Source organism: Lissotriton vulgaris, chromosome 5 (assembly GCF_964263255.1).
Source record: "Lissotriton vulgaris chromosome 5, aLisVul1.2, whole genome shotgun sequence".
NCBI classification, from domain to species: domain Eukaryota; kingdom Metazoa; phylum Chordata; class Amphibia; order Caudata; family Salamandridae; genus Lissotriton; species Lissotriton vulgaris.
This window is the reverse complement of record NC_141693.1, coordinates 212,430,101-213,583,533: the sequence shown is the minus strand read 5'-3', so window position 1 is coordinate 213,583,533 and position 1,153,433 is coordinate 212,430,101. Positions and strand designations below refer to the sequence as shown.

The 1,153,433-nt window shown below is 45.6% G+C and overlaps 3 protein-coding genes across 4 annotated transcripts; 1 reads left to right on the top strand and 2 right to left on the bottom strand.

Annotated features, from left to right (window-relative positions):
* Positions 1 to 345,357: 345,357 nt before the first annotated feature.
* On the top strand, positions 345,358 to 755,126 carry LOC147710518 (ectonucleoside triphosphate diphosphohydrolase 8-like). The gene is made up of 10 exons (XM_086921188.1): positions 345,358 to 345,402; positions 593,990 to 594,128; positions 602,467 to 602,584; positions 615,903 to 616,053; positions 629,837 to 629,996; positions 676,685 to 676,915; positions 699,988 to 700,266; positions 721,391 to 721,501; positions 733,795 to 733,932; positions 753,593 to 755,126. Exons 2-10 carry the CDS (start codon positions 594,003 to 594,005, stop codon positions 753,773 to 753,775), a joined length of 1,497 nt encoding a protein of 498 aa, XP_086777314.1. The 5' UTR covers positions 345,358 to 345,402; positions 593,990 to 594,002; the 3' UTR covers positions 753,776 to 755,126.
* On the bottom strand, positions 506,052 to 1,121,146 carry LOC147710516 (ectonucleoside triphosphate diphosphohydrolase 8-like). Of its 2 annotated transcripts, XR_015295864.1 has the most exons (11): positions 1,120,963 to 1,121,146; positions 1,098,004 to 1,098,141; positions 1,061,136 to 1,061,253; positions 1,050,183 to 1,050,330; positions 1,034,031 to 1,034,190; positions 1,006,274 to 1,006,504; positions 1,003,692 to 1,003,958; positions 999,821 to 999,931; positions 961,601 to 961,738; positions 955,704 to 956,460; positions 506,052 to 506,342 (listed from the first exon to the last, which is right to left on the bottom strand). XR_015295864.1 is itself a non-coding variant. In XM_086921187.1 (10 exons), the coding sequence occupies exons 2-10, from the start codon at positions 1,098,130 to 1,098,132 to the stop codon at positions 956,248 to 956,250; spliced, it is 1,515 nt and encodes a 504-aa protein (XP_086777313.1). In that variant the 5' UTR covers positions 1,098,133 to 1,098,141; positions 1,120,963 to 1,121,146; the 3' UTR covers positions 953,497 to 956,247. The 2 variants fall into 2 exon arrangements, 1 of the variants encoding a protein (XP_086777313.1); XM_086921187.1 differs by lacking the exon at positions 506,052 to 506,342 and having other exon boundaries at positions 953,497 to 956,460.
* ALAD (aminolevulinate dehydratase) lies at positions 777,277 to 927,495 on the bottom strand. The gene is made up of 12 exons (XM_086921186.1): positions 927,363 to 927,495; positions 879,303 to 879,455; positions 844,748 to 844,798; positions 842,826 to 842,922; positions 841,668 to 841,803; positions 840,964 to 841,047; positions 823,814 to 823,902; positions 815,268 to 815,323; positions 811,632 to 811,719; positions 806,418 to 806,504; positions 805,768 to 805,897; positions 777,277 to 778,643 (listed from the first exon to the last, which is right to left on the bottom strand). Exons 2-12 carry the CDS (start codon positions 879,413 to 879,415, stop codon positions 778,582 to 778,584), a joined length of 993 nt encoding a protein of 330 aa, XP_086777312.1. The 5' UTR covers positions 879,416 to 879,455; positions 927,363 to 927,495; the 3' UTR covers positions 777,277 to 778,581.
* Positions 1,121,147 to 1,153,433: the final 32,287 nt, after the last annotated feature.

Genomic DNA, 1,153,433 nt, shown 5'->3' with positions numbered 1-1,153,433 from the left:
CAGGCTAAGAAGTGCCTTCCTGAACCAGTGGTGGATCTTGAAACAATAGACCAACCACAACCCAAGAGAAGGAGCAAGAGGGTTAAGGCTGTGCCTTCCCACTTGTCCCAGGTTGAGGATCAAGTTTCACAGGAAACTGATTCTGCAGTCCAAGAGGAGACTGTCTCAGATGAGCTTGAACCTGAACAGGTTGAGTTTCTGGGGACAGGGGGACCCTCAAGGGCAGACCTGGGGCAGGCCCAATTAGATTGCCCTTCACTTGAACCCCTCAGACGGCAAGCTGCTGCTGAGGCTGCAGGGAATGCTCAAGGTACCCATAAGGTGTATTGGGATGAAGGACTCCTTTATTCAGAGGCTAGAGACCCCAAGCCTGGCACAACCAGGAGGTTGGTCATACCTTTGAAGTTTAGGGGCTTCCTTCTTACCTTGGCCCATGATATTCCCCTTGCAGGACACTTAGGCCAGAATAAGACTTGGGACAGGCTTGTTCCACACTTTCACTGGCCTCACATGTCAGAAAATGTCAAGGAGTTTTGTCGCTCCTGTGTCACTTGCCAAGCCAGTGGTAAGTCAGGTGGCACAACAAAGGCCCCCCTGATACCACTACCTGTGGTGGGGGTACCCTTTGAAAGAGTTGGAATAGACATTGTGGGTCCCATGGATCCTCAAACAGCATCTGGGCACAGATTTATACTGGTGGTAGTGGATCATGCCACCAGGTACCCAGAGGCAATTCCCCTGAGGACCACCACAGCTCCTGTGGTGGCAAAAGCCCTCATTGCAGTTTTCTCAAGAGTGGGCTTTCCAAAGGAGGTTCTTTCAGACAGAGGTACCAACTTCATGTCTGGATACTTAAAAGCAATGTGGAAAGAGTGTGGAGTAAACTACAAGTTTACCACACCCTACCATCCACAGTGCAATGGGCTTGTGGAAAGGTTCAACAAGACCCTAAAGGGAATGATAAAAGGTTTACCAGAGAAGCTTAGGCGGAAATGGGACATCCTTTTACCCTGCTTGCTCTTTGCTTACAGAGAGGTCCCACAGAAGGGGGTTGGCTACAGCCCTTTTGAACTTTTGTTTGGCCACCCTGTGAGGGGTCCATTGAGTTTGGTGAAGGAAGGATGGGAGTTACCTCTCAAAAAGCCTAAACTAGACATTGTGGACTATGTACTTGGTCTCCGCTCCAGGATGGCTGAATACATGGAGAGAGCATCCAAAAACCTTGAGGCCAGTCAAGAATTACAGAAAGCTTGGCATGACCAAAAGGCTGTTCTGGTTGAGTTCCAGCCAGGGCAGAAGGTGTGGGTGTTGGACCCAGTGGGGCCAGCAGCTCTCCAGGACAAATGGACTGGACCCTACCCTATTATTGAAAAGAAGGGAGAAGTCACCTACATGGTTGACTTTGGCACCCCTAGGAGCCCCCACAGGGTGCTCCATGTAAACCGTTTGAAAGCATTTGTTGACAGGGAGGACATGAGTCTCCTCATGGCCACAGATGGGGAACAGGAGGAAGAGAGTGACCCTCTCCCAGACCTGCTTTCCCAGAACCCTGATGATGGTTCAGTTGATGGAGTATCCTTGGCAGGCAGCCTCACTGAGCAGCAACAGGTGGACTGCAGACAGGTGTTGCAGGCCCACAGACATATGTTTTCACTCACACCCAGCCAGACTAACTGGTGCACCCATGAGGTGGACACTGGTGACAGTCTGCCTGTGAAGAATAAGATCTACAGGCAACCTGACCATGTCAGGGATTGTATAAAGGCTGAGGTGCAAAAGATGTTGGAGCTTGGAGTGATTGAGCCATCAGAGAGCCCATGGGCTAGCCCAGTGGTCCTTGTGCCAAAACCTCATACCAAAGATGGGAAGAGAGAAATGAGGTTTTGTGTAGACTACAGAGGTCTCAATGCTGTCACTAGGACAGATGCTCATCCCATTCCAAGAGCAGATGAGCTCATTGATAAATTGGCTTCTGCCAAGTTTCTGAGCACATTTGATTTGACAGCTGGCTACTGGCAAATCAGACTAGCTGAAGAGTCAAAAGCCAAAACAGCATTCTCTACCCCTAGTGGATATTATCAATTTGTGGTAATGCCCTTTGGTTTGAAGAATGCACCTGCCACCTTCCAAAGGTTGGTGAATCAAGTCCTTGCTGGGTTGGATGACTTTTGGGCAGCATATCTAGATGATATTGCTGTCTTTAGCTCCACCTGGGAGGATCACCTGATCCACCTGAAGAAGGTTCTGGAGGCCCTGCAAAAGGCAGGCCTGACTATCAAGGCTACTAAGTGCCAGATAGGGCAGAGCAAGGTTGTGTACTTGGGCCACCTAGTAGGTGGGGGTCAAGTTCAACCACTGGAGAGCAAGATCCAGACCATACAGGACTGAGCTCCTCCAACTACCCAGACACAAGTCAGAGCCTTCTTGGGCCTGACTGGGTATTACAGAAAATTTGTAAAGAACTATGGGTCCATTGTGACACCATTGAATGACTTGACATCCAAGAAGATGCCCAAAAAGGTTCAGTGGACAGTTAGCTGTCAAAAGGCATTTGATGACCTGAAGAAGGCCATGTGCTCTGCACCTATCCTGAAGAGTCCTGACTACTCCAAACAGTTCATTGTACAGACAGATGCTTCTGAGTTGGGGGTGGGAGCTGTGCTTTCACAACTTAATCAAGATGGTCAAGACCAGCCCATTGCTTTTATTAGCAGAAGGCTGACCCCCAGGGAGAAACGTTGGTCAGCTATTGAGAGGAAGGCCTTTGCTGTGGTTTGGGCCCTGAAGAAGTTGAGGCCATACTTGTTTGGTACTCACTTCCTAATTCAGACAGACCATAAGCCCCTCTTGTGGCTAAATCAGATGAAGGGTGAAAATCCCAAACTGCTCAGGTGGTCCATTTCCCTACAGGGGATGGACTTTACAGTGGAGCACCGCCCAGGGACTGACCATGGTAATGCAGATGGTCTCTCCAGGTACTTCCACTTAGAACATGAAGACTTATCTGGTCAAGGTTAAGTTTAATATCCCTGCGTTTGGGGGGGGGTTATGTAGGAGAGTAGGGTCTGCTATCCTATGGTCACCCCAATTTTTGCTTTTTGCTTCACTGGTTTTCGACTTACTGAGGCTGTGGGCCTGCTAATCAGACCCCCAGCCTGCTGTTCTCTCTCTAAATTTATAATACATGTGCTATAGGTACATACCACAATTGGAAATGGACTCCTTGTCAGCCCCTGTACCATGCACTATAGGTGCTCAGGGCATAGGTGCCACCAAGGCCTACCAGGGGCTGAAGCATAGCTTTTGCCACCCCTGGCTGGTTCTTAAATTGACACAACTGGCTGATCACTCAGCTGGGGCAAGTGGGTGTAATCACCCCTTGCTTAGATATAGTATACCTATATCTAAACCTATATCTGGACACATATATAGCCTGTGAGCCACTCCTATGGAAGGCCTCATCAATCCTGGAGGCAGAGTGCGTGGTTTTATGTGAGATGGAGCTCTGGCATGAGCTGAGCCTGTCTGCAGCTGTCGGGAACAACTCCCTAAGCTGATCCAGGATAATGCCATACCATATACTCTTAAGCGCCTTATAATCCTCGCGGTTATATAGCAACTTTGGTTTGGCTTTATCAAAACATGTCGTGTAAGGTGTCATACGAATTGGAATACTACCCCCTCGCCAGTTCTGGCGACGGGGGTAGCATTCCACCCTTCTAGAGGGATAAGACATGTTACTTTACTGAAACGCGGTTGATTTAAAATGAGCCTCAGATCCACAAAATGGATGCCCCTGCCACAGACACGGGTCTGGCCTCCTGCTGCTGACCGAAACTCAGCATATGGTGGCCTGGACAAAGGGTTTCCTGTCGCAGGGCGGTGTCAAACCACCCCAGACAGGAGATAGTGGATTGGAGTAGGGAGGTTTCAAAGAAACCAGACACTGCCTGGGGAGCACAAGGCTGCCCCTTGCATAATCCGGCCAAACCGGTTCTGGGGCCTTCCAGCCCCCGTCCCAGCGCGGCCTGGATCAAAGGAAAGGGGTGTAACCACCCCCTTCCTGGGTCCCACCCATAGGAGGGGACCTAGCAGGATGTCCAGCCCACCAGATTCGAATAAGAGTGGGAGCAGTGCCAATGCAACTCAGATCATCCTGAAGAAACATAAGAAACGAATTCTGGACCCTTCGACTTTCTACACGACGTTAGAAGACTGAAGAATCTCCCTTGTGGTCAAGGAGTGACCACCCTGTGCAAACAGGTACCATCCAGCCCTCGACCCTTGCTTTGTTGCAGTTCCCGCCGGAACTCGAGCGACAGAGATCGACGAGATCAAGCTTGCCTGCCTTCTCCCTGCCCGATCCACAGTCCCTGCAGAGCTGAGACCAGTGGAGGCGACCGGAAGCGTGGGGCACGCCATCTTGAAAAGGCCACGAGACGCTGACCGTGCAGCCCACGAGTGATCCTCGAAGCTGTGCACCGGGGTTTGAGAAGCCCCCACCCCGAGCTCTACTTGCACCAAAGCTCACCCCTCCACACTCAACGAGTGCTGCGTGGGGCCCTTCTGCTTGTGTTGGCTCGACGCGTTGGCCCGGTCACTTGCCAGCTGGCTTGTGGCCCCTGTGCTGACGAAAACTTGAATACGACTTGCTTTTCTGGTTGCTCCAGATCTGCACCAGCTCCTGTGAAAAGGAGCCCCCACTCTTACCCTCCTGGTTCGAGTGATAAGCAATCTCCCGGTTCCGCGTGGATTGCTTTTGCCAAGTGCTGTTTGCTGCAATCTTGAAGCCGATGGTGCTGACGGCGAGAGCCTACGTGGGACAAATCGTGACCTGCTCCTGGACGTCGCAGATGCCCCAGAGCCCACGTGACAGCGGAGAGAAGCCTATCGACAACCACCTGATTGCGCCCGACATTGCCTGGTTCCGTCCTGGTTCCACCCTGGTCACTGCTGAGTGACCCAGACTCTGTCCCCTCTGCTTTCAGGTACTTTTCTACTTCGATCCACCCTTGGATCGCACCGGACACTTCTGCTTCACATCGCCTGCAGCTGCAACAGCTTCAAGCACCAAGAGCCTGCGTGTCAAAACCCGACGCCACTTCGACCCTGTGCACCCACGGCCTGTGGGTGAGGTAACATTGCAACGCCGGTGTTCCCACACTGGTACACACCTCTAGGGTCTGTGTCTAAAGTTTTGTTCCTCTAGGTTCAGCGGAAGTATCTTTTAATTCACTTTATCTAACTTTTACGCACCATTGACATTGCATTGGTGCGAGCTGCACTTTCCGTGCTGCACCCGTCTCCTGTGGGCTACTCCCGACTTCAGCATTGCTAGTTCTGACTGCTCCCAGCGAATCTCTAGGCCCTAGGCCTAACCACTGTTCGATTGGTATCTCTTATACCACTTTCTTAGTATATGGTTTGAGTGGCCACCGGCCCTTATCCAAAATTGTGCAACTTTGTATGTCATACTGTGCTTTTGATTTAACGCTTGTGCCCCTTTCCTCATAAAGAGTACTGGGGAGTAATTTAGAAATAAATACATATATTTTTACAATATATACTTGTGTGGTGTCCTTTCATTTGATTACAGGATTGTATGTGGTAAAACAGCTCGCTTAACACGACCTCTTAAGTTAAGCCTTTAAGGCTGCTTAGTCCATGCTACCTCTAGGATAGCTTGTCTAACAAGGTTGACTTACAACCAGACATCTTTGGGGCTTGTTTGGACTGATACCCAGTGGTTCCAGAATTGGAAACACTACATATCAGGCCAACTTCTCACAGCTAGGTTAAGACAAAATGGTTTGAGGAAGTGCCTGAACATAAAAACAGAATGTGAGGAGGTCACACCTGGACACGATCTCTCTAGGAGAAGGATCAAAGTATGTGTTGTGAGAGTGTGCATTATTTTGAAGACCACTCTTTTTCAAGCCACTCATGTCCCTGCATTTTGTTGCCCATCTCTTTCGGCCTCTCAAAATCCATGGGATTTTACGTAACCCCTTTTTCTCAGTGCAAGGGTAATCTGATTAATATATGGTCTCTGTTTATCCCCTAACATCCATGCATGACCACTCACCAACCTCTTGCATTTTTTTGCAGTATTGACTCATTGCCTGCTCTCCTATGACTCAGGTAGCTTTACCTTGTGTTCTGCGGGGCACCTACCTCTCAACCTCTGTCTGATGAATCCAACAGGATGGCCTTACAATGCCATTGCTGCATCTGGATTACGCAGCTATGGTTGGGCTCCGTTAGGTAGGTATGAGTCTGTCTTCACCACTAAACACATTTACGCGCACATAGTCACCTGTCAGATAAAAACCTTACATTCACGACCACTCACACACAATTTCATTCAGAGTTCTCGCCTGCATATTTACCTTATGTTGATGGCCTGACAACCTGGACTGGAACTGGTCCTTCTGGACCTATGTTGGGCAACCCTTGTCCACAATAAACCCTCAAAAGTCATAAAAAGTAAGATTCATGCACACAATGAAAGTCAGTCAAACATGAGACTAAGTTGCAGTTCGGAGTTACTTTTTCAATGGGCAACCAAATTGAAGACATTCTTACAGGCAGGGGAATATAATGCCACAGCTTTGTCAGTAGGTGGACATCATAATTATGGCTCCTGGTGTTATGGTATTTATTTTTTTGACGTTTCAGTCTGTATTTATCCATATTTATTTTTATGCTATTTATATCTGGACCTATCCATATTTATTTTGGGTTTTGTGAAAAACTGATGCTGAAATTAGTAGATTTCCACATTTATTTTAAACGATAAGTATGCATTCATGCTTGAATGCCCACCAGGTTTCAGTGCTGTGAACACCTGCTGAAGTTAAGTCAATGCACTTATGTGAAAAACATGCACATTTCAGAATCAGCCTTGTGTATATCTACTGCTGTTAAAAACTCTTTACCAAAATCCCTTTCTTTTTTAACCCCCTTTCCTATCAACCCACACAGTTATTGACTTGGCAGTCATGGCAGACAGACTTTAGAATTACTCAAAAAACAACCTAATTTCCCTTTTTATCCATATTTAAAAATAAATACAGACCCGAAAAATATTTTCTGTCTGTATTTATTTGTAAAAATCATTAAATACGGAAAACAGGGAGTCCTAATCATAATATAAAATGCTTGTCTGCAGGCTACTCGCTGCCCCAAAGATGTCTTTTGGTGCTATTTTCAAATAGTTTGTTAATTAAAAGAAGAAACCACACAACTGCAGACTCAGTTTATGCTCCGAATCACTAGACTGTTGAAATTACTCCAAAGTTCTGTTAGGGCAAATATGTACAACAAGAGCCTCCTCCTATCATTCTAAAAGTATTATAATCTGGTTAGGTGACGTGCACTCCACTCATTTCATTGGCTACATATTTGCCCTCACTCAACTTGGAGCACAGGTGGAAAGAAGGGAGGAGGCTGCCCCCCCCCCCCCCAAAAGCCTATACGTACAACCAGAGCCTCCTCCTATCGGACACATATTTCAATATAAACGTGACCTAGTGGGGAAACCCAAATTTTTCTTGTTTCCTTATTTATAGAAATTTCGTGTATTCCTATAAGTCACTGTGTCAAATTCATAGACGAACCACACATCAACTGCCACCTTCAAACCCCACATTCCAAACAGTGAAAAAATGTGAGGAGAGAGAGAGAGCCCCTCACGGAAGAACCGCCACAAGGGGTTACTGGCTAGTGATTACCAGTCTTACCCACTTATCATCATCGGTGACTCTCTCTCACTCGTGAAGGAAAGAGGAAAGGAAAGAAAAAAGAGTGAAATCAATAAATAATTTCACTACTAGGGAGACACAAATAATAACTCCCACTTGTGCACACATCCGCAATGCTCCTGTAACAGAGTTACTCTTCAATACAAAGATTTATACCGTGTTCAATACCTCTACACACCTATGATGCATTAGAAGCCCATGCGTTTTGTAAACAGTTACATCCATTAGCTGGACACATGCGGTAGAAAAGTAGGTAGAAAAGTGATATGGTAGTTACCCACCACTTTGTAAACAAACTAGCACTCTCATTGGATAATGTCATCAGCGATGTCAGCAGTGACGTAATCTATAACATCATTTGAGATGTCATCAATGATGTAAAAAATTATGTCATAGAACATGTCATAAGGGATATAATGTGTGAGGTCATAAGCAGCGCATGGTGGGGGCACAAGTTATAGTTAGTTCTGCTAACTCTAACTGGTGACTTTCTGTGTTTTTTTTTAGTTCAAAATGTTAACGTTGTCACTGACATATTCACCTGACTACAACGTTACTTTAACTTTTGTTTTTGTCAATTAATTTCTAAGGATTTTTTTTTTTAGATAGCAGCAGATCGTTTTATCACACCTAACTATAATACTACTTTAACCTTTGTTTTTTTCAGTGAATTTCTAGTTTTTTAAAACTAAAGTAATATTTATTTCCATACGTAAAACCAAACCCCCACCGCGCACCGCTTTCGGCCATGCACGGCAGTGGATTTTCCCCTGGGCCTAACCTGTGGCCAGGCCCTGCAGCAAACCCCCCCACAAGCAGCCAAGCCCACGCGGCATACGGCCTTTGGCCAGGACCTGTGGCCAACCCACCGGAAGGGAGCTGACCACCCTGCAGCCAGGCAACCCAACCTCACACAGCCTTTTGTCACTAGCAGCGTGGCCCCTCCTCTTTTTTTAGTTTTCAGCCCTGGGGTGGGCTCGCCTGTAATGCCTCAGGAATGGGTGCCCTGTGGCCCTCTCCCCTTTAATTAAATAAATTTGCCCAGGGATGGGCGCCCCGTGCCTTTGAAAGTTTGAGGAGGGGGCCATGCGACCCTCCCCACTTTTGTACACATTGTGACTCCAGGGAGGGGCTCCCAGAGGCCTAAAATGGCTTGAGGAGGGGGGCCACGCTCCTCTTCCCCTTAATTTACCAATGTAGTCCCAGGGTTTTTTACGGACCATGGCAAAAACTGCCTTTTAAAAATTTGCCCTAAGTCCCTCTGGGTCCCCCCTTGGGGCCTAGAGGGCAAGGTATCCCTACCCTGCCCCTTTGTATCATTATTTTTCTCAAACTTCAGGGCAGGGGACTAAGTCCCTGAGTCCTGTAATGGCTGCCAGCAACATTTTTCTGATGTTGCTAGCAGCCAATCAGAGCACTTGTTTCGCTTTCATTTCAGCTCTTCAGAGAAGTTTAGCTTTCTTCAGACACAAAGGAGCAAATATACATATAGGGTATATAAATATGCCAGACAAAATGATCTTCCCAATAACCAAAATTCAAGTAAACTTTGACTATTCTTCCTGCTCCCTGATAGTCAAAGCATAAAGAAGAGGATCTTGACATTTTAGTGAGCTTGCAGTAGTATCTAGCTCTTGTGATTCAGTGGACAACAGATATACAAGGTTTGCTTAGAGCTCATCCTCAGGCACACAGCCTTCAGTTCTATGCACCAATCAATACTTGGAAGAACTGCACAAAAGGGTATTTCCTTCAGAAGGTGACCTGGGAAGAAATTCTAGTATGGATGATGCTCTCATGAGAGGGTTTTCATTGACTTGTTGATGTTAAATTGAGATCTAACCTTTGTATCTTGTCTCTTCACTTAGTTATTTTTGGCGCAGTGTACACATAAGTGTGGACTGTGAAACTACGCTGCAGGCCAGACTGCAGAAACTATATCTGGCTTACTTCAAAGTATGCACTGGCTTTGTGTCATGGTGGGGTTCCAATTTCAGTTATCCTGGCCAACAAGCAAACGTCTGAGTGGTAGTGCACTGCATCCATTTGTGCAACAGGACAATATGTGCCATTCTTACTATAATTATGTAGCAAGTAGATGATACTAGTTTTGTTCCATGGTGTTTGTATACACAGACAGGCTGCTTGTCTGTTACTCAACCAACACTAAGAGGGGGCAATAAAAACAAGAGTGGCGTAAGCTACACGCGGGGAAACAAGGAATTAGGCTTAATAGATATCTGGCACCAACAGCACTCAAACGTGAGGTCATACATATTATTCAGCCAGATTTAATGTGACCTCTGGGCTAGATAATTTCTTTCATTTATAAATCTCTACAGTGGGGCGTGGCTTACGCGCCGAGGCGAGATGACGGAATCCGTGTTAGCTCCGCCGCATCACGGACCTCGAAAACTTCCGAGCCTCTTATTACGGCTCTTTCAATGTGGAGTTATGGGCTTCAAGAGCAGAAGACGCGGTGAGTCTGAAGACCGCGTTTTGACTGGATTACTGCCCATTTCGAGACGCTTTTGGACCCGCTATAATTCTTCACACAGATGCGGGCGGCTGCCATTTTAGGTCGCTGCACCCGCGTCTGCCCTAACAACAAAAGCTTTACCGCTTCTGCTCTCCACCATGGTATGACTTTAAAATAATTGCACCTTACCATATATTTGTCTGCTACAAATGCCTTGCATGGATTACAATGCTTAATAAAAGAGCTTTTGTTCACGCCCTTTTTTCTTCTTGGTAATTGTGCCTGTCAACATGCGAGCGACCGCCTTTTTAGGTCACGTCGCTCGCGTATGCCACAAATCTCTAGCTTTTACACGCCTACTCTTCAACCATGTCATGGTTTCAATATAATATATCTTAGAATATTTTTGAATGCTGCAAGTGATATTGTTGGATTGCAACGCTAAGACCAACATTTTTTTTGTCTTTTTGTTGCCTGTCAACACGCGAGCGGCCGCCTTTATTGGTCGCTTAGCTTGCATATTTGTAATACTACCAATTTTTGCTGATCATATTGCTGGTAACACTATGTCATTACCACAGTCACCACATGCAGGCGTTTTTGACTACTCAGAAGCACATGGTTGACTCCTTGCTACGAGGAATCTCTTTATAACATGCTGGTATTTGCAATCACCTACCACACTACCTACGGCATTTTATTGTGTCAGTGTTTCTATTACTAGCGGGTTTCTTATTCTTAGAAACCAAAACTGGCACAATCAGCTATTCTTAGATGCACATGACACTATACCACATGAGGCACTTGAAATAAGGATTGTGGACCCTCATGGCAGATTCCCTTCTTCCCCCTTACTACCTAGTTGACATGATCCTATACTAACTTGGCACAAAATGTTTATATACGACTCTTCCCTTTTCTTCTTATTACCAGTATACTGAAGAAACAAAGCAGCCTTCCCGTCAAACAATACCTGTTTTTACTCTTCTGAGGAACTCTTATTAGTTTTTTATTGATATTCCTGCTCTTTGGAGGATTTTTTTCGTCTTTTTACAGCAATTATTGAAATATTTTATAACTTTCCATCATTTTCTCACTTTTTGGTGATTACCGTTCCACTATGGCTAATGATATTCACTCTGCCAGATCTTCTGTATCTGGCACAAAACCAAAAAGACATAAGAATGACCCACCTTCTCCCATTCATTCATCTCAAAATCCTGTGTTGGACTCTATATTGGATGAAGTCCGTGGCCTCCAACCTTTTATGTCCACGACAAATGAAAAATTGAAACAGATTGAGGAGAGATGGATTGTTATGGAAGGCAAGGTTCTGGATTTAGAACGTGTTAGTGACTTACAAGATGCATCTACTAAGATACCACTCTTAGAACAGGAAATCCACAAACTAAAAATCCACACTGAGGACCTTGAAAATCAAAATCGTAGAAATAATTTACACGTTTATGGTCTGCCGGAAAACATTGAAGGTCCTGATATGGTTTAATTTTTAGAAAAACTCCTTCCTGAACTCCTTGATCTTCAAGCTTCAACAAATCCTATCAACATTCAAAGAGCGCATCGTCTGGGACGTCTGCACCCTAATGCTACTAAACCACGTGAAATTATTATGCTCTTCCTTGAATTTACTGAGCTAATGCAGGTTTTGAAGGCTGTTAGACTCAAACGTCGTCTAAGCATGGACGGAATTTGCGAATTCGAAATCGCGATTCGCAAACATCCGCCAAATTACGCGAGCTTGCGAATTATTTTATTTGCGAGTTCACGAGATTTTTTTACCAGTTCGGGAACGAGAACTTGCGCATGCGGTCGCAACGATCGCGAACATGTTGTTTCCACTTAACCAGCCTGCCCCCGATGCCTTTTTCCTGTTTCGGGTCGCAATGACGTGTTCGCGTTCACAATTTCATGTTTCAGGTCGCAATGACGTGTTCGCGATCGCGGCGTCGGTCGGCCAGCTATCAAAATCTCGCAGCGCACGCGAACAGGGAGGAAAACTCATCAGCGAACGCAGAATCATGGTAAGTCAATGCCGCGCACGCAAGATTGTATTTTTGAAGCGCGAACAAGAAAAAAAATCTGCCAACTTGCGAATTGCGGATTTTTGGGCAATTTCGTGCGATTTGTGGATCGCGAAATGGCCAAAAATTCGCAAAGTCCGCGACTGGAACGAGTTTTCCGCCCATACTTAACTTCGTCTTATCTGGTCTGGTCATAATCTCTTCATCTCTCAATATATCTCTAATACAACAAACGCACGTCACAAAGAATTCCTTGCATTACGTCCTCAGATGAGGCATCTCAACATCCAATATGGAATCCTTCATCCATGTCTCTGCAAGATTACACATAATGGTCGGTCACGTTGATTTGATGATCCGGAAAAACTTAACCTTTATCTTCGTGAGTTTTCATCAAATGGAATGGATACTAATGGTTGACTTCTCTCTTCGCTAAGAAATGTCAATTTGATTTCACCATACATGTCTTGAATTTATCATTTTTATCTTATTCATTGTTCTCAGAGTTATCTGCTTTTTTTTTCATTTAGGTATGAGGTTCTTCTTATCTCTTCTCCATTCTTTTTTTGTTGCTCAGGAATATTCTTTTGAACCAGCTTAGTATGTCTTTAAACATGATCTTATGTTATTTGTTCTTCCCTTTCAATATGAGGCATTTCTCCTTCTTCTCCTCCTTTTTACTTGTTACTGAGGTCCGTGTCCTCTGGTGCCGCTATGCACCTGTTGTTTCTCCTTCTTCTCTCTTTTCAGATCTGGCAGCTTTGCCTTGATCTGTTCACCTGTTTTCCCTTTTTACTTTCTTTCTCTATATTTTCCCTCCTTTTTGTTTTTTATCTCACCTTTCGTCCTAGCCTTTTCTACATGTTTTTTTCCTTAAAATTATCTGTATTTGTTCAACATTGGTATTTGTCATTGCTTTATTGCTAATATATGTTGGTATTGTTTTTTTTGTAACATTTTACATATGTAACCCTCTTATGTGGTGTGTTTTTCTTCGTAGTTGTATCCTTGCAGTGTATCATCTTCACCCGTGTTATACCCTCCTATCCCTCCAGTATGTGTAATTTTTTCACGTGGAATGTCCGTGGTCTTGGGAATCCAGTCAAAAGGCAAAAGGTACTGTCTCATTTATCCAAACTCAATTCTCAGATCTCTTTTCTTCAGGAAACTCATTGTATTGAAGCAGAGTCTCTTAAGTTAAAAAGGCAATGGGTGGGTCAAGTTGTTTTTTCTCCTTCATCCAACAAAAAGGGGGGCGTTGCTATATTGTTCCATAAACCATTGTCAGTACAAATTATTTCAACATAAAATGATGTTGATGGACGATTGGTAATGGCAAAGATTGTGGTATAAAACAAAACCTTAGTGTTGCTAAATATTTATGGCCCTGTTAAACCAGATCCTAAATTCTGGAATGACATTAAAATTCTACTTTCTTCAGTGGACTGTCCTAATATTATTGTTGCTGGTGATTTTACCCAATGGTTGGACCCATTTTCTGATAGATTGTCCAAATGTAAATTTCACCCTGATAAATCTCATAAAGCCTTTCAATCGGCCATTGCCTCTCATCCATTGTATGATGTATGGAAGACTTGTAATCCTGATGTGCTTGAATATACTTTTTTTTCCAATGTGCATCACACCCGTTCTAGAATTGATTATATTTTGGTCAGTAAATCCCTGCTTCCTTCTATTCAAAATTCTGAAATTGGATCCATTTTTATATCTGATCATGCCCCTGTACACGCTGTACTAGACCTTTCATTTACCTCCTCCCATTATAGTAGCTGGAAACTTAATAATCTTTTATTATCAGACACTGTTTTTATTACAGAAGCTACTACTTTTATTAATGATTTTTTTAGTTTCAATGACCCATTAAACAATTCTGTTCCTAACAACTGGGATGCCTTTAAGGCCGCTTTTCGTGCCTTCACCATTTCTTATGTATCGAAAAAAAAGAAAATTACAAGACAAAAATATGAGGATCAATTACAAAAACTTAAAGGCTTAGAACACACGTATTTTACTTCTTGATCATCTTCTGCCCTTCATGACTTGATTAAAGCAAAAGCTGACCGTAACAAATTAGCAACAATTAAAGCATGTAATATCTTGCTTAAAATTAAATCTGAATATATCATGGAGGTCAGAATAAAGCAGGTAAGATGGTAGCTAATTATTAGAAAGTTAAATCTGAACATAAAAATATTGGTCCTATCCTTAATGAATCTACTAAAAAACTAGTCTCATCAGATGAGGATATTGCCGAGGTCCTCCATGAATACTATAAATCTCTTTATTCCGATGACACATTTCCCGCTAATCAAAATTTTACTGCCTTTTTCTCAGGTCTCCCTTCCCCACCGTCTCTATCTGATGAAGTTCATGCATTAGAGAAAGACATCACTCTTCAAGAGGTAACTAATGCTCTTAAATCTTTAAAAAATGCAAAAGCCCCTGAACCTGATGGTCTATCTGTAGAATTTTACAACACCTTTAATTCCATTTTTGTCCCCAAAATGTTGGCACTTTTAAATTTTTTCATTGCAGACGCCAAAGCATCTGGCTCTTTCATGAATGCCTTAATTGTTATAATACCTAAACCTGATAAAGACCATTCTTACTGTAAAAACTATCGTCCTATATTGCTAATAAATTAGGTTCGCAAAATTTTTGCCAAAATTCTTGCATCCCGACTTGAAACTATCATTCCTCTATTGGTTAAAACTGACCAAGTTGGGTTTCTAAAAGGCAGATTAGCATCTGATAAAGCTCGGATGTTTGCAAATATCATTTCTTCTGGCAAAAAATACAAATTTCCCCTTGCTGTCCTGTCTCTGGACGCTAAAAAGGCATTTGACTGTATCAATTGACAATTTATGTTTCAAACTCTCCAATGGTTTGGTTTTGGACCTTCTTTTATTTCTTATATTAAACTTTTTTACTCTTGCCCTCGAGCCAGTATTTTTGTTAATAATAATTTTTTCAAGTTTTTTTCTTTGTCCAGAGGCACAAGCAAGGGATGCCCTCTTTCCCCTTTATTATTCATCTTATGACTTGAACAATTTCTGGAGCATATATGTGTTAACTCACAGATCACTGGCTTCAAACATAACCCTGTAGAAACTAAAATATCTGCTTATGCAGATGATATATTGATTTACATGTCTAATCCTGTTGATTCTCGACTGAATTTTACGAATGAAGTTCGATTATACTCCAGTATTTCCGGTTATAAACTCAACCTCTCAAAGACAGAAGTCTTGCCTTTAAACTCCATATGCTATCAATTTATGTTTAATGATACTAATTTTGCTTGGTGTCCTTCAAAAATTAAATACCCTGGCATTTGGTTTTCGTCATCTTTTAATGCCACAATTAAATTCACGTTTCATGCACTATTAAATAAAATCCAAACACTTCTCCTTACTTGGTCCCCCCTGTATCTTTCCTGGTGGGGCAGGTTGGATACCATTAAAATGAAGATTGTACATCATGTTTTATATACAGTGTCTATGCTACCTATTCGAATTAATTCTGCTTGTATAACATTTTTGTGGAACAATTGCTCTAAATAAACGAATTCTTTCCAAGGAGGAGGGTGGTGTGCGTTTCCCGAACTTTAAAGCCTATCATTCGGCTTTTTTGATTAAGCAATCCTTCGCTTTAGCGTATGATTTTGTTGATATTCCTGTTCCTAGGTGGGTTATTTTTGAACGTTCCTTATTAAAAGACTTTTCTTTTCAGCATGTAGTTTTTATGTCGAACTGCTCCTTTCTATCTTCTAACCCTGTTTTAAAATACTCCCAAACTCTATTATACAACACATTTTCTAGGGATTTTACTCCGCTTCAATGTTTTTTGTCCTCCACTGCATGGTATAATACATTTCTTAAATACAAAGGTAAATCATTCTACTACAAATATTGGAAGGAAAAGGGTATTACTTTTGTTTACCAGTTTATTCACCAAAATTATTTCATTCCCTTTCATGTTTTACAAGTACAGTATTATTTACCTGATTCTTGTCTAAATGAATATACCATCGTTTGTAATGCCGTACAATCTCATCTAACCACTTTTCTCCTCCCAACTCACACACCATCCTTATCCCCTTCTACTCCTTTATATCCCTTATTTTCAACTCACAGACCTAAAGCTGCTCTTGTATATAAGTTATTGTTATCAAATGTTATTGAAAGACCCAAATCCCATATTGAAAATGCGTGGGAAACTGATTTGTCCGTTTCTGTTCCTATTACAACCTGGGATAAATTGTGGTCTAAGTTATTCAAAATTTCTGCTGCTGCTCGTATAACCCAATCTTTGTATTTTATTTACCATAGAGCCATTATTACTCCTATTTTTATTTCTAAATTTTCACCATCTTCCTCTCCATTATGTTGGTCTTGTTCTAATGAAGCGGGCACGTTGAAACATCAACTTTTTGAGTGTTCTAATGTTTTATCCTTTTGGAATTCTGTTTGGAATATCTGCATGTCAATTTTTAACTGTGATGTTACTTTCTCATTTCAAAATGTTTTTCTAGGTTCTTTATCATCTGCTGTTGCTGACTCATCTTCTGTTTCCATGTCATTTGACCTTTTTATTGCATTAACTTTTAAAGTTATTCTATCAATCTGGAAAGACAATTCTAAAATATCTTTAGTAACTTGGTGGAATTTTATTTGTGATGAACACAGGATTGCTACTGTTTCCTCCATTTCTCTCTCTCAAAAAATTAAATCTGATCTTCTTTGGCTACCTTTCACTACATATCTGTCTTCTCATTCTCCCATACACTAGTTCTTCTCTTTCTGTCTCTATACTATTTTCCTATGCAATTTTGGTCCTTCCGTCTTCTTCTTTTTCTCTGTCTTTCTTCTCTTTCTCCCTTCTTCTTCCTTCTTCCTTCTCTCTTTCTCTTGTTTCCTTTCTAGCTCCAATTGTTACATTATTATTAACTCATATGGTATTTGCCTAAATATATATTTCAAACATGCTATGTATGTTTTATTATTGCTTCTCCCTCTTCCTACATTTTATTGTTTCCATTTTCTCTTTTATCTTATGTATTTGAAAAACTCAATAAAAACTTCTTAAAAAATAAATAAATCTCTACAGCATGTTAGCATAAGAGAGCGTCCCCCGAAGTTACCGTATCTTGCAGCTGCAGTACTGCAACTCAATTGCAGAATCAAGAACCCACTGTTTAGATAGCAGTTAGACCGAATATTCTTGTCTGAGGATTTGTTTCAGGGTAACATTTGAGAATTCATGCCACAATTTTTTTAGTAACCTTAATGCACTATTAGCATTCATGTTCACCAGTCTGCATGAGATGTTCTTGTTTTTAACTCAACCATCTTCTTAGATGAATTGTACTTTGCAGCATCTTTTCAAAACAAGCACAGGTTTCAAAACCAAATGGACGAATGACAAGCGTTGGCATAGCCAATAGGCCTCGCCTTTGGGATCTCATAAGTATTTAGTTATGCAGCAGGTCCCAAAGGCGAGACCTATTGGCTATGCCAATGCTTGTTTAAAAGAGGCCTCTGTTCGTCCTTAGGAGCAGTGCCTGACAGCCCTTCTCATCATAGCCTAATTGCACCTTCCACCATCATGAAAAACTATTTGGCCAAGCATGCTAACATCATCGCATCATGAGCACAAATTACAGTGGATTCAGAGAGCGTGGACCTTTTAAAGCCCGAGTTTTTGGAGAGAACGTTGTCACCGCCCGAACAACAGAGAAGATTCGAGACCAAAGGACCAGCAGAGGAGTTTTTATGAAGAGAGGAGCCTCTTCCATCCTTCTGCTATCATTCCAAATCCAATTAACTGACTAACCTATCCACCACTTAAAATGTACTTGCATGTTTCACAATACTAATTCAGCACTACTCCTCTATGGGTCCCGGAGTAGTGTGCTACTCGCCGAAAAAGCGCTTCGACATCTCGTATGGGGTAGTAAGCGCTATATAAATGCAATTACAATACAATACAATACAATACAAACTGTGAGACTCAGACCTGGTACAGACAGCAGTCTATGACGCAGAGCCGATTGTGAAGGGGAGAGAAGACCGGGGAAGAGAGCCTTGTGCTGGGGGGAGGGGGAGGTGAACCTCAGGTAGTGAATGATTGGATGAGGAAGTGTTGAGGAAACAATGCGTCCTACATTGGGGCAATAAAATTTCCCTCGCCCCTTTCCAAAATTTCTGGAAAAGTCTTTAAGTAGAGAAGAAATTGCTAAAATCTAGTAAGCGCTCAAGGAAACACGGCAGACCTACTCCACTATACATGCTCACTGGTGTCAGAGCTTTCACGTTTTCCGGTGCCATACATGAGTAGCTTATCCAGTCTAGGTTTTTTGCTTTGCATTCTAAAATTTGCAGGTCTTTTGATCCCATTATAAAATTAGGAATACAGTTCTCAGAATGTAAAGAATAAACACAGATTGGATGAGCTGCTCACGCATTGACCTGCGAATCTTGAAAGCTGTGTCTGGTACACTTGGGTTCCAGGGCGTCGGGTGCCTCCTTCCCCTTAGCCCCCCATCCCCCCATTAGCAGCTACAGCAGGGTGGCATGGGGGTTCTTTAGGGGCCTCATGTGTCTGCAGCTTGGCAAATAAAAAGCTCATTATTAACTAATATAATGGAATACAGAAACAATATAAGAGCAAGCAGGAGCACAGAAGGACGAAAGATGGGTGAATGGAAAAGATGGAAGAGTGAAAAGAAGAATGGGTGGATGAGTGGGTTGATAAATAAGTGGGGGAATGAATGAGTGGGTGGATGAATGAGTGGGTAGATGGATGAGTGTGTGAAAGTAGGAGTGAATGGATAGGTGGATGGACAGGTGAAAGGATGGATGTGTGAATGGATGGCACAGTCGATGGATGGATGGTTGTTGGATGGATGGCAGGCAGAGTAGATGGATGGGTCGATGGATGACAGAATGTAAAGGCGAAATAGTGGACATGAGCATGTGGATGGAATGGTGAAAAAATTAATGGCTAGAAGCTAGGATGGAAGACACTACGCAGCTCTTCTAGGGAGAGTTGGGCTTGCTTGCTTGGTGCCATCAAAGTGTTAGTTCAAAGAAGGAGTGTTTTAATTTTGTGTCTAATCCCTTGATTGGGTTAAAACTTTTTGTCCCAATGGTTTCAAATACCCAGAGCCACTAGAATTAAGCAATTGTACGGCTGATGAGTTTTAACTTTAGAATGGATGTGCTGCATTTGCCACATATTCTATCATCTGCTGCATATTTTAACAAACAAAAAAAATTCTAGCTCAAACGGTTCAAAAGTTACTAAAAACAGCGACATGTGTTGCCACGCAGAGGAAGGCACGTAGCAAAGGTTGACTGCTTACCTTTCTGTTGCTTATTGCTAAATTTGATTTGCTACTAATGACGTGCAGCCTATGGTCAGAGTTTTAAGAAGTGTACAAAATGACAAATAATGAAGTCATACTACCTCAAAATATGCCCCATTACGCCACATAATTTGGCTTTTGTGCCGCATAATTTAATCAATCCTGCTGCATAATGTGACCCTCCCATGCCGCATTATTCCAGTGACCCTGCAACTACCTTGGTTCAGTCGGTGAAGATAAATTACTGAACAACAAAAATAGGATTCTGTTATTATGACGTCACTGCACGAAACTGGAAAATAAACGGACAAAGCTGGTCTGATCTTCATGAGACAGGACTCACTCAAAGCTGAACAACTCCGAGATATGAAGCGGGGCGATAAGCTCCCGAGAACACTTAGGGCTGACAGCGCGGACCCGTTCACCGAGCCGGGCATGTTTCATGTAAACTAACAGCTTTAAAATAAGCCTCGCCTGAGTGCCTTTGTGCGACACTATTTAAGCCTTGAAACCAGTTTCATTACACCTGCCAACACTGCGGATAAAAGATGAAATGTCTCGTGATTTGAAAGAAACATTTTCTGTGACCGCCCGATTAGCTGCAGTCCGTGTGGCGCAGCATTTAGACGTTAAGGTCAAAAAAATTGATAACATTAAATAGGCCTTTTATACCTTTTTGGAATCGTTCCGGTCCATTTACTACACGATTCGTTGGATCTGTTTCTACGTCACCTCAGAGTACAAAGCAATTTAACCGGGTCATTTTTCAGTATGCGCAATTATTGAAACCACAGTACACCACATAGCATTCATTTTTTGTTGTTGTAATCTTTATTGTTTTTTAGGCATTAAATAAGATGCAGGTGCATAGCATAGTTCAGCCGTATTACTGTAGCAAACGATTTACATGCTTCAGCAGCACAAATAGCATTCCAGGTCAGGGCATTATTAGAAGATTAATACGCATGCTACAACGGGGAAGCTAATCACCTCTGGTACTAGTGTATGTTCGATCACCTTTCTCATAACTGCGACTCTCAGGTCATCAGAGGCCTCCATTAAGACTGCCATGCTGCCCAGGCCAGTGCTTAATTTGCAAAAAAAATAAGAGCCAGGGCTCATGTCAGGAGGCCACTGAACCTTGTGCCACACATTGCCCCTACCAGTCCTGCCAATGATAGTAAAAACACTACTACTAACATTCACACTCCTACAAGTGTGACAATTCAGACTATTTACCGCCCCCCAAGCTATAAGAATGGCTTGGGTGACAGTTAATATTCATTTTTAGGTTGAGGACTGCGTCGCACTGCGAAGCAGTGTGGGCAGAGCTCAGAGATTTAATGTTTCTTAGTTAGGGGGCTTGAACCCACCCCTCTTCTCCATTGGCTGGCCTCGTAAATGCTGGCCAGCCATTGGAGGAGAGGGGCATCACTCCGTTTAAGCCCTGTCTTTTTCGGATTCGGGCGTGTTTTTAAGGTTCTTTCTATCTGTGACGTCTTCAGTCACTCAAACCTAAAAAACACGCCCCCAGTCTGAAAAGGATGGGGCTTGCTGCCTCTCGAGGACACAAACTTTGTGTCAGCGTGAGCAGACTCTTTCTCCCCAGTCGGCGCATTAACTGTCTAAGTTGTCCTGCACGGATTGGCACTGGTAGCTTCCAGGCTACACACGGATCTGCAAGTAGGACCAGCGACCCCAGATTTATTTTCCCGAGGCTAGTACTTTGAAGCTGTAGATGATCTTCACACACGCTGCAGCAGGTGCGTTAGCAGTCTGAGCTGCCTTGCGTGCACCGGTTGCGGATACTTGCAGGGCTATCGGCAAGTGCATCTCCTCTTCCACCCAGCCCTCGGAAGCCTCTGGCCCTGAGGGGGATGGCTCGGCCACTCCCCTCGCTGCTCACCAGTCCCCGGGGTCTGTGAGGGGTCTTCCTCGCCCTCACAATGATCGCATACGTGCACTGCCTGCGGGCCGAGCCGGTGGTGGGCTGCCTGCATGCCGCCCCCTGGGATCCAGCCTACGGCGATGACGAGGAGGAGCTGCTCCTACTGCAGCCCCGCGGGATGGGGAACATGCACTCCAGGAGCCGCAGCTCGAAGCGGGCTTTTGCCGAGGATCACACGCTGTGGACGGGTGTTAGCAGCGCCGTGCGCTCTGGGTACCAGTGTGTCCCACTGGTACCTAATTGAAGAGCCCACACTGTACTTTTTTTATTGCACTTTCTTACCTCCGGCGCTGTAAATAAAAGGGTTCTAGGTGCAAGTCTGCAAAGGAAACTACAATGTGAGCTAACCATACGAAGCCATGCACCAGTAAGGCCTTGAGTTGCTGCAGCAGGGCACATTGCGTGTCAGAAGATACAGTGTCTTGCTGAGGCGCGTGGACCCTGCTCTGCAGAGCAGCAAGCTCGTATTCATCCTCCCCAGCAGGCAGCTGTCTTCACATGTGTGCCTCGGTGCTTAACCTCTTCACCCCTTCCTCTCTCTGAAACGGTGTGCAACGCATATTTCAGGGATTAGGGCCTCATTCTAGGGTCCCCTTTCATCTTGTATCGAGATTATGTAATCCATGGTAACTCCATTGCCCTGCGGTGTTTCACTCAGGGGACACTCTTCCTCTTGAGAGCAGGCGGAGCATAAGGTGAAATACCAGGGAAAACTGAGTTGCAAATTCTGCATTCCTTCGCGTAGTTCCTGTTTTCTCAGGGGATCCAGAGGATACCATTATTATTCCCTGATATTCCCCCACCCCCACTGACCCTCCGGTATCGATGCCTCCTGTGTGAGTAACTACGGGCCGAGGTTCTCAGTAATATCGCAGATCTTTTATTAAGCGCTGAGTGGTGTCGAGCAACAGGAAAAAAATACCACAACAAGAGAATTAAAAGAATGCGTTTACAGCATCAGTTGGAAGCAACCCCAGCAGCGTGAAGGAATGCATTCTTGGGAGTTAATCTACAATGGAGCTTTGTTCTTCCATTCGGAATAAACGAGCATCGCGCCACTAATGGGTCATTTAGAGAATGTTGGATTTTTTGCCATAATACCATGATTTGGGAATAATATGCCACAATTTGTAGTTTTGACATTCCAGCCAATTTAGCGATTAATGTTCTACCATCGTTTCCGTTTTTCCGCAATTATTGGTGCAACATTAAACATACAATTTGTAAAAAAAATATTTGAACTCTTGGGATTTATTTGGACGTCATTCTTTATTTGCTTGATGAATCCATTCCCTGAGGAGAGAAACGGAAGATCACAGTTTTCTATAATACCCCAATAGTTGATGGTTATTACAGGCTCACCTAATGGTGATTGGTGGGGCCCTTTACTAGAGACCATTCAGTTAGTGGCATGCAGCCTTAGCAGAAAGAAGGCCTTGTTAAAAAGTCCACATTTTTAGTCTTGCGTGACATTTTGTCACATGTAAAGTTCCAACTGCAGTGTCTTAAATTAGCTCGCTTTCCTGTCCCCCCTCGTTGTGCTCGCTTTTCTGACCCCCCACCCCCCTTTACCTTGTTCCGCTTGCTTTTCTGACCCCCCACCCCCCTGTTTGTCGTTCCGCTCCCTTTTCTGACCCCCCTGTTCCTCGTTGTGTGTGTGTGTGGGGGGGGCCTCTGTGTGTGTGGGGGGGACTCTGTGTGTGTGTGGCTCTATGTGTGTGTGTATGTGGCTCTGTGTGTGTGTGTGTGTGTGGCTCTGTGTGTTTGGCTCTGTGTGTGTGGGGCTCTGTGTGTGTGTGGGGGGGGGGCTTTGTGTGTGTGTGTGTGGGGCTCTATGTGTGTGTGTGTGGCACTGTGTGTGGGGGGCTCTGTGTGTGTGTGTGTGTGTGGGGCTGTGTGTGTGTGTGGGGCTGTGTGTGTGGGGCTGTGTGTGTGGGGCTGTGTGTGTGTGGGGCTGTGTGCGTGGGGGGCTCGCTGTGTGTGGGGGGCTCGCTGAGTGTGTGGGGAGCTCGCTGTGTGTGTGGGGGCTCACTGTGTTTTTGGGGTGCTCTGTGCGTGTGTGTGTGTGTGTGGGGGGGGTTCTCTGTGTGTGTGTGTGGGTACAAATGCAAAAGGTCTCGCATTTGCGAGAGATTAAGCTATTGACATTGTAAATGACAATGCCATTTATTTATCTGTTTTCAAAACCAACACATAAATAAAAAAGATTTTTGCCCTCTGTTCACTCGTTTTTCTTGCCCTCTGCTCTCTCGTTTTTCTTGCCCCCTGTTCACTCGTTTTTCTTGCCCTCTGTTCACTCGTTTTTCTTGCCCTCTGATCTCTCATTTTTCTTGCCCTCTGCTCTCTCGTTTTTCTTGCCCACTGTTACCTCATTTTTCTTGCCCTCTGTTCACTCGTTTTTCTTGCCCTCTGCTCTCTCGATTTTCTTGCCCTGTTACCTTGTTTTTCTTGCCCTCTATTCACTAATTTTTCTTGCCCTCTGCTCTCTCGTTTTTCCTGCCCTCTGTTCACTAGTTTTTCTTGTCCTCTGCTCTCTCGTTTTTCTTGCCTCTGTGTGTGTGTGGCTCCTTGTGTGTGTGTGACTATTTGTGTGTGTGTGACTCTGTGTGTGTGGGGGACTCTGTGTGTGTGTGTGTGTGGCTCTGTCTGTGTGTGTGTGTGTGTGTGTGTGGCTCTGTGTGTGTGTGTGTGTGGTGGGGGGCTCTGTGTGTGTGTGTGGGGCTCTGTGTGTGCGTGTGGGGCTCTGTGTGTGCGTGTGGGGCTGTGTGTGTGTATGTGTGGGTCTCTGTGTGTGTGGGGGGGCTCTGTGTGTGTGTGGGGGGCTCTGTGTGTGTGTGGGGGGCTCTGTGTGTGTGTGCGTGGTGCTCTGTGTGTGTATGTGTATGTGGCTCTCTGTGTTTCCACTCTGTAAAGAGAGGAGATATGTTGGGTTCTTCCTTCCATTCTCTGAACGTCCAGAACCTTTGTACGTCAAGAGAATGGAAAGGAATCAGAAGAAGGAAGATTCCGGAGCAGTTAGAAGATCTTCATCCTAGTGAGGTTCTACGATTTTGGATTTCATCCCGTCTCTAGCTGCCATTTTGTGTCCTGCTGCCATTTTGTGTTGCCCTCACTCAGGCAGCACGGCGAACGATGTGCTTTTGCTTTTCCAGCTGCTACGTGTCCTTTCGGTTAAAAAGTAACTCCATTGCCCTTGTTCATGAAACCCGATGTCAGGGTCTGGCTGAGTTGGTTAATCCATGTCTGGCTCGATTGATCCCTGTCTCTGCCGACTATTTGCCCTCTCCTATTCTTTCCTTATACTATCTTATCTGACTGACCTTCGCTATTCTCTCCTCGTATGCTCCTATTACACAACCATCCTTTGAGGCACACAATTGCGTCCTGCCACCTGCGAGAGGGGATTGTGGACACCATCACTGATTAATTTGTCGGGAGGGGTAGCAAACAGGGTCTGCGAGAGGTGCGTATTTGAGACACCTCATAGCTTGTTTTGCAACTTTTCCTATTGGTCTGTTTTGTATGTGTAAGGAGAAAACTCCTTAAATATGTTTTCTATATAAGATTGTGCGCCACGGATTGAAGTGGCAGTCTCCTTAGAATCCACCTCGAGTGTAACTTCTGGGACAACTGTGCTTAGCTGCAGCTAATAAACCTGGCTTCCACGCTCAACGGAGTGTCTCGTGTCTCTGTTTTTTACAAGGCAGGTGAACTCGGGGATTAAGGCGTGCCCTGCGCCGCCCGGCCTGTAAGGCCCGGCTCTCCAACTGGTGCCCAACGTGGGGTGGTTTCAGTGGTAGCGGTTCAGCCCGAGGGTCGTGAGAAGCCCCGCAAGAAAATTCCGGAGGATTCGTGAGCCACGTCAAGCGACCCCTGTATGTCGAAGTGGACTGAAGGTCTTTTGCAGCGCGGCTACTCCTTTCCGACGGCTGCTGATGACTGCTGCCCTGACTACCGCCCTGCCTTGGACCCTCTGGTGATGATTGGTATCGCAAGACGTTAGACGGACCTCTGTTGGCGTGAGAAGACCATTTAGTTAAGTATTCGTGGGTAGTGTCCACTTCTTTGTTTTGTTTTAGATTTTTGTTATTCGTCTGTTGCAATAGTCGAAGCCGAGGGGTGAGTAACTTTGTACTGTGTTCTTTGCTTTCACTCCTTGAAGTTAGTAAACGGATCAGTGTGCTTAAAATGCCTGGTCTGAGCGGATTTAGGAAATGTTGTTGTTTTTTCTGTACTAGGGATTCCCGGCTCGAGGATTCATGTCTGATTCCTCTGGTTGGAACTCCCACTTATGAGCTCTATTGCAAGCATGGTGTTGGTCCCATTGCCTTTAATGAGGCATGGATCCGATACACGAAGAAAGATGATGTTTTATGGTGGCCACAGAATGGTAGCTTTGAGACAGATATATTAGATAATTTGGAATCAATTCTGTTCAAAAGAAAAGCCCGGACGGCAATGTTTGACTCTTTCTGCCTTTGGCGTAAGGAAGCCAAACAGAGAGAAATTAAACAAGCAAAAAGAGATAGGAAAATGAAAGATATGATGGTTATACAGGCTGCCCAGCAATTTAAAGACGATGAGACTGATCGAGCGATTGAGGTCTCAGATAGACAGCATCGGATGGCAATTGATAGGTGCTATCCGGTGTTACCTCCACAGCGCAAAGATCTTGATGAAGATCCCTTAATGTCCCATTTGTTGAAATTACCTCCGCCTTATGCGCCAGGTGCTAATGCACCTGTATTATTGCCACCTGTGCAGCAACCTGTTGTTCAGCCAGGAGCTCCGGCTCCTATGCAATTGCCTCTTCCCGTATTACCGCCTGCACCTCCTTTGCCACTAACTTCTGTACCTCAGTCTCCTTCGCCTTCTGTTTCTCTTGCTACGGCTAGTTCTTCTCTTCCTTTGCTTAATACTGTGTCTCCAGTTTTACTCCCTACTTCTTCTCCGATTCGTAATCGGTTAGTTGATACTGTCTCTGGTCTTTTCTCCCCCCTCTTTGGGCCATTTAATAGGACTCCCGCTTTTTCCCCAAAGGCAATCTCTTAGCCAACTTCCAGATTCTGAGGAACCAGTTGTATTTGACTCTCTCGCTCATAAATGGATGATGAATGGTCCACTGTATAGTGTACCCGATATATTGCTTACCTTTCTTCAGTGGAATGCGACTACGCAGAGATATATGTTTAATGTCATGTGTGACACACTTGTTAAAGGATGGGAGGATATGGAGTTGGATTTAACTCCTCAGGGTCTATTGGATATACAGGACAGGTTTGATAAAGGACTTATTGTGGGTCCTGACGTTGAGGGTGCTATAAAGGCACTTGTTACTTTTAGGTCCTTATATTATTCCCAGACTATTTCTGAACCTGATCCGGCAGTTAGACAGAGAACAAATAATTATCCTATGAGGGAAGTCCTTCCAGTCTGGAGGGAAGCGGTTCCTCAAGCCGGCAATGTTCCAGGTGTTCCTGCTCATTTCCAACGTATATGGGTACATGTCCCTTGGAAACGAGCTGAAGTTTTAGCACTTAAGCAGTCTCTGCCTGACCCTCGTAAAAATCCTGATGGTTACTATAAAGAGCTGTCCCAGACTGTTGATGCATGTATTATGAATTTGGCGAATATTGATATGCTGATGGGGAATGTAGTTCCACAAGCATTGTGGGCTCGGATTCGTAGAGAGGATCACGATCAAGCTTTAGGAGGTACTTGGGCTGATATATCTGCCGCAGATGCAGCACAAGTGGGTGGTGCTAAGCCAGATGATTTGATTACGCAGTTGCCTGGTAGAATCATCACTTTAATGAAGACGATGATGCCTGCCTTACGCGTTAACTGGGATAAGTTAGCTGCGTGTAAGCAGAAGAAAGATGAGAGTGTCTCTGATTTCTTTACTCGGTTTGAGGAGACAGTTATTGATCATAGTGGTCAGGATTTAAGTACTGAAGGTGGACAGCGATTATTTGTGGATAAATTTGTTTTTAATCTACTTCCTGAATTGTCTCATAAGTTGAAGAATTCGGAAAGCTCTTGGGCTGTTTCTTCGTCTGCCCAAATATTAGCTACTGCTCAGTATTATGAGAATAGGGACAAAGAAAAAAAAGATAAGGCTGAGAAGAAGACTAAGGATTTAAAAACAAAGGTTCTTCTTCAGCAGGCTTATCCCCCTCGTTCTGGCCAGCGTCAGTTTCAGCAACCTACTCAGCCTCAGAGGTTGCTACAGAAACCTGAGTCTTTTGTTCCGCGACCTTTGCTTGGTCCTAATCAGTGTGCCTATTGTAAAGAGGAAGGCCATTTTAAGAATAGTTGTCCGGTTTTATTGCAGCGTAATGGTGGATTTCAAGGGCCGCGAGGCCGTGGTGGTTTTCAATCAGCTTCTAGGGGTAGAGGGCGAGGTGCGTTGCCTCAAGGGCAGCGTTCCTTTCCCCCTCAGTATTCTTTGAATTATTTTGATCAGCAGAATACTCAGTCTGCGCAATATTACAATGATGATTATTATGTTGAAGGTGAGGTTCAGGATTTTCATTCTAGTTAGGACAGCCATGGACAAAGTAAGGGAGTCGTATCAGTTCCAGTGGATCAGAATGGGCCTTATGTTGAGGTAGTTGCTTTGGGTGTTGCAGAGCCATTTCTTTTGGATACTGGTGCAATGAGAAGTTCTATGATTCATTCAAAACTCCCTGGGGCACCTTTGTCTGGCTTAACGAACATTTCAGTAGGATTTTCTGGCGCCCCAGTTGCTAACCCAGTTTCTTGTCCTTTGCCTCTTTTGATTGGTCCTTACGATCTGGAAGCTCCACTTATTCTAACGACTGGTTGTGGATAAAACTTGTTGGGTTTGGATCTGTTGAAATGTCTTCATGTAACGTTGTATTGTTCCCCCTCTGGTGTGCGTCTTACTTTGGGTGAGAAATTGGTTTCTCCCATATATCTATCGAAAGATAGCTTTGCGTCTGAGTTGCAATCTCTTCCTGTTACACTTTGGGCTACAGGTCCGAATGATGTTGGTTTGTTGCAGATTCCCCCTTATGTGGTTACTATTAAGCCTGATGTTAAGTTGCCACGTATTCCACAGTACAAGATTCCTAATGATTGTGAACAAGCTTTGATGGCTATTATCTATGATCTGGTTCAGAAGGGTGTGGTTGAAGAAACGAGAGGTAATGTTTGTAACAGTCCTGTTCTCCCCGTTCTTAAACGCAGCGATCCTTCTCAACCACCTGTGTATCGCTTTGTGATTGATCTTCGGGAGGTCAACAAGATTGTTGTCCCCCAGTTTCCTGTTGTCCCAGATATCACTGCTTTGCTTACTATGATACCCGCCTCAGCGGCATGGTTTTCTGTTATCGATCTAAAGAATGCTTTCTTTAGTATTCCTATTGCTGAGGAAAGTAGGGGTATTTTTGGCTTCTCTCTCGGAGGCCAAAGTTTTCGGTTTAAGCGTGCTCCTCAAGGTTATTGTGAAAGTCCCTCCATTTACAGTCAGGCTTTGAAAACTCAGCTTGATACTTTCATTCTACCTTCAGGTGCCACTTTGATTCAATACGTTGACGATTTACTGATTGCTGCTGATTCGGAGGATATCTGTAAAGATGTCACGGTTTCTTTGTTGCGTCATTTGTCTGACCTGCATCATAAAGTGTCCCCTTCTAAGTTGCAATATTGCCGCCAAGAGGTTACCTATTTAGGTCATCTCTTGTCGAAGGAGGGAAGATGGTTGACCCCAGAACGAATTCAAGCGATTGCACAAATGTCTGAGCCAACCACACAAAGAGAGGTACGTGCCTTTCTGGGCATTACCTCTTATTGTAGACAATGGATTCAGAATTTTTCTTTGTTAGCTAAACCTTTGCTGGCACTTACGTTGAAAGATACGCCACAACCTCTCCCTTGGACTGACGAATGCCAAAAGAGTTTTTCTGATTTACGTAATGCTTTGTGTTCTGCACCTGTGCAGATTACAGTAAGCATTTCATACTTTACGTTCATGAAAGAGAAGGTTGCGCATTGTCAGTTTTAACGCAACAATTTAGAGACAATCAACGGCCATGTGCCTATTTTTCGGCTACGTTGGATCCAGTGGCCAGGGCATTGCCTAGTTGTCTCAGAGCTACAGCAGCGGCAGTGATTTCTATTCGACAATCTGCTGGATTGGTATTGGACAACACTCTTGTCGTCATGGTACCACATGCAGTGGATACTCTTTTGAATAGGACAAAAACACAATACCTCACGAGTGCTCGCTTGTCTGGGTATGAGCTGACGCTTTTGGCGAGCCATATACACATCAAGTGGTGCAATACTTTGAATCCAGCAACATTGTTGGCCATACCGGACGAGAAAGGCATTCAAGAGCAGCATGATTGTTTTCTACGAACAGAGGAAGAAACGAAAGGCAGAATAGATCTAAAAGACACACCACTTGTGGATCCGGATGGGATCCTATGGGTGGATGGGTCTTGTTTCAAGCAGCCAAATGGCGAGACAACTGCAGCTTATGCTGTTACTACCTTGCATACGGTAGTAGAGACAGCACGCATTTCACAGAATTCAGCCCAAGCAGCCAAATTAATTGCCTTGACGAGAGCATGTGTGTTGCAAAAGGAAAGAGAGTGAACGTCTACACTGATAGCCAATATGCTTTTGGTGTGGCTCATAGTTTTGGTCGCTTGCGGAAGGAAAGAGGATTCTTTACTTCCCATGGGACTAAAATACAGCATGGCCAGGTGGTGACTGATCTTCTCGAATCACTTGCCTTGCCTACACAAATAGCAATAATCAAGTGTAGTGCTCATAAAAAGATTACTGATGATGTGGGTCGTGGGAATGCGTTTGCAGATGAAGTAGCAAAGGAGACATCGAGAGATACTACAAGTCGTATGTGTGTTGCGGGCCCTGCAAGATGGGTCAGAGAAGGAGTTGTGTTTAAATTCCTGATAACGCCCCTACAGTATACCAAGCTATCTCCAAGTTACATATCATCTCCGAGTCTATACATCAGGACACAGGAGATTGGTCTGTGATGGAATGGTTTTGGGGACTACTGTCCACATGGGGATGGAAGATACTAACTTTCTTTGGAATGAGCTTGGCTATCATTTTCTCTTGTTGTTTTTGTGTACAGTGTGGACCTGCAATATGTGGTCTTTGTGCCACTATGTGTGTCCCGAAGCCTGTTTCACAGAAAACAGAAAACAGAGAATATTAGAATGATGCTACAGCATCAGCTCGATGACCTCATGGCCATTGACATCGACTCAGATTGACTTGAGTCCCTGGTGTTTTGCCTGAGTAATGGCAAAAGGAGGGTCTGAGGTTCTACGATTTTGGATTTCATCCCGTATCTAGCCGCCATTTTGTGTCCTGCCGCCATTTTGTGTTGCCCTCACTCAGGCAGCACGGCGAACGATGTGCTTTTGCTTTTCCAGCTGCTACGTGTCCTTTCGGTTAAAAAGTAACTCCATTGCCCTTGTTCATGAAACCCAATGTCAGGGTCTGGCTGAGTTCGTTAATCCATGTCTGGCTCGATTGATCCCTGTCTCGGCTGACTATTTGCCCCCTCCTATTCTTTCCTTATACTATCTTATCCGACTGACCTTCGCTATTCTCTCTTTGTATGCTCCTATTACACAACCATTCTTTGAGGCACACAATTGCATCCTGCCACCTGCGAGAGGGGATTGTGGACACCATCACTGATTTGGGTCTCCTGATCGTGAATCTCTACATGCACCCCGGCGGAAAACACAAAGGGAAAAGGATAAAACAACTAGTCACCACAATCAAGTCACTGAAATCAACTTACCCAAGTGAAAACATGATTATAACAGGAGATTTTAATCTGAACCTAACTCGTGGACAGGAGGGAACCCTCCCTATTCACATCGAGCCACGGCAGGGCAATCAATGCAGACAAAATGCATTGGGAAGGAAATGCGCCTCAGAACTGGAAGCTCTTCATCTGTACACCTTAAATTGGAGAGGCCATCTGGACAGACCAGCTGCCCTAACGAGGGTCTCCAAGAATTCAGGTTCTACCTTAGATTATACCCTGGCTGACTCCGACCTATTCCATCATATCAGCGATTTCCAGATTCAGGAAAACGGAGATAGCGACCATTTCCCACAGACCCTCATCCTGACCATTCAACCTATAAAGTCAAAGAAGGCCGTGCCTCTGTCCTTGAACACACATTTTTTTAACCTAAAACGGCTAAACTGGAACAAAGGAAATCTCTCTATCCTAATGGCGTCATGCCATGCATTGCTCCAACAATCTGAAACATTGAGAGACACAGTCAAAACTTGGGAAAACTTCGTAATGGAGATCAACAAGATACATCAATCCAACAACAGAGGACGCACACCCACAAGAAAAAGAGGTGGGGAATGGTACACAACGAAACTGCGCCAACTAAAAAGGCAAATAAACGCATTCCTCAGGGTCGAACGCAAAAAAACCCCTCAGTTCTCACTACCCACGCTGAATACAATCAAATCTCTAAAAAAAGAACTAAAAAGAGAGATTAATCTGGTCAAGCGAATGCACAGGGAAAAACTAGCGTGCTCCATATTCCATGCAAGCAAATTGCAGAATTCAAAAGATTTTTGGGCAAAAATAAACTTTATGCTAAACGGCAAACTTCGCCAGTTTAACTCAGATATGACGAACCAGCTCTGGAGTAGTCACATCGACTTATTATATAATTTCTCGTACAATTTACTTACGGATAATAACGCTGAGCGCCCTGAGGAGCATCCCCGGTCCAGTCTGAGTACAAAGCCAGTTCCAAAAATCTTTGGGAATTCACCGACATCAAAGAATACAGGAGACATGGAATTCTTCTTATTAAAGCAGGTCTTAAACACCATAAAATCATTGAGAGCAGATGGAGCGCCCGGACCAAACGGGTTTCCCAACGCCTTATTTACGAAAGACCCAACGTTTTGGGCCAGCCAACTCACACCTCTATTTGGTCAGATTCTAAAGACCAGGAATATTCCCGAATCATCGAGAGGTAGCATTCTGCATCCAATCCATAAATCCGGGTCCCGCTCAGACCCTAACAACTATAGGCTAATAGCCTTAATAGATGTGGAGGCCAAGATCTATGATTCCAACCTGTTGGTAGAACTACAATCTTGGGTGAGTAGTACAGAGATAATTCCCCGGACACAAACAGGCTTTCGGCCAGGACTGGGCACCTTGACCAACTTATCCGCGTTAACCCTCCTTGTTAACAAAGCTATCTACAACTCTACTCCGCTGTACACTTGTTTTCTAGACCTAAAAGCGGCCTTTGAGAAAGTGCCCAGATTTAAACTTTGGGCCAAAATGAAAGCCTGGGGCGTGCCGCCAAAATTGTTGGGAGCAATTATCGAGCTTTACACAGACACTTGGGTCCAAGTGAAAAAAGGAGATGGTCGACGCCTGACAAGGAAATTCCATACAACCAACGGTTTAAAACAAGGCTGCGTACTGGCCCCCAGCCTCTTTAACATCTATACCGCGGACCTAGAAAGTGACCTACGTACCATCCAGGGAGATCCACCAAACTTGGCCCACTCACCTATAATAAGTCTTCAATATGCAGACGACATTGTGCTCCACTCAAAAACCCCCATCGGCCTACAACGCTTGATCTCCAAACTGTCGCAGTACCTCTCGAACGCACAATTGATTATAAATCTAAAAAAAACTAACATCCTATGCTTCTGCGGCTCCAGAAAGAAAAAACTAAATTTTGTCTGGAAGATAAATTCTACCCCTCTAACCCAGGTAGACCAATATAAATACCTGGGAATCTTATTGGGCCACCGATTAAAGTTCAAACAGCACCTGGAACAGGGGAAATCCAAAGCTAAGCAGCTTCAATTTGCTTTTAAAACTGTTCAAAAGCAACTAAACTGACATTCCTCCGGCCACATTCTAAAGATTGCAGCCGCTAAATTTCTGCCATCACTAACATATGGCTCTGAATTACTGGCAACCCGGGACGCCGTAGTGTTAAATCTCCCCCAATCCAGGCTGTTCAAAAATCTTTTCTCAATCCCGCGTCATATTTCGCAAGCATAAATTCGTTTGGAGTTCGGTCTTACTAACCAGCTCCCGGCAAGACAAGGAGCACTCGCCAAATATTATTGGCACATGAGGGACGCAGCAGACGAATCCCTGGCCCACCTTTGCTGGACTGAAGTTGAAAAACAGGCCGGGCTACCAGACTCAACATACAAGACCTTGAGGCAAGCGTTGGAGGCATTAAAACTGGAAGAATCTTGGCTTTTGCCTATGACTTATTCCACTTTCAAGCTGATAACCAAGAAAGCAGTCAAACAAGCATCATTACTCATGGATAAAGCAGCAGTGGCTGGCAAAAGCCGTGCCTGGATCGTTTTGCCATCATATACCCACCTAAAACCTCAGGAATACTTGAACGAATGCCTCAGTGACCACTACAAAAGGAAATTAAGCCTTTTAAGGCTGGGCAGCTTCTCATCCAAAGACCTCACTCCTAAATGGCTACGGTTGTGGGCAACTCCAGACTGCCGCCTCTGTGGCAGCCGCACAGTCTTTACTGCACCTTATATGTATTTGCCCAGCACTTCATAATCTAAGAAAAATGCTGCTTCAATCACTTCTATGAGAAGCCCAGGTGAGAACTTGCAGGGCGGCGGTGATAAGATGCCTAAGTGGATCTTGGATAGAACTCTCTTGTAAAACTATAAAATATTTGAATCTCGCCGCCATAGAGCTGGAAAAAAAGGGCAGCAACTAAAGAGGTTCCTGGACAATAGGCCAGGCTTTGGTCGGCCACAGACTTTTCTACTCTCTTCCCCTCCTCTCCAAATGGTCGTCTTTTTGTATTACGAGCTAAAAATAACGTGCCCCTTGTTTGAGCTACCATTATTCTCCTATACCTTTTAATTCTTTCCCTTTTATCAAGAGTAAAAAATACCGTGCACTCAGAACGAACTCACACCATTCCTTTCATTCTTTTTTTTTTTTAGACCTCTCACCGCTAATTTTGCATATTTTATGTTATTAATTTTTAACTTGACTCAAAGTTGATTTTGTGTTGCTTTTACGATGTAAACGTCGCTTGCATGGTGGTAAGTCCACCCTTTTATATATTTTTTTAAATCAAATAAAGTATTTCTTCTCCATCACTGATTAATTTGTCGGGAGGGGTAGCACACGGGGTCTGCGAGAGGGGCGTATTTGAGACACCTGATAGCTTGTTTTGCAACTTTTCCTATTGGTCTGTTTTGTATGTGTAAGGAGAAAATTCCTTAAATGTTTTTCCTATATAAGATTGTGCGCCACGGATTGAAGTGGCAGTCTCCTTAGAATCCACCTCGAGTGTAACTTCTGGGACAACTGTGCTTAGCTGCAGCTAATAAACCTGGCACCTGGCTTCCACGCTCAACGGAGTGTCTCGTGTCTCCGTTTTTTACAAGGCAGGTGAACTCGGGGATTAAGGCTTGCCCTGCGCTGCCCGGCCCATAAGGCCCGGTTCTCCACTAGAAGCGGACTGTTGTAATTCCGTCCTGTTTGACATAGAATAAATTTACCATACCCATCTAACCTGTGTGCGATATTCTTTACACTGGTGACGAGGATGGGATGGTTACTGCTAAGGATGCCGTTTGCTGCTGAGGACGCCCTCTTCATCCACCTTGATTCAGACTGGTGCAGTTTCTGTTCTGCTGCACTTATTCCTGTGCGGTTCTTCACCACTGAAATTCACCAGACAGGATTTTGTTTCCCTGGACCGCAGTATCCAAGTCTGCGGTGACGTCAGTCCTTTAACCGTGAGTTGACTTTTCAAGTGTGTGCGCTTCCTGCATGCGTTAATCCCTCACGCGCTGATCATTTCTTTGCTTTACCATACGTTGCCAAGCAACACTGCCAAGCAACATCTTGCGTCTTTCCACAACATAAGGCAGCCATTTTAAATATACAAATACTGTCGGGCTGTATCTATGGTAATGCACAACGGCGCATTTCCAACACAGGATTAGCACACCACAGCTAATTTTTAATATGTTTAATGTTCTTGTCAGACGGTGACACGCACACCTCCTCAAAACGTTAACAGAATTTCAAAGCAACTTTTGCCAATTATACAAATTTTCTTCCTTGTGCGGATCACGGTGATACGCACACCTTGTCATCGCGCCACTTTGTCATCAAGCCATGTATACATCATAACGTATACGTGTAGCGTTCTGTGGCCATCTTTATATCAGGCATTTTCACTGCCTGCAACATTATTAACTTCACAATTCAGCTTTTTTGCCGGTACCATCTTCGGTGATCGGCACACCGCTTTTAATTACGGAACACATCATTCACAAACAATACAACTGACTGCTTCATATTTCTACATGCTTACTCACAGTGGGTAGAATTCACTTTCACAGCTTTGACTATTATTTAGCAAGTTATTTATTTATTGTTTTTATTCACCATTTCAATAGTTATTTCTGTAATCTGCACACCACTATTTATTATTTTGTATTCATTCCATCATTTAACATGTACCAAGCTATTTCTCCACCAACACCTTTCATACCCAATCCAGCGTCTCCAGAAATAGATTGGGAAAAATGGAAAGAAGGATTCGAAATGTATCTTGAGGCTATTGATGGAGACATTGTCTAGGCACAGAAGGTCGAAACATATTAAAACATATTCCTAAAGAAAGTATCATAGTGAGTGAGAGTACTGGTGATAATATCATCAATGAATATCGCTTCAAAGCTTGCAAGAATGTAACTATGGAGCGGCATAAATTTTACAAGAGATTTCAATTACAAGGTGAATCGGCTTCTACTCACATGGGCGCTTAGCGTATTCTGGCTTCTTCTTGCGATTACAAAACATTTGGGGCCCGATGTAGGTAATCCCAGATTACCGATTCTTAAATACCGAATCATACCGATTCGGTATTTAAGAACTGACAATCGGGATGTACGTAATTTTACCGAATTAATTACCGAATCGGTATGATTCGGTAATTAATGAATTGGAATTTACCGATTCTGTAATTGCCATTGATTCCTATGGGCATTGAGGCCGATTTTACCGATTCGGTAAAATTATCGAATTTGCAAGGGGGACAGGGTGTCACTTTGACACCCTGATTCACCCCTGATTCTGGCTTGTGTGCCATGTTGCACACATATATGCCCTAAGGGCATGTATGTGTTGGCACACATATATGCCCTAAGGGCATGTATGTGTGCCACATTGCACAGGTGTACATGCGTAGATGTGCATGTACACAGGAATTCATTATTTACCATGACATAGTATGTCATGGTAAATAACGAATTCTTAAGGGCCAGTGGCACTGTTTTCAGTGCCACCTACCTCACAAATTTGAGATTCGGTAAATTTACCGATTCGGTAATTTACAGAATCTGTAAATTTACTGATTCTGTAAATACACCGAATCGGTAAATTTAAGGCCCCCTACATCTCAATCACCAAATACCGGTCGGTAACAGCCGAAATAGGCCGTTACCGACCGGTATTTGGTGACCTACATCTGGCCCTTGAAAATGAAATGATCAAGGATCAATTAGTTGAAAAGACCAACAACAAAAAAGTTCAAGAATCTCTACTCTCCAAGCCCAACTTAACCTTACAAAAAGAATTGGACATTGCTACAAGAATTGAAAGCACCAATTCTTACATGATGGAACAAATGTCTGTAACCTATACCAAGAGTCAAAATGTGTGCACAATTAAATCAAAATTCAAAAAATCTAATGAATCCAAGCCCAAAACAAATCCAGATAAGAAACAACCTAAAACAGTTTCTGGAAAAATACCAATGCGTTACAGATGTGGCAACACTAATCATTATGCCAACGATCCATCATGTCCCGCCATTGGAAAAACATGTACCAAATGTTCAAAAAAAGGTAATTTTGCCACTGTGTGCCATTCTAAAGGAAATAGACCATTCAAGAAAATACATAATGTCGAACCTTTGAAAGATGATAATTCTTCATCCTGTAAAGAAGATGACATTTTCACTATTGTTGACATGGATTGCCCCACTGACATTTCGGGAATAAATGCTCAATGTCTTAAACGACCCCTTTGTACTATTGTTGTAAATGGTGTAAATTTACAAATGTTAGCAGATTCAGGGTCTCCTTTCACTTTAATAAGTGAAACAGTCTGGAAAAAATCTTTTTCTGCACAATCTCTTAATCATTCTTATATACGCCCCATTGGTTATGGAGATAAACCCATCGATGTTGTTGGTGAATTTAATGCGAATATAGAATTCAGAGATAGTAAATCCAAGGGTATTATTTATGTAGCGAAAGATGAAGCATGTCTTCTTGGTTGGGGTGATCAAGGAAATCTAGATATCATTCTTGATCCTAACAATCCTCAACAGGTATTATTATGAAAAGATTTTTTTCAAGTCCAGAATATCCAACCGAGTTCCTGGGACATATCTTATCCAGAGGTGTTCAAAAAAGAGTTGGGTCTTTTCAAAGGCTTTAAACACAGTATTAAATTAAAACATGATGCCCAACCCATGGTACACAAAGTTAGAAGAGTGTCTTATGCTTTACAAAGAGATCTTAAAAAAGAGTTGGATAGACTATGTTCGAGTGATGTTCGAGTGAATCCTCAGATTGGGTGTCTCCCATTGTTCTGGCTAAAAAAGCTAATGGCAATTTAAGGATGTGTGTAGACTTAAGAGATCTAAACAAGACTATATGGATAGATCGGATAGATCAACATTCTCTTCCCAATATCTCGCAGATGACTTCTTCTCTTAAAGGTGCCAAATTCTTCAGCTTACTTGATATGTCATCTGCATATCATCAAAGGGTAGGCGAAAGCATTTTCAAAGGAATGTCGGAGTCATCAATCAATCAATCAAAGACATTTATAGAGCGCACTACTTACCCGTAGGGTCTCAAGGCGCTTGGGGGGGGGGGGGGGGGTGCCGTTACTGCTCGAACAGCCAGGTCTTGAGCTTCTTCCTGAAGGAGAGGTGGTTTTGGGTCAAGCGCAGGTCAGTCGGGAGGGAGTTCCAGGTCTTGGCGGCCAGGTAGGAGAAGGACCTTCCTCCTGTTGTCGGTCTTCGGATGCGGGGGACGGCGGCGAGGGCGTGGTTGGCTGAACGGAGGTGGCGTTTGGGAGCGTAGAAGTTGACTCGGTTGTTGAGGTAGCTCGGGCCTTAATCGTGTAGGGCTTTGTGTGCGTGGGTGAGCAGACGGAAGGTGATTCTTTTGTTGACGGGGAGCCAGTGCAGGTCTCTCAGATGTCCGGAGATGTGGCTGGTTCGTGGGATGTCGAGGATGAGTCTGGCTGAGGCGTTCTGGATCCGCTGGAGTCTCTTCTGGAGCTTGGCGGTGGTACCGGCGTAGAGGGCGTTGCCGTAGTCCAGTCGGCTGGTGACGAGGGCCTGGGTGACGGTCTTCCTGGTCTCGGTGAGGATCCACCAGAAGATCTTCCGTAGCATGCGTAGGATGTTGAAGCATGATGAGGAGATGGCGTTGACTTGCCTGGTCATGGAGAGGGAGGAGTCCAGGATGAAACCCAGGTTCCGTGCGTGGTCCGTCGGTTTGGGTACGGTGCCCAGGGCGGGGGGCCACCAGGAGTTGTCCCAGGCGGAGGGCGAGGAGCCCAGGATGAGGACCTCCGTCTTGTCTGAGTTCAGTTTCAGGCGGCTGGTTGTCATCCACTCGGCTACATCTTTCATCCCTTCGTGCAGATTGGCTCTGGCGGCGGCGGGGTCGTTGGTCAGGGAGAGGATCAGCTGTGTGTCGTCGGCGTAGGAGATTATGTTGAGGTTGTGTTGGCGTGCGATGGCCGCGAGGGGGCTCATGTAGACGTTGAAGAGGGTGGGGCTCAGCGAGGATCCTTGAGGGACGCCGCAGATGACTTTGGTGGCCTCTGACTTGAACGGTGGTAGGCGGACTCTCTGTGTTCTTCCGTCGAGGAAGGAGATGATCCATTCCAGTGCCTTTTCCTGGATTCCGACATTGCTGAGGCGCTGCACTAGGGTGCGGTGGCAGACGGTGTCGAAGGCCGCGGAGAGGTCTAGGAGGATGAGGGCCGCTGTTTCTCCGTTGTCCATCAGGGCTCGGATGTCGTCGGTGGCGGCGATGAGGGCGGTCTCGGTGCTGTGGTTGACTCGGAACCCAGACTGTGAGGGGTCGAGGGATCCGTTCGTCTCGAGGAAGGCGGCAAGCTGTCTGTTGACGGTCTTCTCGATGACTTTGGCTGGAAACGGGAGGAACGAGATGGGGCGGTAATTCTTGAGTTCGGTGGGGTCCGCTGTGGGTTTCTTGAGTAGAGCGCTGAGTTCGGCGTGCTTCCAGCTCTCAGGGAAGGTGGCGGTGTCGAAGGAGGTGTTGATGATGTCCCGCAGGTGGGGTGCGATGACAGCGTCCGCCTTGTTGAAGACGTGGTGGGGGCAGGGGTCGGTCGGGGATCCGGAGTGGACGGAGTTCATCATGCGGATGGTGTCTTCGGTGTTGACCGGAGTCCAAGCGCGGAGGGTGGTGGTGGGCGGCGTTGCTGTGGTCGTGGCGTGCGTCGTTTGAATGCTGAAGCTGTTGTGTATGTCCGCGATCTTGTTGTGGAAGTAGGAGGCGAGGGAGTTGCAGAGGTCTTGCGAAGGGGTGATGTCGTTGATTCCTGCGTTGGGGTTGGAGAGCTCTTTCACGATGTTGAAGAGTTCCTTGCAGTTGTGTGCGTTGTTGTCCAGCCGGTCCTTGAATGCGATTTTCTTGGCGGTGCAGATCAGTTGGTGGTGCTTCCGGGTGGCGAGCTTGAGGGAGGCCATGTTGTCCCGTGTTGGTTCCCTTCTCCAGGCTTTCTCGAGGTCTCGGCAGTTCTTCTTGGAGCTCTTGAGTTCGTGGGTGAACCATGGGGCCTTCTTGCTGCCGGGTCTGCTGGGCGGGGTCCTCAGGGGGGCGAGTTTAGCGGCGGTGGCGGGAAGCGGGGAGCGGGGAGGGATGACGAAGGGGGTAAACAACAGTTATACAAAATACAGAAAGAAAAGACAATTGACAGAAACAAGGCAATTCAGCTACTTAAAACAGTTCTAAAGCATTAAATCCAACAGGGGCAGGTCGGGCGGCCACGGACCAAGCTGCACGAGGCAGGGGGCGTGGTCACTCGCCGGCAGCCGGGGCAGCGAGGCAGTGAAGGCGGGGAGGCACACGCAGCAGCTGGTGGCCGTGCGGCGCGGGGTTGTCCTAGAACTAGGTCACCCCCGCGAGTCATGGCCTTCCAGGATGATGTTCTTGTGTTTGGTGAGGATCAAAGTCAACATAATAATCGTCTGTCTCAAGTTTTATCTTTGTTAAGGTCCAAGGGCGTTACCCTTGGCATTGACAAATGTAGACTGAATTGTACTACTGTAGATTATTTAGGTTATATGTTATCAGCTGATGGCGTACACCTCAAACACAGCCTTGTCAAGGCAATCGAGGATTTCAAGATTCCCAGTGACAAAGACCAATTAAGGTCTTTTATGGGTCTTATTGAAATGTATTCCCATTTTATACCCAATTGTGCTTCAAAAACTTTCAACATTAGGTCTCTTCTCAAGAAGAATGTCAGTTTTTCCTGGAATGATTCATGTACCAAAGAATTCAATGTAATCAAGCACAAAGTTGCTCATGCAAATGGTTTATTGTACAGGTCATCATTCCTAATTGTTCCAGAAACCATGAGAAACAAAATTCTTAAATTAGCTCATGAAGGTCATATAGGTATAAGTGCAATGAAGAGAAGAATAATAAAAAACTTGGGTGGCCAGCCTTACACAAACAGGTGGAACATTTTGTCAGGGATTGCATGGAATGTCTCACCAGTGATAAATCACAAGTAACTTGTCCTTCTCCCATTGAAGCCATTGAAGTTCTAGATAAACCATGGTTTAAAATTGCTGTGGATATCATTGGTCCTTTGTATTTATCGGGTAACTTACCAGAGTATGGAATTGTTATTGTGGATTTTTATAGTCTTTGGCCTAAAGTCAAGTGGGTAAAAACCGTTGACTCTTCTTCTGTAATTATTTTTCTTAAATCTCTTTTTGCTAGAGAAGGTGTCCCCGAAGAAATCCTCACTGATAATGGACCTCAATTCATTTCAACTCACTTTTAAAACTTTCTGCATTCTCTAGGTATTAGGCATGTCAAAACCTCTTCATACCATCCGAGGAGTAATGGCCTTGTGGGACGATTTAACAAGGTCATCAAACAAAATGTACAGTTACCCAAAGCTAGTAGCTTAAATTGCAAGGCAGAAATTGAAAAGCTTCTCTGGGCTGTTCGTACTACTCCCAATGCAGATACTAATGTATCTCCATTTCTATTATTGAGAGGTCGCATTCCTTCTTCTAAGATTTTGAGAAGAAGGATGGGTGACAAAAGATTTGTTTTACCGAAGGATAAAATTGATAGTGTAGGAAGGAAACATGTTGACACTCTACATAAATATGAGCAATCTAATCTTATTTCTAAACATTTGAATGTTTGTGTGGGGGACATGGTGAGAGTTTAGTGTTCTAGGATTTTACCCAAAGGGGAATCCACATTTTCTGTTCTTAAAAAGGTTGTAAAAGTTAACAAAGGTGCTGTCAAATTGGATGACAGCAAATGGTGGAATAAGGGCAAGATTGCTGTGTCAAAATCAAACAAAAGTTGTTTTACTGATGTTAATAATGATGCTAATTCTAATTCCACTTGCCGTTCTCCTTCCTCCAGGACCATTAAGTTACCCTCCAAGTTTCATGATTACATTTTGAAATAATTGTGCACGTTCATTTAACATATCATTTATTATTAGTTAATCTTGTATATATGTTATGTTCGTGCTGTATTTCCACTGTGTAAAGAGAGGAGATATGTTGGGTTCATCCTTCCATTCTCTGAACGTCCAGAACCTTTGTACGTCAAGAGAATGGAAAGGAATCAGAAGAAGGAAGATTCCGGGGCAGTTAGAAGATCTTCATCCTAGAAGCGGACTGTTGTAATTCTGTCCTTTTTGACATAGAATAAATTTACCATACCCATCTAACCTGTGTGCGATATTCTTTACATGTGCGCCGATTGGTGGTTGCATCGGGTGTTTGAGCTAGTGTGATTGGTTCCTGGGTCAGCGATTCTATTGATTGGGATAGTGTTCTCATTGGTTGGGTATTTGAGGGTACTGATTGGTTCCTGGGTCAGTGATTCTATTGATGTAGGGCTTAGGGCTAGAGATCTGATTGCTGAATAGGTTTCGGATTGGTTCCTGGGGCTGGGCTTTCTATTGACGTAGAGTTAGGGTTTCCTGTATGATTAGCGGCTGGGACTAGGGTTGGGGTTAGAACTTCTATTGGATGGAGGATTTAGAGTTTCCTGTATGATTGGCTGCTGGGGCTAGAGTTGGGTCTAGGACTGGGGTTGGGCTTTCTATTGGGTGTCGGGCTTAGGGTTTCGTGCCTGATTGCATACTTGGACTAGGGCTGTGATTGGCTGTAAGAGGCTTGTCTCCTATTGGTTCCAGGGCTTAGGGCTAGTATTGTAATTGGTTAGGGTTAGGGCTAGGGTTCTCACTGGCCGAAGGGGTCACCTGATTACTAGGGCTATTCAGGGCTAGGGTTCAGGGCTTCTCATCCCGGGCATCAAGGCTAAGGACAGAGAGAACAATGGCAATTACGAGTTTGAGCCTGTTTCAGTCAGGACCAGGGCTTGAAATGCTGCCCAAATGTATGTACCCCAGCACCCATTCTACCCCATCACCAGCCATAGTAACACACTCACAGCACATGTTCTCTACTTAGTTACTACAAACTAACCCTATACAAATTCCAATGTCACTGCACCCACTACAAAATCCCACAAACCAAACCTTTACACCCTTCTATCCCAGCTACCACACAGTATCACCATCACCTGCAAACAGTGCACAACTCTATCCTATACCACTAACCAATCCACTCATCACTAACACAACCCAAATCCACACCATACTTATTTATGTCCCATCCAGACACACAATTCCCTCTCCAATTGCTCCTAACAGACCCCTTTTTGTCACTAACAAATCAATACTCAGCCTTCCATCATTTCTCCAACCAACACCCTCCTCTTCTTTCTACCACAATAACACAACCTCACAACACTCACACTCCACTGCACCACACATATTACCTCTTGCAGCAATCAAGTCTAAGACAAACAATCTTAATTCTACTTCATCCCCTCTTACACACAACATATATTTACTCACAAACACATTACCACCCCCTTTACTTTAAAACGTCCACTCACAAACAATACTATACAAACACATCCATCTTGTAAAACAAATACATCAGCACCTCGTTTCACTACTCTTTAAAAAAAACACAACACACACACCAGCACAACAAAACCTCTCAAATGCAAAACCTCATAATACTGTCCATCACGAACTACAAACATCCACCCACCTTTCAGACTACACAAATGTAAGTATGGGTGAAATATCCGCTCCTCTCGCAGAATTTGCGGATTTTCGACAATTTTGCGATCCGTGAATCTCGCGAAATTGCAGAAAAATCTGCAAATCCGCTCGTTGGCGGATTCTTTTTAGAAGCCCCGCTCTTTGGCCCCGCCGCACACACTAGTGGTGTGCACCGTTTTCCCGCCCTGACCCACTATGATGGACAGCTCACTCAATGGACCCCGGCGCTGGGCAGGTGTGCTTACTCCCCGTATCTACCGTCGAAAAGTAGCTGTGATGCCTGATGGAGGCCTCTGCATCCTTAAATTTCACGAGTGCAATCCCGGTGACCAGGAGCTTCTTTCTCCTCGTCTGCTGGTCTGATCGGTCTCTGACCTTTTATACACACAAGAGGCATGTGACCTCGCATAGAAGCCCCGCTCTTTGACCCCGCCGGACACACTAGCGGTGTGCATCGTTTTTGATAGAGAGAGATTTATTACAGGACAGAAGTGGGAAGGGCTGGGCCCAACGGCTCAGAGAGCCAGCGCTAGGATGAGCAAAGGAGTGATCTAGGGACAATAGGGGCGGCTTAATTTGTACCGGGGTGTGCAGGAACGCTTGCTCTAAAAATAGAGAAAACAGATATGTGAGCCGTGGAAACCGAGGCTGAAAGTTTAACAGATTTAATAAGAAGATGCAACTTCTAGACACTTTAATACAAAGGCATAAAAATCATAGTTCTGTGTCCAGGACTCCGCATTCTCAGATAGCCTCGTGGACCAGATATCATTTACAGAATGACAGTTTCCTGACAGTGAGAGAGTAAGTCCAAACCTTAAGACACATTTATCATTTGTGGCAAAATGCATTCAAAAAGGCAAAATACATATTATTTGAGAATACTCACTTCTGCCTATAAGTGAGAAATCCTGCAATTACAAGTTAAACACTTCAAATGCAATAATGGGAAAAAGCAAGGTTAAAAGAAAACACAGTAGTTATAACATTTCATCTGGCAGAATGTAAAACACAATACAGCTAATATATATATTAAGTGCATTAATTGATCAAGAGCTCTTGGAGACAACTCGCCTGCCTGATGCCTACAACAGACCAGGAGTTGCCCAAAGATATTCCTGCGGACCCCCTTTTTATATTCTTTAAGGAGGTGAGAGGTCTAAAGCAACGTCATCTCACGCCACCCCTATGCCACGTATCTTATTTGCGTCATTTACGACCTACTCTGCACTTTCTCATCCTATACGTTTAAAATGCAGCCCTTCCTGGAATCGTGGCACTTATGCTGGACTAAAGGTCATGCCTTATTGACTTGAAGTTTATCGTAAATTTGCTTTGGTTAACAGAAAAGCGTTTTACTGCAAAAAGGGATTATATTTAGGTGTGTATGTACCAATCTGTACAACCTGTTGCCACATCCATTACTACAGCTTGTCATAGCTGAAGGGCGAAGTTCTCCTTTTCTCATACATAGTTTAAGGATGTGGCCTTCTGTGTGTTGAAAGAATATGGTGGAAGTTGAACTTTAGCACACAAGCTGGGTAGGGGCTCTAAAACAGGAGGAGAAGCTTCGCAGACAGTGGGGCTGGGTGAAGTCTTGGTCAGACCTGCTTTCTGCTTTCTTAACACAAAATGGCAGTACTCTGGCCAATCTAACCAAGGCCTATAATTCTGAACAGTAGGGCCTACACAGGGGTTCATTCTAGCTAACTGATCAGAATGTCCCAGGATATTTACATTGTAAAATCATTCCCTCTCTCATTCCCCCTTCTTGTTCATAATATTGAACATCATTGAACATCATTCGAACCGCATATTTAGCTGGCGCCGGGGGGAGTGGCCATGGTGAGTCATGAAGGACCGGCTCCCCGGGGCTTTTGTTCAGGGCAGCTCCTAAGTCCTCATGTGGTCCCCCTAGTTTGTCACACATTGTCTCATAAGGATGTACCAAGCCTCTCCCCGAGGGAAGTGGTGGGCCACTATGCACCTGGGCCTGGTACTGACTATCAGGAGGAACCTGTGCTGTGCGAGAGTCAGGGATGGTGAGCTCTACTATGTTTAACATTGCTACTCCTTCCTCATCCCCTTGTTCCCTACGTATTCCTGTGTATACTCCTGAGTCTGCATAATTCATCCCAACCACATTTGAGATGAATCTCTTAACACAATGTATCATAATCTGTGTCCCAAAACACAGCAGCAGCATCTCGATTAATATTGGCATTAACAATTTCAGTACTGCAGACAGCCATGAAGGCATCCAGTCCAAATTGAACCAATTAGCAAAAAGGTCTGCTTGTGCACCTCCTTCCTCATGCATCTTTTTCCACAAATTGTCCAAGTCCTCCATAGCTTTTGTAAGTGTTGCATTGTGCGCATCATTCGCTATTATAAAAGTACAACATAACTTGCCCACCTTGTCACAGATACCACCATTCATCGCAGTTAACTAGTCTAGAACATAGGGATGTTCCAGTACCATGAGTCTCAAAGGTCGTAGTTCTTCTTTCACGGCGTTGAACCCATCACAGGTGTTGTTGACAAGCTGCATCAGCTCGTACCTGGTCACTTGGAGCCAGCGAGCATTGGCTTTGGTCTGGAACAGGGGGATAACGCCCCGAAGAAAAGTTCAGCATCGTTGAAAAGGCGAAATTCTTGTGGAATCTCATGAAAAGGGCCATCTGAGAAATACTTCTTGACTTCCCTTTTTCGGTGGGGGAGCAGGGTGACATCACTTGCCATAAGGTGGGTATAAATGTTGGAAATGTTCACTGCTGGAACAACCAGATGCAGTTCATGCATCGTGACGATGGAACAAAGTTCTTGCCAGTGGGGAGGCAGCTGCAGGTAAATGTGTTCTCCGCAGGCCCAATGGATGTCCATGAGGCTGGAGGTGCCGTACTTAACACCTTGGCTGCTAGCAGTTTTCCCGTCCTGTGCTGGACATTCATATTTTACATTATTCATGACGAGCTCAGCTCGTCATCAGCACAGCTCAACCGTGCATCATGACGAGCTGAGCTCGTCATCAGCATCGAAAGGGTTAAGGTCCGAATTGAAAATTGTACTGCTGCAATTACTGTTTTGACCCACAGGAACTGTTCTGCTACCTAGGAAGCAAAGGAGAGGAGACTTTAACTTGTAAGCTATTTTCGGTTTGTATGTTGTACCCTCATTGAAAGTGTACCTTCTAGTTTCCTGTGCCCATATCTCAGCACACTCCCTCCCAATATCCTTAATGATATAGTGTTTGTGCTCTTGTCCTGCAATTGGGCTACCTAAGGAGACTGCCTTACATATCAACTCATGTGGGCCATTCCACTTGCTGTTGAAATAAATATTGGCCTGTAGGCGCAGAATTGGTCTACACTGACAAGGGCATGTGTCATGGGTATGGTTGGCCTGTTGATGTATGGGTGAGTGGCATTTTGATGGGCGTGTTGGGAAGGTGAAGTACCCTAGTGTCTTAAAGTTAGACTCCCAAACCTTCATTATGTTGGCAGGCACTCTCATACCATGGTAAACTTCCATTCTCCTTCTAAACTCCCTTGAATCAGAAACAACCGTAAACGTAATATACTTGTCATCCCACTCTGTAGCGTTTACAAATGCTTCATTTATTTCAGCTGACTGGAGCTGTATCTGACCATGAATGCGGCAAAGAAACAGGTGTAGGAGACATTGGGCGGTGGGTGGTGGAACTTCTCTTGGAAAGATCAATTTGTCTGCGCCTACAGCGTGTGGAATGTGAGAACATACAAAGCAGGACTCATTTGTGAACTTTCTTCCAACCTCCCTCATGTCTCTGTACCACATGTTGTCTAATAGAGCATTGTGAATCTCATTATCCTCTGCTGGCTTACTATCAGGTATAGTGTGCTGGTCAAAGGTGTAAACAACTGTGTTTTGGAGATTACTGACCCAGTCTGAAATTTGCATAGCCTGTTCTTCCTTAAGTTTGGTAGGTGATGTGTATCTGACTGGCACTTTATTGTGACCCATTTTATATCTGATACTTCGTTTATTTTGGCAGGAACGTTTAGGGGTACCAGGCACAGGAGGATTCAAGGTGATATCAAGTAACATGTCCCATTCTGTGGGGTCTGCAGGGGGTGCGGAAGGTGGGTGGTGCATAGGTGCATAGGAGCTGCTGCTGGTGCTTATCCCAGTTTGTTTGTTATCAGGAAGTGTCTTGGGCATGGGGTGCTCTGTGGTCGTAACAGATCTAACATTGCTAGTAGCTCCTCTCCCTCTCTCTGATCGCACTGCTAACCAGTGGAATATGGCTACTGAAACTACAAACATGAAGAAAATAATTGCAATTGTACATATCTTTTTCATTGAAAACTCGACATGTGAGGTGGGTCTGTTGCTGCGTCTCAGTCCATAGACCACCATATGATCTCCATATTTTTGTTCCTGGATATTCAATGGGTACATGATGCCTTCTTTTCGGTCAATGTTCAGATCTCGGATGATGCCGGGTAGATCCTCATGTGGCTCAGATGAACCCATGCCTTGCGTTCAGCTACTCGAACAGCAGTAGGTGAAGAGTCGATGACCTGGAATGGTCCCTCGTACTTGGGGTCTCTCCACTTCCGGACTTGTTTCTTTATGAAGATTTGTGTCCCAGGGCGAATAGGCGAAAGTTCAGCAGAAATGGTGCTTTTGTTCTTTGTCTTTGATACCTGTGAAAAGGTAATTTAAAAGAAAAATATTTTCTGCAGACCTAAGTGACACCTAGTTATTTTAAATGGCACAGAAAGCTTCTCTGGCTTCTCCTGGAGTGCTGAAAAGGGGGGGACTATTCTGAATGTACAATGTGCACACAGAAAGGTAGCAGCATTAAAATAGTACATCTGTGACAATTGTGGCGCTCAAGATGCTTTAGCTTACAGAATCTCTTCAGTTAATCCATGGCAGATCAATACACATGGGGATACATAAATGCATTTATAATCTCCCTAGTTATTGAATCTCGCTAACAAACCAGTTTTCTGCATTTGGCAGTGGCCTTCAATAATGTTCACAAAATATTTTTCAGTAGCATCCTACAAGCGGGCCCTTACCTTTTAAGTGATAGTATTGGTATGGGGCCAGTCACCAAGATAATATTCTACAATCATTATACATGTGCGTATAATCAAACAAAAGAATCCTAAAAAAAAGAACAACCAATGTGTGCCTAGATATTATGGTCTCACTAAAGTCAGCCTCTGTACCAGCCAGTGACTTCCAATTAAACAACCATGAAAAAAAATAATAATAATCACAAAAGGTTCTGCAGCTATACCTAATAAAGACCTCTATATAAATATATATCGTTAAACACCAAGCAGTAACATATAGTCCTAAAAGTGCTTACTAAATAGCGAACATTTATTCATGTGTTTCAAAAAAGAAAAGCAAAATGCAAATATTTTTAGTGTTTGAACTTAAAAAATTGCGCACTTTGGCCACTAGAGAGCGTTAAAGTGCTTCCTATGAAAATGGTGTACAGAAAGAGAACAAAAAATGCAAAAAAATACTTTTAACTGTCGAAAATACAATATTTTCAACAAAGATACATACTCTTTCCGGGGAATCACTTAGTGGGAAATCACTTAGTCGTTTGCATAAGCGTCATCTAAAAAACCATTAGCTACGTGGATTTCAGATTTAGCTTTTTCTCTATTGACTATTGAAATGGAAGGTATCCTTCTCTGTTTACTATACAGAGACTCACTTAGAATCACTTAGAAAAGCAAAAAATAAGCATTTCAAAGGCGCTAAACTCACCTTCCCTTCCCTGACAATCTATAAGATAGGTCAGAGGCCCTCCCTTGTTTCAGAGAGGCTTAGCAATAAATGAGCATTGGAAGACGCCAGTCACAGTCTTTCCTACTTTGCTTTTAAAAAAGGCATAGAAATAACATGTGTCTACAGAGGATCACTTAGAAAGATAAATGCGTAAATCACATTTATGTCCTAACCTTTACTCCCAGGCTCAGAATTCCACTTTGCACACAACTTCCCCTCTCTTGGAAAAAAAGGTGTAGCAAGACCAACAGACAGTAACAAACTGATAACCTGGAAGGGACACAGCTGTATCACAAAACACAACCACTTCTCTACTGCAGCCCAGAAAAGAAAAGCACCAGGTAGTCCAGTTATAGACTTACCCCCGTGCGTTGTGCTTCTCCTGTGGCTCAGTCAGAAGGGCTGCACGCCTGTTTTAGCAGCCTGTATTTCCTCCTGGTCCAGATGTTTCCTCTCTGTTGGTGCTGCCAATCCGAGTCACGGCACCAAATGATAGAGGGAGATTTATTACATGGCAGAAGTCGGCGGGGCTGGGCCCAACGGCTCAGAGAGCCAGCGCTGGGATGAGCGAAGGAGTGAGCTAGGGACAATAGGGGCGGCTTAATTTGTACCAGGGTGTGCAGGAACGCTTACTCTAAAAATAGAGAAAACAGATATGTGAGCCGTGGAAACCGAGGCTGAAATTTTAACAGATTTATTAAGAAGATACATCTTCTAGACACTTTAATACAAAGGCATAAAAATCATAGTTCTGTGTCCAGGACTCCGCATTCTCAGATAGCCTCGTGGACCAGATATCATTTACAGGATGACAGTTTCCTGACAGTGAAAGAGTAAGTTTAAACCTTAAGACACATTTATCATTTGTGGCAAAATGCATTCAAAAAGGCAAAATACATATTATTTGAGAATACTCACATCTGCCTATAAGTGAGAAATCCTGCAACTACAAGTTAAACACTTCAAATGCAATAGAGGACAAAAGCAAGGTTAAAAGAAAACACAGTAGTTATAACATTTAATCTGGCAGAATGTAAAACACAATACAGCTAATATTATTAAGTACATTAATTGATCAAGAGCTCTTGGAGACAACTCGCCTGCCTGATGCCTACAGCAGACAAGGAGTTGCCCAAAGATATTCCTGCGGACCCCCTTTTTATATTCTTTAAGGAGGTGAGAGGTCTAAAGCAACGTCATCTCACGCCACCCCTATGCCACGTATTCTATTTGCGTCATTTACGGCCTACTCTGCACTTTTCTAATCCTATACATTCAAAATGCAGCCCTTCCTGGAATCGTGGCACTTATGCTGGACTAAAGGTCATGCCTTATTGACTTGAAGTTTAGCGTAAATTTGCTTTGGTTAACAGAAAAGCGTTTTTACTGCAAAAAGGGATTATATTTACGTGTGTATGTACCAATCTGTACAACCTGTTGCCACATCCATTACTCCAGCTTGTCGTAGCTGAAGGGCAAAATTCTCCTTTTCTCATACATAGTTTGAGGATGTGGCCTTCTGTGTGTTGAAAGAATATGGTGGAAGTTGAACTTTAGCACACAAGCTGGGTGGGGACTCTAAAACAGGAGGAGAAGTTTCGCAGACAGTGGGGCTGGTTGAAGTCTTGGTCAGACCTGCTTTCTGCTTTCCTAACACAAAATGGCAGTACTCTGGCCAAATTAACCAAGGCCTATAATTCTGAACAGTAGGGCCTACACAGGGGTTCATGCTAGCTAAGTGATAAGAATATCCCAGGATATTTATATAGTAAAACCTTTCCCTCTCTCATTTTCCCGCCCGGACCCACTATGATGGACAGCTCACTCAAGGGATCTGGCGCTGGGCAGGTGTGCTTTCTCCTAGTATCTGCCATTGATGCAGTATCTGGTGTGATGTGTGATGGAGGCCTCTGCATCCTTGACTTTCACTAGTGCAATCCCCGTGCAGTTCCTGTGACCAGGAGCTTCGTTCTCCTCATCTGCTGCTCTGATCGGTCTCTGACCTTTTATACACACAAGAGGCATGTGAACTCGCATACAAGCCCCGCTCTTTGGCCCCGCCCACACACTAGTGGTGTACACCGTTTTCCCGCCCTGACCCACTATGTAGGCAGCTCACTCAAGGGAATGCGGCGCTGGGCAGGTGTGCTTTCTCCCCGTACCTACTGTTGAAAAGTAGCGGTGATGCCTGATGGAGGCCTCCGCATCCTTGACTTTCACCAGTGCCATCCATGTGCAGTTCCTGTGACCAGGAGCTTCTTTCTCCTCATCTGCTGCTCTGATCGGTCTCTGACCTTTTATACACACAAAAGGCATGTGATCTTGCATAGAAGCCCCGCCCGTTTGGCCCCGCCCACACACTAGCGGTGTGCACCGTCTTCCCGCCATTTGCCCACTATGATGGACAGCTCACTCAAGGGACCCCTGCGCCCTTCGGCGCGATGGCATAGTAACACACACACATGGTCACTGGAGACAACTCTTCTGGCCCTTTACGCAGCTCCAGTGTAGGAAAAGCACTATACATTTATCCAATGAGGTAGCACTTACTGATTAGCCATTAGAAGTATAGAAAAAACTGTCTATTTGTGCAAAACTGCAAATCCTCGAGTTCGCGAATTTTTTCGCGAACTCACTGATTTTTTTTGCAATTTCGCGTGAATTTGTGGACCGCAAATCCGCAAAATTCGCCCATACTTACACAAATGAACAAACTCCAATGCCAAGCTTTCTCTCTTCTACCCCATCTAACACATATACAGCAACACAGCAACATTCTTTTATCCGCCTCTCATCCATTGGACAATTTAGGACCTTACTATATTACCCACATGCTGCACCACCACCTCTACCTCATACACCTTCTGCCCTAAACAAACACAAACAAAATAAGCAAAATGCCACACCTCACAGCTTTGCTTCTCTATATCTACTGTACAACAAGGTTATACTAAAAAAAACACAGCACACCAAATCACTCTCAACCACCGCATCCACCACTTACATACGCAGACCCATCAAAATGCTTTCTTAGCCTGCTGGATGAGGAACATGATACAGAACAGCTACACGATTGCTATTCTCATGCAGCTAATACAACACTAAGGACACACCTGGTGCAAGTCCACAAAATACATCTCACCCTTCTACAAAACAAAATCACACTTTCACCAAAGTACACCCTCTAAACTGTCTACTAATAAATGCTCGATCGCTCTCTAAAAACAAACATCACATCTACGACCTTCCCACTGATGGAAAACCTGACATACTATTCATAACTGAATTATGGTTGGGAGATGATATGGCTCCAGTCCTGCATGAAGCTGTTCCTCTACGCTATCAATCACCCAAAATTGTATAGGCAAAAAAGGAGGTGGCCTAGCTGTTGTGTTCAGACAAACATTACATATCACTAAAGATGACAACATCTCCATAAAAGATTTTGAGGCCCTTTTCAACAGATGCAATCCTGCACCATCCTACTCCTGTAACTTCCTGCTCCTTTACAGACCTCCACCTAGCACCGCAACATTCCCAGACACTCCTCTAGACACGGTTTCAAACCTGAAACATCACACACACAACAGCAGACCAAGGTCAAGCACCTCAACTCCTTCAGTTTCAAAAACTCAACAAATTAAGTGCTACAACTTCCGGCATCCGCTGCTGAGAGAAGCCTATTAACAATACGAATCCAAAACAAAGGAAGGAGCACTTCGTAGAAGTCAGGACCAATGACAAGTAAATACTTTATGGAATCTTCTTTTTATTGAATTCTTGAATAAAACAACACCGGCACACAGCCAACGCGTTTCGTTCCCCAGTGCAACGGGAACTTCATCAGGGCTTAACAAGTTGATGTACCACAAGGGTGAGTACTCGTATCTGGCGCAACTAAAAGTGATGTGACCCGTCACACTTCTCTTGACCTAGTAATTGGAATGTTCCAGGTGCAGAAGTCGCAAGGTACTTGGGTGGAATTTCTTGGAAAGCAAGGCGTGCTACACCAACTGTTTCCACCCAATTATTGGTCCTGACTTCTACGAAGTGCACCTTCCTTTGTTTTGGATTCTTACGGTTTCAAACCTGATAACACTACATTCCTACCTATGCGTTCTGGGTGAACGCAACATTTGGTTTGATAAACCCAATATGCCTCATCCGAAAACAATCATCAGTTGCCTAGACGCACTGAATCTGCATCAGATCATCCACAAACCCACACACATCACTGGACACATCCTAGATGTCATTTTTGCAAATACATAACTAGTTACCTTTCAAACAATGACTTCAGTCACATGGCCAAATCATGATTTGCTTGCTTTCCAACATAAAACAACTCTAAGCAATGCACCTAAAACCACCATATGTGCATCCACCTATCAACTGTGGAACAAACTCAGTTTGGAACACTTAGAAACACAACTATCATCCAGAACAGATCTAGACACAATAAATTCTGTTAAAAAAACATATAAGCTACAGGAAGCTTTTAATATCCTGATACCACTAAAAACCATACAACAGAACAAAGAAAATAAGCACCTTGGAGAAATACAGAGATAAAAGAGATAAACCATGAGATTATAAAGCTGCTACATGCCTGGCTCAAAACAAACACCAATGACGACAAACTGGGCATGCGGAAAATTAACAGATTATACAAATCAGATATCAAAAAAGCTAAGAAAAGATACTATTCAGACAGAATTCAAAATGCTAAATGTGCAAATAAAGAAGTCTATAAAATTTCTCAAAGAATTTGGCAAACCAAATTGCCTAGAAGGAGCTCATCCCATTACTCAAGATTTCACAGACAAACTGGTAAATCATTACACAGCCAAAGCAGACACGTGGGCCTCATACTTACAACAAAGACAAAAACACTAGCACTGACCCTTTTCCAAAACATAATTCAAGAATACTCTAACCCAGCCTTTCCGTTCCTTCCAACACATTTCACACAATGAATTTATGTACCTCGGCAAAGCAAGCTGGCCTGCAGGCAGCCCTTCTGACCAGTGTCCACCACAAACCTTCAAGACAATTCTTCTAACAACCTCTGCTGCCACTACAGTAAGAAGAATCATAATCCATTCCTTAACTACCGGAATATTTCCAGAAGAACGCAAAAAGTCATACATAAGCCCATTACTGAAGAAAACAAACTTGACCCCCCTCCCCCCCCCCCCCCCCCGAAACCTGACAAGTACAGACCGATTACAAATGGACCTTTCCTGGGCAAACTGATAGAGAGAGCAGCATTTACCCAGATGTCACAATTCATTGAAGATAATGCCATACTTTCAGACTTCCCATCGGGATTTCGTCGAGGAAGAGGCACATAATCTGCCCTCCTTGCCAACTGGGATGACCTGAAGAACACACTTGATCGCAAAGGAGTTGCTGCATTACTTCTCTTGGACCTCTCAGCTGCCTTTGACATTCTGATACAAAGACTCTACGAATCAGACAAAGAGGGAACTGCTCTAGACTGGATTACATCCTACCTTCGCAACAGAACTAATGTCTTCTATACCCCCCTTTCTTGTCCAAACCGTACTTCACAAAAGCAGGGGTCCCTTAAGGCTCTATCATCTTGCCCATGCTTTTCAACATCTACATGAAGTCATTACTGGCACTGATCAATCAGTTTCACCTCAGGTGCTATAAATATGCAGATGCACACAAATACTACTTCAACTGGAATGCCCCGAAGACATTGGAAACTTGCCAATTTTCAGTTGTCTCTGAGCCGTGGATCAATTGATGAAGTGGAGACATCTTAAATTGAATGCTTCCAAAACGGAAATACTCACATGTGGCGATTGGAAACATTATATTGGAGGCATACACATTCCCAATCAGCAAGCGTCTCCCATCAAGGCATCCCTGTACAAACAAGTAACGTCCACTTCCATCCACTTCAACCTTCTCCACAGCGAAGGGAACACCTGGCTTCACCCAGATTAGCACTTCCCTGGCACACGAAGAGTAATCTGTGGCAAACACTTGACATTGCCATCTCCACGGAGGTTTGCAGGCATCAGCTAGTGTTATGTGCGTTTCCTACAACAGTGCAATGTGGGTCAACCTACTCGTAAGGTAAGAATATGCTACATATCCTCTCAAGGACGTATACATTCCCCTCACATTCCAGGTGACAATATTAGTAGTCGACATGCATAGTGCAAGTTGGAGTCAAAACAGTTATTATGCAGCACAGCCTGGGGTAGCGTACAGTGTTCCCTGATGAAATCCTGCAGGCAAGGCGTCACCTGCAGTGCAGTCCATTGTAATTAGAAGAGGGGTAAAATGGGTGGAAACAGCGGAACCCTAAACAGCATGAGAGTGGAGGGACAACATGTATCTGCCCAAGCTAGCAAGAATTTTCTGCAATAGTTACCAGCTAATAACACCAACAAATGAGAACCAAGAACAACTGTGGGGGCACATAATCACCCCATTTGTCCATACTAAAGAATGCACAGTGTCATAAATGGCTGGCCTGAGCGCCGACACGGTAGGCGGGCACAAATAGTGTCTCCCACTGTATGCGGGGTGATTTTTGGGCAATAGCACCACAGTGAGCTGGGCCACGACGTAAATGCATAGCCTGAATTTTAGATGAAGTCATGAGCTGGGGGTCACTACTGGGAGCCGCATCGACTCCGTGCCAGATGGCCATGTGGCGGAGGAGCCATCATAACTGAGGGACTGCACTGAAGATGTGTCCGGATCCTGATTCCATGTATGCTCACGCATCATTGCAGCTGCTTGAGTGCGTTTCGTCTTTCCAGTATGACCTGTTCCAGGTTTGGGGCAGCATGCAGCTGCGGGGTGGAGGCAGCTCCCCCAATGCTTCCTCCTGCAGCTGGTCCCATGTATGGCATCATTCCGCGTGGGCTCCCCTCGTCCAGAGTGCGACAACAGTTGGTATCAAGACTCCGGCCTGCTCCAGTCTAGACCTCTTCTGATGTGTCAAAGAATCGTGTGCAGCCATCCGCCACTACGAAGTCTGGCTGGGAAGATGTGGGAATACCTGATGCCCTGGTCATGGAGGCACCTTTTAACTGCAAGGAATGAACCTCACTGTCTCTGCACCTCCAGAGTGTAATGGGGAAAGAAAAATGCTTTGGCATAGCCCACCTTCACCTCCCCTATCTTATGTATTTATCTGAGAATGGAGTCGCAGTCCCTGTAGTTAAGCAAACAAATGAGATAGGACAGCAGGCTCGCCCCCGGGGGCAGGCGACACGCGGCCACGCGGTGGGCCCGTTCAACAGTAAAGAAAGGGGAAAGTGTTACGTGCTGTAGCAGGTCACAAAGCCATGTTTCAGAGTACAGCAAGGCATCCGCGCTGTCCAAACCCTCGGACAGTATAATATTTCTTCTGGAGCGTCCCTCCGTGTCATCTGCCCTTCTTTCCAGTAAATGCACTCGGTCCACCAGGTCCTGCATATTTGCTGACGTTGCCCGGGTAGTGGGCTGAAGCTCAGCCAGGGTATGCTCAACCTCTTGCACCTTATCGAAAGCCACTGTGATCTTATCAATCCCACCCTCGAGGGAGGTGCATTTGTTCGAGAGAGGCACCAATTTTCTCGACTGCCTGAAGGACAGTGTCCAGTTTGATGGTGGAAGTCGACAGTTCCAGTATTGTTTGGTCCCCAACAGATTGGTCCGAGGTCATGGTGGAGCATGATGGCACCTGAGACGCTCCAGAGTACAGTAGGCCCATTACAGCACCAGTCGCTCCAATCGCAGGAGGGGCCAGGGCCAGCAGTCCGCCCTATCCAGTGGGCACCCCATTGACAGGCCCCCCAACCGTGTCACAGTTGTGCTTGAGCAAGGTGGCTCAAAGTAGTTGGCTTGGACTCAGGATGAAATCAGTCAAATATCACACTACCAAGAGTCAAAGCAAGGGGCCACTTAGCCTCTTAGGGCGCTCTGCATTGCAGCGGCCAGGGGTACACACAGCTGCCACTCTAATCACCTACAAGCCTGAGTTCGATGTGCCCAGCATCCGGTGACCCAATGGCAAGGGGGACCGATCAATCCTGAGTCCCAGGAGGAAGGGGGGAAGGAAAAAGATGGGCTTTCCCTCCAGTTGCAGACAGAGCCATTCCCTCTCAGCACTTGCACCCTTCAGTCTCCCAGTACTGTATCGTTAATGGGTGAGCCTGTCTTCACATGTGGGGCCTGCCATGACCCCTGGGCTCCATCACCCATTTCAACCCGACCCAGTGTTACACAGCCAATCAAGATCTGGCAGGTATGGGCACTTGCAATCCCCTGGGCCCAATCACCACCACAGGGGGTCCGGGTCCCCAAGCGCCAATATCACTCCCCACGCCAGGTGTGTAAGGCCCGGTCCCCAAGGCAACTGGACTTCCTCCCATGATGACTCCTCACTCATAGCAGTGCTCACCCAGTGGAAGGCAAGGGCAGCCACCAGTCAGGCCGATCCCATCAGTGCCAACCTGGGCTCAAATGTGGGTGACCGTCACACAAAAGGCCTGGGCCCAATACGACCCCCAGGCCTTCGCTGGCCCTGCCCTGGGCTCCCTCCTGACTTGAGGGCTGAGGCTGACAGCTCATACAGGGCACCAGACTCTTTTAACATGTCCAATGGCTGGTTGGGGGTCACAGTGCGTCCACGCTTGTGGGTTCCGCCATCACGGTACCATGGTTGTTGTAAGCGTAGCAGGTCTCTGCACAGCTCAGCCAGAGGCCGCCGCCACCAAGGAGGGCCCCTAGATCTCCCTGATGCCTCTCCCAGCCAGGCCAACAGAGTGCCCTCTGCCACAGCATGATGTCAAACATGGAACAAGGAGCATCCTGGGCTGCAGCAGCGCAGGGCCCTCCGGGTGTGGAAGCACAATGTTGCACACTTCTCACCTCTGAACCAGGCCTAGGCTTGATGCAGCCCCTGGCCCTCCATCTGCCGGAAGTCTGCAGCACCACCACCGCCAGGGCTCAGATGCGCTCTTCCATGTGGGCCGCACAGGTGTCTTTCAACCACCATGGGGCCTGTTAACGTTCAGGGTGTATTCAGCCCTGATAGCAGACAGGGCAGCAGCCCCAGCTCAGGCATGCGTGAGCAGCCGTACTCACCAAACGCCGCTGGCCACTAGTCTGCAACGCCACCAGTCAGCACTGAGGCCCGCGTCACACGCCGGCTTGAGTCTCAACGAAATCGCCACCTCTGAGGCATTCGCCTCCGCCCTGCGACCAAAGGAACAAATGGTAGACTGCTATGGGAAGAGTACATGGTCCTTCTAGTAGATGGATGGCGCAGTGGGGCTAGAATATCTGACGGATAAAGAGGCCATGATGCGGAGGCTCTCTAGAGGGCGTCCGCCATCTTGGCTGACTAGCCACGCCCCCACCTATGCAGCATTCATACTTAATGCACCAAAGCTAAGGGAATTTCCAAAATGCCAATGCATGTAAACATGGCTAGGACAGCTTTCACAATAAAGCACATTAACCTTGTCTTTACTGGCTCAGTATGTAAAGCATCGTATCCAACCATTATGTAAAGCATCTACTCTGCTGCAGTATTTGTAATGTACTATTGCCAGGGCAGTATCCGTAAGCCTTTGTGTGTTTTCTGCAGTTCTTCTATCCTTTCTCTCTTCATTTAGCTAAGTTATTTGGTTCACTGACAGAATATCAATGTTACAAATATAGATGTTAAAAATATTGATGAAAAAATATAGAAAGCAAAAATATTGACTCATTATACTTAAACAGGTATGTACCAAAATATTGAGAAAAAAATATTGATGTAAAAAATATAGTTGTAAAAAATATCGATTTATGTACACATGTATATATATATATATATATATATATATATATATATATATATATATATATATATATATATATATATATATATATATATATGTATATATATATACAATAAAATAATAAATATTAAATATATCAAATAAAATTAATACAAAAAAGTAGATTTAATATACATTTGAACAAATATAAAAAATACATTTAATTAAAAAAGGTTAACACCATCAATGCTGATGGTATTCCCCTCCTGGTGCTGACCATGATTTATTCCCATTGTTCATGACGAGCTGAGCTCGTCATGAGCACACGACCTGTGTACTGCATGATGAGCTGAGCTCGTCATGAGCATCGAAGGGGTTAAACACACATGCATAATTATTAATACATTATATATCTATATATATATACTTCAACATTCAGGGTCAATCCCATAGTCGGGTGGCGCATTGCCGGCAGGCACCCTTGAGCCGGTAATTATTATGCAAATCCAAAAAAGAAAGTAGAATGCGCACTCAGGAGAGAAAGTTCACCAGATAATTTATTCCTTGGCTACGCGTTTCGACACACGATAGTGTCTTGCTCACACGATAGTCACAATAGGAACAAGGCATGCTTAAGTAAAAAAAATTGAACATAAACGATGCACTAACATTTGGTCCATTCGCAGATTTGGAAATGAGCGCCATCTTGGAATAGTGAAAAGAACATTTGTTTCTTTCAACCAATACATGAAAATGCAATATCTACAGCCAACGGGCAATATGTTATATGTTGAATTCATACTGAATTTACACAGAATCAAAGTTTTTTTGTCCTGAACAATTCAGACCAAACTTTGTAATCCCCATTGATCACACTTGGGTTATATTGCTGCAGAGTGGATTCTTTAAGCATTTATGTCGGTGCTCTACCTTTCCTCCACACGGGGTCATTCAGCATACATTATAACTGATTGCATTCGGTCTAGTGCCATTATTTGTATATGACCTCGTGTGTGCGTTGGTGTAGGCGGACTAGTGCCAACCCTTACTCACCTCTACTCAACACTCAGTGAGTGGATTTGCATTTGAATAATGGCAATCGGTTACATCTTAAATTAATATATACATTTAGCCAAATAGAAGAAAATGAAAAAGTTAAAAGTGTAGTGAAGTGTTGTAGCCCAAATCAACCAAAGTCGAGAAAGTCTCTTATCTTAGCTTAGTAGTGCTTAAGTCTTTCCACTGAAGAAAAGGGTAGGGAGCCCGTGAAGTTTCTTAAACCGTGCAGATGTATGTCCCTTCCTTCTCCCCTGCAAACAACCAAATACAGAAACAAGTTTATAAAACACTTTAAAAAACATACACTTATAAATCTAAATTTTCATATTTTTTACACATATTATATGACGATTGATAACTATAAATGTATTTGATTTTCAGGTATCATGGAGATGGGTTGCCATTTCTTCATCCAGATGATGACCCCAGGGAAACAGGTTTCCAATTCAATAATCCATTTGGACTATTTCTTTCTAAGAGCGAGTTTCCGGTTGCCACCCCTCTTTCCTATGTTTACCTGTTCGATAGCATAAAATCTCATGCATTGTTGGGCTGATGATTCTTTCGGAAGTGGCGGGCAATAGGGTAATGTAGGCCAATGTTGGTAATAGCTCGGAGATGTTCTTGTACCCGTTTCTTGACCATACATACAGTGCTCCCTACATACTGTAATTTGCAGGGACATTCCAGTACATATATAGCATAACTAGTGCTACAAGTTAAGAATTGTGTCAGGGTGTGATTTTTTCTCCCCAGAACCCCTATTTCTTTTACCATCTGACTGGTTTTGCAGGCTCTGCAATGTCCACATGGGTAAAACCCTTTTACATTGTGAACATAGCGATTGTTAGTTTCAGATATGTCCCCTTTGACCAGGATATCACGTAGACTTCTACCTCTACGGTATGTGATTTGGGGCCTGTCATTGATATTAGGATCAATGATGGGATCAGACTTAAGTATTCTCCAATTGTCTGCCAAAACTTTATGAACTTTCTTGGAATCCTGATTGAAAGTGGTGATGACCCTAGTCTCAATTTCTTTACAGGAATTACTTTCTTTCTCCTCTAGGGTACTGGCCCTGGTTGTGTCTTTGACTTTATTCATGGCTTTTTTGAGTACCCAATCTGGGTACCCACGTTCTTTAAATCTGACTACCATTCTTTGTTGTTCTGCCTCAAACAACTTGTTGGTGCTACAGTTTCTTCTAGACCTCAGTAACTCTCCATACGGTATACTCCATATGAGTAATTCTGGATGAGCACTGAGGTCGTGAAGAAGACTGTTTGCTGCAGTCGATTTCCTGTGGAGGCTAGTAGTGAATTTTCCCTCGCTCACTATTACCTGGGTATCAAGGAACTCTATGCTGTTGGAGTTCATGGTGGATGTGAGTTTGATATTGTAAGGATTCGTATTCAGTTGTTCTATAAAGTTCTTAGCCTCCTGTTCTGTCCCCCGCCATGTAACGAAGAGGTCGTCGATGTAACGAATCCAAACTTTGACCAGGTTGAAGTATGTGCTGAGGTTTCTGTCATTGCGAATCTCCTCCTCCCACTTACTGAGGAAGAGATTCACGAAACTTGGCGCAAACCCATGGCGGCCCCACGCACCTGCCTGTAGAGATCATCATTGAACATAAAGATATTGTGTGTAAGACATATCCTCATCATCTCTACAAGCATGTGCCTGTGTTCCAGGTAGGCTATGTCTCTCTGTTTAAGAAAATGGAAGCATGCCTCTATACCTTGGTCATGATCAATTATAGTATAGAGCGAACTAACATCCATCGTGATGAGGATGAGTCCGTCCTCCCATGTGATCTTCTCTATTTTATTGAGAAAATCCTTTGTGTCCTTAATGTGTGAGGGAAGAGATGTAACATACTCACTCAGAAAATAATCAATGTATTTAGATAGACTTTCATTTACAATCCCCTTCAAGGAGACAATAGGTCTACCCGGCGGCATGTTGGGATTCTTATGCACCTTGGGTAGTAGATACAATATGGGCAGGTTAGGATAATCTTTCTTTAAATAGCAGTACTCCTGCCATGTGATTAGACCCTCCATTTGCCATTGCGCTAACTTTTCCCATGTGTCCGTTATGCTTGAATTATACTCCCTGGTGTTGCTTTTGCAATAAAACGTTCAGTCATCTAGCTGTTTACTAGCCCCCTCAACGCACATATCTCTTCCCCACAAAACAATTTTGCCTCCCTTGTCAGATGGTCTTATGATTACATTCCTATCCTCTGCTAATGAGACAATAAAATCACGTTGTATCTTGGATAGGTTGAGATACGCATGATTATTGCTGGTTTGTTTGTGTTTATGTTTGACCAGTTCCCTGGTCACTACTTCATGAAATGTGTCAATTGCATCATGGGGCATAATAGGCAAAAAGATAGATTTGGGTCTAAATGGGGTACATGATGCCTTATCCATGGGGATATCATTCTGTTCTTGAGGGCCTACTGCTGACTCTCTTGTTGTGACAACCTCCCCCAGATCATAGACTCTATGTAATGTGTCTAAATCCCCTACAGTTAATCCTGGTACGTTCGCACTCATACTCATTGGTGAAACCTCTTCATTAGGAGTTCTGTTGTATAGAGTTTTGTGACTATCGTGTGAGCAAGACACTATCGTGTGTCGAAACGCGTAGCAAAGGAATAAATTATCTGGTGAACTTTCTCTCCTGAGTGCGCATTCTACTTTCTTTTTTGGATTTGCATATTACCTACTGGCGGTCGCCAGTAGGTATATATAGTTAGGATTTTTTTCCTATGGGATTTTTGAAAATTCTATGTCGAATAACTTTGGCGTTTGTGGACGGAATTGGCTGAAATTTTCAGGAAAATGGCACATTTTGTTTCTGAGCAGCCCTTGAAAATTTGGGGGGGTTTTGTCAAGGGGGGGCCAAGAAAAAAGGGGGTCCCAAAACGCGTTTTTCCCATTCATTTTTCCATAGGGCGGTTGGAATCACTTTTAGCTCGAACGGCTGAATGGATTTACACGAAACTTGGCAAAATTGTAGATATGGTTTGCCCGACGTGCCTTTGCTATGTCTTAAAATATGTGCTCCAGTGGATTTTGAGAAATTAACCTTTTAAAAAACAGATATATCTGTGACAGCGTCCCGGTTAGCGCCCCGGTTCGCGTACCTGACGCGTAACGGAACTTCGCTAGGAGAAGCGGATAGGCTCCCCGGTGACTGTTAACATTCTAAACAGTCCGGAGCGGCCGCCATCTTGTGTCTCGTTAGGATCGAGACACAAGATGTGGCAAAAACAAAGGGGGAAATGAGCATAAGGGGGCAGAGTACATCCTCCCTGACCCCCTAGGTTTGATGAGGGGGCTTTAAAAGGGCCCCGCGGGGAAAAAAAAAATAATTATTATCGTTTTTTTTGCGGGGGGAGCGCTCGGTACGCGCACCGGGAAGCGGTCCGGGAAGCGTAATATAGGGAAAATAGGATGAAAGAATGTTCAAATAATGTATGTATAGTGATTGTTCTTTTTGTTGTATTTTTTATTTTTTTATTTAAGTACCAACATGTAGGTACCAATGCAGAGTCTAAAAATAAAAATACACTGTTTCCTTTGTAGATATCTTGCATGTTGTTTCAGAAGTTATTGTGGTATATGGAATTCATAGCGTAGTCTGTCAGGAAAGCAGAAACACCATGGAGGCAGGAGATGATAAAGAAATGTTAAATACACATTGGAGATAATATAGTGGGAGAAAGGAAGTAACTATGAGCAAACTTACTATGTAACACAAAAAAGTTGCACAGTATATTTAAAGTCTGATTTTACATTATAATCAATTTGGTACTAGTTTAAAAAATACATATAAAAATGAATAATGTCTCAAACAATTTTTGAATTATTAAATATAAATTTATTTCTCTGATTCGTTTTCAAAATTTAAAAGAACTTCTAATAATTGATTGTCAGAAATGTTCTCATTTTCATTCAGGTAATCTACTGATTGTACAAATTGCAGAAGTTCAAAGTCCCGTGATTCATCAAAGAATTCAGAGTCATTGGGTTCAATTTCTGTATCTTTGTTGCTTTCCAGAAAAATGTTGATGGTATTTATTTGCTCTCCTTCCATTTTTGTGCTGTAAATTGAATTTTAAAAAAATATATCAGTACAGATAGGGCACTGTTGGGTTTAAGTACAGACAGGTAGTTTGGTTTTTTAAATAGTGATTTTATCTTTGGGCAGTGTATGGTATCAGACTGGAAGTAGAAATATAAAAAAATTTATGTGATAAAGCCTAAGTAAATTCTTAATTATACAAGACAAGCCTAACTCCATCCATAACTAAAACAGAGAAGTCTATCTTATTCTATAACTATTACAGAGGGATAGTATATAACTATCAGAAAATGTTTTCCTAATTAACTTAAAGTGCACAACATACTTCAGTTTTTAAAAAACATCTTACCTTTCAAAAAGAAGTTTAAGTTCTCAGTTGAAATGCACTTGATATGTACTTCAGGAAGTAGTAATCAAAATGTCAGTGTTTCTCTCTCTTTCTTTATATATATTCAGGTACATAACCAATCAAATGTCATGAAATAATAGAAGATATTGAAAGTAGCATTTTAATTGGTTGTCAATTCTAACACTTCATAAGTGTTTTTGTTAGGCAATTTACCTCAGGATATTTAGTCAGGCTTACAGCATAATTTTCTCAATGGAATTCCATCAAATTTGGGTAAATGGTAGGGACTGCTATGTAGTAGGGCCTATTCTATATTTGATGAAAGTGTCTGTAGGGGTTTTTCTGTAAATTACTTTCCCACCTTTTTTTATCGAGCGCTTACCGGTGCGCTCCCCGGTACGCGAACCGGCAGCGTTACGGGAGTCCTCCATTTTGTGTATCGGTAGAATTGAGACACAAGATGGAGGACAAACAATGTTCGGAATGGGTAGAAGGGGCACGGTAGACACTTTGTGACCCTCTAGGTTTTCTGAGGGGGGCTTAGGACGCTGATATATGCAAAAAAATAAAAAATAAAAAGGAAAATTTCGCGGGGTAAGCGAACCAGGGAGCATACTTTGGTGAAAAAAAAAAAGTTAGAAAAAGATAAACGTTTTGAATGATCAGAGGTAGGGTAGCTCTGAAAAGAGCTATTGGGTTCTGTGGCTAATTTAGGTACCTACAAGTAGGTTCCAATGTACAGTTTTAAATAAAGGACGAATATTCTATTCCCTTCATCGGAGAAGTGCACACCATCTCTTCTGTAGATGTCTTGAATGTGTAACGCAAGTTATTGTTGTATATTAAACCTATTCCATAGTCTCTCATGTAAGCAGAAACAGATGTATTCACATGTTTCCGTGCTTTCTCAAATTGTGGAAAAAATTGGTAGGACCACTTCCATTTCTGTCTTTGGCATATATTGGAATATACCAAGGCAGTTTGGGGAAAAAGTGTCATCAATTGACGAAAGGTGTTCTTTAAAAGCATTTCCAGACCAACCCCAGTCATAGTGCCCAAATCATTTTCACCACAATGCACTATTAAGAGGTCAGGGTTTGGCAGATGCATAACATTTTTTTATTAAAAACATATAAAATATATTTTTCATTTAAAAGAATAATACATTTTACAGCTTTTGATATTTGCTATTAAAAAACCATTGAAATTCACTGAAAAAACCATAGGTTATAGACCATATATAGTTAGGGATTAGCATTTACAAAACCTTATTTTACTCGCACAAAAACATTGAAATTCGCATATATAGTTAGTTGCACTAACTATATATCGCGCACCCGCAATCCACTGCTGATGATGTCACATATTACATCATTCATGACATGGTCAGTGACATCACTGATGACATCACTGATGAAAACTCAATTGACTTCACTGACAACATCACTGATGACATCATTCATGTAATAATACGATGAACCTAATATGATTTTTCAATTTTAGCTCTATCTTAATTGAATTGGGGCTGTGGTAAACTAGACAGATATGTATGACAGAAATAATTGGTCTCCAAATTTGTGGTGAATTATTGTTATTATATATAATTGATATCGAATTGCAGCATAGAATGTTATACTCATATGAATTGTGCATTATTTAAATATGAAAATTTGAATGATCGTATTTAAATTGTTCATGCTGGATTTTATTCTTTAATTTCAAATCTAAAATTCCATCTCAAGCCAAAGCATCTCATTACGTTTAAATGTATTATTGAAATCATGGCTATACTTTTTATTTGAGACCGTTTTCCCTCACAGCTTTTACCTCATTTGTAGTTTATTTGGAAATGTAGTCCTGACTGACAATGTAGTCCTACCTCAGTTTCTTTTACTTTTTGGAGCACTTTATGGTGTATAAAATGGTGATTGTGTGTACATGTGGTTGGCTTTGGAAGAAGACCGTTTGGTCGAAACGCGTCGCCATTAAACGCAATTTAAACACAGACCCTGGAGTGCGAGTCGTTTGTGTGGTTCCTGGGAGGAAGAAACTCTGGTCGGGAGCCCTTTCAACCAGATATATATATATAAATATATATATATATATATATATATATTTATATATATATATGGCTCACCAAAAAGGGCTTTTTCAAGTGCAGCTCTTGCCGAGCATGTAAATTTGGGCAAAACACCACCCATTATGATAATCCATTTTCCGGCACCAAGACGGCAATCAAGGGCAGCTTCAACTGCCGCACGTAGTTTGCTGTATATGTCCTGACCTGCACCTGCGGCCTGAGCTATGTAGGTAGCACCAGGTCGCAGGTGCACGTGAGGATATTGCAGCATCTCCGCGCAATAGTGAATCATGATTCCGCCTACCCCGTGGCACGACACTTTCACATGGTACACGCCAGGGACCTGACGTGTCTAAAATATTATGTCATCGATGCAGTGCCCCTTTTGAGACGGGGGGGTGACAGGGACAAAATACTCAGAAGGTTAGAGACTCAATATATTGTGGCGTTGGACAGCAAACAGCCAAACGGGCTTAACGCCACTGAGGATCTACACAATTTTTTATAAATGTCTCCCCTAGTGGCGTCTATGAGGGTGGAGTTTTTTCAGGATATTGGATTTTGACAATGCAGGCTACTTATAATATTGGTTTTTGAATTTATGGGTGATTCCGATTCCAATTTCTTGTAGCCCACTGAGCTATTGAATTTATTACACACGCTCAAGATGTACAACTTTTGTATATCCGATACATGTTGAGAATACGTGTGTTTTATAAATGTTGCAACTTCTTTTTTTCGTTTTTTCGGGATTGTACATAATGTTATATTTTTCTCCCGACCAATTAGTTTCTGCACTTATATTGGCACATGCACATATGAGCACAATTTTAGTGGTGGTTATGTCACACCATTTGTAAATACACAGTGATATTTTTTGTAAATATTTGTATATAGGTCTTGGTATTTATGACATATGTAAATTCATGAATTATGGATTTTTAAATAAATATTATAGGCATTAGCTCGTGGGCATTACAAAGCATAGTTGTCACTGATATGTTCACATCGCATGATCTAGTGAATTCAGGCTTTAATCTTTAGTATTAGACTGGTTTGCAGTTTGCACAGATCTGCATTAGGCACTTTATATCCTTTTTAGGATAATTGCATTCAAGCAGGGAACATCAAGCACCAGTCACTTTAATAGCCCATGGTTCGGGCATTCTGCATTCAAGCAGTTACGATATTCTTTAAGGCCATTTATGAGATATGTGCAATACTACTGTGATAGGAAATGAACAATGTTTATAAATGTCACAATGTACATTTTTTTAAATATGATGACGTATAATATATTTTATAACAGCATGAATTGTTGTATATATTGTATTATACATTATATACATATATAATTTTTTCTTGCAATGTTGTGATCAAGTGATTACACCAAGAATTAGTCGTCTGTTCTCCCATCTGGAAAGTTGCACCCATTTCTATGTTTGTTTTTCATAGTAATGTGATGCACGACAGGAGGTGTGGCCCTTAGGAAGGGTCAGGGGAATAAAAAAAAAACATATAAATTAACAGGCTGACTGTTTTCACGGTGTGTGAACAAGAGTACATCGTACTCGAAACGCGTCATTTGAAAGGTCCTAAATAAATATAACATCCTGCCTGAAAACGTGGGGTCTGCCTTCTTCTTTCGCCGCGCTGCCAGCGTGGAGGTTCGAGGATTTGCACTGCATATATATATATATATATATATATATATATATATATATATATATATATATATATATTTTATATATATAATTTGTGTGTGTACCAATAACCAGAAATATATAAAGCTGCTGCTCTAAGAGTGAAAAACAAAAAAAGTGATAAATATCAAATTAAACGGTTCATATACTCCACCGATAATATCCAGCTTGGCAGCAGTGGAACAAATTATCGGTTACCTGCAAAACAATATGCATATATTAAAGCAATGCTAGTCACAACACTCATAATTCACCACACACAAGGCCTCTCTTTTTATTTTTATTTATCACTTTTTGGGTTTTTCACTCTTAGAGCAGCAGCTTTATATATTTCTGGTTCAATTGGTCCTGAGGAATGCCCCGATACTGTTAGATCCTCGTGAGGGCAGAAACATGTCGACCTAATTCATCGTTTAACATTTGACCTTCAATTGTTAGCATACTGCTTTTTAACCATGACAGGGGCACTCTGAGAATAAAGTTAGTATGAAGCTCCCTTAGTCATTTTTAACACACATTTTTCGTATTATTTAGCGCTGCACTTTTTATTCTTTGTTTAGAAACCCTCTTCACTCAGCAAGTATATATGCCTATGGGTTTCATGGTGTACTCTGCGGAGTCATCAGCCATCCTCTAGTTTGGAAAACAGCTGAGGGCATCTTAGTCAATTTCCTAGACTGAGTACCCGAACGAGAGGAGGCCAGACCCAAATGATGATAACTCACAACTTGTGAATGATGGGTTTTGGCAACGAAGTTCTCTCCTCTCCCGATGAGGTGGCTGTTATCCTAACCTGTTGACATATTTTCATCCTAGCTGGTCTCTCTTTTTTGCTCATTTTTCACCTCTGTTCCTAGACCCAAGGTGTTGTGTGGTATATGAGTGTCTGCAAGACACCACCATCCATATCATGATCATGGTGGAAAGTAGCCTTTCCATGGCCGCCATGGAAAGGCATGTGGTTTCTGCATTTGGAGGTCCGTTGCGGGCCCCCAGGTTATTGGGAGAGTGGGGGGTGCACATGGGGGGTACCTCTAGTATGCCCCTGGATTTGCATGCACAAGGTGGCAGCGACGCACGGTGCCTGTCACGTTCTGCATGCAAAAGCACAACCTTCATTTTTCACATTGCGGTGGGTGCAGCTTACAGCACTTCCCGGCGCAATATAAAAAATGCAGTGTGGCGGGCGCTTCCTAATGTGAATGGTGGGACCGTTGCACCTATGGATGTCAGTCCCTGGCCCCGTTGCGGTATATTTCTTACCTTAAATTCGATAATCTTGACCACGATATTCTTTTTTTTATTTTTTTTTAAATGGTTTTTATTGATTTTTGTATAAAATCATAGAATACATAAATTTACACTGAGAGAGTTCACCAGAGCCCCCTAACCCTCCCCCCACCCCTTAGTCTGGCAGATTTCTATAGGAAAGGAGAAAATATAAAAAGAAAAAAAAAATGAAATATATGGATACCACATTATGCATCGTTTAGCCCAGTATAATAACTGTGTGCTGTGCCCAGAAATCAATCACAGAGCTGGCATTTGAAAATAATAAATCAAGCTACATCAAACTAGACACATGTGTAATAAAAGCACAACATAAAACTAATCATCAAATAAGAATACAGAGGCCTTTGTCATTTGAACTACAAATACAAGAGCAATTATCAGTTCCTTTGTTCCTTACTACCTGGGTAAATAGTTAAATCTCACATATAGACTTCAATAAGAGTGACACCAATAAATCTAAATTAGGTTTGAATGAGTTGCCTATTATTATTGTTATTATTACCTTGATTATCGCACCATTCCTGTAGCGGAGCCCAGATTTTCAGGCCAGCAGTGCGTTTCTTTCTACCTTTCCCTTTATAGATTGCAATTTCCAACTTAAATGTGGCTAATAATCTGGCGAGCCATTGCTGAAATGAGGGTGCCAGTTCATCAAGCCAGGCCGATGCAATACACATTCTAAAAACAGCCATTGACATAGATATAAATTCCGCCCCTTGTCTATTCCAGTTTGGGTCACTCGCTCCTAAAAGCATTGTTTCAATAGTCAAGATAATGGGATTTTTCACCACCGCTGATATAAACCGCTTAATATCGAGTTTCAGTTGGGATAGGCCGTTGCAGGTAGCAAAAATATGTATACTGTCTGCATTCGGAAAGTGGCACCGGGGACAGTAAGTTCCTTTACCCGAGCCCCATTTTGCAATTTTTTCGGGAGTGTAATATAACATAAAGAGGGTTTTATAAAACTGTGTTTGTAGTTTGGTTGATAGCAAATAATTTTGAGACATTGCCATTGTACTTTCAATTTCAGCGCGGGATATGCCAATTTTGTTTTCCCATTTCGAGGCTATCTTTCCGATATCATCAGGTACAGAGTTGCTTAATAGGGTATATATTTCACTAATGGTGTTAACTTTACTGGACGACAGTGTCTCAAATATCTCACATTTTATACTGATGATTTCACAGAGAGTTCTTTTTGTTATGAAGTCCCGTATTTGTAGGTATTTGAAGAAGTCTCTGTTATTAATTTGAAATTTCGTTCTTAGTTCCTCAAATGTGTGAAACCCCGAAGGAGAACAGAGATTGCCGAAGTGTGTAATTCCGGCAGCTTCCCATTTCTTCATACAGCTATCCATGAAAATAGCGGGCAGATCTAGATTATCTTTAAAAAGTGTATAGTGTGAGATTCGCCCAATATCCATTATTTTTCTTATTTTTTGCAATATTTTAAAAGAATGTAGAAGTGGCTTAAATTTTACTTTTTTGTGATAACTGTCGTGTAGATGACGCCATAAATAACCAGAATTTTTTTCACCTAACAATAGGTTATAAATAGAAGGTTGCCCACCCCGTGATGCTACATTTGTTAATTCAATTTGAAGAAGTTCTTGACTGTTAATCATGTTTGCTGCCCAATAATAGAGCCACAGGTTAGGTAAACCTAAGCCCCCCCGTTCCTTTGGTAGAGTAAGGAATTTTAATGCGCGTCTTGGTTTAGAATATGACCAAATACATTTTGAGAAGGTTTGTTCCATTGATTTTAAACAGGAGTCCGGGAATTCTAGGAATATTGCTCTAAATAGGTACAGCAATTTAGGGAAAAACGCCATTTTAATGGCGTTTACTCTACCAATCAGGGAAAGGTGCAGGTTATCTAGTCGGTGGAGATCCTTTTGTATTGTCTTTAAAACAGGTTTTACATTAATATCTACCAGGACTTCTAGTTTGGCGGTGATAGAAATACCCAAATATGTTGCGTTTGGAGTAACTCTGGGGTCGGCAAAAGCTAAATTATCATTAATCACAATTTGGGTTTTACCTTGATTAAGGGCGTATCCGGAAACAGCTCCAAATTTGGTGGCCTCGTCAACGATAGCAAGCATAGATGGTGCGGGGTTCTTAGTGACGATTGCTATGTCATCAGCATAGGCTAATATTTTAGTGGAGAGATCGCGTGATATAATAGGCTCTATTACCAAATTCATTTCCAATCTTTGTAAGAAGGGATCTAAATAGAGGGCAAATAGCAGTGGCGAGCAGGGGCAGCCTTGTCTCGTCCCTCTTGATATCTTAAATGATTTGGTAAGATTGCCATTGACAGAAACCATAGCGGTCGGGTTGACATATAATTGTTGTATTGCCATGTTAAAGCTTGGGGGAATTCCAACTCTTTTCAAAACTGGCCAAAGGAATTTCCAGGAGACCCTATCAAATGCCTTTTCCGCATCTAAGAGTATGAGGGCCATAGGGTCTCCTGAAATTCGTGACTGATCAAAAAGTGTGATAACTCTATGGACGTGATCAGTAGTAGATCTTCCTGGGACAAAGCCATGTTGGTAATTGGCTATAACTAAATGAATAATTGGGGCCAGGCGATTTGCAAGTAGTTTGGAGTAAATTTTAGAATCTGCATTAATCAAGGTAATTGGTCTATATGAGCCTAATTGATCAGGTGGTTTTTTTTTTTTGGGAAATATTATAATTTTTGCACTGGACCAAGATTTAGGAGGGGTTCCCCCTCTGAAAATATAACCAAATAGAGTCACCATTATATGTTGAAGTTCGGTTAGGAAAGTTAAAAAAAATTCCGACGGAAGACTATCTAAGCCTGTCGCCTTTCCCTTTGGTAGATTCTTGATTATTAGTTGAATTTCCTCTAAGTTCGGATCATCCATTAATACCGATTGGTCTGTTTCACCAAAACTTGAGGTGTTTAGTAAGTTAAGATACTCATTTATCATATTTTCTATATTGTTATCCTCCCTTCCCTCAGTATATAATGAGCTATAAAACTGGAAAAAGGCTTCCTTAATGTCTTCGGGATCAGTAACTGTACCTTTTATTGGATCAGATATCTCCTGAATAGTATTGGTCGTCTCTAATTGACGCAAACGGACCGCTAGTTGGTGACCAACAAGTTCATTTACCTCGTATACCATCTCTCGATTAGCAGTAGCTCTTTTTACCGCTTTAGCTGTAATATCATCAATAATTACTGCTCTAGCTATTGCTACTTGAGTTTGGTTTCTTTCGATTATTTCTGTCCCAGCATGCGCTTTGATGGCCTCAATTAGACCCTCTTCCGCCTGTCGAAGTTCTTCTTGTTGAGTCTGAGATTTAATGTGAGATAAACGGTTTGATTTTACGGAGTATTGTAAGGTTTCCCCCCGAATCCCCGCCTTTAATGCATCCCAGACCACATCTATTCCAGTGCTACCCAGATTCTCCTGTATAAAATTTGGGATCCACTCTCGCATATGTGAGCAGTAGTTAGGGTCATGTAACAGGGTTTTTTCAAAGGTCCATGATCTTATTCTTTTTTTTTTTTTTTTTTTGTTTTTTTTTACCACAATATTCTTGCTGTCGATATTTCTGTGTCACGATATTTCCAACTCGATATTTGTGTAAGTCGACATTTCCAGCTCGATATTCTGTCTGCATACTTTCTCTTATCCCCTTCTGGATCCCTTTATTGTTCTGCTCCACCTGTTTCATATGTACTATACACCCTCCTACACATCCACTCCCCACATAACCACCATCCATACCCCAAAACCCTCTACACCACCTAATACAATACCTACTACCTTACACCACATACAACACTTATACTCAGTAGGCTTGGGAGGAGCTCATTTCCGCGAGCACCCAAAAAACTCTGCAACACTCTGTGGAACTCGTAGGTGGCTAGCAAATCATGCCGGCGCTCGAGAGTGCTCAGCAAGACTTGTTGCGCTCACCAGCATGTGCAAAATCCCGACCCGAGTACGCAAACCAAAAATAAATTCCGCTACGAGGTGGAATGCAGAATGTATCAGGAACTCAGCATTCTCTGCAAGATGTGGAGTTACCGAATTCTGCAAATTCCGCGAGCGAAGTGGAATTTTATGCCCAGGCCTAATACTAAGACCTACACCACCAAATATACCCTACATCACCTATACCCACTACACTGTTACTGTTCCATTGGTAAGTGTTGTTTCCTCTCGTTTATTCCACCAGGCCTGGGGTACTCCCAGTAAAACCAGATATATGTAGCAACTCTACCCCACCATCCACCCTGTTGCCTCCCAATTGTTTTTAGCTTCCTTCCCTTTATTCATCCTTTGTCAACACCTACACCCTACATCCATACTACCGCCTGAAGCCACAATACAATCTATACCACCACTTTTACTCTGACACCATGTATCACTGTACATATTATGTATAGGGCTCCCGGCTTTATGGTATTTTTTTTTGTCATTTCCGTCTGTATTTATCCTTATTTATTTTTTGCCAACTTTATCTGTATTTATCCATATTTATTTTGGGTATTGTGAAAAAAATAAATCCGAAACTGGTGTATTTCCACATTTATTTGCCCAATAAATATGCAGTCATGCTTGAATGCCTGCCAGGTTTTAGTGATATGAACACCTGCAGAAGATAAATCAATGCACTTATATGAAAATATGCGCATTTTAGTATCAGCCTTGTGCATCTCTCCTGCTGTTTAAGCCTCTTAACTAAAATACCTTTCATTTTTAACACCCCTTACCTATCAATCCACAGAGTAATTGGTCTGGCAGTCATGACAAAGTGTATTTAGAATCACTCAGAAAGCACCCAATTTCCGTTGTTATCCATATTTAAAAATAAATACAGACAAGAAAATAAATGGTTTTCTGTCTGTATTTATCTGTAAAAATCAGTAAAAACAGAAAACAGGGAGCCTTAATTATGTATCACTGATACTGTATACTTACACGCATACTTCTACCTACACTATCTGTAAAAAAAGAGATCCTATTTGCATGATAACCCCCCAATTCCCCGGGCTAGTAAGTTAAATGTCACCAGTGGACTGCAGCACTTTTTGTGTCACCACTGCTGTGGCACAGTAAAAACATGGCTCTAGGTCTGTAATTGCAGCCCAGTCGGTCAGCTCTTGAGCTGCCATCATGACATGACAATGAAATCCTTTTGTAGGTCCAATCCTTCCATTTCAATATTTGTAAGTCATCCCTAATGAGGGCCTTAGTAGCTCAAAAGGCAGGGTGCCAGATATTAAAAAAAGGATTTTTCAAATGTACTCTTTATGTGTAATGCCAGTGAAAATTCGAGATTGTAATTTTCTCTGAAGTAAGACCGGTAGCCCATTGGCTTACATGGGGTTTCACTGGCTCACATGCTGCGTGCTAACTTCCATTAGGGACCACTTGAATATAGTACTTCAAGGTATCAAACTAATTGTTACATTTAACCTGGCGTATTGCTGCAGTCAGATTTAAAATAACTTTTAATGCAAAGGTGCCTTTAGAAAGTCATCCCTTTCTGGCACCAAAGGTCTAGTAGCAGTTTCTGATTAACTAATCAATTATAACAGTTGCCACCTGAGACAGCCTGCCACCCTCCTGCCAAGAAGTGTGATGCACTCTCAGGAACGTGGAACAAAAGGATTGTTGGTGGGAGTAGATATGGCCTCGTTCAGCAGGATGGCCCGAGGGCTGTAGACACAGATGACCCAGCTTTAAAGGGACAACCATCAAATGTAAGTCACAATGCAGCCTGCCCTTCCTTTTGTGTAGGTAGATAGGCTGGCATCACTTCCAGAGGGGACAAACCCATTGCAGTTTTCCAGAGGGGTGGATAATTATACTGGACACACCTCAGTGGTATGTCCATGGCTTTGTCCCATGGAAAAAGGGTCCTGACACTTGGATCTGGGCAAACAGGTGCACTGTAGGGTTGTTTAGTGCCAACCCCACACAAAATGATGTCAAAGTGGGTAGGGGTACCCCAAGGGAAATTATCTTTAGCCCCATTGGATAGTGACGCCTTCAAACCCACAAAATCAAAATTGGCATACATGGGGCCCCCCCAGCTTCCAACCTCAGAACACTGCTGGACTAGGAAAGAACAGAAGAAGTACTGCAACTTGTGAAGCTGTGGACCACAGAAAGAAAGGCTGCACCAAGGAATACTGCCCATGCTGCACCCACTGATCCAAGATGAAGAGAAGGGCTGCTGTTGAACCCATGGAGAGAGACCCCAAGGGCTGGATCTACTCTCACCTGTGCCAAGGACCAGTGAGTGGGCTCCAAAGGCTTGTGGGCTAGTCTACTGTTTAACTTCAGGGACACAAAAGCTAAGGAAGCCCTGCCCCTGCAAAGTGCCCAGCTGACCAGTACACACTTATTTTACCCTGGTGTTATGTTATGTTATGTTATTACAATTTATAACGTGCACAGCTACTCATGAGTGCCCCGGCGCGGAGCTACAGGTGAGAGAAAAAAAAGAGGGGACCGAAAGGAAGAAGGACAGAAAAGCCAAATTAGACAAACAGGTGGGTCTTCAGTTTCTGTTTAAACAGTGCTGTGTCCTGGGTGGAACGAAGTTCAAGGGGGAGTGCGTTCCAGGCCGAGCTGGCCTTCACAGTAAAGGAGCTACCTCCAAGCCACAGAAGCTTGTAACGAGGAGCTCGGGCCAGGCGAAGGGACTGAGAGCGAAGAGCACGTGCAGGACGATAAAAGGAGAAGCGTCTCTGCAAGTATAAAGGACCACGCTTATGGAGGGCGCGGTGGGCCAAAACCAGAACTTTAAACTTAACTCTGTTCGCCACAGGGAGCCAGTGAAGAGAATGCAAATGATGTTGAACACTGATCCTAGACGAGATGCCTAACAACAGTCTACCCGCTGTATTCTGCACGACCTGGAGTCGCTTTAACAAATAGGCCGGGATGCCAATGTAAAGAGCGTTCGCATAATCCAGGCGAGACAAAATCAAGGCGCAGACTACCGTCTCTTTCGCTGCTTGCGGGAGCAGTTGGAAGAAACTCCTCAGGGTTTTAAAGAGACCAAAGCAGCAACCAGTCAGTTTGTTAATGTGTGTTGAGAAAGAAAGGGACTCCTCGAACCACACCCCCAAATTCTTAGCAGGCTGACCCATGGAGGATGGCGGCATTGAGTATGGAGGCCACAGCAGTTGGCGAAAGTTGGATGGAAATTTGCCAAAGAGCAGAATCTCTGACTTTTGTTTGTTGCATTTCAGCTGAGCATCCGCCAGCCAGCTGAAAACTGCAGCGAGACAGTGCTGAGTCGTTGAGACAGAAAGCGAGATCTTATCCCAGGTAAAAAGCAACTGTGTGTCATCGGCATAGGCCATAACCTTAGCCTCTAACTCCTTAGCCAAATCGATCAGAGGTGTGATATAGATATTAAGGAGGAGAGGGCTAAGGACGGAGCCCTGTGGAACCCCTGTTGTGACTGGTTGAGGAGGGGAAGAACACGGTCGAAGCCAAATCTGCTCGATACGGCCTTCCAGGAAGGACTTAAGCCATGGCCACTTTGTGCCGGAGATGCCAATCCCCGCAAGCCGAGCCAGGAGAAGGTCATGCGGCACAGTGTCGAACGCTGCGGAGAGATCTAACAAAACAAGAGCTGCTCTTCCGCCAGCATCCAGGCACTCCCGAATGGCTTCTGACACCTCTACTAGTACAGTTTCAGTGCTATGAGAGGATCGAAATCCAGACTGTACAGGGTGTAATAATGCCTCATTCTCCACAAAGTCTGATAATTGTTTATTAACAATTTTCTCACAGACTTTGGCGACGGCTGGGAGAAGAGAAATGGGCCGGTAGTTTACGGGGTTACTACGATCCAGAGAGGGTTTTTTCAATAAGGGCAGAATTTTAGCCTGGTGTAGCTGGAAACAAGCCTCTCTGGTCTTGGACCCTTGGCTAGTGCTAGAGTAAACTTCTTCTTGTCACAGGCCTGCAACTTGTGAGCCAAAGTCAAAGATAACAGTTTCTGAGGCCAGAGCCCAAAGGCTCGTCGACTACTGCTACTTGCCAATTTGTAGGTAGCCTCGAATGTCGCTGAGTACCAAGGCTTTCACCAGACCACATGGAATTCACTGCTCTGTTGATGTTGAATCGAAGGCCAAACTCAAACTGCAGAGGAACCCTCCAACCTCACTGTTGATGAGAAAAAGAACCAGAAAAGTTTCTAAGTGCAAAGGTAAAATCTTGACCAAGACCAACCTGTTGCCCACATCCAACCGCGACTTCCACTACTGTCGGCTTGAAACTTGACTTTGCCCTGAACTCTTATGTTCGAGGCTCAGAGACTACAGCCAAGAGTGAAAAGCAGTGATTTACATACTTTTAAAAAACGTTTCCAATCTTTTTGGAGTAAAAAGCAGTGATTTATGAAAGGCTAGGCAAACTCATAACCACGGCCGGACTGGGAATCACAACTGGCCCTCTATTGTTGGGGTGGGGGGTGTAGGCGCCGCCGAGCTCTTTGCCGGTGCCGGTTTTAGGACGATTTTGGTACAGGGGCCATTTTTGCAGCTATTCTGCAAAAATGGCCCTGTACTAAAAACGGCCTCCAAGGGCCCAAAAATGGTCCCACCGGGGGATTGCCCGGTGCCTTCTACGGCCAGTCCGGCCCTGCTCATAACTCTGGTTCCCGTCATCTGATTTTTGTGGTTTCCGTATCTGATTGAAGGTAAAAATATACTATGTTTATAAAGTGGAGTGGGGTTTTTATTGTGTTGTGCCTTTTACTTATTATCTGTTTTGGTACTGATAAATGATTTATACTTGTTTCCTTTAACATAAGCCTGACTGCTCTGTACCACAGCTACCCTGGACAGAGCTCAGATTTAACGACATAACCTCACTGGGCCTGATATTGATTCGTTACATTTAACTTTGTGAGGTCACGACCACCCCAACTAACAATTCACTTTTCTTACACTACCATTATACATGTACAAGACCACATTCAGCTCACATCTACACTGCTATTGTGGGAACATATTGGTGGTCTCAGGGCTCATGTGTCGTTACTGGGCACCAGTAGGGCCATTTTACAATTATGTCCCAGGATCTGACCTAATATTGGAGCCAAAAGTGAGCACAAAAGACATCCCTTTAATTATTGATCCCTAGGGTCCAGAAGCAGAGTAAGCCAAAGCTTATTCAGGGAGGTAGTGGTGGGTTAGAGACTCTGAATTTAGCATAATATTTTTAACACTAAATAAATCAATGTTTAACATGTGCTTTACCTTTATCTAAAGAAAAGTACCTTATTCTACCATCAATGCAATATTGATTCAAGCTAGCCTGGCTGATGACGGCTGATTAGCCCGAAACCAGTCCCAGGATACTTGTTTCTGGTCCAGGGAAGACCTGGCTTGGCAGATCGGGCTGGACTGTTCCCATGAGGCACAGCGCCAAGAGTGATTTACATATAGCTGTGTCTGAACTAGGGTGGCGCAGTGAGCTAAAGAACGATGATGGATTCAACCCTGTGACTGGTGATGAGTGTCTGAAAAGTTTCGTCGCTCCGTCCACCACCTCCTTGTGTTTGCACTATACACACCACCCAGTGCCCATGCACCAGGATCCCTACACCACAGCACATGTCAAACAGGTACGAATAAAGCAAGTTATTAGACCGCTTCTTGATAAAATTTTACAGACTACATAGTGATTTAAGTTTTTGCCCTCGCAGTCACAGGTCATAGCTGTTGGGAAACAGCACTCCTCAACCTGGCCTGAAGCTAGAGGGATCCTCCTCTGTGATAGCATTCCCTGAAAATAGCATTGGGCCTATTGAGGGACAAGCTGAGCAGAGCACAAGCAAATGGTGAGGGACAAAAGGTCCAGGTGACATGGCTCCTAACCCCACATCGCGCTCAATGCTTCACTCTCTCGCTCAGACCTTCTTGCAGAGCTCGTTTTTTTCTCCAAGCATCTGTTCTGTTGATTGCTGTTCTAGGTGGCCCCTCAATATATTGACCCTTCTCCTCACTAATAACCAACTTCCTCAACGTCCTTATATTTCGAAGGAGTTTCTTTCTCCCTTCTTCCTTTCCCAGGGGCTTTGTCCACTTCAGCGGCCATGAGGTAAGTTCTGGGTAGTACCTACAATCTACACCCCCGTCTGATAGGCTCTTTCCAGCTTACAGTTTGTGAACTACTCTTACACAGCAGATCTAATATGTATTCCTGTCACCATGCAATCACTCTCTCTCGCTCTTACACACACACACACACACATTCTCTCTCTCTCTCTCTCTCATCGTGGTCACACGGCCACACAACTACAGAGCAAACATTCATGTCCCATGTGGCTTATCTATGGATGAGATAGCTTTGGATGAACTGAAGGGGATTCCTGGGTCCTCAGGCTATGGGTTTGTCATTGTGAGTGACAGTGGTTTGGCAGTAGCTATAGGATACCCCACCGCAGCATCAAGGACATAAATGACAACAGCACCAATACGTAAATCAATAAGCCATTTCTGATGTGAAACAGTAATAATTGAATTTGTATTTAATGTTTTACTTCATTATGAGAGCATTTTTCTTGTTACAGTATTTAAGGGATGCAATGTTACACCAGCTGCTGATTTTGTGCATAGTTACATATATAATACATTTGCTGGTGAGTACAATCTTTGGGTTCACACTCACATGGATAGTCTGCTCTGTCACTGTCATCTCTGCCAACAGGAGGCTGCCAGCCTATTGGCTTATTATTCTAGAAAGCTGTGGAGAGCCTGTTTTGCATAGGCGATCATGATGCAGATCTATGGGGCATATTATCAAGGGGGTTTATCTCAGCTTTTTTGGCTTTAAAAGCCAAGAAAGCGGAGATAAAATTATCTCCCTATTACCTAGCTGTCGCTAACACCAGTTAGCGACAGCTAGTAGGAGATAGCGACCATCTTGGGCCCCGCTTTGCATGTCAGTGATATTTATCACTAATGACATGCAAAGTGGGCGTGCCAAGATGTTAGCGACTGGAAACAGTCGCTAACATCGCTATCTCCTATTACCAACTTTTGGAGATATTCGCGCTAAGCGCGAATATCTCCAAAAGCTAACACCTGCCCTGAGCAGTTCTTAGCCATGTTATCCAATGGGAGGTGGATAACATGGCTAAGAGCATTAGCTCGGTAATGCATGAATATCGCCGACTTTTCAGCGATATTCATGCATTGCAGCCGATTTTTATCGCATTTGCGATAAACCTTGGTAATACCAAGGTTTATCTGCGATAAAAATCGCCGCAGGTCGGCGATAATTTTTTGTCTCTAACCAAGCAATAGCGATATTTATCGCTATTAGTTGGTAATATGCCCCTATGTGTCTCTGATGGCAGTCTGGTCTTCTGACCAACAGAGGGTACAGCATTGCCCCTCTCAAGGCACTCCCAGGCTACAAAGATAACGCAGATTCGCTGGTCCTAGTGGTGATGGAGGGGTTGGTTTGTGGATGTCAAGCGGCACCTTTTATATGGATCCATTGCACACAATTTCAATGCTGCATTGGTATGGCCAGGTTCAACGCCCGCGATATCCACAACTTCTCTTTGGTCACTGATGAAAATCACGACCTCAGGAAACGAGTGTTTGCTGTGCTAAAAGTGATTAGAAAATGAGTATTTTGAATGGGATTTGAAAATATTTGATTTGCAATTCCCGTTGGATAGTCATATCGAAAGGAAGTATATAAAGCAAGACTTCCACAGTCAATATACTTTTGCATTTATGCTAAATATCTTACTGAAATATTCATCTACCTAATCAACCCCATTCAGCGGCTCACGCTTGAGTGACCTGTGTTTCATTCTCTTGGAATCTTTGCATCTGTTTCAGGCGAGTATAAATGACTTCTCATCAGTAGATTTACGTATTTTGACTGAGCCACATCACTCTTGTTCATCAGAATGTTACACAACATCAGGGGCCACACAAATGACGCGACTGTTTTTGCAGATACTCATTGTGCCTGTGGATGGTGCACACATGAATCGATGACTGATTGTGGGACTCGAACACTGGTTTCTGCCACAGGCATCAGCAGATCTCAGCACCATCAGGACCAGTGATAAACATGTCTTAGCTGGCACCAGGCTCCTGATTCAACGTCTTAAAACGATGGCTGTTGAGTTGTTACCTTTTTCCACCCTTTCACTAGAATTGAGAGGCAATGGGGAGGCTTAATTTACCTCCAGCAGTTTCCAAGCTTTAGGTGTGACCTTGATAGAAAATGACGCGCTCTGTCATTTTCAATTTTTAACAGCTAGTAATCTGCTTGATATCCTGGCTCATTAATAATGGGACTCCATTACTACTTTCCAATTTGGCACCCACCTAGTGAAAAGACAAGGTCCAGTCAGATCACATTTGTTGGCCCTTGTATAACAGGCCAATGCACCAATGAAGTCTGCCTGAAGATCAGACAAGGGTAGAGTCAGACCTTGTTTTTGTTCAGTGCTGTAAGAATATAAACTGGGGGGGAATTGCCCACATACCAGGCACACCTTTCAGCACATACAGATAATAACCTCAAATTATGTGGTCATCACAACCCCCCCCCTGAAGATGCCACAAGTCTTATTGGATCTTAGGTCTCCTGGAACTTTTGAATCATGTTATTGACTAAAGAGTGTGGTGTGGCAACTCATTGCTACAACTCTCTAGATTAATGCAGAAATTGACTTTGATAAAAATGCAAACAACCAAATTAGTCTGCTAAGCATGAAAAGCTGTAACAGACAGTGCCCTTAAGCTAGTGCTAATTAGAATCCCACATGTCTAGTATAGTTGCTTTGGAAGATTTCCTTTTCTGTGATTGCAGATCACAAGCATTATGTAAAACTCAAACTAATAAAGGCACAGTTAATTTAACTTACAAGGCGAATTAATTCATAAGTCAATATTTCAGGTGATTAGTGACCTCATTTGAATTTAAAGTTATAAAACTAATGGGGATACAAATTATACTTTAACAGAGAGATCAATATGCCTATGTTTCCATTTGCCGTTCTTCACCATATGAAAGCACAACATTTCTTTCGTCTTTCGTAAGATGAATGGCTGGAAACAGTCTCTTCACTCCTAACATGGAACTAATCCTGAAGAGAACATCACAGATTACTAGCTTTTTACTTAAAATTTAAACAAAGCATGGCCTTTGCCTCCAAAGTATGTTGACACAAGGAGATGATGGACGGAGCGCTGAAACTTTTCAGACACTCACCCCCAGTCACAGATCTGGGTTGAATCCATCATCATTCTTTAGTTCACTTTGCCACCCCAGTTCAGACCCTGCTATATGCAAATCAGTCTTGACCCTGTGCCACATGGGAACAGTCCAGCCCGAACTGCCAAGCCAGGTCTTCCCTGGACCGGAAACAAGCATCCTGGGACCGGTTTCAGGGTAACACCCCTCATCAGCCAGGCTAGCTTGAATCCAGTGGCAAAGTAAGCAAGGGATCCACATCTGGGAATACCCTGCCAACTTAGGACGAACAAAGCAAACACAAAGAGATGATGGACGGAGCATTGAAAATTTTCAGACACTCACCCCCAGTCACAGATCTGGGCTGAACTCCTCATCACTCTTCAGTTCACTTCGCCACTACGGTTCAGACCCAGCGATATGCAAATCAGTTTTGACCCTGTGCCTCATGGGAACGGCCAAGCCAGATTTTCCCTGGACCGGAAACAACTCTGTGCCTCATGGAAACTGCCAAGCCAGGTTTTCCCTGGACCGGAAACAAGTATCCTGGGACCGGTTTCGGTGTAACACCCTTCTTCATCCACAATAGTTTGAATCTAGTGGCAAAGTGAGCAATGGGCCCACATCTGGGCATACCTTGCCAACTTAGTGTGAACAGAGCAAACACAAGAAGATGATGGACCGAGCACTGAATCTTTTCAAACACTGACCCCCAGTCACAGATCTGGGTTGAATCTATCATCATTCTTTAGCTCACTTCTCCACCCCAGTTCAGACCCATCTACATGCAAATCAGTCTTGACACTGCCTCATGAGAACAGTCAAGCCAAAACTGACAAGCCAGGTGTTTCCTGGACCAGAAACAAGCTTCCTGGGACTGGTTTCAGGGTAACACCCCTCATCAGCCAGGGTTGCTTGAATCCAGTGGTAAAGTGAGCAAGGTACCCATGTATGGATATGTCCTGGCAACTTAGAGAGAACAAAGCAAACACAAGGAGATTATGGAGTGCTAAAACTTTTCAGACACTCACGCCCAGTCACAGATCTGGGTTGAATGCATCATCTTCTTTAGCTCACTTCGCCACCCCAGTTCAGACCCACCTATATGCAAATCAGTCTTGACTCTGTGCCTCATGGGAACAGTCCAGCCCGAACTGCCAAGCCAGGTCTTCCCTGGACCGGAAACCCCGAAAACAGTCATAGGAGGGTTTTATTCTGTCCAGGGAAGGTGTAGCTTGGCAGTTCAGTCTGGACTGTTCCCATGAGGCACAGGGTCAAGGCTGATTTGCATATGGCTGTTACAAACTGGGGTGGCATAATAATCAAAAGAACAAGGGAGTTAACCCAGATCTCTTGACTTGGAGTGAATGTTTTGATTTGTTCTGCATTCCGTCCATCATTTGTGTGTTTTTTTGCTTTCTCGCCCTAAGTGCGCCGGGTATGCCCTGGCATGGGTCTCGGGCTCACTGTGCCAATGGATTCAAGCTAGCTTAGCTGAAGATCGGTGAAACCCCAAAACCTGTTCTAGGATGCTTGTTTCTGGTCCAGGGAATACGTAGCTCGGCAGTTCGGTCTGGATTGTTCCCATGAGGCACAAGGTCAATACTGATTTGCATATGGCTGGGTCTAAATTGCGGTGTCATGGTGAGCAAAAGAATGATGGATTTAACCAATCCAATCCAAAATGTCTTTATTTCGGCCATTTAGACCATAAAAGATACAGTAAAAACATTTAAAACAGATAAAAACATACAATGTACAAGAAAGAACACAGTGCGGGGGAGCAAGTGACTAATTGAATCAGTTCATAATGGACTCTGAAATTAAACCCAGTTCGCTACAGTGCAATACAGTTCATTCCACAGTTGAGAGTTAAAAGTTACCCTTTCAGTATTTTTCCCCTTATCTGCCACATAGCCATTAGGTACTTGGCTACAGCAAAGACAATAAAGTGCAAAGTGCTTGTCTTCAGAATTCTATACGATTCTAAATAGTTTCTGAAACCCAGATTCCTGCATAATGGGACTAGCCAGTACTTTCTCGGTTTAGTGTAGGCCGGGCAGAAAAACAGCACGTGTAGATCGTCCTCCACATTCAGGCTACACCCAGGGCAGATTTTGTCTGCCAGCGTTGTCCATTTTCTTGTGAAGGATTTGAGGGGCAATGTACCGAACCTCCACTGGATAAAGAGTTTCCTTGTGGTGATGGAGAATATGATGTCCATATATCCTTCAAAGCAGAAGGAACTTTTAGTGACCAGGAATTGTTCGGTAAAAGTACCAATTTACGGGGCACACACGAGCAAAATCAGGCTCTTGTCTTTATAAATCTTAGTGAGCCTTTTGCGGGACAAGCCTAAACAACCTCCTTCAGGGTTATCCCACAGTTCAGACAGACCCAGTCGATAGAATTCCCGTTTCACGTGTACCACCCATGGAATTCTGTCGCAGGTGTTAAGACTCAAGACGTGCCTCAGATCTTGCCTGTAGTGGGATAGTTCACTAGTGGACCACAGTCTGTGCCAAAACCTCAGCGGCTTTAAAGCCAGTTCATCTCCTATCGAAGAGAGCCCCAAGTCAAATCTCAGTGGTAGCAGGGGCGTGCCTTGTGGTAAGGCCAGCAAACGCCTAAGGAAGTTGTTTTCCACCTTGACAAGTTCTGTCCCAGCATTGTGACCTCACAACTCGGCACCATAGGTTGAAGCTGCTCTGGCTTGGGTTTTGTACATCTCCAGTGCTGGACTAACTGGTTTGAAGGTTGATGAGTTCGGGACCTTCAAAATTGCCCCCACCATTTGGGATAACTTTAGACGGGATCTTGTTATCTGTGGACCCCAAGCTAGATTTTCGTGTAAAGTTACCCCCAAGTACTGAAATGTTCTAACCCTTTCCAGCCTGACCGATCCCAAGGTTGCATTGGGCCTGGTGTTTGATGAGGGGTTAAATACCATGAATTTGTTTTTTTCTGCGTTGATTTCGAGGCTGTGCGCCCTGCAGAAGTCCCCAAACCCATCTAGAATCCGTTGAATTCCCATCAGGGATTTGGAAAGCAGGAGCGTGTCATCGGCAAACATGATTGCCGGAAACCTCCTGCCTGCCAACCTGGGGGCATCGTTGTTCCTGACGTTATCCAAATAGGATATTACCCCATTTACAAAGAGGCAAAACAGGGTCGGTGCAAGGACACAGCCCTGTCTTACCCCCCTGCAGACAGTAAAATCTAGATGACAGAGCCCCCTCCCTCCCACACCTGACCTGGGCAAAGTTGCCATCATGGAGCCTGATTATTGCCTGTAGAAGCTGCGGGGGGATGCCCAACTCCTTAAGCACCGCCCATAATTTTGTACGTGGTACCAGGTCGAATACGGACCTCAGATCCACGAACACCATGTACAGGCTCCCCCTCTCGATCCCCACTGTCTTCCAGTAAAGGAGAACGAGGCGAAAAATCTGATCCATGGTGGACGTGTCTTTCCTGAAGCCCGATGGATTTAACCCAGATGTCTTGACTGGGGGTGGACGTTTTTATTTGTTCTGCATTCCATCCATCATTTGTGTGTCTTTTGCCCCAAAATAGGTTGAGCGTTACTGAGAAAGCAGCTGGTACCTTTTTATAGAATGTCTGGGTAATAAACTGATGAAGTAGAATGTACCCAAGTGTTACATGTGAGAAGGATACACTTTAGAAGAAAATGTAAAGCATCTTTGCATTAAATCATCTGCTTCCCCCTTGACGACAGTGGAAGTTCCCCAACAGTGTTCTTATCTTGTACTCCGTAAATGTTTACCTATACTTTAAACGCAATTCCCTGCTATTTTTAATTTATATGGATACTGAGAGCTTTTTTTTACAGTTAACTATATCTGCTTCCATAGAGTAGACTTGGATGCACCTTCAACAAAGTTCTCGTGAATAAGGTGTGCCCACTTGAAAGCCCTTGCACTGGACTTCACAGCCCCATCCAACCGAAATTCACTGTTGCCACTGAAGGCAAATAAAGTGGGCTAGTTGGGGACCATATACTTTCTCTTGTGTAATGTGATCATGTTATCTTTCGTCACTTTATACAAAAAAAGCTCCAACGCAGTCCTGAATCTGTGAATAAGAAATTTGCAGAAGGCAATGTCTGATGCAGCGCAGGCGATGATGGGAGATTCTTGGTGGGGACCTAGCCAGTGGTGTAAGTAAACGTGAGTGGGCCCCCAGCAAGATATGCTGAAGGGGCCCCTCATACACACATCTGTAGGGGCTGAGGGGGACCCCTCCAGGATGGTTAAGCCTGTGCCTCCCCTGCACCGCAGGGGGTGCTGGGGCCTTTGTTACGCCTGTGGACGTAGCATGGGGGGCATATACCGTGCCCAAGTCAAAGAGGTTCCAGAATAAATATAAAATATGTGAGTAAAAGAGGTCCCATTCAGGTATCATATGGCCGTAGATATTTATCCTCACTTTGGTGATACACCGACTCTTCTGGTGCTCCACCAGCCTTAAACTCACAACCCAGACCAGAGTGTGGTAACATTCAATGACTGAAGCCGGCCTAGAGTTGTAATGATATGCGATGGAATGGTGCTGCTTTCAGGCCGGTGTCAGTCTTAACCATGCTGCACAGTCACCAAGGACAAGTGGTATTTATTGCTCTTTTGAACCTTTCCACCTAGACTCCCCTCTTCAGCTGCCACCCCAGCACTGTAAGGGAATTTTGCTCGGCTTTTAGGATTCTTGAACATATGAAACCAGAATGTTGCTTGTCCTCTGTGTGAGAAGCATGTACTGCTTCTTGGCCATACTAGCACTATGTGAGGGAGGCTACCACCCCAACAGTAACTTGAATAACTGCAATCAGTATTTGATTGTAGTGTATTTTAGGATTTGCATTGTAGTGTATTTTGGGATTTGCATAGCATTGCGCCTGTTTGTGTGTGTTTGTGTGTGTGTGTGTGTGTGTATGTGTGCGTGTGTGTGTGTGTGTTGTAGACGAGTAATCTTGTACTGCAGCTGCTGTGTAATGCCTACTCTCTGGGCGAAAGAAGCTTGCACTGTGATCAGGTTCTAACTGCCTTGTGTGTCCAGGAATTCGTAAGAAAAACGACCAAAGTTTGGTTTCTCACTTTAAGCTGACATTAGAGTTAAACCAATTCTGTCAGTAAGTGACCTTCAAAGGGCTAAGCTTAGATGATCTTAAAACAGAGAATGTCCTCCTTGAATTGCTGACAAATGTTAAAAACTCAACAACCCACTTCCAGATGGTCCAGTAGGACATGTATTATCCTCATGGTACAGAGCATGGCCACCATGGAGCTGCTGCTTGAGAAGGAGCTCCTGCCACACATCTCTTGGCACCTTGAGAAGCAAGCCACAGACACCACTTTTAAAGGGCATTCAGGTAAAAGCTTGAGACACAAAGGGGGTCATTAGAATGGCAGGCGGACTTTGCCCGCCAGCCATCCTCGTGGTGATAGGGACAGCCCGCCATAAGGGCAGGGGTCCCGTGGGGGGTATTAGGATGTGCCCGCCACAGTGGCGGGCACATCCTGTATTTTTAGCATTGTTGCGGGCGGTGCTCTCTCCACCGCCTGCCACAATGCTGAAAATGCTTTTCAGTATTTGCATTTGAAAAGCGGCAGGCACTGCGTGGTGCCTGCCGCTTTGTACATGCAAATGAAGGGGGTACCACAGGTACCCCCCGTGTTCACCCCCCTACTCTCCTTCACTCTGGGGGCCCGCACGGGGCCCCCAGAGTGAAGCCCGCCTGCCTTTTTCGTGGTGGCATGGAAAGGCATTGCCAAATGCCCATCATAATATGGCTGGCGGTGTCTGATAGACACCGCCACCATATTAAACCTTTTTCCGCCCGGCTGCAAGGCGACCGGGGCGGAAAAGCGACAGTCGGTCTTCCGTCCGCCGAGGTCCCCCCGCCATTCTAATATGGCGGGGGGGGGAACGAGAGTTGATGGCGGGCGGATTGCCCCCGCCAGGCTGGCGGTGGCCACCGCCAGCCGGGCAATTCGCCTGCCATCATAATGGGCCCCATAGTATTAAAATGAACACAGTTTTATAATTTTAAAAAGCGCAGGCTATTACGTCAACTAAACGAGATAAAGAAGATGTAGAGCCAGTGATACTTATATCCAGGATAAACTGATGTCTGACAGACCATGTTATGGTTGATATGGTCAATGTCAAACAAATATTGACATAAAAAAGATTGACTTGATATTACGAAAACTGGAAACCACAGTGTCACAAGGCAAATAATGGTGAATAATGGTGACACTGCCTCTGGGAAAAGCAACCCAAAATAGCTCACAAGCGAAAATCATTTCAATGAGGAGCTAAGTATTACAAAGAAATTACACCTGAATGTTAGCAGATGCTTTCAGGTAAACACTTGAGATTGAAAGGGAACACAGCTCCGGGGCCCCTACACCAAACTATGGCTCGAAGTTAAATTTTGTACTTCCTGCTAAGATTCACTTTGAAGGTGATGATTATTAAACAACCAAGGAATATAAGCAAGTCACACGAGAAGAGAACCAATGTCAAATACATTTTTAGCGATCTTAGGAACACCCTCTGCGCCGGAATCAACAAGAAACTCATCAGGAGGCTGCAGACCACTCAGAACTAGGCGGCCAGAATCCCTCTCAACCTGCCACGATGTGCACACATCTCACCTCATCTCAAGGAGTTTCACTGGCTATCGATGCACAAATAAGCACATTTTAAACAACTGATCCACACTTTCAAGGCACTACATCACTTAGGCCCTGCATACCTCAACAAGCGCATCCACTTTCAGACACCTCCACTCAACAGTAGACATCCCACACATACGGAAGACCAGAGCCAGCAGACAAGCCTTCTCCCTCAGCATGGACCGATCTTCCACTACACATCTGAACCTCCTCCTCACTTCTTCAATTCTGCAAGAACCTGAAGACCAGGCTCGTCGAGTAACCTCACTAAGCCCTTGGCCGGGCCAGACCCTCACCTTCTCATTGCATGGGTAACCTCCTGGGTGACAGAGTGCTGTATAAATCATTTTGACATATGGAAGTAGGATGGAAAAAGGGAATCCATTCCATGGTCCCCTGAGGGGATGCAGAGAGCGGCATGAGCACTTCAGGCCCCTTGCATCATGGCATTAGAGCACTGGCGGTCGACATATATAACAAGCATTTACAATGCAATGGGCTGCCATTATTAAAGGTAGAGCTATTGGCATTGCTCATGACATTTTTTTTTTTTTTTTTAAATCATAAATAAATGACTGTCATTTACAATGCCAATAGCTTAATCGCTCGCAAATGCGAGACCTATTGCATTTACACCCACACAGAGCCACACACACAGAGACATACACATAGAGCCACCCACACATGGATATTAAACGTTTGAAAGCCATGTTCCTTCTGACTTGAAACACCCTCATAACTGCTGGTGACGTCACACGACGAAGGGTGTAGTTAGACGGTAAGGAGTCTGTGGAAGACCACAAAGGCAACATTGGACACCACATAAGCAACTTTTATTTATGTTTCCTAAACCAGTGGACAGTCTTAAAATCACTGTCGAGTTTGTTTCACTGTTCGCAAGAGGAGCAAAGAGAAGCAAAATAATATTTATTTGTAATAATGTAAAGCGTCCCTCTACGGCACCCCTGGAGCTGTGTGCACCGCAGGCCCCAGGGTCTGGCAGACACCGCTCGAGGTCTGACTCTGCGACCTGCTCACATCTACCCAAAGACAGCACAAGCGCAGCGAACACCAGTCCTGAAATGAAAGCAGAGCCTCATTCAAAAGCAACTCATCTAGAAGTCATTCCAAAAGAAAGAAGAAAAAAACATTCTGCTTTGAAAAGCAGGCCATGGTCCCAGAGTGCAGGCAGCAGAAAGACTCAGGGCTTCCCCAACAGACAGACTCCGCTGTAGCGTTATTTTCACTGTGTGTAGATTTTGTTCCACTATAACTCATTGTGTTGTAACGTAATCGCCCTCTTTCCAACCCTCACTTGTTCTGAAGTCGGGTGAACACTTTTCATGGATGACGCGCTGTTTGAAATGACACTACAGAGTGTATGACACTGTTCGCAAAGTTCTGCTTCTTCATGATGCTGTTAAACTAATGTGAATATATAGCGGCTTATACCTCACGTTTTCACACACTTTAAATAACAGGTCTTGCAAGTACAGAACGCGAGAAAATCAAAGGAAGAAGCAAGTCCACGTTGTTGAGCAGTATGATTATATTTGCTTAAAAAGGCGAGAGACAGACCATTTCAAGGCATGACTGACAGCTGCGCTCTCCCATGTTTGAAATGCGGGTGTGGCATTGCACAATGGGTCAAATGTGGCTGAATCAAAGAGGGGACTCACATGTGGAACTCATCCGCTGCCTCCACCGGACCGTGGCTTTGCTGAAAATCAGGAATGTGGCACAGGCACGCGACACCCCATTCCTTCTAACAGGCGAAATAAATACACCTGGTATTTGTAAAGCACAAACGAATCACCCATAGGGGTCTGAAGGCGCTGGGGGCCACCGGGGAGATTAAGTGAGCTATTGCCCAGAGTCACATGGTGCTGAGCTGAGCTGCCTCCGGCGCTGGGGATCGAACATTGAGCCCCATGCTCTGAAGTCAGCCGCTCTGGCCGCTGCACCACACCACTCCCTCCTACTGATTCTCTCTTTGGCTATCCACATCAGAGTTGACTTAAACCCATCTGTACATATTCCCAAGATTATACACTCCTGCTTGTAGTCCTTAAAGGCCAACACTCATAACTCCAGATACCCGCTCCTGACTTGTGTTTGAATATGAGCTGTTTATCCCACTTTACTAGGCATTGCCATAACAGGTTCAACACCCGTTGCATTGACCTGCCCAAATAATAAAATATCGTACTGACTTATGTAGATTAGTAAAACATGTAAGTTTGAGCTGTGGTCAACAAGCTGCCGCATTAACTCCCCAGTCATTTATAAACATACTAGAAACATGAACATGTTACTGAATGCAGGTACACTTCTACCTTATAACTTAGCAATGGGCTTATTTTTTTTAGGATGAAACAGTATTAAACTGGGTTTTCATCCCACCGACTGTAACCATAAGACACCTTGGGTTTTGACTATTGTGTTTTTAATGGTGTTTTTTAAAGCTGCACCCAGTTGTATGTGGTAGTGTGAAGGGGTGTGATGTAAAGTGTGATCCGTGACTGCCTCATAGGAGGGGATAAGGGAGGTGATGCGCCACTGTGTACTGGAGAATGAATAAAGGTGATTGAAAAAGACATTTCTGATCGACCTTAATTATGTTCTATTCCTTACACACAAACAAAAACTTCTGACTGGATATCGTTTTTAGTGTGATTATTATTGTTTATATAGTGTCTGAGGCCAACTTATTTCCCCCTTCTAGAGAAAGCCTTAGTAGATCGATCAAAGCTGCCCCTGGAGAGCTGGGGAAAAGGTAGGTATTGGGCATCTTTTTCAAAGGCCTGTATAGAGTGCACATGGACAGTGAGGAGAAACACGAGTGCTAGACACAGACACTGGCCACTGCTGATCAACTGTCTCGGGACCTCGAGAAAAGGCCTAGCAACAGGAAACACACCTTTTTGGCATCGTAATTGGCTTCAAGTGATCTAAACTTTTAAGGGCCTTGGCAGATTGGCGCAGTGCGGCCCTTTCTTCCACCAGCATGATCTTTTCTGCCATGAGCAAGCTGGACACTTCGAGGCGCTGCGTGCGGGTGTGTAACTGTCGTGAATGCAGCAGCACTGGGTTCTAAGAGGAGCGGGAGGCCCAGTGTCCTACAATTAGGTCTATTTTTCTGCTTCGTAACTAGCGGGAAAGGTGACATTCGTTTCAGTAGCTTGCTTTAGGACACCTTGCACCTTTGCTACATCTGTGGCTACTCAAGCATCATCTGTTTTTTGTGTTTTTTTCTTTGCAGCTTTATATAGCGTAAACTCCACCCGAAGGTAGGTAGCGGAGCGCTTTACATGAGCACTAGTGAAGTTACACAAGGACACGTTCATTTTATAAGCACAGGGAGATTAACTCATTTGCACAGAATCACAGGATGTTGAGCCCACGCCAGGCTCGAACCTCGTTACCTAGCGCCAAAGTCTCCAGCTCTGGCCGTTACGCCACATCTGTCTAGTGTTACTGTTCACCGGTTTTAAGATGCACTGTGAGTGTTTACCTTTCCTGACCGGTGACAGGTACGGTGTCCGCGTTAGAAGCCTAAACAGAAGAGCCTTTCACACCGCACTCTCTAAAGCCATGGCAGTAATCCGCCCGGGCAGCCCTCGGCGCGGGGATCATTTTCCATTGTCAATGACTCGCTTTCCCCTCTGTGGGATTCTTTGCCTCTTGTAAAAACAAGCTTCGACGCTTATCAGCGCCGCGCGACTCTCTGCAGACTCCCCCTGCATTCCAGAGAGGCGCGCCATGCGATCCGGTCTATGCTGTGGAGAGAAGACCTGGCCGCGCGCTCAGCGTTATCCTATGGGACAACGCTGCGCGCGCGGCCAGGTCTTGTAGCCACATTCCAGCTCGTTGTCGGCTGAGACGCCACCTATAGTTCTCTGGCGAGAACGCGCTTCGCGCGTTACTAGCCGAGACCTAAAAGTGGTAGGTCGGGTGGAGGGGTTGCGGAGCAGCGGGGGATGGGTGGCTCTAGGGGGGATGGGATTAATAATAACAAATTAAAACTTACCTGATGCTGCTTTTGCCACCTTGCGCTTCAGTGCTCCTCTGCTTCCTGGTCCCAGCAGCCCCTGGGACAGTATCAGAGATTCTCTGTGCAATCCCTGCAGTGCTCTCCTGTAGCATGAGAGCAGCGCGGGGATTGGCCTGAGCGGGCTGGTTTATCGCTCGCTCAGGCACCTTACTTTGCATGTCTGTTTGGCTGGCCTAAGAAGGCCGGCAAAACAGATATGCACATTTAGAAGTGTACACGTCACTTCTGCTACCCCCTCCCCTCCCTCCCATTGCCCAGCCCACCCCTCCCTGTACACTGGGGATCAGCCAGCAGCTGAAACATAAAACGATAATAACGTATTGTTTTATTGTTCAGCTGCTGGCTCTGAGTCAGCGGGCCGACGCCCTCCGCCATTGCGGAGGACCTGCCACTGCTTAAGAGGTCTTTAACATAATGCAATTCACAACTCGACAGACTGTAAAAAAAAAAGAAGCAATGCTACATGTGAATGTGTAATGGTGTTCCAAAAATGCATCTTTGTCATCTGTCTATGAATTATGACATATAGCTCTTGCTGAGAGTTATATTTAGTCAATTTCTACAGTGTGGTGCAGAGAACAACCGGGTTGAGGGCGAACCTGCTTTTCTGTTTCATGTAAACTGTTCAGGCCTATATTTTATTTTGGAATTCTTATCTGTGTTTTGTGCTAGAAGGTGTTAGTGTAATTAGCTTGTGTGCTTCTGTCAGCGATTGGAATTTTTTGCAGTTGTGTGTATGTTTAATTGCTTAAATATCAACTGTGTGTAATCACCTTTTGATATTTTGTGTCACTTCAGTGATGCTTGCTGTTAGGGCGAGTAGAGGATGTTATTTATTTTATTAGTGTTAGGCTAGAAGGGCTTTCATTTCTTTAATACTATTTTATATGCACTGTAATACATTAATGAGTGAGGGGTTATATGGAGGCTATTATCTTAGCAATGTTGCAAAGTCCCTTTTACAACTTCTGCATGCCCTTTGTAGTTTTTGCAGTGTACTTGATGGTTTTTTTGTTTTTGATTGCAACACGGTTCATTTTTACTGTTTTTGTCATATTTTGTTATTGCTGAATACAGTCTTTGTTTTATGATTGTGTCATGGTCGCTCTATTGTGATGTGTTGAAAGTGCAAAAAGTGTTGCAAAGTAATCGAGACATTAGACCAGGCCTATAAGACTTTTTATCGAGCATGGCTCAAGAGCTTGACCTCTCACCGGATGAAGATCTTTTTCTAACTTTAAAAAATATGCCCTGCAGGTTAATACGAAACAAGGATGTCCTGTCCACATGCTTGAGCCATAGTGGCCTTAGCCATGTTAACTGTCTAGTTACTAACAAACACCATAGACTTGGATTAAGGTCTATTAATAGTTGCTGCTGCTGGGGCCTAGGGAATAATGTCCTCTCTGCTCCCTCCTTCTACTGGCGCTCTATCAGACATAGGCAAACCTTTTTCGGGGGTCTTGTGATGTATTTCTCTGAGCACTAAAGGAGTATACAGAGCAGCCAAATAAAAAAAGATTTTAGAAAGAGCCAGGCAGAAAAAAAATGTTTTTTTAAAAATAAATTCACCTCCTAAATACAAACAAAATAGTATTCACTGGGGAGAATAAGGTGTACTCTTAGGTCAAATGCTAACCTGGGATGAAGACAGGTATCACCAATTACATCTTGCATTTATAAGCATCAGATTTCGAAGTGAGAGCTGCAGCCGTTTTATCTTTAGCCCATTGCAACCCATGCCCGGACAATGTGGTCTTAACAACGACCATGTATTTACCATGCATGCCTTTACAACGCATTTCTTTGGAAATGCATAATTGGTAAAGGTAAATGAGTGGTAAAGATTACATCCCAGCCCCCCAACCCTGAGACCTAAAATCTGGCCCCAGCTCTTAAAACTACTCTGACCCCAGCCCTTAAACTAGACCAGCCGCCTCTCTCTGAACCCTAAAACCGGCCTCCAGCCTTAATAACTACCCCAACCCCTACTCTTTAAACACTCCATCCCCCACCCTGAACCCTAAAACCAGCCCCAGTACTAAAAATGACCCGACCCCTGCCTTGAGCCCCAAAAACGACCCCAACTCCAGCCCTAAAAACTACCCGACCCCCCCACCCTGAGTCCTAAATCCTGGCCCCAGCCCTGAAAAATACCCGGATCCCCCTGCCCTGAAACCCAGCCCCAGCCTAGAAAAATAAAACACACAAAAAACTAAAAAGTACTCATCAAGCTGCCATTCCTCACCAAGCCGTCCTCAAGGAAGTCTCCAACACCTCCCAGCCCTGCCCACTCGCTCCAGTGCTAGACCGCTGACTGCACTAACCACGCATATCCCTTTACCACCTTTACAATGGTAATTGTTGTAAAGGAATATGTGTGGTTAAGGCATATACGTGGTTAAGGCACCTTTATTATGGAAATCTTTGTAAAGGATTATGTGTGGTTAAGGCATATGCGTGGTTAAGGCAAGGGCTGTTCCGCTTGCGTTGTAACGGCAGGTATGGTTTAGCCCACGTTGTTAATGCAGTTTCCCTGGTTAGTCACAAGCAAAGTTAGGGGTGCTGCACATCTACGTAGAAGCCTCAGTATATTAACATAAAAACATTGGTAGTAGCATGCATGACATATAACAAATGAACGCTGGTGGAATATTTTCATTGTATCGCAGAGTGATCTTATATCCATCCTACAAAAGGGTAAGGATCTGCAATGTGAGCAAAAAGGAAGAGCTGAAGTCGAAGTGGCAGTAACTGCTAAGTTCGGCGTTCCCATACTTTTTTATATGATCCCACCCCATTCCTTTACTAAATGAAAAAGAAAACGTTTCCAAACTCCGTTGGTGCAGCTCGTGAATTCCATGCAAAGCTGTGCTCAGCCAGGAAAAGGGTTCCAGGTTAGAAGGGTCTGCCTTTTAGGACCCTCTGCTTCTGATGGAGGCACTCTCACAGGAAGGGTGGGCTGCAGAGAGCGCTTATACTAGGGTCTGAGAACCTGAGGACTCTTATTGTCCTGGGTAATAGGTCTTGTTGCAGATAGGTGTAAATGTTTGCCCATTCACATTTTGATGTGGACATTTGTGCTTGAAAGGCCATCTCTGCTATCTGCTCCACTACTGTGAATCAACCTTTATTTCCTCCAAGGATGTGGTCTGGCCTTTTACAAATAGTGGGGATATTCTCAAAAGCGTGTGATAAGTACCGCAAAATTAGCTTAATGCAACTCTTCACATCGCAGTCTATCGTGGGAAAATAACGCAGTGTTAACGTTGTATTCTCAACACGGCAGTACCATGCGATAGGCTCACGATAACGCGTCAAATGTCCGCGATAAAGTCAACACGACCCACAAAGATGCAAAACACGAACGCAAAGAAAGTTGCAATGAGGCCAATCGCTATGCAAAAATAAGCGAAAACCAGCGACAGGCCTGAAATTCTCATGCCTCATGCGTAAAAATGCACTATAAAAACAACTACAAAAACCACACCAAAACCAAATCGAACTACCTAGCACCATGGATGCACCCGGTCCAAGTGCAGAGGCCAATGCGAACCCCACAAGCCCCACAGACCACCAGCAAGGAACCTCTGGGTAGGGGAAGGTCAAGGAGAAGAAGAAGACAGGGTGCAGTCCGCAGGAAAACAGATCAGCGTCGTAGAAGTGACGGAGCTCTACCATCAACTGAATGTCAATTAGACAAACGTGAATGCAGTCGGAGTGTCGAGGAGGGCAATGTAGAAGGCCAAGAGGTGCTGGTATGATGTGAAAATCCAAACCAAGCACAAAGTCGCTGCCAACAGGAAGGCAGCAATGGCGACAGGAGGTGGGAGTGCTGCACCACAGGAGGAGTTGGAGGAAATGGAGGCCACAGTCATCAGTGTGGAGAAGGTGCAAGGAGTTGGGAGTACGGACACAGCTCGATAGGACCTGAAACAACATCAACTGGGTGAGTAATGACCAGGAACTGGGAGGACGGGGGGAGATGGGCACAATGGCACACTAGCACAATGATGTGTAACACACTGCACACCCACAATTACCCAGGAACATGTCCTTGATCACAGTGGTACACTGCAGCAGACACACATAGCAACTACAGCATATCCAACAATGATATGTTACAAAGTGCAACACCGACAATGCAGAACAGAGAACACAACTGGGTCCGCTCATATGCAGAAACAGACCAATCACATCTAACTGTGAGATGGAAATGTGGTTGTGCATCCTCATATCCATCATGTAGACCAAAAGTACACTGTCCCGCATCAAATATGTTGCACCTCCCAAACAGTCACAATGTACATCGTCATACAGTATGCATGTAAACAAGAACAATGCGCCAACATACATGTCAAGACAATGTCAACATGCATCCCCCCTTCACATTGCAGGGGACAAAAATCACCTCCAGCAGAGCAGACCAGACAACTCATCAGTGATGCTGGGGAGGACCACGACACCTTCAACACGGATGCCCAACGCCAGCTCATGGACATCTTAGGCAACCCACCCCCAGGAGCAGGGCAGCCAAGCTACATAGAGGAGACCCCCGTCCCTGCACAGACCATACAGCGGGAAGCACAGCTGGTTTCACACACTTTACTGAGGCACACATCCAATTTCAATGCCAGGTGTTAGAAAACCAAAAGGAGGTGGCCGAACAGTTGTGGATGGGGTCAGAGCTCATGGAAGCCGAACTACATCACATACGTGGGTGTCTAGGTCCCATTAGGGACCACCTACACCCCACAAAGGAGACCCACACTGCGACAGAGACACATGCATTTGCACATTTCCTGTACTGAACCACGCCCAGAGCCCTGCAATTAGCGTTCACACAACCATGCTGGACCTGCGTATGACGACCCAGTCCACTCCTCTTTCATACTGAGTGGGTGACGACAAAGCTACATGTCCAAGGTCTTACCAGCTGCCTGCAGGGACATGTTTGCATCCGCTGTACACAGCACAATGTAATATTGTAGGGCCCGGGCCCTCATGCATATATAATGACCACACAGACACATGCAGATAGTTTGTTCAACTGGCTACTGGCTTGTGCGCCCGACCCCTTTATTGGCAGGGTCACATGTACAGTGACGCCTGTGCTGGATGTGTGTGGGGTGAGTGTAAGCCAGCCCTCACAGACTGGTTGGTGCTGGCAACAACTTGAACAGTGAACACCATCAAAACAGAAACAGAAAACACAAGCATCACAGAGACAACTGCAGAGCATCATGGTGGTAGCTGGAGCAAGTGCAGAGGTCACCCAATATGCAAACAGAAGTGTCCCTGAGTTGCAGTGCACTGAGGTTGGGGCACTAGAGCTGAGCGTGCTCATGTGTAAAAATTGTCTAGGATTGTGTCCCTTCGGGATATTCTTGATAAAGCTGCTGTGAGGTGTGTTACACCTTCATCATCTTCCTTACAAACATGCTAGGTCTCCCACACTGCCTGAGGTGACATTTCTGCGTGAGCTGTCCACAGCACTAAACTCAATCAGAAATGGTCCATGAGTTGTGGTGCACTGAGTTAGTGGCACCTGAAGAGCTGAGCAGGGGATCAGGCAGATGATGGCATCCACGACAGGTGTGAGCAACTCCGTTAGTCTGCCAGTAAGACTGTTTCAACTCTGGCAGTTGGTGTTTGGAGGTGGTCCTGGCAGTGGTGGTGTGTGCCTCCTGCGGTGATGCGAAGTCCAGGCCGGTCAGGACTCAACTTGATGTGTGAGCCCGGGTGGACTGCAGTTGAGGCCGGAAGGAAGCGGACAACGCAGGGCCACATACACATGGCGTTGATGACCCACGGCCATCATCTCAGAGGCCATCCAATATCTCAGCAGACAGGGTCTCTGACTTGAGCTGCACAGAGTTAGTGGCCCAGGATGCACTGGAGCCGGCACAGGCAAACCTCCACGGGACGGTGACTTGCGGTGCACTGAGGTAGGGTCATGCGGACTGAGTGAGTCCTTGTCGATATCGAAGGTGAATGTGGTGGAGGGTTGCGGGGGACTGTAGAAGGTGTCCTCCAGGGCATGATGTAGAGGGCAGAAGTCGTCTGGAAGCAGCAAATGGAGGAGTGGAATGCCACAGCCTCGTTTCCACCACCAGTTTGGTATCAGCTATATGAGGATGAAGACAATCCCCAGTCCATAGACTCAGACACCGAAGTTCAACCAGAGAGTGTCCATGAATGTCGGGGAACAGACTTAGTGGCACCGGGGTTGAGAAGGGATGCTGTCTGCGATGAGGCCGGTACAATGATATAATCTCTGCCATTGCTAAATCAAGGCTCAGTCCCAAATGTGTGACCTACTCCACCACAGTGTAGGCTGGAGGAAGCGGTCAGGAGGGGCCCAGAGCCACGTGTCATTGGCTCGCGATGCACAGAGTTAGTGACACCAGGGCAGTTGTTGGTTGTGTTCGATCACCTCCGTAACGAAGATCCTTTTTTCTTCCTGACTGAAACGCTTCTTCCTTTCACACCTCTCCTTTGTGCGATGATTTGAACTCTGCCATTGCTAAATCAAGACTCAGTTCCAAATGTGTGAACTACTCGAGCACAGTGTGGCCCGAGGGCAGAAGTCGGCGTGGGCCTACACACATGTGTGGTTGGAATGCTATACACAGACTTGGTGGCACCACATCAAAGGGAGTATAGTGATATAAACTCTGCCATAAAGATTTATCCTCGGCCAAAGTGTAATGAAGACTCAGTTCCAAATAAGTGACCTACTAGTCCGCTGTGTATGCCGGTGGAGAACGTCAACAAGAAAGGAGTACTGCGGAACTGTGTCGCGGAGGCCGTAATGGTCTGAGCATGCTACTAGGGTCACAGGCCTGGGGCTTGGAGTGTGCACTGGCACGTGGTGGGAACTCCTTGACACACACCGGTGTCAGCAGGTGAGCTGTGAGGCCTGGGTGCGCAGGGGTGGGCAAGATGGGTTCGGGGAGCAGCGGCCAGCGGTGCAGCAGGCGCACAGGATTGCAGGCAACACCGCTCACTGCGTCCTCCTCGTGGCGATGTGAGAGGCGCCACCCTGGCAGAAACGTTGGGCATTCCTGGTAGCGCTGGTTGATGATGGACTGTCGGTAGATGTAGGAATCATGCACACTGCCTGGGTAGTTGGCTAGGACGTTGGTGGAGATTCCCCGGTGGTCCACTATTGCCTGCACATTGATGAAATGCGTGTGTTTTCTGTTGCAGTAATTGTGTGCAGTGTTACCAGGGGGCACAAGTAGGCCATGTGTGCTGTCGATTGCCCCTACACATGCAGGAAGACAGCTATGGCGTAGACATCTTGCTTGGTCTCCAGCTGTTCCTGTGCAGTGTGGGGTGGTATAGGTAGTGGGTTACCAAGCTGATGATGTCATCCAAGACCGTTGTGGTGAACTTTGAGAGGGCTGGCTGTGAGACTCCTCTGATTCTGGTGGCTGCGGGTTAGCAGGTACCAGAGGCCAACAGGTGCAGCACAGTCAACAGCTTTGTCTGAGGTGGGATGTTGGTTGTCCGCTGTGTTAGTACCATCGGCCTGTAGGCAATGATGGTTAGGATCCGGAGGATGGTTGTCCTTTTGAGCCTGTAGTGGACAATGACATTCTCTGGTGTTGGGTTTGTGGGGTTGGTGCGTTTTCTGAAGGTCGCTGTCTTTGTCTGAGCAACCTCTGTGGTGGTCCGAGGGGTGTGGGGCGGTGGGGGTCCGAGCTGCATGATCAGTGGCTCCATGGCATTTGTTGGTCTTCAGGTGTGGCTTTGGGCTGGGCTCCCTATTCTGGTGCAGGCTGTCATCTGACTTTAGTTCAAGGTGAAAAGGAGGAATAAAGTTGTCCCAATCCCTTTCCCTTACTGACCGTATTTAATGAGTTCAACGTTCATGAGGTATTTGTCCTTGACAGTGGGTGACCCCATCTCACTGGTGAAGAAGAAAGATCCGAGGTGGGTTAGGACAAATTTAAGATATCGTAGTTCAATCATGGAAGAAATTCTCAAACACAGTTTTTCATATGCAGTGTTTTATATACATTTGGCAAAACTCCTGTTTAGGAGATTTAGTCAACAAAGACAGCCAACACGTGTTTTGCCCCCTAACATGGCCATCCGGCCTGGGGCTTCCTCAGGGCGTATGGTTTGTATAAAGACAGTAATCGTCCAAACAATTCGATCGCCTTGCAAAAGGATCTCTTGATCATAGGCATCAAGGCCTTGAAGCAACCGGTCTCAGCAGTCATGGTTTGTTGACTAAATCTCCTAAATAGGAATTTTACCAAATGTATATAAAACACTGCATATGAAAAACTGTGTTTGGGAATTTCTTCCGTGATTGAACTATGATATCTTAAATTTGTCCTGACCCACCTCGGATCTGTCGTCTGACTTTACACCAGGTCAGAGCAGGTATTCATTTCCTGCTACTAACCTGCCTTATCGCATGTTTTGGGTTCTTATCGCAGAGCTAGCTGGTCATAGAGAATGTTGCGGAGTGGTGTTGTTGCGGCTTTTTGCACGGGAACGCCTACTCTGCATCTCATTAGCGACAGTTGCCGGGGTCATCGGTGGCGATGTTTTTTGCGGCTGCTATCGCAGTTAAACTGGTGATATGGGCTATTAGCACCAGCTTGTGAATGGGGCGATACATTTGTTGCCACTATGGCTGAGATAAAGTGCTGTTTACTCAGTGATACTTCCTTGAGAATATGCCCCAGTGACTGTGCGTTTCACATGCAAAGTCAATGTAAACTGCGGAATGCCCCACGTCATGTGTGACTTTAAGCCTTGATTAATCAGGGCTGGATTTTTCGCTAACAGTGTGCATTCAGGAGCATGTAGGTTTTTTTGCTTTTTTATATCATAGCTACCAGTTGATGAATACTGAGACTCATGGGGGCATATTTATGGAGATTTGGCTCCCTGCATCCAAGTGAAAGGGCAGGAATGGGTATCATCTATGACATACAGCACATTCCTGTCCTTTCCCCCCGTGCTGGCGCCATTTCGGTAGGCTTTGCGTGGCCTCACAAATATGATTATGTGGTTTGCATCATAAAAAGTGATGCAACATGGACGCTAGGGGCTCGTGAGTATGCCCCATGGTTCTTTTCCTGCTCATCTTCGTCATTCCACCTTCCTAAGCTCCATGGTTTTGCGTCCTACATCACAGCACTTTTTTTGTTTTGTACTGTAGCGGAGTAAATATGCAATGAACATTTTACACAAATTTGTTTGTGAATTCAGGCACTAAATTGACAAAAGTGCCTGCAGGAAAATCAGGCCATATAGCGCTTTTTTCAAACATATCCACTTCCGGTGAGCTGACTGGCAAGCGGCAAGGCGCGCTGCCCTCCAGCCTCCTCCAAAGATCTTCATCGTTCACTGCCATCGCAGCAGACGCATCAGTCTAAATTTCTTCTGCTCAGTCGAACAGAAAATCAAACTGCATTAAGGGGAAATATCCAACCTTTCCTTCCTTCCACACGTCAAGATTTTTTTTTTTTTATTAGAGGGCAAAGTACACTTGGATTTTTACACCATGATGCAACTTAACACTCGCTCAGCATGTTTAGCCCATAAAAGCCTTAAGTGACTGATCTTTAAACTATTTCTGCTAAGTTACTCCTGAGGAAAAAAAGGGGTTACCAACCCTCCTCTCTAATCCCAGATGACACAGTGGTTTGCACATCAGGGCCTGGTTGCATCGCGCTTGCACCACGCAATGTGGTACATGCAACCCAACTGAAAAATGAGATTCATGAAGCCATGCAGGATCACTTTGCGCGGCCCTCAGCGGCTTTATAAATCTCGAGTAAAGCAACGCAGCGCGAATCGCTGCGTTGCCTTACTTTGCACTAGGGAGGCGTTGCATGGGTATTGCGTGGGTGTTCCCACACAACTCCCGTGGGTTTTGATGCATTCCTAGACTTACCAGAACTGGTAAACCTGGAAATTTGCCTTGGCAGGAGAGGTGTAATGAGGAAAAATATCATTATTTTCCTCGTTACTTCCTCTCTCTATATGTGCTGTACCAGGGGCGGCTCTAGGCTCATGGCGGCCCTGGGCAGGGAGCATAGGTAGGGGGCCCCGGAGAGGGGGTCCGGGCGGGGTGGAGCGCGGAGGCCAGTGAAGAAGGGTGGGGGGAGGGGGGGTCAGGGTGTTTGGAAGTGGAACAGAGCCGGAGGTCGCCAAATCCCTGCCAGGGCCGCCACACAAATATGTATCCATCCTCAGAGGATTATTATATTAAGGATATATATTGGCGTGGTGGCCCCTGGGGTTTGGTGGCCCTGTGCAGGTGCACAGCTTGCACATGCACATGCACATAAAAAGAGGAATATGCCTCTCAGGATTGTTCTTGTGCAGGAAGGTGTCACTTCCTGCACAAAAACAATCCTGAATGCAATATCATAAATATGGCCCTCAGTGTGTAAAACATCAAAAACTCACCTCGCTGTCAGAGCCTCGCATGCCCTGGAGATCCCTACACACAATAATATAAAAAAATAAGAATGAGGTGAGGCTGTCTGACAGTCCCAAGGGTGAGGCACTGAGTCGAAGTTTGGAGAGCTTAGCCTCAGTGGGGTAACTAGAACTCGGGCCTCATTTATGAGGTTTTGCCGTAGGGCAGCGCAGCAGGCCTTCCTGCTGCACTTCCCTACGGCAAAAGAAAAGGGCAGGAATGTGCATACGGCATATTCCTGTCCTTTTCCCCTGCACCGGCGCACAATGGGCTGCCGTGCACCAGCATAGGCACCTTTGCATCATGGTGTAAGGGTGCCTGCGTTGCAGAATGCAGCACACATAGCAAAAGTAAAAAACAAGGAGAAATAAAGATATTTCTCTTCGTTGTGCCTCCCTTATGCCTCCCCTGGGCTGGGGTAAGCTTTTGGCGCTGCCTCAGATTTACGATTTCTCGTAAATCGGGGGCAGTGTCAAAAGGCCATGGATGTTGCTGGTAACACCTGCAGCAACACCCATTGCGGGCCCCTTCAACACAGGACGCTGCGTTGAAGGGGCTGATATTTATGAGGCAGAATTAAGCCCAAAAAAGTGGCTTAGTGCTGCCTGCTAAATATCACGCAGGCTTCTGCGCCACAGAACGTCACAAAAAGTGACGTTTCCGGAGTCGCAAAGAGTCTCCTAAATGAGGCCCTATGTGTTTTTGGAACCATGATGTTGTCTGCATCGTCATGGATATGCCTTATTTGCCACACATTCTGTCATCTGCTGCATATTCTTGCAGGTTTCAGCAAAAAAGGTGTTGTTTGTAACTCAAAAGGATGAAAAGTTTCTAAAACCAAGCCAACGTGTTGCTGCGCACTGGAAGGTACTTCATAAAGGTTGAATGGTCACATTTCTATTACTTATTTCTATATTTGGGTGTCAAAGCAGGGCCAGAATGCCCATTTGTTTCACTGGGCATTTCTGTGGCAGGCTGGAGCATTTGAAGGCCAGTTTTTAGGGCACAGGGCGGTGGCTATAACCTCTATCACTTTCTCCAGCTTCCATCGGTAATTACAGCTGAGGGGAAGGGGGAGATTTCAGGAGAGGGAGAGAGGAACAAGAGAGAAAAAGGAAAGAAGGAGAGGGATGAGCGCGAAGATGAAGACCACTTCCTCTCAAACACCTTGTGGATACGCAGAGACAAAAGCGCTCCTTCTCACACCTCATAGCCAAAACCTGAAATGACCTTTCCTTGCACCTCAAGTCTGCACCATCGCTCCAGCAATTCATGAAAGAAGTCAAGACCTGACTGTTCGAATGAGGCAGCAGCATCCCCAGCGCCTTGAGACCCTCACAGGTAATTTGCTTTGCTCTATACATCCCAGATTGATTGATTGATTGACAAAATGTGCTGTATTACGCCACATAATTAGTCTTTTCTTGCCTCATAATTTAATCAGCACTGCCGCATAATATGGTCCTCGCCCTAGTGCATAATTCAATTGGCTCTAGCCTCAGTCAATGGAGAGAAGTCCTTTCAGAGATGCCAGATCTGCTCGCAAGTGGGAATTAGCATGGTTATTTGCACATTACTTGCGTTAGTCTGCCATCTCGTGGTCAGAATGGAAAAGTTCAACCAAAATCGAGAAGAAACCCCTGCAAGTAAGACCAGCCCTTGAGCCACGTTTATACCTTTTCCTAAATTCGCTTGAGCACTTTCAGTCATAAATCAGTTTGACACTTTCAAAAAAATCACAGTTCTATCGTGAATAATTTACAATGATTCACAATGCAAGATTCCTCTAAGCCAGTGATTCTTAACTTTTTGACTCCCAATGAATCACTACTGCTAGCACCAGGGACCCCAGGCACAGCTTCTTCTACAATTTGAACCTCCAAACAATACACAGAAATAAAGGAACAACAATGCATCAAATGAATACACAAATTGTGAAAGAATTGTATTAATTAATAAACAAAAAAAATATGCAAAACAGGAAAATTTAATGGGTGATGTTGGTGCTTTTTACAATTTTGTTTCCATTTTAAAAGAGGAAGGATCTACTAGACTCTAGCACTGAGGTATTCAAACTGGGGTGCGCGCCCCCTCGGCTGCATTCCCAGGAGAGCACTAATGACTCAGCAAAGAAGTGTAAATAAAGATCGACTGGAAGTGTGACCTTCTTTATTTGGCACATTTCCAGACCACTCAAGCACTGTGTGACTCACTTAACACATATTTTATTGGTAGAATTATCACCATCAAGACTAGTATTCCTGCTCCCTCTCCCCTTAAAGCTCAGCCACCCCTGCTCAGTAGCTCTCACTCCTTCGAGCAGTTTCCTCCCATCACCAGAGAAGCCTTCTCGAGGCTACTAATGAAGATCAGATCATCTCCGTTGGACTGTTGCCCCCGCACATCTTAAGGGAAGTTTCCTTTTATGTCCCGACCCTCCCCTTGTGCTATTGAATAACTCCCTTGCTCAGGGGACAGTCCACAAGGCATTTAAAGAAGCGGAAATTGTCCCCATCCTGAAGAAGGTAGGGGCAGATCCTCTAGCCATCACAAACTATCGCCCCATCTCCTTAGTTCCCTTCTTAGCCAGGATCCTGGAAGCTCACATTGAAAACTGCCTCAGCTCTTTTATTGAACAATCCCACTTTCTTGACCCCCATCAGGCAGGTTTCTGACCTTCTCACTCAGCTGAGGCTGATATCTTGATGGTCCTAGATGATTTAAGGAATGGGGCAGACAAGGGCAACACAGGCCCTGGCACGGTTGACCACAAACTCCTGGTCAATAGCATCAGCGACGTAGGGATACAGGGCCTGGCCCTCAAGTGGCTCAGATCCTTTCTTGTGGATCGCTCGCAAGCGGTACGCGTCACTCAATTCCATTCCTCTGAAGATATATTGAAATGTGAGGTGACGCAGGGTTCATCACTTTCGTCACACCTTTTTTTTTTGTTAAAGATATTTTTATTGAAAGTACAAGAAGGAAGAAGAAAGAAAGTAAGGAGAAGATAGAAACACAATAAATGCAACAAGAGCCCTCGCAGGAGCTCACTCTACATGGCAGAGGAGACTGAACATTGCTGAAGATTGGTCATCTCGGCCACCCTGGCCAGGATGGTTCTCAAAGTTCGCCAGCTAGTAATATTGCCCCAAGGTGGAGTTCATATAAAGGCATAGTCTCACAGTGGCGCTAGTCATAAGCCACCCAAGCCGGGGGCTCAATCGGTCAGTCTAAATTGCGCCTCCTTGTCCCTCCGCCGAAAGAAAAACAATGCAGTGAGGTGAAACACAAAAACCCACCCCCCATAAAGATAGAAGGAACAGAACACCCTCCCTTCAAAACTCCTGCAACCCTCCATCCCCCTCCCCCCAGTGGTGGCAGCTAAGTAACAGGCACACATCAAAACATCCTCTCACACCTGGAACAAATGGCGCGTACTCAAAGTGGGCGGGCAGACCGCCGACGGCAGACCTTGAGAAAGGAAGCGGACCAGGGGGCCCCATCGAAAAACAAAGTTTTTTAAATCTCCTCTGAAAACGTCCGCCATACGCTCCATACTCAGCAGTTTCCACAACCTCGCATACCAGAGGGAAAGTGCAGGGGCCTCCTTCTTTTTCCAGGCCGCCGCCAAGGTCAGCTTGGCCGCACCAATGCAGAGCCAAAGGATTTGTTTATCCGCCTTGGTCTGATGCTCCAGGAGCTGATCACGGAGACCCAATAGAACAAAACCCATCGAGTCAGGAACCGGGTAACCCAGCACATCTTTGATTTGGGACAGTATCTCCTCCCAGTAGGGGCGAATGACAGGGCAGTCCCACCAAATATGGCGAAAATCCCCCAAGAGACCACATCCTCGCCAACATCTATCTGATGTGGAGGGAAAAATCTTTTTCAACCGGGCTGGGTAAAGATACCAGTCCAACATCGTTTTCATGTGGGCCTCCCTAAGGTCAATGGAATGATTAAATCTGTGCAAGTCACGCCAGAGGTGAGTCCACTTCTCGTCGGAGATATCCCGACCCAGGTGCTCTTCCCACAAACCCATATAACGAGGGCGAGGCGAGATAGCCGTAGCAAGCAGAAGGCCATAAAGGAATGAGACCACCCCTCTCATGGATGCTGTGCGGGTGATAAAGGATTCAAAATCTGTAGGAGGCCTTGTCGCTGCGTCCCGCACCTCAGGTGACAACGCCCAGTGTAGCATTTGGGCATGCCGGTAACGCTCGGACGGTAACACCGCATAGTCACGCATGCAATTATGGAAGGTGAGTGGCTCATACCCGTGAAACAGGTGCGTGAGCGCGTGACACCCTCCCGCCCTCCACACATCAAAGGGGCCCTCCACAAGCGCCGGCGGAAAGGCCGGATTAAAATGTATAGGGGTGAAGGGGGACGGGAAGGAGGTCCACCTCTCATCGCTGGAAACCGAGTCCCAGAACTTCAGGGTAGTGCTCGTAGGAGTGCTAATATAGGCATTTCGAGGACGATCTCCCTTCGCCTTCCAGACCAGGTCCCATATCGACCTCCCCGCCACACTCCTATCCATATGCAACCAGTGCTTCTCCGATTCCATCTGGGTCCACTCCACCAGCACTCGGAGTTGCGCCACCTTATAATAGAGATGCATATCTGGGAGGCCGACCCCACCCTTCCTCAAAGGCCTGCGCAACGTGAGGAAGGAAAGTCTAGCGCGGCCCCCTTGCCAGATGTAGTGTAGGATCATGGTCTTAATGCGCCTAAAAAAGCCCCCATCCAATGTAATAGGGAGCGCTTGAAATAGATACAGGAGCTTGGGGAGCATCGTCATTTTAATAGCATGGATACGGCCCAGCCAAGAAATGAACATGGGCTTCCACCGATTAAGCTCAGTCTGTATCTGGGTCAACAAAGGCGGGAAGTTGGCCGCATACAGAGTGGTGACGGACGAGGTCAGCCGGACACCTAGGTACTGTATAGAAGAGCTGACCCATGACAGGGGCGTGAGCGGCCGGATGCGGTCCACCTCAGCAGATGGTAGCGTGAGGTTAAGGATGTAGGACTTGCTAGGATTGACCCTAAAACCCGCCACTGCCTCAAATTGAGAGAGTACCTCCTGTACCCGTGGAAGGGAGCTTCCCGGGTCCGCCAGTGACAGCAGAACATCATCAGCAAAGAGGAAAATGTTATGCTGCTCTCCTGAAAAGGGGAGTCCACTGATGCCCGGGTCTTCCCGTTAAGCATGGGCGAATTTTGCGAATCTCGCGTTCGCGAATTTTGCGGATTTGCGAACTCGCAATCCGCAAAATCTGCGAATTCTCGCGAATTTGCGGATTTTTTTTTTTTTGTGTTTGCGCGGGTTTCTGCCAGTTCGCGAGGGTTTTTTACAATGTCGCAAATTGCGAACTTACCTGTCGGGTCGCAAGTTTCGCGAACTTGTTGGTTCTACGTGTCCAGCCTGTTTGGGACACTCTTCTTCATCACTGCCACTCTCTGTCACCACTGCCACTCTCTGACTACTCATGCCACCCTCTGGCCCACCCATGCCACCCTCTGTTTCATCACAGCACCCTCTGGTTGTCCAGTCAGTGTACATTATTGTGGCAACGCAAGCACACCTTCCCTGCCTCAAGTGACCTGAATTAATTTGGGGCTGATTAATGTGTCACAGAATATTTTTTTAGCTGGCACCTGCTTCCTTAGTGCTTCCTGATTAGTGATCTTTTGCACTTGCTAAGTGCTTTCATTGTTGCAAAATTAGTTACAACACCTGCCCTGCCCCAACTGACAATAATGCATTAGGGGCTGATTAATGGATTTGAACTTCCAGCCTGGCTCCTGCTTGTCTCCCTTAGCTGTAATTCAGGACCTTTGTGGCATATGTGTAACTATTCTGAGGTTCAGAGCAGGGTCACATAATAGTTTCAACTGGCAACTGAACTCTGGAGGGGCCCCTCAGGAAGCACTACAGGAAATGGCTACTAATGATGAGCCTGAACTTTTGAACCTGGTAAGTAGTTACTTTCAGTTTTGCTAAGATCGTATTTCTGCAATTTTGCACTTATTCGCGGGGCGCGAACTCACGCGAACAGTGCGAACAGTGCGAGCAAAATCCGCTGCTCGCGGATTTGCGGATTTTGCGGGAAATTCGCGAATCTCGCGGATTGCGAATTTACCGAAAATCCGCAAAATCCGCGAGCGAAACGGATTTTCCGCCCATGGTTACTTCCCGTACCCTAAGAGCTAAGGGTTCAATGCTAAGCGCAAATAGAAGGGGAGATAAGGGACAGCCCTGCCGCGTACCCCGGGAGTGCGCAAAAAAAGGTGAAACATGGCCGTTAACCATGACTCTTGATCGAGGTCCGTGGTAATTGGCCCGCAGCATAGCTATGAATCTGGAGGAGAAACCATAGGCCGCCAGCGTACCAAAGAGAAAGTTCCAGTCTACCCGGTCGAATGCTTTTTCAGCGTCAAGGCCCACCAAGACCGCCGGGATCTTGAAGCGATTGGCCTTCTCAATCAGGTGAATCAGCCTTCTGGTGTTGTCGTGGGTCTGGCGACCCTTTATAAATCCCGACTGATGGGGATGAATGAGGGCAGGCATAAGGTCCTGGAGTCGCGCAGCCAAGATGGAGGAATATAATTTGGCATCTACATTCAGTAGAGCTATGGGCCGGTAGGACTCGCACTTTGAGGGGTCCTTCCCGGCTTTGGGGATAATCGAAATCATCGCCTCCGCCATGGAGCCCGAAGTCTGACCCGCCTCCCTCATGCCGTTAAAGAGTGTCACCAAAAAGTCGCCCAACTCAGAGGCAAAGGTCTGATAGAAGGGTGCCGTAAAGCCATCCGGGCCAGGCGCCTTAAGTGGCTTAAGGGACTTAATCGCGGCCAACACCTCCTCCCTAGTAAAGGGGGCCTCCAAAAGGTCATTCCACTCCTTGGAAACCTGCGGAAGCGGATGAGCCCTCAGGTACTCCTCCTGATCCTCTGGCACCAGGCTATCCGCCGAGTACAGGGCGACATAAAATTTGCTGAAGAGCTCCGCCTTGGCCGCGTCCTGATGCTCCAGGGCGCCCGAGGGCGCCCGGATGCCGCCTATGTATTCTCTCTCACGCTTATCGCGAAGCTGTCGAGCCAGATGTTTCCCTACTTTATTGCCTTGTGCGTAAGAAAGACGCCGTAAGCGCAGGAGGGTATACTCCGCCCGATTATTATAGTGAGCCCTGAGTCTACCCCGCACTGCCGCATGCGGATGGAGCGTCCTTCGAGAAGGATTCTGCTTGTGCGCAGTTTCAAGTGTCGTCAGCTCCGCCTCCAGCGCCTCCCTTTCCTCACGCCTAAGTTTGTTCAAGGCGGAGTTCAAAGCAATGCACGTGCCCCGTGTTGTCGCCTTAAAGACGTCCCATTGGGTGAAAACCGAAGTGTCCCCTTCCTTGTTAAACACAAATAATTCACCAATGGCCGCCCTGAGTTTTGTGCATGACTCCTGATCTCGTGTAAGAGAGACAGGGAAGTACCATTTGCGGTGGGGGGACGTCCCCGGGGCCCAAATCAGGCACACTGCCAGGAAGCTATGATCCGATACAGAGAGCGGGAATATCCTACCTTCCCTCAGGTCCCCCTGTAACGACTGCTTCAGAAAGATGTGATCAAGACGCGAATACGTGTGGTGAACATGGGAGAAGAATGTATAGTCTCTAGTGTGGGGGTTGAGGGCGCGCCAGCTATCAATGAGACCCAAGCTTTCCATAGCATCACGCGACTCAGAGGAAAAAAGGCCTGCCTCCGCCCGCTGCTGGTGCAAGCAATCAAGTTCTTTGTCCCAAACCAAATTGAAATCCCCCATTACCACCAAAGCACCCTCCCCAAAGTCCCCCACCTCCCGCAAGAAAGCCTCAAGGAACCCGTTTTGGCCCGTGTTCGGCACATAGAGAACCACCCACGTGCAGAGCTTGCCAAGGAGCATCCCCTTCACCATCAGCCATCTACCCTCCTTGTCGCTACGCACACCCATGGGTTGGAATTGTAGTGTAGAGCGGAACAAGAGTGCCACCCCCCGGTGCTTAGTGGTGGCCGAGGACCTGTAAATCAGTGGGTATTGCCTATTCTTGAGCCTGGTTTCGTCCCTACGAGCCAAATGAGTCTCTTGCAGTCCCACCACATCCAGATGATGATCTATAATGTATTTCCACACCTTCTGATGCTTTTGGAGGGAATTAAGGCCTTTAACATTCCATGAACCTATCGTGACTGGCATCATTTAGACAATCCCCTCCCCTGCCCCGCTCCACATAGTGCCCTCTGTAGTGCCCTAAACAGCCCGAATAAACCCACATTCATACCAGATCCACCGCTACCACCACTAAGCCCATTCCAAATCAACACCCCCCCAACCCAAGGGAACCCCAAGTCACTATACAAAGAAAACAGCCCCAGAACCTGAAAGAGAAAAAATAGAACAAAAGAAGAAGCAGCTGGACAGGACCATAAGGGTCGGGGGTAGAAGACCCGGGTAATGCCCCCCTCGAGTTCAGGGTCGGGGTAACCCTCCAGTGGAGCAAGGTCCCGTAATGTACCTGAGGTGGTAGAGCCCCTCCGGCCCCGCAGGCCGATGTTTGGGGAGCCTAGGATGCTGAAGAGCTGTCTATCCGGCTCGAATCAGTCACCAAAGCCACCGAGGCAAGGGCCTCTCCCCTCTCACTTTGGCTCGCTGATGGATTCGGGCCTTCCGCCATTCCAGTGCGGCCCACTCTTTGCCATGCCGGGGAGCGGGAACGGCGTCGTCTTCTTGGGGAAGCGCTGGCGCCAGCCGACGCGGCCTCTTCCTCCATGCCCAGAAGTTCCCTGGCAGCCGCCAGGGATCGTATTTGCACCAGCCTGTTCTGCCATCTAAAGATGAGCTGAAAGGGGTGGCCCCAGGAGTAGGACACCCCGTGCTCCCGCAGGAAAGCCGTGACCGGGCGGAAGTCCCGCCGCTTCTGTAACGTGGAGGCCGCCAAATCCTGAAAAAGCTGGGGGCTGTGTCCCCGAAATTGTAGGTTGTTGGTATCCCTGGCCTTCCTTAGGATCCTCTCTTTCAATTGAAAGTCGTGGACACAAACTAAAATGTGCGGCGGTGGTGAACGCGTGCCACGTGGCAACCCAACTCGATGAACTCTGTCCATGCGGATCTCCGAGAGATCCGCCTCAGCTAGAATCTGCAGAAAAAGGGCCTCCACATACTCCCGCTAGTTTCCACCTTCTCCTTCCCAGGGCACCGCTCGGATTCGAATGTTATTACGGCGGGATCGGTTTTCCAAATCCTCGCAGTGAGCCTGAAGGTCTAAATTTTGCTCCCGGAGTCTGAGCATGTCCTGCTGTAACTGGTGGACGTCACCAGCAAGGCCTAGATCGTGGTCCTCCAGGGTCGCCACCTGCTCTCCGATGCCATCCACATCTCGGCGGACCTCGCGCAGATCGGAGGCCAGCTGCGACTTCAGCTCTGTGATGTCGTCCTTGATGGATGCAAAAAGTTCGATCAAGAAGGCTTTTCTGACAGGGCCGTCCCCGTCCTCCTTCGGGGGTGACTTGCTGGAACCGGGGGGCGATGCAGATGGACCCTTCCCAGGACCATCCTTCCCCGGCTTATTCATGCGATTCCTCGTCGTCATGATGGGGAGCCGCGGCTGGCGCCCGCGCGCTCCGCGATTGCCAGGAGCGTCCCGGGATATCAGGCCACGCTCCCTCGCACCCCCCGGGACCCTCGCTCTGCCGACACCGGGAGGACGGGGCTATCAGGAGACAGCGATCGCAGTGCACTCTCAATGTGCGTTGAATCGCCCCTCAGCTGTATGGGGTAGGGTCGGATCAGCACCTCCTCTCCTCTCGTCCCTCTGCGCTGTCCAGCAGCCGCCAGACAGGTCGGCACCTCCCCGTCACCTCGTCCAGACGGCGTTAGCTGAAATGATCCACAGGGGGGTAGATTAAGCTCGGGATGGTCCCAGTCAGGGCGTCCTGTATTGCGATTGTTCCCCTCCGCAGGTCGCAGTGGCCCAGGGTCCCCCGGGTAATGGCAGCCAAAGATCTTCGGGCGATGCAGTGTAGGCCGCACCAACCTCGTGCGTCGCCGCCTCGTCACCTCGGCTAAGTCCGCCGTTCTCGGTCGTAACTCGATGGGGAAAGGCTCCAAAGCAATTAGGGCACCTCAGCAACCCCAATAAAGTCGATTCCGGGGCAAAGATCGCCCCAGGACAGCTATACAAAGCGATGAAGGGCTCGAGGCGTCGGAGGAGCTCGCAGGCACGTCTTACTCCGTCGCCATCTTGGCCACGCCCCCCCGCCACACCTTTTTAATTATATTTGTATCCCCTCATTCAATCCCTGGGTGAAAAGAAGGCATGCACCTTCAACTATGCTAATGATCGTCAACTGATTTTTGACAGCTCTCCAGCCTCCGTCTCTAACTTTCAAACAACTATGAGATACATTAGTAACTGAATGAACGGTAATCACTTGAACTGGAACCCAAATAAAACTAAATTGATCCTGATTGGAGGGCCCTCCAACCCCTAACTTCTGCCCGCCAGAGTTCGGAACCCCCCCCCACCTTCCATCTAGATCTATTAAAAGCCTTGGCATCACTATTGACAGTGACCTGTCGATGAAATCCCAGATTGGGACAGCGGTTTCCACATGCTTCTTTCAGCTCCTGAGGATCAGGAAGATTTCTTACCACTGATGCCTTGACCCAAGTAGTACTGGCCTTAGTCATTACTCATATTGACAATGCCAATTCTCTCTACTTTGGTATACCAGCATATCAATCCAAAAGACTGCAACTGGTGCAAAATCAGGCTGCTAGGTTAATTTTTCACCAGCCGGGATGGAACCATGTCACCCAATTAGGAAAAAGTTACACTGACTCCCGGTAGCTGAACGCAGAGCATTCAAGTTGGGATGCATCATATTTAAAGCGCTCTATGGCAAATGTCCAGTGTTTGTTTCTTCTCAGGTACAGAGATACTCACTACTCAGAATCTTAGGTCTTCCCACCTCAAACTCTTCGTTACTCCTTTCAAAGATAAGAAACTGGGGGATCTAAGATCACGGTCCTGGCCCCAAAATGATGGAATTCTCTTCCTCCAGACATTAGATCGACGACTTTGTATCCTCAATTCAGGAAGCTCTTAAAGACCTGGGGGGCATATTACCAACAACTAGCGATAATTTTTGTCTCTAACTTGTTTAGAGACAAAAATTATCGCCGCACATCGGCGATTTTTATCGCAGATAAACCTTGCTATTAGCAAGGTTTATCGCAAATGCGATAAAAAACGGCCGCAATGCATGAATATCGCTGAAAAGTCAGCAATATTCATGCATTATCGAGCAAATGCTCTTAGCCATGTTATCCACCTCCCATTGGATAACATGGCTAAGAACTGCTCAGGGCAGGTGTTAGTTTTTGGAGATATTCGCGCTTAGCACGAATATCTCCAAAAGTTGGTAATAGGAAATAGCGATGTTAGGGACTGTTTCCAGTCGCTAACATCTTGGCACGCCCACTTTGCATGTCATTAGTGATAAATATCACTGACATGCAAAGTGGGGCCCAAGATGGTCGCTATCTCCTATTAGCTGTCACTAACTGGTGTTAGCGACAGCTTGGTAATAGGGAGATAATTTTATCTCCGCTTTCTTGGCTTTTAAAGCCAAAAAAGCGGAGATAAACCCCCTTGATAATATGCCCCTGGCTTTTTTGCCAGGCATAAGAATGAACCACTTAGCAGCAGCACTCCCTGGACCTTAGTGCCATAAAACCACATGATGTATGTGCGCTCAATAAATACCTTTACCATAACATTTAACATAACATCTTCATTTACAAACAGACTTGAATAGCTAAAAAAAAGAATAGGAACCGTGATTGAAGAAATCAAAATTCCACTTCTCAGGGGTTCCACTGATACTTTGTCCTTTTAAACTCACAAGGAATAACTTGACACAGAAGCTGGAATATAAAAGTACATTTTCATTAACCTCAAATGAGTGAGACTACGTCACACAGAAGCCTCAGCAACTGAATGAGGCAGTCTGCTAGAATGGTCTTACTTCCCAACTTATATACTCTTTATCCTGCCCCAGGCATGTAAGGGAGTTGTACCAATTACATTCCTAAACAAATGGAAAATCTGGAGGGTCAGCAGGTGAGTAGCCTTTGGGGTTTTAGCAGGATATGGGCAAAACATTATAATTACATAGTTCACAAAGGTTAATCTGATTTAGATGGCACTGTAGGGCATGGCATGATTACATGTGCAGTATCCCAACCCAAAAGGTAATCATTAAGAATGTCCCAAATTCAAACTCTAAAAGCCGGACAAACCTATAACTGAAAGCATAACCCATGTAATGAAGAAACATAAAAAGAAACAGTAACAGATGATGAACAAGATAAGGCATGTTCAAGGAAAGTAAAAGTTAACGATGTCCTGAACATTGATTGGCAATCTCAGACAAAGATCGATCAGGGAAATTGGCTTTGCGAGGTCAGTTTCAGGTGAAGAGGTCAGTTTCTTACAGTTCATTTCAGAGTCAAAAAGAAACCTTAGTTAATGTATACATGAACAAAGAAGTCCAGGCCACTTTATTCGCCAGGCTACCTTCACAGGCCTACGTGAGGGCAACACAAAATGGTGGCACAGTACAAAATGGAGTCAGACTCGAAAATTACCGAACCTCATGATCCGGAATGCTATTGCTTCAATTACTTACCAGTAATTACATTATTCAGAGTCTTACTCTCGCTTAGATTTCTACCAACCTGAGGCCACTGTGCCTCTCCCAAACCTCCCCCCCTGCATACTTCCTATTTCATCAACAAGCCCAGGACACAAAGTTGGCCTGGACATATAGGGCAGGAAGCGAGGAAGGTTTGAATCCAAGTGAGCGGACTCAGAGTAACATAATTACCAGTAAATAATCGAAGCATTACCCCATTGTCCCTCTCTCTTAGACTGCTAACAACATGAGATGTACCTAAGCCGAGAAAAGGCACGACAACTGAACACATAGGACCTGATTACGAGCTGGCAGGGCGGTGCATGGTCCGTCCCACCGCTGCACCACCAAACCTATGGTCGGGCCACTCACCAGATGACGAGTATTTCTCGTGGCTGGTGGGCTTTTTTTTGTGTTCCTTCAGCGGTGCCTCCAAAAATGGGCATCGCAATGGGAACGCCAAAAATAGCTCCTGCACAGAATGATCTGTATAGTGTGCATCCACATCGCGTGAGGCACCAGGAGGCCCTTTGTTTCCTCTCCGCCATGGTTTTCAGGGTGTGGAACCGCCATGAAAACCGCAGAGGAGGGGAAACTCGTACTATGCTTGGCATGTCTGGTGCTGTCCTGCCAAGCATATTGCGGCCTCCTGATTATCACAAAACCACTGAGGAATGGCAGTAGCCTGGTGGCTGTGGTGGGGCAATGATGGTCTGACCGCCTTAATAGGAAGACCACCACCGCCACGCCCCCATCAGTCTGGCAGGCCATGAACTGCCAGACTTGTAATTAGGCCCCAAGTAGAAACAACCTACAGAAGTAGGAAGAAGTAAATAACACACTTCCCCGCAGACAGAACCGCAGACTCAAAATACCCACCACATCAGGATCCCGAATGACCCATGAAAGTGGGGGGGAATGCCCAAGTGGCTGTCTGACAAAAGGCAGACAAAGAAGTCCTCTGAAACTCAGCAAGGGCAGACAACAAAGCTGGAATCAACCGATTACAAACAACCAAAGGAGAAGGAACACCAAACCAGGAGAAGGCCAAGGATATAGAGACTGACGCCAACGGCCCAAGAAGGGGGCATCAGGGTGCTGACCATACCTAGCAGGCCCAAAGGCAACAAAAGAGGAATTCCACTGGAAGGGCACTACCAACACCAGATGAACCAGAACAGCTCTTTCGATGACAAGGAACAGCAGATAACCTACCTCAGGAGACTAAGGAACTGGGCAGAAAATGGGTGAAAGAACCACCGCTGGAACTGAAAAGAAAGGTGCATTCCGGGAACAAAAAGCCAGTCCCAGATGCAAACCACACACTCAGCAAAGAACTGCAGGAACAGAGGCCCACAAAAAAGCACCACCAATCCCCAAACCTCTTTGCTGAGGTGAGAGTCAGCAGAACAAACACTGCCAATGCGAGAGACCAGAAATTTACGGAATGGAGAGGCCCAAAAGAAAATGGGAAGAGCAAAGCACGGAAATCCAAAAGAAAAGCCCAGGCTGACTAAATCGAGAATGAAGATCAAAAACCTCTGGAACCACGGTGGTATCAGTCCCTGCAGAACCTCAAAAGAACACCAAAGAGCCCCAAATGCCCCTAATGCTGCCCATAGCAGTGACAAGGGCGAAGGCCAAACCTGAAGGAAAAAATCCATTGGGTAGGAACGGCAAAGCCAGAGGAAAAGGAGCCTCAAGAGAAACCAACTGCTACCACACACCATGCCTGCCATAAAGACACCCAACGACGAGCAGATCAAGCTCAGTGGATGGACTCTGAGAGGCCAACCAGAAGAGAAGACAGCAATAGAAGAACCCAGAAATACAAAATCTGCCTGCATAGTTTCCAGACAGGCAAGTGAAAATGAGCAACAAACACGTCTCAGAGAAGGGAAAAAAACAAAGGAGACAGAACCATGGGGAAATAGCCACCACCTGCTCCCTCACCTGCAAGAAGAGGAAACAAGGAGAGCGGGCCCATGTTCGGCCATCAGAATACCAGAACACCTACCTCCAACTCCCTGATCAGAAAACCTCAGGGTGAAAGGGAAAGGAACAGGAGATACACTTGCCAAGGACAGGACAGAGCATCCATCTCCCACACTGCAGGGTTCCACCACCCACAGCAACAAGCAGAGACGTGAGGGACGGTGTAAATAGATATACCACCGGACATACCCACCTCAGATAGAACGGATCAAACTACAGAGGAGAAGGTGAAAGTCACAGGAGAGGGAAAACACCCCACTCAACCAGTCCGCCAGAGGGGACAGTAGACTTAGAATAGAAAGGACCATCTAAGAAGGAGATGGCCAGGCACCAAAAGAAGAGATGAACTAAAATAAAGATAAGATGGGAGGTGAAGCCATCCGGAGAGTCAACACTGGAGACCGAATCCGCTGCACCCCACTGCCCAGTAGGGTAAACAACCCCAGAACAGAGTGTACTCGGGTCCCATAAAGACTCAATTCAGCTCCAGGTGCAACAGAGGCTATGCAGTCACAACAAGGAATCAGCAGGATGTTGACGAGTAGACCATCTGAGGAACATGTACTGGAGGAGAAATTGCAGAAGGTCCGTAGGAGAGGCCAGGAAGGATGCGACCTGCAAAGCGACAGGTGACAACAAGGCACATGCTAGACCCAGAGCAATGATGCTGTACAGGGATAACATGCAAAAAGGAACAGTCTTGAGCGAGAAGCAGTCTTAAGAGAGCTAGCACCAGAGGATAGCCACCTCCTACACCCTCCTGGCCATGGGAACAGGAACAATTGCATAGTTGGACAGGACAGGACAGGAGTAAGGACGTACCCAAAGCCTGAGGCAGGGAGGTGAAGTTGAGAGAATCCCTGTGCCAACGAACTCCATAACCCAGCCTCCGTGATAGAGGAGTCCCAAAGAAGGACACTCCATCAGCCAACCTTCGACAACACCCAAAGTTGGAGGGCCCGAGCAGTCCAGACAGCTGATCAGATGCGCTAGCCTTGAAGGACCCATCTAGTAATACCCAGGGTAAAGAGGCGGCTACATATGATGGCATACAAAAGAAACCAAGAGCACCATCCTGCAATGCTGACTACAGAGATGCAAAATTGATGAGTAAATTTGCAGTCGATGTAAGGTCTTTCGGAACAGGCTACCACATAAGGTTGGCAGTCCTGGGCAGGCAATACTTGTAAAATATAGGAATGGGCTGAAATTCATGGTATCACAAAATTGTGCTAGGAAGAGAATTGGGTGTCAGAACTGGTTGAGTGGAAGGAGCACCAAAGACTGATAACAGTGATAAGAGAATAGAATGCTGCCCCAACACCAGAAGGCGCAGCACCAAACATAGCTGCATATGCAGCCCCCAGTGACAGCATGAAAAAGCCCCAGATCACGTTCCAATAGTAGGTGAAATATCCAATTCCAGAATAGCCCTGAGAGTCAGCAAAAAGTACCCAACGCATCACAGAAACAAAGTGACTCCCCAGGCGCTCCTGGCACATTCAGGAAGAAACAAAATCCGTAGTAAAGACGACAACCATTGGTAGAGATGACCACTCCTTGTGAGCGGGAAGCTTGGGAGCCATGGCCTGTGCCACCACAAGGGATGGATTGCCCTAAATGGCAATCAGAAGATACACAGATGGACGGAATGAAGAGCAAATCAAACATTCACCCCCATTCAAGAGATCTGGGTTAAATCCATTGTTCTTTTGCTCACCATGCCACCCCAATTTAGATCTAGCCATATGCAAATCAGTCTTGACCCTGCACCTCATGGGAACAGTCCAGCCTGAACTGCCAAGCCAGGTCCTTCCTGGACCGGAAACAAGCATCCTGGGACCAGTTTCAGGATATCAGCCCTCATCAGCCAGGCTAGCTTAAATCCAGTGGCACAGTAAGCCTGGAACCCATGTCTGGGCATACCCGGCGCACTTAGTGCGAGAAAGCAAAAGACACACAGATGATTAACGGAATGCAGAGCAAATCAAACATTCTTTTGGTCACCATGCCACACGAGTTTAGACCCAGCCATATGCAAAACAGTCTTGACCCTGTGCCTCATGGGAACAGTCCAGCCTGAACTGCCAAGCCAGGTCCTCCCTGGATCAGAAACACGCATCCTGGGACCGGTTTCAGGGCACCACCCCTCACAGCCAGGCTAGCTTCACTGGAATGGCATGGGGAGCAAATAAACAATGAATTTAGGCCCAGATCTCTGTACAGGGGTGAATGTATGAAATTGTTCTGCATTTTGTCCATCAATTGTTCTTTTTGCATTTGTCACCCCGAGTGGGACGAGTATGCCCAGACTTGGGTCCCATGATCTCCATGCCACTGTAGTCAAGCTATTCTGGCTGGTGAGGGGTGAAACCCCAAAACCTGTCCTAGGATGCTTGTTTCCTGTCAAGGGAGGACCTGGCCTAGCAGTTCGGGCTGGACTGTTCCCTGTGGGCGCAGGGTCAAGACTGATTTCCATATGGATAGGTTCAAACTGGAATGGCATGCGGAATAAAAAATGATGAATTTAGGCCCAGATCTCTGTATAGGGGTGAATGTATGACATTGTTCTGAATTTTGTCCATCAATTGTTCTTTTTGCATTTGTCACCCCGAGTGGGACGGGTATGCCCAGACGTGGTTCCTGTGCTCTCCATGCCACTGGAGTCAAGCTATCCTGACTGATGAGGAGTGAAACCCCGAAATCAATCATAGGATGAGTGTTTCCAGTCCAGGGAGGACCTGGTCTGGCAGTTCGGGCTGGAATGTTCCTATTGGGTGCAGGGTCAAAACTGATTTGCATATGGCTGGATTCAACCTGGAATGGCATGGGGAGCCAAACAACCTATGGATTTAGGCCCAGATCTCTGTACTGGGGTGAATATAGGACATTGTTCTGCAGTATGTCGATCAATTGTTCTTTTTGTTAATGGCAATCAGGCAGTGCTCGATGGGCTTCCCTGATAGTACAGTTTGTCGGCTAATGTTTAGCAGCTTGTGGTCTGGCCTAATGACCAAGTGGGCCGGTTGATAGTGCCTACCTCCCTGACATCACCACAATCATCACCTGAAGTCTTTCATACCCTGCAGAACACCCATTGCTGTGTGTCTCCACAAGTTCAACACTGTCCTGATTTTCAAATATGGGACACTCCCCTAGCCATCAAGTTTAATGATTGGATCCCTCCCATAACAGTGCCCAGGTCCCCATTTTTGTCCCAATCCAACCATGGCTTTTGCAGCAATCAACCCTGGTTGGAACCTAGTAGGATGGCAACTCCAAGAAGCAGCAGGAGAGCACTCACCATGTCACAAAGGCATCACCTCAACCTCACCCTCAAAAGAAGAAGAAGAAGGAGAGGGAGAATGCTGCACACACCTACTGGGTATGAAGCAGAAAAGAAGGGAACCAGGAATTAATAAAATAATAATTAAAGCTTATAGAGCGCTTGGTTACTCCAAAGGAGTGTCCCCGAGCTAAGACATCTCAGTCCTAACAACAGGCCCTATCCCCCAAAAAGAAAAGAAAACCCTGATCCCAGCATAGATGATCTATCCGAAACAGTCGCGCTTAACACTAGTCCCCCGGGGACGACTGAAAAAAACAAGTCTTAAGTTTCCTACGAAACATCAGTTAAGACGGATGCATCCTCAATTCCAAAGGTAGTTTATTCCAACCTTTGGCTGCTAGAAAGCCAAAAGATCTACCTCCCAAACATGCCTTTTGAACCTTTGGCACTACCAGCTTAGCAGTGCCCAAGGACACAAGACTAAGTAGGTCTGTAGGGGGGTAAGTAAAGGATGCAGGTACTTAGGCACTTTCTCATTAAGTATCCTGTGGCTGAAACATAGAGCTTTAAAAGTGACTCTTGTCTGCCTTTACTGGTAATCAGTGTAGCTCCCTCAGGGACGCTCCCACCGGGGTGAGCCTCAAAATTATCAGTATCATGCGGGCAGCTGCATTTTGGATCTTCTGTAACATATGCCAGTTGGTTTTTGTAACTCATAAATATAGGATGTTGCGGTAATCCAGAAGAGATGTAATAAGGGCCTGCACAATGGTCTTTTTGGCATCTAATGAGAGAATATCTAAGAATTTGCGTAGCATTCTTAGAATGCCAAAGCATGTGCCTGGCAGGGCTGATATCTGATCTGCAAAAGATAGTGTGTTATCGAACCAGACTCCCACATTTTTAATCTTAGGGTTGGGAATCGGGTTGGTCCTTGTTCTTCTGGCCACCACAGGTGCGACCAGATGAAGGGTTGTTTGCCAGTTACTATGACCTCAGTTTTGCCTGCATTCAATTGCAGGCAGCTGAACTTCATCCAGTTCGCCAGATCACTCAGGCAAGCTTTACATTTTGGGGCAGCCTCTACATCAGAGGTCTTCAAACTTTTGTAGGTTGAGCCCCCCAGCTGATTTTTTTAGATGTTGGGCCCCCCCACCACCTGACAGAAATGTCTGGACTCGACCGCCACGCGCACATTCCGGGCATATTCAGCATATAACATTCAATACAATAAGAGTGCTTAGTAAACTGCAGGTTTGTGAGTGGGTGGGTGTGGTGAAATGACAGAGGCTTATTACACAGCTCAAATGGATACATAATTCTTATTTATGCCTGCCTGTGTAATTTTAAAATAAACTTTCAGGGACATTTTAAGGATTTTGGGGCCTGTGGGCCAAATGTATTTTTGGGGCCCCTGTTCGGACCAGCTTTGATTTTATGATCAAGTCTCTGCTCTTTCATGCCTTCTTTGGTCAAATACTAAATGTGTGTACATCGGATATTCAGGGATAGTGATGTGTGTTTCCAGTATGTGACACAACAGCAGTTCACTAATATTACTGTAAATAATCTGTCACCACCTTCTATTTCTCATATGTGAGGTCATGTATTGATCTAAAACAAACTTTTTATATGGAAGTCGCATGACGCATAAACACATTTTGTCTGTAAAATGTATGTAATAGACTTTTACACATTAAAAATGAATGGTTGAAAAACGATATTTACAACATTGTGTTTTAAAATGATTCAAGGTCATGAGGCAAGACTGTAGAAGAGAGCTGGCACTTTCAGTCCCCCCAACCCAACCCCTTTATTTATTTATGCATTTTTATATAGCGCAGACTTTACCCGAAGGGGTCAGAGCGCTTCACAATAGGAACAGAACTGATACATGGGAACATTACAAGTGAACAAATTACAAAAGCAAACGCTAAATTACATGAGGCAAAAGTGACAATCATGAGCAAACAAATACAAGAGAAAGTAAACGGAGCATTATGTCCCTGGAAACTTTGTCTCCGTTCTGGGAAGAGCTAACTCTCCCAGGAGGGGGTTAATTCACAGAGCTGACATGCTTCAGGTGCAGTGGGAGGCGAGGGGTCTCCTCTGCTAAAAATCAAAAGCGTGTCCCACTGCAGCTGAAGCTGTCAGCTCTGTGATTAACCCCCTCCTGGGAGGGTTAACATAACAAAAGAACGGGCACCTCCTGAGCTATCGATCTCCCCTCCCTCCCCCTTCCACATACCGGAGTCCGGAGTGCTTCAATAAGACTTGCACGGACAGACAGACGACTGCAGGGCACAAAGGTCAAATTGAAGTGGAGTGCGCGCCCCCCCTGGGAAGGTGTTGCGCCCCCCCCAGTGGGGCGCACCCCACCGATTGAAGAACACTGCTCTACATCCTTTTGCTCTAATGTGACAATCAGCTGAGTGTCATCAGCATATGACACCAGTTTCACCCCATGTTTCAATACAATATCTGCCAGTGGACGCATATACACATTGAATAATGTTGGACTGAGGGCAGAACCCTGTGGTACCCCATGAGAGAGAGGACATGTTTTGGACTTAAAGGGGCATTGTAGAACCTGGAAGGATCTATTCTGTAGGAAGTGTTTGATCCATTCTCGTGTGCTACCTTTAACACCAGCCTCCTACAGCCGCTCTAAGAGGAGGACGTGGGAGACCAAATCGAACACCGCACTCAAAACCAGCAATATCAGTGCTGCTGTCCTTCCCTCATCTGCTGCTATTTTTAGCGCCTCAGAAGACAGGAGTAAGGCTGATTCAGTACTGTGAAGCGCCCTAAATCCAGATTGAGTTTCATGGAGTACCTGGTTTTCTTCCATGAGCGTTGTCAATTGGATATTTAAGAATTTCTCCACAATTTTTGCAAGGAATGGAAGCAGAGATACTGGTCTCAGATTTTCAGGGAGCGCAGGATCTAAAGGTGGTTTCTTGAGTAATAGCACCACCATAGCGTGTTTCCAATTATTTAGAACCTGCCCCAAGTTGATAGACACATTCAGCTAATTTGTGAGCACCGGTGCAATCGTTTCCCACCCTCGCAGTAACATATTTGGAGGGATTGTGTCCATGGGGGAACCCTATTTGACTACTGACATGAGTTGGAGTATGCCACTTATCACTGGTGGAATCCAAACAAAGCCCTCAAAAATGCTGAAAAGAAGGCAAAACATACAAATGGAAGCCTTGCCATGGATAAAAGGGGCCACATCACCTGTAGGCTGGCACAGCCAAGAAGCGCACTACAGCTCCCTGCTGCACTGCCACAAGCTGCCCCAGGAGAAGCATCCCGCACACGCCTAGTCTGCCCCTGATAGATGCAGCAACCACACTTGTACTGAATGCTGGAATGAGTGAACTGCACCCCCCAAATTGGAGATGACAAAAATAAACAGAAATAATGGAGGCTGGAAGGGGCTTTTTTATGCATGGGAAATGGTCGGGAGAGGCATGGAGGGCTAAAATAAATTGTTAGGAATCTAAGCGAGAGGGAAGAGGTTGGAATGGAGCTCGGGTCCTTGAGGTTGGTGGCAGGGTCAAACAGGTGGCTAATGAGAGCAAAATATTCTGTAAGTATTTTGCAAATGTTTTGCCTTCATATAGCTGCAGATAAGTGACACAAACAGTTACATTAAAAATAAGTGCAAGTTAAGCATCCATTGATCTAGGCAAATCACTTAATCTCCCATGCCTAAAACATTAATCTGACCTTCTGTAATGTAATTGGTGATCACACAAAGAGCTGCGATACTTCAGGTCAAGCTTGCACTATATAAAACTACCGAAATAAGTAATCTCTGGTGAATGTGACACGTCAGTTGGTTACTGGGATCTCAGATGTCTGTGTGTATGAGACCAGAAAGGCACAGAAATTAATCCTAGTTGGTGCAGTGTGTAATATTCACTTCTGTATTTATAGTGCAATGAAGTCTGAACCTGTAACAAAAAGCTCTGTGAATACGTTAGTCATTACTTTAAAGTTGTATTACACACAGTATAAGTTAGGCTGCCACAAATCTTTTTTTTGCAGTTTTATATAGTGCAGACTCCACCCAAAGTTATTGGAACCCTTTACATGAGCACCAGTTATATTACACAAGGTCGCAATATTTTGTAGACACAGAGAGATTAAGTGATTTGCCCAGAATTGCAGGATGTTGAATATCTGCCGGGGCTCAAACCTCGCTCCCCAATTTTAAAGTCAGCAGCGTTAGCCATAACGCCACATCCTGAAGTAGTGTTTAAAATGTATAGTTTAGCAATAAGTGATCAGACATTACGTAGGGGCAACATTTTAGTTAGTGTCTCAATTAATCCTAAACTCAGTTAATAAACTTAAATTACCTCTTTAAAAAAACTGCAATTTTTGTAACCATGAAGCTCTAAAAGGACTCCATCAATTATGTTATGTTATGTTAGCCTCCATTTATAACGCGCACGGCTACTCTGAAGTGTCCCGGCATGAATGCCAAATGGTAGAGAAGGAAAAGACTGTCCAGAAGGCCACTTTTGTCTTTAGCTCTTTGCACCCCACCACCCCCTTCGCTTTCAGGTAAAGGCACCTTAAGCCCAGCAGTGATCATTCAGGGACAGCTGTATTTGGAAATGAGTCCAGAGAATTGCAGGGAAGAGGTAAACAGAGTTACATTCCGATGCAGAGCCTTAATCCTCTGGACCCCTCTGGCCTCAGAGCAATGGCAGAGGAGAAACATGACAGGAACAAGGTCCATGGATAGTATCAAACATATGGGCCAGATGAGGGGGCAATATGTGGGGGGCTCGTTTTTTGGTTTACGAATGAACAGAAATAGCCTCCACAGAGAGATACCACAGAGGAAGGAGGTTGTGTAGAAGGACATTGTCCTTGCAACTATTAGAGCCTAGGTCACCCTTGCTGCTTTGGTGCTGCAGGAATAGTGGCCCCGGGGCCAACTAAACCCCAATCATGGCATTTTTACTGTCATTTGCTTGCATTAGGGCCCAATGCAAACTTGCTATGTCAGTGTTGGTTTCAGCCTCTGGGTAATGGCTCAAGGGAGGGGAAAACTGAAGCAGAGAAGATACCTTAGTTTAGCCTCAGGGAGATGACAGGGAGTGGAATGTGGCCAGATGGGAGCCCTGTTTTTAACAAATGCCAGGGGAGACAGCTTGCTTTGCAGGGCAGTAGCTATCATTAAGGAAGTAGGTGCAGTGGCACTGGGACCGGGAGTCTGAAGGGCACACTGCATCACAATTATGACTGTCTCACTTTAAAAAGGGGGCAAAGGGACTTATTTTCATATCTAGCATTAGGGCACCCTTGCAGAAAAAAAGAGGGACTACATGTGGAAGCTCCTTTTTTTCTTGAAAGGGACAGAGAGCCTGTTGCAAGGTTGGCACGGATGGTGATGGTCAGGCAAGGTGGGAAAGAGATGAAAGAGGCAGAGGTGATAGCATGTTACTCAGGGTTTCAGTAGTTATTAGTGCAAAAGATGCAGTTGGATTGGGGCCCAGGAGTGTGAGAAGCTCACAACACCCCAATTATGGGGGGCTGTAGTTTTGGGTCAATTACTGGTTTTGTTTGATACATTTGCTGTTTTATAAGTCTCACATATAGGGGCCGATCAGGATCGCGGACGGACTTGCGTCCGTCCGCGACCCCAGAGCAGGAGGGAACCTCCGCATGGGCATGCGGAGTTCCCTCCTGTGCAATTAGGATGTGACCGCCACCCTGGCGGTCACATCCTCTATTTTTAACATTGCGGCGGGTGCAGCTTCAAGCTGCACCCGCGGCAATGTTAAAAATGCACGCATTGCTTTTGCATGCAGAAAGAGGCAGGCACCGTGCGGTGCCTGCCGCTTTCTGCATGCAAATGCAGGGGGGTACCATAGGTACCCCCCATGTGCACCCCCCACCCCCCCTTCACCTAGGGGGCCCGCAACGGGCCCCCGCAGTGAAGTTCCGTATGCTTTTCCACGGCGGGAAACGCGCCGCGGAAAAGCATAATTCACTGCCCATCCTAATATGGTGGACGGTGTCTGAGAGACACCGTCACCATATTAGAGCTTTTCCGCCGCGGTTGTAAGCCAACCGCGGCGGAAAAGCTGCGGACGGAAACCAGGACCCACCAGCCATCCTAATGTGGCGGTGGGTCCTTGGTCAGTCCGCTGCGGTTTTTCCGCATCCTCGGGGCCGGCGGTGGCTTCCGCCGGCCCCGAGGATGCGGAAAAACCGCTATCCTGATCGGCCCCTTAGTGTGGACTATGAGCTACAGAAAAGGTCATACTAAACTAACCATATAAGCCCTACCCTCTACGCTTAGCGCTGTATCTTCTGCCACCCTCCTTGTCATAAGGTTTTGGAAAGGGGACGACTTCAAAGCATCTTGCTTAGGGGGTTCAAAGAAAATAAATTAAGACCTCTGCTCTAGCATTTAACATGGTCTGTTTTTGCTCCCAATTCATGCTCTCGTTTTCTCTGAACATACCACTGCCAGTTCAATTGTGGTCACAAAAGTCTATACTAATTTCTATTTGCTGTACTTATGCTGCCCCCACAAATCAAAATAAGGGTATCTACTTTATTTTAGCCTTCAATTTCAAATTCCTTCAGCGTTTTATAATATAAAATTTTCAGTTTTAATTTTTTATGTATTTAATAGCTTATTATTCTGCCAATATGATTTAATTTGGTACAAAATCATCGATGCCCTGAATAAGTGCGTGGGAGTCCCAGGATTGTGCAGCCTCAGATTAAGAACCACTGGTCTAAACTTTGCATATGTGAAATCTGAACTGCATTAACTATTCATGCGTAAATTATGCTTGCATTGTTCAATATGCACATTAGCAGATTTGTGGATCAAGAAGTAGATGCTCCAAGGGCCATACTCTATATTAAGCACTGACAAAGCCAATAGTTCTAGCGTTTTGTCAGAAGTGTTTTATAATGTTAATTGACTCTGTGTGTGCTGCCTCCAGTTGTCATTCAACGAAAACCACATAATGAAGTAACATTTTGGATTACAACAGTCTGAAAGTTGGTAATAGGGCTCTTTTTGCTGAACCTACTGCATTAGATGAGTTAAAATGTACCCTCAAAGAGGAGTGTCACAAAAAGGAGTTAGAGGATGGATTTGTGTGTAAGCAGTGAAGTTAAAAGTTATACACATTATCTATGTGAGTTGATAATCTATACTACTAATATAAAGAGAGAACTTGCACCTTTTGGCAAGGTAAACTCGGGAACCACAGCACCAATCTACACACCCGATACACAGTTGAAATCGGCAGGGTGTGTAGATGGTCATAGGCTTTAAAAATGTAAAACATAAACGTTATATAAAAAGTTAACTTTTTACAAAAAGTAGTTCCCCCAAAGTAGCGCCGGCCGGGACGTGCGTCGTCACGTCAGGAGCAGGGGAGGAGCAGCGTCCCAGGCTGGCCGCGCTCAGATTTCCCCATCAGGACATTACTAGACCAAGATTCAGGTAGGTGGGGGAGTTATCAGAGTCCATATAACGCCTGTGTCCCTGCATCAAGATTTCCTTAAGCTAGGACCTAAGAGCAGGAGAGAGGGCAAAACTTGAAAAATAGTGAAGCACGTACAGACGTAGCCCAATGTGTTGTCAGTGGAACCCAAAGTGCCCCGCATTTTGTTTTGCGTTCCCCATAGCAGCCAGCCACCACTGCAAATTATGTCAATTATGCAGGGTCAGATCGCCAACACTCCGGTCTGGAAGCGGTCAAAGCCGAGGAGCAGCTCCGTATTAAAACACAGGGAGAGACGCTTCAGCACAGCAGAGCCTATGTCTAGAATATGCGAGGGCAGTGCGTTGTTTGGTGAGATCCAGGCCACACCACTTTTTTTTTTTTCAGAATCGGGTAGATCTCTTCATGACTGTCTTCCTTTCGATCAGCACATCATTAGGCGCTACAAGTAACGAACTTGATTAAAAACAAACGGAAACATGTCTCACCTGATAAGTCACTGGCGCCTGGTTACTGCAGCAACCTCCAGCCCTTGGCAACCAAACGCAACGGCTGCTGCAAAACCTGCCAGAAAGCGTTCTCGGACGGCTGTGTCACTGCATGTCAGTGGAAGGGAAAAGATGTACTTCGGACTAGGGCTGCATCAGCACAATCTTTTTTCCCATTACAGGACACATACAAATGAGGCAGCAGCAGTGCAAGGCTTGCTTCGTCACAGAACACCTACAGCAAGGCAGTAGCAAAGCATGCCTTCCTGTCTCTCAGAAGGCAGCAACTTTAATCTTCCAATTAGCAAGGAAAAAGATCAAACACAGTAGACTAGCACAAGCTTCCCTCTCTCACAGAACATGTGCAAATAAGGCCTGCGTGAAATGTAGGTGAAAAACAGCTTTCTGAAGCGGCTGTTTAACTCACTAAGAAGAATGTATTGGTGGAAGAGTGAGCAAATATGTGAGTTCTGACACCATTCTCACTTATGTGATAATCCACATCAGCATTCTGAAAGCCCTGCTACAGCCACTTGGTGACCAGATTAATTAACATATTATACCCTGTATATTGTACCTTGTGCAGTCACATATTTTAAAAGGGCAACACCCTTTTCTAACATATCACCCACCAAAAAAGTGTTCCTTCACCATTTGCCATACTGGGATCACCATCTTAAAGGCCAGACTACAATTGAATTTTTGATTCTAGAGGTTGACTGGTTTTAGAAGTATGGCTCACACATTGCCTCATTTCTTTGGAGTCATTGCACCTTCCCAAACTCACCGATGACAATAATTAACATATTATACCCTGTGTATTGTACCTTGTGCATCTGCATATATGCAGTATTAAAACTGACAACATTCTCAAGTTCTCAAGTCAGTTGCACACCCAGTACAAGTTTTTGCAGCCCATTCTGGGATTTGTAGTCCAGTTTATCTAATTGGACCTAAAGGTCCCTGAGTACAATACAAAGAAAACTTAACAGGATGAGTTACTCAAACAAGAACATGTAACATTCGAGAGCTCTATCCATCTATACTACTGTTATAAAGAGAGAACTTGCACCTTTTGGCCAGGTAAACTCAGGAACCACAGCGCCAATCTACACACCCGATACATCTATGAAAATGTCAGGGTGTGTCGATGGACATAGGCTATATAAATTTAAAAAAAAGTAAATAAAAAAAATAAGTTTGTAAACAAAGTAGTCCCCTGAAAGTAGCGCCGGCCGGGACCTAGCACTGGCCGCGACGCGACGTGCGTGATGACGACGAAGGAGGAGGGCGGTGCAGTCACGAGCGGCTGTGCAGTGAGGAGCGCCGGCATAGGTAAGGAAAGGGAAAGTGAGACTGTGTGATGCAGGGGGAGGCAAGAAGGAAGCAGCAGTAAATGAAAATGTCGGAGCGCGAGTGAGTCGGGGCGGGAGGAGGGCGGTGCGGGAGGGGGTCGGGGCAGGAGCGGGTGTACTGCCCCCAGCCCCTTTCTGCCCCAGGCAACGCTGGGGCGGGCTGCTAGTATATATATAAATATATATATATATATATATTACCTACTGGTGGTCGCTAGTAGGTATATATAGTTAGGACCTAGTTACCATAGGAAATTCCGAACATTCTATTGGGAATAACTTTGGCGCCGATTGAGGGATCTGCCTGTAATTTTCCTTAAATTTGCCTCGCTACGCTCCGCTCCTTCCCTGAAAGTTTTGGGGGGATAAAGGGGGGTCCCAAAACGTGTTTTTCCCATGTTAATTTCCATAGGGACATTCTGACAAGGCTACAGCTCGAACGGCTGAACGGAATTACACCAGATTTGGCAAAATGGTAGGGACTGGTATGCAGCAGTGCCTTTTGTATGTTTGGTGTAAATCCCTCCAGTAGTTTTTGAAAAAATTGAATGTGAAATGTAGCTCAATGCAATTTTCCATAGGACCGTTAGACACGGCTACAGCCCGAACGGCTGAATGGAATTACACCAAACTTGGCAAAATGGTAGGGACTGGTATGCAGTAGTGCCTTTTTTATATTTGGTGAAAAGCGCTCCAGTAGTTGTTGAGAAAATTGAATTTTTTCAAATTACATATCTATATGTGGGACACCGTGAGTGCACGTAAGCTTACTGTACTCTGTACCTTCCCGAGTATGATCTGCATGCTGATTGGCTGCCACTGTGGGACCCCCTGAGCAGGCCTATGGGGTCAGGGTGCTTCTACCCTGCCCCCTTTGCGTGTTGTGTACCTTTGTTTCACTGCTTTCTTGTGCCTTGGTTCTACCGAGGCACAAGATGGCTGCCAACACTTCCTGGTTTGGAGTGTTGACAGACAGTGGCAGCCAATCAGCATGCCTTTCACAGGAAAGAGCATGCTCATTGGCTGTCAACACTTCTAACCAGGTAGTGTTGGCATTCATCTTGTGCTAGGTAGACCGAGGCACAAAAGAAGCAGAAAAACAAACGTGTAGAATGCAAAAAGGGGGCAGGGTAGAAACACCCTGACCCCCTAGGGCTGCTCAGGTGGTCCCACAAGGATATTAACATATTTAAACGTTATCCGCTAATAGAATTAGCATTTACAAAACCTTACAAATTCACTGAAAAAACCATAGGTTTCAGGTCTTATATAGTTAGGAATTAGCATATAAAAAACCTTTGAAATTCACTGAAAAAACCATAGGTTTCAGGCCTTGTATAGTTAGTAATTAGCATTTAAAAAAACATTGAAATTGCTCCTATATAGTTAGTTGTACTAACTATATTTCGCGCACCCGCAATCCACTGCTGATGATGTCACATATTACATCATTCATGACATGGTCAGTGACATCACTGATGACATCACTGATGACATAATTCATGTAATAATATGATGCACCTCCTTACATTCTAATATAACCTTTGATACACCCAGTGTTAAATCCAGACTACCATTCTTGAAACCATTGACACACCAATACCAGTTACTACATACGCACTCACTGATTGCTAGGTTTGCACACACATCCACTTATTCACCCATAGAATCACTCATTCATACAGTCACTCATCAATGCAACACTAACATATGCACTCATACCCCTATACAGACACTCACACACTGCCACTCATCCATGGAGTTACTCACACACCTAGCCAGTCATTCAAAGAATCAATCACACTTCCATTTCCTCAACTATACAGTTATACACACAACACCTTACTTATTCAAACATATACTAACACATACTTACTCTCTTATACAATCACTGATACAAGTGCACAATGATCCATACAGCCACTCGCACAATCACTGGCTCTCATGTATAGTCATTTATATATGCCAACTCTCACATGCACTGTGTTTTACATATGTACTTACTTGGACATGTAGCACTGAGATATCCATTCACTCACCATCACACACATGCACACAGTCAACCACCCATACACCTGTTTCCACATGCACTCTTGAACCCATACACCTAGTGAATCAACTGCTCACACATCTATCCACAGAGTCACACACCTCCCAGCCACCCACACACTCAGTCTCCCATACAAATACTTGGGCAACCAATCAATAACCCATATAGCCATTCATATAGCTACTGATCAACACATGCAGCAGCTTACACAACAACAGACATACTTATGCACACATTTAGAGAGTTTAGTCACTAACCCATGCATTCAGTAAGACAAAATGAATCACTCAGCCATAGTCAGTCACGCACCTACTAAATCCTTCATCCAGACACTTATACATCCACTCATTCTTCAATATGTAAAACATATTTAAACTTTACAGAAACATACAGTCACTCGATGATGTCATCAGTGATGTCATCAGTGATGTCACTGACCATGTCATGAATTATGTAATATATATATATATATATATATATACACACACAATAAATTCAGATGTACAGTTAGGATTAGGATATCTACACACACATATATATGTATGTATATATATATATATATATACATATATATATATATATATATATATATATATATATACATATATATATATATATATATATATATATATATATATATATATATATATATATATATATATATATATATATATATATATATATATATACACACACCTTCATATGGTGCACTTAATAGTGGAGCAGCGTAACTTTAGGATATCGTTCTGCTGATACATCTATTAAAAGACCTCCTGACAGGTGGGCCGATGTTTTCAGTTTGGAACAGGAACACAGTTCCCTAAAACCTAGTTCTGAAACATTATCTAAAGCCCATGTTTTCTGCAGGCACAGTATTTCATATGTAGTGAAAAAATTAATTGAGTCACTATCATGCAAAGTTGCTAAATCTATACAGAGTTCCAGGAAATTATGTTAAAAGTTTACGGTGCTGCAAGGATAGACAGTATAAATTTTCACCCACCCTTAAGAGCAATATAGTTTAAACGAAGTGCAACCATATCAGAAACAGGTTGGCCTTTGTGTGATCTTATAGCAGCAGGGTCACAGGTTAGAGACGTACAAGCCACTTTGATGCTTCTTCAATCAACAAAGGGCTACCGGTTTTCAAACGCTAGGCCAAATAATGATTGCTTTATCTGTATCATTAGATCTGCCGAGTGGAGCAAATTGTTAGGAATCTAGGGCCATATGTATGAAAATGTTCTTTAGCGATTCTCAAATAGCGATTTTTTGCTAATCGCTATTTGAGAATCGCAAGATGCTATGTAGGTAGGATTTGCAAATAATTTTGTTAATCCTACATATTCCTTATTTACGAATCACAAATTGCGATTCGATAATTAAGGAATACCTCCCCATTCATTCCTATGGGCCTAGAGGCCCATAGGAATGAATGGGAACACATTCTCAATTTGCGATTCTCAATTAGAGATTCGCTAATTGAGAATGCAATTTCAAGGGTGCCAGGGTGTAAAAAGAACACCCTGTTGCACCCCTGAAATATGCATGTGTGCATATGTGGCACACATACATGCCCTAAGGGCATGTATGTGCGCCACATGGCACTTTGAAAAATGAAAAAAGGTGTATTTTTTAAAGAAATGTGCTTCTTAAATTGCATTTAAGGAATCACAATTTCCGATTCCTTAAATGCAATCGCAAAATAGGGAATCGCAATTTTTGCGATCCCTTATTTTGCAACGCTGTTTTCAATTCATGCATCCCACTTAGCCCAATTGCGATCGCAAATGCCGAAATTCTGCGAATTTTGGCTTTTGCAATTGCAATTTGGAATGATACATATGGCCCCTACTCCTTTATGGACAATTCTGTTCTTTTATTAATATGTGAACAAGTCCCCAAATCCACACCTTGTAGAACTTGCAATCCAAATGCTCAACGTTGTCGCTAGCTGTTTGTGTAATTCTTTAATCTGCCTTTTATTACCTCTTATACTGTCAATCACTTGTTATTTGAAGGTATGATTAAGCTATGATATGGGCTTCAGTGTCAGTGCAAGAGATGCAGAGTATTCCCCTAATTCAAAATATCACATTAACCACAAGCGCCATACTCGGGAGAAAAGGTGCCGATTGCAGAACATATGATTGCGAAAAGGCTCTGCGGTCCTAGGGCGTTAACGGAGTCTGATGCAACCCTAAGGTTTGGAAACTGTTGGTCAGAATGACCAAACCTTTTCAGGCCACTCCAAGCCCTCTGATTTCTACTAATTTACAAGCCCGGGTTAGAAACCAAAATCAGCAATGGCAAAAACATTCAAGCCAGCGCCCCGCTGAATGGGCCCCTGAGAGCATTGCCAGGTGAAGGCAGCCCATCCTACTCTGAAACCAGAACCCTACCCTGCCAAATGGGCAGAATGGCCAGTCCGGCTTTTCTTATATATTATTATACGTGCTATTCGCATCAAACTTTGATGAATTTGGCCTGGTCTGTGATTTCTTTCCACCTCTGGAAAATTTCACAATGATAGGTGTGATGTTGAACTTGCTAGGTGGAACTACTGATTCAAGTTAATATGAAATATTCAAGCTCAGATTTCTATTTCTTTTCCCTCGGAAACAAGGATCTTCTGAAGCCTGGCAGCTCTAATAAAGAGATGAATGAAAGGACCACAGCACTCCCAATTAGTTAGAAATGTCATCAATAAAACTGAGGTAATCAAATGTAGGGGTGTCGAGATGTTCGCCTCTTGACTGTGAGGCGCTGACCATAGAATCCGCAGAAAAAATCTTACTCTGTGTAAAATAAATCTCGAAACCTCCGTGCGTGTAGGTGCGCCTTAGAATATAGAAACGAGAAGCTGGCTGAGGATCTCTTGACATGCAGAGTGCTCTGTTGGGACCTCCTAACAACAGGAAGGGCTGAGAGCCAACAGAATGACTGAGGTGGGCAGCAGTGAGGACTAATGTGGCATCCCCCGAGGGATTCATCCCCAGGCCTCTGGTTTTGAAGCTATGTATGATTTGAAGTCAACTGCCCTGTTGTCTATTGTGTAAACTGCTGCGGTTGTCCCTCGCTGCCCGCTCGCTGGACAATATGCACTCTTTGTGTTCTTATTGCAAAATAAAAATAAAGATTATTTTTAAAAAATGGTATATTGTCTTTGTAGGGTCAGGCAGCAAATTGTCACCAGTCTTTCAAAATTTGCTTTTGCACACTTAAAATGTTTTTTTTTGACAGATCCAAGTGGCACCTGGCATCTTGGATTGGTGAATAAAAATAAAAGAAGAAATGGCATGCAAGTCATTCTGTTTCGCGTGTGCATGCATGGTACACATGCATGTGCCTACAAATTTTATGAACTGCCAACAGCAGCCATGTCTTTGTCCTTTGTTGCCAGCACCTGCTTTGCCAAAAAGCAGTTTGTTTTATTGATATTATTCAATATCGCCAAAAAGCATTGTCAAACCCAAATGCGAGACCTATTGGCTTTGTCAATGCGTGTTCTATTTGAGAATTTTCCTTGAGTGGTCCATGAGGATACCCTTGAGGAGGGAGAGATTTAGCCCTTCTTCCCTCCTCGAAGACCAGGGCCTTTTCCCAGGCCCTGTTTGCTTTCAGATTACCACAGAAGCAGGCTCCCTAAAATGGCCCCGCCCACACTCCTCGTCTCACCTACGCAATGTCCACTCTTGAAAATAAATGAGAAGCCATTGAGGGAGGAAGCCGTGGACGGTCGATATCTTCTTCATTTCCTCTCTCACTCCGCTTATTAAGGCAGCTTTTGGGAGTTGCACTGCCGGACGCTCCAGAAAGCAGGTCAGGTCGGTGCCCCGTTCTTCGTGAGAGGCTGCGGGCCCCGTCTGCGCGGGAGAAAGACTTCCTCCGTAATTAGATGGCTGCGCCGGCTCCTCCGGGCTTCTGAGGGCTTGAATGATCGGGGGAAGTGATGTGCGCTCTGTGCAGCTGGTCCCTCTCTGTCTCCGTGACTCCAGGGCCGCGGCTGCATTAACATCGTTATCGCAGTAGATTGTCCTCTGAAGCTCCAGTCAGTGCTCATTTCCTGCCTGACGTGCACTGTGCGATGCACACATCATCGTTGCCGAATAGGCCATGTCATGCATGACGTCTTCTTTAATTGAACTTTGCTGCTTGGGGTTGTGCTGGCCCATACTTTTGAATGGGTCAAGTGAACTCCATGTCCAGCAATCTAAATGGCTTGATTTGCATGTCTGACCGGTGTGTTGTGCAAACTTGACATATTTAGACTTTTATGTCACCGAGGCATGGTGGAGATTGCGCCGGTGGGTATTGTGCTAATGGTGCAAAATCTGCCAGAGGAATATCTGTTTGTAGGAAAAATACATATAAATCTATAAGTGCTCTTGTATCAGATTGCCTCACTGCCTAAGCTTCCACCTCACCCTTTACATCAAACAGCTGTTTGGATGGTCTAGGAACATATCCATCGGAATGATGTACTCTGGATTACTCACTTTACTCCAAACCAGCCCTCGCATAGAACTGAAGAGAACCCCCATCGTGCTAGCCCTCAGGACTGCAGCATCATCTACAATGGCCTTCTGGAAACGCTCATCAGAGCTGATGAAACAAAGATATCTCTGCTTTTAATATGGCCAGGCGTTGCCATTGGCTAAAGAGTGAGAGGCGAGAGAAGTGCTGTGAGAGGAGCATGCTCTTTTGAGGGAAAGAACACAAGCGCACTCTCACAGAAGAAAAAGCAGAGAAAGGAGCAATATATGCCCTCCCACGGATTGCTAAATAATAATTGAAGGTTAAAAAAGAAAAGTAATTCCATGACGTCTGCAGTGGAATAGTGCGTCTCATCCAGTCAAACGCAAGGGCAAAGATTAAATGCTACAGGGGAGGGTCAAACACAAGAATTGGGAGTAAAACAATTCAGTAAAGAGAAGTGAACTGAGAAAGATAACAAAAGTATCCAACCATAAGCAAGGAGGAGACCCAAAGCCAACGCTATGTAGTATTATGCACTGCTATATGTGACAGACAACTGTCTGTAGAGAGACTGCAAAAAGGATGTCACTTGCCTGCTACTGTATAATAATCACATGTATATAGGGCTTACTCCCTCTTCGGAGGCATTCAAGCTCTTTGTGGTGGGTAGTACCCTACTCAGGATACCCAGGGCTGGTGGTTATTCCAATGTTAGCTATTGTTGGTTATTGGGGTAGTCTTGAGCTCTCTAGAAACTGTTCCATGCATTTTTTCTAGTTTCTTTGTGGTTGATTTGTTAGAAGGAGTTAATTGAGGCCCTCAATGTGATCAGATGCACACTGAAAGCGGAATGGGAAGATAGAGGTTAGATATTGTTAGATTGCAAGGGATGGTTACAGAGAATTTGTGTTTTGTCAGTAGAGGTATGGTTGGTTTGCAGAAATATGCAAGAGTGTCAAGCAGCTAGGCATGCAATAGGTGAGGGTATACTCAGACAAGAAGGCATGCAGAGGATGGTGGGTAAGGTGAGGATGATTCCTAAAAAGGGAATGGGAAAGTAACACTCAGTAGATATAATTCAAAGTCAATTTTCATTCAGCGTTTCAGAAATCAAGTGGAAGTGGAGGCTTTTGAGATAGCATGGAATCTGAGGGTGTAGACAGTGTAAAAAGAGTGGTTTATAGTTGTCACATGGCTGTTCTGGTAGCCTGTCGCTGGTGTTAAACAGTTTGTCCAGGACCGCTTTAACATAAAAACAAAATGTGGTGGAAGTTGCTCGATCTACACTGACCCTGTGTCACTTGCACACTTTAGGGGAACACCTGTGAGTACATATTCTTGGCTACACTACAATTGTAGGATGTGTACCTACTTCTATGCAGGTCGGTGCTAGCCACTTAGTGGTCAAGGTGATGTATGTTCCTAAGACTTAAAGCAGGGCTACATCTGATTTGTACGCAAGCATGTGGGATAGGAGGCTGCTCATCATACTACTTGAGGTTAGATCCCAGCCTACTATGTATTGTCCATCAGTTCAAGCATTGGTGTTTAGATTTGAAGATGCTAAACCACAGCAAGAGAATGCAAACATCTATTATTATGATTCATTATCCCTTAGTCCTAATGTCTTAATACCAGTATCATAACATTCCATAATGTAACAGGATCTATTAAGAACTGTGTTGGATGCCAATCACAATTAGCCAGCTATTAATGCTTGTATCCTTTTTTTATCATATGTTGTCTGTACATATCATTATAACATTTGTTAGAAATTGGGTTCTGATTGGCAGAGGTAGGCCCCCTGCCCAAGCAGGAACCACAATCCTAGTCAGGGTAAGTGTAGTACAGACTAAAAGAGTACCTGTGCTCACCCTCTGGTAGCTTGGCACAGAACAGTCAGGCTACACTAAAGAGGCAATGTTTAAAGTATTTGCGCACACACTCACACTCATACAAAATAACACAGTGAAAATACCATAAAAGTACTCCATGGCAGTTTAGAAAAATAGGCAATATGTATCTGTGCAAAACAAGACCAAAAGGACAAAAATCAAATCTACACAAGTCAAGTTCTGAATTTTGGAAGATTGAATCAAAATGCAGTGCTTAGAAGTTAATAACTCCATCAAGGAATATCTGGTCACACTTAATCGGGGCAAATCCAAAAGTTTAGTTTGTCCGTGATGGAGTGTGGGCCGGATACAGGAGTCACGTAGACCCGCTGAGGGGATGTGTCGCTGTCAAAGGCAATGCGTTGTTTCTGAAATTGGGCAACATCCTTGATGCGTAGATGTCAAGAGCACCATGCCTCGGTTCCGAGGTGCCAATGTCGAACCACTGGGCTGTATGTGATGCGTTGAGGAAAGTCGCGCAGGGCCGGTGACGCGTCAGGGGTTATGCGTCGCAGACATCGTTGATGCAGTGTCTGAGACTCATGCAGCAACGGTGATTTGGAGGCGCTCTGTCAGCAAGGTCAGGGCTGCATTGTAAGTCGAGGCCATTGCATCGAGCTGTTGGCGAGTGGTGTCCACAGCTTTGTCCAGGCATTGGCGATGCATCGATATTGCAGAGAAATGCACTGGCTCCGAACAATGCTTCAGTGTTGAGGGGTTGGTTTCTTGCGTTGCAGCACCAAACATTCTCTTCCAAGGGCTCAGGACTGGATTTGGCACCACTTGGCAGAGCAGGACTCACAGCAGAGGAGCCCAGGTGCTGGTAGCAAGATGCAGGGGAAGTCCTTGATATCCCAGAGACTTCAGAAACAGGAGGCAATCCACACAAGCCCTCGGAGAACCCTTAGAGATGCAGGATGTAGAGACTCAAGTCAAGTGCTCTCACTTCCAGGCAAGAATCAGCAGACAGCAGGCCACAAGGCAAAACAAGCAGCACATTGGCAGTCCATCCTGGCAGTACAACAGCTCTTCTTCCTGATAAAATGTCCTGTTCCAGAAGTGTTCTGAGCATATGTTGTCAGAGGTGCAGTACTTATACCCATTTTAGCCTTTGAAGTAGGAAGACTTCAAAGAAAGATCTTTGTAGTGCACAAGACTGCCTTTCCCTGCCCTGGCTCTAGACACATTACAAGGGGGAAGATGCAACTCTTTCTGTGCACAGCCCTGTTCAGGTGCAAGTGTCAGCTCCTCCCTCTCCCTCTAGCTCAGGAAGACCCATCAACCCGGTGAAGGGACATCTGGATATGCATGGGACACCTCAGCTCCCTTTGTATGTGACTGTCTGCAGGGAATGCTCAAAACCCAGCTGTCACCCAACCCAGACATGTATTCCAGAGACAGGCAGAGGCACAGAATGGTTAAAGTAAGAAAATTGTAACTTTATAAGCACGGCAGTTTCATACTTGCAATTTGAAAACCAGCTTCACTAAAAGTTGTGTTTTTAAATTGTGAACTCAGAGACACCAAACGTATTCTTCCTATCTTTTCCCAATTCAAAGTTATACTTGTAAAGGTTTACAAGGCAGCTCCAATGCTAACCTATGGGAGGGATAGGCCTTGCTGTAGTGAAAGGCACGAATGCGAAAGGATAGGCAAACCAACCCTTTGGAGTAACCCAGTGGAAACCAGCCCTCTGGTTTCTTGAGCTGCATTGGTGAGAGTCTATCGAGCCCAAAAGCTCGAGGCCATTCAGACAAACTCGAAATTAGGTGCTTTAACGATACATTCCTCACTGTTAAGGAAGGCTGTAAACTAGAACCTTTTTTTGGATGACATCTTACCTTATGAAGCAAGGAAGTTATATGTGCAGTTCAGATATAGTACTTTACCCCTCCGGGCCTTTACTTCAAAATGGGCTGCACTGCCCAAACGTAGGTGCCCTGCGTGCCTATAATCAGGAGGAGTCTGAACAGCATGTCTTATTCTTTTGTCCTGGGTATCAGGCAGCAAGGCGGTGTTGGCTTACACAACTCTGTCGGAACTTGGGGTTTGTGCAATATAGGGAGGCATTTAGAGTCTTAAAGTACGACACCTCCAAGCCCATTGTTTTCTCTGTTTCTCGATTTTTAAATGGAATGTGGCGGAGGAGATGGACTTTTTTAGAAAAGGAAAAACAAAATAAAAATCAACAACCAGTTTACAGTATCAACACAAGTGCCCAATATATAGATTATTTTATTGCCTGCTAACGGGATACAGCTTTTTAAATATTCTCACTGCACCATCAGGATTCAAGCAAGCCGGGCCGAAGAAGGCTGAAATGCCAGAAACCGGTCCCCGGTAGCTTGTCTCCTTTCTGGTAAAGAATTGGCTAGGTAGTTTAGTCTGCCCTGTTCCCATGTTGCACTGGGCCAGGGACAGACTGATTTGCATATAGCCAGGTTCTGAGCTGGGATGGTGCAGTGAGATAAATAACGGTGATGGATAAAGCCCTGATCTTTGGACTGGGTAAGAGTGGTCTGCTCAATTCAGACACTCTGTTCATCACCACCCCCTATTCTGAATCGTTTTTGGCCACTATAGGTGTGGCAGGGTATACTCAGACATGAGTCCCTTTCTCACTGCACCATCAGGATTCAAGCAAGCCGGGCCGAAGAAGGCTGAAATGCCAGAAACCGGTCCCCGGTAGCTTGTCTCCTTTCTGGTAAAGAATTGGCTTGGTAGTTTAGTCTGCCCTGTTCCCATGTTGCACTGGGCCAGGGACAGACTGATTTGCATATAGCCAGGTTCTGAGCTGGGATGGTGCAGTGAGATAAATAACGGTGATGGATCAAGCCCCGATCTTTGGACTGGGTAAGAGTGGTCTGCTCAATTCAGACACTCTGTTCATCACCACCCCCTTTTCTGAATCGTTTTTGGCCACTATAGGTGTGGCAGGGTATACTCAGACATGAGTCCCTTTCTCACTGCACCATCAGGATTCAAGCAAGCCGGGCCGAAGAAGGCTGAAATGCCAGAAACCGGTCCCCGGTAGCTTGTCTCCTTTCTGGTAAAGAATTGGCTTGGTAGTTTAGTCTGCCCTGTTCCCATGTTGCACTGGGCCAGGGACAGACTGATTTGTATATAGCCAGGTTCTGAGCTGGGATGGTGCAGTGAGATAAATAACGGTGATGGATCAAGCCCTGATCTTTGGACTGGGTAAGAGTGGTCTGCTCAATTCAGACACTCTGTTCATCACCACCCCCTTTTCTGAATCGTTTTTGGCCACTATAGGTGTGGCAGGGTATACTCAGACATGAGTCCCTTTCTCACTGCACCATCAGGATTCAAGCAAGCCGGGCCGAAGAAGGCTGAAATGCCAGAAACCGGTCCCCGGTAGCTTGTCTCCTTTCTGGTAAAGAATTGGCTTGGTAGTTTAGTCTGCCCTGTTCCCATGTTGCACTGGGCCAGGGACAGACTGATTTGCATATAGCCAGGTTCTGAGCTGGGATGGTGCAGTGAGATAAATAACGGTGATGGATCAAGCCCTGATCTTTGGACTGGGTAAGAGTGGTCTGCTCAATTCAGACACTCTGTTCATCACCACCCCCTTTTCTGAATCGTTTTTGGCCACTATAGGTGTGGCAGGGTATACTCAGACATGAGTCCCTTTCTCACTGCACCATCAGGATTCAAGCAAGCCGGGCCGAAGAAGGCTGAAATGCCAGAAACCGGTCCCCGGTAGCTTGTCTCCTTTCTGGTAAAGAATTGGCTTGGTAGTTTAGTCTGCCCTGTTCCCATGTTGCACTGGGCCAGGGACAGACTGATTTGCATATAGCCAGGTTCTGAGCTGGGATGGTGCAGTGAGATAAATAACGGTGATGGATCAAGCACTGATCTTTGGACTGGGTAAGAGTGGTCTGCTCAATTCAGACACTCTGTTCATCACCACCCCCTTTTCTGAATCGTTTTTGGCCACTATAGGTGTGGCAGGGTATACTCAGACATGAGTCCCTTTCTCACTGCACCATCAGGATTCAAGCAAGCCGGGCCGAAGAAGGCTGAAATGCCAGAAACCGGTCCCCGGTAGCTTGTCTCCTTTCTGGTAAAGAATTGGCTTGGTAGTTTAGTCTGCCCTGTTCCCATGTTGCACTGGGCCAGGGACAGACTGATTTGCATATAGCCAGGTTCTGAGCTGGGATGGTGCAGTGAGATAAATAACGGTGATGGATCAAGCCCTGATCTTTGGACTGGGTAAGAGTGGTCTGCTCAATTCAGACACTCTGTTCATCACCACCCCCTTTTCTGAATCGTTTTTGGCCACTGTAGGTGTGGCAGGGTATACTCAGACATGAGTCCCTTTCTCACTGCACCATCAGGATTCAAGCAAGCCGGGCCGAAGAAGGCTGAAATGCCAGAAACCGGTCCCCGGTAGCTTGTCTCCTTTCTGGTAAAGAATTGGCTTGGTAGTTTAGTCTGCCCTGTTCCCATGTTGCACTGGGCCAGGGACAGACTGATTTGCATATAGCCAGGTTCTGAGCTGGGATGGTGCAGTGAGATAAATAACGGTGATGGATCAAGCCCTGATCTTTGGACTGGGTAAGAGTGGTCTGCTCAATTCAGACACTCTGTTCATCACCACCCCCTTTTCTGAATCGTTTTTGGCTACTATAGGTGTGGCAGGGTATACTCAGACATGAGTCCCTTTCTCACTGCACCATCAGGATTCAAGCAAGCCGGGCCAAAGAAGGCTGAAATGCCAGAAACCGGTCCCCGGTAGCTTGTCTCCTTTCTGGTAAAGAATTGGCTTGGTAGTTTAGTCTGCCCTGTTCCCATGTTGCACTGGGCCAGGGACAGACTGATTTGCATATAGCCAGGTTCTGAGCTGGGATGGTGCAGTGAGATAAATAACGGTGATGGATCAAGCCCTGATCTTTGGACTGGGTAAGAGTGGTCTGCTCAATTCAGACACTCTGTTCATCACCACCCCCTTTTCTGAATCGTTTTTGGCCACTATAGGTGTGGCAGGGTATACTCAGACATGAGTCCCTTTCTCACTGCACCATCAGGATTCAAGCAAGCCGGGCCGAAGAAGGCTGAAATGCCAGAAACCGGTCCCCGGTAGCTTGTCTCCTTTCTGGTAAAGAATTGGCGTGGTAGTTTAGTCTGCCCTGTTCCCATGTTGCACTGGGCCAGGGACAGACTGATTTGCATATAGCCAGGTTCTGAGCTGGGATGGTGCAGTGAGATAAATAACGGTGATGGATCAAGCCCTGATCTTTGGACTGGGTAAGAGTGGTCTGCTCAATTCAGACACTCTGTTCATCACCACCCCCTTTTCTGAATCGTTTTTGGCCACTATAGGTGTGGCAGGGTATACTCAGACATGAGTCCCTTTCTCACTGCACCATCAGGATTCAAGCAAGCCGGGCCGAAGAAGGCTGAAATGCCAGAAACCGGTCCCCGGTAGCTTGTCTCCTTTCTGGTAAAGAATTGGCGTGGTAGTTTAGTCTGCCCTGTTCCCATGTTGCACTGGGCCAGGGACAGGCTGATTTGCATATAGCCATGTTCTGAGCTGGGATGGTGCAGTGAGATAAATAACGGTGATGGATCAAGCCCTGATCTTTGGACTGGGTAAGAGTGGTCTGCTCAATTCAGACACTCTGTTCATCACCACCCCCTTTTCTGAATCGTTTTTGGCCACTATAGGTGTGACAGGGTATACTCAGACATGAGTCCCTTTCTCACTGCACCATCAGGATTCAAGCAAGCCGGGCCGAAGAAGGCTGAAATGCCAGAAACCGGTCCCCGGTAGCTTGTCTCCTTTCTGGTAAAGAATTGGCTTGGTAGTTTAGTCTGCCCTGTTCCCATGTTGCACTGGGCCAGGGACAGACTGATTTGCATATAGCCAGGTTCTGAGCTGGGATGGTGCAGTGAGATAAATAACGGTGATGGATCAAGCCCTGATCTTTGGACTGGGTAAGAGTGGTCTGCTCAATTCAGACACTCTGTTCATCACCACCCCCTTTTCTGAATCGTTTTTGGCCACTATAGGTGTGGCAGGGTATACTCAGACATGAGTCCCTTTCTCACTGCACCATCAGGATTCAAGCAAGCCGGGCCGAAGAAGGCTGAAATGCCAGAAACCGGTCCCCGGTAGCTTGTCTCCTTTCTGGTAAAGAATTGGCTTGGTAGTTTAGTCTGCCCTGTTCCCATGTTGCACTGGGCCAGGGACAGACTGATTTGCATATAGCCAGGTTCTGAGCTGGGATGGTGCAGTGAGATAAATAACGGTGATGGATCAAGCCCTGATCTTTGGACTGGGTAAGAGTGGTCTGCTCAATTCAGACACTCTATTCATCACCACCCCCTTTTCTGAATCGTTTTTGGCCACTATAGGTGTGGCAGGGTATACTCAGACATGAGTCCCTTTCTCACTGCACCATCAGGATTCAAGCAAGCCGGGCCGAAGAAGGCTGAAATGCCAGAAACCGGTCCCCGGTAGCTTGTCTCCTTTCTGGTAAAGAATTGGCTTGGTAGTTTAGTCTGCCCTGTTCCCATGTTGCACTGGGCCAGGGACAGACTGATTTGCATATAGCCAGGTTCTGAGCTGGGATGGTGCAGTGAGATAAACAACGGTGATGGATCAAGCCCTGATCTTTGGACTGGGTAAGAGTGGTCTGCTCAATTCAGACACTCTGTTCATCACCACCCCCTTTTCTGAATCGTTTTTGGCCACTATAGGTGTGGCAGGGTATACTCAGACATGAGTCCCTTTCTCACTGCACCATCAGGATTCAAGCAAGCCGGGCCGAAGAAGGCTGAAATGCCAGAAACCGGTCCCCGGTAGCTTGTCTCCTTTCTGGTAAAGAATTGGCTTGGTAGTTTAGTCTGCCCTGTTCCCATGTTGCACTGGGCCAGGGACAGACTGATTTGCATATAGCCAGGTTCTGAGCTGGGATGGTGCAGTGAGATAAATAACGGTGATGGATCAAGCCCTGATCTTTGGACTGGGTAAGAGTGGTCTGCTCAATTCAGACACTCTGTTCATCACCACCCCCTTTTCTGAATCGTTTTTGGCCACTATAGGTGTGGCAGGGTATACTCAGACATGAGTCCCTTTCTCACTGCACCATCAGGATTCAAGCAAGCCGGGCCGAAGAAGGCTGAAATGCCAGAAACCGGTCCCCGGTAGCTTGTCTCCTTTCTGGTAAAGAATTGGCTTGGTAGTTTAGTCTGCCCTGTTCCCATGTTGCACTGGGCCAGGGACAGACTGATTTGCATATAGCCAGGTTCTGAGCTGGGATGGTGCAGTGAGATAAATAACGGTGATGGATCAAGCCCTGATCTTTGGACTGGGTAAGAGTGGTCTGCTCAATTCAGACACTCTGTTCATCACCACCCCCTTTTCTGAATCGTTTTTGGCCACTATAGGTGTGGCAGGGTATACTCAGACATGAGTCCCTTTCTCACTGCACCATCAGGATTCAAGCAAGCCGGGCCGAAGAAGGCTGAAATGCCAGAAACCGGTCCCCGGTAGCTTGTCTCCTTTCTGGTAAAGAATTTGCTTGGTAGTTTAGTCTGCCCTGTTCCCATGTTGCACTGGGCCAGGGACAGACTGATTTGCATATAGCCAGGTTCTGAGCTGGGATGGTGCAGTGAGATAAATAACGGTGATGGATCAAGCCCTGATCTTTGGACTGGGTAAGAGTGGTCTGCTCAATTCAGACACTCTGTTCATCACCACCCCCTTTTCTGAATCGTTTTTGGCCACTATAGGTGTGGCAGGGTATACTCAGACATGAGTCCCTTTCTCACTGCACCATCAGGATTCAAGCAAGCCGGGCCGAAGAAGGCTGAAATGCCAGAAACCGGTCCCCGGTAGCTTGTCTCCTTTCTGGTAAAGAATTGGCTTGGTAGTTTAGTCTGCCCTGTTCCCATGTTGCACTGGGCCAGGGACAGACTGATTTGCATATAGCCAGGTTCTGAGCTGGGATGGTGCAGTGAGATAAATAACGGTGATGGATCAAGCCCTGATCTTTGGACTGGGTAAGAGTGGTCTGCTCAATTCAGACACTCTGTTCATCACCACCCCCTTTTCTGAATCGTTTTTGGCCACTATAGGTGTGGCAGGGTATACTCAGACATGAGTCCCTTTCTCACTGCACCATCAGGATTCAAGCAAGCCGGGCCGAAGAAGGCTGAAATGCCAGAAACCGGTCCCCGGTAGTTTGTCTCCTTTCTGGTAAAGAATTGGCTTGGTAGTTTAGTCTGCCCTGTTCCCATGTTGCACTGGGCCAGGGACAGACTGATTTGCATATAGCCAGGTTCTGAGCTGGGATGGTGCAGTGAGATAAATAACGGTGATGGATCAAGCCCTGATCTTTGGACTGGGTAAGAGTGGTCTGCTCAATTCAGACACTCTGTTCATCACCACCCCCTTTTCTGAATCGTTTTTGGCCACTATAGGTGTGGCAGGGTATACTCAGACATGAGTCCCTTTCTCACTGCACCATCAGGATTCAAGCAAGCCGGGCCGAAGAAGGCTGAAATGCCAGAAACCGGTCCCCAGTAGCTTGTCTCCTTTCTGGTAAAGAATTGGCTTGGTAGTTTAGTCTGCCCTGTTCCCATGTTGCACTGGGCCAGGGACAGACTGATTTGCATATAGCCAGGTTCTGAGCTGGGATGGTGCAGTGAGATAAATAACGGTGATGGATCAAGCCCTGATCTTTGGACTGGGTAAGAGTGGTCTGCTCAATTCAGACACTCTGTTCATCACCACCCCCTTTTCTGAATCGTTTTTGGCCACTATAGGTGTGGCAGGGTATACTCAGACATGAGTCCCTTTCTCACTGCACCATCAGGATTCAAGCAAGCCGGGCCGAAGAAGGCTGAAATGCCAGAAACCGGTCCCCGGTAGCTTGTCTCCTTTCTGGTAAAGAATTGGCTTGGTAGTTTAGTCTGCCCTGTTCCCATGTTGCACTGGGCCAGGGACAGACTGATTTGCATATAGCCAGGTTCTGAGCTGGGATGGTGCAGTGAGATAAATAACGGTGATGGATCAAGCCCTGATCTTTGGACTGGGTAAGAGTGGTCTGCTCAATTCAGACACTCTGTTCATCACCACCCCCTTTTCTGAATCGTTTTTGGCCACTATAGGTGTGGCAGGGTATACTCAGACATGAGTCCCTTTCTCACTGCACCATCAGGATTCAAGCAAGCCGGGCCGAAGAAGGCTGAAATGCCAGAAACCGGTCCCCGGTAGCTTGTCTCCTTTCTGGTAAAGAATTGGCTTGGTAGTTTAGTCTGCCCTGTTCCCATGTTGCACTGGGCCAGGGACAGACTGATTTGCATATAGCCAGGTTCTGAGCTGGGATGGTGCAGTGAGATAAATAACGGTGATGGATCAAGCCCTGATCTTTGGACTGGGTAAGAGTGGTCTGCTCAATTCAGACACTCTGTTCATCACCACCCCCTTTTCTGAATCGTTTTTGGCCACTATAGGTGTGGCAGGGTGTACTCAGACATGAGTCCCTTTCTCACTGCACCATCAGGATTCAAGCAAGCCGGGCCGAAGAAGGCTGAAATGCCAGAAACCGGTCCCCGGTAGCTTGTCTCCTTTCTGGTAAAGAATTGGCTTGGTAGTTTAGTCTGCCCTGTTCCCATGTTGCACTGGGCCAGGGACAGACTGATTTGCATATAGCCAGGTTCTGAGCTGGGATGGTGCAGTGAGATAAATAACGGTGATGGATCAAGCCCTGATCTTTGGACTGGGTAAGAGTGGTCTGCTCAATTCAGACACTCTGTTCATCACCACCCCCTTTTCTGAATCGTTTTTGGCCACTATAGGTGTGGCAGGGTATACTCAGACATGAGTCCCTTTCTCACTGCACCATCAGGATTCAAGCAAGCCGGGCCGAAGAAGGCTGAAATGCCAGAAACCGGTCCCCGGTAGCTTGTCTCCTTTCTGGTAAAGAATTGGCTTGGTAGTTTAGTCTGCCCTGTTCCCATGTTGCACTGGGCCAGGGACAGACTGATTTGCATATAGCCAGGTTCTGAGCTGGGATGGTGCAGTGAGATAAATAACGGTGATGGATCAAGCCCTGATCTTTGGACTGGGTAAGAGTGGTCTGCTCAATTCAGACACTCTGTTCATCACCACCCCCTTTTCTGAATCGTTTTTGGCCACTATAGGTGTGGCAGGGTATACTCAGACATGAGTCCCTTTCTCACTGCACCATCAGGATTCAAGCAAGCCGGGCCGAAAAAGGCTGAAATGCCAGAAACCGGTCCCCGGTAGCTTGTCTCCTTTCTGGTAAAGAATTGGCTTGGTAGTTTAGTCTGCCCTGTTCCCATGTTGCACTGGGCCAGGGACAGACTGATTTGCATATAGCCAGGTTCTGAGCTGGGATGGTGCAGTGAGATAAATAACGGTGATGGATCAAGCCCTGATCTTTGGACTGGGTAAGAGTGGTCTGCTCAATTCAGACACTCTGTTCATCACCACCCCCTTTTCTGAATCGTTTTTGGCCACTATAGGTGTGGCAGGGTATACTCAGACATGAGTCCCTTTCTCACTGCACCATCAGGATTCAAGCAAGCCGGGCCGAAGAAGGCTGAAATGCCAGAAACCGGTCCCCGGTAGCTTGTCTCCTTTCTGGTAAAGAATTGGCTTGGTAGTTTAGTCTGCCCTGTTCCCATGTTGCACTGGGCCAGGGGCAGACTGATTTGCATATAGCCAGGTTCTGAGCTGGGATGGTACAGTGAGATAAATAACGGTGATGGATCAAGCCCTGATCTTTGGACTGGGTAAGAGTGGTCTGCTCAATTCAGACACTCTGTTCATCACCACCCCCTTTTCTGAATCGTTTTTGGCCACTATAGGTGTGGCAGGGTATACTCAGACATGAGTCCCTTTCTCACTGCACCATCAGGATTCAAGCAAGCTGGGCCGAAGAAGGCTGAAATGCCAGAAACCGGTCCCCGGTAGCTTGTCTCCTTTCTGGTAAAGAATTGGCTTGGTAGTTTAGTCTGCCCTGTTCCCATGTTGCACTGGGCCAGGGACAGACTGATTTGCATATAGCCAGGTTCTGAGCTGGGATGGTGCAGTGAGATAAATAACGGTGATGGATCAAGCCCTGATCTTTGGACTGGGTAAGAGTGGTCTGCTCAATTCAGACACTCTGTTCATCACCACCCCCTTTTCTGAATCGTTTTTGGCCACTATAGGTGTGGCAGGGTATACTCAGACATGAGTCCCTTTCTCACTGCACCATCAGGATTCAAGCAAGCCGGGCCGAAGAAGGCTGAAATGCCAGAAACCGGTCCCCGGTAGCTTGTCTCCTTTCTGGTAAAGAATTGGCTTGGTAGTTTAGTCTGCCCTGTTCCCATGTTGCACTGGGCCAGGGACAGACTGATTTGCATATAGCCAGGTTCTGAGCTGGGATGGTGCAGTGAGATAAATAACAGTGATGGATCAAGCCCTGATCTTTGGACTGGGTAAGAGTGGTCTGCTCAATTCAGACACTCTGTTCATCACCACCCCCTTTTCTGAATCGTTTTTGGCCACTATAGGTGTGGCAGGGTATACTCAGACATGAGTCCCTTTCTCACTGCACCATCAGGATTCAAGCAAGCTGGGCCGAAGAAGGCTGAAATGCCAGAAACCGGTCCCCGGTAGCTTGTCTCCTTTCTGGTAAAGAATTGGCTTGGTAGTTTAGTCTGCCCTGTTCCCATGTTGCACTGGGCCAGGGACAGACTGATTTGCATATAGCCAGGTTCTGAGCTGGGATGGTGCAGTGAGATAAATAACGGTGATGGATCAAGCCCTGATCTTTGGACTGGGTAAGAGTGGTCTGCTCAATTCAGACACTCTGTTCATCACCACCCCCTTTTCTGAATCGTTTTTGGCCACTATAGGTGTGGCAGGGTATACTCAGACATGAGTCCCTTTCTCACTGCACCATCAGGATTCAAGCAAGCCGGGCTGAAGAAGGCTGAAATGCCAGAAACCGGTCCCCGGTAGCTTGTCTCCTTTCTGGTAAAGAATTGGCTTGGTAGTTTAGTCTGCCCTGTTCCCATGTTGCACTGGGCCAGGGACAGACTGATTTGCATATAGCCAGGTTCTGAGCTGGGATGGTGCAGCGAGATAAATAACGGTGATGGATCAAGCCCTGATCTTTGGACTGGGTAAGAGTGGTCTGCTCAATTCAGACACTCTGTTCATCACCACCCCCTTTTCTGAATCGTTTTTGGCCACTATAGGTGTGGCAGGGTATACTCAGACATGAGTCCCTTTCTCACTGCACCATCAGGATTCAAGCAAGCCGGGCCGAAGAAGGCTGAAATGCCAGAAACCGGTCCCCGGTAGCTTGTCTCCTTTCTGGTAAAGAATTGGCTTGGTAGTTTAGTCTGCCCTGTTCCCATGTTGCACTGGGCCAGGGACAGACTGATTTGCATATAGCCAGGTTCTGAGCTGGGATGGTGCAGCGAGATAAATAACGGTGATGGATCAAGCCCTGATCTTTGGACTGGGTAAGAGTGGTCTGCTCAATTCAGACACTCTGTTCATCACCACCCCCTTTTCTGAATCGTTTTTGGCCACTATAGGTGTGGCAGGGTATACTCAGACATGAGTCCCTTTCTCACTGCACCATCAGGATTCAAGCAAGCCGGGCCGAAGAAGGCTGAAATGCCAGAAACCGGTCCCCGGTAGCTTGTCTCCTTTCTGGTAAAGAATTGGCTTGGTAGTTTAGTCTGCCCTGTTCCCATGTTGCACTGGGCCAGGGACAGACTGATTTGCATATAGCCAGGTTCTGAGCTGGGATGGTGCAGTGAGATAAATAACGGTGATGGATCAAGCCCTGATCTTTGGACTGGGTAAGAGTGGTCTGCTCAATTCAGACACTCTGTTCATCACCACCCCCTTTTCTGAATCGTTTTTGGCCACTATAGGTGTGGCAGGGTATACTCAGACATGAGTCCCTTTCTCACTGCACCATCAGGATTCAAGCAAGCCGGGCCGAAGAAGGCTGAAATGCCAGAAACCGGTCCCCGGTAGCTTGTCTCCTTTCTGGTAAAGAATTGGCTTGGTAGTTTAGTCTGCCCTGTTCCCATGTTGCACTGGGCCAGGGACAGACTGATTTGCATATAGCCAGGTTCTGAGCTGGGATGGTGCAGTGAGATAAATAACGGTGATGGATCAAGCCCTGATCTTTGGACTGGGTAAGAGTGGTCTGCTCAATTCAGACACTCTGTTCATCACCACCCCCTTTTCTGAATCGTTTTTGGCCACTATAGGTGTGGCAGGGTATACTCAGACATGAGTCCCTTTCTCACTGCACCATCAGGATTCAAGCAAGCCGGGCCGAAGAAGGCTGAAATGCCAGAAACCGGTCCCCAGTAGCTTGTCTCCTTTCTGGTAAAGAATTGGCTTGGTAGTTTAGTCTGCCCTGTTCCCATGTTGCACTGGGCCAGGGACAGACTGATTTGCATATAGCCAGGTTCTGAGCTGGGATGGTGCAGTGAGATAAATAACGGTGATGGATCAAGCCCTGATCTTTGGACTGGGTAAGAGTGGTCTGCTCAATTCAGACACTCTGTTCATCACCACCCCCTTTTCTGAATCGTTTTTGGCCACTATAGGTGTGGCAGGGTATACTCAGACATGAGTCCCTTTCTCACTGCACCATCAGGATTCAAGCAAGCCGGGCCGAAGAAGGCTGAAATGCCAGAAACCGGTCCCCGGTAGCTTGTCTCCTTTCTGGTAAAGAATTGGCTTGGTAGTTTAGTCTGCCCTGTTCCCATGTTGCACTGGGCCAGGGACAGACTGATTTGCATATAGCCAGGTTCTGATCTGGGATGGTGCAGTGAGATAAATAACGGTGATGGATCAAGCCCTGATCTTTGGACTGGGTAAGAGTGGTCTGCTCAATTCAGACACTCTGTTCATCACCACCCCCTTTTCTGAATTGCTAACGGGATACAGCTTTTTAAATATTTTTATATTGAATGTAGCTTTTTAACAGAATTTTGTAGTTTTAACTATTTATTATAATATCGCTGTTATCTCATGTGCACTAAGTTTACTCACATCAAACGAACTGATCTCCTACCTGGTATCCTTCCCCATGTACTATGTTTTTGTCTTTCCTCTTTGCTACGACGGCACTGTACTTCTTGATAGAATGGCTATGTTTTCATGTTCCGGCAACTCAACTCCCTTGGAATAGATGTCTTCGTACTGTTTGGCATGTTTTAAATTTATAATGTTAGTTCTCTTATTTTTGTATACTTTTATGGTCCTAGTGACCGAAATAAAAGTTTTTGAACTGAACTGAACCATTGAAAACAATGGAGTGCTCCAGGCTTATAATGGCTGCTAGAAGCCCGGAGCTCCAACATTAAAAAACTGTTCTTCCGTATCGAGGGATTTCCTCTAGTAAGTGGTGGAATTATGAGTTCACCCCTATTTTGAGTTAGAACTGGCAGCGGGCAAGGAGAGACCCCCTCTAGTTACACTTACTCCAAGGGTGGTGCTCCTCCAAAGCTGCTCACCTTTTGACCTTCATCTGCCCACCGTCAGGTTTTTAAGACACCCTCTTAACTCTACTGGAGGTGAGAGTATTAATACACTGGGACATGTAGAGTCCTGAGGAAGGCCGGCGTGACCCTAAACGTGGGGCACACACATACGGCCGAAACATGTCGACCACCTGGCAGTAAAGGAGGGGCGTTAGGAGCACATTGCATCTCCCAATCACCACCAACGTTTTGAACCCTGGCTGGAGGGTCCTGGAATAAAGTCTTAGGCACAGCAACACTTTCACTACCGTCGTTCCCAGCCACTGTGAAATAAACTGTTTCTCTCTGTGTTGTATTGTCTTCCCCCACCCTATTGCTCTACCCTGTGCGTGGCTACTCCGGGGTGTATTGTAAGCACCCCAATGAAGAAGCATGTCACACATTTGTGTGAGTGAGGGCAGTATTAGCAGACACAGCATGTGACATCAAGAGATATAAAAATGTTATTACTCCCTAGTACTTCTGGTGCACTAAGTCTTGACAGGGGGTTCGGGTTAGATGAGTCCGTACCCTCACCCCTTCTTTTGTGTGGACTAGATTCAATATTGGAACACATTATTGTCAGATAAAAGTAATTTGAGTAAATATGATTGTATGCCTTGCTACACATCCCTACACCAAAATCTCATAAATGAGGGCCAAGTTCCTTTGAATAATGCCATTAGGGTGCTGTCACTAAACATCTGACTCACTTTGTTTGCACTTACTAAGACCCTCATTCATAAGAGTTTAGTGTAGAGAAGCGTAGCAAGGCACCTTGCTGTGCTGCCCTACGCTAAAGCGAAAGGGCAGGAATGCATCGTATTTATGTGATTTGGTGCAGTTTTGGCAGCCTAGAACCTTTAGCAGGTTCGTTTTTGTGCAGGAAGGGACACCATCCTGGACAAAAACTGTGCATAGAGGTTCTCTCCTCTTTCTATGCATGCTGCAGAATGCAGCACACATAGAAAGAGGAAAAAACAAGGAGAAAAAACATATTTCTCCTTGTTACGCCACACCCCAAGAGGAGTGCGGATTTAGCGCTTCCCTGGGTTTACATGTTTTTTTAAAACTGGGGCAGTGCCAAAATCCATGAGTGTTGCGTGGGGAAACCCACTACAACGCCCATGGAATGCACCCTGTGCTCAGTGTAAGGTGAAACATCGATTTGTGCTGTGTTGCCGCACTCAAGATTTATGAGGTCACTCAACGCCCTGCAGGTTGAATTTGCGTAGCTTCAAAAATTGGATTCAGAGCCCTGCGTTACGCATGTACCATTTTACATGGTGCAAAAGTGACGCAGGGCTCTCACAAATACGCCCCGAAATTCGCACCCAAATAAATCAATCTAAGTGCAGATAGTGCCGTGAAGGGCGCCCGTCTGGGTAATGTCAGTGCTTTCCAAAAACCTTTGAGTGTCAGCTATGTATGGCAAAGATTAGAATCGTTTTTTGTGATTTGGGCCAATGTGTGGTTGGTAGAAATAAAAACAGGGCAGGCACTGCTGATTACCCAGAAGCCAGTTTTGAAGTATTTGAAAAGTTAGTTAGCACTTGCCAGGCAATTAACGTGCAAATGTATTAAAACTACTGGCAGCATTTAAATGCCGGAAACTTGTAGGTGATTGATACATTTAAAAAGCAGGCAACAGTGTAAGCCTTCGAGGCAATAAAAGGATGATAAAAAACACACAGAGCAATGTTATAATGGAGGCAGATAAACATTGTTTAATTCACCGCCAATATTTCTGGTGAGACAAAGCTTCCCGGAGGCCTGAATTCCAGAGCTCCTTGTGCAGCATCAGATCAGACTGGTTCTTTTCATTCTCTTGAGAGGTGGTAATTAGGTAATTAGTAAATCCCTTCTGCAAAAGGATGATATATTTATACGTGTGTCTATCTGTAATTATGAAGTGCTTAGAAGAGATATAAGCTGTGATCATTCATCATGTTTTTTGCAAGTGTCTTATGCCAGCCCCCTTGCCAGAGCAGCCCTTCTCTGCTTCCCTCCTCGTTAATCTCTGCCTCTTCAATGTCACCTCAAGGGAAGGAAACTGGCACACATTTGTTCTTGAAGCCTGCTACCTGCCACCTAAGAGCTCACATGTTCCGCACATCTCCCTCTTACCCCCTCCCCAGCTCTCCTGTGTGCCTCTGGCCTCGAATCTTGGCTCCCAGGTTCGTTCTTTCCAGGAACTGAGCATGTACATTGTCATTTTCATGAAGCAATTGTACTTTACGATGAGCATTTTTTGGCTCATTTGCTAGACAAAAAAATAAAAGAATGCATTGCTGGATGTCACACAGCAGAGGATGGCATTGGGCAGATGTTGTACAGGTGCCTTTGCCCCAGCAGGCTTTCTCATTAGAAGTTTAGACAAGCAGTCACTTCCTTACTACACACACTCACTCCTAGCTGCATAGGTTTGAATAATGTCTTAGTTGCTCACTGATCCTTCTACTGCATTTGATTGCAATATTTATAGAGGGAGTGCTTACTACCCCATGTGGGGTTGAAGCGCTTGCCTACATGGGTAGCATGCTACACAGTGTAGAAGGTGTGGTCGGAATTGTATTGCCTTTGTTTTGATCCTGTGTGGAAATGGACTATATATTTTGAGTGATGAAAATCGAGGTGTGGTTATAATTTTATGGGTCGCAGCCTTTAGTAGTGTGATGGATGGAAAATTGTGAAAACAGGTGTGCAGCTCTGGGGGTCCATTTATGGTATTTCTTATGTTCTTTGTCTACATAGCTGGTTACTGCTCATGTTGTCCATTCTGAGATATCTTGTTTAAAGTTTATGGTCCTGAGAAGCTGGATGGACTTAGCTAAAGTCCCCCCACGTATGAGAGACATTGAATGAAAAGATATTTGTAGAGTGCAACTGCTGCTTCAAAAGAAGCGTCCTGGCGCTTACGTCCAGATGGAACTATCCGAGATGAAGTTTAAGAAGGATCTTAAAACTCATCTGTTTTCATGCGAATAACGTATTGATTTAGGACGATGTTTCCCGGTTCTGCTTCCTCCTCTTACCACAGCGCGGGGACACGCCGGTTGGCGTAACCAGGCGCTTTATAAATTATTTTATTATTATTATTAATATGTAAGTCAGGTAGGATCAGACATACAGCTCACCAAACATACTTCAGCTAGACCTTGAACAGGATTTCACTAGAAATGGATCGAAGGAATGGTGGGAGTGCATTCCAAAAACTGGGAGCCAGAAAAGAGAAAGACCTGCAGAAAGGTCTAGCTTTGCGAAATGTTGTCACCTGTCAGGAAACAATCATAGTATGTAGCTATTTGGGAACGGCAGTGGTGGACTAAAATAAAGCCCTCCATTCGCCATCAGTATGTGGCAGGTCTCTTCAGATAATCTGTGCGTGATCAGCTGGCTAAGGGAGGTTTATTTGCTATGGACTGCTCCAATACAGGGTGATGGACATGACAATTAGCAGTTGTGTCGTATGTGAGCGTGTCAAGCAATTAAAGGGAATTATTTTGCAGCCTGTATGAGCTTCAATCAACTGCTCAACTGCTGAGTGTTATGGTATTACTATTAGTGTGCGTTATAAATTGTGTTTATAATGTAAGTGCATTTATATAGCACTTACTATCTTTAACAAGCTGCTGTAGTGCTTTACGCTGGGCAGCATGCTGCTCCAGAACGCATTGTTAGTAGTATTTTCTTTTTTTGCTATCCTTGGTTATTGGGATTAGACGTGCAGCCTTAAGGAAACCTATTACAGAGAACAGGGGTCCTAAGGATTTACAATATGACAAGAGAATAATAATATAGACTACAATCAGTGCTATATTTTTTCCAGCGCCCAGCCGGGCGTGGGTTTATTCAAGGAATGATGTAGAATCGTGTTGACCCAGAGAGGGGCCAAGATAAGCGGCGAGATGGGGTACAGTCCTGTACCTATCCCAAAAGGTTTGAAAAACTAATCAAAGCAAGAGAGATAGAAGGAAGAAGGAAGTTTTTCAGGCAAGAAACAGGTTTTTGAGCCAGAGGGTGACTTGCAATTACAGTAAACAGTTTCACAAAATTCACCCTACAGTGTAAACAATTTCAAGTATACATATTAAATCATATGTTACACTGTATAGCGCGTCGACGTTTCGATCCCTAAGGGCTCATAATAAACTGGGATCATCATCAGGACAGTTTTACAATTAATGCCTGCATTTCAATGCGAAAGCCTGGCGCTACTTGGAGCAGTCGCAAGGGGTGGCGATGATTGTTCCGAATGGAGGAGAGATTTCCTCCTACCGGTTCGAGGAGCTGGATGCTGGCTACGCTTGAAGTAGCCGTCAAGGGGGAGTAACCGAGGATAGTAATCCGTTTGGAGGAGAATCCGTTAGGAGGAGAAAGTATTCTCCTTTGATTTATTCCGACGATTATCCTTGCTTCTCAATCGAAGCGGCGGCGGGGCGGGAGAAGCTCGATGGACTTCTTCCCCTTCACTTGCAGCGCGCCGCCGCTTCGCCGCATTGAAATGCAGGCATTAATTGTAAAACTGTCCTGATGATGATCCCAGTTTATTATGAGCCCTTAGGGATCGAAACGTCGACGCGCTATACAGTGTAACATATGATTTAATATGTATACTTGAAATTGTTTACACTGTAGGGTGAAGTTTGTGAAACTGTTTACTGTAATTGCAAGTCACCCTCTGGCTCAAAAACCTGTTTCTTGCCTGAAAAACTTCCTTCTTCCTTCTATCTCTCTTGCTTTGATTGGTTTTTTAAACCTTTTGGGATAGGTACAGGACTGTACCCCATCTCGCCGCTTATCTTGGCCCCTCTCTGGGTCAACACGATTCTACATCATTCCTTGAATAAACCCACGCCCGGCTGGGCGCTGGAAAAAATATAGCACTGATTGTAGTCTATATTATTATTCTCTTGTCATATTGTAAATCCTTAGGACCCCTGTTCTCTGTAATAAGTTAATTAACCCATGGTCCGAAGGCCTCCTATTGGGTTCCCTTGTGTTCTTAAAACGCCTTAAGGAAACCTGGCCATGCAGTTTCCACCAGTTTCTGTGTGGTAGATTAAATTAGTAGGAGATAGGTGTGCTCTTTAGTGGATGGTGAGTGTTGGACTTAGCGAGTGCCCACCTCACTTCTACATTTTAATTATCCACCGAGGAAGCCTACCCCTCGTTATGCCCAAAAAGAGTTCATCGCCGCAGCCCGGGGGAAACGCCGGAAGGAGATGTCCGGCCCGCCGCCTGGTTGTGGGCAGGGCCAGGAGGACATTGTTTCCGCTTCCCCATACCTGTGGACAGCCATTGCCTGCCCTTTCGGTCTCCCATGTGGAGAGGGAGACCGGAGATGCTGCCGCAGGAAGAAGAAGAGCCCGGAGCCTTGAGGGCTCCACCTTCCAAGTCACGGTGCTGAGATGGATGACCTGGTGAAGCCAGGTGGTCTGTGAGGGCGGGGCTCTCGTAAGGAGAGGGGGCCCCGCCGCTTCTGAGAAGAGAGAGCCTCCGCCCGACGGAGCCGGTGAGTAGGGCCCTAGGGGGGAAGCCGACAGATGGTATGTGAGGTGCCAGTCACAGGCTCCCAGTTTGAGCGGCCTCGTGCGCAGTGGTCTGTTTCTATGTTGGGGCATGTTTGTTTAAAGGAGCCTCGGTGGCTCCCCCCGCCCCACAGAAGTTGCCGTAAAGCCCGTGAGGGGGCAGAGAACCCCGTGCTGAGCCCCGTGGCTCCAACCTGTGGCACCTTTGGTTTGAAAGCCTCGAGGGCTCCCGGGGGCATTGCAGTATTCAGAGCCCATATGGCTCCAATGAGGCCCCCTAGTATTTTTATAGGATACCTGTGAGGAACCTGGGAACACATTGATTTTAGAGCCAGTTTTTGGCTCTAACCTGGGACACATCTGTTTTAAGGGCCAGAGGGCCCCCATGCACACAGTTATTTCCAGAGCCAGGTGGCTCCAGCATTTGTGCGCAGACTTTGTCCCTGAGGGCTAGAGAGAGCACTGTCGCAGGTCTGTTTCACAGCTGCCCAGCAATTAGTGGGCAGCTGCTCCGTTTAGGTTTTCCTTTCTAGGGACCTGTATTTGTGAACTTAGGAGTGAGTCGCACTCCTTCATCCCTACTGTGGCCTTCTCCAGCTGCGCAGCACTTAGTGACAGCTGCAGCGTTTAGGGCCCTTGCTATTGTCCCCAGCTGCCTAGCAAGTAGTGGGCAGCTGCTACGTTTAGGTTTTGGGGCAGTGGCACAACCTGGACTTTGATGTGAGTTATGTGCTACATGTGATTTCTGAGCTAAATACGATTTACGTGCTATTATGATTCCTGTGCTAATGATTTGTGTGTTAGGAAATGTACTGTGTGTAGTATATTTTGCGCACCCTGTGTTCTGACACCGCTGAATGTGTTTTTATGCGTCATGTGTCTTCCCTACACCGCTGAATGTGTTCTTATGCATTATGCGTCATCTCTACACCGCTGAATGTGTTTTTATGCGTCATGTGTCTTACTGACACAGCTGAATGTGTTTTTATGCATCATGTGTGAAACTTCTGCTTGTTCTATGTTCTAAGTGCTAGTTCTACCAAGTGCTTATTCCTGACAGTGGTCCATGTGGCCCTGTCCTATATGTACATAATGCCCTGTAAATTCTGCCCGTGCCAGTGGCACAGTGTAAATTGTGTGTTACATATCTAATGTGTTTGGTATAATACAAAGGCTAATTTGACATATAACCTTGTGTAGAGTTCCTTTTGTGGGGGGCCTGGGATGTTGTTGCTGGTGGTTGCGTGCGCAAATGCTTTACACATCGCCTCTGAGATAAGCCTGACTGCTCGTGCCAAGCTACCAAGAGGGTGAGCAGGGGTTATCTTGGCGGATGACTAACTTGCCCTGACTTAGAATGGTGGTTTCTGCTTGACTTTGGCGCAAGCCTTAGCCAACCAGAAATCCCATTTCTAACAGTGCGAGTATGTGAATACATTGACAGGTTGACTGTTTTAATAGATGAACTACTGGAGATTAGGTATTGTTAGGTTTCAGTGGGTATGACTCTTTAAGGAGAGGTTGTGACCTTAGAAATGAGGTGTGGGTAATTTTGTATTGATACAATAATAGGGAGTAAGGCAACCATACATGTGACTTAGAGTAGGCTGAGCTCAGAGAAAGGAGGCATGCAGTGGATGAAAAGAAAATATTATTTACATGTGATGCAATAACACTGTAGGCCATGGGAGCACCACAGCACACACACACCACCATCACCCACAGGGTAAAATACAATTATAATAATAATGTTTTAATGTTCCTAATGAATTTGATGGAAAGACACCAGGAAACAGGAATGTTTTGTTTTAAATGTTTCTTGTAGAGATGCTCATCCCATTTTCCTCTGATGATCAGGATGAGATGCAGGAGAACAGTCTGTTTTAGTGTTTGTGTGAGTAGTGCTTCTCTGGGCAGGTAGCATTAGGGCTTTCTCCAATCTGAAGCACCCACAACATATGCACAATGAAGTGTAAATTATTGGTTCCGACTGTCATTCAGTCTTCCTGTAACAGTAACCAGAAACACAAAAGGAAATGCCCTGCCTTGAAACTTTCTCACCTGAATAGTAGAAATTGCACTCCCACCCCTCAAACGTCACCATCTAACAATCATGCACAGCTCAGGATATCAAGTAATCAGCAGCCCCTTCCTAACAAGGCCCTCATTAAATTTCTAAGGAGAACACTGTGTCCAATATTTCTTGCTTAGGTGTGTGGTGTCCACCCTAAACTCATAGGAATGCTGGCAATAGGCTTCTACTGTTTGGGAATGGCCTGCATTTCAATGTGTGTTCCTCTTCTTTTGCTAGCATGCATGTGACTAGGGGGGTTTAGTCAATCTACTTATTAATGCTAGACCAAGAAGCTTACATTAAACACATGTTAACAATGGCCGTTATGGAAATATATGCCCAACACTATTTAAGAGAAATATGTGCCCACTACTATTTAAGAGAACTACATTTAACTAAGTGATCTGTAAGTAAAATCAATGTAAAGTACTAACATTCACTGTCTATGTTACCATTATTACCCCTACTTTAAGATACCACTGTACAAATAAAGCTCCCATTTCCAGTGGTAGCTCCTCTGCAGTGGCGAAGGAACACTACCCGACTGCCTGGTGCAGAGCCAGCAAACAAAAAATAAAATGATGCTCTAGCACCGCCACCACCGGGGCCCTGATGAGTAGGCTGAACCAATGACAGGGTTGAGCCTTCAGATGATCCTGTGTAATCCCCGCCTGATCTGAGATGGCACAGGCTCCGCAGGCTGCCGCTGCAAGTGAGTACTTTGCGGGCCACGGCAAAGGAGGCTTACCTCCTCTTCTCACCGATCAGGGGACCTGGGCCCTGGGGGTGGTGGCGTCCCGATCACTAATTCTCCTTGCTGCCTCCTGTAGAGCAGGGGGTGGTCAGTCACATCCAGGCAGCATGCAGGGCATGGAAGTGTCTTGGCAGGTGTCCCCATGTGAGAATAAGTGGCTGCAGCACACGAAGATCCCTTGGTGCCCCGGCGCGGGTGGAGAGTTTGCACCACCAGGAGTGGGAGTCTGCTGAGACCTCTTGAGACTGCACTGAGCCCGTGGGAACCCAGGACCTGGACCAGAACCCAGTGTTGTCTTGAAGGCTGCTCTGTGTGTAGGGGCACCTCAGGTGACCTTCCTTTCTGTTCTCAATCCCCTTCCCATCGACATGATATCCACCATGAAGTGGTCCTAATTTGAGGCCTTACCAGGGCCTGCGGAGACCTGTGCTAAAAGATGGTCTGGGTGTACCCGATGGATGGTGCCACGGCACTACGGGGCCCCGCCTGACTGGCCTGCTGTTTTTTCCCACCCCCTTTGGCCTGCAGCGCTCGAGTGTCTAGAGTGGAGAAGTAACCTGCCCGACTCCTGTAATTGAACTGCTACCGAGGGGTGAGGAGGACCCCCCGGTCAACAGAGGAACTTGGCACATGGGGAGCTGCCAGTGTATTGCTACTGGTTCACTATTTGTTGCGCTAATGGCTGATATAGGAGGTGACAAGATAAAGTGGAAAACCAGTGGCCTGACATCTTCGTTTTATCCCTGAGGTGCTACTTGTGGAAGCGCCTAAAAAGCATATGCTGGTGAAGATGGGGAAGCCAAGGGCAAGAATGACCTGAACAACAATGGATCGTAGGGAAGATGCCCCCGACCACCACCCAGAGGTCCCAGTGGGAAACGACCCGGTCCAACAACAACTGGCCAAAATACTAGAGGCCATTGCAGATACTAAATCTACCCTCCACCAAGACTTTAGTACAGTATCAGTGGGTCTAGGGTTACTTCAAGCTGAACACCATAAACTGGTGGAGAGAGTGGGGAATGTGGAAACGTCTGCCAGAGAGCTCCAACCAAAGCAACAAGCACTAGCTCACACAGTCAAGGAACTCACAGACCGGGTTCACACACTAGAACGTAGGGCAGAGGATGCCAAAAGACGTAATAGAAGGAACAATATCCAGGTGGTCGGTATACCGGAGGGAAGGTTAGAAGATATGTCAACCTCCCTTGGGACCTGGCTTTGCTCACTGGTGGCCCCAGAGGATCTCTCTGCTTTTTACACTCTTGAGAGGGCTCACAGGGTCCCTTCCCATCCCAAACATAGAAAGTAATAGCTGCTGCTCTCCAAGTGTTGGCTGTGATCATGAGACCTACAGAGTCAGGATCAGAGGCTAGTTCCCCCTCGGTGAAAGGGTCTAGGGAATCCGAGTTAGACATGTCCCAGGCAGGCAGTGTTTTGCTGCCACAGGTTACCCCAGATCAGCGGACGATCTCTGAGCGGATGATCCTGTTAGTTGGAGTGAGGCGCTAGTGTGGACTGGACCGCTCTGCAGATGTAGTAAGTTCAGAGGGCAAACTTTACTGGTGTTCAGGCCTGTGCAGGCAGGTGGAACTCTCATGAACCATGATCAAAAGCCTACCCCCATCCAGAAGTCCACACCTAGACTAGGTGGGGCCTTCTGCTGAGTCAAATGTACTATTTGCAGTTTGGGAAGATGGCCATTGGCCGACTGCACGGGGGAAGGGGAGTTCGGAATTACCTGGTTTTTCTTGTTTCTGATTTTCCTATTTTTTTTGCAGGATTGGTACTACACAGTCACGGAAGGTTGTGGTCAGCGGGTAGATGGGTGGGAAGCAGAGACCGAGGTTGTTTTTCTTTGAATGATGCCTACACACCACATGCTGAAACTTATGACATGGAATATTAGAGGGATGGAGACTGCCACAAAGAGGCATAAAATATACCTGTGGAGGAGGGCTCTATTTCAAGAAACTCACATTATACACAGCAAAACTGAGAAACTACGCAGACGCTGGAGAGGGCACGTCTTTGCGACATTGTACTCTGCATACACCAGGGGGGTGCTAATTTGGGTCATGGCGGGGGTAGCCTTTGAGCCCAAACATACTGTAATAGATAGAGAAGGCAGAGATATATCCCTGAAAGGGAGACTTTAAGGGCAAAAGATATTTTTAGGCTGTGCATACGCACCCAATCAAGATCATGGGGGGTGACTTCAATTGTGTTGTGTTGCTAACATCACACTGGACCAATCACATCCCCCACTGTTAGGAGCCCAGGCCCACTGCACAGCGACGAGATTTAGGGATTGGATGGGGCACTGGGGTTGGAAGAGATCTGGAGGACGCAACACCTGCAGGACCGAGACCACTCGTTCTACTCCTCAATGTGGAGAAGTGTGGCTCACTAGTTAGAAGCGGCAGACCCTGATGCAGAGGTCTGACCCGGGACCAGGGTTCAATTCCCGACGCGGCAGGGTCTTGGGCTCAATGTCCACGGACTCTATAATTCTCGCCTCGGTGCCTACTCTAATCATGGGTCCCCACTCTGCAACTCTGGGCAATAGCTTGCTTAATCTCCACAACGGCCCTAAAGCGCTGGGATGCCTGGTTTCACCCTGGGGGTGCCCAATAGGGGGCATCTCACAGGGAAAGCCAGGACGGGTTCAACAGCGGTATACAGCGCCAGGATGCATGTCAGGTGATAGTGCGCTTTACAAGTATACAAACATTTTCAACACAACACAATACACCAACTGCATACAAGGATAGATACACTTCTTTGCTCCTCCAGCCTGGAACATACTATCACTCAAACTGAATACCTGGGATGCACCTTTTCTGATTACAGCCCCTTGCTGATGACCTTTCAACCTGTAGGGCAGCGCCCACAGGTCCCATTGTGGTGGCTTAACACGCAGATGCTGGAAGACATTTGTTTTAAGGAGTTCTTGGGTTCTACCATAGATGTATATTTTGCTACTAATGCACACACAGCCTACACACTACTGGTAGAATGGGAAGCATTCAAGGTGGTGACAAGGGGGCTTTGCTTGGGACAATCTATCGGGACACAATGAAAACTACAACAGGAAATACAGGAATTAGAAGACTAACTACACAAATTAGACAACATGCTGGGCCAGGCTCCTGGACGGCAAGAGCTACTGAAGGAAGCACAGACACTACTATCAAGCCCTTGAAAAGCTGGGATGTTATGATTACATGGGGTACCTTGCTAAAGCGCATGAGGCGGAGGGGAGACCTGGCTGCTTGCTAGAATGGCTGATTAAGCAGGAAACGCGGGCCCCCTGATTACCCCTGTGCGAACTAGATCTAATCAATCGGTCCATGACCCAGTGAGTATCAACAACCTCTTTCGTGATTACTACAAATCCCCATACGAGGCACCTCCTCAGGTCCCACAGGTAGAACAAAGAGTTGTTCTGTCCCAGCTGCCACTAGTCATACTAGACCCACAAGAAAAGGTGACCTTAGGTCACCCCATTGAGTCTCTGGAAATTCAGGTGGCAATTAAAAGTATGGCCACAGGTAAGACTCTAGGACCAGACGGTCTACCAGTGGAGTTTTACTCTGCATGTGCTCCGAAACTGGCCCCCACCTAGAGATCATATATGCAGAATCGCTGTGAGCTCAGAGACTCCCCAGGGATGCATTGAAGTTTCCTGTTAGACCTGTCATTTTTTGACGTGATTACCCCTCACTTTTTGCCTCTACGTCCTTTAATTTTGATGCTGTAATGGATTTCGTTTTGTTTGCTTAGATGCTTTGGGCACTTTGCCACTGCCGATCAGTGTCAAAGTGCAAGTGCATCCTGTATAAAGTGTTATGATAATTGCTTGTCCATAATTGGTATGTTTGACTTACTAGTAAAAACCCTGAGTAGAGTGCACTATGTGTGCCAGGGCTGGTAATGCAAATGCTACTAGTGGGCCTGCAGCACTAACTGTGCCACCCACCCAGGTAGCCTTAAAAAGAGATCTCAGGCCTGCCACTGCAGTGCCTGCGTGCAGTTTGTTAACTGCCTTGTTGTCCTGACAAGTGCACCCTCTTGCCAGGCCTTACCCTTCCCTTTCTATGCAGATCAGACACCCCTATAGTAAGCTCAAGGTACCCCCCTGGGCTGGGTGAAGTCTATGTAAAAAGTAGGACATGTACTGAGGTGTGTACCATGTCCTAACAGTGAAATACTGCCAAATTCGTTTTTTTTTTTTAATTTTTATTGGAAGAATGACAAAAGAGCATATTCAGAGAAGAAAAACAAAAAAATACCAACATACATTAAATCTTTGTCATTCCCCACATTTTACACATATTTTCTCCTCCACCCCCCACCCCCCCCCCCCCCCAGGCGCTGCAGGAGTGTCTCAGAACAGGATACAGAGAATACAGAAAAAAGCACATTGCGGAACCAAAAAAGGAAAACAAACACAAGAGAGACAACCCTAGACCCATTGGATCTCAAAAATTGACAGTCTTCACTCGTCCTTAACTCCCAGAATTCAACCAGTTTGAAAGAGGTTCCCAGATCTGTTCCCCCTCCCTCCGAGCCCTCGGGCCTCTCCTTTTAAAGATCAACAATTCCCACTTCCCAACATTTATAAATTTACTAAACCACTCGCAAAATCTCGGGGGAGCAGGATCCAACCATACCGTTGCTATGCACAGTCTAAGTGTGGCCATCGCAATAAAAAAATTATTTCTGGTACATTCATATACATATCCCCTATTCCTAACATTACCACCTGTGGTGAAAGTATGATCATGTATCCAAACATCTGTCCCATCCGTTGCTCGACCGCATCCAGCAATGAGGTCAGACTGGGGCATACGGCAAACATGTGAACACTATCTACAGCAAATTCCCCGCATCTAGGACAATTAACTCCATCCACCCCACCCCATTGTTGTATATGATGCGGGGTAACATACAGATTTAACCATGTCTTGAAACATTGACCCTGAAGGTTTGCAGATATGGTTGCTGTTTGACTGAAGCCTAATGACTCTTCACATATTTCTTGTCCTGCCTGTACGACAATCAACCAGCGACCAAAATGTTTATCCAGATCGTCGCATCTGGTTTCATTCACCATTTTATACAACGTGGAGATAGTTGATTCACCTCCCTGGATCGCATCAACCAGAGGAATATGGACCCAGCTAACCCTTTTACGGCTTAAAAAATCACGTATCTGCAAAAATTTAAAGAAAGACGGTTGCTTATGCCGAATTTCTGTCTAATACATTCAAAGGACATAACCCCTGTTTCCATAGTAATGTCCCCTATTGCCAAGACTCCTTGCAACTTGAAAGTTCCATTCTCTAAAATAACCATCCCTGAAAATTTCCGGTAAAAGAGTGTTACCAATGACAGGAGTATATATATGTAATCTTCCGATTTTAAGTAATTTTCTCACAGGTGTCCAAACCTTGAAGGCTGCCAATAGGGTCTTGAACCTTACCCGTTTAAAATAGGCAAAATCAATATGTCTGAAAAGCAGCCCTTTAGCTTCTTCGCCGTAAATCAAACGATAAATAGAAATATCAGCACCGGCAGGTTCCTCACCATCTAATAATAAACCTAAATGCCTCAACATAATTGCCCAATAGTAACATTGAAAGTTCGTTAACGCCCATCCTCCCCTCTCCCTAGGTAGCATCATATATTTCATAGCCCGTCTGGGTCATTTACCGGCCCATACAAACCAGGAAATAATACGCTCAATTTTCTTAAACCATATCAAGTCAACTAACAAAGAAATAGCTCTAAAAAATACAAAATCTTTGGTAAAAAAAACATTTTAACCACATTACATCTCCCCATCAGGGTTAAATGTAAATTATTAATCCGACGCGCCTCAGAATCAATTTTACTTACTAGTGGGGCAAAATTGATCTCTACAATCTCCTCAGGTTTGGCGCTTAGCTCAATCCCCAGGTATTTTGCCTTGCCAATCACACGTGAGTCTATCAAGTTGATTTTCTCGTTGCAGATTATTTGTGTTTTGGGGTCATTAAGATGGTATCCTGAGATTTTACCAAACTTAGTTGTCAAACTCTGAATTTCTGCCAAAGCAATCTGTGGGGAGTCGGTCAATATTGCAAGGTCATCCGTGTACCCAAGGATTTTAGTATCTCCTCCTTTGGCTCTAACCGGTTGAATCAAAATATTAGAAAGAAATGTTTTAATTAAAGGATCGATATAAATGGCAAATAATAAGGGGGAACAGGGGCAACCCTGCCGAGTACCTCTCAGAATAGTGATTATGCCGGACTGATTTCCCATGACCGAGATTTGAGCGGTAGGCTGTTGATACATGTTCCAAATAGCACAAATATACCTATCGCCTAGACCATAATGTCGCAAAATGGCCCATAAAAAAGGCCAGGAGACCCTGTCAAAAGCTTTCTCCGCATCTAACAAAATTAAAGCCATAGGGTCTCCTGAAACCTTGGTGAAATCAAAAAGAGCAATAGTGCGGCGTATATGGTCAATCGTTTCTCTTCCGGGGACAAATCCGTGTTGTTGTGGAGATACTAGCTTCTTAATCATCCCGGAGAGCCGATTAGCGAGAATCTTGGCATAGATTTTAATATCACTGTTTATGAGCGTGATAGGCCGATAAGATCCCGTATCAGTAGGGTTCTTGCCCTTCTTTAAAAAGGCAACAATTCTGGCTCTTTGCCATGATTCCGGAGGCATCTCCCCCCTTTGGACCCTGCGAAACAGCTCCAGCATAACAGGAGTAAGCTGTTGCCGAAATGTTTTGTACAATTCGCCCGGGATAAAATCCGGGCCTACCGCTTTGCCAAATTCGTTTTTCAGTGCTGCAAGGCCATCATGCCCATAGGACAGAATGGGGAATGCTGTCTCCCATGTTTCTAGCATATCTTCCCGTAGGCCTAAGATGGATATGGAGTTAAGTGTGCCTGAACTCAGAATTTAATAACATACCTATTTGTGAAGATGGTTTTTGAATTGTGTGTTTAGAAACCACGCTTTTAAAAGTGGCTGGTTTCTTGTCTGAAATCATCCTGTGAGCCTCTGCCTGGTTGTATATTGCCTGCCTGGGTTTGGATGTGATAGGGTTTGGGAAGTGTCATGACCCCAGGGAGGAGTATGTGAGACAGCAACAGGATGGCCTGTTTTGATGTGTGGGGAAGAGTAGCCCCCTGGATGTGAGGAGGGCTGTGTTGTTGCCACTAAAGGATGGCTCCACCTCCTGCTGAGCGTCTGGGCCCCAGACCCTGATTATCAAAGGAGGAGGGGGTGTACTGGCAGGAAGACACCCAGGTTTGGTTTGGACCGCAGTCAGAGCCCCCTGAACATAAAAACTTCAAAGGCATTTAGGGATATAGACGTAAGATATGAAACCCCTGAACTCAAGACTGAAATTCATACTGAAAAAGGATTGAACCTACCTTGTGCTCAAGAGGAACCTTTGCCAAAGAAGAACAGCTGAAGAGACTGAAGCGGAGGACTGCCCTTGCTGTGTGTTGTGGGGCTGGCCTGCAGTTTGCTGGTTTGACTAAGGAGAGGACAAGGGATTTTGCTGTGTGCTGTGTCCCCCTGCTTGTGAGGACTTTGCTGTGTGCTGTGTCCTGAAGTAGCGTGTCTCCAAGGGCCCTAGGAAAGCTGGTCCCCTGTTGTGGGAACTCAGGAATATAAAAGTTTCCAACTATGTTTTAGCGACGCTTGGTGAGTGGTGCTTTTGCACGCCTGAGACTGCCTTGTGATCCGTGGTACTGTTTACGAGGTGCCCCATGATCTCATTGCCCCCACAGCATGAAACATCATCCATGCTGCTGTATTGCTAATTGAGGCTGTGAGTGAGAATCACCGTCAGTGGCCTGAGCCACAATGTGCTACAGGATTTCTGGAAGACTGCTGTGTGGCCCATGGTACTGTTTACGAGGTGCCCTGTGATCGCATTGCCCCCGCAGCATGAAACATCGTCCATGCTGCTGTATTGCGGTTTGTGGCCCGAGCCGTCATCATAACTGAGGCTGTGTGTCAGGATCAACGCCTCCGGCCCGAGCCGCAACGTTCTAAAGGATTTCTTGCAGCTAAGAAAGCTGCAAGGTGAAAGGGATTATGTTATGTTATGTTAAAGAAATTTGTAGGGCGCAGCTAACACCATTAGGTTTCTTGGCGCCAGAATGAAGAGAGCAGATGAAGAAGCAACAGAGGACGTTTTATTGGTAGGATTGTGATCGTTATTCACTGAGAGGAATCTGCCCAAGATCGTCAATGAAGGAGAAGGCAGCGCCATAACCCATCTGGCTGCAGCATCGCCTGGCAACAGAGCCGCAACGTGATCGGGAAGAAAGTGAAAAGTGAGCAGAGGAGAGCAAGAACGCCCTCACCTTGGAAGAGAAAAAGATTATCTTAGCTCAAGAGTTAAGAATGAGGGAACTGGACATTAAGGCTAAACAGGTGGCGTCCAGTTCGTATGGTGGCAGCGCACAGCTAGTGTCAGCAGGTAAGGTGTACATTCCCAAAGACTTAGTGTGAGATTTCCAAGAGGGTGATGGTATTTATGTGTGGTTCACGGCATATAAGATCACACTGAGGATGAATGAGGTGTCTGAAAAGCATTGGGGGGCGGGCCTATGGAAACACTTTGAGGCTGGGAGGGATGTTTTACCACCTTTATAGAGGGCGGGAACCCTGACCTACGCCAACATGAAGGAGGCTTCATGCATCAGGTATGGGCTCACTCCTGAACAGTACAGGCAGAAATTCAGGAACTTCAAGAAACTGGAATCCAGTACTTGGGTGGAATGTGTGAATGCGTACACGCCTGTACTGGATGATTGGGTGATGGTTAGCCTTACGAATGATTTCAAGGGATTGCTCCATTTGGGCCCCAGGGAGCCCCGGCTCAGTAAATATTCTCCAGAGTTGCGCCAACACTTGTTAGAGTGCGAGCTCTTTGATTCCCAGGAGCTTGTACCAGAGACAGACTTCTGGTAAAGGGACAGAGGGTCCGAAGAGGCACTAAGGGGGAATTCCACCAGCGACTCAGAGATCTTTCGGTCCCGTGGGAGGGAAGAAGGGGAGAGTCGCGTAGTCAGGACCCAGAGTAATAGGAGGCGTGCAGGCTAGCACCCTGTTTCAAAGGAGAGGGAGGGAATGTGAGCAGCATCCCCAGGGGTCTGCAGCCCTACCTCAGAGACTGGAGGGTTCATTAGGAGAGCACCTGGTTGGAGGTCTAGAGTCTCCTTGCCAGGTGTGCGAGGAAGAACACCTAGCGTCAGGAGGTCATGGGGCGTCTGTAACCAGAGCTCCCTCGGTCCTGAAGTTTGTTGGTGCCATTCCTAAGTGGCAGGCCCAGAAGTCTAGATCGAAGTTTGAGAGGGGGATGTGTTTCCCAGTAGGAACACCCATGGATCAGGGCCCAGCCAGAAGGGCTGGGTCCCATAGAAGTCACCAGGATAACCCCGCCTCTAACTTGATGGGCAGGATAACTGTAAACAGTGACCTGGCCGCTGGGTCTTCCAGGGGTACTGCTCCAGGTGGGAGTTGGCAAGGGCCCCAGACTGCTAGAAAGTATCAGTGGAGTATCCTAGTTGGCCCAGAGAGTTGTAACCGAGGATACCCCCTGAGGTCAGGAAGGCATAGAACAGGAGGGTGTCCCTGTGGTAGCGGGCCTGCGTCCGGATTCTATCGCCTCCAAGCAGGGGAGTCCATCAAGGTAGTTGATGGCCAACCCCAGCTTTAGGCTGAGAGGGGGTTGTGTTGGACTTGACCCTTTTTGGCTAAAGTTCCTTAAACTTTTTTGCCTTCTCCTTGACCTTTTCCTGACACTGTGTTGCCGACTTAGATGCTTTGGGCACTTTGCCACTGCTGATCAGTGTCAAAGTGCAAGTGACTCCTGTATAAAGTGTTATGGTAGTTGGTTGTCCATAATTGGTATGTTTGTCTTACTAGTAAAGTCCCTAGTAAAGTGCACTCTGTGTGCCAGGGCTGGTAATGCAAATGCTACTAGTGGGCCTGCAGCACTAACTGTGCCACCCACCCAGGTAGCCTTAAAAAGAGATCTCAGGCCTGCCACTGCAGTGCCTGCGTGCAGTTTGTTAACTGCCTTGTTGTCCTGACAAGTGCACCCTCTTGCCAGGCCTTACCCTTCCCTTTTTATGCACCTCAGAAACCTATTGTAGTTTCAAGGTATCCCCCTGGGCAGGGTGCAGTGTATGTGAAAGGTAGGACATGTACTGAGGTGTGTACCATGTCCTGACAGTGAAATACTGCAAAATTCGTTTTTTACTGTTGCAAGGCCACCTTGCCCGTAGGACAAAATGGGGAATGATGAGTCCAATGTTTCCAGCATATCTTCCCACAGGCATAAGATGGAGAGATGGAGTTTATTGTGAATGAACTCAGAATGTAATAACACATCTTTTTGTGAAGATGGATTTTAAATTGTGTGTTCAGAAACCACACTTTTAGAAGTGGCTGGTTTCTTGTCTCAACCATCCTGTGGCCTCTGCCTTGTTGTGTACTGACTGTCAAGGTTTGGCTGTGACAGGGTCTGGAAGTGTCCAAATACCAAATAGGAGTAGGTGAGACAGCAACAGACTGGCCTGCATTTGGTATGGTGGGAGGAGTAGCCCCTTTGATGCGAAGAGGGCTGTGCTGCTGCCACAAAAAAATGTCTCCCCCTCCTGCGGAGTGTTTGAGGCCCAGACCCTCACTATCAAAGAGAGAAGATGTGCACTGGCATGAAGACACCCATAACTGGTTTGGACCAGGCTCAGAGCCCCTAAACTCATAGACTTCAAAGGCATTTAGGGGTATAAATGTGAGAGCTGAAACCCCTGAACTCAAGACTGAACTAAAGCCTGAAAAAGGATTGAAACTACTTTGTGATCAAGAGGAACCACTTGCAAAGAAGAACAGCTGAAGAGGCTAAAGAGAATGTCTGCTCTTGCTGTGTGTTCTGGGGCAGGAGAGCAGTATGCTGATTTGACTAAGGAGAGGGCAACTGACTTGGCTGTGTGCTGTGTCCCCCTGCTTGAAAGGACTTTGCTGTGTCCTGAAGTAACTTTTCTCCAAGGGCCGGAGAGGAGCTGGCCCCCTGTTGTGGAAACTCAGGAACATCAAAGTTTCCAAGTGTGTCTCAGCGATGCTGTGTGCCTGTGCTTTTTGCAGCCTGAGACCTTCGTGAGAATTGTCCCATGACCGTGTGCCCCGGAGCAGTCTTGCGCTCTGCTTCGATCAACAGTGTGACCAGAAGTGCTGTGATCGTTATCACCATAGACCCGGACCGTCGTCCCAAGGGGGAGGCTTGAGAAATCACTGCCGCCGGCTCGAGCCTGCCTTTGCTAAGGAGATACTTGACAACCTTCACCATCGTGGATCCGAGGTCTTTTGTCCAAGATCAACAGAGTCGTCCGGGAACCGATCTGCTTCGAGGCCGTCGCCTGGTAGCCCGACTCTTACTGGGAGGAGCAGCCGCCGCCAACCCGAAGCCGCACAGCGTGACTCCCAAGCCGCAAGGAGAGGAGAGAGAGACTGTGCCCCCCCAGGTAATGCTCAGCGAGCATGCGTGTGTCACCGCTTAGGTGGGGTGCATGCTACGAGATACCGCTCTCGGCCTTTCCCATTTTTGCAGCGCGAGCCTCCGCTCAAGTCAGTATCGCAACCCGTACTCGCCTAGCAGTGCAAGTACCAGGGTCGGATTATGGAGCTGCACTTTGTTTCCTTCATAACAGTATTGGGGGCATATTTTGGCAGTCGCTGACCGCAAGTCAGTCAGGACTAGCATAGAGACCTTCACTAGCACAAGGATTGGTGCAGAATTGCTTTTACGTTCCGCATTAGTACGTGCACTACGAGCTGCATTATTATTTGCTTTTACGATCCGCATTAGTACATGCGTTACAAACTGCATTATTACTTGCTTTTACGATCCACATTAGTACTTGCATTATGGACTGCATTATTACTTGCTTTTATGATCCACATTAGTACTTGCATTACGGACTTCATTATTACTTGTTTTACGATCCGCATTAGTACGTGTACTACGAACTGCATTATTACTTGCTTTTACGATCCGCATTAGTACTTGCATTACGGACTGCATTATTACTTGTTTTACAAACCGCATTAGTACTTGCATTAAGGACTGTCTTATTTCTACATTACGAACTGCATAGCATTACATTAAGACTGCATTAGATCAACGTGAACTGCTCATTAATACCGCATGAACCTACAAGTGATTGTAGGCCTAATAACCGGACCAGTGAAATATTATGAAGACTCATATACTAGATATTTTTTTTGTTTGGTCTCATTGTATTTCTTCTTGATAAAGATACTGCTATTTTCCTAAATCAGTGTGGTGTCCATTTGTGGTGTTATCACTGTGTTACTGGGAGTGGGGTTGCAAATACTTTACACATTACCTTCGAGATAAGCCTGGCTGCTCGTGCCAAGTTATTGGAGGGTGAGCAGGGGTTATCTAAGAGCGTGTCCCTCCTTTCCCTGACTAGAAGCAAGGGTCCCTTTTTGGACTAAGGTACCTACCTAAGCCAACTAGAGACCCCCAGTTCTAAAAAATTCTAGTTGTATTTACTGGTATTGAAAGTGTGCATGACACAGGTTTTGAGGCTTGGGCAAGCACTCTGGGGGTCGCACTAGGGGAGCAGAAGATGTCAATATCACACTTAGTTGTGGTATGGCTGTTTTGGCGCTGCAGAGGGATGCAAGTTCATTGGAGCCCTGGCTGATATCTGTCGTTGGCACTAGTGAGGTTTATAGGAGTTTTCATGTTGTGCCTGATATTGTTTTGGCTTCAAGAGATAAGGGGCGTAGAGTTTTTGTCAGCAGGTCCTCTGCCACCTGGTTAATGACTTGATGGCTAGCCTGCATATCAATGGAACTCGGGCACCTTTTGGAGTCTCTACACAAGCACTTGGAGCCCTTTCCTTGTCCCTTTTCTGCACTGGAGGGGGCAGCAGACACCCTCCTCTAGTTGAAATAAGCAATTTTCCCTGGCAAGGTCTTGTAATTTTGGCTGGTGTACTGAACGTTAGAGGGTGCAAAAATTGGATTGAAGCTAGACTGTTTCCGGGTGTCATCTGTGTCAAATAATCACATACAGGTGCTAGATTACCTGGGGTCTGCAGATTGACTCTTTCGTGCTTTATAGTATTTCTTAATTCCTATGGAAGGTGGTGCTGAATTCTCCATGAATTAAGCTCTATGATAAGTGATTTTAAGAAAGAAGACCCATGCCCAGTTTGTGTGAAAGAAGTTCCCCCTGGTTTTTTTTGCCAAAGATTGCTTTGACCCCCATTTACTCTTGATACTCTTGCTACACGACTTTTCAAGAGACGCAAGCTGATTGTGCGCGTTTCAGTTGCTAAAGTGATTATACACAGGCTAGTAGAGGCTTGGGGAAGCCCTGTAGAACATATCTGAAATCTAATGACTTTCCAGGGTGACTTGACAGTCACTTCTGGCACCTGATTTATAATTGTGTGGGTCGTTGTACGTTAATACTTTGCCACACTGAACCAATCAGTCCAGAGAGGTTTTTATTGCCCACCCTGGGTGAAGAATAATACTACCAAGCGCCGCCACTCCCCCCCTGAGAAGTGCTGCACGCAAGATGCTGGGAGGGGGGAACAAGCATGCTAGTTGCATACTGTTTTGCTTCAGTTGTGGCCAGGTAGGGCATGGGCATGGGTGCAGAGAGAAGGGTGAAGTGCTGAATACAGCAGCTCTGCTTGATGGCCACAGCGCACCCGCAAATTCTGGCCCGCCCTTTGGCATCAACGTAGCATGGTGTCAGACAATTGCCCAAGAGAGAAACCAACTAGAGACTAGTATCCAATTGGACAAGAGATGGAGCAGCCTATTGGACCTGCTGATTGTACAAAATATTGACATGGGCATTATGCTGTGGAACAAATAGTAAAAAAAATATATTTCCTGCCTTCCAGAGTTCTGATAAAAATCTTTGCTTCACATACAGAAATGGAATCAAATGTACTGTTTTCTGCAATAGTTTTCATGCATTCTACAAGCTCATCTCTGTGTTCGTGAATTATATTGATAGCTTAAATGTTTAAGTTTCAGCGAACTGTTGACCCTTTCAGTATTCTTCTTGCCACTATCTGTTCAAAAACTTCAGTCTGTTTTGGGGAATGGGAAAAAAAAGCAGAAATGCCACCTAACTCTTTGAAGAAAATTCTTGCTCTGGGTTAACCCTGGGTTTAGTTCGCGTAGTAGTGCTACGCTTAGCTACGCGAAATGCACTTCGCAGTATGCAAGCTACGCGTAGCTACGCGAACTGCGTAGTGAACTGTGTAAAATGCTGTTCGCACTGATTGCACAGTGCGGGACGCACTGTGCAATCATTGCAAACCGCATCGTGCACAGTGCAAGCGGTCGTTTTCTGCCGCTCGATTAGATTTCCACTCGAGCGGCAGCTTTCTCAACGCGTACTGGTAGTTTCTTATTGGGAGCGGTCGCAAGCATATACGACCACTCGCAATGAGAAACCTGACCTCCCTGCGTTGAGGATCTCGCCGGAAAGTTTATTTTCCAAGCTCGCGATCGGCAACTTGATGTTGCTGATCGCGAACGAGGAAAAAGACTCGCTGGGATGTTATTTTGCTCGCTCGGGGTCACCACCTTGACGTTGAGGGCCGTAAGCAAGCAACAAATGCCTGCTATGCTACACATTTTTGCACTGTGCTACGTGCAATTTGCGTAGCGCGGAGTTGCGCAAACTACGTGAGCGTATCGTAGTCCTATGCCCAGGGTTACTCTGGATATTTTAGATGCAGCCTGTTCCATGATTAGATTTAGTTGGTGGGCATAGTTGCATTTGGGTACATATCCCAGAACACTGGCGCCATCATAGCTCTGAGTGATTACATTTTCTTTATCACATTGCTCTGGGCAATTAAGGTTATATTCATTAAGAATAGCTGTTGTAATTGTGCCTGTAGATGAATCTTTAAGATACAAAAAGCAATAAAATCTTTCCATTTACTTGGAATTGCCATGAATGTTTCTGTAAACTAGTACTGACTGCGTCTAGTTTGAGGCATCAGTTGTATCATCGGCCTCGACTTTATTTAACTGCAGTGCAATATTTGATTTTGCAAATAGATATAACTTTAATACATTGGTCAAGTGGGAAACACTGGAATCATGTCTCTTTATTTTTTCTGACATATGTTTTGGGTCAATACTTCCTGTTATTGTCCAGCTAGCTTCAACCCCAAACAGCAAGCAAGGGAAACAGAAGAGGCATTTTTAGAAGTACTGGCAGTAAGTCACTCGATTTCATCAAACCATGTACATGTAAACTAGCATGTGTAACCTGTACCTGAGTATTTTTGCAGACCGTTCAATGTTTATTTTGGGTTTATCCGGTTCTAATGCTTTTACCTGAAGTTTATCTTCGTGTGCCATTTGCAAAAATGATTTTGTGAGTAAACTGTCAACTGTTCATTTTGTCAAACAATAAAATGAACAGGACAAAGAAAACCTAAACTCTATTTTGAATTGTCACTTAATAGAAAACACCAGTGTTTATTACTTTAAATACCCTAGCTATACTAACAAGAAATGTGATCAAGAACACAAAAGTAGCAGTACTTAATTATTTGTCTATTATCACCTATGATATGGCCTTACCACCTGTAGATAACCTTCCTGCATATTTCCTAAATAGTACCTCCTAATAAACTATCTGGGACCTGGAGACAACCTTCCTGGTGAGTTCCTCTCTTGTACCTCTCGATAATCTATCTGCTGATTTCCTTCCTGGTGCTTACCAAACTATCTGCTGATTTCCTCTCTGCTGGGTTTCTCTCTGCTGTCTGTCATTAAACTAACTGCTGACTTCCTTCTTGGTGCCTGTGGATAAATCAAATATGACAAGAGCTTTGAGTCTAGGGTCCATAGGATACAAAGCAGAAACCACTAAACAGCTTGAACATGTTAAATCAGTAATCTGTAGTGAATAGGGTTCCGCTGCACTCCTAGGTTAACTGTAGTTCCTCTTGTTTAGTAAGGGGAAAGAAAAGTCTTTTAGGGTGCTCAGGATGATGCTCTTACTGTCCAAAAAGAGCAAGGTGAAAAACTGTATAAAGAAACTCTGTAGGCACAGGGTGGTTGGCCTGAGCACACCTGTGAGCTATAATGAGCAATGTAATCCAAGGATCTTGTTCAAAAAAGTTTTATTCACTTTTTCTCTTTCATGATAATGTTCAAAAAATATTTTTCAAATGTTACGCAAATGATGAGCAAATTTTCATTTGTTGGATAAAGTTTGTCCAAAATATTCACATTCAATAAGGTAACGTCCTCTCTACATGTCCTCACCCCGATGCATTTCGAGCCCCAAGGCTCTTCGTCAGGGGGTATTAGCGAGAATTGACATGCAAGGAAGCGGGGATTCCGCGGGACAACCGATGCTAAAGACGCCCAGCAGACGCTGTAATCTGCCCAGGATCTGAAGTGTGCAAGGTTTTTTCCATTTTCATACACTTTTTAAACCATTACATTGAGGAAGGAAATTACATTTTTGTAATGTTTATATAAACAGGTTAATAAAAAGAGTGCCACTGGTCTGCTTACTTTTGAATAAAACATAATGAATTTCTAAAACTGGCTTTTAAAAGAGCATGTTTGTCACTGAGCAGATAACTGATAAATGCAGTACCCTGGGCCATGTGTATAAGGAGCATTTAGGTCAATGTATTTTTTAAACAGATTAACATTGTGATTAGTCACAGAACATACCCATTTGTGAGTAGTGCTTGGTTATAGACCAGTATGCAACATGGGTAGCCTACATTAACAAAATCTGCTGCACAGTACTTTACATAAAGGAGCCTTTAACCCCAAGTGGACTGAATCATAGAGAGGTGTTACACCTGCCACAGCTTATACAATCTTTCTGGGATCAGCCTACACACCTCCAAATCCATAGATGCATCTTTAACCAAACTGAAAAGTATCTGCTGCTAATGCTGTCTTCCTCAAGAATGCGGGGAAAAGCATAATCATACTGAGAGAGCGCAATTTGAATAAAACGTACGTATACGCCATATGTACAAGCCCATGGCGTAAAGTTAGCCAATGTAACTTGAGAAATGAGAAAATGTATCCGTACTTACTCAAGAGTGTTTTAGTAGAGATAGAAAGCCCCTATAGAGTATGGGCTATAATAGAAATGTATGGAAATGTTTAGAAGTATTAGACGTGATTAATCAGGATCCATGTTATGTAGCTGCTAAAGGAGGAATGTCATGCTGCAAAGCATAGAAGGGAACAGGCCTCATGGCCAGGGCAAAGAAGGTTGGAAATGTACACTCATACATGACGTGGATTGCACTATGTTATTTAGTAATTCTGTTTACTCGTTAGATTTATATTCCATAGAAGTGTTTCTCATAATTAAAGAATAAGGTGTTAACATGTTATTTTAGTTATCGAAAGGATGTGAAGAGAATAGAACCTCTGCGAGAAGGGTTGTAGGCCTGAAGAGAGAAAAAGGTTTTTTTCTAATTTGCACGTGCTTGTACATGCCGAGTTGTGTCGAGAAATAAGTTGCAAACTTCTGTTAGAAGTTTATGAGAAATGGGATCCAAGTTGCGGATGTCTGTCTGCAGGTGCGAGGGGGGTTCCAATCAAAAGTTTGATGAATAGAGCTCTGTTCGAAGAGACTGGTACAGACATGGAGGAGGATTCAGGAATGTTTAGGGGATATCAGCGAGCTGGAGAAGAAGCCTGAGAAGCAAGGTCAACGCTAAACACAAGGCCCAAAGGAAGATCATCATGGAAAAAGCCAGAACTGACACCACGTGAGGGGCGTCTCTTGAGGGGCGTTTCAACTGTAATTATGATTTTGTATTAGGGACAGCACCCCGGGGTGGAGGAAGAGCAGATGCCTGGGGACCTTTCAGAGAGCGGATGGGTAGGCAGAGAGGGGTCATGACTGGAGATCATAGGTTTTCACCTAAGCCTAAGAGTGGGTGAACTTCTTAGGAAGTCATTCACAGCTGACACCTTTGATAGGTAGGGACTTTGTTAAGTAGGGATACCATCCAGTACAGAGTAGGGACAGCCTAATCTGATTCCTTCCTTCCTTTGTAAATGACGGATAGATTACAATTTGTGTCTATTCTTGCAACCCTGATGATTTTGGAACTAATTATAGTGATATTCTTTGGTCGCCTAAGAATTTTTAGAGAACATATGTTTGTATTAGTGCCTCTATATCTTTTGAATCTCGTTTTGAGATGCCTGTATTTGCAGTTATCTGTGACTCTATAATAAACCTTTGAAACTTAGAAGTAGTATGTGGTTTTTCATAGTCGAGCCCATTATTAGTCAAACTAACCTGGTATTGGATGCACTTTCTTTCCTCAATGACAGGCAATAAAGATTCAGTCGACCTGAACGGGGTTTAGATCTTGAGTGGTAAACTAGAGATCAAAAATCCCGCCCTCCCAGTTGGTAGCAGAGGATGGTTGCCTTCTTGAGGAAGGTGATCTAGGCCAGGTTAGATTACCCCAAGGCCCCTAGAGATCGATGATCAGAAGAACCGCCCGCCGAAGAGGGTGCTGACGGCGTGAGAAAGAAAAGCAGCAGTATCGGTCGAGAGTGAGTATAAAGGGTCATGCGTGTTAGATTGCGGTGTTTTTGTGTTGTATCTATGTTGTAATGTCTTGCGGAGTTGAATGCCTGTAGAGTGACTGTGGAACAGGTTGTGAGCACGCGCAACCGGTGCAAATCTTAAGTTCAGAAGAGAGCTTAAGTGGTTCGGGTGTATCGGACATCCAGAGTAATTGTTAACCAGTGTGAAGGGGGTCATGAGGTACCATTGATCGCCCGCAGGACCGTGATAGGGGGAACGTAAGAGTGAGTGTGTGAGTAACGGACGCTGGTCGGAAGTTACTGTGTGTAAGCAACCTATCAGAGAGACGATTGCCTGGAAAGGCATTTCGTCAGTTGTGGTAACAATTACAGATAAACTGTGGACGCACAGGCAAGAGAAGTGATCGCTTGGTCGGAAGTAATCACCTTTCAGTGTATGAATGGGACGCATGCGTGACCGAGAGACGAGCTGAGAAAGGAGGGGAACTGCCCCAGAGGGGAGACGAGTGACGTCAGAAAGTGCTGCGCTGGGATTGGCCGGTAGGGTGAGACCGCGCTGTGATAGGCCAGCTAGCAAAGCCGCGCTAGGATTGGCGGATTGTTACCAGGAAGTAAACAGAATAGCGAAGCAGGAAATTGGACATTTGATCATGAAGTGTTTTAAATGGTTAAGAGCGATGTTTAAGAAAGAGAGGCGGAGATCTTATGATGGGGAACAGGCCCCGCCGGAGGGTACGCCGGCTAATTATATGGCGACGAATGTTGGGTTGCATACTATATTGTGGATTTCAAATTGGTGTAAGATTACGGAAGGGAATGAGGAACTGACGTTTCCAAAGTATGGGACGTTTAGATTAGAGATATTACATCAGTTAAAAGCAGTTATGACCTCAATGAGACCTCTGCCTAGACCGACCCAGTTTGAAGCCCTTAATGCGTGGATTAGGGCGGCGCACGATAGGAACCAGAACAGGCGACAAGAAAGGGTGAAACGATCGGTAAGAGCAGTGCAGGATGCCAAGTGGGATGCGGATGCTAAAAGATGGAGAGTGCATAACCTTGAAGTAAACAAACTGTACCCAGTGATAGAGGTGGCGGAAAACAGGAGCCCATTAGAGGAGGATGATGAGAGCGAGACAGAGGACAGCCTGATAAATAGGTTGCTAACGAATGTCTGACATAATATCGACAGACAGAATATCGAAATGCAAAAATATCGGAGCAAAAATATCGACAGCAAAAATATCGGAATCCTATCTTCATTAAGGTAAGTACAAAAATATCATAAAAATAATATCGTAGTACAAAAATATCGGAATCAAAAATATCGTTTTTTTAAATGTATTAATAATAATGTAAAAATAATTATAAAATACATATAATTTTACAACTATTCAATAAAAATATTAAAACAAAATTAAAACTAATACATATACATTTAAAATAAATAAAACACTTAATAATTTAATGTAATTTAAATTTTTTTCATGTAATTTATTTGATTTAATGTAATATTTTTTTGTTTTTACCCTGTACGCCTGTACCCCAAAAACCCAAAACTGACCCTGAACCCTAAAAATATCCCTGTACCCCAAAAACCCAAAACTGACCCTGAAACCTAAAAATACCCCTTTACCCAAAAACTGAAAACTGACCCTTATCCCTAAAAATACCCCTTTACCCAAAAACTGAAAACTGACCCTGAACCCTAAAAATACCCCTTAACCCAAAAACTGAAAACTGACCCTAAACCCTAAAAATACCCCTTTACCCAAAAACGGAAAACTGACCCTGAACCCTAAAAATACCCCTTTACCCATGAACTGAAAACTGACCCAGAACCCTAAAAATACACCTTTACCCAAAAACTGAAAACTGACCCAGAACCCTAAAAATACCACTTTACCCAAAAACTGAAAACTGACCCTGAACCCTAAAAAAACCCCTTTACCCAAAAACTGAAAACTGACCCTGAACCCTAAAAATACCCCTTTACCCATGAACTGAAAACTGACCCTGAACCCTAAAAATACCCCTTTACCCAAAAACTGAAAACTGACCTAGAACCCTAAAAATACCCCTTTACCCAAAAACTGAAAACTGACCCTGAACCCTAAAATTACTCCTTTACCCAAAATTAATTAATATTATTTAATTACCAATTAATTATTAATTAACAATAACAATAAAGTAAATATATTAGCACATTTGCTGTAATTAATTTATTTAATAATTAATATTATTTTTCCCAATTAATTAATTAAGAATAACAATAAATTATATATAAAAAAAATTACTATAATTAATGTAATTAAATAATTAATATTAATTAATTACCAACTAATTAATAATTATAAATATGTAAAAAATTATATTAATTAATTAACTAATTAATAGAAATTAATTACCAATTAATTATTAATTAAAATATGTACAAACATATATCAATTAATTAATTATTATTAAATTACTCCCCCCCCCTATTCCCCTATAAACCCATAACCCGCTACAGAACATATTTATCAATTAATCAATTAATTAAAAATAATTAAAAATTATTTCTCAATTAATTAATTAATAATTCCTACTAATTAATAGTTAATTTAACATAATTAAATTACTTCCCACCCTATTCCCCTATAAACCCACAACCCGCTACAGTAGTAAAAGACAATATTTAATTAAATTACATTAAAAATAAATAATAAAACATAATAAATACAATATAATATACACTAAATTTATTTAAAAATTGATATTAGTAACATCGAAGTTATTAATTTCGATATTATTGACATCGATATTTACAACTTCGATATTACTGATATCATACCAATATCGATATTAAGACTGTCGATATTACTTACCTTCGATATTTTGTCCCATCGATATTTAAACTTCGATATTTTTGTATATCGATATTTAAAAATCGATATTTTGTCTGTGTACCGTTGCTAACAGATAGGCCACCCCCGTACAATAGAGAGACAGAAATTGCCGAGCCCAGCAGAGAAGGGGGGGCTGGCATAGGGGAGTATAGACCGCTTCCTAGCACGGATTGGGATCCCACTGCAAGTAAAGAATTGCCTCAACCTAGTCCGGTGCAGAAGGTAGTCGGAAGGTTTGTGGTACAAAAGGTGTCAGAAACGGAGCGTGCCACATCCTATGCACTACCAGACGCCCTGCAAGTACCTGTTACGATAGGTCCTATAGTATCGATTTATGACCCAGAGAGAGCAGGAGGGGAGGAACAGGTACGATTGGACAGGGAGAGAGCAGAAATGGCGAGGTGGAACGAGACAATCAATTCCCCAAGACAGCTGCCAGGACCAAGGGACTGGAGCACCCCAGTACATACAGCAGTAGATCCCACAAGAGATCAGGGGGGCCCGAGATGGCCGGTAGATCTGAGGGGATCAGAGCCGAAATCCTTCCAGGAGTTAAGAGAGTACCTGAAGGAATGGGATGCGGCAGTAGAGGCTCACAAGAGCCTGACAGCGACGGAAGCTGAAAGGGAAAGTCAAGATAGCAGGATCCGGACTCACTGCGGGGCTGACGAAAGCAGTCCGGAGTGGGACGGGAAGGGTCAGGAAAGTAGAGGAGATACTCGTCATACCAGGAGTGGAGGTAGACCAGTATTGGAAAACAGGAGCCCTGAGTGTGGAGGGGTGTCCCGCCCCGTTCACAGCGAAGGGGAAAGGAGAACGCAGGAGTACAGGGACAGCTTTAAGTGCACCCACTATGCGTCTGGCAATAGTGGACAAAACGAGAGTTGCGAGAGGTCTCACCATGACCCCTGTAATCAAGGACATGAACGGAATACCGGGTACATGGGGAGTCGAGAAGGAGCTTACCAGATACTGAGTGACACTAGGCAACGAGGGAATAGCGACAGGATGGAGAATAGCAGAGAATCCTACCATGGGGCTAGGGAAAACAGAGAGAATGGACAAAATGAAATTGGGGGAAACAGGACGGTGTTTCACCACCCTCCAAGGGAAGATGGCCGAGCATGGGACTTAGAAAGATGGGAACAAGGGAGGATTCTCCTGAACACCCCTGAGCCTAGGCGTAGGACTCGGAGCTGGGATGGGAGAGATACCAATGAACATCCTAAGAAAGACATGTTGCGAGCCGAGATAAAAGCAAAGAGACTTGATGTCGCCAGTTTAAAATCAGATCTGGATGACATGGTAGATGGTACTTTGCCTTTGGAGAGAATGGACATGTACGAGCAGGATGAAGTACTGTTCATGGCAAAGGACATCACTCGGAAAGCGAGAGCAGCACATGAGAAATTAGCCGAACTAGCAGGAAAATACATGGTAGACTTGTCAAGGACCAAAGCATTACAGGGTAACCACAGGCTACATTATTCAGATCAGGACCTAGATAAGAGAAGAACAATAGGACTAAAAACACACATAAGGGAATTGATCACTGGAATAAGGACATGGAGAGCGCTGGATAAATGGGAAGAAAGATGGTCCAAGAAAGGGACCGTCAGGAGAAGCACACTTGGGATGTCCCCAGAGGGAGGGCTGCAGAAGATAGAGGCATACCCTTTGCGTGAGATTGCAAACGGGAGCTATGTGCATGTGCCCTGGAGTAGGGGGGACTTAGCGGCCTTTACCAATTCCTTCCCTAAATTGAGGGAGAATCCAGTGGAATGGTACAAGCAGCTAGAGAGGTTCGTAAAAATCTCCAAAGTACTCTGGATTGACCTGAACACCCTGTTTGACATTGTGGTACCAGGAGACTTGTGGTCAGCATGTAAGGTTAGTGCTGAATGGCCCACATCAGAACCAGAGAGAGATGCACGGACTAATGGACCGTCCGAGACAGTAATGACAAAATATGAGAGAGTGATGACTTGGCTGAAGGACAAGGTGCCAATGCAGGACATAGATTGGGTCAAAATAGATCGAACTAGGCAGGAACCCAAGGAGACAGTTCATGAATATTATGAGCGGTTGCTGAAGGCGTTTAAACAATATAGCGGGTTGGACGTAATGGATCCTAAAGACATAGGGCAGTTTGTGTCTAAATTCATTTTGGGCTTAAGACCGGATATTTGTTTAATGATTCAGCAACACTTGATTTGTTGGCAAAATAAACCTTTGGACGAAATTCTGAGATATGCTAGATACTGCAGCGATGAGATAGATTCAAAAGCCAAAAAGCTAAAAGAAAAACTGATGGTGGTACAGATGCAGTCAGCTGGTAAGGGTGGACAACAGCAACAGGGAACAGGGACCGTGGGCAGGAGACAGAATAACCAGAACAAAGGTAATGAGGAGAACTCCAACTCAAGACCTAGAGTAGACATTGCGACATTGAAAAAGACGACCCGGTGCCATCAATGTGACGAGGTGGGACATTGGAAACGCGAGTGTCCCTACAACGTTGAAATTGGAGAACTAGAGATAGAGGAGGAAGAGGTTCAAAACACTCCAGGAAAAGGGGCAACAGCATACCAAGGAAAGGTGGTCAAAGGGGGGACCCCAGCTCCACGAGCCCAGTTCCCTCAACCACCCCGAATAGCGACAGGGGGAAAGACCTATAGACAGATGCCTCTTTTCGTAGGAGGAGAGGAGTGTTACTACGTTGATCCCCTCACGGGACAGAGAGTGGAGAGAGAAGACTGTACCCTCAGGGCAGTCTTAGAGGTGGACCAAAGGGGACCATACGTGGAGGCCGAAGTGGCAGGGTGTCCCACGACTTTCTTAGTAGACACAGGAGCCACTCGATCCACGTTGAGATCAGCAGTAGTTCCAGGCCTGCCCATGTCAGGAGAAACGATTCAAGTGGTGGGGGTCACAAACAGGAGAATAACAAGCCCATTGACCGAACCAGTGCTAGTGAAAATAGGGAAATACAGCGATGAGCATCAGTTTGTGGTTTGTGATTCTAGCCCTGTATGTCTATTGGGAAGGGATTTATTGTGCAAGTTAAATTGTACAATATACTGCACACCGCAGGGAGTGGAGGTATTAACTAATGATGATGATGCTGACTTTAAGGTCGCAAACTCAAGAACGTGTGTGGAGCTGTATCCCACTTTGACAGTGGATGAGCTCCCTTGGGATATAAGGGAGACCGTGACACCAGAAGTGTGGGATTTCACTGGGGAAGAGATTGGACTAGTCAAGGGAGTGGACCCAGTGAAAATCATAGTAAAACCGAATGCTGAGTTTCCAAGAACACCCCAATACAAATTGACCCCAGAAACGATTGCAGGTATAAAACCCGTGATCGAGTCCATGATTAAGCAGGGAATACTGAAAGAAATCGTGGGTAGTCCATGTAACTCCCCGATTATGGGTTTGCAGAAACCAAGTGGGAAATTCAGAATAGTGCAGGACCTTCGAAAAATCAATAACATAGTTGTCTCATGTTGTCCAGTGGTACCGAATCCATCAGTGATATTGTTTCAGATACCGTTCCAAGCCGAATGGTTCACAGTGATAGACCTTTGCCAGGCTTTCTTTTCGATCCCTTTGGACGAGGATAGCCACTTTCTTTTCGCTTTTAAGCTGGAAGGTCGCGTATTAACATGGTGTCGTATCCCACAGGGGTATACAGAGAGCCCATCGATTTTTAACCAGCTTTTGAAGAAAAATCTTGAAAGTCTAGTGCTGCCCCAGAATTCGGTTCTGGTCCAGTACATAGACGACCTACTTGTTGCGTCAGAAACTGAAGAAGCTTGCAGGGAGGAATCCATTGCTTTGCTAAATCACCTAGCTGCAAACGGGTACAAGGTGTCTCCGAGCAAATTGCAGTACTGCCTGACAGAAGTGCAGTATTTGGGGCACAGAATTGAAAAAGGAAAACGGAAGGTGTCACCAGACAGAATAGAGGCGATCGTGAAAATGAACGCACCTAAAACACAGAGAGAGGTCAGGATGTTCCTAGGGATGGTGGGTTATTGCCGACAGTGGATAGCAAACTTTTCACTGAAAGCAAAACCCTTGCAAAAACTGACGCACAAGGAGGTGAGTGATCTGGTGCCATGGGACAAAGATTGTTTGATGGCGTTCCTGCAGCTGAGAGAGGACCTGTGTCGTGCTCCTGCTCTGGGAATGCCAGATTACGACAAAACATTCTTGCTTTACTGTTGTGAAAGAGAGGGTTGTGCTTTGTCAGTCCTGGTCCAAATCCATGGGAATGCCCTTAGACCAGTCGCCTATTTTTCGGCTACCTTAGACCCAGTAGCCGCAGCGTTGCCCGGATATCTCAAATCCGTTGCTGCAACGGGTGTCAGCATTGAAAGGTGTGAAAACATAGTCATGGGACACCAGTTAGAGGTGTATGTGCCACATTCTGTTGAACTGTTGATGACCAGGACCAAAACTCAGCATCTGACCAATAGCAGGCTCACGCGCTATGAGCAAGTCATTCTTGCTGCAGAGAACGTGACCCTCAAGAGATGCTCTGTTTTGAACCCTGCTACATTGATGCCACTCCCAAGTGACATTGAGGATGATGAATGTACAGATCACGATTGCCTTGATGTGACTGAACTATGCACCAAACCGAGACCTGACATCGTGGATGAGCCACTGACTGACCCTGATGAAGTTTTCTTTGTTGATGGCTCATTTGTAAGAGACGATGTTGGTCAGTTGAGAGCAGCTTATGCTGTTTGTACAATTACCGGAGTTGTGGAAGCCGCATGCCTGGAAGGAGTACACTCCGCTCAGGTAGCTGAAATTATTGCATTGACGCGTGCCTGCCTGGCAAGCAACCAAATTCGAGTCACCATATACACCGATAGCCAATATGGTTTCGGGGTAGTTCATGATTACGGGCAATTGTGGTCTCAAAGGGGTTACATGACCTCTTCAGGTTCTCCCATTCGAAATGGAGAGTTTGTACGCTTATTGTTGGAAGCCTTGCAATGTCCGGCAGCTATTGCCGTTGTGAAATGTACCGCACATACCAGAAATACAGACTTTGTGTCACAGGGCAATAGATACGCTGACGAAGTGGCACGATACTGTGCCGAACAAGGATACTCCTTCACTTAGGTGGAAGTGGGTGGAATAAATGTAAGGACTGAATTAGCTATGATACTGGAACCGTAGATACCTGGGACGAGTTAAAATGTATACAAGAAAATGCACCCGATTTTGAGAAAAGAACATGGGAAACTGCAGGATGTGTGATGGGCGAAACCAACTTTTGGGTTTCAGCAGAAGGAAGGGCAGTGTTGCCAAATGAGTTGGTGAGCCCAATGGCAAGACAGATACATGGTCCAGTACACCTAGGGAGAGACGCTATGTTGAGGGTATTCAGACAAACGTGGTACAACCCCAAGTTTAGAGTAGCCGCAGAAGCAGTGTGCCAGCGTTGTGTGACCTGTCAGCAGCTGAACATAGGAAAAAGAACACCAGTCGCATTGAGTCACATAGGGAGGTCTGGGGGTCCGTTCAATCGGATGCAACTGGACTTCATTGAAATGCCAAGATGCAACCGCCTTCGATACGTCCTGGTGGTTGTTTGCATATTTTCCAGATGGGTCGAGGCATACCCTACACGCAGGTGTGACACCCTCACAGTAGCCAAGTTATTGCTTAGGGAACTCATTCCGCGCTTCGGGGTACCGGCCTCTTTGGAATCAGATAGGGGAACACATTTTAACAGCTAACTTGTGAAGATGATTTGTGCAGCCCTGAACATAGACCAGAAATTGCATTGTAGCTATCGACCAGAAGCTTTGGGAATTGAGGCGCAGATAAACGGCACCATAAAGTCCCGAATTGCCAAAATGTGTTCATCAACGTCTCTGAGTTGGCCGAGGTGTTAATGGGGAGGGCAATGAGGTTGCCATCAGTACCAACTGCAGCATTGTTGAATATCACAGATGATATGATCCTGGACTATTGTAAGGGTCTGTCTGATGCCATTCATTCTGTGTCCCTTCAGGTGCAGGCTGCCGAGGTCCCGTCGTGCCAGGACTTGTGTCATGACCTGTGCCCTGGAGACTGGGTACTGGTCAAAAAGCACGTCAGAAGAAGCTGCCTAGATGTCCGGTGGCGTGGGCCCTACCAGATCATCCTAATATCGAAAACTGCTGTGAAAGTGGGAGGTCTGCCCAACTGGATCCACGCGTCCCACACGCGGAGAGTTCCAGCACCTCTGGAAGAAACAGCTCCTCTCTCGGATGTGAGTCCAGCTGCGGACAGAGAAGCCATAGAGGGGGCCAGCCAAGCTGTAGAGGTGCCAGAGGAAGCTGGGAGCGTGTCTGACCAGGCCGAGGACGGTCAGTACAACAGTGAAACCGACGACGCTACAGAAGGAGGAAGTAGCTGGGAGTATGAATCAGACGCTGGCCAAGCTGAAAGTGAGCACGAGCAAAGCAGCAGGTCAAGGAGCAGGAGGGCAAGGCGTGGAGAAGCCAGCTGGCCGCAAAGGAGAAGGTCAAGCCTGAGGTCAACCCCAGAGAGACCCCTTGCTCCAATATCCGAAGACTCAGACCTGGACGAAGGCGCACTGGACTCTGAAGCGGCAGGTCCAAGAAGGTCAAGGAGAGTACGTGTGCCTAGTAGAAGATACGCCACTCCTGAGTGGACCTACGTGGCGACAGATGTCTTGGGAACGAGCTACAGGGAGAATAAGGGCGGTGATAGTGACCAGCTCTGAACCCATCATCACAGTAGAAGTACAGCTGTTGGTGCCTGGACTCGAAACAGAAGGGTCACTAACGTTCAAAATCCCCAACCCTCCCTACCTAAGCAAGTTAAAGCACATGTTCTTCACCGAATTACAATTCCCCGACTTTGGAACAACGATAACAAGTCATGAAGAGCACATTCTTCGTTTGGAAATATTGAACTACGCTATCCAAGCCGCTGGTTCAAGCCTCATTGTAGATGCTTAAAGACTTTGTAAATAAACGAGAGTGAGAAGATAACCTAGCGCCTAGTGAAAAGCAGAGAAAACTTAGGGGTTTCCTTTAAGTTGACGGAGAAGGGCTAGGGTTGTCTGTGTTAAAGTTCAAAAAGACTTTGCAAAAAGAGATTGCCAGCTTCCGATTGTGTGGTTCTAAAGACTGAAGGATCAAGAGAGACTGTAAAGGAACTCAAAGAGAAAGAACTTTGTGTTGAAAAGGAGAAAGGAATCATACTGTCTGAAGAACATGGAGGCCGGTAATCCGAACCGCAGAGCCAAATGTATAATAGGCACACTACTAGTGGGAGTGATATTTCCTATAGCTTTAGTAGTTACTGTATCATATGTGATGGGACACGAGAGTGAGGCAGGGGTACCAGACGAAAAATCTGTAGTGACACCAAAACCTACTGCTGCTGGTAAGAAAGGGGAAACCACACAGGAGAAAGCGTTATTAGCAGCAGAAACTCGTAGGTTACATATGGATGAGTCCCAGGGCGACTATAGGTCAAATGCTTATGCCAAATTGTTATATGAATATGTAGATGCCATGGAGGTCAAGGATTGTTATGTGTGTATGCAACTGCCTGCGTCTGTGGATGAAGGCATTAGATATCATCATCTCCCACTGACTTATGGCATTACATGTAGTTGATTGCTTAGCATATTTTACGGAAGAGATAGTTTTGAATACTACTTTTCTAATTACGATTCAGTGTTACCAGAAGTCCCAAATTACAAGCAGATGAATAAATGGGACTATTATAAGAGTGAAGACAGATTAGCAAAATTCTTCATTCCTTGGGATACTTTAGATACTTCACATGCCCGCAGAAATAACCTGACTTGCAAAGTGTCAGAAGTCGAGAAGAAGTTTATAGGGCAAGTGGATGATCGTTACAGAAGGCAAAAGATTCTGAAAAAATCAGGACAGTGGAAGACAGATTGGACCGAGGAGGAGAAAGCACACAAAAGGAAGGGTAGTAGTGGTCCAATAGCTTTGGATAGAACACAGAAAGGGAAGTTATGCCTTCACAGAAGCCAAACGTACTACGAAAATGTATTCGTAGGGGAGGTCAGTTGTGAACATGCTTTTAGATTAGAATATTACACAAAGGACTTCTTGAAAGGAATGCAAGTGATTCCAAATGTATATTTTGTATGTGGAAGAAATGCCTACGTGAGACTACCTGATAACTGGTACGGATCATGTTATTTGGCAATTGTCTTCCCCAAAATATACCATGCCCAAGACTTAGAGATCATAGAGGGCAAGGTCTCAGCAAGAGGAAGAAGAGACCTAGGGGATGCGGAATTAGTTGGAGATGTATTTGGCGCTGCATTTCCTATTTTAGGACTGATCCTCAATGATGTAAAGATTAGGAGACTGGCAACAGTCGTAGACAGATTGTCTGCCAGTACTGCTAGATCCTTAATGCTGGTGGAAGGAGAGATGCAGTCGATAAGGGCCATGGTGCTTCAGAACCGTCTTGCGTTAGACGTTCTGCTAGCAAAAGAGGGCGGAGTCTGTAAGGCTTTGAAGGTCCAGGAATGTTGCACTTACATTCCAGACAATTCAAAACCCCTTGAGAAAGTCATTATGAACATAACTAACATCCACAAAGAGATCGAAGACCTAACTAAAGTAAATGTTTGGGAAAAAGTGGGTCATGGAATGGGTGAAGTTGGAGGTTGGTTCGCCAACATAGGGAAGAGCTTTGTATGGTATATACTGAAACCTATCATCATAATAGTGATCTGTGTGATCATGTTGTGGGGATTGGTGAGGTCATACCAGTGGTACAGATCAAATAGGTTGGAGAGATCCAGGAGAGAACAGGAACGGAGATTAGCTGCAATGCCGGACAATCAGTACAGGAGTCTGAGGGCTTTAGAAATGCTGAAACGAGGGAGCCTTGCAACAAGCTCTGTATGAAACATTCAAATTGATGTACTAGTGATGACCCCTAGAGGTCATCAAAGGGGGGAACTGAGAGAGCGCAATTTGAATAAAACGTACGTATACGCCATATGTACAAGCCCATGGCGTAAAGTTAGCCAATGTAACTTGGGAAATGAGAAAATGTATCCGTACTTACTCAAGAGTGTTTTAGTAGAGATAGAAAGCCCCTATAGAGTATGGGCTATAATAGAAATGTGTGGAAATGTTTAGAAGTATTAGACGTGATTAATCAGGATCCATGTTATGTAGCTGCGAAAGGAGGAATGTCATGCTGCAAAGCATAGAAGGGAACAGGCCTCATGGCCAGGGCAAAGAAGGTTGGAAATGTACACTCATACATGACGTGGATTGCACTATGTTATTTAGTAATTCTGTTTACTCGTTAGATTTATATTCCATAGAAGTGTTTCTCATAATTAAAGAATAAGGTGTTAACATGTTATTTTAGTTATCGAAAGGATGTGACGAGAATAGAACCTCTGCGAGAAGGGTTGTAGGCCTGAAGAGAGAAAAAGGTTTTTTTCTAATTTGCACGTGCTGGTACATGCCGAGTTGTGTCGAGAAATAAGTTGCAAACTTCTGTTAGAAGTTTATGAGAAATGGGATCCAAGTTGCAGATGTCTGTCTGCAGGTGCGAGGGGGGTTCCAATCAAAAGTTTGATGAATAGAGCTCTGTTCGAAGAGACTGGTACAGACTTGGAGGAGGATTCAGGAATGTTTAGGGGGTATCAGCGAGCTGGAGAAGAAGCCTGAGAAGCAAGGTCAACGCTAAACACGAGGCCCAAAGGAAGATCATCATGGAAAAAGCCAGAACTGACACCACGTGAGGGGCGTCTCTTGAGGGGCGTTTCAACTGTAATTATGATTTTGTATTAGGGACAGCACCCCGGGGTGGAGGAAGAGCAGATGCCTGGGGACCTTTCAGAGAGCGGATGGGTAGGCAGAGAGGGGTCATGACTGGAGATCATAGGTTTTCACCTAAGCCTAAGAGTGGGTGAACTTCTTAGGAAGTCATTCACAGCTGACACCTTTGATAGGTAGGGACTTTGTTAAGTAGGGATACCATCCAGTACAGAGTAGGGACAGCCTAATCTGATTCCTTCCTTCCTTTGTAAATGACGGGTAGATTACAATTTGTGTCTATTCTTGCAACCCTGATGATTTTGGAACTAATTATAGTGATATTCTTTGGTCGCCTAAGAATTTTTAGAGAACATATGTTTGTATTAGTGCCTCTATATCTTTTGAATCTCGTTTTGAGATGCCTGTATTTGCAGTTATCTGTGACTCTATAATAAACCTTTAAAACTTAGAAGTAGTATGTGGTTTTTCAGAGTCGAGCCCATTATTAGTCAAACTAACCTGGTATTGGATGCACTTTCTTTCCTCAATGACAGGCAATAAAGATTCAGTCGACCTGAACGGGGTTTAGATCTGGAGTGGTAAACTAGAGATCAAAAATCCCGCCCTGGGGGGAGGAGCTTCGCCGGCGATCAAGATGGCCGCGTGAGCTCGGAGCTCCGAAGACCTCCCGCTCCTCCGCAATAATCCTGGTGCCTATCCTGTCCCACGATGGTGGGAATCGACTGCTGAGTGGGTCCTGATGCGGCGCCCGCTTTCGGAGTGAAAATCGGACATTCCTGGACCCCGTTAGCTCGACGGGCCTCGGTGGCTCCGCCCGGGACACTGGTCTATTGCTGAGGGGTGCAGCGGTGCTCCCATGTGGGCGCTTCCTTGACTACGCCTGGACCCTGCGGTGTGTGACTCCGGTATCTGAACGCACTGATACTCGGCCGGTGTATCGGACCCTGGTACCATCATCGAGTAAGTTCTTCTCAGTGGAGCGGGCTCATAGGATACCGGGGGGACCGCCGAAGTCGGGCACCTTCCCTCGCCCTATTATCGCACGGCTCTTTAACTTTAGGGACAGGGACGCTATCCTGCAGGCGTCGAGGACCGCGGGCCCCCTGCGTTTCCAGAATTCTGAAGTTAACTTTTTTCCGGACTTCACCCAGGCCGTACAGAAAAAACGTCAGAGTTTTACTGGGGTGAAACGGCGATTGAGGGAGATGGGCCTGCGGTACTCCATGCTCTACCCAGCCAAGCTTCGGATTGAGCGTGACCACCGGACTTTGTTTTTTGACTTCCCGGATGAGGTGGGACACTGGCTGGACACCCTTCCCCAGGAGCGACAAGGACCGGCTGACCAGACGGAGGAGGCCACCGGAGGCGCGGAAGCACGGGAGTGATGGTTTTCAGTTTGACTCTCCGTTAGCTGGGTGACCGTGTGAGACCTCAACTTCAGACATTGCTGCTATTGGTTTTGACTCTTTTTGTCATTAATATGGGGGATGACGGGGGGCGATAGGATGTCTCCTTTCTCCTCTGTAGACTTCGTGTAGATTAGTTAAGGGGCGACAGGCACACTGCTAGTTGGGGTGGATTATAGTCTAATGCAGGGGTGCAGGGTGGGGGGTAGTTGGGGTGTGATTTTTCAACTTCTTTTTCTGTTTTTTTCATTGCTCTGGCTGAGGGTTTCTTGGACTGTTATGTCGTTGTGGTGGGCGCCATTGCGGGGGGTGGGGAGGGGGTGGAGCCTCATTCACGATGGGGGGTAAATCTTTGAACTTGTTGAGTTGGAATGTCAACGGGTTGGGGGACCGCATTAAGAGGGGTGTTGTTTTGCAGATGCTTAAACGTTATTTGCCTGATGTCATTTTCCTGCAGGAGACCCATCTAGTGGGACACACTTGTAAAGCACTGAGCAGGCGTGGATTCAAAATGGTGGCGCACTCGGGGTTCTCTTCGGGATCACGAGGGGTGGGCATCATGGTGCGCATGTCCCTCCCGTTGGAGGTGGAGTCCGTGACTGCGGATGAGAGAGGCAGATATGTGGCTCTGGTGGGTAAATGGGAGGGCCGTACTCTGGTTTTGGTTTCAGTTTACATTCCCCCGGGGTTACAGGAGACTACCTTTAGGGACCTGGCTGCCGCCATTTTGGGTCTCCCCGAGGGCCTGTTGTTGGTGGGTGGGGACTTCAACTCTGTCGTGTCCGGGACCCTTGACCGCTTCCCATCCAGAGACCTGCGTCCTTCCCAATCCTGGCTGCCTGACTTTCTGGGCTCAATGGGGATGGTTGATTGCTGGTGGTTGATGCACCCCTCCCAGCGACAGTACACGTTTCTCTCCGGCGCCCACGGTAGCCTGTCCAGGATAGATTACGTTCTCACCCCGGCTGCCCAGGCGCAGTCCGTGTTCACGCGCGTCTCCTGGCTAGGGGTATCTCGGACCATTCCCCAGTTTGGGTTTCCTTCGATTTCCAGATCCCCGCGTCCTCGCGAGTTGCTCCCATTAACCCGTGGTATTTCCGTGACCCGAAGTCTAGGTCGCTACTGACCAAAGCAATGGATCGGTACTTTGCCGAAAACACCGGCTCAGTTGACTCAGCTGTCTCCCTCTGGGAGGCTTTCAAGACCGTGCTACGCGGCGAGGCCATCTCCTTGATTGCGGAGGCCCGCCGCCGGCGGGATGAGGATGTTGTTCGGCTGGAATCCGACCTTGCTGTGCTTAACTCCCAATTGGAGCTAGATCCATCTCCCGACCTGCTTCACACGCTCTCCCTTAAACAGTCCGAACTCCGCACGACTGCCACGGATGCAGCGAAAGCCCTGAGTAGGGAGCAACAAGGTAGGATATACGACGCGGGGGACAAGGCTGGAAAGCTCTTGGCGTGGCTAGATAGAAGGGAACTCGCGTCTCGAGTGGTCCCAGAATTGGTTGGAGCGGATGGCGTCACCTTGACCGACCCGGCCGCGATAGTTGGGTCCTTCGCGGACTACTTCGAGGAGGTCTATGCCTCGGCAGACCCTCTTCCGGAGTCTGCGTCGGCCTCATTTTTGGAAGAAATAGAGCTTCCCTGTCTCTCGGACCTCGAGCGAGACGACGTGGATCGGACGTTAACGGTGGACGAGGTGGCCTTGGCTATTAAATCCTTGCGTTCTGGCAAAGCGCCGGGGCCTAACGGCATCCCGGTTGAGCTCTACAAACTTAGGGCTGACTCGCTTGCCGGGCCCTTGTTGAACATGTTCCTTGAGGCCCGTGCTTTGGGAGAACTCCCCCCAGACCAGCGGTTGGCCACCATTGTGGTGATACACAAGGAGGGGAAACCGCGCGATCTTTGCCGGTCTTACCGACCCATCTCCCTTTTGAATGCGGAGCCTAAGATATTGGCTAAGATACTGGCTAACCGGCTCGTGGGCGTGATCTCGGACTTGGTCCACCCAGACCAGTCCGGCTTCATACCGCACCGGAACACAGCGCTCAATCTGAGACGGCTTCACGCAGTAATGGCACGTGTACACCTGCTCCGTGTGCCTGCCGTTCTCGCCTCTCTCGACGCCACCATGGCTTTTGACTCGTTGGAGTGGAATTACCTGTGGGCTGTCTTGGCCAAGTTTGGGTTTGGGCCCGCCTTCATTGGCTGGGTTCGGCTACTGTATTCTGCACCACTGGCCAACGTGGCGGTTAATGGTCGGCTATCGGCCTCTTTCGCGCTACGTAGAGGCACTAGACAGGGTTGTCCGCTTTCCCCGCTTCTCTTCGCTCTGGCACTTGAGCCACTGGCGGCGCGGATCAGAACGCACCCGATATTTCTGGCATACCGTGGTCCCCGGGGTTTGAAGACCGGGTGTCGCTCTATGCTGACGACATCCTTTTGTATCTTACTTCTCCCTGTCACTCACTCATAGTGGCTTTCGATCTCCTGGGGACCTTCGGGGCCCACTCGGGCCTGGTAATCAACTGGACCAAGTCCTCGCTGTATGTACTGTCCGGTGATACGCCGCGTCTCCCCCGGGGGTGCTCCATCCAGGTGGCCCAACAGGGCTTCCGGTACTTAGGCATCTACGTGTCGCGGGACTCCCGAGCCCGTTATTCGCACAATCTCCTTCCACCGTTGGAGCGGCTCCGCCGGGACGTCGAGGGCTGGCGGAAGTTGCCGATCTCCCTTATGGGCAGGGCCGCCCTTTTTAAAATGATGGCGTTACCTCGCTTCCTGTATGCCCTGCAGAACACCCAGGACCCTGTGCCAGCTAAATACTTTGTGCAAATCGAATCCCTCCAACGAGCGTTGCTGTGGGACGGCAGGCCGCGGATTGCGCTGGCCAAGCTGACTATACCGAGTTATGATGGGGGTATTGCGCTGCCTGACGTGCGGCGATATTACTGGGCGTCCCAACTTGCGGCGATTAATCACGGCCTCTATGGACCGGCGGTTGACCCAGGCTATGCTATGGATCGCTGGCTCGTGGGAGACGGGAATTACTACAGAGCGTTATACTCCAGGTCTCTGGATCGGAAGCTTACGGGTCCCACTAAGACTATGGTTCATATCTGGCGTTCAGTTACTAAAACGTTGGGCTGGCACAATAGGGTTACCATGGCCACCCCGCTATTTGACTCAGACGTCCTGGGGAAGTTGTGGCACACGAAGGGCTTCGACAGGTGGGACACCATCGGGATATCCAAGGTTGGGGACATGGTGGCTAGGGGTAGGGTCAAGTCTTTCGATGTGTTGCAATCAGAATACCAATTGGCGGCAACGGAATATTTCCGACATGCTCAGCTTAGCCACGCTCCTTCCCCTCATGTGTCGGGGGCGGAAGCGATCCCTGAATCATCTCCCCTGGAGGATCGGGTGTTGGACGGCCATATGCTGGACAGCGCTATCTCCCTCACCTACAAAAAACTTATCAATGTGCGAGTTGACTTGCTGGTGCGATTGAGAGAGCTTTGGGTGCACGACGGAATTGAGGTGGATGACGAGGAGTGGCAATCGGCGATTTCCTTTCCCAGAGAAGTGGCAATTTCTGCGCGTCTCCGCCTGGTGCAGCTGAAGATATTGCACAGGGTGTATGTCACCGGTCCCAGACTAATACACATGGGGCTGTCAACGGATGGCATGTGCCGTAGGGGATGTGGAATGCTTGGGACCTTCCTACACATTATATGGGAATGCCCTTGTGTAACCCGATATTGGACGCGTGTGCATGCCGTGATGGAAGAAGTGACTGGTGTGACCCTGCCGGCTGAGGCCCGGAGATGTCTCCTTAACATCTGGGGCCCGACTGATTACAGTGTTGCGCAGACCCGATGGGTCACCTTGGGCAACATGGTGGCCAAAAGGGATATCGCCCAGAAATGGGGGGCGCCAGCTCCCCCCTCGCTCAGCCTCTGGGAATCGAATATGGACTGGTGCATGCTGCGGGAGAAGACGGTGTATGTGGCCAGGGGTAAGCCTAGAATGTGGATGTCTGTGTGGGGTGCCTGGAACTCCTATAGGGGAGACATCTGCGACCCCCCCGTGGACCTAGATACTGAGACCCTGCCTTCCCCGTAATACCCCCTACCCGGGACTCCACTTTATATCTCCTGCTGTGCTACCCCCCACGTAATTCACAGTCGTCATTCTTATTGTGCACAACCTTGGGTGTCGAGCCTCCGACCCCCTCCCGCTACATTAGCCCGCTATACCTGTACTGTCCTCAGCCTCCTTCTCTTTCTCTTCTGCTGCCTATCGTGCTTCCTGCACGTCTCTTCCTTTCTGCCCTTTACGGGCCTTTCTACCTTATGGTTTATTTAATGTTTGAGTTCACTCTTATTTAAAATTAAACCTGATTGCTCCTGCTGATGGTATTGTACACGACCGTTCCTGTTGACATCATGCTGCCTGGCCTCCGGGATGTATGGCTAAATAGCGGTGTACTTTTTCCATAAATAAAGGTTTTCCAAAAAAAAAAAAAAAATAAAATCCCGCCCTCCCAATACTACACTTATTAGACATACCAAGCTATACCAAACACTCTCCAGTAGGAGGTGAGCCAAAACGTCCACTTTTATGCAGCGCCTGGTACAAAATAAGATCAATTATTATAGCACATAACATTCAAATGTTTTGAGGCACAATGATTAGCAGCTAGATGCCTGTTTCTCCATGCCCTACATGCACTCTGTCTACTTGCCTGCTCTAGGCTGGCCTTGGACAGGTAAGTGATTGTTTTGTTTTTTCTTTTCCTCCTGCCCTCTCTTCTATCCCTCCCCCTCTCCACTCAGCGGTTTGCCCACCCCCGTCCCCAAAGCTGGCTTCCTCCACTGACTAGGTGCAAAAATACAATGGAGAGAGAGATAAGACCAGCTCTTGGACATTGTGGTGAGAGAGCTGATGAATGCTAGATGACAGACAGGAAAGATCCGGGTACAGGGGTAGGAGCAGAGCATCGAAGGGGGGAGAAGAAATGACAAATCAGAAAAAGGGGCAGAGAGGAGACAGGCCAGGCAAAAACGAAAATAAAGAGATAGAGAGAAGGAATACAGTGAAGATGAACTTTAGAGCAAGGATAGAGGGGCTGGGGGGTTGAGGTAGAGGTTACAGAAGAAATAGGTGTCAGTGAAAAAGGTAGGGCATGCTTGAGTGGAAGTGGGCAGACAGGGCACGGTGGCTAAGTGAAATGCTTGCAAAATACAAACTGACTAAATATAGTTCAAAAGTTGCGATCAGTGGCGCGGGGAGTAAGGAACCTGCCATCACTGTGACTTCGAAGTGGAGGCGGAGAGACACTCGCTTCTACACTGCGTTGGCTACAAAGACACTCAGGCTGCCCCTTCCGCACATTCTGTAAGAAAAAGGAATCTCTGGTGGTAACAAAGAAAATCAAACAACAATATGTTTTTGACAAACAAGGACCTCTCTTAAAGTCTATACTGGCTCCAAAGCAGCCTTTATCTTTGGGGAGTAACACACTGTACACATTTACATTTCTTTCAGGTAGCAGGCACTCTGGTGAGAAGCCATGTTTCTTCATTAGCTCTCTATCCCTCTTTCTGCTTCAGAGCACAGGAACCCATCCCCTGCCCAACTATGAAAAGAAGTGGGGTTCCATTTTCCTTGCTACTATAAGGGCACAGGTTACCATTGCTGCACATAGAACATGTCCCAAGCAAAAGGGCGTTGAGGGGGGGAGGGCTAGATATGTGTGTTTGTTTAACACAAAGGGAGAAAGCCTGTTTTGGATGTCATTGGTAATGCAAGATTACGAATGGTTGACCAACTTTCCTTTCTTGCTTTAGGGGACCAGTGCATACAGCTCTGCCAGTGTTGATTTAATCCTTGTAGCAATGGTCGATAGGAGGGGAACACTGCAGCAGGGGAGACACTTCGGTTTTGGCACCATAGAGAGGGATGGCAGAGATTGAAATCCATGTTGTTAACAATGGGCAGAGGAGACAGTTTGTTTCGCAAGGCGGTAGCTATCATTAGTGAAGCAGGTGCAGTGGCAGTGGGATCCAGGGCTCTGAGGGGCCACTGCATCACAATTATATAGGTTTTACTTAAATGAAGGGGCCATGTGGGCTAATGTTCCTGTTAGCATTAAGGCAGAGGGCACCCTTGTCCGAAAATCGAGCTTAAATGCAGGAATATATATATATTTTTTTTAAAGGAGCAGCAAGCCTGTTTCACGATTGAACGTTCCTTTCCCCCACAGAATTCTATGAATTGTTTTGATCAACAGAATGTTGCGTCTGGTCAGTCGGCTCAATACTATGCTGATGATTATTATGTTGAGAGTGAGAATGCTGATTTTAATGATAGCTAGGGCAGCCATAGACAAAAAGAGAGAGTAGTGTCTGTTCCAGTAGACCAGAGTGGACCTTATGTTGAAGTGGTTACATCGGGTGTGTCAGAACGTTTTCTTTTGGATACTGGTGCGGCTAAGAGTTCTATTATGCACTCTAAACTCCCTGGCACACCTTTGTCTGGCTTGACGAATGTTTCGGTAGGATTTTCTGGCGCCCCAGTTCGTAACCCGGCTTCTTGTCCCTTGTCTCTTTCCGTTGGGCCTTGTGAATAGGAAGCACCTCTTATTCTAACGACAGGTTGTGGTGAGAATCTGTTGGGTTTGGACTTGTTGAAGAGATTGCATGTGACATTATATTGTTCTCCTTTGGCAGTACATCTTACGTTGGGTGAGAAAGTGATTTCTCCGATGTATTTGTCTAAAGATCGGCTTCCACTGGAATTGCGTTCTCTTCCTAATACTCTTTGGGCTACGGGTCCAAATGATGTTGGCCTTTTGCAAGTCGAATGCTAAGTTGCCTCGCATTCCGCAATACTGAATCTCTAGTGATGGCGAGAGAGCTCTTTTAGCGATTATCTATGATTTGGTTGAGAAAGATGTGATTGAAGAAACAAGAGGTAATGTGTGTAACAGCCCTGTTTTGCATGTTCTTAAACGTACTGACTCTTCTTAGCCACCTGTGTATCGGTTTGTGATCGACCTTCGTGAGTTTAACAAGATTGTGGTGCCACAGTTTCCTGTTGTTCCGGACATTACTGCCTTACTGACTATGATCCCTGCTTCGGCAGCTTGGTTTTCTGTTATTGACCTGAAGAATGCTTTCTTTAGTATTCCGATTGCTGAAGAGAGTAGAGATATTTTTGACTTCTCTTTAGGAGGCCGAATCTTCCGGTTTAAGCATGGTCCTCAAGGTTATTGTGAGAGTCCATCCATCTATAGTCAGACTTTGAAAACTCAGCTTGATTCTTTTGCTTTGCCTTTTGGTGCGACTCATATCCAGTACGTGGATGATTTGTTGGTTGCTGCTGATGATGAAGAGACTTGTAAAGAAGTTACTCTTTCTTTGTTGCAACATTTGTCTGACCTCCATCATAAAGTGTCACTTTCAAAGTTGCAATATTGCCGCCAAGAAGTGACCTACTTAGGTCATCTCTTGTCGAAGGAGGGAAGACCATTGACCCCAGAACGTATACAAGCGATTGCACAAATAACTGTACCATCCACACAGAGAGAAGTGCGTGCTTTCTTGGGTATCATCTCGTATTGTAGATAATGGATTCCGAATTTTTCTTTGTTGGCGAAACCTCTGTTGGCATTTACTATTAAGGATACACTGAATCCTCTTCCTTGGTCTGACGAATGTCACAGAAGTATTTCTGAATTGCGTGATGCGTTGTGTTCGGCTCCGGTGTTGGGTACCCCCGTCTACAGTAGCCTTTTACGCTTTATGTGCACGAGAGAGAAGGATGTGCATCGTCAGTGTTGACACAACAGTTTGGAGACAAGCAACGCCCATGCGCGTATTTTTGGCTACGTTAGATTCGGTAGCTAAAGCGTTGCCGAATTGTCTGAGAGCTACAGCGGCAGCGGCTGTTTCTATTCGACAGTCTGCTGGTCTGGTATTGAATAATACGTTGATTGTGATGGTCCCACATGCAGTGGATACCTTATTGAATAAAACAAAGACTCAGCACCTTACTAGTGCGCGTTTGTCAGGTTATGAGTTGACGCTTTTGGCTAGTCATGTGCATATAAAACTGTGCAACATGTTGAATCCACCTACGTTGTTGCCGATTTCTGTAGAGACAGATGTTCAGGAACAGCATGATTGTCTTCTCCGGACAGAGGAGGAAACGAAGGGTAGAATTGATCTGAAAGATACTCCTCTTTCAAATTCTGATGGTACCTTATGGGTAGACGGTTCATGCTTTAAGCTTTCGAATGGCGATACGACTGCAGCGTATGTGGTTACGACTTTGCACACGATTGTTGAAACTGCACATATTCCACAGAATTCAGCTCAAGCAGCAGAGTTGATTGCACTGATGAGAGTGTATGTGTTGTCGAAAGGAAAGAGAGTGACTGTGTGTACCGATAGCCAATATGCGTTTGTTGTTGCTCATAGTTTTGGACGTTTGTGGAGAGAGAGAGGATTTCTTACTTCTCATGGTACGAAGATTCAGCATGGACAATTGGTGAATGAACTTCTTGAGTCACTTACTTTGCCCACACAAGTTGCGATTGTGAAATGCAGTGCACATAAGAAGGTTATGTATGATGTTGGTAGTGGTAATGCGTTTGCGGATGAAGTAGCGAGAGTAACGGCGAAAGATGTGACGAGTCGAATGTATGTTGCAGGCCCTGCTAGATGGGTTCCGGAAGGGACAATGTGTGAAGATACAATAGAGAGTGTGAAATCGATTCAGGCTGAAGCTACTGAGAAAGAATTGAGTGTGTGGAGAGAGACTACGAGAATGTTGGATTCGACTGGTTGTTGGATTGAGTTGTCAGAACACCAGCGATGGTTGTTGCCTGATGCGTATGTGCTTCCAGTGGTTACGATGGCACATGGTTTGGCACACATCAGTTTGAAAGGAATATGTAAGTTGTTGGCTCCAGTATGGCAGAATGCTGGAATTCCTCAATGTGCTGAGAATCTGGGGAAAAATTGCATGGTTTGCTTGATGCATAATCCTGGTAAGGGAACCCCAACTCCAGCAGGCCATTTTGCTTCTCCGACGTATCCGTTTGAGGTTCTACAGTTGGACTTTGTTCATATGGAGAGATGCAACAACCTAAAGTATGTCCTTGTGGTTGTTTGCACCTTTTCAAGATGGATAGAGGCTTACCCCCTTAAGGATAATACTGCCTTATCTACAGCCAAGGTTTTGTTGAAGGAGTTTTTCCCTAGATTTGGATTGCCGAGAATGGTATGGAGTGACGACGGAAGTGAATTTGTGGGTCAGATTATGAAGAAAGTGTGTGCAGGTTTGGGAATAAGGCAGAAATTTCATGCTGCGAATCACCCCCAGTCAGCTGGTTTGGTTGAATGCTACAATGGCACTCTTAAGCTTAAATTGGCTAAGATACAAGCGAGCTCTGGCCTAGCATGGCCCGATGCCTTGCCATTAGCACTTTTGTCAACGAGAACGACAGTACATTCTCGTGTGTGACTTAGCCCATACGAGATTGTCTTTGGTCGCACGGCGAATGTTTAGGGTGTGCCGAGGCCAAAGAAGTACAGCGACATCGAGTACCCTATGTTGGTTGACTATTTACATGATTTGACTGCTAAATTGCGTGTTCTTCACCAACAGGTGCACGATAACTTGCCTTCAGCTTCTGTGGATGCAGGTCACTAGATTCAACCTGGGGACAGGGTGCTAATATGGAACTTTTTAAAGGACGAAGAATCTCGAGCCGAGATGGAATGGAATGGTCCTTACCAGACTCTTCTGGCCACTCGTACCGCTGTTAAGGTCTGCGGCAAGAAAAACTGGGTGCATGCCACTGTGAGAAGTTGGCTGTTTTACCACATATAACCCCTTGAATACCAAATGAAAGGACACCACACAGGTAGTTATGAAAATAAACAAGATATTTATTAACTAACAAACACCTCTGAACTCTTTATGAGATCAGAGGGCTAAGCACATGACAAGACTCTTAAGAAAAATACGTTTAAGTTGCACAATTAAAATGTTGCCCTAGGGGCACAAAAAACCATATACTAAGTAAGTGGAATGTGAAAGTCGATAGAAGGAATGGAGCGGTCCAGAGGCTGTAGGATCGCTGGGACCACACTACCCTAACCTTAGGTAAGTAATAGGAGGCCCACGGAACGCGTGTGCAGAGTGTGAACTCACACGCGAGATGCGTAACAACGTCTATGGACAGTACAGTTCATGTAAAAGGTGAGTACGGACAATCCTGACTAGTTAGGACTAAAACGACTGTGGAACTGGACACTAGGAGAGTCAATCTACCCTTGAGCACCAAAATGCTCTTGTTACCTTACCCACAGGCTGCGGGTTCATAGGTGCGAAGTCGTGTCGGGTTCCGGCGTTGAAGTCTATGGAGCCTGGAAGAAAAGATGCTGCAGGCAACCAGGAGGAAGATTTCCGGTGTGATCCAAGGGTTGATCAGTGAAAAGGAGAACCTGAAAGCAGAGGGGACAATGTTCAAAGTCACTCGCCAGTGACTGGAGTGGAACCAGGAGTGGAACCAGATGTCGTCATCACGATCAGGTGAACAGTGGACGCTTGTCTCTGCAGCCACGTGGACCAGGTGGTGTTTTCGACAACCAGGATGGTGGCACGAGCTGCCCCACGCAGGCTCTCGCTGTCGGCGGTGTCGGATACGGATTTGGAGTCAACAGGCCTTGGCAAAGGCAACCCACGCGGTGAGTGGAAACGGCATCTGGAGTAGACTAGGAGGGTCCGGGTGCTTCTCCTTCGCAGGGAAGCAGGGGCCAGTCTGGAGCAACCAGACCAGCAGATTGGATTTCAAGGTTCGTCGTCTAGGAGGTCACTAGCCAGCCGGCAAGTGACCAGACAATGCGTCGAGCAGCAACAGGCAGAAGGGCCCCACGCAGATCTCGTGGATGCTGGAGGGCTGGTCTTCGGTGCAGGAGCTGCTCGGGGTCGGGGCTTCTCAGTCCCCAAAGCACTTGGTGGAGGTTACCTCAGAAGTCGTGCTGGAGTGAAGTGCTGCTTCTTCCAAGATGACCGGTCCCACATGTCTCGTTGCACTCACGGATCTCAGCTGTGCTGCAGATGTAGGTAGAGGTCGGAGAGGTCTGGGAATCTGGGTCTCGTTGGGCTCTCTGGATCCTTGAGGGAAGATGACAAAGGGAAGCCGCTGGACGCTGATGGTGTCTGCTTGCGCAGGGTGGACACTCCTTGCCCACAAGGGAGATTTCTTCAGTCTTCTTGGCAGAAAGTCGAAGTCCAGAGTTTCTTCTTGTAGAGTTTCAGTTCAGGATTAATCTAACTCGGAATGGGACCAGCTACTACCTTTATCCTGCTAAAGGGGGCTGTACTACGACTAGGTCCCTCCTATGGGTGAGACCAGGAAGGGGGGTGGTTACACCCCCTATCCTTTGTCCGGTCTTGCGCCAGAGCTGGGGCTGGAGAGCCCCAGGAACTGGTTTAGACCGGTGTATGCACGGGGACACCTTGTGTGCCCCAGGCAGGTCTCATTCCTTTCAGCCTTGTCCTACCCAATACAAAAAATCCTGTCTGGGGTGGTGCTAGCACCGCCCAAGGCAGGAAACCCTTTGCCCATGCCTCCCTCGCTGGAAGGACTCCTAGCAGCAGGAGGTCAGACTTGTGTCTGTGGTGGCAGCATCCATTTTGTGATGCTGAGCCTCGGGTTAACTTTAACCGGGGTTCACAGTTAGGTACATGTCATGTCCCTCTAGAAGGGTGGAATGCTACCCCCGCCGCTAGAATTGGCAAGGGGGTAGTATTCCAATTCGTATGACACCTTACTCGACATGTTTTAATAATGCTACGCCAAAGTTAGCAATAACCGCGAGGATTATAATGCACTTAAGAGTATATGGTATAGCGTTATCATGGAAACATCTAAAGGACTTGGTTCCGAAAGCTGGAGACAGGCTCAGCTCATGCCAGAGCACTATCTCACATAATTCCAAGCACACTGCCTCCAGGATTGTTAAGGCCTGCCATATGAGTGACTTATAGGAGTATATGTGTCCATTTTAGGTTTAGATATAGGGATACTATATCTAAAGCAAAAGGTGATTACACCACTTTGCCCCAGCTGATTGATCAGCCAGTTGTGTCAGATTTTGATGGCTAGCCAGGGGTGGCATAATACATGCTGCAGCCCCTGGTAGGCCTTGGGTTCACTTATGCCCTGGGTACCTATGGTACACTGTACAAGGACTTACAAGAGTGACCCAATACCAATTGGTAAATGCACCTAGGGTACATGGATGTCAATTTAGAGAGAGAACAGCTAGGCTGTGGGTCTGATTAGCAGGCCCACAGCCAGGGAAAGGCGTAAACCAGTGAAGCAAAAAGCAAAAATCTGGGGTGACCATAGGATTGCAGACCCTACTCTCCTACATAACCCCCTCCCCCCAAACTTAGGGACATTAAACTAACCTTGACCAGGTGAGTCTTCCTGTTCTAAGTGGATATACCTGGAGAGACCATCGGCATTGCCATGGTCAGTCCCTGGTCTGTGCTCCACTGTAATGTCCATCCCCTGTAGGGAAATGGACCACCTACGAAGTTTGGGGTTTTCACCCTTCATCTGATTTAGCCACAAGAGGGGCTTATGGTCTGTCTGAATCTTGAAGTGAGCTCCAAACAAGTATGGCCTCAACTTCTTCAGGGCCCAAACCACAGCAAAGGCCTCCCTCTCAATAGCTGACCAACGTTTCTCTCTAGGGGTCAGCCTTCTACTTATAAAAGCAATGGGCTGGTCATGACCATCAATATTCAGTTGAAATAGAACAGCTCCCACACCCAACTCAGAAGCATCTGTTTGGACAATGAAAGGTTTGGAGTAGTCTGGACTCTTGAGAATAGGTGCAGTGCACATGGCCTGCTTTCGGTCATCAAATGCCTTCTGACAGCTAACTGTCCACTGAACCTTCTTTGGCATTTTCTTACTTGTCAGGTCATTACGAGGGGTCACAATTGTCCCATAATTTCTGACACATTTCCTGTAGTAACCAGACAGGCCCAAGAAAGCTCTGACCTGTGCCTGGGTGGTTTGAGGAGCCCAGTCCTTTATGGCCTGTATCTTGCTCTCCAAAGGTTGAACCTGGCCTCCACCTACAAGGTGGCCCAGGTATACAACTTGACTCTGCCCTATCTGGCACTTAGTAGCCTTGATAGTGAGGCCTGCCTTTTGCAGGGCCTCCAAAACTTTCCTCAGGTGGATCAGGTGAACCTCCCAGGTGGAGCTAAAGACAGCAATATCATCTAGATATGCTGCACAGAAGCCATCCAGCCCAGTGAGAACTTGGTTCACCAACCTTTGAAAAGTGGCAGGTGCATTTTTCAAACCAAAGGGCATCACCACAAACTGGTAATGACCTCCTGGGTAAGAAAATGCTGTTTTGGCCTTGGCATCCTCAGCTAACCTGATTTGCCAATAACCAGCTGTCAGGTCAAATATACTCAAGAATTTGGCAGAAGCCTATTTATCTATGAATTCATCTGCTCTTGGTATTGGATGGGCATATGTCTTAGTGACAGCATTGAGACCCCTGTAGTCTACACAAAACCTCATCTCTCTCTTACCATTCTAGGTGTGAGGTTTAGGCACTAGAACTACAGGACTAGCCCAAGGGCTCTCTGAGGGTTCATTGACTCCCAATTCCAACATCTTTTGTACTTCTTGTTTTATGCAGTCCCTGACGTGGTCAGGTTGCCTGTAGATTTTACTCTTTATAGGCAGACTGTCACCAGTGTCCACCTCATGGGTGCACCAGTTTATCTGACTGGGTGTCAGAGAGAACATTTGTTAAAAGGATTGAAGAGCTTGTTTGCAATCCTTTTGCTGATGTTCAGAGAGGCTGTCAGAAAAGACTACACCTTCTACTGACCCATCATCAGGGTTCTGAGTGAGCAGGTCTGAGAGAAGGTCACTCTCTTCCTCCTGTCCCTCATCGGTAGCCATGAGCAATCCCATGTCTTCCTGTTGACAAATGCCTTGAACCTGTTCACATGAAGTACTCTGTGAGGGCTCCTAGGAGTTCCAAGGTCTACCAGACAGGTGACCTCTCCCTTTTGTTCAATGATAGTATGGGGTCCAGACCATTTGTCTTGGAGAGCTGCTGGGGCCACTGGCTCCAACACCCACACCTTCTGTCCAGGCTGGTAAACAGTAAGGACAGCCTTTTGGTCATGCCAAGCTTTTTGCAGTTCTTGGCTGGCCTCAAGGTTTTTAGATGCCTTCTCCATGTACTCTGCCATCCTGGAGCGGAGACCAATTACATAGTCCACTATGTCTTGCTTAGGCTTTTTGAGAGGTAACTCCCATCCTTCCTTCACAAGACACAGGGGTCCTCTTACAGGATGCCCAAATAGAAGCTCAAAAGGGCTGTAGCCAACCCCCTTCTGTGGGACCTCTCTGTAAGCAAACAGAAGGCAGGGTAAAAGGATGTCCCATCTTCGCCTAATCTTTTCTGGTAACCCTTTTATCATCCCTTTTAGGGTCTTGTTGAATCTCTCCACAAGCCCATTGCACTGTGGGTGATAGGGGGTGGTGAATTTGTAATTGACACCACACTCCTTTCACATTGCAGTCAAGTATCCTGACATAAAGTTTGCACCTCGGTCAGAGACAACCTCCTTCGGAAACCTCACTCTGGAGAAAACTCCAAGTAGGGCCCTGGCCACAACAGGAGCTGCAGTGGTCCTAAGGGGAATAGCTTCTGGATACCTGGTGGCATGATCCACTACCACCAGTATAAATCTGTGCCCAGATGCTGTTGGGGGGTCCATTGGTCCAACAATGTCAATCCCCACTCTTTCAAAGGGAACCCCCACCACAGGTAGTGGTATAAGGGGGGCCTTTGTGGTGCCACCTGATTTGCCACTGGCTTGGCAGGTGACACATGAGCGACAAACCTCTTTTGTGTCTTCAGACATATGAGGCCAGTGAAAGTGAGGGACAAGCCTGTCCCAAGTCTTGTTCTGGTCTAAGTGACCTGCAAGGGGAATCTCGTGGGCTAAGGTAAGAAGGAAACCTCTAAGAGACAATGGGATAACCAGCCTCCTGGTAGCACCAGGCTTGGGGTCTCTTGACTCGGAGTATAGGAGTCCATAATCCCAGTACACCTTGTGGGTACCTGTAGCATTCCCTGCCGCCTCAGCAGCAGCCTGCTGTCTGAGGGGTTCAAGAGAGGAACAGTCTAACTGTGCCTGCCTCAAGTCTGCCCTGGAAGTCCCCCTGTCCCAAGAAACTCAACCTGTTCAGGCTCAAGCTCTTCTAGGACAGTTCCTTCTGGGTTCTTTGGGTCAGCCTCCTGAGAGGGCTGATCCTCACCTTGAGGCAGGGGGGAAGGCACTGCCTTAACCCTACTGCTCTTTCTCTTGGGAAGTGTCTGGTCCATTGTTCCAGGATCCAGCACTTGTTCAGCTGGGCATTTTTTGGCCTGTGACCTAGTCACAGCAAGGACATGTGCTGACAAACCTAACATTTCCACATGAGTCCTATACTCCACATCTGACCATAAGGAGGATTCCAAATCATTGCCCAACAGACAGTCCACTGGGAGGTCTGATCTAACTACAACCCTTTTGAGGCCAGTTACCCCTCCCCAGGAAAAATTAACAAGTGCCATACTATAGTTGGTAGTGACATTGCTAGCATTGGTCACTAGGTAGTCTGAACCTAATATTACCTGTTCAGGGTCCACAAATGCTGGTGTCACCATAGTGACACTGGCACAGGTGTCCCTGTAGGCCTGAGCCATTTTTCCATTGATCAAAGGCGTTGCCTGTACTTGCCCAGAGTACTGGGACTTATAGTAGGGGTCATATCCATGTCCCCACTACAAACAAGAACAGCCTGAGTAGGTATTCTAACTAAGTCAGAACCCACCTCAGTACCCAGGGTTAACCCAACTATAGCCTTGGGGGTGCACTACCACTACTAACTGTTCTAGGGGGTGCAGGTGCCTTAGGGGCAGTAGTGGTAGGAGCTGTGCCTTTCTTGGTGCACTCACTAAACCAGTGAGTTTTACTTTTACAGTATTGGCACCATGGTTGTCTTTGACCTTCATTCTTCTTCTTTTGAGTATTAGTGGTTCCAACCTCCTTAGATTGTTGGGGCCCTGTTGAATACTTCTGGTCATTTTGCTTATTCTCTTGATTACCCTTTTGGTCTGCTTTCTTCTGGCCACCACCCTGGTTCTGGTTCTGTTGCTTGACCTTTGCCCTGACCCATCTGTCTGCCTTCTTTCCCAATTCTTGGGGAGAGGTCAGATCTGAGTCAATTAAGTGCTGATGCAACAACTGGTTCTGACAATTATTTAAGATTTGCTCTCTCATAATTAGATTATACAATCTTGTGTAATCAGTAACGTTACTTCCCAGTAACCAGCCTTCCAAAGCCTTAGTGGCACAATCCACAAAGTCAGTCCAATCCTGAGCCTGAGTTTTCTGGGTGTCTCTGAACATTAACCTGTACTGTTCAGTTGTTAGGCCAAATCCATCAATCAAGGCACTTTTCAGGACTTGGTAATCATTAGCATCCTAATCTCTAACAGTGAGGAGCTTGTCTCTTCCTTTACCTTCAAAGGAGAGCCACAATATAGCTGCCCACTGACTCTGGGGTACCTGCTGTACTTTGCAGGCTCTCTCCAAAGCAGTCATCCATATGTGGATTTCATCCCCTACCTTAAAGGGGGGCACTATCTTACTCAGGTGTCTGTTATAAAAACTCCTGTCCTTATCTCTAGGGATAATGTTGCTGCCTCCAGTGGAATCTAATCCACTCAATTTCTGCTCTCTGGCAAAGGCAAGTTTCTCTTTGGCAAGGGCAAGTTCTTCCCTCTCAATCCTCAGATGCACTTCCCTCATCTTAGCTTCATGCTCTCTTCTCTGAGGGGATGGCATCCCTCTCTGAGAAGATGCCTAAGAGAGATGGGTGTGAATAGATCTGTTAGAGCCTCTGGAGTGAGACCTAACTCGTCTATTCCCAAGGTTAGGCCTGCTTGAGGATGGGTCTGGGGCTCCCCCAGTTCCATTCTCATGCATGCCTAAGTTGGCCCTGGTAAGTCTGCTGACTCTAACCTGACCATGATTTACCTCTCCATCAGATGAGTCTCCATCTTCTTCTACTTCTTCAGTTTCAGGGAGATTAGAGTCCTCCTCTACTGGGGGTATGTTTCCTTCTGTAAGATCAGATGGGCCTGGATTAGAAGCCCTTCTTGCATCATGTGTCTCTAAGAGACCTTATCAATGGGGGCGTAGGAACATCCCACGCTGAATCTTGAGGAGCGCCAATGGGCCTTGGCCTCTAAATTGTCAGACGTTACTTCAGTTTAAAGTTGGATATATCTTTATTCCAATTATATCATCATTGTAGTATATTTGAACATCATATAATCAATTGTAGATTAGTCATTGGAATCGACATTTGCGTTACAATCCTTTGAGAATCCCGTAGTTAATCCCAATGCATTTCGGGACATGGAGTCCCTTCATCAGGGGATCTAATAAGGAGATAAACATCGTATTAGGGCGGACACAAGGATGGGGCTCATCTAACACCCGTGGGATTAAAGAAACAAGAAAGTGAGTATGTTGCGTGAAAGTTGTGGCGTCGTAGACCAAATCCAGTTACTTGTTATATGGTCCATTCAGAGTCAAGGTGATGTTAACATGCAGGTGGTTTAAAACTGAAAAAACATAAAAAAAACATAGGCTACAGAAATCTAAAGCCGGGTGAAACGAAATTAAGTTAGAATCTAACGGAAGTCTCTGTAGGAAGCCCCGGTGATCGTAAAGGTAAACACACAGTTACAAACAAGGATAATGACCGGGTGCAAGAACCAACCCAAAATCGGAACCGATATGGTATATAAACATAAGTGCTCAAGGCGCAACGAATTCTGGCGGACCCTAAAGTCCGATGTAAAGTGCCTAATGGGACTCACCAAAGGGTCGGGCGTGTTGTTAGTAATCTGGCGTTTCCGCGTTCTGTGAAAGTGATGGCGTGCTGGGACGGATAATAAAGTAAAAAACGGACTAACGAAATTTGGACGAGCACGCTAAACAAAAACATAAAAAACGGACTTAGGTGGAAGTATTACAAGTGAAATGGTGGCGGATTGGAAAACGGACCATAGGAGAAGGCTGGGGCGCTTAACACAAACAAGGGACTATATGTGAAACCACAGTCGAGTGAATTTGCAAATAAAATCTTGAATCAATGATATTAAATAATGAGGTTCAAACATTATGAAATAATATATGTAAAAAACAATTGGGTTAAACAAAAAATATGCGAGGTAAGGAAACAGAAGATAAGGAAGTTCTGAAAATGGATGTGGAAAGTAGGAGAAAATGAATAAGTGGAGATGAGCTAGATAGTATAAGAAAAGACAGTGTTTATAAGAAACAACTAAATTCTGTACGATCATTAAGACCAAAAGGTTGACAGGAATCCAGAATTTTCATCCAAATTAATTCTCGTTGTAGAAGTCTCTTGTGATTGTCAACTCCCGGTCTCATGGGGACAACCTCCAGTGCCAGGAACCTCAGCTGACTGATGTTGTGTGAGGCAGATATGAAATGAGCGGCCAGCGGGGATTTAGTATTTTGGGTTCTGATGGTGCTTTTATGTTCCGTTAGACGGGTCTTTAATTTCCTCTCAGTCTTTCCAACATATGGTAACCCACATGGGCATTTAAGTAAATACACTAAGTTCATTGAGTCACATGTAGCATTAGTTTTAAGGTGTATGACTTTGCCCGTACGTGGATGGTTGATGGAATTGCCACTGATTATATTGTGACAGTGACCACAGTTGTGGCATGGTTTCGTTCCAGAAAAGATTTCAACTCTGTGAGGTGGACTGTATTCTAACATGTTCTTTAAGTTCTTTGCTCTTTGGTAGGCAAACAAGGGGGTGCTGTTGAAGATTCCCTGGAAGTCAGGTTCTAGTTGTACCATAGACCAATTTTGTAGAAGGATTTTCTTGATGTTAGGGCTGTTCGACGAATATTTTGACACAAATACCGGTCTCTCAAGTTTTTTTTGACGTGTGCACTGGGACAATAATTCGTCTCTGGTTTTTGTCTTTATGCGTTCTTGAGCAGCTGATAAAATCGTGTCTGCCACAAGGGGAGCCACTGTGTTCTCTCCTGTGGCAGACATGCTTTCTAGTGAGGTGTAAGTGGTGCACTTACCTACACTATGGGTTTTCCTACTGATCCCTTGCTAAGAGTTGTAGTCAGGGCATGCTACTCCCTTTCTACTACAACATTTATTTTTGGAGTTTTCTATAGCGCTGGCCAGACCCGAGGGTATCGGAGCGCTTTACAATCGGCTGGAGGGAACAAGTGTAGAGCGGTATATCAAGAAAAAGTTTCATACAAGTTCAAGGATTAACATTGATATTTGGCGCCTGAGGGGCTTGTTTGAGGTACTGATTATGAGGTAGACATAGTTGCAGGGTGGGCTGCTGAGGTAGAGTTCGGGAATGCGCGGTTGAGGTAGAGGATTTTTAGGAGTCTCTTGAAGTCTGGAAAGGAAGCTGTAGTCCTGATGTCCACTGGGATGGAGTTCCAGATTTTTGGGGCATTGCCGGCAAACGAGCGAGTTGCAGTTTTTTGTTTACGGGTTCTCAAGGGGATGAGTAGTAGGGAGTTTGAACTTCTGAGGTTTCTGGATTGGCCCGCTCTCTTGAGTTTGGAGGCTAGGTATTCCGGTTTCCCGGTGTGCAAGGCTTTGTGTGTAAGACAGGCCATTCTGAAGCTGGGGCGCATTTCCATTGGGAGCCATTTTAAGTCTTTGAGTGCGGGGGATATGTGGTCGAATTTCTTTGCCCCCGAGACCATTCTGGCAGCTGCATTGAGGGTGGTTTTCATTGGTGCAAGGTGTGAAAGGGCTGTGCCTGATAAGGTTGCGATCCCATAGTCCAGTCTGGACAACACCAGAGATTGGGTGGCTAGTTGGAGATCCCGTTGTGGGATGTGCGGTTTGATTTTGTTGAGGAGTTTGAGATTGAGGAAGGCGCTCTTTGCAGAGTTCTTAATGTGGTTTGACATTGAAAGTTTATGGTCAAGGGTGATTCCAAGAGATTTTACTGAGTTAGTCAGAGTGAGATTTCCATTGAGAGCGTCAATAGCTTTCACCCATTCTGTGATTTGGGGGTTGTCGTCCTTGTTGGAGATGAGGAGGAGTTCGGTTTTTCCTTGATTGAGTTTGAGGTGGTTCGTCCCAAGCCAGGCTTGGATTTCTTTGAGAGTGTTGTTGAGCCTTATGATGTCGTTGAAGGAGGTGGTTTCTATGTAGATCTGTGTGTCATCTGCTTAGAGATAAAAGGGGATGTTGGCTTTCTTCAGTATGATGGTGAGGGGTACCATGTATATGTTAAACAGTTGGGGGGAGAGAACGGATCCTTGGGGAACCCCTCTGGTCACAGGGAGAGGGTCGGATGTGAAGGATTTTATTTTGACTCTTTGGAAGCGGTTCTGAAAGAAGGAGTCAAACCATTGCAGGACCACATCGTTTGCACCAACTCTTTCCTTGAGGGCCTTGATGAGGAGCTTGTGGTCAACCATGTCGAAGGCCGCTGACAGGTCTAGGAGGATGAGTAGGCAGCACTGATCCGCGTCAAGGGAATTGCGGATGTCATCTATTATGTTCAGTATTGCGGTTTCAGTGCTAAATCCTTTTCTGAAGCCCGATTGATTGTGGTCAAGCAGGTTGATGTTGTCGAGCTGTTTGTTGAGTTGCCGTAATACACACTTTTCTAGGATTTTGGCTAGGAAAGGCAGACTTGAGACTGGTCTGAAGTTGTTGAGGTCGTTGGTGTCTAAGCCTGGTTTCTTCAGGAGAGGAGTTACCTGGCCGACTTTGAGGCAGTCCGGGACGGTGCCAGTCTTTAGGGAGCTATTGATGATTTCACACCAGAGTGGAGCAAGGGTGAGTTTGAGGTCTATGGCCATTTGGGAGGGGATGGGATCGAGGTTGTGGGAGGAGGGTTTGGAGGATGAGATTAGGTTGAGGATCTCGGCTTCATGGACGAGGTCGAAGGAGGACCAGGCGGTAACAGTAGGATCTGTGGAGAGGTTTTCTGTTACTGTTGGATTGATGTTGGTAGCCAAGGGAGGGCTGATGCCTAGGGATAGTTCGATCTTGGCTATTTTATCGTTGAAGAAGGTGACGAAGTTGTCACATAGGGCTTTGGAGGGTTGTACAAGGGCAGTGGTTGGCTTGGATGTTTGTTTTTTTATGATGGACAAGAGTTCTCTGGGTCTATTTTTTGCCTTGTCAAGCGCATTGCAGAAAAAGTTTGTTTTTTCGCTGTTGATATGGTTTTTGTACCTTCTTCGAACTTCCCTGAGTTCCCTGCGATGGATGGCGGAGGGGTTCTTTCTCCAGTGTCGCTCTGAGGCTCTGAGAAGTCTCCTTTCCTTGTTGATGTCCTTGTTAAACCAGGTTCTTGATGGGATGTTCCTTTGTTTTTTTTGTTTCAGGGGTGCCAGTTGGTTTAGGATGTCGGACGTGGTCGTGTTGTAGTATGAGGTGAGTTCAGTAGCTGGGAGTCCTTCTGAGGGGATTGGCAGACAGGAGGCTATTCTTTCTTCTAGATCTGATGTGTTGATTTGTGATAGGTTTCTGGACCATGTGGGGGGGGGGGGGCTACAATGGGGAGACGAGACTGGGTCCCTTGAGAGAGTTGAAATAGGATTAGGTGTTGGTCAGACCAGTCTACCGGGAGTATGTGATCGATGGAGATTGCATCATGTCGGGCGATGATTGACCCTTTGTAGTGGGTCTCTTCTGAGCAGTGTTGGGAGAGGTTGTTGGAGTGCAGAAGATCGTTTAGGGATTTAATAGTGATGTCGTTCTCGTTGTTCCAGCGTAGATTAAGATCCCCTAAAATGAGAGTGTTTGACTCTTTGAGAGAGCAGTTGGCGATCAGGTTTGAAAGTTGATCCGTGAAAGTGGCGTTGTTGCCTGGGGGATGATATAGTAGATAGCATTGCGTTAACTGGTTGTCGCTTGTTTTGATGTTAGTTGTGAGGCATTCAAAGGAGTTGTAGTTAAAAGCATCTGTTTCGGTCACCGAGAGGTCGTTCTTGTGGATGATTGCCACGCCTCCTCCTTTTTTTTTAATGATTCTTCCTATCTTTATTGATGACGGAATAGCCTGGTGGGACAAGCATATCTAGATTAGGTGATGAAGAGTCGTTGAGCCATGTCTCCGTGATGAATGCTATGTCTATATTATGGTTGAGGATGGTCTCTGCTAGCTCTGTGGAGTGTTTGGTGGCCGATCTGCAGTTTATGAGCAGGCAGTTGGTCCCGGGAGAGTCTTTTTTTGTAGGTTCAGTGGGGATGTTAATGAGGGACTTCGGGGGTCTAGGAGGTTTGCGGAGGGGGTTCTCATTGCTAAGACTGGTAATTACCTGAATAGCGGACTGGGGGAGGGGGTAGGTAGGGCTGGTGTAAGAGGCGGCTGGTTCAGTAGAACTCAGAGTATTTCTAAGCTTTGTTATATGTACCTATGGTACCTTATGTGATCTTTTAAATGATATCTCAAGATTATATTTGGTAAAAACAACAGCAAGCTCAAATTCCAAAAGCTGCACACCAATGTGAGAAGTTGGCCTGATATATGATGCTCACTATTTCTAGTGATCACCTTGTATCAGTCCAAACAACCCTTATGGTGATTGGTTGTAAGTCAACCTTATAGGCCAGCTATCCTAATGGTAGCATGGACAAAGCAGTCTTAGGCTAAACTCTTTTGGCATGTGAAGCCAGCTATTTTACCCCATATAACACCTTGAATACCAAATGAAAGGACACCACACAGGTAGTTATGAAAATAAACAATATATTTATTAACTAACAAACACCTCTGAACTCTTTATGAGATCAGAGGGCTGAGCATATGACAAGACTCTTAAGAAAAATACGTTTAAGTTGCACAATTAAAATGTTGCCCTAGGGGCACAACAAACCATATACTAAGTAAGTGGAATGTGAAAGTCGATAGAAGGAATGGAGCTGTCCAGAGGCTGTAGGATCGCTGGGACCACACTACCCTAACCTTAGGTAAGTAATAGGAGGCCCATGGAACGCGTGTGCAGAGTGTGAACTCGCACGCGAAATGCGTATAACGTCTATGGACAGTACAGTTCAAGTAAAAGGTGAGTACGGACAATCCTGACTAGTTAGGACTAAAAAGACTGTGGAACTGGACACTAGGAGAGTCAATCTACCCTTGAGCACCGAAATGCTCTTGTTACCTGACCCACAGGCTGCGGGTGCATAGGTGCGAAGTCGTGTCGGGTTCCGGCGTTGAAGTCTATGGAACCTGGAAGAAAAGATGCTGCAGGCGACCAGGAGGAAGATGTCCGGTGTGAATCAAGGGTGGATCAGTGAAGAGGAGAACCTGAAAGCAGAGGGGACAATGTTCAAAGTCACTAGCCAGTGACTGGAGTGGAACCAGGAGTGGAACCAGATGTCGTCGTCGCGATCAGGTGAAGAGTGGACGCTTGTCTCTGCAGCCACGTGGACCAGGTGGTGTCTTTGACAACCAGGATGGAGGCATGAGCTGTCCCACGCAGGCTCTCGCTGTCGGTGGTGTCGGATCCGGATTTGGAGTCAACAGGCCTTGGCAAAGGCAACCCACGCGGTGAGTGGAAACGGCGTCTGGAGTGGACCAGGAGGGTCCAGGGTGCTTCTGCTTCGCAGGGAAGCAGGGGCCAGTCTGGAGCAACCAGATCAGCAGATTGGATTTCAAGGTTCGTCGTCTAGGAGGTCACTAGCCAGCCGGCAAGTGACCAGACAACGTGTCGAGCAGCAACAGGCAGAAGGGACCCACACAGATCTCGTGGATGCTGGAGGGCTGGTCTTCCGTGCAGGAGCTGCTCGGGGTCGGGGCTTCTCAGTCCCCAAAGCACTTGGTCGAGGTTACCTCAGAAGTCGTGCTGGAGCGAAGTGCTGCTTCTTCCAAGATGGCCGGTCGCACTTGTCTCGTCGCACCCATGGATCTCAGCTGTGCTGCAGATGTAGGTAGAGGTTGGAGAGGTCTGGGAATCTGGGTCTCGTCGGGCTCTGAAGTCTGGATCCTCGAGGGGAGACGACAAAGGGAAGCCGCTGGACGCTGATGGTGCCTGCTTGTGCAGGGTGGATACTCCTTGCCCACAAGGGAGATTTATTCAGTCTTCTTGGCAGAAAGTCGAAGTCCAGAGTTTCTTCTTGTAGAGTTTTAGTTCAGGATTAATCTAACTCGGAATGGGACCAGCTCCTACCTTTATCCTGCTAAAGGGGGCTGTACTATGACTAGGTCCCTCCTATGGGTGGGACCAGGAAGGGGGTGGTTACAACCCCTATCCTTTGTCCGGTCTTGCGCCAGAGCTGGGGCTGGAGAGCCCCAGGAACTGGTTTAGACCGGTGTTTGCACAGGGACACCTTGTGTGCCCCAGGCATGTCTCATTCCTTTCAGCCTTGTCCTACCCAATACACAAAATCCTGTCTGGGGTGGTGCTAGCACCTCCCAAGGCAGGAAACCCTTTGACCAAGCCTCCCTCGCTGGAAGGACTCCCAGCAGCAGGAGGTCAGACTTGTGTCTGTGGTGGCAGCATCCATTTTGTGATGCTGAGGCTCGGGTTAACTTTAACCAGGGTTCACAGTTAGGTACATGTCGTGTCCCTCTAGAAGGGTGGAATGCTACCCCTGTCACCAGAATTGGCGAGGGGGTAGTATTCTAATTCGTATGACACCTTACTCGACATGTTTTGATAATGCTACGCCAAAGTTAGCAATAACTGCGAGGATTATAATGCACTTAAGAGTATATGGTATAGCGTTATCATGGAAACATCTAAAGGACTTGGTTCCGAAAGCTGCAGACAGGCTCAGCTCATGCCAGAGCACTATCTCACATAATTCCAAGCACTCTGCCTCCAGGATTGTTAAGGCCTGCCATAGGAGTGACTTATAGGAGTATATGTGTCCATTTTAGGTTTAGATATTGGTATACTATATCTAAAGCAAAGGGTGATTACACCACCTTGCCCCAGCTGATTGATCAGCCAGTTGTGTCAGATTTGGATGGCCAGCCAGGGGTGGCATAATACATGCTGCAGCCCCTGGTAGGCCTTGGGTTCACTTATACCCTGGGTACCTATGATACAGTGTACAAGGACTTACAAGAGTGACCCAATACCAATTGGTAAATGCACCTAGGGTACATGGATGTCAATTTAGAGAGAGAACAGCTAGGCTGTGGGTCTGATTAGCAGATAACTGATTAATGGTCGATTCAGAAAGCGAGAGAGTTGTGGAGTTTGGGCCCTTTAGTGATGCAAATTTGAAATGGACTCAGTCGGAACGTGAGGATGATGAAGTTTTGCAAGAAGCTGTGCCTCCGCGGTTGAGACTCGATACTATAAATCCAGAGATGCTTTTCCAGGATCAGACTGCGTCTGGTAAAGAACGTTATAATCTGCGAACCAGATTGGACAAATAAAGATCGCGTATTTTTTGGTGAACTATACTCTTTCAGATAGAAGACTTTTTTTTTTCTTTTTCGAACCACCATCTGGGTTCAGCTGCAGGGTCACGGTATAAGTTCTTAAGGGGTGACCCGCGTATTGACACAAGGTCTGCGGTTCTGGGACGTCTAGGACGCAAGTGAAGAGGGAAAATTGCCGTGAGCAGCACGTTAGAGGATGGAGTCTTTTGTAACTGATAGAGTTGTTGAGAAAAGAGATTTTAAGATGAGATTATGTACATTGGTTCGTAACAAATGTTTTATTATATTGTGTTCTTTTGTGTTTTTAAGTATCACAATGGCTTGTGTGGGTTGGATTGTATATGCTACATCTCTGATATCTGCACCCACCACTCAACCTATGCTTTCTTCTACTACTGTTTCTTTGCACCAATTCTATACGTTGCCTGAACATGAACAGACAAGAAGATCAGAATTTGTTAACAACTCATTTATACATCTGTTACATCAGCATCAGTTGGTAGTCAATACTACAAATTGTTGGGTATGTGGTCTTATGCCTCATACGATAGATAGAGGTATGCCATATCTGGTTTTGCCTTTTTCTTCCAATGGGTCTGTATGGGCTTTTCAGACTATGTTCATCTATGCGAATGAGGTATATCCTTTGCGTTCCATGAGAGATAATCCGAGCAATAGTGCCTTAATAAAGTTAATAGTAGATATGATCCGAGATATTGATGCATACAATGCTATCCCTAAGGATGAGGCACAGGCTTATATTGGTTGGAATGTCACTGGGTATAGCACTAGTTTGACAGAGAAGGAGAGACGAAAGAGGTCTACCCCGATTTGTATCGTACCCCATCGAGGTCACTTTTGTTTACATGGTAATGGTCGAAATCCGAGAGCTCAGCTAGGTGAGAGTGTATGTGCTCAAACCTACGTTTTTGCATCCCAGACTTCTCCTCCGTTTGTGCCAGCTAAAGGTACATATTTTGTATGTTATGACAGAGCCTACACATGGTTGCCACCTGATTTTTCAGGCACATGTTATGGGGTGTTTTTGCTTCCCCCTACATACACGGCTACTATGGATTATCACAGAACAAGATATGTTAGGGGTGTCTTCGATCAGGAAGATACCGCAGCACAGGAAGTAGGAGATTTTTTTCAAGGGTTTCCTACCCTTTTGGGGTCCTATGGCCAATAGCAGGAAAACACAACAGCTTACGAGAGTGGTTGAGGCCACCATAAATGAAACTACAGGTGCTCTCAGTAATATTACAGCGGAGGTTCAAGCTGATCGTGTTATGACATTGCCAAATCGTATTGCATTAGATGTCATACTTGCAGATAGAGGAGGGGTATGCAAATTGATCGAATCTAGTTGCTGTGTTTACATACCAGATAATGCCCCGACAGTGTACCAAGCCATTTCCAGATTGCATAAGGTTTCTGAGTCTATTCATGTGGACAAAGGAAACTGGTCGTTGATTGGATGGTTTTGGGGACTGTTGTCCAAATGGGGATGGAAATTTCTGATTTTCCTTGGTATGGTTTTAGCTATTCTCTTCTCTTGTTGTAAATGTAAATGTACAGGAATTTATATAGCGCAAATCACCGAACAGTTTCTAAGAGCTTGCTTAGGGAACCCGTCCTGGTATTCCTCTGTGAGATAACCCCAGCAGGGTATCCGCAAGGTGAAAGCCAGGCATCCCGCTGCGAGTGGCCATTGTGGAGATTAAGCAAGCTATTGCCCAGAGTCGCAGAGTGTGAACCCGTGAATCGAGTTGGCACCGGAGCGAGAATTGTCGAGTTCATGGACATTTTAGGACTCAAGACCCCGCCGAGCCGGGAATTGAACCCTGGTCCCGGGCTGACCTCTGCTTCCAGGTCTGCCTCCTCTAAACAGTGAGCCACACTTCTCCACACTTGTTGTCTTTGCATCCAGTGTGCTCCCGCCGTTTGTAGTCTTTGTGCTACTACGTGTGTGCGGAGACCTGTCTCGAGAGAAGTAGAGGTAGAGAAGAAGGATGATGCTCCAGCAACACCTGATGATCTGATTAAGATTGATATAGACCTAGATTCAGATTAACGTGAGTTTAGGTTATTGCCTATGCAATGGCAAAAGGAGGGACTGTGGTTCTGTGAAAACGGGCCTTGTCACATAAGGTCATGGTTTCGTCACGATTTTGTTGATGTTGAACCGTATTTAGTAAGTTCGGCTAATATGGAGTGAATTTGTCACGTTAACTAGCGAATTCATTACATATTTGGAGCTTTCGTCTCGAACATGGGTTCCATTTTGTTTTGAGTCTCCATTTTGTCTTGCCATCACGCAGGCCGACGAGTGTGGTCGAACGAACGAAGCGGCCTGGCCTTCATGTGTTGGTATACATTAACAGGGTCTTTCTTGACTTCGAGGTGAATTGCAAGGATCTGATTCCTTCACCTGAAGCTGACCCTGCCGAGTCAATTTCCCTGGTTTGATCGTTGTCTGAGATTGCCAATCACTGTTCAGGATGTCGTTAACTTTTAGTCTCCTTACACATGCCTTATCTTGCTTGCTATCAGTCATTGTTTCCTTTTCTATGCTCTTTACTACATGCATTGTGCCATTCAATTATGGGTTTGTCCGGCTTGTGGAGATTGGATTTGGGACATTCCCAATGATTAACTTTGGGTTGGGATATTGCAAACTGAGTTTTTCGTCATGTGATACTTTGTTTGAGAATGTACCCCATTGGTTGGAATTTTGCGCAGTGGGTGTATGTTCTAAATGTGAATATTGTGTATAAAAGGAGATGGCTTGCTCTACAAATTTGAACAGTCTCCTGAAATACTCCGTGCTGTGTTTCAAGGATCACTGTTACTGGCTGCAGCTAATAAATTTGGTCTCTGACGCCACCCAGAAGTATTCCGTGTCTCTGTAAACCAAGACAGGTGAATCCGAAGACTTTGGGTGTGCCCCTGGCGCCACTGGGTTCTAAAAGCCCGGTTCTTCAAGTGTACTGAATCATAGAGAGATGTTACACCTGCCACAGCTTATACAATCTTTCTGGGGTCAGCCTACACACCTCCAAATCCATAGATGCATCTTTAACCAAACTGAAAAGTATATGCTGCTAATGCTGTCTTCCTCAAGAATACAGGGAAAAGCATAATCATACTACACTTATTAGACATACCTAGCTATACCAAACACTCTCCAGCAAGAGGTGAGCCCAAACGTCCACTTTTATGCAGCGCCTGGTACAAAATAAGATCAATTATTATAGTACATAACATTCAAATGTTTTGAGGCACAATGATTAGCAGCTAGATGCCTGTTTCTCCATGCCCTACATGCACTCTATCTACTTGCCTGCTCTAGGCTGGCCTTGGACAGGTAAGTGATTCTTTTCCTCCTGCCCTCTCTTCTATCCCTCCCCCACTCCACTCAGCGGTTTGCCCACCCCTCGTCCCCAAAGCTGGAATCCTCCACTGACTAGGAGCGAAAATACAATGGAGAGAGAGATAAGACCAGCTCTTGGACATTGTGGTGAGAGCGCTGATGAATGCTAGATGATAGACAGGAAAGAGCCGGGTACAGGGGTAGGAGCAGAGCATCGAAGGGGGGGGGAGAAGAAATGACAAATCAGAAAAAGGGGCAGAGAGGAGACAGGCCAGGCCAGAACAAAAATAAAGAGATAGAGAGAAGGAATACAGTGAAGATGAACTTTAGAGCAAGGATAGAGGGGCTGAAGGGTTGAGGTAGAGGTTACAGAAGAAATAGGTGTCAGTGGAAAAGGTAGGGCATGCTTGAGTGGAAGTGGGCAGAACCAGCACGGTGCCTAAGTGAAATGCTTGCAAAATACAAACTGACTAGATATAGTGCAACTGTTGCGATCAGTGGCGCAGGGAGTAAGGAATCTGCCATCACTGTGACTTCGAAGTGGAGGCGGAGAGACACTCGCTTCTACACTGCATTGGCTACAAAGACACTCAGGCTGCCCTTTCCGCACATTCTGTAAGAAAAAGGAATCTCTGGTGGTAACAAAGAAAATCAAACAACAATATGTTTTTGACAAACAAGGACCTCTTTTAAAGTCTATACTGGCTCCAAAGCAGCCTTTATCTTTGGGGAGTAACACATTGTACACATTTACATTTCTTTCAGGTAGCAGGCACTCTGGTGAGAAGCCATGTTTCTTCTTTAGCTCTCTATCCCTCTTTCTGCTTCAGAGCACAGGAGCCCATCCCCTGCCCAACTATGAAAAGAAGTTGGGTTCCATTTTCCTTGCTACTATAAGGGCACAGGTTACCCTTGCTGCACATAGAACATGGCCCAAGCAAAAGGGCGTTGAGGGGGGGAGGGCTAGATATGTGTGTTTGTTTAACACAAATGGGAGAAAGCCTGTGTTGGATATCATTGGTAATGCAAGATTACGAATGGTTGACCAACTTTCCTTTCTTGCTTTAGGGGACCAGTGCATACAGCTGTGCCAGTGTTGATTTAATCCTTGTAGCAATGGTCGATAGGAGGGGAACACTGCAGCAGGGGAGACACTTTGGTTTTGGCGCCATAGAGAGGGATGGCAGAGATTGAAATCCATGTTGTTAACAATGGGCAGAGGAGACAGTTCGTTTCGCAAGGCGGTAGCTATCATTAGTGAAGCAGGTGCAGTGGCAGTGGGATCCAGGGCTCTGAGGGGCCACTGCATCACAATTATATAGGTTTTACTTAAATGAAGGGGCCATGTGGGCTAATGTTCCTGTTAGCATTAAGGCAGAGGGCACCCTTGTCCGAAAATCGAGCTTAAATGCAGGAATATATATATATTTATTTAAAGGAGCGGCAAGCCTGTTTCACGATTGAAGTGATGGGGAAGGGCTAAATGAGAAGATATCCAACCTTTCAGGGCCGCAGCTATAATCAGTGTAGCAAGTGTAGTTGCATTGGGATCCAGGAGTGCAGGGGGGGGGGGGGTCACAACACCCCAATTATGAGTAGTATTTTTAGTCAATTCTCTTTTTGTTTGATGCATTTGCTCTTTCATAAACCTTGTACTGAGTATGGATTATGAACTACTGAAGAGCACAGTTGAAATGATCTCATAATCCCCAACCTCTGTGGGAAAGTAGGATCTGCTTCTATGGTTACCCCCACTTTTTGCTTGATGTAGTGCTGTTTATGACTACTCTGACTAGGAGCCTGATATTAAGGACCCCAGTCCATCTGATTTCTCCCTTAAAGGCTTATAGTAAATACTTAGGTACATCCCAGATTGGATACTGGGGTACCCTTATCAGTCCCTAGTATATGATCCTATGGTACCCAGGGCATAGGTACCCCAGAGGTCCCCCATAGGCTGAAGCGCAGGTATTATGCCACCTATGGGATATGATTCAAAATATCTTTACAGGCCTGCAAATGCAGCCTGTGTAAGCTGGTGCTAGCACAACTTAAGAAAGATATAGGTTTCCATATATCTAAGGTCACTGCACTTAAAACCTGTAAGTCACTCCTAAAGCAGGCCTTTTCAATCCTGAAGGTAGGGTGCTTCGTTCCTAATGGGAGGGTGCCCCTGCATGAACAGGACATTTATACAGCCTTAGGAGTCCATTCTCCTGGGTTGTAAGTGAGTCAGCCATATAACATATAGAGGGGCACCGCATCATTCCGTGATGACCACCTAGAAACTGGCAGTAACGAACCCTGTAGTGTTTGGTATCAAACATGTTGGAATAATACCCCTACACTGTAAACAGTGTGGGAGGTATGATTCTAAGTACTGTAAAGGCCCTCCGTAAGGCCCTCAGTGCACAAGTACCAGTCTTCTAGTTCCTAGCTCGAGCAGGGGAAGGCAGAACAATAAGTATCCTGTCACAGGGAGGTGTGACCACCTCCCAGACGGGGTTTAGTGTATTGGGGCAGGGTGGGAGCCCTTGCCAGAACCACATAGACTGTGTGCAGGGCACATTTGGTACCCTCAATGCATAGTCCAGCTCAAAACAGATCAGGGAGTCGTTGGCTACTGCTCGGGCGCGAAACTGGACAAAGGGTAGGGGAGTGTTCTCCCCCTTGTCCAGTCCCTCCTTAGAGAGGGACACCTGTATCGTGCCAACCCTTTCTTTAGGGTATTTAGGGTTTACCTGTGGGTGGGTCCATAGATTCGTTGTGGGACATGATGCAATTCAGACACCACTTCAACTTCGACCATCTGGGCACTCTGGACTTCGCTGGACTTCACTCTAGGCATCAAGGCTACAACTGGGAAGACTCCTTCTGCTCCTGATCTCTTCGCCCTACTCATCTGCTGCAACGTCTGTGCCTGTGCTCCATACAGGAACCCGTCCAGGGCCTGTGGACATCCAGGACACCTGAAGGAATCTCCCTTGAAGTGAAGGAGTCCCTTCCCTGCATCTGCACGCACACCAACTAAGCTGACCGGTCTGCTGATCCTGGGCTCCTACGGACTCTGAAAGGCTCAGCAACACAGGTGGTGGTTCCTCACATCCCCGAGGCCTACCCTGTACTCTCACCAAGTTTGAGGCCAGTATCCCTTGTCGGAGCCGCAGGAACTGAACCCCTGTGCACCGCAGCGACTTGCAGTTGCACTGGCTTGTTGGTTTAATCCCACCAAGAACTTTGGGCTCACCTGACTAAATCTAGATATACACCTGGTAAGGTAGGAGCAACTGCAGGCATTGTACCATTGGGTTATTGCTCCAAACAAGGAAGAGCGGGGCACTCCTATCCCAAAGGGGCTAGGCACCAACATGACAGTAAGGCAAAAAAAACAGATGACCAGGTTAGTAGTTGTAAGTCAATTCTCCCTAATCAGTAATAAAATCAAGAATGTAATCAACAGAAATTGGAAAATCCTTACTGATGAGTAAGAGTTTAGATTGGGAAACCCCTTTTTGCTTTTAAGAAGAACAGAAGTTTAAGAAACCAACTAGTACACATGTATAGGGATGAACAAAAGAATACTCAAAGGACGATAGATAACCGTATAGCGAAAGGGAACACAAAATTTGGGACCTGTAACATCTGTGCCCTATGCCTACAGGTGAACAAAAATGCACATAATGGGGTATGTATACTCTCCCACACCTTAAATATTTGCCAAAGTAAGAATGTGATCTATGGGCCCGATTCACAGAACTAACTTAAGACAAAATCCTAAACTTACTACTTTTGGTATTCTCAGAAGGCACTTAGTAGTAGTAAAATTAGGATTTCGTCTTAAGTCTGTCTTAAGTCGATCTTAAGTCTGTCTTAAGTTTGTCTTAAGTTTGTCTTAAGTCAAACTTAAGACAAAATCCTAACTTTACTACAACTACATGCCTTCTGTGAATACCAAAAGTAGTACGATTAGAATTTTGTCTTAAGTTAGTTCTGTGAATCGGCCCCAGTGTGTTGAGTTATCCCAGTAGGATGGGCTATGTTTATGAAACCAGCAGGGAAATGTGAACCAGAGTGCAGGAACATAAGTCGGCTATCAGAACTAAGAAACCTAATGCTCCCCTGGTAGGGCATTTACAACAGTAGGGAGAAGTGGTGGCAATCTAAATGACAAACGCAAAGCCAGAGAACAATGGTACATTTCTAAGTTGAATTCTATATGAAATGGACTGAATATAAGGGAATGGGAGAGGTTGATCACATAGTATCCATAAATAAAAGAAACCTATGGGTATTCCAGAGATCCTAAATGTAATCTATAGTCTGAAATTACTGATTACAACCCTCGCAATACCTAGAATCTGGGACCTAACAATATATATATAAGTTGAAGTAGACTATAATTTAAATTCATTAAGAAAGGAGGTATTACTAGCAGATTAATATCTTTTACCTCAAAATACCTGGCATCTCACTATAATACCGAAATATGTGGTGGATTACAGATAGATCCATTGTCGATGTGAATCCAATAATTGAGGACCTATAATGTACTACGCGCACCGATACAGTGATAATAGGCCTTTCCAAGATGGCGGGCATTAGTTAAGGAATAATGTATTCTGTATTTGACGTACTACAACAAATGAATATTCAAATATCAACTCTTGTTAAAGTAAAATATCTTAAATAGAACTAATGTTGTCAAGTCAAGTCATAAAATTTGTATAGCGCACTACATACCCAGAGGGTTTCAAGGCGCTTAGGAAGGGGAGGAGGATTATTTGTCAAATATCCACGTTTTAAGCTGCTTTCTGAACGCTAGGTGATTCTGGGTGAGGCGAAGGTAAGCGGGGAGTGAGTTCCATGTTTTGGCAGCCAGGTAGGAGAAGGATCTGCCTCCCATGGTGGTCTTGTTGATGCGAGGTACAGTGGCGAAGGCTTGGCTGGAAGAGCGAAGTTGGCGGGAGGGGGTGTAGAAGGACAGTCGAGAGTTGAGGCAATCTGGTCCGATGTCGTAGAGTGATTTGTGTGCGTGGGTAAGCAGTCGGAAAGTGATCCTCTTATTGACGGGGAGCCAGTGGAGGTCTTTAAGGTGACCAGAGATGTGTTCGTTGCGTGGGATGTCTAATATGAGCCTAGCTGAGGCGTTTTGGATTCGTTGTAGTTTCTTCTGGAGTTTAGCGGTGGTACCTGCGTAGAGGGTGTTTCCGTTGAGGTGGTTTTCAAAAAAGAAAGGTATAAAACATCCCCTTTTAACTTTATCGTTATGATTTATTATAAGCATTAGTGCGATGCCACTATACCCTTTTAAAATGGTGGCCCATTATTGAAGTAATTGCGTGAACCTTATTGGCTTACAGAAAAGTGATTTTCCAAATATGGTCCATGAATTTGTGTATCACGTACACACCAAATGTAATAAATGTGGATGAGTAATTCCACAAAGGGATGGAGAAAACACCTCTTTGTTTTACTGTATTAAAGCTCAAGGATGTGACATGGGCACAAATAGACCTTTCTAAGATGGCGGCCCGTTAGTGAAACAAATAAGTAAATCTGACTCGGGATATCACATGTGATGGAGAATATTGAAACACCACCTGTGGATGCAGAAAAACCGTTTCACGCACAGGAGCAGTTTTTTTTCTGACTTTTTGCACGAGTGAGATGTGAGATAAGGGCAGTTTGTAGTAACTTTGTGAGCTCTATAGATTAGTGTAAAAGGGAATCTAGGTGGAGTAGGGAAATAAAATAAACTGGAAGAGAGGATGTAGCCTTATGGCTAGAGCGGTTGACCTCGAAGCTGGGGAACCGGGTTCATGTTTCAGCAACGATCCTCAACATCCTGTGATTCTGGGAAAATCACTTAATCTCCCTGTGCCTAACAAAAATTAATGTGTCCTTCTGTAAAGTGACCTGATACACGATGTCTCGGATCTAGTTTGCGCTATATAAAGTTCTTAAAAAATAAAAACTGGGCCAGTTTGGTGACTTCTGCCGTGAGGGATGGAGATCAACCTTAACAAGACCAAGTATATGGTTTTGAACCTGTGTCATTCAACCCGGTTACACCGTCTTTAATGGCGTTCCATTGAAGAGGTTTCACACCATTGAATATCAAGGATACACAATGAAGAACATTTTGGCTCGTCTCCCCAGATCAAAAAATGTAAAGTTAGGTTGGAGCACTATGGCTCACTGGTTAGAAGTGGCAGACCCTGATGCAGAGGTCTGACCAGGGTTCAAAACCCGACGCGGCAGGGTCTTGGGCTCAATGTCCACAGACTCGATAATTCTCGCCTCAGTGCCTACTCTAATCATGGGTCCCACTCCGCAACTTTGGGCAATAGCTTGCTTAATCTCCACAACGGCCCCGAAAGCGCTGGGATGCCTGGCTTCCCCTTGGGGGTGGCCAGTAGGGGGCATCTCACAGGGAAAGCCAGGAAGGGTTCCACAGCGGTATACAGCGCCAGGAGGCCTGAAAGGTGATAGTGCGTTTTACAAGTATACATACATTTACATTTATTAGGCATTTTGAGAGCTCTACAGGGCTCTAGCTTCCGCCGGGTAACCCCAAACTTGCAAATGTACAATCTACAAGCGCCGGGGGGTGCATTATATGGAGGGAAACTCTGGTGCCACAACAATGTTAATTCTCAACAGCTGGTTGATAATGACTTTATATGTCTCCTTACCAACCTCCCCGTCAATACCCCACTGGTCCCGTTCGGGCTAGATTTGGGAATTAGATCTCTCACCTGAAGAATTAGACTCAGACCCTTGTTGTACTGTAGGAGGATCTGGACCTCAGTTGACTAAAAGCCCTATTGAGCGGGACAAAAATAAATCTTAAAGCTCCCTGGGGCTGTTAGGATTCCCTGGCTGGGGTACATTAAACATTGTCTAATACAGATTGAGAGTGAGAATCTCTGGGTCCACACTGGAAATGCATGTAGCATATCCAAGTCCACGCGAAAGAGGATGTACTGGAGCCGTGTAAATGGTGATTTCCTTGTGACTGTCAGGGAAGGCGTCTTAAACCCAGCTTTTCTGGAATTTAAAGATAGTTACCACCTGAAAGACTACACAGGTGAAATTGAGCCCCCTAGACCTCTGTACTTTAAATTTAATCTAGGGACTTTGCCTCTCTGAACATTTACTGTGACATGGCATCACACGTTCTCAGAGCCAGCGACCATCTGCCTCTTCTGTCCATAAACCAAGGAATCCATAGACCATGTCCTGTTCTTTTACCCACTTTACATCGCTTTTAGGAGGTTTTGGCTCCTGCTGCTGTGCTGCAATCTGGGTGCTAGGGATTATAGATCTCCCTCAAGGATCTTAAGATCCAACACAATTCGAAAAATTTGTCTGTGCTGTGACCCATCTTGTATTGAGCATGTGGAGATGCAGACAGAAGAGGGTTGCTCTGATTACCCGAGCCTACGTTTGGGGACTTGTTTGTATTCTATGTTTTACTATGCAATTGGCTCTGAATGTAAGAATTATGTGCTGTTTGGTATTATGGTCTTGGATTCCCAGTCAATGTATGTTTTTCAAGCGTTTTAATTCTTGGCCTTATCAAATGACTATCACTCATTTCTGCTTTTTTAACATATTTGATACTGGATTTCTTAATTGTATTTATTGTGATGTTTTAATGTTTCATCGCACTGATGAATTTGATTTATGTGCTTTTATGACAATCTGCTGAAATACAGTTTGATATGATGATATAAGCAAATGTGAGAATGTGGGAATGCTTTGGGCAGAAGGGATGTTTATAGTGTGTCATATATGAGAAGTGTGAAGATGTTATTGGTGACAACTCACACTGTATAGTCTTATTGTATTTTGTAACTGCTCCTTGACTTGTATTGAAACAAAAGGAGTGAGATAAGACACTACATTGAGAAAGTCCAACCTCCATTGCCCTCAAAATGAAATATGCAAAAGTGCCCATATGTTATTTTGTTTAGAGTATGAAAACTCATTTATCACTTGATGCTGGTCCCATACATGCCAACATTTTCCAAATAGAAGGTGGAATAGAAGGTGGATGCCTTTGACAACAAACTGGGGAATGTGTTTTTCCCAGTGACGTATACTGAAACATAGGCAATTTTAGGCGGGAGAAAGTTCAAAGAAAGCCATATTTGACTAAAATAATCAGGAGTTCCTGCCTGAACTGGGTCTGTTGGCATGGCATGTGTGTATGTGTGCACTCAAATGGCTGCCATGTGCCAAATCAGGCAACTTTGCAGAATAGTGCAAGGGTGTTCGTGTTGTAGGGATGATTGAGGGACACTTTCCTGCACAAAAGCAATCAATGGAGGCGTTATTCACATTATATGTGTGCTGCAGAATGCAGCACACAAAGAAAGAGCAAAAAACGAGGAGAAATAGTGTTATTTCTCGTTGCTGCGACTTCCCTGGGGAGGAGTTGGCTTTTGAAGCATTCCCCTGTTTTACAGCTTATCAAATGCCATGGGTTTATCATGGGAACACCCACTGTAAAGTCCATGGCACACCACCTGATCGAAGGGAGAGAAAACACAGCAACTTGTGCTGAATTACCTCACTCTATATTTACAAGGCCATGAAAAACCACGCAAGGTGACTTTACGTGGCCTTGTAGACATGGTTAAGCCCTGTGCACCACCGAAACTTCACAAAAAGTAAGGCCCGTTGTCTTCAAGACAGCATAACCTGCAAGGGGCTCATTTAAAAGCCCAGTGCAGTGCCGGAATGCCACTTTTTGTGACGTTCCTGTGGTGTACACAGCTTACACGCAACACCCATGGCTTTTGACACATTCCCATATTTACAACAAGCTGTAAACCTCGGAATGCGTCAAAAGCCTACGCCTCCCCAGGGAAGGCATAGGGAAGGTGCAACGAGGAAAAATAACATAATTTCTCCTTGTTTTTTCCCTTTTCTATGTGTGATGCATTTTACAGCACTCATAGAAAGGAATTGCCTCCATTCATTGTATTTGTCCAGGAAGACGTTCCTTCCTGCACAAAAGCAATCATCCCTGCAGCATGGTACAAGAGTGCCTGTGCTGGGGCATGGCAGCCATTTGAAACCCAGCGCAGTAACAGAGGACAGGAAGAAAACCAGCGGTAGGAAAAGTTAGGTGAATATACTGATCTATTATTGTTTTTAATAAATAGGGCAGGACCACCATTTTTATTGTGGTGCAGCAAAACTGCGGTACTGAGGGTCAACATTTTTCATTTCCATTACTGCCCCATTGGGGTGAGAGTCCCTCTTTGATCCCCAAACCAGGTTAGCAGTTAGGGTATTCCTACCTTGTTCCCCTATACGTTTAAAAAGAAAAATCTAAATCAGGAGAGCTGACTGAGTCCCCTGTCCTAAATTGACAGCTGAAACATCGTTCTTAAGGTTGATGTTAGCTAATCGTATCTAGGCACCTATTACGATTGCGGATTTCCCGCATCCTCCGGGCCGGCGGAAGCCACCACCGGCCCGGAGGATGCGGGAAAACCGCTGCGGATGCTTGAAAGACCCACCGCCAAATTAGGATGGCTGGTGGGTCTTGGAATCTGTCCGCTGCTTTTCCGCCGCAGTCACCTTCCGACCTCTGCGGAAAAGCATTAACATGGCTGGCAGTGTCTATCAGACACCGCCAGCCATATTATGATGGAGTAGAAAGTATGCTTTTCCACAGCGGCTTTTCCGCCGTGGAAAAACATACAGACCTTCACTTTGGGGGCCCGTTGCGGGCCCCCTGGGTGAAGGGGGGGTGGGGGGTGCACATGGGGGGTACCTCTGGTACCCCCCTGAATTTGCGTGAACAAAGCGGCATGCACTGCGCGGTGCTTGCCGCTTTGTGCACGCAAATGCCGTGCATGCATTTTTAACATTGCGGCGGGTGCAGCTTGAAGCTGCACCCGCCGCAATGTTAAAAACAGAGGATGTGACCGCCACCCTGACGATCACATCCTAATCTGCATCGAGGGACCGCCGCTGCCCCTGCGGACGGTCCCTCCTACTCTATGGTGGTGGACGGACTCAGGTCCGTCCGCCATCATAATCGGCCCTCTAATCTTTTGATATGCTGGGTCCACAGTTCCTCTGCATACTGAAATATTTATACATTTTGAACCTTCATTTCCCAAAAACCTGTGAATGGATTGACACCGAAATCACAAAAAGCATGCTTTGCTTTCTGAAATTTCAGTCTATTTCTATTCAGCCATTTTTTTCTGAATTGCTGTTCAATTTTCCCATCGAAATTTGCATGGAGAAAATGCATTTAGGGATCCCTCCTTTTTCTCGGCTCCAGCTTGACTGATCATCCCAAAAACGTTACAAGACGGAACTGAGGTGGAATAGACTTTTTGGGGGGGAAAGTTTTGTGAAGATTCTGCAAAGGGCTCCAAGGTTATTACCAAACCAAAAAATCTATTTCCTATGGAAATGTGGTCTTAACTATAACTACTCAGGGGAAAACTAAATATTGTTTTTTTAAAAAATCACCCCATAGGAGTTCATAGTAGAGAATCTATCCCCAGTGTGACAATATGTTTGTTAATGATGCTTTGAAATACAACCCTGAGGAAATTATGGTCATGGTACTCGATGAAAGGTCGCTACATAGACTAAATGAGCAAGTAGAAGTTTTTGAAAACACTTGTTCGCGCTATACAAAACCGCCAAAATAAATAAATAGATAAAATATGGGAAGTTGTCTTAACTTCCTCAGGAAGGCCAAATCCTTCCTTATGAGTAAATGACTCGCTTAAACTTGGCCTTCAACCGCCACAGAGACCCTTATCAACTCACGGCTTTTGCCTCCCTCTGATGACCTACTCACCCCTCCATGTAACCTGGGACCTTGTCTTGAGTAACTGTAATGTAAACTGTCCATGTTATCTCTCCATCCCTTATGTACCCGGCACCCCGCCCCCTCCCTATTGATGGTATACTCTTATTATTTCATGCCTTTTGTACAATTCTACGACTCTGTAAAGGGCTCTGATACCCTAACGTGTCAAGTTTGCGCTCTATCAAACACAAACATAAATAAATAAATATGAATTCATCCTGCTTACAGGAAACCCAACATTGTATCCTGCATTTGAATTCTTGTACCTATCTTCTGCTTTACTTCCACTGACTATCTGACTCTCAACTTTGGAAATACTGGCAATGGAATCTGACAGTATCAATACTGCCCAGACAATAAGTGAAAAATGAGTGTACAAAATGTTATCACCTCTAGCCACGTAAGCACTTCCTATATTCTCCTCATACCACCCTCTTTATTTCCAATGTTTTATTACACTTTTTGTGCCAGCACTCGTGTGATGCAAAGTAATGCAAGGTGGCATTTACTAATCAGAACAAAAGGTGTTTTGTGTTGCAAAGGTTAACTCTTGACAGTGTAAAAAAACAATTTGTCCAACTTTGCATTGTTGTGCGTCCAGGCGGTTGCTGGGCCAGATCAACATAAACACCTCAATGTGTTGACACAAAGGGCGATTTATTAAGTGAGCCAGATCGGCGTTGTATCAAAAACTAACTCCTACTTGAAGCAGTCCAAAGTAAGTGGAAATAGTTCATTTCTCAAAAAATACACATTTTTCTCAGCAACCGCAGTGCACAGCACACATCCAAAGCTTAGGAACCTTCTGAGATTGTGTACTGATAGGAATTACCTCTGGAAGGGTATGCCTGCAGTATCAATCCTCTGCTAGGCAGCTCACACTCACCTCTGCACAATGATGTGATGTCCTTATAGGAATTGCTTTCGGCGGTGTTTTCTCCTCTGGGCAACGTAGCCCAGCAGCTTTAGGTGCTGTGGTGTTTTGCAAGATAAATATGTTAATCGGGGCCATGGTCACAGACAAAAAAGAACTGTAATTAAAATTGTGTCTGCTCAATATACCCATTTCTAAGTATATGTACCTTAAGGTCTACACGAATTATTATTAAATAAACATAGTCATTTGGATCCCACATTATAGCCAATGTAGTACTGCTCTTTTACTCCCATCCTAATAGGTGGGGAGGAATTGCCTCTGATCTGACTAATGGTCCGGTTATAGACTCCATCTTACCCCCTTCACCGACCTGTTATGATGATGCATCTCTTGAAAGGATTATGAGTGACCCTTTGACGTCCAACCTTAAAACAATGGTCTGCTGTTTAGATATCTGGGGTCTTGCTCCGTGGAATGTGCAGTGTTTTTCCTTGACATGTATTAAATCGCTTCCCCAAAGAATGATGCCCAGTTCTCAGTAATCAGAATTGCAATCGATTATTTACAAATTCTTGCCAAGCTGACCCCGTGGTTTAAGCAAAGTGCAAACCACCACTGTTTAATCTCAAACTGCACACCACATCCAAACTACTCGATTGAGCCCGTCATATAATGTCACTCCATTAAAGTTCCTGCTGCAGTGGTGTACCAAGGATTTCATGGACTACTGTGCAAACATGCAATGCCATGCACACCACCTCACAACATGCAAAATACCCACCACAACGTCCATGCTGGCTCTCTGCCGCATTTGGAGGAATTTGTACCAATTCAAACTTCTTTCCCAAAACATTCCCTTACTCGATCTTGATATTTTATCTCTACGAAGCCCGTCCTCTTTTTTTCCTGCATAACCTCTGCTATCTGTCTTTCCATATCTGTCAGTTTGCAGTGTTCTTTCTCCAAACACTGTCAATATGGCTCATGGGATCCTTCTCATTGTAATGCTGATTTGGGCTCGTTCTCATTGCAGTCCAGATTTTGGCGGGATTAGACCCGCACACCGGGCAATTTTGTCGGTTCCCTCTTTGCCGGTAAAACATGGCGAAACATGAATGGAGAACACTGTCCATGAAGGAAGCAGAACTTGTGGTAATCGGTGAGCAATGCACAGACTTTGTACGTTATGCCTCATTCCACATGGAAAAGCTGGCCCAGTAACACTGCACCCACGTATTATCACATTCTTTGTATCAGTAATGCCAGGTGCTGTAATACTTCACCAAACCCACGAGCCGCTAAGCATGTTAATGCTCGCTTATGGCATCAGCTGTAACCTAACGTCACGTGTTTTCGGGCGAGATGAAACGAACCTTCCATCTTCCGAGGTCTGTAAATTAAATATCATTACATTTGGTAATAATAGCATGCATTATGTTCAGCACTTTGAAACAGCCAAAGAATTAAGCACATTTCTGAAAACCCATTTATTATTATAATACTCCCTTTCTCTCTCTCTCCCCCATGCATTCTTTTCGCCTCTTTTAATTGTTAAAACGATCATTTCCTTGTTTTTTTCTTGCATGGTGCCTCTTTTACATTGCATCACTCCTGCGCTCCACCCCAGAGGTTGCTGTACCTTCTCCTTATGCCTTTTCCTGGGAGTAATGCTTGAAGTGCACCAGAAGAAAAAACATTCACCAGCAAGACACCTACTGATGGAGAGAGGACGTCATTTCACACTGAACTCTGACTGAAAGCAATGAAAACAGGCAATGTACTAGAACAGTAACTTGACGTCACTGACTGAAAAGTGGAACCAAAAATATTGTGTGAACAAAATATTGTTTCAAAAATATTAAGGATCAAAATATCAAGCAGGTAAGTGCAAATAGGGAAGTTTAGATTTACCTTAAAGGTATATACATTGCCAAGGTACATACATATATGTGGAGGTATCTATAGTAAAACTTTGCTTACCTATAGAAATTTACCTTCACAATATTTTTGTCCACGATATTCTTGAGACAATATTTTGTGCACACAATACTTTTTGTTCTGAATTCTTGTCTAAGCACCGTATTTTGTTGATACTGGAGCCCTGGACCACCACAGATATGCACATTTGAAAGTGAAAAAAACAGCATGGCAAGAACGCTCTTGTTTCCACTTTCATACAAAGGTAACCTGTATGCTACAGGGAATCCGGGTAATCATAAGTACAGAGAACAATAGTAAACCAAGGACTCATTTAGTAATGCTTCAGCAGTTCGAGTAGCAAATGGACCGCGGCCAGCACTCAATGAAGTCAGAAGCATTGAGAAGCCTCTGTATGTGAAGGATAATATTTAATTTTTGATGCAATGTACAATGACATTGTTAAGCAAAAGAAAATCAACATGAAAAAATCAGGAGTGCTCCTTGTCTCCAGCGATCACACAAACAATACATTTAAAATGTGAATACATTTGTGTATGAAGAGTGAGTTAACAAATGACCACCACCAATACCTTCAATACCAATATCACCACCTCCAAAACCACTGCAACAATACAAACACCACCATCAATGCTTGCAATATCTCAAACCCCAACAAACGCAGGACAAATACCACAACAATGCCATTGATAACACTACCACCACCACCGCCAACACCACCACCACCAGTACCATCAATACTAAACCACCAAGAAATTCCACACCCCTATCAATATCACAGTCTCAACGACCTATACCACATCAACACCCATATCATTTCACCATCGAAGCCTACACCACATTATTCAGCACCACCAATAACATTCCACCAGCATCACCTCCAAAACTGCACCAGCATCAATACCACACAACCACTGATATCACCAATACTGTTGCCACCAGCACCAATACCACTGTTACTAATACAATCAAAATCATTATAGCATCACCACCAATACTACAAAGGTCACCATTACTAATATCATCAGTAGTACCACCACCATCAATACGACAAACACTAATTCACACAATTCACCAAAAATACTACCGCTACTGATATTGCCTCCACTGATACCACAGTACTACCACCACAATATCAATACCACCATCACAATATCACATCTTCAATAGTACCACTAAAACTGTCATCACCACCAACAGGACAATTATCAATACCACCAACACTGCCAATCATTGGCTAACGTCAGTAGCGGCTGGCAGAGAGCCAGATTGGAGGGGGTGTAGGGTGGGGGTGGTGGGGCGGTAATTAAACATTTAAAAAAAAAATACAAACTTATCTCCTCCTCGCCACTGCCTTTGTAATCTCTCTATGGCCACCGGAACCAGGAAGCACACAGGCTCCTTCCCCATAGCCAATCACAACACTGCAATGCAACCTGACTGATACTGAAAATAAAATGATAAAAACAGAAATAACTTCTGTCATTATCATTTTATTTTTACTTTTACTTCTCCAAAAGCAGTAGGGCAACGCCCCTCAGCCTTAGCGGAGGAGCCGCCACTGGCCAACGCAATAGATCAGAAATATTTTCTGCCACAAATTTTGCGTTCTGAATATTGTTTACAAAAATATTGCCACCTTGGGTGTACATTGTCTTTTATTTCCTACGGTAGGATGATATTTTTGAAACAATATTTAGGTCACAATATTTTTGTCAGACAATATTCTGGTACCAGACCCATGCATTATCAGCCAATCCTATTGGCTCGTTAAAGCATTCATTAAATTTGGGTTTGCCGATTCTTGGTATTCATTTAACTCTGAACACAATGAACAGGAAGAATGTGCCCAGTTGCAGGTAGTGCATGAAGCGTGACAAGCACTGTGGCATCTGGACAATGCAGCTCACAGTCGAAGAAGCTCATACACAACATACACACTCCTTACCACAGGCAGAAGCCTCCTCTTCCGGGCTCAAGTAACGCACGCAGGATCTCATGCCCGGGGCCATGCAACAGAAGTCCCGAAAGAAGGCACACCAGGCCCTGCAGGAAAAATAGGGGAGCCCCGGCCGACTCTTCCAGCTCATGCAAAGCAGAGAGGAGCGGCACGGAACTCCGGTGAGTCAAACATGGCTGCCTGGTCTTCTATATTCGTAAGTGGTCCATTTCACTGTTGCATCGCTCCTAAGAGAGGCTCTTTAATTAAGGCGGGAAAGTACAGAGATGTTAAAACTCACCAGTACTGTTTTTGGTTGCATTCAGGGTCAGGTTTTGTGTTTGTAATGAAAACATGAAGGGGACAAGTGCGACAACGCAATGGAAACAATTATTGGTAATGCTAAAAGGTCTGGCTCATAGCTGAAAGTGTCTCTTCAGTCCCTGCTGAGGTTAGACACTCAATAACGTATGGCACATGCACTCTGTCACTCATCCTCCCATTCTTGCATCTGCTCATGTACCCACTGACTCATTCTAACATTCATCCTGCCACCCACAAATAAACATACACAAACTCACCATGCAGAAATAAGCAAGATATGTTAAGGAAATAAAAGTAGAAAAAAGAAAACTGCCAGGGCATAACTATGGTAGGGATGTGGCGGCAATTAAACATAGGTAAACAAGTAAACACAGCAGCGTTGACCCATCTTTGAATCATTTTGTGGCTAGTGATTAACTTCTGTATCAAGTCAAATTCACTGATGTGACTTCTAAATGTGGCGTTCATCTTGAAATGGTGAAACAACGACATTTATAAACTATACACAATACCCGTCAAGATGGTCATCGCTCTAGAATTAGTGTCTGCACGGGTTGTGGCGCAATACAGATTAAATGAGTGGAAGTGAATGGCCTCGTAGCACTCTAATGAGCTGTTGGAGACTCGTGAAAAACGAACACAATTAAAATAACAGAAGTAAAGAAAAAGGTAGCCTATAAAAAGAGAATATGGGAAACGAAAGTTACTTGTGCACAAACCCTCGCACAGAAGAACACTCATAATTCAGATGCACGGACCCATGTGACAGACAAATGGCTGTCACTGTGAGAGCAATAGAGCCAATGGCTAAAATGGGCTAATCGACTGCCCCATGCTAAACGCTCTCTTTGGTGGAACAGAAATTGAATGACATTCAAATACATTAATTGTTGAAGAGGGCCGACCCAAAGCCCCTCCAAGAATGGTGTATGCATGTTATTTTTTAATGAATGTTTATGATTGCAAAAGTCTGGCAGACAGCTGACGTTGTTAGGACAGAACAAAATATGGAACACAAATATAGCTAAATAATATTCATACAATTACAATTTTCACTATAAAAAAGTTAACCGCACTGCCTATGTTATAATGTTTCATAATAAACAGATTAGACCTTGACATCTGCCAAAATGTTTACCAGGTACTAATCAAACCAAAACACTTTATCATTGAGGATAACCAATCCAGGCCTACTGTATTGAGTATAACCTGTTTCACAAGGAAGCCGTCAGGCAAATAGTTATAAAGTTACAAACATGAAAAAACTTACATGTTGGACATGGTCCTTCTTTGGGAGATTTTCCAATTTTTTTTTGCCTTTTGCCCTCCTGGATTTTGCCAACTCTTGTGTCATGACCTTAGAACTCTGGGCACTTACCCACTGTACTGTAGCGACAAAGTACGTGTGCTCTTCCTAATTATCCCAGGATAAGGTACTTACTTGATTGGTTTAGATGTCATACCTGTGAGTGCTCTTCAAAAAGGTACACAATATACTCAGGGCGGGTGCCACACTTGCTAACAGGCGAACACTACACTGATTTTGTCACCCACCGGAATAGCCTGTCAAAAATGACTCATGCTCATGTTGGCCTGCTTCACTCCATAGCTAACCCTGAGGGGCCTTTACTACCACCAAACCGAGGTGGCTGAGTGGCAGGTAGGTGCACGTGCACTGCACAGGTAGGGATGAACCCCCATGTGGGTCTTCCCTACCTAGGGGAGATCAGCTCTACCCATGAAACACCTCCTGGGAGTGGCTGATTCTCTAGTGGCCTTAGTGCCTGGGGCATTTCCCACAGTAAATGCAGTCTGAAAGTTTGCGTGTCCTTCCTACATATGTTTGGTTTGGAAGCGGTCAACACCTGAGCTTAGGTCAGGTCTACCATTGCAGGTCAGTGTGCACACTTGCTCCTTGGATGTTTTAAAACCTGTGTCCAACCTGCCATTGCAGGCTGGTGGGCGCACTTGCACTGATGGTGTCTCTAAATAGGTGTCCAACCTGTCAGTGCAGGTCCGTGCAGGTGCAATTATGCGACTACTCAATCAATCAGTCAGACTACTCAGGCTGGCCTGTTTAAATCACTAGCCAGCCAGAGATTACCTTTCACAACCACCAGAGTACCCTTAGGGTACGTCTTAAGGGGTGAAGGGAGTAATAGGTGAAAGGGAGGGCAGGTACACCGGTGTGTTCCCTTCCCAGGTAGTGAGGAGTACCCATGTGAGTTTCCTCTACCTATGAGGTTTGTTCTTCCCATAAACTAACATGGGGGAATATTTTGAATTACTTCAGGCTGCAATGCGGTTTGCAGTGGAGCAACCTCATGATGTTTCCTATCATTTGATTTGTAGTGGCAACCCCTTTCCAGTAGTAAAGACGGCTTTGTCATGATTTGTATTGAATTGCCACTACTAGAAAGTGATCACAAAGGAGGGACTGAGGGCTTTTTAGACAGATCCAACATACATGCCCTAACAATAATGAAGATACAAAAGGTATGCTGTTCCTAATTTAGAGGCAAGAGGAAACTGGTTTTGTGTGGTCATGAAGTATAGGAGGATGAGGATTTCTCCTCTTGGAATATAGGGCCCTCAAATACCTGGCAAGGTGTCATGCTTCATCATATGGGCTGCTTCTCGTCAGGTCGGCGATGCAATACCTGACAGGCTCCCTATGAGAGGCTCTTTGGCGGAGATCTTTTATTCCAAATGCCATTTGGTGCCATGGGGGTGAGGGGCCTAATCAGTGTAGATGAAAATGTGGTCTATAACCTGAAAAAAGTATTAAAACAGTTCAGGGAGTACCAGCGAAAACTATTTTAATCAATGGTTCTCTCACCCTTTTAAACTAACCTAATGGCATTGTCATTCCGCCATACGGAATCTAACAGCTTGCAAATCCCCTTCGCACTAATGTGTGCTGGCCCGTGCGCCATGGTAACCACAGGGAGGACATATGCATCCGGTAGCATCCATCCCTGCTATCCGGATTTGTCCGTCCAACAACCATCTTCATCCACATTAGCTGTGCTCTCCTGCCATATTGCTAACTCCTCAATTGTTGCCTCACCCTGGATTCCCTTAACGTTCTTCGTATCCTCAAACATCCCATTTTCAGGCACCCATCTAGCTGGACCTGCCACAAACATCCTTTTCATTTTAGTCTATGTTGTCTCCTTCGCTATCTGGCCTGCAAATGTGTTCCCCCTCCCAACATCATCAGTTATTGTCCTGTGAGCACTGCACTTCACTATTGCTAATTTCTTAGGGAGTGCCAGGGCTAACAAAAGTCTGTGTATTAGTGGGCACGAAGAAGGACCACTAACTCTGCAGCTTGCGTTGATTAATAGGGAACTCTTGATGTCTCAACTACAGTGCATAAGGTGGTGATAGCTTAGGCTGCTGTTGTTGTGCCATCTGGTAATTTAAAACAAGAGCCATTGACATATAGCTTTCCTTTTGTTCAGATAGGGTAACATCTGTCAGGTCTACCCGTCCCTTCATCTCTTCCTCCGTACGGAAGATGCAATCATGCACGTCCACCTCCTCATTCTCATAAGGGAGGGGTAATAAGGTGGCTGGGTTCAGGGTGGCATAGCTTTAAAAGGTGACATGTGGTTCAAACAGGGTCAGCTCATAGCCAGTCAGACTTGCACTGGTAAGGTGCTGCGTCTTCGTTCTGTTCAAAAGTGTGTCCACAGCATGCGAGACCATGACTCTGGGATCAGTATCAAGGACGAGCCCTGACGATTGTCGTATAGAAATGGCCACTACCGCGACCGCTCTCAGACAGCTCGAGAGGGATCTGGCGACATTGTCAAGCAGAGCAGAGAAGTAGGCCTACAGCCTTTGCTTACCTCCAAAGGCCTGTGTTAAGACAGAGAGCGTGCAGCCAGCCGTTTCATGTACATACAACACGAACAGCTTCTGATAGTCTGGAGGGCCAAACACAGGTGCAGAGCAGAGAGCTATTTTTATTTGCTCAAAAGCATGCTGACAATCATGCATCCAAGGCAGGTATTCATGCACATCTTCAGTGGTTAGGCGTAATAAGGGCTTCGTTAGTAAAGCAAAGTTAGGGATCCAGTGGCGGCAATACGAAGTAATACTGATAAAGGCTCGCACATCTCGTTGCGTCTTAGGGATGGGTATCTTAGTTATAGCAGCAATACGCTCAAGTGTTAGTCTCCTTCCCTCCTTCGACAGTAGGTGACCTAAGTAGGTGACCTCCTGTCAACAATATTTGAAATTTTGAAAGGGACCCTTTTGTCCATGATGGGCCAAATGTAACAATAATTTAACTGTTGCATCCTTGCAACCTTTTTCAGTATCTGAAGCTATCAAAAGGTCATCCACGTACAGCAATAGGACATTACCTGAGGGAAGGATGAGGGAGTCCAATTAACCCTTTAAAGCTTCGCTATAGATACTGGGGCTTTCAGTATAGCCCTGAGGAGCCCGACAGAATCTAAAACTTCTGCCAGCCAAGGAGAATCCGAACAGATACCTGCTATCTAGGTGTATGGTGATGCTAAAGAACGCATTCTTCAAATCAATGACTGAAAAGTATGTGCCAGAGGGAGGAATTATGGTCAGAAGAGCAGTGATGTCAGGGACCACAGGAAACTGAGGGACCACTGGAAACTGAGGGACCACAATCTTATTCACCGCACGCAGATGAATCAAAAAGCGGTAGACTTCAGGATGATCATCTGGGGAACCTGATGGTGCCATTTTTAAGATGGGAAGAAAAGGGCTATTGCACACGTTAGCATTTGTCTCCTCAACAACCCCAGATGCAATCAAATCCTGTGTAATCTGCACTAGTGCCCGTTTTCCTGCCTTTGGTATCTTGTACTGGGGAAGACGGGGTAGGACAGCATTATCCTTAACTCTGATGGAGACCGGAAGTATCTGCAACAACCCCATATCCGTATCACCTGTAGCCCATAACGTCGCCGTCACCTCCTTAAAATCATCGGGAAGGGGCTCATCTTTTGACAACTATTGCTTAGAATTCACTACATTGGGTCCTATGTTCATATAGACGCCATCCGGGGAGCACAAAATAGTTGCATTTAGCTTCTTCAACAAGTCCACAACCATTAAATTCTCTCCACAGTTAGATGTCAATAAGAAGGGCAAATCTACTGTAAAAGGACCAATAGTCAGGGCCAGTGGCTCAGAGATGGGGCTCACAACCGGTATGCCAGAGAAGCCTACCAAAACATTATTTTGGCCAGACAGGGCTGCCCCAGGGACCAGTGAACGAGAAACAGAGCTATTCGTTGTGCCTGTGTCCACCAAGAATTTCTTCGCTGAGCCCTGCAGATCAGCATTAACATAGGGTCCCCTCTGAGCCACAGGGATCTGAAATGATCCCTCACCCTGCCCTTCTTCCAAATCAAGATCATCATGGTAATACTGTTGCCCCCTCGGATCATCAAAATGGTTCTGCTCAGACCGAACTGGCTGTTCCTCACCTCCCTGGCTCCGCCATAGCCACCTGCTCCCCGTCCTCGGGATTCCCGTCCCCTTGGAATCTCAACCCTTTGCAACAGCATCGGACACTCACTACGCCAATGCCCCTCCTCCTTACAATACGTGCAGTGGTTCGGCCCCACAGGCATAGTATTCCTGCCAGTGCGGGGCAGCTGCCGGGCCAGACCAATGCCCGTCCTCTACTGTCGCCCCGGGACACCTGCTGCATCAGCACCTTCGTCAGCAACTCCTTAATTTTCTTCTCTACCTTATCCTTCCCTTCGTTCTCTGTGTGTTCGTAATACTGCACCATTCTTAATATTACCAATGGGGAGGAGGTAGTCCAAGTGCTCTCCAAAGCCTGCAACTGAGTCGTGAGCTCAGGAAGCAGTTCTGTAACAAATCTGTTAACAAACAGCCAGACGCCTCCCTCCGTCGACAAATCCTGTCCACTAAAATCCCAAAACATCCCTTCAAACCTAGCGAAGAAGTCAGATAAACTTTCATCTTCTTCTGATGACATGCTGTTAACTTATCCCAATCTACTTTTCTAGGTGGGATCAAGGAGTGCATATACATGATAATTCGACCCTGCAAAGCTAGTATCTTAACTTTAGGTTTCTCACCAGGCTTCTTCTCTTTTTCCCATGCCCTAATCCCATCCCAAGTGCCACCCAACTCCACGATGGGGTCCTGCATGCGCATCTGTAGCCAAATATCAACCGGCACCAGCAAACCGAAAAACATCTCAATGTCGGCCAGCTTCATCACCGTCGAAGACGCAGCCTCCGTAAACTCTTTGTAATAAGCAATCAGATTTTTCCTAGGGTTGGGCAACTGAGTTTTAAGAGACAAAACCTCACTCCTTTTTCAAGGGGTATAAATCCACTGTTCCTAAAAGCGGGCCTCTACTCGCTGCCTGATGACTTGGTCCTGCCCATTTCGAAGCTCTGGTATTTTGGGGTGGTAGATGGGATGTACTTCCCTCATCGCGAACTGAGACACTGCAATCGGGCTCTTTTGGATCAACCTGGCTCGGTATCCAATCAACGTGGTAACATTACTAAAAACGTCATTAGGAGCCATGCCAGCCGCATATACGGTGAACACCCTAACTATCGATTCAGAAATATCGACTGCCCAGAATATCCAATAAAAAATATAGAAAAGACAGAATATCCAATTACCACAATATAGTTGGTTAGAATATCGAAATTAAGGTAAGAAATATCGATTCCTATAATATCGAAATTAAAATATCGTTTTCCATAATATACATTTTTTTTTAGTGTTATGTATGCTAGTATATGTGTTAAAAATATATATTATATTTGTAATGTATGTTTAATATTTTTAAAATAATGAATGTTTTGTTATTTAATGTTTGCGTAATTTAATTCCTTAGCGGGTTGTGGGTTTATAGGGGAACAGGGTGGGAAGTAATTGAATTATAGTAAATTAAATGTTAGTTTTTATGAATTCATAATTATGTTTAAGTTAATTTTGCATTTTAGTTCTGTAGTGGGTTGTGGGTTTACAGGGGAATAGGGTGGGAAGTGTTTTAATTGTAATTAGGTAAATATGTATTTTTGTTTGTATTTATTGATAATTAGTTAATTGTTAATTATTATTTGGTAATTATTTTGTATTCATTGGTAATTAAGTTTTAATTAATTGATTAATTGATAATTATGTACATTTTTTTATTTGTTATTTGGAGTGGGTTGTGGGTTTACAGGGGAATAGGGTGGGAAGTATTTTAATTGTAATTAAGTAAATATGTATTTTTGTTTGTATGTATTGATAATTAGTTAATTGTTAATTATGCATTGGTAATTACTTTGTATTAATTGGTAATTAAGTTTTAATTAATTGATACTTATGGTAATTTTTTTATTATTATTTGGAGTGGGTTGTGGGTTATAGAGGAATAGGGTGGGAAGTAATTTAATTGTAATTAAGTAAATATGTATTTATATTTATATGTATTGATAATCAATTATTTGTTAATTAATTATTAATTATTAATTATTTTTTATTAATTGGTAATTTTTGTATCTTATTCCTTTTTTGCTATTGAAAAGTAATTGGTTGTTAATTAATTATTAATAGGTAATTAATTTTGACAAATAACATTTATTGGTATTTATAATTAATTAATTATTAAATATTTTGTAATTGGTAATTAATTTTAATTAATTTTAAATTGGTATTGATAATTAAGTTATTCTTATTTAAATATTAAATCATTACTTTCCCTACTGTGCACTCTCTGGAGTGGGAATATTCATTTTTACCCTCCCGCTATCCAACGCTTTCCTTACTGTTGCACTCTCTGGAGTGGGAATAGTCATTTTTACCCCTACGGTATCCAACGCTTTCCCTACTGTTGCACTCTCTGGAGTGGGAATAGTAATTTTTACACTCCCGCTATCCAACGCTTTCCCTATTGTTGCACTCTCTGGAGTGGGAATAGTAATTTTTACCCTCCCGCTAAACAACGCTTTTCCTACTGTTGCACTCTCTGGAGTGGGAATAGTAATTTTTACCCCTACGCTATCCAACGCTTTCCCTACTGTTGCACTCTGAAGAACCGGGTTTTAGAACACAGCGGCACCAGGGAAAACACCCGATGTCTTCGGGTTCACCTGTCTTAGAATACAGAGACACGGGATACTTCTCGGTGACATCAAAGACCAAATTTATTGGCTGCAATCAGGGACAGAGGTATACGAAGCACAACACGGGTGGTTCGCTAGAGACTGCACAAATTCATAGAGCGAAGCATCGTCTTTTATGCTAAAAATCACATTCCTTGCTAGCATCAGTTACATACAAACTGACCAATCAGATGATGACATTTCAAACATATCGCATGACGACAAACCCACTTTCCGTTGTCCAGCCCACCAGAAATGGCAAGGCAAAATCCAACATTCCTGCTCAGACAGGCCGGACGAACACATAATAAGAAGGACCTCAACCCATATCAAAAATTAAGCCATAAAGGAAGGAACAGAAACAGATGAGAAGCAAGATAGAAGGGTGTGTGCATGTACCATAAACTCAGGAATGTCCTGCTCTTTGATCTATATCTGACCAGCTGCCTAACAAGGAACTGGCTCAACCAGGTCAGCCTAGGCAAGGGAGGCAGCTCGTTCAGGTCACACAAAAGTCAGCTAAAAGTGTACGTGTCCCAAGGTCTTGTTCGGCCGTAGTCACCGGCCTATGTGAGGGCAACCACAAAATGGCTGCCGTACACAAAATGGAACCCGAAGGTTCGAACAATATCCATGAATACACAGTGTTTCCATTGATCGATTATGACGAAAACACTCGTACATACCGCTCTCGTCATTTGCGGTCAGCTGATACCAAAATCGTCTTGATACGACGACCTTTATTGAACAGGTTCAGAATCACGGAACCTCAACTCTCTGCAGTGGGAATAGTCATTTTTACCCTCCCGCTGTCCAACGCTTTCCCTACTGTTGCACTCACTGGAGTGGGAATAGTAATTTTTACTCCTACGCTATCCAACACTTTCCTTACTGTTGCACTCTCTAGAGTGGGAATAGTAAATTTTACCCCTACGATATCCAACGCTTTCCCTACTGTTGCACTCATTGGAGTGGAAATAGTCATTTTTACTCCTATGCTATCCAATGCTTTCCCTACTGTTGCACTCACTAGAGTGGTAATAGGAATTTTTACCCCTACGCTATCCAACGCTTTCACTACTGTTGCACTCATTGGAGTGGGAATAGTAATTTTTACCCCTGCGATATCCAACGCTTTCCCTACTGTTGCACTCATTGGAGTGGAAATAGTAATTTTTACCCCTACGCTATCCAGCGCTTTCCCTACTGTTGCACTCACTAGAGTGGTAATAGTAATTTTTACCCCTACGCTATCCAACACTTTCACTACTGTTGCACTCATTAATAATTAACATAAAAAATATTACTTTAATTATTTTAATTATTATATATTATTTATTTTTATATTTAAATAATATCTTTATTTATATACATATGTCAATATATTTTAAATAATGTTCTAAATATGTTATCATTAAGATTAATAATTATTTCATAATATTATTAAGTAAATATATATTAAACATTTTTTTTACATTTCATTTATTATTTTTACATTTTAAGCTTTTTTACATTATTTTAACTATGTTTTATTTAATTGTGTTTATTATTTAATTACTTTTATAGTATTTTTAATACATTTTAAAAAGTTGATATTTTAGTTAACTATATTTTAACTTTCTATATTTTGGAATCAATATTTTATTACTTACCTATTTGTAGAGAGGCATTCTATATTCTGTCCCTCAATATTTTGGAGTCGAAATTTTGGTAAGTCGATATTCGGTCCGTCGATATTTAGGTACTGATCCCGCATATACACTGTCCCGAATATCATAAATAATTTGGGAGGCAACACCATTAAAGCACTGCTCCCATAGCCCAATCAGAGTAGCCGACATATGCTTGAGGGCATGCTGTTGCATAAACAGCTCGTAATCTTTCAGTGCAATCCACACATCCTCCACACTGTAAATAGGATTCCAGGCCCACTGTGAGACCTGGTCAGCCAACATCTTCTTCTCTGCATCACCCACATCAGACCGAATCAACACTCGCCCCATTCTCTCCTTAGCAGCCTCCCGATCCCCGTCATCCAGTCCCCGCACCGGTGTGCCAGCATACAACAGGTCGAGGAAAAAGAGTGAGGGGAGGACACACTCGTAGATGTTATGGGATCTGGGGACACAAATGTCTGTGTGGTGGGTTTAAACGAGAGAGGTAGGGAAGAGCCTGTGGCAATGGGCACAGCAGATCGGCCTATAATTGCTGCAGTCTCGGCTGATGGAGCCAAAGAGGAGATGAGGGGCGCTCCATCTAAAAAGGCTGAGTCAGGGGCAAGGGAACCAGGGGCAGCAGCATGGGGGATAGGTGGAGCTGCTGTATATACCCTTTGCGCGGCATAAGGAGGTGGTGGCCGCACATCTAACAGATCGTTCACAAAAGGATCGCCTTCTTCGCGTGTCACATAAGACATATCAAATTGCAATCTAAACTTCCGGTCAGCACACTCTATACCCTTCGTTATCTTTTCCCTCTTGCACGCTATAGCCTTTTGCGTTACTGTCTGCGTCTTCCCTCTCCATGCCTCATTCTCCGCTCTTATCCGTCTTTGCTTAGCTTCCTTTTACCATACCTGAAGATTGTGAAACATGGACTGCCTGCTTCTTTTTGCAAACAATTTATCCTGCAGGAAGTTCAATTGTTGTTCATCAAAAGTACCTGTCAAAAGCCACTGTAAGGCGGTGCGTCCATTGGGGGCGTTGCCCCGCCACTAGCCATGGCCCATGGACGACCGTCATGCTGCTCATACATACATGCTTTTATATTTCATTTTAAAAATTAATTCTGAGAGCGCACTGACCCACTCGAGAGTTCTTCCGGGACAAGCCCGACTGAACAGGGACATCGCGCTGCGGAAGGACTGTGGGGGCGGGGCTGCGGCCGTGAGTGACAGAGCAGCAGAGAGCAGCATCTGCAGCAGTGAGTGTCAGTGTGGGCATGCCAATGTTAGGCCTAGTACCTTTTAGTACTGGCCCGTGCATGCGCACATGCAGTACTGCTTCTGACCTCACTAAATTTGAAGTCGGAGATTGGCAGAGACCCGGGCCCCCGGGTCTCATTATGGGCAGAATAACCCCTGCTCTTAGCCAATCCTGGCGCAGTAGTGGTGGTAATGCTGCGCCAGGATTGGTTGGAGACTAGTCACTGCGCTGAGTTGACTACAGATCTGGTACGGTGCCCCCGCGCATAGATGTGGTGGTGGCTGCTCATGTCTCACTGCATGGCCAATCACACCATGGTGTATGCGAAGCAATGCATTGGATCGGCCAGGCATTTCCTCTAGTGTGTTGTTTGTTGACATCACCGTGCCCGGCACACTAGTGCCTGCCTGTGCCACAGTAGTACGAGTCACGAGACGACGAGTCACGAGTCCAGTCGTCGTAGTGCTGCTCTGCTCACCTCGTGCTTGGCTCCGGCTCACCGCTGTGTAGTGTACAGTACACCAAGTGTACTCTAGACAAGTACAGTCCATGTAAGTTTTTTAACTGTACAGTGTCTGTGTGTGTACAGCAAGGGGGGCATAGGCCTGGCTTTGGTGGGTGGGTGGGTGGCTGCCTGGCTGGGCCGGCATGTATCATCTGATGTCGGGGTCGGGCCACAATTGTTCAAATGATATCAATATTTTCATTGTACACATGACAATACAAGAAATGTAACTATTGCGTTGTGCGGGTGACATCACAGCAGCTCGAGCCCCGCGCCTGAAGGATTAGCGAGGGAAATGTCTCTTCCTGCCAATCACGATCCCAGAAAGCTGCCGTGACAGTTTGAAAGAGGGAGAGGAACAGCGGGAGGAAAAGTGGGGAGAGGAGGAAAGAGTGAGAGAGAGAGGGTGGTGTACTCAAGGGTGAAAGAACAAGCGTCTGAGGGAGAGCGAGGGAAATGAGGAGAGTGGGGGTGAAAGAGTGAGCGTCTGAGAAAGAGAGGAAAAGGGGACGCGGAAAGAAAGAGTGGGACTGAATCATACAGAGATAAGACAGGCGAATGACAGGGAGAGAACCAGTAGGCACGGGAGTGAAAATGAGACAAGGCTGATGGCAGAGGCGCAAGCAAGAGAGAGAAACTTTGGTTAAAGATATAGACACTAGACAGAACCCGGGAGGTGTGAAAGGTGAGATGGGAGGGTGAGCGAGATTAAAAGGAGAAGGGAGGGTCTGAGCAGTACGCATGTTGGATAGAGGGGACACGGCATCCCTGCGCTACTGGCTCCTGCCAGCCCCTCCGACCTTGCACTGAGGGTAAACCTCAACATTGATCGATCCCATGTTGAACAGCTCAGCATTCCTGACAGCATCCCTGCGCTACTGACCCCTGCCAGCCCCTCCGACACCTTGCTGCACCGAGGTGGCCTGTTGGTAAACACCTCTCCATCTGTTACATGATCCCTGAGCTACTGTACTGACCCTCCCAGTGTCATCCCCTCCAACACCGCAGGCCTCCTATACCCACCCGCCCCGGCGAGGCCTCGGTGCCACTGCCAGCTATCCAGCGCCATGCAGAGCTGGGAGGGTGGGTGGCTCCCAGCACTGCAGGACGCAGCCCCATGCCGCAGTCTTGCAGATGCCTCGGTGGGAGGTGGGGGCCTCCGTTGTACGTACCTCTGCTCAACAGCTCAAGCTTAATTCTATTTTAAAGTCATCATATTCCTACCTCAGTGCAGGGCGGTTGTTTAAAACAATGGCGGCAAGCGAGGGTGGTGGGTTCACTTCACACAACAAATGCATGAGGAAGGCAAAGCTGCCAACCTTGAAACTGGTGAACTAGGTGACAGTCTTGGCGTTGGCTCTGCATTATGTGATCCTGGGCAAATCACTTAACCCCCCCATGTGTAATCGAAAACACAAAAAAATGAAAGCATCTATGTATAATGTAAATTGTGCTCATGTAATTCCAATACCTTCGGGGATATGCGTGAGTGTGCAAGAGGTGGCAGAAGCAGGGGTGGGTAAAACAACAGAGAGCAAGGAGTTGGACGTGGTGGGTTAAAAGCAGCGGGCGGGTGTTGTCTGTAAACGAAATATTGCTGCTGCTCGGCAGCAGGGACCTGGCTACATAAATGCTATAACAATATGCACACTGTGTTGATAGCTTTGCTAGTATTGTGTAAACCTTAAGCTATATAAACTGGCATGACTAATGCTGGGTAGAGTCTGGTTATAGGATGTATATTGTCTGTGGCCCCAACATGAGTACAAACTATAGATTGGGCTGGTACAAGATAGCAAGTACTATATAATTGAAATATAAATTCTGCAAAGCGCAGTGAACCAATGTAAAAGAGGAAACTTTATTGCAAGTGAGTGCGACAAATGCACATAAATGATGGGTGGAATAGAGTGTTTTCAGGTGCGGTGAGACTGAGTTGTGCATGTGGGACGGGAACGGACATAATACACATGGAAAAGTTGTTAAAAGAAAGCTGATCCCTTTCATTTTCGGGTGGTTCTCATTTATGCCGCCTACTTGGAACTGGAGAAACGGCTCAAGTCTTGGCATCAGCTCAACATCTTGTGATCCCGGGCAAATCACGTAATCCTCACACAGTTACAGTGAACCAATCTAAAAGTGCAACATCCTGTGATCCTGGGCAAATCACTTAATAATCACACAAGTGCGGTGATCCAATCCTACGTCCTGTGATCATGGGTAAATTACTTAATCCTCACACAAATGCGGTGAACCAATCTAAAAGTGGACTCGCTCGCTACGGTGAAGTATGACAATCATTTTACGCCCCACCACTTGCAAATGTCACCATCCGCCACTGGTCCCTCGTATATATGTGCCATAATGTACTAAACATAATAGGGCCAAGGCCATGCTTCACATACATGTTGAAGTTTGGGCTGCCTTCTGAAGGCACAGGCTGCTTCTCTTCCAATCGAGCGTCTGCAAAACAACAAAGGCACCCCAATTAGCAAAACTAGCTAAAACAGGGCATCTTCAGGAATTTAGAGAGACAAATTCGCTACTTGTATCCGACAAGTGACTTACCAATTCCTCCCCACAGGTCCGTTCTCGGACCGTACTAAACGCTCAAAAACCAAAAACCGGTCCGCAGACCGCACTGATTCTTCAAATCAGACTCAGCATCACAAGTCTCAAACCCTAGTCAAACCCCAGGAGTTTTCAAGAAAAAGCCAAATTACCAAGTTGCCTGGCAGAGGGTCCATAGACACCCTGTATCTCCAAAGCAGTCCGCAGACCTATCGAGTTCACAAATAAACCCTGAAATATATTTACCAAAAATCAAAACAAACTCACCTGGTGCGCACAGGTCAAACAAAGTTATTCTCCACTGCCGACTCTTCGGACTAAACAGCCAATTCCAAGGGTTTTGTCTTTCAGGACCCCAGCCGGGAAGACCACGAGATGAGGCGCCGCCCGATCAGAAAGCCGGGGCAGCTGCGAGAACTACGCTCGTTCGTGTGGGGATCCCCGATCCGCCTGTCAGACCTGATGCAATAGATGGCGCCATGACTGCTAACTTAACACGGAATAGAGCTTGAACACAGCAAAGGGGACATTTTGATTCTGGTCATTACGGAAATAACATTTCAAATCTAACAGCACCGAGTATCTGTGCGGAGTGTGTGTGTGTGTGACTGACAGTCAGTGAACCGCCTATGATTCACGACACTATCCGGTGGTTTGCCTTATACATTGAGTTCTTGCCGGAAGGGCCTAATACTGCTAGAATTAATTCCAACTGTGATTTATGTCTAGAAGTACATGATGTTCATGTTGTGTTGGATATAAGCGTTATTTACATACAGCCCGTGTGAAGTCTCTTTCGTGACGTGCAAGGTATTTCTCTTGAATGAGTGCAGTGCCAATGCTTTACACATTGCCTCTTGTGGTAAGCCTGACTGCTCAGTGCGAAGCTACCTAAGGGTGAGCGCAGGTTCTACAGAGTCTGTAATCACCTGCCTCTGACAGAAGTGATAGGGTCTGCCTGGCTGAGGTATTGCCTCAGCCAACCAGAAAGGGCCAGTTCCACCATTACATTATTCAGAAATGTAAACAACCCCTCATAAGAGGGGGAAATAGAGAATATGAAAGTGCAAATTGTCTACTTCCAAGGTTTGTCAGAGAGGATAACCAACACCAAAACTACTGGCTACTATGGAAATCAGTGAGGTTCCATGTAATAAAGTACTTTTCACCACAGACTCTCTTCTGTTAACACAGTGTAATAATATTCCACCCTTAAAGGCCAATTGGCTTTAACATATGGTTTTCAAACGAAATAAGTCAGGCAGACTTCATTTGTTGTAGTTTGTCAGAATAAACAGATCAGTTTTATGAGGAAAGACTATTACGAAGGCATTTAAATTGGAAAATAATTTCTGGTTTGTAAATTAGATGAGGCCAATATAAGGGCCAAGATTGATCTCAAGGGTTAGTAGAAAGCAAAATGTTGTGATATCTGTCCATCTGCTGTGTGTCCTAAACTGTTGAGGACTGTGCTTGAGATTAGACAATGATGGTGATCTTCTGATGAAACTCCACCACATGTTGTGGCTTAACAAAGCCAAATGAAATCGAGGACTCTTTTTGGAACCTGGCAATACCGGCAGGATTACAGTGCATGTAGCTTTCACTCCTGTGACAATAACAAGTTATCTATAGGCTATTTTAGGGTCAATCATTTTTATTGTGTGGAGAAGCAATGTTTTACACAGCCCAGCTGCCTACATAAGCTCGCCGGCAGGACATACTCTCATAGCAATTACACTGCGTCTGGGTCCACAACCCGGAAGGGCGACCCCGCGAAAGAGAGCAAAGCTTGAAGAGTAACCTTGCAATGCTTTAGCCACCACTTTTAATCAAAAAACAAACAGAAGACACAAAAATAAAACCCCTACCCCCACCCCCAATATCCCCCCACCACGCTCCGCACCAGCATCAAACTCTACTATCCAACCTCCAGGACCCGCCCATACTCCTATCAACAGGCAATCAATCACTATTTGTGGCCCCCTGAGGTTCTAAGGGAATGAGTTGCAGAATTTGCAGATACTGCGGGCACGTTACTTTTCGCAGGTCTTTAGAAAGGAGTCGCAAGAACGGACCCCAGAGCTTTGCGTAGTCCCTGCCCTTCCCATCCATACCCAGGGAGAGAAGCTCCATAGCCAAAGTGTGCCAAAGTCTTAGTAACCAATCCCATGGGTCTGGAATGACCGGGGAACCCCACAGCGCTAAAAGGACCTGGCGCGCCGCCAACAAAGCTAGTGCAATCTATCTACCCTTCAGCGAGTGCAAGGGAAAGTACTAAGGGTGGGGAAGCCCCAGCAGCACATGTTCAGGGGCCCGGGGAAATGTAATCTGAAATGCATCATCCAGGTCATCTAGGACCGCCCCCCAGTACCTCACCAGCTTCGGGCAATCCCACAGTAAATGCACCAAAGTCCCTGAGAGGCCACACCCCCGCCAGCAGAGGCCTGACTTCGCAGCGTCCCATGCACGTCGGGGTATAGTACCAATAGGCGGCCACTTTATAGGCCGATTCGGTACCTGCAGTGTTAGAGGCAGTGTGGTGCACGCGGTAAGAGATAGATTCCCACTGCTTTTTCGTCAAGGGGCGCCCCGACTCTGTTTCCCAACGGACCTGCGCCTCCGCGCGCTGCTTCTTAGGATGGTGCAGGATCATCGCGTACAACTCAGATATGATCTTGCGGCCATCTTCCTTACAGACTAACCATTTTTCAAACACCGACGATGGGCGGGACATTGGAAGCAAAATTGGCTGGCTGCATCACCCAGTGGGCTCACTGCGAAAAGGGGAAAGCATTAGTCTCCGGTAACTGAAAGTACTCCCTCCGTAATTGGGCAAATGGAATCAGACCCTCAAGGTCAAAGAGAGAGCCCACCCTCTTACAGCATTACTCACGCCAGCGGTGAAAGACTGGAGACGCACACCCTGGTGGAAAATCCGGATTATCAACAATAGGAGTCATCGGTGAGGGAAAGGTAGTCCCCCCCCTGCATTGCGCCAATTTGTCCCACGCTTTGAGGGTCGGGGAAGTCACAGGGGAAGAATACAGGCCCCATGCCCTGTGCTTACGCGGTAGCCACAACTCCCGCCAAATGTTGCAACCCGCTACCGTCTGGTCCATAAAGTTCCAGTGCTTGCTAGACAGGGGCCTGTTCCATTCTGCTATGTAATGGAGGGAGGAAGCTTGATGGTAAGCCATCAGCAGGGGAAACCCCAGCCCGCCCGCCACCTTCGGGGCCTTAGCAAGGGACAGTGCAAACTGTGGCCGCCTATTGTTCCACAAAAACTTCTGGAGTGCACTCCGCGGAGGAGTCAAGGGCATCTTTTGGAATAGATAATGGACCAGCGGAAGCACAGTCATTTTCACCGCCGCCAACCTCCCGTACCAAGCTAAGTTGAGGTGAGACTAGTCAGAAAGGACCTTAACAGTCTGGTCAATGAGCAGTCTATAATTAAGAGACACCGTTTTAGCGATGGAGGGAGACAATCGAATACCCAAGTAAAAGATATCGGAGTGTACCCACTGGAAGGCAAAGTCTTGCTGAAAATCTTGCACGTCGGTGGCAGGGACGGAGACGTTAAGGATGTGCGATTTACAGAACTTTACTTTAAACCCCGCTACCTTTTGGAATTCAAGGAGTTCCGCGGACTAATATTGCAGGGAGGAGTGAGGTTGGGTGAGAGACAGAATGACATCGTCCGCATAGAGGCTAATCTTATGAGTGTGAGCGCCAAACTTGATACCCGTGATCTCCACGTTAGACTGAATGCGCTGAGCGAAGGGCTCCATATAGACCACAAAAAGCAACGGGGATAGGGGGCATCCCTGTCCCGTTCCCCTGGTGATGGGGAAAAGGGCTGATTTACAGCCATTAACCCACACCGCCGCTCGAGGTGCCGCATAAAGGCACTGAACGCAACACAAGAAGTTGTCCCCCATTCCGAAAGCCTTCAGCGATCAAAGGCCTTCTCCACATCAATAGAAAGGAAGAAGGCCTGAATCCGAGAGCGATTGATCAAATCCGTGAGGTGAAGCAGGCGCTTGGCATTATCCCCCACCTGGCGCGTTGGGATGAATCCTGCCTGGTCTGGGTCGATGATCCCATCCATGAGGGGGCTGAGTCTCGCAGCCAGCACACCCACGAACAGTTTCACGTCTATGTTAAGCAGCGAGATCGGTCTATACGATCCGCAATCTTTAGGGTCCTTGCCTGGTTTGGGGAGGACCGTAATCGCCGCCTCAGCCACGGAGGAAGTCACCTCCCCTGCCTCTAGGAAGGAGTTAAAAAGACAGGTTAAAAGAGGAGCCAGTTCCACACACAGTACGTTTTATAGAATAGGGCAGAGAAGCCATCTGGCCCCGGGGATTTAGCTGCCTTCAACCTGGCAATCGCGGATATGACCTCCTCTATGCGAATCGCAGAATCTAGTGCATCCGCCGACGTCTGACACAGAGGCGTAACGCCACACGATGCCAAATAAACTGCTATTCCCTCAGAGGAGCCCTACTCCTGCCTGTATAAAGTCTGATAGAACTGCCGAAAAAAGTCCACAATGAGAGCATCAGTGGAGTGCTCAACTGCTTGGGAATCGCTGATGGAATAAAGAGTTGCCAGCTGAGTTCGTGACTAGAATTTGTGCACCAGCATCTTCCCCCCTTTGTCCCCACTAAGGTAGAACTTGTGTCGCAAGCGCAATAAAGCATGGGCAGCTCTATCGAGATCAAGGTGTTTTAACATACGTCTCCTCTTCTCCAACTCCCTCCAGACCTTCGGGCCCCGTCCTCTTATGTATCGCCTCCAAGCCGCCTACCTCCTTCTCCAGCTCAGCGCGCTTCTCGTTGCGCAATTGAAAATACGTTGCTGCAATTGCTATAATCTCTCCACGCACCACCAGTTTCAAGGCTTCCCAGACCGAGGCTAGGGCCGTACCCTCCAGGTCATTATCGGCAAGGTCGTGAAAGATAGTTTCCTGTATCCGCGAGACTACTGAATACGAGTGTAGCAAGGAGTCTCGAAGGCGCTAGCCAGCCGGCTGCGGCCGAGCACCATGGGAGGTGAGCAAAACCGAGATAAGGGCGTGGTCTGACAGGGAGCGGGGTTCAAAGTCAACTGTGGAGAGATGAGGTAAGAGGGAGGATGTGGCCAAAAAGTTGTCTAAGCGCGGATACGTTTTGCGGGCTGCAGAGTAGTAGGTGTAATCGTGCCCAAGAGGGGCCCACACTCCAAAACGCTAGGAAAGGGCAAAGGTGGTACCAGCCCCCAGCAGTTGCAACTGAAGGCCCACACCTCAACACCTCAACACCTGCACACCAGTCCATCCGCTAGCCCCGTACACCAAGGCGTGACACAGGCCCAGCGTCTCTCCAGGGGGTGAGGCGGGACACCGCCCAATCTGGGCTCCGTTCAGCGCAGCAGAGGCCAGAAAGCACCGCTGAGAGGCCAGGCAGGAATCGCTACCTCGGGTGCAAAAGGAGCAGAGGGGAAGGGGGCGACCACTCGCCCCACTGCGCCACACCCCAGATCCGGGCCGCCCCTGGTGCCAAGGTATGCTGCGCCACCGTCCGCCGATATGCAGACTGAAGAGGCGGCCCAAGCCCCCACGACCACCTCAGGGCGAAGATGCAGTCTCAAGTGCCCCCGGGAGAACAGACGCCCTCTGCGCGCTTTTACAGCTGCCAGGCAAGGTGGGCCCCGTTGCAGGTGATAAGCCAGCAAGATGTCACCCGCCGATTCCCGGGCCGATTACCGGTCCCCCACTTCCATTAGGCTGCTCAAGTCCCAGCCACACATGCGCTGTCACTCGCCCCTCTCCTCAGATGAGGGCACTCATCCCTGTTGCAGCTCCACAGGCATCACATCCGCTGCAGTCCGGGTTGGGTCCACCGCCGTACACACCAGGCCCCGCCTCTCCTCCAGCAAGCACGGGGGTCTCACCAAATGGACCAGGCTCCAGCAGCCCCGCTAAGGGTGGAAAGACTGGAGGGCTGGTCACGCACTCCCGCTAGGCCCTTCGGCCGTCCGCCAACACGCGGACCGAGGCAGCGGCCTCAGCTCACCAGCCTCCTCCTTGCGCCGGTGCCCACTGCTCGGCACTCGGGCCTCCTCTGGCCACTCTGCACTGCTCTGCAGATTCTGTCCATCACCTGTTTTGTTTGCAAATTCCGCCATAAGTGCGCTGGGGATGCCCAGACGTGGGTCCCAGGCACTCCACACCACTGGAGTCAAGCTAGCCAGGCTGATGAGAGGTGTTACCTCGAAACCGGTCCGGTCCTCGGATGCTTGATTCCGTTCTGGGAAGGACATGGCTTTTGTAGTTCGGACTGGACTGTTCCCATGGGGCACAGGGTCAGAGCTGATTTGCATATCGCCATTGTCTAACCCAGGGTGGTGTGGAGTGCAAAAAAACGATGGATTTGGGCCCAGATCTTTGGACTGGGGTGAATGTGTGACATTGATCCACATTCTGTCCATCACCTGTTTTGTTTGCAAATTCCGCTATAAGTGCGCTGGGGATTCCCAGACGTGGGTCCCAGGCACTCCACACCACTGGAGTCAAGCTAGCCGGTCTGATGAGAGGTGTTACCTCGAAACCGGTCCGGTCCTCGGATGCTTGATTCCGTTCTGGGAAGGACATGGCTTTTGTAGTTCGGACTGGACTGTTCCCATGGGGCACAGGGTCAGAGCTCATTTGCATATCGCCATTGTCTAACCCAGGGTGGTGTGGAGTGCAAAAAAACGATGGATTTGGGCCCAGATCTTTGGACTGGGGTGAATGTGTGACATTGATCCACATTCTGTCCATCACCTGTTTTGTTTGCAAATTCCGCCATAAGTGCGCTGGGGATGCCCAGACGTGGGTCCCAGGCACTCCACACCACTGGAGTCAAGCTAGCCGGGCTGATGAGAGGTATTACCTCGAAACCGGTCCGGTCCTCGGATGCTTGATTCCGTTCTGGGAAGGACATGGCTTTTGTAGTTCGGACTGGACTGTTCCCATGGGGCACAGGGTCAGAGCTCATTTGCATATCGCCATTGTCTAACCCAGGGTGGTGTGGAGTGCAAAAAAACGATGGATTTGGGCCCAGATCTTTGGACTGGGGTGAATGTGTGACATTGATCCACATTCTGTCCATCACCTGTTTTGTTTGCAAATTCCGCCATAAGTGCGCTGGGGATGCCCAGACGTGGGTTCCAGGCACTCCACACCACTGAAGTCAAGCTAGCCGGGCTGATGAGAGGTGTTACCTCGAAACCGGTCCGGTCCTCGGATGCTTGATTCCGTTCTGGGAAGGACATGGCTTTTGTAGTTCGGACTGGACTGTTCCCATGGGGCACAGGGTCAGAGCTGATTTGCATATCGCCATTGTCTAACCCAGGGTGGTGTGGAGTGCAAAAAAACGATGGATTTGGGCCCAGATCTTTGGACTGGGGTGAATGTGTGACATTGATCCACATTCTGTCCATCACCTGTTTTGTTTGCGATGGGGCCCAGGCAGCTCTGCCAGTCAGCATGATCACCCGCTGGCAGTGCCTCAGCAGCAGCTCCACCGGGCCCCTCCGTCCAGGGACGGAGCCAGGCACCGCAGGTCACCACTGATGAAGCTGCGGCGCCGAAGGACAAAATGGCGGCCGCCGCCCGGAGCTCCCGCCGCCTCCGCTACTCCGTCTCCGTGCTGCCCGAACCTTCACCCAGGTACGTCGGCCACCGCCTCTGACTCAGCGGCCGCAGATCTTCCACGCCGCCACTTCCACACTAGGTAGCTGCCCTCCAAATGCACCGGGCCTCCGCCGCATCGAGGCCACGTGTCTGCAGATGGCGGTATGCCACACCGGGCGCAAAAGGAGGGTCCCCACCCAAGGATAGGATGCAAGGGGAGGCGAAGGACCCCCGCGGCCAGCACAGATGAGCACTAGTAGGGGCTAAGTACAAAGCGATGCACGAGCGGCGCCGGAGGGACTGTAAAACACATCCTACTACGCCGCCATCTTCGCCACGCCCCCTATAGGCTATTTTAAATGTATAGCTTTCATGGAGTTCCTTGTATGAGTGCTTGCTTTTTTTTGGAGCCCAGCTAGCATCTTCTTCAACTTTGAGAGCGACTTGTTTACAGTCTTGCAGTTATTGGAAATGTTCTCTGGTTATTTATAGGTGATATAACTGTTAAAGACATAACTGTTCTTGAGACCCTGGCCCTCCAGGGAGCTCTGGAATGCCAATGAATATTTGGTATGAGGTCTTGAATTGGCGAATATTTTTCAGCAGCTTATTGAGGGCAGGCTGTACATTTTAGTATGAATTCAGCATGGATATGCTAGGTGTTAAAAAAGTCAAGGCTTGCTTAAAAGTCCTATTTAATAGAGCTTCAGCCAATGCATTCTAAGTGAAAGGTGGTCCATCATCTGAGTGAAATATGCAAATTTTCTTTATCACTAAAAAGGACGGTAAATCTTTTGCAGCACTGGGAGCTATGGCACTGTTTTGCAGCCATAGCCTGATAAATCTAGAGTTAAAGACGTCTGCACCTAAATACATACTCACAATGGTTGACAGGAGGAAGTGACCAATATGATTCAAGTATATCACCTCAAGGGGCAAGGAAACCTTATAGAGAGGGGTCTTTTATGTCGTATAATAGTAGTCGTTTCAATTATTTGTCAAACTTTGCATTGCACAACAGACTTTGGGGACCGCTTCTGCTTGAAATGTCCCCAGTACTTTTGAAGTAGTAAATAGGTTGCAAATGTGCCACCATCAGCTGAGGTCAGTGACTTGCACACTGACTTAGAAAGACCTCTCTGCATTTTTCAGTTAGAAAGGATTGTTCCTCAACTCCAGAGAGAGACACAGTTGATTTGAACTGAGGTTTTGTGCTTTTAAGGGTGACTGTATTGCTAATCTAATGTTTGGGTAATTTCTATTTACAACCTAATTGCAGCTGCACATCTTCATAATAACACTATTGATTATACAGTCATATCAACCAGTGTATTAGCATCCAAGTGTATTTGTTCACTTTTATGTTTCATGTATGCATATGCCATAGAAGCAGACTATTCTGTAGCAGAGCTTCTTTTTCACAAATATTGTTGGCTGTAATTGTTGTGCAACTGCAGTCATTGTTCTGCCAGTGTTTTAAGCTAATATTACATTCTTGAACACAAAAAGCTGAATCTGAAGCAACGAGTGGGAACTTCCAGACCTGCTTTCTGTTGGATCAATAGTAATGGCTGTTTCTCTGCTATTTGGGTGATTGTGTCACCTACTATTTTACTAGATTTGTATAAAGGTTTTAATTCAGATTCTGAAATTCTCCCCTTAACTCTTTCTCAAGCAGCAGAGTATTAATGTTTTGTGCCTGTTGTGGGCTGCACCAACCAGTCAATGTAAAACACCGATTGGTATGATTTTAAGGACAGAATGTTCAGTGTTTGGAATGGCCTCTTGGTATTGGGAAAACTCCTGAACCTGAGCGTGGTATTATATTAAAACTATATGTCTAATGAAGATTGCATGGACACCCACTACACCTAACACACGTATAATACTTTAGAATTAGGAATGCTAGCCTTTGTGGCAGCTCTTAAAGAAGGTATTGGTGACACAGTGATAATAATTTTCCCTTGATCTGTGGGTCTTTAATTGTGAGAGCTGTTGGTTCTGCTGTCAGTATTTTTTATACAGAAGCAAGCATTTTGTTTAGAGCTGAGTGGAGATGTGATTTGCATGCAATTGTTGTTGTCTGCCCTTCATTGGAAAGAACATATATCTACCCTTATGTAGTGGGAACCACTCTCCTCATGAAGATCAAATTATATTATTCCTAGTTTGCCTGCAGCTCTTTTAAACTTTTAGTGTGTGGTTATGTCTAGTCTGCTTCTAGAAAGGTGAGATAATTTAGCTGATATAGGGGTTCATCATTGATTCAAATCAGAACAGTTAAAATCAAGCATCTCCTCAGGGCTCAAAGTTTGCAAAGTGTGCTAAAGATGCTGTAGTATTGTACATTGTTCCAGGAAAATGGAAGCAAGCCTTTTTTCTCACCAAAAAGTTCATATCTCCATAATATAATACCGGGAAGTGTGAGGTTAGCATTTTTTTCCAGAATTTATTTTTTGCCCTGTTAAGGTCTCGCCTACGCAGCGCACGGTCTCGCCTACGCAGCGCACGTGCGCTGCATAGGAAAAGACCTTTAGCAATCGATTCCGTTTTGCAGCCAAAAACGTGCACGGGTTGCATTGCTTTGAATGGCAACGCGTGCATGTTTGGTGATTCCCTTGTGGGTGCGAGCTTTGAAACCATCTGTTTGTGATTAACAGATTGTTCCTCCTCACTCCCACAAGGGAAACAGGCGCAGGCCCCCTCCTCTCGCCCCTCACCCTGCTGCCTCCGCCTCAAACTTGTTTTTTTTCCTTTCAGCACGAGGCGTCCACACTTGTTCTTTATTTCTGGCGTTTTGTGCAAGTCAACATAGCCTCACATTTCATCTTTAATAAAGTGTGACGTGTGTGTGAGGCTGGCTCGGTCACGTACATCGGCTGTGCGAAAGGAAAACACTAAAAAAATTAACATGAAGAGCGACAGCCGTCCCTGAAGCCAGCACAGTGTAACAAAAGAAAGTTTGTTTACACAGGCTATTGGTTGGAAAATTCAGCTTCACGGACGGATGCCGAGCTTCATGTTAATTTTTGTATGATTTACTGTCGCACGGCGGCTGTACGTGGGCGAGACAGCCTCACACATATGCCAAATTTAATCTTTAACAATGCTTGTTTCATTTTAATTTGGCGTTTGCAGTCTGCCTCCGCTCCTCTGTTGCATCCTGCTCCCATCCCCGTTAATTGCCCATTCCCCTTCTGCCCATCCTCGTCGTTTGCACCCCATTCTCCCTCCTCCCTCATTTACACATCACATCTTTTTTTCCTGGCATCCTGCGCTCTTGTTTTATTCTTTTACCCTCTCGCCTCCAAGCAGAAAAGAAACTCAGGATTTATCTGTTACTTCCTTTTGGCCCAGAGTTGCCAGCTGAGACGAGAAGCATTGTGCTGCCTCGCAAAGCTCAGCACTGTTGGTGTAGCACTGCAAAGTGCCTGTGAGGGGGAGGTGAGGGCCAGTCAGCTGCCATTTACTTCCAGGCAGCTCCTCAGTCCAAAATGCAATTTTCCAACCTTTGTTACTCCCCTCACGCCTCCCCCTGTTGCTTCATTCTCACCCTTAACTGTTTCCTGATACTTGCAGTCCTTTTAACTTTGCTATTGGGCTGATCCGCATTGCAAAAAGCGCTTTTGCAACAATAAAATTATTTCTTTTGTCTTCCGTCTGCCACCTTTGATCTGTAAATGTAAAAAGAAAAGAAAATAGTGCCTCTGTCAGGTTTTAAGTGCTCGTATGCGTGGTGATGCATGTCCAAGCATGCCACCAGCAGGGTTTGCGTTGTTGTGCGTTTTATTTCTCTGTAAAAAGCATTGAGAAACCAGTAGGTCAACAAGGCGAGACCTATTGGCTTTGCCAATGCTTTTTTTAGATGTGTTTTTAAAAATGGTCATTTTTTCCTTAGGCTTTTTTTCCACATGTGTATGTTACCATTTGAAGGCAGCCCTTTTACTTATTACTTTCTTGTGTCTATCCTAACGTGTTTCCCGGGCTCAGCACAGGGCTTGGATAAAGTCCGAGTGGACTTCCAAGCTGCTGTAGCTCTGTAATGTCTCTTCAGACCTCTCACTGCAACACTAGGCTTGCAGTCAGTGTGCAGCGGATTTATAGCACCGCGCTCCACTCTGTTGTCTTCGTTTTGCGGTACCCTCACATGCTTCTTGTCTAGCCATAAACGTTTAGTAATGGAGCCAACGTGTCTGCTGAAAATCCTACCTTCCAGATGCTCTCAGGATCTAAAAGGTGTATGTTTATGTTGTGAATTATTCTATAGAGCTAAATTGGGTTAGGGTGGGAATCGTTGCTTGGCACAAAATCTCAGAACTCTCTAGGCAACACGTTCTTTTTTCTTGCGGTGTCCGCTCTGAATGCCAACCCTGTATGGAGTTTTCCTGGTAGCGCTGCGCTACGTTAGCTTATTTTAAGCCAGCACTGTCCCTACCTTCAATGTCAAATGTTTGGACTGGTGAAAAAAGGCTTATGTTAAAAGCGTTTTGTTTATTTATGTGGGGACGGTGTGGGCGTGTACTCTGCCAATCATAAAGTCTAGATTCACCGTGTTTACCTTGGAAAACACAACAAGTAAGACAGACCTGTGTGTAAATATATGTGGCGACCTCCAGGGCAGGTTTAAACCGGAGACAGCAGCTCTGCCAGCCTCTGGTGAGCTGACTCCATACATATTTTAAATCACCCCAGAATACAAATGTGGTTATATACACAATATATATAAATATTTTTTAGCATTTCCTTCAGTTGAAGTGATTGCTAAGTACGTAAAAATCACTTTAATGCATCTAATAGTCCATCCACCTCCTATTCCACTTAACTGCATGACTGACTCGCATTTCATGACTTGTTAGGTACTAGCTGTCTGAAAGCTAATGCTATGTTTTTTTTTTCTTTTGCGCTACATTTCCAAAAGCATGCTACTCAACAGGCCAAAAAGAATTGCCAAAGGCAGTGGGGCCCAAAAGCGAGACCTATTGGCTTTGACAATGCTTGTGTTAATTGACATTGATCTAAGCCTCCCTTGAGCAGGAAAGCGCTTTATGACACCACTTTTCCCATCAAACTGAGGCCAGAGGCCAGTCCGTGGTACCCCAGCCTGAAGCTGTGAGCAGTGCCGTTTCCAGGTGTTTTGCCACCCTAGGCGAGAATTGAAAAATGCCGCCCCCTCACTTTTTCCACCATCACTCTCTCCCCTTGTCAACCAGGCCTCTGCAGTTTCTCACTCTCTATACACTTTCATTCTTTCTCTTCCAACAAAATCGTTTAGGACTCTTTGAGAACTTCAACTGCCAGTTACAGTGGCAACTCTGCTTGTTTTGCTGCAGAGCAGACAGGCCTTGGTGACTGGCCCATCCCTATACCAGGCTGTCATCTCATCATCTTCCATCTCATCAAAGGGTGAGCTCAAGAGCCTCTCTGACCGCACTCGATCCTGTGCCACGATGTGAGAGGGTACAGAGAAAAATCTAGAAGTGAAAAACTGAACTCTGCGCAGTGAAGACCGACAGATGTTAGCTTTCAGTTACCTGCCTCAGAGCCTGAAAGTAACTGCATGCTGCCTGAGGGTCCATGCAACAGCAGCTGAGGAGATGTAGTGGACTGATGCTGGCAGCTGAAGCCAGGAAAGTTGGAAAAAAATTGTCTATGTGTGAGAGAGACAGTGAGTGCATGTGTGTGCGGTTGTGTGTGTGTGTGATTGTGTGTATGTGTGAGAGACAGAGAGAGAATGTGTGTCTATGGGAACATGTGAGCATGTGTGTTTGTAAGTGGAAATGATACATTTCTGGCAATGGCATATGTGAAGTAATTCTTGGCATATTTCTGGCAATGGCATACTAGATGTACTTGTTAACATAAGGGAATACACCCAATTCATATTAGGTGCACCAATTGACATACACAGTGTATCCAGTGCACATTTTGAATAAATGGGATCCATGCCTGCGGGAGCGTCAGGCTGCACTGGCTTGGCACACCAATGGATATTGAGCCAATCAGTGTAAAATTTGACCCCATATCTTTCAAACTTTTCCCAGTGGAGAATCATCCTGAGCCCTTATAGCAGAAGTCTATGAATATGATTGAAACCTGCATTGCTAACATCAATGCTGTTCCTGATTGCTGTGCCTTTCGTACATAGTTGTGCCTTTTCATGTGATGTTGTGCCTGGTATTGAGACAGTAACTGGACATTGGGGCTCTAATTGGACAGCATAGCACGATTCTGGAAAATTATATATGCCCATGGGTATATGAAATGCCACATCCTTGTTATAATTGCAGATCTTTTGGAATATGTATAATAACTCAAACAGACTTGTATCTCCTTTAGCATTTTTGTTATTTTATTGACCAGGGATTTAATTTTGCTCTTCAGACCATAAGTTGCCCCTTATTGCACAACTGCTGCTGAGCCAACATGTGCCAGGTCTCATTAATATTTGATGCAGAGGTTAGTAGGGAGGTTGTCGAGGCGCTAGGTTTTTAATAAAGAAGGCCACAGCTCCTTAGCCGATGTGGTACATCTTAATTGAAGCGGAACGCGTAGTGCCAAGTTGAGTTGGCACCTACCTAGGGCCCTGCAAACAGAATTTGAAGCCATTCTCTTTTTTGAATCCGACGCTGTCTTGAAACGGCACCTTAAGTTACCTCCTGGGAACACTGTTAATTTTTTTCAAATTCCCTCCACTGGAGTTGACCGCCCCCAAATAGCAGTGTTTATTTCAAGTGTCAGAGCTGAGCCTGCCCATAATTTCCGAGCCTCCCAAGATAAACAACAGCAACACAAATGGATTGTTGCTCTCCCTTTACTTTAGAAACATCTTTGCGGTGACAAGAAGGGCTGGTATAACTTTCTTCTCCACTGCATTCCTAAGCTGTTTCAAGAAAGTGACAGGTGATCTCAAACTCCTGTTTATTGCCGTCCTCCCCCTTTTGCCGCCCTAGGCAGCCGCCTAGTCTTGCCTAATGGCAGAAACGGCCCTGGTGCCATTCTCATGGCACAACATTTTTATTTTCATTTGTTCTTTGGGGGAGGCCCCTATGAGTCCTCTCCAGAAGTGCCAGGGGGTCAGGTTATCCCTATCCTGAACCCTTATATGATTTTTTGAAACTTTTATTTCAGGACACTGAAACTGAGTCCTGAGTCTTTAATGGCAGCTACAGCATTTCTCTTCATGTTACTGCCAGCTAATCGGATTGCTCAGTTCCACAAGATCGAAACCGGTCCAGACAACTAATCAGAATGCTTAATTTGCGGGACTGTAGGCGCACTGCAGTTCTCCCGCAGGACCAACAGTCCAGATCATAAACTGAATCCTAGTTTCTCAAAAACGGCTGAATGGATTTACTCCAAATAATGAAAAGCACACGTTTTGAGTAACGCTCTATCTCTCTGCCAAATTTGGTTTAGTTCTGTTCATCCATTTTTTCAGTATTGCTTCCCAAAATTTCTAAGGGAATTAACATGGGAAAATTACTGTTTTGGGACTCCGTTTTTTCCTCAGCCCCTGCTTAAAAGATGGCTCCGAAATATTTCAGGAAGGAGGTGTGGTAGATGAACATTTTGTTGGAAAGTTTCATGAATATTTGTCAAACAACTCTACAATTGCGAGGAAGTCTGCTGACTTTCAGCGCAGGGACCATGTTTCTCCCTGTCTTGATATGCCTCTCTCATTTGGTCGATGGATTTCTGGTGACTGGGCACCGTGTAAGCCACGGCCAAAGCGGCGACGACTACTGACTACTTGGCTTATCAATTTGTGTACAATGGTCTCCCCCGACCCTGCTTACCTGTTGTATTCTATTGTGTGTGCTGCGGATACAAGTGGAGACTTCTTGTTTCTGAACACTCGTCATGGTTGGTCCCAGAGGTTCAACTAGAGCCAAATTTCGGGGGGGCTAAGAAAAAATTTCGGGGGGGGGGCTGAACCTTTAATCAGTAGGCAGAGTGGAGCTGCAGGGGCTCTTAGAAGCGGTGAAACAACTGCAAGGCCTAATTAACATTCAAATGGTCTTTTAAAGACAATCAATCAATCAATCACCCGGAGGGTCTCAAGGAGCTTGGGGGAGGGGGGTCCGCTACTGCTCGAACAGCCAGGTCTTGAGTTGCTTCCTGAAGGAGAGGTGGTCTTGGGTCAGACGGAGGTGGATGGGGAGGGAATTCCAAGTCTTGGCTGCCAGGTAGAAGAAGGATCTTCCTCCAATGGTGGCTCTTCGGAAGCGTGGAACGGCGGCGAGGTCGAGGCTGGTCGATCGAAGCTGGCGGGAGGAGTGTAGAAGGTCAGGCGGTTGTTGAGGTACCTGGGGCCCAGGTCATGGAGGGCCTTGTGTGCATGGGTGAGGAGTCGGAACGTGATTCTCTTGTTAACAGGGAGCCAGTGCAGGTCTCTCAGGTGTCCGGAGATGTGGCTGTGTCGGGGGATTACCAGGATGAGTCATGCGGAGGCGTTCTGGATGCGTTGGAGTCTTTACTGTAGTTTGGCTGTGGTTCCGGTGTAGAGGGTGTTTCCGTAGTCCAGTCGGCTGGTGACGAATGCCTGGGTGACCGTCTTCCTGGTTTCGGTGGGAATCCATCGGAAGATCTTTTGGAGCATGCGTAGGATGTTGAAGCATGAAGATGAGACGGCGTTGACTTGTCTGGTCATCGAGAGGGAGGAGTCCAGGATGAAGCCCAGGTTGCGCCTGTGAGGGGATTCGGGGGGGGTCACACGGGTGGTCCTAGGCCTCCAGGCTGCACGTCTGCGTTGCAGGGACCAGCCATGTTCAGGTACGCACTACGCAGCCCCCTTGCAAGTCCTTTGCCTGACCATTTAAAAAGCTGTGTGAGGGTGAGTTGGAACGCATGCGCTTTACTATTCTCTCCTGGATTTTACCTAATCCGAATATGGACAGGGTAGCCTGCTGCTTCATTACCGCTGCTGTTGGATGTCCCGGGTTGACTTCCAAGCAGGGCTGAGTTTGCATTACCTCATTCCGAACTCGGTAAAATTGAGCTTATAAATAGCATTATAAGAGCGTGGTGCTGCTGAATACACTGCACGCTGAAGACACCTGTGGCGCAGATAAAACGTTTGAAAAAAATCAGTTTTCTTGCGGGTCAGATGTCATGAGGTTTAATAAGCAGAAAGGGGTCTTCCTTTAAAACATTTTAGAAGTTGGACTTTTCTCAGTTATACTCCCGTGTGGTTTTACCTTCCTCGGACCTTCCTTCCCCAACTTTGGCTACGTTAAAAAAAAAAATTATACTTGGCATCCTGGTTTGTACATTCCCAAAATAGTCATGTTGCAGTAAACACTTGAAAAAAGCTTCGGTTTTGGCTCTTGAACAACAAAGTCAACCCTTTCATAAACTCCCCAGAACACCTGTGGATTCTGTGAAAGAGTTAGAATGATATTCCAACGGTGTCCCCACCGGGCCCTAGCAGTTGTAAAAAAGAAAAAGCATTGGCATAGCCACTAGGTCTCGCCTTTGGGACCTTATAAGTGTTTAGCCACGCAACAGTTGATGTTTTTGCACCAAGGATATTGTGCTGCATAACTAAATACTTACAAGGTCCCAAAAGCGAGACTTATTGGCAATGCCAATGCTTGTTTTCTTTTAGAATGTCATCTTCCATGCTTTCTCTGTGCAAATGTTCTTCTAATTCATCATCACTGCTGCATACTTAATTGACATAGAACACCACTTTTGAGTGGACTGGCAAGAGGTCCATATCTCGAAGGCAAACACACAGGGATAATTTTATAGCTTTGTGAAAAATGAGTGAACGCAAATTTAAACTCAGTGAAAAAATCTGGGCTCATATTCTGTAATACTATGTTGATATGTTGGCTAAAGAAATCATTTGCCATGCCAAGAGCAAGAGCTGTTTTATAATTCTTATGAGCATGTTTAGTCATGAGCCCTGTACTATGTGCATTCTGCAATGCATAGAATCTGGTATGGCAACCAAGTTGCCTATAGTCCAGCAGTAGTCGGTATCATTAGGTTTAGACACTGGAAACATCAGTGTGTTCAATAATTGTGACAGGGAAAAATCACTCCTTGCTATTGAATCTCAGTTAGAATGGTTATTATGTATTGTTTAGCTTCCAGCTTAAGCCGGCACTGTGGATCAATCCAGGGTTCATCTCTTTTTAATAAAGTTTAGAAAGCTTTATTGAAGTAATAAACATAGTAAACATCAATACAAATTGTATGTTGAGGGGTGGCAGTACTAGAATAAGTTATAACAATGAGATTAAAAAAAAGAATCACACCTCAGTTGAAACTAAAAATAAACCAAGTCAAATGCATTTTTAAGATTATAAGAAGAAGGAGAAGAGAGAAAGGAGGATAGAGAGAGATGAGGAGAAGGGAGAAGAAGAGAGGGGGTCACACGAAGAAGAAAAAACAGGTTATGTAACAATGAATAAATGCAAAATAAATGATGAAAAACAATAAAGAGTACATTCCCAAGCTTAACTGCTCAACCTAAAAGGAAAAGAAGTTAGAGGCATCCATAGCAAATCTTTTTTGATCAACAAAGCAGTAGAATTAGAAAAGGCACGGTCAAGTCTGTGATGATGGCAAAGTAAATTCCACCAAGCTTGGAAAGAGATTTTTGAAGTGTCCTTCCAGTTGGTGGTTATAATTTGAAGAGTGATAGCAAAAAACAAATCAATGAATTTACCCACCATGCCATGAACATTCCAAGCAGGAGAACAACTTCCCAAAAAAACATGTGAAATCTCAAAAATAATATTAGTCGATAGAATATCATTCAATTTTGACCAAAACTTTGGACCAGAAAACTTTAACAAGAGGGCAAAGGAAAAACATCATATGGAGGAAGTCACTATTATTGTTGGGACAGGACCAGCACTTCGGGGAATCTATTGACTTGAATTTATACATATCACAGGGAGTGAGGAAAAGTCTATTGTAAAAATAATATAAGGTCTGTGTAGTGCTAGCGGAACGTGAGGAGGTGTGAATTGTTTTCCAAAGGGAATCCCATGTGCATACGGGGATTTGTAGGGCTAAATCCTTTTCCCATATAAGCTCTAACTTGGATTTGGTCCTAATTTTTGGAGAGTGGGATAGTAATTTGTATATGGTAGAAGCTTTGAATTGAGTGGAGAAATTGATGAGGGATGGGAAGGTTTGATCAGGAATGGTCGGTGAGAGTTTTGCGGAGAAAGGCGAATAAGAGATTCCTTGAGTAAAGGATAACGAAGAGCATGAGAAGAGGAGACATTGTAGGAAGATTGGAAATCTGAAAAATCCATAAAAGATCCATCTTTCATTAAATGTTGAGGTGTAATAATACCCTTGTCAATCCATTCTTTCCAAAATAAAGAGCATCTGTTAATTTTAATGGGTTTGTGATACCAGCTTGGGGTGCGTTAAAAAGGATCAGCAGAAGGTAAGTGAGAGTGAGAGGAATGGCAAGAGAGCGGGAGCAAGATGGCGCCCGTTTAGTGGACACGAGCGGAGCTAGAGGGCAGCGGTCCGGTTCGTAATGTGCCCGGGGTGAGAGCTGCATCGCTTTTCTCCCCAGCTCCGAATCACTCTCCTGACTGTGCTCGGCTTTGGATGCTGTACTCACCCCCCGCCTTAGATGCTGGGCGGCGGTAGGCTGCAGGCGTTCTTTCTATCCCGGAGCGTCTCTCGTTCGGCGCTGTGTCTCACTGTGCCCGCGGCATCTGCTGCTTCAGCTCACCAGCGCCCACACGATGGCTCCAAAGGTTGCGGTGAATGTTCCATCGAAGGCAGCAGTGGCGGCTGCTGTGAAAAGAGCGCGGAGCGAGGCAATCTCAAACCACAACGAGAATGCTATGACAGGCACCGTCAATTCCCCAGGACAACTCCCCAAGCATCGCCCGACAGAATCTAGGAGAGGGAAGGGCGGTATAACTGCAGGCAACACCAGGCTGAAGCCAGCAGGTCCCTCTGTGGTGGAGCTGCTTCATCGGACAAAAGAGGCATCGACCACAGTGAGTACTGCCCCGGGAATCAATTGGAGGGGAATCCTGGTGAAGAGGCTGGGGCAGCAGTGGGGGACCGGACTGAAGTCGGAGGGAGCCCTGAAACAATGCAGCACTCTGACACTGTAACCCATGGTATAGCTATATGTCCGGGCATCTCCCTGAATTTTGGAAAAAAGAGGGCTCACCAGCAGGAGATATGGCAGGGTCAATCTATGGAAACCAAACAGCTATCCACAGATACTGTGCCCCCAAATTTAAATGGTGACTCTCTGATGAAAAAAGGAGAGCCAGTCATTAGTATTGTATCAAAGGACCTAGTCACGCCCCCTACAATTCAGTAAGTGTCTGGCAGTCAAATGGGGGATGAAGGTGAAACTATGGTGGTGAAGGACGGTGGGGAAGAGGAGAAAGAACAAAGTGACTGTTTCTTCTCGATGACAGAGGAAGCAGAGTGGTCAGAGGACGCATTAAGTACGTCTCAGGGTGCCAGTAGCTTGGAATCGGATCTGGATCTGGAAGAGAGTGAGAAGGATCTACCTTCAACATCAAAAAAAGGTCCAGGTGGCTTAGGCAAGGGGAATAAGCAGAGAAAAGATCTCTCTTGGGATTACTCAGCAAACACTCCACTGTCAGGAAACACCAACAAACCCTCTGCGGCCATAAAACCTGAAGGACCCTCCACATTGGAGACAATTCATCAGGCCATATTGGCCCACAGAGAGGAGGAGCGCCATGACAGCAGGAAAACCCAGGCAGGGATGAGTAAAATACAGGGGGTAGTCCGTAAACTATCCAAAGCATTTTCCAATTTGGGGGAAAGAGTAACACTGCTAGAGGATAGGGTAATGGGCGCTGAGAGTGAAACTGTAAGGGCAGTTACAATGGTGCAGGCTCACGATACCCAGATAAAAGACATACAATGGAAGCTGGAGGAATCCGAGAACCGGCAAAGAAGGAACAAACTAAGAGTTCTTGGAGTGCAGGAAGGAGTGGAGGGATCTGACGTCAGGAGCTATATCATCAGTCTATTTTCCTCAGCCTTCCCTGAATTATTGAACTGGAATTGGGCATCCGAGATTCAAAGAGCACACCGTATCCCTTTCAAACAACGCTTACCGGTGAAGGAAGGAGACAAACCACGGGCCATCCTGGTCTTTTTTGGGAATTTTTTATTGCGGCAATCCATTTTGGATAAGGCAAGACCGGATGCCAGGAGGGCAAGCGGGGAGGTATCTTTCTTTGTAAGACCTGACTTCTGCCACATCACAGTAGAGAGACGTTGGAGACTCAGACAGATGCTGAAGCCGTTTCAGGATAAAAAAATCCAGGCATTTCTGATTAACCCTGCGCAACTTAAAATCATCAATCAGGGGGTTACCCACTACTTCTCCTTGGAGATTAAGGCTAAGGAGTATCTGGATTCTCTGGACTCCCTGGGCTAAAGGTGTTGTGGGGGCACTCTTTCTTTCTTTAAAATCATTGATCTAAGCCGAAGGTTGAAGTTGGAAGTTTTGACAAAGTGGGGGGTGGGGATTGGAGCAGGGTTTTGTTTGTCCTTTTATTGGAAGAGTCTCTCATTAGGACCTGCTGCCTTCCAGGATCGCGTTCATCACATGCACAGACCCTGGTCTGAGCGCTCCTAGGGAGGGGCAGGCAGCTATCAGAGGGGTGAGGGGATAGGGAGGGGTGTCACAGGGTAGGGGGTGGTAGGGTGCAGGTTTTGGACACTTTTGGGGGGGTGGTGGGGGAGGGCTTGGGGGCAGAAAAGAGAAAATTATTGGAATCATGTGTACTGCAGTTATAATTCTATGGTTTGAAGGGTCAGCCTTTAGAAAAAAGGTATCATGAGGAAGCTTAGGATCTGCACGCTGAATATCGGTGGGATGAACGATGGGTTAAAAAGACAGAAATTGGGGCACTTTGTAGCTCTGAATAGCCTAGATGCCAAATTTTATCCAGGAAACACATCTGCCATCGTCCAAGAAAAAATTGGCTAAATATTAAAGGTTTTGAGCTTGTGGGTTGTTCGAAGCAAACATCTACGATCAGGGGGGTGGCCATTTTAATTAAAAGTAATCAAGGCGGTTGTAAATGGTCCCTGTGGGATGTGTGGGGCAGATGGGCCATAGTGGAATTAAATATTGGTATCACCATCTGTACTATTTATGGATCAAACCAAGATGATACTGATATATGTGATAGGTTGGAAGTGGAACTACTCAACTGGCCACATCCGTTGACAGTCTGCGGGGACTTCAATATCTCTCCAGATTTTACGACGGGAATGAATAACACCAATTACCTCGGCCGTAAACCCAAGGTGTTCAGAGCTGTGTCTGCATTAATTAACTCTCATAACCTGTTGGATGTTTGGGGTTTTAAGGAACCACAAAACCCGGGTTTTACCTTCTTTTCTTGTCCCTTTAAAAAGTACACCAAGCTTGATTATGTGTTCATATCCCAAATGGAGGTTGGAAAGATAGGCATACATAAATTACCTGAGACAATTTCTGACCACAGCCCATTGATTTTATTATATGAAAATGATAACTTATCTTCCACGCCCTATAAATGGACGTTTGAGAAGAGACTATTAGGTAACCCAGGCTATGTGAACGATCTTAAAAACTGGGCTCAGGGTTACTTTGATTTAAACAGGTATAGTGCCTCACGTAACACAGTTTGGGACGCTCTTAAGGCGGCGCTAAGAGGGGAGACCATCAGCTACACAGCCTTTCAAAGGAAAAAAGCACGAGAGATTCATGAATCCCTTTTGGATCAGCTGGCTCAGGGAGAAGAACAACATTTGAGCGACATTGTGCAGGGGAGAGATTCAGGCGAAAGTTTAAGCAAGATTCTAGCTTTGAAGGCGGAAATATACAAAGCTGATGCTCTGAGAAGTGCTGACAGTTACCAGACTTCTAATGGTAAGATGTATGAGACAGGGGAACAGCCCGGCAAGTTATTGGCTTTAAGGATAAGGCAAGGGGTCAGTAGAAACCATATAGCTAAAATTCAAGCGGGCAACCAGCTGTTCACAGGCCCAGAAGATATCAGACGGGTGTTTAAGCAGTTCTATCAAAATTTGTATCAAGAAGAGGCCAGGGATGATCCTGAGAGTCTGGCTTTTGACGATCTAGGGCACCCACTTTCGGTCCACGAGAGGAACATACTAGACAAGGATATCGAACTAGAAGACGTCAGGTCAGCTGTTCAGAACTCACCATCTGGTAAAGCTCTGAGCCCGATAATATTCCCGCCGAAGTTTACAAGTGCCTGCAAGAAATACTGGCCCCAATACTATTGGACTTACTTATAGGCATTGTCTGGACAGGAACCACCCCTGACACCTGGAAGGAAACTAATATCCTAGTCTTCCATAAAAAGGATAAAATGAGGGAGGACCCAGGGTCGTACCGCCCGATATCTCTCATAAACTCAGACACGAAAATATACGCTAAGGTCAAGGCTAATAGGCTGGGAGGGGTCATTGGCGGACTGGTCTCTCCTTGGCAGCATGGGTTTATTCCGGGTAGGGGTACAACAGACCATTATTATTTATTTATTTATTTATTTTTTGGGAGTTTTCTATAGCGCTGGCCAGACCCGAACGGTTGCATAATAATATATCAAGGAAAAGAGATTCATGTAAGATCAAGGATTAACATTGTTAATTGGCGCCTGAGGGGCGAGTTTGAGGTAGTGGGTTAGAGGTAGTCATAGTTGCAGGGTGAGCTGCTGAGGTAGAGTTCGGGAATGCCCGGTTGAGGTAGAGGATTTTGAGGCGTCTCTTGAAATCTTGAAATGAAGTCGTAGTCCTGATGTCAACTGGGATGGAGTTCCAGATTTTTGGGGCGTTGCCGGCAAACGAGCGCGTTGCGGTTTTTTGTTTCCGGGTTTTCATGGGGATGAGTAGTAGGGTGTTCGAGCTTCTGAGGTTTCTGGACTGGCCCGCCTTCCTGAGCTTGGAGGCTAGGTATTCCGGTTTCCCTGTGTGCAAGGCTTTGTGCGTCAGACAAGCTGTTCTGAAGCTGGCGCGCATTTCCATTAGGAGCCATTTTAAGTCTTTGAGTGCTGGGGAAATGTGGTCGAATTTCTTTGCCCCTGAGACCATTCTGGCGGCTGCATTGAGGGTTGTTTTCATTGGCGCTAGGTGTGATAGGGCTGTGCCTGTTAAGGTTGCGATCCCATAGTCCAGTCTGGATAGCACCAAAGATTGGGTGGCTATTTGGAGATCCCTCTGCGGGATGTGAGGTTTGATTTTGTTGAGGAGTTTCAGATTAAGGAAAGCGCTCTTTGCGGAGTTCTTGATGTGGTTCGTCATTGAAAGTTTATGGTCAAGGGTGATTCTGAGAGACTTTACTGAGTTGGTCAGAGTGAGATTCCCACTGAGAGCGTCGATAGCTTTCATCCATTCTGTGATTTGGGGGTTGTCGTCCTTGTTGGAGATGAGGAGGAGTTCTGTTTTTCCTTGATTGAGTTTGAGATGGTTTTTCCCTAGCCAGGCTTGGATTTCTTTGAGCGTGTTATTGAGCTTTAGAATGTCTTTGAAGGAGGTGGTTTCTATGTAGATCTGTGTGTCATCTGCATAAAGATGGAAGGGGATGTTTGCTTTCTTCAGTATGATGGTGAGGGGTACCATGTATATGTTGAACAGTTGCGGGGAGAGAACGGATCCTTGGGGAACCCCTCTGGTGACGGGGAGGGGGTCGGATGTGAAGGTTTTTATTTTAACTCTTTGGAAGCGGTTCTGGAGGAAGGAGTCAAACCACTGCAGGACCATATCGTTTGCACCTACTCTTTCCTTGAGGGAATTGATGAGGAGCTTGTGGTCAACCGTGTCGAATGCCGCTGACAGGTCGAGGAGAATGAGTAGGCAGCACTGGTCTGCGTCAAGGGAGTTGCGTATGTCGTCTACTATGTTCAGGATTGCGGTTTCAGTACTATATCCTTTTCTGAAGCCAGATTGATTATGGTCCAGGAGGTTGATGTTATCAAGCTGGTTGTTGAGTTGGCGTAGTACACATTTCTCTAGGATTTTTGCTAGAAAAGGCAGACTTGAGACTGGTCTGAAGTTGTTGAGGTTGTTGGGGTCTAAGCCTGGTTTCTTCAGGAGGGGAGTCACCTGGCCGACTTTGAGGCAGTCCGGGATGGTGCCAGTCTTTAGGGAGCTGTTGATGATTTCACACCAGAGTGGCGCGAGAGTGCGTTTGAGGTCTTTGGCCATTTGGGAGGGGATGGGATCGAGGTTGTGGGAAGAGGGTTTGGAGGATGAGATTAGATTGAGGATCTCGGCTTCATGGACAAGGTCGAAGGAAGACCAGGTGTGAGCGGTGGGGTCAGTGGAGGTGGTTTCTGAAGTTGTTGGAATGATGCTGGTAGACAAGGGAGGGCTGGGGTCTAGTGATAGTTCGATCCTGGCTATTTTATCGTTGAAGAAGGTGACGAAGTTGTCACATAGAGTTTTGGAGGGCTGTACAAGGGCAATTGTTGGCTTGGATGTTTGCCATGATCCTTCTCGATGCCGAAAAAGCCTTTGATCGTGTGACCTGGCTTTATTTGTGGGGGATACTGGAACGGAGGGGCTTAGACCCCAAAATAATCAAGGCTATAAGGGCTATAAGTATGTGGACCCGTCTGCAAGCATACAGCTAATGGGAGGTGCTTCGGATAAAATCCTCATTTCCCGTGGGACCCGGCAAGGGTGCCCCTGCTCCCCAATCCTCTTTGCTTTATATATTAACCCGCTGATAAGAAGGATTTTGGGAGGCAGGGGCATCAATCCAGTGGTAGTTGGGGGCTATGAGACCAAGTTTTTGGCTTACACGGACGATCTGGCAGTCTTAACTCTAGAACCCGCTGCCGCAATGCTGGAGCTGGAGGCAATAACTACAGAGTTTGGCCGTTGCTCAGGCTACCTATGAAATGTAAATAAAACTCAAATAGTATGTACGAGTAGCATCATTAAACAGGACAGTAGATATAGAGACTCGGCTACCTATCTGGGGGTCAAAGTTAGCCCATCAATGGAGGCCATAGTCAAAGAGAATTATGAACCATTGACCGTCTCAGTTACATCAGAGCTAAAACCGATAGATACGATCCATCTTTCATTAATAGGTAGAACTAACATTCTAAAAATGACTATGATGCCGAGATTTCTGAAATACTGGCCCCAATACTATTGGACTTACTTATAGGCATTGTCTGGACAGGAACCACCCCTGACACCTGGAAGGAAACTAATATCCTAGTCTTCCATAAAAAGGATAAAATGAGGGAGGACCCAGGGTCGTACCGCCCGATATCTCTCATAAACTCAGACACGAAAATATACGCTAAGGTCATGGCTAATAGGCTGGGAGGGGTCATTGGCGGACTGGTCTCTCCTTGGCAGCATGGGTTTATTCCGGGTAGGGGTACAACAGACCATTATTATTTATTTATTTATTTATTTATTTATTTATTTTTTGGGAGTTTTCTATAGCGCTGGCCAGACCCGAACGGTTGCATAATAATATATCAAGGAAAAGAGATTCATGTAAGATCAAGGATTAACATTGTTAATTGGCGCCTGAGGGGCGAGTTTGAGGTAGTGGGTTAGAGGTAGTCATAGTTGCAGGGTGAGCTGCTGAGGTAGAGTTCGGGAATGCCCGGTTGAGGTAGAGGATTTTGAGGCGTCTCTTGAAATCTTGAAATGAAGTCGTAGTCCTGATGTCAACTGGGATGGAGTTCCAGATTTTTGGGGCGTTGCCGGCAAACGAGCGCGTTGCGGTTTTTTGTTTCCGGGTTTTCATGGGGATGAGTAGTAGGGTGTTCGAGCTTCTGAGGTTTCTGGACTGGCCCGCCTTCCTGAGCTTGGAGGCTAGGTATTCCGGTTTCCCTGTGTGCAAGGCTTTGTGCGTCAGACAAGCTGTTCTGAAGCTGGCGCGCATTTCCATTAGGAGCCATTTTAAGTCTTTGAGTGCTGGGGAAATGTGGTCGAATTTCTTTGCCCCTGAGACCATTCTGGTGGCTGCATTGAGGGTTGTTTTCATTGACGCTAGGTGTGATAGGGCTGTGCCTGTTAAGGTTGCGATCCCATAGTCCAGTCTGGATAGCACCAAAGATTGGGTGGCTATTTGGAGATCCCTCTGCGGGATGTGAGGTTTGATTTTGTTGAGGAGTTTCAGATTAAGGAAAGCGCTCTTTGCGGAGTTCTTGATGTGGTTCGTCATTGAAAGTTTATGGTCAAGGGTGATTCCGAGAGACTTTACTGAGTTGGTCAGAGTGAGATTCCCACTGAGAGCGTCAATAGCTTTCATCCATTCTGTGATTTTGGGGTTGTCGTCCTTGTTGGAGATGAGGAGGAGTTCTGTTTTTCCTTGATTGAGTTTGAGATGGTTTTTAGCTAGCCAGGCTTGGATTTCTTTGAGCGTGTTATTGAGCTTTAGAATGTCTTTGAAGGAGGTGGTTTCTATGTAGATCTGTGTGTCATCTGCATAAAGATGGAAGGGGATGTTTGCTTTCTTCAGTATGATGGTGAGGGGTACCATGTATATGTTGAACAGTTGCGGGGAGAGAACGGATCCTTGGGGAACCCCTCTGGTGACGGGGAGGGGGTCGGATGTGAAGGTTTTTATTTTAACTCTTTGGAAGCGGTTCTGGAGGAAGGAGTCAAACCACTGCAGGACCATATCGTTTGCACCTACTCTTTCCTTGAGGGAATTGATGAGGAGCTTGTGGTCAACCGTGTCGAATGCCGCTGACAGGTCGAGGAGAATGAGTAGGCAGCACTGGTCTGCGTCAAGGGAGTTGCGTATGTTGTCTACTATGTTCAGGATTGCGGTTTCAGTACTATATCCTTTTCTAAAGCCAGATTGATTATGGTCCAGGAGGTTGATGTTATCAAGCTGGTTGTTGAGTTGGCGTAGTACACATTTCTCTAGGATTTTTGCTAGAAAAGGCAGACTTGAGACTGGTCTGAAGTTGTTGAGGTTGTTGGGGTCTAAGCCTGGTTTCTTCAGGAGGGGAGTCACCTGGCCGACTTTGAGGCAGTCCGGGATGGTGCCAGTCTTTAGGGAGGTGTTGATGATTTCACACCAGAGTGGCGCGAGAGTGCGTTTGAGGTCTTTGGCCATTTGGGAGGGGATGGGATCGAGGTTGTGGGAAGAGGGTTTGGAGGATGAGATTAGATTGAGGATCTCGGCTTCATGGACAAGGTCGAAGGAAGACCAGGTGTGAGCGGTGGGGTCAGTGGAGGTGGTTTCTGAAGTTGTTGGAATGATGCTGGTAGACAAGGGAGGGCTGGTGTCTATTGATAGTTCGATCCTGGCTATTTTATCGTTGAAGAAGGTGACGAAGTTGTCACGTAGAGTTTTGGAGGGCTGTACAAGGGCAATTGTTGGCTTGGATGTTTGCCATGATCCTTCTCGATGCCGAAAAAGCCTTTGATCGTGTGACCTGGCTTTATTTGTGGGGGATACTGGAACGGAGGGGCTTAGACCCCAAAATAATCAAGGCTATAAGGGCTATAAGTATGTGGACCCGTCTGCAAGTATACAGCTAATGGGAGGTGCTTCGGATAAAATCCTCATTTCCCGTGGGACCCGGCAAGGGTGCCCCTGCTCCCCAATCCTCTTTGCTTTATATATTAACCCGCTGATAAGAATGATTTTGGGAGGCAGGGGCATCAATCCAGTGGTAGTTGGGGGCTATGAGACCAAGTTTTTGGCTTACACGGACGATCTGGCAGTCTTAACTCTAGAACCCGCTGCCGCAATGCTGGAGCTGGAGGCAATAACTACAGAGTTTGGCCGTTGCTCAGGCTACCTATGAAATGTAAATAAAACTCAAATAGTATGTACGAGTAGCATCATTAAACAGGACAGTAGATATAGAGACTCGGCTACCTATCTGGGGGTCAAAGTTAGCCCATCAATGGAGGCCATAGTCAAAGAGAATTATGAACCATTGACCGTCTCAGTTACATCAGAGCTAAAACCGATAGATACGATCCATCTTTCATTAATAGGTAGAACTAACATTCTAAAAATGACTATGATGCCGAGATTTCTGTATCTTTTTCGGTCAATCCCGCTAATGCTGGGGGAGAACCTGCTTAAATCTATCGAGAGAACATTCACCAACTTCCTGTGGCAGTATGGAAAGACAAGACGCTCATTAAAATATCTTGCGTTTCCACAGGAAAGAGGTGGCCTAGGTGCCCCCAACATTAGGTGATACCTCCTAGCTTCCCTGTTTAGCCAAATGGCGAAACTTATGGGCAATACATCAATTTATATGCATAGGCCCCCACCCACTATTCATAAATTATTGATGGGGGAGGAGGCTGTTGGTTCACTACTACGCAATACCGATAGGCTATACTACAACAAAAAAAGATACAAGGTATTGGATACCGCATGGTGGGTCTGGAAAGAAGTAATGAAGTCTTTAGGTATTGTGAAATTTAACTATTACACACTCTTATGGAATTACAAACTTTTCCCATATCAGAGCTGTGATGGAGGGGGGTTGGAATGGGATTCTTTGGGAATCCGCAGAATTGGGGATGTATGGGATGGTTCCGCCCTAGCGGGCTTTGCTGAACTACAACGAAAGTATGGATTGGAATCTAAACACAGTTTTAAGTACATGCAATTACATCAAACTAAGCATGGGCGAATTTTGCGAATTCGCGATCCGTGGATTTGCGAATTCGCGATCCGCAAAATTCGCGAATTTGTGCGAATTTGCGGATTTTTGGTTTTTTGCGTGTTCGCGGGGTTTTTTGCGTGTTCGCAGGGTTTTTTGCGTGTTCGCGGGGCTTTTTGCATCTTCGCGAGCCGCTTGCATAGCGAAGTTACCCATGCAGTCGTTTATGGGAGAGGGAGAGAGAGATAGATAGATAGATAGATAGATAGATAGATAGATAGATAGATAGATAGATATATAGATAGATAGATAGAGAGAAAGAGAGGGAAAGAGAGAGGGAGAGAGAGAACGAGAGAAAGAAAGAGAGGCCGGATCTCTGAAGGGCCAGATTCCTGAGTTGCCCCTACAGAACATACAGCTTTTTATTTTTAGCAAAATGCATATGAAAATTGTGCTGTAAAGGTCTCTTTTAGTTTAACCTTTCCTGACAACTCAAAATGGGTGTATTTGCCATCCTCTCCCTTCTTCCTGTTTTTTATATCTGTAAGTGCTTCCTGATGAGGTTTAATTCCTTGGACAGGTGCCTCGTTGCCTACTTGTAACTATTCTCTGACCCTGCTTCAAGGGTCAGAGCAGGGTCAGAGAATAGTTGCAAGTAGGCAACGAGGCGCCAGGAAGCAATTAGCAGCAGGTGTCCAAGTTGAAGTTAATTTGTTTGTAACCCTTTTGTGAAAAGGTTTCAAAGAAATTAGGTTCAACTTTTGCACCTGCTGCTGTAACCCTTGCTTGGCTGAAAATTCGTCCCCGCGGATTCGCAGATTTTACCGCGATTTCGCGAGATTCGCGGATCGCAAAATCGTGGAAAATCCGCAAATTCGCCCGCGAAACAGATTTTACGCCCACCCTTACATCAAACACTGATGGCCATTAGACCTAGAGTTAATCCAGGTGGTAGAATTAAGATCCTTGACTATGTCTTGGGTGGGGGGACCAGGATCGGTACGATCTATGAGGTCCTCTCCGAGTCATGGCAGGATGATATGGAAAAGGTTGAGGCCTCATGGGCAGTCAAACTAGTGCACCCGGACGTGGCTTTGGATAGAGCGCTGCAGATGGCAAGCAGATTATTCCGATCCACAAACCTAAGGGCACAACATTACAAAACACTATTTAAGCTGTATTACACCCCAGCCAAGCTTTTTGAGTGGGGGAAAAGAGATGATGATAGGGGCCCTAGGTGTTTGAGGGGGCCGGCTAATCTAGTTCATATGTTTTATGAGTGCAGTGCTCTGAAACAGCTCATTTCGGAAATGAAAAAATTTTGGGAGGGGCTGCTAGGGATTAAAGTTACCCTATCCCCGGTCTTGTTGGTATTTGGATTAGATTCTAAGCTAAAATTGAAAAAAGAGGCAGAAGCTTTTGTATTTATTGGTATCGCAGTCCTAAAAAATACTGTTGGCCGCACGGTGGAAGGACTCTATGGCACCCTCATTTCAGATGTGGTTATCCAGACTACTTGGCATTCATAATATCGAAGCCGCTTTATACGCCCGTAGGGGAAGGAAGATGGGGGAGCTGGGGCAGAATATCTGGGCCCCCTCAAAAGTTGGCGGGATGCTAGAAAGTCCTAGATAATGCTCTTTTGTATCTTCTGCCGTTTCTACTGTGACAAATACTGATGAGCCTCAAAGTCTTGTTCTTTTATGTATTGTATACCTTGTATGCCTTGATTACCATGATTTGTACAGATATGTCTTATAACTAGTTATTTTTTATTCCTGCAAAGTATTGAAGATGAATTGGTCCTTAATGTTTTGAAAGATTTAAATTGATGTATAGGAAAGAGTATTATAATAGAAATATATTTTTGTATACACATGATTTCAATTTTAATAATAATAAAAAAAGAAAGTAAGTGAGAGTGAAGCAGAGAGGTAGCTAGTGCTTTGGAATGGATAAAAATAGGAGACGAGATACGTTTAGGCGGTTGAGACAAATAGATAGCAGAGAGAAAAGGAAAAGGAGAATATTGAGCTTGTTCCAGCGAGCTCCATGCTGTTAGAGGCGGGTCCGAGGCGTCAGGTAAGAAAGTCCAGATTTGTTTTAAAGTGAAAGCAGAATGATAACGACGAAGATTAGGAAAATTAACACCGTCCAATTCCTTAGACGATTGAAGACCAATGAGATCCTGGGTTTGCGATTGTTGCAAAGGAACTTGGAGAGAGAACTATTGATAACGCGAAAAAAGAAATTGGGAAGAGAGATAGAAAGCATAGATGAGTAAAAATTGATAATAGGAAGAAGCATCATCTTAATGGTAGCAAGTCTACCCCACCACCACAAAAGAAATAATGGAGACCAACCATCAATCAGAGCAGACATTTTCTTAAGAATATCTGCAAGGTTGATTTTAATAGTTTTCTTGATGGTATTAGCGTAAAGAATACCAAGTTTTTTTTTATATGTTTAGAAGTCCATTCAAAACCTGTGTCAGAAAACATAGAAAGAAGACAGAATTTGTTGAGAGGTAAGATCTCAGATTTATCTACATTTAGTTTATATCCAGAGACTCTTGAGTATTCCTGTAAAAGGGAGAAAAAAGCTGGCAGGGAAGTGGATGGGTTAGAAATGTACAAAAGAATATCATCCGTGATTTAAATTGAAAACCTATATAGTGAGGGGAGCGTTTGAATGATTCTAAAAAGGGTTCCAATGCAAGGATAAAAAGAAGGGGAGAAAGGGGACATCCCTGTCTGGTCCCTCTTAAAAGAGGGAAATAACAGGACTGACAACCATTTTCCCAGACGGAAGTGGTCGGAGCCGAATATAGAAGTTGAATATATTGGAGAATAGGAGGGCCAAAACCATGCCATTTAAGGGCACCGAAAACAAAATCCCTATTAACCCTATCAAACGCTTTTTCAGCATCCAATGTTATAGCGGCTAAAGGAGAATCTAACTTAGAGGCCAGGTGGATGATATTAAGGAGAGTACGTGAATTATCTGTAATGGAACATCCTTTGACAAATCCTGATTGATATATATTAACAAGATCAGGGATAACTTTATTAATACGTATGGCGAGTAATTTTGCAAATATTTTACAGTCAGTGTTAATCAAAGAGATGGGCCTATGGTTTTTACAGAGAGACGGATCTTTATCTTTTTTAGGTATCAGGCATAGCATAGCTTGAGTAAAAGTGCCCTGTGCTGTACCGTTGGCAAGAAAGTAATTAATTAAAGAAGGAAGGTGAGGAGTCAAAAGTGATTTAAATTGGAGGAAGAATCGAACGGAAAAACCATCGGGACCCGGAGTCTCATCTTTAGGCAAAAGGGAGATAGCATCAATGATTTCTTGTTCAGAGATAGGGGAATTCAAGGAAGAGAGGTCAACTTGGTTCTCGGGAGACTTGGGAATTCGTTGAAAAAAGGAATCAATAAGCTCGGTAGAAGGAGAAGATTCTGGAGTATAAAGGTTGGTGTAATAATCAGTAAAACAATCGAGAATCTTAGAATCTGATAGATGCAAAATTCCTGAAGAATCCTTAATGCCAGCAATTTTTGTTTTTTACTTTTTAATTTTAAGATAGTTTGCGAGAGATCTGCCAGCTTTATTGCGTCCACCATACATTTTTGCATTCAATTTAAGAAGATTGTTACAGGCAGAATCCAAAGATTGCTCATTATATTGCATTTTTGCTTTAATAAGTTTGGATAATGTGTCCGGGTAATTAGCAGAGAAATATTGATGTTCCAAGAATTTAATTTGTTTAAGGAGTGAAGTGGAAACTGAGAGAGCTTTCTTCTTTTTCCGGGAGACAAAGTCAATAATAAAACCCCTGGCGGAAGCCTTAAAGGCGTCCCAGATTAAAGGAAATTGAGAGATAGAAGAGATATTATGGAGAAAGAATTCTTCGGCAAAGAACGAAAACTGTTCCAAGAATTAAGAATCTAAGAGAAGAGAGTTGTTAAAGCGCCAGCGCCTAGATGAGAGAGCAGGAGAAGGATGTTCTATATCTAAAATGATAGGGGCATGGTCAGAGATAAGAATGGAGCCAATCTCAATATTATTCATGAATTGTAGGGTGTGTTGAGTGAGGAAAATATAATCTATCCGGGAGTGAGATCTGTGAGCAGGGGGAAAAAAGAGTATTCTGGGACATCTGGGTGTAAAGTTCTCCATGCATCAACTAATCCCCTTGCAGTGATTGCTTTCTGAAAAGTTTTTTGCATCTTATTGGGGACATATTTGGCTTGGGACTTTCGGTCCAGAAAGGGATCCATGAGTTGGTTACAATCTCCACCCACAATCAAATTATCAGTAGCATGTGAGGAGAGAAGGGTAGAAAAGTCGGTCCAAAAAGATGAGTCAATACTATTTGGCATTACAAAAGGAGAAAGGGGTGCTATTAACTGTAACGTCTAAGAAAAGCCATCTACCCGTAGTATCTTTAGTTTCATTTTGTGAATGAACAGTCAATGATTTATGGAAAAGAATAACAACACCATTCTTATTACTGTCAGCTGGGGAGCAAAAAATTTCACCCACCAATGTTTATGTAATGAGGATACATCTTGTAATCCGAGGTGGGATTCTTGTAACAGAGCAATGTGACATTTTAATTTAGCAAGGTGGGACAACACCCTCTGTTTCTTAACAGGATTACGCATACCTTTTACATTCCATGAAATGATTTGAAGATTTGTCATAGATAAGGTTTGTGAAAGGGTAGACATTTGCAAAGTATAATAGATATAGAAGAGATGAAGACTAAAGTATTACGAAGCAAAATAGAATACAAGTATGAAAAAAGAATAGGAATGAATAAAAAGACCATAGCAAAAAGGAGGAAGAGTATGTACAGTCGCTTGGGTTAACAAAAGAGGTGAATGAGGATGAGAAAATAAAAACACCGTTATGAAAGAAAAAAAAGTGGAACAACAAAGTCATTGCAGAAGAAGACCCATGAAGAAAAAGATGAAGAAGAAAAGAAAGACAGAAGTGAAAAGGATGGGTGAAAAAGCATATTCGCCAAGGGAGAGATGGAGAGAAAGAGATGAAGATTGAGGAGCGAAAGGAGGGAGAGAAGGAAAGGAGAGGAAGAGAGCATAGTCTCCCAAGAAAAGATAACAAAAAAAGGATGACAAAAAGCCCAAAGGCTTTAGTCATAAAGGACATTGTGAAGAAAACCATTAACGTGTGAGGGGGCGGCGAGGAACAAGACAACCACGTGAGTAAAGAGACACCGAGAGAAGAACAAGGTTACCTTGTATTTAAAGATCACAATATAAGTAAGAGAAATACCAAAGACAAAGGCAAACAAAGGAACAAAAGGAAGGGAACTTACCAAACAGAAGAGAGGAATTGCAGCACAACGAATCACATAGTACAGATAAGGGGGTCAACAGAGGTGAGTAACGACAACATCAATTCCATGGAGGGAAGGCAGGAAGACTGTGGGAGATAACAAACAAAAACATAGTTAAAAAATTACCAACTACATAGTAAACACAATAAAATAGACCAATACAGAAACAGCATAAAGCAATTAAGGCTTGCTCAGTTCCATAAGTTCTCCTTTATGCACATGGATGAACTTCCGGAGATCGGCAGGATCCTCAAAACTCAAAGTTCTTTCTTTATAGGTGACTTTGAAGAAGCAAGGATGTATGAGACCATAGCGGGCATTCATGGATCTCAAGGCAGGTCGAAGGTCAAGGAATTCCTTCCGCCGGTTAGCAGTTGGCTTGGAAACATCTTGACTGAAGAAAACTTTATGGCCACACCAAAGCATCTGCTTGAGTTGCTTAGCTGCGTTCAGGATTGCTATGAGATCCAAGTAGAGAAGAAAATAAGCAATTATGCCTCTTGGTTTAGATAAGGAGGATGCACCCTGTGGACCCAATCGATGAGCTCTTTGGAAGGTTAAGATCCATAGATTTTGGGAGACCAACTATCTAAAAGACTTGAGTTTTCAAAAATGTGCTCATATTTGATCCCTCGGAACCTTCCGGAATACCATAAATGTGTAGATTATTACGCCTATTTCAATTTTCTAAGTCCTCTGCAGATTTCTTGAGCAAACTAACTGTCAGTCATAAAAGGGTGAATGAGGGCGTAATTCTTCCATTATATCCTCTAATGTAAGGGGGAGCGGTGACTTAGAAGGAGAGGGGGGGTCCTTCTTAATGCGCTTACCAGAACCAGTCGCTGCATCTTTCCGACCACCAGAAGAATCCCCCTGTGATTTATGTGGATGATGAGAGTCCATGTTGACAACAGAGAGGAAGTAAAATCAGCTGTAGTTTATGTAAAAAAAAAAATGTTAAAGAACACACAGCCTGGAGACAGCGTTGTAGAAGTAGTAAGGAAGAGCCAATGACCAGCAAAATATCACCAAATGATAGCGGTAAATAGTAAAAAGTAGAATGCAACAAGTATATACGTTACAAACTTACTCGAAGATAAGTATGCATTCTATATTTCAATAAATAAAAAGAGAAAGAGTCCCGCACATCGTCGCTAAACAGGTGAAAATACCGCCAAATTGTGCAAAAAAGCTGGTCACAGCTACTATATTAGAGAAGAGGCTGGCAGCCAGTTATTTACCAATTCCTTAAACAACAAGAGAAGCAAAAATAAATAAATAAATAAATAAAATGAACAGTCACTGTAAAATGTGAAGCATAACATATCCAGTTTGACAAGGAAAGCAAGTTCTGAAGTAGTCAGGACATCGTCGTCATGGTCGGGTTAATTGCCTCTGAAGAAAAGCCTAAAATGGCGGCCGCTATGAGGCAGAAACAAGCGGAGCTCTTTAAAAGAACAAAAAGACCCTCTAGAGGTCCAAAAACTTGCTGTTCAGCGCTTGAGCATTTCAGCCGCTGGAAACCACGATTGCGGGGAGGAGACGCTGCCTAGGAGATGACCCTTCGTTGGCGAGCAGAGCTCGGAAAGACGGAGCTCTTCAATCGGCGGCCATCTTGCTTCGCTGCTGCCGCACGCTCTCCAGGGTTCATCTCTTAAGGAGTGTGTAAAGGCTGGGAGCTGCTTTCCTAGCTCACTTGCTTGCATATGAATTCCTCAGCACCTTGAAAACCGTCAGAGAGAATGCATCAGTAATTATGTCGTGGCCTGTGACACATCCAGGTTGAATTGCCTCCTGGTCCAATGTTATTCCATAGGCTTTTGGCAAGTGTGACCAAAATAAAGATTTTACTACCCTCTTATCTGCCCTTTCATTTGAAGTTGGGTTACAAAGGTCTGATTTGCTGCATTTATGTAGCCATTGGAAGTTGTGCCTTGAATAAATTCAAGTTGGAAGTTTCAACTTTAATATATTCAATGGTCTGATTCATTTCCAGAAGAGCCCGGAGACTCTGGTAGGCTATTATAATTTTTACAACTCTGCCTAACAGTGCCATCTCCCAAGTCTTGTCAGTTTTAGAGATTCAAGTTTATTTTAAGAGGCCAGTCTGGCTACCTTTTGCCTACTTCAAATGGGCAATGAGATCCGAGCCCCCTTTTAGTAGTAGCTTCAGGGTCCCACTGTAAGGCCTTTTCTTAATCTGAAGTTTTCTCTCAGAAAGACTCCTGTGGGTTTGTGCACACTCACTTCTACTATATTCAGAGTATCACTGTCAGTGTCTACTATGCCCTTGATACTGCAGATATCAGGAAAAGTACTCATCCAAAGGGATAGACTTTTCTGGTGAATTTTAATGTTTTATGATCATTTAATATGTTGAGTTATTCGAATATTCCTCATTCTGGGATTTGTCTGTCCTACTGGGACATCTGTCCGTGTTTCTCCCTGAATCTTTTCAGAATTTTGTCTAGTTCTACACTTTCTTATCCGTTTAAGATAAGGTGTGGGCTGTCTGGTGCTCATGGTAAAGATAAAGATAAAGACTTGATATTTCTGCTGGAAGTCTCTATCTAACCACTAGCACGGCCATTTAACATGTTATCTTACCTACTAGAAAGATCTCAGGCACTGTTTTATAGTCCCTGATCAAGATACGTGACTATGGTTGCAAAGTGTCATCCTGGTATAATGGTTATGCAGGTACACCCCCCATGACAATGTCGATGTTAGTGAATATGTACCCACAGCTTGTACATTGTGCTGGAGGAGGCACCATCATTAGAGGAAGACATATCTTCATAAACTGGTGCTATTTTTGGAGGATGGATACGTGGATATACTGCAGCTAGCTAACGTGTTCCTTTTTAAATGGTAGGCTTAGCAAAACTTTGGCAGAAGAGAAGACCAAAGAAGTTTAAATTATCAAACTAATTTTTCTACTGTAAGTACTGTTTTTTTGAGTTCTCAGAGTTGCAATAGAATGGAACAAAGTGGGCGCCCAGGTTGGGTGCAGCCTAGCTGGGAAATCCCTCAGCGGGTTTCACTGGCTCCCATCTTGGCTATATTATGGGGACGGGTTTGCATAGTGACTGCTCCTGATATGCCACAGTCCCTAATAGTGCTTTATTTAGGTGAAGTCTGCCCACTTGCATGGCGAATGTTAGAAAAATAAATGCAAAGAATGTACCTTTTATAAAATGAAACATACCAAACTTGGACATATTTACCCATCAATAAAAATACATTCTTGGGAGTTAGCAAAGGCACTTAGTGAAAAATTACACAATGCAGCTGCCTAGTCCTGTGCCTCACACCCCCTTATGAAACAAAAGCAAGTACATAGTCACTCAGCCCGCTCCTGTTTAATATATACATGACTCCCCTCATTTCCCTTATCTCGGAATTCGGAATTGAGGTAACATCCTACGCCGACGACACACAGCTGATCTTGTCCCTTGACAAGTACTCTGCAGCTGCAGAAGGGAACTTTAAACTCTGCCTCACTGAGGCCATTCATTGGATGAGAAATAACCACCTCAGGTGTAACTCTGACAAGACAGAGATTTTTTTTAATAGGGAAAGGCAATCCCAATCAGCCCAGGGCTTGGTAGCCAGAAATCGCGACAGTACCCCCCTCAACTGTCAAAGTGGCTAAATATCTGGGAGTTCTATTTGATGCTTCCCTCCCATTCAAACCTCATGCACTCAAGGTAGCAGGGACTTGTTTCGGCCTAATTAAAACATTATAGACATTTTTCGATTTGATTCCTCTTTCCGCCAGGAAGACAGTTGCAGTGGCGTTGATTCTCTTGCTGGTGGACTACTGTAACAGCCTTCTGGCGGGGATTAACAAATCTACTTTAAAGAGACTACAAGTAGTTAAGCATGCGGTGGCCCGCTTGGTACTAAAACTCCTGCGTAGGGCTTCCGCCACAGCGGCTTTGAAATCTCTTCACAAGAGAATCGTATTAAAACTTTTCTTAACCACTTTCAGAGCGGCTCGTCAACTAGGCCCAACATATCTTTCATAAAGATTTACACCTTATATCACAACGAGGACACTTAGATCCTCGTCGGCTAACCTTCTCAAACTCCCCAATTTGAGGCTTAAAACCCTCGGAGGGAAGTCGGCAACGGTGTTAGGAACCAATGCCTGGAACCTTATGCCAAACAAATTGAGGACCCTAGAAACAGAAGCACAGTTTAGGAAGGCCCTAAAAACCTGGATTTTCGGAGCATCAGATGCATTCTGCCAAGCCCTTATTTAGGTCCCTGTTCTGTTATTTTAAGCTAGTCCTCAATTGTTCAGTGCCAGGATGCTGTTTTCGGAGTGACAGATTGCGCTCTATAAGTCCCATATTCAATTAAAATCAATTCAATTCTATTCAATGTCTCAGGAGTGTCCAAAATAATGGAGAGCGTGGTCAATTCAAGGCCTATCATTCAGGATGCTGGGACTGTCATAGGATCTTCCCTATTTATTGATAGTAAATTTTATTTACAAATTCCTCATATTAACAACGAGAATTAATGTGCTTCAAATCATCAAAGCTGCAATTGAACTGTGTTGTACAGATCACCAGTGATAGAAATATTTTGATTTTAAATGACAGGTGGTTCAGACGTTTGGCACCAAAGCAGAGCAATGTGTGTTCTTCTGGTGATGCCCATGTCCATATGGAGGTGGGCATCACCAGAAGGTGATGGTTTGAAGGTTTACATTTTTTTCAAAGCATTTTTTAAGCATTTAGGGAAGGTGCTTCTAGTTGAAATACTAGGACTAGGTGGGAGAGCTTAACCAGAAGTTGAGGTTCTGTAAATTCTGTCTTGCCCTGTGAGGTTATGGTTCCGTCACGATTTTGGTGATGTTGTACCGTATTTAGTAAGTACGGCTAATATGGAGTGAATTCATCACGTTAACTAGCGAGTTCATTATGTATTCAGAGTCTTTGTCTCGAATACGGGTTCCATTTTGTCCGTGCCTCCATTTTGTCTTGCCATCACGCAGGCCGATGAATGTGGTCGAACGATTAAAGCGACCTGGCCTTCTCTATTGGTATAAATTAACTAGGTTCTTCTTGACTCTAAGGTGAACTGTAAGAAACTGACCTCGCTAAGCCAATTTCCTTGGTTGATCGTTGTTTGAGATTGCCAATCAATGTTCAGGACATCGTTAACTTTTAGGTTCTTTACACATGCCTTATCTTGCTCGTTATCTATCATTGTTTCTTTTCTATGTTTCTTCATTACATGCATTGTGCTTTCAATTATGGGTTTGTCCGGCTTGTGGAGATTGAAATTGGGACATTCTTTATAATTAACTTTGGGTTGGGCTATTGCAAACTGAGTTTTCTGTCATGTGATACTTTGTTTGAAATTTTTTTCCTATTGGCTAATGTTTGGCAGATCTTGCATGTCCATGTTAGGCATTTTGCATGCTTGCAAAAGCTAGGACTGCCCCTTACTTTTATGCTGAGTTTTGTAACCCTAAGCATATATAAGGCCTCTGTTTTCTGTACTCCTCAGACTGCCTCATTCAGTTGCTAAGGCTTCTGTGTGACGTAGCCTCACTCATTTGAGTTTAATAAAAATGTTCTCTTTATATTCCAGCTTCTGTGTCAAGTTCTTCTTTCTATTAGTGAGACCCCTGAGAATTAAGATTTGAGTTTCTTCAATTGGCGCGGCCAACGTAGGCTTCATCAGAGAAGTGACTATCTGTGGGAGTGATCTTGTCAGGAGACTGAAATCTACTGAGGAGGACAGAGCAGGGTTCTACTAAGAAGTGCACAGAGATTTTGGAGATTCTTTGTCTCTGCAGCCCAGTATATTTCTGATCTTCCTGATTTTGATCCTCCACATGATGTCACTCCTGACTGAGAACCTTTTTTTGGCGTGAGTATTCTAAAAAAGACCGTTAGGTCATGTAGAACTTGACAGTTAGAATTTGGATAACCTTTTGATTAGTAAGAGTAAGGTAGTTTAGTAACGCTTACTGTAGCTTTGGAATATTGGAATTTGTGTTGGCCAACTTTAGATATGTTTTGGATTTTGGATATGCAAATTGCAATTTGTGTAGGCAGGTAATGAGGAGATTTTTCTCTATTTGGTTTTGTTGAACGGTGCACGTACGAAAAGTACCTTAAGCACTACTTTGATTATAATATTTGCATATTCTGCAAATATTTTTGGCATGCCTGTTTTCAAGCGCACATCGAAGAATGTGTTGCTTTTTTGAAAGGTACCATAGTGTGATGTGAAGTAAATTAGCCGGCTCCCCTAGAGGGAATATCTACATAGGTTTAGATTTAAAAACATATTTCTTCCTTGGTGATTTTGTATCCCCAGGGAATTAAAATATGACATAATACAAAACAAGGATCCTTTGTTCTGCGCAATTGTGTGTTTTGGCTTCTTGGATATGCAGCAGTCTGTTTTTACAGTCTTTTGGAACACTATTGAGAAGCATTTCTTGTAAATATGACTTACAACTAGTATTTGCAAATGGTTTGGTTCAAGTACAGTCTGTGGACTGTCCTTTGTTTCTGTACTGAGTATTGATTTGTGGATTAAATGTGTATTTAAATGTCTATGTGGTTTTCCCATTAGTGCAACTTCTGTAAGTGACTAGCGATGGCGCTATTCACGAAATGCATGGCTAAAGAGCGCCATAGTGTGTGTCCTGAGTGTTTTGACCCCTTTCTGTTTATGTCTGAAATGAGCTCAAATGTGTGTTTGTGTTTTTTTATGTTTTCAATCTATAAAGCAAAATGTCTAAATGGTTAAAAAAAAAAATTAAACATTCACATTCACTAGGAATAAAAAGGCCCCAAAAACGAATGGTGTGTTTTGTAGAAAACCAAACGTATAGCATTTTTTACTTACATACATTGTATTAGATATTACCAGGCACACACTTCTGCTGAAGTAAATTTTTGCTGAGCTCAGACGCATATTATAGAACATGCATTGATGTGTCTTTGTTTGAAAAAGACTGCCACCGTGCTCAAGTTACAATGCTGAGAGACAAGCTAAATAAACCGGAGTATTTACTCAGCCAGGACTTTGCCCTCAGTTAAACAAGGTGAATCTTTGCATTTCAGAATGTTGTTTTCAAAAGGTTCCAAAACTAAGGTTCATTATTTTGTATTACAGTAAGGCATTTCAATTAAGCATTTAAGCATTTAAGCCTCTCTTTAAGCATTTTTGTAAGCATATTCTTGGGTCTGTTGCTAAATAAAAAAAATTTATTTTAGAAAGAAAAAATGTGGCGTCAAATTTTGTCATGTTTCAAGTTAGGCTTCTGTGCTTAGGCTTATAAATGAATGCGTCTAAAATGATAGGCAAGGGATGCATCTTGCTTTTATATGTGGAATTATCAAAAATGATTGGGTTTATTAAAAATAATTATTAATTATGAAAAATAATTATTAAAAATAAGTGCTACAAAATTCGTTTTTTACTATTCATGAAGCTTAATGCTCATACTGTGACCTCCTAGCATTATAATTTAATTTAAGTTGTGCTGTTCTGCATGATGAGGACATTAGCATATGGAATTTTACCTAGCGCAGACATAAAAAACTAATTTTTCTAAGGATTTACATGGGATATGTCTAATGTCCAATCTTTGCAATTTGTAAAGAACATTCTGAGGATGATTAATATGTAACACAATTATAGGATATTTATTTTTAAGTGCCCCTAATATCAAAGTCGAATTTGGGTAAAATAGACCATTCAAACAGCTTTCTTGCCATGTATAATAGCTTTAAAGTGCCTTAGGCTTCAGTAAATGCATACATTTAGGTATAATACAAATTTACAGGTTGTTATGTTATTATGTTCTGCGAATTATTCACAGTAAATGTTTTAATAATCTAAAGAATGAATAGATTGTACCCCTAAAAGGAGTAATATATATAACATGTGTTTTTAAATAGGGTTGATTATTGCAGGTTAGAAAGAGTTGGGAAGGCTTTTTGTTTTTGTCAGCCTCAGAGTGAGGAAGAGAGAAAGGGCTAAGGAGCATGGAGCGCGTGAGGCAGATTTTGACCTTAAGGTCAGTGAGGTGGGAGTTAGGAGTAAGTGTAAACATATGGAGAAATCATTGCTTGGAAAAGCAGGGCCTCAAAGGGTGGTTGGCGCACAGGACATGCAGAGTGTCTGTGAAAGAGTTTTATTTTTTTGGAACGTCAAAATTAAGGTGGTTTAGCATGTTTTCAAAAGATGGTTGGTTACAGTTGATATTTTGTGTGTTATGTGCCGTGTGAGCAGTATGTTGAAAATAGATTTTTTTTTATTATGACTTCTTTGAAAACAAATGTTTGTGCATTTTACATACTTTTGCATTTTATCCTTTTATGAATTGTTCCTGTTGGTCCTGTGTGTCAGAAGCGACACAGTAAGTTGTATTTGACAGCCGATTTCCACTGCCTGGTGATCTGCTGTCAAAAGGAGGGTAATGATTTTAAACCTGACAAATTAAGCAGGCCCGAATATTGGGTTTTGGGCTGCAGGTTCACAGTGCATAAAGTACATGACATGGTGTTGTGCGTCACCGCTCATTTATATATGCTATTGTTTTGTCTATGCTTTTTGTGCTTGATATACAGCAAGTATATCTGATGGCTTGACGTGTGTGTTTTGTGCGTTTTTTTATGCATGTTTTTGTTTTATGTTGTTGCCTCTGATACTATTACAAGTTCCCCTGTGTTGTGAAGGGATTTTTCATGACGATGCATATCGCTGCACAACAGTTGGGTTGATTTGCTAAATTTCACAGATATGATATTTTCATATCTGTGCAGAAGACAGAAAACACTTCACCAGTGTAAGTCAATTTGGCTATAAATAAGTGTTAAAGAAAAATAAAAGAGATGTACAGGATCAAAGTGTGTCACCTGCTGAAAGTCACATTACTGCCCCCTTCCCTTAAGGAACAGGCAGCACTAGATTTATGTATCCTGATTGGACGTAAGGATAAATTATAGATCTGTGACTCTTGTACATGGTGACTTAATTTCTATATTACATTAGTCAGTTTTGTTCTGCTTCCTAAGTAGTGTATGGCTTTGTACCATAACGGAAACAAGGTTTCATTTTTCCCTGAAGAAGGAACTGGAACATTAGCTGAGGTTACCGTATATGGTTTAGCGGCCAGCGGTAGAGCTAACCCTTGTGAACTATTTTGATTTTTGTGTATCACCCATACTCTTGGTATTGTGTCACATGCTTGACTATCACCCAAGTAATTTCTTGTTCGTCCTATAGATTTTTCTTTTGTCGCTTCTCCCCTGACCGATGTCGCATCGTGCCTAGTTATTGGGGATTTTAGCTGTGTCCTAGTTCCATTTCTCTTTTCCATATTCCTTTCACCAGTCAGCCCATTTATTATTATTGGTGTATTGTTCAGGTTCACTTTTCCAGACTGCAGTAATGTACCGGGAACCCCTATACTATGTATAATTCCCTTTTGTATGACCAGACTGGTTTTTAAGAATTTTCTTTAGGCCTACTTCGAGGTTTTCCAGTCTGACTGTCAGGGTAGTGATGGACTGGTTAACTGACTCAACTGAATCAATACTATAGTAAGACAAGTTTTCCTCCTCAATAGGAGATACCTTACGTTTATTTATTTTTTAACATGACAAATTTTCAATGACTATTTTAATTTGTTTTTTTACCCTTTTGTTCCTGCTTCTTTAATTTTTGGTGAGATCAGATGTGTTCTAAATCATGGAAATACCAGGACTCTCTAGTTCTTGTCTTTTGTTTCCACATTTGATCATTAGCGTGTGTGTTGCATAGTGCACTTGATGCACAGTTATTAAAAGGGAGGTATCTACATGTCCCTGATAATCTGTATTATGCAATTTTTCTTTTGAGATGTTCTAGATAAGGAATTTAGGAACACCTAGACTTAATCATGTCGCTATCTACCCTTAGATGGTGGAGGATATGCTCTCACACGGAAACCCAATTGAAGAGCTTAGAGGCACTGTTTTGCCTACTGCCTTTGTCTTTGTATTGCCTTTGAGAATGACAGTGTATTCTAGACCAGAATTGTCCCATGGCGTATGGCCACTCCTTTGAAGATTGCAGGCCACCTGCTTGCAGTCCCCTTGTTATACAATGAACTGTTTAAAGCATTGCACTTGCTCCATCAGACGGCATTGGACATCACAGAACCAGAATTTCAGTGCAAAAGAGCGAAACAGAAGGATTCCTGTTGTTTTGAGGCTTCAGTTTTCCACCTGTCATGTGCTGGTAACCTCTGACAGTGTGCAGTCCCTTGAGCCCCTTGGCCTGCATTTTGGCCACACACACCCACCTTTTCCCTTGCTCCAACGGAAGTGCAGTACACCGCAGGCAAAAGGCACTACATTCTGGTGCCCATGAAAGAGCAGCCTGAGCGTCCTCTGACACTGAATAATGAGTGTTGGAGCCTGAGAATGTAGACCCGGGTCTGCACGAGATGATCTGTGCCCATGATCAATGAAGAGCACAATATCTGTAGTGTCTGCCACAGAGACACTTGTACACTGCATTGAGACATTGAGACTTTCAAGTGAGCTGTGAGTGTTTGCCAGGAGGGCACTCCAACGGATACTGAGAAGCACTATTTTCATGGAATGCCTGAATTGAGAGGCCCAATGCGAAAACAATGGGAGCAGGTTTGATGGGCAATAGAAGCCTGCCAGAGAGGCCTGGAACGGACTCTGGGCATGGTTGTGGTTTCGCAAGTGGTTTCCGTGCGATTGCATAAAATGGGTGTTAGGACACTGATTCTTATTGTTTTGTTGGCATTGTTTTAAAGTAGTATTCTGTTTAGTGAAAGCAGAATAAAGTCCATTCTCTGTGGAAGAGTATTTCCTTTTCACCTCAGAGCATTGATAAGGATCGCCACTGTTTCACCTGAATATATAATAAGGTACTGAAATACATAGGAGCCCTAAAATGTTACTAGATAATGTTAGGATTTGCTTTTGCTTAGGGTTGAGAAAAATGATAATTTGTTTGTAATAGTGGTCATTACTTTCTCCTGTTGTCTATATGTTAATTATGACCCAATGCCCTGTCCTCTTTGTATTCCTGCTCATACCTTCAATGAAATGTTTAGAATGGAAAATGCTCGCCTAGCAATGAATTAGGATATTGCCTACGTAATGGCAAAAGGAGGGTCTGAGGTTCTGTAAATTCTGTCTTGCCCTGTGAGGTTATGGTTCCGTCTCGATTATGGTGATGTTGCACCGTATTTAGTAAGTACGGCTAATATGGAGTGAATTCGTCACGTTAACTAGCGAGTTCATTACGTATTCAGAGACTTTGTCTCGAATACGGGTTCCGTTTTGTCCGTGCTTCCATTTTGTGTTGCCATCACGCAGGCCGATGAATGTGGTCGAACGATTGAAGCAACCTGGCCTTCTCTATTGGTATACATTAACTAGGTTCTTCTTGACTCTAAGGTGAACTGTAAGAAACTGACCTCGCTAAACCAATTTTCTTTGTTGATCGTTGTTTGAGATTGCCAATCAATGTTCAGGACATCGTTAACTTTTAGGTTCTTTACACATGCCTTATCTTGCTCGTTATCTGTCATTGTTTATTTTCTATGTTTCTTCATTACATGCGTTGTGCTTTCAATTATGGGTTTGTCCGGCTTGTGGAGATTGAATTTGGGACATTCCTAATAATTAACTTTGGGTTGGGCTATTGCAAACTGAGTTTTCTGTCATGTGATACTTTGTTTGAAAATGTTTTCCTATTGGCTAATGTTTGGCAGATCTTGCATGTCCATGTTAGGCATTTTGCATGCTTGCATAAGCTAGGACTGCCCCTTACTTTTATGCTGAGTTTTGTAACCCTGAGCATATATAAGGCCTCTGTTTTCTATACTCCTCAGACTGCCTCATTCAGTTGCTAAGGCTTCTGTGTGACGTAGCCTCACTCATTTGAGTTTAATAAAAATGTTCTCTTTATATTCCAGCTTCTGTGTCAAGTTCTTCTTTCTATTAGTGAGACCCCTGAGAAAGAAGATTTGAGTTTCTTCAAAGTGATGCTAAGGTAAAGTCTTTCAGGCTAAACTATAGCCCAGACCCTGGCAGCACCTGGGTGAGAACGATGGGACCACAAGGGGGCACAAGCACCCTTTCCCCACCAACTCGGAGGAAGGCTACCCCTCTTTCTTGTAAATGGTACACACTGAGTGACAGTTGTGAATGTCAGACCAAATGCCCCTGACCTGGATACTGACTGGGCTTGAAGAAGCAAATGAGCTCTCACTGGTGCCCACCACAGGTCCCGCCAGAGTACTAACCCAGGACTCGGGCAAAGCTTCTGAGCCAGTTAAGCAGGGGAAGTATCCCAGGGCCAAAGTATCCCAGGGGTCAAAGTCCTGGTCACTTTGCGACACGTGGGCAGGGGACGGAGACCAAGATGGGGGCACCCATCCCTGGGCCAGATGGGGCCCTGACCCACATTCTGGTCAGAGCTTCAAACCCCAGCGAAGCAGGTGATGGCTCCCAAGGTCCAAAAGATCCTGTCCCAACAACTTTATGACACAGTGGGCCAGACGGACCCCAGGTTGGGGCCGCTCACCACAGGGCCATTTGGGGCCTGGTCAGAGCTTCTGAACCCGTCAAAGCAGGGAATGCCTCCGTAGGACCTCAGGATCCAGTCCTGGGCATTCTGCAACATGGAAAAAAACAGAATGTAAAAGAGGGTCTACAGGGGAAGTATATTTAGAGACCTATTTGCATCCTATCCCCTAATCTAACTAGCAATAAATACACAAGGGATGCTAACGGTCTAAGCATGACTCAAAAATATCTGCTTGTTGAGAAGTGGGTGCATGTAAAAGCAAATGTAAGGTGAGAAACAGTGTGGAAATATACCCATCAGCCCACCGAGTGGCGGAAACCCATCATCTGAGATTTTGATCAGGCTGATATCTGCTAGGTTACTCACTTGAGATATCGTGAGAGATCCTAATGCAGATCCACCAGCGATGGAAGCCACAAAGCTATGGTGCAGGTGCTGAGGTGGGAAGAAGTTGCAGTGCTCAAAAAAGTGTATAAACCAAAAAGGTGAAAATTAAAATTGCCTGATGTGGTGCCAAGAAATAACTTTATTGAAAGAGCCACCACAATGGCAAGGTTAAAAGCAGAGTGTAGATAGTGCCAACAAATACTACTATCAATAGATGGAACTGGTCGACATGTTTCAGCCAAGAAATGGCTTTCTTCAGGACCTAATGATATTGAAACACTACTGCAACAAGTGAGGACAGAATAAATATTATCTATCCGAAAAACAAAATGTACCATGTGAGTATAACCTACCGCATATTTAGTATTGAACGGTAGGACAATGAAGACATGGTCACCAAAATTCTCACATATAAGAAAGACAAATACATGCATGTACAATTTTATGAAAAAAGCAGAATGTGTATGAACATAAACAAATATTGGCCTAAGATCAAAACTTGATTCATCCTTGTGTTCCATGTTTTTGGAAAAAAGGGGGGGACTCACCCAAAAGTTTGATGGGGAAAAGCCTCACCTCGCCTGACACTCGCTCAGGTAGGGAGGCCCCGCTCTAGAGAGATGGGAAAAAGGAGAAAAGCATTCATTTCATCCATAGCTTTGGTAGTTGAAACTCATATGTTTATCAATCTCTCCTAAGCTATCTTTAGTGTAAGATGGACATGGTGGAATGGGGATCTCAGCAAACCAACAGAACTGATGGTCGACTGTAATTAATTCTCTCAATTCAAAAGTATATTATGTACCAAAATATTGCAAAATAAGGAAAAATGGACTAGTACAAGATGCACAGGATTAGGTATAGAAAATTCCCAACTGGCGCTGAAAAAAGGTTCACACATCATGGGGCGGATTAGGATCGCGGAGAATCCGCATCCTCCGGGCCGGCGGAAGCCACCGCCGGCCCAGAGGATGCGGATTCTCCGCAGTGGAACCTTCAATGTCCCCCCACCAGATTAGGATGGCTGGGGGGACGAGAAGTCCGTCCGCCGCTTTTCCGCCGCGGTCGCCTTCCGACCACGGCGGAAAAGCTCTAATATGGTGGCGGTGCCTATCAGACACCGCCAGCCATATCAGGATGGTGGGAAAGACATGCTTTTCCGCAGCGGCTTTCCCGCCGTGAAAAAGCATACAGACTTTCACTTCGGGGGCCCGTTGCGGGCCCCCTGGGTGAAGGGGGGTGGGGGGTGCACATGGGGGGTACCTATGGTACCCCCCTGCATTTGCGTGCACAAAGCAGCAGGCACCGCGCGGTGCCTGCCGCTTTGTGCATGCAAATGCGATGCATGCATTTTTAACTTTGCGGCGGTTGCAGCTTGAAGCTGCACCCGACGCAATGTTAAAGATAGTGGATGTGACCGCCACCCTGGCGGTCACATCCTAATCTGCTCGGAGGGAACGCCGCAGCCCCTGTGGATGCTCCCTCCTCCTCAGGGGTCGCGGACGGACTCAAGTCCGTCCGCGATCCTAATCGGGCCCAAAATATGTAGAAATGATGCCGTCGGGGTAGTATCTATATCACAATGGAAGGAAAACAATTGCCTCTAAGTAAAAGAGAATCTCCAGGTGACTAAAGAGTCTCCAGATGGATAAAAGGAAATCCATGCTGCACAAGTGAAGATGCAAGAGAGTCCACCGGAGGATCAAAATCCAAAACGGCATTCTTCCAAAGTTCAATACGTAACACAAAAGCCAACCAGAATCGCCACCCACCTGTCCGTCGGTACCTCCGGCTTTAACTGAGCCGAGGGGAAGGTATCGGCGTAGGTGGCGCGGCGGTATAAAACAAGAGACTGCGGACCAGAGAGGAGACAAAGCTCCTCTTATCTGATTAGTTGGCCACTGTGTGGTATTGGGTTCTCCAGGCCTACATACTCCGCAGAATACCCTCTACACCATAAAAGATGTTGGCACGGAAACTAGAAAATGCAAAAGACAAGTTTATTAAGACCCCATGGGGTGGTGGTACATTCCTACAGCACCCTTCGGTAATGCAAGAAGTATCACACCGAACATCGGTGCAAATCTTTCTTTTATACAGTTTTACAGTAATAAAAATGTAGGCGGAATACAATTACAGAGTTTTAGGTACATATATGGTCATTTTTGGAGCACAGCCAACTCATGGGAGGAGCTATAACACCACTGGTCAGTTTGGCGAAACATTCCTAGGTGATGACTGTTCAATCTAAACTGCGCATGTGTGAGCTTGACCAATACTAAAAATAGCCTGTTGCTGGGCAAACTCGAGTGGTCAGTGGTACAGAGGAAGGACAAAAGGGCATGCTGACCACGAGGCAACGCATTCAACTAAAATGGCCGCCAATACATACAAAATAGCTTCCGATAACCATAGTCAAGATAAGGGGAAAATACGTGTAGCAAAGCTTAACGCTAACTCGATCACCGTCAAATTACGACAGACGACCCTTTTAGCGTTTAGCTGAAGCTACCTCATAGTGGACATAATCAGGGTACTCATCTTCAATATCGATAGACATGATTTGTGCTACTTCTTTATGAATCATTTGTTCATTTTTAGCAAATGCTCGTTTGGATGGAATAGCACGTGGAACACAATACAGGGCCACACTGGATACACTGGATACAGAGGCATAAAAAGAATAATATCCCAATTATTACACATAGAATCGTCAGCAACTTCCAACCCCAAGTACTAAGTATTGACCAAAACCACCCTGAGAATGTCCATGTACCATTATCAGGATGTATCTCAGCAGCAATTTTATGTAGTTTAGATATTGCATCATACACAGAAGGTGAATTATCTGGCACGTATACACAACAACTACTTCCGATAATGCGGCATGCTCCTCCACGATCAGCTAATACTACGTCTAATACCATACGGTTTTGGAGCGTTACAATTCTGGTAATCTGAAGTTCCTCTGCTAAGTTTCCTAAAGCAAAAGCTGTATCATTAGCAACAGCTTCTACAACACGAGTTAGCCGTCTTATTTTTCGACTGTTCAAAGCAGCTCCAACAAATGAAAAGAGGCCTAAATTAAAATCGACATATTGTTGCAACGCAGTGTCAGTCTGATCAATCTCTTCAAGGACTAATGCTCTCTTTACTCTATTCAATATAAAGTCATGGTAAAGGACATAATTATTATGATACATAGGTGGGGCAATAAACACAGGGGGTAATACAAAAGATATATAACATGTTCCTAACCATCCGATAGGGAGACGATGATAGCCTTTATTTCCACATATAAAGTACGTATTTCGGGAGGCCACAAATGAAATGCCATTCGGAGTGTCAAAGGTAAGAGTAGTGTTACATTCACTTCTGCCTACTGGGATTGTACCTTTATTACGAACACAGAGATCAGCTTTGGTATCGATAACAGTAATCACATGTGAACTGGACATATTTACATTCCTTTGATTATTATAAACTCGTGGTGCTGACACGTTGTCGGGGCGGTATTCCTCCCATTCAAACTTAGTTCCTTCAGCTTGCGGATACCCATCTCGATCGTTGAAGCAAATTTTGTTGAGTCGAAAAAGCAGCCCACCTTTCGTTGGCCATCGCAAAGTGAATAAGAGTGTGTACCAGGCATTGCAAGAGCCATTATGGGAAAACGGGAGAGGGATAAGTGGTGTGCCCCCTTTCTTTTGATGTCCAGGCAACATCCCACATACCCAGCAGTTCGAAGTGTTAGTCATATTGTGGGTGTGATGCAAAATCTGAATAAAACTGTTATTCAAATAAGTCTGTCGGTGTCGTTCTTCGTGATAAGGCAGAGTAAAATGGAAATGTTCAGATGGAATCGGGGTAGTTGCCAATAAATGTTCTCTTACTGGCACCACAAGTTCTACTACCCAAGCTATCACAGCTATCACAACAATTGTCAGAACAAATAGTACTGCACCAAGAATTCTCTTGTCTCGCACTGCAGAAGATGCCATAGTTCAAAGTTCAAAATGTCTCAAAAAACACAACTAAAAAATATAAAAAATAAAAATATGAGTGCTGAGCTCTGAGGTAGCCGTTGGTTTCTTCTCCGAGATTCAAGACGGGTGTCGCTACACTTGGCAGAACAGATCCCCCCCCCTTGATATTCCCGGCTTCCGTTTCACAAACCCCAGAGCGGTAACTCAACCAGTCTCGCACAAAAAAAACAACTGCTTATCGTGGTTGTAGGTTGTATCTCTCTCTTCCTGAAACAGTGTGGTCCGGGAAGGCTCCCTCCGATTCGGCAGACGTTACAGCTGGGCTCTTCTCCTCGTCCAAGATGTCTCGATAATCAGACAGCACAGTTGGGCTCACCAGATCCGGAGAGACACGGCGGCAGTGAGTAGAGTGCACCCACCGCTTCCTGTTGGTGACTCGCACAGCCGTTCGAGTTGCGAGCAACACCTGCTCGGGGCCACGCCACCTCGGCTCCAAGCTGCTTGTTCTCTCAAAGGACCGGATCATAACGTGGTCGCCAGGACGAAGATTGTGAGCCTCTCCAATAGAGTTGTCAGGGAGCGCTTCTCGAACCTGTTGATGAATAGAAAGTAAATCATTTGTTAATCGTGCCAAATAATCGTTCATCATTATACAAGGCACATCATGTAACAATCGAGGCTTAGGAACTCCCCATATATTCATAGGCCTTCCAAACACCGCTTCATAAGGTGTGAGGCCAGTTCGGGAATGGGGCACTGATCTGATAGATAGTAATGCCAAAGGCAGGGCATCCGGCCATTTCAAAGATGTGGATGCCACGATCTTTGCTAGCTTTAATTTCAGAGTAGCGTTATACCGTTCAACAAGACCTGCTGACTGAGGATGGAACACAGCATGGAATTTCTGCTGAATTCCCAATCCCTTCATCACGTATTCCACAATTTTCCCAACAAAATGAGGACCATTATCGCTCCACAAAAATTTGCAAACGCCGTATCGAGGGAAGTACTCTTTGAGCAAAACCTTAGCTGTTGTCAGCGCCGTATTATCCTTCGTGGGGAAGGCCTCAATCCATTTACTGAAAGCACACACCACCACTAAGACATACTTAAGGTTATTACAATGCTCAAGCTGGATATAATCCATTTGCAGTACTTCAAACGGTGCAGTAGGTGGAACAAACTCTCCTTTCGGAGTATGCGTCCCTTTTGCAGGATTGTGCTGTAAGCATATCAGACAGGTCTGCACTACTCTTTTGGCCGTATTGGCAATCTCAGGATGCTCCCAAACACACGTTAGTAATCGAGTAATTGCAAGAGCTCCAACATGTGCCAATCCATGTGTCATTTGGACCATCGCTTGCAAGTAAGCTGCAGGCAATTTCCATCTTTCCATATCTTTGCTTCGCCAGCAACCCTCATCATCCAGCACTCCCTCAGCTGCCCAGGTTGCGAGTTCTGCTTCAGACGCTGATTTCTGAATGTCTAGTATCTCCTCTCTAGCATCCTGCCATCGCTCAGCCTGTGATTTCACCACATACATTGGCGAAGCATTTCGTAACATAGCTGTTTCTCTTGCTATGCTATCTGCAAAAGCGTTACCTTGTCCCACTTTGTCAGTGACCTTTTTATGTGCACTGCATTTGATTATCGCCACTTTCTTTGGACAAAGTAACGCATTCAAAAGATCACGCACTAGTTCTCCGTGCATGATATGTACTCCATGCGAAGTCAAAAACCCACGCTCTCTCCAGAGTAAGCCAAAGTCATGCACTACTCCGAAGGCGTACTGGCTGTCTGTGTAGATGTTCACACATAAGCCAGCACTCAATTCGCAGGCTCTTGTCAAGGCTATTAGCTCCGCTGCTTGGGCCGATTTCTGTGGTATTCGTGCTGCTTCTACCACTGTCTTAAGTGTCGTGATCGCATATGCTGCAGAAGTTGTGCCATCTGGCAGCCTTAAACACCATCCATCAACCCACAGTTCCCCATCCACATCTGGAAGTGGCGTATCCTGTAAGTCGACACGACCCTTTGTTTGTTCTTCGGTCAGGAAAACACAATCATGGTGTTCTTCCTCTTGGCCCTCAGCAACCGGATACGGCAATAAAGTGGCAGGGTTCAGGGTAGCACATCTCTTTAGTGTGATGTGTGGCGCCAACAGTGTGAGCTCATATCCTGTTAAACGTGCACTCGTAAGGTACTGGGTCTTTGTTTGATTTAACAGTGCATCTATCGCATGGGGAACTAACACTAGTAATTTGTGTGATAAAACTATTCCCTCACTCTGCCGTATAGCCACTGCTGTTGCTGCAACTGCTCAAAAGCACCCAGGTAATCCTCGTGCCACAGGATCAAGTATTGCCGAAAAGTATGCGCAGGGCCTCTGCTTATCCCCGTGTGTCTGCACTAACCCTGACAATGCACACCCATCTTTCTCATGTACGTACAATGTGAAAATCTTCATATAATCCGTTGTACCTAACACTGGTGCAGAACAAAGGGCTTGTCTCAATTGTTCAAAAGCAGTCTGACATTGATCTATCCATTCAAGAGGCATTGGTGTAGTTTTGGACAATAATGCTAACAAAGGTTTTATAATGTGCGAAAACCCCATTATCCACTGTCTACAAAAGGACGTTAAACCTATGAAGGCGCGCACATCTCTCTGAGTACGGGGGACTGGTGTATCTAAAATTGCTTGAATTCGATCAGATGTTAATGCACGTCCCTCCTTAGACAAAAGATGACCGAGGTAGGTCACCTTTGGTCTACAATATTGTAGTTTTTTCCTAGACACTTTGTGATTATTCTGAGCAAGAAAAGAGAGCAAAGCAAGAGTACTCTCCTCACACTGTGCATACGTGTCTGCAGCTAGTAAAATATCATCAACATACTGGATGAGAGCTACTCCGGACTGCAAATCAAAAGAATCAAGCTGTCTTTTTAAAGCCTGGCTATAGATGCTAGGACTTTCTGTATAGCCTTGAGGAACTCGACAAAATCTATACGATTTATTATTTAATGTGAAGCCAAATAGATATCTGCTGTCGGGATGGATGGGAATGGAAAAGAAAGCGTTCTTGAGATCTATTACAGAAAACGTGGTAGCAGTGGGTGAAATCAAAGTAAGCAAGGTGGTGATATCAGAAACCACCGGGTACTGGGGCACTACGATTTTGTTAATTTCCCTCAAATCAATAATAAATCGATAGACTTTGTCATCAGTGTCTTTCTTTAGGATCGGAAGAATCGGGCTGTTACAGACATTGTAGGGAACTTCCTCCACTACTCCTGCGATAATCAAATCCTGAACAATGTGAGTCAAGGCAATTTCACCTTCCCTAGAGATTTTGTATTGTGGTACACGTGGCAAAGACACACCCTCCTTAACAGTTCTTCGAATAGGTGGAATGAGCATCTGTCCCACATCCGTGTCTGATGTAGCCCATAACGTGTGTGGGAGAGAGGCTAATGCTTCAATTTCTTGCATAGTACATAGTCTTCCTACATCCGGATAATTGTCATTCAAAATAACCCGCACTCCTTCAGGAGCGCAGCGTATTGTTGCTCGAAAATATTTAAGCAAATCTATGCCCATAATATTGTCTGGGGTATTCGGCGACAATAAGAATGGGCACGGGCCAAAGAATCTGTCAATGTAAAACGTAAGAGGTTGTGGCAATGGGCTAAGAGAGGGTGTTCCATCGAACCCTATGGATGTAATCGTTTCGCCAGACAGGGGAGCCCTTGGAACCAAGTTTTTAGACAGAGCACTACGAGTAGCTCCTGTATCAACCAAAAACTGATCAGTAGAACCCAAAACACCCGCTGATACATATGGACCTCTTTGATCTACTGGCACTTATACCGATTCCACACCCCATCCTACGCAATCCTATGCATGTACATAGTCCTGAGACTCCGCATTCTCACCCTCCGATATCTGGTACTGATTCCGTCGATCAAAAGTATTATGATCATCCTGACCACGACCCCTCGCCTCAAACCTACCACGATCACTTGCTCCACCTCTCGCTCCCGAATAACTATTCCGTGTCCTTCCACTTCCTCGACCACGCTGATTACGTTGTTCACGAATCACCGGACAATCTGAAGCCCAATGTCCAAACTCTTTACAGTATGCACATTGATCCTCAGCAATGTCGGTACGACCATAAGACGTACCATACCCTCCTCGCCTGCCTCTATCATTCCCTCTTGGCTGCGTGGCAAGAACTTGAGCCAACATCACCTTCGTCTTTAACTCCTTCGCCTTCTTATCAGTACTTTCTTTAGCCTCTAATTCCTGTCGCTCGTAATACTGAGCCATAGTTAACAAGGACGCAGGGGTCGCCGTGGTCCGGGAACTTTCACTAGTTTTCAAACGTTTTGCAATCTCCGGCAGGAGATTAGCCACATACTTATCAACAAACAAATGCCTATCCGTATCATCCGTTAATAATTGCCCACTGTAATCATGAAACGCTTCTTCGAAACGTGAAAAGAAGTCAGACACCGACTCATCCTGTTTCTGTTTGCAAGAGGCTAACATAGTCCAATCAATCTTTTTGGGGGGGACAAGCGTTTTCAATTTATTCAAAATAGCTGTTGGAAGATCTAGAATTAATTGGCAAGGCTTACATGCAGGCTCCCTGTCTAAATCAGCTTGGGCTATAACTTTCCAATCCGCTCCCAAAATCGCTTGGTCATCAAACTTACGGATCGCTCTCCACATATCAGGGGGCAATATTAATCCAAAGAAAAGATGAATATCAACTAGTGTCATAACACATGAAGAAATAGCCCCCTCCACTCCTTCATAGAAAGCTGCCGGATTTTTACGGGGATCAGGTAAAGCATTTTTCAATGCCATAACATCTGCTCTATTCCAAGGCGTATATACCCAATTATATACAAAATAACCCTTTGCATCCCCGGACGATTTATCATCACTTGTACCTTGCCCTTTGAGGGGACATACAAAGGTGCGGCTTCACGCATAGGCATAACATGAACTGTAGAACGCTTATCTGTTCCAAACATAGAACACTGTTTGGATTGCTCCGTCGACCCCGGCGCAGGCACGTCTGATGCTTTTCGTGCTTCCCGTAATCTGGACGCCTCATCCCGTAGCTGGACCAACCGTCCGAAAAATCCATCTGCATCTGTAATAACAAATAAACCTTTACTCATATTCTCACGATGAACTGATATATCCTTAGGCTCTAAATAAGTTGAATGTTTCCTAAATCGTTCTACAACTTCATCTCCAAAAGCGCTTAAAAAATACAACTGTTCTCGCTCTGACCATTTACTCATTTCATCTTTAATCTCTGATATACTTATTTTGTTCAAATTAAGTTTACGAGAAAAACTGCGCAATTCCGCAGTTACACTAGCAGATAACCTCGTACTCTTACTCCCTCGACCATCGTCGTCCGAGTCCTCGTCTGGGGCTGTAGGTAAAACGTACGGAGGCGGGCACCGATCTAATAATGAAAAATCATCAACTTCATTAGTAAGGACAGGATAAAGCGGACGCCGAATAGGAAATTGACCACTCGTTTGCAAATTACGTTCCCGTGCCTCCCTCTCTTTCTTCTCCTGCAACTCCTTCTCCTCCAGCTGTAAAGCCTTATCTCGAGCAGCCTTACGCTGCTCTTTTTCCGCCAAGGCTATTTCACGCTTCATTCGTTCACGCACTGCTTTCTCCCACATTCGCACACAATCAAACATATCTTGTCTAGACCTGCGCTGAAACAAACATTGCTCCACAAACTGAACCTTTCGTAAATCAAACGACCCATGTAGTGGCCATTGCAACTCGGGATCAGATCTGGTGTACTTATTCCATAATTTACTGTATAATATAGGGGGAAGGCCGAATTTCACATACATCTCCCGATTGGGAGTCCCCTCTGGGGGAGCCGGCTGAGATTCATTTAATCGATAAGTGGTACCATTTCCAAGACAGCACATTCCTCGAAGTGTGCTTAAAACAGGCATGTTCAAAAAGTATCACGGAAACGTGATACCACAAAAATGGCACTTAATATACTCCACACAAATGTGCCGTTCAAACACAAACAAATTTAGAGAAATATCTCTACATGCCTGCCTATGTGAAGTGCACTGCACATATAGTTCAAATCATAGAATCAAATGTTAGCTAACTCAAAACATATTCAAAGAACCACAGTAAGCGTCCGTAGACTACCTTACCAATCACAAGCTTACCAAATTCTCAGGTATCCAGATTCCAACTGCCAAGGTCTTTGATCAAATCAGCCAAACCGGCACTGTACGACAACTCGAACGAACAGGATCTCAGTCGAGGACCGGCGCCACCTGGAAGGTCAGATCAGAAGGAAAGGAAGAAAACACCGTGGGTGCCAAGACTCGGGTCACTCAGTGGCAGCGTACGCGTCCATGGCGAGTTTCCAATCCTTCGTCACAACCTCTCCTTCGGGCATCCGAGTCGCCGCTGAGTCCCTTCGTGGTCGCCAATTTGTGGTTTTGGGTTCTCCAGGCCTACATACTCCACAGAATACCCTCTAGACCATAAAAGATGTTGGCACGGAAACTAGAAAATGCAAAAGACAAGTTTATTAAGACCCCATGGGTTGGTGGTACATTCCTACAGCACCCTTCGGTAATGCAAGAAGTATCACACCGAACATCGGTCAAATCCTTCTTTTATACAGTTTTACAGTAATAAAAATGTAGGCGGAATACAATTACAGAGTTTTAGGTACATATATGGTCATTTTTGGAGCACAGCCAACTCATGGGAGGAGCTATAACACCACTGGTCAGTTTGGCGAAACATTCCTAGGTGATGACTGTTCAATCTAAACTGCGCATGTGTGAGCTTGACCAATACTAAAAATAGCCTGTTGCTGGGCAAACTCGAGTGGTCAGTGGTACGGAGGAAGGACAAAAGGGCATGCTGACCACGAGGCAACGCATTCAACTAAAATGGCCGCCAATACATACAAAATGGCTTCCGATAACCATAGTCAAGATAAGGGGAAAATACGTGTAGCAAAGCTTAACGCTAACTCGATCACCGTCAAATTACGACAACTGCGCCGGAAACCGGAAGTTAATGTAAATGTAAATCGCTCCGGTAGTCAGCGCGGCTAGATGGGGACAAATCAAAAATGAGACCATTTTCACAAGTGTGTCAGAGTAGGGAGAAAGGCCCACACAGTGGTTAGGTCTCGACTCACTGTCGTAGAAAGTATAAATAATGACGCATGTGTAAACGATCAGTGAGTCACACATGTGGAGAACAAGAGTTCAAGAGTTCCCGTTCCTCATATTACTGAGGACCAGAAAGGAGACCGTGCTTGCTACGTTCTGATTGGCTAGTCACACAGCAACGGAAACCGGAAGTGAAAATCTATCACTCCGGTACTCCACGGGGTTTAACAAATCCACAGACTCGTAAATGGGTAAAGATGAAAGGAAGAGTTTGCTTATTGATTAAGTTACAGCTCATGTCTTAAATATAAGTCGATGACAAATGAACAGATGGGTCATAAATCATAATGATAATCATGAGTTCCACAAACTCATTGGATCTCAAAGAAAATCAAATATAGTTAGTCACAGATATTCGATAGAAGAAGACTATAAGTGTGCATCGTACCTCCAACACAATATGTAATCCTCTAAGGGTAAACGAAAACTCCCAAAGGTAAAAGAATGAATAAAAACTGTTGGGACATAGGGCCTGAGATATATATAGAAATAAAAATATATATGTGTAGGTTCCCCATCAGCAAGCGAGCACCCATAAAGGTCGCACAGGACAAAGTACATCAGTGGCAAACCAGTGAAGAGAGACGATGAAGAAAATGACTCACAGGTGTCACAGGCCCTTCAGAAAAAGCCAAAGCTTATGTTTGTACATCTGGTAGACCATTCCAGGGCATGACTCAACAACAATGGCAGCGGCATTTAAATCTGGATCCATGGGATTTCGTCGTTAAGCCCATTGATGTTGCACTTCAATTTAAAAATCCATTTCTGTTCTTTAATAAACAGATAGCGAGAAATATCGTTAACATGTTGGGGAATGAACGGCTGTTCAAGAACCACCCACTTAATTTCTTCAGCAGAGTGTTTCATGGTCAGGAAATGGTTCGTAAGTCATGTGGCCTGTCTATTACGCCTGATAGTACTTTTGTGCTCAAAGATTCTGAGCTTGACCTTGACCTTCCTAGAGGTCATCCCAACATAGCTGACGGAGAGGACCCTGACAGTTGATATAGGCACACAGCGCCCATGGGTACTGAAGTGCCACACCAACTGCAATAGCGAGAGGGTGATCTATTTAATCACATGTCCTTGCTCCCTCCGCTATGTTGGGATGACCTCTAGGAAGGTCAAGCTCAGAATCCTTGGCTCAGGCTGGTACCTTTGGTCAGTGCCTTCAACACCTTCTGGGAGCCCTGGCCTGGGAAAGCAAGGATGGGTAAGGCCCCAGACCACCCCACCCCACACCCTCTCCCTTTGGCCTGCCCAAGAGCTCGACCTTAGGACACCTTTGTTATAGTTTGACTGGGGTACTGTCCTCACCGGGCAAGTGGAAAATTGTTAAAACTAGTGGTATTTGACCCTTGGCCTGAGGGCCCCCCACTTATCCTACACCTTTCGTGTGTCTTCTGAGTGCTAGACTAGAATCAAGCTCTAGAGGATTTTCCTTGCTTGCTGATTCTGGCAAGCCAGTTCCGTTGACTGTGGTTTCGCTAGATAGTAGGTAGGGACAATGGGAGGGGATCCCTTTCATACACTCATGTGCATCACTAATAGGATTACGAGGCATTTGGCTACCTTTATGGTTTCATTTCCGCTGTATATCCAAATTTCAATGTAAATAGTTCAACCTGTCCCAAATTCCCATTTCAAATATTTTTCCATCTTATTTTTACCTTTTTGTAAGATGCTATCTTGTGAAAGCTTTTGACTCCTGAAAGGGCGAGTGATACAAAAGTGAATATAGACAGTTAAGCAGTACATGTGAAAGTAAAATAATCCGTTTTTTTTATTGGTGAAAAGCAAAAGAAAATTAGTACCAACTTTTTGATGGAGGTGGTGGGAATGGATTTCAGTAACAGATAAGTGGTGTAACTGCACATTGATGCAGAAATATAAAACAGCGTTCTCCATATTCACATGATTCTTTTTTTACACCTTCTGGCCAACTCTGGATGACCTGCAATATATAAAAAAGAATCTGTTAATTCTGCAGTTGTCAGCAACACATTAAATCATTTTGAGCCCCATGCATCAAGCGAAAAAACACATTAAATAATTTTGAGCCCCATGCATCAAGCGAAAACCGGTCACAACAGGGCAGATTCGTAGAATCCGCCCCTTTGCGACCGGTATTTTTGCATTTGGGATGCGTAATCCCAAATGCAAATATCGCAATTAGAGAAATCTAAAAAATAGCGATTACTTAATTGCGAATGCATTTAGGGCATCGTAAATTGCGATTCCCTGAATGCAAAGCATGATGAAATCACAAATAGCGATTTTGCAAACAGGGGTCGCAAATTACCATCAATTTGAACTTGATGGTAATTTGCAAAAGCTTTGAAAAATGCACTAAAGTGCATTTTCCAAAGTTCCGGGTTACACACACACATGCCCTTGGGGTATGTATGTGTGAGCCTGTAGGCCAATAGGAATGAATGGGAAGCCATTCCTTAATTGCGACTCACAATTTGCGAGTCGCAATTAAGGAATGCTTAGAAATCGCTATTTCTTTAGCGATTCCTACATGCATAGGCTTTTGCAATTCCTTAATTGCGATTCCTTATTAATCACAATTTAGGAATCGCAAAAGCCTCCTTTGATGCATGTGCCCCTTTGTTCCCGCAAGTATAATAGGGAATCGAAGAATTTTAAAAAGATACACATTTGCAGTTAGGGCTCCATGGATATGGCACTATGGACTCCATTATGAGGTTCGATGTAAGACCGATGGGTCCAAAACAGGAGTTATTGACCCCATCAGAGTTACTTTATCCACACTCAGAAACTTCTCAGATCTGGTTCTCTCCTGAAAACAAGTGGATTCTCCAGGTGATATTCAGAGTGGAAATAAAGAAAACTCTGTTTCCTCCAGTAATTCCTCATTTCACAAGGGACCCCTCACGGTCTTACATGTAATAAGCAGTAGCTCTACCACTGGCATTAACATGCCCCATTATTGGCAAATCAAGGGGTGGAGCTACTGGGTACAGATACTGCATACTTGCAATCTGTGAGCTAATCTAGATCTCTACATGTCTATTAACATACGCACAAACCTAAACTGAACCTAAACCTAGCAGCCGTTGTCAAAGGGGTTTCTGGGCACTAACCTTATATTTCAGATTGAAGTTATTCGAAGATAAAATAACGTTTTATTATGGCAGGACAAATGTTTTGGAGTTATTTAAGGACAGAAGCTTGACCATGCTCAAGGGTCTGTTTTCAGGTTGATTTAGAGTGCTAGTGCTCTCGTTGATTGCCAGCATACTTCTTCCTAGGTGTTTCCAGTAGTAGAATTAGGTTGAAAGAAAGGCGTGGCAGTGCTAGATCTCAGATTCCTTATTCAGTGTATCTACGTACTTCAAGTTAAAGTAGTTTATGTGGAACAGGACAAAGGCTCTCATTAATTTCACAAAGTGACTGGATTGCAAGACCCTGAGTCCCTGTAAGTGCATTGTGATCTGTAGATTGGTATTACACATGCGTAAGATAATTTGAGAGGGGAAGAAAAAGTCTGTGTCAAGCCAAATGCATAGGTTGTTTACTTCTTAGAAGTGCTGAGGCTTCATATAAGACTTAGATCCATTCAAGTATATTCATGCTCTCATGTTCTTGCTTACCATGCTGATTATTAGGATTTTTCCCATTCATCATTCTGTGCCAGCAGGGTCCTACGCTGGTCCAGAATGGCTAGACCCTTACCAGTTCTCGAGGATAACCAATATGTAGATAAGTTCCATATCAATTAATTATATGCAAATTTATCTTATGTACATGTCTTGAAAATCTGAATTGATCAAACTACCTGGGCGCTATGATAGTGATTTAAGTAATGGTCTAGAAGCATCGTCTGCAAGCATGTCTACTTCTGAAGTAGTCATGCCTGAGACAGTTTGTGATTTTGCTGTAAAGCTAAGGAACACTCCCCAGTCTCAGATGTGTTTATAATTGGCATACCTATCCAACTGGGATTGATTTTGTGAGATCAGTTCAGTTAGCGGTCAAAAGTATTGTATTCCCTAATTTCTATAGCTCTTCATACTCCTCATGAGGTTGCGGAACACTTCAATACACATCAGGTTCCTTAGAGTGTAATTATTGGACTAGTTAATGTAGGATGATGCTTAGAGGTGGGGACAGTGACGCCCTTTGCAGAGGACTTTACAGTTCAAATCTAATGCCTGTGGTCAATTAATAAAAACATTGGATCTATTTCAGGGCCACATCTATGAGGTTCTTGCAGTCCACCATATTGGAGGCCACAGAAAGAGGAAGTTTTGTCTGATGTCTATGGAGACATCTCAGTGCCTGTGCAATTCTGAACGCAGTTGGTGGTTATGTTAGAGATGGCTTCCCAAGAGCGTTCACCCTGAGCATCTGGCTTGGAAATGGTAAATTGAAGGGAGGGTGGTTTGTGTCTGTTTAGCTACTTTTTGAGGGAGACTCCAATGTGTGGATTAGTCACTAATTGTGTTAAACATTCCATAGCAGGGGTCCCCTAGATGTTTTTTCACCATACGTCCTGCTCCAAAAGCAACGTTGACAGCACGTGCAAAAAGTGCCTTGCAAATTGAAACTTGAAATATAGGTCCCTTTGATAGAGCGCGCAGGTCACCCGGGTCACAAGATTACCAATTTTCCCCACGCACTGGGCCCTGGCGTGAGTACGAGGACTGAGTTTGCGTGAACCGGGTGATTTCTTGCACGCCACTATGAGTAATTCGGGGGGTGACTCTTACACCACTTACTATTCATGTACCTGACTTACCACAGGCACATTACTCCTGACGGACCAGGAGCTAGCAGTGGATAGGTGACAAGTTTCCTAAAGGGAGTAAAACTTTACATATACCAAATACGTTTATCCACACTTTATACGGTAAATGACCACAGACACCTGATGAGTTTTTAAAGTTTATCAAAAGATTTCAGAATGAATAAGCCAAAATGACAAGCCAAATACAAAGTAACACATCTATCAGTAGAACCAAAGCCACAATATAACTATGGATTAGGGCAAGGATCATTAGAGTAAGTGAGAACACTGAAAGGTAATAGGTTTTTCACCGCAAACTTAAACTAGGGCAAGGGACAGGAAACCGGACCTAATACAAGTACTTAACTAGACTAGTTATTCTATTCTTACTGAATTTCACTGCAATCATACTAAAGGAAAGGGGAAAAAATGGAACATACTACTATAATATGACAATTCAGTAATGTCCTATGGGTAGGGAAAAATGGAACAGTTCTAATAAACAATGACATATACGTTGCTTTCAAAGGCAATAGGGCAATACCACAGGCAAGAGTGCTTTATTAAGAAAAGAAGAGAAATTGAGAGAAAGACGCAAACCCACAGAATAATATTTACCTAATTAAGAATGAGGACTAACCCTGGCCACGGGTCAGTTTGGAAAGACGGGGACAAGGACCCTCAAGGAAGGAATACCAGAACACGAGCAGGTACAGCTCACGGACAGTCAGGACAGGATACCCCTCAGGATTTGGGTCAGGACTGGGCTCACCAAGGTACGACCAACACCCACAGCTTCGGATGCAACGCCTGCGTTACCCCTCTCTGCAAGTAATCCGCCAGTAACCCCGATTGGGTTTTCGAATTTCCCCAGCAAAGTGCTTCGCCAGCACTTGGGACTGTTTCCACCCCTAGGAGTTTGTGGAAAGTATGGACAGAGTGCTCCGCAGCACCCTAGATTGAGCACCTATAGAGTTCGTAGGGTCAGTGACAGGTCTGCTACTCGGACAAGTCGGACAATTTTCCTAAGCTACACCAGGACAATTATACGGTTTGGGGACCCTCAGACCACCCACTAATGTTGCAAGTGACAGTTTCCCACATTGTGATTGGTCAGGAGAGGTGACCTGGTCATTGTCACCTCCTAGAATTCAGTGTTCCCATCATTAATATGAAAATTTGCACACCCGCCCCTTGGGTTCACGTTCCCAGGCATAGGAATACAGCAAGACAATACAGTACATAGTATATAGCAACAGTGTAGCGTCGCTCAAGGTAGGATTCGGTCTCCTGGAGAAGTTTCCCAGGTGCATTGGGCTTCAGGAGCCAGCTGGCTTGTTTTAGCTTCTGCGCAGTGAGGTTTCTCTCAGGTCACATGTCAGGTTTCAGAGGAGCTTCATCATGGCGTAGCTCATGTGTGCCCCAGCCCCCAGAGATGCGGTACATGAAAAGTAAGCGAGAACAAATTAGAATCGTACATAAAAATGATCACACTGTATACCGTGATAGAATTTAACACACCCCTTATTTTATAACATCTATAGTATTAAAGTTTAGTGCGAAAAGACAGATAGGCGAAAGCAGCGGTAGCAAGCAGAGAGCGTGATGAGAGACAAGCGGCCATCTTTGCATCAGTGCGCATGAGCAATACAATCCCTCCAAAATGCGAGTGCGTCACATCACATGGGTATGACCGACGCATGCGCAGACTGGATTTCTGCGAAGCAGCCATTTCCTTAGTGCAAGCATTGTGAGGATGAAAAGACACACAGGCAAGCCTCTCGGGGACACCCGCGTGTTGGGGAAAATGCTAAATAAAAGACGGACTGTTGGATTAATATGATTATACGTTAGGCGAGGTTCATGAGTGAGAGCAAGTCGCTTTACGTGCGAATCCTTGCTCCATCAATCCCCTCTTTGATGATATTTACTATCATCACTACAAAGTAAACAGATGCCAACTTTCATTCGTCCATATCATGCATCTCAATCTCGACAAATTTATTATTTAGTTTTCTCTCGGCTTCTCTATGAGAGTGGTGATTCTTTACCTTTTTGTAGATTTGATTCCTTAGTTCTTCTAATTCTAACTCATCAATGTTTCTTTTCACCCCTCTCTTATTTACTGTGTATTTCCTTTTACATTTTTGGCATTTACAGCAGATGAATATGATCAGAACAACCACACCTATTCCGATTATTGGCATCAGTATTTTCCACAGAAGATTTCTACCTAAGTTAGAAAACCAACTACCTATTGAGGAGAGACCTCCAGTCAGTCTCGTCCAGGCACTGTCAACCTCTAATGGTTTGAGCTCTTTTTCCAAATTAGTTATATTTCTTACATATCTTTTAAGTTCGATACTTTTGTCAGGTATATAGGTGCAACAATGTTGCGCCTTCAGCATTCTACAGACTCCGCCCTCTTTTGCCAATAAGGTATCAAGAGCAAGGCGATTCTGCAAAACCATTGATCTGATCGCAACCATTTCAGTATTGACCAGCAGGAATCCAGCAGCAGTGTCAGTAGATAACCGATCCACTACTGTAGACAGTTTGCAAATTCTGTGTGTGTTCAGAACTACCCCCATTCCAGGTATCAGTGCACTAAAAATATCACCTATGGTTTCTCCTACACTCTCATGTTTACTACGCACTAAGCCATTAGTATCTTCATCATTGCTTCCAGCAGCATTATTCACATGGTATATTTTCGGGAAAACAATGCCAAAGTAGCAGCTTCCATACCAGTGATCCGGCAATTTAAAATAAGCCTTGTTCCCACATATATAATATATTCCGGGAAACACAGGTTCTGACCCATTTTTGAAACCCCAACCTCCAATTACCTTATAATTATGTTCACACTCGCTGGAACCAATGAATACATTGTTATAATATTCTGTCCTTTCTCTATGGAGACAAAGTTTTCCTTTCCGTTCAAAATCCAGCAACAAAGCAGGATTAGCTTCGCCTTGTGAGGTGTTGTCCATGTGCTCGGCCCACCTAGGGACTCTATCCTTTTCATCATTTGCCTTTTTCTGAAACTTTTCCCTCCTTCTGTCTGCCATTTTTATAAACATCTTTTCCTGCTCTTGCAAAGAACAGGTCAGATTTTCTTGTCGTGCTTCATTTAAGTCTATGTCACCTATAGTCAGGAAATATTCTCCCATATAACGGGTTACCTCGCTTTTAACATGTACAAGGTTCAGGTGTCCTCTAATAGGAAGCTCAGAAAATATTACATCAGCATTTGAATAGTAGTACTGCAAAGTGCTTCTATAAAATAAGCTAGCTAATATACTGCAGGAAATTCCGTAGGTTAGGGGTAAGTGGTGATATGTCACACCTTCAGCTACAGACGTGGGTAGCTTCATGCAGACATAACAATCTTCTATTTCCATAGCTTCTACATAATTCACTAATAGGTTAGCGAAAACATTTAAATGCGTCCTGTTTTTCATCTTGTGAAAGTGTAGTCCACCCTCATCTGATGCTTCTAATGTTGGTCGGGTATGTCTCAGACTAACCTTGTTGTCACGTCGTTCTAAGCTTTGTGGTGTTTCTGCAGTCTGTACAACGTCTGTGTCTAATATTTCAGGTTCAGTAGGGGACAAGTTAGGATCTTTACTTATCATAAAAGGTATAAAGACTGTTAACCCTATCCACATCACTATTAGCATAGCTACACTACATAAGCATATTTTAAAGCAAGTTTTACAACACCCAAGTCTGGACCTTCCAGCTACGCTTGAATCAGACATTTTAGCTTACAGGGGGCTTTTGCAACCCCTCTTTGTTTCTTTACACCAAGGCTTCGCTCTGTTTTGTCTCAAGGAGGGTCTTCGTCCGAACTCCGATCAGTGATGGATTCTTCGTCACTTTTGCCACTGCGATTGGGCTCATCAATTTCTTCCAGCACCAGGTATGTCCATTCGGGGCTCCGATACAGTCTATTCTGTTTCTTCACTCTGTCGCTCTTTCTCAGAGACTTGCCTCGGGCTGCTTTTCTTTCACTTTCAGCCCTCTTACGGTCTTTCAGTTTCTCCTCGACTGTTTTAATTCGGAGTCTTAGCCTTTTGACGTACCTGGGTGTACTTTTGCTTCTGTGACTTTCAGTGGTCGAGGACACTTGGCCTTCCTCGTGCACTCTTTTTATTTTTTCCTTGCGCTGGACAGAGTCTATTTCCCTTCCTGTCTGACTAGTTCCAGGTCTTTCATCTATTTCTTCTGCCTGGTCCTCAAACTTGCCCTGTTCAGGTTCGCTTTGTAGGCTTTCTTTGCTTTCGGGTGAACTGGATTCCGATTCCTGAACACGTTTGTCTATTTCTATCTGCTCTGGTTCATGCACTTCGTTCCCTTCATTTTCTTCCGCATGAACTTCAACTTTGACCACTATCTGTCCCTTTCCAGACTCCGGAGTTTCAGGTGGAGTGTCGACGTCTTGATCTGTCCCTACTTGGCCTATTTCCTGATCAGGTGTGATGTGAGTCTCGATGACCTGACCTTCGTCCTCTAGTTCTGTCTCACCTGGACTATCCCACTCACTGTCTAGGTAGGAATATTTCCTGGTTCGTATTGGATCATGAACCTGTTCGTCGGCAGGGTACCAATCAACGTCTCGACTTGTGCTCGGCAGTTCGATGTCAGCAAGATCCGGACTCTCCTCGGGAGTCTCCTCAGCGGTGCTGCCTTCAGCTTCAATTGCGCTTTCTCCGGTTACCCGCTTTGTGTGGCTGGCATGGATCCACTTCGGTACACCAGCACACTTTACCGCAGTAGTGGTGACAAGGATCACTTGTCTTGGCTTTCCCCACTTTGGTCCAAGGCAACTCTTCCGGGTATGTTTCTTTAACGCCACCCAATCACCTGGTTGTAGCTTATGTGCTGGAGTCTTGGGCCAGTCGTCAGCTGTCTCTCCAATCTGGTGGGAGATAGAACGCACTTGGTCACCCAGTTGCTTGCAGTATTCTAGCACCAAATCATCAGTAATGCTTAGCAGTTTGTGTCCAGGTACCCATGCTTGTCGCATCACTCTCCCCATTAGTACCTCATGGGGGCTCAGGCCTGTTTTTCGATTTGGAATACTTCTCAGACTCATCAGCACAAGGGGCAAAGCTTCTGTCCAGTTCATTTTGGTGGAATCACACATCTTCGCCAATCTGGACTTGATCGTGCCATTTATCTGCTCAACCACCCCAGACGCCTCGGGATGGTAGGCACAGTGCAGTCTTTGCTTCATTTTAAAGGCCTTACAGAGCTCTTCTAGGATATCGTTGGCAAAATGCCCACCTTGGTTTCAATCGTCTCAGGAATTCCATACCGAGGTATCAACTCCCTGAGCAATAATTTGGCTACAGTCAAGGCATCATTTTTCTTTGCTGGGTAAGCCTCCACCCACCGGGAAAATAGGCACACTATAACCAGGACATACCTATATCCCTTGCATTTGGGCATGGTTATAAAGTCCGCCTGCATCCTAACAAAGGGACCTACTGCCTTTCCGATGGTACTTTGCTCTACTACAGTCTTCTTTCCTGCATTGAACTGCTGACACACTAGGCACCTCTGGCAAAACCTTTCCGCTTGGTTCCTGAACCTTGAATTGTAGAACACCTTGTCAAACACACGACACATAGCGTCCCTTCCCATATGTGTTGGTTCATGTATCATCCTGACCATGGGATCTATCAGGCTGTCGGGCAACACAGGCACTCCAGTTGGGTTCACCACCACACCGTCATTTCTTACTTTACATCCATTCTCACTCCATCTAACTTTTTCTGCCCTGTCTGTTGATTGTTGTAAGTCTTTTAATTCATCCCACGTTGACACATTATCAAACAACATCAGTTGGCAGCTGTGTCCACCCCATAACCCAATTTGGAGGGACATTTGGTGTCGGGCACAAAACTGTGCGATTTGGTCAGCATATCTGTTCCCGGCTGTCACATCATCATTTCCGGATCTGTGAGCCGCACACTTGACCACAGCCAATTCTTTGGGCAATTGAATAGCTTCCAGTAATTCTTGTACCACCTTTCCGTTTCTGATAGGGGTACCTGAGGAAGTCATGAATTCTCTTTGTAACCATAGTTGGCCGAAGTCATGAACAACCCCGTAACAGTACTGACTGTCGGTATAAACAGTTATTCTTTTGTTTTTACCCCTCCTACAGGCTCTTGTCAATGCGATGAACTCTGCTACTTGTGCAGATTTCCCCTCGCATAGGTAAGAGGCTTCTATGGTGTTGGTCAATGTGACTACGGCATAGGCAGCACACAGACCTCCACTCTCATGTCTTAAACATGAGCCGTCCACAAACATTGTAAGATCCCCATCAAGCAATGCTACTTCTCGGATGTCAGGACGGGGCTTAGTGCTGAATTCTGTTAGATCAATGCAGTTATGTTCCATTTCATCCTCGTCGTCTACATCCAGAGGAACAGGTAACAGAGTTGCTGGGTTTAGGACATTGCACCGAGAAATTGTTACATTCTCAGCACCAATCAAAATTCTCTCATACTTAGTCAGCCGACTAGGTGTGAGATACTGGGTCTTGGTTCTTGTCAGTAGAATTACAACAGAATGTGGAACATATACAGTGACAGGATGTCCCATGACAATATTCTCACTCTGTCCTAGACTGACGCAAGTAGCAGCTACTGCTTTCAGGCATCCGGGCAATCCAGCAGCCACCGGATCTAGAGTGGCTGAGAAATAGGCTACGGGACTCCTGACCAGCCCATGCTCCTGGGTCAGGACTGAGAGCGCACAATTTTCTCTGGTGTCACAGAACAATTCAAAGCGCCTGGAATAGTCAGGCATACCCAAGGCAGGAGCGGTACACAGACAATTTCGCAATGTTACCCAAGCGGACATGCTTTCACTGTCCCAACTGACCGGGTCTTCTACTCCTTTCTTGGTCATTTTTATCAAAGGTTTGGCTAGTGTTGCGAATCCCACAATCCACTGCCTGCAGTACCCCACAACTCCTAAAAACATTCTCACCTCTTTCTGAGTTCGGGGTAGGTCCATTGCTTTAATTATTTTGATCCTTTCTGTGGTGACTTTTCGGATCCCTTTCTCTATCTGGTGCCCCAGATATTTTACCTTTCTTGGTCATTTTTATCAAAGGTTTGGCTAGTGTTGCGAATCCCACAATCCACTGCCTGCAGTACCCCACAACTCCTAAAAACATTCTCACCTCTTTCTGAGTTCGGGGTAGGTCCATTGCTTTAATTATTTTGATCCTTTCTGTGGTGACTTTTCGGATCCCTTTCTCTATCTGGTGCCCCAGATATTTTACCGAGTTCTTGCAAAACTGTAATTTGTCAGGGGATACTTTATGTCCTCCCTTTCCTAGGTGATTTAGCAAGGCGATGGTGTCGGTGACACAGTCAGTTTGAGTTTTAGATGCCACTAAAAGGTCATCTATGTACTGCACCAAAACAGACTCTCTTGGCAGGACTAGAGATTCAAGGCATTTCTTTAGGATCTGGTTGAAATACGATGGACTTTCAGTGTACCCTTGAGGGACATGATTCCAGACATAGATATGGCTGTCAAATTCAAAACTAAAAAGGAACTTGCTTTCCGGATGCAATGGGATGGAAAAGAAGGCGTGAGACAAGTCAATGACAGTGAACCATTCCGCATTCCAAGGAATCTGATATAGGATCACTGCAGGGTTGGGCACAATGGGACAGCAAGGTACAACAATTTGGTTTACCTTGCGCAGGTCCTGCACTACTCGGTACTTTCCACTAGGCTTTTTAATCCCAATGATGGGTGAATTGCAGGGACTGCTCATTACTTCTTCTATGATTTCCGCTTCAAGCAACCTGGTAATTTCAATTGCGACTCCTGCTTTTACTTCTGCACTCATTTTGTACTGTCTTGTTTTGGGATATACTGCATTTGTTTTTATTGCTATTTTAACTGGGTCCACGTTTGCCATTAAGCCTACATCTTTTCCCGTGAAATCCCACACTTCTGGTACCACTCTTAACTGGAGCTCTTCAGGCAAGTCTTCAACCGACAAGGGTTTAATGTCAGCGTCAGGTCTTACTAACATCAGTTTGTACAAACCATCTTCATCGGGGGTCTGAATTTCGACGCCTTTTGGTGAGCAAAAAATGGTGCAGTTCATTTTGCACAACAAATCGCGTCCTAACAGGTTCACAGGACTGGAATCACAGACCACAAATCTGTGCATTTCTTTAAAGTTTCCTATGGAGATTTCCATAGGCTCAGTTACTGGAGTACTTATTATTTGATTGGAGACACCCACTACTTGGATTGCTTCTCCCGAGAGGGGTAGGTTAGGAACATCCACTGTTCTCACAGTGGACCGGGTAGCACCAGTGTCCAACAGAAAGGTGACGTCTTTTCCTTCAACCTTTCCTTCAATGTATGGTCCAGTCTGGTCTACCGGTAAGGAGGCGCCAAGTACGCACTCCTTGTCCTCCCCTCTCAGGCCCCGTCAATCTTGTTCATCACAGAGGAAAGAATCATTTAACAGGTACTGTGGAATCGCTGCATTGCTCCCATTCTCTCCTTCCCATATCTCCGCCCTTTCATTCAGCTGGCCCTGATTCTTATAATTCTGTCTAGGAGCGCGAGGTACTGGAGGTAGCTTTACCTGTTGCTGGTTCTTTCTTGTCCCCTCTTTCTGCACCTGTGGATTTAAACCATTTATAGGGGCATTACCGGCCTGCAGGTGTGGACACTCGTCTCTCCAATGCCCTAACTGGCCGCACCCGTGGCAGGGGAACTTCTTCATAGCCTCTTCCCGACTCATTTTTGCCCGGGGTTTCCCTCCTCCCCCAGCAGTGGCATTCTGAGCATTATTATTGGAATTCAATTTACTTAACTGTTTTTCTTGCTGTTCAGCCAATTTCACCTGGGCCCACATAACCTTCTCCTTGAGGGCCTTCTTTTTATTTTCGATTTCATCTTCGCAGTATTTTGCGTATTTCAGGACATCATCTATGGGCTTTCCCTGCCAAATTATTTTATTATCTCGAATCCATTGCGATATTTCAGGCCTTAATCCTAGCACGAATCTGTAACTAAAATGGGTCATGTCTTTCATGTCCACGTTATCGATACCACTGTAAGTTTTGAATACTTGCAGTAACCTTTCATAAAAGGAATGGACAGTTTCATCGCGTTCTTGGGTGGTTCTATCTATCCTGGTCCAATCTGTTTCCTTTGCGGGTACCTTTTTCTTGAGGTAGTGTATGACTTGATCATACTTCCTCATTACTTCAGGCGAGGGAGCTCCTGTTTTGTCGTCTCTTGCATATTCCTCACTAGGCCAATCAATTTCAATTTTGCAGTCGGTCCACAAATCTACAGGGACCACAATGTCGAAAAACCCATCCAGGTCTTTCAAAAGACATTTCTGAACTTTTACGAAACGCTCGACCTGTCTGTACCAGTCGACGGTTTTCTCCCGTAATTTCGGGAAGTCATTAGTAAATGACACAATATCCTGTCGGGACCAAGGGACATGGACATATTTTCCCCCCGGGACCTCTCTCATGGGACACAATTTCTCTGCGGGAGTTACTTCTTTCAGCACATATTCCGAAGCCTGAGACTTTGCTCTGCTGTCTTCCTTTTTCTTTGCCCACCGGGTTCTCCATTTTCCTACATCCCCCCACTTCTGTAAGAGTTTCAATAATTCCTTTATCTGGATCTGTTTTCCTACCACATTTAAACTCTCTAAGTCTTTGTACGAAAAATCTACTCTGTAGGGTTTCTGAAGGATTTTGGAGCGACTGACATCGATCCCCATTTCTGTGGCTGTGTCCATTAATCTCTCATGGAGCAATCTAGCATTCCGGGTAAGGTTTTTACTGATGAACAGTAGCTCTTCTTCGCTGAAGGAGTTTAAACGGTCTAATCCTACATTTCCAGCCATCATTTCTTCTATTTCTATTCTTAGTTTATAGATCTCTAATGATTTGGGTTGGGGAGTGGTCTCTTTTTCCAACTCTTTGGTCCATCTGTCTAATTCTTCTGGGGATACTACTGTGGCACTCCTAACCCCGGACGTACTTTCAATCAGAACCTCTTTTGCCCTACTCTGACTTCTTGCCCCCGGCATGCTAGTCCTAGGTTCCCTAATGGGCAAATCCATCAGAACCACTGATTCACACTCACTTTCTTGATTGTCATCTATGAATACTTCTTTTCTCGGGGGTTGGATGCTAGGAGTTGGCATTATTGGGGAGATAACAGGAGGACGAGGACTAGCCAGGTTATCCCTATAAAGAGGAATAGCGGGCCCAATGGTTACTGGAATAGTCAGAGAATCTGGATGGGGATGTATCTGGGCTATGGTCCGTACTAAATCGTCTCGCTGTCTAGCCAGAGCTTCCTTCTCTTGTTCTCGCAAAGCCTTTTCTGCTGATTTGTCATGTAATACTTGGGGAACCAAGGGTGGTTAAATACTTGGGGCAGTCGGAGTGACCAATCGAGGTGGGCCTTCTCCAAACGGCTGATAATTTGGGACCGTGGATTTAGGTCTGCAAAACCCATCCCCTTCACTGGTTTTACTGTCTGTACCTGTTCCATCTGTCTCGCTATCCCTCCGACACCTGGGATATTTGGCAAACGGGTTTGGTGAACTTAAAGGCTCTGACTCTGCTACATAGGGAGGTGGGTTTTTCATCAACAAATCTTCTAGGTGCTCATCTTCTGAGTCCCCTACAGGCATTAAGTGATGGGTTTTCTCTTTCCTTTTCCCTTTCCCTTGTTCCAATACTCCCATCATAGGAAACAAACCCTCCACCATCATGCTTTGTCTCCAATGTTTCATCTTCTGCTCTTTGGTTTCTCTATGGACCCTCGGATACCATTTACTCACTCCCTTGTCCATCCGGGGTCTATCTCTTTCCAAAGCCTCAATTTCCCATTCTTCTAAGGCTTCGTACTGGGTTAATCTGGGTCTGGGATGTAATTCATTCATGCGGGTCCTCAAGTTAAACAGTATTCTACCATTAAACGTACCATCAATAGGAAATGCTAGGACTCCGTCATCTGCAGTATACTTTGCCCAATTCTCTAGCCATACACAGGTATGATACCCTTTTTCAAACATCATGAAGGAAGCAGGAGTATTCGGTGGAGGAATGATCACACCCTCCCTCGTTCTAATGGGCTTGTCTGTTTTAAAAAAAATCTTCACCTTGTCGGCAAATGACATTTTTCTTTTTATTCCATACATCAAGTGCGGTCTACCTCGTATAATCTGTTCCTTATAGAAGCCTGAGTTTTGTGGATTAGGTAAGAACTCAGGATACCACATATGCCTTTCCAGGCTCGCTTCTAACTCGGCCTGATTAATTTTGTTTACCTTTGTACTTCCAATGCTAGCGTGACTCTTATTTTGTAAAAACCAATCAGCACTGCGAATACAAAAATCCTTGTCCAATGGGTGCGCGGCCTTTCGCGAGACGAGGTCTCACGCTCCGGCACTCACCCCTCCCTTACAACTTCAGCTTCACTACACACCCGCTGTCTTGACCAATACCAGCGCGGCACGGAGTGACGTCAGAGCAGTCTTCCGACCGACTCCCTCCTTCACAAGGTAACGGAAACTTTTAACTTTTCCTAAAGTGCGAGTGCAAAATTTAGTCAACAACACACAACGTCTGCCACTGTATCTGAGTGTTCTAAATAGATAGAAAAATTTTCTTTCACTACAAGTAAACCACTTCTGTCTACTTTTCATTCACTCCGGATAGACTTCTTTGCCTAACCTCTCACACGAGCAATATAGAACCTGTTATTCTTCTGACTCATCCACTTCTTTCCGGGATATATACTGAGCCAGGATTTCACCAGCGGACTATTTTACTTACCAGTCAAGCCTCGGAGACCCTATTACTCCTCCCACTTGTGACCCTTTCTAGGTGATATCACAAGGGAAGTTTTATAACGGACTCGTAGCTATCATATATTCAGATGCAAGAAGATCCTAATTAGTGCTTCCAGGTATTCCTAACCCTGCACTAATGACTCTAGACAAGTGACTTTTCCAGCTAACCGGATTCTACTCACCGTTAACTATATACTTCCCCGGGGATTCGGACTACACTGAACGCTTACAAACAGTTCTTTGTTAATACGACATATAACACTTATAGCAGCAATGCAAAATCATATACATAGACACATATAAATCCTTAAAACATTGCAAAATATTTGAATCAATGCAATAGAAAAATCAGCAGCACATTTTATCTTTACGGTTTGTTTATCAACTATCCTGTCTACCTATCTTAACTAGTCCTAACCATACTACTGCTACCAGAAAATTACTGATAGAGTGCGCAGGTCACCCGGGTCACAAGTTTACCAATTTTCCCCACGCACTGGGCCCTGGCGTGAGTACGAGGACTGAGTTTGCGTGAACCGGGTGATTTCTTGCACACCACTATGAGTAATTCGGGGGGTGACTCTTACACCACTTACTATTCATGTACCTGACTTACCACAGGCACATTACTCCTGATGGACCAGGAGCTAGCAGTGGATAGGTGACACATTTCCTAAAGGGAGTAAAACTTTACATATACCAAATACGTTTATCCACACTTTATACGGTAAATGACCACAGACACCTGATGAGTTTTTAAAGTTTATCAAAAGATTTCAGAATGAATAAGCCAAAATGACAAGCCAAATACAAAGTAACACATCTATCAGTAGAACCAAAGCCACAATATAACTATGGATTAGGGCAAGGATCATTAGAGTAAGTGAGAACACTGAAAGGTAATAGGTTTTTCACCGCAAACTTAAACTAGGGCAAGGGACAGGAAACCGGACCTAATACAAGTACTTAACTAGACTAGTTATTCTATTCTTACTGAATTTCACTGCAATCATACTAAAGGAAAGGGGAAAAAATGGAACATACTACTATAATATGACAATTCAGTAATGTCCTATGGGTAGGGAAAAATGGAACAGTTCTAATAAACAATGACATATACGTTGCTTTCAAAGGCAATAGGGCAATACCACAGGCAAGAGTGCTTTATTAAGAAAAGAAGAGAAAGTGAGAGAAAGACGCAAACCCACAGAATAATATTTACCTAATTAAGAATGAGGACTAACCCTGGCCACGGGTCAGTTTGGAAAGACGGGGACAAGGACCCTCAAGGAAGGAATACCAGAACGCGAGCAGGTACAGCTCACGGACAGTCAGGACAGGATACCCCTCAGGATTTGGGTCAGGACTGGGCTCACCAAGGTACGACCAACACCCACAGCTTCGGATGCAACGCCTGCGTTACCCCTCTCTGCAAGTAATCCGCCAGTAACCCCGATTGGGTTTTCGAATTTCCCCAGCAAAGTGCTTCGCCAGCACTTGGGACTATTTCCACCCCTAGGAGTTTGTGGAAAGTATGGACAGAGTGCTCCGCAGCACCCTAGATTGAGCACCTATAGAGTTCGTAGGGTCAGTGACAGGTCTGCTACTCGGACAAGTCGGACAATTTTCCTAAGCTACACCAGGACAATTATACGGTTTGGGGACCCTCATGAGGTAATATAAATTTTATGGTCATGTTGTGTTCCCTAGCGAGTACCCCACCGACTCCATGTACGAGTTAAAAGTGCATGTAACTTCCCTCCTGTACCAGCTATGAAGACGCAAATACATTTGCGTCCAACGTTAACTTGTCCTCTTTCAGACCCACCATGAATGGGTTTGATGGTCCGTTCCTAAGTATGCTATGCCAACGTCTTTTTGAAGTGTACTCCTACGTTTTTCAGCCTGGCTGAAAGTAGGCCCTGAATCTCTGCCACCGAGCCTCTTTTCTGGCTTCTGACTGCGAGGGCCTCTGCCCAAGCAGCCCCCGTACCCGTGAACTCTGACTTACTTCTAGCGCGGCCCTCCGTGCTCAGCTCAGCCTGCTGCCTGCCAAGATTGACTATAACCTTCGAGTTATCTGTTTTCCTCCCCGAAGATACATTCCGGCCTGCTAGCTTCAGTAAACATCCTTCCTCAGCTACAGGGCTAAAGGGCCGACCTGTCTTTATGCAAGTAATTCATAGCCTCTGTTGCCATGCTTCCATGGAAGGCCCCATGCCCCCCACGCTTCTCATACAGACACTCAGGCGCTTATACACGCACTCACAGCAAGTATAGAATAGCTTCTGCTCTAGAGACCTTTCTGCCCAGATAGCTTAGTTCCTAAACATCAGATATCGGATATGATAGAAGCACAAGTTGATCTGACATGCCAGACTTCTGTCTCTCCCCGTCAGTGTAAATGTCAAGTCCCCTGCACCCCGTCTATCACACGTCATGCAGCTGCGCGCGCATCCAAGCTTCCGATTTCCGCTGACATTGCAACATTCTGTTAGCACCACCCCTTGGTGCCACCCACTTGCGTCACCTATCAGTGACGTTTCTAGCACACACGCCTAGTTTACGCCTCTTGATGATGTACTAGCACCACGTGTATACTGTTATCTTGTCTTCTCTCAGCTGTTACGCCTCTTACATTGAACATTATGATGTAAATCAAGTATATAAGCTATGTATTGTCAATAAACGACGGCGCGCTCATCTATCCCTTCTGACATCCTGTGTGGTGGTCAGAACATGATATCCTGATTCCTTTATGAGGAATAAAACCCTTAGAAACTCTTACACCACGGACTCTGTTTTCCTTCTTTCCGATTGAGTTATTATTGATTAAGTACTTACCTGCATAGAAATTAAGAGAGTAAATTAATTATTTACATCATTTTGGCGCCCGAATAGGGACCCCTCCCCCACCTCACGCGCCGGAAGGTGCGTTGCAATCCGTGTCCCCTGCCATCAGTTAGACGGACAACACGTGTACTGGCAGGATTTCCTGCATTCCCCTCTGACACACGGAGGTGACGAAGACTGCGATCAGTGCCCAGACGAGGCGGTGAGGAGTGCGGAGGATCCCGACCAGAGCCCAGCCGAAGGAAGCAAGGTCCGAGGTGTGAAGAGGCCCACCAGTTTTCCGAAGTTTTCCGAAGTTTTCCGAAGTTTTCCGAAGTTTTCCGAAGTTTTCCGAAGTTCCGAGTCGAGTCCAGTCGAGTTTTCCGAGGCCTTCTGTTTTCCGTGCTTCCCGGTGAGTACCATTGCTGGGTCGTATCTAGACGGGTTTGGGTACGCAAGTCCGGTCTGCACTGTTTTTAGGCAGTGTATCTGTACTGTTTAGCAGTATATAAAGTATTCCGAATTTCTGCACTGTTACAGCAGTGTATCTGTATCGTTGAGCGGTACATTTAGAGTAGGGGGAAGTTAGCTATGTCTTTAAATGTTTCATGTGATTAATGTCGTGGTATGAATGTGATTGTTCTTGTGTATTATTGTGTTTTTTTTGTTTAAATAGTTACAGGCGAAATTAAGTATAAAGGATCAAGCATTTCAGTATCAAGTAGGCACAATGCCGTTTTTTAACAAATTAAAGCAGATAGGAACTAGGAAAGGGATGTTAGAGGAAGAGATTCCAATCCCCCCTAGGGACACTCCAGGTAATTTCATGTATAATAAGCATGGCATAGACGCCATCTTGTATCTAGAGTTATGGACAGATTATACCAAGCACCTAGAGGAAAGATACCGATGGCCAGTTAACGGAACATGGGATGCCGAGTGCATCATAAAGGTAGAAGAAATATTACGGAAAAAGAAAGCTAGACAATCTCAGAAAGACGCCATAGAATTTTGGCGTAAGGAATCACGTAAGCGTGCTGATAGAGCACTCCGTAGAGAAGACAGGCTTAAAGAATCAGAAAAGGCCCAAGAAAACGAATTAGTTACTGAGGGAATTCGAGTAAAAGTAGAACAAATAGATCGTATCCTAAATGGCAAAGTGAACAACATGTATCTTTTGGCCGATGGTACCCCTGACGCCATTTCAGAAATACCGAAAAATTTGCCGTCACCATTAGTTCCAACTAAAGTAATGCATAAGACTACTAAAGACATATTCCTAAATTCATATCTCGAAGATGTAGCGCCAGCTTACACCAATCTGCCTGTTCGTGCCCTGCCTACTGACAGGGCCGGGGGTGGTACTGCCCCCCAAGATCACTCTCAGCCGACACCGAAAAAGACTAGTCCCGTTCCGCCAGCTCCGCCACTTCCCTCACCTAAAACTGATCTGCCGAAACCACTTCAATCAGATCCTACTAAAAGACAAATTCAGATACTGACTACACACAGAGATAATGCCCAAGTTTCCGCTTCAGGAGGTGCGACCGCGGGTCTCCAGACCCCGCCACCGACTCACAGATTAAATCTCAGAGGTCTGCAGAGTCCTTTTACGCACAGATCCCCCCGTTCTTCTAATTCATCCCGTCTTGATGCACTAAAAGAAAATATGTCAGTTTGTAGATATGATCCAGAACCTGGACAGGACGACTTAATGGTATTAGCGTCTTTACGGTTAAGATCTGCTACTGATAGTTTGTTATGTTATGCAGGAATGAAGGAGCACCTAGATAGAATATATGAGTTCGTTCAAACGGGAAAGGACCCCGACAGTATTAAGGATGCCCTGGAGAAACAGAAAGTTACCATGCAAGCACTGATACTACGATTTTTCATAAATTGTCTAATAAGAGAACGAGACAGGCCCGGAACAGAGCAGAGTGAATTAGATGCATTGAACAAGTGGGGTCAAAATATAGCCGATGGAAAACATGACAGACAAAATTGCATAGAGGCCATGTATAAAAAGATTAAGAAAGCAGTGATAGCAGTACACGAGAAAGAGAAGGAAAAGGCTCCCTCCGAGGAGGAAGAAGAATCTGAAGAACTAGAACCGACTACAAGCACTATAGCATATGTAGGTAAGGGAACTTATCTTAGGAAGGGTATCCGTCCAGAAAGCAAGAGAGTTTTCTTCTCTGCCTTAACGAATCCGAATTCTGCTGAACATCAGTTCCAGGAAACTGATAAACGGCTTCGAGATCGAGTTGGGTACCATGTACTCAATTCTATGGATGAACAAGAATTAGCCCGATCAGCGGTATCATGGGCCGAAAATGCAGACATATATAATGATGACACCGTAGCACAGACATTTCTGAACCTCTCCCCCGACGAACAGAAATTAGCAGGTATATATATGATTCAGCACCTTCTCATTAAGTACAGAAAACATTATTCCGATCCAGGTCCCTTACATGAGACACTAGAAGCACTACTGATGGATAGATGGAGAGGCCTAAGCACTAAATTAGTTCAAATAATTCTAGAACAACGACGCAGATATGACACCTTTGTAAGTCCTGAATATGTTCCCGCCCCACCTCCAGAAAGGAAAATGTACCATATGCAGTGCGGGGGTGGTATTGAAAGTCAGAACCCCTTGCGAGAAGTGCACCCTGTTATGGGTGAGGATAAAATTTTGAAACGCGTGTATGTACACACGCCTCTGACTAAGTTAGAACTGTTAGAAATGAAGAAATTAGTACCGTGCCATGATAAAGACCCTGCAGGTTTTCATAGAGAGCTCAAAGACATGTTACTGATGGGGGACTACACATATGATGATATCATGAAAATGTTGAAAGTATTATTGCCTACGGGTATATTCGAGAAATTAAAGGAAAAGGACTGGGAGGTGGGAGACGCAAAGATTGCCTGGGCAGAAATAGAGGATGAAGAAAAGAAACGGGTTCCAGGGTTAGGCCTTGGGGACAAAACTAAAGCATTACCAGGTTTAATAGTACAGGTCCTGCCCAGATTATTGACAACTAGAAAGGAGGATTGGGATGCAATCTCGTCCTGTAAACAGAAACATGATGAAGATACTAGCGACTTTTATTCAAGATTCGAGAAATGTTTTATTATCAATAGTGGCCTCCAGCCAAGTAGCGAGTCGTACCCACATCTTTTTGTATCAAAGTTAGTCGAGAATTCCCTACCGTTAGTTAAAAATAGAGTGTATAAAGTCGAGAGTACATGGCAAGCAAATACGCCATCCCAGATGTTACAAATGTTACAATATCACCAGAATAGAATTAGGGAAGAACAAGATCAGGAACAGAAGCGCATGAAAGACACGAAAATGAAAATGTTAGTAGCCCAGACGGTCCCATCCGACAGTCACAGGAAAGGTACGACCCAGACAAGTCACGCCGCAGCTCCTGTTAAAGGGACATGCAATTATTGCAAGCAGCCAGGTCACTACGTACACGAATGTGCAGTTCTGAAACATAACATAGCGACAGGTAAAACTAAAGAGAGACCGCATCCGCCTAGACAAGACCATAACCAGCATCAGTCTACACAGAATACACAGCCCATGCATGCATCCGCACAGACAGCACAGACCGTAGCAGTACCACAGCCACAGCCCATTGCTGCAACCCAGCAAGTCTCACAACAGATGTACCAGTATGCCCAGTCTGCTTACCCCGAATATTCCCGATATACATGAAACAGCCTAGAGAGGGAAGGTGGCTTGCCTCTTATCGAGATTCCTGTAGATCAAGAAGGTCCTTATGTACACAGTCAAGTATTGGGGAAAGATAGAAAGTTTTTAATTGACACAGGGGCAAGTCGCACTACAATAAGTCATGACGAAGTTCCAGGGGCACCCCTCTCAGGCTCACAAAATGTTTCCCTTGGTTTTTCAGGACAACCTATTGTAAATGAAGTCTCAGAACCAGTTCCCCTGGCTGTGGGTCCATTATCACGTGTTACAGACCTGTTACTAACAAAATCATGTCCGGAAAATCTGTTAGGAATTAAAACACTGAAGGCTCTAGGGGCTATAATATGCTGCTCCCCGGAGGGGGTTAGACTCTTTCTGCGGGATTTCAAGGGTCATTACGTCCTTCGTGAGTTTGACGTCAGATTGAAAAATGTACCTGATTACTTGTGGGCAAAAGGCCCAACTGATGTAGGATGTATGCACATTACACCATACCGCGTTACCCTCAAGGCAGGTGTTGTATTACCCAGAATCAGACAATACAAGTTACCACCCGATGCTGTAGCGGCTTTACTGAAAATCATTGAAGAGCTCATTGCCCAAGGAGTGGTCGTCGAGACCGACTCCAATATCTGTAACTCACCCATCATTCCGATTCTTAAACGTACTGATCCCAATGCACCGCCAGTATATCGGCTGGTGATTGATCTTCGAGAATTGAATAAATGCATTATCCCACAGTATCCTGTGGTCCCCGATATATCATCTCTCTTGACTGCTATTGATTCAGAAGCAACGTTCTTTACTGTAATTGATCTCAAGAACGCCTTCTTCAGCGTGCCTATTGATCCAGAGAGCCAATATCTCTTCGGATTCTGTTTAAATGGACGCAGTTTCAAATTTTCGCGCGCACCTCAAGGATTCACAGAAAGCCCCAGCATCTATAGTCAAGCACTGAAAAGACAACTAGATTGTATTCAAATGCCAGTTAACACCGCTTTACTACAATACGTCGATGATCTGCTGATCACCGCACGAAGTGAGCCCGAATGTGAAAAAGCATCACTGACAGTTTTACATTTCCTGGCCGACAAGGGACACAAGGTGTCTCCTTCGAAGCTACAATTCTGTGTTCAGCAAGTTGTGTACTTGGGTCACTTGCTGTCCAAAGTGGGGAGACAGCTCACTCCCGATCGCATTCAGTTAATTGTGAACATGCCGCAACCCAAGACACAAAAGGAAGTGCGGGCCTTCATAGGCCTCACCTCGTACTGCAGACAATGGATTCCCCAGTATGCATTCTTAGCTAAACCACTCATCCAGTTAACGACACAGGAGGCAGCGACTTCGACTGTCCTCCCTTGGACTCAGGAACACACACAAGCTTTTGAAGAATTAAAGAAAGTTTTATGCCAAGCACCAGTTTTAGCGACACCATGTTACAGCAAACCGTTTACACTTTTTGTTACAGAACGTGATGGCACAGCGTTGTCTGTCCTCACTCAAGACCAAGCAGGTTCACATAAGCCTTGTGCTTATTTTTCTAGTACATTGGATTCAGTAGCTCAAGCACTCCCTGCGTGCTTAAAGTCAGTAGCAGCAACAGCGTTAGCAATAAGACAAAGTGATTCAATTGTTTTAGGTCATCAGTTAACAGTTCAAGTACCACATTCTGTAGAGGTTTTGTTAAACAGAACCCAGACTCAACACTTAACTATAGCACGACTGACAGGTTATGAATTAACACTATTCCAGCCACACATAGAAATCAGACGTTGCAGCATCCTGAACCCCGCAACACTGTTACCTACAGTTATGACAGATCCAGCTCCGCATGATTGTATAGAAATAATTAATGCAGTAACTAAGCCTAGACGAGACTTAACAGATGTCCCATTGACAAATCCAGACCTGACACTTTATGTGGACGGTTCATGCATGAGAACAAGTACAGGAGAATTAGTGGCCGCGTACGCCGTGACCACTGAAACTGAAATTAAAGAAACACATCGTATTGACACCCTGTCTGCTCAAGCAGCAGAGCTCATCGCTCTGACTCGAGCCTGTATTCTAGCCAAGAACAGAAATGTTAACATATACACAGATTCCCGCTATGCCTTCGGAGTTGTACACGACTTCGGAGTCCTCTGGCAAGAACGAGGTTTTCTGACTTCCCATGGGGCCAAGATACAACATGGCCCCCTTATTCAAGCACTGTTAGAAGCAATACATTTGCCCTCGGGCATATCAGTCATGAAATGTAAGGCACATACCAAAGTCACAGATTCCGTTTCCCAGGGTAACGACCTGGCAGACCAGACAGCAAAACATACAGCATTTACTTACACCCAGACTACTGATGTGACAAAGACAATAGTCCAGACCCAGTGTATGGCAGTTAGAGATCCCGCCCTAGATGTAATTGATATCCAGACACATGCTACTCCAGAGGAGATAAAGAAATGGACTGAACTAGGAGGGATTCAGACAGATCAAGGTTGGGTGACGAAGGGAAAATCTATATGGTTTCTCCCCGACTCAATGGTTCAAGTCATGATAAATACAGCACATAGTCCTGCCCATCTTGGAGAGAAAGCCATGTTAGACAGTTTACAGAATCTCTGGTACAACAAACACTTACGAGCAGCAGCAAAACAGAAAGTGCGTACTTGCATGATCTGTTGTCAGTTCAATCCAGGTAAAAGCGTCCCTGTTGAGCAAGGTGGATTTCATCCTCCCGATCACCCTTTTGAAGTCCTCCAGATGGATTATATCCAGATGAATAGCTGTAGAGGATTTAAGTATGTCCTTGTAATTGTTTGTGCTCTGTCCCGCTGGACCGAAGCATACCCAGTCCCAGACTACACTGCTCCGACCACTGCCAGACAGTTGGTTCGTGAATTCTTCCCACGGTACGGTTTGCCCCGTGTCGTGTACTCAGATAACGGACAACCGTTCTCGTCCGAGTTGATGAGACAAGTTTCCCTCTTGCTAGGATATCAGTGGAGGTTCCACTGTGTCCGACATCCCGAAGCAGCTGGCCTTGTAGAAAGGCATAATCAGACACTAAAAATCCGTCTTGCCAAGATCTGTCAGGAAAAAGGGGTCGACTGGATAGTCGCCCTGCCCGTGGCACTATTCTACATGAGGATGGTCGCCCACTCGAGATCAGGGCTATCCCCGTACGAAGTGGTCTTTGGCAGACCGCCGAATATGTGGGGGACGCCCGTTCCGAAAAAGATCACTGATATTGATTGTAACATGTTGACAGATTACCTTGCCTCCTTGATGTCTGCACTCCAATCATGTCGTTCACAGGTTGCCGCAGCCTTCCCTGACAACACCGATGTAAAGGCGCATGAGGTCCGCCCAGGTGACCTGGTAGTCGTCCGGAATTTCGACCGGAAAAGTCCGCTGGAGCCCCGCTGGAAGTCTCCAAAGACCGTTCTGCTTACCACTAGGACCGCCGTGAAAATCGAGGGGAGAAAGGGGTGGGTCCACACGAGTCACATCAAACTATGCAATGAACTAAAAAACGGACTGAAACAGGACTCTGACTCGTCCACCCCCACCAAAGACTGTGTTGAAGCACAAGACGTTACTGTGCCTAAAAGAGAAAAGACTCCTCAAGAACTTTACCGAATGAAGCTTCGATCTAGCAAGTCAGACAGTTTAATTGTTTAAGTCCTCCCTTAGGTGAATCGGTTAAATAGTTTCTGACATGTATCCCCTAGATCGAGTTAGAGAGGGAGAGGAAAAGAGAAGAACATATTGCAAATCACTTCGTAGTCACTGCATAGTGACACTAATAATCATGTTTATTCTGAGTATTCTAATTATTATTGCCAGCATTCTGCTTCCTATGTACTGGCCTATTTTCAGGCGTGAACAATCTGCTTACAATGTCTCTGCTGAACACACTTTTAGTGAACTTCCTGCACATGAACTCTCTTACAGACTTGCGCTGCGCAACAATACATTCATTAGTATGTTACACCATTCCCATCAGACAAGTAATGCTACAGACTGCTGGATATGTGGTCGACTCCCTCCCTACCAGAATTACAAGGGAGCTCTGCCTCTCTTTCCGTACCCATTCACTCACAATGGCTCCTGTGGAGCATGGTTTAAAATAATTAATTCTTTAGATCCTGATATTGCTGTTTTCGATGGGGGCTGGGTTTGGGGAAACTTGAACTTAGTCCTGCTCAACGTCTGTTATCCTGATAAAGAGGGACTTCCCACTCGAATAGGAACTGATCTAGAAAATGAAGTATATGGATTAGGTAATTACACAATTAGCCTTATGATCCTCACTGTTGAATCTGAAACTGCTCCAGTTCTGCCCCATATGTTAGTACTACCAGTCACAGGTGAATTATGTGTTAGCAAGAAAGGTTCAGTACACGTAGGTCATAGTAAATGCACTACTGTGGTCGAGTTCAGTGACCATGGTAAATCGTCCTTTAAAGCTATCAGTCATTCCTACTTTGTTTGTGGTCATACCGCATACATACGTTTGCCTCCAGACTGGGATGGTACCTGTTACATTGCCTTCCTTCTGCCACCTGTTTTCCTAGCTCCTCCTGATTACCATAGAAATACGAATCTAGCACCGAATAGACCCAAAAGAGATATTCCCCTTGTCGACTACACAGAAACGGCATGGGAACAGTACACTGATTTCAATAAAGGATTCTTTTTCTTCCTAGGACCTGTCCAAAACAGTAAATTAATACGCAGATTAACGAGAACACTCGAAGCAGTAGTGAACGAAACTGCCTCCGCTCTAGGTAACTTAACAGAGGAGCAGTCTGCTATACGGACTGTTGTCCTTCAAAATCGTCTTGTGATTGACGTCATCTTGGCAGATAGAGGTGGAGCTTGTAAGGTCATCGGGTCAAGTTGCTGTGTTTTCATTCCACAAAACGCACCATCTGTCTATCAAGCTATCACCCGTTTACATAAAATTGCAAATCAGATACATCAGAATCCAGGCACCTGGACTTGGTCCGGTTGGTTCTGGACTACGTTAACAGCTTGGGGATGGAAGATCTTATCGTTCCTAGGCATTGGCCTTGTTATAGTATTCAGTTGTTGCCTATGCCTGCAGTGTGGGCCAGCGATATGTGGACTGTGTGCCACATCCTGCATTGAGCATTCCAGTTGCCTCTCAAACAGTCAAAGAAAGAAAGACGAACATATAATGTTACAAGAACAAACTGATCGATTTATGAGGATCGATATATCATGAAGGGTCCGTAGGGAACAAGGAGGGAATGAGGTAATATAAATTTTATGGTCATGTTGTGTTCCCTAGCGAGTACCCCACCGACTCCATGTACGAGTTAAAAGTGCATGTAACTTCCCTCCTGTACCAGCTATGAAGACGCAAATACATTTGCGTCCAACGTTAACTTGTCCTCTTTCAGACCCACCATGAATGGGTTTGATGGTCCGTTCCTAAGTATGCTATGCCAACGTCTTTTTGAAGTGTACTCCTACGTTTTTCAGCCTGGCTGAAAGTAGGCCCTGAATCTCTGCCACCGAGCCTCTTTTCTGGCTTCTGACTGCGAGGGCCTCTGCCCAAGCAGCCCCCGTACCCGTGAACTCTGACTTACTTCTAGCGCGGCCCTCCGTGCTCAGCTCAGCCTGCTGCCTGCCAAGATTGACTATAACCTTCGAGTTATCTGTTTTCCTCCCCGAAGATACATTCCGGCCTGCTAGCTTCAGTAAACATCCTTCCTCAGCTACAGGGCTAAAGGGCCGACCTGTCTTTATGCAAGTAATTCATAGCCTCTGTTGCCATGCTTCCATGGAAGGCCCCATGCCCCCCACGCTTCTCATACAGACACTCAGGCGCTTATACACGCACTCACAGCAAGTATAGAATAGCTTCTGCTCTAGAGACCTTTCTGCCCAGATAGCTTAGTTCCTAAACATCAGATATCGGATATGATAGAAGCACAAGTTGATCTGACATGCCAGACTTCTGTCTCTCCCCGTCAGTGTAAATGTCAAGTCCCCTGCACCCCGTCTATCACACGTCATGCAGCTGCGCGCGCATCCAAGCTTCCGATTTCCGCTGACATTGCAACATTCTGTTAGCACCACCCCTTGGTGCCACCCACTTGCGTCACCTATCAGTGACGTTTCTAGCACACACGCCTAGTTTACGCCTCTTGATGATGTACTAGCACCACGTGTATACTGTTATCTTGTCTTCTCTCAGCTGTTACGCCTCTTACATTGAACATTATGATGTAAATCAAGTATATAAGCTATGTATTGTCAATAAACGACGGCGCGCTCATCTATCCCTTCTGACATCCTGTGTGGTGGTCAGAACATGATATCCTGATTCCTTTATGAGGAATAAAACCCTTAGAAACTCTTACACCACGGACTCTGTTTTCCTTCTTTCCGATTGAGTTATTATTGATTAAGTACTTACCTGCATAGAAATTAAGAGAGTAAATTAATTATTTACATCACTCAGACCACCCACTAATGTTGCAAGTGACAGTTTCCCACATTGTGATTGGTCAGGAGAGGTGACCTGGTCATTGTCACCTCCTAGAATTCAGTGTTCCCATCATTAATATGAAAATTTGCACACCCGCCCCTTGGGTTCACGTTCCCAGGCATAGGAATACAGCAAGACAATACAGTACATAGTATATAGCAACAGTGTAGCGTCGCTCAAGGTAGGATTCGGTCTCCTGGAGAAGTTTCCCAGGCGCATTGGGCTTCAGGAGCCAGCTGGCTTGTTTTAGCTTCTGCGCAGTGAGGTTTCTCTCAGGTCACATGTCAGGTTTCAGAGGAGCTTCATCATGGCGTAGCTCATGTGTGCCCCAGCCCCCAGAGATGCGGTACATGAAAAGTAAGCGAGAACAAATTAGAATCGTACATAAAAATGATCACACTGTATACCGTGATAGAATTTAACACACCCCTTATTTTATAACATCTATAGTAAGCAGCGGTAGCAAGCAGAGAGCGTGATGAGAGACAAGCGGCCATCTTTGCATCAGTGCGCATGAGCAATACAATCCCTCCAAAATGCGAGTGCGTCACATCACATGGGTATGACCGACGCATGCGCAGACTGGATTTCTGCGAAGCAGCCATTTCCTTAGTGCAAGCATTGTGAGGATGAAAAGACACACAGGCAAGCCTCTCGGGGACACCCGCGTGTTGGGGAAAATGCTAAATAAAAGACGGACAGTTGGATTAATATGATTATACGTTAGGCGAGGTTCATGAGTGAGAGCAAGTCGCTTTACGTGCGAATCCTTGCTCCATCACCTTTGGATAAACGTATCAAAAGTGGTTGGGAGAGAGGCAGGACGCTGTGGCCATCACACCTCTGCAAGCCTACCTCCCACAGTCTGTGAGGTGAACCCTACATTGGCTCCATGAGAAGCCTGAGAGGTAAACTTCCCAAACTCAGCCCAGTGCAGAGACCTGCTGGCATCTCAACCTAGGGAGCAGCCAGGAGCTTCCACTGATTGACAGGTGGGAGCTCTGCTAAACATCATCATGGCAGTATATGGAACAACACCGCTAAACCCCCCCCCCTCACCCTCCCCCCCCCAGATCTGGGGGCAGTAGCGCATTAACATGTTGGGCATGTTGGCCCTTGGTTGAGTGTAAGTACTGCAGCATGACCAGTTCTTCACCATCTTCCTTTAGTTGAGTATCAGGTGTTTCTGAGGGAGCACCGCCCATTTTCATGAAAGTGTCACAAGCAAGCGGCCTTACACTAGCAGGTGGATGCCTGAGAGGGACTCCCCGGGCTGTTTGTGTGCTGGCAGGAGGCGTGCTTGCGTCTGCAAGCAAGTGTGAATAATTAGCAGTGAAACACATACACATACTCTCTCTCCCTCTCTCAGAGAGGCCGTCTGTGGCTCTCTTATCGACTCTCTCTCTCTCTGCCCATAGCTTCCCCGTGATCCTTTTCTGCATCTGCTCAGCCTCCGAGTTCACGTCGTCTCCGGCGCGTCCGTCTCACAGGGATTCACTGGAACAAGGCCAGGTGAGTGGAGGTCTTCGTTGTTCCCTGATGAGGGCTGATGTGGGATTCACACCGATTCACTTCTTTTTTTGCCACGGAGATGCTGTGCTGCATAAAAAAGTAGTCATAGTAATGGGGCACTGACAGAGAAGGGTGTAACTAGCACACAACACTGGGCAGGGCTAATCCAACAATTGATAATATGCAAACACTGGTTTTGTGGACAAGGGAATAGGCTTTTCTTAAATCGGCGCACATTTTCCCACAAGGACAGTGAAGGAAATATCATTTATTTCATAAATAGGAACTCGAGTCCCCTTCAAAATGTACAGAGGCTGGTTAGACGCACAGGAAATATTTAGAATGCAAAGCACATTCAGGACACCTGTGTGCATGAACTATATCATATGGGTGATGTAAAGTCTGTAGTGAGGCTTGTGTATGTCACAGGAGCACACAGGCTTTCTGAAACTAGACACATGCAAGTCATTTCAAAACACGTTCTCAATTGTTATTAACGAGAGATCAGACTGCACCGGGAACTAAGCAAATTCAACCCGTCTTCATAAGAACCTTCCCAGGAAATAGGAAATATCTAAGATATGGAATGTCTTTATGATACACGTGCCTACACACATATTATTTTCCTCACAATTTGGGACACTCAAACCTACCTTGGCACCCCAAAGGTTGGTTTAGACATCTTTAATAGTGCTTAGCACCATGAGTTTTTAATTGCAAGCCAATCTTTAGCTGGAAAACGAAGAATGTATTGTGATGTGTGCATGAGTTTGGTTGGTATGTTTTGACTGCATGTGAGGTTGTGCGTATGTGATATTGGTATGGGGACATTTTTGAATTCGTGGTTTTTGTAAATATTTATTGTATTAACTATCTCAGATCTGTGGATCTAACAGAGGCATAACAATGCCTTTTTGAACTATTGTATACACAGACAAAAAAAGAAAAAAATGGTGTCATTATTTAAGAAATGTTATTGAGAAAATATTTTAAAAAAGAGATAGAGAATTTTTGTTTTTAAATGAATTGTATATATTTTTTGTAAGACTATTTCTTCCATATTGTATAACTGAGGGATAGCCCAACGGAGCCATTTGTGGCCGAAATGGAATTAGTGTTGGTCGAGTGGGAGGTGTATATATTTGTATATTTCTGTTTTCCCCTTTTCTCCAATACCACTTATTTAAAACTAAGGGGAACCTTCTTTCTTGCTAGTATCTCTTCTAACCACTGGGCAACCCACTGCAATTGGGAAGCCAAGAAATACATTTAGAAATTCGGGACTCCCAGTCCTCCCTCTCTCGTAGGGCACTTCAGAGTTGTCAAAGACACCCTGCATCGTCCCATATCCCAAATGAGGTTCCTCAGTAGAGGGTCTAGCTGGCAAAACCAGCTAGCCGGGATCGTGATGTGGAGGTTAATAAAATAATATAAGAAACGTGGAAGAATGATCATTTTAGATGAGGAGATCTGGGCCATGATAAGGAGGTGCAAGGAACACTAGAAGGGGACACAAGACCTAAGGAACCAAAGTGCCCTCCCAAGATTGCCCTCTCGGACATCTTCCAGAGAGTGATCAACATAGATTCCCAGATATCTAAAAGTGGATTATGCCCAATTAAGTTCAACCTGGAGTTCCTGGGGTCTGGGGAGTGAGGGGTCTACCGGATTAGATATTTCTTGCTTCTATTGACTTTTACATTTTCCCAGTAGTTGAAGTGCCAAGGTAGTGCCTGCCACTGTGTCCACCAGATTAATCAGAAGGCCGTCCGCATATAAGGAGATGATATGCTTATGTCCTCTCAAGGGTATCACTATTCCCTTTCCAGCCATTCAGAACAAAACAGTTATTGGTTTGATTGCACGAGCAAACAAGCATGGTGATAGGGGGCACCCCTGTCTAGTCCCCTGGAAAATGCATTAATCCTGGTATACAGTCCTGCCTGTTCTAAAGAGTGCCGTTGGGGCTTCATACAATATCTTCATCCATTTCAGCCAATCATCCCCCAGACCAATCTGTCAAATGGTTTCAAACAGGTAGTCCCACCGCACAGTGTCAAAGGCTGTTTCACGGTCAATTGACAAAAAAACTGCCCGTGGAAGAGCCTGGACCTCTGAATGAAACACAACCCATTACAATCTCCACAAAATAAAGGATGTATTCTGAGAGGTGATACAACAGTTCTGGTCAGGGTGAATTAAAGTAGGCATGTGTGGAAGTAATTGAAGTGCCATAATCTTACTAAGGATTTTAAAATCCATGTTAAGCATGGAGAGTGGGCGGAAGTCTTACGTAGAGTTCTTAGGGATAGCTGTCTTGGGGAGAGGAATCACCACTGCGTCACGCAAGGAGTCTGGAAGTTGCCCAAGTCTTAAATATGATTCATAAAGTGTCACTAATCTGGGGGCCAGTACAGGAGCATAGGTCTAGTAGAATTCTGCCGGGAGGCTGTCTGGTCCGGTCTATCCAGTAGACATACTTTTGATGAAATGGGGAAAAATAAGAAAAAAAATGTATACAGCACGAAACCTATACCCGAAGGTGTCAAGATGCTAGCTCATCAGACAGGAAATCCCGGACAGTCCTAAAACCACATCAGAGATTGAAAAGCCACATCTTTAGCGCCTTCCTGAAGGTCAACAAGTGAGTTTCATCTTTTAACTTCTGTGGAAGCGAGTTCCAAAGACTAGTCGTACTGACCAGGAAGCTTCTCTGCCACAAGAGCTCTTTTTGAACCTGGGGATTACCAGATTGTGAGCGTGAGGAGAGAGAAGATAGCGAGCAGGAGTGTATGGCTGCAAATTCTGTTTAAAAAAGACAGGTCCTATGCAGTGAGTTGCTTTAAAAGCTATACAGACAGCCTTAAACTCGATTTGTCTCTTCACTGGTAACCAGTGTAACTTTTTGAGTGCAGTGGAGGCAGATTTATGTTTAGGAATAGTCAGCAATAAGCGTGCTGCAGCATTTTGCACAATCTGCAATTGTGAAATTTCTTCTGAAGGATAATGAACCTTGCAATAATCAGCTCTGGATAAGATGAGAGCAGAGACCACTACCTTCCGCAAATTGACCGGAATAAATGGAAGGATCTTTCAGTGTGTAGAAAGATACAGATGTGACCTGGTTTACGTTGCCTTCAAAGGAAAGCATGGAGTTAAACGTGACTCTCAAATTCTTTACCTTATTCGTAGGAAAAGGTAGCAAGCCCAGCTCTGAAGGCCACACAGCGGGGGGCCATAAATTAGTCTGGCTGCCAAAGAGTAGGACCTTGGTCGTACTGGAATTTAATTTCAGACAATTAGTGGCCATCCAGTCCCCCACCTGGCGCAGTTGGTATAAAACTGTGCAGCTGTATCTGAAGGCGAACCTGGCTCTGAAACCTCATTCTGGGTATCCTCCGCATAAGAGATTGCAGAGAAACCCAGAGATCTGATTAGCATTACCAAAGGGGCAACATAAATATTAAAGAGGGTGGGGATCAATGAAGATCCCTGTGGTACTCCACATGGCAATGCAAAACTAGGTGACTTGAATTCCGAAAGAGCCACAAACTGTTCCCGGCCAGTCAGGAATGAACTAAGTAAAGCAAGAGCATTTCCTTTAATGCAAATCCTCTCCTGGACTTCCAATAATTTTTGATGATTAACAGTGCTGAATGCGGCAGAGAGGTCTAGCAGCACAAGTGTTGCATTGCCCCCTGCATTCACTGTCTGCCCAATGTGTTCAAACACTGAAATCAGTGCTGGCTCGGTGCTATGGTGCTTTCTAAAGCCAAACTGAGTGGCATCCAGAAAAGCATGCTTCTCAATGTAGTCTGATAATACAACATTCATGGCTTTTTCAACCATTTTTGTAGGCGGGGGAGTCTTGAGATTGGGAGGTAATTATTGGGATCTGCCCCGTCTAGATTTGCTTTCTTTAGGAGGAGGAGAAGAGAAGCCAGTTTCCAGTTGATGGGGAATGTGCCTGAGGAAAGCATTTGGTTGAAGATAGGAGACATATGGGAAGCAATTACTTCTGGTAGAAGATGGAAGATTTTGGGGGGACGAGGATCGAATGGGGAGCCAGATTTAGTAGATAAGAGGAGATTAACGACCTGGTCAGAGGTCAGTGAAGGAAAGAAGGAAAATTCAGGGGGGTCGCTGATATGTGGAGTAACTGAGGAGATTTCCATTTCCACACTGGAAGTAACTGGTGTACCCAAAAAGGGAAACGCCCCTTGAGAGAAACAGTGGGAAAAGCCACTATAAACTGCATTAACTTTATCTTGAAAGAAAGTGACTAATGAGTTACAGAAAATCTGGCATGTTGGTGTGTTTATCATTTTGGGGCATTAGCTAGCTGTTTTACTGTGTAAAAAAGTTCTATCGAGGATTCTTTTGCAGTTGTTATAGCTGTAGTCAAATAACGCATTTTCTCCTCATACACAATTTTTTTATAATCAAGCAAAGCTTGTTTATAGGCAGTTCTGTCATTGATTTTAAATCATGATCTCCACTTCCTTTCAAGGTGGTGACATTTTTGTTTTTGAAGTCTGAGAAGTTCGGAGTACCAGGGTTCAGAGTGTCTTGACCTATGGTTAGTAATGAGTTTAACAAGGTAACACCTGATCAATTGAACTGTTGAGCCACTCCTCAAAGGCAATGGCTGCCGCATTTGGATGTTTTATAAACTTGGGTGGATTCTGGGTCAGGGAACCTTCGAGAGTTTCAATTGCAATCTAGTTCCAAGGCCAAGCCCTTCTGGGCTGATTGTTTTTCAATGTCTCTGCCTGAGGGTCGTGAAAGGAGAGAGAGAACTTAACAGCTTTATGATCCGACCAAAAAAGAAGTAGAGACGGAAGACATTGTAAAAACGTATTCTTTCAGAATACTCCATCAAGCAGGTGTCCCCCAGAGTGCATACTGCCAATCACCTGCTGGGTGAGGCCTAGGCTGTTTGTAATATCAATAAAATGTACTGCATCTCTGTCTGATGAGTCTTCAAGGTGAAGGGTGAAGTCCCCCAAAAGTGTAAAGTCTTACTACTGGGATATTACATTCAAGGATTGACCTATGGTATTTAAAAAATCTGCCCTGGGACCATAAAAAAAATAAAATGCCATTGAAAGTGAAATGATTGTCTATTGTGATCTTAAACAGTAAGGATTCCAGAGTTGGCCCATTATTTTGGGAGATGAAAGTCCCTTTCCACATACTTCAAAATATTACGGACAGCCCCGCCCCTTTTTCCCACCCGGTCTTGTTTAAACATTGTATACCCAGCGGGGACAGCCATTGCTAAGTCTGGGTCTGAAGAGGCCTCTGATTGAAGGCTAGATCAACAGCATGTGCCTCAACAAACATAGCAAACTCTGCGGCATGTTTACAAAGGGAGCGTGCATTGATTAAAGTACCTAGAACTGTCCTTGTCCCACAGAACCCTTTCGGGGCACGATTTAAACTGGGTGACACCAATTGGGGTTTAGTGGGGCAGATAAAGAAGCTGCAATCTGGGCACTGGAAAGGTACCGCAGACAATCCTGGGAGAGCCGGTAATATTGTCAGATAACACAGGGCACCACTTACAGGGATCTTGCCAATAAGTAAAGGGTCCCAAGAGTGCCTTCGGGTGGGATCTCAATCTGGTGCTCAGTCGCTCACTGTCTCACATCTTGCACTTGTCTTACAGTGCACAGGCACCGTGGAATTACTCCTCTACAAAATCACCATTGCTCATTAATCCTCATTAATACACAATGATGTCTCAGCGCAGCCCCCAGGTATGGGGTTTTCCCCAATGCATGGCACCTGCTCACCATGGCCAGAGTTTCCTACTCGAGTCTCCACTGTCCAATCTCCAGGGCCTAAAAGTTGCTAGGTTTAACGTGTGGGCTCAATCCATGTAACCTGAGGTGAATGAGCCGAAAACCAGGCTCTTCCTTACTGCAATTGCAAACCTCAATTAGGCCAACGGACCCCGGCCACGGCCATCAGAGTTTTCTGATCTCTCTTCGTCACCAGGAGCCCCCTGCCCAGGCCCTCCGAGCTACATGCACACCAATCTCAGCTTGCAGGCACCAGGCCTTCTTGCCATCTCGTCTTTCCTCGCACACAGTTACAGACAGTTGGTACACCCCTGGGGAACGACAGGAGTCCGCTCCTACCTGTACGCGGGTCCTCGACTCCTCCAGTCCCCACCTTGGGTCCTCTGCACACCCGCTGGGCCGCACACCTCCCTCCGTCTGAAGCCTAAGCAGGGCTCCTTCTCTCTTTTGTGGCCGATGTAGGCCCATGGCAGTCCCTGGCTCCTCCCATCTCACCCGTCCTCCCAGCTCAGCAAGTGGGACCTTGCTGAGCCCCCACGCCCCCCTTCCTCCCAGAAGATACTTATTGCAAATAGTCCAAGCTAGCCTCTTGAATGAACGTGTGTGACCTGAGTTCTAAAGTACAGGTTCATGACTCTTGTGTATGGCCTATTTAAGGTCCTTACACATGTGACAAACAGCCACACAATGGCAAAACGCTATATCAGCACTTGCACACACAACTTTTGAATAAATTACTATTAAAACCTCATACAAAATAACGAGAAACGGGATGTAAGAGAAAGAGGAAGCTTTTCAAGGGATGTCCACCTATATGGAAGAATCTGACAGGTGATTTGTTGAATTATTGTAGTTATTTCCATTGCCCAATGGGCTATTTCTTTTTTTTACAGTTTTGTTGAAGTCTGCTGATATGAACTAAAGAAAGAAAGCAGAGCATAATCCTCACATCCGTTTCCTAAATAGAATTGAAATCTTTAAGTTTTAGTCACAATAATGAAAATGCCTCTTTTATAAAGTTTTACAAAGTAAAAAGGGGTTGGGTCCGTATCAGTAGCAAGCCTAGGTCCTACAAACTATGGGGCCGATTAGGATGGCGGACGGAAAGCGTCCGGACCGCCAGTCTCACGGGAAATGACTGTCCGACCGCACCGTGGGGAAACCGACAGTGCTATTAGGATTCCCCTCCAGGAAAACCCGACCGCGGCGGACGGATGTCTCCAAAAGACCGCCGACAGTGGACGGAACCATAGAAAAACCGACCGCCGCGGACGGAGTGGCCGCGGTAACAGGCCCAACCGCCAACAGTGCAGCGGAGTGACCGGCCGCACGATTAGGATAACACCGCCTCGGCAACGTGAAGAATCACCCTCCACGACCGTTACGGAAAATAACATCGACAAATAGTATCAGTGGGAGGGCCAAAGCTAATCCACCACGGCGCTCAGACCGCAAAAAAAATGGCGGCCGCAAGGTACCATGCAATCCTGGAAATCAGGACCCAAACCTACCATGAACACACCCATCCCCCAATAACCCACATCAAAAACACACCCCCATGCTGGAAAACCTGACAGGCAAGGGTCCACACCCACTAGGGCTGGGTCCATAGCGGTCGGGTCCGTGTGGTGGGTCTCGTGGCAATGCTTTCCCTCTCCCTTGTGGTGCTTCCGCCGTCTATGAGATGGAGGTGTTTCCGCTGCGGTGGGGGGCGTGGCTTGGACGCCGATCGGGATGGCGGCGTGAGCTCGCAGCTCCGCGCGGAATCCCGCTAATTCTCCTGTTTTCTGCACCCTGGGCGACCCGAGGTCGACGCTCCTGCCCTCTGAAGTGTGAGGGGACAGCTGGGCACAGACGGGGAGTCACTGTGGGACTGCTGGCCCCGAGGAGATCGAGCTGGGTGACGGCCGAGGTGTTGCCGAGAGTGAGAAGAAAATGGCGGCGAGGAGGTCGGGAGGCCCCAGACTTCAGCTTTGGGCCGAGTTGTCGCCGGCTGGCAGGAGGTCCTGCACCCGATAGATCGAGACACTAGGGCCAGCGGTGTTGGATCCGGCGATCGGGGGATAGTGATTCACCCCGCTCAGACCTTGGGGACCCTCGCTGGCCGCCGTCTCTACATCCTTCCTTCCCCCCTCGGACTTCCGAGGGGGTCGGCTGAACAGTGCTCGCCAAACTGATCATTGATCCTGAGGGCATCGGAGGTGGCATTCGACCCTGCTCGGTGCCGGGGAGTTGACACTGAACTACGAGTGCAGAAGCTGGATGGGCTCTTGGGCCTGTGGCGCAGTACCCTGGAATGGCGGCGGCGGGAGGGCTGGTGGCTGAAGAGCGCCCTGAGGGGGACCCGGCGACATCGACTCGGATGGGCGAGACTCCCTCGCCGGAGTTGGACCAGGAGCAGCGGCTGAACCGACGTCTGGACGCCATACTCGATGCGATCACCTCGACCAAGGAGGCGCTGCACCAAGACATTGCCCAAGTGGCCACGGGACTGGGGCTATTGCGAGCGGACCACGAGAAGCTGGCGGATAGGGTCAAGGACCATGATCAGCTGTTACTGGACCTGAAGCCATCGGTGGTGACCGCGGAACACAAGATCACGGACATATTGGCCCGGTTGGACTCGCTGGAACGACGGGCGGAGGATGCCGAAGGCCGCAATAGACGGAACAACGTGCGGGTCGTAGGCCTGCCGGAACGAATTGAGGGGGAGGATGCGGTGGCCTACATGGAGACCTGGTTCCGCACAGTGGTGGCGCCGGAGGGGCTTACTCCTTTCTTCACTCTGGAGCTAGCCCACCGGGTGCCTGCTCGCCCGCCAGGGCTTGGCCGCCCCCCCCGACCGATGGTGGTGCGGCTCCTCCACTATAAGGACCGGGACCTCCTCATCCAGCGGGCTAGGATGTCGGGCCCGTATGAGGTTGAAAACAGGAAGGTCACGATTTTCCCGGACTACACTCAGGCGGTCCAGAAGAACAGGGCATCGTTCCTAGCGGTGAAGAAAGAGCTCCGGGAGGGAGGCATCCAATATTCCTTGCTCTACCCGGCCAAGCTGCGGATCATACTGGATGGCACTACGCACTTTTTTCAGACTCCGGACGAGGTTTGGCAGTGGCTGGAGTCGTATAGAGCGGGGACGGTCAGATCACATAAAAGCAGGCGAGATCAGCCTAAGCCACCCCGGATCAGACAATCGCAGCGCATCCGGTCCCGCAACAGGCGCCAGCGGGAGAAACGGGAGGCTCAAATGGCGGCGGAGAAGAGGGATGCGCTCGCAGCGACGGCGGCCATCACGGGGTCGCAACAGAACAGCGAACTAGCAGAAACGGACTCGGGAGGGGAAGGCAGCAGAACGGGAGAAGACCTCTCAGAAGCGGAAAGCTCGAAGGGGCCGGTGGTGACCCCCCAGACGTCTGATGGAATATTTTGCGGCTAAGACTGTATTGGGACTTGATCGAGACTTAAGGGTAGGGTGGTATCCTGTTGCTGATGAGTGGGTAGCCGGGAAGGGGGACTGAGCGCATAGTAGGGGATGAAGGCGCGGGGCGTGGGCTCCGCTAGCTGGGGTCGGCGGTAACTCACCCCCCTTGGGCCCTTAAGGCCTGCTGTGGTGGAGACCACAGGGTAGGAGAGTGGGAAGTTGGTTCAAGGTTTGGATGGGGGCTGCCTTTGGGTTCGTGGGCTCTGTCCTGGGGAGCGGGGTTTGGGGTGTTTTTCAGTTCAGGGTGTGTTCGGGGGGGGGCAACTGCTTTGGGGGGATTATGAACCTTTGTTATCTGGATCGGACTGTTCGATGTTGGTATGGGAACATTACCTAACTTGAAATGCCTGACGTGGAATGTCCGGGGGCTGCAAACTATGGTTAAACGTCACAAAGTACACGCATACCTGGTGCGCAGGGGGGTTCAGATTGCTATGCTGCAGGAAACTCATCTGACCAAAAAAGAGTGCGCTGCATTGCAAAAAAGATGGCGGGGCCAGGTGTTCGGCACCACTTACTCAGCGTATGCCAGGGGGCGCTGATCTGGGTGAGGGCGGGGATACCATTTCAAGTTCTGAATCAAGTGGTGGACCCTGATGGTCGGTTCGTGGCAGTGGAGGGGAGGTTGTATGGAAGGGACGTGGTTCTCTGCTGTGTGTATGCGCCGAACACTGATCAGGCTCGGTACTTTGATGGCCTCTCTGGGTCCTTGGCTTCTTTCCTGGCGGGCCCGATAGTGTTAGGGGGGGACTTCAATTCGATCACGGATTTGACCCTGGATAGGTCCCATCCCCCCCTGGTGGACTCCCCGGTGCGCAGGTTGGCCATGCACAGGAAGGATTGGCAGGACAGATGGGGGTTGCAGGATGTTTGGCGGGAGCAGCACAGGGACACTAGGGATTATTCCTTTTACTCTGCTCTTCACGATCTGCATGTCAGGATAGATTCGGTGCTTTGCGGTGGGTCCCTAGCCCCATTGATTTCCCATACGGAGTACATGGCTAGGACCATCTCGGATCATAACCCCCTATTGGTACACATTCAGTGGCAGAGGGAGCGCTCAGCGATACCAACATGGCGGCTCCGGCCGGAGACGCTGGAGGACTCAGTATTCAGCGACGCGGTCCAGCAAGGCATCGACCGCTATTTTGGCGAGAATGAGGGCACGGCTACGAGTAGGTCCACTGAATGGGATGCAATGAAAGTGGTGGTGAGAGGGGTGTGTCTGGGTAGGTTTTCGAATGCGCGTACGACTGTGTTGAATGCACTCATGAAAGCGGAAGAGACTTTGAGGGGTTTGGAGCGCCGCAGGCCGGCCAGGCCGGACTTACAGACACAGTTATTGGAGGCGAAGGAAGCGGTCGCCACCGAGACAGAACGGTTGAGGTGTTATGACTACAGGCAGTACGTCATCAGAGCGCATGCAGAACGGGACAAGGTGGGCACCCTCTTGGCCAGACTTGCTAACCCGGAGCTTAGGGGCTGCCCGATCCTTAGTATTAGCAACGCACGGGGGGAGATGGTGTATTCCCAGGCAGCGGTGTTGGAGTGTTTTCAGATGTACTATCAGGAATTATATCAGAGTCAGTTGGGAGTGGAGGTCCAGGAAATAGCAGAGTACCTAGGGGAGAGGCAGCTTCCGGTCCTAGGCGAAGAGGACGCGAAGGAGCTGGGTGGCCCGATCGCGCTCTCTGAAATACGGGTGGCCATTAAACACATGGCTCGTAATAAAACGCCCGGGGTGGACGGGTTGCCAATTGAATTTTATCAACAGTAGGTCGACAGCCTGGCCCCCAGGCTTCTGGTGGTATACACGGAAGCTTATGAGGCAGGGGGACTGCCTGGGTCGATGCGTGAGGCCTTGATTGTACCGCTCCTAAAGCCTGGAAGGGACGCAACGGATGTGAGATCCTATCGCCCGCTATCCATGCTGACGGTGGACTACAAGATCCTGAGCCAAATCCTAGCCACCAGACTGGCCCCACACATGACGGGCCTGGTGCACAGGGATCAGGCTGGTTTTATACCCACGAGGAGCACGGCGCTGAATATTCGCCGCCTGGTGGGAATAATGGACGCCATCTTGGGTGGGGACGGGGCTCCAGCGGTCCTGTCCGTGGACATCGAGAAGGCCTTTGATAGCTTAGAGTGGACTTTCCTGGATGGAGTGTTACAGAGGTTTGGCATGGGAGAGGGGTTCCGCCGGTGGACGAGGGTTTTGTATGCCTCGGCGACGGCGAGGGTGCGCTTGGGCGGTCTGGTGTCTGCGGCATACCCGGTGGGTAGGGGCACGCGTCAGGGGTGCTCCCTATCCCCCCTGTTGTTTGCTCTGGCGATGGAGCCTTTGGCGGTCCATGCGAGGTCGGGTGACAGGTACGCGGGGATAGCCAGCGGCGGGCAGCAGCATTATATATCATTGTATGCGGATGACCTGCTCCTGTACCTCGACGACACGGCGCAGGCCCTGGAAGGAGCGATGGACCTGCTATCGGAGTTTGGCCGGCTATCGGGCCTTAAGGTCAACTGGGCGAAGACCTGTGTGTTTCCGCTGAGAGCGGGGTCCCCCAAAGCTGGTCGCGATCTGGGGGTGGTCTGGGAGCCGTCTTGCTTCACCTATCTGGGAGTCCGCATCTATCACGCGACTGCGGATCTATTGGAGGGCAACATTGGTCGGTGCGTCCGGGCACTGAGGGGCAGCATGTCCTTCTGGTCGACCCTTCCGCTGACGGTCCTGGGTAGGATCGCTCTTTTGAAAATGGTGGCGCTCCCCCGCTTCCTGTACTACTTCCGGACGTTGCCTATCTGGATTCCTCAAGGGATCTTTAGAGACCTGAGGACAATGATTATTGGTTTCCTATGGGGGCATGGCCGCCGTAGAGTGGCGCTGAGTACGCTGCTTCGCTCCAAGATTGAAGGAGGTATGGCTGTGCCCGACTTTGAGCTATATTATTTGGCGGCGCAGTTACAGGTCCTCACGCAGAACGTGGCCAGGGTGTTTAGGGGCCCGTAGGAGGACCGAGACCGGGGGATACAACGCCATGTGCTGTCCTATATTGTCATGCAGCAGAGACTTGAGTTACGAGGCCTCACTATGGAGGAACGAACTCTCCGGCTGTGCTGGCAGAGGAGCCTTAGGAGAGCGAAGGCGACGCGACCTTATGCACCGGAGATCCCGATCGGTATGCTGACGGCACTGCCACACGGGGGAGATTGGTCACCATTGCTAGATTGGGAGGAGGCGGGCCTACAGGTAGTGGGTGACCTGTACATCGATGGGGCTCTGGTACCGTTTGAGGTGCTTCGGGAACAGTTCGGGCTGCCTGACGGGGGTTCCTCCTGCACGCGGCGGTGGTGGCGGCTATCCAGAAGCACTGGAAAGGGGGGCTCATGGAACCGACCACGACTATGGCGTGCCAGTATGTGGTAATGGCGGCGGGCACGTTCAAGGCTGTAACATGCCTCCATAACAGGATGCTGAACGAGGGACTGGAACCGCTCCAGGGGCTTAAGGCTAAATGGGAAGAGAGTGTGGGCCGGCCCATCCCAGACACGGTGTGGGGCCACATCTTGCGGCGCACGTGGAAAGGCACGAGAAATGCGCGCTTTCAGCAAGTGCATTTCTATGTGCTCCATAGGGCCTACTTAACCCCCAAAAAAATACAGCGGTACTTCCGGGTGCCGGACGCCCGGTGTCCGCGGTGTTCGTCTCCAGGAGCGGACATGGATCATTTGTTTTGGGGGTGCTCGCACTTGGAGGCCTACTGGGTGGAGGTGGGGGACCTCCTAAACGATGTAACTGACAGGGAGGTGGATTTCGACATGGCAGCATGCTTGTTGCTCTGGTTCCCGCATACCAAACACACCAAGGTGACGAGCAAATTTATTGATCTGGGTCTGATACTGGCGCAAAGAGAAATATCGTGGCATTGGAAGTCCAGGGGAGGGCCGTCACTGCGTAGGTGGAAGAATGAATTGCTGCGGTGGTCTGAGTGCGAGAGTGTGCTCCGGATGAAGCAGGCTGTTAAGATTGGAAATGAGAAGGCTTTGGATGCAGCGCGTGCGTGGGAGTTGGTGGTGCAGGCTTTGCGTGATTCTTTGGTGGAGGATGAGGACTGAGGGACTTAGGCCAGCGGACACTGCGGGGCGAACACAAACAGAATGGTAACTTACACTGTAGTGGACCCAACCAACGCGTAGGGATGAGGCACACACCTTTAGCAGTTGCCAGGGGGGGGGGGGTGTTGGGGGGGTAGCTTAGTGGGAGTTTTGGGTGGGCCGGATGCCAATTAGCTGGTCGTCTGCTAGGGCGCCTTGAGTTCAGTAGGACGGTGGGGTACTATGCGGATCGAGAGATGGCTGGGGGGAGCGGCCAGGCATGATAGGCCCTACAGCGCTCGGGGTAGGTCCCGACATGGACAGTGCCACTGAGTACACAACTGGAATGGCTGACGGAAGCAATGTTGAGGGTGGGGGGGTAAAAGCAGATACGTAAAATGACATATCAACCATGGTCCCTATGGGACGAGCACCGTGAGGTTTTCCTACTGAGTGGAGTATTATGCCGCCCGGCCTCCGGGATGCGGGCTGAATGGCTGTGTACGATATACGTTTTACTATTGACCGGGGGGGATGTCACGAGTGGACTGGTTGACTATTTGTATCCTGTGGTTTCTAATTCTGCAATAAAAACAAATAAAAAAAAAAAAAAAAAAGTGTTTCCGCTGCGGTGTTCTGGTTTGTTTGCGACATCGTAATATTGCGGACAGTCTGGATGTAATTCCGTACGGCGGGGAGCCTGGATTGGCTCTGTCAGCTGTGGTGTCTGGTGTGTTCCCGCGGCGGTTCACGTTTTTACGCGGCGGACGGTAAATGTGTCCAGTTCCCCTTCCTAATATGGCGGACGGAAGGGCCGCTGCTGGTGGACAATGAGGTTAATTTTCTGCCGCTTCCAGCCCAGCGGTCATGCATCCGTCCGCCATCCTAATCGGCCCCATAGTACGAGAAAAAATGCCAATGCTGACGGTCAGTTAATACTCATACAGGCTTTGAATTCAGGCGGCACGTAAATCAGTTAACGTGGCCACCATTTACTATCTTTTACTATTCAGTCAAAATTAGCCGATCTTTTATATACAACAAAATCATACATAGTGGCCAAACACTTTAGAGAACAATCTGTCAGTCCTTTAGCAGGAACTTAAAACCCACAAAACATTTCACAGTACATCACATGTAACAAAAAACAAAATACAATACTATTTCACCTATGTGGAAACATATACCAATGTTTGTATCCTGGTTCTGTATTAATCTGTCAGAAAAGAGCTGGACCAATTCCTATTCTTTATTATTATTATTTATATTTATATGGCGCACGATTAATCCCCAAGGGGATCTCAAGGCGCCCAGGAGGCCAACAGACCAATTCTTAGCTGAAGTCTGGAGGGCTTATACCAGAAGTGGAAAAAACAAATTCAAATAATGGCACATAATAAGGATATTTTTTCTTTACACAATTTACATCATTTGGCTTTGGTCTTTTAGAAAGTTAGCATTTTCTTCTCCAAACTATTTGGTGCCTGCAGCCTGTTCCTGGGTCCCATGACTAGGCATAGTTTGCAGTTAGCAACTGTGTTTGTGTGTTTTGTAAGGTTGCTTGGGGGTTTCTGCATTCTCTGCAGCCCTCCCCAACATTCAACAAATAATTGGTCTTACCCTTGCCCCTTCTAGGGGCATCACTGGGAGTCAAAAATATAAATAAGAAGCCCTCGCAGGACATTATGGGGTGGTCTTTACTTAGAGAAGTAAATAATAAATGAGCAGCTCCTGCTCATTGAATGTGCAGCAAAATGCAAATCTCACTATTTTCTGGAACGCTGTCTTTCTTTGTGCAATAATTACTCTGGAGCAGTGCCTCCTATACTGGCTGGCACCGGATAAACTAGCAGAGCGCCTTTGAAAAACGATAGCAATTTTGGATGTATATCTATACTAATAAAATAAAGAGTGAACCCAAACCTTTGAGGCGGGTAATCTCAGGAACCACAGCACCAATCACAACACCAAATACAGCGTTGGAAAGGGCAGTTGCAGCAGAAGGACATAGGCTATGCCATATACATTTAAAAGGTAAAAGAACCGTGCCAGCAATGTACTCCCTCGTGGGCGTGTCTGTGCTGTGCTGTGGGCGTGTGCTGGGGGGCGTGACAGACGCTGGGGGCGTGTGGTACGTTTCGCCCTTCATGCCATGTCTCATATGGTGTGCTGTGGGCGTGTGCGTGTGCAGGGCGTGGGATTACGGAAAACAAAAGCGAGCATTGTGCCCTATAATTCATTGTTTTTTTTTCCCAGGTTCTGTACATTCCAGCTCCGGTTGTCCACCCTGCTCCCTTTAAATACCCCTGCACCCCATAATCATAACCCACCCTTACTCCTTAAAATACCCCAACACCCTTAAACGCTAACCCATCTTAACCCTATAAATATACCCTGTACCCCAAAACCCAAACCTATCCCTCAACCCTAAAAATACCCCTGTACCCCAAAACCCAAAACTGGCCCTGAACCCTATAAATACCTGTATACCTCAAAACCAAAACCTAGCCCTGAACCCTAAAAATACCCCTGTACCCCAAAACCAAAACCTAGCCCTGAACCCTAAAAATACCCCTGTACCCCAAAACCCAAACCTACCCCTGAACCCTAAAATACCCCTGTACCCAAAACCCAAACCTAGCCCTGAACCCTTAAAATACCCCTGTACCCCAAAACCCAAACCTACCCCTGAACTCTAAAAATACCCCTGTACCCCAAAACCCAAACCTAGCCCTGAACCATAAAAATAACCCTGTACCCCAAAACCCATACCTATCCCTAAACCCTAAAACTACCCCTGTACCCCATAACCCAAAACGATATCTGAACCCTTAAAATACCCAAACACCCCAAAACATATACCTCACTACCCCAAAACATATACCCCTATACCCATACTTACCTTATCCAAACATTTTAAAAAACATGCTTTTACCATTCATGCATTTACAACGAATTTCGTTGAAAATGTATGCTTGGTAAAAGCATATAAAATGTAATGCCATGCGTTATAATGGCATTGTGGAGTCATGGTACTTTCGTAATGAAAGTATGCGGAGTGATGGTATGCGGAAAGAAAGTTGCCGAATAATGGGTGTTTACCCTCCCCGGTAAGTACATTGGTGGCACGGCGGCCCACATCTCCAGCAACATACTCATATTTTTTCACCACCGATTTGAAAAATGCACAGGTTTCTCTCATTGATGGCCAGCACCGACATACACTTTTAAACACACCTCCCGCCACATGTTCTAGAATTGCGAACTTTGGACCTGGGGAGCTACGTTCGAATCTCAGCATCAGCTCATCATCCTGTGATTCCAGGCAAATCGCTTTGTCTCCCCGTGCCTACCACAAATGAATGTGTTCTTCTGTAATGTAAATTGTGCTCATGCCATGTTGTCGAGTTCGCGCTATATAATATTGCAAGGAAAAATAATGTAGGGAAACTCGAGTTCACACACTACTGAACGCGCACTCTTAAGTGCAGCAGCAGTGCACTGTGAATCGGAGCGTTTCACAGGTCTATCACAGATAAGAAATGCTATCAAAACGAAATCCTACAAAACAATATACTACTGGCCGGCAGCAATACATACCTGGACAACGTCGGGACGGGCTGCTAGTATCTATATAAAATAAATAGGGATGGCAACACCATACCCATTTATTTTACATCCAGTAGACACCTAATTTCACACACAAATATATATATGGGTATGTGAAATTAAATGTCTACTGGACTTAAAATAAATAGAGATAGCGTTGCCTCTTGGAAGAAATATATATACAACTCGATATATATATAAAACAGTGGGCTTCGCTTTGAACAAGCGAGAGCATTTTGCGTTAGCTTGTTCAAGGCAGAGCTCACTTTGCTTTTAAACCCAGGGAGAAGCATGTTAGCAGCTCCCTGGGTGTAAAAAGCAATGCCAGCTCCTGCATTAGGGGGAGCTGGACAGCACCATGGCGGAATTCAGGATCCCCTGCGGTTCCCAGCGGGAGTCAATGCCTCAGGGTATGGGGTCCCCGGGGCAGAAAATGGCCCGCTCCCTCACTCAAAAAAAAAAGAGAAATGGCAGAGCTCCAGGAAATGGGGTTCCTAGGTCGAAATTGGTCTGGGGAGGGGTGCCACGTGGCCCCCCTTCCTTTTAACAAAATAAATTGCCGGGCCCTGTAGGATGGGGTCCCCGGGGCCAAAATCGGCCCGGGGGCCCTGCATCCCCCCTTCCCTTTGTGTATGAGAAATAAATAAAGGGCTAGTCCTGGGGGATGGGATCCTCAGGGCAAAATGTGGCCTCTGAAGGGGGGCCACATGGCCCCCCTCCCGTTTTATTTTATTGTCATTTTAAAAAAATTAGTCAGGCCCTGGGGGATGGGATCTCTGGTGCCCAAAAGGGTCAAGGGAAGGGAGGCCACACAGGCCCCCTCCCACAAAAGAGAAAATAAATCAAAAGACGACAACTCGACGGAGGTCCTGCCTCCTTCCTCTACTCCTCTGCAAATGCACCTACTGGCACGCTCTTGGTTGGGGGATGAAGTCTCCTTCACTGCTGAGGGTCCTTAGGGGCCAACAAGCCCACCTGTTACCTCCAGTAAGCCCCAAACAGTGGGATTGCTGAGAGGTGGTCGCAGATCATGCCCCTTTCTCCACCACTCTGAAAACGCGCCTCTTGGTGCACTGCTGGTGGGGGGATGAGGTCCCCTTGCCTAATGAGGGCCTCTGGACTAAAGTGGACTTCATCCCCCAAGCAGCAGTGCACCAGGAGTCACATTTACAAAGCAATGGAGAAAGGGGGCGTGGCCTCTAACCATCTCCACCATCCAGCTTTGTTGGGCTTACTGGAGGTAACAGGAAGACTAGTATGCACCCAATGACCCTCAAGAGCCAAGGGGACTTCATCCCCCAAATAGTAGTGTGCCAGGAAGTGCGTTTGCAGGGTAGAGGAGAAGGAGGGCGTGGTCACCGAAACCTCTCAGCAAACCCACTGTGTGGGACTTGCTGGAGGTAACAGTGGGGCCGAAGGTTAATACCATGGTGCCAGCCAGACAGTTCAGGGATGAACAGATTCTTCCATTTGTCTATGGAAGCTTGTGCTACGGCCGGTATACGGCCGTATATATATATATAGTATGGATATATATATATATATATATCCATACTAATGTAATAAAGAGAGAGCCCAAAACTTTGAGGCGGGTAATCTCAGGAACCACAGCACCAATCACAACACCCAATACAGCGTTGGAAAGGGCAGTTGCAGCAGAAGGACATAGGCTATGCAGACGCCCACCATATACATTTAAAAGGTAAAAGAACCGTGCCGGCAAAGTAGTCCCTTGTGGGCGTGTCTGCGTTGTGCTGTGGGCGTGTGCTGGGGGCGTGACAAATGCTGGGGGTGTGTGGTACGTTCCACCCTTCATGCCATATCTCATATCATGTGCTAATCCCACCCTGCTCCCTTTAAATACCCCTGCACCCCATAATCAAAACCCACCCTTACTCCTTAAAATACCCCAAAACCCTTAAACATTAACCCATCTTAACCCTCCAAATATACCCTGTACCCCAAAACTCAAACCTATCCCTAAACCCTAAAAATACCCCTGTACCCCAAAACCCAAACCTAGCCCTGAACCCAATAATTCCCCTGTACCTCAAAACCCAAACCTACCCCTGAACCCTAAAAATACCCCTGTACCCCAAAACCCAAACCTAGCCCTGAACCCTAAAAATACCACTGTACCCCAAAACCCAAACCTACCCCTGAACCCTAAAATACCCCTGTACCCAAAACCCAAACCTAGCCCGAACCCTTAAAATACCCCTGTACCCCAAAGCCCAAACCTACCCCTGAACCCTAAAAATGGCCCTGTACCCCAAAACCCAAACCTACCCCTGAACCCTAAAAATAGCCCTGTACCCCAAACCTAGCCCTGAACCCTAAAAAATAACCCTGTACCCCAAAACCCAAACCTAGCCCTGAATCCTAATACCCCTGTACCCCAAAACCCAAACCTAGCACTGAACCCTTAAAATACCCCTGTACCCCTGAACCCTAAAAATACCCCTATACCCCAAAACCCAAACCTAGCCCTGAACCCTAAAAAGACGCCTGTACCCCAAAACCAATACCTATCCCTAAACCCTAAAACTACCCCTGTACCCCATAACCCAAAACTATATCTAAACCCTTAAAATACCCAAACACCCCAAAACATATACCTCAGTACCCCAAGACATATACCCCTATACCCATACTTACCTTATCCAAACATTAAAAAAAACATGCTTTTAGCGTTCATGCATTTACAACGAATTTCGTTTGTATACCATGGTGCCTGCCATACGGTGCATGTATATATATATATATATATATATATATATATATATATATATATATATATATATATATATATATATTACCTACTGGCGATAGCCAGTAGGTATATAGTTAGGATTAGCTACCATAGGAAATCTGCAACATTCTATTGGAAATAACTTTGGCGCTGGTTGAGGAATTTGCGTGTTATTTTCAAAAATTTTGGCCAGCTCCGCTCCGCTCCTTCCCTGAAAGTTTCGGGGGTATTCGTGGAGTGGGGGCTGAGAAAAAAGGGGGGTCCCAAAACGTGGTTTCCCCATGTTAATTTCCATATGACGGTCTGACAAGTCTACAGCCCGAACCGCTGAACGGAATAACGCCAAACTTTGTAAAATTGTAGGGACTGGTACGCAGATGTGCCTTTGCTATGTTTGGTGAAAATTGCTCTAGTGGTTTTCAGGAAAATTAGGTTCAAAAACACATATATATCTATATGAGCTTACGTGTCCGCGCACCGTACACATACCGTACGCGTACGTGCGCGTACCCTTACTTGCGCGAGCGCGATCCTGATTGGCTCGCAGTCGACTGTCAACATTCCAAACTGTCCAAACCAGGAAGAGTTGGCCACCATCTTGTTTCTCAGGAGAACTGAGGCACAAGAGAGCCCAAAACAAGAGTGGAAAACACAAAAAGGGGGCAGGGTAGAGACTCCCCAACCCCCTAGCCCTTCTCAGGGGGTCCCAGAAGGACCCCAGAGGGCAAACTTAAAAAAAAAACAAAAATTGCGGGGTACGCGCACGGTACGCGTACCGTGCGCGTACCCCGCGATTTTATTTTTTAAAAAAATCATAATTTTGCCCTTGGGGATACTTCTGGGACAATCTGAGAAGGGCTAGGGGGTCAGGGGGTCTCTACCCTGCCTCCTTTTTGCGGTTTCCACTCTTGTTTTTTGGCTCTCTTGTGCCTCAGTTCTCCTGAGAAATCAGATGGCTGCTCACGTGGTACCAGAAGGATATTAACATATAAAAACGTTATTCGCTAATAGAATTTGCATTTACAAAACCTTTGAAGTTATTTGAAAAAAATATAGGTTTCACGCCAGATATAGTTAGGAATTACCATTTAAAAAACCTTGCAAATTCACTGAAAAAACCATAGGTTTCAGGCTTTATATAGTTAGGAATTAGCATTTAAAAAACCTTGCAAATTCACTTAAAAAACCATAGGTTTGAGGCCTTATATAGTTAGGAATTAGCATTTAAAAAACCTTGCAAATTCACTTAAAAAACCATAGGTTTCAGGCCTTATATTGTTAGGAATTAGCATTTAAAAAACCTTGCAAATTCACTTAAAAAACCATAGGTTTCAGGCCTTATATAGTTAGGAATTAGCATTTAAAAAACCTTTGAAATTCACTGAAAAAACCATAGGTTTCAGGCCTTATATAGTTAGGAATTAGCTTTAAAAAAACCTTTGAAATTCACTCAAAAAAAGTTTTAGGGGTGTTATAGTTTGCTGGACATTTCACTCATACAAAACCATTGAAATTGCTCCTATATAGTTAGTTGTACTAACTATATTTCGCGCACCCACAATGCACCGCTGAGGATGTCACATATTAGATCATTCATGACATGGTCAGTGACATCACTGATGACATCACTGATGGCATCTCAAATGACATCACTGATGACATCATCCAGTGAATTTGGTTTGCTTCTTTATTTAAATATGCATTATATATATAGCAATTTGCATTGAAGAATGAGTGGATATATATAAATAAATATTTGGATGGAGGATTTAGTACGATTTAGTATATATATTACCTACTGGCGGTCACCAGTAGGTAGTTATAGTTAGGACCTACTTTCCATAGGAAATCCATAACATTTTATTTGGAATAACTTTGGCGCCAGAGGACAAATCTTCGCGAATTTCTCCAAGAAAATGGCCTGCTCTGCTCCGCTCCTTCCCTGAAACTTTGGGGGTGATTCGTCAAGTGGGGGCCGATAAAAAAGGGGGTCCCAAAACATGTTTTCCCCATGCAATTTTCCATAGGGACATTTCACATTTAACCAGGGCTACAACCCGAACGGCTGAATGGAATTACACCAAATCTGGCAGAGAGGTGGAGTTTGGTTCGCAGATTGTGCTTCTTGTTAAATGGTGTAAATCCGTTCAGTAGTTCCTAAGAAAATCAAAAGTAAAATCATAGTGATATCTAGAGACGAAGTACTGCACGCATACGGAAATCCGTACAATTACGAGCACGAGCTGCATGCTGATTGGATCTCAACTGTCTGTCAACACTCCAAACCAGGAAGAGTTGGCAGCCATCTTGTTCCTCGGTAGAACCGAGTCACAAGAAAACAGTAAAACAAAGTTGAAAAATAAGGAAAGGGGGCAGTGTAGAAACATCCTGACCTTCTAGGCCTGCTCAGGGGGTCCCACATGGATCTTTAGGCCCCCAATTTTTTATTTTATTTTAAATAAGAAATCACAGGGTACGCGTATAGTACGCGTGCGTGGTGGAAAAGGCAAAAAAAAAAATAGAAGTCAGTTTTATTCTTAACTAGCCTCCGAGGGGGCCAAATCTCAGGGGCAATTTTTTTCCATAATATGGGGCTTGTAAGGCCCCCTGCAGCCCCGGGGACCACCACCCCCTCGGTTTTTTTAAAGTATGTTTTCAGCTACCGTCCCCCTGTACCCGCCCCAGGGACCGCCACCTTCCTGTGGCAGTAATATGTAAAAAGACCTTTCAGCCCCGGGGACCTGCACCCCCCGGGGCGAGCCCTTGATGGCCATGGGGACCACCGCCTCCTAGGGCCGGCTCCTGTAGTGTCTCGGGGTGCCTCTCTGACAAAGCAATGCCGGCTCTCGAAGGACGCGGGGCGGATCGTGGGGGCATTGGAGCTAAAAAAAAAAAAACAGTTCTTTTTGAGAACTAACTTTACAGGTGAAAAAAAGAGCTATATTTCTATGATAGTATGTGAAACTTTCCGGGTTTTTTTGTACTCTCTATGCATGAGCAGCCTCGTTTCCAAGCTCATGTTTCTTTCTTTTTCTTCAAGTTCGCCAAGCAAAGCTGTCCTCATTTCAGGTATTACATTTGCCGCTTTCTTTTCCCGGGCCGTCTGTGTCTTCCGCTGCAATTTAAAAAAAATATACTAATAAACATATTGCCGAGGCGCCAAACGTTGATTACATACTCTGTCCTTCGCCATTTTAGTAGTTTTCCTCTGTTATTTTTGTTATACTTGTTACTTTCATTTTACCCTCCACCTATCTTCTCTGTGATCGATGAGATTTCCTGCCACAGACACCACCGTGTTTGTCTTGGCCTCCGATGTTATCAGACTTGGTCACATGCATACCTAAAAACTAATTTGAAGCACGTAAAGCACAGCCATTACAACGTGTGTCCGTCACCAGAAAGCCATTATCATGCTTCTGCCTTTATCATGGGTGGTAAATGTATATGGCTAACGACATACTCCTGCTCCCATCATCATCATTGCAGGTTCTTCACCCGCTTAGTGCTTCGGTTACCACTAACTCAGTGACCAAAGAGGCCACGCATGTAATAGTGGACCCCCTTGTTCGGTAGTTTGGAACAACTATAAAATGGCGTACAACACGTGTGCTACCTCTTTTTTTAACATAGGGTCACGTGTGTAGTGACGAAGGCGCTGGATGGGTGTGGTGTGAGTGTATACCAGCCATGAGAGAGTGTGTGTTGATCTGACAACTAGACCTGCAACTAAGAAATCACTACAATGGAAATCTGGGCCTTGTACTGTTGTTGTGTTTTCCTGGTAGCATAAGCACAGTAGGCTGTACTAATGTATTCAGTCTCGATTCATTTACTACCTCCCCGAGGGGCTTTTAAATGTTGGGGTCAATAATTGTGCTGACTTTTCTTCTTTAGCGTGTAGTACTATATTGTTTTATAAAATGTATAAGTCTTCAAACTAACTTTGCTCTTACGACGTACGGCCGCTATTTCCTTAATTGCTTTTAAAAGTAATATACGCTTTTTTAAAGTTTAAGAAAATTATTTTCATGATTATCCCAGATAATATCTTCCCTTAATATGTACATTAAATACATAAATATATGTTTTTGAACAATTAGAATCTTTCGCGCCGTACGCGTATGGGGGGCCGTATATGACATCATGCAAGATATATATATGATTTTTTTAAACGCGGGGTACGTATTTTGGGCGAAAAAGAAAATAAAACGCGAATCCCGCTTTATTGTTAATTATCCTCCGGGGAGGAAAAATCCCTTGGGCAATTTGTTTTTCATAATGGGGGGCCCCAAGAGGATCTCCACGGCACGGGGATCGCTCCCCCCGGATCTTTAACTATATGTATGCGGGGGGCTCATGGCCCCCCGGAGTTCCGGGGACAGCCTCCTCCCCCACTCGAGCCCCCCCCGGGATCTCATTTTATTAAAAAAAACTGTGCAAAGGGGTTGTAAATGTGGTATTTTGCTTTTGTTTCTGTCTTGTAGAGGATCCAGGGTAAATATAACGTTATTGTGTACAGCCACTACCTTTCTGCCTGTTACCATAGTAACAGTTCATGGATCACTTGCGTGAGAACAGAGGTTAAAAGTTCACCACAATATGTTGCTAATTGAAATAGTTACTGGGCTGGATATTTATATTAATTTTTTTCATAGGAACCGTAAGTCGTAGAAGAAGTCAGTGAAAAAGTTTTGTTAGGGATTCCTTCCTGTTCGGGGAGTATTGGGGTAACGTGCTCCAAGTGAGACTTTAAGTAGTTTTATGTTCATTGGCTGTGAAGTATTAAAAGTAGAAGGTTTAGCAGTCATTCCTTGCTCGTCTGTGGAACAACATGGACATTTTATTGGCTAAAGTGTTCTGAGCACATGTTTGCTCCTTATTGGGTGGGAACGGTTCACTGTTGTCAGTGATATTGTGATGCATTTTCCAAAGGAGTATGGGGAAAGAAAGTAGTAGAGGGCAGGTTAGGAACACTATTAACTCTGTACAGTGTCCATAAGGTGGTGGAGAGGAATTATGAGGGAAACATTTTTTTTATATGTTTCAAGGGCCATTTATATAATTGCCGTGTGGTGTATAAATCACGGCGGAAAAATGCAGTGTCTTGCGCTGTTTTCTTTTATCAAGTTTGTAGGTGACATACTTCTTAGGAGTACTGTTTACTTATAATGTGGTGTTTACTTTCCTGATGGGGAGGTGTGGTTGCGCAGCAAAAAATTCAGTCTAGGTTTGAAACAGTTTTTATTAAGCAAATAAAAATAAACTTTCTTCAAAAACTGTCGTTGTATATAGGAAAGGGGTGACAATGAAAAATGGAATTTCATAAAATATCAGTTAAGCGTGGCTATACACTTTTTTTTTGTGCTACAGTTTGTAAAAGTGTTGCCCCACATTCTTGTTGATGTAAGAGGGCATCAGTTACTTTTAGATAAAGTAGAATAGAAGTGCTACAACAAACAGTCCCGCACTATATTATCTCAGATCAAGAGAACAAGTAAAACAGTTAAATTCAAATAATTTCATATTACATAGAAATGCATGCATTATTATTTTTCAAATTTGTATTCTGTACAATTCAGAAAAGTGCTGTTGTAGTGCTTACAGGTAGCAGACTGTTCCGCTAATAAATCACATATTCACTAAAGAATATATAGAATGATACTCTTATAATATATAGTACAGGTCCTATATATTCTTTAGGAGAAGGTGAATAGGAATCGCAAATAAGAATGGAAATTAGAAAATAACATTCAGAAATTTAGCGTTCATCAAATATTTAAAGTAAAAAAGTATGCATGATAGCTATATTTTAATATATATAAAAATATCTGATCAAGTACTTCTTAATATTTGATAATTATATTACAGATTTCGCAGAAAAATCTCCCATTCCTCTTTTGTAGCAATAAGACAATCTATTATAATATAACGATTGATACCATTGTTACAGTAAAAAGAAAAGGAAAATAAAGTTATGTATTTAACAGAACATCCATAATGAAATACTGTTGAGCGGTAATTATTTACTGAACTTCTTTTCTCCGGGAGGTGAAAAAGTTTGATCTTCGTGGCGACGGGTCATAAACTCCTCTGAGATCATGACAGTGAGAATAATATTATGTATATATTCTCACAGCACATGATCACAAGGGGAAAATAGGCTGAAAGCCAGCAAGCCGGTAACGTTGCTTACTTATCGTTACTGTTTGTGACAACAGATCATGAATTCCACTGAGATCACCAAGACTGTTAATGTTATAATATACATATTAACAGTATCTGATCTCTAGGGGAAAACACAATAAAAAGTGTAAGATTGTGACGGTGTTTGCAAATGTTTAGGGTTTGCGTTGACGAGTCAGCAATACCTCTCGAGCGAAGTACAGTATCAATATTATAATATAAAAAGTAACTATATATAAGGTGAAAGGTGCCAGAAAAGGAGTAATATTTGTTATAATCTATCTGTTTCTAAAAACAAGCTGCTGACGTTACAGAGAAAAAGCGAAAAACATGCAATAACATTTTTTTCTACATATAAATGTGTAAATATTGACAAATAGCCACAAATTATAACTAAGTATTATGCCTATGCCATATATAAACAACTTACAACTCCGGAATATGTTTGTTGATGCAAAAAGAGAATCCGATGCTAGAAAACGGAATCTGCAACAGAGATTGGCGATTCAGAAATAACTAGAGAAAACAAAACTAATTGCACAGTAGGTGTGGTTTATATAGTTTTTGGTTGTTTAGTAGTCTATGGAAGAAAGATGTGGCTCCGCCAATTTAGATGGCACGTTTTGCAGTTTACACATGCTCACGTTTGAACTGTTTTTCTTCTGCACGTGTTCGGAAAAGTTACAAACTGTGAAGCTGTAAAGGTTTCGAATTCAATAGTGACACGTATAGGGTACTATTATCTACATACGTTGGAGAGTTTAAAAAGTGTTAGTCGGTAAACTGTGTTCTTTGCATTTCCATGATTAAAAGCATCTAAAAAGAAGACGTATGAAAACAATATCGTTATCATTAGAAGAAAAAAAAGGATTAATATTTGTTATTTTTATGGTTCTTAATTTAAAAAATGCTGGCATTTGTAAATCGTAATCCTACCCTCTGAAAGGTGTGCTGGCGCTTGGGGCTTTGAGAAGGTTAATAAATAATAAATGCCCTTTTCTATGCACCCGCAAACTTGGCTTTTAAACTTTCAATTTCCCAATCTGTATCTTTACACTTCCTCCAAACATTTTGGTACTGCTATTTTAGTATTGTAGCGAGCCATTCAGCAGTATGTGTTTATGTATACACTGTTCTAAAAGTGAAGCTGCTATACATTCTGCCTGACACTCTCCTTGCAGAATTGTAATAATTCAGCCAGTACCCAAGTAGTCATGGTGCAAAGTGGGCCTTAGGGCATGGACTGCCTCAAACTCCTATACACTATGCATGCACTCTTCTATGCACGGGCAAACTTGTCTTTTATAGCTTTTATTACCCAGTCTGTATTCTTACACTGCCAGCAAACTCTTTGTGATTGCTGATTCAGTATTGTAGTAAGCTATTCAGCAGAATGCCCTTATGTATGCACTGTGCTAAAAATGAAGCTCTTTTAAATTCAGACAGACACTCTCCTTGCAGAACTGTAATTATCCAGTCAGTACTCAAGTAATCATGGTGCAAAGTAGGCCTTAGGTCATGTACTGCTTTAAACCTGTATAGACTATGCATGCAGTCTTCTATGTAGCTGCACATTTGTTTTTATACATTCAATTCCCCAGTCTGTATCATTAGACTTTCACAATCACTCTCACTCTACTGTTTCAATATTGTAGTGAGCCATTCAGCAGTATTTCCTTATATATGTACTTTGGTAAAACTGAAGCTGTTATAAAATCAGTCAGGCACTTTTTTCTACATATAAATGTGTAAATATTGACAAATAGCCACAAATTATAACTAAGTATTATGCCTATGCCATATATAAACAACTTACAACTCCGGAATATGTTTGTTGATGCAAAAAGAGAATCCGATGCTAGAAAACGGAATCTGCAACAGAGATTGGCGATTCAGAAATAACTAGAGAAAACAAAACTAATTGCACAGTAGGTGTGGTTTATATAGTTTTTGGTTGTTTAGTAGTCTATGGAAGAAAGATGTGGCTCCGCCAATTTAGATGGCACGTTTTGCAGTTTACACATGCTCACGTTTTAACTGTTTTTCTTCTGCACGTGTTCGGAAAAGTTACAAACTGTGAAGCTGTAAAGGTTTCGAATTCAATAGTGACACGTATAGGGTATTATTATCTACATACGTTGGAGAGTTTAAAAAGTGTTAGTCGGTAAACTGTGTTCTTTGCATTTTCATGATTAAAAGCATCTAAAAAGAAGACGTATGAAAACAATATCGTTATCATTAGAAGAAAAAAAAGGATTAATATTTGTTATTTTTATGGTTCTTAATTTAAAAAATGCTGGCATTTGTAAATCGTAATCCTACCCTCGGAAAGGTGTGCTGGCGCTTGGGGCTTTGAGAAGGTTAATAAATAGTAAATGCCCTTTTCTATGCACCCGCAAACTTGGCTTTTAAACTTTCAATTTCCCAATCTGTATCTTTACACTTCCTCCAAACATTTTGGTACTGCTATTTTAGTATTGGAGCGAGCCATTCAGCAGTATGTGTTTATGTATACACTGTTCTAAAAGTGAAGCTGCTATACATTCTGCCAGACACTCTCCTTGCAGAATTGTAATAATTCAGCCAGTACCCAAGTAGTCATGGTGCAAAGTGGGCCTTAGGGCATGGACTGCCTCAAACTCCTATACACTATGCATGCACTCTTCTATGCACGGGCAAACTTGTCTTTTATAGCTTTTATTACCCAGTCTGTATTCTTACACTGCCAGCAAACTCTTTGTGATTGCTGATTCAGTATTGTAGTAAGCTATTCAGCAGAATGCCCTTATGTATGCACTGTGCTAAAAATGAAGCTCTTTTAAATTCAGACAGACACTCTCCTTGCAGAACTGTAATTATCCAGTCAGTACTCAAGTAATCATGGTGCAAAGTAGGCCTTAGGTCATGTACTGCTTTAAACCTGTATAGACTATGCATGCAGTCTTCTATGTAGCTGCACATTTGTTTTTATACATTCAATTCCCCAGTCTGTATCATTAGACTTTCACAATCACTCTCACTCTACTGTTTCAATATGTGAGCCATTCAGCAGTATTTCCTTATATATGTACTTTGGTAAAACTGAAGCTGTTATAAAATCAGTCAGGCACTGTCTTTGCAGAACTGTAATCATCCACTCACTATGTAAGTACTCATGCATTAAAATAGGGTTTAGGTCATAGACTGCTTCAAACTCCTACAGACTTTGCATGGAGTCTTTTATGCACCGGTAAACGTATCTTTTATACCTTCAATTCCCCAGTCTATATCCTTACACTTCCAGCAAACACTATCACACTACTATTTCAGTATTATATTGAGCCATACTTGACTATGTGCTTATCTATACACTGTTCTAAAAGTGAAGCTGCTATACATTCAGCCAGACAGTTTCAGTCAGTACCGAAGTCCTCATGGGGTAAAGTGGGCCTTAGAACATTGAATGCTTAAAACCCCTTTTGTCTATGCATGCACTGTTCTATGCACCTGCAAACTTGTGTTGTATACCTTCAATGCCCCAATCTATATCCTTACACTTCCATCAAATACTCTGTGATTACTGAAACAGTGTTGTACTGAGGTATTCAGCAGAATATCCTTGTCTATGAACTGTGCTAAAAATGAAGCTCTTATATATTCAGTCATGCACTCTCTTTGCAGAACTGTAATCATGCAGTCAGTACACAAGTAATTATGGAGCAAAGTAGGCCTCAGTATATGGACTGCTTCAAACTCTTATTTACTATGCACGTACTGTTCTATGCACCTGCAAATTTACCTTTTATATTTTGAATTCCTCAGTCTTTATCTTTACACTTCCACCAAACACTCTGTAATTCCTGTTATAGTTTTGCAGTGACTCATTGATCAGTGTGTAGTAATCCATTCACTACATTCAAACAGTAATCAGCATATGTACAATAAGTGGTACATCTCCAGAGATATGCCAGTTATTGTGCACTGTGACATCACCACAATGGATGCACCGTATTTACAATGTGGTGTATTATAGAGCAAAAACGTCACAGATATGTGATGTATTTGTGTTGTGAAGGCGGTGCATTGCTTGACTTGCGTTCCAAGTGCAACTCAGCTCCAGCAATGCTCTAGGGGCTCTATGCTCACAATGCTGTGTCTATCCTTACACCTGTTTCAAGCAGGTGCAGGGTTTTGACGTAGCATATGCCTAAAAGTGACTGAATTAAATCTTAGAGATTTCACTCAGTCACTTTTAGGAGACATTCCTATGCCAGAACACCTCAACTCCCCCCCCCCTCCCCTCTCTGCGCAGGAAAGCCTCTTTCTGGCACAGGGCTTTAAAATGTGATGCACCTTCCATATGCATCACATTGTAAATATCAGACACCATGGCACATCTTTTGCACCACCGCTGCATCACAAAAGTGACGTAGAAGATGTGTAAAAGAGGCACAAGGGGGTTGTAAATCCGCTCCTAACACATACAAATTCACCCAGGCAGTTTCACCAGCCGTGCATATTGAAGCATAGGCTTGTAACATATTTATTTGGATATGTTACATTGATGTGCTTCGGAGGTACTACAGTTTACTATAGGTAAACACCTTATACATTTATGCTGTAGCACTCCCTTATAGTTTTACACTTTCACATTCACCATACACTACTAATTCATTTGTTCATTTATGCACTACACATTCATTCTGACAAACTTTTACACACTAATATAGAAATATAGTTCTTTCTTAAGCCAGTGGAGGTAGTTCTGAAAAGAACTGTTTTTTTCTTTTTAGTTTTCTATTTTTTTTGTTTTTCAACAAGTTTTTCGTTTTTTTTTAAACCCAAAAAATTAAACTGGAAACAAAAAAACTGTGGAACAGGAAAAAAGATATATATATTATTGTTGTGGGCAACGGTGCTTTTCTTTCCTCTTCACAATGAGGTCAATAGACTGCTCACCGTAACAAAGGAGTTCTCTGCAAAATTTACAATGAATTGTAAGATCCGCAAACTGAGGCACAATAATAGGATGCCGACTGCTCGGAGGAGGTGGTGGTGCAGTTGAGGTAGAAGGAACTGCAGGCTGAGGATTCTTCTGGAACCTTTGTGTTGTCATCCTTGCACAATTATTTGGATGCAAATTTTTAACATGGTGAACCATTGAGGCTGTACCGAAAGAGTAGTTTTTAGTGGGGTCACCCCTGGAAAGTGTAACCTCATAGATCTTGCACGTTACTTTTGGCGCATTCACCTTTTTCTGTCCCTCCGAATATGAAAAAAAACTTCCAAATGAAAGCTTCTTTTCTCTTTTTCTGAGGTGGCTCAGCAACAAAATCGCTTATTAAAAGTAAAAAAAAACTATTTGCATGATTGTCCCAGATAAAGTCTTCCCTTAATATGTACATTAAATACATAAATATATGTTTTTGAACAATTAGAAACTTTTGCGCTGTACGCTTACGGCACGCCGTACATGACGTCACGCAGAAGCGTTGATGCAACACGCAAGGTCAAAGCGTATCCATAACAAGTGCGCGGCTACGCGCAGAGGACGATTTACTGAACAAAGTGTGGTGCGATCACCGTACGCGTACGGTGCGATTACCAAAAGAAAAATGAAAAAGGAATTATACAGAATTTAATTGTAATAAATTGGGAAAAAAAATTCATTTATAAAAAAAAAATTGGGGGATTTAGTTTTGTTATTATTTTACATTAAGAATATGAAATACAATTTAAAAAATAAAATAAATATAAAAATTTATAATAAAAATGTAAGAAATTGGTATAAAAAGAAAGAAATATAATAATTTATACATTTAAGAATTATCATTTACAAAACCTTTGAAATTCATAGAAAAAATCATAGGTTTCAGCCACGTTATAGTTAGGAATTAGCATTTAAAAAACCTTGGAAATTCACTGAAAAAAACATAGGTTTCACACATGTTATAGTTAGCTAGACATTTCACTCATACAAAACCATTGAAATTCCCCCGTTAAAGTTAGTTCAGCTAACTATAACTCGCGCGCCCGCAATTCACTGCTGATGACGTCACATATTACATCACTCATGACATGGTCAGTGACATCACTCATGACATAAATATATATATATATCCTCACAAAATTCCTCCATCCAAGAAGCAGATTAGGGGACACAGCGCGGGTATCCAGGACTTCATTTATTTCAAGTATATATATAATTATCTAAAAGAGTCAAGGCTATTTATTTTATGTCCACTAGACACTTAATCATACCTTCTTTGTACTCTTTAACATGTAAGAATTATAGCTGCCCCTTAAGTCAAAATGCTTGTTGTTTGTTCTCTCAACTATCCCTGTAACATTGGCTGCATTCTTTCTGAACTGTCCTTGTAAACTGCTCAGACACCTGAGCACTAAATCCGAATTATAAATAAATATTGCTAAGCGGCATGTGTATAGCTCACAATCTGTCATTAGTATAGCGTTCTGTCGCCCGGATTGCAGTTTTTTTCCATTAAATTTAACTGTTAGAATATTTTTGCAAATCTTTCATTAGTAGAAAGCTCTGTCCAGATTGCATTTTTTTTCCTTCAAAATAAATGCTCTGAAAAATGTCAGTTGTTGGAATGGGGGAGGGTGAGAGTTTAGGGTGCAGAAGTTCTCTCTTTTACATCTATCCTCTCTTCTCAAGAAACAATATCAGCCATATTTACAATCATGTGCTACTTACACAAGAGACAACCTCATGAATGAATTACTCATGAACATAAATTGACACAGCAGTAGGAAACTAATTAAAGTTTTGACCTTGGAGCACCTGTAACTTAGAAGGCATCTAAGGCATTGTGGGATTTAGGACAGGAGGCTGAACATCCAAGAGTTTGAGTTCACACAAGACGCCCCCGTAAAGGTCACTATGTCATTACAGACACTTCTGAAAATTATTTTTAGGAACGTCTAAGAAATATGCGAACATTTTGAGGGATTAGTATTAAATTCCACTATATTGTAACTCACATTATGCTAACTTTAAGTATCAGTGTGTATGAACTGTTACACCTTCTCCTGCTTGAAGACATTGGCTCTCAAACATTAGGACCGGGGTGAGCTGGCTGGATCTTCTTGAAGGGCCTCAGGTTTATTTTTACACTACCTGCAGAAATTAATCCCAGTATAGACAATTGTCAATTCACTCCTTCTGTTCCCAGGCCTGCTACTACCTGTTTTGGAAATTGTATAGTGCTCACTCTTTCTTTCAACTTCAGCATCTCTTTCTGCACGCTTTCCCTTAGCTCCTTGTTTCTATTGTGGGGAGCTTCTTTCTCCCCACGACAAGGAGCTCTTGTTCTCTGTTCCAAAGAAGGCATCTTGCTTTATCAGTAATCACATTTACCCTGGTCTGGTTTGCTTTAAAGGGCATATGCTGCAGTCTTTCAGAAATCTAAGACTCCCCCTTTTGTATTGCCCTCTGACCCCCATTTCTATGTGCTTTCTGTCTGTGCTCATGTGTCCTCTAAGATCTGGTTTTAGAAGTTGCCCTGTGAAATTTAGCACTCTTTCACAGTGGCTACTGCCCCTCTAGCACTCTGACCAATTTCATAGAAGGCTGGCTTGAACTTCATGTTTTACAGCCAACAGGAACTTACCTTATCAAAATGGCATTCAACACATGGCAAACACTTCTGAGCATAACATAATTAGTGCCTTATCCAAATTACCTCACACCTTTTACCATCTCACTTTGACTCACCATCCACTCATTGACTCCCTCTCAATACAACCTATATTGAGTCCTTACTCTAGTGCTTTTATATCATGGTAACACTAATCATGTTATACACACTTTAGCATCCAGTCTGCATCAGGGCTCTCTTCCCATAATTGATATTGTCAACCAATCCATGTTCCACAGTTAAGTCTTTCTTTACAAATCATACAGCTTGAGGAAGGGGAGGTACATTTATCATGAGCAGGTCAGTTTCCATTTGTCAGCACTGCACCTTTGTCTAAATGTTAACATCATCAGGAATCATTTGTATCAAGCCCATCAATGTTGCTCTCAATCCTTGAGAAGCTTCAGGGGTGTAGGACGTGCTAAGGCAGCTGGCTTGTAACTGATAAGCTGTGTAAGTCAAGCTAGAGTGACCTGGATTGATTGGTCACTGTTAGACCCCTCCAGTCTAGCAGAAGTCTGAGGTATGTCAATTTAGACTGTAGCCAGTGCCACACCAGCTATGGCAGCTCACAGATGGACAGCTTCTCCTTTAGAAACTAAGAAAGGTAGATCTATACTTTAGATGAGGGAAGAGGTTCTCTCCCTTACAGAGGGCTCACGCTATTGAAGTAACCAGCTGTAAATGGGAAGCCACCATTCCCACCTATGGTCTTTGATAGGCATGGGGAAATGGCCCAGGACCCACAAGTGGTCAGAACTTCATTGGCCACAGCAATATCTGGGTGATAGGACCTGCAAAAACCCCTTGGCAACAGTGAGGACAATGTGGTCCGGGGTTTGGGTCAAGCACAGATGTTCACCTTAAGCTCAATATGCACTAAAGAGGCAATTCAGTAGATCTGGTGACAACCGAGGTGCTCTCCCTGGAAAGGGGGGGGGGCACCGTACATCCCACCATAGTCATCTCTTTTGGGAGACTGCCTAGGCTTGGGATTAGTGTAGATCAGGGTAGACTTCATCCCTTCCACACTTGCTCAAAGTGGCCAAGATGCTAGGTCCGAGTGTGATGCTAGTCTTGTTTGAAAAAAAGGGATAACTTTAGCAATGCAGCAATGGGAAATGGTTAAAGTCATTGGAGCGGATGGTCTAATGATACTCGGGCGATTCCTCTGCACTCTTGTTGAACACCTCCCTTTTAAAGTGGCAATTCCCACCCTTACATTCCTCTCACCCAAACTGACCCCTTCTGCCATGGCCTCCAAACCATTAACCCTCCACACTACCCCCTCCACCTTCCCTCCTTGCACCTTGTACCTGCACAGGTCGGGGTGGCTGTTACATATCTTAGGCCTTGCTCATGTAGGATCTCCCACCCATGAGACATTTTGTGCTAGAAAATTTGCTGTCAGGAGGACAAGTTGACAGAAGCTGGGGCTGTTTCTGACAATGCATTTTATACCCCTTTCACATTGCCCTGGGTTTTGCTTCGCTGCCTGGTGTTGCATTCCTTATGAAGATGTCGTCTTAGGAGACATCCTGCAATTACTGTGGACACTTCTAATATGATGGTGAATAATGATAATGAAAACTCTGAATTAACTTTGTTTTTAATGTTAAGTAGACACATAAAACCTCTTATGTAAGTACATACGTTTAGTAACTGATCATATAAAGGGTAGACATCAGCTATTGGGGTAGATACTTGAAGAATAAATCCACAGAACAAGGCATGTGGTGCAAAGGAAATGGAGAAATCCTAAATGGAATCGCCTCTCTTTTGGCCATTCTTGAATTCAGGCCGCCTGGTACAGATGAGTTCTCCAGAAGTGAATAAATGCCTGCCTCTTGCGCCGTTACATCCACTCACCAACAATCTTTAATAGGTGCACGGAGCCCATGGAAACCCTTCTAGTAAAGCAAAAGCATAATTTTTCATCAATGTGCAGAAGACATCAAGTGAAATGTGAAAATATCAATGGGTCAAGAAATTGACTGCTTTTAGGATCGCCTCCACAATTTTCAAGCATGGTTGTACAAATCCTTTCTCAAGCTGAACCCCCTGAAAACAGAATTTGTGTACGTTACCAATAACTGTAAACAACAAGAAAAGCAAAAATTGTTTGCCTAGATGTAGAGGGATGGTTTCACTCCACAGGTTGTTAGCAATGTGTTTGGGCTTTCATGTTGACACCAAGCTCTGCTCAAGAATCATGCCACATCAAAACCTAAAAGAATGCACCTGCTACTTCTGTTCCTGCCCAACAAGATTGCAAGAAAGTGAATGAATATTCTGGTTGGGTGACTAACCGCCTCAAGGAATAATCTCAACTGGTCAGGGTGAACCCCAAAAGTCACTAAATTAATGAGAACTCAACTCCCTGGTAGCTATGGCACAGAGCAGACAAACTTAACTTAGGGCAAGTATCTGTAAATTACCAAAACAGTAATAAAATCAACATGACACAAAATAAAAATCCAATACAGAATTAGAGAAATAGAGTAAAATCTGATACACAAAATGACACCAAAATGATAAAAATCCAATATGGGGAACTGAAAAGTTGAATTTTTAACCTTTTAAGTAACTATAGTACTGAAAAACACAAAGCTCCAATTATTAGGAATGATTGTGGTGGAGTGGGATCTAGGTGCGAATAAAGGCCAACAGTGAGGTGGAGCAGGTTGATACACCAATGAGGTTTGGCCTAGCCAATTTTTTAAACTTATTTGTTGTGCTCCAATCAATCACAGAAGTACATTTTAAGGCTCCCAAGACCTCAGGGGAGGCACCTAGAGACTCACAGGGTGTCAGGCAAAGGCCAACAGCAGAGTCCAGTGAAAGTTGAGTTGCACTGGTCAGCTGGGTCCTTCCAGGAAAGGGCCTCTTGCAGCCTGTTGTCTCCATGTAACCACAAAGGAGGGCAGCCAACTGACCCTTGGAGTCCACTTCTTTGTTCTGGGTACAAGAGGGAGCAGGTCCAGTCCTTCAGGACTCATCTCAGGTCACAAACCACAGGTCCAGTATTCTTCTAATCTTCTACAGATCCTGTAATGTTTCTAAAATATGTTCCTGGAGGTGCCACATTTATGCCTAGAACCAGCCAGTGGGTGGGAGTGACTTCTGGGAACGCCCTATCCAATAGGGAAAAATGGATGTGCGCCAAACCTACTCACTTTTTCAGTAGTTCTAGTTTGCCTGACTACAAACAGGCCTAAATTACCTTGTGTCAGAAAATTTTCAAGATGACAAAAATCTTCGTCCTTACTAAACTTGTGAGCTGCGAGATGGGGAGGTGTGGAGATTGTACCATGGTAATACTAGTGCCCTTCCACAAATAACACTAACATACAGCTTAAAGCAGATTCAGTATCCACGACAAACCCAGAGACAGAAGTTTGTGGAGACAAAACTTCAGCAACCAGACAGGGGATCCACAGGAATTGGCTAGGCATCATATTCTCTTCCTTTTAAGTGTGCCCCAAGTGTTACATGTGGCTCAACAGCCACTTTAAGTGGGATTTGACAGTATGGTGTCATAGGATGATCACTGCACCCACTCTAAATATTCTGTTGCGTTCAGCAGAGTTTTCTCTGCCCATTCAGATCAGCCTATTGTTAGCTCACCTATTCAAGACTGAGCACAGCCTGGGAGGCAGCAGAGGCTTATGCTCATTAGCCTTTCGACAGTTCCGGCAGGTAAAGGGTAGCTTTCTAAAAGTTAGTTTCCCTAGTATTTATTGGAAATTTGAATTCAACATTGAATTTGATGTTTAATAACTATAATAAATAGATGTTTAATTTTTTATTGTAGCTAGTCCTATTCCTAAGTATCAGTATTAGTATTTTAATCTGTACTCTGGTTTTCTACATACGACAGCTAGGCCTGTCACAGTGAAAATAGTGTTGGGCCTTGTCACTGTAGGGACATGGTAACATTCATTTTCTACATGTCCCACTTTTAAATACCATGCACCCTGTCTTGTGGGCTACAAGGCCTACATAGGGGGGACTTATTAATGTTTAACAGGGAGGTTTTTAACTATTAAAAAGGATTATTTAGACAGGTCACACTGTAGGTATAAACTGCAACAGTTAGGCGATACAGGCTATGTTTGCACTGCCACTATAGAAGATGGTAGTTCTGTGAAAGTTGGACGATCTTCCTCCAGGAAGAATAAATGGAGAAAGAAAGGATGTAAAGATGTCAGTTGGGACTAGTGAACTGATCCAAGTGATCAGAAGTGATTGCCCACACACACCCAGATGGGTGTCATGCTTCATCATTGGGCTGCTCCTCGTGGGCCGGGCTGTAATGCCCAATGGGCCCCTCAAGGGGGCTCTTTATCAACTACCAATCAAACCCCATCATGGATGACAATCAGGGCTCGGCTACAGCAATGATATCATAGATGATACTTAGAACTCCTTCCCTGCTAGTAGCTGATGACAGCACTCCATCCAGTAGCCATAATGACGATTGGAATTCAATCACAGCCTAAAACAAATAACAGGACAAGATTGCTCTTCACTGAGAATTCATGATGGAATATCTTCAGGCCATTATAGCGCCCAATGGCTTACCAGTCACAACTGCAACTCAAATAATCCTAGAGAAGAGAATGGTCCCAAATTGTGTGGAAATGCTCCCGTGACTGGTTGATCCTTTAATCAATACAGCCTACCGGCTTTCGGAAGCACTGATTATCAGGATCATCATCGTGGAGAACAACCTCAAGGCATGCATAAGTATTTCAACGCCTTTAAACCACGGTTAGCTAAGGTCAATTCAGAAATGAATGAACACAAGAACTATTTGATGCAACAGAACATCAGTAAGTTGGGGCGTGGCTTGGCACGCAATGGCGACAGAAGCTAAAGGGTAGAGCTCCGGCCGGAGCTCCCCTTCCACGGGCCAGAAATCCGTCCCAGTTCCTTGCAACCGGCACAAATTACAGGTGGAGCACCCCGGCGTCGCCCTCCGCCCACCTACCAACTGTGGGGAAACTCGGCTGCTCCTGGGCGCTCGGGACCTCCCCTGGGCTATCATAGCCGTGCTGCGGGCCGAGGGGTCGGCGGCCGAGGTGACGCAAGGCCGGGGATCACGCCGCGAAGCCAGGCCTGGGGGCGGGGCCTACGCCGGGAGGCGCTGGGGGCCCCTGGCAGACGCGGCGACCGGGCCCGCACACCCACGGCACTGCCCGCTGCTGACCCGTATAGACGATTCTGCACCCCACACATCCTGCAGACAACAAACGGGGAGAGGCCCCGAACAACGTGCCTGCGGGGGAAAATGGCGGAAATCTGAGGCGGGACCCGGTGGCGGATACGGACCCGCCCTGCTGGCTGGGAGACCCGGTGCACACTGCAGAGGCACCCCCCAAGGCATACACTGCCCAGGGCAACTGCTGAGAAACTACTCGTGCTGTGCGGAGGGTAGGCGTGGGCGGAAAATCCGTTCCGCTCGCGGATTTTGCGGATTTTCGGGAAATCCGCAATCCGCGAGATTTGCGAATTTCCCGCAAAATCCGCAAATCCGCGAGCAGCGGATTTTGCTCGCACTGCTCGCACTGTTCGCGTGAGTTCGCGCCCCGCGAATAAGTGCAACATTGCAGAAATACGATCTTGGCAAAACTGAAAGTAACTACTTACCAGGTTCAAAAGTTCAGGCACATCATTAGTAGCCATTTCCTGTAGTGCTTCCTGAGGGGCCCCTCCAGAGTTCAGTTGCCAGTTGAAACTATTATGTGACCCTGCTCTGAACCTCAGAATAGTTACAATATGCCACAAAGGTCCTGAATTACAGCTAAGGGAGACAAGCAGGAGCCAGGCTGGAAGTTAAAATCCATTAATCAGCCCCTAATTCATTATTGTCAGTTGGGGCAGGGCAGGTGTTGTAACTAATTTTGCAACAATGAAAGCACTTAGCAAGTGCAAAAGATCACTAATCAGGGCGCACTAAGGAAGCAGGTGCCAGCTAAAAAAATATTCTGTGACACATTAATCAGCCCCAAATTAATTCAGGTCACTTGAGGCAGGGAAGGTGTGCTTTGCTTTGCCGAAAATAATGTACACTGGACAACCAGAGGGTGTAGTGATGAAACAGAGGGTGGCATGGGTGGGCCAGAGGGTGGCATGAGTAGTCAGAGAGTGGCAGTGGTGACAGAGAGTGGCAGTGATGAAGAAGAGTGTCCCAAACAGGCTGGACACGTAGAAACAACAAGTTCGCAAAACTTGCGACCCGACAGGTAAGTTCGCAAATTGCGAAATTGTAAAAACCCTCGCGAACTGGCAGAAACACGGGCGAACACAAAAAAAAAAAAAATCCGCAAATTCGCGGGAATTCGCGGATTTTGCGGATTGCGAATCCGCAAATCCGCAAAATTCGCGGATTGCCAATCCGCAAAATCCGCTCATGCTTAGCGGAGGGTAGGACAAGCAGATGCCACCTTTACCCCTGCAGCCCCTGGGTCCCTCGAAAACGCCGCCCTCATGACACGCACCACGAGCGCGACCATCAGAAACAGAGGATCACACTGGAACATGGGGCCAGGGAGGACCCAGGCCCAGCCCCAGGAGGCCGCGCCCAACCACAGGAGGATCTGGTGCCTGCGGATGGACATCGGCGTATTAGTGCAGCACACTATTGGCCGCCTGGCACCCCAGGGGTTCCGGGACGTGAAACTAAGCCAGGCGCATGTGGAGCGCCGCGACGGAGGGGGACGTGGCCGGGTGGTGAGAGCGGCCACATGTGACAGACTGAAGCGGGACGGCGCACTGGCAGAGACGGAGCACGGAGCCTTCCCATACTGAGGAGACCGGGGATTGCTGGACTCGGGATGCTGAGGTGAGCTGCTGATTGCCTCCCCTCCACCCCCTCGCCCCGGCGGCCTCGTCCTGCAGGGGACCCCCACGCCACACACAACCGGCAGCTCTGTGGTGCCCAAGTGTCCGGAGCGGAGGAGAGCCAAAGGCTAGAGGACATCGCACAGGGTGGCACAGGAAGACACTGCGAACAACACGACGATCGTTTGCACATTTTCTGCCTGCGCTATGGGGTGACTCCTGCCACACAGCCACTGCACGGACCCCACTGATGGCACCCAACGCCCTGACCCACGGCGGTTGTACCCACCGGGAGTTGTAAACAGCATGAGGTGCTCGAGACGAGAGCGCTACACAACCCGGAGACTCCCCGAGATTGCCGCACTCCTGAGACGGTGCTCCTTGAACCGTCAATCGGAACGTCCCCTGCCATCGGGGATACCAGCCAACACCGGCTACCCTACTCATCGACCTGCCCATGTCTGGGGGAGTGAAGACTCAAACTGGCATTGGGGGTGCATCTTCCAAAGGGAAAATAGATAGGTTATCGAAGCAGACGGACACGGACCAGGTGGTGACAAAACTGGACACTATTCTGGCCGCCATGGAATGGCTGGAGGAATCGCTCCAGCTCACCCACACTTCGCTGTAGACTAAAATAGACAGTGTGGTGATTGAAATAAACCATCTTAAAGCGGACCACAAGAAACTAGCGGAATGCACCACATCTCTGGAGGGCACACTGACAGATCTGGGGCCCCGGGTAAGCCAGGCAGACAAACAAGTGCGAGATCTCCTAAACAGGGTGGAATTCCTGGAGGACCGTGCCGAGGATGCAGAAGGGAGGGCACGAAGAAACAACATCTGACTAGTAGGCATACTGGAAAGATTGGAGGGGAGAGACTCCACGCAGAATGTGGAAGACTGGTTGAGAGCACTGCTGCCGGAGGGTGCCCTGTTGCCGCACTTTGTGGTGGACCGTGCGCACCGAGTGCCGACGAGACCTCTCCCCACGGGATCTAATCCTAGACCACTGCTCTTCTGGGTTTTGAATTACCGTGACGGGATACAATCCTGCGCGAAACCAGGAAGCTTGGAGATGTCCAAATCGACAACACTAAAGTGATGTTCTTCCCAGACTATACAGTACAGGTGCAGCACCAGAGACATTCCTTTCTGGCGGTGAAACAACGGCTGCGCCAAATTGGACTTAAGTACTCCCTCCTCTTCCCCGCCAAGCTAAGGGTCGTAGCACAAGTCAAAACGCATTTCTTCACTAACCCGGAGAAAACTGAGGCTTGGCTGGACAGCGGTGTGGATACAACGCCCAGACGGGCACAGGGATCCACGACCAGGTCACGCACCCGAGGATCGCGGCGTCGCCACAGACACAGGACGCCCTCAACTCATCAATCACAAAGGTCAGAGACCCACTCCCCACCCGTGGAACTTGTCCTACAGGAACAACAAGATGCCCTCCGGAAAGTGATGGAAATCAGCGGCTCACCAAGATCGGATTCCGCAATGGTAACCAGCCCCTGGGCTTTCCCGAGTGATGCTGAAGCTATCTACGGTTTAACTGATTCTCAGCAATCTATGGAGCGACCGGATGTAACACCACAGACAGCGGATTTGCTTAATTAACGAACACCATTAGTCCTCATCAGGGTGCACTTGAACGACAATGTCACTCAGACCTCCGGTCAAGTGGATACCCCGACGGGATTGCGGACAGTTGAACACCCGGAGCAGGGCTTCCGATGCGGCCTCCGACTGCAGTCACGAGACACAGTGAGTACTACTCTTGACACTTGTTTGGGGGTGCGATGCCCTACTGGGGTTGGTCCCCAGCTGCCACCACCACCTGCTGAGCTTTGACTTTTGGCGACCCAGCCACAGGTGTGTAATACAAGCCTACACCATCTATTTGACTATGGCCAACTCTACAGGAGCATATGCATGGAAAAACCATGCCAGAATAGACTACCATGTTTCTTTGCTGGACATTACTAACCTCTCAGGGGTGGGGCGATGTCTTCTCCGCTGATCGTTTTGTCCTGAAGCCATGACTGTGCCTGTTGTATAGTACCCCCCTGAACTGAAAAGTTATTCATCTCGCTAGAGAGTTTGGACGGCAGCATGTTTAGCAACCGACCTTTTGGCATTTTTTATTGGTTTAACCCCTTGCGGTTTGTTATCCTTTCAACCCCCAACCCCCCTGTTTTATGGACAATTTAAACAAGTATCAACGAGGATGTCTTTGTGGGAGATCAGTGAAAATGTACAGAGGTTCTGGGGGCGGGCTCCTGGAGCGGAGGGGCGGAGGGAGACGAATGTGGGGAGCACCTATTATGGTTTAAATGACTGCGATAAATATATGCACCTATAATGTTAGAGGCATGCACACGCCTTCGCGCAGGTATCATAATCACTCCTACCTCAAACATCACCAAGCCCACATCGCCCTTCTCCAGGAGACACATTTGAATAAGGCAGAAGTGCAAGCGCTGCGCCGCAGATGGCGTGGGCAACTTTATGCCACCGAACACTCCTCCTATGCCCGTGGAGCACTATTGTGGGTGAGATCCGGGACCCACTTCACGGCCTCGCACACACACATAGACCCCAGGGGCAGATTCTTGATAATACGAGGCAAACTGAATGGGCAGCCGGTGGTCTTAGCCTCCATATATTCCCCTAACTCAGATCAGGGAGATTTTTTAGCGCAACTGTCCGCGAAACTGGCGCCTTGGCATGGCATCTCTTGGATATTGGGAGGTGATTACAATTGTATACTCGATGCCATGCTAGACCGCTCCTCCCCACCCGTTGCCGGCGCGCCAACGCATGAAGCTATGAAAGCACTCATCAATTGGGCAACACAATGGGGATTACATGATGCCCGGAGCACTCACAACCCCACCTCCAAAGCCTACTCCTACTATTCAGGGGCACACAATCTACATGTGCGACTGGACAGATACATGATATCCACATAACTTCTTACCCTAGTGACAGACACGTACTATATGGGTCGCACCCACTCCGATCACAACCCACACATACTGAACATAGCATGGGCACACCCACATCCGCCCGTGCCCACCTGGAGGCTGCAGCCGGCCCTACTTATAGACGCTCCCTTCCGCGACTCCCTTTCCGCACAAACGGTGCAGTACTTTGAGGAGAACACCGGCACAGCGTCCTCCCCCCAGATCGAGTGGGACGCCTTCAAGGTCGTGCTCAGGGGACACTGCCTGGGTACGCAGGGGCACATACAGAAACAACTAGAGAGGGACCTGACACGCATAGAGTCTGACCTACTCCGACGGGAACAAGAGGCGATCGGTGGTGAGGATGAATCACTACACACGGCACTCGCTGAGCACGAGAGGTTACTGGAGCGGCTACATCATGTCAATTACGCAGCCCACTCGGCGCGCACGCACCACCTTGGTGATGAGCCCGGCAAATTATTGGCCTGGCTCATTAGACAGGATGACCGCTCGGTGCTAGTATCCGCGATATATACGGATGAAGGCGAGGTGGTGTACACGCAAAGCAAAATACACGGGGCCTTCACGAGCCACTACTAAGCTCTATACCGCTCCCAGCTCCGAGTCCCTGCCGAGGATATTGCGGACTATCTCTCGGGCATACAGCTGCCGAAAGCAACGACGACCTGGGCGCGCCGCTCACGTCTGACGAACTGCGCATCACCATTTTTGCCTTATCGAACGGCAAGTCCCCAGGTCCAGACGGGTTGCCAGCCGAATATTATAAGGCTTGCTCAGATATTCTGATCCCAAAACTGCTGAAGATGTATGCAGCGGCCACTGACGATTCCGCTCTCCATCCTAAGCTCAACGAGGCCACGCTTATTTCCCTCCTAAACCAGGCAGAGACAGCATGCGTATGGACTCTTATCGGCCGCTGGCCCTACTAAACACCGACTACAAAATACTTGCATCTACTCTAGCTCAATGTCTGGCCCCCCTAGTCCCAACCCTTGTACACCATGACCAGAATGGCTTTGTACCTGCACGCAACACCTCCCGCAACATCCGTAGGTTGTTCAAAATACAAACAGATGCCACCCATAACTGGCCCCGATTGGGATGCCTCGTCTTAGAACTTGAGAAGGCCTTTGACTCTGTTGAGTGGCCCTACATCAGAGCGACACTGGAAAAATATTAACTTGGGGATGACTATATTGACATGGTGAGACTACTCTATCAAAGGCCGACTGTGCGTGTGCGCACGGGCGGGCTGCTGTCTGATGCAATTTGGGTGCAAAGAGGGACCAGACAGGGATGTCCCCTGTCCCCACTGCTTTTTTCAATGGCAATGGAGCCTCTCGCAGAGCTACTACGGGCACAGGGAGAGGAATGGGGGATCCCACTGGTGGATGGCTTACATACAGTCTCGCTCTTCGCGGACGATTTGCTCCTGTATGTTAGAGACCTGACCCGTCTCCCGCCGTCCTTGTCGGATACCTTTCGGACCTTCGAAGCCATGTCAGGACTCAAAGTCAACTGGGTAAAATCAGGGGCGTACTCCTTCAGCCCAGACACACAGGAATGTGACATCTGCATAAATGCCGGGAGACTTACCTGGCACCCCACGACATTCAGGTATCTCAGCATACATATCTACAGAACACCGCCTGACATACTGGAGGGGAACCTGATCAGAGCTATCTCCTCCCTGCAAGCACAGATGACATTCTAGAAGACCCTCCCCCTAAACGTGCCCAGCCGAGTCGCACTGACAAAAATGATAGTCCTGCCAAGACTATTATACTACTTTGCCAACATCCCGGTATATGTTCCGACCCGGATATTTCGGGAACTGGAGACATTGATTCGTAACCTCATCTGGAACGCGGGAAGTCCCCGTGTGCCATTGACGAAACTCTATGTGCCCACGGAGGCTGGTGGCCTTGCGGTTCCCAACCTGGAACTGTATTACCTGGCGGCTCAGATGCAATGGGTGACGGGATGGTTAAGTGGCAGGAACTTTGATGACACCGCCACAGATGCTGTAACCTACACACACACGCAGGTGTGCACACTGTTCCACCCTTTGACTCCACTTCCGACGCAGATTCAAGTGACCGTGGCTCGCAGATGCTTCCTGCGCTGCTTGAAATTGACGTGTGGGGTGAGGCCCTACGCCCCGGCGCTTCCGCTCTTGGGCACAACCAGAGATGGAGGAGTAGTAGCAGAGGCAATGCTGGACGGGTGGGTGAGGGCTGGAGTGGAGACGCTAGGGGATCTATATGCTGATGGCACACTACTTCCCTTTGGGACTCTAGCTGGGGACACTGGACTGCCGGCCGGGCAATTTCTCCTTCACGCGTCTATTACATGCACGCTGGCACGCCCCAGGGGAGACTTGACTGAAGAACCACAGACGAACCACTTTATGCAATACCTCCATGTCATGGGCAACGGCTCCCACGTGGTCCACTGGCTGACACAAGCCCTCCTAATGCACACACAGCGATCCACACAACAGCTCCGAGATAAGTGGGCGGCGGATAGAGGAAGGGTATGGACGGACAAGGAATGGGCTGTGGTGCTGGCCGGCCCGGTCAATGTCCCACGCAACTCACGTTTTAATATCATACAATTTTATATACTGCATCGCGCATATTTAAGATCAATAAATACTTCTCAACTACCACCTCTGCGTGCCCCAGATGCTCCCTGGTTAGTGCGGATCTTCTACACATGCTTTGTGCCTGTTCCCCCCATATTACCATATTGGAATACGGTGACTACCCTACTGAAGCGGAGGACCGGTAGCGACCTGCCGCACACGTGGGAAGCATGCCTCTTTGGACTGTACAAAAGGACCAAGCTCAACAAGGTACCAACTAGGTTCCGGGACCTGGGACTCATCACAGCCAAACGCTTGCTCACTAAGCGTTGGAAAAAGGATAGACCCCACAAGCCAAACATTGGTATACCTCCTTCAACAACTGGGCGAGAGCGGAGGGTGTCATACTACATAGGGAGGAGACGGCGGGGCTGAGAAAATTCCCCATTGCACAACTCTGGGATGAAACCCTGAACTCCTTCCAGCAGGCGAGCTTGGATCAGGGAGTCACTTAATGGTGCCTCTCTATGGGTCGACCCCCTGACGATGGCTAGGATGAAAAACATTATGCACACACGACCACCTTACTGCCAGGGCTGAACGGAAGACACAACACATGCCTGGGAGATGGGATGCTACCGCGTAGCTGTGACGCGACGACAACCTAGAATACCCGCTGCTCTGGCACTAACGCTCTGATGCCCATCGGGCAATGTCGGGCCTCTCTCCCCCCCACCCCTCCCTCCACGAAGTGAGCTCGCCCTCCTCGCGACCACAATCATCCCGAACCACTGTCATACCACTGACCCATCACCTCAATAGAAATACATTGACACTCCTCCCACTACACTGTCCTGCCATTCTCATCCTTCTCCTTTAGGAATTGTCCCCCCTTTTCTCTTTATTCTTCCACCCCCAGTTCAGTTCGGGGGACATGATAGCTTTCCCCACCGATGCATTTGTTATAATGTTGAGAATATGGTATTAGATCCATACAATTGTTTACTCCGGACCAGACACATGGCGATCCCGCGAAGGGGATATATCGCATATTATTTGACGGAAGGGACCAGGGATAGACACACGGACGCAATAACATGCCGCCCCATACCACGTCCCTATGCCTCGGCTTACAATGCGCTTTACGCCATGCAACAACACACTGACCACAGATTTCAGTGCCTATTGTGCAATTCACCGACTGTATCGAAGTACTGTGGTGTGTCTGAAACTTATTATCTAATATCATTGACTAGCATTGTTGTTATGGCGTGAAGCAAATTATGTATAACGTTTTCCTTTGTTCAATGCCTTAAATGTGTATTGTATAGACAAGATTGTTGGCAAACTAATAAAACATATTCAAACAAAAAAAAAACAGAACATCAGTAAGTTCTAAGGACATAAAACAATTTGAAAAAGAAAAGGTCTCCATATATCAGAGAAGACTACCAAGCACCTGGTGGTACCAAGCATCTGACAATGGGTCTTACACATCACGGAGAAACCAAACTCCTTTAGCAGTTCATCTAGTGCAGACAATTGGGGTAGCCATGACAGCCACCGGGGGCACCACCTCCACCCATGTATTGGCCCCGCTGGTCCCCTATCCTGGTAACCAGCCAATGTGGCACCCTCACTTCCACATGCCCCCAGAAACACCTTACCCACTTTTTTCCGAACACTTCACTCGTTCACCTTTTTTAGACAGAGGCTGGGGCAGAGGCAGAGAAAAAGAAGAGGGGTACACAAGCATGTCCAATGGCAACAGCCAGAACCGCAAATGCAGACCAAGAGCCAGACTAATAAAAGAAACCAGTGGTTAATCTGTCCACTAGAATGATAACACCAGATGAGGACGAAGTTCTCCAAAAGGACGTGGGTTTCATGTCAACACCACAACAGGATAAGTTAATCCTGGTTAACAAACTGCACAACTTTTTCCAAAAGATTGGTCTCTATGCCTTCTTTCAAGGAAAACCAACACCAAAAACCAGTGATTCTGGTTTATGCACTCCCTTTAGATTCAACCTCACAGCTGGGATGACACCCCATGAAGTCTTCACTTTTAAGCCCACAGTACGTAAGGTGGTATATGAGTTGGACCCTACCACACCCTTCTACAATAAGTCAAAAAAAGAACAAGAGGCGGTGAGGACCTTTACAACTGACTCCATGATAACCAACAAACCTCCAGATAAAGGTGATGCTATTGTCATTTTGATCACCACAGGCTACATAGTGAATGCCTTTGACAATGGGCAGATAACAGGCACTACCTCTCTATTAACATCAACCCGGCTGAGAGGCTAACCACAAGGATTCAAATCCTGGTTACAGCAATGGAATTGTAAGGATGGATCACGAGAAACAAGGCTAGTTCTTGATTCACACCTCACCAAAGATAACGCACTTCTATATCTTACTGAAAATCTATAAAGGGGTACTCTCCCCTCCCCTCCCCCTTCCTGGTCATCTGATTGTGTCAGGCTTTGGATCCCCCTGTAACCATTGAGTAAATTCTGTGACCACCTTCTGCAACCACTCGTGAGGAAGACTCCATCAATCCTTAAGGCAGTAGCGGTTCCTCCTTTAGGGCAGAGGAGTGTTGCACCATCTGCTGCGAGTGTAGCAGCTGCAGCAAATATAATTTATTAAAATGGTCTATGTACATGACCATTTTAGTGAAGTGTGCACAGTGTCTTGGCTCAGGCTGGCCATTCCTACTGCTGATTGGCAGCAGGAATGACTTGCCTAAAGTTCACATGTCGGATTGGCCGACTGTCTTGCGACGGCCAGCCCGGCATGCGCACTTCAGCCTGCACCAATACTACCAGTTTAACAGCCAGGTGGACTACAGGCACAGGCTCCTCATCTAAAAAGGAGTGCTGTGTTAGCCTGCTCCGACCAATCATGGTGCTACTCTCATGCTGAAAACAGCATGAGAGCAGCTCCATGATTTGGTGACCTTTCACTTCAACGCTCGTGCTGTGATCAAGTTTGTCCTACGATGCGAGTTATGCCATGGTGTTGGTTGGTGTGAGGGCATAGTGCCACAGAAAACATCACTTCTAATCAAATAAAAGGAGACCCGACTCCGGATTAAATTTGCAGCCCTACCATTAAATACTCAATGATCCCACCAGGTAACTTAATGAATAACTGGCAGCTAGCCTTTAATTCACCTGCACTTGTATTCGACTGCCTGTCAGCATCTGGTAATCAGAAAGCACGCGAGTGACGTTAGACGGCACATGTTCATTTGGGCCTAGTAAATTATTGTATTAACAATATCAGTGGTTTTGTGGAGGCTGGTTACATACTTACCTTGTATCCAACTTGAACATTTCTTGGTAGTTTCTGTCGCTCTGACATGCTATATGATGGAAAGCAGACAAATGAAGCAGCGCTCATTGACGAGACACATGGGGTCGAGGGGAATCCACGTGACATTATAAAAATAACATGTGGCTTGACTACATTTTCATTTCAAAGGACCGAGTCACCTGATTGCATCACAGTAGGAGAATATTTATTCTGTTTTCATGATACACTGTGATGTGGTGATCATGTTTAAATGCATGAAGCATATGCAAATATGGGCGCCCCTGGCTCAAGAGGATGCTAAATACCTTGTTTCTGATTTCCTTAAAAAATATAAATGTATATAAACAAATTAGAACTACTACATCTTACCCTAGGCTTTAGGGGATACCGGTAGACTGGTCAGGGAGGGGTGGTGTCCTTTGTAGTCACACTCTAATTTTGGAGGAAGGATAAGGTAACAGTAAATACATGCTTCCATGACATAGATATCTTCTGTTAAAAATGTATTCTTCAAACCAAGTAGAACCACTCTTAGAACAATTTTTTAATTGTATAAGCATTGCTTAGAAGCTAAATTCTAGGTCTCAGTTTTGAAGTCTCCTTCTAGGAGTATTCCTAGTTACCCATGCGTTGTCTCATTTTCATTCAAAATCTATATTTTTTTATGAATCAGAAACAACTTAATGAGTTGGATGGTGAGAAGATGCACCAGTAGAACTGGAGTAATACTGTTTGCATGTGGTGGTATAATCACCTCTCAACCATCACACTTGTTGTCCCGAGATGATGAATAATGACACTATCTTGTTTTTCCTCACATGTTGAGTTTTGATTACTTAACATAGGTAAGTTCTGGGAAGCTATCTAAGGAAATCCCTTCTGCATTATATTAATTCTGTGAGAGGAATTCTATGGCACCCATGATAACATACATGTTTTTGTAGTTGTTCTGATAGGTTGTTAGTGTAAATCAGTTCCTAAGAAAACCCAGGTAGGACTCACCTGGGTGGTTGTTTTTGGTGATGTCTTAGCATTACCATTTAGGATAGATTGAGCCTACTGTAGGGATCCTATAGCCCTGATGGATGTCCAAGACCTGAAAGCCTAGTTTTTGAGGCCAGAAACATGTTGTTGAATAGCAGACAGGTTTGAGCCATGGCGCTCTTCTTACCTACCCAGAAAAGTGTTTTAGACATATCTAGAGTCCTCACTGATAAAGGAGATAACCGAGGAACCTTAAGGTATTTTGAGATTACCTGGGTCCCGCTTTGTCCAGTAATTTTATTTAAGAAATCCTTCCTACCTCAAAGTTTTTATAGTGGTTGAGTCCGCCCTGGTAGTAACATCTTACCAGGGTGGGGAGAGGATGCCGATGATGAAGCATGACACTATTTTGTGTGTGAGACATCCTCTTCCATTAAGTATAGCATTCCCATTTTTATTAGAATCATGCTTAATATAGTATAAGTAGACTAACCTCTCCTCGAATCTAGGATTTGGTCTCTTCTATGAATCTTGATCTATTTTTCAAGCACCCTACTTTTATGTGATATACTAGTTGTTTGTGGGAGGGACGTAAGGGTGCTGTTCCCTCCACCTCTCTATTTTGTTCTAAGAGTTTTGGCACAACCAATAGGTTGTGAGAAGGCTTCACTCTTGTACTGGACAACTACACTCAGGTTATATGGCTGAGATACCCGCCACCCCCTCTCAACACAAATCCCCAAGGATGGGAAACCGGAAACAGTTCTGAAGTTTTTGGAAGTCGGGAGGGAGTGACCCTCCCGGGCCGTATTTTATTAAAATATGAAACAAAATTAAAACATTAAATCAACAGTTTCATATTATGTACAATTTCATTACCACATTGCGATGTCTGGCTAACTTTAACATATCCTCTAATACAAAGGTTCTCCTAGCCGAACTAGCATCGTACCAACATTTACTTAATTTTTGAAATTGTACATCCTAACGTTTAAGGGCCAACGGCAAGGTCGTAACCGGTGTAAAGATCCCTAACCCAGACATATCCCACTCACTTGTGAGGGGCGGCACGGAGGCATACCTCAAGTGCAACTACCAATTTCCCTTGACTTGACGGGGGCCCCAATAAAACTCGACGCCACTTAAAGGTCGTACGAGGACTCGTGTGAGGTATCTAGAAGGTAGCGTAGACCCCCTCCCAAACCCCACACAACTTACCACATCTGCCGTCGCAGACGACCTGGCCCCGGGAAATTCCCCAGGAGGGGGCTGTAACCCCTCCTACACATGAAGGGGCCTTGACCGCCTTCCCTTTCCTTTCGGCGACCCATCCTTAGAAGGGACCGCCTCCCCGTAGAGGGGCCAATGGCCACCTCCCCCGAGCGCCCCCATCCGTAATGGGTGACGCCCACTCATAGGGATCTTCCAATTAGTGCTCACCGATCATGACCTTACCGCCCGACCAAAATAAATACGACAATGCTAACTAACAACTAAGACTAAATATAACGGACAGCAGCAATAACACTTTATTCAAAGCATGCTTACTGATAAACCTTAAAGCAGAATTACTTTATTTGCAAAACATAACCCCAAATGATCATTCTTTATTGCATACTCAAAATTCTTCATGATAACACGACTACCTGTAAACGAATTTCAGAATTAAGCATCAAACTTTATTTAAAACCACTCGCTGTCTTCAGGGGCTGGTGGGTGGGTCAAAATTGGCTCTTCGTTCCGTCTCGAGCTCACGTGCAGCGAGGAGGTGCAGCTTCAGAGCACAGGAACAAGAGGATTCTTTCCGGTCCTGATCCTCCTTTTATCCGTCTTCAGGGCGGGAGTAAACCCGCCCCTGCCTGCCCCGAGGGCGTGGCCAGCCGCGTCAGTGTCTAGGCCAACCCACTCTAGGGCGGGAAAAGGCGCGCCCCGGCTACGCCGCTTTGGGCATACCAGCCGGGACTCGCCTCCCGCCCAAGATGGCTTCCCGGGGGGATCGTGGTACTCTGCCATACGTGCGGGGGGACCGATTGGTCGCCCCTTTCCATATGGCTGAGATACCCGCCACCCCCTCTCAACACAAATCCCCAAGGATGGGAAACCGGAAACAGTTCTGAAGTTTTTGGAAGTCGGGAGGGAGTGACCCTCCCGGGCCGTATTTTATTAAAATATGAAACAAAATTAAAACATTAAATCAACAGTTTCATATTATGTACAATTTCATTACCACATTGCGATGTCTGGCTAACTTTAACATATCCTCTAATACAAAGGTTCTCCTAGCCGAACTAGCATCGTACCAACATTTACTTAATTTTTGAAATTGTACATCCTAACGTTTAAGGGCCAACGGCAAGGTCGTAACCGGTGTCAAGATCCCTAACCCAGACATATCCCACTCACTTGTGAGGGGCGGCACGGAGGCATACCTCAAGTGCAACTACCAATTTCCCTTGACTTGACGGGGGCCCCAATAAAACTCGACGCCACTTAAAGGTCGTACGAGGACTCGTGTGAGGTATCTAGAAGGTAGCGTAGACCCCCTCCCAAACCCCACACAACTTACCACATCTGCCGTCGCAGACGACCTGGCCCCGGGAAATTCCCCAGGAGGGGGCTGTAACCCCTCCTACACATGAAGGGGCCTTGACCGCCTTCCCTTTCCTTTCGGCGACCCATCCTTAGAAGGGACCGCCTCCCCGTAGAGGGGCCAATGGCCACCTCCCCCGAGCGCCCCCATCCGTAATGGGTGACGCCCACTCATAGGGATCTTCCAATTAGTGCTCACCGATCATGACCTTACCGCCACAGGTCCGGATAGTTGACCGGCTATCCGGACCCCCCACCACACTCCTACCTAAAGGTCATGTTTTAACGTCTTCAACCAAGCTATGAAGTCTCCTATGAGTAACTCATTCCCCATTCGAGACAAATGCACACCATCCCTCAAGTACATACTGTCTGCATTAATACACCCATGGGAGATAGAATGCAGTGTATTGGACCGGAACAACCTACTCACTTTATTATTAATTTTTCTCACAGAATGATTTAATGCGGAAACAGAAAAAGCCCCCCGCCACACTTTTCGTGGGATGATATGGGACCATGCAATTATGCACCCTGGAACTCTCCTTGCTAACCAACTTACAGTGGAAAGCATCGCCTCCAGGAGAAGTCGTCTACCAGTGGTGACCAAATCATTGCCCCCAAGATGTACTATGACTACAGACGGCGGTGACCTCATCCGCCCTAGCAAACCCTCGAAGAATGATTGAAACTGGTCAATACAGAGACCGCCCTTTCCGTAGAAGGACACACTGTACCCGCATTCCCCGGCTACGTGCACCATGTCACCTGCCTTGAATACGTCCGCGGCACGCCTCACGTATGAGTGGCCCACGACCCACACCTCCTTTTTCACAGTCGGTGATGTCTGACCGCTGGCCCAGTGTTGGGTCGACCGCATAGTCCGCCCCGCCTCGTAGGCTTGCGTAACTGAAAACCAAACAAAAACAAGAAGCGTGAGTACATCATTACAGCTTCACCACATGTGCAAACGCACATACCATTTATACCAATTGGAGGACCAATGCCCCACCGTTTAACTTGTTCCACTTCAGAACCCTGGCTGTAGCCAACAAAAACAAGAAGCGTGAGTTCATCATTACCGCTTCACAACATGTGCAAACGCACATACCTTTTATAACAATTGGAGGACCAACGCCCCACCCGTTTAACTTGTTCCACACTCAGACTCCCGGCTGTAGCCTCTGTAGCAGCCCCTATCCGAAAGGAATGGGTCCCAAACTCGCCCGGGTTCAAGCCCGCAGCTGTAATTGACAACGCAAGCACCCGCTGAAACTGAAACCTTGTCAGTGGGGTGGCGTCTGCGTGTCTCAACAAGGTCCCCCCCCATGATGCCACCCTTTGTGTTAAATAATCCTCTAAACACTTCACTGGGCATATGGACGACCCGGGAATCCTGCGTATAATTATGCAGTCACCCATCCCACTCTGATCGGTCTTGGACCTAACAAACGAGACAGTCATTGCCTCTCCCCTGATCTGAACGTGCTCTGCGCACAGTCCTCCCGTTACATCCTGCTTGTTCCTCGCCACTAATTCGCTTACTCGCATAGCCCCATGAAATGCCAGCGTAAAAGCGGCTCGGAATAACACTGTCTCAAACTGAGATGAACATGTTGTAGGGAGTCTGAATAGTAACTGGGCCAACCTATCCAAACCTATCGGGCGCCTCTCATCTACTCTGCGACCCTCAAGGCGTTGCCACCCACGTAGCGCTTTTTGTACAACGAAAGACGCTGTCGGGTCCTGGATCCCATGAGCCCTAGCAACAAAGGAAATGGCAGCCCGATGCCTCTGGGCCGTGGCCACCGATTTTCCTGCCAGATGTAATGACATCAGAAAGTTCACTACCCATTCCTCCTGGCCCCAAAGCTCCTCCCTAGCAGTCCCCAAAAAGGCTAAATAGGACCGGAACGCCCCTTCATATGCCTTTCTCGTCCTGGGTGCTAAACTCTCTCCCACGAGGTTACGAAGTTCGGGGCACCGAGAGACCAAAGAGCTTCGGGAAAGGGTGCTGGCTCCGGGTCCGCTGTGGGAAGACAACCCCAGAAAGCCTGCATACGAAAACGAGAAAGGGCATCAGCCGCCTGGTTCAATACCCCCGGGACATGTCTCGCTTTAAATAGCACATTCAATTGCATACACAGTAATACAATTTCCTTGAGCAGTCTCAAAATCCATTTACATCGTGCTGCCTGGCTATTGATACACTCTACCACGGTCATATTGTCAGACCAAAATACCACCGAGTGATCTCTGAACCCTTCGGGCCACGTTCTCAGGGCCACCAAAATGGGGAAAAGTTCCAGGAAGGCAATGTTACTTGTCAGTCCACTGTCATGCCACCATGCCGGCCATTTTTGTGCAGACCATCGAGTGCCGAAAATGGCACCAAAACCTATGCTCCCTGCCGAATCTGTCCACAGCCCCAGCTCCTCAGAGGACACAGCCGGCTTGTTCCAGACGACTCGACCATTGAAATCCGCCAGAAATGCCAACCAAATGCGCATGTCCTGGCGGACCTCTTCCGAGAGCCTTGTGCGATGATGGCCCTCCTTCAGTCCGACCATGGCTTGAGCGATCGAACGTGAAAAAGGGCGGGCCATCGGTATAACTCTTAGGGCAAAATTCAACTGCCCCACTAACTGCTGTAATTGATGCAGCGTAACCTTGGATCCCCTCAGACACATTTGCAGGGATGCCCTGAACTTTAACACCTTATCACTTGGTAAACGGAAACAACCTTCTCCGGAGTCTAACTCGATCCCCAGAAACTCGAGGCAAGTCGAAGGACCCACCGTCTTACCTGGTGCCAGTGGCACGCCAAACTGATTCATTAACACACAAAATGCAGCCAAAGCTTGCCCACATTCCGGATCCCCGGCTGCCCCCAAGAACAAAAAATCATCGAGATAATGCATCACATGTTGAAAACCCGTCTTCCTAGTGAAGACCCATTGTAGGAAACTACTGAATTGTTCGAAATAAGCACAAGAAATAGAGCATCCCATCGGCATACACCTATCCATGTAATACTGACCCTGAAACATGAAACCAAGTAGACGCTGATCGTCTGGATGTACCGGGAGCAACCGGAACGCTGACTCGATATCAGATTTTGCCATCAGCGCACCGGGCCCCAGGCGATTCAAAATGGCTACGGCCTCATCGAAGGATGCGTACCGCACTGAACACATTTCCGGGTCTATCGCTTCATTTACGGAAAGACCACGTGGGGCTGACAAATTATGTATCAGCCGAAACTCACCCGGGTCCTTCTTGGGGACCACTCCCAAAGGCGAACAGACAAAGTTAGCAACCGGGGGTACACTAAACGGACCGGCGACTCGACCTCGAGTAACCTCCTTCCGTATCTTTTCCTGTACCACGGTCGTATGCTGCAAGACCGATATCTGATTTTTGCATTTTTCCACACCCTGAAAGTCCCCCACTGGGATGCGGAAACCATATGAAAAACCGTTCCGCACCACCCCAGCGGAAGCACGATCCGGGTATTCGCTGAGCCAGGGAATCATTGCCAAGGTATCAATCGGGGTAGGTAAAGGCGCCCCTCGGACTATGCTAGACCTGTTTGGCACCTCCTCTACCCCCGTTATCACCCGTTTTGGCTCTGCACGTGGACTCAGGATGGGATGATTGCCCACACCCACTACATTCGTGTCTCCTTGCCCCAATTGCCAATGTTTTCATTTACTTTAAAGGCGGCCATCTTTGCACGCCAAACACTCGGATGCATTAGGTCCTTCTGACTTTTAACATGCTCCATCTCATAATGATCAGTAAGCAACGAGAAGATGTTTACATATTCACCTGCCCATATCTTTTCTTTAATAGCTAAAGGGACATGCTGACCCAACTTTTCCCTACGAGAGGGTGCAGACTCTTCCCTTGCAATCGGCAATGGCCGCTTACCTGAACCGGACGCTGTCTCTGCGACTAAGACCGTCCCCTGTGGCTTCTCTACGGCCGCAGCCGGCGTGGATACCCTCGCTGCTTCTCGTGTTTCACGCAGTTGTTTCATCAATACCTGCGCCTCGACAGCCGTGGCACCCTCGCTACCTTTACCCAACCACGCTGCTAATTGTGCTGCCAGTTCGGGCGGCATATCCTCCCCGGACACGGGGGTGACTACCACGGGAATCGGATTCCCTTCCACCGGCACGGGAGTGGGTGCTTCGAGCGGGACACTGGGACCCGGAATATCGCCCCCAGCTGCTCCTCTCCTAGGCCTCTTGCCTTTTCCTCCCGGGGCTGTTCCCCCCAAAGGACGTTTCGGCCCCCCTTCCTCGCTCTTATCCATTCGCCTCTTTAGGTCGGTCATCTCTTTCATGAGAACACGCAGCATCTGTTCGGTAGTCATTCGCTTTCCCGCCTTCTTCGGCATTCTCCAGCAGAGTATCTAGAAAACAAACAAGAGGATTACAACGCTCAAAATTGGCTCTTCGTTCCGTCTCGAGCTCACGTGCAGCGAGGAGGTGCAGCTTCAGAGCACAGGAACAAGAGGATTCTTTCCGGTCCTGATCCTCCTTTTATCCGTCTTCAGGGCGGGAGTAAACCCGCCCCTGCCTGCCCCGAGGGCGTGGCCAGCCGCGTCAGTGTCTAGGCCAACCCACTCTAGGGCGGGAAAAGGCGCGCCCCGGCTACGCCGCTTTGGGCATACCAGCCGGGACTCGCCTCCCGCCCAAGATGGCTTCCCGGGGGGATCGTGGTACTCTGCCATACGTGCGGGGGGACCGATTGGTCGCCCCTTTCCATTAGGTGGGACACTTCGCACATTCACAATGGAGGGGATTACTTCCAATGATGATGAGGTATCTGCAATCTTAGTGGCACTCTCAATATTGGGCGATACAGTACTAGCACAAACCATTTCCCAATTGGGAGACTGGGATACTCTAGTGAAAATCAAACGATCCCAAGTAAAGACACTGCTCCATGGGGCAGTTCTTACTGAGTACTTATGCTCTAACTCTGCTCATGGAGACTGGCTGGTCTTAATCATAAGAACAGCAAAGAGGCTCTCCAAGGCTTTATTGATCCAGATTAAGGCGTGCAGGAGAATCTTGAAATCCAGTATAAGCATGACGGTCTTCAAAAAGAAACTAGAGGAAACAAAAATAAAATCATAGCTGAGTTCAGGAAAAACCATACTCAGCAAAAGATTTCAAAGTTCCTAAAGGATTTTAAGAAATTCTGTCATGAGACTGTATATTCTTACACAAAGGAAGATTCGTCTCAAAATCGTTGTCTGATTCAGAAACTTCATCAAGAAGTAGCATTTGCTCCAATTCAGATAGGGACTACCAATGGGATAACCGCCAAAGGAGAGGGAAGAGATGGAATCAGAGAGGTTTCAACAAAGAGGTTTACCCAATTCCAATACACCCATGGTTCATCCTCAAATTCCCAATGAAACCCTTGGGGTTATGGCCCAAACTATGGGATTCCCCCCAGCAAAACAGTGGTACTATCCCAACATTCCCCCACCCCGTGTTATAGATAGAGGTCGGGTGAGAGCACGGGTGAAGAGGAAAGAGGTATCTTGGCAAAACAGAGACACCCCCAAGAAGGAAATACACATTGAGACGACCTGCCGAGCACCAACAAGTTGTAGAACCCAAAGATGACATCATCAATAACCTTAGTGATTGAACACTGAGTGAGACAGAGAAAACTGTCCTTAATAAGGGTTAGGTTATGTACCCACCCTCAACAAAGATACTTCCAGACTTAGATGAAAAGCAGCTGATTTTCTATGGAAAATAAGACTAAAAGTCTTCTTTCAAAATCATCCTCCGATCAATCGAGAGGAAAACACGGGCTTGCGAACAAAGTCTATATTTGTTTCACTCACTTTTGCCATGCCACCGGAAGTGTTGGCCTTTGAGAAGGTAATCTATTTAGGATTGGGAGAAATAGGAAAAGAACACCTGACAGGGTTACATAACACAAGCAGAGCTGATATGGAGGCAATAAAAGTACCGGCAGATGATGATTCAATTGTGATAAAACCAGCAGATAAAGTGGGTACAATTGTAATTCTCCAAAAGAAATGTACAGGGAGGAATGTAAAAGACTGTTGAGTGACACACATACTACAAACAACTAACAAGAGATCTCCCAAATGAAGTTGAGGAAGAGATTTCCTTTCTTGTGAACAAAGGGTTAGAAAACAGGTGGATCACTAAACATGAGCATGACTTTCTGATCCAAAAGCACCCAAGGGCCCCCTATTTCTATACCCTACCAAAGGTACATAACAATAAACACCACCCTCCTCCAGAGAGACCGATTGTATCTGGTATCGCGTCATGCCTAGAACCTGTGTTGCAATTTTGTGATACATTATTTCAACCCCTTGTTATAAAGATGCCTACCCTCCTTCAGGACCCGAAAGATGCATTTAAACTGATCAAAAATCTTCCTTCTGATAACACCAACAAAGCATTGATCTCACTAGATGTTGAATCGCTTTATACAAACATCCCACAAGAAGCTACACTAGAGGTAGTGAGTAAGATTCTAGAAGAAACTGAATGGAGGTCTATTACACCACTTGACTTTGTGCAGGATCCTGGCCATCTAGCACTTACTCAACACTTCTTTGAGTTTGAAGGAGAGTACTATCTACAGGTGCACAGTACTTCGATGGGGAGCACTTTTGCTCCCAGCCTGGCCTGCCTGTACGTTCACACTTTTTAATCTGAATTCATCCTGGATGACAATAACCCCTTCCGTGAGAAGATGGAAACATTACATTGATGACATCCTACTTATTTGGACATGGACCAGAGATGAGGCCCATGAGTTTGGAGAATGGCCTAATGCACAAAATCCTTTCCTGCTGTTTACCCTCTCTACTGAAGACAGTGAACTTCCCTTTCTAGACTTGTTGATTAAAGAAAAAGATGGGGAGCTGAGCAATGAAGTGTTTTACAAACCGACTGATCACAACAACCTACTGCGATTTGAGAGCTACCACCCGCGAGGTCTCCAAAAAAACTTGCCAGTGGGTCAGTTTCTGCAACTGAGAAGCAATTGCGCAGACGTTAGAGACTACTGTGGTAAATATTTGATTTACCGTCTTAATTTCTATGCAGGTAAGTACTTAAACAAAAATAACTCAATCGGAAAGAAAGAGGCAGAGTCCGTGGTGTTAGAGTTCTTAGGGGTTTTATTCCTTAAAAAGGAATGGGTCAGGTACTGGATATCGGGTTCCTGCCACCACTGGGGTGCAGGAAGGGATAGAGCATACTTTATTGACATTACATTACTTTTATACTTAATATACACAATAGAAGTCAATGCAGAAGGCGTAACAGCTGAGAGAGACAAGATAAAAATACACACGGTTTGGCAATACGTAATCAGAAGGCGTGAACTAAGGCGTGCACGGAGGTGTGTTCTAGAAACGTCACATGTAAGTGTCAGAAGTGGGTGGCTCTATGACAGAAATAGTGCAGAGTCAGCAGGAATCGGTAGCTAGGATGCGCGCGCAGCTGCATGACGTGTGATTGACGTAAAGTTGGAGGGTGCAGGGGACTTGACATTTACACTAGAGGAAAGAGACAGAAGTCTGGCATGTCAGATCAACTCGTTCCTATATCATATCTGGTATCTGATGTTTGGGAACCATATTATCTAGAAGGAAAAGGTCTCTCGGACAGAGGCTATTCTATACTGACTGTGAGTGCATGTATAAGCGTCTGGGTGTCTGCATGAGATGCGAGGGGGCATGGGCCTTCCATGGTAACAGAGACTATGAATTACTCGGACGGAGACAGTGAGGCCGGGCCCTTTGCTCTGCAGCTGGAAGGATGTTTACTTAAACTAGTAGGCAGGAATGTATTTTTGAGGAGCGGAACAGATAATTCGAAGGTTGAATACAGTCTTGGCAGGCAACAGGCTGAGCTGAGCGCCGTGAGCCACGCAGGGAGTAAGGCAGAGGTCACGGGTACAGAGGCCGGCCCAGGCTGAGGCATTTCAGAATCTGAAGGCAGGGAAAGGCTCGATGGCAGAATTCAGGGCCTACTTCGCCTGGGCTGGAAAGCGTGTAAAGTACACCACAAAAAGACGTTGGCAAGGCATACTTAGAAACGGACTATTCAACCCGTTCAGGGTGGGTCTGAAAGAAGACATGTTAACGTTGGACGCAAATGTGTTTGCGTCTTCATAGCTGGCACAGGAGGGAAGTTACATGCACTTTAAGTTCGTACATGGAGACGGTGGGGTACGTTAGGGAACATTTCTTGACCATAAAATTTATATTTCCTCATTCCCTCCTTGTTCCCTACGGACCCTTCATGATATATCGATCCTCATGAACCGATCAGTCTGTTCACGTAACATCATTTGCTCTTCTTTCTTCTTTTCGCGTTTTGCATGAAAACTGGAATGCGGAATACATGACGTGGCGCACAGACCGCAAATCGCTGGCCCACATTGTAGACATAGGCAACAACTGAATACTATGACAAGGGCAATGCCTAGGAAGGATAGGATCTTCCATCCCCAAGCAGTCAATGTTGTCCAGAACCAACCGGACCAAGTCCAGGTGCCTGGATTCTGATGTATCAAACTTGCAATTTTATGAAGACGTGTGATAGCTTTATGTACAGTTGGCGCGTTTTCTGGAATGAAAACACAGCAACTTGACCCGATGACCTTACAAGCTCCGCCTCTATCTGCCAAAATGACGTCAATAACGAGACGATTCTGAAGAACAACAACCCGCATGGCGGACTGCTCTTCTGTTAAGTTGCCTAGAGCGGAGGTAGTTTCATTCACTACTGCTTCGAGGGTTCTAGTTAATTTGCGTATCAGTTTACTATTGAAAACAGCACCTAAATAGGGGAAGAAACCTTTATTAAAGTTTGTATATTGTTCCCATGCCGTTTCAGTATAGTCGACAATCGGGAGATCTCTTCTGAGTCTACTGTTCACTAGATTTGTATTTCTGTGACAATCAGGAGGAGCTAGGAAAACAGGGGGCAGAAGGAAGGCAATGTAACAGGTACCATCCCAATCTAGAGGTAAGCGTATGTATGCGGTATGGCCACAAACAAAGTAGGAATGACGAGTAGCTCTAAATGTAGATCTGCCCTGATCACTGAATTCGACCACAGTGGTACATTTACTATGACCTAAGTGTACTGAACCCTTCTTTCTGAGACATAAATCACCAGTGACTGGTAATACTGACATAGCAGGGAGAACTGGTGCAGCTTCGGATTCAACAGTAAGAATCATGAGGTTAATTGTGTAATTACCTAAACCATATACTTCATTTTCTAGATCGGTTCCTGTCCTAGTGGGAAGTCCCTTCTTGTCAGGGTAGCAGGCGTTAAGCAAAACTAAGTTCAGGTTTCCCCAAACCCAATTTCCTTCGAAAATAGCAATATCAGAATCTAAAGAATTAATTAATCTGAACCATGCACCACAGGAGCCATTGTGAGTGAACGGGTACGGAAAAAGAGGCAGAACTCCCTTGTATTTCTGGTAGGGAGGGAGTCGGCCACATATCCAACAGTTGGTAGCATTGTTAGTCTGATGGGAGTGATGTAACATACTAATGAATGTATTGTTGCGCAGCGCAAGTCTGTAAGATAACTCATGTAAGGGTAATTCACTAAAAGAATGTTCGGCAGAGACATTGTAAGCAGATTGTGTAGGTTTGAAGATAGGGTAATATACAGGCAGCAATATACTAGCAGCAATAATCAGAAGGCTTAGAAAAAACAAAATCAATAATGTCACTATACAGTGACTACGGAGTGATTTACAATATGCACGTTTCTTGAATTGTCTCTCTCTCTCTCTATCTCGATCTAGGGGATACATGTCAGAAACTAATTTAACCGATTCACCTAGGGGAGGACTTAAACAATTAAACTGTCTGACTTGCTAGATCGTAATTTAGTTTTGTACTCCTCTTGCGGAGTTTTTTCTCTTTTGGCAACTTTAAAGTCACTAGATTCTAGGCAGTCCTTTGAGGGGGTGGAAGAGTCCGTTTCTGGTAAAAGTTCATTGAATTTTTTTATATGACTCGTGTGGATCCACCCCTTGCGGCCTTCAACCTTGATAGCGGTCCTCGTGGTCAGAAGGACGAGCTTCTGCTCCTGCCAGCGGGGCTCCAGCGGACTCCTCCTATCGAAGTTGCGGATCAACACCGTGTCCCCTGGACGGACATCGTGTGGCTTTACATCAGTGTTGTCGGGAAAGGCTGCAGCAACCTGTGAACGACATGATTGGAGTGCAGACATCAAGGAGGCAAGGTAATCTGTCAGCATGTTGCAATCAACATCAGTTATTTTCTTAGGCATGGGCGTCCCCCACATATTTGGTGGCCTGCCAAAAACCACCTCATACGGGGATAGCCCTGATCTCGAATGAGGAACCATCCTCATATAGAATAATGCAACTGGCAGGGCGACTATCCAGTCGACCCCTTTCTCTTTACAAACTTTAGCAAGACGGGTTTTCAGTGTCTGATTATGCCTTTCTACAAGGCCAGCTGCCTCGGGATGTCGGACGCAATGGAATTTCCACTGATATCCTAGCAGGAGTGAAACCTGCTTCATGAGCTCGGACGAGAAGGGCTGTCCGTTATCTGAGTACACGATACGAGGCAAGCCGTACCGCGGGAAGAATTCTCGAACCAGCTGCCTGGCAGTGGTCGGAGCAGTGTAGTCTGGGACTGGATATGCTTCGGTCCAACGGGAAAGTGCACAAACAACTACGAGGACATACTTAAATCCTCGACATCGGTCCATCTGGATATAATCCATCTGGAGAACTTCAAAAGGGTGATCGGGAGGATGAAATCCACCTTGCTCTACAGGAACGCTTTTACCTGGATTGAACTGACAACAGATCATGCAAGTACGCACTTTCTGTTTTGCTGCTGCTCGTAAATGTTTGTTGTACCAGAGATTCTGTAAACTGTCTAACATGGCTTTTTCTCCTAGATGGGCGGGACTATGTGCAGTATTTATTATGACTTGAACCATAGAATCGGGGAGAAACCATGTAGATTTTCCCTTCGTCATCCATCCCTGATCTGTCTGGATCCCTCCTAGTTCAGTCCATTTCTTGATTTCATCTGTAGTGGCATGTGTCTGAATATCGATTACATCTAGTGTGGGATCCTTAACCGTCATACAATGTGTCGGTACTATAATCTTTGTCACATCAGTTGTCTGGGTGTGAGTCAATGCTGTATGCTTTGCTGTTTGATCTGCCAGGTCATTACCCTGGGAAACAGAGTCTGTAACTTTAGTATGTGCTTTACACTTCATGATGGATATGCCCGAAGGCAGATGTATTGCTTCTAACAGTGCTTGAATGAGGAGACCGTGTTGAATCTTGGCTCCGTGGGAAGTCAAGAAACCTCGTTCTTGCCATAACATTCTGAAGTCGTGTACGACTCCGAAAGCATAACGAGAATCAGTGTATATGTTAACATTTCTGTTCTTGGCTAGTATACAGGCTCGGGTCAGAGCGATGAGCTCTGCTGCTTGAGCGGACAGTGTGTCAATACGATGTGTTTCTTTGACTTCGGTTTCAGTAGTTACTGCGTATGCGGCCACTAACTCTCCTGTACTCGTTCTCATGCATGAACCGTCCACATAAAGTGTCAGGTCTGGGTTGGTCAGTGGAACATCTGTTAAGTCTCGTCGGGGCTTTGTTACTGCATTAATGATCTCTATACAATCATGCAGGGCTGAATCTGTTATAATCGAAGGTAACAATGTGGCAGGATTTAGAATGTTACAGCGTCTGATTTCTATGTGAGGCTGGAATAGTGTCAATTCATAACCTGTTAATCGTGCTATAGTCAAGTGTTGAGTCTGGGTTCGGTTTAGAAGGACCTCTACAGAATGTGGAACTTGTACTGTCAATGGATGTCCTAATACAATTGAGTCGCTCTGTCTGATTGCTAAGGCTGTCGCTGCAACTGACTTTAAGCACGCAGGGAGTGCCTGGGCTACTGAATCCAATGTACTCGAAAAATAAGCGCAAGGCTTATGTGAACCTGCTTGGTCTTGAGTGAGGACAGACAATGCTGTACCATCACGTTCTGTAACAAAAAGTGTAAAAGGTTTGCTGTAACATGGTGTCGCTAGAACTGGTGCTTGACATAAAGCTTTCTTTAATTCCTCAAAAGCCTGTGTATGTTCCTGAGTCCAAGGAAGGGCAGTCGAAGTCGCTGCCTCCTGTGTTGTCAACTGAATGAGTGGTTTAGCTAGAAATGCATACTGGGGAATCCATTGTCTGCAGTACGAGGTGAGGCCTATAAAGGCCCGCACTTCGTTTTGTGTCTGGGGTTGTGGCATATTTACAATTAACTGGATGCGGTCAGGAGTGAGCTGTCTCCCCACTTTGGACAGCAAGTGACCCAAGTACACAACTTGCTGAACACAGAATTGTAGCTTCGAAGGAGACACCTTGTGTCCCTTGTCGGCCAGAAAATGTAAAACTGTCAATGATGCTTGTTCACATTCGGGTTCACTTCGTGCGGTGATCAGCAGATCATCGACGTACTGGAGTAAGGCAGTGTTAACTGGCATTTGGATACAATCAAGTTGTCTTTTCAGTGCTTGACTATAGATGCTGGGGCTTTCTGTGAATCCTTGAGGTGCGCGTGAAAATTTGAAACTTCGTCCATTTAAACTGAATCCGAAGAGATACTGGCTCTCTGGATCGATGGGTACACTGAAGAAGGCGTTCTTGAGGTCAATTACAGTAAAGAACGTCGCTTCGGAATCAATAGCAGTCAATAAAGATGAGATGTCGGGAACAACAGGGTACTGTGGAACAATGCATTTATTCAGTTCTCGTAAATCAATCACCAGCCGATATACTGGCGGTGCATTGGGATCAGTACGTTTAAGAATCGGAATGATAGGGGAATTACAGATATTGGAGTCGGTCTCTACGACCACTCCTTGGGCAATAAGCTCTTCAATGATTTCCAGTAAAGCCACTACAGCATCGGGTGGTAACTTGTATTGTCTGATTCGGGGTAAAACAACTCCTGGTTTGAGTGTAACACGGTATGGTGTAATGTGCATGCAACCTACATCAGTTGGGCCTTGTGCCCACAGGTGTTCCGGTAAATTTTTCAATCTGACATCAAAATCTCGTAATACATAGTGACCCTTAAAGTCACGCAGGAAAAGTCTAACTCCTTCCGGAGAACAACATATCACAGCTCCTAGAGCCTTCAGTTTCTTTATTCCTAACAAGTTTTCCGGACATGATTTCGTGAGTAACAAGTCTGTAACACGTGATAATGGACCTACTGCTAGGGGGACAGGTTCTGATACTTCATTTACAATAGGCTTTCCTGAAAAACCAAGGGAAACATTCTGTGAGCCTGAGAGGGGTGCCCCTGGGACTTCATCATGGCTGATTGTTGTGCGGCTTGCCCCTGTGTCAATTAAAAACTTTCTGTCTTTTCCCAATACTCCACTATGTTCCTATTCGGGCGCCAGAATAATGTGGTAAATATTTGATTTACCGTCTTAATTTCTATGCAGGTAAGTACTTAAACAAAAATAACTCAATCGGAAAGAAAGAGGCAGAGTCCGTGGTGTTAGAGTTCTTAGGGGTTTTATTCCTTAAAAAGGAATGGGTCAGGTACTGGATATCGGGTTCCTGCCACCACTGGGGTGCAGGAAGGGATAGAGCATACTTTATTGACATTACATTACTTTTATACTTAATATACACAATAGAAGTCAATGCAGAAGGCGTAACAGCTGAGAGAGACAAGATAAAAATACACATGTGTTGGCAATACGTAATCAGAAGGCGTGAACTAAGGCGTGCACGGAGGTGTGTTCTAGAAACGTCACATGTAAGTGTCAGAAGTGGGTGGCTCTATGACAGAAATAGTGCAGAGTCAGCAGGAATCGGTAGCTAGGATGCGCGCGCAGCTGCATGACGTGTGATTGACGTAAAGTTGGAGGGTGCAGGGGACTTGACATTTACACTAGAGGAAAGAGACAGAAGTCTGGCATGTCAGATCAACTCGTTCCTATATCATTTCTGGTATCTGATGTTTGGGAACCATATTATCTAGAAGGAAAAGGTCTCTCGGACAGAGGCTATTCTATACTGACTGTGAGTGCATGTATAAGCGTCTGGGTGTCTGCATGAGATGCGAGGGGGCATGGGCCTACCTTGGTAACAGAGACTATGAATTACTCGGACGGAGACAGTGAGGCCGGGGTCTTTGCTCTGCAGCTGGAAGGATGTTTACTTAAACTAGTAGGCAGGAATGTATTTTTGAGGAGCGGAACAGATAATTCGAAGGTTGAATACAGTCTTGGCAGGCAACAGGCTGAGCTGAGCGCCGTGAGCCGCGCAGGGAGTAAGGCAGAGGTCACGGGTACAGAGGCCGGCCCAGGCTGAGGCATTTCAGAATCTGAAGGCAGGGAAAGGCTCGATGGCAGAATTCAGGGCCTACTTCGCCTGGGCTGGAAAGCGTGTAAAGTACACCACAAAAAGACGTTGGCAAGGCATACTTAGAAACGGACTATTCAACCCGTTCAGGGTGGGTCTGAAAGAAGACATGTTAACGTTGGACGCAAATGTGTTTGCGTCTTCATAGCTGGCACAGGAGGGAAGTTACATGCACTTTAAGTTCGTACATGGAGACGGTGGGGTACGTTAGGGAACATTTCTTGACCATAAAATTTATATTTCCTCACTACTGGGCACATGCAGAAAGCTTACCGACGAATTAACTGAGAAGCATTACCCACCAAAGCTCATCAGAAAACAAACAAGCGAGCACTAAACAATAATAGAAATCAACAATTAATGCCTCGAGAAAAAAAGACCTGCGATAAACTGATCTGTGTATCCACATACATTACTATGTCCAACACATTTAAAAAAATTATTAATAAGAACTGGGGGTATCATCCGTTCTGGGAGTCTGGACTTGGCCAAGCCCATGCACTCATTTAGGATGGCAACACACAGTAAAGATCTGGTAGTTCACACCAGGCCAAGACAACGGGGAGTTAAAAATAATCAGCCCACACTGTGAAACTGGGAAAAGGATGTGGCCTAACGACTAGAGCCGTCGACCTTGAGTTGGAGAACTGGGTTTGAGTTTCGGTAGGGACGCTAAACATTCTGTGATTCTGGGCAAATCACTTAATCTCCTTGTGCCTAACAAAAAAAAGAACATGGATGTGTCCGTCTGTAACGCAACTGGTGATCATGTAAATTGCTCTGATTCCTTTGGGTCGAATACGGGCTAAAAAAAACTCCCACCTCAAGTGGGACACTTACTGTGCAGCAGTTGCTGTATATGCTCTTTTTCCAGAATAGCAAAAGAACTAGGCCTCAGCTTGAGGACAACCTGCAAATTACAAGAACTGACTAACTGTAACACCAAGAAAGCTGTGTACCTAATAAAGTGCCCATGTGTTTTAATATGAATCGGCATGATGACTAGAAAAGTGCATATTTGCATTTTTTAGGACCGTAGTACCATCAGATGTAAAAGGGATGTCACAAATCTGACCGCACTCTACATTGAGCAAGGACACAGTGAAGACAAAATGGAGTAGGTTGTTCTAGAAAAAGCTTAAACCACGCCACACAGATATGACAAGAGCCTTACTCATCTTTGAACAAAGATGGGTACATATCTAGGGGCTCAATGACGATATCCCCTAGTGCAGTTTGAATGCCAATAGATAGCTGAGTTTGAGCTCATCCAACGTGGAATAAGTTAGGACTAGAGGTCTATTCGACCCCCACAAGCACACTACTGTACTTGCATAGACAAGCAGCGATGGTCCCATAATTACTTCCGCCCTCTCCTATGTAATATATGAAGTAGTGCTTCACCAGCATTTTGAGAGAGTCCTTTCAAATCAATTGGGATCATCTCCTTTGCTTCACACACCAATTTCTATTTATAAAGGGTGGGAACCACATCGGTTCATTTTTAGGTCTCGCATAGGCAGCACTTGCGCTGTCTCGATGAGACATGCAGTATACACTATGGCGTGGAAGCTTCGTGGAAGCTCCGCCCACTCTCCCGCCATCATTTCCATTGGCTTGTATCTCAGATGCTGCCTTCCGATTGGTTGTAGGCTTGTTAGTCCCGCCTTATGATGGAAATGTCTTCATTTGTGTCCTTCCACGGTTATTGGCCCCTTTACTGCACAAACTACTTTCTTCCCTTGCCTCTCCCCTCCCATCTAGTGCCCCTCCCTTATTGCATTGCTAATGCTTGTTTTATTTGTCTCTCCCCACCCGAGTTCTCTTTTTATTTATTATTATTACAGCCCAGACCAAGGTTCAAACCCTGTTCTCCATCTTCAAAGTCGGCAGCGTTATATGTTGAGCCACCTCGTCCCTCCGCTTCTGAGCACCGTTTGTTTCAGATGCTACATTTGACAGAGTGTGTTTTAATTTTGCCTGTCTCACCCCTCCACGTGTGTTGTGTTTTTTAATTTGTCTCTACCCACCCCCCTCGCTGTTTATTTATTTATGATTAGGTGATACAGCCCACGCTGAGGCTCGAACCCAGCTCTCCAGCTCCAAAGTCAGCAGCTTTATATGTTAAGTTCCTCCTCGCTTCAAGACAAGCCCCTTAAAGGGGTTTATCTTTGTTTCCCTCACCAAGTTACCCTCCCACCATGCACCCACCCTTAACCCCTTCCTCCCTCTCGCTTTCCCTGTGCTCTGCACTAATTTTGGGCCATGGAAATTCCTTACTGCTTGGATTTAACTTTAAAGGCGGCGGTGCTCCTGTAAGCACATAAACTCTCCTGCAGAGTACGGATGCTCCTTCCACGTCTTCATCAGTGGCTCAGCTGAGCTCCGGCCTGCCATCCATCTCTGCAGCAGCTGATCAGCAGCCCTTCTGGCTGCCAGGAACCCGATGCGATGCATGTTCGTACTGATTTTGTTTAATTTGATTTTTATGGTTTTGTGTTCGTTTTATTGTCTTTGCAATTATGTTTCAGTGGAGCATTGCAGCCCCGCCCACTTTGGCGTCCTGATTGCCTGCCCAGTATTTGCTCTTCCCTTCCACTAGTTCTGCCGTTCCCAATCCCCAAGGTTCCATACTGCCCATTGTCAGAATCATTCCTTTAATATGTGGGGGCCCATGCCTGGTGAGGAGCTCTGGGGCGGTGAGGCGGTGTAACCGGACTGGCCTAGTGGGGGGGGGGGGGGTCATCTCACATCGGCTGCCGTCACCTCATCCATTATGATGAGTGGCTCGAACGGCCTGGCCATGGGGCTCCCCATGGGGCGTTCACAGTCTGAAGAGCCAAAGATCACGCCTGTGAGGAAGATGGAGGACATCGTGCAAGGTCCCCCTGCGCAGCACTTAGCCAACGTCCCTCTGCGCAGCACTTAATGCCAAACCTTTCCCACGCACACACCTGTGCGCAGACAACCACCACTAGCGCAGAGCCCTGAATCGCACACTTTACATAATTTATTAATATTAATAATAAAACTCTCGCCAATCACGATGCGGGTACAAATATTGAACTCCTCACATAAGCGAGGGTGGCTCTAACTGGAATTAGTCCTTTCATCTGTTATATATAGAACAAAATGAGCCTCAGACTCGTGGAGCTGTAGCTGTGCAGCAACGGGGGGAGGGGGGCTAACAAGCGTACTCAGGCCTGGACACTGCCTCCACAGTGGAGATTCTTTGAGGGTACAATGCCAGCCCAGGCAATATAAGACAATATGGACACAACAGAGAACCATTGCGGTAACCATCCCAGATGTAACAGCAGTGACACTGCAGGGCACAGTGTACCAGCACGCGCACAGTAAATAGTGTCGGCGGGGAATAACAGCACCGCTCTACACAGTGCGCTAGGCCACACAGGCAACAGCAGCCTACAGCAAACTGTGCAAGAACAAAATTCATAGTGACAGCCTCCTGTAAAGGCAAACAGAGCCCCGCCGTGCACTGCACCGCTCCAGCAGCCAGCACAGACCATAAAAGCACCTCTCTCCTAGGACTCCTTACCAGCAGCCAGCACAAGCAAACAGGGCCCGCCGAACACTGGAGCCAGCACAGACAATAAAAGCGCCCCCTTCCTCTAGGAGTCAGTACTCTCTCGAGCCCATCCGTGGGAATATATTGCAAGCGATTACTGTTAGCCAGTGCTCTCGGGTGCCCGGTGGTAGCGACCACTGTTCTGAAGGGGTGAAGAGAGTATTCATCACCGCAGACACCCGCTGCCTGCTTTAAATAGCCATTACCCCCTTCGTTAAAAGTGATTCATTCCTCCTCAGAGCTGCTGACGGCATATCTTGTCATGTTCGCTCGGTCTGCCCCTTATATAATCAAATTTTAAAAAAAGAAAAGCGAACCATTTAAAACTGTATTCTATTATTATGTAGATACTGTGTAAACAGAAAAATATGTAATATTGGTTGCTTTTTTGGAAAACAGAAACAGCTAGAAATCTTGTAAATATTGTCACGAAAACGTCACTTATGTTACACATTGTTAAGGTTCATGTTTCACTTGGGACACTTTATACACTTGTAAATATTTAATAATGTTTTCTAAATGTTTTGTGAAAACTGGTAATGAAATTTATGAATACAACTCTCAACTATACTGAATCAGTGTAAGTGGTTTTCTTTCTCTCTGACATTCACTATGAACCCTGGCCAAATGCGATTTTCGACTTGTCTGCTTTAATTAAACATTAAGTATATAAGCCACAGGAACCATTGTTTCTTAAATACCTTATATAATCAAGAGCGCAAATTCATTTTAAGGAGAGGCTCGGAATCCATTAAAGACCGTTACACCTACCACAGAAGGAAGAGGAACTCAGCATGCAAGGGTACATCGTGGCTAAACCTAATAATCGGTGAATTGAGATGTGATAACACATGCGTCATCTTTTGTAATTTTTTTCAATAACTATATTGATGAATGTATATTGAATAAATACCTATATACCTACACAATTGATCACTTTTAAAACAAATATCTGCAGACATTTCCAACATGAGAGGTTAGTCCTACATAGAGCACTAGCTGTATGTTTTGCTATGTCAAAGTCAGTTTCAAAGCGTGATGTTTGAGCCCACGGTGGACTCTTGGCGCTGAAGATAGTTTCCTAAAGGCAAATCAACATAGAACGAGTGTGTTGCGACTCAGGAAACTAGTGAATTGGCATTGCAAGAGTGCCACGGCCCAAGTGCAGGAGGGAAAAAGCCCCTGTCTTCGTGTAGGAGAAGGCGATAGTTGAACCTGTGTACCCCTTGTGGTTCTGTAATTCTCAAACCTGACTCCATTTTAGTCTTGCCCTCACGTAGGCCTGTGAAGTAGGCCCAACGAACAAGTGGCCTGGCCTTCTGATTTCGTGCATATATTAACTTGGGTTTTTCTGACTCTGAATGAACTGCAGAGAGAGTGACCCTTTTCACCTGATACTGACCTTTTGCAAAACCAGTTTCACTAGCTGATCGTTGTCTGAGTTTTTCAATCACTGTTCAGGACCTTGTTAACCTTTAGTTTCCTTGCACATATCTTATCCTAAACAATATCTAAATTGTTTTTTTCCCTCACGACTTTCTTTTCTAAACATGGGGTTTTGCCATGCGTCGTAACTGCCATCTGGTGTTGCCTTTTACGTAGGCCTCAGAAGTTAGTCTGCGAGCAAAGCAGTCTGACCTTTTGTGGGTCATGCATACATTAACTAAGGTTTTCTTCATGCGCTGGAGTTAATTTCAGAAGCTGGCCTTTCACCTGGAATTGACCCTGCCAAGCCAATTTCCCTGCAAGATCGTTATCCACTTTCCCAATCACCATTCAAGACATTTGTTAACTTTTAAGTTTCTTTACGTTTCTGTTATCTTACACATTATCTGAAACTACTTTTCTTTACTGTTTCTTCATTTCATGGGTTACGCTTTCAATTAAGGGTTTGTCCGGGCCTTCCAGATTATTATTTAGATATGCCTAAATATTACCTTGTGGGTTGGGACACTGTAAAATGAGCTTTACTGTATGATGCTGTGTGATGTCGTGTATTTTCTATTGGTTGAATTGTGTTGCAGGGGCGTGCATTTTAAATGTACCTTTTTGTGTATAAATAGGGATGTCTCGCCTTAGTAAAAGTGAGCAGTTTCTTGAGTTGTACACCGTGTTGTATTGCTGGGATTTCTGCTACTAGCTGCAGCTAATAAATTTGATCTCTGACGCCACCTAGAAGTATTCCGTGTCTCTGTGTACCAAGGCAAGGGAACCCAGAGGACTTTGGGCGTGTCCCTGGTGCCGCTGGGTATTTGACATCCCAGTTCTTCAGTTGGCGCGGCCAACGTGGGGCGACTTTAGTGGTACCGGTCCAAGCCCGAAGATTGTGAGGAGCCACGTGAGGAAATTCTGGAGGAGGGCCCCCACTTCATCGACCCCTGCATGTCGACGTGGAACAAAGGTCTTTTCTGCGAGGCTTCCCGCTTTCCAACGGCTACGAAGGACTGCTGCCCTGACTGTCGCCTTGTCTTGGACCCTCCGATTGATGTTTGTAAAGCGAGACGATAGACGGTCTTCTGGTGGCGTGACAGATATTTGGTTACGTATAAGTGGGTCGCTCCCACGACTTTGTTTGGTTCCTTGGTTTTGATTTGGTTGCAGCAGTACCCAAAGCCGAAGGGCTTGTATATTTGCGAGTGTATCATTTTTCTATTCCCATTGAAGTTTGAAACCAGACTAGTGAGCAAGATGCCTGGTCTTGGTAAATTTGGTAATTGGTTTGTTTGTGGTAGTAGCAGGGATTCCCGATTGGAGGATTCATGTCCGATACCTCCGGTTGGAACTCCGACTTATGAGCTCTATTCTAAACACGGAGTGGGTCCCATTACTTATAATGAAGTATGGGTTCGCTACACGAAAAAAGATGGTGTTTTGCAATTGCCCCCACATGGTAGTTTTGAAACAGAGATTTTAGACAATCTAGAAGTTAGGCTATTTAAGAAGAAAGCCCGGCCGGCAATGTTTGCCTCTTTCCGCCTGTGGCGTAAGGAAGCCAAACAGCGAGAAATTAAGCAAGCAAAGAGAGATAGGAAAGATAAGAATATGTCAGTACTACAAGCTGCTAGACAGTTTAAGGAAGATGGAGAAGAGCGTGAGAGTGAAGTCTTAGATAGACAGCGTTGCATGGCCATAGATAAATGTTATCCGGCCTTGCCATCTTCTCCTCCGAAAGTGATGGAAGACCTTGAAAAAGATCCTTTGATCTCTCATTCACTGAGATTGCCTCCTCCCTATGTGCAGGGTGCTACTGCGCCTCTATTACCCCTGGTTGTTCCACCCTTTGTTGTTCAACCTCCTGCTGTTTTTCAGCCACCCGGTGCTCCACAGATGGTTTTGCCTCCTCCTGCACAACCCATTCTAGGGTCGCCAGCCTTGCTACCAGCTTTGCCTCAAACTCCTTTGCCTTCTTCTTCTGCATCTTCGACTTCTACTGTTCTTGTCCCTACACCTTCTATGCCTCAGAATACTTATTCTCCTGTTCTTATGTCTACTTCTTCTCCTTCGGCTCGAAAACGAATGATCGAGACTGTTGTTAATCTGTTGTCACCATTGTTTGGGTCACTGAATATGACCCCTGTTTCGGAACGTAAACAGAGTCGTAGTCAGCTTCCTAGTTCTGAAGAACGGACAGTGTTGGATTTGTTGGCTCGTAGGTGGATTTTAAATGCTCCGAGGTATGATTTGCCAGCAATTATGGATGTTTTCTTTCAGTGGGAACCGCCTAAGCAAAGGTATGTTTTTGATGTAATGTGTACTTTTCTGCATCAGGAATGGGAAGATAATGAGTTGGGTCCGATTCCGCAGGATGTGCTCGATGTTCAGTCAGATTTTGCTAAAGGGATGATAGTGGAATCTGATGTTACAGATGCCGTAGAGACAATACTTGCTTTCAGATCTAGACTTTCGCCTCAGACATTGTATGAACCTGATTCCTCTGTTAGGAAGAAAGTGAAACAGTACCCTATGAGAGAAGTTCCTCCTGTATGGAAAGAAGCAGTTCAGGCTAAGCATGGGCGAATTTTGCGAATCTCGCGTTCGCGAATTTTGCGGATTTGCGAACTCGCAATTCGCAAAATCCGCGAATTCTCGCAAATTTGCGGATTTTTTTTTGTGTGTGTGTTCGCGCGGGTTTCTGCCAGTTCGCGAGGGTTTTGTACAATTTCGCAAACGCGAACTTACCTGTCGGGTCGCAAGTTTTGCGAACTTGTTGTTTCTACATGTCCAGCCTGTTTGGGACACTCTTCTTCATCACTGCCACTCTCTGTCACCACTGCCACTCTCTGACTACTCATGCCACCCTCTGGCCCACCCATGCCACCCTCTGTTTCATCACAGCACCCTCTGGTTGTCCAGTCAGTGTACATTATTGTGGCAAAGCAAAGCACACCTTCCCTGCCTCAAGTGACCTGAATTAATTTGGGGCTGATTAATGTGTCACAGAATATTTTTTTAGCTGGCACCTGCTTCCTTAGTGCTTCCTGATTAGTGATCTTTTGCACTTGCTAAGTGCTTTCATTGTTGCAAAATTAGTTACAACACCTGCCCTGCCCCAACTGACAATAATGAATTAGGGGCTGATTAATGGATTTGAACTTCCAGCCTGGCTCCTGCTTGTCTCCCTTAGCTGTAATTCAGGACCTTTGTGGCATATGTGTAACTATTCTGAGGTTCAGAGCAGGGTCACATAATAGTTGCAAGTAGGCAACTGAACTCTGGAGGGGCCCCTCAGGAAGCACTACAGGAAATGGCTACTAATGATGAGCCTGAACTTTTGAACCTGGTAAGTAGTTTCAGTTTTGCTAAGATCGTATTTCTGCAATTTAGCGCTTATTCGCGGGGCGCGAAGTTGTACTGGGAAGCCGCGAACTCACGCGAACAGTGCGAGCAAGCCATAAAATCCGCTGCTCGCGGATTTGCGGATTTTGCGGGAGATTCGCGAATCTCGCGGATTGCGAATTTACCGAAAATCCGCAAAATCCGCGAGCGAAACGGATTTTCCGCTCATGCTTAGTTCAGGCTAATGTAAATTTGGGTATTCAGGCCGCTCCGGCTCATTTTCAGCGAGTATGGGTACATGTCCCTTGGAAGAGAGCAGAGGTCTTGGCTCTTAAGCAGACCTTACCTGACCCTCGTAAGAATCCTGCTGGTTATTACAAGGAGTTGTCCCAGACAGTTGAAGCATGTATTATGAATTTAGCTGACATCGATATGTTGATGGGTAATGTAGTCCCTCAACCCTTGTGGGCGAAGATTCGTCATGAGAATCATGCTGCTGAATTAGGTGAAACCTGGGCGAATATTGTTGCTGCAGATGGTAGACTGGAGGGAGGTGCTAAACCTGAACCTTTAGTTTCAGAATTACCAGGTAGAAATATTAATCTGATGAAAACCATGATGCCCGCTTTACGAGTGAATTGGGATAAGTTAGCAGCATGTAAGCAAAAGAAAGACGAGAGTGTGTCTGATTTCTTCACGAGGTTTGAAGAAACGTTTATTGATCATAGTGGTCAGGATATGAGTACGGAGGGTGGTCAAAGGTGGTTTGTGGATACATTTGTCTTTAATTTGCTTCCCGAACTTTCTAATAAGTTAAAGGACTCTGAGAGTTCATGGGCTGTCTCTTCGTCGGCCCAGATATTGGCTACTGCACAATATTACGAGAATAGGGATAAAGATGAGAAGGATAAAGTGGAGAAGAAAACTAAAGAGTTAAAGACGAAAGTTCTTTTGCAGCAAGCTTATCCGCCTCGTCAGAATCAGCTTCAGTTTCAGCAACCTCCACAATTTCAGAGATTGTTACAGAAGCTTGAGCCTTATGTTCAGCGATTCTTTCCTGGCCCTAATCAGTGTGCTTATTGCAGAGAGGAAGGTCATTACAAGAATAGTTGCCCGGCTTTGTTACAGCGTGCGAATGGTGTATCTGGTCAGAGAGGTCGTGGTAGTTTTCAGCAAGCTCCTAGGGGTAGGGGACGTGGTGTGATCCCTCAGAATTAGCGTTCCTCTTCCCTACAGAATTCTGCGAATTATTTTGACAGACAGAATGTTCCGAGTGGTCAGTCTGCCCAGTACTATGTTGAGGATTACTATGTCGAAGGTGAGAGTTCTGGTTATAATGATAACTAGGACAGCCAAGGACAAAGTGAGGGAGTAGTGTCAGTTCCAGTAGACCAGAGTAGACCTTATGTTGAAGTGAGTACCTCAGGTGTGGTAGAACCTTTTCTTTTGGATACTGGTGCGATAAAGAGTTCTATTATGCACTCTAAACTTCCTGGCGCACCTTTGTCTGGCTTGACCAATGTTTCAGTAGGATTTTCAAGCGCCCCAGTTCGTAATCCGGTTTCTAGTCCTTTGTCCCTTTCCATTGGCCCTTGTGAATTGGAAGCTCCACTTATTCTAACGACTGGTTGTGGTGAGAATCTGTTGGGTTTGGACCTGCTGAAAAGATTGTATGAGAAATTACATTGTTCTCCTTCAGGAGTACAACTTACCCTCGTAAGAATGTGATTTCCCCAATGTATTTGTCTAAGGATTGTTTGCCACTGGAATTGCGTTCGCTTCCTGATACACTTTGGGCTACAGGTCCGAATGATGTTGGTCTTTTGCAGATTCCACCTTATGTTGTCACTCTTAAGTCAAATGCTAGGCTACCTCGTATTCCCCAATACAAGATCTCGAGTGATGGTGAGAGAGCTCTTTTAGCGATTGTTTATGAGCTGGTTGAGAAGGGTGTAGTTGAGGAAACAAGAGGTAATGTTTGTAACAGTCCTGTTTTGCCTCTCCTTAAACTTACTGATGCTTCTCAGCCACCTGTGTACCGGTTTGTGATCGACCTTCGGAAGGTAAATAAGATTGTCGTGCCACAGTTTCCTGTGGTACCTGATATTACTGATTTGTTGACTTTGATTCCTGCTTCGGCAGCTTGGTTTTGTGTCATCGATTTGAAGAATGCTTTCTTCAGTATTCCTATTGCTGAGGAGAGCAGGGATATTTTTGGCATTAGGAGGCCGAAGCTTCCGGTTTAAGAGAGCTCCCCAAGGTTATTGTGAAAGTCCCTCCATCTATAGTCAGGCGTTGAAAACTCAGCTTGACGGTTTTGTGGTACCTGTTGGTGCTACTCTTATTCAGTACGTTGATGATTTGTTGATTACTGCTGATGATGAAAAGATTTGGAAAGAGGCTACTCTTTCTTTGTTGCGGTATTTGTCTGACCTTTATCATAAAGTGTCACCTTCAAAGTTGCAATATTGTCGCCAAGAAGTGACCTACTTAGGTCATCTCTTGTCGAATGAGGGAAGGAGATTGACCCCAGAACGAATTCAAGCAATTGCGCAAATGAATGTACCATTCACACAGAGAGAAGTGTGTGCCTTTTTAGGTATTACATCGTATTGTAGACAGTGGATCCCCAATTTTTCACTGTTGGCGAAACCTCTGTTAGCATTGACTCTGAAAGATACTCTGCATCCTCTTCCTTGGTCTGACGAATGTCAGAAAAGTTTTTCTGAACTACGCGATGCATTGTGTTCGGCTCCTGTGTTGGGTACTCCAGACTATAGTAAGCCTTTCACGTTGTACGTGCAAGAGAGAGAAGGTTGTGCGTTGTCAGTGTTGACACAACCATTTGGAGACAAGCAGCGTCCATGTGCGTATTTGTCAGCAACGTTAGACCCAGTTGCTAAGGCGTTGCCGAGTTGTCTGAGAGCTACAGCTGCAGCGGCTGTTTCTATCCGACAGTCTGCTGGTTTGGTATTGGATAATACGTTGATTGTGATGGTCCCACATGCAGTGGATACCTTATTAAACAGGACTACTAAGACACAGCACCTTACTAGTGCACGTCTGTCAGGTTACAAGTTGACATTTTGGCTAGTCATGTTCACATTAAAAGATGTAATGTGCTGAATCCAGCTACGTTGTTACCGATCTCTACAGAGACGGATCCTCAGGAACAGCATGATTGTTTTCTTCGTACAGAGGAAGAAACGAAGGCTAGAGTTGACCTGAGGAATACTCCCATTACGGATGTTGATGGTACTCTATGGGTAGATGGTTTGTGTTTTAAGCTTCCGAATGGTGAAACGACTGCAGCGAATGGTATTACAACTTTACATACAGTTGCTGAGACAGCACGCGTACCACAGAATTCTGCGCAAGCAGCAGAGTTGATTGCACTGACTAGAGCGTGCGTGTTGTCAGAAGGAAAGCAAGTGAATGTTTACACCGATAGCCAGTATGCGTTTGGCATTGCCCATAGTTTTGGGCATTTATGGAGAGAGCGTGGGTTCCTTACTTCGCATGGGACAAAAATACAGCATGGGCAGTTGGTGAATGAACTTTTGGAATCTCTCACTCTCCCAAAGCAGATTGCAATTATGAAGTGTAGTGCGCATAAGAAAGTTGTGGACGATGTTGGTCGAGGGAATGCGTTTGCAGATGAAGTTGCGAAGGAAACGGCGAAAGACATGATGAGCCGTATGTATGTTGCAGGCCCAGCTAATTGGGTTATGGCTGGTGGAATGTGCGAAGACACAATAGAAAGTGTGAAAATGATTCAGGCTGAAGCGACTGAGAAAGAAGTGAGTGTTTGGGGAGAGACTACGGGTATGTTGGATTCGACAGGTTGTAGGGTTGAGTTGTCATAACACCAGCGATGGCTGTTGCCAGATGCGTATGTGCTCCCAGTGGTTACAATGGCTGATGGAAGGGCTCACATAAGTTTGTAGGGAATATGCAAGTTGTTGGCTCCAGTTTGGCAGAATGCTGGAATTCCGAAATGTGCAGAGAACGTGGTTAAACATTGTATGATTTGTCTGAAGGATAATACTGGTAAGGGAACTCCAACTCCAGCTGGTCATTTTGCTCCTCCGACGTATCCGTTTGAGGTGATACAGCTAGATTATATACATATGGAGAGATGCAATAATTTGAAGTATGTCCTTGTGGTTGTTTGTGCCTTTTCCAGGTGGATAGAGGCCTACCCCCTAAAGGATAATACTGCCTTGTCTACAGCCACGGTTTTGCTGAGAGAGTACTTCCCTAGGTATGGTTTGCCGAGAATTGTATGGTCGGACAATGGGAGTGAATTTGTGGGTCAAATCAAGAAGAAAGTATGTGCTGGTTTGGGAATAAATCAGAAGTTCCATGCAGCAAATTACCCCCAGTCTGCTGGGCTTGTTGAATGTTACAATGGTACCTTGAAGCTGCAATTAGCTAAGGTACAAGCGAGCACTGGTCTTACATGGCCGGATGCCTTGCCGTTGGCTCTTTTGTCAACAAGGACGACTGTGCATTCTCGAGTAGGACTTAGTCCGTATGAAATTGTGTTTGGTCGTCCTGCGAATGTTTGGGGTGTGCCTCGTCCTAAAGAATACAGCAGTATTGAGTACCCTATGTTGGTGGATTACTTACTTGACTGCTAAATTACGTGTTCTCCACCAACAGGTCTATGACAGTTTGCCGACTGCCACTACAGATCCAGGGCACACGATCCAACCTGGTGATTTTATCTTGACGAAGAATTTTCAGCGATCCAAGAATTTGGAACCTAGATGGACTGGTCCCTATTTGGTATTGCTGGTCACTAGAACTGCTGTTAGAGTAGATGGTAAAAAGAACTGGGTGCATGCCACCCATACGAAAAAAGTTCCTTTGCCTTTACCGTATGATCAGTGGATGAGGGATGGTATAGCTGACACAGATTGCGAGAGAGTCCCCACATTTGTGCCCTTTAGTGATGCTCATTTGACATGGACATGGTCAGAACGCAAGGATGATGATGTTCTGCAAGCTGCTGTGCCTCCTCATCTAAAGATTGACACCACCAATCCGGAACTTTTATTTAAGGATCCAACTGTACCTGATAAAGAACGCTACGATTTAAGGCCAAGAAAGCCTATTGCCATGGACAAATAAAACCGAAATTTTTTATATAGTGAATTACACCTTATCAGATCAGGAGACTTTTTTGCTTTTTCCTTTTTCAAGTCACCATCCGGACTCAGCTGCAGGGTCACGGTAGGAAGTTCTTAAGGGGTGAGCCGCGTATTGACACAAGGTCTGTGGTTCAGGGTCGTTAGTGCGATCTTGGCGCACACTTAAGTGAAGAAGGAAAATTTCCGTGAGCAGCACGTTAGAGGATGTAGTTTCTTGAGTCTGATAAATGTGTTAGGAAAGTGGATTCTAAAGTCTAAATATGTATATTGATTCATAGCAAATGTTTTTTAATAATGTGTTTTCTTATGCTTGCGAATATTTCGTTAGCTTGTGTGGGTTGGATTTTCTATGTCACACAATTGCCACTTACATCTACCTCCCAAACTACTCTTTCTTTTTCTACTGTTTCTCCACATGAGTTTCATACGTTACCTGAACATTAACAGACACGAAGATCAGAATTTGTGAACAATTCGTTTATACAGATGTTGCATCAGCATCAGCTAGACATAAATACCACGAATTGTTGGGTGTGTGGTCTTATGCCACATACTACAGATAAGGGAATGCCATATTTGGTTTTGCCTTTTTTGCCTAACGGGTCAGTTTGGGCACTCCAATCAATGTTTATCTTTGCGAATGAAGCCTCTCCGGTACGTTCCGTCAAAGACAATGCATGTTATAATGCCTTGATACGGGGAATAGTTGATATGATTAGAGATATCGATGCGTATATGCTATCCCTAGAGAGGAGGTACGAGCATATGTCAGTTGGAATAAGACGACATATAGTGTTAGCTTGACGGAGAAAGAAAGGCAGCAAAGGTCTCCTCCTATTTGGATTATACCCCAGAGAGGTCATCTCTGTTTGCAAGGTAATGGTCAGAATCCGAGAGCTCAGCTTGGTAAGAGTGTGTGTGTTTACACATACGTTTATACGTCCCAAAAATCTCCTCCGTTCGTGCCAGCTAAAGGCACGTATTTGGTTTGTCACGATAGAGCATACACCTGGTTGCCATCTGATTTTTCTGGGACATGTTACATGGCATTTTTGCTTCCCCCTACATACACTGCTGTTTTTGAGTACCACAAGACAAGATACGGTAGAGGTATTATCGATGCGAAAGATACTGTCGCACAAGAAGCTGGAGACTTCTTCAAGGGTTTCCTACCCTTTTGGGGTCCTATGGCTAATAGTGGGAATATTCGTCAGCTTACAAGAGTGGTTGAGGCCACTATAAATGAGACTGCAGGTGCCCTTAGCAATATTACAGTGAGCTTCAAGCGGATCGCCCTTTGACATTACAGAACCGTTTTGTTTTAGATATAATACTTGCAGATAGAGGTGGGGAATGCAAATTGATTAGATCTAGTTGCTGCGTTTTCATACCAGATAATGCCCCGACAGTGTACCAAGCCATCTCTAGACTACATAAGATCCCTGAGTCTATTCATGTGGACGAAGGTAACTGGTCGTTGATGGGATGGTTATGGGAATCGCTGTCCAAATGGGGATGGAAGATTCTGATGTTTCTTGGTATGGCGTTAGCTATCCTTTTCTCGTGTTGTTTATGCATCCAGTGTGGTCCCGCCATTTGTAGTCTTTGTGCTACGATCTGTGTGAGAAGACCAGTCCCGAGAGAAGTGAAGGATAATAAGATGATGTTACAGCAACACATTGATGACCTGATGAGAATAGATATAGACCTACATTCAGATTAACATGAGTTTAGGTTATTGCCTACGTAATGGCAAAAGGAGGGTCTGTGGTTCTGTAATTCTCAAACCTGACTCCATTTTAGTCTTGCCCACACGTAGGCCTGTGAAGTAGGCCCAACGAACAAGTGGCCTGGCCTTCTGAGTTCGTGCATATTTTAACTTGGGTTTTTCTGACTCAGAATGAACTGCAGAGAGAGTGACCCTTTTCACCTGAAACTGACCTTTTGCAAAACCAGTTTCACTAGCTGATCGTTGTCTGAGTTTTTCAATCACTGTTCAGGACCTTGTTAACCTTTAGTTTCCTTGCACATATCTTATCCTAAACAATATCTAAATAGTTTCTTTCCTTACGAATTTCTTTTCTAAACATGGGATTTTGCCATGCGTCATGACTGCCATCTGGTGTTGCCTTTTACGTAGGCCTCAGAAGTTAGTCTGCGAGCAAAGCAGTCTGACCTTTTGTGGGTCATGCATACATTAACTAAGGTTTTCTTCGTGCGCTGGAGTTAATTTCAGAAGCTGGCCTTTCACCTGGAATTGACCCTGCCAAGCCAATTTCCCTGCAAGATCGTTTTCCACTTTCCCAATCATCATTCAAAGCATTTGTTAACTTTTAAGTTTCTTTACGTTTCTGTTATCTTGCACATTATCTGAAACTACTTTTCTTTACTGTTTCTTCATTTCATGGGTTACGCTTTCAATTAAGTGTTTGTCCGGGTCTTCCAGATTATTATTTAGATATGCCTAAATATTAACTTGTGGGTTGGGACACTGTAAAATGAGCTTTACTGTATGATGCTGTGTGATGTCATGTATTTTCTATTGGTTGAATTTTGGTGCAGGGGCGTGCATTTTAAATGTACCTTTTTGTGTATAAATAGGGATGTCTCGCCTTAGTAAAATTGACCAGTTTCTTGAGATGTACACCGTGTTGTATTGCTGGGATTTCTGCTACTAGCTGCAGCTAATAAATTTGATCTCTGACGCCACCTAGAAGTATTCCGTGTCTCTGTGTACCAAGGCAAGGGAACCCAGAGGACTTTGGGCGTGTCCCTGGCGCTGCTGGGTATTTGACATCCCAGTTCTTCACCCTCTCACTCCTGACGAACTAAACATAGCTAAGCTTCCTGTCGATTTTTCAGCATTTGTTTTATTTAGGAAGACTCGCAGCTAATCAGCTTACGGCCGAGTCTGTGTGCTCAAAATTGAAAGAGAGACTCCTGGACCTCTCGGCCTTTGTAGCTGCCAGTGCCACTTCACCCAAGGTTAAAGGTGAAAATATCCCCAGAGACTGGATTTACCCTCCCAAAGTGCAGGGGCTTTTAATTAACTTTATTGGCTCTTCTGCCGTATACCAGTCATCTTTCCAGCAGTTAAGGTTGTTTATCAATGTACTTGCTACTGAGTTAAAAAGCCTTCTGTCATCGCGTCATGTGTTGTAGTACGGCCTGCTGCTTCAAGGGCTCTCCTCCCTCCTCCCGTCTGGTTGCTGGTTCCTGCCTGCACTCAGCACTGCCGCCGACATTCCTGAAATAGCAACAACTGGGACGGTTGGCACACTTGAGTACCCTGCTTGAGTCTGTCTTTTTTTAGGTCTCGCCTATGCAGCGCGCATGTGCTGCATAGGCAAAATGACCTATTCCTATCGCTTCGGCTTTTCAGCCAAACACGTGCATGTGTTCCATTGCCTTCAATTGCAGCGCGTGCACGTGTGGCGATTTTCTTGCGGGAGCGCGCGGCGCCATACGGTGGTGCCATATGGTTGCACGCTCCCACAAGGGAATCGCGCAGGCTCCCTCCCCCTGCAGCCGCTCGAGGCGCACGCTTGTTTAGATTTGCAGTGGATTATCTGAGCAAAAATCTGTAGCTAAATATTCAAACTGTTTATTCCTCCTGTGGTCAGAGAAACTCCCAGCCTTTCAATTCAAGAGGAGGACGTGCGCTATCTAATCCCATCACTGTCACCTCCTCCATCTGGTGGTGCCGGCCTGTGATGATGCACTGCAGAGCTTCCTAATAAGGACTCGCCGTTACTGAGATGCCTGCTGGCTGCCAGCAAGGCTGCTGCTTGCACGAGCGGTCACCGGTGACTGGCCATGTGACTGTCAATGCCCCCGGTGCAGGAGCCTGCTGAGCGTGGGCGGGGGAATGTCTGCCAGCGTGCACTTCTTCGATAGGTAGAGGGGGTGGGCCACATCCGGAGCACTCCTGGGATGCACCGCTAGATGAGAGGAGGAGGGAGGCTGTATGCGGCATCCTGATGTCTCACCGCTACTACACACATCTCCAGCAGAGAAGCATCCCTCCAAGCCTTTGCTGCACTCGCTGGTACGCGCCTAGGTCTCAGCTGTGCCGCTCGAGTCTTCCCCCATCCTGTGCTGTGTACCTTGTCACAACCCCAGGACTCCTGGTCGGTCGGCATTTTCACACCGGGAGGCTAATTGTGCCCTTCATGTCTGCTGTGGTTGGTTTAGATACAGCTACCATGGGACAGACAGGAGGACAGCACTTAAAATGCAGCCCCCCACCCCCAGGCCCCCTTCAGGGGTGCCTCAGTGCTTCTATTGCACGCTGATGACCGATGAGGAATTGCCTTTATGGTAATAAGCAGCCGGGCAGGAGGTGTGTAAAGGCTGTGCGTTTCTGGAAACAGAAGCGGAAGCTAGAAGGGGGAGTTCCCTGTAAATTAATCACTGCTTTTTTAATGGGAGCTGTTTAATGAAACCACTTCTTGACCCCAGAAATTAGACATTTACTCAACTGGCATGGGGCGTGTGCCTGTGTGTCAATGTTTATATAAGTATGTGAGGGCTGTCTGTACCTATGTGTTTCTTCGATACTCAAATCACATGGGGAGTGTGCCTGTGTGTCAATGTTTATATAAATAAGTATGTGAGGGCTGTCTGTACCTGTGTGTTTCTTCGTATGTGGTTGTGCACTGTGTGTAAGGTGACTGCATCATGTGTGTGTGTGCGTTTGTGTGTCTTGTTGGGCGGTGGTGGCGGACATGACCTTTTTTTTTCAAAGGTTAAATGGAGATGAGCCCCTGGCAGAATAGACTGGGAGGAGGCATTTGACAGTGCGCGCTACATGTAATTCTATGGGGAGAGGACGAGCATAACGTAGATTATAGGGCTATAATATATATATGCAAACCCTGCTATACAACAACTGGACATACAATATTGAAGTGATTTATGCTTCACACAAATATTTAACTGGCATGACTGCAGTTGTAACTAGGTTCAACGTGATAGGAAGTGTGTGCGAGTGCATGCCTGCATTATCGGAGGATATATCTACACTGGACCGCTCATTCCTCCAATATGGCGGCCGCAGCAGCATTCTTCCTTTTAGCTCGGGTGAGTGGTGCCCAGCAGGTGCAGAGAAGCCCATGGGGCTGGCAGTACAAGTACCTGAAGCTGCTGACAATGGACAGAAAAGGATAAGAGAGCATGCATACACCATAACACCATAGGTGTCTCTGATATGCCGATGGTTCTATTTTTAACTTGTACCGGCTGAATCCCAAATTTTTTAAAAACATTAGAGAAGGTTTGTCATCAGATTTCTGGAAAGGCAGGAACACATGTGCATTACTTGTCAAAAATGTCTGCATTTTGTGGCCCTACAGTGGAATGTTGATGATGAGATCGATGATATAAACATATATTTTAATGCCGAAGTAAGATTACCATCTGTGGCTTCATTCACATTCGTTCATGCTCCTTATGTCAGGCGAAGACACATTAAAATACGTTGCAACAATCCTGAGCCAAAGCAGCAAGAATACCGAAGGTATCCGTAGGCCGCCACAGCCAATGTATGCTGCGATCAACGTGAGGGCCTTAGGCCGCCATGGCTGGATCTCAGCCTGTGACCTGCTGATTGCTCAGAGATCTTGTAGGAAGTCTGTAGGTTACGGAGCTACCCTCAGCAGAGTGCAAGAGTGCACCTATATTGTTAGGGGCCTTGCACATGAAGAGAAAACGCTAATAGCTATGGATTTTGTACCTAGTATTTGATGGTGGCACAGTGACTCTGTGGGAGAACAATGTACGTCAAGCATTTTTCCTTAGCCAATTTCCTCGGGCCTAAGCCCAGTAAGCACATGGGGCGGTGACTAGCAGTTTTCCTCTCTATCCCCTGGTTAGATCCTCTCCTCCTTGCAGTGCTAGGCTTTAAGTTTGAAACCTGTTGAAGCCATATATATTAAACTCCACTTTTGCTCTGCATTTGTGGCAACGTTTTGCGGTATAATATGACATCTCTGCATCTTGCCTTCTAAAGGCATGTCTCACTAGGCCACCACAACCTATTGCTAAAGCAAGATGTGAACCGAGCAAAAACATGGCAACCTCAGGTTGTGGCTCAAGTGGAAAACTGCTAATTTTCATGCCCTAGAAAATACAGCACTGTAGTGTAAGGTAGCACAAGGCCCAACTGCTTTACAATTGGTGCATGGAGCCCCCTTGAAATTGGGCCCTCCGGCCGTTATCTTGGTCATCAATCTGTATTTGGTATTTTGTCTACCTTTCTCCCTAAACAAATTTGGCTACACATTCCATTCAAAATCGGCATTCTATTTTCTTTACAGTCAGAAACCACATTTTCAAAACTAGATCTGCAGGAAGGTTTTCTTTTACCTTGCCCCTTCCCTCTTGAGAATGGGACAAACCATCTCTCCTCAGGTTTTCAGGGAGAAATGTAAAAGTCATCTTTTTAGTTTCTTTCAGTTTCTAACTCTGTTGCCCTATGCTTCCATTCTGGTGTCAAGAGACAGCGGGTGACAGTTCAGTCTTATAAAACTTTTGTAACATAACATGACATCTGTGACACAAATGGGAAAATATTTGTAAAAGGTGAGTAGGGTTTATTCGTTAACATGGACCTATTTTGTATGTGTGCCACTCAGTAGTTATTGTTTGCTCCTCTTCCAGTAGTTGTCATGCACTGCAGGAGCGCCTGTGAATTACCTGCCAACCTTCGACATCGATTGTATGAACCAGTATGGTTAGCAGAGGTGACTTTGTGCATCTTTCACCACCGATGACAACACACAGTTGACCCCTTGTCCACCTGCACTATTCTCCTGTTTGCTGCTCAGACTTAGTGGGAGGGCAAGCAGTGAAAACTACAGCAAACGTTGTCCATAGATGTCTGTTTGTTATCTGTCCCTGCTACTGTCTTCATGACCCCTGGAACCAAAGGTAGCAATTATTGTGTGAGGGGTACAAACCTTCCATCCCAAAGCAGTGCCCATAGTACGGTCAACGGTGTTTGTTTGTCTTGTAAACAGTATTATGTTATCACAGCTAGGGACCGGTGTTCAGATGCTGTCAGTCAGCTCAGAGCCTTGTAGAAGAGGCCAGGGAACCCAAACAAACTCTGCGACTCCCTGATTCCCCTTCTCATGGGTGAATCTCTTGCCACCGACGCTCTCAAAAATCTCTGAAATCTAAACTTTGCATATAGACTTTCCGCTGAACTAAATTGAAGAAGAGAGGGCGGTGAGACCACACACCCAGCGGTACTCAACTGCCCTACAGAGTTCCTTTTAACTCCACGGTCCTAGTCTTAGCATGATGCTACCAGCGCTCCACAGCGACCTCGGGCTGACATTGCTAGCGTTTTACAAATTCTCCAAATAAATCAATATGCTTCTTGCACCCATAATGCACCTGAAGTGTGCGGCTGTCAAGGCTTTACGTACCTTTTTGCACTGGCTGTCAAGGGGGCATCCGTTTTCCACCATAAGATCAGGAAGGTTGTCCACTCTTCTTATTTTTGACTGCATTCCACTTTAAATATACATTCTTCACTCTGCAGCTATAACCTGGGGGTGGCCTCTGAGATGGGCATGGCCCCCACATTATGTATGTAGCTAATGCTGGGTTCATGGGGTCTGATCGCTTTCATCCTCGGTTTCGCAGGCCACACTTTGTGTGAAGGTTCACTGTTAGGGTGTGCGTGCAGTGCTCAGTGTCGTGTTTTCACGCCCCAACACTTCATTTCAAGCTGAACATACTCCCCCAAGTTAAATTAGGAACTGTGGAAGTGAGCAGGGTTCATCGGAGGCAGGTCGCTCCTGGTTGGCTCTATTCCAATCTTTGAAAACTATTATGTCGAAGTGTCCTAACGCTTCGTCTATTAAAAACAAAAAGTGCCAGTGGTTAAAGTGTCAGCCCAACCCCTTTCCAATGGCTAGACCAGTAAGTGGCATATTCCAGGGTGCGTTCCTGTTTTGTCCACATGTCAGTTTACAGGGGTGTTTACTGTAACTACCAGGGAAGTGCCTTTGCCAGGAATCCTGGCGACCCCCACTGTCAGTTAAAGGCTCTAAGTGAAACAAGCAGTGGCATAGCCAACAGGTCTCGCTTGTGGGACCTTCTAAGTATTTAGTTATGCAGCACAATATCCTTGTTGCAACCACATCAACTGTTGCGTGGCTTAACACTTATAAGGTCCCAAAGGCGAGACCTATTGGCTATGCCAATGCTTGTTTTTATTGTTTCATGCTCTTTTATTTTCTCTTGAATGCTGTTTCCATGCAGGGATTGCAGCTCCGCCCACTTCGGCGTGCAGATTGCCTGCCCAGTATTCGCTCTTAGCTTTTACTGAACGTTTTAATTTGTTCTTCTGCAGTATACCAGTCATCTTTCCAGCCTTTGAGATTGTTTATGAATGTGCTTGGATAGTGTGTCTCTAGATTGTGATTTTTCACAGAGCCTCAATGCACTATTAGTTAAAATAACACCTATGTCACCCCTTTAGGTATTTCTGTCTCTTTATATGTTCTTCTGCTCTTCTTTTTCTTTTGCCTCTTCTCGCTCCTTCTCTCACTTTCTCCACTTCTTTCCTCTGTTCTCTTGTTTTCCTTGGCATTGCGCATTCTCCGTTGCTCTCTTTTTCTCTCACTGTTTATCTTGCTTTCTCTTTTTCTTCCTCACTTTTTTCTTAACTTTCCTCACTATATCCACCCCTCTCTTCTCCATCCCCCTGTTGCTAGGCCACTCCATTGTCCTTTCTCACTCTCTCTACCTTGGTCTTTCCATCACACTTTATCAGCTATTTAGTCCTTTGCATCTTCCTTCCAGGTTTCCTCCCATTTCCCTTTTACGTATTCCCCTGTCTCTTCCTTTTCCTCATACCCTCTGTTTCTCCTTCATAACTACTTCCCCCCTTTCTCCTTCACTGCATTCTCGTCTGGCCTGCAGCTCCCTCTGCCACTCTTTTTCACCTCTGTCTTCTTCTCTGTGTGTCTCTCGCTCTCTCTCATGCTTTCTCTTTTGCTAGCTTCCTTGCTTTAGACAGTGCATACACTCTCGCTTGTTTAGATCTGCCCTAAAATATTTGGCAACAAGGAAAATGCGATAATAAAGCTGCTCTAGCTTAATTTATTGGACCAAAACAGAATGCGTGAAAAACTAGTTCAAAGGGTTAAGGCAGCTACTGCTTATATCTACGCAAATCCAGAAAGTTAGAGGATAAAATCGGGCTTGTTTTACCCCCTGTGTCAGAGGTTAGTGTCATCAGAGGTAACATGGCTGCCACAGAGTTATATGGGGGTCAACAACAGTTTGCATTTAATGTAAGATAGCTCAGTGAGTTCACCAGCTTTTGTTATAAAGATCCTTGTGTTACTGGCAGGTCGTATGTTATGAGCCATGTAAAGTAGCTGAGTTAGTACGGTCTTAATGTAAAAATTACAAATCTCCATTAAACCTGCGCGGCATGAATTTAAGAGCCAGGTTTTTTTTAGCTCCAACTTTCATTACTATAAAGTTGAAAAAGTGTTTTCTAAAGTATAGTAATAGTCACCTATTATTTAGTGAATACATCAATGCAGTTTATACTATAGTCTATATAAATCATTATTATTAGTGTACATCGCATACACAGGTCTACATATCAGATTTCGACTCAGAGCCTGAGAAACCTCCAGCAAGGTTACACTGCAGTTTTGTTTTTGATTCTTTACATGACCGTTCGGTGTGGAGGCCAAGGTAGGTGTCTCATTTACCCTCCAAATTTTCCCAGCTATACCATCACTTCCGTTAAAGGAATTACTTCATCCCTGTTATCATAACTTTTCAACATGCTGCACATCAGCCACACTGCTCTAAAGCATAGCTTAAAAACATTGTCAAAGCCAATTGACCCTAAATTTTCTTTTCGCCCCAGCTGTCCCCTTTTCTCAGATTCGCTCCATCTCCGTTTCATTTTCATCCTTCATCTAGCATCCTTTCTGTTTTCATTTTCTTTCCTCTTTCACTCTTTTGGTAGGTAAAAGACATTGTCATTTACAATGCCAATACCTCAAACTCTTACAAAATCGAGACCAATTTGCATTGCAAATGTTTGTTATGGTGGAATGAACCATGCTGAAAGGATACCCAATTAAAATGACGCACAGAATATTACAGTATTCGTCGGTTCCCCCGATATAATAATGGATCATAATAACTATAAACATGAATGCTGAAGAGAATTAAGAAAACCCATTAAAGAACAAGAGAATCAATTAAATCCTCTCAACATCAGGCGCTCAAGTCACCGATGCTGCGACCTCACCTCCCAGCGTCATCCACAAGTCCAATGGAATGAGCATCCAGTTTGTTTTCATTTCTGGGTTTTCTCTGATGGCCTGCAAGTACGCAAAAGCAGCTGATCAGCAGCATACCACAAAACAAGCTCATATTCCCAGCCCGTGGTACCAGTGGCATTGAGCGGTATATATTAGGTTCATCAGTGTGGTGAACCTTTTGACGAAGTAAGGAGGAATGATCGAGAGTGGGGGGCCATATATGTGCCAACACCAGAGATCCTAACTCTGTTTTGGTGTGAGTGTAGCCCCGTAGGGGAGGATCAATGGGTCCCGATGGCAAACTGCCCGGACGCAGGGAAAGAGAGATAAGAACTTCAGGCATGAATGGTCGCTGTCTGAACAAAAGAGGCATGTGATACCAATAGTACACCTGTAGTTTTTCCTGATGTGACAAAAGTTTCTGATCCCATTTTTCTAAAAAGATCAGCAGCTTGAAAGTAGTTTTGTGAAATGATGTGTCATAACGCATTGATTGATCCACCTGCATTTGTTTAGAATGGGCTTTTTATTAAAATAATCTACAGCAAGGGATCGAATGAGACAACGCAAGATAAACTAGGAATACTCCTAGAAGAGAATTCAATACTGAGACCAAGCATTTAGCTTCTAAGCCATGCATATATCATTAAAAATTGTTCTAACAGGGCTTCTACCTTGGTCTGAAGAATTTTTAAAAGATAGCATCTACATCATGGAAGTATATATTTACTGTTACCCTATCCTTCCTCCAACATTAGAGTGCAACTACAAAGGACACCAACCCCTCCTTGACCAGTCTACCAGTATCCTCTAATGCTTAGGGAAAGGTGTAGTACTTTTAATTTGTTTATATACACTTATACATTTTTAATAAATCAGAAACAACTTAATGAGTTGGATGATGAGAAGATGCACCAGTAGAACAGGCGTAATGCTGTTTGCATGTGGAGGTATAGTCACCTCTCACCCATCACCCTGTTGCACCCCATGATAATATGCATGCTTTTGTAATTTTTCTAATAGGTTGTATGAGTAAATCGGTTCCTAAGAAAACCCAGGTAGTACTCTCCTTGGGGGTTGTTTTTGGTGATATACTAACATTGCCAGGTTGGATAGGCTGAGCCTACTGTTTATTTGTAGGGATCCTATAGCCCTGATGAATGCCCCAGACCCGAAAGGCTCGTATTGAGGACAGAAACATGCTGGTGATTTGTAGACAGGTTGAGCCATTGCACTCTTCTTGCACGCTCAGAAAAGTGTTGTTAGACATACTAAGAGTCCTCACTAATAAAGGGGAAAACCGAGGAACCCTAAGGTATTTTTAGATTATGGGGATCCTGATTTGTCTCGCAGTTTTATTTAAGAACTCACTCCTACCTCCAAGTCTTCACGAAGGTTGAGCCTGCCCTTTTAGTACCACCTTGCCAGGGTGGGGAGAGGATGCGGATGATGAAGCATGACACTATTGTGTGTGTGAGACATCCTCGTCCATACAGGATGACCTTCCCATTTTAATTAGAACCATGCTTAATATAGTATAAATAGACTGACCTCTCCTAGAATCAAGGTTTTGGTCTCTTCTATAAATCCCCAATCTCTTTTGCAAGCACCCTACTTTCAAGTGATATACTCGTAGTTTGTGGTAGGGACGTATGGGTGCAATTTCCTCCACATTTTGTGATAATAACTCAGAAGGCAAAGCGACTAGGGCGTAGAGGAGGGAGGTAAAAGGGGCATGCATAAAATAAAATGTCCCATGTCCCTGTGGTAGATGAGGAGGAGGGGGCAGATGAGAGCGAGAGAACAGCCTGATGCGTGGGAAAGGCAGAACAAGTTTGTTCAAAACCCGAAAACTGTGCGAACACTGCAAAATTCCTCAAAATCTTCCCAGTTCAATACATTTGTGGGAAACGTGCAAATGAATGCTGTAAACAAAATTTCCCACACAGGGTTACTCATGTTCCTCTGGAATGGTTTTCCCTTCATTGGTTCCATAGTTAAAGGTGACTGTCCGCAGTAAGCCATTTCTTCAATATGCTGTCCTCGATAATTAAATCAGTTACGTATTTAAAGGTCCCTGTCTGCATTAAGGTGTTTTTTCAATATGCTGTGGTCTCTAATTAAACTAGCGGCTCTGTGCATGAGCTATCCGTGAAGCAAGTGCCATGAGGGCAGGTCGAGTGCACAGGGTGCCACCCCACTGGCACTCACCAAGGGAGAGAAATTAAACAAATGTAAAAGTACCACCCAACGTCCCTCCCCCACAAGCATTCACCTAGTGAGAGAAATTCAACAAAAGTAAAATGTAGTAGCACACAACGTGCACTTCGAATGCACCAAGACACATATTAGAGCACTGATGAGAAGAGTTTGATGAGGCCTGCGAGGATACACTGATAAATGCGCGGTGGCCGTCAAGCTGGCGCCATGCTAAGCATCCCCAAAAACCTTAAATAAATAAAAAAGAACATTGTGCAAAGTGGGTGCATGAATTAAAAGTACATTGTGTCTGTGAAGCATGTGCCTTAAAGGAACTGCTTGATTACATTGAAGGGTAGTGACTGTGAATTGGGCGCCACGCTAAGTGGTAAGTACTGCTCTGAATGTAAAAAAATAATAATCAAAAACACAAAATCTGATGGGAAAGTGGGAGAGGACAAGTCCTGGGCGTGATCCGTGGAATCAACAATTGTGAAAAAAGGTGGGACAAGCAGGAACCATTATTCAATTAGAAGTAAAAAAATGTAAAGGACATAGACAAAAGCAAATCGGAAGCTGGAGCAGGGGCGTAACAAAAACCCCGCAGCCCCCGCGGTGCGGGGGCCCCCCAGTCTTTAGTGAGTGAAGGGAGCCCCCTCAGCTCTTCGGTAGAGAACTGTGAGAGAGAGGATTGCTCTAAGGAAGACTCTCTCTCTCTAAAGCAGCCTGCACTGAGCTCCTGAGCTGACCCAGGACTGAAGAGAAACAAAGTAAAAAGTTACATTGTTTCCCTTCAGTCAGAGCCAAGGCTGGGGGTGGGGGCCCCAGAGACAGCATTCTCCACAGGGCTCTGCTCCTCTGAGGCAGCAAAGAGCTGACAGGGGTAGGAGAAGGATTGCAGCTCCCTTCAGGAACAGGATCTGTTGTGACGCATTGTAAGGTAAACAAGCATTTGAAATATATGGTTTTGCAATATATGCATTTGCATATATGCAAATCGTATATGATTGGGATTGGAATTGTTAGTTGTGGAATTGTGTTGTGTGGATTGGATCTTTGTAGTGAAATAATGTGATATGGTGTGCAGGGTAATTATGTGGCTAGTCAGAGTGTGGTATTGAGCGTACTGGAATTATGTGGCGTGGGATTGTGTGTCATGGCAATGGATTGTGTGTTTTGGAGTGAGATTATCTGAAATGGTATTTTGTGTTGTGGAGTGGTATGTAGTGGAGTTTACTTATGTGGTGCGCTGTTAAATATTGTATCATGATGTGGAATTTTGTGGTGTATATTGGATGTATGTGGTGTGTTGTGTCATTGTGTTGTTGGTTTGAATTATGTAGTTTGCAGTTGAATTATGTGGTGTGGAATGGAAATGTGTATAGTTGAATTTGTGTGACGTGGAAGTGTGCGCTGTTGAGTGAAAATTATGTTGAGTGGTATTATGAGGCATGGTGTGAAGTGTAGTTATGTGGAATGTTGATACGTGGCATAGACTGGATTTATGTGGAGTGTATTTATGCAAGATGGAGTAGAGCATAATTATATGGAGGAAAATGATGTGGTGCTGAGTGATATTATGTGGAGTGTAATTATGTTGTGTGATGAATTGTGTGAGAAGTTGGCCTGATATGTAGTGTTTCCAATTCTGGAACCACTGGGTATCAGTCCAAACAAACCCCAAAGATGTCAGGTTGTAAGTCAACCTTGTTAGACAAGCTATCCTAGTGGTAGCATGGACTAAGCAGCCTTAAAGGCTTAACTTAAGAGGTCGTGTTAAGCGAGCTGTTTTACCACATACAATCCTGTAATCAAATGAAAGGACACCACACAAGTATATATTGTAAAAATATATGTATTTATTTCTAAATTACTCCCCAGTACTCTTTATGAGTAAAGGGGCACAAGCGTTAAATCAAAAGCACAGTAAAACATATAAAGTTGCACAATTATGGATGAGGGCGGGTGGCCACTCAAACCATATACTAAAAAAGTGGTATAAGTAACACTTCTCGAACAGTGGTTAGGCCTAGGGCCTAGAGATTCGCTGGGAGCAGTCAGGACTAGCAATGCTGAAGTCGGGAGTAGCCCACAGGAGACGGGTGCAGCACGGAAAGTGCGGCTCGCACCAATGCAAAGTCAATGGTGCGTAAAAGTTGGATAAAGTGAATTAAAAGATACTTCCGCTGAACCTAGAGGAACAAAACTTTAGACACAGACCCTAGAGGTGTGTACCAGTGTAAGAACACCGGCGTTGCAAAGTTACCTCACCCACAGGCCGTGGGTGCACAGGGTCGAAGTGGCGTCGGGTTCTGTCACGCAGGTTCTTGGTGCTTGAAGCTGTTGCAGCTGCAGGCGCTGTGAAGCAGAAGTGTCCGGTGCGATCCAAGGGTGGATCGAAGTAGAAAAGTACCTGAAAGCAGAGGGGACAGAGTCTGGGTCACTCAGCAGTGACCAGGGTGGAACCAGGACGGAACCAGGCACTGTCGGGTGCAAACAGGTGATCAGGGGTTGCTTCTCTCTGCAGCTGCGTGGACACGAAGAGGTCAAAGACGTCCAGAAGTCGATCACGAGCTGTCCCTTGAAGGCTCTAGCTGATGGCGGTGTCGGCAACTCGATTGAAGCAAACAAGCCTTGGCTAATGCAAGCCACGGGGAAAGTGAAAAAGGCTTATTACTCGGACCAGCAAGGTCAGAGCGGGTACTCCTTTCTACAGGAGCGAGGGCAGGTCTGGAGCAACCAGACCCGCAGTGTAAATTGTAGGTTTCGTCGCCAAGATGGCCGCTGACCACGTGACAAGCGGACGGGATGGCGAGTCGAGTGGCACAAAACAAAAGGGCCCCACGCAGATCGTGGAGATGCTGGAGGGCTGATCTTTCGTGCAAATGCTGCTCGGTTGTGGGGCTTCTCAAACCCCAAAGCACACAGTCGAGGGTGCCTCGGGTGCTGCGCAGTCAGCGTCTCGGGGGTCTTTCAAGATGGCCGCTCCCACGTCTCTCGGTGCCTCCACGGGTCCCTTCTTTGCAGGGACTGTGGATCGGGCTGGGAGAAGTCTGGGAAGCTGGGTCTTGTCAGGCTTTGCACTCGGGCTCCGGCGGGAGGCGGCGGCAAAGCAGACGTTGAGGTGCTGGGTGATGCCTGTGTTCACAGGGTGGCCCCTCCTAGGCCACAAGGGAGATGCTCTTCAGTCTTCTATCATCAGAATGTCGAAGTCCAGTCGTCTTCTTAGTTTAAAGTTGATTTCAGGATGATCTGAGTTGCATTGGCACTGCTCCCCCTCTTATTCCAATCTGAGGGGTGGATCTCCTGCTAGGTCCCTCCCCTATGGGTGGGACCAGGAAGGGGGGTGGTTACACCCCCTTTCCTTTGTCCAGGTCTCACTGGAGCTGGGGCTGGGCTGCCCCAGAACCGGTTTGACCGGATTATGCAAGGGGAAGCCTTGTGCTCCCCAGGCACTGTCTGGTTTCATTCAAACCTCCCTGCTACAATCCACTATCTCCTGTCTGGGGTGGTGTCACACCTCCCTGTGACAGGAAATCCTTTGTCCAGGCCTCCTCTGCTGAGTTTCGGTCAGCAGCAGGAGGTCAGACATGTGTCTGTGGCAGAAGCATCCATTTTGTGGATCTGAGGCTCTTTTAAAAATCAACCGCGTTTTAGCAAAAGTAACATGTCGTCCCCTCTAGAGGGGTGGAATGCTACCCCCGTCGCCAGGACTGGCGAGGGGGTAGTATTCCAAATCGTATGACACCTTACACTACATGTTTTGATAAAGCCAAACCAAAGTTGACATATAACCGCGAGGATTATAATGCACTTAATAGTATATGGTTTGGCATTATCCCGGAACAGCTAAGGGAATTGGTCCCGACAGCTGCAGACAGGCTCAGCTCATGCTAGAGCACCATCTCACATTAAACCACGCACTCTGCCTTCAGGATTGTTTAAGGCCTGCCATAGGAGTGGCTCACAGGTTTATATGTGTCCAGATAGGTTTAGATATAGGCATACTATATCTAAGCAAGGGGTGATTACACCACCTTGCCCCAGCTGAGTGATCAGCCAGTTGTGTCAATTTTAGATAGCCAGCCAGGGGTGGCAAAAGATATGCTGCAGCCCCTGGTAGGCCTTGGATGCACCTATGCCCTGGGCACCTATAGTGCTCTGTACAGGGGCTGATAAGGTGACCCAAGCCAATCTAGTTATGCACCTAGGGTACATGGAATCCATTTTACAGAGAGAGCAGATAGCCTGGGGCCCTGATTAGCAGGGAACCAGGCCAACTAAGTCAAAAACCAGCTAAACACAAGGCAAAAAATCTGGGGTAACCATAGTCAGGTAGCCACCTTCCTACATAACCCCCCCCCCCCAAACGAAAGGAGATAAGGCTATCCTTGGCCAGGTAAGCCTTTATTGCCGGAGTGGCCATATAAGGAAGTACCTGCACTAGCATGGGTACCCCCTGTCTCATGGTCCACTAAGCAGTCCCTCACCCTAGGGGTATTAGAGGGTCTCCACCATAGGGAATCACTACCTTGGGTGTGTTTATGCAAAGTTAAAGGCTGGTTTGGATATGGAGCATTGAAGTGAGGCTCCACTATTTTTGGGCTCAACTTCCTCCAATTATCTTCCACCATGTGTGCCTTTCTTTCTTCAACTGAGTTGCACTGAGCTCTCAGGGTCAACCTCTGGCTACCTAAAGCTGGAGGCTGGGTCCCTCTGTTTGGCTTGCTGGAGGGACAGTTCAGGTTTGGGCCCTTTGGGTCCCAGGTTTGGCTGTGCCCAACAGAATCCATCTGTGGGAGGTCCCTAACTGTTTTTAAGGGGGCTCCCTCAGGAGTTTTTAAAGTTTTCACCTTACTAGGCCTACTAGTTTTGGTGCTCCTAATCTGTTGATGGGGGTGCTTTATTTGACAGGGGGCCCTCTGGGTCTCACTGTCCTTCTTGTCCTCTGCAGCCCTGGGCTGACTGAGGCAAGGTAGAGAGGGGCAGGTTACCTGCTCCAGACTGGATCCCACCTGAGAAGGGTCCACTGCCATCAGAGGCTCTGTCAGGCCAGGCCTAACAACCTCTGGGGCAGTTCCTTCATCAGGGGTAAGATCAGTTCCCTGAGGAGGCTGATCCTGTCCTACTGTCTGGTGAGGGGGAGATTTCTCTTCCTCCTCCATGCTCTCAGTTTGGGTGGAGTGATCCATCATTTCAGGCTTCACAACACACATATCTGTTTGAGTTTGGGCTGTGGCCATCACAGCCCCACCAACCTTTTCAGGAGGAGACTCAGTTTGGGTTTCTGCTGTTATCATAACAGCTTCGCTATTCTGTTTTGGAAGAGCTTCTGTTAAAGATGGGGCAGAGAGTTGCTCAGCCCTACCAACCTTTTCAGGGAGGACATCTTGGATTGGGGCTGTAGCTAATGCAGCCCCACTAACCTTTCCATTGGAGTTTACCATTCTGGAATGGATTTCTTGTTCAACCTCAGCCCAGGCTGAGATTTCTAAATCATTACCCAGTAGGCAGTCTACAGGCAAGTTTGGTGACACTGCCACTCTCTTTGGGCCAGTGACACCTCCCCAGCTGAGACTTACTACTGCCATGGGATGATTTGTTTGGATACCATCAATGTTTGTTACCTGGTATGTGGCACCTGGTAAAAGTTGCTTAGAGGGGACTATACAGTCAGCCACCATGGTGATGCTAGCCCCTGTGTCTCTAAAGGCTTCAACTTTCAAACCATTGATGATGGGTTCTTGTCTATATTTGCTCAAGGTATTTGGGCAAACAGAGAAGTTGGCAAACCCCATGCCAGTCTCATAAACAAGATCATTTGGGGATGGGGACCTGGATAGGCCAGGGTCCCCCTGGGCTCCAAAAGTAAACCCACCCAGATTCCTGGGTGTGCTCCCACTTCCTGGGGGATTACTGCTGACAGTAACAGGAGGTGTTGGAGCTGGCTTTGGAGGTATGTTTTCTTTATTGCCATTCTTGGGACAACAGCTGTCTGTTTTGTAATGCCCAACCTGTTTACAGGCATGACAATAAGGTTTTTTCTCTGTTGAAGAAGTGTCTTGGGACCCACCCCCATTCTTGGAGTTTTGGGGCCCTGGGGAACTGTTTTCTTTACTTTTATCCCCACCCTTATCTTGAGGCTTGGTAGACTCCTTCTTCTGGTTATTGTCCTGATTCTTAGGCCTAATCCTGGTTCTGACCCATTTATCTGCCCTCTTTCCCAATTCTTGGGGAGAGGTCAAATCTGAGTCCACCAGGTGCTGGTGTAAGAGCTGGTTCTGACAATTACTAAGGATCTGCTCCCTCATAATCAAATTATACAATCCTGTGAAGTCATGTACTTTGCTGCCATTTAGCCAACCCTCCAGAGCCTTAGTTGCACAATCAACAAAATCAGTCCAGTCCTGAGTCTGTGTCTTCTGGGTATCTCTGAACTTTAACCTGTACTGTTCAGTGGTTAAGCCAAACCCATCTATTAGAACACTCTTCAGGACTTTGTAATTGCTGGCATCCTCATGTCTGACAGTGAGGAGCCTATCTCTCCCTTTCTCTGAAAAGGAGTACCATAAGATTGCTGCCCACTGTTCCTCATGAACCTGCTGTACCATGCAGGCTCTCTCCAGAGCAGTCATCCATTTGTGGATGTCATCCCCTTCCTTGTAGGGGGGCACAATCTTTGTCAGGTTTCTACTATCATAGGACCTGGGTTTCTCTTTAGGAATTTTGCTGCCACCAGTGGCATCTAAGCCACACAATTTTCTTTCTCTTGCTAAAGCAAGTTTAGCTTGAGCCAAGGCTACCTCTTCCCTTTCTATTTGGAGTTGGACAGCCCTCATCCTGGCCCTATGCTCTTTTCTCTGGGAGGGAGTCATCCCTCTTTGAGATTCTCTTGAGGCACTAGAAAGATGAGAGTCCCCTGATGGGGATCTCACCCTTCTGTTACCTGGGAGAATTTGGTTATGAGATCTGGAGTGGTGCTGGCCCTCTCCATTCTCATGTAGGTCTAGATTGGCCTGGTTAAGCCTGGCCACCTGTACCTGGTTTCCCCTCTGATCCTGATCTTCAGGCTCTTCTAAATCAGAGCCTTCCTCTTCCTCTTCCTCCTCCTCTACTACATCTTCAGGAAGATCCTCATTCTCAGGGGAGTTTATCCCTTCACCTGTTTCTAAGGGAGCCTGACTCACCTTATCTAAGTCATCCTTTTCTAGGAGTGCTACTAGGGAAGGAATGGTAGGGCCTCTGCCCTTTTTTAGCCCCCTGGCTGTGCACAAGGCACTCAGGTCTTTGTGGCTAAGGTTGTCATATCTGGATGTTGTCCCTATAGGATCAACTATTACAGGAGCAGAGCCTGAGGCTCTACCTGTATCAGACATGACTGCTAGTGAGGTGTAAGTGATGCACTTACCTACACTGAGTGTTTTCCTACTGTACCTTGCTAGTGAGTTGTAGTCAGGGTGTGCTAATCCCTTTAATCTACAACTACTAAGTTCAGTAGAACTTAATATGCTAAGCTTTTGATTTATATGTACCTAAGGTACTTGATGTGATCTTTCAATTTGATGTAAAGATTGCAATGGTAAAACAAACAGCAAGCTCAAATCCGCACCGCTGCACACCAATGTGAGAAGTTGGCCTGATATGTAGTGTTTCCAATTCTGGAACCACTGGGTATCAGTCCAAACAAACCCCAAAGATGTCAGGTTGTAAGTCAACCTTGTTAGACAAGCTATCCTAGTGGTAGCATGGACTAAGCAGCCTTAAAGGCTTAACTTAAGAGGTCGTGTTAAGCGAGCTGTTTTACCACATACAATCCTGTAATCAAATGAAAGGACACCACACAAGTATATATTGTAAAAATATATGTATTTATTTCTAAATTACTCCCCAGTACTCTTTATGAGTAAAGGGGCACAAGCGTTAAATCAAAAGCACAGTAAAACATATAAAGTTGCACAATTATGGATGAGGGCGGGTGGCCACTCAAACCATATACTAAAAAAGTGGTATAAGTAACACTTCTCGAACAGTGGTTAGGCCTAGGGCCTAGAGATTCGCTGGGAGCAGTCAGGACTAGCAATGCTGAAGTCGGGAGTAGCCCACAGGAGACGGGTGCAGCACGGAAAGTGCGGCTCGCACCAATGCAAAGTCAATGGTGCGTAAAAGTTGGATAAAGTGAATTAAAAGATACTTCCGCTGAACCTAGAGGAACAAAACTTTAGACACAGACCCTAGAGGTGTGTACCAGTGTAAGAACACCGGCGTTGCAAAATTACCTCACCCACAGGCCGTGGGTGCACAGGGTCGAAGTGGCGTCGGGTTCTGTCACGCAGGTTCTTGGTGCTTGAAGCTGTTGCAGCTGCAGGCGCTGTGAAGCAGAAGTGTCCGGTGCGATCCAAGGGTGGATCGAAGTAGAAAAGTACCTGAAAGCAGAGGGGACAGAGTCTGGGTCACTCAGCAGTGACCAGGGTGGAACCAGGACGGAACCAGGCACTGTCGGGTGCAAACAGGTGATCAGGGGTTGCTTCTCTCTGCAGCTGCGTGGACACGAAGAGGTCAAAGACGTCCAGAAGTCGATCACGAGCTGTCCCTTGAAGGCTCTAGCTGATGGCGGTGTCGGCAACTCGATTGAAGCAAACAAGCCTTGGCTAATGCAAGCCACGGGGAAAGTGAAAAAGGCTTATTACTCGGACCAGCAAGGTCAGAGCGGGTACTCCTTTCTACAGGAGCGAGGGCAGGTCTGGAGCAACCAGACCCGCAGTGTAAATTGTAGGTTTCGTCGCCAAGATGGCCGCTGACCACGTGACAAGCGGACGGGATGGCGAGTCGAGTGGCACAAAACAAAAGGGCCCCACGCAGATCGTGGAGATGCTGGAGGGCTGATCTTTCGTGCAAATGCTGCTCGGTTGTGGGGCTTCTCAAACCCCAAAGCACACAGTCAAGGGTGCCTCGGGTGCTGCGCAGTCAGCGTCTCGGGGGTCTTTCAAGATGGCCGCTCCCACGTCTCTCGGTGCCTCCACGGGTCCCTTCTTTGCAGGGACTGTGGATCGGGCTGGGAGAAGTCTGGGAAGCTGGGTCTTGTCAGGCTCTGCACTCGGGCTCCGGCGGGAGGCGGCGGCAAAGCAGACGTCGAGGTGCTGGGTGATGCCTGTGTTCACAGGGTGGCCCCTCCTAGGCCACAAGGGAGATGCTCTTCAGTCTTCTATCATCAGAATGTCGAAGTCCAGTCGTCTTCTTAGTTTAAAGTTGATTTCAGGATGATCTGAGTTGCATTGGCACTGCTCCCCCTCTTATTCCAATCTGAGGGGTGGATCTCCTGCTAGGTCCCTCCCCTATGGGTGGGACCAGGAAGGGGGGTGGTTACACCCCCTTTCCTTTGTCCAGGTCTCACTGGAGCTGGGGCTGGGCTGCCCCAGAACCGGTTTGACCGGATTATGCAAGGGGAAGCCTTGTGCTCCCCAGGCACTGTCTGGTTTCATTCAAACCTCCCTGCTACAATCCACTATCTCCTGTCTGGGGTGGTGTCAGACCTCCCTGTGACAGGAAATCCTTTGTCCAGGCCTCCTCTGCTGAGTTTCGGTCAGCAGCAGGAGGTCAGACATGTGTCTGTGGCAGAAGCATCCATTTTGTGGATCTGAGGCTCTTTTAAAAATCAACCGCGTTTTAGCAAAAGTAACATGTCGTCCCCTCTAGAGGGGTGGAATGCTACCCCCGTCGCCAGGACTGGCGAGGGGGTAGTATTCCAAATCGTATGACACCTTACACTACATGTTTTGATAAAGCCAAACCAAAGTTGACATATAACCGCGAGGATTATAATGCACTTAATAGTATATGGTTTGGCATTATCCCGGAACAGCTAAGGGAATTGGTCCCGACAGCTGCAGACAGGCTCAGCTCATGCTAGAGCACCATCTCACATTAAACCACGCACTCTGCCTTCAGGATTGTTTAAGGCCTGCCATAGGAGTGGCTCACAGGTTTATATGTGTCCAGATAGGTTTAGATATAGGCATACTATATCTAAGCAAGGGGTGATTACACCACCTTGCCCCAGCTGAGTGATCAGCCAGTTGTGTCAATTTTAGATAGCCAGCCAGGGGTGGCAAAAGATATGCTGCAGCCCCTGGTAGGCCTTGGATGCACCTATGCCCTGGGCACCTATAGTGCTCTGTACAGGGGCTGATAAGGTGACCCAAGCCAATCTAGTTATGCACCTAGGGTACATGGAATCCATTTTACAGAGAGAGCAGATAGCCTGGGGCCCTGATTAGCAGGGAACCAGGCAAACTAAGTCAAAAACCAGCTAAACACAAGGCAAAAAATCTGGGGTAACCATAGTCAGGTAGCCACCTTCCTACAAATTGCCTGGGAATGAATTGTGGACTTGTGTGTCATGTGGAATTATGTCATTACATGTAATGGGGGGACCCTGTAACCCTCAGAACCTGGGTGGGTAATAGAACAAATAATAATGGTTCTGTGGGACCGAAATACACAGTAATATAGTATTTCCTATTAGGTTATTTAAGACATCTGTCCCTGCAAGGGTACAAAGATAGTGATACCTATACCAGTATAAACAAAACACACTAACCACAATGAAAATTAAAATAAAGTTTTAGTCATATACTTTCATATTTTCTGAATTGTATTAAAACATTAGTTTTGCTGTCCAAACAAACATAAAACATGTAGACCACATTCATTTTGTGCAGGACTGATATACATTCAAAACAACATACAAAGATGTCAAATCACAGAATTATTAGCGGTCAACTATATATGCAATAATCCAATAGGTACATCAATTAATTCTTGGGTCCTTGTAGATTTTGTATAGTTGATTCATGAAAGAGAGAAATGCGTCGACGTTTCGACCCTGGGGGGCGATGCGCTGGTTGTGCGCATCAGGGGCGGGTCTTCATCAGGACTGTGCAGTTGTGGGACAGCCTTTTACGAACCTCGGCTCCTCTTGAATACCTGGTCGCGTAGGAGATAGATGCTAACAACCTGTTTTCAAATCGAGGAAATAACGCCTTTCTCATCCTACCGAGCTGTATAATTAATTATTACAGTGATCTAAGGATTATCTTGATATTGGCTGAGTCGGCTGACCAGCAATACAACTTATACAGGACCAGGTATCCAAGAGGAGCCAAGGTTCGTAAAAGGCTGTCCCATAACTGCACAGTCCTGATGAAGACCCGCCCCTGATGCGCACAACCATCGCATCGCCCCCCCAGGGTCGAAATGTCGACGCATTTCTCTCTTTCATGAATCAACTATACTTAATCTACTAGGACCCAAGAATTAATGGATGTATCTATTGGATTATTGCATATATAGTTGACTTCGCTAATAATTCTGTGATTTGACATCTTTGTATGTTGTTTTAAATGTATATCAGTCCTGCACAAAATATATATGGTCTACATGTTTTATGTTTGTTTGGACAGCAAAACTAATGTTTTAATACAATTCAGAACTACGAAAGTATATGTGTGGAATTATGTGGCATGGTGTGGTGTATAATTGTGCGGAGTGGAATTATGCAGCATGTTGCAGAGTTGTATTTTGTGGAGGGTAATTATTTGTTTTGGAGTGGAGTGTAAATTTGTTGTGTGAAGTATAATTATATAGGTTGAAGTGGAATTATGTGTAGTTGAATTGTGTTGTGTGGAGTGTAATTATGTGGTTTGGAGTGGTACTAAGTTGTGGTGTTAAATGTTATTATGTGATGTGAAATTATGTGGTTTGTAATTATGTGGTATGGAATGTTGTTGGGTTAAATTATTTATAGTAGAATTGTGTGGCATGGAATTATGAGATGTTCAAATGTGCTGTGTGTGGTAAACTTAGCATAGCTGCCAGGTTTCAGATTGTGATGTGTGACATTTTCATAATTTTAATGTAATTATGAGTGACATTTCAATGACTGTGAGTGGCACTTTCTCGTGAGCAAAATCAAGCAATGAAGAGTGAGGGAAACATAAATATTAGAAATTATGCCCATTTGAGCAACTAGAAACTCTAAGAAAGTCACAGTACTAAAGTGCGCTAACAGCAGGCTACTGAAAACTGAGCAGAGTCTGACTGTGTGAATGTCACCCATTATTACAGTTAAATGATGAAAATGTCACACTAACCAATCTTAAACCTTAGCATCTATGAGTGAATCAGTGTGAAAATGTGCTCTAATTGAGGTGTATTTCTCTGCACCCTTATGGTGACCAGCCTGCTAGGTGTCTTTGCAAACTTGCAAGCACCAAGCAGTTTTCCATCAGCTACATGTTAATGTAACTCTACAAAATAAATACATAGGATGTTCTCTGCAGGAATCAGAGGTTTGCCTGTGCCAGGTTACACTTACTTCAGGCTCTAAAAGTGTCACTTCATTCAAGGTCCAATCAGGCCTCCCATAATGACTGCTTACTCTATGTAGAAATGCTGCAAAGTTGTTTTTAAATGCTAATCTGTGGTCAGATTAAACCTTCCTAAAGAGCTGCTTTCCTCTGAGTAATCAGTCCATTTCTGGGATGCTAAAATCACAGTAAGACCCAGTGACTTACCCTCTAGTGCCTCCTCAGTGATCTTCTGTCTGAGGTAGGCTGCAACTGTGATATAACATGTTTTAGGACTATGTGGTCCAGACTGCCTTGGGCTGAAGTGGTTCGTCCATTTAGCCAGGAGTGTGAGGAGGGGAGATCCGAGCCTGAAGCAGTAAGTGCAGTGGGGCCATTGATGCTCCCAGACTGGAGTGGTACACAGCTCCCGGTGCCACGGTAGGCACCTAGACCCTCGGCGCAATCAGATTGTCTGCGGAGCAAGGTCTGTAGGTGCTTTAATACAACACCTGCTGGAGGAACGGGGACCTGATGCCTCTTCTGTGTGTGTAAATTGGGCATCATGAGCCTGCGATCAGCAGGCACCGGCTCGAACTTGTGAGGCTGGATGAGGCAATATAGTAGACTGTTAGAGCATGCCTCTCAATGGACTCTAGTCAAAAGAGGAGCATTGAGTACCACTAGAGGGCCAACAGGCGTTGGATGGCTGTGAGGCGACTGACGACAATAACAGGTGGAATTATGAGAGATGACTAGAGGTGCTAACCCTCTGAGGAGCAATAATTCATGGCAGTGAGGGGAGGGGAGGTTATGGCTATGCACCCTGAGAGTGCAATGTGCGGTATCAATACAATGTCACCTGGGTACAGTAATGCTTTCAGAAACCATTGTCACTCATTTAGCAATTACTCAATGTAACACCCCCAATATTTGCGGGGTCTGGCTCATCCCTACCTGCCCACTTGCGCGCTCTGCTCTACCACTCATGCCAAATTTACGGTCCCACGAGTTAGAATATTACGCATGGGCGGCCACTCTTTTGCCTGCTTGGGGCCTTCCTTATGGAACTCTCTCCCTGTGTTGCTTCGCACTGAAACTCTGTACGGCAACTTCCGTAAATGCCTAAAAACCTTGTTATTTAACCAATCATTTCTTTTAATTCCCTTCTGTTCCTTCCAGGCTGGCACTGGAAAACCCTCTTGGGTAGTTGTTGCGCCTAATAAATTAAAATAACATATTCAGTGCAGCTATATATCTATCTTGCATCTGAAGAGAAATCAACGCTCTGACACAGGTAAGAGTTACCAATACACCTAGGTCACAGGATTTACGGGACCTTCACAATTAACGTTTTTGTTTTTCATTTCGGTATGTCTACTGCTAAAAGTAACTAATACTGCCATGTGAAAGTTTCAAAGAAAACAAGTAGGAATCAGCCTGGAAACAGACTCCTGCATGTTATTCCTCTAATACTTCCTCATCGTTATTTTCGTTCCCCTAACAACAAAACAGCAATGAAATTGGGCACTTAAGCGCTGTGGTGTCATTGTGTTGGAATCTTAGATCCCGGGTCCTCCATGTAGAGCGGCCGTTTTTTCACATTGTTTCCCGCAGGGAGGCGGAGGTTATCCCGGGTCACATCACCCACTCTAGAGCTCCGGTGCCCTTCTCAAGCCCCTAGCTCCCATCACGAACCAGTCCTTGCTTATGGCACACTTGAAAAAGCTGACATTGTAGGGCTGCCGGTGCATGGTGTGCGCGCCTGCAACAAATCCTCGTGAAACCTAACTTTGTGGACATACTACGGAAATACGGCAAAATGTTGTGTGCACATTCATTACAGGACTACTACACAGGCAGCTGTACTGCATAACGAAATTTACATTATCACGTTTTGGAGACAGGGGAAGTATAGGAAAGTGGGTTTCTGTTGCAGTAACCCCCCATATTTTGCAAGACTACTGATGCACTTTTACTTGGTGTGCCCTGGGTCCCTGCCAATCAGGTTCCCAGGGCCTGTGTTCTTTCCCCAAAACAAACCCATTTGGCATCTCTCGCAAAGGTCAAACCCTGGTAAATGGTACCACAGGTACCCAGGGCACTGTGACCAGAGAAGGCCTCTAAGGACTGCAGCACTTATTGTGCCACCCCTAGAGGTCCTGTACCACTACACTCACACACTGCCTTTGCAGGCTGTGTGTTTTGGTGCAGAACAAAGTGTAGAGTTGACATGGCACACATCCCTGTTTGCCATGCCTACAACCCACTGCTCTGGTATAGATCAGTCTCCCCTCCAGCTAGGTGCACTATACTAGTGGCGAGGGTAAAGATGCATGAGCACTGTACCCCCTACTGTGTTGAATTCCATTCTTAGACATTGTAAGTGCATTGCTGCCATTAAGAGTATATGGTGCTGGGAGTTTGGCATTAGGAACCCCACAGCACCATAATGGCTACACTGAAAATGGAGAACTTTGGTATCAAACTTCTCAGCACATTAAACCCACACTGATGCCAGTGTGGATTTTAATGAAAAATGCACACAGAGGGCACCTCAGAGATGCCCCCTGAAAACATAACCACCTCAAGTGTCCCAACTGAGTGGCTGCCTAGGTTGCTATCAACAGACATGGTTCTGGACCCCTGCTGCTCTCAGGGGCCTGAAACAATGCATGTCCTGGGACCAGGTGCCAAGCCCCCCCCCAGGGTGGGCAGGGTTCACGAAGGGGAAGCTTCAAAGGCTTGCTGTATTTTTGAGCTTCCCCCGACCACTTGCAGCTTTCAGCAATTGGTCCCCACTGTTTTTTCCCCCCACTTTGGGTGGGAGAAACGGTGGGAAAAACAAGTGAGGAAGAGAGGTGTGTCCACCTCTGCCAACTCCACCCCTCAGGTGGGGGAGGTGATGTGAAGCACAACTCCGAGTCCCCGCCATCTTGAGGACGGGGGGACCCAACCAACCAGGGACAGGCTCCTCTCCCCCTCCCACTGGAGGGTGGCACGATAGGTGGTGTATCCACCCTAGGGAAGGGACCCATTGGTCCCTGCCCTCTACCTACCTGTAACACTCCTAAATCTAGTATTTAGGGGTCACCCTGAACCTTGCTTCCTCAGATCCAGAAACGACAAGAAGAAAAGAAGAAGGACAGAACAGCCGTGCAGCCAGCTAACAAGAGGAAGATGCCCAATGACTTGGCCCCAGCCCTACAGGCCTGTCTCCCCTCAAACTTGATCCTGCGAAATCCCGGTGTGTCCTGCAGCCAGCAATCTCAAAACCCCGGAGGACCTGCCTGCTTCTCCCATGAACACCAGATTTGTTCAACTGCAACCTCTGGCAGCAGCTGGAGACCGCGAATCCGGCCCACTCTGCACTCGCCAAACCTGGCCCGAGCTCGAGTGGAAAAACACCACAAGGATTTCACCCCGGCGATCCTGAACTGAGATCCAGCGACCCCTAACCTGCCTCAAGCAACCAACTGACGCCTGCAGTCTAAATCCAGAAGGCCCCCCTAACCGCGACCAGGAGCTGGTAAGAAAATCTGACCCCAAAAGTCACCCCTGCAACTGACGCCCCACAGCTTTGTGTGCCCAAACCAACGGTGCCTAACCGACCCTTAACTTCCCAACTTACCTCTCGAAGTGGTGGTCGCACCCAGAATTCCTACGTCTCCCTGCCTGCAGTGGTTTTGCAAACCGGAGGTTCTCTATTGAAAACAAAAGGGCGCCCGACGTCGAAACAGCACTCTGCACCAGGCCGCCTCAGTGCACCTTTTGTGCTACTTTGTTTCCCCATTTGCTCTGACCTAAACCGTAGGAACTCTGCTCCCACAACCCAGTGGCCTGCTTGCCAGCAGCCACCAACCGGAGGCCCCCTGTCCCCCCTTGGATAACTTTGGGCCTCAACTCTCTGCATCCGGCTGCCCTAGTGCCGATGAGGGTGCAGCAGCAGTGCATCACTGACAGTGGGGGACCCCTGAGTCTATCCCCAGAACCTTAACTCCCACAGTCAATAACTTACCTGTGAACCGATAACCTGTTTTTCCTCCATAGGATAACATTGACAAATTTTGAGTTTTTAAATCTAAAAATAATCTTTAAAAATTGCCCGAATAACCAAAACTTATTTACTTACCTGTTGGCAGGAAATGTCCCAGTGCTGAATCTAGGTATCAGAAAAGTGACGTAAAAAGTAACTTACCTGTAATTTACTGAAAAAGCCTATTCATTCCAATGTACTGTATTTGTTAAGTATTGCAACCTACAGTATCACCTGTAAATCAAACAAAGTACAATTTCTATTGCATTTTCAAACTGTTCTACAATAAGCAACTTATTACTGTAAATTATTTAATGCTTACTTGTGACAGGCTTGCTTGGTTCTAAAAATAAAACAACAGTATATATTTTTATACAAAAACAACTTGGCCTAGAGTTCAGTTCTTTAGTGTGTGAATTCATTTGCTGACTGAGTGTGTACATCAAATGCTTAATACTGTCCTCTGATACTGCCTTACTGCTCGACCACTGTACCACATATAGAGAGTAAGGTTCTATCTAACTTTAACCTCTGCCTACCTCTGGGGTCACCTGGACTTAATACACACTATACCTCATTTTGGTGTAGTATATATAGAGCCAGTTTCCTACAGGAAATACCAGAAAACAGACGTGGCCACATGGTAATAATACTACACCAGCATTGATTAGCAGCACTGGTATCCGAGGAGGCCCAATGCTTGTGTTAAGCGTGATTTTGAATTTCAGTGCGGTGATGCGGATCACCACACTTAAAAGCATTATTATAACGCCAGATGCGTGGTACTTGGCAGGGCTGAATTAGGTGGTGTGGATTTCGACAAGCTGTGCACGCTAAGGCTTTTATGTCATGGGGCATAGTGGACACTTGTCTATTTTTCTTTGTAAAAAGTGGACACTTGTCTATTTTTCTTTGTAAAAATAATATTGGCTGTTTCTTTACCTTCCGGTACATTTCTGAACAATTTGTTAAGCTAAATTGTATTGTTGCATTGTGTGTGCATGCCGGAAAGAACAAGTGCCTGGCAGACATGCAAAGAATCATCCTACATCTCAGTATTAATTTCCACACTTCTAAGCAGTAATTCCAGTCCTAGAATAAGTTACCTGTTTGCTTTACAACGACAGTTAGTAAAATAAGTAAGTGCTTTGCGAGCCTGCATTAGTAAGAAAGGTTTTAAAGGGACTTGTTTTCGTGCAAGGTATTCTTTTTCCCAGTTTAAGGAAGGGATATAAAACATCTCCAGATAATAATAGGGCTGACAGGAAGGTGCGATAGCAGAATATTGATACGTGTGGATCTGGTGAGGACTGCTGGCAGCAAGTGCTTGATACGCTATTTGCATTAGAAAATACTATATATTTTTTAATTATCCTCCATTAGTTATTAGCAAGGAAGGGGGAAGAGAAGCGTTCACCGACAGTATTTGTTTAGGTTTACGGAGACAAAGAATGCTGTGGTCTGTGGTAGATGCTGCCCAGAAATCATAGGTATATGTATCAGGAGCTGCCATTGAAAGGAAGTCTAAATGCGCTTTAGATGTTGCCGGTATTGATGGATACTGTGCGGTTGCAGACTTGCTGGGCTGACAGTGGGTGGGGAAAGGCTACGATGTCACTTCAGGTTTAACCCCTTCCATGCTCATGACGGAACGGTTCCGTCAACAGCGTCGGTTGAGCTGTGCTCATGACGGAACCGTTCCTTCATGAGCCAATAGGCTCATTAGAACCCTCAGCACAGTGCGAAAATTCGCGCCGCGCTGAAGGGGTTAATTACATGAATCGCACATTCTCTCTGGTGTTTGTCCTTGGGGTACTTCCTGACTGGTGCTACACATGGGATCAGGTTTGCCTTTGACAGGAGGTATGGTTTAGTAGGGTACATAATGTAAAATAATGTTGGTGTGAGGAAACAAAAACTCGGACCCTTTGTACATTTAATATTATTGTGTGCATCATGCAGAGGATGAAAAGTAGCAGAAAAGGCTTTGATGCCGGAGAGGCTAGCAGGAAGAACTGTTTTGGGGTGGTCAGTCGAAGAGATTGTTTAACATGTTTTAAACTACTACAGTGGCATTGGGGAGGGCAGCAGATGAAAGGCTCTGTCCTTACTGGTAGGCACTGGTTAGATGGGGACCGGCCATCAGTCTTTCTGTCTGTGATTGACAGGGGAGCAGTGGGCAGCGGTCACAGGTTCGCAGTGACATCCGAGGGGTGGTTTTAAAGGCGGGTGGAAAAGCATAACTGTAGGTTTCATGGGGTGAGATTAGAGTGTAATGGATGCGTTAGTAGCAGGCACGATGGCAGTGGTGGTAAACGCCCAAAATTCGAAATATCGATAGGACAGAATATCGAATCCAAAATATAGAGAGGACAGAATATCGAATTACCAAAATATAGTTGGTCAGAATATCGAAAATTGAGGTAACAAATATCAAATTCCATAATATCGAATTTAAAATATCGTTTTCCATAATATTGATTTTTTTTAGTGTTATGTATGGTAGTATATGTGTTAAAATTATGTATTATTTTTGTAATGTATGTTTAATTTTTTTAAAGTAATGAATGTTATGTAATTTAATTTTTGCGTAACTTAATTCTGTACCTGGTTGTGCGTTTATAGGGGAATAGGGTGGGAAGTAATTTAATTATAGTACATTACATATTAATTTTAATAAATTATTTTGCGTTTTAGTTCTTTAGCGGGTTGTGGGTTTATAGGGGAAAAGGGTGGGAAGTAATTTAATTCTAAAAAAGTAATTTTTTTAAATATGTATTGATAATTGATTGATAATTAATGATCAATTGGTAATTCATTTTTATTAGTGGATAATACATTTTTATTAATTGATAATTATGTTAATTGAATTAATTTATTATTTGCAGCGGGTTTTGGGTTTATAGGGGAATAGGGTGGGAGGTAATTTATTTGTAATTAGGTTATGTTGTTATGTTATGTTACGAGTTTGTTGAAGCGCGACAGCTGCCCCAGCAACGGGGCGTCCCGGCGCTGAGAAACCATATCATAACCTGCTGGGAGGGGGTGGGGAGGCCGAAGGCTTACACCAGTGGGAACAGGTGAGTTTTTATTGCCTTGCGAAAGGCGGACAGGTTGTCAAGGCGGCGGATGTTCAGGGGAAGGGAATTCCAGAGTTTTGCTCCCAAAAGTCTGAAAGAGCGACCCCCGACACGGCAGAGTTTCGTGCGGGGGACCACTACTAAATGTTGACCTAGGGAGCGGAGGTTGCGCTGTGGGGTGTATGATGTTAGAAGCGGACGGAGGAGTTCAGGGCCGTCAGTCTTGAGGATTTTGAAGGCGGTGGTAAGGGCTTAAATTGGATTCGGGCTTCCACTGGGAGCCAGTGGAGTCTTTGTATGGTGGCTCTAACAGAGCATCTTCTAGGAAGGCCAACTATTGCCCTGGCCGCAGAATTCTGGAATCGTTGAAGCCTGGTTGTCTCAGCTTTGTTAGCGCCTAACAGTAGGACGCTAGCATAGTCTAACCGGGAAAGGATGGTGGATTGGACTATGAGCTACCCCAGGATGGGATTAAGGCTTCTCAGCAGCCCGATGCACGTAGCTGCTACTCTTTTGGTGTGAGTTTGGTAGCTCAGCGAAGAGTCCAACCAAACTCCCAGGTTTTTTACCAGAGATTTAGAAGGAGGGATGGGGCCCAGCAGGGGGGGCACCAATGGTCGCTCCAACAGCTGGGGTTCTTACCCAGGAGCAACACCTCGGTTTTCCCTGCGTTCAATTGTAAGCAGTTAGCCGTCATCCAATGGGCGACTGCAGCCAGCCCATCCCTGACTCTCGTGGCAGAGGTGGAGGGCGCCTCAGTGAGGGTAATTACCAGCTGTGTGTCGTCGGCGTATGACACCAGCGTGAGGTCCCATTCCCTGGCCACTGCCGCGAGAGGCTGCACATACAGGTTAAAAAGGGATGGACTGAGGGCCGAACCCTGCGGGACTCCTTGGCCGATAGAGTGTGATCGGGAGGTGAACGGGGGTGCTGAGACATGGAAGGATCTGCTCGTCAGGAACGAGCGGAACCATATGGCCGAGATACCCGCCACCCCCTCTCAACACAATCTCCAAGAATTGGGAAACCGGAAACAGTTCTTGAATTTTGGAAGGCGGGAAGGGAGTAAACCCTTCCCGGCCGTATTTATTAAAATATGAAACAAAATTAAAACATTAAAATAACAGTTTCATATTATGTACAATTTCATTTCCACATTACGATGTTTGGCTAACCTTAACAGATCTCTAATACAGAGGTTCTCCTAGCCGAACTAACATCCTACAAAACATTTGACTTGAAATTGTACATCCTAACGTTAAGGGCCAACGGCAAGGTCGTAACCGGTGTCAGATCCCTAACCCAGACATACCCCCCTCACTTGTGAGAGGAGCGACCGCACCGAGGCGTACCTCAAGTGCATCTACCAATTTCCCTTTGTACTTGACGGGGGCCCCAATAGACTCGACGCCATTTAACGGTCGTTCGAGGACTCGTGTGAGGTGTCTAAAAGGTAGCGTAAACCCCCTCCCGCACCCCACACAACTTACCCATCTGCCGTCGCAGATGTCCTGGCCCCGGGAAATTCTCCAGGAGGGGCCGTAGCCCCTCCTATCCAGGAAGGGGCCTTGACCACCTTTCCTTTCCTTCCGGCGGCCTCTCCTTAGACAGGACCGCCTCCCCGTTGAGGGGCCAATTGGCCACCTCCCCCACGCGCTCCCATCCGTAATGGGTGACGCCCCCTCATAGGGATCTTCCAATTACTGCTCACCGATCATGACCTTACCGCCCGACCAAAATAAATACGACAATTCTATCTAATTAACTAAAAAAAAAAAAAAAACGAACATGACTTATTACAAGCATGAATACTGATCGACATTGGTGCAGCATTACTTTATTTGGAAAACAAACTGAAAATAACCAATCTTTATTGCATATTCACAATTTCACGACGATCATTACAACCTGCAAGAAAAAGAGTTACCAGATCAAATCTTTACTCAACACAACTAGCTGTCCTCAGGGGCTGGTGGGTGGGTCAAAATTGGCTCTTCGTTCCGTCTCGAGCTCACGTGCAGCGGGGAGGTGCAGCTTCAGAGCACAGGAACAAGAGGATGCTTTCTTGGCTTCTGCTCCTTTTATCCGTCTTCAGGGTGGGCGTAAACCCGCCCCCGCCTGCCTCCGAGGGCGTGGCCGGCCGCGTTGGTGTCTAGGCCAGCCCACTCTAGGGCGGGAAAAAGGCGCGCCCCGGCTACGCCGCTTCGGGCATACCAGCCGAGACACGCCTCCCGCCCAAGATGGCTTCCCGGGGGGATCGTGGTACTCCACCATACGTTCGGGGGGACCGAATGGTCGCCCCTTTCCATATGGCCGAGATACCCGCCACCCCCTCTCAACACAATCCCCAAGAATTGGGAAACCGGAAACAGTTCTTGAATTTTGGAAGGCGGGAAGGGAGTAAACCCTTCCCGGCCGTATTTATTAAAATATGAAACAAAATTAAAACATTAAAATAACAGTTTCATATTATGTACAATTTCATTTCCACATTACGATGTTTGGCTAACCTTAACAGATCTCTAATACAGAGGTTCTCCTAGCCGAACTAACATCCTACAAAACATTTGACTTGAAATTGTACATCCTAACGTTAAGGGCCAACGGCAAGGTCGTAACCGGTGTCAGATCCCTAACCCAGACATACCCCCCTCACTTGTGAGAGGAGCGACCGCACCGAGGCGTACCTCAAGTGCATCTACCAATTTCCCTTTGTACTTGACGGGGGCCCCAATAGACTCGACGCCATTTAACGGTCGTTCGAGGACTCGTGTGAGGTGTCTAAAAGGTAGCGTAAACCCCCTCCCGCACCCCACACAACTTACCCATCTGCCGTCGCAGATGTCCTGGCCCCGGGAAATTCTCCAGGAGGGGCCGTAGCCCCTCCTATCCAGGAAGGGGCCTTAACCACCTTTCCTTTCCTTCCGGCGGCCTCTCCTTAGACAGGACCGCCTCCCCGTTGAGGGGCCAATTGGCCACCTCCCCCACGCGCTCCCATCCGTAATGGGTGACGCCCCCTCATAGGGATCTTCCAATTACTGCTCACCGATCATGACCTTACCGCCACTTGGCTCTTCGTTCCGTCTCGAGCTCACGTGCAGCGGGGAGGTGCAGCTTCAGAGCACAGGAACAAGAGGATGCTTTCTTGGCTTCTGCTCCTTTTATCCGTCTTCAGGGTGGGCGTAAACCCGCCCCCGCCTGCCTCCGAGGGCGTGGCCGGCCGCGTTGGTGTCTAGGCCAGCCCACTCTAGGGCGGGAAAAAGGCGCGCCCCGGCTACGCCGCTTCGGGCATACCAGCCGAGACACGCCTCCCGCCCAAGATGGCTTCCCGGGGGGATCGTGGTACTCCACCATACGTTCGGGGGGACCGAATGGTCACCCCTTTCCATTCGAGGGCCAGATCACTGATCCCTACGTTTTCCAGGCGACTCAGCAGGATAATATGGGAGACCGTGTCAAAGGCTGCGCTGAGATCGAGCAGTATCAGCGCAGCACTTTGACAGGCATCCAGTACCCTCCGGAGGTAAATATTTATTTGTATTTCTATTTATTTATTATTTATTTATCATTTATAGTTAATGAAATATTAATTGGTAATTAATTGTTATTAATGTATTAATTGATAAATATGTTAATTGTATTAATTTACTATTTGGAGCGGGTTGTGGGTTTATAGGGGAATAGGGTGGGAAGTAATTTAATTGTAATTAAGTAAATATTTATTTTTATTTCTATTTATTGATAATTAATTTATTGTTAATTAAATATTAATTGGTAATTAATTTTTATTAATTGGTAAATGATTGTAATTAATTTTTTATTGGCATTGATAATTAATTTATTCTTATTTTAATATTAAATCATTACTTTCCCTACTGTTGCACTCTCTGGAGTTGGAATAGTAATTTTTACCCACCCGCTATCCAACCCTTTCCCTACTGTTGCACTCTCTGGAGTGGGAATAGTAATTTTTACCCCTACGCTATCCATACGCTTTCCCTACTGTTGCACTCACTGGAGTGGGAATAGTAATTTTTACCCCTACGCTGCCCAACGCTTTCCCTACTGTTGCACTCACTGGAGTGGGAATAGTAATTTTTACCCCTACGCTATCCAACGCTTTCCTTACTGTTGCACTCACTGGAGTGGGAATAGTAATTTTTACCCCTAAGCTATCCAATGCTTTCCCTACTGTTGCACTCCCTGGAGTGGGAATAGTAATTTTTACCCCTAGGCTATCTAGCGCTTTCCCTACTATTGCGCACACTTGAGTGGGAATAGTAATTTTTACCCTCTCACTATCCAACATATTCTCTACTTTTGCATTTGTTGGAGTGTGAATACTAATTTTATTTCATTAGCTATGTAATGTTTTTAATTTTGTTAATATAGTGTAAATTATTCATTAATATAAAAAGTATTACTTTAATTAAATTAATTAATATGTATTATTTATTTTTATATGAATCTAATAGGTGTATATATATATATATATATAAATATATTTTAATAATGTTTTAAATAATTTATCATTAAGCTTAATAATTATTTTAAAATATTTTTAAGTAAAGGTGTGTGTTTATAAAAGTATGTTTTATTTTTACATTACATTTATTATGTTTACATTTTAAGCTGTTTTACATTATTTTAAGTATATTTTATTTAATTGTGTTTATTATTTAATTATTTTATATTATTTTTAATACATTTCAAAAATTCGATATTTTAGTTAACTATATTTTAACTATCGATATTTTGTACTCAATATTTTAGTACTTACCTCTTTGTAGATAGGGATTCTATATTCTGTACTTCGATATTTTGGAGTCGATATTTTGAGCATTCTATATTATGTCCCTCGATAATTAGTCACTTAACCAGCATTGGCCTGTGTTTGGAGGTGTTTAACTGAGCGGGCTTCGCTTGGAGGTGGCTCATCAAGTAGAAGGATGTGTTTGGTGGGCCGGCTGGAGGCAGTGCTATGTAACTTTGCTTGAGGGTGCAGCAGCAGTATTTACTGATGTATGTAAATCGCCCAATGAAAGGGCGGATGTTACCAATGGAGAATCCAAAATCCTTTTTTATGGCTGGGGTGAGCCCCTGCAGTATGGCAAGTCGCTGGCCTTAGAGCTCTTGACTGATGTGGAGAATGGGGGCCCCCTCCATGTACTTTGCAGGGGGGCCCCCTCAAGCTTTGTTACGCCTCTGAGCTGGAGGCGGGCTATTAGTCCATAGACTGAATACAGCATGCTGAGAGACAGCTCATACGCTGCCTAGGATCAACCTAAAAACCACATTGTTCTATCTTATTCTCAGGTTAGGTCTTTAGTGCATGCTTCTTTGGAAGTACTTTAGTAATTAAAACCACGTTAGTTATCTTGAAGTGTTAAAGCATACTCATTTCCATAGGTAAACCAGCAATACTTGGGTATCGGCCACCCCCCAAGTCGTTGCATCTGCAGCTCATTGCGACACTCGTCATCTCTAGGCTAGCTAGGCTCACAAACACAGATTCCATACACACACTGATGGGTTAAATCCCTGTCACACTCCCTCCGTGAGCGGCATAACAAGCAGAGCGCTGAATAAGCTTCCCTCAAACTAAATGTCTTTCTGAAGCCACTGCCCCTTAAGGCTCCTAGAAACACAGATCAAAGGAGCCGTTAACTGGCTCTGGCAGATTGTAAATTATACAGCAATAGTGTCATGTGCTGGATGAGAACAGAAAGCAAGTTAATTCAATCCACCCCCATCCCATTCCCCTTGGCGCCTTTCTTATCCCATCTCTCACTGTTGTAGTGAAAACCAACAGAGAGTGAGAGTAGCAGTGAGAAGTACGACGGTTGCCATTCTCTCACATCAACATTACATCTCTCTGTGGAAGTTCCGAGTCAGGCTTTGTGGTTTGAACGTAGAGTGCATTCCTTCTCTGAAGACATCAACTGGATGGTGGTCCTGCTTCTCCTGCTTCTGCACACGTGAAACTGACGTCAGTAAGCACTTTTCAGTGGCGGCTGTTGACATTTCAAAGTGGCGAGGCGTAAAAGTTTGGGATGAGTAGGAAGCAAATCAAATATTTTGGGTGATTCTCCCTGTCTGAATTTTTTTTGCAAATGCTGCATTTTAAATCAAAATTTGATAAAGAATTTCTGTGAAAGCAAGAAGGTATGTAAATCATGTGTGAATGTGTAGTCTTGGTATTCAATAGGCGTTTCCTAATATTTGAGCTGTGTTTTTTTTCCTTCATGTCAGAATAGCTAAGTGCTTTGATTTTACACAATAAATATTGTTGCTAATCCAGGTGGAAGGCATTTCAATCCTCCTCTCTGGTGCACTGCGTTTTTCCACGGGGCCAGTCTCATCTTTGTCAATTTTAAGTCTTCATTTGCATTGCCCTCTGACTTTTTCTCTCGCCACCATAAGACTCAATGTCACCTTATAACTATTTATAAGAATGAAATAAATACATGGAGATGTCTGTTGGAGGGCATAACCAAGCATCTCAGTAAGGGATTATTGCAATGACAGTCTGGGTCCTCTTGAGATCTGACCTTGACACTCGGGGTTCATCACACTGCCTCCAGTATTTAGGAGCGCTCAGGCTCTGACACCAGGCCCCCGGATTCACCCTGCTATCTCCATAGGGTAAACCCAGGACAAGACACACACAAACAACACATAACATTTCATAACATTGTCTAGTCATAAACAATATCATCATCTTCTGGTGAGGTGATACCACCTCCTGCGAGGAATTTTTCACTTGGAATAATTTACTCAACCCATACTAGAGATTCACCAAGACCATCTCTCACAGAGAACTACCTTTCTTGGACCTCCTGATCAACCTTTTCACATAACTACGATTATTTAGAAGAGTGGATGCTGGATGTAATAATCAGCTACTAGTCCCTTGATTTACTATAGACGATGGCACAGTAAGTGCTTTAGTCCATTAGGCAGAGTGGGCTAAAGAACGGTGATGGATTAAACCCAGATCTGTTGACTCTGGGTGAGTGTTCGATTGGTTCAGATGCTCCGTCCATCACCACCCCCTTTTGTACCGCTTAGTCCATTAGTGGCATTTAACTTCAAGGCTGTGGATGCACTTGCTACACCATATACTAGGAGCTTATAGGCAAGTTAAAAGTGTCAATTAGGAATAAGCCAGTTAATTTAGGGGGAGCCCAGGCTACTTACTACTGATTATCAGAGGTAGAGTTCTAAACCAACATGTGTAGGAGGACCCTCCTCTGAAGAATTTGGATGCTGAATTGACATTAGCATTGTAATAAGTCAGTGTCAACATTGTCAGATAAAAAAGAGAAGTGTCTGCAGGATCCATATTACGTTTCAATGCCTTGGGTTCATCCTTGAGACTAGAAGGTCGCAATAAAGACCTCCAGCCGTCATCATGTCTTGCTCATCCTTTAACCGCCCAAGCTTTGTAAAGGACTCTTTGAAGACACCAACCCAAGAAATATTTCAGTAGATTACAGTAAATCTAGTCTTCTTCAACCAACAGGTAGAGAAAGATTCTCAGAAATAGCTTTGGCTACTGAATTTCCTAAGTCAGTAGCCACTGACTTGAATGAACACAACACTGCTTTCTGAATGGACTGCAAATCCGAGGTGTCCAAGAATTCATATAGATTTCTCCTAACAATTACATCTGATCTATTTCCGCATTCTACTTTCTGACCTTATTCGAGTCCTTAGCCATTATGAAAAACAGAACATTCGGGATAGCCTGTAAAGTCTAACATGCGTTTAATGCAAAACAGCCAATAGGCAAGGAAAATGTATGCAAATCATTTGTTATTGCAACAGACCAGAGCTTCCATACTTAATCAACTTAAACTCATACATTACTGTGTCATATTATTAATACAATTTTTGTCAGTACAAATGGTTGGAAGCTGGAACATGTGACTGAGAAAGAAACTAACTGATATTGATATATAATGAGTAGATGCCAAGATATTCTTATGAGAAAGAATATGAGAAGACCTCAACAAACTGAGACAGAAGGCACAGTCAGGAGCTGAATCCATTATTTTCTAAAGTTATTGTTTCATTGTGCCAATACTCAGAACAAGGCTATGCTTACTACACTGTACACAAAATCTACAAATGTACAACATGGAATAAAATGGCTGAGGTACAATAGAAATATGTGTAACTGGGCATGTATGCAGGGATTTTAGGGATCTTTAAGTTAGTATGAAAACAACAAAGGAATTAAATAATATACCCTTGTAGCCCACCGTAGAGGGCTATACCGGTTATTAAAGGCCCTCTCCAGCGTTAAAGGTTCGAGCCAAAGGCGAGGGCCTTTAATAAGGGTGAGGGACTTTAATAGCCAGTATAGCCCAGCTACGAAGGGCTATAAGGCTATTAAAACATTCTGCCACTAGAGGGCAGAATGTTCTAACAAAAAAAACAAAGCCTTATGGGAGCGTGGGAACATTGGAATGTTGGAGCTCCAGGTTTATACCAGCCATTATAAGCCCGGAGCACTCCATTGTTTTCAATGGAGCTCCCAACATTCCAATGTTCTAATATAGCCAGATAGCCCGCTGTAGCGGGCTATACCGGCTATTAAAGGCCCGCTGAATCATTAAAGGCCCGAGCCGAAGGCGAGGGACTTTAACGACACAGCGGGACTTTAATTGCCGGTATAGCCCTGCTACGAAGAGCTATAAGGCTATTAGAACATTCTGCCACTAGAGGGCAGAATGTTCTAACAAATTAAACAAAGGGTTCTCGAAGCTCGAGGGGATATAAATCCCCTCCAGCTTCGAGAAGCTTTTGTAGAACATTGGAATGTTGCGCTACAGGCATTTACTGGCCCGTAGAGGCAGGGAGCACTCCATTGTCTGCAATGGAGCTCCCAACATTCCAATGTTCTAATAAAATGTAAAAGTACATGTTAAGGCCCACATGAGCATTGAAATTTTCATAATACAAATATGGTACTAAGGCACAGATAAAAGTAAATCTACTTTCTCATATACACTTACAGTGTAAATCGTAATACAAGGGTGCCTAGCATCCCTACATTAAAAAACTGCCTCCGATTTCCTTTTAACAGTTAACTTGTGACATCTCTAGTCACCTGCAGAAACAAAAGTAGCTGTTCAACTGTAAAAACATATACAGAATAGTTCTGACATCACAATGCCTGCCGCCAGCAGCCAGGAGAAAGGCAGAACATAGAGCACACACCAAACTGTAGCTTATAAAACTAAAAAAAACTTTTTTCCAGAAGAACAATGATGAGCATAAATTAGATATTTATTATTTGCATACTTTAGGCCAGAGGTTCTTAATCGCTTGACTTCTGTGGAACCTGAGTAAATCACTACTGGAATCCAGAGAACCCCACCTAAGCAATTTGTATGATTTGATCCTCAACCCATTACATAAAAACACGTTTATATCAAACAGAAAATTAAATTATCTAAATTATTTAATTCACAAACAAAAGTACGTGGAAATCGAACATTTTATTTTAATGGGAAAGTTGGAGCTTTTCAAAATGTAGTTTTATTTCTAAAATACAAAGAGATATGCTGGACTCTAGTTTATGTCTCTGTATTTTTTGTCCCTAAATGCATGCTCTCTTTGCTGACACATACCATTGCTGCTTTGATTGAGGCGACCAAAAGTCCATACCAGATTCCATTTACTGTACTAGTGATGATACCACAAATCAAATCAAAATATGGATACCAAATTAATTTGTAGATTTCAATTTACAATTTCTTCACATATACGGAACATTTTAAAACTTTCAATTTTATTGCATTTTTTAACCAGACACAGACACACTGAATAGGGATTAAGGACCTCCTGGGGTCCGCGGACCGTAGGTTAAGAACCACTGATTTAGGTAATTATATTAAGTTTAGAATCTCTGCATGTTTCTACCCATTCTGAGCTACATCACTTTAGTAATCAATCAATCAGAGTACTTGTAAAGCACGCTACTTACCCGTGAGGGTCTCAAGGCACTATGGGGAGGGTGGGGTGCTGCTACTGCTCGAAGAGCCAGGTCTTGAGTAGTCTTCAGAAGGCGAGTAGGTCTTGGGTCTGCCGTATGTGGGTAGGGAGGGTGTTCCAGGTCTTGGCTACGAGGTAGGAGAAGGATCTGCCGCTGGAGGTCGTTCGTTGGATGCGGGGGTCAGCGGCGAGGGCGAGGCTGGTGAAGCGGATCTAGCGGGTGGGGGTGTAGAAGCTGAGTCTGCTGTTAAGGTAGGCTGGTCCGGCATTGGGGAGTGCTTTGTGTGCGTGTGTGAGGAGCTTGAAGGTGATCCTCTTGTCGACGGGGAACCAGTGTAGGTCTCTCAGGTGGGGGGTGATATGGCTGCGGCGAGGGACATTGACGATCAGTCGGGCGGAGGCGTTTTGGATGCGTTGTAGGTGTTTGGCTGGGATTCCTGCGTTAAGTGCATTGCCGTAGTCCAGTATTGTGCTGACGAGGGCCTGTGTCACCGTTCTTCTTGTTTCGGTCGGGATCCACTTGTAGATCCTGCAGAGCATGCGGAGGGTGTTGTAGTAGGAGGAGGAGACGGCGTTGACCTGCTTAGACATGGAGAGGGAGGAGTCGAGGGTGAATCATAGGTTGCGTGCATGGTCCGTGGGTGTTGGTGCTGTTCCCAGTGTGGTCGGCCACCAGAAGTCATCACAGGCTGAGGGGGGCGGGGGGTCCGAGGATGAGGACCTCCGTCTTGTCCGAATTCAGCTTCAGATGGCTGCTTCTCATCCAGTCGGCGATGGCCTTCATTCCCTCGTGGAGGTTGGTTTTGGCAGTGCGTGGGTCCTTGGTGAGAGAGAGGATGAGCTGGGTGTCGTCAGCGTAGGAGATGTTGTTGAGGTTGTGATGGCAGGCGACTTGTGCGAGGGGGGCCATGTAGTGGTTGAACAGCGTTGGGCTGAGAGATGGGCCCTGGGGGACGCCCCAGATGATGTTGGTGGCTTCGGATCGGAAGGGTGGGAGGCGGACGCTCTGGGTTCTGCCGCAAAGGAAGGACGTGGTCCAGTCAAGTGCCTTCTCTTGGATTCTGGCTTCTAGGAGGTGTGTCTTTAGAGTGCGATGGCAGACCGTGTCGAAGGTGGCTGACAGGTCCAGGAGGATGAGGGCTGATGTTTCGCCGTTGTCTAATTGGTGCCTGATGTCGTCTGTGGCGGCGATGAGGGCTGTCTCAGTGCTGTGGTTTCGTCTGAATCCGGACTGGGACGGGTCCAAGATGTTATTGTCTTCCATGTGGCAGGCCAATTGCATGTTGACGATTTACTCGATGACCTTTGCCGGGACCGGGAGCAGGGAGATGGGCCGGACGTTCTTGAGGTCCTTGGGGTCCGCCTTGGGCTTCTTGAGGAGGGCGTTGATTTCGGTGTGCTTCCAGCTTTCCAGGAATGTTGCTGTTTCAAAGGAGATGTTGATGACCCTCCGTAGTTGGGGAGCGATGGTTGCGTCTGCTTTGTTGAATACGTGGTGTGGGCACGGGTCTGCCGGAGAAGTGTGGCTCAATGGTAAGAGCAGGAGACCCTGATACGAGGGTTCAAATCCCCGCCTCGGGGGGTCTTGGGCTCAAAATTCCACGGACCTGATTATTCTCGCCTCGGTGCCTATTCCAATCATGGAGTCCCACTCTGCAACTCTGGGCAATAGCTTGCTTAATCCCCACAACGGCCCCCACAACACTAAGGATGCCTGACCTCCACCTTGGGGGTGCCCAGGAGTGGACACCTCATAGGGAAAGCCAGGATGGGTTCCACAGCGGTATTCGTACAAGCGCCTTGAGACCCTTGCGGGTGAGTAGTGCGCTTTACAAGTATCAATTTACATTTTTTACAATTTCCTGAGTGGATGGAGTTCATGACCTTGCGTGTCTCGTCGTCGTTGACGTTGGACCAGGAGATCAGGCGGTTGGCGCTGGTAGTGTTTACAGGGGAGGTAGAGTCTGGAGTAGTCGGGGTGGTCGTGGTGTTGAAGCTGTCGCGGATGCCAGCGATCTTGCGGTGGAAGAAGATGGCTAGTGAGTCGCACAGTTCTTGTGAGGGCGGGATGTCGTTGGCATTGACCCTGGGGTTGGAGTGTTCCTTTACGATGCTGAAGAGCTCCTTGCTGTCGTGTGCGCTGTTATCCAAGCGGTCTTTGAAGGAGGATCTCTTGGTTAATCTGATGAGGTGGGGATGTCTGCGGGTGGTGTCCTTGTGGGCTGCGTGGTTGTCCGGGGTGCATTCGTGGAGCCATATCTTCTCCAGTTTCCGGCATGCGTGTTTGGAGGTCTGGAGCTCGTTGGTGAACCAGGTGGCTCTCTTGCTGGTGTGGCTGTTGAAGGGTTTCTTGAGCGGGGCGAGGATGGTGGCGCAGTCGTCGATCCACTGTCTGAGGTTGCAGGCTGCGGCGTCTGGGTTGGTGGGGTCGGCGGGTGGGTTCTGGGCGAGGGTGGTGATCAGCTGGTCTTCGGTGACTTTGCTCCAGCAACGGCGAGGCAGTTGTTGGGTGCAGTGGTGCGTGGTTGGTTTCTTGAAGGTGAAATGGATGCAGCGGTGGTCGGTCTAGTGGAGTTCGGTGGTGTGGTGGAAGGCGACGCGGGTGCCTGTGGAGAAGACGGGGTCCAGCCTGTGGCCGGCAGCATGGGTGGGTGCGGTGACGAGTTGTCTGAGGCCAAGGTTGGCGAGGTTGTCAATCAGGGTGGCGGAGTTGGCGGAGTTGTTGTTCTCGAGGTGGAAGTTCAGGCCCCCGAGGAGGATGTAGTCGGTGGAGGCGAGTGCGTGGGTGCTGGTGAGGTCGGCGATGGAGTCGCTGAACTGAGCTCGGGTCCGGGGGGTCTGTAGATGAGTGTTCCTCTGAGGTGGTGTTGGGGTCAGTGTGGATCCGGAAGTGGAGGTGTTCGGCGGTGTTCAGGGTGTCGTCTGCGTGGGTGGTGACCTTGAGGGTGGACTTGTGGACGATGGCTATTCCTCCTCCGATTACATTGGAGCGATCCCTGTGGGTGATCTTGTAGCCGTCTGGGATGGCTATGGCGATGTCGGGCGCCTAGGAGTCGTTCCACCAGGTCTCAGTTAGGAAGGCCACGTCTGGGGCGGAGGTGTTGAGCAGATCCCAGAGCTTGACGGTGTGTTTGCGTGTGGAGCAGGTGTTGAGGAGTATGCAGCGGAGGTGGTTGGGTCCAGTCCTTGGAGGTTTGGTGGCTCTGTCGCAGGTGAAACTGCAGGTGCGGCAGGAGAAGGGTCCATGGGTCAGTTTCGGGGCGACCTGGAAGCAGGTGTGGTTTCGGTCGGCGTTGAGTGCGTGGAGGGTGCTGGCGTCGTAGTGGAGTCTGGTGTTGTGGCGTTCGCGGGGTCCAGGGGTTCTAGTGCTGGGCGCGGTCCAGGCACGGACGGGCGCAGATGGGCTTGCCTTAGGTGCGCCTTCGTCGTGCCAGCGGCACGCCTGCTGGGTGCGTCTGCTGCGCTGCTGTGCAGCGTCCGGCCTATATGGGGAGGTGGGAGGGAGGAGCAGCTGGGAGGCGGGAGCAGCGAGTGGGCAGGGGGCGGGGCCGCAGGGGCACAGCGGCGGCCCCTCTTATTAAATTCATTCTAACATCTTATTGCAAAATGTATCTACCTGCTTTTTGGTGTGTTTAAGAGATTACAGTTTGAATCTTTGTGTTTGAAATCATCATATCTCATTCGTATGAAACAGGAATGTGTCAAATTTGAACAGTTGTGGGAAGGGGAATGATTGGACCATATATTAATAGTGTTAAAGCTAACCCTGGAATACATTTATAGGAGATTGCAAGTCACCACAAAATTGAATTACCTTATAAAGGAACTAAGCCTTCAGCTTCGTTCCTCTATATGGTCCCGGAACTCCTCTGTGACTTGCAATAGCCTTATAATGTATGGCAGGGGGTACTTTATCTTTTTAAGGATAGGAGCTTTTCTCATGTCTTTTTGTGAAAATGTTTATGAGTGCTGAGTGGATACTCTTATGATAGATATTGAGGCTGATTTTGTAATGACCTGTATTTATTTTGACTGTATGCATTCCATGTGTTTACAATGTTTTGGAGCTCTTATTTCTTCAGACTTCCACTTACATACATGAATACTCTTTCCTCTTAGCTTTACTAATCTTAAACAGAGCAAAGATGTCAAGAACTTCTTCTATTGTTACATGATAAATGCTTGCTACTGTGTCAATATCAAGAGAGTGGTCTATAGTTGGAAACACCAGAGTCTCTGTGAATTGTCCAGGTTTACTAGTTTCAGTGGACGATATTTAGGTAAAGCTCTTGAGGTGGGGGCAAAGAGATTGTGACTTATCTGTATGGAAAAGTTAACTAGGTAATGATCAGTCCATGGTAGTCGAGCAGAGATATCAACCTGGATGGTCTTTACATTTGTAAATATTAAGTCAAGCGAATGACCCCCAGTATTTGTGGATCCGGTAACATGAAGAATACGTTCTGCTGCTTCAAAATCCTCCTTAGTCTAATGTCAATGGTGTTTTCTAGATCCTCAAAATGGAAATTAAAATACCCTAACAAAGAAAAAGGTTCAGACTTAATAAAGTGAGGAACAATATCCATTGGCCTGGCATTGAAATCTTTGATTGCCTGCAAAGCATTAACTTCACTTGGCCACGCTCCACTGGATAATATCAGAATCATCAGAGTTGGCAAAACACTCAAAAAGAGATGGAAAGATGACAATAGATGCCGGATAAGGTGTATTTCCACAGTAACGAGGTATCAAATACTGAACCGTTTTACTTTCCAGAAGTCATTTACCATCTTGACCACAAAAACCATTAATCTCAGGGCCCCTGGAAAAGTCTGTGGAGGGTGATGTGATCTGACCAGTTATGTAAGTTATGAGACATGTTACTGTTAAAAGTTTCTGGTTTCAAAGAGAGTTTTACTTCCGCTTTGTGAACTTACATACTAGCTCAAGTACTCGAAGTGAGCACAATCTCTCTGGGTGGTTTAATTTCTTATTGTGGAATATTGTGCAGAACAGTTTCTCTTCTCAAATAGTGCTGAGGTGTGGTCAAAAAGCAACTGTGGGTGCTATAGAAACATCAATTTATTTTAAACAAGCAAGAGTTCCCTCTACAGACGGGTGGAAGGGCCAATGCACATTATACACCATTGGTTCTTGATCAACTCAGCGAACTTCATCCAGAGCCCGTAAGGCAGTAAGCACCGCCCCTGTTTGGACTCAGGTCTGCCAAGGCTTAGGCAGGGGCTGTGAAGCCATTGCTCTAGTTACTGACCCCCGCACGACTGCCCTGGGTGGACTGGTAGCAAGACAAAGAAGACGGACTACCCATACTCCTTGCTCGCTGTTCCTGTGCGCAAGGTTGGTGTTGACCGACAGTGCCGCGCCCTTCCTAGGAATGAAACTGAAACTACAAGAACCACAAATCTTTGAACAAAACAAACACCAGCAGAGCCAATCATTGACATCAACAAGGAAGCAAGTCAGTGCTGGGCACGTTGGGGCATGTAGTCCCTGCAGCGCTGGTGCAGCAAAAGAAGAGTATTGAAAACACATGAGGAGCTACATGTCCCAGCAGACAGAGTGAACAGTAATTAACAAGGTGGCCAGGGCAGCTAGAGTGCTTGAAAGTGGCAGTGGGGAACGCCAACAGTCACCTCTACCATTTGACCTCTGTCTTTGAATGCATAGCATATGCAACGAGATAAAACCATAATTTACAGCCCTGCTTACAGAAACTGACCTCGAAGCACTGAAAACATCCAGTGCTCTGGTCAAAGGCTCTTAGAGGAAAGGAAAAGTAGTCCCTAAACAGATGCTACAATGAGACAAGTGGAAGGGTACAAGTACTGGGGAGTTGCTCTACTGGATTGAAAATGAGGGACAAATAGGAAAGTTTGACCATTAGCAAGCAAGCATTTTTACAGGACACTGAAACAAACCAATGAAAAGCAGTAAGTCCACAAAGACATATATATGAAAGTTTATACAAGAGGTCTCGAAAGCTCAACCTAAAAAGGAGACAAGATATACAGGCATACTAATGCAGAATTCACTCAGTATGAAAGCACAGATCTCTGCAGATCCTGCTATGGAAGCTGCAGTAAGTCTTCAACTCAATCCCATGTCATTGCAGGATTGCAACTACCCAGACCTTAATTACTAGTTGCTTACATTATGGTAAAGTCCTCTATGTAGGCATTAATGATTCTTTGCTATGTTATGTTATGTTAAAAAAGTTTTTGTAAAGTGCACGTACACCGGGCTGGTTTCATGGCGCTACCCTGAGAGATGCCTGACCCTAGGGAGTTACTCATCAGCTTGTCTAAATAGCCAGGTCTTAAGGAGCCTCCTGAAGATTAGGAGGTTGTTGTATGATCGGATTTCGGGGGGGAGAGAGTTCCACAGTCTGGGAGCTAGAATAACAAACCTGACACCACCCAGGCATTTTAGTTTGAAGTTAGGGACCGACAAGAGGTGCTTGTGGTTAAGCACAAGTTGCGCATGGGTATGTGCCTACGGATAAGGCTGTCCAGGAATTTCGGACTCCTCCCATTCAGGGATTTGAAGATGATACAGCATACGTTGAAGACACAGCGCTGTGAGATGGGGAGCCAGTGCAGTTTCCTCATCAAGGGGGTGACATGATGATGTCTATGCTGTTGGAAGATCAGTCTTGCTGCTTGGTTCTGAACCAGTTGCAAGCGTTTGATTAGATAAAGTGGAATGCCATAATATAGCGAGTTGGCATAGTCAACATGGGACATAACCATGGCACGCACCACCTGGATCGAGGCATCCTGGGTAAGATATATTCTGATCTTTTTTATTTTCCTCAACTGGAAGAAACATGTGGCTATCACTGACCCAATTTGTGACTTCATAGTGAGCTCTTGATTTATTGTCGACCGAGGCTTTTAGCCGAGGTAGATGGGGTGGGGGGTTGGCCCAGCTCCTTTGCCCAAAAGTGTGAGCCCCATGGGTTGTGAGTGCCCCCGGTTAGGACTAACTCAGTTTTATCCGGGTTGAGATTCAGGTGATTACTATTCATCCACCCGCTGATATATAGCATAGTTGACTGAAAATTACAGACCGAGTTGGGGAGTTGCTGATGGAGAAAATTAGCTGGAAGTCATCAGCATAATTGAAGGTGCAGACTTCCTTCTCTCTCAGCGCCCGGATCAGTGGATGGAGGTATAAATTAAATAGAAGAGGGGAAAGTGAGGAACTCTGTGGGACACCACATGTGGCCCTCATTTTGGGGGCTGTATACTGGGCAATGCAAACCGACTGGGAGCGATTTCCCAAGAAGAAGCGGATCTAGCCCAGGGCAGGCCCCTGAATCCCTGCGTCCCCTACACGGTCGACCAGTATACTGTGGTCAACCGTATCAAAGGCCGCTGAGAGATCAAGGAGGACAAGGGCCAACGGGGAGCCCTTATCGGCATCCCCATCCTTGGTTGGGCTCGCTCGCTTCGCTTTCTACTCATTCCCAAATTTTATGCCCTGCAGCTTTGAAATGTCACCTGCCGCCAAAGGGTTTTTCATCTATCAGCACTATGCATTCTGTAACTTGTATGTCCATAGATGGGCCAGACCAAAAGCAATAAAATGTACCAGAATGACAAGTAATGCCATATCAAAAAGAGGCTCTTACAGTTACAGGAACTGAGAAAGGATGTGGCAAGTGTGACAGAGAGAAACTTTGGGTAACCAGAAAATAGTAATGAAAAGGGAGAAAAAGTTACTTAAGAGAGAAACAAAGGAGTGGCATGAAAATAGAATGACAGAGTAACACAAAATGTTGCTAAACTATTGTATTGGATTTTGAGTACAGCAGGTATGGCATTGCTTTGTGGCCCCGGGTACAGGCAGGTGGATCCCATATAGAAATGCAAAATGATCCAATTTTTGTCTTTTACCTCTTCTTTAGAATAATAATACTCTAGAATTCTTAGCCTTCTATATCAAGTGTTCTTGGAAAAAGTGAGATATTGACCAATCCGGGTAAATACTGAAACCATGGAGGGCCATTGTATTAAAAAAAGATTAATTAAATGCAGTGTCTGCATTTTCTACATCAGATTCCACATGTATCAGAATTTACTAGATGCTTTTAACCTTACCACATTTTTCAAGGGAAAAATGTTGGTTACAATGTTCATTGCGAATCTCAGATTTCTGAAAGTTGTGGAAACTCGAATTTGTGCGGGAAGTGGAATCCACCCTACTCTTGAATTGTAATCATACTCCCAATTATGTCTTTATGTCGTCTGATCTAAGCCATTTTAGTACATTGATTAATGTATTTTGTGATTTCTCGCATCCTAATTGTAGGTTCAAGGTTTTTATTAGAGAGTTAGATCTAACAATGTGATCTACAATATATAAAGTTACATTCATTAATACAACTGTAAAAAGAACTAAAAAGTGAAAATAAAATGTATAACACATTAATTCATCAACTGGGCAATTTATCATCTCCATTGAAGCTTATGCCATTGAAATACCATATTTTTTTAAAAAGCAGGTTTAAAAATCTCTGTTGATCCATTTTTAAGGCAGATCAAGCACATATAACCTGTTCAATGGTCTTTATATCATTATAACAAACGATGTATATTCTATCCTCTCAAATTACACTCTGCCATGCATTTGTCACTGTTTTTAGTGGTAATTAGTTAAGTCTACACAGCATTATGCATCTTTACACTCTATTCTTCCAGATTACAATTCCAATGCACTTGAGGAACAGCCAGGGGCGGACTGGGAACCCTGACAAAGTGCTCGCCCGGCCCCCCTCCCCACTCGGGGGGGTTGTGGGTGCCGCCGAGCTCTTTGCCGGGGCCGGTTTTTGGACGTTTTTGGTACAGGGCCGATTTTGCCGCTATGCTGCAAAAACGGCCCTGTAACAAAAACAGCCCCAAGAGGCCCAAAACCGGCCCCCACCCGTGCGGCGCACCGGGGGATTGCCCGGTGCCCGCTATGGCCAGTCTGGCCCTGGGAACAGCTGCCTGACATGATTGAGTAAATACTACAGAAACTGCATTTTGTGCTACATACCTCAATATAATTTTCCATGCAGTCACTTTTTAGTTAAATATTAGTTACAAATGATCCAGTCTCCATAGTAGGAGCAAGACATTCCAAAGCCATAAAACTCCTTAAAGACTTTTCTTTAACATGTAATAGACAATGATACGATCATAAAATATCAGCCAGTCCTCTTATGAAAGTGCTCACCAATCCTAATTCCAACCTTAGGGCTTCTATTGAGATCACAGAACTTAAAGTGCAAATAGTGTGAAGAATTTTCTCCTCAGCCTTATGCATAAAGTGCCATTGATTGGTATTTATTGACTCTATAGCATATAGAAGTGTTGGTCGAATCTTCGTTTTATATACTAATAAGAGATTATTAAAGTGCCTGTGCTCTGTTGTTCCATAAAGTACCTTTAGTGCAGTTCCATGGGAAAGTGCCTTATATGATATATGTCCAATATGTTTGCTTTCAGCCAAATGTAGTGACATAATTCTTCCACGGTAAGGGTAGGATGTTGCTGCTTATATGGCAGAATTAGTATAAGACCACTTATACATTGCATTTATCTAACAACCCTTTGGACAAAACCTCATGACCTTAGTTTTATTTATATTTACCTTCAGGAACTGAGTGTCTGAATATGACGACGAATATCAAGAGGTCTCTGAAGGCCTTTTGGATTCAGATCTAGCAGGACGATATTGTGCGCATAAAGGAGTGTGCCTAAAGGATAGAAGCCTAATTTTGGGACTTCGCCAGGTAACTTACTCAACACATTGGGTAAATCTGCCATATATAGCCAAAAAATAAGCGGTTTAATCAGTGGCGTAACACAGGCCCCCTGCAGCCCCTGCAGAGCTGGGGCTCCAGGGGGTCCTTCTCATCACAGTACTCGGGCCGAGAGCCCCTGATTGAGTAAGGAGGGGGCCCCTCCATGTACCAGTGGGGCTAATATTCTTCCCTTTTTCAGACCATTTCTGATGGAGATTTCTGGAGGCACACCAAGCCTACCTCCTAACATAAAATGACACCAGGTAGCGTCGTGAAGAACAATAATGACTTTTAGAAGACCCCCCAGCATTTCCATGGCACGCAACTTCCTCTAAAGGGTCTGCCTTTCTACTTGATCAAAAGCATTTGAATAGTCAATGTAGGTTGCATAGAAAGGCATCCCCCTCCATTTCACATGGTGTATTACAGTTGTATTATCCAAAGTAAAGTGGCCTGCTCTAAACCCTGCCTGCTCCAATGTTATAATATGTTTTTCCTCCACCCATTCTAATAGATTAGATAACACGCATTTAGAAAAAAAACTGCCTATAAATTTGTCTGTCCTAATGAGAGCATAGTTAAGGCCCGCCAACGTTACATAATCCCAATTCAATTAAAGTATAACACTATCTCTGCTCAAGATTTAATTACATTGTGTAACTTTCCGGTTAATTAATATGTTTGTCATAATCTGTTTTTAAAAAGCTTCTTGAAGCTGTTTTAAACAATAAGTACAATCCGAAGATTTTATTCTATGAAATTCATTCTAATGCTGTTTGAGTAGGTGGCTGAACATCGCTACTGCACCATCTTGTAGTGAGCCTAAAAAAGCAAAAGTGTTTTAGCTAAGTATTTTTATGAGTCTCTAAAACTATTTTAATTTTGTATTTGTTGATCTCAGTAGAGGTCTGGATCAAATAAAATGTTTTTACTGTTATAGTTAAAAACTGGTAGGCATGTTAAAGGGGCCTTTTTTATGTAGTGGCAAAGTAACACAGCCCCTCCAAGAGCCAGGGACCACTGCTGTATAATAACAGTAGCAGAAAAGTGACACTAATTAGGTGGCTCATAGGTCCAGGTCACATTTTATAACAGTAATATGGAATTGATCTGGGCCTCCTGCACCCGTTTTACTGGCAACCTTAAGGTAACGCAACAACTACAAGAAGGAGGGGAAAGGGAAGAACATCTCCCAGCTGATATCTCTTCTAGGGACTCCAAAGCACTGTTGCTGTCTATCTGATAATTCAAAGCATAGAGAAAAATTGTATATGTTTATTATTGGAGTGTAAAATGTGTGTATGCCAAACTCAAGGGAGTTGTCTTGCTCAATGCTAGAGGTGGGCAAGCCAACAAATTAACTGTGGGAGCCGAACTCTGGCTCTGAGAGCCTCTGCACGAGACTAGCCTTGAAAATGTCTGGTATGTAAATAACACAATAAACATAATGTTAGAGAATGATAAGGTGTCTTTAAAATTCTGAAAACTGTATTTCTGTACCTGCAGAATGGTTGCACCTTAGCGCATATGATAACATAACTGTATTGAGAAGTATTTAGCAAAAGTGAGGGTTTTTAAACATGGTCTGAGAAACATCTCTGCCCCGCCCTGATGACAATGTTATTAGTGAACTAAGAGGCAAGTCACTTGGGGAGAGAATGTGGCCTAACGGCTAGGGCTGTTGACCTGAGAACTGGGGAACCAGGTTGGAGTCTCAGCAGGGACGCTCAGCATTCTGTGGTTCTGGGCAAATCACTTAATCTCCCCGTGCCTAACAAAAAATAATGTGTCCTCATGTAACGTAACTGCTGCTGATGTAAAGCTCTCTGATACCTTCGGGTCTAGTTCGCGCTACATAAAACTCCACAAAAAAAAACTTGTAGTGTACACTTTATACGCGGACTCGATTCTTGTTATAGATGGAGCAATATTATAGGCAAGTATATGAGAGAGTTTCGGACAGCACGCATCCTATACTCACATATTTGAAGTTACTCTCATATATGAGAATGAACAAAAAGTATTTGCCTAGGATCACACAATTTGGTCAAGCATGGAAGAGGAGATTCATTTCAGAGCTTCCACTTTCACACCAGCACAATTCAGCCTTTACATGAGTATCTCTTTCTGATATCAAACATTAATGCTTTGTCCGTAATTCCTCAAAAAAGAGATTAGAGCATTGGTGATGGGCAAAATCCATATCTTATGTTTTTTACATACTGCAAACCTTGCCCGAGGACACAAAAACAATTCACATATGCATTATGTTACTGCTTTGTGGAGAGCTTTGTGCCGCTTTTGCTGAGGTGCAAAACCGACTCCCAGTAACAAAAATGGGGCCCCAGGGGTCTAAAACCGGCCCCCACCCTAGTGTCCCACGGGGAAACGCGCGGTGCCCGCTGCGACCAGTCTGGCCCTGTGCAGAAGGTAATTGGTACAACTTTTTTTTGGGAATGTTTAAAGTCTGTGCCTATACTTGTGAGGCTGCATATTTTTCATGTAATTAGCACTTTACAAACGTGAGACCCCGTTTAAATTTTTTAAACTGCTGCAATTCAATGTTTAGTATGTCTTGTTCATACATTTGTGAGATGCACTTTCTTTGCACAACCAGCACTTTAATCTCGTGAGAACTTTCTTCTTTTAATCGGCATAATAATTTAGATTTAAAGCATTTTTTCACAGAATTTATCAAAATACTTTCCTGCTGTTTACATTGTTTATGTGCCAACATTTGATATGTTGCTATTGGCATTGCATGTACTGTACCGTGATGTTTTATAGCTTGAGATATAGAAAAGAAGCTCCTAGTTGACAGTGATGATGGAAGAATATTTTTTTCTGGTTTATTTTTTTTAAAGTAAAAGTTTTAATTAGCTCATCAGTAAATACTTTATTCATTGACTCATTCAATATCTCCTCTGATTTACCACCAACATTTTACTGACCACCTAGGCCACAAATGTCGAACCCAAACATTTAGCGCATCATTAGAAAGTGAATTAAGGGCTTAGGCGTGCAGTTGCCTGTCATTCTTGCCCTACCACAAAATTCTGAATTAGCCCTTGTGAGTGTAAAGTGGCTTTCTGTCACTAGAAAATCAAATCTGCACAGAACGTTTGGGGATTTAGCATTAGCAGGTCAGTGATGGAGGTCGGAAATGATGGACTTCAAGATGGCGTTGGTGGGTCAATGAATTTTCTTAGGAGTGGTAAAGTAAAGGTAAAGCTGTAGGCCATGGCAATTCTCCAGTAGAGCAATAGTTAATATATTAGGCGTGGACCACCCACTACCCCAGGAAATGTATATATGGAAGCATTACATAGCCAATTTCCCAGTGTAATTCTCACATTTTACACTTACTAGATCTTTGTTCTGCCTGAAGAGATTACTTCGATAGAACATTTGCTGCAGGTGTGCAATGGAAATCAGGCCCTGTTGCACACTTCCATCCCATCAATTTTGTGCATTATCTTCAAGCAACATATGCCTTCAGCAATTGATCATTACCTTTCCTTCTACCGTTGTGCCTGGCAAAACCCCTGAACTGATCAGTCCAAATCTTATTAATGTGAAAGCACATGTTACACTGCAATGCACACTACGGGAGTTATCACTTCTTTCAGACAGTTGCATCTCTAACACAGTTTTAAATTTTTTTTAAAAAGGTTACCGGTCGAACTGCTAGATTCATGAAGCATTTTTGCGGGCGCAAACGGTGCGAATCGCAGAATTCGGCCGTTTGCGCCCGCAAAAATGGCATTTGAAATTCATCAATGGGTCATGAACTAGCAATTTGAGAAATCGCAAAAAATAGCGATTTTTCAAATTGGGATCGCATTTAAGGAATCTCAATTTGAGATTCCTTAAATGCTATTCATGAACCATTAAAAAATTGCGATTTCGCAATTTTTTGCCGCTATTTACCGCAAAGTCAGACTTCGTGGTAAATAGCGAAAACTGAGAAAAATGCACTTTGGTGCCTTTTTCTGAGTTGCATGTTACACACACTCATGTCCTTTGGACATGTGTGTGCGCAACACCAATGTAGATTACATTTCAGGGGTGCTACAGGGTATCCTTTGGACCCCCCTGGCACCCTTGAAATCGCATCCTTATAATAATAATAAGGGTAGCTTATAAAGCGCTTGGTTACGGAGCAGCGTGTCCCCGCGCTACAACTGAAAACTCTGTGCGAGGCTGGAAACCGAAGATCAGTTATCTGGAGAACAGGTACGTTTTTAGGTTTTTGGGGAAGCTGGATTCGGATGGATCAAGACGGAGATGGAGAGGGAGGGAATTCCAGCTCTTCGCCGCCAGATGGCGGAAGGAGCGTCCGCCCATACGGGCCCTTTTGACCCTAGGAACCTGAAGTAGGCCCCCATATGAGGAGCGCAGATCGCGTGCAGGTGTGTACCTTGTCACTAGGTTCTGGAGTGGGACAGGTGATTTCTTAGCCAGGATGCGGTGGCATGTGCAGAGGGCTTTAAATTCCACTCTGCTTTTTACTGGCAACCAGTGGAGGGTTTTGAGAGCGGCTTTGGTGTCTGATCGTTTGGGGATTTTTAGGATGAGACGGGTTGCCGCGTTTTGTATTACCTGAAGGCGATTCATAGCTTTGCAGGTGGTACCCAGGTAGAGTAGGTTGCCGTAGTCTAGGCGTGATGTTACAAGGGCGTGTACCAGTGTTTTCCGCGCTGACATAGGAAGGAGGTCGAGGACCTTCCTTATGGTTTTTAGGACGCCAAAGCAGATACCTGCAACTTGGTCTATTTGGGGTCCAAAAGATAGGTCAGCGTCGAGCCATACGCCAAGGTTTTTGACTCCCTGGCGGGGTATGGGGGCTTCACCCAGGCATTGAGGCCACCACGCCGATGACCAAACAGATGGGTCCCTCCCCACAACGAGCACCTCGGTCTTGTTGCCATTTAATTTAAGGCAATTGGTGGACATCCAGGTTGCAAGTTCTTGAATGCAATCCCTGAAACTGTCCATCGCAAGACCGGGTGCACGCGATAGGGAGATAGCCAGCTGCGTGTCATCGGCGTATGACACAATGCTCAATCCGTGACTCACGGCAATTGAGGCCACTGGAGAGACATATAGATTAAACAAAGTTGGGCTCAGGGACGAACCCTGGGGAACGCCCTGTCCCAAGCCTATGTCTCTCGAGTAGTGGTCGCCCTGGCGAACCTGGAAGCTTCTTCCTGTCAGGAAGGATTGTAACCATTGGAGTGCAGCTTCGGATACTCCTCCGTTGTTCAGACACTGTAGCAAGTTGTAGTGCGCCACAGTGTCGAATGCTGCACTCAGGTCCAATAGGATGAGGGCCATGGTGTGTCCCTCATCCAGCCCCTGACGTAGGGTCTCAACTGCTGTAAGCAGTGCGGACTCTGTAGAGTAGCAAATTGCTAATCGCAAATAAGGAATGTGTAGGAATCGCAATTTATTTAGCGATTCCTACATGAATCCCGTTTTGCAAGTCCTTAATAGCGATTCCTTAATAATCGCTATTAAGGACTTGCAAAACGGCTCCTTGATGAATCTAGCTGATAGTTGCTTTTGGAGGTGCTGTAATTACTCTTTCAATGCTGTGACCAGGTGCTGTGCAGACCCCCCAGGACATTGCAGCCTGATTTTGCCTACTCATGTGTCGTAAAACCAAAAATTGCGGCCAAAAAATGCAATATTGCAGAATTTTTACGAATTGCACAAAATGGCCCTGTTGCAAAAGAACTCTAGCAAACCAGAACCATGCAGCAAGTGTAAGCTGTGGAAAAAAAATGTCTGATGCCAGAGGGAGGGCAGTTTAAACGTTGTGTCCTCTCTGGCTGCATCCACCCCTTCCCAGCCTGGCCTACATACTGCTGGAGGAAGCACTTTAAGTGCCCTCTAGTGTTAGGTGTGAGGAGGGTGGAGGGGTCTATCGTAAGGGGGTTTGGGGGGGGCAGCCGACCGGAGGGAGGTCCCCCCCCGGGGCTGTTTGGGAGGGGCATGTGGGGGGGGGGGTTTAGAGAGCAGGCTCACTTTGGGCTTCTTTTGGGCTGGTTTTGGGCTCTCCTATTTTCTACTGAGGGAGCCCAACTATAAATTCTGTTGGCTCCTCCTCCCGGCCACCATTTTAGGCTAGGTGACCTGGTGGCCGGGAGCTCAATTAGCTTAATAAAATTTTTACCCCCCCACCCTCCCTTCTCTTTCGATCTCCTTTTTCTAGTCTTAATTTATTTATTTCCTCTTTGGGGTTTTATATTTATTTATATTATTTATTTTGGTCGTTTGTCGGAACAGGTGGATATGGGTTTTATGTTGTACATTGTCGCTTGGAACAGGTGCCGTGCGGAATTTGGGTTTTTTTTGCCAGCAGGAACATGAAGGTTGTTGGGTTTTGTTAAAATGGGGCTATGGCTGGAGAAGTTGAAATAGATGTTTCGTGGGGTGGTTACACTGTTTTGGTTAACGTAAGTTCTTGGTGGGCAATTTGGGAATGTGATGTTATGCTTTTGGGTTGGGATGATGTTTAAATGATTATGCAGGTTTTGTATTGGTTTGCATTGTAATTATGTTGTACAGGGTGGGGGCGGGGATTGTGACGTATTAGGGGAGGGCCTGACGTTTGGGGTTTGTAGTTAATTATTTAATTAGTGAGGTTTAGTTTTGTAAGGCGTTGGCCAGGGTTGTATTGTTGTAAATATGTACCTGTTTCAATAAAGCGGCCTTTTTCACACTCTCAATTTGTCTGGTGGTCTGCTCACCCCCCCCCCCACCCCTCCCTCCCAACACCTCACTGCAGGAGCATGTGTTTCATGACGCCGAAAAGGAAAGGAGAAAGACTGCTAAAGGAGGCCGGGACGCACACATACCTGCAGGGTCCTAGGGGATTATTTACAAGCTCCTGGCGCCGCCGGTGCAAAGGGCTGGTTAATATTTCCCCAGTCTCCAGCAGTCTTACTGCTTTGTGTACAGGCTCGGAGCAGATTGATTTGGAGTTCTTGGAGGCAGGCTCTGCCTCCAGGAAGCTCAGAGTGGTTTCCCAGAGCAGGTGAGAGACAACGAAAACACCTCCCACTGGTGCTTAATTGGAGCTAGTGACTTATATTTTTACAAATTAACCACTGCTGCCCACCCTCCTTTTATTGACCCAGAACAGCTGTGAAAGGTCAGTAAAAGGAGGGCCACATCATCTTTGATATCTTTTTCTAAAGATGTAAAGAATTTGTGGTGGTTTTTCTAAAAATCGCAAAAATACAAAATCCTGGAGAGTCTGGCTAAAGTCATGGCTACTGGAATTATCTGATTCTGCAGCAGATGTGTTTTCTGCATAGCTATGTATTTGCTACATTTGCCTCATAACCCATCAACTGTGGGATTATTTGCAGATTTTAACAAACAAATTTTGTTTTTAGCTGAAATGAATTAAGGGTTAAGAACAACACAGTGACGTGTTGCAGTCCAGTGGAAGGCCATTCTCAAAGGCTGACTGGTCACATTTTAGGCGCTTTTTGCTATATTTTGGCGTTTAACTGATACTAATGAGCAGGGGTGGCCGGCACAGCTCACGGGTGGGAGGGTGGGCCCGGGGGAGGGGATGCGGTCTGATTTAAACAAATAAATAAATAAAACTTACCTTGTTGCCACCTCCAGGTCCCGCCTCTTCTCTCCTGCTTGCCTGTGTCCAACTCCAGGTTAAAACAGCAAGCAGGCAGCCAGGCTCCCACCCTAAGCCAATCACAATGCTGCAATTCTCTTTGACACGCTGTGATACTGGAGGGGTGGGGATGTTCTCCATGCAGGCTGTCATGCAGCCTGCATGGTGTACAGGGGAGTGTGCATGACTATTTTGGGCAGCCCAAGAGGGCGGACCAAACAGTCATTGACACAGGAGTGTTCTACCACTCCTCCCCTGCAGCTACCCTAACCCACTCCCTCACGCACTGCCGCAGGTGGAAAAAATAAAATGATAACTGTAATAAAGTTGACAGTCTAGTAGCTGGGGTGGGCAGAGCTAGGTGGGCTGAGGGGAAGAGGAGGAGTCAGGACAGGATGAGGGCAGATAGGATAGGGACAGGGACGGAGTGAGAAGCACATAATAAAGCTCCTACAAAATAAGAACCTGTGTCTGTGGTTCTTTGTAGCACGATGCTACAACTGGCGACGAGGATGGGATCAGCATGAATGCAGCCCACAAGATCGTGTGAAGGCACCCTGTCCCCTGCAGCGTCGAGAGAAGAGCTCCTCTGCCGAGTGAAGCTGATGCCGGACGAAGGAGGTCAGCAGTGAGTGACCCCGATCCTCAGAGACGCTGGGGAACCCCGAGAGAGCCACGACAGCGAGCGCTGAAACGCTCGGCAACAGAAACCATTTTGCGCCGAAAGCGCGAGTCCCGCCGGATGCGTGTCGCCCAGCATCCTTGAAGAAACAGGAGTCGGGAGCCCACTCCGACCCTGTCCAGCACCCCAAAGTGAAGAAAAGGTGCCCTGGTGGAGAGGACGCTGTCCCCGAGAGCCTGCTGCCAAGCGCGGCTGAGCGCGCCGGAACCGGAGCCTGTATGCCGTCGGAGGTTTGAAAACCTCACGCCCGATGCGTGGTCTTTGGCACGCGATCGGCGGAGAAGAGCAGGAAGCTAAGAGCAAGGTGGGAGCCCACCCCAACCTTACCTGTTCGTGGCCACAGCTAGAGAGAAGAGGGCCCTGACGTATGCTGCCTCCTAGAGCTGCCAACCGGTGAGTCCAGAGTGGAAGAAAGACCGAGTGAGCCGAGGGAGAGAGCCTCGTGTGCCTGCAGTGACAGCGGCCATTTTGAAGTCAGGCACCCATCGGGTCAGACCCCTTGATTGTTGTACGGCGGCCATTTTGAAGTCAGGCACTCGGCAGAAAAAACAAGCATTGGCAAGACGATTCAAACAAGCACTGACAAAATCAAATAAACAAGCATTGGCGAAGAGCATACAAGCATTGGTACATGCAAAGAAACGAGCATTGATGCCTGCAAATAGACAAACATTGATACATGCAAATCAACAAGCATTGGACAAACGGAAACAAGCATTGGCGAAGAGCAAACAAGCATTGGTACATGCAAAGAAACAAGCATTGATACATGCAAAGAGACACAAGCATTGATACATGCAGATCAACAAGCATTGGATAAATCGTGGCAAAAGAAGAAAACAAGCATTGGTGAAGGCCAAACAAGCATTGGCGAAACCAAACAAGCATTGGTGAAGAACAAACAAGCATTGATAAGAGCAAATAAACAAGCATTGGCTAATAGAAAGAAACAAGCACTGTCAAGAGCCAACAAACAAGCAGTGGCGAGTAGAAACCAACAATCAGTGGCAAAAAGAAACAAACAAGCATTGGAAAAGCAAATAAACAAACACTGGTGAGAAACAGCAAACCAGCACAAGCACTTACAAAGGTGATGCAACAAACATTGGCCAACGCAAGTGAGGAAAAGAAACGAGCACAGATGCATGCAAGAGCCAGGTAAAAACGACAAGTGGACATCAATAATCACGAGCAAATGCAAGGAGTATAATAAGAAAACAAGCACAAGCAAACGCAAGCAACGGGTAAAGGTGCTGGTGAACACATACCGAAGAGGGTAAAAGAGAGGAGCTGCTGGACAGAACCGCACGAGGTTCAGAAGAGGGCAAGACTGCGAAAGACAGTCCCAGAAACAAGCACAACACACACTGAAGTGGCTGGAGGACTTGCGCCAGTGCACAGGGAACGCCCGAACGAACAAAGATGTCAAACGTGCCCAGCATCACCGCGGAAGAGTTGGTAACCACCTGCCACTAGCATGCGACTCGAAAGAAAAGGAACTGCCCTGCAAATATAATCTATCAGAATCCTCCTCTCATGGCGGGGGAAGAAGTAGCACAACGGTTCAATCCCTGCATTGAAGTACCACCCCCAGGGGTGCAGACGGATACCTGGAGTCTGTGTCTCAAACGGAATCAATGGCTGGCAACATTGGGTGACTTCCTGGACGCCAATAGTGAACAAAGAGAGACGAAATGTCTAATGCTGCTCCTCCATTTGGTGGATCCTGAGGGCCGATGCCCAATCAAAACATTTTCCAAAGAAGACACAGAAATCTATGAAAGACTCCAAGAGAAGCTATGTGCCCGTCTCTCCGCACAAGCGGAAGTGGATCATGATCGCATCGCTTTCAACACAGCTCGGCAGGAACCAGGCGAACCATTGCCAACGTTCATCATTCGGTTGCAAAACCTGGTACAAGGCTGCCATTTTAACACCTTTACGAATGAGGACGCAGTTCGACTCCGGATAATTGGAGGCTGCGCAAACCCCGACACAAAGCTCAAGATCCTGCGAGGAAATTGGTCATTAGAAGAAATCATTAGGAAGGCTGAAATTGGAATACACGTCAAGGCAAGAGACAGATCAAAGGACCTACCTCTGAAGGCAAAATATCAAGATGCCTGGACGGATGAAACTCGGAAAATGCACAAAACAAAAAGGAGAGAGAGGGAAGGCAGACCAGTGAAAAGACAACGAGAGAGACAACGTGACAATGAGCACTCCGAGTCAATCAGTCAAAGGACAACCTCAAGGAGTTCTTCACCCTCAAGGTGTCATTCAAAGTCTGACGAGGAGGGAGCGTCAAGTGGGACAGATCGCACTCCTGGACAAGATGGCAACCTGCACAACAAGAGAGTAAGGAAGACAAACTATAGAAGAAGAGATCAAAATGGTCAAAACTGGAAGTTGGAGCAGGAACATTCTTCGCCAAGTTGTGAAGATGAGTCTGAAGGAACATCCAGCAGGAGAACACATCACACCCGTATCATGGGTGTCCGAGCACCAAATAAGTGGGAAGAAGAAATAGGTCGCATAAGACGAACTGACCCTCCCCAACAACGAACAGGAAAAGACCAACGCATCAATGGCACCTGGGACAACGAAGAAACTGAGAAGAAGTTGTTGATATGTGAGAAAGGCAAAGATGGAAAACCTCAAGATCAAACACAAAGAACAAGCATGTGGTTGTTGAACAACTTCTCAAATGAAACAACACCAAAGACAAGTCGATGAAGGCGCCCGGAGAAGCGTCTTAAAGACAACCCTGAGTCAAAGAACATCGTGTCACGGCCTACTCATTTCAGACACCCATTACTCGATACAGTCTCAAAGGAACGCTTTAAAAGGAGTATGGCCAGGAACTCCTCTGATTCAGAGAGCGCGTCTGTCCGATCCTGGAAGTCGACAAAAGACTTCTCTGACCCAGAAAGCACGTCTATGGCCAGGAACTCCTCTGGTTCAGAGAGCGCGTCTGTCCGATCCTGGAAGTCGACAAGAGACTTCTCTGACCCAGAGAGCACGTCTGTTCAATCCCGTGAGTCGACGAGTCATGGTCCCGACAACAGCGATGGCGTCAACCACCCGAACGCACCATGGAACCAAAGGACATCCTTCCCGTCAAGAGCAACATGTCACACACTAAGGTCTCTGAATACTCAGTCACGCCACAAGACAACCTGTCATGTCAGTCACAAGTATATCCGGACATAGATCAGACACCGTCACCCCTGAAGGGGTCCGCGAGGCTGACTCAAAGGACCTACAAAAGGAAAACAGAGACAGTGGACCTTAGTCACCGGATGGGAAGGGACCAGCCAGTCACTCCGCAAGGAAAGCTGGACGTGTCAGTAGAGAGAGATCATCATCGGATGAGAGAGAGACATGCCTATGCACAGATAGCCCACGAGTTCGCCAGACAACCCGAGGCCGCAAATGAGTTATCGAACCAAACCAAGACAGTCTCATCAGATAGTACCGTACTGTCTGGTATACATGACCCTGAATTGGAGGACAGTGTTGCCCTCGACCGGACAAGACAAAAGGAAGTAAAAGTAGATGCGGGTGCTCAGAAGAGGGCCAGAACATTATCCACTCATGAAAGAGACCGAGCATCTGAACCAACAGCAGTTACACCACAGGAAGGAAACATGATGACTGCGGAGTGTGAGAGTAAACAGTTCACACGCAACGTGGTCAAGAATGCCCTGATTAAGACAACGGAAAGATTGACCAAAACCAAGCCCACCACTGATTCGACACTAATGAGGCTTGAAGAACAGGCTGTCCGCCGACCCGTGTGGTGGATTGAAAAATTGCGAACACTGAAGACATTAAGCTCATGTTGTTAAGAAGGGGGAGATGTAATATAGTTGACAGTCTAGTAGCTGGGGTGGGCGGAGCTAGGTGGGCTGAGGGGAAGAGGAGGAGTCAGGACAGGATGAGGGCAGTTAGGATAGGGACAGGGACGGAGTGAGAAGCACATAATAAAGCTCCTACAAAATAAGAACCTGTGTCTGTGGTTCTTTGTAGCACGATGCTACAATAACATTCCGTTATTATCATTTTATTTTTTCCTTTCTTTTCTGCTCCTGACAGTGGGGCGACGCTCCTCCGCCTTAGTGGGGGAGCCGCCACTGCTAATGATGCAAAACCTTTTCCGATCACCAAATATCTTACGTTAGGTGCATAATTTATCATTCCTTGATGCATAATTTAGTCAATCCTGCTGCATAATTTGGTCCTCCTTTGTCACCTAATTCCAGTAGCCCTAGCCAGGGCCAGCTTTAGATATGCTGGCGCCATTGAGACAATCATTTTGGCACCCCCAATGACCTCCTTCTCTATGAATTCCCTCATTATCGCCGTCCAACTGTGCCCTTGACCTCTCCATAGCCCCTCTCTCACATTCATTTATAGGGCTACTCATAGTTCACTCACACTGAGTTCTCTGAACTGCATAGTACACGCTCTTTGCAACAGGCACACTAACTCTCTACACTAATTTAGGATGAGTCAAAACTACCACTAGACAAAACCCCAATCTGTCTCAAGAAGGAACATTTATCACCAGAGTTATCGTAACATTTTTATTATTGCCTGAAAACTGCTGGACACACAAGGAACTCTGCAGCACCTTTTAAAACAATAAACTATTTTTGAACGCAGCACCCCCTAGATTAGCATGAGGTGCGGTGTCACAGGTTGCACCTCCCTAAAGCTGCCCCAGCCCTAGCCATAGCACAGAACCACAATGATATGGGCGCCTCCCTGCTCTGAAGGCTGGTTTGATTGCCATGCCCCTTTAGAGCTCTATTACAAGAGTTTAAAATATGTACCGATTCGCAGTGATCATCACCCGGATGAAAACACCATAATTAGATTTTTGGCGTGCAAGGCAGTGCAGAGAAACACGGTGGATTGCTTCAGGCATGAAGCTCAGATCCTGTTCATTGTTGCCAGAGTAGACTTGTGACAGCACACTCACCTGGTGACGGCAAACAGACATTGAAATCCAAAATGCAAACAAAGCAACTGCACTCTGAGAAGGTTCCACTCTTGTCATACAAATACTCAGGTTTTGATGAAGGGTCTGTTGACTAATTCGACTACCCTTGGCTGGCACGTCAGTCAAAGCTGCAACTGTCCCAAACATTCTTTTTCTGAACTTAACCCTACAGATGAAGGTAAAAGATTTGTTACATTTTGCAATTTTTTCCAAAACGGATAAAGTTAAGGCCAGACCACTCCTAAGTAGCTTGCGGAGGAAACCACAGCAGCCTGGATGTAGTGATGCTGGAACAATATATTGAATGAGGGCACTGTCATCAATGTTACATCACTTAAGTCACAGGAATTGTGACAATCCAAGCGTCACACAAAGAACAAGTGTAGCAAATGAGCCACGTCCATTCAGCAGGAGAATAGTAAGGGTGTAGTGTGTAGACAGTAGTGCATTTTGGAGCTCACAGTGACAAATATATTATTAAACCATTTTGTTGTAGCATACGATTATTTACAGACCACACTTACTCCTTTGCAATGGCCACTAAATTTGCATAGACATGCAGTTGTACAGCTAAATCTATAAAGCACACAAAAGACAATGGGCCTCATTACAATGTACGGCGGACGGACACCGTAGTGGTCTGGAACCGCCCAACTTTAGGTTGGTGGTTCCGGCCACAGGATTACGGTGCTACCGCATATAGGGCGGTCGCAAACATCTATTTGTCAATGGAAGATTGTGGGCGGGCAGAAAAGGCCCACAACACAAGCTTCCATTGGCAAATGAATATTTGTAAACATCCCTGAACTGTGTGGGGGCACAATAGGTGGCCCTCAGGCCTTATAGTGGAGGGCCATGGAGAAAGGGGCCCTCCTAGGGGCCCCAAAGACACATTCCGACATGAAAAGGCTGTCAAAAAGTGGCATCATAATCCAGCTCGGCCGTCAGTAGGATATTATGGTGGCTTCCGATGCACCGATGGGCTCCTTGATTCTGATTCTGATTTTTCCACTCGCCGCATCGTAATGCGCCGGGGAGAAAGCAGGGGGAGTTGTCGGTGGGTCCGACACTGAATTGCCATCGATATTGAACTCACCAACATCGTAATTAGGCCCAATGTGTGGAAAATGGGCATCAGCAAATATCATTTGCTCTTCACCAAGTGTCTTGATTTGTTTTGACCCTATTAAAATTACTGTTTTCATCATTCTTCAGAATTACAAATAAATGTGCTTCATTTGTGCTTTCCTAACTGCTGATATATGTTGAAATATCCGTAGAGTTAATTAACAAATATTAAAATTTACAGTTGGTGTCACTCAAAAAAACCCCAACAGGCTTGCTCCTACAACTAAATGCACTAGTATGAAAATTACAGCGTAGTAGCTACTTTTCTACACTCACAAATGTTCTTTGAGCATAGAAAATTCAGCCAAAGCGAAGATTGGGCAGATTTAAGTTGTACTTAGGCACTCAAAATGCTTTTTAGTTGTCGCCTGATGCTCTGTCTATGACAAGACATTTTGCTCGCTTACAGTGGGTCTATTGCTTACAATTGATTTGCTTCATCGTCACTGTCATTTCCTTGCTTCTCTTTGATCTCCTGCCATAGACTTCCTTCCTCTTTGTGTATTTGCCTCTTGTCTTGGGCATGGACCTATTACTTGTGTCCTTCCACTGCTCCTTTTGTTAGGTGCTATTTTTTAAGTTTAAGCACTCTATCAGAGTGCATCTTTTTCAGCCTTCTCTCTCATGTACTTCTCCCCTTTCTGTGTTCCTCCTGCACTCCCTCGTCTGTGTTGCTTGCCAACACCCACATCCCCCTTGTTGTCCTGCTTGACTCCTCCTGCTGCTCCGCCCATTGTCCATGCTTACTCATCGTTTTATTTCTAAAAATAAAAGTGCAAGGGCCCAAGGTAATCCAGTGCAGCCGGCACCACCCACTGCTGGTGCGACTGCTGCCGAATGGTAGTGTCAGCATTACCCACAAACCATCCCACTTAAAGTATGATATTTTGACTTTTGTAGGTTACTGCAAGCCATATGGATGGCCTGAAAGAGTGAATGTTATTGGTTTGTTATTCACTGTATTGTAAACACTTCTGCTGTGCTAGGAAAATAGACTTAAAGCACCACCATATGGTGTGTCTCATAAATTAGTGAGGGTGTTTAAAAATAATGGCAGTGCCGAGTACCGGGAAGCACTGGTACAAATTAAGCACTAACTCCCACCATTTCATTTATAAATACATGACTGGAATGCGTTTTATAATCCAGTAACGTAATTCATCATGAACTTGAACTTGTAATTAACCTTGGTTCTAGTAACATATAAAGATCATATGTCCTTCTTCCATGGGGTTAATTCTCATCTCATTCAGTGGAAATATGGATCACTTTGAATAGTTACCTTTTCTTTTATGTAACATATCAACGTCTAAAACTAATTGTACATGATGTCACTGATAATGTTTTTGCACACTGTGTTTGGCTTAATAGTACAGCACTCTTGAGCTTCTATCTAATCTGTTGCACTGTTCAAAAAATGCCAACTAAATAAAACACGCGTATCAGTTCACCAGGGTACACTTTGTTAGCATCCGAAGCAATAGCTCAGTGGGTAGAGCACTTACTGTTGATCCCTTTGTCGCTAATTAGAAGCCCCAAAGCAGTGACTCAACCTTTTACCCTTTAAGTTTGATGACATGAGCAATCTTCAGTTGGGTAACAACAATGTCTGTTATTAAAGTGCCTAGAATATTCTAACTGTAAGGGATTGTTTAGATACGTGAAGTACATGTTTTAATTATATCTTAACCTTAAGCAAATCTATACGTTTTTGAACATAAGAGCAAAGCTGAAAGGAAAAGCTGCCAGTTAATTTTCATAAAAATGTCGAGTTGTTCTTGAAATACCTGGAAAAAAACATTTGACTTGAGAAAACATAAAATAGCAAGTCCTGCGAATTGTTTTTCCAAGCCACAGATTCGCGGAATTAAGGTTGGCCGCACGACGATGGGTTTATTGTGCTTGTGGAGGTGTCGGTAAATTGATGTTTGTGTACTAAGCAAGAAAGGCTCATTACAATTTGATGTCCTTGTTTTTGTTTCGCTGAAAACCTTGAATAAATAAAGATATTTGTATTGAAGGTGACTGTTTTATGTAAAACTGCTTGTGTGAGTCAGGGGTGTAGCTAGAGCTTGTGGCGCCCGGGGCTATCCTTCAGATTGCCGCCCCCGGGGGGGGTGCTGGGGAAAAAACTACGGCGAGGACCTGAAAGAGGTCCGAGAGACACGTAGTATCGCCGCTAATAGTTACCTCGATCATGCAAGTTACATGCACATACAAGACACGGTCCAGGGATAGACAGCCCCGTCCCCAAAATAGTGCCGCCTGGGGCAGACCGCCCCCACCTAGCTACGCCGCTGAAGGAAAAGCAGAAGGAAACCCAAAACTTACATCAGTTCTACCTACCCTTTTTGTGACATCTCACTCATAACATCACAGCTTGTGCAGGACCCTTGTTCCCTGCCCCCTATCTGCCCCGCCCATGACCTCAGCAATGTCTGCAGACCGGTCCACCACACTGGGTTTGACCACGATTCCCCTGGCAGGACCTTCAGGATACTACAGGTGAGTCTAATGCACCCGATCACTAGACTAACTGGAGTTCTTCAGTTGGGGCAGTACCAGCCCTGCAGTGGAAGCCTTTTCACTCCACCCAAGCCCCCCATGAGAGCTCAGTAGAAGCCATCCCACATGCCTCTCCCAGGAGAGAGCAGTGGAGCCACCCACTGCCCCAGCCGCAGAAGAACTACATACCCTGACCGCCCCCCATCCCAGGAGAGAGCAGTGTAACAATCCTACTCCGCATTCCCACCAAACAGAGAGCATTCGACACCAACTCAGTGTCGCCTAGGATCACACCAGTAAAGTAGTGTGAGTTTTTGAAGACTGTCAGTGCTCCGAAAGCATTTCAATAAGCTGGAGTGTCAGGCCAGAGAATGCAGTAGAATGTGAAAAGTTTTTACCTACCCAGGCCAGAAGAGGGGTCTGACCCGTGGCTCATCGTAGAGACAGCCTTGACCCTGCACCTGTCACTAGAGAGAGCCCCATGCCCACTAAAAATATGTGAAAATCTACAGAAATATTTTCATATTTTTGTGGGGGGGGGAAAGGGTATACTAGGAGGGGACATCCCACGGAATCTGCAGAAGGAACCGTGGCAATGTATACTAATAACAGTATCCCAATGTAATTTTAAAATGAATTGCACCCAAGGTGCCTGGTTTCAATGTTCGTGATTGTTTAGAAAGCAAAGTAATTGAATGTGAGTCCTGATATCACGGTATGTGCCTGTCCTCACAAACATCTCTTGTTAGCACATGAGTAATGCCAAGGTCTCTGCACCTTCATATCGCCTGCGCTCTTTTTGTGTGTGTTACTAAGAACATACAGGTGTTGCTTGCCACATTTACTCTTCAGCTATAAATGTCCATTTCAGCACAGACGTACTTTGCTGAGCTGATGCTGTAAAAAAAACAAGCACGGGCAAAGCCAAAGGGTCTTGCTTATGAGAGCTATTGCTTTGTTGCCATGCTGTACAGCAGTGCAGATGCTTTGCAGTGTGGCTAAAACAAATTTTAAAGGGCACTAATACACAGCCAAGGCTAATGCACTTTTACCCGATACTGCCCCTTAAACTATTCCAACCATCAGATATCCCAATCTTCCCTCTCACTGTCCCTATCTATCTTCAGTCTAGTACTTCTATGCTCAAATTATCCCTCCCCTTTAAACCTAACCTCCTTCACCCAAACTGCACGAAAACAACCTCTCCAACACTAAAACTACCCAATCTTATCGCTACCCCATACTTTTAGACTACCCCCCCACTCAAACTACTTCCTATTGTCAAAGAACTCTTCCTACAGTCTAGTATCTCCACTTACTACCTTCTATAACAAATTCACCCCTTCAAACAAACTACCCCTACCTTCACGCGAACTCCACCTTCAAACTACCCTTCGAATACTGAAACTACCTCCAGTTGTAAACTATTCCAACTCCCTCCACAGCACCGAAGCTACCCTATATTTTGTCACATCCCTCCTAACCTCTAAATACTTCCAACGTTCAAACTGTCCCCACCTCCTACTCCTATACTCAGTCACCCAGTATCAACTTACCCTGGACGCTCAGCATGACCCATTTTACCTGGGCAAATCTTTGATGTCACAATTTCAGCCTCAATACCCCATGCCCCTTCCTCTTGACTATACCAAGGATTTATAGAAATGGTCTTATTTACAAAAATTGAAATTCACCCTCTCTCATCTTACTTTTTATTACTCCATAAATTATAATATATATGTAACAACATAATGTTGAGTAATCTAACTCTAGTTGCGTAGCACAAAACCCACTTCTTGCAAAGTGCGTGTAATGGGGTAGGAACCACACCAACAGGCCTAGAACTACAAGCAAAGCCATATCAACTAAACTAAAGCCATACAAACAACAGACAATGGGAAATTCCTAAATATTTCAAAGCATATTAGGTGTTTTTTGCTAAAATTACACACAGTGTCAAATTTACCCTTAGGAGGCTGTCTGCATGAAAGAATTGTATTCAATGGTTTACTCAAATCACAAAACTCATACAAACTACAAAGTATTGTTTGTCTGTCTTTGCATACATGAAAAATCATATTTATTGTCACAAATAACAGAGTTATTTGCATTTGTGTGGCGGATGCCATCATTGTGACACAATGCGCAGTAAATACAATGCAATGCTAATTTTTGGTTGTGCAAGGGAGACTATTGCACATAGTTGCATAGTGTGAATCTTTGTAAATCTGCTCGCAAGTGTATTGCATTTATAACGTACTAGATCAGTAAATGCATACAAACATAATTTACCCCTTCAACACCCAAACTACTCCATACTCCAACTACCTCTACCTTATATTAACCCATCCTATATTTAAACTATCCAACCTTTAAATTACTCCTTCTACCCTCACATTATATCACCAAAACCCACACACTACACTCCGGTTTTAAAAACTGCCTCTACAGACCAACTCTGCTCTCCTACCTTTAAAGTAAACGTTATCATCTTAAACAACATCTTAACCAGTGGCGGTTCTTACATGGGGGCGTTTGGGCGCCGTCCCCCCTTCTTTCTCGCCGTGCGAGAAGGCAGAACAAATGCTAGTTATCATATTATATAAGTTATATAATATGATAACTAGCATTTGTTTGTGCCTTCTCGCACGACGAGAAAGCAGAACAGTTTCCTTGTTTACAGTGGGAGTGTTACTCGAGGGCAGGGGGAGTGGCTTGGGGGAGTGGCTTGCTCAATATTGTTAATACTGACTGTTTGGACAGCCTGAGGCCGGCGCCCAAACAGACAGTATTAACTACAGTGGGAAAGCCACTCCCCCAAGCCACCCCCCCCCGGCCTCAACTCTCCCTGTTCTCTGTATGCTGCAGCAGCAGCATACGACAGAAAATTACGTCACCTGGGGGCAGCCGGCCGCACCAATCAATCTGCGGCAGTGGAGAGGGAGGCTGCCTGCCGCGCCGCCTTCCTGATGACGTGCTGCAGCGCAGGACAGGACTTGAAAACGAGGACGGCGGGAATCGGGACCGAGTCTCTGGTAAGTTTATACTATTTTATTTAAAATATATTGGTTGTCGTTTCGTTTGTTTCCAAACCCCTCCCGCCTCATCCCCTCAGGACCCCATTTCCAATCCCCCCAACACCCCCCACCCCCACCCCGTAATGCCGGCGGCGGCGAATTAGAGTTCGCCATTAAAGGCTGTTCACCCTTCACGTCTCTTCAGCATATGACAAATTATATGGGAACAGGATCAGGGTAAGGCTAAAAACATCTTGATAAATGTATCATGAATTTGCTAAATGTCACCAGCATTCACCATGCCCCATACAGCCACCCCATAGGTAACTGTGGTAACAGATTTCACGGAGTAATGCTAGGGTGCAGCATGTGATAGGATCATTAGGTGCATACATGTCATGATGTCATGGATATAATGCTCAGCGTAGGTCAAAGCTATCAAAATCCAACACATCACGCTCCTCTGCCAGCTGAACTGTTTAACCGGGATGAACAATAAAACTCTGAAATTCCATTTAAACGCATAACTGAGTAACACATGTCTGCACAGGAGGAGAGCACACATGGCTGGCGCTGATTGTGCAAATGAGGAGTTAGTCGGGGAGTTAAGAATAATTATCGGTCACCATTTGCAAAGCACAAGTTTGGAGAATATTGCCAGTTGGCGCTACATTATTTTCAAGCGCTGCGCAGCCTACAAATTGTAGCCTTTTTAGAGTTATGCACACAGTTGGTTTACACAGACAGCAGCAATATTGTAGTGAAACAGTGCAGTGTCGTATCTGCAAAACGTGTGTACCCATGATGTCGTCTGTGATGCAAACAGTGCTGCACTAATGTAATGGTCGGCCTGATTTAGTGTTGTGCCGATGAGCACAGGTCCTGATAAAGCGCTATTTTGCAGTTGAGCGCTACCGTCACTTATATGGCCCCCCTGAGAGTGATTTAGGTGCTATCTGCAACTTCCACAAAGGTTACACATGACGCAATGTTACCCATCCCGAATCATGGTCATTGTTTGGACCTGTTATCTTTTGGAGCTAGGAATTCCACGCACAGCCGGGTCACGCCACATTGCATGACCAGCTGACGTGTCACTGCATGGATGTGTTTGTGCTGTTTCAAGTCCTAGGGGGGTGTTTGTGCTGTTCCTGGGGGTGTGTGCTGTTCCTGGGGGTGTTTGTGCTGTTCCTAGGAGTGTTTGTGCTGTTCGTGGTGTGTTTTTGCTGTTCCTAGTCCTAGTGGTGTTTTTAGTGTTCCTGGGGGTGTTTGTGCTGTTCACTAGAAAGCAATTGCAGTTTTTATCGGTCTATGCTTTGTGTGTTTTTTTGGATCCATCCCTGGGAGTGAATCCCTGGAACCCCGTAGGTGGTTCAGGCTCGCCTGCTCCGCCCCGCCACTTTCAAATGTCACCAGCCGCCACTGATCTTAACTGTAAAAAGCCATTCTTACCTTCAAAACACTGCTCCTTCTCAGACTACAGAGCCTCCTGCTCTACTAACGCATCTGACCCCCTTGCAAAGCATCAACAACAAAGAGAAACAAAATATTCACAAGGAGGACAGGCAGAAGTCATTTTTTTAAGACTGCGAAGAGCTAAACTATTTTCTTGTAACTTTCAGTTTTTGTGACCCTGGTGGAATGGAACCGGTGTACAGGAGCTGAGACCAGCCTCTAAGGGGCCCAGGTTGACTCTCTTGGGAAAGTCGCCAGTCTGCCAATGTGCCCGGCTGAGAAGTGTGTGTAGTGTGGGGGAAATAGATTCACTTTAACATAGTTATTTTTTAGCCCGATCTTAATTCAGCACAGAAAGATGTTCCCGTTCGCCATGAGAAGTAATCCTAAACCGAATTGTGATTAGAGGGATCAAAGGATCTTCTGTTGGACAGCAGAAATAATGTAGTTATCGTGTTGGTCGGAAGTACATGAAAAAGAATATTTTCAAATAAACAAGACTTCATTTTTGTATTCATACCTTATTCAAATGCATCATCCAGAGGAGTCAGGAAGAAGCGCTGTGCATGATAAGAGAGGTGCTATGCCTGTTTGCCCTTTGCCTAAGCAGCTCACGGCCGGTGCCGCCGGTGCCTGCGCTCCAGCTGCTCCCACGTGCGCTACTGTCCTCATTTCCGGGGTGGGTGTGATTGGACTGCATGAGCGCTCGTCTACGTAGCTGCCACCGAGCTTAATCATGGCGCAATACGAAATGACTCTCAGTCTCAGAAGCAGAGCACTGAGCAGTGTTCATTGCGAAGTCTCACACAAGTAATGCAGCGGCTTTTATAATTTATTTGGGACACTGTACCCAAATAAATTATAAAGGCCGCCGCAACGGGCCAGTGCCACGCAGCTGCCGCCCTCAACATAGTTAAGGTATATGAGAGGGTCCCAGACCAGAAGCATAGAAAGGTTCTAAAGACATAAATTCAACATTTAAAACATGATTGTCATAGATCCACAAAGGTGAGGTCAAGAAACAACACACATGTCCAACAGACCAATTTACATGCAAAAGAGACTCCCGTAATGATTATTATTATCAAGAATAGGGTGGGGAGTTCTTGATTGTAGAGGGTTGTCTACGTTTCGACCCAAAGGTGTAGGAGTGTAGATCCTTACTCGCGGGTCTTCATCAGGACGTGAGGGAGGGGGGTGAGTATTGTGGGGCTTGTTCCTAGGCACAAAATTAAAACACTAGATTACTTGAAACGGTCTCAAAAGAGTCCCGACATAGTTATTCACCATAACACCCAGATGGGTATTTTTTGAAAGGAAGAAACAAAAGGGTTTGTTTTTGGGGAGGTTAACTTATACTGAGGTGAACTACGGAGAACCCAATTTAGAAAATTTTGGGTTACCTGGCGAGGCAGGTAGAGAAGAACGGTCTGCCCGTTATCGCGGGGCGTTAGCCGTGTTCAAACGGTCCTGTTTTCCAGTGTGGTGTGGCCTGGAAAGCATAATGGAGAGACTGGCATTTAAAATTAAAGATTCATTGAAATACACAGGCGCCAACCAAAGGGCAAAATGGTCTGGAGCGTCAACAGAGGAGACATACCTTATTAAATTGACACAGAGATGTAGATCATGCCATAGTGCCCGGCGTAATTTTAAAACAATTCACTTTACGGTCGTGCCATATCTGAAAAGACATCGAAATTGAAAGCGGGGTTTTAATCATCTGTGAGGGTGGATTTTAACTAGGGGGCACATTATTATTATAGGCACTCACCCGAAGTAGAAACTTTGCAACGTAGGCTAATGTGCTGGCGTCTGGGCGCGTCTTCTAGTTAAGGATAATAGTCCCCGTGTCAATGCGCTCAAGGGAATTAATCAGGCGCACTCGTCAATGCTACCATAAAGAAAATAGGTAGCATTGATAAAAATCTGGCAATCATGTGCGCTGTTTGACCGTGGTAATATAAACCATGTTGAGCTAGCAGCCTTTTTTTTTTCTCTGAAAATAGTCCTGCTTTGTTCAGACGTTTTGATGATGGCTTTCTCCTCACAAAACTAATATGGGAGTCTTTTCTCCAAACTTTTCACTTTGGACGCCACTTTGGTCTCCTAGCAACACGTTAGTCTTTCTTCCACGAGTTTAGAAAGCTATCCCGGTCACCTAGGCAGCACTTCCTAGTTTGCCGCCAGATGTGGAGAGACGCCGGCTCTTAGGCTCTGTCCTGTTAATCTCGGGTGAGTCTCTTACATTAGCAGTTGCTCCAACCCGTTTTTCTTTAAAGTCGATCCTTGCGTTTATTTCAAACACCCACACTTGGTGTTTTACAGATGATTGACGAGTGCGCCTGATTAATTCCCTTGAGCGCATTGACACGGGGACTATTATCCTTAACTAGAAGATGCGCCCAGACGCCAGCACATTAGCCTACGTTGCAAAGTTTCTACTTCGGGTGAGTGCCTATAATAATAATGTGCCCCCTAGTTAAAATCCACCCTCACAGATGATTAAAACCCCGCTTTCAATTTCGATGTCTTTTCAGATATGGCACGACCGTAAAGTGAATTGTTTTAAAATTACGCCGGGCACTATGGCATGATCTACATCTCTGTGTCAATTTAATAAGGTATGTCTCCTCTGTTGACGCTCCAGACCATTTTGCCCTTTGGTTGGCGCCCGTGTATTTCAATGAATCTTTAATTTTAAATGCCAGTCTCTCCATTATGCTTTCCAGGCCACACCGCACTGGAAAACAGGACCGTTTGAACACGGCTAACGCCCCGCGGTAACGGGCAGACCGTTCTTCTCTACCTGCCTCGCCAGGTAACCCAAAATTTTCTAAATTGGGTTCTCCGTAGTTCACCTCAGTATAAGTTAACCTCCCCAAAAACAAACCCTTTTGTTTCTTCCTTTCAAAAAATACCCATCTGGGTGTTATGGTGAATAACTATGTCGGGACTCTTTTGAGACCGTTTCAAGTAATCTAGTGTTTTAATTTTGTGCCTAGGAACAAGCCCCACAATACTCACCCCCCTCCCTCACGTCCTGATGAAGACCCGCGAGTAAGGATCTACACTCCTACACCTTTGGGTCGAAACGTAGACAACCCTCTACAATCAAGAACTCCCCACCCTATTCTTGATAATAATAATCATTACGGGAGTCTCTTTTTCATGTAAATTGGTCTGTTGGACATGTGTGTTGTTTCTTGACCTCACCTTTGTGGATCTATGACAATCATGTTTTAAATGTTGAATTTATGTCTTTAGAACCTTTGACTAGTGATGTATAACTAATTGAAGCATACCCCCTCCCTCACTCACCCCCTTCCCCCCTGTGGGCGCACCAAACTTTGTGTACTATATTTATGATTCTTCGAACATTGAATGTCCTTTGGTGCAGTGACAATAAAAACACTCAGCACCCTCATTGTGTGTTGGATTCTAATTAAATAATTTTGTGATTGATAATAAATTTCTATGCTTCTGGTCTGGGACCCTCTCATATACCTTAATCAATTACCCAGGTCCCATCGACTACATGGGTCTAACCCCTCTAATTAAAATAGCCCTCAACATAGTGCCACCTGGGGCAGACTGCCCCCCTCTCCCCCCCTAGCTACGCCGGTGGTGTGAGTGGATTCTTTCCGCGCCCTCTCTCACCACGTGAAAAATATTCAAATATGTATTTAAATAAAGAAACAAAACCTCCTTCAATAGTGGAAAAATAGGAGAACTCCATTGTGTTGAATAAAAAACATTAGAATCTACTGATTAAATCTACACACCACAGTGCTCCTCACCCCTTTTGTACCCTTCTATGAGCTAGGGAGCAAGTGATTTCATTAGGATAGCGCACTTCAATATGGACCGGGATGCCCGCCACCCCTTCCACCACCAATCCCAATGGTAGGAGACAGACACAGTTTGAACTTTTGGAAGGCAGGGGGGCCTCATGACCCCCCCGGCCGTACTTATTAAAATATGAAACAAAATTTAAAACTTTAAATTAAAACGTTTCATGTATCATGTACAAATTCAACTTTCATTACATTTGATGAAGACAGGTATTCAGGCTAACCTTAACAAATCTCTAATACAAAGATTTCCTAACCGAGTCTAACATCATGACATAATGCATTGCATACGAATTTGTACATCCTATCGTTAGGGGCCAACGGCAAGGTCTTAACCAGTGTCAGGTCCCTATCACCAAATTTCCGCCCTCACGTGTGAGTGGCGCTTGCGCAGAGGACTTTTCCCTCGTAGCCAACTGTAACTTCCCTTGTCGTGGGGCCCCCTTTCACTCGGCGCCATCTTAAGGTCGTCCGAGTTCCTGTGCGGGGTATCCGTAAGAAGGACAGCGTGGACTCTCCCCCTTTCTCCGCACTCTCTTCCGCCGGAGCGGATATCCGGCCCCCGGGAAATTTGTGGAAGGGGCATATAGCCGTCTCCCCCTGGGAGGGGCCTATGGCTGTCTCCCCCTGGGCGATCCCATCCGTAATGGGTGCCGCCCCCCGTGGGAGGGGCCAATGGCCGCCTCCCCCGGGGGCTCCCATCCATAATGGGTGGCGCCCCCCCTAGGGACCTTGAAATCACTGCTCACCGATCATGACCTTACCACCACAGGCCAGATAGTTGACCGACTATCTGGCCCACCCACACCTCCTATAGGTCATGTCTCCTCAATCCCACTAGCCAAGCTATCATGTCTCCTATCAATAAGTCATTCCCCACCCTGGACAGGTGTACCCCATCATCTGAATAACAGTGATCCCCCCAGATGCACCCATGAGGTATGCTTTGAAGATGAGCAGAACGAAACAATTTCTTCATTTTATTGTTGACCCTCTTTACCGAATGGTTCAACGCAGTTGTGGACATTGTACACCCCGGGAGCGTCTTTGCTAACCAACTAACTGCAGAAAGTATCTGCTCGATTAAAGCTCGTCTGCCTAACCTTACCAAGTCATTGCCCCCAATGTGCACTATGACTACAGATGGCGGTGACCTGTGCCGCCCTAACAATTCCTCCACAAAACTTTGCAGTCGGTCAATACACAGGCCGCACTTCCCATGGAAGGACATTCTGAACCCATATTCCTCAGATGTGTGGATCGCATCACCTGCCTTGAATATGTCCGCGGCACGCCTCACGTATGAGTGGCCCACGACCCAGACCACTCGTCTTCCATTCCTTGTTCCTGAAGTGGTGATTAGCTGATACTGGGCCGGTCCCAATTTCCGCCCTGAGTCACAGACCTGTGAAACTGTAATCCAAACAAAAGACAACAAGCGTGAGTGCACTTCTTCAGTAACTTACAACATGTGCAGCCGCACGTAACGTTTGAAACAATTCGAACCAGCAGCCTAATTGTTTAAAATTGTCTGCCTGCAGACCCCTCGCTGTTGCTTCTGTAGCGGCCCCTATACTGAATGAATGAGTCCCAAAATCACTCGGGTTCAAGCCCGCAGCTGCAATCGTGATTGCCAGCACCCTCTGGAACTGAAACTTCGTTAACGGGGTGGATCAGCATGTCGCAATAAGGCCCCCCCCCACGTTGCCAACCTTTAATTTAGGTAGGCCTCAACATGCCTCACTGGACAACAGGGACTACCTGGAGCACGCTGCAGCACAATGCTACTCCCCTGGGCCTCCTGGTCTCTCTTTGACCTAGCTATCGTGATCAGCAGGGAATCCCCCCTTACTTGCGTGTGGTCCCTGTGCAGACCCCCTTCAGTATCCCTTTTGTTGACAGCCACTAGTTCGCTTACCCGCAGGGCCCCATAGAACGCCAACGCAAATGCTGCCCAGAATAGGACGACCTCACTAGGTGAAGAGCATGTTTCCTTCAGTTTAGCCAACAAGGAGGTCAGTCTGTCAAATCCTATCGGGTGCCTAGTATCCTTTTTGCGACCCTCTAGGCGCCGCCAGCTGCGCAGCGCCTTTCTGACTATGAAGGAATCCGTCGGGTCCTTGATCCCTTGGAGCTGAGCCATAAACGATATGGCGGCCTTATACCGACTGGCGGTTGCCACCGACCGGTCCTCCTCATGAAGTGCCACTAAAAATTGGGTAAAGGACCCCTCCTGACCCCATCTATGCTCCCATGCAGGGCCCAAAAAGGCGCAGTACGAGCATAAGCATAAGCTTTCCTTGTCCTGGGCACTAAACTGGCTGCCACGAGGTTTTGTAGTCCGGGGCGCCGATTTGCCATAGTGCTTCGGGAAATGGCGCTGCCACTAGCTCCGCTGAGGGTAAACAATCCCTGAAAGCCTGCATTTTGAAACGAGAGAGCGCATCAGCTGCATTATTCAGTACTCCCGGCACATGTTTTGCCCTGAATTGTACATTTAGTCTCAAGCCTTTCAACACAATTTCTTTCAACAATCGCAATATCCACTTGCAGCGGGCTGCCTGCTGGTTAATGCACTCAACTACAGTCATGCTATTATTATTATTATTATTACATTTCTTATATAGCGCCAGAATCGACCCCCAAAGGGGTATCTCCGCGCTTGCCTTGGGAACCCGTCCTGGTTTTTCCCTGTGAGATAGCCCCTACAGAGCATCCCCAAGGTGAAAGCCAGGCATCCCGCCGCAGGGGGGCCAGTGGAGATTAAGCAAGCTTAATGCCCAGAGTTGCAGAGTGTGAACCCATGATTAGGTCAGGCACCGAAGCGAGAATTATCGAGTCCATGGACATTTGAGCTCAAGACCCTGCCGCGTCGGGAATTGAACCCTGGTCCCGGGTCTGACCTCTGCTTCAGGGTCTGCCTGCTCTAACCAGTGAGCCACACTTCTCCACTATCAGACCAAAATACCACCGAGCGGTTTCGGAACTCTTCTGGCCATGCCGACAGCGCTACCCAGATGGGGAATAGCTCTAGAAAGCCAATGTTGTTTGTCAAACCGCTTGTTTCCCACCATGCAGGCCATTTCTGGGCCGACCAACGATTACCAAGGATAGCGCCAAACCCAACACTGCCCGCAGAGTCGGTCCATAAACCTAATTCTGCTGACGAGTCCGGGGCTTTGCTCCAGACTACTCGGCAGTTGAAATCCTCCAAGAATGCCAGCCAAATGAGCATGTCCTGGCGAACCTCTGCCGATAGTCTCGTGCGATGGTGCCCTTCCTTGAGGCCAACCATGGCCTGGGCAATGGATCGTGAGAAAGGGCGAGCCATCGGCATAACCCTCAATGCAAAGTTAAGCTGTCCCACTGTTTGCTGTAATTGGTGCAGTGTGACTTTGTCGTTCCGGAGACATTGCAACAAGGAGGCCCTGAATTTGGCGATCTTCCCCGCCGGCAATAGGAAGCAACCCTCCACGGAGTCTAGTTCAATACCCAGAAACTCCAGAGAGGTAGTTGGACCCACCGTTTTACCTGGCGCCAACGGTACCCCGAAACCCCGCATGAGCACGCAGAAATCTTGCAATGCCCGTGCACAGTCACGAGAGCCCGCTGGGCCGAGAAACAGGAAATCATCGAGATAATGCATCACATGTTGGTGCCCTGAGGCCTTCGAGAATACCCACTCCAAAAATAAGCTAAACATTTCAAAATAGGCATATGAAATTGAACAACCCATCGGCATGCACATATCCATGTAGTACTTCCCCTGAAATGCAAAACCCAACAAGTGCTGATCCTGGGGATGTACCGGAAGCAACCTAAAAGCGGATTCAATATCCGATTTTGCTAACAATGCACCAGGGCCTAGGCGATTCAACATTACCACTGCGTCATCGAATGATGCGTACCTCACACTGCAAATGTCTGCATCAATCGCCTCATTAACGGAAGCCCCCCTTGGTGCAGATAAATTATGAATGAGCCTGAATTCTCCCGGCTCCTTCTTGGGAACTACCCCTAATGGGGAACACACAAAATTGGCCGTTGGTGGTTCATCGAACGGTCCTGCCACCCGCCCCAGGCGAACCTCCTTTGCGATTTTTGTGGCGGCCACTGCCGGGTTGTGCTTAACAGACAGTTGGTTTTTGCATGAGGGGGCCCCCCGAAAATTACCCGCCGGGATCCTGAAGCTATATGAGAAGCCATCTCGCAGGATCCCAGCGGACATTTGATCAGGGTATTTGTTCAGCCAGGGAGTCAGAGCCAGAATATCCACGGGCGATTGCCTGGACCTCCGAGGAACCGTGTCAATCCTGCTTGGTACCCCCTTTCCCTCCAGAATTATTGCCTCTGGATCGGCAGCTCGTTTCTGTGTGGGAGGTGTTGCCACAAGCTGCGCAGGCATGCCTGAACCTGCATGTTCCCTGCGGCCTGCTACACGTTCCTTTGTTAAAACCCCAACATACTCCTCGCTTATTTCCATTCCCGCCCGATCTAGATGGAGTATCTCCCCCATAGGTTGATCGAAAGGGCTGTGGATGTTTCTGTTGAAAGGCCCTGGAGCCGTTTGTATTCGACCCTGATCCACCCGCCGCGCCTGGCAGGAACTGCGCATGCCAAGATACAGTATCCAAACAATCCCAAGTCAGTGTTTCATTAGACTCTTTCGCTTTTCTAAAAGCCATATCATACCCTTTCCATTCTTCTCCTCCATATTTTTCATGGAAGCCCGTGATCCTGCTCTGGTAGCAAGCAAGGTCTCCCAACAGTTCCGGCGTTCGTTCCGCCACAATCGCTGCAAAAACAGAGAAAGCCCTGATCCAGTTCATCATGGACTCTTCCACCCTGAATTCAGCCATCTTTGCCCTCCATACACTGGGGTGCCATAAATCCTTCTGAGTTTTGGCATATTCTAACTCACGATTGTCTGTCAACAATGAAAACATATTGATGTATTTGTTTCCCCACACCATTTCCTTTGTCGCTATAGGGACATGTTGTGCCAAGCATTCCCGCCTTGAGAGAACAGCGCCCTCCCCCATGATTGGGAGCGATCTCTTACCGGTTTCTGATGTACCTCCGGTCGTGTCCGTCGATTTATTCCGATTCTCGACCGCGGCCGGATTCACCACCTGCGGAGAAATAGAAGGCACATTCGCTGCCCCAGCGCCCCTTGTCTGCCTGAGCTGCTCGATAATCTGCCGAGCTTCTTCGGCTGGGTCTTCCACAGCCGCGGATCCCCCCGCTCCCTTCTTCAACCAAGGTAACACGTCCGCCAACTGAATCGCTAGTTCGGGAGGCATTTGGTCATTATCCAGCGGGGTGATAACCCCAGGAATCGGCAATCCCTCATCCGGTGTGGGTACCAGGCTGGACGCTGGTGCCACTGGGACCGGCGGGACCTCCATCGGGACTGGGGCCTCGCTAGGACCCGCTTTCCCCCTCTTCTTTTTCCCCTTATCCCCCCTGGGGTAATGTTTGGCAAAGCAGGCCCCACGATCCTTTTAGGTCGCCCTGAGGGCCCTGCTTGGGCCTCAACTTGTTTCCTGGGGGTCGCTAAGCCGCGACCCAGCTGGTCTACTTTACCGAACTTCCTGTCCATCGCCGACACTTGGTTCACCAGTGTGCACAGCATTCGTTCCATCTTGGAGCTCTTTCCAGTCTTCTTACCAAGCATGTCCGCGTTCTGTTTTATCTCTGCCTGTTCTCCAGTAGTGACTTGGACTCCAGCTATGCCTTGACGACTGAAACAGAAAAAACAGCGATTACACGTTCAAAAACTGCAGCTTGTTCCCTTGAGGGCTCACGAGCGACGAGTGGTGCAGCCTTCAGAGCGCAGGAACAAGAGGGCGCTTCCTTGGATTCCCGCGCCTTTTATTCAGCAGCGGGAAGGCAGAGCAGCGACCCCATCCCACCCAGAGGTGCACGGACTTCCGGGCGGGTGTTTAGGACAACCCTTTTAGGCGGCGGGGCGTGCTCCAACCACGCCGCTATGGGCATACCGGCCAGTACACGCCCCCCGCCCGCAAAGGTTTCCCTGGGGATCGGGGCACCCAGCCATACGTTCGGGGTGACCGAGTGGTCTCCCCTTTCCAGGAGTAAAATACCTCTAGCAGCTTAGTGGTGGTCCAGGATTTCATTTCAATTAAACACGCCAAAACTGTGATAATGCATTTTTTAAATTACAAATACAATATTTTGTAGATTCCGAGAAAATCCAAAAAATAGCGCTACAATCTGAAGGCGTGGTCAATTTAAAAACAGACACATATAAAATATGTTCAACAATCATAGACACGTTTTGCGCTGCCAATGGCCCATCACCGTGAAGCAGTTGCATGACCTTGATCTTCATTAACCCACATGGATTTTTAGGTCTGGTTTAACACTGCAACTGTCACATTACCTTGTGTGATCAACAAAAAAGAGCTTTCATAGTCCTCCTGGGTCCGGGGCTTAGGCTTCACCTTGTTGGTCTGTTTATACTTGATGCAGCAGGACTGAGTTGGTTATGGTGGCAAGCCAATGCTCATGGTTATAGCCTGGTCTGTTTATTATGAAGAGCTATGATAAGGGCACTAGGCCTGGTGTATTTATGGTGAAAGCATATGTTAAAGTCAGCATTTAGGTTTGAATTGATATTACACTATATGAAAGTCTACACATAGGTATTTTTGTTACATGGAATCTCACAGATGTCAGTAGTAAACAAGGATTTTGATGTTGGCCACCCTCTCTAAAATACCCTGGGGGTGTTTCACTGGAGAAACGGCCTTTACAACGCAGCTTTTACCACACATTACTATTACCACACATCCATTACAATACATGCGTCGTTACCACGAATGCACTTACCAGGCACATTTTTACCATGAATACTCCTTGCCCACACATACCTTCACAACAAAAATATAAGTATTTTGCTGGTAACTATTATATATATATATATATATATATATATATATATATATATATATATATATATATATATATATATACATATGTATATACATGTATATATATATATATATAATATATATATGACCTACTGGTGGTCGCCAGTAAGTATAGATAGGACCTAGTTTCCATAGGAAAAGCTTTTTTTTGATTTGCCTATACTTTGGCGTCGTTTGACCTATCTTCATTAAATTTTCCAAACCAAGTGTCAAAGTAGGTTTTGTGTGTCATGAAACGTTTTACCGTGATCTGTGCAGCAGGGACCGAGAAATAGGAGCACAAATTAAGGGTGCATTTGTAATGTTCATTTCCATAGGAACCCGTTGTCTAACCTACGTCTGAATTGCTGGACGGAATTACACCAAATTTGGCAGAAAGGTGGATGCAGTTGCGCAGATTGTGCTTTTTTTATTTCATGCAAATCCGTTCAGTAGTTTTTGTGAAATTTAAGAATAAAAAGATAGAAATATCTTTGGTTGCAAGCCTTCGCAAAAAAAGACGAGCTTGTGCAGGGAAATGCACTGCTCTGATTGGCTGCCAACGCTTCAACCAGAAAGTATTCGCAGCCATCTTGGTACCTCACTGAGTCCCCAACAAAAAAAGTGAAAATAAAGAAAAGGGGGCAGGGTAGGAATACCCTGACTCCAAGCATGGTCGTGGGGTTCCCCTGGGACCCTCCTAAGGCATAAAAGCATTTTTTTTAAATTACAGCGAAATCATCTGATAATAAAGAGTTCACTGGGAAGTGTAGAGGAGAGCGATCTCCGAGTCCACTCTCTTAAACAAATGGCAAGATGTATAGTAAACAATTTTTGCAAGGACTTCAGTTGATGTATTACGTTTCCAGCCATTACCTAAATAAATGAAACTAAAATAGTCAGATTGCCACGCTGTATACATTAATTTAATTCTTTTGCGGAGTGTTTATATCTTACATTATGCGGTGCCATTAACCCCATTGACTCCATCACAGCAGGACAGCTGAGGTTGCACTTCTCAAACGCTCTGCTTCCGAGGCATTGACAGACCCAATAAACTCGCAGAAATTCAACATGCTGCTGCTGTCTGCAGAACAGCTCAGCATGCAAGTAGCTTTCTTTTAATATGGACAGCAAGGCCAAGTGCAATTTCGATCAGACAGGCAAGAAGGCTTTTCTGAAACCACTGAAATGCCAAAACTAAAGAATTTGTCTTTGCTGGGACTCTGTTGTTATTTCAATTAATGGAATGGCATATTCATCATCATTGAAAGAACGCCAATAGATAGAAACAATAGTGCTCCACCCGCTCGTGGAAATCCGTGGAATCTTGCAGAGTTTTTCGGTAACTCCGCAGAGTGAAACTCCGCAAGCTCCACCCAGGCTTATGGTTGATGACATGGCAGTCATAGAAAGGACAGAGAGTGATCACAATCCTCGCTCTCTCACCTTTTTAGCTTTCTGTGAAGGCCATCCTCTCAACCACTGTCCTCCTTCCCAAACTAGGGACGTATAGCTTACAGCTAACATGCAACATTTAAAGGAGTGCCTGGTAGAAGGCCGGCCAAATATTATTTTGGCCATTAATCAGGAACTCCAATCCGCCCTCATTGAGATTAAGGGTAGCCCCTCCCACAATATAGCCCCAACTTCTATCACTGAGCTGCATGCAGCCCTTTTTTTAACGTATTCTGTCTCATTTCAGAATCAAGGATCACCCAAAGGAATTCTGGTCCTAAACCTAGTCCCTAGGGGCGTTCTGCCTTATCCTGTCCCAAGGAAAACCTACAAATCAGCTATAGTCAAGGCCAAAAAAGGATGGGCTAAGCACAGCTGGTCGGATCTAAAAGATGCTTCACAGGCCAAAGATCCTGTTAAATTCTGGTCATTAATCTCCATAAGTGGTACTCAATCTGCCCTTGAACCAGTGCTTAATTTTAGCGGGTAGTTTCCGGTGCCCAGCCCCGGCATTTAATTGTCAGCACCAGTAATACTAACAGTCAGCCACATGGTGGAACCTTTTGTCTAATTTAGCGATCTCCACAAAAACAGTTGTTTATTAATTCAATGTACTTTACAAATAACTAATACCAGCCATCCAAGCCATTCTCATACCTTTTGGGGCCTGGAATAGTCTAAAATGTCACTCTTGTATGTGTGTGATGTTAAGTAGTTGTGTTGGTACTGTCATTGGCAGCGCTGGCATGGGCAGTGGGTGGTGCAAGTTGCAGTGGCCTCCTGACGTGAGCCCTAGCACTTATTTATTTAAATCTGGCATGGAAGCATGTCTCAAAGATGTACTTACGCTTGCTAATGTTATGGCAGCAGGTGCATCTGTACCAGTGTCTTGGAAGGGTACTGTGCTCCTTCCAATATATAATAGGGGTGACAAGTCACAACATAGTAACTATAGACCCATCATTCTAATTGACTGCATTGAAGAAATCATCTGCTGTGTGTCCTCTTCAAGATACAGGACTGGATTATTGCAACAAATGTCCTTCGTTCCATTCAAGAGTTTAAAATGTCGACATACACAAATATCAAGTTATAAATATTGTGATACAGAAATATCGACAGGAAGGATATAGCGGTCAAGAATAACATTTTTGAAAATATTGAAGTTGTTAATATCGTTAGCAAAAATATAGTTGTTTAAAATATAGATCTTTTAATTAGTGTTATGTATTTTAGTATGTATTTAAAAGTATGTGACCTAATTTTTTGTATAAGAATTTGTTTTGTTTTTTAATATATGTTTTAGTAGTTATTAATTTTATCTTAATTAAATTCTGCGTTTTTAAGTTGTGTAGTGGGTTGTGGGTTTATAGGGGAATAGGATGGGAAGTAATTTAATTATAATGCATTCATTATAATTTTTTATGTATTAGTATTTATTTAATTTAGATTTTATATTGTTCATTGTGGGGGTTAGTTTATTATTAATTATTTATTAATTGGATGTTAATTATTAATGAGTTATTTGGCAATTATGTTAATTGTGTCATTTTTTTAGGAGTGGACTCTTGGTTTATAGGGGAATATGGTGGGAAGCAGTGTTCCCACGAAGCCGCACGCACTGCTGTGTCTATGGCACTCACATCCCCGAGATCATTCATGCCGCCTCTGCATTTAGCAAGTGCTCCCTCTTGCTAAATGTTTTTTGTTTTCTAGAATGCGGCTGTGGCGTTCATTGTGTTAATTGCAGAGCCCGTCAGGAGCTGCGATAAAGTACAAATCTGCCCGCAGCCAAACTCTAGAAAACAAAAGAAATGCAGCACCAAACACAGTATGTGCTTTTAGAATCACTTAAAAGCAAACGCTGTGTTTGTAAGCTTCCTGCATTTCTTCTCTAAATAGAGCTGGGCTGCGGGGTGATAGTGTGCCTTTTTTTAAGTTTCAAGGGAAAATTGACGCTGCCAACTATTGAACATCATGGTAGGTATTACTTTAAAAAATAAAATGGCAGTCACCTCATACAATGAGCAAGCTTCTATAATAATGTCCTCTTCATCATGACCTAGTCATTGGTGCATTGATATTTTCTGATGAATGACTAATGGTTGCTTTTGTAGATGGGCACTCTTTATAGACTTACGCTACTTATCAGTAGCCTGACTTTACCATACAAAAGACACAAAAATTAGGAATGCAGAGCAAATCAAACATTCACCCTGAGTATAGAGATCTGGGTTAAATCCATCATTCTTTTGCTCACCACGCCACCCATCTTAGACCCAGCCATATGCAAATAAATCTTGACCTTGCCCCTCATGGCAACAGTCTAACCAAACTCTTAAGCCAGGTCCTCATTGGACCAGAAACAAGCGTCCTGGGCCTGGTTTCAGGGTATTACCTCTCATCAGTCAGGCTAACTTGGATCCAGTGGCACAGTGAGCCCACTTTCTTTCTGGAATTGTGACCCTCAAACTGATATTTAAGTTGCAACCAGGAGAGGGGATTGGTCATGAAGGCTGAACCTGATTCCCCAGTTCCAGACTCGGCAGCTCTGACCATAGTGCCACATCCTCTCCTCCACTGAACACCGTACTGCCCCATTGATAGAAACTTGCACTGCCTTTAGCTACAACCCAAATTGTGGCCCATTATAAACTCCTGAATGCGACACAATTCAAATTGCGCATCAGACAAGAGTAATATGCTGCCTAAAAAAAAAGTTACAAAATCATGGAAAAAGCAAACACTCATAGGGAATGCAAGTTTAAGTAAAGCATGTGAAATGTAAGCAGGAACAACATGGTTAACTTGAAGCTTTTACATTATTTATTCAGATATCAGTGAGTGCTTTTCCCAGCTCCTACCTCTGCCGGTGGCACTTAAACACTTGTGTGCCGCTCTGTCGACAATCAAGTCCCGGGAACAAGTGACAAGATTAATACTGTGCCTCCGGTTCAGGAAAGTACACATGTTCAGAGGGCAAGGCAGGGGCTGAGAAGTTGACTGTTTTGTCAACAATCTCTGTCCAGGCTGATGCAGGGGCTTAGGAAGGAATGGGTCCAGCAGGCTGTAAAACTATAACATCCTGCGCAAGAGGCTCAGGTAATGTGACTTCTCAGCTGGGGGGATGCGAAAAGGAAAAACAAAGCTACCACCCGCTGGTGTGTCCAATCTTCGAAGCATTTGTCTGCTTCTGGTCACCAAAAGGGTGGTGTGATGTGGAAAAACAGCAGACAAGACCCGCTGCATGGATCACTCTCGTGATGGCTGGTACCCCCAGAGTGGACTCACAAGAAGGCTGGTTGGGGCACGGCTAATTGATCTGTTAAATTCTGGCCTGCCTGCTCAGCGCTGTTCATGAATATTATCTCTCTGACGCATAGCATTTTAAATTTGAAGGCACAGTTGCATGCTCTCATATGGTAGACAATTTTAGCATGCTGGGCTGCCTCATTGGCAGTGTGCCTCAATTGCAGTATTGTCAGAGGGGCGCTAAAATGCGTGACTAATGCCTTTTAATGCGGGGATGCGGACACTAGCATTAAAATGTGTTAGTCAAAAGCCTGATGCAGCCCTACCCTAACCCAGCACTGAAACTGCGAAAAGTAAAATTATAATAATGTTATTATAATTTTATTTTTCCTGCTCAAAGAGAGCATTTGTTAAAGTTTTCATGTTAATCGCAGCACCCATCATGAGTTGAAATCAACATGAAAACTTGAACAAATGCACACAATCACCCCGCAACCCAGCTCAATTAAGAAAAGAAATGCAGCAACATAGCTGCTAAGGTTTCAAATTGCTGTGTGGGACGGTTTCAAATCTGCCTTAACACCGTTCACGTGGATCTGTATGTGAGGAAATGCACAGTCTTTTCACTTTTTTAAGCAAAAGTTTGGAGTGATATTTAGCTTTGCACCCACATGCGCGCCTGGTTACTGGCGCACACAGCCTTGGTTGCAGCGCACATAGACCTTACACTGCCCCAAATAGAGGAAAACAATTAGAGGGAACATTGGTGGGAAGTAATTTAATTATATTAAATGTAATAATATTTTTCATGTATTCATATTTATTTCATTTATATTTTATAGTGTTAATTGTGGGAGTTATTTTATTATTAAATATTCATTAGTTGGTTGTTAATTATTATTAATTAACTATGTTAATTGTGTCATTTTTTTAGGACTCAGTGGTGGGGTTTGTAGGAAAAAAGGATGGGAAGTAATTTATTCATAATTATTTAATAATTGTTTGTTAATTACTGCTAATTAATTAATTAAAAATGAAATTTGGTAATTGCGTAATTAATTTTGGATGTAAGTTGTCGGGTTTATAGTGGTAAAGATTGGGAAGTAAATTATTTTAAATTAATTAATAAGTTGTTGTTAATTGATATTAATTAGTTATGGAAATTGTGTAATGATTTTTAGGTGTGGGTTGTGGTGTTTACTGGGGAAGAGGATGGAAAGTCATTTATGTTTAATGAATTAATAATTATTTGATTATTAATATTAATTTTTCATAAATATTTATGTTGTGTTTATTGTTATTTTGTGTGTGTTTTGTTTTCATAGGGGTAACGTTTGGGGAGTAAATTAATTTTTATTTGATTTACATTTTTTCAAAGTAATAGTTTGTTTAATTGATAATGAATCATGTTAATTATGGAGGTACATTTTCTTTAAAATTTAAATGTGGGTTGTATATTGTGTGGTGTTATACGGTAGGAAATTTAAAAAAATGACATTTATGTAATAAATAATGGTTTTGTTTATAAAACATTTCCATTTACGAAAATTTGAATTTTTGTAAATAATCTTTCTAGGTATTTGCTAGATCTTTTTAGCATTCTAATCTGCTTCTTTCGTTTGTAATATTTAAATATGTATGTATGTTTTTTAACAATTTTTGTGTTGTTGCTGTTAATTTGTTTGTGTTTAATTTTGAACTGACTCCAGTGGAAATATAAATTTTTACTCCTCCGCTATCCAACATTTTCCCTACCGTTGCACTCACTGGAGTGGGTATAGTAAGTTTTACCCCTCCGCTATCCAACACTTTCCCTACTGTTGCACCCACTGGAATGGGAATAGTAATTTTTATCCCTCTGCTATCCAACACTGTCCCTACTGTTGCACTCACTGGTGTGGGAATAGTAGTTGTTACCCCTTCGCTATACAACACTTTCCCTACTGTTGCACCCACTGGAATGGGAATAGTAATGTTGACCTCTCCGCTATCCAACACTTTCCCTACTGTTGCACCAACTGGAATGGGAATAATAATATTTACCCCTCCGCTATCCAACATTTTTCCTACTGTTGCACTCACTGGAGTGGGAATAGTAAGTTTTACCCCTCCGCTATCCAAAATTTTCCCTACTATTGCACTCACTGGAGTGGGAATAGTAATTTTTACCTCTCCGCTATCCAACACTTTCCCTACTGTTGCACCCACTGGAGTGGCAATAGTAAATTTTACCTCTCCCCTATCCAACACTTTCCCTACTATTGCACCCACTGGAGTGGGAATAGTAATGTTGACCCCTCGGCTATACAACATTTTCCCTACTGTTGCACTCACTGGAGTGGGAATAGTAAATTTTACCTCTCCGCTATACAACATTTTCCCTAGCTTTTGCACTCACTGGAGTGGGAATAGTAAGTTTTACCCCTCCGCTATCCAACACTTTCCCTACTGTTGCATCCACTGGAGTGGGAATAGTAATTTTTACCTTTCCGTTATCCAACACTTTCCCTACTGTTGCACCCACTGGAGTGGGAATAGTAATTTTTACCACTCCGCTATCCAACACTTTCCCTACTATAGCACAAACTGGAGTTGGAATTTAAATTTTTACCCCTCCGCTATCCAACACTTTCCCTACTGTTGCACCCACTGGAGTGGGAATAGTAATTTTTACTCCTCGGCTATCCAACATTTTCCCTACTGTTGCACTCACTGGAGTGGGTATAGTAAGTTTTACCCCTCCGCTATCCAACACTTTCCCTACTGTTGCACCCACTGGAATGGGAATAGTCATTTTTATCCCTCTGCTATCCAACACTTTCCCTACTGTTGCACTCACTGGTGTGGGAATAGTAGTGGTTACCCCTCCGCTATACAACACTTTCCCTACTGTTGCACCCACTGGAGTGGGAATAGTAATTTTGACCTCTCCGCTATCCAACACTTTCCCTACTGTTGCACCAACTGGAATGGGAATAATAATTTTTACCCCTCCGCTATCCAACATTTTCCCTACTGTTGCACTCACTGGAGTGGGAATAGTAAGTTTTACCCCTCCGCTATCCAACACCCTCCCTACTATTGCACCCACTGGAGTGGGAATATTAATTTTTACCTCTCCGCTATCCAACACTTTCCCTACTGTTGCACCCACTGGAGTGGCAATAGTAAATTTTACCTCTCCGCTATCCAACACTTTCCCTACTGTCGCACCCACTGAAGTGGGAATAGTAATTGTTACCCCTCTGCTATCCAACATTTTCCCTACTGTTGCACCCACTGGAGTGGGAATAGTAAGTTGTACCCCTCCGCTATCCAACACTTTCCATACTGTTGCACACACTGGAGTGGGAATAGTCATTTTTACCCCTCCGCTATCGAACACTTTCCCTACTGTTGCACCCACTGGAGTGGGAATATTAATTTTTACCTCTCTGTTATTAGGCATGGGTGCAAAATCAGTTCCGCTCGTGGATTTTGCGGTTTTTTGGTAAAATTCGCGATCTGCGAATTCCGGCTAATTTGCCGTAAATTCGAAAATCCGCGAGCGGAACGGATCCAGGGGGCAAAAGTTCAAGCTCAGTGTTTGTAACTATTTTAGAATGGCGCCGGCAAGCTGCCAGCGCCATTCTAAAATAGTTACTAAGTTAGCTTCAACAGGAAGCACTAACAGATAAAAATGAAGCAGGTGCTCGAATTTAACTGAATTTGAGCTCCAACTCGAGCACCTGCTTTATTTTATCTATTAGTGCTTCCTGATGAAGCTAACTTAGTAACTATTTTAGAATGGAGCTGGCAGCTTGCTGGCGCCATTCTAAAATAAAAGGCAAGGAGTGGGGCAGAGGGCAGAAGGGCACAACAACGACTTTGGCAGAGGGCAGAATGGCACAACAACGAGTGGGGCAGAGGGCAGAATGGCACAACAACGAGTGGGGCAGAGGGCAGAAGGGCACAACAAAGAGTGGGGCAGAGGGCAGAAGGGCACAACAACGAGTGGGGCAGAGGGCAGAAGGGCATAACAACGAGTGGGGCTGGGGGCAGAATGGCACAAAAACGAGTGAAGAGAGGGCAGAAGGGCACAACAACGAGTGGGGCAGAGGGCAGAACGGCACAACGAGTGGGGCAGAGGGCAGAAGGGCACAACAACGAGTGGGGCAGAGGGCAGAATGGCACAATAACGAGTGAGGCAGAGGGCAGAAGGGCACAACAACGAGTGGGGCAGAGGGCAGAATGGCACAAAAACGAGGGGGGCAGAGGGCAGAAGGGCACAACAAGGAGTGGGGCAGAGGGCAGAATGGCACAACAACGAGTGGGGCAGAGGGCAGAAGGGCACAACAACGAGTGAGGCAGAGGGCAGAATGGGACAAAAACTAATGAGGCAGAGGGCAGAAGGGCACAAACACGAGTGGGGCAGAGGGGCACAAAAACGAGTGGGGCAAGGGGCAGAAGGGCACAACAATGAGTGGGGCAGAGGGCAGAATAGCACAAAAACGAGTGGGGCAGAGGGCAGAAGGACACAAACACGAGTGGGACAGAGGGCAGAATGGCACAAAAACGAGTGGGGCAGATGGCAGAATGGCACAAAAACGAGTGGGGCAAGGGGCAGAAGGGCACAACAACGAGTGGGGCAGAGGGCAGAATGGCACAAAAACGAGTGAGGCAGAGGGCAGAAGGACACAAACACGAGTGGGACAGAGGGCAGAAGGGCACAAAAACGAGTGGGGCAAGGGGCAGAATGGCACAACGAGTGGGGCAGAGGGCAGAATGGCACAAAAACGAGTGGGGCAGAGGGCAGAAGGGCACAAACACGAGTGGGGCAGAGGGCAGAAAGGGACAGAAAAGAGTTGGGCAGTGGGCAGAAGAGCACAAAAACGAGTGGAGCAGAGGGCAAAAGGGCACAAACACGAGTGGGGCAGAGGGCAAAAAGGCACAAAAACGAGTGGTACAGAGGGCAGAAGGGCACAAAAAACGAGAGGGTGGCAGTGATGAGCCAGAGGGCGCATCGCGGTCTCGCACAAAAAAAACCCCGCGAACACGCAAATCGCCCCGCGAACACGCAAAGTGCCTCGCGAACACGCAAAAATAAAAAAATCAGCAAATTCGCATAAATTCGCGAATTTTACGGATCGCAAATTCGCAAATCCGCAAATTCACGAATTGGGAATTCGCAAATTTCGCCCATGCTTATCCATTATCCAACACTTTCCCTACTGTTGCACTCACTGAATTGGGAATAGTAAATGTTATCCTCTCCGCTATACAACATTTTCCCTAGCTTTTGGACTCACTGGAGTGGGAATAGTAAGTTTTATCCCTCCCTTATCCCATACTTTCCCTACTGTTGCACCCACTTGAGTGGGAATAGCAATTTTTACCTTTCCATTATCCAACACTTTCCCTACTGTTGCAACACTGGAGTGGGAATAGTAATTTTTACCACTCCGTTATCTAACACTTTCCCTACTGTTGCACCCACTGGAGTGGGAATAGCAATTTTGTTACCCCTCCACTATACAACATTTTCCTACTGTTGCACTCACTAGAGTAGGAATAGTAAGTGTTACCCCTCCGCTGTGCAACACTTTCCCTACTGTTGCACCCACTGGAGTGGGAATAGTAATTTTCACCTCTCTGTTATCCAATACTTTCCCTACTGTTGCACCCACTGGAGTGGCAAAAGTAATTTGTACCCCTCTGCTATACAACATTTTCCCTACTGTTGCACTCACTGGAGTGGGAATAGTACGTTTTACCCGTCCTGAGGTTCTGTAAATCCTATCTTGTCCCGTAAGGTTATGGTTCAGTCACGATTTTGGTGATGTCGTACCGTAGTTAGTAAGTTCGGCTAATATGGAGTGAATTCGTCACGTTAACTAGCGAGTTCATTACGTATTCAGAGACTTTGTCTCGAATATGGGTTCCATTTTGTCCGTTTCTCCATTTTGTGTTGCCATCACGTAGGCCGACGAATGTGGTCGAACGAATAAAGCGATCTGGCCTTTTCGTACCGGTATACATTAGCTAGGTTCTTCTTGACTCTAAGGTGAACTGTAAGGATCTGACTACTTCACCTGAAACTGACCCTGCTAAGCCAATTTTCTTGGTTGATTGTTATCTGAGATTGCCAATCAATGTTCAGGACATCGTTAACTTTTAGTTTCTTTACATATGCCTTATCTTGCTCGTTATCTGTCATTGTTTCCTTTCTATGTTTCTTCATTACATGCATTGTGCTTTTAATTATGGGTTTGTCCGGCTTGTGGAGATTGAATTTGGGACATTCTTAATAATTTACTTTGGGTTGGGGTATTGCAAACTGAGTTTTCTGTCTTGTGATACTTTGTTTGAAAATGTACCTTATTTGTTAGAATTTTGTGCAGTGGGTGTCGATTTATAATGTGAATATTGGGTATAAAAAGGGATGTTTTGACTTACAAAATTGAGCAGTCTCCTGAGAATTTGCAACGTGATGTATTTCTAGGATCACTGCTACTAGCTGCAGCTAATAAATTTGGTCTTCGACGCCACCCAGAAGTATTCCGTGTCTCTGTATACCAAGACAGGTGAATCCAAAGAGTTTGGGCGTGCCCCTGGCGCCGCTGGGTTTAAAACCCGGTTCTTCAGTCCGCTATCCAACACTTTCCCTACTGTTGCACCCACTGTGGTGGGAAAAGTAATGTTTACCCCTCCATTATCCAACAATTTCCCTACTGTTGCACCCACTGGAGTGGAAATAGTAATTTTTACCCCTTCGCTATACATTTTCCCTACTGTTGCACTCACTGGAGTGGGAATAGTAAATTTTACCTCTCCGCTATTCAACATTTTCCCTAGCTTTTGCACCCACTGGAGTGGGAATAGTAAGTTTTACCCTTCCACTATCCAACACTTTCCCTACTATTGCACACACTGGAGTGGGAATAGTAATTTTTACCTCTCCACTATCCAACACTTTCCCTACTGTAACACCCACTGGAGTGGCAATAGTAAATTTTACCTCTCCGTTATCCAGCACTTTCCCTACTGTTGCACCCACTGGAATGGGAATAATCATTTTTACCCCTCCGCTATCCCAAATTTTCCCTACTGTTGCACTCACTGGAGTGGGAATAGTAAGTTTTACCCCTCCGCTATCCAACACTTTTTCTACTATTGCACCCACTGGAGTGGGAATAGTAATTTTTACCTCTCAGCTATCCAACATTTTCCCTACTGTTGCACTCACTGGAGTGGGTATAGTAAGTTTTACCCCTCCGCTATCCAACACTTTCCCTAGTGTTGCACCCACTGGAATGGGAATAGTCATTTTTATCCCTCTGCTATCCAACACTTTCCCTACTGTTGCACTCACTGGTGTGGGAATAGTAGTGGTTACCCCTCCGCTATACAACACTTTCCCTACTGTTGCACCCACTGGAGTGGGAATAGTAATTTTGACCTCTCCGCTATCCAACACTTTCCCTACTGTTGCACCAACTGGAATGGGAATAATAATTTTAACCCCTCCGCTATCCAACATTTTCCCTACTGTTGCACTCACTGGAGTGGGAATAGTAAGTTTTACCCCTCCCCTATCCAACACCCTCCCTACTATTGCACCCACTGGAGTCGGAATATTAATTTTTACCTCTCCGCTATCCAACACTTTCCCTACTGTTGCACCCACTGGAGTGGCAATAGTAAATTTTACCTCTCCGCTATCCAACACTTTCCCTACTGTCGCACCCACTGAAGTGGGAATAGTAATTTGTACCCCTCTGCTATACAACATTTTCCCTACTGTTGCACCCACTGGAGTGGGAATAGTAAGTTGTACCCCTCCGCTATCCAACACTTTCCCTACTGTTGCACCCACTGGAGTGGGAATAGTCATTTTTACCCCTCCGCTATCGAACACTTTCCCTACTGTTGCACCCACTGGAGTGGGAATATTAATTTTTAGCTCTCCGTTATTAAGCATGGGTGCAAAATCAGTTCCGCTCGTGGATTTTGCGGATTTTCGGCAAATTCGCGATCCGCGAATTCCGGCTAATTTGCCGTAAATTCGAAAATCCGCGAGCGGAACGGATCCAGGGGGCAAAAGTTCAAGCTCAGTGTTTGTAACTATTTTAGAATGGCGCCGGCAAGCTGCCAGCGCCATTCTAAAATAGTTACAAAGTTAGCTTCAACAGGAAGCACTAACAGATAAAATGAAGCAGGTGCTCGAGTTTAACTGAATTTGAGCTCCTACTCGAGCACCTGCTTTATTTTATCTATTAGTGCTTCCTGATGAAGCTAACTTAGTAACTATTTTAGAATGGAGCTGGCAGCTTGCTGGCGCCATTCTAAAATAAAAGGCAAGGAGTGGGGCAAAGGGCAGAAGGGCACAACAACGACTGTGGCAGAGTGCAGAATGGCACAACAACGAGTGGGGCAGAGGGCAGAATGGCACAACAACGAGTGGGGCAGAGGGCAGAAGGGCACAACAAAGAGTGGGGCAGAGGGCAGAAGGGCACAACAACGAGTGGGGCAGAGGGCAGAAGGGCACAACAATGAGTAGGGCTGCGGGCAGAATGGCACAAAAACGAGTGAAGAGAGGGCAGAAGGGCACAACAACGAGTGGGGCAGAGGGCAGAACGGCACAACGAGTGGGGCAGAGGGCAGAAGGGCACAACAACGAGTGGGGCAGAGGGCAGAATGGCACAAAAACGAGTGGGGCAGAGGGCAGAAGGGCACAACAACGAGTGGGGCAGAGGGCAGAATGGCACAAAAACGAGTGGGGCAGAGGGCAGAAGGGCACAACAAGGAGTGGGGCAGAGGGCAGAATGGCACAACAACGAGTGGGGCAGAGGGCAGAAGGGCACAACAACGAGTGGGGCAGAGGGCAGAATGGGACAAAAACTAATGAGGCAGAGGGCAGAAGGGCACAAACACGAGTGGGGCAGAGGGGCACAAAAACGAGTGGGGCAAGGGGCAGAAGGGCACAACAATGAGTGGGGCAGAGGGCAGAATAGCACAAAAACGAGTGGGGCAGAGGGCAGAAGGGCACAAACACGAGTGGGACAGAGGGCAGAATGGCACAAAAGCGAGTGGGGCAGATGGCAGAATGGCACAAAAACGAGTGGGACAAGGGGCAGAAGGGCACAACAACGAGTGGGGCAGAGGGCAGAATGGCACAAAAACGAGTGGGGCAGAGGGCAGAAGGACACAAACACGAGTGGGACAGAGGGCAGAATGGCACACAAACGAGTGGGGCAAGGGGCAGAATGGCACAACGAGTGGGGCAGAGGGCAGAATGGCACAAAAACGAGTGGGACAGAGGGCAGAAGGGCACAAACACGAGTGGGGCAGAGGGCAGAAAGGGACAAAAAAGAGTTGGGCAGAGGGCAGAAGAGCACAAAAACGAGTGGAGCAGAGGGCAAAAGGGCACAAACACGAGTGGGGCAGAGGGCAAAAAGGCACAAAAACGAGTGGTACAGAGGGCAGAAGGGCACAAAAAAAGAGAGGGTGGCAGTGATGAACCAGAGGGCGCATCGCGGTCTCGCACAAAAAAAACCCGCGAACACGCAAATCGCCCCGTGAACACGCAAAGTGCCTCGTGAACACGCAAAAATAAAAAAATCTGCAAATTCGCATAAATTCGCAAATTTTACGGATCGCAAATTCGCAAATCCGCAAATTCACGAATCGGGAATTCGCAAATTTCGCCCATGCTTATCCATTATCCAACACTTTCCCTACTGTTGCACTCACTGAAGTGGGAATAGTAAATGTTATTCTCTCCGCTATACAACATTTTCCCTAGCTTTTGCACTCACTGGAGTGGGAATAGTAAGTTTTATCCCTCCCTTATCCCATACTTTCCCTACTGTTGCATCCACTTGAGTGGGAATAGTAATTTTTACCTTTCCATTATCCAACACTTTCCCTACTGTTGCAACACTGGAGTGGGAATAGTAATTTTTACCACTCCGTTATCTAACACTTTCCCTACTGTTGCACCCACTGGAGTGGGAATAGCAATTGTGTTACCCCTCCACTATACAACATTTCCCTACTGTTGCACTCACTGGAGTAGGAATAGTAAGTGTTACCCCTCCGCTGTGCAACACTTTCCCGACTGTTGCACCCACTGGAGTGGGAATAGTAATTCTTACCTCTCTGTTATCCAATACTTTCCCTACTGTTGCACCCACTGGAGTGGCAATAGTAATTTGTACCCCTCTGCTATACAACATTTTCCCTACTGTTGCACTCACTGGAGTGGGAATAGTACGTTTTACCCGTCCTGAGGTTCTGTAAATCCTATCTTGTCCCGTGAGGTTATGGTTCAGTCACGATTTTGGTGATGTCGTACCGTAGTTAGTAAGTTCGGCTAATATGGAGTGAATTCGTCACGTTAACTAGCGAGTTCATTACGTATTCAGAGACTTTGTCTCGAATATGGGTTCCATTTTGTCCGTGCCACCATTTTGTGTTGCCATCACGTAGGCCGACGAATGTGGTCGAACGAATAAAGCGATCTGGCCTTTTCGTACCGGTATACATTAGCTAGGTTCTTCTTGACTCTAAGGTGAACTGTAAGGATCTGACTACTTCACCTGAAACTGACCCTGCTAAGCCAATTTTCTTGGTTGATTGTTATCTGAGATTGCCAATCAATGTTCAGGACATCGTTAACTTTTAGTTTCTTTACATATGCCTTATCTTGCTCGTTATCTGTCATTGTTTCCTTTCTATGTTTCTTCATTACATGCATTGTGCTTTTAATTATGGGTTTGTCCGGCTTGTGGAGAATGAATTTGGGACATTCTTAATAATTTACTTTGGGTTGGGTTATTGCAAACTGAGTTTTCTGTCTTGTGATACTTTGTTTGAAAATGTACCTTATTTGTTAGAATTTTGTGCAGTGGGTGTCCATTTATAATGTGAATATTGGGTATAAAAAGGGATGTTTTGACTTACAAAATTGAGCAGTCTCCTGAGAATTTGCAACGTGATGTATTTCTAGGATCACTGCTACTAGCTGCAGCTAATAAATTTGGTCTTCGACGCCACCCAGAAGTATTCCGTGTCTCTGTATACCAAGACAGGTGAATCCAAAGACTTTGGGCGTGCCCCTGGCGCCGTTGTGTTTAAAACCCGGTTCTTCAGTCCGCTATCCAACACTTTCCCTACTGTTGCACCCACTGTGGTGGGAATAGTAATGTTTACCCCTCCATTATCCAACAATTTCCCTACTGTTGCACCCACTGGAGTGCAAATAGTAATTTTTACCCCTTCGCTATACATTTTCCCTACTGTTGCACTCACTGGAGTGGGAATAGTAAGTTTTACCCCTCCGCTATCCAAACTTTCCCTACTGTTGCACCCACTGGAGTGGGAATAGTAAGTTTTACCCTTCCACTATCCAACACTTTCCCTACTATTGCACACACTGGAGTGGGAATAGTAATTTTTACCTCTCCACTATCCAACACTTTCCCTACTGTAGCACCCACTGGAGTGGCACTAGTAAATTTTACCTCTCCGTTATCCAACACTTTCCCTACTGTTGCACCCACTGCAATGGGAATAATCATTTTTACCCCTCCGCTATCCAAAATTGTCCCTACTGTTGCACTCACTGGAGTGGGAATAGTAAGTGTAACCCTTCCCTATCCAACACTTTTTCTACTATTGCACCCACTGGAGTGGCAATAGTAAATTTTACCTCTCCGCTATCCAACAATTTCTCTACTGTTGCACCCACTGGAGTGGGAATAGTAATTTTTACCCCTCCGCTATCCCACACTTTCCCTACTGTTGCACCCTCTGGAGTGGGAATAGTCATTTTTACCCCTCCGCTATCCAACACTTTCCCTACTGTTGCACCCACTGGAGTGGGAATATTCATTTTTACCTCTCCATTATCCAACACTTTCCCTACTGTTGCACCTACTGGAGTGGGAATAGTAATTTTTACCCCTTCGCTATACAACATTTTCCTCTCTGTTGCACTCACTGGAGTGGGAATAGTAAATTTTAACTCTCCGCTATACAACATTTTCCCTAGCTTTTGCACTCACTGGAGTGGGAATAGTAAGTTTTACCCCTCCGCTATCCAATACTTTCCCTACTGTTGCACCCACTGGAGTGGGAATAGTAATTTTTACCTTTCCGTTATCCAACACTTTCCCTACTGTTGCACCCACTGGAGTGGGAATAGAAGGTTTTACCACTCCGTTATCTAACACTTTCCCTACTGTTGCACCCACTGGAGTGGGAATAGCAATTTTGTTAACCCTCCACTATACAACATTTTCCCTACTGTTGCACTCACGGGAGTGGGAATAGTAAGTGTTACCCCTCCGCTGTGCAACACTTTCCCTACTGTTGCACCCAGTGGAGTGGGAATAGTAATTTTTACCTGTCTGTTATCCAATACTTTCCCTACTGTTGCACCCACTGGAGTTGGAATAGTAATTTGTACCCCTCTGCTATACAACATTTTCCCTACTGTTGCACTCACTGGAGTGGGAATAGTAAGTTTTACCCGTCCGCTATCCAACACTTTCCCTACTGTTGCACCCACTGTGGTGGGGATAGTAATGTTTACACCTCCGCTATACAACACTTTCCCTACTGTTGCACCCACTGGAGTGGGATTAGTAATTATTACCCCTCCGCTATTCAACATTATCCCTACTGTTGTACTCACTGGAATGGGAATAGTAAGTTTTACCCGTCCGCAATCCAACACTTTCTCTACTGTTGAACCCACTGGAGTGGGAATAGTAATTTTTACCCCTCCGCTAACCAACACTTTCCCTACTGTTGCACCCACGGGAGTGGGAATAGTAAGTTGTACCCCTCCTCTATCCAACACTTTCCCTACTGTTGCACCTACTGGAGTGGGAATAGTCATTTTTACCCCTCCGCTATCCAACACTTTTCCTACTGTTGCACCCATTGGAGTGGGAATAGTAATTTTTTCCTTTCCGTTATCCAACACTTTCCCTACTGTTGCACCCACTGGAGTGGGAATAATTATTTTTACCACTTCGTTATCTAACACTTTCCCTACTGTTGCACCCACTGGAGTGGGAATAGCAATTTTTTCACCCCTTCACTATACAACATTTTCCCTACTGTTGCACTCACTGGAGTGGGAATAGTAAGTGTTACCCCTCCGCTGTGCAACACTTTCCCTACTGTTGCACCCACTGGAGTGGGAATAGTAATTTTTACCTCTCCGTTATCCAATACTTTCCCTACTGTTGCATCCACTGGAGTGGGAATAGTAATTTGTACCCCTCTGCTATACAACATTTTCCCTACTGTTGCCCTCACTGGAGTGGGAATAGTAAGTTTTACCCCTTCGCTATCCAACACTTTCCCTACTGTGGTGGGAATAGTAATGTTTACCCCTCTGCTATACAACACTTTCCCTACTGTTGCACCCACTGGAGTGGGAATAGTAATTATTACCCCTCTGCTATTCCACATTTTCCCTACTGTTGCACTCACTGGAGTGGGAATAGTAAGTTTTTCCCGTCCGCTATCCACCCTTTCCCTACTGTTGCACCCACTGGAGTGGGAATAGTAATTTTTACCCCTCTGCTATCCAACATTTTCCCTACTGTTGCACTCACTGGAGTGGGAATAGTGAGTTTTACCCCTCCGCTATCCAACACTTTCCCTACTGTTGCACCCACTGGAATGGGAATAGTCATTTTTATCCCTCTGCTATCCAACACTTTCCCTACTGTTGCACTCACTGGTGTGGGAATAGTAGTGGTTACCCCTCCGCTATACAACACTTTCCCTACTGTTGCACCCACTGGAGTGGGAATAGTAATTTTGACCTCTCCGCTATCCAACACTTTCCCTACTGTTGCACCAACTGGAATGGGAATAATAATTTTTACCCCTCCGCTATCCAACATTTTCCCTACTGTTGCACTCACTGGAGTGGGAATAGTAAGTTTTACCCCTCCGCTATCCAACACCCTCCCTACTATTGCACCCACTGGAGTGGGAATATTTATTTTTACCTCTCCGCTATCCAACACTTTCCCTACTGTTGCACCCACTGGAGTGGCAATAGTAAATTTTACCTCTCCGCTATCCAACACTTTCCCTACTGTCGCACCCACTGAAGTGGGAATAGTAATTGTTACCCCTCTGCTATCCAACATTTTCCCTACTGTTGCACCCACTGGAGTGGGAATAGTAAGTTGTACCCCTCCGCTATCCAACACTTTCCATACTGTTGCACACACTGGAGTGGGAATAGTCATTTTTACCCCTCCGCTATCGAATACTTTCCCTACTGTTGCACCCACTGGAGTGGGAATATTAATTTTTACCTCTCTGTTATTAGGCATGGGTGCAAAATCAGTTCCGCTCGTGGATTTTGCGGTTTTTTGGTAAAATTCGCGATCTGCGAATTCCGGCTAATTTGCCGTAAATTCGAAAATCCGCGAGCGGAACGGATCCAGGGGGCAAAAGTTCAAGCTCAGTGTTTGTAACTATTTTAGAATGGCGCCGGCAAGCTGCCAGCGCCATTCTAAAATAGTTACTAAGTTAGCTTCAACAGGAAGCACTAACAGATAAAATGAAGCAGGTGCTCGAATTTAACTGAATTTGAGCTCCAACTCGAGCACCTGCTTTATTTTATCTATTAGTGCTTCCTGATGAAGCTAACTTAGTAACTATTTTAGAATGGAGCTGGCAGCTTGCTGGCGCCATTCTAAAATAAAAGGCAAGGAGTGGGGCAGAGGGCAGAAGGGCACAACAACGACTTTGGCAGAGGGCAGAATGGCACAACAACGAGTGGGGCAGAGGGCAGAATGGCACAACAACGAGTGGGGCAGAGGGCAGAAGGGCACAACAAAGAGTGGGGCAGAGGGCAGAAGGGCACAACAACGAGTGGGGCAGAGGGCAGAAGGGCATAACAACGAGTGGGGCTGGGGGCAGAATGGCACAAAAACGAGTGAAGAGAGGGCAGAAGGGCACAACAACGAGTGGGGCAGAGGGCAGAACGGCACAACGAGTGGGGCAGAGGGCAGAAGGGCACAACAACGAGTGGGGCAGAGGGCAGAATGGCACAATAACGAGTGAGGCAGAGGGCAGAAGGGCACAACAACGAGTGGGGCAGAGGGCAGAATGGCACAAAAACGAGGGGGGCAGAGGGCAGAAGGGCACAACAAGGAGCGGGGCAGAGGGCAGAATGGCACAACAACGAGTGGGGCAGAGGGCAGAAGGGCACAACAACGAGTGAGGCAGAGGGCAGAATGGGACAAAAACTAATGAGGCAGAGGGCAGAAGGGCACAAACACGAGTGGGGCAGAGGGGCACAAAAACGAGTGGGGCAAGGGGCAGAAGGGCACAACAATGAGTGGGGCAGAGGGCAGAATAGCACAAAAACGAGTGGGGCAGAGGGCAGAAGGACACAAACACGAGTGGGACAGAGGGCAGAATGGCACAAAAACGAGTGGGGCAGATGGCAGAATGGCACAAAAACGAGTGGGGCAAGGGGCAGAAGGGCACAACAACGAGTGGGGCAGAGGGCAGAATGGCACAAAAACGAGTGAGGCAGAGGGCAGAAGGACACAAACACGAGTGGGACAGAGGGCAGAAGGGCACAAAAATGAGTGGGGCAAGGGGCAGAATGGCACAACGAGTGGGGCAGAGGGCAGAATGGCACAAAAACGAGTGGGGCAGAGGGCAGAAGGGCACAAACACGAGTGGGGCAGAGGGCAGAAAGGGACAGAAAAGAGTTGGGCAGAGGGCAGAAGAGCACAAAAACGAGTGGAGCAGAGGGCAAAAGGGCACAAACACGAGTGGGGCAGAGGGCAAAAAGGCACAAAAACGAGTGGTACAGAGGGCAGAAGGGCACAAAAAACGAGAGGGTGGCAGTGATGAGCCAGAGGGCGCATCGCGGTCTCGCACAAAAAAAACCCCGCGAACACGCAAATCGCCCCGCGAACACGCAAAGTGCCTCGCGAACACGCAAAAATAAAAAAATCAGCAAATTCGCATAAATTCGCGAATTTTACGGATCGCAAATTCGCAAATCCGCAAATTCACGAATCGGGAATTCGCAAATTTCGCCCATGCTTATCCATTATCCAACACTTTCCCTACTGTTGCACTCACTGAAGTGGGAATAGTAAATGTTATCCTCTCCGCTATACAACATTTTCCCTAGCTTTTGGACTCACTGGAGTGGGAATAGTAAGTTTTATCCCTCCCTTATCCCATACTTTCCCTACTGTTGCACCCACTTGAGTGGGAATAGCAATTTTTACCTTTCCATTATCCAACACTTTCCCTACTGTTGCAACACTGGAGTGGGAATAGTAAGTTTTTACCACTCCGTTATCTAACACTTTCCCTACTGTTGCACCCACTGGAGTGGGAATAGCAATTTTGTTACCCCTCCACTATACAACATTTTCCTACTGTTGCACCCACTGGAGTGGCAAAAGTAATTTTTACCCCTCTGCTATACAACATTTTCCCTACTGTTGCACTCACTGGAGTGGGAATAGTACGTTTTACCCGTCCTGAGGTTCTGTAAATCCTATCTTGTCCCGTAAGGTTATGGTTCAGTCACGATTTTGGTGATGTCGTACCGTAGTTAGTAAGTTCGGCTAATATGGAGTGAATTCGTCACGTTAACTAGCGAGTTCATTACGTATTCAGAGACTTTGTCTCGAATATGGGTTCCATTTTGTCCGTTTCTCCATTTTGTGTTGCCATCACGTAGGCCGACGAATGTGGTCGAACGAATAAAGCGATCTGGCCTTTTCGTACCGGTATACATTAGATAGGTTCTTCTTGACTCTAAGGTGAACTGTAAGGATCTGACTACTTCACCTGAAACTGACCCTGCTAAGCCAATTTTCTTGGTTGATTGTTATCTGAGATTGCCAATCAATGTTCAGGACATCGTTAACTTTTAGTTTCTTTACATATGCCTTATCTTGCTCGTTATCTGTCATTGTTTCCTTTCTATGTTTCTTCATTACATGCATTGTGCTTTTAATTATGGGTTTGTCCGGCTTGTGGAGATTGAATTTGGGACATTCTTAATAATTTACTTTGGGTTGGGGTATTGCAAACTGAGTTTTCTGTCTTGTGATACTTTGTTTGAAAATGTACCTTATTTGTTAGAATTTTGTGCAGTGGGTGTCGATTTATAATGTGAATATTGGGTATAAAAAGGGATGTTTTGACTTACAAAATTGAGCAGTCTCCTGAGAATTTGCAACGTGATGTATTTCTAGGATCACTGCTACTAGCTGCAGCTAATAAATTTGGTCTTCGACGCCACCCAGAAGTATTCCGTGTCTCTGTATACCAAGACAGGTGAATCCAAAGAGTTTGGGCGTGCCCCTGGCGCCGCTGGGTTTAAAACCCGGTTCTTCAGTCCGCTATCCAACACTTTCCCTACTGTTGCACCCACTGTGGTGGGAAAAGTAATGTTTACCCCTCCATTATCCAACAATTTCCCTACTGTTGCACCCACTGGAGTGGAAATAGTAATTTTTACCCCTTCGCTATACATTTTCCCTACTGTTGCACTCACTGGAGTGGGAATAGTAAATTTTACCTCTCCGCTATTCAACATTTTCCCTAGCTTTTGCACCCACTGGAGTGGGAATAGTAAGTTTTACCCTTCCACTATCCAACACTTTCCCTACTATTGCACCCACTGGAGTGGGAATAGTAAGTTTTACCCTTCCACTATCCAACACTTTCCCTACTATTGCACACACTGGAGTGGGAATAGTAATTTTTACCTCTCCACTATCCAACACTTTCCCTACTGTAGCACCCACTGGAGTGGCAATAGTAAATTTTACCTCTCCGTTATCCAACACTTTCCCTACTGTTGCACCCACTGCAATGGGAATAATCATTTTTACCCCTCCGCTATCCAAAATTGTCCCTACTGTTGCACTCACTGGAGTGGGAATAGTAAGTGTTACCCCTCCGCTATCCAACACTTTTTCTACTATTGCACCCACTGGAGTGGCAATAGTAAATTTTACCTCTCCGCTATCCAACAATTTCTCTACTGTTGCACCCACTGGAGTGGGAATAGTAATTTTTACCCCTCCGCTATCCCACACTTTCCCTACTGTTGCACCCTCTGGAGTGGGAATAGTCATTTTTACCCCTCCGCTATCCAACACTTTCCCTACTGTTGCACCCACTGGAGTGGGAATATTCATTTTTACCTCTCCATTATCCAACACTTTCCCTACTGTTGCACCTACTGGAGTGGGAATAGTAATTTTTACCCCTTCGCTATACAACATTTTCCTCTCTGTTGCTTTCACTGGAGTGGGAATAGTAAATTTTACCTCTCCGCTATACAACATTTTCCCTAGCTTTTGCACTCACTGGAGTGGGAATAGTAAGTTTTACCCCTCCGCTATCCAATACTTTCCCTACTGTTGCACCCACTGGAGTGGGAATAGTAATTTTTACCTTTCCGTTATCCAACACTTTCCCTACTGTTGCACCCACTGGAGTGGGAATAGAAGGTTTTACCACTCCGTTATCTAACACTTTCCCTACTGTTGCACCCACTGGAGTGGGAATAGCAATTTTGTTACCCCTCCACTATACAACATTTTCCCTACTGTTGCACTCACGGGAGTGGGAATAGTAAGTGTTACCCCTCCGCTGTGTAACACTTTCCCTACTGTTGCACCCAGTGGAGTGGGAATAGTAATTTTTACCTGTCTGTTATCCAATACTTTCCCTACTGTTGCACCCACTGGAGTTGGAATAGTAATTTGTACCCCTCTGCTATACAACATTTTCCCTACTGTTGCACTCACTGGAGTGGGAATAGTAAGTTTTACCCGTCCGCTATCCAACACTTTCCCTACTGTTGCACCCACTGTGGTGGGGATAGTAATGTTTACACCTCCGCTATACAACACTTTCCCTACTGTTGCACCCACTGGAGTGGGATTAGTAATTATTACCCCTCCGCTATTCAACATTATCCCTACTGTTGTACTCACTGGAATGGGAATAGTAAGTTTTACCCGTCCGCAATCCAACACTTTCTCTACTGTTGAACCCACTGGAGTGGGAATAGTAATTTTTACCCCTCCGCTAACCAACACTTTCCCTACTGTTGCACCCACGGGAGTGGGAATAGTAAGTTGTACCCCTCCTCTATCCAACACTTTCCCTACTGTTGCAGCTACTGGAGTGGGAATAGTCATTTTTACCTCTCCATTATCCAACACTTTCCCTACTGTTGCACCCACTGGAGTGGAAATAGTCATTTTTACCCCTTCGCTATACATTTTCTCTAGCTTTTGCACTCACTGGAGTGGGAATAGTAAGTTTTACCCCTCCGCTATCCAACACTTTTCCTACTGTTGCACCCATTGGAGTGGGAATAGTAATTTTTTCCTTTCCGTTATCCAACACTTTCCCTACTGTTGCACCCACTGGAGTGGGAATAATTATTTTTACCACTTCGTTATCTAACACTTTCCCTACTGTTGCACCCACTGGAGTGGGAATAGCAATTTTTTCACCCCTTCACTATACAACATTTTCCCTACTGTTGCACTCACTGGAGTGGGAATAGTAAGTGTTACCCCTCCGCTGTGCAACACTTTCCCTACTGTTGCACCCACTGGAGTGGGAATAGTAATTTTTACCTCTCCGTTATCCAATACTTTCCCTACTGTTGCATCCACTGGAGTGGGAATAGTAATTTGTACCCCTCTGCTATACAACATTTTCCCTACTGTTGCCCTCACTGGAGTGGGAATAGTAAGTTTTACCCCTTCGCTATCCAACACTTTCCCTACTGTGGTGGGAATAGTAATGTTTACCCCTCTGCTATACAACACTTTCCCTACTGTTGCACCCACTGGAGTGGGAATAGTAATTATTACCCCTCTGCTATTCCACATTTTCCCTACTGTTGCACTCACTGGAGTGGGAATAGTAAGTTTTTCCCGTCCGCTATCCAACCCTTTCCCTACTGTTGCACCCACTGGAGTGGGAATAGTAATTTTTACCCCTCTGCTATCCAACATTTTCCCTACTGTTGCACTCACTGGAGTGGGAATAGTGAGTTTTACCCCTCCGCTATCCAACACTTTCCCTACTGTTGCACCCACTGGAGTGGGAATCCTAATTTTTACCCCTCTGCTATCCAACACTTTCCCTACTGTTGCACTCAATGGAGTGCAAAATTTAATTTTAAAGACTATTGAATATTTTAATGTTTTAATTTATAATATAATTGTTTTTTATTAGATATTGTTTTATAAATGTATGTAAAGATACATGTATTTGTAATTTTGTATATATTTATAAAATGAGCAAATAAATTAAAATGGAGTTTATATATTACATTTTATGTATGTATGTTTGAATATTTTTTAAATTACTTTTATTTTATTATATTTGTATATTACATCGAAATATTTGTTAGTAAATTTAATTATTTAATATATTTACCATACATTTTTATTTAAATTTAAAAAATTATATTTTGTACAGCTATAGTTTTTACATCAATATTTTTGTATTTACAATTTTAACCCGTTCCATGCTGCACTACCTCCCCAGTGCTGCCGTCGGCCAATGGCCGACGTGGCCCCGCCCGTTTTGCGGAAGTGCTGCACTTCCGCAAAATCACGGGCGCAGTTAAGGCGTTAAATATAGGATGTCGATATTTTTTACATCAATATTTTTGCATCGATATTTGTGTATGAGAATATTTTTGGAATCGATTTTCTGGCAGTGAACCACTTACAAGCGGAGTTTAGTCAGAAAATTTCAACACTAGATCAGGTCTTTCCTTTTTTGTTTAATTATTGTAAAATGGAAGTGATGAGCCGGGGCACTTGGTACTTTGCCTTTGTCAACCTAAGATCTGCCTTTGATTTAGCTCCCCCGCTGTAAAGTTTGGCATTCTCTTAAGGACCTAGGCATGCCACCTGACATTTTATCCTTAGTAATACGTCTGCACATGGATAACTTTGCCTGTATCTGCTGGGCGCCCCAGACAGTGACCAGAGCGAGTTCCTGGCTTAGAATATGCACGGCTGTGTATTGGCTCCAACGCTGTTCCTACTATACATCAATGAAATATCGCTTTCTTTGTACCAGTCTCAAGCCACTGTCCCTTTTCTTGCAAATGTCAGCTCCCCTATTCTCTTATTCGCTGACAACGCCCTGTTGATTTCCAAGACTCTAAGTGGTCTACAGAAACTACTAACTCATTTCAATGAGGGCTTAAACATCAACAAGCCAAAAACAAAACTAATGTATTTCAACCAAAATAACTTTTGTGAAGGGTGTCTCACTTTAGGTGATGTTCCGCTCGAGAGGGTGGACTCATTTGCATACCTTGGAATTGCTCTTTCATCAGATATGTCTTGGAAGCTCCACATCATTACGCTCAAACACAGACAACTTGCGAGGGCAATTCTCAGAGAGCATTGGGGGTCCTTCATTAAACTCGTAGTGCCTGCCCTCCAGCTCTATGCACCCAAGGCCCTTGGCTCTTCTCTCTATGGAGCTGAACTTGGGAGTTCTCCATCACTAACCATCTAGCTATCCCTGAGAACAAATGTATGAGAGCAATAACCCACCTGCCACCCAGCACTCCATTGCTTCCTTTATTCCAAGATTTGGGCATGAGAAGATTTGAGATCAAAGCCAGATTTTGCCCACTTTTACACTGCAGGCAAATCTAGACCAATACCTGCAGAGCTCCACTACATAAGCCGTTTTGTGGCTATGAGCCCTTTTGGGATTTTATTACGGCACCAATGGACAGGAAGCTATATTTTCAATTTAGACTGGGAGTACTCCCTCTGTGTACTTCTACTGCTGAGTGGTCTGCCCCTACATTCCCTGTGTGACCAGAGTGTAATCACCCAGCAGGATTCATCTCCCATTTTATTTTTGCATTCATGTAGACTGATGGGTGGTGGTGACTCACCTGCCATTCAGCCTTCTGGTGGAGCTCGGCTCGCACGCTGGTGTTAAAGGGCTGAGTGGCAGACCATGTATCAATTCATTTATAATGAATAATTATAATGGCGAACGTGCCAATGTGCCAGTGCTAAAGCACACCGCTTGGTTTTTCAGGAAGAGATGGTTCCTCCAGATGTGCTTGCTTTCTGGGAGTGGCCAAATCAATGTGTGTATTCCATCCTCACAGCCTATGACATGATGGAAGTTTACAACCCAGTAAAGGTAAACCTTGGTGCGCTCTCATTTGACTAGTTTGATGGGAAAAGCAACCTGGGTGCGGATTCTGGAGAATATAGCATTGAAAAGGGCCCTGAGTGCTTTCAAAAGGGCGCTCTCCGATATACCATCAGCCACAGTTATGATGTTATATTTTGAGCAAACTATGTTGTATATATTTGCAAAGCACTTGTGCACAGGGATGTTCTTTAGGCCTGGGCAATGAACTCCGCTCCGCTAGCGGAGTTTGCGGAGATTTGTTAATTACACATTCCATTAAAAACACGAAATTCAAGAAAAACACTTGTTCCTCCATAGCGGAGTCAGCTACTAAACTGCACCCACAAATACTTTGATAAAGCAACTTTACATGCTAAAAAGCATTTAACCAATTCACAAAAGTGAACTTTGAAAATTAAAAATATCAGGCAATTCACTTTAGTGAAATGACTATATGTATTTCAGCATGTAAAGACAGAGATACTTGTTATTTTACCAAAAGTATATGAGGTTTCTGTTTTATTAATTGGGAGTCGGAGCGAAGTTGCACCATTCACAGGAGTGCAGAAGGCGGTCTGGTGGTCAACAACCGTGCAAGGCCAATGAATAAACTGGGCAACAGAGTGGCAACTTTCTAAAAGTTGCCTTTCCTTAAAAGTGACATTGAATCGACTTGGGCATCAAGTCAGGTTTAGGTGTTCAAAAGACTTTATCAAAGGTTTCAAGATATAATAACAATGGCAAGCAAAGAACAAAATAATAAGCCAATATCAACCTTGAACCATATATAGAGAACTAAAGTCTCTATAATTTTGGGGACAGGGAGGGTGAGAGGAAGGAAGAGGGGTAATTCAGGGAAATTCCTCAATATAAAGACAATACATGTGGAACATATACCTTTTACCATGTCAATGGACAAACAAAAGTACCATATGTATCAAAGGCTACAACAATTCCGTCAAATACGAGAATAAATTAATTATGGAGGATCAAAATGTTCGGACAATGTAGGATCTGTACAAGACACATTAACATCATATTTCGTAAGAAATATAGAAAGAGACAACCATAACTTTTGAACATTAGGAGAGACAGGACATTGCATCACATAGATACATTATATACAATCCAGTTTATGATGTGAACAGACAGAATCCAAGCACACTTTAAATAATAACTTGGCTGAGGATTTCCATTTAAAGGAAATCTGTGGGAATGCAATTGCTAATAGGATATCCAGGAATTTATCATTAGGCAATGAGGAATGAATAGATTGAGACAGTGTGTACCTAGAAATAAATAAAGAATATTAAAAGGGAGGTGTATATGAAATATCTTTTGAATTTGTAACCATATTCTATACCAAAAGGAAAGTGTATTGGGACAGCTAAATAACATTTGCATTAGATCAGCTTGATGAAAATTACTGGACCAACACTTCGCAGACATATCTGAGGAAAACTTAGAACATTGTATAGGTGTGTAATATAATCTGTGGTAAATAAAAAAGAGGAATTGAGTAACACTAGCTGATCTAGTGATTTGATATATATGGGCCCAAATCTTATACCAAAATGCAACTGGCCAGCTTACACTCATATCAGTTCCCCATAAAAGTTCCTGGATTTGGCTCAAGTAGGATCTGGCAGCGAAAGACATTTGTAGATTGCCGCTGCTTTAGAAGCAGTTTTGAGAAACTCAGTAAATCCTGTGGAAAATGGAACTACTTTAGAAGAAGCATCCATAAGAGCAAAATATCTATCAAGTACTGCATTCATCAATAATAGAAAATGAGAATCAATCAATCAATCAGTCATTTGTTAAGCAAACTACATACCCGCGAGGGTCTCAAGGCGCTGTGGGGGAGGTGAGGGCCACTACTGTTCGAACAGCCAGGTCTTTAGTGTCCTCCTGAAGGTCAGCAGGTCTTGGGTCTGTCGTAGGCTCAGTGGGATGGTGTTCCATGTCTTGGCAGCGAGGTGGGAGAAGGATCTCCCGCCTGTGGTTGTTCTTCGATGCGTGGGATGGTGGCGAGTGAGAGGTCGGCGGAGCGTAGCTGGCGGTTGGGGGTAGAAGGAGGGTCGTCTGTTGAGGTAGGCTGGGCCGGTCTTGTGGAGTGCCTTGTGTGCGCGGATGAGGAGCTTGAAGGATATCCTCTTGTTGATGGGGAGCCAGTGCAGGTTTCTCAGGTGGGGGGATATTGGGCTGTGTCGTGGTACATCGAGGATCAGTCGTGCCGAGGCGTTTTGGATGCATTGTAGTCGATTGATGAGCTTGGTCAGGACTCCCGCGTAGAGGGCGTTTACGTAGTCATGTCTGCTGCTGACCAGGGCCTGGGTGACTGTCTTTCTTGTATCTGTGGGGATCCATCTGTAGATCTTGCGGAGTATGCAGAGGGTGTTGTAGCAGGAGGAGGAGACGACGTTTACTTACTTGGTCATTGAGAGCGTTGAGTCGAGGATTATTCCCAGGTTGCATGTGTGGTCGTGGGGGTCGGGGATGCCCCCAGTGGTGTTGGCCACTAGGAGTCGTCCCAGGCTGACGGGTTGGAGCCAAGGATGAGCCCTCCGTCTTGTCCGAGTTTAGCTTCAGATGGCTGATCTTCATCCAGTCGGTGACGGCCTTCATTCGTTCATGGAGTATGGCTTTGGCGGTGATGGGGTCCTTGGTGAGGGAGAGGATCAGTTGAGTGTTGTCGGCGTAGGAGATTATGTTGAGGTCGTGCTGTCGGGTGACGTGTGCAAGCGGGGCCATGTAAATGTTGAACAGTGTCGGGCTGAGGGAGGATCCTTGGGGTACGCCGCAGAATAAAAGGACTTAAGACAGTGATACGTTTCACAGAATGGGGAAAGGAAATAGGAACATTATTAGAAAAAAGTTGATGGACCCAAATAAGACCCCTATCTTTCCACGTGCACCAAAAAAGAGGACTATTATTAATCTGAATTGAAGAATTATACTCTAGCGGCAACTCAAGGAATATTTAAGGAGTCAAATGGGTCTGGGGAAAGGTGGACTGAAGTAGTGAACAGAATGTTTTAAAACAGGAGATTGAAGGATTGAAGTTGTAGAGGAAAAGGATAAGATCTTCTTTAAAGAGAAGGGCATCACAAAAGCCCGCTCAAGTTCTAACCACAGAGGAGCGAGTGGTGAATTAACATTTAAAGTCCAAAGTTCAGCTCTATGCTATGCATAAAAATCAGGAAAGTTCACCCCTACCCACAGCTTTGGGTTTTAGTAAAATAGACAGTACCACACATGCTCTCTTTTGATGCCATAAAAAGAAGATAAGTAATGAATTAAATTTTTTAAATAGGATCTAGGAATATAGAAATGGTAAAATAGAGAGAAGACATATAAAAAATAGGGGAGACCATCATTTTAATCGCATCTATACATCCCCACCAAGAAAGTAATAAGAGATTCCAGGAAGAAATAAGGTTCTCAACCTTTGTATTGAGATCTTTGAAATTAACTCTGATCATATCAACAAAAGAGTTTGCAATCCATACCCCAAAATGTTTTCTTATTTTTGCAGAAGTTGACCATTGCTAAAACCCGGTATATTGAACTTCTCACTCAATATAAGAAAGCCATACTAGACACGAAGAAAAACTATTTCTCCTCCAAAATCCAACTCGCGGAGAACCGGCCAAGAGAAATTTTCTCTATCGTCCAAGACCTTGCCTTTTCTGACAGAGCCTCACTCAAACCATCACCTTCTCAACCACTATGTGACTCCCTCAATCACTTTTTCCTAGATAAAATCAGCAAAATCAAAATTAAAATTCCTTCTCCATCCCCGGCCTTCACTGACCCCCGCCGTCCTCCAGCCACTGCACATCTGGATTCAATTCCCCCCTCTCGACCGATTCACTTCTCTCCATTCTTCCGTTGGTCAAGTCCGGCTCCCCGCTGGACCCCTGCCCTGCCTACATCCTAAAGCAGATCTACACCTACTGCCCCTCACCACCTTTAACGCTCTTCAACAGCTCGCTGGCTCAGGGCATCGTTACCCCTGCACTCAAATCGGCAGTGATCGTTCCGATCCTAAAAAAACCTGGAGCGGATCCCTCCGATCCAGTCAACTACCGCCCCATCTCCCTTTTGCCTTTCCTGGCAAAGGTATTGGAACGACACGTGGTAAAAACCCTGAGTGAGTTTGTGGAGAGTCATGGTGTTTTGGCCTCAAGACAGGCCGGTTTCCGCCCAGCCCACTCAACTGAGTCCGTTATAACATCGGTTCTGGACAACCTCCGACAAGGAATGGATACCAATCAACATCATGCCCTGATCCTCTTAGATCTTTCCGCCGCATTAGACACGGTGGACCATACCATCTTACTTTCACGTGTCGAGGCGGCGGGAATCAGAGGAACAGCCCTACTATGGTTATCCTCCTTCTTGAGTGGCCGGACTCAGGCGGTTCGCCTGGGAGAGTTCTCTGCAGAATTTCAACCCATCCAGTGCGGTGTCCCCCAGGGTTCCTCTTTATCCCCCCTTTTTTTTAACCTTTACATCGCCCCCCTCATCTTTGCTTTACAGCAACTGGAGGTCTCTGTGTACAACTACGCAGACTATCTCCAGCTCATTTTTTCTCTCTCCTCTTCCCCCGAGTCTATGTCTAAAGTTCGGTCCATCATGACCTTCATCCAGGACTGGATGAATTTCAACCACCTGAAACTCAACCCCGATAAAACGAAGTTGGTGTTGACAGGTGGTTGCTCCAGTCCCTGGTCCTCTTCCTTCTGGCCCCCTTCATTAGGTTCCCCACCCACTCCTGTCTCTTCAGTCAAAACCCTTGGATTCAAAATCAATAACCAACTCTCCCTACATTCTCAAGTCTCTGCAGTTTCACGATTTTTCGCCCCAGACGCGCTCAAACTAATTCTCCTGGCCATGGTAACATCCCGCCTAGACTATGGCAATGTCCTCTACCATGGCATGCCCGACTACCTTATGAGGCGTCTCCAACTGGTTCAAAACCAGGCCGCTCGGCTGGTCTTTAACCTTTCTAAATCACATCATGTAACTCCCCTCCTCTTCTCCCTACACTGGCTCCCTGTCCGGCAGCGCGTCTTATTCAAGCTCGGCTGCACCATTTTTAAAGCCCGGACAGGTTCTGCCCCCTCCTTCATCAACTCGGCCATTCAAACCTACACTCCCTCACGAGACCTCTGATCCTCTTCCCACCACCTTCTCGTGGTTCCCCGCTTCAAACGGAAGAAGTGGGGTGGTTCCAAGTTTGCAACCGCGGGTCCAGCTTTTTGGAACTCTCTCCCATTGTCTCTCAGAACCTGCACCCAGTACCCCCTCTTTCGCAGAGACCTTAAGACCTTCCTCTTCACCCAAGCCTTCCCATCCTGAATGCTCACCTCTCCCCCCTCTCCTACTCGCAGAGTAGCAGTTGCCAGTTAAGCGCCAAGAAACCGCCAGGTGTACGAGCGCTATACAAATCCCTTCAAATTCAAATTCAAATTCATGAAAACCAGTTATACGATAAGGGTGACTGAATGTGTATTTATTAAGAGGAAGAATTCACGTTTAATCTTTGTTTATTTTATAGCCATGTACTTCAGAGAAAAGAGATATCTCCATCAAAAGAGAGGGCAAAGAAGTCTCCTGAGAGGATATAAACAATAGAATATCATCTGCATAAGCTGCAAACTTAAAATGATGATCTCCATAGGGAAAATCGGTAATCGACGAGTTAAGTCGAATTTGGGAAAGAAAAGGTTCCAGCGCCAACACAGATAATAAGGGGGAGAGTGGACATCCTTGTATTACTCCTCTGTGAAGAGAGAAATACAAAGAAACCTTACCATTAACTAGAACAGAAGATTTAGGGGAATGATACAGAAGGGATACTAAAGAATTAAAATGAGGTCCAAATCCATGCCAAGATAGGGATTTAAGCATACATTTCCAACTACTCCTATCAAAGGCCTTCTCCGCCTTAATTGTTATATCCGCAAGCAAGGATCTAAATAAGGGGGCCTTACTAAGAACATTAAATAAAAATGAGTATTTTCCGAAATAAGTCTACACTTAATAAATCTCGATTGTTCCTTACCAATGAGATAGGGAAGGAAGGGCTTAGCAAAGATCTTAAAATCCACATTTAACAATGAATGGGTCTATAATTCTTACAATCCTGCGGATCTTAACCTTCCTTGTGAATTAGACAAACAAAAGCTTTCTGAAAGGTACCAGACATGGAAGAGAAATCTACAAAACCAGTAAAAAGGTGAAATAGATATGGAAGAAGAATATTAGAGAAGTGAAGCTAAAATTCTACTGGGAATCCATCAGGGCCTGTTGTTTTCCCCAGTTTCAACTTCTGTAACGCACCAGAGATTTCCTCCAAGTTAAGATCTTTTTCAAGAGATTAAAAGTCCAAATCTTGGGAAATATTCATGGGAAATGTGATCCAAATAATCTACAATAGAGGAGGATTGAGCTGGTAATTCTGGAGAATACAGGGATTTATAGAACGTAACAAACTCCTCTCAAATAGCCTCATGCTTAGTAATAGCATCTCCATGAGAATTAGTAATTGAATCTATAACAAGTCACTCTTTTCTAACTTTTAAATAATTTGACAACAGTCTACCAGCCTTGTTTCTCCCACCATAATAACTAGCAGTCTGCTTAAGAAGAATACAATTCACTTCATTCGTAGAGATGGGGTTAAACTTTAGCTTTGCCTGAATTAACACATGAAGATCGGAGGACAATTTAGAAGAAAGTAAAATTGAATGTTCTTTCTTTAGCACAACGTCTTTTAGTCCCAGCGACATACCTTAAAATAAAATCTCATGCAGATGCTCTAAACATATCCTAGAGTAAAAAAGGAGAAACAGAGATGTTATCATTAAATGAAAAGAATTCAGAAATGAATAACACAAAGTTATGAGAGTACTGAACATCTCCTAAAAGAGAGTTACTAAATCTCTATTTGAAGGAGGATAAGGGGAGCTAAATCCAAGTCAGTAATAACCATAGCATGATCAGAGAGTACTATTGGGGAGATATATGATTGTATGATATGTTGTGATACAGATTTAGAGAGACAAATGTGATCTAAACGTGAAAGTATACCATGAGAGGGTGAGTGAAAGGAATAGTCCTGAATAGTAGGATTAAAGAGCCTCCAGGAATCCACCAAAGCACCTTGAGCAATGGTCGAATGAAACTGTTTATGCATTTTGTGGGTTAAAAACTGGGACGAAGAGCATCTATCCAAAAAGGGTCCATAATTTGGTTACAATCACCCCCAAAATAAAATAAGAATCATTATATTCTATACATTTTCTCGCAATGAAAGGGCAAAAATTTAAATCAGGAAGCGTAGGAGCATAAACATTCAACACCGTAAGACGTATATCATCAATAAGCCAGGTAACAATAATTTACCTGCATCATACATTTCCTGTGATATAAAATTAAAGTTAACTGATTTCCTACACAAAATAACAACAACGTTGTTTTTACTCATTGATGGGGAAATAAATACATTCCCCACCCAATTACGATTACCTTTTAGAGCTTCCATTTCATTGAGGTGGGTCGCTTGTACAAGAACTAGATCAGGATTAGATTTGCCCAAATAGGATAATACAACTCTGTCTTTTAACTGGATTGTTAGATCCATTAATATTCCACGATCTTACAAAGAATTATAAATAAGAACAAAGATGTGTTAATTGCTTAAGAACCATGACATGGAAGAAAGAAAACCAGAGAAAAACAAGAGGAATGGAAAGAATTGTAAGGGAGTAGGAAAAGGAGTAGGAAAAGGAGAGGAATAGTAAAAAATAGAATAAGGAAAAAAGAGGAAGGCAAAAAGTAAAATTAAAAGGGGAGACAAGAAAAGCCAAAAGAAGAGACAGTACATATCAATAAATGATGACTGATAAAACATAACTCAAAAAGCAAGAACGAAGAAGAAAAGGGGTGGTGACAACACATGAAACAATGACACAAATAGTGAGAAGGAAGGCCAACCCACACGAGGACCAAAAAAAAAACACTTAGAAAAACAGACAGAACAGACGAACTACATCAGACAAATCTGCAAGGAGGTAAAAAAGAACAACACAAGGCATATCATGTACATTAAAACATCCAAAGAATTACAATTTGAAATACATTAAGGAGTCAAAAATGTCAATTCAAAACCTTTGAAGAACCCAACAATTAAAGTAATAATGGAAAAATAGATCAATCATTAGAAGGGCTAGCAGTGCCCATATTATTCAGTATAAAATTGCTTAAACGTCTTAATTTCCGCTGGGTCTTTAAATGTAACAGTGTTATTTTGGAAAGTTCCTTTAAAAATGCAGGGATGGAAAAACCCTATCTAGCTCCAAGAGAACGAAGGGGAGCTCGAAGATTAAGAAATTCTTTTTTTCTAGCTGCTGTGGCATTAGAAACATCTTGAGAAAGGAACACTCTTTGACCCAGTCAAGAAACCCAGGGGCCTATTAGGATGACGGGTGGACTTTGTCCGCATGCCGCCACGGAAAGGCAATGAAAAAAGCCTATCATAATATGGTTGGCGGTGTCCGAAATTATTCCTTTTCCGCCCCGGCCGCAAGGCAACCGGGGAGGAAAAGCCTATCATAATATGGTTGGCGGTGTCTGAAATTATTCCTTTTCCGCCCCGGCCGCAAGGCAACCGGGGAGGAAAAGCGTCGGACGGTCTTTCCGTCCGCCGAGGTCCCCCCGCCATACTAATATGGCGGGGGCAAACAAGCGTGGATGTCGGGCGGATTGCCCCTGCCAGGCTGGCGGTGGCCACTGTCAGCGTGGCGGGGGCAATCCGCCCAACATCATAATGGGCCCCTTAACGTTTAGCCTTGACTACTGAATGAACCGACAACAAGTCAGTAAACTTCCAAAAGAGGATGATAGCAGAGCTAGGTTTAACAGAAAACTTAGACAGTTAATTTAGCCTCTATCTGGGCAACACAGGGTTGCAATCGCACATCGGTGAGACTCCTATTTGAATTCAGCTCGTCAATGGAGTTGTCTTTACGTGACAAATAGGAGTCTCACCGATGTGCGAATGCACAGGCTCCACGAAGAATATGGAGAAATAATTACTTATTGTCCTGAAGAAGGTGGCTGTAACCGACGGAAGCCTCCGAAACGCGTTGACGCATTACATATTTGTTTAATTTGGAGTGGTCAACAAGCGAAGGGGTATAGGGAAGGGAAGCCCAGCCCTGTGTTGCCCAGATAGAGTCTAAATTAACAGTGATAAGACAAAGTTGATTGTCTTTCCCTTTCTCCTGTGTAGTTTTATGAATTTTTATTGTAATTTTGTTCTTTTAAAAAAAATGAGTGTTTTACATTGATGGTACATTCAGTTGAATGTTTTTTAATGCGAAAATAAACAAACTGTTTTTATATATTGTTTTTCTTTGTAAGTGTTTCACAAGATGGATTATGTGGATAGAATCTCATGAGGGGAGTGTATTGATTGAATGTGCTTGATGTTGATGATATACGGTTTACCCAAAGGGAATTTTTTTTTACTTTATAGTAATTTGGTGCTCTATTCCCTTTTTGGTTATTACAGAGCCCCTCTCATTTGTTTAAGACAAATAGTAGCCCCTCCTCATGTTTATGGTTGCCTCCTTCAATGATGCAGTTTTGGTCCGTCTGGATGGTGCCAACAAACGCCGAAAGACCGCGACTCGCCCGAAGTGCGGCAGACCTCCACGTCCCCCATCAAGGCAGGTTTAATGTCAGAAATAACAAATAATTTTATACCTTTAAGTACCAATTTAGTTGTCCCATTTAGAAGTTAGCAGGTGGTCAACCAGTAACTCTGTTAGCGAGTGGGCTAACTCCATTTCCACATCATATGCGACAAATTGGACCTTTTGCTGTAAGGACATTTTAAAAGTGTAGGTCCTACTTAATATTATACAGCTCCCTGCCTCAGGGCTCCATAGGCTTTCCTAAGGAGAGACGTATGTATTGTTTTTCACTCCCTCTGAATCTACTATGTCAACCTTGAAGAACCCTCCTATTCCTGTTTGTTACTTGTTCACTTGTCTTGTAAGGCACCCTCTTGTCTAGCTCGCACTATATAAAACTCTCAAATAAATACAATTTAAAAAAAATGGGGATAATGTTAATCTCCTTATTTAATTATCATGGGATCTCAACTTTACATATTTAAATTCAATTTATTAGAGTGTAAATAATGATTCATCTTTTGCAAGTATTGTTTCATTATCCATGCAAATTTTTGTAATGACAAAATAGCAATTATTTCAAACCGACAATCTGTGAATAGAAGAATCTCACAATTTGCATCTCTTTACCCAGGTCTAACACCTGATTTTAAAGTGCCTCCTTTTAAGAAACTTATGGCCTCATTACCAGTTGGAGATTTATAACTCTCTGCAAAACTCCCCAAGTTGCCATTACAAATGCGCCTGGGCCTGGAATTATAAGGTCCATGAACTCTCGACTGATTATTGTGGGACATCTCTTAGGTAGGGGTTGTGGCTGCGAGCACCAACATTCCCTGCCCTTGCCTGCCCTCTGTCTATGGGGTAAAACGAACAGACGATTTCCCAAAAGGTATCAATATATAGACAATTAAATATGTATGCCAAAGGCATTACTTGAAAGGAAAAAGGAGACTCAATTAGTTTTTGAACGTGCTATTCGCATCATGTAGGGAATACAGCGGATCCGTGGGCCATGTATTCTTCAATGGGGGGAACACACGGCCCGCAGATCCGCTCCCGTACAAACACCCTCTGATTTAACCAGATCATCATGCCGTGAATAAATCAGCCGGGTCCCTGGACCATCAGGTATGCCGCAATTGAAGAGTACGTCCATGCCCAGAACCCAGCTCTGACCGATGCAGACCCTATGGCCATGAAGTAGTTAGACAAGTGGACAAGGGGGTTCACACACCTACATCAACATCTATTATAACAAGGATGATTCCTGCAAATGAACAAAAGCAGACTCCAGGCAGATTTCTTCTTGTTGTTTAATCTCATAAATTAAAAGCTGTGTGACATCACAGCAGCCCAGATACCACACCACTCCCTTCCTTTACAAATGTGAGACCCATCAGCCATTAAAAGCACAATAACACTAGGGGGCAATTATGATGTTGGTCAGAAAGCATTCCGACCAAATCGGTCTCAGAATGGTTTCCGACTGAATCGGATCCGGTGAGTCTGACTACCTTACGATGCATCCAGATGCTTTCGGCTACAATTTGGTCAGACTCCCATTGGCTCCAATAGGAGCATGTGTTCCAACTTAATAAACAGGCTCCCATTGAATATAGGGGTGGCTGGGGAAAATCATGCACCCTGTCCCCATGGTTCCTGCCTTACTGTGCATGGTTGAAAAGGGGGTTCCCTTGAGTACCTCCACGGGACCTATTTGGAAGGCCCCACGTAAAGGGGGTGCCTTCTACAGGCCACCAAAGTTAGATTCCGACAGCCGATCTGAGTCAGAACAACCGATTCGGAAAGGCTGTCCGAAATTGACATTGTAATCACTCGGTCGGAAAGCTTTTGAGCCGTTCCGAAACGAGGCCCGTAGACACACATGATTTGGCTCTGAACGACTCGGACTTTCCGAATGCCCTCCGGTTCGGATTTGGAACCGATTTGGAAAGTCTGACTATCCTAATCGGTGGTTTGGAAAGGTTTCCTATCCGGTCGGAAACAACGCTTCTGAATCCGATTTGGCAGACCCAAACAGATTCGAAGCCTTTCCGAACAGCATTGTAATCAATCCCCTAAATATTTATGTACACTTTCATTTATAGAAACTAAAGCATATATCTAACTCCAAATATATACAGTTTTCATGAAGGATTTAAACCTACTTTGGATAAAGACTGCAAACCTGCATTGCTTACAATCTCAAATCAATCTTTCCGCTTCTAGATCTATGCCAGGCCACCAATATGTCATTCGTAACCTTTCCTTTTATAATTATCTCTCCTCCTGAGATTTACCAGTCTAATCACCTCTAGTAGAACCTCATCTGTTTGTAGTCCTACTCACCATCTCCTGGCCTTAGTAAATCCTCTTTCAATTTGATACCTGTTAGAAATGGGATCCCCGTCTGGCCAGGGCTTGCGCCAAAGTCAGTCAGAGACCACCACTCCTAAGTCAGGGCAAGGGAGTTACACGCCAAGATAACCCCTGCTCACCCTCTAGGTAACGTGGCGCGAGCAGCAAGGCTAATCTTGGAGGCGATATATGTTAAGTATTTGCGCACGCACCCCAGCAACAATACCCAAGGCCCACCACAAAGGAAACTCCACACAAGGTTATATATAAAAATAGCCTTTGTATTACACCAAAACACATTAGATAAAACACACACTTCACACTGTGCCAACAGGCACAGGCAGAATTTACAAGGGATATGTACAAGACAGGGCCACCTGGACCACTGTCAGGAATCAGCACTTTTAGAACTTAGATTACAATACTTGTAGGCCTAGAACTTAGAACATAGAGCCTAACGGGCAGTACCTCCCGACCTGGTTGCAGGGATAATGCGAGTGACCTCCTTAGTAAACTTGAGCGGGCGGCCCAGCGAAGCGGCATGACTCAGGGGAGAGTGGTGCGGCTCGAGGCTTGAGCGGGCGGCCGGCAAGGTACAAGCGTTTCTCTGGGGCGACCAATGTGTGCGGCTCAGAAGAGGAGGGAAAGACAGGATGCGGGCGACCCAGCGAAGCGGCGCGGCTCAGGGTAGAGCGGCGCTGCTCGAGGCTTGGACGGGCTGCCGTGCGCGAGCTGCCGTGGGGAATGAGCGAGGCACACTTCAGCGAGGCCCCAGGGGCCCAAGGGAGATCAGACAAGTCCCAGCAATTTGTCAGGGAAGGCACAATAGAGTTCACTGGTCCTGGGACTCTGGTCAGGGGGCGAGCTCAGTATCAAGCCCTTGGAATATCACTTAGAACTAACAGAAAATCACTGTAGCACAAAACAAGTAACTACTGGTAATTAGGTAAGTACCCCCTACGCAATCCTAACCACCTTAGGAACAGGTCACGCATGGGAACCAGGACCTCACTAGCACCACCTGTACTAGCAAGAACAACCAACTAAATATCACCATACATTTAGGGGTATAGACCTGGGGACAAAACACATGATGCATAAACATACATTCAGAGGTGCAGGAAAGGAAAACACATGATGTATCAACAACACATTCAGCGGTGTAAGGAACACATGACGCATCAACACGTTCAGCGTTGTAAGGAACAAGGCACATGATGCATCTACAACACATTCAGAGGTGCAGCAAAGAACACTTCGCATAAATCACATTAGCACAGAACTTACATCAAAGTCCAGGGTCCAGGTTGCGCCACTGCGCCAAAACCTAAACGTAGCAGCTGCCCACAAAGTGCTGGGCCGCTGAGGGACAGAACAGGGGGCCTAAACGCTGCAGCTGGCACTAAGTGCTGCGCAGCTGAGGGAAGGCCAGGGATGAAGTTCACAGTACATGTCCCTAGGAGAGAAGGACCTAAACGGTGCAGCTGCCCACTAATTGCTGGGCAGCTGGGGAACAAATTACGCCAGGAGCTCTCACTAGCCCCTCAGGAAGCAAAACTGCGCAAACGGGGAGCCTTCTAGGACAAATAATGCGCCCATTGGAGCCCTCTGGCTCAGGAAATCCTAAGGCCCAGCGTGGGAGCCCTCAGAATATCACTTAGAAGTAACAGAAAATCACTGTAGCACAAAACAAGTAACTACTGGTAATCAGGTAAGTACTCCCTACGCAATCCTAACCACCTTAGGAACAGGTCACGCAGGGAACCAGGACCTCACTAGCACCACCTGTACTAGCAAGAACAACCAACTAAATATCACCATACATTTAGGGGTATAGACCTGGGGACAAAACACATGATGCATAAACATACATTCAGAGGTGCAGGAAAGGAAAACACATGGTGTATCAACAACACATTCAGCGGTGTAAGGAACACATGACGCATCAACACACGTTCAGCGGTGTAAGGAACAAGGCACATGATGCATCTACAACACATTCAGAGGTGCAGCAAAGAACACTTCGCATAAATCACATTAGCACAGAACTTACATCAAAGTCCAGGGTCCAGGTTGCGCCACTGCACCAAAACCTAAACGTAGCAGCTGCCCACAAAGTGCTGGGCCGCTGAGGGACAGAACAGGGGGCCTAAACGCTGCAGCTGGCACTAAGTGCTGCGCAGCTGAGGGAAGGCCAGGGATGAAGTTCACAGTACATGTCCCTAGTAGAGAAGGACCTAAACGGTGCAGCTGCCCACTAATTGCTGGGCAGCTGGGGAACAAATTGCGCCAGGGGCTCTCACTAGCCCCTCAGGAAGCAAAACTGCGCAAACGGGGAGCCTTCTAGGACAAATAATGCGCCCATTGGAGCCCTCTGGCTCAGGAAATCCTAAGGCCCAGCGTGGGAGCCCTCAGGCTCTGCAATCCCTGGTGGGGCCAGGGCAACCATCTAAATCTGTGAATACAGGTGCCCCCATCGTGGGAGCACCACAGCTTCTGGGGGAACACGGCCCCCCCGGACCTCAGGACCCCCCCGGGGCCCCTGAGCACTCTTGTTACGTTGGAGCGGCCCACTTAGCAAACTGGGCCGCTCTGACACTGTCCTCCTCTAGTGCCGCAGTCGGCACGAATAAGCAACATCTAGGGAGTCCCCCCAGCCCTCCTCAACTTACCGGGCTGTTCCCAGGGGAATCCTCAGACTGGACGCGGCAGGGGCTTCACCCGGTCCCCCATCTCGGGACAGGGACTTAGGAGGCAGGGCCCTACAGCTCCGGGCGGACTCCTCCCACCGGGGCTCCCTCCTCTGCATGGGAGCCCCACAAACACTGGTGCGGCGTTGCTGGCGGCCCCGGGGCCCTCCCTCACTCCTGGGAGCCCCGGGCCGCAGGGATTCAGCCGGCTTTGGTTCCTGTTTCCCGGCGGCAGCGGGCAGCCAATCGTGGCGCGGTGGCGGGCGGGACTTCCCTCCAAAACCGGAAGTCCCGCACCGCGTCAGGCACCGTAGTGCCTGGCTTCCTGTTTTGCGGCGCTCGGGCCGCGGCGGTGATTCTTAGGATCGGAAAATGAGGGGTGGGCACCCTCGAAGGCGGACAAAGTCGCAGAGTAGGCTCCTGCGCACTCGGGGCATTGAAAATTAACAGGCTTGCCACCCGTGAATAAATCCAATGAAAACGCGAGCATAGGCAGGGTGGCACCTGCAAGGAAATAGCCCCAGAAGTAGCACCAACAACGCCATTGCGGCGATCAGGGCACGAGCCTCCCCAGTCTCCTCATGCCCACGAGCTGGGAGAGCAGACCTGACGCCAATTAACCCCTCGCCTGCTGCAGAGACTAGTGGGGCAATTCAAAAGAAAGGCAGCATAGCGCTCCCATGCTGCCAAAGGATCCAGGAGCTTTTAAAGAGAGGCAGTCCTCCCAGGCCCAAGGTAAATCACATCCAAGGTTTCCCAGGATCAGGAAAAGTCCATCAGGTGTCCAGGGGCTGGGCAGGGCCCAGGGGGGGCAAGCCTTCCCCTGGACCCAAGCAGCAGCACTCCCCTGGTAGATCCAAGTCAGAAACAAGAACATTTTCATGGGGTCACAGCCCCTCTTTTATACACCTTTCTCTTTTGTCTGTAGGTGCAGGGTGGGGGCAGAACCAGTCGCAGCTGGTCTGTGAGCACTGTTGATGGCTCAACCACCCCTTTCATTCATCAGGTAGGCTAGGGTCATCAGTCGCACCACAGGGGGCGGAGCCAGCATTGTGTGGGGGAAACTCAGCCTCATTCAGGACACAGGCGAAGCCCCTCCCTCACATCAGCATGCTTATCTCTCCATTCACCACCGGGGCAGACCCACACAGACTTCCTGGAGCCTGGCATCCCAGCCAGCTCCAGCCAATCACAAGCCAGGCATATTTTACACTAATATGCCAACTCCTAGAAGTGGCGCTTCCGCACAAGACACATACACGCTGCACATACCATTGCGCAGCATTCACTCTCATGAGTTCGCACATACCAAACTTGAGCATGCACGCCTCACGCATCAGGAACTACCAGGGACACAGACATTCCCCGATCCATTCCTATGGGAGAGTGGTCCAATCTCACACACGCACTCAGGGAGCGCACGCACTTTACACTGCGCCACAGTGTCAAAGTGCGCAAAGACCAGAAGTCACTAGGCAAAAAGTTCAGGGGTGAACCTGCCAGACGGGCCAAGTCCAACAATACCCTTCTATGTTATCCTGCTCGCCTTCACTCTCATCCGCATGAGTGTCATATTCGCCTGACACGAGGCTCAACAATGAGGCCGCAATAAGATTACTTGTGCCTGGAGTATACTCTACATCGCAAAATAAAAAACCTAAATTCTTTGCAATTTATTCTTCCTTGTTTCATTAGGCATGTTACCTTTTCACCTTTGCTATGTATCATTTACAACTACCATTTACCACACAATTATTATGTAGATTGTCACTTATACTGTCCCACATTTATAACGCATTTAAAGGTAACTTTACATTTTTAAGACTGTCTTTTTAAAAATGTTTACTGCTATTTGGTTTGAAAAAGAGACTCCTTTTAAGGTCGAGCCTACAGTCAGCATGCAAGTGCTATTCTAGGGAAGATTTGGGGTAGTTCAGTAAGTGAGGGAAGCCACGCCCAGTACCCCGCCCTCCCCCGCCCATATTTGTCATTGGCTTGTGTCTTTGTCCTTCATAATGCCGCATTCCGATTGGTTTATAGGCTTTGTACTTCTTCCTTATGACGGCCATGTCATCATTTGTATCCTTCCATGGCTACTGGCCCCTTTACTTCCAGTATTGCACAGTATGTGTTATTTTGATGGTGAACACTATTTTCTTTAATGAGATTCTGCCTTTTCCCTCCTTCCCGCACTCCCATTGTCCGTACCTTCTCGCATGCACCCCCGCCCCCACTGCCCTCACTCCCGCTGTCCGTGCCTTCTTGTCCCCCTGCCCCACCCGAACGCACTTCCGTTTGCAATGCAAAAGGCCTTGCGTTAATGCGAGTCCTATTGCATTGCAAATGCTCCTTAATGGATTACAGGCACAATACGATTTCCGACTACTTCTGTTTCTACTGCAGCCGATCTTTCCTTATCATGCACCTCACCCTCCTAAAATGGCAACTGTACAGTGTACCTTTCATTCATTGGGTTTCTTTCACTTTTCCAAAAGGTGGCGTCCCAACTTATACTTTGCCAAGATGGCTGCTCCCATGTGCCAACCTCGCGTGTAGACTATCGATGAAGGAATAGAGTACTGGCTATTCTCTTTATCTTTACTATGGCTGGCCTGACTTTGTTTGTACGTGGCTTGCAAAATTCTGCCAGTGGTGAGAAGCTTGAACAGCTCTTCAGTGACGTGGGGCCGGTCAAACAGTGCTTCGTAGTACGCGAGAAAGGTATGTGCAGACTGTGGATGAATGAGTTGGGGTAGGGAAAATTGGGAGGACGGAGTTAGAAAAGCGGGGCTCGAGTGATGAAAAAAAAGCCACAGAGTAATAAGTATGGTGTATATTGACATTAAAAGGGCGTAGCCATCTCATGCTTGCCAACATTCCATTAAGTAAATACTGGACTGTATCATTTTCCGATTCCCTGAAAATCATTATTATAGTGTTACTGAAATTAATATCTCTTTTTGGAAGGTTTTTCTTGCATCTCAATCTGAGATCCAGCTTATATCGGTGCACTTCGACAGATCTCGTTAGTAAAGATTGTGTAGCTGAGAGGTGTGTATTTCACATCACAGTGCGGCTCAGATACATTTCCATAAATCGTTTGCTGTTGTGTGAAGCGAGTTTAACCAACAAAAATTACACTTCCCTAAAAGCATTGATGGGGAATAATCAATTGCCTCCTGAATCAATTATTACGGTTCACAAATAGGCAAGACCACTTTTTTCCTAACTTGCACGACTGTATATTTTCTAGTCAAAGCTGAGGTACGCATGTTGATATATTAATGATACTTAGCACGTGATGTTTACGTGATTGTGTATTGCCATAAAGGGGTATGATGGAGATGGCAAAATATTACTCATATTGTTTTAATTTTTAGACTTAATTTTTATTTTGGCGCAGTTATCATGAAAACAATGGTTTTCACTAAAACGGGGAAATGTTTACTGTAAACAATGAGTGAAATACTGGAGCAAGCATGAACTTTGTAGTAAAAAGAAGAGGAAATAAATTATGTATTTAAGAACAGCGGGTTAGGCGAAAAAACAGGCTTGCCTTTGTAAAAAAACACACTGGCTGTAGACGTCAGAAGTTTTTTAAGCTTCTGCTAGCAATGTGCATCAGTGAGATCCGTTCCCAATTAAAATGTTCAAGTTTTATGAAAAAATTACTTAGAGCATAAAAGAAGGAACAAGTGGAAGTTTGTTCCTTACATGCCGCAGACACAACACAAGGAATCTAGCAACAGCATCAGTATCTGTGCACTCTCAATCTGACACATTTTATATTTGGAACGCCTCAAATTTTTTGTCTTAGTATAATAAGTCAAATATAGGTGTAACCTCTGCATGTTATTGGTAATATCTTGTTGTATGTGTAGCTTTTGATATGACTGCTATTGAAGCTGTACCAGATTGTGATATTAAAATCCAATGAGAGTATGTTTTATTAGATTTTCACTAAATTACAGCGACATCCTTTAGGGGGGAGGGGGGAGTTATAACAAGATAACAGGGGAAAAGGTAGGGACATCGCAACATTCAGAGGGAGATTTAAGTTGAACTAATAAGTAAAAAGAGCCTCAATGAGTACATATCATGGTGAATCCAAAGATGGAAAGTACCGGGCCACTGGCTGAACAGAGTACAATTATCTGGGACTTTGGATGGAAGACGTACACCCCTCTTTAGGTGGCATTGTGGTTGTAAGATTAAGTGTGAAGCTAGTGGGTTTTCAGTGTGTGTTCTTGGATATGTTTGTGCGAGTAAATATATATTAGGCTTATGAATTTTTAGTTGTTTTAAGGTGTTTTGCAGTCTTCTTAAATTTACCATTTTGGTGGTCACACAGTGCACCGGCTCAGCCTCAAGCTCATAGTGTGTGCTTTTGTGCCTATTCTCCCCTGGAGTAGTGATATGCTTTATTCAGGATTGTGTGCCCCAAAGATGGTTACCCTCACTTTGTCTGTTTTGTTAGTCCAGTCGTGTGTAGCTGTGGGGATTGTTATGGATTTTGTAGACATATTGTCGATTTGTGTTTTTGTGAAGATCCTAGTATAAATGTGTGGTTTGTGTGCTGCGTGCAGTGCACTGGGCATTCATATAAAAACTGTGTTGGGAGTGATGCTGGATAACTTAACCAACATGTCTTGTACAGAGCAGTTTTCAATCCAGGGCTTCGGTGCAACATAGCTGGAGGGGGGTCTAGGATTCCCAAGAGGGTGCTTATGAATTTCGGCAGTTGAATAATCATGACTTATTTCAGTATTTTAGGTAGCCTAGGAAGCCAGGCATTGCTATGTTGATTGACCATGGCTGATAATTCCAGTCTGTATCCTTTAAGCATATGTATTATATGGAGCAATGGTTCTTAACCTGTGGTCGAGAACCCTTGGAAGTCAGCGACACCCTACTGAGGGGGTCTGCGACTGCTTTGAAATTTAAATAACAATAACAGATAAATACATTGTATTTAATTAAAGAAGCAAAATGCATTGAATATAGCAGTGCAAGTGCATCCAACACAGAATATAGTATGTATGAGGAGTGGCCTGAATTAAATTTAGGAAAGCTCCAACCATCAAAATTAGAATTATGATTTGTTTTTACTTGTGACTTAAATAAAGTATTTTAGCATTAGTGTATAAGTTCGGTGAGTGCTTGTTTCTGTCATTTTGTTTAGGGTTGCGGTTCAAACAGAGGAAAATTGCTTAGGCTGGGGTCTCCTGATTCCAGCAATGATTCATGGGGCTCCCTGGATTACAATAATGATTTATAGGGAGTTCCCAGATTCCAGTAATGATTAAGTGGGGGTCCACAAAAGTCAAAAGGTATTGTAAATGACAATGCCTTTTATTTATGTGTTGTTTTTTAAAACAGATCTATAAAAGGCATTGTCATTAACAATGCCAATAGCTTCAACTCTCGCAAAAGCAAGACCTATTGCATTGCAAATGCTTGTTTGGACTTCCTATTGAGTTCTTATAATCATAATATTGTGAATTAACCCCTTAAGTGCTGCTGACGGCCAACGGTCGTCAGCAGCGCTACCTCCCCAGTGCTGCGCACGACCATTGGACGTCCATTCAGCACTGGTTCCAATGGACAGCGCAGCACTGGGGAGGGATGTTTACACGCAGCTAAGGTGTTAAAGTTAGTGGAATAAGGAAAGGCTGAAAAGTTATACATTTTTGGTATCAGTAGATGGCAGTGTGGTGTTAAAGTACTGTCTCCAAAAAGGAAAGCATGCTCTTTCTGAAATCCACGATAAACTGTTGGAGTTGAATCATAAATCTTAAAAAGTATAATATTAAGTATTAGAAAATTAACATATATATATATATATATATATATATATATATATTCACTGAAAAAACCATAGGTTTCACACCAGCTATAGTTTGCTGGAAATTTTACTGACATAAAACCATTGAAATTCCCACGTTATAGTTAGTTGGACTCACTATAACTTGCGCGTGTAATACACTGCTGATGACATCACATATTACATCACTCATGACATGGTCAGTGACATCACTCATGACATCACTGCTGACACCATCCTTGTGACAAAGTAACAGACCTCCTTTCAGTGTAATGTAACCCTTGAAACACATAGTCAAAAAAAGAAACTAAAATTTTCGAAAAAAAAGAGATATCCATACCAGTTACAACCAATTCAGTATTATCACCATCTATATACACATCCACTCATTCATCAATAGTTCTATATAGTCACTCATACATATACTCACTCATCATATGTAGTGATACACCTATACATCCTGTTACACACCGACAGTCATCAAAAAGTTACTCACACACATACTCACACATGCAAATAAACAATTGAACATCCATTTATTTACATATACAGCTATACACACACTACCACCTTACTTCTAAGGAAACTTACACATACTTACTCTCTTAAACAATCACTTATAGAAACACATACTTATTTAAACAAGAACTCTTTCAATCTCTCACTCTCACATATACTCACTTATATACATCAATACTCACATATACTACATTAATGATAAAGATACTAGTGTGACAGTCATTCACTCACTAACACCCACATATACACACTCATCCACCCATACAGTCCTGCACATATGCTGTCTTCAAAACTCATACAAACAGTGAGTCAGTCACCAACCCATGCAGCCAATTATACACAAAATGAAACACTGATACAAACATTTAAATATTTAAACAATACTCGCTAATATATGTATTCACTAAGATACACTTAATAAGCCAGTTAACCAATCATTTAAAAAAAAATATATCCATTAAGACACTTATTTAACCATTTATTCTTTTATCGACCTTTACATATACATATATAAAACATATTTATTTTTCAGAAAGACACACATTCACTGGATGGTGTCATCACTGATGTCATGAGTGATGTAACTGACCATGTCATGAGTGATGTAATATGTGATGTCATCAGCAGTGCATTACACGCGCAAGTTATAGTGAGTCCAACTAACTATAACGTGGGAATTTCAATGGTTTTATGTCAGTAAAATTTCCAGCTAACTATAACTGGTGTGAAACCTATGGTTTTTTCAGTGAATTTACTAGGTTTTTTAAATGCTAATTCCTAACTATAACTGGTGTGAAACCTATGGTTTTTTCAGTGAATTTCAAAGGTTTTTAAAATGCTAATTCCTAACTATATATAGGGCCTCAAACCTAATTTTTTTTCAGTGAATTTCAAATTTCAAATCTCTATAGGTATGAAATGTAATATTTTTTATAACGAATGTTATATTTTATAATTATGTAATATATATATTTTTTTTATTTGTTTGCCCCGGTGCGCCCCCGGGGCGCGTACCGATGCGCTCACCAGTAAGCGCAATGCTGTGGCGCGCCCCGGGGCGTGTACCGGTGAGCGTCCCGTTAGCGCTATTGCTGCGAACGAAAACAACATTGTGACATATCGCGTAGCCGCGTGATGCGTCATATGACGCACAGCGTAAGCGCACCCGGCAGCACGCATGCGCATACGATCGCAAAATGTTCCGACGCGCTTACGCTACGCGACCCGGGGCGCGACCCAGGGCGCGACCCGCGGCGCGCTCCGGGTCGCGTAGCGTAAGCGTGTCGGGTCATGTGACTTGAAAATAACACTTTTCATTGGTTCACAACACTTTTGGTTTCAAAATGATGAAAGCCCTGCTCATGCGACTTGAAAATAACACTTTTCATTGGTTCACAACACTTTTGGTTTCTAAATGATGAAAGCCCTGGTAATGTGACTTGAAAATAACACTTCTCAATGGTCCAGAACATTTTTTTTTCAAAATGATGAAAGCCCCCTCCTTTTTTCTTTATTCTGACTTTGTCCTTTGACTGAGGAAGACCTGTTTTGAGATCTATCTCTAATATATTCTACTTAAAAATGGCTACATTAGCAGCAGCAGCTGGAGCATCTGCCCCACCACCACCACCACCACCATCAAAAAGACCACCAGAACATCACATTGGTGGTCAAGAAGAAGAGGAGGAAGAGGAGGAAGGCTCAAGGCAGTTCCTGCAAGAAGTTCATCAGCCCTACAAACCAAAAGAGCACTTCGTATGGCAGTTCTACAAAATCCCAAGGGGTTTCAAAAAAGTCAACGCTGCGAAGGTGACTTGTTTGATTTGTGATGCAGAGCTGTCCAGGGGGAACCCTAACAAAAAATATTCCTTCGGGAATCATACCATGATTCGGCACATGATCCGTTGGCACCCAATGAACTATGACCTCTGCAGTAAGCTACCCCCATCATCATCTAGACCCTCAACATCAAAAGAACCAATTCCATCGGGTTCAGAGGCAACAGAGACAATGCCTATCATACAACCCAAATTTAACGATTTTAAAATCATGTGCAAATATTGTGGTAAGTTAATTTGCTATGGTGAGCAAAGTGTTACACTTATCGTCTGTGCTAGGGATAACCATAAGTGCCCGAAAAAACCCTAATTTTTTGCAGAATTTTTTTTGCTCCAGTTGAGCTATTTACAATTCCCTGTTTTTTGTTTCTCCCCCAAGAAAATACAAAAAAAAATAAAACTGCTCAGAAAAGCCATAAAAAGTAAAAAATGTTCAAAAAAACAATAAAAAAAATATAAAACAACAAAAAGAAAAAAAAACTGTTCTTTTCAGAACTACCTCCCATTTATATAAAATGACTTAAATTTTTAAACTCTGCCATTCTCTTTTCTTCCCGGTGCACTCCCCGGTGCGCGTACCGGGCGCTCCCCCCGCGCAAATCGAATTTTTTTTTTTTTTTTTTGCCCCGCGGGGCCCTTTTATAGCCCCCTCATAAAACCTAGGGGGTCAGGGGGGTCTACTCTGCTCCCTAATGGTCTTTTCCCCCTTTGTTTTGGCCACCTCTTGTGTCTCGATCCTACCGAGTACATATGAAAACGGGGTCCCCGCAAGAAGGTATACAGTACTAGATATACTACTTATTGCATCAGCTAATTCGGAAAAAGGTCTAAGATGGACCTAACATAAAACGGGAATACACTTACGTAATCCTTAAATTAGAGGACCAGCCGGGGTAAAGCTGCTAAACACGTCCCAAACGTTAGTCGCTGTGTTGGGAAACATAAACGGAAAACCGAACCGTTACTCATTGCCGGGATCGGCTTCTAATAACAATCCAGACCGTGCTTGCTAATCAGAAAAGGGGGGGAGAGTAAACTTACGGTTAGTCGAACTGGGAGACGCCATCCAGCGGAGTAGCGGAAACCAAGGCGGAGCTCCCTTGACACTACGCGTAGTTTTTGAGTTGTCGGATCACGTGTCCGAGACATCATAGAAAGTGAAGAAATACTTCACCCTTTGAAACAATCATGTATTATGACCGGTATGGACCTTGGATTGTAAACAGTACGAATATTGTCAAAGTGTAAAATTATAGGTACGGGAAACGTTATTGTGAAAGAGTTATTAAAACCCGTATTTCCAACCTAATTTAGAAGAGGAAAAAAGGGGGTTTGGATGAATCCTTCTCAAAGCCATAATCGTGCAACTCTCAACCATGAGATTGTAGACGATTTAAAATATGCACACATGCAGTCAGATTTACAAAGTGTTTGCGTCTATCGATATTTTATATATTCAGCTAAAAAATAAGTGAGAGACCATCAAAGCACTCCGTGTAATTCTAAATCAGACGAAATAAGATCACTTTAAACAAAACTTTTTGGAAAAAAACGTGCAATTCTCGAAACATGAGATTGTAAACGGATTATATCCAAAGAGTGGATTACAGTAACACAGGATATCTTGCAGATGACAAAGAAATAAATAAATATTAGTTACCTATTTGTTGACAGTAAGTGACCTGTTAGATGAAAGGGTCAAACATAGACTCGGGCACTTCTCTGGCACGAGAGTGAAGCCGAGCATCGGTATCTTAGACTATACAGTTCATACATAACAATCTCATAGGGAGATGCTACAAAAGTCCCATTATTAGCCAAGTGCTGCCAATTGAGACAGGCTACTGTCTTGTTCATTGAGGCCATTTTTAATGGTATCCAAAAGTGACATCCATTTTGCTTCGCGTGTGTTTAGTATGGTAATTACATTGCCCCCTCTCCTGCCTAGGGTTACTTTTTCAACAACCAGCCACCTCAGATCGCTTACTGGGTGGCCACTTTTTTGCCAGTGGTCCACCAAGGGTGCCCCTGTCACCTTGCATCTTATCCTGCTGCTATGGGATGAGATCCTCGCTTTCACCTTTTGCTGAGTCTGGCCAACATATATCTGTTTACATGGGCACAGAATGATGTCAATTACACAGGCCGTGTTACAATCGGTGTAATGTTTCAGGTGAAATGTGCGTTGTACATGTTCAAAACTTTTTGTCTGAATGGTGGTGTCACAGGCGGTACATGTCCCACATCTATAGTGCCCTAACAGATGGGGTAAGTTCCATAAGCTAGTGATGGTGGGTTGACTTGCAGGTTCCAGAAAAGAATGGACTACCATATCGCGTATGTTCTTGGCCCTCTTGAAAGAATGGAGAGGTGGGTTCGTGTGTTCAATTTCTTCTGCCACAAGATGCCAGTTCCTGTTAATGATTTGCTTAATTTCATTACTGCGGGTCGAGAAAGTCGTGACGCAGACTATGCGGTCCATCTCCCCTTTGTTGGTTATCTCTGGATTAAGCAAGATATCCCGTGGGTTGTACCAGGCTCGTTTTCTGGCTCGTTTGACCATCCGAGCCGGGTATCCGCGAGTGACAAGGCGATCACACAAAACCTCAGATTCTTGGATGTAGTTGCTTCTAGTCGAACAATTTCTCCTGACCCTAAGGAATTGGCCAATTGGTAAATTGTCTTTTAGGCCCCTAGGGTGGTGGCTACCATATTGCAGTAGGGAGTTGCGCTCAGTGGGCTTCCTGTACAGGGTTGTCTGTAGTCGATCATCATTGACATATAGGGTGATGTCTAAGTAGGGGATGCTCACATTGCTGGATTCCAGGGTGAACTGAATGTTGGGGTTGCACAAATTCAACCATGTATGGAAAGCACACAACTGTTCTTTGTTACCATCCCAGATACATAGGACGTCGTCAATGTATCCCGTTTTCATATGTACCACATAGCGCCCAGGTCCCAGCGACTGCATGGGTTAAACCCCCTTTTGTGTAATCGATCCTACCGAGACACAAGATGGCGGCCGCTCCGGACCGTTTGGAATGTTTACCGACACCCAAGAGCGACATTCGTCAAGCGGGGGGCCAAGATAAAAGGGGGGTCCCAAAACGTGTTTTCCCCATGTTAATTTCCATAGGGCGGTCGACCTCACTTTTAGCCCGAATGGCTGAATGGATTTCCACCAAACCTGGCAAAATTGTAGGGACTGGTAGCCCGATGTGCCTTTGCTATGTCTCAAGATATGTGCTCCAGTGGATTTTGAGAAATTTAGGTTAAAAAAAATATATATATATCTATGGCCGCGCTCCGGTACGCGCACCGGGGAGCGCTCAGGGCGCTCTACGCGACTTGCGCGCGGAAAGCTGATTGGCTCTCGGGTGTCTGTAAACATTCAAAACAGTCCGGAGCACCCGCCATCTTGTGTCTCGGTAAGATCGAGACACAAGAGGAGGCAAAAACAAAGGGGGAAATGACCATAAGGGGGCAGAGTAGACCCCCCCTGATCCCCTAGGTTTAATGTGGGGGCCATGTGTTTCATGGGTTACATTACAGTGAAAGGAGGTCTGTCACTCTGTCACAAGGATGGTTTCATCAGTGATGTCATGAGTGATGTCACTGACCATGTCATGAGTGATGTAATATGTGACGTCATCAGCAGTACATTGCACGCGCAAGTTATAGTGAGTCCAACTAACTATAACATGGGAATTTCAATGGTTTTATGCGAGTAAAACTTCCTGCTAACTATAACTGGTGTGAAACCTATGGTTTTTTCAGTGAATTTAATAGGTTTTTTAAATGCTAATTCCGAGCTATAACTAGTGTGAAACCTATGGTTTTTTCAGTGAATATATATATACATATATATATATTGCTAGTGTATATATATATATATATATATATATATATATATATATATATATATATATATATATATATATATATATACACTAACAATACATTTTCATTGTGCAAAGTATTGCTAGTGCGCATATAAAGAGCTTGCAGGGCACAGAATTCTAACCATAAAATTAATTATAAAACAGACATTTGCAAAGTAATTTAAATTTATCTAATGTAAAAAAAAATCATCCTCATATACGCATTGTTACAGTATGTGTTGCAAATGTATTTTTAACTGAATAACAATATAATGCATTTGCACATGTCAGCGTTGTATGAAAAACTCACTGTTTATGAATATCATTCTTTTTGGTTTCTATGGCATGACTTGATATCCTTTCGCTATCTATTTACTTGTTTTTTGCAAACATGCATACCACCTGTAGACAACAGTACTTTTACGTTGTCTTACCTTTACACTTTTATTGTCTATTTAATATTTTTTAAATGAATAAATTAAAACAAATTGCAGGCTTACCTTCCAAGACCAGCCTATTGGTTGTGTAGAAACCAGAATGGGGGAGATAGAAGCTCTCAGTGGTGGTTCCTCCGCTAAGGCGGAAGAATGTCGCCCCACTGTATCGCAGCAGTGAAGAAAAAGAAACATAAAATAATAATAATAATTTGCACTATTATCATTTTATGTTTCCTTCTGCTGCAGCTCTGCGTTTGGGGCGGGGCTGCTCCGACGATAGAGGAGCGGAGGAGGAGTGGTTTGCCCACTCGTATGTGCACATGACTGTTTGGCCAGCACTCTCGTCCAACCAAACATTCATGTGTACTTCACATCTTCTTCACGCAGGCTGCATTACAGCCTGCATGGAAAACATGCCCAGGTCCCCATTCCCTTGCTGAGCACCGAGCCTCAGTGCTCGGACCAATCACAACACTGCATTGCAGCATTGAATTTGGCTTTCGGGAACCTGGGAGCCGGGTGTTTCCTGCATCCTTCTGCGGGACTAGAGTCAGGAAGAAGAGAAAGGAGGAGAGGTGGTGCATGTATATGTACCACCACAGGTACATGTTTTTTTAAATTGTATTTTTTTATTTTTTTTCATCTCCCTACACCTCACTTCCTCAACACCCGGGTCTGGTAGCAGCAGCTACTGGCTTCCGTGGATGTAGCATTTTTAATCAAAGGAGCGTGAACAGTACAGTACAGTCTCTGCTAATGCTTGTTGTTATTTTAGTTGCAATAGGTGCTGGACTTCCATTTGTGGATAAGGCATTCTTTTTAATAGTATATCTTTGACATTAAGGGGCCCATTAGGATGGCGGGCAGATTGCCCCCGCCAGGCTGGTGCTAGCCACCGCCGGCCTGGCGGGGGCAATCCGCCCGCCATCCTCACTTAAATGCCCCCTGCCATATTAGTATGGCGGGGGGACCGCGGCGGACGGAAAGACCGTCCGCGGCTTTTCCACCCCGGTCGCCTTGAGACCAGGGCGGAAAAGGTCTAACATGGTGGCGGTGTCTGTTTGACACCGCCAGCCATATTAGGATGGGTCAGAACAGATGCCTTTCCGTGGTTGCGATGCCGCCACGGAAAGGCATATGGTCTTCACTTCGGGGGCCCCCTGCTGGCCCCCAGAGTGAAGGAGAGGTGGGGGTTGCACACGGGGGGTACCTGTGATACCCCCCTGCATTTGCATTAACAAAGCGGCAGGCACTGCGCGGTGCCTGCCGCTTTGTTAATGCAAATGCATTAGCAAATGTTTTGCGTTGTGGCGGGTGGTGCTGAGAGGACCGCCCGCCACAATGCAGGATGGCGGCCACATCCTAATACCCCCCACGGGACCCCCGCCCTTATGGCGGGTGGTCCCAATCACCGATAGGATGGCGGGCGGACTAAGTCCGCCCGCCATCCCAATGGGCCCCTAAATTATTTTGCATATCACTGGTTTTCAATTAAGTTGCTTTCTTTACGAAATCTGTTTAGGCTCATATTTGAGATGTCCTACTTCAAAGTAGTTGAGCAATACAATTTTAGAAATTAGGTCCTGTGACATATGTGGAGCTAGTGAGTTTTATCTCACATGAAATCTCACTCATCCTGCCTTCCTGCTAGGGTGCTTGTGGCCAGTCTAGGAAAGGTCACTCCTGGTGCTGATGTGGGATACGGAAGATCCTGACATGCACCAGAGCTGGTCCCTGTGCACTATTGCTTCTTGTTGAACTCTCTTCCGTAGGGGGAGCTTCTGCACTATGCCATCCTTCCCACCAACTGCTCAGCTAGTGGGAGGATTTGTACAGAATCCAAAGACTTAAAACACTAGGAGCCTGATTTAATTCAACCCTGGGACTTCGATACCACGACCCCCAATATCTATACACTTCCCCAACCACAAGAGCAGAAAAATATGACCAACACTGCTTGGTCAGGAGCTTTGTTCAGCTTGACACTGAGGCTTCAACCCTGGATGACTAGAAAGGAGGCAGGAACCTCTGTCAATAACTAGTTCCTGGATCTCACAGAACTGAGAGCGGCATAGGTATGAGTGTGTCCCTTTAGAGCCAGTACTGCCCTTCCAGGATGCTCCGTGTGGACTGTCTCACAAAGACTCTCTCAAACATGCCTGTGCTACAATTCTAGGAAACATTGCCCCAAAATATTGCTTTCAGAATATCTTCTAGCATAAATATTGTGTCCTAAATATTTCCTATAAACAAATTGCCCTAAAGGAGTAATTAGAACATTTACACCCACTGAGACAATATTTTTGTCAACAGTATTTAAGAAACTATGGGGCAGATTTACTAACATTTGGCACAACGCAGTGAGACAACTGGAGAGAGCAGCAATGTGCCATAACTACTAACATATTGTGCATTCCTACTCTCCCTCTGCATTGGCACACTTGTGGCTGCCAAGCGCTAACACAGAGCCCCTAGCGCCATGGTGCACCTTCCTGCACAAAAACAATCCTCAAAGGCATTTCCCTCTTTCTATGTGTGCTGCAAAACACCACACCTGTAAAATAGGAAATAACAAGGAGAAATAAAAACATTTCTCCTCGTTACACTCCACCTGGGAAGGCATACCATTTCGACACATTCCCAGGTTTACTGGTTTTAGTAATTCTGGGAATGTACCAAACAACATGGGTTGATGTGTGGGAACGCCCACACTCCACCCATGGAATGCCTTTCCAGTGCAGGGTAATGCAAGGCAGTGACTTGTGTTGCCTTGCATTACTTCAGATTTACTAAGCCATTCAGAGCCACGTAAAGTGGTTTTGCGGGACAATAAATATCACTGAAGCCCTTGCACTGCCTTGCGGCACCTTACGTGATGCAATGGCAATGCAAGGGCTTTGTAAATCTGGGCTAATATTTATATCAAATGATTTTTTGGTATACAATATTCTGACCTTTACCCTCCCCAATATAGGTGAAAGGTTCCTGTGGCATTAAGAGCCATTGGTGCACTGGAGGACATTGAAACAGTGTGCAACTTACTCAGGGATTTAGACTGTGGATTCACAAAAATGTATAGTTGCTGTCCCCATTTGTCTTTCCAGTGTAGTGGGGGGGGGGGGTCCTCCCAGCTGTAGGAAGCCAAATTTGATGACAGTTTGATGACAGTGCCACACTGTATCAAGGTAGTTGCTCTAGATTTCTACCGGGGAGAGATGCTCAGTGAGTGATCTAAGTGGTTGAGGAGAATCCCAGAGTCAAGAAATACTCTGGTTCTGTAATTCTCAAACCTGACTCCATTTTAGTCTTGCCCTCACGTAGGCCTGTGAAGTAGGCCAAACGAACAAGTGGCCTGGCCTTCTGAGTTCGTGCATATATCAACTTGGGTTTTTCTGACTCTGAATGAACTGCGGAGAGAGTGACCCTTTTCACCTGAAACTGACCTTTTGCAAAACCAGTTTCACTAGCTGATTGTTGTCTGAGTTTTTCAATCACTGTTCAGGACCTTGTTAACATTTAGTTTCCTTGCACAAATCTTATCCTAATCAATATCTAAATTGTTTCATTCCTTACGACTTTCTTTTCTAAACATGGGTTTTTGCCATGCGTCGTGACTGCCATCTCGTGTTGCCTTTTACGTAGGCCTCAGAAGTTAGTCTGCGAGCAAAGCAGTATGACCTTTTGTGGGTCATGTATACATTAACTAAGGTTTTCTTTGTGCGCTGGAGTTAATTTCAGAAGCTGGCCTTTCACCTGGAATTGACCCTGCCAAGCCAATTTCCCTACAAGATCGTTATCCACTCTCCCAATCACCATTCAAGACATTTGTTAACTTTTAAGTTTCTTTACGTTTCTGTTATCTTGCACATTATCTGAAACTACTTTTCTTTACTGTTTCTTCATTTCATGGGTTACGCTTTCAATTAAGGGTTTGTCCGGGCCTTCCAGATTATTATTTAGATATGCCTAAATATTAACTTGTGGGTTGGGACACTGTAAAATGAGCTTTACTATATGATGCTGTGTGATGTCATGTATTTTCTATTGGTTGAATTTTGGTGCAGGGGCGTGCATTTTAAATGTACCTTTTTGTGTATAAATAGGGATGTCTCTCCTTAGTAAAATTGAGCAGTTTCTTGAATTGTACACCGTGTTGTCTTGCTGGGATTTCTGCTACTAGCTGCAGCTAATAAATTTGATCTCTGACGCCACCTAGAAGTATTCCGTGTCTCTGTGTACCAAGGCAAGGGAACCCAGAGGACTTTGGGCGTGTCCCTGGCGCCGCTGGGTATTTGACATCCCAGTTCTTCAATACAATGGCTTTTCATTCCACTTACTCAGCTCTAATACTGCCCCTAGTCCTAACCCTAAAGCTAACCCACACAAGAGCCCTACTCTCACACTTGATGGTACAGCAACCATTTTTATTAATTCTACCCTTGGCTTGTTTCAAACCTGAGTCCCTTTCCTATAATAGATATGTCGGTATAGAGGTTTTCATTTTATAATAGCCTTAATAACTACATAATAGCAGCTCTCACATCATCAAATTATTTATTGTAAATGTGAAATGTCAGCATCACAAAATACATTGCCTTGGCACATTAGCTGTCGCCATATTGCAGTAGTTACATGTTCTCGAATCTTTAGCAGAAAAGGCAGGTTAGTATTTGATGTGTATGTGGTGAGAACTCCAAGATCCATAGGATTCTTTCTTTACCTAGTAATCTGTTTCAGTGAGAAATTGGGTTACTGGTTGAGGGGGGTGAAACCCTACTGAAACAACAAACACATTTCTTGTCATGGTGAAACACTAGCAGACCCCAAATTAACCTGTGCTTAAATCTATTGTAGTTTGCCACAAAGCAGTCAGGCTTAACCTAGAGCCAATGTGTAAAGTATTTATGCAGCACTTCAAACAGTGATAAAGTGAAAACAAAACACAAGAAAAATCCCACTCCAATCTTGGATATAGATTCAACTTTAATAAATAATTTAGGACCAAAACCACAAAATTCAATTAGTAGAGCAGGAGACATGAAATGTTAATGCTTTTGAAGAAAAGCAGCACTTAGAAGCAAGAATCGCCAATTTCGATTATCTGGTCGGGGTACACCAGGTCCAAGTCACACAGACAGGCCATTACGATGGAGTACGGGCCAGATACAGGACTCAGTTCAGTCAGATGTTCATACTACCTTGTGTCCCGAGCATCAAGATGCGAAGGCCATGCGTTGATCTGCACGGGTGTTGAGGAGCCATCAGCGGGAGCATGCGCAGTGAGGTCCTGCGTCAAGATGCATCGCACTGTGTCTGTGCCGCTGGAGCTGCTGATCAGAAGCTGCAATGTAGGGGTTGAGTCCGATGAAGTTGCTAGTGATACGAGTACTTGTGTCTAGATGCAGCATGCAGAGTTGAGATGCATTGAGCTGACGTGGGCCGATTGGCAGCGTTGAGATGCTTTTCACTAGTTTGGTGCTTGCGAAGATGTCGAACAGAAGCTGTTATAGTGAGTCCAACTAACTATAACATGGGAATTTCAATGGTTTTATGCGAGAAAAACTTCCTGCTAACTATAACTGGTGTGAAACCTATGGTTTTTTTCAGTGAATTTAATAGGTTTTTTAAATGCTAATTCCTAACTATAACTGGTGTGAAACCTATGGTTTTTTCAGTGAATATATATATATATATATATATATATATATATATATATATATATATATATATATATATATATATATATATATATATATATATATATATATATTCCGCTCCGTGGGGTTGTAGGAGTAATTTGGAAGTGCATCCATCCAGGATAATATGGACTACATCTCCCACAAGCACTTGCTTGGTTTAATCAAGGGAGATGGTAGGTGCACTTTACTGCTGGCCCCTGATGAGGAAAATAAAATTCCGAAACGCGTCGGGCCTATTACAAGCATGCAACTGCCCATACCAACTAACGCCTTGGGGAAGGCGCACGCAGGCTCGAGTGCTACCCGCTTTTTGGACAACCCCACGGAGCGGAGTGTATTAGCGGCGGTCCTGCCGCTGGGTAGCATCACACCGAAGAAACGGGGGCCACGAGACCCTCTATCCAAGGAGTCTCACATGTGGAGCTGCGCGATGGATGAGGACAGGAGTGATGTTTGGGGGCTCATGTTAGAGCCTTTGGAACGAGCAGTAATTTGGAAGCGCATCCATCCAGGATAATATGGACTACATCTCCCACAAGTACTTGCTTGGTTTAATCAAGGGAGATGGTAGGTGCACTTTACTGCTGGCCCCTGATGAGGAAAATAAATTTCCGAAACGCGTCGGGCCTATTACAAGCACGCAACTGCCCATACCAACTAACGCCTTGGGGTAGGCGCACGCAGGCTCGAGTGCTACCCGCTTTTTGGACAACCCCACGGAGCGGAGTGTATTAGCGGCGGTCCTGCCGCTGGGTAGCATCACCCCGAAGAAACGGGGGCCACGAGACCCTCTATCCAAGGAGTCTCACATGTGGAGCTGCGCGATGGATGAGGACAGGAGTGATGTTTGGGGGCTCATGTTAGAGCCTTTGGAACGAGCAGTAATTTGGAAGTGCATCCATCCAGGATAATATGGACTACATCTCCCACAAGCACTTGCTTGGTTTAATCAAGGGAGATGGTAGGTGCACTTTACTGCTGGCCCCTGATGAGGAAAATAAATTTCCGAAACGCGTCGGGCCTATTACAAGCACGCAACTGCCCATACCAACTAACGCCTTGGGGAAGGCGCACGCAGGCTCGAGTGCTACCCGCTTTTTGGACAACCCCACGGAGTGGAATATATATATATATATACATATATATATATACATATATATATATATATATATATATATATATATATATATATATATATATATATATATATATATATATATATATATATATATATACACACATATATATATATATGTATATACATATATATATATATATACACTAACAATACATTTTCATTGTGCAAAGTATTGCTAGTGCGTATATAAAGAGCTTGCAGGGCACAGAATTCTAACCATAAAATTAATTATAAAACAGACATTTGCAAAGTAATTTAAATTTATCTAATGTAAAAAAAAATCATCCTCATATACGCATTGTTACAGTATGTGTTGCAAATGTATTTTTAACTGAATAACAATATAATGCATTTGCACATGTCAGCGTTGTATGAAAAACTCACTGTTTATGAATATCATTCTTTTTGGTTTCTATGGCATGACTTGATATCCTTTCGCTATCTATTTACTTGTTTTTTGCAAACATGCATACCACCTGTAGACAACAGTACTTTTACGTTGTCTTACCTTTACACTTTTATTGTCTATTTAATATTTTTTAAATGAATAAATTAAAACAAATTGCAGGCTTACCTTCCAAGACCAGCCTATTGGTTGTGTAGAAACCAGAATGGGGGAGATAGAAGCTCTCAGTGGTGGTTCCTCCGCTAAGGCGGAAGAATGTCGCCCCACTGTATCGCAGCAGTGAAGAAAAAGAAACATAAAATAATAATAATAATTTGCACTATTATCATTTTATGTTTCCTTCTGCTGCAGCTCTGCGTTTGGGGCGGGGCTGCTCCGACGATAGAGGAGCGGAGGAGGGGTGGTTTGCCCACTCGCATGTGCACATGACTGTTTGGCCAGCACTCTTGTCCAACCAAACATTCATGTGTACTTCACATCTTCTTCACGCAGGCTGCATTACAGCCTGCATGGAGAACATGCCCAGGTCCCCATTCCCTTGCTGAGCACCGAGCCTCAGTGCTCGGACCAATCACAACACTGCATTGCAGCATTGAATTTGGCTTTCGGGAACCTGGGAGCCGGGTGTTTCCTGCATCCTCCCTACACCTCACTTCCTAAACACCCGGGTCTGGTAGCAGCAGCTACTGGCTTCCGTGGATGTAGCATTTTTAATCAAAGGAGCGTGAACAGTACAGTACAGTCTCTGCTAATGCTTGTTGTTATTTTAGTTGCAGTAGGTGCTGGACTTCCATTTGTGGATAAGGCATTCTTTTTAATAGTATATCTTTGACATTAAGGGGCCCATTAGGATGGCAGGCAGATTGCCCCCGCCAGGCTGGTGCTAGCCACCGCCGGCCTGGCGGGGGCAATCCGCCCGCCATCCTCACTTAAATGCCCCCTGCCATATTAGTATGGCGGGGGGACCGCGGCGGACGGAAAGACCGTCCGCGGCTTTTCCACCCTGGTCGCCTTGAGACCAGGGCGGAAAAGGTCTAACATGGTGGCGGTGTCTGTTTGACACCGCCAGCCATATTAGGATGGGTCAGAACAGATGCCTTTCCGTGGTTGCGATGCCGCCACGGAAAGGCATATGGTCTTCACTTCGGGGGCCCCCTGCTGGCCCCCAGAGTGAAGGAAAGGTGGGGGTTGCACACGGGGGGTACCTGTGATACCCCCCTGCATTTGCATTAACAAAGCGGCAGGCACTGCGCGGTGCCTGCCGCTTTGTTAATGCAAATGCATTAGCAAATGTTTTGCGTTGTGGCGGGCGGTGCTGAGAGGACCGCCCGCCACAATGCTAAAAATGCAGGATGGCGGCCGCATCCTAATACCCCCCACGGGACCCCCGCCCTTATGGCGGGTGGTCCCAATCACCGATAGGATGGCGGGCGGACTAAGTCCGCCCGCCATCCTAATGGACCCCTAAATTATTTTGCATATCACTGGTTTTCAATTAAGTTGCTTTCTTTACGAAATCTGTTTAGGCTCATATTTGAGATGTCCTACTTCAAAGTAGTTGAGCAATACAATTTTAGAAATTAGGTCCTGTGACATATGTGGAGCTAGTGAGTTTTATCTCACATGAAATCTCACTCATCCTGCCTTCCTGCTAGGGTGCTTGTGGCCAGTCTAGGAAAGGTCACTCCTGGTGCTGATGTGGGATACGGAAGATCCTGACATGCACCAGAGCTGGTCCCTGTGCACTATTGCTTCTTGTTGAACTCTCTTCCGTAGGGGGAGCTTCTGCACTATACCATCCTTCCCACCAACTGCTCAGCTAGTGGGAGGATTTGTACAGAATCCAAAGACTTAAAACATTAGGAGCCTGATTTAATTCAACCCTGGGACTTGGATACCAAGGACCCCCAATATCTATACACTTCCCCAACCACAAGAGCAGAAAAATATGACCAACACTGCTTGGTCAGGAGCTTTGTTCAGCTTGACACTGAGGCTTCAACCCTGGATGACTAGAAAGGAGGCAGGAACCTCTGTCAATAACTAGTTCCTGGATCTCACAGAACTGAGAGCGGCATAGGTATGAGTGTGTCCCTTTAGAGCCAGTACTGCCCTTCCAGGATGCTCCGTGTGGACTGTCTCACAAAGACTCTCTCAAACATGCCTGTGCTACAATTCTAGGAAACATTGCCCCAAAATATTGCTTTCTGAATATCTTCTAGCATAAATATTGTGTCCTAAATATTGCCTATAAACAAATTGCCCTAAAGGAGTAATTAGAACATTTACACCCACTGAGACAATATTTTTGTCAACAGTATTTAAGAAACTATGGGGCAGATTTACTAACATTTGGCACAACGCAGTGAGACAACTGGAGAGAGCAGCAATGTGCCATAACTACTAACATATTGTGCATTCCTACTCTCCCTCTGCATTGGCACACTTGTGGCTGCCAAGCACTAACACAGAGCCCCTAGCGCCATGGTGCACCTTCCTGCACAAAAACAATCTTCAAAGGCATTTCCCTCTTTTTATGTGTGCTGCAGAACACCACACCTGTAAAATAGGAAATAACAAGGAGAAATAAAAACATTTCTCCTCGTTACACTCCACCTGGGAAGGCATACCATTTCGACACATTCCCAGGTTTACTGGTTTTAGTAATTCTGGGAATGTACCAAACACCATGGGTTGATGTGTGGGAACGCCCACACTCCACCCATGGAATGCCTTTCCAGTGCAGGGTAATGCAAGGCAGTGACTTGTGCTGCCTTGCATTACTTCAGATTTACTAAGCCATTCAGAGCCACGTACAGTGGTTTTGCGGGACAATAAATATCACTGAAGCCCTTGCACTGCCTTGCGGCACCTTACGTGATACAATGGCAATGCAAGGGCTTTGTAAATCTGGGCTAATATTTATATCAAATGATTTTTTGGAGTACAATATTCTGACCTTTACCCTCCCCAATATAGGTGAAAGGTTCCTGTGGCATTAAGAGCCATTGGTGCACTGGAGGACATTGAAACAGTGTGCAACTTACTCAGGGATTTAGACTGTGGATTCACAAAAATGTATAGTTGCTGTCCCCATTTGTCTTTCCGGTGTAGTGGGGGTGGGGGGGTCCTCCCAGCTGTAGGAAGCCAAATTTGATGACAGTTTGATGACAGTGCCACACTGTATCAAGGTAGTTGCTCTAGATTTCTACCGGGGAGAGATGCTCAGTGAGTGATCTAAGTGGTTGAGGAGAATCCCAGAGTCAAGAAATACTGTGGTTCTGTAATTCTCAAACCTGACTCCATTTTAGTCTTGCCCTCACGCAGGCCTGTGAAGTAGGCCCAACGAACAAGTGGCCTGGCCTTCTGAGTTTGTGCATATATTAACTTGGGTTTTTCTGACTCTGAATGAACTGCGGAGAGAGTGACCCTTTTCACCTGAAACTGACCTTTTGCAAAACCAGTTTCACTAGCTGATCGTTGTCTGAGTTTTTCAATCACTGTTCAGGACCTTGTTAACATTTAGTTTCCTTGCACAAATCTTATCCTAATCAATATCTAAATTGTTTCATTCCTTACGACTTTCTTTTCTAAACATGGGTTTTTGCCATGCGTCGTGACTGCCATCTCGTGTTGTCTTTTACGTAGGCCTCAGAAGTTAGTCTGCGAGCAAAGCAGTATGACCTTTTGTGGGTCATGTATACATTAACTAAGGTTTTCTTTGTGCGCTGGAGTTAATTTCAGAAGCTGGCCTTTCACCTGGAATTGACCCTGCCAAGCCAATTTCCCTACAAGATCGTTATCCACTCTCCCAATCACCATTCAAGACATTTGTTAACTTTTAAGTTTCTTTACGTTTCTGTTATCTTGCACATTATCTGAAACTACTTTTCTTTACTGTTTCTTCATTTCATGGGTTACGCTTTCAATTAAGGGTTTGTCCGGGCCTTCCAGATTATTATTTAGATATGCCTAAATATTAACTTGTGGGTTGGGACACTGTAAAATGAGCTTTACTATATGATGCTGTGTGATGTCATGTATTTTCTATTGGTTGAATTTTGGTGCAGGGGCGTGCATTTTAAATGTACCTTTTTGTGTATAAATAGGGATGTCTCTCCTTAGTAAAATTGAGCAGTTTCTTGAATTGTACACCGTGTTGTCTTGCTGGGATTTCTGCTACTAGCTGCAGCTAATAAATTTGATCTCTGACGCCACCTAGAAGTATTCCGTGTCTCTGTGTACCAAGGCAAGGGAACCCAGAGGACTTTGGGCGTGTCCCTGGCGCCGCTGGGTATTTGACATCCCAGTTCTTCAATACAATGGCTTTTCATTCCACTTACTCAGCTCTAATACTGCCCCTAGTCCTAACCCTAAAGCTAACCCACACAAGAGCCCTACTCTCACACTTGATGGTACAGCAACCATTTTTATTAATTCTACCCTTGGCTTGTTTCAAACCTGAGTCCCTTTCCTATAATAGATATGTCGGTATAGAGGTTTTCATTTTATAATAGCCTTAATAACTACATAATGGCAGCTCTCACATCATCAAATTATTTAATGTAAATGTGAAATGTCAGCATCACAAAATACATTGCCTTGGCACATTAGCTGTCGCCATATTGCAGTAGTTACATGTTCTCGAATCTTTAGCAGAAAAGGCAGGTTAGTATTTGATGTGTATGTGGTGAGAACTCCAAGATCCATAGGATTCTTTCTTTACCTAGTAATCTGTTTCTGTGAGAAATTGGGTTACTGGTTGAGGGGGGTGAAACCCTACTGAAACAACAAACACATTTCTTGTCATGGTGAAACACTAGCAGACCCCAAATTAACCTGTGCTTAAATCTATTGTAGTTTGCCACAAAGCAGTCAGGCTTAATGTAGGAAGGGGGAGTTTCTAGTTGGCGCAGTGCAGCACTGGCGACAAGCAGGGACTCTCTCTTCCTCGTCAGGGCTGAGGGTTACCTTCAAGACAACCTCTGCTTACCCTCTAGGTAGTGTGGCTTAAGCAGTCTTAGGCTAATCTCTGGGGCACATAGGGTTAAACATTTGCAATATTACACCATCACCACCAACCCACCACACAATGACACCAAACTGTATTTGTAAAAATATATATTCTTTATATAAATTTCAAGCAGGCTTGTAAATACAGTCTTGGTTCATGCAAAACGGTTCCAGTGTACTTTCAATTAGGTTGCCACAGTTCTTTCTTTAGCAATAAGCAATCTTCTGTGTTAGCGTTTCAAAACAGTTCTTATTCAGCTTAATTCCCCAAAGACGGGGATCTCAGGCTTCTCACTGTACTTTTCTCTGTCCTGATGAATAACCAGGATTCCCCCAGCGATCCGCGGGCCTCTCTGCGCCCCTCGGTTACTCCGTGATAACAAAAACGGGCCCGGTTTGCCCCCTCTCACGCTTCTGGCGGGAGCGGCGGCCGGGGAGTCAGCGCCGGCCTCTCCAGGCGGGCTGCGTGGCTGTGCGCGGCTGACGGGGGGAGAGAGCGGGGGCCCTGGGAGCGCTCCGCACGCAGCTCCGAGGGCTGGGCGAGGCAGCGGGAAAGAAACAGTACCTTGTGGGAGACTTGGTGAGGCGCAGGTCAGTGCGGCAGTCCGCGTTGCGTTGTCTTCCGTCCGATGCTTGGAGCGAGCGGCGGCTCGGCTCTGGCTCGTGGGTTGGCGTTGCGGTGCGGGCCGGGTTGTACTGGGCAAGCGCCTCGGGATTTCCTGACCAGGGGGGGCACACTCAGAGGACAGCGATCCTCGGCGCAGGCCTCTATTAATCCAGGCGACGTTCAGGCACCCCACGCAACAGCTGTTTCTCGGACAGCGGCGGCGCGTTCAGGGGCACAAGACACGAAGGGGGGCAAGCCGGCACCGGGCGCCACCTCTCTTCACGACGCGAGCTGCAGCACGGGGTCAGTCACGGTGCTCGGATCAGCTGGGCTGATCTTTACGATGCTTCTGGGCCAGGCAGGCGGCAGTCACTTTGTTCAGAGGGAGGGCAGCTCCCAGAGCGTTGCTGAAGAGCGCGATGGTCACAGCGCGCTCCGCTTTTCCTGGGGAGGCTTGCAGAGGGAAGACAGCGTCTTGCAGTGGTTCCTCTGTCAGGGGGTAGCGCCCACTGTTCCTGGGGCGCTGGTCAGGGGGCAAGTTCACAGGCAAGCCCTTGGAGATCTTTCAGCAGAGTTTGGCACAAAGTTCAAAAAGCAAAAGTCTCTTCTTTTCCTCTCCTTCTGCAGCAAGGCACCAGACACAGGCCAGAGACAGCACTCCTCCTTGTCCTTCCAGGTCCTTCTCTTCGGGCAGAGTTTCTTCTGTAGCACAAACAGGATCTAATTTACAAGGAGCAGGGCTCCTACTTTTATACCCAGTTTCTTTTGTTCTTACAGGCCAGGGGGGCCTTTGCATAACTGTTCTCAGTCCCTGAGCACTTGTGGTGGGTACTTCTGCTTCTGCATTCAGTGTGAGGGCAGGCACATCAGCCGCTCTCCAGGGGGGCGGAGCCGGCATTGTGAAGACAGGGGTAGCCTGAGCACTTTGTTGACAAGCTTCGGTCCTTCCTGGGCCAGGTGCAGGCTGAGTCATCAGTCGCTCCCCAGGGGGGCGGAGCCAGCATTGTGGTGGCAGAGCACAGCCTGATGCATCACTCAGGGGAAACTCCCACCACCCACTAAGGTGTCATCTTGCTATTCACAACCTGTCAACTCCCAGCCCTGTCACTCACACACTCAGACAGTCAGATACACACAAGAGCAGAGGCGGGCTGAAATGGTTAGACAAGCAAATGCTAACTTTCTAAAAGTAGCATTTGCAAACCCAGGATATTAAAATAAACTTTACTAAAAGAAATATTTTATTATTCTGAGTTCAGGCATACTAAACATGACTCTCTACCATGTTCCCTGAGCCTGCTGGGATTATAGAGGGTAATAATTCCAGCAGCCCATTCTGGCCTAAGGGGAGCAGGTAGCCTTGCAATAGTGAAAAACGAATTTGGATGTAATTCACTACTAGGACATGCCACACACATCAGGGCATGTCCTACCTTACACTCACAATGCACCCTGCCCTAGGGCCTACCATAGGGGTGACTAATATGAAGTTAAGGGAAGGTTTAGGGGCTGGCAAGTGGGTGCACTTGCCCAGCCAGCATGACAGTACCAGACTGCACGCAGGTTCTGCAATGGCAGACCCTAGACACATTTTAAGGCTGCTTCTGTGGGTGGCGCAACCAGCGCTGCAGGCCCACTAGCAGTATTGGCATTTACAAGCCCTGGCACTCCTGGTGCACTTTACTAGGGACTAACAGTAAATCCAATGAACCAATCATGGACATCAATCACATGTACAATTTTCAGTAGGGAGCACTTGCACTGCGGCACGGGTTGGCCATGGCGCAGTGCCCTGAGTAGCGGAAACCAGCAAAACATCTGAGGCACAACAGCAAAAAAGTGGAAGGGAAACTCACGCCAAGGTGCCAGGTCTAACACGTGTCCCCTCCAGCTGAAATGTGGGGGGAACTACCCTTCCCCAGGGAGTTCCACATCACTAAGGCGGAAAAATCTGGACAGACCATCAGCATTGGCGTGATCTGTGCCAGGGCGGTGTTCCACCGTAAAGTCCATACTCTGTAGAGAAATGGACCACCTCAACAGTTTCGTGTTCTCACCCCTCATTTGCATCAACCATCTGAGGGGCCTGTGGTCCGTCTGAACTCGGAAGTGAGACCCAAACAAGTAGGGTCTTAGCTTCTTCAGCGCCCAGACCACAGCAAATGCTTCTCGCTCTATTGCACTCCACCTACTTTCCCGTGGAAGTAACCTCCTACTGATGAAGGCTACAGGTTGGTCAAAGCCCTCCTCAGTCATCTGTGAGAGAACAGCCCCTACACCATGCTCTGAAGCGTCTGTTTGCACTATGAATTCCTTGGAGAAATCAGGAGCCAGGAGCACGGGCGCGTGCACATGGCAGTCTTCAGGGTGTCAAAAGCCTTCTGACAGGTGTCAGTCCAAATCACATTCCTGGGCTGCAGCTCTGTCAAGGGGGTCACAATCGTGCCATAGCCCTTGACAAACCTCCTGTAATACCCAGTGAGCCCCAGGAAGGCTCTCACTGCAGTCTGGGTCTTGGGGGGTTCCCAAGCCAGGATGGTCTCAATTTTGGGTTGCAAGGGTGCCACCTTGCCACTCCCCACTTGGTGTCCCAAGTACACCACGGAACGCTGCCCAATCTGGCACTTGCTGGCCTTGATTGTGAGGCCTGCTCTGCGCAGGGCCATCAACACTTCCCAGAGGTGTTGCAGGTGTTCTGGCCAGGTGCCACTGAACACTGCGATGTCATCCAGGTAGGCGGCACTGAACTCATCCAGCCCAGCCAACACCTGGTTGACCAATCTCTGAAAGGTGGCAGGAGCATTCTTCATTCCAAATGGCATAACCCGGAACTGGAAATGCCCATCTGGTGTAGAGAATGCTGACCTCTCCTTTGCCCCATCGGTCAAGGCGATCTGCCAGTACCCAGACGTTAAATCAAACGTGCTGAGGAACCGGGCAGCCCCTAGCCGATCAATGAGCTCATCAGCTCTGGGGATGGGGTGCGCGTCAGTCTTGGTGACTGAATTGAGTCCTCTGTAGTCCACACAGAACCGGAGTTCGGGTGTGGCTCCCGGCGCAGCAGCCTTTGGGACCAAGACCACGGGGCTGGACCAAGGACTGCTGGAAGACCCAACCACCCCAAGGGCAAGCATCTTGGAGACCTCCTCCTTGATGCAGGCCCTGACCCTGTCAGTCACTCTGTAAGCCTTATACTTCACAGGTAAGCTGTCTCCCGTGTCCACATCATGGACGCACCAATCTGTGACACTAGGAACCAGGGAGAACAGATCTGGAAACTGCCCCAGCAATTGGCGGCAGTCTTCCTGTTGCTCAGGGGTCAGGGTGGGTGAGAGGTTAACTCCATCCACTGACCCATCTTTCTCAGAGGCCACTAAGAGGTCAGGAAGAGGTTCAGACTCCTCTTCCATTCCATCATTAGTTGCCAACAACATGCCCACTTCGGACCTTCTCAAGTGGGGCTTGAGGCGGTTGACATGTAGGACCCTTAAAGGGTTCCTGGGCGTCTTCATGTCCACCAAGTATGTCACTGGGCTCTTGCGCTCCACAACCTCAAATGGTCCTGTCCACTTATCCTGAAGTGCACAGGGTTCCACTGGGGCCAAGACATACACCTCTTGTCCAGGCTGAAGCTCGACCAGAGTGGCATTCTGGTCGTACCACCGCTTCATCTCCTCCTGGCTGGCTTCCAGATTTGCCTCAGCAAGTTGTCTGAAGCGCCTGGTTTGGTTTCTGAAGGCCAGCATGTAGCTATATACATTCTGGGGAGGTTTCCTGGGAGATTGCTCCCAGCCTTCCTTTACCAAACTCAGTGGTCCTCTCACGGGGTGACCGTACAGCAGTTCAAAGGGGCTGAACCCTAGGGACTTCTGTGGCACCTCACGGTATGCAAAGAGCAGGCATGGCAAGAGGACGTCCCACTTACGCCTCATTGGACCTTCCAGGCCCATGATCATGCCCTTCAGGGTTCGGTTGAATCTCTCAACCAACCCGTTACCTTGGGGATGGTAAGGTGTGGTGAACTTGTAGGTTACACCACACTCCTGCCAAAGGGACTTCATATACTTGGATATGAAGTTGGTCCCCCTGTCGCTCACCACCTCTAGAGGGAATCCTACTCGTGAGAAAATTCCCATCAGTGCACGCCCCACCACGGGGGCCGTCACTGTCCTCAGAGGGATAGCTTCAGGGTACCGGGTGGCATGATCCACCAAGACCAGGATGAACCTGTTGCCCATGGCTGTCTTGGGGTCCAGAGGCCCAACAATGTCAATACCCACTCGTTGGAATGGCGTACCGACCACAGGGAAGGGTTGGAGGGGAGCCTTGTTCATCCCTCCGCTCTTCCCACTTGCCTGGCAAGTTGGACAGGTCCTACAATGAGCATCTGAGCTCTTGTGCATTTGGGGCCAGTAAAAGTGGGTGACAAGCCTGTCATAGGTCTTGTCCATCCCCAAATGTCCTGCTAACGGCACATTGTGAGCCAGCCCCAGTAGGAAGGCTCTGAACTTCTGGGGTACCACCAGCACACGGGCTGACCCAGGTTCAGCAGCCTTAGGCTCTGAAAACAGGAGGTTGTTCTCCCAGTACACATAATGTGTTTTGGCCTGAACACCATTGGCCTGGTCTGCAGCCTGCTGCCGCATACCCACGAGAGAAGGGCATTCTTTCTGCTCCCTGCAGAACTCCTCCCTGGAGGGTCCTCCTTCTTGCTGCCAATGGGTCAGCTCAGGCAGGTCCCCCAGTTCAGCAATCTGTTCCCCAGTAGGCTCCAGGGCATCCCCCTCAAGGTCTGCTTCCTCCTGGACCGTGGGAACTTCAGGGGCCGGTTTCCCGCGCCCCCTGCGCCTTCTCCCTAAGGCCGGTTCCTGGGCCTCTCCTTCAGGCCCCAGGACCTCTTGATCACCCCTACTGGCTGCCATCGACCGGGTGGTCACACACGCCCAGTCAGGTAGACCCACCATCTTCAGGTGAGTCGTTTTCTCCACCTTTTCCCAAGGGGAGTGCTCCAAGTCATTCCCTAGCAAACAGTCAACAGGCATGGTTTTCCTCACACAGACCTGCAGAGTACCAGAGACCCCCCCCCCACTCGAAGGGAACTTGAGCCATTGGACATTGACTCTCTGAGTTGTCAGCATTGATAACCCTACAGTAGGCATGGGGTACAACCTGCTCTTGAGACACCAGGTGCTGCCTCACTGCAGTCACACTGGCTCCTGTGTCTCTAAGAGCCTCAGCTTCCCTACCATTGATGATCACCACCTGCCCATATTTCTTAGTGTTAGAGGGCAGGTAATTTGTAGGGACCATCTCACTGTCTCCTAGTGAGACTAGGGTCATCTGAACGGGATCTCCACCCCCCGGGACCATCACTTCTTCTCCTAAGTGAACACTAGTCACTTGTCGGGGCGGAGCACCAGTGGGTGCTGGTTTTCCAAACAGGCAACACTTGGGGTCACTGGATATGTGCCCCGGGTCACCACATTTGAAACAATTGAAGGGCCCCTTTGGAACAGGTCTACCTGTCGGGGCCCCATTCTGCTTTGGGGGTGGGGGAGGCTGAGAACCTTTCTGCTGGTCCCCTTGGGGATTACTTTGGGGGCCTTTTTGGAACCCTTTCTGTTTTCCCTTGTCCCCCCCACTCTTCTGCTGGGGACCCTGCCCACCCTTGGCGGAGTCTCCCACTGGACCCTTGTGGACCCTGGTGCTGAGCCAGCAGTCCGCCTCCTCAGCAAGCTTCCTCGGGTTGGACAGCTTGCTATCTATCAGGTGCTGGTGTAACTCAGGAAAACAGTGATCAGACAAGTGCTCCCATGCAATTAAATCAAAGAGACCTTGAAAATCATTCACTTTGCTACCCTTCACCCAACCATCCAGTGCCCTGCAAAAAAAAGTCACATACTCCACATACGTATTCCCAGGCCGCTTAGTACACCCCCTAAACTTCTGTCTATACATTTCAGGGGTAAGCCCATACCTGGTCATTAAAGCTTCTTTCATATGGGGATAGGATCTCTGGTTTTCAGTGGGCAAATCTAGCAGGGTGTCCCGCCCTTCGCTAAGGAACCTTCCCCACAACCCCGCTCCCCAATCCTTGTCAGGGACCCGGTGGGAGGACATGGCTACCTCATATGCCCTAAACCACTGTCCTATGTCATCCCCCTTAAAGAACTCCTTTACTACATCTTTGGGGATGTGCACTCTAGACTCTACCTGCACCGGCGTTGCGCTGCCACCAGAGGGAGGATTATCCAAGCTTCTCTCTTTTAGATTCATCTCCCTCATTTTCAATTCATAATCCATTTGGTGCTTTCGCTCTTCCAGAGCCATTCTTTTGGTCTCAAGTTCCAGTTGGATTTTTAACTCTGCCAGCTTCCTTTCATGATCCCTGGTTTCCTTCCTGTCTGCCAGCTCCTCTGGCGACAGGCCTCTGCCAAAGCTGTGCACGCTGTCTGGTTTTTCGAGATCCACCAGATCCACAGGTGCATTCTGATCCTCAGGTGCATTCTGATCCTCAGGTGCATTCTGATCCTCAGGGGCCTTTCTGGACTCTATCCAGGCCTTCAGGGCTTTGTAGAGTTCTGGTTTGTTTCTACACCCTGCGTGTGGAACCTTGAGCTTCTTGCAAAAAAACTTCAGTTCATTTCTTGTGTAATTATCCAGCTTTGCTGCATCCCACTCCACCTCCAACATCTCAGAGGTCGTGGATTCCGCTCCATCAAGGCTCTTTGTGCCCGGCATGGTTTCTGCACTAGGGATCTTCTCTTGGCAAAATTAAAAACGAAGTCTGTGGCTAAGTTACTGGACTGTAATCACTGTGCAATGGTCAGAAGTTAAGGTATAAACACTGCAAATGTAAATTCGAGATCCTCACCGCTGCATCCAATGTAGGAAGGGGGAGTTTCTAGTTGGCACAGTGCAGCACTGGCGACAAGCAGGGACTCTCTCTTCCTCGTCAGGGCTGAGGGTTACCTTCAAGACAACCTCTGCTTACCCTCTAGGTAGTGTGGCTTAAGCAGTCTTAGGCTAATCTCTGGGGCACATAGGGTTAAACATTTGCAATATTACACCATCACCACCAACCCACCACACAATGACACCAAACTGTATTTGTAAAAATATATATTCTTTATATAAATTTCAAGCAGGCTTGTAAATACAGTCTTGGTTCATGCAAAACGGTTCCAGTGTACTTTCAATTAGGTTGCCACAGTTCTTTCTTTAGCAATAAGCAATCTTCTGTGTTAGCGTTTCAAAACAGTTCTTATTCAGCTTATTTCCCCAAAGACGGGGATCTCAGGCTTCTCACGGTACTTTTCTCTGTCCTGATGAATAACCAGGATTCCCCCAGCGATCCGCGGGCCTCTCTGCGCCCCTCGGTTACTCCGTGATAACAAAAACGGGCCCGGTCTGCCCCCTCTCACGCTTCTGGCGGGAGCGGCGGCCGGGGAGTCAGCGCCGGCCTCTCCGGGCGGGCTGCGCGGCTGATGGGGGGAGAGAGCGGGGGCCCTGGGAGCGCTCCGCACGCAGCTCCGAGGGCTGGGCGAGGCAGCGGGAAAGAAACAGTACCTTGTGGGAGACTTGGTGAGGCGCAGGTCAGTGCGGCAGTCCGCGTCGCGTGTCTTCCGTCCGATGCTTGGAGCGAGCGGCGGCTCGGCTCTGGCTCGTGGGTTGGCGTTGCGGCGCGGGCCGGGTTGTACTGGGCAAGCGCCTCGGGATTTCCTGACCAGGGGGGGGCACACTCAGAGGACAGCGATCCTCGGCGCAGGCCTCTATTAATCCAGGCGACGTTCAGGCACCCCACGCAACAGCTGTTTCTCAGACAGCGGCGGCGCGTTCAGGGGCACAAGACACGAAGGGGGGCAAGCCGGCACTGGGCGCCACCTCTCTTCACGACGCGAGCTGCAGCTCGGGGTCAGCCACGGTGCTCGGATCAGCTGGGCTGATCTTTACGATGCTTCTGGGCCAGGCAGGCGGCAGTCACTTTGTTCAGAGGGAGGGCAGCTCCCAGAGCGTTGCTGAAGAGCGCGATGGTCACAGCGCGCTCCGCTTTTCCTGGGGAGGCTTGCAGAGGGAAGACAGCGTCTTGCAGTGGTTCCTCTGTCAGGGGGTAGCGCCCACTGTTCCTGGGGCGCTGGTCAGGGGGCAAGTTCACAGGCAAGCCCTTGGAGATCTTTCAGCAGAGTTTGGCACAAAGTTCAAAAAGCAAAAGTCTCTTGTAGTCTCTTCTTTTCCTCTCCTTCTGCAGCAAGGCACCAGACACAGGCCAGAGACAGCACTCCTCCTTGTCCTTCCAGGTCCTTCTCTTCGGGCAGAGTTTCTTCTGTAGCACAAACAGGATCTAATTTACAAGGAGCAGGGCTCCTACTTTTATACCCAGTTTCTTTTGTTCTTACAGGCCAGGGGGGCCTTTGCATAACTGTTCTCAGTCCCTGAGCACTTGTGGTGGGTACTTCTGCTTCTGCATTCAGTGTGAGGGCAGGCACATCAGCCGCTCTCCAGGGGGGCGGAGCCGGCATTGTGAAGACAGGGGTAGCCTGAGCACTTTGTTGACAAGCTTCGGTCCTTCCTGGGCCAGGTGTAGGCTGAGTCATCAGTCGCTCCCCAGGGGGGCGGAGCCAGCATTGTGGTGGCAGAGCACAGCCTGATGCATCACTCAGGGGAAACTCCCACCACCCACTAAGGTGTCATCTTGCTATTCACAACCTGTCAACTCCCAGCCCTGTCACTCACACACTCAGACAGTCAGATACACACAAGAGCAGAGGCGGGCTGAAATGGTTAGACAAGCAAATGCTAACTTTCTAAAAGTAGCATTTGCAAACCCAGGATATTAAAATAAACGTTACTAAAAGAAATATTTTATTATTCTGAGTTCAGGCATACTAAACATGACTCTCTACCATGTTCCCTGAGCCTGCTGGGATTATAGAGGGTAATAATTCCAGCAGCCCATTCTGGCCTAAGGGGAGCAGGTAGCCTTGCAATAGTGAAAAACGAATTTGGATGTAATTCACTACTAGGACATGCCACACACATCAGGGCATGTCCTACCTTACACTCACAATGCACCCTGCCCTAGAGCCTATCATAGGGGTGACTAATATGAAGTTAAGGGAAGGTTTAGGGGCTGGCAAGTGGGTGCACTTGCCCAGCCAGCATGACAGTACCAGACTGCACGCAGGTTCTGCAATGGCAGACCCTAGACACATTTTAAGGCTGCTTCTGTGGGTGGCGCAACCAGCGCTGCAGGCCCACTAGCAGTATTGGCATTTACAAGCCCTGGCACTCCTGGTGCACTTTACTAGGGACTAACAGTAAATCCAATGAACCAATCATGGACATCAATCACATGTACAAATTTCAGTAGGGAGCACTTGCAGTAGGGAGTACGATCGTGCTGCTATCTTTTCTATAAGAGATAGTCTTCCGGTATGTAATCATTTCCCTATACTACCTCTTTCAGGACCTTATGACTGCGCATGCGGCTGTTTCTCTTTGGCCTCACCCAGTGGGGTGCGCCCTGCTGAAGGGACTGCCCGGGGCATTCATAGAGATTGTACTGAGCGAACACTCAAGATATGGAGCTTGAATGTTAGATCTTTGGTCAAGCACTATCAGTCACTCCGGGACATGATAGATACGGACTCCCCTGACATCATTTTTCTTACCGAAACTTGGTTACAGGATGCTGATACTGCCATTATAAACCTGGCTTTCCCTCCTACCTATACGGTGTTTACTTTAAACCGCGCAACCAGGGGAGGTGGTATAGCCATGGCGACCAAATCTTGCTTCGCGGCTGAGTGGAAGGCCCAGGATCTTCCTATGTGTGAAAGCGCCTCTTTTAAGGTTAAGGTTAGCCATCAATTCACCTTTAGTGGCTTGCTTATCTATCGTCCACCTGGGAACGACACCGTCTTCAAGGCCGCCCTAGTAGATGTGGTCAGCTCGCTGATCTCTAGCGTTGCTAACTTTAACATAGTAGGTGACTTAAATATACATCTTGATCAGACGTCATCTCCTTCCATCAGCTCTCTGCTAGCGGACCTTGAAGCGATGCAACTTAACCAACTTGTTACCTCCCCTACCCATATAGGAGGTCATATACTTGACCCCTTCTTCACCACCTTAGTTCGGGCTAGAACATCTGACCCGATGGCGATGGGTTGGACGGACCATTTGTTGGTTGAAGTGTCATGTCCCTTAGATAATCCACAACTTAAACTTGTGGATAAACAGATCCTAAAGCGCAACTGGCGTAAACTTAAGCTGGAGGACTTTGTTGGGATATTGGAGGCACAGCCCCTAGGCAAACTACAGAATGTGGAACAGGGATACGAACAGTTCTGCAATTGGGTCCTTACTGCCCTCGATTCTCTTATACCCCTGCGGTGGTCTAAATGTCACGCTAAAACCCGCAGCCCTTGGTACAATGAGACTCTTGCCGAGCTTAAGAGAACCTGCCGGCAAGCTGAGAGGGCCTGGAGGAAATCCTTTGACCCCATGTTAAAATCTCTGTACTTTGCCCAGCTTAAGATCTACCACAGAGCTATCTGTCAAACCCGGGCTGCGTATTACGCAGCTGAGTTTTCCAACAGCCCTAACCCTTCTAAATTAATTTTCAAGGTGCTCAAAGACCTGACGGGGAAGCGGGCTACCTCGCGAGAAATCTGCACGGACTCGCACTGTGAAAGCTTGGCATCCTTTTTCGTGGAGAAGGTGCAGACAATCTATCGAGGATTTATACCATCTGCTCCCGGGGATGCTCCTAGTGCTGTGAAGGTCTCGGTTTCTGAAACTCTGTCCTCCTTGCCGGCCATGTCTAATGAGGTATTTGATACTTTGAGCCTCAAAATTAAATCTGGCTCTCCCTTAGACCCGCTGAAGCCGGAGTTTTTTACTCCTCTCCCGCCTCTCTGTCGCGAGCCCATCTTGGAGCTGATTAATCTCTCCCTTAGTGAGGGCGTGGTTCCTTCCTCCTGGAAGCAAGCTGTGGTCAGCCCTATTCTGAAGAAACCTAACCTAGACCCCTTGCTCCCGGAAAATTATCGACCCATCTCCCTCCTGCCTTGGACCGCTAAGGTCACTGAGGCACACGTGAACTCCATCCTGTCGGCCCATCTCTCTCGTAATAATATTCTTGACGAGAGTCAAAATGGGTTCCGCTCTCAACACAGCACTGAGACTGCCCTGCTCTTTATGACCGACCATTTGCGGTCAGTGCTGGATGCGGGGCAGACTGCGGCGCTCCTATTATTAGACCTGAGCGCCGCGTTCGACACGGTGTCTCATGACATTTTGATGCGGCGCCTGGAGGAAGTGGGCATTGTGGGGAAGGCTCTTCAGTGGTTCCGCTCCTTCCTCTCGGACCGGTTTTTCAAAGTAGCCATTCCACCTGGCCAGTCCTCTTTCCATTCTCTCGGTCTGGGAGTCCCTCAGGGCTCTGCTTTAAGCCCCACACTGTTCAACCTGTATGTGAAACCGCTGGCTGCTGTCGTCAGGCAATGTGGCCTTACCATGACATCGTACGCCGACGACACGCAGCTGGCGGTGACACTCAGTGGGGACCCTGAGGTGAATGCACCCAGATTCCGTGCAGGACTTATAGCTGTGGCTAACTGGATGCGTGACAACTGCCTACAGCTCAATGCTAAGAAAACCGAGGTCCTGGTTCTAGGGAAGCAAGCGGAACTTTGGGGAGACCAGTGGTGGCCTCCCGAATTGGGGGTGTCCCCAATTCCAGCGGCCGAAGTTAAAAACCTGGGGGTCTGGCTGGATTCCAATCTTTCTTTTACCAGTCATACTAAGAAGACAGCAGCTACCTGCTTTGGTATACTGCGAGGACTGAGACCTCTTCCTCAAATTCTTCGACCCCCCCCACGCGGCAACTGGTGGTTCAGGCCTCTATCCTTTCTCGGCTAGATTACGGGAGTGCTCTGCTACTTGGAGTTAATCAGGCTGAGGCTACTAGGCTCCAGAGAGTGCAGAATGCTGCCGCACGGGCCATTGTGGGTCTTCCGAGACGCTGCTCTGTCTCCACGGTTCTGACCTCCCTTCATTGGCTTCCGGTCAGACAGAGAATCAAATTTAAGGCTCTCTGTCTGACATTTAAGATCTTGAAGCTTTCCTCCCCTCCCGCCCTTGCGGGCCTTATCTCTCCGTATGTCCCCACGCGGTCCCTCAGGTCTGAATCTCACCATCTGGCGATCAAGCCTAGGTTCAGACTGAGTAGGATGGGAGGACGCTCCTTTCGTATTCTGGCGGCCGATCTTTGGAATTCCCTTCCTGGACACATTCGTGCCCTAAACAGTCTTACTCTTTTCAGACGTGCCATCAAAACTCACCTGTTTGTCCCTGTGATGTGATCCTTCTGCTTCAGCTCTGACCTGTTATGTTGTGTCATTTGATCAGGCGCCAGGACGCCCCTTCGCTGGGGCAGCTGTGCGCCAAATAAATGTTATTAACATAACATAACATAACACTGCGGCACGGGTTGGCCGTGGCGCAGTGCCCTGAGTAGCGGAAACCAGCAAAACATCTGAGGCACAACAGCAAAAAAGTGGAAGGGAAACTCACGCCAAGGTGCCAGGTCTAACACTTAACCTAGAGCCAATGTGTAAAGTATTTATGCAGCACTTCAAACAGTGATGAAGTGAAAACAAAACACAAGAAAAATCCCACTCCAATCTTGGATATAGATTCAACTTTAATAAATAATTTAGGACCAAAACCACAAAATTCAATTAGTAGAGCAGGAGACATGAAATGTTAATGTTTTTGAAGAAAAGCAGCACTTAGAATTTGATGTGTATGTGGTGAGAACTCCAAGATCCATAGGATTCTTTCTTTACCTAGTAATCTGTTTCAGTGAGAAATTGGGTTACTGGTTGAGGGGGGTGAAACCCTACTGAAACAACAAACACATTTCTTGTCATGGTGAAACACTAGCAGACCCCAAATTAACCTGTGCTTAAATCTATTGTAGTTTGCCACAAAGCAGTCAGGCTTAACCTAGAGCCAATGTGTAAAGTATTTATGCAGCACTTTAAACAGTGATGAAGTGAAAACAAAACACAAGAAAAATCCCACTCCAATCTTGGATATAGATTCAACTTTAATAAATAATTTAGGACCAAAACCACAAAATTCAATTAGTAGAGCAGGAGACATGAAATGTTAATGTTTTTGAAGAAAAGCAGCACTTAGAAGCATGAATCACCAATTTCGATTATCTGGTCGGGGTACACCAGGTCCAAGTCACACAGACAGGCCATTACGATGAAGTACGGGCCAGATACAGGACTCAGTTCAGTCAGCTGTTCATACTACCTTGTGTCCCGAGCATCAAGATGCGAAGGCCATGCGATGATCTGCACGGGTGTTGAGGAGCCATCAGCGGGAGCATGCGCAGTGAGGTCCTGCGTCAAGATGCATCGCACTGTGTCTGTGCCGCTGGAGCTGCTGATCAGAAGCTGCAATGTAGGGGTTGAGGCCGATGAAGTTGCTAGTGATACGAGTACTTGTGTCTAGATGCATCATGCAGAGTTGAGATGCATTGAGCTGACGTGGGCCGATTGGCAGCGTTGAGATGCTTTTCACTAGTTTGGTGCTTGCGAAGATGCTGAACAGAAGCTGAGATGCATGGTCATGCTTTGAGATGCATCAAGTTGCGTCAGCACATAGGAGCCTGTTGTGTCTCAGTCAGGGCCACCTCTAGGGTGGTGCGAACGGTGCCACTGCATCAGGCGCTAACTTGGGGTGGGGGCATCATTTTTAGTATATTATCATTTTAGAAGCACCTGCTGCGGTATTCCTGGCCGCAAGCAATTTCCATGCATCAATTAAAATGTCAAGATAACTCTGGTGATTAATGGTCTTCCTGGAAAGAGAACGGAGGTTTGTCTAGTGGAAGTTTTGACTCATCCTTAGGTAGGTCAGAGGGTTAAAACGCCTGCTGCTAAGAACATGTACCATGCAGATCACAAAGTGCATATAATGTAAATAGGTTGGGCTGTCCTTCTTCTATAGAGTCCACGAGTCCAAAAAGTGGCTGAGGAGTTAGTCTGAGGGTCCAATATTTATACTTCGGGCCCACTTTGAAGTGGGAGAACCATCCACAGTGTTTCCCCCATAGATTTGTATAGAATTTCCTTCCTCCCTGCCCTGGCCCCAAATTGTCTGGGATCTTAATAGACTAGTGTGAACTCCTATGAGAGTGTGCTGAAGTCCCTTTGAGGTGTAAGTGTGGTAGGTGACAACTTCACCCCTTCATTCTGCCAGAGATGGCCCATCCTGCCAACATCCAGACGCTCTAATATGATGCTGTGTGGGACGAATACACAAACGCTAACTGCCTAGTCATGTGACCTAGGAACAGGCTGTAGGCACTAAATGGTTAGGACAAGAAAATGTTACATTTCTAGAAGGGGCATTTCCTGAATTGTGACTTAAAATTCAACTTTAATATTAAAGATACTTTTTAATTCCAGTTGCTCAGACACCAAACATGACTTTCCTATCTGCTCCCTATCAAAAGTTATCATTTATTTAATGTAATAAGGTATCTCAGTGTTATATTATGGGAGAGGTAGGCCTTGCAGCAGAAAAAAAAATATTTTAGAGTTTTTCACTGCCAGGACATGTAAAACTCAAATGCACATGACCAACTTTTAAATACATTGCAATCTGTCTTATGAGCTGTTTAGGGCCTATCATAGGGGTGTCTTACATATATTAAAAAAGAAGAGTTCACTTGGAAAAGGGTTTATTTTTCCATCCCAAAATGGCATTTTAAAACTGCACACACAGCCTACAATGGCAAGCATGAAACATGTTTAAGGGTTACTTAATTGGGTGGCAAAACCAATGCTGCATGCCTGTCAGTAGCATTTCATTTTCAAGCCTTGGGTACATGTAGTACCACTTTGTTAGGGATTTGCTAGGGATTTACAAGAAAATAAAATATGTAAATTCAGTGTGCGCCAATTTTACAAGTGAATTAGCACTGGTTAGCAGTGGTAAAGTACTACGGTCAACAAAAATAGATGGGTTTTCAAAACCACAAGGGTAACCCAAGAATCGCTAGGGACATAGTGAAAGGAACAGTGGCCCCTAAGCAATAAATGTACATGTAATATTGCAAGCATATTTATTGCTTAGGGACCACTGTTCCTTTCACAACAAAAACAGATTCAGCAAAACAGGAGGAGTAAGACAACATGTTTAGGGGAAGATCAACCCAAGGATGACAGGTCTAATTGCTTCTAGAGCACACATGTATAATGGACATACTACCAACATAAAGCGCATGCAATGCAACTCTGTAAACCTTATTCATACCCATATCTGTCACAGTGCAGGCAGCAGCAGGAGTCAGGTCACCCATTTGCTTATTGTATCCTTGTAAGTTGACCACCAGACTCCCGGTCACTTCCTCCAGTCCTGAACCTTTGACCACAGACAATTGATTTCTGGTGTTTTGATCTAATTAGTGCAATAGAAGTAAAAGAAGACTACATCACGCCTGCAATAGACTGTCACACAGAAGTCCAGAACTGGAAACAGTGTCCATAATAATTTGGAGGAAGTTGTTGACTCTTTGTCCCTGTTTTCACCAAATGTTGCATTCGGGCCCACAGCTTTGTTTTTTCTTACTGGCACCATCACAAATGCCCCAAAATATGATTTTACTAGCTCTCTCATTTCATAACAACTAATGTTAATTTAACAATGACACCTATAACCACAAACGCCTGGGAAAATGTTTCAGACATTGCCAGAAGCTATCTTGATGTTGGGGGGACCTTTTGTTTTAATGAGGAAACCTTTTGTGTAGGTTGTAAGTCATAGAGACAGAGTGTAAACACAGAAACTGATTGGAAATACCTACGCTGTCTACCTGACCGAAGCACAGTACTACGTAATTGACTCGGGGGATAAAAGTAAGCTCTACTTCCCAGTGGGAGAAGGGTATCAGTGGTTAGAGGGAGTCAAGGCCAGCTGTCATTAAAATCACTATGACGGGCACTCCGACTTCTACTACTTGGCTTGGTCTGTCACTCGCTTACGCCTATGAAGCACTTTGCTGTGCATACGAGTCCAGCACACATTTAAGAAGAACTGCGGAATGACAGGACATCGCTGCTGAGTGGACCAGCTAAGATCCTCTGTTAGTTTATACTATGGGTAGTGTGGCTTTTCGCAAGCCTCTTAGGGAATCTTGGTTGCCCTCTCACATGTTCCATGTGGATATTCAGGGTGACTCCACAACAGGTAACCCCTGCTTACAGGCCTTCAGGGTGAATGGGTTCATCATGGATTGTAAAACATTTCACTATGGGCTATTTGTCAGCTGAGAAGTGACATAAACCTGATGGAAAATACCCCCTGCTGGGAGTGATGTAAGACTGAAGGTTCATTCTTACTCATGGGTCCCAGTGGACTGATACAAGCCTCAGTAAGGCCAAAACATTCAATATGGTGGTTGCTGAAGTATCTCTTTCCTGTAATCCTTGCACTTTCTATGTTTATCTACAGCACATGTAGCTGTCCAGTTCTTTCTAAAATACTGAAGGGAGTAATGTTGATGTGATGTCTTCTTTTGCAGGTTTTCCATTAGGATGTTGATCGACTCGAAACAAAACACCTTGCTATGCCTGGTGGTAGCCAGTGTTTTTTCTATGTTCTTCGCCCTAATACTCAGCCTTGTGGGCATCATCAATGTGTCCCTGCCACCAAAAATGAAAGTAAGTGAAGTAGAACAATAGACATACAATATCCCAGTGCAGAAAAACACAAGTATCTTTGGTGCAACACTCATGCAGATGAGACTCTATATTAATCTTCCAAGATTGAATGCAAGTTAGCTTAACACCAAACATTTAACATTTAAACATACTCTGTAAAAATAATGTGTTATCAATGCAGTTTTTCCTTTCACTATAAAGGTAAATGTCCTGCCACTGGACAGATGTGTAAAGGCGGCGGGAAAGAAAACTATCTTGTAACAGTGTGCCAAGAGACAGAATAAGTGAGTGTATCACACTGTGAAGGCAAAATGGCTGCCACTGCGTCACATTGTGAGGACAAAATAGCAGCCAGAAAGTTCCAGAAGCGTTCCAGTCATGCCCATCGAAGTTAACGACGATATCAGTTGAGGCAACTAGAAACTGATTGTTGTCTAATTCCTTGTCAAGAGGTTGTTCAACATCACCGTCGAGCAACAGTGAAGAAGATAGGTGTGCGATATCAATGCTGATAAATATAAGATGTGTGCATATAGGTTTGACTTCCTTCAAGGAAGAATACAGGTCAAAAAAGTATTGACAAGTGAAATCACTGAATTCATTTTGACATTGTTCCAAAATATAATTGAAGATTTATGGTTGCCATATACTGTTTGTCATAGACAGTGGTGCATCAATAAACATCATGCCAATCGAAAACTAGAATGAACGGTCTCCTGTGCCCAATCTTACACCTTTGAAAACCAAAGTATACATCTGGTCAGCCTCGACACCATTACAAACTAAAGATTCCTTCATGGTGACTATGAAACATAAAAAGACAAAGGTACAAGCCCAAATTCATGTCTTTCAGGGAACCTTGTCAAGTGCCTGTCTACTCAGTTTCAGCACTGCTGCCGACATGGGACTAATTTCTGTGAATTACAATATCAGTGTTAATCATTTTCTGTCCTTGTTTCATGGACTAGGAAAACTTAAGACAATGAAAGTGCAGCTCCATATTAATGAGGATAATCGTCTTGTTGCTCAACAACATCGTTGGATTGCCTTTCATCTACAAGAGACTGTAGAAAAAGAAATTGAGTCTTTACTAAAACATGATATAATTAAACACTGTACCAGTCCAACATCATGGGTGTCGCTGATAGTGTTGGTACCTAAAAAGGACAGTGGGGCGTCTTTGCGAATTTATGTTGACATACGTCAAGCAAACAAGGCAATTGAAAGAGAACGACATCCAGGTCGCAAATTGCCAATATGATTGCCCAGTTGAATGGTGCTAAAGGGTTTTCATGCCTTGATCTGAACAAAGGATATCATCAGCTCAAATGGGATGAAAACTGCAGGTACATTGCTACCTTTTCAACGTATGTTGGTTTGTTCAGATACAAAAGATTGAGTTTCGGAGTGTCTTCAGCTGCCGAACTCTTCCAAAATGTAATTTGTCACACTATACAGCCTGTTACGCATGCTTTCAATTACAGTGATGATATAATGGTTTTTGGGGCCACACAAAAGGAAAATGATATAGCCCTTACCCAAGTGTGCTGTATATTTGCTGATGCCAGTATCTCATTGGATGCTGAAATGTGTGAGCTTCACAAAACAAAACTAAAGTTTGTTGGGCACATTTTCTCAGAGGGGGAATGACTACTGATCCAGTCAAAGTTTAGGCTTTGTCATCTACTTCCCCACTACAAGATGTAACAATGCTGTGTTCTTTTCTTGGTATGGCCTGCTACTGTTTCAGCCACCTCTGTGACTTTGCCACTATGAGTGCCCCCTTTAGAGAGTTAATAAAAAAGAAAGTTTCATTTCAGTAATCAAGGGAGTGTGATCAAAGTTTCAAGACAATTAACCATGCAATTGAAAATGCGCCTAAAATGGCTTACTTTGAGAAAAAATGCATACAGAGATTGTTGTGAATGCCAGCCCAGTGGGCTTGGGAGAAATTCTTGCTCAATATTGTGGACATGCAAACGTCCAAAGGTGTATTGTAGGTGATGCTGGGTGAAGTTTGTCACAGACTGAATGAGCTGACTAGCAACCTGAGAAAGAAAGCCTAGCTGTTGTGTGGGCTTGTGAACATTTTCATGTGTTTCTGTCTGGGAAACATTTTATGGCTGTTACTAGTCACCAAGCACTGCTCACTAATTTTGGCAATCCGAAGGCTAAGATGCCCCCTTGCATTGAGATGTGGAGGCTGCGACTGCAAGAGTATGACTACACCATTGTGCACCGGCCCGGGAAAGATCAAAACCATGCTGTCTACTTTTCTCGAGTGTCCACACAGTTATGAGTACCCCTTTTAAAATGGCTGAGGCCTATGTCAATTCCATTGTGAGATCCAGCACCTTTGTAGATGTGCCCATGGAGCAAATAAGTGCTGCTATAAGTGCTGCTACAAAGGCAGACAGCAATATGGTCATCCTCACAGACATTACCTCCTCGTAAGTCTTCCTCGCCACATGATTTACATAGTGAGCTTTAGCTCCACAACAGAACCCTCCAAAGCAAAAAGAAACCACCTCCCACCCCCTCCCAACATGGCCGACCAGTCCCACCTGACCTCTATAAGAGGCGGGCCGGCCCAACCAATCAGCCTGTTTTTTTTGTTCTGCACGATTCTCTCCAGAGCACGGTACAGGTAAGATGGGCCGGCGTGAGCTGGCCCTTGGGGTATAGGGTGGAGGACCTGCTCTAGCGGTCTCGAGTGCCTTATGCCTTACAATCCCCCCCCCTCTTCCTTCCCCCGGTCCTGTGGGGCCGGTTAGGTACTGCTATAGCATGCCAGTGGTTTACAGGGGGGGGGGGGCGGCAGGGGATAGGGGGTGTTTGGCATCCCGGTATATCCCCAGGTCGTTACTGATGGGCCCTGGCCACGCTGTGGGTTTTTTGGGTCCTACGCAGCTGATGCCCTTTGTGTGTATGCTCATGTGTGTGTGCACTGCCTGCTCACAAACACAGCTGTTGAATGTGTCCTGATACTAACATTCTGGCTGTCTATTGTGTTGCAAAGGGGGTTGGAATCGGGCTGCGCCCCTGTCTGCCTGCAGTTTGTTCTTCATGTATTCTTGCTGCGGTTGGGGGATGTATTGTGACTGGTCGTGTCTGTTTTCGCCTCTCCCGGCGGTGTTTTTGTAAATGTATTTGATATCTCATTTACGTGCATCTTTTCCGGCGCCCCGGCGAGGCGGGCGACTTTAAGCCAGCGTGTGAGTACCCGGCCTCGAGGGAGTCGCTAAGCGCTCCCTCGCAGAGCTCTGCCCGTTCCGAGCGGCTGAGGGTTTCCAGACACCGGTTTTCACTTACATCAGAAGGCAGAATGGGAGTCGTCACTTCTTTTGCAATTCTAACACCTACCTTGTCTGGCGGCGAGGGGCTCCGCTGTCCGGGGGCTCTCTCCGCGACTGCTGGGCGGCTGCTGTGCGCCGCCGCCTCCATGCCTGTCTTTTGGCCCTACGGGCCGCGGCGGTTTGCGGAGCTGAAATTAACTCCGAACGCCCCCCGCCCCCCGGGGGCGGGGTTTGGTTGCCTCCAGGTGTTTTTTCTTCGATCTTGCAATCCGAAGGGTTGGGTCGATTCAAAATGAGGCTCCTGTTCGCATGTGAACAAGATCACTAGTACAGGTTGGAGTCCTTCACCCGCTGGTGTTTAAACGGCAGTCTTGGAGGCAGCTGTGGTACTTTGACCGCTGCGTGCAACCAAGGAGCGGTGGCTCAGTGATACGGCTTGTGCCTTTGGTAGGAACAGCCCTCACAGGCCGGGAGTTCGAATCCGGCCGTTGCTGTGGTAATATCCCTAGTTGGGAATTTTTTCGATGCTGTGACGCTTCGGGCAGACCCCGATGCAGTGGTCTAGCCCGGGTCTATTCCCAGCCTAGGCGGGTCTTGGGTCCCCGAAATTCCACAGTCCTGAGAATTCTCGCCTTGGTGCCGCTTCCAATCTGTGGTGTCCCGCTCTGCATCTCCTCCTCGATGAGTCCGGGGTTCGTTCCTCGGTGAGGCCATTTCTGTGCTGCATCACTGGCACGATGTGAATGCCGTTTTCACTACTGTGATGGGCCTGCCTTTGCTGTGGCCCTGTAGGGCCGGGCGGTTGACATAGACACGAAGTGTGGGGGTAGTGTTTGTACCTTCTTCGTGCGGCCGTGGGCCTATGACGTTGCCTCATGTACAGAGTGCCGGTGCTTGTCTGGCGCGCTCTGAGGGGGCGCGGTGCGACATGGGGACAGTCCCCCTTGTCCGTGTTCCCTTTTTCTGGCGCCCTGGGCCGTCGGGTTGAGCCTGTCGCGAGTGTTCCGCTCATGTTGTCCCGTTATGCGGCTGTGGAGATGCGGTTCAGACCCTGGTGCAACGGGGTTCGATTCCCCACCTCGGCGTTATCCCAGGGTTCAGTTGGTGCCCCTGGGCATGGCACTCCCCCTTGGACCTCAGGGACCGGGTTGGGTCTTTCGGCTTGTGTCTCAGTGGGTTGATGCGTCTACTGCGGGGGCTAGTGTTGGCCTCGTGGCCGCAGGTTCAGTGGCCTGTGTGATTCTTTCCATTGAATTGGGTCACAGCTGACATCTGTTATTCAGCGCCACGATTCCCGTAGGGATGAATGGGGGTTGTGCGCGATTTTTTCGCTGCATGTTGCGCTTCTGTGTCGGCCGGCTTGGCCCCTGCGCTGTTCAGGGGAGGTCGTCCCGCCCTTACAGGGGTGGGGTCCTTCGGCGGGTCCGGGCCCGAGTTTCGGCGGTGACCTGTCTCATGATGGTCGGCCGCTCCCTGTCTCTTCCTTGGAGACTGACTTTCGGCCCTCTCTCTCCAGGGAACCCCTGGGGGGGGGGGGGGGGGGCGGTTGCCTCCGTTACAGTCCGTACTGGGACATGACTGTCCCGGTTCTCGGGCTCTTCGGGCCTGCGGTCCGGTCTTGCGGATTTTCCGCAAGGGACTTGATTCGACCCCCGGCACCGGAGGCTGGTTAGCCCTGCACCACTTGCCTCTGGGCTATAGCTTGCTTTTCCTTCCCGTAGGCTCCCAGTGCAGGTGTGCCTGCGGGGAGCTGAGCACTGTGCGTTCACGGGATGTCCATTTGGTACCCACCGTCTCGGCGGGTTGGGGTCCCCGCTCCTTCCGTTATCTCTCCTGTAGGATTTTCTGGGTCCATGGATTGGCCTGTGGGGCCGGCCTGCGTGTGAGGGTCTCCGCTCTCGGTTGCGGGTGCTTCCGTTGAGCTTGCCTTCGGGCCCGTGCGGGGGGGGGGGTGCTAGGCTCCTGGCCCGCCTGGTGGATCCTGTTCGCCGGGTGGGGGTCTTGGGGTTCCCTGTCTGGCCGTGGCTTCCTCACGGCCTCGTCCCCCCCCCCTCCTACCCTCCCCATGGATGGGTGGCTTCACAGCTGGCGGTGTCTCTCAGCCGTCGGCTTCCGGGCCTGTGTACGGTGGTCCCTTCGGTCCTCGTCTCAAGAAGGGAATATCTCACCAGGGTCAAAAAATTTCACTCCTGAAAGTTTACGACAGCAAGTTATTAAAATGGCACACGAAGGACATGGTGGAATTGTTACCACAAAGGGAGCCCTTCGGACCGCATCTTGATGAGCGAGTTGAGAAAGAACTCCAGGCTTGTCACTTGTGTAACTGGTTATCTCCCATGGGTCTAAACTGGTGTGGCATGGTGAGCAAAAGAATGATGGATTCAACCCATATCTCTTGACCGGGGTGAATGTTTTGATTTGTTCTGCATTCTGTCCATCAACTGTGTGACTTTTGCTTTCTCGCCCAAAACAATGCAGCATCCGCTGAACATGTCAGCTCTACCAAAAGACGTTTGGGAGAAAATTGCAGTACATTTCTTTGGACCCCTCGCAAATGGTCATTACTTCAAGGTAATAATACATGAGTACTCCAGGTATCCTCTAATGGAAGACATTTTGTCAATCACTCATGATCAAATAATTTAAAGACTAGAAGGCATATTTGTAATCTGGGGTGTTCCATCCATTCTAAAATCTGACAATGGTCATGAATTCAAAGACTTTCTTAATCATTAAAATATCAAGCATCAAAAAAACACACCTTTATGGCCACAGGTTAAGGGCGTTGTTGAACGTTTCATGAGCACTCTTAAGAAGGCTGTCCAGATCACTGTGCTAGAAGGACTTGAGCTCAAGTCAGTTCTTCATTCTACCATTCGGGTCTACAGATCTACTCCTCATTCTACAACTAGTAAAAACCCGGCCACCCTGATGTTTGGACGAGCCAGGGGTACCAAACTGCCCCAGTGGACCACTGAAAGAACAATTGATGCCATGAGAGTCTGACTCACTGATTCATCTCACAAATCCAGAATGAAGACTTATGCTGACAAGCATCGACATGCTCGAGACATTACATTACGCTCCATTTGAGGCTTATCCAGTGCAAGTTGGGACTAATAAGGGAAACATGGTGACTGCCCATGCTCCTGGAAAGTCCATTACAAGGGATTGCTCACATTTCAAGCACCTGCCTCCGAGTCTGTCGGCTCCAGACATCCAGAGTGAGAATTTGTCCTCAGAGGGCCAGGAGAGCCCCAGGTCTAGATCAGTGTCCGGATCACCAGCACTTTCTGCGTTTTTTTTTTCTCCTGTGTCTCCTCCACCTCATACCACGAGATCTGGAAGAGTGGTTCAAGCGCCTCAACAACTCATTAAGAAACTATGATATTTATATGGTTTTACTTTTGTTTTTTTGTCTGTTTGAACTTTTTATTTAGCAAAGGGGGTGATTTAGTTTATTGTGTATTATAGAATATGTGATCCCAATGGTCCTTCACGGACTCCGTAATCTAGTGATGTAAGTTATTGGGTGTGGTTAATAAAGTTCATGACGCTTTACTTGGCAGTTACTGGTTACACTCTAAGAAATAAAGATCTGTATTCCCGAGCTCCTTGTGTATCGTAATTCATTTTCATGCTACCAGGCCCGGGGAGGACCCTACATAACCTCAGAATTGAAAATTCTCAGTTCACAGTTAAAAAGAAAACCGTTTTATTTTTATTTTAGTTCTCATTTATAAAATTACTTTTCTCACCTCAACTTTCAACTCTGTGGTGAGCAGTAAGACGGCATATAGACTTCCTGAGAACTTATTGCAATCATGAAAGATTTGTCGACCATGGTAACCCCTGCAATGCAGTAAATGAACACAGAAGGCACAACTTCAAATGAGAGCACACACTACACCCCTCGCAGAAGATCACCCAACACTTGAGATGCAGCAGCTGCAGTTAATTATTTGACCATCTACAATGCTCAATCTAATCACCAGTTGTCCTATCACCTTTAAACCACTCAAAGCGAACTGGTTGAATAGGAACTGAGTGCAGCCCGGCACCAAAAGCACTATAGTCCCACCTGAAAAGTGAACTAGCAGTATGAATTGGCAGTTAGGAAAGGAGGCAGGTGGGCCATTCCTGCTCTGAACCAGGACACTTGACATTTTGAAGGTGTTTTCAAAGCAATTGTGAGCATACACCAGCCGGATAGTGCATACTGGAATGGCAACTGAAGCTCCATTCTAGGCACTATCTTGAGGTTCTTCAGTGGTGTAGAGTCTGCTGAAGTGTCTAGCAGTTCTTTCTAGAGCCATGTGTCCAACAAGGTTGTCTCCATTGATGTTTAGTACCCATTTGTTTGGCACAATTAAAAGACATTTGCTGCAGCCTTGGAATGTGAATGGTCCCTGGTAAGCTCAGGGTGGATGATGCAGGTCTTGGGATCTCTGTTCACCTGTAGCCTCACTCAATGCACCCATCATGTAACAAATTAACTGTATGTATGTGAAGGAACTGGTTTTGTAATGGATTGAAGATACCATTGTTTGGGATTGTGAAACATGCACAGAGCAAAGTGTGCAAGTACTGTATTGTACGTTGACAGAATTGTGAAAGAACTGAGGTAGTTGGTAGGGGTAAGGGACCAGTAATTGGCAACACTAGTGCCAAGAAGATGGGCTATGAAAATATACGGTCATTTACGAGTGCCATACATTTTTTCAATGATGCATGTAGGGTTCTAAGACTGGTCAACTGGAGCCTATACCAAGAGAAGACAGCGATGCTTGGAAAGGCTTGTGCATTCTCAATACTTGCACAGAGGAACATATTAACATAACCGCATAGGGTAAGAGCCAGAGCTCTAGAAATCGTAATCAGTGTCCAAAAAAGGCTCTTTGACCCTTGTATTTGCAAATCGAGAGAATGAACCAGGATCACTCAGTTGAACTTTGTAAAACCATATGCTATGGTGGTGGTGTTTTTTTTTTAAAATCAAGTGTTTCTGCCTCTTTCAGCCCTGTATTTGCTTTGTCTTCTAGTATGGGATGGTGTTTGAGGCTGGCTCTTCATTCACAGATTTGTTCATATATCGGTGGCCTACAGCCAAGGAAAATGACACGGGCGTGGTCAGCCAAGTTCACATTTGTAAGGTTGGAGGTTAGTACAATGAGAATGTCTTTTAAGCTCCAAACTCAACATTTTGTGTCAATTTCCATGTTTTGCTTCATGAAAACTATCTAAAACTCCAAGGGGCTCATTTACAAGCCCAGTGCGACGCCGTTGCATCACTTTTTGTGATGTTCCAGCAGTGCACTGGGCGTATCCATATCTACAAAGCTACGGAAAGCTACCCTGCGTGGCTTTTCATGGCATCATAGATATGATGTAAGGCAATGCAGCACAAGTCGCTGTGTTGCCTCACACTGCCCCGGGAGGCGTGTCATGGGCATTGCGGTTGGAGTTCCCACTCAACTCCCATGGTATTTGACACATTCCAAGATTTACAACAAAGCGTGAATCTAGGATTGTGTCAAAACCCTGTGCCTCCCTGGGGGTGGCGTAAGTGTTGTTTTGTGAAGGAAGGTGTCCCCTCCCCCACAAAAACAACCTGATTTCAACGCAGACACCCGTGCACCATGGTGCAAGGGTGCCTACGTGGGTGCATGGGAGACATTTGTGCATTAACGCTGTGAAAGATGACAGGAACACACCGTATCTTATAGATACGGCGCATTCCTGCCCTTTTCATTTGACGTAGGGTATCGCAACAATGCCCTGCACAAAAATGTAGTAAATGAGGCCCCAAGTTCCTAAAGTAATATTTATACTTACATGCCATGCAACCCAGCTAATTATCAAATAGATACCTACCAATGATATAAGATAAGCACTTCACCAGGCCATGATTACAAAGTGGCATAATGCAAAGCCACATCCACATGAAATGCGCTAGAATGTATGCCTATGAGTGATCCACTGTGCCACTTCCATGCTATATTGTGCGCTTGCCTCACTGAATTATACATTTTTAAAAAAGGCGCTATAAAGTAGGTCCCAGTTCCAATCAGCGTTTGGAAAAGCAAATAGGTCTAGCCTTTTAGACCATTTGGCTTTGCCAATGGTTTTAGCCATGCTGTACAGCATCTTGACCCTGTGCAGCATGGCAAAAGAAGAAGAAAAAGGATATGATGCTGCTGATCACAACATTTTGTAGGTGCGCCCACCACACAAACATCTTTCACTCTTTTATCCCTCCACTATCCTTTTTCAATCAAAACTAAACAGACTAACATGTTTACTTCTCAAATTCCATATTCATCTATACTAATTCACCACTAATCCTTTATGGGTTCCGGAGTGGCGTGCTACTTGCCAGAAAAGTGCTTCAACACCCATCAGGATAACAAGTGCTATATGAATGCAAACCTTTCTTCCCCTTCTATCCCTCCACTATCCTTCTCACTCCAAATAACTGACTAATATCCATCACTGAAATTACTTCATATTTCACCATATTAATTCACCACTATTCCTTTATAGGCTTCCTGAACAGTGTGCGTCAACACCTCATCAGGGGTAACATGCGCTATATAAATACAAACCTTTTTCCTCCTCTATCCTTCTGTTATCATTCCAAATAACTGACTAACCTATCCACCACTTAAAATGTACTTGCATGTTTCACTATACTAATTCAACACTAATCCTCTATGGGTCCCGGAGTAGCGTGCTACTCGCCGAAAAAGCGCTTTGACGCCTCATCAGGGGTATAAGAGCTATAAAAAGGCATGTACAATACAATACATATGTGCTTCCCTTCAAAAAGATTGAGGCATTTTTTTCTTTTTGTTTCCAATCTGAGTTTGAGTTGTAAATAATAAGAAAAAAGTAGTGCGAGGGTTTTCTGTTTTTAGGTCTCGGGACGAAGCTGCGAAGCAGCTTCCGGTCAGAGAATTAATGTCCTCTAGTGGGACTTCAGAACCCGCCTTCCTGCTCTGTCTCTCCACCATTGGCTGGCTTCCTAAAAGGAGGCCAGCCATTGGAGGAGAGAGCCGTCCCTCCAAAGAAGCTCCGTCTTTTTCGGATTCGGGGGCGTGATTTTTTGCATTCTTTAGCCCTGTGACGTCGTCTGTCACTCAGGGCGCAAAAACACGCCCCCGAATCCGAAAATGGCCGTGCGTTTCTCCGAGGCATTGTCTCCTTGCCTCGGAGAGACATGGTCGTGTTTTCGTAGCTGCTCGCCTCCCTTCCCTGCTGCTTTTAGGAGCTGCTCGGCTCCGCTCGCCTCCCCCCTCCCTCTGCCCTCCTCCTTCGTGCTCTCGCCTCCCCCCCCCCTCCCTCTGCTGCAGCTCTCCTCCGTCGTGCTCTGCCGCTCCCCGGCCCCCACCCCTCCCTCCCGCATTCCTAATCGTACCTCTGTGGAGGGGGCATCCGCGGAGCCTGGGGTAGAGGGGGTAATTTTGTTAAATAAAGTCTGGTACCCAAACGTTTTGATTAGGCCACGGCAAGGCTGAAGTTTTAAAATAATGAGCTCCGCCAGGAGCTGCACGTAATTGCCGAGCTACAGGTGTTGTGCTCCTGGCCCCCACCGAGCAGCCTGGCTCCAGACAACTCACCCAGTGTAGCGGCAGCAGGGGCAGCTTGCGAGGACCCGGGCTTCATCATCTGTGCCTTCGGTCCCTCACCAGCCAGGCATGGTGGTGCGGAGGACAGGTCACCAGCGGAGCAGAGTCGGCCGAGCTCGGGCAGCACACAGGCAGGCACGCGGCGGGTCAAACTACACCATCGTAGTCGGCAGCCCCTTTCTTTATGCGCACCCCCGCCCGCCCCCCCCCCCTGCTCCTGCAGCTGCCCCCTCCTCTAGAGTTGTGTTTACCTCACTCTTCCTAGTGGCCCCAGTACGCCCCTCCCTTATACACACCTCTCTTCTCAGCGCATCCGCTACCCTCCCTTTTCATAGCGGCCTTGTTATCTATCCCGGTTAACTCTCCCCACCACGATCGTCGAGACCCCCCTCCCGCAGTATTCTATGCCTTCTGACCTTTGTTACTGCCTAAAAGAGATCTTCCCCTAATGCTGTTATAACCACCCCACACATTAAACGGTAACCATCCACCTGCCTCTTCCCAGGAGCATTAATACCCCCTTTAAGGTGCTCCTTATCAAAACGCTGGCACATCCTTATGCAAGCAAATCACCCCCCCCCAATCAAGAGCAGGATGGCTTGCATAATGCAACTGTACTAAGTTAGCTGTGAAGTCAGTGAAAGCGCGCGCACTAGACACAGACAAGGTTCCAGAGACATATGTCCTTTTCAATCCTTCGGGGAGGGGAAGGCCTTTGCACCTACAAATACGGCAGGCGGGCAACTGCTTCTGTCCCCTCGTCACCGACGATGACACTTTAGAGTCAGCTGCTGTCCTATCAGAGCTCCTTCACGAACACCAGGCTGGAAGTCTTTCTAAAGGGCCCTATTTGGAGGAAGCGCGTCGAAAAAGGCAGCCGTCTTTCTGTAATGTTTGTGGATGATTCTATGCCCGGAACGGAAGCGCACTCCAATCCAGAGGTCACACTGCTTTGACCAACAGTTGTTGCAGTCTAGACTTTCCACTAATAACAGTCTCATCTTGGAGTTAAGCTATCTATGACGCAGGCCCCCCAGGTTCTCAGTAACTCCAATGATCTTCGTACCTCGCTCCTTCTTGTGACGTGTAAGCCCCAGCAAAACCCTAGCTCAGTCGCCGTGGGAAAGATACACCCCAAGTCGCGACTTGTGGTAACAAGAGTTCAAGTGTCAACATATAAGTGCTCGCAGGCCTTCAGCGACACACCCATTCCTTTCACCCCTGGTAGCCCTTACCCCTAACAACCCCTTTCTCTCCCAGCATTCCATAGCAACCACCCGTGCCTGACCACTCAGAACACGTAGCTCCTCGTTTCAGCCCAGAAGAGGCACTACACACCTCACTCCATGGACTAAGGGAACTCACGATCATTGCGTAAAGCATCCCCCCCCCACCCCACCCCCAAACGGCAGCATCCGCGGGCACCGACCTGATCGAGAGCCGGCAGGGTATGGCCGAGAAAGCAGACTACCGAGAGGCCCCTGGGAGGAAGTGTCTGTCCATCAGCTTGCCCCCCTCTCTCTCCTCAGAAGACACCAACTGGACTAGTTCACTCACACACCCGGTAGAAGAGTGTTTGCCCACCGCTGTCTGCACAGGAAAACACACCGAACTGCACAACCCCTTACCAAAGCTCTTAAAAGGCAGAGGATGAAACCGCTGTTTGCGGGCGCGCGAGGAAAGCGAGAAATAACAGCAAAACAAATGGTACAGCTAATGAGGACAATTAAATTAGTTATGTTCAAGGAGATGAGATTGCAACCCCCTCCCCGATCCGCTACTACTCGTTGGCAACTGCTGCTCGCTAATTCGTGGCAACTGATTGCTGCCTCTATGCAAATCTTTGTTTCAATCATTTAACTAATTACATGACGGGATTGTTCCTCGCCTAAGGTGACATCATTCGCAGCAATAAGCCCCCACTTGGAGTGTGGCAACAATAAGATTTCTGGTATTAACAGCCAACTGGCACCACACATTAAACAGGCTCAAATCTCCCAGTTCAGTACTTAGCCCCCTCAAATCGACCCCTGCGATCTCAGTTGCTTTATCTAACAGAAGAAGGGGGGCACAGGGAGAAAACTTCGAAAATCAACCAAACGTCGTGCGTAAGAGGATATAATGAAGTCAATAGTTAACATTCAGCGCCACGCCATTCATTTCCTTTTAAAATGCAATGATAATTAGATGGGTCATAAAATGCTCTTCTTTTCATTATGACTGATGAAATGCATTAAAGCTGACGGGGTATTACCTGACAGTAATTAGGTTTTGTCATGAATTAAGTTATTTGAAAGCAGGCTATCTCCCCAATCATGCAATTTACAGAGAGGTTTTTTAAAAAAAATTCTGTGCTACAAGGGTGAGGAGGAAAAACAGTTTTCCCCACTCTCTTTACAATCATGCATTATTCACACTTCAGGGGGAGTGTGGGGAAGAAAAACAAAAAATTGGTGCACACGAAGAAAGAGGCCAGACCCTTAAGGCTCTGATGTGATCAGCGTCAGTGACTGGCGACAATTAAATCCAAGTGCCCGAGAGGTGATGTCGTGAGCACGAGGTGGAATGTAATCATTCCATGCTTGCACTTGGCAAAAAAAGGGGGTGGGGGAGAGGACACACAATTAACTCACAGTAAGCCCCAATTTCACCACATCAATGCTTCTTGCGCTCCCATCTCAATTCCCCCCAAAAGGTTGTTAATAGAAAAAAATAAAATACACATTTTGAGTTTCGACCGCAGCCACTCTACATAGCACTTAGACAGATAATGTCAGTGCCTCCCTGGATGGATCCCTTTGTAGCATACACAGGCAGAAGGCCACGGCTTCCATGATGGAGGAGAGGGCGGCTTTCCGGGCCGTGCCTAACCGGGGGACAGCAGCTCCAGAGCCTGGAGGACGGCAGGAATTTAGCATGCCTGGCATCCTGCACTACATCCAGCACGAGTGGGCGCGCTTTGAGGCTAAGAAATGTCGTTGGGAGACGGAACGGGCAAAGTTGCAGGTAAGAGTAGGGCAGGTATAGCCTGGGGGGAGGGGTGGTAGACCCAAAAGCTCCCCCGCAAACTACAATCATGGGTGCGATGGGCTGGGAGCAGAGTCGCCGTTTCCCCATTCGGGGTATGCGTTGGCGGACCTTGGCCGACCGCAGAGCAGCTGGCACCTCCCAGAGTTATATGCAGCCAATGTGGTACTTAAGCAAGTTGGCATGGAGATTCGGAGGCCCTTGGGGCTTGCTTTATAGAGTCCTTGCATTAACACCTTAAGGTATGGAAGAGAGGGAATAGGATTTCATCTATCCAAATAGAAGTTGTGCCCCCCCCTTCAACCCACCCCCTCATGGTGAAACGGGGTTGACAGCACCGACTCCATCCACTGTCACTGCTTGTGTAGGGTTTGCACAGCAGCAGACATATCCATCAACGTCATTAACTATAGTTGTTGTCGTTACCAGGGATCCTTCTGCACTGTCAGAAAGAGAAGAGGCTGATGCGCTTTAGCATTGATGGATCGTAGTCCGCACATCCAAAGAATGCTATGGGAGTGGAGTGGTATTTATATCTTGGTAAAATGTGAGCTAAGTCCTCTAGCATAGAAAAATGCTGGCGATATGAGATGTTGTGGAGGTATCCTTACATGTAGTGCCGCCCCCCCCTGTAAACTAAATACTCAGTGCGTGCTGTGATATGTGGCGACCGGCACCACCCAAATGTGTGGCATAGTAGGAGAAACTTCCGTCTTTTGTGTACATTCTTGGGGGTCTGAGAAGTGTATATGGATCGGAAAAACTCCGTTTTGTATGAGATGTACTTACCCCTGCTCCCCCTAATAAAAACATGTTGCTTGTAGCATCTCTGCAGGTAGTGCGTTCGTATGTGCATCCATTTTTCAGGTAGAGCAAAATATAAATGCATTGCACTCGAACATTCAGAGAAGTTTTCAGTTAGTCAGAATAATGTCTTTATTCTCAAAAATGTCTTCTGTGATATGAAGGTTGGGTTGAATCGCTGCGGTTAATATCTACTGCATGTGTTTAGGTCCACACAGGCATAACGTTCGAAGTACAAATGTTACGTTAAAACAAGTGGTGATAGAATTGTTGATTGAGTCACACTCAGGGTATTCTGCTAATTTATTTTTTCAGAAGGGTTTCTAAAAATAACATTTTATATGTTTGTTTTTACATGTTATTGAATATTGGACATGACCAAAAAAAATAATTATTTCGGGGTAGAATTAGTACGGTTTTAGGGACTGAGTAATGGATGGTGTTTGGATTAGTATTGTGGTTAGGACTGAAGTTCGGGTCGCAGTTCATGATAATGTTTACAATGTAACCATGAGCCACAGAAGGTTAAATTTCGCCTGTTTTATCTTTCCGTGTTTATTTCTTATTGTGAACAGTGTAACTCACAGCAATGTTTCTGGTTAGTGCTTTCCTTTTTATAAAATGGACACTTAAAGCCCAGAGACGTGTTTGGTACAGATGAAGGTAGATAAGTGAGTAGTAGAAGGCGAACGTATACCTACGATGCGTGTTATTTTTAGAGGAACTCGTACAGGAACTTATCGTCCGATTGTACTTTGTGTCTGTGTTTCTGTCCATCAGGTGTCTGCCATCCGTCTCTAGTATTCATGTTGAACGGGAAGTGGCAGGGAAAGAATGGGGGAGGGGCGGCAGTTGTTGGCTGAGAAGGTGTGTTGTAGACACAAACCAGAAACCTTCCAACTCACTCTCTCTCACTACATAACTCTCTCTACCTCACTACTCCACTCTATCTCTCTCACTATCTCACAACTTCTCTCTTAAAACACCACTACCTCACTCTCTCACTACCTCACTCTCTAGCTCACAACTTCACTCTCTCTCTATCTCACTACCTCACTCTTTCTATCTCACTTTGACTCTCTTTCACTACCTCTCTCTCACTACCTCACAACATCCCTCTCCCTCACTACCTCACTCTCTCACTACCTCACTCTCTCTCTATTTCTATACCTCTCTCTCTGTCTCTATCGCACTACCTCACTTGCTCTATGCTAATGCAAAAAGGTATCACATATGCAAAAAAAAAGCTAATGCCATTATTTAGGGATACAAAAAAGATAAAAAAATAATTAGCAATACCAATAGCTCTACCTATAATATTGCCGAGACCATTGCATTGTAAATGCTTGTTTTAAACTGGGTGGGAGTTGTTTGAAGCAATATAAATTGCCGAAGCAATATGGAGGCCGGTGGGTGGGCACAAGCAACATGGAGATTTTGGGGCAGAAACAACAAGATGGCTAGAGATGGGGGAGCGGCATGAGAGAGAGGGAGCAATGCAGAACATGGGCTAAGGGGATGCACGCAAGTGTGAGAGAGCAGTGTCAATGTGGAGTTGGGCAGAAGAAGCACATGAGCTAGAATGTAATATGGGGGAACACTTAGGTGAGCACAACGCGAAGGAGGGCAGCAGAGGAGCCCTGCTCGGGGCTACGGTGCACACTCAAATGGGTGTGCTGGGCGCAGAACTTGTCAGTGTGCCCTACTAAAAATAATGAGCTGCCCCCAGGGCAGGGGCAAACTCATGTCTGACCTCGGGGCAGTACACTAGTGAAAGGCGGCCCAGCTGTTAGAAACAGCAATCTGGCTCTCACAGTGCAGGCTGTAACCGACCTGGTTATCAAAGGAGCACAGAGATCACTCACTGCCTCCTCCTGCTGAGGCACAACTGGGTGCACATGGGAATCCATTTCCCACATGGCAGGGGTCACCCTGTGGGGCGCATTGATTTTTCACCACTTCTTTGTGAGCCTCCTGACGGTCTCTGCTCCTCTGCGCCCACTTTAATGATCCGGCACGGGTGGAGAGACAAAGTTGTTTATCTATTTAGCATGGGGCCACACCTCATGTCAATGAGGAAATGGCCACATTTTAATTGCTCTAGAGCTAGCTGTATGTGCACTGGTGTGATCGGTATCAACCGTATCACAGAAGTGGTAACACAAGTGTTTACGGCAAGGCAAGATTCTGCGTTGCATCCTGTGTGGCACTTTGCACAATATCACCACAGCAGTTCATGCTGATCAACTTTTGTTGGAAAGATGTTGCTGTTTAGTCAGAACCAGTTTAGCAATCCTAATCTTCCGATTTGAGGAGTGACTAGCTGCTTCAGTTTAGGTTTTTTTCTTTGCAATATTGGACATATAGTCTTCTGTATCTCATTATAAAACAAGGACTACTTGACCGAGAATACAAAAAGAAAAAAAGGGACAATTGCAGCGAGTCAAACTATGGAACCTTGATAATGCAATAAATATATATATATGTATGTATGTATGTGTGTGTGTGTGTGTGTGTATATATATATATATATATATATATATATATATATATATATATATATATATATATATATTGCATTATCAAGGTTCCATAGTACCAAACATTCCTTTTATATATAAAATATGTGTATATAAAATATTCCTTTTATATATAAAATATGTGTGTGTGTGTGTGCATGTATACAGTCGCCAGTAGGTAGTTATAGTTAGGACCGAGTTTCCTTAGGAAAAGCGTTTCTTTGTTTGCTAATAACTTTGGCGCAGTTTGACAAATCTTCCCGAAATTTTCAAAACTAGTAAACATCTGAGTTCAGATGATGTGTTGAAAGTTTCGGGATGGTTTATCAAGCGATGCTGAGAAAAAAGGGTGTCCAAAGCACATTTTCCCCATGCAATTTCCCATAGGGATTTTGAACACAGACCTAATATCAAGTCGCTGAACAGAATTACACCAATTCAACAGAAAGCTGGCTCTTGGTCCAGAAAGAGCCCTTTTAGTGATTTGGTGTAATCCATTCAGTAGGTTTCAAAATATCAAAGAAAAAAGAAATGTGTATGTCTAGGGACACGGATCCAACAGATCTCATGCTAAGATCTGATTGGCAGCCAACACTTCAACCAGGTAATGTTGGCATCCATTTTGGGACTCGGACTCAGCCGAGCCCCCCAAAAAAAGTTTAAGAATAGAAAAGATGGCAAGGTAGGAATATCCTGACTCCTACACCTGGTGGTGGTATCTCACAGAGACCCAGCCGGGCCAAAAACATAATTTTTTCTATTTTGTTCAAAATCACGGCGGATCGACAAAATCACTGCAAAATGAAAGGAAAAAAACATGTGCGGTCTCCCATGCATCAGGCCCCCGATAAGCCGGCTCCTGGGGGCAAAAACTACTATTTATGTTGGGAGGGGGGGTACACACAACCCCCCTCTCATTGGCCAGTCACAGTCCCGAAGACCTGGCCAATTTTAATTGGGCTGGAGGGGGGCCTCGCTGCCTCCCTCCTCCCCCTCCTAACACCGTTTATGGCAACGGGGATCTCTACCTCCCTGGGGATTGGCCAATATGGAAGAAGGGGCCATGTGGACCCCCCTCTTGTGCTCAATAGGGCCCGGGGACCTCCACTTACCCGGGGCCAATGTCAATATTGAGAGGGGGGGGCAGGCAACCCCATTCCCGGGCCACATATTGCCCCAGGGAGCACCACCTCTTTTATATAAATGATAGATGGGCTCTGGACACAAAAGAGAGCAATTATCTAGTGGATCACTCAACAGTAATTTAAATTAGGGTGCCCTTCATAGGTTTAAAATCTCGAAAGAGTGAGATGTTGGAATCTCAATTATGTTTCAGCTGAAATTGAAGCCAATATGGGTCAGTGACTTTCCTCGTGACTAGAGTATTCCCAACTTGAATTCACCCTACCCTAAAAGTAGATAGTGTTGGGGATAGTGTTACTTCACCACACAAATCAATCAATTAATCAATCAATCAATCAATCAGAACATTTGTAAAGCACACTACTCACCCGTGGGGGTCTCAAGGTGCTGGGGGGGAGGAGGGGAGGGGCGGGGGGTGCTGCTACTGCTCGAATAGCCAGGTCTTGAGAAGTCCTCTGAAGGTTAGCAGGTCCTGGGTCTGCCATAGGCGGAGGGGGAGGGTGTTCCAGGTCTTGGCGGTGAGGTGGGAGAACGATCTGCCGCCGGATGTCGCTCTTCGGATGCGGGAGAAGGTGGCAAGGGAGAGGTCGGCGGAGCGGAGCCGGCGGTTGGGGATGTAGAAGGTGAGACGTCTGTTGAGGTATGCTGGTCCGGTGTCGTGGAGTGCCTTGTGTGCTTGGGTGAGGAGCTTGAAGGTGATCACCTTGTTGACAGCAAGCCAGTGCAGGTCTTTCAGGTGGGGTGTGAGGTGGCTGCGGTGGGGGATGTCGAGGACCAGGCGTGCAGAGTCGTTCTGAATGCGTTGTAGTCCTTTTAGGAGTTTGGCCGAGGCGCCTGCGTAGAGGGCGTTTCCGTAGTCCAACCTGCTTCTGACGAGTGCCTGTGTGACCGTTCTTCTTGTTTCGATGGGGATCCACCTGTAGATCTTCGGGGGCATGCAGATGGTGTTGAAGCAGGAGGACGAGACGGCGTTGACTTGCTTAGTCATGGAGAGAGTGGAGTCGAGGATGAACCCCAGGTTGCCTGCGTGGTCGGTGGGTGTTGGCGCTGTTCCCAGTGAAGTCGGCCACCAGGAGTTGTCCCAGGCTGAGGGGGTGGAGCCGAGGATGAGGACTTCTGTCTTGTCAAAGTTTAGCTTCAGGCAGCTGTTCTTCATCCACTCAGATGAAGAACAGCCCCCTAAAGCTAAAGAAGTTCAGCCATAGGTGTTCTCCTAAATAGAGGTAGATCTAATCCCATATAGTTGAGTGTGTAAACACCTCTCTGTAGGCAAACATTCATCAAGGGTAAGCGTTGTTACCCTTGACGACCAGCGTAATGTCAGTGAGGTTTGTGTGTCTGGATCAAGGATTATCTTGTACAGGTGCTGTTTTCTTTTAGATTCACTCTACTTGCTGTGAGGGGTATATACATTGGGAGGATCTATTAGCAAACCAGCAATGTTCCACCTCACCCTTACTTGATTAGAATTGTGTAGATGTATACCCTTTTAGGATAGTTCTGCCCTCAAACGGTTTTCATGTAGGAGATTAACTACCACAAAGAGTTTTGTGCCACAAACCATCAAGTACCAGCATGTACAATTCCTGCATGACCTGGATAGTGTTTGCTGCGCATGCCAATGTAATAGTATCATATTCAAAAAATGGAAACCATAATGTCAATGCAGACAACGGTATGCCAAATATGCCCACCGTAATGCCAGGGTTGGCCACAATGATGGCCAAAGTTGACTAAAATATCATCAAGGCTGGCTGCCATAGTTCCATGGCAACACAAATAAAATGCCTGGGCTTCTTAAAATATGTAAAATAGACCTTTATTACATTGGGATGCTCCCCACTAGGGCAGGAGTGGCCATGATAAAAGCAAGGATGCCCACAATATGCAAATAATGACTACTAATATGCCAGAACCAGCATATGCCAGGCTGGACAGTGTTATGCCAAGGATACCCACAATCTAGAAGCATGGCCTACATGATGCAGTATGTTAGTAATGATCATAAGTAGGCCAAGAATGCTCTCAATAGGTCAAGCATGTCCACCGTGATGCCAAGGGTAGCTACAGATAAGTTAAATATCCCTAAAATATCTTAAGACAAATACCAATTATAGCAGGGCCAAAATGAGTTCAGTGGTGGCCATGGTGATGCCACTCCTGATACCAGATATCAGGAAGTATTCCTGCTGCCAGAGAGGGACTCTCAAAACCAGGGAGGGCCACAACAGCAAGATCTCTCCCTGCCTCTTTCTCTCTGTGAGCTCTCTCACATACACACATTCATGCGCACAGATGTAAACACGCACTTACTTCCATAAGCCTTGTCCTGTAAGCATGTGAGACTCTTACCTGTCTCTGCTGTCTGTTCAGTCCTTTCCTGAACCAGTGTCTGTACGCAACTGATTTGAGCCGTTGTTTGCTGTTGCTGAGCGTTGACACCCTACACTGGCTTATATGACAGTCCACCACTAGGTGGCGCTATCTTTCCATTCTTCAGCCGAGCACAATTGGTGTTTCATAATTCCATATTCTTTAAAATTACCAGTACCAACCATTCAGGTTATTTCTTTGCAGCCCTGCTGAAGGGTGTATGTGTGTACAGGTGCAGGCACGTGTGCGTGTCTGCCTGCCTGCTGCCACTCTGAGAATCTGGAGTGTAACTGCCTCTTGCAAAGCTCTGCTGCACACCTTCTGGCCCCTCTCTGATTTCCCCAGATCATTTGTAGAACTTCATGAAGATAAACTAAAGTCTAAGGGGCATTTTATCAAGGGGGTTTATCTCCGCTTTTTTGGCTTTAAAAGCCAAGAAAGCGGAGATAAAATTATCTCCCTATTACCTAGCTGCCGCTAACACCAGTTAGCGACAGCTAGTAGGAGATAGCGACCATCTTGGGCCCCACTTTGCATGTCAGTGATATTTATCACTAATAAGATGCAAAGTGGGCGTGCCAAGATGTTAGCGACTGAAAACAGTCGCTAACATCGCTATCTTCTATTACCAACTTTTGGAGATATTCGCGCTAAGCGGGAATATCTCCAAAAGCTAACACCTGCCCTGAGCAGTTCTTAGCCATGTTATCCAATGGGAGGTGGATAACATGGCTAAGAGCATTAGCTCGCTAATGCATGAATATCGCTGACTTTTCAGCGATATTCATGCTTTGCGGCGATTTTTACCGCATTTGCGTTAAACCTTGGTAATACCAAGGTTTATTTGCGGTAAACATCGCCGCAGCGCTGCAGTAAATTTTTGTCTCTAACCAAGCAATAGCGATAATTATCGCTATTGCTTGGTAATATGCCCCTAAGTTTCTTCCAAATCTAATCAATCGGTTAACTGTGCTTTTTTCTCAGGGCCTGGAATTTCTAGCTATGCCAATGAACCCCGAAAAGCAGGCGAGTGCCTAACGAAATGCCTTGATGAGGCTATGACTATCATCCCTTCAGAAAACCAACAGGAAACTTCGGCCTCTTTTGGAGCTACTGATGGCATGATGCTTCTCAGGTAATACTTGATGACACCGGGTGAATGATTGTGGGTACTGAAATATGACCCGCAAGGCAAGCAAATCAACCCCTGCTGCTGTCTCTACTGGGAAAACGTATGTGTATGTCCACACATTGCATGTTACTGTAGCAAGGCTCTACTATTTACAAGAAAACAACCAAGGGGCAAACCCAATATTCCTAGAAACTCGGGTAATTACAAATAGATAAAAGAACAATGTTCCATTCGCAACCATTCAAAGTCCATGCAAGCCATAATCCCTGAAAGCAATCAGTACAATGTATATTCCCTGATAGCAATGTATGTATCTCTGATAACTATCGAGGCATTGCAGTACATTGCTTACTCTCAGGGAGTCACTTGGTTGGGTGTGTAGAGGATATAAAGGCGCTCATATAGTAATCACATTTCAATCTAGTGAAATCCAATAGAGTGTGGTGCATCCAAAAAGGGGAAGAGAACACCCTACCTCCCTAAAACTCAATCAAAGGATTGAACAACTATTAAAAAATTTTTGGAGCACACACGTCTGATATACCAGAAATTACAGTTATCATACAACAAAGCAAACAATAATCAGTTGGGCTCTTGTTTTTCTTCTTTTAATATCAACTGATCCTCAAATCCCTTATGCCAACACGTTTCACCGTGATAGGGGGCAATCCTACGGCTTCCTCAGGGCTGGAAGGGATACAAAATACGAAGTTGTAATGTCAATACTATATGCATTACAGTTATCCCATAAAGCACAAACATTTTACAACCCAGTGCAAAGGGCTAATCAATTCCATAAGTGTTGAGCAATATGCCACGTGAACAGAACAAATGTTTAACACCTTCATACTCAGATGTAACCAAGTTTTCATTAAATAATATACAAATTACCTACACAAAATATCTCATATTCTCCACCATTAGATTATAAAAAATTCATAAAACATTATCCTTATTCTTCACATGATTTTTACATTCCATTGCGTGCATATTAACATCCATTTCCCTTTTTTTTAAATATTTACTACGTTGCCGTGAGGTTGTGACCAAATGTGTTGACATTCTAGCTACAAGCATAGTTCTCTTTTATATGTACGTAACCCATGTGATTTGAAACAGTAGTGTCTTATAACACAGGTACCTTAGGGCTTCTTTCAATTCGTTTCTGTGAAGCCAAAGTACAATTCTTATTATTGTTTCATGCTGCGAGGCAACGGTCTTTCAATGCTTTAGTTATGATCCTCAAATGCCATATTTCAGGTCAGTAACTCTTACCTCAATAAAGGTAATCTTCCAAACTAAATTCTGTGTTCCTTCGTCAAATCCTAGTGCATACATCGTTGCTAAAGTATCCAAAATCCTAAATAACTATATGATATTGCATTTTAATTGAAACATATCATAAATCCTACTTTTCTATTCCAATCTTGAGCAATTATACATTTATAAACCGCCTGTCCCTTACCTCAATAAGTGAGGTCCTCCAAGTTCAAAGATCCCAAATAATACTGCCAATAATATGATAAATCCAATATCTTTTGTGATTCCAATACCAAATGAAGTGCAGTATGTATCTCCTACAAGAATCATAGGACATGGTATTACACCAGGCTCGTCAAATAAGAGCCCGGACAAAGCCAAAATAACTATACTTCTATTGTAAAGTTATACCAAACACAAGGTCTTATGTTGACTATATGTACATCCAATACAAAATTCAAAACACCATTTCCCCTACCGTTTTTTAGGTCTTGGCCTGCCAATGCCCCTCGCATTGCTGGCGAAGATTATAGTAAGGGCAAAAGAACAGTCTACCATCGGCGGATTAGCCACAGTTCATGTGATCTATGCGCTTGCACAAACCAGCCACGTAACAAACCACCATTTGTGTGTGTGCCTCACATCACACTTCAAAGTTTGCCGCTCCCCGCCCCCCACTACTCTCCTACTTCCCTCCCACCTCCTACGGCCACTCTTCCCATTCACGCGCTCTGCAGGTCACCATTTGCCAGCATGCGGCTGCTATCGCTTTCATCCCTATCACTCCCCCCTCTCATACTTCCCCTACCACCTCCAAAACAGCAAGAGCTGCGAAGACTGTTTTTTTTTAGTAATAGCGTTTGAAGAAACACAAAATCTCTTCAGGTTTTACAGTTCTTTGCGCACAGTTGTAAGGTGGCATTACGGTGCGAGCCCAGGACGGGGCCTCTGCTTTGGAATGTGCTGCCTTCAAGAAAACGTCAGTGGAAGTAGGGTCATCCCAGTTGTGGAAGCGCAGATGCTGCTGTGCCCAGTCTGTGTAAGGAGCACCACGTTCTAGGTAAAAGTAGTGCAGGAACCCCACCATAGTTTATGCAGCTGATGATGCTTATGCCTGATGCGTTCAGATATGTGGTATTACCTATGTATTGGCACGAGAATATCTGTTACACATTCTTCATGGATATGCCACACCCTCTTACTAATTTTATATAGTGCAAACTCGACATTAGCGGATGTGTTTAAAAGAGTTGGTTAGGGCATCACGTGCACTCTGGTGCAGACTTTTCACCGGTGCCTAACGGAACGTGCTCATTGTTGTAAAACATTGTTAATGCTGCTGCAGCACAATTTCTTTGTGTCTTGCAGACAAAGAAAATATAAGTGCACACAGACCCACTTACACGTAGGTTTTTGCAGTAATTTCAAACATGTATTTCAAAGAAAAGTGTGCGCTAAGCGCAGGAACAAAAAAAAATTATTTGGACTTACTGCAGCAAAGTTGGTAAAGATTAGTGGAACTATTTGTACATATAACATTATTTGCGATTACATACGCTTTATGCGTTGCACTGAAATTACATTATCTATAATTATTACAGGGATATTTTTCACATAGCATTTGCACCTCTGAAAAAAAAAAGAAAACCTTTGGATTTATATTACTTTTATGGCTAACACCACCCAATACCAACACACTCAAGCAGCATACATTATTTTAAACACAGATCCCGATATCCTGCAGAGCGATTCCATCTATAAAAAACTGCCTATAGACACATTCTCACTCTAAACATCTACATTTCACTTACATCCCCCTAGCCGTCTGTAGGTTACTGGCACCACCTACATTTACATATTATACTTGATGAAAGGATGCAACAATTCGCAGGATCAACCATCTGCCATGTTTACAAAAAACAGTACGAGTGACACCTAACTGTTAATGTTTCCGCTACTTCCCCAGTCACACCACATCTGCCTCGATCTTATCTGGACATTTGTTACCATGGTGCACTTTAGTTTTTGTAACTCTCACAATATAAAATCTTTACAACTATAAATCAAAATACAAAGTATTTACAAATATATTTATGGCTTTATCTATTACACAGGCTCTATGCCTTAAATTTAGTTATGTTATAGGTCTTATACCACTTTTAAAAAATAACTTCAATACACCTCTAAAGGTTCATGTATATTATACGATTTTGCAGTGTGCTAATAACTGAAACTTTTGTTATTTAACCTACAACCTCATTAAGAGACCAGTAGGATATGTTTTATAAAAATAAATGTTTTTAATGCATACATGGTGTGGTACTCCTTTAATTTGGTTATTAACAAAGTTATATACTGGTAAAACAAGTTACTTTAGATTCACTCAAAATAATTCAGAAGGATCCTCTCCATAGCTATCAATAGGATAATTTACAAGAAAGGTTGTCACACAACCACACACAACCACACACACACAACACAAGCACACACACAAGCGCAAACACAAGCACACACACAACTACAAACACAACACACACAACCACATCCACACACACAACCACACACACAATCACAACCACACACACACCCAACCACATACACACAACCACACACACACAAGCACACACACAACCACACACACAGCCCCATACACAACCACACACACAACCACACATACAACCATACACACAACCACACACACACAACAACACATACCGACACACACACACAACCACAACCACACACACAACTATTGGTTATTAACAAAGTTATATACTGGTAAAACAAGTTACTTTAGATTCACACAAAAGAATTCTGAAGGATCCTCTCCATAGCTATCAATAGGATAATTTACTAGAAAGGTTGTCTTTAAACTATCACCTAGATTGTTTACTTAATTGCACACACACAACCACACACCACCGCACACACACAACCACACACACAACCACAAGCACACACACAGCCACACACACACACGCACACACAACCACACACACAACCACAAACACAACACACACAACCACCCACACAACCACCTACACAACCACACACACAACCACACACACACACACAACCACACACAACCACACAGACATAACCACACACACAACCACACATACAACCACACACACAACCACACATACAACCACACATACAGCCATACGCACAACCACATAACCACACACACACACCCACACACATACACACACACAACACAACCACACACAACCACACACACAATCACACACAACCACACACACAACTAACCACACACACAACCACACATACCCACACACACACACAACCACAACCACAAACACAACTATTGGTTATTAACAAAGTTATATACTGGTAAAACAAGTTACTTTAGATTCACTCAAAAGAATTCAGAAGGATCCTCTCCATAGCTATCAATAGGATAATTTACTAGAAAGGTTGTCTTTAAACTATCACCTAGATTGTATACTTAATTGCACACACACAACCACACACACAACCACACACAACCGCACACACACAACCACACACACAACCACAAGCACACACACAGCCACACACACACAACCACACACACAACCACAAACACAACACACACAACCACCCACACAACCACCTACACAACCACACACACAACCACACACACAACCACACATACATAACCACACACACAACCACACATACAACCCCACACACAACCACACATACAACCACACATACAGCCATACGCACAACCACATAACCACACACACACACCCACACACATACACACACACAACACAACCACACACAACCACACACACAATCACACACAACCACACACACAACTAACCACACACACAACCACACGCACACACAACCACACCGTCAGTGGACACTTTCATTAGACACAGACACCATCAGTTGTCAGTGCACGCTTTCACCGGGCGCAAACAACACCAGCCGTCAGTGCACGCTTTCACCGGGCACAAACACCACCAGCGGTTAGTGCGCGCTTCCACCAGACACACACCACCAGATGTCAGTACACGCTTTCACCTGGCATACACACACACCACCAGCCATCAGTACATGCTTTCACCAGGCACACACACACCACCAGCCGTCAGTGCACGCTTTCACCAGGCACACACACACCACCAGCCGTCAGGGAATGCTTTCACCAGGCACACACACCACCGGCGGTCAGTGCACACTTCCACCAGGCACACACACCACCAGCCTGCAGTGCACACTTCCACCAGGCACACACACCACCAGCCATCAGTGCACAATTTCTACAGACACACACACCAACAGTCATCAGTGCACACATCAATTGTTAACGCATCCACAATTAACAATTGTAGCAATCGCAGTATGGCGGACTTTTTTGTAATTGGTGTTGCAATATTTAGCAATGCCAATAGCTCAAACTTAATTACACAAAACCACAATCACACACACAACCATTGGTTATTAACAAAGTTATATATTGCTAAAACAAGTTACTTTAGATTCACTCAAAAGAACTCAGAAGGATCCTCTCCATAGCTGTCAATAGGATAATTTACTAGAAAGGTTGTCTTTAAACTTTCACCTAGATTGTTTACTTAATTGCACACACACAACCACACTATTACAGACACAACCACAACCACACACACAACCACACACACAACCACACCCAACCACACACACACAGCCACAAGCACACACGCAGCCACACACACACACAACCACACACACACACAACCACACACACACAACCACACACACAACCACAAACACAAGACACACATCCACCCACACAACCACCTACACAACCACACACACAACCACACACACAACCACACACACACAACCACACACACATAACCACACACAACCACACGCAATCACACACACAACCACACACACAACCACACACACAACCACACATACAACCACACATACAGCCATATGCACAGCCACACAGCCACACACACACACGCAACCACACACACAATCACACTCACAACCACACACACAACCACACACAACCACACACACAACCGCACCGTGAGTGGACACTTTCACTAGACACAGACACCATCAGTCGGCAGTGCATGCTTTCACTGGGCACAAACAACACCAGCCGTCAGTGCACGCTTTTACCGGGCAAAAACACCACTAGCCGTTAGTGCACGCCTCCACCAGGCACACACCACCAGACGTCAGTGCACGCTTTCACCTGGCAAACACACACCACCAGCCATCAGTGCATGCTTTCACCAGGCACACACACACCACCAGCCGTCAGTGCACGCTTTCACCAGGCACACACACACCACCAGCCATCATGACACGCTTTCACCAGGCACACACCACCGCACGTCAGTGCACACTTTCACCAGGCACACACACCACCAGCAGTCAGTGCACACTTCCACCAGGCACACACACCACCAGCCAGCAGTGCACACTTCCACCAGGCACACACACCACCCACCAGCCTTCAGTGCACAATTTCTACAGTCACACACACCACCAGCCATCAGTGCACACATCAATTGTAAACGCATCCACAATTAACTATTGTAGCAATCACAGTGTAGCGCACTTTACTTTTAAACATATTCATCTAAAGCGCAGCATGCCACCATTGCGACAAAATAAATACATATTTTTTTGGCCTACAAATTATAGACTTTTGTTGCAATGGGTGTTGCAATATTTAGCAATGCCAATAGCTTCAACTTAATTAATGCGAGACCTATTGCATTGCAAATGCTTGTTTCTTCTCTTTTCGCTCGCTTTCCCAAAGGTAATTATCGCCATCAGTCAAAACTGGACCTTAGGTCCCTCAATATCCTGAAACAGGCAAAGTGCAAAAGAGGGCCGGTTACAAGTTACTTGTACCCTGCGGCCTAGAAAGAAAAAACGTGGGCGTAACAAGTGATCGGTAAATACCTGATTACGCTACCAAGCAACACCGAGTACAGGCGAGGACAGCTAGACCTCCGGGTTCCCGGCAGAAGTGGTGCATGTCTTAAACTAACAAAGGACTAATCCGTATCCTGTTTGTATCAGTGCCATCTCTACGTGATGTGCATCTGCCGTTATTCTTACCGTCTTACAAATATATTCTTCACAGAATATATGATATACTGTAAATTATCACATCGAACCAATGGTTTACTCTGTGATTTAATTGTAGACAAATTAGAACAAAAGAACTCATCCATGAAGCAGTTGTGGTCGGCGCCTTCTTAGAGTGGTAAAATATATAACCCAAGTGTCAGTCTTGTCAGAGTTAGTTCAAATTATCCAATACTCTACATGAAAAGTGCTCTATTAGGTCACAACTATATTGTAGTTCAATTACTAAATATTAATTCCTATCAGACCGTTTCTTGCAGATTAATACTAAACAGTATTCTGTTTTATTTATAAAATATTATAACCGAATAATCTCATATATCAAGTTGAGCGTATCATCCTTCTGCACGCTATTTGAAAAACTTTCCTCCCCTTCATGTATTATTTATACGCTCTACATATCACTCTCATCTAGAGGGTGAACACAGCTTCACTCAACTTAGGTCCCGTAAATCCAAACTTACCATACTGATTATGCAGTATAGTTCTCACAGTATCATATAATCAAACGTCTGTTTAGTCACCTAAGAAATATTGCAGTTCCTGATCAAAGTTCAGGCCGTCTTCTACGGCCCTCAAACGCATGATCCACCTTGCCTCATGCCTCTGCAGTTTAAGTTCTCTATTACCACCTCCGGGGTCTAATTTAATATGCTCAATGCCAAAAAATGTAAACTTTAGTTTTGACCTTGGGCTGTGCAGTTGTGTACGTGTTCTGCAATGGGGTATCTTATGTCATTCTGCTTTATCGCTCGTAAGTGCTCACTCACATTATCTTTTAGCGCTCTCATTGTACTTCCCACATATATTTGAGCACATTTGCATTCAATAATGTAAATAACACATTTGGTACTGCAGCTTATGTTAGTAAGTATTGTGTATATTTGACCATTATTGATCTGAAATTGTTTGGTCTTATGCTTAGCACATCTGCACATCCCACAATGCCCACATTTGAAAAAACACTTTGAGTGTTCACTTAACCAAGTTTCTAGTTGTTTATTCAGTGGCTAACTAGGACTTAAAAAGGTTCTGAGGGTCCTACCTCTTTGGAATGTAATTTGAGGGCGCTCTGTTAGATAGTCATCTAAGGTTCTGTCCATTTTCAAGATGTGCCAATGCTTGCATATACTTTTCATCAAAGTACTACCAATTGGTGTATAGTTAGTAATTATCCTAATGGGTGATGTAGTCTGTGCGTTGCCTTTCACTGGTTTCAAGGTGGATATGCGCTTAGTTTTTAATGCTCTATCCTTGGCGAAGGGACTATCCTGTTTACAATAACCTCTTTGAATAAACCTTCGCTCCATATCATTGATGCATTTCTCAAACTGCAAATCCTGATTACAACTACGCCTGGCCCTAATCATTTCCCCAAATGGAATTGCTTTAACCTGATGCCGAGGATGGGCACTCTTTGCATGCAGAATGGCATTACAGGAGGAAGGTTTACGATACATGTCACTTTGAATACAATTATTTTTTACATACAATTCCACATCCAGAAAAATCACTTTTGTGGTGCTGTAGTGCGTGTTGAACCTAATATTCATATCATTATCATTTAGATCATCAAAGAGATCTTGCAATAATGGTTCTGTTCCCGTCCAGATCATGAGGCAGTCGTCGATGAACTTCCCCAATACAGGATATGTTCATTCCAACAACTGCCCTTGAGCCCCAGATTATCACCTCCCCCAGCCATCCCATGAATATATTGGAGTAGGCTGGTGAAAACCTGGAGCCGAAGGCTACACCTTGGGTTTGTTTAAACCAATCATCTTTGAATAAAAATAAATTATTTGACAATATCAGCTCAGTCATGGCTAGTAATATTTGTGTGTGTTCCCAGTGGCTTGCTGGTCTTTTAGATAGAAAGAAATTCAGTGCCTTCAAGCCTAGTTCATTCCTAATACTGGTGTAAAGGGACAGTACATCAAGAGTCACTAGTATCATCGCTGGGTCCCATCTGATGTCACCTAATATGTTCAGAACATGCAGAGTATCCTTAATATATGAAGGCAATATAGTCATTATAGGTTGCAAGAATACATCCACAAATTGTGACAGATGTTCCGTTGGTCTCGCAGCCCGCACAGTTACACTGGAACCACTCATAACCTTGCATCTTCTTGTCCCTCCCCTCTAGATCACCTCAGATCTCACGGATTCCCCTAACTGTTATGTATATGAGCATCTAGGTGCTATATGACTCAACTCACTGCTAAGCTCGCTTACGCAACCTCTACAGCGCCGCACCAAGACGAGGACGGATGATAGATCGCACTCTCCCTGATCTCACTGAATTTACTGCACAACACCTGGTTACCTGGGAGTTTAGGCACTATGGGCCAGCTGTAGGTAGGCTTTTACCGGTCGGTAACGGGCGAAATCGGCCGTTACCGACCGGTAAAAGTCTCTTCCTATGTAGGAGGCTATTTTACCGATTCGGTAAATAACGAATCGGTATTTACCGATTCGGTATTTACCGAATCATCATTTACCGATTCGGTATTTACCGAATCGGTAAATGAGATGGAGGAAGCACTGTAAACAGTGCTTCTGGGCTTTAAGAATTTGTTATTTACCACCAACTATTAGTTGGTGGTAAATAAGGAATACCTATGTAAATGCATAAATGTGCATTTACACCTGTGCCATGTGACAGACATACATGCCCTTAGGCATGTATGTATGCCACATGTGCACACCAGCACTAATCAGGGGTGCAACAGGGTGTCAAAGTGACACCCTGCCACCCTTGACTTTTTTCCAATTTTACCTCCAGGCCCATAGGAATCAATGGCAAATACCGAATCGGTAAATACTGATTCGGTAAATACAGAATCTTACAGATTCGGTATTTTTTACCGAATTATTATCTACATTGCAATTACCGATTCGAAAATACTGAATCGGTAAAATTCGGTATTTTTGAATAGATAATTTACAATTACCTACATCTAGCCCTATATGGCTTGATGACTCATGGCGCTGTGTGCGAAAGTTCATTTTCTAGAAAGTTTCTTACCTCGGAGGGTGTGTTTGTCTCTCCCAGACCCCCACACATGAACCGAGAAGCGCCCGGACACCCTGACTATATGACTTCTCACTGCTCAGACTGCGGGCGCGGGGACGTCCCTGCAGCCGGGACTGATGCCTCCGATGGTGTAGGCGAGCAGCAGCCGGAGCCGAGAGCTGTGCGGCACTCCCTTGAGGAGCTGTGAGCGCATCTCCACGACCTCATCAGCTGACCCGAAGCACTGCACTCCTCCGAGCTCCCATCTCGGCTCTCTCTTCCCTTATCTGCAACCGCACAGGGACCCGGGGAGGGATGGGTGAATCACATAAAAGTATGAATCGGTTCAGGGTTCAGCTCAAAAACGTCCGCTGGGTGAGTGAATGAAAGCCTCTGCGCACTCACTCGCATCTTGGCGGCTCGACTCACAGGTGTGTTGAAGGTCACACGACTCGTATTCTTTCAGACACTGAAATCGTCCCTTGTGTGACTCGAGGGACGATTTCAGTGACTGGCAGCTGGCTATAATTAGTGAAGCAGGTGCAGTGGCACCAGGGTGAGGGATTGTGACTGCACACCAAGCCCTGAAGTATACAAACAAGTTATGGGTGGAATGCTTGAATTAATCTCAGCCGCTGGGAATGACTGTGGGCTGCATCACCACAGCCCTGGGAGCCTCCTGAACTCCTGACTGTCTGGAGAGATAGGGCTTGCGCGCTCATTCCAGACATCTCCCCTGTCTGCGTGAGTTACCGACAGGTACTTCTTAACCCCAAGGCCGACTCAGTCCGACCTCTTTTCGCCTCATTTATAGACGCCCTGTTCTCTCGCGGTGCTGCCCGGGCAGTAGTGGCAGAATGCGTGTGTAAGCTGTAGTTGTGCAATACTCATCTCAAAAGACGGCCCAGAGAGCACATCACTTACCATGGGGTTGCTGTGTGGTGACGCCGATAGGCCACGTAACGCTTCTATTAAGAACGGCCCTGATGCTTTGCTAGCATTTACTTGCTAACCTCGTGCCATCCGGGGTTTGCCCTTTTATTCACGGTTCTACGTGACTGCGCACGACCAAACCATTCCGTGGGTTGGGAGGGGGTTGATAAGTACATACAAACAATGGGGTTTTGGCCTAGCCATACCTCTACACAAATGCTCACTCTCACTCTCCGTGAGCACACAAATACTCACTCTCTGTGTGCATCCCTATCGAGCACATCACTCCTTAACATTGGAATGAAAACAAAAGTAACAGAACAAGAAATAGTTCCAGAAATGTAAACCCCACCTGAGCGACATTCAAAACATCAGTCAAACCTGTGGCGCTTCTTGGAGATGGAGGCCCTTATTTATGAGGCCTTGCGTCAGTTTTGCGCCGCCGGTGCGTCACTTTTTGTGACGCACCAGCAGCCTACAAAATGCTCCTTGTTGCGCCATGTTTAAAAAGTGACGCATCTAGGTAGATGCGTCACTTTTTAAACACCTGCGCCACATCATACCTGCGTCAGGTATAATGTATGCAGAGGGGGCGTTCCCCCGCAAAAAGCCTCGTAATAGTGGCGCAGTGAAATCTATGAGATTTCACTGCGTCACTTTTAGGATACTGTTGCGTCAAAATCTTGCGCCTGCCTCACAGCAGGCATAAGACTGACGCAAGCCCTTTCACATGGGGCTTTCCCCATGTGAAAGGACGCATTGCTGGAGTTGCGTCACTTTTGTGACACACTCCAGCAATGCGTCACTTTTGCGCTTACAGATGCATCAGAAATACTGACATATCTGTAAGTCCTTGCAACATGATGCATCATACATTAAATATGACGCATCATTGGTGTCGCAAGGAGTGCGCAGTGAAAATTGACGCATCGCTGTTTTCACGCAGCGATGGGCCACTTTTCATAAATAAGGCCCGGAGTCTTTTATTTCAAAATATCCTTATTGATTTTAAGGTTTACAGCGTCTGAGAGGCAGTGCAGTAAAGATTAATTCTGTTTCCAAACAGCCACTGAACATTAACAAAGAAACAATAAGGAGGCCCTCATCCACACGCACCCCAAGTAGTCACAGTAGGGCAATTGCATAACATCTGCATAAAACAACAAAAAACACAATTATGGTTACAATGACGCTCTCAAATCCTTCATAATGTCAAAGTCAATTGAAGGAGGTCCCTGCCTCTTGCAAAGGAGGAATATCGTAGTATTTCAACCATCCAGCCCATACCTTGTAAAATTTGCGTGGGCACCCCCGAAGTTTGTATACGACCTCTCGGCCATGTACAAATCCACCCCACTTTTCCACTCTGACCGACGACCCCCAGTATCATGCTACATCATGCTTGGCTACCACCAGCCCCAAGTTGCAAAACAAAGGTTGGGCCTTAGGAATATCTACATCCTCCGATATTCCCAACAAGCATTGGCATAGCCTTTGGGACCTTATAAGTGTTTAGTTATCCAGCACAATATCTTTGGTGCAACAACATCAAGTGTTGCAAGGCTAAACACTTATAAGGTACCAAAGGCGAGACCAGTTGGCCATGCCAATGCTTGTTTATTTAGGTGTAATTACGTTTCATTTTCCTGTTACTCTCTTGGGTGGGGGGATAGTTATATGAAAACATTGACGGGAATGCAACATGTTATGACGAAACGATGATATATATTATAGTTAATTCGCCCGGACCTGGTGGGAAAACTGTATCTTTCACGAGCGAACTGTATATCTCATCAGATGATATTTTGATTAATCTTGCATATGTAATGCTTTTGTCGCACTCTTTGAGAGCATTTCAATAAAACTCATTTTGAAATAAATACAGCCCTGTTACTATTAAACAGAAGATCAGCAATTAAAAAATAAGTATATATTTTAATGTGATCACAGGCATGGTGGTCTGCTGATCCAGCATACCAGGCCACCATACCTGTGATGGCATCCATTCATAGAGGGAGCAATATCCCATGACTATTGATGAGGTTGTTCAGATTGCGACTCACTACGATTTGGAATTTTGTAAACTGACCTATTAGTACATAGGTCGATTCGCAAAATTCCTTTCCATTTGAAAAAAGTCAGTGCACAATTTGCGACCACTTTTTGAAAATGGAGATTTCATACACCCTTGTCCATGTTGTACATCAGAATATGAAGTTATAAAATAAGTAAACAAGACATACAACAGCAGACAATATGTAGATGCTATAAAGCCATAAAATATGTTTAAAAGGTAGCTAGACTATCCTGGACTTTCTTGTGGACTTCTACAAAGACAGTGGTGGGCAGTAATCAACTAACCCTAAACCAATTTTCTAATCTAGTGCCATCAGTCAACTTTCCTGCCATTGCCATGTTGCTAGGCTGATGATGTCTTTTAATTGCCTTCTGTAGGCTTTACAGCCCTGATGCTGCTCAAAAGATCCTAAAAGAAGTCTCAAGAACAATAGAGCGTTATCCCGTGAACTTCATGGGTGCCCGTATCCTCACTGGATTAGATGAGGGAGCCTACAACTGGATAACTGTCAACTACTTGCTGCATTCCTTCATGTCGGTAAGTCTTGGCTGATAGTAGGTGAGCACCTACGCAATAGGTATAAACCAAAGAATTGGTTACTGTGTCTCATGGGTAGTTGCTGGGCTTCGGGATCTGATTCCATAGGTTCTAGAGCTAAAACAGAAGTCAGTTTACATGCAGAGGAGTAGGGATGTTAAGCAGATACAGGGATGAATGTGTTGAAGCACAAAAGGAAAGAGTGCTTTATTTTTAGTTATTTTTGTATAGCACTTCTAGCTGTGTGCAATGCCATAATAATGCACACAAGATAATCCCCATTCTTTTATTTTATTTAAAATATTTGTAAAGCCCACTGTCACGAAAATTGTATTCTGATGCTATCAGCTTCAACCTAGATGAGAAATAACTGCCCAGAAAATGAAGAAGAATACCGAAATTTAATGAGGGACGAGCCAAGTTTTTAGAGTTTTCAGAGCTTTTCTCCTATAGCTCTTTCACCACCCATAATGTCATAGGGCCTGATTCACAAAACTAACTTAAGACAAAATCCTAAACTTACTACCATTTTAGTATTCACAGAAGGCACTTACTCATTTCGGTATTCACAGAAGTTAGGAGTCCTAACTTTAGGACTCCTAAATGCCTTCTGTGAATACCGAAAGTCTTAATATTAGGAATTTTCTCAATTTAGTAGTAGTAAATTTAGGAGTCCTAACTTTAGGACTTCTAAATGCCTTCTGTGAATACCGAAAGTCTTAAAATTAGGATTTTTCTCAGTTTAGCAGTAGTAAAGTTAGGACTCCTAACTTCAGGACTCCTAAATGCCTTCTGTGAATACTGAAAGTCTTAAAATTAGGATTTTTCTCAGTTTAGTAGTAGTAAAGTTAGGACTCCTAAATGCATTCTGTGAATACCGAAAGTCTTAAAATTAGGATTTTCCTCAAATTAGGAGTAGTAAAGTTAGAAATCCTAACATTTTTTAACCCTTTCGATGCTGATGACGAGCTCAGCTCGTCATGATGCACAGTTGAGCTGTGCTGATGACGAGCTGAGCTCGTCATGAATACATACTAGGAGCAATTTCCAGCACAGGGGGGGAAAACACCTAGCAGCCAAGGTGTTAAGACTTTCGGTATTCACAGAAGGCATTTAGGAGTCCTAAAGTTAAGACTCCTAACTTTACTACTCCTAAATTGAGAAAAATTCTAACATTAAGACTTTCGGCATTCACAGAAGGCATTTAGGAGTCCTAAAGTTAGGACTCCTAACTTCTGAGAATGCCGAAATGAGTAAGTGCCTTCTGTGAATACCAAAATGAGTAAGTGCCTTCTGTGAATACCAAAATGGTAGTAAGTTTAGGATTTTGTCTTAAGTTAGTTCTGTGAATCGGGCCCATAGTACTGAGCTAAAGACAATCCCCAAAATTGTAATGCTGCTGTTTTCTTTATTTCCTGAACTTGCATTGCTGGTGCCCTGCTGTACCACAGAGATTTAAAATAAGGTACAAGGATGAATGTGCATTCTGCAGCACACGTAGAAAGAGGAAAACGCCTAAGAGTATTGTTTTTGTGCAGGAAGGTGTCATTTCCTGCACAAAAATCAATCCTGGCTGTAATGCAGGCACCCTTGCACGATGATGCACGGATGCCTGCATTGGCACTTGACAGCCACAAGTGCTCTAGTGCAGAGAGAGAGCAGGAATGTGCCATACCTTAGTAGATATGATGCATTTTCGTCTTTTCCATTTGACGCAGCACAGCAAGTAGTCTTGTTGAGTTGCACCAAATATTAGTAAATCTGCCCAAAAGTATGTAAAGTTGATATTTGGATCCTCAATTCTTTTGCCAATTTTGTTTTAGCTGATATACTGTTTTACAACCATCATTGTTGGATGGCACATTATGACTATTATGTATGCCCTTCAGATCCTGCTGAAAAGGTTTAGTCTTTGAGAGTAGAACAGGATCTGAATTTTTCTATGAATCAACAAATAAACACAATTACTGCGACCTGCTGCCATCAGTGTAGACTCCTCAAGAAATGTCTCTCTTTTTGCCCAGGACTCATTTCACCACCGTTGTAGTGTTTTGCGTTCTCTCTTCAATAGGTAATAGATGAAAGTAACAGCCTTCTTCTTGGTCACATTGCATATGCCCTCTCCAATCATCAACGCATTGAATAGGTAAAAGGGGCCAGAGAACTGAGGTCAAAGTATCATCCTACAAAAATATAATGACCTAAACATCAACTACCAAAATGTTGTGAAGGTAAGTACATACAAATAAATATACGTTTATTAATCTTATTTCCACATATATGTACCTTGATGATATACAAAAAACAAAAAACAGAAGGTGCACACAATTAGAGTCAGTGGAAATAGTGCATTAAGGTATCTTCTTCTTTATTCAACAATATTCATGAGACATAGGCACAGCCAACGCGTTTCGTTCCTTTTGCCTTTTAGGAACTTCGTCAGGGCTGTAAAAGTTACAAACATATATATACATAAATATACATTTAAAATAACACATGCAGACAAAATAATCACAATGGACTAAATACGACTGGCCCAAACACACACAGACTAACAGGACTTACTATCTACAAAAGACTAGTGACAAAATTTAAAATACAGCAGCTACACTAACTGCATAGGATTGTTAAAAAGTGTTGTGGCACATTTGTGAAAAACTTTACACAAATTTATTTACAAAGATTTACAACTAGAGAGGACTAAAGTGGGTTGTTCTAATAACAATAAAGTGCACATTCATGAATGGAAAATTGTTAAACAATTTAAGGAAAGGGGATGAGTTTTTGGGGAGAAGAGCAGACTTCATTACCAGGATTATTTGTTCTGAGATTAATTTAAACGTGTAAGTGCAATTTACAAAGTGCAAATCCACAATATAGTGGCTTTGAGCACAGAAACCCTAGAAATGGATGGCATAGTTGGGGCATAAGTACCTCAGCAAGTCACATATTTAGTAAGTAATATAAGCTTACCGAGTTAGTATAATTGGAGCTGGCATCAAAGTGGTCAAATAAGTAAGAATCAGTGGCGGCGACAAATTAGTGGATCAGAATAGCATAACCTAAAGTAGAACACAAACGTGATTCAAATTTTTGAAGTAAAAGAAAATATATAACAAGAGGATCACCTCACACAATAAGGAGAGATGTGCCGGCACCGATAATAATCAATGTATAGTTGGGTAAGTGTTGAAGGGTTTGTTACACACAACAGTGACTAGGGGGGTTATAAATGCATGCACCAGCATAATACAGTATAATGAAGAAATGAAAAAGATATTACATGGATCCCATTTTCCATCCTAGTTTATATAACATACTGCATATATAGTTGTACCTTAAGACTTGTGGAGATGAGGCCCACAGGGGGTGACCTTAAGTTATTCCAATCGGTATTTTATAGTCGTATTCAAAGTTTGTAAAACTGTTAGAGAAGTGAAAAAATAAAGATCCACAATGAGTGGAGAAGACGGCCATGATGTCTAAGATTAGAAGCACAGCCAAGCTGGTGAGAAGCTGAGTTTTTTACAGATTCAGGTAGCACCCCATATATTGTAATTTAACTTTGACACTAGAAATCCCCACATAGGGCAAACTTTCCACTTTATTTATTTGTTTTGTAGGTTTCCTCGAAATATGCTAGTGATGCAGATCATAGGACATACTTGTGACTCCCACGTATATGTGGCATGATCCCGATGTCCCATCCTTACCTAGAGTCAAGCTCACGATCAAGTAGTGTTAAAGATGTTAGGGTTGAATCCTTCTTCAACAACGCTTGTGGTTTGTTACACACGGTCTACCCCTTGCTTTACAAATAATAACTGGCCTCTTCCACAAAGTAGGTATATGTTGGATCTAAGAAAAAGTTCAGTTTCTTCAGGCTGCCTTATCAACAATTGAAAAATTTATATATGGTTTACTTTAGGCCGTTTTAAATGCAAACATGTCTGGCCATTTATTCATTTAAAACCCGTCAGTCGGACTTAAAATGGTCCTGCTTTATTTCTCGTTTTTATATTATTCTCTTTAATATTATAGAAATTCTGGGGATTTCTAGTGTCAAAGTTAAATTACAATAATTGGGGTGCTACCTGAATCTGTAAAAAACTCAGCTTCTCACCAGCTTGGCTGTGCTTCTAATCTTAGACATCATGGCCGTCTTCTCCACTCATTGTGGATCTTTATTTTTTCACTTCTCTAACAGTTTTACAAACTTTGAATACGACTATAAAATACCAATTGGAATAACTTAAGGTCACCCCCTGTGGGCCTCATCTCCACACGTCTTAAGGTACAATTATATATGCAGTATGTTATATAAACTAGGATGGAAAATGGGATCCATGTAATATCTTTTTCATTTCTTCATTATACTGTATTATGCTGGTGCATGCATTTATAAACCCCCTAGTCACTTTTGTGTGTAACAAACCCTTCAACACTTACCCAACTATACATTGATTATTATCGGTGCCGGCACATCTCTCCTTATTGTGTGAGGTGATCCTCTTGTTATATATTTTCTTTTACTTCAAAAATTTGAATCACGTTTGTGTTCAACTTTAGGTTATGCTATTCTGATCCACTAATTTGTCGCCGCCACTGATTCTTACTTATTTGACCACTTTGATGCCAGCTCCAATTATACTAACTCGGTAAGCTTATATTACTTACTGAATATGTGACTTGCTGAGGTACTTATGCCCCAACTATGCCATCCATTCCTAGGGTTTCTGTGCTCAAAGCCACTATATTGTGGATTTGCAATTTGTAAGTTACACTTACACGTTTAGATTAATCTCAGAACAAATAATCCTGGTAATGAAGTCTGCTCTTCTCCCCAAAAACTCATCCCCTTTCCTTAAATTGTTTAACAATTTTCTCTTCATGAATGTGCACTTTATTGTTATTAGAACAACCCACTTTAGTCCTCTCTAGTTGTAAATCTTTGTAAATAAATTTTTGTAAAGTTTTTCACAAATGTGCCACAACACTTTTTAATAATCCTATGCAGTTAGTGTAGCTGCTGTATTTTACATTTTGTCACTAGTCTTTTGTAGATATTAAGTCCTGTTAGTCTGTGTGTGTTTGGGCCAGTCGTATGTAGTCCATTGTGATTATTTTGTCTGCATGTGTTATTTTAAATGTATATTTATGTATATATATGTTTGTAACTTTTACAGCCCTGACGAAGTTCCTAAAAGGCAACAGGAACGAAACGCGTTGGCTGTGCCTATGTCTCATGAATACTGTTGAATAAAGAAGAAGATACCTTAATGCACTATTTCCACTGACTCTAATTGTGTGCACCTTCCGTTTTTTGTTTTTTGTATCTCATTGATCCATACACCCAACGGTAGCGGGTGTAGGAAGAAGTTTGCACCATCCAAAATCAAGAACTAAATGATCCGTAGTGCTTGACCTGGTCTGCTGCCTTGGTCTTTTGAGTTTTGCTGTACCTTGATGATATGTACATCTCCAAGGTATGTGGACATGGAGCTAAGAATAACAAATGTGTTCATACATGTTAGACCTGTCATCCTTAGTGTGTTCTTACCCCAAACATTTTGCTTTCTTGTCTCCTCTTTTTGGTGTATCTTTTGGCCTTAGGACTCTGAGAACTTTACCACTGTTGACCAGAGTTAAAATGCATGTGCTTCTCCCCTAAACATTGTAACATTGGTGTATACCCAGCGGGTATATTTAGCTTACTAGTGGTATACCATATACCCGGGTCTGTAACCTAAATGCTGCTAGTGGGCCTGCAACAATAATTGTCTCACCCACACAAGTAGCCTTTCAAACCTGACTCAGGCCTGCCATTGCAAAGCCTCTATGAGCAGTTTATTGCCACTTCGACTTGGCATTTAAAACCACTTGCTAAGCCTTAACCTCCCCTTCTAATATACATAAGTTACCCCTAAGGTAGGCCCTAGGTAGCCCTAAGGGCAGAATGCTGTGTAAGTAAAGGGTAGGGCATGTACTTAGGATTCACATGTCCTGGTAGTGACAAACACCCACATTCATATTTCACTACTTTGAGGCCTACTCCTCTCATAGGATAGAATTGGAAATTCTTTGATAGACTTTTAAGCTGTACTTTTTATTAGAAAGGAACAGCTGCATCATTTTTCATATCTTTGAAATGGTAATGATAAAACATCTTTACTGGTAAAGTTGGGTTTAACATTACTATTTTAGAAATACCACTTTTAGAAAGTGGGCATTTCTCTGCTTTTACTGCTCTGTGTGCCTTGCAGCCTGTTTCCAATACACATCTGGGGTGGGTGACAACTTAACTTTGTGCATTCCCTCTAGACAGCCACAAACACAGAACGGGTGGGTGTGACAGAGAACTTATCTGAATTCTGATAGCTCTTTTCAGGCAGAAAGAGAGGGGGAGCTGACACTTGCACCTGAATACGCAGTGTCCTCTTTCCCACACAACTGACTGGTTACCCCCTACTGATAGCCTGGAGCTAGGGCTGTGAAGAAAGGGGGAACTGTGCACTACAAGGGCATGCTATGAAGTCACCTTCACTTCAAAGGCACAACTGGGTATAAGTATTGGGGCTCTGACCCTACCAAGACAGTACACTACTGGGTCTGTGAAGAACTTTACCTGGAGTAAAGACCGCTGTACTGCAAGGATTGCCACCTTGCTAGACTGCTGCTCTGGAAGAACTGCTTTTCTGCTTTGCTGAGTTGCCAGCTGGCTGCTTATCTCTGCTCTGCTGAGGACAAGGATTGGATCTATCTCACTTGAACCCAGAGTGACTCCAAAGGCTTGCTGGCTTGCTCCTTTTTCTGAAGTCTCAGAGCCATCAAAGACTTCTTTCAACCTTGCCATAGCACCTGGACTCTGCCACATGTGAGTCCTGCTCTGCCATGTGGTACCAATCCAGTCCTGGGCCCTTGAAAGGTGACTTCTGCTGTACACAACTATCAAAATTGATGCAGTGACAACTTTGCACCGATTGGAGTTGATGCATTGTCCCTCAGTGCCTACACAGGAGCAGAACGATGACATTGCTTCCACGGACTGTGCGGCTCGACAACGGCAGACAGCATGGCTCAACGACAATGCAGCGCCTGCATCATATGGGATCAGTGATGAAGCCTTCCTCAGCTGTGTGGATCAGAACCAATACATTGAGTCTTCGACGTCAATGCTTGCTCCATCCAAGGTACTTTTTCATCAGAACCTGCATGAGTCCTGTAGCCAGCTTACCCTCTATTGTGGTCAGGCTGAAATTTCAAATCACCCCAGTCCAGCGTGACATCAAGAAACTCAATTTCTAACAATGCCTATGCATACTTACCTTCACAATAATTTGCTTGTTGCTATTTTGTGCACAATATTTTGTAGAGCACTATTACAGACCCATTATTCTGACTTACAACTCATTCAAGTCTACTCAGTTTGACTGGTCTTTAGGCTAAAGACCTGTGGGCCAATTTAGGAGGGTCTTAGATTCTACACAAGCTATTTAATAGTATTCGGTGTTAAAGACCAGTGTTACTCAAGTTCTCTTTCATTGAAGCACCATAAGAAAAACTAAAGAAAACAATACTATTCCATTTACTGAATATTCTTTACATTTAATAAAACCCTCATTTTCAAATCAAAAGATTCCCAAAATTTAAAGCAAGGAAGAAATATTCCTTGTTCTTTAGCCAGCACGTCTTGCACGTCTTTTGTGTGTGTTCCACCTACTCAGAGATTTTAAAAGTGATTCTAAACCTATCAGATGTGATTGAATTCCAGAAAGCTTCAAGTAACTACCATAGCTTTCCAATCAAGTCTGCTCAATAGGCCCATGATATGGCCCAAGTTTCTGCAGTGTAACCAGGTTTTCATGTGTTAGCATATCAGAATAAAACGAAAGAATATACAATAATCAGAATAGTGATTTTTTTCCCTCAATTTTTCCAGTTTTTCCAATAAAATCGGACTTGATTTGTGGAAAAACAGTTTCCCAGCGCAAAAGGAGTCAAATTGTGAGTGCGCGCTCAATGGTCGGCTAAAGCCCACATTATTCTACTTTGTTCCCTTTTTTGGTGCTTTGTTCGAAAATTTGCATTCTATATACAGAGCCTTTTATGCATAGAAGTAGGAAAGTATTAACAATCGTTTTTATTTCAGTAGATTTTCTGAGTTGGTTTATGCTTAATGCATGCTAATTTGTCTTTTTTTGCTCACCTGTCTTCAATAGTCCTGGGGTAGTTGGTTGGCAATTTACAAATAACGTAACCCAAACCAATACAACCATGAACACTGTGCATCTACGTCACATCCCTCCCTCAGCTGCGATCAATAGAGGCTTGTTTGTGTATGTTTAGCATTTGCAGAGCATTTATTGGACTAGTCAGGGCACAAGCCCTAAATAAAGAAGTGAGGGGACTCTCCAAGTTAGGTGGTGTCACAGGAAGTGACATCACGGCAGGAAGTGACATCACAGCAGGAAGTGACACCACGGCAAGAAGTGACATCACGGCAAGAACTGACATTACATGTGCAGCAGATCTATCATTTGCACATATTGCAAGATTTAACAATTGAACCCGATCCGTACTTAAGCCTGTGACTTCAGGTCCCCCTATGGAGTAATTAGCAGCCCAACTGTGGATGAAGTTTGGCGTACAACTACATTAGTCAAGCCAGGAAGTGCTGTTAGCGAGGCATACTAAAACATGGCACCATGAAAAAAGCAGAGTTTGTGCGTTAAAAAAACCCAAAGAAAACTACATGCTAGAAACTAAAATAGTGATTATGAATGTACAGTTTGACAACCTCATTTATACGCAAAGCACAAAATAAATATGGATAAATACAGATAAAATGCCCAAAAGATAAATATGAGTAAATACAGATGGAAATGTTCAAAAAATATATACCATAAAAACGGGAGACCTACTTCAGGTTTCTGTGCATTATTCCTCGAGCCACTGGAATTAGGCCATTAATCCGATTCTGTGGCATAATTCTACACATTATTAAAGGCATTCTGTATTTGCCACATAATCCATAGAATACTGAATTTAACAACAATTATTTTTTTAAGCTCAAATTGACCAAAATAACTGAAATTGACCCGTGTTGCCGCTCAGTGGAGTGCCCTATGCAAAGGCTGATCGGTCGGCTTTCTGTTGCTTATGATTGTATTTGGATGAGGTAAAACCTTTGCCCTGACAGTGTCAACATGTAAAAAAGTTACAAAAGAATTAAGAAATAGTATCACAAAAAGTGCTGCACTAGGTCGAATAATTTGCCTTTTCTTGCCGCATAATTTGGTTCTCCTCTGCCAGTGGCCCTGGTAATTGCACATAATCGGATATCTCTTCAGGGGAAAGATGAGGGCATTAGGACGTGAATTGCACAGAAGGAAGGAGGACCAGTCCACTATATTATACCAATCACTTGTCTTTAACAACGACTGAATAACTCTGAAATGTGCCTGAGCTTCGTTCTGTTACTACAGTCATGTTTCTAAACTGACTTAGGAGTGTCACCATTAGTCTTTCTACTTAGTCTTGTGATTTCCATGTCTGAGCCTTTAAAAAAATATTTTAGTTGGTGACACGTGGAAATGTAAATAGGCAGAGATGTTTCATGATGCAAGGCCACACAGCTCACAGGTAGACTTGCATCTGAGAGGAGTGTATGGTCCCGAAGGTTAACAAACTATACATCTCTGTGCTCACTTCCAATATAAGGTATCACCGGCCTCAACATAACAAGGAGCCTGAACAACAAGACGGACACTCCTGAGAGCAAAGAAAGAGCGAAATGGAATCTAGGCTGGGTGAGCCCCAGGGCTGGACTCGTAAGTCCAGGCACCGGGCAATCCCCTGGTAGGCTGAATGGGGTGGGGGCCGGTTTTGGAAAAAGGGGCCGGTTCTGTTGTTGGGGCCGAATTGCCTGTGTCGGACCGACTTCGTGAGTCAGAGACAGTGAGAGTGACATTAAGAACAACCAGGCCTAGCCAGCTGGGCTGGCTGGGCCTGGTTGTGCTTAATTTCACTGTCTCTGACTCATGCAGTCGGTCTGACACAGCCAAATCGAGCCCAGGCCCGAGCACAACAATTCTCAATCTCTCCGCATAATGCTCCGACGCCCCGCTGACTGCTGCCTAAATGAAATTGAAATCGGCGGGTCAGCACTGCTCACGTCACGGACACGGACGGGCTCCATCCGTGTCTATGACGTCTGTGACTGTGACGTGAGCAGTGCTGATCCCCCGATTTCAATTTCATTTCGGCAGCAGGCAGAAGGGCCTGGATGACACACATTATAATGTATTAAAAACCAGTGGTCGAAGTGGGCGGGATCGGAAGGGCATGGCGTGCCCCTACTTCTTTTATTAAAAATATTCTGATTCCCCTACTTTTTCTTTTCAAAACTGTGTCCCAGGACGGCAAAAATAGAAAAGACATTCAGATAAGGCTCTGCTTGCTTTCATGAACATTCGGGGATGGGCAGAGAAGGAAAAGGACTCTGTCTCTTCCTTACTGCCCAGAGCAGACAGGGATAATGTCCTTCTCTTTTTTTCGGTGCTGGCAGCTGCCCCCACGCTTCCTATTATTCCCTTTCTTTCTGTCTTGCTCCTCAGTTACTGAAAACCGTGACTTGAAGAAACGATTCACAACCTCTCTTTCCTTCTCTCATTTAGTTGTTTCTCTGTGAAATGGGTCCAAAAAAGAAAAACACTTGAGGGAAATGCCCTTTTTCTGACACTTTTCTATTCCAAAGTGCAGCCTTGGATGGAGAGAAATAAAAGTTTTTAAATATGAAAAATAAATACATAACTAAATAAAGCAAGACAGAGTGATTGCAAAGTGGCCAAATTGGTTTTATTCACAACCAAACACGTTAGCCTCACTCAACACACTTTTCTAGGTGAAAACCACCTTACCAGGCCATGATGACATTCGCATAGTCGTAGACGCGCACAGTGAGCAGATGTCTCTGCCTCCGCTTCTGCACGCTGGGGTTATACAGTTAGTTTTACCTTAGGATGGGGGTCTCTGCTGCCTGATGACGCTCATCATGACATGCCCAATGGGGTTGGCGCATTAAAAAGTGCGCGTGACTCTGAGGCAGGCATCTCAGAGGCCAGAGACAGTACTGGGAAAGAGAGGCCCTCAGGTGAGTCTATTTAATTATGACTGGACACCAGCCATTTAAATTGCATGCAATGCAAATGCAATCCAGTACAGCGGTTATGCCGCCCCAAGCCATGCTGGAGGCGATGAGACCGGCACAGGGATCTGGTTAAGATAAACAGCGTCATTGTTGTGGCTTGCCGTGTTGTGTTATGCTGGCTTTGGAACAGGTCAGCATGGCCCTACCTTCATAGCATAATGAAAGGACTGCTTGGCAAAGAGGTGTTCAGTTATAAAGGGATGTGCGTCACATCAATATTAGGGTGGGTGGAAGTCGCAGAAGGGACTATCGCGGAGAGGCACGGAGATTGAACCAATCTCTGTGCCTCACCGCGATATTTCCGTTACGCGAGCCCTTCCGCCCGCCGCCGACCCACTTACCGCCTGCCTCCCGCCGGCCATATTAAATGATATTTAAAGGGTATAATACAACTTAAATAAAACTTACCTTATTGCGCCGCAAACTTTCCCATTGTGGCTTCATCTTGCAAACGGCGCCTGCGCGGGAGCCTGCGCATGCGCAATCCTCACACATGCGCAGGCTCCCGCGCATGCGCAGTTTGCAAGATGAAGCCGCGATGGGGAAGTTTGCGGCGCAATAAGGTACGTTTTATTTAAGTTGTATTCTACCCTTTAAATATAATTTAATAAGGCCGGCGGGAAGCGGGAGGTCGGGTGGGCGGCCAACTCCCGTGCCGCCCGTTTTTCAGCCTTCTTTGCGGAAGGTGTAAATTTCCGCATATTTCGTGGACGGAACGGAAATGTCCGCCCACCCCTAATAAATATATTCAATGTATGCAAAATTTCATGCATATAAATGAATTTAAAAAAGCTTTTGTATATGTTTTCATTTATTTTAATGATTTGCATAGCGCTGGCATGACACCTTTATGTCTCTCTGCAGCCAGGGGCCCAGCGCCTGCCCGTGCGGTGGTGTCTTTCCACCTTTAAGGGCCCCCCTGTTCAGCCTCCATACTGAGAATGTGTGTGAGGTATGAGAGTTTCAGTGGCCCCTCAGCTCATTTTGCTGGTGGTGGGGGGTTGGCGTCACACCACTATCTGCAGCTAGGTCTGTGTGATGAGTATCTATAGTGCTACCATGAACCACGTGATGCATCCTAGGCGCTTGGCTAGTGAGGAGCTTAGGTCCTGGGATATGATGGAGTGCTGAGTGAGTGATATAGCAATCCCTCCTTTTTTAGCAGGTCAGTGTGTGACTAGAGATTTGCGATTTACCACCTCAGTTGTTTTTACAACAATTTATCTTGCCCTGTTTTGCAGTTTGTGTGCTGATACTTGTAGCCTGCGTTCATATGAGGAAAATCTAAACAGCACAATCAGCTTGTGGTCTGCTTGTCTGTTCGATATTGCATCCTGGTAGCTGCAGTCCTGCATTTGTAAAAAGAAAATTTAAATAACAGTGTGCATTTTTTATATCATGCATGTACATTAAATATTGCATTCTGGTACTTGGAGTCCTGCATTTGTAAAATGAAAATAACATGTACAGTGTGTTTTATGCTGTAATTGACCTAGGATGCATTTTGATACTTGTAGTCCTTCATTTGTAAAATGAAAACCAGCAGAACATGTACTCGGTGTATACTATATAATACACGTAGGAGGAATATTGCATTCTGGTACTTGTACTCCTGCATTCATAAAATGAAAATCAAAGCAACATGTACAGTTTGTATTTTTGTAGCCTATCTGTGCTTCTCATGGGATATTGCTTTATCGAACTTGAATTCATGCGTTTATAAATTGAAAATCAAACCTGCATGTACGGTGTGCATTGTTGTATATAAGACTTCTGAAAGGCAGAGTTCATTCTGGTACTTGCAGTCCTGTATTTATTTTTATATTGGTGTTCTGTTATGGTATTTTAAAGTGAAGCATTTATAATGAGATTTAAAACCACAGATCACGCTTGTATTGTGTCCTCCGAAGTCTGTGTGTGGAAAGCTGTTTTCCTTTGTATGTTTAGAGCGGACAGGGTGCCGGCCATGATTCACTTGTATGTAGTCTGTGCAGATTAGGTGCTGGAGGTTATGTGCGTCTCAGTGGTTTAACATACTAGGTACCCTGCATGCTACAAGAGAAGGTGGCATTGGGTTTGTGAGCACACACTGCCAGGCTAGCAAACCTTGCGACCGAAGATGCTTGGAGTGGGTGCTGCGAGAGGTATACCCACATGTTAAGGGGTGCTCACACATGCAAGGGCAGCCTGATGTGTGTACCACCATAGGATGCCGGCTGGTTCAGGGGCACACCGCTGCTAGAGGGGGATGGGAAAGAAAGTTGGTGGCACCAGGAAAAGCCACTTGGTAACCGTCATCATGTCAGCAGTACCCTGTTGACCCAAGTATGTGGGCACACATATAGAGACTAGGTGTAGTGAGTGGTAGCTAATGAGGAGGCCAAAACACAGTGTCAAAAACATTTATTGTCTTCATTTTTCTCACCACTGGTTGATGAAATTGTGATTCACTTTGAAAAACAGTCTGTAAAATGACTCCTGACCAGCGTGTGATGCTTTCACTCCATTGTGACCTTTTAGCCTCAGCAATGTGCATGAAAATCTAGACCCAGGCCCATAACTAGAAAAACAAAACTACATGTCCCAGAATGCAAGTTAATGTCTGGGAAACAAGAGTAGCGCCTATTGTCATAGCATGTGGTCTTCTGGCACCATTGCACCCCTGCACCGACCACAAGCCCCCAGCCCAGGAGAGACCTTGGCACAAATAATTATTCTCTGGCTCAAGGGCATTGTGATGGGATCATCCATTATACCCATGAACTGGCTCAGTTGTACATGGATGACATGATCAATTATTGGAATTGCCTCATTAGTTGAGAGCATAGTGATGTCATCAGTGCGGTTTAGGAGAGAAAATGTGTTGAAAAATGCATTTTTTTTTGCCTTTCTGTCTCAATCCCCCACCCCACCCCCCAAACTCCCCATAGTGGTGTTTGCTCACTGCGCTTGCTCGCTACACACCATGTGGGTGCTGGTCTCACTTTTACTTTGTTCTCTCTGATTCACTACTTGTCTATTTTTGGTGCTCTCTGAAAGAATGTCTATGGGTACATATGACTGGGTGGGTAACCTGATGTTCTTTAAGGTCAACATCTACTATTTACTGTGCTTTGAAAGTTGATACAATTGAATATGTAATGAAAAATGTGCTGTAAAATTCACCATTTTGGTCTGTCTTTTTCCAAAATGTTCAAACCTCCCCCCCCCCCCTAGTAGCGGTCTGGCTTGCTTGCTGTACTAGCTCGCTAGACGGGGGCTGGTCTGGCAAAATTTGCCAGGGCTGCTTTCAGTTCCCAGTCCGGCCCTGGTGAGCCCTAACACATACACAGATGTAGGAATGTTGCGCTGACTGCAAACAGGCATTGGCTTTAGCAAAAACCCAGAGTAGTGACACCCGGCTGCTTTACAGTGAGCGCATACATTGCGGATTCCTCGAAAGTGACACTCTTTCTTTAGGCCACAGACTGGTTCACCCACCAGCAGAAAGAAAATAATTGCTATATGGTTTCGTTGCAGAGCAGCTAGGTTCGGGTATCATTCTGTCTACAGGTGATCCCTTGGGACAAAAGGCATTCGTTAGCACAATGAGCTATCTCTGTGAAGTGTGGGCTGCATTCCTGCACACCCTCTCTTCAGAGCATGCACGTAGGAAACACGAGGACACATTTAACCAACTATACAGCGTCTCGTGCTTTCAGAGATACTAAACGGCAAATAAAGGAAACTGAATATGATTATTTACTGTTTATTCATTAATGGATGTAGCACGAGGGCGGGACTGCCGAGTTGCAGACACACCCATCCAGTGACATCTGCTACGACCACTGACCACAGCGTCTACTGGTAGGTCCCCGCAGGGGCGTGGTAACCAGCAGTCTGAGGCAATCACCCCGAAATGAGTGGTTTGGGTGGTGCTTGCTTTATCACGCTTTGGATGACCATGCACAGCAGGAATGATGGCGTTTTGATAAGCAGGGTGGACGGTGTCCACCCTGGAAAATAAGTGAGGGGACGCTGTTCAACCACATGGTACCCTGACTTGTGCTCTGTGACTAGTATTATCCTGGCTTCCACCTGCTGTCATTATTGTTGTTTTCTCTAATTGCTGTGTTGATCTGTGTTGAGTTGTCAACTGGGTTTTATGTTCTTGTAGCTTCGTAGTGTGGTAAATGGTTCTCCTGCTCTCGCTGAGTAAATGGCTGTTAATTCTCAGAAATCCTAGGGTAAGCTAGGTGGCTCCATCAATTCCAGTGCAGTGGGAGGAGGTGATTTCACAGTCTGCCATCATTAGAGTCATCAAGGAGTTGGGGTTCCCTCAGCAGACACCAAGATTTTCCCTGGAGAGAAAAGTGACCCAGTCGAGTCTATACGGTTATGCACTCCATCATTGTAGGCATAAAGCATCAACAGCAGTGCTTAATTTGTAAAACAAAAAGTACCAGGGCCCTTCTTAGGAGGCCACTTCAACTTGCACCACTCATTTCCACTGCCAGCACTGATAATGACAATACAAACACAACTACTTACTATCAGACTCCTTCAAATGTGACATTTCTGACTAAGCAGGGCCAGAATTGGAGACTTCACTTTGCATGTACTCATGTATCGCGGAAGTATCAATAAGTGACAAGTTGGTCGCTATTAAAGCCCATGAAAATCAACTCTCATCTCCACTTATAAAGGCATGAACTGGAACTGATACCTGTACGAAGGATAGTGGGAAACTTCACCACATCCATGGCATGGGTTAAAATAATCGCACTCTTCTTAGATATATGGCAAACCAAGTAAGGATGGGGAAATTGCGGGGATGCTACAAACTGCACATAATATGTGGAACATGGAACAGTTGAGGATTTTGCATGCAACTACATACCAACTAGTAACTTGCAGTTGGTCTGCTTGCATCTGATCCAGTAACACTCCTTCGAGAGTCTTTAGCCCAAGATATGGGAACACCTTGACCCTCTGCTCTGAAACTACTAATCATCAGTTCAGGAAACTCATGAAACCAAAGGCTTTCAGATCAGACACCCAAGGAATACATGAATAAATAAATAACATTAATGAATGAGTGCTTAATTTGAGTCGATGATTTCTGGTGCCTGGCACCAGCAATTAATTGTCTATGATAGCAATTCTGACAGCCTGCCACATGGTGGCGGTGTTTCCCCTCTTTCCAGGTGAACACAACAGTTGCTTATTAATTCAGTATACATTAAACATTACTAATACCTGGAGCAACCAAGCAATTCTCATAGTTTTGGGGGCCTGTATTATTCTGAATTGTCCCACTTGTAGGAGTGTGATGGTTAGTAGTATTTTTCCCCCAGAGTTTTATATAGCACGATCTTGACCCAAAGGTATCGGGTACAGAGCGCTTCACATGAGCATTAGTTGTGTTACACAAAGATACATTCATTTTTGTTAGGCACAGGGAAATTAATTGATTTGCCAAGAATCACAGGATGTTGAGCATCATTGCCGAGACTCAACCCGGTTCCCCAGATTTGATGTTGACCGCCCTAGCCGTTAGGCCACATCCTCTCCCCAGTAGCTGTATTGGGACAGTCATTGGCAGTGCGGGCAGGGACAATAGGTTGTATAAGTTGCAGTGGTCTCCTGATAAGGGCCGGACACTTATTTTTGTTTACAAATTAGGCACTGACTGAATAGATGGTAGACACCCTAGCCATACAGACAGAGGCAAGCATGGTAGCCATTGATCTATCTCTGCTGAGAATGAAGATGGCAATACTCTAAAAGTTTTAATGCCCATATCAGATACTCATACTGTGGCCCCTGTGGTAGCCCGAGGCTAAAATGGCCCTACATAAGAGGAGTCTCAATACATCCTCAAGTCTACTGCCCTTTAGTTGGGATCATGAGACATATGCCCCAGGTGACAGAGATTGCTCAATTTAGAGCCAAACTACTGTGATGTGACAATTATAAATGTGGTTAAATCTGCCTTGTGTTTCTGTGATGCTTATGTTGGGTGGAATAAGGAGCTGTTCTTTTATGCCTGGGGAGCTACTGAAATCTCTGTACGGGGTTGCAGTAAGAGAATATGATGGTGGGTAGTGACATTTTCAGATGGATGTTGTGAGAATGGCATTGTAGGGCAGAATTATGTGAGGGTGTCTGGACAAAATATTGAGTTGTAAATGTCAGGAGACATAAATGTTGGAAATAAACTATTGTGATACAAAAATATTATGATGTAAAAATACTGTTGTCAATAACATTGTTTTTATGTAAGTAAGAATTTTAAGAATATTGTTGTTTTTAATATTGTTTTCAGTAATATAGTTGTAAAAAATATTTTTTTTTGATTATTTTAATGTTTTAGTTCATATATTAATTTTATGTGTTACTATTGATTGTATAATTGTTATTAATGTTTTAAATATAGTTTATAACCTTAAGTGGTTTAAAAAATGCTTTATTTAATTGTTAATAGCAATTTATAGTGTTGTAGCAGGCTGTTGTGTTTGTAGGTTGATAGGGTGGAAAATGTAATATGTAGAAATGCATTATTAATGGATGCGTAATTTTTGATTAATTATGTGATTGGTATTAATTATTTAAATAATGTAATACTGATTTATTTTAGTTAGATTTTAGGTGCTGATTGCTGGGTTTTTAGGGGTATAGGGCCAGAAGTTAATTAAGTAATCACTAATTAACAATTCATTATTAGTTTAGAATTATAATTTAATTGAATATTAATTATGTAAATTATATAATAGTTATATATTTTAGTTATATTTTAGGTGCAGGTTGCTAGGTTTGTAGGGGTTTAGCGTGAGGAGTTAGTTAAGTAATAAATAATTAACAATTGGATATCAATTTTTAAATATTACATTGATTAATAATTACGTAAATTGTGTAATACTTATATATTTTAGTTATATTTTAGGTGTAGGCTGCTGAGTTTGTAAGGGTGCAGGGTGGGAAGTTAGTTGAGTAAGAAATATTTAACAATTAATCTTTAATTGGTAATTCATTCTTTAATAGATTACCAATGATGTTAATAGTACTATGCTTCTTTATTTTAGTATTAAATTTGGTGTGGGCTGCAGGGTTTTAAGGATATATATGGTGGGAAGTTATTTAATCATATTTTCTTAAAATAGTAAATAACTATTTAAATGATTTTGAAAATTGAAAATTATTGTTAAAATAGTAAATAATTCATGTTACTTGATAATAATGTAATTATTAATTAATTACATAAATTGTTTAATTGTTTTTTCACATTGTTTATGAGTATATATATATATATATATATGTATATATATATATATATATTTAATGTTAATTAATGATGTTTACATCAAGAGTTTACAATTTTTCTAAATTAATAGGGTTATTCGAATATTTAATGTATTTGAAGTGAAGTTCTTCCGTTCTGTTGCTTAGACTGAAGTGGGGATAGTAAATGTAACTCCTCCGAAGTCCAACGCTTACCCTACTGTTGCACAGACTAGAGTGGAAATAGTAAATCTTACCACTCAAAGTCCAATGAATTCTCTGCTTTTGCACAGACTGGAGTGGGAATAGTTTTCTTACCACTCTAATGCCCAACACTTTCCCTATTGTTGCGCTCTTTGGAGTGGGAATTGTACATCTATTCCCTCCTCAGTCCAACACTTTCTCTACTGTTGCACTGCTTTGAGTGTAAATAATAAATGTAATCCCTTTGAAGTCCAACGGTTTCTCTACTGTTTCACTGACTGGAGTGGGAATGGTGAATGTAACCCCTTCAAACTCTTTCCATTCGGTTGCATAAACTGTAGTGGGAATATTCTCAGACTCAAGTACTTTTGCTTTTATTGGCGACATATGCTTTCTATTTCTAATTGTTTTAATTTGAGATGTTATTACATTTTTAAATGCTTTTTAAAATTATCATTTTTGTAATAGTGTTTTCGTTTGTTAATATTTTTTATATTTATTTATATATTTGGCAATTTATTTTTTATTCAATTGTTCATTTTTTACAATGTATTTAAATATACATTTAGTTAGATAGCTAGATATATTATATAAATAAATATACATGATTTTCATAGCAGCAATTTTAAAATGTTAACAAATAAATGTAATATGTAAAATATATATTTTTAATAATAGACACACACATATGTACGTATATATATTGTTACGTATTAGTAGAATTTGAGTATAGGGACATGATATTTTGGTAAACAATATTGTTGACACAATATTTTTATCAGACAATATTGTTTACCTCTATATTGTGTCCGTGATCACTGTTTACTTTAGTTGTCAGTACTTTTATTGTTGCAGTTAGTGATTGTATCTCATCTTTGCTCTGCATGGTTTTCTGAGAAAGCAGTTTCAAGAAGTCTGACTTTAGCCTATTTGCCTTATTTGCGCTGATCCCCATTTATCTATTGACAACATATTGGTCAATTTTTAAAAGAAACCGCGTGGTATAGGACAGGCGGGAAAGCAGGATTTTAGTTTTTGTGCCAGAGGAGCTGGGTGAGCTTCTTATCTGTGGATAATGAAGACATGCTGTGAGATGTGCATCTTTTGCTTCTTTCTGAGCTTCAGGACTGACAATGCAAGTCTTATATGTAGAGAAATACTCTTCCAGATCCTGGTATATGTAAAATGAAGATTTGTTTCCTGCTCTCTCTCTCTCTCTTGTGCTTCTTGGTTTCTAACCTGGTGACATCTCTCCTCCCTGTGATTTGTTGGCCAATTGCTGCAATAGTACTTTTTTCAATTTCAGCTGCACATTGATGTTGCTTTGTTTATGATGCAGTCAAATTGGAAAACTACATCACTTGACAGGGTAGCAATGGCTTATCTATATGTATGGGAGGGATGTGGTCTTGATTTTTCACATTGTTAGTGGTGAGCCTTATAGAAGGCCAGAGTGGAAGCAGTGATGCTGATGAGAAGGAGGTTTCCACCATGTGGGTGATGTTTACACAAATGTAGTGAAATTATTCATAATATAAATCTTTAAGGCATTGATGAGTAGCATTCCCATGCCAGCCACATGGCGATGTGTGTTTTGATTGGGGCTTTTCTGAATATGACTGACTACTGTGTAGGTAATTAGGATGTTCAGCAGCTTCTTGGCTTGTAGATGATTCTGTTGGGTACATGTGTACAGGACATTCCAATTTAAACATCAGGAAGCAATTTTTAAAGAGCCAAGAACTGGTGCAGTACTTTGCTGAAAGCTAGTTGTGAAATGAATGATTGACTATCTTCAAAGCTGCTTGTGATAGGGTATGCAAGAGTTGTATGCAAAGTTGTAGAGAAATGTACACGCAAGATAAATATTTTCCTTAATTTCTGAGGAGCTCATGCCTGCCCTCAGTGCACAGACAAAGCAGAGAGGTTTGTATTTTACCTGGTGCCACAGAAGCTTGAATTAGGAGTGATTCATTCTTACTGTTACCCAAAATTGGCTGATCCAATGGTGTGTGGTGGGCGTCGCCCCAAGACAATCAAGTCCACACGGAAGGAAATAATGAGCTAAACTGTGGACCTTAACAACTCTACGTCAGTTGATGATTCCATTGCACATGCGCACTGTGTGTAGACAGAGGAGAGATATATCAAAGCCTTCCTTTTACATGCAGTGTGCATGCACAAACTCAACTCTCACAGCTTTGCCTAAGCTCTGAGTGTTGCGAGCAATGACCTCCAGAGGCCTGGCCAGACAAATGGAAGCTGTCCATCATGAAATCCTTTACCTCTCTGTGCTGCTGCGCTGCTCCATTTCTTCCTCCCTCCTTCCAAGTGGGGCATGAGCACAGTGGGACTCCCTGCTGGACTCTAATACAAATAGGTGAAGAGCCTATGCGGTCGTGCATGCCTGCATGTGTGTATGCGATGTATGAGTATGAGAAAGGGGTTGGGTGCGTGTGCCCATGTGGTTGGGTAGACATTGGGAACACCTGTTCTAATAATGATCAATATACCAGTATCTGATATAGGGGGCATTCTTGATGCCCCTCGATCTCTGAAATGTTTTCGGTCAAGGTGGCGCTTTGATGTGCTTCTTGCGCCAGCGCCGATTATTTTTAATTATTGTTTCATTACTTCTACACACTTTATCAAACCTTCTTCTATACACAAAGAATATTCTCTTCGATCTCGTCATGTTAAAAAATCTTTTCCATGTGTGTTCAGTGTGACATTGTAATTAATATTTGCAGTACTTATTAGTTTCACACAAACGTTAAATATTTTCATTAAAATAATGTTTTTAGAAAAAGGATCATTCATAATAGTTTATACCACCATTTGTTTGCTTCACCTATCATATATATCAGTCTTTCCGTCTCACCCAGGGTACCAGGAACCACCACTAATGTTTAGTCCATTATTCTGAGGTCATTGCAGATTGCTTTAAACAGAAAGTCTGTAGATACTCCTGAATCTAATTTCGATGCTAATAAAAGTGTTGAAGTCTTAATTAGGATTCTTATTCTGCCCAATAGAAAAGCACCAAATTACTATTGAATTTTCTTTAACATACACAATTATGAATGCACATCTGATAGACACATCTGTTGTCTTTCCCAGTCTGTTGCGTCAGAATGAGTTCAAAGGTTCCTCTTACTAGATAATTAAGGATGGGAAAAGTTTTACTTTCATGTGGGATACCAGTTACCAGTCATTAATGGTGTACTCAATGGTTACCTACTGGGATGGACAGTATACTGAAAGACTTATCTTTGGTAAACCCATGATGACGCAACAGACTGGTGCGCAAAGAAAATGTGTCTATCAAATTAATCACACACTTCTTACAAATTCTGACCTGACCTGACTGTGGTCGTTGACGGTCGCTCCACCCGCCGCGCTCCTCCCCGTGAGTGTGCCCGGTGCCCCCACCTGCCTGTCCCTGCTCGCTCCCAGTGCTTCTGTCCCTAAGCTTGTTTTCTAGCCTTCTGGTTCCTCCTTGGTTCCTCTTTGTTTTGCCTTAGTTCTCCCTGGGCTTCTCGCCATCTCCTCGCCCTCCCCGCTCCCTGCTGCTGCTCCCCTGCTGCCCCAGCCCCCCCTGCTGCCGAGTACCCGATCCCCTCCCCGCGCCACCCCGCTCCAGCCTCCCAGCTGCTCCTCCCTCCCTACGGATTACTTAAGTGGCGGCCAGAGCGACGGGGAGCTGAGACCTGACCCGACTGTGGTCGGTGACGGTCACTCCACCCGCCGCACGCCTCCCCGTGAATGTGCCCGGTGCCCCCACCTGCCTGTCCCTGCTCGCTCCCAGTGCTTCTGTCCCTGAGCTTGTTTTCTAGCCTTCTGGTTCCTCATTGGTTCCTATTTGTTTTGCCTTGGTTCTCCCTGGGCTTCTCGCCGTCTCCTCGCCCTCCCCGCTCTCTGCCGCTGCTCCCCTGCGGCCCCCGCCCCCCCTGCTGCCGAGTACCCGATCCCCTTCCCCGCGCCACCCCGCTCCCGCCTCCCAGATGCTCCTCCCTCCCTCCGGATTACTTAAGTGGTGGCCAGCGCGACGGGGAGCTGTGACCTGACCTGACTGTGGTCGGTGACGGTCGCTCCACCCGCCGTGCGCCTCCCCGTGAGTGTGCCCGGTGCCCCCACCTGCCTGTCCCTGCTCGCTCCCAGTGCTTCTGTCCCTGAGCTTGTTTTCTAGCCTTCTGGCTCCTCCTTGGTTCCTCTTTGTTTTGCCTTGGTTCTCCCTGGGCTTCTCGCCGTCTCCTCGCCCTCCCCGCTCCCTGCCGCTGCTCCCCTGCGGCCCCCGCTGCTGCCGAGTACCCAATCTCCTCCCCGCGCCACCCCGCTACCGCCTCCCAGCTGCTCCTCCCTCCCTCCGGATTACTTAAGTGGCGGCCAGCGCGATGGGGAGCTGTGACCTGACCTGACTGTGGTCGGTGACAGTCGCTCCACCCGCCACGCGCCTCCCCATGAGTGTGCCGGGTGCCCCCACCTGCCTGTCCCTGCCCGCTCCCAGTGCTTCTGTCCCTGAGCTTGTTTTCTAGCCTTCTGGTTCCTCCTTGGTTCCTCTTTGTTTTGCTTTGGTTCTCCCTGGGCTTCTCGCCGCCTCCTCGCCCTCCCCGCTCCCTGCCGCTGCTCCCCTGCGGCCCCTGCCCCCCTGTTGCCGAGTACCCGATCCCCTCCCCGCGCCACCCCGCTCCCGCCTCCCAAATGCTCCTCCCTCCCACTCCGCCCCCCCATATATGGCGGAGTCCGCACGTACGTGCAGCGGGCACGCCCTTTGCGCGGCAAAGGCGCGCCAACGGCAAGCCAGTCAGCGCCCCTCCGGGCCTGGACCGCGCCCAGCACCAGACCCCCTGGCCCCCGCAGATGCCATACCACCCGCCGGACCTACGACACCGCCACCCTCAACGCACTCAACACCGGCCGGATCCCGGGTTGCCACCGAACCACGCCAGGAAGCACCCACGGACCTTTCACCTGCCAATCCTGCAAGTTCACCTGCATCAGGACATGCACCGCACCAGCACCCGCCAAGCCGAACACCAACAGCAACCACCTGAAGTGCATCCTGCTCAACACCCGCTCCGTCCACAGACACGCCGTGGAACTATGGAACCTGCTCAACACCACAGCTCCAGACGTCGCCTTCCTCACGGAAACCTGGATGAACGCCTCCTCAGCGCCCGACATCGCCATATCCATCCCAGACGGCTACAAGATCATCCGGAGGGACCGCGTCAACCAGACCGGAGGAGGCATCACCATCGTCCACAAGAACACCATCCGGATCACAACCAAATTCGACGTCACCCCCACGGCCGCCGAACATCTCCATTTCCAGATACACACCGACCCCAAGACCACTCTCTCAGAGGCACCCTCATCTACAGACCCCCAGGACCCCGCACACAATTCAGCGAAGACATCGCAGACTTCATCAGCCCACACGCCCTCGCCTCCGCCGACTACATCCTCCTAGGGGACCTCAACTTCCACCTGGAGAACAACAACGACAACAACACCACTACCCTACTGGACAACCTCGCCAACCTCGGATTCAAGCAACTGGTGAACACCCCCACCCACTACGCCGGACACACGCTTGACCCAGTCTTCTCCTCTAGCAAGTATGTCTCCTTCAGCCACGCCACCGGACTCCACTGGACAGACCACAGCTGCGTCCACTTCATCTACAGAAGGACCACAACTCACCACCACCCGCAACAGGCTCCCCTCAGGAGCTGGAACAAGATCACCTCCGACCAGCTCACCACATCCCTGAACAAGAACCCTCCCGCCAGATCAACGGACCCCAGCCAAGCAGCCGACAACCTCACACAGTGGATCACCAACTGCGCTGGAGACCTCGCACCCCTGAAAAACCATCCCAACAGACCTGGAAGCAAGAAAGCCCCCTGGTTCAACGACGATCTCAAGAACTCCAAGAAAAACTGCCGCACCCTCGAGAAAACCTGGCGAAAAAACCCGACTACAGACAACATGACCGCCCTCAAGCATTCCACCCGCAAACACCACCAGCTGATCCACACCACCAAGAAGTCAGCATTCACGGATCGGCTAGACAACAACGCACACAACAGCAAGGAACTCTTCAGCATTGTCAAAGAGCTCTCTAACCCCAGCGCCGCAACCAACGACGTCACTCCCGCACAAGACCTCTGCGACTCACTCGACTCGTTCTTCCTCAGCAAGATCGCAGACATACACAACAGCTTCGGGCCACAGACCACGCACCCAACCACCGAGCCGACGCCCCCCACCAGCACCCTCGGCGCCTGGACCCCGGTCAGCACCGAAGACACGATCCACACAATGAACACCATCCACTCCGGATCGCCAACCGACCCATGCCCCCACCACGTCTTCAACAAAGCCAACTCCGTCATCGCACCCCAACTCCGGGACATCATCAACTGCTCCTCCGACACCGCCACCTTCCCGGAGAGCTGGAAGCATGCCGAACTCAGCGCCCTCCTGAAGAAACCCTCGGCAGACCCCACCGACCTCAAGAACTACCGCCCCATCTCGCTCCTCCCGTTCCCCGCCAAAGTCATCGTGATCGATCGTCAACGGCTTGCCAACTTCCTCGAGACGAACGGATCCCTCGACCACTCACAGTCTGGCTTCCGAGCCAACCACAGCACCGAAACTGCCCTCATCACAGCCACTGACGACATCCGAACCCTGCTCGACAACGGGGAAACAGCGGCCCTCATCCTCCTGGACCTCTCCGCAGCGTTCGATACTGTCTGCCACCGCACCCTAGTATACCGCCTCAGCAACGTCGGAATCCAGGAGAAGGCACTGGACTGGATCATCTCGTTCCTCGCCGGAAAAACCCAGAGAGTCCGCCTCCCCCCATTCAGATCCGGGGCCACCGAAGTCATCTGCGGCTTACCACAAGGCTCATTCCTCAGCCCGACCCTCTTCAACATCTACATGAGCCCCCTCGCAGCCATCACACGCCAACACAACCTCAACATCATCTTCTACGCAGACGACACCCAGCTGATCCTCTCCCTCACCAACGACCCAGCCACCGCCAGAACCAACCTACACGAAGGGATGAAAGACGTAGCCGAGTGGATGAAGACCAGCCGCCTGAAGCTGAACTCAGACAAGACGGAAGTCCTCATCCTGGGATCGTCACCATCTGCCTGGGACGACTCCTGGTGGCCCCCCGCCCTGGGCAGCGCACCCAAACCAACGGACCACGCACGCAACCTGGGCTTCATCCTAGACTCCCTCTCGATGACCAGACAAGTCAACGCCGTCTCATCATCGTGTTTCAACATCCTCCGCATGCTCCGAAAGATATTCCGATGGATCCCCACCGAAACCAGAAAGACGGTCACCCAGGCACTCGTCACCAGCCGATTGGACTATTGAAACACCCTCTACACCGGAACCACAGCCAAACTGCAGAAAAGACTTCAACGCATCCAGAACGCCTCCGCACGACTCATCCTAGACATCCCCCGACACAGCCACATCTCCGGACACCTGAAAGACCTGCACTGGCTCCCCGTCAGCAAAAGGATCACGTTCAGACTCCTCACCCACGCACACAAGGCCCTCCACGACCTGGGCCCCAAGTACCTCAACGACCGCCTGACCTTCTACACGCCCACCCGCCAGCTACGGTCGACCAGCCACGCCTTCGCCGCCATCCCACGCATTCGAAGAGCCACCATGGGGGGAAGATCCTTCTCCTTCCTGGCAGCCAAGATGTGGAACTCCCTCCCCATCCACCTCCGACTTACCCAAGACCACCTCTCCTTCAAGAAGCAACTCAAGACCTGGCTGTTCGAGCAGTAACGGACCCCCCTCCCCCCAAGCGCCTTGAGACCTTCCGGGTGAGTAGCGCGCTATACAAATGTCATGATTGATTGATTGATTGATTGATTCTTTCAAAATGGAACGCAGATCGCTGGTCTCACCATACTTCTTTTTAGTGATACCAGGTGGCAGCACTGTATCACAAATCATAATTCACAAATTGTGAGTATTTTTCAAACAGAGGCATTTACAAAGAGGTTCAGATTACAGGTGTTAAATTGTGATCCCAATGCAAAGTTCTATTTACCCACAGATTTGAATTTTGAGTACTGCGGTAACTGCACTCCCACAATATCCCCTGGTGAGCTTTGGTGGGCCATACCTGCCAAAATACGTCCAGGGAAAAACATGCAGTATTTTCTGATACATGTGGAATTAGGTACGGAAAACACCCAAGAAATCTGGCATGTAAGTTTTCGTTTTCCAATGCAAAACTTGGAATGTAAGGTAAATATACCTCACTCAGCAAATAACCTATCTTTATCCAGGCAAATCATAATCAGGGCCACAGTAAGTAGATACCTTAGTACTGTAGCAAAGAGGTGCCTGTAGTGTTGTGTAAGTAAGAGATAGTGGGACCCCTCTGGTCCTTGATGGACTACATAGAACAGTGACATAAGTGATTGGGTGTGGTTAAGAAAAGTCATGGCGTAGTACGGGCAGTTAACGGTTACACTCTGAAGAACAAATATGTGTAATACCGAGCTCCGTGTGTGGCGTGATCATTTACATGTACCCAGGCTGGGGAGGGCGCTACAACTGGTGACAAAATAGGGGAATATGTAAACCCTGCAAACCAAAGAACCAAGGCTGCTCTTCCAGGGAGCTTGCCGTGGTCCAGACAACTGCTTGTGGGTGCCATGTGTGCCACAGACAGTTGGCGTATGTGGAGTCAAAGCACCATTCCAGCCAGTGCAAGTCCTGTAAAGAAAGTGAAGGCCTTGCAGATAGTTGTTTGTCGTTGGCTACAAAATTGCTGGTAAAGTGGAGACAAGAGATACTTCGCCACAGACTAACACTGAGTCATCATTCATATAAAATGACAATGTTAGAGGCAGCGACAACCAGGTACAGAGAAGAGATAAAGGTAGTGATAGGCAAGTGCAAGGAATTGCTAAAAGTGGAAACATTTCTGACACAAAGAAATATTACAGGCAGTGGAAACCAGGTACAATGCAAAGAAGTGAGAGTGGGCAAGATCCAGCGCAAGGAATAAAGCTGTTACTCACCGCTAAAGAAGAAGAAGGCGTCTAACAGTCAGAAAAGTGAAGGAAAGATCAAGCAGACGTTCCAACCACACCCATAAGGCCAAGTAGCAACATCAGTTGAGGCAAGTAGAAACTGAATAACATCGATTGTAGTAAAATTTCTAATCTAAAAGTTTGTCATCGTCAAATGACAGTGAGTAATATGGGTGTGCGATGTCAATGTCGACCACTGGCTAACGCGTGCATGTAGAACTCGCTTCTTGCAAGGAAGAATTCCGGTCGAAGCGAGAATGACCAGTGAAAGTGAGAAATTCATTTGGACACTGTCCAATTTCACACTTAAGGTGAATGGATGCTCCATACCTTTGATCATAGACAATGGTGCATCAATAAACATTATGCCAGTGGAAAAGTGCAATGAACTGTTTCCAGTGCCCTGTTTAATCCCATCGAAAACCAAAGTGTATATGTGGGCTGCTTCTATGCCACTGCAAAGTCAAGGTTCTTTTATAGCATCTGTGAAGCATCAAAAGTCCATGCATTACTTCATGTCCTGCCAGGCACTTCATCGAGTGCATGTTCACTCGGTTTCAGTACTGCTGCTGACTTGGGCTGATTTCTGTAAAACACAATGTCAATGCCTATCATGAGATAGCAAATACGTTTCTAACCTAGTTTTATGAACAAGGAAGACTTAAGACAATGAAAGCGCAACTTCACATAAATGAGGACATCTGTCCTGCTGCTCAACGACATAGTTGAATTTCGTTTAATTAATAAGAGGCTGTTGGGAAAGAACTTGAAATGGTATTAAAGCATGACATCATTGCCCGATCCACTGGTTCAACTCCATGGGTGTCACCCATAGTGGTGGTGCCTAAGAAGGATAGTGGAGGACCCGTGTGCATCTGCTTTGATGGGCACCAAGCTAACAAGGCGATTGAAAGAGAATGACATTCAGGTCTGCATATGGCTGACATGATAACGCAGCTGAATGGAGCCAAAGTCTTTTCCTGCCTTGATTTGAACAAAGGGTATCACCAACTCGAACTGGAAGAAAATTGTAGGTACATTACTACCTTTTCCTCTCATGTTGGTTTATCCATACTAATATTATAAAGAGAGAGCCCAAACCTTTGAGGCGGGTAATCTCCGTAACCACAGCACCAATCAAAACACCCAATACAGCGTTGGAAAGGGCAGTTGCAGCAGAAGGACATAGGCTATGCAGACGGCCACCATATACATTTAAAAGGTAAAAGAGCTGTGCCAGCAAAGTAGTCCCTTGTGGGTGTGTCTGCATTCTGCTGTGGGTGTGTGCTGGGGGTGTTACTCAAACTGCTGTGGGCGTGTGCTGGGGGCGTGACAAACGCTGGGGGCGTGTGGTATGTTCCGCCCTTCATGCCATGTGAGTCATACATAAAGCGCCAATTACGCAGTTGTGCCGCATCAAGGGGCACGCTGAGGGCGTGACAAACGCTGGGACTCTAAAATACCCCTGTACCCCAAAACCCAAATTTACCCCTGAACCCTAAAAATACCCCTGTACCTCAAAACCCACACCTACCCTTGAACCCTAAAAATACCCCTGTACCCCAAAACCCAAACCTACCCCATAACCCTAAAAATACCCCTGTACCCCAAACCCAAACCTACCCCTGAACCCTAAAATACCCTTGTACCCCAAAACCCAAACCTACACCTGAACCCTAAAATACCCTTGAACCCCAAAACCCAAACCTAGCCCTGAACCCTAAAAATACCCCTGTACCCAATACCCAAACCTATCCCTGAACCCTAAAAACACCCCTGTACCCCCAAACCTAGCCCTGAACCCTAAACAAAAACCTGTACCCCAAAACCCAAAATTATCCCTGAACCCTAAAATACCCCTGTACAACAAAACCCAAACATAGCCCTGCACCCTAAAAATACCCCTGTACCCCAAAACCCAAACCTAGCCCTGAACCCTAAAAATACCCCTGTACCCCATAACCCAAAACTATATCTGAACCCTTAAAATACCCAAACACCCCAAAACATATACCTCAGTACCCCAAAACATATACCCCTATACCCATACATACCTTATCCAAACATTTTTTTAAAAACCTGCTTTTACCATTCATACATTTACAACGAATTTCGTTGTAAATGTATGCGTGGTAAAAGTATATAAAATGTAATGCCATGCGTTATAATGGCATTGCGGAGTCATGGTACTTCCGTAATGAAAGTATGCTGAGTGATGGTATGCGGAAAGAAAGTTGCGGAATAATGGGTGTTTACCGCGGGAAACAATCATTCAAGACTCACACAATTCTAATTATTAGACGGTCGCCTGTGGCCCTCAAGCGGGGGCAAACGCGAATGAGCGTGTCACATTACACACATTCTAGTCCATACCCGGACAACGTCAGGACGGGCTGCTAGTTTAGAGATAAATGATTACATTTCGGAGTATCATCAGATGCAGAACTCTTTCAGGATGTCATTTGTCATACAGCCAGTCACAAATGCTCTTACACAAGGGGGTAGTTCGCTTGCTGATGCAGGTCTCACTTTTAATGCAGCAAAGTGGGTTTCATAAAACAAAGCTCAAGTTCTTTGGTCATTTCTTTTCTGATGGGGGAATGACTCCAGATCCAAAGAGAGTACAGGCTTTGTCATCCAGTTCTCCCCCACAAGATGTAAATATGCTGCGATCTTTCCTTGGGATGGCCAGGTACTGTTAAAGGGTCATACGTGACTTTGCCACTGTAAGTGCCCCATTGAGAGACTTAATAAAACAAAATGTTCAATTTCGATAGTCACGTGAATGTGAACAAAGCTTCAAGAAAATCAAACATGGAGGTGAGAATGCCACTGAAATGGCATACTTTGATCCAAAACTACAAATGAATATTATTGTTGATGCCCGCCTAGTGCCAAACTTGCCCTGCACAATGGACATCCAAATGCACCAAGACACATTGTGGTTTATGCTAGCAGACATTTGTCATCGATGGAACGTGCTTATTCACAACCTGAAAAAGAAAGCTTCTCTGTGGTGTTGTAGTCCGTAGTGCGAAGAGATCCCCAATGATGAAGCATGCCAGCTTAGGGTGGGTGAGGGGAATCATCCTGAGAAAGAGATATTCCAGCACTCCAATGACTAATTAGACCCAGGGAACTACTATTGTGTTTTCTCGAGAAGTGTTATACCTGAGAGACAACAAGTCATTGAACGGACACATGAAGGACATCATGGAGTTGTTGCTTCTAAACCAGTGCTAAGTGACAGAATGTGGTTCCCTCGTCTTCATGAAAGATTTTAAAAGGAATTAAGGGCTTGTCTTTTGTACAACTGCTTGTCATCCGAAACAACTCTGCGTCTATTAAACATGTCTGATCTTGCAAGACATGCATGGGAGAAGATTGCAAATGATTTATTTGGACCCATTATTAATGCTCATCATCTAATAGTAGTTGATGAATATTCCCGTTTTTCCTGTGTGGAAGATCTGTCGTCAACTGGTCAAGAGATTAGAAAGTATTTTTGCAACTCGAGTGTTCCTTCGATTTTGAAATCTGATAATGGCCCATCTTTCCATAGTAGAGAATTTAAAGATTTTCTCACTCACCTAAATGTCAAGCATCAGAAAACCACAAGTCTCTGGCCCGAGGTGCATATTATGGTCAAGCAATTTATGAGCACCCTCAAGAAGACCATTCAGCGCATTGCGCTGCAAAGACTTGAACTCAAATTACTCTACTCTTCATGCACATAGGTCAACTTCCCATTCTATCAAAGGTGAAATCAATGCCACCTTAAAGTTTGGGAGAGCCATGGGAACGAAATTGCCACAATGGACCACTGACAGATCTTTGGATATTGATAAACTTCACACTACTGATTTGTCTCACAAACGCAAAATGAAGACCTATGTGGATGAAAGCATTGTGCTCGGAGTACTGTGTTAAAAAAAGGAGACCAAGTCATTGTCAGGCGGAAAAGAAAATCCAAGGCTGAGGCTCCTTTTGATGCTGACCAACTGAGTGTTGTGACTAGCAAAGGACACATGGTGACTCCTTATCGTACTGGAAAGTCCATGTTTATGTTTATGTTTATGTTTGAGCCATTTTTAGAGCGCACAAATATCCGGGGGTGTCTCGGCGCTAGAATACAGAACCATCGCTGAGGTGATAAGTTATACTGGGAAGAGCCAGGTTTTTAGCTTCTTCCTGAAACTGAGGAGAGTTGGGGCGGTTTTAATGTGAAGGGGCAGTGTGTTCCAGAGTTTGGATGAAGTGATGGTGAAACACCTGTCACCCCAGTTAACCTTTTTTGTTCGAGGGACTTTCAGCATATGTGCCGACGAGGAACGGAGAGTTCTGGGGTGATCAAGCGGGCGGAAAGCTGCTCTAAGGAACTGTGGGCCTACGTCATTGACTGCCTTGTAAGTGATACATAGGGCTTTAAACATTATTCAGTTCCTGACCGGGAGCCAGTGTAGTTGACGGATGTGAGAGGAGATGGTTTTGGATTTGGGGATGTTTAAAAGAACTCTGGCCGAGGCGTTCTGGACTAATTGGAGTTGATTGATAACTTTTTTCTGAGAGTTCAGCAGAAGGGCATTACAGTAATCGGTTTTTGAAAAAACCAATGTGCTAACCAAGGTTTTGCCGGCTGATAATGGAAGATAAGGGAGCAGTTTTTTTATTCCTTTTAGGACGTAAAACGATGAGGAGACCACTGAATTGACATGATGCTGGAATGTCAATTTGTCATCAAATATGACTCCAAGGTTACGAACCTTGGTAACGGGTTGAGGTGGATCTCCTAGCTCCAATGGCCACCAATGGGAGGACCAAATGGGGTCCAACCTCCCGAATGTCATCACCTCTGTTTTATCAGAGTTTAGCTTGAGACAATTTGATGACATCCAGGAGCTGATGGCCTTCATTCCCATTTGAAAATTTGCAGCTACTGATGTCCCATTATTGTGTACCGAGAGCACAAGTTGGGTGTCATCAGCATAGGTTGTCAGGGCAATTCCATAAGATTTTATTACTCTCGCTAAGTCCGAAACATAAATGTTAAAAAGTGTCGGACTTAGCGAGGAGCCCTGAGGGACACCACATGGCAGAGTGAACGTTTGGGTAGTAAAGTTGTCCATTTTGATTGTTTGATGACGATCAGCTAGGAAGGAGGCCAGAAGGTCTTTAGCTTTGTTCTTGACTCCTATAGCTGAGACACGGTCGATCAAAGTGAGATGATCGACCGTGTCGAAAGCTGCCGAAAGATCTAGCAGTATGAGTACCGCAGCTCCTCCCTTGTCCAAGGTTGTTCTGATTTCGTCTGCTGCTTTGAGTAGCGCGGTTTCAGTTCCGTGGCCCCGTCTGAAGCCGAATTGGGTCTCGTCTAATAAGTCGTTATCATCTATATAATTAGATAATTGTAGATTCATCGCCTTTTCGAATATCTTTGCTGGAAAGGGGAGGCAGACGATGGGGCGGTAACTGGCAAGGAGAAGGGGGCCGAGGGTCATTTTTTTTAGAAGCGGCTTAATAATAGCCTCTTTCCATACTGAGGGGTAACTACCAGTTGTGAACATGGAATTACAGATGGACGTTAAGATAGGAGAAATGGCTTCAGGAATTCGATTGAGAATGGCAGGTGGACAAGGATCTAGAGGTGAACCTGATTTTGTACCCAGAATGAGTCCGTGAACTTGTTCCTCCGTAACTGCTTCGAAGAACGGGAGGGAAGGATTATCATTATTAAAAGGGGAATTGGTTGAGGTAATAGGGGGTGCAAGGGAAAAGGCTGAGAAAATATCAGTAACTTTTTTCTTGAAAAAAATTGCGAGAGAATCGCAAAGGGATTGGGTTCCATTGAAGCTGGGGGAAGGTGGGTAGGAAAGATGAGTGACTACCTGAAATAGTTCTTTAGCTGAGTTTTTTGCCTGGGTGATCTGAGAAGTGTAGTAGGATGATTTTTCCATAGTAATAAGGTCTTTATATATCGCGAGAGCGCTTTTGTAGGTGGCTTTTTCCGATTCGTTATAGTGACGGCGCCAGCGTCTCTCGAGATTTCTACACTGTTGACGCTGCAGTCGAAAGGATTCTGTGAACCATGGGGCTGAGGGGGAAAGTCTAGTGTGATGGCAGGTTTTAGGGGGAGCTAGGGTATGACATGCCTTGTTTAGGCTGTTCAAGTAGTTGACGGAACCATCACAAAAGATTCTTCTTATTTCAAACACTTGCCTCGAGGTACATTTACTGCAGATGTTCAGAGTGAGACCCTTCCATCTGAGTATCAGGAGAGCCCAAAGACTCCACCTGTGTCTGTTATTATTATTATTATTAAAAGGCTCTTCTATAGCGCATGGCCACTCGGGAGCATCCCAGCGCTTAAGACTAACCAAGCAGAGATGGATTAAAAATAGGGAACTATTTTAACTAGTTTTTTGGAAACAGAAGAGTTTTTAACTTTTTCCGAAAGACAAGGAGGTTAGGCTCTTGGCGAAGAGGTGGAGGAAGAGCATTCCACAGCCCAGCCGCGTTGTGCGAGAACAGGCGACCTCCTGTGCGGGATCTCCTGATCCTAGGCACTGTCAGCAAATTTTGTTGGTTCGAGCGAAGATTCCTGGTAGGGTTGTAAGGTCTGATCATATCCTCTAGAATGGGAGGGCCACTCCCATAGAGTGTTTTATGGACCGTGCAGAGGGTCTTAAAATAGATTCGCTCCTTTATGGGGAGCCAATGCAAGGTGCATAGTGCGGGCCTGGCTGATGTACGATGGCTCGTGCCCGTGAGTAGCCGTGCTGCGGAATTCTGGACAACCTGAAGTTGCCGGATAACCGACACGGGGGCTCCAAGATAGAGCGCATTTCCATAATCCAACCTGGATAGGACAAGGGACTGGACAATGGTTTTCTTTGCTGCCTCAGGTAACTGAGGAAGGATTTTCCGGATTGTTTTCAGCAGTCCGAAGCAGGTGGCTACTGTTTTCCTTGCCTGGGTCTTAAATGACAGCTCTGCGTCCAACCAGAAGCCGAGACTCTTTATCTCGGTCTTTGGAGTGGGTCCTGGACCCATACAGGAGGGCCAGTGTATCGAGTTGTCAAATGTGGCTCGTTTTCCTAGAAGCATCAGCTCCGTTTTACCTCCATTCAATTTCAGGTGGGACAGGTCCATCCAGTTTGCTACTGCCTCCAGGCAATGACAGAGCCTGGAGGGGGAGGATTCCAACTGATTAAGAGAAACAACTAGCTGGGTGTCGTCAGCATAGCTTACCAGTTGGATCCCAAAGGGGGCAACTACTTCTGCCAGGGGCGCCATATAAACATTAAACAGTGTGGGGCTAAGGGAGGAGCCCTGTGGCACCCCACACTGTAATGGCATTGATGGAGAGCAGCTATTTTCTGTAAAGACCTTGAAGGATCTGTCACCAAGAAAGGACTCCAGCCACATGAGTGCCCTGTCTTTGACGCCCAGTTTTTTGAGACGGGACAGGAGGACACGGTGGTTCACCGTGTCGAAGGCGGCACTGAGGTCCAGGAGGATAATGGCCGCGCTGCCACCTGCGTCCAGAATCCTCCTGGAATCCTCTACCACCCTCAGCAGTGCCGTCTCCGTACCCTGTCCTTTCCGAAACCCAGTTTGGGTTGAATGGAGCAGGTTATGGGTCTCCAGAAAGGATGCTAGTTGCTTGTTTACCCATTTCTCTGCGAGTTTACTAATGCCGGGGAGCAGGGAAATGGGACGATAATTGGAAAAGTCCTGGGGGTCGAGATGAGGCTTTTTTAACAGGGCCTTGACCATTGCCAATTTCCAGTCTTGGGGTACCCTTCCTAATTCAAGTGAGGTGTTAACTAGATGGATAATGTATGTGCTGATGTTGGGCAAGGCTAGCTTTAGAATATTCATAGGGGCAGGGTCTAGCGGAGAACCGCTTTTTACAGAGTTGAAAAGCGTGGGCAGCAGTTCAGTACTGAGGGGGGAAAAGGAAGGGAGGCAGGGCAGAATAATATCTGTATCATCTGGCAAAGGGAGGATAGGTTCTTCAAGAGGTAGAGGAGGGAGGGACAGGAGGATCTTTTGAATTTTTTCAGCAAAGAAATTCGCCAGTCTGTGTCACCTGTACCTAGATTTGAAAGAGTGATTCAAGTTACTCGACGACTCATTGAGGAGTTATGAAATATATATGTATTTTTTTGTGTGTGTACTTTTTATTTAACCAGGGGGGAGATGTAGGGTTGTGTATGTTAGAGATAGCGGAGACCATCTCGTCCGTGACAGACTCCGTAGAAAAGTGACGTAAGTGATCGTGTGGGGTTAAGAAAATTCATGACGTAGAATGGGCAGTTAACAGTTACACTCTGAAAAATAAAGACATGTAATACAGAGCTCCATGTGTGTCATGATCATTTACATGTTCCCAGGCCGCGGAGGATGCTACAGTACCTAGGCTTGGCATTCTATATTTGCTGCCAGTTTGAATGAATATGATGTTAATGCTCTATTTTGTCCTGCTATTTAGTGTGATAAAATAAATAAAGAATCAACAGTGTAAGAACAACAACAAAGCAGGGGTGTTAAAAGTAGTTATATTGGTATCAGCAGGAAAATAGGCAGGGAGCCCAGCGTATCTCATCAGCCTTTCATTATTTCTGCACCATAATTAGGGAATAATAAGGTGCTGACAATTCAGTACTTGCCTAAAGTCTGTGTAGCCGATTTGCACCATGAAGATCACTGGTGCAAGGGGGCGTGGCTTGGGTGCCGATAGGGATGGCAGCGTGAGCCTGTAGCTCCGCGCCCGATCCCGTAATTTATCCTGTTTATTCCCCCTGAGAGCCGCTGATAGTGCAGGCATATCGTGCAGAACACCGGGGGCGGCTGTTGCGCTCACTTTCGGCGAGGCGGAGGGCCCGGCGGCATGCGGAGAGCCGGTTGACGATCTGGGGGAGCTGGAAGCCGTGAACAAGATGGCGGCAGCCCCGAGCCGGGGAGATCGAGCGAAGAGGAGAGGTGCTGTGAGAGGGTGAGGAGTGACACAGGCGGAGGCACGGAGGGCCCACTGAGCGGGGGCCAACCTATCGAGGAGTCGAGCAGAGGGACAGAAGAGAAACGGGACCCCCGCCGCAGCGCCAAGGAAAAGTAAGCACAGCTAGGACGCCGGCACCTTAAGATGGCGGCTGCCGTGCGGAGGGTCCGGGTCCTGAGTACTGCCTAAGACGATCGCTGTTGTGGAGGAGTCGGCCGCTGGCTGCTACTGAGTTGGAGCAGAGTGGGGCGCCGCCTCTGTGAGGGCCCAGAGGAGCGATCGCCTGACACCGCAGCTCCGGGACTGGGAGCAGGAGGCGGGCTCCCGGCCGAGACATCGGCGGGACTTTGCGGCCCTGCGGGGTGTGGCGGACCATGAGAGGCGGTGGAGGCCGGCTGAAGGCGGCAAGCTGCGGGATGATGTGAGATTCCTCGCGGTGAGTGCTGCGCTGCGGGCCTGCACCCGATTTTGAGTGTGTAGAATTGGGGCGGGTCTGCGGCGTAGCGCAGGCAGACCTTAAGGAGGAGCGGCTGTGGGACCTGCGGCAAGAGGGGAAAGAAGCAACGAGGAAGCGGCGTCACAGAGCTGAGCTTGGCCAATCCCTTGACATTAACAGGCATTGATTTTGACCCGGCGCATATGAACAGTACTGCTATCCTTTACCTGGGATACCTGCACAAATTCATGAAGCGACACCGAGCTGGGCCAATACAGAACGCCGATTACCCCCTGAGGGGTGCCAGTTTCGTGTCGAGGAGGAGCATCTGCTGGGGGGGCATTCAAGCACCGCTAGCCCCTGCGTGAGAGAGGCGGAGATGTGCCAAGGAGGATAGATTGACTACCAGATCACGAAGCTTGCGAAGGTGGGCTGACCTCTGAGACACGAGTGCTGGGGATCGGATTGGTACTACCTGGGTAGCTGAGTGTCGTGTCATTCTACAGCCAGGACCCATTGGCAGGATATAGCGCTGTCGAGAAGTGACCAGTGTGGTTACAGGAGGATAGGCGGCACGGGAGGAGCGGTGTCTGACCCACATATACCCTGAGTGCCTGAAGAGAGATCGCCCAGCTGGAGATAAAGTGGCAAGGGCAGCTGAGCTTTTTGGGCGGATCAAGGACCTGGAGAGGTGCGGGCGAGCAGTAGGGAGGACAAGGCCGTTGCGGAGAGCTGGCTGGGAAGGTGCCGACCTGACGCTGAATAACTGAAGGACGAATTACAAACACCTGTGGCAGAGGCGGTGGCTTTGGGGACCTGGATGGCCACGAACGGCCGAGAGATGAAGCCGAAATCGGGGCAGGAGCAGGCGAGGGAGCTGGAAGAAGATCGCAATGCCCAGAATGTCCCAGAGGGAACGGCGCAGGAACAGAGACTGAATAAACGCCTTGAGGGTATACTGGAAGCCATAGCGGTGACTAAAGAGTCCTTGCATCAGGATATTGCACAGGTCGCAACAGGATTGGGTCACCTAAGAGCGGATCACTCCAGGCTGGCGGACAGGGTGAAGGAAAATTAGCTACTGCTTCAGGATCTCAAGCCTGCAGTGGTGACAGCGGAACATAAGTTGAACGATGTGCTGGATCGCTTAGCGATACTGGAAAAGAGGGCGGAGGACTCCGAAAGTCGTAATCGGAGAAACAACGTACAGGTAGTAGGTCTGCCCGAAAAGACGGAGGGGGACGACGCGGTCGCTTATATGGAGAACTGGTTCAAGAAAGTTGTTGCCCCGGAAGGCCTGTCCTCCTTCTTCTCCCTCGAAAGGGCGCATAGGGTTCTGGCCCGGCCGCCCCTGCCGGGTCGCCCACCTCGGCCGGTGGTGGTCAAGGTTCTGCATTTTAAAGACAGGGATTTGCTGATACAGCGGGCACGCTCGGCAGGTCCTTTCCAGGTGGCGAACAGTGCTGTCACGATCTTTCCGGATTACACCCAGGAAGTTCAAAAACGCAGGGCCTCTTATTTATCTGTGAAAAAGGAACTAAGGGATGAAGGGATACAATATTCTCTGCTCTTCCCAGCCAAGTTACGAGTAATCCTGGATGGGTCGACACACTTCTTCCAGACCCCTGAAGAAGCTTGGACTTGGCTTGAATCGTATAGGGCTGGCACAGACCGCAGAGGTAGGGGGGACCACGGAAAGCAGAAGCCTACCCAGGTGTGCAAATCGCAACGCATCCGCAAACGCAACAAAACCCAGAAGACGCTGCAGGACACCCAAATGGCAGCAGACAAACGAACGGCCCTGGCGGCGACAGCAGTGATAACAGGGTCACAACAGGAAGGGCAATCGGTGGGCTTGGAAGCTGAAGATGGAGGGGGAAAATCAGGCGCAGAACTCTTAGATGCGGACAGTGCACAGGGTCTGTTGGTCACTCCCCAAACGGTGGATGGGATCCTTAACGAGTGACGCCTCCGGGAGTGGACTACTGATGGCTGGCCCCTGGTGGGACTGCTGTAACCGGTAAAATAAAGGACTGCAGGTACTGTAGCGGACTATTCCATGGGGTCCTGGGCTCGGGTGGTGGCATGACCTGCCTCCAGTTGACCCTGAACCACCCTCCTATTACCCTTAAGGCTATCTGTAGTGGCGACTACAGAATAGAATTGTGTGTGTTGTAGTGGAAGTTTGGATGGGGGCTAATAATGTGTTATTGGGTCCTGTTTTGGGGGGAAGGGATGGGGGAGTTCCATTGGGAGTTGTATATGTGGGGTTGGGCTGCAATGATGTGGGCGATCGAGATGCGCAGATGGGGCGGATGAGGGATGATTACAATGGGGACGTTACCTAAACTGAAATGTCTCACATGGAACGTCCGTGGCCTTCGAACCATGTCAAGGCGTTATAAGGTGCATGCGTATTTAGTGAGACGTGGGATTCAGATAGCGCTGCTGCAGGAGACACATCTCACCAAACAGGAGTGTAGTGCCCTGCAGAGGCGATGGCGTGGCCAGGTGTTCGGCACGACCTATTCTGCGTTTGCCAGAGGGGTGTTGATCTGGGTGAGGGCGGGAGTCCCTTTCCAGGCCACGAACCATATTGTGGACCCTGACAGTAGATTTGTGGCAGTGGTGGGGAGGTTGTTTGGTCATGATGTGGTCTATGCAGTGTTTATGCTCCGAATATAGACCAAGCCCGCTTTTTTGATGGACTCTCTGGTTCCTTGGCACACTTTCTAGTGTGACCGGTGATACTGGGGGGGGGACTTCAATTCCATTACAGACGTATTGTTAGACAGATCGCACCCCCCATTGACTGACTCCTCAGTGCGCAGGCTTGCCAAGCATAGGACGGACTGGCAGGACAGATGGGACCTCCTTGATGTATGGCGGGGACACCACCCCGACCTTAGGGACTACTCCTTTTTTTCGGCAATACACAAATTACATGTGCGTATAGATACCATACTATGTAGTAGTTCGATAGCCGCCCTGGTGACGCATATGGAATATTTAACTAGGACCATATTTGATCATAACCCTCAGTTGGCTTATGTTCAATGGCAGCGAGTGAGATCAGCGGTCCCCACGTGGAGGCTGAAGCCGGAAACATTGGAGGACCGGGTTTTCAGCGATACCGTCCGCGAGGGTATCGAGAATTACTTTGGCGAGAATAGGGGAACGGCTACTACTAGATCAGTGGAATGGGATGCATTCAAGGTAGTTGTGAGGGGCCTATGCATTGGTAGGTTCTCGGGCGAACGGTCAACGGTCAGCGATCCTAGCTGACGTGGGAAAAGCGGAGGGTGCATTGAGGGGCCTAGAACAGCAGCGACCGGAGCGACCGGCACTACACGCTCGGTTACAGGAAGCGAGGGAACTAGTTGCAGCAGAAACAGAAAGACTGCGGAGCTATGACTATAGGTTATATACTCCTAAAGTACATGCGGAAGGGGACAAGGTAGGCACGTTGCTGGCAAGACTAGCGAATCCGGAACCCAGAGGGAGCCCAAATATGAGCATACGGGAGGTAACGGGAGAAACGATCTATTCTCAAGCCGCAGTCCTATCACGCTTCTTGAGTTATTATACGACTCTGTATTGGAGCCAACTGGACGCTGAGGCTTCTGACATAGAGGACTATCTGACGGGCGTTCAACTTCCGGTGCTAGATGAGGACAGCACTAAGGACTTGGGCCGCGACATAACGGTGCCGGAGATTAGAGAGGCGATCAAGCAGATGGCTAGGAACAAGACGCCAGGAGTTGACGGCCTGCCGGTTGAATTTTATGCGAAATACAGTTATGTTTTGGCGCCCAGGCTGCTGGAGGTCTATTCCGAAGCTCTGGAGCTGGGGCATTTGCCTCAATCGATGAGAGAGGCGTTAGTCGTTCCGTTGTTGAAGCCCGGGAGGGAAGGTAGAGATGTGACCTCATATAGGCCGCTGTCCATGCTAACAGTGGACTATAAAATTCTGAGTCTCATTCTGGCCACCAGACTGTTGCCACACATGACCACACTGATTCATCCCGATCAAGCCGGGTTCATTCCCACTAGAAACACCTCGACTAACATCCGTCGCCTTGTTCGGGTGCTAGGGAGCCACCTGGAGCCGGGTCAGATGCCGGCGGTGCTGTCCGTGGATATCGAAAAAGCTTTTGATAGCCTGGAGTGGGAGTACCTTGATAGGGTACTGGAGAAGTTCGGTTTAGGGGGACAATTCAGGCGTTGGACGAAAGTTCTCTACTCTTTCGCAACAGCCAGGGTGAGACTGGGGCTGTGATATCTTCTGAATACCCGGTGCGCAGAGGGACGAGGCAGGGATGCTCGCTTTCCCCTTTGTTGTTCGCGCTGGCAATAGAACCCCTGGCGGCCCAGGCGCGGTCGGGTGTGGCGTATGGTGGGATTATGAACGGCGGGAACCCACATTATATTTCATTATATGCGGACGATCTGCTGGTGTTTTTGGAGGACTCAGTGTCGGCGCTGGAGGGAGCAATTACAATGCTGGCATGTTTTGGGAGACTGTCAGGCCTTAGGGTCAACTGGGGTAAGACATGCATCTTTCCGTTGCGAGCGAATATGCCCCGTCCACCCCTGACCGTGGATGTCATTTGGGAAAGGTTGTGCTTCACCTACCTGGGGGTCCGCATATAACAGACTAACGACATGCTGGAGGGGAACATAGGACGTTGTATAAGGGCCCTGGAGGGATGTATGACCTTCTGGGCGTCTCTCCCCCCCTCGGTGCAGGGCAGGGTGGCGCTGCTCAAGATGGTGGCTTTACCCCGATTGCTCTATTATTTTCGCACGTTGCCGGTGTGGATCCCTCAACGGGTTTTTAAAGAATTGCGGACATTGACGACTGACTTCCTGTGGGGGCATGGGAGGCGCCGAGTAGCACTGAATACGATGATGAGACCTAAGGCTGAGGCTGACAAGAAGATCCCCGGGGCCCTGGTGCTCCTAGATCTCTCCGCCGCTTTTGACACGGTGTGTCATAATTTACTGTTGAAGCGTCTGAGAGATCTGGGGGGACCGCACTAGGCTGGTTAACTTCATTCCTGCAGGGAAGATCGCAGAGGGTTCAGTTGTCAGACCTAGTATCTACAGCAGCGGCCATAACCTGTGGAGTTCCGCAAGATTCTGCTCTTTCACCGCTCCTTTTTAACATATATTTGCAGCCATTGATTTCAGCACTCAACCAGATGGATTGTCAGAAATACAACTATGCTGACGACACACAGATCATCATCCAAATTGAGGACTCACCAGGAGCCCAAGCCAGGCTGCATAACATCTTAAAGTTTACGAGTAACTGGATGTCCACCAACTCCTTGAAGATTAATCCAGAGAAAACCGAAGTGTTGCCTATCACCATCTCGGGCAACCCGTGGAACGATCGCTTCTGGCCCAAGGAGTTGAATAGGACTCCAGTACCAGCAGGCGTGGTGAAAAGTCTGGGCATCCACATCGATGGTAACCTGTCTATGAAGAAGCAAGTGTCTTCTGTGGTGGGCACATGCGTCGGCCTCCTTAGGCAACTGCGAAAAATTTCCCAACTGTTGTCCTTTTCTACTTAAAGGAGTGTGGTGTCTGCAATGATCCTAGGACGTTTGGATTACGGGAATGCCCTCTATGTTGGGCTTCCCCAGCAATAACTCTCAAGACTGCAAATAGTCATGAATGATGCCGCTAGATTGATTTTTAAAAAACCCAGGAGCACGCATGCCGCTCCTCTCCTGTGTCAACTACATTGGCTCCCCATTAGGCAGAGGATAATATTCAAAGGCCTATGCATCGTGCATAAGGCAGTTTATGGCAATGCGCCTAGCTACATCAAAGCCAGATTGTTGCAGTACACCCCTAGGAGGACTCTGCGCTCGTCTGAGGATAATCTTTTGGTTAGCCCTCGCTACCGCCTGTCCACCCTTGGCGGACGTGCCTTTTCGACCACTCATCTGGCAGCTTGGAACAAATTGCCACTCTGCCTTCGGAAGGAGTCTAATCTACTGCCGTTTAGGCGGATGTTAAAAGCTGTGCTCTTCCGAGATGCATGGGGCATGATATAATCTGGTTGCCTGTTTCTATAGTGTTCGGTCTTTCCAAGTACAAGCGCTTAGAGACCTATTGGTGATAACGCGCTATATAAATTGAATAAATAAATAAATGAGGGGGGAATGGCGGCTCCTGATTTCGAATTATATTATTTGGCGGCGCAGCTACAGATTCTAACACAGAATGTCGCAAGAGAATTTAGGGGCCCGGACCAAGACAGAGGGGCAGGAATTCAGAGACATATCCTATCATATATTATCATGCAACAGAGGCTGGAGTTGCGGGATCTTACCGTGGAGGAGAAGACTTTGCGGCTATGCTGGCATAGAAGTTTGAAAAGGGCGGGGGCGATGCGTCCATATGCACCGGATTTCCCTCTGGGGATGCTGACGGCGTTGCCGCATGGAGGGGATTGGTCTCCGTTACTGGATTGGGAGGACTTCGGCCTTCAAATGGTGGGCGATCTATATGTTGATGGGATGTTAGTGCCCTTCAGAGTACTCCAGGACCAATTTGGCCTCCCTGATGGGAGTTTCCTGTTGCATGCGGCCGTGACGGCGGTGATACAGAAGCATTGGAAAGCTGGGTTATCGGAACCCTGCACAACCATGGCCTGCCAGTATGTTGTAATGGCGGCGGGTACATTCAAGGCGGTCACCTGCCTCCATTCTAGAATGCTGTACGAAGGGCTGGGGCCGCTCGCAGTCTTGAAGCAAAAGTGGGAGGAAAGTATAGGGAAACCCATACCGGACGCGACTTGGGGCCATACCTTGAGGAGAATATGGAAGGGGTGCAGAAATGCCCGGTTTCAGCAGGTGCATTTCTTTGTAATACACAGGGCCTACTTGACCCCAGGGAAGATCCGGAGGTATTTCCGGGTGCAGGAGGCAGTATGCCCTAGATGCCTGACACCTGATGTGGAATTGGACCACATACTGTGGGATTGCCCAAAACTGGGGTTGTATTGGTCAGAGGTGGGGGAGCTCCTTAACGCAGTCACTGATCGACAGGTGGAGTACGACATGGCGACGTGTCTGTTGCTCTGGTTCCCTCACACGGCCAAGACAAAAATTACAAGCAAATTCATTGACTTGGGCCTTATTCTGGCCCAGAGAGAAATTACTTGGCATTGGAAATCGAAAGAGGGTCCGTCAACTAGGCGATGGACGAACGAATTGCAGAAATGGGCCCGGAGTGAAAGTGCGGTCAGACTTCGACAAGCTACTCGCACAGCGAATGTGAAGGGCTTAGAAATGGCGAGAGCCTGGGAGGCAATAGTGCAGGCCCTAAAGGACTATTTAATTGAAGACGAGGACTAGGGGATGGCCAATATAGGAGGTTCCATGGGACACGGAGATACATATGTATGGATCCCTCAGGTCACGACAGATTTGATTGTGTGTACATGGATATGGCTCACATCAGCAGCAGTTGAGGGGGGTGGGTTAAGGGGAGGGTTAGTTGGGGACCGGTACGGATAGCGAAGAGACCTTAGCGGACGCTAGACTCAGGTATGGGCCAGTGTGAGGAGTACCCATGGAACATGTTCCCAACAAAGTGATTAGATCAACTGAATGTAAAATGTCAGGAGACTCCAATGGGGGGCATTCCAAAGGATGACTGAGTGCGATTGAGTCCCATTTGTGTTGCTATTATTCGCTATCTATGGGACTCTGTATTCGGTTGACTGTATTAGGGGGGGGGTTGAGAGTTATAGAGAAGCAGATACCAAATTGTATTGTTGACCAGATGCCTCTGCGCGATATTTTCTTTGATATTTCTGACAGATTTGTAGCTAACACCGCCCGGCCTCCGGGATGTGGGCTAAATGGCTGTGTGCAGTTTCATTGCTGATCGGTGACTTACGATGGTCAGAGATGTGAAGGTCGAAATAAATCATTGTTTGTTTATGAATCTGCAATAAAAATCATATTTAAAAAAAAAAATGAAGATCACTGGTGCAAACTTAAGTAGGTTGCACTCAAGTGGATGGACCTTTAGTCCTGGACTGAGCTGTGACAAAACTACCACAAACTATCATGAAGCACATTAGGCCACACAATGATGAGAGAGAGTGGTAGATTTGCAAATGAAAAAGGTTTATTAACAGATTAGCAGAGATATAAATTCAAAATCACTCAAATTATTTGTAAACTAGTAGTCTATACATGAATGAGTTAATCAGTATTATTCAATCAATCCAAATACACAAACACAAAGACATGCTGTTTAAAGTTGTCATCCGCAAATCCCAAATCTTCAGCTTCCCATGAAGGGAAGTCCCCTTAAGTGCCAAGCAAGAGAAAGTCAGGGAAGATGGGAAGACGTCGGGCAGAAGGTGTCGGCCAGTAAAACATCTATAAGATATGACTCAAATGAAGATTCAGTCGGGTAAGTGAGAATGGATTTGGCCAGGAGCCTAACATGTTGGGCAGGAGGAAGCCTCTCTAAGGAGAGTGGAAAGGGCATCTGAACTGTAACTCAGCAGTGCATAGTTTTTAAACCAAGCTTTCTATGACAAAGACAACTCCTTTAGGTTTCCACAAAGAGAACAATCAGGATCAAGCGTGTTGTGATAGCAGAGCCCTAACTACTGTCCGAGACTGGCAAATGCTGCACGGCCTTCATCTTGATATCAGCAGCAGGATGATGGTGTTCGGTCAGCGGGTTCTTCATGCTGGTCTGAGAACCATTGTTCACCCTCCAAGGAACATGCACTGACAAACGATGCATTTCCATTCATATGTACTGGTGTAGCTTGGCTCCTGACATGAGAGAAAGGAGAAATACAAGGCAGGTAAAAGACAGGACAGTTTCACATGAGCCATTTTAAAATGAGGGCCACACTAACTATGGCCAACTTTAGCCTGAAATCCACACGATACATATGTATGTTTTGCAGATGAATGTGAATACGTGTGCAAAAGCATACAATAATGAAAACTCTTCACTAGGTGAACCCCTCTAACCTTGGCAGCGTTGTGCTGATAACTCAGGGATCTCCTAGTTTGTGATTCTTTTTTTCTGCTAATTATGAGACAAACCATGGAGTTAATACCGTCTGGGACACGTGAGCCGGTAAAGGAGTGCTTAATCATCATGTAAGCATCAAGAGCACTGAACATGTATGCTTGCTTTAGAAATGGAGGCATCATAAATATGGATGTATGTTTACATAATCATTATATATACTTATAGGCCCCTTAAGACAAATCACCTAGGTGGATTGGGGTACTTTTAATTTGTAAAAGAGGGTTAGAGCAGGGATATCGTTGTGGTACTTCAAAAGTGAGTTTGGAGGCTATGATTAAAGAAAAGCTGTGTTGCTACTGACTTACAAGGGAATGCATTTTTTTTATCACTAGCCAAGCTCAAGGTTATAGATCAGAGATCAATTCCTTGTCTTTAATTTCTCCTTTCGTTTCGCAGTATTCCTTCAATGGTGTCTGGGTGCGACCAGCCACAACAAATATGTATGGAACTCTGGATCTTGGCGATACTACCACACGCATCAGTTTTATCCCTAATGTTGATATTGAAGACAAACGAGAAGAAGCTACATTCCGGTTGTATGGGGAGAACTACACAACATACACCCATAGCTACCTTTGCTACGGGGAGCAACCAGTACTGAACAAACTCCTCCTTCAAGCAACAGCGGTAAGCCGACATAGGTGCAGTTTGTAGTGTTTTTTAGTCTCATTGTTAATTCTCTCTCTTCCTATCTATAGGGCTCATGTGTTTTGTGGTCGAAGTCACAGCGATCACGGTGTACTTTTTGTACCTATCTATCTATCTATCTATCTATCTATCTATCTATCTATCTATCTATCTATCTATATATATATATATATATATATATATATATATATATATATATATATATATATATATATATATTCCACCGTACTCGTTCACACTCCGAAAAGAACGATGTCCAGGCCAGCAATAGTGTTCAAAACTGGATTTTAATCACAGCCCTACTCGACGCGTTTCGGGAACAGCTTCCCTTTCTCTGTATATGTATATATATATATGAAAACACAGCAATAGGGTTAATCTCTGGGATCCGGTTCCCGTAGTCAGGTGGCGTGTTCCCTCGGCAAACCCCGCCGCCGAGTATTTTCAATGATTCTCAAAGTTTTGCCACAATAAGCATCACACGCACTCGGAAAAAGTACAGCTAGTGAGCGTTTATTTCCAAAGTAACGCTACGCGTTTCAGCACAGAAGTGCCTTGGTCACACTTTTAACCTGCATCTAGTGAGGAACCATCTTAAGTACAAGCTTACTGATTACAAAGTAAAGTAAACATAAAAGAAGTACATTGTAAACAAAGAAACTGGTGCGGCCATTTGTAAACAGAATGAGTCACATAGGTCCTCTATAGAAGCTTGGGGTCTCTAATGATTGTGTATTAGAAAATCATAATATGCAGTTTAAGCAATTCATATACATTGTTAACGATTCAAAAAGTTGAAAGAGGATCTCTGGTTAGAGCTATTAGGAACTCGCTCAAACCTCGATGTGACATCAAATGAAATTAGCCCGTATATCCGCCATTTTTGAACGGGTAATCGTCATTGAACAAACTATAACGAAAAAGCACAGTTAAGCATGGGCGAATTTTGCGGATCTCGCGTTCGCGAATTTTGCGGATTTGCGGATTCGCAATCCGCAAAATCCGCGAATTCCCGCGAATTTGCAGATTTTTATTTTTTTTGTGTTCGCCCGTGTTTCTGCCAGTTCGCGAGGGTTTTTACAATTTCGCAATTTGCGAACTTACCTGTCGGGTCGCAAGTTTTGCGAACTTGTTGTTTCTACGTGTCCAGCCTGTTTGGGACACTCTTCTTCATCACTGCCACTCTCTGTCACCACTGCCACTCTCTGACTACTCATGCCACCCTCTGGCCCACCCATGCCACCCTCTGTTTCATCACCACACCCTCTGGTTGTCCAGTGTACATTATTTTCGGCAAAGCAAAGCACACCTTCCCTGCCTCAAGTGACCTGAATTAATTTGGGGCTGATTAATGTGTCACAGAATATTTTTTTAGCTGGCACCTGCTTCCTTAGTGCGCCCTGATTAGTGATCTTTTGCACTTGCTAAGTGCTTTCATTGTTGCAAAATTAGTTACAACACCTGCCCTGCCCCAACTGACAATAATGAATTAGGGGCTGATTAATGGATTTTAACTTCCAGCCTGGCTCCTGCTTGTCTCCCTTAGCTGTAATTCAGGACCTTTGTGGCATATGTGTAACTATTCTGAGGTTCAGAGCAGGGTCACATAATAGTTTCAACTGGCAACTGAACTCTGGAGGGGCCCCTCAGGAAGCACTACAGGAAATGGCTACTAATGATGAGCCTGAACTTTTGAACCTGGTAAGTAGTTACTTTCAGTTTTGCTAAGAGCGTATTTCTGCAATTTTGCACTTATTCGCGGGGCGCGAACTCACGCGAACAGTGCGAGCAGTGCGAGCAAAATCCGCTGCTCGCGGATTTGCGGATTTTGCGGGAGATTCGCGAATCTCGCGGATTGCGAATTTCCCGAAAATCCGCAAAATCCGCGAGCGGAACGGATTTTCCGCCCATGCTTAAGCACAGTGAACTCAAACTGTTTTTGAGTAATAATTCAAGGGAACATCATTTGAATCAATTAATTATATTAATACATATTTTCCCATTTGCACTGTGTGATACATAATTTCTGTACAATTCACTCGGTCTAGTGCCCGAAAAAAGCATATTGTCACTCGAATTCAGAGTTTAAACAATTAGAAGCGTGAGCCCCATGTATGACAAAAGTGAGTCCGTCTGTAAAAAGAAAACCAGTCTCTATAGTTGGTGATCAATTTGAGCTTGTCAATCAATGTCCCGTCAATCTAGATCAGAGTGCAATAAGATCCATGGGATCAAAAAAAATTTCAATAAAAGTGAAGGTGAATATCTTAGCTTAACGTAGTGAGGTGATAGTCTTCAATTCTTGGATGCCGTGTGGGGGTCAGTGCAGTGCTCAAAATTAATAAGAAGTAGTGTCCCACAATCATGCTCCTGGAAGAAAAATTACCAAAAATTAAAATTGGTTTAAAAACATAATAGTTATACTAATTTGTCACACAATAATGCAGAAATATTCAAATTACACACAATACATGTATAGACACTATTGTCCCAGAATGGACTAAACAGATCAAATTTACAATTAGACACTGGTAGAGTTAATCCATATGGAGGTGGGTTGCAAGTTCCTCATCCAAATTGTGCCCCCCAGGGAATAGTGTTTCCAGTTCTAATATCCATTTGGATTCTTTTTCCCCCAGGGCAAGTTCACGATTTCCGCCCCGTTTGCCAATGTTAACCTGTTCAATTGCGTAATATCTTAGAAGTTCATTGTTCGATTGATGCACCTCTTGGAAATGTCGGGCAATAGGATACTTAGGGTCTTTGTTAGTAATTGCCCTTAGGTGTTCTTGAACCCTTTTCTTTGCCATGCAGGACGTGCTGCCCACATACCTTCTCTGGCATGGACATTCCAAGATGTATATGACATAGGTGGAACTACAGGTTAGAAATTGCTTGATTTGTCGTTTGATTTGTGTCCCTGGTACTTCAAAATCCTTAACCATAACACTAGCTCGGCAGGCCCTGCAGTGTCCACAGGGATAAAATCCCCTTAACCCTTGAATGTGTTGGCCCTTTTTGTCTGGTATGTCACCTTTGACCAACATATCCCTCAAATTACGTCCTCTCCTATATGTTATTAGGGGTCTCTTTGTGAGTTTGGGGCCTATAATAGTATCTGCTTTCAGGATTTTCCAATTGTCAGCCATTATTTTTTGGACCTTGTTAGACTTCTGATTGAATGTTGTGATAATTCTAGGAGGTTCTGTTATTTCAGTTGGTTTAGATTTAGGGTCCAGAGTATCAGATCTTAGAACTGTAGAGGCTTTTTCAACTGCCTTAGTAAGTACCCACTCTGGATAACCCCTTTCTCTGATCCGTTTAAGTATGTTGTTGGTTTCTTGTATATAATCCTCCTCTCTGGTACAGTTTCGTTTAGCCCTTAGGAGTTCCCCATACGGAATACTCCATTTAAGGGGATCAGGATGGGCGCTGCTGATGATGTCACATATTACATCACTCATGACATGGTCAGTGACATCACTCATGACATCACTGATGACACCATCCAGTTATTGTGTGTCTTTCTGAAAAATAAATATGTTTTATATATGGATGTTTTAAAAAAAATTGATTGGTTAACTGGCTTATTAAGTGTATCTTAGTGAATACATATATTAGCGAGTATTGTATAAATATTCAAATGTTTGTATCAGTGTTTCACTTTGTGTATAAGTGGCTGCATGGGTTGGTGAGTAGCTACATGTGTGTGTATATGGGTTATTAGATGTTTTTTTAGTATCAGTATGAGTGTCTGTATGGTTTGGTGGGGGTGTTACTTAGCACATAGATGCATCAATGACTGACTCACTGTTTGTATGTGTTTTGAAGACAGCATATGTGCAGGACTGTATGGGTGGATGAGTGTGTATGTGTGTGTTAGTGAGTGAATGACTGTCTCACTAGTGTCTTTATCAGTAACTGCATATGTTTTAATCTAGTATATGTGAGTATTGATGTATATAAGTGAGTATATGTGAGAGTGAGAGAATGAAAGAGTTCTTGTTTAAATAAGTATGTGTTTCTATAAGTGATTGTTTAAGAGAGTAAGTATGTGTAAGTTTCCTTAGCACTAAGGTGGTAGTGTGTTTATAGCTGTATATCCAAACAAATGGATGTTCAATAGTTTATTTGCATGTTTGATCATGTGTGTGAGTAACTTTTGGATGACTGTCGGTGTGTAACAGGATGTATAGGTGTTTCACTACATATGATGAGTGAATATATGTATGAGTGACTATATAGAACTGTTGGTGAATGAGTGGATGTGTATATAGATGGTGGTATTACTGAATCGGTTGTTGTAACTGGTATGGGTATCTCTATTTTTTGGAAAATTTTAGTTTCTATTTTTGAATATGTGTTTCAAGGGTTACATTACACTGAAAGGAGGTCTGTCACTGTCACAAGGATGGTGTCATCAGTGATGTCATGAATGATGTCACTGACCATGCCATGAGTGATGTAATATGTGACGTCATCAGCAGTGCATTGCAGGCGCGCAAGTTATAGTGAGTCCAACTAACTATAACGTGGGAATTTCAATGGTTTTATGTCAGTAAAATTTCCAGCTAACTATAACTGGTGTCAAACCTATGGTTTTTTCAGTGAATTTAATAGGTTTTTTAAATGCTAATTCCTAACTATAACTGGTGTGAAACCTATGGTTTTTTCAGTGAATTTCATAGGTTTTTTAAATGCTAATTCCTAACTATATAAGGCCTGAAACCTATGTTTTTTTCAGTGAATTTCAAAGTTTTTTTTAATGCTAATTCCTAACTATATAAGACCTGAAAGCCCACCAGGAATCTCCAGTATGCGCCAGGGGACTGCATTGCAGAGAGGTGTAATGAAGCCACGCCCCTTTTTACACCTCTCTGCAACGCAGCCCCTGTGCATGTTTGAAGAGGGGGAACTAATTCCCCTTGCATACTGGGGGCCCCTGGGGACCAACTAGCCCACCTGGAACCTCCAGTATGCGCCAGGGGGCTGCATTGCAAAGGTGTAATGAGGCTATGCCCCTTGTTACACCTCTCTGCAATGCAGCCCCCTGCCGCGTTTGCAGAGAGGGAACTAATTCCCCTTGCATACTGGGGTTCCCTGGGGGCCAACTAGCCCACCAGGAGCCTCCAGTATGCGCCAGGGGGCTGCATTGCAGAGAGGTGTAATGAGGCCACACCCTTTTTTACACCTCTCTGCAACGCAGCCCCCATGCATGTTTGAAGAGGGGGAACTAATTCCCCTTGCATACTAGGGGTCCCTGGGGGCCAACTAGCCCACCTGGAACCTCCAGTATGTGCCAGGGGGCTGCATTGCACAGAGGTGTAATGAGGCTATGGCCCTTTTTACACCTCTATGCAACGCAAGCCACTGGCGCGTTTGCAGAGGGGGGACTAATTCCCCTTGTATACTGGGGGTCCCTGGGACATATCTGCCCAAACACCGATATTCCGAACAATTGAAAATGACTTTTCTTGAGAAACAATTGGATTTGGATTATCATGTCCTATACTTCGGAATTTTTGAAAGACTGACTTTGAGAATGCTATAAATTACTCAAGTGTGCCCGAATTGTGTGGGTAAAATTGATACCTAGTCACTTTGAATAAGAATGTACTTACGTCTCGTCTAACATTTGGAAGAAATATCTAGTTATATGACAACAGGATACCGACATAACTTGGAGGAAATAAGAACACCCTGAAAACGTTCTGTTGTACAGAACGAAACGTTTCGGCTGGCTGTGGTACATAAACTTAAGGAAAATAAAAGCATTTGAATATACACCAAGATTCAGCGCTTCAATAAGGACTCTAAGTGATATGATTTGATTGGACTTATTGTGCAAGTAGTGCTGTGCCAAACTTTGGAATATTCTCCACTACTCTCTACTACTTACTCTCTCCTACTCCACTACTCTCAAATACTCACTCTCTACTACTCATTCTCTACTACTCTACTACTCTTTACTACTCTCTCTCTACTACTCACTCCCTTCTACTCACTATCTACTACTCTCTACTACTCACTCTCTACTACTCTCTCTCTACTACTCACTCTTTATTACTCACTCTCTACTACTCTCTACTACTCACTCTCTACTTCTCACTCTCTAATACTCTCTACTACTCTCTCTCTACTACTCGCTCTCTCTACTACTCACTCTACTACTCACTCTCTACTACTCTCTACTACTTACTCTCTACTACTCTCTCTCTACTAGTCTCTACTACTCACTCTACTACTCACTCTCTACTACTCTCTTCTATTCTCTCTCTCTGCTACTAACTCTCTACTACTCTCTACTACTCACTCTCTACTACTCACTCTTTACTACTCTCTACTACTCACTCTCTACTGCTCTCTACTACTTACTCTCTACTACTCACTCTCTACTACTCTCTACTACTCACTCTCTGCTACTCTCTCTACTACTCTCTACTACTCACTCTCTACTCTCTATTACTCACTCTCTACTCTCTACCTCTCTACCTTTCTCTACTTCTCTCTCTACTAGTCTCTACCTCTCTACCACTACCTCTCTACCTCTACCTCTTTACCTCTACACCTCTACCTCTCTACCTCTCTCTACATGCACACATATACACATATATACGCATATATATGCATATGCATTTATATATGTGCATGTATATATATATATATATACATACATATATAAACATATATAATCTGTATATCTATATAAATACAAATATAAATGCATGCATACATGTACATATATGCATACAGATGCATGTTATTTACATGAAAGTTTAAAAAACACTAATAAAAGCAAAGCTAAAAAGCCACCTCATTACAAACAGAATGGCTTTAAACGAGGGTGAGATCTATTGCACTTTCAATGCTTTTTTACTTTGGTTCCATCAAGAAGGCATTCAGATGTGTCACACATTTGCCATAAATTCTGAATGTTAGCACTCTAGTTGCTCATTAGATCACTGTAGTAAAGCTACTGCTCACCAGGGAAGTCTGCTGCTGGTATTCAAAGTGCATGTTTCAGTCTGCATGTCAGAATTTTTTAATGAAATAGAAGAGGATTTGAGAAGTCACTCAAAATGATCCCTCATTTTTCTTTCTGAAACACTAATCATACTTTCTATGGCAAAATGAACCCCCTCATTTTGTTCCTTTTTAAATTAAATGTTTTCAGACTTACCACTTCATTCCAATCAAGATGGCTTCTGATGTGCCATAATTTTGTCATAAGTAAGACTGTTAGCGCTCTAGTTGTTCTTTAGAACACTCTGGGACATTCTGTCATTGGGCTATACTTGGGCTTCATCTGGGTGATATTTGGGCTACATTTAGGCTCTTTTGCCTCTGGTGGCCATCTTGGGAGACTGTATGTCAGAATTTTTTAATGAAATTGAAGAGGATTTGAGAAGTCACTCAAAATGTGCCCTAATTTTTCTTTCTGCAGCACTAATAGTACTTTCTATGGCAAAATATACCCCCTCATTTTGTTCCTTTTTAAATTAAATGTTTTAAGAGTTACCACTTTATTCCAATCAAGATGGCTTCAGGTGTGCTATACCTTTGAAATAAGTAGGACTGTTAGCGCTCTAGTTGTTCTTTAGAACACTCTAGGAGGCTGCAGTAGAACACAAAGGAATCAACTGACAGTCTCTGTCCTTGTTGGATGTACATGTTTTACTGAGAATGTCAGACTTCATTCTCACATGAGAAAGATAATGTGAATTTTAAGAAAATATGCTTTCAGTTTAGCTTATAGATCCCCTTCCAAACCACTGTGGGAAAATCATGAGATATTAGTTTTCTTTCAAACATGATTCATGATATCACAGCAGAAGGCTTTTTCACTTGGTAAAATCACCTTAGAACACACCACAATTCCTAAAATGAGTATGGTACCATCAACAAATGATTTATAATGTAACTAAAGTCCTAAAACCCTCTATTAACTACAATGCTTTTTAATGAGTGCTGACAGCCAATCAGATCAGATGTGTGGTTAGGCTCCGCCCAGATATATATATATTTTTTTTAACCTAAATTACTCAAAATCCACTGGAGCACATATCTTGAGACATAGCAAAGGCACATCGGGCTACCAGTCCCTACAATTTTGCCAAGTTTTGTGGAAATCCATTCAGCCGTTCGGGCTAAAAGTGAGTCCAACCGCCCTATGGTAATTAACATGGGGAAAACATGTTTTGGGACCCCCCTTTTGTCTCGGCCCCCGCTTGACGAATCCCCCCCAAACTTTCAGGGAAGGAGCGGAGCGCAGCGAGGCAAATTTAAGTAAAATTACAGGCAGATTCCTTAACCGGCGCCAAAGTTATTCCTAATAGAATGTTGCGGATTTCCTATAGAAAACAATCCTAACTATAACTACCTACTGGCGACCGCCAGTAGGTAATCTATACTACTATTATAAAGGAAGAACTTTGAACCTTTGAGGCGGGTAAACTCGGGAACCACAGCGCCAATCCAAACACCTGATACATCGTTGTAATTGGCAGGGTCTGTAGATGGACATAGGCTATATAAAATTAAAAAAATACGGTATTTAAAATATTTACCTAAAAAAAAAAAGTAGTCCCTTGGAAGTAGCGCCGGCCGGCCGCGATGTGCGTGCTGACATCAGGAGCCAGGGACGAGGGGCGGACATCAGCGCGGGGAGGAGGGGCGGACAGGCGGGGAGGAGCGGTGGACAGGCGGTGAGGAGCGGCGAGGAGCGGCAGACAGGCGGGGAGGAGCGGTTAGCGGCGGATAAGGTAGGTGAAACACAAAAGCTACAGGCGGGGAGGAGCGGTGAGCGTAGGTGAAATACAGGCGGGAAGGAGCGGTCAGCGTAGGTGAAATACAGGCGGGGAGGAGTGGTCAGCGTAGGTGAAATACAGGCGAGGAGGAGCGGTGAGCATAGGTGAAATACAGGCGGGGAGGAGCGGTCAGTGTAGGTGAAATACAGGCGGGGAGGAGCGGTGAGCGTAGGTGAAATACAGGCGCGGAGGAGCGGTCAGCATTAAATGAAGCAAAAGAGGTAGCAAACCGTGCATTACAAAAGTGAGAATCGTGAGCCAACAAAATACAAGAGCTAGCAAACGGTGCATTACATGAGGAAAAACTGACACGTGCAGGTTACAAAAGTGAACAAACGAAACATAGAGGTATAATACTGCATTATATGAAGGAAGGCTCCGGGGGACCAACGGACATGACAAAAGTGAGTGCATTAGAAAAGTGAGAATCGTACAAAAGTTAGAATCATGAGCCAACAACATACAAGAGGTAACAAACGGTGCATTACATGAGGAAAAAGTGGCGCGGAGGAGCGGTGAGCGTAGGTGAAATACAGGCGGGGAGGAACAGTGAGCATTAAATGAAGCAAAAGAGGTAGCAAACCATGCATTACAAAAGTGAGTGCATTACAAAAGTGAGAATCGTGTGCCAACAAAATACAACAGCTAGCAAACGGTGCATTACATGAGCAAAATGTGACATGTGCAGGTTGCAAAAGCGTACAAAGGAAACATAGAGGTATAATACTGCAATATATGAAGGAATGATCCGGGGGACCTACTGACAGCGTCGGGGCAGGCGGGGGTCCTGATGCATGATTGCTCCCGGACAAGGTCGGGACGGGCTGCTAGTATATATATACTACTATTACAAAGAGAGAACTGTGTCCTTTGAGCCAGGTAAACTCGAAAAGTACACCACCAATCCAAACACCCAATACATCTTTGAAAACGTCAGGGCAAGCAGAAGGACATAGGCTATATAAAAACAAAATATATATGTTAGAAGGGAAACGTAATTTTTAAGGGAAAGTAGTCCCTTAGAAGTAGCGCCAGCTAACGACGTGCGTGCTGATGAGTGCTGAAATCACGGGGGAGAGCGGAAGCCGGAAGCAACACCCTGTGAGGAGCGGACAGGAGAAAGAAAGCGACACCCTCCAAGGTCCGGAGCGCGTAGAGGAGCATCGACATGCCCAGGGGAGCGCAGAGTAAGAGCGGACAGGAGAATCGGCAGAAGCGGCCAGGACCAAGAAAACGAGCGCGGAGAAACAGCGAAAGCGACACCCTCCAAGGTACGGAGCGAGTAGAGGAGCGTTGACATGCCCAGGGGAGCGCAGAGTAAGAGCAGACAGGAGAGTCGGCAGAAGCGGCCAGGACCAAGAAAACGAGCGCGGGCAGAAGCGGGAGCAAGGAAACACTGTAAGTACGCTCTGCTGCTCCCGGCCGCTCTGCTGCGCCTCTCCTACTGCGATGCTGCCCCCAGCCCCCTTCTGCCACGGGCAACGCCAGGCGAGCTGCTAGTATATATATATTTATCTCACAACTTCTTTGTAGTCGACAGGAAAATCTTGTCAGCTGCGGTTTAGGAGTTAACCTGACTTTCCACTCCCACCTCGATCTCCGAACTCAGGACGGGTGCTAAATTCTTTGAGTGAGGGTGAGACATCACTTATGCTACACAGCAGCTAATTTTCATCAATCTCTGCGATTATTGCCTTTATCAAAGCTAGAGCGTGCTCATTACAGGTTGCAACAATCCCTTCCCCATTGCCTTATTGTATTTAAAGACACTCACGAAAAGTCGTAACATAAACACTTTGCGCTGACCCTTACAGGTAACACTGTTAAAAATTAAGTATGCATGCTGCATTTAAAACTGTGGCAAAAGGGAGACTGCTGAAATAAATCTGCTATCTTCATTGCATGAAAGCACCAAAGGTCAGTGGCCTTGAAAAACTGGTTACATTGTAATTTGAAAACTGGGTCAAAATTCATGCTTTACGATATCAGGGTTGCGCCAGATCAACACGAACAATTCTAATGAACATTTAAGATGCTGAAAACAATATATATGCCTAAATAAATTCGTAGCTGTAAAACAAACCTCATTCGCTTATTCCTCCATTGTCAGACTCAACTTTCCCTAGTCACCCCAGCAGCGACTGCATGTCCCATATTGCCTCAGAATGTTAACCTGTATTTTGCTAAATGTCACGCCAGTTTGTGGCACCTGAAAGTTCATGTGCATGCTGAAATTAAAGGCGTCAGTTTAGTAAATGTCAAAGCACGTACAGCAGTCCAATAATATGCAGCTTATAGGCACCTGAAAATTATTGTACAGACAGAGGAAAACGGTGTTGTTTTAAAAGTCAAATGTACAATGTCCCGGCATATCATGAAATCCAGTAATGTGCGAACGGATACCCAGATGCAATGCTTGTTTTCACCTGAACACTCCGGACAGAGATTCCATGTGGGCTTAGTGTGAAACGTTCCCACGAGTATGGGACCAACCATGACGAGTGTTCAGAAACAAGAAGTCTCCACTTGTGTCCGCAGCACACACAATAGAATACAACAGGTAAGCAGGGTCGGGGGAGACCATTGTACAAAAATTTATAAGCCAAGTAGTCAGTAGTCCTCGCCGCTTTGGCCATGGCTTACACGGCTTACACGGTGCCCAGTCACCAGAAATCCTTCGACCTACTGAGAGAGGCATATCAAGACAGGGAGAAACATGGGGCCATATTACCAAGATGTGCGTTAAAAAACGCACATCGCACATTTCCCTATCGCCAGCTATCGCCGGATTTTATCGCTGTGTTAGCTCGTCATTATCAAAGTGCAACACGTAGGCGATATTACATCCGGCGATAGCCAGCGATAGGGAACATTAGCGCGTGAAAACAAGCGTTGTTGTCACGCGCTAATGTGTGCCTTGATAATATGGGGGGGGGGTGGATTCAGCTTTATGATCCACACCCCCATGTTATCAATGCCTAACACCTGATCAGTAAACACCACTGGGTATGGGCTCCCAAGCAGCAAGGCCAAGCCACAGCCTTATGTATTACACAATAGAAAGATGCCAATGCTGCCAATTTGAATTCACTCTCTATTTGTCATCTCACCTCGGACTAAATCATGAAATGAGAGGACCTTAGTTTCTTAAATCAATCTTGAGTTTTATTTTGTTTTATTTCATTAGGGTTTTTTGATCATTTTTTTATCAAATTGTACATTTAAAAAAAAACACATAATATACAATATATACAAAACATTCTGTACAATAAAACATCCCCCTCCAAACAATCACACTCACTGTCACTTATAAATCTCAGTCAAGCACTCTCATACACACTTTCACTCGTGCCATTGCTATTTACAATCATTGATCCATAATTTGTTAGATAAAGCAAACTTTTTTGATATATATAGCCATAGATTGTGATTGGAACCTAATTTTATATTTCATAAAATCCCATTCATTAACCCCTTGTGCTCTGATGACGGAACCGCTCCGTCATCAGCTGCGGTGGCGCTGTGCTGATGACGGAGCGGTTCCGCCATGGCCCGCCGGCCGGTCATGCGCGGCGCGAATTCTGCGCCTGCGCTGAGTGTTCTATTGAGCGGGCGGGGCCATGACGGAACCGCTCCGTCATAAGCACAGCGCAACCGACGCTGGTGACGGAGCGGTTCCGTCACCAGCATGCGCCCGCCGCTCTTCCACCCCACCCCCTTAGCACTGCGGCAGAATAGCCGCCGCAGTGAAGGGGATAATTGATGTTCTTATGGCATTGATAAACACAAGGTCTACGCGTTTCGAACTCTTCTTAATGTCGAGTTCTCATCAGGACCACACACTGTAAATGAAAAAGAGGGAAACCTATATTAGGTATGTATCTCCAACCATATTTGAAATCACTAGGTGGTTCACATTAATTGTAGAGATCCTCAAGCCCACGGCGCGGGACAACCTAAACAAAATTGAGACATAAAGCTCAGCCAAGCTGTCCCAGAAACTTGTAACTTAACACATATATTCTCTGCGGACAATTGTTACTCACCGGTGTGTCTTGATGTTCAAACACACTCTACCCTGTAATATGACATAAGGGTCTAAAGTAGGGGGAGTCTCATTCAAAGATCAATTATTTTTGAGTAATTTACAATTAAAGCCAGCCTTTTAACCGCATTCTATCTCGGTTCTTACCTACTAACTTTATTTGGTCAGCGGGTGTAGGTTGAGGGGATTTGTTTTTCGATGGTGCCCCTGTAGTAAACAGAAGTTTGTGTCACTAAAGTCGGAATGTCGGATTTTAGATCAAGGTTCGTAATCACACGGTTTTTGCCGTGATAGTCCGGAATAGACGCGCTTACCTCGGTTATGGGAGACCATCGGTGTATGCCGGCTTTTGTAAGTCGATGGTGCCCCTGTAATGACAAACAATACTTTGTTTGGCTCGGGTCAGTGAAATAGTGCGGGTTTCTTTCTATCTTTCCTGGGTGTGAGCTTGTGTATGGTCGGGATTGCCCGCAAGAGCTGTGCGTTTACCTTAGTTGTGGGCAACCATCAGTATACGCCGGCTTCTGCAGATCGGATCAGGCGCGGTCACGCGTTCAGCTGACTGCACGCCTGCCTTCAATATATCCGGATCTTCCTGGTCTTCCGGGTTGCGCCATCTTGGAATGGTCAAAATTGATAAAAAAATACGACAAATTTTGCAATAATCAGTCTTTTTTGTTGTGTGAAGTTATTTTTGCGCTAGTAAATAATTATCTGGTATTGGAGTTTGATTCTTCAAAGTTCCTTTAATATATGGTTTTGGTAGAATGGGCGCCATTTTGTAATACATATGGGCAGTATTAAATTGCTGAGTGGTGCCCAGTCGTGGTAACATGTTAGTAAAGGCTGGGAATATAATCTTTTTATGGTATCCATTAGTGATCTTTTCTTCTTGAAAATAACTCTGCCTGAGGTGTTTCATGGCTTGCAGTAATTGAGTCTTTTCTCAACGTCCCCGGGGCTTGCAATGTTTTTGTCCTCTTTTAGGATAGTTTGTACATTTCTGAAATTTCATTTAATCCTTCTATTGCTGAATTAAATTTCACAATCATCATTGCCTCATATCGTGATAGTTTTGCCTCCAGATCGCCTCCTCTCTTGTCCTGCTCCACTTTGGCTATCACAGTCCATCTTAATTCAGTTTCTGTGTGATTTTTGAGTTGCCAATGGTGGACCAAGGGTGCATTGGGAACCTTCCGTTTTATTCGTGACTAGCAGCCCGTCCCGACGTTGTCCGGGTATGAATTGCTGCTGGTCAGTAGTATATTGTTTTGTAGGATTTCGTTTTGATAGCATTTCTTATCTGTGACAGACCTGTGAAAAGCTCCGATTCACAGTGCACTGCTGTTTCACTTTAAGAGTGCGCGTTCAGTAGTGTGTGAACTCCAGTTTCCCTACTGTATTTTTCCTTGAAATATTATATAGCGCGAACTCGACAACATGGCATGAGCACAATTTACATTACAGAAGAACACATTCATTTGTGGTAGGCACGGGGAGACGAAGCGATTTGCCTGGAATCACAGGATGTTGAGCTGATGCCATGATTTGAATGTAGCTCCCCAGCTCTAAAGTTGGCAATTCTAGAACTTGTGGCGGGAGGTGTGTCTAAAAGTGTATGTTGGTGCTGGCCATCAAATCGGTGGTGAAAAAATATGAGTATGTTGCTGGAGATGTGGGCCACTGTGCCACCAATGTACTTACCGGGGAAGGGTAAACACCCATTATGCCGCAACTTTCTTTCCACATACCATAACTCTGTATACTTTCATTACGAAAGTGCCATGACTCCGCAATGCCATTATAACGCATGGCATTACATTTTATATGCTTTTACCACGCATACATTTACAATGAAATTAGTTGTAAATGCATGAATGGTAAAAGCATTTTTTTTTAATGTTTCGATAAGGTAAGTATGGGTATAGGGGTATATGTTTTGGGGTACTGAGGTATATGTTTTGGGGTGTTTGGGTATTTTAAGGGTTCAGATATAGTTTTGGGTTATGGTGTACAGGGGTAGGTTTAGGGTTTAGGGATAGGTATGGGTTTTGGGGTACAGGGGTATTTTTAGGGTTCAGGGCTAGGTTTGGGTTTTGGGGTATAGGGGTATTTTAAGGGTTCAGGGCTAGGTTTGGGTTTTGGGGTACAGGGGTATTTTTTGGGTTCAGGGGTAGGTATGGGCTTTGGGGTACAGGGGTATTTTAGGGTTCAGGGGTAGGTTTGGGTTTTGGGATACAGGGTTATTTTTATGGTTCTGGGCTAGGTTTGGGTTTTGGGGTATAGGGGTATTTTTAGGGTTCAGGGATAGGTTTGGGTTTTGGGGGTACAGGGGTATTTTTAGGGTTCAGGGTAGGTTTGGGTTTTGGGGTACAGGGGTATTTTAAGTGTTCAGGGCTAGGTTTGGGTTTTGGGGTACAGGGGTATTTTAGGGTTGGGTTTTGGGGTACAGGGGTATTTTTAGGGTTCAGGACTAGGTTTGGGGTTTGGGGTACAGGGGTATTTATAGGGTTCAGGAGGAAGGTTTGGGTTTTGAGGTACAGGGGTATTAGGGTTTAGGGATAGGTTTGGGTTTTGGGGTACAGGGTATATTTATAGGGTTAAGATGGGTTAGTGTTTAAGGGTGTTGGGGTATTTTAAGGAGTAAGGGTGGGTTATGATTATGGGGTGCAGGGGTATTTAAAGGGAGCAGGGTGGTCACCCGGAGCTGGAATGTACAGAACCTGGGAAGAAAAAACAATGAAATATTGGGCACAACGCTCGCTTTTTTTTCTCGTAATCCCGCGTCCCGCCCACGCCCCAGCACACGCCCACAGCACACAATATGAGACATGGCATGAAGGGCGGAACGTACCACACGCCCCCAGCATTTGCCACGCCCCCAGCACACGCCCCCAGCACAACGCAGACACGCCCACAAGGGACTACTTTGCTGGCAGGGTTCTTTTTCCTTTTAAATGTGTATGGTGGGCGTCTGCATAGCCTATGTCCTTCTGCTGCAACTGCCCTTTCCAACGCTGTATTGTGTGTTGTGATTGGTGCTGTGGTTCCTGAGATTACCCGCCTCAAAGGTTTGGGGTCTCTCTTTATTATATTAGTATGGATTTGTGCTGTTAAATTCTTGTTTTGATTTCCTGGTTGGTTTTGCCAATATACATCAAATCACACGGACATGTCACTCCATAAATCACGTAGCGTGACTTACAATTAGTAAACGCTTCGTGTTTCCATGAGATTGCCTTGTGTTTAAAGATGGTGCCTTCTTCTGTAGTCGCGCAACAATTGCAGCTACCACATTTGCGGTGGCCCTGAATCGGTGGTAAGCCAATCATGGTTCTTAAAGTCACTTGTTCTTTTGCGGGCAATCCAGACCACACATGAGCTCACACCCAGGAAAGATAGAAAGAAACCCGCACTATTTCACTGACCCGAGCCAAACAAAGTATTGTTTGTCATTACAGGGGCACCATCGACTTACAAAAGCCGGCATACACCGATGGTCTCCCATAACCAAGATAAGCGCGACTATTCCGGACTATCACGGCAAAAAACGCGTGATTACGAACCTTGATCTAAAATCCGACATTCCGACTTTAGTGACACAAACTTCTGTTTATTACAGGGGCACCATCAAAAAACAAACCCCCTCTACCTACTCCCACTGACCAAATAAAGTTAGTAGGTAAGAACCGAGATAGAATGCGGTTAAAAGGCTGGTTTTAATTGTAAATTACTCAAAAATAATTGATCTTTGAATGAGACTCCCCCTACTTTAGACCCTTATGTCATATTACAGGGTAGAGTGTGTTTGAACATCAAGACACACCGGTGAGTAACAATTGTCCGCAGAGAATATATGTGTTAAGTTACAGGTTTCTGGGACAGCTTGGCTGAGCTTTATGTCTCAATGTTGTTTAGGTTGTCCTGCGCCGTGGGCTTGAGGATCTCTACAATTAATGTGTATCACAAGTGAGAGGTAAGAGTCCTAGAGGTGGATGTTGAGCCACCTAGTGAATTCAAATATGGTTGGAGATACATACCTAATATAGGTTTCCCTCTTTTTCATTTACAGTGTGTGGTCCTGATGAGAACTCGACATTAAGAAGAGTTCGAAACGCGTAGACCTTGTGTTTATCAATGCCATAAGAACATCAATTAATGAATGGGATTTTGTGAAATATAAAATTAGGTTCCAAACACAATCTATGGCTATATTTATCAAAAAAGTTTGCTTTATCTAACAAATTATGGATCAATGATTGTAAATAGCAATGGTACGAGTGAAAGTGTGTATGAGAGTGCTTGACTGAGATTTATAAGTGACAGTGAGTGTGATTGTTTGGAGGGGGATGTTTTATTGTACAGAATGTTTTGCATATATTGTATATTATGTGTTTTTTTGAAATGTAAAATTTGATTAAAAAAATGATCAAAAAATCCTAATGAAGTCAAACAAAATAAAACTCAAGATTGATTCAAGAAACTAAGGTCCCCTCATTTCATGTTTTAGTCCGAGGTGAGATGACAAATAGAGAGTGAATTAAGATTGGCAGCATTGGCATCTTTCTATTGTGTAATACATAACACCTGATCAGAGCAGGCGTTGGGAGACATTTATCGCAGGTCTCCTTCTCCCAACGCCTGCCTTGGTAATAGGGTGTTACCACCTCCAACCACATTTTATATGTGGTTGGACGTGGGAACGCCCACTTTGCATGTCATTAGCGATGTTTCTCACTGACATGCAAAATGGGCTTGAGGCAGGCATTAACATGCCCTTGTTAATAGGGCGCTAGAAGTATCGCCGCTTTCTCGGCACAATCCGCTGAAAAAGCGGCGGTACTTCACCTTGGTAATATGGCCCCTGGTCCCTGCGCTGAAAGTCAGCAGACTTCCTCGCATACAGGTCTAGTATTTGTAGTGTTGTTTGACAAATATTCATGAAACTTTCCAACAAAATGTTCATCTACCACACTCCTTCCTGAAATATTTCGGAACCATCTTTTAAGCAGGGCCTGGGACAAAAACGGAGTCCCAAAACGGTAATTTTCCCATGTTAATTCCCTTAGAAATTTTGGAAAGCAATACTGAAAAAATGGATGAACAGAACATAACCAAATTTGGCAGAGAGATAGGGCGTTACTCAAAACGTGTGCTTTTCATTATTTGGAGTAAATCCATTCAAGCATTTTTGAGAAACTAGGATTCAGTTTATGATCTGGACTGTTGGTCCTGCGGGAGAACTGAAGTGCTCCTGCAGTCCCGCAAATTAAGCATTCTGATTAGTTGAGAGGGTTTTTCTCTTTCAGCCTCTTCTGTCCTGCTGGACCGGTTTCGATCTTGTGGGACTGAGCAATCCAATTGGCTGGCAGTAACATGAAGAGAAATGCTGCAGCTGCCATTAAAAGACTCAGGACTCAGTTTCAGTGTCCTGAAATAAAAGTTTAAAAAAATCATATAAGGGTTCAGGATAGGGGTAACCTGACCCACTGGCACTTCTGGAGAGGACCCAGAAGGGCCTCCCCCAAAGAACAAATGAAAAAAAAAAATGTTGTGCCATCGGAATGGCACTACTTCTGCGGGACCCAGCACACCCCCCTTTGTGTGGTCCCTTAGCACTTCATGGTACTCTGAGACCATATAAGCTTTACAACATGATGTTTGCACAGTCACACTGTACAAGGGGTTGATGCTTGGAGGTAGTACCGTGGAAGATCTATGGTACCAGAAAAAATGCAAAAAATAAATATGTTTGAAAGTTGCTCAGTGTGCCTGGAGATGGTCACCTGTGGAGGGTTGGCGCATACAACCTGAGTCCTGTGATGTGCACTGCACGGGCGGTGGCCACTTGTGGAGGGTTTGATCTTGGGCCTGGCCACAATCCAGGGCCTGCGACCAACCTCATGCCACCCATGGCCTTCAGCTGTGTGCATCAAGTGGGGTTGGTCATCTGCAAGAGGTGGCCCCAGAAGTCGCCAAGCCCTGCTGCCCCACGCTAGCCAAGCAAGGCAGGGAGTTGGCAGCTGATGGGGTTAGGCACAGGGCCTACCCACAGGCCAGGCATTGCAACCAACGAATTGCCATGCACAGCCAAAGATCATGTGCAGTGGGGGTCGCCATCGACCGGTGGTTGGGTGCAGGACCTTTTTATGGTTGGTATATCCTGCTTTGGTGGGCTCTGCCATCATACAAAAGAATGTTCTGATACCTTCATAGTTTGCTATAGCATGCTATTGTAGGCATTAAAGTCCTTAGTAGACTGCCCATTATTTGGTAGCTATAGCATGCTATGGCATATATATACTAACATTAATAGACAGACATACATGAATATACATATTTTTGTATTTGTTAACCAGAAAAAGGGGAATATATTTATATAATATAGATATATACTTGTTTATTTCGGGCACAGCCCATAAAACACATCATGTTAATACAACAAGGATACTCTTAAATAGAGTAAAGCATTAAACAGTTAAAAATCATAAAAACATCATTGTATAATTACCCAATTATAAAACAGCGTAGAAGTCCATCTTTGTTAGTAATAAAAGTAGAGGGACTACACATAGAGGAGTACGTTGATCAAGTGGCAAGGAAACCAAGTATAAAGTTGGGCAAATGCACATTGTGCCAATCTGGAAAATTCATATATTTACAATAAAAGGAGTGTGCGTAGAACATTGACAATGCTAATATTTATCAAACGCTTTCATACTGTAGAATTAAGATATAGATATAGATATATATTTGGTAAAGGTTCCATGGGCAGTTAATGACCTGTCCCGGTCTTCTGTACTCTACTCTCCTGAAGATACCAATTTGCTGCAGCCCATATGATGTAGGGCAATGCAGAGGATTTTAGTCACTTCAGATGACTTTTGAATGCTCTTTGGACATTTGGTATTGTCTGGCATCATGGTCAGGTGAAAGCACAGATACATTCTGGTTTTTGTGGTGCCCGCAAATCCTTTGCATGTATAGCCATTTAATTCCTGCTTCTTCTCTTCACAAGGCAACAAGCATGCACTTTCTTGATTAATTCCATGATTCTCCCACTGAATTGGCAACAGACCAAACTAGCAATCAACAGAAGGTATGTGGAGACAAAGTGCTGTGGCTCACAAGTGACGCCTTGCCAGACACATCAATATTTTCAACTTAACATGACCTCAATTAATTTTCTTTTGACACTGTGGGGAGTATTTAACCCAGAGCTTAGCAGCAGGGTGATGGGTTACAGCAATGGGTCAATTGTAGGTTCCTATTCTTTATGTCAAAGGTCAGTACTGCACCACAGAAGAAAAGGCTGTGCTCCAGGCCCTGGACTGGGCTCTAAAGCCTGATAACCTGGAGAAAGTCAGGTGACCTTGAGGGCCTCTCATTGAGGTTTTATAAATACAGGAGAAAGCCAGAAAAACTGATATAGTAGTCCAGTGAAAAGAAAGATATACTTTGGTAATACAGGATATTGGATAGCACTGGGTAGATTATCAGGGACCCTTGAGCTATACCACAGAGAATGCCATTTACTATGGCATACAAGCTATCTCACCCTTTAAGACAAATCTTCAAGTGGTCTGTTTTTCCACTGTTGAATGGGTCTCCTTCAAAGAGTGAATCCTGCTGATGTCAGAGTGGAAATAGATCAGCTACAGTTGAGTGAAATTCCCGGTCCTAGTAGATTTCCCTTTTTTATGGATATTCTCATGCTGTCACTCCACATTTACACACAATGTACAAGGCTTTCCCTCCAAAATTACACCAGGCAGTATTCATTGCCCATTTAAAGCCCAGACACTCAGTCACAAAATGTGTACCCTGTAGGGCCATCATCATCATTACTGTTCTGGCAAACATTTAAAAATACTATCAACCTTCCTCCTTGGGGTAATTCATTCACTAGTCTATTTAGACCAAAATTAATGTTTATCCAAGTTAGGCCCACGAACCTCATGAGACTTGCAGGATGTTGTTGACTGCAGCAAGTGTAGCCTGACACCTGCAGATTTTAAACCTGCAGGCAGATGTGTTAAAATAAACCTTTACATAGTAGGCAAACACACATTTTAAATATTAAGTTGTTTCTAAATAGGCTGTGTACCCAACAAGGTACGGTGCCTTGAGTTTATTGTGAAAAATGTAAAAATTCCTATAGTGACTAGCCAACCAAAAGCTACTTTCAGCCTTAGGATTGTTGCTCTTGCAATGAAGGACAAGCTAAAGTACAGTCAATGTGTTAATCCCAGATCCTAGGTTTGTAATAAGCCACAGATATGCTTCAACCACTCTTTTAATATTTATTAAAAATGCAATTCAATTTTTGGATTTTTGATAAATATATAGCAAAAATAGTTTTTTAAAGTTATACTTTCCCTGCATCAAGATCCATTGGCTAATCATCACTGGTCTGCCTGCAGCTGGCCTGTTCAGTGCTGCATTGGTGAGGGGGAAAAGAAGGAGAAATGTAACCCAGCTTAACGCAAGCAGGGCAGTTTAGTAGTGCCTAGAAAATTCACTAACTTAACAGTGATCAGCAGACGACCTGTACATTCATAGCTTTGTAATAAGGGCAACATGGAGAAGAGGGGTCTTTTGATCCGAAAATACACTACTATTGCCTCCTGGCTTTAGCCTCGGTGAGGAGGAAGTTTGCCCCAGAACCAGTTTGGAGTGATTGATTGGGCAGGGACTGATCAGTACCTTAAACACATCCTTAGTTGAGTCACTAGCTCCCTCCAATGGCAGAAAGATCTTGCAATGTTGGATTTTACACAGAATGGTAGACTGTTGCATAGCTTGCAGTGAGACAAACAGGATGTGCCGCAAAAAGTGGGAAGGTTTGCCCATGGGAACTTTTTGCCCATTGGTCAGGGAGTGTCCAGGACAACCTGGACCTGCCCCCACTGGTTCCCAGTACTAAGAAGTGGACTCAAAGGGTAAGTTGGCAGAGCTCCTATGTGGCCATAGTGACATAGAAAGCTGCAAGAGGCCTTTATGCTAGAGTGACTAGTTACAAGTGGACCTGGACAGACCCTCGCTGTTAGCCTCTGCTAGAGTGTGTCTTGGTCCTTCGGTCTTGAGAGCCTTAGAACTGACCCAGAAAGCCTGAAAACATAGGACATTTTTGTATTTGCAAGGTCTCCGGAGCAGTGGAACCCTGTGGTAAAGATGTCCAGTTTCAGGACTACTTCATTGCATACAGCTTCAGTCTTGGCCGGCTGGAAGATTTTTAGTACCAAAAAAGAAAAGAGTCAGAAAGTTAGAAATCTTGACTGAGCAAAGGTGTGAATAATATTCGCCCGAATGCAGCATCTGCGAACTTTTAATTTAACGACAAAAACAATGGTTACAGCAGGACCTCGTCCAGAGGCTATCCATATTCAAGAGAACTTTGCTGGATATGTCCTTCAACCTTGCCCCAATGGAGAAGGCAAACACTTTGACTGAAGCGACCCACTTGATGTATTCCACCTCTGCTCCATCACGGTCAGCCTGAAATTGTGCCTAGCTCCCAGTCAAACAAGAACATTGATTTTTTAGTGGTACTATAATTTACTCAGCTCTTTTTGCTTTCAAAATTTATAAATCCATCTCACTGGTTCGCCTGATTAGGGTTCACTTGTTTTAGGTCTGATTTTAACCAAGTCCTTTTGATTTTACTATAATTATATGTTCATTATACCTACACAAAGGGGTTTAAGCCAGCTTTCTTCTTCCATCGATTTATTGTTTGTCATTCACATTTTGCTTCCGCCCACTATAGCATACAGCATGGGGCAATGGATCAACCTACTTCAGCCACTGCTTAACTTTACTTTTTGTGACTGTATTTTGCTCTTTCACAAGGAGCACATCCACAAACCAGGTAGTTCCTTTTGTGTCAGTGATTTTGTTTTCCTTTATTATTACTTTACTGTTGCTTTTGTGCTTACACATTTTCCTATGTTAAAGCTGTCTTGTCTGTGCCGTAGCTATCAGGTTTAAGTTAGTGTGAAACTGTGTATTTTACCTTACTGGATTTTGGTGTACATTACTTCGGTAGGATTCACATCTTCTCTAACTAATAACCCATTTTCTTACAACGCGCCATTAGTATGTCCAGAATGAATAAAAACAATTTGTCTAGGTTACTAGAGTGTAAATAGTTCTCATTTGCTTCTGCTGACCGTAAATGTTTCTATGCTTTGTTACAGGGAAAGAATTTGGCGAATCCAATTAGCCATCCATGTTACCCAGATGGCTACAGGGAGAGAGTCCCCCTGACCTCTCTGTATGACAGTCCCTGTACTCAGCACCTGGCTCCTTCCACCTACAGACTAGGCCTCAGAGGGAACATCACTGTAGTGGGTGGTGGTGACACACTTGATTGCCGTTCCCTCACAAAGCGGATCTTCAACTTTTCCGCATGCGGAAAGACTCAATCATGCACCTTCGATGGAGTCTACCAGCCACCTGTCTCAGGGAAGTTTTTGGTAAGTTATTTAGCTCATCATTGGATGTGCTATGTACAAAAGGTGTCAAATATTTAAGTCTCTGTAAAGAGCGGAGACAACAGAGAAGCTATCCCACTGATATTCCAGCATATCACACAGATTTGATTGCTATTTGTATTTACTGTATTTATTTCGTTTTTATAAAATCATCTTAAACAGAAATGCTGAACATAACGCCAGTCCTGAATTTTGGTGGGTGGTGGCTAGTGGCGGGCATAATCATTCATGGTTCTGGTACCAGGACGTAATATTTCATCATGATCAGACTTGAAAACAGTGCAAGACAGAGTAAGGCAGAAAAAAGAGATAAAGGTGGAGGTGCAAAATATAGTAAATGATTGACAAGCAGAGAAAACAGGGATGAAGAAGAGTGTGAGGTGAAAAAAGAAAAACATGGAATGACATCAAGACTGGGTTAGCCTTGGTATTCATTTGGGCAAGCCTAGTATTTGGAAGCACCAGCAGCAGTCCTCTAAGAAAAACTTTGGGCCTTTGCACTTATTCATTTATTTATTACTCAAATAACTTTTTTACAACTTAAACTCCTTATAATGTGGTATGTAGAAAAATGTAGAACGTGGAAGATACATACTTTAGTAAGGAAGTAAGGGAATTTTGGTGTGTGGAGCTGCACAAGAAAAACATAACCGGAGAATTAACTAGTTACTTTCTGGTAATCTTTATTACCCTCCTCGTCATCACTAAATTTTAATTTTTTATTAATATCTCTCTCTACTGCCACCTCCGGTTGTTTCCAAGCAAATATAATTGTGTCGTAGGAAGAGAGGGAGGGTGGGAACCTAGTATAATGAAGAGGGTTTTCCTAAGGGTAATGAGAAGGAACTAATTCATTACCCCAACTGAAGTCCTCCTCATCATGGTACTAACATGTGAGGATGTACCTAAGTGTAAGAAAACAACACCACAGACACAATCATATGCATCTCAACCAGAAATATATTTTTCAACAATTACTTCATTTCTGTTTTCAACATTGATCATACAAAAATTGTCTGTATCTCGTGAGAACAAATTCTACTTGTAATGTGAGAGGAAAGTATTGGAACTGGCCCATAAAGGTGCTCTGCAGCTCTCCTGCAGGAAAACCCCACCTGTGTAAGAATCAAGTCTGCGCAGGTAGATATTTCCAAGTTTTTTAGTTTATTCATAAGAGTAAGGATCCCATCCACAGGAACAGTCCATACACAAAGATAGTCATTCTTCAACTAATCTTACTCTTGTACTAACATGCTAAGGATCCTAGCAACAAGAGTAACAACCTAGAATGCTGCACATCTCCCTCCTATACAACACATAAAACAAGTGAAACAAATTTAAAACAACACAATAAATTACTGTACAAAATCTTTCAAATATAGATCTTGAAGACTTACGCATTACACCTGAGGCTCTAACCACACCTTTTGTGGTTTCAGAAGAGGTGTTGATCAATTTTTTAGACATATTTGAATTCTTTGAGAATTTATTAGAACATTACTATTAGAACTTTTGCACAAGCCCTTATTGGAATTTTCATATAGGGGATGCAATGGTACAAGATCATCTCTCACAACCACCACTCTATTCAAATTCCATATGCGGTGATCAACAAGTTTGACTGCATTTTTAAAAACTTTGATTACTTCCAATGGTTTTAGAAAGGTAGAAGAGTTAGCTCTTTTGCAAGGATTTTTAACTAAAACCGAATCTCACACCTTTACAATGGTCTCCTTCACAATCAATCAATCAATTCTTTCTTTATTCGTCCTTCCGAAGAAGGTCATAAAAGATACACCATATTAAAAACATCCAATAAAATCATACACGTCTCAACAATACAAAACTAATTTTCCATTTAAAAAGTGAACAACAGCAAGCAAATACTGGAATTTTTCTCTAAACTAAAGTGACAATGCAAAGCGATTAGGTTCATAAATAGCAGCAGATATTATCTAATAGTGCAAAAGACAACAGCAGCCATAGATAGCACCAAATAAGTAACCAATAATACATGAATAATAAAAATCAATCCTATAAAAAGATTAGCTGCAGGGGTAGACATTTTAGCAGCAATACAGATACAATCTATGCAGGAAAATGGTAACGTGCATTGGAATTAAAACAGCATGTTTTTTCTCTTTGCTAAAATACACTTCAAAAAGCTCCCAACAGCAAAACAAACATCATGGTTATTGAGTTGCTGCAGAAAATACAAAGCCGCTTTGCACTTGGAAAATGTATGTCTGCGCAAAAGAGGTATTACAAATTTCCTGGTAAATGGAAGGTAAAACTGACAAAAAAAGACAAAATGTAAAATGTTTGAGTTGAATGTTCATCGCAAGGGCAGATAGTAATAGATTCCGAAGAATACTGAGCCAGAAGAAAGCATACCAACCACCGAAATGACCCCATCCTGAATCTAGTCAGCAGATTCATTGCGTGCACATTATTTACATAGAGTAAATACGGGGCAATATAGGGAGGTACTTGTATAAGTCAATAATCCCTGACAGTGGGTTTGGCTACTATGGACAGTTCCCTGGACAATTCTTTATGTTTCCGAAAGCCCACTAACACCCTCTGTCGATCTCCTTTGCCAATTAGATCTGGGTGCTCAAACAAAGAGAAGTAACCAAGTTCCGTAAGGCCACTTTTAATGTATTGGAGCCAGGGGATACAAAGACCACGAGTACAACTTAAACAGTCTCTAATAATTGCCCGATTAAAATCGGCGTCTTCGTTTGTCCAGATAGAACACCAAGTAGGTAGAGGTGCTGCATTTATGGTATCTTGGACATACTCCAGACCTAGCTCCAAATTTAGGGGAAAATGTGGCGAGGAAGGGGGCACTCCTAAAACTGCACGGCAAAATCTATTCTCCTCCAGCTTCATAGCTAAAACATCCCTACAACCCCAGATCCCCATACCATATGTTAAAATTGGAATACAATTGCGCTTATAAATCTCTAAAATTGGGGCTGTGGGCTTTTTACCTATGGACATAGCAAGAGAATAAGTAGTGCCAACTGCTCGTGTAAATCGTATTATTCTATTATTTATGCAGGTATGCCATGTACAGTCTTCATCAAAATCCAGGCCTAAGTACGGGAAGGAACTAACCCTTTCCAGCTTTTTACCCCCTATATTCAGGCTACAGGACTTGGTATTTTTGGGGCCACAAATCATGACAAAAGTTTTCTTATAGTTTGGCTCCAACCCCAAGTCCTTCATAAAGTTGGCATAGCTGGAAATTATTTTTTTAGGCCGATCGCAGTCCTTGCCATAAGGACTGCGTCATCCACATAAAGAAGTGCTGGCACAGCTTTTTTCTCGACTTGTGGCACATCAGCTTCAACCATAACTAGAGTTTTCTCCAATTCGTTAGTATAAAGGAGAAATAAGATTGGAGCGAGAACACATCTTTGGCGCACCCAGTGCTTAATGCTAAACTGTTCTGAGCATTTGCCATCATTACCATACCTCACTGAGGCAGAAAGATCGTGATGGAGAAGCCTCTGAAAGGAGATCTGGCCCGCATCGACTCCCATGTTTACTAAAATATCCCACAGCTTAGAGCGTGAGACATAGTCGAAAGCGCTGGTCAAATCCATAAATGCTAGATGAGTAGAGGTGCCCTTCGCATATTTATATTTAGCCAGGATGAGGTGCAGATTAAGGCACTGTGCGATCGTACCTAGGCCCTTCCTAAACCCGTACTGGGTTGGAGCTAAGATATGGTTAGCATCTATCCATTCCAGGAGGCGGTCTAGCACACCTCTTCCAATTACTTTGTCCGAGGAGTCCAGAAGAGATATAGGTCTTGCACATCCCCTTTTTTGAAAACAGGCACTATCACAGATATACGCCAGGATTTTGGAACACCCTCGCTGCAAACTGAATTAAATACAGCGGTAAGTACCGGGGACCAGAATGCTAGGTCTTCCTTAAACACATCCAGAGGAATTCCATCCGGGCCCGGTGCCTTCTTTCCTTTACTGTTGACAATTTCTTTCCAGACTTCCCCTTCATAAAAAAACAAGATTTTGGCATGTTAAATTCACCAATGATGGGGCTTCCTTTACAGCAAATTCAACGGGGTAAAGGCCAGCGTAATGAGTCACCCAAGACTCATGGGGTATGTGAACAGTTACTTTGTCGGCCGGTAGGGTGGGAGATAGAACTGACCTTACAGCCTTTCAAAAGGCCCAAGGATCTTTTGAGAGACAAGAGCCAACCACTAAGTCCCACTTCTCCTCTTTCAATACTCGTTTTCTTTCTTTTGTGGCAAGCTTATACATCTTCCTGCTTTCCCTCATCATAGTCTAGTCTCTGGGGTTTTGTTTTAGAGCCCTGCGTAAGGTATTATTAGCCTCTCTACAAGTCTTGTCAAACCAGGAGTGAACCTGATTACAGGACTGGGAATTAGATTTAGAAGATAGATGTTTAACTTTATCTAACAGGGTTGCAAACCCTTGTAAAATGCGTGAAGGCTCGCATGGGAAACAATTGCAACTAAACACCAGTGCCGAACTAATCGGGATTACCTGTGACATAATACTATTAATGTTTGGTGTGCGCCAAACTACCCTACGCTATGCATCTTTAGTGGCTAGTGCCAGGTGGATACAGGCTTAGGCTTCTGTTCCTTATAAGGTAACACTATCTTGGCGGAGATAGGATTGTGATCACTATATGGCTGAATAAGTTCCTCGCAGTCTTTCATCAGAGGAAACATACTCCAAGAGACAAATATGTAGTCGATAGTGCTTCCTGTGCAGCGTCCAGTAAAGGTGGGAATATAGTGGTCAGTCAATTTGGGCGCCTTATTTGCCATACCTCTTTCTAATAGGAGGGAAAATAGAAACAGTCCCCTCGCATCCATCACATGTGGGCTGGCTCGGAGGCGACTGGCTCAAAGGTGGTCGGGGAGAGAGGTAATAAGAGCCCCAGTTTGGCATTAAAGTCCCCTGCCACCAAAAACTCAAAAGGACGATTAGCTTGGGCCACTCTCTCTGCGAGCATATCAATCAGCCCAAAAAGCCCTTGGAAATTACCTTTGGATGTAAAATTATTATTATAAAAAAAATACCAGGTACAGCTTAAAAGTTTCTTTCTAGGAAAGACAGAAAGCCTGTGCCTCCCCCAGCTCCTGTGACAACTGAACAATCATGCCAGCAATTTCCACTTTAAACCAGGCAGACAAGCCCCCCTTAGCTCTGCCAGATATAGAGGGAATAGCGGGGAGGCTAAAACACGAAAATCCATCAAATACAATAGCCCTACACTCCCACGTTTCTTGCATAAAAACTACATCATAGGTCATAATAAAAGACCGCCATCCCTCCAGACCAATCTTAGAGGCTATACCCGCTATAATCCAATTTAGGATTTTCAGACAGACATTTTCAATATGACCTTTGTCATTGCCTAAGCTTACGCTTACCCCAGCAGGGCGGGGGGACAGTAGGGAACTAGGGGACAATTGATAGACGGAAGTTAAATTAGCAGAATCCATCAAGCTGGTCCCGATACGAGGATCTACCCATGGATAATCGTGCGGTAGAATATTATTCGTTAAAACAATAGGACTGGGATTACAAGAAACCCTGCCTATCTCCTCTAAGCCTGACGCCAAAAGTGCGGAATTGAGTTGGGATGGGGATGGTGTTTGAATAGCAAGAACTGGTCAGGGAAGTAATCTGACCGCCTCCTGGTATACCGGGTATGCAGGCACCTCCCCAAACCGTCAATCAATTTCTTCCAAACCAGAGGTGCCCTTCGAATTTTTCCTCTGGTCGTACAGTTCCTTGCGAGCCTTAATTTTTTGTGATTCTGAAATTTTCCAACTGTGCTCATCATCACTCACACCCTGAGAATTTTGAAATTCATTCACCCATGTTGGTGTCACAAGTGTGTTAGAACGTCTTCCTCTAAATCATTCAAATTGAGTTTTATTAGTTGTTGCATGAGGAGAAACCCTATAGACTTCAACTTTCTTTTTAATCTCATCACGCCAATCTAACCCAGCAGACTTTGCCATTTCAATCGTTTCTTTTAGGACACGATTGAAACGCTCAACCATTCCATTTGTTTCTTGATGATATAAAGCACACTTCTTGTGCCTAATCCCATGCTTACAAAGAAACTCTCGCATCTCCTTTGACACAAATTGTACCCCATTATCAGTTAAAATGCAGTCAGGAATGCCTTTCCTGGCTATGAGACTTTGTATAAATGTAATCACATGTTTAGTTTCTATGCCACATGTGACATTAATTTCAGGCCATCTTGAAAAGAGATCAATCAGAACAATTACATACCATTCAGATCCATTTGAACGAACAGGACCAATAATATCTAATGCTACCTCATTCCACGGACCTTCGGGGCGATCACGTATTACCATGGGTTGAACCTTTGGCTTTGCCACTGTCTCACTTAATGCACACTGTACACAATCTCTGATACAGTGCTCCACCTGCAAATCCATGCCAGGCCACCAATTCCTCAATTATATCTTCAACTTTCAAACGCTCCAATTCAGCCAAAACCTGTTCTCGCACAGCAACAGGAATACTGCGTACTTTACTACACACGGGTCTTGCACTATCACATAATTGAATATGATGAACATAATCCTTTAAACAACCCAAAGTTTCACAAAAAACTTGAGGATACTTCGATTTCACCATCTGCAAAAAGTCTCCAGACGAGTTATCCTCAACTGAAGAGATCAAATGCGTTCCAAAGTGTTCCTTTAACTTAATGGGTGGTGTAGAGTTTGGATCTACAATAACTCCTAAATCTCTCTGATGGAACCAGCTTAGTATGGTGTCTACTTTCTGAAAAACATAAATCTTAGCATGAATCATCCTGTCTTTGTGCTGTATGGGACCACAAAAATAACCTAAAAGTTTAATTGGTTCACCACCATAAGCATGTGGAGTTATGTCTAGAGGACAGATCACTATAGTATGATTTAGTCTCTTTAAATAGAACTCCTTTGACACAATGGTGGTTTTAGCACCAGAGTTGAATAAAAGAGAAGTACCTTCCCCTTGTACTAAAGCATCATCAATAGGAATATTTTTACTACTCTCACTATTATTGACTTGTAAGAGAATTTGTCCGCAGTCAAGATCTTGATTAGCATCATCAACATTTTCACCATCATCATAAATCTCATTCACCTTTCCTTTATGAGATTTGACTCTGCATGCAGTAGTAACATGACCTTTCTTTTTACAATTAGAGCAAATGGCCTTTCACCCTGGACATGACCTATCATTTGCTAAATGACCCGCTTTGCCACAGAGAACGCATTTGAGTTGGAAGAGCTATATTTCTTGTTCTTCCCTGAATCTAATTTCTTTTGATCAGGCTGTTTAGTTACATTTTGAAACTGCTTAACCACATGAACAAGATATTTTTCTTTCTTATCGCCATTTTTTTTTAATCACCTAAACACACTTTAGAGAATGTCCAATCCTTTTAGCAATGACTAAAACCTCCTCTAGCGATGGTTCTTTGCCACGGTTTTTTGCCACAACTCTTCCCTAACACGTTCGATATTACCACCAAGCTTGAATTGGCCTCTTATTCTCTCGTCCACAGTAGAGCCAAATTTACATGAAGAGGCAAGTTTCCTTAAAGCAGTAATATAGTTTTCTATGGATTCATCTTCAAGTTGAGATCTACAACCAAAATGATATCTCTTGAGGATGGTACTTACTTTTGGTAAATAATGTTTATCCAATTTAGCTATACAGATTTCAAACTCCTTAAGATGAAGTTCTTGAATCTCAGGGAGATGATCGAATACTTCCTGTCCCTCTGATCCTAGACAATGCAACAACAAAGCTGTTTTTCTCTGAGCGCTCAAAGAAGAGCCGCAAACCCTTCCATATCTCTCAAAAACTTTATGCCATTTCTGCCACTTTATCAGTGGGTCTCCAAGGCAAGAGAGTGTAGGGCGTAGTCTGGAGAAGCCTTGAAAATACTGACGCTTTAAAACTGTGTGCGTATCACAGAGGTGACATGCTGCTTATGGGCACAATCAGGTGAAGCTGATTGTGCCAAAACGTACAAGACGTGCAACATCATAGAACAACTGGTGCGTAGATGAAAACCAACAGAACATCCAATATGGCTGCCACTGCCGAGTGATGCACTACGTTGAACATGGATGCGTCACACTCTAGTCGACATCACTCTAGTCGACATCACACTAGTCGACATCACACTGGGAAGAGCATTAGAGAATGTCGGGGCACGAGGAATCACCAAAGCCGATCGTCAACGACATATTTAAAGGTAAACAGAGTCTCGTTTAAAACTTTTCCTCCTGAAGTACCTGTATCACTATAATATTAAATAAAAGTGTCCCATAAACCAGAAAGCAAATAACGAGATGCGCTGCGAATTTAAGTATAGAATTAATCACCAAGGGGTAATTACATACTTTAAACCAAGGAGATCCCGAAAGTTATATAGAATAATAAAAGCAGAGTTTATTGTTAATGTTCTTCAATCCAAAAGCAGATGAATCCAACAACAAATGAAAAGAAACTTTAGATGATTGCAGCAGAAAATCTTCAATATTGCCGCAAGATGTGAATAGTGTTCAGTGTTGAGATCCCATTAATAACCCTCTTACAGAAACTTCCAAGTGTTTCCCATCATCCTCTGTCGCCAATTGTAAGAATCAACTCTGCGCAGGTAGATATTTCCAAGTTTTGTAGTTTATTCATAAGAGTAAGGATCCCATCCACAGGAACAGTCCATACACAAAGATAGTTATTCTGCAACTGATCTTACTCTTGTACTAACATTCTAATGCTCCTAGCAACAAGAGTAACAACCTAGAATGCTACAACCTCCCTCGGCCCAGAAAGCAGCTACTGCTCTAGTAGACCTTGCTGTGACACTCCACGGCAAATCCAGCTCCATAGAAGAATAGGCCTGAGCAATCGCATGCCTGACCCATCCACTGATAATTGCTTAAACACCTTTTTACCTCTGCAGGCTTCCCTATCCAGGAAAAACTTCAAATAAGTATAGGAGACAATCGAAGAAGACAACTCCCCTATTCCTTAAGCGGAGGTAATGGCTAACAGAAAGGCCACTTTGTAGAAAAGACAAGCTAAGCTCACCTGATCCAGCTTCTCTTTCTGCAAACCCTCCAGAACCACTGATAAGTCCCAGGAGGAAAACGGACAAGAGAACACTGGCGTCTTCCATCTAAAACTCTTTAGAACCACTTTTGCTAATGGAGATCATCCTTAGGCTCCCTACATGATTGAATGGCTGTCCATTGGGAACCTAGAGTAGAGAGAGATAACTCTTTGAAGAACCATCCCTCAAAAAAGTCCAAAATGTGAAATGACTCACCAGACAATGAATCACAGGATTCTTTGAACACCATACACAAAAATGTCCCCAATGCTTAGAATACGCCTTATATATTGAATCCTCCTTAAACAGTTGATTATCACAGGGAACCTGCACCGTGAAAAGTCTAGCAGTTGCAACCAAACCTCTCAATTTCCAGGCCATCAGTCGTAAATGGATGATAAATCTGGGAACTGAAGATGGCTGGGAGAGAAGGGAAATTGAAGTGGACGTTCCGCTGCTAGAAGAGTCATCAATGGAAAACATGGTCTCCTTTGACAGAAAGGTGCCACCAGATTCACTGTCACCGCATACCTCCAAATCTTCTGAAGCACCTTCGGGAGGAAGAGAATGGGAGGGTGAGAGGAAGAAAGGCCTACAGTAGGTCCTGGGGCCATGGATTTACTCAGTCATCTACCTCCATTCTTCTGAACACTCCTTCTCTGTGCAAAATTGCGGCAGTAGAACATTCAACAGGGATGTAAAAAATCCAGAGAAGGAACCCTGTGTTGACAACGTTTTGTCGTCATCTGTAGACTGAGATGGAAATCGACTGACACAGACATACTCCTGCTCAGGCTGACTGCCTGCAAAATGACCATGCCTGGAAAATACATTGCTCTGATTGATATCAAGTGGAATTCCACCCAGGAGAGAATCTCATCGGAAAATTTGGCCAGGGACAGAGATTTTGTACCCCCTTGCCCGTTCATGTAAGACATCACCACCTTATTGTCCTTGCTTAAAGGAACCGCATGACGCATCACCCGAGGATGAAAGCTGAGAAGAGCCATCTCTATCACTACTAGCTTTCGCCAATTGAAAGAATTATGAGCCTCTGATGGACACCCCTTGTCTTGAGCCTCACAGTCCCCTAAAGTCACACTCCAACCCCATTATCTCGCATCTGTCATCAGAAGCAACGGAAATGGCTATATGAATTGAACCACTTTTAAGAGATTGATGGCAACAGCCAGCACTGAAGACTGAACTATCTTTTGAGATACAGGGATGAAAATATTATAAGTTAATGAGGCTGGAGACCAATAAACTAGAACATGTTACACCAGCGGCCTTAGTTGGATACGGGCCCATGGCACCACTGCCATCACCCCCTAAACCTTTAGCATTTGGTGAGCTGGTGCCGAATGAAACAGAAAAAGCTGTTGGAGGTGAAACTGCAGAGTCAACATCCGGTCCTCCGTCAGAAAACCCCTCACCTTCGCTTTATCAAAAATAGCTCCAATAATTTATTCTGGTGGGTAGGAAGCAGCTGTGACTTGTCTTTGTTTAGAAGAAGCTCCAGAGAATTAAGAATGTCACATACCCTGGACACATCTTCCCCTGCTTTGGAAAGAGAGGATGCCACAATTAGTCAACCATCCAGGTAGGGAAAGACTTGTAGCCCAAGCAAAGGCAAATGCTTTACCACTGGTGAAAGTACCTTTGTTAATATTCATGTAGAAAACGGAGAGGCCGAAAGACAATACCTTAAACTGGAAATGATTCGACCCCACTGCAAAGCGAAGAGAGAACATGAACTGGAATGAGGAAATACGCATTTTATAATTCCATTGTCATGAGGAAGTCCCCTTGAGAAGCCAGAGGAATGATCCCCTGTAAAGTCACCAAGACAAATTTGTTGAGGAATTTCAAATTCAACACCAGACAGAGGCTTCCATCCACCTTTAGCACCTGAAATAGCAGGGGATAAAATCCCGTTGGCCTTTATGATTGGGGAACTGGAACTATTGCTCTCTTCTGCCAGGGAGACTTTAGGCATTGGCATGTGCAAGAAAGAAGGTATCGGGTGGGGGAGACTGGAGTTCTGTTTGGTAGCCATGATCCATTATCAACACCCCCCATTTATCTGACACCAGTTCTCGCTAATGATCTGAAAATAGGCTTATTCTTTCTCCCACCGTAAGAATAGCTGTCATTGTTTTGGTTGACTCTGCTTGAGTCCCTGAGGTTGCAGTGGTCAGTAGTTTCCAAAGTCTGCGGCTCCCTAACCCTGAGCCCGGGCCCTAGAGGGCTGTTTATTATGGAGTAACTGATTAAAACCCTTGTTCACAAATGAGCACTTACTCCCAAAAGGTTTGAATGGTTGAAGCAGCTTTTTCTCTTCTGCAGCCTTCTTTACAATCTCAACCAGTGGTGCAGAAACGAGCTTGTCTCTTGTAAAGGGAAGTCACAGTCTTCCCTAACTGGCAAGTAACAGGAAGACTGTTCTAATGAAGTTGCACTGGGCCCAAAAGTGATGTATATTTTGAGAATTACTCGAGGAATTCACATAATATTTGGGGGCACGACGCAACTTATCATTTTGCACTATGCTGAATTTACTGGAAGAACATGGAGCAAATAGCTGTTTGCTCTCATGACAGATGCAATTACGCGTGACCGCCCATTAAAAAAGATCGTTGTCCTTCCAGAGTGCTTGGCCCATTCCAACTTCTACATGTTTAACCACAACAAACACTGAGCAGCACTAAAGGCCCAGCTGAAGTAGAAGACCAAAGGAATTCAAACGAAACATCCAACAGAAACTGAGCCAGCAGTTCCATATGTGCTAAAATCTTGGTGGGACCTTACTAATCCCGAAGGTAACCAAAGAGGAGTTTAACGACTTTCAGAAGAGTCTGAGAAGAGAAAGCGGCCTAGAAGGCCAAAACCAGAATTCAATTTGATAATAAGAATGTATTTCTACACAACTAAATCTGTCTTAACAACATAAGGCTAGAAAGCTTGGAAAAAACATAACTTTCTAACCTGTGCCATGCAGCTTGCATGCAGTTTTTGACATACACCAATAATATTACCTAAAAGATGACTAGATCGCTAGAAAGGTTCAACCTGAAATGTGCGCTCTTTAAAAATCACTTCTGAAGTTTTGCAGCAGGGCATTTGAAAATCTTGTGTCAACTCCAAAAACAGATAATCTTATCTTACTTAACTTGTTGCTACTGTTAGAGGTTTGCCCATGGGCCCGCAGCTCACAGGAGTCACAACGACGGGCACCACCACGAGGGGAGTCAGGGAGCCCAGATTCTAGTTGATTCGATGTGACGACTCAGTCAGTCTCACTCTCACACTGCCCACCCAAGGTCCTACCGTCCGACTCAGTCAGAGAGTGACAATTAAGTGAAGGAAGTCACTCACGGCACATTTGGGACTGGGAGTCTGTTCCCGAACTTGCATTGAAGTCAGTCACTCACTCTAGAGACTAGTGACACCCACCACCCAAGCCACGGAGCAGGCAAGAGTCCAAATCCGGCTCCGCGGCCGCACTGTGCAGGCATATAAACCCTCTGCGCTACTTTAGATAAGTGAACACTGCCACTAGACAAAAGTCCCCTGTCTCTCCAGCAAGTACATTAATAAATCACCGGAGGTAACTTGACACTTTTATTGTTGTCCGAAAACTGTTGAATATACAAGGAAATTTACAGTGCTTTTAACACTGCTGCACTGCCACAAAAGGTACCCCACTAACAAAATCTGCCCCCCACCCTTCCAGTCTACCAGGGAAATGCCCACCCATTGCCTGATATATGATACAGCCATTCCGGCCTTGGTGGTGTTCAAAACAGACAATGTCTTGTTGGCCAGTCCAACATCACTAATTGACCAGCGTGCACATGCTGTGGCTTCAGAGATGCAGTATTCGACATAAAACAATGGCAATTAATGTGTTATTCATATTACCTAAGCAATGGATAGACTTCTAGGATTGAACCTGAATTGTGTACTCTTTAACAATCATTTCCGAAGTTTAGCAGAGCATTTGAAAATCTTGTGTCAACTACAAAAACAGATAATCTTATTTATTTTATTTATTTATTTGAGGTTTTATAGAGCTTGAACGTGACCTGTTATGGTATCAGAGCGCTTTACAGGGATACCACGTTGTGTACAGGTTTGGCAAGGGCAACAAACATGGATCGGGATAGAGGGAATTGACTATATTAGGACAAAAACTAGGGTTATATACATTAATCAAGACATTACAATAATCAGCAGAGCAACATGTCAGCAATATATAGAGAAAAACAGCAATTATATATGAGGGGGGATATGGCAGCAAAAAGCAGAGAGAACCAGCAATACAATTGAAGAAGTAAGATATCGGTACAAGGAAGGGGCAACCAAGCAGACCAGGAAATTTTGCATAGGAACAAAAGCAATGACACAAGGCGGTATGCGCGACAAAAGAGAGTTATGGTAGGAATTTGCTCATTAGGAAGGTTTTAGCTTCCTTTTTAAAGATTGACAGAGAAGGTATTCTGCTGATGGAGGAGGGTAGCGAGTTCCAGATTCTTGGTGCAGCCCCAGAGAAGGCACAGTTATAAGTTTTTTCCTTACGGAAGCGAGGTGGCTGCAGCACACGGTGTGTGGCGGACCGGGAGTTTCTGATTCCCCCATATACCACGATTTTCTGGGCGAGATATGCCGGGAAGTTCGTGTGTAGTGCTTTGTGCGTTATACAGGCCAGTTTGAGCTGGATTCTGGCTTCAAAAGGAAGCCAGTTCAAGTCCTTCAGATGTGGTGTTATGTGGTCAAATGTTTTGGAGCCTGAAAAGAGTGTAGCTGCTGCGTAGAGGCAAGCTTACTTACTTACGTTTTGCTTCTGTTAGACTTTAGCACCAGGTCCCCAGCTCACAGGAGTCACAACGACCAGCACCACCACAAGGGAAGTCGAAGAGTTGAGACTCTAGTGGAGTCAATGTGACTACTCAGTCATTCTCACTCTAACATGACCTCATCCGTCCTGCTCCCTGCCCGAGGTTTGACAATCGGACTCAGTCAGAGAGTGACAATTAATAGAAGGAAGTAACTCATAGCCCAGTCCTGGACGTGCATTGATTCTAGTCAGTCATTCTAAAGTCTTGATACCCAGCACTCACACAGCGGCCACAAGCCCGACTCGACTTCGACTCCGGAGCCATGCAGCGTCACTGCAGCTTTTACTGCTGTGCGGGTGCTGGCCAATAATTTTTACCAGAGCCATCAGCATTCGCTTGCTACCAGATTGACAGCCCTGGAATTTGGTTGGCAGTCCCAAAAACGGTGGTGCACATACTCCACCATGGTCTCCTTACCTAGGGTAGGGTGCAGCAGATGCACACTTGCACTTAAGCACACAGGCTGCTAGCTGCAGTACATGTAGTAAGTCACTGTCCAGGTCTGCAGCAGATACATCCAATGTATCAAATCAAGGTCTGCACCTGCCCTCCTGGTGTCACCATAACAGGTGACAACCAGGCCCAGCTTGCGGGTCATCATGATGTCTCTGCAGGCAGAGCTCCAGCACAGCAGTGCAATTAAGCGCGCCTCACACTGCGGCTCATTTTATGTACCAGAGCGCTTGCCAAACCAGACAAAAAACAGGGTTCGCAAGCAAGGTGGCAGGGGTCCCAACAGGTGCCTTAGGGGTCGCAGTTGCAACCCCTGGCGACCCCTAACTGACGTCCCTGTTGTGGAAGAACCTGACAAGATTTTTCAGTTAAAACTGTCTGGAAAAATCACATGAGACTTTGGCTGCTGCAGCAGCTATGTCTCATTCCTGTTTTTTTCTTTTTTCTAACAAGAGGCATAAAAGGCTACCCCCTGCTACAAAAATGTATCTCCTTTCCTCCACTATTCCTCACACACCATCCCATATCTCCTACTCTAGACATAGCCTGCAGCATACATTTACCACCTGCTCAGAACAGGTGATAAATGTATCTGTTAAACCCCACGGAATTGGGAATTCAGTATAGCTTTGTGGCTCGAAAAAGCAGATCACATGGTAATTCCATGGCGTTTAACAAACAATAAAGGGAAATGATTGTGCACATTTACTCTGAGTTAAATCCGCCCTAGTACAGTGCAACTCATAATTGGGGATTAAGGGGGTTGCTGTCACTAATGGATGGTGGGCCTGGGAGAGAAGGACCTGTGCTGGTGTGTGCAAAGATAAATTGTGTCAGGTAGAAGGGGGCAGATCCCTGTGTGAACCAATGGAAGGATGCTCGAGTTTCCTCTTCTTGACGGTGCTGGACTGTCCTATCTGGGTTTTTCACACTTTAAAAATGCAAATTGATGATAAAGGACTAGGCAATATTTGGACATTTGTGCAGAGCAAAATATGGAACAGAAGCCTTTTTCTTCCCCTACACACCACCACTTTTGACATAAGTGCAAAGTATTGTGAAGGTAGGTAGCTTACTGGACATCTCCACATCTGTGTACTATGACAATATGCATAAATTGTGAAGGTGCACAGATCTGTATAGTTACTTTCACAATATTTTAGTCAATATTTAGGTTGCAATATTTCTGCACATCATTATTCTCTGTCGATATCCAATACCTCACCAAAGCATTTTCATAATATTAATAAAAGAAGTTTATTGTTAACCATTTCAGTAGTACTGATTATATCGATCTCAGAAGAATGAAAATCGAAATGGACCACACAGGCGAATTAGCGACGCCAAAAAGGCTTATTTTGGTGAACAAGTTAGAATGGCCAGCTCATCATCTAAAGCCTTGTTTAAAACTATTTCTTTGCTTACAACGGCCCCCAGTCCCAAGATAGAAAGCAACATTGAACTGTGCAAGACCCTAGCCACTTTCTTCTCACAAAAGGTCGGAAACATTTTCTCCTCCTTTACTCTCACATCTGTTGCCACTAATGAGGTGTTGTCCTCAGCAAGCGCTGATCAGAAAGGGTGCTCCCCTAGATTTGATCATTTCATTCCACTGGAACAGCAAGGAGTAATCAAACTGATCTCAGAGATTCGGCCTGGCTCTCCTCTGGACCCTTGTCCAGTTTCCGTATTGAAAGCAATACCAGAAATCGTGGGGGAAGCTCTCACTCCACTGTTTGCCTCAATTTTCAACTTAGGTCACTTTCCTGGCCTCTGGAAGACCGCCTCTATTTTGCAGCTACTAAAAAAATCTAACTTGGATCCCACAGATCCGAGTAATTACAGACCCATCTCTCGTCTTCCCTTCCCGGGTAAGATGATTGAGAGGGCCATGAACGGTCATCTTAGTCGCTTTCTTCAGTCCAACTCCCTGCTAGATAACACGCAGTTTGGTTTCCGTCCGGAGCACAGCACTGAGCTGGCGCTAATAAAATCTACCGACGAGATCAGAGAGGCCTTAGATCTGGGTGGGGCAGCCATACTCATCATGCTGGACCTCTCGGCCGCTTTTGATACGGTCCATCACAAAGTTTTGATGGACCGTCTATCGGCGGTCGAAGTCCATGGTAAGGCCTGGGACCTTCTGAAATCATCTTGGCAAATAGAATACAAACAGTGGATCTTGGCAGGGACAGCTCTAAGCCTTTTTCTCTCCCTTGTGGAGTCCCTCAGGGCTCGTCGCTCAGCCCGACATTGTTTAATGTTTATGTTGCTCCATTCGCACCTTTAATTAGATCATTTGGCTTCCAGCTAACATATGCCGATGATACACAAATTGTGTTTTCTAATAAAAAAGGCACTGAGTTAGAGACTGGTGCAAACTGCCACAACTGCATGCAGGCCATTGCTGCATGGATGGCGTCAAACTGCCTTAAACTTAATGCAGGCAAAACCGAGGTTATCATCTTTGGGAACTTGGCCCATTTGTGGACACCTGATTGGTGGCCAGATACAATGGGCACACTCCCAATTTCGGTGGATAGGGCAAAAAACCTTGGGGTGATTGTGGACTCGAAATTGGCTTATTACGATCAAGTCAGTAGGGTCGTTTCCTCCTGTTTTTTTGTCCTGCCCATTTTGCGCAAGATCAAATTTTCCCTCCCGGAAGATAGTATGAAAATAGCAGTCACGGCACTCATTCTCTCACGTCTGGATTATTGCAATGCTCTCTTAATTTACATTCAGAAGAGACAATTGGCAAGACTCCAGATGGTGCAGAATGCGACAGCCAGACTGCTCGCAGGGATTCCTAAGTTTGCCTCGGTTAGGGCACAACTTGGAGCCCTTCATTGGCTCCCTGTTGAATCTCGGATTCAGTTTAAGGCCTGTGTTTGGTGTTTAAAGTTAAATGGCACTGGTCCTGATTTTTTAAGCAATCTTTTCAATGATACGTCCTGGGAAGGGCCCTTCGTTCCATGCAAGCCAAACAAGTTTCCCTCCTCGCGTTGCGAAACAGAGTTGGGGTGGAAGGAGTTTTCGACATTGGACCGCTAATGCATAGAACAGTCTTCCTTTTTCCCTAAGGAGCTCGACAGAACTGCTCCTGTTTCGAAAAGGATTAAAAACCTGGCTCTTCAGGTAAATTGCTCCCGCCCATCGTGCTAGGCATAATGTCTCTTAGATGGTAGTGTACAGTGCCAGAACATCCCTGGGTAGCAGAGCGGTTTAAAAATCTTATTAACATTAACATTAACAATTAGACTGACTATCAGTATGTATGGCGAGGTTTCTGTTTAATACCTGAACTTTCACAGAGCACACCATCAGGCAATTACATGCCACCCAGAGTCTAACTGCTGGAGCTGAGGAGGCATGAAGAAGACAAATTAATATTCAACATGAAATAGATGGGCGGAGAAATTGAAGCAAAGAATGAGCTTTTCTGGGTAGGGGAATCTATCCCAGTAGGGTAGGGGGTGTGGAGGGAGAAGGCACAGTACAGTTAGGACCTCTAATTTGGAGAAGTGACGATGGTGACGGTAAGATGGACAGCAAAGGTCCATGAGGGAGCTGAGATGATGGCCAGAAAGTTTAAGGAAACTGTTGTGGGGAAGTGATTGTTTCATTATATGGGGGGCCTGCAGGGAGGTTTAAGGGTATAGTTAAAAGGAATATCCAGACCAGAAAGCCTTTAATGAGAATAAATAGTAAAGATTTGATCACACATTGAACTAAGAACTAGCACTTTTTTCTTCTAGAAGCTATGTATGATGTACATTGATCCTTACCATTTGGTCCTAAATATATGTAGTACATGTGTGTGCATTTTTAAGTGTGGAGTAGCATGTTTATTGTATTGAGAGTGGAGATTTCTTCTTTACTGAGGGGTTATGGTGGCTGACCCCTCATACTTGCACACATTTTCAATTTTCAAATGTTTTACTTTATTTGTTAAAATAATTAGAGAACAGTGGTATGTGCTGCTTTGCTATAGCGATCAATTGTAAATCATTTTAGGTTTAGGGTGTGATTCTATGAGGTTTTGCAATAGAATTTGTAAGGCTGGGGTATGTATTTTATGGATCTGGTGGTTGAAGTTTGGTGACAGACTTTTCCTATTAAAACAGCTTTTTCTTTATATAAGACTGAATACATTCCTTATCTTTTCTCAACTTTGAAAAAAATCTTTTTAGGGGAGATAATGGAAATCGGTTGGTTTAAAATTAGAATTTAGTGGAATAATCCTTGTCTTCAGTATTAGAGATATAGGCTAGTGATGCTTCTATGGTAAGTAACTCACCTTGTAAAGGCTTCTGAATGCAGTTGCACTAATAACAATGTTCAAATTTACAGAGGTCTGACTCACAAAGGTTAGAAATAAAATCTACCAATATCTCCTGTGGTTGACGCCTCCCTTTCTCCAGCCTCCCACTTACTTTGCTGTTCTTCGCCATTGCCCCTTTCACCAACCGCCCTCCTCCAAAACAAATGTATCACTGAAATGCTTAAGGTCCTTAGGTATGTGAAGGTTCTCCTACACTCTCTGTAGCCATCCACAACGAATGTCCTGTTAGTATGGCAGGCGCTTCCATGCCCACTTGAACTAGATCCACGCTATACTAAATGGCACCAATGTACAGCTGTGTTTCTCTAACAATGGTACACTTTTCCTTAGGTAAGCAACATCAGGTGCACAAGATATGAATCCAAAACAATGGAAAATAAGCTAATAAATATTTTGATTGCATTTTGATTGTTGAACTGTAAACAAATGGTGAGTTCTAGACTTAATCTGCTCACTGCAGTTGAGACCCTACGTCAGGGGGTGGATGAGGGACATACCATGGCCCTCATCCTATTGGACCTGAGTGCAGCTTTCGACACTGTGGCGCACGACAACTTGCTACAGTGTCTGAACAACGGAGGAATATCCGAAGCTGCACTCCAATGGTTACAATCCTTCCTGACAGGAAGAAGCTTCCAGGTTCGCCAGGGCGACCACTACTCGAAAGACATAGGTTTGGGACAGGGAGTTCCCCAGGGTTCGTCCCTGAGCCCAACCTTGTTTAATCTCTATGTCTCTCCAGTTGCTACAATTGCCGTGAGTCACGGATTGAGCATCGTGTCATACGCCGATGACACGCAGCTGGCTATCTCCCTATCGCGTGCACCCGGTCTTGCGATGGACAGTTTCAGGGATTGCATGCAAGAACTTGCAACCTGGATGTCCACCAACTGCCTTAAATTAAACGGCAACAAGACCGAGGTGCTCGTTGTGGGGAGGAACCCATCTGCTTGGTCATCGGCGTGGTGGCCTCCATGCCTGGGTGAAGCTCCCATACCCCGCCAGGGAGTAAAAAACCTTGGCGTATGGCTCGACACTGACCTATCTTTTGGACCCCAAATAGACCGAGTTGCAGGTGTCTGTTTTAGCGTCCTAAAAACCATAAGGAAGGTCCTTGACCTCCTTCCTATGTCAGCATGGAAAACACTGGTACACGCCCTTGTGACATCAAGCCTAGACTACGGCAACCTACTCTACCTGGGTACCACCTGCAAAGCTATGAATCGCCTTCAGGTAATACAGAACGCGGCAGCCCGTCTCATCCTAAAAATCCCCAAACGATCAGACACCAAAGCCGCTCTCAAAACCCTCCACTGGTTGCCAGGAAAAAGCAGAGTAGAATTCAAAGCCCTCTGTACATGCCACCGCATCCTAGCGAAGAAATCACCTATCCCACTCCAGAACTTAGTGACAAGGTATACACCTGCACGCGATTTGCGCTCCTCTTATGGGGGCCTACTTCAGGTTCCTAGGGTCAAAAGGGCCCATATGGGCGGACGCTCCTTCCGTCATCTGGCAGCAAAAAGCTGGAATTCCCTCCCTCTCCATCTCCGTCTGGATCCTTCCGAAGCCAGCTTCCGCAAGAACCTAAAAACATACCTGCTCTCCAGATAACTGACCACTGGCCTCCAACCTCGCACAGAGATCTTCAGTTGTAGCGCGGGGACACGCGTCTGCGTAACCAAGCGCTTTATAAGCTACCCTTATTATGTCAGTGTTAACAGTCCATCAGCATGACTGCAGCATTTGCCAGCATATTTATTCTAAAAAATGAATACAATACTTTACAGCAATTGTGGTAACTCCTCTATGCATTTTAGAGCCTAAAGGTCCTTCACCAGGAAAAAAATGCCCTAAGTAAAAAACCTTCATTTGTTAGTTTATGTTTGTTTCCCTTAAATGAAATCAAAGATAATACACACCTCGTGGACTCAAGCTCTTTATGATGCCTAGCTTTCAATTCCACACTAGTGCCATCTTGGAAGTAAGTGTTCACTCCTCAATCTTTGACCACCGCTGGCAGGGGCAGATAGAAATGGTCTGATTTGTTTCTGGTGTCAGGCCATCTGTATACATGCCATATACTTTCTTTGTGAACCATATTATGAGCTTATGTTGAAGTGTCCAGACCATCACACTCTTGATACTAGGCAGCTCTCTTTTCAGATCATGGAAACATGTCTCACTAAAGCAATAGCTGATTCATAAAAATTTTATTTCTTGCTTGCAGGCCTTTTCGGTTTTCTACGACACTTTTCATTTTCTCAATTTGACCAACGCACACACACTGCAAGAGGTTTACGACAAGTTGAAAGAATTCTGCTCTAGTAAATGGGACCAGGTAAGAGCTATTGCTGTCTGGCTTTGTGTCAGGCATGACCAAACACCGCTATGGAATTGGTTACTGAATTGTTGCATGGGACATTTTCCGTTAGCATTTCCCTCTCTGTAGTTATAATCCAGATACTTGGAAACAAATGTCAATACATTATAAGACTAAGTTAAAGTAAGATGTTGAAGCCTCCATCAGATAGCCAAGATACCACACTTGTGAATTATAACATAATATGCCATAACACTCTAAAGTGTAGAAAATTAATTTGGACAATAAGAAATATATCTTTTGGCCTGTATCATCTATGCTTAGGTCGTTTCACTCCCTTTCCCATACCGTTTGAGCATACCCATCCCACTCCCAAGTGGGATGGGTATGCTCAGACGTGAGTCCCATGCTCTCCACACCACTGGAGTCAAGCTATCCTGGCTGAAGACGGCTGATAGCCAGAAACCGGTCCTAGGATGCTGGATTCCGGTCCAGGAAAGACATGGCTTGGCAGTTCGGGCTGGACTGTTCCCATGAGGCACAGGGTCAAGGCTGATTTGCATATGGCCATGTCTGAACTGGGGTGGTGTGGAGTGCAAAAAACGATGGATTTAGGCCCAGATCTCTGTACTGGGGTGAATGTATGACATTGTTCTGCATTCTGTCCATCAACTGTGGTTTTGCGTCTGGCTTTGTGTCAGGCATGACCAAACACCACTATGAAATTGGTTACTGAATTGTTCGTGGGACATTTTCCGTTAGCATTTCCCTCTCTGTAAATATACCCCAGATACTTGGAAACAAATGTCAATACATTATAATACTAACTTAAAGCAAGATGTTGCAGCCTCCATCAGATAGCCAAGATACAACACTTGTGAATTATAACATAACTAGCAGCCCGTCCCGACGTTGTCCGGGTCAGTATTGTAAATGTTGTTGTGTTATTAATGAATAAGAAGACATTTATTTTAATATTTTGTGATAAACAACATTTTGTGTTTCATTAGAATTGGGATTTAGAGTAAATTGATTTTCTACATTCCCTGTCCGAGAGAGTGCAACATATAACTGCCCATGAGTGAAGCAGGCTTCTCTTAAGTCTATGCCTATAACTTTGTATGTTTGGCCTTGTGATTTGTTAATAGTGAAAATGGTGACTTTTAGCAGCCCATTCTTCACGTTGCAAACGGTGACTTTCAGAATGGCATTGGTCAGAGTGTTCGTTTGTGTTCGGCGGTATTGGTGGTACTGTAAGTGCGTTTTTAATCCCGTATATGTTTTTGATTTTGTAGTAACGTCCGTGTGCCCAATTTGTTCACCTTCAAAACGGTGACTTTTGGAAGCCCATTCTTCCCCTTGCAAACGGTGAGTTTGTGAATGGCATTCGTCCGAGTCTTCCTTTCTGTGCGCCCGTCTTGTTGTTAGTGTCAGTGCTTTTTTCGTTCGTTTCGCTGAAGCAGTGAAAGCTTTTTAATGCGTGTATTTAGTTTTAGTGAAGTCCATTCATGTGAGTGTCCCCCCGACTTTGTCCACCATTGAAACGTTCATTCGCTTATGCCCTGAGCCGCGCCTCTTTCTGAGTGTAAGTAATTCTTGTAACGTGTTCTAAATATTGTGCGCAAGCCGTGCAAGAGTTGTGTCGCGTGATTGGTGAGTTGTCCAAGGCGCGCCCCTTTGTGTGAGGTAAGCCGCGCCCCGTACATGATGTCAGCAAATGCTGTGTGAGGCACTGAATTGTGTGGCTTTCAAATACGCTGCACTGCTATTTGTACGGATTTCTCCGGTTTTACCTTACTGTTCTTCCGGAGTTAACGCTGTGGCTTCATTCCGTGATTTGCAGTAATGTTTTTAATGTTTTAATATTCCCCGCAAGGCCTGCCAAACGAATGTGGCGTGATTGGTCGGCTGAGCAAGGCGTGCCCCTTTCTGTGCTCGAAGCCGCGCCCCGTCCATATCAGCCACGGTAACGCCGTGTGTGCGAGTGAAGCGAGTCAATATTGCGTGTTTGAACAACGTTGCATTTCCATAAAAACGCTCTAATAATGTGTTCTCGTACTGTTGGCTATGTGAATGGTTTCTTTGAACGCTGTGAACGACGCCCACATTGCAGCAGCGTGAAGTTGCCTACCACTCTGCCATTGTTAACGCCCACATCCTGCCCCTGTTAACTCCCACTTTTTCTCACATGTCAACGCCCAACGCCCCCAAGGGACTACTTTACGACTGAGGGCGCCCCCCTTTCTAATGTATAATGGGTCCATCTATATAGCCTATGTCCATCTCCTCGTCCTCCCCTTTCCAACGCTGTATTGGGTGTTGAGATTGGTGGTGTAGTTTTCAAGTTTACCCGGCTCAAAGGACACAGTTCTCTCTTTATAATAGTAGTATAGATATGCCATAACACTCTAAAGTGTAGAAAATTAATTTGGACAATAAGAAATGTATCTTTAGGCCTGTATCACTCCCTTTCTCGAACATGTTGCATTAAAGACGCTGAACTGTAGCTAACAACAACAGCGTTGTTTCCCTGGAGGGGCTTCCTACAGCCCAAATGCTAAATATATCTGTAGTGTCATGTAGATACCAACGGGCGGGTGAAAAAAGTTTTTCAACCTCGAATTCATGAAAATCTAAAATGAAAAGCACCAGTCTGATAACCCCTTACTCTGAATTTCCATTCTCAATAAATCAATCTAAAACTATGCAGTTCTAAGAATTCTAGGAACAATACATTTTTTCTTTAAAAATGTCAAGTCAGATAAAGCATAAGGTATTCATAGGTCATGGTTTTCTGTTATTTTTATGCTCTAGAAAGAACAGAACACCTGAAGACAGACTCAGATAAAGAAAAGAAAGAAAAGGTAAATAAACAAAACACATGGAGAGTGGAGCAGAAAGAAGTAGGGGCGTGATAGTGCGGGGTTTGCAAAAACACAGGAAAAGGGAAGGTTGACATTCTGTCAGCAAGCAAATAACAGTAGAAAACAAATAGGAAGGAGACTAGCAAAAGGGAATGAGGATTTCATGTGGGAACACACATTGGAGCTTAGGGGGAACCCCTTGATTAAAAGAAATATCATCAAAGAAAAATGGGGGGGAGAGGAAAGTTCAGGGGACGGGTAGGAAAGTGGATTTTAGATGTGAGGTTAGTTTAGTCAGCCTGGAAAATAAAATTGATAATGCAAAATACATGGAAACTGGTGTGATGAAAAGTGGTTGTCTAACCCGATTTAATGAGATCTGTTTTTCCAATCGGAAATCCAACTTTGTTGCTACTGAATATCATGGATAATCCCTACAAGAACTCTCAATTAATATCCTGGAACGTCCCTATATTAACTCTTTCTTAATAGGATAGATAGTTCCTACATAAACTCACTGTTAATATCATGGATAGTCCCTACATGAACTTTCTAAACCAACTTTATAGCCAGTTGTGCAGAGGGAGACAAATCAAAGGGAACTATTCTTATTTCCAGCTGTCACATAATTACAGAAAACATGGTGCCTTCCAACATCCCCCCCTTCATTTTTCCTTTTAAATCCTTTTTGACAAATTACATGCTATCCTGATCCCTCCATGCTCTCCCCATTGCAGCAAGAGATCCCTTATACCTTTACAATACAGATGTATTAGACGTAGTATCTTCTCTCCCGTCCCTACATATCCCTGGTCTTCCCTTCCTTTCTGTAAATAAGTATTTTGCTCTCTCTCTCTATTAAAGATTGGAGAGTCTAAGTTATTGGTTCTGTCAAAACTCTGTCAGCCACTGTAGAAATCTTTTGCTTCCCATGGGTCCGTAAGGATCATAGAGAGGGGAATCCAGCTCCTGGCGGCTCCGCATGATTACCCATAATTTAATTACCTTCCTGTGCTCTGTGAAGACTCCTGGGAAAGTGGAAGATATGGAAAGCTACAATCTTTGACAGTGGTGGCCCCCCAACGAATCCTGGGGATCTACCGCTTCCTATTGAATGACTACCCCAGATAGATCGAGTTTTTGGGCCAGGTAGACAGGAGAGTTATGGTGAAGGGCATTATGTGTCATGCATGCAATCTTCAATTAGAGTCTAGTTTCAAACAGGAGCCATTTTAGATGTTTTAGGGCTGGAGTAATGTGGTCGATTCTCCTGGATCCTGTTATGAGTCTGGCAGCTAAGTTCAATGTGGCCTTTAATGGGGGCCAGCTTTACTTTGGGTAAACCAGCAAGAGTAGCACTCCTGTAATTTAGATTGAGATTGAACTGCTAACTGAAAATCCACAGGGGGCAGAAAGGGTTTGATTGTCCATAGAACGATAATTAAGTAAATGGCTCCCCTGATGGTTGCACTTAAATGATCTTGCATATTCAGATGTTTGCCCAGTTTTATGCATAGAGATCGAGTCAATAATGTGGGAGGAGCAGTTGAGAACTGTTAGTTGTTTGAGCCAATCATCTATGGGGCAGAGAGATTTTGAGGGGGAATCAAAAGGAATTCCGTTTTGAGGGGGTTGTTCATGCGGCGATTACGGTTCAGCCAATGTTGGCTTTTCAGTAACCTGGGCGGAGCTGGCACAGTGCATGCGCATGCGCAGTTCTCGCAAGTCGCACGCCACTGTACATGTAAGTGCCTTTTTTTCTTTTTAAATGTAGGTTTTAATATTTTTTATTGGGGAAGTGTGAGGCGGGGAGTCTTTTTTCTCAGGTGGGGGCTGGCTAACTCTGCTTTGCTGCGGAGTCTGAGTTCTGCCTACAACTCCGCGTTCTTAGCGGAGCGCAGAGTAGGCAAAACTATGCACACTCCGCTGGTTCCCCTTAGTTTTCAGAAGGTTGAAGATGAGTGTTTGGATATCTTCAGGAGAGGAAATTTTCAAAAGCAATTGTGTGTTCTCAACATGCATGTGATAATGAATGTTTGAGAGCTTCAAAATGTTTGTAAGAGGTTCCATGAACAAGTTGAATAGCATAGGGGAGAGCTTGGAACCTTGAGGTACTCCAGTTGTTACTGGCTTTGATTCTGTGAGTTCTATAATGAAGAAATTAAGAAAAACAGTTTTAAACGGGACAAGATAGCCCCATCCTTTTTTTGTGGAGGTCAATCATGCTTTTATGTTTGACCGTATCAAACACAGAGGAGAGATCAAGAAGTATGAGTAGACAGGCTTCATTCTGAATGGGAAATCTTAGGGCATCGTAAACTATGTGTCAGAGCCCTTTCAGTGTTATGACAAGTTCTGAAACCAGTTTGGTACTAGTCTAGAAGTTGGAATTGTTTCATGTGGTTGCAGAGTTGTAGGTGTATACATTTCTCCAGCAGCTTTACTAGCATCAAGATTTTGGGAGAAAATTGTTGGGGTCTGACTGGTGCGCATTCATTTTTTTTAAATTGGGATGGCCTTTCCTATATTTAGGATAACAGGAAGCATGCCCTCGGAGAGAGATATGCATTGCCAACCCCTGTCCATAAAGGGAGTATGGAAGATCGAAGCTCTTTGACAAGCTAATCAGGCACAGGATCATTAAGAGGTTAAAGGTTTTTATTGATGTCATTATAGTGAGTATGTCAATTTTGAAGGAAGACCTGGTAGCCTTACTTTTTGTAGTATATCCAGTACGAGGAGAACTGTCCCGGAGCTGCGCCGGGAGGCGACTGGGCTGGTCATGGCTAAGCAGATGCTGAGAAGCGTGTTGCAGTTCGAATTAGATCTTCCTTGTCTTAATACTGAAATGGGTGTAAAACTCATCGCCGTTTGGTAGTGTCTTGCTGTCTACCGAGTGGTGTTTAGAATGGCAAGTTGCTTGTTGTTTGATGATTTAGAAAAGATTTTGGGTCTGTTTTTGGCATTATCTAGTTGTGACCTAAAGTATTCTGCTTTTTACCTACGGATGTATTTGTTGTAAGAGCTTCTTAATGACCTTAATTGCTTGGGGTGGGAGCCAGATGGAGAGATTCTCGAAAGATCTCACTGCAAACCTTAGAATGTGCCATTCCTCATGTAAGTTGTCATTGAACCAGGGTTTGGACTGTCTACTTGGTATTCTTTTAAGCTGCTTTGGAGCAATCGTGTCCAGTATGTCTGACATGGAATGGATGTAATGATCGTAAGCTCATTCACATTCATCATGTTTGCGGGAAGAGGTAGGATGTTGTTGCTAATATCAGTTAGCTTGGTAGAAGTAATATTTCTTAGGTCTCTAGACCATGGTCTGGGTTTAAGAAGCTGACCCTTTCTTGACAACACCTTTTCAAGGATAAGAAAGGAGATTAAGGGCCTGGTTACGAGTTTGGCGGTCTTGCAGTGGGCCGCCATGCCAGCGTCCTGCTGCTGGACAACCAAACCTGTAGTCTGACCACCCGCTGGATTACGAGTATAATCCTGGCAGGTGGTCCTGGAAGGGCAGTCCCATGGTGGTGCCTTTCTAGGAGGGCCCTAGAAAGGCACCGCCATAAGAGCACTGTAGCCCATTCCTGCACAGAGAGAAATGCACAATGTTTAGCATTTCTTTTTGTGCAGGAACAGAGGTTGTAAAAATACAGGGGGGCACACCAGGTGCCCCCTGTATGCACCTCAAGCACAGAGGCATCAGGCGAGTTGCCTCATCACCATCCTTTCATGGCAGGGCTCACCGCTCTAGAAAGGGTCGGATTGAGGCAACTCATTCTATGCGTGGCGGTGCCACGGCGGCACCACCAGCATATAGCTGCCTCAGAACGCTGCACTACAGCCGCGGGATCAAGGATCCGGGTGGTATGGTCCAGTGGCCACCCAACCGCCATACTTGTAATACGGCGGGTGGACTACCAGTCTGGAGGTTCACAGACTGCCACCATGGGTTTGGCACTCCCATGGACCACCAAACTCATAATCGAGCCGTGAGTAGTGATCAGACCCATCACAGGGGGTTATGGATTCAAGTTGTATCACATTATCCTTGGCGATGATTAGGTCAAAGGTGGAGCAGCTGTTGTGTGTTGGGCCATCGCAAGACTGGGTGAAGTTGAGGTCTGTGAGGAAGGTCATGAAGGTGTAAAGGATGGGATGATTTAAGTCCTTCAAATGGACATCGAAATCCCCAAGGAAGATCTAGTTTGTGTGTTTGTCTGAGTCAGAGGAGATGGTCTCCATCATTTGTTCAATAAAATGTAGGTTACTACCCAGGGGTGGTAAATTGTATGAAGTTTACACACAAGCTTGTTAGTGCACCATATTTCAATACCTAGGTATTCACACAATGGCACTGGAACTGTTTGTGATAGTTTTAAGTTGAGTATGGAACAGTAAATGCATGCTATGTCACCTCCAGATCTTCCAGATCTGTCCAGTCTGATGATATCATAGTTTGGTGGTACTAGGATGTCCAGAAACGGTGGGGATGAATCATTGAGCCAGGTTTCAATTAAGATAAGAAGGTCACAGCCTAAGGTAAGTCTCACCGCCAACCTGCAATAAAGGAGGAGAGGTCTGAGATGAGATTTGGTAACTAACGTAATGGGAATTTGTCACAGATTATAGTTGATCATGGATCTATAGTTGAGACTGGGCTCTCTGTGCGGGTTGGAGGAATAACCTGGATGGTGCTCAGCAAGGGTCTCGGGGCCTTATGTGTATTGGTATATGACAGCAGTAGGAAGTGAATGTTAGCATCAGATAGGTGTTCTGTAACCCCCTGAGGTTTGGCGGTAGGGTTGAAGTGGGGTCGAGATTGCAAGAGGAAGTTCGATGACTTCTCATTATTCACTGAGGATGTGGCCCTTGTGTCGATAATTTGAGAGAGGAAACCTTCAAAATGTGCTGGCAACAGGTCAACTCGACCCCCTAGCTGCCTAATGCCACAGACTGGTAAACATCAAGCACAATAATAAGTCAGGTGGAACGAGAACCCTGCAAGACGCCATGTGGGGGACCCCCGACAGGCAGGGTATTGGACTGTAGAAATAGATATATGGCGCAGTATGGGGAGGTCGGCTCCAGAGGGCGGAGGAGTCCACCCGGTGGTGAGCTCCAGGTACAAGACCAGAGATTAAGCCAGTCCATTCAGGCCCGGAGTGTACTGTGCTGTGGACATGCACTGGAGACCAAATCTGACCTTCAAGCACACAATGATATTAGATTGGTTCGGGCAGGAGGTGGAGGCCCACAAACTAGTGTTGCGAGCTCAAGCCATACTGCATGCAATTGGCCATCCAAGACATCTGACAAGGGACGGCTGGGCAGCTCCCCTAATGGCTAGTTATGGGAACGAAACCCCAATTTCAGCAGTCCTTCCTGTAGTGTGCAGTGCTGTGGTACAGACTGGATGGTACAGTACTGCGGTCCAGCCACAATGGAGTATTACGGGTGCGAGTCGAGCTACCAGCACTCCTGCATCCGAACGCACTCTAAAACAATTGCTGCTATCAACATCGGGGGAAAAAGCAGCCCCACCAAGGGCAAGTCAGGGGACAGTGGTGGGTCAAATCATCAAGGGAATCACTCACCGGGGCTGGAATCACCAGTCTCTCGCTGCATCAGGCCAACTTCGTCCCGGCAGACCAAAAACATGAAGGGAATGCAATTGGGACATCAGCTGGGCCCCATTGTCACAGAGCTGATTTCGCTCTCCCCTAAACATCTCATATTTCCATCCTGTGAAGAGGCATGGAGGAATGAAAGGTCTGCTTGGCAGCGAGGTCCGAACACATCTGTGTGTCCTGCATGGTTGTAGCTCGAAACTTCATTTAGGGAGGAGTATCCTCCAGCATTGTCACTCTGAGTAGTGCCAATTTTGCCAGTATGTGTCCATTTTTAGAGGGTTCATGTTGCAATGCAATACAGCATCTTCAAGAGCCTGTCTTGGAACCTTTTAGGAGCAGCAGGCATTTCTGGTGTAGCATTTCTGGTGCTTGCTATTAGTCTTTTTAAATCTGGGCTTCCTGGCAGTTGCCTAGTAGTGTATTTTGGTAGTACACTTTTTGAAATGGTTCCTTCAGTTTCTTGGGAACTCGTACTTGCTTCTCTAGGCTCTTGGAAAACATTTCTCATTTATATTTCTGTCACATTTTGTAAAGTGATTATGCTCTCTAATGTTAATTAGAGCATCATTTCTAATGGTAGCCCTGCCATAACAAGCATTGGCATTGTATTTTGTATATTTCTCGCCAGCGCTCTGCAGGAGGACCCCCAAACTTGTAATTAGGCCCTCAGTGTTTGTACCCTCCCAGTGGGTGTGGCGAAAACCATATTAACAGCCTTGTCTTTTTGTTTTCAAGAAAATATATTTTGAGAAAATAGTACAATTATTGCACAACATGGCCCTAACTACTGGTGGATAGATTAATTCCAGTAACAATGTCTCTTCATTGAACAAGAGTTGTGGAAGTATTGATTTTCACAAATTCTTTGAAGCAAAATGAAAGGTTAATGTTTATGTTTCAAATGTTGATGGGAGACAAAATGTTGCAATCCATAGGTCTCCATGTATATAATGCACACTTACCTGTTTTGATTGTTGTAATTGACAGCCAAATGTATATCACCTAATCATCATAAGTGGAAGCACTTGATGAGTTCTGGCCAACCTGTGAAAAGTCTCCCGCAATGACTGCTTTCAGTCCAACCAGTCCAACATATTAAACCAAGCCTACCTCACACTGGTCAAAGTGCACAAAGTATACCCTACAACATCTCCTGATTGCCCTCGCGGTCACCCCTATGGTGTACATGGTACGCATGTTCTGGACCTGCACAGCCATAACCTCCGTCACAAGCCGCCTAGATCTGGAAAGAGTGGATAGCTGTTTACTGGGTCACTAAAAGTGTCGAATGGCGGGCAGCACCACTAACTGTGTTAATGAATTAACACCGTTGATGGCTAGACAACTAACAGCAATGCAGTGTAAGACTTCAACGATCCTGAGTACGGAGCAGGCAGCGACCATAACATGGGGCATGGGGGAGGCCACGGCACTCCGGCAGCAGGAGTTTAGAGGACTGAGGAGAAGACCCACAGCTGCTCCATGGGATGAGCTCCTGCCCACTCTTCAGAGGACCCAACACCGGTGACCGCTCCGCCTAGCGCACCATGGCATCCCTCACGATGATCGTACTCCTCCTGCAACTGGACAGTCTACTTCCCTTGCAGCCCCCTCACTCTTCCCTCACATCACAAAACTGTGCAGCTCTCTTGCTCCTTCAGATTCCTTACCGGCAATCTGCAAAACCTGCACTGAGGAGCCTTCACTTGCTGTCTATCAGGGAGAGAATCAAATTTAAGGCTATGTGTATCACCCATAAGACCTTTTGGGGGAATGGACCAACAATCAGCCAATCTATGATCACCCCATACCGACCAAGCAGAAACCTCCGCTTGGCGTCCCTCTCTCTTGCAATGCTCCCAAAAATAAAGCGAGCTAGATGTGGCAGTCGCTTCTTTTCTTATAACTCTGCTAGACTATGGAACGCTCCCCCCCCCCTATATACGGGGAAGCCTAACCTGCTGCCCTTCCTTAAACTACTCAAAACATGGTTTTTCCAAAATTTCACTTAATTATGGGCCTTCTCAGTCTGTCCACATCCGATCTCAGCGCTGGAATGCCTCAGGGTAGCTATTACGCTTTATAAATGTCTCTTCATTCATTTCATCCTAGAGCTTCACCAACAGGGAAGGTGGACCACAATGTGAGATCTGCACTGTTGGCCTATTCGGTCTGCATACCAATGCCCCTGATGGAGGCATCCAGCCCTTTCTCCCTCGCCTCTCCTACATCCCCTTTTTGGATGAACTGCAAGCAACTCTATACCACACTTGTATTTACTATTGGAGAGATTGGGTTACAAGCTCACGCTTTAAGTTGTGTTGAAGAATGTTGGAAATACTACACCATCATGCTCTTGCGCACTATACAACTATGACCATTTTCGCAGCGTCAGCATGTAACTATTTGCACATCTGTGTAAGATCACGTAAGCTGCCAACAATAGTGTTAAACTTCAATAAAGATGGTTTAAAAAAAAATAAGTGGAGGCGCTTGATGATAAAAATATATATTGCATTGATTATAGTGGGACTTAAGTACATTGATAAATATGTTGCATTGTTCTATGGCGAACTTCATGGTGCCAGATGTATTATTGCCAGGTTGTTGTTTTTGCACCCCACCTTTGATGTAACCAAGGCAAATATTTGCATGGTCTGATTATATCGGTCTGGGGCACCACAACGTTGTCAATCTCAAGCCCAAATAGGAATCATGTCTCATTAACGAGACGGTGCATTTTGAGAATGCTTCTTAATGGCTGTGAATGCAGAGTTAAATGCCTGCAAGGCGCAGGAGAGCTCATTCCCAGCATTAACATTTGTATAGTGAATGCTGTAGTCAATTAAAGGGCTGGGCTGAATTAACAAAATAGGCATATTGAGAAAGGGACATGGGGCGCAGCATTGCTTAATTTTTAGATTAAGGGCCAGGGCTCTGACCAGGAGGTCACTCTAGCTTTCACCGCCCATCGCCCCTGTCATCGCTGCCAAAACAACTACTATCCATACCTCTCACCTGCAAGTGCGACAGTTCAGATTATTCCAGGTCCCCAAAACTAAAGGAATGGCTGGGGAGGCAGGTATTAGCAATTTGTTATGTGTATTGTATTAATAAACAACCGTTTTTCTGCTCATCTCCAAATTATATGAGGAGCACCACCATGTGGCAAATTGCCCTTAGTGCGTGTTGACAATTAAATGCTGGGGCTGAGCACCGGAAACCACCGGCTCAAATTAAGCAGTGGTGCGTGGTATGCAGCAGTCCTTTGAACCACTCTCCACTCCCACCAATGTCTGTAGCTGTCACTTTCACTGCGAAAGCTGTCCATATGGGGCAGCTTCCACTTGGCGAATATTTATAGATTGACAAGGGCAGCTGTTAAAATATCAATACATGAAAAATTGTGAATTATTCACACATTTATTTTCAAATCACAAGGTAGGGGGACTATCCCTTTGGATTCCTCTTTTTCCTGAGAGTTGCGTTGCTGTTTTTTTGATTCATGATGATATCTTTGATGCATCATAATTTGCTTTTCCCCCTGCTCAAAGTCCCCTACTTTGTCCAGCCCAGGCTTTACTTCACGAAATCTTTTGATACGTTCTGCATCTTATTTCTTCACATTCGTAGGAGCAAGACCCATGGCTACAGCCCATTGAACAATGATCCAGGTCATGCTTGCCAAGTAACAATGTTAATCAATACCTTTGCAGTAGATCTTATGGCTTCACAAGCTGTGGCCACCACAAAAGTACAAGGCATAAACTCTGACCGTGAACAACCAACTCTTTCTTTGTTTTGATCCCAGTTAAGGGCTCAGTACCCAAAGGAGCGACAGGATGTACTGCGGGACTACTGTGGAAGTGGCAACTATATCCTCACCTTGCTGCTCGATGTCTACAAGTTCACAGAGGACAACTGGAGCAATATCATCTTTCAGAAGCAGGTATGGAATGGTATTGCTGGCATGCTCTTAAACCAGGGCTTCTACTAACCTTGGCCTGACCGCTGACTCAGCAGCGGCCGCCATAAACAAAGAGTTGCTAGCGGGTGGACTTCACGCGGGGGGCAGGGGGGTGTTAGAAATACATTTATTTTTTAAAAGTACCTTTTGCCACCGGAAGCCTCCAGCATTGCGTCGCGTTCACCGCCTCTCCTCTTCCTGGGTCCCAGCAGACCCTGGGATTCAGACTCCCATCCAATTGGTCTGAGCCGGCAGGAAAGATGCCCTGCTAAGACCGGGGCCTCTTGTGGGGTTTCTCAGTGCAGTTGGGCTGGAGATGAACTTGGTTGATCTGAAATGGCTGGCCAAAACACATCTGCACACTTAGAGAGAGGAGTACATGTAGCACGCCTCCTTCCCCCTCTCAGGCCTAAGCCCCGCCCCTCCCAACACCCCTGGCAAAGAGCCAGCAAATGCTAAATAAAACCATCCAAGAATATTGCTTGTTTTAAATTTGCTGGGTCTGAGCCAGGGAGAGGGGTGACGCTCCTCCACCATTGCGGAGGAGCCCCAACTGCTCTGGCTACAAAAGTGCTGCCTTCTTTGCCGTCATCGCCTTTCTCTGGTACTGCGAGTGCAGGCTTGAATGTGCCTTCCCATGCCAGTTAATTAGATTAGAGTTGCATACTCCACCAGATCCTTCCTCATAGAAAACAGAAAAAGAATGAGAAAATAAAATGACAAAGGAGTCTGAAAATACCACAACATCTACAAAGCTCTTGTAATCATCTCAAAGGACTAGGACTACGTCTGTTACTCCACACAAAGATAGAAAACAGATGAAATGACTGCAGGGTCTGTTTTCACAGCCACTACACTTTAAATAAAAGGTCATTTAAAGGGGTGGAAAACGGACTCCAAGAGTAGTAGTATTTACTTTATTCGATGGAAAATTCATCATAAAAGTATACAGTTTATTTATACAATACATAAAAAGATAAAAGAGTAGGGACACAGCACTAGTGTATATACAAACATCCTCCTATACTACTCGGTTTAAATAATCTAAAATCAAGCTCAGAGCTTGTTACATAAAAACCATAAAAACAATTCATGTCATACTACTGTCCATCAGTTAGGTTAAATGAGTGGAACGCTGTGCCCTCCTATTGCAGGTCTGCCATGCACTACCCAGAAATTTGGCTACCCCACACACCACAGCAGTAGAAGATGTGTCAGTACAAAGGACCCGTAGGGCAATTTTGTGACATCTAAGGCCCAGCCCCATGCATAAAGGTTTTAACCATATTTTCCTAGCAACCCTGTAAGCCGGGTAGGCAAACAAAAAGTGCGCTACTGACTCATTAGGGGCTGCACAGCAGGGGCATGATTTAGGGAGAACACCTTTACTTTTCCACCCAGAAGAAAAGTAATTCACTCCAAGAGTAAATATTCCAGGCACAGAGAGACATTGTGGAACAGTCTCTGAGGATACTATTGAGCGAGGTGTTTATTGGAACATTTTCTGTATTTGTCCCTGTGGCATCCCTGACCCTTGATGTGGTGTGTGCGGCAACTTGTGATCCTACTAATAAAAAAGGGCAGTTTGCAAGTAGGGATTTATTTTTATCACTTTCACAAAAATGTGGAATGTACCGAACATTTAAAGAATATTGTAGACAGCAATTTCAAGTAGATATTTTATCACATGTTTTTTGTTGAGTTTTTAAGAAAGGGGCGGGGGCAATCGCTAAATCATTCAATTAATCACATTTTGTACACAGAAGTTTGATAAGTAGGCTCCGATTTCCTTTCTAAAACAGAATGATTCCTTCTTATTGTTTTCCTTCTATGGATATGCCAAATCTTTTTAGTATGTGTGCTCCTTCCAAAGCAACTGCTTCTATCTTCTGCTTCATCACCACCATCTTCACTACCGCCATCATCATGTGCTTCTTCAATGCCCCAGCCTCCCTTCATTCAACTATCATGCCACGGTTTTCCATTTTGACTGTAATAAGAGAGATGCTTTGCCCTTAGACATGAAGGCCCAGAATTACTAAGATGTTGTGTCAGTATGCTCCACTTTTTTGGCGCATCCCAGTGCAAAAGCCAGGTTGCCATTTACCAAACCATACAATTAAGATTTGCGCGGCTCCTTGTTGGATTTTATCCCAAAAGTAACGCAATGCATAGCACTGCCTTGCATTCCCTGGCATCAGGGAGGCATTATGTGGGCGGACCCCGGGTCTTACCACACAGTCACTTATGTATTTTGACGTAAACCCATATTTACTAAAGTCAGTAAACATGGGTTTGTGCTAAGATGGTGTGCCTACCCCAGGCTGGCGTAATTAGTTGAAAATCGTTATTTCTCCTCATAACTTCCTCTTTGCATGTGTGATGCATTCTGCAGCACTCATACAACGAGGAATAAGCCTCTAGGAGCAAGGATGCCAGAGTTGGTACTAGGCAGCCAGAAGTTCTTCAGAACTACGAAAGAGCAGAACCATGCCATATCTTAGTAGATATGAAGTATTCCTGTTCTCTCCCATTGACGCAACACAGCTCAGCACCTTACCTTGCTGTGTTGCATCAAAGTTTAGTAAATCGGGCTATGATCTATCATTGTTTTCCATTGTTATTCAAAGGGGATTTCCAGGCCCTCCAGGTTACTCACAAGATTCTCCACAGTGAGTGTTGACCAGTCTGTGAAACCACTGGGATGTAGAGGGGGTTCCGCCTTTTCCGATTGAAATGCAATGACAAGGTTTGCTGCTCCAGGCATTCAAAAGAGACATAGACATGTACCAGTCTGCCCTGGAAATAGGGGCATGCTTGCTCAGCTGGAGACCTCGTATAAAGACCATCAGGTCAAAGGATAAAGGATGCCCAAAACATTCTGTATTGTTCTGGCCACCTCTGACCAGAAAGACAGGAGCTTACAACAGCTTTACCAAAAAAGGGGTTGATTACGATGGCGGAAGGACCGCGACCGCCAGCCATGCCATCGTGGTCCTTTGGTACGCCAACCACGAGTTTCCCCTTGCTAAATTAGGATGGCAGGGGGAATCGCAGTGTGACCGTGGCAGTCGCAAATACAGTCCGCCACAGAACCTCCACAGGCAATCCTTAGGATTGCCTGGCGGTGCGGTCCTCACCAGTTAAATGGCGGCGGTACCTAGCAGGCACGATCTGCCAAAATATGATGATGGCTGGAGACAGGCTGTCCATAGCGGTGGAACCGCTATGGAAAGGCTGGCTGGGATTGTGTTTGGGGGCCTGTCTCGGGCCCCTCTTGTGTTGCAGGAGGCAAGGGTGCACTGAGGGGGTACCCATGGTACCCCCCTACATTTCACAGCACTATGTGGCAGGCACCGAGTGCTGCCTGCCACGTAGTCCTGTGAAATGCGCAACATGCCATATTGACATCGAGGCGGGTGCTGCTTTCGGCAGCACCCGCGGCAATGTTAAACTTCAGAATGCATCCACCATGGTGGCGGTCGAATCCTGATTTGTGGTGCGGGACCGACGCATGTGTGGCGGACGGTCCCAGTTTACACCAGGATGATCATCATCTAATGAGCCCCAAAGTGTCACCTACCCTGCCACACCGTCTCCAGTAGGTCTATGAGTCCTTAGGGAACATACAATGGAGCTTGGGTTGACTATAATTCAATTCATATATATATAATGGAATTCTTCATTTCTTAAGCTACATAGAATTTTCCAACTTCAGGAGGAGATTGCAGTCTCTAAAGGCCTGATTACAAGTTGAGTGGCCTAAACAGGTCCTAGTAGAATAAGGTATAGTTTAGGTAGATGAATTAATCTTGGGAGACAGTATTGTAAGGTAAGGTAACAAACAACTTTATTTATGCTTACACAGTTATGTTTTTCGTTTTTTAGGTGCTCACACATGTGACAAGGTGCTTATAGTGACTAAGTGAAATATTGTTAAAAAACTATATACAAGGTGTCACAAACAAGGGTCTGGACCAGACGCCGAAGCAGCGAGGCAGAGGTAGTAGAGCCGCGGACCGCGGAGATTTATTCCCGCCGGAACGTTGTACAGCAACCATTACCGGAAAAATAACCTGCTCCTATTCAGTATACCTACCTCTGCAAAACTAGTAAATGGACCATCATTGACTATGATGAACCCTTTGAGCTAGAGCTACCTTTCAAGAAAAAATAACTAAAATCTTGACAAGAATACGCTGAACAGTTGGACCAAGCCACCACAGTCTAAGCAATTTGCTCGCCGACTTCTGGAAAATAATTCTACCACCTCATGCGAAGAAAGCTCACGTCCTGATGATGATCTAAAATCATTTAGATTGAAACGCCGTCGACCCATTCAAGGAAACTCCCCTACCCTACTGTATATATTTTTTGGGGGATTACCCTTGTTTGTGACACCTTGTATATAGTTTTTTAACAATATTTCACTTAGTCACTATAAGCACCTTGTCACATGTGTGAGCACCTGAAAAACGAAAAACAACTGTGTAAGCATAAATAAAGTTGTTTGTTACCTTACCTTACAATACTGTCTCCCAAGATTAATTCATCTACCTAAACTATACCTTATTCTACTAGGACCTGTTTAGGCCACCCAAAACCATTGTTTTTCTTTAACAATACTTTTACCCCAGGTTTTACTAATGGGGTACCCTTGTTCTCCATAACTACTGATTACAAGTTGAGGCATTATTTATCGCTGCTGATAAATAATGATACCACAGGGTACATTATTTATTGGGTTGAATAAATAACACCTATTATGAGCCATTGCGGAATAACATGCAGAATTTGACATTTATCACACCAAAATCCACATAGAACAGTAAATACTGTACACATTTTCCCTGTTAAATTTAGGCAGGTTTGACCTGCCGAAATGTTACGAATAATTATCGGTTGTGTTAAATAAAACCATACTGGCAATTCAGTTGGTGCGTAAACCCGCCCAACTTGTAATCAGGCTCAAAGTGTTTCACTTAGCATTTTATTTGGATTCTTTCTTCAATTAGCACTGCTTACAACAACAATAGATGTAATTTGGAGATTACCCCACTTTGTTCCTTCCCAGTTTCCAAATAATTTTCGCAAATAATGTTTTGTTTGTTGATGCACCAAAGTTAATTTGTGGGTGTAAGAGCCAGGGGTGAATTTGAGCATAATGAAGCCTCTCCATTTCCTCCAGTTTAAATAATTCTTTACATTGCTGAAAAACAGTTTAAAGCTGGAGCCCTAAAAGCGACTGAAGGCAATGTAACACCCCTCATATACAATTCAAACTTTCTTCTGCATCAAAGTGAAGAACTCTTCGTCCACCAAAATGAAGAGCCCTTGCTAGATAAAGGACTTTAGGCATGAAATTATTTTGATCATGTTTATGGGCCCTTTCTGGGATAGCAACGCTCTAGACCGTGAAATGAGATCCTTTCTAATCATTTAGTGGGTCCTTTCTGAGATAGCAAACATCTAGACCATGAAGTGAGATCCTTTCTAACTCTTTCTAGCAAGAGGTGAATATGTGCTCCGTATACGTCTCGGACAGTATGGCATGGTCGTGTTAGGTTTAAAATTGCAGGCTTTTGTCATATTGGTCTTGTAACCAGAAACACCTTAAGATGCCTTAAGTTGATGTATGGACTCAGGTTCTCCTAATGTTAACAGCACATCCCCTGCATAAAGGGAAATTCATCAGAGCTGAAGGGTATTCCCCAAATTTGATTCAATCTTCAGATGAGCTCAGCGTGAGACTCTAATTCATGTGAACATTAGAGGAGACACTGGGCAGCCCTGGCATGTACATTTTGTGATGTAGAATGATTTGGATCTTGTCATGCATAATTACAAAGCAAGATCCAGAGCCCATTTGTCTCATCACTTGTTTTACACATGACCGTTCCACCTGGTTGAAATCCTTCTTCACACCAAGGGATACCAGGGTTACCGGTAAATTTTTCATGTGGGCGTTTTCAACCCAGTGGAATGTCCGCCTTATGTTGCCATGAGTTTGCCGTGAGACAATAAAACCAGTTTGATCAGTGCAGAGCAGAGTTGGGAGGATCCCATCAAGTCCGCTAGTATTTTGGTGTAGTTATTAATATCAGCATTAAAAAGATGTTCAAGAGGAATATAATTGAGGGTCTTTACTTGGTTTGGATAACACCTTTATTACAGCTTCTCTCATAGCGGAGATTACCTTTCCTTGTTAAATTATGGTATTATGACGTTTTTGAAGTTAGGTATTACCACAGATGTATAAGTTTTACTCAAGTTACTTGAGAAGCCATTCGGTCTTGGTGCTTTATTTTTTTTTTGTAGATTTTTATTGTTGGTTAGTTTTCTTCCTTAGCTTTTGAGTTCTACAGAAGACTACAGAATGTCTATTCTGTTTCCACACTACCATTGGTAAGCCCAGAGCTCTCTGTGGGTTGCTCTCTTCTTCCTCGAGTGTCAGTTTCAGCCTTCATCTATCTGTAACTTATTATGAGGTTCCTTTATAGTCTAAATTTATTCTAAAGTGAACCAACCACCTGAGGCATATTTTTTTCATTGCGTATCTTTAAGGTAATCGGTCAGAAGGCTGCTCATCATTGCAGGGTACCATGTGGTAAATCCTGGACTATTATGCACAAATGCCAGCCTTCTCTTCAGTTCTGAACACAATATACCATGGCCTTAATGTATATCCCTGCTAATCAATAACTATTCCCAGAAACTATACGTGACAGCTGTAGAACATGTATGCTCAGACATGGGTCTCATGCTCACTGTGCAGTTGTGACCAAGCTGTACCCCACTGATGAGCCCCAGATAAGGCCAAACCAGTCTGGGTTTGTTTGTGTTCTGCTTCAGAGGGAACCGGATCTGGCCGTTTGGGCTGGACTGTTGCTATTCGAGGAAGACCAAGACTGATTTGCATACGGTTACTTTCTAAGGTAGTAGGGTAGGAAAAATAATGATGAACTAAAATGTGTCCAAAGTAATTACCAGTGGCTTAGATTAATTCAAGCATTCCACCTATCACATTTTTGTATAGCTCAGTGTAGCCCTAAGTGCAACAGGTATCTCAGTTTCAGTTTCATACGTCTTTATTTTCGATGTTACATCATAAAAGACAATTTACAAAATGGGTGATAAAAACAATCATAAATACATTAAAATTTAACAAGATCTTGATTCATCCAGAGTTCATCATTTTAATACAAGAATTAAGCAGTATATTTTTAAAGACTTAGTATGAAGAAAGAAACCATTTTTAAAAGTTATAATCTATGTACATGAAGGTGTCTAGCTCTAATAACCCAGGCCCACATTAGGTACTTTGCTACTCCTATAACCACAATCTCTGAGGTGTTTGTTCTTAAAGCCCACAACACCTCTACACTCTCTCTACTATTCAACTGGCGGCAAATGGGCCTAATCCATTAATTCCTAGCAGCTGAATAAACTGGGCAGGCAAAGAAGAAATGACCCACACTCTCCTTTTGGTCATTACACCAGGGACAGTATTCAGTTGTATTACCATCCCATTTCTTGGTGAAAGACCTCACTGGTAAAGTCCCCACTCTGAATTGGTGGTAAAAATAATGTTTTTGTGTCCAGGCCCCTAGTAATAACATCCCAATAGTTCTCAAGTAAGGGATCCAATTTGTGCACCAAAAATCGACTGTACATAATTTCGATTTTGCAACTGAGATTCTGGTTTTATCACTTCTTTGCTAGTCTTTTGCTTCGGGGACAATATCATGAAGCATCATTGAGCCCAGCAATCAAACCCATTATTCTTCCTTTGATGCTGGTTTCAAAGTCTCTTTGACATTGTACCATAGCTTTATTTACTATTGTAATTTGCCTTTCTTGAGAAACAGTAGCTACCCTTCTCGTTAAATTGTTATTTATTCCAGATTACTCATAGGTAATCTTATTACTCTGATTTCTTCTTCCTCACCTCACCCTAGGCTGTCACTTATAAGGAAGCCACACCCTTCCAAAGCTCCAAAGTCCCAAAGCACATAACATTGTCTCTTTTTACTATCCCATCTCTCCAGCCTCACCTAATAAAAGGGTTTCGTACACATGATGCCTCCTGATTACCATACACAAGCTTCAAACGAAGCTGTGCCCATAAGTAGGTACGGAAAGAATCAAAGACCTGGGACGAGAAAGAAGGAATCAGGGTAATGACGTTACTTTTAAATTATTCTGGACAATAACTCCTTATCCCCCTTCCTCATCCCTGTCTTTTACTTAATAAGGCCATAACCAAGGTTTTCCAGCAACACCAGAACTGCACAAGTTTTTTTTTTTTAGGGTTTTGTAAAGCGCGTAGTAACCCGTAAGCATCCCAGCGCTGGAATCTAGACAGTCGAGAGGGCAGGGTTGCAGGGGAAGTCAGAGGGATCAGGGAAAGAGGAACGTTTTCAATGCTTTTCTGAAAGGGAGGTGGTTAGGTTCCATCCTCAATTTACGGGGGAGGGTATTCCAGAGGTTCGCCGTGTTCACAGAAAATCGCCGTCCCCCGGTGAGGGCCCTTTTCACTCAGTGGACTGTGATGAAGTTCTCATGGTCCGACCGGAGTGATCTGGTGGCTTTGTAAGGGGTGATAACGTTTTTGAGGATGGGAGGGCCTTTGTTATGAAGGAGTTTATGGGAAAGGCAGAGAGCCTTGAACATAACTCTTTCTCTAACTGGCAACCAGTGAAGTTGCTTTAAGGCTGGCTTGGCCGATGTTCTGGCCGGGGTGTTAGTGAAGCTGAGCAGCGGCATTCTGAGTTCTCTGTAAGGTATTGAAGGTGGCTTCAGGAGCTCCCAGATAAATGGCATTGCTGTAATCCAGCCTAGAAAGAATCAGGCCTTGGATCAGCAGTTTCCGGGAAATGGGAGGGAGCAGGGGAAGAATCTTCCTGACTGACCTAAGTAGCCCAAAGCAAATGCCCGCCGTTTTTTTTGCCTGGGTTTTAAAGGACAGGTCTTTCTCAAGCCAAATTCCAAGGCTCTTGACCTCAGTTTTGGGGACAGGGGGTTCACCTAGACAGGTGGGCCAGATGTTAGGGTGAAGGGAAAGCTCTTTTTGTCCAAGCAGCAGAATTTCGGTCTTGGACCTGTTGAGTTTCAACGCTGAGTTGTTCATCCACCCCTGGATTTCAGAGAGGCAGCTGTGGAAGTTGGATGGTTCTTGGTTGGAATGGGAAAGGGTCACCACCAGCTGGGTGTCATCGGCATAATTGATGATTTTCACTCCAAACGGGGTGACCACCTCCTCCAGTGGGGACATGCAAAAGTTGAATAACGTCAGGCTTAACGACGAGCCCTGTGGTACTCCGCACCGGAGGGGAACTGCAGGGGAGTGGTTGTCGTTCTCCCAGACCCGGAAGGAGCGGTGATTGAGGAATGACTCGAGCCACGTCAGGGCGATGCCCTCCACTCCGATGTCTCTGAGACGCTGGATTAGAACCCGGTGGTTGACAGTGTCGAAGGCCGCACTGAGGTCCAGGAGGATCACTGCCACTGATCCTCCTGTATCCAGAATGCATCTGGTCTCCTCCACTGCCGCCAGGACGGCGGTGTCCGTGCCCTGCCCTGGGCGGAATCCAGTCTGAGAGCTCCTGAGTAAGTTGTTGGACTCTAAGAATAGTGAGAGCTTTTTGTTCACTAATTTTTCAATGATTTTGCTAATCCCCGGGAGGAGGGAAAATGGCCTGTAGTTGGCTAAGTTCTGCGGGTCTAATCCAGGTTTATTTAGGAGACCTTTAACAACCGCCGCTTTCCAGCTGGGAGGGACCTTTCCCTGAAGTAATGAGGCATTGATGAGGGCAGTTAGTGGTGAAACAATGATGGGAGCCACTTTTTTCAGGAAGCGTAAGGGCACCGGGTCGCTGGGAGAGCCACTCTTGATAGTGGCGAGCATCACTGAAACCTCTTCAGTGGATACCGGGCCGCAGGTGTCAAGTTGAGGAGCAGGAGTATCAGGATAGGCGCTAGTTGAGGGGAGAGGTTTACAATGATCACCACCTAGGACACTGGTGTTAATTAGGGGTAGGGAGGCGAGAATATTCTGAATTTTCTCATCGAAAATGTTTGCCAGTTTGTTATATTTGTCCCCCGCGGAGTTAGAGTCGAGGGTTTTCGCCGGGGGATCCGGGACATTGAGAAGTTCCTTTAAGATAGTAAAGGTTTCCCTAGCTGAGCAGGAGGAATTTTTTATTCTTTCCTCATAGAATAAACTTTTGGTGTTGCGAAGCGCGAGTTTGTAGGTTCTTATGGATGCTCGGAAGGCAGCTTTCCTGTCTGCAAGTTTGTCCTTCCTCCATGCGCGTTCAGTCTTTTTACATTCCTTCCGTAGGACGTTCAGTTCAGGGGTGTACCAGGGGGAAGGATTTACCCTCTTGGCTCGTTTAAGGGTATTAGTTAAGGGTAGCACACTGTCCAATGATTGGGTGAGCCAGGAATTAAACTCAGTATCGACGGTTGCGGGGTCAAGAGCAGGGGGAGGGGCAGATTCCCTGAGCTTAGATGCCCATTCTTCAGGCACAAGTTTGTGCCAGCGTCTGTTGGTGACCCGGGTTTTGGGCAGTTGGGGTGGAGGAACCTCGAGGTGCCAATCAATAGGGATAAAGAAATGGTCTGTCCAAGGAAGGGGAAGGGGAAGGGCGGGATTTGGAGTAAAAAATATTGGTGAAGATGGGGTCCAAAAGATGGCCTTTATCGTGGGAAGCCTGTAGATTGAGTAACCGTAGACCAACGGAGGTGAGATCCAGCAGCAATTCGGCTACCGTAGTGTCCTTGGGGTCTAAAAAGTGGCGATTGAGGTCTCCTAGGAGTAGGAAATTAGAGGATGTCGTAGCCATGAGGGTGACAGAATCAATGAGAGTGCTAGGGAACTTTGCTGGTGCACCTGGGGGGGCGGTATACTAGAAGCCCGGAAAGAGAAGTTACAGGTGATATCTGTAAAGCGAAATGGCAGTCTTTGATATTGCCATTGTCAATTCTGCAGGAGAAGAGCTCTCTGTATATTACAGCCAGGCCACCTCCTCTGCCGAGGGGTCTGTTCAGAGAGCAGATTTGATAGCCAGGTGGCAAGGCATTTACGATATCGAAGTCGTTGTTGGGTGTAAACCCCGTTTCTGTGAGAAACAGAATGTCAATGGTAAGATCTCGGATAAGGAGGTTTATCTCGTGGGCGTTTTTAACTAGGGATCTACAATTAAGGAGGCCGAGTTGAAGGCCGTGGCAGTCTGCCTCAGCGTAGGCCGGATTGCAGAGATCGCAGCTAATAAAGGGGTTATCTCCTGTATGGATGTATTTGCAATTAGTGTGTTTAGGCGGCTTCAGTCTAAGTAGCCTATCATGAGTATAAGTAAGTTGACATTTCGGAGATTTGGGCATAGTGACAGGGCCTAGGGCCGTCCGGTCCCGGACGGGCCCAGACGGGCTTGCCTTAGGCGTGCCTTCGGCGCGCAGTCGGCGCGCCCGCTGCGCTTCCGGTGCAAACACATTTATTTGAAGGGAGAGGTCGAGGTGTGGCCTCTGATGCAAGGGCGTGTCCTGCACAAGATTTCCCTCTCCCGCGTCAGCACTGACCTCGGCTGCGCGGGGGGGGGCAGAGAGAAAGTGAGTGCTCTGGCGAGCAGCACTCAAGGTAGGATCCGGTTTAAAACTACAGTATTACACAAGTTTAAAAAACAGCTAAAATCTCCCGGCTGTGCCTCAGGAGTGACTAGATTCTGTAAGCTGCTCTTATTCAGCGCGCTTATGAAGGCGGGGGCGTGGCCTAGGTAAAGTGGGCATGGTTACCAGGCAGGCAAGGAATGGCGTCTGCACAGGATTTCCCTCTCCCGCGTCAGCGCTGACCTCGGCTGCGCGGGTGGGCAGAGAGAAAGTGAGTGCCCTGGCGAGCAGTGCTCAAGGTAGGATCCGGTTTAAAACTACAGTATTACACAAGTTTAAAAAACAGCTAAAATCTCCCGGCTGTGTCTCAGGAGTGACTAGATTCTGTAAGCGGCTCGTATTCAGCGCGCTTATGAAGGCGGGGGTGTGGCCTAGGTAAAGTGGGCGTGGTTACCAGGCAGGCAGGGAATGGCGTCTGCACAGGATTTGCCTCTCCCGCGTCAGCGCTGACCTCGGCTGCGCGGGGGGGCAGAGAGAAAGTGAGTGCCCTGGCGAGCAACGCTCAAGGTAGGATCCGGTTTAAAACTACAGTATTACACAAGTTTAAAAAACAGCTAAAATCTCCCGGCTGTGCCTCAGGAGTGACTAGATTCTGTAAGCGGCTTGTATTCAGCGCGCTTATGAAGGCGGGGGCGTGGCCTAGGTAAAGTGGGCGTGGTTACCAGGCAGGCAGGGAATGGAGTCTGCACAGGATTTCCCTCTCCCGCGTCAGCGCTGACCTCGGCTGCGCGGGGGGGCAGAGAGAAAGTGAGGGCCCAGGCGAGCAGCGCTCAAGGTAGGATCCGGTTTCAAACTACAGTATTACACAAGTTTAAAAAACAGCTAAAATCTCCCGGCTGTGCCTCAGGAGTGACTAGATTCTGTAAGTATAAGTGCAAGTATAAAAATCAAGTACAATACACCTAAGCAGAATTAAAAATCCCGAATGATATTTATTTTTTTAATATTTAGCTCAAGTCAACCCAAGTTTGAAGCAGTTGATACCACACAAGGGCCAAAAAGCAATCCATCCTGGTAATCCTAATTTAAAAAATAATGATTTGCAAAAGCCTAAGGAGAGGTCCAAGTTGCTGTTATGCAGATGTCATCCATAGAGACCCTGCACTTCTGTCAAGGAAGTAGCCATGCCCTTTACTGGACCATCCAGGGATAGATTCAGGCAGCCCCCAGATATGCCAAGGAGATGGTGGGACTGATCTAATGACTCAGTGTTCTAAATGAAAGCTATAACCCTGACGTGCTGAACCAAAGTTCAAAGTAAGGGAGCAGTGCAAGTTTAATAGAAATAGCTTTAAAAACATCTAATATAAGTCCTCTTCCTCCTTAACTCTGGATTCTGATGAAACACAGTAAGACTCACTTCTGACTGATGAAAACTATGAGCCAACTTAGAAACAAACCTAGGGCCTGTCCTCTAGACAATACGGTCAGGAAAGACGCTTAGAGCTTGAATAACTAATACACCTAATTCCACTAGGCAACTAGCACACATGATCACCACTAGAAAAAGACTTGAAGGATAAAAACACCAGAGAAACTTTCTGCAAAGGCTCAATGGGAGCAGTTTCTAAAAGAAAGTACAATAGGCAAATGCCAAGGTGGAACATCTTTCCTAACTGGAAGATAAGCTGACCAAGAGCCTTTAAGAAGACTAGCAGCCATAGATTCAATAGCCTGCAAGCCTTGCCAAGGTCCATCTCTCTAAACTCTCTTACAGAATACCACTGAACCTTGAGAGTAGCGGGGACAACCTTAACTCAAAACTATCTCTCAGAAATGGTAAAATTAACACTGAATAAGACTACACAGAACAACGGAGTTGTCACAAAATCACATATGAAAGAAGACCCTTTCCAAAGGAAACTGCAACCTCATCTGAACTCCCACGCTTTCTCAATCCCCTCATTTACCATCACACCACAAGATGCATTCTCTAAAGAGAGACTACTGGGAGGAGGTCAACAAAGGGGGGATGATGGCATTGGAAAAATCTATTCAGGTTTGGTTGACGTTTGGCAAAAACTCAAGCCATGACATCCAATGCGAAAATGGAGCTGTTGAGATCATTATTTGACTAATAAGGCAGGTCAACAGTCTGGTGATTACAGTAAAATGAGGAAAATCAAACAAGAAACCTTTCACTGAAGTGTGAGGACATTCACTCCTCTCTATCTGGTACCAAGTGTAAACACATTGATACAGATCTAGCACTGGAGTGATGAACACACAACTCAAGAAATAATTTTTTAGAGAGACAAATATTCTGAGACAAGGGGTACACTGGGCCTAATGAATCTGATTGAATAATGCCTATCCTATTTATGTGGACTGTTTTCCGTTATGGAGCCTTTTCTTCTGCCCAGAGCCCTAATAAAACAGTTTTGCCCAATCAAGGTGTTCCGACTAAGCATGGGCGGAAAATCCGTTAAGATTCGCGAATTTCCCGCAAAATCCGCAAATTCGCACACAGCGGATTTTTTTTCTTTGCGGTGTAAGTTCGCAATTGCGAACATGTGGGTGCGGCGGGCAGCAACAATCTTGCACTCGCGAAATTACAAAAATTGCAATTCCGCACAAGAAATCTACTAGCAAGCAGCATAGACCTTCTGAAAAGGATTATTTTTATCAGAATAACTCCTCAGGTTGACATTTGCCTGCACTTTTTTAGATTTGAGGCCTTTTGATTTTCTTTGGATAACTTTTGGATTAGAAATCAACTTTCTCATATAAGCTTGGTGGGGCATTAAAGTTGGTGTAATGCTGCTCTGCAGAAAAACGAGTTTTGCAAAAGTGAAAGCAGGTTAAAAAGTTCAAACTCATCCTTAGTAACCGATCCCTGTAGTGCTTCCTGACAAGGGCCCCTCCAAAGTTCAGTTGCTAGTTGCAACAATTGTTCAGTTGCTAGTTGCAACAATTGTATGACCCTGCTCTGACCCTCACAGCAGGCTCATAGAATACCTACAAGTAGGCCACAAAGGTCCTGGAAAAAAATTGCACTGCAACAGAAAGCAAATTACAGATAAGGGTGCAGGTGCGAGACTGGAATTTTAAAACAGTGACACATTAATAAATCAACCCCAAATTAATTCATGTCAGTTGAAGCAGGCAGGTGTGCTTGCTCCCCCCCCCCCATAATCTACAGTGATGATGAACCAGAGGGTGGCATAAGGCATTGATGTACCAGAGGGTGGCATGGGTAAAACAGAGGGTGGCAGGGGTGAAACAGAGGGTGCTGGGAACCTATGATGATGAACCAGACGTAGAAACAACATAATCGTGACCGTTGCGAGCCGACATGTAAGTTCGCGATTGCGAACTGTTACAAAACCCTCGCCAACTGTCAGAAATCCGTGCGAACTGGCAGAAATCCTTGCGAACACAAAAAAAAAATCCGCAAATTCGCGAGAATTCGTGGATTTTGCGGATTGCGAGTTCGCAAATTCGCAAAATTCGCGAACGCCAGATTCGCAAAATTCGCCCATGCTTAGTTCCGACAGACTGGAAGGCCTGAGGCCTTAAGGACAGCTCTCAGTTCCTTCCAGTAGAAGGATCACTCCTCTGTGTCTTTCTCCCATACTACTTGGTCTGGGAGAGAGCAGAGAAGTTTACCCCAACTATAGTCGAAGTTGTCTATGGTATAACTACTGGCATTGGCAATCCGCTCTAGGTGGGATGAAGCCGGCCACCAACAGGTCTCCTGTGTAATATCTTGGAATACTACTGTTATATTGATGAGTTAATGGGTACCACCAGTGGAGAATGAGCCTAGACACTGGGCCTAGATGCAATCAGGGAACAACAAACACCTTGGAGGACTACAGACAGATGGGGGAAAACTACAGAGTTTAGAGACAGCCCCATGAATACAGATTGTTCCCTAACCCAGGAAAACCTCTGTTCACCATATCTCAATGTACCTGCATCTGAAGAAACCAATAAATTGTTGATACTAAACAGGAGTCAGCCTGGACTTGGCTGTGTTGATACGGAATCTCAGTGAGTCCAACAACTGACAAACTGTTAGCACATGAGCTACCATCACAATTCTGGTTTGCTCATTGATCACCTAGTCAACCAGATACTGCTGGAGACAAATGTCCATCTTGAGATTTACTACCAGCGGTGGAGCGAAGAACTTGGGAGCAGATTTCAGTTCGTAGGACAGAACCTAGACCGGGAAATGGGTTGATATCCCTCTAAACAGTAAACATTTCTCACATAATGGGCAGATTGTGAGGTGAAGATCTTCAAAGGTGCAAGAATTTATCATCTATAGTGTCTTCATCATGAAATGAATAGTGTTTTAATTTTGTCACTCTCTTCAGGTTGATATTAAGTCAACCTGTTCCACTGTGTTCTTCTTAACTAAGAAAATATGAAGAATACTTCTAGACCTCATTCCTTCTGGGGAACTGGAGCAATGACGTTCCTGTTCAGCAAAGACTGAATTCCCTTCTTAAGAGTTAATACACTTGATACTGGTGAAGAGAGGATAATTTGCTGCTATATCTATCCTGAACAATCCCCAGGACATCAATAGTCTGAGATTAGATTTTGCAGATGGTGAAGAAACCTCTTAATTCTGATACCCAATAGGTCAGAACCTAGAAGAATAATGTTTGAGAAATTAATGGTCTTAGTTGGAGGATGATAAACAGCCTTGGAAGCCGGACCCTAGTTTTTCTTTCAAACCCAGTTTGATCCTCAATGGGAGTGCATAGCAGCAGAAGGAGGATGGTGTTGATACTGGACACTTTTAGGGGCTCTTGATACATTACGACTCTTAGTACATCTTGTAATGAGTAACACGTTTTTGATTCTTGAAGGATGTATTTAGCATGCCATCCAAATGAGAGCCAATGAAATTGCAAGCCAAGAAGAGCAGGCAACTATTTCAGACCCTCTACTTTCTGGTCTTGATTCCTTAAATGACAATCGCCACTGATGACAGCACCTGAAGAAATAACATTGAACTAAACAGCGATTGCAGAATAACCAATTACAGAACTTATATTGTGATCACTACAGAGCGAGCCACAAGTGAAAGTGGCTTTGGAAGGTTAGACATGTACTTTCTAGATGATTGCAAAAGAGAGTATTGTTTTCATCGCAGGTGCAAACATAATTACATGCTTTGAGCAGAGACCAATTTCTGAAAGATGAACTTTCCACAATAAGTGAATCATTGCTATGAATGGCTCAGAAATAAACAGTCATTGGGCTAGATTGGTCCTCATTTGGAGTTTGGCAGACAAGGCACTATAAAATGGTGGAGTAGCCTGTTCACGAAAATGTCTACCAGCTCTATTCAGACAGTTGGACTGTCATGATTCGGCTGGCAAAAACTTTATCCTGATGGCCTAACAGACTTGGAGCTGTTGCACTGAGTGCCTTACTCCTTCCGCCCTATTTAGGGTGGACTTTGATGAACCCTCATTTTTATGTTTAGATCCACCAAAGAAAGTCTTGTGTTTCTGCACTGAAAACTAAACTAATGGCCCCACGCCCTGGGAGAAATCTCCAAGAGCATTACTTTTTTGTTTTACGACATGAAACATGGCAGCCAGTCAGCAATCCTTTAATACCTCTGTGAGCATTGTGCCAGCAGTGTCTCGGAAGGCAGAGAGATCGCCGCCTGGGAGGCTGTGATCTCTAAATATGGCAGATTTAGTCTGTCTGAGACACGGAGGGGACATCTCTGCTTCCCTGGTGGGTGGATCACTGCCCACCAAAGTCTAAGCTAGGCAAATAATTTAATATTAAGGAATTAAGTGTTCTATGCACCATGCATGCCTGTTTGAGTGTCATTTCTGTCTACAATGGACAGTTATTTGAGTGTGATCAGTAATGTAATGTTTTTGCACCATTTAGTTCCTGAAACCATCCTGGATGTGGAGTTTTTACATTTAACTAAAGAATAAATGTGGCTGATCAGATTTGTGTCTAGTCTAACATTCAAAGATATGGTGCGTTAAAGAAAAAAATCATGCATTGAAGCAAATTAAGTGAATTTAACCAAGAATGTGTTGAAATGAAGCAGCAACCCAGAAATGAAGGTGGGACATCCATGTATGAATGTCCTCAGGGACCCGGACCAGTAAGATGATGTCATCTGTTGAGGAGATTTTCACATCTAGCTCAAAAGGATCAGCATAAAAGTGGGTTGACATATAGGAGTTTCCTAAAAAATAATTAAGAAGTCCCATAAACAGATTGAAAAGAATCTGGGAGAGGACAAAGCTTCGAGCAATTCCTTGTTGCAAAGCAGAGGCTGGAGTAGGAGATTTCTATTTGTAACTATGTCATTGAAATAGATATTTTCCTTAAATTGTGAGTAGCTATTAAAAGAGCAGTGGTATGCATTATTGTGTACTTTTATCTACTCTACAATATTAAGTATTTTGAATAATCACACTTTTTAGTACGAGTCTGTGCAGCTTGTGGACATTTTTTCTAAGGAGCTTTAATGAAACCATGAGATCATGTTACATGTTTTATCACTAAGGAAGCCTAAAAGGCCAGTAGTACCTGATTTGCAAAATAAAGATGGACTGGGATGTGGCCAGAGTAATTACCAGTGGCTGGTATTAATTCAAGCATTCTTTCCATCACGTTTTTGTGTGCTCCAGTTTCAAGCTTAAGTGGGATGGGTTTGCCCAGACATGGATCCTGTGCACACTGTGCCAACGGAACCAAGCTATACCCGAGTGGTGAGGCCTGGTCTTGGTTTGCTTATAATCTGGTTCAGGAGTACTTGGCCTGGAAGTTAGGGCTGGAGTGTTCCCATTGGAGCATGGACAAGACTTCATTTGCTTTTGGCAGGGCCAAAACTGAGGCGGATTGGGGTGTGTCCCAGTAATTACCAATAGCTAAGACTAATATTACACCCATCAGGTTTTTGTATTCTTCAGTAATAACTGATGCCACAGAGCAAGGCAAAACAGCAAAACATAATGTGGCTTTACTTCTTCCCTCACGTCTTACCTTTGGCAAGGTTGAATTTATTTAGCAACAAAATGATCAACAAAACACTTTCAGGTAGATTCATCAATGTCCCGATTTGCGAGTCCTTAATAGCGATTATTAAGGAATCCCTATTAAGGACTTGCAAATCGGGATTCATGTAGAAATTGCTAAATAAATTGCGATTCCTACAGCCTCCTTATTTGCGATTAGCAATTTGCTAATCGCAAATAAGGAATGACTCCCCATTCATTCCGATGGGCCTAAAGGCCCATAGGAATGAATGGGGAGTCATTTCTTATTTGCGATTAGCAATTTGCTAATCGCAAATAAGGATGTGATTTCAAGGGTGCCAGGGGTGTCCAAAGGACACCCTGTAGCACCCCTGAAATGTAATCTATATTGGTGTTGCGCACACACATGTCCAAAGGACATTTGTGTGTGTAAAATGCAACTTAGAAAAATGCATTTAAATGCATTTTTCTAAGTTTTCGCTATTTACCACGAGGTTTGACCTCGCTGTAAATCGAGGCCCAAAATTGCGATTTCGCAATTTTAAAATGGTTCATGAATTGCATTTAAGGAATCTCAAATAGAGATTACTTGAATGCAATTCCTCGCAAATGTGCAAATTCTTTAATAGCGATTTTTGCATTTGGGATGATGAATCCCAAATGCAAAAATTGCACTCGCAAAGGGCCAGGTTCTCAGAATCTGGCCCTTTGCGAGCGCAATTAAGCTTGATGAATCTGGCCTTTGATTCTAAAGATGTTGCCAATTTTAAAGATATCACCCAAAAATATTGCACCATTCAATTATCGGAGAAGCACGTGAACGTCTATAGAAATAGTGAGATGCTTTTAGATGTGGATTAAACATTTCAAAGAATTACAATTTCCGTATCAATTTACTCAGCCATTGCGTAGTACAGTGGTGGTACATTGCTAGGGTGTGGATCACAGTCAAGGTGCCTACTACAAGCACTGAAGTGTTGGTTTCTCTTTTTTTACAGGTGGATAAAACTGACATCGGCTGGACTTTGGGTTACATGCTGAACTTAACCAACATGATTCCAGCAGAGGCTGCTGTCAACGTACATGGGCAGGAGTATGGATTCTGGACGGCCGCCATCTTTTTTATTGTCTTAGCCCTATCATTGAGTGTGATCATGTTAATAATTTATATGAGATGTTAAATTCTTTAAAGCAGATTTTGCTACATTATGGGTGGGGAGGTAGTATTGTATGTTGGAAATGTCAATTATTAAAGCCACTGGCAGGATGGACATAAAAAGCATTTTAGAGACCCACTGCTCTGTAGCTCACCTGGCTAATGTAGCATCATCTTTACAGGCGGTGTGCCAAAGAATGCATATTTTTACCCTGATGGGCTGGCTCATTAGTTCATCCGTCAGACAGATATAAAGTGAATACCACATCTGCTGCATAATACAGGCTAATTGGAAAGAGTAGAGATACTATTTCAAGGTGTACAAATCACCAGAAAAAAACACACTTTTACAATTCAGTTTTGAGCACCATTATATAGGTGCTTAATGTGATAGCAAGAGGAGTGCTGAAGTCAGGGGAAATCACTACAGAGAATCAACTGGGAGGACAATAGCCTGATGAATAGACAAGCGCTAGGATGCCTTTGACAAATGCTTATTCACTACTTGGGTAGCAACTGGAGAGGCAGAAATGGGAGCCTGTCTTGGTAAGATGGCCTCAGTGTCTTTAACTGCAAGACCACAGTACTGTGAGGATGTGCTTTAAAGGGTCTCTGCCCAACATCAACAGGAGAAAAGGGGCGAAAATAAATGGAAGAGAATATATAGACAACCAAGAACATCCCTGTGTTTACTGTGCATGTTATTTATACTAGCTAAGCGTGGGGCACAAAATGTGGGCAAAAAGAAGCTCAAGCAAGCGTGTTCTATGATAATAGCAAGAAAGCATCCGTGTAACACTTACTACCACTGGGATGATAGCATGGCCGTTATTTTGCCTACTTAGTGGTACTCATGTAATCAATCTCTGGAGAATCTCAGGCTCAGTGGGAATGTGGAGATGAACACCTGTGGCTTTTAGATTGCAGGCATCTCTCAGCAGCAAGTGCTTAGCAGACTGAGACTGTATGGAATGTCAATGATGATTCATTTGGGACATCTAGCTCCAGTATTTGTGTCAGTGCACAACGAGCCCCATCCCTTTACTTGATGAATTGATGCAATTTGTGCAACAGCCAAATATAATTGTTTAATGTGGTTATTTTTGTTATTTAGTCATGTATCAGTAATGTCCATAAGGTGCTCCTTTGGGGGGCATCAGAATACCTGAAAGTTCTTTGGCTGTCATGGGAGCAGTGACATTTCAATCTCTGACACATGTGAGGAGCTGGCAAAGAGAGAAGTAATGCTCGATATCTGTGATTAAATAAACCACATTTTGAAGAATAACAAGCTGCTGTGTGGTCCTTCACAACATATTTTTGGGGACAAGTTGCCAGCTCTTCCCTACAACAGAGAGATTTCAGCATGATTTTCAAAATCCTCGTCAGCGAAGCAGGCGGATTGAGTGAGCAGAACCAGGTGAGGCCAACAACAGACCACTACCCGGGGCATTATTATGAACATTTGTGTGGAGAAATTGTGGTCAGGTGTAGTGCGCTATTAGGAATTTCTACCCAAGCAGCGACAGAAGGTGAGCGCAGCACAGTGAGGCGCGCATGAGGCTGTTGTATCTGCATATGAAGAATAGTTGATGGGTGGGGATCCCATCAGCTATGCATATGCAATCCTGAAGTGAGCCAGCAAAGGCAAATTCTATTGACAGTTGTGTTGACAGGGACAGAAAAGGATTGTTCCGATCAGATGAGTGGAATATATATATATATATATATATATATATATATATATATATATATATATATATATATATATATATCGCTTCCTTCCCTCTTGAAAGCCTCCAAGGACGGCGACTACATAGCGGGTGAGCTTATATTGAAATCATCTTCATTGCGACCACAACAAAAACGTTTCGGCTGACACTCAGCCTTGGACACTGATGGTGAGACACTGATACTCTTGCATATTTACGTACACACATTGACTGATGCAATTACACCATAAACAGACTCACCTCCTGTTTGCAACAGCCTACCTTGTTTAACGTGTTTTAGTTATAACAAGCAATTAATTTTAAAAAGTGGCTGTAAAATTGTAAACATTTTCTCCTCGTCCAATTAAACGAATAAATACATATACGCTCTTTCGAAGTAAATAAATATCAGACTAAATATACACTCATTATAAAAATCATCTATGAACATAGTTATCTTGTGTATAAATACAATCATTGTATAACAATTGATGATTCGTAACTTAGGGTATTAAAATTGCCACCTACCACTAAAAATATTTAGCGCTGTAAACCTTCACACTACGGAACATAACCAATTAACCTTATTAGTTACTTAAGTCTCATATACGTTCACTTAAAATGCACCACTTCTTTTTAATCACTATCATATTTCTTTACCAACCATTAAGCCCAAGTGGGCAACAGTTACTGTACTTGAATGATTGCCACCTAGATCTATTACCGCTAAAATAGACTCAGCCAGCATTGCCTTTCATAACATTACCTATAAAGTGCATTGCTATCAACCTTTCTCCCATTTCATATTTGTGTTAGTGCTCAATCCACTTCCATCTAAAAAACCTTATTAAAATTTTTGGGGGATTGTTCTACCTGTCGTAGGATGGAGGCCCCTTCCCAAAGTGTCAATGTTTCAACTTACTTGTGTGCCATCATTGATGTGCGTGCAGATCTTCTCCCATGTCAAGGCCCCATGGAGTGTTAGGGCCTAATTAGGATGGTCGTTGGACCGCAACCGATGGCTCATCGGTTGCGGTTTGGCCACCATCTACTGCTGCTGTCTGACTGACACATTACGATGCATGCAGTCGGAGGCAGCAGTCGGACGGACCAACTCATGCTTTCCGACTTGCTCCTTCGGAAACTCACCATAATCCCCTAAGGATGATGTTCCCGCCGTCTGGGTTATGATGTCGCTTTCAGACAGCCATTCCATGTCAGTCAATTTGATATGAAAAGGCTGTCAGAAAGCGGCTTTGGGGGCCCCTAGAGAGGCCCCCCGTCCCTCTGCGGCCTCCACTATGAGGCCGGGGGCACCTATGGTGCACCCCTAAACATCCCTGCACAAAGTGGCAGGCACATGAGGGGATTCCACACAGTACAGGGATGTTTGAAACATCCATTTTTCTATGGGAGCTAGGCGTTTTAAGACTTTTACACAAGCTCCCATAGGAAAATCAATGATTTCGACTGCACGATGTGTGGTTGCATCCAAATAACGTGGTTGGAACCGCTGACCTGAGATTTGTCGGTTCCCAATCCATAATGGTGTACTGCCGACATAGAAATATGGCCCTTAGTGTTTAATTCAATAATGTATCTTGAATCCAGTTGCCTTAACCTCCTTTCTCTATCTCCTCCTTGCACATTTACTGGAACAGCATCCAGTATAAACTAGGTTAGCATTTTCACCTAACCATTATGCAATGCCTAGAAATGTCTTGCTACTGGGTAGCTTTGATCGTAATCTTTTATAGCCCTGAGATTTTGAAGGACTCTCTTATGCACTGGTAGAATCGACCTACCAATGTATGCAAAATGTCATGGGCACCTCAGTAAATACACTGCATACTCGGTTATACAATTGTACTGCCCTTTGATGAATTTAGTGCGGGTCGTGAGTTTGAAGATGTATTGTGGGTTTTTTCCCCCCATGTTGACATGCTTTACAGCTCTTACATTTCTGAAAGCCCCTTTTGAAAGACAGCCAAGCTGTTTTCACCTCTTTCCTGTTCTCAGGGCTGCTGCTCACCAGTTCCTGTCTCATTGTTCTAGCTCACCTGAAAGTAATACCCGGCCTACGTGTAGCTACAGTACTTAATATGGGGTAATTCCTGATCAGGTGCCAGTACCTATGCCTGATGGCTCTTATTGCTGCCTCTTGTGTGTTCAAGGTGGTAATGAGCCGAGAGAGAGAGAGAGAGAGAGAGAGAGAGAGAGAGAGAGAGAGAGAGAGAGAGAGAGAGAGAGAGAGAGAGAGAGAGAGAGAGAGAGAGAGAGAGAGAGAGAGAGAGAGAGAGAGAGAGAGAGAGAGAGAGAGAGAGAGAGAACACACGTACCTACATAGATAGTGCGGTGGCAAGTGCGAATGACGTAGTGCAGTGGACTTTGGGTGCAGTGAGTAATGAAGAGTGGAGTGAGGTCATGTTGCGTGGGGATGTTGCGAGAGAATAATTAAAATGGTATTGAAAGGTGGGCGAAGGAAAAGCACGTTGCTGAAAGCATTAAGAACATATGGAAAAAAATTGGATGAATTGTTATTAGTAGGTGACAGAATTCTAGTATGAGGTGAAAAGATAGTACCTCCAGTTGGTGTCAGGAACACATTATTTGAGATAGCTCGCAAAGGACACTTAGTGAAAACATTAACTAGGAAAAGGTTTAGAGCTGAATGTTGGTGACCTGCAATGGACGATGTGATACATGGGGTCGAGAGATGTGAAGTATGTATGGAGAGGGAAAAGAGGTTAAAGGGGAGGAGTCAGAAAGACTTTGCTACTGTACATGATCTGGGTCAAGTATGGCATACTGTCTGTGGTGACTTTATTAATTTCATGTGTGTTAGAAATAAGAACAGATTTGCGTTTGTTGTGGTGTATGTACATTTAAGGAGGTTAGTTACGAAATTCATGTCAGATATAACAACATCCACAATAGGAGTCTCAGCAGAAATCTTTAAAGATAAGGGATTTCCAGTGTGCTGGCGCACAACTAAATTTTATAATAAAATGAGAGTTTTTGATGTCCTGTGGAGTAATACATTCACGCCCTGCTCTAGACTTTCCCCAGGCAAATGGAATTGTAGAAAGGGCCAACAGAATGGTCAACGGGGCTACTCAGTCGGTGTTAATCAACAAACCGAGTGGATAAAGGACAGTGGCTGGCATGGTTTGGGTGCATCATACAATAGAAAATGCCACAGTAAATGCACCAAATTGATACTGTTCTGCTTGAAGGAATTAATTTGAGGGTAAGAGGATTCCACAAAATAATAGTATTTAGGAAGGAGCAAATGATAACCGGAAAAAGGAGAATAAAAGCAGTATTGGACCTAGTGTATAGCTGAAAATAAAGGCCGGACGGATAGTAAAAGGTTTGAGCAGGTTTTGTGGACTGTTTCGAGCTAAAGAAGTCCATCATTGGCATGTGATGTTGGATAATGGTGAAAGGCAGTTTGAATTGCATGAATGCAGGGTTGCAAGTGGTAAGAAAGCGGATGAGTACAGTGGGTTCATGTTGATGGAGGAAAAGGATGGGACTATTCCTGCCTCACAGTCAGGTGAAGTATCTTCTCATCCTTAAGAGAGTGAATGTTAAATTCAAAGAGTTCTAGAAAGTTAGATATATGACTTCTGGAATTGTAGGAGCTCAAAGACATAAAACAGCTCCAATGTATTTGCAGGATTATGTAAGATAAGGCAGGGTTTGTTATATGATTGACTAGTGGGGAGGATAGAAATTAGATAATGTATTTTTCTTTGCTAATTATTTGGTTTAGGGATTTTTCTTCCACTGTAAAATGAATACATATTTTAGTTTATTCTTTATATGTTTCTTGTTATATGAAAGGAGGAGGGTATGTTGTAATGCGGTTATTGTTATATAGTCATGCATCAGTAATGTGCTTAAGGTACTCTTTGAGGGGCTTCACAATATCTTAAAGCTCTTTTGTTGTCATGGGAGCAGTGACATTCCAATCTTTGGCAGTTGTGAGGAGCAGGAAAAGAGAAGTTAAGCTTGATCTCTTGGCTTAAAAAAACACATATTAAAGAACAACATGTTCTGTGTGGTCTTTCACAACAATAATTCTATCACTCTACAACATTTCATTCCTCCGTGCTTTGGGACAGCTGAACCTAAGTCACTGTTTGCTCGATGGTGGCCTGTCTCCATCAGTTTCTTAATAAACCTGCATTTCTTCACTATTGTGCTGGTTTTCACTGCAACTCAATGACCACAATTGATCGGCAACGACTTTGTCTTCAAGCCTTCTACCTCGGCATCCCCGAGTAGCAGTGTCGTGAAATACAGTCCCATGGGTAACATCCCCGCTGTGGATAGCATCCTGCGTTCCATGTCTCAGGAGTTCTGGGCAGGCCTAGGGTGCAGAGCACTCTGTGATCCATTCATCTGGAATGGTGGGAAGTCCACAGTGGATCTCATCCAGTATTCCAATTTTCCGGCAGCAAGAGCACACTGGTGTCAGCAGACGTCAGCGGCCTTTCAGTTATTGAGGTTCTCATGTGAGGGAGATTCTTCTGTCTCTCCTATTCTCAGAGCAGCGTTTTCTCCAGAAACGTTGTTATGCGCACCAGAGATAGGTGTGTACTTGTTATAGTTTCCACAGTACTCTCGTTGATATGTACGCTTTCTTCAGTAATATGCACGCTGTCTCCTTACTAAAATGACTATTTGTGGAGGCATGTTGTGGCAATACACACAATTTTCTAATATTTCATTGTTATGGAACTTCTGTCAGTAGTTACTGAATGCGTACCATTCGTCCACCAAACTCTAAATCAACCCCTTAGTCCCTGGCAACTGGGCCTATAGCACCTAGAAACATACTGAATAATTATAATCCTTATCTTCAAACTTAAAATGTCTCCTTATTTTCCTTGTTAGCAATAGCACCAAATAATCCTTTATAGTGTTCGAAACTAATCCTTTGTGAACATTGCGTAACCTCTAACATGCAGGTCACCATTATGCTTAATTGCCATCCCTAATCCATACTCTCCCTTTTTAAACCCACTCATATCATGCTACCCCTACACCAAACATTAATGCCCTTGCATAAAATCAAGAAGCTAAGCCTAACACAACCAATGCATAAGAAAAAAATAAATAAATTACTAACCGACTAACTACTAATCTTCCAGAGAAGCAAATCCTCGTCAGGAGCCGTAAGCGCAATGTAAATACATTTACACTCACAGTTTATAAATTGTACCTCCAGTAAATTACCAATACTGTGGTCTATCACAACTCCTGGACGAGTGACTAGCGCATTTTACTGACTTTATGTCCTCATATTGAGGGTAAGATGCTAATTGCAGGCATTTTTCCCAGTTTCTCTCGAATTGTTACCATAATGTTACTATGAAAAAAAATCACACAGGCAAAAATTGCCAGCGTGAGAAATTTCTGGCTGAGGCAGAATCCCATTTCAGGTGCAAACTCCAGGAATTTGCATCCTAATTTGGACAAGATACTTTTTTGCATATAAGGGTAGCATGTCAAAGCTTCAGTCAATGACTAAAGCACAGATTTCTTGATTTTCTACAGCTTGATGCTATGATTTCTTTAAGTCATTTAGTTTTCGTGTATACAGCAGGCATCTGGAAGAAGGCAGCCAGACTCGGGGGCGCAGGGGTGGCAGTCTTCCAAAGACCCCATTACGACCGGGTCAGTCGGACCACCCTAGGGCCACCAGCGGTATTGAGGCCGCAATATGATTGTGTAGCTGCTGAGTTCTGCCAAGCATATTATTAGTTTCCTCACTACCATACAATTCATGGCGGCCCCATGGTGCTTTCCGCCATGTGGATGCACACAGGGGGGCACATGTGCCCCCCTGTGTGCTTGCACACCAGTACCTGGACAGCATGGACTGCAGCAGTCCATGCCATTCAGGTACTGCCTTTGACGTTCCCATTGCAGTGCCTGTTTCATAACTACCACCCTACAGGGAGGAGAAACTCCTTATCTGCCGGGCTGTTTGCACATGGGTTTGGCGGGCAGGAGTGGGGCAGTCCCACTCCCGCAGTGCCAAACTCATAATAAGAACCTAAAAACCTAAGGCAAGCTCTAGTGTTGAGGTTTCCATTCTCGAAGAAAGAATGCAATCGACCATCATCTTGATTGGCGAACTGGTAAACTCAAAACATTTACTAGCCAAAGGAGAATCACAGCAGCGTGATGCGACAGACGAAGGTTAAAGTTTCATAGGAAAGTAACTGAATATTCCTGCATTAAAACTTTGAAAGTTGACAGATTTAAGTAGGGAAATATTGAAATAGCACCGAGGGGGTTAAGGTAGTCTTGCGAGTACACTAAGTTTGTATAAAGATGGTCTTTGAGTACATGTTCATTGGATCTCCTATCTGATGCGCCCAGTATACACAGGCAAACAAGCATTGGCAAAGCCAAGCGGCCGGGCTTTGCAGCTGAGCTATTGGTTTTGACAGTGCTTTTTGTTTTTCAGTATTTATTTTGTAAAAGTATTAAAAAAAAACATTCAAAGAGGGGCATCCAGGGGTGCACATGCATGCTGATTCGATCGCAGCAATTGTGTAATGGTATTTGTAAGTACAGAATTACAAAAACAATTAAGTTATAACTGTTTGCGAGTCTGAAAACAAGTGGTCATCATTGAATTTCCTAACCTTTTTCAAAAAGTATTAAAAGAGGCCACCCATGCAAGCACACTCAAAGGTGGTCGAAGTGTAAACATTGAAAGTGATGGCCATGGGGTGATGGGATGAGGCCAGGGGTAAAGAACACTTGTTGTTAGGTGGCAGTGGCTGTACATTGAAGGCGAGGGGGAGGAAGGTTAGTAATATGCACTCACTTTGATCTATCCTGGATTACATAACCATCCACACTGGAAGAAAGGGAGCACAGCCCAGTTTACATTGGAAGACACAACCAAGGGGTGACAACTGATGCAGCAATAACTTTTCAAAGAAGAACATATGGCACATCCAGTTCATTTAAGTGGACATGCATTCAGACGGATAAACGAGTTGATGAAACCATGTGGCTTTCTTCAGTTTGGGCTTTGTCATATAACATAATAGTTTTGAAGCAATCCACTAGACACAATGCAGCTAGTTTTGAAATGGTGCAAAGAAAAATGGAGCAAATTAAATGTTTCTATAAAAATTCCTTTTCATAAAATAAGGTGTAAAAGGTACAAATGTTGGGTTTCAAATTAGGAAGGCCTGCAGCAAGGTGAACCATCGCTACTTTACTCCAGTTGGTAGTCATACAAAAACATCAGTGTTTGCTGTATGTCTTGAATCATTCAAAAACACAGGAACAGAGCTGTTGTAGAAAAGTGAAGGAAGAAAGGATTTTTTGGCACTGTAAAATGACTTTGATGGGAAAGAGTAGGTGGCCAAATGAGTTTGTTCCACAACTTTTTATGCAGGGAGTGGACGGTCTGCAAAGTTTCTCATTTATGACTTCCCAGGTGGAAAACATGGAGACATGTATTAGGTAAACCGCAAACAATGTTGTAAATACATTTTCTTAATTTAGATGCAAGACGGATACCATATGGTAGAGAAATCTTGACAACTAGGCTTACAGGCGCATTTGGGTCAGCCAATTAATGCTGGGGGGATGGGGAATAATAGATGCTTTTTGTGTGGAGTATTTTTAGAATTAAAACTGCATAACCTATCTCATAAATGGGTGAACAAGCAAGAAATGGCTAGGTATACTTGGCGCACTCTACCACTTATTAGGAAAAATGTACACAGTATAAAACGTTTTGTTCGCAAAATTGTCCAACTGGTGCTTCAGGAGGAGCCAACCATCCCCCTCAATATGGACCAAGTCCCACGATAACCTGACAATTGCTCCAATCACACAGAATCTTTCATTTATAGCTATGTCAGTTACAGCAGACTTCATGACGACAATACATCTAAAACCAGTATTCACTTTACCCCAGGTAACCCGAGGGGCTTACACTTCAAGATTAATATTACGACATACATGTGGGTGGTATGCATTTTTGCTACTTGTTTTGCCATGATCTAATATAGAATTTTGCCTACCGATGGCAACCCGAGGAGTTTACGCTTTAACATTATTACATCAGACATGTCTCATTTCAACTGAGTGGTATGCGTTTTTTTACTTGTTTTGCTATGATTCAAATATAGAAATTGGCCCTACTGACACAATTGGGTTTATGTCTGAATATAAAATCAGTTACCTTGATACCTTAAGGTATTTTGATTAGAATTCTATTTTATTTTATCTTAGATTTCTTGGATTTGGGATATGGATTAAAGACCAACAAGTACAAATATTTACCTTCAGAGTACTTATCTGACCATGATTATGGCTTAATAATAAGTCTGTTTTTCATTAAAATGTACATTTTACAGAACTTTGACTCTACGCATATATTTTATACTTTGGACCTGATTGGTATTGACACTAATGGATTTAGTGAGTACCAGTCCTTAATTTTCCCACCCCTCACGGTTGACATAAATTTAGGGCAATGCACGAATTTAATTTTACCCAAAATATACACACCAAGATAGAGGATATAGAACAACTCATCAAAGCCTCACAAGAAGGGGATGAGGAAGCAAAAAAACTAAGAACCATAATGGAAAACAATCTGGATAAACACGAAAATGAGATAGAAGAAAGGAAACAACGTAAATTCAGAAGGGATGAATATGACTACGCAAATGGTGCAATCTTCACGTTTGCCAAAAGATTCGATGCTCTAAAACAACAAGGAGCAAACAAACAAAAACCAAAGGGTATAACACCTGGAGCAAGCGAAACTGAATCAGACGCAAGTGAAGGGGAACAAAGAGGGAGAGCTGAGAAAGCAACCGCATACAAGAGATTTTCTTTTTTAGAAGAAATGGAACTGTTATATCAGGATCAACAAACTCCAAAAACACAGGGGAGAGGTCGTGGCAGAGGAAGACAGAGGGGACGAGGAAGAGGTCAATTCACAAACCCAAATCCAAGCGCAAAACCAGAAGAGCAAAACACTCCAAGATACCCATTGCGCAATCGTACTCTTCCAAGAAAATAAGGAATATAAAACCTAACGATCCAGGTCCTGACCTTATTATAAATTTATCAGACTACACTCTAACAACAACTGAAAGAATCTACTCAATAAAGGCCTGACATTCAGCCCGGAAAAACACCATGACAGTGTCGAAAGTAAAATAGACATGTATAAGTACATTCGAAAGTTAAAATTGAATTTTTTTTTTGCTAAATCACCAAAAAAAACGGAGAGGATCTGAGCTTTGACATAAGTCAGGAACAGAAAGGATATACTGTTTCAGACATACCAGCATTGAAGGTAGCCTATGATTTGGCACATGACGAGAATGATACAACAATAACAGAGACACAAGTACTTAGAGAAATGGAAATTCCCCATAACACGCATCCTAAAACAACTTTCAAAAATCAATCCAAATTCTGTCCGGCATTACATCCTGGCAACAGAATAGATGCGTTTCAAGACTTAATCAATACCGAATTAGACAACATGACAAATAACAACAACCGGAAAAAACAAAATCTATCCTGGGGAGAAAGCCAAGCGCTGAAGTCCCTGAAAGAAAATTTGAAAATAGAAATAAAACCGGCCGACAAAGGCGGAAATATTGTTATACTCAACAAAACAGACTACATAGAAGAGGCTTATCGACAATTGGATGATGTAAACAACTACACAAAACTAGAAGACAATCCTATGGCGAAAATGACAATAACAATACACCAGCAAATAAAAGGTTGGCAGGAGAAGGGTTTACTTAATCAGGAAGAAACAAACTTCTTAACAGTCCACAACCCAACAACACCAACGATCTACTTTCTACCGAAAGTTCACAAGACCTTGTACAAACCACCGGCCCGGCCAATAATATCAAGCTGTGGATCGCTATACGAAAATATTGCCTCATATGTAGACTATTTCCTTGCCCCTATTGTACCAACACTCAATTCCTTCATCAAGGACACCGAAGATTTTCTGCGTATCATTATGGAAACTGAGTGGCAACCCACATATTTACTAGCCACAATAGATATATTTTGCATTATACTTCTATTGAACACCAACTGGGCCTAGAAGCAATCGCATATTTTCTCAGATAAAGACCAATCGGGGAACTCAACCATACAGCCATGCTGTTGGACATGATACAGACATGTCTAACCAACAATGTGTTCCTCTTCAACAATGGAATATATTCTCAGAATTGTGGAACTGCTATGGGAGTTTCCTTCTCTCCAAGCTATGCTAATCTCACTATGGGATGGTGGGAGAAACACATAGCTTGGAGAGAAGAAAACGACCCATATACCACAAAAGTGGTCTTATGGCTGAGATTTATTGACGATCTCTTCCTATTATGGAAAGGAACAAAGGAAGAGTTGCTCCAGTATATAATGATTTTGAGCATCAATATGTGGGACTGCAATTCACTTTCAACATCCAAGAAAAAGAAATTGATTTCCTTGACACCAAGGTATATATAAAAGACAACAAAATACATACACCCTTTTCCGAAAAAAGACCTCCACCAACAGTATCCTCCATGGTACTAGCTTTCACCCTGTGTCTCTAAAACAAAATGTACCCTATGGGGAATTTCTACGTATGAAACGTAACTGTTTGGAACCAATTGAAATGGAAGAAAAATTTGCAGAAACAGCACATCGGTTCTCACAAAGGGGATACAGCATGAAAACCATCAAATTGGGAGAGACACGAGCACGAAAAAAGACAAGAACCGAAACCTTGATTGAAAAAAAGAAAGATCTAACAAAAAACATGGAGGATAAACCACGTCTCATCCTGACATACTCCAAGGAAAGCATACAAATCAGAAAAATGGTCACCAAATATTGGAGTGTGTTAAAAAAGGATCCGGACATTGGGAACATGATTGGAGATGCCCCATTAATCTCATTCAGAAAGGCACCATCACTTGGAGACACCCTAGTCAACAGTCACTTTGTAGACAGAAAGGAAGAAACATGGTTGGAGAAAAGACAGAAGGGATTCACCAAATGCATATCATGCAAAGCATGTAAGATTGGTAAAAATCTAAAATCCTTGAATGATCCTAAAGGCCAACCATTTGAAATTAAGAACAGGATAACATGTGAATCTCATTATGTTGATTACCTGCTTGAATGTGACTGTGGCAAACAATATATTGGTTCTACCATATGTGCTCTCAAAAAACGTATGCTGGAGCATATTAGAGCAATACAAAACAAAGACCAAACATATGCAATGGCCAAACACCTGATGACTCACAAAAATTAAAACTTGGCTAAACGTTAGATATTCAGGGATTGCCATGGTGCCCGAAAATGAGAGAGGAGGGAATCGTCTACAAAAACTCAGACGCTTGGAATCAAAATTGATAATAAGATTCAAGACTAAGATTCCGATCGGTTTAAATGGGGACGAAGAACTGTATGTACACTTATACACAGTGAGAATGATACATGAAATATCTGAGAATAGGACATTTTTGCTATGACTTAGTGCATTTGACTGCTCTTTTTAGTACATTTTGGACTAAATATAATCAATGAAGGGTCATGATTGACTTAAAGTATGGTAAATTATTGTTTAATTTTTGTATTGCCAGTAATTAAAAATGTACATTTTCATTATCGATTTCCTAGACCAACAAACAAGCCACTGATTAGACAAGAGTGACAAGCACTCAGCTATCACTTATGTATATATGTATATAAACATATATACGAATCTTAGAAGAAGAAAAAATTTCTTCTATCTAACAGGGCACTCAGCCCTCTATAGATCATTTAATCCTGATCTAATCTGGAAACTTGTCAGAACTTGTGGCTTGTTAAAAAGGTACAAGGAAAATGATCAATGGTTTTATTAGAACTGAGCACAAACTACCCCTCCCACAATGCATCCTAATTGGTAAGTGGGCCAGGAGGGTATAAATAACAAAAAGTAAAGACGGACTTGTTACTACCGTGATCAAGAACATTTACTGTTCGAAACGCGTAGGTGAGGAAGATTTACTGAACTGGATTAAATTGCTTTAATCATCCGAGAAGAGTGCAGTGTATTTTTTGAATTGCTTAAAATAATTTACGAGTCTTGTCCTTGAGTCGTCACCTGCACCAGCTGGTCGGCCGCTCCTTCTCCAACAAGGGACAATTGCTTTTGAGAGAATGGAAAGGGGCGACCATTCGGTCCCCCCGAACGTATGGTGGAGTACCTCGATCCCCCCGGGAAGCCATCTTGGGCGGGAGGCGAGTCTCGGCTGGTATGCCCGAAGCGGCGTAGCCGGGGCGCGCCTTTTTCCCGCCCTAGAGTAGGCTGGCCTAGACACCGACGCGGCCGGCCACGCCCTCGGAGGCAGGCGGGGGCGGGTTCACGCCCACCCTGAAGACGGATAAAAGGAGCGGAAGCCAAGAAAGCATCCTCTTGTTCCTGTGCTCTGAAGCTGCACCTCCCCGCTGCACGTGAGCTCGAGACGGAACGAAGAGCCAATTTTGAGCGTTGTAATCTTTCTTTTGTCTTACAGATATCCCGTCTGAGAATGCCCAAGAAAGTCGGAAAGCGGGTCGGTACTGAGGAGATGCTCCGCATGCTCATGAAGGAGATAGCCGATCTGAAGAAAAAGGTTGAGGCTAAGGACGGGGAGGGAGGACCGAAACGGCCTTTGCAGGGAACAATCCCCGGTGGAAAAAGCAAGAGGCCCAGAAGGGGAGCACTTGGGGGAGAGACCCCGGTTCCCGAAACCCTACAAGAGGAGCCAACCCCGGTGCCGAAAGAGGGGAATCCAATCCCTGTGGTGGTCACCCCTGTGAACAGGGAGGATATGCCCCCCGAGTTAGCGGCACAATTGGCAGCGTGGTTGGGAAACGATAGCGAGGGCGCCACGGCTGACAACGCCCGGGCAGTAATGAGGCAACTGCGGGAATCTAGGGAGGCCGCGAAGGCGCCATCTTCTGTTCCCCCACAGGTTCCGGCGGCCGGAAGTACAGCAGGCCCAAGTTCGGCGACAAGCGCGGGGTCTACTTCAGGTAAGCGGCCATTGCCGATTGCGGGGGAGGGGTCTGTACCTTCTCGAAAGGAGAAGATTGCCCAGCACGTCCCACAAGAAATCAAGGAATTGATTTGGGCGGATAAATATGTAAACATGTTTTCATTGCTTACCGACCATTACGAGATCGAGCATGTGAAGAGTCAAAAGGAGCTCATGCATCCGAGTGTTTGGCGCGCAAAAATGGCCGCCTTTAAGGTCGACGAGACCATTGGTACTTGGGGCAGAGCGTGGGGCATTTTTACTTCCATCATGGGTGAGCGCAGGCCCGAGTTGTTGACCGAGTTACCCATTTATCAGTCGCGTATTATGGAGTATTCTGTGGCATATGGGGGCAGTCAGTGGTTCTGCTATGACAATCTGTTTAGAAAAGCTAAAGAACACAACCCATTGTTGTCTTGGGATTGTTACGACTCCGTGTCTTGGCAAAAAATGGAGAGTACAGGGATGTTGAAGGTGCCATTGGTAGGGAGTAACGGGGGGGGAATCCTCCCGCCAAAATTCTGGGACACCCTTTCGGACGGGTGCAGGTAACGAGTACCACTCGAAGCCGAGTGGCAACACAGGTAAAAGGGGGATCTGTTGGAATTTTAACAGAGGCAAATGTACTAGGCCCCAGGGGTCATGCAAATTCAGACATGAGTGTGGGGGGTGCGGGCAGCCATCCCATCCTGAGTCCATGTGCAGAGCCAAAACGGGTGATAACGGTGGTAAGGGAGGCGCCAAACAGGTCTAATATAGTCCGAGGGGCGCCTTTACCGACCCCGATTGATACCATGGCAATGATTCCTTGGCTCAGCGAATACCCGGATCATGCTTCCGCTGGGGTGTTACGGAACGGGTTTTCATATGGTTTCCGCATCCCAGTGGGGGATTTTCAGGGGGTACCAAACTGTAAGAATCAAATGTCGGTCTTACAGCACACGGCGGTGGTGCAGGTAAAGATTGGGAAAGAGGTGACTCGAGGTCGTGTCGCCGGTCCATTCGATTTGCCACCGGTTGCTAACTTTGGGTGTTCTCCTCTAGGGGTGGTCCCCAAGAAGGACCCGGGTGAGTTTCGGCTGATACATAATTTGTCAGCCCCACGTGGTCTTTCCGTGAATGACGCGATAGACCCGGAAGTGTGTTCGGTGCGGTACGCATCTTTCGATGAGGCCGTTACCATGTTGAATCACATAGGGCCCGGGACGCTGATGGCCAAATCGGACATCGAGTCAGCGTTCCGGTTGCTCCCGGTACACCCAGACGATCAGCGTCTCCTTGGTTTTCAGTTTCAGGGTCGCGATTACATGGATAGATGTATGCCAATGGGATGCTCGATTTCATGTGCCTATTTCGAGAAGTTCAGTTGTTTTCTGCAGTGGGTAATCACGAGGAAAACAGGTTTTCAACATGTTATGCACTATCTCGATGACTTTCTGTTTTTGGGGGCAGCCGGGGATTCTGAGTGTGGACAGGCTTTACATGAATTTTGTGTCCTAATGAATCAATTCGGTGTGCCATTGGCGCCAGGTAAGACTGTGGGTCCCTCGACCTTGATCGAGTTTCTGGGGATCGAGCTCGACTCGGTGGAAGGTTGTTTTCGATTGCCCAAGGAAAAAGTGTTAAAGTTCAGGTTATCCCTTGAGACATGTATTCGTGCAACGAAAGTAAACCTGCATCAATTGCAACAGGTGGTGGGTCAGTTGAATTTTGCCCTAAGAGTAATGCCGATGGCACGCCCTTTTTCCCGCTCGATTGCACAATCCATGGTCGGCTTGAAGGAAGGACACCATCGCACGAGACTCTCGGCAGAGGTTCGCCAGGACATGCGCATTTGGATTGCATTCCTGGCGGATTTCAATGGTCGAATTGTCTGGAACAAACCAGCGGTGTCTTCCGAGGAGTTGGGGCTTTGGACAGACTCGGCGGGGAGTATGGGTTTTGGCGCCATATTGGGTACACAATGGTCGGCTCAAAAATGGCCGTCATGGTGGCATGAGTGCGGGTTGGCGAGTAACATTGCTTTTCTCGAACTGTTCCCTATTCTGGTGGCTTTGAAAACATGGCCAGAAGGGTTTAGGGATCACTCTGTGGTGTTCTGGTCTGATAACATGACCGTGGTTGAGTGTATCAATAGTCAGGCAGCACGTTGCAAATTGATTCTGAGACTGCTCAAGGAAATTGTGTTGTTGTGCATGCAACTGAATGTACTGTTTAGGGCGCGACACGTGCCGGGGGTGATGAACCAAGCGGCTGATGCGCTTTCTCGTTTCCGTATGCAGGCCTTCTGGGGTTTTCTGCCCACAGCGGACCCGGTGGCGGCACCCTTTCCCGAAGCTCTCTGGTCTCTCGGTGCCCCGAACTACAAGACCTCGTGGGAGAGAGTTTAGCACCCAGGACGAGGAAGGCATATGAAGGGGCGTTCCGTTCCTATTGGGCCTTTTTGGGTACTGCCGGGGGGGAGCTTTGGGGTCAGGAAGAGTTTGTAGTAAGATTCCTGCTCTCTTAACGTCAGGCGGGCAAGTCAGTAGCTACGGCCCAGAGGCATCGGGCCGCCATTTCCTTCATGGCAAGGGCTCATGGGATCCAGGACCCGACAGCGTCTTTCGTTGTGCAGAAAGCGCTACGTGGGTGGCAACGCCTTGAGGGTCGCAGAGTAGACGATAGGCACCCGATAGGTCTGGATAGGTTGGCCCTGTTATTGTCCGTGCTACCGGTAACATGTTTATCCCAGTACGAAGCAGTGTTGTTCCGAGCCGCATTTGCATTAGCATTCCATGGGGCTATGCGGGTAAGCGAATTAGTGGCAAAGAACAAGCAGGATACGATGGGGGGACTGTGCCGGGAACACATTCAGGTCAGGGAGGAGACAATGACGGTCTCGTTTGTCAGGTCCAAATCCGATCAGGGTGCAATCGGGGACTGCGTAATCATCCAGAGGATCCCCGGGTCTTCCATGTGCCCTGTTGTGTGCGTAGAGGAATATTTAGCGCAGAGGGTGGCAGCATGGGGGGGGACCTTGTTAAGACACGCTGACGCCACCCCACTGACGAGGTTTCAGTTTCAGCGGGTGCTTGCGATGTCGATTTCGGCCGCGGGCCTGAACCCCGGCGACTTTGGGACCCATTCCTTTCGGATAGGGGCTGCTACGGAGGCTACAGCCAGGGGTCTGAATGTTGAACAAGTAAAACGTGTGGGGCGTTGGTCCTCGAACTGTTATAAGAGGTATGTGCGGTTGCACATGTTGTGAAGCTGTAATGATGTACTCACGCTTCTTGTTTTTGTTTGGTTTTCAGTTACGCAAGCCTACGAGGCGGGGCGGACTGTGCAGTCGACCCGACACCGGGGGGCCAGCGGTCAGACATTACCGGCTGTGAAAAAGGAGGTGTGGGTCGTGGGCCACTCATACGTGAGGCGTGCCGCGGACGTATTCAAAGCAGGTGACATGATTCACGTGGCTGGGGAATACGGGTACAGTGTGTCCTTCTACGGAAAGGGCGGGCTCTGTATTGACCAGTTTCGATCATTTTTCGAGGGTTTGTTAGGGCGGACGAGGTCACCGCCGTCTGTAGTCATAGTACATCTTGGGGGCAATGATTTGGTGACCACTGGTAGACGACTTCTTCTTGAGGCGATGCTTTCCACGGTAAGTTGGTTGGCGAGAAGAGTTCCAGGGTGCACAATTGCATGGTCCCATATGATCCCACGAAAAATGTGGCGGGGGGCTATTTCTGTTTCTGCTCTGAATCATTCAGTAAGGAAAATTAATAATAAAGTGAGTAGATTGTTCCGTTCAAGTACACTGCATTCTATTTCGAATGGTTGTATTAAAGGGGATAGTATGTATTCGGGGGATGGTGTTCATTTGTCCATGATGGGGAACGAGTTACTCATAGGAGACCTGATAGCCTGGCTAAAGACTTTGTGACATGACCTTTAGGCAGGAGTGTTGTGGGGGGTCCGGATAGCCGGTCAACTATCCGGCCTGTGGCGGTAAGGTCATGATCGGTGAGCAGTAATTCGAAGATCCCTATGAGGGGGCGTCACCCATTACGGATGGGAGCGCGCGGGGGAGGTGGCCAATTGGCCCCTCAACGGGGAGGCGGTCCTGTCTAAGGAGAGGCCGCCGGAAGGAAAGGAAAGGTGGTCAAGGCCCCTTCCTGGATAGGAGGGGCTACGGCCCCTCCTGGGGAATTTCCCGGGGCCAGGACATCTGCGACGGCAGATGGGTAAGTTGTGTGGGGTGTGGGAGGGGGTTTACGCTACCTTTTAGACACCTCACACGAGTCCTCGAACGACCGTTAAATGGCGTCGAGTTTATTGGGGCCCCCGTCAAGTACAAAGGGAAATTGGTAGATGCACTTGAGGTACGCCTCTGTGCGGTCACTCCTCTCACAAGTGAGGGGGGTATTTCTGGTTTAGGGATCTGACACCGGTTACGACCTTGCCGTTGGCCCTTAACGTTAGGATGTACAATTTCAAATCAAATGTTTTGTAGGATGTTAGTTCGGCTAGGAGAACCTTTGTATTAGAGATCTGTTAAGGTTAGCCAAACATCGTAATGTGGAAATGAAATTGTACATAATATGAAACTGTTATTTTAATGTTTTAATTTTGTTTCATATTTTCAATAAATACGGCCGGGAAGGGTGACTCCCTTCCCGCCTTCCAAAAGTTCAAGAACGGTTTCCGGTTTCCCAATTCTTGGGGATTGTGTTGAGAGGGGGTGGCGGGTATCTCAGCCATATGGAAAGGGGCGACCATTCGGTCCCCCCGAACGTATGGTGGAGTACCTCGATCCCCCCGGGAAGCCATCTTGGGCGGGAGGCGAGTCTCGGCTGGTATGCCCGAAGCGGCGTAGCCGGGGCGCGCCTTTTTCCCGCCCTAGAGTAGGCTGGCCTAGACACCGACGCAGCCGGCCACGCCCTCGGAGGCAGGCGGGGGCGGGTTCACGCCCACCCTGAAGACGGATAAAAGGAGCGGAAGCCAAGAAAGCATCCTCTTGTTCCTGTGCTCTGAAGCTGCACCTCCCCGCTGCACGTGAGCTCGAGACGGAACGAAGAGCCAATTTTGACCCACCCACCAGCCCCTGAGGACAGCGATTCGTTGTGAATACAGTTGATATAGTATCTTTTGTTTTCTCTGTTTTCTTACAGGTTGTGATGATATCGTGAAATTTCTTAAGATGCAATAAAGATTGGTTATTTTCAGTATATTTCGCGAATAAAGTTTTGGAACAAGGATTGAGCAGTATTCACGCTTGGTAATAAGTGATGTTTGCTTTGTAATCTTAATAACTTAGTTAGACTTGTCGTATTTATTTTGGTCGGGCGGTAAGGTCATGATCGGTGAGCAGTAATTCGAAGATCCCTATGAGGGGGCGTCACCCATTACGGATGGCAGCGCGCAGGGGAGGTGGCCAATTGGCCCCTCAACGGGGAGGCGGTCCTGTCTAAGGAGAGGCCGCCGGAAGGAAAGGAAAGGTGGTCAAGGCCCCTTCCTGGATAGGAGGGGCTACGGCCCCTCCTGGGGAATTTCCCGGGGCCAGGACATCTGCGACGGCAGATGGGTAAGTTGTGTGGGGTGCGGGAGGGGGTTTACGCTACCTTTTAGACACCTCACATGAGTCCTCGAACGACCGTTAAATGGCGTCGAGTTTATTGGGGCCCCCGTCAAGTACAAAGGGAAATTGGTAGATGCACTTGAGGTACGCCTCTGTGCGGTCACTCCTCTCACAAGTGAGGGGGGTATTTCTGGTTTAGGGATCTGACACCGGTTACGACCTTGCCGTTGGCCCTTAACGTTAGGATGTACAATTTCAAGTCAAATGTTTTGTAGGATGTTAGTTCGGCTAGGAGAACCTTTGTATTAGAGATCTGTTAAGGTTAGCCAAACATCGTAATGTGGAAATGAAATTGTACATAATATGAAACTGTTATTTTAATTTTGTTTCATATTTTAAATAAATACGGCCGGGAAGGGTGACTCCCTTCCCGCCTTCCAAAAGTTCAAGAACGGTTTCCGGTTTCCCAATTCTTGGGGATTGTGTTGAGAGGGGGTGGCGGGTATCTCAGATATATATATATATATATATATATATATATATATATATATATATATATATATATATATATATATATATATATATATATATATATATATATATATATATATATATATATATATATATATATATATATATATATATATATATATATATATATATATATATATATATATATATATATATATATATATATATATATATATATATATATATATATATATATATATATATATATATATATATATATATATATATATATATATATATATATATATATATATATATATATATATATATATATATATATATATATATATATATATATATATATATATATATATATATCTTCACTCCTCTCTGCAGCGCCCAGCCGGAACACCACCAAAGGATGAACAACAGACTCCAAATATTGTGAAAAAATGCAGGTCTTTATTTATCCAAATAGTCAAACGCGTTTCGAATACCTTTGTATTCTTTCTCAATTTACAAACACGTAGTCCACTTTTAGTTTTCATACATTTTTTTTCAAAATGTGATGCTTTCACCCCCTCCATGTGATATATAGAAATGAAGGAAATACTTATCAGGTATGCATGCTGGGACGTGTAGTTTGAAAGACCTCATTCAATAGATTGTACCAGATTTGCACAACATTACAGCATAAATGTGATATAATGGAAAATAGCGTGATGCACGTATAATACCAATTCCATTGACTTCATTAAAATGCATGTTTTGGTTGAGATTTTGCTTGCCATTTCACCATATATTTCCCAATGGATATAAATAAATAAATGCATTGATAAAACATGTAGTACAAAAACATATTTAAATATATATCTATTATTTTTCAATTAGCAAAAACAAATACTTCATATGTACCAAATACAGTGTAAAAATAGCAATATGCTATTAAAAATATTGCCACTCTAAAATTCTATACAGTTGTCACAGAATGAATTCCTGATTTCATTATTGGTGAACATCATCAACTCATGTCAGTCTGGTAAATTATGTGCAAAAATACGCAATGTGCAAAAGTACAAACTAAGTGCAAATTTACATTGTTTTATAGCAGCATCCAAGCATTTCCTTAGTAAAGTGCAAAAAGTAATGTGATAATTGTGAAAATTCACCTAATATGTGCTAATTGCTGAGTTGAATTATAACTCAATCATGGATTTATTTTAAAAATTTATAAGCTAAAATAGATTATACTTATAATGTGAAAGACTAAAAACAGTATTGAGAAAAAAAAAGGGCAGGGGCCGAAATTACGTTTTCAAAGTTTCAGAAATATATAAGGTTGGAGCTACACAGAGAATGTTGATTATTTGGGGATAGGATATCAGAGGAAATGGTGCAGATCCTCTGTGTTGTTCAATCCATTTGGGTGCCTACTATCCAATTCCACAATAAATTTAGATTCCAACTGACGCAGACTTTTTTCCCGGTTCCCACCTCGCGGATTGTCATTATATATATATACTGTTGGGTGCAAGGTAGTCTAGACACACTAGACCTACAATTGTACTGCTATCAATCTTAACATCACCCATTGGAGCAATGGAACCTATCTAGAATTCTGATTACACATTTCGGGCGAACTATCTTGGTCGCCTGACTCTGGTGACGGTTACTTTAGAATAAATCTAAGACTACACCTGATCTAGCAAAATGCTTATGTATTGCCCTGATGAAGTCTGTTGTAACTGACAGTTCTAGACGAAACACGTGTTGGCATATGGGCATCTGTAAAGATGGTGGAATAAAAGACTTCTGAAGCGGCGACCTCAGCTTTAAAGATTATGTGTCTTTCATAAACTGGGTTCTGTCATCTAATTTCAATCTGCGCTTTTCATTAATGGGAGCAGGCAGCAAAGCAGGGGAATTCCAAACACAATTAACTTGTCCACAGTATGATGCAAGGAGAGAGGGTCAGTGAAAACAAGAACAGGCCAAACATTTTACCTAACATGCATTCTCTCAGTGGCGGCTAGCACAGATCAATGGTGTCGGGGTGGGGAGGCAGAGAGGCGGGGGCGAAGTGTAAATAATTTTTTGTTAAATAATATAATTAAAAACGTACCTCCTGCTGTGTCCTCCCTCGCCGTGCCTTCCCTCACCGCATCCTCCTTGTCACGTCTCTACTCTGGCAGGAACAAGGCACAGGAAGCACCAAGGCTAAGGCTCCCCTGAGCTAATCACATTGCTGCATTGCAGCACTGTGATTGGTCTGAGCACCAAACCATGGCGCGAAGATGGAGACTGGGAGCTTGGGCATGTTCTCCTTCCAGGCTGTTTTATCTATAACTTGACAGATCATTTTATTGTTACCTCCAGTTGTACAGCAGAACTCGCATTCATGGCAAAGGTTTCACCCTTACTTGAAGACCTTCAGTACAGCAATATAATTCTCTACACTTGCATAATAGGTGTATAAACAATGCTGGATTTTCCATTTATTACAAGACTAAAGTAACGGGTTACATTTTCCTTTTGAATGTTGCCTTCTATTTACCCCTCATGTCACTCATTACTTGAAAACTACAAAATATTCATACAAGTACTTAAATTGCACTTTCTGAAGCAGTCCATCGACCCACACAAGCATGTCACCACAAAGCATTCAATAAATACATTGAGAAAGGGATCGGAGTGCAATTAACTTACTTTATTTCAAATTACAGGTTTTAGTTCAAGACTACATATTTTATTTTATTTTTACATATTGACGTCCTTTCACGCTAATACATTTTAAAAACAATAGTTGAAGACATGCTCAGACAGGAATTTTTGTTCCATAAAAAGTTTCTACTCTTTAAACAAATAAAATCATGGCTTTTCAACTGCATTTGGAGCTGTAAACATAGTGATGCTCTCTCGCAATCAAGTTTACAGAATAGGCCTTTGGACATTTGTATGTATATTTAAAACAACCATACAAATAAAACTGTTCTTTATAGTAAAGACGTCGGCTTCGCTTTGACACTGCTTTGTTTGTTGATTAACTTTCAGATTTTGAATTTTACAACCCAGAAAGAATATTCCTCAAGGGCTAGTCACTCCACTTCCAGATCAAAATCACTGTGAATTTAGCCAAGATGCGGTACATGCTGGGTTAGTCGGTCAAAAAATAAAGTTAATTGGTCAACAGACTAGCTTATTTTGGCTTCTGCATGGAGCTATGACCACATTAGTGAGTCACTGAGCTGTGTAGGCTGTAGGAAGTAGAATTAGTAGTTTAGATGGAAGGTGGGAAATCATGAATCAAAGTGTCATATTGTGATCGGTGAGGTGGTACTGTTGCCCTGCAGTCTTGACAAGAGGGCTAGGATTGATTTAAGGCCAATTTGAACAACTTTTTGTTTCCTAGTTTTATATAATTTCTGGCAAACTTACTCTGGTCCAGCCATAGTGGCCTTTCAAAGGTCCCAGCCTTTAAGGAGGAGTCGTGTTCTTTTAGCCAGGTCATCCCTATAGTGTATCACAGAACAAATGGTTACTGAAATATGTTATTGCAGCCATAAAACGTACAGTAGGCATGCTTGAACAAAGGCAGTGGGTGGAGAAGCTGTAAAAATGGGGTGCGTTAGGCACCTGGTGCAGAAAGCATCCTATCCCAAGGTCGAAGGCATAGTGGCAGTAGGCGACTTGCCCAATAATTATGGCTTTTTACTACAATTTTCCTCTGTATTATTTTTAGACCCAGACATGTAATCCTCACTACATAGTACCACATGGGTACATCTTTTCAATTATAGACAATATAGATGCCTGCATAAAATTTAGATATAATAAATGTCATTGGAGAATATTTGCATATTTGTTGGTCATTGTGAAATGGGTTTTGATATTCGGTGGCTCACGAGTATGGTCAAGTTTGCTTTCCTCCTATCCCATTTGGCTTTTATCAACAAAGTATAAAGTCGTAATTCTGGATCCAGGCTTTGACAGCTTACAGTTCCTTCAGCCAATTCAGAAGTTGAGGCACATAGTACGTTATGATTATATCAGCACCTGCAAAACAAAAAATGAGCCAGGCTTCAAACCCATTGGAAAACAGAAGATCTGAAGGTAACAGCAACAACAGTCTGAGATCGAATCTAAGTACACGGTTGTAGCTCACTAGTGGAACTACCAATATAGCTAACTATTACTTCGAAACTCCTTAAATGACACAAAGCCAAATAACAGAAATAGACATTGCTGCCTACTTGTTAACCATGTGTGGTCAGTGAAGATTTGCAATTTAGAAGACACATTTCTAGGCAATGTGGAGAGAGAAAAAAAACCTCAAAAGTAAAAAAAGTATTCATTGTAACAAGTGGTAGAAAAGAGGCATTTTGCAGGATGCAAAACACCACAACGCTCTCACCAGCCCTAAAACAATAATTTTAAACTGAGAAACTAGGCCTTAGTTCTGTTCCTTTGGATTATGGGTTTTCTCTGATTATTTGCTTCAAGCCACAGCAACGACGTAAGGCATCTGTAATAGCATGAAAACGTTATCTTCCCATTGCGCAATACAGCAATTTAGACAGCCCCTGTGGAATTGGAAGCAATGTTCTATTCTTCTACCTGTACACATTTCTTTTATTTAATTCCCGAATTGAATGATTTTAAATGTGCACCATATAATCTGCACAGCAGTATATTTTTAAAAAGAAGTGTAAAAATGGCAGATTGCTAATTATCTTAGACAGGTGCGATCTTTTGGTGGCAAAGCCGCGTTTAGTGCAAAGGTACTTTCATATCTGGGCAAAGAGCTTTGGTTTTAAATCAGCTCTTGCATTCTTTGTGTAGCTTAGAGGACTGAAGCACAAAGTGGGGCAGAGTGGGTAGAAGGGTGGGATGAATCGCATTTCATATTGAAGACCAGTTACTATAGTTATCAACTATTACTTCCAAAACCGAGCCTCATTCCCCACCGTACAAGGGAAGAGTCCAAAGCATGAACAAGCATTGGAAATGCAATAGGTCTCGCACCATTAGAGTTAGTGCTTTTAGAATTGTTTATGGGTTTTTTTTGTAAATGTTTAGCATTTTTGTTTCCTGTAGCCAATGCTAAAGTATTACAAATAAAAAAAGCCATAAACATTTGTAAAAGCTCTAACTGAAATGGTCTGAGAACTATTGCACTGTGTGAGGGTGAGTGAGGGTGAGTGAGGGTGAGTGAGGGTGAGTGAGGGGTTGAGGGTGAGGGGTTGAGGGTGAGGGGTTGAGGGTGAGGGGTTGAGGGTGAGGGGTTGAGGGTGAGGGGTTGAGGGTGAGTGAGGGTGAGTGAGGGTGAGTGAGGGTGAGTGAGGGTGAGTGAGGGTGAGTGAGGGGTTGAGGGTGAGGTGTTGAGGGTGAGGTGTTGAGGGTGAGGTGTTGAGGGTGAGTGAGGGTGAGTGAGGGTGAGTGAGGGTGAGTGAGGGTGAGTGAGGGTGAGTGAGGTGTTGAGGGTGAGTGAGGGTGAGGGTGAGTGAGGGGTTTTGGGTGAGTGAGGGTGAGGGGGAGTAGTTGAGGCTGAGTGAGAGTGAGGGTGAGTGAGGGGTTGAGGGTGAGGGGTTGAGGGTGAGTGAGTGAGGGTGAGGGGTTGAGGGTGAGTGAGGGTGAGTGAGGGTGAGTGAGGGTGAGGGGTTGAGGGTGAGTGAGGATGAGTGAGAGTGAGGGTGAGTGAGGGGTTGAGGGTGAGGGGTTGAGGGTGAGTGAGGGGTTGAGGGTGAGTGAGGGTGAGGTTGAGGGGGAGGGGTCGAGGGGGAGGGGTTGAGGGTGAGTGAGTGAGAGTGAGGGGTTGAGGGTGAGTGAGTGAGGGTGAGGGGTTGAGGGTGGGTGAGTGAGGGTGAGGGTTTGAGGGTGAGGGGTTGAGGGTGAGTGAGTGAGGGTGAGGGTGAGGGGTTGAGGGTGAGGGGTTGAGGGTGAGTGAGGTTGAGGGTGGTTGAGTGAGGATGAGTGAGAGTGAGGGTGAGTGAGGGGTTGAGGGTGAGGGGTTGAGGGTGAGTGAGTGAGGGTGAGGGGTTGAGGGTGAGTGAGGGCATAAACGTATCCAAAAGGCAGCGGAGCTGAGTGCATCACATTGTTCAAGGCAAGCTTGAGTCAACGAGTGATCGGAGAGGTAGCTGCTTTGTGGAATATTAATACATTGCGATGTAGTCTTCTTAAAAGAGGTACGTCTTCGACTCTAAATTGGAACCGTGTTGAGGCGGTCCTGGTGCATATGGGGGGGGGGTGTTGTTCCAGATGCTGGGTCATAGATGGAATAGGCCCACTACCTGTTTTCCTGTTTTTGTTTTGTTTGTTTTTACACTACCTAGCCTTAATCTGCTGTTGTCCTGGTAGTGGGTGTGTCAAGAAGGACCATGTAGGATGCCCTTAAGGAGTGCCAATGTGTAGTGTGGTTGGCGTTAGAACAATGCGTTGCCACCAGCCAGATATAGGAGTATGAGGGCTCGAACTGCAGTTCTGAAGTCGCTTTCTGGAAGAAACTGACATTTTCTTTAAAAGAAAGAGCTGGTAGTGTGTTCCGTCAGCATGAGTCTGGGTTCCAGAGTGAATCTGACTTTCTTTGCGTTCAGTGAAAGTTGTGCTTTGAATTCATCAAGGTTTGTACGGTTTCTTGTTTGTTGTTCTTGGTAAATAATAGCAATTCTATCTTGAGTTAAGCTTTATGTGTAAGCTGGACATTCAAGTCTAGAGTATTTGAGATGTTGATTATCTGAAGCAGAGAAGGCTTCCAAGTATAGTTGTTCATCATCTGCATATTGGTTAATCTTGATAGTGTTATGGTCACTCAGGCTTTGATTGTGTACAGGAGCAGATGATGTTGGGACATAGTCGGGGCGTGGCTTGACGCCGATGTGAGGGGAAGCGTACTCCGGAGCTCCGTCCGCAGCTTCCCCCCAATTGCAATGATCCTGCGATTCTAAGGTGGCCCCTTACTGCAAAACTGGTTGCGGAAATCCTGGTGCATGAGCTGGACTGCTGCTGGGGCGCATTGGTGCTGTTACAAGGGTGTAAGTGCAGCAAAATCACCCGATTGAGCGCTAGGCGCTGCGCATCTAAAATGACGGCAGCGCACTGAGGGGGAGACTTCCACCGGTTGCGGCAACGGGAGATGTGCACTCTGTTTGTGAGCGGCTGGGAGGCGATTTGGCGTGCAGACTCACAGCGGAAAACTGCGGAGGCGGCAGTCCTGGGGGAGAAGTCTGGAGGGCGAGATCGCCTTAACCTTCCTGTGGTGCACTACGCTCCCAAGATGGCAGTTATGGGATGCGGGCGGAGGCCTGATGCCGGCGAAGGTGAGAGGCAGACCGAGGCGGTGAGGCGAGGAGGTGCTGAATGCTGGAGTGGCCGCTGGGACACGCACCTTGCGCCCTGACCTACAGCATTGAGAGGTGAGGTGGCAGCGCTGTACCGATCCTGCTACGCAGCAACAATGGTGTGGAGGCACAGAGGACGGAGGCTGACTGGTGGCTGTGAGGCGTGAGACTGCTGACCGGCGCTGGGTGCTGGTTGAGGAAATCGCAGGCGGCGCAAGATTAACTGAGACACGCCGTCTGACTCTCTGAGGCTCCTTACTGCAGAGCAATACTTGTGGGAAAATAGAAGTGTTTCCCTTTCATAACGGACTTGCTGGGGCTGTATGGCAGAGGGGGAGAGACCACGAAGGCTATGGCGGAGGGAAGAGAGGGGAGGGGGGAGGAGAAATGCGACACGGCGGGAAGGGGAGGGGGCGGAGCGGGTAAAATAAACAACCAAACAAGACGGAGGGAAGAGGGGGGAGGGGGGAGGAGAAATGCGACACGGCGGGAAGGGGAGGGACAACCAAACAAGACGGAGGGAAGAGAGGGGAGGGGGGAGGAGAAATGCGACACGGCGGGAAGGGGAGGGGGCGGAGCGGGTAAAACAAGACGGACGTGCACGCGCTTTTAAGCTCAATGCGCATGCGCATTGAGCTTAAAAGTCACGGGCACTGCAAGGAATCGCCACGATTCCTTGCAGTGTGGATAAAGAGTGGATAAGCCCCCATAGTCTCGCTTGCTCGATGCGCATCGACAGGCGAGACCTAAAAACATGCCTAGGGAAAGCAGCTCTAAGGTCTGCAAGAAGACTGGCCGAAGACATTTTTTAACATGCCCAGGCCAAACTGGGATCAGTTCTTGAATTAAACTAGAAAGTGCAATCCAAGAATTGTCGTATATCAAGCTTATCTAGGGATTTAATTAAGAAAAAGTAGGATGACAACTGAAGCTTTACATAAAACAGACAAAACCTGAACCTGTGGAAGAAAAGATGAATGGATGTGGTGGACCATCTCATCTCTGTGGAAACTTATAAAGTGTATAAATCTTTCCAATGATGGAATATACCTCTGGTCACTTTTGCAGGCTGATAAATGTGTCCAACAATGGCCTAGGATGAACTGATCTTGTAACCCAAAAGATCTGAATGCTAGATTGATTAGAGATTTTACGAATCTTTGAACATTCCAGATTAGAGGTCCCCATTTCCCATTAGTTGCACAGCTGTGCCGTTGATTTAATGTTCCAGCTGCCTCAGAACTGTGTAGAATTGCTGGATTAACATAGGTGAAACACGCCAACCAACTGATTATGGCACCTGTGGTGACAAACGATTTTATTGAGATGGTGGCAACTGTTTTGTTGGTAGAGCAGTAAGAATGTATTTTGAATCAAATTGAAGCAGTTATGCACAGTTGAGAGATCTAATAATTGTTTTATTTATTTTATGGAAGCTGTGCCACAAGAATATTTAGCATTTTGGATTCTGGGCTACAAATAATTTAGATTTACTTTGCATTGTCTTTTATAAGGAACAATTTACTTGCTCTGGTGGAATTTATATACAGGATAAAGTACACCCTGGCATATATTATAAAGATATTGCATTTCACCGAGTAGCTCCAGGACCTTCTAGATGAACGAGGCCGAAGGCAGTGTTCGTTTAGGAGGTTGACTTGCAATATCCTTTTAATGTACTGTAGAGAGTATTTCATTAATTTATAATGTATGGTATCGTGCCCGTTCAAATGAAAAAGTTGATATGTTTGTAGACGAGAAGATTAAAAGTAGCACCTGCAGTGCGAAATTAAGCAGCCTGATAACAGCTAGTAAGATGTCAGAATTAGTTTCAAATGAGAATTGCAAATGCCAGTTATCGTTTTGTTTAAACTGCAGCTGTACTTTTGCTCCAAGACCAGCCTTTCGCCCTAGTTACTTGCTCTGGCATGAAGAATTTTGCCATCGCAACTCAAACGTCGTAGCATATTACAGTTGAGCAGTGACTAGAGACAACACACCACGACCATAATAAGGAGATTAGAGGTTGGCTGCAGGATACCATGAATGACAGTAATCAAAAGATAACCAAAGTGTGGCATCATCAGATTGTTTGAATCTTGTAAGTCCGGTGTTCGTAGTAGAAAAAATCCAAACCTAAACATACCAGAATGCAAACGCTAAACTCAGGACTGGATAAGCTTCCTATTAAGGACCGGGTCGTTTAAACTTCCTTTGCAATGTACAGACATTTGTCCATGTACTCTTGAATTTCTTTTTCCAATCCAAAGATAGTCTTCAGCCATCTTAGTAATTATCCCGGGTTTAATTCATCATGTCTTGATGGCTGATATTTTGCTTTCCTGGCGTCTAATAGTTGTAATTCTTTTTCTACTTCTTCGTCCCGCTCTATTTCTTAGCTCTCTGATTTTTGCCATCCTTTCAAAACTCATCTTTTAACTAGTGCTGACTAATTAGTTAGTTTGGGATACTTCTAACCCCTACTGTCACAAACGAACATAAAATGGTTCTGCCGAGCTGAAAGTTTTAAATAAAATTAATAATCTGTTCAGCACAGTTTAAGTTCAGTGAAGAATTTTCTCTTTGTGAATTTGTGGCCTGAATGAGAGTGTGGGGCAGTGAGAATATAGTAGGGGACAAGGCAGGATATCTACTGGAATTTTACTCAGGGAATCCTATAAACCAGGAATCGGAGATGAGGGATTTTGTCAGGGATTGCCCCTGTAAGCAACTAGAGAGAGGGAAGGAACTGGGGATCTAACAGGTCTTGACGGAAGGCGAGATTTGAACAGTGCTCTCGTACTTGCGGACCGGGGAAGGATTGCCCCTGTAAGCAACTAGAGAGAGGGAAGGTACTGGGGATCTAACAGGTCTTGACGGAAGGCGAGATTCGAACAGTGCTCTCGCACTTGCGGACCAGGGAAAACCCCAGGATCTAATTGACTCTCAATGGAATTCCTGAGACGATTATCCGCTACACTAGTATCCCCCCTACACAAGTGTGTGCATGAGAAAGGAGAACTCCCACAAGTATTGAGAATGCCAACAGTGGTTCCTCTCATAAAGCCAGGAAACCTTGGAATTGATGCGATTCCACCTGGTCCATATGGCTGAGATACCCGCCACCCCCTCTCAACACAATCCCCAAGAATGGGAAACCGGAAACAGTTCTGAACTTTTGGAAGGCGGGAGGGAGTTACCCTCCCGGCCGTATTTATTAAAAATATGAAACAAAATTAAAACATTAAAATAACAGTTTCATATCATGTACAATTTCATTTCCACATTCCGATGTTTTGGCTAACCTTAACACATTTCTAATACAAAGGTTCTCCTAGCCGATACTAACATCCTTACAAATGCATTTCAAATTGAAATTGTACATCCTAACGTTAAGGGCCAACGGCAAGGTCGTAACCGGTGTCAGATCCCTAAACCAGAACTCCCCCCTCACTTGCGAGGGGCGGCCGCACAGAGGACTGCACCACATGTGCACATACCAATTTCCCTTGTCTTGACGGGGGCCCCTGTTAACTCGACGCCATCTTAGTGGTCGTCCGAGGACTCGTGTGAGGTGTCTAGAAGGTAGCGTAGACCCCCCTCCTCACCCCACACAACTTACCACATCTGCCGTCGCAGATGTCCTGGCCCCGGGAAATTCCCAGGAGGGGCCCGTAGCCCCTCCTATCCAGGGAGGGGCCTTGACCGCCTTCCCTTTCCTTTAGGCGTCCCGTCCTTAGAAGGGACCGCCTCCCCGTTGAGGGGCCAATGGCCACCTCCCCCCGGGCGCTCCCATCCGTAATGGGTGACGCCCCCCCCCTAGGGATCTTCCAATGACTGCTCACCGATCATGACCTTACCGCCCGACCAAACAATAAATACGACAAAACTAATTACTAAAGAGGGAAAAGACAATTATACCTTAAGCAGTTCAAGTATAAACTCTCTAAAAACATTACTGATCAACTCTGATGCAAGTCTTTAATAAAGCATGCTGCAAAGAATTATCCACTTTATTGCAAACCGAATCACAAACTTTATTCAGAACAACCTGTAAGAAAAACAACTACCACGTCAAATGACTTTATTTCAAAACAACTTGCTGTCCTCAGGGGCTGGTGGGTGGGTCAAAAATGGCTCTTCGTTCCGTCTCGAGCTCACGTGCAGCGGGGAGGTGCAGCTTCAGAGCACAGGAACAAGAGGATGCTTCCTTGGCTTATCGCTCCTTTTATTCTTCTTCGGGCGGGCGTAAACCCGCCTTCTCCCGCCTCCGGGGCGTGGCTGACGGCTTCAGTGTCTAGGACAACCCACTCTTGGGTGGGAAAAAGCGCGTCCCGGCTACGCCGCTTTGGGCATACCAGCCGAGACGCGCCTCCCGCCCAAAATGGCTTCCCGGGGGGGTCGGGGCACTCCACCATACGTTCGGGGGGACCGAGTGGTCGCCCCTTTCCATATGGCTGAGATACCCGCCACCCCCTCTCAACACAATCCCCAAGAATGGGAAACCGGAAACAGTTCTGAACTTTTGGAAGGCGGGAGGGAGTTACCCTCCCGGCCGTATTTATCAAAAATATGAAACAAAATTAAAACATTAAAATAACAGTTTCATATCATGTACAATTTCATTTCCACATTCCGATGTTTTGGCTAACCTTAACACATTTCTAATACAAAGGTTCTCCTAGCCGATACTAACATCCTTACAAATGTATTTCAAATTGAAATTGTACATCCTAACGTTAAGGGCCAACGGCAAGGTCGTAACCGGTGTCAGATCCCTAAACCAGAACTCCCCCCTCACTTGCGAGGGGCGGCCGCACAGAGGACTGCACCTCATGTGCACATACCAATTTCCCTTGTCTTGACGGGGGCCCCTGTTAACTCGACGCCATCTTAGTGGTCGTCCGAGGACTCGTGTGAGGTGTCTAGAAGGTAGCGTAGACCCCCCTCCCCACCCCACACAACTTACCACATCTGCCGTCGCAGATGTCCTGGCCCCGGGAAATTCCCAGGAGGGGCCCGTAGCCCCTCCTATCCAGGGAGGGGCCTTGACCGCCTTCCCTTTCCTTTAGGCGTCCCGTCCTTAGAAGGGACCGCCTCCCCGTTGAGGGGCCAATGGCCACCTCCCCCCGGGCGCTCCCATCCGTAATGGGTGACGCCCCCCCCCTAGGGATCTTCCAATGACTGCTCACCGATCATGACCTTACCGCCACAGGCCGGATAGTTGACCGGCTATCCGGACCCCCCACAAAACTCCTACCTAAAGGTCATGCTGTAAACTCTTTAACCAGGCTACGAGGTCTCCTATGAGTAAAGAATTCCCCACCCGGGACAAATGGACCCCATCCTCTAGATACATATTGTCCCCCCTGATACAACCATGAGGAATCGAATGCAATGTACTTGTACGGAACAGTCTACCAAGCTTGTTATTCACCTTTTTCACAGAATGATTTATAGCAGACACTGAATTAGCCCCCCGCCACACCTTTCGTGGAATCATATGGGACCATGCAATCGAGCACCATGGAACCCTTCTCGCCACCAACTTACTGTGGATAGTATCGCCTCGAGAAGTAGTCGTCTACCAGTGGTCACCAAATCATTGCCCCCAAGATGCACTATGATTATAGATGGCGGTGACCTTGTCCGCCCTAACAAACCCTCGAAAAAAGGTTGAAACTGGTCAATACAGAGCCCGCCCCTTCCGTAGAAGGTCACCCTGTACCCGTATTCCCCAGCCATGTGAATCATGTCACCTGCTTCGAATACGTCCGCGGCACGCCTCACGTATGAGTGGCCCACGACCCACACCACTTTTTCCTCAGCCGGTGATCTTTGACCGGTGGTTCCCAGGTGTCGGGTCGACTGCACAGTCCGCCCCACCTCGTAAGCTTGCGAAACTGTAAACCAAACAAAAACAAGAAGCGTGAGTACATGATTTCGGCTTCACAACATGTGCAACCGCACATACCTTTTGTAACAATTCGAGGACCAACGCCCCAATTGTTTCACCTTTTCCACACTCAGACCCCTGGCTGTAGCCTCTGTAGTAGCCCCTATCCGGAAGGAATGGGTCCCAAACTCGCCCGGGTTCAAGCCGGCAGCCGAAATTGCCATTGCCAGCACCCGCTGGAACTGAAACCTCGTCAGTGGGGTGGCATCAGCGTGTCTCAACAAGGTCCCCCCCCATGATGCCGCCCTCTGCGCCAAATATTCCTCCACGCATACGACGGGGCACATGGGAGATCCGGGAATCCGATGGACTACAACGCTGTCCCCGATCGCACCCTGATCGGTCTTGGACCTGGCAAACGAGACAATCATCGTCTCCCCCTTAACTTGAATGTGCTCTCGGCACAGTCCCCCCCCGTATCCTGCTTGTTTTTTGCCACCAGTTCGCTTACCCGCATAGCCCCATGGAATGCTAATGCAAAAGCGTCCCGGAATAACACTGTTTCTGACTGGGATGAACATGTCGCAGGGAGTACGGACAGTAACAGGGACAACCTTTCCAGACCTATCGGGTGCCTTTCATCTACTCTGCGACCCTCAAGGCGTTGCCACCCACGCAGCGCTTTCTGCACTACGAAAGACGCTGTAGGGTCCTGGATACCATGAGCCCGTGCCATGAAGGAAATGGCGGCCCGATGCCTCTGGGCCGTGGCTACCGATTTGCCTGCCTTATGTAATGACAGAAAAAACTTTATGACAAACTCTTCCTGGCCCCAAAGCTCCCCCCTAGCAGAACCCAAAAAGGACCAATAGGAACGGAACGCCCCTTCATATGCCTTCCTCGTCCTGGGTGCTAAACTCTCTCCCACGAGGTTTTGTAGTTCGGGGCACCGAGAGACCAGAGAGCTTCGGGAAATGGTGCCGCCACCGGGTCCGCTGTGGGCAGAAAACCCCAGAAGGCCTGCATACGGAAACGAGAAAGCGCATCAGCAGCCTGATTCAGCATCCCTGGCACATGTCTCGCCCTAAAGAGCACGTTCAATTGCATACATAGTAAAACAATCTCTTTGAGCAATCTCAGAATCCATTTGCATCGTGCGGCCTGACTATTGATACACTCAACCACGGTCATGTTATCAGACCAGAACACCACAGAGTGATCCCGAAACCCCTCAGGCCATGTTTTCAAGGCCACCAGAATAGGGAACAGTTCGAGAAAAGCAATGCTACTTGTAAGCCCACACTCGTGCCACCATGACGGCCACGTTTGAGCCGACCAGTGATTACCGAATATGGCGCCAAAGCCTATACTCCCCGCCGAATCTGTCCACAGCCCCAACTCCTCGGAGGACACCGCCGGCTTGTTCCAGACAACCCGACCATTGAAATCCGCCAGGAATGCCAACCAAATGCGCATGTCCTGGCGAATCTCTGCCGAGAGCCTCGTGCGGTGGTGCCCCTCTTTAAGACCGACCATGGCTTGTGCAATCGAGCGGGAAAAAGGGCGGGCCATTGGCATTATTCTAAGGGCAAAATTCAACTGACCCACAGTCTGCTGCAATTGATGCAAGTTCACCTTAGTCTCCCTAATGCATGTTTCAAGCGAGGCCCTGAATTTCCGCACCTTTTCTTTGGGCAACCGGAAGCAACCTTCTTCGGAATCGAGCTCTATTCCAAGAAACTCGAGCGAAGTTGATGGCCCCACAGTCTTACCTGGCGCCAATGGCACACCAAACTGATTCATCAGACCACAAAATTCTTTTAAAGCCTGTGCACATTCTGGGTCCCCGGCTGCCCCCAGGAACAGAAAATCGTCAAGATAATGCATAACATGCTGAAACCCCGTCATTCTTGTGAATGCCCATTGCAGGAAACAACTGAATTTCTCAAAATAAGCACAAGATATGGAGCATCCCATTGGCATACATTTATCCATGTAATAGCGCCCCTGAAACATAAAACCAAGGAGACGCTGATCGTCTGGGTGTACCGGGAGCAACCGGAACGCTGACTCGATGTCTGATTTGGCCATCAGCGCTCCGGGCCCCAGGCGATTCAACATGGCGACGGCATCATCGAAAGATGCGTACCGCACCGAACACACCTCCGGGTCTATCGCATCGTTCACCGAAAGACCTCTCGGAGCTGACAAGTTATGTATCAATCTAAACTCACCCGGGTCCTTCTTGGGGACCACTCCCAAGGGCGAACAAACAAAATTAGGAACTGGTGGCATGTCGAATGGTCCGGCAACCCGACCCCGGGTCACCTCTTTCCCAATCTTCGCTTGTACCACCGCCGTATTCTGCAGGACCGACAGTTGGTTCCTACAATGCGCTTTACCCTGAAAATTCCCCACCGGGATGCGGAAACCATACGAAAAACCGTCTCGCAACACCCCAGCGGAGACATGATCCGGGTATTCATTGAGCCAAGGAATCATTGCCATGGTATCAACAGGTGTAGGTAAAGGCGCCCCTCGGACTATTTCAGACCTGTTTGGCGCTTCCCCTACTTCCGTTATCACCCGTTTTGGCTCTGCACATGGTCTCGGGATGCGAGGACTGTCCACACCCCCCACAGTCGTGCCTAAACTTGCATGACCTCTGGGGCCTTGTACACTTTCCCCTGTTAAAATTCCAGCAGACCCCTTTTTTACCTGTATTGCCATTCGACCTTGGGTGATGCTCGTTACTTGAACCCGCCCGAAAGGGCGCCCCAGATGAATGGCGGGAAAACTCGCCCCCGTTCCCCCCCAACAATGGCGCCTTTAACATGCCTGAGTTCTCCATTTTTTGCCAGGAAATGGAGTCGTAACAATCCCACGTCAGACATGTGTCGAACTCCTTGGCCTTGCGAAAAATATTATCATAACAAAACCACTGATTGCCCTCATATGTCTGAGAAAACTCCATAATACGTGTCTGGTACACGGGTAACTCGGCCAACAGTTCAGGCCTCCGTTCCCCCATAATTGAAGTGAATATGCCGAATGCTCTGCCCCAATTACCTATCGTCTCATCGACTCTAAAAGCGGCCATCTTGGCGCGCCAAACACTCGGGTGCATAAACTCTTTTTGAACTTTCACGTGCTCAATCTCGTAATGATCAGTTAGCGAGGAAAACATGTTTACATATTTCTCAGCCCATATCCTCTCCTTGATTTCCATCGGAATATGCTGAGCCACTTTCTCCCTTCTCGAGGGTACGGACCCCTCCCCCGCAATCGGCAGTAGCTGCTTACCTGAGCTAGAAGCTGTAACCGTAGTCGCTGCCGAACTCGTGCCCGCTGCGGGTTGACCCACTGGAGCCTGCGGGGGAACAAAAGGACAAGGTGGTTTTGCGGCCTCCCGTGACTGCCGCAACTGCCTCATTAATTGCTTGGCCTCCTCGGCCGTGTCCCCTGGAGCAACGGAACCCCCGCTGTTACTACCCAACCATGCCGCCAGCTAGGCGGCCAACTCCGGGGGCATGTCCCCCTCGTTCACCGGGGTAACCACTACAGGGATCCGCTGCCCCTCGACGGGAACCGGCGCGGGAGTCTCCACTGGTCTGGGAGGGCTCGCCGGGGGAGCCTCCGGAACTGGGACCTCGTCCTCATTCGCCCCGTTCCTGGCCCTCTTCCTTCTCCCGGCCGGGACCTCCACCGGGATGGTTCTTTTTGGCCTTCCTGTACCGTCCCTGGTCGCCATTTTCCTCTTCATCTCCGCCATGTCTTTCACCAGCATCCGGAGCATTTGGTCGGTGCTAACCTTCTTTGCGACCCTTTTGCCCGGCATTTTCCTCACGTAGATGGAAGGTCCTGGACTAGACTTGTAGTGCTAGAAGAGAAAAAGAGAAATTACAAATTTCAAAAATGGCTCTTCGTTCCGTCTCGAGCTCACGTGCAGCGGGGAGGTGCAGCTTCAGAGCACAGGAACAAGAGGATGCTTCCTTGGCTTATCGCTCCTTTTATTCTTCTTCGGGCGGGCATAAACCCGCCTCCTCCCGCCTCCGGGGGCGTGGCTGACGGCTTCAGTGTCTAGGACAACCCACTCTTGGGCGGGAAAAAGCGCGCCCCGGCTACGCCGCTTTGGGCATACCAGCCGAGACGCGCCTCCCGCCCAAAATGGCTTCCCGGGGGGGTCGGGGCACTCCACCATACGTTCGGGGGGACCGAGTGGTCGCCCCTTTCCATTTCTCTCCTAAACGTTGATATGAAAAACATAGGTGAGCCATTAGCGAGCAAATTGAGGTGAGTGATTCTGGACTTTGCTCACCTGGACTCAATCTTGGGAGGCTTCAGAACATTATTGCGGCAGCTAGGGAGGTTGAGGGGTCTGCTTGATGTGGTCTCCCTAGACGTCCATAAGGCCTTCGACTAAGTGGAGTGGCCCTATCTGTTTGAAGTCCTGGAGAACATGGGGCTCGGGCCAAAATTTCTGGCCTGGGTCGAAGCCTAGAGCGCAGGTTACAGTGAATGGGATTCTCTATCCGGAATTCCCGATTAGGAGAGGAACGCGGCAGGGCTGCCCACTGTTGCTGATGCTATTTGCGTTGGCATTGAAACCGCTAGCTGAGTAAGTGCGATTTGATGTGCAGATCGAAGATTGGAGGTGGGATTCCCCCAAGGGAGGATCGTATCTCACTCTATGCAGGTGATGTGTTACTCTACCTGGCCGACTCCGATAAAACTCTGTGACAGTTTTGCCATTTATGGGAAGTATTCTGGGTTGCAAATTAACTGGGGGAAATCCTTGATCTTCCCAATGGTTACTTGGAGAGTGGGACACAACCTCCCCATGGGGCTCAGGGTTGAAAGGGGAAATTTTAAATATCTAGGAATATGGATATCCTGAGACAAGGATTCTCACTATGAGGATAATCTCGCACCATTGCTAGGGAGACTGGCGGCAGATGAGGGACATTGGGAAGCACTGCCTCTATCCTTGGTGGGTAGAGGGACAATGTTTAAAATGGCATCCATGCCCCGCTTCACAAATATATTACAGAATAGCCCATTGTCATCCCTCAAACGGTATTTTAAGGCAGTTGACACACTGCTGCAAAAGTTGTGGCAGGAGGGTGCCCAGAGGATAGACCTCACCACTCTCCAGCGCTCCACATATGAGGAAAGTATAGCACTACCTAGTGTTAGTTGCTACTTCGAGGCGGCGCAGATAAGTGTGGTCAATGGCTGGGTGTATGTATGTGCAGGTAGAGGTTCCGGCTTTTCATATGGACCGGACAGGGGGGCAAGGAAACTTATATGTTTTCTACAGCGGGAACATGGCGAGGATGCCCCCCGGCGACAAAGAGAGTTGTGGAAATTTGGTTTGACCTCAACAAAAAAATGGGATGGCCTAGGCACCTTACCCCAAGGACCCCACCTTGGGTGGGCACACAATTGAGGGAGGTGTTCAATCTGCGTGGCTTCCAAAAATGGGACAAGATAAGATCAGCACACTAGCGGAGCTGTGTGATTCAAATGGGCTGGTACCATTTGATTATCTCAGAGTAGAATATGAGATGCCGCCCAACATTTTAAGTACCTCCAATTAAGATATGCACTAAGGGCGAGCATCACACTGAATGAGAACGGTATGGATGCCTCACCTCTAAAGTATAGATTATTGGATGGGGCAATGCTTACCAAAGCAATTTATCTTACCTAACCGACCCTGAAGAGAAATATACAGGAGAATCTCTGAGACTGAGATGGCAGAGAGGTGTGGAGGAGGATTGGGAAGATGCACTGCTGTTATGTTCCTCAACCTAGGCTTAAGTAGCAAAGCAACCTTTTACCTACATTAATCTTACCTTGCTCTGCATAACGGTTCTAGCACTGACCTTTTACCCAGTTAGGTGCATCATAAATGTTGATTGCTTTCTTTGAAACTAGCCTCATTTATTATTCATGAGGATTCTTAGTCAAATTCCCTGCACATGACAGGATGAACATACTCTGTACAAATTTCATTGCTAGCCTCATCCTAGTGCAACAGAGCAACTTTGCATAGTTGCAATTATTGATTTAGGCTCATTTACATATTTGTACTCACAACGTATCAACTGTGGTAGGAACCCAAAGGCTACCTTCGTGGTATAAAAACTGCACAATCACTAGGTAACTCGAGGAGACGCTTTCACACTGACACAAGAAACTGAGGTCCCCGCACGCTGAAGCTTTAACATGCAGCGGTCTCACATCCCTAGCGGGGTGTCCAACTCGTGACAAAGATGGGTACTTCATTCTCTCCCATCAGGTAATGGGTTTGGCTCTTTCAGAGGGGATTCTTGGCTTTACACACCACATGCATGCTAGGTACACTTAGGTAGGGTCCGCATCGTAGGAGTACGTTTGATTACGGTCATGTTTTTATGCCTGCACATATTTACTGTTTTAGCACCATGGTCAAATTCTACCTTCTATTTAGTCTGTTGGTGCTTGTTATCTCTTACATTAGCTTCTGTCTATTGATTGTCGCAGCAAACATGTTTTATACTAGACTGACGCTGATTTAATAAATGTTTATTGAAAACGTCCCCAGTGCTTATTCTGTGTATCTCTCTGAGACTAAGTGAGTACGATTGACTGAGCGAAAAGTACTGTACTCTTTCCACAATCCCTGAACAATCAAGGGTTATCATGTTTAATGGTTGCCGGACAGTAGTCGCTCCTTGGTAAGGTTAGGGGGCTTATGGTGGAACTGTGAAGCTAGCTGGTCTAGGGTGACATCCTGCGGGGGTGCCTGGAACCAGTCTTGGCACCAAGCCCTTAGTTTATGTTGTCCAACAAATGTGCAAATCTTATGTATTTTTAAGAACTACACAACACTGCAGTTCCCAAGACTGGTGGCAATTAAGGCCCGCTACAGATTGATACCATTCAAGATGTTACAAGGAGTATACTATACCAGAGTCCTCTTACATAAACTGGGTAGAGTACAAGATGAAAAGAGGTTGCGTGTATGTGGGAAGAGGGTAACGTTCCTTTAAACACTGGGATTATCCAACTCCCTGTGAATACAAGGAGGTGCTGACCCATAGGTTGGAGCGTGCTACTTGTATTCAAGAAAAATTTACAGGAGTAAAAAACCCTTTGACCCAGGTGAGACCGGGTGAAGTTTGTAACAAAACAACAATATCTCAACTGGAAATCATTCGAACAAGGCAATTAGAATAATAGTATACATCACAACGGGTGGGAACAAAAGAAGGGAGACCAGAACCAAATTGGTAAGGTGATAAAATATTATTTGTAGGTAGTTGTAACAGTAGTGTCCTGCTATACAGGGTCAGTATTTTAGCGCGCCCGACACCCGAGGCCCAACATTTTTCCTGGGCCTGCACAGCCACTATCAGATGCTGGCTCGTGAGGGCTGGTGTCCGTTTCTCTCTGCTGCACGCTAGGCGATCAGGGACAAACCTCCCCCACTTAATCCCCATTAAATCAAACTGCACCAGGGGAGTGTCCCAGGTCTTGGTCCTACATATACATTATTCAAGGGACTGCCTTGTGAAAGCGGTTTGGTTGCTTCCCAACCCTTTTTTTACCTGGTAATGTTGCCCTCAGTGTCTATTGTGATCCTTCTTTAAACTATGGAGGAATATGAGGATTTCAATGAGGCAGTAGATACCTCTATTTACTGGGCAGTAGCAGAAGTAATGGGCTCCATGGAGCAATGGCTCTCGCAGCAATCAGTGAGAGAATGTGCCAGACTGATGAACCTGGCTAACCCTCCCACCCCCCTTGGTGGGTTCTCAAGCCCTGTTTCCTTCTCCCCATGGTGCGAAAGTTCCTGCCAAGTGCCAGAATATGGAGGGGGTCAGGATCCCCTCCCTCCCCATTCCCCACTAATCCACTTTCAGGGAGCCCGCCCCTGGTTCCAGATTCCCCAGATCAAGACGACCACCATGGTGATACCGACGATGATCAGGGTCCTTCTCTGCCTTGCCTCCCAATCTCCCTCCCACAATCCACAGACACCCCCGCCCCTCCCAGACTCTGCCCCAGGGTCGGATTTACTAGATCGGGACAACACCATTCATCCCAGGTTGGCGGAGTGGTCCCCTTCCGACAAGGTTGCTTCCTGTGTGGAGGTGCGCATTCTCAAGCCTTTGGAAAATGAGGCCAGGAGCCGCCTGTGTGCAGCATGCCCCCACCCATCCCTTGAGGGAAAGGTTTCCTTGACACCAGAGCTCGACCCCACCATGGCCACCTTCCTGACCAAGTTTATCAAGGATCCTTAAAAAGGGATTGATAAGTCCTGGCGCTCAAGCCAGGACAAACCTTTAGACACCCTTCGGCCCCTGACTAAGATCTTCGACATGGTAAAGAATGCCAGGGCGTCAAGTACTATCCTCTCCCCAGAGGTTCTCTCGGGTTGGGTGCAGCAAGCCAGGAAAACGAGCTGCGCTTTGTCAGCCGAGTGCTGATGTTCTTTCCTTATCAAACCGAACCACATGTTAGGGGATCTAGCAGTCTCTGAGCCCGGCACAGAGGCTCAGGGGGCCTCCTCAGAGAGCCCTTCATAAAGGCGCTGGGAAATTTAGTCAACACATTCACTTCCCTAGACAAGGTCCAGTCGTCCATTAAGAGGGTCTTCCATCCCTGGGTTTTCCAGTGGGCTAGGGAAGGTAGGTGCCGCTCTTCCGGCCGCGGCACTCACCAATATTCTCGAGGGCAAGGCTCCAAATGTGGCAACCAGGACACCACCCGTTACGCCGCATTCTACTAAACCAGAGGCTAGTGTTGTCGATGCAAAGGCAGTGGATCTGGCACCACACCCCATGCCGGTGTGTGTCATGCCTTCTTCATCCCTAAAGATGAGGGGCCGGTTGGCGCGTTTTGTGCCTGCTTGGTTACCTCCGACGCTTGGGTCCTCCAGACAAGCCAGGGGTTTCACAGAGTTGTATGGCTCAATCTCTCAGCCTGTGCCTCCCAGGGCCATCCAGTTTTTTTTAGTACAGGGCAACCCTCACAGACATGGAGATTTCTTTGCTTCTGGGAAAGGGCAGAATCTGACTCTCCGTTCCCCACCATCGGGGCTTTACCAGAAATAATTTTTGGGTGGACAAATAAGATAGAGATCAGCAGCCTATAATAAACCTGCGCAGTTTCAACGAGTGGATAGTATACCGCCAATTCAAGAGGCATCCATCTCCTTCAAGACCTTTTGATTGCCTCAGACTGGATGGTTCGGCTGGAATTTAAAGACGTCTACCCATCCATTCCAATTTTTCCCAACACAGGAGGCTTCTGCAGTTCACCTGGGGTGACCAGACATATGAATTCTCTACTCTGCCTTTCGGAATGTCTTCGGCCCATGGTGCTTCACGAAGGTTCTTAAACTGGCTATGAAATTCTTTCGGGTCAAGGAATCCAACTTATTGTATATCTGGACGATATGCTTCTCCTGGCTTAGTGTCCTTGGCAGCTGTCCCTCCAGTTGCAGATGACGGTCAACCTGTTACAAGGTTCGGGGTTTGTCATAAACAACAACAAGAAGTCGCTGTTGGTCCCTTCTCAATCAATCACGGTTTTGAATTTTGTGATTGCTTCGACCAGTGCCTCTTTGAGTCTTTACCTTCGCAAGTTGTCCAAAATACGTCAAACCTGCGCAAAACCTTGACAAAATCTTGAGTTTATCTAAGACAACTTGCCTATTTAGTGGGTCTGCTTACCTCATCTATCTAGGCAATTTTCCTGTGCCCTCTTCATTATCGGGCCCTTCAACCCTCAAAGCCAGCTCACCTGCAAAAGGGTCTGGCTTATTCTCAGTGCGTAATCTTTACTCAGGAGGACCTGGACGAAATACAGTGGTGTGTGGCGGCTCTCCAATATGGAGGCCTGGAATGGGTGGGTGATCGTCTGGTCCTCCTGGAACTAGTGATCGAATCAGACGCCAGCAGATCAGGATGGGGTGCCAGATGTGGAGACCTCTCTGCAGGGGGTGAATGGTTCCCCAAGAGATACACATCAAGTGCCTGGAACTCCAAGCTGGATCATTTGCGGTCCACAGCTGGGCCAAGGACAGGTGCAGTTGTGCTTTCTCCTCAAGATGGACAATATGTCAGTGGTGTGAAATATCAACTGCTTGGGGGGCATGCACTCCAAAGCCCTGTCGGATCTAGCAACCAGTTCTTGGAATTATTGCCTGCAGCATCAGATTTCTGTTACAGCCGAATACCTTCCGGGTCAGGTGAATCAGGCTGCGGACTGGCATTCGTGCAACTTTGGAGACTCCAGTCTTTGGAGACTGCACCCTGATGTATTTCCATGGCTTCATCGGACATGGGGTCCCTTCTCAATCGATCTATTTGCCTCCCATTCGGACTACCAGTTGCCAAACTTTTTCAGCTGGAGGCCAGATCCGTTGGCGGCCGCGACGGACACATTTATGCAGGACTGGAGTCTGGAAAGGGGCTATGCATTTCCCCCCTTAGAAATGATCACCTGGGCATCAGCTCAGATCAAATGGCAGGAGGCAGAGGTAGTCATGGTCACCCTAACTTGGAGGTCCCAAGTATGGTTTCTGGTTCTACTGCAACTTCCTTGAGATTTTCCAATCCGACTCCCCCTGTTTCAGTCTCTCCTTTTCAATCCAGAGCGAACGCAGCATCCGTTAATTCTGGGACGCTCCCTCTCTCTGAAGGCCTGGCGGGTTTTAGGAGCAGATGGCCAATCCTGGGCTTTTTGCGAGAGGCGGAGGACCTCCTCTCAAAGGCATGTGCTGGGAGTAGGGTCAAATGCTATAGGTCAGCTTGGAAGCGATGGACCGGTTGGTGTGTGAGACAGGGTTGTGATTGTGTGGGGACAGACTTAGTACAGATTCTGAAATTCCTGGCTTCTGTGACGAGGCAAGGGTTGGCTTGTCGATCTATAAATACTTTTCTTTCAGCCATCTTGGCGAGCCATGCCCTGGTTGACGGCTCGCTAGTTGAAGAGCATCCCTTTGTGTGCAGCCTCCTCAAAGGAATCCAGCTGTCCCTACCTCAGGAACCTTTTTACTCTGCCCTATTATGTTATGTTAACCGGTTTATTAAGTGCGACAGCTGCCCCAACAAAGAGGCGTCCCGGCACTGACCAGCAGTGAGGTGACAGAACAAAAGGACCGGGCCCTATGGAGTGGGGCAGAGAAACATTTAGAGATTTCCTGAATTCAGGGTAGTTAGTGGATACCCGAATATGAACCGGTAAAGAGTTCCAGAGAATGGCTCCTCTAATAACGGAAAGAGTGACCACCGTCACGGACTCTCCTGACTCTAGGAACCACCACCAGATGTTGTCCCACTGAACAGAGCTGGCGAGAGGGGATGTACGGTAGAAGCAGATCGGTCAAGATTTTAAGAGATGCCAGTTTCAGAGCTTTAAAGGCCATACAAAGAGCCTTAACCTCGATGCCTTTAGCCACAGGTAACCAATGTAGACGGCGAATGGCGCTCGTCACTGGGCAGACTCTGCGCAGACCAAGGAGAGATCTTACAGCCGCGTTCAGGACTCTCTGTAGCCTCTGAACTTCAGACTGATTTGCTCCCAGATACAGAGAATTTGCTTAGTCAAGACGTGACATAATCAGGGCCTGGATGATAATCTGCCTGGTGGGGGCGGCGTAGAAGCCTAAAATAGGTTTAAGACCCCGCAGCAATCCGAAGCAGGTACCCGCCACTTTTTTGTTTGAGCCTGGAAATTAAGTGAGGCATCCCTCCAGACCCCTAAGTTGTTCACAACTTGCTTGGGGACAGGGGCAATGCCTAGGCTTTTGGGCCACCAGAGCTCACTCCATAGGCCATGGTATTTCCCCACCAACAACACTTCTGACTTGTTGGCATTCAGTTGGAGACAGTTGGCGGTCATCCACTCGGCGATTGCCGCAAGACCACCCTGGAATTTCAGGGCGTCCAGCTGGGAGTCGCACGAGAGAGCCACCACCAACTGTGTGTCATCGGCATAGGAGACCATGGTCAGCCCTCTGCTCTTGGCTACTCCGGCAAGAGGTTAAACATAAAGATTGAAAAGCAGAGGGCTCAGGGAGGAGCCCTGGGGAACACCCTGACTTATGGGGAGGGTGCTGGAGGTGAACGGATTAACAATCACCTGAAACATCCTATCTGCATGAAAAGACGCCAGCCACTGCAAAGCAGAGCCCGTAACTCCTGCCTCCTCCAGGCGCCGCAGCAAGATGGCATGAGACACCCTGTCAAAAGCGGTACTAAGATCTAAAAGAATTACTGCTGATGTTTGGCCGGCGTCTAAGGCTTTCCAAAGATGTTCAGTCACAGCCAAGAGTGCTGACATTTACTGTGATCGGGCGGAAGCCATTTTGGGAAGCGTCAAACCGGTTATTGGTATTTAAGAATTTCATGAGGAGAGAATTAACATAGGCCTCTGTGATCTTTGCAACCCAGGGTAACCGGGAAATTGGCCGGAAATTCTCTGGCTTATTAGGGTCTAAAGAAAGCTTTTTTAGCAGCAGCAGAAACCCTGGCCTCCTTCCAAGCAGTAGGTACGATCGCGAACTAAGGGATGCATTGATCACCTGTTCCAGAGGATGTAAAATAGTGGGAAGAATTTTTCGAAATTGGTTGGGCTTCAAAGGAAAGGCAGGAGAGCCCGACTTGACTTTGGAACAGAGGATGAGAAGTAAGTGCAGGGGAATGGGAGGAAAAGCCTCTAATGTGGCAGAGGTGTGATTCCAGGATACCTCAAAGGGGCCCGGGAGGATCGTAGGGAAGCCTTTGTAGATATTTTTTACCTTCTTAACAAAGAAGGCAGCCAGCATTTCACACTGTTGATCAGAAGTGATTGAAGAACCAGCAGCATCCTTGTGATTTTTAAGGCTGGAAACTATAGAAAAGATGCTCTTTGCTGGGTTGGTGCTCTTGCTGATTTGTTCCTCGGAAAACGCTGCGCGCTCAACTTGGATGGCCTTAGGATATCTCCTGACGGCAGCCCGATAGGAGGCCTTAACGGTCGGATCGAAATCCTTCCTCCAAGTTCTCTCCAGTTTTTTGCAAATGTTACGCATGACAGCCAGCTTGGTATTGTACCATGGATTTGATTTGGAACGACGATTCTAGGACATATTAGCAGGAATGAGGCTGTCCAGGGGCTGACTGATCTAATTGCTGAAGACCAAATTAGCCTCATAGGGATCAGCCGCAAAATCTGGAGGGGTAACGGAAAGATGGATATGAAATTGGTCCCGATTTAATTTATGCCAGGGACGTTTCAGCAAAAAGGTTTAAACTGAATTGCGCGTGGGCATGACGTCCTGAATGGACATGGAAACTAGAAAGCGGTCCGACCAACCCATCGGGACAGAAGTACGGACCTCCAGGGAAGGTATATTAGTAAAAACTGGGTCCAATAGATTACCAGCTGAGTGCGTAGGGCCATGGACCTGTTGATCAAGCTGGCACGCAAGAAGATCAGCCAATAATATTGCCATTTCAGGGTCAGAATGATTGTCCAGGTGCAAATTAAGATCTCGTGCACATGTAAAATTGGAAGCATTAACCATCAAGGCACTTACAGTCTCTGAGAACTTCCCTGAACATTTTAGACGGACCTGGAGGACGGTAAATTAAAAGATCAGGCATAGTTGGGATTGGATTGCTTTGTGAAGGCACAAAGATAGCTAGTTTTAAAAACAATGACAAAACCACGCCCCCCCCCTCTTGATGCCCTGTTGAGGCTAAGTATTTGGTAACCTTCCAGGACAGAAAGCACTTGCTCCGCAACCATATCCTCAGAGAGCCAGGTCTCTGTGAGAAACAAGACATCGGGGGACTCAGACCCCAGAAGATCACACGCATTGGCCAAATGTTTAGATAGCGAGCAGCAGTTTAGATGGAAAACAATAGTAGAGTGACTCGAAGGAGGGTTGGTTTAGCTTTGCCGAGAGAATGGACTCAAATCCACAATAATAGCAACAGAAAGGGCCCTCTAAACCCAGCATACTGGGTTGTTCGTATCCGCCCACCTGTCTCCTAATAGTAAGCAGTTCATTCCGGGTATAAGAATATCTTATGGTATCCAAATTGGCAGCAAGTCTGGTGACGGATGGGCGCCGGCGGGCGTTGACGGGCTTGTTTTTGGTGCGCCATAGGCGTGCCTGCTGCGCGGCCAGGCCTCCATGCTGCCTAAGTAGTGTCCCGGTAGCGGAAATGAGGAAAAGAAGGTGGGCCACGTCCCTCCACAACAATCAGCTGGTGCTGTGGTGGACCGGGACGGCAAAGCAGTAAAAGGAAAGCACAAGTAAGCTCCAAGTTTAAAAATCCAGTGAAACACAGATTGCTATTTTTAAAATATACTTTGGTGTTATTTTAGCTATGTAAACCCCATATCAGAGTAAAGGCGACCTTGCCAAAAGCACTCTGCCACATCGTGTCGATGTGACGTTATTAAAGTCCTCAACTTATTTCTGTCCTGACAACCAAACACATTTTTGTCCAGGAAGGAACTTTCGGCAAAGCTTCTTTGTCTTGGCTCTTGCATGCGGGTTTCAGATGTGAGAGCCTTGGACATAATAGGCAGAGCTTTTTCTCCTTGTGGGCTTTCTTTTACGGTTAGTCTGTGCACTTTATGTCACACCAGAGTAATCTCTTACCCGGCTTTTCCAGAGATGCCCAAGCTATGTGTGGTGCGATGCATAAAGGCCTTTGAGGAAAAGAGGGAAGTCCATCCTTCGGGTGAGCGTCAGCTTCTGATAGTCTTACGCAAGCCCTACCAGTTCAGCTTCTGATAGTGCTATGCAAGGCACACCAGGTCTCCTACCATAGCTCGCTACTGAGGTAGGTCATGCAGGAGGCTGGCATTGATTTGAAGATGTTTGGGGCTCTTTCGGCCAGTGGAACAATGGCTTATAAATCCTTCAGTCTGGGCGCACAGCTGGAAGATATTATGAATGCGGCCGATTGGTCGTCAGATTTCACCTTCAAAAGGTTTTATTTTAATCCTCGCCTCTGGTCCTGACATAGAATTAAAGATTTCCTAGCTCTCGTTTTGGAAAGTTTAAATTCTATTAAGGATTCAGAGGTGAGGATTACCCCACCTTGGGGGTTGAGGGGGTCGATTCGGACTCCCTCCCCATGACTAGTAAGTACGTACGTTTCTAAAAAATAAAAAGCGGTTTTGTGGCTTGAATACTGTGATTGTATGCAATTGTTCCCTATTGCTGTGATTTTATATTGTATTTCACCTGTTCTTTGTCGTAATGGTGGATGAGCATTGTGAATCGTCCCCTCAGTTACCGATCTCTGGTTAGGTATTCCGTTCTTTTCCTAGGGGCAGATTCTACCAGACAGTATCCTTGATTCGAAGTGTTGGCTTGGCTTACGTCACGAAAGAGGACTATGGAATTTGACAGAGGAGCTATGTAACAGCATATGGACTCCTAATTGGCTATGTCATACACTGTCTGTTCATTGGCTCACACAGTTGTGTTTTTTTCTCCTATTCTCTAGGGTTCATGGGAATAGTAGCTCGGAGAAGTTGTTAAAATGCCTGCTGTTTAAAATAAAGCGAAGAGAGAATGCATAATCCTCGCCTAAGAGTCCTTAATAGATTTTAAAATCGGTTATGAAAGCTAGGACATTTTTCATTATTATTAGGTTTTTATTTCAATAGTTTGACGATTCCAGTACTGTTACTTTTTATTTGCTTAAAAGGTAGATAGCGGTCTTCTCAGGGGTGTGCCATTCCTACAGCCTGATGCCCCGAAATATTGTTTGGGGTCAAGGACAACCAGTTTTCATGTTTATTTTGTCCTTGGGACAAGTAGGCCCAACCTCCAGCAGCACAAACCCTTTGGCTGCCCGCTCACCGTACCACATTATGAATCAGTGAAGGGCATTGTTTGGAGTTAAGGTAATATTTGTGTCCATACGGTAATGCTGTTCAAACTAGTATTCATAGTTCATTAATGCACAGGCTTTATTATTATTAAAGAAAGCACTCTAAGTAAGTGTTGTAAGCTCAGACTGCACTACATACCATAGTTCCAGCATAAAAATGTATACACATGTTTGCTAAGTTTAGCAATATGAGGCTACGTTTAATGCTCCCAGAATGCTCTCAGATTACATTCAAATATTTGCAGAAGCTTCCAAGCAAGTTTGAGGATTCTTTGCTTTCAAAATAAAATGTTCACAGGAAAATGAAAATAGGAAAAAAAAAGTTTTGCTAAACTACTGTGAAATTTTAGATACCCTTTATTTGAAGCATCATTTAGTAAAATGTATGAATGCATGCTAATATTTGCAAAAACAGTCATAATGGAAAAATCAGTGTAACCAGTCTAAACAAGATAATGGGAAACAAGAAAATAAACCAGCATTGCCAAAGCTAATAGTTCTGCCATTGTTGGTCAGCGTTTTAGTTTTGTAAATGCTTTTTAGGTCTATCCTAGAGTCCGCGAGCATGCGCTGCTCTGCGAGGCTTAGAGTAGAGGAGTAGGTTAATAGAAGCTCTACCCACTCTCCGCCCATATTTGCAACTGGCTTGTACCATTGTCGGTCCTAAATGCTGGATTCTGATTCGTCGCTAGGCGGTCCCTTTTTAGTACCGCCTCCACTTCATGTGTCACCTCCCATGGCGACTGGCCCCTTTACATCGAGTGTTACACGGTACTGTTATTTAGACTGTGAGCACTATGTTAGTTGATTAGGTTATCCCACTACAGGCATGTTGTGCTTTGGTGCCTTCTCCCACTCCCGCCCCCCACCCGCCCGCCTTCCCGTTGTCTGGGCCTTCTACCCCCGTTATCCGTGCCTTCTTCCGCCACCCCCACCCTCCCGTTGTCCGTGCCTTCTGAATAGCCCTATCCCCGTTGTCGGTGCCTTCTGCCCTGCCCCTGTTGCACGTGCCTCCCCCCTCCCTCCCATTGTCGGGATGCCAATTATTTTCCATGCAATAGGTCTTGCGTAAATGCGAGACCAATTGCATTGCAAATGCGTGTTTTTGTTTTGACATGGTTTTTGTAAACCGTTTGGGTTTGGGAGCTGCCAGGCCCACACGATTATAACACACATTTTTGGGTCTAAAAAAGCACACGCTGCCGCAGTAGTCTACTTTGTGTACCGATATGCTCCTTGTGAAAGAACAGAATGCAGTCACTCATAGTGAAGTCAGCCGATATACAGATAGAGAGAGAAAGAATTTTAATAAACACAAAAGGTCTTTGTTAACGCCAGAAATAATTAGAGGCCCAAATATTAAAGATAATCCCAAAAGTACGTCTAATGGTAAATGTCCTTGCATTAGTGTAGACTTCTGTCTTTCATGAATTTATAAGAATTTACAGAAGTTTGGAAATGGTACTCCTAACCAATATATTGGTGAACTGCATTTTTGCACAAACAAATTTGCATGTGTAGATTTGCTCATTCAAAAATCTGCTGAGTGTTTACAAGTTCGGTTTTCCTCCAACCCCTTTTTTCTCACCCCTGAGAGAAGTATTACTTCTGCCCTTGACAGGAGTGCATTTCCAACCTTTATCATTATGTAACAACATTAGAGAAGAGCTGGTGAAAAACCCTAAAACATGCAAATTAGTAGTTTTGCACAGACTCAAAAGGGCATTCCTACCCTGAAACTATTGGTTACCGCTACTTCCAGCCTCAGCATGTAGATGTGTGGAGAAGTGGGAAAATAAGTGAATTGCTAGTATTCAAGGACTACTGTAGTATGGCCCTGGCATGACCAGAGAGGCTATTATCCGAGCACTTATATAATGAGATTGCGGGCAAAATTTGTTGCAGCACTAGGTGGCACCAAAGAGACAAGTGGGTTTGTTTACAGGACTTGTAGATTTATGAAGCAATCTATCCCATGGACGAGTAGGTATTTGGTAGATTTCCACGCCTGTGTCAGACAAATGCTAAAGACATTATTTTCTTACCTGCTCTCCTGAAGCTGGTCATGGACTCCAGGACTGCCACCTTGAGGTCAAAGGCTCCTGCCTGTGCGCCATGCCACAGCATGGCATATTCCCCAGAGACGTGGTACACAGCCAATGGGTGATCGGGGTGCTGAAACAAACAAGACATAGAATCAGTGGTGCAGACGGAATATTATGCTGCTCTTACAATTTCCTTTTCATGTGTTGATTTTATTGTCATTTACAGGGCCTGATGTATGCTATAGGTTCCGGGTCCTCATTGGGCAGTCTCACCTTCCCCCAGTTAGAATTGCAGGGATTAAGCTGGTCATTCATGGGCAGGTTTCTGGGGTGGACATGTGTGAGGTCTTAGACCTAGCATTTGGTGTTAAGTATGCATGTGTGATTCTGGGGATTGTGGGCAGGGATTGCACATGTTTTAATTTCATGAGGGTACTTCTGGGTCAGTCTCTCGAAGACAACAGTAATGTGTTCTGGGAAAGCCATACCAACTTAGGGCATATGTAGGGGAAAAACATTTAATTAAGAGTCCTTGTTCTTTGAGAAGAGACCTTTGGTGTCCTTAAAGGAACCAATGAAGGTCAGCAAATTGTTTAGGTGTCGTGCCCTCTAAGGAGTGGGAAACAGGAGTCAGAATCATCCATACTTACTCTGTCCTTTACCTCTCTGACGAGATCAAGATATGGCATTCCTGGTTTTACCATCAGCATATCGGCTCCTTCCCTCACATCACGGTCCTTCAAAGACGAAACAAATAAATATGATAAAGTGGTTACACTTACCAGAAGCATGCTGCAAGTAACAGTATTCAAAAGATTACTACTTCCTGTACAGAGTAAATACTGGCGTATTCCACCAAACAAATGCCATCACAAACATGTTAAAGCTTTTCTATTAGCTGCCCTTATGAAAGTGCATTGTTCAAAGGCTCACATTTCCTCAGTCACTGCCACGATCCAAATTAGCCAATTAAAAGTTTTTAGAAACTCATTACTTTTCAAACTCTCATTCACCACACCCTGGACGGTGCTAATCAAAGTACACAAGCAAGCAGTTCTATAGCTTAAGCACCTGTGGTGAGAAGGTAGAGGAGCACTTGACACTACACCTAATTTTACACACCTAATTTTTTTATTAACAGTTTTCCGACACAAAACAATACAAATGGCCACTAAAGAATTGTGTTGCACAAAATATAAACATATTAGCAAATAACTCTAATTTCAACCAATTATAAGAAAATGGAGCTTTTCTGGATTCTGTATGATGAAACATCATCCGGCAGTACCCTCTTGACCCAACATCTCCATGGTCTGACTCCAGGGAGACCATATTTTGAAGTATTTCTTATGTACACTGTGGGCCTTGTAGATCAGTTCATCAAGTTTGGCTCAGCGGTTGATTCAATTTGTCTTTTCAGTAACTGGGGGAGACTGCATTCCACCAGTGGCGAGCTACGTCTCATTTCACTACCAGACAGGCTATGGCAACTAGTGCTCAGGTTCTTCTGGCACCCCCAAAGTTGTCCATAATGTCTAGTACGACTATCTTGGGATCAAATTCCAACTGTCTACCCACCACATCACTCAGAAACCCATTAAACGCCCTCCAGTATTGACGTACCACAAGGCATTCCCAGACAGTGTGGAAAAGTTGAGGAAGCGCATCTAAGCCGGTTCGGGCTGGCAGCTCTCTTCATCCACAAAGTATGTAACATTTGTTAAACAACATTTCTTGGGGGTGGAGGGGTTACTTACCCACAGAAAGGAGCTGATCTGGGCTTTCAGGTTAGCGAAGAATGTGGGGGCAGAATATATGGGTAGTGTTGGAGAACATTAAGAAATTGGGGAAGTGAGACCATCTTGAACAGTGCTCCACAGAGTGCCATATCAAGTGGCAACCTTAAGTTCCCAATGTTGCTGCTGGGTAAATGCTATGGTCATGCCCAGATAAAGAAAGCTGTCTTCTGCCACTAGAAGCTGTCGCAACTGCCAGTACCTCTACCCCTATCGGGACTAATATGGATTTTCGCCCTGCGCCCAAAATCATCAGCACAAAAACATAACATTTCCACAAGACAAGGAACAGTGTCCCCGGGGCACTGGACGTATAGTAACATATAATACGTGCATAGGGAGACTATCTTCCAGGCTTCCCTGCCACTGAAAACCATGCAACCCGGCATCCACTCAAAGTGAATAGCAACAGTGAGTGCGGGAAGCCCCGATTAGTGTTGCGCTCTATCAGAAAGGAAGGGGATAGAATTCCATCGACCCAAACCTGCGCCTATAGGACATTATAGAGGGTTTCAACACAGCGAAGAAACAGGGGACAAATTACATTTTACGAAGAACTAGCAGGAGGAAAGGCCAGTTAACCATGTCAAAAGCACAGTCCACGTCTACCAGAAGTAGGACACTGTCCTCCTGAAGTTCACCTCTTCAGGCTATAGCCAGGTGTAGGCAGCAGAGACAATACCTGGTGCTCCTGCTGGCAATGAAGCAGTTTTGGACCGAAAGAACCAAGAAGCACCTTATCCAACATGCTTGCCAATATTTTAGTAAATATTTTGGATTCTAGGTTTAAGAGCAATATGTGGAGATAAGCGGCACACTCCACAGGGGGTTTGCCAGGTTTCAGGATGACCATTATTATCACCCCTGAATGTGTCACCATACAATCGCCAGTAAATGTGGGTGAGAAAATATTGTGAAGAATTCCAGTGGAAAGCCATTGGGGCTTGAGGTCTTGCCCAAAAGCATTGAGGTAATGCCCTGCTGTACTTCGTCCACAGTAATTCGGAGTTCTAGTTAGGCTCTCTTTTATGATTAGAGGGTATTCGTCAGAAGGTTGAGTACTATTGCGTGATCCCTTTCGTGGGGAGGGGAGCATGGTGGGCATATAAGACACTGTGGTATAAAAAAAACTCAAAGGCTATGTGTAGCACTGCAAGGATGACCTCAATGCTGGGAGTACTATGTTCAGGTACAATCCCGCAACCACTGTATGTTTCTGAGCCAATAGACTAGCTTCCCTGCCTAGTCTCCCAAACCAGCAGAGTCGAAAAGATTTTGGCAGAGTGTTAGACACGCTTTGTCTAGGGAACTCTTTATAGAGTCACAGGGTTGAGTTGCTTCAGGAAGTTGTAGGCGGTCAGTTTTTGGCTCAAGCCATGGTAACTCATCTTCATAACGGGCTGCCAATGATCCATGGGCCCTTTCCACTACAGAACTAGTTGAGTGGATAAGCCGGTAGCAACCTCTTCAAACACTCCGCAATATACTGTGTGGGGCAGTCGTCCTGCACCACCCCTCTGGGATGCAAACAATCCAGATATTATTCCTCCTAGACCACCAGCTGGCAGATCATGATCTGGAGGGCCGATACAGAAGTCTGGAGCACGTGGGCTGTGTCTTCTACCTCCGACAGATGGCCCACTGCCTTTGTGACCCGTTAAACTGCGCTTCGGAGATCTTGACACAGTAATGATAGGTCAAGGCTCAGTTTGTCAATCTTGCAAGCAAGAACCTTTCTGGATCCTTCAATGTTCTGCAAGATGGACGCCGCTGAATCGGGAGTCCCTGTCTCAGGAGGTCCAGGGTCCTGGCCCTCCAGCTTGTCCATAGTGGAGGTGGGATTAGCAAACGTATCGATCTTGTGCTGTGTAGGAGGACTGGGATGCTTGTACTTGCTCCTGGTCAATGAAGGGATCTCGTTGTTGACAAGAGACAATTGGGTGGACAAGGGAGAGGCTCCATGGCTAGGAAAGTGAGATACAGCAAGAAGCTCAAGTACAGGGGAACAGTTTCATGCCGGGCTCTGCTAGAAGCAAAACCAAAGTTTGTCCCCTGCCAAGTCCCAGGGACCCCAGGACTACAAACATGGGAAGCTTATGCCACTAGTCTCCAAAAGCATACCTGTTCCTGCTAGGGCTTCCTCATACCCTCAGCTAGTAGATAGGTGAACAGCTAAGTCTCCAGGAGGGCGGACACCCACTCCAGCCAAGCAGGGAGCAAAGTCCAACCATTCTAGGGGCAGCCCAGGCCAAACTCTCCGGGCGGGCCTCAGAGGATGACAACCACTTACAGCCCCCTCCCTCATGGCAGGTGCCCCTCCCATCCATAGCTGGTGCCGCTCCCATCCATAGCAGGTGTCCCTCCATAGCCCCCATTGCCCAAGGATGAACAGGCATACCTCAAAAACCGCGACAGTGCACTTGCTGCCCAATCTCACCAGTCCAAAATGCCAAGGCTGTCCTCCGACTCTCTATCCTTGCTGCGGTCAAAACGGCAGCCAGGGGCCCCCACCAAGAAGCACTAATCGCCACCTCTGGGGCTCTCCCTCTGCTGCCTCTGTCCTGGGCAGGCATCACTAGGTGGCCTGCAAAGGCAGGCTGCTAGGCCACAGCATCACTGCAATGTGGGCTTGGGGCGGCCAGGAATCCGCCACTTGCTCACCCCCAGAGAGACTGAATGCAGGCAACACAGTCTCCACCCTCGGGGGAAATGTGTTGGTGCTGCTGAGCCAAATCTGGACTGATGCCACAGGGCAAGCTGCTGAGCTCACAAACGAGCATCCGACATCTTCAGCTGCAAGCAACGCCCAACGAAAATGTTAATTTTAAAACCTAGAAACCACTGGTGATGAAAACATTCATAATTACTAGATTTGATGGCAACATAAAATGTTGGATACTGTTCCACTTTAATGAGGAGGATATTGTGTCATGAAAACTTCTTTACTGCCAACATAGTTTGTATGCAAGGGACCAAGAAGAGGAAGCGTTGCACTTTTTTATTGATGGATTGGAAGATACTGACCCAGTAAGTGGCTAATAGTACTATAAAGCCTTTTGCCATTTGAAGCACATGGTCCAATTTCAATGTATTTCCTCCAAGCAACAATGAGAGATTATACAGGCATCACACCTAGCGCTACAGCATCTTTTATATATTCCCCTTATAAATTAAGCTTTCCGGACACAAAACGTAAGGCACCTGCGGGGTCAAGAGATACAAGCTGTGCCAGCCATAGTCAGCCATAGCGAGGACAGTTTCCCTTGGCAGGTAAGTGTGGAGCCAATTGAGAGATCCAGCAATGGCAGGCAGCAATGGTAAATTCACCAATGGACCGCAATACTCAGGAGCAAAATCGCTACATATGAATTATAATTCACTCTCTTCTGTGCTTACAAAAATGGAAATTAAATCTCTAACACCACAGTGAACCTATTGGTACTTACTTTTCCCACTTTCTTCCTACAATAACAGGGTTTAGTAATTTCTCGAATTGACTACGTAAACTCACTGTATATTGGTATTCCTGCTTACCAAACCCATCAACTCCAACTCATCCAAAACCAAGCAGCAAGACTGATCTTTGGACAACCTAGGACTACCTCTGCTAAGCCTCTTTTGAGGAGCCTGCACTGGCTCTCCGTAGTCCAGCGTAGCCTCTTCAAGGTGGGCTGCTTGATTTACCAGGCTCTCTCCCATCAAGGTCCGGACTTCATTGCTTTTCACCTCCACCGTTACATTCTCTCTCGAGTCCTCCGCTCCTCAGGCTCTAATCTGTTGCTACCTGTCCTTTCAAGCGCAAAAAGTTTGGGGGACTAAGATTTGCCTCGCAAGCTCTTAGTCTTTGGAATGCCCTCCCCTCTGATCTTCGTTTTACCTCCTCCTACCACTTGAAGACTTGGTCCGGTCCTGAAAGCGCCAAGAAACCGTTGTTGAACGTGCGCTGTATAAGTTTCTTTATCATATCATTTATCATATCAACAACAGGCAACCATACTGGACTGGAGGGATTCTGAGAACCAAAGCCCCTGCTCAGTGGTCGGCCTCTAAGTGGACCTCTGTACTTACCACAGCTCTTCTGGCAAGACCACGAGCTCCAGGGGGCAACTGGTAGCATCGCCTGTCCCCAAAGGCAGGTTTGGAAAGAGCAGCATCTCTACAAAATAAAAGTCTCAGGGTTATAAATATTATAGAAGGGTTTGAATATGTTCCTGTGTAACAAGGACCAGGAACACCAATAATGGGTGTAAGAAACTGGGTTATTACTTGGGGTGGGACACTATCCAATTCAGTGAATAATCACAACACTTGTCAGGGTGAACCCTCTAAGCCACTAAATTAACCTGAACTTAACTCCTGGCAGCAATGCACAGAGCAGAATGGCTTAAAGTAGGGCAATGTGTAAAGTTTGTATGCCATACCAAAAAAGTAAAAGTCAAAACAACAAACAAAAAAAATCTGAAACCGAATTAGAAAAATAAAGTACCATTTAATAAACAAAATGACAACAAAATCCAATAAAAGGTACCGAAGGCACTACTTTTTAAAGTTCCAAGTACAAATTGCACCAAAAAGCACAAAGTGGCAACATTAATAAAGAGTTGCGGTAGACTGGCTCCTAGGCGAGGTTTGGGGCAGACCACGAAGGAGCATGGGTTGGATACACCAACTCGGTTTGTCCTTGTCAAAGATTGTATCTTCTGTCTTTTAGGTCTCAGCCAACCAGAGTGATACACTTCTAAGGCCACCAGGACCTCAAGAGAGGCCCTTGGTGACTCCCAGGGTGTCTGGCAGAGGCCAACAGCAGAGTCCACTTGTCATTGGTCAGCTGGGTACTTTCAGGAAAAGGGCCCTTGCAGCAATCTTCATGTAGCCACACAGTAAGTCAACTGACTTTTGGAGTTCACTTTTTTGTTTTGGGTACAAAAGAGAGAAGGTCCATTCATTCAGGGCTCTGCTCGGGTAACAGACAGTAGGTCACGGCCTCTTCTGATCTTCTGCCGGTCTGGAAAGTGTTCTGAGGAGGGTGCTTCGAGGCGCCACATTTATGTCTGACGCTAATTAGTGGGTTGAGGTAAAGGTTCTCAGGGCCATCCCATCACTACCCATGTTTTAAGTAATTCCCAGTAGCTTTATTGCAAACAGGCCCAAAATGACAAGTGTCAGGCCATTTTCAAGATGGCGAAAGTCTTCAGCTACACTAAACTTGGGCAGTGAGGGCTGGGTTTGCATGGCTGTGGGAAGTGTACCACTGTTAACCTAATGCTATCCAACACTAAAATCAAGTGTGAATCAGGCACTGTACCCACAACAACCCTGGAGACAGAAGTCTAGTAGGAGAAAAGCCAAGTCCCCCAGCAACTAGACCAGGGATCCACAAGAACTGTTCTCTCCTCAAGTGCGCCCCAAGATTTACATGGGGTTCAACAGACCTGTCAAGCAGGATTTGACACTGTGCTGTCAAACGGAGGCCCAGAGCCCCCACTCTACATATTCTGAATATACAGTTTTGCATTCAGACTCTTGGTTACTTATGACAAGTTATGGATGTGTTTTATTGAGCTAAAATAAATTCACTGCAGCATCATGCTTCATTCAAGTGCCCTCTGCGGGTTAATAGTACGAAATGAACCCAAGAGCAGAACTGCAAAGAATCATACCATATTGAAATGGACGTTTTTATTGTACTCAATTGTACAGACATGCTAGGCAATTTTACTGACATAGAACATAAAAAACAAACATTGACCAAGCTGTGGCTGAAAGTTAGGCAAAAGTGCTATGATGTGGCAGTGCTACCCACATCATAGCATTTTATTCTTGTGGGAGTAGTGTGGGGGATAGGGTAGGTGGAAGAGGGGCAAGCAACATTGGGTGGGGGCAAGCAACAAATCGAGAACAGACACGGGGCACAACACAAGTAAAAACAAAGGGCAAGAAAAGAGGGGCACAGGGCAAGCACAAACAGGCAAGGAAGAATGTGGAAGGGGCACCAGCCAACCAAGATGTGGGATGGGGCATGAGACATGAACAAATAACAGTGGAGAGGAAACGGGGCAAGCGCAAACAGGGTGGGAGCAGGAGACAAGGAACAACAAAGCAATTATTTTACGGACACAAAACATAATCCAGTGAAGGCAAATATAGACCGGAAGCAACTAAGAGCAATTGTGTACCAGTGCAAGCGCGCAGCACATGCCCGTACTGGCAGTTGAGAAGAGGTCAGCCACTGCTCCAAGATGCTTGAGGAAAGAGACAACCCGCTAGATCAGACACTCTAACCTTGCGATATGTACCTACCGCCATATTCCCTACTACTACAGGCCCCATGCCAGAAATGGAGCCCCAACTAGAAGAACATTAATGTTTGTAAAGCATTTCTGCACCTCTTTACAATAACAAAGGAAATTTCTAGTTGCAATACCAATCCTTGCACAGTATAACCCAGGCAACCGGCAGCCCTTTTCGCAAAGCATCACGTGTATACTGGGGTTCCTCTGCAACTTAAAGAATCAGGACTAGGAGTTTCTTTCCAACTAAAAGGAAACAATAAAGAAGCTGCCGCCCTTGTGCACCCTCAACTTAATTCACCTGATCACTTCTGAGCCATAATGTAAAAACACACATCAACCCGTGGGAGCAAGCCTTCACATATCAAAATAAATAAGAGGAGAGGGATGAGCAGTGCCAGGCGGGCTGCATGTGGAGAAAAGATCACGACAAGTGGGAGAGAGGAGAGGGAGTGAGTGTTCACAAATGTGAAGAGCTGTCCAAATTCTTTTTTTTTAAGTTCCTAAGCCGAAAGTAAAATAGGACCTGTGGAACAGGACAAGTCCTGAGAGTGATCTAAGAGTCAACAATTGAGAAAAAAGGTGGGACAAGCAGGAACCATTATCCAATTAGAAGCAAAGTTTTATAAAGGACACCAACAAAAGCCGGTCAGAAGCTAGAGGCGGGCTGTAAGCCCACAGAGTGAATACAGTAGGTCGAGAGACAACGCATGTGCTGCCTAGGCTCGACCTAAAAAAAGTGTTTTGTAAGCAAGGAATATTTATGTCTGGACTATGTCTAATGAGGCTTGTTGCAACTTATGGATGTGATTCTAGAAATCTGCTCGGTGACCAAGTGCTAGCTCAGCATTTTCACATGGTTATTTGTCTTACAAATTTCAAAAAGAATCATTGAGTTGCACAACATCACCACCTGCTATTTACACACTACAGGAGTGCTGGAACTGCATATAAATAAAGTTTGTACCTAATTTGTAATACCATGTAAAAGTTTAATTTACAGAAATAACAGAACTACAGTTATGTATGACCCCAAAAGAATTTCAATCTTTTCAGCTTTACTGGGGAGTTCTTTGAATTGTGAGTCAGCCCTTGGTCTGAACACACTCTTTCTGAGCTTTCAAGTGTTTTTGCAGGTGTTGCAGAAGAATTCACAGTACTCTGCAGAGAGCCCATGCCTGCCAAAGTTATCCTTTCAAATTAGTACTACAACCCGGAATGCTATGCAATCACTTCATCAGTACTCTGCCCAAAGTGAAACTGCCAATGACAAAGGGCATCAATTTTACACCTCCCGAACACTAACAAAGTATTGCACACACCCTCTGTTCTCTCAGCAATCATAAAGATGGGCTTATTCCTTACTTTCTAATATTTGTAGGTTAAATAGTCACACCTGAAAAACTAAACTCACCTGAAAGGTCCATAAAAACAGGAGGCAAACTTGGCACTGTAGCTCATGACCGAAACCTGCATAATGAGGGAAAATGTTGATTAAGATGTACAAAGATATTTCAGATTGTTGATATTTAATCAAATAGAGGTGCTCCATTCTTTTACGGCTGTTTGTGTTGTGGAGATGAGCCAACAAGTGAATCCCCATCTGCCAATTTTCCATCCCAGAGACCTAATATATCAGCTAAGTGTAGTTTGCTTTTTTCCTCCCCATTGTGCAATTTCTCTCTGCAGTGATTATTCATGTAGGTTTCTTGCAGAGTGCTACGCACAAAGACCGCCAGGCATGACTGACTAGTAGCGTCAAGAGATCTTGACCTATTTCCCCTTCAGTTTCCCCCTCAGGATGGGCATCTCTGGCAGCAATGGGAACAGCAGAAAGGCTGGTGATGTTTTCTAGTGAAATCTTCCCTATTTAGGACTGGTAGGACTGGATAAGACCAAGGACAGAAACCCTGCTTCTCTGCCCAGAACTATAACTATCACCCCGTCCCCTTCTATCTCCCTCCTTGAGTTTTCTTCTATTTGGCCAAAATAACTGACTCCATAGTGTGGGCATCCTATTTCTCCAGGGTGGAGTTTACAGTTTACTGATGACGTAAGGGTTCTTCCAATTGCTGTAATCCAATATCTCGTGGGTGGAATCCACAGATTGATTTATTGCAGGTTTAACAGACCCTCCTTGGTTTGGGCCTCCTACAGCTCCTGGATTGGACTTCGACTTTCTCGGGGGAGCATCTTCTTTCTCCTGCCATGTAAACTCTGAAACTTGACCCCTTAAGGAATAACAATCTTTAAAGCCCACTGAGCATTCATATTCGATACATACCATTTCCTTGCAGCTTTTTCCACACTTACCATTTCCTTGTCGTTCTGTGGGTAAGGTTTTTTTTGTTTCACTGTCACCATATCATGAATTACCTCCGCTACTTTTTTTATAAATAACCAATTCTCTTATTTTGTTTTTAATAATGCTTCCTTTACCAAAGCCTATGGGTTAAAGGTAAGGAACTATCGGTAAGCAACTGGTGTCCACCCCCACCCACCTCGCCGGACACACACTCGACGCAGTCTTCTCTTCCAGCACAGACATCGACTTCAGCCACGCCACAGAACTTCAATGGACGGACCACAGCTGCGTCCACTTCACCTTCAAGATAACGACGACCCACCACCACCAGCAACAGGCCGCCCGCAGAAGCTGGAACAAGATCACAGCAGACCAGCTCGCCACCTCCCTGAGCCAGCACCCTCCTGCCAGCTCAGCAAACCCCAGCCAGGCCGCCGACAACCTCACGAAGTGGATCAGCATCTGCGCGGACGAGCTCGCCCCGCTGAGGACCCCGCCCAGCAGACCCGGAAGCAAGAAAGCCCCGTGGTTCACCGACAAACTCAAGAGCTCCAAGAAGAACTGCCGAGCCCTCGAGAAAGTCTGGAGAAGGGAACCTATACCGGACAACAGGACCTCCTTCAAACTTGCCACCCGGAAGCACCACCAGCTGATCCGCGCCGCCAAGAAAACAGCATTCAAGGAACGGTTGGACAACAACGCACACAACTGCAAGGAACTCTTCAACATCGTGAAAGAGCTTTCCAACCCCAGCGCAGGAAACAACGACATCACCCCATCGCAAGACCTCTGCAACTCCCTCGCTTCATACTTCCACAACAAGATCGCGGACATACACAACAGATTCAACAACCAACCAACGCACACCATGACCGAACAGCCACCCCCCACCACCACCCTCCACGCCTGGACCCCGATCAGCACCGAAGACACCATCCGCACGATGAACTCCATCCACTCCGGATCACCGACCGACCCCTGCCCTCACCACGTCTTCAACAAGGCCGACGCTGTCATCGCACCCCACCTGCAAGACATCATCAACACATCATTCGACACCGCCACCTTCCCTGAGAGCTGGAAACACGCCGAACTCAGCGCCCTACTCAAGAAACCAACAGCGGACCCCACCGAACTCAAGAACTACCGCCCCATCTCGCTCCTCCCGTTTCCTGCCAAAGTCATCGAGAAGACCGTCAACAAGCAGATGGCCGCCTTCCTCGAGACGAACGGATCCCTCGACCCCTCACAGTCCGGCTTCCAAGCCAATCACAGCACCGAGACCGCCCTCATCGCCGTCACCGATGACATCCGAGCCCTGATGGACAATGGAGAAACAGCGGCCCTCATCCTCCTAGACCTCTCCGCGGCATTCGACACGGTCTGCCACCGCACCCTAGTACAGCGCCTCAGCAACATCGGAATCCAGGACAAGGCGCTGGAATGGATCATCTCCTTCCTCGACGGAAGAACACAGAGTCCGCCTACCACCGTACAAGTCAGAGGCCTCCGAAGTCATCTGCGGCGTCCCTCAAGGATCATCTCTGAGCCCCACCCTCTTCAACGTCTACATGAGCCCCCTCGCGGCCATCGTACGCAAACACAACCTCAGCATAATCTCCTACGCCGACGACACCCAGCTGATCCTCTCCCTGACCAACGACCCCGCCTCCGCCAGAGCCAACCTGCACGAAGGGATGAGAGAGGTAGCCGAGTGGATGACGACCAGCCGCCTGAAACTGAACTCTGACAAGACGGAGGTCCTCATCCTGGGCTCTTCCCCCTCCGCCTGGGACGACTCCTGGTGGCCTCCCGCCCTGGGCACCGCACCCAAACCGACAGACCATGCACGCAACCTGGGCTTCATCCTGGACTCCTCCCTCTCCATGACCAGGCAAGTCAACAACGTCTCCTCGGCGTGCTTCAACATCCTACGCATGCTACGGAAGATCTTCCGGTGGATCCCCACCGAGACCAGGAAGACCGTCACCCAGGCCCTCGTCACCAGCCGACTGGACTACGGCAACGCCCTCTACGCCGGTACCACCGCCAAGCTCCAGAAGAGACTCCAGCGGATCCAGAACGCCTCAGCCAGACTCATCCTCGACATCCCACGAACCAGCCACATCACCGGACATATGAGAGACCTTCACTGGCTCCCCGTCAACAAAAGAATCACCTTCCGCCTCCTCACCCACGCACACAAAGCCCTACACGACCAAGGCCCGAGCTACCTCAACAGCCGGATCAACTTCTACGCTCCCAAACGCCACCTCCGATCAGCCAACCACGCCCTCGCCGCCGTCCCCCGCATCCGAAGAGCGACTACAGGAGGAAGGTCCTTCTCGTACCTGGCCGCCAAGACCTGGAACTCCCTCCCTCCCGACCTGCGCCTGACCCAAGACCACCTCTCCTTCAGGAAGAAGCTGAAGACCTGGCTGTTCGAGCAGTAGCGGCACCCCCCCCCCCCAGCGCCTTGAGACCCTACGGGTATGTAGCGCGCTCTATAAGTGTCACTGATTGATTGATTGATAAGTACAAGGGGTAAAAGACAAGATGGTAAGGCAGGGGTTCCCAAACTTTTTGGACCTGTGGCTCCCTTGACCTAATCGGCAGTTGACTGTGGCTCCCCATCATTTTTTTACCGGTGGGCGAGTCGGAGGAATGTAAGCCCGACCTCGGGAGTACTTCCTGTTGTCTTTCTTAAAGTAATTGGGACACAATGATGGTTGGAATGCTTGAATTATTAAACTCATCCACTGGCAATCACTTTGGCTGCATCCCAATCCATCGTTTTTTTCTCCAACAGAGTGCCTAGTCCCAAACCCTTATTTATGCCAGCTGCTGCTTTCAGTGGCTTTTGGGACTGAGACCCGCTCTGAGAAAATGGAACATTGAGTTTGGTCCGTCGTAATCAGTATCACCAGCATTATTTTTACACTGAGAATGAGGACAAGTGAGTGAAAGTAATAGTGCATTGCACTGAATCAGTGTGAATATGGAAGTGAGAAAGAGTGTGAGTGAGCGAGTTTAAAATGAACATGAATGAGAGCGTGTTTGTAAGTGTGCTGTAGAGCTTGCGAGTCTGGTGCTGACCCTGGCATTCATGGCGTCAACTTTAGTTGCGTTTCAAGCCGCTGCTACTTTATTGGTGATGTGCACTTTTCTGTGGGTGGTCAGGTTGCACACCTTTCAGTGGGTGGTCAGATGGTGTACTTTGCAGTGGGTGGTCAGGTGGTGCACCTTGCAGTGGGTGGTTAAGTGGCACACCTTGCTGTGGATGGTCAGGTGGCACACCTTGGTGTGGGTGGTCCGGTGGCACACCTTGGTGTGGGTGGTCCGGTGGCACACCTTGGTGTGGGTGGTCCGGTGGCACACCTTGGTGTGGGTGGTCCGGTGGTGCACCTTGCAGTGGGTGGTCAGGTGGGGCTCACCTTGCGGTGGGTGGTCAGGTGGTGCACCTTGTGGTGGGTGGTCAGGTGGTGCACCTTGTGGTGGGTGGTCAGGTGGTGCACCTTGTGGTGGGTGGTCAGGTGGTGCACCTTGTGGTGGGTGGTCAGGTGGTGCACCTTGTGGTGGGTGGTCAGGTGGTGCACCTTGCAGTGGGAGGTTAGGTGGGGCACCTTGCAGCGGGAGGTCAGGTGGGGCACCTTGCAGTGGGTGGTCATGTGGTGCACCTTGAAGTGGGTGGTCAGGGGGAAAACCTTGCATTTGGTGGTCAGGTGGTACACCTTGCAATGGTTGGTCAGGTGGCGAACCTTGCAGTGGATGGTCAGGTGGCACACTTTGCAGTGGGTGGTCAGGTGGTGCACCTTGCAGTGGGTGGTCAGGTGGTGCACCTTGAAGTGGGTGGTCAGGTGGTGCACCTTGAAGTGGGTGGTGAGATGGCACACCTTGCAGTGGGTGGTTAGGGGGCGGTGGGTACCTAGTCCTCCAGCCTGCACCCTGTGCTTCTCTGGAAAGGCCCCGCGTTTACCAGAGGATCACAAAACTCATTGAGGTAGAGCCGTGATCTCGGGTGATGGAAGCCCCTGCCTAAAGGGTCTTGAAATCTAACAAATCCGCTTAGGGTGATGATGCAGAATTATGCGGCTAGGGCACCCTCCACGTGCCACAAAGGCTGTTTCACCAGAGCTGCAGGAAACGCTTGGCAGCCAGCAGCAGCACAATTCCAATTTAAAAGTCTTATATTAACGCACAGGGCCCCAGTGGGCAGCCACCGGGTTATCTGAAGCACTGCACCATGTCCTGGGATGCTGAGGTCACCTGAGAGGTGACGTTTGATCCCACCTCGATGCAGAAGGAAAGACGTCAGGGACAGCCATCGCTCCCCCACCCTAACACTCCTAACCCTCCTCCCCCACCCCCAGACATTGCCAGCATGATGGACATCTCTTCCTACAGATTTATGACCCCCTCCCAGCAGCGCCCCCCTTTCAGGAGTGAGCTAAAGGCGGCGCTCTTCTAACAAACAGGCTCATGTCCTCCAAAACGCCTGGGTGTGCTGTTGGTCTTTAGTGCTCTATATTCTCTTTGAAGACTTTCTCTCTCACACTCCCTGTTTTTGTCCTGATCTCTCTGTTTTTCTGTGTCATTGTCTCTCTCTCACTCTTACCTATCTCTTGGTGCCTTTGTCTTTCTATTTTCCATCTCTCTCTCTCTCCTTCTTATTCGCTCTCTCTCTCACAGTCTCACGTTATGTGTGTGTCTCACTCCCACACACTTACTTTTTTTGTCTTTTCTCTTCCCTCCCTCTTCTCGACTGGGTTCCATTCAGTCTGAGGCTGGTGGGCTTTCCTATTATCACACGGATTGCCATGGTGTTCTAAGTGTTATGGATTCCTCTCTGCCTCGCTTTTATTTTAGTCTTCTCTCTCACTTATGTGCCCCCTCCTTTTTCTGCCCCTTCCTGGCTCTTAACTTCTCATTACTATCAGAAAATTTTAAGTTTTGGAAGTTTCTCCCAAGGAGTGGAATAGCCCTCCTGCCTCCCGACCCTGGATGCCTGAGCCTTCCGGCCATACCTCCAACAGGCGCTCCCTCCATGTACTCACTCATGCTCCGACCACAAGTTACACAGCATTAAACTGCGTCCAAGCCATGCCCACCGAATGACGGATGGCTGAGGGCCGTTGGTAGCAATTTCCCACAGTGTGCCCGCGGCGCCCCTGGCAACTCATTACGGCACATCGGGGTGCCGCGGCGCACAGTTTGGGAACCACTGTGGTAAGGGTACAGGTAATTTGTTAAAAGTAAGGGCCAAGGGTGAGGGGATGAGTTACTAAGGATAAGGGATTATGGGTGAGGAGTGAAGTGTAAGGGATTAAGGGTTACAGTAAGGCCTATGGGAGATATTACCCGCCTTAACCCATATATATATATATATATATATATTATATATTATATATATATATATATATATATATATATATATATATATATATATATATATATATATATATATATATATTTCGTGAAGTTCAATGCAAGCGTAGCAAAAGCGCAGCCACACCACGCCACGCCACACAGAAAGATCGAGTAAAGCCACAGACTCCGTGCTCCTGTTGTTAGTGCATTTATTCGTGGAGAATAAACAGCCCACCAGTCGCCATGACGCGTTTCGCCTCAGCCGAGGCTTGATCACATGTCATGAGAAGGAGGAAGAAGGTACTTTTAAATAACAGTTTGGTCACATGACTGAGAGTACACCCTGTTTTCGTTAAAGGGATATACATCACAAAGTAATGCTGGGCGCAGTGCCCTTATTAATCTCCCAAAAGTCAACTATACCAGTATACAAAATCCATGTCAGTACTGTGCAAATATAAGTCAGTTAGCATGACAAAGGTTAGTTTATACCATGAGGCAAATAGATGACGTATTTCATCATTTATACGTTATGAATTTCTAAAACTAGTTGAGTTTATCGAAAATATATAAGTCTATGCATATAAATATAGAAAAAAAATATATATATATATATATATATATATATATATATATATATATATATATATATCTGTTTCCAATTTCATATATTTACATAATGTGCAAAAAATATGTATGATTATTTACATCAATTCAACTTATAAAACCTTCATTTTAAATATATATATATATATATATATACACACCCCTAACCCCTAAATGTTATCCCTTACCCATAAACCACTACCATTAACTCAACAATGACCTTTAAATCCTTATCCATACATTAATCCCTTTCCCTTACCCCATGTACCCTTATTCTTTGGACTTCCCCACTACTCTTATCCCTTATCCTTAATTTATTACCATTTTATCTGTACCCAGTTCGCTTAAACTCTTAGCCATACTCCCTTGCCAGCAGCCAAGGGGAAAGGCAGGTCATGTCAAAGAGCATAATTAAAGCAGCTGTTTAAAGAACGAAAAAGAAACATTGCTTTTCTTTCTCCTGCTCTGTTTTTCTAGCTCTACAGTGACGAGCAGAAAGGAGATATTAATGGAAACATGCCTTTTTTTTGCAATACTTAGGTAATCATTGAAAGGTTAGAATCTTTCTGCACATTTCTACACATTCAGAGCTATTGTGCTTTTTTATAAAAATATGAATTGTATTAAACTGATTCTAACATCTTTTTGCAAGAAATATCGAACAGCATTTTCGCTGTGTTTCATTTTGCACTATAGATTACATTTTTTGTTTTCATTTTTGCAAATATACTCTCTCTTTCACATAAAATAGCCACACACCAAGGACTGAAGTAGGTTGTGGGAAAGAAAATGGTGTGACTATGCATTATAAAGAATGAAGTACCCCTGTTGTACATAAGGAAATTACAACTAACCTCCGAGTACCATAACCATATAAAGAAACTCCTGCCTACGGTCCACGTTCCTCTATATGTCATGAAACTCCTCAGTGACTTGCAATATCCTTATAATGTACAGCAGGGGATATTATATCCCACATATATTTATAGTGTATGGCTATATTATATCAATATATACATTATATAACTTATATAGGGAAATGATAAGATGTTCAACAATGAAGCTGTAGTCCATGAGGATAATGGCATGACAGTGAAATGGATACAAACTAATGGTATGTTCCCTTCATATCACCAACAAACACGTAGGCTCTACTGAATTGTGACACAGATCACCTCAAATAGCTATCATTTTAATATCTGCCAGCAAAGCTATCCCGCACACTCACTGTTGCCTGCTGCTTCACATATAAAAACAATGCTACACACTAGTGAGAAAGATTTCGGAGCACACTCTCTGGGTATAAAGCAAGACATGCGGTCTACACTTTAGATGACTCCAAACACTTTTCTTGATCCATGCCCTGAAGGATACAGTACTACCTAGTAGCCCAAACAGAGTGCTTTTGGGGGCCCCAATAAGAAGTATAGAAAGTGTGAAACTCAACAATATAATATCTACACAGTGATATTTAGGACACATTTCCCAGCACCCTTTAGAAAGTCGCAGATTATTCCTAGATAAAGACTTGAGAACATCAACTCTACTTAATCTATGGCATATGTCCTTATGGCTCATGCACACCTTGAAGTGTTTTACTCTTTCTGCTTAGCAAACATCTCAATCGAGTGCTGAAATGTATTTTAACAAATGCCAAGTCTCGCACTATACCAGTCACTCACCTTGTTTCCCAAGTCGTTGGAAAGTAGAGCATTTTTTATGGCTCCAATACGTCCATCCATCATGTCAGAGGGAGCCACAATATGGCAACCTGTAAATGATGGTAAATAAAGCACAATTCTATGGGAAGCCATAATCAATGTAGCAAGCACAAGATAACCATATATTCACAGGCAGATTATCTCAAAGGTAAAATGCTACAAGTTCAAGCCAATGACAACAGAGGCAGGGTGAATAAATAACCACAAATTCTTGAATACATCTGAAAGACTGGTAATTACAATGGGTGCACTACACAGATTAGCTTTATCATTACAAAAGGGAGAACATATTGAAATTAGTATTGGACACATCCACCTGCTAGATCGGCTGACCTCTGAAAGTGCGCAAGAAACGCCAGAGGTTGTTCAGGCTTAGTGGCCATAATGAGGAGAAGCTTGCACTCCTCAGAACAGCACGCTTGGGATCAAGGACTGGGCATACTCAGGCAGCCTATCATACGTTGGAGGTGAAAGGAGCTTTAGCCCCTATTTCAATTATGTGCTGTGCTCCATAAGTGTCATTTTCCCCAATACTTCCCTTATTACAAGTGCTAGTAGGGTACACATTTGGATGGGTCTGAAAAGAGTATTCCTTACTTTTTGAAAATCATCTTATGTCCATCTTGGGAACTGATGTGGATGTGTCTAAGCTTATAAGACCTCCATTTAAGCTTAAGCAAGGACTGGTGATATGATGTTTATGTCTTGGCAAGTAACACATTAACTGTACACATAAACTACAAATGAAGAGCTACTGGTATGCAAGCATTGTTTGCTTCTAAACTTTTCGAAATAGTAGCAAGGTTGTATTTGATCTCATCCTAAACTAAGTCGTTATAGTCTATTGTCTTCCAAGTACCTGTGCAAGCCTTTATCTAGCAGAAACAAACGGTGTAGCTACAATTCATTAAACAAAGAACATCAGAAGTACTTAACAGCTTTTGCCCACATTTGGCCTCTGCTCCTATGGCATACTTGAACATCCTCCTTTTTTTTTTAGATTTTATGGCCTTTAAATGATTCTGATAGAGCAGGAAAAGTATTGCTGTATAACTAAATGATAACCTTAATCTGTACTGTAACCCAAGTAGTAGTGCTTTTAGAATGGCTGCACTCGTCCTGGGTTTCCAAGTTAAGCAGGTAGGCTCATGGAACTGCTTCAGATAACATACTTCAACTTTGAGCAAGCTCCTCTGTGTTTTATTAAGTTTTACCCACTTGAAATCTGGACATCTGTAACAGTTTGTTGGTACCAAAGAATAAACTACTTCCGGTAACTATAGTCCCACTGAATCTTCGCTTAAGGGTAACTGAAAAGCTAAAAACATTGATCTTAACACAGTGGGAATCCTGGATACAAAAGTATACCAGGCGGTTCTGATCTCAACGCTTATGGTGGCTTCTTGCAGAAGTTTATAATTGAGGCTTTTTACCCCAGACTTTAAGTTTATCTCATTAGAGCCAACAAAATGTAACACATGTGGATCTGTTGATGTGTATACTATTAAAAAAAATGTGGAGGAAGGAATAGAATATCTTGTCATCTATTACTTGAGTATCTAAGTTTTTTTTTAACTGCAGTTTAATACAAGAGGCAGTCTGTGATCATGCTGTGTCTGTAACATTCTGTAACTTCACTTTCAATGCAGGAAATAAGTAAGGCACTTAATTTCCTAACTCGTCTAGTCTCCTTCATGTTGTCTGTAACTCAATATTGGGGTGCTCTTGGTGCTGCAAAAAACCTGTGGGCATATGAGCGCTGTACAGATAGCACCATCAGTGCCAGGGTCTGGCATTAATTATGCAAAATAAAAGAGGAAGAGATGGGACACTCCCAGTTTCAGTGGAGAGAATTCCCAGTGAAAAACATAACTCGTCCAGCAACTTTGTAATGCCTGCCCAAATGTCTATACTTTTGAAAGTTCCTACAAATTAAATTAGTAGGAGAATACCCACGTCCAGCCACAGGGCCCTTTATTATTTTACACAGAGAAGCACAGTATACTATTTCTAAACTATCATCCACGACAAATGGAACAATAAATTGTTGAATCGTATTCTTGCCTAGCACGGACTGTATTTATCAGATATGAAGTTTTGAGACTGACATAAAACGGATTCATCACATTTGCAGGTGGATTTTGAGAAGCAAAAGAAGCCCTGCATGGCTCTGGAGAGCTTGCACCTCTGCTCAAGATAACCATATTGGGTTTCAGTTGGTTTTTGATTGGTGTCTCAGCACATACAAAAATCATGCATGTGCACTGATGGCTCACTGCAACACAGAAGGAGTCCCGGAGCTAGGCTCTATGGTCTGGAAGGGCACACCATGTGCACCTTCCAGCACAGAAAATGACAAAAACCAAAAAAGTGCTGAGGAATGACAGTGATGGACAAGAAATTATAGTGGTAGGGCAAGATGTTTTACATGTCGTCTGTCAGGGAGAAGTAAGGGGTGTGGGTGTTTGTGGGGAAGGAGAGTGAGAGTGAGTGTTTCTCATCTATGCGCGGTAGAATGAATGTGGTGTTTTTCCACTTTACATGCCTGCGGCCACCCAGTAATATATTTTGATTTTCTACCCTGGAGAGGTACACACGATGGAGAGTGGAGAAAACCCAGAGAGCAGAGCATTATTGTGATTATTAATAGTGGACAAGACAGAAGGGCAACAAATAAAGGATAGGGAGGGTCCCTTTGAAGCTTAGGGAAACTCATGCCAAGTCCAGTTTCTTGAAGTGGTGTTAATACACATAAGAGATATTTTGGATAAAATTATAAGCACACTGAAGACAATGGGTCAACAGCAGTCTATATGAACTGGTATAGACCCGCTGCTCTCAATATTTCAATGTCCTAATAAAAAGCCTCTGTCTTTCCCTTGCCTTTCCAAAATACAGGGTGTGGAGGAAAAAGCAAAAGGCAGAGGCTGTGCTCCTGGACAAACTGGAACCTTCCTGCTCCATAGCTTAGAGTCACTGGAGCCTCGGGGGAGGGAGGGGTATTACTGCTCAGCTTCTGGACCTCCCTGGCTCGGCTGTACAAAAAAGAAGTTTAGCCAAGCTGGGGGGAACCAGGGCTGGCTTCAGCCCCCTTTCTAATCTCTTGCTGGGAATGTTCAACAGTTGACAGCCGTGGCCCTGCGAGTGGCTGTTAGATGTTGAACAATCACAGCAACAGCTGTGAATCAAAGGTGCCAGGGCTTCAGGGATTTCAAGTACCTTCTGCCATGGATTATACCAGTTGATAAAAGGTCATTGTGCTCACCTAACAACTGGTATAAGCCTCGACTGTGGGCTATAATGCTACAGTAAAGACATGGGTGGAGCACCATCCTGAGAGACGCAGGGATATGAACCGACAAGGAGCTAGAGAAAAGGATGGAGTGCGAGATAGACATGTAGAAGACGACGGAGAGAAAATGGTAGAGAAACTATTTTCCAAGAATTGGGTTTCATGTATGATTTAACATAAATACTTGCATAGCGCACTACTACAGTTGAACTAATAAACACCTATGTATCAGATTAAAAGGTAGGCCAGGTCTTGATATAACCTATAATGAGCTCCAAAGTTGAAACAGTTTGTCAAAGCTTCTTCCAAGCCCAGATTTACTATATCATAGCATATCTTCTTTAAAAAGCTAGATGACATGAGATGTTGAAATGCACTTGGCTTGGCACCACACAAAATTGATTTAAAGGATACATTTTTATACCAGAGTGCCTTCTAACCTTAGTAAATATTTCTGCACTACCTGGTAGGAATTAAAATCCCAAATTTTAGGAATATCAAACTGCAGGTGTAGCCTTTTGCACATGTAATCTGTTCGGATGGCAAGCAGTGATTATCTCCAGTCTCAGTCCTATGGTGATTCTTCAGAGAGCAGCCAATTCGGCTCTTTAGTGCTATGTCACACCCACTGAAGGTCTAAGCAACACAAATATAGGATTGTCACTCGGCCATCATGCAGAAAAATCTCTGCTAGAGACACAATTAGACTCTGGAGAAACAGCAGAATTGAAAACTAGCATTGGCATAGCCAATAGGTCTCGCCTTTTGGACCTTTTAAGTGTGTAGCCATGCAGCCTATTACGCTGGGTACTGTTCCGTGTCAATCGTTATTCTATGACTCTGGATAGGAAATTTGCCCATGCAAATGTATTTAAGTGCACACTTAAGTTTAACTTTAATGTGTAAACTGCTTTACAAATTAGGTTCTACATTTCACAATCAATGTTAACATAAATTGTATAGATACTGGACAATCGTCTGCCACATTTAATAATGGGTGGCTGCCAACTGATAATATCTTAAGAACAACAACAATTCTCCATCCCTAAAAACAGGTTCAAAGGAGAAAACCATCAACACAGAGACAACAATAATCACATTGTGCACCCTATTAACAGACATTCCTGAAAACAATGTGGCTGGGTCCCTTTGACAAACCATGTGAGCTTCGTCTGACAATCATTATTTTACGGGTTGCCTTTTTACACTTCTGAAGTCGGAATAAGGGCAAAGTTCCTTTGGAGGGGTTTGCATTGTACACATTTTCTGAATAACGTTGCAGAGAGACAGAATAGATTTTCCACATCACCTTAGACAGCTTCACACGGAAGTGGACAGTATCTCATTGCTACTTAGAGAATAAGAGGCAATGCTGCGGCTGGCATTTGTATAGTGTTCCCCATCTTCGCTATGGCATCATAGCAATATCTCTATCTGGGTGCCTTTTCGAACAGACCTTGGAGAACCACCAGACGACTGTGTATGCTTCCTGGTCTTTGGTTGTTCAATCCAGAAATGCTAACAGAATAGGTTAAACTGATTAGGGAAATGCATGATTCAGAGTACAACATTCTAAAACCTCTGGCTACAAACATTTTTTTTAACACCTGCGGTTTTACATAGCACGTATTACTCGCACTGAGCAGATTCCGAAGTACTCACATGACTGAACCGAGGCAAAGAGAGACCGCGGTGGTTACATTTGTAATAGAATACAAGACAAAAGGAAAAGAAAAGTGGAAGAAAAGTGAAGAACTGGCAAGAAAGTGAAAGCGAGCGCAGCGCATTCTATTCGAGGGCTTCGGCTTCCCTTCCGCCAGATGTTCTGCTGCTAGTAGTATACAGCCCCATCTCACAACGGTATAGCAGGCCTCTGAACAGTGTAACCCTCTGAACAATTGAGCTGGCTTTGCAACAATGCTGTTTGGGGAGCGGTGGCTACTTTGATTCACAGTTTTCTTTTCCAGAAGCTCATATTGCAGTTATGCAGAACATCAGACCACATTAAGCTGAGGGAACATATCTAGCTAACTGGGGATACACCTAACAGACGTGAGCACGGCCAACACCATTGAAAACACGAAAAGGGCGGGGCAGATTACAGTGGTTGAAAACTGCTGTCAGAAGGGGCACGAAAAGCTTTAGTAATGCGAGTAGGAGGCGGAAATCAAAACAAGACAAAAGGAAAAGAAAAGCGGAAGAAAAATGAAGAACCGTCAAAAAAGTGAAAGCGAGCGCCAGCAGGCAAATATAAACAAGCGCGCGCGGCCACACTATTTAAAGAAGGCCTCTGCGCGCCTCTGCTCGCTCGCCCGAAGTGGATGCCACCACAAGCAAGAGCGCTTGAAAGTGCACACCAATTTCACTGAATGAGCGCTGCACTAGGCTCGACATAAAAAGAAGGTCTCTACGAGAGCCACTGAGAGCATGAAGTAGGTTTCTAAAGGTGCCAGTGACAGCAGAAATAACATCTCTACATGAGCCAGTGAGAGCAGAAAATGCTTATACAGGAGCCAGTGAGAGCAGAAAGAGAACATCTCTCTAGTAAGAGCAGAGGGGGGATACTGCATGTGGACCAGTGAGAGTGAAATTGGGGGATAGGCTGTGTAGAAGCCAGCGAAAACAGAAAGAATGGAAGAGACTGCCTAGGAGCAGCGGGGGCACAAAGGGAAGAGACTTCACAGGAACATGCAAGAACATAACAGAGGGAAGAGGCTGCCCACAAGCAAGTGAAAATAGAGAAGGGTGTGAGGGAACTTAGGAGCCAGTGGGAATACAACAAAAAGAAGAGACAACACGGAAATAATTGAGAGTAGATGGGAGAGACTGCACAGGAGCCAGTGAGAGTGAAGAAAAGGGAACAGACTGCATAGGAGCTATTGAGAGGAGGGGTGAGACTGCACAGGAGCCAGGAAGCACACCCAGCACAGATCAGATACTGTGAGAGGAGAAAGAGCAAAGGGAATAAAGTGCATACGAGTTGGGAAGAACAGAGGAGTGCAATGAGTGGGCCAGGAGAGCAGATGGAAAAAGCTGCATAGGAGTCAGGGAGAGCAAAGCAGAGACGAGAGCAGTGTAATGTTAAGGCTTTTGGGGGTTCCTGTTAAGTATCTTAGGTCCCCTGGACAAGAGAAATTTTGGACGGCCCTGTATTGCACAGATTTAAATTGTATTACCCATTTCCTGCTAATTCAAGCTGGCTTGATGCCAAACAATACTGAATTACATGTTAAACTGTAACAGGGTCTCTCTCAAAACTACTACTGAAATATGTTTATGCCCGAGGTACTAAATAACTTTAAATGACACTAAGTAGAGAGGGAAAGGTGGAAGTTTAGAGGGAGAAATAAAAAAAAAAACAAAGGTTTAATAAAGTTAGCTTTCCCAGGGGGTCCTTGGAAGGTGGGGGCCATGGACAATTGCCCACGCCTTAAAACATCTCTGGGCGAAAGACAGGAGCCGGGAAGGTAGAAAAGCGTTTGCACAGTATCCAGGAAGATTGGGAGAGACAGCCAACAAACTTTTGAGGGCAGAGAGACAGTAAAAGCCTCTCTCGCCCATGCATGTTGCTGTAGAGCAGGGAGTCCCAGCCCCGTATATGTCAGAGTTCCGGAGCGTGAATCATGGCTGACATCACAGGAAATCTCCAAATGCAGCATTCCCGCCCTCCCGGTCCTGTCACAGCCAGGCAGCCCTGTGCTCGAGCCGAATTGAAGCAACTCAGAGGCTGAGGGCGCCGCATTACCAGTACAAACCTCTGCGATACTAACTGCGGAACCCCTCCAGGGAACGGGGGGCTACTACGACACCGAGGGGCAGCCTGCTTTTGTGCTAGTCTAGATATCAGCGTGAAGCACACGGCCCATGAAATAATCTGCGGATTAACTGGATATATTTCCCAAACAATGCGACAGACGTCAACACATTGCTTAATACTGAAGAAGATACATGCAGGTGATACAACATTTCGTCGATGCAGTGGAAGGCAAATAGTTTGCTTTCTTTTCCCTACATTACAACAGTAAACCTTTATTTTAATACTGCCTCGCCGATAACTAGGTATGGCAGTGCATTTTAACATCACATTGGTGACACAAGGGACATTAACTTTACCTTTTAACTCCTGGTGTAGTGACAGAAATGCTCAGAGGTGTGAGTGGCATTTGATTCTCCTATAATAATGCCTCTGCCAATAAACATCTTACAATAATGCAATAAGACGCTATTGGGTATCGCCACAAAGCATGCAGCGGAAAGGCTAGGTTTCATCATCAATGATGCACAGACCAATCGCTCGTGATACGACACTGCCTGGAGGAATAAATTATGAAGGGGCACGAAAAGCTTCAGTGATGCGAGTAGGAGGCGTAAATCGAACAAGACAAAAGGAAAAGAAAAGCGGAAGAAAAGTGAAGAACCTGCAAGAAAGTGAAAGCGAGCGCCAGCAGGCAAATCTAAACAAGCGCCCGCTGCCAGGCTAATCGAAAAAAGATGGCCCCTGCGCGCTACCGCAAGGTGGATGCTGCCACAAGCGCTTGAAAAGTGCAGACTAACTTCTAAAGGTCATCTCCTAGAGCAGCGCATGCGCGCTGCGCTAGGCTCAACCTAAAAATGAAGCAGAGACAAGAAGCATGAAGAGGGCTTTAAATCAGGTGAAAATCTGGTTCTTTCAAGATTACAGGAAAAGCATCAGACAGCACCCACAGTTTGTCTTTAAGTGCTTTTAATACTCTCCCTGATTGAAACAATGCACAGCAAAACATGAAATGCATGTCTATCTACAGTGGACGTGCTGAAAAAGCAAAAATATTAATACACACACACATATATACATATGTATAAATACATACATATATATATATATATATATATATATATATATATATATATTCACAGAAAAAAACATAGGTTATAGTGGATATATAGTTAGGAATTTGCATTTACAAAGATGTCATCAGTGATGTCACTAACCATGTCATGAATGATGTAATATGTGACATCATCAGCAGTGGATTGCGGGTGCGCGATATATAGTTAGCGCTTATAACTATATATGGAATTTCAATGGTTTTATGCGAGTAAAATAAGGTTTTGTAAATGCAAATCCCTAACTATATATGGCCTAAAACCAATGGTTTTTTCATTGAATTTTCAAGGTTTTGTAAATGCAAATTCCTAACTATATATCCACTATAACCTATGGTTTTTTCTGTGAATTTCATTGGTTTTTTAATAGCAAATATGAAAAGCTTTAAAATGTCAAGTACGTGATAGATGAAAACATTTTCGTATTTATGCACGCTGATGTGCTTTGAACGCTGCACCCCCCCCTCTCCCCTCTTTTGTCTTAGTAGTACTCTCTCTTTGCAGATAGTGAACGGTAGTTAACGCAAGCCTTTCCCCCCTTTTTAATCCGTCGTGCCTGCTTGTCTCTCCATTTGATTGATTGTTGTCCAAGCATTTACTGTTTTAGAATTGGTTCTCTTTGGATCATTCTCTATTTACAAACAAGCACAAAGTCGCAATACTCTGTTTAGTCTTAGCAGATAGTGAAAAATCGTGTAAAAAAAATAAAAGTAATCGAGCAAAATCAGTAGGCCACTAATTGGATCTCTTTTTGACCTCGCTAAAATAGAAATATTAGGAACAACCCTTCATGAGAAATACGAAAATAGTGAGATGAACTGAGCTCCACACCATGAGGGCTGCAAGACAGCTCGGCTCCATCACCCATCCCGCACAAAATAACGACAAACCCTATGCAAATATTAAAAATATAGACAACACACCAGCAAAGAAACAGGGTAAAACATTTTATTAAAAAACTATTTACATAACGTTGGTTTATAAGATGATATCAGTAGTGGACCGATGTGTGAATAGATCAAAAGCAGCACAAGGCTCCAAGATCCGGATGGCAAGCTCCTGGATGTTGGGTGCCATAGTTTAGAGTTCTGAATTTGAGCCTTTTTCAATGCCGGTGCTTTGTTGAATCAAAATGGCGGCTTGACACAAAGCTGACTCAAGCGTTGCTACTGATGCTATGCAGACCAAAACTGGTTTTCAGTTTGTACATTTTTCTAGATTTTTCAATCCAAGTTTGGTTGACTTTGTAGAACGATGGCTTCAAATTTTCAACATACGGTGTGGTGGCGCTGACTGGGAGGGGGCGCTTCGCTCCTGCCCCCTCCCCAAGTAAGATTTTCATACGTGGAAGTACGTTAATGGTTTTGGTCCCTGAGATGCTTCGATGTCACTGCCATTCTCAAATAGCATAAGTTCTGGATGTTGGGTGCCATAGTTAAGAGTTCTGAGCAGTGCTTGTTATACTGTCTGAAGCTTATTTCCACCTACTGCAGCTTCACTATTCTCAAAGTAAGTGAGTGTCGTTTGTGGACCTGACTGCATTAGAAAACAATGTGATATGTTAGCTTCCTAAACAGCTTGACGGAGGCCCCTGAGGGGCGGTGTGATGGCCATGGACTCGGAGAAGACGCTTGGCTCCGACACCCTCCCCAAGTCTTATAGCACTGGTGTAGCCTGAGATCGCCCCCGACATAGGCGGCCGGCTCCCGGGGTCCGGCGGAACTTTTTGCCTTTTGATGACTTCAATTCTGGACCTTGTCCCACAATCCGTTTGACCTGAAGACAAGCTGTAGTGGGGCGCCCCTTTACCGTTTTAGTTGCCATTCCGCCCGCTTTTGCTACACTGTGCCTCTTCCGCCATTCAGCTGTTTACCGCCCGCTCTTGCGACTACAGCGTCTCGCTCATCATGTAGTTGAGTTGCTCCCGCTCTTGCGGTGCAGCGATAGGCGGCTGCCACAGGACTCTCAAAATGGCGGCCGGCTCTTCGGTTTTGGGCCTGGTCCACTAAAATGGCCCTGGGACACCTTGGAACTCGGACGCTTCCCTGATAGGGCTTGGGTCCCATTCTCGAAAAGCGTCCCCTCAGCCGTGAAGATTCTACAAAAGTCTTGGGGGCCTCCGACTCCCGCAGGCTTCTGGTGGGGAGCGGCTGCCATGATTGCTCGTGGAATGGCCACGACGGAGCTACGAGATGGTAGTGGTCTCATGCTGACGCCAGCTTTAGTCTGAAACATCCAGAAACACTGTAGACTACCAATTCGATCAGTTCCGGTAGCGCCCCAACATGACCCGGAAGAGAAGAACTTGCCCTCCCCTCTTTGACTGATGGTTCTTGTTGCCTGTCCCCTCTGTTGTCATTTAACAGAACTTTTTGGACTGCTGAAAGGGGTTGTGTTCTGAACGCTGGTTGGTGGAGACATTTTGACTATATTCTTGACCTACGTTGTCGCGTAATGCGTTATATGACACGCCGCGTTAGCGCACCCGGAAGTGATCCGAGGCGCGGCGCGCAGCGCGTAACGTAAGCATAACAGGTCATGTGACTTGTTAATAAAACTTTTCATTGGTTCATTTTACTTTTGTTAATTTAATGATGAAAAGCTTGGTCATATGACCTAAAAATTACGCTTTTTATTGTTTTCGAACAATATTTTTTTTTCAAACATATGTTATAATATTCCAGGCTAATGTACTTTCCCGGAAAATTTACAACTGTCTTGCAAGTAAAATATATTCCTTTTTCGAGAAAAAGGGCGTTTCTTCCTTCCATGACGGAACCGTTGAGTAAAAGAGATTCGGCCTGCTGTCTTAGTCGCCGATACGCCTGATTATCAGATTCTTATCGATCACTTTATGTTGCAGACATGAAAAACACAACTGCCCTTGACCATTTATCTTTACTGCGTTCCTACATATTATACCTTTTATCCGTCATGTAATTGGACTGCTTTATTTCACTTGCCTTTTACTGATTCGAAAACAGTGACTAAAAGTAAAAACTTTACCAATGTAAATACTACTACCGTGTTTTGTTTTAAAAACCTTTATTGTGAAAATGTCAGTATACAAATACGGGCCTATAACCACGTGGGCCGGCCACGGAGCAAACTGAAATCGTATATGATGAGGAGACATTTACACTGTAGAGGAACGTAACGAGCGGGCCATTAGGTTGCAAGAACTAAGGTGTCTAACAGTTGCGGAATCGGTGGACATACATTTTGTAATTAAAATAGGACAGGGCCACTTACAATAACATTTTCTAGATATACATTTGCGGGCAAGGAGTTACGAGTCCCATTTATACCGGCGCCATTTTGGGCGAGGCCGGGCAGGTCCAAGATATAGTCAAAATGTCTCCACCAACCATCGGCCAGACCAGAACCCCTTTCGGCCCTTTATGCTACAAGATGGTGTCTTCCATTCAGAAAATATTGTTGGCAGCATTTTGAAAGGAAACAGAAACAGCCGTTCTCCTAGTGAGTTTCACATTGTTACATTTAGGAAGAATGTTGAAGAGTAGTATGTGGAAAATCTGAAGCCATTTTTCTACAAACTCTCAATCAGACTTGGATGGAAAAAAAAAACCTGAAGAATGTACAAACTGAAAACCAATTTTTGTCTGTATAGCATCAACAGTAACGCTTGAGTCAGCTTTGTGTCAAGCCGCCATTTTCATTCACTCAATAGCGTCCCCCTACACACATTCAGGGACCTGGTCGTGTCTTCAGATGAAACGGATTGTAGGAAAAGAAGCAGAAAGGAAAAGGAAAAAAGTTCCGCTGGACACCACCTTGGGCAATAGTGAAGCTGCAAAAGGTGCAAATAAGCTTCAGACAGTCTTCAACTTACTCTGATTCTTATAATAAACTTCAGATAGTCTTACAAGCACTGCTCAGAACTCTCAACTGAGGCACTCAACATCCAGGACTTGCCATTCGGATCTTGGCGCCTTGTGCTGGTTCCGACCTATTCACACATCGGTCCACTACTGACATCACCTCATAAGCCAACGGGGCACCCCACGCCGACTTTCGGCGCAGCATTGTAGGATGGCCACACCAGTGCGGCAACTTGCTGGACACAACATCGGGGCCATCCAGATCTCGGCGCGTTCGACTCACTGTACCGCAACAGTGACCGCAACTCAGCTGGACACGCCGTCTTTCGGCGCAGCATTGTAGGATGGCCACACCAGTGCGGCAATTTGCTGGACACCACCTCGGTGCCATCCGGATCTCGGCGCGTTCGAGTCACTGTACCGCAACAGTGACCGCAATTCAGCTGGACACGCCGTCTTTCGGCGCAGCATTGTAGGATGGCCACACCAGTGCGGCAATTTGCTGGACACCACCTCGGTGCCATCCGGATCTCGGCGCGTTCGAGTCACTGTACCGCAACAGTGACCGCAACTCAGCTGGACACGCCGTCTTTCGGCGCAGCATTGTAGGATGGCCACACCAGTGCGGCAATTTGCTGGACACCACCTCGGTGCCATCCGGATCTCGGCGCGTTGTGCTGCCTTCGGCCTATTCGCACATCGGTCCGCTACTGACGCCGCCTCACGTGCCAACGGATTTTCTACGCTTTTTGTAGCCCTATGCCGCATAACAGGTCATGTGACTTGTTTATAAAACTTTTCATTGGTTCATTTTACTTTTGGTTTCCTAAAGATGGAAGGCTTGGTCATATGACCTAAAAATAACACTTTTCATTGGTTTAGAACATTTTTTTTTCCCCAAACGATGAAAGCCCCACCTTGTTTCTGGATCATTCAGACTGAAGCTGGCGTCAGCATGAGAGCACCACCATCTCGTGGCTCCGTCGTGGTCATTCCGCGAGCAATCATGGCAGCCGCTCCCCACCGGAAGCCTGCGGGAGTCGGGGGCCCCCAAGACTTTCGTAGAATCTTCACGGCTGAGGGGACGCTTTTCGAGAATGGAGCCCAAGCCCTAGCAGGCAAGCGTCCGAGTTCCAAGGTGTCCCAGGGCCATTTCAGTGGACCAGGCCCAAAACCGAGGAGCCGTCCGCCATTTTAAGAGCCATGTGGCAGCCGCCTATCGCTGCACTGCAAGAGTGGAAGCAACTCAACAACATGGTGAGCGAGACGCTGTAGCCGCAAGAGCGAGCGCAACTCAGCTAGATGGCCGCCACCTGGGGAGGCCCGTTCACGCCGCCTCCCCCACCCCCGGGCCGCCGCACGCCAATTTTCGGAGCAGCATTGTAGGATACCAAAACCAGTGCGGCAGTTTACTGGACATCACCTGGGTGCCTGTCGTACATGTTGTGTCAGCCATGTGACACTGGACTCAGTCCCATCAACATCTCAACGCGTTCTGCTGCCTTGGGACTATTCGCACAACAGACCGCTACTGACGAGGCCTCCCCCCGCACCACCCGGGACGCCCCACGCTGTTTTTCTGTGCTGCATTGTAGGATCCCAAAACCAGTGCGGCACCCAGGCGACATCACCTGGGTGCCGTCCAGAACTCTGCACGTTGTGCTGCCTTGGGACTATTCGCACAAAAGACAGCTTCTAACCATTGTTGCTTTTTGTGTTGAAAAATGTTTAAATGTTTTTAGTTTTTGTTCCGTTCGTTATAGTTAATAAAGTTGTATAATCTTACTTTGTTGGAGTGTTATCTATTTTTTAAAAAACGGGTGAATGGGGCCTTGAATCGGGTTATTGTCATGTGTGGGCTTTGGAAGTGTGCTGCTGCAGGATCGGACATTTCAAACTCAAATGCACGTTCTTTTTCTTACCTTTCCGAAGCATGGAGCGCAATAGCAGGCAGAGAAAGGGTGATGCACGTGTTGAACACTACCTGACCTGGCAAGTTGCTGGCAGTGCCCCCCCCCCGCCCGCTCCTGAAAGAGGACACACACACACCGCCGCCCCGAGTACTTCACAAATCTTTAAAAGACCATGCGCTTGTTCATGAGGCTTAAATGGTTTATCACCTCTTCTAGAACCCCTGCATCGACCCTCTGACGTTTCCTGGAAAAATTACCATGTAACACAATACCAAGCCCTGTCAGCTGAAACCCCCAAGGAATCGTGGGGCATATTATCAAGGGGGTTTATCTCCGCTTTTTTGGCTTTAAAAGCCAAGAAAGCGGAGATAAAAATATCTCCCTATTACCAAGCTGTCGCTAACACCAGTTAGTGACAGCTAAAAGGAGATAGCGACCATCTTGGGCCCCGCTTTGCATGTCAGTGATACTTATCACTAATGACATGCAAAGTGGCGTGCCAAGATGTTAGCGACTGGAAACAGTCCCTAACATCGCTATCTTCTATTACCAACTATTGGAGATATTCGCGCTAAGCGCGAATATCTCCAAAATCTAACATCTGCCCTGAGCAGTTCTTAGCCATGTTATCCAATGGGAGGTGGATAACATGGCTAAGAGCATTTGCTCGATAATACATGAATATCGCTGACTTTTCTGCGATAATAGCAAGGTTTATCTGCGATAAAAATCGCCGATGTGCGGCGATAATTTTTGTCTCTAAACAAGTTAGAGACAAAAATTATCGCTAGTTGTTCGTAATATGCCCCCGGGTTTTTGCTTGCAGAAATCGGGAGGCGGGAGACTAGCACTGAAATCAGTAGTCACACGCCTGAATCGGGAGGGTTGGCATGTCTGAATTCTCTACAGCTGGGGCCATAAACTACATCCGCAGGGGTAGGTGATAGCCTAGGTCCGGCCTGGACAATCGGACACAGAGGAAGAGGAGTGTCAGAGGGTGCGGTAGTGAATAGGGTGAAAGAGAGGTGTCGGGAGGGCACAGGGTGTGATTCTCAGAGAAGAGCAGCGCAGATGGGGGGAAGTATATGGCCCATGCATGAGAGAGAGAGCGGGGATGACCAGTGCGTGGGGGAGATGCTTGCGAGGGTGGGGAGCCATGCTGAGGATCGGCGGCGTGCAGAGAGTGGGCCTGGTCAAGGCATCTAAAATGGCTGCCGTGCACGACAAAATTGTGGCATTGGACAAAAAGGCAAGATGGCGCAGACAATGTTTTTCAATAAGGATTCATTTATAACAAAATATTTACTCGCAGTGACAAAATGGTGGTCAACACTTCCTGATTTCCATCGAATCGAACGTTAACAAACGTCACGCAGAAGAAAAAAAAAAAAAAAAAAAAAAAGCTCACGCACAGAGCAGTTTTTAACCATGTTATCCAATGGAAGGTGGATAACACGGCTAAGAGCATTTGCTGGATAATGCATGAATATCGCTGACTTTTCAACGATACTCATGCATTGTGGCCGATGTGCGGCGATAATTTTTGTCTCTAAACAATTAAAACAAAGCACAAAATGGCGAATTCCCGTTTCGCTACCAGTTTGCGGCCCAGTTCGCGGCCCGTGAAGCGCTTCTACCGTGAAAAATCATTTTTTTTTTCTTTTCCCCACGGGACCCTTTAATAACCCCAACAACATTCCTAGGGGGTCAAGAGGGGGATACCTTGCCCCCTTTCATTAAATTCCCCTTTCGTTTTTCACCTCTTCTTCTCTCTCGATCCTACCGAGAGACAAGATGGCGGCCGCTCCGGACTGTCACGCAGCAAAAAAAAAAAAAGCTCACGCACAGCCGCTGGAAGAGATGTATCAACATATATCAGCCTCCTCAGCCACCCTCAGGAAACATAGGGGATTAGGATACGTCTCCCGCACCCCCTTATACCTAATAATATAATTAACGAAGCACAAAATGGCGAATTCCCGTTTCGCTACCAGTTTGCGGCCCAGTTCGCGGCCCGTGAAGCGCTTCTACCGTGAAAAATCATTTCTTTTTTTATTTTCCCCACGGAACCCTTTAATAACCCCAACAACATTCCTAGGGGGTCAAGAGGGGGATACCTTGCCCCCTTTCATTAAATTCCCCTTTCGTTTTTCACCTCTTCTTCTCTCTCGATCCTACCGAGAGACAAGATGGCGGCCGCTCCGGACTGTTTAGAATGTTGACAGACACCGGAGAGCCAATCAGCTTTCTGCGCGCAAAGTTCCGAAACGCGAAAAGTAAGCGAACCGGATCGCTGCCCGGAGCGCTGTTACAGATATATATCTTGATTTAAACGTTAATTTCTCAAAATCCACTGAAGCACATATATTGAGACCTAGCAAAGGCACATCGGGCTAACAGTCCCTACAATTTTGCCAAGTTTCGTGCAAATCCATTCAGCCGTTCGAGCTAAAAGTGAGTCCAACCGCCCTATGGAAAACTCAATGTAAAAAACGCGTTTTGGGACCCCCCTTTTTTCTCAGCCCCCCCTTGACGAAACCCCACCAAATTTTCAGGGGCTGCTCAGAAACAAAATGTGCCATTTTCCTGAAAATTTCAGCCGATTCCGTCCACAAACGCCAAAGTTATTAGACATAGAATTTTCAGAAATCCCATAGGGAATTAATCCTAACTATATATACCTACTGGCGATAGCCAGTAGGTAATATATATATATATATATATATATATATATATATATATATATATATATATATATATATATATATATATATATATATATATATATATATATATATATATATATAAATACATATCACACATATCTCTCGTGACAAAGCAGGGTTTCCCTGCGAAACGCGTCGAGAGAGCCGTTGAAAATAAAATACGCTCCTGCACTTCCAAGTGGCCCGGATTTCTTTTCTTTAATGGGAAAGTTGTTGGCTGAATAAATTGTGACTCGCTATCCCATCCGCGGCCCGCCTCTGGCAGCGGCAGGGATCCAAAAGCGACTTTTGTGGTTTGATATATATATATATATACATACATACACACACACACATACATACATACATAAATGCAAACCAAGTAGTGCTTGCAACAAGTACTACTAAAATTCAGAAAGAAATGGAAATCGCAGCACAATACAACAGAAAAAGAGGACCTAATACTGCAGTCTTCATCAGTAGGTGGACTCACCTGCCCTAGCATACGCCAGTGCCACCTCTGCTAGCCTCTGGCAGCTGGCCTCATTCTGGATAGTCCCATCCTCCCGGAGAATACCTACAAAACACATACAGAGAATCTTGATACGTGTTATACCATCCTCAAAAACTGCAACAGCTGCCTTGAGCTGACCGAGTGTTTGTGAGTGAGAGTCAGTGCCTCTATGAAAGTCGCCCAGAGGTCTTTGAGGATGACAGTCACACAGAGTCTGCTCTGGCGGGGCGCGCGGGAGCCTGCTCACGCGCCAGCCACCAAGGGTACCAGTCTACCTAGACGAAAGCCATGGTGCCAGTCACCCTTTGTTTGGGTGTTAGGGTGAGAGTTGGGTTTGAAGCAGCCTGAGTGCGGTTTGAAGCAGCCGGTGGGCGAGTGCGGTTTGAAGCAGCCGGTGGGCGAGTGCGGTCTGAAGCAGCCTGTGGGCGAGTGGGGTCTGAAGCAGCCTGTGGGCGAGTGGGGTCTGAAGCAGCCTGTGGGCGAGTGGGGTCTGAAGCAGCCTGTGGGCGAGTGGGGTCTGAAGCAGCCTGTGGGCGAGTGGGGTCTGAAGCAGCCTGTGGGCGAGTGGGTAGGAGTTTTCCCATTTTGCACTGTGTAGGTGAGTCTTTCTGTGTTGCAATGTGAGGTTGAGCATTTAACCATGTTGCAGTGTGATACCTGAAGCAGGGATGCCTAGCACTCACCACAGTGTCCATGGGATGTGTAGGGGCACAGGCAGACATCACAAGCCACCAGGAGGTCAGGGAATGTTGAACGGATCTTCCGGACAGCTTGGATTGCTGGTGTGTCTTCAGAGTCAGCAGCAGAACCCCGGTCATCCTAGAAGCGGATATAAAAACAACTGTTATTGGACAAGGAAGGAAGCAAACAGTGAAGTTAACAGAATGGCAGCACGTAGGGAAATGGAAGCTAGCAGCTGGATGAGAGGGCAAAGCATAGCTACAGGCCAGGAAAAGTAGATAAAAGGTTAGCCTTTGCTCCTCAATACAAGCGTCAAGGAAAGTTAAGTTGAAAAAAGTGGTGTGTGTGATCTCCGATCAAAAACCCCAAAGTTACACATTTTTGAGAAAGAGATTTATGGATTGTAGACTAATCACAGGTTAAGTGTTAGCTTATTCTAGAGGACGGGGAAGTTCAGCATCCATGTGCATAGTGAAGTATGTCAATATGTAGACCTCCTTCCAGGCGGTTAATGGGATGTTGGACTCTGGTGTGTAGTGTGCTAGAACTACTAAATCACCCTATAATCCAGCCCCTAGCTTTTCCTATAGGTCATAAATTTGCACTTAAGCCTGATTTATTTAACTAAAGTGAACCACGACTACAACTCACAGGAGGCTGTCTGTGAAAGGAAAGTCCACAACTGCAACATGGGGTTCCCCAGTGACAAGGTGCCAGCACTTACACCTACACCAGGCACAAGTCATCCTTATACGTTTTGGTGCCAAAATATATGACCTCTTCCAGGAAGCTGTGAGATATCCAGGCCTCGACGCAAAGGGATCCAAAGTCCAATATGACCTTCAAATGCATGACTATTGCTCAGGGGAAAAATAAACTACAACAGGGACTGTCCCATCTAATTTCCTACCATATATCAACAAGATATCTAGAATAGCACATTTTGGTAGAGCTTAAGCAGCCAAATGCGAGGCACTCCAGTGCTGTAAAGGTCCAGGACAAACCAGTTCAGATCAATTATTGAAGTCCTGCACTTTGAAAAGTTCAAAATGTTGCATGGGTACAACTAGATGCTATTTGATTTGTGCCCCTCTGTGTACACAAATATCCACTTTAGGAGCCAAACCCAGACAGCAAGAGCTCCATTTTATCTGGCTGACCTTCGAAAGTTTGCTCGGCACTCCAAAAATCAGGACGCACTTCAGGCCATCGTGCACAAGGGGCCGCAACCTCTCTTCCAGCTTGTTGACACCATACCTGTGGAAAAATTAAAGAAACGCCTTGAAAAGTAGGCTTTTGAAAGAAAACCCACCAAGAGCCATGTGTGGCCTCATTCTGCTTAAAACTACGAGAGGTAAATCATGTTGTTCCCTGTTTGACCTCTTACAATGTACAATTTTCAACTGGTGCAGTACTGTGGTTTGTACGAAAGCGGTGTTCATCATGTAGCACAAACCTGTCTGCTGAGTAATGGCAAGCCCAACATGAATGGTGCTTAGGGGTGACTGTAACACAATACAATAACTTCTACATTATGTGGGGATTTACAAATTTGAATCACACTATTAAATTACACATGTAAATTATATTTTTTTCAGCACAGGTAAATTAAGTGATTTGATCAGAAGTGTTGATGCTGTGTTACAGCCAAGATCTTCTGGTTTTAAGTTCGGCACCTTAGCCACTGAACCACATCTCTCGACTTTTGGCACACATATTTGTATTAAAAATGGATGGAATGAGACATCAGAATGATTTTAGGAAATTGTTCTAGTTTGTTTTGGCATGTGGTTTGTTTTTGTGGAAGGAGACTAGGAGCTCGACGAATGCAGTTGTGGCTCTTCATAAGTGGTCGTCCTTGGAGAATTACATGGGGAAATGCCCTGTTGCAGGGTGAAATCCATGAACCAGCCAAACAGTGTGTAACCCCAGACCAGTATACGAGGGCCTGGGTAATTTCCTCCCCTTTTGAAACAACAAGGAAAGGTCCAACCAGCAAGAATCAGTACATTAGGCTGTAACCCCAATAATCTGGTAAGGAGACTCCAATACCAAGAACCACATTGGTAAAGGGGCAGGGAGAGCTTGGAGCGGACAGGGACGAGCAGCTGATTCTGACAACCAGCACAGTCCAATGCCTAAGAACGAGTAGAAAGTTTATTCTGAGAACCAACATATGAGGTTCTGAATTACTCCAACACAAGCCAGCCCAGGAGGTACAGGTCCTAGAACCAGAACAGAAGGATTAACCTCAAGAAACAGCGTAGGAGGGCGTAGACCCAGAACAAGCCCAGGAGGGTTTCTCATCTCTGCTTACGTTATGGTCCAGCCCTTAGGGACAATTACAGGAGTGTCTATTAACTAGAATTGGAATGGGGTTGGGTGCATCACGGAGGACCAGTAAAGCAGAGTCCAACGACCTAAGACAATCAAACATGGGTCGAAACAATGAACTAGCAGATGAGGGTCTGTCCCTCAGAAACAGGTCAGGAGGATCCAGATTCCCACCACCAAAGAATCTGCTCAGAAGGCTGAACTCTCAGAAGCAGGACAGGTTGTTCAACCTCAAAAAGCAGCTCCAGAAGGTGCAACCCAAGGAAAGAACTGGGGTACCTAAACCCTGGAACTGCTACTGACTTTCACTTAAAGATTTCAGCTGCTTCCTAGGAATGAAAGTCTATAGCTTTGCAGTGTTCTCATGAATCTCATAACTCCAATGGGGTCAATAACTGCTAATCACAGCCCTATCTGAATTAAGTGATAAGGGCCCTACTCAGTGCACTTAAAGGCTGAGTGCAGCTGGGACAAGCACACTGAACATAGAGATGCAATGACAAGAATCACAGAGATGGCAACACCTCTTCCTACAGGCTATCACCCCTCCTGCCCTCGAGTAAGGAAACCCTAGAAATGAATGCTTAAAGAATTTTCAGTACAAAACACTTCTCAAATCTGAGAAAATCTGTAAACGTTGTTGACTGGTTGGTTGCCAATGTGCAGAATAGCAAAACAAATTCACGAATAAAGGAGAGCTGCACAACACAGTTCTATCTTGTTTAGTAGATTCTCCTTTAGCACGTACCTGGCTTGTCCGGGGAGGCTGGCAATGTGTTCCACTGCGTCTGGGCTGTCTCTGAAAGTGATAAAAAGGAGGCAAACAATGTCAAAGCTGGTACAGATGGAAATTCTAGGCCACTGGCTGGGATATTACCAAGCAACATGCCTGAAAGGGCAAACAGGAAAGGGGTACATTGAGAGAAAGCGCAGCTGATCATTATAAATTTGCATATAATCAAAGCTACAACTTCATTCTAAATAGGTAATCACAGGTAAGAACATATACTCTTTTGCTCTGCTTTCATTGAAATAAATGGTTTCTTGTCACTTTCTGTGTGACCTTAAAGAAACAAATGAGTGTCCCCAAAATCATACCACACAACAGGATATAAGCAATATTTAATTATCTCGTCTAAATGAATGGCTTCTATTTCCACAGTTATCACACACCAAAAACCTGTCTCCATACCCTTTTCTTCAGTTGTTACAGAAATATTATAAAGTATCTGCTGAATAAGAAGCCACTCTGCTAAATAGGTTTTAATGTTCCCAAGCTATAATTGTGTGATCTAGAGTGCCAAATTACAGATATGCCAGCCGGCAGCAGTGTCCCCTAACAAGTGAATAGCCATCACTCCAGAGTTCAAAGATCCAGTTGATCATATGATGGGGAAAAGGCGGGTAGAACTCTGTTTCTGCCAGGAATCTGTGCAGTAGCCTTTTTTGAGGACTGTTTGGAAACTAATGCCTTTCCCAGTCACCATTTCTTCACTCTGTGGGAGTCCCTCCTGTAGGTTTCCAAGATGATGCCTCTTTGTGCATGTGCTTTGATTTAGATTCTCTGGGTGATGTGAGTGAAGGGTCAGACTTGGAAGAGAGCTCATTAACAATTTATTTTTCTAGTTTGCTACTAGGTAAAGAAGCATGCCTGGTGGTAAGCCTCTGAACAGAGTTAAATTGTGCAAGTGAAGTTACTATGCAGAGAATGATCTTTAGGAGTTTTAAATCAGTCGTACTGGAACAATTTTCAGACTGAGGGGCTGTCATCAGTGTTACATCACCGATCATATAGGGATTGTTAAAAATCCAAACATCACACAAAGAAGAAGTGTAGCAATGAGCCATGCCCAACCAGCAAGGAAGTGGTAAAGCTGGTGTTACATTTTGGAGCACATGGTCTGTTAGAAATGGGGTTTCTAGTTGGCTAGGGCATGCATCTAAACAAGTCAGAACCCATCACTGTAGTCAGGGAAAGGGACACACCTAAAAATAAACACTGCTCACCCACTTGGTAGCTTGGCCAGAGCAGTCAGGCTTATCCCAGAGGCAATGTTTAAAGCGTCTGCGCACAACACTCATGTCAGTAACACAAAAGAGGCTCCACACAGGATTATATAAAAATATGGTATATATTATACATAAATCATGACATGAAGCATAAATTACATTGCCCACTAGGCAATTGTCAAAACATCAGTTTGTGGAAAAAGATAAAGACTTATATGTTGCACACGTGATGAAAAACAAACTCACTGCACATGCAAGGCAAATCCTGAAGTAATACTCGTTATCCTGACAATGCAAGGCAAAGTACAACACACCTCATAATACCAGGGCATGAAATGCAGCAGTTAAGTTAGAGGGACAGTATATAAATCACCCAACATCACGATAAGTACATGACTCACATGCAAGTGTAACCTAGTTTGGAGGCCAAACACCTGAATTGGAGTTGAAACAAGTGATGTAGCACACCTACACTCTTGTTAGACGTTACATGATAAACAAGCACAATAATAAAGGGCACAGAAGCTTCTGCGCACACATTACAGTAATTTACTCGTGAAGTCCCTCAAGTATCAAAACGAAACGGAGGCCTCTGTCGAGGTCTTACCCCGGAGGTTCCTAACAAAGGACCGGTGTCTCTCCGGTATGTGCCAGCACGAGGGTTGGGACCGACATCTGAACACACACCGAAAACAATATATATATATATATATATATATATATATATATATATATATATATATATATATATATATATATATATATATATATATATATATATATATTCACTGAAAAAACCATAGGTTATAGACCATATATAGTTAGGAATTAGCATTTAAAAAACCTTATTTTACTCACACAAAACCATTGAAATTCGCATATATAGTTGCACTAACTATATATCGCGCACCCGCAATCCACTGCTGATCATGTCACATATTACATCATTAATGACATGGTCAGTGACATCACTGATGACATCACTGATGACATCTCAAATGACATCACTGATGACATCTCAAATGACATTACTGATCACCTCTTAAACAACGATCTCGTAATAGATCTGCTCCATCTGCCCCCTGGTATTCAGAGGCACTAAGAAACCAGAAACAACAATGCAGGAATAAAGAGAGACACTGGCGGAAAGATTACTCTGCCGAGACCAAAATCAAGTATAAAGAAACGTTGGTTATATACAAATCCATGATTAGCGAGGCTAAGAAAAAGTTCTTCAGCGACAGAATGGAACTAGCTAAAAACTCCAACAAGGCACTGTACGAAACTACTAAACAGTTAGCCGGTTACTCTTCTAATGTAACCCCTCCACCCTCTCAATCGCTATGCGACGACTTGGCTAACTTCTTTTTTGGCAAAGTTAATGACATCTACTCCGCCTTCGCCAATAATATTAACTCCCCCCCCCCCTAATTCGCCGACAACCTTTTAAACAGGACCCACCCTCTCTCAGTTTAAAGATCTATCCAGCTCTCAGGTCGCGGACATTATATCCACCATAAAGTCGGGTTCCGCTCTTGATCCATGTCCCCTTAAAGTGTTACTTCCTGTCATCGAAGTGTTACTTCCTGTCATCGAAGTGGTGCTTCCCGTCATCACCTCTATCTGCAACTCCATGTTCACTTCAGGTGACTACCCAGCCACATTAAAACAGACCCTCATCAAACCACTGTTAAAAAAACCTCATCTTGATATGGAAGAATTAAAGAGCTATCGACCTATCGCCAACCTTCCAATTCTGGCAAAAATAGCCGAAAAGGCCATGAATTCACAACTCTCGGCCTTTTTAGAGGAACATCATCTTCTCGACGACTCCCAGTTTGGCTTTCGCCAATACCATGGGACGGAGACGGCTCTGATCAAAGCCGCGGATGATATTCGATCCATCCGGGATGGTGGGGGCACTGCAGTTCTAATACTGCTTGACCTGTCGGCAGCTTTCGACACGGTCGATCATGTTACTTTGATCAACCGTGTCGAAAACATTGGTGTTCAACATAACGCCAGGAAGCTGCTGGCCTCCTTTCTTGCCAATAGGACTCAGGTGGTTACAATAGGCTCTTTCCATTCTTCCACACGGTCTCTGCCATGTGGAGTTCCTCAAGGCTCATCCCTTAGTCCGACACTTTTTAATATTTACGTGTCGGACCTTGCCAATACCATTCGTGCACATGGGATGAGCCTTACCTCCTATGCGGACGATACCCAGTTGGTCCTGGCCATTAAGAATGATGGCCATAAAAAAGCCAATAACCTCAATCAGGGCATGTTGGCAATTGGGAACTGGATGGCTTCCAATTGCCTAAAATTAAATTCCGACAAGACGGAAGTAGTCATCTTTGGTCATCTGACCCCGGAATGGTCCTCTTGTTGGTGGCCCACGTCATTGGGCCCTCCCCCTGAGCCGGTTAGCAAGGTGAGGAATCTCGGAGTCATTTTTGACGACCGTCTCACCTTTCTCCCTCATGCTAACCAGATTACGTCCGCAGCTTTTCATAAACTGAGACTAATCAAAAAAATCCTCCCCTTCCTTCCCGAATCAGCTGGCAAAACACTGGTCACCTCGCTGGTATTGTCGACCCTGGATTACTGCAATGCTCTGTTCTTGAATGCACAAGAAAGAGTTTTGAATAAAATGCAAATAATCCAAAACTCAGCAGCAAGACTCCTGGGCAGAATTCCCAAACACCACTCCGCTTCTGACACTATCAGAGAGCTACACTGGCTACCTATAAGGAATAGGATAAAATTCAAAGCTCTCTGTATAGTGTTCAAGGCCATGCACAATATGGGACCTGCCTTCTTCATGCAAAACTTGACTCCTTACTGTCCTTCCAGAACCTTACGCTCCTCAAGTCTAAATGACCTTGTGGTTCCACGCAGAAAATCTGTTTCATGGGGAGACAGAAGATTTTTTGTCTCAGCCCCCAAACTCTGGAACACACTGCCTTCCTCGATCAAATCAAGCCATTCACTCTGGTCTTTCCGCAAACAACTTAAGACCGGGCGTTTTAACCAGTAGACCCACTCTTCCCCTCACCGGTTAAATTCTGCAGATATTCTAGCGCCGAGACGCCCTTGGGCCTTTGTTCGCGCTCTAAAAATTTTTATTAATAAATAATAATAATAAAATAATAAATCACTGATTACATCATTCATGTGATAATACGATGAACCTCTTCAGACTCTAATATAACCTTAGATACACTCAGTGTAAACAGACACTCACAGGCGGTCACTCATCCATGGTTACTCACACACCTAGTCAGTCATGCAAAGAATCAATCACACCTCCATTTCCTCAACTATACAGTTATACACACCTTACTTATTCAAACATATACTAACACATATTTACTCTCTTATACAATCCCTGATACAAGTTCACAATGATCCATACAGCCACTCACACATTCACTGGCTCTTATGCACAGTTATTTATATATGTCAACTCTCACATGTACTGTGTTTTACATATGTACTTACTTTGACATGTAGCACTGAGATATCCATTCACTCACCAATACACTCATGCACACAGTCAACCGCCCATACAGCTGTTTCCACATGCACTTTTGAACCCATACATCTAGTGAATCAACTGCTCACACATCTATGCACAGAGTCATACACCTCCCAGCCACCCACACACATACTCAGTCTCCCATACAAATACTTGGGCAACCAATCAATAACCCATATAGTTACTCATATAGCTACTGATCAACACATGCAGCAGTTTACAGAACAACAGACATAATGATGCAAAAATTAAGACAGTTTAGTCACTAACCCATGCACTCAGTGAGACACATTTAATCACTCACTCATACAGTCAGTCATGCAGCTACTAAATCCTTCATCCAGACACTTATACATCCACTCATTCTTCAATATGTAAGACATATTTTAACTTTACAGAAACATACAGTCACTGGATGATGTCATCAGTGATGTCATTTGAGATGTCATCAGTGAGGTCATCAGTGACGTCACTGACCATGTCATGAATGATGTAATATGTGACATGATCAGCAGTGGATTGCGGGTGCGCGATATATAGTTAGTGCAACTAACTATATATGCGAATTTCAATGGTTGTGTGAGTAAAATAAGGTTTTGTAAATGCTAATTCCTAACTATATATGGTCTATAACCTATGGTTTTTTCAGTGAATTTTCAAGGTTTTGTAAATGCTAATTCCTAACTATATATGGTCTATAACCTATGTTTTTTTCAGTGAATTTCAATGGTTTTTTATTAGCAAATATCAAAAGCTTTAAAATGTATTTTTCTTTTAAAGGAAAAATATATTTTATATGTATTTAATATAATTTTTTTATGTATATACATTTTTTGAGGGAACGAATTTATCAACTATCATGCTGAAGAAGAGTGTGGGGAAAAAAAACAAAGAGGAGGACTAAGGAAAGAACAATCAGTTCAAAAATACAATTGCTTTAAAGCATGAAGTGCTTTTCCACACATTTACATTTAAATAACCCATATTAGAACATACAAAATATCTATGGAGGAGACGGTGTACATTGAATTTTAGACTCTTCATTGGTACCTACATGTTGGTACTTACATCACCCACACAACACAACAGCTCTATTCAGAGCTACCCTACCTTAAAAAACTCTCAAATATTATTTTACTATTTCCCTTGGTTTTCCCCTTGTTACGCTTTCCGGAACGCTACCCGGTGCGCGGACCGGGCGCTAACCGTGCGCAAATTTGAAGAAAAAAAAGGTTTTTTTTTTTTACATAATTGGGCCTCCTCAGCCACCCTCAGAAAACCTAGGGGGTCAGGATATGTCTCCCGTGCCCCCTTATACCCATTCCCAACATTGTTTATCCTCCATCTTGTGACTAAATTCGTCTGAAACACAAGATGGCGGACTCCCGTTACGCTACCGGTGAGCTACCCGGTTCGCGTACCGGGTAGCGCTTCCACCGCGAAAAATCGAAAAAAATGTATTTTCTTTTTTTGCCCCGCGGGGCCCTTTAATAGCCCCCACTTCAATCCTAGGGGGTCAGGAGGGGTCTACCTTGCCCCTTTCATTCATTTTCCCCTTCGTTTATTTCCACCTCTTGTCTCTCGATCCTACCGAGAGACAAGAGGTGGCCGCTCCGGACTGTTTAGAATGTTGAGTCACCGGAGAGCCAATCCGCTTCTCCTCGCCAAGTTCCGTTACGCGTCTGGTACGCGAACCGGGGCGCTAACCGCGACGCTATCACAGATATATATATTTTTTTGAACGTTAATTTCTCAAAATCCACTGGAGCACATATCTTGAGACCTAGCAAAGGCACATCGGGCAAACAGTCTCTACAATTTTGCCAAGTTTCATAGAAATCCATTCAGCCGTTCGAGCTAAAAGTGAGTCCAACCGCCCTATGGAAAACTCAATGTTAAAAACACGTTTTGGGACCCCCCTTTTTTTCCCTCGGCCCCCGCTTGACGAAACCCCCCTAAACTTTCAGGGGACGCTCAGAAATAAAATGTGCCATTTTCCTGAAAATTTCAGCCAATTCCGTCCATCAACGCCAAAGTTTTTCAACATAGAATTTTCAGAAATCCCTATTCAAAAAAATCCTAACTATATATACCTAATGGCGACCGCCAGTAGGATATATATATATATATATATATATATATAGATATATATATATATATATATATATATATATAGATATATATATATATATATATATATATATATATATATATAAACATTTCTATGGCAAAATGAAACCCCTCATTTTGTTCCTTTTGCAATTAAATGTTTTAAGTGTTAACACTTTATCCCAATCAAGAAGACTTCAGGTGTGCCATACTTTTGTCATAAGTAAGACTGTTAGCGCTCTAGTTGTTCTTTAGAACACTCTGGGACATTCTGTCACTGGGCTATAGTTGGGCTACATCTGGCTGATATTTGGGCTACATTTGTTTTTTTTTTTGTCTCTGGTGGCCATCTTTGGGCTACATTTGGGCTCTAACATATATATAGCCCAATGTAGCCCAATATATATTTTTCAAAGTTAATTTTCGTAAAAACCACTGGAGCATATATCTGGAGACATAGCAAAGGCACATCGGGCTACCAGTCCCTACATTTTTGCCAGGTTTTGTAATGTAAATGTAAATGTATAGGCATTTATATAGCGCACTACTTACCCGGAGGGTCCCAAGGCGCTGCAAAACCCTTCCTGGCTTCCCTGAGAGATGGTCCCTTAATGGGTATCTTCAGGGTGAGACCAGGCATCCCCGGCGGTCTGGTGGGGCCGTTAGTGAAGATGAGGCAAGCTAATGCCCAGAGTTGCCGAGTGTGATCGCTGATCAGAGTGGGCACCGAGGCGAGAGAATTATCGAGTCCGCTGACCCTGGTCCAGAAACCTGCCGCGCCGGGAATCGAACCCTGGTCCCGGGCCGTCCTCTGCTCTCGGGTCTGCCGCCTCTAACCAGTGAGCCACACTACTTAACCTGTGGAAATCCATTCAGTCGTTCGAGCTAAAAGTGAGTCCAACCGCCCTATGGAAAACTCAATGTTAAAAACACGTTTTGGGACCCCCCTTTTTTCTCGGGCCCCGCTTGACGAACCCCCCTTAAACTTTCAGGGGATGCTCAGGAACAAAATGTGCCATTTTCCTGAAAATTTCAGCCAATTCCGTCTGTCAACGCCAAAGTTATTCAACATAGGATTTTTTTGAATAGGGATTTCTGAAAATTCTAACTATATATACCTACTGGCGACCGCCAGTAGGATGGATATATGGATATATATATATATATATATATATTACCTACTGGCGATAGCCAGTAGGTATATATAGTTAGGATTTTTTCTCTATGGAACTTTTGAAAATTCTATGCCTAATAACTTTGGCGTTTGTGGACGGAATCGGCTGAAATTTTCAGGAAAATGGCACATTTTGTTTCTGAGCAGCCCCTGAAAATTTGGTGGGGTTTCGTCAAGGGGGGGCTGAGAAAAAAGGGGGGTCCCAAAACGCGTTTTTTGCATTGAGTTTTCCATAGGGCGGTTGGACTCACTTTTAGCTCGAACGGCTGAATGGATTTGCACGAAACTTGGCAAAATTGTAGGGACTGTTAGCCCGATGTGCCTTTGCTAGGTCTCAATATATGTGCTTCAGTGGATTTTGAGAAATTAACGTTTAAAACAAGATATATATCTGTAACAGCGCTCCGGGCAGCGCTCCGGTTCGCGAACTTTTCGCGTATCGGAACTTTGCGAAGCGAAGCTGATTGGCTCTCCGGTGTCTGTCCGGTGTCTGTCAACATTCTAAACAGTCCGGAGCGGCCGCCATCTTGTCTCTCGGTAGGATCGAGAGACAAGAGGAGGCCAAAACAAAGGGGGAAATGAAGGAAAGGGGGCAAGGTAGACCCCTTCTGACCCCCTAGGATTGATGAGGGGGATATTATAGAGCCACGCCGGGCCCAAAAAAAAAAAAAAAAATCCGATTTTTTCGCCGTAGAGACGCGTCTTGGTTCGCGAACCGGGCAGCTAACCGGGCAGCTAACCGGGAAGCTAACCGGCAGTGTAACCCAAAAAAAAAAAAAAAAAATCCGATTTTTTCGCCGTAGAGACGCGTCTTGGTACGCGAACCGGGCAGCTAACCGGGCAGCTAACCGGGCAGCTAACCGGGAAGCTAACCGGCAGTGTAACGGGAGTCTGAGGAGTAGCTGATTGGCTGTCAATATTGTAAACAGTCCGGAGCGGCCGCCATCTTGTCTCTCGGTAGGATCGAGAGACAAGAGGAGGCCAAAACAAAGGGGGAAATGAAGGAAAGAGGGCAAGGTAGACCCCTTCTGACCCCCTAGGATTGATGAGGGGGATATTATAAAGCCACGTGGGGCCAAAAAAAAAACAAACAAAAAAATCCGATTTTTTCGCCGTAGAGACGCGTCTTGGTACGCGAACTGGGCAGCTAACCGGGCAGCTACCGGGAAGCTAATCGGCAGTGTAACGGGAGTCTGAGGAGAAGCTGATTGGCTGTTATCATTGTAAACAGTCTGGAGCGGCCGCCATCTTGTCTCTCTGTGGGATCGAGAGACAAGAGGAGGAAAAAAAAAAGGTGTAAATGAATGAAAGGGGTAAGGCAAACCCCTCCTGAACCCCTAGGATTGATGAGGGGGCTATTAAAGTTCCCTGGGGGGTGAAAAAAAAAAATTTGCGATTTTTCGCGGTAAAGGTGCTTCCTGGTACGTTAACCGGGCAGCTAACCGGCAGCGTAACGGGAGTCCGACATATTGTGTTTTTTGAACGTTTGTGATATGTGCACGTGTGGATTTTGTCTAATTAAGGTTAAAAAAATATATATATATCTTTAAGCGTGTTCTGGCGCGCTTACGTTTTGGGTTTGGTTTGCGCTGCAGAGACGATACGTCACGGTTATGCGATGCATCATGAGGCGTCTCACGGGCTACGTGATACGTCACTTAATAAAGAATATATTTTACAGCTATAGATATTAGCTTTTAAAAAACCAATGAAATTCACAGAAAAAACCATAGGTTATAGACCATATATAGTTAGGAATTTGCATTTACAAAACCTTGAAAATTCACTGAAAAAACCATAGGTTATAGACCATATATAGTTAGGGATTAGCATTTAAAAAACCTTATTTTATTTGCACAAAACCATTGACATTCCATATATAGTTAGTTGCACTAACTATATATCGCGGACCCGCAATCCACTGCTAATGATGTCACATATTACATCATTCATGACATGGTCAGTGACATCACTGATGACATCACTGATGACATCTCAAATGACATCACTGATGACATCACTGATGACAACACCCAGTGACTGTATGTTTCTGTAAAGTTAAAATATGTCTTACATATTGAAGAATGAGTGGATGTATAAGTGTCTGGATGAAGGATTTAGTAGGTGCATGACTGACTGTATGAGAGAATGATTAAATGTGTCTCACTGAGTGCATGGGTTAGTGATTAAAGTGTCTTAATTTGGCAATCAATATTTATGTTCTTCTGTAAACTGCTGCATGTTTAAATCAGTAGCTATATCAGTAACTATATGGGTTATTGAATGGTTGCCCAAGTATTTGTATGGGAGACTGAGTGTGTGTGTGGGTGGCTGGGAGGTGTATAACTCTGTGCATAGATGTGTGAGCGGTTGATTCCCTAGGTGTATGGGTTCAAAAGTGCATGTAGAAACAGCTGTATGGACAGTTGACTGTGTGCATGAGTATATTGGTGAGTGAATGGATATCTCAGTTCTACATGTCAAAGTAAGTACATATGTAAAACACACTCCATGTGAGAGTTGACATATATAAATAACTGAACATAAGAGTCAGTGAATGTGAGAGTGGCTGTATGAATCATTGTGAACTTGTATCAAGGATTGTATAAGAGAGTAAATATGTGTTAGTATATGTTTGAATAAGTAAGGTGTGTATAACTGTATAGTTAAGGAAATGGAGATGTGATTGATTCTTTGCATGACTGAATAGGTGTGTGAGTAACTCCATGGATGTGTGACAGTCTGTGAGTGCCTGTTTACACTGAGTGTATCAAAGGTTATATTAGAGTCTGAAGATGTATTATCACATAAATGATATCATCAGTGATGTAATCAGTAATGTCAAATGAAATGTCAGTGATGTCATTTGAGATGTCATCAGTGATGTCATCAGTGATGTCATTTGAGATGTCATCAGTGATGTCATCAGTGATGTCACTGACCATGTCATGAATGATGTAATATGTGACATCATTAGCAGTGGATTGCGGGTCCGCGATATATAGTTAGTGCAACTAACTATATATGGAATTTCAATGGTTTTGTGCAAATAAAATAAGGTTTTTTAAATGCTAATCCCTAACTATATATGGTCTATAACCTATGGTTTTTTCAGTGAATATATATATATATAAAAAGTTGCCGCAGGGGGGATGCACTTACAGGTAGGAATTGATGCCAACGCAAGGGCGCGATCTGCGAACAGAGTCCCTTTCCTGCCAGACGCGTTTCGGGCCAACGCCCTCTTCAGTGGCAGCACATGTGACCTGACGGCAAGCTGCAGGAACCAGTAAATACCCTCAGTAATTATGCACAGGTGTAAAACCTGAGGCAATGCTCTCTGGGACTGGTGGTTCCGTGAAACCCAAGTGGGTCGCCGCCGCCATTCGAATGCAAAAGAAGTATTAAAGGGGATTGCCAATGTCCCCGCAAGCACCCCGCAAGTAAAGGCACCTCCTGTACCACAGAAAGCTGCCCAAGTAAGGCAGCTATGGACCGGCAGATGTAAGCGGTAGTGCAACCCCGCGACCGGGCAGGCCGCCAATAATGGAAAGAAAAAGTTGCTGCTGGGTGGGGATGCATTTACAGTTAGGAATTGATGCTAACGCAAGGGCGCGAGCTGCGAACAGAGTACCTTTCCTGCCAGACGAGTTTCGGGCCAACGCCCTCTTCAGTGGCAGCACAAGGGACCTGACGGCAAGCTGCAGGCACCAGTAAATACCCTCAGTAATTATGCACAGGTGTAAAACCTGAAGCAATGCTCTCTGAGACTGGTGGTTCCGTAAAACCCAAGTGGGTCGCCGCCGCCATTCGCATGCAAAAAAAGTATTAAAGGGATTGGCAATGTCCCCGCATGCACCCCGCAAGTAAAGGCACCTCCTGTACCAAAGAAAGCTGCCCAAGTAAGGCCGCACAGTACAGCTACTGATGAGGCACGGCTCCATTTTGTTCCAAGAAACGAGGTCAAGTCAATGCCCCAGTGTTTGATCTGACGAGGGAGCTCCTTCTGCCTATGAGTGGAGGAGTGCGGGATGGGTTCACGACTTCCCTGGCCCCACTCACCCTCAGGTCCAAATGGCAGTTACTCCTGGCAACATAACAGCCCCCTGACAAGGTACAGCATACTGAGCCAGCAGTGTCTGGATACAAGTCCCACACAGTGTCTCAAATCATGGGGTCAGAGCCCCTGTACTTATACTCAAATATTTTTGATGTGGAAGTAACTTCAAAAGAAACTTAGAAGTGCACAACATCGCCTTTCAACCCAGCTGTGGCTCCAGACGTACAGTAGACGGTAAACAAGCCCTGCGTGTGAGGGCAGGACACGGCCTACACAAACTGCAAGTGCGTCTGCCTCCCTTTCTCCCAGTACAGGAAGACCATTAAGTAGTATGCAGATGTAACCCTGTCACACCCCAACCCTTCCTGAGTGATGACTGTCTGGAAAGTATCCACTATGCCTAATTGTCAGTCTGCCATAGAGGTGGATTGGAGTCAGGCTGCAAAGCACAGTCAAGAGCACACAAAAATGCCCACTTTATAAAAGTGGCATTTCTACAATAGTAATGAAAAATCCCCCTACACTAATAAGCAGGATTTATTATCACCACCAGTGGCAATGTTACTCCTTTCAGATCAGAAATGACCACTTACAAACATATAAGGGAATTCCGAATGCTAACCTATGAGAGAAGCAGCATTCACTGTAGTCAAAAACGAAATAGGGTGTTTGTCACTAGCAGGACATGCCACACAATAGAGGCAATGTCCTACCTTTTACCAACACAGCACCTTGCCCATTTGACTACATAGGCCCTAGCTAAGGGGTGACCTATAGGTAGTAAAAGGGGCATTTCAGGTTTTGCAAGTAACTTTAAATGCCAAGTCAATGTGGCAGTAAACTGCGTACGCAAGCCCTGCAGTGGCAGGCCTGAGACAGGTTTGATGTGTTACTTTTATGTGTGGTACAAGCAGCGCTGCAGGCCCACTAATAGCATTTCAGTTAGAGGCCCGAGTATATGGGATACTAATCTACAAGGGACTTACAGGTAAACTAAATATGTCAAACAGGTGCATGCCAATAATATCAGGTTTAAAGGAGAGAGCACCTGTCCTTTAGCACTGATTAGCAGTGGTAAAGTGCCAACAGCCCTAAAGCCAACAAAAAGTGGTCAGAAAAAATACAAGAGGAACGCAAAAAATGTGGGTATAACCTGGCAAAAAGGCCAGGTCCAACACTGTCGCAAATATATTACTAAAGCATGGATTGGTAACACACTGTCATTTACAGACAGAATATTTAACATTGAAATTACCTTTAAATCTGCACAGGCCTACAATTTTACTGATAAAACTACAGATAGCCCACAAATACCAAAGTTTGGATATTAGGGTTTCAGTCAATATTTGTCATTTGTGCATCACCAAGTAAGAATTCTTGATTTGGTTTGATCCTATAAAAATGTGTTTCAATCACACTTCAGAATTATACAAAAAAAACCTGCTTCTTTCGGTATTCCTAACTGTTGATGTATTTTGAAATATTTACACAGTTCATTGTAAAGGTGTTTACATGTTGCTGTATGTTAGAAAAATTATATCCTGCATTCTTTCCTTTCACAATCCTTGTACCCCCAGTATGATTGCAAAATAATGCGATTACAAATCCTCTCAATTTGCAGGCCGAGAAAGAAAAGCAAACCCCAACCTCTTTCTTAAAACAATAACCAACCATTTGTTAGCAGACTAACCTATTTGACCTTTTTCTTTGAACTCAAAGCAAATGAAACTAGATAAATTCAAAATGTAAAGTCAACCTTATTGCTCATTCACCTTGGAACACCAGTATAGTTATTTGCTGGGGCGATGCAGCACCTCTCACACCGCTACTTCCAGCACCTATGCCTAACACTGAAGCCACTTCAAAATTGGTTTTCCTAAATTGTCGTCTTGTGTATATTGCCATGCTTTAATATCAATACTCACCTTTTTTGTCTCACTTTTCTATATTGACTAGCTCATCTGATGCCAGTGATGAAGTCCTAACAAAACAGTCAACAACTGTGGTTCAACTATAGTTTCTCAAATTCCATCGACATGTAACTCTCTTCTTGAGGCTATAGTTTTGATCATTTGGGGAAAACAAACACAGGTGAGAATAAGCAACATGTCGGAGGGGTAGGATGCTCTAATCTGAACTCGAGGCAATATTTTAAGGCACTTTAATGCCACTCCTCCTTCCCACCCTACATCACTGCAGGCGTCTCTTAACCTTTAACGAATACTGGAATGGCATTAGAGTGGGCAATAGGAAGAAATGAATGTCCTAAAAGATTTAGGATGAAAACTTAGATAATTGAAATTGGTACAAATGAAGTTTCATAAGCAGTACAACGATAAACCGCATCAGAGAGGGATCGATGCACTGCATGGCACGTCGTTTAATTACTGCCTGCTTGGAAATGATGTACAAGTAATAGGTCGTATTGCATATACTTGGATTGGCTTCAGTAATGTATACCCAACGAAAACAAATAAAGATTTTTTATTTAAGTGGGGAACCACATTATTACTGTGGTTTCTTGATTTATGTTCTCAGGAACTGAACAGGGAAATTACTTTTAGGGATGTTTGGCTTGAACTGTGGTAATATGGGCTTACTGTGACATTGGGCTACCCTGTGAGATTGCAGGTTGAATGGCAGGAGAACAAATGGGTGTTTTCCAAGCTAAGGCCTTTCTGACAAGCTGGGCTTTCCAACTGGCTGAGCACTTTCATGGTGTAGGACTGGGCCCTTTTTGGCTAAAGTCCCTAAACATTTTGCTTCCCCCCCTAGAACTTTTTTTCTGACATGCTGTCGCCAACTTAGATGCTTTGGACACTTTTCCACTGCTGATCAGTGTCAAAGTGCAAGTGCTTCCTGTATAAAGTGTAATGATAATTGGTTGTCCATGATTGGTATGTTTGCCTTACTAGTCAGACCCTCCAGCTTATCGCGATTTCGCGATTTGCAAAAAAATCGCGAAATCGGCCGATCTGTTGAAATGCCGCGATATTTGGGCAAAAGCCCGCGAAATTTGCCGTTTCCGCCGTCTCCCCCGTTTCCGCCTTAAAGTCCAGCCCCATGCGCACCCATTTTCCATTCCCCAGGATTTCGGGGCGGCTAGAGAAGGAGCGAGAGGAGGTCGAGGACGGCGGCCGAGAGAGGGAGAAGACCACGGCGGCCGAGAGAGGGAAAAGACCAGCAAGAAGCGGCAGCGACACACACACGAAGACTCTTCCTCTTCTCCAGAGACCAGGGAAGCGGACTCGGAGCAGGAGAACAGCCGGCCGGCGAACACAGACAGGAGGTACGTCCGTCCCTGCCAGGATCCCGTTTACAGTGTGATGCACAGCTTACTAAGATGCAGCCCAAATAAAGCGCGATGCACTCATCATTTCAATTCGATGGCATCTGACAGTAATGTCCTGAAAAGCATAAGTTTCCATGCTTGTAATCCAAAGAATCCTATTGCTTTCAAGCAGCTGGAAACAATTTGTTGAAACTGAAATGATTATAAAAGTTCTCTATTTTCTGCCTTCAGTAGTATACATGTTTTCATTACCTTGCCTAGAGGAACCAGGCCTTTATAATAAAGAACCGCATAGATACATAAAATGCCTGCACTTATTTTTTACCTCATAGAATTGCACAGACTGACATAAACCTAGGGTTTTACAACCCTTGTTATAAATGTCATGTTATTTGAAGCATGCTCCTTTGTGTAACGCGACAATGTGCTCTGGTGCGAATGTGTGCTAAGATTTTGCAAAAGACAAACATGAGGCGATACGCTTTCAAATCCACTCATGTGGAGGAAAAAGGTCAATGCATGCACCATTAACCCGCTATATGGTTAAAGGCTAGGGCTATTTAAAAAGAACTTTTGATGATTCTTTTAATTCTTACTGCACTCCTGTTTTCAGTAAATGCACAGATGATGTTCTATTTGGTGTGTGACACGTCTTCAATTGGAAGGCAGTGCTCTCACCCTGGCTGTTAGCCTATTCTGTTGCCCAAAGGAGGTGAGGTAGCATACAAGCCCACATTTTAGCAGAGAAGAACGACCTTTAGGAAAAATTGCGGAAATCTAATAACCCTGGTGCCTTTTTGCTATGGCAGAGTTTTTTAATATGAGAAAGCAGAAGGAAAGTTATTTGATGCTTGAACTAGTGTCTCCTTTGTAAATTTGAACTGTTGGTATTTTTAGCGGTGTCCACTGAGCTCTTCGGAACTCAAGTGGGGTGGCACGCTTCTCAATACTAAACATTTGTAAGTGTCTCACTTTTTAGGTCTTAGCTGGAGGAACGTGTTGTGTTTAATCTGTGGGCTCCTCCCTCCCTATCTTTACTGCTCTTTCATGCCAGGTAAATAGGAAATAAATCCTTCCTGAGGCAAAGTCAGTCCGCCTTGCCTCTCCCACTCCCAGAGACAGCAGCGCTAGTGCTTTGGTGCGTGTGCACACTTGTGTGTTATCTCACTCATAAAACTGAAGTGGCATCCATATGCGTAGGATTTTTACATGACCTGCAGCTATGTAGAACATCAGCTGTGCTGCTATTCAGCATGGCTAAAAGACAATAACATTGACAAAGGCAATAGCTCTCAGATTGCCAATACCCATTTGCTTTGCTAATGCTTGCTTCAGCAGGCATTCTAATCCCTGTCATTTGTACATTGCAGTACTGAAAATTTGCAAATGCAGAGTTGGCGGTCTGTTCATAGCTGTTAGTTAAAAGGTGACGAGATTTCGAAAACCAAAAACTAGGGCACACAACAGACAGAGAAGACAACCACGTAGCACAGAATTACTTGATTGACCGCACTCGCTGGCATCAAGAATAGACAACAAGGATATTGCAATTTATTGTGCTAGGTATTTTTGTAATAATCTTGTGGGGAAAACTAAATACAACATTGAGCCACAGTTTGTGTCATTTACGTTTCTTTCTTATGAATGCCCATACTTAATTCTGCATGGATACATATACAGGCTTGTTTTCCTCTCTGTTTAGTTGAGCTTTCAAACTGGGCAATTATTTCTCTGGATAGACATTGGAAACATCAGGACTTGCCTGGCAAATGTGGAATGCCTAGTAATCAAGCATGTCCTGAATGCATACTTCGTGCAAACAAATGAGGCAGGATTTCTGCAAGGGCTTGTGAATGGCCCCTTTGCTTGGTGTCAAATGTATGCATCTGGCACAACTCAAAGATTTGGCTGCATCACCTAACAGACACTGGTAAATCAATGAAAGTTATAGGGAAGCTCTAAGCGGACCCTCCAGCTTATCGCAATTTGCAAAAAAAAAAAAAAAATCGCGAAATCGGCCGATCTGTTGAAATGCCGCGATATTTGGGCAAAAGCCAGCGAAATTTGCCGTTTCCGCCGTCTCCCCCATTTCCGTCTTAAAATCTAGCCCCATGCCCACCCATTTTCCATTCCCCAGGATTTCGCGGCGGCGAGAGAAGGAGCGAGAGGAGGTCGAGGACGGCGGCCGAGAGAGGGAGAAGACCACGGCGGCCGAGAGAGGGAGAAGACCAGCAAGAAGGGGCAGCGACACACACACGAAGACTCTTCCTCTTCTCCAGAGACCAGGGAAGCGGACTCTGAGCAGGAGAACAGCCGGCCGATGAACACAGACAGGAGGTACGTCCGTCCCTGCCAGGATCCCGTTAGCAGCGAAAAATAAGCTGTTCGGAAGTCATTTCCGACCCACAGAAACACTAAAATAAAAGATTAATGTCCCCCGAGGACCGCCGCGTCCCCCGTGTGCGGCGGCCCTCGGCGGGCCTTCGGGGGACATTAATCTTTTATTTTTAGTATTTCTGTGGGTCGGAAAGGACTTCCGAACAGCTTCTTGTTCCCTGCTAACGGGATCCTGGCACCAGTCACAACATTGCACTTATTAAAGTCAATGTAATATCAAAATATTACACCTTCTGTATTATTGTGTGTTTGAGCGGAGGAGGTACGTCCGTCCTTCAAGCTGGTGGGGGCCCGCCGCACACGGGGGACACGGCGGGGCACATTAATCTATTTTTTATTTTTATTTCTGTGGGTCGGAAATTACTTCCGAACAGCTTCTTGTTCCCTGCTAACAGGATCCTGGCATCAGTCACAACATTTTCATTTTAGTCAATGTAATATTATATTACACCTTCTGACAGTATTGTGTGTTTGAGTGGGGTTAGTAGCAAGCAAATTGATCGAGGAAAAGGCAAATTTGCATCTTGCTTTGGAGAGGACACAGCTGACCTCCCAACTTACTGCTCAACTGTTTTCCTGGCATTTCTTAAACCCTCTTACTAAGGCACTTCGTTTTTCTTTGTCAACATTTCATATAGTCCTTGTGTGCAGCTTTTCAGAGTCAACCTGTTTATGCTGTTTCGTACTTTAACCTTGACTGACATGCGTTAAGGAACAATGTTTTGTATTCACAGCCTCATTCAGACAACAAGTCATTTTGCTTACAAGTGGGTTTATGAAATGAGTGGACTTTCCCGGGCTACAGCCTTACAAATTTTGCATATTCCTTAGAAAATATAGCAGCTCTTGCATGACCTTTGACTTAAAACATTGTGGATTGTAAAAACAACAGGTGATGGACAGAATGCAGAACAATGTCATACATTCACCCCAGTACAGAGATCTGGGCCAAAATCCATCGTTTTTTTGCTCACCATGCCATTCCAGTTTGAACCCAGCCATATGAAAATCAGTCTTGACCCTGTGCCCCATGGGTACAGTCCATCCCGAACTGCCAAGCCAAGTCATTATAACCAGCAGCACAATACTGGTCTAGATTTGGAGTGCTCAGAAGAACTGAACGTACATGGCCAAGATTAACATGCCTTTTAACTAAAACAAATGGGCTGAGTTGTAAATAAACAAAATGTACATAGCTCCATGTTGTCAAATAACTCAAACAGTAAGATATCTGTGTTTTGTGTTGCAAAAAACCCAAAATAAAATGCCGCTAAATTTCCATTTTTGTGCCGCTAAATTTTCATTTTTGTGCCGCTAAATTTGCCAAGCCATGCCGCTATATCCTGGGGGGTCTGACTAGTAAAGTGCACTAGGTGTGCCAGGGCTGGTAATGCAAATGCTACTAGTGGGCCTGAAGCACTATTTGTGCCACCCACACTAGTAGCCTTAAAAAGGCAACTCAGGCCTGCAATTGCAGGGCCTGCGCGCAGCTTGTTACCCTGCCACGTTGTTCTGTCAAGGGCACTCATTTGCCAGACCTTATCCGTCCCTTTCTTTGCACCTCAGAAACCCCTGTGGTAGATCTAGGGTAACCCTTCGACAGGGTATAGTGCATGTGAAAGGTAGGACATGAACTAAGGTGTGTGTCATGTCCTGACAGTGAAGTAATCTCCAAATCGTTTTTCACTGTTGAAAGGTCATCTTGCCCATAGGACAGAATGGGAAGGCTGTGTAATATGCTTTCCAGCCTATTTTCCCAAAGGCTTAAGCTGGAAAGGTGAAGTTTAGTATGCCTGAACTCACAATGTAATAACACATCTTGTTATGTAGGTGGTTTTTGAATTGTGTGTTCAGAAGCCAGTCTTTTAGAAGTGGCTGAGTTTTTGTGCTCTGACATTTTTGTGTCTGTGCCTGGCTGTGGATTGACTATTTAGATTTGAATGCGATAGGATCTGGGAAATGTCTTGACCCAGGGGAGGTGGTGAGACAACAGGCTGACCTGCATCTGGAGTGTAGGGGGAGGAGAAGCCCCTAGGGGTGAAGAGGCCTGGATTGCTGCAATAAAACAATTGGCTCATCTCCTGCTGAGTGATTGAGAAACCAGACCCCCACTAATCAAAGGAAGAAAGGTGACACTGGCAGGGAGGCACACAGAACTGGTTAGAACAGGGGCCAATGCCCCTGACGCACAAAAACTTCAAAGCCATTTAGAGGTAGAACTATGAAAGCTGAAGCCCCTGAACTTTAGAGAATGGCTTGATCGAGTGTGAACAAGACTGGATGTGAGAAGTTGGCCTGATATGTAGTGTTTCCAATTCTGGAACCACTTGGTATCAGTCCAAACAAACCCCAAAGATGTCTGGTTGTACGTCAACCTTGTTAGACAAGCTATCCTAGTGGTAGCATGGACTAAGCAGCCTTAAAGGCTAAACTTAAGAGGTCGTGTTAAGCGAGCTGTTTTACCACATACAATCCTGTAATCAAATGAAAGGACACCACACAAGTATATATTATAAAAATATATGTATTTATTTCTAAATTACTCCCCAGTACTCTTTATGAGGAAAGGGGCACAAGCGTTAAATCAAAAGCACAGTATAACATACAAAGTTGCACAATTTTGGATGAGGGCCGGTGGCCACTTAAACCATATACTAAAAAAGTGGTATAAGAGATACCAATCGAACAGTGGTTAGGCCTAGGGCCTAGAGATTCGCTGGGAGCAGTCAGGACTAGCAATGCTGAAGTCGGGAGTAGCCCACGGAACTCGGGTGCAGCACGGAAGGTGCGGCTTGCACCAATGCAATGTCAATGGTGCGTAAAAGTTACACAAAGTGAATTAAAAGATGCTTCCGCTGAACCTAGAGGAACAAAACTTTAGACACAGACCCTAGAGGTGTGTACCAGTGTAGGAACACCGGCGTTGCAATGTTACCTCACCCACAGGCCGTGGGTGCACAGGGTCGAAGTGGCGTCGGGTTTTGACACGCAGGCTCTTGGTGCTTGGAGCTGTTGAAGCTGCAGGCGATGTGAAGCAGAAGTGTCCGGTGCGATCCAAGGGTGGATCGAAGTAGAAAAGTACCTGAAAGCAGAGGGGACAGAGTCTGGGTCACTCAGCAGTGACCAGGGTGGAACCAGGACAGAACCAGGCAATGTCGGGCGCAATCAGGTGGTTGTCGATAGGCTTCTCTCCGTTGTCACGTGGGCTCTGGGGCATCTGCGACGTCCAGGAGCAGGTCACGATCTGTCCCACGTAGGCTCTCGCCGTCAGCACCGTCGGCTTCAAGATTGCAGCAAACAGCACTTGGCAAAAGCAATCCACGCGGAACCGGGAGATTGCTTATCACTCGGACCAGGAGGGTCAGAGTGGGGGCTCCTTTTTACAGGAGCTGGTGCAGATCTGGAGCACTCTCACAAAAACAGGAGCCTAGGGGGAAACAGAGACAGGCCGCCCCCCACTCAAAAATCTCTCTAACAACGATGGCCTGCTCCTGAACAGCTCGACGGCTAAACGGAGTGGAAAAAAAATTTGTTCATGAGGTAGAGAGAATATCTGACTTCTACCCACAGTGTTACACTACGTTGTAATTTTCAATCTGGCAGTGATGCCGAGGTGTGTGTATGTGTATCGGTGTCACCCACCACTACATATATATCCTCCCTACCATACGTGAAAAAAAGGGGAGGGGAGGTTGACAGTGCCTCACGGAAGCAACACCAAGGGGAGGACTGTATCAGACTGGTACTCGCCTGATTCCTCACTTCTCATCATCGGCTACTGTCAACCTTAAAGAAAATGGGAGAAAACAAACATAAAGAAAGTGCATATAGGACCAACAACCGTGAGGTGTTATGAGTGCTGAAAACCCAATGTGATATTTCTGTGCCCAATTGAGTGAAAAAACAAAATATCACTATAAAAAGAGTGAGACTAACTGGCAACTCATAACTTTATTCTGTGCTGTGACACAAGGGGTGAGCCGAGACTACACCAGCACACCTACGCGATACCGACCGTTTGGCGGTTCAAAGCGTCCCAGTACACAGACAGGGAACGATACTCGTGACGCAGTCTTCCACGGGGGCCGGGTAGGCTCATTACAGCAGGCCACCTGGTACAATAAGGGAAGATTCTGAAAGGTGCATGCTAAAACGCTGACCCACCAACAAAACCCTGAAGAAAATCACTGAAAAGTAAAGTGATGAAACATGTCGGTTGACTTTTAATCAGAGTGAGCTAACAGCACAGAATAAAGTTATGAGTTGCCAGTTAGTCTCACTCTTTTTATAGTGATATTTTGTTTTTTCACTCAATTGGGCACAGAAATATCACATTGGGTTTTCAGCACTCATAACACCTCACGGTTGTTGGTCCTATATGCACTTTCTTTATGTTTGTTTTCTCCCATTTTCTTTAAGGTTGACAGTAGCCGATGATGAGAAGTGAGGAATCAGGCGAGTACCAGTCTGATACAGTCCTCCCCTTGGTGTTGCTTCCGTGAGGCACTGTCAACCTCCCCTCCCCTTTTTTCACGTATGGTAGGGAGGATATATATGTAGTGGTGGGTGACACCGATACACATACACACACCTCGGCATCACTGCCAGATTGAAAATTACAACGTAGTGTAACACTGTGGGTAGAAGTCAGATATTCTCTCTACCTCATGAACAAAAAATGTTTCCACTCCGTTTAGCCGTCGAGCTGTTCAGGAGCAGGCCATCGTTGTTAGAGAGGCAGATCTGGAGCAACCAGAAAAGAGAGTCGTATTCAAGTTTGTCGGCACAGGGGCCACAAGCCAGCTGGCAAGTGACCGGACCAACGCGTCGAGCCAACACAAGCAGAAGGGCCCCACGCAGCACTCGTCGAGTGTGGAGGGGGTAGCTTTGGTGCAAGTGGAGCTCGGGGTTGGGGCTTCTCAAACCCCGGTGTACAGCTTCGAGGGTCACTCGTGGGCTGCACGGTCAGCGTCTCGTGGCCTTTTCAAGATGGCGTGCCCCACGCTTCCGGTCGCCTCCACTGGTCTCAGCTCTGCAGGGACTGTGGATCGGGCAGGGAGAAGGCAGGCAAGCTTGATCTCGTCGATCTCTGTCGCTCGAGTTCCGGCGGGAACTGCAACAAAGCAAGGGTCGAGGGCTGGATGTTGCCTGTTTGCACAGGGTGGTCACTCCTTGACCACAAGGGAGATTCTTCAGTCTTCTATGTTGAGTAGAAAGTCGAAGGGTCCAGAATTTGTTTCTTATGTTTCTTCAGGATGATCTGAGTTGCATTGGCACTGCTCCCACTCTTATTCGAATCTGGTGGGCTGGACATCCTGCTAGGTCCCCTCCTATGGGTGGGACCCAGGAAGGGGGTGGTTACACCCCTTTCCTTTGATCCAGGCCGCGCTGGGACGGGGGCTGGAAGGCCCCAGAACCGGTTTGGCCGGATTATGCAAGGGGCAGCCTTGTGCTCCCCAGGCAGTGTCTGGTTTCTTTGAAACCTCCCTACTACAATCCACTATCTCCTGTCTGGGGTGGTTTGACACCGCCCTGCGACAGGAAACCCTTTGTCCAGGCCACCATATGCTGAGTTTCGGTCAGCAGCAGGAGGCCAGACCCGTGTCTGTGGCAGGGGCATCCATTTTGTGGATCTGAGGCTCATTTTAAATCAACCGCGTTTCAGTAAAGTAACATGTCTTATCCCTCTAGAAGGGTGGAATGCTACCCCCGTCGCCAGAACTGGCGAGGGGGTAGTATTCCAATTCGTATGACACCTTACACAACATGTTTTGATAAAGCCAAACCAAAGTTGCTATATAACCGCGAGGATTATAAGGCGCTTAAGAGTATATGGTATGGCATTATCCCGGATCAGCTTAGGGAGTTGTTCCCGACAGCTGCAGACAGGCTCAGCTCATGCCAGAGCTCCATCTCACATAAAACGACGCACTCTGCCCCCAGGATTGATGAGGCCTTCCATAGGAGTGACTCACAGGTTTATATGTGTCCAGATATAGGTTGAGATATAGGTATACTATATCTAAGCAAGGGGTGATTACACCCACTTGCCCCCAGCTGAGTGATCAGCCAGTTGTGTCAATTTAAGAACCAGCCAGGGGTGGCAAAAGCTTTGCTTCAGCCCCTGGTAGGCCTTGGTGGCACCTATGCCCTGAGCACCTATAGTGCATGGTACAGGGGCTGACAAGGAGTCCATTTCCAATTGTGATATGTACCTATAGCACATGTATTATAAATTTAGAGAGAGAACAGCAGGCTGGGGGTCTGATTAGCAGGCCCACAGCCTCAGTAAGTCGAAAACCAGTGAAGCAAAAAGCAAAAATTGGGGTGACCATAGGATAGCAGACCCTACTCTCCTACACAACCCCCCCCCAAACGCAGGGACATTAAACTTAACCTTGACCAGATAAGTCTTCATGTTCTAAGTGGAAGTACCTGGAGAGACCATCTGCATTACCATGGTCAGTCCCTGGGCGGTGCGCCACTGTAAAGTCCATCCCCTGTAGGGAAATGGACCACCTGAGCAGTTTGGGATTTTCACCCTTCATCTGATTTAGCCACAAGAGGGGCTTATGGTCTGTCTGAATTAGGAAGTGAGTACCAAACAAGTATGGCCTCAACTTCTTCAGGGCCCAAACCACAGCAAAGGCCTCCCTCTCAATAGCTGACCAACGTTTCTCCCTGGGGGTCAGCCTTCTGCTAATAAAAGCAATGGGCTGGTCTTGACCATCTTGATTAAGTTGTGAAAGCACAGCTCCCACCCCCAACTCAGAAGCATCTGTCTGTACAATGAACTGTTTGGAGTAGTCAGGACTCTTCAGGATAGGTGCAGAGCACATGGCCTTCTTCAGGTCATCAAGTGCCTTTTGACAGCTAACTGTCCACTGAACCTTTTTGGGCATCTTCTTGGATGTCAAGTCATTCAATGGTGTCACAATGGACCCATAGTTCTTAACAAATTTTCTGTAATACCCAGTCAGGCCCAAGAAGGCTCTGACTTGTGTCTGGGTAGTTGGAGGAGCCCAGTCCTGTATGGTCTGGATCTTGCTCTCCAGTGGTTGAACTTGACCCCCACCTACTAGGTGGCCCATGTACACAACCTTGCTCTGCCCTATCTGGCACTTGGTAGCCTTGATAGTCAGGCCTGCCTTTTGCAGGGCCTCCAGAACCTTCTTCAGGTGGATCAGGTGATCCCCCCAGGTGGAGCTAAAGACAGCAATATCATCTAGATATGCTGCACAAAAGTCATCCAACCCAGCAAGGACTTGATTCACCAACCTTTGGAAGGTGGCAGGTGCATTCTTCAAACCAAAGGGCATTACCACAAATTGATAATGTCCACTAGGGGTAGAGAATGCTGTTTTGGCTTTTGACTCTTCAGCTAGTCTGATTTGCCAGTAGCCAGCTGTCAAATCAAATGTGCTCAGAAACTTGGCAGAAGCCAATTTATCAATGAGCTCATCTGCTCTTGGAATGGGATGGGCATCTGTCCTAGTGACAGCATTGAGACCTCTGTAGTCCACACAAAACCTCATTTCTCTCTTCCCATCTTTGGTATGAGGTTTTGGCACAAGGACCACTGGGCTAGCCCATGGGCTCTCTGATGGCTCAATCACTCCAAGCTCCAACATCTTTTGCACCTCAGCCTTTATACAATCCCTGACATGGTCAGGTTGCCTGTAGATCTTATTCTTCACAGGCAGACTGTCACCAGTGTCCACCTCATGGGTGCACCAGTTAGTCTGGCTGGGTGTGAGTGAAAACATATGTCTGTGGGCCTGCAACACCTGTCTGCAGTCCACCTGTTGCTGCTCAGTGAGGCTGCCTGCCAAGGCTACTCCATCAACTGAACCATCATCAGGGTTCTGGGAAAGCAGGTCTGGGAGAGGGTCACTCTCTTCCTCCTGATCCCCATCTGTGGCAATGAGGAGACTCATGTCCTCCCTGTCAACAAATGCTTTCAAACGGTTTACATGGAGCACCCTGTGGGGGCTCCTAGGGGTGCCAAAGTCAACCATGTAGGTGACTTCTCCCTTCTTTTCAATGATAGGGTAGGGTCCAGTCCATTGGTCCTGGAGAGCTGCTGGCCCCACTGGGTCCAACACCCACACCTTCTGCCCTGGCTTGAACTCAACCAGAACAGCCTTTTGGTCATGCCAAGCTTTCTGTAATCCTTGACTGGCCTCAAGGTTTTTGGATGCTCTCTCCATGTATTCAGCCATCCTGGAGAGGAGACCAAGTACATAGTCCACAATGTCTAGTTTAGGCTTTTTGAGAGGTAACTCCCATCCTTCCTTCACCAAACTCAATGGACCTCTCACAGGGTGGCCAAACAAAAGTTCAAAAGGGCTGTAGCCAACCCCCTTCTGTGGGACCTCTCTGTAAGCAAAGAGCAAGCAGGGTAAAAGGATGTCCCATTTCCGCCTAAGCTTCTCTGGTAAACCTTTTATCATTCCCTTTAGGGTCTTGTTGAACCTTTCCACAAGCCCATTGCACTGTGGATGGTAGGGTGTGGTAAACTTATAGTTTACTCCACACTCTTTCCACATTGCTTTTAAGTATCCAGACATAAAGTTGGTACCTCTGTCTGAAAGAACCTCCTTTGGAAAGCCCACTCTTGAGAAAACTGCAATGAGGGCTTTTGCCACCACAGGAGCTGTGGTGGTCCTCAGGGGAATTGCCTCTGGGTACCTGGTGGCATGATCCACTACCACCAGTATGAATCTGTGCCCAGATGCTGTTGGAGGATCCATGGGACCCACAATGTCTATTCCAACTCTTTCAAAGGGTACCCCCACCACAGGTAGTGGTATCAGTGGGGCCTTTGTTGTGCCACCTGACTTACCACTGGCTTGGCAAGTGACACAGGAGCGACAAAACTCCTTGACATTTTCTGACATGCGAGGCTAGTGAAAGTGTGGAACAAGCCTGTCCCAAGTCTTATTCTGGCCTAAGTGTCCTGCAAGGGGAATATCATGGGCCAAGGTAAGAAGGAAACCCCTAAACTTCAAAGGTATGACCAACCTCCTGGTTGTGCCAGGCTTGGGGTCTCTAGCCTCTGAATAAAGGAGTCCTTCATCCCAATAAACTCTATGGGTACCTTGAGCATTCCCTGCAGCCTCAGCAGCAGCTTGCTGTCTGAGGGGTTCAAGGGAAGGGCAATCTAATTGGGCCTGCCCCAGGTCTGCCCTTGAGGGTCCCCCTGTCCCCAGAAACTCAACCTGGTCAGGTTCAAGCTCCTCTGAGACAGTCTCCTCTTGGACTGCAGAATCAGTTTCCTGTGAAACTTGATCCTCAACCTGGGGCAAGTGGGAAGGCACAGCCTTAACCCTTTTGCTCCTTCTCTTGGGTTGTGGTTGGTCTATTGTTTCAAGATCCACCACTGGTTCAGGAAGGCACTTCTTAGCCTGAGACCTTGTCACTGCAAGGACATGAGCTGAAATCCCTAGCATTTCTGCATGAGTCCTGTACTCCACTTCTGACCAAACTGAGCTTTCAAGATCATTGCCTAACAGACAGTCTACTGGGAGGTCTGCACTCACAACAACATTCTTTAGGCCATCTAACCCTCCCCAGGAGAAGTTCACAACAGCCACACTATGTGAAGTAGTGGAGTTGCTTGCATTGGTCACTAGGTAACTTTCACCTAGTACAATCTGACCAGGGTCCACAAGGTCAGGTGTCACCATAGTGACACTGGCACAAGTGTCCCTGTAGGCCTGAGCCAGTTTCTCATTGATTAAGGGAGTCTGCCTATATTTGCCCAGGTTACTGGGGCTTACTGCAGTGGTCAAAGATAAGTCCACATCATATAGGAGAACTGCCTGTGTGGGGATTCGGACTAGGCCAGATTCCACCTCAGTACCCAAGGTTAACCCTACTAACCCCTTAGGTTGTGCACTACCACTGCTGACTGTACTAGGGGGTGCAGTTGCTTTAGGAGCTGCAGTGGCAGGAACTGGATTTTTCTTAGTGCATTCACTGCCCCAGTGTGAAACTGATTTGCAGGTATTACACCAAGGTTTCTTTGGGCCATCATTCTTTTTCTTGTTTCCATTTTGGGAACCCCCCTCCTTATTGCTAGTTTGGGGGCCTGAAGACTTCTGGTCCTTTTCTTTATCTTTCTGATTCCCACCCTTCTGGTCTGTTTTCTTCTGGTCACCTTGGTTCTGGTTTTTCTACTTAATCCTTGTTCTGACCCATTTGTCTGCCTTCTTTCCCAATTCTTGGGGAGAGGTCAAATCAGAGTCAACAAGGTATTGATGCAACAGCTGGTTCTGACAGTTATTAAGGATCTGTTCTCTCATCATAAGATTGTACAATCCTATATAGTCTGAAACTTTACTTCCCTGCAGCCAACCCTCCAGAGCCTTAGTGGCACAATCAACAAAATCAGTCCAGTCCTGAGTCTGTGCTTTTTCGGTGTCTCTGAACAACAACCTGTATTGCTCAGTGGTTAGGCCAAACCCTTCAATAAGAGCACTCTTCAGAACAGAGTAGTTTTTGGCATCCTCAGGTCTAACAGTGAGGAGCCTGTCCCTCCCTTTCTCAGAAAAGGAGTACCATAAAATTGCTGCCCACTGATCCTCAGGGACCTGCTGTACCATGCAGGCCCTCTCAAGAGCAGTCATCCATTTGTGGATGTCATCCCCTTCCTTGTAGGGGGGCACAATTTTTGTCAGGTTTCTATTGTCATAGGCCCTGTCTTTTTCTTTAGGAACTTTGCTGCCACCAGTGGCATCTAAGCCACACAATTTTCTTTCTCTTGCTAAAGCAAGTTTAGCTTGAGCCAAGGCTACCTCTTCCCTCTCTATCTGGAGTTGGACAGCCCTCATTCTGGCCCTATGCTCTTTCCTCTGGGAGGGAGTCATCCCTCTTTGAGATTCTCTTGAGGCACTAGAAAGATGAGTCCCCTGATTGAGATCTCACCCTCCTGTTACCTGGGAGAATTTGGTTATGAGATCTGGAGTGGTGCTGGCCCTCTCCATTCCCATGTAGGTCTAGGTTGGCCTGGTTAAGCCTGGCAACCTGTACCTGGGTCACCCTCTGATCCTGATCTTCAGGCTCATCTACATCTGAGCCTTCCTCTTCCTCTTCCTCCTCCTCTTCTTCTTCATCTGGAAGATCCTCATTCTCAGGGGAGTTTATCCCTTCACCTGAATCTAAGGGAGCCTGACTCACCTTATCTAAGTCATCCTTTTCTAGGATAGCTATTAGGGAAGGAATGGTAGGGCCTCTGCCCTTTTTTAGCCCCCTGGCTGTTCACAAGGCACTCAGGTCTTTGTGGCTAAGGTTGTCATATCTGGAAGTTGCCTTGGTAAGGTCAACTGCTACAGGAGCAGACCCTGAGGCTCCACTCCACCTGTATCAGACATGACTGCTAGTGAGGTGTAAGTGATGCACTTACCTACACTAAGTGTTTTCCTACTGTACCTTGCTAGTGAGTTGTAGTCAGGGTGTGCTAATCCCTTTAATCTACAACTACTAAGTTCAGTAGAACTTAATATGCTAAGCTTTTGATTTATATGTACCTAGGGTACTTGATGTGATCTTTCAATTTGATGTAAAGATTGCAATGGTAAAACAAACAGCAAGCTCAAATCCGCACCGCTGCACACCAATGTGAGAAGTTGGCCTGATATGTAGTGTTTCCAATTCTGGAACCACTTGGTATCAGTCCAAACAAACCCCAAAGATGTCTGGTTGTAAGTCAACCTTGTTAGACAAGCTATCCTAGTGGTAGCATGGACTAAGCAGCCTTAAAGGCTAAACTTAAGAGGTCGTGTTAAGCGAGCTGTTTTACCACATACAATCCTGTAATCAAATGAAAGGACACCACACAAGTATATATTATAAAAATATATGTATTTATTTCTAAATTACTCCCCAGTACTCTTTATGAGGAAAGGGGCACAAGCGTTAAATCAAAAGCACAGTATAACATACAAAGTTGCACAATTTTGGATGAGGGCCGGTGGCCACTTAAACCATATACTAAAAAAGTGGTATAAGAGATACCAATCGAACAGTGGTTAGGCCTAGGGCCTAGAGATTCGCTGGGAGCAGTCAGGACTAGCAATGCTGAAGTCGGGAGTAGCCCACGGAACTCGGGTGCAGCACGGAAAGTGCGGCTTGCACCAATGCAATGTCAATGGTGCGTAAAAGTTACACAAAGTGAATTAAAAGATGCTTCCGCTGAACCTAGAGGAACAAAACTTTAGACACAGACCCTAGAGGTGTGCACCAGTGTAGGAACACCGGCGTTGCAATGTTACCTCACCCACAGGCCGTGGGTGCACAGGGTCGAAGTGGCATCGGGTTTTGACACGCAGGCTCTTGGTGCTTGGAGCTGTTGAAGCTGCAGGCGATGTGAAGCAGAAGTGTCCGGTGCGATCCAAGGGTGGATCGAAGTAGAAAAGTACCTGAAAGCAGAGGGGACAGAGTCTGGGTCACTCAGCAGTGACCAGGGTGGAACCAGGACGGAACCAGGCAATGTCGGGCGCAATCAGGTGGTTGTCGATAGGCTTCTCTCCGTTGTCACGTGGGCTCTGGGGCATCTGCGACGTCCAGGAGCAGGTCAAGATCTGTCCCACGTAGGCTCTCGCCGTCAGCACCGTCGGCTTCAAGATTGCAGCAAACAGCACTTGGCAAAAGCAATCCACGCGGAACCGGGAGATTGCTTATCACTCGGACCAGGAGGGTCAGAGTGGGGGCTCCTTTTTACAGGAGCTGGTGCAGATCTGGAGCAACCAGAAAAGCGAGTCGTATTCAAGTTTGTCGGCACAGGGGCCACAAGCCAGCTGGCAAGTGACCGGACCAACGCGTCGAGCCAACACAAGCAGAAGGGCCCCACGCAGCACTCGTCGAGTGTGGAGGGGGTAGCTTTGGTGCAAGTGGAGCTCGGGGTTGGGGCTTCTCAAACCCCGGTGTACAGCTTCGAGGGTCACTCGTGGGCTGCACGGTCAGCGTCTCGTGGCCTTTTCAAGATGGCGTGCCCCACGCTTCCGGTCGCCTCCACTGGTCTCAGCTCTGCAGGGACTGTGGATTGGGCAGGGAGAAGGCAGGCAAGCTTGATCTCGTCGATCTCTGTCGCTCGAGTTCCGGCGGGAACTGCAACAAAGCAAGGGTCGAGGGCTGGATGTTGCCTGTTTGCACAGGGTGGTCACTCCTTGACCACAAGGGAGATTCTTCAGTCTTCTATGTTGAGTAGAAAGTCGAAGGGTCCAGAATTCGTTTCTTATGTTTCTTCAGGATGATCTGAGTTGCATTGGCACTGCTCCCACTCTTATTCGAATCTGGTGGGCTGGACATCCTGCTAGGTCCCCTCCTATGGGTGGGACCCAGGAAGGGGGTGGTTACACCCCTTTCCTTTGATCCAGGCCGCGCTGGGACGGGGGCTGGAAGGCCCCAGAACCGGTTTGGCCGGATTATGCAAGGGGCAGCCTTGTGCTCCCCAGGCAGTGTCTGGTTTCTTTGAAACCTCCCTACTACAATCCACTATCTCCTGTCTGGGGTGGTTTGACACCGCCCTGCGACAGGAAACCCTTTGTCCAGGCCACCATATGCTGAGTTTCGGTCAGCAGCAGGAGGCCAGACCCGTGTCTGTGGCAGGGGCATCCATTTTGTGGATCTGAGGCTCATTTTAAATCAACCGCGTTTCAGTAAAGTAACATGTCTTATCCCTCTAGAAGGGTGGAATGCTACCCCCGTCGCCAGAACTGGCGAGGGGGTAGTATTCCAATTCGTATGACACCTTACACGACATGTTTTGATAAAGCCAAACCAAAGTTGCTATATACCCGCGAGGATTATAAGGCGCTTAAGAGTATATGGTATGGCATTATCCCGGATCAGCTTAGGGAGTTGTTCCCGAAAGCTGCAGACAGGCTCAGCTCATGCCAGAGCTCCATCTCACATAAAACCACGCACTCTGCCCCCAGGATTGATGAGGCCTTCCATAGGAGTGACTCACAGGTTTATATGTGTCCAGATATAGGTTGAGATATAGGTATACTATATCTAAGCAAGGGGTGATTACACCCACTTGCCCCCAGCTGAGTGATCAGCCAGTTGTGTCAATTTAAGAACCAGCCAGGGGTGGCAAAAGCTTTGCTTCAGCCCCTGGTAGGCCTTGGTGGCACCTATGCCCTGAGCACCTATAGTGCATGGTACAGGGGCTGACAAGGAGTCCATTTCCAATTGTGATATGTACCTATGGCACATGTATTATAAATTTAGAGAGAGAACAGCAGGCTGGGGGTCTGATTAGCAGGCCCACAGCCTCAGTAAGTCGAAAACCAGTGAAGCAAAAAGCAAAAATTGGGGTGACCATAGGATAGCAGACCCTACTCTCCTACACAGGAGCTGCTTTGTGGTCAAGAGGACCTTTGCCAAAGAAGAAACAACTGAAGAGAGTGAAGGATAGGACTGACCCTTGCTGTGTGTCCTGGGGCTGGCCTGCAGTTTGCTGTTTTAACCAAGGAAAGGCTAAAGGGGCTGTCTGCTGTGTCCTGATGTAAATTATACCCAAGGGCCCGAGGTGAGCTGGCTCCGTGTTCGGAAACACAGGCACAAAAGTTTCCATGAGAGTCTCAGCGGCACTGAGTGTGCGTGTTGTTTGCAGCCTGAGACCCTTGTTAGGCGTGCCCTGTGATCGTGGGCACTTGGAGTCCAAGCAAGGATCAGCGACGCAGTGTGCCTGTGCTTTGTGCAGCCTGAACCCCTTTGTGAGGATTGTCCAGTGATCGTGAGTACCAGAATCCAAGTGAGTCTCATTGACGCTGTGTGCGTGGGCACTGTGAGACCTTCGTGAGGATTTGCCTTGTTATCATGTGCAGCGGAATCCAAGTGAGTCTCATTGACGCTGTGTGCATTGTGCACCGTGAGCCCTTCGCGAGGATTTGCCTTGTTATCGTGTGCACTGGAATCCAAGTGAGTCTCATCGACGATGTATGCGAGTGCGTTGTGCACCGTGAGACCTTTGTGAGGATTTGCCTTGTTATCATGTGCACCGGAGTAAAGTGAGTCTCAGCGATGCTGTGATCATGATCTTCGTGCAGCCAGAGTACAGTGTGTGGAGTGCCCAGTGACCGTGCACCCTAAGCTCAAGAAAGTCTCAGCGACGCTGTGTGCGTGTGCTTTGTGGCAGCGTGAGATCTTTGTAACTGAAGCGGCCCGGAGGAGCAGAGTTGACGGCCCGAGTCACCGTTGCCAATTCACAAAAGCTGCATTGGAGGCACAGCCGCTGGTCGAGAAGAGGAGAGTAAGCTTGTGCCCCACAGGTAACGTGTGTCGACTCCTGAGGGGGCGCAGGCTCAGATGGAGACTCTCTCAGCCTCTCGCTCTTGTTGGCAGTGCAAACCTCTACTTCGGCTCGTATCGCAGTCCGTATTGCCAAGGGAGTGGCGGTACAGGGGCCGGAGTGCAAAGCTGCACTTTTTGATTACATCGTACCGTGTTGGGGGCAACTGTGAGAGACTGACTGCAAGTCAGAAGGAGAGGCAGAGAGACGGCCTAAGGCCCGGGAATTGGGGCCTGGGTGTATTACGCATTATTCCATTTCTGCAGAACGGAGTACCTGACTGTCGTATTACACATTGCATCATATCTGCATAAAGGAGTACCTGATTAGAGTATTCGGCATTGCATTATTCCTGCATAACGAGCGGGGCTATCTAAGAAGGTGACCTTCCTTTCCCCGACGTTGGAACGCGGGTCCCTACTTGGCCTAAGGTACCTACCTCAGCAAACCAGGGATCCCGGGTCTAACATATGGATAACTAGTATTCCATCAGTGACGTTAACACACAGAGGGTGATGCGAGGGTATGATTTGATAACTGCAAGTGGATCCAAGCTGTGAGCTGGTTGGAGAAGGGAGTTTCTTCTCTATACTGAGGGTAGGTAGTTACATTGTGGATTGTTTCGGTGTAGGTTTCTTTAGTCATTCTACCTACTGTAAGCTCTTTGGAGCAGTGCTGAGAAAATATTGCTATACGTTTCACACTGCGCACGCTTCTTCGATATGAGTGCCTAGCTCGGAGTTTTTCCTTTTGCTGGACAGGAATGATTGAGGTGTCCTGTGACAGTTGTGTTGTATATGTTACATTAGCATGTATACTTTGCGATGTATTCGATTTTAATAAACAGATTTAAATGCAATAACAACAAGGGTGCACACCATGATGGTGTGATTTGCTTAAGGTCGGAGGTTAGAGTCAAATCAAAAACAAATTAAAGAGATGCGAACAAGAAAAAGAGGGAAAGGGGCACTAATGACGCACTGTTATTTATTATTTAAAAACAATCAAATCATTCAATAGGTCAATTAGAAAATAATACTATAAAACAATAATGCTAATCATTTTTACTCTAGATGAATTCAGGCCTACCGTTTTCGAAAGTGTTGTTCACAAGAACGCGAACTGTAGAATCTACACTGCAATTCCCAAGCATTTCAGGTTTTTATTGCTATCATTCAATGGAGATGTTCAATTTCAAGAGAATCCAGAGCATGTTCTGGCTTTGTGTCCTCGACAAAGGGCTGCCTTTTAATCAAATTAGAACTCAAAAGCCATTATAAAAAAGTCTTAATGATTTCCCTGAAGCTCAATACTGTCCCACAAATTAGGGTGCTGACTACAAATAAGTGCAAACAGAAATAAGCTAGAACCAATAAAAAAAAGAAGCGAACAAGTAGAAATAATTCTGCACACACTTACGTTACAAAGATGGGGTAGATGAGGTTACTGGCACTGAACTGGGTGGCAGAGGTCTGCCAGCTCCGCAGCACTGGGTGGAAGTAGCCACCATGGAGGAGAGACTCTGTCTGCATTTCTCAAGTTTTGTAAGTTTCAATGGAGGCAATGTGGAATCTAGGACAGAAAACCAAAGACAAGTGTTACGTAGAAGGCTAGCGGATGGTGCAGTTCTGCATCAACAGTAGTTTGAGTGAGAAGTCAAACTAAGAAAGAGAAGCAAGGTGGGGTGGAATATTGCGGGTCATTGTTATCGTCTGCTGCGACCCCTCCTGCAATCATCAGACCACTCAGAACTTAAGCACAGGGTTGAATGGAACTAGGAGAAGCATAAGAAAATACTGATGGGGCCACTCCAATGCCTATTTCGCCACCACTTTCATCCACTCCATCGTATAATAATTCTGCATCCACACTCCAGTACTGTCAACTCACATCTACTGCCTGACATGCAACCTACCAGTAAGGAAAGGGGAAAGAAAACTCTACAGTCAGGAAAATAGATCAATGGGGCACAAAGGAGACACTTGTTTTTATAACAATATACACTAAAATAAATAAAGAGAACATTCAGTAAGACATATACAAGATACTACAAAAATAACGCAAACAACTAAGTGATAATGTTAAAACCCTGCTGCAAATCAACACATCAGTTAAATGGATCCACACCCTAACAGGATTCTAATCACACAGTCTGCACGAATATAATCAGGTAAAGCTTTGCTAAAAAAAAAAATATATGAATGGGACCTCTCTATCCTAGCCCACAAAAAGTGCCAGAAAATTCAAAACTTATGCAATTTACTCGGAGTAAAACTCACATAGCCACACTCCAATTAAAAATTCAAGACATATTCAACAACTTATAGTAAAAAAAATGTTTGTATAATTAGAATCCTAGTGACTTTAACTGACAGTTTGTCTAAGAGAACGTCAACCGATAACCGACCAGGAACTAACTGACACTACCAATGATGCTAGACCTGCAAAAGGGAGATGTAAAGCAACGAGCCATCTCAAACTGGACCCAAGTTATTATTAGATTCACAAAACAAAACAAAAAAAATCGAGCTTTGACTAAGTTTATTCCAGAACGGCATAGTAGTTAGTATGAACATCCATACCCCTCGCATATTCAAACAAAGATGTAAAAACATGAAATGTGCCTGTGCTTCACATTTCACTTTGCTACAGATGCAGGCACCTGATAACCCCTGCAGTCCAATCTAAGTGCAACTCTACATATCAAGGGTTTAGCCTAGCAGGTCAATATTAGATAGCCTGCTTGAAGCACTAGAAAGCTGGTAAACCTTCCCATCAACCAGTTCCCAGATTCTTACATTTGCCAATTTCAACCCTGGCATTTTTTTGAGACAACATCTGTGTAAGTGGACCAATCCCACAGTTAACATTTATCTTGTGTTGTCTAAAGGAACCCAAAATATCCCATTGGGCTTGGCAGAAAACAAAACTGCGCAAAACCAAATATTGGTCTCAAATATTGTGGTACGTAAGCAAAACGGCATACTGAGCTATAATTGAGGCCCAGGCCTTTAGGTATACAGGGCATCCCCCACTGCACAACTAAACAAATTAAACAACCTGATTATTCCGGGTTTTCTACAAACTTGCAGTTCATCTCACCTTATTTCTGCAGAGTGCCAAGATGGTGGAAGCCTCCCAGAAAACCAAAGTACACTTGCTAACCTTTCTATGAATGGTACCCAAAAACGCAGGTTTTATCTTCAGGGGTTTAGCTAGGGTGAAATCCAGACCATAAAGCTTGTAATATTTCTACAAGTTTGTAGCACAGTGGACTTCAGTCAGATAAAATACCTGCACGGTTTGTCTAAGGATGAAGCGTGCATGGTGGTTTATGCAATTCACAAAACTTAGGACTGCAACAAATCTAATTTAAAAAAAAATCCAGACCGTCCATGGAGCCATTCCTATGTCTCCATCCCCATGCATCAGTAATCCAAAAGCCAACTTTCTTGTCTGATAAAACGCTTTTTAGTTGTCCCATACCTATGCTGCATTAAAAGGATTGACAGCATCAACAACGTTTAGGAGTGCATGTTGTGCTTCAAGAAACTCTATCAAACAGTCCTTATATTCTAAAATTGTTTATGTTCTCGTCACTCAAAATATGGAATTAGACGAGCACCAGGTATTTTGGTCCTTTCTAATGGTACATGTGTTAAGAACATTTGCTGGGTCATGACGTTCAGGTTGTTACTTTCAGGAGTTGCTTGAGCCAGCTATCCACAAATCCTGGGATAAAAGCATTAAAGCGTCCCAAAACATTGGGATAATTGAATGCCATAGCATGAATACCAATGTCTTTATATGGACTCCTTAGAACATCTGCAAAACCGTAATTCAAGCATTAATCACCTCTTGCATAGACCATGGAAACATTATGCGGGCATTCCAATCTAACTTACAAAATGTCTGTAAATAGTTGAAAACTCGGCTACTTGGCTTATATTGAACCCATCAGCTCGCGCACCCATCTCAAAGCGTCTAAACAACTTGCACTGGCTCCCTATATCGGGGATGCACTGGCTCCCTATATCGGGGATACACTTGCTTTGATTAGCTGGAAGGACATTTAAAGTCACGTATTAGAAGTGCTTGAGCAATACAACTTCAAGTATTGCCATAGAAGAACACACATAGGCTGCATGACGTGGTCACTGGTATCTTACTGTTATTTAATACAGCTGATGTTCCTTCTATGCCCCATGCCACTCGCAGCATAAAGTAAGTTGTGGAGCCTGTAGTCTTTGTTTGTTCGCATTGTTTTATTTAACTTACGTCATGCAGTCTTGACTTTGTGTGTTAGTATGTCCATCACTGCAGACTTTTTCACCATTCCCACATTTTCATATATTTTATTAGAACTCATGGCCTTTAGGCATGGCCAGATATAAAGCCCCGGAAACTGTGGGTTTTGGAATAAAGGAGTTTAAAAGAAGGACTAGCCCTAACATTTTAACAGCATTTTTTTAATTCAGGGATCTGCGCACTAAAGATAGTATTTCTACATCTTTAGTGAGAAACTGAAAGAGATAAAGCTGCTAAAAGTCCTTTTACAGCAATCACAACAAGATGATGGACGGAGTGCTGAAACTTTTCAAACACTCACCTCTAGTCACAGAACTTGGTGAAATCCATTGTTCTTTTGCTCACCCTGCCACCCCCGTTTGGACCCAACCATATGGAAATCATCCTTGACCCTGCTCCCCATGGGAGCAGTCTTGCCCGAACTGCCAAACCAGGTCCTCCTTGAACCAGTAACAGGCATCCGGGTTCGGTTTAGGGGCATCACCTCTCATCAGGCAGGTTAGCAGGAATCCATTGGCACAGCAAGCAAGGGACCCATATCTGGACATAACCATGGCCACTTGGGTTGAACATAGCAAACTTAACAAGATGATGAACGGAGTGCTGAAACTTTTCAAACACTCACTTCCAGTCAAGAGGTCTGGGTTAAATTAATTTATTTTTTAATCTCCTTGCCAACCCAGTTTGGACCCAGCCATATACGAATCACTCTTGACTCTGCATTTTGCATTCATTGTATAGCCAATCCAAATAAATAGCCTCGTCGATCGTAGTGTTGCAATTCTCATACATCCTACTGTTTAAACTGGCTACTTATGAAGCTGCAAACAAGTGCTCCTTTGAGGTGAATTTTCTTATGTACCTCCCTTTGACATTTCTGTCAATTACGTTCATTGTGCTTCATGCGCTTTGTTAGTGAGTGGGTTCTTCCTAGAAGAGTCTTGGTAGATGCACTGCGCACAAGATTCAATAATGGTCCAGGAGCAACAGTAGAAGCTGTGGGTGAATTCACTACCAGGACAAACATTAACCAGTGGATTGCTAATTGACAAAGTCTTGGGGATATATTTCGCATTGATGCAATAACTGGATCTAAACTGGTCAGCGGCTAATGCAGGTACCTTTAAAACCCTACCATGTATGTGAGCTATTTTTTTCAGCTCCTCTATTTTTACCTTTGTTCTCTTCAATTCCAATTCATAGTTCTTTATTTGTCTGACCTTACAGAGGGTAATAAGGTACGAGGCATCGCTATTGATAAATCCATTAAATCAGGATTTATATGACATCAGTGATCATTGATTCCCATCAAGTTTGGAATTAACTCCTTCACTGATCATTAGCAGAGGATCAGATGATTACCGCTAATAGTGCAAAAATGGTTAGTGGATTAAAAACTGGATTATGTTTTTCAACAATTGTCAGCCATAATTTGATTAACGTGGGGATGAAAACAATGGTTTATAGTCAACAGGCCAACAAGTTCCTCAATGGAAGGACTAGATTAAAATGGTAATGATCCAAGGTGTGCAGAAAGCACCGCATTTAAGAACTGAGGGCTCTTCTTGTAGGAAGTCAAAAAAAGGTATGTCGTTTATTCTCGTTTTAATATAGTAATTACTGGGGATGAAACGTGCTTCTTTGACTTGCCCATATTATTGGGAAATAACCTGTAAGGAGTTTTAGCAATGAGGATAGGTGGTCAAGCGATCAGGTTTCAGCCTTGCTAAATGAATAATACATTTCTCGCAATACAGAATTAGGCGTCTCCTCACCAAGTTGCTGACTATGGAACTTGTGTTTTAATCCCAGCTGACACTGGACCAAAAGCAATCCCGAGGCCTGCAAATCACTATTACTCCGTGTCCAAAATGTAAATTTGTGAAATGTAATGTAAACACGTGTAATGCAAACACTTATAACCCCACTTTGTGTACAGGATTGGGAGTAATCCTAGGTGGTGCTTCCTGATCCCCCCCCATAAAACCAAAATAGTCACAAAGCAACAGGGAGAATACCCGATAGATTTGGACAAAGGCGCAAAGTCCGAGTAATCGGTTCTCCTGCCTTAAATAACCTGATCAACGGTAATCTCTAAAAATAATATTTTAAATGTTTCTACATATAGTTTGCAAGCTGTGTGCAAGAGTAAACACTTCAAAAATCTCAGTACTAAAGTACTTGCAAAGGCAAGAAAGAGGTCTCATGTCCAGCGTGGGAACCGATATTCATATTGCAGTAGAAGGCAAACGGATGTCTCCTCTTTCACTATATTCATCTGCCAGCATTCCTGCAAAGTCATTATAACACCAGGATTCCAAGTTTAAAAAAACACTAGTTGAATCAACAAGTGGCTCTGGGAGGCATTTTAAACATGCCAAAGTCTCATTCAGCCAATTTCAAAGGGATCCTACAGGCCTTCCTTTCAACGGAGCAACAGTCAACTCTGCACAGCCAAACAGAGGGGGACGGGGGGGATTGGAATCATACCATGAACGTCAAGTACACTTCTGAGAGAGCTTGCCACTTTTCTGTATTGCCCATTTCATCTAATACACTGCTTGAGCTAGGAAACCAAAGAAGGCCTAAAAGCGCTCCCTAGGATAACACTTAGGTAGCTGGATAATACCCAGAACTATGCTAGCTAATGCTTGAAGTAGTTTAACTGACCACCCCTGAACCAATCAAAGCAGTCATGGGTTCGAAGGGGTTGCAGCTGCTACTAGAGCAGATCAATAACTTTTCACAGCATGACCTGATCTCGCAATGATGCCAATATATGTGCAGCTCGCCAGTTGCACACCTGAGACCAATGTGAGAATTAAGGCCTTTTTCTCCTGACCACTGCTGGAGTTCAGGTCAATGACTAACTTCCAGTCCTGGATTTTGGGGCTGGGAGTAAGCTGGGTCTGAGGCCTCCACTGCCATTCTGTAGATGAGGAGGTCTACAACGACTTTATGTGTATAGGGGGAGACAATCGAGTCCTGGGGGGTGTCTCTACACCCTTGTTCTTCAATGCTGGTGGTTTGGCTCAATGGGGCGTAGAAAGGGTCCACAATACAAACTCTAAATTACCCTGGTGCCGGTAGCATCTTTCCCAGGCGCCAAGACTCTGCATATCTCTGCAGACCGTCACAAAGCCTAAAGGAGGATATACTACACCTCAGTGCAGAAAGAGAGCGAGTATTAGCACTTGCAGGAGTGAGATTGCATGGATCTTTAGCTTTCCAACAGCTTCCCTAAGTATGTGGCCGGCTTTCCGTCTGCAGGAGACAGTCACCTTTGAATGTAATGCTCCCTACTGTTTGGGTGTACGGCAGACCCTTGCACCTTCATGCATCTTATGCACTCAGGAAAAGAAAAAAAAAAAGGAAGAAGAAAGGTTTTAACACGCTATACTAGCACATGCTGCAGGAACCGCAGGAACAGCAGCAGTGCGACGGTGCTCAATACAAATGTCATGTAGGGGTAGGTGGTAACTGGCACAACATAGGCAGAAACTGATCACACTTGCATTCAGAAAAAGTAATGTAACACTACAATAGAGGGCAATTTTTTACCGCAATGTCTCAACCATTACAGAACAGTCATCAAAAAAACACGCATTTGCACATGTACGGTATACAAAAAACATTCACATTGCTAGTGTGGGTTGAACAACAAGGAAACTTTAGGAGCTCATTTGCGCAACTGGTACACCCTGGTCACAAAGAAAGTCAACTTGATACTCTAGAAAATGTCTGCGGCAAAGAAGAGGAAAAATTGTCAGAATCATTAATGTCCCAGTAATGTAATGCTTCAGAACCGCACCACTTTCTATCAATGCAGTACCAGGTGATCGGAGTAACGACAATGTGCAGAGTTTTAACAAGTGTGCGGTTTTACAAAACGTATACCACATTAAAGGTGTGCAACGCCCAGAAAGTAGAGATAATTTAAGAACAACATTGTGTTGAATGGGGTATTTCTGTTCTGGGGGTCCATGGGGAGCAGTAGGAAAAGGGGAGAAAAGATAGAGAACCAGCTTGCTAGACAGACAGCCAGACAGACAGACACACACACACACAACGGATGAAAAGAAAGGTCTCTGGTTTCAACCCAGGGAGCAAACGTTGTTCATCGATGAAGGGCAGTCACTGGATCACAATGTTTTCAATAGGCCACCACTGTACCAGGTAGACACACCAACTCGAATTCACTACACTACAAGCCCTCAAAGAAAGGATGCGCGTTGGCTTCATCTGCTTCCTGTCGAATAGGTCATTTCTTGACATAAACACTCAATTAGTTTACTCTAGTTAAAAAGATTTTTAAAAATCTTGGTGCTGCAAAGTGAGGTCACGTTTCTTCTACACGAATTGTTGGACAACTAGGTTACCACTTTTGAAAATAATGACCCAAATTAAAGTCGAGTTAGTCCAGGCAGTCTGCCATCTTCAGAGCACTGCTTTACCCGGCCATGGTACAGATAGCAACTTCAGACCATCCCCACAGCACAGTATCTAGACATTAAAATAACTTTCTAGGCAAGCTACAAAAATACAAATATAGACACAAGGTTCCCTGGTGACGTCATAAAGTGGCTGCTATATGTAAAAGTGATTCAGAATCCTTAAAGATCATTACTGCCCGAGACCCCATTTTTAAAGCCCAGCATGTGAGATCAGCTAGTATGGCCTGAGTGTGTGGTGTGCAGCACAGCCTGCAGCTGTAATGTGTGATCTTCTGCATCACTGACAAGGCTACGGTGACTTCATGTCTGTGTACACAAAGGGCCTTGCAGACAGGTGCCTTATCAGTACAGGTTGTGTGAAACCCAAACAATCTTCTCAACCGCTAGACACTAGCAATTTAGCTCAGGGTAGCTGACCTTGCAGAGGGAAAGCGCAGAGAAAGCAAAACCTTATTCAGTTGGTTTATGCTCTGCTGAGTTAGCAAAACCGAGAGTTTGTATTTAATCCAATTTAGTGCATAATAGCTTCCCTTTCAGAGCACGCAGTGATGAGGCACTCAACAAGAGATAACCGCTGTCCCATGTCCAATTCTCAGACATTCCTCCACACCAGCAATATCCTAGTCCAAACAGAAACTTGAGAAATTAGATCCTTTGTGGAAGGGCTTCTAAGTAAAAATGCCCATTCTAAGAGAACGACCAACCAATGCAAACTGGTAACATTGCCGTAGCTTTTGAAACCCAAGTGCAGACCAGATGGAGGCCTGGACACCTTTGCGTAACACCAAACAACCCAAGTAAAAATAATTGCTACTCAGTTCCCCTCACAGCAGCAGAACATGTCGTAAAGGGGAGGCAGACTCCCTTATCTTTGGTCTTATTTTGCTTGGTATGGAATACCTCCACATCAACACTTAGAGAGTGGAATAAGCTTCATTGCCTGGTTTGGTGCAGGGCAGGCATACCAGGATGTGCCTATGTGCTGAGCAGAAGCTGGTGGTGCTTCTAGTTTGAGTAGTTGATGTCCTACTATATGTGCTACTCCTCCTACTTGGAGCTCTCCTACAGATTGCGGGCGGGCGTTTCCTGGATTTCGGTAGTTTTGCACCCCGTGCGATTCCTCTCCTTAAATACTTTGATTTCCCTCACAAGTAGGTGCGCAGCGTCTCATCGGGAGAGATTGCTTGCTTTCAGAGAATGGAGCATGGCTTGCTGCTTTGGTATGGCTTCAATTCTGTATGGATTGCGACAAGGAAGAGGTTCAGGAGGCAAAGGCAAAAGTACTCGCCAGTAATCTTCACTACTCCGAAATCCCTTCATCCAAGTACCGGCATTGCTGCATCCCTCAGGCACAGTACTCTCTGTTGTACTGGTATGACAGGATGTGATGTGTCTGTCTGCAGACCGCCGGGGATGCCTGGTCTCACCCTGGAGATACCCATTAAGGGACCATCTCTCAGGGAAGCCAGGAAGGGTTTCGCAGCGGTCGAAGCGCCTTGGGACCCTACGGGTAAGTAGTGCGCTATATAAATGCCTATACATTTACATTACACTCTGCAGCGACTGGTCCCTCCTGGTAGGGGAGGGGCCTGAGGAACAGGAAACAGAGGGAGAAAGGGGTTTTCTTTCAGTTTGGGTGACCTGTTTGGGTGTGGTGGCCACGCCTCGAATATGTCAGAAAGGAGCTGAGGAAAGGATAGTAGAGTGATGAGGACTATTAGGTAAGTAATCAAGCCATCACCCAACTGTTACACCATCGAAAATAAGGTGCAGCCCTGTACTGAGATCATTTCACTCGTGAGCACAATATTGTGTGGCTCAGAAACTGCTGTCAAACCCCGCGAAAAGTGAACATGTGCCTAAGTAGGAATCAAGTGAGGTCCCAGAAGCCCTTGCTTCGTTCCACAAGAGATCCCATCACCTCTACAGATTCTCCAGTTCTGACTCCCGGATCGACACATCACTTGAAACTTTTTCTGCGCAGGCATATTATGGAATTTATTCAAAAGCACTTGTAGAGCAGCACACAGGGAAACAATCCCAGAGATTCAGAGCCAGTCAAACAAGTTGCAGGCAAACCAAACATTCCTGTTTTCAGATCCAGGTGAATTGTGCAAAACACGAATTTCACCGAGGCAAAACTCCAACTAAGTCTTGCAACACTTTAAAGAAACATGCATCGCTTTTTACTGCCAAATTGGAATCATGCCAGGGAACAAGGCCGCAGCATGTGCAACCTCAGGGTCCCCAGCACACGATTCACCCTGCAATGGGCCCAATCACATTAGCGCAGAAGAGGCAAAGATGGCGGAACTGATAAGGAGGCGCCAGGAGGGGGCACTCGATAGCGCTATCTACTCCCCGTTGTTAGCTTGAGACCTCCCTTAGACACTCCGCGGCTTTATGTATGACTCCCAGCCACACCCGGCCTCTGGGCCTCAACAGCGCTGCTCTCCGAGATAACCAGGTCCTCTTTCCTCAGCACTGGGAGTTACTGCATCACAGAAACTAGATATTGCCAAGGAGACGCCCGTCGCCGAGCTGAAGGGCGAATGCCATTCCGAAAATTATTCTGTGGCAGGTGCCTCAAAAATAAGGGCCATCCGCTCGCAGTAAATACTTTTAATTGGTACAAAGAAAAGAACTGCTGGCTTTCGAATACTGTAACCCGAAGACAAAGTTTAAACACACAGCGACCAAAAATAGAAACAGGCTAATTAAGGTAAATAAAAATGTATTTGTAAAGTAAGAGCCCAGAAAATTGGCACTGACGCGCAATTTTCATCAGCAGATTGTGCACTTGCAATCAGGGATAAAGGCACTCACTCACAGTGCAAAAGAACCAATCACTGAAGTGGGCTGACCGCTTGATGCGTTATGCTGTGGAGGGCGGAAGCAAACTGTAAATGTACAGCGGAACAGACACATTACTGTAAAGGGATATGCAAAAGCCTCAGTTTGCATGCATTATATGTATGCATGTTTTTACTATGATTTTTTGTTTATCACATGAGGCTGACTAGACAAGTAAAGAGGTCTCCAGGCGAGACCTGAACATAAATATTTTCGCTTTTCATTAATCTATTATAACAAAGTTCAGATAAAAAGCACACTGCAGCCATGTCGAACATTTCCCCCATCTCAAGGGACCTCGTCTTCCTCTTACTTAAGTTTTAGTTTCAAGACGAAGGGTCTAGTTTCTTAGTGGCATGGCTACGTGTGTATTGGAAACAGAGATGTATTTGCTTTTCTCCACACACAATAACTGGCCTCTGCTACGCTGGAGAACGAAGTGAAGTTCTAGAAAGAACCTTGCAAACTTAAGGAATGGGAGAGGGAGAGAGAGGGACAGGGAGAGAGATATCTATTTGGGTGCGAAAACTTCAGAGGTATTTGATAAAACAAAAAGTACTAATTTTTGATGTTCAAAAATTATCTACTTAACACAGTTCAACTGGCAGAATAAAAATTCCCCTGGACCTGATAATAAACATTTTCCTGGATACGTCAGAAAAGGCAACTTGCATACGTGTGAGTAAATAAAGTGCCTGCGGTAGTCTTCACAAGACTTTTTAACCACAGAGACCATGTGCAATAAATTAATCGATAGTGAAGCCTCCTAAAAGTGATACAGAACAGGTACGATAAAAGGCAGCAGCAGTGCACTCTTCCATTAGCACAGACAACAGAATAAATCCAATACAACGAGCAGCAACACAAGCTTCACAGCCACACGAAGAGGTAGAAAAGAGCACAGACTACAGCCAGTGGTGTGTTACTTTACTCACACACAGCTGACAAGCATAAGGTGATGCAAGTTTCCCAAACGGGATACAATGCACAACTCAAGCCGATGCAGAAAAAGGTACTTCGCTTGGCCAGGCTTGGCTTGGCCAGTAGCAGCAATAGAAGGTCATGGCAGAGAATGGTTAAAATGTGGGCAAAAACCATGCAAGCATCCCTCGAACACAGAACAAGGACAGCATGGACCTCGGGAGAGCAAGCTTCCTTCAAACAGAGGTCATGCAAGAGGATGGAAGGGATAAGCGCAAGCTTCCAAAACGCACTCAGCAAGGAAGCAGCTTTACAGGCTTCTCTCACGCACCATAACAAGTACAGCACGACCAGCAGGTGTGCAAGCATCCCTCACTTACACATGTACAGGATGGCCAACAGAAAGAAGTGTAAACGTCCTTCACACAGGCAGGGCGCAGAGCGGTTTCAGTATGGGAGCACGTTCAAGCTTCTTTGACACACACAGGGCACAAGTCCTAAACAAGCATTTGCAATGCAATAGGCCTCGCATTAGGAAAGTTTGAGCTATTGGTCTTGTAAATGACACATGTTTTATTATGTGTTGGTTTTGAAAATAGCTAAATTAATAGCTTTGTCATTTACAATGCCAATAGTTTTAACTTTCGCAAATGTGACACCTATAGCATTTGTAATGCAATATGTGTTGTATTTACATGACTTAGATGTATTGATATTACAAATAACTGGCTTTTTTAATTTTTTATAATACTTAAATAAAAGCTATTGTAATTTATAATGGTAATAGCTTAAACTTTTGTAAATACCTTTTGTGAAGATTATGTTAAGTGTATTTTATTGTGAACAAAATCCAATAACAGAAGTGAAATATTAACATCTTTTTGTGACATTTGTAATAAAGCTTGAAACACTGAGAGAACATATTTGAACCAGTTGTTGTTGAATGGTTGCACAGATTGATGCTGTGGTGGCGTTGAGTGATGCTGTAGCGTTCAGTGATGCTGTGGTAGCGCATAGTGATTTTGTGGTGCCCCTGAGTGATGCTGTGGTGGTGCGATAGATAGAGGGAGGGCGATAGATAGACAGATGGCGATAGAGTGAGGCCGACAGATAGAGTGAGGCCGACAGATAGAGTGAGGCCGACAGATAGAGTGAGGCCGACAGATAGAGTGAGGCCGACAGATAGAGTGAGGTGGCCTTGTGGTGGATGTGGTGGTGGCCGTGGTGCTGGTGGTGGACGTGCTGGTGGTGGACGTGCTGGTGGTGGACGTGCTGGTGGTTGAGGACGTGGTGGTGGAGGACGTGGTGGTGGAGGACGTGGTGGTCGAGGACGTGGTGGTCGAGGACGTGGTGGTCGAGGACGTGGTGGTGGAGGACGTGGTGGTCGAGGACGTGGTGGTGGAGGACGTGGTGGTGGAGGACGTGGTGGTGGAGGACGTGGTGGTGGAGGACGTGGTGGTGGAGGATGTGGTGGTGGAGGATGTGGTGGTGGTGGATGTAGAGGTGGACTTGGTGGTGGACTTGGTGGTGGTAGTGGATGTGGTGGGCGACAGATAGAGTGAGGACGACAGATAGAGTGAGGTGGCCTTGTGGTGGATGTGGTGGTGGCCGTGGTGCTGGCGGTGGATGTGGTGGTGATGGACGTGGTGGTGGTGGAGGATGTGGTGGAGGATGTGGTGGAGGATGTGGTGGTGGTGGATGTAGAGGGGGATTGGTGGTGGAAGTGGATGTGGTGGTGGTGGTGGGCGTAGTGGTGGTGGTGGGCGTAGTGGTGGTGGTGGGCGTAGAGGTGGGGGATGTGGTGGTGGTGGTGGACATGGTGGTGGTGGTGGACGAGGTGGTGGTGGACATGGTGGTGGTGGACATGGTGAATGTGGTGGACTTGGTGGACGTGGTGATGGTGGTGGACGTGGTGATGGTGGTGGACGTGGTGATGGTTGTGAACGTGGTGGTGGTGGACATGGTGGTGGTGGACATGGTGGTGGTGGACACGGTGGTGGTGGACACGGTGGTGGTGGACACGGTGGTGGTGGTCGATGTGGTGGAGGTGGTGGACGTGGTGGTGGTGGACGTGGTGGTGGTGGACGTGGTGGTGGTGGTGGTGGACATGGTGGTGGTGGACATGGTGGTGGTGGACATGGTGGTGGTGGACATGGTGGTGGTGGACGCGGTGGTGGTGGACGCGGTGGTGGTGGACGCGGTGGTCGTGGTGGTGGTCGATGTGGTGGTGGTTGTGAACGTGGTGGTGGTGGAGGTGGTGGTGTACATGGTGGTGGTGGACAACGTGGTGGACGTGGTAGTGGACGTGGTGGTGGAGGTGGGTGTGGTGGTGGACATGGTGGTGGTGGAGGTAGGTGTGATGGTGGTGGAGGTGGGTGTGATGGTGGTGGACGTAGTGGTGGTGGTGGATGTGGTGGTGGTGGACTTGGTGGTGGACGTGGTGGTGGTGGATGTGGTGGTGGAGGATGTGGTAGTGGTGGAGAACATGGTGGTGGTGGATGTAGAGGTGGACTTGGTGGTGGTAGTGGATGTGGTGGTGGTGGAGGTAGACGTGGTAGTGGCCTCGTGGTGGACGTGGTGGTGGATATGGCGGTGGTGGACGTAGTGGTGGTGGACGTAGTGGTGGTGGACGTAGTGGTGGTGGTGGATGTGAAGGTGGTGGCTGTGAAGGTGGTGGCTGTGGACATGGTGGTGGACATGGTGGTGGTGGTGGACATGGTGGTGGTGGACGCGGTGGTGGTGGACGCGGTGGTGGTGGTCGATGTGGTGAATGTGGTGGTGGTGGTGGACGTGGTGGAGGTGGTAGACGTGGTGGTGGTTGTGAACGTGGTGGTGGTGGACGTGGTGGTGTACATGGTGGTGGTGGACATGGTGGTGGGTCGGCCGAGGACAAGGGGAGAGGTCTCCGGGGAGAGCCGTCTCCAGCGATCGTACAGACAAGTAACTTCCCCCCCACAGATGGACACCACACAAAGATAAGATTTAACGTTCTTTATAAGCAATCTTGAGGTACGGTAGAATGGTACAAGGAGGTCTGGACTCAGGGGTCCCCTCGATTCTAGTCTCTTGGATGGGAAAGGGGGTAGCGGGACAGTCTTATTACCAATATGGTAGTTGCGATGAGATGATGGGTAGCTCACAATCCTCGAGCTCGGCGTTCTTGGAGGACGGTCCGCGGCAGCGCCAGCAGGTCCCGGGGAGATCGAAGGTGGCAACGGTCCGCGGCAGCGCCAGCAGGTCCCGACGAAGATGGTAGTTACAACGGGCCGCGGCAGCGCCAGCAGGTCCCGACGAGATGGTAGTTACAACGGGCCGCGGCAGCGCCAGCAGGTCCCGACGAGGATGAAGGTTGCAGAGGGCCGCGGCAGCTCCAGCGGCAGGACGACAGTTCACAAGGCAGGGCTGCGGCAGCGCCAGCAGTCCGTCAAGGATGAGTTCTTCTCGGTGTCTCTCGACTCCAGGATACAACTGCCTTCCTGCTCTGGAGCTGCCCCAGTTATAGGTCTGGCGGCCTTTGATGTCCGGACCCTCGCACTTGGAGGTCGGGAGGTCCGGGATGAGGGAGTCCAGACACCCAGCAGGGGGGTGGAGCCAGCGCCCGGGGAGGCTGGGGGCGATCGGCACCTGGCGGGGGAGAGCCATCGACACTTCTTTCTCCCATTGACCTGCCAAGTGGTCCGTTCACCTCCTGGGTGGATGGTGGTGCTGGGATGTCGGGGCCTGGCCAGGCCCAGGGTTGGGGTCGAGCTGAGGCCATGCGGTCTCGTGGTGCAGTGTCCAAGATGGCGGCCGGGCTGGGCAATGGTGCTGACAGTGGCCCGGGCCCGTGATACAGAGATGTCCGGGGGTAGGAGTCCCGTAGGGGACGGAGTGTGGGTTGCTTCTGTGGGTAGCACCTGGAGAGCCGGTGTCCTGGCTCTGTCATGCGGGGAGGGAGCGAGCCCTTCATGTGGCCTGTCCAACAGTGGTGGTGGACATGGTGGTGGTGGACATGGTGGTGGTGGACATGGTGGTGGTGGACGTGGTGGTGGTGGACGTGGTGGTGGTGGATATGGTGGATGTGGTGGTGGTGGTGAACGCGGAGGTGGTGGTGAACGCGGTGGTGGTGGTGAACGCGGTGGTGGTGGTGGACGTGGTGGTGGTGGACGCGGTGGTGGTGGACGCCGCGGTGGTGGACGCCGTGGTGGTGGACGCCGTGGTGGTGGACACCGTGGTGGTGGACGCCGTGGTGGTGGACGCCGTGGTGGTCGATTTGGTGAATGTGGTGGACGTGGTGGTGGTGTACATGGTGGTGGTGGACATGGTGGTGGTGGTGGATGTGGTGGACGCGGTGGTGGTGGACGCGGTGGTGGTGGTGGTGGTGGTGGACATGGTGGTGGTCGATGTGGTGAATGTGGTGGTGGTGGTGGTGGACGTGGTGGTGGAGGTGGTGGTGGAGGTGGTGGTGTACATGGTGGGGGTGGACGACGTGGTGGTGGTGGTGGACGACGTGGTGGTAGTGGACGTGGTGGTGGTGGACGTGGTGGTGGTGGACGTGGTGGTGGTGGAGGTGGGTGTGATGGTGGTGGAGGTGGGTGTGATGGTGGTGGACATAGTGGTGGTGGACGTAGTGGTGGTGGACGTAATGGTGGTGGACGTGGAGGTGGTGGACGTGGTGGATGTGGTGGACGTGGAGGTGGTGGGCGTGGAGGTGGTGGGCGTGGTGGTGATGGACGTGGTGGTGGTGATGGACGTGGTGGTGGTGATGGACGTGGTGATGGACGTGGTGGTGGTGGTGATGGACGTGGTGGTGGTGGTGATGGACGTGGTGGTGGTGGTGATGGACGTGGTGGTGATGGACGTGGTGGTGGTGATGGATGTAGTGGACATGGTGGTGGTGGTGGATGTGGTGGACGTGGTGGTTGTCGATGTGGTGAATGTGGTGATGGTGGAGGTGGTTGTGAACGTGGTGGTGGTGATGGTGGTGGTGTACATGGTGGTGGTGGACGACGTGGTTTTGGTGGTGGACGACGTGGTGGTGGTGGACGACGTTGTGTTGGTGGTGGACGACGTGGTGGTGGTGGTGGACGACGTGGTGGTGGTGGTGGACGACGTGGTGGTGGTGGTGGACGACGTGGTGGTGGTGGTGGACGACGTGGTGGTGGTGGTGGACGACGTGGTGGTGGTGGACGACGTGGTGGTGGTGGACGACGTGGTGGTGGTGGACGACGTGGTGGTGGTGGACGACGTGGTGGTGGTGGACGACGTGGTGGTGGTGGTGGTGGTGGACGAGGTGGTGGTGGACGAGGTGGTGGTGGGTGTGATGGTGGTGGAGGTGGGTGTGATGGTGGTGGACGTAGTGGTGGTGGACGTAGTGGTGGTGGACGTGGTGGACGTAGTGGTGGTGGACGTGGTGGATGTAGTGGACATGGTGGTGGATGTGGTGGTGGTGGACGTGGTGGTGGTGGTGGTGGTGGACGTGGTGGTGGTGGACGTGGTGGTGGTGGACGTGGTGGTGGTGGACGTGGTGGTGGTGGACGTGGTGGATGTGGTGGACATGGTGGTGGATGTGGTGGACATGGTGGTGGATGTGGTGGACATGGTGGTGGATGTGGTGGTTCTCGATGTGGTGAATGTGGTGATGGTGGACGTGGTGGTGGTGATGGACGTGGTGGTGGTGATGGACGTGGTGGATGTGGTGATGTGGTGGACGTGGTGGATGTAGTGGACATGGTGGACTTGGTGGATGTAGTGGACATGGTGGACGTGGTGGACAGGGTTGTGGTGGTGGTGGGGGTTGTGGATGTGGTGCACGTGGTGGTGGAGGTGGTGGTGGTGTACATGGTGGTGGCGGACGTGGTGAATGTGGTGGTGGTGGACGTGGTGAATGTGGTGGTGTTGGACGTGGTGGTGGTCGATGTGGTGAATGTGGTGGTGGTGGATGTGGTGGTGGTGAATGTGGTGGTGGTGAATGTGGTGGTGGTGAATGTGGTGGTGGTGGTGGTGTACATGGTGGTGGACGTGGTAGTGGTGTACATGGTGGTGGACGTGGTAGTGGTGTACATGGTGGTGGACGTGGTGGTGGTGGACGTGGTGGTGGAGGTGGGTGTGATGGTGGTGGACATGGTGGTGGTAGACGTGGTGGTGGACGTGGTGGTGGTGATGGACGTGGTGGTGGTGATGGACGTGGTGGTGGTGATGGACGTGGTGGTGGTGATGGACGTGGTGGTGGTGATGGACGTGGTGGCGGTGATGGACGTGGTGGCGGTGATGGACGTGGTGGCGGTGATGGACGTGGTGGCGGTGGTGGTGATGGACGTGGTGGTGGTGATGGACGTGGTGGTGGTGATGGACGTGGTGGTGGTGATGGACGTGGTGGTGGTGATGGACGTGGTGGTGGTGATGGACGTGGTGGTGGACGTGGTGGTGGTGGATGTAGTGGATGTAGTGGACATGGTGGTGGTGGATGTGGTGGACGTGGTGGTGGATGTGGTGGTGGTGATGGACGTGGTGGACGTGGTATATAACCACAACTCATCTGTGATAAGAAAATGGCATAGCTACTTTACTGTAATAATGTATTACACTGGTGATGCCGCATTGCCAGCAGGCAGATTGAAAGACAAGGTTAGCAAGCCAGATCGCTGTTTGAATAATTAAAGGTGTAACTAGCATTTCAGCTTTGTTCTGGTGTCTTTTTAAAAAAACATGCATTGGGGAGAATCCGCATGCCAAAACCCTCTTGGTAGGATTGCTGTTTAGCCTCTATATGTCTCGACAGCAATGCTGCGCAATGGCAGTACGAGACCGAAAAAATAAGTGGCAGGACTAACCTAGTTAATCAGTATGCAAGTGGCATCACAGCGCATGGCATCATGGCGTGGGACATCACAGGAAGTGGCACCATAAAAAGTGGCACCATAAAAAGTGGCACCATAAAAAGTGGCACCATAAAAAGTGGCACCATAAAAAGTGGCACCATAAAAAGTGGCACCATAAAAAGTGGCACCATAAAATGTGGCACCATAAAATGTGGCACCATAAAATGTGGCACCATAAAATGTGGCACCATAAAAAGTGGGTGGTATAAGCATTATCATGAGCTAAAAGACATAAAAGGAAATATGGAATCACGAAGAACAATACATTTAATTTTTGAATAAGTTCACCATAAAGTTTTGCCAGAGTTTTATTTGAAAAGAGACTGTAGGAACAAGAGTGTTCCAAGTGAAAGAGTGCGCATATCCTTACAGGTTAGGTGCATTCCTAACCTGACCGGTAACTACAGATTCGGAGAAGGCACTGTGAATCAGTGCAACGGATGTAGCATCACTTCAGAAACTGTGAATGAACGGTGTTAATTTGAGAAAATTGTTATGTGCATGGAGCAACTGTGATATAGTTTACATAAAAAGTGGCAGCATCAGAAGCGGCACCATCAGAAGCGGCACCATCAGAAGCGGCATCAGAACTTAAGCCATCACATATATGTTTAACATGTCTATCATGAGTACATTGGAGCACATTTTAAGTACACAGGAAACCACCCCGATTTAGGCAGAAGATTCACACTTATGTAAGCTACAAATAAAACAATGTTGGCTTTTGTCAGCGTGAACTTCCTTTACCCATAGTACTTTACAAGAAAAAATTGTGATATTAAAATTATTACAATGGCGGGGCGTGGCTAGCAGCCGGCGATGGCGGCAGCCTAGAGGGAGAGCTCCGTGCTTGAAGCGGCTCCCAGACAAATCCGTACATCTATCCGTCGTCAAAAATTCCCAGGCGGGAAGGCAACGAAGCCCAGGACCAGGCGGCAGCAAACCTGACCAGCGAGACCTCAATCCGAGGTCGAGAAGTACGGTTCTGACAGTCCCCCGTGTGGGCCTGGCAGGAAGTGGCCCGTCTCGGGCATTAAACTACCGGAAGTGCCCGGCTACGAAGAGCGACAGCGGAAAAGACCGGGGCATCCAGCCACCATCACCGGACATCAGGAGCCCGGGATTCCTGGCGAGGGGCCCATCTGAGGTGAGGGGGTTACAATCCTGCACGCCCGGCGAGGGCGAAGGCCGGCGCACAGAGCGGAAACATCGAGACCGGCAACCGCCATCTTGAACAGCGGCGGCCGAAGCGCTGGGGCAGGCGACAGAAAACCCGCGCGGCTTAATAGACCGCACTGCGACTCCCCCCCGCCGACCGAGGGCGCATTGAGCGGCAGAGAGCACGTATACCAGCTAAACCTTAAGACACCCCCGCCCGGATTGGGTTCTGAGAGCTGAAGGACGTCCGCACGGGGCACTCATCCTACACCCAGTAGGATCTACCTGGCATTAACTCGGGGCCCCCCACCAACATCGAGGGGCCCAAGCAATAGATCCGACGGCCACGAGAAAGGGGCGGCGCACGTGGAACTGAAGGGGGGCAGTGGAAGTTCTTTCAGGGCGGCATTCATCGGTTGCCTACCCCACAAACTAGTTCAAGACTTGACCGGCAGCCTCACGCCACCAAACAACGGAGACCCTGTCCAGCCTGGTTTCGCTACTGGCCGCAGCAACCAAAACACCTCTCAAGGGTTACACCTCACTCCTGAACGCAGCGTGGGCCCCAGGACAACCCCCTGGTAGCTGTCTGAGAAGGATAGGGAAGTACGGCCCCCAGTGGAACTTGAGGTGAAGCGCCTACACAAAGTCAAGTCGGCCCGAGAGACGCTGAGATGGCCGGCAAGGGGCCTAAAAACGTGGCGGCGCAGGCGCGCCTGGACCGGTTTGCGTACGAAAAGCCCGTCTCTCCCTCGCAGGAAGCCAAACCACAATCGAGCAAGACGGCCGAAGTGACCAGTGGCAAGAAGGCGACCATTGGCGACGTCATGCGAGCCCTCACACAGGTACAAGCCACGGTGGGGTCAATCTCAGCCGAGATCACACTTATAAGGGCGGACTTTCATAAGATGACAGAGAAGGTGAATAATATGGAGGTGGTGACCAAATCCTTGGTTGAAGACGTGTCGGAACTGCAAATTAGCATGGAGCGCATCTCAAAAGAAAACAAGGAACTGCGCGACAAGCTCGATGACCAGGAAGGGCGCTCGAGACGGAACAACATCCGTATAATAGGTGTGCCAGAATCGGAAGACACGAGGGCGATGGACCTCTATGTGGAGAACCTAATCAAAGAGACTCTGAAGCCCAAAGGACCCTCCGCCTTCTTCACAGTGGAAAGGGCGCACCGGGTACCGGGAGGGCGCCATAAGACAGGAGCTAACCCCAGACCGATAACAGCGAGACTCTTCAATTTCAGAGATCGGGACGCCATCCTACAGGCGGCAAGGAACTCGCCTCCCATCAAGATCCAGAACGCGACACTGGCATTCTTTCCTGATTACACGGCCGAGGTTGCACGGAGGAGGAGAACCTTCTTTGAAGTTAAAAAAGAACTGAGAGCCAGAGAAATCCCATACTCTATGCTTTTCCCGGCCAAGCTTCGGGTCGTGGCCGACAACAAGACTTGGTTTTTTGATTCCCCGGAGGTGGCGCAGGATTGGCTAGAGGGATGGAGGACGGCGGGCCTCCCTCGTCGCTCCAACAGACAGAATAAACACCGTACTGCTGGCTCCCGACAGGGCTCGCAAGCCAACGACGAAGATACAGAGCTACATTCCCCTTTGGCCGACCATCATGAGGACAGTGCAGACGGAGAACAGTGAATCACTGCTATTGTCTGGTTGAACCGATGGAGACGAAGAATGGCAAGGCCGCTTTGGACACTGGGTGGAAGGGCCTCCGCAGCTGAGGAAGGGGGCCGCTGACCACGGAGAAGCCTTCACCCCAGCGAGCAAGTACTATGTTATGGGTTGGGATCAGGCACTCTGCTGAGTTGGGGGGGCGGGCAGTTTGGAGTCCGTTGAGCAGGGGGGCAGGGAGGGGGGGGGAGTTGGGGGTAGGATGGGGTTTTGGTTCTTAGTTTCTACACAGGGTCAAGATAGCTACGATGGGGCACACGAGCACAGAATGGTAGTGTCACGATACTGCACGCAGGGTCACCACGCGGGCCTCCTGGTCCTCCACGCACGCACATTTTCCGTCCGCATACCCGAACATGATGGGGGAGGGCACTGATGTAGGGCAGGCGTCCCCGTTAAGCCTCATGTCCTGGAATGTGAGGGGTCTGGGTGACAAAATTAAACGAGGGCTGGTCCTGCAAAGTATAAAAAGATTGAATCCCGCCCTGGTCCTGCTACAAGAAACACACCTCACCGGCACGGCCACAAAGGCCCTAGACAGGAAAGGCTACAGCATGATAGTCCACTCTGAGTTCACGAAGGGGTCCCGGGGCACCGGGATATTAATTCATCGCTCATCCAGGTTCATAACCCAATCAGTTGCAGTAGACACACAGGGGCGCTTCGCAGCGGTACATGGGCAGTGGGAGGGAAAGCCGCTTAACGTGGTATCGGTATACATCCCGCCGGCACTACACACCATAGCCTTCCCGGAACTAGGAAAATTTGTATTAGACCTTCCAGAAGGGGATCTTGTAATGGGTGGGGATTTTAATGCAGTGGCACAAGACTCCCTAGACCGACACCCAGTGCGTACACAAACACCGGGACACTCCAAACTACATGACTTCATGGAAGCGCAGGGCTTAGTAGACATATGGAGGCGGTTCCACCCAGAAGAACGGCAGTACACATACTACTCGGCAGTTCACGACAGCCTATCGCGGATTGACTATTTCCTGACGTTGGGAGGGGGTCTCCTCACTTTCACTGACTCTCAGATTAGACCGCGAGGGGTCTCCGACCACTCCCCGCTGACACTGACTCTGTCCAGTCAGGAACGGACCCTTAGACGAGTTTACCCTATCTACCCGGGTTACCTTAGGGAGCCGGGCATAGCCAAGGCTTTGAAAAGAAATACACGATCTTACCTCACCGAAAATTTGGGATCAGTGGCGTCGCCTACAATCCTGTGGGAGGCCTACAAAACAGTACTCCGCGGGCAGGCGATTTCAGTGATCACACAGCACAAACACACACAGCGTCAGGAACTGATAGGTCTAGAGGAACAGCTTGACAAGGCAACACAGGACCACGAGGGGAACCCGACTGGGGACACCCAGCACGCGCTCCAACTGGCCCAGCAACGTCATACCGGCTTTCTGCGCCGCAGAGTGAGGGAAAATATGTCAGCAACTAAGAGTAGGGTGTATGACGTAGGCGATAAAGCAGGGAAGCTCCTGGCGTGGTTGGAGAAGGCGCGGGGAGGTCAGAGGGCCATACTCCAACTGAAGGACCCTAGTGGTGAGATACAAACCAGTCCGGCACGAATAGTGGAACTCCTGGCAGACCATTTCCACTCCGTATACTCCCCTGAATATGAGGTCACACGGGAGATGGCAGAGAGCTCTCTCATAGGAGTGCCGACCCGCACTCTCTCCCCAGACCAACGGGACGAGCTTGACTCCGACCTGACGGCGGAAGAAATACAGATAGCCATAACAGCACTACACCCGGAGAAAGCGCTAGGCCCCAATGGTGTGCCGATAGAGTGGTACAAACTCATGTCCGAAACGCTATCCACACCATTGCTCGATATGTTCCAGGAGTGTCGGGTACAGGGGCGATTGCCTCCTGACCAGCGCACGGCCGCAATTGTCGCGATACCTAAGCCCGGCAAACCCCCTGAGGAGTGCGGATCATACCGCCCGATCTCCCTCCTTAACGCCGAAAGTAAAATTCTGGCGAAACTGTTGGCCACCAAGCTACTGCCCCATCTGACACATCTGATACACCCGGACCAGTCGGGCTTCATGCCACACCGGAGTACGGCGCTGAATTTGAGACGGCTGCACGGGGTACTGGCCCGAGCCCCGCAGTTGGAGGAACCAGCAGCGGTACTGTCACTAGATGCCAAAATGGCGTTTGACATGGTGGAGTGGCGCTATCTCTTTGCGGTCCTGGAACACGTGGGTATTGGCCAGACGTTCATATCGTGGGTCAGACTACTGTACACCGAACCCGTGGCGCGGGTAACCGCGAACGGACATATTTCAAGGGAGTTTCCGCTGGCAAGGGGCACGAGACAAGGATGCCCACTCTCGCCACTACTGTTCGCCCTAGTACTAGAACCCCTGGCCACGATTATCAGAACCACCCAGCTGCTGAAAGGCATACAGTGGGGAGGTGGATGGGAGGATAGGGTATCCCTGTACGCCGACGACATGCTCGTCTACCTCATGGACCTCGCGAACAGTATCCCGGTCTTACTGGCACTGTGCGAAAGCCACGGTGCAGCTTCAGGCTATAAACTTAACTGGTCCAAGTCCATACTCTATATGGTACAGGGGGACCTTCCAGCCCTGCCTGAGGATTGCCAATTGCTCGTAGAACACATCTCCTTTAAGTACCTAGGGATACGGATTACGAGGGACCACTCAACCTTCCTTGAACTGAATCTTAAGCCTCAGCTGGACAGGCTGAAGACAGACGTGCGCCTCTGGAAAAATCTCCCCTTAATACTTCTAGGTAGAGCAGCGCTCTTCAAGATGATGGCGCTACCTCGCTTCCTCTATGTCCTGGAAAACACGCCGGCGATGGTCCCCGTATCATTCTTCCGCCACGTGTCGGCACAACTGTCCGGCCTTCTGTGGGGAGACAAACCGGTCAGGGTTGCACAGTTGAAGTTAACTAGGGACTGGTATAGTGGGGGGATAGCCCTCCCCAACCTTGAACTGTACTACTGGGCCGCACACCTCAAGGTGATCAACCAGTGGGTCCACGCAGCACAGGACGACCCGGCATATGAGGCGGATAGACACCAACTGGGCACATCCACCCTTCTGGCCCCACTCTACAACAAAGGAATGGCAAGGAAGTTGGAAGGGCCTACCAAACACACAGTAGCCATCTGGCACAAAGCGCAAAGACGGCTGGCATGGGAGGGAGTGATTACTAAACTCACGCCACTATGGGATACCAAAGCCCTCGTTAACCTGCGCAGTTCAAAAGGGTTTGATCAATGGGATAACATTGGGATCTCCACGGTGGGCGACCTATGGACAAGGGAAGGCGTGCTCTCCTTTGCGACCCTGAGGGAGCAATACAACCTTGAGGTGACCGAAACATACAGATACATACAAATTAGACACGCACTCTTGTCAGTGTTGGAACCAGGTGTGACACTTCCGGAATCGGCTCCGTTAGAGGACCGATTGCTTACGGACTACATGGAGTCAAGTGCAACCTCCCTCACTTACCGCAAACTGTTGAACAACCTGCCGGATCCCCTTGAAAAGCTGAAGGAATATTGGGAGGACGAGATTGGGGACCTGGACGAGGCAGACTGGAACGCAGCCCTGGCATCGCCCAGGGAGGCAGGTATTTCCACCCGATTCAGGCTGGTCCAATTCAAAATACTACACAGGGTCTACTACACCCGCACGACACTATATAAAATACACAGAGCAGAACACCCATATTGCCTGAGAAACTGTGGGGAGGAGGGTACACTGTTCCACACTATATGGACCTGTCCAAATATACAGGACTACTGGAGGCGTGTCACACGCACGATCAGCCAAACCCTCCAGAACCCGTTCACGCCTGACCCCAGAGTCTGTCTCCTAAATGTGTGGGGCCCAACAGACTTGTCACTGCATGCGAAAAGTTGGGTGGTCATTGGCGTGATGATGGCAAAGCGTGATATCGCGAAAAACTGGGGGACACTGGAGGCACCGACACTGGCGCAATGGTGCAGGAATATGGACGTGCTTATGGTGACAGAGAGGGCAGTGTATCAACAGAGACATAATCCGCGAAAATGGAACAGAATTTGGACACCATGGAACACCTATAGGGGGGACATTTGTGAGCCGCTGCCTGAGGAGGAGGATGGGGACAGCTCAGGGGATGATGAGGATCTGGAGTAGTGGGAGGGAGGGAGGGATGAGACCCAGATGCAGCGCCTGTCACAAGGACCTGGGAACTGTAAGTACAGGCGAGAGTGTTATTACCAGTAACTGCTTTCAGGGCGGCTAGATGCCCATAGACACACCAATGTTGCAATAGACTACTGTGCCGGATCGTGAACTTTGACCCTTGAAGTAGCAAGTTTTAAGTTGGGGGGGTAAAACGCAAAAAGTTGCTCTATTGATCGTAAGCAGCTGAATGTTGACGCTGCTCTGCAGAACGAATAACTGTCATTTTGTACCATGTGATAGCAACAACAAAAATAAAATTAAAAAAAAATTAAAAATTACTACAATGCCTCCTCAGGGGTAGTAAGCACTATATAAATGCTATTTATTTGGTATAAATACTGCGAAAGACCAACACACCTCACATTCTTACAGTGCATGCATATCTCCTAAACAGAGCCTGAACTAAGCGAAAAGCTGCCTCTTTAAAGTATGTGTGAAGTGCTAACAAGGTGTGAGCCTTTGTTTCCCCTCTGCTGCATTTACTTCTTGGTGTGAGGCTCCTAACTGGTGCCAGCCAAGAGACTCGAACAAAGGGAGGCCTGAAGACCCCTCAGATTCAGCCTTTATTATGGCCTCAGCAGGAGTCTTAACTGAAAAAGCCCCCCTCCCCATCTGCGCGTTGTTGCGGATTGAAAGCAGGCAACCGCCTGTAGGTGCTGCTGAATGTGCCCAGGTGTTTGCAAATTACACCGGGACGAAATCAGCAAATTTTTCAGTGGGGTCCAATTCCTTGGCAGGGCAGTGTCCACCCTGTGAAAATAGTGGGTGGACACCATCCTCCCACGTGTACCCCCAACTTGTGTCCTGCACCCACACAATAGGTAAGAGCAGAGGCAGGAGAATGGGCTGTGGGTGTGGGGGACATGAACGAGACAGCAGGATATTATGAGATCAGATAGGTCGTACTGCAAAATGAGAACCACCATTTGTTTTAAATATATTTCATATATAAAAGGTATGTCTCATACAGGCCTTCTTGTTCCCCATTTATCATTCTTAGCAGCTGTAAATAATATTATTACTGTTATCCAAATTTAAAGCACTCATTTTATCCACCTTGGAAAAATGGAAGGATGATTTGGCCTTGTCGGAATTCTAACTTAGTTCAAAGCAGGTGTCAGTAGCCAGAGTTAAACTCAACGAGCCATCTTGCCAACTATTATCAAAACAACATTTTACACAACATAGGGTCTACTGGAGCAGGCCGCGCCTCTCAGCCCACTAGGGCCAGAGTGCTATTTTGCTCTATCCATTCATGGGTGCTAGGTGTGTGTGTGTGTTAAAGACAAGGTAAGAGTGCAATACCAAGCGTGCGAGGAAAGCAGGATGAAAATCATGGACATATCATGGGTAATATGCAGGGGAAATTAAAGCCTAAGGGGTTATATGGAAACAGAGGCATCGGAAACTGACAAGCAAAGGGGAAGTGACATCATCCAGTACCTTGCTGTTCAAGCCAAAGAATTTTTTTTAATGAAAACCTATAATCGTACATTCTCAGGTATTGCCCAGAGAATATGGAACGCCCTTTCTGCAGAAATTAGGTTGATTTCTTCAACATTTGCTTTCAAAAGGGAAGTGAAAGCATAACTGATGGATGAGCACGGCGCTGAGCTAGAAGCTTTTGTCTCCTATCATGGACCACTGATTAATTTGCTACTTGGTAATTGTATAGCCCCAATGCCTGCCTCTATTATGTAATTTTTTTACTTGCTGTTATTTCTATATATCATTGCTTTTCGTCCACAATGATCTACCTCTGTGTTCTGCAACTCGTATGTAAAGCGCTCGGATACCCACTAGACTTGGGTCATGTTCGGGCTATATAAAACTTTAAAAAATAAATAAAATGGCACTGGATGACAAAGGGAATACAGGGGCACATCTTACCTCCGACTGGCAAAAAGAAGAGAGACTGATCAATATGCTGGCTGGCAAAGTTAAATGGGCACATAAGGACATGGCCGGGTACACTGGGAACAGGCACACCTGTGGATTGGTTATCAGAAGACAAAAGTGTACATCAGAGCAATGGTATGTGAAAGGGAAATTAGGAGGCCACGATAATTTCAGGCAGAGTGAACTGAGTCATATTGTGACTTTGCCTGTTACATGAAGAAAACAGAACAACAAAATGGCACTAGCTGGCATATGTAAATGGGGCACATAGTGACTGGGATAAGGGGCATCAAGAGACAATAAAGGCATTGCCTGGCTTATGAAAAATACCAAAGGCACGTCATGGGCATGGATTGGCCTATTTGGGGGTAGTGGGGAGAGCATGAACTTAATTGCAGTATATTGAAAACTTCCCAAGTAATGCTCTGCTGTCTGAGCTTGCAAAGTCTGTGTAAGCAGAGGGCTGGTTCTGCTTCCCAAAGCCAGAGGTTGTGGCAATTGTGTAATTTGTAATTTTTCACTGGTTAGAACCTTCCCCAGGCATAAGAGAGTGTCTGCAAGCCAGGGTGTCAGTCTGCATGCACTTAAGAAGGTCTTCAGACATGTGGTATTTAGTATAGCGTTTTGGCGCCTCTAGGTGGAATCACACAAAGTGTGGAGTATGAATTAAATATAACTACGGTGCTTTAGGGTGTGGAGAACCACTAAACTCCACAGTCACAAAGCCTGAGCCCTATACAAAATCTATTTCACTCCCCAGCACACGTCAAGTAATATAACCGGTTTCCCTACTTTAGTACAAACACATTGATTTTCATATCATGCAACAAGAATATGAACAATTTCTTTGGTTCCTATTTAGAAGTTTTTATTTTCTTTGTCTTTTATTTCAATTTCAACAGCCACAGTCTACATGTGTTTCGTAGCAATAGGGGAAACGGTTTATATTACTTGACGCGTGCTGGGGAGTGAAGTAACACTTAAGGTGTCACAGTTAAGCATGCCCATGATGTAGGGATATTGTCCATGCCATCAAAGAGATAGGCACGCCCGCTGCGCGCGCCCCCTTCCCTAAGGCAAGCCTATCTGCGGCTGGACTGGGACCAGCGCCATAACCCCTGGCCCCCGCCACTACGACCGCCACCACTACGACGCCAGCACTCTACCCGCTCTACTCCGGACAGAGCCACACCTGCTTCAAGACACCAGCCTCAGAGCCGACGAACCACCTGCCAAGAAAGACCCCAACTACCTCTGATGCATACTACTGAACAACTGCTCCGCACGCAAGCATGCCGTTGAGCTCTGGGACCTGCTCAACACAACATCCCTGGACATCGCCTTCCTGACAGAGACCTGGTTTAACGACTCCTCAGCACCAGACATCACCATTGCCATCCCAGACAGCTACAAGATCGCCTGCATAGACTGCACCAACGGAGTCAGAGGAGGAGGAGGAATCGCCATCGTCCACAAGAACAGAATCAGGAACTCGACTAGCACCAACGACGCGCTCAGCACCGCCGAACACATGCATTTCCAGATCCACACAGACCCTAACTCCACCCTCGTCTACCGACACACCAGACCCCGCCCCCAGTTCAGCGACTATCGCCGACTTGATCAGCACGCACTGACCTCCACCGACTACATCCTCCTCGGAGACCTGAACTTTCACTTTGAGAACGACAACAACTCCACAACCCTCATTGACAACCTCGCCAACCTCGGACTGAAGCAACTCGTCTCTACGTCCACCCACTCCGCCCGCCACATGCTCGACCCAGTCTTCTCCTCAAGCCTGAACCTTTCCGTCAGCCACACCACCAAACTCCTCTGGACCAACCACTGATGCATCCACTTCGCCTTCCAGAAACCCACCACACACCACCGCACCCAACAGATCCCCCGCCGCAGCTGGAGCAAAATCACTGAAGACCTACTACACGGAAACCTTGCTCTCAGCCCACCCACCAAACCATCCAACACCGACGATGCTGCCCACAGCCTCAGATGCTAGATCGAGGACTGCGCCAACACCCTCACCCCGCTGAAGAAATTCCCCCACAGAGACACTAGCAAGAGGGCCAGCTGGTTCACCCCAGAACTCCCAGCCTCTAAGCAAGCCTGTCGGAAACTAGAGAAGAAATGGCACCGTGAACAAACTCCGGACAGCTACACAGCACACAGGGACGTCATCCGCAACCACCTCCACCTCATCAGGAAGGCCAAGAGGACCCCCTTCAAAGACCGCCTCGACAACAACGCACACAATAGCAAGGAGCTCTTCAACATCGGGAAGGAACTCTCCAACCCCAGCTCCAACACCATCGACATCCTGCCGTCACAAGCCCTGTGCGACTCACTCGCCACCTTCTTTCACCACAAGATAGCAGACATCCACGACAGCTTCAACACCCAGACCGCCCCAACCGACAGCAACACAACAGATCCTCCACACATCATCGACCACGACCCCCTGCTAGCCTGGGCCAGCATGAGCATCGATGACACCATCAAGACCATGCGCACAATCCACTTCGGCTCTCCGTCAGACCCATTCCCGCACCACATCTTCAACAGAGAAAACAGCTTCAGCGCACCCCACCTGCGCAACGCCATCAATCTCTCCCTCAAGACCACAACCTTCCCAGAGATCTGGAAACACGCAGAGATCAACGCCCTACTCAAAAAACCTAAGGCAGACCCAAGAGACCTCAGGAACTTCCGGCCCATCTCTCTGCTCCCCTTCCCGGGCCAAGGTCATCGAGAAAACCGTCAACAGACAGCTAACCGGATACCTCGTTGAAAACAGAATCCTGGACCCTTCCCAGTCAGGGATCCGCAGCAACCACAGCAGAGAGACTGCCCTCATCGCCGCCACCGACATCAGGACCCTGCTGGACAACAGTGAGCCCCCAGCACTCATCCTCCTAGACCTCTCTGCCACCTTCGACACAGTCTGCCACTGCACACTACGCGCACGCCTCCAAACCGCAGGGATTCGAGACAAGGCTCTGGATTGGACCACCTCCTTCCTCTCCGGCAGAACCCAGAGCATCCGCCTCCCCCCATTCCATTCCAAAGCCTCAGAGATCATCTACGGCGTACCCCAGGGAACCTCCCTCAGCCTGATGCTGTTCAACATTTACATGGCCCCGCTCGCACACATAGCCCAACAGCACGACCTCAACATAATCGCCTACGCCGATGACACTCAGCTGATCCTCTCCTTTACCAAGGACCCAATCACTGCCAAAGCCAACCTCCACGAAGGAATGAAGGCCTTCGCCGACTAGATGAAGACCGGCAGTCTGAAGCCAAACTCAGACAAGAAGGAGGTACTCATCGATGCGATGATTGATTGATTGATTGATCCTCTGCTCCAGCCTTTCAGCCTGGGACGACTCCTGGTGGCCGGAGGCACTGGGGGCAGACCCAACACCCACCAACCACGCAACCTGGGAATCATCCTTGACTTAACGCTCTTAATGACCAAGCAAGTCAACACAGTCTCCTCCTCCTGGATCAACATCCTCTGCATGCTACGCAAGATCTACAGATGGATCCTTACAGATACAAGAAAGACAGTCACCCAGGCCCTCGTCAGCAGCAGACTTTACTACGGAAATGCCCTCTACGAGGGAGCCCCGACCAAGCTCATCAAAAGACTACAACGCAACTGGTCCTCGATGTGCCACGCCACGGCCACATCACCCCCCACCTGAGAAATCTGCACTGGCTCCCCGTCAACCAGAGGATATCCTTCAAGCTCCTCACCCACGCACACAAGGCACTCCACAAGACCTGCCCAGCCTACCTCAACAGACGGCTCTACTTCTACATCCCCAACTGCCAGCAACGCTTCGCCGACCTCTCACTGGCCACCGTCCCGCGCATCCGAAGAATAACCACTGGTGGGAGATCCTTCTCCCACCTCGCCGCCAAGACATGGAACACCCTCCCACTGAGCCTACGACAGACCCTTGACCTACTGACCTTCGGGAGGATACTAAAGACCTGGCTGTTCGATCAGTAGCGCCCCCTCCCCCCAGGACCTCGAGACCCTCCCGGGTATGTAGTGCGCTTTACAAATGATTGATTGAAGGTGGTAGGGTAAGATTCTTTCTGGAGAACTTTGGCCTGTAAGGGACAGGGCCTTTCCAAGGGATGAGACAACATGAGACTGACTCAAGCCGTAGATCGGGAGATTCCCTGGGGCTTCAATGGACACACTTGGCATATGCAGTGAGAGCCTGATTTGAAGTGGATAGGAATCTTTGGAGCCAGAATTCCCCAGACTCCTACCAAGGATCTACGGGTCGGATGTATCAACGGGTTTTACCCATTTTGTGTCAATGGGAAAATTCGTTTGTACATATGATCCTAAGTGAGTAATGCATGGGGGATATTCACTATAGAGCTTCCAACCAGGGTGAGAAAGGAGAGGGTTAAGTGGGACTTGTGTGCTTCATTTAGGGATAGGGGCTGTCTTTAATCCTGTCTACCGCTGGGAATGCGCAGGTGATCTTTAAGAAGTGGTGCAGTCTTGCATGAATCTGGGTGGACACTTAAGGTGTTCCTGTGCACAAACTCTAGAGACTCCAGTTCACTCTTTGCCGGTCTGCCTCTCCCTAGGAACGATAATAGCCCCCTTAGAAATAACTGGGAGTCTAATGGTGTCAGTCTCATACAAAATTAGGTCACCAATAGCCTCAGTGTTATGAAACAGGACTACCAAGATCTGATATGAAAGAAGTGTGTGTGTGGACAGTCATGAAATGATAAATGCCCAAAAAACGGCTGATAGCTGTGGTCATCTTCAGCAAATATACTACATTTCTCTACAATTCCAAATTTAGGCTCCCATATCCCATTTAAAATAAAGACAGGAGCATGGTACATTGCTTTCTGAGTAGCGTTCTATATTCTACAGGTACATCTTGGCTGGAACGAGCCAGGTGAAGGCATTACTGTAAGGCAGAGGTCTCCAAACATTTTTGCTCTGAGCCGCTCTAAGCATAATGTTTTGAAGTTGTGACCCCGTTCCAACACTTTATGGCAAGAATAGAATAAAAAGGTAGGCCAGAGCTTAGTACAGTGGGCAGAGCTTATGAGGTCATTTCAGAGGTACTTTTTCTGTAGCTCATCATAATTCAAACTAAGTGTGAGACAAATGAACAACAGGAAATTGACCAAAACCACTGTGGCCTAAAATTGGGGTGTTGTGAGTCCTCAGACTTTTGGGTCCAAATGCAACTGCACCTGCTGCTAATTATAGCTGTGCCCTTAAGTAGCAGGCTGTCTCTTCTGCCTCCTTCACCCATTCCCCACGATATCTAGCCTTCACTCCAATCTTGAAACATACTTTCTATCTCGGTCAAAAAAAACACGATCTCCCACCTGGGTGCCATCAGCTCTAACACTAGCTGGGAAAATTAGGGGTTTTCGTAGGTCCTTCACACCCCTTTGCCACTGCACCTGCAGCACTATTGATACCTCCAGTCCTGTCTACTCTGTCCACTCCACTGGGCCTTCTCTCCTAAGCAGGATGTGTGACCCTTTGTTAAAAAATTAAAAGGAGAAAAAGCCATTCCATATTGCCATACTGCATCTACTGCTCTTCTGGTCCTTAACAATAAAAAGGGGTATCTCTATCTCTTTGAGAAAGCGGTCTCTGTCCTTGAATAAATGAAAAAATTAACCTCTTTCATAGTGCCCATTACTCCTGGCTCATTTCTTCGACCCTATCCAAGGATCTCACTGAGCTGTGAAACCCAGGGAGGGGACAGAGAACTACAGAAGAATCAGACCAGCTCACAAGGGTGCATCCTACATGAAAGAAATGTAAATGTGTACAGCTGGATAATCACCAAATGTAAATGTAAAGTGTTTCTGGTAGCCAGTACAGGATTTGATTGATTGAGTTACGTGAGGCTTCATGGTGTCAAAGATGTATTCTTTTTGAGAGGTAATTCAAGGTTGATATTGGCTGAATTCTGCAAAGTTTTCTTTTAATAGACACTTTTAAAAACGCATGTACTAGGTACAGCTTAATTACCTATTATTTAAATATATACTTTAAAAGCACTTGTTTTATCTTAAACATTAAATCATTTTTCAGCAGATTAACATATACTGTGTGGAATACAATTTTAAAATAATGACTTCCATATTCATAGTGCTTTATGATACATGTTAGTACCTCGCAGCAATATAAATACACACATGACTTTTCCCCATTGCGCTGATTATGATCCAGTGCTTTGACACTCTGAGCAGAGAGCATTTCCACCTGATTAGTTTAACTTGCAATTTTTTCATTTAAGGTGTGAGCATTATTTTATATACAGATGAAAAAACAAGACACTTCCAGAATATTCAGTTGCTTTAGCCTCAATTTTACCTCTGCCACCACGTCACTTAGGAGTTTTGAGCATAGTGGTCCCGGACATGGACAATAGGAGCAGAGGGAAATGAATATAGACTAGAAATCAGTTCTATATTTGCTCTGTCCAACTGGACAGGATCAATTTGATATTTCAAACATTTACAAAAAATTAAAGTGGGGACACAAACCTGCATCCAACTAGGTATACATAAAACAAAACAAAGGATCAGGCAGAACAAATGCTTGTATGTCATACATTAAAGAAAACAAGCGTATATGTGCGGAGACACTGTTACACATGAGTAATGACAGGTTAAATAGTGTTTACGGTGTACAGAGTCAACAACGTTTTGATGCCATGTAAACAATTGTGGGATCATCATCAGGACATTACATGCTAGAGTCAAAATTGCTGTGAGAGGTGCTAAGCCTCACATTAAGAATTCCCACAGCATGGCCAAGCAGGGGCCAAGTGTCTCTTAAGAGTCCCTCAGCGAGTAGTGAAGGACTGCTGGGGATAGATGCCCAAGGAGCAAGCCTTAGAGTTAGAACGGCTGTGCGATGCCACGCTACCAATTGCCATAAGAAGGACCACAGCAGCGTGTCCAAAAGGGACACAGATAGATCGAGTGGGGAGTATAGCGGTTCAATGAGCCGTACAAATTAACCTGTGGTGCAAGGCCACGTGATCAAAATTGCCTAGTAGAGGACTGCAATCGCAGTCCTTGGATGGGCAACCGGGAGGGAATGCCAGTAGTTAGGTGCGATCAAATAAACCGCACTGGGCGCATCAAGGCAGACGTCTCGGTCAAAAACGCCACGTTTTTGCCAGAGACGTCTACATTGATGCGCACGGTACGATGTTTTGTTTTGTGTATACCTAGTTGGATGCAGGATTGTGTCCCCACTTTAATTTTTTTGTAAATATTTGAAATATTAAATTGATCCTGTATGGTTGGACAGCACAAATCTTTATACTGATTCCTAGTCTATATTCATTTCCCTCTGCTCCTATTGTCCATGCCCAGGACCACAGTGTTCAAAACTCATTGATACCCAAGTTCCCTGAACAATGTAATAGGATCCCCTCGTTTCTTAAACCACGTCACTTAGGGTCACAGTTTCTACACCATTTGTAAGCACCTCAACTGATGCATGTAAATGTGCAAAACAAAAATGCTTCCTGGCCTTCTTCAATTACAAGTACTTGTTGAGGCATTTGCCCTCTCCTGGGATTAAAGACACTGACCCCCTGGAGGGGGGGGGGGGGGGGGGGGGCAGGAGCTTCCCGCAGTTTGAAGACCTCTTCTCTAAGGTGTGATAGTCGCATTCATTAGGTCGAGGTAATATCCGGTCTGCCGAAGGCAGACCGGAAGTCCGAGATTTATTGTCAGTAAGAGGGCTGCTTTATCCCTCCCTCTTTTTGGCTCTCCCTCCATTGGCTGGCTTCCTAAACGGAGGCCAGCCATTGGAGGAGAGAGCCGTCCCTCCGAATAGGCTCCGTCTTTTTCGGATTTGGGGGCGTACATTTTGCTGTTCTTACGCCAGTGACGTCACCCGTCACTCTGAACAACAAAACACACGCCCCGAATGCGAAAATTACCATGCTTTCTCCGCGGCATTTCTGCTTTGCCTCGGAGAAAGACGGTGGTGGTTTCCAGAGCTGCTCTGCTCGTCCCCCCCTCCCTCTGCAGCTCTCCTCTGTCCCGCTCCCCCCCCCCCTCCGCCCGCAGCTCTCCTCTGTCCGGCTCCCCCCCTCCCTCCGCCCGCAGCTCTCCTCTGTCCCGCTCCCCCCACTCCCTCCGCCCGCAGCTCTCCTCCGTCCCGCTCCCCCCCCTCCCTCCGCCCGCCTGCTAAAAAGGGTGAAACAGACTGACTCGGGTGGACTTGTCTTGTTTCACGTTGTTCAGCTCAGCCACTACATGAATATATTGTCCTGTTTCCTTTTACATCATTTACTTTAAAGCTTTAATGAGGCCCCATATATTTATTTATTTATCGAGTCAATGGTAGTCACATTGTCGATTCTCCAACAACTAATAGCTAAGTTGTCCCTACTGGGCTTGAAATCTGCCCTACAGATGACACATAGAGCTATGCAGGAAGCACGTTATCCCCCTGAGCTATCCTACCATCATCTTGCTGCATGGACACTGCAGCCCGCGGCAGTCCCCCTCGGTTGTAATTTAAGGCTGGCCTCTACCTCCAGAAGCGACGGTGGCTCCTGTTTTCATGACCCTGCCTGAGGTGGGGCGGGGGGGCTTTTTTCAGAGCATCGCCCTCTGATGTCTTCAGACCATGACTGTACCAGACTAGAGCCTGGGTGGCACCCCGCCCCCATCTGCCCCCGCCCCCTCCCCTGTCCCACCGGCTCCCGTGACACACTCGCTTTAAAGACTCGCCAAACACAGAACAGAGGAGCCGCGGCCTATGATCTACTCCTGGTTCCTTGAAGCCCGATAGGCTGAACTCCCACCAAAGTTCACATAAAACCCGAGTGTTTTTGTTGAATGTTTTTGTCTCGGTGTTCCAGCATCATTCACAGTGTTCCCATCATGTTTATCCGGATGCTCACGGAGGTAGGACACAGCATCAAGATAGCTCAGTGAGTTCATGTGCCGGTAGCAGAGCTGCTGTGTGACTGTGACTTTACTGCATAGCGCTTCAGCTTCAACTTCTACAGTTTCTAAGCGCTGTAAATGACAGATGATGCGAGTAGTACCGCATCTATCGAATATATTAAAATACCCATTAGCAAGAGTTAATAGCGCCCTCTCTTCGGGAGAAAATTGCTAACTTCTAATTAGGGGCTATTTTTGGTGCGATCCCAGGCCCAGCAGACGAAGTTGTGTAATTATGGGCGGGAATATGATCTGTCGGGCTCTCGGGCCAACCCTGCCGGTTTGGGCTGTGAATGCCTCTCTGGTTTCAGAGAGGACAGGACTCTGTGTGCTATTAATTGGGGACAGAAGCCAGCAGGGTAGCAAAAAAATCAAAGCCACCCCATGGGTCGGATATTATTAAGCCGTAATGTCATGGAAACAGTCCATTGTCACCGGGGCTTCATATATATATTACCTAATACTGTTCTTAAACGGTTGCAATAGCTAACAATGGGATGGATTCTAAATAATATATAAATGTACATCTGTAATAGGTTTACTCCTAGGTTTGGGCTTATATTGACTCATTTTTGAAACTCAAAATTGATTCCAGGAGTTCTCCTGAAAAAAGCCTTGTGAATTCAAACTTCCTCAATCTCGAAGGGAGTTTTGGAAGAAAGTCTATAAACATTGTACAGCTACGCATGCAAAAATGTCTTGAATGAGTCAATCGTAGATTTTTTTTTTTTTAACATCACCTACACCCTCACCAATTTTGGAGGTATTCCTTGACCATTTAAACTATGGAAATGGATTTACTCCTGCTGTCGCCAGAAGTAAATCTGTAACAATCTCCAAAAGGAGAATGAGCTGAGAAAACACTTATGAAAACCCCAAAACAGGAGCGTAGCAGGACATGCTAGCCACGGGACACTCAATGAACGCCTTATGGAAGATTTATTCACGCAAAAATACGTGTGTGAGAAAATATTTTTAAAAGCGTAAAGCCAAGTAAAGTTTTTTTAATGATAAAACTATACTGTGCACATACACAAAGGCGATTTCTGCACGATAATTAAACGTGCACATGATAATTGCCTGACACTCTGCGTGCACGTGATTTGCAAGGAACACCACAGTGGGGCCCGCACGGTTCACGAAGATAGTTTCACAATTAAATTGAACTTGCATTAACAAGTGTATTGATTTACGAGCAAGGGAGAAGCCAGAGAATTGAAATATCCCTCACTTTGAACCAAAGCTCTTAAGGCACGAAGCAAGTCACTGTGATCCTCCCCATAGGAGCTCTATTGTCTCTTTCACCCAAGCATCTATCCTTTCATCCTTTCATCATTCACCCACTGATATCCATCATTTCACCTTTACATTCTGCCATCCATTCATTCTTTCATCTATCAGTCAGTCTCTCACCATTCTGTCTGTACGCCCATTCATCTCCAAACCTATCCATCTATCTCCAAACCTATCCATAAGCCCATCCATCCTTTCTTCCATCCCTCCACCCATCCTTTCACTTCCATCCCTCTATCCACCCTTTCACTCATCCATCCATCCGTCCGTCCACCCATCCAAACTTTGACTCCAAACATCACCCCTTTCACTCATTCATCCATCCACTCTTTACCCAGCCTTCCATCCTTTCACTCTTCCATTCCTCCGAACACCCTTTGACTCATTCACCCATCCTTTCATTCACCCATCCTTTCATTCACTTGTCAATAAATCCCGCCTTTCATCCATACATCCTCCCTTTCATTCATCCATCGAATCTCTCACTCATCCATTCTTACAGCCATTCTGTCACTCATCTATCTTTACACTAATCCTTTTAATCATCCATCCATCGATACTTTCAATCATCCACCCTTTCACTCAGTCCATCCACCCACCCATTCATTCTATCCATCAATCCATATATCTGTCCATCTGCCGCTTCACTCATCCATCAATCCTTCAACACATCCATTCTTACGTTCTTCCTCCCACCCTTTCATGCAGTCCATCCAGCCACCCTTTTACTCATCCAACAATTCCATCACAGTGAGTGCAGAGTAGTGAGTGCAGAGTAGTGAGTGCAAAGTAGTGAGTGCAAAGTAGTGAGTGCAAAGTAGTGAGTGCAAAGTAGTGAGTGCAAAGTAGTGAGTGCAAAGTAGTGAGTGCAAAGTAGAGAGTGCAAAGTAGTGAGTGCAGAGTAGAGAGTGCAGAGTAGTGAGTGCAGAGTAGTGAGTGCAGAGTAGTGAGTGCAGAGTAGTGAGTGCATGTATAGGCATTTTATATAGCGCACTACTTACCCGGAGGGTCCCAAGGCGCTTCGACCGCTGCGAAACCCTTCCTGGCTTCCCTGAGAGATGGTCCCTAATGGGTATCTCCAGGGTGAGACCAGGCATCCCCGGCAGTCTGGTGGGGCCGTTAGTGAAGATGAGGCAAGCTAATGCCCAGAGTTGCCGAGTGTGATCGCTGATCAGAGTGGGCACCGAGGCGAGAGAATTATCGAGTCCGCTGACCCTGGTCCAGAAACCTGCCGCGCCGGGATTCGAACCCTGGTCCCGGGCCGTCCTCTGCTCTCGGGTCTGCCGCCTCTAGTGAGTGCAGAGTAGTTGTGCAGAGTAGTGAGTGCAGAGTAGTGAGTGCAGAGTGATGTGTGCTGTTGAGTGCAGAGTGATGTGTGCTGTTGAGTGCAGAGTGATGTGTGCTGTTGAGTGCAGAGTGATGTGTGCTGTTGAGTGCAGAGTGATGTGTGCTGTTGAGTGCAGAGTGCTGTTGAGTGCAGAGTGCTGTTGAGTGCAGAGTGCTGTTGAGTGCAGAGTGCTGTGTGCTGTTGAGTGCAGAGTGCTGTGTGTTGGCAATGTAAATGACAATTCCATTTATTTATGATTTAAAGAAAAAAAAAGAAATGTCATGAGCAATGCCAATAGCTCTACCTTTAATGATGCAGAGACCATTGCATTGTAAATGCTTGGTTTTTTTCTCTCTCCCTCTTTGCCCGAGTGCTAGAGGCAAAGATATAAGCCCTCTCCAGTTATTGGATAGACAGGCAGTTGCCAAATACCACAGGTCAAAAGCAGCTCCATTTTCCGTCCTGGCAGATTTTCAATTTATTTGAAAAACTCCTTAAAAATCAAAGTGCAGAGACAGGTGAAAATGACGCTTGCATCAAGAAGAGGATGTGTTTCTGCATGCAATTTACATTTTAGAAGTCACAAATGTATGTTCAGACTTTTACACCTACAGCGATTGTGTTAATAATGCCTTTTCTATTACTTTTAGGACAGGCTATTACCAACGGATTGAAATTAATTGATTAACCAAAGTCCGAGTATACACATATTCAGCTCATCTTCCAGTAGTCATTAATGTAAACAAAGCCATTAATGCAAACACAGGGGAAAATGCAATTTTAGCTGAACCACCCAGGTAGAAATGAAAGCAAAAGATAGAAGTGAGGCAAATGGTTTTTGGTTCGAGATCTTAGGTCTGGAGATCTTATGTTGTATAGTAGGGCAGTTTAGACCCGCCTCTCAGTTCCGTTCGCTTCCATTGGCTGGCTTCCTAAACAGAGGCCAGCCATTGGAATGTATGTATAGGCATTTATATAGCGCACTACTTACCCGTAGGGTCCCAAGGCGCTAGAGAAGTGAGTCACTCCAAACAAGCCCCGTCTTTTTCAGATTCGAGGGCGTAAGTTTTGCTGTTCTTTAGCTCGTGACGTCGTCCGTCACTCAGGACAGCAAAACACGCCCCCGAATTCGAAAAATTCCGGAAGCTTTTGGCCGCCATTGTTGCCTGTCCACCGCCGAGTCTTCAAGTGAAGAGAGCCTCCTCCTCGAGTCGCCCGCGAGCCTGAAGGCAGCACCGCAGTGAAGGTGAGCCATTTTCCTGCAGAGCTGTTCCCGCCCCCTCCCGCTGTGTCTGCAGCCCGCCCGCGCAGGATCTCAGCGTCGGGGAGGGGGGGGGCATTAGTTTTTCACCCACAGAGGGAAGGGCGTGGGGCAAATAAGCGAGGCATTGAAACCGAAAGGATGTGACCATGCGGTGGCAACGAGCGTGTTTGTGTAGAGCCAGCCCGCCTCACACATTTATTACTGTTATCTGGCCTCAGCCGAGGTGACGATGATTCTGCGTTCTGCTGCATTCCACCCTCACCAAAAGTGAGGGCTCCGGGATCGCAACATCCACAGCTGCAGCAGGATCGAAACTCGCTACCTCAACTGAGCCCGATATCCCCGCCGTGATCTCCCTCCTCGCCGGGACACGGTGAGCCCTTATCAGCAGAGCCTGGAACAGCGCAATCGGAAGGGCCACGGAGGATCAGGGGGCCCTGGAGGAGGCGTACCCGGGGGTAACAAGCAGCAGCCTGGCAAGGAGCAGGCGGAGGCAACCGAGCAGCGGAACCACCACTCATCATGGGATCACCGATCCGTGACCTGCTGCATCCTGAGCCGATAAAGAAGCCCTGGTGAGAAACCATCGGCCGATCCAACAAACAGCGAACCTGGGCCCCTCCCGCTCATAGGATCCGTGGGTGCCCCGAGAAGAAACTGAATTCAGGTGGATGCGGTTCCCTTTGAGATGACCAGAACGGCTGCTCGTTGCTTCCGGCCGTCGCCAGCACTCAGTCTTGGAGACAAATTATCTGCACCGGTGAGTGTCCGCGAGGCCTGGGACGGGGGTCTACCCTCAGGATCCCTGATCTTAACTTCTGCTGCCCGACGCACTATCCGCAGTACCAGTGAAGACCTCTTCACAACTTTTTAAACTTTAATTCATCTTCATCATATTGAAAGGCGAACATTTGCCGATGTATCACAAACATTTTTAAAACCCTTAAATCGATCCCAGCACGGAGGTATCTGTGTGTTGCACAAGAAGAACTTCAGAACCGTTCCAACCAGGAGTAAATGTAGGCCATTGTCAGTTGCAATGTACAAGCTCCAGTCCCAGAAAGATAGCTCAAGAGCTGGGTGCCTGCCAGTGCTATGTGGGGACCTGCTGGTCACCGATTCCTGTGACACGAAGATGGCTTAGCGGGTTAATACATGCAAGTGTGTGTTTAGCTCTTTAAAGAGAACATATTTCTGTTAGCAGGAGTATCTGCACATCTGTAATGTGTGTGTGGGACTCTGTTGAAATGAGTTCTTAAAAAACAATGTGGCCGGGGGTAGGGGATAGCCTCATTTTGGGAGGGTATAAGGCACCAGGTCTAAATTTGCATGATTTTATTCGAGTGAGTGAGTGAGTGAGTGAGGTAAGAAGTGAGCAGGGCATGGTATACAGTAACACCTGAAAGATTTGGATGTGTGTGTCTGTGTCTCCAACGCTGCTGTAACCAAGGAATCTCGACACAGCTGACCAGGAACCTCCGACCCAACCAGCTAATAAAAATATTTATTAGTGGATTTAGCACCTCCAATGCCCCACCTTCAATAAGGATGCACCCTGAGCATACAGCTATAAAGCTCGCAATTTTATCCACCTCTTTCCACAAAAGCTTTGTTCAGTTACAGGTTTTTCATGTTTTGAGCTGTGGGTTTCCCCTTTGGATGCAGGAAACAGACTCTAGGAATTTAGTTACAAAGGTTGCTTTATTCCGCTCCCCTTCTCCCCCACCGGTGCTGTTCGTTGGTCTTTTGGTCTTTTGTCCTAGGTAGAGTAATTCCTGTGCGGCCCGACAGTCGTGTGGAGTCTGACTCGGGAGTCCGGCAGTCCTTGCATCTGTCCCCCCGCCCTGGTATGATGCAGAGTCCGGCAGTCCTTGCATCGTCCCCTGCCCTGGTGAGATGCGGAGACCGGCAGTCCTTGCACCCGTCCCCCACCCTGGTGAGATGCGGAGACCGGCAGTCCTTGCACCCGTCCCCCGCCCTGGTGAGATGCGGAGACCTGCAGTCCTTGCACCCCTCCCCCGCCCTGGTGAGATGCGGAGACCGGCAGTCCTTGCACCCCTCCCCCGCCTTTGTGAGATGCGGAGACCGGCAGTCCTTGCACCCCTCCCCCGCCTTTGTGAGATGCGGAGACCGGCAGGCCTTGCACCCCTCCCCCGCCCTGGTGAGATGCGGAGACCGGCAGTCCTTGCACCCCTCCCCCGCCCTGGTGAGATGCGGAGTCCGGCCGACCTTGCACCCGTCCCCCGCTCTGGTGAGATGCTGAGTCCAGCAGTCCTTGCACCAGTCCTCCGCCCTGGTGAGATGCGGAGTCCGGCAGTCCTTCCACCCGTCTGCGTCAGAGGTTCCAGGGAGCAGCTTTAACTTAAGAGCATTTAACTCTGCAGTAGTGTCGCCCTTCACTGTATATAATGTGACGTCAAAGAGACTCGCCATGGTTCTTCCAGTCTCATCATTACAAAACGGAAGCATTTTCAATGTTCTGTACAACGAAGCCACAGTTGTTTCTTATTTATCTTACAATCACTGACAAAGCCAATAGTCCTGGCTTGTTGTAGGTGTAATGTTCCTTATTGAATTCTATATCTGGAGGCAATGACAGAAGCAGCAAAATACCAGCAAGGGGGGGGAGGTGGGGGAGGGGGGATTGGGCGATACTATGCGCGCATATTTTTAAGCCACGCCCCTAATTGCATCTGCCCCAGTTGTTTCATTCCATGTAAAGCTCTGCTGGAGCCCCCAGATGCGCGTCTAATTCAGACATTTCCGCTGAAGTACACTGTTCTCCTCATTCAGGCTTCTCTGTAGTGTCACGTGCAAGAGCGTGAGGGGGGTTAGGAAAGAATCTGAAATAGTAGGGGCTGCTGCCATAGTAACTGAAAAGGAATGATATTTTTTTGTCCCTTTTGCGGTAGTCAGACTACAACAAACCCCGATGGGCCTCTCTTTCAAGGTGTAGTTCTTGTTAAGTGTTTTTTGCTGCTGGTGTGGAATGCTGTTTTCAGCCCCTTGGAGCTCTGACACTACTTCCTGCCGGAGCCTCTGATTGGGCAGTTTTGTTGTAGAACATTCTGCTCTGGTCTTAAATGTGAACACTCGGGGAGTTTGGAATTAACCTTCTCCCAGCCTCGCAGACGGAAACGTATGTGTCTGTGTGTGCATATGTGTGTGCGTGCCTGGGCATGTGTGCGCATCTGTGTATGTGTGCATGCCTGTGTGTGGTTGCCTGTGCATGTGAATGCATCTCTGTGTGCGCGCATCTGTGTATGTGTGCAAGTGCCTATGTTATGTTATGTTATGTTAGTAGCTTTTATAAGGCGCACAGCTGCCCCAGCCAAGGGGCGTCCCGGCGCCTGATCAGGTACCACAACACAACAAATCGATGCTGGAAAAGAGAAAAGGGAATCAGTCAGCAGTTGGGAACAAAAAAGTTTTTATGGCGCGCCTAAAGGGAGTCAGGCTGTTCAAGGCTCGAATATGGACAGGGAGAGAGTTCCATAGTCCTGCCGCTAGAACTCGAAAGGAGCGCCCTCCCATCCTACTCAGTCTAAACCGAGTCTTAACCGCCAGATGGAGAGATTCCGATCTGAGAGACCGCGTAGGAACATAGGCGGAAACAAGATTAGCAAGGGCAGGAGGAGAGGAAAGCTTCAAGTTCTTAAATGTCAGGCAAAGAGCCTTAAATTTAATTCTTTGTCTGACCGGCAGCCAATGGAGAGAGGTCAAAACTGCAGAGACAGAGAACTGTCTAGGAAGGCCAACGATGGCACGCGCCGCGGCGTTCTGCACCCTTTGCAGTCTAGTAGCCTCCGCCTGATTCACTCCGAGCAGCAACGCACTCCCATAGTCCAGCCGTGAAAGAATGGAGGCTTGGACAACCAGTTGCTGAGTAGGGGGTGGTCGAAGAATTTAAGGACCGGTCTCAGTCCTCGCAGAATACCATAACAGGTAGCTGCAACCTTTTTCGTATGGCTGGTGAAGGAGAGTGTAGGATCCAGCCAAACCCCCAAGTTCTTAACTTCGTCAGCTGGGATGGGAGTCACCCCCAATTCTGGAGGCCACCACTGGTCTCCCCAGAGCTCCGCCTGCTTTCCTAAGATCAGGACCTCGGTTTTTTTGGCATTTAACTGCAAGCAGTTAGTTCGCATCCAATTTGCCACGGCTATGAGTCCTGCACGGAATCTGGGAGCGTTCACCTCGGGATCCCCGCTGAGTGTCACCGCCAGCTGCGTGTCGTCGGCATACGATGTCATGGTTAGGCCACATTGTCTGACGACTGCAGCCAGCGGTTTCACATATAAGTTGAACAGAGTGGGGCTCAACGTAGAGCCCTGCGGAACCCCCAGCCCCAGTGGATGGAAAGAGGACTGACCAGGTGGAATAGCCACTTTAAAAAACCGGTCCGAGAGGAAAGAGCGAAACCATTGGAGAGCATCTGTCTGTGTGTGCCTGTGTATGTGTGTGCCTGTGTATGTGTGCGCATCTGTGTGTGCATGACTGGGCGTGTGTGCGCATCTGCATGTGTGTACGTACCTGGGGGTATGTGCACATTTGTGTGTGTGTGTGCCTGTGTAAGTGCGCATCTGTGTGTGTGTGCATCTATGAGTGTGCGCCTGTGTATGTGTGCACATCTGTGTGGGGGTGCGTGCCTGGGTGTGTGTGCATCTGTGAGTGTGTGTGCCTGTGTATGTGCGCATCTGTGTGTGTGTGTGTGTGTGTGTGCGCCTGTGTATGTGTGCGCATTTGTGTGGGGGTGCGTGCCTGGGTGTGTGGGTGTGCATCTGTGTGTGTGTGCGTTCCTGGGCGTATGTGCGAATCTGTGTGTGTGCATCTGTGTGTGTGTGCCTGCCTGGGTGTGTGTATGCGCATCCGTGTATGTGTGCGCATCTGTGTGTGTGTGCGTTCCTGGGCTTGTGTGTGCATCTGTGTGCGCATCTGCGTGTGTGAGCGTACCTGAGCGTATGTGCGCATCTGTGTGTGTGTGCATGCCTGGATGTGTATGTGCCTGTGTATGTGTACACCTGTGTTTGTGTGTGCATCTGTCTGTGTGTGTGCGTGCCTGGCCGTGTCTGTGCATCTGTGTGTGCGCGTGTGTCCGGTTGTGTGTGTGCGCGTGTGTGTGTGTGTGCATCTGTGTGTGCGCGCGCGGATGCCTGGGCGTGTGCGCGCATCTGTGTGTGTGTGCCCGTGTGTGTTTGCCTGTGCGTGTGTTTGCCTGTGTATGTGAAACCATGTGTGTGTGGACGTTCCTGTGTGCGCGTGCGTGTCCAGGGTAATGCAATCCTTCCCTTCTGTCAAGGTTAACATACAAATGAATGTTATGTTTGTACCACAAGTGTAGTTGTCAGAATGAAGTGACTGTTGCGGATGTGGCCCGCCTCGCCTCCACATGGGGCTCTGATCAGGTCTTTCTCGCCAGCCTGAAGTCTGCTTTTAGTCAGGCGCAGCTCAGTGTCCTGGTCTCTGCGAGGGGCGAGCCTGAGCTCTGACATTTTGTTATTTCGAAAATGTTCCCTTGCTCAGAAATGTGAGCGCACATGTGTTTCGAGTTAACTCCTAGATAGACGGGAACGCAGGCCCGGGCGTCCTTCGGGCCGGGCCGAGCTCGGCGGCGTTCAATATGTGCGGGGTTATCGAGGAGTCTCCCCATCTCATGTAAAGCGGGGTGCAGTAGTGTTGGGGTGCAGAGAGAGTGGAAGACGAATAGAAGAACTTTGCGTTAGAAGTTTTAGGTAATCACAGAAATATTCCTTTGTCTAACCAGAATCTCCCGCGCTGATTGGAGGGAGAGAAGAGACAGAAAGAGAGAGATATAGATCTGACTGTCTCAGAGTGTCTCTTGCAGGCTGTGATCTATTTTCAATGGCCTCTCTGTGGGGAGGGGTTTGGGGGGGAGAGAGAGACACCTATGTCTGTCTCAGAGTGTCTCTTGCAGGCTGTGATCTCTTTTCAATTGCGTCTCTGTGGGGAGGGGGTGGGGGGAGAGAGAGATCTGTGTCTGTCTCAGAATGTCTCTTGCAGTCTGATCTGTTTTCAGTGTCCTCTCTGGAGGGGATGAGGGGGGGGGAAGAGAGAGATCTATGTCTGTCTTAGAGTGTCTCTTGGAGGCTGTGATCTGCTTTCAATGGCCTCTCTGTGGGAAGGGGGGGTGGGGAGAGAGCGATCTCTGCAGAAGCACTGAACCCCACCCCAGGCTGCCGTGTTTGGTACTTTGAATCTGACAGCCACGCTTCAGTTGTTTATGTTCGACTGTACAAAGCTGTCTGGCATGACACTGCTCTCTTTAAATATAAATATGCATTTTCTGAAGAGGAATTTGAGACTGTGGAGATTTTAAGGGCTCTAGATTTGGGAAGATCAGGAAACTGGCTTGCCCAAGATCACACAGATTGTTCAAGTGGCGCTTCTGAAATTTCACCAGGTATCACCTGGTTCCACAAATGTATCCAAATGTCACATCTTTCCCCCGCTTCTCTCGTGAGGCTTGTTTACCCAGACACACGGCCTATCCTCGCCTGAACCCCCAGACGCTCCGAGTCTTGGCATGTGCGACTGTCACATGCGAGCGGCCTTGCGTTCTTTCACAGGGTGACCGGCTTCTATTTATGGGAGCGTTAAGTGCCGCTAACACCCCTGACCAGCAGACCCCCTGAACATAAGACGCCCAGGCTGGGCATAAGAAACGGGGGCAGGGAAGGGTCACGCTGGGATGGGTATTTGTGTGGTGTGGTCATGGCCCCAGTCCGTCCTTGAAGAAAGACGGAGGGCAGCTGGCATTTGAGGATTCTCAAGGTTTAATTGAAGGTTGGCAGGGCTGGGGCAGAGTCATGCACAGACTGGCACACCAGTTATTTATAGTGTTTAGAAACCATACTGGTGGCACTAAGTGCTGGTCCTAGCAACCTATGACCAAACCGCATGTTTGATTGCGAATGTGGTTTTTGCCACATTTTCCACATAATTATTTTGAATCACTTTTGTTGAGAAAATTCTTTAATTGCATGGGCAGGGTGCCTCAAAACACGAGAGCCACGAGACGGCAAGCAGTGGGTAACTGTACACCAAACAAATGGCTATGCGCTTCAGCACGTGCGTCTGTGCACGTAACACGCACACAGGTGCATCAAATAGTCTATCCAAGACCAGCCAATATCAAGTATAAACCATAAACTGCGTAAAGTAGCATCTGTTATTTACAGCGCTTAGAAAACAGCACAAGTGTGGTATATAGTGCTTTGCAAAACAAGGAGTTATAATTATCTCTAAATGCATTGGTCTACTCCAAACGTACAGGCCACTCTGCGAGATAACCAACCTCTAAAGAATGCCAAAAATACCAGCAACCCACCAATCCCAGAACTGAGGCGATTTGCCATTTATTGATGATTTAAAAAAAAAAAAATTCATAAGCAATGCCAATAGCTCTACCGTTAATGATGCCGAGACCATTGCATTGTAAATGCTTGTTAATTTTAGGCTGGGCTTTAAGACAGCTTTTGCTGTTTCACCAGACGTTGTTATCCCCAAAAATTGCATATAGCACGGGGTAATGGATCAGCCCACTTTACTAACTGGCTTCTGTCACTAAGTTACAGCAAAAACCTTCTGCACATTGTTCAAATCTGCATACGAATAGTTCCTTTCTCAGGAGACAAAGATCTTTCACAGTGCGCCTTATACATTTAATTTTTAACCTAAAAAAAAACTACTTTGCTTGTACTTCAAATGTCTAGTTGGAGGGTGATTAACTTCCTGTGCCCTTTTCTAAATTGCTGTCTAAAATACTTTAATCCAAATATCCCTTGCACATTAGCTCTCTGCAACCGTGCAACATCTATGCCAACATCTGAGACATCTGAAGAAAGACTATTACCTCCTCGGAGTAATGAATATTATCGGTAAGTAACCGAGCCTTCCCGTTGACTTTTACTGAACATAGAGGAGTATTTGTAGCGAAAGAAAATTAAAGAAAAAGATAAGAAGCATCACATATTTTTCTAAAAAGTCTACAGACTTCCTCATAAGTGTGCAGAGTTTGTGGACAAGTATGTTGCAGCCCTGCTCCGATCACGCAATCACCCTTCCGCATCACTGGGGCAAGCTTCCACGGTAATCATTTAAACACAACTCTCTCTTTGTGCATTAAATGGAAACATCGACTGTCTCCCCTACGGGCAAATACTATTGCTTACCTGCTCTTTATCCTCCTGACCTCGGACTGCAATCAGATAGCGTCCCTGATCCTGGGGGCAGTGAAAGACTTTGGCGTTGACTGCAGCAGCCAAGCCACCACGAGCAGCCGAGGCCGCGCCCCTCTCACAAAGAGCCAATAGGGTAAAGAGTCAAACCAGTTAGAGGAATGATCATTAGCAGTGACGCACCGTCACGTGATAAATGTGACGCGTCACGTTGTACGAGTCGTGTAAAGTCTGGGGATGGTCGAGTGAAGTTGCGGAAAGAAAGGCTGTACAAGATTGCAAGGGGGCCGGAGCGGAGAGCGGCAGTTATATCAGTAGTGTTTGTGTAATGAGTATGCTCTTTGCTTCTCAGTAAATAAAGGCGATACGGGAACTCTGCTGTGTAGGGTAATGGCCTCGAGTCTGGGCATCGGCAACATCACTTAATCTCCGCGTGCATACCAAAATTGTTTTTGTAAAATGTAACCGCTACTCATGTAAAGCGTTCCAATGCTTCCGGGTCGAGTTCGCGGTATATAAAACTGCACACACAAAAAAATGTCAGAGTGGGCAGTCCATTTTCGGTTCAATTTCCTGAAATGAATCTGATGTTTGGTGTAGAAATTTTGTATGACTTGCATGGTACTGCTACTGCAAGGACCAGCCATCTGACTGATGTTCTTATCAGGGAATACCTACCAGTGGTACCTACAGCGATTGTAGTGTCACCGTGGCCAAGGGGTGAGAGGCCCCCACTGATCTCCAATTTAAATTGTCTTTTACTGCTGTGCCAAACGAGGGCTAGCCAACAAATTAACAGGGAGATGAGCCAAGCCAGTGATCTAGTTTGGCACTAGAGCCCTAAAAATAGTTGGCATGTTAATCATGACAGAAATATGGAAACATCTCTTAAAAATTAAAAAAGTGGATTTGTTTAACATGCAGAAGCATTGCACTTTAGTACATCAGAATCTATCAGTGCATTGAGAGGTAATAAAAAGTGGCCATTGACCAAGTGGTACAATAAACCAGACACCACATAGAGACAAGCATTTGCAATAGTGCCAATATCGGCCCACTCACCAGCCCTCCCGCAGCAACATGCATGTATAATAAATAATCGGACAAGACAACTTTTTGTTGGGAAAAGATAGCTGCAGGTTTATTAGCATACATATATGCCAACATGGTGGGTTATCTTACAGACGATCCAAAGGCAAGCCGGCCCTCGCGACCTACCACCTGATGGGCCAACTTGCATCGTGGCCTTAGCCAATCGTTGCTTAGCGGTTGTGTGAGGGGATAGCCACTCCCACTTCCGGTGAACCATTGGTCCACCCTCTTGCTCAAGCCCCCCCCCTACGAGGGGCGGAGCGTTCAAGCGACCCCCGGTTGTTCAAGTTTCCAACCGCCCGTAGGATAGACGGGGCGCCGTCGCACCCCAGGGTCCACCGCACAGACTTCCTGGGGATATTAGGCCTCAGCACCCTTTGTGCTCCTGAAGAGGGTACCCCTGAATACCTTTCCGTCTCTGGATCGCCCTGTAACTCCGCCTGCAACACAAATAAAAAGTATTAGAAACTACATCCCCCCCCACCCTGAAGGCGCCGGGTAAGCGGTAGGGAGGGAAACAGCGTCAGGGTGAGGGGACAAAGAGGCCGCTAGGTGGGAGGGGGAGGAATATATACCTCTCCCCGCCCACCACCATGGCAGGAAGTGATGTTCAGGACCCTGTTAGGGTCGTGGAAACACTGGGCTGCCCCGTGTGCCATCTTGTGGCACTAAGGGGGCCGCCCTCTTATGAGTGTCCCCTGCGGGGACGTGTCCGTCGGCCCACATAGTGCCAATATCGGCCCACTCACCAGCCCTCCCGCAGCAACATGCATGTATTATAAATAATCAGACAAGACAACTTTTTGCTGGGAAAAAATAGCTGCAGGTTTATTAGCATACATATATGTCAACATGGTGGGTTATCTTACAGACGATCCAAAGGCAAGCCACCCCTTGCAACCTACCACCTGATGGGCCAACTTGCATCGTGACCTTAGCCAATCGTTGCTTAGCGGTTGTGGGATGGGATAGCCACTCCCACTTCCGGTGAACCATCGGTCCACCCTCTTGCTCACCCCCCCCCCCCGCACAAGGGACGGAGCGTTAGCGACCCCCGGTTTGTGCGCCTGAAGAGGGTACCGCCTCTGGATCGCCCTGTAACTCCGCCACAGCCCTGGGTGTGGCGACTGTCGCAGGCAGGGCCCCCCACCAAGGCCGGCATTCCTACTTACATCCTGCTATTTCTAGGGCCTCTTCCTTAACCCGCAAGAATCGTTCCATGCTAATACTGGGCAGATGAACCCTTCCGTCACAACACACCTGAGAATCCGGCGTGTAGCACCCAGTTCTAATGGGTCAAGACTCCTCTGCCCAATGAAATTACGCATAGCGCAGGACTTTCTGCACACAGGCTCCATGGCTTCCCCTGCCAAGGACCCTGCCACAGGAGCCTGGTGTGGATTCCTACCACTGACGTTTACCTGTCCCCCTGGGTGCTACATTGCACCGGGTGGTCATTGTGGTCTTCTAATCCGGTTCGTGCAAGTCATATTGACCAGGCAAATCCCTTGTTAAATGAACTTATCCCTGGTGCATATAGCAAGGTGTCCAAAAAGCTAGAGGGAATAAGTATATGGTGTCCGTCTTTAGACCCTCCACCATAGAAATTACGCATAGCTCAGAGGAACTTCCTACGCGCAGGCTCCAACGCCTCCCCTGCCGAGCGCGTTGCCTACAAAGCCGGGAGGGAGTTCCTTACTACTCAATATCGTCTATCCCCCACTGTCGGCTACTTCCCACCCTATGGTGGTATATTCCCACTGATGTTATTTTTGGTCTTCTCTTCTGATGCATTATTACGCCACAATGACCAGACAATTACATAGATGCCAAATTAACCCTGCTGTACACAGCAAGGTGTCACACGGGTTTGAGGGAATACTTGTAATGTGCCAGTCACAAGACACTGCACACACGTGACGTGTCAACCTACATAGCCTATGCTGCTTGCTGCACCTTTGACTGGTCACCGGTGCCCGGGTCCTGCTGCACCTAAGATACTTACACCAGAAATGGTGTCGAACTACAAAACTGTGTGTCACAAGTTTCCCATATTGGTCTTCTGGTAGAACCACTGGTCTCCTTCTGGGATAGAGTAAATTCTGTGACAGGATGCACCACAACACACAAATGGCTGGCCGCGACAGCCAAGGCCTGTCTAGGACGGGACTTAGTGTGTCTGGGGTGTTTTTGGGGATCCAACTCTTGGTGCGTGCTTGAACTTAATCAACTGCAATAGATGGACCGCCCACAGTTTGGCCGCTAACTTCTTCGACATGCGTCTAAGGTCAGAAATAAGTTTTGTTTTGCTTAGGCATAGATGATCACTTGCATTAATCGTCCCCCTTTGGCTGACACTGCACCCTATACAAATGTATATACAAGTTGTGTACCGGAGAAATGTTACCATAACCCTCGTACTTCTTGGCGTATGCAAACTGCAAAAGGAAACCTTACTTCTTTCCTAAAAGGATCAAATAACATCCTGTCCAGGCGAACGCTTACCAATGGTATGTGTGGCTGAATCCGGCCCACAGTTCCGTGTAAATGATTCCGCACCACCTTAGTGCCAATGGTCCTGAGAGTAAGAAACCGGTGATGCCACTTGTGTGGATGTCTCAAAATGGGCCAAAATGTCACACTTACGGAAGTCCAGACTTGACGCTACCGTAGCCCCGCCCACCTGGACAGGCCCTCTCCCCTGCTGTTAGCAAAACCTTATAGTGCGTCACCAGTACTGGCCTTCAGACTTCTGGAAAAGACCCCTGTGCACCCCTTAATGATTAACAAAGCAGTCTTATGCCAATGTACCCGTGTGGATATACCTCAATCCTCTACGAGTTGAGGGCGGAAGTTGAATAAAGGAATAGTGTAGAGTCTCTCCTCGTGTTTGTCATTTGTATCAGTCGTCCCCCTGTGCCTGGCCTTCGTGGACCCTATGAAGTTTTACCAAGCAAACTAAACAACAGTATATACATGTTGTGCATCTGGGGGGACTGTTACTTCCTCCTCTTACTCCCTGGCATGTGAACACTGCAAAGGAAACCCAACGTTAATCCTTGAATAACCACCAAATAAAATACTGTCTAGGTAAAAGCTTACCCGTGGACTTAGTCAAGGGCCCTCCACTGCGTGTCAACACTAGCTGTTGATTTGACTGTTACAATTTGTCTGCCAACCTCGGGACCCCGTCAAGTGAGGTCAGCCAAACCAAACGCCTAACTGGCCAAAAACGCACCAACCTGTGTCCAGTGAGATGGAGCCAGGTAGAGGCTACGTTGTAACAGCCAGACCTGTTGCGGAGCCAGACTTGAAAAGGTCTCAGTGGGGTCAGGCTGAAGGAGGTATGTGCGGCTAAAGCAGGCCCAAATTCTGTGCAGCTTGCTCACGCATCACCTTAGTGCCAATGGTCCTGAGTGTAAGAAACCGGTGATGCCACTTGTGTGGATGTCTCAAAATGGGCCAAAATGTCACACTTACGGAAGTCCAGACTTGACGCTACCATAGCCCCGCCCACCTGGACAGGCCCTCTCCCCTGCTGTTAGCAAAACCTTATAGTGCGTCACCAGTACTGGCCTTCAGACTTCTGGAAAAGACCCCTGTGCACCCCTAAATGATTAACAAAGCAGTCTTATGCCAATGTACCCGTGTGGATATACCTCAATCCTCTACGAGTTGAGGGCGGAAGTTGAATAAAGAAATAATGTAGAGTCTTTCCTCGTGTTTGTCATTTGTATCAGTCGTCCCCCTGTGCCTGGCCTTCGTGGACCCTATGAAGTTTTACCAAGCAAACTAAACAACAGTATATACATGTTGTGCATCTGGGGGGACTGTTACTTCCTCCTCTTACTCCCTGGCATGTGAACACTGCAAAGGAAACCCAACGTTAATCCTTGAATAACCACCAAATAAAATACTGTCTAGGTAAAAGCTTACCCGTGGACTTAGTCAAGGGCCCTCCACTGCGTGTCAACACTAGCTGTTGATTTGACTGTTACAATTTGCCTGCCAACCTTGGGACCCCGTCAAGTGAGGTCAGCCAAACCAAACGCCTAACTGGCCAAAAACGCACCAACCTGTGTCCAGTGAGATGGAGCCAAGTAGAGGCTACGTTGTAACAGCCAGACCTGTTGCGGAGCCAGACTTGAAAAGGTCTCAGTAGGGTCAGGCTGAAGGAGGTATGTGCGGCTAAAGCAGGCCCAAATTCTGTGCAGCTTGCTCACGCATCACCTTAGTGCCAATGGTCCTGAGTGTAAGAAACCGGTGATGCCACTTGTGTGGATGTCTCAAAATGGGCCAAAATGTCACACTTACGGAAGTCCAGACTTGACGCTACCATAGCCCCGCCCACCTGGACAGGCCCTCTCCCCTGCTGTTAGCAAAACCTTATAGTGCGTCACCAGTACTGGCCTTCAGACTTCTGGAAAAGACCCCTGTGCACCTCTTAATGATTAACAAAGCAGTCTTATGCCAATGTACCCGTGTGGATATACCTCAATCCTCTACGAGTTGAGGGCGGAAGTTGAATAAAGGAATAGTGTAGAGTCTCTCCTCGTGTTTGTCACTTGTATCAGTCGTCCCCCTGTGCCTGGCCTTCGTGGACCCTATGAAGTTTTACCAAGCAAACTAAATAACAGTATATACATGTTGTGCATCTGGTGGGACTGTTACTTCCTCCTCTTACTCCCTGGCATGTGAACACTGCAAAGGAAACCCAACGTTAATCCTTGAATAACCACCAAATGAAATACTGCCTAGGTAAAAGCTTACCCGTGGACTTAGTCAAGGGCCCTCCACTGCGTGTCAACACTAGCTGTTGATTTGACTGTTACAATTTGCCTGCCAACCTCGGGACCCCGTCAAGTGAGGTCAGCCAAACCAAACGCCTAACTGGCCAAAAACGTACCAACCTGTGTCCAGTGAGATGGAGCCAGGTAGAGGCTACGTTGTAACAGCCAGACCTGTTGCGGAGCCAGACTTGAAAAGGTCTCAGTGGGGTCAGGCTGAAGGAGGTATGTGCGGCTAAAGCAGGCCCAAATTCTGTGCAGCTTGCTCACGCATCACCTTAGTGCCAATGGGCCTGCGGATAAGAAACTGGTGAAGCTGTGCTCCACTTAAGAGACTGTCTCAGCGTGGGCCATATAAAAGGAGGTATACGTGTGGCTTGTGCAGGCCCAACTAATCAGCAGGGCTACCCAGTGTGCTCAGACAATGTGCTGAAGATTGCCTGGTAATTCCCAAATATACCAATGCCTCACTATGATTGCTACAAAGGAAGCACTACCTCCATAACCAGCCCACCTGCTGGCTCAGTCCATGCTATTTAGTTGCATCAAAATAAGAAGCTACCATATCGCTTTCTTCCTTAGCCCACCAAGAACTAGCCGCCCCCAACATGGCTGCCCACTTCCCCCTGCGAAGTGTGACCTATGCTATCGGTGCACTATGAGTGACATGCGAAGACTATGATTGACACTTTCGTGTTAGCAATGAAACAATGGAGATGAGGGAAACCTGCTATCTCTGACAACACCCATTTGACAGCAAGGAACTCTAAGAAGAACATGGCTTAAGGCTGCTTTTATGGGATATCCCAATCTTGGAGAATGCATGCGTGAGACAGACATATAAGAATAATTGGGAGACAGGTGCCCGATATGGAAAGAGACTGACATAGCAGTTGCTGTACAAAAGAACACATTCCATTACTGCACATGGGATGTATGATATGCCCAGACACACTCTTTGATTAAAAGATACGCATATCAACTGTGTCACAGGGGATGTAAGATTTGCCCACACTCTTTCACTGCTTACCAAGAGGACACTCAGTTATTGCCTAGTAAATAACAAATTGCCCAGACTCATCAGTTGTTCTAAATGCGAAAACATCCCATTAAAGCACAGGAGCTACCTGCCCTGCTCACATTCACCAGTTGACTATCTCTGTATTGTTCTATGGGGCGTAACCAGCGCGCCCCAATCACAGGGACAGGAATGATGCCTGGGGCGAAAATCGGTGTCCCAGACTCTGGCTCACTGCCCCCTTAGTGTGCTATACCTGTTTATGGGTCAGGTGACACCCCCATGTGGGCCGAGCGGTTCTCCAGCACGGTTCCTGTATGTGGCACATAAAACATCCATTAGAAGCCCTGCCCCCCCCCCCCCCCATCAATAACAACATATATTCCCTGTAATGAGGCCGGGGCCGACAATGCCCCCCCACGCTACCAAGGCTAACCCTCATCAGTTCGAGAACTAGATTGACCAATTACAATCTTGTAAGGAGTTTGGTGGGGCAATCACTTGCGTACCTCCAGGCACAGAGGCAGTAGTGTAGTATTTTGTCTTGACACTAAGTCAAATCGTCAAAATGCTGAGTCGAAATTATCAATGCACTTGGTTTGTGTGGAGAATCACATCATACCTCGTTCCCTAACCATACTATTCAGGAACACATCCTAGTGCACTTTCTAAATTGTGAAGGGGGACCCAAAATTAAAGCAAGTTCGATACCCTTGACTATGGAAGATCTTCCCAGTGACTTGTGAATCGAGAGCTGCCATTACTGAAGTCTAATCCTTCTACTTATCATTGGTACTCTATTGTACCATGCACACTACACTTGTATCCTGTAACACCTGTTTGCTACCTTTCACATCGTGATTGCTTCCTGACTTGCACACGTGCCACCAATGCTTACGTAACTATAGTTCTTGTGTTTGGCTGGCTGCCATTGTAATGCAGTCCTATACCTCTACTTGTTCATTGTACGCTTTTGTAACTTGCACCCTTGCCACATATTCCTCCTATAATGCACCGTTAAATAAATCGTGTTAGAAATGAAAGGTGTGCACTATATTGTTCCCGTGTAACAGTTCTGTCCTTATTGTGAAGCGCTTTGACACCCTCGGGTAGAGTACGCGCTAAATAAAGGCAAAATTAGGAGTGAATACGAGATTGAGAAGTGCAGCGGGCTTCGTAGCGTAATGAAGCCTCGAACCCAGTTCCTCCGCATAACTGAAAATCGTGCATAACGTGGAACCACCAGCGACTCACTGGTAGATGCAGGCCCAGGGGAACACGTGGGCCCATGACAGTACACTACACTACGGAAATAACACCTTGCAAAATAGTCCACCCAGTCCCTAATTAACTGTGGCACCTCCCCGTCGCACATTTGCCAACAAATAATGCATGCAGCGGATGTATGACGTTACAACGCATACTTTTACCACGCATGCCTTTACAACGCGTTTTTTACAACGAAAACCTTTACAACGCATAGTGCTTTGGGGTGCTGGATAGTGAATAGTTTAATTTACTATTCCAACTCCAGTCCCCGTGGACACTAGGGAAGGAGTTGGATAGTAAATTAAACTTATTCCCTATCCTAGAGCGCCCCCCAGCGCAATGCTTTGTAATGGTTTTCGTTGTAAATACCGCGTTGTAAAGGCACGGCGTTGTAAAAGTTGCGTCGTAAAGGATGTTTCCCGCATGCAGCATGTGACCGTGCCTTACTCCAACACTCGTGAGGCAAGTACCAGCGCCCGCCCTGACAGTGGAGGGGCTATATCCAGGGCGGTGAGACGGCGAACCGGAGCTTCGGGGAAGATCAAGTTGACATAACTTGGCACAAGGAACATGCCATACATAAACAAGGACGAAACCACTCAATCTAGCATCACTATCGCTCTTACACCATTTGTCGCCCGATCCATGAACCCGTCCAGCACTAAAATTAACTATGGTAACGTATACTCATGCCTTAATGAGATACATGCCTTTGTTTCAGTGAAACCTGTAACGTACACACACCTTGTCCTTTGCACCCATCTGAGGGCGTAATCAAAAAACTCCACAAAAGAACAACAACTTCCTACCAGAATCATAGGGACGCTGGCACTACCTACAGGAAGATAGTTGGTACCTACAAATGCGATACGGTCCCCGTGGACCTGATGCAAACTACGGGGCAGGGCAAGTCCAGACGCCCGTGGAGGACGCAGCCCAGGCCAACAACCCTATTGGCCTACGGCAGAGCGCGGTGACCCTGAGCTAACATGGACTCTTGTGAGGCCCATGGCGGTGTGGCAACGGAGGGCGGAGAGCCTGTGTCACAGTGCCCTCACGTGCCAGGCCAAGAGGCCCCCACACCAGCCTCACAAAGCATGGCCTAGTGTGCACACGCCACAAGGGGTCTTAAGTTGAGGCTCGCTATACGCTCAGCCAGTCGCCTATAAGCCGTGTCACCACCAATGATCACGCACCATAAAGAGACTTGTTTCCACTAAAGCGCGATTCCAGTCTGGCCTGCCCAGGGCATAGCTGGCAATCGAGATGTTCCTAGAGCGCCCTAGAGGGTACAAAACAATAGGCACTAGCTGCGCATAATCAGCGAGTCTTTTCATACTACCAATCACTCCCGATTTAAAAAGCACTCAAGCCTAAACCGTTGATGCCATCATATACACGGAGTTACCACACAGAGTCTCAAAACCTGCGAAAATCTGAAAATTTAGAGAATCGTCATGAGGGCAAAATCCCCAGTCAAATGCCCCCCCTCATTGTGGGGAAAGCCGAGACAGAAAATTCCCATTCCAGAGATCAAACAAAATTTGCATAGATTCCACCGAATTGATACAACAGAGAAGTAAGGGAGCCAGTAATAATCCTAATGTTCCTGTATATATAGAGCACACCACCTTGCTGACTTGCACCAAACCCCTAGCAAGAAGGCCGCAGTATCCCCCATTCCTATAAAAAAAACACCTATGGAATGAAACCTCATTGTGAGAGCAATGCGTTCCCTCTACCACTAGCAACCGGGCCCCTAAACTCCCAGACGGCATACTTAGCCTGCTGCAATATTAACAGTGCAGGTCGGGGGTGGGCCCTGTCTCGTATACTTGTTTACAGTAAAGAAGGCTGCCTGCTGTGGAGCCAATCAACTGCAGACACGCACGCTGCCACCCCACGGTGCCACGGTAAGCAATAACTACGCTCTCAAGCTGCCTTTTTATATTTAATGCATTTTTAAATAGCGCAAACATTACCCGAAGGTGACAGAGCGCCTCACCTAGGAACCAGTTGCGATACATACGAATTTAGGATTACATGAGTTACCTAAAATAGAACTGAAAACTTGCAAATTACAAGATGTAGTCATACAACGACCGCCGTGAAGACAAAGCAGCAGGCATCCAAACTGCAAAGAAAAGGTGCGAATAAACTCCTGAGGGACCTGCAGGCACGCCGCCCAGCATGAGGCCGGGCTTGGCAGAGATCCTGTGCACCCTTGCACAGCCATGCCGTGAGCGAGATGCGGCCGGGGGAGCTCCCCGGCACCTCTGTGAAGAGTGGCCCGTTGCGCCTCCGATCCCCGCGCCAGTCTGTTTGTTATGTCCCCACATACCACAAATTCTGCCAACAAAGAGTCATACTGCGCCTGGACGAACTCAGACCCGGAGTGCCTCGTGAAGTCTCAACCCGCCACCTACTCCTCTTGCCCCTTCCACCCGCATTCCGACTACATGAAATAAACAAGCATTGGAAATGCAATAGGTCTCGCAGCATTAGAGTTAGTGCTTTTAGAATTGTTTATGGGTTTTTTTGTAAATCTTTAGCATTTTTGTTTCCTGTAGCCAATGCTAAAGAATTAAAAAAAAAAGCCATAAACATTTCTAAAAGCTCTAACTCAAATGCTCCGAGACCTATTGCACTGTGTGAGGGTGAGGGGTTGAGGGTGAGTGAGGGTGAGTGAGGGTGGGTGAGGGTGAGTGAGGGTGAGTGAGGGGTTGAGGGTGAGTGGGGGTGAGGGGTTGAGGGTGAGTGAGAGTGAGGGTGAGTGAGGGTGAGTGAGGGTGAGTGAGAGTGAGGGTGAGTGAGAGTGAGTGAGGGTGAGGGTGAGTGAGGGTGAGGGTGAGTGAGGGTGAGTGAGGGTGAGGGTGAGGGTGGGTGAGGGTGAGTGAGGGTGAGGGTGAGTGAGGGTGGGTGAGGGTGAGGGTGAGTGAGGGTGAGTGAGGGTGAGGGTGAGTGAGGGTGAGGGGTTGATGTTGAGGGGTTGAGGGTGAGAGGGTGAGTGAGGGGTTGAGGGTGAGTGAGGGTGAGGGTGAGTTAGGGTGAGGGGTTGAGGGTGAGGGGTTGAGGGTGAGTGAGGGTGAGGGGTTGAGGGTGGGTGAGGGGTTGAGGGTGGGTGAGGGGTTGAGGGTGAGTGAGGTGAGGGGTTGAGGGTGAGTGAGGGTGAGGGTGAGTGAGGGTGAGGGTGAGTGAGGGTGAGGGGTTGAGGGTGAGTGAGGGTGAGTGAGGTGAGGGGTTGAGGGTGAGTGAGGGTGAGTGAAGGTGAGTGAGGGTGAGTGAGGTGAGGGGTTGAGGGTGAGTGAGGGTGAGTGAGGGTGAGTGAGGGTGAGTGAGGTGAGGGGTTGAGGGTGAGTGAGGGTGAGTGAGGGTGAGTGAGGGTGAGTGAGGGGTTGAGGGTGAGTGAGGGTGAGTGAGGGTGAGTGAGGGTGAGTGAGTGTGGGGTTGAGGGTGAGTGAGTGAGGGGTTGAGGGTGAGTGAGGGTGAGTGAGGGGTTGAGGGTGAGTGAGGGTGAGTGAGGGTGAGTGAGGGTGGGTGAGGGTGGGTGAGTGAGGGTGAGTGGGGGTGAGTGGGGGTGAGTGGGGGTGAGTGAGGGTGAGTGAGGGTGAGTGGGGGTGAGTGAGGGTGAGTGAGGGTGAGTGAGGGTGAGTGAGGGTGGGTGAGTGAGTGTGAGTGAGGGTGAGTGGGGGTGAGTGAGGGTGAGTGAGGGTGAGTGAGGGTGAGTGAGGGTGGGTGAGTGAGGGTGACTGAGGGTGACTGAGGGTGAGTGAGGTGAGGGGTTGAGGGTGAGTGAGGGTGAGTGAGGGTGAGGGGTTGAGGGTGAGTGAGGGTGAGTGAGGGTGAGGGGTTGAGGGTGAGTGAGGGTGAGTGAGGGTGAGTGAGGGTGAGGGGTTGAGGGTGAGGGGTTGAGGGTGAGGGGTTGAGGGTGAGGGGTTGAGGGTGAGGGGTTGAGGGTGAGGGGTTGAGGGTGAGGGGTTGAGGGTGAGGGGTTGGGGTTGAGGGGTTGGGGTTGAGGGGTTGAGGGTGAGGGGTTGAGGGTGAGGGACTGACTGCTGGCATCTGGCGAGAAAACTCTATGCAGCGGCAAAACAGCCTGAGCAGACCCAGCGGTGGCCATATCCAACGAAGGAGCGCACTGGCGGCGACGTCCTGCTTCAGGCTGGCTCTCCCAGGATGGTAGCCTGGTGCAGTGCAGTCCTATTGTGTTGCACCTCCGCCTCTGTCTAATCCCCGTTCTGCTATCTTGGAGCGAATGGCAGCATGTGAGGCCACCGGGCTAGATGACCGAAGGTCATGGCTCACCTGAGTTGCATGAGGGAGCTTACAGGCCGGAGAGAAATCGTGGCGCCTTTGGACTGGACTCAGCAGCCTCGACACTTGGGGAGGGGCAGAGGCAGCGAGTACACACTTTGGGGAGGATCCCCTTACTAACAGAGCACAGCAGAGGACGTGGTGCGGGCCGCTGCTCGGGCCCCCGTATACCAGAGCTGAACAGTGAGCACACACGGACGCTAGGAAGTGAGGCCAGAGATAATACGCCGGTGCCACAGCCGGACGTTGCCCAGATTAGATTACACCTCTCTGCTGGCGCCAATCAAGAATGCAATCTAAAAAAAACAAGCGAAAGGATCGGAGACACGGCGGGTAAAATAAACAAAAAAAGAAGCCGGAGGGAAGAGAGGGGAGGGGGGAGGAGAAATGCGACACGGCGGGAAGGGGAGGGGGCGGTGCGGGTCAAATAAACAAACAAGCCGGAGGGAAGAGAGGGGAGGGGGGAGGAGAAATGCGACACGGCGGGAAGGGGAGGGGGCGGAACGGGGGAGGGGGCGGAGAGGGGAGAGGTGCGACACGGCAGGCAGGCAGGGGAGGAGAGGAGGAGGGGGGAGGAGAGTAGGGGAGGCACGGCCTAGCGGCCGTGCAATCAAGTAGTGAGGGGGCGGAGCTGGGGGAGGCTGTGGAAGAGAGTAGGCAAGGCGACACGGCGGGAGGGGGCGGAGCGGGTAAACAAAGACGGACATGCACGCGCCCGTGACTTTTAAGGTCAATGCGCATGCGCATAAGCTTAATGCGCATGCGCATTGACCTTAAAAGTCACGGGCACTGCAAGGAATCGCCACGATTCCTTGCAGTGTGGATAAAGAGTGGATAACTCGCAATACTCTCGCCTTGCTCGATGCGCATGCGCATCGACAGGCGAGACCTAACGATGTTGTACCAGCAGGGACCTCAAATACAGATCAGGCCAGTTGGAATCTGACAAGAAGGTGGCAAAGCTGTGTCAACCCACAGAAAAGACATGGTACGTCCCGGACATTGCTTCCGGACATAATGGTGTTGATTGCCCACCCACTTCCATAGTGATAAACGGGAGTTGGACAAGCTCGGGGCTGGGAGAGCATATGCTGGCACATATACAGGGGGCCAAGCCGCTGTTCCCCACGCTCGCCAAAAGCACTCGCCCTTACCAGCCCCTGGCACAGTCAGCCACACACCCGGCCCTCCAGGCCTCGCACAACCCTCATCGCCCTAGGGCCATTCCCACAAAATTTTATATCCCGACAGGCTCGAGCAGAGCCCCAAAAAGAGGCCCTGCGACCACCCCCTCCCTGAGTGAAGCTGCAGCCAGGATTTCCACAACCCAGCGGTCCCACAGGCCTCCGACAAACGCGGGCCCGAAAAGCGTGGGGAGTAGCGACTGACAGAACATCTGGTCTCCCCCCAACCCGAAAGCGGAACAATCAGTCCAACACCTTCCCCCAAGAGGGGGCAACACCCCACAAGACAAACCACCGGAAGGAAACCGCAATCCAACGTCAGACCAGGCCTCTGGACGAGCTACCAGAGGCATACAAACAGTGTCAGGGTGAGGGGACAAAGAGGCCGCAAGGTGGGCGGGGGAGGAATATATACCTCTCCCCGCCCACCACCATGGCCGGAAGTGACATTCAGGACCCTGTTAGGGTTGTGGAAACACTGGGCTGCCCCGTGTGCCATCTTGTGGCACTAAGGGGGCCGCCCTCTTATGAGTGTCCCCTGCGGGGACGTGTCGGTCAGCCCACATGCAATAGGTCTCGCATTTACGAGAGTTTAATCTATTGGCATTGTAAATGACAATGCCTTGTACCTACATTTTTTAAACCAAAACATAAAGAAAAGTCATTGTCATTTACAATGCCAAGAGCTCAAACTCGCTTAAATGCAAGACCAATTGCAAATGCTGTGAACGAAGGGGCAAGATCAAGGGCTTGCTTGTGTCTGTCCAGAGAGACCACAGCTTGCTCCCACCCGACTGCTTCAGGCAGTGGCCAGGACTATGCATTGCTGCCTGTCACAGCACCAGCCCCTGCATGTTCTCAGAAAGGCCCGGAAATATCAGTTCAGAGCTTTTGGATATGATAATTCCAGCCAAAAACACTTATAATTGCGAATTGCATTATTTCTTCTGGCGAAAACGTGCAGGTGAAATAACACAACTTGTAATGAGTGCCAAAGGGTCTTTTGCCATAACACCATTGTCCCACGAGATGAGCCTGTGAAGAAGGGGGTCAGCGTTCAGAGTTTTGTTTCTAGCTGCGTTAACACTGTCACAGAATATGGAAACCGTCACAGCTTCCTTTGTGAGTCTCTGGAAATAAGCATGCTAATGCAACTGTATGGGAAATGCATAAAATAAAATCAGTTCCAGGGAGTATTTTTCACACCATGTTGATATAGTTCCATTTGAATGTAAAAAAAATTACAATATATTGAGGGGTGAAACTGTCATTCGATCTTCAAGGTTCATTAAAGACCATTATAAAGCTCTCAAAGCCCCCAGGAGGACGGTTAAAGCACCATTAGTACAGTGGCCACAAGTGAACGTGAGGAGAGGACAGAAAACGTGAATGGACATAAAACAATCAGCTGCTGGAGACAAACGGTACGATTGGTCACTTTTTTTTTATTTCTGTAATTTATTATTGTAGAAAAATATATATTTACATGGAGCATAAAATATACATGGGTGGAGGAAGAGGGAAAAAAAAGAAAAAGGGGTGAAAGAGAAATAAGGGGGAGAGAAGAAAAAAGAAAAAACGCCCGGGGGGGGGGGGAGTTCGCTACCAGCTTCCAGTCTTATTGGGGTTAGTTGGATTGCTAGTCTTTCAAGTTCTGCTTGACGATGGTGTCCTCCGCCCCTTTGTGTTGCGTGGTTGTCATCCTTGGTCCCACACCCCAGAGGATAGAGAGGATAGAGAAGAAGAGGAAGGAGAAAAGAAAGGAGCGTTGCAGGTTACCTTCCTGTTGTGTGCACAGAGACAAGCGAGGTGCACAGCGTCCACAGACTCTGTGCCTAGCTTCGCCGCCTATGGGGGTTTGTGCGATGATAGGTAGTTGTCTAGGGAACCCCACATATTTGACTGCCTGTGTGTTTTGGGTGAGTGTGTCGCTGTAATGTTGTCAGCCCCTCGTAGGAAGGTGATCCAGTTGAGCCATGCTTTAGGCGTGGCTTTCGCTGTGTCTTTCCAATTGCTTAGAACTGTTTTGACTGCCGCTGTCAGCAGTGGGTCGATGAAGGCCCGGTCTTCTATAGTGGTGATTGATGGGGATGTGAAACCCAGAACCAGGCTGTGGAAGTCTAGGTGTATGGTTACCCCTGTGATATCGTTTATTAGTGTTCCAATTTTGTTCCAGAATTCCCTAACCTTAGAACAGCGGAAGAGTAGGTGTGCTAGGTCTCCCTTCCCCTTGTCGCAATTCCAGCAGGAATCGCTGTCTCGGATTCCCATGGATGCTAGGCGGGCTGGTGTCCAGTATGCCTTATGTACTAGCCAGAATTTAGTCTGGTTAGGAGCTGCCGTTACCTTTTTCCTGGAGGTGGATCTCCATAGCTCGGCTCTCTCGTCCTCACTTAGCTCCCTACCCGCTAGTATTCCCCAAAAATTTGTGACTTTGTCGTTGAGTTTGGTGGATTTGGGGCAAAGGGCCTTGTAAAGGTGTGCAACTTGGTGTCCTAGTATGTTGAGGTTGGCGGCGTACTGTATGAGTGATGGTGTTAGACCGTTGAGGTTTGCCTTTCTTATTGCTACCTTAATCTTCAGAAAGTTGTACAGTTCTATGCTCTGTAGGTTGTGCTCTTCCTTAAGGGTGTCAAAAGTTTGGTACGTGCCTTGTTTCTGAAGGTCGCTGGCAGTGGAGATGCCGTGTCTATACCATGAATGCATGTTCAGAGTCTTATCCCTGTACTTTATTGTGGGGTTGTGCCAAATGGACTCAAATTGACTTTTCCTTATGCTTGGTCCCATTAGTTTGTCAACACTTAAGAGCGCTGTTTTTGTGTTCCTTAGGACGGGGTTGTCCTTGATTGCTGGGTGTCGGGTGGCGGTGAGAAGGGTGATGGGATTCAAACCTTTTAGTAGTCCCCGCTCAAGTGTCAGCCACGCGGGGGTGTATTCCGGTCTCGGGTCGAGCCAGTGGAGCCCCTGTCTGGCTATGCACGCTTTCTGGAATCTTTTGAAATTGGTTATATTAAGGCCTCCCAGGTCTTTGGACAGTCTGAGCTTGTGTAGGCTTAATCCTGGGCTTTTTCCCCCTCCACAGAAAGTTATTCAGCATTTTGTCTAGTCTCTTATGGAAGTCTTCTGTGTTTATTAGTGGCAGCATGCTCAGCATGTAATTAACCATTGGTGTGAGCATCATTTTGATCGCTTCCACTCTCCCCCACCACGTTGTGAATTTGGGAGACCATCCTTCTACTCTATTCTTAATTTTCTGAAGAGTGGCTTGCTCGTTGTGTTCTAGTGTGGCTCTTAGGTCCCGCTCGAAGAGAAGCCCTAAATATTTGATGGGTTTCTGTTGCCATGTAAGGCCGGACGAGCCTAACACCGTTTTTGTTGTGTGGACGTTCAGCGGTTTGCACTCGGATTTGTCCCTGTTTAGTTTGTACCCCGAGACCTGGGCATATTGTTCTATCGTTTCCATCAGCGCTTTGATTGATCTCTCTGGGTCTTCGGTGATTATTTGCACGTCGTCAGCATATGCAGCCAACTTAAAAGTTTCTCCCTCTACAGGTATCCCTGCTATGTCTTTGTTGGTTCTGATCATGTTTAGGAGCGGTTCTATCGCTAGTAGGAACAGGGCTGGTGATAGCGGGCACCCTTGTCTGGTCCCCCGTCCTAGGTGAAGTAGTTCCGATGTACCTCCGTTTACTACCACCCGTGCTTTAGGGTCGTTGTAGAGGGCCAGTACCATTTTCCTATAGTTGGGTCCGAGCCCAAATTTTGCCATGCATTGATCTAGGAATGGCCAGGACACCCTGTCAAACGCTTTCTCGGCGTCTAAGGCTATCATGACTGCTGCATTGCTGCTTTTGGAGGAGTGGTTAATTATGTGGCATAGCAGCCTCGTGTTGTCGTGGGACATGCGGTTTTTAAGGTAGCCTACTTGGGAGCAGTGTATAAGCTTCGGTAGGTATGCATTGAGTCTGGTTGCTAGTATTTTGGCGTAGATTTTGCAATCTACGTTTATGAGTGAGATTGGACTAAAGTTCTTTGCCTGGTTTGTGTCCTTGCCTTCCTTTGGTATTACTATTATGTTTGCTTCCGCCATTGACTGTGTCATGCGTCCATTCTGGACACACTTCGTGAAGACTTCTTTCATCGTGGGTTTGAGAATGTGCAAGTACTGCTTGTAAAAGCCGGCCGTGAAGCCGTCTGGTCCTGGTGTGTTGTTTTTTAGGCTTGCAGTGGCTCTCCCTATTTCCTCCTTCGTTATGGTTAGATCGAGGATGTCTTGTTCCTTGTCTGATAGCGTCGGTGTGGATATGCGTTCTAATAGTTCTTTGCCCCCATCGTCTTTTAGTGTTTCGTCTCTCGTATATGGTCCCTTGTAGAAGTCTCTGAAGACTTCCAAAATCTCTTTGTTTGCAGTCTGGGACTTGTTATGTCTGTCTTTGAAGGCCCCTATCGAGTGCTGTTTCTGTTTCCCCTTGAGGTAGGATGCTAGGTTTTTCCCTGCTTTGTTTGCGGTGCACAGGTTAATAGCTTTGTATTTATTAATCCAGGTCCCTGCTCTTTCACTCGGTATTCTGTTGAGTTCATACTTCCGTTTAGTTAGGCTGGTGAGGGTGTTCTTATCTTCTAGGTTGGCTATGTGGCCGTTCTCTAGGCTTTTAATTTCTTTTTCTAGGTCTGCAATTTTTTTGTTTCTTTCTTTGTTCAGCCTGCCCTTGATTGTCATAACGGTCCCTCTGATGGTGGCTTTTAAGGCATCCCATAGCAGTTCTCTGTCTATGTCAGGGGTGTCGTTAATTGTCATGTACTCTTTTATTGTTGCTTCTATCTCTGCTTTCGCTGAGATGTTGGTGAGCAGATTGTCATCAAAATGCCATCTTCGAGTTGGCTCATCATTGTGCTTCCCTGATAGGGTTAGGCTTATGTGCGAGTGATCTGAGATTGTCCGAGGCCCAATTTCCGTGTGGTCTATGAGGTGGGTGTGTGTTTCTGATATGAGGATGTAATCTATTCTGCTGTAGGAGTTGTGTGGGTTGGAGTAAAAGGTATATTCTCTAGCGTCTGGGTTACTGAGGCGCCATGGGTCCTTCAGGCTGAGTTTGGAGCACAGGTTCTTCAGGATGTTCCCTTTGTGTGTCGCTTGGCTCGGTCTGTGTGGATGCTTGTCAATCGCTGGGTCTAGAACCTGGTTCATATCGCCAGCGACAACAAGAAGGTCGCCTAGTGGTAGGGTGTGTAGTTGTGCTCCCACCCCGTCCCAGAAGGGTCTATCATCAGTGTTTGGGCCGTAGATGTTGGCCACATGAATGATTTCCCCGGCTCTTCTTAAGCTAGTCACTAGAGTTCTCCCCTCGGTGTCTGCCTGTGAGTCCACCACTGTTAGCTTGGAGTTCTTGCTCGTTAGTGTCACCACCCCATTTTTCTTGTTCTGTGCTGGTGACCCTATAACCTCGCCTATCCAGCTGGCTTTGAGGAGCTCTATGTCCTCGGCTTCTAGTCTTGTCTCTTGGAGTACATAGATATTGCTTTTAAGTTTCCTGAGGTGTTCAAGCACTTTCCTTCTTTTCACCGGGCTGTTGAGACCTTTGACGTTTAGGGATACTATCTTAATGTCAGTTGAGAGGTTTGTCTGGTTGTTGTGTGTCATTTGTGTTTCATTGCATCTTGCGATCTGTGTGGCCTTGCTCTGTGTGGATTGCTCTGGCTGCCACTCCCTGGTCCTTGGGTTGCTTGTGGGTGCCTGTGCTTACGCCTGCGCTTGTTGCTCCTAGATGGAAGTGTGGAGGTTATGAACAAAGAGTAGTAGAAGAGATAGTGAAAGAAAGTAACCCCATGTATGTGCTCCCCGCTCCCCCCTGCCTCCCCTGCCCTCCCCTCCCCTCCCACTCCCTTCCTCCCTTACTTGCTGAGTGGGTGTGCGACGACAAAGTTCCTTTGCACCGCATCCTCCCTGAGGTAGAGTTTGTGTTCTTTAGTTGGTAGTTGGTAGAGCGTTGAAAATGGAAAAGGCACAGTCACTCTCATTAGGTCAATTGTTTCGGTTGGTTTCAAACTATTCCTTCACAGTCCTTCACAGTGTTGAGGTAGGTTTAAACGAACTTGTAAACGTGGCTTTTTTGCTTCGCAGTTCTGTACTCTGCCATCCTACTCGCTTGTCTGAACTGAGGTAGATTTTCCCAAGCATGTGAAGCTAATTCTTTCTCTTGGTGGTCATGGATCATATTTCCGTTTGTCACTTGGGAGAAGTTGCTTGCTTGAGGTAGACATGTTGTCCTGTTGCTTGTGGTGCTCCTTACTCCGATTGAGCGGTCACGCCGGGTGAAGCGCTTCTTTTCACTGCACCGGGGCTTTTTGTTTCCATCTCCTCTGCCGGTGGTCCCTGCAGGTACCGTCTCAAGTCTCCCGGGTTTTCAAACAGCATTGTCCTCCATTTGTCCGTGACCTTGAAACGAGCTGGGCCAACGAAGCTGAAACTGGCGCCCCTTTTTCGCAGGGTTTCTCTGAGGGCCAGAAAGCCTTTCTTGGTCTCGACCGTTGGTTTTGAGTAATCTTGGGTCAGCACGATCTTGCCGCCTGCCCATGTTAGGTTCTGATTTTTTCTGGCGAAAGCAAAAATGGCGTCAGTGTGGCTCGCTCTCAGCGGGTTGCATATTATTGACCTTGGTCCTCTGCCCGTCGTTGGTTTCCCTGCCGGCACTCTGTAGGCCTTTTGTACTTCCAACCGCCTTTCGAAGTTGATGCCTGTGAGTTTGGGGATCATTTCCTCAAGCATGGCTACACACGAGCCTACTTTATCCTCTGTCCCCTCTGGCACACCAAGGATCCTTACGTTGCCTCTTCTGGCCCTGTCGTCTTGCTCCGCTAGCTGTCTCTGTATGGCCTTCGTGGCCTTCTGACATTCTGCTATAGCCTTAGTATTCTCCACGGTTGCATCCTCCACAGAGCTTATGCGACCTTCTGCAGCTTCCATTCGGTTGTTGGTGTTGTGGAGATCAGCTCTTATTGCCGCCAACTCAAGTTGCATGTTCTCAACCTTTAGTTTTGTTTCCTTCGCCACCTCGTTCCCTTCATTGATTTTCCTGAGGATGGTCTCTAGGGTGGCTGTTTCGCCTTTGGTCTTCATCGGGGATCCTTGATTGTCTATTTTTGGCTTCTTTTGGTCTCCTACCGTTTTCCCCTCATTGTTTGCCATAGTTCCGATGCCTCTTCGCGACAGAATGTTGCCTAGGCGCCCTCCCTTTTGGGCCGCTGTTGGGGTGCCGGCTAGGGTTGCTTTTGAGGTTAGTGCGGATACCTGAGATCTGTATCTGCTTGGCTCTCTGATGTGTCTTGTTCTGGTCTTGGCTTTTGGACCTGCCAGGGTGTGCTTTGTCTCCTTCGCAGCTTTTTAAGCCGTCCACTTTTGTGCGAGGCTGTGAGTGGCTGTGCGGCTTGTGTTGTGTTGGGTGTTATCCTCTGCTTCCTCGGGTATCCTTGTTAGACACCCCCTGCTTGCCGGTAATGTACCTTGGAGCCTGTGAAGTGGCTCTGATTAACAACAATATTTAAACAAAAGGCCACAGTTTGCTCCGCTCCCACATAGCCGCAAGCGGCACAATCCCCACCAGCCCCACCCCTCCTCCTTACCTGCACTCCTCACGCCCGCTGATTCATGATTGCGCTGCTCTCTTCTTTAAAGAGGCCGGCAGTGCGACTCCTTCTAGCGACGTCCTGTGTGCACGCTCCACGCGAGGTGGTGCGCGCTGACATCAGGGGAGGTGCGCGCATGTGCGCCCTAGAGGGAACGGTGGTCGTCACAGCAGTAATTGTTGTCCCAGAAGCCGTAGCAGTAGGCGGCCCCAGCCTCGCTATCGGCGGTCGCCCTGGGGCAGCTGAAGGCGCTGACCAGCACCATCTCTGCATTGGTGCCATTCATGCACTCCAAGTTCATGGTGCCTGGCGGGGCTCGTCCAGGTGTAGGCAGAGGTGAGAGGTAGGAGGCATGCAGTGCCCCGTCTCCACAAACCGCCAGCAGGATGAGAGGGACGTCAGCAGCCATCAGTGCATGTTCCAGAGCCACAGCAAATTAAGGTGGGAGGCACACAACGAGGGCAGGTGACCAGTCGCGGAACTCAGCGCCAGGCAATGGCAGCTCTTTTACAAGGTGTGCTGCATCGCAAGTCCTACTGCCCTCGCTCCTACCCTCCACCACTGCCAGGCACCTCCCCCCAAACCTGCCTGCCCTGCCGCGATACCAATGGACGTAGCTTCAAAGCGCTTCAGTGCTCCACCTAGCAGAGCACACGGCACTGGCGATGTCACTAGGAGGAGAGTCCTACCTCACGCTCATGCTTTACCTGTACGACAAAAGGGGCAGCGATGAATTACCCCCTAAAGTATGGGACAGTTGAATGCATGACATCGAAAAAGTACACGCCTGTGTAACAACGAAGAAAGGGGCAAGTAGCAATGGGCGGGGTACAAATGACATCATGGCTGTACTAAGGAGAGACTAACAAGCCTCACAATCAATCAGAAGACAGCATTTACAAAGGGCAAAAACACAAGCCAATAAAAAAGATGGGCGGAGAATGGGCAGAGCTTGCATGGAGCTTCCACTCCATACTGAACACTGCATGCCTCGCAAAGTGAGCAGCGCATGCGCGCTGCCGCTATAGGCTCGACCTAAAAAAGTAACGTGCTCAGAAGCAGTTAACTTGTGCTCCTGCTTTAGGCTGGGACAATTCAATTCTACGTTGACTCCTCCCTTAGCATAAGGGCCTTCCAGACAGGATCTAAGTTAAGAACGCATTTAGACTTCACATTGTTACCATGTACAGTGTGCTCAATTGTCATCACAAGGTGAAACGTGAAGTAAAGGTAATACGCATCTATGCAGTATGTTAAAGTGTGAGTTTTTGAGTTGGTCATTACAGAGGTGCTGACATTTTGGGGTGCTGCCTCTTCTTCTTATACCCCTGCAAGGCTTAACATCTGAAAGGATGTAATCTGTAACTGGTTTGACCACCATTGTCTTACCTGGGTCTTTATACACACGGGGCGTTTATTTTTGTACACAAAGACACTATCACTGAGTACCAATACTCCCACATTGCTATCCCAACTGATCAAGACTGCATCATAACAATGGGACACTAAAAACCCTGAAGGCCAATGAAGTGAACAAGACAGGATAGCCACACCACACAGGCAAGATACACACGATAGGACACCAAGTCAGAGCACATTTTAAAATGATGGGAAAAGCGACTTCACGCCTAAAGAACGAGCCCATAGTAGTGAACCAAAATAAACCGGGGAACTTAAGTCTATGTAGTTTTATAATAACCAAAACCAAATTTTTTCAGTAATTGTTTTATTCAAGTACATTTATCTAAACAATTTTAATAGGCATTTGAGAAATAAAATCACATTTGTATTGGTTTTGATTATTATTCCATCAGAGTGAACTTGATGATTTATCGCTTACAACAAAGAATCACTACAAAAAGTATACTTCTCAACACAATATGGTGAGATTACTAAAGTGTCTTCTATCCTAGCATTATTTTTGTGCATAAAACTAAAACTAACAATCTTTTTTGGCATCAGAATTCCGCAGTGGCTTTGCCACAGTAAATGTTGGTTACAAGCAGTACCACATAGGAATGGGGAACCTGCCAACATAAGGTGTTGACTGGTATGGTTTTGTGGATCACACCTAAAATGAAAAAACAGTACCTTATCTAGGAGAGGGGGTGGCAAAGTGGAGGCTTATTGCTTGACGTACAAAGCTCTTTTGCAGCCCCAAACTATGTGATTTGCAAACTAACAGGGTTAGCAACAGCAAAATAACTTGTCGTTTGGTACAGAAGGGCTTTTAAGAGTTGGAAATGTCTTTCTGACCCGTAAAGAGATTTTGTAACCCTTTTTGAATCACAAATATAAAAAGTTGTTTGTGGCCTCATGTGGAGCAGGCAGTGCTCCAGAGGAAGACTACCTAATCCCCCCAAAAGCCTTCCGAAATTGGAAACATTTGATAAATGCAAGGCAGAGCTTCTATCCCTGCATGCACTGCATGTCATTTGTGGTCCGCCTGCCTAAATAATATTTATTAGGCAGAATAGACAATTTGCAAAGCAATCTGTTAATTAGTACAAACGCTGTATCACAAATTGCATTCCCTTTTGCAAGCCAGTTTATGTTCTTGCACATCCCTGGTTTGCTAGAGGTAATAAACATCTGCCCATTTGTTACTAATGGGCAGATGTATTTGTGCATCATAAGAGGAAAGGGTTGAATAATAAAAAGTTCGTAAGACATCCTTTAAGGGCAATTTTCACATTGCCATTGTAATTTCTTCTCAGGAGATGCAGTGATTTACTAAATAACACTGCCTCATTTCTCACGGATATATAAGAGTGGCCAGACAGGTGGAGGGGCAGGGATCCACTAAATTGCTATTTAAAAAAATAGTTTTGGAGACATCTTACCTATTATGTTTTAGACAATATTGTGGAAAAGTTGCAGAAAAAGTATAAATGTTTCATTAGTTTTGCATTTTAGGATCCTTGCTAAAATTTACAGAAAAGTACAATAATCATTAACAAAGCTAATTTTCTGTGTGCAGAGCATAAGTACATTTTTCTCATCCACCAACGGTGGCTTTAAAATGCTCTTTGTTTTCGTTTCAAAATGTGACATAGCATTTCAGTTTTGAATTTCGCTCAGAACTGCAGCTGATGTTTGGGCTTTATCATATGTGTTTGTCCTGCCTGTCTAAATGTACCCCTGCTCAGCCGGAATGCAGTGATTTGTTGTAGAAAGTGCTGAGCTACGGAATGTTTCCAAAATGGTGTTTGGGTCAGTTACTATGTGCGGTGGAACCCCACGGTTGTCTCCGCCTGGTGGAACATCTATGCTATCAGTTCTCTAACCTGTATTCAAGAAAGACGAGCCTGCTTTTGTTCACCCAAGGTCAGTCTACTTCTTATTGAGTTGGGCATCTTCCAGTTGTACCTTTGGCAATGAGATGTGCTCACCAGTGTTGATGAAGGTCTGCGTCATTTTCAATGGACTCTCTTAGGCTTTCTCTAAAGGGCGAGGGAGTTGGGAAATTTAAGCAAATAAGAGGAGAGGAACCTACCTAGTGCAAGTATGTGTGAGGAATCTGCTTTGGACACTCCAGTGGCAACTTTAGCGCCTGGGCTGAGGAGTCGGCTTTTCATATGAAAAGCATGTCTGCTGGCCCAATAGCATGCTGAGCCCCGGACTCTGCTTCACCTGCCACGACAATCCTAGCTCTGTATGAGTAGCAGTGGCTTGTGAAAAAGTTTGTTACTAGACTTCAGGGGCCTGAAGACGACATGCCCTACTGCTTCCGAGGACGCTCTTCTGGCATTAGGTACTACTGTGCAGAAGCCTAGTGTGGAGATAGGACTTTGTGCTGAAATGCTATTTTCCTATGTTAAGGGCACTCTGCTATACACTTGTAATTTTCCTTATCCATTTGCAGGATACTGATTCCAAAACGAGATGTGGGTACCTCCTACTCAGAAGCATGTGGCCAGTTCCAGGCTTTCATGGTAGTGTTTAGTACTTAGCAAATGCTGCACTTGTACTGATTGATGAGTGCCAAAGGTAGGCAGCTCCGACATTTTTCATTCCAAGAGGTTGTTTAAGGGGAATGCAAAACTGCAAGTCAGTGTTCCTGTTTGTTTGCAAAGTGGAGTGTGTTCTGTGTGTATGTAACTCGGGCGAACACAAGCTGTTCTCAGGAGGCAGGCCCTTTCTTGGTTTCGGTGCTTGTACTTGCAAAAGAGAAGCTAGGTCTTGGTAGATGGAGCGTTCACAAAGTATGTGAGCGAGGTATCCACTTTTTGTTCGGACAGAGTGCCTGATGGTTATTTGCAGTATTCAGAGGCGATTTCCACTGTTTGCACTGTTTTCTATGTTTCCGTAACTCAGTCATTTCATCAGGGTGTAGGAGACAGAAAAGAGTTTGGTGCAGAGTGAATATTGCTTATGGGGCAATGGAAGGTCTTGCTCCTTAACAGTGATTGATCTGTCCTTATAGCTTTTCTGACAGTGGTTCAAAGTAAGACAGAAGTTGGATCTGTCCCACAGAGTTGTCGGGAGGGCTGAAATGTTTAGCAAATGGGACATGGATTATTTGCTTCCATTTTAATGTACAAGTGGAACTGTGTATTCACTGCGAGACCTACCACTTTCATGGGTAGTTGCTATATACCACCATCTCAAGTTCTGTAGACTTGTATCCTGCAAGGAAGACCAGGTGTGCCGGGGACTTTTCTCTGTTTTGTCTTCAGGTTTTTCTTGCTCTTGAGGAATATATGTCTGTTAATGCGGAGGGAATAATGCTTTGTCCTATTTCTTGCTGTGGGTGCAAAAATCTCACCTGATTGGTGGAGAGATTATATCGCTCTGCTACTTGCTGATGGTGTTACATACCTCATCTATGCCGCTAAAAGATTACCTTGCCATGGGTGGGACCCACACAGTCGGTTCTTTCGTATGCTTCTCATGTCGAGAGTTCTGTTTTTAACTACTGTGCCACGTTTGTCCACAAAATCCACATCAGAAAGAAGTTTAATACATTTTGATTTTGTGTCTTACTGAGTAGTGTCAGATGGTGAATCTATTTAGTTTCTTCTCAGCTATATATATTCTACTTAGAAGAACAAACAAAAAATGGTATTGTTTAAAAAATGCAACTCTTTCTTTGGGGACGTCGCAGTCTGAGAGACAGGTTGAGGCATTGGTTATGAGGTGCTTGAGTTGCTTTTCTGCCCCACTGCCCGCGACACTTAACCCGAGGTGCCATATGCGGACAAACTCATTGAGATGCATGTTTTCATCTACTGCTCCTCATAATATTTAGACCTGCTGAAATCTCTATGCTAATTCCAGACAAAATACAGGTTCAAGGAAAGCACCCACGGTAGACCCCATAGTACAGTGAGTCCTTGACTGGGAATCAGCATCCCTGTTCCCCTCTTACCCCTCTTACCCCCCAACAGATCCCAATTTCCCTTTTATTGTACACCAATTTCTACTACCCTACAGCCTCTGCCAGGGTTTAATGAAAATTAAGTTATTTCCCCCAGCAGCTGCAGCAAATAATGCACTTTGATTTCATTAGGTACCGGAGGAAGAGAATTCTACGGTATATACCTCGGTAGGAAAAGAACTCCAATGCTTTATTTGTGATATAGACCTCGGTCGACTTGTCCCTATGTGTTGTGCCTATGTTTAATTTGAAGGCAATACAAGTAACATTTTAAACAAACCCTAGTTTTATACTGCTGATAGCGTCATGGATTTTTTCAGAGTTGTTGATAGTAATGTAGAGAAAATGACGTTCTCGGTGTGCAATGATTTCTTTTTTGGAAAGTTTGTTTGGAGATGCTTCTAGGTTTGATACCAAGAATACAACTTGATAGAGAAACTGTACAATTCCTCAAGTTGGTGCTTTTTAAAGTCCTGGCAGGTATTGAGCCATGTCCTGCTGTAGTGTTGCAGGAGTATCTGCAAGCATGCTTCTGGTCTTTTCTTTTTAAAAGATGTATATTTGAGGTGAGCATATGAACGTGCAATTAGAGAACGCGTCATTTTTCAGCCTCATTTCGTTTCCTCAATATAGTCAAATTGGGAACTCTAAGGTTTCAAGTTTATTTCATTCTAATCCTTGAAGGAGACTTTACTTGGTATCTCATCAGGCATTTGTGACTCATCCAGTCTTTGTTTTCTTTAGATTTTATACTTGTGCCTACTGCCCTGCTAATATAGAAAATATAGAAAAGCAGAATGCTGCGTAGAACAATGCAATGAAGCACCCGGGCTGGATCATTTAGTCTCAGCAGTCATTTGAAAACCTAATATCTCTGTATTCATCCGTGCCGAAGAGACTTAACTGTGGCAGAGGATTGCCTCTCACCAATGTCTTTCAAAGAAATTGCCCAGGACCAGGGTGATGTGGCTTGCCCCTTTTCTAGCACAGACTAAACGTGTATTCATAGAGGCTCTTTACTTGTTGGCAACAGTCAGTCCCTACATTCCATGATTGAAAGCCAAAGCTTTAACAAGGTTAACCTACATTTCTTTATTTGGTCCTGTGTAAAATGGAGCATCTAGAATTCAGGAGAGGATTTTGTTTGACCGCTATTCTCTAAAATTATTGTAGGATCAGATCTTCCTACCATATTAAGTCAACATTTTGCAGGCAGTGAAATATCAGTTGATGCCATGCACTCCTACATTCTGTATGTATTGTACATGAATGTATGCTTTTTTGTGTGATGTATCATCTATTCTGTGTATGGTTCTGAAGCCTTGGTGGTAAACACTCGCCTGTAGTGACTTGCTGCCAGTGAGGAAGCATGACCAATGCATCAGCATGTATGTTTGAAACCACTGGAGGACCTAGCTCTGCCTAGCTTCATAAGCTATCAGAAGAGCCCCATTGCTGCTTTGCCATGCTAAACTGGCGACGTTTAGGGTTAACTCCAACATTAAGACATGGAGAACATTGTTTGATCGGCGGCTTCAGGCAATATCTGTGTTATAAAGCCTTACAGAGATCAAATATGATTAGAACAGAGGTGGTAAGATATGGTCTGCGACTCCTCATATCCCCTCTTCTCAAATGTTTTTGAAATGCTATCCATCATCTTGTAACTATAGTAGAAAGGCTTATAGATTAATGAGTAGTATTAGTGCGGATACCACCCTATCTATGGTACAATGTAAAGAACATTTTCACAGGGAGATCCACATTTGCAGATCTTCAGAGGAATGTTAGAGCACTTAGGTGAACTACTCCAATATAAACAGTACAAAAGGTTTAATATCAAGCTTCACCTCTTCTAGGCATCGTTCCTTCTTCCTTTCAACCAATGACATTTTGCCTACAGTGCAAAACAAGGGGACATTAGCGAAGTATTTTCAGGCATTTTACTTGGTGTCAAAATTAAGCCACGATGGTAGAACTAAGTTGTACTTTGTCCCAACAGAGTTGAAAATCTGGTCCATTGTCAGATATTTCTAAGTTCCTATCACATAATGCTCCTTGCGTGTGCGCCTTGGAGTGTTTCCCATTACGGTTTGATCGTGGCTCCCATTGGGTAGAATATTGATTCAACAGCATAATCACCAGGCTCTCATTAGCACCCACATTGGTCCCATCAATATATCAGCTGGCAAGCTATGGTGGCCTTTCATGGCTACATCAATGTCTCATAAGTGGAAACTGGTTGCTGAATGCAGTGCAGCAAGACCCCAAACAGAATCAGAAGTGCAGTCAGGAAGCTGATGGCGACAGTAGATGCCCAGACGACATAAGTGTGCCCCCTCACTCCATTTGGTACCTCTGAGGGTATCTTGTTTGTTAGATTCAGCATGTAGCCCAGAGACCATCCAATATCTGCGTTGCCAGCCTGTGGGGAAAGAGAAGGAGAAATCTCAGAACCGCAACACAAGAGATGTACTTACTGAGAGTTATGTATACTATAACCCATTAAGTGAGTCAGTACTCCTATTAAAATCTAGAAGTACATCTCCCAAACCCACATCAACTTACCTACAGGTGAGCAATGGGGTTTGCACTTTTTAATCCATTCAAGGTTAGTTCATTACAGATATTATTATACATAAAAAGGCAAAATAATAAAATAATACAACTTTAAACACAGTAACATTAGTAATAACCTTTAAAGAAGGTTTCCCACATGTAAATGCAATTTAAAGATTCTGTAAGGCTAAGTCAAAATCACTGGCGCTCACAGTGCCATACTTATTTACCAAAGAGTTAGAAATAAAATGTAGCTTGGCGAAATTAGGAACAAATCAATGACAAATATTAAAATATACCAGAATCAAAATTTACTCAGGTACATTTCTCCTGGAAAGAAACCAATGTATTGCTTTTAGTAAAAATGCTGTGCTATATCACAATCGAGCCATCCATGTCTAGCATCTTATACATCTACCTGAGACATAAAATAGATAGAAAACATATTTTGGCCTCAAAGTGTTCATATATATTTTTTTAACCTTGACATTGTGCTCAAGTATTCAAGATCTTTTTTTTTTAGTAATCTTCAAGCAGTGCGTAAATCAATATTTTATTTACCGTATCACTTATTTGTAGAGAATACTGATTTTAGCAAATAAATATCTGCAGTGCCATGTTAGGCTAAAGCCCATACAGTATTACTGGCTACAAGTCGTAAGACAAATACCTGCTGTGGTGCACATCTCTTGTCCGAAAGAGACAATGCAAAAATTAAATGTAGATGTAGATAATGAGACACAAAATGAAGACTTCCCACTTCAATCCTAACTGCCTCAATACTAGCCGAACTGGACATGGCGAGAGATTTTGTCCAAACAGTGGCCCTCAAATTTATTACAATTAAGCCTGCTTTCCAAGATCAGTGCAGCACGGCCACATAGTTCAGTAGGTGATTTTTTTCTACTTTAACTAGCTGCTCATGTGAATGACAGCTACGCGGGGTGAATTAAACGAGCCACCCCAGTCATCGATGGAGTGCTTTTTTTGAGGCACTATCCCCAATGAAAGTTCCAACTCAAGTTCTTTTAAAAATATTCTCCCACACGCCTATGGTGGTCTACTCCCCTAAGTTTATTAGAACCCAAGTATCAAATGCAAGAGTGTCCTCTCCTGCCAAATGACAAGATATAACACGTTTGTATTTATTTATCATTAAATAATTGATGAAACTATATTTTCAAAGCACGCCTAATTACCTGTTGACACTTCTGGGCTTTGATAAAGTAATATTAGGTCATCAGCAACTAAGATGTTAAATCTGCAGAGGATAAGCCTTTGCTTGTTTAATGTTTTAATTTATGAGCTACAGCAATGCAAAAATGAATGGTGTAAGAACACAGCCTTGCTTTAGATCATTTGTAGTGGTACAACTTTATTATCTAACTGTACCTCTGTTAGCAATACAGAATGAAGAGCTTTAAAAAGTCAATCAAAGATAATGAACTCAATCCCCATGAGCAGTCAACACCATCAGAGGCAGCACGGACGTCAGTGAAACAGGCAAATGAATTGTTTTACTTCGTGGACCTCTGCACAACTTTCAAGAGGGAAAATATTTAATTCACCATGCTCAAAGCCCGGACTAAAGCCAACCTAGGATCTGACTCCTCCATCAAATCTTAAACTTTAGCAGATCACTCTAGCAAGTACATTAACTATAAGTACCGGGATAAGAACAATAACCTTTGTAGCAGATTTACTTACAGTGGGACCCTAGCCACGTGGATGTTGTAACATCAGTTTTGGTAATATAAATAAATATAAACCAACTACTGCACACTATAAAGAATATTTTATATTAGATATGAGTTCTAACACGAAACTAGCCACTTCTGCGTGAATCATAGCCAGTGTAAGAAAAGGGGAGAGGTAACTCCTAAAGTGTCTATGTCCTGTTCTTCCACTTGAACTTAGACTGTCTACGATTAACTTATTCATGACTTTCAATAAACAAAATTATTACTAAAACTGCATTTCTGATTGAAGTGCAGAGCATGATCGTTTAGCAACACGCCCCACTGGTGAAACACACATTGGTGAAGCAAGAAGAGAAAATCATACAAGTTTGTTTATGTATGAAGATTTTGGACGCAGTACATAATGAGGAACACACATCTAACTGTTATGATTTACCTTGGCCTGCTAGTGTTTCTTTTTGCTTTTGTTCGTTTTCTCTTCTTGTATCTCATTTATAGAATTAACATCTGGTTCCGGCCAGGAGCGCTTTAACTTTATCCACTTTTAAAAACTTAATGAAGAATCATCTCCTTACAGTAGGTATACAGCCTTGATCATGTGAATCTACTATTTTTTTAAACGTTTTCTCTATACTGTTTGTGTTTATCTAGCGCTTTGGATAAATCCTCAATAATAAATGACTAAATAAGTGATTAAATAAATAATAAACATATTGAGGCTTTGTTAGTATTTCTTTTCTGACCTGCTCTTGAGTCCTGCAGACACTGTTTGCTGAGATGCTGGGGTTTGGCAGGCATAGGAGGGATTCTATTTAGTTCTAGCATTTGTCAAAGCTGTAACCCAATATGGCAATCTCTAGGTGACTACTGATTTTCTTCCAACCGTTGTTTGCTCTGCCTGTTGCATAGAAACTAATGCTCTGTGCCACCATTTAGCATTCTTCATGAAAGTGACTAAATGAGATATTGGCCTACTAACATAAGAAGGCTCAACTAGTCTCTTGATAATTTAAGAAATACTGTTGGGTCAAGAGCCTTAGAAAAGCAGATACTCATCTGGCTTCCACTAGAACCTAGCACTAGGTAAAATTGAGAGTGATTCTCTTGGAGTTGAAAAAATATATTTTCTTCTTTCTCATTGACTTTCGGGGCTAAAGTAATAGCTATAAAAGGCTTAACTTTTTTCCCTTCAGCAGAGTCCATCTTAGAAGGTTGATCCTTTGTCTCTCCTGGGATTAAAAGTCTTTTTGGATGGTAATGGCGAGACATGAAAATGATGTTCAAAACCCAAGATTTACAGTTAAAGAATTGCAGTTTTTCCAAATTGCGTACCAACGAATTGCTAACAGATCCATTTGGAAAACTAACTGCCTGTCAAAATGAAAAACATGACTTTATTGTAAAAATCTGGATAAAAGCATGAGCAGCGTTGATCATGATGATAATAAGCACTTCTCTAAGAGAAGAAGAGAATCTAGAATGTCTAAAATATAAGAGAGGATGAAGAAACAACACATTAGAGCCCTAAAATGCAAACAAGGAATAAAAGTCATAATAAAAAGTTACAACAAGAGAAGAAAAGCCAACGTAAATCAACAAAATCTCCTTCATCTGTTCATAAAACAATGGCCCATAACAGATAGAAGATTAATTTGCCTTAAATAATACAAGCAGTCTGGATGTACAAGCAGTCGGTCTGCTAACCAATAAAACACACTGATTAAATAAGATTAAAGTTAAGATGAAGGTGTGCAAAAAACCTGAACGATAAGAAGGTATTTGAAGATTTCATTGATCCTAAAATACTGAAGAAAAGCTGAAGGAGTAGAACACCAGAACTGGTCTTACAGGAGGCTTATGTTCTAGACCAAAGGTTTAGAAATCATTCTCGTATGGAGTCAATCTAGGGATCACACACAAATAATGGTGGCTTATGATTAAAAGACAGAGAATTTAAACCAGGGAGGGCAGTGTATGGGTGCTGTTTAAAGAGGCTCAGCATTTATATTTTATACATTCAGATGTTATTCTTAAAAGCATCTACTACCTCTCAACACCTTCCTCCACTGGCTTATCTCATACATTCTAAAACCATTTAAAAAACAATACACATTTTTAAAAAGCAGATGTACATTGGCAACTTTATCAGAAGAAGAAGATGCAACTGTAGTGAATCATTTGCAAAGAGAAGCAACTTAAAAAGACAGCATCAATAATAAAATAGTTCTAATTATTTATGTTTGATGCTAAATGGAATTTATTTTATCCAAATTAAATTGGGTAGAGTTAAGGCCAAAATTCAATTTCACAAATTTACCAATGGAAAATGACACAACAATATCTGGTCAATCCAAAACCAAAAACAATTTTGCACGACCTAAACAGTTTTTGAAATCCATAATTTTCTCAATAATCACCATATTGCTTGGAAAATACATCCTTTCGGTTTATTACAAATTTAAAACAAAAGAAAGAATAGAACATTAGTTCCTCAATCGGATATCCCTTTCACCAGTTCCATAGTATCTAAGCATAAGAATGCCTTTAAATAATGAAAACACTGTACTCATCTTAATCACTGCAATGTCTTCAACCAATATGCTCCCCACTAAATGTTAAAAAGCTTTCTGTGCAGTAAATGGGCTGTATGCTGAAAAATGCTTACTTTCGGCAGAAAAATTAGCTCGGGAAACTAAAACAAATCTCACCTACTGACTACCATTAATTTTCCTTTGTCTAATACATTTACTAAAGACAACCATACAGGAGAGCCCAGTTTGCAATGTCCTGTGCTCAATAAAAGTTTTGCTCTTGAGTAAAAATTGTATAATTTCAGGCCAATTGAACAAACAAAATGATGTATTACAAGCATGTAATGTTTATCTAACAAGAGCATCTTATGTTTCTGGAGAAATTTAGACATTTCTTTGTGCTGCTGCTTCATTATTATCTCAGTGGAACACATCAATATATGTTTACCAGAGGGTCAGACGTCTCTGCCTCTCCCTGCATGCCTACCAACCACAGCAGTAAGGCCAAATTATTGAACCTCATCAATTCACCAAGAAGTGTCCAATATATAGTGAGATCAGAGTAAATGTCCTCAGTAGGCGTGCACTATCCTGTATTCCCACTGTTGGACAGAGTGCCTCCCTCTCAGAGAGTGTGATTAGATAACATAGTAGGTAAGGGAGGTTCATTTGTTTGCACCAACACTTTGTAAAACACCTCGCTACTGTATATAAAGTTTACGCTTTCCAAACCATGGCCTATATTGGAAACTGACAAAGATATACCAGTGGGTACCTGTTCACGAAAGTGTATGTTGTTCCATGACTGGTCATCAAATTTGAAACCATCAAGAAGAAGAGTCAGGATGTAGGTGCTTGCTTCACAGTAACCATGGAGCCACTTGTGAGGTGCATCAGGAAATTTGGATATCAGCTGGAAAGAAACAATTACAATTTTGCATTTAATATAAGACAATCAGAATAGATTTTCAACAGATTTGTTATTTCTTATGTAAAAGATATGTAGGCAATTATTAATTTACGTTTGAAAATAACGTACAAAAGGTTTGTTTTCTAATTAGCTTTACATGTATCTTCTTTTTCCCTCTCTAGTATCTTTTTTCTTTGATTCTGTTCTTTTGTGCCAGCCTAGGGCAACATTCGTGGCTAGTTGCCTTCTACCCTTAGCTTTAGAAGCAGGATTCCCTTTCTCTCAACCATTTTCGTTTGCTATCTTGGTCCTCCTCACCCTTGATTTAAGGGTCTTTCTTTACCGCCTATCCATTCTTCCATAGGTATCCTCCTAGTGCATGGGTTCTCTTTTCACCTCGCGAATAGGGCCATGATATTCTTTACCGATGGGTTACACATGGGTGTTTACTTCAGTGGAGTAATAGATGTTTGCCCCCTATAATCAGACTCCCCTGGATATTGCGGCAATAGATAGGCAAATTTTGCAGCAGGAAAAGTAGAAATTTTGCGGCATAAAATTGTGTTTTTGGTGATATTTTTGTGGCACTTTTTGACTCGCATTTGTCCCGTTCCCCCAGACACATTGAAGATCTAATTAATCCACTTAACACTTTTAACCCTGCGCCAGTCCATCGTTATGAACCTGGTCTGGCAGTTTGGGCTCCACTTCCCAGTGGAGCAGGGTCAAGACTGATATGTTTAGGGCTGGGTCCAAGCAGAGGTGGCATGTTCTGCAAAATAACGATGGATTGGGAGGCTGTGATTACCAGTGGCTGAGATTAATTCCAACGTTCTTGTACACTTTATTGGATTCTACTTCAGCATGTGGGGCAGAAGGAGACTCCTATAAAAGCACACACATTAGGTCATCATTTTCATTATCTGCACCTTGTGGACAGTGCTCAAAATGTGCCTGTCATGTGCAGGCCCGAGAGGTACGTGTTCCTGTTTTAAATCAGCCATAGGTTAGGCAATGTTTCTTTTATTTTAGTAGTGTTACAAACATGACATTTTCACCTACTGACAAATCGTAAATTTATATTTAGCGTGGCATCACCAGTAAACGCTCACCTAACCCAGTTACCAGTCCCTCCAACATTTCCTCTAGGTTTTTGATGTTATCAGAAACTGAGCTACTCTACTGGACAGAAATACACAGTCCTTTATTTAGAAATGCGTAGACAATTTGAATAGTTTATGCATTTAAAATGATTTAATTGTGAGTGCTTGTTAGATTTAGGGCACCAAGGGCCAGATGTAGGTCGCCAATTACCGGTCGGTAACGGCCGAATTCGGCCGTTACCGACCCGTAATTGGTGATTGAGATGTAGGGGCCATTATTTTACAGAATCGGTAAATTTACCGAATCGGTAAATTTACCGATTCTGTAAAATACTGAGGGCCATATGTAGGTGGACAAATACCAGTCGGTAACGGCCGATTTCGGCCGTTACCGACCGGTATTTGTACTTCCAGATGTAGGGGGCCTGAAAATTACCGATTCTGTATATTTACCGAATTGGTAATTTTACAGAATCAGTAAATTACAGAATCGGTAAATGTACAGAATCGGTAATTTGGGATGTAGGTGCCACTGGAAACAGTGCCACAGGCCCTTAGAAATTCGTTATTTACCATGAAATACAATGGCATGGTAAATAACGAATTTCTGTGTACATGCACATCTGTGCATGTACACCTGTGCCATGTGGCACACATACATGCCCTAAGCGCATGTATGTATGTCACATTGCACACAAGCCACAATCAGGGGTGCAGCAGGGTGTCAAAGTGACACCCTGTCCCCCTTGACAAATCGGTAAAATTACCGATTCGGTAATTGCCATTGATTCCTATGGGCCTACAGGCCCATAGGAATCAATGGCAATTACCGAATCGGTAATTACCGAATATTACCGATTCGGTAATATTTAAAGAATTATTACCTACATGGCATTTACCGAATTGTCAATACCGAATCGGTAAAATTCGGTATTTACGATTCGGTAAATGCCATTTACCTACATATGGCCCTGAATCGGTAATTTTACCGAATCGGTAAATCAAGATGTAGGTGGCACTCCACAGAGTGCCACAGGCCCTTATGAGTCGGTATTTTACCACCCAATCCTATTGGGTGGTAAAATACCGAATTCAGGTGTGCATGCACATCTGTGCATGCACACCTGTGCCATGAGACACACAGACATGCCCTTAGGGCATGTATGTGTGTCACATGGCACACAAGCCTGCACTTGGGGTGCTAGAGGGTGTCAAAGTGACACCCCCTGCACCCTTGCTGGATTCGGTATTTACCGATTCGGGAAATACCGAATCAGTATTTCCCGTTGATTCCTATGGGCTCCAAAGCCCATAGGAATCAATGGGGAATACCGATTTGGTATTTACCCTCTCGGTAAATACCGACTCTTACAAATTCGGTCATTGTGGAAACAGGACATGGATTGGTGTATGTTTAGGGAAAAAAACAGTCTATGTATCCAGGGGATGTCCAAAGAAATGGTCACAAATATGGACAAAATGGAATGAATAGTTCCAGTACATATATTCGAAATATTGGAACGCAGCAATGCTAGACCCAATCTAAGGCGTCTGTTGCTACCTGTATAGGTTTAGGCACTTAAGTTGTTTCCTTCTTAAGGTTTTCCTAGTCACATACAGGTTTGAGATTTTTAGGTCTAGCCTAGGCAGCGCATGAGTTTTTTCTTTGAGACCTGCTGTATCTAGAATATGGGCTTCAAGAGCCACCCATCTTTTTCATTCGTGCCTCTTACTGTCGTTTTTAAATGCCGACTTTTGATTGATAAATACACCTAATAGTCCCTCCTTTTGGACTTTTGAACTTCCCATAAAGACTACCCCTGTTTTTTGTGCTCTTACTCATCATTTTATTAACGAAACCTTGTGGGCACTCTTTTTTGTTGACGTTTCGCTTTTGAGTTAATATGCATGGCTTTTCTTTTTTTTTCCTGCTCATTAGACATGTACCGAGGTGCCTGTTCAATGCACTTCCCCCTCCCGCTTTGGCTTTCGAACTAACAAACACACACAACATTTGCATTTCTCTGTTTTCTGCTCATCAGGCTCGTTCAGGGGGGCCCTGTACTGTGCATTTCCATCTCCTGCTTGTTTTAAATTGGGACAAGCACTTCCCATTAGTGCCCATGTTTTGTTCTCATGTTCAGTGTGCATTAATATGCAGCTACCTACCGCGCTGCACCCGCTTCACGGCCACCACGCTTTGTCACACAGCATGGTGGCCGATTCGGTGGCCATGTGCCTTTGTTTTTTTAAGTACTGTGCCTCTTCCCCTATGAACTGAAGGCATGTTCCACCACCATTGTGAAACCCCCTGAAGGAAGGGAGCAAACAGAGCAGGCTGCTTAAATTGGCTTCTGTCCGCTGCCGGAGCTTTAATTTTAAATTTTGTTTTTTCCTTTAGACGGTGTGAAGGGTCTTTTTGTGCGCTGTCTCTAATGAAACACCGAGGGCAAGAACGCAGAAGACCCGTCCCATCCTAACCCCCACTCTATGACACTCCCTGTAACAGCCTTTAGCATACATATGCAGCATACTGCACAGCCTTACAGTTAACCATGTGCATACACAAAAGCTCTGCTAAAATCAGTCCAGAAAATAAGGAATATTGTCGAAATGCTATGCAGCAGCCTTCGGACGTCTTCCTCTTCATAATGATCGCCACAATCGTTCTCAGCAGGATGCTTTAACATGTTGCACTGCGGTCTGAAGGGGGAATGCGCTTCCAAGCACCGCAAGTATTTCTATACCAGTATGTTACAAATAGTTGGTGAGTGCTCAACCGAAGATAAATCAGCGCCAAAATGTAGTAATGCACACTTTCCCCTGGTGTCTGTGCATTGTGCCTCCGACTGCAGCCTTGGCAATATTTTATTTTTGTATCAGCATTGCATCAGCATTTTAAATGTGTCCTCATATTTTTCCACTTCTTACTATTAATGTTTGCTATCGCTACTTTCAGATCAGCATGTTTTTAACATTCTCTTTTTCATAATGTCATCTTTTTCAATTTCGTTATATTGTTGCACTAGCACAGATTTCTAAAGGAGTCCACGTGATCATATGTATTTGTTTTTTAGCTTTTTTCGTATCAGCATTTATTTTCATTCTCCATTTTGTTTTACGTGAGTTTCTTAAGATGCCATGTCATATTCAAAGTGTTACAATGTAAATTATGGTAATCCCTCAAAGCTGCAACCAGATGACAATATTGTTTTTGTGTTTGGTCGGAGCACCATGTTTTCAATCGGGCCTTCTCTAGGGCTGCCCCAAGAATATAGAACTCACTACCGCCCGTCATCAGAAGACCATCGTCTTTGGCACGCTTCAAAAAGGAGGCCAAAACTTTCCTAATTGGCAAATTCCTCTCCTAATGCTCACATTACAATCACCTGCGCGACCTGGTTCCACCCACCACTACGGCATTACCGAGCTCTTCTGGGCATCCCACCCGGGATTTGAGACTGCTTTTTTTCTTGTTCAATGTATCGACTTGTTCTTATTCCAAATGAATCCGGGTATTGAGACTGCTTGTTTTCCCTATATATTGTTCCTACCTGTCTTTATCCCAATGGCTCCTTCCCCTACTAAGGGCCCCATTAGGATGGCGGGCGGACCTTGCCCGCCCGCCATCCTCGTGCAAAATGGGACCGCCCGCCATAGGAGCGGCGGTCCCGCCTTGAGCATTAGGATTCGCCCCCCACACAGGTGGATGCATCCTGTATTTTTACCATTGCGGCGGGCGGTGCAGAGAGCGCCGCTTGCCGCAATGGTAAAAATGCACGTTGTGCATTTCAAAGCACAACATGACAGGCACCTGCCATGTTGCACTTTGAAATGCGGGGGTACCATAGGTACCCCCCATGTGCACCCCCATTCCCCCCGGGGGCCTGCAATGGGCCCCCGCATGGAGTCTCCACATGCCTTTCCGTGGCGGCAATGGAAAGGCGCCCATCATAATATGGCTGGCGTTGTCTCATAGACACCGCCACCATATTAAACATTTTCCGCCCCGGCGGCAAAGTGACCGGGTTGGAAAAACGGCGGACGGTGTTCACGTCCGCCGCAGTCCCCCACACAATAGTAATATGGCGGGGGGGGAAATGGGGGGCATTTATGTCGGGCGGATCGTCACCGCCACCATGGCAGTGGCGATCTGCCCGACAGCGTAATAGGCCCCTAAGTCTTTTGAATACCACCTGTCAATCCTGAAAAGCGCTCTGATACCTTCACAGGTCTGGTGGGCGCTCTATAAAACACTAAAATAAATTTTAAGACTTTGGTTACATTATAAATCATTTGTTGATGGTGTCATACTCATTTTAGGAATTGTGGTGTGTTCTAAGGTGATTTTACCATGTGAAAAAACCGTCTGCTGGGATATCATGAATCATGTTTGAAAGAAAATCATTTTCTCATGCTTTTCCCACGGAGGTTTGGAAGGTGATCTATAAGCTAAACTGAGAGCATATTTTCTGTAAATTCACATTATCTTTCTCAGTCATGTGAGAATGAAGTCTGACATTCTCAGTAAAACATGTACATCCTACAAGGGCAGAGACTGTCAGTTGATTCCTTTGCGTTCTACTGCAGCTTCCCAGTGTGTTCTAAAGAACAACTAGAGTGCTAACAGCCTTACTTATGACAAAGGTATAGCACACCTGAAGCCATCTTGATTGGAATAAAGTGGTAACTCTTAAAACATTTAATTTGAAAAGGAACAAAATGAGGGGGTTCATTTTGCCATAGAAAGTATGATTAGTGCTGCAGAAAGAAAACTTGGGGCACATTTTGAGTGACTTCTCAAATCCTCTTCTATTTCATTAAAAAAAATTCCGACATGCAGACTGAAACATGTACTTACAAAACCAGCAGCAGACTTCCCTGGTGAGCAGTAGCTTTACTACAGTGATCTAATGAGCAACTAGAGTGTAAAATACTGAAAGTATTTCCTACTGAGTAGACTGTAGTAAATAAGGAAATTAGGAAAGTTCATAACAAATAGGTCCCCCAAGATGGCCACCAGAGAGAAAAGAGCCCAAATGTAACACAAATATCACCCAGATGTAGCCGAAGTATAGCCCAATGACAGAAAGTCTCAGAGTGTTCTAAAGAACAACTAGAGCACAAACAGTCCTACTTATGACAAAAGTATGGAACACTCAAATCCTCTTCTATTTAATTAAAGAATTCTAACATGCAGACTGAAACATGCACTTTGAACACCAGCAGCAGACTTCCCTGGTGAGCAGTAGCTTTACTACAATGATCTAACGAGCAACTAGAGTGCGGACATTCAGAATTTATGGCAAATGTATGACACATCTGAATACCCTCTTGGATGGAACCAAAGAAAACAAGCACTGAAAATGCAATAGGTCTCGCCCTTGTTTAAGTTAAAGCAGTTCTGTTATTAGTGTTCTTCAAACTTTCATGTACATAACATGCATATGTATGCATATATGTATATGTAAGCATTCATTTATATTTATATAGATATGCAGATAATATAGATGTTTATATATGTATGTATATATATATATACACATATATATAAATGCATATATATGCATAGATAAATGTGCGTGTAGAGAGAGGTAGAGAGGCTAGAGATGTAGAGGTAGAGGTGTAGAGGTGTAGAGAGGTAGAGAGTAGTAGAGAGAGGTAGAGAGTAGAGAGTGAGTAATAGAGATTAGAGAGTGAGTAGTAGAGAGTAGCAGAGAGTGAGCAGTAGAGAGTAGTAGAGTGTGAGTAGTAGACAGTGAGTAGTAGAGAGTAGTGTAGAGAGTAGTAGAGAGTGATTAGTAGAGAGTAGTAGAGAGTGAGCAGTAGTGAATAGTAGAGAGTAAGTAGTAGAGAGTGAGTAGAGTGAGTAGTAGAGTGAGTAGGAGTGAGTAGTAGAGAGAGTAGTAAAGAGAGTAGTAGAGAGTGAGTAGTAGAGAGTAGTAGAGAGTAAGTCGTAGAGAGTAGTAGAGAGTGAGTAGTAGAGAGTGAGTAGTAAAGAGTAGCAGAGAGTGAGTAGTAGAGAGTGACTAGTAGAGAGTATTAGAGAGTGAGTAGTCGAGAGAGTAGTAGAGTGAGTAGTAGAGAGAGTAGTAGAGTACTAGAGAGTAGTAGAGAGTGAGTAGTAGAGTGATTAGTGGAGAGTAGTAGAAAGCGAGTAGTAGAGAGTGAGTAGTAGAGAGTGAGTAGTGGAGAGTAGGATAGAGTGAGTAGTAGAGAGTAGTAGAGTGAGTAGTAGAGAGTGAGTAGTAGTGAGTAGCAGAGTAGTAGAGAGTGAGTGGTAGAGAGTAGTAAAGAGTAGTAGAGTGAGTAGTAGTGAGTAGTGGAGAGTGAGTAGAAGAGAGTAGTAGAGAGTGAGTAGTAGAGAGAGTAGTAGAGAAGTAGAGAGTGAGTAGTACAGAGTGAGCAGCAGAGAGTGAGTAGTAGAGAGCGAGTAGTAGAGAGTGAGTAGTGGAGAGTGAGTAGTGGAAAGTAGTAGAGAGCAAGAAGTAGAGAGCGAGTAGTAGAGAGATAGTAGAAGAGAATTGCGACATATTCATGTAAATATGTCACATCCCTGTGCTTCAGAAGTTCCGCAGCGCGGTGCAGCTAAAGGACTTGCAGTGTCACGCTGCAGCACTTTCTCATAGATCTGCCCCTATAAATTCACCATACAGTACTAATGCATTCTTTCAGTCAATCATGCTCTACAGATACATTCAACCAAACTTTCAGACATTACCATGCAATTATAGTTCTTTTTTTAAACCAGATAAGGTAGTTCTGAGCTTTTTTTTCCTTCTGTTTTTTGTTTTCTATTTTTTTTGTAGTTTTTTTAACAATTTTGTATTTTTTTTGGTGCTTTTTTAAAAATTGAACAAAAAAGGAACTAGGTAAACAGTTAGATTTTGGAATTCAACATCATTCCAAAAACAAATAAAACTAAAAAAAATGTGCATTTGTGGTACCGTTGAGCTGCACAAATAGCGTCCACTGACTGTTCACCATAACAGATGATGGTTTTGCACTTAGTGCAGTGCTGCTGCAGAAAAGCAAATCCTGGGCGAATGTCTACTGGTGGTGCTGAAGTGGACGCTCCGGAGTTGCTAGCAATGCCTGGTGGTGGATTTTTTGCTCCACGCCTCATTTCTTCTCGTGCCAGATTCTTCGGGTGAATGATCCACAGATGTTTATACATACTGTTCCACAGGAGTATTTCTTGTCACTGCCTCGCAACAGGACCCTGTCACACAGTAAGCATGTGACTTTTCTTCCGTTGACCTTTTTTCCTCCGGCAGGAAAGGTGAAAATTTTCCATACCACTTATTCTGGCCTCTGCTTGGGTGGATCTTCCAGCTCTGGAAGAAGAAGAGATGTCTCTCATCAACTGCTCCAAATAGAATAATTAAAATGGATGCGGTCCTTCAATAGTTACAGTGGGAAATGTTATGAACCAATCAAATCTTTTTTTTTGAGGTCGCATGGGACCGCGCTCTCACGAAGCGCACACCCGACGTGACTTCGAGAAAATATATTTAAAAATAATATACGTTTATTACAAGTAGAAATATATTATTTTTATGAATACCGTAGATAATCTTTTGCCCTAATATGTACATTAAAGACACGTACATATCATTTTAGAAGATAAAAAATTCCACGGAAGTCGCGCACCCAGCACACCCCAGCACGTATATGACGTTACGTGGGGCCCGCCAGCGCGCAAGCATTGCGTACTGTAATATGCGTGTGTCGCGAATGCACGGGAGCAGGAGTCGCGGACCAATCGCATACCGGTCGCGCACACTACGTAACATTGTATGTATATGAGGTAACTGAAAAAAAAACGCACTCGTCGCTCACCATACGCGGATCCTTAACGACTTTTCCAAAATGGCAGCTACAATACTCAGACCCGCTGCGGTAGGTACGCTTTGGGGCGCAACTCACAAATACATTTCGAAACAAAAAATTAAAAAATAACATTATATAAATATATTAAAAACAAAAAAATAACATAATTAAAAATATTTCAGTTTTGAATTTTATAATATTTTTTTTGCAATTTTCAGAAAAATATATAATGTTGTTTAATAAATAAAATATTTATAAATAAACAATTAATAAACTGTAGAAATTCAGTACAAAAAAATAGGTATAACTACTATTGCATTTACAAATTAGCATTTAAAAACCTTTGAAATTCACTGAAAAAACCATAGGTTTCAGAGACGTTATAGTTAGAAATTAGCATTTAAAAAACCTTTGAAATTCACTGAAAAAAATGAGTTTCAGAGACGTTATAGTTAGGAATTAGCATTTAGAAAACCTTTGAAATTCACTGAAAAAACCATAGGTTTCATGAGTGTTATAGTTAGCTGGACATTTCACTCGTACAAAACCATAGAAATTCCTCCATTATAGTTAGTTCTGATAACTATAACTCGTACGCCCGCAATGCACTGCTGATGATGTCACATATTACACCATTCATGACATGGTCAGTGACATCACTGATGACATCTTAAATGACATTACTGATGACATCACTAATTACATCATCCAACTGACAATTTGATACACCTCATCACACACTAGTATAACCTTTGATCTCACTGTAAAATACAGAGTACCATATTTGAAAGCATTGACACACACATACCAGTTACTACATACCCACTCCCTGATTCCTAAGTCTACACACACAACTGTCCATTCACCCACAGAATCAATTATACATGCAGTCTCTGATCAATGGTAACACTATCAAATGTACTCATACACCTATATAGACATTGACACATCAGCAGTCATCCTAGTCGGTTATGCAGTGATGCTACTCACTCATGAAAAGAATCAATCACACTTACATTAATTCACCTACAGTTATACGCACAACACCTGATTTATACATACACATAGTAAATCATAGTTACTATGTTAAAAAATCACTATGACAATTATACACTCATTCATATAGTTACTCTCACAATCACTGACTCTTACGTATACTTATTTATATACACCAACTCTCATATACAATGCCTTTTATTTTTCTACTTTATTGGAGATGTACCACTGACACATATATTCACTTACCAACACACAAATTAACACACTCAGACACCCAAACAATTGTTTCCATAAACACTCCTAAACCCATATGCCTAGACAATCAAACATTTATACAACTATGCATAGAGTTACAAATCCCCCACCCAACCACAGATACCTCAGTCTCCCTTACAAATACTCAGCCAACTAATCAATAAGTAATATAGACACTCATGTAGTTAGTGACCAATTGATGCAGCAGATTATACCACAACAGAGGCAGTGATACACACATTCACATAGTTTGATTACTAACCCATATATTTAGTGAGACACATTTAATTACTCACTTAAACAAAGAGTCAGACAGCTACTAAATCCTCCATCCAGACAGTTATATATCCACTCAATCTTCAATACAGATTGGTATATATATATAATAGATATTTAAATTTCAAACAAAACCACATTCACTGGATGATGTCATCAGTGATGTCACTGACCATGTCATGAATGATGTAATATGTGACATCATCAGCAGTGCATTGCGGGCGCGCAAGTTATAGTTACCACAACTAACTATAACGGAGGAATTTCTATTGTTTCGTACGAGTGAAATGTCCAGCTAACAAAACCACTCATGAAACCTATGGTTTTTTCAGTGAATATATATATATATATATATATATATATATATATATATATATATATATATATATATATATATATATATATATATATATGTATATATATTTAACACAAAAGAATTATTCCAGCACTCCGTTAGTTAGAAGTTTTTAGATTTATTCAGTGCACAAGTACAAGCCTACGCGTTTCGAACCTACTGGTTCCTTCTCACGGCGGCATAAACAATTGTCCTACTTCACTTTCAGTATTTAAGTGATTGTAGTTACTTAGTGCATTGTGGGACATGTAGTTGGTTGTGGGATTTCCACTGACATTTCAAATATAATGAATTTTACACTGGTTTCATATTCATAAAATTCAGACAAAAACATTTTTGGCTTGAATGTCTTAATTGTGGCTGAGTGCCTTAATTGTAATTGAAGTCCCAAGATTTGCACTTTTGGCAACCTGGCAGTGTTCAAAAAACTGCACCTTTTGTAAAAAATAATAAACATGTTCCCATTTACAAAGAATGATTAAAAGGTTTTTTCATTCACGTGTGCAGAATTCTTTCGTTACTCGGGCTGAGTGCCCTTGCCACTGCCCCAAATTGGTCGCCATAAACAAAACTTACATGAGATGTCAGCCAAAAAGAAATGTGTACAATTAATCAAATAATTGCTGTGTATGTGCAGTTCTGGAAATTGTGAACTGTTTTCATATACATATCTCTTGTAGTGACACGGTTCATAATAGTACTTAGTCATTAGCTGTGTATAGGAGTTGTCAAAAAATGTTTTTACAAGTGGAAATAAAGCTCCTCATCCCCATTCAAGCCTGTCGGGATCTTGGTCTTGAACCTCATAATCAGTTTTGATTCCATTCTGCGTAGTTTTAGTTTTCTGTTTCCGCCACGTTCATGTTGTGGAATCGTTGCAAGACCAAAAAATTGCACATCTAGCCATGATTTATTGGTGTGGCTTGCTATATGTTTGGCCATTGCATATGTTGAGTCCCCATTTTGTATCGCACGGATGTGCTCTAGGATGCGCTTTTTTAGCATGCATGTTGTGCTGCCTATGTATCTTTTTCCACAATAGCACTGGAGCATGTATATCACAAAACTGGTTTCACAGGTTATGTTTTCCCTTATTGTGAATGCTTTGCCCGCTGGATCTGTTACAGTCTTGACATTCTTTCCTATTTTGCAAGCTTTACAGGTTTTACATCTTACAAATCCTTTATTTTTGTCTGACAGCCAGTTGTTCGTTTTTTTGGTGTTTTCAAAGTGGCTGTGCACCAGGTGATCCGAAAGGTTCAGTGCTCTCCTGTAGGTTACTAGAGGTCTCTCTCCAATGTTTTTGCCTATGTCAGGATCTTTTTGAATAAGATGCCAATATTTTTTTAGGATTGTCTGTATTTTATAGCTTTCTTTGCTGTACGTGACGATCATCCTTGGCGGTTCTTTATCATTGTCCTTGTCCTGTTTGTTGGGTTTTTGCGTAGGTAGTGGGGTTTCAGCTCTTGTTTTCTTTCTGGCTTTTTATTCTCCTTTTTTGATGTCTTGGTATTTATACCCTCGTTGTGAGAATCTTATTGTAGTTTCTCTGAAGTTTTTTTCTTTTTCAGTTTCTTCCGAACAGTTTCTTCCCATTCTTAGCAGTTCTCCATATGGAATGCTTTGTTTCAGTTTTCGAGGATGGAAACTGCGTCCGTGCAATAGGCTGTTCGTTGCTGTTTCCTTCCTATGAGTTGTTGTGTGGATTTGGTTGTTGTTAACATAGACTTTTGTGTCCAGGAACACCACTTCCTTATTGCTGATGGTGTGTGTAAACTGCAGACCTACATTGTTCTTATTCAATTCATCAAAGAAGTCTTGAAATTCAGACCTTGTTCCCTTCCATAATAGGAAGAGATCATCGATGAAGCGTAGCCATAACGCTACTTGTGCCATATAATGGTCGTTTTCTTCTCTCCAAGCTATGCTCCTCTCCCACCACCCCATCATGAGGTTAGCATAGCTTGGAGAGAAAGAAACTCCCATGGCTGTCCCGCATTTCTGCCTGTATACCCTTTTGTTAAAAAGGAACACATTGTTATAGAGGCATAATCTGATCATTTCGATCAGCATCTTAGAGTGTTCTCGTTCTTTTATTGGGCATTGCTGTAAGAAGTACTGTATCGCTTTCACGCCTATCTCGTGCTCTATTGATGTGTATAGTGAGATGACGTCTATTGTCACTAATAAGTAATTGGACTGCCATTCAGTATTCATCAAAATACGCATGAAGTCCCCCGTGTCTTTGATGTACGAGCTCAAAGTAGGGACTATCGGGGCCAAAAAATAATCAACGAAGATGGACACATGTTCGTACAGGCTGCCACAACTCGAGATTATGGGTCTTCCGGGAGGTTTTGTCAGAGTCTTATGAACTTTGGGGAGGAAATATATGGTGGGGGTGATAGGGTATTCCACCATCAAAAATTTCCTTTCCTCCTCTGAGATGAGTCCGTTTTCCTTCCATTCATTCAGTTTGTTTCCCAGTTCTGTTTTATAGTTCAGTGTCGGGTCCTTGGATAGGCATTCATAGTTTTTGGGATCTTTCAGCTGGCGCATGGCTTCTTCGATGTAATCTGTTTTGTTCATTATCACTATATTTCCGCCCTTGTCGGCTGGTTTTATTTCTATAGTTGGATTGTTTTTCAAAGTTGTTATTGCTAGCCGTTCCTGTTTGCTGAGATTTTCTCTCCCTTCTGATGAGATCGGTTTCATTTTATCCAATTCTCCCAATACCAATTCATAAAATGTATCTATCTTGTTGCCTGGATTCATGATTGGGCAAAATTTAGATTTGTTCTTGAGTCCGGTGATTCTTCTCTTGTCAGTTGTGACGTCCATTTCTGTGAGTAATTGTGTGTCCGTGATTTGGGATGATGTGGTGTCATGAGCCAATTCATATGCAGTGCGTAGACATGGAATTTCACCAACATTATATTCGCTATTTATTTCATCTATAAGTTGGACCTCTTGTTGCACCAGTTCTTTGCTTGGTTGAGGATGCTTTATAAAATGTTTCCTGAGTTTTAACTTCCTTACGTATTTATACAGATCAATTTTTGTATCCACAATGTCTTGATGTGATTCAGGACAGAACGATAGGCCCTTATTCAAGAGAGTTGTTTCTGCTTGGTTTGGTGTGTAATTGGACAAATTTATAATCAGATTTGGTGGTGTTTTATCGCACGGTTGTTTCTTCTTCATTTTTTGGGTTGTTTGCGATTCCGCAGGTTGTACCCGCTTGATTTTGTTTCGTCCTCTCCTTGTTTTACGTTTTGTCCTCTTGATTGGTATGTTCCTCTCCCCATTGGTTGGGATGTTTGATAGTTTCTGTTTCTTGATTTTCCTTTCGGTGCCTGTTGTTCCTGATAAGACAGGGTCAGTTCCTCTAAAAAAGTGAACCTTCTCATGTTTCTGTTTGGTCGTTGTTCACCATCACTGACCTCAGATTCAGGCTCACTTCCAGAGGTTGTGGGATCTACCACTGGTTTCCAGTGTTGTTTAAGGATGTCGTATTTTTTCGCAAACGTCAGGATAGTGCCGAATTCGTAGTCATCCTCATCCCTGCGGAACTTTCTTTGCTTTCTCAGTTTAACTTCTTCCTCGTGTTTGTCAAGGTTTTTTTCCATGTCACTGCGTAATTTTTTAAGGGTACTCTCATCTTCCTTCAGGGCTGTAATTTGATTTTCAATGTCCCTGATCTTGTCATGAAATTCTTCCACATCTTTCCTTGCGTATTTTATTATAATTAACATCATGTTGCGCGGGCATCCCATGTTATTGATGCCCCATTCTTCTAGCATCTCTGGTTTTGTGTCAGGGTGATTGGGAAGTGTGAAAATTCTCAAACCTCTCGGAACCATCTTGTGTTCTATGTACTTTTCCAGGGTAATTATTTCCCATGATCTGGAGATTTCCTTGCGCATCAGTTTTTCTAATTGCGCAAACAATTGTTTTCCAGAGGTCACAGTTGGTTGTTGGTCTTTACTAGCTTCTTCCCTGCGTTCTGGTCTGTCTTTTCCTTTCACAAACAGACTCTCTGCTGCTGTTGCTCTTTTTGCTGCGCGCTCTTCCATGATGAAATACTGATTGTATGCCAATTATTTTATCTATTTGAATGTTGTCACACTTGGCTGTGCTCTGGTGTAGTTTGCTACGTAGGAACTACTGTTTGTTGCTCCAATTCCTATTGTTTGTAAAGGTCTTCCCTCTGCTGGGAGCCTTATCGTACTGCACTGTCTGTAACTAACACAGCAAACTACACCAGAGCACAGCCAAGTGTAACAAAATTCAAATAGATAAAATAATTGGCATACGATCAGTATTTCATCATGGAAGAGCGCGCAGCAAAAAGAGCAACAGCAGCAGAGAGTCTGTTTGTGAAAGGAAAAGACAGACCAGAACGCAGGGAAGAAGCTAGTAAAGACCAACAACCAACTGTGACCTCTGGAAAACAATTGTTTGCGCAATTAGAAAAACTGATGCGCAAGGAAATCTCCAGATCATGGGAAATATTTACCCCGGAAAAGAAGTACATAGAACACAAGATGGTTCCGAGAGGTTTGAGAATTTTCACACTTCCCAATCACCCTGACACAAAACCAGAGATGCTAGAAGAATGGGGCATCAATAACATGGGATGCTCGCGCAACATGATGTTAATTATAATAAAATACGCAAGGAAAGATGTGGAAGAATTTCATGACAAGATCAGGGACATTGAAAATCAAATTACAGCCCTGAAGGAAGATGAGAGTACCCTTAAAAAATTACGCAGTGACATGGAAAAAAACCTTGACAAACATGAGGAAGAAGTTAAACTGAGAAAGCAAAGAAAGTTCCGCAGGGATGAGGATGACTACGAATTCGGCACTATCCTGACGTTTGCGAAAAAATACGACATCCTTAAACAACACTGGAAACCTGTGGTAGATCCCACAACCTCTGGAAGTGAGCCTGAATCTGAGGTCAGTGATGGTGAACAACGACCAAACAGAAACATGAGAAGGTTCACTTTTTTAGAGGAACTGACCCTGTCTTATCAGGAACAACAGGCACCGAAAGGAAAATCAAGAAACAGAAACTATCAAACATCCCGACCAATGGGGAGAGGAACATACCAATCAAGAGGACAAAACGTAAAACAAGGAGAGGACGAAACTAAATCAAGCGGGTACAACCTGCGGAATCGCAAACAACCCAAAAAATGAAGAAGAAACAACCGTGCGATAAAACACCACCAAATCTGATTATAAATTTGTCCAATTACACACCAAACCAAGCAGAAACAACTCTCTTGAATAAGGGCCTATCGTTCTGTCCTGAATCACATCAAGACATTGTGGATACAAAAATTGATCTGTATAAATACGTAAGGAAGTTAAAACTCAGGAAACATTTTATAAAGCATCCTCAACCAAGCAAAGATCTGGCGCAACAAGAGGTCCAACCTATAGATGAAATAAATAGCGAATATAATGTTGGTGAAATTCCATGTCTACGCACTGCATATGAATTGGCTCATGACACCACATCATCCCAAATCACGGACACACAATTACTCACAGAAATGGACGTCACAACTGACAAGAGAAGAATCACCGGACTCAAGAACAAATCTAAATTTTGCCCAATCATGAATCCAGGCAACAAGATAGATACATTTTATGAATTGGTATTGGGAGAATTGGATAAAATGAAACCGATCTCATCAGAAGGGAGAGAAAATCTCAGCAAACAGGAACGGCTAGCAATAACAACTTTGAAAAACAATCCAACTATAGAAATAAAACCAGCCGACAAGGGCGGAAATATAGTGATAATGAACAAAACAGATTACATCGAAGAAGCCATGCTCCAGCTGAAAGATCCCAAAAACTATGAATGCCTATCCAAGGACCCGACACTGAACTATAAAACAGAACTGGGAAACAAACTGAATGAATGGAAGGAAAACGGACTCATCTCAGAGGAGGAAAGGACATTTTTGATGGTGGAATACCCTATCACCCCCACCATATATTTCCTCCCCAAAGTTCATAAGACTCTGACAAAACCTCCCGGAAGACCCATAATCTCGAGTTGTGGCAGCCTGTACGAACATGTGTCCATCTTCGTTGATTATTTTTTGGCCCGATAGTCCCTACTTTGAGCTCGTACATCAAAGACACGGGGGACTTCATGCGTATTTTGATGAATACTGAATGGCAGTCCAATTACTTATTAGTGACAATAGACGTCATCTCACTATACACATCAATAGAGCACGAGATAGGCGTGAAAGCGATACAGTACTTCTTACAGCAATGCCCAATAAAAGAACGAGAACACTCTAAGATGCTGATCGAAATGATCAGATTATGCCTCTATAACAATGTGTTCCTTTTTAACAAAAGGGTATACAGGCAGAAATGCGGGACAGCCATGGGAGTTTCTTTCTCTCCAAGCTATGCTAATCTCATGATGGGGTGGTGGGAGAGGAGCATAGCTTGGAGAGAAGAAAACGACCATTATATGGCACAAGTAGCGTTATGGCTACGCTTCATCGATGATCTCTTCCTATTATGGAAGGGAACAAGGTCTGAATTTCAAGACTTCTTTGATGAATTGAATAAGAACAATGTAGGTCTGCAGTTTACACACACCATCAGCAATAAGGAAGTGGTGTTCCTGGACACAAAAGTCTATGTTAACAACAACCAAATCCACACAACAACTCATAGGAAGGAAACAGCAACGAACAGCCTATTGCACGGACGCAGTTTCCATCCTCGAAAACTGAAACAAAGCATTCCATATGGAGAACTGCTAAGAATGTGAAGAAACTGTTCGGAGGAAACTGAAAAAGAAAAAAACTTCAGAGAAACTACAATAAGATTCTCACAACGAGGGTATAAATACCAAGACATCAAAAAAGGAGAAGAAAAAGCCAGAAGGAAAACAAGAGCTGAAACCCTACTACCTACGCAAAAACCCAACAAACAGGACAAGGACAATGATAAAGAACCGCCAAGGATGATTGTCACGTACAGCAAAGAAAGCTATAAAATACAGACAATCCTAAAAAAATATTGGCATCTTATTCAAAAAGATCCTGACATAGGCAAAAACATTGGAGAGAGACCTCTAGTAACCTACAGGAGAGCACTGAACCTTTCGGATCACCTGGTGCACAGCCACTTTGAAAACACCAAAAAAACGAACAACTGGCTGTCAGACAAAAATAAAGGATTTGTAAGATGTAAAACCTGTAAAGCTTGCAAAATAGGAAAGAATGTCAAGACTGTAACAGATCCAGCGGGCAAAGCATTCACAATAAGGGAAAACATAACCTGTGAAACCAGTTTTGTGATATACATGCTCCAGTGCTATTGTGGAAAAAGATACATAGGCAGCACAACATGCATGCTAAAAAAGCGCATCCTAGAGCACATCCGTGCGATACAAAATGGGGACTCAACATATGCAATGGCCAAACATATAGCAAGCCACACCAATAAATCATGGCTAGATGTGCAATTTTTTGGTCTTGCAACGATTCCACAACATGAACGTGGCGGAAACAGAAAACTAAAACTACGCAGAATGGAATCAAAACTGATTATGAGGTTCAAGACCAAGATCCCGACAGGCTTGAATGGGGATGAGGAGCTTTATTTCCACTTGTAAAAACATTTTTTGACAACTCCTATACACAGCTAATGACTAAGTACTATTATGAACCGTGTCACTACAAGAGATATGTATATGAAAACAGTTCACAATTTCCAGAACTGCACATACACAGCAATTATTTGATTAATTGTACACATTTCTTTTTGGCTGACATCTCATGTAAGTTTTGTTTATGGCGACCAATTTGGGGCAGTGGCAAGGGCACTCAGCCCGAGTAACGAAAGAATTCTGCACACGTGAATGAAAAAACCTTTTAATCATTCTTTGTAAATGGGAACATGTTTATTATTTTTTACAAAAGGTGCAGTTTTTTGAACACTGCCAGGTTGCCAAAAGTGCAAATCTTGGGACTTCAATTACAATTAAGGCACTCAGCCACAATTAAGACATTCAAGCCAAAAATGTTTTTGTCTGAATTTTATGAATATGAAACCAGTGTAAAATTCATTATATTTGAAATGTCAGTGGAAATCCCACAACCAACTACATGTCCCACAATGCACTAAGTAACTACAATCACTTAAATACTGAAAGTGAAGTAGGACAATTGTTTATGCCGCCGTGAGAAGGAACCAGTAGGTTCGAAACGCGTAGGCTTGTACTTGTGCACTGAATAAATCTAAAAACTTCTAACTATCGGAGTGCTGGAATAATTCTTTTGTGTTAAATACAAACTAACGGAGCCCTGTCCTGGCTTCGACTCCAGCACCAACCAGCCAAGCGCTCCCTCTGCGACAGGACAGTTCGTGTTGAATATATATATATATATATATATATATATATCCACGGTTTCCTCTTGTGAATCAACCAAAAGGAAGACAAGCCACACCATCCAGGTACCGGAAAGTTTGTTTATTTGGGCATAAACAGACGCGTTTCGAGCTCACGGGCTATATATATATATATATATATATATATACATTTTCAAAAATCCCATAGAGAAAAAATCCTAACTATATATACCTACTGGCGACCGCCAGTAGGTAATATATATATATATATATATATATATATATATATATATATATATATATATATTATTCATTGCCTGTTATTTGTGAATATTAAGAGTGTTGACTCCATTTGCTTAGAAAACAGACTTGTATTTGCAAAAACAGTGGTACCAGTATGTCTTCTATGTTAGTAATCACGTGGTGACAGCACATACGACACAGCAATATATATAAAACATGGCGAATGGCATTTTTGTTGGCCTGTGAGCAAGGGCACAAGGTGTCCGAAACGCGTCAGTTTCGAGGAATTTAATAAATTAAGATCTGCCTCATATCGCTGGGTTTGTGTCTCTGTTCGCTGGATGGAAGCGCATAGAGCGAAGGAATGTTTGTATAAAATTACGGAGGTTGGTTGCTTCCGCGTACAAACCCACTCCCCAGGAAGCAGGCTGCTGCTCTCAACCAAACTTTGCAGAGTCAAGGAGCTTTTGCAGCAGCCCGCTAACGCGGCTGGAGATTTTCACACAAGCCTGAAGGAAAGGAGTCAACGACGAGGTCGGCTGATCAGTCGGTTTAAGCTGTCCGAGGCTGTGAGTTGACCGGCGATATCGCGTAGGTGGGGAGGAGAAGAAGGCACAGCTACACATCATTGCCGAACATAAAATAGTTATTAAAAAGACACCAAGAAGCTAGATCTAAAAGTATTTTGTTGTGAGTGTAACAGTCCAGGGGTCTTGAATCAAGAAAATGTTTCAAAGCATTTAATCCTGTATCATGTTCTATGCTTGTATACAGGGATTCGATGTCTAAAGTAATTAACAACACATCCTCTGCATGTTGAACAGTTTATCCCAAAAAATCCCCTGTATCCTTTATATATGTAGGCAGTTGTTTTACTAAGTCCTGTAAGAAATAGTCAACATATTGTGTCACATACTCCCCTACACTCCCAATGGCTGCTATAATGGGTCTGCCCGGGATAGGGGTGGTCTTTTTGTGGACTTTAGGAATGAGATACAGCCTTGGCAATGTTGGGTATTCTACATGCAGAAAGCGATATTCTTCCAACGAAATACATCCCTCTCTTTTCCATTGCAACAACTTCGCTTTTAAGTTGTATCTCACTTTATTGTATTTTTTCATATCAGATCTTTCATAACAAGACTGGTCATCAAGATGTCGTTGTGCTTCTGCTTTGTAGTCTTTTTGAGGCCAGATGACGATATTGCCTCCCTTGTCAAATTTTGTAATTACTATTTCATGATTATCACTTTTTTCATCAGCTTGGTGGATTGCAATTCATGATTACTTTTGTGACGTCTCTGATGTTTGATTTGGTGATGCAGTTTTGTGATGTCCTCAGTAACAACTTCTTATAACTCAAGCCCACCTAGGGCACTCACAATGATGGGCACACTGGGGTCCCATTCGGCTACCGCAGGGGCACCATTCTTTAACTGCTCCAGCGGAGATGGGGCAAACTTCTGTTCCTTGCCTGGGAGAGTGCGGGCAGGGTAAGCCCACACTCTCCTAGGCAGAGAAACATAGTGTCTCGGGGTGAGCGCCCCTAGACAAAGTTAAGTATCCGGCCCGAGGTATGGGGATCTGGGGGCAATATCGGCTCAGGGAGTGGGGCGTTTGGCACACCCCTACATTTTTGTAAAAATCAGCCGATGGGGAAGAGGTCTCCAATGTCCTAGAGTGGCTTGTTGAGGGTGCTGCATGCCTTCCTCTTCTTATTTTTACTTCGGGCCTGGTTTTACAGGACCTGGGGACTCGTATAGTAGAGGCTCAGGGAGAGGGTGCGTACACCTCCTCTCCAAAATAAAGGAATGGGACCCCCCCTCAGGCCCTAGCCCATGGGTATCCAGCCTTTCCTGTAATGAGAGCTACTTCTGATCAATGAAAATCGTTGTGAGCTACTGAAGGCCTAATAACTTGTTCATTGTTACCAGACACCCCTTCGCCCAGCTTCACTGACTTTAAACCCAATGTCCATGGAGCCAGATACTATGGTTTAAACACAATACTTTGAGCAGGAGTACTATGATAGGGCTGCTATGTGCATCAGCGAGGTCATAGTCTGTGTCGCTGTATGAACATAATAGACATATTACTCCCAGTAGACTGTATACATGGTGCAATATTTATAACAAGAAAATAAAGTCATGTTTTTAATATGAGAGTAATGTAAAATGAAGAAACATACTTAAAAAAATGAATGTGTCCTCATGTAATGCAACTGGTGCTATGTAAAGAGCTCTGATACCCGATTCCGGTCAAGTTCGCGCTATATAAAACTATGTAAAAAAAAATAATGGTAATAAAAAAAACATTAGGACTTAATTGTCTTAATTTAAAGTAGAGAAAACATTAAGACAATGTTTCATAGAAACATTGTTCTTCACTTTAAATCCCTTCAATTTAAAAGAAATTCACTGTATTTTTCAATAACAAATATGGCACTGTATCTACCAGCCACTGGGAGCTAGATGCCTTCTGTTTGTTAAATGTAACACTTTGAAAAGGAAGAAAATTAAAATGAAGAGTTAACTTAATCATTTCAATTTTTTCTCATTTAAAACCTTTCAGGTAAATACCTCAGTGCTTCAGTTCTGAACCTCTGTGACCATCATGGGTCCTAAATCTGAGTGGGGCACTGTTCATTATCAAGCTCTGCAATCTACAGCCTAGTAATAATGTAAAGTAAACATAGCCTCCCCTACCTTTAAAAGGAAAATGCAACACTTATTTATTGCAGTTCTTAGTAAAAGGGGAACTGAAGGCTGGAAGCTACTCTGAAGGTTTCTGGTAGCTCACAATCGACTGATTGGAGACACCTTCCCCAGCCCAGCCCAACCCGGGGGGGGGGGGGGGGTGCTGTCTTTATTTACATGTTGCTGTGACTACACTGCAAAATTATTGTTTTTGGCCTGGGAAGGGGGTGGGGGTGTTGCTGGGTGGAGGGAGGTCCTTATGGGACTGTTCTTGGTCTGGGGGCAGGGCATCCCTACCCACTTAAATCTTTGTTCATCCTTTTGCCTAGGACTTGGGCCTCAGTTCAGAGTCCTAAGATGGTTACCGCCACATAGTGGCTGATGTGGTAGCAGCTGGCAGCCAATGAGATCTCGTCTCGAGATCTGTCTACTCCGTGGATCTTCTTCAGTGTGAAATATAAATAGTTTTTCAACATTAATTAAACCAAATAACAACTCTGGACCAGGATATAGCATTCTGCTAAATTAGGCATTAATCTGCACAGCCTTTTGGGCTGTAATTGTGTCTAAATTGCCTGTGGAAAAATGAATGGTGAAATTGAGTTTTGCACCCCTCCCCCCCCTCTTTTTCTGGCCTACGGTTGAGGGATCACCCGTAAACTTTTCAGGAAGGAGCTGAGGAGGAAGAACATTTTCTGGGAGGTTTGTGAAGATTCGTCAAATGCCACCATAATTATAAGTAAATCAAAAATGCTTTTCCTATGGAAACACAATCCTAACAATATGTATGTATGTATGTATGTATGTATATATGTATCTATCTATCTACCAAGGTGGATAGAGGGGTTCCTCTTACCTTATTACTTTTACTATATGTGGTAAAAGGTATATGCAGGTATCGTCATACAACCGTCATGCTTGTACTTTTATTTACACCTCCTACCCCCTTTACTAATAACAGAAGATTCTCCTTTATTGGAGACATGGCTCATTTCTCTTATCACTGGCTATGCATGTTAAGAGATGCTAAAGCCACATGGACCTCCAGGCACAATACCCATTTGGTGATTGAGTATAGGGGTTATACTTTTGCAGTGGCAATGTTCGAGACCCAGGGGGTCATTTCGAGTCAGGCAGATACAGGACATCTACCAAAGAAAACAACAAATAAATCACTACCATTCGGTTATCAGCTACTGATGGCTCAATTACCTCACCATGGTCTTCCCACTCAATTCTGGCTCAGTTTCCCTCAGTGGCCTGTGCTTGTGCCATCTCCCGGTGTTTCCAGGTGTCTTGGAGATGGGTGCTTCATCTTCTGGTGATAGTTTGGCATTTGCATCTGTCCTATAGCTTGGCCTTCTTTTGGCTTGGTCTTACTGGCTGGTAGCTTCCCAGGAGCTTTGGCTCATGGTGGGTTCCTTGCTCTCACTCAATGGTCTTAGTGATCTTTGTGGGGGCATTTGCACCCCTTGCATGAAGGAGCAGAGAATACCAAAATGGTAGTTCTATGATGGACAAATTGTGAAGGAATGATGGAAAGGGCATGCACAAGTGAGTAGTGACTCTATGATTACTCATGGACGTTATCTCACTTCCTAGTACTGGATCTTTCCATTGTACCTGGTATTCCTGAGTGGGGCTTGGGATGTATGAAGTTACAACGCATGCTTTTACAGCGCATGCCTTTACAACGCGGTTTTTACAACGCATGCCTTTACAACGCATAGTGCTTTGGGGCGCTGGATAGTGAATAGTTTAATTTACTATTCCAACTCCAGTCCCCGTGGATAGTAGGGAAGGTGTTGGATAGTACATTAAACCTATTCCCTATCCTAAAGCGCCACCCAGCGCAATGCATTGTAATGGTTTGCGTTGTAAAAGTTGCGTCGTAATGGTAGTGCGTTGTAAAAGTTTCGTTGTAAAGGTTGTTTACCCTGCCGGGGCCACCCTGCTACATGATCAAGGGTTTTTCTACTTCTAGCCTTGCCCATAGCGCCCCCCTGACTCCATCTTCGATTTGTCACAGATTTCCAGTTTTCCTGGGTGGTTAACCCCGTCATGTGGGAGTAATACCCCTTCGCTTTGCTCTTCTCATGAGGCAATGCCTACTCTCTTTCACAGCACATGACTTCCTGCAAGGAAACCGAACCATGCCTATGGAATCTACTCTGCCTCAGCTCTGACCAATCATGATAGATCATCTGTGGTGCAAAACCCAGATGAGAAAGGAGATGTTTTAAATACATAATTATTCTTGATGTTCCTCTTTCATATTTGATTCTGGAATAACCAGATGAAAATTTGCTTGATTACTCAAGTTGTCACATTCGGCTCTCCGGGTCGCATGTCTGAGTTCCACCTCATGTCTGTTATACCACTGTCATAAGTCATGAAAGTGAGTAGAATTCTCTTTATATTTTGGTTCATTTGCTGCTGGAGAGCTTCTGGATATTCTTTCCCCTTCAGTTGTCCTGGACGTGGTGATGCAAGATGTGCCAGAGCATGTAAATGTGTTCACATTATGGTACTTTATTCCTTACTGGCACTCAGCTCCTGTCTCTTCCACGTCTGAAAACAGTGTCAAAAGAGTTATGGTGTTTGGTGAATGCTGGTAAAACTACAACTATAGGTTTCATAGCTAGCAACCTTTTCCAACTCCAACATCATCAGTTGAGATGCACATTGAAGTGTCTAGCTTTTGTTGGTGTGTGTTCTTCAGCCATGGGCTCATCTTGGTATGGTATCTAGGGCGAGTCTGAAAACCAAAATCAGACCTAACAAAATTGTGCAGAAGAGCCTAGCCCCACATTTCAGGATGACAAGGGGCATGGTTGGGTCATTATAGTCCACACTTCTCTAAAAGCAGCACCCAAACCTGCAGATACCCAGGACACAGGTCCAGTCTGTATCCTCTTCTATTCTGTCTACTTGGCCTCAAGAGACCAGTCTCTCAATTTCTTAGTACACAGTACTGGGATCCGCAGAGATACTATCCAGTGGTGCTCCTCATAACCTTCCCCCACATGTGAGTGCTAGTGTATTAGTTTGTTCTATGCTCATGGTCATCTGGAGCATGCCAGTGGTGATGGTTCAGAACCAATGCTAAGTTCCATTGTAGTAGAGGTAGTTTTAGTTGGTGGGCATCCGACATTTGATTGTAGTGCGATAGGCATTGCAATAGCACAAGCTTTTCTAACTGTATTGGACTGTTGCAATGCCCATTCTGTCTCTCTCTGCTTCTGTCATCAAACTCTTTCTCATCACTCTTATCAAAGTAATAAAAACACCACAAATCCTACCAGTGGTGTCATTCAATGGATAGCTTCATCAAACAAAAAATAATACCCTTGTTCCAAGGTTCAGGGGCATTTTTAAGGGCTAAGGTCTGTGGATGAATTAGTTTCGGATTTCATCATGACCCCTAGAATCAGGCTTTTCAATCCAGGTTGCAAGCCATCATGCAGAGGTTATGTCCCTGCATATGTACTTTTTCTCATTCTGCAACTGCTGGCTAAGTTCTTCAATGAGTTTTGGAAAGTAAGAGTGATGGCACACTTTGTGAATCCACAAGAAATGCAGTGTCAACTTAAGAATTATGGGGCCCCAGGCAAGAAATGTTTCAGAGGCTCCTGTTTGGATCAACTTTGAATTTTACTACCCATTCTTTGCTAATTCAAGTCCTATATTGGCTTACATATTGATTATATGTTAAATGTTACTACACAGAAATATGCATAAGTGAACTAGAGGGAAACTTCACTTTCCAACGAGGGCCCTAGGAAGATGGGGGCCATGGGCAATTGCCCACTTTGCCCATGCCTTAAACATCCCTGAAGAAACGTGTTCCTTAGCTAACTTAATTGAATGTTGCTTCAGTATAATAGAGGATTCAGTACCCCTCATGAGTGCTTGAAGACCAGGAAGTGGAAACGACTTGGTCATTTTGCTGGCCCTTGCACCCTTCAAAATGTATGAGTTGCTGGACGTTTTTAAGGGGTGAAGTGGAGGGGAGGATGGACAAGGAAATTCGAAGTATCTCTTGAGGTTGACAATTAGACCCTCTATTTATTTCAGATGCAAGTAAATTGTTTTTACTGCTCTCTTGCACAATCCCTGGGCTGCAGTTCATGCCTTCCAAGATTCTTGGGAGGTGCCCCACTGAGGCGATACAGGCAGCTCGGTTGCTTCTTGGTTCTACTTTGTCTCAGGCAGTAGTTGAAGCTTTGGATAATTTCTGTGGGTCCATATTTTGATCATTTAGGGTCAAGAGGCTTTTAAAAACATTTTAGACTAAGCAGCTATGTTCTTTTGATACCTTCTTTGCCTAGAAAGTCAGTTATACACTCCGGCTCACCGCTAGACCCATGCCCCCACCACATCTTCAACAAAGCCAGTGCATCCATCGCAGCCCATTTCAGCAAGGTAATCAACATCTCCTTCGAGACAGCTACCTTCCCGGAAAGCTGGAAACACACAGAGATCAACGCCCTACTCAAGAAACCAAAGGCAGACCCCAAGGATCTTAAGAACTTCCGGCCCATCTCCCTGCTCCCATTTCCGGCTAAGGTCACCGAGAAAATAGTCAACAAACAGCTGACCCGCTACCTCGAAGACAACAACTTCCTGGACCCATCCTAGTCCGGCTTCTGCAGCAACCACAGCACCGAAACCGCCCACATCACCGCCACGAATGACATCAGGACCCTGCTAGACAATGGAGACTGAAGGAGAAGGAGTGGAAGAGAACGACTTGGAGCTCATTTCGAGGAGCGCCGGTGCACATAGCCACGCGTCTCAACGCGGGAAACAGAACGACAGATTCCGATTAATTTGGGACCCATTCCTTTTGAAAACACGCGCAACCGTACAGCGTCTCCCTCTCCCCTTCATTTGGAATACAATTGTTTGGTTTAACGGTTGGAGCCATGACCCAGGAATAGAGTTACATTTGGTCCTGAGGAGAACCCTGGCAATAGCAGGGTTTGAAACGCGTCGACCGACCCGGTCCCGGGTCATCCTTTTGAATTAATATTGAAACTTAATTATCATCGCAATCTACATAAAGACTGTCTTCTTTTCTTTGAATTTCACAAACAACTCCAAAAAACGACTAAAAAAGCTGGAGGCATTTCTGGCTTCGTGTATATAGGTTTTTGACACCGGGACCAGTATGTATGATGAGTAGTATGAATGGATGGCCAAGAGTGTTTTTTGTGAGTGTGTTTGATTTATTGTACATACCCATTTGCATTGTTCATGTTTGTATATAAATGTATATAGAACCTTTTTTGTATTCCCATGCACAAAAACTAGAAAATTGGATAAAAACTTAAATAATCTTCAAAAGAAAATTAAAATCAAAAGTGGCAATTCATAAAGCAAGTGTCCATGTTATATTCATGCATACTATTTTCTTAAATCAGATTTGAAAAATAAGTTTCTCAGCACTGGCAAGTGTATTGTTTCTTCAGTTTAAATTGGCTCAGCCTTGCTGAGTTTAGGAGTCAAGACCTTTTTGTTGCCTTAGACAATGGAGAAACAGCAGCCCTCATCCTCCAGGACCTATCAGCCGCCTTCGACACAGTCTGCCACCGCACCCTACGCACACGCCTACACAACGCCGGAATCCAAGGGAACCCCCTGGACTGGACCACATCCTTCCTCACCGGCAGAACCCAGAGCGTCCGCCTCCCCCCCTTCAACTCCAATGCCGAGATCATCTGCGGCATTCCCCAGGGCTCGTTCCTCAGCCCGACCCTGTTCAACATCTACATGGCACCCCTCGCCCACGTCGCCCGTCGACACGACCTCAACATCATCTCCTACGCCGACAACACCCAGTTGATCATTTCCCTCACCAAAGACCCTCACACGGCCAAAACCAACCTCCACAAAGGAATGAAGGCCATCGCAGACTGGTTGAGGCTCAGACGACTGAAGCTGAACTCGGACAAGACGGAGGTCCTCATCCTTGGGTCCACCCCCTCGACCTTTGACAACTCCTGGTGGCGACTGCACTGGGAACCGCCCCGACTTCCACAGACCACGCTGGCAACCTGCAGGTCGTCCTCGACACCCTCACCATGACTAAGCATCTCGTCCTCCTGCTTCAACACCCTCCGAATGCTATGCAGGATCTTCAAATGGATCCTCACTGAAACAAGAAGAACAGTCACCCAGGCCCTCGTCACCAGCAGGCTGGACTACGGTAACGCCCTCTACGCAGAGCATTGGCCAAACTCCTCAGGCGGCTACAACGCATCCAAAACGCCTCGGCACGTCAGATCCTCGACATCCCCCGCCGCAGCCACATCACCCCCCACCTGAGAGACCTACACTGGGTTCCCGTCAATAAGAAAATAACCTTCAAGCTCCTCATCCACGCACACAAAGCCCTCCATGACACCGGCCCAGCATACCTCAACAGACGAATCAGCTTCTACACCCCCACCCTCAAGCTCAGCTCTGCCGACCTCGCCCTCGTAGATGTCCCCCACATCCGAAGAACAACAGACGGAGGCAGATCCTTCTCCCACCTCGCTGCCAAGACCTGGAACACCCTCCCCACCAACCTATGGCAGACCCAAGACCTACTGGCCTTCAGAAGATTACTCAAGACCTGGCTCTTTGATCAGTAGCAGCGTTCCCCCACCCCCAGCGCCTCGAGACCCTCACGGGTATGTAGTGCGCTTTACAAGTGTCCTGATTGATTAATTAATTGTATCTCTATTTTACATTCTAGATGACCAGATGTGGTGATTTATTTGAGTGGCTTTGTTCTTTTGGCTGGAGCGTTTAGAACTGAAGGCATTATGGAATGTGAAAAAAAATCGGCAAAGGAGCACTCGCTTTTGTCTAAAGAGACATTGGAAAAAGTTGACCGCGGAGTTGTTAGACCCAGTTTTGCGAAAAACCAACCACCATTAACTAACGACTCGAATGTTGACACGCAGACCTTAAATAAATGGATCTCTGATGCAATGTAATCCACTGCTCCAGCTAGAGACACTAAATCCATGAGGACACCCCCCTCGGCCCCTCTGGTTCTCAGAGACGCTTAGGACAAACAAAAGCAGGTGAAAACGCTTGGAACGTCAGTGGAGGGTGGATTATGGGACTTCGGCCAAAGTGGCTTATAAGTGTGCACTGAAAGAGCTCCATAAACTAATGAGAGAGGCCAGGAGGGATTACATAGAAATATGCATCAGTAATGCTGATAACTCAAGAAAATATATTTTCAAGGCTGTTAACTCTTTTCTTAAACCACGGGAACTTGAGAATGAGGTATAGTCTCTCCCTTGCTGTGTATAAGTATTTCTGACTTTTTTGACAGTAATAGTCGTAAAGTCTATAACTCCTTCTCATCAGCTGTAATGACCGCTAAATCAGATGTGATCGAAAGTAGAAAATCGGAGTCCTCCCTCTCGGAATTTTCTCCCATTTCTCAACAGGAAGCCATGGCAGAGATACAGAGATGTAAGTCAGGGTCACCGGAAGACCCTTGCCCCCCAAAAATGTGGAAGGAGCTGGTGCACTTTGCTATCCATGTGCTGTCCCATATGTGGAACACATCTCTTACCTCGGGCATTTTTCCTGACATTTGAAAGATGGCCATCCTCCTGCCACTTAAGAAGAAAAATTGGTGCAACGACAACTGGCGAATTTCATTGAGAGTCAAAGTATACTGCATGATACCCAATCTGGTTTTCGAGCCGGTTTCAGCACTGAGGCAGCGCTTCTAGAGGTGGCAGAGTCAGTGAGGATGGCTACAGATTCTGGGGCATCAACTATGCTGGTGCTCCTGCATCTGTCAGCAGCTTTTGATACAGTAGATCTAGTGCTGGTGCAGCGTTTGCAGGACACTAGTATTGGTGGTGTAGCCTTGCCTGGTGTTGTAAATAGGATGGTCATAGATGACAGGATACTTCTAGTTGATTACATGTAGATTTATTGTAAGACACAGCTGAGCATACAACCTCGCCAGCTGACCAGACCATCAACTGACACTGGTAGAACCCTCTGGTACAGGTTAGAACACACACAGGTATACAGGAAGGCTGAGGAGGTGAAAACACTAAGGAAGGACTAAAGACTACAGTCGGCCATATTACAAGAAGAATCAATGTACAACACATCTCCCTTCTTACAGAAAAGAAAAGAAACAAACATAAAAATAAAGCTTGATGCATGGAAGACAACAACAATAATAATAACCACGGAAAGGAGGACTAAGACGACTTGAACTAATTTCTTAGTTCATGAAGGCAAAAGAGCACATAGGGGCAAAGAGTGTAAAAGTGAAGTGTGAGGTGAGACACAACACTTAAAACAACCAATAGGCATCACCACTACCTACTCCCCTTAGACTAACAAAACAGGAAAAAGATAGTGCACTCCCTCCAAACTGTCTTTGACCAGCAAAACGGGAAGAGAAAGTCCACTCTCTCAAAAACTGTTTCAGTCCAGCAACACTTAACGCTCCGAGTTGAAGATGGACAGTTCAACATACGCCTTCGTGCTTTAAAGATACCACATTCATAGATAAGATTACTGAGTGCAGTATAACAAGCGATGTAAAAAGATAAATTTTTTCTGACCAGGAACCTTTGTCCCCACTGCGGACCTTCTGTCCAGACTCTCACCTGGGACCTTTGTCCCCCATTGTGGACATACTGTCAAGAGTCTCCTCTGGGACCTTTGTCCCCACTGCGGACCTTCTGTCCAGACTCTCACCTGGGACCTATGTCCCCATTGTGGACATACTGTCAAGAGTCTCCTCTGGGACCTTTGTCCCCACTGCGGACCTTCTGTCCAGACTCTCACCTGGGACCTATGTCCCCATTGTGGACATACTGTCAAGAGTCTCCTCTGGGACCTTTGTCCCCACTGCGGACCTTCTGTCCAGACTCTCACCTGGGACCTTTTTCCCACTGTGGACATACTGTCTAGAGTCTCCCTTGGGACCTTTGTCCCTGTTGTGGACTTTCTGTCCATGCGCCCAATCTTTTGTGCTGAGACATTCCGCTCCTTGATCCGGGACAACCTTGTCTCCACCAGCACAATGATTTCGCCCTTTGTCCATTTCTGCTTCCCCTTGTGATCATGGACCGGTAACCCTTCTAGATAGAGTCCAAGGGGTTTGTCCCCCAAATTCACCCTGAAAACAAAAACTCCTTTCTGCTTGTTAGTCATGGTTCAGGCACTTAGACCAGCTTTAAATTGTGGGACTACTTTTCTGTTCTATGTCCTCTGCTCCTTAATTGAATTGTGCTTCTCTTTCTTGTTCCTGGACGCTCTGTACCTTTTAATTAAAGGCTGGAACTGGCATTATGTGTACACTGGTAATTTCCTGCACATTGATGTTTGATCAAAATAACATTTGCTTCACGAAACACAGTCTATTCTTTTATGCTAGCTCACTGACACGTTTCTTGTTTTCTGCCAGAATAGAAATAAATACAGAAAATATCCACTAGATGGCAGTCTTGTCCAGAATATATGCACTGAATATAGCATTTATCACTCGTGAAGATCTACGCTGTATGAAAGGTACACTTTAAATAACAGTCACGTCATGCTTTCAAAGACATGTTTCTTCCTCTGCAGACCGCATGAAAGTAACAATGCTGGATATGAACACGGAGATCAAAAGCACACCTTCCATTTCACTCACCAAGTTGAAATGTCAGTCTGCGTATAACTGTTCTTTCTGTTGGTGTCGCGTTGACACCGAGATACTTATCAATTGTCACGAGTTGAAACAGCACTACACGCAGTACTTGAAAAACGTTGCGTTGTGTTCCCAAACCCTGTCACCATGAGAACACCATGCGTGAAGCTGAAAATGGCTGCTTGACGTAGTAGAGTGACGTTGCACTCTAACGTTGCACGCTGCACAGAATGCGTGATGATGTATGCAGCATGGAAACAAGGAACTCTGAGATGACACTGGGTACGTCACTATGGAGCATGTAGTTGCAACGCTGAGGAGCACGAAGATACCACCACGTCATCATTTCAAATGAGCCATGGAGAAGTGCAGATCACACACGGAGGGAAAATAACGGTATTAACAAGCAGTAAAGACTCACAGTAGATGAACTTGAACTTGTTTCTGCCGTTTGTGACTCAAAATGATTCATTTCATTTACTGATTAATGATCATGTGTCCACCCGATTCACTCGTTTTTTCAGCAGCTGTGCCTTGAACATTAAAAATACTTAGTTAAAATCTATGCTGTTTCTCTTGTCAAACTCTTCATTAGAAGCATTACAGGAAGCAGAGCATTTATTTCTAGACGTTACTGGTTTACTCATTGTTGTGATGCTTTACCCCATCATAGGCAATTCCTTTAAAACCTTGGTATTAGCTGCAGCTGGTTGGGGAACAGTTTAGCTTGAGTTTTGCAGTAACTTAGAAAGCGCTACAAAAATAACAAGGCGCTACAAATACTTGAGGACAGTTTCTTCAGTTTTCTCTACACCTTACTTATTGCCACAGAATCTTAAGTTCTTGTTGGTCAGCGCTGCCAGGGAACAGTAATAAACTCAGGCTTGTAAAAGATAAGATTTTCTTAGTTGCGCAAAATTCATTTGACTTATCTCTTATTCATGCGGTTTCTTCTTTCCTGTTTCCTCTGATCTCAAGACTGGCAGCACATAGGTGTAGAGCTGTGGGTTCTTTTCGCGAGGTGTAACTCAGGCTGTGTTAGATGGTTTCTTCTCTGGTCTGGTCAGCAGGAAAACGTCGCCAAAATGTTGTAAATAGGATGGTCATAGATGACAGGATACTTCTAGTTGATTACATGGAGATTTATTGTAAGACACAGCTGAGCATACAACCTCGCCAGCTGACCAGACCATCAACTGACACTGGTAGAACCCTCTGGTACAGGTTAGAACACACACAGGTATACAGGAAGGCTGAGGAGGTGAAAACACTAAGGAAGGACTAAAGACTACAGTCGGCCATATTACAAGAAGAATCAATGTACAACACCTGGCTAAAGTCCTTACTCAAAAATCGCACTCAAAGGGTTTCTTTACAACCCCATCAGTCTGGATCCAAAAATCTATGATGTGGGGTTCCTCAGGGGTCGGTGTTGAGCCCACTCCTTTCTAATATATATCTGGCCCCATTGTTCTCACTAATTACCAACTGGGGAGTGAAGGATATATCATACGCCGACGATACACAATTGGTGTTTCCTTTTAAAGACCCGTCGGCCGATTCCTTTGAGAATTTCAAAGGCTGCCTGATGGACATCGCTCTCTGGATGAACAACAACAAACTGAAACGCAATGCTGAGAAAACGGAGGTGTTGTGCTTCGGCAAGATCCAGCCGCCTGCAGCGGACCTGTGGTGGCCTATGGAAATGGGCCCACCACCCGTTCCAGCAGGCACAATAAAAAACCTGGGAGTAAAGTGGGAGGCAGACCTCTCTTTTTCTGCACAGATACAGAAAGTGACAGCCTCCTGTTTCAGCAAGCTGAGACACTTGCAGAAATTCCTCCATCTGCTGCCAGAGGATTACCACCGGGTCGTAGTCCATGCCACTGTGACATCTAGGCTGGACTATGCTAATGGCCTATACTTAGGCTTTCTAGCTTACCTTATCAAGAGACTTCAGATGGTCAAAAAATGCGGCTGCAAGACTGATTAGACGTGTTCCATTTCGTAATCACATCTCTCCGCATATTAAAGAGCTCCACTGGCTTCCGGTGGCAAAAAGAATGAAGTTCAAGGCCCTAACCTTAGCATTCAGGTCATTCTATGTGAAGTGTCCCAGGTATCTGAGACAACGGCTATGCATCTACAAACAGAATCGCGCTTTGAGGTTCAAAAGCGCATAATCTGCTTTGTATTCCGCAAATTAGGGAAGCCCGCCTTGGCGGCATATCTTTTTCGGTGCGGGCGTCCAAGTTATGGAACTCCCTGCCGAACAGCATTCATCTGATTGAGTCAGAACCACTATTTAGGAAAGCTGATAAAACCTGGCTCTTCAGGGCAGCTTAGTTTGCTCGCAGGGTTCAAGCGGTGTGCGGTTCATGCGGTGTGCGCCATCTATTGCCTTAGCCCAGTGGCACCTCTACGGAGGTAGCTGTTGGCGCTCTACAAATGTCAGTATTATTATATTATTATTGTGCTTCCCTGGGTTTCCCTTTCAAGCTGCAGAGTCATCAGATCTGCTTCAACTTGGTGAAAGGTATTAGAGTGATGCTTGACAACAGGGTCACAGCAGCCTCTATGAAGCTCGGTGACTGTATTAAATGAGGCCTTCGGTCACTGGACACAAGGCTTGGGTCATGGGACACAAGGCTTGGCACCACCCATATGCGTCAGATTAAGGCTTCAGTATCCCAAGCATTTGCCAAGGAAAATATCACCTTCTGATGGAAATCAGGGTCACTTTTTCAAGCAGGCAATAGCTCCCTGGGCAGAGAGATACAAGGGATCTTGTGACGAGAGTGACCGGGCAGCCTATCAGGAGTCTCCTCCTTTCTCCACATTGTATTCTCTTTAGGCTTCAGGGCGCTAGGGTTACCAGCTAATTAAATGATGTGCTGCAATGGATAACAAGGGCTTGCTAGGCTTACAAACCATTTTTGTTGTCAGTCTGTCTTTCACTGGCGTTGCACTGGCCCTCTGCTTCCTCGTTGTTCTCATATGCCTCAAATGCACGAGGGGGATGGGAATAATGCAGAAGTTACTTTTTCATAATCCTCGTTACTTTTATCACAAGTCTTTTCCCCTGTTCGCCTGTTGCACCGTTTGTGCTTCAGCGACTTTGTTATTCTGAAAAGGTTTCTGGGAGTAACAGCTCTGTTTATAGTATCTAGATTGTATGGGAGCTAGAATTTTCAGAATCTGGTAACTTGGATTCAAGTCGCCCCTTTAACAAGGAATGTGATGAGGATGAATACCATTCGGTCTAATTTGGATTAATGTCAAGTAATCTAAGCACAAAAAGATTGCATCCTGAAAAACGATCGTCAAAAGAGGAGGGAGAGAGATCAGTTGATCTGTCGGGCACCAATTACCACCCAAAGAGAGGGAGGAAGGTCCAGTGTCAGCTTGTGCCCGTGTAAGTTACACGTTAAAAAAAAGGAGGGTGCTGAACTGTTCCTAAAGAAGACTAAACAGACTGGCTTGACCGTAGGTGTGTATGTTACACCTTTGGGCATCCATTATGTTGGACGTGTTTGCCTCACACACCCGGAAGGGTGTCATGCTTCATCATAGGCGTTGCTCCTCGTCGGGGAGGCGGTGCAATCCCCGACGGGCTCACCTCAGAGAGGGGCTCTTTGGCGGAGATCTTTTTGTCCAACAGCCTATTGGTGAAGTGCGGGTATGTGGGTCAGGGCAATCAGTATCCTGAAGGGAAGAGTGATTTAAAATGTAGCAGGGGGTGCCGGGAACCACTTTATTCTGGGGGTCCCCCTACTGCAGTTAAAAAGTGGAGTTAGCTCGCTGGGTGACGGCAGGTTAGGTAGCGTAACCCTGAAAGAGACTAAAAGTGAGGGTTGGTCAACATGTTTCTCGCATGGGTAGTTCCCGCGATTCGTCAGGACCTAGTGAAGGTGAAATTTAAAAAGGGAAGAAAAGAAACCATGCTAGTGTCATGTAACTTGTGTGGTTTACCCCAGGGGATAATCCTATGCCTAAACAATAGAGAAAATAAGGAACATGGTTAAACATATATAACATTCTCTTGTAAAGGTATCAACGGTCACAGCCAAGACAACAACAAAGTGCAGTGAAGTGGCGGTAGTGTGTGGATATTCACACGACCAAAACATGCCAGTGTTGTCGTCGGGTGTAGTGTATGGTGAACACTCTGCCACACATTGTATGTGACTAGTGTGGTGTGGATTAAAACCAGTGTTTAATAAAAAATCGCAGCAGCAATCACAAGGAGAGTATCGTGGCTATAGAGGAGTGGGTGCCAACAGTGGTAGTGGTAAGATGTTGACTCACCTAAAGGTCTTGGACTAATCGCCACCTGAGTATTCGGCGGGTCGGTACAATAGGGTTTTGCCTATAGTAATGGCTGAGGGAGGGGAAGGAATTGTTAGGTTGGGATGGTATAAGTAAAGAACCCCCTAGTAGAGGTTATGTTGACTCCGGCATTAAGTTTTGCCTGGTAGAGGATAGGAGGGAATTGTCTTACCTCAAGTTACCAGTGTCCGTGCGAAGTCACCTACCCATCACCGCCGAGCTCGAATAGGTAAAGACGCTCGGGGGCGTGTACTATTTATAGGTGACCTCGTCATAGGGAGGCGCCATTCGACGCCCACTATGTGGATCAAATGTTATCTGGTGAGGTAATGGCAGCCATTGTTAAGTGGTGGTAAATAAAGTTAAACCATGTAGACCGACTTAGATAGGTCCGTAATATTAAGGGTGCGTGGTGGAGGCAGGAAAGAATCACAGGAATTGGTATAAGGAATGTAATGTGCAGTATCATCAAAGGGTAATGCAGACCAAATGGTAAACGGGACAGACAGTGGCTAGTTTATAGCGAGTGCCAGGGAATATCTTCATTGAGTCCTTGTTTATCTGTGGAGAGCTCGGCGGTGATGGGTAGGTGACTTCGCACGGACACGGGTAACTTGAGGTAAGACAATTCCCTCCTATCCTCTACCAGGCAAAACTTAATGCCGGAGTCAACATAACCTCTACTAGGGGGTTCTTTACTTATACCATCCCAACCTAACAATTCCTTCCCCTCCCTCAGCCATTACTATAGGCAAAACCCTATTGTACCGACCCGCCGAATACTCAGGTGGCGATTAGTCCAAGACCTTTAGGTGAGTCAACATCTTACCACTACCACTGTTGGCACCCACTCCTCTATAGCCACGATACTCTCCTTGTGATTGCTGCTGCGATTTTTTATTAAACACTGGTTTTAATCCACACCACACTAGTCACATACAATGTGTGGCAGAGTGTTCACCATACACTACACCCGACGACAACACTGGCATGTTTTGGTCGTGTGAATATCCACACACTACCGCCACTTCACTGCACTTTGTTGTTGTCTTGGCTGTGACCGTTGATACCTTTACAAGAGAATGTTATATATGTTTAACCATGTTCCTTATTTTCTCTATTGTTTAGGCATAGGATTATCCCCTGGGGTAAACCACACGAGTTACATGACACTAGCATGGTTCCTTTTCTTCCCTTTTTAAATTTCACCTTCAATAGGTCCTGACGAATCGCGGGAACTACCCATGCGAGAAACATGTTGACCAACCCTCACTTTTAGTCTCGTTCAGGGTTACGCTACCTAACCTGCCGTCACCCAGCGAGCTAACTCCACTTTTTAACTGCAGTAGGGGGACCCCCAGAATAAAGTGGTTCCCGGCACCCCCTGCTACATTTTAAATCACTCTTCCCTTCAGGATACTGATTGCCCTGACCCACATACCCGCACTTCACCAATAGGCTGTTGGACAAAAAGATCTCCGCCAAAGAGCCCCTCTCTGAGGTGAGCCCGTCGGGGATTGCACCGCCTCCCCGACGAGGAGCAACGCCTATGATGAAGCATGACACCCTTCCGGGTGTGTGAGGCAAACACGTCCAACATAATGGATGCCCAAAGGTGTAACATACACACCTACGGTCAAGCCAGTCTGTTTATTCTTCTTTAGGAACAGTTCAGCACCCTCCTTTGTTTATCCTGAAAAACGACTCAACTCCAAGCACATTTCACTGGTCAACCGGAAGTAAGAGAAACTTGTGAGTAAATAACAAAATGAGAATTTTAATTTGTGATTTAACATTCTGTATTCGGGGTTTAAGCCTGGATGCCAGAGAAGTGAGCCTGTGAAGGCTTGAACAGGAAGTATTTGCCAGAATCAAAGGTGTCACATACAGCGAAGATAAATAGTATAGAAATACTCACATCTGTCCAATTTGTGCTACAGAATTCCCAAATAGTGGAATTGACGACATCCAGGGGCTGCCCATTGGTCAGATTCAGAAAGCTGAAAATTGTATAAAATGCAGAGAAAGCCTGCAAAAAGTAATATATATTTCAGATTAATACACATGCACATTCAATGAAATAATTTGAAAAGTCAAATAAACCAGCAGATTATCAAGACACAGCACAAGGCAGTGCCAGGCCAGTCTTACCCAAACTGCAAAAGGCAATACTAAGAAGAGATATCAGATTTCAGTACTTATTGAAGTTTTAGCCAATGTAGGGATCAGCTACAAGGCCCAGAGGGCAATTAATGTCTGCATAAGTAATCAATGGTATTTGTCTGGTGTGTCACACAAGCACTAAAATTGACCAGCTGTAGATCAACTGAGTGCAGTACACGGAGAGGATAATAATGCAGTAGGGTGCAGGGGTGGAGTGAAAGAGAGACACGGGTTGATATATCCTACTCTGTGTGATAATGATCCTGCAGGTCCAATACCTCTATCTGAAAGAGGTGCCAAAGGCTCTGCCACTGTAAGCCACTTTCCGCAGTGGCAGAATCTTCTCTATTTGTTTCTTCTTACACATTGTTAAGACTTGCAATCCTTGGTGTGGTTCTCCCCTAACTTTGATGCCTTCAATTCTCCTGTTTTGCTGACTTATTTTTTGCTGGCTTTAGGACTCTGCACACTTTACCACTCCTAACCAGTGCTAACGTGCCTTCTCCTTTAAATATGGTAACCCTGACATACCCACTTAGCACATTTAACTTACTTGTAAATCCCTTGTTAAGTGGTACTTTGTGTACTGAGGGCCTAAAAAATTAAATGCTACTAGTGGGCCAGCAGTACTGATTGTGCCATTCACCTAAGTTGCCCTTTTCAAATACGGCTCAGGCCTGCCATTGAAGCCTAAGTGTGTAGTTTGAACTGCCATTTCAACCTGGCTAAATAAACAATTTTCCACACCCAAACCTTCTTATTTAATGCATATAAGTCACACATAGGTAGGCCTTGAACAGTGAAGAGGGCAGGGTGCAATGTATTTCAAATGTGGGACATGTACTTACCGTTTTACATTTAATAAGCTGTATCATCCAAATAGGAACAGATAACCAGTTCATGTTTGATGTCTTTGGAATTGTAATGAAAAATCCTCTCTTATGGTAAAGTCAGATTCTAAATTAAAATTTTGAAAATGTCGCTTTTGGAAAATTGGCATTTTCCTGCCTTCGCCATATAGACCTTGCTGCCTGTCTATGAATCACATGACTGAGTGCAGTTGGGCAATTTGTATTCCTCCTAGGCAGCCACACAAAATAGAGGGCTTAGGTGTGCCTGGATGGGCCTTCACTGACGGGATGGGAGGGTGGAGCTGGGCACAGCACTACTTACACTTGAATTGACTGTGTCCTGCCTCCATACAAAAGGCAGCATACCCCCTGTAGTGAGTGCCTGCAGCCTGTCTCTGGTCACATGACTGGGTGTAGTTGACAGCTGGCCTTTGTGTATTCTTTCTAGGCAGCCACACACAATAGGGGGCTTAGGTGTGCCAGGATGGACGACAGACACCAGCTCTTCAGTACACTTGGACCTGTATGCACTCTGCCAGGAAGAAAGACTGTTGTGCTACTGAAAGGACTGCCACTCTACTGGAGTGCTGCCCTGCTGGACTACTACCTTGGTGGACTGCTGCCTTGCTGGATTGCTGATCTGTTTCTCTCCTGTCTTAGACAAAGTGATTTGACCTGACCCTGAACCCAGAGTGACTTGAACGGCTTATTCTGCGGGTTCCCTGTTTGGAGCCACAGGGACATAACAGGCTCCGAGCCACTTGAACCACCCACTTGAACCAGCATCTAGATCCAGCTGGAGTGAGCCCTTGACCCTCAAGTGGTGCCACTCAGGAAGGCCTCAATTAAGATTTTGGGCACTTTGCGACCGTGAACGGGCCCATCTGCTCCAAAACCTTGTCACTTGCTCTGCCCTTCAATGAGATGTACTATCAAACCGACTCTTAGTGCTACAGCATCAACTGCCGCAGTGACGGCCAACGCAAAGCACAAGCCCTGACGGCCCACGATGCCAACAGGATCTTCGTGCTACAGCAAAGATTGTCCAATGCCTAGCCGACCCTGTGCACTATTTCCAGGGGCATCCGCGACTCTCTCCCTGTCCCTTCGACTGCAAACGGAACTCTTGGTGCTGGACTGAGAAGGTAACTTTTCAGTGAGACTAACCTGGTCGCTGTATTCATCACGTTCGGCCTGAACTTGTGACTTTCTCACTGTCTCACCAACAAGATTGAGACTGACTGCTCTGTGCCAAGCTACCAAAGGGTTGAGCACAGGTTAATTTGGGGTTTGCTTGTGTCTCACCCTAATAAGGACATTGGTTGCTGCTTGAGTAAGGGTTTCACCCACCCCTAAACTAGTAACCCAATTTCTTACACACATCTTTTTCGAAGTACAGTTCTCTTTATACCACCACACCATCTCCAAAATCAAGAGAACAACTACAACACTGACGTTTTGCTCGGGATTACACTGTGCCACTGAGTATCTCCTATCTATGTTAACCACACCTTTAGCTGCCTCATTTTATTCTCTCCTGATTTCAACCTGGTCTCACCCAAGTTGTGTGCCCTACCTCTTTTGAAGAAAGCACATGATTCATTGTGGGGGAACGTCCACCTCCAAGCCCCCTATGCTTTAGTACTGAAGGATAGTGATAGAAGTTCAGTCGTTATGCTCACTCTAGTTTTTCTCATTTGAGGGGATCACCCAAAGGACTGAGTTATGCTCCCTACTCACTATCGCTCTATCATATAGTAATCTCAATGACTGTGGTGGTCTGTCTGCTTTTCAGCCCTTACTGAAATCATTTGAAACATGTCAATGTATTTTCAATTCCCAATGCTCATTTAGTAAGGTATCTGTAGTGGAAAGAGATGAGGGACTTGAGGCTGTAGGTCCTTTATTAATTTTCCACAAACGCCGGATCTCTCTTTAGGTGGATGGCTTCCAGAAGTAGGGAGACGAAAGGCTAGTTCAGTCTCAATTCTTGTTTCCTTATTTGTCTCTAGCTGTCACATTTTTTGCCATAAGTGACAATGATGGGCGGACACTAGCGAGCCTATGTGAATACTTTATTTTGGTTTACATTCATATCTACATACCTATATACTGTAGCCTACTTCTATGTCAGTTAGTCTCAGCCAATGTTTGGTCTAATTCATCTGGTAGAAGATTTTTCTCTCATTATATACCACCTCCTCCACTTCCTCCACTTCCTTCTTGTTGGTCCAGTGTAGTTTGAACACCAGGATGATTGAACCACCTTTGATTTGTGGATGTCACTCCATCTACATTTACCCAGGAAATAACTGCCAGCCTCAAGGTTACACATTTTTGAATATCATATATTGCATAAAGTTTTAAATTGAGTTTCACTCTAGCAGCATAATTATTGCTGTAAATACCTACTAGCTAGGATGAACACCTATCCAGCTTTGATGGACAAAAGATGCAGATTTAGAACATTCCATTACAAATAACCAGGAGGTATGCACTCATCCAATCACTTCTAGAAACACTGGAATGCAGCAAAAGAGAAAAAATGTCCAGTAACTTTAGAAAGGTGCATAACAGAAAAGCAATGTGCAGTAAGTGGATATCTGTTTTGCCTGCATTGCAGCATGTTCTAAATGCCTACAGAAAAAAGGGCTGGTAAGAACCTTTGTTCCACTGGTTTATGGTCACTAAAGAGAGCAATAGTAAGGAAGGCTGTTCAGTTCAACACATTTTACCCTTAGACCTCTACAATGAAAGGGATGAACATATTCTTACATAAAAGCGACCGTGCACAGGTGGCTGGTAGACTCCATCAAACGTGCAATCCGTCTTCTTCTCGCAGGCTGAGAAGTTGAAGATGCCCCGCAGAGCATCCCTGCACTCTCCAGGATTTCCTGTGCCAGTAACTGTGATGTTCCACGAGGGTGGCTTCGAAGCTGGCGGAGCCACACACGACTTGCTGTACAAAGCAGCCAGGGACACATTTCTCACAAATCCTTTAGGATAGCATGGATTAGTAGAGACATTATTAAATTTCTGGCCCTGTGAAGAGCACAAACAAATGAGTGAAGATGCAATGTTAATAATAAGACACAAATTACTATTATACATTTAGATATGAATCTCCACCCACAAGACCTACAGCGGTTAAAAGAAAATGCCACACATTGATTACTGGGTGTTTAATTCAGTGGTAATTCCCCAGGAGCGGTATTTAAACTACTGTTTTCGCCTCATGAAGAGATAGGTCACTCACTACGTCAATTTGAAAATTAAAGATTTCAGAGACAGAGCACCAATAGTCCATTAGGGCTCCAGGAAAGAATATTTTACATATCATTTAATTAGAATTTTAAACTAGGGTAGGATATTTAGCTCAAATAACAGTCTGTTACTTAATTGCTTTTTAAACTCATCACACTCAAATTAGTTTGAAAAATACACATAAAAGAAAAAAGGCGTTTAATGACACTCTTCTACATAAGTGCATCCAGATTACAGTTCTTTCTCGAAAAAAGCAAAGGAAGACATGAGACCTGCCAAAGGAAATCAGACATTGTTATATCTGTGAGCTGTAAAAAGATTATTTTTGCAACCCAGGCATATTTGTTTCACTCAGGTCAATAACTATATATTTCATACTAGATAAACAAATCACAAGATCTCTGTCTGGTTGGGTAGGCGAATGCCTTATAATGCTTCCTCACGTACTCTTCACCGCATCGCTGCAGCGGTTATTTTTGCACTACGCGGCTTTTTTCCAAAAGCCGCGTTACATGACGAGCTGAGCTCGTCATTCGCACACGACCACCGTGGCTGATGACGAGCTGAGCTCGTCATCAGCATCGAAGGGGTTAACACATCCCAACAATGACTGTGTGTTCATTATAGATAGAGGAACTAATGTTGTCCATAGCTAGTGTGTTCTAAATACAATGTAAACATTGGATGATAGATGAATTGCAATCGTTTTTTCAACTAACTGCGATGGTTGGTGTTATAAAAAAGAGAAGGTGATTTTGTACTTTCAGGTCTTGACTTGTTACGGCCTTATTATAAGGTAAGGATGTTAGATTTAGTAACCCACTCATTGATGTGGTCTCATTCTCTAACATTGACACCGTTTGGGGTCGTTGCGGTCTATGTGAACTGGACCCTTCTCCACATTTCTCAAAATCTGACACCGTTGGTTACATCTAAATCAATTTACTTGCTGTATTGTACCAAGAATATACAAAAAAATCATTTGGGACATTGATGTTCTGATACCCCGATGGCACATAATAGTTTCCCAGTACACAAATGCTGGATGGATGCCTCCATGCCCAGCCCTGCACTCAAAGTTTAAAGAGTGGATATTAAACCTACATTGTCAAAGGGTGTGGAACTGCATTTTTCAAAGGGACTTCACTGTCTTGTAAGGATCTCCAAATTACAAGTGCCCTCTGAAACAGAAATTCCTCTTCAATGCTCAAACATTTTATTTTTTCTTTCAGAAAAGAATAACTATGCATTGATAAGTCTGCCATGTGTTACACCCATGCCTGTGGAAGGCAAATCCAAAGGTAGTTTTGAAATCAAAAAAGTCGATAGGGCTAGGTAAGGAGATGGCCTCGCTTGACAACAATGGAGTCGAACTGGCTAAGCATGGTCTAGCAGGTTAGGTACCAAACCATACATGCAGTGTTGTGCCAGCTACAGCAACAGATTGCTGTGTGATTGTGAGATTTAGCATTACCATGTTCAAAGACACTCACAGCTTGGCCGCTCATTTCCAAAGTGTGGAGTGAGTTTCTTAGAAATCTAAAGACCACGTGAAGCGGATAAGTTCATCTGAATCTGAACTTCCTCTCCCTGTGCACTACAATTAACTGCCTGATCTGCTTTCACTTCAGGAAGATGTAGGGTGAGAAGTCTTGCCAAATTAATTTTGCCATCAAGAAATACAAAGAAATCCATCAAGCTAAGTTCCTTACTAATGATTGGTTTCAGCGGATACGATGTAATTCTAGGTAAACTGTGCACGCCTTCTTCAGCCCCTGCAACCATTTCCAAACACCAATGCCTCTCTCAATGCCAACAGGGTCTGGTTGCTCTTGAGAAAGCCTAACCATGGAACAATATCATCCAACCTTGGCCCAGAACCTGAAGACAACACTCTGTACCTGTGGGATATTAACCCAGTCCTAAGCTGTGTAACCTGCACTACTGCAATATGAGAGCTGCATAATAATATAAGGCATAAATGTGCATCCGGAGCCCTTATAAATGCTGACATCACACTCCTCATCCCAGCAACCACTGCAGCTGATGGTGTGTAGACAGACACATATAACAATGAAGAGTGCACATCTTACCTCAATGATGTTACCGAGATATCTTTCCAGTGCCTCAAATATACCATAGCAGAGGTAGCTGTGGGTGTACACTGTGTAGTTGTAGCCATACAGTCGAAAGAACACACTGGACTCCTTGCTCTTGATAGGGTCACTGGGAATGAAGGTCATTTCAGTGGAGGCTCCTCCCATGTCCATTGCTCCCACAATCTCAGCTGACTTTGGGTGGACCCATTCACCTGCAAAAGAGTACTGCAGCGGGCACAGATAGAGAAGAGGGGCAAAGAAGGAGATGGTCACTGTAGAGCCAATGCTACAGACAGGATCTGTACAGCAATAACCGTTTACTACGTAAAGAACTGACCTTGTGCCACTGCAGGTTTTCTGCAGCAAAGAGTTAGCAGCTACAGTTACACTCACTAGGAACGGTTTTAGGATTATCATGCGCTATAGAAGGATACATATCCATATTTATCTATACACTGCAGTTTGAGAATGTGAATAAAACAATATTATATTTATATATCTCGCGCGCCCGCAATCCACTGCTGATGATGTCACATATTACATCATTCATGGCATGGTCAGTGACATCACTGATGACATCACTGATGACATCTCAAATGACATCACTGATGACATCATCCAGTGTCTGTGTGTTTCTGTAAAGTTAAAATACAATTAAGTTAAAGTTAATAATTTACATATTGAAGAATGAGTGGATGTATGAGTGTCTGGATGAAGGATTTAGTAGGTGCGTGACTGACTGTATAAGTGAGTGATTAAATGTATCTTACTGAATGCATTGGTTAGCGACTAAACTGTCTGAATATGTGCTTCAGTATGTCTGTTGCTGTGTAAGCTGCTGCATGTGTTGATCAGTAGCTATATGAGTGGCTATATGGGTTATTGATTTGTTGTTCAAGTATTTGTATGCGAGGGTGAGTGTGTGTGGGTGGCTGAGAGGTGTGTGACTCTGTCCATATACGCAACTCCAGCAATGCATCCTTTCACATGGGGCCAGCCTCATGTGAAAGGGCTTGCGTCAGTATTACGCCTGCTGTGAGGAAGGAGCAAGATTTTGAGGCAACGGTGTCCTAAAAGTGACGCAGTGAAACCTCATAGATTTCACTGCGTCACTTCTACGACCCTTTCTTGCGTCAATACGCCCCCTTTGCATACATTACACCTGGCGCAGGTATAATGTGGCGGTGGGGTTTACAAAGTGACGCATTTACCTAGATGTGTCACTTTGTAAATATGACTCAACAAGGTGCATTTTTTACACCACTGGTGCATCACAAAAACTGACGCACCGGTGGCGTGAAAGTGACGGATGGCCTCAATAATGATGCCTTCAGTCTTCTACTCATGCGTCATATTTAATGTGTGACGCATTATGTCGCAAGGAGTTACAGATACGTCAGTATTTCTGACGTATCTGTAACTCCTTGCAACATCATCCAGTGTCTGTGTGTTTCTGTAAAGTTAAAATACAATTAAGTTATCAAGACTGATGCAAGCCCTTTCACATGAGGCTGGCCCCATGTGAAAGGATGCATTGCTGGAGTTGCATCACTTTTGTGACACACTCCAGCAATGCATCACTTTTGCGCTTACAGATACGTCAGAAATACTAACGTATCTGTGACTCCTTGCGACATAATGCGACATACATTAAATATGACGCATGAGTAGAAGACTGAAGGCATCATTTATGAGGCCATCCGTCACTTTCACGCCACCGGTGCGTCAGTTTTTGTGATGCACCAGTGGTGTAAAAAATGCACCTTGTTGAGTCATATTTACAAAGTGACACATCTAGGTAAATGCGTCACTTTGTAAACCCCACCGCCACATTATACCTGCGCCAGGTGTAATGTATGCAAAAGGGGTGTATTGACGCAAGAAAGGGTCGTAGAGGTGACGCAGTGAAATCTATGAGATTTCACTGCGTCACTTTTAGGACGCCATTGTGTCAAAATCTTGGGCCTACCTCACAGCAGGCGTAAGACTGATGCAGGCCCTTTCACATGGGACTTTCCCCATGTGAAAGGATGCATTGCTGGAGTTGCAGCATTTTTGTGACACACTGCAGCAATGCATCACTTTTGCGCTTACAGATACGTCTGAAATTCTGACGTATCTGTAAGTACTTGCGACATAATGCGTCATTTATTTAACCACATCAATGCTTAGGCGATTCATCGTCATTGCTGATTTTTCTAAAATCCCATTGTTCATGACGAGCTCAGCTCGTCATGAGTGTATGGAGGTGTACATCATGACGAGCTGAGCTCGTCATGAGCGTCCAAGGGGTTAATATGACGCATGAGTAGAAGATTGAAGGCCTCATTTATGAGGCCATGCGTCACTTTTATGCCACCGGCACGTCACTTTTTGTGACGCACCAGTGCTGTTAAAAATGCACCTTATTGAGTCATATTTACAAAGTCACGCATCTAGGTAGATGCATCACTTTGTAAACCCCTGGGCCACATTATACCTACGTCAGGTGTAATGTATACAAAAGGGGTGTATTGACGCAAGAAAGGGTCGTAGAGGTGACGCAGTGAAATCTAAGAGATATAACTGCGTCACTTTTATGACGCTTGTTGGACAGGCCACATGAAGGGCTCGCTCACCCCCCGCATGACAGAGCCCGAACAGCGGCTCTCCAGGTGCTACCCCCAGAAGCAACCCGCAACCCGTCCCCTACGGGACGCCTGCCCCTGAACATCTCTGTATCCCTGGCCCGGGCCACCGTCAGCACCATTGCCCGGGCCCAGCCGCCATCTTGGACACTACACCACGAGGCCGCGTGGCCTCAGCTCGACCCTAACCCTGGGCCTGGCCAGGCCCCGACATCCCGGCACCACCATCCACCTAGGAGGTGAACGGACCACTTGGCAGGTCAATGGGAGAAAGAAGTGTCGATGGCTCTCCCCCGCCAGGTGCCGATCGCCCCAGCCTCCCGGGGCGCTGGCTCCACCCCCCTGCTGGGTGTCTGGACTCCCTCATCCCGGACCTCCCGACCTCCCAGTGCGAGGGTCCGGACATCAAAGGGCGCCAGACCTATAACTGGGGCAGCTCCAGAGCAGGAAGGCAGTTGTATCCTGGAGTCGAGAGACACCGTGAAGAACTCATCCTTGACGGACTACTGGCGCTGCCGTAGCCCTGCCTTGTGAACTATCGTCCTGCCTGCTGGCGCTGCCGCAACCTTCTGCATCCTTCATCCTCGTCGGGACCTGCTGGAGCTGCCGCGGACCGTTGTAACTACCACCTTCACCGGGACCTGCCGGCGCTGCCGCGGACCGTCGCTACCTACGATCATCTCGGGACCTGCCGGCGCTGCCGCGGCCCGTCCACCTAGAACACCGAGCTCGAGGATTGTGAGCTATCCATCTTATCATCGCATCTACCAGATTGGTAACAAGACTGTCCCGCTACCCCCTTTCCCATCCAAGAGACTAGAATCGAGGGGACCCCTGAGTCCGGACCTCCTTGTACCATTCTATCGTACTTCAAGATTGCTTATAAAGAACGTTAAACCTTATCTTTGTGTGGTGTACATCTGTGGGGGGGAAGTTACTCGTCTGTACGATCGCTGGAGACGGCTCTCCCCGGAGACCTCTCCCCTTGTCCTCGGCCGACCCTCCAGGTCCGTCTAACATTGGTGGCCAGCGGCGCGATCCGAATCAACGCGTAATCGTACAGAGAGTAGCTCACCCCACGACTAAACCACAATGACAACCAAAGAGAGCGGATCCACCGAGAAATTCCAGATAGAGAAATTGGAAGAGTACAGCCATCGTGAGTTGAAACAATTTTGCATTGAACTAGGCATTGCTACCACCGGTCTGAGCACTAAAGACGATTTCAAGCACGCCATTGAGTCTTGGACAGAAACCGGGGCCGTCAGACCCCCGGACCAAAACATTGCAGCATCAGAAAGGAACCCCACGGCTCCCGAGGAGCGAAGCACGGGTCTCTCGCAGGAAGAGATCCAAGAGAGAGAAAGAAGCAGACTACATGAGTTAGAAATGGCACGGATCAAAATGGACGGTGAACTAAAATTAGCCGAACAAAAACTGAACCTAGAACATCTGCGGCTCCGAGAAGAAAGGGAAGAAAAACAGAGGCAAAGAGAACTCGAAGAAAAGAGACTAGCGTACGAACACGAGCGCAAACTGGCAGAATTAGACCTACGGAAGCAAAACAAAGATCTGGGGGTGCCCGAGCAACCACACACCCCAGGAGCGACAGAAAAAAAGGTCCACATCCCCAAGGATGTCGTACGAGAATATTTCCGAGACGACGACATCCAACAGTGGTTCAAGGTCTACGAGATCGCCATGACCTCCCACCGGATCGACCGAAGTGACTGGGGAGCCGGTCTATGGGGGAGGTTCGTCAATGAAGGCCGCGATGCCCTGTTACAGCTCCCCAACCATCTGATGACATCCTATGACCACATGAAGGCTGCCCTCCTCACTCGATATGGGCTCACACCCGAAATGTACCGCCAGAGGTTCCGAGACTGCACCCGGATCCCGGGTACAACTTGGGTGGAATATGTAAACTATTTCAGCCGAGCCTTCGAGGGTTGGATCAAGGGGAGCCACGTAACGACCTACGAGCAACTTTTAAATCTCATGGTGTGGGAGCACCTCTCCAACAACTGCTTCGTCGAGCTCAGGCAGCACCTCCTCAACAGTAAATTGACTGATCCACGGCAGCTCGCCGCCGAGGCTGACCGATGGGAGAGCACCCGAGTAGGCCGGAGTGGGCCACACGAACAGAACAGGAACAACCAAGGTCAGCACCGTCCCTGAGGAGGAGGAGGAGGCCAGGGACGGGGAAGAGACACCGCCCCGGCCGCTCCCGCTACCAGCACCCCGCCCCCGGCCAGCCGGGGCAACCCCCCGATGCGCCCGGGGTTCCGAGCCAATGTCACGTGTCACCGATGCCAGCGAGTCGGCCACTACGCCAATGACCCGAACTGTCCACAGAACCAGACTCCGAGGCCCCGCCAGGTAGCTGCCGCCGCCCTGGGGGGAGAGCAAATCTCCGAAGAACAGGAAGAATGCGAACAAGAACAACACGAATGGGAACCGGCCGCCATGGTGCTAGCGTGCCTAGGGGGAAGAGACATGGTCCCGCGGGCTCCCCTACCCGCCAACACCAGAAAATACAGTCAGTGGGTGAACATTAATGGGCGCAGGGCCGAAGCACTACGTGACACGGGGGCCAGTGTGACGGCCGTCCGCTGTCACCTGGTGACCCCGGAACAGATCCTGCCGAACATCCTCTGCCCCGTCCGTTCAGCCGACAATTCAGAGAGTCTGTGTCGGATGGCCTGCGTCCCCTTCGAATGGGGAGGAGTCTCCGGCATGTTGAAGGTGACGGTCCGAGATGATGCCCCCGTGGACTGTCTCCTGGGGAATGATCTTGAGAGTTCCCCGTGGGCCGCCGTGGAAAGAAGGGAGCACCTGGGGATGCTGGGCCTCCCGGACTGGGCATGTGTAACCACTCGGTCCATGGCCGCCCGGGCCATCTCCCAACCTGAAGAACCAGAATGGCCAGCACCTCCTCCCCCGGTCACTCCAGTGGAGGACACCGACCTCACCAACCCCCCTGAGCAAACCCCCGAAGGGCTCGCTCAGCTCCAGGACCTTCCCGACCTGGCTCAGTGGCGTCAAGAAGGGGGACCCACCCAGGAACAGTTCCGTCAAGAGCAGAAGACCTGTCCCTACCTCGAGGGACTACGACAGCAAGCCCTCGCCCAGAGCGCGGGAGACACCGCCGGAGCCCATTGGATCTATTGGGACAACGACCTGTTGTATAGTAAACAAAGAATCGCGGAGTTAGGGGCCAGTCGAGTGTTGGTGGTGCCCCTCCGTTTTAGAGACTTCTTGTTGAATTTGGCCCACGATGTCCCTCTGGCGGGACACCTGGGACAGGACAAAACCTACAGTCGCCTGGTGACCCACTTTTTCTGGCCTAAGATGAGAAACGACGTCCTCAACCACTGCCGGTCCTGCCCCACGTGCCAGGCCAGCGGGAAGAGCGGCCGCAAACTCAAAGCACCTCTGCAACCGTTCCCAGTTGTCACCACCCCGTTCGAGAGGGTGGGAATAGACATTGTGGGGCCCCTGGACCCCCGAACAGCACAAGGACATCGATTCATCCTAGTACTGGTGGACCACGCCACCCGCTACCCCGAGGCTGTTCCCCTGTGAACTGTAACAGCCCCGGTGGTCGGCCGGGCCTTAATGGGGATCTTCTCCCGGGTGGGCTTCCCCCGAGAAGTCGTCAGCGACAGAGGCACAAACTTTATTTCAAAATATATGAAATCCCTCTGGCAACAGTGCGGGGTCACCTACCGATTCACGACCCCCTATCACCCTCAAGGAAACGGACTAGTCGAGCGGTTCAACCGCACGCTCAAGGGAATGATCGGGGGGTTGGAAGAGCCCCTCCGTCGCCAGTGGGATGTGCTACTCCCGTGCCTCCTCTTCGCCTATCGAGAAGTCCCCCAGAAGTCCCTCGGCTTCAGTCCTTTCGAACTCTTGTACGGACACCCTGTTCGAGGGCCCCTCAGCCTAGTCAAAGAAGGTTGGGAGATGGCCCCCCTGAAGACCCCTCCAGACGTCTTCAAGTACCTCCTGACCCTACGCAATCAGACCAGACGATTCAGAGAAATGGCAAAAGCGAATCTTGAGGCCATTCAGGAGGACATAAAGCGTTGGTACGATCAGAATGCCTCCTCCATCGAATTCGAACCTGGCCAACAAGTGTGGGTGATGTCCCCCACCGAACCATGTGCCTTGCAGGACAAGTGGACAGGGCCCTTCAAAGTGGTCGAGCGCAAGAGCCCCGTCACCTATCTCATCAATATGGAATCTCCCCGGAACCCCCTCCGGGTCCTCCACGCCAACAGACTCAAACCCCACTTTGTGCGCTCGGAGTTCAGCCTCCTGATGGCTACGGACAGTGGGGCGGAAGAAGACTCCGAGCCTCTCCCTGATCTCCTAAAGACCCGTGAAAAAGATGGATCCGTAGACGGGGTCCGCCTCTCAGATGCCCTCACCCCGGAACAGCGCCAAGACTGCCGGGATCTCCTGCTGCGATTTGCGACCCTGTTTTCCCTCACCCCCGGGGTCACCCCCTGGTGCTTGCACGACGTGGACACTGGGGACAGTCCCCCTATCAGACATCGGGCGTACCGCGTACCAGATCGGGTACGTGCCTGCATCCAAGAGGAAGTGTCAAAGATGCTCACGCTCGGGGTCATCGAGCCCTCGGACAGCCCCTGGGCCAGCCCAGTCGTGCTGGTCCCCAAAGCTGCTGCCCCCGGCACCACTCCTGAGCTCCGATTCTGCGTCGACTATCGGGGCCTGAACGCTGTCACCAGAACCGACGCTCATCCCATCCCCCGAGCAGATGAACTGATCGACCGCATGGGGGCTGCCCGCTACCTCAGCATCTTCGACCTGACAGCGGGCTACTGGCAGATCGGTCTCACCCCCCGGGCCCAAGAACGATCCGCCTTTTCCACCCCCGATGGCCACTACCACTTCAAAGTCATGCCATTCGGCATGAAGAACGCTCCAGCTACTTTTCAGCGACTAGTGAACCAGGTATTGGCGGGACTCGAGGAGTTCAGCGCCGCCTACCTGGACGATATCGCTGTGTACAGCCGCCACTGGTCAGACCACCTCCGCCACCTCCGAGAGGTCCTGCAGGCCCTCCAACAGGCCGGCCTCACAATCAAGGCCAGCAAGTGCCAAATTGGTCAGGGGTCCGTGACCTATCTCGGACACCAAGTGGGAAGCGGTCTGGTGGCCCCTCTTCAACTCAAGATCGCTGCCATCCAGTCCTGGCAGCCTCCAGTCACGCAGACCGAGGTCCGAGCCTTCTTGGGGCTCACCGGCTACTACCGGCGGTTTGTGAGGGACTATGGCAGCATTGTGGGGCCCCTCACAGAACTCACATCCAAGAACCACCCGAAGGAGGTCAACTGGACTCCAGACTGTCAAGCGGCCTTCGAGAAGCTGAAGGCCGCCATGTGCACTGCCCCTGTGCTCCAGGCCCCCGACTACAGCCGGGAATTCATTGTACAAACAGATGCCTCCGACCATGGCATCGGGGCGGTCCTCTCCTAGTTGAACCCCGAAGGACTTGACCAGCCAGTGGCATTCATCAGCAGACGCCTACTGGCCCGAGAACAGCGCTGAAGCACCATCGAGAGGGAGGCCTTCGCAGTAGTGTGGGCCCTCAAGAAGCTCCGGCCCTATCTCTTCGGTACCCACTTCCGGGTGCAAACAGATCATCGGCCCCTGCAGTGGCTAATGCAGATGCGGGGGGAAAATCCCAAACTATTGCGTTGGTCCATCTCCCTGCAGGGGATGGACTTCACTGTGGAACACCGCCCTGGCCAAGACCACGCCAACGCGGATGGCCTGTCACGCTTTTTGCGCCTCGACGAGGAGAGTCCGCAAGAGGATGGGTGACTCTCCCCGCCTTCAGCTGGGGGGGACGCATGTTGGACAGGCCACATGAAGGGCTCGCTCCCCCCCGCATGACAGAGCCCGAACAGCGGCTCTCCAGGTGCTACCCCCAGAAGCAACCCGCAACCCGTCCCCTACGGGACGCCTGCCCCCGAACATCTCTGTATCCCTGGCCCGGGCCACCGTCAGCACCATTGCCCGGGCCCAGCCGCCATCTTGGACACTACACCACGAGGCCGCGTGGCCTCAGCTCGACCCTAACCCTGGGCCTGGCCAGGCCCCGACATCCCGGCACCACCATCCACCCAGGAGGTGAACGGACCACTTGGCAGGTCAATGGGAGAAAGAAGTGTCGATGGCTCTCCCCCGCCAGGTGCCGATTGCCCCAGCCTCCCCGGGCGCTGGCTCCACCCCCCTGCTGGGTGTCTGGACTCCCTCATCCCGGACCTCCCGACCTCCCAGTGCGAGGGTCCGGACATCAAAGGGCGCCAGACCTATAACTGGGGCAGCTCCAGAGCAGGAAGGCAGTTCTATCCTGGAGTCAAGAGACACCGTGAAGAACTCATCCTTGACGGACTACTGGCGCTGCCGTAGCCCTGCCTTGTGAACTATCGTCCTGCCTGCTGGCGCTGCCGCAACCTTCTGCATCCTTCATCCTCGTCGGGACCTGCTGGCGCTGCCGCGGACCGTTGTAACTACCACCTTCACCGGGACCTGCCGGCGCTGCCGCGGACCGTCGCTACCTACGATCATCTCGGGACCTGCCGGTGCTGTCGCGGCCCGTCCACCTAGAACACCGAGCTTGAGGATTGTGAGCTATCCATCTTATCATCGCATCTACCAGATTGGTAACAAGACTGTCCCGCTACCCCCTTTCCCATCCAAGAGACTAGAATCGAGGGGACCCCTGAGTCCGGACCTCCTTGTACCATTCTATCGTACTTCAAGATTGCTTATAAAGAACGTTAAACCTTATCTTTGTGTGGTGTACATCTGTGGGGGGGAAGTTACTCGTCTGTACGATCGCTGGAGACGGCTCTCCCCGGAGACCTCTCCCCTTGTCCTCGGCCGACCCTCCAGGTCCGTCTAACAACGCTGTTGCGTCCAAATCTTGCCCCTGTTTCACAGCAGGCGTAAGACTGATGCAGGCCCTTTCACATGGGCCTGGCCCCATGTGAAAGGATGCATTGCTGGAGTCGTATCATTTTTTTGTCACACTCCAGCAATGCATCACTTTCCTCTAAACACTCAACATTTTTTATTTCTCTATTTTTTTTTACACTCTTTTTCCCCGTGGTGCACTCAGGGTGCGCGTACCGGAGAGCGTACCGGGGAGCGCCGCCAGCGATCACCCCGCAAAAATGTAAAAAAAAAAAAAATGTTTTTTAGCCCTTCATGGTCCTTATAGGCCCCCCTCAGAAAACCTAGGAGGTCAAGGGGTGTCTACTCTGCCCCCTTTCAATTATATCGCCCTTTCTTTTTTCACCTCTTGTGTCTCGATTCTACCGAGACACAAGATGGCGGACTCTCCGGACTGTTTAGAATGTTGACAGACACCCGACAGCCAATCAGCTTTTGCTCTCGCACTCCCGTAGCGCGCCGGGTGCGCTCCCTGGTACGCGCACCGGGGAGCGCCGGCAGCGCGCCTATAGATATATATGTGTTTTTTAACTTAATTTTTATAAAAACCACTGGAGCAATTTTCAATAGCAAAGACACATCTGCGTACCAGTCCCTATAATTTTGCCAAGTTTGGCGTAATTCCGTTCAGCGGTTCGGGCTGTAGACTTGTCAGACCGTCCTATGGAAATTAACATGGAGAAAACACGTTTTGGGACCCCCCTTTTTTCTCAGCCCCCACTTCATGAATCCCCCCGAAACTTGCAGGGAAGGAGCGGAGCGCAGCGAGACCATTTTAAGAAAATTACAGGCAGATCCCTCAATCGGCGCCAAAGTTATTCCCAATAGAATGTTTGTAATTTCCTATGGTAGCCAATCCTAACTATAACTACCTACTGGCGACTGCCAGTAGGTAATATATATATATATATATATATATATATATATATATGTATATATATATGTATATATATATATATATATATATGTATATATATATATATATATATATATATATATATATATATATATATATATATATATATATATATATATATACACACATACATACATACATACATACATACATATACATACACCTCCTATGTGTTGCCCGATGCACGGCAACTACAGTTCCCAGAATGCCACATTCCGTGTCGTAAGGCGTTGCGGTGGCGAAGCGGTCTTTCAGAATCCAACCCCCAGGTTCCTCAGTGCGCCAAATCAAGCTCTCTCCTCCAGTCCCTGACCACAGCAACCTCCAAGTCTCTGGAAAGCCATCGGCGGTGAAAAAGCAGGGAATACGCTTGTCCAACGTGTATTCAATGACTACCACCCCGCCCCATATTTTTCCGAACCTGGAGGTGGACCAGGGATATCCGGGTGAATGGAGACAAAAAGTTCCGCTGAAGCAGGTACCACTAACCCCAGGCCGACTTGATGCTGCAGGGGCCTCTCGCGTGGTACTGGAAAACCACGCAACAATGTCCACAAACTTCTCCCCAAGGAAGAAAGAGGCCACACCAGGGAAACGCTTGGAGGGAGCTTTAATGTAGAGCACATCGAAACATGGCGAATGCATTTCGGCTATTACTGCCTTCTTCAGCGCCAGGGTTAGTAGTGAAACCGCAGCCCAACTGCTTGATTTGAATATCGTGATGCGAGCTGATGGGTAGACACCTGCTCCGCCCCTCTGAATCACAAACGTTAACACCTCCTGTGTGTTGCCCGATGCACGGCAACTACAGTTCCCTGAATGCCACATTCCGTGTTGTGAGGCTTTGCGGCGGCGGAGCGGTCTTTCAGAATCCAACCCATGTATATATATATATATATATATATATATATATATATATATATATATATATATATATATATATATATATATATATATATATATATATGCACAAACAGCAGCTCCTGTATAGGAAAGGCATTTATTACTTTCTTATTGGGGTCAGAGCCATTGCACAGGATGCTGCCTTTTATTCTGGTGACGGAATTGCCTGCATTTAGAGAAGAGATGAGTGAAGCGATGAGTTTGCAGGGTGCGAGTAAAATCCCGTGGCTGGCCTTCATCAGGTATACCCTAGCGGCCAGGGGAAGTGGTGATCTGTGGATCATTGATGAAAAATTCCAGTGTAGCCCAGATCAGTTCATACCGGCCTAGGTCATTGGGGTCCCAGATGCTTAGGAGGCATTTGCGAGGTTCCGGCAGTATGGAGATGTTAAGTGCCTGTGAGATTGTGCGCATTATCTTCGTCCAGAATTCACGTATGTGTGGGCATTCCCATAGGGTGTGAAATAATGTCCCCTCCTCCCCGCAGCCTCTCAAGCAAAAGGGATGTGGCGCTCTCTGTATCTTGTGGAGTAGTGTCCTGGTGTAGTATATGCGGTGTAAAATTTTTAGTTGTACCAATCTGAACCTGCTCGAGATTCCTGCCTCTCTCGGGGAGGCCAGCGCCTCATTCCACTCATTTTCATCTACCTCTCCTATTTCCTCCTCCCACCTTTCTTTGAGTTTCAGCGTGGGGTCCTTCAAATTATTGATCAGTTTTTTATATGTGAGTGAGGTCGCGCTTTGGATCATGAAGTCTGTAAGTAACCTATCTTCTAGCGGGGAGGATTCTGGCAGAGTAGTATTTACTGGAATCGCACCCAGTAGTGCATGTCTAATTTGGACATAACGGAATGTTTCCGTGGGTCTGAGGTGATATTGCTGTTGTAGTTGTGGAAATGGTATTACTGTATCCTTGTCCCAAAGGTCCCCCACCGTGGAGATACCTATGGAATCCCAACGTTCAAAGCCCTTACATCCCCTGAGATTACCGAAAGATTTCGTGTCCCATAACGGTGTCATTCTAGTGATTTTTCCTGCCCATCCTAGGCGAGCCTGCGCTACGTGCCATAGGGTCGCTGTGTGCTTGGTCGGACCGATTAGATTTTTAAGTTGCTGTTTATTATAAAGTACTGAGAGCATGCATTCCGCCCCAAGTTGTGCCCAATCTGCTCGATAGGCCGGGTCCTCTCTCGGGGTGTGGATCCAGTAGTTTATTACTTTAAGTTGGGCCGCCCAGTAATACAGTTGAATGTTGGGGAGTGCTATTCCTCCCTCGTACCAGCTTTTAACCAGTTTGTCGTACGCTATACGAGGTGGGCCCGTGCCCCAGAGCAATGTGGTGACTAGCGCCACGATCTGCCTGAAATATCTTGGTGGTACCAGATGTGGTGTGTTTTTCAAGACATAGAGGAGCCTCGGGAGTGCCATCATTTTGTACAGCGCCGCCCTCCCCAGGAGAGTCAGGGGTAGGGCCGCCCAGTGCTTGACATCTGCCCGTAGGCGATCTATAGGTGGCTTTAGGTTACTGGCAAAGAAGTCTGTATCTGCCCGCGTGATGACAATACCCAGGTATTTAAAGGAGGTCGTAGATATGGTCAGGGGGCAATCAGCCCTCAGTCTCGGTGCCGGGCCTTTCAGTACGTATACGACCGATTTTGGCCAATTCAGGGTGTAACCCGACGAGTATCCGTGTGCATTACAAAGTTCGAGCAGGGCTGGGATGCCTTCGTCAGGTGCCGTCATGTAGACTAGCTTGTCGTCGGCGTATAGCGAGACTTTGTCCTCCCACCCTCCTTCCCACTTGATACCTGCAAAGAGGGGAGTAGCCCTGATTTGAACCGCCAGGGGCTCTAGCACCAATGCAAAGAGCAAGGGCGACAAGGGACAACCTTGTCTGGTGCCCCTGCCCAAGTGGAACCTCGGTGAAATGTGGCCATTGGCTACTACTTGAGCGACCGGCTTGGTATAGAGTAGTCGTACCCACGCTATGTATTTTGGTCCAAATCCCATACATTCCAACACCATGAAGAGGTACTGCCATTCCACTAGGTCGAACGCCATTTTAGCGTCGAGGGAGAGGATCACAGCCCTTTCTGAGAGGAGGTGTGCACGGGCCAACACTCCATGTATTCTCCGGAGATTCAGCGCCGTGCTTCTGTGAGGCATAAAGCCTGACTGGTCAGGGTGGATTAGAGTACTTAGGTGCGGTTGCAGACGGGTGGCCAGAAGCTTAGCCAATATCTTTGCTTCGATATTAAGCAACGATATCGGGTGATATGAGGCCCTGTCAGTCGGGGGTTTCCCCGGCTTGGGTATTGCGACAATCGTGGCCGTGCGTTGGTCCAGTGGCAGTTCCATTCTGTCCCTGCTTTCTAGATACATGTTCAACAATGGGGCACTGAGTTCTGGCGCCATTGACTTGTACCATTCCACAGGTATCCCATTTGGACCCAGGGCCTTACCAGATTGTAAAGCCTGGATCGCCAGCTGAATCTCGTCTTCCGTCGGGTCTACCTCCAGGGCTAGCATGTCTTCCTGTGTAATGCTGGGGACTGCTATGCCCGTCAGTGTTGCTGCCGCCATTTGTTTTGTGACTAAATGGTCTGGAGTGTATACTGTTTGATAATGCCGAGCCAAGGCGCAAACTATTTCCTCTGGATGCGTCAGTGTCTGCCCTTCCCCCGTGTGCAGTGTTGGAATGCCTTTCGTGCCATTCTCCCTCTTGTCCAGCCACGCCAGCATTTTACCCGCTTTGTCGCCCACTTCATATATTCTGCACTTAGTGTCTGCAATGTAACCCTTTTCTGTCGCCCTAAGGTGGGCCTGGTACTGCTGCTGTCGTATCAGAAGTGTGTGCGTTGCGGCCGGGGAGGGGTCTGCCATGTGCGCAGTATTGGCCGCCTGGAGTGCTAGTTCCAATTCCGTAAGCTCCTTACGGGAGTCTCGTTTATGCCCTGTTATTGCGGATATGGCCGCCCCCCGGAGGACTGTTTTATATGCTTCCCATAAAACTGACAGTGATGTCACCGTTCCCGTGTTTTCTGTAAAGTATTGTGTTGTCGTTAGTTTAAGCTTTTTCCGAATCTTCGGGACTTTCAAGAAATTCGGGTAGATTGGGTAGAGCCTAGCACATTTTCTTTCTCTGGTGGTAAGTGATAGAGCAATGGGGGAATGATCAGAAATGCCCCTGGGTAGAATGTCCACTTTATCCACCAGTCCCAGTCCCAACCCCAGGGCTAGAAAATAATCTATACGTGATAGGCTGTTATGTACGGCAGAGTAGTAGGTGTATTGAGCGTCCCCTGTATGTAGATGCCGCCAGATGTCTATTATGCCCAGGGCCTCCACAAAATCCGAGAATGAATTCGTGCCACGTGAGTGGGCTCTAGTAGGAAGGGTGTCTACCAGTGGATCCATGATTGCGTTAAAGTCTCCCCCAATGATTGTATCCCCCTCAGGAAGGTTAAGAAGGAGATTGCTTAGGGCAGGTAGTGCCACAGAGTGGAGCGCCGGGGGGATATACACCGACACTATATTAAGGGTTCTGCCCTCCCACTGGCCATGTAGTGCCGCGAAGCGACCCTGATCATCCGCCACTCGGTGTGTTATAATAAAGGGAGATGATTTCTTTACCAGTATTCCCGTCCCCCTGGAACCAGTGGTGAACTCAGCATGTATCGCCATTGAGTAGCCACGTCTATTAAGAGCTTTACAAGTGGAACCTGCAAGATGGGTTTCCTGTAGAAGGACTAAATCCGGGCTTTGTCTCTTGATGGCCTGTAATACTAAGCCCCTTTTTATTTTGTCCCCTAGGCCCCTGACATTCCAGGTTAGCATGCGCAATGGGGGAACTCCCATGCCTACAGGGGAACCTTCAGCAGGCGTGTTGCGAGGCGACCTGGCCATGGATTCGGTGCGGGAGCTTCGCACTAAGTGCGTCTCTAGTATGAACACAGGTAGTGCCATGTGCTAACCCGTGCAGGAAAATGGCGACAATCGAGGCAATGATATAGTGTGAGTGCTGCATGATGACTATGAACAAGAACATAACTTCAAACAAGAAAACTCCAATCCCGTCCCCCCTCCCTGCTACCCTGCTCCACGGACGAACTCCCGCCCGCTTCCCCAACTTTGCAGAGTGCTTTGTCCCATCCCCGCTCATCTTACTTGCTTGTGGGGCTGGTGAGACCCCCCTAGTCACCGGCCAATGCCCGCCCTACTCAGCTCCACCGTCATCGAGCCCCCAAGGGCTGCAAATATATTGTTCCACCTGCAGTCCGTTCAGCTCAGCCCCGTACAGGTTGTCCAGAGTCTAGTGGGTCCCTTTCAAGATCCGATTCTAGTTCCGGTGCATGTTCCCCATTCGTAGGGCTGTTGGATTGATGAACTGCCGTCTCTCCGTTGCGTTGGTGTTGCCTTTCCCTGTGCGGGCGCTGGGGCTGCCCCACCTGCCTCCATCCATCAAGCCACTCCCTAGCTACTTCTGGTGTGTCGAAGAACCATGTCTTTCCTTCAGCCACTATGCGCAATTTGGCGGGGAATAGCATAGAGTATGGTAGACCCTTGTCTCGCAACGCCTTCTTCACTTCCGTGAACGATTTCCTTCGCCTAGCCACCTCCGCCGTGTAGTCCGGGAAAAAGGCCAAAGTCGAGTTCTGAATCTTTATAGGTGGAGAGACCCTTGCAGCCTGCAAAATTGCGTCCCTGTCGCGAAAGTTGAACAGTCTAGCTAGTACTGGTCGCGGGGTAGCACCCGGCTTAGCCGCTCCACCCGGAACCCTGTGTGCCCGCTCCACAGAAAAGAAGTGGGAGAGGCCTTTAGGTTTCAGTTGGGTTTTGATTAGGTCTTCAACGTACAAGTCCATTGCGGCCTTACCTTCCGATTCCGGCAGGCCCAGGATGCGGACGTTGTTTCTCCGGGAACGCCCTTCCTGATCGTCGAGCTTCTCTTGCAGCTGTTTTGTGACTTTCTCCATGCGTTCCATGGCTACTTGCAGGTCCAAGGTGTCCTCAATGAGCGACTTCGTAACTACCTCCACTTGGGACACTCTTTCCGCCATTTTCTTGAAGTCCGCTCTGAGCAGAGATACCTCGGAGGAAATGGAGCCCACTGTTGTTCGGACCTCGGTAAGGGTTTTCATGACGTCCTCTAAGGTTACCTTCGGGGTCCCACCCGGTTCTGAGGCTGTACCAGCAGAGTGGCGGCCGCCGCTCTGTGAGTGTCCAGACTGGTTGTATGCAAATTTATCCAGCTTCGCTTGGGTCGACGTACTCCTTGTACCCTTGCCCGCCATGCTGTCGCGCTGGTGGGGGTGGTAGATATCTTCGGTCGTCGGGTCAGTTCTGCCCCGTGTGACTTGCAGTTTTTCTGATCGCCAGGCGGTCCAATGGGCTCCCTACTGAGAGCAAGGGGCACCGTGCAGTCGCCGCAGGGCCTAAGCAAGCCGATACCGGTAGCTGGAGTGGTCGGTACGTCGGCCTGTGAGGCGGTCTTGCGCAGTTCAGTGCACACTGCAGTGTTTTTAGAGATAAAAAATTAATTCAGTTTAGAGCCTGCCCTTGGTTACATCCAGCTTGCCCTAGCCAAAAAGCTATATTTGCAGTTCAGGCATGACGTACTACCATTACATGCTTTTACAAATAAATGGGCGGACACACCCACTTTGGAATGTCCAGCATGTAATAACTCAATTGCGATGGAGTACCACTGCATTCAAGCTTTTAGGATTTTTAAATATGACACTCTCTTGCCCATTGCGTATTCAGTCTCACGTTTCTTATTTTTCATGTGGTGTGAACGCCGATCGCTTTTAAAGTTGGGTGCTGTCTGACTAGGATGTTGTATTTATTATTGGGCTAGGTCCCTTTTGTTGTAATGTTTTAATCGTGCTAGCTTGTATCTTGTAGCCTTTTATCTCTCCTGAACTTCTATTTTTATTAGAATTTCATGAAATAACATTTTAATGCACATGCATTTTTTTTGAGCGGTTGTACCCAGACTTATGAGCATCTTATTAGGAGAATTGGATGAATGTACTGTGCTCTATTTTTATATGTGCTTTTATGGTCTTAATGACCAAAAGAAAGATCTTTTTTTGAAAGTATCGCGCATTTATCGAACCATGGTCACCCACTGCTCCCCTACTCTTCTCTCACTGAAGACGACTTGGGAGGCTGATCTCGGCCCCTTGGACGAGGACGACTGGCGAGAGGCCTTGGAATCCCCGAGGGGGGCGGCTATCGCAATGCGATTCCGACTCATCCAATTCAAGATTCTCCATAGAGCATACTATACCCGAGAGCGTCTGTGGAAGGCGGGCCTGATTGGGTCCCCGGAATGTCTGCGGTGTGGAGCTGAGGTGGGTACGCTACTTCATACGATGTGGTCGTGCTCTAGGCTGATTGGCTTCTGGAGGGGTGTTTGGGGCTGTCTGTCTGAGGTGTTGGGCTGGACCCTCCCCCGTACCCACCGCCTGGGTCTGTTGTACGTCCTGGAAGGGGTTGGTGGCAATATTTATAAGCGGCACCTGCTCCTACTGGGGCTGGTGGTGGCTAAAAGGGACCTGGCCCGAGCGTGGAAGAATGTGAGGCCCCCCCACCTGACTGCATGGAAGGCTGGTATGGACTTCTGTATGGGCCTGGAGAGACCTATATTTGAGGCGCGAGGATGCCCCCGCAAACACTTTAAGATTTGGAAGAGGTGGGCAGACTATAGGGGTCTGACACTGGACCCTCCAGTGGAGCAAGAAGAGGACCTTTAGCCCCGTACTGGCTGGCAGAGCCCATGTCCACACACATTACCCACGTCATAATCTTACGTCGCTACGGTTAGTACACACATGCATGGGGTTCGGGTGGGTTCCAGGGTGGGATTGGGGAGTTGGGTAGGTAGGTAGCGGAATAAGGTGAAGGTGGGGCAACTGTTTTCTGATATCCTTAATTGCATCATCTCCTTGCTTGGACACTTGGTTAACTGCTGTGATTGTATCGTAATGTCTGGTGGTGTAGTCCTGATTGTGGGCTGCCACTATATTTCATATGCTCATCTTCATCAATAAACTGGTTGTGAAAAAAAGAAAGATCTTTTGACTTGACTTCCTTATTGTCTTTGACGAATCTGCACAAAACTTTGCAAAAAAAAAAAAGGTTCAAATACTTTGGTTCATCGATTCAGTACAAACGACTGAAAGGAATTATATCAAACTTGACACACATTTAGAACTTTCCTTGAGGATGTTTGCTTAGTTGGCTTGGGGTAAATACATTTGCTAATTTTCGAGAAATCAACATTTAAAGGGAGTCTTGGTTTGGGCATGAAGGGGTTACACCCTCAGAAAAAGTAAGAGATATGTTGGCAGTTAGATCCACGGGTCCTCTGTGAATCCAACATTTGAAAAATACTCAAATTCCATTAGCCGTGGGAACTTTTTCTCCCTTCTGCCACTTTGTTTCTGTGGATCCCGACCCGAGAGGATATGAGTGGCTGGCCGCAACATGAGACAAAATGTTGCAGTCGCCATTACAGAACCCGGTGGCTTTGTCAATAAGAAATGGGCACATAAAAATGCAAATAAAAAAGGGGCACATAAGTTGGCATAATCCACTGAAATTCAGCAGTTAGGTTTTGCAACGAACACAACTCACGGTCGTACAACATATTGTTCTCCAGTTAACTGTTTTTGTGTAGCATTGCCAAATAAATTGTTTTTGCATGGCAGTAACAGAGGTATGTTCTGTGTTGTTTGCATTTTAACACATAACTGGTGGATTTCTGTGTTTTTGTGCATTGTAGCCTTAATTATTATTACTCTTTTTTTAACTATGCTTTTTTCAACAACTTTTACTTTTCATTGTGATTTACTCTATTTTGCGATGATGCTGTGGAAGTTCTTTGACAAGCACTGGGGTCATCTGCAGGAACTGGCTTTCTGGCAAACCACTACCTCTGCCTTCCAAATAAAGGCAGACATATATTTCAGTTTTTGGCTTTGATTGGGCTTTTTTTGTTTGTTTTTACAGTGCCTGATACTAATGATCTATACCGACTAGCAAGTCAGGTACAAAATGTCTGTCGAAAACAGCATTGTACACTTTTTGAGTGAAGTTCTACTTCATGGCACGTTTGGTGTAAATATGTTCAACTTTTTGGGCTGTACATGAGCAAAATGTCCTATGGGAACTAAAATGGGAAATAACTCACTATCTTTTAACTTTTCTTCCCATGGTTAAATCTTCACGAAACTTCCCATGCCGTAACTCAGCTGTTTGATTTCACCGATTGCCAAGTTCCATGGAAGACTGTTCATGGGGTAAATGTTATAGGCAATTCAAAAAAACATTTTCTATGGAAAGTATGGCTCAAGCATAACTAGAATAGAAGGCAGACGCAAAGGGTTATGGTGGCTACTGGAGGGCTATAGGTTTGGTCCTTGAAAGTATTTCATGTCTGTGTTCTGGGGTATTATCCCAATTACCTTGATTTGGTAAGCATTGTATTGACTTTAACATTGCTAGCCATGGTAGAAGCTTTTCGGGCCATTACAGCACCACACAATGTGGTGAAGATATATACATTGATATACAAGTATTGGATCATAACCAAAGCTCATGTGTTGCCCACATTTCTTCTTGAATAGTGGAGCACTAACCTTTACCTTCCCTGATATTGACATGGTTTACAAGTATTATGAGAGACGTTAAAGCACTTCACTTGTATTTGAAACAATTATGTTGCCTATTAAAATACTCTTAAATACATTCCAATGAGATCACAACTAAAGCACTGCTGCATCCAAGCATGGCAAGTGAATGGTTGAAGTTCTCTAATCTTCTGGGCACATAAGCACAGGAAATAGCCATGTTGAATTGACCAGAACTGTGTGCAATTAAGCAAGTGATATGCACAGACTGGCTGAGAAAATTGGGTAACGGAAAGGAAATGGGAAGGGTTACAGTGAAAGTTATCTGAAATGTCAAACATCAAGGGATAGCTACTTGTGTGATTCAATGAAGGGAATTAAGATATCACCATTGGATAACATTGGGAATGCCAGTCACCTTCAGGCATAGATGGCAATAAGAGCAATCTGTTCTCTTGAATAAAGGCTCAACAGCTTAGGTTGAAGATAGTAAGAAACATGGCCATTCCTAGGAAGTGCGACCTTCCAACTGAAAACAATATGATATGCCTGTGTTTGATTTGACTTTGGCTTTGAGTTTAATGAATAGAATTCATGATCTAATAGGCGTAAATCCAGATTCAGCTAAAAGAGTCCGGTGCAGTAGGGCCAGTTCAGTTGACCATTCCAAAGATTTTAGCTGATTGTCCCCATGATCAGCAGCAAATTCTTTCAAGTTCCTGGACACTTTTATTTTATTTTGCAGAAACCGAAATGTACTGTCTTCCCAGTTTTGTGCATCTGTGAATAACTGCAAACGTTCGCTGGTACTTCAGTTGGTGTGGGAGGTGGGTGACATTTGGCAAAATAAATTCTTTAAAAAATGACAAATTCCTTCTGCAAGCTACATTTTTCAGTGGGTGTATGTCACATTCAGGCAAAATGTTTCACCTACCTTCACACAAGTGACAATAATAGTTAACGTTAAATAAAGTGCTCAAGCTCCGTGGTCATGAGAGGTTTAGCTAATGACTCTAATAAGAAAATGTAAGTCATGGTGGAAAGGTAGTATCTTTTATTTAGGGAAACCCAGTCTGCTCATTATTTTGGATTCTAATTAATCTCTGATGTCTCCCGTCACCCTTGTGATCCTTTTTAGGTCTGGTGTTAGCGGAGGCCTTTTGATTTTACTAAAATATGTATACTATTCTTACATATTGGTGCTTTCAGCCACCTCTCTTCGTCCATTGATGTATTGTTGTGTAATTCACATTTTTCTTCCACCCACTACAGCTGCATGAAGCATGGGTCAGTGGGTTAGCCTACTTAAGTCACTGGTTAACATCACTTTGAGTGACTGCATTTTGCTCTCCTACAAGGAGCGCATCCACACACAAGCTAGTTCCCCTCAGTATTTTTGGTTTTACTTTATAATTACTTTAGTGTTTCATTTTTAATTTTTTTAAATGTTTATTTGTATGTTCACAGCAACACAGTAGTACAGCATAATAGTTACAGCCGGGGTAGTATATAAGCAGTATACACAGTAGCGGATTAGACAGCCTGGTACGTATAGTTATATCATTATAATACATAACACTATTGATCACAAATAAAATTCCATTATTAGCAAATACAGTTCTTATATCCATTCTCAATCTTCATAATAATCAAAGAAAGAACCCCAAATTTTCATACCCATCCTCTTTTTTCTCCTTGATACACTAATTGAGAAAAGCCCCCACTCCAGTTTATATAAGCTATACATTCTTGCTTGCCATTGTTGATAGTCAGGCGGCTTTTCCTGAAGCCACTCACTAGCTATACATAATCGTGCCACTGCCATAGGAAAAAAAAATAGCGATGTGGGTATAAACTCTCCAAGGAGCTGTTTATGGGTATTTTCCCCAAAAGCATCATAGCAGGTGTAATAGTTAGAGGGACATTAATAACTGATGAAATAAACTTTTCAATTCCTCCTATAAAACAATGAAGCCTAGGGCAAGAGAAAAAAATATGAATACTATCTGCATGATCAGCCTTACATCGAAAGCATTTGCCATCATATCCCTCGCCCCACTTGGCCATGCGTTCAGGTGTGTAATATAAATCGAACACCGTCTTAAAGAATTGGGCTTTTAAATTTGCAGACATTAATGCCTCTTTTGACAACGTAAGTACATCTTCCACCACTATTTCTGAGTCTCTTAAAGTATTAACCCATTTTGCCCTTACTTTCTCAAGATCATCTGTTTTTTCCCTTACCAGTATCTGATACAAAAGGCCTATTTTAAGCTGTTTATTAACCCCTTCTACTATTTTGTTGGTTTGCAGAGTTAACTTCCGTCTGGAGAAAAAATCCCTTATTTGCAGGAATTTAAAAAAATAAGCTCTAGAAAAAAAACCTGCTCCCTTAGCTCATCAAATGATTTACACGTACCATCGTCCAAACAAATATCCCCCAACCACCTCACCCCTTTCCTCTGCCAATTTTGTGACATTTCATCTGAAAATATCGTAGGCAATATCCTAGGTGCATTAAAAGGTATATAATAAGATATTTTCCCTATATCCATTGTACTGGCAAACCATCTCCAAACCTTATATGCACCCAGCAAAACCTTGAAACGTGTACGTTTATAATAACTTCCATCTATTTCAATAAATAAACTCTGCTTCGCACATGAACCTAATACAATTTCAAAAATAGATGGGTTGCTTGGAATATCAGCCGCTATCTCCCCTGTGAGCAATACCCTCATTTTCAATAAAAAGCAAATCACATAATAAAGAAAAAAATCCGGGACCACCAACGCCCCCCTCTCTAATGGTAGCGTCATATACTTCATCGCTCGCCTTGGCTTTCCAGGACTCCAGATGAATTTGCCACATAAAGATTGCAGAGCCTGTATCCTGTGTTTGGGGAATTCCAAAGGTGTCGACCTAAACAAATATAAAACCTTAGGTAGGACAATCATTTTAATGATATTAGTCCGACCAATAATGGTAAAATACAATCGTTCCCACCTATCAAGAGACGTCTTAATTTTAACAAACAAATCGTCCCAGTTAGCATCGACCAGCTCCGTCATATTAACTTTGATCACTATCCCCAAATAGATAGCTTCTGTAACCACCCTATCATCTTTCCATACTAGGGCTTCTGAACACAAGATCTGGATCTTTGATTCGTTGAGTTTGTACCCTGTTACAGATCCAAACTGCTTAGCAAGCATCTCAATCTCTACAATGGCAGTTCCCGGATTAATTGTTACGACAGCGATATCATCCGCATACGCGAAAACGGAAAAGAAATAATCAAAAACATGATACAGAGGGATAAGTATGTTCCGGGTTAATTGTTCTATAAAAGTATTAATATACAGGGCAAATAATAGCGGGGAACAAGGGCAGCCTTGATGGGTCCCGCGGGTAATATTCATAGAGTCCGAGAGTAATCCCATAGCAGATATCCTAGCCTTTGGTGAAGAATAAAGGGATTGTACTGATACAATAAATTTCTGACCGAATCCCATTTTGGCCATGAGTCTCCACACATAGCCCCAATGCACCCGGTCAAACGCTTTTTCCGCGTCAAGTAAAATAAGCGCTAATTCTTTATTCTTCACAGCAGCTGTATCAAATAAAGTAATAACTTTATTTCTGTGATCTACCATACCTCTTTTAGGTATAAAACCACGCTGTTGCTGGGATACTAAAGATGCCATAACTTCAGATAAATGATTGGCCAGAATCTTTGAATACATTTTATTATCGGCATTTAGTAAAGATATAGGCCGATAGGATCCCACCAAGTCAGGGGCTTTGCCTTTCTTGCGAAATACCGCAATAGACCTTAGTGTTTCCTCTGTATTTCCAGTCTGATGTGATAGCAGGATGCTTCTTATGCACATTCCATCTTTATCAGATCCCATCTCCACCAATGCTGTTGTAAATTCCTTTTGGAGGCGTTTTGCTTTACTGACTGCTGTTATTTTACAGCACACTAGATCAGATTGTTTACATTTAAAAGTGTTCTATATTAAGCAATACTCTTTTTACTTTTTACTTTCTCTCCTTCTTCCTTCTTCTCATCTCTTTCCTTCTTTTCTTTCATGCTTCCCTTTTCTCATACTTTTTGCTTTCTTTCTCTTTCTTTCCGTTTTTCCTTCCTTCTCTTTTTCCCTTTTTTCTCTTTCTTTCACTTTTCTTACTTCCTTCTTTTGCTTTCACGCCTGCCATCTTCCTTTCTTGTCTTCTTTTGTACCTGCCTTCTTTCTTACTTTTTCTTTCTTTCACTTTACCCCTTCTTTATTTTCCTTCTTGCTTGCCTTCTTTCTTTCTTTCTAAAAGGCAAGAGGCTTGCAGCCAATGTCCTTTCGATTTGTTCATAACATAGTTACTTCTAGGGGTTGTAGGGGTTCTAGGGGTTTCAGCCAGACTTCATCCTATAGTCTGAGTTTGGAGTCACTCCCACATTCATTAAGGGGTAATATATCAGCCCACTTCAGCCACTGGCTGACTTTACCACAAGTTACGGTATGCTGCAGTTTCACAAGGAAAACATCCGCGAACAAAGTTACGTTCCACACCGCCAGGGAGTACTAAAATAGTGGGGGTTCTTGGAGAACAAAAACACTTTTTTGCCTGCCTGTGTTTGAGATTGATGAGGGCCCGGCATATTCCCAAACAAAGTTTTGCAAAAACCATGATAAAACAAAATAAGAAATGCCAGAAGTGTGGCAGCAAACACCAAACGTATTTTACTTTGCCAATGCTTGCTCCAGTTTCGTTAATGAAATAGGGCTAATTAAAAGGGGATCTTTTTAATAGAGGTGTACGAAATTGAAGAATTCATCTTTTTATCCATTCCTTGAAGTTGTACCAAAAATATAAACAACTAAACGAAATTTGTGAAATTGGCTACTTTAGCATTTCTGGGACTGAAAAGTGGAACACTCCTAGGTCTTTTGTAAATCAATATATTGTTATCGTGCAAATGACTCACTGAGGAAGACAACACAAGCAACATTGCATCAAATGCATCCTTCAGACCTACCCTGATATTGGGAAAACACAAAATGGCTGCATCATGGAGGGAACGGAGTGGTACCTCCACCAGTCAAAGTTGCATACCCTCACAGACGTGAAACTCTTTCTAACATCCGGGCTTTCCAGTTCTTATGCCCCCCACTTCCCCCCCGCCCCCATCAGTGACACCACATTTCAGAGGCTAGGGTGGTGCTTAAAAAACTCGTCAAGGGTTGAACAGGAGTCGATCCAAAATCAACCTTATTTCACTTTGTCTCAATGAAGGATACAGACATGTTTTACCTCTGCTTCCTAAAAATCTAACAAGTACAAGAGACATCCTTGAACCTCCATGTTGCCTCCTCCCTTGCTATCCAATTATGAAGTTCAATGGGGCTGCAGTGAGTGGCAGGTCCTCACTGGGCCCAAACCTGCCAGCTGTGCCACACAACCACAATGCATTAGCGGAGAGTTCATGATTTTGGTTCACCACAGCAACCTAATAATTTAGCCCCTTTGTTGCGCCCACACCAATCCCTCTCCGCAGCAGGACCTCCAGTGTGTCCTTAGTCCCAAAGCAAGGGGGCGCTTTGGGGCTGTACAAGCAGCCACTGGCTGTCCTGTGGACCCCGAATGGGTCTTGTACATCTTAAATGACATTAAAAAGCATCTTGCAATTTCATGAAATGCAGTGTTCTGAAACTTGCAAATTTGTGGAGGTGGAAATACTGTTAATATCTTTCTGTTTTTAAAGCCAGTTGCTTGCAAATTTTAAAGAAACTATTTCTTCCTATGTAATGAAACTTGATTTTACTTACTAATATTCTCATTCTTCCCTTTTAGGGAAGCACAGGTATTTCAATCAAAAATTATTTTTGGTCCTTCCTTTTTGTATGGTGATCCGTAACAACTTTTTACGGTGTCCATTGAGAAATATAATGACTGGGACAGTGGTTAAGAGTCACTATTTAGGGGCAGAAATGTGTGTTTGATAAAAACAAAAGCTTGAAACTTGGCTTTAAAGTCACTCTGAGAAAGGAATGGGTGTAGGGGGGCTGTAGTTGAATTGAGGGGTCAGGTTCCTAAAGGAGCCCATACATCATAGTCCAATTGCCAAATATAGGACACGTTTCAACTGGACTGCAAGGTCAGGGCTGTCACTTCCTTGACAATCTTTACACGAGGAAACTGTGGCTGGTATTTCCACTTTAATCTAGCAACAGCCAACACCTGGCAATGAATGCCATTGTGGGCTTGCGTCTGGATTACTCCAACAGCTTTTATGTGTGCATAAAAGATCTCTCCTGGCCCAAATGTAGTTCATTCAAAACCAGGTGGCCTGGGTGTTTATAATGGTCCCAGACTGTGTTGAGCTGTTCCCATTCTCAAAATTCTGCACTGGCTGCCCATTCGAGAGTGAATAACTCGCTCAGAATCCATCTACTGCAGTGCGTGCCAGATTCCTGGTTAAAATTTGAATTAAATATTGTTCAACTTGAACTCTGGACCCAGCCCAACATTTATTGCTGAATGTGCCAAGATTCTGTAGAGCGCGGCGCTGGGAGGCTGCTCGTTATTGTTGTTGACTGAGTTTCTGTTGAACTCAATTCCTACTCATTTGAAACTTAGCCATACTCATCTACAGTTCAGGAAACCCCCTAATTCCTGGCTCAGTGCTAAATTACTGGCATAGTCATCACTGCTCTCCATTCTCTCAAGTTAGTTACACGATCGCCTAAACATCTTTATGGGGGCTGTGCACATTTTCAGTGCTCTATATACATGTTTCGCACATCTACAAATTTTTTGGGTTTACAAAGTGTATGCTTGGAAATCTTTCATAGTTTTCCAGGCATATGCCTGTTTCCCATAAACCTCTAAGGCTACAGGTTGTCTGGAAACCAATCAGAGAGTTTAGAGTTAGAGGAAATGAGCACTTCTACACAGTTTCCTTTGTTTCTTTTCCTCAAAAGGAAAACATTATTCACTCCATCACTTGAAAGCATTGGATTCTCTGGGGCATTTGCCCACCCTAAGTGCATACTTAAACTAACCATTTTAGAATACTTTTAAATGTAAATTTATGATACAAAATACATTGGAAATGTTTGTGAATAAGCACTAAATTATGATATTGTAAGTATACCAACATTATATGTTATATGTTTGCAGGTCATGAATCAGAGAATAATTTGTGGGCAGAGATGACACTTTTATTTCACCTAAGTGCAGAAAAGGTTTAGTGAGTTATCCCGTAGGTTGATTGACGAGTAAAAAGATGTTCAGTGCTTCCGCAGAATGAGTGCCATTAAAGAAAAGTTTTAGGTGAAGACAGCAATGCAAATTGAGGGCCTCAGCATAGACATACATCAATAACACCCAGGTAGAGACTGTGCAGACTGCAGCTCTGTGACATAGTATTGTCCCACGCTTGCCCTGGGCACTGAAAGCTTTTTTTGCCAATGGTAAATGTACACTCATTTCATCAAGGCAAACACCATTGCACCTGGTGGTAGGGACTTCCAGGCTTTACCGACCTCTCCTAGGTTTGAAGAAATTACCTACAGGTCAAAAGCTTTCTTGTCAAAGCTCTGGTCATGCATGACCCAAGTAAGTCTGATGGAAGTCACGTAGCATTCTTGCCCTGGACCACTGACCTCGGTAAAGGATCGCAGCAGGTAGTTGATGGTAATCCACCCAAGAGACCCCTCTTCCTCCCCGGTGAGAATCCGCGCACCCTGGAAATCCAGAGGGTATGTCTTGATGGTCTTGGACACCTCAGCTAAGATTTGTTCTGCTTGTGTCTGGTTTTTCTTTCTGAAACAACACATCAGGAAGGCTTTCAATCAGTTGTAAAAGATGTGCCTTATCATTTTTCAAAATCAGGCCAAACAAATAACATGTACTTGGTAATCCACAGATAAACAATAGCTATGTGAACAAGCTTTGCTAATTATTTCCCATGTGTTTTTTTATTATAGCACCTTTTATGTCCTCGCAGCAAACAAACACGAGCAGAATAATCAATCAATTTTGCCCTTGCTTGCTCTTGACAAGAAGACCATACATTTCCTCTAACCTTTCCTTTACTTATGAACTAGAGTTGTAGCACAGTTGATGTCCAGGTGTTTTGAAATAATTTTCAGTTTTACTTCTGCCACCTCTGCTGTGATGTTGATTCATGCGTTCACAGGTCTTCGTGGAAGAAATATGTGGTACAATAAATGTTGTGCTTCCTACTCTGTCTTGTATTGTGACCTCATTCTAGGACCATAAGAGGTAATTTATAACTAGTGCTTCCAGTGGCGTTGCTAGACATTTTGCCGCCCTTGGCGGTCTCGGTGGTGGCCGCCACCCGCAGCGGCCATATGTAAGAGTGGGGGCAGGGGCGGCTCTAAGCTCATGGCGGCCCTGGGCAGGGAGCGTAGGTAGGGGCCCCAGAAGAGGCGGTCCGGGCGGGGGCCCTAAATCCCTGCCAGGGGCCACCACGCAAATATGTATCCATTCTCAGAGGATTATTATATTAAGGTTATATATTGGCGTGGCGCCCCCTGGGGTTTGGCGGCCCTCTGCAGCTGCACAGCTTGCACATGCCTAAGGCCGCCCCTGGTGGGGGGGAGGAGGTGTGCCGCAGATTCCTGCAACGGCTGCAGGTAACAGCGGGGGGGAGGCTACTGCTCCCAAAACTCCCTTGCTACGACACTGGTTTCTACTTCCATGCAGAACAGTGATCGTACATTCACAACCCACATTCCGATGAGTGTCCGTGCAATACCCTCATCTATACACTAACAATACGCTTGCTGTAAACTCACAATTGAGGCTCTCAATACTTTCTTTTACAGATTTCTTTTAATTTATTCGTCCTACTGCTTCTCCGAGTGAATACTTACAAGTATCTCTACGTGCTCACTCTTACTCAAATTCGAGCTATGATTTCATTGCATACATTTATTCACAGCTTCACCCTACATGCCGTTGTTGTGGTAACAGACTGATATTTCATCAAGCCTACTTAAGAAGTTATCTGCTGATTTACTTTGCTCATTACTCTAATCCACAGAGCCTTTCCCAATTCTTGCTATTCCCAGACAGCAACACGCCGAATTTCTCAATTTCTTTTAACACGAACATGCTACAACCCATTTTGCTAGCTAGTAATCTTCTGTTTTTAAAGAGCTATCCATGGCAAATGTTTTGTTTCATGAGGAATGTACCATGATTAGCACCACATTGAGTTATAGACACATGCACGCAAAAGACTGTGTCTGGATTCTAATCAGTCTAGTGTTTGCACACTGTAATTGTTTCTGAAGATGATTTTATCTAGTGCCTTAATTTACCTTCAAGTGCCTGTTATACACGGAACATGTACATTTACAGTACCTCAGATGTGCACAATGCTGTTTATTGTAGCTTGTGTACCAGAACTTAATTTGTGCCGGAGGTAACCACCACTTAGTTTTAGGGACAAGAGCTAATTTTTCAACCATAAACTTTACCTCAGAGCAAGAGAGAGAAGGGCAGAAAAGAGAGAAAGGAGGAAAAGAAAGATAGCAAAGAGTACACAAGGAGAAGCAGAGATGAAAAAAGAAGTTGCAAAAAGAGACACAAGTGTAGGGTGGTAGGAAAAAAAAAGCATGAGGTGGAAAGTATAATTTGCAGCTGCGGTATCTAGCAACCCTGTGTTTCGGCAGCCCCAGTGGCGTGCTCCTGAGGAAATCTTTAGGCTTCTGCACTTATTTTTTACATATTAAGCACAGATGTGCCTTTTTGACTGTCCTTGTTTTTAGGTCTTGCCTGCGCAGTGCGCATGCACTGCATAGGAGGACCTTTAGCCGTCGTTCAGCTTTTTTCCAAAGCACATACTCGTTCTTGTGGCGGCATACAGCTTGCGGGAGTGCGCGAGTATGTGCTTTGAAAAAGAGCTCTCCCCAGCGCGCGCGCGCACCACTCGCGGATGCACCCCTCCGCCTCTCTTTCTCCTGCTGCAGCACGTGCATTTCAAACAGCCCTGCTCTCCGCTCGTTTAACGACTCTGAGAGGGACTGGAGTGTTTTTGCACCGAGGGACTAGCAGCTCTCTGCCTTTAATTTGCTAACCAAGCTTAATGCCCCCTCTATCTCTTTAGAACTTGGGAGGCTTGGATCCGTGGAACTGATGTTTTCAGTCTGCACAAACAAATGCTTTAGTTTTGCAGAACTCCTGGACCATATCCCTGATGATTTAAACCCGGAACCTAATATCAAATACCTAACAGCCCATCCATCAGCCGAGCACATTCTTTCAAGGGCTTGTATATTGTGCCAGCCCCTTTCACAAACAGCCCCCCCACCACCAAGATGGCACCAGAATGAAAGTAAGAGGTGGTCAGACACACTCCAACCAGCATCAGGGTAGGTGCTGTCTGCAGAACATGTTTGTCGAAACGTGTAGACTTTTAATAAGGGTATTTTTGATTGCTTACTGAAGTGCTTCATGCAGAGTCAAAACATATGCCACTTCAGAGCGCTTTGTTCTTCACATAAGGACCAAGACTTTTTTTAAAAATTGTATTTATCTTCATTTATGCAATGAACCATAGCAAGGTAAGTAATCACAGAAGAGAACAAGCAATGGCATAGCCAAAAGGTCTCGCCTTTGGGAACTCATAAGTGTTTAGCCATGCAACACTTGATGTTGTTGCACCAAGGATATTGTGCTGCATAACTAAACACTTATAAGGTCCCAAAGGCGAGACCTATTGGCTATGCCAATGCTTGTTTATTGGGCTTTCAAGTAATATTGTTCTTGATTATGCAAGCCTGACGCAAACATAGGTTTGTTGAAAACATGTCTTTCACTATTTATGTATTTTTGGATAGACGGTGTGTGGAAAGCCAGAAACCGAGTGTCATGACTTATTTGCATTTCAATTAAGGGGAACCCCATTTGGATTATTTGTTGGACACAAATGGGAGATGGGTGCGCTTTTACTGTTCAGATTTGGGGCAGGTACAGTAACATTCTGTTTATGTTTCCCTCTGGGGCATCATCATGTGCTTGACTCGAGGATATGCCCATGTAATATAAAGAGACAAAGCAACTATGATACATTTTCTCTTTTTTTGTGGTTACTGGGCCAGAAATCCGACCCTTGGTATTTGCGACTCGCAAATTGCGACAAATAGCGAATCGCACTTTGCGAGTCGGAATGAAACAATGTACAACAGTGTCTGAGACACTGTTTGCGATTCCCAATGGGGTCGCAAATTGCATGCCTGATGTATATTAATGAGGCTGTCACAATTTGCAACCCCATTGAGAATGGCTGGCACTCCGAGGGATGGTGGCCAGCTGGTGTCAGCAGACCACTATGTCTGGGACTGCTTTGTCAATAATGTTTTTTTTTTTAATGCATCCCGTTCTCTTTAAAGGAAAATGGGATGCATTTAAAAAAAAGAAACATTTTCGTTTCATTTATTAAGGGCAGGTAGTGGTCCCTGTGAACACTGCCTGCTCTGAAAACATTTTTGCGCACCCATTCACAAAAGGGAAGGGGTCACCAGGGGACTCCTTGCCGTTTGCGAATGGAACTGCAAGTGTTTTGCGACCCCAAATGCGGTCGCAAAACATTCTTACATAGGGGTCAGAGTCACTATTAGGAAGGGACGCCTTTGGACCGCCCCTTCCTAATAGCGAGTAGCTAATCTTATTTAGCGAGTCGCAAAACAATTTGTGACTCGCTAAATAGGATTAGTACATGGGTCACTGTTTTTTTACAGGCACAAACAGGTATACAACCCATTTGCGCACGCAAAACAAGGTCGTACATCTGGCCCACCATGTACTGTACACAAAAAGATTTCTGGTGCCCCATATGTTATGTTATGTTATGTTATACTTTTATTTGTATAGCGCACGGCTACTCAGAAAGAGTGTCCCGGCGCTTTGTACAGGCAGCTCAGCGTTAACAAACATAACAGCATACAACAGAAACAGAAGTAAAGAGAAACAACCTAAAGGTTAAAAAGCCAGGTCTCAAGGCTCTTCCTAAACAGGAGCAAATTGAGAGTACTGCGTAAAGCCAACGGTAAAGAATTCCACAGCTGGGGGGCCCTGAGACTAAAGGAAGGGCCCCCGGTGCGAGCCTTCCGCACTCGAGGGACCACGGCCGTGAACAGAGATTCCGACCGAAGTGAGCGAGCTGGACGATAGAACGCCAGCCTTCGCTGCAGATACCTTGCTCCCGAGCCAAAAAGTGCTTTATGCACCAAAGTCAGAGTTTTAAACATAATCAGCTTCCGGATGGGCAGCCAGTGAAGCGACCGGATGCTCTTGCTCGCCTATGAAGGCCAAAGATGGCGCGAGCCGCGGAGTTCTGCACCACCTGCAGCCGCTGAACCAAATAATCCGGAAGCCCTAAATAAAGGGCATTGGCATAGTCCAATCTAGAGCCTATTAAGGCTTGAACAGTGATCTTTCTGTGCTCCTCTGTAAGCAAAGGTACAAACTTATGGAGCATCTTCAGGATACCAAAACAAGTGCCCGCCAGACCAAGAATGTGAGATCTTAGCGTGAGATTGTTATCCAGCTTGACTCCCAAGTTTTTGGCCACCTGAGATGACTGAGCAGGGGGACACATGTCCGTTGGCCACCACTCCCGCCATTCGGGGTCTGCGGCACAGCCAAAGAACAGAACCTCCGATTTGCTGGAGTTGGCCTTAAGGCTGTTCCGCTGGAACCAGTCAAAGACCATCCCCAGACACCCCCGAATGCTCTCTCCATCGAATGCCTGATCTTTCCTGCACGTAAAGAGCAGTTGCGTGTCATCCGCGTAGGACACAATCTGGGCCCCAAAAGCCTCCACCATTGCCGCCAGAGGGGTCATAAAGATATTAAAAAGAGTCGGGCTCAACACAGAACCCTGTGGAACTCCGACTCCCAAAGGCGGCATCTCAGCGGAGCTCGGGGAGGCCCAGACCGTTTGTCGGCGGCCCTCAAGAAAGGTGTAAACCATTTGAGCACCGTCCTCCTTAGACCGATGTCATAAAGTCTGGCGAGGAGCGCCTCATGGGGGACGGTGTCAAAGGCCGCCGACAAATCTAGCATGACAAGCATGGTCTTGCCTCCTGCGTCCAGTGTCTCCCGAATAACCTCCGACACCTCAAGGAGAGCCGTCTCCGTACCTAAATTAGGCCGGAATCCGAATTGTGAGGGGTGCAGTAGGTCATTTGATTCTAGAAAGCCAGAAAGAACGCCATGCACATGCTTCTCCGTGATCTTAGCCAGAGCCGGGAGGAGGGAAATTGGCCTGTAATTGGCCAGAACCTCGGCAGCGAATCCAGGCTTCTTAAGGAGGGGGATCACCATAGCCCTTTTCCAGGACCGCGGGACCCAACCCTCCCTCAGAGACGCGTTCAAGAGAGGATTGACCAATGGGTTCACCACCGGCACCCTCCTGGCCAAAAATTTGGCCGGACAGGGGTCTAATGGCGAACCTGATTTAAGACTGGCCAGAAGCACCAGGGAGGCATCGCTAGAAACAGGGGGGAACTTCGCCAAAACAGCAACTGGCATGGACGATGGAGCAGGTCCAGCCCCAATGCTGAGAAACCCTTCATCGGACCTCTCTGAAAATGAGGCCTGGATCGCTTTGATCTTATCCGTAAAGAACCTGGCAAGATCACAGACCCACGAGTCAGATGACACTAATTGAGGCAGATTGGATCTAGGGGCCGTAAACTCCCTCACCACAGTGAAGATCTCCTTACAAGAGTTATGAGACTTAGAAACATATGATCTTGTATGCAGGCTTATCATGACTTACAAACTTTGATTGATGATGCAACCTGCCGTTGTGTTGGTATGTTTCTCCAAGCTGCAGTATCATCTAGGAGGACAATGTTAGTGGACTGATTTTATTAATAATTTTCCACTTAGGTTTTTAAATATTTATCTTGCAGTATGAGTTCCAGATTTATTGTGATTGCTGTTAATCTGTAAAAAGTGTCATTTGATGAGTTTTTAATAATAATGATGAGTTGTGGACTGAGGTGCCACTGTTTTCTCTTTGTAGGAAATGTGTACGATAATGTATAATTTGTATGCTTTTATGGCTATCTTCTATTGCTGAATAGACCTGTTGCTGAATCTGAATCTTAATATGTATTTATCTAAATTGATAGTAAAGTTATACTTGTTTATTTTGTTGTTTAAGATCATGTTATTTTCCAGAAGAGACGAAACGTTAACACATCTTCACCTTCACATTTTGTTTTATTTTACAATGTTATTTTGGTACGTTTACAACTGACAGACGTATGTAATGTTGGATTTTCCTTCTGGCGTCTTTTTCAAAAAGTGTTTTGCACCACTTTATTTCATTCACTGTGAAACTGACCACTGCACAGACTCCAACTTCAGTTTGGCACCAGATTGTTTTTCCATTCGATGCTTTTATAATGATCAAGTAAGCATCTATTAAAAAAATGTACTTAAATCGATCCTTAAAAGGTGTAATTTTGCTTATTTCTTCTTTATTGAGGTGTCTGTGTAGTGGCTTACCATGGCTGTAAACATTTCTGTAGCTTCTTCGAATAATAGTCATACATGTATATAATAAAATCTTTGTAAATGCAACCAAGCTGATTTTGGATCTAGGGAAGTCTGATCTGTTAAAATGTCATTTTTTTTAATAGACAAACATTTGATTGGAAGGGTATTAGCCTTCATCAGGACATCCATTAGCACATTCAGATACACATCACATCATCCTCTGCGTTAACGCACAGTTTAACACAGAAAGGCGTCTCCTTATCACATCCTGGATATTATTGCCTGACTGCAGATGGCTTGAATGTCACATAGCTCTTCGAAACAGAAGCACCCAGCTTTCAAAGCGTGAATAGAATCTTCATTTTATGAGTTTTCAGATCCTCAGCTTTAGAAACATGAAAACAGAAAGCATCGGTGCATTACTCAAACCGACCAATGAGGAATCGTGGCTGGAGTCCTAAATAATGTATGCTGGTCCACTGATGTATTAACTATCACTTTAGTGAACATACTTCACCCCTTTTAATAATATTTACTTCAAGTTACCATTAATCACGGTTTTCTATTAGTCATTTTCTAGCCCAGTTTACCATCCATCATTCCCAAGACTATTCACATTATTTTCTTTGAAGAATAGTGTGAAAGCTTCTTTTGAAGTCTAGGCAGATTGCATGCATTGCTCTCTCTCTTACTGGTTGTTTACTTGTGTTTTTGTAGCTTTTCTTTTTTATGTTTCTTCTAGCTCCAAATTTCCTCTTTCTGGTCTGTTTATTGTTTTTTCCTATCTTCCTTACAGGGGCAGCATCAATACTACTGGGTCTACATGACTCTTGTATTATTGATAGCATTGGCAGATGGAGTTTGGCAGCTATAAGGGGACGCATGTGAGGCCTTAGAACAGAGGTCTTCAATCTGTGGGGCGCGACCCCCAGGGGGGTCGTGGAGTCCTGGGAAGGGGGTCGCAGACTCTGCCAGAGTGTAGTTCCTGGCGTCAGGCTGATCGAGGGTGCTCAAGGCGGAGGCCGCCTAATTCACACCGAGGTGTGAAAAACATCAAAGCCTCGTTAACAAGTAAAGGTCTTTTAAAGACCGGTGATAGTACTCTGGTGTGCCTTTGTGTGTGTCCAAGATGTTTCAGCCAGGCTGACATACACGAGCTGGGGGGGGGGAAGGGGGGCGGTGGGGGGAGGATGCTGTAGCCCTTTGAGTTCAATGGACTTAGCTGTGGGTTTATTTTTACTTTTAACGTTTTATATAGCGCTAGTTTAACACGTAGGTATCAGAGCGCTTTACAAATACACAGTAAACAGCAGAAGGACAGCAGAAGGACATTACAATCATATCATTGGTTCAGGGTCGGATTGGGATCACAATTTGGCCCGGGCACTGACGAAAAAGTGGCCCACATTAAGGGGGCGTGGCCTACATGCAAGGGGCGTGGCCTACATTTAAGGGGCGTGGCCTATATTTAAGGGGCGTGGCCCACATTCGAGGGGCATGCCCTTTCATGAAACACCATTTGGTTACTCTTTGAGGTCTAATTTGTAGACAAATATTTAGTAAATTAAGCCTTTTAAAGCTTACAGAGCAAGTAACATTGGTAAAGACTAGGAGCACTGCAGTTCAGATAACTGAATACTTACTTGCAGTCTTAACGCCCTGCACAATGTCGTTGGATACTCTTTCCTAACCAGCTATGTCCTAGACTCTAATCATCACATAAACCAGAAATCTAGTACAAAGTCAAGGAGAAAGGGTAAGACTGGAATCTCTGGGAATAGAACATGTAATAACAAAAGTAAGAATTCACAAACGAGGAAAAGGCAGTCTGGGGTGTAAAGAATGCTGAAAAAATGTATCTGTACAATCTAGTCATACATTTATTTCACAGTCAGCAGGTGATGTCTATATACAAAAAACACAGTTTTATTCATATCTGTTGCTGCCTTTAAGTCTGGGCCATGGGGAGACTGAGGATTACTCAATCAAAAGATCCTGCAGCAATGCACTTTTTTTTGCAACAAAGTCAATAATGTCATCAGTTTTCAACTGAGACAGCACATTCCATTCAACTGACATGAGCATAAAGGCTTCAAGGTTTTCCTGACCAATTTGGTTTCTTAGGCGGGTTTTGATGCACTTCAGTTTGGAAAAACTTCTCTCACAGGCTACTTGTGTACAGGATAAGGTCAAGACATATTTGTATGCCAAATACAAATGCCGATAGGCACTGCTGAAAAGAAGGTATTTTTTCAAGATAGAGTAACAACAGACAGCACAGTCATGGCAAGTATTGCACTTTGTTGGCCCAGCCTCAGGTTTTTTGTCAAATTCTTCTACTTGAAGTGGTTTGTCTTCATTAATCTGGTCTTCTCTGTCGTACTCTTCAGGTAGTGTCCTTTTTAAATTTGACCATTTAGCAGCAAAATCCTGAAGTTCTTCCTGCAAAGTCTGCACATTTATTGAGCTATCTATGTTTTGCAACAAGGAGCAAAGTCTCACAAGAGCATTACCTGGGAGAGTCTGATTGAAGTTCTTTGGGTCTAGGCATGCTAGATCTGCTGCCAAAGTGAAGTGTGTCTTGAAACGAGTGGTCAGACTTTGAATAACTTGGTCCATTACTGTATTATGCACCCCAATACGAAATCGATCTTTAGCTAGGGTTATAGGCTCATCCTTTGTGCTCATCCCAGGCATCTTTTTAAAGGACAATCTCCCTTCTGGAAGTGTTGTTTGTACTTCTTGGTCACAGTTCCTTTCTGCTAAACCTTTGTTGGCCCACTCTGAAAATGTTGTGGCAGCAGAGTACACAGCATCAAAATTGCGGGAATCTGTGGCAAGGAGTTTTACAGTGTCTGACACCATTCTCTGTGCTTGCAGGATATCCATTCCACTTGTTTGGAGATACTTAGACAGTGGTGTGGTTGAAGCAAAAATGCGAAGATACAATTGGGCTGTTAGGACTGTTTGAAATTTACATAGTCCCTCAGCAAATTGTAAGGCTTGGCACCGTACATTTGGAATAAATCTAAGATTGTCAGATGAAATCTTATGAAGGACTTTGACCAAATCAATAAACATAGCATTGGCAGGGTTATTGAAAGAGCCAAAAACTTTCTTGAGAGCAGCATCTTTTGCCCACCATCTTGTTTCTCCAATGATCTGGACTGTCCGGCTATCCTTTGCCAGCTCACGCCACACATCCATCCGCTTATATGACTCCCGGAGAAAGACTGCACAAGAGTGTAGCAGTCCAAAGAGAGAGGTGGACGCTGTAGATGCTTGGGTCACCTCAATAAGGACAACGTTTAACACATGTGCATAACACCAGACGTGTATGTGATTTGGAGATTCTTTGCTTAGCCAAGTACTGAGTCCATTGTACTGGCCTTGCATGTTGGAAGCACCATCAGTCGAATTTCCAATGCACTTAGCTATGTCAAGACCATTTTGTTGAATTGCAGTTTGTACCAACTCGAACAATCCTTTTCCAGTTGACAAAGTGCAATTTCTGACTGCTATTAGGCGTTCATGTACAGTGTCTGTGACATATCGGATGATAATGGAACACTGGTCAGTAATACTTATATCTTGAGTTGAGTCTATCTGGATTGAGTACATACCTGCATCGTTTATTTCTTTAGCAATGTGTCTTTTTATCAGTTTGGAAATTGTTTCTATTACATAACCAATTGTGGTCTTTGACATGAATGTCACAGATGCACCACGACCACCTTTCTGTTTTGCTTTGGAAGTGAGAGACTCAATGTGTTGTTTAAGAGGTTGGTCATATTTTGACAGCAGAAGGATGAGCTCCAGAAAGTTCCCATGATCCATTAAATCATTATCCAACTCAGACACAGACTCTGATTTCCCCCGATAGCTAAGCCCCCTTTTACCAATCAGTTTAATAACTTCAACCACACGCTCCAATATTTCTCTCCTCTTTCTGACTTGTACTGCACGAGTTGTCTGCCGAGAGAAGAGGAGAGTGGTTATGTCAACTCCAGAAATTGTCATCATATACGAATCAGTGCATCTTTTGTGGAATTGGGATGCCTCATGCTCTGTAATGCGCATGTACACGTGCCTAAAGTTTTTCACCCCTCGAATAAAAGGCCCACTTTCTTCACATTTGCTAAATGCCAAGCAAACTGTGCAAAAGAAAGCTTTTTGGATTTTTGAAAAGCTTAACCAGTGTCGCGTACTCCCATCTTTCCTCATGAATGCCAACTGCCCATTGAACTGTTGACCTTTGGAAGATTGGATTGGGTGATAGTGAAAGAATGCAGAAAGCTGGTCATGCGTTGGCCGTTGAAAGTAAAGGTCAACTAACTGTGTCTGGTCCTTTCCTTGAGTATCCGTCTTATCTTGGATCCCAGCTTCTGGCAAATGTAATAAGATGGATGCAGATCTATTCATGAGTACCAATTACAGTACACATGATCTGATTTTTTATTTAAGGGCCTGGGCGAGGAAGTGATCTGCCCAGAATCACAGGCTGTTGAGCAGACCCTGGGATTCAAACTTGAATCCCCATCTCTGCAACTCTGGCGTTAGGCCACCTATGCCTATGCAAAGATAAGGAATGAAAGTGGGAGGATACTGTTCTTGGGCAGGACACAGGCCCAAGGTGACAATGGCCTACATGCTGAGCAACTAAAAAAACAGCAAGGCCCCTTTCTGTCACAAAATTATTCAAGAACTTCAGTGCAGGAGCACCGGAAAAGAAGGGAAGCCCCTGCTATTACTAACCTACTTAGCTCAAGAGCACATGAACAGCAGTATGGCCCCTGCAATTAGTAAATTAATCAACCCCCCCCCAGCCCTCCAGGCCCCAGGGCAATGTCTTGGCAGGGGAGCACAATGGTAGACAGGGGAAGGCTGAGGTGAAGATGGTGGGAGTTCAAAACATCACCTAGCCCCCCCATTCTTCCTCGCCCACTGTGCCCTGAATCTGAGGGGCTGTGGGCGAGGTGTTAAGATTAACACCGTTTCTCGGCTGCGTGGGCCCCAGGGGGGCCGAGGTGGAAATGGCTCAAGGCCTGAGCAACACCTGGCCCCCAGGGAGGCCGATTTTCGCAGACAATCACCGCTCCCCAGCCCACCCTTGGCGTGATTGCTTTTCAGGGGCAGGGGGTGAAGTGAGGCCACAGCTAATAATCACTGCATGGCACACAGTGAAGCGCTTTCATTTCTGTCTCTGTTTCCGTGCGCTCTGTGGGCCGTTTTTTTTTCTCCCCTTCCCAAGTTCACAGAGAGCAGATAGCAGAGAGCACTCTCTGTGAACTGAAAAAGGGGAGAAAAAAACCGGCCCACAGAGGGCACTGAGACAACGGCCCTTCGGCCGTTTCCCGAATGCCCGCCTTGCCAATCCGACCCTGCATTGGTTCAAGTCCCACGAGCCCTCATACCTGGCGCCTGTGCAGGAGAAATGTGGCTGAGAGTCTGTTCTTCATGGTGAGATGTTTTCACAGCCGGCTGCCCCCCCCCCTCCCAAGCAGGGAGGCACAGAGATGCCCTCCCATGAGAGAGGAAGACGAAGCAGAGAGATACTGACCCCCCATGAGAGAGGCACAGACAAGGTAGGTGAATGAATGAATGATGGGTGGATGGATGGATGAAAGGGTGGACGGATGAAGGATGTATGGATGGAAGGGTGGATGGCTGTATGGATGGACGGATGGAAGGATGAAAGGGTGGACGGATGTGTGAAAAGGTGGGTGGATGAATGATGAGTGGATGGATGTAAAGATGAAAGGGTGGATGGATGGATGAAGGATGGATGGATGTGTGAAAAGGTGGGTGGATGGATGGATGAAAGGGTGGATGGAAGGATCGATGAAAGGGTGGATGGAAGGATGAAAGGGTAGATGTATGAGGGATGGATGTATGGATGGATAAAAGGTTGCATGGATGAATGATGGATGGATTTGTGAAAAGGTGGGTGGATGAGTGATGGGTGAATGGATGGATGTAAGGGTGGATGGATGAAGGATGGAAGGATGAAAGTGTGGATGGATGTATGGATGGATAAAAGGTTGCATGGATGAATGATGGATGCATGGATGGATGTGTGAAAAGGTGGGGGATGAATGATGGATGGGTGGACGGATGGATGAAAGGGTGGGTGGATGAAGGATGGATGTATGGATGAAAGGGTGGATGGATATATGGATGGAATAATGAAAGGGTGGATGGATGAAGGATGGATGTATGGATGAAAGGGTGGATGGATGAAGGATGGATATATGGATGGATGGATAAAAGGTTGCATGGATGAATGATGGATGGATGTGTGAAAAGGTGGGTGGAAGAATGATGGGTGGATGGATGGACGGGTGGATAGGTAAAGGATGGATGTATGGATGGAAGGATGAAAGGGTGGATGGATGATGGATGTATGGATGGATAAAAGGTTGCATGGATGAAGGATGGATGGATGGATGTGTGAAAAGGTGGGGGATGAATGATGGATGGGTGGGTGGATGGATGGATGAAAGGGTGGGTGGATGAAGGAGGGATGTATGCATGAAAGGGTGGATGGATATATGGATGGAATAATGAAAGGGTGGATGGATGAAGGATGGATGTATGGCTGGAAGGATGAAAGGGTGGATGGATGAAGGATGGATGTATGGGTGGATGGATAAAAGGTTGCACGGATGAATGATGGATGAATGTGTGAAAAGGTGGGTGGAAGAATGATGGATGGATGGACGGGTGGATAGGTAAAGGATGGATGTATGGATGGAAGGATGAAAGGGTGGATGGATGGATGGATAAAGGTTGCATGGATGAATGATGGATGGATGGATGGATGGATGTGTGAAAAGGTGGGTGTGTGGATGGACGGGTGGATAGGTAAAGGATGGATGTATGGATGGAAGGATGAAAGGGTGGATGAACGAAGGATGGATGGATGTGTGGAAGTGTGGGTGGATGAAGGATGGATGGATGGATGTGATGAGGTCTAACAGGCGCATTTATGGTTGTCGATAGTTGTTTATGATGAGGAGTACCCGTTTCTAGAATCTTTTGTCGGAAGGGGGTCCTTACGCCTAAAAAGGTTTTACAAGGGGGTCTCGGCATCAAAAAGTTTGAAGACCTCTGCCTTAGAAGAAGGTGGAGAGAAAAGCACATTCAATAAAGATGTGAGAATTGCGGAGCAACTATCACAGACCCAAACAGGCAATTTAAAAATAAAACAATGGAGAGCTCAGGTTTAGCTACACGACCTTGTGACTGATACCAAGAAACATACAAAATCTGAGAATGGGTGTAGTGTTAGGGAGTAGCTGGTGTTTCTTCTCTGTGCACAATCAAGACGGCTGGGCTGTGAACTTAAAACATCTCTAGCAAAAATGATCAATTTAACTCTCTTGTGCAGACATGTTAATGTGCCTAGAACCAGAGCAACTCTTTCAAGTTGCCGCTAGGATGGGGTGCACCACCACTTCATGAGGCCTTAACTGGCTTTCAAGTTTCAAAATTGGCCTCCGGCGGCACAGCCTCCGGGGGATTGCCCGCTTGCCCGGCTGGCTAGTCCAGTCATGATAATACCATCAGTTTTCATGCATAGTATCTAAAGGTCTACCTGTCCAGATCAACCACATCGACTGAGGCAAGGAGAGGGAACATCAAACAGAGCGCATCTTTCCATAGCATTCCAATTGCAAACTGCTGTTTCTAACCCATACCACGTCAACAGCAGTTCAATGTAGTATTAAAAATGTGCATGTTGATGGCGCTACCACGGTTTCTATATATTTTGCAGAACTTTTTTGATCCCGTGCCCCCTCCTATTTTAACGAAATAGAATCTTTGCAACGTCAGCTTCTTTGGGTTGGGAAACCGCGGATCTAAACTGATGTTGCCCTGGTATGACGGTGGGATTGGACTGCCCAGTATTAGGAAATATTATTGGGCCTCCCAGCTGGCTCCAATCAATCATGCGATTTATGGCTCCCCGGCTGACCCCGGGTTCGCCATGGATTGTGGCCAGTTGCCGGGGGGTGAGTACACCCAGATTTTGTATGCTAGGCGAGGCAGGTTTCCTTTGTTGGGACCGGCGTCGGCTTCGGCACGGGCGTGGCATGAGGCCAACTGTGCTCTTAAATGTGAGGGCAAGATAACTATAGCCACACCATTATGGAACTCGGAAACTCTGGGTAGCCTGTGGAAGTCAAAGGGTTTCGATCGCTGGGACCTGATCGGTATCTCGCAGGTCCGTGATATATGGGGCAAGAACGGGATATTGACTTTTGAGGAATTACAGACCAGACACCAACTGAATGAGAGCGAGCGATACCTCTATTCGCAAAATAAGCATGCACTGGCGGCGGCCGTCCCTCGGGATGTGAAGCCCCCGGAGGCTTCTCCGCTGGAGGATCGAATCTTGGATGGGTATCTTCCCACCAGGGCGATTTCCCTGGTTTACAAGAAATTGGTCAACCACACTGAAGATCCCCTGGTGAAAGTCCGGGAACATTGGGTTGCAGATGGTCTGGTCTTGGATGATGAGGACTGGGCGGAGGCTGTGTCCTCCCCTCGGGAGGTGGCGATCTCCATGAGACTTCGGCTGGTGCAGCTTAGGATCCTTCACCGGTCCTACACCACGGGCCCTGGCTTGTGTCGCATGGGGCTCGCTCAAATGCAGATTGTAGTAGGGGTTGTGGTATGACTGGTACCTTTATACAAATTTTGTGGGCGTGCCCAGAGATTCATAACTATTGGACCAAGATTCGTGTGAAAATGAGTGAGGTGTGTGGTGTACAGATTGCACTTGAAGCACGCCGCTGTTTACTTAATGTATGGGAGCCTTCTGACCTCACGAGTCATGGCAAGCTTTGGGTCACTCTTGCCTGCATGATTGCTAAGCGAAATATCGCACAACTATGGGGTGCTTGTCGAGCTCCTCTGATTGGGAAGTGGATAGAAGACCTTGATTGGTGTATGTTTCGGGAGAGAGCTGTTTATGTGGCCAGAGGGAGACCCCGTAAATGGGGGAAGATATGGGATGTCTGGAATGCTTACCAAGGAGATATCTGTACACTGCCAGAAATAGATCCAGTATGTGAGGACATTGAGGCACCATGAGCCCACTTATTTAACTCCTTCAAGATTCTGTATTGCTGGAACCCACATTCGCCGACTTTATTTCGCAGACGTCCACGGCATGATGGTCTTGTTATTTGTATTTCTTGTTTATGTTTAATAAAAACATTTTTTTTTAAAATGTGCATGTTCATAATAGTACTGCATCCCTTTACCTTAGAAGCCTCATGCCAGCAGTGGCTCCTAGTAGGATGGGTGTTTCCTTCTGCTGCTTGGTAGGGATCACTGCCAGGGCCTTGTTAGTGCAATTCCTCAGGCTTTCACCGGCCTTAGCTGGATCATCAGCATAAAATGAAATGCCTCCTGAAAAACAACAGAACACATGCTGTAAGTGCATAGTTAGTGCACTGAAAACGAATAAGGGCTTGTGGATGCAAGTTTCAGCCTTCAGTCTTTGTTTTAATTCTTTTTAGCTTTGTATATTATCACCTTAATAAAATACAGAACACCTTAAGGAAACTCAGAAATTGCAATCTCTGTGATAATTATTTTAGATGTACTTGTTCACACCTTCATAAAGTCCAGGAGACAACACATGTCCTCACAGAACAAACTGCCACATGTTATAATCAATTCTGTAACTTTTGTGTATTTTCATAGTATGACCACATACTCTACACTTTGTTAAAATATAAGTTCACCAGTTTGCACACAGTTGTTTAACTTACCATCAGTCTGCCTGGCATCACCCTTGATCTAGCCTATTTCTATATAAGAGAAGATGGAGGAACTGCGGGCATCTATTTGACCCTACAGGGCCCATGCCAAACCATACTCATTGTAGCACTGGAGAACGCTTTTCCACGTACAGTTTTAAGACGGTTGCATGCTACACATCTATACTGTTTATGGTATTATAATTATTTCACCCCTACATTACATTTCCTATATGCCAGGTTGCTTGATGCAAAATTATAATATTGTTTTTCTAGAGGAGATTTTCTTTACTATCATTATGACTAGGCGAAATATATTCCATTAACATGAAGCAGAAGATAGGAAGTCTGACTGCTGCATATTGATTTTAACTTATTGAAATATTGGAGGGCATTCAAAACTTGACTGCCCTGACATGTTGGCTCTAGTCTTTAGAATTTGCATGAGATATTGCTGTTATTTGATGATGATTATATTGCCAGCAAATCATGGCATATTATTTGCAATTTAGGAAAAATGGTTAAGGTTTAGGAACTGCCTAATACAATTACAGTTGACAACAAGACATAATTTTGCAATATGAAGTTCTGTGGAATTTGCCAGCATTTGATATATATTAGTCTGAAAAAATTGGTAACAGAAATATCAAATGACTTGTATCAATCAGAACAAATATCGAAGAAAGCTATGTACGGGCATCTAACGTTGCTAAATTCAAACTAAGTGAACAGTATGACAATGCTATGTCCTTCACCAAGCTCTTGCAAGATATCAGAGAACTGGAAAAAGATCCTCTTAGGCTACCCTGAAGCCTTTTGAAAAATAGTCAGGGATTTTAAACAGTCTTATATACTTCTAAACTCAAGAGCTCAAGCAACTAGTCATGAAAATAGTATAGACAAATGTACTAGTTGCTAACCTGCATTTGGAAACTATGAATGAAAGTACTCTCTACAACCCAGTGGTAATATTTTAGAAACATAAATATAAGAGGGAAGGGAAGGTTGAAGGAAAGGGGTATGACCGGGAGTGGTATTAAGGAATATGTTGTCCAGTGATAGCTGGTCTTTCCACTTATTAAATGGATAATCAGTTAATTGCACATTATAAAGCAGTTACCTAATTATTTCTCACTAAGTCATATCTGCTTAGTGGCAGAGGTGAGGCACAGCGACCAGAGTGGCTGACTCCGGAGCGCGGGGCTCGCGGTTTGATCCCTGGCAACAGTGGCGGCTCAGCATCATGTGACTCTGGGCAATATCCCCGGCAGTCTCCAGCACCTAGGTACCTTTAAGGGTGATAAGTCACGCTTTACAAATATGCAATTTTGAATTTTATTTTTATTTTAGGGGGTTGATGTAATAGGATGTGATAAAGGACAGGTATGGGGGCTTGGAGTGGAGGCCGTTTTCTCTATGATGTTAGCATGTTAACTAGTTTATTTTCAAAGAAAAATATTTCAATGAAAGATTTTGGAATTTCTTCTTCTGCTGGAAAATTTATTTTAGACTGTTATTTTCTTTGAAATTATTGATACCATTGTCAACACAGTAGAGAGTCATCTCCAGTCAACTATTATCTTCCAAAGCTTTATGTCTGGAGTGGCAGGCAGGAAAATACACCTGCCCACTGCTGCAGGCAGATTGTTTCGCCAATTTAAATATCTATGCACTCAAAATGTGTCAGAGCTATGAGAGAGTCTTCCTGCAGGACTGCTGTGGTTATTGTTAGTCCTTGTCCAGGTCGCGTGACGATCACACTTCTTCTCCAATGAAAATCTCTGTATTGCTAAACAAGCAGTTCCCAATGTCATGTATTACAATTTGATTCAAAATAAGGATGAGGCTGCACTCTTCTCATAATAATCCAATTTATAATTTATGTCATGTTTCTACTTTTTGACTTCCTCAAGGCAATGTCAACAGAGCCACTCTTACATAGTTTCCCAACACAGAAGTTTAAAAACTATATTCTCACCTACTGTATTTTGTGGTTATCACTTCTAATTAAGCAACATTATCCAAAGGGGTGGGCATTCCCAGATAGTTATGAACCAGAGTGGACTATTGTTTTATAGTGATTTATGACATAATATAATTTTATGGGGCTAAAATAGTTTCCCTTTCCACATCGGTTTCATCAGAATATCCATCCTCTCTATTGCTTAGTAAATCCTTAATTTCAAAATGGTAACATTCTCATTGATAATGGATTTTTTTAAATATTGCACTTATATGTACTGGAATTGGTTTTTTAGACTGCAGGGAGCTATTTCCAAAAAGAGCCCATGTTTAAAATGAATACATTTACACTCCTGTACGTAGTAAGACCTGCCAAATGAGTTGCTGATTGGACATCTAATTTTTCCTTTTACGTTTTGCTACTTCATTTTGTCACTAGTTGCATCTCCCTGGAAGATGGCTGCAAATCATTTTTATTGTGGGTTAAATGTAAGGAAATGATAAAACATGTTGAAAAATATATTTATTGTCTACAAAATGCCTCTCCAAATGCCAAACATATATATTTGAAAGGTAAAAAATGTAAAACATTTAAATATATAAAAATGAAACTATTCATTTTAATGAAAGTAAAAACTGTCATGGACTCAAGGGCATAGGACAGGTTAATTGTTTTAAGGCTCTTCTTAACTTTCATCTCTAGCTTGTATTTCATTGAAAGTCAAAAGAAAAAACATAAATAATGGACAAATTAAGTACCAGGTGATAACTGTGTGTCAAAGAAACCTAAACCAGTAACAAAAGAAATAGTTTTTATTTGTGGTGGGGGGCTTCAGTTTGGTGGTAAGGGGGGTGGACAGGTCGCCGAAGCTATTATGTATGTCAGCGATTTTGCTGTGGAAGATCGAGGCTAGAGAGTCGCAGAGGTCTTGAGAGGGAGTGATGTCGTTGGTGCCGGCGCTGGGGTTGGTAAGCTCTTTGACGATGTTGAAGAGTTCCTTGCTGTTGTGGGCGTTGTTGTCGAGTCGATCCTCGAATGCTGATTTCTTGGTGGATCGGATCAGCTGGTGGTGTTTGCGGGTGGTGTCCTTGAGGGCGGTCATGTTGTCTGTGGTTGGGTTTTTTCGCCAGGTTTTCTCGAGGGTGCGGCAGTTCTTTTTGGAGTTCATGATTTCGTCATTGATCCAGGAGGCTTTTTGCTACCTGGCTTGTTGTGATGGTTTTTCAAGGGTGCTAGTTCGTCAGTGCAGTGGGTGATCCATTGTGCGAAATTGATGGCTGCTTGATTTGGGTCAGATGATTTGGCGGGAGGGTTTTGGTTTAGCGATGTGGTGAGCTGGTCGGTGGTAATTTTGTTCCAGTTTCTGCGGGGGACTTGTTGTGGGTGGTGGTGTGTCGGGGTCTTTTTGAAGTTGAAGTGGACACAGCTGTGGTCCGTCCAGTGGAGTCTTGTGTCATGATTGAAGGAGACGTGCTTGCTGGAGGAGAAGATGGCGTCGGGCGTGTGTCCGGCGTAGTGGGTGGGGGCGTTTACCAGTTGTTTGAGTCCGAGATTGGCGAGGTTGTCCAGAAGGGTGGTGGTGTTGCTGTCGTTGTTCTTTTCCAGGTGGAAGTTGAGGTCCCCTAGGAGAATGTAGTTCTCGGAGGGGAGGGCGTGTGGGCTGATAAAGTCAGTGATGTCTTCGCTGAATTGTGTGCGGGGTCCTGGTGGTCTGTAGATGAGGGTGCCACTAAGTGTGGTCTTGGGGTCGGTGTGTATCTGTAAGTGAAGGTGTTCGGCGGCTGTGAGGGCGTCGTCGGAGCTGGTCGTGATGCGGATGGTGTTCTTGTGGACGATGGCGATGCCTCCTCCAGATTGGTTGATGCGGTCCTTTCGGATGATCTTGTAACCGTCCGGGATGGCTATGGCGATGTCGGGCTCTGATGATGCGTTCATCCAGGTTTCTGTAAGAAAGGCGACGTCCGGCGTTGTGGTGTCTATTATTATTATTATTATTAGGGAAGTTTATAAAGCGCCTGGTTACGCGCACTGCGTGTCCCCGCGCTATGATAAGTGGAGTAAACAGTCCCAGCCGCCCTCATGGTCGCCTACCTCCCGTATAAGTGAGTTTGAAGTTTTTTCCTGAAAATGGACTCCGAAGGCTCCAAACGTAACTCCAAAGGTAGGGCATTCCATTGCTTGGCGGCCAGATATCTAAAAGACCTGCCCCCCATCCGGGCCTTCTTTATTTTTGGAACCTTCAGCAGCCCTGTGCGGGAGGAGCGTAGGTCCCGCATAGGCTCATAGCGAGTCACCAAATTCTGAAGCGGAGCAGGGGCTTTGCCGCTCAGGATACGGTAGCACGTGGAGAGAGCCTTAAACTCCACCCTTCTTTTGACAAGGAGCCAGTGTAATACCTGGAGCGCTGCTTTAGATGGAGATCTCTTGGGGAGCCTCAGGACTAAGCGAGTGGCTGCGTTTTGCAGCACCTGAAGACGGCCTATGGCCTTTCCCGTGGCCCCCAGATACAGCAAGTTGCCATAATCTAGGCACGATGTGACTAGGGCATGCACCAGCGTTCGGCGCGCTGTGATAGGTAGTAGGTCTAAGACCTTCCTTAAGGTTTTCAGAACCCCGAAGCATACCCCTGCCACCCGGCTAATCTGGGGGCCAAAGGCCAGGTCAACGTCGAGCCACACTCCAAGATTCCTTGCTTCCTGACAGGGGACTGGAGTTTCCCCCAGGCAGGGAGGCCACCATGCCGACGACCAGACAGACGGCCCACCCCCCACCACAAGTACCTCGGTCTTGCTACCGTTTAGCTTCAAACAGTTGGCGGACATCCAGGTTGCCAGTTCTTGCATGCAAACTCTGAAAATGTCCGCCGCAAGACCAGGCATACGTGAGAGGGAGATGACCAACTGCGTGTCGTCGGCATAGGACACTAGGCGCAGACCATGTCTTTCAACAATTGGGGAGACATAAAGATTGAACAAGGTTGGGCTCAGGGACGAGCCCTGTGGCACGCACTGGCCCAAACTTATCTCCCTGGAGTAGCAGTCTCCCAGACGGACTTGAAAACATCTGTTTGCCAGGAAGGACTGGATCCATCCAAGCGCAGCTCCTGATACCCCTCCTTCATTCAGACACTGTAGCAAGATGGAATGTGCTACAGTGTCGAATGCTGCGCTTAGGTCCAGAAGGATCAGGGCCATAGTCTGGCCCTCATCCACACCATGTCGTAAAGCCTCTACTGCCATAAGAAGTGCTGACTCCGTCGAATGGCGCGGGCGGAAGCCAAACTGAGAATCGTGGAGCAGAGAGGCCTCTTCCACGAAATTCATCAGTTGAAGGTTCGCAATTTTCTCCGCAACCTTCGCCATATATGGCAGGAGAGAGATGGGACGGAGATTTTCTAATTTTTCAAAACTGATATTGGGCTTTTTCTGCAAGGGGAGTACCACCGCCCGTTTCCAGGCAATAGGTACAGTCTGGGTCTCAAAAGAGGTGTCCAGTAGATGACGAATATAGGGCTCTAGTACCGGCAGACTGCCCATCAGCCGTTTGGGTGTGGTGGGGTCCCTAGGAGAGCCTGACTTTATGGATCCACAGATTTGGATGAGTGCCTCAGTCGGTGGGGTAATTAATGTGGTCAGCCGTTGATCCCCCCTCACCTCAGCTGTCGCCTTGAAATCAAGGCTTTCGCTAGCTTGGTTAGGGAAGGCAGAGTAGATCTTAGCTACCTTATTAGCGAAAAACTCTGCTATTCGATTGCAGCTGTCCACCGAACAAAGTTCTTCAGGGACTGACATGGGCTTCCCTGCCAAGAGAGATTTATAGATTAAGAAAAGTTCCTTTGTGGAATTATCTGCTTCTTTAATCCTGGCGTCAAAATACGTTGTTTTAGCCTTCCTAATCAATCTGTGGTAGATGCGTCTGCTAGCTGCGTACTCTGCTTTGGCTTGAATGGTGAAGGCTATCCTCCACTGCCTCTCTGCGCGTTTGCATGCGACCTTAGCTGCTCGCACCTCCTCACTGTACCATGGCGCAGTTCTCTGAACACGGCCCCCCGCTCTCGCCAAGCCGAGCGGGGCCACACGGTCCAGGGCCTCCGTGATACGCTGGTCGAAATTAGTGTTGACTTCCTCCACACCCTCCCCCCCTGGGTTACCCTCTGTAACGAGCACCTGAGTAAACTAGTTTGGGAGAAGGCAGCCCATCTCCGACTAGGATGTTTTAGTACAGACTGCTCTAATGGCCTGGCTTCCTGAATATGAATCAGGAAGGGAACGAGATGATGGTCCGACCAAGGGATGGATACGGGGGTCAGAACCTCCACCTGTTCCCAATTGGCGAATATAGGGTCCAGCAAATGGCCCAGTTGATGAGTGGGGTCATTAACTTTCTGCTCAAGCTGAAGTACTTTCATCGCTTGACAGAGGTCCCTGGCCGCCTTGTCCGCAGGGTCGTCCAAATGGAGGTTGAGATCACCCAACACCATGAATTTGTCTGCGCGCAATGCGGCCTCTGTGATGCCTTCTACCAAGCTCTCGCCAAATCTCGCCGCCCTGCCAGGTGGCCTGTATATCAAGAGGCCCTTCACTGTGCAACCTCCATTAACCAGAATGGAGAAAGCACCTGCTTCACTATCCTCAATCATGGTCCGCTCCATCTGGCATTGTAGTCCCTGTTTAGCTATGATAGCTATCCCTCCACCTCTTCTTAGTAATCTAGCTTGCCTTAGTAGGGTATAGCCTTCTGGAATGGCTTCAATGATCTCTTGCATGGAATCCGAGTCAAGCCATGTTCCCGTAAAGAAGACTAGATCCCATTGATTCTCAGTAAGGAGGTCATGCATATCTAGTCTGTGCTTACGCAGGGATCGAACGTTAAGTAAGCCACAAACCAGATCCTGATACTCACTGATAGCCAAGTTCCCCCGAATAAAGGCAAAATTACAGTGATTACAGCTCGTATTATCCTCGGCGTTCATGCCGTGCAGGCAAGGCCCGCAACACTGGCTGCAGAGGGATAATAAGTCATCTCTACTCCATCGTATATGTGTCATCGGAGAGGCAGGGGGCATGGCCGTAGCCCGCAGCCGTCCGCGGACTGGCGCAGACGGGCTTAACTTAGGCGCAACTTCGGCGCGCCTCCGTCGCGCCCGCTGCGCTGCCGATAGCACATCCGCCTTATATCCCTCTCAGCGTCCCAACAACTAGAGCGCTGCAGGTATCTGCCGGAAGTAGCTGGCTCGGACCTTCCACGCCCTCTGCTCGAACGGTGCTAGTCACCGGCGTCAGAACGAGGCGGAAGGAGGGACAAGTCCAGTGCTTCTTCAAACCGTTGCTGCAACTGCCTGCCTGCCTTCAGGTAAAAACCTCAGCAGAACAGAGTGCAGATTGCCCCCAGATCAATGAGCAGCAGTGCGAGTATAATTGAGCAGCACACAGGTAGCGCACATGCTCTCGCTCACACAAATGCCCAGAGCTAGTTTAAAAATGAGCTCACACGCTCTCACAGCATAAAAGTTTTAAAATCACCAATGCGCCGGTGAGCGCGCCGTTAAAGCGGCAGGGACACTGCCCCTGTCCACTTACCACCTAGTCTAGTAGGTTCCATAGTTCAATGGCGTGTCTGTGGACCGAGTGGGTGTTGAGCAGGATGCACTTCAGGTGGTTATTGTCGGAGCTCTGTTTGGCGTTTATGAATGTAGCGTGGGTCCTGATGCAGCAGAACTTGCAGGATTGGCAAGTGAAGGGTCCATGGGTGCGTCCTGGGGTGGCTTGGTGGTAGTCGGGGAGACGGCTGGTGTTGAGTGCAGATAGGGTTGCGGCGTTGTATGTTAGACGGGTGGAGTGGATTTTGCGGGGGCCAGGGGCTCTGAAGCTGGGCGCGGTCCGGGCGCCGACGGGCGTAGACGGGCTTACCTTTGGCGCGCCCAATGCGTGTGAACGCTGTGCGTAAGTGACTCATTCATAAGTGGAGAGTGGAGGGGGCGGAGCGAGGGAGGAGCAGCTGGGAGGCGGGAGCGGGGTGTCGAGGGCGGAGGTTCGCTAGAAGCTGGAGGGAGCGGGGGTGGGGCCGCGGGGGAGCAAGGGCAGGGACGGGCTAAGGGCACAACAAGCTGGCTAAATAATGCTGGGCGATATAAGGCACAGAGGAGGTCGCGGTCACCAGAGCAAAACAATGGCACACAATGCAGGTCGTCGGCACAAACCAGACCAATGGCGCGAATAGCTGGCACAATTTATAACCAAAGCAAAGCAGGAGAGCAATGGCGCGAATAGCTGGCACAATCCACAACCAAAGCAAAGCAGGAGATAATAACGATACCAGGCACCAAGGCAGGGTAACAGCGATACCAGGCAGCAAGGCAGGATAACAGCGATACCAGGCAGCAAGGCAGGGAGGGGTGAGCTGCGAGTGGAGCGACCGGTTCTGACCAGGTCAGGACGGTCACAGCTCCTTGACTCGCGGGTTCACTCTAGTGTTTGTTTGTGGGAGGGAGGAGCAGCTGGGAGGCGGGAGCGGGGTGTCGAGGGCGGAGGTTCGCTAGAAGCTGGAGGGAGCGGGGGTGGGGCCGCGGGGGAGCAGCGGCAGGGACGGGCTAAGGGCACAACAAGCTGGCTAAATAATGCTGGGCGATATCAGGCACAGAGAAGGTCGCGGTCACCAGAGCAAAACAATGGCACACAATGCAGGTCGTCGGCACAAACCAGACCAATGGCGCAAATAGCTGGCACAATTTATAACCAAAGAAAAGCAGGAGACCAATGGCGCGAATAGCTGGCACAATCCACAACCAATGCAAAGCAGGAGATAATAACGATACCAGGCAGCAAGGCAGACTTTATTTAAAGAATAGCATAAGCAGCACATAAGTGAAGTACAGAAAAAAGAAAGAAGTTGGGGCGATGGAATGAAAGTCTTTTATATTTTCCAGGGGGAAAGGAGGAGGGAGAGAAGAAAACCTCATATATTATAAATATACAAAATGTATCCTCAATGTAAAATACAGAATAAAAGTGTAGAAATAACATAATAAGCAAATGAATGGTAACCATAGATGATACAAATGTATAAATAGAAGAAACAACAGAGAGTAACCATAAACAGTAACCGTTTTGAGAAGTAGAGCATTGAGACATATAAGCAGTATCTAATCTATGATATAAACAGACATTTTCCCATCAAGCCTTATAGAATAATTTAGAGGAACATTTCCAATTAAAAGCAAATTGTTGAAGAGTAGTTGCTAAAGCAATGTCTAGAAATTTACATTTAAGATGAAGAGTATTAAAAGAATGGTGTATGTGAAATACTTGTGTAATCTGTGACCAAGGTTTGTGCTAAAAGGAGAGTGTTGAAGGACACCAAAATAGCATATGTATACATTCACCTCTGTAATAGTTACAAGATAAGCAATTTTAAGAGTCTGTGATAAACAAAAGCAAGGTTTGAGCAACACTGGCTGTATGAGAAGTTTTGTAGATACAAGACCATACCTTATTACAAAACATGACATGCTGTGTGACCCCCAAAGGAGTTCTACTTTGGACTACTTTGGACTTTGTTCGGGTGGGGGTATAAGGTGAAAGGAATTTATAAAAAATGGATGTCTTTGGATATGAAGTGAGAAGAGTAGTGAAATAAATTAGAAGTATAAGAGTTGGAGATCGGAGTATCCTGCAAAAAAAGGCCATCCAAAATATTTGAAGAATGAAAAGAGTGAGGACAATTAAATACATTTCTAAAATGTGGAAAAGAAATTGAAGCATCATTTCCAATTAATAGTGCTATCCACATAGTACCTTTATTTTTCCAAGATCTCTATTGTGAATTTTAACAAATGTGTTATTCCATTTAGACGTGTTAAAAAAAAAATCACTATAGACTGGTCGAAATGCAAGTCAATTTAATAAAGGAATGAGTGTGATGAAAAAAAAGGGAAGGGTTAATAAACGATTAAGAAGAGAAAGAGAAAAACTCCTTTGGGGAAAAAGGATGAAGGAGATTTTTCTCAATGTCAAGCAATAACGGGGAGAAAGGTGAATGAGAATTAGAAAGCCAAAAAGAGGCCTGATGTAAATCAACGACATATGATATCAATGAAAATCTGGAAAACTGACGCCTCTTTCAAGTTTAGAATTTTTAAGAAGAGACAGTGAAGAGCATATTTTCCTAAAAGTATTTTTAAGAATATGAACCAGCAGCATAGACATTGTATAAAGCAAAAGTGGAGAATCATCATTTTAATGGAGTATAAATAACCCCACCAAATGATATAAGGGTTCCAAGAGGAAAGTAAGGTATCGATTTTAGTGAAAATCTCTGTGAAATTAATAGTAACAGAGTCTTGAACCGAAGTTGTAAACCAAAAACCAAGGAATTTAATCTAGGAAAAGGATGACCACTGAAATCCAGCATCCATAAACAAATGCGTATTTGTACATTTATTTAATAAGCGAATTTCCTGAATTGTTCAAAAGAATTTGTTTTACACTGACCTTTTTGCATACACACAAAGTCTTGGCTGACGATGCCAGTGTCGTTCTCCTTGTCAGCTGGCCATTGGTAGACGTAGAGAGCAGTGTGCATTGAGCCAGCATCAAAAACCATTCCATACTGAAAAACAATAGAGAAGAGAGAGCATCATGGAAAGCTACATTTCAGCAGCAGCAAATCACTTTGAGATCAAAACGCATTAAACTGGCACACACTTATAGGTAAAATGGCCTAAATGGGCATCTAAGGAGGATACACCTTGCTAGACCTTGAGAGATGTGTGGTATTACCTTCGTCATTTGTAACACACCCCCATACAGACATTCGAAGTGGCACAACCATACTTTAGAAAGTCATGAAATAAATAGAGAATGCTTGCCTATCTTGAAGCAGGCGTGTGTACTTGAAATAGTTAAAATATTTGATCTTACACTGTCAACCATAACTAGAAGTTGTGCATGCTGCCAGAAGTCCCCAAATTAAGGTACTGTATAACATCAAATGACTGGACCAATAAGGGTATATCAGCAAGAGAGGGACGAAGAGCTCAATATTTAAGGAGGTTCTAACCCCTGCTTCTCCTAGAAAACTGTTTGCTAAACACTTTAGGGGGAATAGTTCCTCGTCAGTGGGAAAGTCCACAGATCAGTGGAATCACAAAGCCGACCACCTGGGTCTTGGGGGATCCAAATGGTCAGATCTTAATGCCCTCAAACACCTGGTAGGGTGGCATGCTTCATCATAGGGCGCTCCTCTTCAAGCTGCGCTGCAATGCTTAATGGGCCTGGGGACTCCTTATCAGAGATCGTTTGATCCGTAAATGCCGTTGGATGAGGGCATGAGAGGGAATTGTGCAGAAGAGAGGGTGGTGATTTGGGTATATCTAAAACAGACTAAGGTACCAATAGAATATTTATGGGGTAAAGGCACCTTGACTAAATAAATACAAAGGTGCTATCCTTCAGTAGCAATGTATCTTGATAGCTAAAATTACAGTGATATGGTGGGGTCGACATGTTTCATGCCTATGTTGCCAGGAGGGTCAGTTGGCATTTCACAAAAACCAAGATGGATTAATCCTACCCTATGTTAAGCAATGGAACACCCTCTAAATAAAGGGTGGCCACTTATGAAGTACAATACTGCACCTGGATTGACGCAGGGAGCAGATTCCCCCTGAAGGTGTAAAAGGAATGGCTCCTTAGGTAAGACAGAGGGTCCTGGCGTTGGACAAGTGGTGAGCATGGGACATTATCCTAGACCTACCCTCTTCCGTCTACCAAAAAGGGGCCACCTCAGTACCTTGAAACCAACTCATTTGATTTACAACCAATGTACCAATGCATTGATATTCTTTTGTGAAGGTGCAGTTCCACAAGTAGCTACTAGGTGTCCCTCACAAGTCAAATGTAAAAATATTGAAATATTGAAATTCTTACATCAAGCCGCAGTTCCACTTTTCATAATTAGGTGTCTCTTAAAAAAAGTCAGTGCCAGAGCACTGCAATTCTTTCATGAAGCTGCAGTTCTACAAGTCGTTTCTAAGTGTCCCCTTCCAGTCAAATTCAAAAAGCCTTGAAATTCTTACATGAACCCTCAGTTCAACTAGTCATTACTAGGTGTCCCTATATGAAGTTACGGTTCCACTAGTTGTTACTTGGTGTAACTCATAAGTCACCTGCAAAAGCATTGAAATATTTTCATGTAGCTGCAGTTCCACTTGTTAAATGGGGTCCAGCTCAAAAGTAAGTGCTTCAAATGACCTACACCAAGCTAAGGGTATGTGACTTTAGTATATAAATTTACATCCACAGTCTTCCTATCTTAATCATTTGTCCTTTTTCCATAGGATTAACTATTTGCCGAACAGGTTCATAATAATGAGTCAAAATTACAGATCTCAATAAATGTTTGGTTATTTTTAAAATGTTTGTGAGCACACCCTACTATTTATAGGAGCTTTTATTCAATGGTAAATGTAGGTACAAATAGCTTATTTTGGCTTTTTTAAATTTCTGTGGGTGTAAGGTGTGTGTTTGATTTGAGAGGAATGTTTTCTGCACAATGAAAGTGCTCATACAACACTCCAATAGGGGAGATGCAATTTCACAATTAGTTACTATAGGTCTCCCTCAAGTCAGATACAAGTTGTAACAAGCATTTGCAATGCAATAGGTCTTGCATTAGGAAAGTTTGAGCTATTGGTATTGTAAATGACAAATTTGGTATTTATGTGTTGGTTTTGAAAATAGCTAAATTAATAGCTTTGTCATTTACAATGCCAATAGTTTTAACTTTCGCAAATGTGACACCTATAGCATTTGTAATGCAACATGTGTTGTATTTACGTGACTTAGATGTATTGATATTACAAATAACAACGGCTTTTATTTATTTTTAATAATTAATACTTAAATAAAAGTCATTGTAATTTATAATGGCAATAGCTTAAACTTTTGTAAATAACTTTTGTGAAGATTATGTTCAGTGTATTTTATTGTGACGAAAATCCAAGAATAGAAGTGAAATATTACCATCTTTTTGTGACATTTGTAATAACGCTTGAAACATTGAGAGAACATATTTGAACCAGTTGTTGTTGAATGGTTGCACAGATTGATGCTGTGGTGGCGCTGAGTGATGCTGTGGTGACGCTGAGTGATGTTGAGGTGGCGACGAGTGATGCTGTGGCGTTCAGTGATACTGTGGTAGCACATAGTGATGTTGTGGTGATAGATAGAGGGAGGGCCATACCCCGAAGGAGCGACACTGCTACCCTGTTCTACCCTGTTCCACACGACCACAGACTACAGTTGTACCCGACTGTGTTTTGCCAATTTTCATCCTGTTACACCAAGAACGCGGACTACCCTTTTTCATACGATCACTGCACCCTACCAGTTGATTACCCCACCACGCCACTTTCAGCCCTGATGAATCACAGGCTTCGTCCTGCTTGATGAAACACGTGTCGGCTGGCGTCTGTATACTCCCTAAAGAGAATTACATAAAGCTTTCATCAAATCAACAGCTTCATTTTCGTTTGTCCAACAGTACATGTATACAAAATTGTTTATCTGACGTGTGCACAGTTATTGTTTGTACGTTCTATAATGTTCTGGCACCCCATGCTTGAATATTAGTTAGAGGTTATAGGGTTTTCCTCTATACTGTTTGCACCGTCCTATCCTATTATCATCCATCATCATACTCTACCCGCACTGTTTGAGCGCCCTTCACCTGTACATACCAAACCCACAGCAGATCACACAGTGGCGCTGAGTGATGTTGAGGTGGCAACGAGTGATGCTGTGGTGTTCAGTGATGCTGTGGTTGCACATAGTGATGTTGTGGTGATAGATAGAGGGAGGGTAATAAATAGATAGAGGGAGGGTGATAGACAGATAGATAGAGTGAGGGCGATAGATAGATAGACAGATAGAGTGATGGCGATAGAGTGAGGGCGATAGATAGAGTGAGGGCGATAGATAGATAGAGTGAGGGCGATAGATAGAGTGAGGGCGATAGATAGATAGAATGAGGGCGATAGATAGATAGAGTGAGGACGATAGATAGAGGGTGATAGATAGAGGGTGATAGATAGATAGAGTGAGGGCGATAGATAGATAGAGTGAGGGCGATAGATGGAGCCAGGGCGATAGATAGATAGAGTGAGGGTGACACAGTGAGGGCGACAGAATGAGGGCAATAGAGTGAGGGCAATAGAGTGAGGGCGATAGAGTGAGGGCGATATATAGATAGATAGAGTGAGGGCGATAAATAGATAGATAGAGAAAGTGAGGGCGATAGAGAGGGGTGTAGAGAGAGGGGTGTAAAGAGAGGGGTGTAGAGAGAGAGGGGTGTAGAGAGAGAGAGAGGGGTGTAGAGAGAGAGAGAGAGAGAGGTGTAGAGAGAGGGGTGTAGAGAGAGGGTTGTAGAGAAGGGTGTAGAGAGGGGGTGTAGAGAGGGGATGTAGAGAGGGGGTTTAGAGAGGGGGTGTAGAGAGGGGGGTGTAGAGAGGGGGTGCAGAGGGAGAGGGGTGTCGAGAAAGAGGGGTGTAGAGAAAGAGGGGTGTAGAGAAAGAGGGGTGTAGAGAGAGAGAGGGGTGTTGAGAGAGAGGAGGTGTATAGAGAGGGGTAGAGAGAGGGAGTAGAGAGAGGGGAGTAGAGAGAGGGGTGTAGAGAGAGAGGGTTGTAGAGAGAGAGGTGTGTAGAGAGAGTGGTGTAGAGAGAGTAGTGCAGAGAGATGGGTGGAGAGGGAGGTGTGTAGAGAGAGGGGTGTAGAGAGAGGGAGGGGTGTGTGTAGAGAGAGTGGGGTGTGTAGAGAGAGGGGTGTGTAGAGAGAGGGGTGTAGCGAGAGGGGTGTAGCGAGAGGGGTGTAGAGAGAGGGGTGTAGGGGTGTAGAGAGGGTGGTGTAGAGAGAGGGGTGTAGAGAGGGTGGTGTAGAGAGGGTGATTTAGAGATGAGGGTGTAGAGAAGGGGGTGTAGAGAGAGGGGTGTAGAGAGAGGGGTGCAGAGAGAGGGGTGTAGAGAGAGGGGGGTGTAGAGAGAGTTAAGGAGGTCCTAGAGAGAGGGGGTGTAGAGAGAGGGGTGTAGAGAGAGGTGTGTAGAGAGAGAGGGGTGTAGATAGAGAGGGGTGTAGAGAGAGTTAAGGAGGTCCTAGAGAGAGGGGTGTAGAGGGAGATGGGTGTAGAGACATAGACAGATAGAGGGAGGGTGATAGATATAGTGAGTGCGATAGATAGATAGATAGATAGATAGATAGATAGATAGATAGATAGATAGATAGATAGATAGATAGATAGATAGATGGTTGTGTGTGGGTGTGTGTGGTTGTGTGTGTGGTTGTGTATGTGGGGTTGTGTGTGTGGGGTTGTGTGTTGTGTTTGGGGTTTTGTGTGTGGTTGTGTGTTGTGTGTGTGGTTGTGTGTTGTGTTTGGGGTTGTGTGTTGTGGGGTTGTGTGTGTGGTTGAGTGTGGTTGTGTGTGCGTGTGGTTGTGTGTGCGTGTGGTTGTGTGTGTGTGTGGTTGTGTGTGCGTGTGGTTGTGTGGGGTTGTGTGTGTGGGGGGATGTGTGTGTGGGGGGGGGCGTTTGGGGGTTGTGGGTGTGTGTGGGGGGATTGTGTTTGTGGGGTTGTGTGTGTGTAGAGTTGTGTGTGTGGGTGTGTGTGTGTGTGGGTGTGTGTGGGTGGGGGGTGTGTGGGGGGTTGTGTGTGGGGTGGTTGTGTGTGTGTGGGGGTGGGGTGTGTGTGGGGTTGTGTGTGAGTGTGTGTGTGTGTGGGGTGTGGGGGGTTGTGTGTGGGGTGTTGTGTGTGGGGGGTTGTGTGCATGGGGGGTTGTGTGTGGGGTGGTTTGTTTGTGTGTGCCCCTAAATGTTTTGGGGTTGCTGATATATATACCCAACTGCATCAAATTTGCACAGCAGACAACTTCCATTCACTTCTGTATCCGAAATAATAGGCATACTCAAAGGTTTATTATATGAAAAGCATGTATTTTTATAACCTATTATAAAACGAAATGATAACCCTTTTTGAACACTTCTTTTTGAAGAAGCCTTGTGATAGTGATACCTTAGCAACGTCTTTACACACAGCACGATGAACAGCCCTCTAAAACAGAATTGCCAGAGTAAATGCAGAATAACTAAACACCATTCGGCAGGGACATCTTAATACGTTTCGCCACAAAATAAGATCAACAAGTTTGTATTAAATGAAAGCAAAAATTGCTGGATGAAATGTAGATAAGTAGTGCTAGATAGGATTATACCCTCCAACCATGATATTGAAGAGCAGTTTTAACCCCTTCGATGCTGATGACGAGCTCAGCTCGTCATCAGCCACGGGTGACGTGTGCGGATGACGAGCTGAGCTCGTCATGTAACGCGGTTATTCAAAAACAGCCGCACAGCGCAAAAATAACCGCAGCAGCGATGCGGTTAAAATATGCAGGGCTCTGCAATAGAACATATTGCGCAACATCGGCATCGTTTTTTGTGACGACTGCCCCCAACAAATATGAATCGGTAATGCAGCTACTAGGAATGGCGAAGACATAATGACCACCAGAAATGGGGTAAAAACACTCATCCGCGCACGTGACAACACTGCCAATAGTGCTGAAGAAGCTTAAATTGTCACCTAGGTGTGAACGAAGAGAGCATTGTAAGTGTTTGTGGCGTTGTCTGTAAAAGAATGTCTGTGAACTACGTTTAACCTCTCTCCAGTTGTTTCGGAAAGTCTGTGGTGGGGATCCTGGCAGTCAGGGTGATTCATTTTCAAAGCTTTAGCAGCAGGCTTCTCAGCTGCTCTTAAAATCCGGACTTAATCCTGTTCAAGGCATCCGCAGGCCTGGAACAAAGAAAGGGAGTCCCCGGGGCCTGTGTGAGGCAGTGCTTTAAATGGAAAAAAATAAGTGCAGGTACTCACCAAAAGGAGCAGTGGGTGGAGTTTAGGGCGGGGCTAAGGGGGAACAAGGGGCGGGGTTAGCTTTTTGACCGTGCCATGGTTGTATGCACGAAATCTGCATGCATTTTATCAACCGCCTAAGGATTACATGCTGCTTCAGCCTGCCTTAAATCGAACTGGTGGCCTACAGCCCACTGAGCCATCTGTCCAGTACTGGTACTCTTTTGTAACATGCACACGTCACTTTTCTCTTGTAACATACTGTTTGCTACCTCTTACATTTTATTTGCTTTAGATACTTGCGCAAGTGACACCATTTCCTCATGTAACGTTTGTACTTGTGCTGGAGTGTCCTATTTATTGCAGTATTATACCTCTACTTGTACTTTGTATGCTTTTATTTTTATTTATTTATTTATTTTTATTTTTAGAGTTTTCTATAGCGCGAACTTGAACCGATTAGGTTATCAGAGCGCTTTACATAGCACCAGTTCCGTTACATGTTATCAAAGCACTTTGCATAGAATCAGTTACGTTACACATTTCAGCACGTTTCTTTTTGTTCTAGTGAGTAGGGTATCTCTTCACACGGGGGAAGGTATACACCTGGCTATATTCCAACAGTCACACAGGCGACTAGTCGTTTACAGCTATAAATCTAAACACAGGGAGGGGATACACATGGATACAATCTAAGAATCACTTAGAGGTCTAAAGCGAATACCATTAATTAGAGTTATTCATAAGAGTGGATGCAGTCACAGCGCACGGTCTACTGCCTATACTAGTGATTAGAGTTATCTCTATATACATAGGGAGGGGATACACCTGGATATACTCTAAGAGTCACATAGCAATGAAAGAGAGCACAACGGTCTACTGCATATACTAGTGATTAGAGTTATCTCTATATACATTGGGAGGGGATACACATGGATATACTCTAAAAGTCACATCTATTGCAAATACTAGTGATTAGAGTTATCTCTATATACATAGGGAGGGGATACACATGGATATACTCTAAAAGTCACATCTATTGCAAATACTAGTGATTAGAGTTATCTCTATATACATAGGGAGGGGATAAGACTGGTTTTAAAGTCACATCACCAAGGGGGGGGACAGAGAAGGGCAGGAAAGTGAGACCAACCAGCGAGGGAAGCAGATAGCAACAAGTAGGCATCAGGAGAGACATAGAGAGGTCACTAGGACAGGGAGGGGGAGGTGAGAGATCGCTAAGAAGGCGGAGGAGAAAGGTAGAAGAAGAAGTGAGTCATAAAAAGAAAATGGTGGGGAACACAGGGGTCCAGGTCTGAAAGTCCAGGAAGAGTGCTGCAAGTCCGGGGGGAGAAAGGCAGACCACAGCAGCGGTTGGGTGTTTACCCTCGTGTGTTAATTAAGTTCTTGCTGCAGAGAGAGAAAATCCCTTTAGGTTTGTCCCTGGAAGCGCGTGGTCCGCTGCTCACCTCTGTCCTGATGGTGCAGTACACCCACAGATATTCAGTATCGGCTCCGTCGGCCGTTTTCAACATTGGACGCCATTTTGGAGTCAGGCGATTGTTGCCGATCGGGGGCTATTTCGTGCTTCAGTGCGGTGTTGGGGGCAGCAATCGACTCTCCAGCTCCCAGATCGCCGCCGATGGATGGGTGGCGTCGCAACCATGCTCGGCGAGATCGCAGGTCTGTGGAGCGGCGAGGCAGAGACCAGGACAGCCAAAATGGCGGGCCGTCACCGATTGCCGCTACCTGCCTCCTCGTGTGCCCTCCAGAACTCGCATCCGGGAAAGGCACTGTCGGAGTGACGCCACTCCTCCGCTGCGGCCGCAAACAAGTGCCCCCGTGCTGCTCCTGGCGCATAGCTCGAGGCACCGGTCCGGACTCCCAGAGCCCCGGCGGGCGCCATCTTGCCACCGGGGAGCATGCATTCCAACTCTCCCCGGTCTGTTGCTGGGAGCGCACCCAGGCATGACTTCGCGGCATCTCCCAGCACTGCATGCGCTCCGACACCCGGCCGATGTCAGTACAGGTCGGGGCGACGCTGGGAAGCGTAACCTGCACACATATCACTTTTTCCTCCTGTAATGTATTGTTTGCTACCTCTTGTATTTTGTTTGCTCACAATTGTGACTTTTGCCTCATGTAACTTAACGTTTGCTTTTGTAATTTGTTCACTTGTAATGTTCTCATGCATCAGTTCAGTCCCTTTTGTGAAGCGCTCTGACACCTTCGGGTAAAGTCCGCGCTATATAAAAACGCATAAAATAAAACAAGCATTTACAATGCAATAGGTCTCGCATTAGGAAAGTTTGAGCTATTGGTATTGTAAATGACAATTTTTTTATTTATGTGTTGGTTTTGAAAATAGCTAAATTAATAGCGTTGTCATTTACAATGCCAATAGTTTCAATTTTCGCAAATGTGACACCTATAGCATTTGTAATGCAATATGTGTTGTATTTACATGACTTAGATGTATTGATATTACACATAACAATGGCTTTTAATTTTTGTGACATTTGTAATAAAGCTTGAAACATTGAGAGAACATATTTGAACCAGTTGTTGTTGAATGGTTGCACAGATTGATGCTGTGGTGGCGCTGAATGATGTGGTGGCGACAAGTGATGCTGTGGCGTTCAGTGATGCTTTGGTAAAAGATAGGGATGTTGTGGTGCCCCTGAGTGATGCTGTGGTGGTGCTGAGTGATTCTGTGGCGATGCGATAGATAGATAGAGTGAGTGCGATAGATAGATAGAGTGAGTGCGATAGATAGATAGAGTGAGTGCGATAGATAGATAGAGTGAGGGCGATAGATAGATAGATAGATAGATAGATAGATAGATAGATAGATAGATAGATAGATAGATAGATAGATAGATAGATAGATAGATAGATAGATAGATAGATAGATAGATAGATAGAGTGAGGGCGATAGACAGATAGATAGATAGAAAGATAGATAGATAGATAGATAGATAGATAGATAGATAGATAGATAGATAGATAGATAGATAGATAGATAGATAGATAGAGTGAGGGCGATAGATAGATAGATAGATAGATAGATAGATAGATAGATAGATAGATAGATAGATAGATAGATAGATAGATAGATAGATAGATAGATAGATAGATAGATAGAGTGAGGGCAATAGACAGATAGAGTGAGAACGAAAGATAGATAGATAGATAGATAGATAGATAGATAGATAGATAGATAGATAGAGATAGATAGATAGATAGAGATAGATAGATAGATAGATAGATAGATAGATAGATAGATAGATAGATAGATAGATAGATAGATAGATAGATAGATAGAGTGAGGGCAATAGACAGATAGAGTGAGAACGAAAGATAGATAGATAGATAGATAGATAGATAGATAGATAGATAGATAGATAGATAGATAGATAGATAGATAGATAGATAGATAGATAGATAGATAGAGTGAGGGCGATAGACAGATAGATAGATAGAGTGAGGGAGATAGATAGATAGATAGATAGATAGATAGATAGATAGATAGATAGATAGATAGATAGATAGATAGATAGATAGATAGATAGATAGATAGATAGATAGATAGATAGATAGATAGATAGATAGATAGATAGATAGATAGATCTGGATGCGGCTTGCAGGACGTCGCATGCACGCAGCATGACAACGCGACTGTGACATTATGAATACATTTTTACGTCTAAATAACCACAAACAAGCCCATTGCCCCACCCCCCAATAAAAAGAACAGCACAAGCTGGGTGTGATAGTATAAAGAAACAGTCCTACCTGGTCCCAGTCCTGGCTCCTTTCCAAGTGTGCACGGTTTCCTGATGGCAGCACAGCATGGCGGGAACTTTGGTTTTACTTTCCGAGTGAAAGCCGCATTAGAAGGACAGGGTCGTAATCAGTGGCTAAGGCGCGTAGTCCTTTGCTCTTACTTTAGTAGCCGTTAGTATTACCCGCTCGGCCAGAAGTGTTACCAGATACGATTGACTGCCATGTTTATTTGTATCATTAATAAATGCCTAATGTACGTTCGTCCTGCCTGCAGATAGTTATGTAAATCACAAGGATTACAAGTTCTCAGAGAATGGCAAAGTGGTAAAGAGGTGACAACAGCGAAGTAGATTATATCCTGCTCAGCCAAAAGTTTAACCAGAGATGAATGCTGCCATGTTCTTTAGTAATTAATTGATTCATGCACATCCCGTCCTGCCTGCAGCCTATTAAATAAATTAAGATTCCTGGGAAATGATATGGTGAGTAGCTTATCAGGCAGTCCAATACACTAGTTACGGTGATAGATAGAGTGAGGGCGACTGATAGATATATGGATAGATAGATAGATAGATAGATAGATAGATAGATAGATAGATAGATAGATAGATAGATAGATAGATAGAGTGAGGGCGATCGATAGATAGATAGAGTGAGGGCGATAGATAGATAAAGTGTATTTATGTTGCATTGAGTAGAGTGTAAGTATGAGGTGTGTAACTATATGGCACTGAGTGGTATTATGTGGAGTGCATTTACATTGCATTGAGAAGAGTGTAATTATGTGGCGTGTAATTATGTGGCACTGAGTGGTAATATGGGGAGTGTATGTTGTATTCAGTAGAGTGTAATTTTGTGGCGTGTAATTATCTGGCACTGAGTGGTATTTGGAGTGTTTGTTAGCATTGAGTGCAGTGTAATTATGTTGCATATAATTATGTGGCACTGAGTGGTATTATGGGGAGGTTATGTTGTATTCAGTAGAGTGTAATTGTGTGGAGTGTAATTATGTGGCACTGAGTGGTATTATTTGAAGTGTATGTTCCATTGCAGAGTGTGTGAGGGTGCAGAGTGTGTTTCAGGGTGCAGAGTGTGTGTGTGTGTGCAGAGTGTGTGTGAGGGTGCAGTGTGTGTGAGGGTGCAGAGTGTGTGAGGGTGCAGAGTGTGTCAGGGCAAGGGGAGACAGAGAAGAGAGAGAAAGTGAGGCTGGGAGTCGATTTGTTGGGAGGGAGAGTCCAGGGCACAACGCATGCCTTAACCACATTATTGCTACTGGATATTCCCGTTGTGTGCTGCCATTTGCAAAATCCCATTGTTTGTGACAAGGTCCACTCGTCATAAGCACAGGTACAGGTAAAACCCATGAAGAGTTGACCTTGTCACAAGCATCGAAGGGGTTAAAACAAGGCTCTCTCGTTATGCCGCTGGCTTCTAAAGTGTTAATTGCAGTCTTAATTTCTCCCCTATTGAGTAACCTTTCTTCTGTCCTCCTTACCTCTTTATCCTTAGGAGTAAGGTGAAGAGCATTGATCACTGAAGCGTGCGTGCGCCTCAGTTCTACCTAATAGTGTATTTTTTTAGCATCTCCCCAAGTTTAGCCTATGTATTTAAACAATGTGTTTGTCGAATATTTGCGTGGAGTGGGGCAGATTTGTAACGTGTTTATTCATCAACATCCCCTTCTCATTTAACGGCATATGGGAAACATCACTGTGTAACTTCTGCCTCTGTTTTTGTTCCACCTTACAACCAATCACAGCCGGGAAGACCCGGAACCCAGCTCAGACAATCGGGGAACGTGCGCTCTTATCTTCTCACTACAGAAAACAACCGTGTTAGATCAAGTATGCAACTACAAGAAAAGAATCACCCTAGTTTCATGTGACAGAGGTCACAAAAGTATATTTTGCAAATGTACCTGAAAAGCACTGAATATACGAGAGACAGAGAGAAGAAAAGGGAGAAGGGTGAGGGAGAGAGAAAGAGAAGGAAGGGGGAGGGAGAGTGTGTAGGGATGGGAGGCAAGAGGGTGAGAGAGAGAAGGAAGGGGAGAGAGAGAGAGAGGAGAGGGAGGGAAGAGGGAGAGAGTGAATGAAGGGCCGAGAGATGGAGGGAGGGAAGAGGGAAGGGGAGAGGGAGCAAGAGAGAGAGAAGGAAGGGGCAAGAGAGGGTGGAGAGAGGGGAGGTAAGAAGGAGGTAGAGAAAGAGAGAGAGAGAAGGGAGGGAGGGAGGAGAGAGGGGAAGAAAGAAAGAGAGAGGAGGAAGAGAGCGAGAGAGTGAGGGAAGGAGGGGCGGGAAGAGGGATTGGGAGTGGGAGAAGGAGCAAGAGAGAGAGAGGGTGAAAAAGAATAGAGGGGGGGTCTAAAAACATGACTCTCTCTCCATCAGAAAATACTTAGAAGGTCCCAAACGCGAGACCTGGTGGGCTATGCCAATGCTTGTTTTGTTTGCAGTGGGAAGAGGCTCAGAGGAAGCAGCGATGGAGGAGCTGGGTGTTGGGGATGTAAGCAAATGGTGGAAAAAAGCATTTGGTTGGAAGAGTAACATAGAGAAGGGGGGGCAGGGATGTGAATGGGCAAGCATCAGATGGCGAGGAAAGACCAAAATCAGAATTGCAGAGGAGCACACAAACTGTCTCTGAGGTGAAGCCTGGCATAGAACTCTACCATGTTTTGTCACAATCATCATCTAAAGTGAGTCTGTCGTGGGTTGAGCTGTTCAAAGGTGGTGAATGCGTGAGCACTTCCTGAAATAAACTGTTATCGTCTGTTGTGACAGTGCAGGAGCAGCAACAGTCACCAACTTCCAGGGCATTTGGAAGCTTTCACACTAGCAGGGTGCAACACTCATTCATCTCACAGATGGTTGATGCAGTTTACTCAGGGTGGAGGAGCAGCTCTGACACCCTACATTTTGCATACGAGTCCCAGAGGGGTTTAAAATGGCCTAACTCTTGGAAATCGCCTGCAGTAAACATGACACGCACAAAAACACTCACAAAATTAAATCTGCCATTCTACGGTGAAAAGCAATGAGCACTGAAATTTACGGGGGACGGCATGGACCGTTTCATAAGAGTGTGAGCCCCGGCAGGAAGGGGCAGCGACACCATAGACACTGAGCATGTGTGACAAACCATTCATTACGGCCGGTCAAAGAACAAGGCTGTTAATGAGGGGAAAGACGAAGCGGTTCGAGTCAATGAGGGAGATGCTGCAGGAGGGGGGAGCGAAACTGTGTGGGAGTCCAGTGCGGCCACGCTAATTAAACAAGCCATTCACATATGAGAAATATGCATTTAATTGATATAAATGCTATGGATTTACATAGTGGTTATCCTTAAAAGGTGTCATGGATCCCAACCCTCGTTGGACACCCTTCTTGCATGAAAGTAAAAAAAATAGGATTATTTGGCCATGAACGCTAGTCACATATAGAGTGTGTTTGCAGAGATAGGCAATGCTGCCAACTGTTCCAGCAGTGTGTTGTGACTCAGCAGAAAGGGCTAGGGTTATATTTCGTCCTTCACACTGTCTTCTGCCAGGGCCCACCCCTGATTACATGACTTGAAAGCGGCTTGAATGCACTGCTGTGCACCAGCTGGAGAGATCACACTGGCGCGGTGTAGAGCGAGTGCACTTGTAATAAAAAAATGAAAGTTATTAAAAACTTTTTGAAGAAATTACATTCATACTGTCATATGTTTTTGCAGAAAATAAAATTATGTTTTAAAATGAGAAGTGGGATAGTGAACAGAAGCTGGCTGCATATTTGCAGGAACTGAATTTCTGAATTTGCCATTAGCGAGGATTTCCCATAGACAGACTTCCAACCCGTTCTTGTCATAAACAAAGAGGAAACTTAAAATGCCAGTTAAATGACGCTTCGATGCAAACATTTAAAATATATGAATTGATATTCTCTCCACATCACATGCTCCTGGCTGTCTTTTGAAATAAGATCCTTGCAGTGTACCATCATTTCTGCTGAAAATGTGTCGCTGCTGAAGCCATAATCTCTGCAAGTTGGCGCCAGATGAATAGGAAACGCTGGCAACAATTCCATGGAGAGGATATGGTCTGACGGCTTGCGCTGCCAGTGATGTAAACGAAGGTTCGAGCCTCCTATACTGTCAGAGCGCTTTACATAAGAACTAGTTGCAAAACATAAGGACTAAGGATTTCATACGTTACATAAAAGATACAAGCAGAAACCAGACCGAAGCAGGGAGAGAGAGCAAAAAAGAAACGCAAAAGAAGCTCTCGGCATTGCAGGGGGCGGGGCAGCCGAAACGGGACCCTTTGAAGTAGCCAGGCTGAAAAAAAAAAGCAATTAGGACGGCCTGCGGCCGTGAATAAGTGACAGCGGGGGGCGGGGATAGAGGAACAGATGGCTGTGAAGGGAGAAAGGCTGCTGGCAGGGGGAAGGCTCGTGCATGAGAGCAGGTCACGTGATTGGGATTCTCGTGAACTGTTGAAAATCCTCATCGTAAAAAGTCAGCTTTGTGGATGGATGGCATTAGGTCTCTCTACGAGACCTAAAAACAAGTCTCCCCTGGAACATTTGTAAACTGGAGTTAGGGCCAGTGCTGACAACGTCTGTACTGGGGAACCAGGTGCCAATATCCACATTTTTGATTGGTCTTAAGGTCTGTCCAAGGTCGATGAAATAGGAATCAGCGAGTGTGGAAGTGGAAGTGTGCAAGAAAGCAATTCTGAAAAGCGCGAGGCTCAAGGAGCGCGCCATTAGGGCCCGGCCTCCCAGCTCCTCGCCACGCCGATTCAACTCTGGGCGCCCAACGGGCGAACGGCTGCAGGAATCCCTTCCGGGGCAGCAGTGACGCGTGTCCGGTGCGGGGGAGGCGGAGACCCCGGCCTATTTAGGCCTCCGGAATCCTAGGTACGGTCTCTTTCCTCTCCGGCACCGGACTGACCCCTGGACTGCGCCTCGTGTCTTCCAACTCCCACCCACCCGTCCCTTAAATTAGTAGTTTGAGGGGGGTCTTCGGCGGAAAAGAGGCCACAGAACATTGACATTGATTTACAAGGTTAACGGGAGTCCTCCTTACGTACTCCCTAGGCCAGCATTGAGGGGAGAGACAGTAAGCTCTCCACAGGGAGAATGGGGCCACCGGCTGGGGAGGCAAGGGCGCCATGTCACGAATTAGGGCAGGGGGTAGCGGCCCCTTGGTATTCCCTACGAGCCTCCTGGGTTCCTGGTCAGCCTGGTGGTAGAAGGGTGGGCCCCGAATACGGCGGACAAGGACCAGAGGGCTGGGGCCCACCACTCAAGGGCGCAGGTGCGTTGCACCTTGCGTGGGTTCTCAGATTTGGAGATGCGAGCCAGGGTGCCCCTTAGTGCTGGGGGAAAAGTAATTAGTCATAATAGATGGTTATGATGATTTTTAAATGTTGATATTAAAAATGTGATATTAATTGCATCAATTTTAATATGTACTGTTTTAGTCATGTTTATGAATGTTGAAAATTAAACATGGCTGTTTTTACACCCACTTTCTGGTAGTGTTGAATTGATTGTGGGATGTATGTCACTTGACTTGGCGGGCGAGGCAGGGGAGCATCCTGGGGGGTCCAGGCCCGAAGATGCGTGGCGACTGTAAAAGCCTTCCCATACGTTCTTTTGTTATGTCCTAAATAGTGCCTCCCACCACCACCCATTGGATTTTACAGCCCCCTCTTAGCGCCCACTGTGAAAGATCTTTGGATAAGCAAATGACTCAGCAGACAAACCCCTGCTCTGATTTACAAAGCAGCTCACGCTGGGTCCTGGTGACGAGCTCCATTGATTGATTCCATGCAGTGTTTGAAAGGTGCTGCCGTAGTATAACTTGAGGGTAAAGGGTGCGCGCTGCCTCGGTTAAAGTCAGATCCCCATGAGTACCGGTACTCTCTTTCTTCTAGAAAAAAGTGCCGGTACTCAAGGGGAGAAAATGAAGAAGTGCCGGTACTCAGTACCGGTGAGTACCGGCCCATTTAAAGCACTGGTGTAAGGGAGTATTGATGCACAAAGGCACTTTGACAACTGAAAGGAGCTGGAGGAGGAGAGAGACTGGAAAATAACCCCCTACGTCGGACCCTTCAAGACCCCCACATTTTACCAATCAATGCAAGCGCCAACAATTGCACCTAACAACTTAGTTAAAAAAAAATCTGAATGTGAAGGAAATACCCTGGGAAGTATACACGAGTGGGAAATTCCACAGGCCTAAAAATCAACCGGGAATAACCTAGAAGGAAATGCCTAGCTGTCATTTTGAGCCCCATTAGAAACCGGAAGTCCTTCAAGTTTGACCGCCTCAAACTCTCCCTCACGTGACACCTTTCCTAATGAGTTGGCTAATAGACATCAGGATTAAAACCATACAACAACTCTGCTCAAGAAACAACCCAATACTTTCAAGTCAGCTGTGACAATGTCAGGGTTCCTACCTTTCCTAGAACTAGAGGTAAATATTGCATATACCATTTGAATTCCTGTAGTATATGAAAGTAACATCCATACATTAATTTTTGCAATATTGAAGTACTGAAAGTCTGTGTGCGTTGGCATATAGTACACACACGTGCCCGGCTGCCTATCAACAGTGTCTGTGTAGGAATGTGGGGTTTGATGAAGATCTGAGTACATCATGTGGAGTTTTACGAATCTGAACCACACATTTTCAAATTGCACATAATCACAGTTGGTGCCCCACAAGAGATGACGTGATTTTCTAAAAACTGCGCTATTTTAGTTAAGTGACGAAGCCGCAATCGGAAACCAGAACTCCAGTCCGCGAGACCGCATCAGCTCTCCTGCCCATGTGCTTAGAATAAAAGGCGCGCTCCTTTTATTCCAACTGCATTTCACGTTATTCATAATGGAAATGCTACTTTTACGTCAAACCATCTTGTGCAGGACACAAGATGGCAGTGGTGATACTGACTATGAAACTGGACTCTACTCTCGGCTCCCCCGTTTGACCAGTTGTGTTACTTTTGACACACCGTTTCCTCTTCCTGCTGCTCTGTTTCCACATCAGCCTAGATTGGGCGCCCTTTCAAGCAAGCTGGTAAGTACAGCTGCTGAAATAACTGGCTTTTTCAGCAGAAACTTCCTATGCCCCTTTTCACTGTTTCGCCTTAACCGAGCCCGGCAATGCCAATAGCAAAAGCCTTGTTGATTATGCTCCAGTTCCTAGGGATGTCCCTGCCTGCTGTGATTACCATGGCAACAGAGATGAAACAGCCTCTCCTTACTGCGAGTGTCCCCACAGCGTTCCCTGGGGCGGGACTTCCGCCTTCTGCGGGAAGCCCGCGCCCACAAAGTGAGTGGCCGAGAAGGGCAGAAGGCGGAAGTCTCACCCCAGGGGAGGCTGCGAAACACTGTAAGCACGTAGGAGGAGCAGAGGCAGTCGATGCAAGAGAGGGAAGCTCCGTGTGACGGGGCCTGTAGCCCGGTGAGTTGGGCGGGTGAGGCTTAGTTGTAGGGGGGGTGGGTGTGTGGGTGTGTGTGCATGCGTGTGCGTGCATGCGTGAGTGTGGCTGTGTGTGTGCGCGTGCGATTGTGCCTGCGCGTGTTTGTGTATGTGTGTGTGTGTGTGTGTGTGTGTGTGAATGCGTGTGTGGGTGTGTCTGTGTGTGTGCATGCATGAGTGTGGCTGTGTATGCGCGCGTGATTGCAAGAATCTGACTTGCGGTGAATGTTGAACAGGAGATGTGCACGGCGCCGGGCTGGGCGTGCGCGCCCACGAGGTGAAATCGCTGAGGGAAAGCGTGTGGCCATCCCCTGTCCAACATTCCCGGCAAGTCGGCAACAATAGGTCTTTCGCTAGACCTAAAAATTGGGGGGGGGGTGGGGGTTCAGGTTGTGGCTCCAAGCTCAAAATCTGCATTTTGTAATTGCATTTACATAGCACTTACTACCCCTGACGAGGCGTCAAAACGCTTTTCGGTGAGTAGCACGCTACTCTGGAACCTCAAAAGGATTAGTGGTGAATTAGTAGAGAGAAATATTAATTAAATTGCATGGTGGACATGTGAGCCTGTTAGTTGGATTAAATAGGATAATGGAGGGTTAGAAGAGGGAAGAGTATAGAAACTGTTTATTGGGAGATCATAGTAGGTCGAGGAGGTTGGGGGTGAGTAAAGGAGAGATGGAGGAGGTATGAGTCTCTAGAAATGGATTAGGGAGATCCTGGTAGTTAAATGAGGCCTCAGATGAGTCTAAGGAGGGCTACATGAGGGGCGAATTTAGAAAGGGTTGTTTGGGAGATCTAGTGATAAAATTAGATTTGAGGGGATGAAAGGAAGGACATAGTTGGGTAGAGTCTAGAAAGGGTTATTTTGGAGATCATAGTAGAACAATGGGTTATTTTGGAGATCATAGTAGTAGAATGAGGTTTAGGATGAGTCAGAGAGTGAAAGTAGAGGATATTATGAGAGAAGTTCAGGGTGAAACATAGGGTAATGCATTGGAGAGACCCAAATGTGTTTTTTGTAACAGTAAAGTAATAACTATATAGATACGTAAGTACATGGAAGGGTTACATGGATGAAAGAGAGGAAATATATCAAGATTTAGGTTGAATTTAATAAACTTAGACTTTTAAGTGTTGCTGTATTTTAAGCTAATTTATGTGTGGTTTTTTTCTTTATATTTTCAATAATTAAATAATTCAATAGTGAAGCATAAGTGTAGATACAGAAGGACCGACCCCTAAATTAGAATCCAACCGTTGTGGAGGTGGTCGGAAACATACCTCTTTGTATTGAGGCTTGTGCTGCGGCCAAGAAAAGTGCTGCAGCACAAGCCCCAATGCCCAAAGGCATGTTTTTAAACATCCCTGCACACTATGGTAGGCACCATGCGGTCGGTACCTGCCACACAATGCAGGGATGTTTAGGGGGCACCACGGGAGACAGCTAGGACCCTGCTAGGAGCCCCAATAAAGCCTTTCCACTAGCCTCAGAAGAACCGATGTGAAATAGCTGGAAGGAAGGTGGATCATCATCCCCATGGCAGTGTCTGAGAAGACACCACCTCTATTGTGGGGAATGCGATCCAACCAACTGCCTGACTGGCATGCAGCATTGAGGTCCGACTGACTGCATCATAATGTGGTGGTCTGACCTGGGATATTGATGACCCACATCGACGACTCGTCGGTGTTGGTCCCACCCACATTGTAATCGGCCCTATAGTTATGATAGAATTTAAATATTGTGATAGATAAACGGAGAACCATAAGTATCTAATCAAATAACTTATATGAAACTATGCAGTGACCTATATACATGTTAAGCATAGACAAATCTAACCATATGCAATATGTACATTAGTTAAGCAGACCTAAAGAATATCTATATATTTATAAACATAATTATTATACATATTTATGCAAAAAATACACATATCTAGATACATACATTTAATCAAATTAATCAAATTAAATGCCAATATACACAGGCATATGCTGTCCATTTGTGTTTGGGCTTATTGGTTATGTAGGAAAGAGCCAACTCTTGAGTAGTCTTCTGAAGATAAGATAGTATAGTTATCCGTGAATCTTATGTTTGGGGGTAATGAATTCCATAGTTTGGCTGCTTTAACAGAGAAGGATGTGCCAACTATTGTTTTTTCTTGTGTGGTGGGATTTTGAGGGGAGGTGCCAATCTGGAACAGAGTTTCCTTTGTTGAATGTATTTGGAGATTTTATATATAAAGCAGCCCTGTTTGTGGGTAATACAAAGCAGCTTGAAAGTGGCTCTTCTGTCAATTGATAACCAATGTAGGGCTCTCAAGGCAGGGGAGATGTGGGCTCATGGTTTTAAATGTAGAAGTGGTCTGGCAACAAATTTCTGAATCTGATGCAGCCTTTTCATAGTTGATCAAGATAACCCATGGTAGAGGCCAATGGCGTAATCAAGCTTAGACAGTACAAGAGAGATAGTAGCCTAGACCTTGTTTGGAAATCCCAGGTGAGGGAAGATGCGTCAGAGTTTTCATAGTAATGAAGCTTGGTCTTGCCAATGTGTCCACTTGGGCATTCATTGATAAGCTGAAGTCCAAGGTTTCTTACTTCCTTAGATAATGTATTAGGTGTTCCCAGATAGCCAAGCAAGGCAGCAAGTGGGTCATAATTTTTCGAATTGCCACATGTGAGCATTTTCGTTTTGGAAACATTCAATTTAAGATGGCTCCATGTCATCCATTGATCAATAGCTCAAAGGCAACTGAAAATTTGTGAGTACCCAATGTCTTTGAGGCTTCCCAATTTAAGGACTAATTGTGTGTCATCTGCATAGTTATAGTATGTGAGGGAAAATTCATTGATCATTGCCGGTAATGACTTCATGTAGATGTTGAAGAGCATGGGTAAGATGATATAGCTCTGAGGGACCCCTGCTTTTATGAAGTACGGTTTCGATGAGAAAGGGGAAGAATGGATGACATTTAAAGGTAGGGTGTGATCCATTCGAGAGCAGCCTCTTTTATGCCAACTTCTTAGAGTCTTTGAATTAGAGTTTCATAATCTACTGTGTCAAAGGCAGCTAAGAAGTCCAAGCATAGTAGTGCAGCAACCCAGTTCCGGTCTACGGTGTTCTTGAGGTCATCCCAGATGGCAATGAGGGCAAATTCTGTGCCTCTTCCTGGACGGAATGCTGTTTGGAAGTCAGAAAGTATGGAGTTATTTATTGTTAATGAATTGTAACATCTGGGCGAATGCTGCTCTTTCTATCAGTTTGTCCCGGCATGGTCCATTTGTAATTGCTCTGTAGTTGTCAGGGTCAATTGGGTTCAGGTTAGTTTTCTTTAATAATGGCTGTATGTATGCCTTTTTTAAGTCTTCTGGAAAGATTCCTGTAGTTAAGAAATTATTGATGATTCTTCTTACTGGTATGGCATCAGAGATAGTTAGAAGAATGTTCTTGAATGTTTGTGGTGGACAAGGGTCAGAAGGGCTGCCGGCAGGCCTGCTTGCTTTGACCAGATCCATAAATTTGCTTTGTGATATTTGTTTGAGGTTGTGCAGATGTTGGGTTAGCCTACTCTTGGGGAGTATTTTTGAAAAGGGGTTGGTGCTGGTGGTTTTACTTTGTTTTAAATAAGAGTCCAATGTGTCTGTTTGGTTGTGTAATGATTTGTCAGTCTCCCAACCATGATCCAGTTATGAAGAGTAAGTCAGAATGTGTGTCATTGAGTAGGTCGTAGATGTGACGCTTGTTTTTAGAGAGTGAACGAGCATTTATTAGTAGGCAGTTTAGAGAATGTATTTTGCTTATGGTGTTTGTTTTGTACAAGAATGATCAGTATTTTTTCAACTTGTAGCAGGTGTGTCATTAGTGCTGGTACTAGCTATATGCGGCTAGCAATAGTGTTGCTTTTCTATATCATACTCCTTGTCCAGTAGATGTAGAAGGCATTCTGATGGGTCTGCGTGTGTAGGTGGTAGATATGGTGGCTGGGAGTGAGTTGGTGAGCTGTGTTGTTTTTGTAGAGTAGCCTTGTTATGTAATAGACATTGAGATGCAAAGTTGTGAAGAGTGGAATGTTGTTTATTTTGTTTGCATCAGTCTAGGATGGAAGGTGCATGAGTTAGATGTGGTGGTGCAGCATGTGGGTCATGTTGTAAGGCTCAGAATTGTGCAATTGATGAGAGGCGGTTGATTGAGAGTTGTTGTGTTGGGGTATTTGTGGCAGGTGTGGGGGGAGAGAGAAAGCTTGGTAGTAAAGATGGTTTAGGATGGGTATTATTTGTGAAGTGAGGAGGGTGGGAGTGGGTGTATGTTTTTTATTGTGATGGAATGTATTATGAACTAGTGTGTATGTGAGATTTTGTTGCATTGGTGGGTGTGTTATGTATTCTTTTTGTGGAGTATTGAGAGGAGATTATGATGTGGTGGTTTTCTGACAAGGATCTGTATGTCAAGTTTTGTTGGTGAGTGGAGGTTGAATGGTATAGGGGATGTTGATGTATTTTGGAAATGAGTGTATGGGGTGTGTGAGAGGGGTTGAACCAGAGTTATGAGTGTTTGTGTTAGATTTGATAGCTGGGAGAAGTAATATGTGTGGTGGAGTTGGGTGTAAGGATTGTGTGGTTGTGTTTTTTGGTAAAAAGAGGAAGAGGGTGTTTGTGTATGAAACGATGGAGGGTTGAGTTTACCTATATATATATACACATTCTGATTTGTGCTTTATTTCAGTATGATAAATAAATATGCCAAAGCTGGTTTATAGTGAGGAATGAACATTAGAATTTACAATAAATGTCTGGAGAGTTATGAAAATAGCGGATGTTATTGTGAAATGAAACATGTCATGTCATCAGTGATGTCATCAGTGATGTCATTTGAGATGTCATCAGTGATGCCATGAGTGATATCACTGATCATGTCATGAGTGACGTAATATGTGACGTCATCAGAAGTGCATTGCAGGCACGCGAGTTATAGTTAGCTGAACTAACTATAACGGGGGAATTTCTCTGGTTTTGTATGAGTGAAATGTTCAGCTATCTATATGCCCCTGAAACCTATGGTTTTTTTCAGTGAATTTCTAAGGTTTTTTAAATGCTAATTCCGAACTATAACGTGCCTTAAACCTATGGTTTTTTCAGTGAATGTCAAAGGTTTTTTAAATGCTAATTTCTAACTATGCCTACAGAGATAGGACATGTGAAGAAAGAAGAAAAAACGCACAGAAAGAAAAAAAAGAAATGCAGAAAGAAGCAACAGAAGTCCTCAAAGAAGAAGAAAAGTGCAGGAAGAAGGAAAACGTGCAGAAAGAACAAACAGAAGAGTAGAAAGAAGCCTTGTTGCAAAATCATCCTGTATCCTCAACTTTTTCAGACGGGTACTGGTGGTAACTGAGTCTGACTAACCAGTCCTAGAGCTAGTGCTATGTTAAAAGACACTTTGAATACAGTGAAAACACCTAAATACACTACGGAACATTATGCTTTGGGGTCTTCTTGTGATTAGCATGACCTACTCTGTAAGCCGCTAGTAGAAAATAGGGCAGGGGGATTAAAACGACCTCTTAAAATCCCCCACAGGGCGTGTTTGCACACGTCACCTCAGGCCCCTTCCCCTCCCATCAACACTGTGCAAACACGCTCTCTGGGCATTTAAAGTTCAGAGATTAAGTCCCCTTGAATCCTGAGAGTCCCTAGGGTCCAACTAGCCCACTAGGTACCTCCAGTAAGCACCACATTGCTGCATTGCAGAGAGGTGTAAAAAGGGGCACGTCCTAGACCACCTCTCTGCAAAGCAGCGCAGTGGTGCTTACTGGAAGCACCTGGTGGACTAGTTGGCCCCCCGGAGCCCTCAGGATTGAAGGGGAATTATTTCCCCAAATTAAAACGCACCACAGGGCGTGTTTGCACACACCACCTCAGGCCCGTCCCCTCCCTTCACCACTGTGTAAACATGTCCTGCGGCCGTTTTAAGTTGGGAGATTACGTTAATTTGAATCCTGGGGGTCCCTAGGGTCGAACTAGCCCACTAGGTACCTCCAGTAAGTACCACAGAGCTGCGTTGCAGTGGTGTGAAAAGTGAAACGGCCTGGACCACCTCTCTGCAACGCAGCGCAGTGGTGCTTACTGGAAGCACCTGGTGGGCTAGTTAGCCCCCAGGGTCCCTCAGGATTGAAGGGAAATTATTTCCCCAACTTAAAACGCGCCACAGGGAGTGTTTGCACACTTCACCTCAGTTCCCATCCCCTCTCTTCCCCACTGTGTAAACACGCTCTGTGGCTGTTTTAAGTTGGGAGATGGTGTCCCCTTGAATCCTGAGGGTCCCTAGGGGCATATTAGCCCACTAGGTACGTCCAGTAGGCACCATTGCAGAGAGGTGTAAAAAGGAAAAGGGGCCCGGCCTGCACCACCTCTTTGCAACGCAGCCCAGTGGCACTTACTCGATAGCACCTAGTGGACTACTTTGCCCCCAGGTTCCCTCAGGATTGAAGGGAAATTATTTCCCCAACGTAAAACGCGCCACAGGGCATGTTTGCACACATCACCTCAGGCCCCGTCCCCTCCCTTCACCACTGTGTAAACGCACCCTGTGGCCGTTCTAAGTTGAGAGATTAAGTCCCCTTGAATCCAAAGGATCCCTACATTCAAACTAGCCCACTAGGTACCTCCAGTAAGCGCCACAGGGCTGCATTGCAGATAGGGTGTAAAAAGGGGCGTGGCCTCTGAACACCTGTCTGCAACGCAGTTCCCTGGCGCATACTGGAGATACCTGTTGGGCTAGTTGCCCTTCAGGGACCCTCAGTATTAAAGGAGTATTAATTCCCCAATTTACAACTCGCCACGGGCGCGTTTGCACAATGGTGAAGGAAGGGGGCGTGGCCTGAGGTGACATATCTGCAAACACGCCCTGTGGCGAGTTTCAAGTTAGAGAAATAATTCCTCCTCAATCCTGAGGGACTCTGGTGGCCAACTAGCCCACCAGGAACCTCCAGTATGAGCCAGAGTGCTGCGTTGCAGAGAGGTGTTCAGAGGCCATGCCCCTTTTTACAACACTCTGCAACACAGCTCCGTGGCACTTACTGGAGGTACCTGGTGGGCTAGTTGGCCCCCAGGGATCCTCAGGATTGAAGAGGAATTAATTCCCCAACTTAAACCGCGCCAGGATAGGAGAGGACCGGAGCTGGCCATAAGTTTTGAAAATTTCGCAAAGATTCGTCAACCGGCGCCAAAGTTATTGGGAATAGAATGTTGCGGATTTCCTATGGAAAATAGGTCCTAACTATAACTACCTACTGGCGACCGCCAGTAGGTAATATATATATATATATATATACACACACACATACACACACACTTATGAAAAAGTGTTGCTCCTTAAGAGTAAGTTGAAAAGGCCTGCAAGTATGTAAGTACTGCTAATGATCTTCTGTTGCAAGAGTTAGGCTGATCATGCTGATATCAGTAGAGGTTCTTATGTAATGTCTTCACAAAGGTTCTGCTTTTATTCATTGACTATAAGAACAAATAAAATCACAACATTAAGAGGCCCCAACCACGTGACCTTTATGCGCTTTTAGCCAGTATTAAAGTCTTCTGACTGTGATTCAGCTGGGCTTTTATTGTGAAATAGGAACACCAGTGCTCAACCAGTTCTGCAATACACAGTGCAGTTTCAAACGAGAACAGGAACAAGAAGGTGTGAACTGCTGAGATCTGTACTTTCTTATTTACTGCTAGCTCCATTGTGTGCCTCTGTTGACCCCAGGGCCTGACTGTCATTCAGTTAGTGGAATGTAGACTCAGTTTCAGGCTCAAGCTCAAGCTTTTGGGGTAGCTTTGTGTGAAACTTGTGACATTTCAACAGCTGCAGCCTGTGCAGGTAAGAGTTGTGGGGCCAGGTCTGGAGGAGGGGGGATTCAACAGACGACTGTGAGAAGTTGGCCTGGTATATGCTGTCCACTAGTGATAGTGGGCACCTTGCACCAGTCCAAACAACCCTTTAGAGGTGATAGGTTAAAGACAACCTTTATTGAAAGCTATCCTAGTGATAGCTGTGGAGAGCAGCCTTCAGGCTAAGTCTTGAAGGAATGTAAAGCAGCTTGTTTTACCAGTCTATTATCTTGTGAATGACCAAATGAAAGGAAAACCACACCAGGTATATATATAAAATATATGCATTTATTCTAAACACACCCTATTAGTCTCTTTATGAGGCTAGATGTCAAAACAAATAAGTTACACTTAATAGCACACAGTAAATTAGCACAATATACGTTGAGCCCTGGGGTCGTACCAAACCATATATCAATAAAGTGTTATAAGAACCACAACTTGACTAGACACAAGGCATAGAGCCTGTAGAAGTGCTGGGGCCACAGGGAACCACCCAAGGTAGTGACACAGGGGACCCACGGGGGACACGTGCAGTGTGAGAACACATCCGCGTTTCACCATTAACTTCAGTGGGGAAAGTCACTCTTGGAAATTTAAAGAAAAGGGGCACTTTGAGCAAACCCCTTTAGTCTTAAGGGGCCTAGGTCCAACACCCACAGGAGCACCGGAGTACTCGAGTTACCTCACCCAGGAAAGACGGGTGCACAGGTGTCTTTAGGTGTCGAGAATCGTCGTTGATTTCAATGGCGATCTGCTGCAAAAAGCGGCTGCCTTCGAAGACGAAAGTGTCTGGGGTGATCCAAGACTGGATCCAGGATGAGACGAACCTGAAAGCAGGGGGAACAGAATCTGGGCCACTAGCCAGTGACCAGGGGCCCGATAGAAGAATACCCACCGATGTTGGGTGTTTTCAGGTGTAAGAGGTGAAGTTTAACTCTTTAGAAACGAGGACCAATGGGCGTCGACGACAACCAGGAGCTGGGTTCGAGCTGTCCCATGAAAGATGTCGAGTGCTGCGGTGTCTGTGCCCAGATTGGACCCAACCAGCCTTGGCAACAGCAACCCACGCAGAAAGAAAGAAATGCTTTGTTGTGGACCAGCAAGGTTCGAGGGACTCAACATGTGGTGGGGAGTCAGGGCACATCTAGAGCAACCAGGGAAGCCCAAGGAAAATCAGAGTTGCCTTCACAGGAACCCGCCAGTCGACGGACCAGGGATCGCGATGGGGCCTCGAGCAGTCACACTCAGAACTGGCTCACGGAACACTCATGGAGTGTAGGCCAGCAATCTTCAGGGCAAAAGGTACCCGGGGCTTGGGCTCCAAGTAACCCAAAGCACAGCCTCAAAGAACGTTGAGAAGCTGATGCACTTGCAAATGTCTACGGTGTCCAGGAGTTCCAGTTCCACGCCAATCATGAGGGCTGCGGGTCTCAGCTTTGCTGGGGACTCTGGTCAGCCTCTGAGAAGTCTGGAAATCTTTCTCCTGGGCTGCAAATACTTCGGAGTCCGTCGGGAGCTTCGGAGATACAGATGCTTCGTTGGTGCCTGCCAAGCAGGGGAGTAACTTCTTTACTCCAAGGGAAATTCTTCAGTCATCTGGCGTTGAACAGATCGTCGAAGTTCCAGGATTCAGTTGCAGAGTTTTTTCCAGGGATATCTAAAATCCTGTTGCCAGGGGTTCCCTACTTATACTCAAGGAAGAGGTTGGACATACTCTGGGGACCCACCTATGGGAGGGTTTGGAAAGAAGGGTGGCTACACCCATTTCCTTTGTCCAGTTTCGCGCCAGAGCAGGGGCTGGTAGCCTCCGCAACCGGTTTAAACTGGACTATGAACAGGGACACCAAATGTGCCCCAAGCGCAGACTTCAAAGCACTCTCGGAGTGCACCCACCCAGCCCCAATCTACTAAGGCCTGTCTGGGAGGTGGTAACACCTCCCTGTAACAGGAAACCTATTGTCCTGGCCTCTCCTGCCGGAGTTCCGGTCAGCAGCAGGAGTCCAGACTCGTGCCTGTGGCTGCAGCATCCATTTTGTGATGCCAGGGCTCTTTAAAACTGTTACTGTGTATACTGGTTTGTACATGTCTCTCCCTCTAGAAGGGTGGAATTCTACCCCTGTCGTCAGTACTGGCGAGGGGGGAGGAGGATTCCAAAGTGTATGACATCAAACACAACATGCTTCCGTGCAGCCATCCAAAAGTTAGCATTTACCGTCAGGTTATAAGGCACTTAAGAGTATATGGTCAGGCTGCATCACAGTATAGCCCCAGAGAATAGGTTCCGAAGGCTGCAGAGGGGCCCTGATCAAGCATGGGCACCCTCTCACACGAAACCAAGCACCCTGTCTTCAGGATTGATAAGGCCTGCCATGGGGGTGACTGATAGTATTCTATGTGCAGTGATTTAAGGTAGATATAGGTAGCCTATATCCCAGTAAGGGGTGCATGCACAACCTTACTCAGGCTGCAGTAGCAGTCCTGTGGTGTAATTTTGGAAGGCTTCCGAGGGGTGGCATAATACATGCAGCAGCCCCTGGTGGGCCTCTGGGGTACCTATGCCCTTAGTACCTAGCGTACCATATACTAGGTACCCCAGTAACCAAACTGGAGTGTAGCTATAGTACATGGAATCAATTTAGAGAGTGAGCAACTAGGCTGGGGTCCTGGATAGCAGGGCCCCAGCCAGACTAAAGTCGAAAAACAGTGAAACATCAGCAAAAAGTGGGGGTAACCATAGGAAGCAGATCCTACTCTCCTACAACGACCCAGAAGGAAAATGAACTAATTAATTTTCCCTTGTCGTCTGTCGAAATCCTGCCCAATTTGGGCACACAACCCCACTGCTCTAACCTGCACGGGTCGCGGCTGCATTTCAATGCCTTTTGTATTGCACCTTCTGTAAAACTTCATCGTAGGTGAACAAAGCAGTAATGTTTGCATTGTCGGATACATTGCAGAAATTATCTTATCATGTGTTATTACATGTTCTAGAAATGGCTTTAAAAATGTGACTGTGCCCACAAAGTACTCCTGCAAGCTCAGTAATTTGCGTGCCTGCTTTTATAGGTTTATTCCTTTTGCGTTTTTTAATTTCTCAATGTTGTTAGCCGCTGCCAGGGCAGCAACATTAAGTTATGACAAAACAGGATAAATGCTGTCCTGTGTAAATGCCAAAAGTAATCCCGTCCTGTGTGACAATTGCATTCTGCGATTTGCAGTTGACCAAAAAGCCAAAGTGCTGAACATGTGTCACAAAGGATGGCCTACCCTAAACTCCATGCATGTTCCTGATCTTTCCTTTAAGCAGAAATTGAGGTAAGGGCAGTGGTTCTTCATTTTAATGGGGGATGTTCTTAAAAGCCACAGTAGACTAGAGATGCATTTTATTTTATGAGCACCAACATTCTGATAACGGTTGTGTTCTCCTAGCAAAAATGCTGCATGGCTCGGTTTGTTTTGAATAAATGAACTAACAGCCTCCAAATTTCTCGCTTCTCCCACTATGAACTGCTTAACATTGGGCACTGGGAGAGTTCCTACCAGTACCGCTCCCTGCATGTATTTCCAGGGTCAATATCTGTGGTTGAGGACAAATGGAGCCAGGTGCTATACGGGGACCTCAGCTTTCTGTGCTACGCAGCAGTTGCTGTGCCATTTGGTAACTCACAGGTGCTCTGCAAGTCACTTAGGTCCATTACTTTTGGTTCTCAATCTTCCTCTTCACATACATAACTTTTGAGGTGACTCCACTTCGCAGACAGACAACAAAACACAGGACAATTCTGACGGTAAGCGCCTACCACCCTCCCGGGTGCCACAAAGGACCTAGCTTACCCAGAATCTACCTGTTATAACTAAGCAATGTCAAAAGCTAGGAGGGATGGCGAGCAGGAGTTTGACTGTGATGAGAAGGACTAAGAGAAAAGAATATTACCAGTAAGTCTTTGGAGCATTACCCCTACCTCCTTTGTTCCAGTCATTACTTTTGCAGTATACCAAAGAATATACCATTGAAAGCATAATAAAATTCACTTCAGACACAAGCATGCGCACCCATTGAGATTTAATGCACACTCAGACCGTGATAGTCCAAGGCAAAGCACAAATGAAATTAGGACAACATCAACCCAATAATCTATTTCATTCCAATACTGCTTTAAGCACCCAAACACCAAAGTTCGTGCAGATATCAATGACATTAGGTCTATAATATTTCACAAACATGGTATTCGAGGACCAAGTTGCTGCTCTACACATCACTTGTAGGGAAACCCCTTGCAACTCAGCCCACGAAGCAGCCATGCCTCTTGAATATCTACACTGAAAGCGCTCATGTTCATAGACTAATTGATCAACTTGTATGATTGTAGATTTTAACCATCCTCCCTCTTCCCACTTGCCCAAAAGTCACAAACACATGATTGTATTTTATGAAACTTTGTGAACTGTCAAGATAAATAGAGATAGCTCTTTTAATGTCCAGTGTGTGTAAGAAGCACTCTTACTCTGAGGAAGGCGAAGGAAAAAAGGAAGGGAGAATCACCTTTTGTGCCATATCAAACATAACTTTAGGAATAAAGGAAGGAACTGGTCTCAAGATTACTCCATCATCAAAGATTCTCAAGAAAGGTGGGGAACAAAGTACAGCTGTTAATTCTCCAACTCTACATGCAGAGGTAATAGCCGCCAAATAAGAAACTTTGAAAAAAGGTGATTTCAGAATTACTTCCTCTAAAGGATCAAAGTAGGTGCCTGCCACTGGATTCAAGCAAGCTGGGCTGAAGACGGCTGGAATGCCAGAAACCGGTCCTCGGAAGCTTGTTTCCGGTCCAGGGAAGGCATGGCTTGGCAGTTCGGGCTGGACTGTTCCCATGAGGCACAGGGTCAGACTGATTTGCATATAGCCATGTCTGAACTGGGGTGGCAGAGTGGGCTAAAGAACGGTGATGGATTAAACCCAGATCTTTTGACTGGGTGTGAGTGTTTGATTGATTCAGGTGCTCCGTCCATCACCACCCCCTTTTGTACCGCTTTTGGCCACCATAAGTGTGGCAGGGTATGCTCAGGCGTGAGTCCCTTGCTTACTTTGCCACTGGATTCAAGCAAGCCGGGCTGAAGACGGCTGGAATGCCAGAAACCGATCCTCGGAAGCTTGTTTCCGGTCCAGGGAAGACATGGCTTGGCAGTTCGGGCTGGACTGTTCCCATAAGGCACAGGGTCAGACTGATTTGCATATGGCCATGTCTGAACTGGGGTGGCAGAGTGGGCTAAAGAACGGTGATGGATTAAACCCAGATCTTTTGACTGGGTGTGAGTGTTTGATTGATTCAGGTGCTCCGTCCATCACCACCCCCTTTTGTACCGCAGTGTGTGTAAGAAGCACTCTTCCACTGAGGAAGGCGAAGGAAAAAAGTAAGGGAGAATCACCTTTTGTGCCATATCAAACATAACTTTAGGAATAAAGGAAGGAACTGGTCTCAAGAGTACTCCATCATCAAAGATTCTGAAGAAAGTTGGGGAACAAAGTAACGCTGTTAATTCTCCAACTCTACATGCAGAGGTAATAGCCGCCAAATAAGAAACTTTGAAAAAAGGTGATTTCAGATCTACTTTCTCTAAAGGATCAAAGTAGGTGCCTGCAAAGAGTACAAAACTACACTAAGATCTCATGAACGAGAAGATGAGAGTAAGTCAGGTTTTGTGATAGAAAAGCTTTAACATATTCTATTCACTAATAACCCAATCTCTCTCTGATCTACTTCTTGTGTCTTCATACCTGAAGGACAGAAAAACAAACAAGGGGATTCTAGGTATGCTAGTCTCTTTGTCCTGGAGATGGAGCCACAACAAAACTAATGGCTGGGATAAAGTACATAGAGGTAGAAGGTCTTTTTTCATGGCCTACAGCACTCAAATGTATTGCAGTGCTTTGTCACTGTGCTATAGGTCTGACACTCCCACAATATATTGACCAGTTAGTTAAGAAGCATCAAAAAGAGTTGTCTCTGTATAAAGACATATTTAATTATTGAAAGTGTCCAAGTGTTTATGATGTGCATAAAGGACACGGTTTTAATTTTAATCTTTACAATAGACCATGTACGTTCTCCCTACTATTTTCTCGTTCCTCCTTTTATATGTTGATGCTGTTATTGTAAAGCTTTTAAGAACAACAGTAGTAGACTGATACAGATTCCAGCGTTAACATGGACACAAAGGGCCGTATTATGGAAAGTGCCCCAGGGTGCAACGGGCATGTGCAACCACTTTGCGCACCCTCGGGGCACTTTGGAAATACGGAAGGGGCCACAGATGCTTGTGCGGTGCTTTCTGTAATACAGATAGCGCCTGCGCTATCACCAGAGGGTGTTCCCTCATGTGCATGGGGGTGTGGTCCTTTCTGTAATACAGATAGCGCCTGCGCTATCACCAGAGGGTGTTCCCTCATTTGCATGGGGGAGTTGTCCTTTCAGTAATACAGATAGCAGAGGTTGTTCCCTCATTTGTATGGGGGCGCGGTGCTTTCTGTAATACAGATAGCACCAGGGCTATCACTAGAGGTTGTCCCTCATTTGTGTGGGGGCGGGGCCCCCATGCAAATGAGGGAATGCCCGTTGCCTCTGCACCCGTGCCTATTATAGACTCAGGCGCAGAGGCAAAGAAGCTGTCAGGATGTGCACTGTCAGTGCTCCCCCTGATAGCAGCCCTCTGGAGGGAGACAAGGAGTTCTATGGACCCCCCCAGACATCCTCTTGCAGGCAGGTGCACTCACTCATTGCACCTGCCTGCAATAGGATCTCTAATCTAATCTTTAATCCCCCTGAAAAGTGAAGGTGATTGCCGCTTGCACAGTGAAACGTGGCGCGGCGACTTCAAAACCACTCAATTTTTCACTTGAATGTGCTGCCCTTAGGGCAGCCCAAGCTCGCGCCTGCCTTGGGGTCAGTGCAGTCAATGAAATAGGGCGCACTTTCTCTGTTTGCATCAGGCGCACCTGTATTAAGGTGCGCTGTGGCACAAACAGAGAAAGTGTGCCCCATCTATAATAGGCCCCCGGATTAGTGCATCCCTCAAAGCGGGTGGGACAAATTAATCAATTCCATGGACACTGACAAGCAAACATTACATTTCTCTCACTGTGTGCATAGCTGATTTTCATGATGAATCCCAACCTCTGAGATGATGCTGAGATTCTACGACCAATTCTTCACTTCGCAAATTATCTTTTTTCTTTCCATTCCTTATGGGGTTTAACTTTGTTTTATTGGCCCAATGTGTATTTAAGCGAGGTTTTCAGTTTTCAGTAATTCAAGGTCAAAAGTATCTTTCTTCTGTTTTAAATATAATTATATTTTCCTGTGATGTGAATTAAAACTATAAAGACTTTTCTGTAAATATTCGCCCACCAGATAGGAAGCGAATATACTATTCTAATAAAATTATAAGAGATGGTAATATGATTTTAATTATTTTTTATGCAAGTCAGTGGCTGCCATGTCTAGGCAGAGGTGGCATATTTTCTTTACTATTTCCATTTTTTTGTCATACACTTGAAAGAAAAAAACAAACAAATATAACTATGGGGCCCGCTTGCTGAGGCCTGACCTGTTTGATTTCAAAATTGTAAAAAAGTTAACATAATTATGTCAAACAAGAATCACTGTGGTACCCACAACATTATGGTTTGGGAGGCCTGACTGAGGCATGATTAAAGAAAACACAAATTGATGGATATGGGCGGACGGGGGTACATTCAAATAGCAGAGTCCTAGTGAGCAAGCTATAGTTTGGATTTTTACATTTACATGCTTGCACATTTTTACATACTTGCATTGGTTGTTGAGATTTGCAATTCCAGGCTCAAGTAGACACATGATTTCTCAGAATTGCATAATTTATTGACAAATGCTGAAGCTGGAAGTAGTGTTAAGGAAAGACAATGGTTTTGGGTGGCCTAAAAAGGTCCTGGTAGAGTAGAATATAATTTTTGTTAATGAATTAATCTTGGGAGACAATATTGTAAGGTAAGGTAACAAACATATCAAACAACTTTATTTATGCTTTCACAATTATATTTTTCGTTTTTCAGGTGCTCACACATGTGACAAGGTGCTTATAGTGACTAAGTGAAAAAATTATTAAAAAACTATATACAAGGTGTCACAAACAAGGTTATTCCCCAAAAAATATATACAGTAGGTTAGGGGAGTTTCCTTGCATGGGTCGACGGCGTTTCGATCTAAATGATTTTAGATCATCATCAGGACGTGAGCTTTCCTGAAAAAATTAAATTTTAAGTTTTAATACTGAGACCTTACACAATCATAACTTCTGGAAGCTGGAAGTAGAACCCAGATGTCCAGGTTCCCAGACCCACTGCAGGCATGGACGCCAAGGCGAACTGTAGTAATACATTTGCAGTGCCAGCATAAGCTGTTCATGTATACTCAAACAGGGAATCAACATTTCCATAACAGGCAATTATTAAGAATGATACCTACATATTCTCAGTTATCATGGCAGAGAAAACATGCTATCTATAAAGTGTCCAGTGCTACACCAAAAGGCCCACATTAAGATTGCACAGGACAGGTGTATCATATTCATTGAACCCGATAAAATTCAAAACTCTAGAGTTTGGCGTTTATCAGGTGTAATAAATAGCACTTATTTTGCGTTCTTCCACAGTAATAGAGGATCAATGGAGATTTATGTGCTAGCAACGCCACAATCTGCTTATTCTGGTACTTACAAGCCCTCTTACCAACATTAAATTCTGTCAAGTTTTTTCTCTGCCAAAGATATAATGGGAGTTCCAGACAATATTACACCTGGTAAATACCAGGCACAATAAAGTCCCTTCACAATTCATCATTCCAACTTCTGAGCAAAAAGGAGTTTGGGCGGGAGTCAATCAGGACCAAAGTCTTTTCTTTAGTATTTATGTTTAGCAATGAGATGCCTTTGCAAATGGCAGTAGAGTCAATGATTAATCACAGTACACAGAAGAAGACAAGCCTTTCAGATTTACTAGTGAGATTAGGAACCTTCATTTGCATGGCACAACAGGACAGGGATCTGGGGAGTGGCCACACAATGCAGACACAGGCCAGCCAATTTGTTCAGTGAACAATGGAAAGTAATCCTCCCTATATTTCTTCTCCATCTTTAGAGTCTTTAAAAACCTATCCACTATTCTGTTTGGCCAATGCCACCAGAGTAGATGTTTTATGTCCCCCTCTCCCTGTCATTGCACTGCATTCCATCCAGGTGTGATAGAAGTGATTACATGTATGGTTATGTTTGAGGTCTAGTGTCAGAAGATGTTCGGCAAGCAATTCAATCCCAAACGGACCAATCCTGGCAGTTGTTATGGTACGGATATTCAAAAATACTGAGACTCTTCAGCAAAAGAAGCAGGGGTAGTGTGGGGTACGGCTGGGCATACATGAGAATCAGATACTGCAAGTCTGCTGCAGAACACAGTTAGAGGTTGTTATTCAAGGTTGGTGAACACACAGCTTTAGTCGCAAAGAATAACAGCAACCAACAAACCTCTGGGTAACACGAACAGGTGCAGCCTCCTATGCTGTGTGTGTGCCTCCCCCACACTGTGCTTGTGGAATCAGCCAGTTAGCTAATGTCAGCTAAGGTCAAGAGTACTTGTTCTGGTGATTGGAGATGAAGGTGTGGTCTTGAGGATGCTAATTTATAGAAGTTTAATGTTTGTAACCTCTGAAATTGTGCTTTAAATGAACCAGGCTAATTTTAATGTGATGTTGTACTACACAACATAATTAATTTTGCTATATCATGGTCTTCTAGAAAAAGAATGACTAGGCTCCATGGAGAGAGCTGAAGATTTTGTGAATGTTCTGAATGAAATGTAATTTTCTCAAGGCTGAGATTAGCTGTTCCATACTGAATAACATACTATGTAACAGTTGTGTTCGAATGAACCCATTGCTGCGAACACAGAATCCCATGTAGTATAATGGAGAGGATATCCTCTAAAGTATTCAGTTGTAAATGTTTCTCTTTGCTTAATTTCTATTAGTAATGCACCTGAGAATCCTGTACTAATGTAGTGAATGTATGAACCTTTTGTCTAAAATCATACAAAAGTGTGTGATTTTACGATGTAGAAAGGAATGAGTCCTTTCCCCACTCTTTGAAGGTAAATCTCATGATTTTAAGTATTTTGACTAACTGCAATTCGTGCCTTTGTACTTTGAATATTTAGGTAGTAAATCTTTAAACTTAAGACCTTTGTGTCTGTCGCTGTTAAAGACTCCAATGTGATTAGGAGACAGGGCACTACTGAATTTCCATTACAGGAGAGACCGGTCCATTAGGGAACACCAAACCCCTTGTAGGGACTACATCGCTCCCGGTCGGAGAAAATCCATGTGCAAAAGGGTAAAGGAAAGGTGTGGGCTTGAGCGCTGACAGTCTTCCTGCAATGATGCATCTTTAGGTTAGTAATTGTATGTCTACTAGCATTCCTAATGGAAGATTAGCATCTTCCATTATGAGTTTTCCCAAGGTCACCCATTCTCAGGCCTTTAAATGCAGCAACTCCATGTCACACTGCTGTACTAAAACTGATGATGCATCTGGGCAGGTGCACCTGTACTGCTCTGTACAACACTTTGAACACGTGTCTCCTGAGCTATAACCACAGTACTGATGCTAAATTATAGTACTCGTGCAAATTTCAAGTATCCCAAAAGACCGGAATTTTTTTCCCGTTTTAGTAGTAGTAATAGTAATAGCGTAGAAGCGGGAAGACGGCTGATCGATCATGTAAGCGTGTGGTTTACCAGACCCAATTTGTTGATTTAAGCAAACCTGAAACTGCATTATTTTCCATTGGTGAGCTTAAGAATCTATCAATGGGATAGCTAGACCTACTGCTACCCGGGGCGGCCATTAAGTCTGCCGCCCGTTGCAGGAATGCAGAGAGGGGTGGGCGGCGGCCGAAGGACGACTTGCTTCCGGGGAGGGGTGGGGGGTGTATAGGAGCGGTGCGGCTGACTTGTTCTTAGGTGGTGTGGGGATAGTGGTAGTCAACAAACACAACTCTTGCTCGCCCCTAAAAAGAGTGTCCCCCAAAGAAGACCTTCCCCAGCTAGGTCACTGGAATCTATAATTTTGGTTACAAATTATTTGAACCAAAGGTTTTTTTTCTGAAACCCTAAAAATTTGCAACTTACTCCTTAGCCTTTGACAGCTAAAATAACTTAATTTTGTTTTTTAAAGTCTCAGTGTTCAATTGATTACTCTGGCTTCGACTTGGCGTTTACCTTTGTCTGTAGCGGTAGATACGCAGTCTTCACATTTAACAGGATCAGAAGGAATGAACAGATTCCGAAAACGAAGGTCAAGCAGAGGAAGTACTTGATATTGATCCACATTAGACATTTCTTCATCATTATGACCACCTGCAGAAGGATCAGAACAGATAATATCAAGCTGGAGCTGTAACAGGGCATAGGTGAGGGCAAGGTGAGACATTGTCTCTCTTTTTATTTATTCTCCTGCTTTACATCACTAAATACATATTTGATCTCTAATGCATTCCAGTGTGGCGACTGAACATAGTTATTTTGTTTTTATGACCTGCTCATTTAATGTTGCTGATGAAATGGTTCAGAGCTCCTTTATATCAGCTGTGCAAAAGAGGCACCTCTTACAGCAAAACTAGTGATTACTTTTTCAGAGTTCAGTTTCCTACTGCTTTCATAATTGTATTCTTTTGATTTATTCTTTTGTTTATGTCTTGCCATTTGTGACCTATTCTACATTAAAGTCTATTAAAATAAAATAATTATAATTTGCTTTGCATTTTTCATTCTGATTTATGTTAGCCAGATACTCGATTTGGCGAAATCGTAGGTATATGAGACAGTATAGTTTTGAGACTGACAATACATCAGCCCATATCTCAAAGTTGAAATGAGTACATCTGGAACATTCCTAAGAAATATATGGAACTAGAAGCATACATTGGAGGGTCAAAGAAGGAAATTGCTTTTCTTACAGCTGAAATGAGATAAGATAAGGGGCGGACACGCCAACCACTGTCAACTGTAACCTATAGAAATATTTCACTAATATAGATGTATTCTTCATGTTACGTCTGTTACATAGTTTCATACATAGCAAACGTTAGTGAACTACTTAAGCTCCATATTTACCACCTGCACAGAAACCCCTTTGCCAATTTACCACCTGCTTTGAGCAAATGGTAAATGAGTGAAGTGGCTTCTGTGTGGGGCGGGTTGGAGGGTGGGGTGGGTTGGAGGGTGGGGTGGGTTGGAGGGAGGGGTGTGGAGTGGACAGGGTTTAGCTGTACTTATTTAATTTGTAAATATTTGTTAAAAGCATAAGTAACACATTTCCCACCACTGTATTATGTTAATTTGCTATGTACTAAAGTTTATGAAAATCAATTCATTTTTAATGTTTTACCAAGTTTAATATTCCATTTAAAAATAAAATAATGGTTAATAATTATATATAACATTTTAAAATAAAACAAAATATTTTCAATGTCATGTTTTTATTTATATAACTTTATTTTTGAGTTGCTTCCTCCAATATTTTCCATGGCAGTTGCAATATCTGTTAGTGGCCATCTGTGGTGCGTGGCCTACTCCAAGGCTGTGCAGTAGGATGTTTACTACTGTTCTGTCACCTTTACAGCTGCAGTAACTTGAGAAGTGTAGTTTAAGAATAGCAATGCACTTATTCTTATGTGGGTGGGTAGTTGTTGAAGCCTGTACCTCCTTAAACCCCTCCGTACTTTTCCCTAACCCTTCTCATTTTGTAATATATATTCCTCATTTTCTTACACAGTATTTACTACTAAGTAGTAAACTTACACGTCTGAGGATCTCCCCATAGAAAAGATAGGAAAGTTGGAAATGGAGATTTCCACTCGGAGGTTTGTGAATCACGTTTAGCAGTAAATAAGCAAAACTACTGTTGTATTACTTTATGCACTATAAAATGCAGAGTGTGATTCAAGCCCATAGTATCCTGGTGACATTGAGTATTCTAGTCACACTAGCATCAACATTAGTCATTAAACACCTGCCAGAAGGTCATTTTAACAGTCATTATTTCTTTTTCCACTAAAAAATAAAGAAAGATAAAGACAAATACCATGAGCAAAGCATTGCAGTACCTTCAATTTTACAAAATCAAATAAGCCCTACTAAGTTTTGCCTCCTTCCAAACATTTATAGCATAACACCACTCATTTCGAAATGTGAGCGGGGCAAAATTATGGATTAAATTAAGGCCAATTCAAACACGAATTTATATCTACTTATGAAGTGAATAAACCAGTAGTATCACAGTGTTCTCGCCCGCTCCAGAAACAAAATCTGACCAGAGCAATTTTGCCCATCTAAAACAAAACTGGAGAGCTCTTGTTTAACTTTGTGTTCTGGTACTTGCGGTCTCAAACTTACAATGAGTTCACCAGGACCATCCGTATCTGACTATAAAGAAAGACCTGGACTGGATGATGGGCAACTCACAAATGAAATGTGATGGCGGGGAACGTGAGAGCTCAGGACTTTGCTGTGGAAACAGCTCTTCTAGATTCACCACATGTATAAAAATTTCCCTTTTCTAAGTCCTTCCAAATAAACAGTGACATAGCCAGGAATTCTCAACTGATTGGGCAATGACAAAGTGTTTGGGCTGACAATGAAGTTTACAGAGGGACTTGGAGGTTCTCTGCAAAGATTTAAGTAGGATGATTGGGACATTTAAGAGGACACACTGCCAGTACCATTAAATAAACGTGATAGGATTTTCAGTTTTGAGAATTATACCCAAAGATAATGCTCTGGCAAAAATGTGCATCTTAATGCATCTTTGACCAGCAAAATGGTTCAGAACTGTGGCAAAACGTACATCTCAGAGCAAACTAGATAAGAAATGAATTCTGGTCATAAAGTAGTATTGGGTGTTCTCCTTAAAGGAATTCCTAAGAAATGTTGAGAAAAATGATGGTTCCTTGCAAAACACATTATACCGGTAAAATAAGTTTAAAAAGTGGATACAAACTACCCCCCTCCCCCCCCCCCCCCCCCCCAGCAAACGTCAGCAGAAGTGGAAGTAAATAGTGCATTTTAAAGTATATTCAATGTTATAAAATTCAGCATTGGGAATACGTTATTTATATTTTTACATAAGTTCCCTGGGGGTTTTCACAAAAAAGCATATACATTAAAATAGTTTATGGCTTGATTGGACAGCCAGCAATTACATTCCATAGAAATGTTATATGAATGGAGCTTATTAAAGTACTTTTGTCCAGTATTACTTATAGCAACGTTACAGAAGGAGAGGTTGTGAGGGGGTTCTCCAAGGAGGATATTTGGGAGAAATTAATTGTAGCCAGGGAACATTTAAGCAGGACAGATTTTAAAGACATTGTGATTCCCTGGTCTTTAAGAATATCACATTAATGTGTGACTACACAATAGAACCAGGCTATGCAGACACAGCAGGTTTACAGATTCAAACCACAGAACCACCATTTCGAAATTCCTAAAGGGTTCCAAATACAAATTAAGCCAGATGGTGACACAACTTTATATGGAATTCTGTCAACCAAAGAGAGACTCTTGTCTTAAAATGTTCATGACAATCACAGACAGACTTGCAATAGAGCAGCAGTTTCAAGAAACTGCTGGTACCAAACTTAACATATGGAGAATAACTGGCATTCTTCATTTTAAAATTAGAAAGTCTAGATTAGTGAGCCAAACTTTAAAAACAAAACTCTAAAAAGACCCCATCAACCTGCTTCTCATTGTCTGAGGTCGTTGAGAAGTAGCTTCTCTCCTACTAAAAGATGTGGATGGGCAGAACAGTTATATTATGAACAACTGTAAAACCTCTGATAGGCCAGTAGGGCTGGTGCACAAAGCAGTCACATCTGAGATGTAGCTTAACCTGTCCATCTCAACTCTTTCTAATCAGAGGCACTATCCTGGCCTCTTCCAATACACACATTCCTTCTAGGCCGGTGCATTTATGTGTATTGCGTGGTATTGTTGCAAATCACCCAACCACAGGTTGGAAGGGGTGCTAGGCGGGCCCAACAGTGCCACAATGGGACACCACCCAGCTCATTTTGTAGTTTTTTTCCTTCTGGTAGTCATGTTCCTGCATGGTTCAGAGAAATAATCTATCCGTACAAAGCACTTACGCAGACTTTTATGGTTGACAATGTATTCTTCCAGGTTGCATTGGTGTTCGACCATCATGAGGAATTTGGGTTTGAAAATTGTAGCTGTATTTTAGTTCATACTTCTAAAAACAAGACAATATTGAGGTGCATTTGGACACCGACTCCTATTCAGTGCCTGTCCAAAAGTAACTCTAATTAATCCCGCCTGTGTTTTCCCCTGCCCTCCTCCTGCTCTCTGATGCGTTGTCCCCCCACCAAGACTCCCCTCACTGTGTTTTTTACATGTTGCACAACAGCAGGGGCTGATGTGCAACATTATTTTAAATGGAATAAAAGCGCTATGACGAGGTCTGCGATGGCCGCTTCAGGTCGCTTTTTTCCCTACTTTAGTCCATATTACACAGCAACTTCCACTGCTGTGCAATATGTACAATAATGCCAATATATTTTGCATAGGTGAAACCTAATGCCTTTGCCAGTGCTTGTTCTGGAAACTTTCTGCTTAGTTTACCAACCCCTTAACAATTCCTTGTTTGACAGAGACTTAACACCACAATCTTGTACACTCTCACCGTAGTGTTCTTCGTTTGAAAAAATCTCCCCGACTGAACCGAGAGGCTCATTTAGGAGAAAGTGACACAGTACAGCGCAGCTAGTCACCTTGATGTACTGCACTGCACTGCATGACAGAGGAAGGGCAGGAATGTGCTGTATTTAAGGCAAATCTAAAAACAAGCATTTACAATGCAATGGTCTCGGCATTATTAAAGGTAAAGCTATTGGCATTGCTCATGACATTTTTTTTTTAAATCATAGATAAATGGCATTGTCATTTACATTGCCAATAGCTTAATCGTTAAATAAATGGCATTGTCATTTACAATGCCAATAGCTTGATCACTCGCAAATGCATGACCTATTGCATTTACACCCACACAGAGCCACACACACAAAGCCACCCACACACACACATAGAGCCACCTACACAGAGCCACTCACACACAGACAGAGTCACCCACACATAGAGCAACCAATAAAAAAAGCTATCCACACAGAGCCACACAAACAGCCACACACACAGACAGAGCCACACACACACAGGCAAAGCTACACCCACACAGACAGAGCCACACACACACAGACAGAGGCACACACACACACAGACAGAGCCACACACACACACACAGACAGAGGCACACACACAGATGAGCCACACACACAGACAGAGCCACATACACAACCAGAGCCACACACAGACAGATAGAGCCACACAGAGCCACACACACACAGACAGAGCCACACACAGACAGAGCCACACACAGACAGAGACACACACACAGACAGAGCCACACACACAGACAGAGCCACACACACAGGTGCTTTACGCGTTCACAGCCTGCCCTGAGGCGGGACTTCTGCCTTCTGCGGGAAGCCCGCGCCCACAAAGTCACTGGAGGAGAAGGGCAGAAGGCGGAAGTCCCGCCCCGGGGGGGGCCATGAAACGCTGTAGGCACGTAGGAGAAGCAGAGGCCGCCGATGCAAGTGAGGGAAGCCCTGCGTGATGGAGCCTGTAGCCCGGTGAGTGGGGCGGGTGGGGCTTAGTTGTAGGGGGGTTGCGTGTGCCTAGGGGGGTGCGTGTTCCTGGGGGGCGGGGGGTGTGCCTACAGGTGATACCGGCAAGGAACCGCCTCACAAATGAAACGCATCGTTTGAAAGGAAATATTTATTTGCACAATATTTTCTACTGCTACTAGACACCTGCGGGCAAAAATCGTGGTAAATTTTGTAGTGTGTAAGTAAAATGTTGCCATTGCAACTTTAACATCGCAGAAGGCTTTACATCGTATGCTTTTAGAACGCAGGCTACAACTTACAACGCATCCCCGCTGCATGCTGTAGCCTGCGTGCTGTGATGGTAGATTACATAGCCTGTGCGTGATGCGATGACAGATGTTTTACATATTACAACGCATGCTGCGTGACAGAGCAGGGTGAGATGACAGATTACTTAGCCTGCGCGATGACAGATGTTTCGCGTGCTGCGATGACAGATTACATAGCCTGCATGACACCGTGCTGCAGCCTGCGTGCTGAGATGACAGATATTTTAAATATTACAACTCGTACAACGCATGCTGCGTGATAGATGACATATGACATAGCCAGCCATAGAAGATGTTTTAAATATTACAACGCATGCTGCATCCTGCGAGGATACCGTGCTGCGTGCTTTAGCCTGCGTGCTGTGATGACAGATGCTTTAAATATTACAATGCGTGCTGCGTGACAGATGACATTTGACATAGCCAGCCGCGGAAGATGTTTTAAATATTACAAAGCATCCTGCGTCCTGCGATGACACCGTGCTGTAGCCTGCGTGCTGTAGACTGCGTGCTTCAATGACAGATGACAGATGCTTTAAATATTACAATGCGTGACAGATGACGTTTGACAAAGACATATGACATAGCCTGCGGTGATATTACATTAAATGATATTGCGTGCAGTGACAGATGAGTAGCATGGACATGGCAGATACGTGCACGGAAAATGAATGGCATGGACATGACAGATGCATACACTTAAGACAGATGCAAGATGATGTACGTTTGAAATAGTATATTAGCCACGGAAGATGTTTTAAATATTACATTAGACACAGAAGATGTTTTAAATATTACATTAGACATGTGTACGCATTTCTACGCGCGTTTATGCATTTGGATGGTTTTCCTGGCGGTTATGTGAAAGTCCCACTTTGTGGGGCTCATCAAATATCGGTCACATTTTAAGATTCGCATTACTCTTCCATACTGGATGATCCGTACCTTCTAGCGAGTATTTCAGGCTCATGATCCAGAAAGCACCCTCCCCCCTTTCTTTTCTTTTCAAGGGGCGGGGCTCCTTTAACCTTTCCTCTTTGCACAAGGATTTCCCATCCGCTCAAATGTCCGCACTAAGATTGATGACCCCCTCGCACAACCCTGGAGGCAGATGCGGCCAGGCAGGGTGGAACCAGGGGGAGCGGGCCCAGGAGCAGGGAGAATGAACAGGGGGAGGAAGGGCCGTGCAACGGAGAAAGGAGAGCGCGTGGAGAGGGAGAGATACGCGAGGGGGAAGAGGAGAGAAACTATGGGGGAAGGAACAGCATGAGCGAGGCGAAAGGCAGAAGAGATGAGGATGTGGCGCAACGGCCAGAGCTCGCGACTTTGGAGCTGGGGAACAGGCTCGGCGTCTGCACAACATATGTGATTCTGCAAAAATCACTTAATCTCCAAGTGTCTACCAAAAAACAAGAGAGGAGCGCTCCACACGACCAGAATGCCTCGGAGAAACACACGGTCATTTTCGGATTCGGGGGCGTGTTTTTAGGTTTGAGTGACGGATGACGTCACAGGTAGAAAGAAGCTAAAAAACACGCCCCGAATCCGAAAAAGACGGGGCTTAAGGGGAGTGACGCCCCTCTCCTCCAATTGCTGGCCAGCATTTACTAGGTCAGCCAATGGAGAAGAGGGGCGGGTTCAAGCCCCCTTACTAAAAAACATTAATTCTTCAGAGCTCCGCCCCCACTGCTTACAGCAGTGCGACGGAGTCCTCGACCTAAAAAACAGAGAGTACTCCTTTTAAGCCAAAAGGGACAGGGTATGAGAACCAATAAAAAACAAACTTCCCTTTATGTCGACATAATCCATAGAAAGAAAAGATTTTGTATTTGATATTTAGTAATTGAGTGTCCCTATACGTATATACGCATAACAGATAGTTCACAAAAGGTGTACACAAATAGAGTATTGAAATTGCTATACAGATGATTTTTTTATATAGATTACGAGCTTGAATGTTTTTAGATCTGAAATTGAATTGTGTTTTTATTGCACCGTATTTATGACAATCCATACAAAGAAAAGAAAATTCTTTGACATATAGTAATTGATAGTCCCTATAGCTATATACTCACAGCAGATGGTTCTCAAAAGGTATATACAACTAGAGGATTTGTTGTAAGAAATATTCAGTATTGAAATTGCTATACAGATGATTTTTGATACTTGATTAGAAGCTTGAATGCTTTTAGATCTGAAACTGTATTGTTTTTACTGATCTGTACACAGTGTGTAGAATGATATGCGCTTGAATCATTGTAATACATTTTTTTTTAAATATAAATAAGGAGACATTATTGATGGTGTAGCTTATAACTATCGACAAGGAATTTTACTGCATTCTTATTGACTTATTAAGTAATGGTTTTTAACTGTGAGCATATAAGGGAAATTTGTTTTTTATTGGTCTATATTTAAGGCAATACAGAGCATTCCTGTCCTTTGCCCTGCGCAGGAGTATTTTTGGCAGCCCAGCACCAACGCAGACAACCTAGCATCATGGTGCAAGTGTGCCTGTGTTCCATGCAGGAATGTTTTTGTGCAGAAAGGAGCACCTTCCTGCACAAAAACACTCCTGGTAGGCATATTCCTCTCTCGATGTGTGCTGCAGAATGCATCACAGATAGAAAGAGACTCCTTGTTACACCTCCCCTGGGAAGGAGTACCATTTTGGCTCATTCCCAGGTTTACCAGTGTTGGTTCATCTGGGAATGCGTCAAAAACCATGGGAATACTCACACAATGCCCATGGAATGCCTTCCCAGGACTGAGTAATACAATGCAGCGACTTGCACTGCGTTGCCTTACTCCAGATTTTTGAAACCACTCAGAGTCATGCAAAGTGGCTTTGCGTGGCTTCAATAATCTGACTTAGAGGTTTGAGTCATGCATGTACCATGTAGCTTGGTGCAAACGCGATGCAAGCCTTTCATAAATATGCCCCCAAGCACGTACGGTTTAATCCCACACTGTCAGGATATCCTGACTACACCACTGCCATGCAACCAGGTGAGACAAAGCACGTGAAAGAACACTGCCTACAAATCAAACTATAAAATGACTATGACCTCGCAAGTTATTGCTGTACTGTTTTAAATGCACATTGTGCTGGCAGTGGCAAAACCTGCTTGACTTGCCTTGCTCATTTATTGTTTTTTATTGACTGTTATTTAGAGGGAGAGGAACAGGGAACGACTGAGGGAGGGGAATGAAAAATGTACATATCTGTATAGGACTGAGTACAACTGGGTTCATAGGGCTGGGTAAGGCACGGGCGGTGTACGATAAAAGTACATAGGGCACTTAGTTATGCTTTGGACATCGCTCCCAAGCTGCAGAACGCTCATCTATTTATACCCGAGGCTGTGTCTGGCCTCAGGGTCTGTGGGACTTCAGCCATAGTGGATGTTCTCAGAAAGACTAGAACCCTACACTCCTCCCACACTTATTTGCCTTCTCCCATTGAGCTCTGCATGAGTCATTTCTTTAGCTCAGCAACATCGGCATAGTTGGCAAAGTCTCTCAGCTTGGTGTTATGTTGGGGATTAGGTCCATTAGATTCTCATAGTGATTCTCTTTCTTCATTTCAATGCCATTCTTGGGTGTATTTTCCTGCCATGACTTCTATTCCTCTCATCGCAGTGATCATGGTTCCTTTGCAGTTGACTACAGTCTACATGCCTTCTTCACAGGATATCCAGTATTTCCAACCAAGATACTGGTTTTAGGAGCATTCTGTCACCTCTCAGAATCCCACTGTCCTTAGTCGTAGGACCATTGTCAATCGATTATTATTTTGGACCCTCCTTCACTGGCTGCCTTCTGACCCTAGTCTCTTCTGTTACCACTTTTCCGCAGTTGGTACACATCTCTGACCATCCTCTCAAATATCAGCAAGGCTGGAGTGCACTGTGTGATCCACAGAGGAGTGTTGCGATACGCCCTCAAGAAGTTGTGAAGGGCCCACTCGGGCTCCACCCTTTGGTCTACACTGATTCTAAGCACTTTGGTCATTGTCTGCATGAACCTCTCCACATCTCTGTTCACAGGAAGCCATTGAGGGGTTATTTGCTGATGCATCAATCAATCATCAATCAATCAGGAGTTTGTTAAAGCGCAACTACTCACTCGTAAGGGTCTCAAGGCGCTAGGGGTGGGGGGGTGGGGGGTGCAGGTTCCATTCCATCAAGGAGGGGGTCTGTCGAAGAGCCAGGTTTTGAGGTTTCTTGCGAAGATGGGGAGCGATGTTGTCTGTCTGAGGTGGAGCGGAAGGGCATTCCATGCTTTGGCCGCGAGGAAGGAGAAGGAGTGGCCTCCCGATCTGGTCTTTCTGGTGCATGGGACCACAGCGTAGGAAAGCTGGGCTGATCGTAGGGTCATTTGGGGTGCGTGGAATTTGAGTCGGCTGTTCATATATGCTGGTCCGGTGCCGTGGAGGGCCTTGTGTGCGTGGGTGAGCATCTTAAAGGTGATTCTCGCCTCGACGGGGAGCCAGTGGAGTGTGCGCAGGTTCTGGGAGATGTGGCAGTGTTTTGGCAGGTTGAGGACCAGTCTTGCGGCGGCGTTCTGGATGTTCTGTAGCTTGCGGATGAGGTTTTTGTTTATTCCGGCGTAGAGTGCGTTGCCGTAGTCGAGTCTGCTGGTGACCAGGGCATGAGTGACTGTCTTTCGGTGTTCGAGGGGGATCCATTTGAAGGTCTTACAAAGGAGGCGGAGGGTGTGGAAGCAGGAAGATGAGACAGAGTTGATCTGGCGGTCCATTTTGAGCTCGGAGTCCAGGATGATTCACAGGTTGCGTGCGTGGTCTGTGGGGATTGGCAGGTTTCCGAGGGCGGTGGGCCACCAGGTGTCGCTCCAGGCGTCGGGGTTTGGGCCCATGATGAGTACTTCTGTTTTGTTGGTGTTTAGTTGAAGGCAGCTGTTTTTCATCCATTTGGCGACGGCTTCCATGCCTTCTCGAGAGTTCCGTCTTGCGTGTTGGGCTCGTTGGATAGGGAGAGGATGAGCTGGGTGTCGTCTGCATATGACACGATGTTGAGTCCGTAGGTTCTGAGGATGGGGGCAAGTGGAGCCATGTAGACGTTTAAGAGCGTCGGGCTGAGGGAGGAGCCCTGGGGGACTCCGCAGGTGATCGGTGTGGGGTCCGAGAGGAAAGGGGGGAGTCTGACCCGCTGCGTCCTGCTGGAGAGGAAGGAGCAGATCTAGTCGAGGGCCTTGTCCTGGATTCCTGCATCGTAGAGTCTGCGTATGAGGGTGCGGTGGGAGACTGTGTCGAACGCCGCTGATAGGTCGAGGAGGATGAGGGCTACTGTTTCTCCTTTGTCCAGTAAGGTGCGGATGTCGTCTGTTGCGGCGAGGAGGGCGTTTTCCGTACTGTGGTTTTTTTCTGAAGCCGGATTGGGAGGAGTCGAGGATGTTGTGTTCTTCAATGAATGTGGTGAGTTGGCTGTTGATGGCTTTCTCGATGACTTTCGCTGGGAACGGGAGCAGGGAGATGGGTCTGTAGTTTTTGAGGTCGGTGGGGTCCGCTGAGGGTTTCTTTAGGAGGGGGTTGACCTCGGCGTGTTTCCAGTCGTCGGGGAACGAGGCGGTGGCCAGGGAGCAGTTGATGGTTTGGCGGAGCATGGGTCCGATGGTGTTGGCGGCTCTGTTGAAGATGTGGTGGGGGCAGGGGTCCGTGGGGGCCCCTGAGTGGATTGACTTCATTGTCTTCAGTGTGTCTTCGGTGGTGCCTTCATGCTTTTGAGATAAGCTTGGAATTTGTATCCTTGAAAAGAGGGTATGAAGTCGGGCATCACAGTCATCAGGAGGCTGAAAACTGCAAAACAAATCATCATGAGTTTCACATGGTCTCTATCTCCTTTACTACATCATAGTCTTTAGATGGAACCTAGGCCAGAAGTGATGACTGTGCCTCCTCAGCAAGGAGTTGACAACAGAGATGTTAGCGTTAAAGGGGCTACCACCACTACTACTACTATGGCCCACTCTTCATCTGTCCCGATGGATCAAATGCAACAGCTCTTTGAGACTATTCTTGGGGCAATCAGGGACTGCAAGTCCTCGCAAGCCCAGAAGCTCTCTTTATTGCACCAAAGTTTAAATAAAATGGAAACCATGATACAACAATTACCTGAGAGATTTAAGGACCGGGAGCAACGGGTATCTGATATTGAAGACCGTTCTCCTCTATGTGACTTTGATATTGTTTCTCTCCAGAAGAAGTTACAGGCTTCCCAGATTAAGATGGATGAGATGGAAAACTATGCTAGACGTTCAAATTTACGTTTCACTGGGATTCCAGAAGACAGTGAACGTATTGACGGCCAGTCTAATCCGGTGGCCTACATTGAATCAATAATCAGAGATCATGTGCTTGAGAAGGCGCCCGCAGATCTTACTGTAATGGGGGCCCACAGAGTTCCCTTACAGAAAATTCCTGGGGCTAAGGATCCTAGGACAATGATTGTTAACTTTTCGGACTATCGCATTAGAGAGGCAGTGTTAACCAAGGCGATCAAAAAAAAGAGAGATTGTTCTACCCAACGGGGGCCGAGTACGAGTGTTCTCTGATATGTCGGCAGTAGCAGCACAAAGACGGAAAGATTTTGTTGGGATGTTGAGTCAATTTATGAGTGCAGGAGCACAGGCCTCTCTTACCCATCAGTCCACATTGAGAGTTCTAGTGAAAGGAAGGTTCCACCGGTGCCCTACTCTAGAAGAGGCCCAAGACTTACTACAAAAGATTGCTCAAGCAAATGTAAAATAAAAGACTCAAGTAGAGATTTCTTGTCCATAACAATTGGTGCATTAGAACTGTAGGCTCTTTCTTTGTTCTTTTTTTCTTCTTTTTTGCACTTAGGCACTTTAGGAACCCTCTGTCACTTTGCACTTTACTCTCCTTGGGGGATAGATGTGCTGGATTGAGCCATTGCCTTCCTGTTTGTTGCTGCTACAGGCACTATTCTCTAAATGGTTTGTGAATATTATTACAATTGGAATGCACTTTGTATGTTCCACTTTATTTGTTTATTGTGTTTAAGGGCTGAAAAGTTACATTTTTTGCCCTAACAAACGTTACCCTTTCAGTACTATGGCTACAGCTGTAATTTTCATTGTTACACCATTGCATATTGCACTTTACTTTTCTCATTTTTTTGCAATGCATTTAAAGGCTGAAAATTTGCTTTTTTTGCACTAACGGACTCTGCACGTTGCACTTTTAGCAGTATGCTTACAGTTGAAATCTTCCTTATTGCACTATCGCTCCATTGCACATTGCACTTTACTTTTCCCGTTTTTTGTGAGGGGGAGAGTATTTTTTGTCAATTATTCACAAAAAGCTTTGTGGCTAATTTCATACTTTTTTTCTTTTTTTGTCAACGTTTAAAGTACTGGAGAGAAGATGCATTAACTTCCAGTACTGTTTCCTCCTCAAGGTTAAAATGTGCACTATTGCACTTTTCTTGTTGCTCTCCCTCTATGAAGTACCTTTTTTATGAGTCCTGGACTATTGGAATTTTTAAGTGCTTTCGTACTTTTGCATTGTGTTTATGACTAAAAGCCTGTACTTTTGCACTATGGCACCATTGCACTTTATTTTCCCCTTTAGGTGGGAGGAATGATACTACTTCTATTAATTGGGGTAAAGTGTTAGGGCAGCCCCCCACCCCCCATCCTTTTTCTGTTCAGGGTAGGATGGTTAGGCTGGTTAGGTATCGCAATTGGATTTAAAGCTCAAACTTTATTCCAGTTTAAGAAATCCTAGAAATTCTAGATATCCTAGATACTAGGCCTACTTTATTTCTAATTCTATCTTATCTCGCATATCGCTTTTTTGTTTTTCTTCAGGGGGGGAGATGCATCAGGCACAAGTGATACCATGAGTTCATACTAGAGGTACTGTGCTTGTTGATGGGAGTATGTAACAGTGGGGGGAATAGACTGCTGCACTAGGGCCTTTTTAAGGCAGAATTAGCTACTGCACAAGTACAGCCTTCTTGAAGCACTTTATATTATAAATACCCCAGAGCTTAATTATCTAAATGGTTTCGCTCATAGGAGTGAAGGGGGGAGGGACGTGCTCCTGGGTGTCAAGTCTTGGCACCTTTTGGTTGGAGGGAGGCTGTGGGTGTGAGGAAAGGGCTACCTCACTCCACAGACAGTCTGGGGTGGGCAGGGGTGGAGGGGGGGGGGGGGTGGAGGGGATGCAGCTTTAAAAAAATGAGCGGATAGGTAGCGGATAAACTTGGGATAAGGGGCTGATTGACAACAGGGTGAAATTCGGAGGCCAAGCTGAAATTGGCAGTGTCTCTGTCATCAAGGGGTTATATGCGGTTTTATTAAAAGAGATGGTACAACTGGGAAATAGACAGATATGAGAATATAGCTGACTTTTTTACAAGTGTTATAATTTGATTTAAGAATGACACAACTGCTGAAGATAATTTCATGTAACAGGAACGTTTTTTTGAACGCTCAAAAAAGAGGAGCAATGTTAAAATGGCTAGAATATTTCTCCCCTCAGGTGATTTTTTGCAGGAGACACATCTTAAACTAGATTAGGAGGTGGGTAATAATCCAAAAAACACACATCACCATAGTACTCCCTTACACTGAAAGAAACTACTTTGTGTGTGTATGTGTTCCTTGTAAAAGTAACTCACAGTGAAGTTAGCCAATGGCTGAAGTAGGCTGATACATTGCCCCTAAATACATGCTGGAGTGGGTAGAAAGAAAAGCAAAATTACACCAACCACAGGCTAATGGATAAAGTCTGGCTGACATCCCTAGATGTAACTATTTTACACACATAACTTTAGCAAAATCAAATAGTCTTGGACAAACCAGATCTAAAAAAGTCAATCAGTCTTGGCTGCAAGCTCTTGCCTTTAAGAAAGAAAGACATAATTAAAAAGAAAAGGGAAGAAAGAGAGAAGAAATTAAAAGATTAAAGAGAAACGAGAAGAAAAGAAAGAGAATTAAAGAGAGCAGGGAAGAGAGCAAAAGAGGGAAAGAAGGAAAGGGTTAGAGAGAGAAGGAAAGAGTTAAAGAGAAAAGGAAAGAGTTTAAGAGAGAAGGAAAGAGTTTAAGAGAGAAAGAAAACGAGAAGAGAAAGAAAGAAAAAGAAAGAAAGAAAGAAAAAGAAAGAAGGAATGAAAGAAAGAAAGAAAGAAGGGAAGAAGAAGGAAAGAAAGAAAAAAAGTAACAATAGGATAACTTAATACAGAACTGTTTCAAATGGACACAATCTGATCTGGTTTGCTGTGGAATAGCAGCAGTCAGAGAAGTAAAACACTTAAAAAGAAATTTACAACAGCATTACTAGAAGATAGGATTTGATAAAGATGGAATGTGCATCAGAAGCCTCTTGCTATCACATCAGGCTTTAAAGACAAAGGCAACACTGAAGTAGGTATAAAGTAAAAAACGAAAACACTGGCACTGAAGGTAACTAGCTTGTGTTGCATGCACTCATTGTGGGAGAGAAAAAAGCTCTCACTCAAAATGAAGGTAAGCATTGGCTTAAATACGCTGACCCACTGCCCCATGCTATATGCTGTAGTGTGTGAAAGCAAAATGTGAATGACACAGCAACAGACCAATGGATGAAGAAAGGTGACTGAAAGCCAGAATATGTATACACATTTTAGTGACATCAAAAGGTCTTGGCTAACACCAGACCTAAAGATGGGTGATAGTAAATTAAAATTGCATTAGTACATTTATGCTGTGTATTTGTTACCATCTCCAGATATGGTTGTAAACCATCCTTAATTAGTAAGACTGAATGGGAGGCATGACTCGACTTGTGCTGCTACTTATTAAATCGATCCTCCTCCAAACTGTGTAGGAATAGTGTTTTAAGGTCCCTTTTGCTGATCTCATTTAACCTCACTGGCTTGTCATGAGGGTCCGGTCTGCCCATTCGGTTGCAATGCATCAAAATAATTATCAACCAGGGAATCTACCAGGTTCCATGGTCAAACCGTCTTCAACAATGTATCTATTAAGTAGGGCTTCTGGCTGAGTCCAGTCCCTATGCCACCGAAGGAGAGGGCAGAACCAAATTAAATCTTCCAAATGGCTGATGCCTAATTCCATGAGCCAGGCATAGGTCGAGCAGCCAGAGGGAACTACCAGCAATATTCTTTGGTAGTTTTCAGAAAAATGTGAATTAATTGAATTTAAATAACCTCAGACTTAGCCTGGATAATTATGGCCATTTCTTTTATGGGTTTCATCCCTAGGTCAGCTGCGAATCTAAACAATGCATTAATGGCTTTGTCAACTGATGTTTCCTAGCCATCATTAACAGCTTCCATGTATTCCATGTTCCCCGTAAAACAAACTGAACCCCCTAGGAAGGTAAAGGAACACACCTAGGTTGGACATCATTGATTGTGAAGGGATGATTTTGATCTGAGCGGGCCCACAGTTCATAATAAATATTTTACTAAATTTATTAAGGTCGTGCTCTTCTATACAGCAAATGAAGCGGTGCAACAATAACTGTAGACCATTGTGTGTGCACACTATTAATAGCGCATCATCAGCATATGGGAGGGCTGAGACATGTCCTATCTAGGGCAGCATGCCATTGCACCTGTCCGTCAGGACCTTCTCTAAATTGTTAATATATAATGTGAAGAGAAAATGTTCATGCACAAGGCCTTGGCAGACACCACTAATAATATCAAAGACCTTAGAACTTTCCACATTAACCCCATATATGACCTTGAACCTGTATAAATGTGTCTGAGGAGGATAACAAGTGGTAATTCTTGCCCCCCCCCCCATCTCCTTCATCAAGCAGCAACGTTTTGCATGATTTTGCAATATCACAAATCCTCTTATAAACTGCCCCATTTTTGGTCACAGTATATTTATTGATCAAAAGTCCAAGGTTTGAAATGTGGTCAACCCTGCCTATTCCCTGCAGACCCCATGTTTCATGCAGTGCTTAATTTGTAAAAAAAAAAAAAGAAGTGCAGGTGCTGAACATTTTGACATGGAGGCCACAGCTCACTTCTTCCTCCTGTGAGCCCCACTTTCAACACTCCCTGCCTGTCTCTATCTTCTAACCTTGATCTGTTGTCTGTCCCCTAAGTCTTTGCTCTAAGAGTCTATCCTCTCACCTCTCAAATTGTTTTCTATCATCTTTGTCACACCTGGTGTGTTACCTTATTCCCTGTATTTCTGATTTTCCCTCTATTCATCCTAGCCCTGCCCTTTTTCCTCTTCACTTTTATCCATGCTCTGCTCTTTCTCTCCTCGATCTTGGCTCTTTACTATCACTCTTCTAGCAGTGATTAGCTGTGTCTCCGTTTTATCATTTGTCTGCTTTTTTTCCTCTGTCCTACATTCTTTCATTCTATCTTCTCTCTTCTTAACGCTCTCGTCTTCACATCATGGCTGCTTTCTCTTTGTATTTGATTTGCTCTCCTTTTCTTCTACTTAGCTCTGTCTTATCTCACTCCTGCTCTCTATCTCATCTATAACACTGCTGCTGCCTGTGACCCCTGTCGTCAGGCTGTACATGTCTCTGCTATTTTGAACTCTGCGTTTTCCTCTTGTCATTCCTAAAGAAGTGGAAGATGGCATGTTTTACTTTCTTACCTACACCGAGTGCAAAAACAAAATGTACACCAAATGAAAAAGCTTTTTTGCATATATTAATCAGTGCAGTATGATTGGGTTTATTGCGGAACAGATGGCTGCTCAAGCACAGCAGGTGATGTCATTGCTAGTGCTGCCTGTAATTAGTAGGTCCAAGGATGGCGATGGCATCGGCTGCTCAGCTTTCTGTGATCCTGCCTGCTACAGCACAGGCATTGTCCCCAGCTGAAATGCTGCCAATGCCGGTAAGTTTGGCTGTGGTACCTACTGGACTGATGCACGCTCAGCAATTACCATGCTGGGATGCAGCGCACAGATTCTACAGGGGACGCCACGGCGCACAAAAGTTGTGTTGGGCCACAGCCGCATCGAGCACGTTGAGGATAGCAACAATGCAGGGCTGCAGGATATGATACTCTGGATACGCAGCCCAAAGTCCACACTTACTTTAATTTATTCTTCTTCAAGAACTCTCACTCCCAAGTTCCAAATGCGCTCTCGCTGCTTCCTTGCCTCAACTCCTTCATAAGCCAGCCCCAGCTACAATTATCCAATGGGAGGCTTTGGCTCAGGCAGTGCAGCAGACTAGGGGAATAGAATGAAAGCCATAGTTTGTCGATGACTTCTTGGATTTGTGATCGGCGTGATGACATCATCACTAACGTGGTGATACACAATCATGCCTGCCTGGACAGGCGTATGCTGGCCTTTCTATGAACATTTACCAGCCAGTCACCCTGCTATGTATGTTATTCTTTTTATTTTAAATTTGAACAATTAATATTGAGACCACCACCTGCAGGGTCAGAAATTGTAGCCCCGGCCCTGCGAAAGAAGTGCTGGTGCTGAGCACCTGAAAGCACCCGCTCAAATTAAGCACTGGTTGCATGTCTCAAAATACAGTGTGTTCCTCAGCCCCACCATCCAATGTCAGGGCTTGAAAAAGATTTATTCAGAACAAGCTATTTTTAGGGACTACTCACCCTTAATGGCAAGCTGAAAATCCTCTAATTTCAGTCACATAACAAAAAGTAAATGTGACAAGATAACAAGATTTAAAGGCATCTTTATTCCTCACAAAGCGAAAGAGCAATAAAAAGGCCTTTAAATATTGTAATCTTGTCACATTTGCTGACTTCAGAGACAGAGGACAAAAGTCAGTTTGTTTTCAGTAAATTTATTTTTCCTTATGTGACAGAAGTTAGAGGATTTTTTAAAGTAAATTGTTTGACAAATGAACCGTACACAGCATGTGAAATGAAAGACTGGAAGATTCAGGCTTTTTTCTAACACAAAACTGAAATAGCTAAGTGAATTTAAAATATATTCCACTAATTCTGTGGTGAAAAGAATATTTGTATAGGCTCAAAACAAATGTAAACACATTACTTGGTGATGTGCACATTTTAAATATTTTTGCTGAAACTCAATTTCCAAACATTGTTTAAGTGCTATTATCAGAAAAACTACATGTTAGTGGGACGGTTTTGTGGCCATTTCAATTAAAAATATGAAAAGTGACTTTTGAGATGAGAATTATTACTGCTCATGCCCAGATGACAATGCTATTAGTGATTTGAGGGGCATATTTACCAGTAAGTGGCAGAGTGCAGCTTTAGCCTCCTTGGCTAAACAACACTTATGAAACGCAGGGCTGCTCTGTATTTATAAGGATATGGTGCAGCCCTGCGTTTCCCCCTGCACTGGTGCTAATTTTGCTGCCTAGCGCCAACACTGACACCCTTGCACCATAGTGCAGGGGAAGATTGTTTATGTGCAGAAAGGTGTCCCTTCCTGCACTTAACCCCTTCCGTGCGGCCGCGATTTTCCCCGTGTGCGGCCGCCGGCAGAACACGGGCGGGCCATGACGAACCCCAGCCGTCATCAGCACACGAGCACCGTAGTGCATGACGGCTGGGGTTCGTCACCAGCATGGAAGGGGTTAAACAATCTATAATGGCGCTTTGTAACTTGTGTGTGCTGCTTAATTCAGCACACTTCTTTTTTTATGATTGTTTATGTGTAGGAAGGGACACCTTCCTGAACATAAACAATCAATGTTTTTTTTGCTGTTTCCATGTGTGCTGCACAACGCAGCAAGCATGGAACAGCTAAAACTAGGAGAAATTAAAATTAAACATTTCTCCTTGTTGCACCAGGGTAAGACCAGGGTTCACCTGGTCTTAATTTTGGCGCTGCCCGATATTTACGACACCCTTGTAAATATGGGCCAGTGGAAAAAATCAATGGGTGTTCCGGTGGAACACCCACCGCAACACCCATTGCCTGCCCCTTTTGTGCTAAGTATACCATGAATGGGTGGCTTATTTACAAGGTGGCATTAAGCCACGTTAAGTAGCCAAACCTTGCTTTGTAAATAAAGCGAAGTCCCCATCGCCACCACAATGTCAGAAAAAGTGACATTGTGGTGGTGATAGGGGTTTTTAAAAATGCTCCTAAGAGGAAAGCCAGGGATCATGTGTACCCTGTATGGGGGCTCGATTCTTATTGTACATGGAGCAAACATTAAGTCGAGTAAATAAATAATTTTTTGTACAACAGAAATAGTGAACTTGCATATTTGGAGGTGCTCTCTTATGTGATAATAAAGAAAAAGGCAGCTCGATAAGACCCAATATTTGCCTTGGATCACACAAGTTGAGACCAGTTCAAGGGTCAAGTACATTATAATTAGGTTAAGTAAATTATTAAAGTTACTATACCTGCAGGTCTCGTAACATTTTTATCATTTTTTGAGCCCTGAATGTAGATCGTAATATCCTCTCTGTCACCTTCCCCAGAGAGTCCAGTAAATAAATTGGGAAATTACATTTCCTCGGGATTTCCCTTTTCAGAAAATCAGGACAATAAGGAAATGTGACCAGGTGTCCAATTTTCCAGCCTTAAATACTAAACATAGCACATAAGTAAGAAGGAGGCCCTTAAATCTATATACTCCTTAAAGAGGTCAGTGGGTACTCCATCAAAGCTTGGAGCGTTCCAGCTCCGGCTGTTGTTAATGGCTGAGATAACTTCATTTAACGTAAAAACCACTGGGCTGTCAGGCGGCATACTATGCTACGTCCAGATTTATAAAGCTTACATGTTTTTAAGCCACACCCTTAATTACATTAGCCATGCCCTTTTGAAAGACCCCCACCCCAGTTTTTTCATCCCACTTAAAGTCCTGCTGTCAGGTCAGTATGCAGGCAGTTTTTTTGGCTAGTTGTTGATCTGCTTTATGGTCAGGTGTGCTAGTTTTTACTTTTGATTTTTATGATATTAAAGTAAACATTGCCTGCAGCAAACTCAAATCAGTGCAGTCTTCCATGCCTGCCAAAAACATATACAGCAGGTCTTTACAAATTTAAAACTGTCCTAGTTTGCAAACATGGGACACTTTTCTAGCTAACTAACTCACTTTTGGGGGCCCCTTTTATTTTGGTACTGATTATCTGCCCCAGTCTGATGTTGCATGTTAGGCAGGGCCACAGGAATTATGTGATTGTGGGGCTGCGGCAATTTCTGCATGATTATGCATTTGATGCATTTGCCGCATAATCCATCACCTACTGCATAATCTACAAATTTTAACAACAAAATTGCTTTCTATCTCACACTGTTCAAAAGTTACTAAAAATGCAGCGACACGTCTTGCTGCATATGGGAGGCTCCATGTAAGGCTGGAATAGTCAACTGTCTGTTTCCCCACTGCTAAATTTGGGTGTTAAATTGGTACTAATGGGGTGCAACCAGTGCCCAAACTGTGTTACCAAGTTTTAAAAAAAATGAGGTAATACTATTTCAAAATGTGCCAGATTATGCTGCATATTTTGCCTTTTCTTGCCACATAATTTACTCATCCTGCCATATAATTTAGCCATCTCCTGCCGCATAATTCCAGTGGTCCTGATGTTAGGGTAATCCATGGCAGTGATTTTGTCCCTGTTTATATTTCCCATTCTTTACTTAACCCTTTCGATGCTCATGACGGAACGGTTCCGTCATGAACATCGGTTGAACTGTGCTCATGACGGAACCGTTCCGTCATGACCACGCACGTTTCCATTAGGGCTCAGCACCCGGCGGTAAATCGTACCGCACGGATGTGGTTAATCTTGCATTCCCCAAGAGTTGTAGCTATTTCCAGCATGTGTGTTTCTGTATTTCATTTCACAGCACATTACTCTTGGATGATGCACCCTTTGTACTGAGTCGCCTCCAGGTGTTTATAACAGGTTACAGATTAGCACTTTGGAGTTGAGGCTCCTGGCAGTACAACTTTCACACTGTGTGGGTCAAAAAGGTGTTCAGATTACATGATCATTCAAAAAATGGCTTCTCTGCAGAGCACAAAGAGCAATGGTCCTGCATCCCAGTTGTGATTCTATGCAAACGTGGTTGAAGGTGCTACTTATTGGTCAAAACAACAAGGTGAAAGTAAAATCATTTATTGCAGTTACTCATTTAGCTTAAACAGCTAACAACCACTGACGAAACCCAGTCGCAGCTGGCATGACCCGCGGGTATGGGGGCGGGAATCACGTGGAGGAGGCGGGGGTTTTAATTTAAAAAAAGGGAGGCGGGGGTTTAATAAAAAATCAACTTTTCTTAGCCGGCCCGATCCGGTCCCGCGTAGTCTCTGCTTAGGGGCCTCACATGTTCCTATTCTGCCCAGGGCCCCACATACCCTAGGACCGGCACTGGTAGCAATGACTGGAGTTACCGACAGCCAGCACTGATGATACATTGGGAGATCCCAGGCTGGTTATGCACAGAGTGTGAGGCCGAACTAGGGCAAAAGGAAAATCAAGATATTTTCTGGTGTTTTGCTTCAATGTAGGGCGGCTTTCCTGCTGCAGAGAAATGTTACTCGGTAAGCCATGCAATGAAATAAATATATATATATATATAGCTTTGGCGCACTTTTTCTATTCCATGCATGGCCTGTTTTTCCTCTCAGTATTCAGGTAGTCCAGTTCCCTTCATTATAAATTCAGGACTACAAGTACCAGGATGCTAAGTAAAAAAAAAACTCGCCTGTGTAAGGCTGTAAGCTAGCCATTAATTGTTTCGGAAAGCTTGAGACAAAGGCTTTTGGCTGTGTTTCCAATTATTTCTGATTATTCGCCTAGCCAAAACGCCTACGGATACCATAATCTGTTATTATGCCCGTGTCGTGCAATCTTTAGAAAGTTACATTTACGTAAATGCGCTGGGTGCATATGCGACCAGGCAGTCCAAAGTATGGTCACGGCTGTACGTGATTCAGCAGTGAAAGGACGAGTAACTTTATGTGCAGTGACAGAGAAACGCCAAATAAAAGCGTGCATTCCTCATCTGAACTCGCTGAGGAGACGGGAGGGGGCGCTGGCATCCGACTGCCGATACGAGCGAGACGGCGGCGGCGGCCACGCCTGCGAGCTTTCACGGAAACGCCGAGTGAAATTTTAAAGTCTGTTCCCGATTATTCTGTGCTGGGAACTCGGCAATGTGCCGCGACTGCCCCCCAAACCCTGCGGTGGGCTCCTGGCTTATGTACTTACAGAGACATCTGGTTCGTTCGGCTAAAAAGAGTTTCTTTTCTGGGTCGCTGCCCTCCTCCTCTGGTGCGACGTCTGTTCTCTCCTGCGCTGCTGTCGCTTCCTGGTTTGAGAACTAAGAATGAAAGTAAAACTCGTCAACTCTGCTCACTAGGGTAACCAACTGCCAAGAAGGCTAATTATGGACAGTGATGGTAAAGAATTAAGGACAAAGGGTCCAGATTCAGGAAACAGACGGGTGCAGGAGTACAAGCCAAAATAGGGTTCTGTTCTTAAATTTGTATTACAATTTGGAGTGTTGAGCAAACATTTACAAATAGCTGAACAGATTTAAAGGTGAAAAACTAGTAAACATATATACTCCAAGCAGAATTTGACAGCCGACATAAAAGGCACATTTCACAATTCGTTCATGAATTAGTTCCAGAAGCATCGCTCCCAGCCAAACATAGTCTTAAAGTTCAAAGGCAGAAGCACAACTAGAGAGTGTGAAAAAGAGAAATGAGAAAGGAGAGAGGGCTATGTGCTGCTCTTTTTAGCAGAGCAAAATAACTGCGAGAAGTAGGTCTCTAGAAGTAAAGCAAGATAGTACTGTGGTTGACGTTACGGTCTCTGGATTCTTCCGCTTCCAATGGTAATCTTCTCTATTTTTTCTTTTCCCCTAGGCGCAGGCTTCCATGGTACATCGTCCCCAGTTGGTTCAGAAAAAGGAAAGGGAGAGTAAAGTAAGTATAGATCTGGTGAATTTCATATGTGAGGGATAGAGGCCATCACCACACCCATAGGTGTTGGGATTTAAACTGTCTTCTAGTGTGAATTGTAAATCCTCATCCACCCCCCACCCCCTCTTTGCGAGTCCTAGTCTGTTGTAGTGTTGCTGGCAGTGGGGTGTACCACTGCAGCACACGCCCCCTCCCACTGTTTCTCTTAGTTTGTCCCCTCCAGCGTAGAGGGACTTTGGTTCAGCCCAACGTATGCGTTGGACACGCAAAGCTGTGAATAAAAGGCCCAGGGCTCTGGGCGTGGTCAGGTTACGTGCCCGCCACTAACAGCACACGTGTGTCCTGCAGCCTCTGATTACTAGGCCTACACCAGAACACTACACTGGCGACGAGGTGGTTGAGTATCCGGCCCACTGCGTGCCCTACCGCCACCGCCCACACTGTTCCTGGCTGCCCATCACCGTTCCAGCCTACACGTGGCGTGCTGCCCAGCGCCCCCCTGAGCCGCCGACAGCCCGCGGTGGCTCACCTCGACATTGCCACTAGCCTGCCTGCTGCTGCCGTCTGTGCCGCTCACCGGTGCTCCAGAGTGCCTTCGCCCTGCCTCCCGGGCCGTCCAGGGACCTCCGCTGCTGCGTGGCCTGGAGCGCCACTGTCAGGTACCCCAGGGTGTCTGCCCGCTGCTCCCCACGGCCTCCGGCCCCAAGCCACGTCTCTGTCCCCGGCCCCGGTCAGCTCCACGGCGGTCCCGCGCATGCGCTGTGTGCGCCCCGCACCACGTTTCTGGCGCGCTACGCGGTCTCCCTGCTATTCCTCACGCATCGCGTGTGTCATCGGATTCTGCCAAACATCACGCTTCTCGCGGATGAGGCCTACGAGCCCTCCGCTGTACCGGCGAGCCCTCCACAGTGCCTGTTCCACGTCTGCTGCCTGCTGGAGCCTACTTCAACTGTCTAGAGCCCCCCTGTCGACCACCCCTGCTGTGTTTCAGCCATCATGGCCAACGTGCCGCCCCTGGAACCGTTCGCTGTCACTGGGACCCCCCCTTCTCAAGCTGCCCGGTGAAGGAATGGGTGGAGCGTCTCGAAAATTACTTCATCGCGGCGGACATTGCCGTGGCGCGACGTCGCGCAATGCTGTTACACCTAGGAGGTGAAGCCATCCACGACATCACCCGCCTCACACGTATAACACCCTACGGGACGCCATCACAAGGTACTTTGAACCATTCGCCAGTGCGGATTACGAATGCTTTCTACTCCGCCAAGCACGCCAACTCCCAGAGGAGTCCGTAGACGTGTTCTACGCTCGGCTCAAGAAGTTAGCCAGCACGTGCACTCTCCCGGATGCTGAAGATGAAATTCGCGCCCAATTCATACAGGGGTGCGCCTCCCTAAAATTGCGGGAGAGGGTGCTAGAAACGGACGCCATGTCTATGCGCGACATCCTAGCCCTAGGGCGGTCTTAGGAACTTTCCAAAGCCCGTGCTGCCCACATGGAGCCGAAACTAGCGGTCACGGTCAAGACGGAACCTGTGTGCGCCATCAAGTCGCAGCCTACAGACAACCGGACGAGGCCTCCCCGAAAAGGGCGGCCGAAGCAGGCCCAATCCGCCCACGATCAAGCATGCATGTGGTGCGGAGGCGCCACTCCCCATAAAGGCGCCTGCCCAGCCCAAGGCAAGATCTGCAGCGCTTGCGGCAAGGCCAATCACTTCGCGAGCGTTTGTCTGTCGTCGCAAAGGAAGAAGCAGAGTGGCCCACCCAGGAGGGTGCGGCAGATAGCACCACTACCGAACACGTCAAACAGAAGCGACATGGACGACGATGAAGAAGACGCCGCATCCGTCCACGTGGTGCGCATGCTCAATACTCTAGCAGCCACATCTTCGACCGAACCAATGTGCACCGTCCAAGTGCATGGCCAAGCAGTCAGAGCTCTCATCGACACAGGCGCGACGATAAACCTCATGGTCGCCAGCGTGTACCAGAGCCTAGAGAATGCTCCCACACTTCACCCCACAAGAGTTCAGGTTTTCGCCTACGGAACCCGGCGCCCGCTGCGCCTGTGCGGGGTGTTCCGGACTGCTGTGTCCCACGACTCAACGCAGCTGCAGACAAAAATCTACGTATCTCAAGAAGGATCGGGGTTCCTTCTTGGTTGCAGAACAGCACGAGAGCTCGGGCTCATACACTTTGCCCTAACAGTACAAGCCCATGGTTTGGATCATCTGGTTTCGGAACACTCCTCGCTGTTCGAGGGCATCGGATGCTTAAGAGGCACCCCCCGTCCGACTCCATATTGACCAGTCAGTGGCCCCAGTAGCCCTCCGGCACACACGGATCGCTTTTCACCTCCGGCCCAAAGTTGAAGCCGAGTTGAGGATGCTTGAACAAGCCGGCATCATTGAACGAGTGACCGGACCCACACCATGGGTATCCCCCATTGTAGTTGCCAGAAAGCCAAAGCAACCCGAGGCAGTAAGAATCTGTGTGGATATGCGCCTCCCCAACCTAGCAATCAAGAGAGAACGTCACCTGACGCCGCCCATTGACGACATCATCGGGGAGCTCGCAGGTTCCAAGTGGTTTTCCAAGATGGACCTGAGGTCGGGGTATCATCAGATTCCTCTTCACCTAGACTCACACCCAATCACGACCTTCTCCACCCACGCAGGCCTATGGAGATACACCAGACTCAACTTCGGCATATCAAGTGCAGCCGAAGTATTTCAAAACATCATTCACAATGTCCTACAAGGCCTCGACGGAGTGCTCAATGTGAGCGATGATATTCTGGTACACGCCCGACCTTGGAAGAACACATCAGATGCCTCCAAGCGGTATTCAACCGGCTAAAGGAGAGAGGGCTGACCCTCCACAAGGACAAATGTGCATTTCGACGCAAAGACATCAGCTTCTTTGGATACAAGTTCTCTGATCAAGGAGTAGGCCCAGACCCGGAGAAGGTCAAAGACATCCACAATGCGCCAGCCCCCACATCTGTAACGGCCGTCCGCAGTTTCCTGGGTATGGTGACATACTGCGGGCGCTTCATAAAGGATCTGTCGGACCTGACAGGGCCCCTCCGCGACCTCACCAAGTCAACTACCGCCTGGACGTGGGGCCCGGAACAACAAGAGTCATTTACAAAGACCAAAGCAGCCCTGTCGGCTGACACAACCCTGGCCTATTTCAACCCGCAACACGAATCACAACTGCTAGTCGATGCCAGCCCCACAGGCCTCGGGGCCGTTCTGTCACAACGACAAGCGTGTGGAGAGTGGGCCCAAGTGGCATACGCCAGCCGCACCCTGACACCTACCGAACAACGTTATTCGCAAATTGAAAGAGAGGCCATCGCCATTCTATGGGGGTGCCGCCATTTCCATATTTACCTCTATGGACATCCTTTCTCAGTGATCACCGATCATAAACCCCTCATACCGCTCTTCCAAGGCTCGTCTTCTCGCCCACCCCAGAGAATCGAAAAATGGGTGCTGCAGTTGCAGGAGTTCCAGTTTACGGTGGAATACCGACCCGGCACACGAAACCCCGCGGACTACCTATCGAGGCACGCCCGTCCAGTCACCGATGCTGAGGCAGCCGAGGCAGCAGCCACAGAAGAATACGTCCGGCTAATCGTCGAACGGTCAAGACCACGGCCGATGTCCCTGGATGAAGTGGCGAGAGCCACCAAAGATGACGACTGTCTCCAAATTGCAATCTGCGCCATAGAATCTGGCGACTGGAAAGCGCTGCAAAGCCCAGCGTCTTTTCGCACTCCAGACGCCCAGGCTATCCTGAGAGCCCTGTATCAAGTCAGACACGAGCTATCCATCTCAGCCAAAGGATGCCTCCTGAGAGGCCCTCGCCTTGTGTTGCCCAACAGCCTTGCCCAACAAGCTGCCTTGTTGGCACACGGGTCACACCAGGGGATTGTCAAGTCTAAAAACAGACTCCGAAGCAAATTGTGGTTCCCAGGACTCGACAAAGCCGTTGAGGAAGTGATCCAAAGATGTCCAGTGTGCCTAGCAACGAGCCTACCAAACCCCCCAGCACCCATAATCACCGAAGAAGGGCCAACGTCCCCTTGGGTGCGAGTGAGCGCAGACTTCGGCAGCCTCCCCGGAGGCAAGTACATGCTCGTCGTGATAGATGACTTCTCTCGCTACCCCGAAGTGGAGATCGTAACATCGACAGCGGCGTCTGAAGTGATCCCAAAATTCGAAAAAATCTTCGCCACCCATGGGCTCATGGATGAAGTCCGCACTGACAATGGACCCCCGTTCAATGGCAGCGAGTTTACGGAATACCTGCAGGGCCATGGCATCAAACATAAACAAATAACACCAAGATGGCCCCAGGCCAACGGAGAGGTCGAAAGACTAATGAGAACTCTAAACAAGACTATCCAAATTGCAATAGCCGACGGCCACAGTCTGGAGCTAGCCATCTATCAATTTCTTCGAGAATATCGCCTGACTCCACACTGCACCACAGGAGTCTCCCCAAGCCGGCTCTCCTTTAACCGGGCAATCGCAGACACCATCCCACACCATCCCACGTGGGAGCTAGCCCCAACCCCCAGGAACCGGTCCATGGAACAGCGCGCCAAGAACAACCAGGAAGCGTCCCAGAGACGGAAGGCGGTGGACAGCCCAATTCAAGTCGGGGACACGGTTCTTGTAAAGGATCGCCATCCTGGCGGGAAGTTCCGTCTACCATTTGAGCTTGACCCCTGAAGGGAGAAGGTAGTAACAAGGAACGTCTCATTTTTCAAAAAAGTACCCGGAGGAGGTGATGATCCGGAACTGGACGACTGGCACCCGCCCCCCCAGCGCAGACCGTCAGAACCAACTGGAGCAGACACCCTGACGAGCCAGACCGGCAACATCACCCTGAGCGAGAGGGAGCCCGAGAGACCAGCAGAAGGCCCCAGCGTCAACGAGACCAGAGAATCGGAAGAACAATCCCCGACCACGGCGGAAGGGCAAAGCCAAGCAAAATACAGTCTACGTCCATGCCCCAAACCTTCCCAGAGGTATCGGGACTTTGTGGCCCAGTGCTGGCGTTGAACTGACCGAGATGGTGACCCCGCCGAGAATAAAGTAAGACTGTTCTGTTTTATATCCTGTATGTTGTGGATCTCACAGTAGTTTCAGAGACTATACCAGAGACAGTTTGGCGAATACTGTTAAAGACAGCGCGTTATGTTTGTTACAGCACAACCACTGACTATGAGAGACATTTGTGTGCCATTGTACTCCATTTTGTTTTATCCCTAGGTGAAGGAGGAATGTAGTGTTGCTGGCAGTGGGGTGTACCACTGCAGCACACGCCCCCTCCCACTGTTTCTCTTAGTTTGTCCCCTCCAGCGTAGAGGGACTTTGGTTCAGCCCAACGTAAGCGTTGGACACGCAAAGCTGTGAATAAAAGGCCCAGGGCTCTGGGCGTGGTCAGATTACGTGCCCGCCACTAACAGCACACGTGTGTCCTGCAGCCTCTGATTACTAGGCCTACACCAGAACACTACATCAGTCTCTCTCGCTTTCGCTACTGGATTGTGAGAATGGGGAAGTGCCAGGGCTTTAAGTGGGCCGGGACTCAAGGGGTCTGAGCACCGGTAGTTTTTTTCTGGGGCCTCGAAACGGGCCTCTATCGGGCTCTGTTTTGAGCCCTGACACAGGCAGCCCGTTTTTTTTTTCCTGGACTGCAATGACCGCTGTTTGCTGTCACTGCAGCCCGGAAAAAAGTGCCATGGCTCAAAACAAAGCCTGATAGAGACCCGTTTCGAGACAGCACCAGGCACATGGATGTGCACTGCTCACACTGCTCACTTCTCAGTAGTAGAGAAGTTACAGCATGACGTCATGCCAGGGGAGCATTGTGGGGGAAGGGAAATCCTTTAGGAGTCATTTTCTTTCTGGATTTCCCTTCTCTTTCTAAAACTCAGGAGCAGCAACATTGTGGTAGGGTCACCAAGGATTTAATTGGAAGCTTTCTCAATATTATATACAAGTAGCTTATTTATCTTCTGCAAGTAATAACCATTGACAAAGCCAATATTACTTACTTACTGTAGGTTTGATGTTACTTGTATCAAATATTTGGATGCAATGACGGAAACAGCAAATTACAAGTCGGGCGGCACACTATGCTAAGCACAGATTTTTTGCGTAAGTGATTTAAAGCCACGCCCCTAATTACACTGGGCACGCCCCTTTGAGAGACCCTCCAGTTTTTTCATCCCACTTAAAGCCCGGGGAAGTGCACAAGAAGATCATGTGAATACGTGCTGTATCCTATAGTCAACATTTTATATTCTTTAATCAACTATACCCCTCTTTCTCAGGGCCTTTTTAAACGTTTGATTATCCTTTTATAGGACAGTCTTTTCTTCTATCTCTTTCTTATCTATATGCCATCTCTTGTGTTCCGATGCCCCTTTCAAAAACGAACGAACAAAAAGAATTTTAACCAGAACCGGTAAGAAAAGAGAGAAATAAAAAGAAAAAAGAAACCAAAAGTGTGGTCCAAAAAGAATTACCAATCACGCTTGCTTTTTCCAGATGCCTCCAGTCTTGCAATTAGTATAGTGTCTTAATCTGGCTTCTTGTTTCCCACCCATCTCAACCTATCCCCTTTCTCCTTTCCCAAGCCGCCCCCTAAATCTCGCCCTTCCTGTACCCAAACGTACCAGGCAAGCCTCAACTCTCCTGAGTCGCGACGCAGAGTCACACTTCCCAGGGCCACAACCACACTTCATTCCAGGCTTCTGGAGTGCCATCATCTTCATGGGGGCTGGTCTTCTTTCTCTGTTATCTCGCTCGGGACCTTTGTCGTCCTCCATCAATCTGGTCCAGTTCCTCTCCTTCTCAGCGCCATTTGACTCCACGCTGCTCTTCATGATGCCTTCTGGGTGCTTCCCCCTTTTCTCCTCTGCCAATCCGTTTGTCCTACACTGGCTCTCTGCTCTTCTCTGTGATCAGGCCTCGGTGTCCGAAGCCCCGCCCTCTTTTTTCGTCAGCGGCTTCTCGCTGAAGACGTTAACTCTTTCTTCTTTTTTTTCCACAGGAAAGGAGTTGCTGGCATTGTCTGTCATGCTGGAGTGAAAGAGGCAGGTGAGGATTGATTAGGGGTGTAGGGTTAGGGCTTCCTAGGGTTAACGCAGGGGTTCCCAAACTTTTTTGACCTGTGGCTCCCTTGATCTAATCAGCAGTTGGCCGTGGCTCCCCACCATTTTTTTTACCGGTGGGCGGGATGTAAGCCCGACCTCTGGAGTACTTCCTGTTGTCTTCCTTAAAGTAATTGGGACGCAATGATGGTTGGAATGCTTGAATTATTAATCTCATCCACTGGCAATCACTTCGGCTGCATGCCAATCCATCGTTTTTTTTCTCAACAGAGTGCCTAGTCCCAAACCCTTATTTATGCCAGCTGCTGCTTTCAGTGGCGTTTGGTACTGAGACCCGCTCTGAGAAAATGGAACATTGAGTTTGGTCCGTCATAATCAGTATCATCAACATTATTTTTACACTAAAAAGGAGGGCTCCTTATGAGTGACTTCCCCGACCCAGAGTGACGCATGCAGGTGCAGGACTATGCGTCCCAGTACCAGCGCAAAGGCTTTGCGCAGGCCGGTCCGGAGAAAGCTATGTGCCTGGCTTTAGAATTCATTCACCTCTAGCAAGAGAGGAGCTGGAGTGAACCAGGGCATGCAGCTACATGGAAGTGCAAAAATAATCTGTCAAACGTGTGCATGCAGATGAGTGTGTGTTTGAAAGTGAGTGAGAGACAGGAGTGAGTGACTGCTATTGTGACTTAGAACGAGTGAGATTGAGAATGAGGGCAAGTGAGCGAAAGTGATAGTGCATTGCACTGAATCAGTGTGAGTAGGGAAGTGAGAGAGTGTGAGTGAGAGAGTTTAAAATGAGCATGAGTGAGAGCGTGTTTGTAAATGTGCTGTAGAGCTTGCGAGTCTGGTGCTGACCCTGGCATTCGTGGCATCAACTTTAGTTGTGTTTCAAGCCGCTGCTACTTTAATGGTGATGTACACTTTGCTGTGGGTGGTCAGGTGGCACACCTTTCAGTGGGTAGTCAGATGGTGTACTTTACAGTGGGTGGTCAGGTGGTGCACCTTGCAGTGGGTGGTTAGGTGGCACACCTTGCTGTGGGTGGTCAGGTGCTGCATCTTGCAGTGGGTGGTCTGGTGGCACACCTTGGTGTGGGTGGTCTGGTGGCACACCTTGCTGTGGGTGGTCAGGTGGTGCACATTGCAGTGGGTGGTCAGGTGGTATACTTTGCAGTGTGTGGTCAGATGGCACACCTTGCAGTGGGTGGTCAAATTGTGCACCTTGCTGTGGATGGTCAGGTGGCACACCTTGCAGTGGGTGGTCAGGTGGTGCACCTTGCAGTGGGTGGTCAGGTGGTGCACCTTGCTGTGGGTAGTCAGGTGGCGCACCTTGCAGTGGGTGGTCGGGTGGCACACCTTGCAGTGGGTGGTCGGGTGGCACACCTTGCAGTGGGTGGTCAGATGGTGCACCTTGCAGTGGGTGGTCAGGTTGTACACCTTGCAGTGGGAGGTCAGGTGGTGCACCTTGCAGTGGGAGGTCAGGTGGTGCACCTTGCAGTGGGTGGTCAGGTGGTGCACCTTGCAGTGGGTGGTCAGGTGGTGCACCATGCAGTGGGTGGTCAGGTGGTACACCTTGCAGTGGGTGGTCAGGTGGCGCACCTTGCAGTGGGTGGCCAGGTGGCGCACCTTGCAGTGGGTGGCCAGGTGGCGCACCTTGCAGTGGGTGGCCAGGTGGCGCACCTTGCAGTGGGTGGTCAGGTGGTGCACATTGCATTGGGTGGTCAGGTGGTGTACCTTGCAGTGGGTGGTCAGGTGGCGCACATTGCATTGGGTGGTCAGGTGGTGTACCTTGCAGTGGGTGGCGCACATTGCAGTGGTTGGTCAGGTGGCACACCTTGCAGTGGGTGGCACACCTTGCAGTGGGTGTTCAGATGGCACACCTTGCAGTGGGTGGTCAGGGGGCGGTGGGTGCTCCGTCTTCCAGCCTGCACCTTGCTTCTCTGGAAAGGCCCCGCGTTTACCAGAGGATCACAAAACTCGTTGAGGTCAAGCCGTGATCTCGTGTGATGGAAGCCCCTGCCTACAGGGCCTTGAAATCCAACAAATCAGCTGTTTCACCAGAACTGCAGGAAACGCTTGGCTGTCAGCAGCGGCACAATTCCAATTGAAAAGTCTTCTATTAACCCACAGGGCCCCAGTGGGCAACCACTGGGTTATCTGAAGCACCATCCAGTGAATGTGTGTCTTTCTGAAAAATAAATATGTTTTATATATGTATATGTAAAGGTCGATGGACGAATAAATGTTTAAATAAGTGTGTAAATGGATGTTTACTTTTAATAAAATATTGATTGGTTAACTGGCTTATAAAGTGTATCTTAGTGAATACATATATTAGCGAGTAATTTTTAAATATTTAAATATATGTATCAGTGTTTCACTTTGTGTATAAGTGGCTGCATGGGTTGGTGACTGACTCACTGTTTGTATGTGTTTTGAAGACAGCATATGTGCAGGACTGTTTGGGTGGATGAGTGTGTATATATGTGTGTTAGTGAGTGAATGTCTGCCTCACTAGTGTCTTTATGAGTAACTACATATATTTTAATCTAGTATATGTGAGTATTGATGTATATAAGTGAGTATATGTGAGAGTGAGAGATTGAAAGAGTTCCTGTTTAAATAAGTATGTGTTTCTATAAGTGATTGTTTAAGAGAGTATTTATGTGTAAGTTTCCTTAGAAGTAATGTGCTAGTGTGTGTATAGCTGTATATGCAAATACATGGATGTTCAATAGTTTATTTGCATGTGTGAGTATGTGTGTGAGTAACCTTTGGATGACTGTCGATGTGTAACAGGATGTATATATGTATCACTATATATGATGAGTGAGTATATGTATGAGTGACTATATAGAACTGTTGCTGAATGAGTGGATGTGTATATAGATGGTGGAATTACTGAATTGGTTGTTGTAACTGGTATGGGTATCTCAATTATTTTGAAAATGTTAGTTTCTATTTTTGAATATGTGTTTCAAGGGTTACATTACACTGAAAGGAGGTATGTGTTAGGCTCCTGCCCAACCCACACACTGCAGGAACGAGGAATAGTCCAGTCCACTTCCCCGACTCACCAGCTTCTCACTGAGCGACACATATGAGTAAGCTGATGACCCAGAAAAGGGGGTGGAAAATTTAAAGGCACCCAAACCTTCCACCCATGTAATGTGTCGTAAGATGAACACCCGCCTCCTCCTTCTGCACCTGCATAAACAGTGAAACAAAAAGTACACCTTATGGTAATTTCTCAGTCCCCAATCCTACCTCTGAGTCATATGACCATATCCAAAAAACACCACTTCACATACACTTACCAGAAGATAATGCAGGTTTTGTTTCGGGGAGTTGTCAGTCCAGAGGTTCACTGACCCAAGATAACCTCTCTTGGGCGAAATAAATACAGGACTGATCGTTTTATAGGGGTGTGTGGTTTGGGCGATTTATGTGCTTGCAGGGTAAAAAACACACCTTAATTCCAGGCATGTACAAAAAACCCCTGTCTATCTTGGGATCGGAAATGGGGCTAGGGAACTCCAGGGGACATGAAGACTCTTCCGCTTTACTGTGCTCAAGAGAAAAACCCCGCCGGGTTTTTCTCGCGGAATAGCCGGAATCGTCACTTCTGCCTAAAACGAGGCAGACGAGTTGCACAACAACAACGAAGAATCGCGCCTCTCCGCGCGTACCAGCGCTTCTCTCACCGCGTCTCCGTGACAGGAGCGAGACGCGATACCGGCAACAACCAAACAGGAGCCCCTGAATGTTGGTGACGAGTCACACAAAAAAGGTAAAAAAAATAAAGGGGAGGAGACACTAAACTAAGGACGCTATCTACTCCCTAACTACAAGGGACACACACTAAGGGAAGGGGCGGTCAGGCAAGGGTAAATACAAAAACGGAGCACCAGGGCAGGGAACTAAGCAAGGATAGGGGATAAAAAAGAAGGGGGAAATCTCCAATGTCTCTACACGAGCCCGTGAAAAGACAGCAGCAGTCAACAGGAAACACAGGAGCCAGGATGCAGGAACCCACAGGTTAGCAATAACAAGCATTGACATAAGGGTAGGACTCCTTTTTATGCTACTGGTGTGTCATGTGATGGTTTAGGACATGGTCAGCAAAAAGAGGACTGGGGACCGGATCCTAACAGTACCCCCCCCCAATGAGCCTCCCCACAGGTCGTGGCTTCCGGGGATGCTGTCTATGGAATAATCTCACCAACCGAGGCGCATGTACCCCCCCAGCTGGTTCCCATGTCCTATCCTCCGGGGTATACCCCTTCCAATCTACCAGGTAATACAACCTACCCCTCCTTCGCCTCGAATCAAGAATGGCCTGAACCTCGAACTCCTCCTCGCCATCCACTAATACTGGGGCAGGAGGGGGCAAGACCTGATCTGACGGAACAAAGGGCTTCAGCAATGAGGTGTGGAATACAGGATGGATCTTATAGTCCGATGGTAATAACAGCTTCATTGCCACAGGGTTAACTACCTGAACCACTGGAAAAGGGCCTACATACCGGGGCTGTAGTTTGCGAGATCCCTGTAGTCTCAAATTACGTGAAACCAACCATACTTGATCGCCCACCTTATACCCAGGTGCCGGAACTCTATGGCGATCTGCCTGTACCTTCATTGCCGTCTTGGCTTCCTGTAACCTGCCCCTAGCCACTTCCCAGATGTCCCCCAATCGTTTACATACTTCATCAATGGCTGGCATATGCCCAGTGGGTTGGATGGCTAGGGCTCTAGGATGGTATCCCATAGAGCAAAAGAAAGGTGTCATGCCCAAGGCCGTGTGTATGCTGTTATTATAAGCGAATTCCGCTATGGGCAATGCCATCACCCAATCACACGCTAGGGACGTAGTCAAGCACCTCAAGAACTGTTCCATTGTCTGGTTGGTACGTTCTGTCTGCCCATCTGACTGGGGATGGTACGCAGATGACAAGCGTACGTCCATCTTAAGCACCAAACAGAGCTCCCTCCAGAAATGAGACACAAATTGCGCCTCTCTGTCTGAGATGACTGCTGTGGGTAACCCGTGTAACCGTACAATTGAAACCATGAACTCCAATGCCATCTCCCTAGCTGTGGGAATTTGTCGAAGTGGTATAAAGTGAGCCATTTTGGTAAACAAGTCTACTACCACAAAAATAGCAGTGAAGCCGGAAACCAAGGGAAGGTCCGTGACAAAATCCATGCTGATGGTATGCCACGGGGAAGGGGGTACCGCCAAGGGATGCAAAAGGCCCGAGGGCTTACTATGTGAGGGCTTATTGATGGCACAAACAGGGCAGGCTGTCACGTATTTCTGGATATCCTGTGCCACCGTTTCCCACCAAAACCACCTCAAGCACAACTCCTTTGTCTTCCCAATTCCTGGGTGTGCGACTAATGAGGATGAATGACACCATTCCACCACCTTTGGTCTCAACTCGGGTGGAACGAACAACCTATCACCCTGATATAATAACCCCTCTCTGACCACCACCTGAGACTGTTGTAACCAAGGGGTCAAGTCCATATTGCGCAACAGTTCTTTTACTCTGGAAACAAACTCTTCCACCGAAGCCACTCCCACAATCCTCCTGCTATCAAGCATAGGTCTACTTTCCTTCCCTGACTTCACTTCCTCCGGGTCGACATGAATCCGGGACAGTGCGTCTGATTTAATCTGCTGAGCGGCAGGTCTGTAGGTGATGATAAAATCATATTCATTAAAGAACAAGACCCACCGCATTTGTCTTGGCGTCAAGGCCCTGGCTGATCTAAAAAACTCCAGATTCTTGTGGTCTGTGTAGATTGTGATGGTGTGACGGGCCCCCCACAGATAGTGACGCCATTCCTCAAAAGACAATTTCACTGCCAACAACTCGCGCTCAGCTACCGTATAATTACGTTCGGCCGGCAACAAAGTTTTTGAGAAATAGGCGATAGGGTGCATATCTCCTGTGCCCCCCTCCTTCTGGGACAAAACTCCACCTACTGCACTTGCGGAACCATCCGTTTCCACAAAGAAGGGAAACGCAGGATCAGGATGAGCCAACACCGGAGCGGTTGTAAAGGTCTCCAATAGTAACCGAAATGCACCCTGAGCCTCCTGGGACCACACAAAAGAAACCCCCTTTCTTAACAGGCGTGTCATCGGTGCCACGATATCCGAAAAGTGAGCGATAAAGCGCCGGTAAAAATTGGCGAACCCTAAAAGTACCTGTATGTGCTTCACCGTAGTTGGCACTGGCCAGGATAAAATTGCCTTTTTTTTTTAGGGTCCATCCTTATCCCGTCAGCGGATATGAGGAATCCCAAAAACTCCACCTCCTTCGCATCAAACTGACACTTTTCAAGTTTGGCATAAAGCCGATGTTCCCGCAGCTTCTGCAACCCTTGTTGTACATGAGTGTGATGGTCTACTCTGGTCTCTGAGAAAATAAGGATGTCATCCAAGTACACAATTACAGTCTTATCCAGATATTCGCTCAGGACCTCGTTAATGAAATACTGGAACGCCGCCGGCGCGTTACTCAAGCCAAACGGCATCACACAGTATTCAAACAACCCATGTTTGGTTTTAAAAGCCGTCTTCCACTCATCTCCGGGCCGCACCCTGATCAGATGGTATGCTCCACGCAAGTCCAATTTAGTGAACACCGTGGCCTTGCGGAGCTGATCCAGCAACACGGGGATGAGAGGAAGAGGGTACCTGTTCTTAACAGTGGCCTTATTTAATGTCCGATAGTCCACACACGCCCTCAGGGTGCCTTCCTTCTTTGAAATAAAGAAGATCGCCGAAGAGACAGGCGAAGAAGACGGACGGATAAACCCTAGTTCCAACATCTCATCCAGATATTCTTTGAGATGTTTCTCCTCCGGTTCAGACAGGGCATACACTCGACTACAGGGCAAAGGAACTCCCTCCACTAGATCGATCCTACAGTCAAAAGACCGGTGTGGTGGCAAACTCTGAGCACAACCCTTATCAAAAACATCGGCGTACTCCACATACTGTCTCGGAACTCCGCTTTCTTCCATGGCTGCACAATACAATGGAGGAACCTTCTCACTGGCCTCGCTATAGCAATGCTTCAGGCAATAATGTGAATCTAGTGTGACTAGCCATTGCACCCAATCAATCCTAGGATTGTGTTCTTGGAGCCAAGGCACCCCTAACACCAAGCCAAAGGAAGGTGCGTCTATCAGATCGAATACCACGCACTCTGAGTGACCGTTGTCACATACCAAGCATAGCGGCATCGTTTGTCTAGTGATGCACCCTGATGACAATTCTGTTCCGTCTATCGCTCGTACCGGCTCTGGCTGTTTCTTATACTGACAAGGCACACCTAGTTTCTCAGCTAGGGAGATATCAATAAAATTGCCAGTGGCCCCGAATCCAACAACACAGATACAGGCACCCTTTGATTCGCTGCCAATAGAAGCTGTGCAGAAATCACAAAATGTCTGGGCGCCAAGTCTACCGCCCCCAACACCTCATATTGGCCCCTTCTATGCTCGGTTAGTGGCGGCCTTTCCACCTGTACGTATGCCACCTTTTTACCAAAACCTGCTCCTGATGGTTTAACAGGATACTCTCTTGCGAAATGACCTCCCTGTCCGCAATAGAGACATAAATTCTTATCTCTACGTCTTTTCCTTTCTTCTGGAGTAAGGGGCTCCCTGACCCCTCCTATTTCCATTGGTTCAGGCTTTATTTCACCGGGTTGCTGTTTCACTTCGGTCTTTATGAAGTTCCCTCGGGAAACCTGAAAACGGCCACGATCACCACGTCGCTCTGACAGCCTATGGTTTAATTTAACCACCAAATCTATAAAGGCGGCGCACTCTTCCGGGGGATCCACTACTTGTGACACCACGTCCTTCAGATCATCATTAAGACCCTGGTAGAATAGGGATGTCCGCTTATCGGCTGGCCAATGCGTCTCTGCGATCAATCGATTAAAAGTCGCTATATATGTCAGGAGATCCTGCCGACCCTGTCGCAGTTTCAGCAGTTCTGAGTCGCTGGCTTGCATGAAAGCATGTTTGGCAAACAACCCCCTCATCAATTCTTTGAAAGCATTGTAATCCCTCAACACCTGATCATTCCCTTCCACTAAGGGGATAGCCCACTGGGCAGCAGTACCAGCCAAATATGAAAGAGTAAAGGCTACCTTCGCTGCATCGTCAGGAAAGGCACCAGGCCTACACATAAAGTGCAACTGACACTGGTTCATAAACATTCCATATTTCCCACTGTCTCCAAAGAACCGTTCGGGTTGAGCCAGGGGAACAGGAACAGGGGAATTCACTGTAATAGCTACAGGGGTACTTCCTCCAGGGTTGCTCTGTCCCGCCCCCCCCCCCATACTGGAAAGTAGCCGGATGTATAGCGGGGTTTTGAGCTCTAGGCTGTACCTGTGCCTGCAAAGCAGCAAGGGCTCCCATTATATCATTCATGGAGGGGGCTTCAGCCCCAGCCATGGCCCCTCCTTCTACGTCCATCCAAGTTCGGGCAGTGTAATACAACGTGGGCTTGTTATTCTGTTAGGCTCCTGCCCAACCCACACACTGCAGGAACGAGGAATAGTCCAGTCCACTTCCCCGACTCACCAGCTTCTCACTGAGCGACACATATGAGTAAGCTGATGACCCAGAAAAGGGGGTGGAAAATTAGAAGGCACCCAAACCTTCCACCCATGTAATGTGTCGTAAGATGAACACCCGCCTCCTCCTTCTGCACCTGCATAAACAGTGAAACAAAAAGTACACCTTATGGTAATTTCTCAGTCCCCAATCCTACCTCTGAGTCATATGACCATATCCAAAAAACACCACTTCACATAAACTTACCAGAAGATAATGCAGGTTTTGTTTCGGGGAGTTGTCAGTCCAGAGGTTCACTGACCCAAGATAACCTCTCTTGGGCGAAATAAATACAGGACTGATCGTTTTATAGGGGTGTGTGGTTTGGGCGATTTATGTGCTTGCAGGGTAAAAAACACACCTTAATTCCAGGCATGTACAAAAAACCCCTGTCTATCTTGGGATCGGAAATGGGGCTAGGGAACTCCAGGGGACATGAAGACTCTTCCGCTTTACTGTGCTCAAGAGAAAAACCCCGCCGGGTTTTTCTCGCGGAATAGCCGGAATCGTCACTTCTGCCTAAAACGAGGCGGACGAGTTGCACAACAACAACGAAGAATCGCGCCTCTCCGTGCGTACCAGCGCTTCTCTCACCGCGTCTCCGTGACAGGAGCGAGACGCAATACCGGCAACAACCAAACAGGAGCCCCTGAATGTTGGTGACGAGTCACACAAAAAAGGTACAAAAAATAAAGGGGAGGAGACACTAAACCTAAAGGACGCTATCTACTCCCTAACTACAAGGGACACACACTAAGGGAAGGGGCGGTCAGGCAAGGGTAAATACAAAAACGGAGCACCAGGGCAGGGAACTAAGCAAGGATAGGGGATAAAAAAGAAGGGGGACATCTCCAATGTCTCTACACGAGCCCGTGAAAAGACAGCAGCAGTCAACAGGAAACACAGGAGCCAGGATGCAGGAACCCACAGGTTAGCAATAACAAGCATTGACATAAGGGTAGGACTCCTTTTTATGCTACTGGTGTGTCATGTGATGGTTTAGGACATGGTCAGCAAAAAGAGGACTGGGGACCGGATCCTAACAGTATGTCAGTCTGTCACAAGGATGGTGTCATCAGTGAGGAGACTGAGTGTGTGTGTATGGGTGGCTGGGAGGTGTGTGACTCTGTGCATAGATGTGTGAACAGTTGATTCACTAGATGTATGGGTTCAAAACTGCATGTGGAAACAGCTGTATGGGCGGTTGACTGTGTGCATGAGTGTATTGGTGAGTGAATAGATATCTTAGTGCTACATGTCAAAGTAAGTACATATGTAAAACACAGTACATGTGAGAGTTGACATATATAAATTACTGTGCATAAGAGCCAGTGAATGTGTGAGTGGCTGTATGGATCATTGAAAACTTGTATCAGGGATTGTATAAGAGAGTAAATATGTGTTAGAATATGTTTGAATAAGTAAGGTGTGTATAACTGTATAGTTGAGGAAATGGATGTGTGATTGATTTTTTGCATGACTGACTAGGTGTGTGAGTAACTCCATGGATGAGTGACAGTCTGTGAGTGTCTGTTTACACTGATTGTATCTAAGGTTATATTAGAAGAGGTTCATCATATTATCACATGAATGATATCATCAGTGATGTGATAAGTAAGGTCAAATGAGATGTCATCAGTGATGTCGTTAGTAATGTCATCAGTGATGTCATTTGAGATGTCATCAGTGATGTCACTGACCATGTCATGAATGATGTAATATGTGACATCATCAGCAGTGGATTGCGGGTGCGCGATATATAGTTAGTGCAACTAAGTATATATGCGAATTTCAATGGTTTTGTGTGAGTAAATTAAGGTTTTGTAAATGCTAATCCCTAACTATATATGGTCTATAACCTATGGTTTTTTCAGTGAATATATACATATATATATATATATATATATATATATATATATATATATATATATATATATATATATAAAAGCTCCAAGGCTCCCACCTGTTGGAGACGCACTCTGACATCCACTGCAGCAACCTTCATGAGGTAAAAGCCTTATCGGCGTGCGGATCCAGTTCACAGCATGCCTGTCGATTTCACGCCGGATGCGTTTCATGCTCATTGCACTCTTCAGCAGCGGGACAGTCATTTTGGCATAGAGGCCACACCTCCCACTTAAAAATATGAGCCTTCCAATGGGCGACTCAAATGAGTCCGCGTTGGTTTGTGGGTCTTGTGGTGTGTGCTTCAGTTATGTGTCGCTGTCTGAGATGTTTCAAGCCCACCAATGGGCCTCCACTCGCACATCCAGCTTGTCAATCCTCCATGGATGCCTCCACATTCAGACTCTGTGATTCGGAGCTCCATGACCCCAAATTTCCGGGTTGCGCATTTCCCGCAGCTAGGAGGCCGCATATAAATCAAAGCTCCAAGGTTCCCACCTGTTGGAGACTCCCTCTGACATCCACTGCAGCAACCTTCATGAGGTAAAAGCCGGATCGGCGTGTGGATCCAGTTCACAGCATGCCTGTGATTCTTTGATATATATAATTTGATTTTATATTTTGGTGATATTGGTTTGTCTTTGGTATGAATGTGTGACAGTTGAATTGTGAAGTTGTCCAAAGGGGGCATTACTTTTTTGACTGATTTATTAGGCCTCAGCCTGCTTGCACTGGCATCCATTTTAAAGATGCTGAAGAGAATTGTGTATTCAATGTTTTGTGAAAGAGCTTTCCTATGTACAATGTTTTCTCTGCTGTGTACCTCCATTTCAGAAAATGTTGGGGGGGAAAACTGGAATGAAAATTAGACAAGACTTCTCTTTGTAAGGCAAAAATAGGTTTACTTGTTAAGGCCTGGAGATCAGTCACCTCTGTGGAGCTGAAAAAGCTGATCTCAAATGGCTGTTTGCAGACAGCTCCTTAAATAGTTGAAAAAACGCTGCCGTATATACATTTGTTTAAAAACCAAAAGCAGGTCAAGACAGGTTTATAAGTTAATAAGAAACTTTTACAAAAACATAACATCTCCTGTGTCCTTTAAACTCATAAAATTTTTTCTACATTCTCTTTATCATAGTTCTAATCAAGCTTTAATGAAACATTAACCTTCTTTACCCGATTGTATTCATTTCAATTACATTTTTATTATGATTTGGAGCTCTAAAGACTTCCACATAAAAAATATTGTTGCGGGGTAAGGAAGTCACAGGAGACAATGGCTATGCTGCAAGTGTGTTTTATTTGGGGACTACAGCTCGTGGTGAGGGTTAACTGATCGTTGCTCCTCGCTTGCTTGGTAGGAATGGGCTGGTGTCCAGTTGGACGTCACAGTATCTTCCTTGCTGAGCTCCGGGTAGGGATTAGGAGAAAAAAAAACAAAGAAAACAGCCCTCAGTGTTAGGCTCTAGAATCACATGGGGGCTGGAGTGCGTGGGATCACCGTTTTTTTTGGTTATAAGATTGTGCAGACAGGGGAGAGGGGAACCAACACTGGACAGAGGTAGGGAAGGAGTCTATCCTGTACCAACCTTCACCCGGGTTAGGGCATTCCGCCCTCTTCCCAGACCCCCGGAACCGTGCACGCACCTGTTGTAGCCACGTTCCTCCGGGAACGTGGCAGGTCGCTGAGCGAGGTAAGCCTCCTGGCATCTCGTCCAGGCGTCTTGGGACGGTGTGTAGGCACTCTGGATTCTGGCCCAGTAACTCCATCTCTGCTTTCTCAAAAAATGGCTCCTCTTCAGTTTCTGCTTCTCGCTGGTCGTAGACGACGTCCTCATTGGCCGTCAGGCTTTTGAACTCCGCTGCAGTCATGGAGGCTGCCGCCCCCGGGTCGGAGACAAGCCTCGTGTCAGCTTCAGGTTTAAAGGGCCAGAAGCTCGGGTGTATGGTGGCTCGCAATAGTCCAGAGCGATGTCAGGGTGCTATGGGGAAAACAAAGGGGTGTTCACAGGGGACAGGCGCTGATTAGTCCCGTAGTTGTCAGAGGAGTCCAACCCATGACAAATATACAAGAAAGACTCCAATATACCAAATCCTCCAGAGCCTAATAACAGGATAAAATACATGCAAAGACCTAACAGTTACAGATTTCATTGTACAGTACAAAATTCATAGCAGCATTAGACACATTCCACATACAATATAAAACAAGTTGTGCAAGTGCCCAAGTATAAAACCAATTTCACAAATCCTTTAAAATACAATGCTAACTAAATCCGTACAAACTACTTCAACTGTACACTACAAAGACCCTAAATTTCTACTTTTAATATGCATGACATTTTGCCTAAAGAGGACCCTGTTCAACATACCACAGCTAAACACAACACATTAGTCCTTCTCTAAAATATGTTTAAGAATTATTTAACAAAACAAACATTTTTAAAACACACTGGTTCAGAAGGGGGTGGGCAAGAGACAGTTTTGGGCCTCCTCAGCTGTAGCGATGTTGAATTTGAGAAAAATGACATTGAAATGGTTGTAGTAGGGGACAGACAAAACATGTTTAGATCCTGCACCGAGTTTCCACATAGGTGGCAAAGTCTGTCCTGCCCGGCTAATCCCTCCTATGACCCTGTTATAATTCGCATGGGGAGCAAATTCAACCTTAGCAACAGTATAGTTCTGTGCTCTCCATGGGTAAGGTTCTATACAACATATGGTTGAGGTTGTTTATAAATTCTACTCCCCACTATCATATCATTACTGGAATACCCTGAACACAATACAGTATCTCTTTCATGGCAGACTTCATAAATTTCCAGTTTCTAATAAGTCTGTGGCTTTCTCATAATTCCTGAAGACAACACTTTTCCCCTTCAGGCAGGAAAATATTTCCTGTCTTAGTGCTACCCGTAAAGGGTTTTCAACATTTTTCAGTAAGGCATAACTCCATCCTGAGCATGCAGCCATGGCAAACACATAAGTCGAGAGGAGCATGAATTCAAGCGGATCGCCGATATGGGGGCTGCCCGATTCAAATTACAAATTTGCTGCCAAATGCGCCCTTCCACCTTCTCGAAAAAATCCCACTGCTGTTCATTCACTGATTCACAGACGTAATTTAGTACAGGCGGGATTTTAATTTTGTAAACTGATAAAACATGTGCAAAGTGTCTTTGCCCGCAACATTTATAAATGCTACCAATTGCGCAGGCCTGAGATATTCCCTTACTTCTGCACTAATCAATGTGATCACTGCTAGAACAGTCGCTTGTAAAAATTCTTCTTAAATATGTGTACAACGCCAGTACATTAATTTTGTTTTTTTCACCAGAAACCAATGTATTTTTTTCCTAACTCTGCATTTTACTTTTTGTGGTATTTATTTTTAAAATGTGATAAATAGCGACCTAATTCATTAAGACACCTTTTTAGTCCTATCGGAGTTAAGTCCAAAAGGATGGTGTCGTCCGCGTAAAGTAGACCGCTCAATTTCATTGTTCCTAATTTCGGGTAGTTCTCTTTAACAGAGCGCCAGCCTACTCTGCAAGTCTTCAATATAAAGAGAGAAAAGGTGAGGCGCTAATAAGCACCCTTGCCTCAATACATTATGAGTCTCTACTTTACTCAACAGGCCCTGATTACCTGCCATCAAGACCTGAGTCCGAGTTGAGGAATGCAATGCAATGATAAATCTGAGCAAATGCATGGGGACCCCCATTGAAGGCAATTTCCTCCATAGTGTCCCCCGGTCAACCCTGTAAAGCCAAGGAGCAATCTATAACGGCAGTGCACAGGGCCATTCCCTTGCCTATTGGATGTTTTTCAAGATCTGAAGGGCAATAATGTCATCTAAAGTGCTGCTATGCTTACGAAACCTGCTTGCTTTGCGGGGACGAGATCACTTCCAAAAGCCCATTCCTGGAGATGGAGAAGTATGCTCTTAGCAAACAGTTTTCCGGTCGCATCCAGTAACATGATCTGCCTAAAGCTGGCAGGGGAGTTTTTGGGACCCTGTTGGACTTGGCCCTTCTGGCAGGTTCACCCCTGAACTTTTTGCATGTAAACTCAGAAATAATTATGATGATTTCTGGTCTTTGCGCACTTTGACACTGTGGCGCAGTGTAAAGTGCGTGCACTCCCTGAATGCGTGTGTGAGATTGGCCTGCCCTCCCATATGAATGCATGGGGAATGTTTGTGTCCCTGGTAGTTCCTGATGCGTGGGGAGTGCAAGCTCGAGTTTGGGATGTGCGGACTCGTGTGATTAAATGCTGCGCAATGATGTATGCGGCGTGATTGTGTCTAGTGTGAAAGTGCCACTTCTAGACATTGGTGTGCGTGTGCAGTGAGTGGCTGGTGGCTGGTGAGCCTGGCACCAGGAGTCTGGATGGGTCTGCCCCGGTGGTGAGTGTTGAGATTAGCATGCTGATGGCTGGGGAGGAGTGCACCTGGGTCCTGAATAGGGCTGGGCTTTCCCCACACAATACTGGCTCCACCCCCTGTGGTGCGACTGACGACCCTAGCCCTGCCAGTGAATAGAGTGAGGGGCTGAGCACATCAAGAGTGCTCACAAACCAGCTGTGCCTGGTTTTGCCCCCACCCTGCACCTTTTAGACCAAGGATTTCTCTGTATAAAAAGAGGCTGTGACCTCTTGTCAAATGTTCTTGTTTCCCACTCGAATCTACCAGGGGCGTGCTGCTGCTAGGGCCCAGGGGAAGGCTTGCCTCCCTGGGCCCTGCCCAGCCCCTGGACTGCTGATGTCCTGGACTCCTGAAAGGACTTTTGCTGACCTTTGTGGCTGGACTGAATGGTCTTCTCAGCGTCTCGGAGCGCTTTATCTCTTCCCTAGCACCTGGAAGCGCTTTATCTTGTCCCCAGCAATCACCTGCTAAGCGCTGGGAGTGCTTTGTTTCTTCCCTAAAGTGCCTGGCAGCGCTGGAATAATCCCTAGCGCTTGGGAGAGCTTCATGTGCTTTGGCCAGTGCCACCCCGCACTACCGGCCGTTTCTGTGCAGATTTCCAGTAATATCGAGTGACCACCTCGATTCATTATTTATTCCAAAGGAGCCGGTGCCCACCCGGCATTTGCCCCAGATTGCCGCCGTAAAGCTGCCGCACGGGCCGACACGCTGCCTGCGGCGACCCGGAAGTCCTCGCACGGAGGGCAAGAGGAGGCCAGAAGTCCCGCCCCGCCGCCGCGGAGCGAGAAGGAACCTACGGCGTCTGCCCACGAGGCTCCCCCAGCGAGAAGAGAGCCCCGACGTGAAGGGAGAGAGGCTGGGAGTGCAGACGGGGCTCCTGGGTGGAAGAGGAGCCCCGCGCTGCCTGAAGGAAGAGACTGGCAGTGGTTTCCGCCCCCGCAGCACTAGCGAGGTCCCGGCGAGTGCGGGGGCAGGGGCTTTTCACTTAGAGCGGCCCCCGGTTGACAGCGGGCCGCTCCAACGCTCGTGGGGGCATTTCTTTACTTGGAGCCCAGAGAGGCTCCCGGCATTCCTTAAGTTGCGAGCCCAGAGAGGCTTGTGGGGGCATTTCAGGCACAGAGGAGGCACAAGCGGCCCCAGTTGGCAGCGGGCCGCTCCCCCCCACACGGGGGTATTACTTTCTTTAGAGCCACGGAGGCTCAGGGGGCACCTTTTCTTGTGGTAGAGCGGCCCCAGAAGGCAGCGGGCCGCTCCCACCCTGCCCACATTGTGTTTTTGAGCCCAGTGAGGCTCCATGGGGCCAGTCCTTTGTTTAGAGCCCAGAGGGGCTCAAGTTTTTGAGCCCAGCGAGGCTCCAAGGAGCCAGTCCTTTGTTTAGAGCCCAGAGGGGCTCAGGGGACAGTCATTGGTTGTCAGAGCCTGCGAGGCTCCAACGTGTTGGCCCCATCATTGTTGCCCCAGTTGCCCAGCACTTAGTGGGTAGCTGCTACGTGTAGGCCCCCCCTGACTTTGGGACACAGGGCCTCCTAGCCCCAACGAGGCCAGTTGACCTAGGGAAAGTCACAGGTGGTGACTTGTGTGAGTTCTGTGCAATTGTTCTTCCTGCACCTCTGAATGTGTTTTTATTCGTCATGTGCCTTGTTCTTACACCTCTGAATGTGTTGTTTATGCATCATGTGTTCTCCTGTGCTGCACCTCTGAATGTGTTTTTATGCGTCATGTGCCTTGTTCTTACACCTCTGAATGTTTTTAGGCATCATGTGTTGTCCTGTGCTGCACCTCTGAATGTGTTTTGATGCGTCATGTGCCTTGTTCTTACACCGCTGAATGTATGGTTATGCATCATGTGTTTACCTTCCCTACACCTCTGAATGTTGTGATGCATCATGTGTAATATGTTCATGCTTATACCCCTAAATGTATGGTGATGCTTAGGTGGTTGTTCTTGCTAGTACAGGAGTTGCTAGTGAGGTCCTGATTCCCTGCGTGATATTTTCCTAAGGGGGTTAGGGTTGCATAGGTGGTACTTACCTATTACCAGTGATTACTGGTTGTGTGCTCTATTTGCTAATTTGTGCTACAGTGATTTTATATTCTATGTTTTAAGTACTAGTTCTAAAAGTGCCTATTCCTGACAGTGGTCCAGGTGGCCCTGTCTTGTACATATCCCCTGTAAATTCTGCCCGTGCCTGTTGGCACATTGTAAAGTGTGTGTTTTTATCTAATGTGTTTTGGTATAATACAATGGTTATTTTTACATATAACCTTGTGTGGAGTTTCTTTTGTGGTGGGCCTTGGGTGTAGTTGCTGGGTGCGCGCGCAAACACTTAACCTACATAGCCTCCAAGATTAGCCTTGCTGCTCACGCCACGTTACCTAGAGGGTGAGCAGGGGTTATCTTTGGCGTGTAACTCCCTTGCCCTGACTTAGAGTGGTGGTCTCTGACTGACTTTGGCGCAAGCCTTGGCCAGCTAGAGATCCCATTTCTAACAGACCCTTTTTATATAGTGGAACCACAATACTTCCTCTTCAAGAGGACAGAATAATCCCATATGCCTAGCAATAGGAGAATACCAGACAGAGGAATTGAACCCATGCAGAACGATCTTGTTTCATTATAGCTATCGGAAGATCATCCGGGCCCATCGCACCTGAATACCTTGCCCCTTTAATGAAGCATTCTATTTCCTTACAGGAAGTGGGGCCACAATCATTACCCAAGGGAGACTCTATGGTTAGCTCTAAATTGAGCCCGTTCTTAGGGTTTAGTGCATATAACTTTGAGATATATCGGGTCCACTCTGCGTCTGATATTAAAATGGCTTTTGTCTTAATTCTAGTATCACAGTATTTGGCTATTAAAGCCCAATATTTACGTGATTAACTGGAAAGTGCAACCTCTCTCCATTTAAACCAATTTGAACCCTCCACCCCTCTATGTTCGGATGCCTTTATTCTTTTTCTTACCTTCTGCAATCTGTTGATTTCCCTTAGTCTAGTCAAGGAAAACCACTTACATTGATCCTTTACTAGGGCATTTAGCTTCCGGTTTAACTTTTTGACCTCCCCCATGTAACACTAGTTGATTAATGCCACTGACTCGCTTCTTCCTTACACATGATCTAAATAAGGCCAGATTCTTCTCAAGCTAGGTGATGGGATTTTTCTGTATAGGACCAGAGATCACTATTTTCAATAAGCCTCCCTAAATATGTAAGATTTTTATTGGACCAAAAGGTGTGTCCATTTATTTTATTATACATAATATTATTATCTCTGGGATTCCAGAGCTCCATTGACTTGAGTTCCAAGTTGACATCCACTGATAAAATACTCTGGTCACTCAAGTTTGTCCTCAGTACCTTAAATTGTGTACATGCACTAAAGAGCAGATAGGATACCACCATATAGTCAATTAGTGACTGCCCCCAAGTGAGGGAGGCTGGTGAGTCCTCCCGGAATCTCCCATTTAAAATAACAAGATCATTAGTTCTCAAACAATGCAAAAAACTCAACCCCCACCTGTTATTACTGTGTTCCCAAAACTTCTTATCTGTATCTGTATGCTTTAGACTAAAGTCACCTTTGACCAACATATTCTGAACCACGTTTCAATTAACAGCAGGAATGAAAGATGTACTTGTGTGCTGAGATCATAAACTCTTCAAGGCTTGTAACGGAAAACCTGCTGAACTCATGTTCTACTTTCTGGTGAACGTTAACCTACATTGCATCTTTATGAAAGCAAGGCATTTGTTGCTGTTTAGCCACATATCGCTCTGCGTCGCTCTAAAATGATGTCTGTGGTAACCCAATTTCCTTGCATTTAATTTTCTCCTTAACATTGCCCCCTCTAGTTGATGTTTCAACTACTTTATCCAATTTGGAATTTGCACTTGGTATCAAATGATAAGAATTACCTTGAGCATCTACAGCTTGTATAGATGGCCTAACCATGAACATCCCTCCTGGCTTTTTGGTCATCCTCTTATAGCAAGCTATGACTAATTGGAAATCGCAACATATTTAAAATAATACCACAATAGGAAAGAATAAAACTTTAAACGGTCCCAACATCCAGTATGGTAACCAATCAAACCAACCATTAAACCATTCATCTGGGGCACCTCCTTCAACCACCATTTTCCTTAGTAAATTATGCAAATTTTGTATGGCTTCTGAAAATGTTCAATTGTCCACATCATTTGCTTTGATGTAAGTATGACAAACAGTTCCTATCTTGGCACGGACTCCTCCCTCCAGGGCTGCCATAATATCAAGTGCATAACAATGCAACATGATCATCATTCTAATGGCACACAGCTTTACCTTTAAGGCATTGAACCAATCTTTTGTAGCATTGGTCGCTTTCATTAGTTCCCATCTAGTTATTTGTAACCATTGACCAGTTGTTTCTGCCTGAACAAACACTTCTAAAGAACAGCTGGGCATCATTAAACAACCTATGCTCTTGCGGAACATCTCTCCAGGTGGCAGTGCTATGACATTCTGCAGCTCTTCTCCGGTGAAGAGACTACCAGGTTGTTGGATGTAGTTCATGTAGCTTTGAGATATTGAATCCTGGAATGACCAAGACTGGTGTGTATAAAGTAACCAGAGAACAGAGGCAGTTCCAGATAGGTGGCAACCGGATGTATAGCATTTCTCCACACTGCCAATCATTGTCCATGAGGCTGGAGGTGCCTCCCTACATGTTGGCGATATCTATTGTGGTATTGCAGTTGATATTTTTCCCTAGATTGACAGTGACATTTTATCTGAAGCATAAAGAACCAGATATTAATCTCATGACTGTCCAGGGGCTTACTGTACCATCTAGCCAAGTATGTCGCACAATATTATCATCCCATATATGCACGCACTTTTGTATTGCATCCTGACTAATGTCAGTGCCATTCCATAGAGATATGGCTCTATAAAAACTCTATATCGGAATGCCATTGGTCATGGGCATAAACCGATCCACTAATTCTGAGTCCTAACATACAAGCACGATCCAGTGGTAAGGGATTTACTAAGTAATTGTTAAATCCAGTGTGCGGGTATGTCACTCCAAAAAAACCTTAGTCTAAGACTTTTTCTGTCCATTCTGCAGTCTTCTCATGACCTATTCTCTGCATTCATGCCATTTCATCCTTAATGTCCTGCCTATCTGTGAGGATATGTAATGTTTCTACTAGGGAATCATACTTTGTGATGTTAACTTTAAATTGTACTACTCTAACATGTATCAGCTGCACTCAGACTTTAATCCTCCAGAGATAAAAATGTGAAAGACATAAAATTGTTCCCAGGGATACTTATCTATATGAGTGTAATCTATCGGATCCTGTGGCATGGGGTATAAATGAGTAAACAAAGCATGATTCATTGGTGTGTGGCATAGTGATTGGAGCTTAACCATGTGTGATTATAAAAATGCAACAGCAGCCTAAAAACATAAAGGGAAAAATAAAGCAAAAATACATAACATTCTACTTGTAGAATTGAAAAATTGTCCTGAAGCAGAGGTGGAGGGGGGATCTTCACTATTGCAATCATCTTCCCCCCCCTTTTTTTCCCATTTATGTCACTGGCGGTTGTTGGCGTGAAGCGGAGTCCATCTGGATGTCTTATACGTGGATCCATGGCTTCCTCCCATCAACCTTTATTAATTTGGGAGTACCCATCTTTACAAATAAAGGTCTGGTGAACTTGGGATCCTTCCATCTCCGTAAATAGTTACTGATGTACAGTTGTTGGCCAGTCGTTACTGGGTGGACTTACTAGTCATCGGTAAGTGTCTTTCTCCAGAGCACTTGTTTAGGGGAGAACTTAGCAGCCTTTGTTAGTTCAGGCAAATATGCTGTGCTGTGTCCGTCTGTAGTGATTCATCTACAAAACATTTTGGACCTTGTATCTAGGGTGTTAGAGAAATTTGCACATATGTATATATATATGTATTTTGTTTGTGCATACCCTCCTGCGGGGTAAGAACTACAAGAGCACACCTTTCAAATTTATGCACAAAGAGGTGAATATTGTTAGTATAATCAGGCAGCCCCCAAGTGGGAGATTTACATAGAGCTTGACGAAATGCAAGAAAGCTGGTTACATGATCTGATGTCCACAGCAGTAGCTCAGATGTGTCCTTGCAGGTAAGAGTCAACAATACTTTTGTCTGTAAGAGAAATGTTGGATCCTGATAAATTGTTTTTATGCGCTCTACATCCAATTATATCTGACTTTCAACAAGAGTTCACCATACAAATTATTGACTGCTTGCATTCAAAACATCACTGTATGAGTTCATCATTCGTAGAGCTGCTTTTTCATGCCTTTTCCTATGGTGATGTTCATGATATTTCTCATGGGCCTGGATGGGACAATTTCTTGGTATAGATAGCTCGAAGGAATCTGTTTAAGCATAATAGTTTCTTTTTTTTTCTCCTTTTTAGGTCTAGCCTAGCGAACGCAGCGCGAAGCGCTGTCGCCAGCGAGATCTATTGTTGCTGACTTGCCTCGGAAGTGGGACAGGAGATGGGCACGCGCAGGGCGTTTGGAGCAGGTGCACACGCACGTACAGCCAGACGCTGTGCATATCTCCTGTCCCGCTTCCGAGGCAAGTCAGCCTCCTGCAATTGGATTTTTTTAATGCTGATATGCGCTCCACATGTACACCATGCCCCACTTACTGGCTCTTGTGGGGACTCTGCGCTGCTCCCCTGCTGGTCTCCCCGTGGCAGGGAGGCCTCTTCCCCCGGTCACTGGCACAGAAACACGTGGGGCTCCCTCAGCTCACGGGAGCCCTGGACACTGCCCAAAGCTCCATGCTCCGCCCATGTCCCAGGCAAGGTTGCCAGCACGCATGCTCAGTACGTAAGAAATGCGTGTGTGTTCCTGTTATACGCACGCATTTGTTACATACTGAGCATGCGGTATCCTGATTTCTGTTTCTTTCTGGTTTGTGGGTGACTGGTAGGTCAGTTTTGGTTTTTGGCTGCTGAGGTGGAAAGTAAAAAGAATGCTATTAAGCCCCGGTGTTATGCATTTTAACTGGCTCCTTGGGTTCTGGCACCGCACCAACACGCTGGCCGCCAGAAGCGGTGCTCGCGCACCCCACTGGTGGTCGAGTAGAAGGGTTAGGAATGTTGGCAGCAGGTGAAGTGCGCGCGGTGGAGCTGGAGCCCAGAGGGGGGCTTTTGAACCCACGGCGCTCAGCATTCCTGACCCCGGCGGCTCATTGGACCACAGGGGGGGCGCGGCATCTGCGCAACCCTAAGACCCACCGCGCGGCCTGCTCCAAGAATCACACGGACGGAGGCTGCGCCGGGCCAAGAAAACCAAGGGAGGCGACGGGCGCAGCCTTGCGCGCCTGTTGCTGAGCACCGCCGGGTCCAGGAGAAGAGAACTTCATATCTCAGGCCAAGAGGGGTCTCCAGGGCCAGGCTCGGGGTCCTGCCAAGAGCAAGCTCAGGAATGCAGCTTGTCCCTGCCCCAGCGTGTGCACTCGAGGCCTCTTGGATGTTGTTTGATCTGCCGCTGAACAACCCCGTGCCTTTCTAGAAGCCTCCAGGAGCTGGCCTACCCCCCCCCCATATGGCTGGCTTTAGCATCGCCCGCCTTGTTCCATAAACTACAGATAGACAGGGCAGGATGCAATTCTGCGGTGGGATCCCCATAACTATGAATTTACCACACTTGACATGTAGACAAGGGACATCAGACGCACCCCAGGGGGTGGAGCCAGCATTGTGTGGGGAAAACCCAGCCTCATTCAGGACACTCAAACCAGACAGTCAATCCACAAGCAGACCCAGGCTCACTCCTCCCCTCACATCAGCATGCCAAACACTCCATTCACCACCGGGGCAGACCCTCCCAGATTCTGGGAGCCAGGCTCACCAGCCAGCCTCAGCCAATCACACGCCAGGCACACATTCCACAAATATGCCAACTTCTAAAAGTGGGACTTCTACACTAGACACACTCATGCCGCATATACCGTTGCGCAGCATTCAATCTCACGAGTTCATACATACCAGACTTGACCCTGCACACCCTGCGCATCGGGAACTACCAGGGACACATACATACCCCATGCATTCCTATGGAAGGGCAGGTCTCTCTCTTCACACGCACTCAGAGTGGGAATCACCATCCCTAGGCTACATATAACAAAAACTTCAGGGGTGAACCTGCCAGAAGGGCCAAGTCCAACACCGTTCTTCAAGGGATATGTTTTTGAGTAATAAACAGCCCATCACACAGAGAGAGGCATTTTGTAATAAGAAGTACATTGCTGGGGTCCCCCTTCCTCGGCTCAGCCACCCTCGTGTGACCCTCGCCGCGCACAGACTCTTACTTGTGCAGGAGCTGGTGGTGAGGGGACATGGTGGGGGCCCCTCCTGCGGGTGCCGGCGGAGTGGGCAGGGTGCTGCCCCCCCTCCGCTGGAGCTGGTGGTGGGCACGGTCCCAGGGTTCCTGGCCTCCCTCTTGGGCTAATAGCTCTCGCTGGGTTCCCAGGCCAGCGTCATGGCAGCGGCCAGGACCATGGGTGCACGAGCCGGCAGCACTGTCCGTCCCTCCTTCAGGCACAGGTCTCAGCCGAGTAGCAACGCACGGTCCTCACAGAGCTGCTCCTCCACTGTGTCCCCTCCCCGGCTCTGCATGTGCCGGTGAGGGGCCGGCACTCACACGCACCCTCACTGCAGGGCCGCAGCTGCCCACCACAGGCCTGCATCAAAGGGTTTATGGCCATTGGTAGGAAGCGAGGGGGTAAATTAGGCTGTGCCTGTCATTAACAAGTGGGCTCTTCCTCCCCAACACACCTCCAAACTTTGCAAAATGTTACAGTGGGTCTTTTACTTAATATAAGCGGAACGCCACGCCACATTCATTGCAAAACAGCAAACATTCACTGTGTGAAAACCAGAGCTCTCTCTCCTTATCGATTAGTATGGAGTAATGACGTTTTGACATTTCAATGTGCTAGTTCAAATTCAATGAACAGAATCAATGTTAAACAGTTCAAATCTCCCACCTGACACAGATTGGGCAGAATGGGGTTTTGGGGGCTAATGCCATCTCCCCATTAATAAGAAAAGCACAGGTTGAGTTTAGGCACTGTATGCATCTGCATTGAAATGCATTAGGAGGCTTTGTTTTTATAAAAATGAGCTCCCCTGATTTGTCAGAATTTCCCACCCCCATGCATGCACTGGTTTACTGGCAGTTTCTATGTTGTGAATCCCCGTCGACCCTCAGCATGGATTAGTAGTCAAGGTACGTAGCAAAACCATTATCAAAAGTTGAAATCTGCTTCTCGAATTCGAAATGACTTCTAAAAACAAGCATTTGCAATGCTATAGGTCTCTCATTTACGCGTGTTTGAGCTAGTGACATTGCAAATAACAAGGCCTTTTATTTTTGTTTTCGTTTTAAAAACATAAATAAAAGGCATTGTCATTTACAATGCCCATAGCTTAAACTTGTGTAACTGCGAGACCTATTGCATTGCAAATGCTTGTTTTAATATGTGAACTGTTTTGCAATACTGACTTTTTTATTTGTTTTAACTATGATCTGAAAGGTAGGATAATCTATGTATTAGGTGAATTTGAATATTTATTCTG

What these genes read in the sequence shown, in the direction of transcription:
- LOC147710518 (XM_086921188.1), top strand. Translation starts at nt 594,003, where the DNA reads ATGTTGATCGACTCGAAACAAAACACCTTGCTATGCCTGGTGGTAGCC. An exon ending in GATGGCATGATGCTTCTCAG is followed by an intron (nt 616,054 to 629,836) that starts GTAATACTTGAT and finishes TGCCTTCTGTAG; the next exon opens with GCTTTACAGCCCTGATGCTG. An exon ending in GCTCTAGTAAATGGGACCAG is followed by an intron (nt 721,502 to 733,794) that starts GTAAGAGCTATT and finishes TTTTGATCCCAG; the next exon opens with TTAAGGGCTCAGTACCCAAA.
- ALAD (XM_086921186.1), bottom strand. Translation starts at nt 879,415, where the DNA reads ATGCAGACAGAGTCTCTCCTCCATGGTGGCTACTTCCACCCAGTGCTG. An exon ending in ACTGGCGTATGCTAGGGCAG is followed by an intron (nt 823,903 to 840,963) that starts GTGAGTCCACCT and finishes CATCATTTACAG; the next exon opens with GTTGCCATATTGTGGCTCCC. An exon ending in CCAACGACTTGGGAAACAAG is followed by an intron (nt 815,324 to 823,813) that starts GTGAGTGACTGG and finishes CTCATTATGCAG; the next exon opens with GTTTCGGTCATGAGCTACAG.
- LOC147710516 (XM_086921187.1), bottom strand. Translation starts at nt 1,098,132, where the DNA reads ATGATGAAGAAATGTCTAATGTGGATCAATATCAAGTACTTCCTCTGC. An exon ending in CTTTGTGTGTATGCAAAAAG is followed by an intron (nt 1,050,331 to 1,061,135) that starts GTCAGTGTAAAA and finishes GTTGTTTTTCAG; the next exon opens with GAGGCATTTCATTTTATGCT. An exon ending in GCTGGCATGAGGCTTCTAAG is followed by an intron (nt 1,034,191 to 1,050,182) that starts GTAAAGGGATGC and finishes GTGTTGTTTCAG; the next exon opens with AAAGAAAAACCAGACACAAG.